The 1,085,708-nt window shown below is 33.7% G+C and overlaps 57 protein-coding genes, 6 long non-coding RNA genes, 3 other non-coding genes and 2 pseudogenes across 101 annotated transcripts; 34 read left to right on the forward strand and 34 right to left on the reverse strand.

The window, feature by feature from the left end:
- Nucleotides 1-16,996: 16,996 nt before the first annotated feature.
- Nucleotides 16,997-18,380, forward strand: LOC117241994 (flexible cuticle protein 12-like). The gene is made up of 2 exons (XM_033508318.1): nt 16,997-17,137; nt 18,028-18,380. The coding sequence occupies exons 1-2, from the start codon at nt 17,129-17,131 to the stop codon at nt 18,337-18,339; spliced, it is 321 nt and encodes a 106-aa protein (XP_033364209.1). The 5' UTR covers nt 16,997-17,128; the 3' UTR covers nt 18,340-18,380.
- A 2,478-nt stretch (nt 18,381-20,858) lies between these two features.
- LOC117241991 (flexible cuticle protein 12-like) lies at nt 20,859-22,032 on the forward strand. Of its 2 annotated transcripts, none has more exons than XR_004495157.1 (2): nt 20,859-20,953; nt 21,534-21,645. XR_004495157.1 is itself a non-coding variant. In XM_033508314.1 (2 exons), exons 1-2 carry the CDS (start codon nt 21,080-21,082, stop codon nt 21,846-21,848), a joined length of 324 nt encoding a protein of 107 aa, XP_033364205.1. In that variant the 5' UTR covers nt 20,986-21,079; the 3' UTR covers nt 21,849-22,032. The 2 variants fall into 2 exon arrangements, 1 of the variants encoding a protein (XP_033364205.1); XM_033508314.1 differs by lacking the exon at nt 20,859-20,953 and adding an exon at nt 20,986-21,088 and having other exon boundaries at nt 21,534-22,032.
- A 6,214-nt stretch (nt 22,033-28,246) lies between these two features.
- Nucleotides 28,247-30,773, forward strand: LOC117241978 (sodium-dependent phosphate transport protein 1, chloroplastic-like). Of its 2 annotated transcripts, XM_033508296.1 has the most exons (8): nt 28,250-28,717; nt 28,830-28,989; nt 29,067-29,179; nt 29,260-29,391; nt 29,467-29,674; nt 29,739-29,883; nt 29,966-30,080; nt 30,175-30,773. In XM_033508296.1, the coding sequence occupies exons 1-8, from the start codon at nt 28,526-28,528 to the stop codon at nt 30,328-30,330; spliced, it is 1,221 nt and encodes a 406-aa protein (XP_033364187.1). In that variant the 5' UTR covers nt 28,250-28,525; the 3' UTR covers nt 30,331-30,773. The 2 variants fall into 2 exon arrangements, with proteins under 2 accessions (XP_033364186.1, XP_033364187.1); XM_033508295.1 differs by having other exon boundaries at nt 28,247-28,717; nt 29,260-29,674.
- A 151-nt stretch (nt 30,774-30,924) lies between these two features.
- On the reverse strand, nt 30,925-34,248 carry LOC117241979. The gene is made up of 3 exons (XM_033508297.1): nt 33,760-34,248; nt 32,425-32,646; nt 30,925-32,155 (listed from the first exon to the last, which is right to left on the reverse strand). Exon 3 carries the CDS (start codon nt 32,013-32,015, stop codon nt 31,116-31,118), a length of 900 nt encoding a protein of 299 aa, XP_033364188.1. The 5' UTR covers nt 32,016-32,155; nt 32,425-32,646; nt 33,760-34,248; the 3' UTR covers nt 30,925-31,115.
- Nucleotides 34,249-37,389: 3,141 nt separating this feature from the next.
- Nucleotides 37,390-46,580, forward strand: LOC117241963. The gene is made up of 5 exons (XM_033508271.1): nt 37,390-40,589; nt 41,068-41,258; nt 41,624-42,073; nt 42,383-42,505; nt 43,046-46,580. Exons 1-5 carry the CDS (start codon nt 37,752-37,754, stop codon nt 45,744-45,746), a joined length of 6,303 nt encoding a protein of 2,100 aa, XP_033364162.1. The 5' UTR covers nt 37,390-37,751; the 3' UTR covers nt 45,747-46,580.
- Nucleotides 46,581-46,657: 77 nt separating this feature from the next.
- Nucleotides 46,658-56,492, reverse strand: LOC117241966 (hemocyte protein-glutamine gamma-glutamyltransferase-like). Its single transcript, XM_033508274.1, has 8 exons — nt 56,409-56,492; nt 53,119-53,631; nt 52,086-52,312; nt 50,938-51,539; nt 49,670-49,767; nt 48,677-48,967; nt 47,828-47,988; nt 46,658-47,123 (listed from the first exon to the last, which is right to left on the reverse strand). Exons 2-8 carry the CDS (start codon nt 53,591-53,593, stop codon nt 46,836-46,838), a joined length of 2,142 nt encoding a protein of 713 aa, XP_033364165.1. The 5' UTR covers nt 53,594-53,631; nt 56,409-56,492; the 3' UTR covers nt 46,658-46,835.
- A 4,641-nt stretch (nt 56,493-61,133) lies between these two features.
- On the reverse strand, nt 61,134-143,478 carry LOC117241922 (GRAM domain-containing protein 2A-like). 5 transcript variants are annotated; one of them, XM_033508197.1, is made up of 9 exons: nt 143,245-143,478; nt 136,710-136,904; nt 134,924-135,185; nt 131,819-132,031; nt 72,222-72,395; nt 64,789-64,942; nt 63,297-63,817; nt 62,337-62,607; nt 61,134-61,891 (listed from the first exon to the last, which is right to left on the reverse strand). In XM_033508197.1, exons 1-9 carry the CDS (start codon nt 143,327-143,329, stop codon nt 61,778-61,780), a joined length of 1,989 nt encoding a protein of 662 aa, XP_033364088.1. In that variant the 5' UTR covers nt 143,330-143,478; the 3' UTR covers nt 61,134-61,777. The 5 variants fall into 5 exon arrangements, with proteins under 5 accessions (XP_033364088.1, XP_033364090.1, XP_033364089.1 ...); XM_033508199.1 differs by lacking the exon at nt 136,710-136,904; XM_033508198.1 differs by lacking the exon at nt 136,710-136,904 and having other exon boundaries at nt 134,924-135,198; nt 143,245-143,422.
- LOC117241924 lies at nt 142,224-143,238 on the reverse strand. Its single transcript, XR_004495141.1, has 2 exons — nt 142,941-143,238; nt 142,224-142,852 (listed from the first exon to the last, which is right to left on the reverse strand). It is a non-coding gene; the product is annotated as an uncharacterized LOC117241924 (long non-coding RNA).
- Nucleotides 143,479-143,806: 328 nt separating the features above from the next.
- On the reverse strand, nt 143,807-147,826 carry LOC117241923 (protein prenyltransferase alpha subunit repeat-containing protein 1). The gene is made up of 2 exons (XM_033508202.1): nt 147,560-147,826; nt 143,807-146,536 (listed from the first exon to the last, which is right to left on the reverse strand). Exons 1-2 carry the CDS (start codon nt 147,634-147,636, stop codon nt 145,312-145,314), a joined length of 1,302 nt encoding a protein of 433 aa, XP_033364093.1. The 5' UTR covers nt 147,637-147,826; the 3' UTR covers nt 143,807-145,311.
- A 461-nt stretch (nt 147,827-148,287) lies between these two features.
- On the forward strand, nt 148,288-150,777 carry LOC117241950 (tubulin-specific chaperone A-like). Of its 2 annotated transcripts, XM_033508252.1 has the most exons (4): nt 148,337-148,357; nt 148,893-150,150; nt 150,224-150,428; nt 150,497-150,777. In XM_033508252.1, the coding sequence occupies exons 2-4, from the start codon at nt 149,316-149,318 to the stop codon at nt 150,618-150,620; spliced, it is 1,164 nt and encodes a 387-aa protein (XP_033364143.1). In that variant the 5' UTR covers nt 148,337-148,357; nt 148,893-149,315; the 3' UTR covers nt 150,621-150,777. The 2 variants fall into 2 exon arrangements, with proteins under 2 accessions (XP_033364144.1, XP_033364143.1); XM_033508253.1 differs by lacking the exons at nt 150,224-150,428; nt 150,497-150,777 and having other exon boundaries at nt 148,288-148,619; nt 148,893-149,470.
- Nucleotides 150,778-150,879: 102 nt separating this feature from the next.
- On the reverse strand, nt 150,880-153,090 carry LOC117241948 (U3 small nucleolar RNA-associated protein 15 homolog). Its single transcript, XM_033508250.1, has 5 exons — nt 152,911-153,090; nt 152,123-152,705; nt 151,807-152,027; nt 151,265-151,700; nt 150,880-151,173 (listed from the first exon to the last, which is right to left on the reverse strand). Exons 1-5 carry the CDS (start codon nt 152,998-153,000, stop codon nt 150,938-150,940), a joined length of 1,566 nt encoding a protein of 521 aa, XP_033364141.1. The 5' UTR covers nt 153,001-153,090; the 3' UTR covers nt 150,880-150,937.
- Nucleotides 153,091-153,092: 2 nt separating this feature from the next.
- Nucleotides 153,093-156,125, forward strand: LOC117241949 (DDB1- and CUL4-associated factor 12). The gene is made up of 7 exons (XM_033508251.1): nt 153,093-153,474; nt 153,605-153,822; nt 153,930-154,385; nt 154,487-154,717; nt 154,789-155,073; nt 155,162-155,327; nt 155,794-156,125. The coding sequence occupies exons 2-7, from the start codon at nt 153,737-153,739 to the stop codon at nt 155,947-155,949; spliced, it is 1,380 nt and encodes a 459-aa protein (XP_033364142.1). The 5' UTR covers nt 153,093-153,474; nt 153,605-153,736; the 3' UTR covers nt 155,950-156,125.
- A 3,330-nt stretch (nt 156,126-159,455) lies between these two features.
- Nucleotides 159,456-171,436, reverse strand: LOC117241936 (tumor necrosis factor alpha-induced protein 8-like protein). 2 transcript variants are annotated; one of them, XM_033508226.1, is made up of 5 exons: nt 171,309-171,436; nt 171,080-171,230; nt 162,462-162,540; nt 161,056-161,327; nt 159,456-160,961 (listed from the first exon to the last, which is right to left on the reverse strand). In XM_033508226.1, the coding sequence occupies exons 3-5, from the start codon at nt 162,517-162,519 to the stop codon at nt 160,608-160,610; spliced, it is 684 nt and encodes a 227-aa protein (XP_033364117.1). In that variant the 5' UTR covers nt 162,520-162,540; nt 171,080-171,230; nt 171,309-171,436; the 3' UTR covers nt 159,456-160,607. The 2 variants fall into 2 exon arrangements, with proteins under 2 accessions (XP_033364117.1, XP_033364118.1); XM_033508227.1 differs by adding an exon at nt 162,178-162,279 and having other exon boundaries at nt 171,080-171,409.
- A 268-nt stretch (nt 171,437-171,704) lies between these two features.
- Nucleotides 171,705-173,657, reverse strand: LOC117241933 (geranylgeranyl transferase type-1 subunit beta). Its single transcript, XM_033508222.1, has 3 exons — nt 172,717-173,657; nt 172,247-172,607; nt 171,705-172,170 (listed from the first exon to the last, which is right to left on the reverse strand). Exons 1-3 carry the CDS (start codon nt 173,251-173,253, stop codon nt 172,058-172,060), a joined length of 1,011 nt encoding a protein of 336 aa, XP_033364113.1. The 5' UTR covers nt 173,254-173,657; the 3' UTR covers nt 171,705-172,057.
- Nucleotides 173,658-173,731: 74 nt separating this feature from the next.
- Nucleotides 173,732-180,896, forward strand: LOC117241931 (zinc finger RNA-binding protein). Of its 2 annotated transcripts, none has more exons than XM_033508219.1 (11): nt 173,732-173,930; nt 174,206-174,369; nt 174,488-174,829; nt 175,230-175,796; nt 175,899-176,612; nt 176,692-177,016; nt 177,100-177,287; nt 178,265-178,413; nt 179,642-179,737; nt 180,002-180,122; nt 180,398-180,896. In XM_033508219.1, exons 1-11 carry the CDS (start codon nt 173,881-173,883, stop codon nt 180,679-180,681), a joined length of 3,000 nt encoding a protein of 999 aa, XP_033364110.1. In that variant the 5' UTR covers nt 173,732-173,880; the 3' UTR covers nt 180,682-180,896. The 2 variants fall into 2 exon arrangements, with proteins under 2 accessions (XP_033364110.1, XP_033364111.1); XM_033508220.1 differs by having other exon boundaries at nt 175,341-175,796.
- Nucleotides 180,897-184,729: 3,833 nt separating this feature from the next.
- Nucleotides 184,730-188,354, forward strand: LOC117241937 (ubiquitin). Its single transcript, XM_033508228.1, has 3 exons — nt 184,730-184,845; nt 185,920-186,141; nt 188,194-188,354. The coding sequence occupies exons 2-3, from the start codon at nt 185,926-185,928 to the stop codon at nt 188,209-188,211; spliced, it is 234 nt and encodes a 77-aa protein (XP_033364119.1). The 5' UTR covers nt 184,730-184,845; nt 185,920-185,925; the 3' UTR covers nt 188,212-188,354.
- LOC117241932 (polyubiquitin-A) lies at nt 186,148-188,354 on the forward strand. Its single transcript, XM_033508221.1, has one exon. The coding sequence runs from the start codon at nt 186,154-186,156 to the stop codon at nt 188,209-188,211; it is 2,058 nt and encodes a 685-aa protein (XP_033364112.1). The 5' UTR covers nt 186,148-186,153; the 3' UTR covers nt 188,212-188,354.
- A 4,306-nt stretch (nt 188,355-192,660) lies between these two features.
- On the forward strand, nt 192,661-427,780 carry LOC117241929 (fibrillin-1-like). The gene is made up of 23 exons (XM_033508215.1): nt 192,661-193,124; nt 286,681-286,866; nt 338,370-338,397; nt 339,154-339,484; nt 341,171-341,322; nt 342,338-342,469; nt 345,348-345,470; nt 347,824-348,081; nt 348,529-348,768; nt 348,880-353,610; nt 354,716-354,829; nt 354,901-355,014; nt 355,621-355,726; nt 356,049-356,238; nt 357,115-357,304; nt 364,337-364,451; nt 366,240-366,376; nt 387,716-387,855; nt 390,322-390,424; nt 391,639-391,664; nt 395,462-395,536; nt 396,227-396,413; nt 425,995-427,780. The coding sequence occupies exons 4-23, from the start codon at nt 339,357-339,359 to the stop codon at nt 426,147-426,149; spliced, it is 7,416 nt and encodes a 2,471-aa protein (XP_033364106.1). The 5' UTR covers nt 192,661-193,124; nt 286,681-286,866; nt 338,370-338,397; nt 339,154-339,356; the 3' UTR covers nt 426,150-427,780.
- LOC117242027 lies at nt 258,011-258,113 on the forward strand. Its single transcript, XR_004495164.1, has one exon. It is a non-coding gene; the product is annotated as a U6 spliceosomal RNA (small nuclear RNA).
- On the forward strand, nt 412,043-416,401 carry LOC117241938. The gene is made up of 3 exons (XM_033508229.1): nt 412,043-412,386; nt 413,172-413,931; nt 414,489-416,401. Exons 1-3 carry the CDS (start codon nt 412,249-412,251, stop codon nt 416,399-416,401), a joined length of 2,811 nt encoding a protein of 936 aa, XP_033364120.1. The 5' UTR covers nt 412,043-412,248.
- Nucleotides 427,781-436,175: 8,395 nt separating the features above from the next.
- On the reverse strand, nt 436,176-527,717 carry LOC117241930. Of its 3 annotated transcripts, none has more exons than XM_033508217.1 (13): nt 527,525-527,716; nt 496,922-497,033; nt 494,558-494,745; nt 490,967-492,041; nt 487,211-487,464; nt 483,848-483,970; nt 482,908-483,165; nt 481,743-481,922; nt 467,695-467,820; nt 457,052-457,279; nt 455,662-455,913; nt 442,821-442,951; nt 436,176-436,686 (listed from the first exon to the last, which is right to left on the reverse strand). In XM_033508217.1, exons 1-13 carry the CDS (start codon nt 527,601-527,603, stop codon nt 436,576-436,578), a joined length of 3,117 nt encoding a protein of 1,038 aa, XP_033364108.1. In that variant the 5' UTR covers nt 527,604-527,716; the 3' UTR covers nt 436,176-436,575. The 3 variants fall into 3 exon arrangements, with proteins under 3 accessions (XP_033364108.1, XP_033364107.1, XP_033364109.1); XM_033508216.1 differs by having other exon boundaries at nt 490,967-492,044; XM_033508218.1 differs by lacking the exon at nt 483,848-483,970 and having other exon boundaries at nt 490,967-492,044; nt 527,525-527,717.
- LOC117241939 lies at nt 517,550-532,038 on the forward strand. The gene is made up of 3 exons (XR_004495142.1): nt 517,550-517,563; nt 522,471-522,476; nt 531,799-532,038. It is a non-coding gene; the product is annotated as an uncharacterized LOC117241939 (long non-coding RNA).
- On the forward strand, nt 529,582-532,035 carry LOC117241934 (transmembrane protein 53). Its single transcript, XM_033508224.1, has 5 exons — nt 529,582-529,830; nt 530,591-530,798; nt 530,882-531,034; nt 531,254-531,379; nt 531,492-532,035. Exons 1-5 carry the CDS (start codon nt 529,616-529,618, stop codon nt 531,768-531,770), a joined length of 981 nt encoding a protein of 326 aa, XP_033364115.1. The 5' UTR covers nt 529,582-529,615; the 3' UTR covers nt 531,771-532,035.
- A 1,413-nt stretch (nt 532,039-533,451) lies between the features above and the next one.
- On the reverse strand, nt 533,452-534,654 carry LOC117241935 (structure-specific endonuclease subunit slx1). The gene is made up of 3 exons (XM_033508225.1): nt 534,316-534,654; nt 534,169-534,220; nt 533,452-534,079 (listed from the first exon to the last, which is right to left on the reverse strand). The coding sequence occupies exons 1-3, from the start codon at nt 534,492-534,494 to the stop codon at nt 533,534-533,536; spliced, it is 777 nt and encodes a 258-aa protein (XP_033364116.1). The 5' UTR covers nt 534,495-534,654; the 3' UTR covers nt 533,452-533,533.
- A 747-nt stretch (nt 534,655-535,401) lies between these two features.
- On the forward strand, nt 535,402-537,379 carry LOC117241940 (protein NipSnap). The gene is made up of 5 exons (XM_033508231.1): nt 535,402-535,777; nt 535,901-536,083; nt 536,306-536,474; nt 536,595-536,862; nt 537,020-537,379. Exons 1-5 carry the CDS (start codon nt 535,695-535,697, stop codon nt 537,166-537,168), a joined length of 852 nt encoding a protein of 283 aa, XP_033364122.1. The 5' UTR covers nt 535,402-535,694; the 3' UTR covers nt 537,169-537,379.
- Nucleotides 537,380-544,182: 6,803 nt separating this feature from the next.
- Nucleotides 544,183-550,282, reverse strand: LOC117241946 (serine/threonine-protein kinase Tao). 2 transcript variants are annotated; one of them, XM_033508247.1, is made up of 12 exons: nt 549,939-550,282; nt 548,551-548,993; nt 548,101-548,449; nt 547,781-547,956; nt 547,486-547,648; nt 547,037-547,386; nt 546,714-546,959; nt 546,420-546,647; nt 546,061-546,300; nt 545,465-545,722; nt 544,973-545,229; nt 544,183-544,746 (listed from the first exon to the last, which is right to left on the reverse strand). In XM_033508247.1, the coding sequence occupies exons 2-12, from the start codon at nt 548,854-548,856 to the stop codon at nt 544,626-544,628; spliced, it is 2,694 nt and encodes an 897-aa protein (XP_033364138.1). In that variant the 5' UTR covers nt 548,857-548,993; nt 549,939-550,282; the 3' UTR covers nt 544,183-544,625. The 2 variants fall into 2 exon arrangements, with proteins under 2 accessions (XP_033364138.1, XP_033364139.1); XM_033508248.1 differs by having other exon boundaries at nt 549,317-550,282.
- Nucleotides 550,283-551,097: 815 nt separating this feature from the next.
- Nucleotides 551,098-553,797, reverse strand: LOC117241947 (vacuolar protein sorting-associated protein 33A). The gene is made up of 8 exons (XM_033508249.1): nt 553,593-553,797; nt 553,176-553,372; nt 552,606-553,090; nt 552,364-552,484; nt 552,145-552,305; nt 551,510-552,055; nt 551,314-551,436; nt 551,098-551,217 (listed from the first exon to the last, which is right to left on the reverse strand). Exons 1-8 carry the CDS (start codon nt 553,695-553,697, stop codon nt 551,129-551,131), a joined length of 1,827 nt encoding a protein of 608 aa, XP_033364140.1. The 5' UTR covers nt 553,698-553,797; the 3' UTR covers nt 551,098-551,128.
- A 254-nt stretch (nt 553,798-554,051) lies between these two features.
- LOC117242020 (Fanconi anemia group D2 protein homolog) lies at nt 554,052-563,027 on the forward strand. 2 transcript variants are annotated; one of them, XM_033508356.1, is made up of 16 exons: nt 554,052-554,293; nt 554,354-554,707; nt 554,864-555,137; nt 555,226-555,585; nt 555,667-556,027; nt 556,103-556,536; nt 557,184-557,275; nt 557,350-557,524; nt 557,589-557,846; nt 557,929-558,262; nt 558,391-558,706; nt 558,794-559,000; nt 559,143-559,440; nt 559,515-559,732; nt 559,836-560,044; nt 562,871-563,027. In XM_033508356.1, the coding sequence occupies exons 1-16, from the start codon at nt 554,134-554,136 to the stop codon at nt 562,898-562,900; spliced, it is 4,080 nt and encodes a 1,359-aa protein (XP_033364247.1). In that variant the 5' UTR covers nt 554,052-554,133; the 3' UTR covers nt 562,901-563,027. The 2 variants fall into 2 exon arrangements, with proteins under 2 accessions (XP_033364247.1, XP_033364244.1); XM_033508353.1 differs by lacking the exon at nt 562,871-563,027 and adding an exon at nt 560,123-560,411 and having other exon boundaries at nt 554,134-554,293.
- Nucleotides 560,319-562,026, reverse strand: LOC117242023 (transport and Golgi organization 2 homolog). The gene is made up of 4 exons (XM_033508363.1): nt 561,667-562,026; nt 561,216-561,465; nt 560,783-561,001; nt 560,319-560,715 (listed from the first exon to the last, which is right to left on the reverse strand). Exons 1-4 carry the CDS (start codon nt 561,806-561,808, stop codon nt 560,502-560,504), a joined length of 825 nt encoding a protein of 274 aa, XP_033364254.1. The 5' UTR covers nt 561,809-562,026; the 3' UTR covers nt 560,319-560,501.
- Nucleotides 562,741-566,214, forward strand: LOC117242024 (spindle pole body component 110-like). The gene is made up of 11 exons (XM_033508365.1): nt 562,741-563,043; nt 563,111-563,263; nt 563,361-563,652; nt 563,724-563,776; nt 563,854-563,934; nt 564,002-564,271; nt 564,340-564,444; nt 565,019-565,087; nt 565,168-565,317; nt 565,392-565,595; nt 565,691-566,214. Exons 1-11 carry the CDS (start codon nt 562,834-562,836, stop codon nt 566,126-566,128), a joined length of 2,025 nt encoding a protein of 674 aa, XP_033364256.1. The 5' UTR covers nt 562,741-562,833; the 3' UTR covers nt 566,129-566,214.
- Nucleotides 566,215-566,291: 77 nt separating this feature from the next.
- On the forward strand, nt 566,292-570,214 carry LOC117242022 (spindle pole body component 110-like). Of its 5 annotated transcripts, XM_033508359.1 has the most exons (12): nt 566,292-566,500; nt 566,643-566,862; nt 566,939-567,205; nt 567,395-567,857; nt 567,952-568,621; nt 568,690-569,037; nt 569,152-569,319; nt 569,380-569,424; nt 569,500-569,569; nt 569,635-569,788; nt 569,856-569,934; nt 570,008-570,214. In XM_033508359.1, exons 1-12 carry the CDS (start codon nt 566,306-566,308, stop codon nt 570,098-570,100), a joined length of 2,772 nt encoding a protein of 923 aa, XP_033364250.1. In that variant the 5' UTR covers nt 566,292-566,305; the 3' UTR covers nt 570,101-570,214. The 5 variants fall into 5 exon arrangements, with proteins under 5 accessions (XP_033364250.1, XP_033364253.1, XP_033364251.1 ...); XM_033508358.1 differs by having other exon boundaries at nt 566,306-566,500; nt 569,380-569,569; XM_033508362.1 differs by lacking the exons at nt 569,635-569,788; nt 569,856-569,934.
- A 281-nt stretch (nt 570,215-570,495) lies between these two features.
- LOC117242021 lies at nt 570,496-575,914 on the reverse strand. The gene is made up of 10 exons (XM_033508357.1): nt 575,281-575,914; nt 574,999-575,218; nt 573,140-574,877; nt 572,413-572,673; nt 572,194-572,344; nt 571,961-572,134; nt 571,612-571,879; nt 571,254-571,406; nt 571,019-571,161; nt 570,496-570,930 (listed from the first exon to the last, which is right to left on the reverse strand). Exons 1-10 carry the CDS (start codon nt 575,508-575,510, stop codon nt 570,684-570,686), a joined length of 3,585 nt encoding a protein of 1,194 aa, XP_033364248.1. The 5' UTR covers nt 575,511-575,914; the 3' UTR covers nt 570,496-570,683.
- LOC117242025 lies at nt 574,889-582,548 on the forward strand. The gene is made up of 3 exons (XR_004495162.1): nt 574,889-575,081; nt 576,355-576,356; nt 582,536-582,548. It is a non-coding gene; the product is annotated as an uncharacterized LOC117242025 (long non-coding RNA).
- Nucleotides 582,549-590,751: 8,203 nt separating this feature from the next.
- LOC117242017 (dephospho-CoA kinase domain-containing protein) lies at nt 590,752-593,549 on the forward strand. Its single transcript, XM_033508350.1, is given in 4 exon segments — nt 590,752-591,126; nt 591,323-591,614; nt 591,755-591,967; nt 591,969-593,549. Coding segments are annotated over 4 exon segments (699 nt in total). The 5' UTR covers nt 590,752-591,014; the 3' UTR covers nt 592,051-593,549.
- Nucleotides 593,550-594,537: 988 nt separating this feature from the next.
- On the reverse strand, nt 594,538-597,998 carry LOC117242015 (zinc finger CCCH domain-containing protein 10-like). The gene is given in 7 exon segments (XM_033508348.1): nt 594,538-595,852; nt 595,855-595,884; nt 595,887-596,037; nt 596,159-596,444; nt 596,609-596,970; nt 596,972-597,213; nt 597,619-597,998. Coding segments are annotated over 6 exon segments (1,281 nt in total). The 5' UTR covers nt 597,140-597,213; nt 597,619-597,998; the 3' UTR covers nt 594,538-595,568.
- A 1,353-nt stretch (nt 597,999-599,351) lies between these two features.
- Nucleotides 599,352-603,534, reverse strand: LOC117242014 (sarcolemmal membrane-associated protein-like). Its single transcript, XM_033508347.1, has one exon. The coding sequence runs from the start codon at nt 602,359-602,361 to the stop codon at nt 599,971-599,973; it is 2,391 nt and encodes a 796-aa protein (XP_033364238.1). The 5' UTR covers nt 602,362-603,534; the 3' UTR covers nt 599,352-599,970.
- A 520-nt stretch (nt 603,535-604,054) lies between these two features.
- Nucleotides 604,055-605,689, forward strand: LOC117242016 (G patch domain-containing protein 11). Its single transcript, XM_033508349.1, has 3 exons — nt 604,055-604,439; nt 604,531-604,876; nt 604,976-605,689. Exons 2-3 carry the CDS (start codon nt 604,654-604,656, stop codon nt 605,494-605,496), a joined length of 744 nt encoding a protein of 247 aa, XP_033364240.1. The 5' UTR covers nt 604,055-604,439; nt 604,531-604,653; the 3' UTR covers nt 605,497-605,689.
- Nucleotides 605,690-605,826: 137 nt separating this feature from the next.
- Nucleotides 605,827-606,667, forward strand: LOC117242019 (partner of bursicon). The gene is made up of 3 exons (XM_033508352.1): nt 605,827-606,104; nt 606,185-606,309; nt 606,397-606,667. The coding sequence occupies exons 1-3, from the start codon at nt 605,984-605,986 to the stop codon at nt 606,565-606,567; spliced, it is 417 nt and encodes a 138-aa protein (XP_033364243.1). The 5' UTR covers nt 605,827-605,983; the 3' UTR covers nt 606,568-606,667.
- A 1,330-nt stretch (nt 606,668-607,997) lies between these two features.
- LOC117242018 (bursicon) lies at nt 607,998-609,749 on the forward strand. The gene is made up of 4 exons (XM_033508351.1): nt 607,998-608,060; nt 608,226-608,392; nt 609,025-609,150; nt 609,523-609,749. Exons 1-4 carry the CDS (start codon nt 608,042-608,044, stop codon nt 609,670-609,672), a joined length of 462 nt encoding a protein of 153 aa, XP_033364242.1. The 5' UTR covers nt 607,998-608,041; the 3' UTR covers nt 609,673-609,749.
- A 703-nt stretch (nt 609,750-610,452) lies between these two features.
- Nucleotides 610,453-654,320, reverse strand: LOC117241970 (eukaryotic translation initiation factor 4 gamma 3-like). Of its 4 annotated transcripts, none has more exons than XM_033508280.1 (25): nt 653,742-654,320; nt 629,369-629,727; nt 628,879-629,121; nt 628,526-628,652; nt 628,261-628,461; nt 627,234-627,430; nt 625,638-626,538; nt 618,075-618,883; nt 617,891-617,995; nt 617,399-617,710; nt 617,102-617,323; nt 616,934-617,010; nt 616,617-616,776; nt 616,271-616,535; nt 615,907-616,004; nt 615,638-615,798; nt 615,379-615,431; nt 614,932-615,161; nt 614,419-614,588; nt 614,119-614,198; nt 613,717-613,943; nt 613,504-613,641; nt 613,352-613,427; nt 613,114-613,263; nt 610,453-613,039 (listed from the first exon to the last, which is right to left on the reverse strand). In XM_033508280.1, the coding sequence occupies exons 1-25, from the start codon at nt 653,755-653,757 to the stop codon at nt 612,825-612,827; spliced, it is 5,592 nt and encodes a 1,863-aa protein (XP_033364171.1). In that variant the 5' UTR covers nt 653,758-654,320; the 3' UTR covers nt 610,453-612,824. The 4 variants fall into 4 exon arrangements, with proteins under 4 accessions (XP_033364171.1, XP_033364168.1, XP_033364167.1 ...); XM_033508277.1 differs by lacking the exon at nt 653,742-654,320 and adding an exon at nt 637,702-640,062 and having other exon boundaries at nt 628,885-629,121; XM_033508276.1 differs by lacking the exon at nt 653,742-654,320 and adding an exon at nt 637,702-640,062.
- Nucleotides 614,668-614,833, reverse strand: LOC117242028. Its single transcript, XR_004495165.1, has one exon. It is a non-coding gene; the product is annotated as a small nucleolar RNA SNORA53 (small nucleolar RNA).
- Nucleotides 654,321-658,013: 3,693 nt separating the features above from the next.
- LOC117241977 (protein LZIC-like) lies at nt 658,014-659,927 on the forward strand. Its single transcript, XM_033508294.1, has 3 exons — nt 658,014-658,509; nt 658,600-658,735; nt 658,866-659,927. Exons 1-3 carry the CDS (start codon nt 658,409-658,411, stop codon nt 659,205-659,207), a joined length of 579 nt encoding a protein of 192 aa, XP_033364185.1. The 5' UTR covers nt 658,014-658,408; the 3' UTR covers nt 659,208-659,927.
- Nucleotides 659,928-660,023: 96 nt separating this feature from the next.
- Nucleotides 660,024-666,277, reverse strand: LOC117241972 (zinc finger MYND domain-containing protein 11). Of its 2 annotated transcripts, XM_033508284.1 has the most exons (8): nt 665,866-666,277; nt 662,462-662,872; nt 662,062-662,392; nt 661,639-661,952; nt 661,404-661,436; nt 660,784-661,290; nt 660,526-660,708; nt 660,024-660,442 (listed from the first exon to the last, which is right to left on the reverse strand). In XM_033508284.1, exons 2-8 carry the CDS (start codon nt 662,855-662,857, stop codon nt 660,320-660,322), a joined length of 1,887 nt encoding a protein of 628 aa, XP_033364175.1. In that variant the 5' UTR covers nt 662,858-662,872; nt 665,866-666,277; the 3' UTR covers nt 660,024-660,319. The 2 variants fall into 2 exon arrangements, with proteins under 2 accessions (XP_033364175.1, XP_033364176.1); XM_033508285.1 differs by lacking the exon at nt 661,404-661,436 and having other exon boundaries at nt 665,866-666,272.
- Nucleotides 666,278-666,523: 246 nt separating this feature from the next.
- On the reverse strand, nt 666,524-668,283 carry LOC117241976 (pyridoxal phosphate phosphatase PHOSPHO2-like). Of its 2 annotated transcripts, none has more exons than XM_033508293.1 (2): nt 668,245-668,283; nt 666,524-667,572 (listed from the first exon to the last, which is right to left on the reverse strand). In XM_033508293.1, the coding sequence occupies exon 2, from the start codon at nt 667,570-667,572 to the stop codon at nt 666,826-666,828; it is 747 nt and encodes a 248-aa protein (XP_033364184.1). In that variant the 5' UTR covers nt 668,245-668,283; the 3' UTR covers nt 666,524-666,825. The 2 variants fall into 2 exon arrangements, with proteins under 2 accessions (XP_033364184.1, XP_033364183.1); XM_033508292.1 differs by lacking the exon at nt 668,245-668,283 and adding an exon at nt 667,874-668,176.
- Nucleotides 668,160-671,513, forward strand: LOC117241973 (ankyrin repeat, SAM and basic leucine zipper domain-containing protein 1-like). 2 transcript variants are annotated; one of them, XM_033508287.1, is made up of 9 exons: nt 668,160-668,180; nt 669,576-669,744; nt 669,832-669,954; nt 670,035-670,155; nt 670,222-670,327; nt 670,402-670,536; nt 670,593-670,939; nt 671,035-671,257; nt 671,329-671,513. In XM_033508287.1, exons 2-9 carry the CDS (start codon nt 669,654-669,656, stop codon nt 671,476-671,478), a joined length of 1,296 nt encoding a protein of 431 aa, XP_033364178.1. In that variant the 5' UTR covers nt 668,160-668,180; nt 669,576-669,653; the 3' UTR covers nt 671,479-671,513. The 2 variants fall into 2 exon arrangements, with proteins under 2 accessions (XP_033364178.1, XP_033364177.1); XM_033508286.1 differs by lacking the exon at nt 668,160-668,180 and adding an exon at nt 668,857-669,326.
- Nucleotides 671,494-675,141, reverse strand: LOC117241971 (conserved oligomeric Golgi complex subunit 5). Of its 2 annotated transcripts, XM_033508282.1 has the most exons (14): nt 674,867-675,141; nt 674,707-674,799; nt 674,510-674,634; nt 674,214-674,433; nt 673,992-674,134; nt 673,653-673,919; nt 673,445-673,565; nt 673,268-673,385; nt 673,051-673,191; nt 672,595-672,975; nt 672,389-672,514; nt 672,209-672,317; nt 671,908-672,129; nt 671,494-671,803 (listed from the first exon to the last, which is right to left on the reverse strand). In XM_033508282.1, the coding sequence occupies exons 1-14, from the start codon at nt 674,907-674,909 to the stop codon at nt 671,618-671,620; spliced, it is 2,295 nt and encodes a 764-aa protein (XP_033364173.1). In that variant the 5' UTR covers nt 674,910-675,141; the 3' UTR covers nt 671,494-671,617. The 2 variants fall into 2 exon arrangements, with proteins under 2 accessions (XP_033364173.1, XP_033364174.1); XM_033508283.1 differs by lacking the exon at nt 674,867-675,141 and having other exon boundaries at nt 674,510-674,605.
- Nucleotides 675,142-675,178: 37 nt separating this feature from the next.
- On the forward strand, nt 675,179-677,404 carry LOC117241974 (AP-3 complex subunit mu-1). The gene is made up of 9 exons (XM_033508289.1): nt 675,179-675,322; nt 675,533-675,717; nt 675,794-676,028; nt 676,109-676,268; nt 676,365-676,478; nt 676,542-676,721; nt 676,799-676,957; nt 677,048-677,098; nt 677,166-677,404. The coding sequence occupies exons 1-9, from the start codon at nt 675,288-675,290 to the stop codon at nt 677,298-677,300; spliced, it is 1,254 nt and encodes a 417-aa protein (XP_033364180.1). The 5' UTR covers nt 675,179-675,287; the 3' UTR covers nt 677,301-677,404.
- A 311-nt stretch (nt 677,405-677,715) lies between these two features.
- On the reverse strand, nt 677,716-679,384 carry LOC117241975 (transcriptional adapter 1-like). 2 transcript variants are annotated; one of them, XM_033508290.1, is made up of 5 exons: nt 679,102-679,384; nt 678,852-678,888; nt 678,555-678,764; nt 677,975-678,487; nt 677,716-677,895 (listed from the first exon to the last, which is right to left on the reverse strand). In XM_033508290.1, the coding sequence occupies exons 1-5, from the start codon at nt 679,170-679,172 to the stop codon at nt 677,761-677,763; spliced, it is 966 nt and encodes a 321-aa protein (XP_033364181.1). In that variant the 5' UTR covers nt 679,173-679,384; the 3' UTR covers nt 677,716-677,760. The 2 variants fall into 2 exon arrangements, with proteins under 2 accessions (XP_033364181.1, XP_033364182.1); XM_033508291.1 differs by lacking the exon at nt 678,852-678,888 and having other exon boundaries at nt 679,102-679,382.
- A 9,327-nt stretch (nt 679,385-688,711) lies between these two features.
- On the reverse strand, nt 688,712-691,683 carry LOC117241998 (polypeptide N-acetylgalactosaminyltransferase 35A-like). Of its 3 annotated transcripts, none has more exons than XM_033508324.1 (7): nt 691,587-691,683; nt 690,853-691,201; nt 690,046-690,727; nt 689,840-689,957; nt 689,287-689,775; nt 689,093-689,224; nt 688,712-689,016 (listed from the first exon to the last, which is right to left on the reverse strand). In XM_033508324.1, exons 2-7 carry the CDS (start codon nt 691,199-691,201, stop codon nt 688,855-688,857), a joined length of 1,932 nt encoding a protein of 643 aa, XP_033364215.1. In that variant the 5' UTR covers nt 691,587-691,683; the 3' UTR covers nt 688,712-688,854. The 3 variants fall into 3 exon arrangements, with proteins under 3 accessions (XP_033364215.1, XP_033364214.1, XP_033364216.1); XM_033508323.1 differs by lacking the exon at nt 691,587-691,683 and adding an exon at nt 691,320-691,463; XM_033508325.1 differs by lacking the exon at nt 691,587-691,683 and adding an exon at nt 691,267-691,284.
- On the forward strand, nt 691,637-691,709 carry Trnar-ccu. Its single transcript has one exon. It is a non-coding gene; the product is annotated as a tRNA-Arg (tRNA).
- Nucleotides 691,710-691,850: 141 nt separating this feature from the next.
- On the reverse strand, nt 691,851-697,448 carry LOC117241999 (asparagine synthetase [glutamine-hydrolyzing]). Of its 4 annotated transcripts, none has more exons than XM_033508329.1 (10): nt 697,332-697,448; nt 694,206-694,345; nt 693,975-694,100; nt 693,645-693,881; nt 693,403-693,577; nt 693,098-693,327; nt 692,900-693,027; nt 692,526-692,815; nt 692,224-692,458; nt 691,851-692,148 (listed from the first exon to the last, which is right to left on the reverse strand). In XM_033508329.1, the coding sequence occupies exons 2-10, from the start codon at nt 694,329-694,331 to the stop codon at nt 691,968-691,970; spliced, it is 1,728 nt and encodes a 575-aa protein (XP_033364220.1). In that variant the 5' UTR covers nt 694,332-694,345; nt 697,332-697,448; the 3' UTR covers nt 691,851-691,967. The 4 variants fall into 4 exon arrangements, with proteins under 4 accessions (XP_033364220.1, XP_033364219.1, XP_033364218.1 ...); XM_033508328.1 differs by having other exon boundaries at nt 694,206-694,350; XM_033508327.1 differs by lacking the exon at nt 697,332-697,448 and adding an exon at nt 694,462-694,628.
- On the forward strand, nt 694,791-696,675 carry LOC117242002. Its single transcript, XR_004495158.1, has 3 exons — nt 694,791-694,930; nt 695,112-695,392; nt 695,482-696,675. It is a non-coding gene; the product is annotated as an uncharacterized LOC117242002 (long non-coding RNA).
- A 157-nt stretch (nt 697,449-697,605) lies between the features above and the next one.
- Nucleotides 697,606-830,110, forward strand: LOC117241997 (serine-rich adhesin for platelets). The gene is made up of 16 exons (XM_033508322.1): nt 697,606-699,384; nt 730,344-731,063; nt 736,033-736,619; nt 751,500-751,593; nt 751,699-752,039; nt 752,677-752,892; nt 760,249-760,288; nt 790,624-790,757; nt 810,005-810,053; nt 827,166-827,303; nt 827,527-827,679; nt 827,756-827,934; nt 828,017-828,220; nt 828,303-828,449; nt 828,622-828,715; nt 828,818-830,110. The coding sequence occupies exons 2-16, from the start codon at nt 730,352-730,354 to the stop codon at nt 829,096-829,098; spliced, it is 3,369 nt and encodes a 1,122-aa protein (XP_033364213.1). The 5' UTR covers nt 697,606-699,384; nt 730,344-730,351; the 3' UTR covers nt 829,099-830,110.
- Nucleotides 830,111-831,751: 1,641 nt separating this feature from the next.
- On the reverse strand, nt 831,752-834,086 carry LOC117242001 (WD repeat-containing protein 74). The gene is made up of 8 exons (XM_033508330.1): nt 833,941-834,086; nt 833,608-833,755; nt 833,428-833,523; nt 833,056-833,359; nt 832,867-832,964; nt 832,574-832,775; nt 832,197-832,469; nt 831,752-832,101 (listed from the first exon to the last, which is right to left on the reverse strand). The coding sequence occupies exons 1-8, from the start codon at nt 833,996-833,998 to the stop codon at nt 832,015-832,017; spliced, it is 1,266 nt and encodes a 421-aa protein (XP_033364221.1). The 5' UTR covers nt 833,999-834,086; the 3' UTR covers nt 831,752-832,014.
- A 13,763-nt stretch (nt 834,087-847,849) lies between these two features.
- Nucleotides 847,850-848,305, reverse strand: LOC117241964. The gene has a single exon (XM_033508272.1). The coding sequence runs from the start codon at nt 848,303-848,305 to the stop codon at nt 847,850-847,852; it is 456 nt and encodes a 151-aa protein (XP_033364163.1).
- A 17,804-nt stretch (nt 848,306-866,109) lies between these two features.
- On the reverse strand, nt 866,110-899,085 carry LOC117241960. Its single transcript, XM_033508267.1, has 6 exons — nt 898,865-899,085; nt 893,286-893,491; nt 882,737-882,869; nt 874,587-874,720; nt 870,702-870,903; nt 866,110-867,962 (listed from the first exon to the last, which is right to left on the reverse strand). The coding sequence occupies exons 1-6, from the start codon at nt 898,929-898,931 to the stop codon at nt 867,850-867,852; spliced, it is 855 nt and encodes a 284-aa protein (XP_033364158.1). The 5' UTR covers nt 898,932-899,085; the 3' UTR covers nt 866,110-867,849.
- Nucleotides 899,086-899,668: 583 nt separating this feature from the next.
- On the forward strand, nt 899,669-903,978 carry LOC117241959 (vacuolar protein sorting-associated protein 53 homolog). The gene is made up of 13 exons (XM_033508266.1): nt 899,669-900,078; nt 900,239-900,639; nt 900,731-900,851; nt 900,929-901,065; nt 901,141-901,573; nt 901,656-902,002; nt 902,074-902,226; nt 902,305-902,430; nt 902,512-902,590; nt 903,082-903,230; nt 903,299-903,464; nt 903,574-903,720; nt 903,788-903,978. The coding sequence occupies exons 1-13, from the start codon at nt 899,992-899,994 to the stop codon at nt 903,947-903,949; spliced, it is 2,508 nt and encodes an 835-aa protein (XP_033364157.1). The 5' UTR covers nt 899,669-899,991; the 3' UTR covers nt 903,950-903,978.
- Nucleotides 903,979-904,232: 254 nt separating this feature from the next.
- LOC117242009 (60S ribosomal protein L7a) lies at nt 904,233-906,203 on the reverse strand. The gene is made up of 6 exons (XM_033508343.1): nt 906,043-906,203; nt 905,584-905,698; nt 905,323-905,472; nt 905,006-905,226; nt 904,675-904,797; nt 904,233-904,473 (listed from the first exon to the last, which is right to left on the reverse strand). Exons 1-6 carry the CDS (start codon nt 906,055-906,057, stop codon nt 904,291-904,293), a joined length of 807 nt encoding a protein of 268 aa, XP_033364234.1. The 5' UTR covers nt 906,058-906,203; the 3' UTR covers nt 904,233-904,290.
- Nucleotides 906,204-906,761: 558 nt separating this feature from the next.
- LOC117242007 (UDP-glucose 6-dehydrogenase) lies at nt 906,762-912,949 on the forward strand. Of its 3 annotated transcripts, none has more exons than XM_033508338.1 (6): nt 906,762-907,033; nt 908,293-908,775; nt 910,262-910,459; nt 910,720-911,166; nt 911,253-911,408; nt 911,478-912,949. In XM_033508338.1, the coding sequence occupies exons 2-6, from the start codon at nt 908,314-908,316 to the stop codon at nt 911,652-911,654; spliced, it is 1,440 nt and encodes a 479-aa protein (XP_033364229.1). In that variant the 5' UTR covers nt 906,762-907,033; nt 908,293-908,313; the 3' UTR covers nt 911,655-912,949. The 3 variants fall into 3 exon arrangements, with proteins under 3 accessions (XP_033364229.1, XP_033364232.1, XP_033364230.1); XM_033508341.1 differs by having other exon boundaries at nt 906,769-907,033; nt 908,477-908,775; XM_033508339.1 differs by lacking the exon at nt 906,762-907,033 and having other exon boundaries at nt 908,293-908,403; nt 908,477-908,775.
- A 1,564-nt stretch (nt 912,950-914,513) lies between these two features.
- On the forward strand, nt 914,514-992,018 carry LOC117242006 (TGF-beta receptor type-1). 4 transcript variants are annotated; one of them, XM_033508336.1, is made up of 9 exons: nt 914,514-914,698; nt 936,632-936,746; nt 943,030-943,187; nt 953,624-953,662; nt 972,402-972,629; nt 973,549-973,782; nt 977,064-977,404; nt 982,855-983,094; nt 988,786-992,018. In XM_033508336.1, exons 1-9 carry the CDS (start codon nt 914,614-914,616, stop codon nt 988,906-988,908), a joined length of 1,563 nt encoding a protein of 520 aa, XP_033364227.1. In that variant the 5' UTR covers nt 914,514-914,613; the 3' UTR covers nt 988,909-992,018. The 4 variants fall into 4 exon arrangements, with proteins under 4 accessions (XP_033364227.1, XP_033364225.1, XP_033364226.1 ...); XM_033508334.1 differs by lacking the exons at nt 943,030-943,187; nt 953,624-953,662 and adding an exon at nt 963,102-963,310; XM_033508335.1 differs by lacking the exons at nt 943,030-943,187; nt 953,624-953,662 and adding an exon at nt 963,102-963,310 and having other exon boundaries at nt 973,552-973,782.
- Nucleotides 923,858-925,754, reverse strand: LOC117242005. Its single transcript, XM_033508333.1, has 2 exons — nt 925,460-925,754; nt 923,858-925,420 (listed from the first exon to the last, which is right to left on the reverse strand). Exons 1-2 carry the CDS (start codon nt 925,724-925,726, stop codon nt 923,948-923,950), a joined length of 1,740 nt encoding a protein of 579 aa, XP_033364224.1. The 5' UTR covers nt 925,727-925,754; the 3' UTR covers nt 923,858-923,947.
- Nucleotides 964,467-982,563, reverse strand: LOC117242011. The gene is made up of 3 exons (XR_004495160.1): nt 982,552-982,563; nt 965,232-965,238; nt 964,467-964,593 (listed from the first exon to the last, which is right to left on the reverse strand). It is a non-coding gene; the product is annotated as an uncharacterized LOC117242011 (long non-coding RNA).
- LOC117242010 lies at nt 966,187-968,040 on the reverse strand. The gene has a single exon (XM_033508344.1). It carries the CDS (start codon nt 967,109-967,111, stop codon nt 966,770-966,772), a length of 342 nt encoding a protein of 113 aa, XP_033364235.1. The 5' UTR covers nt 967,112-968,040; the 3' UTR covers nt 966,187-966,769.
- Nucleotides 992,019-993,437: 1,419 nt separating the features above from the next.
- Nucleotides 993,438-1,011,433, reverse strand: LOC117242012. The gene is made up of 4 exons (XR_004495161.1): nt 1,011,422-1,011,433; nt 1,009,004-1,009,007; nt 1,000,643-1,000,646; nt 993,438-993,622 (listed from the first exon to the last, which is right to left on the reverse strand). It is a non-coding gene; the product is annotated as an uncharacterized LOC117242012 (long non-coding RNA).
- Nucleotides 1,003,855-1,005,633, reverse strand: LOC117242008. Its single transcript, XM_033508342.1, has 8 exons — nt 1,005,537-1,005,633; nt 1,005,154-1,005,271; nt 1,004,834-1,005,086; nt 1,004,604-1,004,768; nt 1,004,429-1,004,519; nt 1,004,216-1,004,352; nt 1,004,004-1,004,136; nt 1,003,855-1,003,927 (listed from the first exon to the last, which is right to left on the reverse strand). Exons 1-8 carry the CDS (start codon nt 1,005,594-1,005,596, stop codon nt 1,003,877-1,003,879), a joined length of 1,008 nt encoding a protein of 335 aa, XP_033364233.1. The 5' UTR covers nt 1,005,597-1,005,633; the 3' UTR covers nt 1,003,855-1,003,876.
- A 26,194-nt stretch (nt 1,011,434-1,037,627) lies between the features above and the next one.
- LOC117242031 lies at nt 1,037,628-1,037,745 on the forward strand (annotated as a pseudogene).
- Nucleotides 1,037,746-1,075,864: 38,119 nt separating this feature from the next.
- LOC117241995 (farnesol dehydrogenase-like) lies at nt 1,075,865-1,079,855 on the forward strand. Its single transcript, XM_033508320.1, has 5 exons — nt 1,075,865-1,076,182; nt 1,077,277-1,077,403; nt 1,078,456-1,078,588; nt 1,078,871-1,079,005; nt 1,079,546-1,079,855. The coding sequence occupies exons 1-5, from the start codon at nt 1,075,888-1,075,890 to the stop codon at nt 1,079,603-1,079,605; spliced, it is 750 nt and encodes a 249-aa protein (XP_033364211.1). The 5' UTR covers nt 1,075,865-1,075,887; the 3' UTR covers nt 1,079,606-1,079,855.
- Nucleotides 1,079,856-1,080,949: 1,094 nt separating this feature from the next.
- LOC117242030 lies at nt 1,080,950-1,081,068 on the reverse strand (annotated as a pseudogene).
- Between the last annotated feature and the right edge of the window lie 4,640 nt (nt 1,081,069-1,085,708).

A 1,085,708-nucleotide genomic window follows, 5' to 3' on the forward strand; every position in this document is an offset into this window, starting at 1 on the left:
ATGAAGCATTATTATTTTTCACTAATAAATTATATAGTAATAATACTATTACTATTAAATTTTAAAAGATATCTATATTTTTGACACACTTTAGGAGATCTGCTATTTAATAGTTTAAAAGAAATATATTGAATATCGTGATGCGTAATAAAAACAAAAAATTGGGCAATTTAATTAAGCGGAATATACTTTCGAATTAAGTTGTTCAATAATTATTTACGACAGTATCATGAATTCTTTATTTGATAAATGAGAAAATGATGCATTAAATTTTAATATTAACATTTTTAATGAATGTTTATCATTTGAGAGACGTTTACCTTTAATTAATTAATCATCGTCACTTTTTACATTAAAATTGACGAATGTTGTAATTTTCTCTATGACTGTGCATTCAAGGTCGAATAAATGTAGCCTCAGTTGAAATAGCGTAACATACGATAATTGCACTACGTCAGTAACTTATTTATTGTTAGATGCAGCTGAAAATAATAGAATTTCTTTCTACAATATTCTTATTGTCGTAATAAAACCCCTATCGAGTCCTTAATTGAAGTTATTTCTGTGCAGGATGAAAATATGAGATCCACGCTGTTGCAACTCGTTTCTATATATAATATTTAATTTGATAATTTAAGATGACGAAATACAAACATTTAGAGGAGGCACTTGACTCTTGCGTCCTTTAAAAGTTACACATTGAAAGTAGCTTCTTCGAGTAGAATGTTACTACGTTTTTATTATAATCTATCACAGCGAATACATACATTCCTTTACATCATTTCTAAGATTATATTTTCCTACTGATTAAAAATTCTGATGAAAGTCATTTTTAAGGTTTTGTAACTCTTATATCACGAGTGGCTCTCTAGCAAATAAAGTTGCATTTTTATGCAATAATAAAGGAAATAAAGACGTCAAAATAATGGAACTCGAACAATTAACGTTTCTATAAATCATTAAGATAAATAGTAACTCTTATGATTGATATCTTCGCATGCTTGGTATATTTTTGTACATTCTCCTATGACTTTTACAATAGTTTTGTTTACAACAGGAATAATTCGGGAGTAATGTAACGAAGATTTAATTTCATTTGTTTCAATAATTTCCTGCTAAATATAAATTATTTATTTGGGTCATGATAAATCTATAGAGATTAAAAATAGCATAAATTCACACGAATACTAAAGAATATTATACCACATCTATTAAGAAGCAGAAATAACAATAAACTTTAGTAAGATTAACAATACAATTAGATTTATAAAAAATACACTGTTTCCTCGTAGAATTTTTTGTATATAGTAAGCAGTACAGTATGTTATTGTTATGTTTTCAGTAACTAAAAAGTTAGTAAGCGTTTCTTCTAATCACCGATTAATTAATCATTAATTTGCACACTTTGATAAAATCGTTACCACAAACACACTATCATCACAAACCGACCAAACTATTTATATGCTCGTATGCTGGTACATTTCAGTAAAACGCGTTACGCGACTGTATTTCCTGCGCGAACCATTAGCATTCTGTCGATTTGCAAGATACATAGAAAGAGCGGAGGACTTAATTTCGCCAGCAGCATAAGAGAACGCGGCGATAATTGCACAGTTAATTTGCTTAGCCGCGAATCCTGGTAAAAAACGTGTGAAATTGCAGAAATGTCAACGAGCCTGCGTTGTTTCGTTTGTACTTCTTGCACGCGGTTTCCGACACACGATATCACTGTACGTCGACAATATGCTCGTGCCAGATGCGCAATTACATCACGATAATCTTTCTGTACCGACAACAACATAGAAAACGTGAGTAGACGTTGAGAATCACCACTTCATCTGCTTTCATCGGTCTATTCGACGAGCTTTTACCATCTTGTTGACGAATGTAGCGATGGAAAAATCAGATGGAAAGATCTTGTTTAACGAATATGACGGAACATCAGTTAACTGGACTTGAGGCCAACTTGGTTGAGTTAAAAGACGATTGATAGTAGTACTGTGTACGTATGTACATATTTGTTGATTATGTCAGTGCAACTGGGAATATTGGTTGATAGGATGTGATTTTGAAACATCTAGGTTAATCATGTATAGTTGTTAAGAATTTTTGCAAGTATAATCATACATCATCTGATCTTAAGTGATGAATTTGACTCGTCATGGCAATGCAATGTTTACTAATAACGATAGTAATCGTCATATGCGAAGTATATAATGTCGAATTAGTTTCAATTAAATCGTACGTCAAGGGGTTAATTGGTGCAAATATTTGATATCATTTTGATCACACGAATCTTAACAATTCGATTAAAATCTTCTTGTAATTATAAAGTGAATCATAAAATGGCAATAGAACGTGACTTTATTGCTGTTCGCTTAAATGGCTTAAATGGGAAAAGACGAAAAAGGATGTAAAATAAAATAAACAAAGATGATTAGTAACTTGATAAAATAAGAACCTATTCTAAGACCTGTAATAATTCTTTTATAAAGGAAAAAGTAAATGCTTTTATAAAGAAGATGCTGTCTTTTGTACATATGCATATATTTTACTTTGAAATATTATCGTATCATTTCAGGTATTACACAATTTATAGCTTTTGCGTATTTCTCTTCTGCGATAAAACATTCTCGTGGTTATTAAAAAAAAATATGGGCAAGTACAACGATTTCTCTTCTCGCATATTTTATTTTTTAAGATCTTTTTATATACATGTTTGGTCCAAGATGAAGAAATAACTCCTACAGACATTTATTAAGAATAGTAATACGTATTAAACTTTTAAACCCTGTTTATTTTTTAAGTCATTTTTAGCACTCAACAGTTGCAGCAGAAGTATCTGTTTGATCTCACACATTTTTTTAATCGATTATACAAGAATAAGTAACACATTCAAGAACGATAATAACATATTATAAAGGAATAAAAAAAGTAACGAGGAATTTTCCATAGTCGCGTAAAAGGAAATGCATTTACCGACTTGTACGTTACCATACTTAATAATGCGCGTTTATCCTTTCTCTTCAAATGATGTAATAGCTGATCTTTCTTTTTCAATGACGTAACTCTCGTAAAATTCGTTAAACGATTATACATTCTCATAGGAAGCTGTGAAAAGGCGGATGATCTTAGCGAATATGTAAATCCTATGTAAGTGCATGAGAAAACACTCGAAAAATTCTCTATATACATATTTGTACGTATAAGGTGTTTAAAACAGAAGGGCAGATTTTGTCAATTTCCAATACAAAAATAACGCAACATTACAGAGATGTTAAATAATAAAAAATGAACGAATTATTTTAATAATATAAATTAATACTAAGTTTATCAGCATCATTTGGAGCAGTAATGGTAATAAAGATATGTCGAATATGTGAAAAAATTAACTTTAAAATTTAAAATTTTAAAAATTAAAATGAAATTTATTTAACAAATCAACCGAATAAAAACCTAATTTAAGTAAAAAATCTACAGGTAAATTAATATAAATTCTGCAAGATCGAAGACTTTCCTCTATACGACAATTCCGTTTTATGTAATCATTGTTTCGTTTTTGAGCATATTTCATAAATAGATACGAATCTCACGGAACATTAAGATATTCGCTAGACAAAAAGCGAGTTCCGAATTTCGTCAGGTACTATATCCTTCTTCTATCACTGTTCTTCTTCGTCTTCTTTCAATCGCGCAACGTTACTGCAAAGGTCGTACTGCTGCATCTACATGAGAGGTAACGAGGAGTCGTTCTGTCGCAATAGCGAGACAACACGAGTCACGATCGGTCAAGAGGGGCTTCGAACCGAAATGCCGTTCTCGGGCGAAATTGCATTTCCGCAACCGTCATTTCTTCTGACCACGACGATGCACTTGCCCCCATCGACGAGGAAAGTTGGCCGTGAGATACTTGTTTCTCCAAAAATATCGAAAAAAACAGGTGAACACGGAGAACGTAAGACGAAGGCCAGCGGATGGCCTGGAAGAATATCGTGTGAAAAATAATAATTTCGTGTGATTCTTGATTATCTTGCCTTGGCCGAGATACAGCTTTCGCTATGCGTTTATTGTCCTTGTCATGATGGTAAGGTATTGCGAATTTGTACTTGAACTAGGGAAAGCGCTTTCATGTTTTCACGAGTGAATACGCACTCTTGTCCATAATGATTTGCATACTTCGAAAAATTATAAAATATAGTTCTACTATACTTTTACTACTATATAGTTGAGGCAAAGATAAGTGGACAGATAGTAGATATAAGTATAGATACAGTTTCGTTAAATAGGGATCTTTCTACAAGAAAATGTAAATATTAATTTCAATCATTTACCAAAAAGCTATAAGGATATATAATAAATAGAACTTGAATATTATGGCACTAGTACCAGTTCGATTAAATTTAATTGATACCTGCTTCCACCAGCTGTCCACTCGTTTCTTTTCTCTATTGTGTGTATGTATAGTAACGTTCCTTAGACAAGGTGTAGATAATTGCACTTAAATGAAACTATTATTCACAGGATATTGATGATATTTTCATATGACTTATCTCTCAGGTATTCACCGTTGTTGTGGAGTTAGCAATAATCAATCGAGAGGTCAGCTGTCACATCATAAAAAGGATACTTTCACAATTTTATGTAGGGACAAACTTTTGATCGCTAATTTACTATCTTAAATAATGCGACTAACTATACGTACTCACATGTCGTTACAAAACCTTCATAGAAAAAATTAATAAATTATTTGAAGTTTCGTTAAATCTAATATTTATTTCCGTATATTTAATTCCGTCGCACAAATTTTCTTCAATTAATGTCTGCAGAGACAAAAAGTTCCAAAAGAAGACAAGCATTCGTGCTTTTATCATTTTAGAAAATCGGGAATTTAAAACTTTTGATATAAACATCAATTACAAACCACTAATAGAATATCCTCACTTGTAAGGAAAATAATTTATAAATCAAACTTTTTGAGCAGAACTTTCTTCACCCGTACCTCGTTCATCCGAACTAGTTAATGCCAAGCATCTATTATCCGACCCATGATACATACAAACACTTATTGGGATAATCACGTTATGTGCGAACGTTTATTATTGGAATTACTCGGTTATCCGAACAATTTTCGGTTTAAACTATTGTATATGACATTTCACTATTTCTAGTTATTTCCAATAATTCATGTCAATTTGGTTGATTGGTTAATTATAGAGGGGACCTAGTTCGTGATGAAATAATTTGAAGGTTGTAAGCAAGAGGTGGAGAAATAGGAGGAGCGATTAACACTTGTGGTTGATCGAAACGCCTATCACGCAGTACTCGACGTTGATATTTCCACGTGAACGGGACGAACTGGTGTTTTTCTTGGCGATGTCGACGTATCGATGCTTCAGGTTTGAATATGATTTATCTAGTAGTGGCCTTTGAACAGAGCTAACTGCCATCGCGCCAGTGAAGAAAATTCACTTCAATGACGCTGACTATCGTAGAACAGGTTTATTGATGGCATTGTATAAATATTAATTGAATGAAGTAATGCAGTGATGCGGAAGATATCTTGTTCGGTTTTTATTTGAGAAAATTTGTCAGACGCGTAACCTGTTTATTTTTTGTTAAAATGTTTTATCAGCTTCCTTCTACCACTAAAAAGAGAACTTCCAAATAAAAAACGTGTCAAGTTAAACAAGTGGCAAGAAAATGATTTATGTGAGCAATTTACAAGGGATTAAACTAAGATACCGAAGCTTCCTACTTTTATTTGAATTTAATTATTGAAAAAACAAGTGCTGTGTTTCAACATAACATCTTTGATCCTAAGTAAGAACGAGATAGTAAAATATCTCTTAAAAGGGTCTTCTTCAATTGATCTAGTTACAGTTAAGCAACGGCATCTCTGTAATTGACATCTGTTACGAACAATATGTCTATTTATAATAATGCAAATATTGTACGACTACTCGATAACAGACTAGTCTAATGTATTCTAATATATAGCATTGTATAAGCCTGTGAAATGCAACTATATTATGGTAGCCGCTAATAGCACTCACAGAATACAGCTGGATACAACTTTAATTAGATAAAATGAAAGTAAAAAATGCTGTCTTTCAAGTACCTAACTACTCGAACTCGTTTAAAATCTGCGTTTAATGCTCTTCATCTTCATCTGCTTACTGAAAACTATCTTATCGCGAAGCGTCGTTCTAGCAGCACTCGGAAGATTCCTGATGATTTACGAAGATCATAATGCAGCGGTGCGTATACATTTGCAGCACACAGGTGGTTAGACCTCGTCATATAGCCGCGGTTTGCGCGACTGTTATGTCGTTGGAATCCGCGAAATAAATCAATTGTGCTCGCGTGAGTATGGCCGAAGAAGGATGCTCGAAGGATTAGGGGAGCCATGGAACGTTGGAACGGAAAGTTCACGTCGGCCTGTGAACCGCGATACTATGGCAAGATATCGTTGAAACCATCTAGGCCAACCGTATTGATGCGCCAATAATGTTGGTTCTTCTCTAACCCTTGCTAGGAGTGACTTGATCTACAGTGACTCACAAAAGTATTCGAACACCTGTGGAAATCTTTTATGAATCTATTACGTATATTGTACGAAACATTTAAAAATTTCTTCAGCACTGTAACGAGACACGAACATCATGATCGCAAGATATATAGTACAAATATACAAATTTTACGTGAGATAACTCGCAAAAAATTGCAACTTTCAAAATATCAAATTGAAAATGAAAGCTAGTCACTAGGAAGTAGGAAGTGACTTACTCATTTCTTCTTCACAGATCAATGCTCTATGTGCACATTTCATTTCTATCCAATTCACATAATTCTCAAGTTTGCGTGTTAATTTTCGAATATATTAGGTTGTCTCAAAAATTTCTTTCGTTTTGTAAGCAAATAATCGATGCATACTATTTTTTGTTTTATATTATTTTATTGAATTATGTATGGTCCATTTTGTTCCAATAGAACCTAATATTATCTCGAAACCAACTACAATCTTGCACCAAGATCATATGGTTTAAATAATCAATTAAAATAATCAAAATTCACATTGTATCATAATCAAATGTATTCACATACATTTCAGATGATTTAAACGAATTTTACTTTCATTTTTATTTCTGATCATGTACGTGCAATGATTTAGTTTATTGCTTATTGTGCACATTAAATAAATAAAACTATTAAGTATGACAAGTGTTTTTAAAAGAGTATTTATTAAAAGATAATTAAGTCAGTAACATTATCGTAAAGCAGTAATCTCTCCAACACCGTGGTGTTCGAACGTTAATAACGACTACTGTACATAAATCAGTGCTCCACTAATTGCAAGCAATCACAATAACCGAAGGAAAAGAAGGAAGAAAAAAATCGTTCAATTGGGTACTCCATTGATCCAGGTAAGGTAATGCCCGCTGGCATTTGAATTGCACGGCGAAATTACATAATACAATAACTGGAAGAAGGTCTAAAGAGAGAAAGCGTATTAAGCAGCCGGTTACAAAGATGACGCGTTTCAGTGTTAATTGAATATCGGCGAAATTTTACGGTTTTATCTTTTCCACCAGTGCAATGCTACTTATGTATCCGAAGAAAGGAGAGGAAGTTGAATTCGCGATTAGTCTCTTCTGTGGATGTTATCGATAATTTATTCAGGACACGAACGAAATAAATCGATCGATACCGGTCTTGTATACGAAGAATGATTCACGACGGCCAGGCTAGACGACACTTTCGAGGTAAAGGGGTAGATTCGTATCATCATTGACCGTGTCGTTCCTTTTTCTCTTTAATCCAAGATACCATTTGAAATCTCACGAATGCATAATGTGCTTCGCGATTGCTCATGATGATGTAAAGTATCCTCGAACTGAGTTTTTGGCAGGCGGCAAGATAAAGTTTAAGAACGATTTCAATCATTACAGAATAGTTTTATATATATTGTTATATACGCGTATCATTATACGCCTCATAGTGTTTAAATGGATCATTTCGCTAGATCATTAGGCACAAGGTATAAAAGCGTAGTCACTGAGAATATTCTTGAAATCTTAAACGTAATAAATCAAGTATAAAGTAGGTATAGCTGCGAGCAATGATTTGCATTCGAGCAATGATAGGTATTTAAATAATGATGCGTTCGATCATAGAAACTGTTAATTCATCTACTCTATATGATCTCTTTAATAATATGTTCTTTAATATATCGTGATATCATCGACGTTTACAAATGTCTATAATTGTCAATTTTACACCTAATTAGTGTACATAAAAATTCATCATATTTCAATCAAATTCTTCATATTTAAATTTAGTCACATACAAACATCGTATATAATGTTCAGTTAGCTCCAAATTCAAAATTGCAAATATTTTGTATCTTATACTGAGATATTTAGATATATCACAACAGAATATAATTACCTAATTTTAATCTGAATTAATGTCAAATATAGCATAAATTTAGATTTCCATCATACTTAATTAAAGTAATAGAATACAATTTTTAATTAAATCCAAATCAATTCATATAATGCTCAGTTAGCTGGAAATTCTAAATTTCTAATATTTAAATTTAAATCCCGCTTAATTTAATTAGTTCATCGTTAATAACTCCTCACCGCCCTGAAATCCAACGAAATTACTAAACTACAAAATTCAATGACGTCCAATCGTAAATCGAGTACTAATTTATCCAACTCTACAGAAACAAGCCAGTCTAACGTCTATCATCTACAAAGCGCCGCGGATCCCTGACATTTTTGAAACACCCTCGCAACCTCCAGCACCACTATTAACAGAGAATCGATTCACCTGTGAGTGTCTCGGATAGTTCCAACGATAAAAACGTACGATGCGAACGCAACAGAGTATAGTATCTATGTATCGGTGGTCGTCTACCGACAGAGTGGTGGCATTTAACCGATCCGTGCCATCGTGTTCGCTAGTTTCGTTACGCAACCAAGCGCCTTTAAGTCGGTGGCGACGAAGACGATGTCGTCGGCGACGACCACGACAACGTCGACCTCGTGTGGTCCAGTCTCGATTCTTACGAAATCCCTCACTCTCGTGCGCGGGTTCCTCTTTGAAAAGCAGCTTCGTATGCTCATCTAGTTTCTTACCATTTTATTCCTTTTCAATAGGATCGACACGACGAGCCTTGTTAGATATATTCGACTTGTAGGGTTAATTATTGTTCGATTAACGAGTGTATATATATATAGTGGTTTGTCATGTACAAGAGTAAGTACACTAATCGACGTCAATGGAACGGGACTACTTAGAAAACGATGAATCGTCTTGTCGTGAGATCGTGTTTTCGAGAGAGAGTGAAATTTTCTGGGAATCGAGAGAATGATTGTGAACACATGATGGATGAAATGGAATTTATAAAGTGACTGTGCGTTTGCTTTTGGTAGGAAGATTTTAAGTGAAAAGTTTGTCTTTGGTTAATTTTTCTTCGATAAAATTGTGTGGGTGGACGCTTGGACGTTGTTGCAGTAGAATATTTGAAAAGTGATTATTTAAATTATGTAACTCTATATTATCTTTAGACCGCGGGTCTCTCATGCATTTTGTAACAAATTTAAATGTACGAAAATGTACTGAATGTCTATAGCAGTGGATACTTCAACTGTTTAATTAGGATAATATTTTTGCGTTCGTAAAATTTTTTAAGAAAAAAGGCATTCTCTATATAAAATATCTTTTATGTATGTAAATTCAAGAATAGGTTAAGTTATCTATAAAATCAATTTTAGTCAATAAATTGGAAGATGAAAACTTTCTAGTATGGACTTTCTATAAGAACTTCAACTTCAACTCAGGAATTGAATTCCTGATTTCAAGGTCCTTTTACCAAGCTTCTTTCGAATTTGTTATGCCTGCTCATAGATGCTACCTAAAGATATCGATAAAATAATAATATTAATATTTTTGCTTCAATTTCCTTTGTTATAATAGTTTTAATGATATACTTTGTTTTGTTTTACTATATATGTACCAATATCTGCAATCAGAAATGAAATTATTCTAGAACATAGAAGTGTCCTTATTCAGGGATAATTTATTCATTCCATCAGACGATGACACAAACGAAAGCTTTATTCTACGGTTTCTGGTAGTTTATCCAAGGATTAAGTAAACTGAAAATAGTGAAACGGGAAGACCATATTTCGGTCATCGTCATCACAGCTCAACTCTGATATGCATCGCGACAATCAAACTCGTTAGATATATTTATATAAGCAAACGTAACGTTTGAACGCTTTACATCTGTTGCACGAACCACAAGATTGGTTGAGAAGATATCAGTGATGTATTCAAGTCAGTATCCCCGTGAGAAACATGACGAAATAATTGACATCGCTTACGGTTTCAACAAGTTCCGGTTTCTCTTCGACAAAATATATAACGTATCAATCAGGTTTAGACTGGCAAGAGTTTCAGTCAAGATTGTTATTTTAATCGTTATAACAACGGAAATTGTCGCTCGTTGTTCGTCATCGACAAAAGATTAAGAAAGAGAAGAAGTATAAAGTATTGTATAAATCCACAGATGTTTATAATTTTTTTCTGTTCGAAATAAAACGTTTGAATTCGAAGAGTTTGACTGCTCGAATCTGCTCGAATTACTTTTATCAACAAATTCTCGGAATGCAAATGGTTAATACGTATATTTAATTATAATCCTTGGAATTTTAATATAATAAAGCGATCATCTTTAAAATATTTTCACCAATATACTGTTCCATTTTGAATATAAATCTTTATTTACATTACAAGACAAAATATGTGTTATATTAATAATAACTTGTTATTTATTTTTTATGTATTATCAACTATGATGTGTCAATTCCTTGCACTTCCTTAAAGACTGTATAATTAGGATTTATAATCCTACTTGTTATCTTAATTTCAGAGGACTCAATTGCAACCTATGGGCTACAAGATTATACTTACGAGAACAATTATGGTAATATTTTATTCTACACGTTGCGATTCTATGATAGAAGACTTACTATCTTTAAACGAAGGAACAAAATTTCCATTTACATCTTGCATTTGGAAATTGAAAAGGAGACACACCGTCACAAATTTTTCAATTACAATACGCTATTATATACATCTTGATTATTTCTGTAATTTTTGCAATTTCTATTAAAAAAGTAGAAGGAATTTGATTACCTCGCCACCTCCTTCAGGGAACATTTGCTGTGTTTCTATGGGGTTGTTGGATCGAAAAGATAAAACTGACTGATGGTTAATGAAAATACGTTTAGTTTGGTCTTAACGGTGATTTATTCGAGTCTCTAAATAATATTTCTTTGTTCTTTAGAGAGGTATTGGCATCAGAATTGCAATAAATTGTATTGCCTGGCTGATCTTTGGAAACAATTTTTAGCAAAAAGGGGAAAAGACAGTACAACAAAATCATTAGAAGACAAAAGAGTCGTTTCCAATGGCTTTTATCGTATAAGATACTTCAAACAACATTTTAAAGACACTTAAAAGCTATATCAGGAATTTCAAAATCATGGGTAAGAATTTACATCACTGACTGTTTCTAAGTTGACAAGTTTACACAATCAATTACTATTTATAGAAAGCATTAGAGTCATTGATTATACATTTCATTATAAATAAAACATCGATTGTGCATTTAAAAGTAGAAATAAATCTATCTTATAAGAAGATACATCTGTATACTAAAAAATATTGCAACAGATTGTACATTAATCATTATTAAACTTGTAAGAAATTGTATATTAAAATTATTGGTACACTAAATTCTCAAAGATCTTAATATTATACAATGTAGGATAGAATACTGATACCATAATAATATAAATATAAAAAATCAAATGACTAAATAAGCTACCACATTGTCTGCGTTATTTGTCTGAAAAATGTCTTGAACGAATTATTGTTCCACATTTATAATACATTAAAATATTATTGTAAACGTAAAAACAAAATTTATATCACCAGAATTAATAATTTTTTATAAAATAAAAAATTAAACATGTAATTAAAAAACCTGAGTAGAAGAAGAGTAATCAGTAAACGTAGGCTTCGTCTTCATAACAGAGAAGACAATGAAGGGAAAGAAGAAACGAGGAAAAAAGAAACGAATCATAAATCATCAATGACGATTGCTGTTACCGCTTGTTGCTAAGTTAAATCCATTACTAATCGATTAAAATTTATGTCCCCTAATCTGAGCAAGAGGATTCTCCATCGAATCGTATACAATCGATTATACAATATCGTCGCGCTTCACGATGAGCTGCAGCAAAAAGGGGGAAAGTCACGACCCGTGCGCCGATGCACGAGCCAGCAAGAACTCAACCGATTATCTAATGTCGTGCCACCTAAGTAAGTATATTCACTGTGAGCAGAGGATCCCGTGGGTGGGGAAACATCTTAACGAAACCTGATCAACGGAAATTTCACTGAAAGTATGCACGAACGAAAGTAACAGGAATAGGAAAGAACGTGATCGATTTCGGTGCCATTTTTCTTATCTTCTACGGTTGCGATCGCGGCGCGTACATCGAGTCGTAATGATACATAAATCATGTGGTTTACGATTGTCACCTGTACACGATGAACACACGGTGTATTACATAAACAAGTTTATTACGATGCATTTTGTACAAAAAGAACAATGTAGGCTATATAAGATTAGAGATATAAAATAAAAAAGTGGCAATGTTGGTTACTAATTACCAGTAAGATCGATCAAAATTAACCATGGTCGAAAGTAGTCAAAAACCATTTTCGCTATCGATAATGGTTACAAGAAAGAAGTTTAATCATCTATGACGGTATGATAACATACTTTTAAATGTTTAAAAGCGTAAATGTTATGTAAAGAATTTTTCTAAATTTCGAAAGAAGATAGAAGTAAAATTAGTGTCCTTTTGGAGTTAGAAGTTGTACGTACTTCCTGAATATTGGAGAATGAAAAATGCCACAAAGAGGAACCTGTCTACGAATCCTTGACAAAAATCAATTATGCTATTTTGTTTAAAGATAGGCACAGTTGCTTAATCCGTTGATAAATTTCGTTTTCTCGTTTCCGCGATAGCTTAATAACTTTGAAAGCGACATTTGGTAGACGATAGCCGACCATCATTATAACCAATATTTCACTCTTCTGTATTTTAATGACATTAGGAACATTATTTATGGCGTAATGAAGTATGTCTTAAATAAGAATCTGCATTTCAGTTTTGAACAATTTAGATTGAAATTTATATCGCCTTAGTTATTATAACAATTTCTACTTCGCGACCTGATTATTTTTTTTAACAACAGAATTTTTGTATGATAAATTTATTTCATTTTGTATGATGAATTTATCGAAATAGAACATAGAAGATAATAGATAAAAAAGGAACTTGAAATTATTATTATTAAAATTCTTCTACAAAATATTTGAATCAAGAATTACAAAATTACAAATTTGAAACAAACGAATATGTTTCCCAAAAATTATAATACTTTGCTTACTATTTCTACTGAGTTGCCATTATGGGTTGATGTGATTTTAAAAAAGAATATTAATTGTAATTTAAATAAACATAGCGATTCAATTGTTATTTTTACTTTAATACTTTAACTATTATTTTAAGTAATGTCACACCTAACGTTTATTTTTTGTAAACACTCATTCAAAAATAAAGTAACAAGTTAATTCTCTCGCATCAATTCTTGTCTAAACAAATACAGAAGCGATTTTACTCTGCCACAAGAAGAATTTTGAATGTCAGGTTTTCAAATACATGACTCGACGAAATTGTACAAGTGCCATTGCCAACAAAAGAATCGATTATGTCAAATCACTCATTGTCAGAATGAAAACGGAAATATCAATCCTTTCGTATCCCTTCAAAGACTATCTTCAAAGGCTCTTGTAGAAATCCAGAGCATTAAAGTTCAATCTATACGCATCTAAAACTCTAAATCAATAGCTAACAATCTACTCAGACATGAGCTCTTATAAAATGGTTTTCATAATAAATATGTATTTTACCTACAAATTTGTAATTTTGTCAATCTAAATATTTAGAATAAATACAATAGTACCTCGTCCTTATTTTTTCCTTAACGCTATTTATAAAAGTTATTTCATATTATATATTTCTTTTTATTTACAATATATATACATATATTTAAAAAAATAGAAATACCATATATATAAATATAAATAAAACAAACATCATTCGAGCTTTAAATTAAAAGTTTCATTTAACTTTTTTTATTTTGTTTAAACCTGTAATATAGGATTTCACGGAAATCTTTTTGCAAACGTCTAGATAAGAATACTAGAAGTCTTGCAATCGATAATGAGCAAAGAACGTCGAGTACGCAAACGTAACTACATGGGAATCTCATGAAACGAGCCTGCCTTCTTTATTACACGCGTCGTTTGCCATTCTACGTAGCTTTCGATCAATTACAAGGATATAAAATCCCAAGGAAGAAAAAGAGGCCTGAAGAAAAAAGAAAAAAGAAAGAAAGAATCGTGACACAGAGAACATAGATCTTCTCGCGACCAGGACTCATCTTCTTCCCTTTCCACGTCGTCTCGTTCCTCTTCTGCAACGATGCCTTGCTCTTTTGAGCATTAGCATAAACCTTATGCCATAAACGGCCTCCGACGCTTACGTAACACCCACTGACTTTCTTTTCGAACTTCCATACGTACCTTCTTTCTTCTCTTTGATCCCTTGTTTCGTTTTTTTTTTTTAGAGAAATTAGAGAACGAAGGACGTCTTTGTTCTGCTTTTATAATGTTCCACGGGAAAGAATGAGTAACTTAGAGCAACAGCAAGGTCGATTTGACGTAATCCTATACGAGACGCCTCCCCGCGATCTTTATTTTTAATCCTTGTGGGTTTGAATATATTTGCAAGATTTATAAACGAGTATCGTCCGTGAAAACGAGATGTCATCGGTGGTTCCATCAAGCGATTTACGCCACGATTGCGAAACGCTACTGGAGGAAAGAATGAATCTGAAAAACCGCAAAAAATTCCCAACGGTAGTTATCTAATTCCGATCTGTCGTCAGAGAGCTAAAGTTTCGTAAAATATGTATTTTAATGTGGTATTGGATTTACTAGTAACGGCACTAATAACGTTACTAATAACTTTGATAAAGCGAAAATATTATATCGTTGCGTAATGTATGTCGCTTTTCGCTAAAATTTTTTTAAAATTATTTTAAAATCATAAAACGTTCGACGTTTATAATGTTTATAATTTAATAATCTGAATAATCTTTCGTTGTAATAATTGATAATTAAGCAATATTTTGAATCACGGGTTGGCGATTAATAATGAATATGTATAATATCTGATTAACCGCTAATTTTAAACGATTATGTCAATCGTGATTTCTGAAGAACAATATTAAGTAACGATGAATTATTACGTAATGATAAGAATTGTCAAGATATAACAAAATATCAACACGAGAAAATGTATGTGTATGATAAATATAATATTACTGCTTAATTTAAGCTACACCTAAAGCTAAACAGTGACTTTCCATTCTTCATTAAGAGATTGTTACGAAAAAATATCGCACGGAAGCGCTGCATAAAGTGAACGTTTTGAACGTAAGCATAATTTGTTCGCCGCAATTAACCCTACCGTGTCATGGTAACGTAAAAATTGCCGATAAAATCAGACATTATGCTTCTGATCGGTTATGTTTGTTAGAGAAGATCGAACGTGACTTTTACGGAATATCGGGATTCACCTTTCGGAGAGATGAATACTAGTTTGCGTGACCTCCGAATATTATAGCTCCGATCGACGATCAATTTGTGAAAAATGTAAACGACGGTGAATGCTGAAGATCCATGTGTTGTAACGACAGACTAAATCTAATTTGGGATGAATTATGCTGATACAACCACGCTCTTGATCGTTTTTACTAATACATGCTTTCATTAAGAAGAGGCTCGATCGATTATCTACACTAATATTATAATATTTCAATTTTGCATTTTCTGTAAATCCGTAAAAAGGAATGCGCAGTTAAATTATAAGAATAATCATATATTATTGTAACATACTAATAGTTTTGTTTTAATTTGTTTTAATTTGTTTTAATTTGTTTTAATTATTCGTTATTAAATGCAGTTTAATTGAATTTGTATGAGTGTACTGATCGAATCAGTGCATCTTTGTCAATGGATGAAGACAATGAATGAAGAATGCAGATGAAATGATACGAAAATACTTTTAACACTGAATTTGAAACACTGAGTGCATCGAAAAAGATTCCGCTTATAAAGATTAGAATAATTTACAATATTTTAATTTTCCCAGCGTGAAAAGATTTCTTTATAAATATTTCTACAGCATTGTACGTTGTTATATTAGTACCATAATCTACTATTTCACTTTTCCCTAAAAGAAACGAGAATAGTATCCTCGAAAATTGACTGCAACTAAATAAATTTCTCTGCTATAACAATTTACAGTATTTTAATTCTACCTGCATAAAAAGTTTCTCTCCCTTTGTAAACATTCTCAGAACATTGCATCTTATTGCGATAATACAGAAATGTATTTCTCAACGTTTTCTCAAAATAACCATCACTTGCATCTCCATAAATTCATATCCTCTTAAATAATCATCTTCTTTGTTCAGCTAGCCTGAAACGGTAATACCAAGCCCTATACACTTCTGGAAGGATTTTCTGACGCCGATCGCATCCATTGTTCCATCCAAGTTTGGTAAGACGAGGATCCGTACAGGATCCACGGTGAAACCACGTGCGATTTTCGCTGCTGGCTGCTCTTCCTCGAATTCTTGTCTGACATTCACCGCCTCTTCCTTTGTCGGTCATCGTTCTACCACCGCCAGTCGGCCAATGCCATTCGGTGATTTCGACATCTTCGCCGAAGAATTTTGGGAGTCGGTTACTTGGAAGGGGTAAAATTCATCTCGAAATCCGACTATATAACGGTCCTCTGGATCATGATTGAATCAGTATCGTAATCTAACTCATCTCAGGTTAACACCTGTGCATCGTCTTTGACAATCTAAAGAAGTTCAATCCAAACCAAAACAACCAATCATGAAACTGGTGCGTGTTTCCTTCGAGTATTAAGCGAAATTTCTTATCGGACGTCAAAAGTGTATCGTCGTGGTTTCATTCGTATTTCATCTTCTTTATTTCATATAAAATTACAATTTATAAAAATGAAAATAATAAAAATGGAAGCTTCGTTTGCTTCCATTAGTGGATTTTTATTCTTGAAATGGAAAATGATCATTCGTAAGAGATCGCCGATGATCTAGCGATTACGAGCGTGCAATTAACGCGCACAGGATCGTTATGTACCATTAACGATAGAGCGATACTGCATCCAGCAATTTACGTTTAGTATCGTTTTTCTCTTGCCTATTGTTAACATGCAAATATGTTTGTAGAATTATTTTAAGTAAATCACCGGTAACGGATCTCCTTGCATAACATGTGCGTTCTTGCCACCGGAAGACAGTGACGAATCACGCGGGATAATTAAACAGGCGCTTGAAATAAAACAACGAGATAACATAGTGTTTACAGACGAAAAGCCAGTAATACTTCGTTGCGATTCACGGTTTAATGATTGATTTTAAAACGATCCAAAAGACTTTTAAAATAATCCTCAGTTTTTGCCAGATCGGCTACTAAATATCTTCTTAAGTCTATTACTTCGATCCACGATTCGATAATTGACGTTAAAACAATTCAAAAGATTCTTTAGATGATTTTTACTCTACTTTTACCATGGCATATTCAATAATCAATTTCAAAACAATTCTAAAGGAATTCGAAAATAATTTGTATCATCTTTCTCTGTACTTTTATTATCGGGTTCTTCATCTACACGAATCTTTATGGATTCAACAGAACGTATTCGTTTACGTTTTAAGTGTATCGATATTCAATTTCATATCAAATGTTAGTTACTTTCTTCTTCGTTGCAGTTCGTCGCTTTCGCCCTCGTCGTTGTCGCCGTTTCCGCTGCTCCTCAAGTTCGTCAAGAAGACGTACTGGTCCTCAAGGAGACACCCTCTGACAATATTGGCCTGGGCAGTTACAACTATGGCTACGAACTTTCCAATGGACAAGCTCATCAGGAATCCGCCGAATTGGTTAACGTAGGAACCGAAAACGAATCTTTGGCTGTTCGTGGAAGCTTCAGCTGGGTAGACCCACAAACCAACGTGAAATACACCGTCAACTACGTGGCCGATGAGAATGGATTCCAACCACAGGGCGAACATATCCCTGCTTGAGCTGTACATACCCTTAGTTTTAAATAAATTTTTGATTTAAGTATTTCCTTGGTATATTTTCTTCCCTTTTTTCACAGTTTACCCTTTCTTGTTTCTTTTCTTGCTTAATTTTTAGATGACAGAATTTTGATTCACGTTTTAACATGACATATTTAACATTTATTGCCACATTGCGGATTTTCATGCATTTGTGGGAGATTTAAAATTTACAGAGTACATATAGTATGTAAAAATATAAAAAATGTCCATAGTAAAGTATTCGTTCTAATTTTTAATACGCAAAACGAATCTCTAAATTGTATTTCTTTAATTACAAATGTCCATAGAAATGCAAACTTACAAATCTACAGTCTATTAGTTTCTAGATTACACCGACGATCACAAGTATTAGAATTTCAAGTATGCGTGAACCAAATGTGACATTTAGTACATATCAAACATTTTTTACTACCTTTATCATAGATCTGTTGTTTCAGTTACTCTATATGTCTCATGATATTAGTATTTAATGGTAGAATATTAAATAAAATACACTTTGTTAGAGATTTCCAATAAATCTGTGATTAATAAGTGACTAACTTATGGCTGATATGGTTGTATTATGTATTCTAATCAAGTATTCGTCTTTTCATGCTTAAAAAAACATATTTTCTTTTATTCATTATGTACCAAAAAAGTTCCTCAAAGAGTTGTATGGCTTTGCCATTAGCTTTTCCATAGAGCCCCAATATTGTGTGTTTACTACTTCTTGAAGTATATGAGATTTGAACGCCAATTGTAGAATGTTTTAATTTGAAAATTACATCTTTTAAGAAAACTTCAAACTTTGCTTCAATATCTAGTCTAATTTGATTGATTTTGGGTTAAAAGATTAGATTTTGTTGAAATGGAAGAATTGTAGATATAAGAAGTTTTATAGGCAGAATTAGTAATTATATAATTTCTTTTTATTTCAATTATTTAACGTCGTATCAACCAATTGTATAAGTTATCAATGACTCAAGAACAATTTATTGTACAATTTGGTATGGGTTATGTATACAATTTATTCATATCAAGATTGTTGAATGTATCTTTTTAAAAGTATAATATTGTAATGATGTAACAGTAATGTAAATCATATACAGAGGTATGAGTTCTCTTTTATATAGGGTGTTTGTTTAAAAAAATTGTAATTTTTCTCTTTATTATATAATAATTTTATTGTGGGAACAATAGTATTATTAACAATAAATAGTTTCATTTTTCAATATATTCTTTTTTCATTTAATTTATACCATTATAGTATCGTGAAATACAATAAAGTTTCTCTAATAATTGTATTTAAACATATTTAAAAAGCGGAGGACATTAAATAATGTTGTAAACCAAACAATAAATTTATTGTTCCTTCGTTTTTTAAATATATTTCATCTGCTGTGTCCACACAACAAAGTAGTTCCAAATAAAAAATACAATTAAATAAGTAGAAAGCAGAGGTTCAAATAAAATATAAAATTAAACAAACTAAATCATTCGTTGGAAGAGGGAAAGGAGAATCGGCGATGGAAGGTATAGCTTTCAAAGCGATAATTTCACCTATTGACCATTACTACACGGGTTCGTAATGATGAGACACCATGAAACGATTGCGTATATTTGACAAGATGATGTCGTAACGATACGTGTTGTAAAAATAGAATAAATTATAGGATATTTAGAATCGATTTAGAAATCGATAAGCGTTGATTAGAAACCGATTATCCTGGATTGTATATGTTATCAAGGATTTTCTTAAAGTTGTGCACATAAAAAAAAGTACAAACTAAGTGAAATATAATTTTGGCACAATTAAAAACTATTTAGTATCTAAATACAAAAAATTTAATTTCGTTAAAATAGAAAGAATCAATAAATATGTAGAAACTCATATTGCCTTTCATTTTACATTTTATATCCAGAATCCTCCTATCCTTATAATTATAGCAACTTTTTGGACGTCTTCTTTATCTTTATGAATTATAGAAAATGTTATATTTTCTGATCGTACTTCCTAAATTATGTGAATTCATTAAAATACTTCAAACTTGTCTTGAAATGATATAAAATTGTTCGTTACACATTTTTTCTTATGGATAAAAAATTATTCCGTGGAATACGACAGAAAAATAAATTTTTAAATAAATAATATCTTAAAAAATATTTTCATTTTTCACATATTCATGTGACAATCTAAACTAGATATTAGGTTACCTATTTGATATAATTACATACTACGTGTTCCATTAGTTTATTGAGATTTATTACATATTACAATAAACTGAATAAATTATCGATATATTTAGATAGAATTTTACTACGTTTTCGGAAACATAAAATTATTTTGAGAACTGTCTTTTTTCTACAACTTCCTTTCATCACTTAGACTACATAGGTAATATATGTAGTTTAATTCAGTTGTAGTCATCAAGCATACAAATATATTCATTATTTCTATAATTAGCCGTAACTTATTTTAAATCAGTTTTCCAAGGGAAGGGAAGTCGCGATCTTCGATTTCGCCAAACCAACACACTTTTACAACGAAGGCCGAGCAACCATAAGGTGCCTTTAACAGGACTAGGAAAGGTGAAAGGTGAATTTATCGTGAAACCATGCAATTTTTGGCAGAAGGAGGGCCACTATAAAATTCGAGACGTTTCTCAGTATCGACATCAGTCTTTCAATCGGGACTAACCAAACATACACATCCATCTTCAAAATGAAAACCGTAGGTATCATAGTAAATGATACAGAGATCAATTACAAGTTCAAATAGATATAAATTATTGCAAAAACCTGATTATAAAATAATTAGAAGAACATAAAATACTCAATATTCTATGTATATTGATCTTTGTCTAATTTTAATTTACTATACGTATAGCTTTCTTTTTTACATATTCTAGATACAAATAAATTTGCAATTTTTATTATTTTCATTTTTTTAATCTGTCCTACTGTAATGTCGAGATAAATTTAAGGGTAAAAATATTACAAATTTCTTTTGTATAGATATATTTGATATAGTAACACGCTAACAAAAATAATTAATTATAAATGTGTACATCAAAAATAAATTGATTATAGGCAGTTTATCAATTGTAAATTTTTATTTCCTAACTTTGTTGGTGTATATGCTATTTAATTAATAAATATACTTTAATTTCTCTTAGATCATTGCTTTTGCCGCCTTTGTCGCTATTGCTGTAGCAGTTCCTCTACAAGAACATCAGGAAACAGTCGTCGTGAAAGAAACTCCTTCTGATAATATCGGTCTTGGCAGTTATAACTACGGTTACCAACTTTCCGACGGACAAGCTAAACAGGAATCTGCAGAATTAGTCAATGGTGGATCTGATGGACAATTCCTGACAATTCGCGGCAGCTACTCCTTTGTCGATCCAAATACCAATGTTGCATACACTGTGAACTACGTTGCCGACGAGGATGGTTTCCATCCACAGGGAGAACATCTTCCCCATGTTTAAATGATACAAATATTTGACATATGACATTCACCAATTGCCACACTCCAAGTACCATCTACGAATTAAGACGAAAACCACGATTACATTAGATTGATTTTGTTGTTGTTGAAATCTATATTGTACATATTTTATGTGTATCTCACCATAAAAACAATTGTACAAATGTACCATAGTACATTTCTGTTTTGTAACATACTTATGTTAATGTTTAACATATAATATAATTATTAAACAAGCTACTTGTTTTTATATACACTCTTTTATTCATAAGTATTATATTTCCATCCTGTCTTACACATGCATGTATTTCATACATAGTGCCTATACATATATATGTGTATGTACTGATGTCAGGCCACAAAAGAGATATGAAACAAACGTGACCATTTTCGATAATGTTCTCATTAGTTACTATATATTCCTCTAAATTAAATGACGAATGAATTAAATACAATATGTATATCGTTCTCTTAAGAACCATTAAGCACAGACGTGATATTTGGGGTGCATTAACTATTAACTGATGGTGATGTGAAACTCAATGCATTTTCACGCATCTCCCTCCGCTTACATTCCTTTTTACGCATCTTTTTCCATTTATGCGTGTTTTCATACGTCCCTTCCAGTTTCTGCCTGTTTCCACATCTTTTCACTAGCTTGCTCCCGTCTCCACCAACTTCCTCCTGTCATCGTACAGTGTCGCCCTCTTCGTCTAACACAAGACATACATCTTTCCTTGTCGCACACTGTCGCCCTTTTTGTGCAATACAGCATATTGTAATATCGTAAGGTAGTTCGAATTAGAAATCGGTTGAAAATAGAAAAACCGTGTACGTCGTCTTTCTGTAGTTCGTTTACATTTTTTACATTTAAGAGTGCCTATGTGACTAAAGGCACGTAGTTGATAGTTCTTACATAGGTATGAGGAAAACAATAGACAACGTTAGAAGGACGATTTCGGTATCCAAGGCGGGACGACCGAAAGATCAGAGTGTGCGAGTCGAAAAGTGTGCGTGTTGCGAGTTAGAGCTAATTGAGTTGTCGAAGAGTAGAGTCGTTAGATGTAATCGAGTCGTCGAAGAGTAGAGTCGTGTGAATTGATAGAGTTGTTAGAGAGAGAGAGTGTGTGTGTGTTAGATTCGTTGTGACGAGAGTGGTCAAATAACTGTAAAGTTATTTACACAATATTAATTTAATTTCCACGATATTACAATATGTATCCGTTTTTGTCGTACACTAATGCGTAAGGGAAATAACTACAACTTGAAGCATGATAGGTGGCAAAACATGACTTGCTCGTAGTTAAGGAATGCAATATTGTACGATAAGCACAAACATATGCTCTCGTATTAGACAGAGGAGCGACAGTGTACGATAAGGTCAGAAGTACAAGCGGTTCTAGATAGAGAGAACAATAGTATGTGACAAGGACAGAATATGAATGGTTCTAAACACAAAAAGCACAGAAATACTGTGCGACTAAAACAGATGATACGAATGGTGCTAGACAGAGAGAATGAATAAAGGTCCGCAAATTCTCCTCAATAGAGCAAAGCATTAATTGGTACAAGTAATACTTAATAAATATATTTCAGCAATTTCTACAGGAAGACCTGAAGAAGAGGAACGTTGATAGCGAGACCAAATGGATGGTTGTGAACAGGCGAAGAAGGATTAGGAGTACAATAGATAAGGCAAATGTTGAGGTGTATGACAGCAAAGGAGATAGGGAAGAGAGGAGAGAAAAACAAACTAGCAAAAGAAGTGAAGCAATCCTGGTTAAGGTTGGTCAGGATGCGAACTGGTTCGAAGCTTATAAAGAAATAGCGGGTGCCAAAGATGCCCTGAAGGAATCAACTGGTGTAAGGAAGACCAGGGCAGGGCACATTTTAATAGAAATCAATAACAAGGTGTCGGCGGATGAGATCGCGGAAAAGTTAAAGGAAGGAGTTGGAGATCCTATCTTTAGCGAATAGAGAGACGCTAGAGATAAGAAATATAGATCCCATCGTTACTAAGGAATAATTAACTGAGGACATAGCCACCGAGCTGAATATAAGAGACGTAAGGTGGATTACAATTAAAACATTGAGAATGGCACCTTGAGGAACCCAGGTGGTGGTTGTTCCAGGAAATAGCGTTTCCCGGGAGAGAACCAGCGTTAGGATTAGGACGGGATTGACGATGGCGATAAGTAGAGTCATTTCAAACATCTTAAGATGTTATAGATGCCACATGCTGGGGCATAACGCAGCGAGATGTATGGCGATAAGTCCAGGGAGGGAGCTATGTCGGAGGTGCGGGGAGAGGGATCACACCATAAATGAGTGTAAAAATGAATCAAGGTGTGTAATAAATGCGAGAGAAAATAGAGCCAACCTTAGACACATAACGGGATCATTGGCATGCCCGGCGGTGAAGGAGAGGATAAGAGGCGTAATTAGACCCACAAGACCCACAAGATAAAAATATTAATAATAAACCTTAATAGGTGCAGATTGGCGCAAGATTTGATGTATCAATATGCCTGCGAAGCTAAAGTGGATATGGCTTAAAAGCCATAAATAAATTACAGAGCCATACCAACAGCAGGCATATTGATACAATGATGACAAAGGAGATGCATCGTTGTGGGTGACATTGTTCAGAGGCAGCACCCGGACGAGAGTACCTTAATGATTAGGAACAGACTTGTTGGAATTAGAATCGATGACGTGTACTGCATTGGGGAGGGGGGGGGGGAGTTACTGTTCCCCCAATATTAGACTAGTAGTATTTATAAATACTCCAGCGATATGGAGACCATGATCCGGATAATCAAGAAGAGCCATCCCACAATGATGATCGCCAGCGATTTTAATTCTAATGTTATCGCGTGGGGGTTATAGAACTGATGGAAGGGGCACGAGCCTTATGGATATGCTAACTAAGAAGGGTATCGTACTACTCAGCATGAGAGGTGGACACAGGTTCTGTAGGAAGGGTAGGAGGAGTTTTATTGACGTAATAAGTACGGACAAAGGACTGACTAGTAAATACGCCGGGGGTAGAATTCCGAAGGTGTGGACTACTTCGGACCATAGCTATGCTCTGCACGATATTGCGATCGACATACGATTTGCCAATTCAACGTAACAAAAGAGAGCCATTTTTAAAAAAGTTAATTACTGGGGATGGAAGTTGGGTTCTCTACGACAACACTGCGCGCAAGTGATCTTGGTCGAGTTGAGATAAGTGTCCTCCAACGGTAGCAAGACCTGGACTTCATCCCAAGAAGGTGCTGCTTTCAATTTGTGAGACTGAAAGGGTATCCTCTACTATGAATTACTTCCGGAAGGGCAAACGATCAGCAGTGAAAAATATTGCACCCAACTCGAAAAACTTAAGGAAGCCATTATCACAAAACGTTTTGAAGTGGTGAACAGACGTGGCGTCGTGTTCCAGCACAATAACGCGAGGCCACATGTTTCTTTAGCGGTGCGAACGAAACTTCTAGATTTTGATTAGGATATTTTACCACATCCTGCATACTCTCCAGACCTTGCACCATCAAACTATTATTTATTCCTCTCCCTAAAGAATTTTCTTCGCTATAAAAAATTGAAATCAGTAAACGAAGTGAAAAACGGCCTCGAAGAATATTTTAAAAGTAAGCCAAGAGAATTTTGGAAACATGGCATTATGATGCTCCCGGAGAGATGGCAAAAGATGGTAGAAGAGAAAGGATCATACATTATTTAAGAAAGGTATGCAGAAGGAAATATATTTATACTTACCTCCTATTAAAAAAACGAAAAGAACTTTCCGAACAACCTAATATAAGACAAGTAAAATTAATATTATCTGTTGCAGGATTACTTTTGCTGCAACATCAGGAAATTGCAACAGGAGGCATAGTGGTTTTTCGACCATTCGCGGAGAGACGCGATCGCGAGAAAGCACGTCAGCGGGAGTCGTAAATTCCCGTTACGATTAGATAATCAACGCCACGAAATGACCGATCCCCTGATTTCTGTTATGATAATAGGGGTGGTTCAATTGAGCTTACGCTGAATTAACAGGTATAAATTAATGTTTATTCCAACAACTTTGTAAAGAAGATAATTACACTGAGACGTATGTACAAGTTAAATAAATGATTGATTTAAGGATAGAAACCCGATAATGACATGTTGTAATTAGTTCTAAATAATTGTTACTAACTTTGTCTGATTATATTCCTTGTTTTGAAATTATGTTTAAGGCTTACAAATGTATTTATGTTGTAACAAATAGCATAAATTATTAGTTCCTAAAATATTGCATGAAACGCTACTATTAATTTATATTAGTTTTAAAGAAATTCTTAAACAATAGTTATATTATAAAAATAAATTTGAATTATTCAAGTTAGAATTAAGTTTTATTTGTTACTATATCTATGTTCTGCGAAACACAGATAATTAAGTACGTTAATTACTATAAAATTAGTTTTATTTGTAAAGATTATTGTATAATTTTTTAAATTCAATTAATAATTCGAATATTTTATAATTTATCCTTAACTCTGTCTACTTCTCACCCTCCATCCTTATCATTTTCACAAGTTGAAGTGAGACTTCAAAAATTCAACATAAATTAAATAATAAAATTAAATAAATAAACAAACGAAAAATGTAAATGAACAAACCAATGTATGTAAATTTTTATGATTTCTGGAATATGATATTGAAGTGGAGGACGTGTTACGTCTGGTGACTCTACCTAGACCAAGCCACACACCGCGGGCAAGATGGCAGTCAGATGTCAACATATCCTTACTGCTGTTATTAAATAGATTTTGAGGTTCGATATTTAATTGATTCATACAGATTAGTTTTGTATACTCTGTATTTCACCAACATATACAGCCATTACAACACACCGGACACTCTCCGATAATTAACACGTGGCGGACAGGGAAACAAAAGAGCGTCGTTAGTAGTCGTACCAACTCTACATGTAGGAACTAGTGATCATACCAACCAAACATTTTTCTCAACAACTGCGTACCCTCGATATTCTTAAAGACCCTCCATAAATCTTAGGAATTTCATAGTTAAGGTTCTTCAGACCAAACAAGCATCTTTTATTTCGAATATTCCTTAAGTTTATTGTCTATTACGGGTTGACACGGAAAAGTTGGTTTTTCTCACGTATGATGCTTCCCACTAGCAACTTTTTCTTAGGGGCAGTTAGCACCCTTATTCACCCACCAATCTAGAAAATTATCCAATTAACAGCGAAGTCTATTTCCCTCATTCTCCTAACGAAAACTTGTCCTTAACAAATCAGCTCATTTCGTGTACTTAGACCCACCCATCACAAGTTTTCCTCCGCAGCATCATCTTCACAGAAAGTCAGTCGTTATACATTTTTTGACCCGTCACCATCTAAGCTTACATCGCGTACTCTACACTGTAGCTTTATCTACCAATCGAAACCTAATTATACTCTATCAATTTATATCTCTCTACTCAACTAGTTGTTTGAATAAACTGTAATTTATACTTGTTAATTCAGTATATACTCAATTGAACCACCCCTATTACCCTAACAGAAATAAAGGCATCGATCAGTTCGTGGTGTCGATTATCTAATCGTAACGGAAATTTACGACTCTCGTTGACGTGCTATCTCGCGAGCGCGTCTCTCCGCGAACGGTCGAAACAGGACGTGTAGGGTGTTATTAAAGTACTCGGTGTTTACCTTCAATAGCGTCTATTCGGTGACTAGCGCACGTCGTTTTAGATCAGGCTCTATAATTCCCAGAGGGTAGTGATCTGTAACTGCGAGTGCGTACAACTCGTAAAAAGCTTTCCGTAACTGATTTTGTTGTTATTAAAACTAACGTAACAAAAAAGGGAACTAATGGAGGCCCATCTCAATGGAGATTCATAGCTGATGAACGGATTGTCACAGCGAGCAGGTGTCCTCATTGCTGCATCATCCAAAATTGCGAGCGGTGGTTTTCTCTGCAACTCAAATTCGCACACACCAAATCTGTAATTTTGGCTTATCTCTACTTGCTCAATGCTAAAAAGAAATGAATAGAATATTTAATCATTAATAAGCACTTATATTCAAAACCTTATATTATATTAACCTATATATCATATTAACGAAGCAGCAGTAGATACAAAAGTTTTCAATAACTGTGCCGGTAAAACAGCAGGACGTCGGTGGATGGATATCACAAGTGTTATGTATATTCTATACCTCGTCGGTGATGTCACGTCTATCCTGCCCTTAATCAATGGTGTCTCGTCTATTCCGTACCTCATCGGTGGTATTAAGTTTGTTTCTATGTTATCTACAGTTACACCTTTTTCCTTTTTGCCACAGCAGATTTGAGCACCATCTGTAGATAAGATTTACAAACAATATTGCACACGTCGCATAATCGCAATATTTGACACGTCTTGTAAGTTTCGCGTGTGGCAATGTGGATACTTTTTACGTGTTGTTTTTATGAGATTTATTAACTGTAGCAAACCGTTTAACTGGGTGCAAATCAAACACGTGATGATGTTCTCTATTAACAATCACACATTATCGAATGATATTACATTATAGTAAATGTTTAAATTAATGTACCATCGAGGTTAGAAATACCGAATTAGTTATGCGATGTAACTGATTTGAAACATCGACCAAACATGCCGAAATTCCGAATGCTTCCACGTACTTCGCGAATCGTGGCATTATGCTCCGCCGCGAATTTCATAAACGCGGCAGATCGAGTTATAATGCCTATAGCAATCGTTCCCATGACCGATGAATTTAAATGGGACTTGTATTGGCAAGGCTGGGTACTTTCTGCCTTTGCCTTTGGTTATTTTACTAGTCAGGTATATTCGAATATTTAATATTATAAATCTTTTATGATTTATTCATTTTTAGTTTAAGGTACTATTCACTGTATTTATTTCATTGTATTTATTTTATTAACTTTTACATTAGATTATTGGTGCAAATACAGCAAGTCGTTTTGGATGTAAAATGGTATTAATGTTGGCTGTTTTACTGTGGTCTGTTAGCACAGTTATAACTCCACTCTTGGCTCAATCAATTCCATTGCTCATTATTTGTCGAGTTCTTTTGGGACTTGGAGAAGGCCTGGGTAAGATTTTAATAAACAGATATATAAATAGTTTCGTAAAGTATAGTGTTTTATTTATTACTGTCTATTGCTGCTAGGTCTGCCAGTTATTTTTCACCTATTTGCACACAATGTTCCTGTAGAAGAACGATCTAGAGCATTTGGATATCTTGTGGCAGCTGGCTCTGTTGGACAAGTTGTTGCATCTGTTGTAAGTTTGAATTTTATATAATGGAATTCTATTTATTTGGAAATATTTATTGACCATTGCTTTATTCAAAATACTTACAGCTGTGTCCTCATCTGTCATGGCAAACAGGATTTTATTTATTTGGAACAATTGGCATCATATGGACGCTTCTGTGGTTAATGTTATACGATGAAACTAATTCCCAGGATGAAATTCCATTATTTGTACCTAAGGTAGTCGATTCATTTAAATTGTTGTCTTGTATGAATATAATATTTAAGGATGAATTAATATTTCATAATTTGAAGGTAACACAAAATAGAAATCTGCGTTGGACTGAATTCATTTCTCATTGGCCTTTATGGGCATTGTATATAGCACATTTTGCAATGAATTGGAGTAATTACATAATAATGCAATGGTTGCCAACTTATCTGGCTAGAAATCTTTCCGCCAATAAAGAAAGTATTAGTTTCACAGCATTTCCATATATTGTGAATTCTCTTGTTGGTATTGGTATGTATTATTTAACACCTAATAAAAGAATTTGCTAAAAATTGATAATTAAATATCTTTACAGTTGCTGGACATAGTGCTGACAATCTAATACAGAAGAGATGGCCAGTCCTATCTGTAAGAAGATTAATGACAAACATAGGTTTGATTGGACCAGGTGCATTTTTATTAGCATTCTGTGCTGTAGACAATTTACTTGCTGCAGTAATGTTAGTATCAAAATTAAATTAGTACGTATACGATAATTTTTATTCTAATTATACAGTATAATTAGATTTTGTTTTATTATAGTTTCGTGTCAATATCTATGGGACTCTGTGCGTGTAATTCTGCAGGACATCTTAGTAATCACGCGGATATAGCACCAAATCACGCGGGAATCACGTTTGCGGTTTCTAACACTATAGTACGTAGCTATTTTTATTATAATGATATGATTTATTATATTAATATGATAAATATTTTGCAAATAGATTAGTAATTTAAATGAATATTTTTAGGCAACGATACCGGGTATTTTGTGTGGTCCGTTAACAGCTGAACTAGTGACCGCGTCACATGGTCGTTGGTTGCCTGTTTTCATGTTAGCAGCAGCAATTAATTTTACAGGGGCCATCATATACCAAAGTCATAGTTCAGCGCTTCCAGTATTGTGATATGTGCTGAGTAAAATGAAGTTTACAAGTATTTATTATCGGAGTCAACGAAGAAACATGATTGATAAGAACTTATACAAGCATACCTTCCTGGGTCATGATCGCTGGATACGATTTTTAATGAAAATTTTAAACATTTATATGATACCAGTATGGCATGTTTATACGTACATCGTACATTGGTTAGTTGAAGACATATCAAAATACTGGGCATGTATGCTATAAGAGAATTTCATATATTCCTTGCGTTCAGTTTGCAGTTTACGTCAACGTAATGCAGGTCATTCATTAGAACAGTGCCATAATTTTATGCACGCAATGGAATTGGTTGAATGACTCTCTTACCAATTTGTAAAATACATTAGCCTAACTAATTATTGTTTTCAATTTGTATATGTTTTAATAATAGCTAACAAAAATACCTTGTGATACGTTTTAACACATACATAAGAATTCTCATTTTTAAATATAGAAGATAAATGTATATTCTGTAAAACATAAGACTGTATATAAAAGAAAAACAAAGAAATTAATTTTCACATATTTCAATTTATACATATTTGAAGCACTTTCAACATAGAAAGATATTATAATTAAGCAATGTACTACATTTAATGAAAAAAAATATGTTTTCTATATGGTTTAAAATATCTTTCAAATATTACTTCCTACATCTTTCCTTTTATACTATTTAATTTTGTTATATAATCCTATTTAATCACAAATATGAATTCAGTTTTATGGAATGTATTCTAGTTTCACTAATATTGCTAATATCTAAAGTTCTACATAGGTTTCAATGTTCTATCCTTTTTTAGATATTCAGACTGAAGAACACGCATCAAAGCATTTTGAGGATAATTATTACTCAATGCGTGCAAACCCATTTCTATAAAAACATTGTCTCGATGTATAGCTTTAATATTCGTTTGAATGGAAGTATCATAATTTAACACGTTATTATGTTCTGTTAAATGATTATCTCGCTTTAATGACGAAATTTTTGTAGTTCCTTCTTCTTTTACTTTTTCACTTCCAATCTCTTGATCCATAATTGTTTGTACAGAACTTTGCATTTGTCTACTTCCCATTCTTTCCACACTCTGTAATGGAGAATCTTCTTCAGAGTTATTAGCAATATCAAATATATCAACAGAATTTATATCCAGCTTTTTCAGTATATCTGATACATCTTCTGGATGGATTTCTAATTCTTTAATTTTTGGTCCCTCTTTATTAACAAACATTTTTTCTGCTTCACTAATATAATTGCTCAAATATTGTTCAGTATCAGAATTAATCTTTTTTAAATTTTTCCGATTATTTGCACTTGTATTTCGTTTAATAAGATTCGATGGCAAGTTGTTACTTAATTTTGTACTGTTTTTAACATTTTGAGATTGCATATTGGAAAGAAGCGATCTCTTTTCCACTTCTTTATTGGGTATATCTTTTGATGAAACTACGCCTGATAAACTACCTTTTAACGTGTTTGATAGATCATTCAACGTTCCGTCAACTATTTTTTTATTCTCTTTAGGGAACAACATGTTTTTAACTTTCGCCGCCTTTTCTCCGAAAGATAAATCTGGAGGATCTAAGGCTTTCATTGCGCCTCGGTGCAAATATTGGTTTGATTTTGGATCCAAATAGGATTTTTGCATTTTATCTATCTCCTTTGTCATTTTTTCTAGTGTATCATACAATTTTCTCGTTCGGTCACTTGCAAAATTTTTACTTTGCGTCCATTCGCTATTCGAACGTAATGCTTGCCAATCTGATTTTACTTTTTCAACTTCTTGATCAATTTTGCTGACAAGCTTTCCTAGAAAATCAGAATTTTAACATTATTATAATTTGACAGTTTTGATTCTGGCAAAAATCAAAAACTTCATTGAAGTGTACGTATGATATAAATAAATAAAAAGAAGTTGGAAATGATCTTTTATTTCTAAATTAGAATCACTTTTTAAAATGGATCTAATTTAAAAAGATGCTAAAAGTATACAGAATCTTTAATTTTTTGAAATATTTTATATATTAATTTCAATGCAAGCGTTTGTTAATTAAAAATAATTTGCATAAAAATCTTACGTCTATCATTACGAGCTTTAGCCAATCGTAGCTCGTCGCCTATTTCCTGCTTTTTTATCCTAGGCAAATTTGCAATTTTCCCATAATTAGTTATATTTTCATGTCTTGCTGAATTTCTTCGCAGGGTATCGCTACGTGAGCGCAATTTTGGTAATTCTGCCGTGGTATGTGGCCGAACATTAGTGGAATTTTGCGTGTTATTTGTATGTCTGAAAAGCGAATCTGGAAACACAATAAGAAAATATATATACCTTTATATGAAAAGAGAGAAAGAAAGAAATTCATATCATTTGTCAGGTTTGGTCAAATTTTATTTAAAATAAAATAGCTTCCTGTTCTTTTGCAAAGTTATATACAGGGTGGTTGGTAACTGGTGGCACAAGCGGAAAGGGGATGATTCTACGCGAAAAAAGAAGTCGAAAATATGGAATAACAATTTTTCGTTTGAGGCTTTGTTTTCGAGAAAATCGACTTTGAGTTTTCGCTCGGTACGCGTGCACTTTATCACGTCTCGTTATTTTTCCATCGAGGCAACGATCTACAGTGAGATCCGTTATAACGTACCGCACGCGTACCGAACGGAAATTCAAAGTCGATTTTCTCGAAAACAAAACCTCAAACGAAAAATTTTTATTCTATATTTTCTATTCTATATATTCTATATTTTCTATTATTCTATATTTTATTATCTTATCAGCTGCAAAACACGTGTTCGTTGTAGCAACACTGAAGACCAGAGTTTTCTTATACCAGAGTATAAGGACAACTTGATGAACATAATGCGTCAACAACTAGTAAATACTCGGCGGGTTCGCTAGCTACGCTCGTAAAGGGCGTATGGGGTAGTAAGATGTCGCGAGTTCGAGACCACTCTTGGGCAAGCCAAGGTGGAAAACCAAATATCATCTTAGAAGTATATACACGGGCAAGTGAGCCCCCCCCCCTTGCCTACTATGTTGTTGTGCTTTCTTTGAGTGTTTGGGAAGTACCCCCGGAGAACGGTTTCACTTGTTGCTGAACTACACCTAGGCCCGTCCGTGGGGTTTTAGCCGATAAAAATCCGCCGGATTTCCCCACGTAAAAAAAGGGGTTCTTTTTTTTTTTAATTTTTCCATCGAGACAATGATCTACAGTGAGATCCGTTATAACGAGACGTAATAAAGTGCACGCGTACCGAGCGAAAATTCAAAGTCGATTTTCTCGAAAACAAAGCCTCAAACGAAAAATTTTTATTCTATATTTTCGACTTCTTTTTTCGCGTAGAATCACCCCCTTTCCGCTTGTACCACCACTTACCAACCACCCTGTATGTATACGTATATATGTATACTATACCTCCTTCTCCAACATTCAACAGATTTCGAATTCCTTTCGCTGTCGTTGAATTATTGGAAGTGGATGTTGGATTTCCAAATGGATTGAACTCATATATAAAATTATGCGTTGCTGTAATTCTTTTTGGAGTCCTTCTTGTCTTCTTTGACACGGTTTCTACGGACTATGAATATTTTCCGATATGTTAATGATTTTGAATAAACAATTCATATTAAAGCAATAGATGTAAATATTTATTCTATATACATAAATATGATAAAGTTAGCAAACTGAGAATTAAAAAGTAAACATTTTTTTTGAGAACAATTACGTACAGTAACAAACAAGAATATTGACACAGACTTTCTTTATATTTACACAGATTTTTTTATTAAATTCTGTGTATATCGCTGTAATTTACGTTTCTCTATGCGATGTTTTTATAAAACACGATTATCGAGATTAAAGTTCAAATAAATGTAAAGTTCAACTGTAAAATCTATGTAAGAATTAATTCTAACACTTCAAGAGAAAGTAAAATAAATACGTGATATTAGGCTTGATAATAAGATAATGATTGCAGCATCGAAACAAATTTTGCTCCCCTATATGTGTTTTCTTTCTGAAGATTTTACACAACTGTACTTCTTATATTTTACAAAATAATTTGGATAAAAAAATCCTTCTACAAGGTCACATAGAATTTTATAAAATATGCTGATGCGTGATAATACTTATATTAATATTTATTCATTATTGTATATTGGATACTAATTTCAATATAACATATCTAACTTTCTTTAACCTCCATCCAGCTATTTTTTCTTCGACCGTAGCATCGATATTCGTTCGCGTCTTTTCACACTTAGATTTGCTCTGACGAAGAATCGCTTCCGTAGAAACTTGTTTTTCACGAATGCACGACGCAGATTTCGGCGATTCTTTCTTGTTAATTTTGACTAGACGCGGCCTGTAAAATTTCAGAAATCAGTGTTTTCGAAAAACCTACCACCGTTTCATGCAACACCTCATTTTTTCAAAACTCCAATTTCCATTGTTCTCGTACTAACATCACAGACCTTTTTTTCGCTTAATGCATTCGCTTGATCGGCATTACAAAGAAAAGCTTAATTAGTCTTACCATGAAAGAATGTCTCCTCTAATCTTTATAATATTTCATTTAGAAAACTAAATATTACTTGTTGTAAATGTTCACGCGAGTGTATTCCTCGATGATTATCTCCGGTTTCACGAAGTGTTGAAAATTAAATACGACCTTTCCTCCTTTCTTGTGAAAGATCGGCCCTGTACGAACGCGTTTCCTCTTCGTCGAACTCCAAATCGATCTACACCAGCTCTTGCAGTCGCTGAAATACGTTAATTTACTTGTAACAGTTATCTTCAATTTCTTATATTTATCTGTCTAATAAAATGGCATTTTATTCAGATAAATATTCCATCATACGTTTGGCAAATTTTTTTACTAAAAACAATAATTTAAATGGTCAATATACAGGGTGGTTGGTAACTGGTGGTAGAAGCGGAAAGGGGGTGATTCTACGCGAAAAAAGAAGTCGGAAATATAGAATACAAATTTTTCGTTTGAGGCTTTGTTTTCGAGAAAATCGACTTTGAATTTCCGCTCGGTACGCGTGCACTTTATCGCATCTCGTTATAACGAATCTCACTGTAGATCGTTGTCTCGATTGACGTTAATTTTGTAATTTTTAAAATTTGTCAATTTTTCAATTTTTATTCTATATTTTCGACTTCTATTTCTTTTCCTCTAACAAAAGGTTAGATAAATTTTATGCCTTTAATACGATCTTTTTCTCAATGGAATCAAAGCGCTTTATGACAAGAAAGGAAAGCTCTTTATCTAATATTTTATACTTGTACTTTGTATACTTGGCTTTATCGGCTTTCTGCGGAATCTCTCTGTATTCTATACGTTGCTCTGTTTCTTTAACGAATACGGACAATCCATTGATCCGCTTGGTTTCACGATCATGATCCCCTTCGGCTTCAGGATACAATTGCAAAAATGTTGGGGCGCAGTGCAATCTGGAGCAACTTGGAAATCCTTCGAAAATCCTCGCCAGCTCCAGAAATAGTCCTCCTATTCCGTTTACGTTTTAAGATATAGTCGTTTATTTAATTATCGTTCCGTTCTTAACCTGGTAAAAAATATTGCATAAAAAATGACGTATACGGAAAACAAAATAAAATTCGCTTTTTATCGATATTTTTACTGCTGTGGGGTTACAATCTCAGCTAGTTTCTCGATTATTCCGATTTACGAATATCGTTGAAATATTTCCGATATTCTATAGAATTTACGCGTAAATCATTTTGAATTGCTTTTTTACAATTTTTTGATCGCTTTTTCTAAATAAAAATGGGACTAAAGGTAATAGAACTAATCAATTGACCCAGATATGACCAAGTTTTTTTACTGATATTCTCCAGAGCGATATCTATTTTAGAATGAAAAATGCATGATCTATCTAATAACTTTTATGTACTGTTACGTTTTCTCTTATATTGTACACCTACCTACGTATAATGGTAATGCGATATGTTTCCATGTGATATCGGGTATTTGCGATAATACGTACCTTACTTCCTGAGATTAACATAAAAACTACGCAGTTTTTATTTCTTTTTTTTCACTACGCCACAATTAACTATTAGAACGAATTTTATCGCATCGTTGTGTTTTATTATATTGAATAAAAGGATCTTTTCAGCAGACTCTCGATATACGTGTATAATATCAATATTTCAACATTCTCAACTAAAAGGGTCAATATGTATTGCCAATACAATACTGTTAATATTTATCGACAAACCTTATTTTCATTGAAAACCTCGAAATATTTTTTACAATATTATTGTTTGTCCGAATACTGATTATTGATTGTAAATATATTATAGCTTGTAGTATATTTTATTTTATTACACTTTATTATATTTTACTTTGCTTCATTATACTTAATCTTTATGTTGCCTTTTATCATGTCACCGTACTGTTATATCACTATATACAGCGTGATTGGTAACTGGTGGTAGAAGCGGAAAGGGGGTGATTCTACGCGAAAAAAGAAGTCGAAAATGTAGAATAACAATTTTTCGTTTGAGGCTTTGTTTTCGAGAAAATCGACTTTGAATTTCCGCTCGGTACGCGTGCACTTTATCGCATCTCGTTATAACGAATCTCACTGTAGATCGTTGTCTCGATTGACGTTAATTTTGTAATTTTTAAAATTTGTCAATTTTTCAATTTTTATTCTATATTTTCGACTTCTATTTCTTTTCCTCTAACAAAAGGTTAGATAAATTTTATGCCCTTAATACGATCTTTTTCTCAGTGGAATTAAAGCGCTTTATGACAAGAAACGAAAATTCTTTATCTAATATTTTATACTTGTACATTGTATACTTGGCTTTATCGGCTTTCTGCGGAATCTCTCTGTATTCTATACGTTGCTTTGTTTCTTTAGATCGTTGTCTCGATGGAAAAATTAAAAAAAAATTTAAAAAAAATTTTTATTCTATATTTTCGACTTCTTTTTTCGCGTAGAATCGCCCCCTTTCCGCTTGTACCGCCAGTTACCAACCACCCTGTATATTATACTTTGCTGTATTTTATTTTTCGTACATTACATAGTAGAATATATGATATACACTATTTGGTATATAACTTTTTATATAATTACAACTTTTCTAATTTATTCCATACTACTTTTTACAGTACATTCATCTAATATGGAACGAAAATGAAGCTCACATCCGCTTTGCAAATGTTACCTATTCGAAATTTAATTAACTACAAAGAACATTTGAAAGCATACATGATGTTCACATACCAAATTTCACATTAACCCTAATCCTGAAATTATGTTCGTCCCGATATAAAATATTTTATTTTTCTTCATCATATCGGTGTTTCCTTTCTGCAACGTGGTAACATTATTATTTGACTGGGTTCCGTATGAACGACATCGTCCAAGATGCCAAATGAGAACAATTCCACGCAAAACGAAGCGTTATTCTACGAAGCACACATGCTACGAGAAATTCTAAGGATAAACGAGTTGATGATGAAACAGGCTTCCTTGAACGAAGAATTCCATGGTAATACTAAAGTTTCGCCGAAGAGTTGCACCAAGAATTCCACAAACCAAAGTAATTGTTCTGTAGAAAAATTTGTCGACGAAACACACGAAATACATTTTCAAATGACATCGAGTGTCTCTTCGCTGCAAGAGGAAGATGTTTCTTCAAGTACCACTGTGTTTAAGATAGATTCAAAGACATCTTTCAAGAAAACGGTATCCGGAAGTAATCAATTTTCTGAACCCGTTAATTCTTCGAGAAAAGTCACATCTCCTAAACATTCTTTGGATAAAGGTAATCAGCTCTTCGAAACAAGCGTGGAAATTAATGTTGGATTAGGCCTTCTCGATCCAACGACGCGAGAAAACTGCGTTGGTTCTTCTTTGCAGGAAGAAGATAAAGTTTCTTCGAAAAGAATACGAAATGTAGAGGATAGAGCTATTGGAGGTACGCTTTTCAGTTATCCTTTGGAATTAGTGGAAATTTTCTCGAATAAGAAAGGAAGAAGCAGTGAGAATAATTTAGATACAGGACTCGATATAAATCAACAAACGTGTTCGATGAGAGTTCTTCCAAAGCAAGATGACGAAGAGTTTAATATCGTACCCGAGAAAAATCAGATTCCATCGAAGATAAAGTTGAATATATCGAAGAAAGAAATGCAAACGATCGATAGGAAAAATGTGGGAAGCGTCAAGCGTGGTGATAATGTTGAGCAAATTTCTCGGAAAAGATACACGCAGGAAAGTGATCAGAACAGTGATGATCCGCAGAAGAAAAGCATCAAAACAAATTGTTTGAATAATGGAAGTTCCCAGAAAGGATGTAGACAGGAAAATGTAATTAGTGGAGATTTACAGGAAAGTCATGGGCCGAAGAAAGATGAAACTAGTGAAAATTTTCAGGCAAAATATACGCATGAAAATTGTCGAATGAATGAAAATTTCGAGAAAGAATGCGCTGCACATAATGTTCTAGTTAGTGGAGATTTTCGAAAAAAAAACATACATGACAATGGTCTAATTGACGCAGATTTGCAGAAAGAATACATACAAGAAAATAATCAAACTAACGAAGGTTTTCAGAAAAGATGTAGGCAAGAAAATAGTATAGCTGGTGGAGTTTCCAAGAAAAATATGTCAGAAAATATCGCGTTTAAATCACCCGAAGACCGAGAAAATCGTATTGTTAACACAAGTGGCGCAGAAATTGGAATAATGCAAATGAATGGACAAAATTACTTAGACGAAGATTCTGCATCTACGTCGGAAAAGATTCAAATTAATCACGATGTAAATTTGATTAGAATCGTCGATGCGATTGAAAAACCGTGTATAGAGGAAAAGATTGAGAAAAGAAACGTAGAGAATGATATCGACAAATTTGAAGTGTCTAACGATACGCAAAAATATAACGCGAGACAGTCTATTCGTTCGAAATCGTTCAGTCTAAATCATCTGTCTACTTTCGAAAATGACGTCGAAGTATTAAAATTACAAAAATCGTTTGTCGAAGGTGACGATCCTAACACCATCGAAGACGTACATTCTTTGGAATGTAACAAAGATATGCGTAATATTGTTTCATCTGAAGAGGAGGATTTATCAGCAAGAAACGAAGAAAATAACGATGATAAATCAAATAATATTCATTCAATTCCTGCTCTGTCAAGAGTGACAAAAAGTCACGATCTTTTTGCTAATGAAAATTGCTGCAAATTCTTGAGTTCCAGTTTTTCAAAGAGCACTGAATTAACAAATGATGCAACAACAGAGACTGGAGAAAAAAACGTTTTAATTGAGGAAGAAACTTCCGAAGAAAAGCATCGAAACGTCGTTGATTCAATTCCTCTGTCACAGAATTTGAATAATACAGAAAAATTCTGTACGAAGAATGGCAACCTCGATGCCAGTGAAAACTCAGATTTCTCAAAACTTCATGAATCTATCGTTAACGTTGACTCTGCACATGTGGATGTTTCGTCTACATTTGAGAAGGAAGATCAAAATGTGAAAGGAAAATGTCAAAAAAATAATTTGAAGATCGATTCGCGCAAATTAGACGCATTTGGTGACAGTGCGACTAAACAGCTTTCCATGAACTCGAACGAAAGCAAAGCTTCGGAAACAACGTTGCAGCATAACGAATCTAAGGATCTCGGAGATTCAAGAAATTTATCATCCTCAGAAAGCATAAATCATTTGAAAGAAAAATCAAATCTTCAAGGAAAAGATGCGGACGTAGACTCGTCGAAAGAGAACAAACTCAAGACAATCGCTGAGAAGCAAGAAAATCAGAAAAGTAATGATACCGATAAGGATGTAACTGTCGACGATAAAAATTTGTCGTGTAGCGAAACTGTTCCATCGTCGATAATCAACGACAAAGATATAGAGGAACGAGATTCTGCAGATTTTGATAAGGAAATTACGAGAATCGCGATTAACGATAACAATGATGAAATAGCTATGCGAAAATCGAAACGAGATAGTATCAATTACGAGGATATGAACGTATGTAAAATGTTGACGAAGATTCACGAGAATTTGAAGAGCAATTGGCAACGAATGGGACGGCTTCGGATGAGATTAGAAGTCCCAATTTCGATAGAATCTGTCAATCCGACGTTGATGTTACAATTACTGGACAAAACCATCACTAGGTATCAAATAAAAATGAACGAACGTTTCTTTCGAAATATTAAAATTGTTTCCCGTCGATTAGATGATTTTTAAAGCTTTTGGTCAATTTTTATTAAACTTCGATCTTTTTGTTAAAGAACGCAAGGACATAAAAAATGTCTATTTACGTTGATTCTACTTTTGGAACAGCTTAAAAACTTATGCTAAACAGGTGCAAGATTTACATTCACGATTCGAACGATAGCCACGAAGCTGAATTGCAAATGGCTAACCTACTGGCGAAACACGTTGCCCGGATGATAAAAATTGTAAAAATTCTTACGATAACTTTAAAAAATCAAGGTTTGTTTATATGTTTCTGGAAAATCTATTTGATGTAATTTAAAAGTTAATTAGTCGTTGATTTTTAAACACGATAAAATTTGTATTACAGAACGACGCGTCGACCAAATGCAATTAGAATTACTTCAAAAGCGTTATGTTAATAAAAAAGTAGTATTTAAAATATACGAATACCATTTTGCTGCTATTCTTACTTCTAAACAATTGTTTTTTCATAAATTTATAGAGGTTTATTTTGAACGAAACGATTTTAATTTCAAGATATTGGGTGGCAGAAATATTTTGTTACATCGAATATATTTCACGTTTGGTGAAACAAGTAATGTTCGAGAATGAAGAGAAAGAAAATGTTAAAAGTTTAGAAAGACGTAAAATGCCACGTCGTATAGTAAACAGCTCTTCTATTAATGACGCCAAGTAATTTTATAACAGATTTAAATAAATAAATATAAATATACTAAATAAATACACAGAACTATTATACTCGGATATAAAATCGAACAAGTCTCGTTCTTGTTCATTTCTTCATGAGCTAATGTTTCAAAAACTCTTATATTATTATATAGATAAAATACATGTTCGATGATTATTTGTACGCGAAGATCTTTAAACATATTGTTTCTATACATTCTATAAAGGATAGTCTATACAAATATTTCAAGTTATAATCTTGTCCTCGGTATAATCAGGAAAAAATGATGGAGGAAGAAAATAGATGATAATCATTGCTAAGTAGTATTATTTATAAAATGCCACTTAACAAATGTTAACACACATTTCAGACAAACAACTGGTACTGTTCGCACAGGAAATATAAAATCAGAGCTTGTGAAAAAGGAAAGCATTGTGGAGACTCAAATGTCGGTAGTTTCGAATTCCGTGAATTCTTTGAAACAGTGCAATTTCACGAAACGCTTAAGCCCTGGAAGATGTGTGGAAAAAGAAAAGCATCTGTATGAAGCGCAGACAACTGTTACCGATAAAAAAATAGCCGACAATTATCGCCATGCAGAGAAAGGGGAACTACCAAAAAAGATAGCGTTGAGTACGAATTCAAATCAGTGCAAACAATCGATGTCTCGTCAGAAGCAACGTGCTTCTAGTAATCAACAACCAGCTTGGAGGCCAGGAGGTGCGGTCAAAATTCCTATTTTTAACAGTGCAACCACGTTGAGCCAGAAAACTCGTCCAGCGATACATGTCAGAGAAAAAACGTATCCGGAAAATGCAAAGTAAATAATATATTTTTCCCTATCTAATAGAAAATATTGAAGAATTTCATAGCGAGAAAAACACTTCTAGTGGTTTAGGAAAATTCTGAGTCTAATGTTGTAACGTGAAAGTACTCACATTTATAATTTTGTATTAATAATGATCTTTCATTTCTCCTTGATCCTTGGATCAAAAGTAGGTCAATTTTGACTTAACGATAATTCATGCTTCTTATTTTCTATGTTATATTCGATTTAGTTATTCGAATCAATGTCTTTAAAATAAGATAATTGATTCATTATTTTTAATAAATGTGTTAAACTTAATAGGACGTCTGCGCATAAACGAGGAGCTTCGATGGACCATATACTTGTAAAGACAAATCTTACGAATGTCGAGAAAACTATAGACGATAACGGGAAACGAACGACGAAGATGTCCAATCACATCCAGTAAGAATTTATTATACAGGGTGGTTGGTAACTGGTGGCACAAGCGGAAAGGGGATGATTCTACGCGAAAAAAGAAGTCGAAAATATAGAATAACAATTTTTCGTTTGAGGCTTTGTTTTCGAGAAAATCGACTTTGAGTTTTCGCTCGGTACGCGTGCACTTTATCACGTCTCGTTATTTTTCCATCGAGGCAACGATCTACAGTGAGATCCGTTATAACGTACCGCACGCGTACCGAGCGGAAATTCAAAGTCGATTTTCTCGAAAACAAAGCCTCAAACGAAAAATTTGTATTCTATATTTTCGACTTCTTTTTTCGCGTAGAATCACCCCCTTTCCGCTTGTACCACCAGTTACCACCCTGTATATATTTTTTTCTGCTTAACTAACTACATTGTTTACATGAAACTTTTTGTTTCCTTTGAAAAGAATCATAGCGTCTGCTAAAGACAATATTTCTCACTCTTCCTTATTATATCTTGTTTACACAATTTAGATTCCTAAATTTTCAATTACATTTAGTGTGTGATATAATAAAAATACTTTAACGTTAACGAAAATTACTCATCTAGAGAAGAGAAACATGGACGAGTAGGAAATGAATTTAAGAAGAAACCGTCTACCGAGGTATATCCACACAAAGATACTGTTCCTAAACTGACCATTAACATTTTAAAAACGACAGGCAAAAGAAGTAGCACAAGCTTGAAGGCTAGTCCCAGAGCGAAATCAAAACCGAAAACATTGCGACATCCATCAAAAAAATTTAGTGAATCGGAAAGGACTGCCTGGGGCATAAAAAATTACACTAACGCGTCAGTGTGTGACATTATTAATAAAAGAATCACAAGAGAATCGGAAATTCTTCGAGCACTCGAAAAAATTATTAAAGCTACGCCAGAAAAGAACAAAGGAAAATATATTGAGAAACCAACGTACTGTTATAAAAATCAAGCTCAAGGGGAAACAAACGATGTTTTCAAACAACCGAATGAACCGATCGCAGTTAAAGAAGAAATGAAGATTAACGAGGAGGAGCCTACGAGGGATATCGATTTTGAGCAATATAAAAAAAGTCAGTTAAACGAAGTACAGTTGAAGGAAAAGTTTCAAGAAGATCATCAGATAGCGAAGAACTTTTCAGAGAATCTTCCTGAAAATTTTTCGATACCAATTATGCCAAAAAATGTTATTCCTGTTCTAAATACGAGCGTTGAAGAAAATACTAAAAATGTTGCAACAAACGAACATTTCGAACATTTCCAGTCAAAAGCTCAGTCAAGCGTTGCTTTAGGAACTACTACGAGTTGTATTGTGGATATTAATTCGAGCTCAGTTGATAGTATCAAAATAGAAGCTACGAAATCTTGTCAAACTTCTTCCAACGCTATTTCTTCACCAGATATTTCAGAACTAAAACAAAAAAGTGAAAAATCCAAAGAGAACGACACTTGTCAAGAGAATAACACTTTCTTCCTCGATAATAACAGAAAGCGACAGAAATGTGATAGTGCGGGGTCGAAGATCCTGAATAATCCATCGATTATGAAAAAGGAGAAAACGAGAATAAACTCTCATGCAGTATCATTGAGCATGTTAAAGGAATTCCTTTGTGATCAGGGTATCGACGTTGATTTGGTAAATAAAGCTGAAAGATATCTAAAGGATAAACAGAAAACTTGCAAAAGTTTAAAAAAGAAATCTATCAGCTTCGCGGATGTACCTTCTTACATAGAACATAATCGACATTTTGAAAAAAAGACGATTTTGAAGGAAGAGCATTCTTGGGAGGAGAAATTGGACAAAAATATTGAAGAAGATATTGAGAAGGATTTAAGAAAAACTATCGGAAAATCTGAAACTTTTATTAACGATGAGGAGAATTTAAATGAAGTTCCTTTGCCAAAAACGAAAGATATTGCTACGTGTACAATTATAAACAATAACGACGCCTATTCTCAAACGGTTATCCATTGTAAGATATCCAAATGTTTGCAGTCTACTCCTGAGAAGGACGCTTTAACGTCGATAGAATTGCAAGCTACGGGGACGCAAACGGAAGTGGAAGGAAGAAACGCGTGTTCAATGACAGAGTCGCTTAACTGCAGTTCCCCAAAAGCGTTAGGAAAGTCGTATGTTTGCAAGTCTGTAACTATCGAACATGTAACTGAACTTAAGAAGAAAGATTTAGGATCGAAAATGCATAAAGACTCAGAAAATTCCAAATCACAAAACGATTTGCACAAAGATTCCAAAAATGTTTCTACAAAATCTATCGATATAGAGTCTACAGACATTGAAGAGACGAATAAAATTGAGAAACATTCATCGAAAGAGTGTTCTGGAGCGTTTGAAAATTTATTAAATCAGATGCGCGAGGAATATAATGAATCTTTACCGAATTATAAAAAGGATGACGCGGTGGATGAACTACGTTTCAACGAATCGAAAATATCATTAACATCCAACAGTTCGTCTATGATAATTAAGGGAGAAAGTAAAGAGGAAGGTCAGTCTCCTGTTAAAATAGTTTCCAGTGGAATAGTAGCTGCCCTTCAAGTGGCCGTCATCAGAGCTCGGAACGTGTACAAAGCCCTTGACATCTATAAACGAAGATTAAGCAACGATCTGAAGAAACGACATAAAGAATCGAGACGAAAAGAGAAGATAAGCAAAGTTTGTAAAACGTGCGAGGAGGAATCGAAAAGCGTGTCGAGAAGCAGCAGCGTGGTGAAGATCATTTTGCAAAAAAGAGACGACAGTAGAAAGGCCGTTATCGAAGTATTTAAGAATCTCAGACAAGCGGAAGTTACATCAGCGTTAAGCGAAATATGCTTGGATCGTCATAGCGATGTCAACAGCGAATCTGAAGAAGACAGTTTTGAGTCTGTTGTTAATTTATCAACGAGTACTTCCTTCAGTGAAGTCAGTTTTAAAACAGTCGACCTGGGAATTCCGAAAAGGTCGTCCAGCAGCGTTGTTTTAAGAGACGTGGGATCTTTGATGGGATTTTTGATAAGCAAGATCGATGATGTAACGTTCGGGAGAATTGAGTGTGTTACAAAAATATCGAATACATGCGAGCCAGAGTTTTGCGGAGATATGAGGATGGAAGTTGTGAAAGTGGAAAGACGAGTTTCAGTATTCTCAACAGAGAGTTTATTGATTTTAGTTTACGGCATGTTGTGCTCTGTCGTTTTCTGGTGTTTAAATTTTACCATTAGCTGCGAGGTCTTATGATTTATGGGGTCGCTTTGTGTTGTATTGTTCATTTATATCGTTCTTTTCCTGTTCGATTTTGTGAATGTTGTATCGTTAGTTCTTTTGTATACGCTTTATATACATTTAGTCTATTGTTAATTACAAAATTTAACAAAAAATAATTTTGTTAAGCAAATGATTGAATTAAAAACATTTAATTAATATTAAGTAAACTTTTCATTTAAATAAAATCGAAATAAGATAATTATACCATCATATACGTCATTCTACGGATAAAAAATGCATAAAAGATAAGACAATATCATTTATTGGTAGACATTATTAAATATACAAAACTATTTCTTGCTTGTAACAGTATATACCATACATATCAAATAACTCACGAATTAGCGATACACGCTTGGAAACACAGATACTTAAATTTATTAAAAAACAAATGTGCATCAAAATTGAAAAAAAGTAAGGACTACAAATTACGTAATGTGATATCATAATTAATGATAATTAATAATATAATATTTTTTTAAATATCACAATATATAATCACATTCTAAATATACATAATTATTAATTTTATATATAAAAATACACCTGATAATAGAGTAATGGGAGCCAAAAGGAATTCATATTACTAAATTGCGGTTGTTTATGCATTTATAAAATATACAAACTAAAGTGCACCTTATAATATTTAGTAGGTGAAATGAACCTCTAATTAGATTCTATTTCTTTAATATATTCATAAAGTAAAATATTTGTATTCTTAAAAATTATATAAAATATGAATTTCTCCAACAAACATCTACAGCCTAGATATTACTACACATAATTTTCATTCATTACGCGTTTAGAACGAAAGCATTTAGAATTTTTATATTATATTAATTTTCGTGACTGATAAAATATATCATATAGTTTTTCCAGAAACACGTATAAGCATCCAGAGTCTAGTAATGATTGGATGGAACGTGTCCACATTGATATTATACAGGTTTTTAGGTATATACATACGTTTTTTAATTAATACGTGTCGATATGTGTATATTAATATGCGTTATCTATTCGTAATGAGGATAAAAATGTAATATTGTTCGAATTCGGACAATCTTATTCCTCCTCATCAAGAACATCGATGGCAGCTGATCCTGTGACATCAACTAGCTGTTTCGAAGTAAATGTGGCAATGATCTTCTGCGCGCCAGCTTTTTGAGGAATTAATTGATGTTCCACGTAGACGTCTTCCTCAGGTTCGATGTCTCTGAACGCTAGAGTCTTGTTCCTTGTTAACCCGGGGCCAGCGTAATTGAACATACACTCCGTTAATACTCTCTTAAGGGGATTCTTGAATCTAAGACTGATAATCGATGGTTTTCCTACTACAGGTTCGCCGTCGATCTAATATTAATGATAACAAACATTAATTCTAAAATATAATTATTCCAATATTAATTGATTGATGGATTAAAAATTATAAATGCAAGTTTATGCGACGTGCATTATTAGAAGGCCTTAAATGACTTGAGGTATAAAAATAATGTAACTCTACACATTTACTTGCGTTCATAAATTTATATGTAATTGAGCAACCAAAAAGAATTGAATCTTCAATCTTCAGATATTAAGTTAGATATTTAAATATTGAAACGAACTGGCAATTTTCTAGAATGAATGAAATTTAGTATCAGGAAGGTTATATATATGTATATTATATAGTTCCTGAAACTCATACATATACTATCTTATTTTTCCTCACATTTGGCATCATGCACACGAAGTTCATAATACCAAGCCAAGATAAATAGAGACGAAAATAAGCTATTAACAATGCAATTCGGTCTTTGAAATATCGAGAATCGAACTGAGAACCTCCGCGCAGTTATGAACTCAAGTCCCAGCCGACCAAGTCAGTACGGCTCTATGTATCAGAAGGATGATTGTTGTATTATTTGGAAATTCATTGGCACATTTTTGTCCCCTTATTAATTTGAATATGAAAGTCTTTACTGTACTTTCCCTTTTTCTTTCAAATATTCAATTTCAATTGGACGAGAATTTCACGTGATTATATCTTGCAAGTACAGATCAATCGTTTACTTTACCTTGACCGTGATGCTCGGTTTCAAGACCTGAAAATCATCTTCGTCAGCCCATGTCTGTTTAGTTTCCACGACCGTAGCGATGGAATACAATTTCATATTACAATACTCCACAAGCTTGTCCAAATAATCATCCACTGTAACTCTGAGCCTTAACTGTTCGCCTGAGAATAAATTAGATCTGAGTCATCATCTGAGAAAAAATAGGACGAGGAATACATACGAATATCTTCGAAATCATATACTAACCTGATTCATAAAAAGAAATATTTTACTTTAAGAACGTTAAAGAATTACTATGATATACGCATAATCATCATAAACACTGATTGCTTTTTTTTTAATTTGTCATATGTTTGGATTACAGTAATTGAAAAACAAGTAAGCAAATAAATAAATACATAATTCTTAGTAGCAATAACAGAGAAGAGAAGGGCATTACAAGAGGGGGAAGAACGACAAGAAGAAAGCACAGCAAAAGTTGCAATAGTTGTTTTTAGTCATTAGTATTTAGTTTTTAGAGATAGAATAATTAAGGGAGTGCAATATAATAGAGTGGATAAGAGAGGAGGTAGATATATAAGAAGCGAAATAGGTATAACAGCAATAATAAATAAATAAATAATAATAACATAATTCTTAGCGATAGTAAGATTCTCAGCTGAATAAAAATCTAACATCTAATAAGAAATCAAATAAAAGTTTCCAGTTCAATGAAAGACATGACATAAAAATTAAATAAAGATTCTAACAACTTGATATAAAATAAAATTCAATAAACGACCTAACTGTCTAAAAAGGATCAATAAATTATAAAAATCTAAATAAAGGAATAAATAATAATAAACTTACTGGCATGTGGTTGCAGAATGAAGTCACCAGACGCTCTCTTTACTAGATGTGCTTTGATTCCCGTATAGTACACGCTACCAGCAGATAGAACAGCTTGAATAGTACGTATCTGGTTCGATTTATTCTTCATGTTCACTATAACTGCAAATGGTTGTCCGATGTTCACTCGTTCGATATCCACGAGATCGAACTCGACATCTTCTTTCGCCGGTGAGGGCAAAGAGTAGAATCTCTTCGCCAGTTCTGTGTTGCGTACGGCTCTGTACAGAGTCAGACGCTCAACTTCCGTTCCTGAATGTAAATAAATTACCAGAGTTGAAATAATCAATTCGTAACTTCTCATAGAAATTTTTATAAATTCGCAAAGGTGCAATTTTGCAGGATTTGTATGATTTTTTTAAATATGGATGTTCTAGAGAATCGTTAAAGAGTACAGATAAACAGAGTTTAAGAGAATCAAGTAACAGTCTTTATCGTGCTATTGTAACTATCTTTTAATTACGTGTTATGAAGAGTGAAAAATTTATTTCAAAACTGCTTGAAAGATATTGGTGGAATTAGAATGAGTTAGTCAATCTTGAAGTTCAAAGTTCCATTGCATCTAAAGTTCAACGAATTCCACCATAAAAGTTAAAGAAGTTCATTGAGTTTAAATGTTTAAATAGATGTAACAGCTTAAAAGATTGATGACAGCCACAGGGGTTTAGATCAGGTCCATTTAAAAATATACGTCTATTCCTATTACTCATTCTCATTGACTCCTATCACACTATGTATGTCCGCTCCATATTGTCTGTTTCTACTTTCAGCTCGGTGTATCATCTTTCTCTAATTGTAAGAAAAAGAATTGATAAAGGAATTGTATCGTAGAAGATGTAGATATAGAGAGAGGAAGTTTAAAACAAGTGTGGCGTTACAAATTTTTTAAACGTGTACTGTAATATACAAAATATTCAAATATCGATGAATATCGTTCAATAGATTCTTATTTACCTTCTTTTGCCTTGTAAATAGATGTTATCTCCTCTCTGTCTCTGTCGCCATTGGGATCGAAAATCCAAGGTGCTTTCGTCAAGATCATCCGACCAATGCTATCAAAAATAGAAGTAGTGATTTAAATTTTCTTTAAATAGAGGAGAAGCATATAAGATATGCTTTTCTATACAAATTGATACATAACAAGTACATTAAGTTTCTTACGTGTTCCATGTCCCCAAGGCCATGAATAACTTATGATAATTAGGCTATTTCTATTATAATTAATTCTAATAAAACTTTCATTTTGTATTTACGATATATCTTTTACTATAATGTTTTTTAATACATTATAATTTTCGCAATCACGAAATGTGTTGGAGAATGCACGATTAAGAAACGTGGAGTGTATGAATATTTTTCATGTTCCTCAAAGTTACTTAATTAAAAGATACGGTAATAATCCGATCGATAAATTTATTTTTCAAATGATTTTATCACTAACATCGTTTAACATTCCACTCTCCAAAACGCCACGGGACTTAAAGTTATGTCACCATCAGTCTATATGCTTAGAAAATGGTTTTATAATATTCATTGTTATTATATTATCTTATTTTGTAATTTCACTTTATTGCCGTGTTATCAACTGATTCATTTAATAGCAGTTATTAATTCGTAAAATTCCTCTTCTAGGATAAAACAGTCGTGAAAAAGATCTATCTATAAGGGATTTCAAACTAGATTATAAACCAAAGTATTCGAAAAATACGATTGTACAATTCTACGTATCAATTCCTTTCGATTAGCTTTTAACAGTGTGCATATAAACTAATAATATACGGCAATATGCATACTAAAGACATCAAGGTCAAAATTACCACTGCAATCACGATTTTTAACAAGCTGATGAGTCAAAAAGAAAACCGATGCTAGTAGAGTTGGATGTTTATTTTACAATTAACGATTCTGACGACAAAGACGATGACGTTATCGACTTGCTAATGTTTTCGTTGGTAATCTTCGTGTCTTATGACATCAGCATATATCAAATTTATATATGAAAAAGACTGATATGATATAAAGATTGATATAAATAAGTTGTCATAAGTAGACTAAGCATTTTTATCCAAACTCATATTTTACATTATTGTATTGTAAATCTGCTAATTTTGTATTCTCTTTTTACAAAATCAATTCTTATTTGAATTGCTTATCAATTAAATCGATTCTTAGCAAAATTGAATTGCTGCTCCGAATGGTTTTTTTAATATATATATACTCACTGATATTTATTACAGTCGATTTTCCTGAATCCCAGCTCGCTCTCAGAATCCTCCATCCATCTCATCAAATCGGCATTCACCGAAGCCAGCATAAACGTCACGTCGTAATTATAACCAACGACTCCTTGTTTGATAGCTTCGACAGAAGCTGGTCCGCATTGATATATACCTCCTGAAGGTTCTTGTGGCGTAGCATCGATCGCCTGCCAACCACCATAACCTTTAGGCAAATCTGGCCTAGCCATCCATACGTCGTTCCAAACGTGATAATTCCATATGGAATCTTCGCCTTCGAGATTGTTTGGATCGTAATCAAGTTCCTCGTTGTCTTTGGTGTAATAACGATCGACGGAAAGCGAGGCATTCGCATCGTGGGCCGATACCAAATTTGAAACCACTCTGGACGGTATACCAAGAGCACGACAGACGGTGGTCACAACACCAGCGAATACCCAACATTGTCCGTATTTGACGGAATCGCCTGTCTCTAAGAATTGTTCGAGAATCGGCACGCTACCTGTCCAAGCGGCTGGAGCTGTACCATCAGCGTAATCACCATCCCAGCGACCGGTAACCACACCTCTGTCATCGTTGGAATTTACCTGCAAGAAGAGTTGGATTTTGAATAAGCTAGTTAACGATCGATCAATTATTAGGGGATACTATATGAAAACTGTGATTCTGAAAGAAAGAATAAAATCAATTACTTGATGGCATAATGAAAAGAGAAAGAAGTTCAGGTTAAGGACTCGACGAACAATTAAGTTTCTTGTCTCAAGATCTTTTGGTATCAGATACAAAAAATATATACGTATATGTTCGATTAAAGGTAATAAGTAATATTTAGGAAATTCCTGGGATACGATTAATCGTTGCACAAATTGGGTAAAATAATAAATAGCAGAAGACGAGTACACAAATGAACTGTAATGAAAGATTGAGAAAGAATCAACATTTTTGAAAGAATTGAATTTTGTCGAAGAGAAAGTGTTTATGGTTCTTTATATTCTTTAATTACAAATCTTACAAATGGGAAATCTAATATAACCTGACATTTGGTCTAGCTAATATAACGAGATTTATGTAGAACCGATTTACATTTAGAACTTACTTCGCTCTACACGTGATTGAATAGCAATCGAACTTACGATTCTCGAAATAGCTCTACACATTTGAACTGGATCCCCTCTGGAATTAGCTTTGATGCCGGATCTTTCTAGCAGCAAGTCACAAGATTTAAGCACACAAGCATCGAATTGTCCAAACACCCATTCTCTACCACGCGCACTTCCCCATGAGCCAACCCATATTTTTCCAACATCATTTAGAACATACTCGTCCAACAGCTGCTCATCCTCCATGAATACTAAATCCTCTGAAAATAAAACAAGAATATAACATAAGTTCAGAAAATTCAGAGATTCATGGAATTCTCAAAATTCATAAGATAATATTATTTTATATATTCTACATATTTATATAAAAATTAAATTACATTAATACTTCTAAGGTAAGAGTAAGTATAATTGACATAATCAAAGTATAGTTGAAGTATATTATAGCTGTGAATTTAAAAGCACATTCATGATCGGTATATTATATAAAAACTGTGACAAAGTTTAGAAATCAGTTTGATCTATTTTTCTCGAAAATATGAAGAGTAATTTTCAAATCGAATTCTATAAATTATACGTCAATTTGGGATATTAACATCCTCTAAAATATTAACTCAAGAACACTAATATTATTCGAAAAATGCACATAGATTCTAGATGTAATGTAAACATTTATATTAGCTTGTAAATCTGTTTTACGATCTCCCGTTTTTAACGTAATATAATTACATCATTTTTATGCGAAAGATCTTTATTTCCGGAGATGAAACCTTGATCTTTAAAAGAATTTGGCTTATTACCAATTCCTTAGTTCCTTTACATCTTAGAAATATCTTTATATTCATTTTGCATTTAAAAGCAATTAAAAGGTTAAGAGAAAATAGAAATTTAATTTAATTCTATACTAAATTTCGAGTAAACTAAATAAAGTAGCAGCACCTCCATACGATTATAAAAATTTATTAAAATGAAACGTAATAAATGTTATAAAAGATATTACAAAAATGTGCCAATACTTTTTGCTCTTTGTACTCGCTATACTTAAATATCAAACACAATGTCATACCTTTCATCCACGGATTAAAAAGCAGATAAATGTCCTTGTCGTAACTATAGGTATTTGGTTGTTTTTTACTTCCTACGATGGTGGTCTCCACATTTAATTGCCATGTGCCAACAGGGCTATCGATAGGGCTTCTTACTTCCGCGGTCAGATCAACGCCATTGACGCCCACTAAACGAACACCCCATGCCTCCAAATCAGTCAAATAATTGTCTCTATTGGTGATGGTGTTTATTCCTCTGGTTCCTCTAAGAACGTTCGGATTTGGTCCGAAACTAAAGAGCAATCTAACGATATCCGTTTCAGCCACGTATTCTCGATTGAATCTTAAGGCTACATGGAAAGATTGGCCTCTTCTAAGAACAGGAGTCGCTGGTTCAAGATGTACCGATTCGTAGCTGATGGTGCGATGGGCCTTTGCGTTTTCTTTTTCGTAAAGGTACACCATATCGACGACTAATGCCTCTTCCGACGACATTTTGGCGACTTTGTTGGTTTTTCTTTGGTTTCTTCCGACTAAAAGAAATTGTTAAGAGCATCTATAAATGTCTGTACTGAAGAAAGAGAGAGATGAGATGGTAATATGAATAATAAGTTTATAGAAATTTGTGATTGGAACAAAAGATATGGTATTATATCGAGAGATGAGATACTATTGAATATTATGCGATAATTACTATAGTTTCATGTGATAATCTAGGAGAGGAAACATAAAGCAGTGTCATATACCTATGTGAATCGTACACGTATTTCAAGGTGTCGCAACTCGAAACCGCCAAAGTGGAGCAGTAAATTGTGTGCACGTGTATGTTTCGAAATATATAATCTTCTTTAAGTAGAAAAATCTTATAAATTGAAATAATCATTTGTGAGTAAATAGATAATTATCAAGTAAAATATATTTATTAATAATACATATATTTACATAAAATAATACTATAAAATAATAATAATATATTACATAAAATAATGAGTTTCCCCAATTACGTAAAATAAGGTCGATAGCAGGTTGATTAGTCAAACTGTATGCGTAATAGCTCAGAAATTTAGTAATAATTTGATAAATCAAGTGATTCATTAAATTTCTGCTATAGTACGAGCTGATAAAAACAATACTACTGAAGCTACTCATCATTGCGAAAAGCCATGTGTGGATACGTTACTACGCTCGCTAGAAATAACTATGTTCTCATTCATGCTATGTAGTGTATCGTAAATTTATGATACTACTTTCATTCATGTCAATGTTTAGGTTCAAGTGCACGCGAAAGAACAGGAAACATTCTTCACGATAAATTCTTCGAAACGTTACGCATTCGTAACTGGAATGCGAGGAAACGAGAAAAGTATGACGGCAATGAGCTTTATGCAGAAAAAGAATTGATTTCTTATTTAAAAGAAATCAAGCCGTAAATGTCGAACGATAGCTCCGTAACAATTCTCACCTTGTTTAGAAATTCACATTCGTACGATGCGTTTGCTGTTATGAAAATGTTAAGGTTTTTAATCCACTTTCTTTTGCCCATATTAACTGAAAATTTTAATTTTTTTTTTTAATTTAATATTTCACATTCACAATTTGTGCAATTTGGACATTTGGTAGAATTTTTTAGCTGTTTGGTTATCATGAGGGTGGCTACCCCCAGTCGGGTACCATCTTCGTGTTTGTTAGATTATATCCTTTATGAGAAAATTTTTTTGGAAGAGTAAAATCTGTTTAAACGTTTATCGTTTCAATTTGATGATGCAACGAATATATAGAATTAAACGTTCGATAAAACGAGAGGCGGTCCAATTTTATCGAAATGCGTAACGATTATATGTATTTATTTTAGTATCACGATATGCAAAATAAATGTGCGGCGTTATCAATATCCAAATATCTATTGAAGATACATTTTCTTAAATTTTGTCTCTTGAAGTTCGCAAGACAAGAATTAAATTTTGCATTTCTGTTCCGAATAATACAAATTGCTTCGAATTATGTATGTATTTTCTTCCTTGTTTTAATACGAATAATTATAGTTTACATTTGCACGAAAAATTTAAAATTATTACAGTCCACAATTATTACACCCATATTTTCTAGATACGTGACAATGATCACATATAGTATCCTTCTCTGTGTTTCAAAGTTATGACTAATACAAAAATTGAAATTTTCATTTCGTTTTCAAAAACAATTCTGTAAAAAATGATTATACATATTTACGAAGATAAATGCTTAATAAATTGCCAAACTCTGGTCATATTTTTAAATGTCCATCAAATTAAATCGAACTATTGTGATATTTTATATATCGATTAATAAATATATAACTAATTATATTATTGCAATATTAATTTATAAATATTAACTAAATCAAACGAAACATCCTAAAATTAAAATTATTTCTATAATGAAGTATGTCAGTAATACTGACTAACTAGTATGTCAATGAAAATTTAATTTCTTGTGATTTTAAACGTAGGCACATGTCGAAACCTAAATTGCAGTTTGCATTTCCGAGAATGAACAGGAAAGGTAATCACGAGGCCTTGAGCATGGCAAATAAGCCTTGTTCCCAAATACCAGACGCGTTTTCATTTCCAAGACAGGACGAAATTTACCTTTGATTCATCCAATTGTTGCGTAAATATCCGGGATCGAACCTCAAAACGTGATCTGCCTTATAAAACGGGCGTGTTTCACCCCTGAATGTAATCAACGACTCTCGATTTCTCAGATTTCTCATACCAAAGAGAGACAAATGAACGAATTATATCATTGGTATAAAGCTAATCTTTATATGTACTTTTTTGTCCATGGATTTAATACTGATAACATTTTAAGAGGGAGTATAATCCGCATAAACATTCTATGAGATTACGGTAATTCCCAGTTTTTTTTAAAAACTCTCCGTTTTCTGATAAATATATTTGTTTCGGCTTTTGTACAATAAAATTACGTAATAAATTACATATTTTAACATATTTTAATAATAAGTCTCAAGCTGTCATTATGAAAAGTAAGTAGAGAATTTGGTAATTTAGTAAAAAAAGTAAAAAAATGAGTAGAAAATTGTGTATAAAAAGTTAACAAATGAGCTATTTAACTAAGAATGCAAACAAAGTAATTTTCTCGTGAATAATTGTTATATCTGTCAATTTAATTTTCTCCCGATCTCGTTCTGTCAAATTAAGGTTAGCAAAGATTACAAAAATAAAAAAAAGTTATAAAAATAAATGAGATTAATTTCATAACAGTGCCGTAAAAATAAAAAGGTAGGAAAGATACAGTTTGTTAAACTTACAAATTCAGTCGAAAAATTAAAGACGTTTCTTTGATCCTGAATACAAGGAACGGGCCACCGTTAACAACCAACTTACACTCTCTAAACTGACACTCATGTTCTGTCTTTTTATACGAACAGCTTCCATCGAGCTAACTGCAGTCCCCACTACGGCAAGTACGAGCTGCACGTGTACCAGCTTCCGATTTTTCAGCCACCAATTTCACAAGATATCATCAAGTGATTCTTTTCATTTTAGTCAACAGGTATGACATTAATTTTGTTAAGTCCTTTTTTTCTGTAGAACAATCATGTACCGCAGATAAGCATCTTTATATTTTCTTGATAAAATAAGAAGACAAACATTATATAGTATAAATCTCAATAAAAAAGTAACTTATTTTCCAAATGCATCATTCGTCAAATAATATTATTTAAGATAACATAGAGAAAGTAAATAAGAACTAAAATAAAAATTTGATTTGAATAAAAATTTATACCAATGATGTCTAATCCTTTCTTATGTATAGTGGTATATACAAAATGTAATCCTATGATTATTATCATCTATAAAAAGCAAAATGATAAAATTTTTTTCTATTAGAAAAAACTTGTTATTTCATATTAATTTCTTTGTAGGTCCTTGCGTTTTCAAAATAGCTGTGCAATTTTTACTTTTTAAAATACTATGGTAGATATTAATCCAGATTATCTCCAGATGAGATAAACGTCTAACACTCACAGCTTGATTTAACCCAAGCATTATTAATAGAATTTCCAATAACAAACATTGAAAATAAAAAAAATGTATGTACTTAATTCTCGTTTTTATGAATGTCAATAGAAAGGAAATATTAAAGGAATATTATCTTATCGTCTTGACATACATCGCTAATTAGCTCATAATGTAAATGTAGAGGGATATTGCGGTTTTCCACACGATTGATATCGTTGCACGTAGATGAAAGGGTTGAAAGAAGGAAGAAAATGCATGTTTAAATTTTCCATAAATTTATTTGCGCTCCGTCTTATCGGACTACACAAATTACGTTGTAAATTATTGGTCTGTCTGTAATTTTCCAATTGTACGGTCTTTCATTTGTCTTCTTTTCTTTCGTTCCTAACACCTTTATTTTTCCTTTTTATATCGTCGCGCGCTAAATATTTTTCACTAGGAACCAGCACGCATTTTTAAATGCATTCTAAACACATCTATGTCAGGTTTGACAAATTTGCTTTTTTCTTATTTACACAGAGGATACAATTTGTTAACGAAAGCTATACATTTTCAAAATCTGATTGACAATTGAGCAGAGAAACATTGAGGTTATTTGAATTGTATATTCGATGAATATATTTGTTCCTTAGTTCTTGGAGATCTTGATCAAATGTATATTGATTTGCATATGTAGATTCCACACAGAACAAACATGATAAATCCACTTTTGACATAGTTGGAAAGAAGAAAACAATTAGATCTAAAGATACAAGTATTTTAAAAATAGGTGGCATATCTACATAAGCGTACATTTAGTCTCGAAATCAAATACAAAGAGAAATCTAAAAGCGTATTTTTTATAAGCGTAACTTTATTTATGGAAATGTAATTTATCACATTTTTTCTTTAAGATTTTTAGATATTTTGCGGGACAATCATAAAATAGTAATTAAATTAAACATAATTGAAAATAAAATTATTTTATAAAGTAGTGCTGCCCAAGCTTTATCCATATATAAGACTGATTTCCCTCGTTCTTAATTACAATAATTTAGAATTTACAAGAAAGATGCTGGTTTCTTACTGAAAATATGAATAATTACAAATGAAATAGTTAATATCACAAAAATATAAATCATGAAATTTAGAAAATATGTAAGAATAAGTGGAAAATAATATAAATTAAAAAGCCAGAAAAGCTGTTATATTATTCTAGTTAAATACTATTGGGAAACAAAGTTACTTCCCCTATTGATATTACTGTTGTAAAACATTGTGCCTTTGAATATAAAGATACAATTACTTACAGGGCGACAAAGTAAGATATTAACATGAATGTAAAATAGTACAGTATTTACAGCGCAAGTTAATAACTTAAATAATATAATAATATCATAATTATGTTAACTACGTTACAAATGCTTAACAGCAAGTTTACTAAAAATTGGAAATACACAAAATTTCACCTGGAATTTATAATGAACTATGAGATTAAATAATATTTTGTAACAATTAAACGAATCTTAGAGCTTTTTTAACCTTAATGTTATAAAAAGAAGAGACAATGATAGTACAAATATTAACTGATAAAGTTCAATAATAATTCTAATCCTTTTAAATAAAAGTATTTTGTATTCTCTTAAATAAATAATTATTGTTTTATTTCAAAAATTAAAAATATACAGAAGTACGAAACAGACAATCTTGACCTATTATGTTTGAAAGCATTCAATACTGATCAATTCTGTCCATTTGGTCAAATTTAATAGCATCAGATTCTGAAAAGTACAGCAAATTCAATTGACGTCGCCACGACAGTTCGCACATATAGAACAAGTACAAATCAAGAGCTGTTATATACGGATATATATTCTAGGAATAATGAGTCGTACGTTGAGCATTGGTCTAACAGTACATAGGATTAAGGCGAACGATATTCGTACGAGAACGGAAAGAGAGAAACCATTCGTTCCTTTACAGACCTGTTTCCGTTTAAAATTTTACGTAACGAGATCCAAAGCTAGATCAAATGGATAATTATCGTCAACTAGTCATTCTAAAAAATATTTTCTCCGTTCAATCGCTCTGTGAGTTATTCGACTACATCATTTTTAGCGAATTTACAGTAACAGATAAGTTTTTACAAAACAATTTCTTGTTCTTTATACGAGAAATACAATAGATCTGACATTTGGCATAAATTTGATTAAATAATTTTCCATTTTTCCCCTAAATTTTTTTTGCTTTCAAATGGCGAGCGTCGTCCAATTTTCATTAATTTTTTATATCATATTAACATCGTTCAATTTCAAAATGTTCAATCTATTAGAAAAAGATAAAATAAAATTCGATGTAAATCGCCTGACGAACGTATTCCAGCATTTTTTGCTTCATATACGTATGCTCCTGTGTTCCATTTTCTATTTTAGAATGCAGCCGATATTTCTCCATTACGGCACACGCCAGGCACAAGTATATCTCCTCCCCCTTGAATAAGCAATACTTTAAAAAGGCATATACAATTCGCAACTGCAAATTCCAGCGAATTTAATCAACGTAAAGGTAAAGTACACAAAAAGATTCAAACTATAAATTCGTAATTAGAAACTCATAAAGACTAAATTACAATGAATTAGATAGCCCACTAAATTGCCACCAGATAAACATAACCCCCACATTTTTATATCTTTTCATTTTCTCTTTCTCACAATTTAGAATATACGTTTCGCGAACGTAATGACAATAAAACGACGAACAATAGCAAAGGTATAATATATGTTCAAGTAATTAAAAATTAACGCCGTTTATCGGTAAATATAATCACAATGATTTAATCGTAATAAATGATAATCGTATCGAAAAACAACGGTTCAATTGAATTTCGCTTCATCGTACGTGCATTTTTTTTTAGTTTTTATAAATATCAGGTAAATAACGTAACAGCATTTCTCTTTAGATCCCACGCGATCTCGCGCAATGACGACCGCGTTTACGACATTCTTTTTTTTTTTTTTTTTTTTGGTCCGATCGCAATAACCAGTCTCTCGTTTACTTTAGTTTTACTTATTTATTTCATTTTTGTTTCGATGGGACGAACACGACGAATCTGCTAAACGCGGTCGTGTTTTAACAAAATTCGATCCTCGATCCTACTATCACAGTCAAATCTCCCGTTTCTCGTATCCCATATTTTAACCGCAATTATAACAACACTTTGTTCGAACGTTTCTTCGCATTATTTTACATACACATAGAAGAACATGTGCAACGATATTGAAATATGTTCATAAGTGAATAGAATATTTCGCGAGCACTTTCACATACCAAGAATCGTCTCGAAGGAGTCAAGTAAAAAAAAAGCAAACGGAAAAGATAAAAAAAGACAGAGAAACGAAGAAAACTACCCTTTCGTTATCATCTCGAATAAACGACCGGAAACAATTCTTTTTCTTAGGAACACCAGTGTGCGTGGGAAATGCAATATCTCATTTATTTTCTTTTTCTTTTTCTTTTTTTTCATTTTAACTGTTTTTGTCTAAAAGGCGCAGTATTCGATGTTCGATGACGAAATAGCGTGTATTCCGAACGATCAGAACACTGCAGCACAAGCTCGTCTTTTAAGAAACTTTTTCGTTCTTGGTATTTCTTGTAGCGATACAATACATTATTCTTGCTTTCGGTACGACAGAAATGCATAACCACTTTTTTAATTCTATAATGTAATTCTTTGCCAGTTGTATCGATTAAAAAGGTAGTGCCTCAACTATCTCAGATATACGATATCAACAAGTAATCGCGAAATATGCATTATTCTATGTATGTATGTGTGTGTGTGTATATATATATATATATATATATATATATATATATATATATATATATATATATATAACATATATATGTATGTATACACATCATATATACATATATATAGATATATACATGTACGTATGTGTGTATATATATATATATATATATATATATATATATAGCTTCTTTATAATATTTATATTTATATATATATTCCATTTTTTTGTTCATTATACTCTTGTTGTATGTGGGGCATATATAAATACGTGACTAGTTTTCAAAAACGAAAATCCCTTCGCTCGCGTTGCGTGTTCAAATATTTCTTTTTTTCTTCTACTCCATATTCATCAATTCATTTCGCATCATCTTGTCATACATATAATTGTCTAGTACACACTCGTACACGTATATCGTATATACGACGCTCCTTATATTTTTTCTATTTTATATTTACTTCGTTTGTTACAGCCTTTAAGCATCTTATTTAAATTCTGCAAGCGTGACTGAAAATTAAGAATCGAGTTACGCATGCTCTCCCAATCTAAGTGTAGAAGGACCGTTACTATCGTTGCGATCCCTGCGTTTGAAAAATTTTCAGTGTATAATTTACTTTCTTTTTGTCTGTTTTGTTCTTTTACTTTAAATAACCTATTATCTCCGAAACCTGTCCAAGTAAGTCTAGATAGTCTAACGATAATAATTGCCTATTAAGGACCGTCGAAGCGACACCGTTAATTAATTGATCGAATCGAGATCGTTTTCGCACGCCGATAATAAATTAATAGGAGACGCTTCATACGCTAGCGAGGCGACGGGGACTCATATTATTTGGTTGCATTAAATTATTTAGCTTCGTCGGGGGCTAACTCGGAGCGTCTTCCGGTTCCAACATGCCACCGGACACGCTCGGCTCGGTTTCTCTATTTTGGCTCATCGACACGAACTGCTGCGACAACATCTGTAGACTTTGTCGTACCTAAAATAATGAATATTTATTACAGTTCTATTTTTTCATTAGATAATTACATGAATGGGTACTACAGGGGAAGAACAAGATAAGTCAAAGTTACAGGGAAGATAGATACATAGATAAATAGCCTTAGTAAATTTAATTTTAAAGCTAAATATGTGTTCTTTCCTACAATTCAGATTTTAAAAAAAATTTCCCTTTAAAAGTATTTTCGCCCATAATATTAATATTTTATCAAAATAATAGTGACAGACATTATAAAGTTAATGAACTTTCAAGCTATTTTACATAAAAAGTATATACATGAAACAAAATTTTCCTATGGTTAGTGGTTCAAATACTTTCGAAAGCCACTGTAAATTCCAGTATTTTAGTTATATTCATAAAAATATATCAGCAATCTGCTTATGGGATTAACTTCGTCCATTTTTCTATAGTGAAGTAATCGTACCTTTACTATTTGATCAATGTTTGTATTAAGGTAATGCAAAAGTCGATCCTGAGTGAAACGTTCCGGCGAAACAAACGGATGGTTGAGATACGCCGTATGTAACCTGTCGATGCGAATCATCATCAAAGCCGCCGACATATATAGAGCTGCTAGGACTACTATCAGTATGGTGATCACTGTGCTAGTTCTCAATCTACCCGTGAACAAGGATAAAACAGCGTTGGAGTTGTTGGACGTTGCTGGAAGTATCGGCACCGATGGTGGTTCCACCCTGAACAGATACAAAAATTAATTAGCAGGTAATTATTAAAAGACTTATGAGAATAATTAAACAGTTTCTGATAGCTACATCTTGATTAATAATTGTATATAAGATAGAATATATTTAACATGATTCAGGTAGCAGTTTACTTGGAACGATTTATGAAATTTAACAATAAAAAATAAAAGATAAACGTAATAAAAACAATACGGTCATTGTTATATTGGTAAAATTTGAAACCAGGCTAAAAGTGTATATGTAAGTTCCAAGTGATTCATACAGACAATATATGTGTATTCAGTCAAAAATTAGTACGTAACTTATACATATAAATGATGCTTTTTTTCAGACATATAAATAGTTCTAAAGATGAGCCGACTAAACATTGTAGTTTATCAATGTTATGGATTGATTAATGATCGTTGAGATACTTTGTGGTTGCATTTACGTTTGCAATAAATACCTTGTGAATGCCGTATACATTTTCAGATTCGTTTCAAGCTTTACCAATATAAACATGATCGTGGTATCTTATTACGATGTTAACGCTACTTCAAAATACTTCGTATTACACACACAATATATTCATAAAAAGTTTCCACAAGGATTCGCATGCTTTCACGAGCTATTATATAAACGGCATTCTAACTGACTGCAGACAAGAAGATGACGAGAATATTTCTAGAACATTTATTTACTTTGTAGGTGGTGGCAAACTAGGCCTGACAATTTTCAATGGGACAGCATCGGTGTCGGTGCAGATGGTCGGCGGTCTGGAGTTCAGATCTGTCCCGCTTTCAGACATGCTAGAATCATCTTCCTCCGGGTTCACCTCGGAATCATCGACAACCAACGCGTTTGGGGTGAGGAGCTTCTGCTCTGTGGTCAACGGTAGAATCGTTGGCGACGGTTGTGGTTCCAGCGCAGCGTCCCAAACCTGTTTCATCAACTTGAAGGTCGAGTCTCTGGATAGAAGAGAACAGAACACGTGCCTCTCCTCTTCGGTGGCGATTGCCACAGCGTTTGGAATGATTCGTGCTGTCTTTTCTTTACTGATCTTCAACACGGAAACTGTAGGTATCAAAAGCTTCGTTACATAGCCGAACACGTTACTATAGAACGCGAAATAATTTGGTGTAATGTACAGGTGTCCTTGCAACAAGATGTCGCCTACCAGCGCGCAACTGTAGTAGTTTAATACCCGTTCGTCCGCAGCAACCTGAATCGAATAGTAGATCGAGATTAGGTTTTCCATACATACTCTACCCAACGAGAAGAGTCAGGAAAGGTAAACAAAACGCGATTATGGTGATACACGAATGTCACTAGTTGGCACCAAATAGCTGTAGTCTCGGCATTTACGTTTTGTTTTCCCTCACTGATTCGTCTTGTTGGAGTATAGTTGCTGATAGATGTAGATCGATCGATAGGCGTGGAATTTCGAAATGGATTACCGATCTGGGTCAAGTTTTATATTGAGAGTAAGGCATGAAAATGGCTAAGCGTCGTACGCTACGTCTCGTAACTACAAAACCTTCCAAGAATTTCCAGCTTTTATATCAAATAATATAATAGCATGATTTGCATATAATAAGCAACGAATATGTTACGTCCGGAATCGTATCGAGAAACAATTTATCAAGTTTTTTTAAAAGAAGATCAGAATATGTCAATTGCGAAAGAAACTAAGTAAAAATGTGATTCTCATCGCCAATTATGAGTTTTGACCCAAATAGTTAATCCCAACTTCGCGTATTTTTCTCACGAGATTATTTCATTATGATTTATATAAAATAAATCTATTATTATTCGTTATTAATATGAAGTTTATAAAACAGAAATTATTTTATAATAACAATTCAAAACATCAAACATGAAAAGCAAGTGGGATTTATCGCTGTATTTATCATTAGTTTGATAATTAACGCGAAAATTTTTATTTCCTTTATATACTTAAAGAAAATTAAAGTATAAATTTATTATCGATAAAGCGATAAGATTTTAGTTGCGATTCCGGGAGATTATCCTTGTCGATTTATAGTAAACAACAAATTAAAGTAAACATTCACGTAAGATCTATAGATAAAAAATAATATCGTAAATTTCATCGTTCAACGGTGTTCTAGTTCAAGAAAGTAGCGTCGTGTATGTGAGACATCAATGAGAATGAGCGAAACTCTTATGAATTACCTGAGAGAAATGCCTGTGGAATTTCTTCTGTCTCGCGCTGCTGGTAGTCGTTGGCGACGATGTGGACGAAGATCTACTAACCTTCCCTGGAGTCTGCACAACACCACCAGCTGCCATTGATGGTGTACTTCTACTGAGCGGTTTGGAAAGATGACTGAAAAAAAAAGAGATAGAAATTTGTTAATTACAGAATAAATTAATTAATCTAACAAATCAGTGTGAACACGATAAAGTAAATGCTCGTAAATAAGAATAAACAGATGGTAACTCTTTTCTGAAAGATACGAATAATCAGTTATCTTTGATCCTAATAAAAAACTGAACTTTCTACATCTTCTAGATCTTAAAATCTTCTATATAGCGAAAAGTACAGTTTTGATGTAGTCTGACAAACAGATCAGTGATTTATAGACGATATATTTGATTAACACGTGAAATGATAAATACACCTAAAATTTGATACCGAAACGTTAGAGTAGTATTTTATCTACTTTTTGCGTTTAAATCAGTAACTCGTAATCAAACTGAAGATTTTTATGTGCAATTTTATATTTTTACATATAGCACTAGAGGAATAATATCTAAGTGGGAACTTAATACTTGAACGTACACTCCACTTCAGCGGTGTTACCTACATAGTGTACTATACTTTAGATATTTTATATATTTTTGTATATTGTATACAGTCTGTGCATTTTTGCAGCTTTAAATATAACGTAAGAGCTTAAAGTCTACAGTCTGTTTTTATGACAGTCTGTGTAGAGTCTACATGTCTTTTTGCGTGCAACACAAAGATCAATGATGTGTAAAAACATGTGTTTAATTATTGTTAACATATTATATCGATTATTACGCATTTAAGTTCAAAACACTACCGTGGAGCACTACAACTATAATTTAGCTTTCGAGCAACAATTATCTGTGTTTCGGTAATCTTCAATTAAGTTAAGAGTCTTATAATATATAAATTCAAATTTAATATTTTTCATTGTTATCAAAAAATTAAGAGATTTAAGATTTTTCACGGAAGTTTGTAGGTAAACTCCAATGCGTTCTAATCTCTTTCTTTTACAAAGAAATGGGAACTTTCTGTTATTTTTTTGTCGATTAGTTTCTTTGTTTTTGAAATAAAGATATATTGCATCGTAGAAAATGTAAATTTTTAAATGTCACGTCATTCGATATTGATGCCATATGAAATATTAAAAAACTTATTTACGTATATAAATATATATATAAAGACTTCTGACTATGACTGAATGCGAATTCATGAATTTTAAATGTACAAATCTGACGCAATTCACAGAGAAAAACAAACTGCGGAGAATTATAAAAATTAATAAAGAATTTCCAAAGTATAAACATTTCGTTGTAATAGAATCCTATTTCTTTAATATTTAGAATATCTCTATTTTGTTCCATGAGCTTCACTTACCGCTTACATTCCCGCCTATAATTCTAGACCACCCTATTACGTATTATATACAACATGTCATAACAACATGCCAAAACTCAAATAGAATTAATGGAAATGAAAAATAAATCACGCTCGAATCCACAAACCGAAACCTCTCATCTCGAGAATTAAAGAAACAAACTTCCTCAATGACGTCGATTCCTATGCAATTCGTCATCCATAGCGTCACCGTGATCGATCGTTCTTATTTTAAATCATTGTAACAGTGCAGATGTTACGACAGATCCATATTTGTACAAGCTCGACTAGAGAAGTGGAATTCGAATAAGAGATTTGTCTTGCGCCTGACAATTTTCTGCATTTTCGACTCGTACGTGAAAAAAGAAATTTTAAACACAGACTAACATTTCTTCACACGACGCTTCATTAAGTAAACGATTAGCAAGAAATCATTCTACATAGCAGAATAAGTAAAAAAAAGCTGGATTTTAGAGAAAATAAGGTTTGAAACTGTTCTGTAAAGCGTTAGCACGCTATACATCTATTTGACGAATTTCCCAATTTTTTTACAGAATAAAACGTCATACGAACAAACTCTATTCTGCATTTTCGACTTATTGTTATTATTATGTCAATTACTCACTCCTGCCAAGTTCCGGTTAACAAATTTCTCAATTCGATTTCCTCGAATACGAGGCATCAAGCAATTTTGTTCTATTCGCACTATTACACTAATACCAATACGTTTAACACTGCTTTGTCTAACACTGTTCGAGTCTTGCAGAAAAGAGCCGTGTCCAGAGGAAAAAGAGTTCCCTTCTTTTGCTCTAAGCGTAACAGTGTGAATAAGAATAATCCAGCAGGCTGTGAAAGCCTTAAGACTCTCAAATTTTGTTCTACATTTCCGAGCTCTTTTTTCACATAGAATCGCCCCTTGTCGATTGTACTATGATTTCTCAGATACCTTGTACCTAAGTTCCCCATAGATGCGTGAACATCCACAACCGATTTGATTATTATATGTGATTATTATATAGTCGCACCTTCTTTTCCGAATCTTCGGGCTCCAAATATCATTGCTCCAGACGTCACATTCGAATATATTAGACTTGGAATTCGATCGAAAAACCATGGTGACAGATCTGACAGATAAACTGTATCTTAGAAAAAAAAAAAAAACCAAGACTCTGCAAATCTGTTAGCAACCGAAACGATCTTTCTCTTTGAAAGTGTTCCAGTTTATGCGATACACCATACGATTGACAATTCGATGAAACGAACTGTTAGCCACCTTCTACGGAACTGGCATTAATTCGTCAGCGCAACCGCTCCAAGGAATTATTTCGATCGTTAATTGCGTCCCGCTACCAGTTGGCTTAATGTAAATTAAGGTCGAGCGACGATCGAAGACGATCGGGGATGCGATACTGGTAATTGAATTCGCTAGAGAATATTTTATGTCGTTTTAGCCGTTGCTATCCAGGGACGTTCATATCCGACGATCGGTATTCCGTGTGAATAAGATTCCCTCCTTTATTCCAATACGACGACAAAGAAAAAAATATTTTTGAAAGGAGAGCACGCGAAGTAAAAGATCTTTTACAAACAGAGCTTATAACGACTCGAGGAAGGAACCGACGACACTACGACGACTGTGGATTTTTAAAATACCACTAGAACCACGTGCAAACATTTTCCAACATTCGATCACACTTCTGTTTCTTCGCCGTTTATTTTATATTTCTCTTCTACTTGTTTTCCGTATCTTGTTCAATCTTTGTTCGTTTCTTCTTCGCTTCTCGTTAGTTTCTTCTTTGCTCGCGTCATGGTGAACACAGGAAACAGCGTAAGAATTTGACCAACGATCACGGTCGCCGTGTATCGATCGTTTAGCAAACGTGTCGCGTATCGTACGGTATTAGACTTGCGAATGCAGGATATATCGTGGTGTTATCGAGCAGAAGCTTGATATTGATAATACGTGACGAAATATCTCTGGTTTTTTTCTTCGTACATGACTGTAGACTAAGAAAATTTCAGTGAGTTAAAGTTCATTTTTTAATGATAAACCACCGGATGTTTCTGAGGGATACTTCAGCGTAAATACAATTTTTTGTATCCTATCAATGACACGAAATGATACATAATAGTGGCAATAGGAATAGACAGACGTCTCTTAAAATATTTCTAGACGTGAAAATAACTCGTTGCTTATTAATAACTCGATGATCATCCGATGATATGTAACGAATACTCCTCGCTGTTCGTCTTCGTTACCAACAACATATAAGATACAGAATAATGGGATAAACAGATTGAAAATTAGATAATATGACGGCGAAGTTGTAGCTAATAAACGGTAAACTACCGATTTTTATGTAAATTCATATTTTAATGAACGTAATTAAATCTGCTACAGTACTTTAATTTTTATCTTTGAAAGACATTATTGTTTTAACGAAAAATTGCGTATGTTAATAACGATTTTTTCAATTATTTTCTTATAAAAAATACGATTGCATTGGAATTTTATTTTATACACTGCTTTAATGTTTTACTTGGAATATTTTGTTACAGGCATTTTTGTACTTTTTTGTTTTGTTTAAATTTCCCGTAACTATATCAACACTCATATCTTAATGAATATTAAAAACCTTGTGTCTTTCGTTATATAATTATTCGTATATATATTGTTCGATAACCATTGTTCAAATTCTTCGTGATTTTATTGTTATAAAATGTATGAGTAGCAAGGTATAAGATGTATGATATGAAATAGTAAAATAAATATTAATATTTAAATATTACGTACGACGATAATTAATGTTGGATTTTGACTATTTCATCGTATATATAATTATTTTTATTTATTCGCCATGCAATGAGATTTTGTAAGATCTACAAGTACGTAAACAAGTGACGAGATAGAATATCATTTCTATAACAAATTTCAATGTACAGAGAATCTAAAAACAAAGAAGTAAATAAGTTACGTATAATGTTCTCTCTTTTTTACCTTTTTTGAATATCTTACTTTGACCTTCCTTTATATCGAACAATTTTACACTTAAATGCGCAGAAATATCATTCATTTATTTTTAACAAAAGAATTTGCAAATTTAATATTGTTTGTCTTTTTACTGTATTAATTTTGTATTATTATATCCATTTAAAACCAAGGAATAAATTAAATTTAAACGAAAGATATTATATAAAGATATTATATAAAGATTTAATATAAAGATTTAAAAGAAGATTGAAAATGAAAGATAGGAAATAACACCTTTATTTCTTTTTGTAACAAGAAATATTTATACTTACAAATTTTAATACCAACTATGCGAGTCTATATATGAAATACTATAATTATTGAAGATTCTTAATAAATATTTTTAGCTGACTAACAAATACAACTAGTTGAATTCTAAGAGAATATTTAATCCATATCAGATTTTTTAATAAAAGGAATTACATATCTTAATCGTATAAGTATGTATTCCACTAACACTTACATTACGTTAAGAATTTTCAAGATAAGTAACGTAGTAAGTTGGCAGAAATATAATCTAAATATTCCCTTTTTACAAATAATGTCAGTTCTACGAAGTTTTAGGACACTTGGTGGCCTATGAAAATATTTGCTCCATTAATATTTACTATTTTAACACATCTTGTATTAATATTTATTTTAATATACTTCTTATTTCTATGTAATATCAATATTAATTTTCAATATTAATTTTGTATTGTCTTTCATCATAATCATATCTCTATAAAGCATTATTTCCTATAATATATTATTGTATATGTATACATATGTGTACATATAATTTTACATATATATTGTTCATATGCCATTTTGAATTATGGATGAAAATGAAAATTATAGACGTAGATAATTCGTAGATATTCTATGAAATCAAGATTATAGATTATGACATTTTGATTTGTGCCTATGACTTTTATAAAAGCGCAAAAAGGTACTAAAAAGTACCATAAAGAATTGCGCTTAAAGGCAAACATTATAGCAGTTCTATCAAACTAGAAACTTTTTTCTTGCGAAAACGTAGAACGATTATAGCAGCGATTTCATTCGAAATTGTTATCAAGCAGGTGTGACAGAAATAACGTATTGCTTTTCACACTTCGTTCTTATGTGAACAGGTGTCTCGATATCTCGTGATACGTTATCTAGAGGAACTAACAATTCCTGGAAATCTACGTTAAGCCTAGACGATCGCGAAAACAATTAGTTTCTCTTCATAGATAGAACTCTTTTTAGCGTTCTACTTCCGGCGTGGTACGAAATGTAGTAAAGGTTGATTGCATTCAATGCATAACAGACAGAAGAAGTATCAGAACTATCGTTGTTACTTATCTTAACGTGATTCGTTTATGTACATGATTATGTACAATTGGCAATTATTTCGAGAATTAATTGGCAAGAATTTCATTTTTTTAATTTTGACAAAATATATATATATTATTTTGTAATTTAATTATTACGTTTAATTGTTTTTGGGCAGCTAATTCACTATAAAAATAAAAGATTTTAACGCTCATAGAATAGTTTCAACTATCAAAAATTGACAGAAAATGTATGTATACCATGTATCGTTTCCAATATTTGATTTGATCGATTACGAATTAGATAATTCGGTATAAAGATTGAATGCCGTTTTTAGATTATATACCGTAAAGATTATCGCACTTTATACACGACAATAAATGTTATTCATAGCGCGATCGTATCGCATTAAATAAACATAAAGAACTAATTCATCGTCGATAAATTTTGATTTGCATTTGCGGAAGTAGGATTAACTGTGTTTGACGACTTCCAGAAACGTTTCCAATAAACTAGCTACACTTGGCCACGTTATGCAATAGCATATTACAAACCACGGTCCACAATTGGTCAGCTGGTATAATTGTCTTAACCCCATTCGTCAAGGCCAACCATTTGCCTTCGCATAAATGTGGGTTAAAAAGATTGAATGGAACACGTAGGAAGAAGAGCGTATAAACTAACTAAAAATTATAGATTCGGATTATGAATTTTTATTTTTTCTTTGTTTGATAATAACAAATCACTTGGATCGTTGGTGTATGTTTTCTGAAAATTTACAGGTGCGTGGAATATTTAAGCTTAAGATAAAGGGTTAACGAATTTTATAATTGGAAGATCGAAGGTCAAAGAAAGGAAGGAGTTTAACGGCTTTTTCGAAAAAGCATCCTACCAAGTCAAGAATTAATTGAATGGAAACACTCAATTGGCTCAATAGGTTATTCGATGAATGAAGAATCTAGGGTCGAATCCCCATCAATTTTAATCTCAATTAAAATATTCAGGTCGTTGATTTATTTCTCCTCCATTCACGCTGTCGCACAATCGAAAGAAAACCGGTAAAAGGCAAGAATGAAAAAAATAATAATTCGTAAATATCCTCACAGGTATTTAATTTAGATGCAACGTAAGTCGCGTGTGACTATCTCCGTGAGATATTTCTTTTTATCACAAATGATTAGATGAACTTTCAACATAACGAAATTGGTCTCTTTATACACCATTTTTATTATAAGCTTTCAACCGTTCGATTTTTCAAACAGCTGATTCATTTTATGTCTGATTATTCCATGCAAAAGTCAAGGACGAATCTTAACACTTTCACGGCGGGACACTGGGTTATTTGTTTCGTTATCGGCTAGTGCACGATTTTTTCCGTATAGAAGTTTCTTATCCTCCCTGCGGCATTCTGTTATGTTTCCTTTTAAATTTACATTTTTTTTTTAATTTTCGCATATCTTCCTTCTTCGCAACCTTAACAATCCGCAAACACCTGTTTCATTTTGCAATAATTTTTCTATGGTTTGGACACTGTCATGATCTCTGACAGTCCAAGTCACAGCTGTTGTGAAAGTGTTAAGATGCGAAGCTTAGCTACCTACATAACCTTGTCCTACCCTGTTATATGTGATGTGGATAGGAAAAACTGATTGGAGATCGAGGACTTACCTGTCGTTACATTTCAAGGCCGCGTGGCTCGGGCTCCTTGGTGGCTGCGAATTATTGGCAGCGGCTACTGTAAGCTGAGAACCGCTAATCGACTGCTGGCCCGCTTGTTGCGCACCAGGAGCTGCTTGAAGAGGCGTGCTGGGCGCGGATCGTGCTCCTATGGACCCCGCAGACCTGCAAAAATACAGATAAACCAATCAATGCTTCGTTCAGTCGAGAATTTTTATAAGATCCATTCAGCAACTGCGAAAAAGATCAATAGTCAATTGGCAGGGTGTTAATTATTTAATTATTTGTTAGTATTTCTTTTTTTTTTTTGTATATATCCTTCCTGGACCTGACATATTTTTCGCTAATTTCCTAAGAATGAATTTTTTAAAATTATAATAAAGATATCTTATTACATTATTTCGACGACTAAACTAATTCTTTTAAACTCAAAATATTTTCTTCCAAATAAAGAATCTAACAATATTACTATTTAATACCGTAACTACCTTTTAAGACAAATTTTATTAAAACTCACAAGCTATATTTCAGATACAACGTTTAATTGCTTTAAAAATATATACTTCAGTTTCTAAGTGTAATAATTAAAGAAGAAATTATAATAAAGATATCTTATTACATAACGATTAATTTATCAATTCGATGATTAAACTAATTCTTTTAAACTCAAAATATTTTTTTCCAAATAAAAAGTCTAACAATATTACTATTTAATACTGTAACTACCTTTTAAGACAAATTTTATTAAAACTCATAACGTTTAATTGCTTTAAAAATATATACTTAAGTTTCTAAGTGTAATAACTAAAGACGACTACAAACGATAGACTGACATTCATCGTCAATTGCATGTACTTTATTGTATTTCGCCTGCCACTGAATCTCAGAGTGCAAAGAGTTGAAAGTTCATCGATCATTGACAACCTTCTGCAGTGATTTCATAACATGTTAATCTAACGTTAACGCCAGCACAGATAACGTTTTTCCTCAATAATGTCATTTTGACCTCTAAACAATGATCGCATAGTAAGTTTAATCGATTTTATATTTACGCCAAAGGTTGAGAAGTTGAAAGCAGCATCCTGTTCTTTCAACTGTATCCGTAAAAATATGAGTTTACATAGATATTTACAATCCAATGACGATAGAAATACATTTTTTTTAATGGAAAAATTAAAAGGAAGACTTTTTCTTACATTGCAGAAATTCTCTCGACATACCTAGCTCTAGTGATCGGGCCAGAAGAGAAGCAAAGCTCGATCAATGCGCGTGTTTCGAACTCCATCGTGCAATCCTTCTTTTTCTACCGCTCAGTTACAGCGCAATTATTTCTGTAAGATGAATTCTTCAGGTTGGGGAATCCAGTATCGATATCGATTTTCAACTCTCCCAAAAATCGTAACGAACCGAAGTCCATCTGGATATATATCGAAGAGATCTTCATGAAGCAGCCAATGATAACCGGAACAGAGAGAGAGAGAGAGAGAGAGAGAGAGAAAGGAAAGATTGGAAAGCAAATTCGACGACCACGTTGTATATTTTCGACAATTGAGAGAAGACTTTATACCAGATGTATCGATAAAACGACGAATGAACAAGAACCAAGATATTTTAAAGAAAGTATCAATCGATGCACCGACCACGGTAACAAAGTGGAAGTTAAATTTAACGCAACTTTGAAGCAGCTGTTTCTACACCTGCGAATCAAAGAAACACAATAGTTTCTTATTTATTTGCTCAAAGATCCGGGATCAAAACGAGAACCGAAAGATGTTCAAAGTGTTAATATTTCCGAAAGAAACTTCTTAATTTCTAAATCCTTTTAGATTCGAAATCAGCTAATAAGGAACGTCGGATAAAATATCATCGACCAGCGACGATAACAAACTTTTACAGCTACGGAAACGTTACTTTCGATGTGTTCAATGTAATCCAATGTAATCCGATTGAAATCAGTAGAAACCACGCGGGTATCGATGTTTCTTAAAAATCACTCGAGCCGTGGATCGTAATCTTGCTCCCCAGGAGCTGAAGGCCAGTCGAGCGATGAAGAAGATACTCATATCTTCCAAGAAACGAATATTGTCCTATTTTTTAAATTCTCCACGAACTACGTCCGTGAATCGAAAATTAAGCAACGATGCGATCGCGAAGATTCGTCGACTCTTAGTTGTGGCCAATGAAGAATTTAATTTGTGGATTTTATCGTGGTAAAGCAAGGGAAGCCGAAGAGTCTGAAGAGCAACGAGTGCGCGAGTCCGCCACGGGCCAGCCGGGAAATCAGACTGACTAGAGGGTTGGGAAGACCAACGTGTAACTCCGATACGTCCTTTCGACCTTTTTAATAGTTAATAAACGCATTATAACCTAGAACTTAGTAATCCATGGTAGGAGGAATCTATACCCTTGCAATGGATGTAATACAGCAAACGTGTATCGCGTTGATTGATTCCGCGGTAGGTATGTATGGGAAAAATAACAGAGAACAATGAAACCGGAAGTAAAGGTTTAGACGGAAAGTTCTGGAACTGAACTAACAGCTGTTTAAACGCTGTGTAATTGCGGTGGAAGTTTACGAGTTAGACCGAGTTACGTGGAACATATTTTTCTTCTGGTCTACTGTATCGTACACTGTGTCTAGTAATTATAAAACTACTCGAAAACTTTCGATTTTTGTTCCGTTACATACAATATTTCCACGTACCTTTATTTCTCAATGGAAAATATTGCATATTTAACAGCAAAACATTGAGCAAATTCTCGGAATTTGTTTTTACAATCATAATAAGAATCCACTAGATTTTAATGATGTAAATTGACTAAAAAGAAATTACAAATAATACGTTATGTTAACGCAACGATGCCCCTTAATCTATCGATACAAAAATTTATATTGAACAATAGTTGCTTCAGTTACTTGTGAAATTATTTTCGTTTCATGAATAAATACTACAATTGGATGTACAAAATATTTATAATGTGCATAAATTTTAACGAGTTTCTCATAACCGAAATATAACTGAATTTAACAACTGATCTCATTTGTTTCGGAAGAAACGCTATAGTTGCTCAGCTGTCTCATCGCGGAACAGGAGAAACATTTTTCTATTAGCCACTTGACCGTTTCGCAGGAAATACATATGTACGAAATGGCTGGCACCGTCCCAAAAGGTCGGCCGTGTTACGCATCAATAAGAGGCGTAACCATGTTTTAAAAGAGAACGTGAATCGTATACCACTATCATACGTTCCTACAAACTTCACGAGACCACCTAAAAGCGCGTAATGATAAGATAATCGATTTAGAAATAATACCGCAATTGTCTTGCATTCTGAATCAGGATCAATTCACAATTGTGACATACATGTAAAATAGAAAGTTGTCAATTTTCTTTCTTTCTTTCTTTCCTTCTTTCCTTCTTTTTTTTTTTTTTTTATTAATCTCGTAAGCGAGGCGATCATATATCTGTCAAGCTAAATTGAGCAAATTTTCTGCAATGATAGGAAGCCTTCCGTCAGATCATAATTCACTATCACGAGACCGGTTGTCTTTACTTATTCTGGCTCAACTCATTGGACAGTATAGAGTAGCTCTAGTTTCTAGTAAATTATAGCTTCTATAAATATTATATACGAAACGATATCGCGATCACACGATCTCTCGACTATATGTATTCTTTTAAAAAGAATTTTCATTTGCCAGTACAGATATTAATTTGAATTTTGATGCAAAAAGTAGCCTTATATGTAAGTCATCATTAATTTACAATTCTTAATTTTTATTTTTTGGGGATACATTTAAGATACGTTTTATATTAATATTATAAATTTTTATTTATAGCGGGAAATTAGAGTGAAATAAATGCGATTACAAAGATATCTTTTTGGATATTGAAGTTTATGAAAGATTTAAATTTACGGTAAAAGATCTTCAAACCTTTCTTTTTTTATTCTTGTAGAAAATATTCATACTATATCCTGACTTGGAATTAAATCGATCGATACAATAGACATGAATATCATTGAATGAATAGATTTGTAGTATAAAGTTCACCAATAGAAATATGAACGTACGTATACAGAATTGATGATCACTCGGTCATTAATCATTATCTTATGCCACGTGGATGTCACACATACGTAAATGCTTCCTAGAACTTCTATGTTTTTATTATATCTTTGCAATGTCAATAACATAATCTTCTATTCGCCATAACGTACTTTGTGCATTATTAAAACACGACAGGTGCACATCATTGTGAATACTTCTCGAAGGACATAAACGCTAAAGTAATAGTAGAGTGACTGATAATTATATGGTAGTCGCCTGAAGTTATCAGAAGATGATGAGAAACACAGCTTATCACGAAATATAACGCGGTCATAATAAATTATAAATTCAAAAAAGTATTGCTTTCAACGATAAGATAAATGAATCAATTATTCAATTAATTCATTGCACATAAATGACTTCGTTCAAGATTGAGGAAAAATGACATTTATGCTAATATGCAAAATTCTTCCAAAAGAAACGATATTAAAAACTAGTCTTTTATACCTATGCAAATGTTTTAAATATTTTATGACGTTCCTTGCATGATCTTTCATTAACCTTCATAAAAGATTATACCTTGAATTCTATGATATTCTATCGAGCAATTTTCATTGTATTTAAAGAAAATTTAACGACGAAGTTTGTAACATAAATTTATCGTATTTACTAATTCACACGCTGAGATGTTTTATATGAGAAATATGATACTGATCTTACACCTATTTTAATTGTTTGAATGAAATAAAACAGAATTTTTTATTTAAGCCTGCTACTTTTTCGTGTTTCATAATCTGGCATGAATATTATATATACTACATATTATTAAAATGTAGCTTTTAAATGTTCAGTTTCAACATATCTTTTTAATTTTATTTTTACTTTAGACTTATATCTCCTATTGCAAGGAGAACATTGGGTTCTTATTTCTAATTTCTTACACTTTGATTTATTCCTACATTGATCTCTTAGTTACTATATAGGGTGGTTGGTAACTGGTGGTACAAGCGGAAAGGGGGTGATTCTACGCGAAAAAAGAAGTCGGAAAAATAGAATAAAAATTTTTCGTTTGAGGCTTTGTTTTCGAGAAAATCGACTTTGAATTTTCGGTCGGTACGCGTGCACTTTATCACGTCTCGTTATTTTTCCATCGAGACAACGATCTACAGTGAGATCCGTTATAACGTACCGCAGGCGTACCGAGCGAAAATTTAAAGTCGATTTTCTCGAAAACAAAGCCTCAAACGAAAAATTTTTATTCTATATTTTCTATTCTATATATTCTATATTTTCTATTGTTCTATATTTTATTATCTTATCAGCTGTAAAACACGTGTTCGTTGTAGCAACACTGAAGACCAGAGTTTTCTTATACCAGAGTATAAGGACAACTTGATGAACATAATGCGTCAACAACTAGTAAATACTCGGCGGGTTCGCTAGCTACGCTCGTAAAGGGCGTATGGGGTAGTAAGATGTCGCGAGTTCGAGACCACTCCTGGGCAAGCCAAGGTGGAAAACCAAATATCATCTTAGAAGTATATACACGGGCAAGTGCCCCCCCCCTTGCCTATAATGTTGTAGTGCTTTCTATGAGTGTCTGGGAAGTACCCCCGGAGAACGGTTTCACTCGTTGCTGAACTACACCTAGGCCCGCCCGTGGGGTTTTAGCCGATAAAAATCCGCCGGATTTCCCCACGTAAAAAAAGGGGTTTTTTTTTTTTTTTTTTTTAATTTTTTCATCGAGACAACGATCTACAGTGAGATCCGTTATAACAAGACGTGATAAAGTGCACGCGTACCGAGCGAAAATTCAAAGTCTATTTTCTCGAAAACAAAGCCTCAAACGAAAAATTGTTATTCTATATTTTCGACTTCTTTTTTCGCGTAGAATCACCCCCTTTCCGCTTGTACCACCAGTTACCAACCACCCTGTATATACATATTATATTACTATTACTTATTGCGTTATATTATAGAGTATTAATATTCAATATATTTAAATTTGACTTTCTTTTTGTATATTCGAATACAGTGTTCAAAAATTCGCGAAGAAAATATATGAAGAGAAAAGAAGCAAAGTGAACGACAGTGTTGAAAGAAAATGATATTCATTTCAAATATTTTCCCGAGAAAAACAGATTTATACAAGAAAATATCGTCGTAATGTATAAAATATTAAACCTAACACGAATAGCAAAAAGCATAAATTACATATTCTGCATGCTACTGTAAAAGGGTTACACGACTACGTGTCCGCTTGAAATAGATTCATTTAATTACAGGTGGAAAGAGAAATATAAATAGAAAAAGAGGGACATAAATGGGGATCTCGGTTTCGAAATTCAACTTTCCAAGTCAATCAGATACAAACCGGTGGCACACACGTGTAATTATGTAAATCTAATTGCATGCGTGTCCTCCAGCTTGTTCATTTTGCGTGTTTTCGCCACAGATGTACATCCGATGGCTCGATTACACGACTGTTATTCGTGTGCAACGACCGCTATGCGAGGAATATCGCGAAAAACCCAGGATACCGCGTGCTCATTAAATTTTCTTAACCGATCGCAGACAATTTACTCTAAAATTAAGCGTTTTCAATTTTCAACGATTTTCATTGTTCTACGGTAGTAAGACTATGCAAGTGATGAACAACATACGTGGTCTATCTTTAGTTAAAGTAGATAAGAACGAATAGAGTACAAATTCTTGAAAATTGTTAAATCATATTTAAACACGCCAAGTGCATACAATAGAACCACCAGAGTGCGGATATTTATACACAATCACATTTTCTAAATATTATAACGAGTATTATATTTTAGATATCTCGCATAGTTTTTAATATCTTTTGCATTTTGTTTATTGTTGTACCTACAAATTTCTTATAAATGCATACAAATCACTTAATTAATGTATGTATTTGAATTAAAGAAACTCATAAAATTTGTACAACTTTTTAATATTATAACAATGCATAATAAGAAATCTATGCTACTTGGCTTTTGTTAATCTATGTTATAAACGCTCAAAAAATGCGAAAATATCATTCAATTTAAAAATATTCATAGTTGCATCATTAACGAAACCTACGACAGATTAAATTAATTAATTTATTTGTATTGCGTGTAAAAGATTAAAAGAAAAATGTGCTTTTCTATTTTTCTCAACCTTCGAAACTTATTATTTGCGGAAAATAAAGTACCGATTGCTTGAAACACGAATGTCTAGCTTGCTATTTAAATTTCTTGCTTCTACTAAGATAAATTGTATAAAACTGCATTTCTTTCGAATATATCTACATAGGCACCTGAGTTCATCGATTACCACACGGTAACTTTCGTTCGATACTGTATGCGAATTCACTGCTGGTTTCAGTGGTAGCTTTCGTTGAATGCTATGTAGTTCATTGACCTCAAACATACTCTACAGGGCTTAGATTAGGTTAACGCAGAATGCGAATTGATAGTTTAGATTTCGTAGACCGCGCCCTAAGTACAATTTGTAGCACAAAAAATATTACTTTGTAGCTTGTGAACAAAGCATGAAATACATTTTAATTAAGGCTGTGTTTGAGAGATACAAAATTATGATTGCATTTGCAATAGTTTTAATATATTCTACAAAATATTTTTTTACTGAAATAGTGCATCATCAAACGGGTCTTGAAAGTTCAACGTACGAATATCGTGATAATAAAATATAATTATTATTTATTAACGCATAATTTTTTAACTGTAGTGTATAGTAGAACAGAAAATAGCGTATAGTGCACAGTAGAAGAATTAGTTTAAAAAATTGTTGAAAAGGATGAAAAATTGTCTAAAGTATGAAGCACGATATTTAAAAAATCGGCAAAAGTCACTAACACGAGAAATGTCTGAATTTATCCAACAATGATATATTTCTTGAAATTTTTCTTTTTCAAATTGCCTTCGGTATCTCGAATTTCCGAAGCAAACCAATGCATCAAGTTGGCTGTATGAAACACGGTCGTCTATTTCCATATGTACATACGGATTCGCATGTGCACATTTTCTCGCGACCCTCGCCAAGTAATGAACGTACCGCCCGATACAAAATGCAATTCATCGTGCCTTATTCGAATGATGTGTTGTCGTCTCGTAGCGACATCATCTGAAAACAGATCGTGCATAACGTGGCGTCGCGACGAGATGCCCGCGAATGATAGGCAGATCGATCCGGATACGATTCGACTGTCCTCTGGATTAAATAGTAAACGACACGTTGCGAAATGTTCCTCTTTATCTTTTGTTTCGCGAGCTGCCTTTGACTGATTTCGCTGTCACAGCGTTACATTGTTCCCAAAGCAGTTTTGCAATTAAGTACCGACATATTTAAAATAACTGCTTTAATTATTAAATCAAAATATTCCACTTTCATAATTTTAGGTATTGTACTGTATCGCATTGTATTCGTTTATTGTATCCAGACTTACGCCTATTACAATTTTTTTGCGTATATACGCCCTTATTACATTTAATTTATTCCTTAAACCTAAATCTTACTTATTATACAGATTACTATATATCTTTCGTGTCTTAGTCTTTGGTGTTTCGATCCTGTTCCTTCTTCTTTAATTTTTCTATTTCTTTATTTCAAGTACAGTAAAAATACTAAAATAAGCTTTTCTAATTACCAAATAATAACTAAATAAAAATTAGGAAGATTTATTTTCTTTAGTTCCAGATACCAAAGTATTACGATTATTTTTACTAAATCGTTATCTCTGCATAAATACAAAATTTCGATGGATTAATCCTTTGCTCTTAGTAAATTGGACCAATTATATTATTTACTTAATTATATAATTGGTTCAATAATCAGGTTTCAATAATAATTTTATATAAAAGCATTTACGAACGAAAATATAATTACATTCGTGTAACATATACCTGAGGAGTTCCACTTAACATCGGTTGTTAAAAACAACTGAAGGCTACAATCTTTACGAACAACTTGACATAAACGCGTCTCGAATTGATCGCGAACGATCTTATTCAGGGACACGAATCTTCTGCTAATTAATTATTCTCGGTCACGTGCGAGGAAACAGGTTCGTCTAGGTGTACATTGAAACGGTGACAGGACTGAAGAGACGTGCATCATTTGCATTCATCCCCGTTCAATGCGACGCTCACGACTGATTGTGAGCAATGATACTTCACGCTTATCTGAACGATGATTAAACGAGCGTATGTACGAAGGGTGCTGGTCTGGGATCTTCCGACGATCGTAATTTTGACTGACTTTTCAGACGCGTGCAGGATCGAGGATCTTGCATATATCATGTGTGAGAGTATTAATTAGATCAATAATGGCATTATTTACAAATGTGCACTAGCTAACTTCCTATGTGAAAGTAAATCGAAATTATGAAATACGCAAATCATTTTTCTACAAAGCTTCTTTCTCGAGACGATCTATTTTGAAACTTCGCGTAAATGTACGTTTAATTTTTAACTAGATTTTGTTTATGCAATTCTGAATATGAATATGATTCAGTGTATTACTGGATTATTAGAATCGATAATTAAATCGAAACGTTCCGATACTTTCAGAAATTAGAATTTTAAGAATCGTAATATTTTACTTTGACGTAATTTTGAGAAATTTGTACGAGACGAAGGAAGCAACAACGCGTTTGAGAAACTTCTTATTTCAGTTCTTAATGTTAAAAAATAAAATCCTTCGCACAGTTTAGTGTAAATTGACCCAGCATTTAGTATTTTACTGTTAAAGAATGTAATTTTAATTGAATAAAATCTTCGAATTAAGACATTTTCAAGAAATTATACAACTTCTACGCACCTTAACAACGAACGATTTTTAAAAATCGATTATCTCGATACAGAAGCTGCGTACAGAAAAGAAACATATTTTACAATTTCGGTTTATTCTCGGATAGGCAATTAGCGTGTTTCGTTGCGCTATTACGACGAACACGGCCGCATAATTTACACGCGGGAAGAAGAATGAAAACAACTGAATTTGGGCGATGAAACAAGGGGACGAGCTGTTATCGTGTAAACTGACTTACAGGTCGTATTTATTCGTCGGCACGTCGTTTTATACGGCTGACGTCCTCGCTGAGAGATTAAAAAGTCCCGCTGAGTTTTCAACGTAGATGTGCGACGCCTATCTCTTCTGCCTGTTTCTCATTTGCATTCCGAGGTCAGCGAATCGATCGCAAACACTGAAGAAAAAAGGAGCGAAAATGTATTCGACACCGATTCGTCGATTGTCTCGGAGAAAGCTGTCGAACGCGTCGATTATGCACGCTTTGTCTTCCCATTGGGTTCGTCTTATCTCGAGCAGCTTATCGGCGAACCCCTGGAACCGACATTTTTTTTTTCATACTCTTTAAATCGATAACGATCGAGAATTAAAGGTTTACGACCAAATCCTGTAAAATTCCATCGTTTCACGTTATTTTCGTTCGCTCTTGCGCCATTATGTTTGTGAAAATCCTAAATTTTTTCTCGTTATTCGTGAGATATTTCACGCTTTACGCTAAGAATTTTTTGTTTATCTACGGATAGATCTAAACGCATTTGCAATACTTTGTGATGTTAAATAAGTATCAGTTTTTGTTTGTTCATGACTTCGCGCATCTTTTTCTTTCTTTATTTTTGCACTATTATAACGTCAAACTTTTGAATAGAGAAATAAATTTCGAAAAAAAAAACTACTCAATATCGAAGTAAAAAAAAATTACAAACTTCACCTTTAAACTCATAAATTCATAGAAATTTGCAATCTGGCAAAGTGGTAGGTATAGTTATATTTCGCGATCTAGATTTTTATTGCAAAGTTCAATAGGAATAAAAATTCAATTATTTATTGCTTGTTTATAAATTATTTATCTACTGTTTCGTTTATTCAACGATACTCTTGAATGTGAATTATTATTTTGAAAAAATTGTGTAATTATGTAAATAACCACATGTTAAACCAGCTGTTTATCATATTTTACCATATCATTTTAGAAACAGCAATGAATTTTCACGCTGATCTTTGTTCAAACTTTATTATGTATTCTAAATGTTTTATGTATCTTTCAACATCGAATACATGTGTTCCGCCTTCTTGTTCTTACCTCGACGATCATTTCAAAGATTAAAGGTTCTAGTTATGTAGAAGAATAGGGATCAAAACCATACTTTACGAAGAAAACATAAATGGACAGACCGCAGACCCCAGATGGAGATACAACATGGCCCTCCCCCGGAAAGGCACCAAAGACAAACATAGAAAAAACACAAAAAAATACTGGTGGATTCAGAACCCATAATAAAATAAGAGAGAATATTAAACCGACAGAACTCAATTCTGACACCGCATAACACAGGTGTAAAATGTAAATACTGTAAATATTTGTAAATAATCCTATTTGACATCCCCCTCCCCCTCCCTCTCATCCCACCCCTCCCCCTCCCTCTCATCCCCCCCCCTCCCTCTCATCCCACCCCTCCCCAAAGTTACACAGCACCCAAAAAGCAAACTACCGAAGCGTCCTGTTTTGCGACCGAGTTTTCAGAACAGAAAAAAATAAAAAAAAAGCTCCGCTCCCCAGCGGCTTAAACCTAAAAATTGTATCATACAACGAAAAATGTAAAGCTCCGACACATAATACAGCATGGCAACGTCGTATCGCCGCGTATCGGTACCTTTGGCTAACATACCATTACAAAAATTCACCGTTTATTGTGAATAATGTACCTAAAACTGTATTCTTGGACTCAATAAACTTTGAATCTCAAAAAAAAGGTTTTAGTTACGCTAGGTTAAGAAATATCGCTTATTTTTTTCTATACCACCATAAAATATCTGATTGAGTAATAAAATTTACGATTATCATTCGTCGATACCGTTACATATATCTCACAATTATGCAATTCTGAGAAACTGTTCCAATATTCACAACGCTTTTATCACGCTCGTAAAATGTATTACTTGTCACGTAAGAGTTAGGTAACACCGAATGAAATCTTTAAACTAATAACATTTACTTTTAGCTAACAACGTAAGGTTTAATCTTAAATCGGTTGCTACCACTTACGAGAAGTATCAATTTTACATAATTCACTCGAAGTGCTTACCTGTATGTACGAATTCTTGACAATCAAATGCCATTTGACTTACGAAAATGAACATTCTTTTTCAATCGAGTTTTTCAATCTCTGTTAGCAAACAAAGATTTTGATAAATCATAAAATAATATTTTATAAATCATGAAATTTCACGCGTTTATTTCGATTAGAAATTAGATAAACCATGATTTCTGTTACTTTAACATTTTTATATTTATCACAAATTCAACAGTAGCGAAATTTTCTTCGCAAGCTAACGTTGGAACTACCAAATTTGTTAAAATAATAGATTTCAGCTTTCCTATTTTTACAAATGTGAATCAATTACATAGATCAATACATACACATTATGCGCATGAATATAGTTATGATACTTATTATAATATCCAGCTAACAGAACAAGCCTCCGTTTACTAGTTCTCAATTCTTTAATTGTGTTCATAAAAACGAAAATTTGCATGAACATTCGCAGAATTCTAATAATTACGTATAATCTACGTAATATATGTATCTATTTATTATCATTATATTATCATTTTAACTGTATTCGTTTATTTATGAGTATAGATATTCAGAAACACATGGCACGTAGAAAATCAAACATTAACATAGATGATTCATCGGTTAGAATTACAGAAATTATATCAGATTATTTCAACCGATGATCTATCCAAAATAAAAGCTTCCGAAAACATTGTCTGATAATCGGCACGATAAGGATTTTGATGTTCAAAGTTAAAAAGCAAAGCCTTCTTAACCGACCAGTTTAAAAGGTATTTCCCGGAATGAATCAGCGACAGCCATAGGGATTCCTGATAGATAAACGTATGATGCAAAACAAATATTTGATATCGACCTTTGGGTGGTCGTTGAATAAGCTCGAATTGATCTGCATCTTAAAGTAGGATTACTCATCTTCGATAAGTGAAAATAAAAGAAGCACTTCACAAAATAGCTGTAATTTCAATTATAGGTATTTCTGTATATACTATCGCTCATAAGTGCTATAGGTTAAATAACAGATTAACGACTAAAAACGATATTGATTACCTTTTAAAGGAAAGCTAAAAAGATTGAATTTCTTATCTGATCTAATTATTTCAATATTACCTGTAGCACTTGTGTAACGATCTTTCTACAATTTTTTAAATAATCGAGTCCTCTTATAAAGCATGTCAGGTGCGTACAGTAATTCGCAATAGGAATGAAATAATAATTGAAAAATAATTTTTAAAAAACAATTTTATCGCATTACAATATATGCAAAATAATAACAAAGACTCGAATAATTGTAATTAAGGTATATACTAAAAGAATCAAAAATATAGCATCAGAATACGTTTGAGAATAGTCTGTATGCGACAGATGCAAGATATAGTGGCGCAGTTGTTTTAATTATACTATTACGCAATAAATTGTCGGTAATATTAGTGTTAAAAGAAAAAAAGATAGATATGCATAAACACTTTTTGCACTTACTGTACGTGGATCTAGCACGTGCAGACACTCGACCTCTATACACTATACGCGGCTCGATATTTCAAGTTGAAATTCCGACGAGTGCTATTTTCCGTTCCTGTTCCCAAAAGGTTAGACCTCTTCCTAAATTCCCTTTCTCAAAACTCTGACAAACGTATTAGGTTGTCCGAAAAGTTTCTTTTGTTTCATAAGACGATAATAGATGAACAACAATTTCTCTTTTATATTATTTTATCGAATCAGGTATGATCTGTTTCGTTATGTTTCTATTATTATGTTCGTGCATAATTCAGTAAACTAATATAAAACAAAAAACATCTATTATTTCTTTATAAGACGAAAGAAACTTTTCGGACAACCTAATACATATTTCCGTCTCCTAACGCGTGGCCATACACCTAACGATTTAATTATCAACACGATTAATTTTTGATTAATTGATGATCTAACTGCTAGGTATATACCATTAGGTGGTACGTGTACTTAGGTGAAACTTGTTACGTGTAAAGTTGATGCATATTTCAAGGTGGCTATAAAAACACAATTTTCTTGATTATGTTTGCTTGAGTAGATACTTACCTAAGGTTTGATATAGGAATATTAAATTAGTAATTAAAAGCTAGCTTTTTGCTTTTATGGAAATTGGAAATTTCTTAAGTTTAGTTGGAAGGATCGCTCATATAAAATGAAATATTGCTTTTACGATTAATTATTATCTTTTATTACTACTGTGTCATGCCAATTATTAGGCTGTTACATAATAAATGCTAGCCATTAGGTTTTTGTTTCCGTTATGTTAAGATTATTAAGCGTTCTACGACGTTAACGTTAATCTCGCATATAAAATAATGAATTTTTAAGGAAGTCCCAATCATACGGAACAAACTGTCTACAATCGAAGATGGGACTCGAACTATGTTGTTGCTAAACTTTCAACTGCAATTAGAGTGGAACTAAAGTGATAATACGAACACGCCTCCTAGATAACAGTAATTTTTTATTGAATCGATATCGATATCACTAGAAAGTTTCCTGGAAGGTATTCGAGATTAGCAATATCCTGTATGAAAGTAAACAAAAGGATGATTCACATCTCGCTATGAATGAATAAATTTGAATTCTCGTTTTTAACATATTTGTACAAGTAGAATTCTGCATATAGAATTAACCAAGTTTATTTATACTAAATAAGTGTTCGAATTCCATCTTCTCGAAGATGACGTTGTATAAAAACTTTTATTCCACGTTGTCGACCTACTTTTAGAAATCATCTTTCCCTGCGTATCATTTTACGATTGCTCTATATACAGGGTGGTTGGTAACTGGTGATACAAGCGGAAAGGGGGTGATTCTACGCGAAAAAAGAAGTCGAAAATATAGAATAACAATTTTTCGTTTGAGGCTTTGTTTTCGAGAAAATCGACTTTGAATTTTCGCTCGGTACGCCTGCGGTACGTTATAACGGATCTCACTGTAGATCGTTATCTCGATGGAAAAATTAAAAAAAAAAAAGAAAAAAAACCCTTTTTTTACGTGGAGAAATCCCGCGAATTTTTATCGGCTAAAACCCCACGGGCGGGCCTAGGTGTAGTTCAGCAACGAGTGAAACCGTTCTCCGGGGGTACTTCCCAAACACTCATAGAAAGCACTACAACATTATAGGCAAGGGAGGGGCCCACTTGCCCGTTGTATATACTTCTAAGATGATATTTGGTTTTCCACCTTGGCTTGCCCAAGAGTGGTCTCGAACTCGCGACATCTTACTACCCCATACGCCCTTTACGAGCGTAGCTAGCGAACCCGCCGAGTATTTACTAGTTGTTGACGCATTATGTTCATCAAGTTGTCCTTATACTCTGGTATAAGAAAACTCTGGTCTTCAGTGTTGCTACAACGAACACGTGTTTTACAGCTGATAAGATAATAAAATATAGAATAATAGAAAATATAGAATATATAGAATAGAAAATATAGAATAAAAATTTTTCGTTTGAGGCTTTGTTTTCGAGAAAATCGACTTTGAATTTTCGCTCGGTACGCCTGTGGTACGTTATAACGGATCTCACTGTAGATAGAAAATGTACTGTAGAAAAATAACGAGACGTGATAAAGTGCACGCGTACCGAGCGAAAACTCAAAGTCGATTTTCTCGAAAACAAAGCCTCAAACGAAAAATTTTTATTCTATATTTTCGACTTCTTTTTTCGCGTAGAATTGCCCCCTTTCCGCTTGTACCACCAGTTACCAACCACCCTGTATATATATGGGTTGGCAACTAAATGATTGCGGATTTTATCAATACCACCTAATGACAAAATCCGCAATCATTTAGTTGCCAACCAAATACTACCGTTACCGTCAGCCCCAGATGTCGCGATAACAAGTTATCGATATTTGCTATATGTAACATGCAAAACGTTCTCCGGGTTGGTCAATGATCCCCGCATTCAACGTCACGAACGTGTCTGCCGGCTCTGTGCGAGACAGTTAACACGCATCCTGCCGGATTAAAAGATTTAACGCCTTGCATACGCGCTCTCGATCTCGATGATCGTCTAAACAAACCATTTTATCTCGCCTTTTATAGAGAACCATCCATCCATACACCGCTCTTATAGCTTTTAACGCTATTTAAATCTGGCTGGACCATGAGAAAAGTTTATTGACACGATCATAAGGCTCGTCAGAAAATTACTGAATCGTTGGTACGGTCAGATGATTTCTTAACAATTTCTTTCGATTCTGATTTTTGTTCTTCAGTTGCTTTTACACCATCCATTTATCATCCCTAAATGCTCCATTAATTAATGTCCAAAGCTTTTTCAATCGAGATTCTACCGTGTTTCTACGAAACACTGTTAATTTATCATTCCATACGGATAAATAGGATTCGTATGTTATTTCTCCACTTTACTTCTACATCCATCAAGTTAATCAGTGTAAATAAAGAATCGTGACGTCAATACTGCGTTAAAGAAGTCCGCTTTTTTCGCGAGGAGGAATTAAATAATACAACGGATGCTTAACACGCGTGTCGACACCGTGATCGTATAAGATTTCACGTTAATTAACGCAACAGGAAACAACGAACCGTGAAAGAGCAGTCGTTACAACATCTCTATGGAGACACAGTTTCGTACGCGGTTCATCCGCAGTGTGAAATTTCCGCGTACGCACGAGTATCAAATATCGCGAAACAGGTAATTATCGAGGATTTCCTGTTTGATGATGCGAAATTTGGAAGGAGTAAACGTAATGACAAGATAACGCAGTAGGTGTTCACTGTTCATCGATAATATCATACTATGATATCGGATGATAACGATATCTATCTTTGTGTACATACGTGTTGACACGTATATGAATAACAGTTTTCGTGACGGTAAATTGAAATGCTTAATAACTGAACAGATTAATGCAGTGATATCCATTGCATGTAGCAATGTATAATTGTTAAAACTGTTTAAATCAATAAAGAACACTGCATCTCTGATCGAGATCTTGGATTCTTTACAAGAATCAACACAAAAGAAACTCTATTGTTTGATTAAATACCATCGTGAAGTAGACTTTTAAGTTTCATCGCTTGTATAAAACTATTTTCACTTGACATTATCTTATCTTTATTATTATGTATTGTTTACTTGAAAAACAACATATTATCTCTCCTGTGGCTCTAATAAATTATGCACATTACTTTAAAATTAATAGCATAGATACCATTATTAATATCTTTTTACTTTATCAGGTTCTTTTTATGGAAGAATTTTTTGAAGTAGCAGAGTATTTATTCCAATATGATTAATACTAATACTGGCTTCTGTTCTAGCTTCTCAGCTTCTATAATACGATGTATCGATACGAAACTTCTAAGCGGTATTGTACTCGTACATGAGGTGCAGAAGAAGGTTACTCGTCGATCGATCATGTTTTCAATCTGCTGATCTGTTCTACAAGAAAAATTCAGTGGTCGTGAAATCGTTGACGTCGATCTAGTGGAACGGGAAAGAATAAACAGGACGGTCGAGAAAGAGATCTAGCGATATGCACCTATTAGCTAGGAAATCTTTGCGGCTGATTAAGTAAGTAGATCGGTAAGTTTGTCGCGAATAATCTGACACTGTCGAAATGCAAAGTAACAGACGCGTGAAAGCAACTGGAAATAATTTTAATGAACATTGTTAGGTTTTGAACTGAGAAACGCAACGGTGAACGTTTCGTTTCCGAGAGGAAAAGAGAGTTTCTCTTCCCTTGATATCTAAGCTAGTAAAGTAATTATATAACTTTCCACATCGCTTTTATTTTTACGATAAGTCTGGTTTTCCTCTATCGAGAAAGATTTGAGAATATAATACAAAATATAGAATTATTCTCCTCCTTTGTCATTTGTCATTGTCAAGCTCTTCAAATTATTACAAAAAGAAGAAAAATAAAAATAACTGAAGTTTCGTAGATCCCGGCTCGAGAATGATTTCTTTGAATTTGTGTTGGATCTATTTAATACCGATGAAAGATGATAAATATATAGACTGTAATAGTAAATAAAACGTTAAATAAGATGCTAAACGTGTAAATAGAATATTGCAATACTGTGTTGCAATACTGATTATAGAAGAAACTGCAAAATTTACTTGAAAATATCAAACAGCGTTTCACGAAGTGTACAGAGCTGAGAGTTTTATTATCGCAAACAATCAGAGTTCAAGATAAGACGAATAAATTGGAAAAATAAACTGCAGTTAGAGAGTCATTCAATTTTATGAGTTCTTAACAACCATGCGCTGGCTCAGCAGTGAAAACAGCCGAGACGAGGTAAAAAGGAGAAATTATTTCGCTCTGCGAAAAGGAACTAATAAGCAATTTTCTAGCGGTTGTGGAGGATCAGAATATGAAATTGCAGAAATATTCCCAGTTTGGTAATAATAAATGTGTTTGAGAATAATCGATTGTTAATTACAAATTTATATTCATATTTGATCAAATTTAATTGAATTGATTTTCTTTTCTTGCATTCTCCGTTACTAGGTTCTTAATACAACTTCTTGCTCACAAATTCATAACACTTTAGATTTCACAATAAAGCAAGTGACAGTCTTGATTATGTCTCGATGACAGACTTCCGATTTTCTCCGTTTTCTATGTTCCAAGGAGAATTCAGCGTCTCTTTCAGCCCTTTTAGGGCATTAACCATCGACGAGTGTGTTTATGCGTTCGTGCATTACACACGATAATGCATCGCGGATGGTGCATCGTACGCATAAAACATCCGGACAGTCTAAACAATCCAACGTGTTGTAAACCGCCCCAAATAAATCGCGCCGTGTTTTGCGTACGCATATATATTAGTAGGTTTCGTGGTAGATGGACAAAAATTTATCCGTTGATTCGAGTTCATTCCGGGAATGGAATTTTGGAATGAAATTCGAGGAATACGATTCTAGACAATTCTCAATTCTTGTATATGAATATAACTACGCAAGTGGAATTTACACGAGTATCTCATTTTCGACAGTTTACATATTTTCCCACTTTACGTGCATTTTCTACATTCTATTTCGCATCTCGTTACAACGCAAATGTGGAAATGTTTCGTACGACGCGCATAACACATTCATAGAACTTTTCTGTGATAAATGTTCGAATACTTTTGTGAATCACTGTAGGGCATAAACGAAGATATTAAGAAATATTCCTCATATTTTTTCTAACACCAGGAACTCTTGTATTCGACTAGTACAAGAAAAATATAGAAATACAAATATAAATGTACGGACGTTGATTCAATGTATTTTCATTTAATTTAGTTGATTTAAACGTTTTAATTTATTTTTCCTGTCAATCGAGAGATATCTGACAGTAAAATTGCGACAAATTTCGGTCTAAAATCGGAGTAACGGTAGCCGTGATAGCCATGACGAGAGGAAGCTCGTGAAAGTATTGTCTTTTCCTGCGTTTCATCCACATTTAGATATTCGTTATCTAGTTTATTGTATATTTCAAGAAAAGGTAGATCGATCGTTACGAATGTACCAAGGTTGGTCAGAAGATCAGGTGTTACACACCTCTTAAGACAGTCAACTATTGCGTTTCGCCAGAACCATGGAGTATCATCTTGCAACGAGAGAAAACACGTTGAAATACGCGCAATGCTCCGACGATGATTCAACCTTTGGTTCGAGTAAATGTTACCAAAACGAATGGTATGTATAAACATTCGTTGCAGTACTGTTAGAAAAATATACATATATACATAGATAATTCTCGTTGTTTCAAAATATTAAGTAAATTCGCATGAACCTCGCGCCATGTGCAAATCGCCACTATTCCGCTTATTTTATAAATTGTCGTAAAATGTGTAATTCTTTCGTTTACTTTATACTCTCGTCTATTTCAGTTATTCAAAGTTCTGATTCACTAAAAAATTCAGATTCTGCCTCTGTGCTGTAAGATAATATTTAGAGAATTCGAATTTAGTCGAGTATTTCGATTCCTACAAGTATCGTTCTTCTAATATCGTGGCTAATTAAATTAATAACTTTATTCTTTACGATCGCACGTTTTCGTGACTTGTGAAAATATAATGAATTTCGTACAGTAACAAACAGAGTGTACGACCTTGTGAAAAATAGTGGTCAATTGATTTACAGCATTCATTCTCGGTGAGTTTTTTTTGCTATTATTATTGTAATCGTTGCTATTATTATTGTGTTGGTATAATTTTGGAATGAACGAAGGTGAAGAAAAAGACACACATATTGGAAATTGGAGAAGGTCGAAGGGATTAAAAAATGATGGTGGAGGCGTTAAAGAGAATTCAAGGTCATCTTGCTTTCTGACGCTAGACGTTATATTTAATGTTAATATGTAGGGCGGCAGCCATTATTAAAATCGGATTAACGATTTATCGCGGAAGGTCATTTGTAATTTCGCTTCTTAACATGTCCATAAGACGAGACTTGAGATTACTTCGTTTTAAGATGCATACGTGATTCTACAAGGTGGTTGGTAACTGGTGGTACAAGCGGAAAGGGGGTGATTCTAGACGAAAAAAGAAGTCGAAAATATAGAATAAAAATTTTTCGTTTGAGGCTTTGTTTTCGAGAAAATCGACTTTGAATTTTCGTTCGGTACGCGTGCGGTACGTTATAACGGGTCTCACTGTAGATCGTTGTCTCGATGGAAAAATTAAAAAAAAAAAAAAAAAAAAAACCCTTTTTTTACGTGGGGAAATCCGGCGGATTTTTATCGGCTAAAACCCCACGGGCGGGCCTAGGTGTAGTTCAGCAACGAGTGAAACCGTTCTCCGGGGGTACTTCCCAAACACTCATAGAAAGCATTACAACATTATAGGCAAGGGGGGGCCCACTTGCCCGTGTATATACTTCTAAGATGATATTTGGTTTTCCACCTTGGCTTGCCCAAGAGTGGTCTCGAACTCGCGACATCTTACTACCCCATACGCCCTTTACGAGCGTAGCTAGCGAACCCGCCGAGTATTTACTAGTTGTTGACGCATTATGTTCATCAAGTTGTCCTTATACTCTGGTATAAGAAAACTCTGGTCTTCAGTGTTGCTACAACGAACACGTGTTTTACAGCTGATAAGATAATAAAATATAGAATAATAGAAAATATAGAATAATAGAAAATATAGAATAATAGAAAATATAGAATATATAGAATAGAAAATATAGAATAAAAATTTTTCGTTTGAGGCTTTGTTTTCGAGAAAATCGACTTTAAATTTTCGCTCGGTACGCGTGCGGTACGTTATAACGGATCTCACTGTAGATCGTTGCCTCGATGGAAAAATAACGAGACGTGATAAAGTGCGCGCGTACCGAGCGAAAATTCAAAGTCGATTTTCTCGAAAACAAAGCCTCAAACGGAAAATTGTTATTCTATATTTTCGGCTTCTTTTTTCGCGTAGAATCACCCCCTTCCCGCTTGTACCACCAGTTACCAACCACCCTGTATATGATTATAGGTCAGTGAAACTTGTAACCATAAAGTATGAACTTACAGATTATAATTACATACAACTTCTCCTCTAAGCCTGTTTGCCTCTTTGAATAGAATGTGTGATCAATTTTCTGACATACAATCTATTCGTCATACGAAGATATAATTATATGACAGTAAGTACTATTAAATGAGCGTTAAATATAAGTAAAGACAATGTAAGAGATGTAATCTGGAAGTCGTCCAAAGCCGAAAGGCACGGACTAAATAAATAATAATAAAAAATAATACTATTAAATGATACGAGATTTAATATAATTGAATGTAATTAATTAATATATGAATGCAAAAAATAACTGTAGTGTTGTACAAATACTTTTTGTAGCCACTGCATACGTACGTTCCTAAGTTAAGAATATTTACGAACATTTAAGTAAATCTGAAAAGTTAGCTAAAATATTTACTATATATAGCTGTAATTTTCGAAAAATTTAATCGCCCAAGCAATTCAATTATCGAAAAACATCCTAATCCAAACGCAATATTAAATACAAAACTAACTAAAAATCCAATGCTCTTGTGTCCGCGTACTTGGGGACACTTGAACAACCATTGAAATTCATTCGAAATGAAACACTTGAAAATTAGAAATTTTGAAATAGAAAAAATTGAAGAAATAGAAATAGAAGAAATAGATGAAAATTGGTAAGCGCCATGAAATAAGATAAATAGCATCTGATTGGTAGTTAAAATCCACAAAGTGCTGTTTACTTTCCTAATTAAGATGGAGAGATAGATATTCATAAACCACTAATTGAAAATGTTCCTCGAATCAGAGTTGTACGGAGGAAATTGCCTCGAGCTATTTCCTTCGAGATCGTTTCAGACTGGCTGAAGAGGTTCCGCCCGAAAGCGCCAAATTAGGACACGCAGCGTAGCCTACAGCGACATAGAAGTTACTTACGTAATCGCCTGTGAACGAAATCGATTTGTATCATCATATTTGATTCCACTTGTCGAGAGAGGTTTGGACGAAACGCAGACACTCGTGGTGCGTTACAGATATCGCATCGCGCGTGTAACCTTTCACTTTCGACGAAAACTACGCATCAAAGCGTTGCAGAACGGCTAATGGTGAAGCGCGTGCAGCTAACGGGTGCGTGTTACAATGTAACGAGCCATCGTAGGCAACTTTTAACCCTTTCACTAGGATACATCGATTTTCAATCGAAAATTTGACGATCGCGTGCTACCTTCTGCTGATTAATTGGAATATTGGCCTAATGTATGTTATTTATAGCTGGATTTAAGCTTGAACTTCTGAACGTCGAAAATCCCCAACAGCGCGACAGCGTTTGTCTTAATCGATTGCGAAGAGAAACAAGCGGCGCAATAGCGCTCGTCATATTTGGTACTTTCTGAGATACATCTATATTATTATATATACGTACTATTAGTTTATAAATGTTCCAAGTTTTGTTCAATAAAAATGATCGAGAAAATAACAATTTTTTTTTATTATTTATTAAAATTACAATCAATTCTCGTGTTGTGAATTTTCAGTAATTTTTCTGGCGTGACACAGTAACATGGCTAATCATTTATAATAAGTTAATACTTGTTATAGATGAGTATAATTTGTACGTAAGTAAAGAAAATAACAATGAAATAGAAAATACCGTCAGTCATCCGTAGCGTTCGAATCTACTGGGACTTTTCGTTACGAAATCTAAACAGCACGATCGTGTCACACGCTCAAGAAGGTCACATGCTCAGAAACAGTAATAGGATAGAGGCTAGACATCCTGCATACCACAGCCATCGAAACAATAATCGAATAGTAACGGAATAGGCGCCTCTGATATACACCAGACGACAACCCCTCCAGAGGGATTAAAACCTCGGTATAAAAACCCTCCAAAATAAGCGCTCGAATCAGTCTGTTGTAAAACTTTGAACCGTCACTCTGTTAGATTTGTATAATAAATTCTACTACCATATACAAAGTTCAATTTCTTCGCCTTATTTGTGAACCGTTCGAACTGCGACGCGAGATCACCGGCGATCTATCATTTTCGTGATTTCTTGTGTCTCTTACGTGAAAATCGCGCTGCTTGGGACTCGAACGGTTAATTAATACTTTAACGTTATTTTAATATTATTTTTTATATAAAATTTGACGTTGCATTAAGATTCTGATTTAATCCTTTCGAGGTGAATTTTTCGTTTCAGAAGTGGCAATAACAATATGTATAATAATATAAGAATATTGATTCACCAATGTTTGAGAAAAGGAATAGATTTCGTAATTTTCAAAATAGAATATTTGCTCCCATTTATCATGAGAACTACGTATTTTGGTGATGTCAGAAAAACTATAACGATCAAGCAGTCTGTCGAAAAGTTACTTTGGGATTTATCGTACCATTACCTAGTCTCGAAAAGCTTAACGAGGATTTTTTAAATTAAAAAATTTTTAATTCTTGCAGATTGGAGAACGAAATTATATTCTTTTGTAGTAGTAAACGAGATTGTTAGAATAATTTTCAATATATTTATACAAAGTAAAACAAAGGAAATATGAAAAAATAGGCAACTTTGTGTCGAAGAAGTTATACAGGGTGGTTGGTAACTGGTGGTACAAGCGGAAAGGGGGTGATTCTAGGCGAAAAAAGAAGTCAAAAATATAGAATAAAAAGTTTTCGTTCGAGGCTTTGTTTTCGAGACAATCGACTTTGAATTTCCGCTCGGTACGCGTGCGGTACGTTATAACGGATCTCACTGTAGATCGTTGTCTCGATGGAAAAATAACGAGCGTGATAAAGTGCACGCGTACCGAGCGAAAATTCAAAGGTGATTATCTCGAAAACGAAGCCTCAAACGAAAAATTTTTATTCTATATTTTCGACTTCTTTTTTCGCCTAGAACCACCCCCTTTCCGCTTGTACCGCCAGTTACCAACCACCCTGTATATCCTCGAATCACCATTATCATTTCGATCCACATCTTAGTGACTGACATACTAAACGCAGAACTTCAAAGTAACATTTAAAATCGCAACACCTAAAAGAAAGCCAACGAAATATATTCCAAAGTTAACAGTTTATTTAAATTTAATCAGACACAAGCATCGTTTACAACCTAACGGAAACACTGATATGCAAAGAAATCTATTCCTTTTCCTCGGCCACAAATTATTGCGTGGGAATCGAATATCGTTAGATGTTAACTGCTTCTACTTACAATTGCATGAGGCACGATTGTCAGATTCGTTTCCTTTGATATTTACATACATTAAGCGTGGTATTTTAGAAAAGCAGGTAATAATGCCGGCGAAACAATAGAGAGCAGTTACTGTCAGGAATTTTTGATCGATGTGAATCAGTTAACGTGATTAAGGAGACGCCAGGTCTGATGAAAAAGCATGGAAGTTGAGAGTATCGATCGTGGATGAACCTGCGAGTTATTTTATATTAATAATGCTAAGGAAAGTGTTGCAAGTCATTTGGTAATATTTTAAAACTACAACAAACTTTCGATTAACCGAACAATATTGCACTCTCTGTGTATATCAGCGTCTTATTGTTCAATCGCGTTATCGTATTCGGTTCATCGTTAGACACTGGCGTGTCAACTAAATAGCACGAATCGATTAACTGGTATTGAAAGACAAAAAGAAGGTCATGTTGTTGAATTGAAGAGTTCAACAAAATAGTTGTGTTACGCCGGGCGACCCTCTACCTGGACCAGGTCATACACCGCGGGCCAGACGGACACCAGACGTCCGCTCCTACTATCCTCAATAACCTTAAGCCCCGTCATAAATCCCATTAATTTGCTTGCTAAGGTCCTGCAAACCGAACAAATATTTTTTCTAAATCACCTTCTAAAGAATATTGTTTACTACGGCTTGACAAACGAAAGATGCTTCCTAATAACAACTTTCTATCGATGGCAGCTAAGACCCTTCCTAGCCCACCAACCTTCGTTTAACTAATTAACAACGAAGCCTATTTCCCTGGCTCTCTTAGCCAAAATCGTCCCGAACAAATCCGATGGTCCCGTCCGCTAGACACACCTATCACGAGCTTTCCTACGACCCAACATCGTCCCTGTAACTTACTGCTCCTACGACCTCAGGAGAGTCAAGTCAAACTTCTTCTACACCGTTGGAAGAGTCAACTACTTCTTCTATACCGCGAGAAAACTCACCAACCAAGTCCAAATCTAACGCCTAAGCACGAGCACTCACTTCCTCTACTAAATATCCTCTAGTGCTACGTCCACTGACATACGAAGTTCAATTAAAAAAGCCTTGCTCTATCGTGCATATCTATCGTACCTTCGGGCGACAAGTTGTCATCTAGGAATTATATCTACTCAACAGTGTAACTTAAGTGTTGAAAATAAGACCTTATAATTCTGTGAATCACAGTGTTATACTAATTCAACCACCCCTATTATCTCAACGGAAATCAGGGGATCGATCAACTCGTGGTGTCGATTGCTATAATCGTAACGGGAATTTACGATTCCCGTTGACGTCCCTCCTCGTGAGTTCGTCTCCCCGCGATTGGTCGAAAATACAAGTTGTAATTCGACAAAATAAGAAAATAAGAGAAACAGATTGAAAGACGAAAGAAGGAAATTACAGCATAAATTGGTATTTAAAAGCTTTTTATCTAAAAAAGTTAGCTTAGAATTCTACTAGGGTAGAAAATTGTTTCGTCAAAAATGTATCAAGATGAAATAAATTATCAACAGATGATAATTAGTCTACATAATTACAAAGTAATCGCAAATACGTGTTTATTTTCTAACTAATTGATTCGAATAATAATAATCAAGGTTCTACGTTCTACTATAAAGATAGAAGAAGTTACAAAGGCGTAAAATAGGATGTACTCGTAATGTTTGTGAATCAATTGAATGGACTTCCCAATGAATGAGATGATTCTATCAAAAGTGTCTATTATGTACATACCATACATTGATTTAGGCTACTGAATGAAGTTCAATTGAAATGCAATTCGATCAATCTCACTTGCTAATTTAGCTGTACTGAAAATTCAGTATAAAACAATGGATCTATTCTTCGTATAAAATAAATTTGTATTCTATTATTCAGATACAGTATATTATAAATTATACACTAACAGAGTTTGTCTCATTGTGTATAACGTTCAATGAATGTATCAATCAATTATGGTCCTATTAAAGAATTCAGTTTGACCCAGATAGATTTGCCTTTCATAGAAATTTCTATTACCTTATTCTTCGAATGTACCGATGAGTCTTACAAAATTCAATAGATGATTGAATGACATTCATTAAAATTAAATTCAATCGATTTCACTTGTAAATATAGTTGTATCGAAAATTCAATTAAAGTCAAATAAGTGCAAATCTGTTTTTCACGTTTCCTGTTATCCTATTTTTTTTAACTGAGTTACATTATACATTCTAATAAATTATACAGCAGGATTATTTACTTTATCACATAAAATTCAACAAAAGTTTTAATGTATGGTAATTATGTTAGATCGATTTACATTATGAAACGGAATTCAATTGAAATTCAATTCAATCAATTCGCAAATTACCTTGCAATTTGCTGTTTGTGTGCTTCACATACAGAAATTTCTATTACCCTACTGTTCGAATAAATTATGTTATAGATTTTGCAGTAGCAAAATATGTCCTATCGCACACAATGGCATGAATGCTTCGATAAATGACAATTCTATTAGAAGTGACTATTAAATTGACATAGATTATTGGTTAAAATTCAATCAGAATTCAAGTTCATTTTAATTTCATTAGTTTGAATTACAATAATACATGTGAATTAATAGAATGAATACTTTCATATGGAGATTTCTATCATCTTGTTATTCAGATATGTAAATTATCTTCTCAATCACTCATCAACCTACGATTTACGTTCGAGAATTTTGGGCCGAAAACGTAAACAAGCTATTATACAGAGTGGTTGGTAACTGGTGGTACAAGCGGAAAGGGGGTGATTCTACGCGAAAAAAGAAGTCGGAAATATAGAATAAAAATTTTTCGTTTGAGGCTTTGTTTTCGAGAAAATCGACTTTGAATTTTCGGTCGGTACGCGTGCACTTTATTACGTCTCGTTATTTTTCCATCGCGACAACGATCTACAGTGAGATCCGTTATAACGTACCGCACGCGTACCGAGCGAAAATTTAAAGTCGATTTTCTCGAAAACAAAGCCTCAAACGAAAAATTTTTATTCTATATTTCCGACTTCTTTTTTCGCGTAGAATCACCCCCTTTCCGCTTGTACCACCAGTTACCAACCACCCTGTATATTATATTTGGCCCGATCATCGTACTACGTTAAGGGGTTAAGAGAACCCCTTAGAAGAGTCTGTGTTATTATTTATATATATTTAATTTCATTACTAAGGAAAGAAAAGGTATTTTAGTCACAAGCTCGATGTTTTCAAATATAAAGATTTTTCCATTTTTTAAACCTAACTTCAAATTATATCGTTAAATCGGTGCAAATAATTAAACCGATATATAGAAGAATACATCTTTTAAAAGTATTTGGTATGTCAAGAGCACGTACACACACTATAATATTTCTGAAGGATACATGTAAAATTAAATCAAATTAATAAAAGGCTACACATATATGTAAACTTTCTGCGCGAAAATATTTTCTACCAATTTGTTAAAGTTATAATAAAAAGGTTATTATATAAAGTTATTATAAAGTTATATTCGTATGTAAAATACTACTGTGTTTCAGTGCGAGATACGAGGACGTGCATTTCCTAAAAATTTCAATTTCAAAATGTATTTAGCATCATCTACTTTCGCAGAGAACAAAGACAGTAAATAACAAATAAGAAATTTTCTATAATCTAATAAATGATTAAAAATTCTGTTTATATATTCTACATTTGACGAATAAACTTTTTCTATTAAAAGCATCAGAAACATGTTTATACGAAGTTATTCTAAAAGCGAAAACAATAAGATTAGAAAAAGAAAAGAAGTAATACAAATCTTTGTAGTAAACGCAACGTCAAAACTTTAACAATTACCAGTGGTACCAATATGGAGAACCTTTCGTGTTCCGCCAGTATCGTCACAACCATCATCAAAGTGCACTTTGATATTGACATCTGTTTCTTGCTTCAAGCGTATTTAACATGTTGCTTATTCGTGTAGCCAACCAGTTCTTAACTCGTCAGCTGATACATTAAAATCTGGAAACTCTCCAGATGTTCCTTATTACAGTATCAACTACAGTTTCCAAAGATGTTTATCTCTCCAATAAGACAAGAACGGAAATACCACAAGTCCATGATGATTCGATCGTAATGTAAAATGTAGACAATCATCGTGTGATATGAATCTTAAATAAAATTAAAGACAATTTTTAAAGAAATTTATTCAATCAAATCTTGTTTAATTTAGTTTAAATAGATTTTTAAAGCCTGATTCAAGTTTTACAAGCTTTCATTACTTCGCTTTACAGGCTTTGTTTACAAGTTTTGATTACTTTTGCCCAAACTGTATCGTCCACATATGATATTAAAGGAAATTTAGAAAGTTCGAATTACCATACACGCAAGATTCAAAGGTTACGGGGACTTTCAAGAGTTTTAAACTTTCAATCATGTTGTGTATGATTCGACAAATTCGAATTATACACAACATGAGTGGCTCGAAGCGTTTCCCATCCCATCGCTAGTTCTGACACTTTCGAAACGTGTATGTGATATGTAAATTAAACACTGGTAGCAGGCAGAACAAAGATATCAAAAGAGTTACGGCGAGGACAGTATACACGGTGCTCGGTAATAATCAGCATGCGTGCGAGCACGCTATGAAAGCGAACCGGCGGCAGTGGCAGCTGCTGACTGGCCACGACACAACGACTCGTTAGCGAGGTCGTCGTTCTTATATCGTCGAGAACTATACTATCCAGTTTAGCGGTACTTCTGCTCGAAACAGCGCACTCATTAGAGCACGTGTCACGGCAAGTTAATCAGCAGTTCGGATTTCCATCAGCGTGCTGACTGCCACCGAATATCGACATTCGCGAAGGTTAACACGATCGATCAAACAGCAGTATTTTGATAATATTACGTTCGTACCATCAATAGGATTTGGAATTGTTTCATTGTGAAACTCTTTGTATTTCGATGAGAAAAATGTATGAACGTGGAATACTATTTTTTTTTTTTTTTTTTATTGAAGCAATTACGTCTTTCACGTATAGAAATTATTTTGCAAGGGAGCTTATGTAGCAAGAAGTTATTTATATTTTAGAGATTGAAAATGTGAAAAGATGGCTGAAAATTGAATGACACGTGAAAGTTAAAGGCACGTGATTCATAGCAATTTATCAAATATAAGTAATCGACATAAGACAGATTTCGATGAGTAATATTGGCCTGTCAAATGCAAACTTCATATTTGAAAGAAACAACATTTCATAGGCATCAAGCTAATAACGTACATTTATGTAAAGAAGGAACTTTAACATTGATTGTCGTGGGAAGCCTTTATTGGAAAGTTGATAATTCATTCAACGCCGTATTGATATGCTAATTATCGAAAAAGTTGGAAATATCGGAGTTAGAAATCAATCTGGAAATTTCCAGTTTCTCCTGAATTATCTACGTATCAACGTCCGTAGTTACTTCTATTGTATTGGCGGAGGAAACAATTAATTGCACACTAAGTGGGAAAAAATGTCAGTGACAGTTCATTTGCTATTGAAACATACATCGAAGGAGATTCTGGTGAATAGACTGTGAATGTTCATTATTTTCCAGACATTCGTGTCAATTTTAAACATCCAAAAGATTTGGAATATGCTTTTATTCAAGATTATTTTTATTCAAGTCTCACTTTTTCTTAATAAACTACAGATCGAACAACACGAACAAAAATATCTTGTACAGGTTTGCCATTTTAATCATATTTTTATGCAGAAAGATATTAAAATAAATGCAGAAAAAGCTACAAAATATTCTTCTTTGTCAATGTACAACTTACAAACAACGCGATCAGTTTGAAATTAACAGAATATGTAGAACATGGTTTCGATGTTGTCCATGTCTGAAGAGTTAAAAACGATCCAGTTTCTCATTAATACCAAATACTTTCATTGAAATTTTGTTAATACGTATTAGTCAATATTACACTAACTAATTATTTTTCGAACCTCTAGGCTTGACAGAATGCAGCAACGAAGATTATTTGCCGGTAAAATAAATACTGAGATTCGATTTAAAGTGTGCAAGGGTGGTGGTCAATTTAACCCTTTCGTTGCTACGGGCGACTATAGTCGTTCTGCGTAAGATGCCGCGTATTGTACATACGATGAGCGACCGGAGTTATTGCACATCAAGTATCTTACTCTGGACATGTAGCGTTAGTATTTTGTTTTGCATCATGTGTTTCTCACGGACGAACACCTCAATACTACGTGTGGCGGCACTTGACGACGGAATTTTCCGACAGCTTCGCGTCACAAAGCGCTATACCATCAAAGCGTAAGGCCAACATGCCTAATGTACCATCGATATCCCTACGGTTCTTCCACCGAATATTCGGAAGAATACATACGCGGCAGTGGTCGCGGACATCTAACAAACGCGTGCTTAGTGGGGATATCGAGGGGCAACAAAGGATAAGAATTCGTTCGGTTTTAAACAAGAGATTCGTTCCGTTTCGAACAACGAAGTGCGAAGGGTTTAGCGTAATAGCAAAAGCAAACACATTCGAGAAGCGTGATTGTTGATTGTTGATTCTTGACTGTTAATTGTTGAATAAACTTTTGTTGAACATCGAGAGTATTTCTTGGGCACTTACATCCAACTGCACCTCATATGTAACAGCAAAGCAAATGCCAAATCAGTCTCGAGACACTTGTACGAATAAAGTGAGTGCTTACTGAAGCAAAATAATTAAATTTACTTTTTTCCCAACAACAGACAAAAAGGAATGCTTTGTTTATCTTTATTTAGATTAATGATTTCTGAACAATTTTCATGCCACCCCTAAAATGATGACAAATAACAGAAAAAGACGTACTATCGTAAATCGGAATTATTCGGAGCTGTTAAAAGATGACCAGATAAATTCAAATTTGGCACGAGAAAGATGTAATACAAATAATAAACTGAATGTGGAAAAGATACAAGAGAAATTACATGGACTAACGAATTATTCCGGCCAAATATTCATAAATTTCATTGCAAGCATTCGGAAATAAAAACATCAATTAGTTATTCGGCGGCGGTTTTAGAACTTTTCAATTATTCTGTTGCGAAAACTTTATAAATTTCACTGTTGGCACGACAAACGATTATCTGAGTAGAGTTGACGAGGATGATGATACGATAAATTCCCGAAACACTTCTCTCCCAGAAATTTATCGCTCTCTCGCCATCAGATTATCAATGACGCAAAATAAAAAATTGTCATATTGCGAATACTGGTCTAACGATAAACTGTTGGAGAACAAAATCTTTGGAGAAGTTATGAGTAGAGACCGATTTTTATGTTTGACGAACTTTCTTGCGCACCGTGCACAATTTTCGCACGGCGGCTCGTTCAGCCGGAGTGCCATAACGAAAAGGTTAATACGATTGGTAATTTTCCTTCTGCAAATAACTACCCCTGCGTTATCCTTATTCGAGGGTACGGTGCGACCTGTGAGGGTCTCCGTAGAAATTCAGTGGGCTTTACCTAACGACCATAGCAAGCAAAGTATCCTTATAACGAGCTCTGTCTCAACAAATATATACTAGGACAGGAAGTTCAAAATAAAGGAAATAACAAGGGAAATTTGGGCGTATAGACATAAAAACAATAAGGTAAACATAAAGACATAAATATATATGCGACGGCACTCGACGACAAAACTTTCTGACGGCTTCGCGACACAAAGCATCACCGAAGCGTAAGGCCGACAGCCTAATGAGCCATCAATATCCCTACGGTCCTTCAGTCAAATATTTGGAAGAAAGCGGCCGCCTAACGAACGCCTAGTGGGGATACCGAGGGACAACAAAAGAAATGAATCGGTAAAATGAACAGCGAAGTGAGGAGAGTCGTGTTAACAGCGAGGTGAACATAGACGAGAAGCGAGAAAAAGTAGGAATCCGAGAATTATGCGAAACGAGTCGAAGGCGAAGAGTGTTGAATAAATATATCGTTGAACACCGCCGAGTATTTCTTTGGCACCTTACGCCAAACACCACCGCATATAAAAACATTAAAGTGTAAAGACAAAAACATATAAAAACATAAATGCTTAATCTAAGACGAGCGCAGATAGAACAATATAAGAAGAAATTCCGAATTAGTTTATAAAATTTCATATACAGGGTGGTTGAGTGATACAAGCGGAGAGCGGGTGATTCTACGCGAGAAAAGAAGTGGAAAATATAGAATAAAAATTTTTCGTTTGAGGCTTTGTTTTCGAGAAAATTGACTTTAAATTTTCGCTCGATACGCGTGCACTTTATCACGTCTCGTTATAACGGATCTCACTGTAGATCGTTGTCTCGATGGAAAAATTAAAAAAAAAAAGAAAAGAAAACCCCTTTTTTTACGTGGGGAAATCCGGCGGATTTTTATCGGCTAAAACCCCACGGGCGGGCCTAGGTGTAGTTCAGCAACGAGTGAAACCGTTCTCCGGGGGTACTTCCCAAACACTCATAGAAAGCATTACAACATTATAGGCAAGGGGGGGCCCACTTGCCCGTGTATAATACTTCTAAGATGATATTTGGTTTTCCACCTTGGCTTGCCCAGGAGTGGTCTCGAACTCGCGACATCTTACTACCCCATACGCCCTTTACGAGCGTAGCTAGCGAACCCGCCGAGTATTTACTAGTTGTTGACGCATTATGTTCATCAAGTTGTCCTTATACTCTGGTATAAGAAAACTCTGGTCTTCAGTGTTGCTACAACGAACACGTGTTTTACAGCTGATAAGATAATAAAATATAGAACAATAGAAAATATAGAATATATAGAATAGAAAATATAGAATAAAAATTTTTCGTTTGAGGCTTTGTTTTCGAGAAAATCGACTTTAAATTTTCGCTCGGTACGCCTGCGGTACGTTATAACGGATCTCACTGTAGATCGTTGCCTCGATGAAAAAATAACGAGACGTGATAAAGTGCACGCGTACCGAGCGAAAATTCAAAAGTGATTTTCTCGAAAACAAAGCCTCAAACGAAAAATGTTTATTCTATATTTTCGACTTCTTTTTTCGCCTAGAATCACCCCCTTTCCGCTTGTACCACCAGTTACCAACCAGTCTGTATAATCGTTTCAGAATAATATTTATAGTAACACAAAATATTTTCAACGATATTTATTTTCTAATAACGTAAGACAGAGTGCAGAAACAAAGACAAAGAATAATATTTTATGCAGGAGGATTGAATGAATCGACCGGTCGGAAACAATGTTACGTAACCAGGCGAAAAAGAAAAACGGAAATGCTTACTATACCGCGCCAACAACCTTTCGATTACCCTTAATTGAATTGTTGAGCGAAATTCCATAGAAGTATTTACTGAATGACCAAGACGGAACGAAAAAGAATTGAATTAATGCCGTCTCCGGACGTTCCAACACTGACGACGCTGTTAATTACTCTCTGGCTCTTGGCAATAAACACAATAGACTGCAGACTCTTTATTATGCATCATTAGTTTGATTAATTCTTCTACACGCACGTACGTGTATATACACAAAAATATAATGTCATTGTGCTTACCAAGGAACAATAACAATTCTTATGTTTATTATAATTCTTATTTATTATAATGAATCCTCGTTCTTCGCTTTCTCATTCTGACTAATTAATCCAGGTTGTGCCACAATTCACATTATTTTTCAAAACATTAATAAACAATATTATTTTCCAAAATAATGTTATTTGCACCCTATATACGATTGAAATTGAATGAAAAGAATGCTGTTAAATATGATCAATCCTATCAACAATCACAGAGATATTCAATAAGATATCTTCAAACTTTTCAATAAAAATAACACTGCATCAAGCATATTCTCAATAACAATAATACTACATCGATTTTACTTTTATCCATAAATTGTGATACGATTCCCCAGTTTAATATTTTGTCACGCTTTAAATAACAAGGGAATTAACATAAAATTAAACCTATGCGAATATAGTTTCTGCAGGTAAGATCGAACAAAAATATACGGAAACTTTTTAAGAATATATACATACTGTCTCATTATTCTGTCTCCTTCATTTCATTCGCTAAAGAAGACAAAAGAAGAACCGTTGAATCGCACCAAGGAAACCGTATAAAATTTAACCCTTACGCTGCGGAGCGCTCAGACACAAATTGCTCTCTGGGCAGCCGGCGTGACAGTGGGAGATCGGTCGCGCGGATGGCACGATGCTCGGAGAAAGATACTATGGCTGAGCGCCTATAGGCGCTGTTCGCAGTGAAAGTCAATTAAGAATAATAGTTGCCACTCGTTAATGAAACACACATTATCAAATTCCAAGGAAGTTTGTATCGTTAATAAATTCTCGTTAAAATTTTATATTCCACGATCTTCTTGAGTTGATCAAGCGCGTAAATGAAAACATAAATAAAGAAACCATATACATAATTGGAAATTTATATAACAAGTAATTCTGTCTTTACTAAGTTGCTAAAAATAATTGGAAAAGCTTATTCCTAAACAATTAATTTATTAGATGTAAATGTTTATATTTAAAAAGTAGATAACAGAAAATATATATATCGCGTTCACTTATTTAATATTATTACTATTATTACTTCTTAAGTTGAAATTAATACTATATAGCAAGAAAAAAATAATTTAATGGAAGGCAATTTTTTAAATCAATTACATTAAATATAATATTTTCCCAAATAAATATTAGATGGTTGACGAATTTATCCTGGCAGTTAAAAGCTTTTAATTAACCATTTCATTTATTTTTATTTTTATTTAATATGGCTTAATACAGTTACATCCAATGAATTCACAACAAACTTACTAGCTTTATAATCATGCGATAAATTTGTTTTATTTTTTTTGCTCTGTAATTAACGAGATCGTTATTTTTCGCTGTTCTTTAATTGTTTAGCGCGATACAATACTACAACGAAAACTAAACACTACAAAGAAAACACATAAAAGTCATTTATAGATAAAAGTTCAACTAGTAATTGCGTAATTATGTATTATAAAATTGAACTATGGAGTAGAGAGAAAGAGATAGGTAGAAGTTAAATTCATTTGTAACTAACATTAATTCCATCTATTATATCACAATACAATATGTTTAGTGAAGAATTTCTACCAACCAATTCCTCAATCCAAACCAATACCAAACAATCTCTCTAAAATTACTGAATATCTCTGCAAGAAAGTAGATCATTATAAATGATTAAAAACAGGGATTTTAATTCTACATCCTTTGTGTTATTTGCGACCAAACCATATTTTTCTATCGTTAGAAAATTTCTTAAATTTGTCAAACGTATGAAAGAATCGTTATTAGTAGACTGCGAATACGCATGCAAATTTATATTTTGTCGAATATAATTAAAAAGGAAAAATCTAGATAGAAAATTGTTTAACCTATTGCATATTATAGAAGGTGTTCCTTGGTTATTTTATATATTTTTTGCACATAATGTGTAACTTGTGCATTTTTGCACCTTCAAAATTTCCATAAATACATAAAAAAGAATCTAGTTATTAACACATTCTACTAGTCGATTAGTAAATGTGATTTGTCATGTCAATTGTATGCTAAAGATTTTTTCAAAACGTTAACATTTTTTTCTACTGTCGAAACTGCAGCGAAATTGAGACAGAAAATCAAAAGACCGTAGCTGGGTTAACTAAGTAGGTCAATAAGTACTGGAAACTGATAAAAAAGTAATATTTATCACTAATTCCGGTCTATCGAAAAAGACAAGAGCGAACTCAAACAAGAAATGCTGGAAACCGATAAGATGGACAAGATGTTTGTATTGGTCAACAGTGACCTCCAGCAACCACTTGTCTCTATTCGCTTCACATATCGCGTGTGAATATGTGCCCATGTGTGTTCGTGCCCTGTATGTTAAGTATAATGTATATACATAACGATGCAACTTGGATGACCTAAATAAGAGAAACGTCGGATGCTAGATAGAATGAAGGTCCGTGAAAGAAAAAAAGACCGCTCGTCGAACTCTATTCAACCGTGTGATAAGCCGCGGTTTTCGATCTTCTCTTCTCCTCTAGCCCTTTATCGATGCGCCACATTAAACGACGAATAAGAAGATCGAAACCAGAAGAGGATAAAGCGGCAAAACTGGCCACGCTTCTGTTTACCTTTTTAGCGGTCCGGATGTCGTCCCTCGAGAACTCAATCGAACTGGATATACTGGACGTTACAAAGCACGTGGGATGAATTTCAGGGATGAATTGGTCACGTGGAAATAATAGAGGTTCACATAAATATGTAGCCCATTTGTTGACCTCATTTCTGAGCTATATTTACTTCGGTAATTCTTGTAGCATTTTCAGTTAGAATTTTATAGCTTTTAGACGAAATTATCAGAATGACAAGCATGAGAGATTTGATACATTACTAAGTACTTTTGTACAATATTACATTTTTTATCCGTTTGGAAATATTAGGTATCGTTATGATTGTTTAAATTTAATTGGCAGGTTAGTTCCATTAAGAATTAATAATAGTTACATTGTTATGTATAGAGTGTGGATTTATGTATATGCATTTATTGGAAATTTAAAAGTGCAAAAATATACAGAATATGCAAAATAAAATACTCGTAACAAATATGCCATAGGTATAATCTCAACGTATTAAATTCCATTTATTTCAAAACATGAAATTGTATAGATATATACTACCTAATTGTATAAAAATGTATTAATATAATAAATTGGACATGATATTTTTCTTAGATTCTACGAACATAATAATAATGGTATAATGTTTCAAGCATAAAATATTACAAGTACTCTGCTCTGAGTATTTTTTCATACCACCCATGTGCAATCTACACATTTAAATTCACTGTAAATAACCAAACATTCCTAGTTCAATTATTAAGGTATTCAAACGCTTATGATAACTTGAAAACAACATCAAATAAGAGAAATATGTTGATACATAAATTTATATCACCTTTATCTGTTCAACCCTGAAATTAGACCCACATGTTTGATACGCCAATTATAAATAGCGTAAAAGCGATAAAAATGTTTAATTGTGAAAGTGAACAGACACATTGAAATCTATAGACTGTAGAATCAAGGCGCGATAAATTCTTTGGTCACGTATGGCTTTAGTATATTCGGACTCAGAGTTAAGATAAGATTTGAAGCGTTTTGCATGATGAATCGGATGTGTATATGGTTTCCTGTTTTCATTATGTATCAATTTTGATTTTATACGATGATTTGCAAAATTTAAAAACTTCAATTTCTTCATACATACAAATCTTAGTGTAATTAATATTCGACAATGACACTCTAAGGTAAAAATGTTTATTGGTGCGTTAAAGATACGTTATTGCTTCTGCATAATGAATTAATTTAAAAATTAAAAAATTAATAAATTAATTTTATGAAATTATAAATTAAGCGTAATTTATGAACATTATTTCATTAAATTATAAGTTATATTATAAATTTATAAATATACGTTTTTTAATAATTTAGAATATTAACCTTTTCATCTAATTTTTCAATTCATATTTCGTTTTTATTATTTTTACTAGATCGTAAAATTCGCCTTGATAAAAGCTAAAAAAAATACGTGTCCCCGTTCGAAAGCGTAACAATAATTTTTTAATTTCGAAAACTCTAACCTTGGAAAATTTTCATCTCAATTACAAAATGCTTTCCCTACGGACAAACAACTTTTCTCCCCTCGGACTCTTTCCTATCATCCAAAACGATCGAGACGTTAAATGGGATAATCGATATACGTATAAATTTTCCTCGTAGGAATCTCAAGGATGCGATATCAGGCGTCAAAATACGTACGTTAAAGATCCATTTAAAATATGTATCATTTATGAATTTCGTATTGATCGGAAATCAAATCTCTGTACTGTTTAACGTTTGTATTTTCATTACATAAATAAATCATTGACCTTACACTGCAATAAATTTAGTGTAAGAAAAATGGATAGAATTATACAATCGAATGCAGTATTATATTTGATTTTTCAACTAATAACAAAATAATTAAATTAAGAACATTCAAAAAGAATTTCATCAACTATTATAAAAGTCGATGTTCGTTTATAAAAATTTCTTTTCGAATACTCAATCCTTAATTAGTCAAAAACATCTGGCGCAATTACATAGCTATCTTATGAGGAACGTATCTCATAAAAAAATGTCATAAAAAATCTAGTTTTTTTTTAGAAATAGACAGATATTTCATAAAACTCTTAACAAATTAATGTTGTTTAGAATTCCTAACATTTATTTGAGATATATATTATGAGTTATTGAGTATTTAATTCAATTATCGGATTATTGAATATTTCATTCTCTATTATGGAACTAAATGTACAATAGATCAAGAAAGAAAATGAAAAAATATGTATTAAAAAAAATAAAAAATAAAAAAGTTCCTTTACCTTTTGAAGCGACGCAACTTCGAATCCTCCCGCGAGTAAAATCCTTGTACGAAGCAAAGCATGATCGGTTTCTTAAGGGCAGCTACGAGTTCCCCCATGCACATTCGATATATTGAATAATATTCTTCGACAAAACTTACTTCTGTGAATTTTCGTCGGATTCACAGATAAGGTCACGAAAAAACGTATGTTCTTTTCTACGTTTATCATTTAATGTTTAGTATCCATGGCACGTCACTCAAGGCACTAATTAAGTATTCGTCGAGCGTAGGTTCGTATCATCGAGATGTCAATCCAATTTCATTTGATACATTACGCGATATATACCGTCCAATGAAAGATTTCAAGTTCACGAAACGCCTATCGTTTAATCATTATACACCGATCGAAAACCGGAAACGATCGTTCTTCACGTGTTCGAACGACTGCATGGACAGTCGCGTGAAAAACGTAGAAGTCGGCTGGCACCGTCGGTCATTGTCGTCAAGGGTCGTGATACAACCCCTTAAGGGTATCGCCCATACGGTTACCAAGCCAACAAACACGATATAAAGAGAAAACAAGAGTCTCTGTTATGTTTCCTTGCCGCTGGAAGGAGAGTACGAGACGCGAGACCAGTCGTATATCGATTTTTCAAGTTTCTTCGTTCTTTATCTATAATACCAGTTGCTCATTTGTACTTTTGAAAACACTTCACACTGCACATTTCTTCGGACCGAAACTTTGATTCGTATTAATCGATCGGGACAACACGATCACACAATAGAAAAACATTAATTCGAAATTTAAAAATTTAATTTCTCAACTCGATAGGATTTGACATCTCTCAAGTCCGATGTGAATTCATCTTAATGGAAACGTCGATGCAGTAACATTCGATGATCCATGACGAGTAACAACGGACGACTGCGGTTTTCCAGCAAAAATCGATCCTCCGCTGATGAAAAGCAATCACACGAAAGCGGCGCGATATCGCTCGACAGCGCTTCCCTCGCTTTTCACTTTATCCCACTTTGTAAACAAAAGAGAGTCGCGTAGGTTCACACGCGTTTCGCACGACCGTTCGATAGAAGTAAAGGAATGTATCACTGATCATAGATTATAGTCACATCATAGTTCACACGAATAATGGACCACGATAATAGCGATCACTTACGCGCATCTTATCGAACAACTTTCACAATACTGATTTCTCGTCTCGGAAGCTTGGCACACTGCATATAGAACACGGCATGATTATGATCCAGGGGAACATTCGAGTCAACGCGCGCCAGGAAAAACGTGGCGGGATCGTTCACCGACGAACACGATATATCGTCCCTGCGTCGATCAATCGAAAATGATCATCTGAGTACTCGAACGGTGCACTGACTCTGGCGATCAAGATGGCGCATGCGAAGTGGCCGCTGACGGCGCCGACACATACAGCGTCGCCTGGCATCGCGCGATCGCGCACGCGATTCTAACCTCTGTATCTCTTGGCAACTATCGCGTTGTCGTTTTCGAGCGACACAGGAGGAGGAGAGAACGCATACGCGCCTGACGGCGGACGAAAGTGGAGACGACTGGCACCGTCGATCCGCTGCGTTCCTCTTTCTATGCTACCAGCGCTCGTCAGCTCGTCTGCTCGATCGCTCACGTTACTCTTACTCGATACGTGTCCTACCTTCTCACCTATACTATCTTCGTCCTAACTCTCCCTTCTCCTTCTCTTAACTCTCCCCTCCCCTCCAACGTCATCGTTCTAGGGGTTGGGGCTAAATTTTACGACCGCCTTTTAATTACTCTCTTCACGAATACAACTTAACTATTGGTAAAATATTGAAAATTTCTATGCGAAGCATATTAAACGAAATATGTATTTATAAATAATGAAATATATTTTATAGTAATATCAATAAAGTGCGGATATTTATAAAAATTCATATATTTATGGATATAATTTGAAAAATGGCACCTAGACAAAAATTTGTTTTACCTATTAAATATCATGAGAAATATACTTTGGATATTTCATAAATTTTTGATATTAATGATTATTTCATAGATTTTAAAATTTTCCATAAATGCATAACAATTAGCAATCTATCAATTTTTTTATCAGATCTGTAGTAGGATAAAATAGTAATGAGTAGTATCGTCCTTTCGTTTACATATTCATATTGAATCTTCCAACTTAATGTTTATTTAATAGAATTTAAATCTTTGTCAAATGTAACAACTCAAAATAATTCAATCCTACGTTAGAAGAGTATCAAAATTGCCAAAGGATTTCAAAAGTTAAGAATGGAAGATTGCAAAAATAATTTGTAATATTTCACCATTGTTTCCTAAAATCTATTCTTTCTGTCAACATTGAGTCGTGTCATTTTTGAAATACGTTTAGGATATCTATTTTCGAATTGAACATACATGACTTTATCTGTTGGAAACAATAATTTCCTCTGAATACAGAAATTACGTTTTTGTTATACGTTTGAATACTGGTTTGAATACGAGAGACGGATGGGCGCCTAGAAACCGATGACTGCAAAGCAATGATCCCAACGACGAGAAATAGAGAGTTGGGAGTGGTGGTGGTGGTGGTGAGCCGAAGAAAGAACGGAAAGACAGATAAAACAGTGGGAAGGGAGTAGGGAGGAAGTGGCGCTAATAGAAAGAGAGGAAACGGAGATAGAAAGAGAGAAACGAGAAAAGAAGAAACAAAGCCAGTTACGAGAGTAGAGGGGGCAAGATTGGTAGGGCTATTTTAGATATCCTCATCGATCAGTGTCCGAGGAGTAAGCGCAACACTTTCACCCTTATCGTTGCGTTATCGCTATCTTTTTTTGTTCAACGATTCGTAAATGCTTATTAATTTATTGCCAATCGTTTATTCTTCGCAACTGTATAATTTACGAAATTGAATTTGTAAGAAACAATGTTAAACGATTTTGAAATGTACATATACAATTCTGGATCTGTTTTTAACTTTAGCAACATGATCACGATATATCTCATTACAATGCTCATGTAATTTCAATAAACTTTTGTACGATAAATGTTCAAATACTTTCGTCAGATATTAACATGGTTAGCTGTGAGAATCATAAATTAGTTCCATTGCTAGTTTTCATAAAATAGAGAGACGTTTTGTAGTTAATGTAAAAAGTTAATTATATTTGTTCAAATCACTTGAAAAACTGTAATGAGGATACGGTTATTACTTATAATTTAATTAGTCATACAGCAAAAGAGACGATACTTTGAAAATTTGGGATTCCTCTCTCTGACTAAATTAAAATTTCCAAAATCTTCACTTCCGCTATTATGATTTTTAGCTCATCGTGTATAATCTGTGTTACATAATTTAAAGCGTCTGCTATTTCATTTTCATCTAATCTCGAGGTTGTTGCACTTAAAAATCCTTGTATCTTTTTTTTTCCTGTTGCCTTCTTATATTCCGCGCCGGGAGAGAACAAATGTGTATTCTTGTCTTTTTTTAGCCGTATTATTATAACTTGCTGATATCGTCTTACGAGAGCGATGTATAATTCCTCGCGCAATTTTGCGTCTGTACCCGATTTCCAATAAATCATTATTACAAAGATAAGGAAGTTTTATTGGCGCGAAACGAATTTTACGGGAACGAAATGAAAACTAGGTGATAAAAGAATTCTTTGACACTTGATCTCCCTCCCTACCAATTATTAAACTGTGATAGCGTTAAACAAACATTGACATAAAGTAAATGAATTCCGTCTATTTTCGCAAGTATGCTCTCGATTCGATTTTATCTCTGAATAAATAAGAAACAACTATATTTATGTGCATTTTTACGCTGCACTATCGCTGAGAAACAAAGTAACAAATAGCGTGAAAAATGTTATGACTAATGTCGACGATACATCACTTACAATTAGTTTAATTAATGTCGTATCTCTAAATATCCAAGTAGGAAAGAACTATATTTATGCATTTTCGCATTGTGCATTATCATCGAGAAACAAAGCAACAAGTAGTGTGAAAAGTTGCACATTTTGTAAATTTAATATCGTCAGTTTATTATTCCATTATTAATATTATTCAAATGATTAATTATTAGATTTCAGATTAAAGTAAAAGATTCCTTTCCTTTCACAATTACAATCACGCTTACAGTTATATGTCTTTAGTAAGTCAAATTTGTTTAGTCTGTCGGCTGAAAGCAGGCATTTATGCTTATCGCGAGATATATACTTACATAATACGTTTCTACATAAGACAGAGAAAATCAGTAAATTCCTCGCTAGTGTTTTGTTTCTACCGTAATATCCGCTGATTCTACAATCTATTTAAATTCTATTTTATTAAATGAACAGTAAATAACGATAACCGGCTCGTTATCGTCAGTTCACGAATTTTATGCCATTTTTCACGATATCTCATTTCCGTTGATACGCTGTCAATAACTCGTTGTTGCTACGACAGTTCGATGATTGTGCAATTTATAATAAACCCGCTGTCGCGCATACTACGAAATCTAACAATTTGCACTTCATGTCATATAGTCATATATCATATACGTATTAGATTGCGTTATGCATTGTTCTTATTTACTATTGTTATTATTATCATATTTGATCTATTACGAACATACAAAATATTTGATGACGGAAGATATACACTGATCAATAAAACTGAAGTGAAATTTTAATAAGACACAGGCACCGTTAATTTATCGAAGCAAAGCAATCATTTTTAATGCACATTTATTCAGAAATCATCTTTTTTGTCGAATTTGTAAGATATTTTATTCGTTCCTTTACAGATATAAAAAAACCACTATTTATTTAAATAGATAATTAGATAATTAAATATTATTTACTTAAACACATGTTTTTATAGACTTAATTCTTGCGAATAAAATTATACTAACAATTTGATCATGGTACTTGTAAAAAAGAAAAGTTTACTTTTATACTTCAATTTATAGAATCTTTATTACTTATTATTACTTTATTACTTCTTAGAATTTAAATGAAACTATAAATGAAAATGTTCCCTATCACTAATTGCAAAATTTAAATTTGAAGAGAAGATCACTTACTTTTTGATATTTAGGATCAGTAGAAATCTTTACTATTTCTTAAAGCTTAATTTTGAATTTGTTTCATCATCTTACACATCATAAAACGTCTAACCTTTTTCAACTAATTAAAATTTCAACTAATTCAACCTATTAAAATGGTTTCATGAAACAACGAAGCACCCAATATCTCGAGAACTACGACGCAGACTTTTTACTTCTGATATTCGACTCTCGATTATCTAAAAATCATCTTTTAACACGTCCTGACAATTTAATAATATTTTAGATCTGTTGATAAATTTGACCGACGAAAAAACGTTCTTCATCTGTGATATATGTATGCTGAAAATACTATAATTGAGAAACTCTCCGAAAAACGTGTCAAAAATGCCCCTATTTTCCAACGAAACGTTCTTCTATCAGATTCTACATGTCATTTCCATAGTATCAAATTTTTGTAATCGCATAAAAGTATTACTAAATGATACCAAATTTAATATTACTTGCATTACCTAATTATATATGATACCAGTATACGTAAACGCTATACATAATAAGTAAAATAATATGGTCATACTTTTTGTACCCTCTGTATATAATTTTCTCGATGTTTCAAAACGATGGACAGGACATTCTGACTTAACGTGACAGCGTTTTACAAAGTTCTTACAACGTGAGCTGATCGAACGATTCTTCCATTCGATGCGTCTCAGACATTTTGCAAAACGAACAATGAGACGAAGAAGAAACATTTAAACGTAATTTTAAAAGAGAAAAACATCTCCATACTGTGTTGTTCGAGAAAGCGATTTCCAGCTTCATGGGATGACATTATCTACTTCAAACTGACCACCGAGAGATACGTCTTGCGCAAAAATTCTATAAACATTCACGTTATGTTCACATCGTATCTGTAAGCAGAGAGGCAACCACGCTGACGCACAAACATCACAGGTCAACCACTTCGTAAAGACAAAGATTATAATTTCCTAGGGTCGATTCTCCGAGAATTCATGTAAATAAGAAAGCAAATGTCAATAAGGTTATTAGTTTCAAGCTCGGAGTAATTTGAGCACAGTCATTGTGCATACACATTAAGAGATGAAATTCGTAAAATTTACACAGAAATTGGAAGATCGGAGAATTCTATGACTCAAAGTAATACGAAAATTAAGAATAACAAAATTGCGTTGGAAGCTTCGCCTTCGAGAAAATCTAGTTTGGAAACCTGCCAAGTATAGGGGAATTAGTTTGATCTCTTATTCGACACGAGTAGACAATCGACAGAAGGTTGTTCTATAAAGCAAAATAAGTGGAACATGTCGAATAACATTTTTTCATGGAAGACCCCGACTTGCAGAAAATATAATTTAAACTATTGTTTAGACCGGGATATACGTACTGGAAAAATTCTCAAATCCAATTAAATCTTCAAACTGCATAAAAATCCACAATTACAAATCCTATTAATACATGTTGAAGCGGTCACCACTTCTAAGAAAACTCTACATCTGGTCTTTTTAGTTTTCTCAAACACCGAAGCCATCGACAGCGCGTAGACAAAAGACTGCGACGAAGTCAAACCATAAATAGTAGACAGGCGTCGTTGGCTTCGGGGTTTTCAATTATTGTGTAACACAGCTAGCGTGCGGATGTGGACCAGCTGAAATTGTATTCTTACTTATTACACTTCTGTTTAAATATATTTTCTGCCTTACAATTTATCCACGTGTTTTCTCTGTTTACACAACGAATAACCTCAACGATACATAATACATTAATTAGGTACTACAGAAAGGTACTCAGTACTGTAACAGATAGAAGTGTGTTTCTACCTAATACTTTTCATACCCACCGTATAAAATATGACGGTACAAAGCGTCTCGTTATCCGCTTCGATATTCCACGAATAATGACGCTCTTTGAGGAAATTCCCGTGGAGTAACGTCTCAATTGAGTTTACGGCGTCGCGCGGTAAATAACGTGTCATAGCGCGCGCGGAAGCGCATGTACGGAAACACGTGTGCACCCATTAGCACCCAGTGCTCTTACACGCACGTGTTCCACACCGCACCGGTAAAGATCATCGCCGAAGTAGCGGAGGATCAGCTGTCGCGTTACGAGAATCCACCGACTAAACAAAATTAGAAAAGGCAAAGAAGTCGAGGTTAACCATCGAAGGACTTGCAATTAATCTGACAGACAACGCGTGCCTACGGTGAAGCCCCGTGTAACAACCGACATGGATTTGCGTCAGATAGAATTGGCTTCCTATCATATTCCCATCGATCGAAATCTAAGAAAAGACGTGCGTTTGATAGAGTATCGGCGGAGGGAAAAATTTTTTACGATTTTGTTCGTTTGCTACTGTTTGCTACTTGCTATATTGCTTGCTAGAAATGTTAGAGTTTTAAATTCTTTAATGAAGTATTAATTTAATGCGACTCGAAAGGATCGTGCGTTATATGAAATACTGGAAATTAGTTATTTGGATGTACTTTTTGATAAAATATTATTATTAAGATGTTCGATACTCGTCGACAGAAACTAGTAGTTTCATTGAAAAATATGTTAGACATATTTTAATTTAAAAAAGCTTATGCGAGTAAAATATCCATTTCTTCTATAAATATTACATTAAAATACATTTTATTCGTTAGACAATAAAGCCATACATACATATATATATTATGTGTTCCTGACTACATGTTCAATAAAAATAGAATCATAGTAAATATATGCTACTTGCCTAGAAATATCTATGACAAGCATATTCTTGGATACTATAATCAACTCTTTGAAGATTTCTTTATAAACCAATAGTTTACATCCTACAAACAGCATAAGAGGATATCGATTTAACGAAACCAAAAACATTAAAAAAGAAATAAAAAGATTTGCTTAGAATGTGTTAATAGAAAAAATCACATAACGAAGATATGAAAATGGTAGAAGAAAAAATGAACTGCTTGCGAATGCAACGATAAAAAATAGCCTTATTAATCTATGTGTACATGCATTCGTGAAGATAAAACTTTTCCTTGGAAATTTTGTCCATGAATAAACCCGAAATAAAATGCGTAAAAACGGTGTTTAATTTATCAAAGTTTTACATCTGCAAAATCATTTACAATAGATGAATATCTTTATCTCGATCATTTGTTTAATGTTCTGAAACATTTGTCTGTTTGTACAGGTATTACGGATATTTACTAAGCAATCAATAAGTTCCCTGGTGAATCACGAAAGGTTTGTCTTGTCACGGAAGAAGGTTCTAAAGGAACCTCCAAATAATTAAACAAATTCAAAAAAGTTGGAAAGCATGACGTCCTCCATCCGATAGAGTATTCTATGATATTTTTCTTTTTTCTTACGACAAAAGTAGAACAAAGCGATCAATTTATTAGTTAACTATGAATATACCTTTTTTCATTTTTTATCACATTTCAAATCTACGTTTAATATTACGTTAAAATTTTTCGACTTTATTTTAAATACATTTTATGATATAATAGAAAACAAACTATTTTCCAACATTTTTCACTTTTAAAATCCGTCCCCTAAAACGATCGCGGTGGAAAGAGCAACATGGCCAAATGTGATCTCAAATCGCAATGACCAACATGCTGGTTAGAACTGGATCAGGGAGATTAACCTTAATGTCAAAAGCTTACATCTTTCTCTTTCTCTCCCTCTCCCTCTTTCTCTGAAGAAACCTTAGGATATTATTCTGCACGATAAAGACAAAGGGATCACTGTCACAAGAGTTAAGACATTTGTCCAATTTCTATTTTATGAATACCTGTAACTTACGTGTTTTTCTTGGCGAAAATCAAAGAACAAATGGAATAAATAAATAAATAAATAAATCTCTAAAAGATCAAGTTACATTGTGTTAAGTTGGATAATAAGATTAACTACTGTGATATATTTATCTGCTGCAGCTAACATACATAACATTTTAATAATACTCGACAAAACGTACAAAGTAATATTACGATTTCAAATTGGTCAGCAACCCATAAAAATTGTCTTGTTCGCGTCAACAGATTCACATTGAATTTACACCTTGAAACGCACGTGTAGCAAAGTGCACGCGTGCCTCTGCTCGATGAATACGTTTAATAAAGAGCGCAATTTTAGCCAGAGAGTCGGTGCACATATACTCGACAAAGACTGAATATTGCCACGTTCAAGTACAGCCGTACGTTATCGTTCTTTCTCTCCCGAGGGGAGTATCCCGAGTGTTATACATACGTTTTAAAAAAAAAATTTCAACATGTAGAACAGCCGAAACGACGATTTCAGTGATGATATATTTTTTACAAGGATAAATGTTTAATACATTTGCTAAGGCTAATTTAGACTTATTACCATAAGCTTTGAAGTAGGTAAATATATATACCTATAACTAACATAATTGTTAAATAAAAATCAAGACAATAGACTATTGATTGAGGATCGCATGGGAAAAACGTCATAGGGCTATATTTGTAAAGAAAAGGTATTTTGTTATTTCTTAGTCGAAAGGAAAGACAATTTGAGCCCAGATACGAGTATATTCCCTCTCAAAAATAGATGGTAAATCCAAAAACTTTTATGTAAAATCAACAAAATAATTAATATTATGAAAATCGATATTTTCAAAATATTCAAGGATAGATATTTAACAAGAGCACGTATTTAATACCTATCCAAATCAAATAAAAATTCAATTTAGTTAATATTGAGCTAGGTAATAGTGTATTGTGTATTTTAAACTTTCTTATATAAGACAGCTTTATAAGTAAAAGGATAATGAGAAAAAGAGAGAGAGACATAGATAGATAGCCATATATACAGGGTGGTTGGTAACTGGTGGTACAAGCGGAAAGGCGGTGATTCTAGGCGAAAAAAGAAGTCGAAAATATAGAATAAACATTTTTTGTTTGAGGCTTTGTTTTCGAGAAAATCGACATTGAATTTTCGCTCGGTACGCCTGCGGTACGTTATAACGGATCTCGCTGTAGATCGTTGTCTCGATGGAAAAATTAAAAAAAAAAGAAAAAAAAACCCCTTTTTTTACGTGGGAAAATCCGGCGGATTTTTATCGGTTAAAACCCCACGGGCGGGCCTAGGTGTAGTTCAGCAACGAGTGAAACCGTTCTCCGGGGGTACTTCCCAAACACTCATAGAAAGCACTACAACATTATAGGCAAGGGGGGGGGGCCCACTTGCCCGTGTATATACTTCTAAGATGATATTTGGTTTTCCACCTTGGCTTGCCCAAGAGTGGTCTCGAACTCGCGACATCTTACTACCCCATACGCCCTTTACGAGCGTAGCTAGCGAACCCGCCGAGTATCTACTAGTTGTTGACGCATTATGTTCATCAAGTTGTCCTTATACTCTGGTATAAGAAAACTCTGGTCTTTAGTGTTGCTACAACGAACACGTGTTTTACAGCTGATAAGATAATAAAATATAGAATAATAGAAAATATAGAATATATAGAATAGAAAATATAGAATAAAAATTTTTCGTTTGGGGCTTTGTTTTCGAGAAAATCGACTTTGAATTTTCGCTCGGTACGCGTGCGGTACGTTATAACGGATCTCACTGTAGATCGTTGCCTCGATGGAAAAATAACGAGACGTGATAAAGTGCGCGCGTACCGAGCGAAAATTCAAAGTCGATTTTCTCGAAAACAAAGCCTCAAACGAAAAATTTTTATTCTATATTTTCGACTTCTTTTTTCGCGTAGAATCACCCCCTTTCCGTTTGTACCACCAATTACCAACCATCCTGTATATGTCGGAGATAAAAGGACATCGGGGTCTCCCTTTTGGAATATTAGGGAAAACTCCAATACTCTAATTCAGACTTTTACTATAGCTACACTTAAGTAATAAAACTAAGAAATAGTTGTGCTCAAGGTTTATGACGATGGGCTTAAGCTCGAAGTGGCATAACGGGTCACTGAACGTAGCCACGGTCACGGGAGGGACGTGTATCTAACAGAGGTATGGAATAATTATATAGCTCTCCTTAAAAACAAAGATTGACCCGAGAGATAGGCAGAGAACTATGTAAGGGCAATTCCACTTAGACATACATAAAGTCTATTCAGAGCAGTACTACTTGCACTTTGAGTGACATCGTGTCTAATCACCGCGATTACTCGGTAACGTTGTAATTCTTACGATTGTGATAATAAACATTACCGCTATTGTATAACAACCATGGCCAATCCTAATCCTAAATTCGTTAAACGCCCCTAACCATATTTTTGACATCAACCCGACATATAGATATATATGTCGGAGATGAAAGGACATCGGGGCCTTTCTTTTGCAATTGTAGGAAGATCCCCAATACTTTAACCTAGACCTTGTATTATAGCGATACTTGAATAACAAAACTGAGAAGTAGTTGTTTATGAATTATTCGATTATGTGTGCCCGAGAGATAGGACAATGGGTAGCCACGGTCACGGGATGGACATTTTTACCTAACAGAGGTATGGCTATCTCTAATGGCTAGTAATTGTATAACTCTCCTTAAAGATATAGCGATACCGAGGGGTACAGAGAGGTACGGAGAGAAGTATATAAAGGCAGTTTGACTTGGACTAAAGAAGTTTGTTAGTTAAGAGTTAGAAAGTTAGAGTCAAGGATTGGAGTTTCACTTGTGGACCAGGAAGAATGCACATTTGCTACCCTGTTGACAGTGGCTACGTTCAGCGACCCGTTATGTCACTTTGAGCCCAAGCCCATTGTCCTAACTACGAAGCGTCCTGTTTTGCGACCAAGTTTTCAGGACAGAAAAAAATAAAAAAAAATACATAAAAAAGCTCCGCTCCCCAGCGGCTTAAACCCAAAAATTGTATTATACAACGAAAAATGTAAAGCGCCGACACATAATACCTTTGTACACAAAGTATCTTTGCCTAACATACCATTACAAAAATTCACCGTTTATTGTGAATATGTACCTAAAACTGTATTCTTGGGCTCAATAAACAACTTTAAATCCTAAAAGAATCCCATTGTCCTAACTCTCGGGTACACATAATCGGGTAATTCATAAACAACTACTTCTCAGTTTTACTCCGATATATGACATATGTGTTTGTTATTTATATGTTTTATTTCTTGTACTTTTGTACGATATGTTTAACAATGCATATACTTTTATTGTAAATAGAGATTACAAGGAATGAATTATCTTTTATATAGCGAACGTTTAAGTTGAGAAAGGTAAATGCTAACGACGAATGAAAAGCTATTTCTAGAATGTAAGCGTAGAGCGACACGAATGAAACAACGTATACATCTTACTAAATGTGATAAGAATGTGTATTGTATGTATCATATCTTTAAGAATGCAGTCTAATTGAAGGACTAGAGGGTTCTGTGCGAATCTATAGTAAGTTGAAAATCGTGCAGAAATATAGAGATAGCATTTGAAAGAATCAAGTCGCGTTGAATGACCTTTTGTTATCTCATTTTATATTTAATGAGCGAAAATCTACCCGCAGTCCAATATTCTCACAATATTATTGGAATAGGAATACGCTCCTTGTACCGATTAAGGATTTATATAATTGTGGAATCTTTGCCAACTTTCTTGCTCATGAATTCGAAATATTCGATATACATATCTGAATAGTTTTATGCTTTTTGGAAATAATCACGGGCTACGACATTTGTTCGACAAATTTTGATGGGAAGTCTAATAAATTCTTTTCGTCTCTTTAAATAAAAAAAATTTCTAATGAATTTTTCTACAATGATTTCTGCTGTCAGGGAAGAAATGTTCAGAACGATAAGAAGATTGGTTGTGAAAAATTGCCTTGAATGAAGAAACTTTATGGTAAATTTTTTCACATAACGTTATTGTAGGAAAAAATTTTTATCGAAAAGGAACGTTGAAAATAATAAAAGCGTTGGTTGTGTAAAGGAAATCAATAATAAATAGTAAGAGCAGATGATAAGTGTAGATTAATGCGAAAACATACCTCAAATTATTTAAATTGTGCATTTACCCTATTATACTTATTGCACGGAATGAAATTAACTGCTAACAAATTTCGCTCGAGTCAGACAAATTTGATTTCGTCCCACACGCAATCAATTTTTCACGACATACACGTCTATCGAACAATTCTGAGAAAGAGAACGGCGGAACATATTTGATATAACAAAATTTTCCATTATATTACTTAAATACTTATTTCTTTAGAAGGTACTAAATTAGAATTATGTTCGCAAAAAAATTGCATAATAAATATTACTTCCCGACAAGATCTTGAATCAGTTATCTTAAAATTATAAAAAATTTAACAAGTGTTTTCATTTGTATATTTTCTCTATAAGGCTTCAGTCTAGTTTAATAATACGAGTATTTGCTAAGTAACTACATCCTAAATTCTTTTTAATCTAGTATGCAGAAATGTAGTTTTCGGACAATTTACTGTTTATAAATATAAATTGTTCCAAAATTACAAGGATATCAGATTTTCATAAAATTCGTATAATTACAGATGAAAATACACAACGATAAAATTCCATTTATTGGAAATATCTCCATTTATTGGAAAATAAACAGTTCAGATAATTGGAGTTCACGCACGCGTGCACACAATGGATCCCCTCAACAGTAAACCACGTGTCATAACCCTCGACACTCGACGAGAATTCGACAATAGCCTAAAGACGATGTCGCTAACTGGACGATATGCTACGCCCCCTCGAGGACGTACGAACAAGACGCATCACATGCGGAACGCCAACGACTGTTGGACAGTCACAGGATTGGACAGAAACAGATTCCTATTCCACAGGAAACTTTGACGAAAACACACCCTCTGGGTGGACAGTTATAATATAAGCAGCAGGCGCTTCAAAAGAAAAAAGACTCTCCCGCCAACGTCTAAACTCTGCTACTCACATTTCATACTTTTCCGCTTATACCAAACAGTTAAAATAAACATACTAAACCCAAGCTTACTAGAAATCTCTAACCCCTTGCCATACCATTTAACTCGGAAGAATTCGGGCCTAAACGTTGCGCCCGAATGGTAGCGAAAGAAGCCGAAGCGGCAGAGACAGACTGTCGGAACTTGAAACATAAAATCGTGCGACTGAATGAGAGATAGCCGAGGCGATCGTGCTCTTACGCAGTTCAAATGAATTTGAACCAAAAGCTTTTAAAAAATATTTTAATTAGTACATATGATTAGAGGAAATCTTGTAGCAAATAAGTATTAATGCTATAATTAATCAATAGCGGAATACAAATAATTTGAAGCATATCCAGGACAATAATATTTGAATTGAAATTAATTTTCTGACTAAAAATGCAAAACAAAATATAAATAAACAATTTAGTTATACGAAGCCATAAATAACTATTTTATTGAGAAATACTCACAAATCTAAGAATTAATAATCCTGAATGGTATGGTACTTTATAAAACATTCCGGTAAATGCAAAGCTACCTTACATTTTGCGCACTCCCAGGTCGTTTCGCTTCGCTTTTTCTGTTTGTAACAAACTTCACACATTCTAGTTGGGTGCTTCTTTTTAGGCGTTCTATTAATATGCTTCGCGAAATAACCCCAATATTGTGCTTGTAATGATGTTGTACGTTCTGCGGATTTCCCACGTTTTGTATAATCAGTTAGCTGTACATGTTTTAAAATTGCCTCAGTTACATCTATTCTATACTTCACATACGATTGTTTTCCTTGATTATTTAATTGTTTTTTCATAATATATGTATTAAATGGAGCCATGTCAGACATGTAAAAAAATAGTTTCTTTTTAGCCCTTGTGCAATTTCCTCATAATGGGGAAATACGCCAGTATTTGGTCATTGAGATTGATCGTTTTTCGGAAGTGATTCTAATAATTCAAAATGGACAGTTTGTGAAGAATCTAGCAAAACGCTACCAAGGATGAAATTCATAGTCGGCGGAAAATCTACAGGGCCGCAAGTATCCTCAAATGGTAAAAAATCGTTAGATTTTTTGAAGATATTTTTTACCGATGAGCTAATAAATCAAATAGCAACTGAAAGAAACAATTGTGCTCCAAAACTGATAGGGGCGAGGACACTGTCATCGCATTCGATTTGGCATAAACCGAGGTTGTATTTTGGTGAATGCTTCATAAATTATCATACAAAATTACAGAAATTAATACTACAAAATCATATTTTCAAAGATATAAATATAGATTAATTATTAGAATATACTAATATTTTTATACGTTAGCATTTTAACATGAAAATTGGACTACGAACCTGACTCGTGATATTCAGGTTTGGCTCAAAATTAGATCACGAGCCTGACTCGCGATATTCAGGTTTAGCTCAAAATTTTCATCACGAGTCAGACTCGTGAAAGTATGGCAAAGGGTTAATCTACCTCCACCTTGAGCGTCAATATCGTTCAAGGTTCGCCACCTAAACCGAACAGTTGCAACCAGAGTGATCGCCACCTAATTGATAGGTCGCAATACACACACACACACACGCGCGCGCGCGCACACACACACACACACACACACACACGCACAATAAGTTCATTCATATAAAATTAGAAATTAAAATTCAGATAAGCGGATTAGATCGACCGGAGTTAGTTTAATTCAGCACAAATTAAAAATTCATTTCTATAATTGGTATATCGATCCATTTGGAAATAACTTACATCCTACATATTGATTACTATTTAAGACGTTTGTTATACAGAGTGGTTGGTAACCGGTGGTACAAGCGGAAAGAAGTCGAAAATATAGAATTTTTTTTTAATTTTTTTTTTTTTATTTTTCCATCGAGACAACGATCTACGGTGAGATCCGTTATAACGAGACGTGATAAAGTGCACGCGTACCGAGCGAAAATTCAAAGTCGATTTTCTCGAAAACAAAGCCTCAAACGAAAAATTGTTATTCTATATTTTCGACTTCTTTTTTCGCGTAGAATCACCCCCTTTCCGCTTGTACCACCAGTTACCAACCACCCTGTATAACCTGTTTTTAACGTCTTTTGGTTTAATGACTTTTAACGTGTTTTCGTTCAATGGCTCTTAATGAGTCCTTATCGTATGAAAAGTATTTTTTACTTAAATGCAGGCCGATTATTTCACTATTATAACACGAAACTCGAGAAAATTTAGAAAACGCTGCCATATACACGATATATTGTATCTACTCGGTCTCTCGCTGGCTTTCTCCGTACTCTGTCGCACCATGAAAAACCCGTGCAAGAATCTCGAATAGCCTCCCGTCCCTCGTACTTTGCTCATTTTTCCCCTTCCACGAAACGCTCGTTAGAACACACGACGACAGACGATTCTATTTCTTGCACCCGTTTCACAAACATGGAGTTCGTAATTACATACAAAAAAAGACATACAAAAATTTTCGAATACTTGTCACAGACCATTTTTATAGATGTACATATTATATGGAATAGAAAACTTTTTGGAATTTGAGGTTATCGTACATAAAAAGCATTATCCCAATTTTTTTTTCAATTTCAGCGATTTTCAGTTGTTAACTTTTTTGATATTTACAAACATATTTTCGATAAATATTAAAACTAAAAATTAAAAAATAATTACCTTCTTGTGGCCTTAATAACTTCGTCCCTGAAGACGTCCAGGCTTAATATTAGTATCTTATTCATCGTTTCAAACAAAAATCAACGGAACGAAAGAATTTGGCAATGCTGAACGTAGAATATGTTGCATTTGCAAAAATATCTTTTTTATCTTTTCTTTCACCGAAACCACATCCAATTGGAAATATCGCAAAACAGACGCTCGAGATATTTCGTTTGTAGCGTAAATGGAACTGCGTCACGAGATTTCTCGTCCATGGATATGAGAGGATTAATTAGATCATAAAAGATACTAAAGACAAACGTTATATCCTTCTCGGAGCAATGTTTACCCTCCCCTTTTTATTTGTTTTACGATAAAGGGGATCGAGGGGATATTTTTGCATTGTGTAGATGACGACGAATACTTACATAAAAGAATGTGAGATTTTTAAGATTTCAACGTGAAAATATTTCACGGATTCAGAAAGCGTGGTAGAACCTCGAGCGTTCAATCAGCGTTTCATGTACATTTTCACGATTAGAAGACAAGCGACGTTAAATGATTCATAAGCAATCGTTCGAACTACCTTACGGGCAATCGATAAGTCGAATAAAAAGGAATTTCCAGAAGAGTATATTTTTAGATCGATGGATGCCACAACCTTGGTTGTATAAAAGTTGATCTAAAAATAAGTGACCAATGCTTGCGGCTTATTTACTAATGGAAAATCCGTTCATCGACGTGTAACGGTTTACGCGCAAGTACCGTTTTAAAAAAAGGCCCGCCACCGTATTATTTCTCCTTTTGGCGAGAAACCGCCGGAATAACTTTTAATAAAATTTATACATAATTTTTACAACTTTACGATTTACAAAGTAGTCTTAATAAATCTTTCCTTTTCCCATAGTACATTGAATTGCAACTTTGCGTGAGTATAAAATTCCAACTCGCTTCCTTGATACTTTAGATCCATTGTCGTACTTCGTATGAAACCAGTGTCCTAATTACTTACGAACGGAAGTGTATGTACACGTGTAATAATTGATCGCGTCTAAATCTGGCGGAGAAACGCAAAAGGAAAGTGACTTTTCTCCGATTTAAACTGGATTGGATGGAAGAAATCCCGTTTTAGACGTAGCAAGGTCATATTGATTACGAATGATTTTAATCTGTAATAGTAAACTGTGTGTTATACGAAGAATGTAGGAAACAAGTATTGCACGGTTTTAATGGTAACGTATAGGATTATTCTCGTAAAAGTTGCACAAACGCAATATCATTTGAAGATTTAAATAAAGTAACTTATTGTTTTATCAGGATAAAAAAATGTACTGGAATAGTAGACATAGGAGTTCAGAAAACTGCAATTATGGTAATAAATGCTTCAATTTCCTTAAACTTTATTAGATTGCAGGAGAAGGACGAATGAAGAAATAGTAACTGGAGAAGTACTTATTAACCCTTTGCACTTCTATGTCGAGTGTGACTCGATTTTTATCTCAGGAGCTCCTTTGTCGAGTTCCACTCGACATTCTTTCAGTCCCGCCTTTTTTTGTGAAATGTGCGAAAGAAAACCAGGATTGCATCCTGGAAATTGTTTCAAGATATATCATACACTTAAAAATTACAAAATGCAACAATAGTGTGAATAAAACTGGTATTTAAATGAATTTGTTTCTCCCTTTATTTATTTAAATTGTCTTATCTTTTAATTAAAGTAAATTTCAAATAAAACACTTAAAAGCGTTGGGAGCTGCTGGTAACGAAATTGAAATAAAATTCGTGGTGCAAAGGGCGAAGCATTTATCGTTGGCATTCTCTTTACAAGGAACCATCTCTAAGTTTTCCGATAACATCTTTCGTTCTATTAGTCCGTGTTCTGATAACCAAGAGTCTACTCTGTAATTCCCTAAAAATGCCAAAGTTAATCCCATTTCTACTATACCACGTCAAAGAACATCCGGTTCTGGAAAATTTCCATAACGCACGAGCTATCTTTCTAGAGCAGTCAAATTTTCGTGGAAGTTGATGCTATGGTTCGCCGCATGCATATTTTATCGCAATTATTTGCTCGTTTCTTAACTGCTTGGAAATAAATCATTCCACGAGAAACGCAAACACTTCGATGGAACTCGGCAAGTTACGTAACCGGACGAAGCCAGAGAGGAACTCTCGCGTTTTCCTTATCGAAAAAATTATTTATGTCGCGATATCAGGTGGGCTTGCTAAAAATATTATCGCTTTGCAATGCGGAACGAATCGATCCAACGTCAACGAACCACGTGATAGAACATACTGAAACCACGATGCACCTTTTCCTGTCTATATTGGGCGTTATCAACATCATATCGAATTATATACAGATTTAATCAAAACCTGTACAATACGTACGTAGCGACTAATTTTAACGTAGAACACATGTTTCTTTCTCTTACGTGGATTGCCAAACTGGAAGTCAAGTACAGGTATTATCGTGAAAAGCTGTTACGAGCTGGTCTTAAGAACGTTCGGAGAACAGTATTTTTAATGCATCATTGTAAGTTTAAGTTAGTGTATTTTTTATTTGAAGTGTATCAGTGACTTCGTTACTCAAAGTATCTCAAAGACGATTGACCTGAGAATATTGCGAAACATTAAATAAATATATGCGTAAAGCGAAATATTTTTGAAAATATAATATTTACAGGCAGAGTGCAAATAAATTCGCTTATAATCCACGATCAGACTTGTGGAGAAGTTTCAAGAAAACGGGTAACATCGCGGACAGACTATGTGGCTTGAAAGCAGTCAGTGTTAATTTCCAACCTGGTGTACTAAATATGATGCACTGACGATCGATATATGTATTAAGAGAATATACTAACAGTCTTATGTAAAACTATACGTGCAAATGCGAGGCCAGAATATTGGGTTCATTTGCAAGGAAAGTCAAATGAGTGATGAACTATGCAGTAGAAAGTTTGAGACAACATACTAGGTTGGCTTTGCAATGCAAATTTTGTATGTTTCTAGAGTAAGTAAACTATAGAGTTGTGTTCCTTTTTTCAACTGCAAAGGGTTATATTTATCTAGATGAATTATGCACTGCATTTTTCTCATCTTTTTTATACAATAAATAAAAATAATTTATTTTGAACGTTATTTGTAATATAGTTTCTGGATCCTCTTGCACAATAATTCATTAGGAAAGGATAATCAAATAACTTGAAATTTGTACAATTTATTTCTGACATTTCATCCGTTTTGTTACCAAACTTATATCTGTTACATAAGAAAATATGTATATTGGTACTTTCTGAGACTTGTAAAATTTCACTAATAATATTAGTTCAATTGTTTAAGAGTTCCCCGAGAGTAAATTCACTTCTAAATTTCTTCACGGATAACACAGACACAACTAAGGAAAGGAAATCTAAATAGAACTTTTTTTCTAAATATTATTCTAAATATTTGAATATTTCTCATATCTTTCCATATAATATACATTCTGGCACATTCAAATTTTTCATAAATGCATAAACATCCGCAGCCTTCTAGGAAAATTACGTTATTACAGTGTATCAGACTTCCAATATGCTGATGATCATAAACGTTAAACGATCATCGTCAGAAATAAATGAAAAAGGATAACATCAGACTTACCCATTGACGACGGAAGAGGATTCATCAATGTTCGATGGTCCCGACACCTGGACTTTGGGCAAGTTGTAGATATCCACCTGTCCTTGTCCATACCCATGCCCATGACTATGCTGCTGTTGCTGTTGTTGTTGTTGTTGTTGTTGGGTATGCGTCGTCGAATGTTCATCGCTGTCGCTACTCTGCGGAGGCTCAGATCCTACTCCTCCACGAGGTCTGAAAAAAGACGATACATTCGAAATATTAAATCGGTCTACGATCATTATCTTAAATATCGTTAATTAATACACTGTCGGTCTCCCTCCGAATTCCTCGTTAAAAATGCTCTTTTTTTATCCAACGACCACTGCATGATATCTGAAATTTATACGACACTGGTCGCAAACAACGGATTTGATTACAGAGCGACGCAAATCCAACTCATCGATAAATTAATTTAATTCGACAGTCGATAATCGTGACTTCTCGCATAGTTATTGCGATTTTTGATATTTATGAAGTTGCTCCGAAGGAATTAGTATAAGATTATTATTGGATTTAGTAAATTTTATCTTTAACGATTTTTAGAAAGTTTTTGTTTGAAATTTGTGGAAATAACGTATAACGATCTAATGTTAGAGTTGCTTCGAGATCGAAAATAGAATAAATATTGCAGTTTAAAATACACCAAAATAGACAGGAAATAGAATAATAAGAGCTTATATTAGATGCAACAACGGGAAGGAAATGATCCACATACGTCAACGATGACATGTTTAACCTTACGGAGACGACGCGCACTAAGGCTCGTTTTTTTCTATGTGACGTAAATTTCAAGATAATAGGGCACAAGGTAAAAAGAAAGAAAGTTTCTTTCTTATTTGTAACATGAAAAATCGATTCTATTTAATAGAGTCATAATCGACGAATATAAGAATGAGTCTGTGATTTAGTAACTTTCGTGACGTCTAGAAATACATAGCTGGCCAAAATACCGTTATGGGACACGGGACGTAATGGGTGACACGAGAAACGAGTTTAAAAAGTCACACCTGCGATGAGTGTTATCGTAGCTAGCAGTCCAGTAGAGGGGCGCCACTGTCCCACGTTACACGGCTACACAGTCACATACAAAAACTGACTTAAAATTAGGTCTTCTCCCACGACTCACGAATAGTCGCTTCAATTACTCCAGACTTCCTGTCCACTCCTTCCGGTCTTCATGCTACATAACAACGAAGACCTTGACAACTTTTCGTGGAGACGTTCGAACGTCAATACGGTTGCAGCATCATTTTTCTCTGAGAAGCTGCTCGGCAGATCAATGAAACTTTTATCGGATGACATATAAATACTTTTTCTCTCGCAAATCCTCTTCCTCCTGTTGTTTTCCTCTTGTATTCGGAGACTAACCACCGACAGATTCGAACCACCTTTCGAAGAATCCCTCTTCTAACACGATGCACCAACTTCCTTCATCTCGACGCAATTTGGGTATTTTGAAAATAGGCAAAACTCGTTTGGTTTGTTCTCGATCAAAGTGCGAGGGTATACAACGTGGACTACGTGATTCCAACAAAAGTTTGCGGTGAAAATACAGCAATGCGGTGTGCCGAACGTGCTGCAGTCCGCGCTCGTGCGACTCCTCGCTACTAGACGAGGCTTTCGCGGATGTACGCCAATGGTACAGCACCATTGGATGTACGTGAACGCACACTCAGCTGTTTCGGCGCGTCTGCGCCAGTCCTGCCAGCTATTGACCGAACACCACGCTGCTGGTTGTATAGCTATATAGACGAGTTGATTTGTAAACGTGTGTACACGTGGGAATGTATGCGATCTAACTGAAACGATGGGATCGCATCGCTGCACACACCGCTATCTCGGAAAAACGGCCGATAGAGGGACCGCGGTATCGGTCAGCTGATCGCGATGTTGTTTCCCGGACTAACCCAATCTATTTCCGTCTCTCTTTATTGCGTGGTGACCGCAATAGCGCGAGTGAAACAGAGCGATACACGTGCACAGTCTTAGGCTGATACGAGTTTACGGTGGACGTTTAATTGCCTCATGGATTGATGAAATAAAAATAATTTCCTCATTAAGCAACTACCGGTGTGCATCGCGATGACTGACAGGAGCGTAGCGGAAGAATCGCGGGTCCAGCGCGAATGAAAATTTTTGATTCTGTCGTAGGGTTGTCTACAAATTGGATCGAAATTTTTTTATGACTGTGATCCTGAATTTTCAATCTGTATAAAATATTTGTATCTTCGATGAGCTAGAAACTTTTCATTCAATAAAACGAAATATATTCGACGATGAAATGCAAGATACAAATTCGAGATTCTATATGAACGATTTGTAGAATACAAAGAACAAAAATGACCATATGTAGAAATAACGCGTGATAATTAAAAAGGATATGTAATTTTAAAATTAATCAGCAATTAGTTAACACGTTTTGGGTGTCAAAACAAGTAATTTGAGACATTTTGGAAAATGCAAGGACATTGAGCCTGGTTCAGGTCCGTACGACGTCAACTCAGATTCCTTGTGCAAAAAATATTTGTCCTAATCTTTAATATCTTATATTAAGTTTTATTTGCATAACGATTGTTACTGAACAAGAAGCAACGACGTTATAATATCATAATCTTAATCAAACACTGTAACCAATCCAGATTTAATGAAATACTTTGGTAGCCTAAAATTCAGAGGACCTCTACGCGATACATACAGCCCTAAATATTGACACATCGACGACTGTCACTGTTTAATGTTTTAATTTATGATCTCACTATGTTATTTCCACTTATTATACCGCTATCCTAACCATATCCGACTCTATGTTTTTAATCACAATATTCGATTCTCAAAATAATTTTATCTCCACAAAATTCACTGGACGGGAGGTCCTATATCCTCCTATATCTAAAGTAACACACCCTATGCACCACTCAATGGTCAGCCTCTCGCAACAAAATGCGCAGTATTCCTATCCCAGACAAGAGATAGAGAACGCGGAGACGATTGCGTTTGCGGAAATCGCTATCTCTGCCACGAATGTATCCGGAGGGATCCACTGAACCGTTACTAGTCCACACACGATAGATCAGAGAGACTTACGTGGGCATTGACACGGCGGGACAGCCAAGCTGCAGAAGATTTCTGGCGAGGTATTCCGGCGCAGGTGCGTCGATCGCAGGTGCGGAGTGCCTGGCGGGCCGAACTGGTATGGTATCTCCTTTATCTGGGGTCCATGTCATGGACACCGATGATTTTCCATCGTTCGACGACACGTATGATTGATTGCTATTGACGGTACTTGAGTTCGATGATTTTGCCAATCTGAGGGATGTAGTTCGCCGAAACGTTCCTAGTTCGCTGTCTGAAAAAAGTTCCTTGAGATATTTATTTAAACACTAAAAAGGAAATTGCATTCATAAAAGATTTAAATTATATCTTCTTATATTCTGAGAGTTTGTCTTAAATCAAGTATCGCGATTATGTTGATTAAGTGTGAAATAAATGTGAAAATGTAAATAAACAAATGAAAGATAAATGCAAGTGTATAAAGCAAATTAAAAATATAAAGCAAAACACAAAAATATAAATAAAATGGATATATGTACATAAATAAATTAAAAAGTAAATAAATAAAAAGCTAAAGATATGCTGTTCCATATGTTCATCGATTTAATAAGGCGAATAACAAACTGAGTAGAAGTGTTTAGGTTACTAGGTTAGTTTTATGTTAATTTCACAATTCTCGACATAACTATGGATGATATTCATTTCGATTTCTATGAAGTATGTGAAATTGAATGCACATGATGTGTATAAAGTAATTTAAAGATGGTTAATTTGAACGAGTTGTTTCATACAAAGGAATAAATACTGTGAATAACATATAATATATACTATACTATACTATACTATATATAATACTGAGAATGCTATAATAATTATATATTCTTTTATGAATTCTTATGCTCCTGTCGAATATATATTTTTACGATTAAAGATAAGACATTTTATACATACCATAACCTTATTTGAAAACAAAACATGTGTTCGATAAAAACATTAACATATAAAGGATTACTTGGGAAAGAAAATTTCTATAGTCATAATATTTTTATACTTGAAAAACAGAATTTACTTTTGAAACGCATTTTCATTTTATTAAAAGTTATTTCGTTAGTACTATCTAACCAAAATCTTATTATCGAAATTACAGTTATCGGAAACACTTGTTAAAATAACCGATATTATGCGAAAAATACACAGAAACACTCTTCAAAAATAATTATTTACTGCTCGAACAACGGAAGACTCGGAATTGCCCAACTTCAATGTTAAAAACAAATTCAACTACCGTCGAAAGTGAAAACGATAAAGATGCAAAATGTAGTCCATAGTCCAAGCTCCAAGCGACATTCAACTACATGTGATGGACATTTATAAATACAGATGACACATCACAACACTCTTACTTTCATTCCTTTCATGAACAGTAACGTTTTTCACCTGAGAATCCTCGTGTTGACATTGTTATCAGGTACATACGTTCCTTTTCATCGAAAGACCGATAGACGATAAAATCAACTGAATATATCGATGAACGACAAAGTGTAAAATCGCAATTGAGTTATGCGAAACGAAAGGTCCACCGAATGAGCTGAGAAGCAAATGATGTTTAAGAAACAGGTGTGCTGATATTAGCAAATACGCGTTTCTTGCCTATTCTTGGCGACACTGCTTTAATTCGTTTAAAACCCTATTGCATCACGTCAACCTTAGCATTAGTGTACTATATCTTCGGTTTCTCATAAGTTACGTGAGCGTATTACAGACATGCTTCTGTAATCAAATCAACGCCATCCATCCGTTCGTGCATATTCAGGCTTACCTCGTATCTGATCAATTCCCAGAGCGTTAAAAAATAACCTTGATGGTCGATGCAGTGAAACACGAAATATAATATACAAAGACGCTGCACGAATTTCGTAAAGAAATCGCCCAGAAGTCGAATACGACGAAATGAGAAGATTAACGCTCGTCTGTATTAACATCTTTCGTGGCCGAAGTATTTTGGAAGAAGCATCTAAAGGAAAAAGCTTATGTTAAAGAAACTTTGAGAAATGAAATAAAATAAAATAAAAATTTTTTTTAATAAAAATATGTATAAATAAACATATACGATTATTTTGACATTTTTTAGGATATAATTGTATATTTCTTTATAATAAATAGATTCGCCTTTTATCTTAATATTTATGTTAATATCATATATTATTTGCAAAGAAGTATTACACAAAAGTTATCAACTCTAATTTTATGAAACTTATCATATGAAAAACAAAGAAAGACCTAAAACCTATATTTATATTTTTATTGTCTTTCATACAATTAATTTTACAAAATAAAATAAGATACCTTTATATCTATAAAATCTTTATCATATAAAAAGATAAAATATCTTCAAATCTAATCGTTTCCAGATACAAGTATTTCAATATCTTCCCATAAACAATAAAAAGTGCATCGATTAGTTTATAAAAAAAATATACAGCTTTATTTAAGAGAAAATCGATGGACTTGAAGATGAAAAAAAATGACTTTGGAGGATAAAATCACGAGTCACAACGTGTGACAAAATACATTAAAAACAAAAGAAGATCATTAAAGAAATAGGATAGACATATACAAAATTTAGAAAGTACATATTATTTTTTAAGAGTTCGAAATTATTTTACGGATCTCCAGACAGATGTACATCTCCCTAAATCGAAAAAGATAAGAATCCTTTTGTTGCTAATTTTATACCGATTTTACTTATATCATAAATATAGCATGGGTCGTATTAAAAATCACCAATCTTTTGCTCATCGAAAATACTGGAATTATATAACAAAGTATGAAAAACGATTCTGTAAGCCTCTGACTAACAACTAAAAACTCGAATGCCTCACTTAGGTACAAGGACAATCACGCTTTTTGGCAATAAGCCGCGCGTCCTTCCCGGGATTGCCGCATTTCCCTGAACATATTTGCGACACGTATATGCGTTCGTGTATCTTCCTTGATTCACAATTATTTCCGGAATTGCACACATCTGAGAATTCCATAGTAATGTAATCACATTAAACTTCCACGATTTGGAATAGATTAGTAATCGTTCGAGCGGAAACTTTCTTCTCGCTTACCTGGAAGATTTTAAGAAACTACGTGATAATCATAGACAAATAGTTTTAAGGGAATTGTTCTTTTCGAAATTACAAAGATATAAATAACCTATAAAATTTTTTCTATTCGTATCTAGCACTTTAGGAAAATTTCAAGCCATTTATATATCTGATTAAAGAATTCAAATAACAAACGATGTAATCGTCAAAAAAAATAACAAATAATTTTCTTAATAGAAAATTGAATACAGTATTGGATATTGCAAATAAGAATTTATTTTTAGAACCAAGTTAGCCGATTTAGCTATTAGAGCCAACATAAAGTAATGCTAGAATATAGTGACTGTCAACTTTAAGCTAATATATTTCTTATTTATACCGAAAACCTCTTCAAGTTAGAAAATACGATTGACTGGAAAATGATCAAAAGAACGCAGCAAGGTTTAGAACACAACAGACCACGAGTTGACGTAGTCCGATAATGAAGAAGTACGTACGATAAAGAAAACAAGAGTTGACGGATCGAAGAGTACCATGATAACTACAATATAATATCGTCGGTGCTCGACCGATAGCACGTTCAAGTTCCATTTTATTCGTGTGCTCGTTAATTCGGTCTCAATTAGTATTAAGTGAGCACATATATGCACGTCCGTTCCTCACAGAGAAAGTCGCGAGTTCAGAGCTGCATATTTCACGACAAGCAGAACAGATTCTATGCGAAATTATTTTTAATCGAATCGAAACAGAGATAGACGATGCCAGCCATAAGGACTACGGCGTTTGTTCTGTTCCTTTTAATTAGAGAATTAAAATTATAATATTAATATGATATAATATAAATATAATTATAATATTTTAAATTAGAGAAAATTGAAGTTTTATTATATACGCAATTTTTGTGCCATCTTTGTTTTTCTTCATTCAATTTAAAATATTTAGTCATCGCATATTTCGTAATAGACTGTACATTTTTATACACTATATATCTTTACTTAACATGTAAAAAAACATAGAAACTTTCAAATATCTCAACATATTTTGTAAAGTGAAAAAATATTACATATATTTTAACATTAGTATATTTTGACTAAAGGAGGTAGAAATATACCGAATCGAGGAAGCTTCGGGTTCTATAAAACACGTATCGATATCTAATATACAGAGTGGTTGGTAACTGGTGGTACAAGCGGAAAGGGGGTGATTCTACGCGAAAAAAGAAGTCGAAAATATAGAATAACAATTTTTCGTTTGAGGCTTTGTTTTCGAGAAAATCGTCTTTGAATTTTCGCTCGGTACGCCTACGGTACGTTATAACGGATCTCACTGTAGATCGTTGTCTCGATGGAAAAATTAAAAAAAAAAGAAAAAAACCCCTTTTTTTACGTGGGGAAATCCGGCGGATTTTTATCGGCTAAAACCCCACGGGCGGGCCTAGGTGTAAGTTCAGCAACGAGTGAAACCGTTCTCCGGGGGTACTTCCCAAAACACTCATAGAAAGCACTACAACATTATAGGCAAGGGGGGGGGCCCACTTGCCCGTGTATATACTTCTAAGATGATATTTGGTTTTCCACCTTGGCTTGCCCAGGAGTGGTCTCGAACTCGCGACATCTTACTACCCTATACGCCCTTTACGAGCGTAGCTAGCGAACCCGCCGAGTATTTACTAGTTGTTGACGCATTATGTTCATCATGTTGTCCTTATACTCTGGTATAAGAAAACTCTGGTCTTCAGTGTTGCTACAACGAACACGTGTTTTACAGCTGATAAGATAATAAAATATAGAATAATAGAAAATATAGAATATATAGAATAGAAAATATAGAATAAAAATTTTTCGTTTGAGCCTTTGTTTTCGAGAAAATCGACTTTGAATTTTCGCTCGGTACGCCTGCGGTACGTTATAACGGATCTCACTGCAGATCGTTGTCTCGATGGAAAAAATTAAAAAAAAATTTTTATTCTATATTTTCGACTTCTTTTTTCGCGTAGAATCACCCCCTTTCAGCTTGTACCACCAGTTACCAACCACCCTGTATAACTAAAATAACAGATTTTTAATAAAACAACTAGGAAATAAAAGTAATGGCAAGCAGCAAATTTGTATCAAATAGCACAGCTCTCCTTCGAAAAAACCTATCTAGCATTTTTTTCGCTTTCTATTATAATTGTGGAAGTATTTGAGTTTCTTTATGTTCTTTAACTGTTACGTAAAGTTATTGTCGCTACAAATTAACTAAAATGTTTGGATGCTTATGAGCAATGTATGTGTATTTCAAGTGCCTAATGAATAGACATAATACAATATTCTAGTACTTATGACTGACAAGATAAATCTATATACAGACTTCATCGTGCGTTTCATAATAATTGACATAACACGCTTTTCTAAACTACGCAAATGAAGTATGTGTTTATTTAAGCGACAGAGCATAATACATACATACATATATATGTACGTCGCGACACTTGTAATGAAACGCATTGCACGAAGAAATGTGCACTCTGTTTACGGCGAGCATGCCAACGACAGATTAAACCGATCTTAAAATAGAAGGTCAGTCTGCATTGCATTGAAAATTGTCACATTTATATGGAATCAGTCGCTCTGTTGGGGAACGAAACGTTGAAATAGATTTATGCGACGACACGTGAATGCTACTACCGTCAGAGTCAAAATATAACGGGGTCTCTTATAAATATTTGGTTTTGTGAATACTACAGAGGGCAAGTGTGATAAGTCACATACAATATCATAATATTTATCTATAAATATATATATATATTTGTGGGAAAAGGATCCTCTCCAAATATAAAAAACAAACGTAATTATTATATTTCCAGCTACAAAGCTGACGTTAAATATAAATCTAGTAAATTATATTGTACACTTTCATATCTTTCTAATTTTAAATACTTGATATTTAAATTGTGTTTACTAGAAAAAATGTTTAGTATCTGAGAAAAATTTAAATACATATCGCTGTATGTTTATCGATTTCGTGTTATTATAAGTAACTATAACTTAAAAAAAAATTATATTAAACGTAATTAAAGGTATCTACATAGGTATTTTAATACGTAAGGTAAACGAATAGTTCCTGTTTGCAATGTGCTAGTTGCATGGATGGTAGTCACTGTGGAGTTAAAGTTCGTCTGACAATAATGGTAGATACTATATGTCGAACATCTATCCTCTGGTCATATTATTATATATGCATATATGCACGGTGTCAACGATATCTTCGAGACAATGTCTCTGATTGTAACATGTTTGTAAAACGATAACAAGATAATGTTACGATCGTATACAATAGTTAGGAAATTATTTTTAAACCGTTATGATTTACGGTATGTAATGTCTGTAGATAATAGAATTTTAATTTTCTAACGGGAACATTAAAAAGAAGATCGTCTTATGGGATTAATTGAGTTGCTACAAACGCAACTAGAATTTCTAATAGTATTAATACTATTAATGCAAAATATTAATAGTTTCATATAAATTCTATCATATTTTATCATATTTTTCTATTTTAATTTTACAATCTGTTTCTTCAACTCTTCCATTTCTTTCTATTTTATATTAATTATGATATTAAAAGGAAAGATGAACCAACTGAACTATGGATATTTATGCATTTATGGAATGTAGAATGAAATTAGAAAATGCAAAAATACATGAGATATTATTGGGTGTCTACAAAAGTGTAAGCATCCACACAATAATTACAATTATTTTTTTCAATAAACGAACAAATGTCTAAAACCATTGAATTTTTTATCAAGAGGAAAAATTTCTTTTAATTACCTAAGTCGTTGTCTTCGCTTAAAAGAATGTACATGAATGAAGACGTGAGACTCATCGTCTTCATTCGTGGTTCTAACTCCTAGATTAAAAATAGGGATTTATAATCCCAGAAAAAATTATAGAAATCCGTTGAAAAGCTGCTTTATTGTTTTACGTACACGTTTTAAATAGAATATTTTTTATTAGTAACACTACGCGGGTCTCTTGCCTAATAATGCATTAATTCCCTTAAAGGATTTTCGTCGGTTTATCAAAACGCGGCGAACTTCTTCCTCGCGTGAATTGCTGTTTAATAAAATTTACATCCTAACTACTATTACACGCAAAGTGGAGCCGTTCTGAACTCTCTTACATATGCCGAGTCTACGAATAAAGGATCAAGCGGGAAGGAGCGAACTTGTATGTGGTTAATTCAACAATAGGTCAAAGTTTAATAATTCTCTGTCTTTATTGCTGATTTCTACAACGAATACATCGAATTCCAATATTATTTTTGAGTGAGTTTCAGTTTTATGTGACTATGTTATTAGTCTCTATCTTCACATAATCATTTTTCGTTAAATTTTATTATTGATTTCTGGTGAATAAAGTTATGAATATATCAGATTCCAATTATGATATTATTTTATTAGCAAATTTCTATGTCGTGTAAAAAATTATTTTGTTAGTTTCAATATCATTAATTTAATCCTAGTTTTTCATACGAATGTATCAAATTCTAACTATGATAGTACTTTATTAATAAAAATTGATTTCGTGCGAATACTTCATTAAGGATGAAGTGCACTTTGTAATAATAAAAAATATAATTTAACAAAAAGCAGCTTAATATTTTAATTAATAAATATGTTATATTGCACTAAGATGTATACAACATACGTTAAACGTTGTGATAATTTAATAGCTAAAGATTGTGCGTAATCAACAGAAAGATAAGATTCGCCCACTTTTATTGTAACAAATAACACTTACTGCCTACTTTCACAGCATTGCAAACCTTTTACGTAAGAGATTTCGTATGGTGTATTGCGACAATGTCCTCGCGAATATATCTAAGATTTCAAAATGCAAAGAACAATAGTTTCAATAAAAATAATCAAACATGATATACTTAAACATCTAAAAAATAATTAAATTCACATAATTGAAAAATCGAGCTTTCCGCCAACGTTCAAATCTTCCAACTAGGTACGCTTGTAACGCAAGCTATAAATACTCGCGCGGTATAGAACATCGATATAAAATAGTAATTACTTATCCATGAATACCAACAAACCAAGAAAATACTACGACGTTTATAACCTATGACGTCTTAACAATAAAAGTATTAAAATAAATTATTTTATAAAAAAATTTCCAAAAATTAGTTATTGGCTAAACGATCGTTGATTATTATAAAGTTATCGTAGATAATGTAATAAGCAACGAAAGAAGTTCGGCTTACCTTTGTTTTGAGCGATTTCCATCTGGTTCTGTTTGGAGAAATCATTGAGGTTATTTTGAAACGTGGATCCGTCATCAGACGTCATCGATTCGCCTTCCGATATATGTATTCGATTTTGGATAAACAAGCAAAGAGAAAACAACTCGTCCGACCCGCCACTGCACACCTTGTCACGTTGCTTCCTCGAGTGGAATTTCTGAGGATACCTATCGACCGACTCGTCGTACCTCGTGGCACAATCGAACTCATCGACCAATGGACGTAATAGACAATAGTCACGTGCAAGTTTCGACAATATATTAAGGGTAATCCATTGACAATGATATGTGTGATGTAATATACGAATTTCTTTTGATTCCTTGAACGTATATCAATGTATTGCATACAACTCATCAAAACTTACCGACTAATCGTTTGAGTGACGAATGTGTCGTTGATTGCTTACTAACTAGAATCATCATATATCGGTTAATATCGTATATAAATATGTAGGATGGCATTATTGTACATTGGAAGACACGAAACTGTCTTGAAAGAACTAAAACAGCGATATTTATAGGTATTCTTACTATATCCCACAGCATTTAATAGTGATGTTCTTAATCATTAATTGTAGCATGTTTTCATAGATGCAGTACAATTACATAAAAGAATAAATGCATGGTATCTTGTTGGATCGACTTCACGTGCATCGACGAAAATAACGTTTGTAATCATACTATTGGAGACGTGCAATTTCCCGCGAATTTTGCGTTCTCTGTTCTTTCTTGCACGTGTGAACGTTAATTGCGAGAGTTGAAGGGTATTGAAAGATTAAGGTCAAGACAAATGGAACGTCGCATTAGGGCCAAGTCCGTTTTATGAGAAAACCTATACGAGATACATATGTACATGTACCAAAGGCGGAGCTGCATCGGTGGACGGTGCATGAAAAGATAAGAATTGTTGTCGACAGGGTTCACTGAACTTTATTAACATGTAACAATGAAACGGAAGTTATAGGACTTGGTGGACAAGAAATCTGGCGATCGCACGCGTTTAACGACCGTTCCCGGTAGACTGACGGAAATTCAGTCAAAAGTCGAAAGGTTTATTTTTGGTTAGGTTGTCGTGCCAAAGGAGGACAACGTGGCCAATGTCGCATATGTACTAGTGGCGTCAAAACAAATGGCCTGACGACGTAAACGGCCTGCGTTACCGGGCCTCTGTTATTCTACAAGGTGACTAAAAACACATGATTACAAAACTAACATTTTTCTTCTTTTTTCATATCATACTTCATCAACGTTCGACTATACACATTTATCCCGTGATAATACTTCCCTATAGCCTCAAAAGACACTTTTTTTCTTATTTACCACACAACCATAGGGTACATATTCTCTCAAATGTCGGACAACGTTTAGAAAATCAAACATCGCCCAACTTCTGGTTTCTTCTTTTTCTCCGTTAATTCATCACGACACGACATATCGTGCTCGGTTATTGAAAATATCCTTAAATAATACGCGGTAAATGTCTCAAAAATAAGTATCGATACTCATTCCATTTTCATCTACATTGTACATTAGATCTTGCGTTACCGTAAACGATTCTATATCATTTATTTATGTGACAGTGCTGTTCAATTTCAACTCCAGAGTGTAGAGAAGAATTCTGCCACTCTGTCGCATATGCTACGCATACACGCTACCAATATGAGTTTCTCGCCTATATCCGTTCGTTTTTAGAGAGAGTTAGAAAGAGAAAGAAATAATATTTGATCTCTTCCCCTTTTTCTTTTCCTCTTATAATATGATGACACGCAAAGGGGGACAAAGTCACATAAGGGGCCCCTCTCGTGGACAGCACTGATTTACGCGCACAGAATTCGCCGCGCAAACAGATCACACGAGAGAGCATTATTGAGATACAATTCATGAATAAAGTATACGGCTAGGAATTACGTCTGCGTGGAATACGGAATAAGAGAGTTATTGCGTTATTTTTACAATGGCATATCAATGCATACCGATTATTGCGCATATGTTATCCGCCATGCCAAAGTACAACCTCGACTCAACGAAATCACGATCTGATTTCGAACCCGATACTCTGAAGAAATTTAAAGAACCTCTCGACCAACATCTTCTCGTGTTGATCCCGTTTGGTGGCGAGATCAGCGATCTTGTTGGTGTACGCGCGGAATGCTTGCACGAGAAAATTGTGGCACAACATCACATCGTTGTCCGCTAATAATTTTTGAACATTTTTTCTTTCAACCGATCTGTCATCGGATTGACCGTCGACATTGTGTTCATCTCCGCGACAGAAACGATTCGTCGCCATAAAACGCAGGAGAAGATACGCGAGGAATCTACGATGACACCAGAGAGCCTCGTGATCGTTATACATGCAAATAGCACTGTCATTCGCGCGACATTCTTCCAGCCAATACGACAAAGAACGGAAATACGCTGTTTGATGTTGTTTCGTTCTCGACGAAGGAGTAGTCGCTCTGAATTCCGCGTTCGTTCTACCGAATAACCTCTGCAATTGATGCATGTCCTCTGTATCACTGATGTTCGATTTAACGTAAGCGAACAGTTCCTCTTTCCATTGCTCCCCGACATCCGGGCACTTTATAAACGGTTCCCTCGGCAGTTCCTTCAATTCGAACATGTACTTATTCAACAGGAACTGTCGATAGGAAAGCCCGCTATAATCCGATACGTGTCGTTGACACCATGCCAGCGAATTCTTCCATTCTGTCTCTAGAGTCGGATAAGCGAATCCACACGATTCACGAAGAGTCATCACATGACGCCTGTGACTCCAGGCATGATAGTTGCTCGCGTATCTGTCCGCGCACGTAGTCGCTATATCCAGTTCCCTACAGAAGGGCGATTCCACCGATTCCGGATCGTAATGTCCATCCTTACTGTTCAATATGTACGACAATAACCACCGCCGATAGGCAAACGCCTCGAAACATTTCGGCTTATGATATAGCACCAATCGTGAGAAAAAGAATTCCTCGGGTGCTTCCAACTTGTGGCTCCTTACTAACTCCCGACGCATATTCCAAAACGTCGTGACGTCTGGATTCAATAACAACGCGCCCAGTAACCATCTTGCTATTGTGCTTGGTTCCTCCCGTCTGTGTTTATTTTGCCGAAGTTCGAAGAGACGACGATAAGCGTAGCAGTACAGTGGTTGCACGCACCACGACGCCAACCCGAGACAGTCCTCCTGATGGAATACAGGCGATTTGTTCTCATTGTCTTCCGCGGGAATTATTTCGAAACTCTTCCTGAAATTGCAAACGAGTCAAGGCTTTACTCACGCGAATTCTCGCATTCTATCAACTGCTGCTGTAAAAAGTAACTTAAGTAATGAATAACAATTTTCAATGTACAACAAATATGTCCAATTTATATAACTGAACTGAAAAATTGTTATTAACCCTTTTATATCCTTCGGATCATTTTCGACTCAATTGCGTTTCTCTATTGTTAAAGAATTTCTTAAGTTTGAGCAAATTATACGAAGAGTAGGTTTTTTTCTAGTTTAACTTTTATGCTACAATTTTTCTTCAAGCATTATAGCACTATTGCTTATTAAAATAAAAGATATGTTAGAACATAAAAATTCACAGAGCTTATCAGGGTTAAATATTATTCAATGTAAATAAATACGGATATGGCAATACATTTAAAAAATGTTTAAATTATATCTCAGAAGGAATGTTATGAATTACATAACAACATAAAGAATATTTATAAGATAATGTAGGAATAGTACCACCTTTTAGATGTACATATGTGTACATACTGTTATAAAATTATATTTTTAACATATCTGAATTTAGTTTGATATATATTATCATTATTGGTTATTGGTATATGGTATACGTGATACATGCAGTTATAATACTTGCAATATACATACATGTTATAATATATATATAATGCACTTTTATACAGTAGAAAGAGAGAGAGAGAGAGAGAGAGAGAAAGCATGTTCAATAGTAAGTATTAAGATTTAATAATCGCGATGGCGCCAGTTTCCTATCGTAAATACCAGATACCAACATTGCTAATACTGTATTTACTATGCAAACCTTTTACAAAGCGTCGTATATGCTTATGTCCGATTAAAATGTACAACGATGATGTTACGATATAATTTTATCAAAATTAAAACACGCTATGTGAAACGTTGCACCGTCTATACGATAAACACGTTAAGAGACCAAAATCTAAGGATTTAGTGGTACATTTCATAGATATTTTTAAAGACTCCGCCCTCGTAATGTATCTAAGAAAACACTCACAGTGACGGATTCTTCTTCACCACATTTTCGATGTCGGAAAGGATTTTCTCTGCAGCTGGGAAAATATCGTCTTGCATTGTAACCTTGTCACTATTATTCGTTACATGTCTCGGGAAATCAGGTATAAACCGATACACAATTAACCCTTCTGTTTCTCTCACTGCACCTTTCAATGCAGGCACGATGTAGCGTTTTTCTGCGGAAGTGTGGGGGATATACTGCGATACTGTTTGAAGTTTACTGCAAGTCTCGAATGTTCGAAATCAAATGGCGCGAAATTATTACCTCTGAATTGTGCTAAGAAAATATTAGATCTACATATATTTCTCTTTCTAAGAAAACAAATTAAATAGATGTAATAATATAAACATGTAGCTTATTATTTTATTTTTAAAACATCAGGCTAATTAATATCTTGTTATATATATATTTATAGAACAATGACTTATACTACTATTGATATCTATAGAAATATTAACGGCAGAATGCTCTATCATGCAATATAACAATAACTGTTAAAATAATAATTTAATCGAAATAAAAACTTTCCCCTTTTAAAACAATAAGTAGATACATTAATACTCACAAAAGATATTTGTTTTAAAACATGAAGAACACACTTTTTTTCATGTAAGTTTTACGCTAATTGATTTTAACGTAATATTTTTATTTTTCAAAATTCGAAAGACATTAAACGTGAATTAGATAATCGATTGAAATAATCGACATTCTCGATAAGTTCATGTCATAAGAACATAACTTAATGGAATACGACGAGGAGTCTCCGGCTATCAATCGGTATAACCTATACGTTACAAAGTTCCTCTTCATTTCATTTATAGCTATTCATCTTACCTTATAAGGAAAAACTCGTTTAATCTGTAAACGCTTCGTTCCCTGCATCTGAGGTAAAATATTTAAATTAAAACAATGTCTGATCCTCGTATAAGAACTCTAAAAATTAAGACTGGAGTTGTGAAACGTCTCGCGAAAGAAAAAGTCACTTACGAGAAAGAAGCAGCACAGCAACGTGAAAGGATACAAAAATTAAAGGAACAGGGTGAGAACACTTGAAAAATGCAGTCGAAAGTTTGTTGTATTTTTTTGTTATTTCGATCCTTTCAATAGCTGTGTTATTTATTCAAACATTTTCATGTCCTTCTTTTTTATTTTTCATTTAATACGCTGAAATATTTACGTGATTAAACAACTGATATATTACTCATTATTATGCCTGTAAATGTATTCAGTACATGAGATGATGCAATAAAAAGTTCACTTTATTTCTATTTCTTTGGAGGGTAATAGTTATCTCGCTTTAATTTTATTACAGATAAAGATGGTTATGATATAAAAAAGCAAGAAGAAGTACTTCAAGAATCTCTCATGATGATACCAGATTGTCAACGACGTCTTGTTAAAGCTTTCGAAGAACTTAAAAAAATTTTAGACACAGAACAAGATTTAAAAGAGGTTGAAGATTATATAGAAGCAGAAAAGGTATTGCAAGGTGCAGAAGCTCAACTTCCCAAAGAAGGAGAAATTATGGAGATGTGTTAAAAAAACAAAGCCTATTGAGTTCTTTAAGATATTGTCGAAAATTGAAAGAACTATATTTTCATGTAAGATAATATAAGATTTGTAAACGAGTTAAAATAATCATTTCATACGTAAAGGAAGTGATAGTATTAAGGTATATTATATTTTTTGAAATTAAATAACTTGAAATTAAGAAATTAAGTAACTTTGAACAATTATGTTTAATAATCAAAGTCGTTTAGAGGATGCTACACAAAGTTGTAGGGATTCATGCTACAATATGTCTTATCCAATAGATCAGTCCATTTATAATGCCAATTATAATATGAATGTATATCAAAATATTGTTTATTCAGCTGCTATATCTGATAATGAGAATGCTACATCAATAATTAACTTAGGAAGACGACAAGCTGACGAAAGAGATATTGAAAATTTTCTTCTAGAAATTGATCAATCTAATAATATAAATGACCAGAGAAATACCTACAAAAAATCTAAGATTGCAATAACTAAAAATGCTATAACATCGGCATACAAATTAAATGAGAAGTTAAAAGTAATTTGTGCAGAGCTTAAAAATAGCCAGCATTTAACAGAAGAAGAATGGCAACAGAAGATAAGTATCTGTAATGCAGCAAAAGAAGAAATTGTTAAATTATTAGAGCCTATTAGGGATCAGAATTTTTGTAATCAATTAAAAAAAGATTTAGAAAGACGAAAGAAAAAGAGGTTGAGAGAAAAAATGAAAAGGGAAAAATGGAAAAATGAGAAATTAATGAGAATGGAAAGGAGAGCAAAAATGCATGCACAAATTGACTCATGGATTAGGAAGGAACAAGCTGTAATAGAGAAAGAAAAGCAAGAAGAAAATTTACGTAAAGATGCTGATATGATTTTATTTGATGTTAGGGGGAAAAGAACTGATGCTAGGAAATATCTTGGATTGTTACAAGAATTGCGAAATTTGCGAAATGTTAAGGCCAATATTGCCAGAGCTAGAGGGGAACATTTATCTTCAGCAGCAGATAAAGCATTTAATAATATTATTGGTATTTATTTGTAATAATTATTTTGATAACTGTATCTGACAATTACATCGTAAATATATATATATATTTTTAGCCAAACTAACAGAGCAATGGTCGATGCTTGATCGTGAGTATTCTATAGAGGAACAGGGTTTAAGATTAATGTTGAAAAATGATAATGAAGAAAGAATTGAAAAACAAAAAAGGAGTCTGTTTGATGAATGGGAAAAAGTATTATTTGGAAAAAAAATAGCATCTGATCAATATAATATAGATTTAACCAAACTAATTATTATAAGGTAAACGTAACTATTATCATAATTATATATTATTACTATTTTCATTACTACAACTGCTTTATTTCTAGAACTGCTTGGGATAAGTATATAAGTACAGACAGCAATGCATCAGCAATACCAATTGGGTGGGTAATGCCTGATGAGCCATCCTCTGCTGCCTGGCAAAAATGCTTAAAAAAAGAAGTTTCATGAAATAAACTCATAGTATGCAATTGTAGATTCTAGATTGTGAAAATAAGTAAAATTTGATATCGTCTAATAATTTATACTATACAAATATAAACAGTACACATTATACGCATTTAAATATGATATGATTTAAGAAAAATAAACGCTTCTCTGGTCTACTTTATTTTAAATATTTATACCCACAGTTAATTAAATATATCATGATTTGAATATTCTTTTAGAACTGAAAGCGTGTAATGTTTCAATTTTATTAAAATACGTATTAAAAGTATGTATAGACTTTTATTATGATACATAAATCATATTGTATCAAATTATATTCATGCTATACTTAAAATTAAATTTTTTTGAGCTGCACTTGAAGGTTCCAAGGCCTGGACATCTTTCGCTGGTGCAGGAAGTATATTTTCCGCAGCAGACAATATCATATGCAATTTTCCTTGTAATTCTGATAATGCTAGTATTAAATTCTCTTCTTCTTCTAACTTCGCCGCTAAAATACTAAACATTTTTCGCGGTTCTGCAGCAAGTTCGTCCAAATGATCTTCATACACATCTATTAAGAAGTCAATTTGAATAAAATATATACTTTTCGAAACAAGTGCTTTTTAAACAGTAGATATAAAAAGGAAAAATTTACAACATACCCATTAATACATTAGCTACATATAATAAAACTCTTCCAAATCGAATATTTCCTATATGTCTATTCAGAAATTTAAGAATATTTACAAGAGATTTGCCATCTCTACCGCTAAGAGCTTGTTTTAAGCCCTGCCTTCTAATAAGTTCCTGCATAAGTGCAACCGTAACATGTGGTACTTTATTTACCACATAACTGGACATGACACAATCTAAAGCTTTTGAATATTCGAACTTTCTTAAACAGGTATCATGTTTGGACATAATTTCTTTCGTTTCTTCATGCACCACAACATCTACTTGAGGTGTATGTAAATTTCTTCCAGAGCGTCTATATGAAACCTTTTTACATTGCAGTTTTTCACTTTTTACTTCTTCCTCTCTTCTTCTCACAGAAATTAAACCATCAATCATACCAGCTACTATTGTTTCATCATTTGGCTGCAATCATAAATTGCATGCAGACTTTTGATTTGTGATTAAGAATATAAAGTATAATGCTGTTTTATACTATGATTAAAAATATAAAATGTAATTTTTTTCTTACACTAATTCCTATACTAAGAACTGAATTTGGATAATCCAAGGAATGAACAGTTTTATATGTTCCAGAGTCATAAATTTTTACATGTCGATCCAATGAGCCAGACAAAATCCTGTGTCCATTTGAAGCTATTTTTAAACATGTTACAGTTTTATGATGTTGGGTAATTTTGGCAAGTAATCTGCCACCAGCAAGTGCATCCCAAACTCGAATTTCTGTCCCACCTGTTCACAATCAGAAAAATATAATTAGATCTATATGTGAAACACCTTTTTATTTTAAAGAAATATTATATTTTATCAAAATCAAAATAACATACCTGCAGATAAAAATATTCCACCAGAGGGTAAGAATAATAAACTTTCAACAGGAGCTTCATGGTTTACACTAAGAATTTGTTTGCTTGTTCTTGTATCATACATATATATATGTTTGTCATAACCACCAGACAATAATATGTCTTTAGAAATAGGACTAACGGCACCAGCTCTGATATAATCTGAATGTTCATTAAAGGATATTATTTGCTTTTCACTTGGTATATCCCAAACAGCTACAGTCTTATCATCAGAAAATGAAGCAATATGAAGATTATCTGCAGTGAAGAAAGTTCTATGTATAGCAGCTTTGTGCCCAGAAAAAAGTCGAAGAAGACTTTTTGTGTTGACATCAAAGAGCCTAATTACTGCTTCTTCACCACCAGCACAGATTAGCTTGCCATCATTACGAAAGGATCCACCATAGGCAGCTTCTTTGAATCTACTGAGATTTTTTATAACCAACTTTGTAATTGGGTTGTATACCTGCACTCTGACTGAACAAGTAACAGCAAAATAATGTGGTTCTACTGGAGAAAAATCGATATGATCGATTGGCCCAAATTCTTTAACTAAAACAGGAGCCTGTAGAACAAATGACACAATCACATTTTTATAAATTTCAATTTCACAATACCCTTAAATAGTTTACATAATATATAAATAATCATAAATACTAGTTACTTCTAGGTTAAGTTTTGTATACGTGAGAGCATCATGAATAAACAATACTATATGATTATAGAAAACTTAATTTCTTTTGTTGCCTTTGTTGTTACAATATACTTACACTATACTTTTTCCAATATATATTATCCGGAGTAAATTCGGAGTTTGGTCTTGCGAATACTTTAGTATTTATCTTCTTGAAGGACGCCATTTCTTTCAAAATGTCAGCTGTAATAAAATTCAGTAGAGGGGGTAAACTTCTCCTGTTGACAATTGATGGAAGGTGTTCCGTTCGATTTTCCTGACTGTTCAAGAATCTATTTCCCTGTTACAATCATTAAATACATAAACTTCTAATAATCATTTCAGAAATATTTCGAACGATATGTTTAGAAGATTTCAGTGTGCTTTGTTAAATTTACTATGGTTTTGCTGTTCGTTTCAATATGGCGATGGTTAGTTGCTTAGTGCTTCAACGGTCCCTTTGCTTATAATGAATTTCGTGGCTTTTCTTTCTATTCCCTTCTGTTATTTGAATACGAAACCTTGATGTTCATATTATTAACTATAAGTACGGGCAACTTATATAATTATGAATCTATGTATCTGATAAAAAGAAACGATTTCATCCGAAAAGTTTTGCTTAGACAGCACGATAGATTCGGCAATTTGCTGTCCTATTAAGGTTTGTTATATCTCATAAATAATCACAAAAGTGTAAATATTTATAAACGTATCCGACAATCCTCGGGGTCGGGAAACTTATAGTATTTTATAAAATAAGAAAAGAATTTGGAACTCTACTTCTGTTTCAGTCAAGGAAGAATTGCTGCCAAGATAATTTCTTATTATTTCACTGTATACCAGCTAAGTAAATAAATTTTGTATGCAAGAACATTTAAATATTCTAGTATACATTAATAAATAAATTATAAGATTGTGACATAATGGCTGAAACACAGCGAATGACTGTTTATGGTAGACATCCTCCTTGTGCGAGTGGAACTCGTTTAGAAGAACGTCGTACCAGAAGGTAAAAAAAGATTACAGTACAAATTAGTTATAAAATTTCTATTCTAATTTATATCGTAAATTATTATTCTGAACAATCTATAATGTAAATTAATTTTTTAAATTTAGATTAGCCTTAAGGTTGGAAAGAAATCGAAAATCAGATAAACCAGATGATTTTATATGTTATGAATCAAGTGATGACGAAGCAGAGACTGTAAGTGAAGGAAAACAGTTTTTAAGAACTTCCTTTAATTTTGTGGATTATGTACGTGCAAGAGAGACAAACACTAGAGAAGTGAGAAAAATTAATCAAGAGTATGGATTTCGACACATATTGACTCATGATTTATTTAAAGAATATTCGGTTAGCTTAAATAATATGAATAAAGTCTTTTGTTCTCAATGGTTAAGTGATAGGCAAGTAGTATTTGGTACAAAATGCAACAAATTGATGGTTTATGACGTAGCCACTCAGAAATTAGACCAAATACCATCTCTACATGGAAGGCAAATTAATTCAGGAGGTGGTGCTGTTCCCGAGCAGCAATGCGGTATACATTCTGTTCAAATCAATCCTTCTAGGTATATGAATAAAACATTTTGTATTCAAATTTAAAATTTATAGTTATGTTAGTATAACTTTTATTTATACTAACTTTGTAGTTTGTAATTGTAACTTACAGAACTCTCCTATCAACTGGGGCAAGAAATAGTAATGAAATAGCTATATATAGGCTACCAACATTAGATCCAGTTTGTGTAGGAGAAGGTGGTCATAGAGATTGGATTTTTGACATGTGTTGGCTAGATGATGAATTTTTAGTTTCTGGTTCTAGAGATACCAAAATGGCTTTATGGCGTATAGATAATGATCTTGCTGAAGCTCCTGACAAAGCGGATGTGCCAACACACAGGTTGCATTACATAAAATACAAGTAACAAGTATATGTTGTGTGAACATGTTACATTGTTTTATTGTTATTAGGTTGATTCAACCTGTATGTGTTAAAGAATGTAGATCTGCGCAAAAAGTACGTGCGCTTGTCTTTAATAGAACTTACAAAGAAATTGCTGCTATCACTCTGAATAATTTCATACACATCTGGTCTGCTGAGACTTTTAGACAAAAAATATCTAGAAAATTACCGGTTTGTCAAGAAAATGTTTGCCTTGCTGTACAAGATGATGGTGTTTATGCCGTAGGATGCCGTTCTTATACTTTACTTTTAGATGCAAGAACTGTGCAACCTATAAAAAGAATACCTTCACGGTACATGAATTAATTCTAATTTCTTCAAATTTGTTAAAATGTATATAATCTCCACAAACTATACTAAATCATAATATCTTTTCTATAGGTATAGCGGTTGTGGAATCCGATCAGTTAGTTTTCAAGGTTCCGTTTTAACAATTGGAACAGGCTTAGGAATGATGTTCTTTTATGATGTGAGAGCTCAAAAGTATCTCGAGTCTTCAATTAATTCTAACAGAATTGTTGTATTAAAAGCATCAAAGGGATATGTGGTATGTTCTGTTTAGGAATATACAGAAAACTCGAAAATATCGGGTTAGGAATTCTTTTACAGGATCAGGAATCCCGAGAGTATCTCGTGACATAAGAACATCAAGAAATTTCCCAAATTTCAAATAGCCGAAGCACGTTTTGAAATAAATATTGTTTAATATAATCGCAAACTGGAGTTTTCGAATTTTATAATGTTTTAGAATTTTACATATTATTAAATCTTAATCAAAAGTCTACAACTTTTACTTTTAGACAATAGTCTAATACAAACATTTTTGGTCTATGGTTGTATCGAGTAACATTTATCTTGAAACATATTTCGAGTATACTTATGGGTGACTATATGACTGAAACGTCGGGTATTAGAGATTTTAGATTCTCGCTAGGACATCTATTTTGTGTGTATGTATATTGAAGTTGATCATTTTTGTGTAAATATAATATTTATTTTCATGATAATTTTAGTTTCCTGATGAAGAGTACATAGATGGATTTCAAAATGTGAAATATACACCTGCTATATATACTCATTGCTATGATGGATCAGGAACTCGATTATTCACAGCTGGTGGACCTCTTCCCGTAAATCTATATGGTAACTACGCAGGATTATGGCAATAAAGTTAATTTTAATTAATTAAAGAACTGCATTGACTTTTACGTAAGTAATAAGTTGTACATTTAACTAAACATTATTAAAATTTTACCTCAGGAGGTATATACACCCAACCTAGACTTAAGAAACCTTTTCTGGTCATTATCATCTTTTATTTTTATGTTTGTATAATTTTACTCCTTTTCGATTTTATTATCTAATGAACTAAACAAAAAATTTTATTTATGTATTAAAATTTTAAGATACCAATATACACTTTTCAAAAATTTTGATACTTTATGAACAAATGAGAAAGCAGGGAAAGATAATAAGAGCATTTTATAATTAAAGGTGTATATATCTTGACTGCCTGAAGAAATAAGTGATAAAAATAAAGATATCCAATTTTTTATCATTTCAATCATATATTTAATCCTGAAAGTGAATTTGATTGAATTGTCTCTTATTAATCAACTATATCAGCATGTTTGTATGCAATGTGGAAAGAGCCAAATTCAATGTACTATGTAAAATATCATTGTTGTGTAATTTAAAATTAACACATGGTAAACAATAATCCTACGATTGATTTATTTCATAGGTGACTTATTTTACGAGTTTATTACCATCTTATTGTAAAGTTGTTAAACTAATGTCGTCTTTTAGTATGAAATTATGCTCTAGTATTTTTTACTATATATGATATTGAACAAATTATTGCATGAAAATCTTTCATAAAAAAATCATACCAGTGAATATTGAAGTACTTTAAAAATTGTGATCACTAATTTAAATCTTTATATCATCTGCATACAGTGTGATTTTTAAAAGCACTTTAATCTGTGTTGTACATTTCTACATCAGTACAATAGAAATGAAAATTTAAAAAATAATCAACGAATAACACTGCAATGAACATTAAGTTTCTCAGATGCAATCTATCAAGTTGAAATTTTAATACTGGCCTTAGTAGAACAATATACAATGAATATTTGTTATAAAAAAACTTATTTTAGAAAAACAATATCTATTAAAGCCTTTATAATGTATTTCTGTATTACATAATAGAATGTGAAACATATATAATTTTAATCAATGCATGGATTAGAAAGCAATATCTTTTAAGTGTGCATGGCAATTGTTAAATGAAAAGAATCAATCGTTTTGTTAAATAAAATTAAAAAATATATATTTAGTTTATTATCTTCCAAATATTGATTTATTTAAATATTGAAATATTGATTTCTTTATATCATTTTTTGTTAATAATATTATAAATATAAAATTTAAAATCTATTAATTATAACAATTTGTATTTTACATATGCAAAGATACAGTGGAAATATTTTAAATTGTAATTGCTCAAATTCAATCAAATTGATTATTCATATATTGTACATTTTATGATACAAAGGTATTAAAAAACATCAGCAGTGCATATTTGCAGTTACAAATAATGGTACACAACCTACGATTAATGTGTTTCTTGTATACAATTCAAAAAATGTATTTGAACAAACTACAGTCTGTTCTATAAGAGTTAACAATACCTCTGCAAAGATATTTGTCAAAAATCCATCTAAAATGTTAATACGCATTTATTTCATATATAATAGGTTCTATTCCCCTAGTGATTATTCTCTTTGACATCATCTTGGCATGTGAGACAAAAGTGTATATTTTTCAAAAGCGATGAACTAAAGCTGTGAATGTTAAAAGACAATTTCCTTGGAGTTTATACTTCATAATAGACTTTTTGTTTACATAAGAAGCTTGTCACTTATGCATTAACAGTGTTGAATTTTTAGAAAAAATTGATAAATCATTATGTCTTTCTTGTGTTTTTATAATATTGTATCCATTTCTTAACGAACTATGAAGAGTTATGCAAGTATTTAGTTGTACTTACAAAATTCATTTTCTGTTCCTTTGGATGAAAACACAGGATGATCGTATCAAATTGTTTTACATATAAAACACTTCATCTCGAAAAGCTCTGTTCTTTTCAGCAACACGAACGAATCTGAGAAACTTTAAATTAACATGTAATGGAGAAAATGATTGTATTGAGTTTATTAAAACTTATTCTTCATCAGATATTAATTTTCATAAATATCGTCTAAGTCTATATACTCTTGTAAGACAGACTGTACTTTTATTGAATGAAGTATTATTATAATGATGTTAATTGTGCATAACTACATTACACATTTGATTGTAAACAGACTTATATTTGATTTTTGGTCGAATTTTGGTGTACTTAAGTCTTAAGTGATGAAGTAAGTTCACCATTATGTTTGTCACTGTTAGATATATTTTAAATTTGTTGATGGTATAAAACGATGCAAGTGCATTTTCAATACTTAGGATAGAACTAACAGATCAAGAAATTGTTGACATGTAAACAATAAGTAATTGAATTACTAATATATCACAATGAATATATGTCACCAAACTATATTCTGTGTGTTTTTACATTAACAAATTATAAATTGCTGGCATATAGTCATTCATAAAGTCATTGCATTACATAATAAATAAAAATGTGTGTTGTATTTATACATTCATGATTAGACTGTACGACATGTATATGATTATGCATAATGAACGAATACATTGAATACATTTTAACACGATTATCAATATGTACTTTTACTACAAATACTACAAACAAAATATTATGAAACAATGCTACAAACTACTAATAATTTTGTTTCTGTAATAATTTCGTGTATTTCGGGATATACGTTTTAGCAGTGATTATTAAATGTGATTCATAAAGTTCACTGTTTTTCATATAAAATTTTTAAGTAACATTGAGCAACTATTGTCCATGTTAAAACGTCCTAATTTTCATACTAACGTCACTTAAGCGAAACAAATCTAAGTATCGTGTATTTTAACTAAAATAATGCAATAGAAACAGTATAAATAAATAATTTTTATACTTAAACTATATGTATAAGTTACAAAAAAGTTTTGTACAGGTACAATCACTGCATCACTGTATCAGAAAACATTTTTTCGTATATCATATTTATTAAATGAATATCACGAAAAAGATTTGAGAAAATATTATATATTATAGTAACCTCTACAACTGTTCTTATATTTCTTAATAATTTTTTCCGATTTTCATCGATCTTTTTTTCTGTAAAATGTATCACGTGTATAATGTATTCTTTTTTTGTATTATAAGATCATAAGTTTATCATATACTATTCTGTATGGTTGTGTTTTTGTTAGATCTGTAGCAAAACGTCCTTTCAAAAATTATTTATGACTTACGTTAAGTATATGCGGACAATATATAAATTGCTTATAAGCTCATTCAAAATTTTGTTAAAAAAAAACTTGCGTTCTTTATTGTTAAAAAAATATCCAGTGCAATTAATATATGTATAAAAATTTCTCATAAACTACAACTAGATTATCCTTGTTTTTTGTTGCTAATTAAAATATTGTAACAATTATAAGTAAATATATACATTTTCCTAGAATAAATTATATTATCAAGCTGCGTTACTTTTTCTCCGTACTTTTATTTAATATATTAAATACTAAATATTTCGTACAGGCAGTGCTACTTGATTGGTGAACAAATTGCACTAATTTTATATGTGTGCGTGCGCGTGTGTGCATTAAATAATCTATGTAAATAAATATGTCAAATCATTAATCACAATTGCGTTTATCAGTTTTTTCTTCTTTAGTCGCACTAAAGTGAATATTAAGAGAAAGAGAGAGACTTGTCTCATTACAAATAATTTATTAATGTTATATATATATATATATATATATATATATATATATATATGATATATATATATATATCAATACAAGATTTTTATTTCGCTTAGAATCATCACAAACAACGTGTAAAGAGTGTATAATGTATACAAAACACGCGACACTGCAACATACTTGTAGTACATGTAATGTAAATGTTCAATTTAATTATCGAGGCTTTGTCATGACTATATTAGATATGTTGTATTTATTTTGTGTGCCGAAAATGTATAGATGCGCATTATGTGAGTAAAAACGGAGGGCAATCCGTCTTTATAGATACACTCGTCGATATGTCAGAGTATCAGAATATAGCTCTTTGACGAGTGAAAGATTATACCTTCAAAAGGATATCTTTGGAGCACATATCTCTGTCAGTGCGTCCTTAGCGATGACAGATTGCTTCTTTTACGTGCTATTTTGTCGGGATTAACAAAGTAGTTTCTACCGTAATTACTATAAACCCATCTTGGGGCATAAATAAGCTCATTTCTTTTTTTTTTTTTTTGGTATAGATTGACAATTGATATTCTAACGCACAAGTCTCGTAAATAAATATACACTGATCGTAACAATATACATTCTGAAAATAAATAGAGTATTTCACAATTATTGCATAAATTGGTGAGCACTACTGTGTGAAATCGATCGATTCTCACGACAAACATTATATTTCAAAAGCCTTTCTCGCGTCGAAAACATATTTATCATTATCTTTTCTTACACAGGCGATCGCAAATAACTGGTATCACACGTACACTTCTTTCTTTTCCTTTGCTTTCTTCTTTCTAAAAAATAATCAGGGAGAAGAGTTATTATCCTCCCTTAATTATCTTGGTAATTTTCGTTCATGCTCCCCGTTAGTCACGAAAGCGCAGTCATGTTTAAAAAGGAATCAAAGATGCCCAGCATCTAAGGCCTTATTTATATCACTAACTAGCATTCCGAGGATAGATCTGTGTTCCGAATCCTGTCTAAAAACGGAGTCCAAGAAGTCGGAATGCGTTAAGAAATCGAACACTTGATCACACCGATCTTGAGACTTGTCTGTGAGATGTGGCTTTATGAGTGCCTGTATCGCGGTTCTGCATCGTTCTAACGATTTGATTAAGTACGCCCGATCGAAACTGAATTCCAATTCGTAAAACGAGACCACAGACATTGCTACAGCTCTAAGGGCAGTTCTTATTTCCACGAGTTTCGCGTCGTCGGTGGCGTTTAATTGTTGATTACGTTGTAGGAGACCCACCTAAAATGAAAGTATTTAACGAATATGAGAAATAAAATCGCGATTACTTTGCATATCTATGTCACAGCAATCATCGAGAGAGAGAGACAAGTACCTTAATGGATAATTTAACGATATTCTTTAAAACCTTTTCAGGCTGTTTCTTGTCTAAATTAGAATTGGTTTTCGCGGCTCTTTCCATAAGCTTATACAGATTGTCCAAAAGTGACGTAGTGGCGTCATCTATCAGCAATGATCTTCCGGCCCCTGTAGATACGACTCTGCCGAGGAGTTTTTTTTGTGCACGAAGACCTAAATCACGAGCGCGGCTTCCGGTGCCCCCGGCGGGATAAGATCCGCCGTTCAATGTAGTCGCCGACTGCATCACTGGGGAAAAAATTGCAAACGCTGTACCATCTGCTCGGGGAGATATGGGGTTGAATAATGATCCTTTTGTTGCATGAAAAGATCGACTTGTGAAAATAGTACAAAGGGTGCATTAGGAAAGTTAGTCTATAAGTTAACTGTTCTATGTATTGAAGCGGTATGAAAGTACGAATTTATATTAAATACTAAAAAAGTTTCTTACGAGATTTAATACATGTATGTACTTGTAACAGCTTATGAAACTTATCTAAGAGAATTATGAGGCACTGTTATGCACAAAATGTACACATTTTCATAACACAAAGATAAAGTATTTTGTTTACAAATTATACCCAATTATACAATAAATATTATTAATATATTATTAATTTCAGTTTGATCAGTTCAGTTCAGATTGATATGGCTTAATAAACATCATGTATATACATGTAATGTTGGGAACCATATTTTCTTAGAGTGAAATATAATAATAAGACATTCATAATAAATAATGCAATAAAAAATAATATGACAAAAAATTTACAATAATATTCAACAAATTACATCCAAATGTATATTAAAAAAGTGAAACCTATATCGTTTTCAAATCATGTCTATGCAATCTTTTTCCTTCTTTTGTCTCATAGAATTTATGTTAGAAATTTTTCAACTACTTCAATATACTCTGTACCAATGTATGTATATGTATGTATGTATGTATATATATACATTTATATACTAGTACACTACTACACTAGTATATATATATACTAGTTAAAATAACATAAAATGTGATATCTTATTGATTTATCCAGACGAAAATAGTAAAAATGATAGTTTGCATTATAATGTGTGTATGATCAGAACTTACCATCAAACATTGGTAGACCGCTGTTTCCTCTAGGCGATAACGGGATTGTGAATGAAATAAAGAAGTGTTCTGTGAGCACGGTCGAAACTCAGGCAAAAGTAACTAAAATAAGCAAGGATGTAAAATGAATCAATATTTAGCAAAACATATACATAAAACGATATTATGTCAAATAAATTAAATATGGCAACACATAATAAAATGATGTTGCGCGCGTTGTGCAAATGCGTGTGTTCTTATTCATGGGAACGAATCAGAGCATCGTACAGTTAACATTTGTATACCTTGATTGCAGTCGGTTACAGCTACAAGATGATAGAGCAGCCAGCTCTGCAATTCCATCACTGCCGTCCCCCACGCCACCTGAAAAAACACATTTTTATGTTCGTAAAGAACATGTGAGTTGGTGAGAAATAGTTTCATACTTAAAGCGAGTTATGGGTTTTTTGAAATTGTAATATATTTTTTTTATGTTTAGAATAACAATATATTTCTATTATAATATTTATATTGCATTCTATTATATATATTTATATTTGTTTGTCATTTAATCTTTATAAGCATTGCTTTCATTTGAAAATAAGAGGTGCCTAACAGACGTTAACAGATTGAGACAGATTGTTAACAGACGTTAGCAGATTGAGAAATAGGAACATTATTATTATTTATTATTCAATATACATGCTCTGTCTTTAAAGTAACATCAACACGCATTCCGTGCCACGCGTGTCATCAACCACCCACATGTATGTACATACTTGCAATAGAAGCGAAACTGTCTAGCTAAACGAAGATGTTATTTTAAATTCAGTCAGAAACTTATAACTGTTATTTGGTATTTCAAAGTTTCACAAAAATTCTTAAAACTCACGTACTTTCCAATCTATAAAAATTTTAATTGAAACTGCAATGAAATAAACATTGAATTAATTCAAGTACCTATAGTGTATTCAATATTGCAGATAAACCGATACAATTCAGTAATTATAAGGATTTCGTGAAAAAAAAAGTTACCCCTGTTTTCCAATTATCTCCATAAAATTTCACCGTTAGGCTCCAATTCTTTATTTCAGGATCAAATTATCATTATAGAATTAAATTACCATTACAAAATAGTTAAGAATGGAGCAGAAGAATAGAAAGAAAAGAAAACAAACGATCGGTGCAAGTTGGTGGAGGGCAAAGAATTAAATAGGTTGCAGCATACATGCTCCCTCATTCGTGTAATTTATGTCAATAACTGAGGTCAAACCCGATACACTGGAAATGGAACGTAATGTGCGTGTGGTTTGTCGTCGCGAGGTATAATCATATATGTATATACACACACATATAGACGTTTATATCGAAGAGGTATAGTTGTATGGAAGTTGGATCGATTTGTAAGGAGCGTCAAGGCAAGCCAGAGACTCTCATTCTCGTTTATCGACGTAATAGGGGCAAATGGATGCGCGCTACGGGATATTACCTAGTCTCGATACGGTTAGATCGATATGTATTTCGAGAACATGACAAATATCGATATCGATCGAGTATTAGAGTACCTCAAAATTCCCTATCATTTTACCCGAATGCGAATTTTCAAGATTTTCGAGCATTCGACTGATCTTAAGATATTCGAGAACGTCCGAAACGTTTTTAAACGCACTCGAGTTATCGAAACGCTGGAAATACTCACGCGCGTGATTCGATCTATGATCGTCAGGATGATCGTTCAGATTAAATGTATTGTCATCTACTAAGTTCATATATGATAAAAAAATCTAAGAAACCACATTGTGTCAACATCTTTTCACAAAATGATTTATTAATTAAAAATATTAATGAATCGTTAAATTGCAAGCTGTACGTTGTAAGTTATAAGCTTCTTTTATATAATTTTATAGTTTTATGTCAAATAGGGCAATCAAATAATTCGTAATTTATAAAATTTCTTTATTATTTTATTATGAAGATTAATAATTTAAAATTGATAATCTATTGATAACTTGTAATTTCATCGATAATATTAGTTCAATTGTGCATGAGAACCCAAGTAGATATTTTTTGTATCGATCGAAAATCGTGGATTCATAACAAATCCAACCTTTATTAAATTTTTCAATTACTTAGACGGCAGCGATAAAGCACAAACTATTAGATAAATACTGCAATTATAATTTTACAAAAGTAATGTAATATTATATAATTATATGAACAGTGTTACATAAAAATAAGCAATTAAGGCAAAAAAGAAAAAGGTCTGGATAATAGAGTGGCTCTTAAAGTGGGAACATTAATTACACGGAAGTGTAATAAATAAATTGAGGTTTCGCTTTAGGGATGGTACTCAATTACTTTAAAACGTCAAAGGTAACATATCTAAATTTATCGTGATTGATTCATCCAACTAATCCTGATTAATTCTAATAAGAATAATTCATTATCGTATGTTTAGCAGCTAGTATTGTGCGCAAATTCTATTAGAAGCATTTAACCAATGAAATTATTGAATTTCGAAATAAACCAATAAAATTTGTAACTCTTTTGGTGAATATACTTGATTTATGAGGTAGTAGATCATACTGAAACGAGAGTCCTATTCCAGTCGTATCCTAAATCGTTCGTACCGCTTAAACACTATCGAACGATATTTGCGATATGCAAGAATTAGTACACGGTAGTTTGAAGTAAAACAAAATAAAATATTTTATACAAGTAAAAGCATTACACGCAAATAACAGATTTGAAATGATATTTAATCCCTTCAAGACCGACTTCAACAATATTGTTTCTATCTAAAAGAAATAATTTAATCATAAACTAGTTTTCTTATCTAAAATACTATGTAAGTAATTTTAGATAATTTATAGATAAATTCTTATAGTTATTTTTTAAATAATTTTTAGATAACTCTTAAATGATTTTTTAGGTACATACATATATGTATAGTATAGATAAAACTACCCAACTAATGTGTATCAGACAATATGTAATCTATTCAATACAATTCTAAAGCAGGAAATTAAATTCCAGTTGAAAGGATTTAATTGATGTATTGTCCTGCTGGGAAACACCGTAAAGTCGTACGACTAAAACAAATGATCGATCGCTCGCAGAACTTTCGCTCTCTTTGCTTGGTCGTTTCCTAACTACAATAGATCGAGTTACTAGCGCGCCATTAGGCGGTTGTCGAGTATCCATATTAAGCGCATTATTCGCTATTGACATCGTCAAATTTCAAGGTGCACGGTCCACAAATTCTTTCATCGGTACAAACTAGCTACGTATTTTGTTTTGATCAGAAGATCTCTATAATTGGAATACATTTTCTAAAGTGATCCACTTTCTTTTATTGGAACAACGACCCGGAAAAAAAAGAAACTACATTTTGCTCGAAACAATTTTCAATCTTTTAAATTCGATAATTAATTACGATATAGGTTTAGAAAAACTTTTCTTATCAATGTGTAATTTAGAGACTATGTATATAATATGGGGATAAATAACTTTTCCGTAACTTGCTTCACACTTGCAGAGATCAATATCTAATTGTATGTCTAGTAGTTATCTAAAACCAATTATATCACGTCGTAATAACAAAATAATAATACAGAACGTAGTCCTTATCTATCAATACATCATTTTTATTTGTAATTCTGTAAACGCGTGATGATAACAAACTCCGGCTTTATTATTGTACTTTGGCTTCTGAAAAACAATTTAATTAAAACAACGATATTATATTATATGTAGTTACGACGATTATAAATATTAAAGTCCTTGAAATTCGATTTATCCATAATTTATCTACAAGTTAAATTAAAATACACCTTGTCAAAGGTGAGCAAGTGTCTGGGGATATTTTTTAACGGTAGCATATATTTGTACAGTGTTGTGCCATAACTCGCATAAAATGAGACAAGAGATACGATACGGAGTTTATAGTTTCCGGTAGCGCTTTAAAAACAGGTCAAAGATTCTATTCTGATCTTCATTCGTGTCAGATCGGTGGCTCCATGAAATTTTCTGTAATTTCGTTTTCTTGCTTCGCTCGAACATTAAATATCTATACAATAAATCTGGTTTCCGCGATGAATCATTGCTGACTAATGCATTTCTGAACTGTGTTATCTTACTGATACAACTAATAATCATGATTACTTGAATAATGAATAAAACTGTATATAAATACACAAAAATTATTGCTAAAATGAAATTTAACAGAAGATATTAAAATAACTATTTTATAGTATAGTCTTCTTTCGAAAAGTTATACGATTATTTAAATTATTTATTTAAAATATTTAGATGACAGAAGTGAATTCTTCGTGGTTTCATGTTTTAAGCTAATGCGAAATAGAGACAATAATTTCGTAAAGAAGTTAAAAAGTGTAGATAAACAGGTGAACTGCAGGTATATTTCCGAGTAGGCTGGAGGTTCGTCATTTCTATAATTAGTTATCTGCTTCGTTCTATCGCGATGTGTCGAAGGATAGGACCTAACAGCCCACAATTTTCTAACGTATGCACGAACATTATTTTTAACGTCAAGAACATGTACACGTCGTGTGTGCACGCGACACTCTCGTTTCTTGCCAGCTTGCAAATTGAACTTTGCAGGCAATTTTGTTCGCATTGCGTCGTATTGAATAACTGTATCTGAATCTAGAGAGGCAATTTCACACGTGATCGAATCTATAAAATTAAAGAATTATGACGGTGCGGAAAAACTCAATTGGAAACGTTTCATTATTTCTTTCAAAAGGATGGACTTTTATATTCTTGACGAATGATTATTATTTTGTTAAGCTTATCGCTGTTGTCTTTATTAAGTAATAATGATCTGCAATTTCTTCTCCATCTTCAATTTCCTTAACAATTTTCGCATGCGATTATATCGATATTTACCCTATACTTAATTATAGTAAACTTATATTTCTAAATGCTTGAAGCAACGAATCGTTGAAATTCATATATCGCATTATGTGTTTCTTAGATTTGTGAAGTTTAGAAACCTTCTAAATTAGAACAGTCCACGTGGAAATAGTTAATTCGTTTTAATTTGTTTGTTCAGCAATTCGGGTAATGGAATTGTCGGTACCCTCGTCAAACGATTTTGGAGCGCAAATGATCTGTCACTCTTTCTTCATGACAGTTTTGATAACAGCGTCACATGTAATTAAGTTTACGAAACGGAGGGATTTTCCAAATAAGAATAATAATCCAATGAGTCTCCTATGTTGACTTATATCTTCAACGATTCGAGTTATTAAACCGTCGTTATCATCATCGAACCATCATTTCCCTTACAAGTGAGACAATAACGTACTTAGTTTGATGGAATTAAAAAATGTATTCCATTATCATTAATTTGATTCCAATTTAGTTTTTTCAATAGTTGGAAGTAATGAATAGTCGCAATATAATTTCGAATGGAAAGTCAATCTTCATTTTCTTTCCACTTCGTTATTTCCTTTACGTTTATATGATATTTCCATACGTTTATATAACGTCACTTATATCAAGCCCATTTATTTGAACGTTAGTTCAATTATCCGATTATATGAATTTCTGTCGGTTAAATCCATTTATCTGAACGTGAACTGTTATATGAACGAGAATCATTCTATTACACGAACTCCAATTATATAAACTATTTGACTTCCGATAAATTTATGTAAGCGCAATTCTACTACATATACATATGTATATAACTAATTTGATGAGATTGAAAAGTGTATTTCATCACAAAACATTATGTAGAGGTATCGAATCAAGCGTTACTCCAATTTATTTATTTTTTGTTTTTGTTTTTTCATAATTGAAAGTAACGAATGGTCGAACGATTTCAAATCAAGTGGCAATTTCCTAACCCTCGATTTCTTTAACGTTACTTTTTTATATAGTACGTATACACTGCATTTATTTAAACGAAATTTTAGTCGATTGAATCCACATGTCTGAACGTGAACTATCGTATCATAGAAAATAAGCGGAATCAGCGGATTCTTATTATATAAACTTCAATTATATAAACTGTTTACGCTCCGATAAATTCATGTAAATGATATTCTAATATATGTGTATATGTAACTAATTCGATTAAACTAAAAAGTATATTTCATCAGGCAAAGCATCACATAAAGAGATCAATCAAATCAAGTAATACTGCAATTTATTTTTTTCAACAATTGAAAATAACGAATCATCAAACGATTTCAAATCGAGTGGCAACGTTCGTCTTCTTCCCAACCCTCAATTTCCTTAACGTTTTTCTTTTTATTTCGAAAGATGCAGCTGTCACACCGACAGCTGTGCAACTGGCACGAACCTCCTTGTTAAACTGAGCATCTTGTCTGAGAATATACCCACCACCTGCCCTTCGATCGATGTGTTCAGCTTCATGTGTGTGCACGAACGCACATGTCGTACACAACGCGGTGCGCACGTGCTCACATGGACAAAGTTACGAGAAGGATTATACTCTATCCACAAAGGTCACGCGTTCGTCTGTTAAATACGACTTTCGAGAGGTCCACGTTCCTGCCTGGCTAACTTGTAGCCTGTAGCGGTCGTTTTTGGATATCGATCCCGCCGATTGCACACGCAAGATTCTCTCACGGAATCGTATCCAATTTCAACTTTTTATCCTATCTGCCGAGCGAATCTCAATTGTAATCCTTCGACGATCTTAACGAGCGCGGGACTATGTCCTCGCGATATCGACTTTTCTCGATATTCAAACGTATTTGATTCGACGTGTAGGTATGTGAGAAGAGTATTTTATCTGAGCTTTAGATCATATGCGTATTTTGAAATAATTTTAAATAGAATTAAATATACGATTCATAATGTACAAATATGTGAGAAGGATATTTTTATATGTAGAATTGGTAAGTAATTTTTGTGCAGTGATTATTTTAGATATTATATTATATCTATTTTTGAAATATATAAGTTTTTTATTTTAGCTCCTTTAAACTGTGCGACTGCTTTTAAGCAATTTTAAATAGAATTAGATAATGAACTGGATTATCAAAAATCTAAAAAAATCGTTTCATTCTCAATTTCATTCATCCGTATCCGTTTATATACTTGCATATATTTGCAATCGAAAAAGATATATATTATGAAATCTATAAAAATATTCAATGTTAGAAAATATTTTATTACGTGACAAAACAAATAGGATATGAAATTTTATGATCTCTCTTGGAAGAATGTACAAGATGCATATAATGAAAAAGGAAGAACAAAATTAATGTTGTGTCCTTCAGAGCTCTAGGAGGGACATATTTTCATCGCTGCCTCTGTTTTAAGCAGATAGCTTATTCAAGGTTGAAGATACAGTTGATCCTATACGTATAGCATTGAAATTTCAAATTACAACCTGTCGCACATCGTGAATAAATCCATCATTCTTAACATAAATAGTTACCTTAATTATTCTTCAATATAAAACATAGTTCAAATTTTAACCGAATAAAAGTGTACGGAACATATAACGCATTAGAACGCATTATAAAATACGTATGGGGTACATAACGTCAACGAAATTAAAAAGTGGGATTCAATCTTAAGAAAAACTGAACAGAGGATTGCAGAATTAAAAAATTATGAGATAGTAAAAAGAGACGTCATAAAATATTAATTACCTCAATTTAATAAGTATTTCATAAATTACTTAGATTCTTGGATTCTCTAAAAAATGATAATAAAATGCAAATAACATCAAGTATTCTAGTCTGGTATTTCTACATAAAATGGTCTAAGACTTTTGCACAGTACTGTATATGCACCTAACCCATAATTCAGGCAAATTGATTGATTGATGAAACGCGAATCAGCTGGTTAAGTACCGCAAATGAAGTTGTCGCAGTCATCGAGAGCGCACATATCAGACGGATTTGCGGAGATAAAAATAACTGGCGAAAAACCATACTATTGTGCTGGTATTAATTAGAAACAGAACGGTGAACGCCCGTTGTACAACAGTCTCATTCATTGCACGGTTACTTGTTAAGGTTGCCTTTACAGGCTCACATTCCGTAGACTAGACGGTTCATTTACGTTATAGCGCGATTTACATTGAGCCGAAAAAGATGTTTACCCCATATTTCTATCCCCCTTTTCTGTTTGCCTTCGGATATGCACGATTGCGTGGATGAAAATCGTATACTGTGGAAAATTTCACGCTATACTGATAATCGATTAATTCGCGATACCTTGGACAAGCTTTGGACGTTATTTTCTAAATATACACAATGTTTTTGTATTACTCTGTTACTCCTCTTGGTACCCGTCACTTACACGGTGATAAATGCACATACGGAATTAAGTTACATGCATCTATTCAGCCACGACTAACTGACGCAATTAAACGGACTCGTCGGTTTTGCGAAATTCAGTTTCCATCGTGTTGTGTATACTTTCCTTTTCACGTGACTCAATGTCATGATAAGAGTGATGGTACGAGAACTATTCTCTTTTCCGTTTCCGCGAGTTATACGCCAACTGTGGTTTCGTAAGTTCCCAAGTTTCTATTTATCTTTAAGTACATATATGTATTATTATACTGTGAACTTTTTCCGCTCTTTTTATTTTGATGGAAGTTAACTTCCAACATGATATCATCACGAAATGACGATGTGAAATATCAAATTTTAACGACCTCACAGAATAAAAAGTAATTTAAATGTAAATAAATAACTTAAAAAGAAATACTATTAAAATTAAGTATAGAATTTAAAAATGAATTTTATATCGAACAAACTCTCTTCGATCACGCGCATTACCCGACGGTAAATACGTTTGTCCTGAATTATGTATGTTTGAACGATCGTTTAGCGATTCCATTCTTGACTGTAAAGAAGCAGTCTTGTTCATACCAAATTAATTTAAATTTTAGACGCGCACTAACCTCTGCTGATGCCTGGGCCGCGAATGCGACCCCAACACTTGACAATGAAGTTTCTCTTTTCCAACAACCGTAGAATAGATATTGTTCTATTGTTTTGTTTGCGTTCCACTTTGTTTTCGTGCGCGTTAGAGATTCCACCGGTATGATGAACCTTTAAAAATATTTTATCGAACTAGACGTAATTGAACACAATACACATGTATGCGAAAAAAAAAACGAGAAATCACACCGGCAAAGATAGAACACTCTCTTCTCAAGTCTCACAGTCTATTCGACTGAACGAACGAACGTCGTCTGTTGTGGTCTGCGAACCCACCCCGGTTACCATGGAATCATCGCTCCGCGAGGTGGGGCGCATGTGGCATCTACGCTCGGGCAACTTCGCAGTGTTAAGGAGTTTTCTCCTTTGCAGTACGCGCTCATTCATCGACGGTGTCATTGTGAATATGAAAGAACGGGATCTGACCACGAAACTTCTTCATTTAACGATACAATATAATACAATGCTTTTTTGGATGAAGCATTGTGTTAATAATTTCTCAAAAAAAGTGAAAGATACTAGTTGAATAATAATTTTATAAATTTTTATTATGATGTAGGGTATCAATTAGAAATACTTTGTACATATTTTTTTGTTGTTTTTATTAGAATTTTTAAAATTTGTATATACTTAATGACACTTTAAGATGCATTTAAATTATGCTATTGTTTTTCCTCTTATTTTCAATATGTGCTTTGGATACATGTTCAACAAATGTCTTAATTGAAACAGAATAATTGATAACATACCTCAAAATCATAATATTTTTGTTAATTGACGCTTTTGGAATAACAATTCTAGGCACAGAGGATCTGTGGAAACTGTACAAATAGGATCCATGGAAATGCAAAAATGTTACTTTTCCTTCGTACTTTAAGCTCTGTGCGTTGGATATGATATTCAGTTGTTGCAAATACTTTATACGACTGTTAACTGCATTACCATACTTCATGAATTTTTAGTAAATGTTTATACGCTCGATCAGAGATGTTAAGCGCAGCGTTCATTACGCATAAACCAGTTTCTCCTAAGAGGCTTAAACCACATAAACCTAAAAAATTAGGTATTCATATTGTATATTATCTTTATTGTACATTATTTTTATGGATATCCTATCTGCTACATACCTAGATAAGTATGAAGAGGATCTGGGAGACAGTCAGCAAATTTTCCAAATCCTCCCACGATATTATCTTGAGTTTCAAGCAGGAATGCCCTATTTTCATCAGGATCTGATAATTTGTTAATATCAAGCATTTGTAGAGTTGCTCCCACCCAAAAACTATAACAAGTATCAGAAGGTTTTCCGGGTCGCCCATGAAAGCCACTATCTTGCCTCATAAGACACCATCTTTTTAGTCTGTTTAATTGATCATTTGTCAATACATTATGAAGTTCGTTCATGAGAAATAGGCTAGCTACAGCACAAAATGTAGATCCTCCGTGTGATTCAAGACCAGGTCCTTGGCCCATTGCTCCATCATATGACTATAATCATTGTTGAGACATTGTGCTATGATAAAATTAAGTAGACAGAGCCAATTTTTGTTAATACTCTTTATAAGTGAAATAAAAAGAGGAAAGGATAAAAACTTACAATGCTCTTTAAAATGTAGTCAATTGCTTTTGTCTTGTCAATGCCTGACCAATCATTTAAAATTATAGATATACAACAAGCACAGTAAAGGAACCTCATATCACTTTCACATCCTGTTATAATAGCTGTAAATGATCCATCTGGATTTTGACATGCTCGCATTCCTTCAATAATAGATTCTCTGTCGACTCGACTTAAATCATCTCCAAGAATTAAGAGAGTAACTAATCCAATATATGTCATTGCTAAATGACCACATTGATACTTTGGAGCATCCTTTGGTATTGTTGTCGAAGGCTGAAAGCCGGAGCGTGGTCCAGCTCCGGTTACTTGAAGCCCATAGATCCAGTCTATTGCCTCTAATTTAGTTTGTTCGCTAAGATCATTCAAGCAATTCAATATGTCTAATCCTGATATAGCAAAAAACGCCACAGCAAGTCTAGAGCAGTCAAATTCTGCTGAACATGAATTGGGCATAATTTGCAATAACCTCTGGAAATATTTAGCATGCTTTTTCTTTGCTAACTGCGGTGGCATGATGTATCGCGAGTTTGTATGATTAAAAAAAAAATAATATTTAAAATATTTACGGTTACGTATCGAACGTAAGTATTACTTTCAAATTGGTTGTGCGAGTGGAAAAAGATTTCATTAGAATTATGATAAGACCTACTAGAGAGCGCTTCAATTCTAAACGATAGATGCAGTTACTAATAGGGGGCGTGAAAAATAATTCGTTGAACGCACGCGTCACCGGCAAACTAGCCCTTTCTTGCGCACGCCGGACGTTCACTGCAACACGCACCAGCCGCGAAAATTACACAAACTACATACTACCCCGGATAACGGAGATAACGAGAAAACACGCAGTAAGTTAAGTTTCAATTAACCGTATACATCTGTCCGCTTCGTGAATACTTTCTCGCGGTAGTTTCTCTGGCTAGTACGGTAGCGCGTTGATTTGCGCGGAGGTAGTTTGTCGGAGGACGACGAAGGGTTCTCGTGGAAGCGGCCACTGAGGGCGCGGCATTCTTGCAATTGTTGCGCCCGGCTCCAACAGAATAACCAATAGGAGCCGCGGCAGCGCCGCCATTCTATCGAGTTCGTGGCACGCCCTACAACTTCCTCCATTGTCCTTCTTTCCGGGATTCTCTGCGAGGAAGGATGGCTCAGAACAATTATTTTGGGTTTACTCACGGCGGAACGCAATATGGGTACGAAATCGATTGCATACCATAATTATTAAGTAGCTAGTGTTAAGTTTTTCGAAAATTCGTGACGGTAACTACGTTGGCGGGAGTAATAATTGTTCGTTAAAATCGGTGCACGCGAGAGCCCAGCCGGCTTGGCCGCCATTTCTTGCTGAGAGTAGAGCGTCCATCGAGCGTCTCTCCCGGGCACGGATCCGATAGAGGTCTTTTTCGTTTTGCGTTTCCATTTTTCATTGTATTCCTTGTCTGTAAGAAAACCTATTTTTTCTTTCGAACAGAGCGACCAGCGCAGCCGCTTATCAGACTGGTCAAGCGGGATACGCAGTAACTCCAGCGGCAACTGCCGCCACGTACACTCAACGACCCGCTGCTGCTGCGGCTACAGGTTACGAAACGTATCAAGCGGCCGCCGCTGCAGCCGCTACTGGGACCACGTACGCTGGTAAGTTCATTTTAATCAATTTCATATTTTTCATCTTTCTTTTCTTTCATAAATAGAGTCCAGTATCCAGTATTTTCGTGCTTACATTCCAGTTTCATAAGGTCCTTTTTCTTTATAGCTGCTAATCCTGGTACTGTGGCTCAGACATACGATTACGGTTACGGGCGTGCTGCACCTGCAGCTACATACGACGCTGCTAAAACTTATTATCAGCAACCTGCTGCAGCTGCAGCGACTTACACTACTACAGAAACACATTATCAAGCTGCGAAACCTGCATATAGCACCACTAGTGCTTATACAGGCACAGCCAGACAAGCTACTACTACTGGACAAGCTAAAACATACCAAGCATCAAGTACAGCTTATCAGCAATCTAATCCTACTCAAAGTGCTACCTATTCTTCAGGATATACAGCTCCTGCAACACCCGCGGCTACACCATCGACAGCTACAAATAGTAAGTTTTCATTAAATTATATATATATATATATATATATGTTAATATTTTTCGCCAAGATTAAAAATCCTATGTAAATGTCCTGCTAACCGTGATGTAGGCACTAATAACATGAAATTGATCCTCTGGGTATTGGAATTGATACATATGAATGATACAATAAAATTCTGCTAATATTTTAAACCATGACATGGCTTAAAAATTTAGCCGAATTGAATCTTTCTGAAGTTATAAAATTGACTTTATATAAAGATTTGTGATTACTATACATTATACGTGATAAATGTTTCATCAAAAGAATAAAGTATTCATTTTGATGGGTACAAGTTAGTAGAATGGTTCCATGAATATAAAGGATTGACTCCTCCAAAGTTTGAGGTTTCAATTTCATTTCCCTTAGAAACGGCGAGTACAACGTATTCCGGCTACGACGCAGCGCTATATAGCGCTGCGACTATGTATGTAGCCCAACAGAGTGCAAACAGCAATTCAACTAACCAGAAGACTGGAGGTTGGCAGGGCTACGGACGAAAGGGATTTGGCACTGGAGGGGGAGGAATGAAGGCAATGCGGCCCAAGCAGCCCCCCAAGCCACAACAACTACACTATTGCGATGTCTGTAAGATCAGCTGTGCTGGACCTCAAACGTACCGTGAGCATCTGGAGGGCCAAAAACATAAGAAGAAAGAAGCTTCTTTGAAAGTACCGCAACAACCACCGGCACGTGGCGCAGGCAACAGTCTACGTTGCGAACTTTGTGATGTAACTTGTACTGGAAATGATGCTTATGCTGCTCATATTAGGGGGGCTAAACATCAAAAAGTTGTTAAGTTACACACTAAACTTGGTAAACCGATACCAAGCGCAGATCCAACAGTTTTGAACCCAAAACCAGCAGCCGCAGCTAAAACTACAGGGGTTAAGAAGCCAACTGTAACAGCTACTCCTAAAATTAACTTTGTTGCTTGTAAGTAATCCTTTTTTTTACAGATACACATTCTATGTTAAATTGAATATACAAATTTGATAGCTATGGAATACATATTAATATCATGTATAATATTTGCAGCTGGAAATTTGGGGACTGTAAATCAAAATCAAGCCCCGGAAATTAAGACAGAAGAAACTGCAACAGAGGAAACTGTCGAAGAAGCAGCTGTTGATGAAAAAGATATTCAACCAGTTGGTCAAGAGTACATAGAAGAAAACAAATCCGAAGATGGAAAAATCATAAGTTTTAATTGTAAGCTTTGTGAATGCAGATTTAATGACCCCAATGCCAAAGATATGCATATGAAAGGAAGACGACACAGATTTGCTTATAAGAAAAAAGTTAATCCCGACTTAGTTGTTGATATGAAACCAAGTTTGAAGCAAAGAAAGATGTTAGAAGAAAAATTTCGTAGACAACAAATGCGAGACGACTATTTACGACGTAGAGAAGAAATTAATCAATTGGGACCTATGGGTCCAATGATGGATGAGGAAATGATGTATTGGGAAGAAAGACGACGCTATGAAGAAGAATGTGAGTACTATGAGTGGTATCGACGCTATGGACGTGGGCCTGGAGCTCCACCAATGCCACGTCCTTTCCCAGGACCACCACCGATGATGATGTTCCCTGGTCCTCAAAGAAGGCCAGATTCATCAGATGACAAACATGTATTAGCTCATCATACCACCATATATCCTAAAGAACAGGAACTGCTGGCAGTTCAGAAGATCGTTTCACATACTGAAAAGGCATTGAAATTTGTATCTGATACATTGGCAGAAGCAGGTAATTATTTCTTCTTTTATCTTTTTCTTATTTTATATTTTATATCTGTAGCATAGTTAAAATATTTTTATAATTGCAGGCAAGAAAACAGCTCCATCTATTACTAATGCTACTTCAACGGCTCCAACTACGACTACACCGCAGCAACCTCAACAACAGCAGTCACAACAACAGCAACAAAATGCAGATATAGTCAAAATTAAAGAAGATTCTGATAAAAAGAAAACAATAACGCCGCAGAAAGAAGATGGCAGCGACGGCAATTTGTTTTCATTCCAAAAGGAAAAAGAAGATTCCAGGATATTAAGAGGGGTAATGCGTGTTGGCAATTTAGCGAAGGGACTTCTATTATCTGGTGACAATCACGTTTGTCTTGTAGTCCTGTGTGCAGAAAAACCAACACGGTTAGTTGGAAAAATTTATGTATTTGTACATAAATATATAATTTTGTACACAAATTCATATATAAATATTTTCTTATTTACAGATCATTATTAAATAAAGTTGCTGAGATACTTCCGGCACAGTTGAAGATCGTAGCTCCCGAGGATACTTACAATGTTGGGAAACACCCAGAGTCAGCAGCATTAACTGTTTCAGGAGGCAGCGTGACTGTTAGCGTAACACTTACCAGTCCTTTAATGCGCGAAACTCCCAAACCAGCTGCTGCTGCAGGTGATTTGATCGTTTTATATTTTCATAGTGGCCAAGAAAAGGATAACTGATAATTTTAGAGATTTTACAGAAAGCATTTTTTATTTTCATGCTACTATCTTGAAAACGTGGTTTATGAATTTTGTTTGTTCTTTTCATGGCCCAAAAGCTTCTTTGTAAATTTTTCTAAGCACCAGGATGATGCAGGGGCAGCCAAGGACTTCAACGGTTGCCAGTGTATATACGCTCTAACATGAAAAATTCCTTTTTCTTTTTGATACAGCCGCATTTTAGTGTGTCCACGACTGAGTATAATTTATATTTTTGAAAGGCATTACTATTTAAAAATATGTAAGAGCGTAGATAGAAATATATTAACAGCCATTTTTTAACGGAAAAGAGAGAGCGTAAACTTGGTACGATTAGATGTCGCTTTTCTTCGTTTTAAGTTAATTTGTAGTAGTATACTTTATAAGTTATGTCGATAATAGTTAAGCTGGAGTCTCCATTAAGGAAGATAATATGTTATTATGAACGTGGACACGCTTTTGGTATGAGGAAACAACGCTGAGGCAATCTTAAAACTATGGACTTTTTGATCATGCATTAATAATTTTAATGAAAACCCTCTATTATCGAATGCTGTACGCATAATACACAATGCGCAGTTAACTCCTTATTCTTAACCGACGATTCTTTTGATAGCGTTATTTTAATATTCAATTTTAAGTAACGCTGTCAATTTTAGTAAGAAACGTCGGTCGTTCTTTTGTAACGCGAAGAAAGGACGTCCAGGAATAGGAGTAATGCATCATTGTTATGTACTACATTCGATTAGGTTTATTTTTATTTCAATGAGAATGTTTTAGACTATGCCCTCAAGTTTGATGTACTTGAGTTAAAATATAATTATACATAGAGGGAAAACCCAAGTTGGGCATGATCAAACACTCTAAGTGTTGTCTAAGCGTGTTGTGCTTTCTTTGTTGGAATCTCAGATAATGCTGGACAGCAGCAACAGGGAGCTGCTCAACCGCAAACAACGCCCGCGGCGCCTACTGTGACGAAACCGGATCCACCGGATGTACTTCCCAAGGCTAAGTGTTTGGAGGCTTTAGCTGCACTCAGGCATGCCAAGTGGTTTCAGGTTTGAATCAATCAACTCTCAGTTCAAGATCTCGAATTGTCAGTGCCATTTTGTTGGCACTAGTGACTGTTTTCTGTTATTTTTTCCTAATACGTGAAACGCGTGCAAGTTGTCCTCTCTCTCTGTCCGCCAAAAAGAGCAGTCTTAGAACTTCCAGCCTTGTGACAATTTTATTTTTATTACTATCTATCTTCTTGTTGATATGATTTTGTCTGAAATGTTTATTTGATCACGTTTGATGTTTCAGTTTTGTAGGTTTGCCAATCCACTTTATCCACTAATATTACATTTTATGGTAGTTAATCCGAAAATCTTTGTCATGTACTATTTGTAATTTATAATCAATGTGTTAGTTATTATAAGTGGATGGTAGTGGCAATATTTTATTATTGGCAGAATTTGATTAAAAAGGGAAAAAGGAAGAGAAAGAAGTGTATGTATAGCATAATTTCAGAAACAGAATACATCGAACGTGCAATCAGATAGTCTCAGGCAAGAAGTATAAGCATAATGTAAACGTGAATTGTAGCATTTAAAATATTAATGCACATCAAAAGCATTTACATTTGCTTTACTTCAAATCATCAACATCCAGAATAATAGGAAACTGTTTGCAGAAAGTCGTGTTAAAAGTACGTAATTTTTCTTCAAAAGATGTAGTTTTGTTTGTTTTGTTTATAATGCACTAAATTGCTTTACGATGCTTATGATCAAGCTTATTCATTATTCTGGATTAATCTTAATGCATTGTAGCCTAGACTGAGTCTGTTCTAGGTCTGTCTTAGAAATCCTTGAAGTTAGTGTATTTCTCTTTATACATATGTACTTTATTTCATACTTTCTACATAATGTGCATTGAAAGCACTGTTAAATATTGAAAGACAGACAAGCACAAACACACAGTGGTGTCATAAGTATATCGGGTGTTTTTCAGTTATAAGTTCAATAGTTGTATTTGGCAGTTCGACAAGTGTACAGTTTTTCTGATACGTTGCACTTTTTTTTAAATATTATGTTAGGCATTAATTGTTCAGGAAATACTTAATAAACACCCGATAATTTTGATATGGGCTAATATTTAGGAGCTATAGGCACGAGGCTGGGAGGATAGCTAAAGCCCACACAAAGCAAATTAAAAGTAGTTTAGGGTGTCGCATCTCCAGAAGACTCAGAGACTTTAAAGTGTGTATCAAATTGTATGTACTAAAATACTGATCGTATTTAACAGGCTAGAGCAACTTCACTCCAGAGCTGTGTTATGGTCATTCGCATAATGCGTGATCTTTGTAACCGTGTACCCACGTGGGGACCATTAAACCCATGGGTTAGTATGAAACGACTTTTATGATGCATATATGATATCTGATTTTATTAGAAGTAGAACAAAGTGGTTTGTAACTATTCAATGATAATTCAAAAAATTCAAAACTGAATACAGTACTGTCTTGCATAGTGGCCGAGGATTCTGTCTATTTCACGTTAATGTAGAATTTCTGATATAGACTCTTCTTTATATTTTGGCTGGATTTAGTCCTGGTCAGAATATAAGGATTAGATAGAAACAAACAGGTGTTCAATCTTCTTTCAGGCACTAGAATTGTTAACTGAGAAAGTGATTAGTACTGCTGGAGGACCTCTTAGTCCAGGTGAAGCATTAAGAAGACTTCTAGAATGCGTTGCTGGCGGAATATTGCTTCCAGGAAGCCCAGGTATATCGTAATATCTTCCCGCTAATTAATATAATCAGTACAAAAATTCAAATTTTTTAAAATCGTAAAACCAAGTGATGATTTTGATGACGAGACTGAGTGTATTGTGAAATCCATTGTAGGTTCCAAGATCGAGTATTTCGATTTTTTTATCTCAATGGAAATTTTGCAGTATTGCATAGATGATTGGCAATCTGATTTTTATATACTTATATAAAATTTTATATAGTTTTGTATTGAATTACACTGGTTATAAATAATGTATTTCTTCATAGGATTATCTGATCCGTGCGAAAAAGAGCCAGTTGATGCAATAGGCAATATGACAGCCCAACAAAGGGAAGATATAACTGCTTCAGCGCAACATGCTTTACGATTAGTTGCATTTCGTCAAATTCATAAAGTTTTGGGCATGGAACAACTTCCGCCACCTAAATATAAGGGCCGATATGCTAGAAAACGAAGACGTGACAACAGTAATGGAGAAGGAACAGATAGTGAAGCTTCAAAAAAGGATAAAAAAGCAGAGGAGATCAAAATGGAGACTGACTCCAAGTAGATCTACCAAAATATTCGCTTTATCGATTTACTCATAACTTATATAGTATAAGAAATAAAATTTTCTCGTGTCAATTGCTTGTTCAATGAGGTTGTTTCTATATTGGAAAGATATCAAAGTTTAAAACAAGACTAATGATCTATTAATACAGTATTGTAATTATTTGGAATGTATCTCCCTTTGGACAACCAATAGCGCATCGTTTTAATTCGCAATCGTGATTTTAATGGCGAAAGAAATTATTAGGTCGGATTATATCATTGCACCTTGACTTTGTTTTTGAATGTATAATAATATCATAGAGTTATCACGTTTCTATTAGTACTAAGTTTAATATTTTAATGACAAAACATTATGCATTGCTTTGTCTGTTATGAGCAACTTAATTTTTTAGCAAGTTCTAAACATCTTTAAAATAATACAATATTTCGGATTTCATTTATTAAATTTATTTTACGTAAATTCTAGTTTTTACAATTATTATAAAAATAAGCATGATGTTACTTTTAAAATAGTTACACTTTTGCAAATATTTCACTGGATACTTCTAAAAAGACTAAAGATCTTTCCCAAACAGGCAATTGGTACGATTAGTTCCAGCACTAGGATTTTGTCAAAGGAAATGATGAATGCGTTAATTAGTTTTGAATTACTTATTTAGCTATATTTCAAAGTCACAATGTATGACGAAAGTTTAATAGAAAGGGTGGTGTAAAAACTGAACATTTATAAGTTTTGAAAAGTTAAAAGTAGGTTAGTTTGTATTGAGAATTCGTGTGTATGTTGTGTGTGTAGTCGTAAAGAAGTGCAGAATGTTTCCCTGCATAAACAACTCCTAACAACGTATGTTCACACCGCGTGTACTGATTCACGCAGAAGATTCCAAGAAAGCAGAGTTGAAAAATCAATCATTAAAATAAATGCTTTGCTGTCTAATGAGGGTTAAGTGCACGTGTCAAGAATTCTTAATATTTTCCTGTAGTTTGTTTACAAATTTCACCGGAAATCGAATACTATTTCAAAATGTTCACATTTAATAAATTTTTTTGATCTAGTGTATGAATCTTCTGTTGTACACATGCAATGATTGAATAAATCGAACATGCATGAGATAAGAATAAGGTTTTCTTCACTTCCATATTCCTTTGCATATTACAATATCGTGTAAGAGCTTTTACAAATAAGATGAGTTGATAATAAGCATCCTCTTTAACAAGAAGGCCACACACACAATAGCACTTCGATTGTAAGATTATAATTAGCTAATCTTTTACAGAAAAAAAGAACACTTGAGATAAAAAGAAAGTTAATTTATTTTTGGATGGCACCGAGTAGAACTGAGACTGATATTGTATTAATTTTTTAATGAAACATGTAGAAGATAGGATATAAAAGCAAAGGAAATATAATTTACGTTTAATTTAAGAAGATAATTTATATAAATTACGAACATAATTTCATGTAACATTCATTCTGTTTGGTGCAACTAGTCCTTTCAAATAAGTGTATTAATGATATTCAAATTTCATAATTTCGATTTTTCTGCTTCTTATCTTCGTCCTTTAATTAGGTTGGGCTGATACAGGTTTTGAATCATTATAAGACAGAGTATTAAGCCATTTTCGTTTTTTCTGTTTTACAGTATTAATTAAAGTATGTTTGTATATATTTAAATATATGAGAGACATGTGTAATATCTTTAATTTATTATTATTTGTTAAACCAAATATTAATGTAATGTAATGCGCTACATATCTGCAGATATATTATGAAGGAAATTCACAAATTTTTTTCATTCAGTACCTCAAATCTACAAAAACGTGTGTGTAGAGCCTTTATAAAGTTTCAAATCTAAATAATGCATATTATCTTTTCAGTATTGAGAACTGGATGATGTACTGAAATTAAGGTGGGAATTACGTTATATTTTTTTCATATAGAAAAATCATATCAAACGTTCGCTGTGCCATTCTAATTATACTTTACTTTTAAGAACAATATGTGATTTATTTCATGTGAGAAAAGCTATTACGTGTTTTATTATAAACGTACTTCGATAGTAGAAGGTAAATATATTGTTCTTAGAGTTCAGCTATATTATCTGCGAGATTTTTCGTTTTTTTTCCTTATACTAATGATTTGTTGTAATTATTGATCAATTACATAATTGTCTAGGTACTTAAAGCTGGTTACTTCGATGTTAATGATGAAATATTAAATTAACACGTTGAATGCCACGGGGGTCACCGGTAACCGGAGCGACAAGATTAGTAGAAATACATAATTTAAACAAATGTCAATAGTTATAAATTTTTCATTATTACCATTGTTAGTACAATGGTATGACGAAATTAATGAAGCATAAAACATATAAAAATAGTTTTATTTATACATGAAATATAAACCTATATATTACGATGCGATGCATATTGCGATGTGTCGTGTTGAAATACTCTAAACAAAGTAAGGGTGAATCAGCACAGTCTTCACAATATTTTACGACTTATAAAAAATTAAATAGAATACATGAAGTGCAAAAATTTTTGTAGCATATAAAAGTATAATAAACGCTCCTACCTGATTGTTAAACGCTCTCGACAAGAATAAAGATGTGGAACAATTATTTAACAACGCGAAGAAATAATATGAGATAATTGATAATCGCAAAAAAAAGTGATTCGCGTGAAGTCGCACTTTAGTGCCATGGGGGTCGCCGGTGACCTCTGTGAGATAAATTCATTAAACATAATTATACATCATAACTTATCTCTTGTAAGTAATATTTCAAAGTAATATGTATCGCATAATACAAAATTCATCATCTTTAATTTAAGAAGATAATTTTTGTAAATTACGAACATAATTTTATATAACATTCATTCTGTTTGGTGCAACTAGGTGCCACGGGCAATCTCTGTAAAAATAGAATGGCATTCAACATGTTAAAATTGTACATAGTATCGTAAGTAAACGCCTGTTTTTTGAAATTGTCATGTATTTCATGTAAAACAATCATATAAACAGAATTTTAATCTATTTTCATAGTCATGATTTGTCTAATTGCATTTTTGTTTATTTTTGTTGAAATATACAAAAAAAAAAATGCTATTTTCATTACGCTTTGCCAAAAATATTTGGTAAATAATATCAACGAAATGTTATTTAAAAAAAACAATTACATCGCTTTAATTACATTAAAATATATGTATAACCTTGATTGCAGTGCCTAATTTGAAATATTACTTCAATATCCTAATATTTTTTTGTAAAATAAATTCTTATTATCAAATTAATAAGTTTTCATCAATTCCAAGATTATTACATCAGCCTAGTATCGTATTGCGATGTAGCATGACTTCAATATTGATGTGACACGTATGAATAGTGAATTGTTTTTGTGCGACAATTTTTATTATTTGAATTTTTAGGATAATTTAATATCAAATCGATCAAATTGCTTAGAAGATTAAAATCGACTTAAATTGATTAATGTGTTCAATTGATTGTAAAATTCATCCAAATAAAAAATATTCTAAACATAACCAACGTATGCTCTATATACAAACACGCACGTACACATACGTAACTTCTTAAATATTGAGATTTCTGGAAAATGATAAAATTAGTATATTGTGTATAAATGTTGGTTATATGTATAGCGAATTTACTAGAAAATATATTCTGAAAAACAATGAATCATTAGTTTTCTTTGTTTAACAGTTTTCCTATGCGCCCTCTAGCTGTATAATATTATCATCAACATGTGACAGCTCATAGAAACATATGTATTTACATATAAATAAAAATTTCGGTTGGTGGAGACGTATCATTTCAAAACTAATAATGTGCCATAAATGATTTTATAAACGGTATCAATTTAATAAAATTTATTTCACAAAGAATAGCCTTTGTCTCAGAAACCAACCAAACGTAGCGACGTCAGAGATTCGATGACGATAAAAATATAAACCAATAGGCATCTTTCTAGGAATCTTCTGACATGCTTGCGCATGATCAGTAAGACTTATTATTCCTGATATAAAAGGAACGTTCTCTGTGGTTTCGACTCAGTTCAGTATAGGACGTTGGGTGTTTTCAGAGGCAGAACGTGAGACTCCTTAAATTTTATTGAAATTTTTGCTGCAACGAGCTACTACAAAGAAGGTAAAACTTTCGTTTGTTTATTATATACATTATGAATTTGTTGTATTTTAATTTTCGATAATTGTAGATTTTCTTATTTTTTCCGATTTTTACTTCCTTTTTGCCCTAAATTATTTTATTCTTACTGCTGAATATATTTCCTGTAACAAGACGACCAGTGCTGAACAAATTTTGCAATCGATTGGTTATACGCTATGTGAAATCTACGAATTTAATGGGTTCAGTATGACAGACATGCATTTCAGAGAACGTATTATTACAGTTTCAGCAGTGAAAGAGTTAATTATCAGTATTTAAATTCTCCAATGCACTGTTTAGAGAAAATAATAAAATAATAATGCAACATAATTTAATGTAACAGTAGTGATCTTGAAGACGTCAACCACAAATGCAAAGTTTAAGATCTATTTTTAACAAAATTTCGAAGGATGTATTTTCTATATATTTAAAATACATATATTAATATAATCGAAGAATCTTTAATAATTAATTGTTGAGAAAACTCTAGAATTTTCCATATCATTCGTTACGTTTCTGCTGCGTAGTAACAGAAAACAAAATGGCGATTATTGATTCTCCAGTATGACGCCATTACCTCTGTGTCACTTAGCATTATTCAGATTGAAGCCTTTCATACGATTATTCTAAAAAAGTGCACAAATAAAAGCCGTTCACTTTAAGCTACAGCGAATTATACCTCGAGAATAACTATATTTGTGGAATAATATGGAAAATTTTTAATTTATATAATTCTTTTTAATATAATTGTGCACAAAATACTACCATTTTTATTCTCTTAAAATGAAAGACAAAGATTATTTTGTTTCAAAACGATACGTGAAGTGATTTATGATACTAGGAATATATCTGATGAAAGCTGTCTGAAGTATCAGATATGATAGACAGTTATGTAAAAAGTAATATAAAAATGGTACTAAATGCAGAAAACAAAAAGCTTATAATATGCTAGTAGACTACATAAATAATGTTTCAAAGAGAACATTTCTTTTCGTTAATATGAATACATGTTAGTATCCACTAATTGAGTACAAAATTTATTTTATTTTGTAACAGATAATCATGCAGATCTTCGTCAAGACACTGACAGGAAAAACTATCACCCTTGAAGTTGAAGCTTCCGATACAATTGAGAACGTGAAAGCAAAGATTCAAGATAAAGAAGGTATTCCTCCAGACCAACAGAGGTTGATCTTTGCTGGTAAACAATTGGAAGATGGGCGCACACTTTCTGATTACAATATACAAAAGGAATCAACCCTGCATCTTGTACTTCGTCTGAGAGGAGGAATGCAAATTTTCGTCAAGACTCTTACAGGAAAAACGATAACTCTAGAAGTTGAGGCTTCAGACACTATCGAAAATGTCAAGGCCAAGATTCAGGATAAAGAAGGAATTCCGCCAGATCAACAGAGATTGATTTTTGCGGGTAAACAACTGGAAGATGGACGCACACTATCAGATTACAACATTCAGAAGGAATCAACTCTCCACCTTGTTCTTCGTCTTCGTGGTGGTATGCAAATTTTCGTCAAGACCCTTACAGGAAAAACGATAACTCTAGAAGTTGAGGCTTCAGACACTATCGAAAATGTCAAGGCTAAGATTCAGGATAAAGAAGGTATTCCACCCGATCAACAGAGATTGATCTTCGCTGGTAAACAATTGGAAGACGGACGCACGCTGTCCGACTATAATATTCAAAAGGAATCGACTCTTCATCTTGTTCTTCGTCTCAGAGGAGGAATGCAAATTTTTGTAAAAACCCTTACAGGAAAAACGATAACTCTGGAAGTTGAGGCTTCAGACACTATTGAAAATGTCAAGGCCAAGATTCAGGATAAAGAAGGTATTCCGCCAGATCAACAGAGATTGATCTTCGCTGGTAAACAATTGGAAGACGGACGCACGCTATCAGACTATAATATTCAGAAAGAATCGACTCTTCACCTTGTTCTTCGCCTTCGTGGTGGTATGCAAATTTTCGTCAAGACCCTTACAGGAAAAACTATCACACTTGAAGTTGAAGCTTCCGATACAATAGAAAATGTAAAAGCAAAAATTCAAGATAAAGAAGGAATTCCTCCAGACCAACAAAGATTGATCTTTGCTGGAAAGCAACTTGAAGATGGACGCACACTCTCTGATTACAATATACAAAAGGAATCAACCCTGCATCTTGTACTTCGACTGAGAGGAGGAATGCAAATTTTTGTAAAAACCCTTACTGGGAAAACTATCACCTTAGAAGTTGAAGCTTCCGATACTATTGAGAACGTGAAAGCAAAAATTCAAGACAAGGAAGGAATTCCGCCAGATCAGCAGAGATTGATTTTTGCGGGTAAACAACTGGAAGATGGACGCACACTATCAGATTACAATATTCAGAAGGAATCAACTCTTCACCTTGTTCTTCGTCTCAGAGGAGGAATGCAAATTTTTGTAAAAACCCTTACTGGGAAAACGATAACTCTAGAAGTTGAGGCTTCAGACACTATCGAAAATGTCAAGGCCAAGATTCAGGATAAAGAAGGTATTCCACCCGATCAACAGAGATTGATCTTTGCTGGTAAACAATTGGAGGACGGACGCACACTGTCCGACTATAATATTCAGAAAGAATCGACTCTTCACCTTGTTCTTCGCCTTCGTGGTGGTATGCAAATTTTCGTCAAGACCCTTACAGGAAAAACTATCACACTTGAAGTTGAAGCTTCCGATACAATAGAAAATGTAAAAGCAAAAATTCAAGATAAAGAAGGAATTCCTCCAGACCAACAAAGATTGATCTTTGCTGGAAAGCAACTTGAAGATGGACGCACACTCTCTGATTACAATATACAAAAGGAATCAACCCTGCATCTTGTACTTCGTTTGAGAGGAGGAATGCAAATTTTTGTAAAAACCCTTACTGGGAAAACTATCACCTTAGAAGTTGAAGCTTCCGATACTATTGAGAACGTGAAAGCAAAAATTCAAGACAAGGAAGGAATTCCGCCAGATCAGCAGAGATTGATTTTTGCGGGTAAACAACTGGAAGATGGACGCACACTATCAGATTACAATATTCAGAAGGAATCAACTCTTCACCTTGTTCTTCGTCTCAGAGGAGGAATGCAAATTTTTGTAAAAACCCTTACTGGGAAAACGATAACTTTAGAAGTTGAGGCTTCAGACACTATCGAAAATGTCAAGGCCAAGATTCAGGATAAAGAAGGTATTCCACCCGATCAACAGAGATTGATCTTCGCTGGTAAACAATTGGAGGACGGACGCACGCTGTCTGACTATAATATTCAAAAGGAGTCAACTCTTCATCTTGTTCTTCGCCTTCGTGGTGGCCGATGATTTAATATATTGATCGCACCTTAATTTAAAAAATTATATTAAGTAAATAGAAACTAATTTTTTTACTTTTAGCCATCATAGCTATTGATTGAGTGATATATAATCTTATTAAGTATTTACTTGAAATAAATGGATTATAAATAGCTTTTTTCTCATTTATATTATTCCTTCCTAAGGATAATAAATTTACAGCATAGATTCATTTAATTTAAATTAAAAATTATTCATGTTATGATATTCTCGTTTAAAATTTATTGTATATAATCTGTGTTGTATATAATAATCTTGCTTAAGACTTAATTTAGTTTTATAATTGAAAATTTGATGTATTGGTGCAAGTATAAAAGTGAAATGATAAGGTATTTGGATGTCAGTGATTTCTGATCGTTTCGTTCAGATGTCGCGTCAGTAGGATTTTGAAGTGAATATTAGTTATAATGTAATTGTTATGTATTTGTATTCAAAAAGGGTAGGTACGCCCATGGACTAAAGCTTGAATAAATAAGAAAGAATAATCTTCCCTAAGGATTTATTTCCCAGTGAACTATAAGCTATTATCTACAATACGAATTAAATACATTGGAATATTACATTTTTTTTTATATAGATTTTATATTATATTCTTTAATTTGCATTACAGTATCGTACAATATAACGTATTACACTAATTTTTAAAATAAATTACGATATTGTTTATCTAACAAAGAAATCTTGTAGTAGAATACGTAATAGTAATACAAAACTAGCTCTCTACAAGAAATATTTTCTCGTTGTACTTTGACTTTAAATCGATTAGAGCCATACGAAAATTTATAATGATTATACATCATATTCGTTCTAATCTAAACAATATATATAGTTGTTCAATGTATTTGTTTTTTTCGAGCGTATTAATTTGCAACGTTAATTGTGATAATACTAATGAGAATAAGCATATTATTTGTACGTCTCTTATTTTATATAAATTGGAAGAAATTGAACGAGGCGATGCGTAATGGTCAGTGACACTGGCGACGGACGGTCAGCCTACAATTATTTATACTTCAGCTGGTCAGATGCACGTGGGCGGCAATTCGATTAAAATTTTCACGCGTTGACGAAACATGAACGAATTTTCGAGTGTTCCAGCTCCGCCCAGCAGTTTAATACCATCGTCGAAATTACGAAAATTACCGTTCATTTCTGTTGTACTTGAAATCTTCATACACAGAAATACACTATGGTACTTTAAGACTGTACGGTATATGTCTGTTATTATCATGTTGTTTCAAGAGCTTTACAGTAGCTCTGTTTCAACGAATCTTCCCTTTCAGAAAGTTGGAATATTTTCTGACGTTTAAAGCGACTTAAATTCTGTAATTTAAGTTTTACCATTTTAACTTACTGAAATGTATCTATACAATAAATAAATAAATTAATTATGATTATTAACAATAAATAAATAATGCAACTGTAATCTAAATACTGTAATAATTACATGTATTATTTATTTTTAAATTATTTTCTATACATTTTTATTTTTAATTAGGTGACACAAAATTGGAGTGGACTTTAGACACCTTTTTTTTGTATAATCATCATATTTTGAACAAAGTTTTTTAAGTATATTATTACAATGTTATTACTTATTAGTAAATTCAGAAAATTATATTTATATAGTCGTCGTTATTGTTTTTATGTAATTCAAAGATCATGTATGTTTTTCAATTAATAAAGCTATAATTCCTTTTACCTTGTATAAGTGGCATGAAAAACTTGTATCTTTTATTTTTTTTTCTGCGTTATCTATATTAAATATAATATAGTACATTTTTGTTATTCATTATATACATAAGATATATGTAATGTATAATGTGTATGTAAATAAATATGTATATATATATTTATAAACACGTATATATATATATATACATTACAGATACATATATCTTATTATTTTTATTGTCAAACTGAAACGTGAAGATGATGATTAGTATACAGTATACAGGTAACATACAGGTGCGGTACAATGTTCAATTAAAACTTAACCGTAACTCAATTTCGGATAAGCGGCAAAACGAAATGAATTTTTCGTACTCTCCTGGCACTAATTATCATTCGAAACACCGCCTTTCACCGCTTAATCGTGTTAAGTCGTTTCTCAGCTCTCCGTTCTAATTAATTTTCCTCGTTTCGAGTCCAACCACGGGAATAACGCTTTCGGTGGGTCTAAGTAACTATAATTTTCGTTACAAAAGATGCGTTTTCTCTTTCTGGCCATGACGTATATACATTGCAGGATAACCATCGAAGAAATTATAGACAAAATTTTCAAGTTTATTAACGTGTTAATTCCTTATTCTTTCTTATCCTCTTCTATCGTTTTCTTCGCTTTGTGGTTGTTTCAAAAATTTTCTGCTAATATTACTGCATTTCCTGATACGTAGCCGTAAGTGTGGAGAAAAAAATGCCTCGCGGTTTCAGCATAATTTATATCGCGATAAAACGTGCAATTAACTTTCGCGTGGTCGGATTAAAATTTTGATTAAATCGTATCGTCCGCGTAATTAACGCGAATGTAACTCGCATTTTGCTAGCAAACACGATTAGATAAGTTCATCTGTAAATACGAATCATTTTGCTTGGTAAATCAAAATGAAAATTAGTTTTAGCGAAAATGTTAATTAGCAATTTAGCTAAATATTTAATTTATGATACATTTAAATCAAATATATCTGAGAGAGAGAGAGAGAGAGAGAAATTGGAGTCTGAACTGGACTCTGGATTATTTCCAAAAATAACTCTAATCTTTCTAACTTGTAATGTAAAAACAACTTTTAATCTTTCTAATATTACTCTAATGCACATTATCTGTAATTTACTTAAATTAAACGAGCCTCTCAAAAGGCAAATTGCTCAACGCTACTTTTTATCAATTCCTTCTTCTCATTAAATGCACATTTAATGTGCAATTATAAAAGAACAAATTATCAACTTACATAATTTCATTCATCGCAAGATGATGACAATGAACAAAGTACAGTGGCTCACAAAAGTATACCAACACTCCTAGAAACTTTTCATGTATATATTATAGAAAACATTAAAAAATTTCATTAGCATTGTAAGTAGACACGATTATATTAGTCAAATTTGAAACGGAACTGAAAACATATAAGGTATTCGCTGAAAGCATACATTTCGTAAAGATCGTCAACGTGTTTCAACAGTCGATCATTCGCTATATTAATAAGCCACAATTTGCAATGGGATCACCTTCAGCACTAATGATATGTGTAAGACAACTGAATATTAATTTTTCTTATGTTTATGTTTGCAATAAACGTCTTGTAACTTCCATGTACATTCTCGAACTGATTCCAACTTTTGCTCTTACAATCACGATAGTTGTATCTCATTTTCGAAATATTAAAAAGTTTCTTTTAATGCACATAGCACCAATATATTCATAGAAATTATGTAGCAAGTGTTCGAACACTTTTTCGAGCCGCTGTAAATTCGAGAAACAGTGTCTGTAACAATAACATTTATTTGTACTTTCCTATTTATGCAGTTGTTCAATGTGGCTTCTCAAATAACATTCTTATTTATTTGAATATACTTAAAATTTATTTGAACAACTGATTTATTTCAATTTACATAGAAGCTTATCGTTTCGTTGCTAGTAGGTCTGCTGTCTCGGAAGAAAGAAAGGACAAGGAAGAGAAGGAGAGAGGGTCTTCCGAAAGATCCGTGATAATCCTGCGATGGTCCCCCCGCGTGAGGACACGGGGAGCACGGCGTGTCTCACGGCGAAGCGTGTATCGCGTGTGTTGCCTAATGGTGGAAGGAAACGTTATCCAGAGGCGGGCAATGGACGGACATTACTGTACGGCGTACCCTGGTAGGGCTGAGAGAAGTCAGCCTCCGGGATATGGACTCGTACTCAGTCTTCGAACTGGTCTCGTACCGCGCTCTATGCAGCGTGTCACACAGCCCCGCGAACAGCGGCAGCTTAGTTAACAACACCGTGTGCCGCTCCGCATCGTCGACTCCGTCGTCTCTGTCGCTTGCTAAATCTTCCTCCTCGTCTACCGGCTACCTTCACCAGTGTGTCGTGCACGACTCTCCTCCGCGACATTTATTCGCCGACCTAGCTCTAACGTATTGCTTGGAATTCGCGTGGAATTCCTATCGGATTCGCGTGGAATTCCTATCGGATTCGCGTGGAATTCCTATTGGATTCGCGTGCAATTCCTATTGGACTCGCGTAAAATTATCATTGGATAATCGTTAAACTCTTGTGCACTTTTCAATAAATTCTCATTCAATTCTCGGAGTTTTCCCTTTCGGAACTCTCGCAAATTCCTGTTGAATTCGCGTGGAACTCTGTTAAAATCCCGATTGAATTCGCGTGGAACTATCGCGAAATCCCCATTTAACTCTCGTTCAATCCTTCAAACTTTCACAACTCTTGCGAATCCATTGAATCTTCGTTGAACTCTCGTGAAATTTCTATCGAATCTTGTTTAATTCTCGAAACTCTCGAAACTCTAGTGAAATTCTTGTCAAATTCCTACAAAACTTTCGTGAAACTTTTGTCAAGTTCTCGTGAAACTTTCGTAGATCTTTCGCAAATTTCTCAGCCTTTTCATGGGACACAATCTTCCAATCCGGCCGAAAGAAATTATTATTTGAAACGAGGTCGATAGAAAGGGGGAAGTTTGGGTTTGTCTGTGATTCGGTGAAGAACAACGACTGAAGCAAAGACTGTGCGATATCGACAAGTGGATTTACCAGAAACGAGTCTATGACACGGAGGATGACACAGAAGTAGCGACGACCTAGTAGCGGATGCAGAATAGAGAAGCGAGATTTTCGCGACAGCACGATGGACCTTCTTCTGTTGATCGGATTGCTTTCCCTGATATCAGGTAAGAAATTTGTATATCTCTACCGGAAAGTTTCGTTCGCTGACTGGTTCACGTCGGATTATGAATATCGATCGAAGGCATAATACTTGGCAAAGCAACGATGCGATGTAACAGAATGGGATATCGAAATGTGTAGAAGGAAACAAATATTTAAACTTAAATTTTAAACAGTACGAAAGATAAAGCTGTTCTGGAAATATATACCGGTACACCTCGGATTTCGTAGAATATTCCTTGTCCCGTAGTGAATAATTTATTCACATGTGTGCGACCTATTCAAGACATTCTATTATAAATCTTTGAAAAAATCTGTTGATTGTACTTTTTAAATATTAGAATCACTTCCAATGTGTACTTTGAAATATATTATCGTATATGTATGAATAATTATAGTTAACAGCAGTTAAAAACATTGGATTGTTTTATTGGAACGATAACAATTCAATAAAATAATTCAATAAAATAATATAAAACGAAAAATGTTGTATATTTATTATTTCTTTATAAAACGAAAGAAACACGTTCCTCGCTGTAGAACATCCTCTTAAAATTGTTATCTCCTTAAACTTGCTTTCTATTATTTATTTAAAATATTTAAGTTATTTAAAATTCTCGACTTCCGAATTTCTTAACGAATTATTAACTTTCGTTTCACTGTGAGAAATAAAAATCGGACGCAATAGTCGCTCTTTATTTACACTAATCTGTCGATGAATTTAATTGTTTAATTGTTACCAATCCTGGCTGATTAACCTTGGAAGCATTCAAACATTTATCGCTCGTACCGTCGAGAAGCATCGATAATATCCCGATACATTATTCGGATCGGGTTTTGCTCGATCGAAACGAATGATGCGGAATTTTTCGCTTTGCAAAACTCCGGAACACGCTGTTTTCGATGAAATACCGTGGCCTGAATTATCGAGGTGCGATAATTTCATCAGTGCTAATAATCAAAACATCATTCAGTTGTATAGTATTCGTGCCAATTTGCTATTACCTTAAGAAATGATTATTTACTTAAATAAATAAAAGAAGAGAGTAATAAAGTACATATCTTTATATCATAGAAATTGCCATAGAAAATCAATCTTAAACAAACTTTCGCGAATAATAACAGAAAGACACGATATAGATGTCGTAAATACAAATAACGCAGATTATAAATCGTCGTCAAATAATAGAACGTTAATTTCGGATTGAGAAATTGTCGATAGAAAACATGTCGCCTTGCAAGAAAACGATTTTAGGCTGCAATGTGCCGAACCTTAGCTGGCACATTCTACTTCATTCGTTGCATTGCACCGTACAATGCATCGTCCTGTCATCACTTAATTCGTATGTATTACCGATACACCATATAAAATGCTGATTCGGTAATTGGACACACGTACATTTGAAATACAGTAATTGGAAATGTGACTTAACGTATTCTTTCCTTGTAAGTCTCCATCTGTAGCAACAATGTCGGTTTGCATTTCTCATCTATCGACTTTTTAGCCGCTTCCTTTCTCGTAAATCGAACGTATCCGATTACAGGGAATTTGCACCTATCCAACGAAGACACAGAGGCATCGCCGGTGAATATTTCACAAAACGGCGCAAACGCATCGGGCCTCTAGCAATTTTGGGAATTTTCGTTGTGCACGCCTGAAATATTTGCCGGCTCGTATTTTCGTGCAAACGCATAATCGGAAAAGGATACGCGATATTTCCCCCTCGGCAGACACAGCTGCCACGAGCACAGCCAGCTTTTATTTTTCTGTCAACAACGTTCGTGCGAGCTTTATTACGCGACGAGGGAGAACACGCGACTGCCTCCAACTTCTCTATCGAGGTTTCCCTGTTTCCCTCGTTCCTATTCACGCCATCTTCTCTTGGTTCGCGGAAATTTCGTCGACACGGAATTCGTTCTGGTTTCACGGTGACTGTGCTTTCTTCTAAAACTGTTATCGTCTACGCTACGGAAAACGGAAAGAGAATGGCCTGTAGCGAACGATTTTCTGCGATGAGAAACCCTCGATATGCAAATTATTATCTATCGGGGAAATTGTGGGAAATTCGGTTCGATTTCCAGCGTCGTGGAATACATCTTACGTCCGATTTACGCTGGATGAACGAACGTAAATTAACAAGATCATGAATTATGCATCTATATCATCTGGCTTATAAGTACAGTATTCGAAATATTTAAGAAAATATGAAAAAGTAAATGAAAATACGGCTCAAGTAATCTGGATTTCAAAACTACTTTAATAACACAATATTCATATTATCGATAATAATACAATAATCTCATGGTACAATGAATACTTGTAAACTCCTTCTGTGAATATGTTACGTGTGTTACGCGGTACATTATAAAGTTTCACTAGCTTCATAATGAGACGCAACTAACTTGATTATATTGGTAAAGTTTGAAACAAATCTAAGAACATGTACGTAGAAATTACAAGATATCCCGTGCAAATATATATTTCACAGAGATCGCATTATTTAGATTATTTAAATAACTAACTATCCAAGCCTAAGAATTAAGTGGAACCATATTTAATACTTATTATACGCTTAAGATGGCTATGTATACTAATACTATATATCCTATACTAATTGTTTATTAAATACATATATATGTTTGCCACGAATATCTTGTAATTTTTTTATATTAGGTCGTCCAAAAAGTTTCTTTCGTTTTTATAAGGAAATAATGGATGCACAGCATTTTCCGTTTTATATTATTTTATCGAATTACGTATGATCGATTTTGTTCTATCGAAATAAAGATCACAACGTTCGACAGATTAAGTTTCATGTTTGTATTATATAAAGATGCATCGTTGTAAAAGACGTGTCTGTAAAAGAAAGGCACTTTTCGGACAACTTAATATACAGGGTGGTACAAGCGGAAAGGGGGCGATTCTACGCGAAAAAAGAAGTCGAAAATATAGAATAACAATTTTTCGTTTGAGGCTTTGTTTTCGAGAAAATCGACTTTGAATTTTCGCTCGGTACGCGCGCACTTCATCGCGTCTCGTTATAACGGATCTCACTGTAGATTTTTAAAAAAATTAAAAAAAAAATTTTTATTCTATATTTTCGACTTCTTTTATAAAAACCACCCTGTATAAAAGTTGTCTATGGTAAGTATTCAAACAATTTCGTGAGCCATAGTAAAAGACTCGTTTCTTTTAAGTGCGGATACGGCTTGAAGCGTAGACTTAGAGTTAACGCGTCTGTAGCAAAAATTCATCGAACACTATGATCGTAGTGTCGTTCTGCGCGAAATTTCCATCGTTCCTAAAACAATTTTCCTATGCTTTTACCATCGTCGATTTAAAACGTAGAAAAGGCGGAGTTCCGCGGTATTGGAAACGTCGACTTGGTATCTCTACTTGCCAACTTCATTACCAGGTTGTGGTGGCGCGGCTTTGCGCTTTCTCATGCCAACTTCTCCGTTTGATAGCCGAATTGCGTTCAACAACGTGGCCAACTTTCTTCCTCTTTCACGCTTCTGTGCAATACCATTGCGGTGAATCACTTTGTCGAGTTTACTGATCGTCGATAACACCTGCAAGACAATCGCATAAATTTATATTATTACGTTAATGATTAAGAATTAGTAGATTAAAAAGGAAGTATCGGGCGAGGCAACAAACATAGTGTACTATAAATTTTATCATACGTAACACAACTGTCGATATTTATTTCCTATAGGAAAAATTGAAACTGCATATGTTTTATATTTAATCGTATTACTATTATAGTTATTTTCTAAATTGATCGTTATTTTCTTCTTCGTTATTTCTTTGTTATTTTGTTGCAAGACAGATATCAGGTATTCTATTTAACCCATAATCGCTTAAAAGTGTCGTGAACGTAGATATTAGATAAAATCTATTAATTTTTATCGTACAAAAGATCGTCTCAGTACGAAAGCGATAAATGAGCTGGAACATAGAAATAATATTTTTTAAAGCATTTAGGGAATTCAAATCGCCACGTATCCATTTCTCTGTCTATCATTTTTTCAATCTTTTCGAAAAGTAGATCATAGTATCGTTTCTGACTAAGCTACGATCTGTTATTGTCTCGTTTCCGGTCTCACCGATGTTACGAGCTTCGAGGCAGCACAACGAGAGACCTGTCTCTCCACACTTGCGCAAGAAGCATCCCTTCTTCTCGTCATTTCGTAAAATTCCTTCTTTTTCATTCGCGTTTCCGTGAAGTCCTAGTTTCGACGCCGACTACGAAACGTGCGGTACTTCCTCGAATCGAGTGTTATTACGTCGGAAGCGTGTTTGCTTTTTACTTTTCTTCTTCGAAGGATTAATGAGAGCGCATTTCGTTTTTCATACAGTGGCTTCATAGAAACTTTTTACTCAACATATTATGACCGATACATGAAACATTTTTCAATGTCATTAGCATTCTAACGAATACATTGCGAATATCCATGCAAATTCGTATCTCGACGAAGACGATTAAAAGAATGGAACTTAAACAGACACTTATTTCATCCATTAAATATCAGGCAATCGAGAAAGTTCTTGACGTTTTAATCAACAGAGATAAGCCTAAAAAGGGCAAGAACTTTCTCGGTTACCCGATATTATATCGAATAATATTCAAATCGATATTATTTATGGAAGAAATACCTTGTATTTACCGTAACCATGTAGGTACAGGAAAATCGTGCTCGTTAATACACATTTCTGCCATATAACGTCGCATCAGTCATCTGCTATATTATGGTAATATGTATATAGTAAGCTCCGGGGCTTGGCTTAGGCAGTTCTGCTGTAGATCGACATCAAATTGCAAGTAATACGTTGTAACATGAACGATATGAGAGCCGTTCTTGGAGCTATTTTTACGGCCTTAAAATTATTCTCGACACAATATTATTAAAACTTTACCTTCATACTTACGAAAACCTCCTCACGAGTCCTATTTAATCTGTTATACGAGATAGATTACTTTAGTTCCTCTAACAAGACATTTATCGTGTTTAGACAGGATGAATCTAATAATCGAGCCAGATTACAACTCCGTTTCTACTGCAGATAGAAAAAAAATACGGAGGGAAATTTTGCATCCTTTGTCAAGTTCTACGTATCGTGTGGTGCGATTGTTTTCAAAAGTGCATCGGCGCAGTTGCAAAGTCCACTTTATTTTTCAAACAAAACCCTACGACTTTTTTTGCATTAATCGATCCCCGTGCCATCATTTCGTTCCATTGCGTCGTTTCAGATCCGATAAACTTGTCCAAAAAATTTCCTTTCCCGTTATTCGAACAAACATTTCGTTCAACTTTTCTCCAGAACAACTACGCTACGCATTTTTGTGCGTTCATAGGAAATTTGAAAATGCCGATATTGTAAGCTTATAGTATGCGAAAATATATAAAACGTCCATAGTATAGTACCTTTTACGATATTTAGTAGATAAAACACTCTTCCACCTACGTACTGTGTTTTCTAAATTATATTCATAAAAATACGAATTTGCATAAACATCTTCGCTGTAAGGGCAAGTTGCCACGAGTGTTGGAACATTTTCGCGTGCCTGTGTACGTTGCCGAAATCACTATGTGAATTGCGTACGCGACAGGAAGAAATTCGGAGGAATTTATCCAGATCTGGTGGACATCCTCGGACTGACCGTGTCAGCAGGGCGAGGCTGCCATCCTTTCGGCTTGTCTGGCGTATCTATGTACATTGTTTTTACCGCGACATGGTAGCAGCTGCGAGCCAGAAGCCGCAGGCCGGCAGAATCTTCGCGGCGAGATATCACGATGTCCCCTTTGCACTCGTTTCGCCGGCGCTCTCCTCCGCTCGCCAGCTTTCTTTTGTGTTTTCTCGCCGTTCTCTAGTGGTTCGACCCGGGCTAAATATAGAGGCGTCGCAAGGGTCTGTCCCGCTGACGGGTCAGAAGTAACTTGTTGCTATTAGCGGACGAGGGTCGAAAGCGCAGGAGGAGCTCGCCAGAGGCAACCTTAAGTTATCCAAACGTCACGAAATAAGAGGCACCAATGGACGAAGAAAGAGGGGGTGCACACCGGTCATGCGACGCAACTGCTGTCACTTCGTTAAATCATCCTTCGAATTAATAGAGTCATTTTTAACGACGCTCGTCCAGCGAGCAACAAATAACACGGCGTGGCTACTGTTTCTTCTTTATCATCTTTCTCAGTTCTGGTTCTTCTTTTCAAGGAATCTTTCTCGGCTGACGAATTTGTAGTAAGTTGATGGTGGGAGGAAGACAACAACGTAGACCTTGATACATATAGTACATACGTTAATCATCTGTTAGAGTTTCAGGAATCTGGAATGTTCGATTTAGAAAATGATTATACATACATAAATGAAATATATATAAATTTTTCTACCAGGATTTAATTTTGCCTAAAATTTTCTCCAATTAGAGACTTTGTCATTTATACCACTTGTTCTTTGATAATTATCTAAAGACGAACGCGTATATCATGGATAAAATATACCACGTATAATTGTATTGAAAGGAATAGACACGTTAATATTAATTACAGAATAAGTAGTGAAACGTAGGGAAATTTGAAGGACATTTTATTAGCTATTATTCTATAATTCATATTAACACGTTTTCAGTATCAAGTAAGAAATGAAAACGAATTATTAATTACTTTGTCATTTAATCTTCAATACTTACGTAGCACTGCGTATCCTCGCACTCGATCATTTTCCTTATTTTCCCGAACGCTAAAGATCTCTGCTTACGATCGAAAGGAATTAAAGCGGTCCTCGATCCTGGAATTTTTTTCTTTCTCCGTCCAGAGGCCAGCGGATAAATCGTTGAATAGAAGAGAGACGCGTTATGCGGCTTCCAGCCCGTCAAGCCTCAACGATGATTCGAAATATCGTTTCTCTTTCACCGTTCCTTTCCTTCTCTTTTTACGATCAGACGTAACGTCTTCGTGGTACATTTCTCCCTCCATGGTCGCCGTCAATCGGACTCCATTTTATGGATTCCCTTTTACTATTCGATTCCGTCCCAACGTTTCGCCCGCTTCGCCGTCTGTTTTACCGTTTTCAACACGTTCAAAGATTTCCCGTCGATCGAACCTTCTTATTCCACGGTTTCTTTCCTTCTTTTACTTATCCCTTGTCACGAATCGAGGTGTGAAAAGAAAAGAAAAGGAAGAGAAAAGAAGGAAAAAAGAGGAGAATAAGGCTGAGAAACGGTTTCCTTTGAGCCGTCGCGAATCTCTCTACTTCAATTTTCTTTCTTTTTCTTCTCTCTTTTTCTTTCTGTACAGACACGCATCCGTGGGTGCGCAAGTGGTTCGCGAACCTTTGCGAGCTTCTTGAGTGGTTGACAGAGACGCGTGCTATGCCCTCGCATAAACGTTCGTTAAAGCAGAATTCACATACATTTATAACATAACGTCGCCATGTAACCTTCCTGGACGAACGAAAAGAACGAGACATGGATGAGATTCTGCAATTATATCGCGAATATGTTTTGGCACGGAGGATGTTGGTAATCATCTTTGATTAGCAGACTGTGAATCTCTGTTCATTTATGGGAAATTTGGAGATGAAAGAAGAACCTATCATCTCCGTTCAATGCTTAGCAACGACGAATTTTATTTAACTTTTCTATCGTATTCGCAAAAACCGTAATTGTACAATAATTATCATTGCCTATCTCTTTCACAAATCTAATCGCTAATTTATTCACGCGTTCTGAAAATTATACAACAAAATTAAATAAATAAAACCAGTAAAGCTCGGTAGAAGAGAGTTATATTAATTTTTATAATTATTCAAAATAATTAACGATTGCGTCATACGTATCTGGACATACTACAATAGAAAAGCTAATATGTATCAAAGTTCGATAGAGTTGAATAAAGTGATTGAGAGAGATAACAAAGGGAATGTTGCGTTAAGGCAACGTTGATTTTTAATGGGTTAAAAATCTTTTTGCTTGTTAAGACAAGAGCGAGACGGAGATATGAAAGCTCGGGAACTGTAGCAGAGACAAGTTCCTTTGTTCGACCTTTCTTTCTCACTTTTCTTGTCACCTCAGTTTGGGCGGTAGGAACCGGCCCTTTTTCTGACGAGCACCTTTATTTACGGCATCGTAGCCGCAGAGAAATGGTAACAGGGTGCACCATAGAGGGGGTACAGCCACTGCAGGGACGCGAAGCAACTTAATGACACCAATAACACGACTAATTTATGCTGCTGGTAAAAGTGTTAAGCTCGAGCCGTATCGTTAGGCGCGACGGCGATTATATTTTGATCATCGTTTCGTGGCAGTATGTTAAGCATCGGTAATATCAGACGCGTACAGCCGGTTGTAGGAACTTGCTTAATTTAATCCTTATGTCTATAATTAGAAGTTAGTCGGACACGTAGACGCTTAATGGAGCCGGGCAAAGGTAATGTGCACGCGTTATTAAACAGTTTACTATTTAAGTTTTGCTGATCTTTTTCCATAAAGTTGTTTAATGGGACAGGCGAACAGGAAACTTTTCATTTTCTTTTATTCTTTTAGATATTAATAATACGTAGTTTAGAATCGAAAAAATACAAGAAAGACGAAGGTGCAAAAATGTGATGGCATTTGAATAAAATGTGCGAATACGTACGACGGAGAGTTTAAAGAAAGTTGAGAAGAAACAACAGTTTGTAAATAAATGTCAAATTTCAGTGATCTCTCTTATTAAGGAGGGGGGGGGGAGGGTAAGGTTAATTCGTACAAAAATAAGGCATGTTTTTGTGAATTATTTGTGACGATACAGTTAAAATCTCTTTATTAAAACCAATAGTACATTAAAGTATGACATTCGAAGAATATTGTATAAAATTTTCACGGAGAAATATTAAAAAATACGGCAATGGCAGCAATTATTCGGACGTGTCTCGGAAAAAAGTAGAATTGCTCATAACTTGGTGCTGGATCATCTGAAATAAAAAAATCAAAGTTCATTCGTTAGGTAACAGTTTTCCCCAGGTAACGCTGGGAGAGTTTTTCGAAATTCCAATTTTTCACTTTTTTGGAACACTTTGAAGGGAAACTTAGCCGCAAATTTTCGCAAAATCAGCTAATTTATCTCTTCAAAGTCTGACAAAAAAGTGAAGAATTGAAATTTCGAAAAACCCTCCCAGCATTACCTGGGGAAAACTGTTACCTAACGAATGAAATTTGATTTTTTTATTTCAGATAATCCAGCACCAAGTTATCAGGGGCACCGCAATTCTACCTTTTTTCCGAGACACGTCCGAATAATTGCTGCCATTGCCGTATTTTTTAATATTTCTCCGTGAAAATTTTATACAATATTCTTCGAATGTCATACTTTAATGTAATATTGGTTTTAATAAGGAGATTTTAACTGTGTCGTCACAAATAATTCACAAAAACATGCCTTATTTTGTACGAATTAACCTTACCCCCCCCCCCCCTTAATGGCGGTTAATAGCAGTTTAGCTTTAGATTCATCCTTTAATCAAACAGTCCAATAATCACGAAATCAAAAATCGATAGAAACAAATCCATTTGAAGTGGGTCGATTTTTATTCTTCCGAACAAGAATGTAATATATCTTCAACAACAGTGAAAAGTCAAGTTAAGATATAAGGCGTCCATAAATAAGGAAGTTATGATATCATAGATATTAAAAATTCAAATGATAAATTGGCTCGTTCTTCCGAGTTAACAGATTCAAAATGTACGAAAGCTAAATATAAATAAGGGACATACGTTATTACAATACGAATTGTTCGGAAGCAATTAAGAGCCGCGCCGTTCAAATGTAAAAGTTCAAATGTAACATTTCACTCTCCTCTCCATTATCAAGCTTTTATACAAATAGTTATTACTTTCGCGATATTTCAAGAATCAATTATTTTAAATTGGATGTACGGTATATCAATTAACTTTTCTCTACAAATAACGCAGTTAGTTAGTAAACATGCATTTTCATTCGTGTATGAAATTAACAATTTTACTCCAGTCCGCAGCTTATCATTGCTGTATTAACTGTAAATTGCACGGTTCGGTAGCTCGTACAAATATAATCAATTATCATCAACGAAAGATTTCAGTATCAACGTACCAGCAACTTTATCGCTGGTTCCATGCCTGGTAGATCTCACATCTGGCAATACTTTGCACGCGCACTGTATGTGTACGATATAGATACACAATATACCATAGATCCTGCCTCTATAAAACGCTGTATTATGAGAATCCATGCGACTTTACACAATGTTCCATCGTTATTTTCTTTTTCGACAATTTACTCTCTTTCTATCTCCAGCTTCTGTTTGTTCTTTTCCATCGTTAATTGATGTTGGTACAAGATTTTAATTAATACATACAGCGGCTCGTATTGATATTTGAACATCATGGTGGTCGAGAGATTATCGCTCTTTGCATTACGCGTACAAACGAATAATCCAAATGTTTCAGTCAAATTCAAGGTTTATATAAAGAAAGATACCGCAAGTTGTTCGATCGAAGTATTTGTCGTTGCGTTCTGTAGCTTTGACGGACAAAGTAGAACTTTTTGTGAAATTGCTGCGAGCAAGCCAGCTTATTCACTAGACATTACTCCTTTGGATTACTACCAGTTCAGATCGATACGACATGGTTTATCCGATATGCGTTTCCAATTAACGAATCAGGTACGAAAATGACTTGATGACTGGTTCCTGTCCGAAGACACAGCATTTTTCCGTGGCGGAATTCATCACTCGATGGACGGTTTAAAATTATAGAAAGCAACGACGAATGTTTTGATTGAACAACTTGTTGTACCTTTTTTTAAGTAAACTTTGAATCTCACTCACAAAAAGTTTATTCTTTAAGATTATTCATTTGTACAACCAATTGGTCGTTTTTTAGTATACTATATTAAAATACTTATTCTAGTTAGTAGAAATATAAATTTTGTTTATTTAATGCACATAGTTTTTCAAGTGTCGAGCAGACAACGAACAAGTTATATTTTTATGTTAATCTTCGCCCTGATACGAGGAGCATAAAGAATGACGCCTATATCGTCAGTTTGGCGTTACTTTTGTAAAATGCAGCCACAAAATAGTTCAGGCATGAAATTTATTGTACTATAGAATTAAAAAGAAAAGGAATTGTCAAATAAAATTGACGCCCAGTAGCTATATTAGATAATTTTCAAATCTTGAGTTTTAAATCTCACATCGTCTTACGTCTTTAAAGGTAATAATTCATATTTGGAACTTCTTACATGTATTATATCCATTTTAGCTTTGACATATTACAAAATAGTATCTTCAATATACAGGGTGGTTGGTAACTGGTGGTACAAGCGGAAAGGGGGTGATTCTACGCGAAAAAAGAAGTCGAAAATATAGAATAAAAATTTTTCGTTTGAGGCTTTGTTTTCGAGAAAATCGACTTTAAATTTTCGCTCGGTACGCCTGCGGTACGTTATAACGGATCTCACTGTAGATCGTTGTCTCGATGGAAAAATTAAAAAAAAAAAATTTTTATTCTATATTTTCGACTTCTTTTTTCGCGTAGAATCACCCCCTTTCCGCTTGTACCACCAGTTACCAACCACCCTGTATTTTCCATAAAGCGTTGGATATTTATCAAACTTTCGAAATTTTCAAGACTTCTAGTACTTTTAATAGCTTTTAAGACTTCCAGTATTTATAGGAATCGAAAAAGTTCAAGATCTACTAAGACTTTCGATATTTTCAGATATCGAACCATCAGTGACTAGAATTTTTTACGCTATTGAAAATCATGGAAATTTCGATCCAAACGTCCTCCTTAATTCGTATTCCTCGTGATTTCCAATAATCACAGAAACGTACAAATGCTGAGATTTATTAAGACTTTTGATATTTTGAAATGTCGGAATTTTTCAAATTTGTCGCAATATCGAAGAACATTGAAATTCGGATTCAAACGACCCACCACTGTTCGTATCTTCGTGCAAACAACTCTCTACCGGTGGACGTCGGATGATCGCGTCGAAACAGCACAGCATCGTATTGAATTTTGCGCGAGCAATTCGTCAAAAGTAATCTCGCGGTTTTTTAGTGGTTCTTTTCCGCCGAAAAGAGTAGACGAAACTGCAGACGGAAATACCAGATGCACGTACCGATAAACCGGAGTAGTCTACGAAAGCCACGGGTCACGGCCCACGGAAACGACATTCCTGTGCGGCGTGCGACGCTTTACAACTTTATTGCCGGCTGATTATCGACTGCGTGGTCGCACGATCTGTCGGATTCACTCTGATTTCACTTTTATTCTCACGTCAAAGCACGCACGCTCGTAGTAGCTGACGAGCAGAATAAAGTGTCTCCGTGGAGATGCACGTGATCTATAAGGGGAGACGAGTATTTTAGATGGCTCCTGGTGCCTGGTGTATGTAAGTACGCGCGCCGACGAGGGAGACTCTCTGTGAAAGTTTGTTTGTATCTTGGATTGAGTTATAGAGGGGAAGATGGTTGTTTGTGTTTTGGAAGATGATGCGTATATAGAGTATGAAGGATTCTTAGCTTTTTTCTTGGCTTTGTTTTAATACAGGGTGACTTATAAATACATGCCCATATTTCAAGTCTGGCGAGTCTAATGGCATTAAAATAAGTAAACGTGTTATACGGTAATTTAACATTTTAATTTCACTAATAATATTCGTAATACTTACTCTTAACGTTTGATTTTTATTACGAAACTTGCCATTGTGACGTGCAAAGATATTTATTATCTGATATTGGTGGAGAAAGTGCTCCATGTTTGGGATACCGGAGTATCTATTTGTTAATAATTTTGTCTAATTTGTAACAAATAACAGGGTCCAGTGGTTTGTTAACTAGTGACATGGAGAGAGAGAGAGAGAGAGAGAGAGAGAAGACGTTGGTTTGTAAAAGACTTTCAGCAAGTATGCAAGTATTCATTGTAATTATGGTTAAAATATGCCAAAACTTCAGAGTAAATTATTGAATCTACTCATTTGTCTATGAATTCCATGATTTCGTGATGATCTTGCAAATATTTCGAAAATACGAAATTTGACGTGGAATTTTAAGTTTTAACGCGATGCTGCTAATTCGAAATACCAAGGGAAAATCTACTAAGAAGGATGCTGCGTACCTCTTCTGCAATGTGAATTACAGCGAAGACAAAAGAGACGAGTGGCTGCAGTGTTTCGTGCGCGAAATATGGTTATACCGTGAATGTGTTGATTATGTGTATAAAGTTTAAGACCTAGAATCGATATTTACATGAGATGATCGTTCCTATACTGTAGTATACTGTCGTTTCTTTAATTTTATAAATTTATAAAAAGGGTAATTGGAATATATCTTATTTCATTTTTCAATTAGTTCGAAGCTTCACATACTTTTCTTTTTTCACGGTTACCGATAGTTTGAGATGTAAAAGTTTATTAGTTTCCCTATGATATTATGCAGTTTTATTTGTATCCTCCGCCATAATTATTATTCGTCTTAAACAAACTGGTATTCCAAATATGCTGCACTTCCTCTAGTTTGTAAATTCTTAAAAATACTTGAACTCAATTGAAAAAATCATCAATTGTCGAAGAGCGTTTTGGATTTTTCTTTTCGTAAAAAATGAAATATTTCGAATGCATTTACCAAATTTCAAATTGTAAAATAGGTAGAAAATAAAATTCGAAAGGCGAACATTGTACTTTAGAACAAACTCTACATAGGATATAGGTATAGGAGTAGGTATCATAATTCTCTTGGAACTAATAAAATATTCCATCGTTTATCAAGTATAAGATACTAGATTTCTTCTTCATTTCGTTATCTGATTGGTTGCCAAATTTGTTTGGCTACGGTGAGAGCACTGTGATATTCTCCAGTAGCGTAAAGTTTCAATTACTGGGTCACGTATAAAATTCCATGAATATTTAATGGAAATTCCGATCCATTGGGAAGTTAGTTTAAGCGGAACGATATTTGCGTATATACCGTGCGAGTGTACATTAGGCATTTTATACATACTTGCCATGCGGGTTAATATTTCGATACAACTGACGTTCATCGTTCTCGATGGATTGGAATAATTGCTCGACAAACATCGTGAAACGCTTTGAGGTACTTTATTTTTTCAAATTTATTCAGCTTTATAACACGTCATTAGATTTTTCAAAGTTTCGCATGTTGATTTTTCATGAAATTTGTTCCCTGCAAACTTTTCGACACAATTATATTTTCTTGAGAGTCGCTATTTTTAATTCTTTTACAAACACAAATAGCTGGTCATAGTGGCTAGCAATCAGAGGGTGAAAACAAGTTCAACTAGAAATAATTTTCTGATTTATTCGACAAAAATTTAAAACAACTACAGAAACATAATTCGAAATATTATTTTTCGTTCTATTACAAGTTGTATCCGTCACTGCGCTTATAATGATATAACAGTGATAAAATATCGAGTGCAAGGGTTAAAGCAAGTTCCGCTAAAAATAATTCTCCGATTTATTCGATTTATTTGCTGATTTATTTAAAATTTGACGTCTAATCTAAAATATCATTTTTCATTTTATTACAAGCTATACATGTCACTAGCATTTATAAAAGAAAATAAAATATCACTGAAGCGATTATTATCTAATGTATTAACCACACATTCAGGTTAAAAGAGCCAAAACCAGTCATTGAATGATTAAGAAACCGATCGTAATCACGATGGAATTACATCGGTGATCGATAACAATGTCAAATGGTTAATGCGAAAATCGCCGCTCGTACGTGTCGGGATATCAATTTACGGCGCGTTCATTAATCAAACGCTAGACTATACGTTGCCATTGGTAGCCCCAGCGACTTTCACGCGATACCGCGCCGATTGCTTTGCGAAAGTACATATACAGCGAACCGGTCTATTAAATACGGAGCGAAAAGTCGCGAACAGCAAAGTGACTTCTTCCTGTCGTGACGAGGCGTCGTTTCATAGACTATCGGCGCGTCATAACTTAAACATACCGGCTAACGTGAAAGGAAAATTACCACTAGTTCTCGAACGTGTGTTCTGTCTTCGATCGCCTGTAATCAAGCGGACGATTGGTTTTCTCTATCGTTATCGTATCTAGCCGTGATACAGATGTAATTTCATTTTGAATAACGACGTTGTAATTTGTTAGCGTAGCGGCGATTTGTTGCGAAAATCGGCTAATACCCGACGACTGTACACGCGTATTGCGAAGTTTTGAAAGTCGACTGCGTTTTCTTTGACCGTTCCGGCAGTGGAAAACGAGGGGAAAGAAACGAACGTATGTGGAAGTAATTACACCTTGCAGGGTGAACGAAGGAATTGTAGAATTAAGGACGAAAGAATCGATGCTGGACCCTCCTGCATAATTGAGTTGATACTATTAGCGAAATTTCGTAAGTTACAAGTTAATAGCGGTAATAAATTTTCTTATAGTTGGTTGCCGCATAAACTCTGTCCGCCTTTATATAAGCAAGTTATCAATGTTATAATTACATTGCGATTTTTATTCGTTTATGTAAAATTCAACGGTGCAAAGATTCACGGCATGCGCGTAATATGCTAAAATATGTACAACCACCAAAGTGTAGTAGTTATAGTTAGAATATTTGGTAAGCAAAACAAGTCCCTGGTTAGATAATACTCTCTTAGTTGTGTTCATAAAAATATGAATTTGCATAAAAATCTGCGCTCTGTTTTTAATAAATGTAGCATTATATCTCTGCAGAAAAGAATGAAAAAAAAAGTTGGTATACCATATGTTTGTTTCAAGTGCCTACTATTTTTTATACGAAAGTTGTATGATATCGGGGGCAGTATATTACGATGATAATTGTTTCATCTTTAAATAACATTGGCGCCACATGCGAACATCGCTCTTGAATTTTTGAACGCGACCCTAAATTTTTTATCGTACAATCTTGCAGCTGATATCGAGATCTTTCCAAAACACACGTAATTTACATACACCGGTTTAGAGATACGACCTCTGAAAGTTGACGTGCCGCCGATATTTGCGTCACTCGATGTGCACCTTAAAAGGCTATCCGATAATCCGCGTTGCTTTTGTAGGATAAAAACAATCGAACCACGTGGATTCGATTCTGTTTATTCGTCGCCGTGTGATTGCACAACACCATTAACGCCTACGTATTGTTGCAATCTTGCAATTGGAATAAAATGAAGAAGTTCGTTCTAATACGTTGATTTCACATAAGAAATAAGGATTAGTTGAATTTGTATTACTTCGAGGCGATGGATATTTATCTTATCGCAAAGTGTGCAAACAATTTCATAAGCGTGTTCCTAATCGACTAAAACCAGATGTTACATTTTCTTCAAACGCATACACACACACATATGTAAAAAATCGGTTTTTTCTAGAGCCATCATGGTGCACAAAGTTCGACCGAGAAACATCCTCGTGGTGTACATTGGGTAACGTTAATGCCATAGGCACATCAACTTTCAGAGGTCATATTTGTAAAACGACGTATGTGAATCGCACGTATAGTTAGTGTTTTAGAAAGGTCTTAGACCTTTAGACAAGAATAGCCAATAAGAAATAGAAAGATCTATTCGATATTTCGAGTGATTTTCAAAGGCTGTTCCAATGTTCTCTGTTTTCAATCTTCTCTCAATGAAATATTTGTTCGTATCTTTGGCAGTTACAGAAATAATCGCACGTACACACATAACGGACATACTGTATATAGTTGTGTCCGTATATAGAAGTATAATAGTTGCGTCTTCCAGGATGAATGAAGGAATTATAGAATAAAGAAGACGGAATCGTTGTTAGACCCCTTTGCATAATTAAGTCGATGTCACTGGTCGAATTTTGCAAATTACGAGTTACAAGTTAATAGCGGCAATAAATTTTCTTATGCTACATAAATTCTGTCCGCCCCTTCATTTATATAATCAAACAAGTTATCGGTGTTATAGTGGATATAATGTTACATTTATAATCATCGACGTAAGCTGCGCTTGTATAACTTGGAGGAGACATAGGAATAAAATATTTTCATTAGTTCTTAACACGCCAACTGCCACGATGGTCATCGCTGATTACAACAATTTTTTACTGCCGTTAAAACGATCCAGATTTTATGGACTAACAAGTTTTCAACAATGCGTATGATTCCGATTAATTGTGAGGGGAGAAACGAGGGGTTGGGAAGCACCGGCTTGCAAATACCATGTCTTCATCGCGATTTAATAGGAAACGACAATTTTAATAGAAATCTGGAAACAACGGATTGGCTGATTAACGGGCGTAATAACGTTTAAACAAATTCCGCGCCTTGGTCAATAATCAATTTCTGAGGCGTACCAATGAATTCAGGTAATCCCGTGGCTGTCGACAAACGAACACTTTTCCTTCGCGTGTAGAGGGCTATCAGCGACCGCAAAATCGCACGCGCATCGCCTCCAATCGGATTTTGCGGTGGCCGCTCGTATTATTTGCATATCGCTGCACAGACAGCGCGAAACAACGAGGCCGCCGTATCGACAAGTTATGCGGAGGAACGGAGAAACGCAAGGAAACAAGAAATAAAATGGATATGTGGAACGAAGAAATAAAGCAGCCTCTAGTAGGTACAGCTTACCAGAGAGAGAGATTAGAAGGGTAGGTACAGTGGCTCATGAAAGTATTCGAACACTTTTAGAAATTTCCTATGTACATTTCTAATATACAAAATATTTTGAAATTTCATCAGCACTGTAACGAGACACAACTGTCATGATTATAGCGAGAAAATTTGAAACAGATTTGAAAATGTACATAGAAGATACAAGATGTTCGTTAAAAGCATACGTTTCGCGAAGATCACCAAAGTGTCTGAACAATCAATTATTCGCTGTATCAATAAGTCACGATATATGGAGGAACTATTTTTAGTTCTGTTGTACGTCTAACACCATTATTCATTGTGCATACTAATTTTTCATTAAGTGTATGTTTGCAATAAGTGCCTTGTAATCCCTATATACACTCTTCCGGATCGATTTCAAATTTTACTGCTACGATCACGATAGTCGTGTTCGCTAATGACGCTAATTAAGTTTCGAAAGTTTTGGTTAATGTGTACAATATGTATATTTGTAAAAAAATTCTCTCGTGTTCAAATACTTTCGCGAGCCACTGTATACTCGTATCTCGATGAATTTATGAAACGTTGCACGGTGACGTTTCTACGAGCTGACGTTTTGCGCGAGTATCAATTTGCATAATGCGTGCACTTCGGTCGATTAATGCGAGACGTAGCTGAAACATTTTTCACGCTAATTCACGCGAATGTTTGTCGCAAGATATTATCGGAGAGTCGCTGGTCCATCGAGTGGTAATGAATTATTTCAACTCGTTAATGACGTTATATTATAAAATTGTGTGATGTTGTTGTATATTGTAGGGGAAACGTAAAATAATATCGATACGTAGCTAATACACAGTTAAGTGTAACATGTTAGCGATTTTGGTATTCCGTGAATGATTAAGTATGTTGTTTGAATAGAATTCTAACGAATCGTTATATCGTATATGCGATATAAGATCATTTAAGAAGAAATCAGATTTAAGAAATTGGAAACGAAAGAAATGAAAAATGTTTTTCAAAAATGCAATAAACATTTTGGAATACGATTGTATTATGTTATTATATCGTCAATATTATTTTCCGAGGATATCACGTTATAATAATAGAAGCAGCGATTAAGTACAATGACGAACCTCTTACAACGTTATCTGTGCAAATTACTACCAAGCCTTAATTACGTTTCTCAAACGTCATTTCCAACGCAATTACTTTCGTCCCACAACGTAATAAATACACAATAGACTCTAATAAAATTTTTAGAAACAAAGATACATGTTAGGAGAATTAGAAGAAGATTAAAAAATATGAATCGACGAGCGATTCCGTTTAGAAGAAAATTGCAGTCGCATTGGAATCGGCCTACACGGCGCAAGGATCGCTCACCCACGCGATGGCGACTCGGCCAGTTCCCTTTTCCTGTCGAGTTACTCTTTCACAAGGTGTATCGGTAATAGGCCAAACGATCAAAGATCCTTATCGTCTCCGCGAAAACAGGCCGATCGGTGGAAACGCCTCCGTGTCCTGCGAGAAAGTCGAATCTAAATGCTCACACGTTGGTCGAGTGTCAATTTTTCTTAAGTTTCGAACCACGTGAAACAACCCGTTATCACGTTTGCAACTGGTGCAGGCATTAAACGCTGGGTAATTAACACGCTTTGGTCAGAATTTAGATTCAAACGAAGTGATTAGATCAGAATGTTTAATCTTTTCAGCGTAGATTAAAATGACTGTGTTGCAAAACTTAAAATGGCTCTTTATATGATATATAATATTTTTATAATAATCGTATAATATTTAATATTTAATAAGGAACAAACGGATCGTTTATTTTGAAAATGGTAGAACGTGGTGCCTATTGTCCTTTATTTTGACATATTGAAATGTTCGGGACTCCATCGATTGAAAAATATTGATAAAGTCTACTTTGCCTGTTCACGTCTCTGCGTATTTAAATAGATGTAAATTTATTATACAAATAGCTTTTTTGAAAATTAACTAGACTAATATCCTTTTCAAGGATCATGAACGGACCTACATCACTTTCAAAGTTAGTGAGTTGTACGATTCATTAAATTTTAATTATTTAAAATGTATATTTTTGTTTACAAATAAGAGTAGGAAAAAACAGAATACTGTGGTTTAATTTCATTATCACTTGTTTTTGATTACTGATGCTTCAACTGTTCGGACAGGCTACAAATTGCAGGAAATGGGACTTTTACCGTTTTCAAATGACTATGTAATTTCATTTACTTTACCTTTACATTACTTTCGAAATAAATGTTTTGAATATTAAAAATATTAAATATTATATACGTAAATAATTTGTGCATCTTCATTTATGTATATTAAAGCAAGTTTGTTTTGGTCATTGTGATCTTTTGCGAAAATGCTTATACCTTTTCTCTGCCAATGATGGCTGATAGGTACCGTAGATAGTTCGAAAGGCGTTAAGTAAAAATAAACGATCGATGAAAAACAGAAAACCGAGCGAAGAGCGGAATTAACGCTGGAAACAAAAGCGGTCAGCGGTCGAAGGAAGTGGAAGGAGTGGAAGGGCGGTTAAATAGAGTCGAAAAAGGAAAGCGCGAAAAAAACGGTGACGCGAACGCATTTCGCCATGAACAGGATCACAGGACGATACGTTAAAAGGTCCATACAGATTTTTGTCCCTCTTTTTCGACGTTCAAGTTGTGATTTCAAGTTTGTTCCCCCGTTTTGTCGCCACTTGGAAACCATTCGTCGTCCTGCCGTGCTCTTTTCTCCCCCGAGATATTTTCGATGTTTCGTACTCTGTTGTGTTTCGTTCGAGGACCGTCAGGGAAGCTGGTTTCTTTCGGGAGATTTCGAAGAAAAAGAAGAATAGAGAAACAGTGTGAAGGAAAAAGAAAAAAGGAGAGACTAATATTAACAGTAGAAGAGCTGGAGAAGTTGTTGTACTCGCCGAGGTAAAAACCGAAAAGTTTCCTAACGAGTATCGTCTGGTCGTTAAAAACGGAAAGAAAGAGCAACGCGACGTCCGGGCGAAATTAAATCTCACGGCGGGGCTGGAGAAAGGGGGAAGAGAATGGAAAGGACGATTGTTAGAAGGTAAAGAGGGCCAGGCTAGAAGCGGCAACTTTTCGAATCGCAGAAGCTTTCCCTCTGCTGTTGCCTCGGGTCCACGTTCGCGGACGTTGAATTATCGAATATCCGGCGATTTAACAGATTTTCTCCACCCTCTTTGATATTTCGCTCGCTAAGAAATCTCAGAGAGGACTTGTATTTTAATAATTGACTCTTGCTAAGGAATTGCAATTAGTTCAGAAATATTCTGCCCTGGTATAGTAGTGTTTATCGTATTTTGAAAGTTTTCGTTCAGAAAACAGTACAGAACCGCACACGAGGATAATACCGCGTACCTCGCTTATTTCCATAATAATTCAAAGAAACCGGCTGTCATTTGGCGATTATTTTTCATCGTACGAAAATATCGTTGAATATTAATTATCAAAGCGGTGTTTTCGTAATTAGTTGATATGCTACGCAGAGAAGTATATACCAACAGTTTCTATTTATAGAATATTTAGAAAATTGTTGACCCAGATAAAAGTGAAAAATAAACTTGGCTTCTAAACTGATTGTGTCGTTTTCTATAGTATTTCTACGAGCTTTGTATCTTCTCGAAGCATATCAAAAAATCTATGTGACTACATCATGAATTGAATAGCGTTCGTTGTAAGAGACAATTCATTGTCAATTAAAAAGTTAATAAATCTTTTACTAGGTACTTTAATAACAAGCTAAACTCGTCCAATTTCAGTACGTTCAATTTTATGATATATTAAACGGATTTATAGCATTATATCGTAAATGTAATAACCATACCGGATACATTAAATTCACCTCTCGACGCTATTAGCCCGCTACAACTTTTACAGAATACCTTTTCCATAAATTACTCGATCGCGTTTATAACCCGCTTTTGTTACCTATAGCGTGAAGATTCGTTCACCAGAATTTTCAATTTCTCAATATTTCTGGCAAACAGAGAGAAACACCGTGCGCTCGTTCGTTCGATTCATCGATAATGCAATTAATTCGCATGTGTACGAGCGTAGAAAAAAAAAAGAAGAAGAGGAGTGAAATAGAAGGGACGACGAGATGAAGGGAGGAAGCACATACACATACATACATAAAAAAAAAGGAAAACTTGGCAAGGGAATTCGTTTTAGATGTGAGCGTTACGAGGCGAACGATCACGGCCGTATAAACGTGATTACGGTTTTAGCCGGGAAAAGAGGTTGCTCGTCTGTTTGCCGAAAGGAATTTAGTCCGCGTTACGGTTTTAATGTTCACTTTGCATGGAATTAAACGGTTAATGGAATTTTCGGAAATTCCTCCTTCGCTGGAGATAAATTGCGCGAGTACGCGACCACGCTACTCGTTTTCCGGCTATTCATCTAATCAACGAGCATTATGTCGTTTAAACAATTTCCTTCCTATTTTGAATACAATTTGTTGCCGTGAATAACGTCAGAACGAGCCTATGCATTTTTAAAGGTATTTTTATTAAACGAATTTTGTTATCGGTAGCGTTATTCTCTCTTGTGGAAAGGGGAAGATAAGGTACAATACAAAAATTTGCATCCAATTCAACTTCCGATACGCAACACATACATTTGGCATCGTGAAACACGTTGTGGAACGTGTTATGGCAAAATTACGATATAAACTTTCTCTACAAAATTAATCCCTAGCTTCCATGGTTTGAAGACATAGAAGTTCAACCGTAAAAGACATATCACGATAATTAGAATAAGATCAGGACACATACGACTGGCACATACGTACATATTGGAAAATAGGTCTCCTGTTAAACGTGACATCTGCAATGTGAGATTATCAATCAGTCACATAATCATAGAGCGCCCTATGCACAACGAAGTAAGACATAATGTCAACAGTAATCTTAAATTTTAAATGATAATTAAGTTTTTAATGGTTAAAGCTTATTAACTTTTGTAAAGAAATGAAGATACTGAAAACAGAATTTAATAAATCATACAAAAATAGTCGCTAATGGTCTTGGTAGTAGATGCGATCTTCAATAAAATAAACAATAATAATACTAAGATAGCTTGGGTTGGAAATTTTATATCGATCGCTTCGAGTAATACTCCGCTATATTTTTAGTTTATTTGTGGAAATAAGGGAAGGTGAGATTTACTTCATCTGAAATGATTTATTAGTTTGTATAATATTTCTCTGTTCTATCTCATTCTGTTATAACGTAGTAATTCTACCTTATCTTTTATATATTTTCCATTAGCTCCTACAGGGATGATTTATTATTATTATTTTGTTGATTAACGAAGAATTTTATTTTTCAATCGAGGAAAGCGTTCCTTGATTTTTGTACATACTGAACTATTTTGATATTTAAAGTATTCAATTATTGGAAAATGCCACATCGAATGCCACTAACTTCGATAGAATTGTATATCGAAAGATTGTTTAGCATCTTCAAGGCAGGATTCTTCTTATCGATTACAAAATGAACTTACCACTTGAATTTGACCAAAGCATTGAAATATGTATCTACTTTCGAGGGTCACGTAACTACGACCATTACGAAGAATAAATTCAACTGCACTTCGAGTGATCGATAATTTTGTAATAAAATTACAGCATTCCAGAAGCAAGCTAGTGAGTGCCTTTGAACAATAACACACGTACAGAAGCATTGTTTCTAGGCTCCGCATTTCATTTTCATGGCATCAAATTTTTGTGGCGAATATCAAAGTACTACTAAACGACATGATAGACATACTTGTAGTATCGACGATAAATATAATTAATACGTAGATACCACAATAGACAGGGTGCTGCACAAATACTTTTTACATCCATTGTACAACTAAATTATCCAATTTTTTCACACAACTTTACCCAGCTACCCCGTTACCTTCTACTTCATTTATCTGCTAAATACTTCACAATGCACCCTCATAGTCCATAATAGCCCCTACAATCTCACACAAAGACTTAAATATTTCGCAAAGTAATCACCTCGGAGTTATTACGAATTAAAATTTACACGGCAGAGGTGAACTGTTTCATCCTGGCTGTGACATTTAGATCAAAGGAAAAATATCGCGAAATGTACGTGAAAATATTACGCCCAGTTATTACAGGGATGCATGGTAACGGCGCGAACCGTTGCAGGCCGAGGCACAAAGGTTATTCCGTTAAGTTGCACGGAATTTATTAGATAATTAGCGAGCGCGCGGACTTATTTTACTTTCCATTGCGATTTCAACGTCACTTTCGAGCGCGCTCCGCGTTATTCAGTCGCTGGTCGGTATGTGAAGCCGGGGCGGAGAGATCTGGTTTCAGGATAGCTGGTTTCGAGAAATATTTCAAGAATCGAAGAAAACTAATTCTAGAAAGAGGGGGAATGCATTGGCCCCTTGAGGGTGATTCAAAAGAAATTTAATGAAATCGGATGAGAGATGCAAGAATGGCCTTCCGGCATCTTACACCCTTCGATCCTGTAAAATCTCGTGTATAACGAGCGATTGCAAGTTCGTGGAAAATTAGGAAATATCTTATAATCTTAGGAAATCGTTGCTTACCTACAGAAATTATACAGGGTGATTCGAGTGAATGGATAATTTATGAACACGTAGTAATCGTTAAATCAACCGCTTGGTCAGACAATTTCAAGAGTAGTTTGAATATTTATTCCATTAAGAACATTTTTTTAAGAAGGACATACGATATAATACGAGTTTGAGTTGAAATGGTCGGTTCTATTTTGATTTATGATTAATAGAATACTTTTTACTTATTTTTATTCATTACTAAGGGATGCTATATATATTCAAATTTGACCCATTTTTAAATCATTTTGTATGTGTTTATTAAATTGAGATCAATATAATTTATTTCGTATTAAAATCACATAACTCTGGACATATTAACAAATGTTTTATATCTGCAAATATTTAGAATTAAGGAATTACAGATGCTATAAAATTTTAAAGATATTTGAAAGATATATATACAAAAAATAAATAAATGATTTGACGTTTTAAGAGAATCCTTTAGCTAAAAAGTCAAATAAATATAAATTATATCTAATAAATTCCCTTCAGGGCAACGTTTAAATGCATTCTGTGAATTTAATTTGTTTCCAACTATAATCTCGACCGAAGGAGATGCGGGCTTAACGAAATGTTAAACGGAACGCAAGATTCTTGATAAAGGACAGGTTGAAGCAAACGATACTCCTTTCAATTTACGACGGAAGGACACTCGTGATCGATTTAAATGCATCGGCAATTTTTATCGGCCGAGTCGATCCAACTTTTCTGGTCGTGTACGGCGAAAAAGTATTAAAACGTTAGCAATTGGACGCGGCGATAAATCGAGGTCGTTGTGGCCGCAGGAGAAAGGAAGACAGAGAGCGAAAAATGGTACAGCAGAGTGGGATAGGGAGCGAGTCATTCGATCAATTAAATTCGGCTGACTAATTCAATGCGATCGAGCTTTTAACTCGGCGATTAAACCAACCTTGCCGTTTTCCTCCCTCTACCTCGTCCCACGGTGCTTGCTCGTTGACGTGCCGGCACAATGGAATCCACTCTGGCCCGGAGATTAGATTTCTGCATCTGACAATGGCATCATTCTCGTAATTTCGGAAAAATTCGATCACCGCAGTCGTATGGAGTTGGGAAAAATGATGATGTAAATAACACGGTATAATATAGAATTTGTGTGTAGTTACATATGAAATAAATAATATATCTACAATTAACCCTTTTGCTGTGGATTAAAACGATGGTGTGTTGCCAATAACTATGTTGCAAGAGTTAAAACGAAGTTGTTTTGTTTTGGATAGAATTATTCACATACAGGTCAACGTGCACTTCTTAATACGAATGCAAGAACACAGGTGTAAACTGTAAATATTTGTAAATTTTGTAAATAAACCTATTTGACATACCCCTCCGCCGCCCCTCCCCAAAGTTACACAGCACCTAAAAAGCAGACTACCGAAGCGTCCCGTTTTGCGACCAAGTTTTCAGGACAGAAAAAATAAGAAAAAAAAACAAAATCATATAGAAGCTCCGCTCCCCAGCGGCTTAAACCCAAAAATTGTATTAAACAGAAAAACTGTAAAGCGCCGACACATAATATAGTATGGCTATATCATGGCGTACGGCTAACACATCATTGCCAAAATTCACAGTTTATTGTGAATACCGAAATGTATTTAAAATTATATATTGGGTTAAATAAACATCATTAAAAAAAAATTAAAAAAAAATACGAATGCAAGTTAATTTTGTAGATACTTAAGTTTGAATGTAAGGGATTTGAAGATCCAGAAAAATGAAGAATCATACAGTAAGTATAGATTAATAAAATTAGTTAGTAATTAAAGATAAAGAAAAATGTCATAAATAAATCGATTTGAGGTTTCGATTATTAATCAAGAATTCATAGTTATTTTTAAAATAGGAAATACACGATGATTCGTGCCTCGCTTTGATCAGATTTTGCGCAATAGATTTCCTTGGATGCCTCTGACACCGCATAACACAGGTGTAAAATGTAAATATTGTAAATATTGTAAACACTTGTAAATAATCCTATTTGTCACCCCCCCGCCCCATCCCCCCATCCCTGCCCCCCGCCCCATCCCCCCGCCCCATCCCCCCGCCCCATCCCCCAGTTCCCATCCCCCGCCCCATCCCTCTGCCCCATCCTCTCTCAGTTCCATCCCCCTGCCCCATCCCCCTGGCCTCCCATCCTGCCCCCCGCCTCTTCTATCCCCCCCAAGTTACACATGCTAACCCAAAAAGCAAGCTACCGAAGCGTCCTGTTTTGCAACCAAGTTTTCAGGACAGAAAAACAAACAAAAACAAAATCATGTAGAAGCTCCGCTCCCCCGGCGGCTTAAACCTAAAAATCATACTAAACACGAAAAATGTAAAGCACCGACACATATTATAGCATGGCTACGTCGTACCGTTGCGTATCGGTACTTTTGCCTAAAACATCACTACAAAAATTCACCGTTTATTGTGAACACCAAAAGGTATTTAAAAATTTGTATCTTGGGTTTAATAAACATCTTTAAATAAAATAAAAAAAAAAAAAGATTTCCTTGGATGAATCTTCACGTAATAGCGATTTTACCAAGTACAATAAATAGCCGGGCAAATAGGTCGTAAATTTGAAAACAATGCTTATTTTAAGATACATGACAATACTGTCCTACATAAAGCTAGTTTTTGCCCAGTATTGGCTTACCCTTATGATAAACAGTATCTATAATAATATTATGTAAATAATATAAATAAATTATCGACTGAAAGAGTTGATATACGAACAGTGAAAGCAGGATGAATAAAGATTATCAGATACATAGTTTGATTGAATAGGATGTTTCGATTTATATATTATTCAATAACCTTCGAATGGATTAATGCTCACCGGAGTTCGTGGCATAATCACGTTTCGGCGCATTCAATAACCTTTGAACACACGCTGATGATATTATAATTGAATAGCTGGCATAAATCGAGGTTAGATACGGAAACCAACGATTTCCAGAGAAAATTAATAATACAGATATCCTTTTCAATAAGATCCTGATTTAAAATTGAATTCTTCAAAGAAGATAAAACGTAACGAATATCGCTTTACTGTTAAAAAGTACTTTAAATTAAATATCATTCGATAATCCGATAATTAAATTTATTTATTTCGTCGTGCTTTGATAAAAATTTCTACGATTAATATTCTTAACATTTAATCGTTAAATACGCATGGTACATTTGATACGAAGTAACCGGTATTCGCGTTAGCCATAGCAATTTCTAGTTCGATCTAATTTCATTCACAAAACTATTCAGTTCTCTCTTGCCTATCCGAAAAACCCGTTCTTTATTTTTTACTTATAATATATAAAACATTCGTCATTTTATTACAATGTAAAACATTAACTTTAACCTTTTAATATACAGGTTATTTAAAAAAATTAATACCGTACTTTTAGCGTGAAACCAAATTGTTTATAACATGAAAAATAATCGTTAAACAACGTTTCTGTACGCGAAACTTTCTCACATTGTCTCAATGTTTATAATTACATACGTCGTATAAACATCGCTCATTTTTCTCAATGCCGCGTATTAATAACTTTTAATAAGCTCGAATTTTAATTTTTAACTCTTTCATAACAAACAGAGGAAACGAAACATCCGTAAAAGAAATACTTCTACAAAAACCGCCGATTCACCAAAAAGCTGTTGGAGACTAAGAGGAGATAACGCCGGCCAGGCAACCGTTCCGCTATTATTTCATTCCGCAGTTCCGATCGACGAAGGCAACAGATCAATCAGCCAGTTTATCTGAAGATCGATGAAGACGGGGTCAAACGGTACCGGGATAGCTCGTAATTCTTCCTCTGGCGTTTATCGAAGTGGCCAAAATTAAACGGCAGTCGATTCTGTTACAAAAACGGTCAGAATGGAAGGGAAAGAGCCGAGGGAATGATAGACGCGTAGAAGTGGTGGTCTTCGACACGGGATCGTACATTAATTGAATCGGTAATTCGTACAGCCTGCGATCCTGCTTCTTAATTATCCTCGTCTCACCGGATGATAAAGGATCCTGGACGTTACGATGGTTCGTGGACCATCGATCGGTTACCAAGCATCAGAATTTGGTAATTGCTGGCTTTGACACAGCTATCTTGCTTCTTGTTGCTCTTTCACTGTCATCAAGGATGGATATTAATTACCTTAGCCGTGATCGACGCTTGATCGACTTTACGATGCACGCGAGTAACGCTGTGACTCTGCAGTTGACTGAATCTGCAGTTTGGATTTTGGAGTTAGGTGTGCTTTTAACGCGTCCGGTGTTTGATGGAGGATATCTGTGGACAGAATTTAATTTCGCGAGCAGATTAAGTTCGATCGATATACATGTAGCGGCTACAAGAAATATCAGTACGTACACTTATCGTCCAATATAGCGTTTTTTATTATCAAGTTCTATACGTTTAATTTTCATAGTATTCATTTTTTGTAGTCTCGTAAAGAGAATATTATTAGACGATACGAAGTTTAGATGCGCGTCTTCATACTGGCTTGTGACAAGCGATTTTTTGTCGCGCGTAGCTGGGTGAAGCAGTTTACACAGCCTTTTTAACAGTTCACCGCTTAATTAGATGCCATTAAAATTACATTAACAATGATTAATGATGATTAACGCGTCACGATGATTAATACGCACTGTAATTCGCGTAAATGAACTACGCCGACACTGCAATCATCCTTTCAAGACCCTTTATTGTATCAACGCAAACATATTTGCTCGATAATGTAGGACGTCAAAACTTACATGCACCGCGGCAAGAAGGCAAGAAAATCGTTGATCCCTGAAAATATCCAGAATATCGATTAAATATTATTCATGTATTAACATGTATTCTGAATTAAAAATCTTTATTATTGTAAGTTATTATTGTAAGTTATTAATGTAAATAAATAATAATACGTTACAATATACGTTATAAATAGTTTCATCGTTAACTACAAACGTCTGAGTTTGAGCTTTTTGTTCTGTCTGTTTTTTAATCGATTATTTAGAATCGCGATCCAACTCTGAGTGTTATTAGCGACTACAGTTGTATACAACAGTATTTCGTGGACTTATACAATATCACATTAGGCAAACACGTTGTTGTTTGATCAAAAATGTGTACAATATTTACACTGATTAGGGGGCTTACCTATCCATCGATAATACACGTCAGCGTAGTTGTAACGTCAATTCACATCAGAGACCAGGCCGCTGTCACGACCGGCTCACTTTAAAATCGGAGATAAAGATGTGGCGACACTCGACGACGATGTATATCGTCGAAGTGTCTAATGAGCCATCGATATCCCAACGATCCTTCCGCCGAATATTCGAGGAGAAGGCGTGCGTGGCGGCGATCGCGGATGCCTAACAAACTCAAAAATAGCGGGGATATTGAGGGGTGACAAAAGACAAATAACCGAATCCGACCGGAAGTCGAGTCGTAAGAGTCAGTCTTAAAAAATTACGCCTAGAGCTCGGAAGTAAAAATTGTGAATTGTGTTAGAAGAAAATAAAGTTTCTTTTTTCTTTTTTTTTGTTGTTCTTTTGTGTTATTTTACGTGACATAGTAAATGTCGCGTCTTTTCTGAGGCCAGATTAGTTGGAAAAAGTTTGTGCTTTTTAGAAACTGTAAGAGCCGTTTTATTCCTTCCTTCTTATTTAGGATCATCTTGAGCTTGCTTGGAATGCTATGCGTTGCCCTACGTTTGGGAATTTTTGTCCTTTTCTACAAACAATTCTTCATGGACTTACATAATTTACAAATAAGTGGTCAATTTTTTCTAGCATTAGTTTCTTTAAACTTGTTTCTTCGTTCAAGTGACAGCGACTCGTACATATTCCAAACACGGCCGTTACGTTTGAAAAACAAGCGTGAGAAGTCTTTTCTCACAGTTCGTAAAAACACGTCGCGTAAATATACAAAGACCGTGAGTGGCGCGGCACGGTTACTAATTCGGCGAAGTTTTCTCATTTGGTGGAAATTAATGCCGGTCTATTTGTCCGGGTGGACGCACGGGACGAGTGAAAAGAGTCCGAACGATATATGTATGAACCGGCAAAAATAAAGCCGCTGCTGCCGCGTATGTACGCTTTCTTTTTTCGGGACGCCACTGTCCGACGACCTCTCGTGCTCGTTTGTTACGCCGACTCCTCGAGTACCGATGTAAAAGGCTTAAAGGTCTTTGCCGCCGGGAATAATAAACTTTGCCTGGCTTCAGGGAATTCGTGCCGGGCCACCGCACCGGGCGAAATTAAGTCGAACAGCTCCTCTGCAACTCTTTGTTCCTCGTTTTCTCTATGCTTCTGTTCGCGTTTTATGAGTTTAATGAAAGATGATCCGCGTTCGAATCGATGATTATCGGTGATCAAAATATGGCGGATTTTAGGTAAGCGCCGTGATATTCTCTTGCAGGAAGCTCTTTCAGCATAAAAATTACACGTTCATAAGTAATATTGTGATTACATATGAAATTAAAAAATATTAACGTGAAAAGCTTATTACATTTATTAATGTATATTGGATAGATTTAAAAGAAAATTCCTTTCTGATTTATTAGTATTAATTGCTTTTATATTAGGACTATTTGCAACGTTTGTAATTGTTGATTTTGGCAGCATATAGTTCGGTACTGCTTGCTTTTATCTTAGAAATTCAAAGTATAGAATGATAAACATTACTCGTATATAGAATACTCCGATTTAAATTCGGTTTTTTCCACGATGAGCTTTATTTCTCTTGTTTACTAATTCATATTTTAAATGAGATTTAATTAATAACTTTCTTTCCATAATAATTATACAGATTATATAATGACAGGTATACGTATATATGATTTCCATTAAAACGCTAAATACACGTATTAATTTACGATTATCGATATTTCTGGGAAATATCAAGGTATACATAAATCAAGTATTATACGATATTTTAATTTTATGTAATTATAAATTACAATTATTAATATCTGGTTCATATAAATGTAGAACATTTAAGATAATATGTTTAATCAACAATGCAATTATTTCTAATGTCCTGCAACAAATATGTTAAATAAACCTTATATTTCCCAATACATTCATCAACTACTTCGATAAAACTTTCAATTTACTTATTATCTTTCGCATTCTCATAGAAATTTTTTTCTTTGCAAACTGTACTTTGAACAAATAGAATTTTCTTCCTATTCAAAGACGTTTTTGAGCACGTTATCTCGTTACCAGGGATTCCTTTGCGCAACTTCCGGAATCGAATCGCCGTGAAGTCATCGGAGGAAACGGCACAAAGCACGTTGAAACTTTCATCGAACTCGAGCCTCTGTTTGCGTCGTCGAAACTCGTCAAAGATGCGTCGCAATAGCTTGATTCGTCGCCGCTAACAAGCGCGGTTATAACGAGCGAGAACATGCTTCAGTTTCACCAGAGGTTCATTTTTCATAAGTGCCGTCTGCGGTTGAAATTCCCCGATACACAAAACTTCGCAAAACTATATCACGATAACTATGACAGCAAGAAACTTTCCGCGATTCCTCCGCTTCCTGTCTATTTCGCGGCTCTTAACTTTTACTTTAAGAGGATATTCGATTATAATCGAACGTCGTTACACGCCCGCTTTCAGCAAGATTCTAGTTTACGATCTACGTTTACGTACCATTAAAATTTATTTCGCTTCACTATGAGGCTCGACTATGATGTAATGCGCTTCAATAAAAGGCATAAATAACGCGAAAATTAGTTGGAAATTTAAGAACCTGTTTCGTCTTTCAAAACTGACACTTAAAGAAATTCAATTCAGAAATAGCAAAACTGTAAGTACGTACATTTTACATACGAGAACGACGGAGTAAATATTCCTTTGTTGGGAACATTTTAGCAGAGTTTGGAATTATCCTTTTTAAACGTTGAATAATATATAAAAATAATATTTCGTTGGGGATTCCCAAGACCCGAAGATTACTATCAAAATTATACTCTTTGATTGTGAATAATTTTCTGCTTCAAACTTGTTTTCCCCTTTGTTATTCTTCTAACGAATCGTTACATACGACTTACATTATTATGCACGTTATCGATATTTATCATTAAAATTATATATCAAGTTGTTCATTGTTGCTGCGACGAAGTGGCAGTATTGTAAAAACTATGTCATACTATATGCAAAAGAAACTACGATACAACAAAACGATAGTTAATCTCACATTTTCATATTCGAAGAACGTGTCTGTTTACTCGATGAAACTTTTATCCTCGGTAGCTTCCGCTGTCCACGATAATTTCTTCGAAAATTGACCGACATTAAAAACTTTCCACCATTCGCTCCACTCTCTTTTACCTCGATCGCTATATTAACACAAAATACAAGGTAACAATGCCATAAATAAAATCTCCTCCATGCAGGAGAAACAAACACATTCCAAACTCGAAAACGAGCAATTCATCATTCTCATCCCATCGATACTGCAAAAACCATTTAATCCCAGCCTCGTGTCTCGCCTATACCAACTAACTAAAACCAAAACCCCGATCGATCTTTCATTTAACGTGTACAACCTCAATTACTCGGAGCAGTTTAATCAAACGTCAATTACTAACCTCTGCAATAACAATCGCTCTTTAATGTTCGACAATTTAACCGTGGTTTGGTTCTGACTAGGAACAATGAAAAGAAGCTGCAGCGGCTCAAAAGGGACGATAATTCGAAGCATACGTTTAGAGGAAGTCTCGTCGTAAATCGCGTTAAGGTTACGACCTCTTCTTCTTCTCTCTCTCTCTCTCTCTCTCTGGATACGATTGCAACGCTCGAATCGTCCCGTTATTGTTGAAGAAGCGTTTCGAGAGAGAAGCTCGCGTGCTGGATTACAACTTTATCTCGGTTTAGTTGCGGGTGTCAAACGGTTTTCACGTTACGTACAGTTTCAGGTTGTTGCAAAATTGTAAGGGAACCTATTTGCATGGTTTGCGACATTTGGTTGTGTATGTAGAAGAATAATTGAATGTAACGAGTAACAAGTAGTTTGGTGACTGTTAGTTCATAGTTTACGGATGTTTATGCAAATGCATATTTTTATGCAGGTAATTACATGGATGGAAACTAGGTAAAAATTTTCTTACGTATTAAATACCGTAATGGCTATTATACCTTGGATATTTGATATATGTTTGCATCGTGTTTCCTATAAACGTACACAAAAACTTACAGCATGATTATAACAATGTGAAATGGCGAATGTATCGTTGACCATTATAATAGCTCTTTTCTACTATTATGACTTGCATTATTCAAAGATAAAAAGAGAGACGTTCAAGATGTCATTGATGGAAAGACCGAAGAATTAAATAAAGTTTAATAATAGTAATGTTTAATTGAATTAACTTATACTATATTATACTATACAGTAACTTAGTACCTAATTCATGACCTAATTCATGACTTGACATGTACAGTACAGGTAAATATAAAAAGCAGTCAAAATTATATTAAATGTGTAACAGCAATTATACCAGACTTTAAGCCTCGCTATAATAAACAAATAATAATGATAAAATTAATTTAGTTTGAAAATAACAGGGTTCCAAGAGATCACATATTAGAATTTCTATTCTAAAGATGTTTTCAATTTGAGCAGTTTGACTATTTCAAATGGTTCTGTTGTTGCTGAAGCGCGAGAGGAGAAGCGTTTCGAGAGTTTCGCGGCTGGTTACAACTTTATCTCAGTTTCGTCGCGGGTGTCAAACGGTTCCACGTCACGCAGAGCTGCACCGTTTCAGGTTGCTGCAAAGTTTTATACAGCACGCCGTGCCGCGCCGCGAGGAACTTCCCCTTTGCGGCTTTGAACTCGACGACGAGCCTTTTCTGGGTCCATACGGTCGAGGAGGAGCGTACGCTCGCCACCATATAAAATTCGGAGTTAAGTATAAACGAAAATGTCGGCCGTGGTGCGCGTGGAACGAGAGGAATCGCCGACCGTAGCACACTCATGGACCAACAGATCTCTTGCCTCGTTCTTTGAAGTCGTTTTTCTTCTGCTTCTGGGCGGGACGTTTTCGTAAATGGAATTTTACGCTTGCGACTTTGCTCTACCAACGATGATTGGTTTTTGGATTATTGCATTTTATTTTTCTTCCTTTGATTGTGCAGATTTTTGCGAAAACATTCATACGCTATTTGTTTTGGAGAAATTTCTTGTAAATGTTTTTATCATGCACACTTTATCGTGGGTTTGATACTGTGTGTCACGCGAATATAAAATTATCTTTGTCGATTTCTATACAAGAACGAGCTTCAAGATACGGTATGATAAAAATTGGTTAGAAATAAATATGTAAAATAGATTAGTTATACTTATTGAAAATAGAGGAGAATCCTATGATTAGTAAGTTGTCGTTACAATTTTGTTTTATTGCATCGAGATCAATGTTTTATGGAATAAAGTATTCTTTTATTATGAACTCGTTCGTTCTAGAAATTCTAAAAATAATATTACATTTTTGATATAAAATATTTTGTACGATTTATAGAAACGGTATGCGGCAGTTGATCACAAATAAAGCACCTCTTCGTATTACTAAAATTTGTATTTATGTGATCTTCAATGTCGATCGTTAATTTGTATTAAAGTGCAACAAAGTACGGACTTTTCGAGAGCTCCAAGGAAATAATATTTCCCATTTCTCCATCGTGTTTACGGAACCATTTTTTTTAAACCTATTGATTTTTTTCATAAAGATGCCGAATGGAATCGCTATACTGCATTGTCAACAGAGTGCATTGTGCGCGTTTTGCTTTCAAATAAACGTATTTTCCTCGTCGTAGACTTAACCAACTTTCTGTTCTTTCTGCCGTTTAAAGCAACAGAATCGCTTCGTTATCAACGGTAAATGAGATTATTTTATTCATTCACGACACAGCAAAAAAGAAAAAAAAGAAAAAGAAAAAAAATCGATGCATTGCATGGTTTCGGTAACTTTGTTATTCGATCGAAACTTCTGCAGTTGGCTGTAAAAAAGAATTGCCATTACGTCATGTTGAACGTATGACGAAAGTAAAGGAAACCATAAGACCTTTAATATCAAAAACGGTTTCTTCTTTATCGTCGTGATATTCAATTTTCATTTTTCTCTAGCCCATTTCCTATTTTTCACGTCCACCAACCATTCACTTTCCAATTTTCTCCATCCTCGGACTTTCATTTCTTCCATTTCCACCTGCCATTCTACCACCCTTTCCACTTATTATTTCCCAATCTTCGCTTCTCCATTTTCTCGATAACTTCATCTCCTATTTCTTCATTCTACTTTCCTGCCCTCTGTTTTTCTCACCGCTTCATTCTTCGATCTTCAATCTAAAAAAAGAACCTTCTTCGACCATAACCGTTAGCGTTCCTCTCGAACGCAGAAAAGTACGTATACACTTAATCCTTTCTAACTTCCTGAGCTTGATTCTCGTTATGCAACGTACATATATACATAGATACCTGTGTTGCTAGTTTTATACGAAACCTAACGAATTAACTCGTATTTTAAATTGTAATTAACGATTACATAAAATCTATTAATAACCTTTTTTGTACCCTATACAAGTATTAATATCGTAAAAGAAATAATTCTACAGACTGGATATTCATTTACTCAGCGAACATCTTTATCTCTATTTATATAATTTAATTTAAAAACTCTACGTTTTTATAGTGTTAACAATGAATGTAATACAAATTTTATATAGAGAATTTAATATAAATTTTCTCAGACAACACGGACAATCTTCCTACTATCTGTATAACTTTGTAACAAACACGAAATGTTAATGATTTTTTGGATTTATCTTATTTCTCTTAAGTGTCCTAATATTTATAAACGGGAGTGTACATGGCGTAGTGTAACTCGAAAGTAACGTCCTTTGAATGTCGATAGATCTTTCGCTTTAAATACTTTAACTGCCCTTTGCCGTCGAGACCCGCGTTCTTTCATAATTCACTGTGCCGAAACGTTTAGCAAAGCTGCAGCTAACTCGTGTTATCGTCGTCGTCGTGAAGAGGAAGGTGGCGTTCGCATCGATTCGCAGGGGCAAACAAAGGACGAAGACTGAGGACACACATCATTCTTCGCCGCAGATATCCGTTATAATAAGCGGTGCAACGTAATACGTAGTCGGTTTTCTAAGCTGGTCGATCCCCGTCGCTGTTCAAACGAGCAACGCGGCCTGAGTGCTCTTTCGTGGTCGCGGTAATACGATAGAACTATGCCAATGGCTGCACTGTACGGCAAAAGTTCGTGCGGCTTGGAAAACCTTCCTTCGTCACGTCGAATACTGGAACGAGTGCCGTTGACGCTTTCAGCCGCGATCCGTGGATTCGTATTACCGATTCGAACTGGGAAAAATCGGTCGCGCAGATGTCAGCTTCGCTGCGTTCTACTATTTATCGAGATTAATTTGAATTTCCCGCGCTCTCCAAAAGTACGCGCTTCGCCTTCGTTTGTATCCTCATTAATTAAAATGTTTCGTTTAACATTTTTTAAAGATATCGCGCGTATATTTCAAAAGTGACACTCGATAATTAAAATGTTTTATTGATATATTTTATTAGTATAATATTGGTTTAGTTGTAGTTTATTAATATAGTATTTAGTGTGTACTCATCTTTTAAGATATCGGAAATGCATTTAAAAAATTATACCATTCAAACAAGTTTTTCAGGAGAAGCGAAAAACTACTTGGAATCTTACAAGAGAATTATTCATCTTGAAAACAATATGTTAATGTGAAATATCACTATTCTTTTATTATTTTCGTAATTTTCCACTCTTAGCTCTTGACAGTTTTATTCTTCTTCTAACACAGCACAGCGATATTTTGAATTGTGACACTTTTGAATTATGCATGTAGAACAACTTTCTTCTGTCAGGTTTCTGCGACTCATTCTGTCATATTCTGTATTTGTATATTACTTCCTGAACCATTTCCGCTTATCTCCATCTTTCATTATTCGCTTCTTTTTTTCATTTCAGGATTTATCTTCTTCTACTATATTGCTTGTTACCTATATTGATTATCAATAGTTCAAATGCCACGACAGATTTATACTCAATTTTTGATACATCGACGTTTTCCAAAGTATTAGGTCGAAACGATTGCAGGATAGGATCGAGCAAGGAGAACAAGCCGGACAGGAAATTCACGGGAAAAAAATTTCAACTAACCGATCAAAACCGATGCCGGATCAAAATGGTTTCTCGCGTGCATCGAACGACCAGGACAGAGAAGAGTGTATCAATCGGCTTGTCTTGTATTACGAGCCGTCCATTTCGTTCTATCATAAAAAGACAACGAGAAAGTAACAGCTCGAGTTGCTTATCCTCTTAGAGGTTCTCACCATCATTGGCCAGTATTCGCGACTCAGGAACATTTCAATTTGGCTGACGTCGAAATTGCACAAATTTCATAGAAAATACATCGAATTTTTTAAATAGAATACCTTACCCTACAATTTCAAGACATTTTTCTCCTGTTTTTGACGATACAACGGATAAAGCGGTAAAATATCATTTGAAAAAGAAAACTACTTTTGCAAATCTTTTCTTAAATGATACAATGGATCAAAAAATTTCAAGATATTTGCCTTTTTCGTTCGACGATGCAACGAAATAAAGCGTAAAATATTATAGAAAATATCTTACCTTAGAATTTCAAAGCATTCTCTTTTCCCTTTCGGAGATGCAACGAATTAGACCGTAAAATATTATCAAAAACAGAAAACTATTCTTGCTTTTCTTTTTTTAAACGATGCGATGGATCAAAGAGTAGAATTTTATTGGAAAAAAGGAAGGTGTGTATTTCTAATTTTCTTGCTGACTAGATGAATTTGAGGTTGTTGTGGCGCACGACCACTTCATTTGGAAAATTTCATCCGGGAGTTTAATTTCACTGGAAATTGGAATCCGCGGTGCCGTCTAAACAGATTTAATTCTCGGTGACAGACTTGATTCAAACATGCTTCCTAAGGATCTTTCGCTAGCAGTATACGTATTTGTATAGTACACACCGTTCTGCAAACTGGTATGAAAGAAAATTACGAACGCGTGAACACGAAGATTTCCATCTTTGCACGGTATTTTCCAAATTTTGGCCTACTTGAACGTCTATTTCTTTCCACAAATTTAATCCCCTTCTGCAGAATGTTCTATACATGGATTTAGCGACAATCTGGAATTTATCTAAAGCATAATTCGACATAGTATGGAACGGTGTATGAAATTCTACGAGATAAATTTTAATTAGTTTCTCTCCGTTAGTTCTTTTTAATTGTCTGTTTGTAGTTTCATCAGTCATTCGAATAGATTGTTGAAATTATTTAGTTTTATAATTCTGGAAAAAGATTGGTTTATTTAAAAAAATTTAGCAGCTGTCAATGTCTCATTAGAATTTTCTAAGTTATTTCGCATAAAAAAATTAGTATCAAAGTATGGTGTCATACAAATACAAGTAGTCATACAAATAATACATAAAATGATCCAACAATAATTATTACTTCCTAAACGTTAAAATGAAAAACTATTTAAGCAAATATGGGTCTAGGTATTATCGCCACTACATCATTTATGAAATTATTAACACGTTCGTTTCTATCCATCAATAGAAGCTTTGTTTTAATGTCAATAAGCTGTTCGATATATACCAGTTATCGCTCATCGTCACCATTAAAACATTCACATTCTACATATGTATATAATTCAAGCCAATTATTAGAATGCCCTCGATTAATTCACGAATAATTTATGTATTGGTCATCCCATAAGTTCGTGCCGACTTTTGTGTATACATTTCATGTGTCGATTTATAAACATACAACGATAAGGGACCAATGCACTTGAGCTTAGCTGATCGAGAACAGGCTAGAGCAGATTTTCGTGGGTATAAGATCGTAATATAGTGAACACAGTGACTTCTAACAGTAAAAAATCGTGAGTGAAATGCGTATCCATTTTCGACATCTCATGTTATATGAATTTCGGAAAGGAAGTTCTGTAACAATTGCCATGAAAAACATATGTGCTGTTTACGGAGAAAATGCGCTTTCATCTCGCACCTGTAGGAAGTGGTTCCAACGTTTTAGAGCTGGGAATTTCTGTTTAGAAGACGAGAACGCTCCGGGCGTCCTCCTCAGACAGACGAAGATAAAATTCGGGATCTTGTTGAAAAATCACGAAGTTTGACAGTTCGAGAGATATCAAATGTTCTGAAAATACCTAAGACAACGATTCATAGGTGTTTAAAAAAAATAACATATATAACCGCTCGAAAAACGGCACGAACTTATGGGATGACCTAATATTTGACTTATTTCATCGGAACTACAATGAGATTTGACTTTAATTCGTCTCATTTCTTTGTATCTAATTGTTGCTTTTAGTGTTTATTTTTTAATCGAATATTATCTTTGGGATGTCTCAAAAACTATCACACTTTTTCCAAACTATAATTTATTGAAACGCAACGAACAATGGGAATACCAACAATGACCAACGTAGAAAGAGTTTTCAAACCATATATCAGCATGTATGACGTATATAACTTACCTTCGATAGATGGTTAAAACATAACCGAAAACAATGGGAGAAGCAATACGATATATATATGCTGGCGACATGTCGTCGCGTCGATAGCGTAAGTTTGACCAATTCAGTATCATCGAAACAACCCAGATGCAAGCCATATTCAAATCTCTATGCAAACCTCCATATAATATTGTAAATCAAACGTTATTTCCAAATAATTGCACGCGCAAGCAATAAAATGCGATTTATAGGATATACAGTGCTTTTCTGACTCTCAAGACTCCATTAATACTCGTAAGATTATCGGATTCGTTCTACTATCTAAGTACTTGTAAGTAGATTTTCGAAACTTGCAAGTACTCGGTCTAGGGCTCGAAAACAGCTTGCGAAGATCGAATACTTCGCAAGTACAATGAATGAACCATTATATGTTATGAGCAGTATTCCAATCCAATCAAGCTGACTGGCTGTTGGATTTGATTCAGATTTATAAGTACACACGTTGAACTGGATCTCATCGCCAACTGTGTATGCTTATACTAAATATCTTGTAATCCCTATATACATTTTCTATTCTAATTTTGCCAACACAATCATGATAATCAACACTCGTAACATCAACGAAATGTGAAAATCTTTCGTACAACACACGCGATATATTTCTGAAAGCTGTTTACGATTGTTCGAATAACTTCGTGACCCTGTGTACGTTCGATTCTTCGCGCAAAATGCGTTCGAACAAAATTCAAGCCTTTCCTCGATCGATTTGACGAAGTCCTGACCCTTTGAACGTTAATGTGATTAAACTTTCAATTTGCTAAAAAGCGATAGGTAGGAGTACAACGGACAGCTTCTCTCGTCCCTTTTCCTTTCCTTGCTTCGCATCTTCTTTTTGCCTCGAACGTCATTATTTATTCGTCGTTCTTGCGCGAAACGCGGCGCCAACGGCGGATTTATTGGGTGAAAAATTCAGCAGGGAGAACCGGCAGCCACGCTGGATCAGTTTCACGGTGCCAAATGGGAAACCGTTGTCCGTGTAGCGGAGGATTCAGTCGGCCATCAACTACCTGCTATGGTGGAATACGTGTGCGGCCTGGCATGTGAATAAATAGCGGCAGGAAACGGACTGTACTAGTTGCACCGCACGCTCCGCCTCACAGTGACTAATCTTCCAGAGGTGTCGTTTTACGGTTTCATTAAGCCACGCGCGCTTACTCTGATGGATAATGAAACAGTTCAGGATACTTATCATCATCCTTTTGGGTCCTTTGCCAGCTAAAAGTCTCATACCGAGAGCAAAGGAAAAACGATTTCCTCCCTTCAAAGATTCTGCCGAACTTTAACGGGATGCGATTCCTTCAAGAGGAAAAGCTCTTGTCAGGATACGTTTAAAGCATATTTATGACGAACCCGTCTCAGTGGATGCAGAGGGTTATCGCGATTCTCCGAAATTTTTGCAATATTGGTAGTAATTGGGAATGTTGGATTTTTGTATAAAGTTATGTACTTTTCTTCTTTGAAGATAATGTAATTTCATCCAGAGGATATTTTAATGACAAGGGGCTTTTAGTGGGTACAAGAGATTTCCTATATGCTAAGAGTGTAGTTTCCTTGATTTTAAAGATGTAGCTTAATTCAGAAATTTGATTTAATGAAATCAAGTAAATCGTAGATTTTTAGTTGGTTATTGTTCGTAGTTTATCCGTAGAAATATGAAAAAACTGTCTATAGTTATTGTATCAATACGAGATTGATACACGAAGTACAGTTGGAAAATGGAAAAAATTGAACGTGTCAAAACAGAATTCTTTTTATAAAAAATGGATGCGCATTCGGTCTTTTTTGTTAGAACAACCAGAAAATAAAAGAAATTTTTAAATCTGTGTAAAAAATCTGGTTTTCACAGAATAGAATGTTACAAATGTCAAAGCGACTATTTTGAGGAATGAATACTGCATCGTACCTTGATAAATAAACAAAGTAACGCTGCGATCGTATGTCTGTTGCGTTGTTTTCAATAGGAAAACAAAGAAAGACATATGGTCGTAGCTGAATCGCGCGGTACAACGTCACTCGTGCGCATTTAGGATTAATCCGCTTGAAGATTACAGGAAAGAGCACGATAAGCCAAATTCCCTATTTCTTACAAGGACATTTTTTACAGTTTTAGACCTCGATACACTGTCAATCAATCCCGTATTATCGCTAATTTTTATTCATTTGTAGGCAAAGTATAAATTTGCACAGAATGTATATATCGGAGATAAAAGGACACCGGAGCCTTCCCTTTGGAACTTCGGGAAAATCCGTAAAATTGTATTTAAAGTCTATATTATTATGTATTATAGTCTATAGCCGTAATTAAACAATTGTATTTATTTGAGATTTGTGACAATCAGCTTGGGCTCAAGGCGACAATCAATCGCCGAACGTAGCCGCGGTCAACGAGACGAACCCTTTGTCTAACAAAGGTATGGAGTAATAATATAGCCCTCATTAAAAGAAATATCTGTAGAAGTACTCGACAGTAAACAATCCAACGGTTCCTTCGGGCAAAATGATTACTAGATGTCGATGCACCTACACAGCACAAGTTCAGCTAGCCTGAGGACATGCTATGAACCTTAGGATTTTGTTAATTAATGTTCTTCAAACGGACAAACAGTCGTTGTTCCAACTATGGGAAAATCAGAGAAATCTATTTTTCTCACGAACAACGCTTCCGCTAGCAACTTTCCCCCAAGGGCGGCTAGCATCCTTTTCTAGTTACCAACGTGGAAATTGACCAATTAACAGCAACGTCAATTTCCCTCACTTTCTGAACGAAGGCTATCCCCGATGAATCCGATGATCTCGTGTCCTTAGACACACCCCATCATACTTTTCCTCTGGAGCATCATCGCGACGGAAAGTCATTCTCTCTTGCAACCTCATCGACTAAAAGAGTAACGTCTTTACGATCAGTGATTATTTCACGTTTTGCTAACAAAGAGTCAGACTTAGATTTTGTGAGAACGTACATCTATCATCCTGTTGACCGCGAATTCGTTATCGAATCTGAGGCCATTGCCACTAGCGTCGCGAGTGCCAAATCGCCGTGATTAATTGTCAAGACTGTAACAACGCCATTATTGTAATAAACTACACCTGTGTTGTACCGCATCAATGGCTAATTCCCGTGAAGATTCATTTGACGCCCACAACGGTGGTGGTACAAGCGGAAAGGGGGTGATTCTATGCGAAAAAAGAAGTCGAAAATATAGAATAAAATTTTTTTTTTTAATTTTTCCATCGAGACAACGATCTACAGTGAGATCCGTTATAACGAGACGTGATAAAGTGCACGCGTACCGAGCGAAAATTCAAAGTCGGTTTTCTCGAAAACAAAGCCTCAAACGAAAAATTTTTATTCCATATTTTCGACTTCTTTTTTCGCGTAGAATCACCCCCTTTCCGCTTGTACCACCAGTTACCAACCACCCTGTATAATATGAAAAAATATATAAAATATCCGGAATATATAGTGCATTCTATTTATAATACTCGATACGTAAAATAATTTTCTATCTAAGTTCTATTTTCTTAATTATGTTCTCAAAAGTATGAATTTGAATAAAAATCGCCGGTCTAATAATTTCTCCCGAAATATAAACTGTCATTATTATCATAAAAATATTTTATTTTATTATAGAAATACGTATATCGAATTGCTCAAGTCATTGATCCATCCTAAATTTATCATCCTGTGGTTAATTAAAAATGGGCGGAGTTTATTTGTAAACCCACGACGGGGTTTATTCGTCGCGATTAATTCGAAGGATCGATCCGTGTGTTAACGAGTAGTCCCTATGGTTGTGCATGGTCAGTCTTGGCTCGCTAATTGCTATCGGTTGGAATTTGGAGAGTTTCTCGTAATTAGGACTGTTTATTTGCCCGTTGCATCACGTCTGTTTTTTTTCTGTACGAACTAATAGCTCCTCGTTGTCGACGTTTATTGGCGTCCCGTGTTGACGGGCCTGCCTCTTCGTTATCACTCGATTGACATCTTGTTTCGTTGTTACTCGCTATTCAAAATTAAGGAACGTATTAGCAGTTGGTGTATCGGTCTTTTTTTCTTTTGAAACGTTTGAAATATTTGAATCTTTAATTTGACGCGTAAAAATATAAAAGATTTGAATAATGGGCAGAAATATATAAAATGTCGATAGCAAAGTGTTTGTTATAATATTTAGGGGATGTAAGAAATTTCTATTATATTAGGGGTTGATATATTAATTTCGTTGGATCTCTTTCTTTTCTAATTTCTTGAGTGTTTTAAGAGGTGTATTGGTCTTTTCTTCTTTCGAAACATTTGAAATACTTGAAGCTTTAATTTGATGTGTAAAGATGTAAAAAATATGAATAATGCGCAGAAATATATAAAATATCGATGGCAAGGTGTTTGTTATAATATTTAGAGGCTGAAAAAGATTTCTATTAAGGGTTGGTATATTAATTTCGTTGGGTCGTCTTTTCTTTTAATTTTTGAAGTGTTTTAAGCGTTTGTGGAAAATGGAAATGCGTAAAAACATATTGGATGCACACAATAAGCAAAAATATAAAAATATTCATGGCAATGTGCTTATCATAATACTGAAGGGGCGAAATTTATACAGGGTGGTTGGTAACTGGTGGTACAAGCGGAAAGGGGGTGATTCTACGCGAAAAAAGAAGTCGAAAATATAGAATAACAATTTTTCGTTTGAGGCTTTGTTTTCGAGAAAATCGACTTTAAATTTTCGCTCGGTACGCCTGCGGTACGTAATAATGGATCTCACTGTAGATCGTTGTCTCGATGGAAAAATTAAAAAAAAAAAAAGAAAAAAACCCCTTTTTTTACGTGGGGAAATCCGGCGGATTTTTATCGGCTAAAACCCCACGGGCGGGCCTAGGTGTAGTTCAGTAACGAGTGAAACCGTTCTCCGGGGGTACTTCCCAAACACTCATAGAAAGACTACAACATTATAGGCAAGGGGGGGGCCACTTGCCCGTTGTATATATTTCTAAGATGATATTTGGTTTTCCACCTTGGCTTGCCCAGGAGTGGTCTCGAACTCGCGACATCTTACTACCGCATACGCGCTTTACGAGCGTAGCTAGCGAACCCGCCGAGTATTTACTAATTGTTGACGCATTATGTTCATCAAGTTGTCCTTATACTCTGGTATAAGAAAACTCTGGTCTTCAGTGTTGCTACAACGAACACGTGTTTTACAGCTGATGACCCAAGATGGTCACCTAAACCTCAAAATATAGAATAATAGAAAATATAGAATATATAGAATAGAAAATATAGAATAAAAATTTTTCGTTTGAGGCTTTGTTTTCGAGAAAATCGACTTTAAATTTTCGCTCGGTACGCGTGTACTTTATCACGTCTCGTTATAACGGATCTCACTGCAGATCGTTGTCTCGATGGAAAAATTAAAAAAAAAAATTTTATTCTATATTTTCGATTTCTTTTTTCGCGTAGAATCACCCCCTTTCAGCTTGTACCACCAGTTACCAACCACCCTGTTTAACATATATTACAACTATATAGGTTACACTTCCTTAAATGCGTTAATAAAAATATGAATTTATATTAACATCTAATATTCTATTTATGAAAGTATTCATTTAAGAATAAGGAAGGAAACGAAGAATAAATTAAATAAATTGAATAATTTTTCAGTAGGAAACAATATATTAATATAACGAATATTAAACACTAGGTACAGCTTCGAACGAACGAAAGTCGGTCGAGATCCTACAGGAAATACTCGTCTCACCTGACTCGTTTTTTATCTCTATCTTTTCCTATTTTTATCTTCGAATTCTTGTTTCAGAAGGTTGTTGAATATGAACTACTCGTTAGTAGAAGCTGGCTGTACTCTTATTTACTTTGTTCTCTGTTTTTTTTAATCACGTAATAAACTTCACGGTAGATATTCGTCTGGTCGTTTTGCCTTCTTACAATCATTCGATTGGCGCCTTGATTGTTCACAGTTACGAACCAATCGAGCTTGACATTCATGCGTGCAAATGATGCGTGTAGATTCTCGAGTTTCTTCATACGACGTTCAAGATGATTTCCTTATAGCAAGCCTATTACGGATGTATCGAAAAGGAATTATCCGATATAATTAACGACTCGTTAAAATCGATAAGCCGAACTGATTTGCTCTGTAATTAATTCGTCGTTTATATTTTACACATTATGCAGTTTAAATACTTACGAGGAAATTAAATTTTATTTCCTTTATGTTTATTGTATTGGAAATTTTAAACAAGGTTTTCCTATAAATTAGCATTCATTCGATGTTAGTATTAGTCCGAGAGTCGATCACCATTAATTGACGCTTTTGAGTCATTACGTTTCCAATCAGATTTCGTAATTGCGCGTAATTGGGCTGTTAACAGTTAACAAACGTATGATGAATCAGTGACATCCAAGGTTTACATTCAACTCTCTCTGACTGTCTAAGTTTATTAGATACTGTTTTATTATCTAATTTTATTAAGCGTATCTACTTTATACAAATGGTATATGTATATACCGGTTTCTTACAAAAGTATTATTTCGTTAAGTATTTCTGTAACGAGCTAGATCGATTATCACGTTCTGTACGAATTATTTGAATTTAAAGGGGAAATTAATTGTAGATGAATTATTTTCTCTTGAAGTTTAATACTTATGTTAAGTTAAGAAATATATTACGACAATAATCAGAGAGTACATAGTGTACGTTGAATTAAGTAAAATTAATGTAGTCAATGCAAATAAATAAATGTATTCTAAGATCAACAAAGGTAACTTATTTATCTACTAATATATATTATATACAGTGCATCATATATTCTATTATATTAATTTTATAAATGTTTTTTGTTTTAGACGAACTATTTTAATGAATCTAATGTATCATTCAGAATTCTTATCTGCTGCGTCACTTTACTGTTCTAATGAGGAGCAATATTTTTTTGAGCAAATTTTTCCTCGACCTATTTTACGCTATATAGCACGTATCATCACGAAATTTTAGAATCTACAAATTTTTCCACAATTTGTGTTAAAGAAGTTCGTCTTTTTTAATAATATTATGGTTTGATAATCATATCTCGTTACATAGCTTATAAAATTTCACAAAGTTTTGTACAACACACATAATGCATCGTTATGCATAAAAATACAGAGAATAACACAACGGATAATTTATATAAAATATCAAAAACGTGATTATGATATTCGGTGGGCAAAAGAAATTTCTGCGGAAATTACATTTTTTTCGTTATATTCGTGAAAATGTAAATTTGCATAAATACTCACAGTTTATTTATAAAAATCTTCCAGGGGTATTTTAACACTTTTGGACAGTATTTTGACTGAATATATATTACAAAAATTCTCGTTTAAGATTCTTTTTCTAAAATTTTATCGTTTCTCTTATACTAGCATCGTGCAATTCGATGCATTATAGGAACTCGCAATCAAATGTAAAATTATCAGATACGTAATTCCAAAGATAATGAATCACATGAGTTTAGGGTATAATCATTACATTATTATACTATGCTTGTTATAATTAAGCCGCGGATTTCTATGCATTTATGGAAAATTTGAAGGTACAAAAATTCACAGAACGAAGATAATATGTAGAAATGTATAAAACATTCGAAATACGATACCCTTTATAATATTAAATAGATAAAACATAATAACAAATATTTTTTATCCAAGTTTCAGTTTATCTCTAAGTTTTTAAATTATAAATTGTATATTTATATATAATATATTTATATATAAATATATGTCGGAGATGAAAGGAAAACCGGAGCCTTCCCTTTGCAATTTTGAGGAAGCCTTCTAATGCTTTAGCTTAGATTTTATCATAACTGTAATTAAGCAATTGTCATTTGTAATTGTTTGACATTTGTGAAAGCGAAAGTGGGTTCGAGGTGACAACTGGTCGCCGAACGTAGCCACGGTCACGGGATAAACGATTTGCCTGACGAAGGTGTGGATCGGTTGTATTGTTCTCCCTAGAAATCACATAGAATTGTACTTTAGAGATGTCGATATAATGGGACACACGTTGTATTAGGAATCAATCTCCAGACAGAAACTGCCTAGCAACGGCGTTTGGATCTTTCTCGATGTTTCCAAAGAGTATACAACAAACTTTTGACAGAAATTGCCAAGCAACAACGATTGGAACCTTCTCGATGTCTCCAGCGAGCATATAACAAACAAATGCAGTCGTATAGCGAAAAAGATTTTCATCAGATATTTATTCGTATGATCGCCTTGGAAAGTGATACATCGACCAATTTACCGAGTGTCTCAGCAATCGTATTTTTGTGTTTAAAATTATTCTACGCATAGTAAAGAGTTATCCCGTTGACCGTGGATTCGTTTGAACCCCGGAAACATTGTTAATAGTGTTAATTAAATCCATTATTCGTTAAACCTATCAATCGTTAATCTCATTATTCGTTAAATTTATTATTCGTAAGACATATTATTTGTACCTCTTATTGTTCGTTAAACTTATTATTCTTTAATCTAATTATTAGTTAAACTTATCGTCTGTTAATCTTATCATTCATTAAATTCAATATTCATAATATTTTGTAAAATCTTGTATATTCGCGTAAATATAATCTCTGTCTCGTAAAACGATGGCTAACTCAAACGAAGAATCATTACGCGCCTTAAATCTTAATGTTAACCCGACATATATATAAATATATAAATATATATTATTTATATTTATACAGAAATATGAATCTCCATAAATATTCGAGTCTAGTTATAAAATTTACACTTAATACGTACTACATTAATGTAACAAACTACCGTTATAATGTAATACGCGTAATGTAACAAACTGCTACAACCACATAATACGTACACTTATAACGCGTCTTTTAATTTACATAGCTGAGAAGAAGAAGAAGACAGTCAGCCTATTTCTTTGATGAAGAAGCGAAAATTTTCATATTTATGATTTTGGTCAAAAATTGCTTACCGCTGGAAATGGTAACGATAAATCCAAAATTCACTCTGACAACACGATCAAACCACATTTAATCCTTTGCGCTCAAGAGGCGACTTTCAATCGTCACGGCGTTGCGTGCTGCAACTCCAGTGGCGTGTGACAGGGGACAGTCTCTGTTTATACTAAATTTCGATACCTCCAATTGATGAGAGTGCAGTGGTGGTTCGTAAATAGGTTCCTTAGCGCTTTATGTCTTTGTTAGGAAATGTAAAGCGTTATACTTTAAAATGGAGATAAAATATTTAATCCCAAATGGCTCAAAACCATGGTTCTGACAACGTCTCCGACGTCAGTTTGGATTCGACGATCATGGTAAAAGTACTGTAGTGTGGAAGAAGTGAAATTAGCTCAAATAAAGATGAACTTGATTTTGAACTGTTGAGAAATGAGATCAATTATATTCTAGAATGCATCTTGGCGAATGCTTTATAAATTATCATTATCACAGAAGTTAATGTTACAAAATCACATTTTCAAAGATGTAAATATAGATAAATTATTACAATATAATATTTTTGTAAGTTAATTTGTATATAAAATCATTTTACATTACCTGTAAGACACGCGTCACATATATGCTAAAACTCTTGAGTCGCTGCTACGCCCGACCGAAAAAGTTCTCGAGCGCAGAGGGTTAACCCCGCCATCAATCGAGATCCACCATCCCAGGCTCACTTTAACGTTTCTGAAATTCCACACTCCCAATTAAGGCGCGTATTGGTGCGTTTACGTGCTTTTTTAGGGAAATGTCGGTCGATGGTACGGATGGTAGCGGCGTTTTGCTCGCTCGTTATCATTTGATTGGCGCCTTGGTTATCGATCCGTGCGTCCTCGCTGTACGGGCCACAAAGAAGGGGGCCACGTGTGTACACACGCGTGCAAATCGCCGAAAGCGAGTTGGCTGCTCGTTCCGTGAGATCGCGAGTAGAACCGGTCGACGATCACCGCCGATTGTAATGAACTCATTAGCACGGCAGGTCGCGGCGCGCGATTTCATTTTTGTGCACTTCGAATACAGTGTCTTTTTTATCACGAACTCAAACCACCCTTACTCCACTTCGTTCGACAATACGGAATAACACACGGAGAGAAACTAGGTTGCCACCATTCAAAGGGAAAGCTTCCATTTCGTCTAGCAATCGGTTCATTACGGATCACGTGCGAGGGTAGGAAAGATTTTCACCAGTTTAACCGGCGACACATATTTCACTTGGTAGACGTGTTCCGAGGATTTTGGTTCCTGTTAACACTTAGCCAACCGAATAGGGAGATCTCCCCCCTGTGAAGAACATCGCTGCGTGACCGAACGGGGAGATCTCCCTTTTTGACTTTTGCAATTTTTGCGTTTTCTTTTTTTGTTGTTATTATCAGTTGTTGTTTACCTGGAATTGTTTCCAATTATAATAAAATACGGCAATTTAGTGGTGTTAAAATTAATTAAAAAGTTGCACTATCAGTTATGACTAAATAAAATTATAATCGAACGATACCACACTGTACAAAAATGTTAAAGTGCATTATGAATTTTTAATTTCACCTTCAAGTCGTATTATTTATCTTTAGACATCTTTCATGTTTTTAATTTTATCTATATCTTTTTTATACTTTTAATATACAAGGTGGTTGGTAACTGGTGGTACAAGCGGAAAGGGGGTGATTCTACGCGAAAAAAGAAGTCGAAAATATAGAATAAAAATTTTTTTAAATTTTTTTTTTAAATTTTCCATCGAGACAACGATCTACAGTGAGATCCGTTATAACGTACCGCAGGCGTACCGAGCGAAAATTTAAAGTCGATTTTCTCGAAAACAAAGCCTCAAAAGAAAAATTTTTATTCTGTATTTTCTATTCTATATATTCCATATTTTCTATTATTCTATATTTTGAGGTTTAGGTGACCATCTTGGGTCATCAGCTGTAAAACACGTGTCCGTTGTAGCAACACTGAAGACCAGAGTTTTCTTATACCAGAGTATAAGGACAACTTGATGAACATAATGCGTCAACAACTAGTAGATACTCGGCGGGTTCGCTAGCTACGCTCGTAAAGGGCGTATGGGGTAGTAAGATGTCGCGAGTTCGAGACCACTCTTGGGCAAGCCAAGGTGGAAAACCAAATATCATCTTAGAAGTATATACAACGGGCAAGTGGGTCCCCCCCCCTTGCCTATAATGTTGTAGTGCTTTCTATGAGTGTTTGGGAAGTACCCCCGGAGAAACGGTTTCACTCGTTGCTGAACTACACCTAGGCCCGCCCATGGGGTTTTAGCCGATAAAAATCCGCCGGATTTCCCCACGTAAAAAAAGGGTTTTTTTTTCTTTTTTTTTTTTAATTTTTCCATCGAGACAACGATCTACAGTGAGATCCGTTATAACGAGACGTAATAAAGTGTACGCGTACGGAGCGAAAATTCAAAGTCGATTTTCTCGAAAACAAAGTCTCAAACGACAAATTTTTATTCTATATTTTCGACTTCTTTTTTCGCGTAGAATTACCCCCTTTCTTCTTGTACCACCAGTTACCAACCACACTGTATACTTTTAATTCGATATTTTGTATAAGCAACATGTGAAATCGTTAAATAAAATCATTACCACAAAATATAATTAACCACTTAAGTAATTTTTATACTTCTTTGTTTTTTAAGAAGTGAATATTAGTCCTCGATACTTGGAAAAATGCATGGTGGATAGCATATAGGTTGGTTAAGTGTTAATGATGCTGTAGTGTAGCTATGCATGATCCTATGTTATACTGGAGAAGTGTATACACTTATCGTAAAAGCATATGGTGGCACACGAAAGTATCGACACATTTCTAAAAACTTTTTACGTATATCATTCGTTTGTTTTTATCCCGTTAAACGATATTAGCATATTTTATGATTAAGAATAAGGCAAAAATGTTATATAGACATAAGGTCGTAAATGCTTTATTACAAAGTTATAATAAAGGTACTAAAATTATAAATGTTTGGTTTCCTGTTTGATTCTGTATGAAAACGATGTCAATTTTGTATGCGGAAGAATGATATTCTGAACAAGAACTTTGGTAAACACGATCGATCGAGCGAGAATTCAGTCATTTACAATTTTGGTATCTTCGTTATAACTTTGTAATAAAGCATTTACGACACTATGTTTATATAACATCTTTTACTTATTTTTAATCATAGTATCTTCAATACCGTCTGTACCGTTTGACGGGCTAAAAATGACACACCCTATATATATTATACAAAATACTTTAGAATTTCGTTAGCAGGATGCAATTATCACGATTATATTGCTTTTGAAATGGTTTGAAAATGAAAATGTTTAAACTGTTCACGAGAGTATTTAAGCAGACAATTATTCACTACATAGAAAGACCACCTTTAGTACTAATTGCGTATTTAAGACTTTTATTCATGCGGCAAAATATAAATTTCAAATTGCATCCACTTACATCTTCTTTACTATAAGAGTATCAAATTATACAAATGAATCATCACAACATAATTCATCCATAATCTTGACACCCATAATTTCAGAGCAAATGTAACCATCTTAAAACTTCTGAGTGGGAATGTACCTATAATAGTTTCTCATTAAATATAGCATACTGTCTTCGGTCACTGCTTATGTATTATTTCAGCCCTCTCTGTTTTTATGTTTGCCGAATAGTTGACAAAAGATGATCATGTTAATTGATGTAGGTTTAGGGTTGATAATTAATCGATTCATACAGATTCGATTTTCTCTATATATTTCTCTGCCTCGTACAACACGTCTTAACTCACAGGATACACTTGGTCAATTAACACGTGGTCGACTTCTAAGGCAAACGAGCGTCGTTAGAAGTCGTACCAACTTAGCTTGTAGTAACTAGCGATCATACCAACCTAACTTTTCTCAACAGATCAAGGATTAGTAACACGATTAAAGTAACAAAAGAGGAAATATAACAACGTGGAGGCGTAGCTCCGCAGGTAATCCATTGCGTACGTGGCAAATCCAGGTGGTTTAACCCGAAGAACCCTGGTGCGCGTTAACCGCTTTGACATCGTGCCACATTACGGAACGGTTAGTCACGCGCGTCCATTAAAGCCTGCTTCACGATCGAAATCGCAGATTTGATGTGTTGTCCCCCTTTAACAATATACACGGGGTATACGTGGATCCCACCCAGTGTCCGGCTCGTCATGCCCCTTGAACACAATCGTCGAGGATGTCGGCGCCGGGGGGAAAAATCCTTTATCGGTGTTCCGGTACGCGAAAGGGCTGATGCACGTGGCTATCGCGGCTATGTGGTATGAATAGAACGTTAACAAGATGTATCGCACGCGGATACGTGCTGGGCTCCAGCGGAGTTCGCCTGTGAATCGCTTTTTGGTATCAACATTCACGGCACGGTTCAGTTTCACGCGTCTAGCGTGTAGTTTATACGTTTTGTTCAATTTATCGATTTATGTATATTTGGAATCGTTATGAGTCTCGTTATGTGTTGTTTCGGGAATATTGCGATGAAAGGGAAATTTTAGCGATGATAAGCGGATTGCCGATGTGTTAATGGATTTATGGAATGTTTAAAGATGATAGAATGTACGGAATGTACACGTCCGTGCATAAGTGTTAGGATACTTCTGAAAAATATCGTAAATATACGTAGCATGTTCGTGTATCATCGTTGTAATTCTTAGCTGTTCTAACTCTATTTAAACAAAAATGTAATTAACCGATCTACATATGTCTTATTGGAATGTAAATGAATGACGATAGGATGAAAATTCTATTTAGAAAGCAACATATATTCAGTTCTTTATTTGTCTTATATTAATCTTCGCGAACTTTAAGCTCGGTGTTCTCAGTTTTCAAACTAGTGGAGGTAGACTAATTAAGAACTAGAGCGACGATATGTAAATATTCGTAGTTTGAAGATAAATAATATCTATGTTTGATTCGAGGAACATTTTCCAGATGTCGCTGAGAAAATGTAATTATTGATTGTGTGGTAAGTTTGACCTACCCATAATTCCAGTACATAGGATTAATGGAAGTTATCGAAAACAACCAGAATACGATAGGAACAGAAAACACCGAAACATCGAGATCCTGAGGATTATAAGCAACTCAAACATTCTAGGGATTTCGGAGCCTCCAGGATTTGCGAATGTTTGGTGTATGAGGTTTGAGAAGTCTGGAAAATGTGGTTTTTAGACTTCCAGGAACTACGACGGTCTTAAGGGTTTCGAAGATCTCTGGAGTTATGGATCTCTTAGATCCGGTAGATGCGAGGGGTTGGAGCGTTTCAAGGGTTTTGGGGATTGCTGAAAAGACCTGTGTGTATCAGAGTTATTGTACTTTATGCTTTGGCTTTTACAAATTGCAGGAAATCTGATTGATTCTGAAATCAGGCTAAAAGATCTATGTATACAGAAGATAGAGAAGATAATAATATTAGTATTTAATATTAGTATACACTTCGCAGAAAACATAGAAATATTTAAACACTGTTCATTATTGTTACCACTATTTTTACTAATCATTCATTCGCTATTTATACTGTATAAGCAATAACTTTTTATGGTACATATACTTTTGCGGTAAAAATCTTTCAACTTTTATATACACTTTCAGATTATTTTTAGATTTGACCAATATTATTATGCACCCGCATATTACACTCGTGTCTCATTACGATGCCAATTAAATCTTAATGTGTTCCACGTAGTACACAGAATAGATACACGAAAGTTTTACCTATATGATGGGGTGTTCAAATATTTTCGTGAAACAATATATATACACAAAATTTTTGCACGATTTATTTTTATGAAAATCACAAATATAATTCATTTTTACATGTACTCAGAATCTATTTTTTCCGACTATTTTTTCCAATATCAGTTTTGGCACCGATTCGTTGGTTAATGTCACAGTCTCTTAAATTTTGTCTATGCTAAAGACCCCGTTACACTTAATGATGTTACATTGACGAGACGTTATAAAAGTAGTACCTATATCTTATACATCGTGCGATTGGTATACTTTATTTTGCAGTAGGACGGAAGAAATAAATTACCTTTATTTAAGGATCACATAACATATTCCGGGAGATGTTTCACGAGTCAGAGTATACGAGCCGAAGAAAATTTTGTCTCTTGCTCGACACCGAGAGAAATGTGCCATTACGTTCTGCTTACAAATAAATGATAAAGACCGACAAAAGTGCATTCTTCTTTTCAGGTCTCTTCTCCTACTGAAAGGATGTACTGGGTTTGTAGCAAAATTATTAATGGTTTGAATTCGGCTCCTTACTGTCTCACTCAACAAAGCTATTTTTCTTAATTTAATTCTTTGAAATATTTATAAATCCCTTAGAATCATAGACGATGCACATTGTTACATTAGATCAGAGTAATTACAATATTGCAGAATAATTTGCAGTTATTCCGAACCTAATGAATTGTGAAATAATGCATCGGCGAAAAATGCTCAGCAAGTAATTAAGCTTTTAATATTACAATGTGAAATAAAACGAGAAATAGAATAGGGGAAATACTTGACATGTGAGAAATATTAATGTAAATTGTTCATTTCTTCAAAAGTGTTAAAACAAAACGAGGTGATAGCATCCGCTCTGACATACTTAGCTCACGTTCTATGCAAGGCTACAGCAGCACATAAGAGAAATTCAAACAATGGTGATTTGTCGATTTTGCAAGCTCTTTATAAAGGAACTAAAATTTCGTACTTAAGTCGATTGTTGAACGAATGGATTGATTAAACATAAATTGAATTTTATTAACCAAAACGAAAAATCATTTTTCAATATATTGAAAACCTTCCCATCGGTTTAAGAGAATTTCCTTACTTTATAATAATTTACAACTCAGCAATGAAATAGTCCGAAGATGAAAAGCTCGTCCACTAACGAAAATAGGCTGCAAGATATATCCCTTGTAAACACCGGTTTTGCTATTGATTCTTAAAAATTAATTTAATCTCATCATATTGTAATATTCTACTATAGATAGGTTTGGCGATTTATCTGTAATTTCGCAAATAAAATACATTTTTCCTATAACATACATCCCACCTTCCTATACATATAGCGTTATATCGCTTCAAATTTTATATTAAAACATAATTCATCCATAATTTTATCAAATTTTGAAACAACTGTCTTAAGACTTTTTCTTGTTAAAAATAAGCGAGTACCTATATCTAGTAGTATCTGTACACAGCAAATACATTAACAACATACCCAACCTATCTGTTCATTTTCTATATTTTTCCTATTCGATCCAAGTGGCTAATAATACCGAGACTAACAAAACCCATTTTCTTGTACCACGTCCCGACTTTATTTATTCCATACTGCCTATAGTTTATAGTTTACGCGATCTTGAACATTGTGAAGGCAAAGCGAACGGTGTACGTGAAACGAGATTTTTCGGAGATGACGATCTTCAAGTTCACGTAGACGAAGCTACGTATCCTCGAGGGAAAAAGAGGAGATGGCCAGAAGGCTGAAACTCTTTTAACGCCCATCCGAGGCGTCCGTAATTAAATCACGATCGCTCGGCTACCATGAGAATCCGGGGTCGAGATCGTAATTTCTCCTCTGCTACGAAAAGGTTATCCAGGCGAACGGGTCCGGCTAGCAGCTCTCTGTGCTTGCCGGAAGCCAGTGTACAACATTGGAAGCCTCTGATACGGTCAGCTTGCACGCCGAAAATCGAGTTATCCGGAGCTTGTTTCGACGTCTGGTATCGAGGTTCTAACCAAATGGTTCGCAGTTTAATTCGATGTTTTCAGTTTAAGACGCTTCCTGTTATTCGATTCAAGTCGTTTTTCTTCAAGACAAATTAGCGTGGCCTGTGGTTCAGCATGGCCCACAGCTTTGTTGTTTGTTATTACTAAGGGAGGAGAGATTCATTATGCTAAGTTGCCTGCGGTTGCGCTATTTATTCAAAGGTATATTTGGTTTAGACCTCACATTATTTAAGTAAAATATTTGGAGAAGTATTATTTAAATAATAATATTATTAATATAGAATTATATATAATTACATAATATTTCGTGTTTGTTATTTTTGTTGAATGTTATTTTGAAGTAATTATATACTAATTTATCTGAATAAGCAAATGATTCTTTCTCTAAATTATTTCTTCATTTTCTTTCTTATTCATTTTTATTATTATTTCTTATTCATTATTAATTAGAAAATGAAATAATTCTTTTGTTTTAGGTACTCATCAAGTACTGTCTAAATTAATCTCTGGAATAGGTTCTGATTCTACTATATCGATATTATCAATTTTTTCAAAAGTATAGATTATTTTATAATATCCGATGCGTATAAATATTTATTATTTAGGAGTAATAAAAATTAATATATTTCCAAATGCTGGTACGTTGGACAATAATTCGACTACTTTGTCTATGACTCAAATGTATGCAAAATGCAATTTTTAGAATTCCAATAAATATTAAACTCCAAACTATTTATCACGTTATTTGAAAATAAGCTAAAAGTGATTTATATGATTTCAATACAAATCTTAATACAAGTTTAAACAAAAAGATAAATCAAACTGATATCAAATTTCATAACAATATTGTTTCCTAAATTTTTTCGTCTAATTAATTGTACTCGATATCTCTTGCCAAAACTAAAGCTTTTTATAGAATATTCAAATTTATTCTATCAAATGTCCAAATCGGACAAATTGTGAATGTAAACAAATAAATAAAAAAAAATATTCAAATTTGTTATATCTCCTAATACGAATGGATGTTAAATCATGAAATCAGACACCTTAGCCGTTTTACTGATTCAGAACAACATCATAAAGTTCAAGCATCATATCAACCTGAATAATTTGGTTGATATTATGATTTATTTCCTCGCGAATAAATTGAAACTGTAAGAAAATCGAAACTTTTAATATCGTTATAATGATTACGAATAACTTGAAGCTACAATTCATCGAACGAAATTTCGCACCACGTATAATGATGTTCCATCTACCTCCCTGTTTCGTTTAATTAAAATTTCAAATACGAGCAGCAAAATATGCATAGAATAATACTTTTAACAAGATTGTTATCGGGTCTCGAGTATTCGCGGGCTTGAGTTATTATTAAAATTCATGCGGCTGAATCTACATGTTACGAACACTTTTTAGTATGTTGATCAGTATACACTGTTCTAATAGGATTTGTATAAATTTTTGATGAATGGAAGTGTTGGTCTGGGGAGACGATTGTATTTTGAGCTTTCTAAAACCTTTGTTATATTCTATTTTACAGTATTTCAGTCGTTGGTATTGATTACAACAAATAATATTTTAAGGATTATTAATGTTTGAACCATGCCGATTTTGTTTGAAATAATCACATTGCAATGTATAGATATAAGAACCAGATATCTCAAATAGTTTGTAACACAAACAATGTTAAATAATATAGGAATAATAATTAACATTTCTTTAACATATTCCAAAATTATTGTCGATATTTTTATTAGTTTTTAAAAGATACAGTTTGAACGAAATTCGTAATTATGTTGTGACAAATATATCGAGAGGATGGCAAACATGTCTGAGTCAGTAGTTCCTCAAATCTGGCATTTATTTGCTCTATATTATTAACAAAATTTCTATAAACCACGAAAATATTACCTTCACGAGTTTTTACCGCTTTCCACTAAATTTTATCTATTAAATATTAAATTTTTTTAAAACTTCTCTCTCTAAATGAGAGTCTCTAATACGACTCCAACAAAACATAATCCTACATAATTCATAGAACTACTTCCGTAATGCACAAATTGCTCCTTGAATAAATTTATTAAACCTTCTCTTTAGATAAAAATATTCAGCATCATTCTAGAATAGCATCACTGTGCATATACTGTAAACATATACACTATAGACTGTAAACATGTTTGCCTTGCAATCATGACGCAATTTTTCTCTCAATTAATCAATTAAATCTACCAAAACATCTCTTTGTATATAAAAAAAGATCCAATACCAACCCTGGAAAGCACAATTTTCTATAAACCCTACATCCAATAATCAAACTATAACAGCAATTTTTCTTCGATTATTCTGCTACATTCATTGAAATTTCTCCCTTTAGATAAAAATCTTGAATATCAGTGGGAAAAAAAGCATAACTTTCATTTTATGGCGTTTGCCAGATCAGCATGGCATCGTAATAAAGGTCCGAAAAAAATGGTCCGGCAACTGCAATCGGAAATCCGTACGTTCTTTTCCACGCCTCTCTTCAATCTACCCGAGAATTATCTGCGATTCGAGCTGAACGCCAGGTCATGGGTTAATGCAAACCATTAGTCTCGGAAACGAAAGGGTCGCCACGACGAAAATGTGCACTCACCGCGAACGGGAATACTCGAAGCTTGCAAGCAACGAGGTTGTTGCTTCTAAAAGAACATATACCTATGCTACCGCCATTTCCTCCCATCCTGATGGATGTGCATCTCGTTCGTTCTCAGTGAACCAACGAGTACTTACTGAAACGTATCGACGAGGACTGTCTTCAAATTTATGTAGTTGTTCGAGAGACAAATAAATACTGAAAACACTGTATTTATTCTTCTTCTTTAGCGCGATCAATTGCAAACATAATGTGAAACATTAATAAGTACATACAGATTTATTTCTTCAACATTGTACTAATACCTGTTATTGTAAACATGCGCAAATGCATAGAATGCACATAATACGAGCAATATTTGAAGTATAGCGATATGTAATATTTGGTGGATAAAACAATTTTCTATTCTTTCGATTATATCTCCAAACATATAAATTTGTATAAAAGTTCATAATGTACTTATAGATACACAAGCTACTATAATTTTGAAATTATGTTATGATATATTGGAATCATGAGTAACTGTATAGAATAACGGAATTGTTTGGAGTAAGTAAAGGAGCAAATAATTAAAATGTAGAAATTTTTGAGTGTCTTTAGTATTCACTTTTTTGAAGGATTTATTTGTAAGACGCTCTTCTAAATACGCAAGCTACTAAAATTTTGAAATTATGTTATGATATATTGAAATAATGAGTAACTGTATAGAATAACGGAACTGTTTGGACTAAGTAAAGGAGCAAATAATTAAAATGTAGAAATTTTTGAGTGTCTTTAGTATTCACTTTTTTGAAGGATTTATTTGTAAGACGCTCTTCTAAATACGCAAGCTACTAAAATTTTGAAATTATGTTATGATATATTGGAATCATGAGTAACTGTATAGAATAACGGAATTGTTTGGAGTAAGTAAAGGAGCAAATAATTAAAATGTAGAAATTTTTGAGTGTCTTTAGTATTCACTTTTTTGAAGGATTTATTTGTAAGACGCTCTTCTAAATACGCAAGCTACTAAAATTTTGAAATTATGTTATGATATATTGAAATAATGAGTAACTGTATAGAATAACGGAACTGTTTGGAGTAAGTAAAGGAGCAAATAATTAAAGTGTAGAAATTTTGGAGTGTCTTTAGTATTTACTTTTTTGAAGGATTTATTTTTAAGACGCTCTTCTAAATATTGTTGTTTATTATTTTTATTTATTTTTAATAATAGTTTTCAAATACTTTTGAAGAAATTTTTGATACGACGCAAGATTTAATTGGCGGACATATAAAACAATTTTTGTATATTGAAAGAGAATATGACTTATTAAATATTATGTATCTTCTGTTCTTTTATGGATCTTTAATATTGAGCTGACGTTTCGTCAAGATAAAGAAGAAGCGTGATGAAAATTTGTGGAAAACTTTGGAATCACTCAAAGAGAACTTTCCATGCTATATGCAATTTTCATCTTGCAACATACATAAAATCGATATGGTTTCAACTTTTCTCTTTGAAAGAAACATATTGAGGGCAAAAGAGTGGGTATAAAGTTCGTGACAGATTTAGATTGAAGTCAAAAGACAGAATATTTTTCCGAAGCAACATATAGACTTCCATGACAGTATTATGAATCTGACTAAAGGGTTTACTTGAATGTGAATAGAATGAAATATCTTCTTTCGTACATATTTACTCTGGTTATATCACAAAACTCAATATAAATGAAGGATTTTGAGTCAAACCTTTGTGCTTCAAACAAATACTTCTTTTATCTCTTATTCTCTTATGTTATCTCCTATTTCAATTAATTATATTTCTATCTACTTTGTTCTATCTATAAATTATATTTCTATCTCTTTATCTTATCACACGTCGAATCATAATCTTATACTCATAAATTCTATACAACCCACTTTGAACTTGCAAATTACCAAACTGTTACGCCGCAACGGAAGAAATTAAGAAACGAACCGCTGCTCGCTTCAAAATGATTCTTTTTGTTCTTTTGCTCTACTGTAGAGTTCGAGAAGCGATTACAGTACAACGTAATACGCGACACGAAACGAACGAATAAAATTGATCGGCTGACCCCCTAACAAACTGCGATCTTTCTATAGTGTTCATGAATAGCCTCGTGTACAAAGGAAAATTCAGGTCTTTTAGAAGGATCAAAGAGTGTATGGAACTGGAATTATCGTCGTTTAGCAGGAATGAGCTGTAACAAGCGGGAAGTAGCGATAATATGCGCAAATGGTAAATTAATGGTTGAGAAGTGATGTGTTTGACCTAAAAGGGCCACTATTATTGATTATACGATCAATATATAGATATTGTCAATATTTCAGCATCCTCAATATTATTATACGTTGTATGTATACAGACGATCAACTTACATATATTAATCATACAATATGTAATATTTGAGGGTTTCCTTATACGTACAATAATATTGAGAATCCTGAAATATTGACCATATGATTGAACGTCAGAGAGATCGTCGTTTAACTCGTCAACGACTCACGTGTGGATTCGCGATAGTGAATATTTCTACTACAAAGTCAGCTACTGTATCAGAAGTGGAACTAAAGGGAGGAACAAACCCTGACTCCCATCCTTGACACGGTTTGTAATTCTCCGAAGGGTCATCATGATCGGCTGTTCCCTCCTAATCAAGATCGTTGTTGATAGGAAGCAGGCCGAACGCTGGACCAAGGATGAAGAAATTCGTCGTTCTTCTTTACGGGCAATTCGTGAAACGCGATTAACTGGCAAAGTTCGGTTCGTTCGGGCTCGCTAGCGGCGGCCGGCGTAGCGTTAATGAACCATAGTTCGCTGATTCGACGATGAGCATTCGAGAGTTAATCGTCTGCGCTACGAAAGCAATTTTGCCAACTCGACTTGTTTCGCTCGATAAGGTCTCTTCAAGCGATTGTATCTTTGTACGTATACACGCGTACATCGGAGTACAGATTGTTTCACTGGCTTGTTTCGAAGACGAACTTCGCTTTGTTACGCCGGAAAGGAATTTATACGGGTACCGAGACGAAACCGTTGAGAATCGTTGATCTAGAAATTTTGTTACTAACTTCTAGACGTTCACGAGCGCGTACAATAATGTGTTTTAACGTATAAGAGTCATTTAATTCGCTTTGATCGTCTCATATTAAAAATCTTGCTAGTCATGCCATTTTTTTCTCTCAATCTCATTCATTTATTTTTGAAGTATTTATTTTTACTATCAAGAAAGTCGAAAAATCTAAACTATGTAAGCTAGATGAAACACCTTGTACGTATGTATATATGCGCTGTGTGCATACATGGCTGCTCCGTGACCCTTTTCCGGAATTCGGGCTCGCGTTCTTCTTCTTTCCCTCAACAATGCCAACTTTTACAGTCAATCTCGTTTCATTCGGATGGAGAGTTCGAGTTCCGTACCATCCACGGCCGAAATGTGTGTATGCGCGAACAGGGAGGGGGCGAGATGGATTTGCCTTTCCGTTCCTCGACTTTCGTAGGAAATCTTGTTTGCCACGTTACGACCTCCCTTTCCTACTACGGCATTTATTTAATCGAAACTAACGTAAATTGTGTAACGAAAGGATCATATTCTTAATATAGTTTCTTAGTATTTTTAGAGAAATTTTGGTATCACTCTGATCATTTTTTAATATTTTTCTATTATGTATGTGTAATATTTGGAAATTTAATATCGTTACGAATGCTGACTTTTGTAAGGAGCTTGGAACTGTTTGAAATGAAATTATCAACTTACTGTTGATCTCTTCTTTAATTTTAAAATATATTATATAGAGAATTTAAAAAATTGTAGTGTCAATTTGTGCACTTTAGATATTAATAAAAACAAATTATTTTAATTCTAGCAAATATGAATATGACATCTATTTTTAGTTTTTTCCAGATAGATTTAGTTTAGATAGATTAAAAAGGGACTTATAAAGGACTCATAAATAAAAAAATTATTATACCCAACAGAACGAGAATTCAATCGACGAATTAACTCGTCTTCTACAGTTAACAGATTAAACGACATACGGTAGAGTCCGTTAAAGGATGGTCAAAATTAAAATGTTCGAACTCATCTAAAAAAAGCGCTTTTTTTATATCATGCAAATGAGATAACATAATTTTCTGTCGTATGACGTATTTTCTTAAAAATATCTCGCATAAACGAAAGTCAAATCGGATTATCGTGTAAGAAGGTACGATAGTGCACCAGGAACACCAATTCAAGCTTAGAAATGGTCAAGGAGAAGGTATCGCCATACTTCTACAGAATGAAACATAACAGAATGGAGCACGCCCTTTTCGTCCTTTCTAAAACAACTGCCACCGTAGTTTCTATGTTGTCGTTCTGTAAATCCACAGAACGCGTCTCGAAGGATAATAAGTAACAGCCCGCAGGAGATTTATTACGTCTCGTATTTTGTCATGGGTCTCTGAAAGCCAATAAATATCGTATCGTTTTATATCCAGGCTGTACGTTTCAGCACTTGCTTCATAAAACAGATTTATCAGGTGTACTAGGAACTGTTTAGAGACAACTCCTTTAATTTCTCCACGAACAAAACAAACGTCACGTTCGGGACTTAACCTTTTAGGTACGACGCGCCACTATACTGGCTCATTCTACCGACTCACTCACTCACCGTTTGAACTAAATGATGATGTATTTCATTTGTCTTGCTTCACACTTTTCTTTGTCCTCGCAATGTTTTATAACAGTGTTACCGATACACAGGCAGAATATATAGTCTTTGTTTTTGATACGCCAGTGTCAGATATGAATTGTTGCTTAGAAATGGATATATCATTATTAGATGCTCTTTTTAACATGCCGGTTCGTATCCTTATAATTTTTTAGAATCTTCGACCTCAAAATGTCGCTACAAAATAGAAAACGAAGAGCAATTTGAAAAACACTATCGTGCTCTGAGTGTGAAATTTAATTTAAAATATATCACACTACATTGCATTATTAATTATTAAATTAGATGATTAAAGTCAAAGTATATGCGTCATATCTTTAAGAAAAATTATAATTTAATTATCAAAAACTTCGTTGCAATGTGCTTGCGTAGAGAACAGCATTATCCGCCACAAATTGCAGTTTTGTATCATTTACGCGTAATTCGCGTCAAACTCTGCCGTACAGAGAAACAGCCTCGCACAAAATTCAACCTTACCTAAGAGGTTAATGTAATAGATGTAGTATCGTGGAAAGAAGGACCTGTGGTGGCACTCGATAGCAAATACCATCACTCGACACCAACTAGTGTCAGACGACGGTAGCCCAGTGATTAGCGCCTTAAGTTGTGAACGTTCGGAACCCGGATTCTCGAATCCCGGCGACCGGAGTCCGATTTTTCTTCCGCGATACAAGAAATGAGAAGAAGAGCGGCTGTACCCAGCAGCGACATTTACAGCGCCAAGCGCAGCTCAAAGATATTACATAGGCAATAAAATAAGTACTCTTTCCTGTGTAGTACATCGGTGCGTTTGATAGGTGGCTTATAAGATATTTGCTTTCTCACTAGTTGTTGCAAAAGTAATATGTTGCTTTATATACAACAACAGGAAGGAAACAAATCGTACCTTACGTGCTTCCTTCGGTAGAACATATACTAAAAGTGGAACGATACAGAGAAGTGTTAGCGTGGCCCCTGCGCAAGGGTGACATGCTTGTGCAAACTCGTGATGTTCCATTGAAATATGTTGTTATACGCATATTACAGTGTATGAGTGTGATATGAGTTTTTGTGAGTACGTGTGTGGCAGGATCCCTCAACGAAAGAAGAGAAAATGTAACATGGCAAGAGGAGGAGAGAAGTGACACTAGAAGAGAGTAATCTTGTAAACCACGTGCCTAAATAAATAACAAATCTTTTTATTTATAATGAATTCCTACATATTTATTTCCGCAATTACGATCCATAATTCTCAACACGTAATATGCATTCAGTGTAACAAGAATCTCATATGATAAATAGTTAATGTTTTATTTGAGATAAGTTTGTGATAGAGGAAGTCATATAGGCATTCCGTCTTTTTGCAATTACGAGGTTTCTCGGAGTGAAAAGTTTATTATTATATATTATAACGATTCCCTTTTATCCGTTTTAATTTTCTTTTTATCTTGTTGGAGTTTGCTTCCATGTTGTTTTTTGTATTTATACGACGCTATAACGAAGACTCTGTATCGGTACCATTGACTCCCTGGAATGTTGTTCAACTTGCAGGTTAAGTAATTTATATGTTCACTTTTTGTTTAATTTATTTTGTTCACTTATTGCTATTGTATATTCTCCCCTTTCTCGTTATAATACTATAATAAATAGTATACAAATACTTTTTCAGAATATAAATAAATAATTATGTACATAATTATGAAATAATAATTCTTGTATGTATTTAATGATGAGGTTAATTTCACACAATATATATAGGTAATTATGTGATTAATAATTATAAAAAGGTATAGGATGAATAATCCTATGAAAAAATCATTCTAAATGTTTACAGAGTTAAATGCATATAATTATTATTTTACAATGAATATATATGTAACTTTGAAGTTATATAAACCGTCGCATTTTTTAAAATTAATTAGCTTTTTATAAATTATACAAGAGAGTATGTATCATTTTTAAGTTATACATTTGACAAAACTACCGCACCACGTCGTGCTGTAGTATATACGTATCAACTTATTCTATTCTAGGACTGCACGCCATTTTGCATTTCCCCCTTTGCATCATTTATGCGGAGCCACCTATTTTATTTTTTCTTCCCGAATTATTTCGAGATGGAAAGCAGGTCAACGGAATTTTTGAAGGAATCCGAGAAATTTACATACAAATCGTAATACATAAGCAGGGATAAGCACAATCTGACGTGTTAAGGGAATATTGCCAACTGATCTTGGAAAATATGGAAATTCGATGGGTGGGAAAGAACCGGAGGAACATCCGCCAATGCTGAACATTCTCGATGTTCTTGGGAACCGAAGAGTCGATTTTATCGGTGCTAAAGTGTTTGACTAGCACGTTTTCTGATTGGAACTTTTAAGACAAGATGTCATGAATTTGCTTTACGCCCATTTCGTTTCCGACGTTTTTCTCGATCCTGATGAACGTATTTTCAAAACTTCGAATTCACTTTGTGTCTGGATTTTCAGCCGTGAACAGCGGTCTTGTGTTTTTAATTTAAATAAATTTGAATAAAATGAAACATGGGAAAGGAGTTCAAAAGGTTTTGTTATTTGATTGTTCTTTTATATCGTCATATATGTTGTTCCGTTCTTGCATAGATATTTCTTTTTTAAAAATCTCGCGTTAATTTGTTACACGAGAAACGGTTGAAATGGGAACGAACAATACACTGCTTCAACTTTAAATGCTCCATTTGAATTTCGCGTAGAAATATTTATGTCAACAAGCCGGGTGACATTTTTCAAATATAAACTAGCACGACTGTTTCTTCGTGGAATCTTTATGACAAATATTTTTGAAACAATGTCGTTTCAGACGCTTCTTCCTTCTTCGCTATTCTAACGAATATTTTATTATTGGACAATTATAATTTCCATACATAGAGGCAAATAAAATTTGTTTCCTTAAAATTGGCTAATTAATTTTGGTAGCTGCGCATTCTGAAAATATATATGAACCAGTTTTACAAAAATTAGTTAATAAACCATAAATAATTTTCCAGTTTTATTCAAAATTTAATCGACGCACGAGTTACTGTTTCATACTGGTCTTGAATTGAAAAAGCACAAAAAAGGACATAAAAAGAAGAAAAACAAGTTGTTTCAAACCACATTCGTTTAATTTTTTAAATTTTGAATTAAATTCATTCGAGTCTCTCGCAACATTCGCGATACACGGGATACGAATTCGATCCATGTACCGCACGATATCGCGCGTCGTGTAAATTAGAGCGCTAATTAATCGGAACGACCATTGACCGTGCTCGTATATGCAATCCATAGCTGCGTACGCATGTTACAAAGGAGCATCAGGTTGGTCAGAGCAAGTGGCGTTGTATGCTGTACTTGGTGTAGGGCTTTCAAACAATTTACAGAGCCTTAATTATACAGGATACACCAGTTTTTCCCACAAAATGATGCTTCATTCACTTTCCGTGCTTTACAGAGGAAAAATTTTAAAATTCGATATATTATCAATTAATTTTATATAACCAATTTCTTTCTTTTTATTTGATGTTGCCATGTATTACATGTATCTATACCTTCTTCCCTTTTGTTGGAAATTACAAAAATATTGACGGTCATATGTAAATTTATATTTTCATGGACACGACTAAAAAAATAGAATTTCTATTTATTAAAAATTATTATCAGCAATCTACTTTGAATATTTTATATTCATTCTGTTCCTTTCTGCATATTCCTATATATTCCTGTATATTCCTAACATTATACCATTGATTTAGTATGATGTTAATTATTCGCAAAGTTATCCATTAGCATAGCGTCATATCAGAAGACAATTTGCAAATATTACAATACATAATTTCTATGTAATTATGTTCCCTCTAAAGAGAATTGAGATTGAAGTCAGAGTCCCAGCTAAACTTTGTTACGAATACGACATAGGTATTGTTATTGAATCGAAACAGTAATTTCCACTATGAGTATGAGTGGATGTTACCAGGACAAAGGGTTAATGTTAATGCCATAGTACAGGTAATGACATTTTCTCAGTGAACTCGTGATTAATCGTAATTTTGATTGCGGCAAGCTAAGTAGAATTATATCAATCAAGTAAAGTCAATAACCAAAATACTATAAATACCAAAAGTTTTGTCTTTTCAAATAAATTACTTAAATTATAGATTGCCTTAGAGATTAATTTTACGCAGATACTAGATTTACAGATGTCCTACTTCAAGTGTTAATTTTTCTTTGAGAATCGAACATTAATCGTATATTGGTGCAATGAAATTAAGAAATTCGTAAAAAGTGGAGTTGATGGATTTGACCTTCGAGAGGCTTCTTATGAGGAACGATCAGTATTTGAGATAAAGGTGCGAAAGAAGAAAGTATGGTTATCCAAGGTTTAAGTTGGACGTGACCAAAATTCTAAAAATATCTGCATGGTATTTCTGAACTGAATGAAAGAGATTGTAGGATAGGGAAAGAGAGAACGTGCAAGTGTATATGTATGTATATTGGGTGGAAGATGCGTGCACGGGGTTGGAATTGGGAGCCAAACTCATTTTACGTTGTCGAGTCATATCGTTGCATTCGGTTGCATATCTAAGGATTATTCTGATATATGTATACCAGGTTCATTATTTCATGCATATTTTATCTATAATAAAACAATTTCTACGAATCACGTATTTTTAATAAACATACAAAATGAACTTATTATAAATTTATTAACCAACTTGTATATGCATACAAATTTACAAAATAACATCAAAGCACGAATTATAAACAATAATATAATGCATACATTTTTCTTATGTTCGCCATTGAAAATAATCAATCTTTTTAAAAATGAAAAACAAATATGACAGAAGCAGAGAAATGTACATCTTCTATAAGATATTCTAATATCTTAACATCATGACTTGAATAATAAATTCAAATAGATTGATTACAAAAATCACGTATATTCGATCTATATTCGTCTACCTCACAGATACATATATCCGCTAATGGATTAACTTATTAAGCAGCAAGCAATACTTATGGTTCATCATAATATTGGAAATACTTCAATTTCTTCAAATGTTATACAATCGTAGAATCTAGTTAAAAAAACAAGAAGAATATTAAACGAATCTTTGCCATTTTCTTTTACGTTATCTATGCACCTTTAAATTTCCTATAAATACATAAAAAGCTGCAATTTACTCGTAATAGACTAGCCAATCAGTCAAACAAGAGAGTCAATGAAGAAACAGTAGCATTAAATCAGAAAGAATAAAAGGTCTGTACCTCGAAGGAGAAAAAGAAGAAAAAGACGAAGAAGAGAGAAAAAGAAAGGAAGGAAAAGGTACGAGGTAAGAGAAATAGAGCCTGGATGCTTCGTTATACAAGTTTTGCAACAATACTAAAAGACTGTACCTACATGTACAATACATAGAGTATAGTAGAGTATACAGGCTGGCGCATTGGCATCCGCGCGCAAAGAGGAAGGCTAACGAGCCATGCCAGCAGTGGCGCACGTTCTAGCCATTGTTGTCGGGTAAATCGACGTCCGAATCAATTCTAATATTTCTCGCGAATCGATTGTTATCGGCATGGGTGCAATGGTTCTGCCGGCGGCGTCGCTCCGCCGCCGCTTCATAATAATAGATCTCCATGATAATGAACCGGAAAAGCGTTTCGCGATGTAGCTGCCACGGTAATTCGTCGATCCTCCACGAACGAACGCCGCTTCTAATGTTGCATTAGTGGAGACTGGTCGAGAACGTTTCGACTTCGTCGTTTCGCGAATTAAGACTTTCGGTACGGTTCTGTTGCTACTTTTCATTCGGGATCAAAGCTGTCCAAGTTTTAAACGCGAATAGACTTCTCGGAGATTCGAGATTATGCAGCTGCGTAGTTGTGGTTCGATTTCGGAAGGTTTGAAGAAAAGGTGGCTTCGAATCCGCTGTTTTCATTAGAATAGAGCATTCGTAGTAATTCTAAGAATAATATGTTGTGATATTACGGTTTTAGGGAAAATAGAGTTGTCGAAAATTTGGCCGTTTTGAATTTTATTTCATTTTTATTTCATTCTGTTTCATAGAAAACCGCGACCTTTTTCAGAGTAGCTGAGTTAATTTTTACTCTTTCTGATCAGAATTTTTATAAAGCGCTTGGAAACCTATTCACTTCGCCGTATTGATAGTAAAAATTTCGTCGACATCGACGTATGTCATAGAAAATGGCGCACAGAGAAAAAATTAATCAGAGAAATATTTGAAAAAATGGACCGCTAGATTTTTAATAAACAGCTATTCGTACGACGGACGTGCTATTTACAGTCTCATCATGCGAGGCATGGAGAGCACAAATTCGCATGTATGCATACTATTGCACACGTACACCGGTATACCGGAGGGGTAGGTACCTAGCTATTGGAATTCGCACGGAATCTCCCGAGGAAAGTAGCAGCAAATCGAAAACGCCCGGAAGTATTTGCATACGGTGGAAAATTCGAAAGAAGCTCGAGGAATTTCAGACGTTGCCGTGGAACGGTTTAAAGTTTCGAAATTGGAAATTGGAAACGTACACTGTCGGCCCCCTCGACTATGCTGTACATGTAGGTCAGTTAAGGTGACCGCTTTCATTCGTCACTTCCTACTATTCTATTCGATACGACTCGTTGCCTTCGAGCTTACGCGGGAAACTATTTCCGCACTTCCGTGTCCTTTCGGCTCGATCGTCGAATTATTTCCAATGGACTCTGACAACGTCCGATTTTTCTTTATTTCCTCTTCGTCGTGAACTCTGTTTATTGGATTCGTTCGGAGGAGACAGATTTGCCATTATGTGCGTGTCAATGATTTCGTGAAGTTTTCTTGTTTGAGAAGATATTCTTGGGATTTTGTTGGCTGACGATAGAAACGGACTACAATGATAGCCAGAAGAAAGTTTACATTCAATACTTGTGCATTTATTGTTATATGTGCATTTGTTATATTGTTATATTATTATTTATTATACAGGGTGGAAAAAAGAAGTTGAAAGTATAGAATAAAATTTAAAAAAATTTTTTTTTTTTAATTTTTCCATCGAGACAACGATCTACAGTGAGATCCGTTATAACGAGACGTGATAAAGTGCACGCGTACCGAGCGAAAATTCAAAGTCGATTTTCGCGTAGAATCAGCCCCTTTCCTCTTGTATCACCAGTTACCAACCACCCTGTATTTGAGTATGAAGATACCTGTGTTAAACATTTTTTCTGTATTAAACACTCGTCGAAATAAATGTATAATATAATTTAACATAATAATTATGTTATACATTTATTTCTCTTGTCAATTATAATCCATTTTTTTTAATTACTGCGATTTTTTTTAGTTTACACTTTATGTTCCTTTTTGGCCATCGCTGTAAGTCTTTTGTTAAAATACATCGACCGCCACGCGAATTTTATATAGTTTGCACTGGAAGCCGTAATAGATTGAAATATAACATTCAATTTTTGCAAAGTATATTACATTGTCATTCATATTCTTGAAAATTTTTTAATTTGTCAAATTTATCTGATTTTAATTATTAAAAGAATATAGTACTGGATCTCCTGTATGATATAAGAAGAATTTGAAAATAAAAATAAAAATTGAGAAAAGTTGCTACATTTTTAATCATACGTTTTTGTTCCTGTCGAAGCCTAATTTATTGATACTAGGAAATAAATCGAATGCCATGGGCGAATGCCTAATATCAGTGTGTAATTTCGCTGTTCTGCTGGCAACTCGAGGAATCATGCAATCATGCGCTATATTGGCTTGATAAATATTCAAACATCAGGTAAACATGCAACAGAAAGAGAGAGTATACTAGAAAAGAAAGGGATGGAAGAGAAGAAAAATGAATTGAAGTTCAAAGTAATAATACAAATGGAATGCAAAGTAGTGAAAAGTGATTTGCGCGAGAGAAAGCAGCGGTCAAATTAAACGAACAATGAATGGAAACGAAGTGAACAACGAAGAAAAAAATTCTCGAAGTTATTCCAAAGAAGGGAGAACAGACATCTAAAGAGGATTGTAGAGAGGTTAAGCAAATACCGAGGAGAGTAAAGTTCTAGTATTATGGTCTTTGAAAGGAAGAGTTATAAAGAGGAGAAATGATCGAGGAATATGAAGTTCTTAAGTAAAGTTTGTCTACAATTATTTTCTATGCACTCGTAAACATACAAAATTTCGCTCGTGACTTAAAAAGAGAGTGATTCCAACTTCTCGCCTTCTACGTCTCAACATTGTTATTTCAAAAAGCGTTGAATTCACGTGGAATTTTTCATTTCTGCGATAGAACCATAGAAATAATTGACTATACTAATTACACAAGATTATAAACAGAAAGCCCCAAGACGAATTTTATTTTTTACTGAAGCTATTTTACAGATTATAGCACGATAAAATTTGTTTCCAAAGTTAACACCTAATAAAAAGGTCAGTTTCTATAAGTGTCAATCATTATAGAACAATTTTGTTAACTACCATCAACTTGCTATTTTCAATTTTGGTAGCTTCCTAATCAAACTTACAACGATATAAAATCATTGCAAAATAATTTCTCGCATAGATTATACCGTACGTAACGTAATGAGCGAAAAAAGCAATAAAACGCAAGGAGCCCTCGAAAGGCGTAGCCACAAAGAGAAAGGAAGGTCTATTAAATGTACGTAGCTGAAACAAGAAACGGCAGTGCGGGTAGAATGTAAAATGGTCGAGGTAGAAGATGCAGAATGCATGAGAGGCTATTATGACAAGGCAAGGGAGAAACAAAACTATTTAGAAGAAAGAACAGCGGGAAGAAAAAAAGGAGGCAGTGTGAAGGAGGATACAGAAGTATAAAGCGCGCTGAAGAATATAAAAGGTAATATAAATGGCTGGTGGGAGGCGGCGCGGGACCGGAAGAAGGAAAAGAAAGAGGAAGTCCTGGCGCTGGCCATTCGTATATACGCTATTCCACGTTTCCCTTCTTGTGTAAACGTATGCACAAGCACTCAAACTCGCGTATCCAACGCCAAAACTACACGCAGGTTTATCAACGACACGACAGTCCGAGAGACGAAACGAACGAAGCTTTTAAACTTCAACTACCATATCTGGCCTGATACGACAACTTGGATAAGCCGAATCAATCTACGTACAGGAATAACGAACGTTGGAGGAGCAACGTGATTGCTCATCCTGTATGTATAAGGTGTTCTGAACGCATGAAGCATTGCTTTGATTTTAGTATACACGACGCTAATTGGTGTTTTGTTTAACTATTACTCGCGAATTAAATGAGAACTTCAAGTTCAAGATCTGATCAATGATACATTAACGGTTATGTATCAATTCCACTGTATAAAATATGAATATCACCGTTTATAAGTGTCAAAGAAAAAATAAAGGAAATTCTAAGCGTTTATTATTTTTCACGATTGATGTTCGATATATTCGCGGAACCGAAATCAAACGCACAGAGATTGCATTCTGATTTGTCGCAGTTCAGAAACTACGATGTGTAGAATCTATTCTAGGAAGAGATAGAACTGATAAACGGGCTTGCTAGACCGGAATTGAAACTCGGATCTTTGAGATTGCTCTAGTAATTCAACTATTCAGGTTATCTGTATAATACTTCTTGCTAAATCTATTGTTAGAAAAACAGACTTTCTATACACACTGTAACCGATTATTATATTCCCGTCTGTAAATCTTCGAACGCTTGGAACGTTCGAATTTATTAGGATGAATCATGAATTTCTGTCCAGCCTGCATTTTACTTCATTGACAAATTATGTTATTTAAATAGCATTACGCATAAACATTGTATAGTCATGCGCATAGCACAGAAATAGATTAACGGTATAAGTCATAATGATTTTTATTTCATGGGCTATAACTCATTAAATGAAGTTTTATAGGAGAAATAAACTTTGCGTATAACGTCAGGAAAAATGTTTCAACTTATTCTTTTGCAAATTCTTTAGAGGATATGTCAATTATATTTTTATTAACGTTTCATACAAAATCCATCACAATATATACAGTGGTTCTCAAAAGTATTTGAACACTCGTTGCAACTTTGAATATACTATGTATGTGATGCAGGAGATTTTATATAATACGGGATTACGAATATTATGATAATATAGATAAAGTTTGAAACAAATATGAAAATATACATGGAAGTTACAATATACCTATTTATCGCAATTGTACATTTTAAATAGATATATATTTCGCAAACTTAATTAAATAGTCAACTATTTATTATATTAATAAGCTTCGATATTTAGTCGAATCACTTTCAATAATCTTCTATAATGATGATGATCGTGTCTTGTTACAATGTTAATGTTTCAGAAATAGTCATATAATACATATAATATATTCATAAAAATTTGTTATAATAAGTATTCAAACAATTTCGTGTGTCACTATGTGTATATCTATATTTTATTAATGTTAATAAATATTTAAAATCATGTACGGGTATTGTGTACGACTAACAACAGTTAAGTATTCTCCACTTTAAATACAGATTATACTCCACACAGTAGAGCTCCATTTCTACAAACTCTATTCATTGGAACGAAATTCTATCCAATGCTCGATTTACTGTGAATTCCTATTATTTGGGCTATTGTCGAACATCACTTCAATTGCAGCAACGCTTACACAATTTTACTCTTATTAGTAGTCGAAGGACTGCGTAAATGCATGTTTATATCTAGCTACTGGAACGTGAACTACGGTTATTTAAATAAAAAATTAGGAATAGTGGAAAAAGTCAATAAACTTCTATTACGTCGTTAATTTAACTGATCAAAATGTTACCAATTTCGATCAACCATCGACTTCCTCTTAACGTTTAAGTATCAGTAGCGTTCTCCAACAACGACACACCCTGTATACACGGTGAATATCTCTGCCGATTTTATGTCGACGAGTAATCGTGCAGTCAAGCAGTTCTATAAAAATGTGGAAGGAACGATGAAAGGGGAGATCGAGTTTCGAAATATGGCAGAGGACAAATTGCACGAGCCAATCAACTCCTGATTAGCTGGCACAGATCGTAAATAATGTATGGAAATTGTGGCTCGTTGTAGATACATCACAGGCCGAATATTATAATTTTATACCACGAAGCGGTTATGATCGTTTAAATCAGCAGTCCACCACGTGATGAATTGTGAATCATAGAAAAGGTAAAAATACTATTTCGAAAACGGATACGCAACCGTGGTAAGTCGTGAAAAGCCTGTACAGTGGTTCACAAAAGTATTCGAGCGCTTGCAGTATTCTAGTATTTTAGTGTAGTATTCGTAAACATTTTGAAACTATATTAGCACTGCGATGAAACCCGACTATTATGGCTATATTGATAAATTTTGTAACAAATATGGGAATATATATCGAGATTACAAAATACGGGTATATTTTACGCAGAGACCACAAAAGTATATGAACGATCGATCATTCGTTATGCTACTAAATCTCAATAGCCAGCGGGATGTGAAAAATTAACACTTATTTTCGTAAGATGACTACTTATGCTTTCATATACAGGGTGGTTGGTAACTGGTGGTACAAGCAGAAAGGAGGTGATTCTACGCGAAAAAAGAAGTCGAAAATATAGAATAACAATTTTTCGTTTGAGGCTTTGTTTTCGAGAAAATCGACTTTAAATTTTCGCTCGGTACGCGTGCACTTTATTACGTCTCGTTATAACGGATCTCACTGTAGATCGTTGTCTCGATGGAAAAATTAAAAAAAAAAAGAAAAAAAACCCCTTTTTTTACGTGGGGAAATCCGGCGGATTTTTATCGGCTAAAACCCCACGGGCGGGCCTAGGTGTAGTTCAGCAACGAGTGAAACCGTTCTCCGGGGGTACTTCCCAAACACTCATAGAAAGCACTACAACATTATAGGCAAGGGGGGGGGGCCCCAACTTGCCCGTTGTATATACTTCTAAGATGATATTTGGTTTTCCACCTTGGCTTGCCCAGGAGTGGTCTCGAACTCGCGACATCTTACTACCCCATACGCCCTTTACGAGCGTAGCTAGCGAACCCGCCGAGTATTTACTAGTTGTTGACTCATTATGTTCATCAAGTTGTCCTTATACTCTGGTATAAGAAAACTGGTCTTCAGTGTTGCTACAACGAACACGTGTTTTACAACTGATAAGATAATAAAATATAGAATAATAGAAAATATAGAATATATAGAATAGAAAATATAGAATAAAAATTTTTTGTTTGAGGCTTTGTTTTCGAGAAAATCGACTTTAAATTTTCGCTCGGTACGCGTGCAGTACGTTATAAGGGATCTCATTGTAGATCGTTGTCTCGATGGAAAATTTAAAAAAAAAAAATTTTTTTAAATTTTTATTCTATATTTTCGACTTCTTTTTTCGCGTAGAATCACCCCCTTTCTGCTTGTACCACCAGTTACCAACCACCCTGTGTATCTCCAGTAAACATCTTGTAACTTCTACCTATATCTTCCGATCGGCTCTAAGTACCAATATGATCATGACAGTCGTATCTCACTACAATGCCAATGAAATTTTGAAATGTTTAATTTGAATATTCAAAAAAATAGTTTAGTGAATCACTATACGTTTCGTTCAAAACCTAACATCCGTGGAAAGGTTTGAACGCGAGTCGTTTCCACGAGATGTAACAACGTGTTAGAAAATATTTTTCAATACATTCACGTTTTTCCATGGTACATCGATGTTCTTGTCAGGTAGAAGACACAGGAAATCGTGAAATTAACAGATCACCAGTGGTCTCTTCGCGTCGTAGTTCGAACGTTTCGCAAGAAAGGTGAAAAATTCGGACTTTAGATATGATAGTAAAATTTATTATATGAATTCAACAGAGTAACGGTTTAGGATGTTATAATAAAAGTGTCTTGAGTGCTGATTTGGAAATGTTTATATACTAAGGTTTGGTCCCTCAGAAAGGGTTATCGTCGGGTGCCCATCAGACGTGGTTATCCTCCTCTATCTGGTTATTGTTTCGATGGTTGTGGCATGCAGGATATTTTATCTATCCTTTTACTGTTTTCTGAGCCTGTGACATTCCCGACGCTTGTTTCGTACGAACACAAATTGTTGATTAGATCAACGAAAAACGCATTCGGGAAATATACCGATGCACAATTATAAGTATCGTATATTGGTGTACGATGTCGATTAATCGTTATATTTTGTAAGGTAGCTCGATTCGAAATTCTCTGATTAACAACTTCGGTTCGTGATGCGAAGGTTTTATTACAGGAGAAATAGTTTTATTTCATTATTTCTATGCAATGCCCTGGCGTACATTTGATATCACATTTCATTTTTCACGCTTTGATCAAAAGAGGTCAAAATGCGATTTTTAATGATAATTTCTCGTGATAAACAGGTGAACCTGTTTGTTTTGTTTTGCAAAGAACTTTTCCACATCGGTATTTATTAAAAATGAGAATTGTACGAATGGCGGATGGCTTCTGATCAGTCAGTGAGACGATTAATTTTACAGTTGAAATTTTACATTTCGTTATTGCGCGATCCGATGATACTTTGATAAATACAAAACGTTCAAATATTACTTTCGCAAATAAATTAATCGCGTTTCACTCGTTCTTTACCTGACTTTAAAAGTTCATAACATTTTATCTGTGTATGCATATTATGTAATATTAAATGAAATATGAATTTAACGATTAAATAATGCCTCAAATTATTTATTTCGAATATATTTTTAATATAAAATCTTCGTATTTTCTCCGTACCTTATATTTGTATAAATAATAAATTTCCAAATTTATCAAATGTTTTATATTCTATAGTTATACTGCATTTATATAAAATTTATAGAACTATGTTTTACTATTGATACTATTTTTAAGTTAATACATGGAATAACAAAACATCTCACTGTTCATATACCAATTTAAGGTAATAAATCATATTTTCTTCTCTCAAGAGAATAAGAAGTTTTCATACTCTATTTACTAAAGGATTATATCGTATTTAACTAAAATGAAGCAACTTCATTTAATAATGTACTTAATATTCATTAAGCGATCTCTTCATACAATATGATATTTTATAAAGTATTTTACATTAATAGAGCTTTTAGTCTCGTTACCGCCTAACGAACTAAACACAATGTTGGCCGGCTATTTTGTGCAAAGACTAATACATCCATAATTAGATATGAAGATTGAATCTATCGTAATAAATTATTTGCATATAATTTAGCAAATACTATAGAACAAACTAAACAATATTACAATGACTACTTACAAGTATACACGTTGCTCTAAATTCATAGTACAATTGGAGTCAGGGAGATTGTATGGCTCAAAATAAGGTGAAAATCAAGTATAACAAAATCATGTCGAAGACTTCATTTTCGAGAAAATCGAGTTGGAAAATTTATCGGATATATGTCAATCATTTAGACAATCGATAGGGAGTTACTCTACATTTTCGACTTATTTTCGCATGTGCAATAATCTCCTGTCGATTGTCTACTCCTATCCAGTTGGGATTATGCAAATTAACGTATACTTGACAAGTTTCAAAATTTGATTCTGTCGGAAATGAAGCCACGATTTTCGTCTTACTTTGAGCCATAGAACTTCAACTGATCGCGAATTTAGGAACTCGAATTTAAGTACACTGTCACATATAATACTTTGGTGAGTCTACAGTACATGTATCGATAATCTCCTTTGAAAATGTCTTTCTTCCCTTACGATGACATTTCAGTTTCCGATCACTGTTTCTCCCTGGAAAATTATGTCAGTCACTATTCACATTCGCGTCCAACAATGTTAATAGTATAGAAAACTTGATCGTTTATCGAGAAGACGTGTGTCGAATAGTGGTAATTCAGCTGTCCAATAACACTTACAAGGGTATTTCGCGCTCGAAAGTCTACGTGAAGGACGTTGCTTTCTTCGTGGTTTCTCGAGAGTTTGCTGATAGCTGTCGTTCCGAGCATCTGTTGTAACCAGGTTACTGGCAGACTAGTTTCACCCTGTCGTATGTTTCAGCAACCAGATTGCATGAATGTGGTCTGACGTTTTCATAGTGGCACAAAAAATAAGCGCCATTCCTGGCGTGGACATTTTCTGCAATATCGCACAATGGCAATATTTCTCATGTAACCTTGAAACGAGATGCGACACTATGCTTAATCCTGTAGTCGACTTGCATCGTAAATTTCTTTGACTCTGCCAAAGCAAGTTGGTTTATCTTGTTCCAACATATATCATTCTAACTGTTGCTTATTCCAATATATCTGTCTCGGTTAAGTAATACTTGCGCAGAAACAATTTACAATTATAATAAATTCGAACTTTCATTGCGATGATCCGTAAATTGTCAGATTGAAAGCATGAGTGGTTGTTTTCATCATTGAAGTTCATAAAAAATTTCACGCTAATCCCAGAATCTTTTAGTCCAAGATTTCATTTCAAGATCATAGTATCATTCACAGACGAATGCACATTAATGTTAGCTTAGAAATCTCCCGCGATAATTCTTAGACAATAATAATAAAAAATAAGTGTGCTTGTTACCTCTGTAGATAAATTTAATAACAATGCACTTCACAAAAGCAAGATAATTTTTTTCAGTTGTAATTATTTATTTAGATATCATTTATTAATTACTCTCTCGAATTTAAAATGATTTGTGGCTCTTTTAACTTTGGTTGATATATTATACAATTAGATTGCAGATATTCATGCACTTATGGGAAAGATGTAACAATGTATGACATAAGGATAATGTACAAAAATGTAGAAAATATCCAAAGTAAGATGTTCTTTGTAATCTATTTGTAGTCCGTAGTCTATTTATAGCTGATATTAACATTACATGGTCCTAAATCCTACGGATGATATCCTATTCTGTACAAGATGCTATGGACTATCATAGCTTGATCCTTTCGGATCCTTCGACCTAGGATGTTCTCTTGGTCGGGTTCTTTGGTCTGTGACGTGCTTTACTACAAGTTTCCCGAATTTGGAGTAGTCTATCCTTGATCCTGGTGTTACGTACAACTAATACAATAGCTGAAACCTATTTACTTTGCACTATTCCATTCCTGATGCTAAATACTATCTACCTACTATAATATTATGAAATAATCAGACTACAAATTAGTAAATAAAATATCCTTTATATATCATAATCATATATCATCCAATAGAAAATCTATATAAAACCGGAATTACTTTATACTTTATATATACATATTATAGAATTGATTGAATTATAGTTTTATAATATAATTATTGTTTTATACATATATGTCGGGTTTGTCGGGTTGGCGCTGGTTTTAGGGGCGCGTTGCGTTTCTTCATTAGGACTAGCCATTGTAGTTGCTCAAAGAGGTTTATATTTACAGTGATATGTACAAATGTTGATTTAACAGGATTTAACAACTAAACGTGATTATTAGACTCTCTTAAAGTAAAGACAATGTTCTTAGGTTCAAACGAATCCACGGTCAACGGGATAACTCTTTGTACAATTGGATATGTTTTGAAACTCAAAGTGACGTTAGCTGTGACGTACGGTATCTGTCAGACTGACTGACCAGACGTTGTGTGTAAACTCTCCAAGGTGGTCATAAGAATAAAAGACTGACACGATCACACTTGTCAATTGCGTATTGATTGGGGTTATCAACAAAATTCCAGGCGCCGTTACTAGGCAGACTCGCGTAGAGCCGTCATTACTCCTGCCCCGGGGCTTGTTTGTTAATACAGCGTGTGTTCCTCAATATTGGTACTACTACTGTCAAGTAAAACGTTCATCCCGTGACCGTGGCTACGTTCGGTGACCAGTTGTGTCACCTCGACCCCAAGCCCACTGTTATAATACTATAATGAACAGCTATAACGACAGTTTAGACCAAAGTATTGGGTATCTTCCCAAAATTCCAAACGAAAGGCCCGTTCCTATCTCTTCATCTCCGACATATAATATCGATAATAAATAATATCGAGCTTACATCTATATAAGAAACAGGTACATACCACACATACTGTGTGGTCCATTCTTCAGCGACATACAACGATTTGTTGCAACGAAATCGGAGTAGCGTTTTAGCTACCCATTTTCTCTCCCCAATTTTGTGTATCCCATTTCCTTGTGTGCGATGAAATCGTTAAATATCGTTTGAACATCTTTGAAGAAGCAACGATATAGTGTCAGGAAAACGTACTGCATGGATAGCAAAGTAGCTGAAATTGGAGCGAGGAGAATGATTTTAGCATGACGGGATGAGAAACGCGATCTTTGCCGATGTCGAGTGAGAGGATAAAATTTTAACAGGCGAAATTTCGAAGACATAAGAGTTAGTACACCTAATCTTTGACGATGCAATGAGGTATAATTATCGATCAGAGCATCGCTTTCTTTGGAGCATTGTTTTCATGAGTTTATTAAAATTTTACGTTGCACAGAATTCACATTGATGAGATAAAATATGAGACTGTCTCGTTGAATATGTGCAGCTGCTATCAGTGTCGTAATGTTAACACGTTAAGTGGATTGTTTCCTAACCAGGAATTTCCACAACCACGGAATTGAAACTTAGAATTAAGACTGTCTATGAACGAGGATTTTATTGATATTTATAAATTTATTTATAGTTCTTTTAACATTATGAATGCTGCTATAGCAACATTAGTGTATTATAAAAGGTTAATGGTAATAAATACCTCGTAATGAAAGTGCTATTGTCGCCATCAAATAGTTCTAGCTAAAGTATAATCCTATTTCAGTTTATACCCTAATAAAATATCTTTTTGCAAAAATTTTTACAATATTTGACTTTATAAGATATGTACTTACCTGTGTCGTTGTACAACACTGAGAATCACCCGCAGGATATATGTTGGGTTAGCAAATAAGTGACTGCGGATTTTGTCATTACCACCTAATGACAAAAGCTCTTTGTTGTCAATAACTTAGTTGTCAACCCAATAAATAAAGAACAATGCTAAATGAATTTACCAAATGCCTACCTGGACAGATTTTAAAGATAAATATATTTCCGAAAAAGTGTATACTCTATCGTATTTTTGTATCAGCAAATTTGAGGAAAAAATGAAGTAATTATTCTTGATATACACAATTTCTTGTTTCAATATTTTCCTATAAATGTTGCCAAAATATTAAACATTTTCTTATTCGTTAAATAAATTATATAAATACGTAAAACAAAAATTCGAGAACTGCGACATACGTGTATGAAACAGCCATCATTTTCACATATATCTATATGTAATTTAGTTTTCCAAGTTAACATGAAATCTCCGCAACACACTACAACATGTAAGTCAATAGGTCGGTCACTTCTGGGGTAAGTAATCTCGAATTATCGATCTATGTAAATTGCGGCGGTGTCAGTAAACTCGAGGGTTTCCATGTAATCTTTATGTAACACACATCCGAATGCCTTCGGGGAGATGACTCACTTTACCACCAATCGGTTTTGCATGCACACTTCTCGCTTGCATTAGTTCACGCGACCGTGTTAACGTGTTCTCGCGAATTCTAAGCTTCTACGGGGTTTATCTCAACGCTAATCTCGCGAAAAGCTGTATCGTATCATCTTCGTGGGAATCGACCGTGTCAGAAGTGGAACGTAGCAGAAGTTTCAGAGAAATGTTCGTTATCGCACAAGTTTCCTCAACATACATCTATACGATCGACCATTTTCATTCGTTCATTGAAAGCAATATGATAAATGGAGTTAACACTAGAACTATCGATTTCGAATTTGTAAATAATATCAGAAATATATCTTAAATATAAACATGTCATGAATGTTTTTAAATATATCGTACATGTCATGTTCCTAAATACGAGTATACGTATATCATATAGAAGATTATAATTAAGGAGAAGCGATAAAAATAAATAAATATATACAGCGACGAGTAAAAGTAAGGGTAAAGAGTAAAAAGGGGAAAAAGCGCAGTAATTTTGTGAAAATAAATTATAATAGCAGACAAGAAGTGTTTGACACAAATTTGATTCATATTCATATACACAGCTATCTAAGCTTCTTTTCGTCTGCCACTTAACAACGTTAATTTTGTCGAAAATTCCTACGATTTTAGGAATTGTAAAGATAAAAATGTGGAACTGGTTATTTTAACTGGTTGAATGTGATACAGAAACAGGAAGGATCAAACAGAATAAGAGCTGCGGAGTTTCTATGAAATTTATGTACCATCCTCTTAGCATGCTAATTTTTCCGCGGTAATTAATTTAAAATGACAGATTTTTCTCTTAAAAAATGGCTTGTTTATTTGCGGTGTTAATTTAATGGTTTCATTAAAATGTACGTCAGGTTTCATAGTTTTAAGGATGCTCATGTGTATTCTGAGCTTACAAGATTTGTTAACGTTGCACTTTTTTAGACGAAGATATCGTCCGTTATAATTAATTATTGGTTTATACAAATAGGTCGTCTCTTATGAATAGATTCATGTATAAAGTTTTTAAAGATTATTTAAAGATTATTTAATGACAGATGTTCTGCTAGTTGTAGTTTTGACTTTGGTCTACAGATCTACTTTGGTTAGATCTACAGTTGTGTCGTATGAACAATATATTATTATATCCACATTTGCATAAAATTAAACAAAATTACGTCATTTCATTCCATTAACGTTTACCTCCATGTTCGCCAAGAGTTTCTCATCGAGTAATAATCCAGTTAACATGTGAATAAAATACAATATTAATAAGCACGATTCGATGCATTTTACTCGTATTGTGTTTTCCATGCGAGATATTTCTGGTACAGTGAAAAAGCCGATAAAAATATACTAAGGAAAAACAATGTAAAAGGAACTAACGAAATTATATAACTCATCAGGATATTCCTGTTCGCTCAACCTTACAAAACCGGAACAATCTCCGAACGAACGAATCCTCCGTGGTTCTCTTTAGACAGTTCGTCTCTTTTAAAAATTGTTCAAAGTGGCGCTGATGGAACATAACCATCGCTTCGAATGAAAGCCACAGTGTCAGAAGTGGATTTCGTCTTTGAGGGCTATGGCAATATTAACGGAGTGCTGCATTATTTTAGAATCTGCACGAACCGCCGACGTTTATCCGATTTGCGTTAATACAAACAGCGGATTGTCTGGCTCGTTGCGTCGATTCCGCTGTGAACGCCCCCTCTCCCTCTTGAAAAAATTTGTTCTCGTAAATCGTCGGCTTTAGTTAGGTTCACTGGTTGCTGCTTTGGTACTTTCATGAAAGGGAATTTCATTAAACAAGCGGAATATTTATTGGTATGACTTTCTAGATGATTACGTCGAGGATGCCGTAGTGTAAACGTAAATTGAGTTTTTACAATTTTGTACTAGAGATGGTGAACAACCTTTTATTTGAGGCGGTTCTGCTAGATCGTGCGATTATGGAATTGGAACGGAGAATGGCGTCCAGTGAATGATGTTTGCGAAAGTAATGCAAAAAGATATTTTGTCGATGTTATTATACTGTTTCAAATAGTTAAAAGCTAGTATTTATTCTGCACAATATCACACAATATCGTACAATATCGTACCTATAGCACCAGTTACAATATAATGCATTGCATAATGAGACAATTTGAACATTAAAATATGAAATTCAAAATTGTAAACTCATAATCCTGTAGCACGTTTTTTGCCTATTTCAGAAACGATTGTGTGTTCTCATTGTTAACAACACATTATACGAAACTTTTTGAAATCTAGCACCGTAACGATTTTTTTATTTTTTTATTTAAAGATGTTCATTAAACCCAAGATACAATTAAATACATTTTGGTATTCACAATAAACGGTGAATTTTTGTAATGATGTTTTAGGCAAAAGTACCGATACGCAACGGTACGACGTAGCCATGCTATAATATGTGTCGGCGCTTTACATTTTTTGTTTAATATAAACATTTTTCGTGTTTAATATAAGTAGCACCGTAACGACACACGGCTATCATGATTATATTGGTAAGATTTTAGATCAATTCCAAAATGTACAAAACAATTAATGAAAAATTAGCATACATCATGAACAACAATGGTTCAGTGCCAAAGATAGTCTCATTACATATTCCGGCTTATTAAATATATAGTTAATAATTGATTGTTCAGTTTGACTGTATTTTGGTGATTTTTGCAAAATTATGTTTGCAATAAATATTTTGTAATTTTCATATATATTTTCAGATCGGTTTCAGAGTTTGCTAATAAATATAATGGCGACACTCGTGTCTCGTTATAATACTAATGAGATTTCAAAATGTGCTGTATAATACAAGATATCTATCAAAATATCTGTATATAAAGTTTTTACAAATATTTTAATACTTTCGTGAGCTGGCTAGGTGTATGAAAAAATCGTTATTGATCTAAACCTGAAAACGTCAGACTCTGAATTGACAAAGCAAGAATATAACAATTACTTATCACGGCGACAGTGAAATTTTATCCCCTGTATCGAAAAATAAAATTTCAAACTCACGCAATAAAATTTCGTAAAGAACACTGACTGCCAAGTTCGCCAGTTTTCGAGGATCGTTCCTGGACGAAGCTCGATGGTTTCACTGCGAGTTTTGATCCAACTTACGGATGAAACAGCACTGCGAAACTAGCTGTGTGTAACAATACGTAAATCTTGGGATTGTGACAACGCTTGGCTCGCCGGTTCCTCCCTTCGATCGTAAAATATTCCAGTGGGAGAAATATACGAGTGGAGCGGGTTAGCTGTCGTTAAAAGGGAGGTGGGTGCGACGAGGCTTAATAACGAGTACTTAGAGTGACGTGGATGCCGCATCTATCGATCGAGAGAGAACAGATGACTCGAGAAGATTAATACGATATTCAAATGAAAATGCAAAGCAAACGAGATGAAAAGTCATTGTGACAATACGTTTCGTAACGTTTCTAGTATAAATAATACTATAGCAAATCCAGCGAAACGTATAGGTTATTGAAATAAAGTTTAAGATCGTGTATTCCGTGCTCATAACTAAAGTATGTGGAGAATAAAAATGGTAAAACTTTTACTTGGGTATTAGAGAGTAAATTAGATGATACTTTTTAGTATAGATCTATAATAATTCGACTGATATATAGCTTATTATAAGGAACTTTAGCATAGCGGTTGGTCGGTGAGTTTAATGACGAGATTGCATTGTTGTTGAAACTGTCGAATATATTTCAAATGATAAATTAGTATACAGATAATGCTCGCAAAGACGCTCTTACTAACCGATTCGCTAAGACAGTGTATAAGTCGCAAAATAGGATCGTTAATGACTCGTTAATTAGATCGCTGATAATTCGTTGATAACTGGTCGAAAACTGATTGACAACTGACTGCGACTCATTTCCTTGCGATCCCGTTCGCTTATTTATACTGTCGGGGGAGAACCGGAAAATTCGAATTTGTCTACGTTTGACGGTTGTATGTAGCGGCGACATTGTTTTGCTCGGAGTTTATTTGTTTTTACATTACTTGTAACCTAACGGTCTAGATACTACGAAACAAAACAACAACAGGATTTGAATTGTGTGCCGCTACATATATACAGGGTGGTTGGTAATTAGTGGTACAAGCGGAAAGGGGGTGATTCTAGGCGAAAAAAGAAGTCGAAAATATAGAACAAAAATTTTTCGTTTGAGGCTTTGTTTTCGAGAAAATCGACTTTGAATTTTCGCTCGGTACGCGTGCACTTTATCACGTCTCGTTATAACGGATCTCACTGTAGATCGTTTTCTCGATGGATATTATCGCAGTTTAAGTTTGTTTTTGCCGTAACGGAAAATATGAAGTAATTATAAAGTTTATTATTACAAAAATTGCTGAAAATGTCGCCCATCCTGCCGAACACATACTTCTGCTCTTTTAATTAAATTTCTATGTGAACACTTTCTAACGTATTCGATTATTTTAAATATAATTAAATATATTGTGAGCTTATAAATAAAATTTAATTTGAAGAATAACAATTGCATTAAGAGAATATAAGTAGAAGAGAAAATCAAAAAGGGAACGTTGCTTCATAAACGCGATAGAGCATTCAAGCAGAAACTGTTCCGATAAGTACAATGAATTTTTTTAACAATATAATGCTTATCGGCAATATTTGCATTCCAACGGCAGAAGAAGTTGCATTCCGCGGAATCTGACTATAAAGTCGGGCAACACGCCTTTTGGAAGAGAGATCGCGGGTGACGTTAATTAGAGAGTCACTACGGGCAGGCTGCATTAAGTAAATGGGGTCCGGGTTCGCGCAGATTGCTTCCATAAAAGACTCGCGATCGTTTGTTTTCCCTGTTGGTAGCTTGTGCACGATGTTTGGCCGCGAGAATTTGCGGGGTGAACAAATTACGCTAAACGCCCAACGGGCACGAGTTTCTTTTTGTTCCTATGCAACGGCACTCTGTTAACCTTTTCTTTCGAACCATGTTGATTTTTTGAACGGGAACAAGCAATTTTTCCGCGGTCTCGTGACAAAACCGAGCTGCTATTCACGTGGAAACGATCAAAGAATCGAATCGGTTTGCCCGCGGTCGCGTTACGTTTGAGTTGCCAGCCTTTTGTAAGAGTGATTCAAAGAACGAATGAGTGATTTTGTTTTTCCGATTACGCAAGTAGTGCGGAAAACTTCGCAGTTTCTGCTACTGAATCACTGTCAACGTTTATTCTATCTTTTTTTAATCGTGTATAATGAACGACATAACTTTTCTGAAAAGCAGACTTTTTTCTACAGAATAAGCGTCATTGTGTTAGACATAAATGTAAGACAGTGGTCTTAGGAGACTATTTGATCATTTATAGAAACATTTTAAAAGTATATCCTATGTTTCATACGAAATATTTTGAAATGTCATTCGCTCTGTAATGAGATGCAATTGACTCGATTATATTAGCAGAGTTTGAAAGTAAATCAAATATACAGGGTGGTTGGTAACTGGTGGTAGAAGCGGAAAGGGGGTGATTCTACGCGAAAAAAGAAGTCGAAAATATAGAATAAAATTTTTTTTAATTCTTTTTTTTTTTTAATTTTTCCATCGAAACAACGATCTACAGTGAGATCCGTTATAACGTACAGCACGCGTACCAAGCGAAAATTCAAAGTCGATTTTCTCGAAAACAAAGCCTCAAACGAAAAATTTTTATTCTATATTTTCGACTTCTTTTTTCGCGTAGAATCATCCCCTTACCGCTTGTACCATCAGTTACCAACCACACTCTGTATAAGTCACAAAATTATCTATTTCAAATATATACCTCGCAGTGGTTGCAAACATATTTAAGCAATCAATAATCTGTCATATTAATAAGCCTCGATATTTAGTAGGATCATTTTTAGCAGTAATTATGGGTTTAAGATGACTTACTGCAAACATACACTTAATAAATATTTCATATTTTATCAATACGATTATAATCGTGATAATCGTGTCTCATAATATCGATGAAGTTACGATATTTTTCACTACTTCTTCGATATCACCATTTTATAACAATTTGGGGAATAATGGAATAACAGGGAGCGGCGAAATCCTGAACTTCTGCTATTTCTAGTTATGTGCAAATAACACAAGGAATTTTGAACTTTGTACTATTTCCGATTACATGGGAACAGTGGTGAGAGGATTAAATTTTGCAGAGTTGGTAATACGTACGATAGAATAGTTAAGTAGACAGTAACGTATATGATTGTTCGATAATTAGATAAAAGCGATTATCCTTTCGTTTCAATAAAATTTCAGGCAAAAAAGAAAAAGAAAAAGGAAATAAAATTTGAAAATCCGATTAATTATTAGAAAATTCATATTTTAAACAAAATCAAATAAGTGTAAACGTTACATATACAGAGATCAAAATTTAAAAAAAATCACGAGGACTTTTTAAACTTGTAACACAGAATGGAGAATGTCGGCGCGGTCGCGAACGAATTTATCATATTTCCATCAATCACATTCATATTTTCTGAAGAAGAATTTCGCGTGATATAATTAGACGACCGATAATCGTTACACTATTGTATTATCTTATTACGAAAAAGTCCCTCTTGCAAGAAAAAGCTCCTCGAACGCTTACAATGAACCGTAACTCCACAATTTATAAGCAGTTTACAGCATTTAACGTTCTACCGAGATACCGGACAGAGAATATCCTTCCTACGTTTTTCCTTACAATTCGCCTTAAAAACTAACGAAATTACTCCCGTTTTTTCAACGTTCGAACTATCTCGTTAGTATTTTTTGTTAATTAACATTGACGTGGCTTGTTCCTAATTTTCCTTTGTTACTCGTCGAGATGGGTAACTTTCGTTTACGGTTAGATGATACTATTTACAAGTAAAGTGCACTTGAAACATTTTCATAATATTATTAAAATCGCAGTGAAATATAAAACTACGAATCGCATAACGTTGAAATAAAACATTAATGGACATAAAATTAGAAATAATGGAAACGAGAATATTTGAAAATTTCTATAAAATAAATCATTTGATTGTGCACTGGCGAATGCTCGTTAAAAATTCAAAAGGCGCTGCAAATTTCGCTGGCGCACTGTGGTCTGGCTGAAATTCTAACCAGTCGTTATCGACAGGCATAAATTTCGCGGTTAACGCTAACGTGGCTGGCTTTTGGGCCCGCCCAACCACTCATTTGATACAATACCGCTCCGTACGATCGGTTAATTATTTCGATTCGACTATACGTGTCTGGAGGCAGCGCCTCGAAAATTGCTTGCACCCTTGCGCGTCGACGAATTAATTTATCGAGGCATTTTAGACGAGTGTTCGTGACACTAATTAAGGTGTTTCAATTAAAGTGTTACTTCCAGTGATTGAAATCTTCGTTCCTCTATTATACATGTATCATGCGTGACGAATCTATCTTGATGAAAATTCTTAATTTTTATTCCAGTCTCTACTTGAGAAATATTTATAACAATTTTGATCATATTGATATAAATTTATTGAGACAATATCTTTGATCGGCTGCTTATATTTGCGGAGTTACTGTCAAGAAGATGTTATAAAATAACATTTTCGATTACTTGATCTAATCGTTCTTCTATATTTCTGAAATTTTTACGTAATAATTTTTATTACTATGTAAACTTACGAAAGAAATAAAATTTCAATGATACAAAGAACAAATACAAAGACACGCAGAAATAAAATTTCAGCGGAAAAATAATCACGGCTATTAAAAAAGGAATTTCAACAATGAGAGCAGAGAAAAATTTCAATAATAAAGTAGATGAAAATACATGGAGAAAGGAATTTCTATGATAAGAAAAAAGAATGTACCTACATGAAATTCCAGTAATAGTGTAGATCTAGTGTTAATATACTAAAAGAAAAAAAGACGAAAAAAGAGCAAGAAAGAACAGAATGCTAATAAACAACAACAGATATCCTAAAATATGGAAATTAATTTTCTAGAATTTCAATAATGTTTGTATCTAGATTTCTCAATTCACCTGTATTCGTTTCTGCATGATATAGTACTATACAGAAAGCGATCAAAGCATTCAATGGGCTGATCAGTTCCCGTATCTTTATACATATTGTGTCGTTCTATTCGTTTAATTAACGCCCCTTCGTTTGATTACGTTTCTCTCTTTGCCCTTTGAGGAATATCGAGGCACATGAATAGAGAATTGACCGTGCGCTTACTGTTCAGACGGCGTCTTCATATTAATTAAGGAACGTAAACGTTCAGGTATTAATTAAATGACAGACCTTCTGTGGATGATGCTTTGGGCTTCAAACGGAAACTTCCTTCATCTCGCTTCGAGCCAGGAACGTTATCATTTTATATGCGAGACATCGGATTGCTCACCATGGAATTCGTCGTGTTGCCGAGTTGTAATGTTTGTAGATTATTGTTCGTTGGACGTTCATGCGAATATTGGAGCAGAGTGTTTCGAAATTGGTTACGGAATTACGGTTGTACTGTTACTGCAGAGTAAAGCGTTGTTTCTATCGTTTTCACTGCGGAACTATCGAGTAGATTTAGATTTGTTATTTTTTATAATTATTAAGAATATGTAACTACTTTTGGTAAAATTAATTTTCAATTTAAAAAAAAAAATACTACAACCACATAGTTCCCGATTTTTATTATAAAACACAAATTCTTATATTGTGTATTTCTTTTTCCATCTCGACTAATCGTTCAAAATATTTCTACATCGAAAATACTTGTCGACCATTGAAAAAATGGACGGTAGATATTACTTAGTCAACAATGCCATAAAATTTATAGCACGAACGAACAAACTTATTGATCGATCAAACAGTCAAATTTCCATGGAATTCGAATAACGTATAGCCGGAAGAGTGCGTAAACAAAAAGTTTGCACGGGAGGCGGTAGAAATCGAAGTGTCCGCTTATCACGTAGAAATCACTGTCCGCGCACACAACGAAAGTCGTTTCGCGTGGCGACTTACGACTCGGAGACTCGTTTCGTTCTGGTCATCGTTGGCGGTGGCGAACATGACCTCCGGTCTTGTGGCTCGTAACTTTTCGAGATTTTTGTGGCGAAACGATTAGGAGCTTACCCTTCTACTGCGGAAACTACTGGCGATTTTACAACCGCCGAGTTACTCGTGCTTTTCTTCTTTGTTTTCGTTTCGTGTTACTATCACTCAGGTCCAGTTCCTCTGGTATGGATATATATTACAATTTATCATAAAATAACACGTAATATTCTAAAAGTGAAACGTGCGATGTTCATTAACTTATTAAAAATCAAGCAACGAAATAATGCATGAAAGTCGAATAAACGCAATGTTATTAAGTAATTTAATGTAATTCGTAACTGCGTATTTTGTTAAGGTACAAACAATATATTAAGAAAATAAATTTAGTAATCACCGTCATTTATTTTACAGTAGATTATATTATACATTAACTTTACAAAACCCCAGTATAGAAATCAGAAACATGGGTAAGTTCTCTATTATTTAATAAAACGAATAATTTATTATATTATCGTAAATATCCCAATTTTTTCAATTTTCATGAAACCGTACGATCAAAAAAAAAAAAAAAATGACAGAAAGATATCCCGCAAATATCTTTGAAAATCGTTTTTACAACTACGATGTTAATTTTGAAGAAACTTTCATAATATACTCGATAAACGAAATTTCTTTGAAAAATATGCGCACCAATTTTCGTACCCCAATGCGTAGAAAGAGAACTTCGTAGCTACATTAAATTATAAAAGTTTTGTTACCGAGTTGAAAAAATATTGATTAACTACGTACTAGTTTTTTGCTCTTATAAGCGAAATTGGGTAGTAACCAATCGCAGAGTTAATTGTGGTGCTGGACCAATACCTCTTCGAAATTAAATTTTCAGTGTACTCTATCCTATGTTCCGAGTCCATAAAGTACCGCAAAAACTGGTTTTTGTCATTTAAATAATGATTCAGCAAGACCAATCACAATTTGGGCACACACTGGAATCACATCTTTGTATAATAAATCAAATCGAAGATAATTTTCAATTTCTAGTCCTTTAATTGTTACAGTATATATATACAGTATAATAAAATAAGAATTGTTAACGAAACAGCTTAATTATCTTATTTTGTAAATAAATTTTGTAAATTTGTAATATAAGGGCTTTCTTGTACGATAATTTATCAACTAATAACATTTGTAAATTAATATTATTTCGTTGGGTATAATAAAATTCGAATTTCTCTAGGTTTTTAATCCTTTCTAACGAAAGAAAAAATGTACAATGCATAAAAATTGAGAAAATCAATATTGTATTCGATACAACGAAGTGAAATCGTGGTGAAATTTGATGTGCAATAAATTCAATACTCTGTCGATATCAGACTTGTTCTGATAAAAGTGGATGACATTTCGAAATTCAAATATAGCTTTCATATTTTATATTTTTGTTACAACTGTTTAATACAACATTTATTGATCTTTTCTATTGATTTATTAATATTTTAGTTTTATTCGTGATTGTAAAGTACAATAGAAAAGTTTTTATATTCTGCATAGATGTATATCTTCTTTTGTCCTGAACCGTTAGGTTATAGATCGATAGCCTGCATCAAATTTGAGTTGGATTACTTAATCTGAACATATTTAATTCTAATTTATATACATATGTATACACTCTATGTTCTATATTCTATATGAATATCTCAAAATTGAAATTAAAATTAAGTCAAATGGAATTAAATTATTCGACCTTTCACCGATGCTAGTTAGAAGTTTTTAAATCAAATGAAATGAAATCATTGTTATTATTACTAAGTATATAAAACGAAGAAACAATATTTCACGTATAATTTCTCCTATATCTTTTTACTTTTCCGATAATTCATTTTCATATATTTCGATGCACTTAGGAGACCAATTCTACTAGGTTTTCTCAACAGGCATTAAATCTATTAGTTACAAAGTTTTAAAAGATTTATTCAAGCATAGAACCTTTTTATTTTCCCACGCTCCTGCACGATTAAAGCTCTGCAATTCGACTTTCAGGAGTTCTGGGAAATTGTCCCCTGGTGCAAGCACCTCAGTGGGGAAGAGTGAGAGAGCGCGTTCTTAAGGATGGCACTTTACAGACCGTGTATTCGTGTGAACCAGGCCGTAGATTGAAGGGCCATAAAATACTGACTTGCACCGCCGACGGTTGGAATCATCCTATCCCAAAATGTGTGCCTCACGGTAAGTTACTTCTACTTCGTTTTATGTCTTAGCCCTTAACAATCTTAAGTGTATTACACTTGGAGTTCTAACAAACCTAAATGTGTCACAAGAAACTCCTTTCTCAGATACCACATTCTTTTCTTCAAAGTTGGCATTTTCAAGATTTTTCTGCTATCTATTTTGGTAGTGACTAATTTTTGAGACACACTGTCACAAACCTACAAATCTATTTTTGTGTCTTTATAGAACCACACATTCTCTACGATAAAAATACCAAACAGGGTTCATTCGCTTAAATATCCCTTTTCATATTATGTTTTGGATTTTTCAAAATAATTAATTCCAATTCATTTCATTGATAAAACAGTAGAGAACAAGACGAAAAGTATAAAACTCTAAAAAACAATTTTTACCAAGTATTTGAACAATCCAAGTATGCAAGTAGATAATCTTGTATAGAGAAATTTTTGTGAAAGCATTTGCGATAGCTGGAGTGAAGAGAACGATTCTCTTTGAATACCGTGGAACGTGAAGAAGTTATCGAGTAGAAGACAAGTAATATCGAACGGAGAGTGGAATGAATCTCCGGGTGTTTGTGGACACCACGTGTTTGCGTAGGCGGAGGGTAAACATATGAAATCCGGAATAAGTGTGTTGCTCGCGATTTATCCAGATAGACGTGCCACTCAACAAGCCTATTCATCGTTTCCACGTGTATCGAGACGTTCTCATTTCGTGACAAAGAAGTTCGCGATCGATCGCTGAAATTATCGTCACATTGCTAGGGACGGAGATCTTCGTTAAACAGAAGAACGTAATCTTGCTGACAAGTGGGTTTCGAGAGATGTATTGTGTGTCGATACCTACGCTTACGTGACAAGTAGACCGTGGATATTTATACAAATTCATGTTTTCACAAATATAATTAAAAAAGTAGAATGCAGGTAGAGAATTGTTTTACCTGTTAAATATTATAACGAGTATTATACTTTGGATCTTTTAAATATTTTTGCGTGCTATATGAAAACTGTACTTGATAAATATTTTCGATATGCGATACATGAAATTGAATGGACATTCTGTCTTTCTTAACGCTCTGTCGTAAATATAATAATGTGAGTGAGCTAAGAAGGTTTCGACGTTACAACACTTGTGAAGTAACTGATATAATACCACGACATGTATCTCGATCCAAAGTATCTTGCAAGTATCTCGCCAGATGTCGACGTAATAATACGGCAAATAGCCCACTTGACTCGTGATGATCTCGTTTCAGAACAAGATAAATTTTTTAAATCCACTTTCCACGACATACTTTCGTTTAAGTGTCTCATTTTTATGTTACATTCCCCTTTTTATTTCAATTCCTTCTTCGGTACTTGTACTTTCTTTTAAATTAGCGATTTTAAATAAAATAGTTAAACGAGATGTGAAACTCTTCTTCAAAATTGGATCGAACTTTCCATTTTCTTTTAACAGATTTAGGGGCCGTTGATTTAATATTATCCAAATATGAACAAAGCTTAAATGTAGCTTATGTAAACGTTCCATACTTTTGCATATTTTGACATGTCTTTTCGTGAAATATATTTTTCCCTTGCAACTGTCTGAATTATACATTTTTATAAAGTGGAATATTTTTTTCGATCTCTATTAGTCATAGCAAATGTTTGTAATTGAAATTTCTATTTCTTAAATCGTGATTAATTTTCGTTACTGTATCAAGCAATAAGTTAAATCAACATTTACTATAATACGATACGCGCGCGTGCACACACAACAAATTAATATTCATCAAGGTAATGGATTACGCATAAATGCCAGCAGTGGCATGCAACGATGGATGCACGAAATGTGGATTTTGCTTTTTTAAATGTACAAAATGCACAAATATGTAAAGAGTCCTATCATTTCGTCCGGCACTGTGGATGGTGCTCGGAGAAAAAAGAAGAAGCAATAAAAAAGAAAAAAAGGACGGAAGCGGTGGATGGAAAGAGGTGGGTGGTTTTGAAGACGCGAAGGCGCCGGCAAAGAAAAGAAAGAAGGCGATGAGGTTGCGGGTGGGCAACGATGACGAATGGATTTTTCGCAGCGCGACACCTCCCAGGGGCTGTGGTCCTGAAAAGCACCCCTTTCCTTCGAAAGCCGGTCGGGATCGAAAGCAACGGGATTTCGCTTTGATTTATTGCCGCGGTCTCGCGCGTTATATTCGAGAGGCAACGCGACATCTTTCTTTCCGACTGGGCGGACATACCGTGTGCCCAAGACACGTGTACATTTTCTATCTCCCGAAAATATTGGATTCCTGGCTTATAGATATTTTTGTATATATGAGACATGGTCTGTTTGTCGTTTGTTATCCTTTGCATATGTTCTCTTAACTTTAGAGAACACTATTACAGGCAATTGCATGGATTAAGGTGTAGGGGGAGGAATATATTGGGGTAGATCTGATCTGATTGTTTGTAATCTTTATAGGATTTCTGAGGTGTTTTAGGTATGTAATATAGAAAATGAGGAAGCTGATATTGTTTTATGGTGTATGGTTTGAGTGACGATGATGAAGTTCTTCCTAATTTATAGTTTCGAGAGATATGAATATATGAATACAATTGTATTCATTAGTACCTATAGTGAAATAATAGTGTTGCAAATAATGACAATTAATCGCTCTTAAATCATTTTATTGTTATAAAGTGTCTACGATTTAAAAAGAGCCTATGCAATTCCATTGCTCACGAGGGACCGTTTTAATTGTTCTATAGGGATCCCTGAGGTTTGTAACGAACAAATATTTATTTTGTTCCTTTCCTCTTTCACCAACTTATATTAAAAATCACGTATTCTTTTTATCATAAACATATCTATGTTATCTTATTGTACATTGTATTACGTTCTTTATGTTACCTTATCACTTTTATTTTAATTGATTATTTACCATCATGTTAATCGCTATGATAGGTTATTAGTGATTCAGTTGAAATGAACTAATTTTTATAATATTTGAAAGAAATTGCTTTGTTTTATTAAATTACAATAGTTGTAGCGGTTGATTAAAATTTTTGTAATTATTTTTTATGGAAGAGGATTAAAACAATTTTCATTAGAATTTTCAACAGAAAGTTTGTAGTTTCCTAAATTGTTTGCTTTATAAGTGAACGATAAAAAAATCCACTTTTTTATATTAAAACAGTTCTTTCCTAATTCTTTCTAATCGTTACGCGATTCTAATCGTTGCCTTAATTAAGCATTTGATCGGCCGATTCTTTGATAAAGTAATAGGTTTACCGGGTCGTGACTTTAATTCTTGTTTGACGCCACGGCTAGAAACAGTCAACTTTTCAGAACGCAAAAATAGTGGACGGGAAATTAATTGAAACGTCGCTCATCAGTTAAACCGGGTCGTTAGCAAAACGTGTACAAGCATAGTAGCGGGTAGGAAATATTAAATCTTATTAGAAGCTGTCACAAACACGACGGCATCTTTTCAAAGGGTCGCAACGATTAAAGGAAGATCTTCTTCCGAAATTAAAAGAATTTCGTCTGGTAAATCCCCAAAAAAGGTTAATGCCAACTTAATTTCCCCATTCTTGATAAAACTTCTTTGTTATTTGTCTTAAACGAGGAAAAACCTAGATGGCAGAGCTAAATGAATCAATTAATCATTAAGATGACGTCTTTGAACGGATTCTGCGAATATTACGGTATGTCAGAATATATCGTATAGCCTTTTCATAAGACCATTAATGCTATATGGTTTGAGAAGCTTTTGGTGCACTGATTACGATTATTATTGTCTGCGCTGCCCAGAGAAAGAGTTTTACAAATGACGAAATATTAGGTTATCCGAAAAGCTTCTTTCGTTTTATGAGAAAATAATAGACGCACAACGTTTTTTGTTTTATATTATTTTGTCGAATGACGTACGATCCATTCTGTTCTGCTGAGATAAATACCGCGACATTTCACAGACTCATTCTATTGGCTCACGGGCCGACGCTCCAAACTAAACATACAGAATAAAATTACCCTCTACAAGACCGTAATAAAACCTGTCTGGACCTACGGAATCCAACTATGGGGAACAGCAAGTAACTCCAACATTGAAATACTTCAACGCTTCCAATCGAAAACGCTAAGATCCTTAATAGACGCACCTTGGTATGTTACCAACGAAACAATACATCGCGACCTCAAGATACCCACAGTCAAAGAGGAAATAGCAAAATATAGCGACAGATATAGCAAAAGAGTCAACAAACACCGAAACTCCCTAATCACTGGACTACTTGATACGACGGACCAGATTCGCAGGCTGAAGAGGCACTGCCCGCTAGACCTAAACGCTAGATTCAATTAGTTATCTAAATTAAGTAATATTCACTTATTTATAATACTTACTTATAAATTATACTTATCTATAATAAGTATTAACTTATTATAAATAATCAGCCATGTCACTGCGCCACACCAGGAAAATTACTGAAAGTTCTCAAAGCGAGAATTGATTGTTATTTTAACAAATAAATAGAAAAAAAAATTTCACAGACTTAGTTTTACGTTTGTATGAAGGTGCGCTGTTGTAAAAAACACGTTTGCAAAAGAAAGACACTTTTCGGACAGCCTAATATATCGATCTGATACGCTAAATTGAAATTATTTTACAAGGAAGCCGTTTTTTTAATCACATCCTATATTTTATTTTCATAATATGAAATTTCCAATTCTAATAATAATAATAAACACAATGTGTTATGCAAATGATTTTTGTAGCCACTCTGTACATATAATGTTATCTTCCCGTGAGCCCTGCATTTTTACTCGTTAGATTTTATGCGAAACAAGCAATATAATATAATATACATGTATAAACAAGCACATGAAATAAATACTTTTTCGTATTACATGATTTTACTGTTTCGACATATGAAACGTATTGCAGTATAAAAATAAGCTACGGTAATTTGAACGAAAAAATTAAAGGACTGTAGATAATGAATTGAATATTGACTTAAAGGGAAGAATATACAGGGTGGTTGGTAACTGGTGGTACAAGCGGAAAGGGAGTGATTCTACGCGAAAAAAGGAGTCGAAAATATAGAATAAAAATTTTTCGTTCGAGGCTTTGTTTTCGAGAAAATCAACTTTGAATTTTCGCTCGGTACGCCTGCGGTACGTTATAACGGATCTCACTGTAGATCGTTGTCTCGATGGAAAAATTAAAAAAAAAAAGAAAAAAAACCCTTTTTTTACGTGGGGAAATCCGGCGGATTTTTATCGGCTAAAACCCCACGGGCGGGCCTAGGTGTAGTTCAGCAACGAGTGAAACCGTTCTCCGGGGGTACTTCCCAAACACTCATAGAAAGCACTACAACATGATAGGCAAGGGGGGGGGTCCCACTTGCCCGTTGTATATACTTCTAAGATGATATTTGGTTTTCCACCTTGGCTTGCCCAAGAGTGGTCTCGAACTCGCGACATCTTACTACCCCATACGCCCTTTACGAGCGTAGCTAGCGAACCCGCCGAGTATCTACTAGTTGTTGACGCATTATGTTGATCAAGTTGTCCTTATACTCTGGTATAAGAAAACTCTGGTCTTCAGTGTTGCTACAACGAACACGTGTTTTACAGCTGATAAGATAATAAAATATAGAATAATAGAAAATATAGAATATATAGAATAGAAAATATAGAATAAAAATTTTTCGTTTGAGGCTTTGTTTTCGAGAAAATCGACTTTAAATTTTCGCTCGGTACGCGTGCAGTACGTTATAAGGGATCTCACTGTAGATCGTTGTCTCGATGGAAAATTTAAAAAAAAATTTAAGAAAATTTGTATTCTATATTTTCGACTTCTTTTTTCGCGTAGAATCACCCACTTTCCCCTTGTACCACTAGTTACCAACCACCCTGTATAATTCAAAGAAATTTAAAATTCTACGAATTGGTTAGGTTCTGCTTATGGACTCTGGGAAGGGGTACGGACTGTTTTAGGTCAATATCACGTTTCCACATGTGCAACACGCAGCTTGTATCTCTTCTAATGCTTTCGACAACATGTTCCGGCGTACGTGTGCCTTTTCACATCCTTTTAAGTGCTCCAGCGTGTTTCGCGCCGCATGTTACACGCGTGAGAACACGATTTTGGTTTTCAAACGATTCATCCGCCTTCATCGAATGTTTTGTGTAATACATGCATGGAAATATGACTTAATATAGGTTTATGATACGTCAATCGTTGTGAAAAACGAAGCAAGTTTGTCAGTCTAGGTTTTTAGGTCACACGTAGGATCAGCAGCTTTGTGTTCTTATATACGTTTCGTCATTTATTATGGAGCGTAGGTGTGAGACAACTTTTGGGCGGGATAAGTGGAAAAACAATGTGTGCGTTATTGTGTGCAAAGAAATACATATATTAGTAATTAAACTAAGTTATAATTGATATGATAGTAGTAGTTATTTTATCCTAATATAATATTTGACGCTTTTATCGTAATATAATTGGTAACATCTACGTAAGGAAATAAGATATTAAAATTTATACTTGAAATGGAAATATAATAAAGATAAAGTAAATTTGAGGAAAAAATATGAGTAGTAATAAGTAATAAAATATTATTATTAATATTCTGTGGAGATAGATTTAATCTATGCCATCAAAATAGTGATACGATACAAAAAGGGTTGATGTTACACAAAGAAATAAAGATTTAAATGATTTTGAATGTTCCAAATTTTCAAAAAAGAGAAGATTTCGAAATTTGAAATTTTATATATTATAAAATATATTTATACATTTCAAAACTTTGATAAATTAATTAAGGTACATGTTCCTATGTTTCAATTAATCGGATACTATTAAGCACGTCGATTCAAAGAGAAGGCGAATCAATAGAAAGCATCGAACGCGTATGATAAAGGTTCTGTTTCGGCGAGGATAATAAACCAGCCAAATTCATGAGCTGCGCATCTGCATAAAAGTCGAAGTGTCGCATTCAGTCTCGTACATTTAATGAAAGCGCGACCGCCACAGAATTGGTGTTGAAGTATCAAATATTATAAGTGAAGGAGGCCACTTGTACCTTTCCAGTCTAGTCTCGTGCTCTTTCAAACGTGTCCTGCTTCTTATGGTAATTAATTAATATGTGTACGAGCCTATGCCCATAAAATATACTAATTTAGCGTGTCTGAATCTGGAAATCCATTTGCTCGAAAACACAATAATAAAACGAGGAGAAGGCGAAAGCAAAAGCTTGATTTTGACGGAGGGTATTTGTTTTGTAATTTTTGAATTGATTGTTTCATTTAATGAAAATTAATTATCATATTCAACGCGATCAATGGTCATCACATAAATAATGAACGAAATACACATGCTATTTTGTAGCATGTTACAATATAAAATTAAGTTATATGTATATTTCATTGCTCATCTTAATTTAAAATAGTATTGTCGACGTGGATGGAAAGTCAGCTGAAGTTGGTTTCGCGATGCACGTGTTAAATTTAGTTTTATTATTATCTAAAAATACAATACGTTAAGAAATGATGTTAAAAATGCGGTCCATAAAGGATATAAACATTTCACGATTTGATTCAGTGGAAGTAATGTTGTAGAAAGACAAATGCGGACAGTGCACGTCGTGTTTACCCAAATAAAATATAAATGTTTTCCATATTTCAATATGTTACTAAATATAAAAACCTGTTACAAATTATAGAGAATCTTCCATCCATTCAAGCCACGTTCTTCGCAATGTAATTTCGACATTTCCATTCCCCCTAACTTCGTCAAAACGGCGACGATACATCTTTATCATCACACCGGTGCAATCGCGAACTCGATTTCCTCATAAAGTTGCCGCGGATACGTCGCGGAATAAGAGCTAATTAAGAGGAGGCGCGTTAAGCGAGCTTTCCGCGCGGTTAAATCGAATGAAATCGTAGATTAAATGCGGAAGATCTATTATGCCGTTATCATTGCACCTAGTGGAAGCGTTGTGTCGCAGCGGGAGTCTTCGTCGGCGTTCCGTTGAGCCGGAATTTAACATAGGAGTTCAGAGGAATGCCGCGTGTTTCCATGCACAGCACCAACAACGTAGTCATTAAGTTGTCCCTGACAGTTGCACCTTCGTGCAACTGGAGGGAATAATTCGCTGTGTTCTCGAACCAACACTCGCCATTACTAGGGAAACCCACTTCTCAACACAGTACGAACATCGAATTAATAAGAAATGATTATACACATATTTGTACATAAAAAAGTATTCGGATACTTGTAGATACCTGTTATGAACATAATATGTGTGTTATACGAAACATTTAAAAATTTTATTAATAACAACAATCTCAAATTCCATTACTTACTTCCAACTCAATCTGCTCGTATATGTACTTCTTCTCGCATATCTTGAGACACCTTTTATGAATGTATTATGTGCGTTGTACAGAACATTTTGAAATGTAATTATCGCAGTTATGATACTCGACTATCATGACAGTATTGATAAAGTTTGATACCAATCTGAATAAAAATGTAAAATGTATGGTAGACTAATGACAGAAAATATCATATAGGAATAGACAGTAATTGTGAATCAGTGCTAAAACAAACAATATATCGATATATTTATTAGGATTATCATTTCAATACACCTCCTTCAATTTTAAATACGAGTACTATCGCGAGTTATTATTAACAATCTATCACTAACCAATCGATCGCTGAAAACAATTTCTCATTCTCATCCTCGCGTATCTACATTCACGATACTTTAAAATCTTTAAAAAGACATTCTTGTCGGATGACTGGCAGAGGACTCACGACTCGATATACTTCCGGATCGACTCTTCGCTACGGAGTGGCCACTCATCGAAGCACTCCTTAAAGAAGGTCGAGAGGTCACGGCACTCCACTCGAATCGAATCGAGGAGCACAGACGTGCACACACATACTCACACGAAATCCATGGACGGCGGTTGGCCATCAAAGAAACCGAGATATCACGCATAGTGGTGTACCTCTTTCGTTTGTCAACACGACCGACGACGACGAAATCTCCACTGGGACACTGGGATAGCGAAACTCGTACGAAAACAGAATGTATCCGCCTTATCTTTGGGTTCAGCGAAGGACTCACCCTGTTCTCCCCTTTCGCTTGTAAAACTGTTACGGAGGGAAAGATTGAAGAAATTGTTTTCACGGATGGATGAAAAAGTTTGATTACTTTGGATACGTCGCGTCGCTGCAAACAGTTGTGGTTTTAGTCTTTGAGGAAGATTGAAGAAATTTTGCGAAGAAATAGCTGGTGGAGCAGCTAAAAGAATTTCTAATGGTTAAAGCTTGGATTTGGAAAAATATAGATCAAGGATCCGAATACATGTTCCTTGGTGGCTTTCAATAATTGTTAGAAGTATTGAGCTATTTCCAATTTCTATTAAAATTTCTATCAAATAATGAAATGTTCAAACAAATATTAAGAAATAAAGTTAAGGTGAAGTATCGTATTTCATCTTGCATTTGCACGATGACATGTGCAGTAATGTATACTTATATAAGAAGGTTTGAGTCAGGGCCAATTATAGGAATCTAGAATCTAGACAGATTGAAGGATAGACTTGATACTTGATACGTACGTGGTTTATGTCAGAACTTGTCATATCACACTGGCCATGCATAAAGTACCTACTGTGTACCTATACATAAGATATGTTAAGAGCTGATTTATTATCCAACGAGGGCTTTTTGATTGGCAGATAGTTAGATAGCTTAAATGAAGCTATATATGTACTAATACAAGATCATTGATGGATTTGTAGAATTTATATTTTTATCTATTATTGCTTAGTCCGTGCCTTTCGGCTTTGGACGAACTTTCGGTTTTACATCTCTTATGTCTATTTCTCTTCTTATATGTCTCTCCCCTCTTTTTCACTCTATTCTATTTCACTCCCATAATTATTCTATCTCTAAAAACTAAAACTAGAAACTACAAATTAGCAACTAATGACTAAAAACTATTGCAACTTTGGTCTTTAGCCGCCTTGCTGTGCATCCTTCCTGTCGTTTGCCCTTCTCTTCTCTACTATTACTTTCAGTTCTATTAAACCTTCTCCAGCTTCATTCAGCGTTTTTCCTATGTCCTTTGGTCCTCCCGTTATTTCACATTCTTCTATTACATGTCTCAGGTCTTCTTCTTTCTTTCTACATAGTCTGCATCTTTTCTCTCCCTCTTCTTTACGGTATTCCCTTGCTTTGGTCTCGTTTCCACATCTGAATCTTGCCAGTTTTCTTCTGTCCTTTCACTTCATTCTCCCTTCCAAGTACTTTGGTAATTTTTCTTTGGCTATATTTTTGTAGTGTATATTAAATTTGGATTCCCTTGTCCTTTTCCCCCTCTCTTCTGCTTCTCTCTTTCTTCTATAATTTGATCTTTCTTGCTCCTCTCCTGCTTCGTAGGATTTATAAATTAGAATAATAATTTAGAATTACAATCCAGAAATTAGAATAATCTTACAATTTAATTCGGATAATACTGATCATCTTTATTTAACTAGTTTTAGTACAGTAAATGCAAATATAGTATACGTGAATTTTACACTTATAATCTCAAAGTAGGATGATAAGATAAAAAAGAGAAATCCATAAAATCAACGAATGAATCTGTTCGAAGTGAATAGTCACATTTTTTGTTTTACAAATATGTTTTTATTTTTATATAACGTATTTGATCCGAATATGTGCATATATCCATTTTCATTTTATCTGCACATTATAAATTCGCTTTATATTTATAAATGAAATGTATTTTAAAACATTTTTTTGCGGAATCATAGCTGCCAAAAATATATTTGAAATTGCACAAATTAAAAACTAAGTTTATGTGGCAAAAAAGCAAACGTGCGAGAATATTTATTCAATGATATATACGGTTTAGAGTAGAGTTTAGAGTATCACGGAAAAATTGGAAATTCTTTATTTTGACATAAACGCGAACTTGTTTGAATTTAAAATTGACTGTTAAATACGAATGATTCAAGGAAATTATCTCTTGTAACTGTAAATAAGGATTTGAATAAATTTATATTAAATATGACGTGAAATCAAGATGAATTTCCAATTGAAATAGTATATTTCAAATTATTCAATTTCTATGAATCTAAATTAGGTTCGTTTTTACAGAAACGTTTTATAGAAACTACCTGAACCTTTTTTCTTCTATTTTTTCAAATTGCTTTCCGATAAATCCAACAAGATAATCTCGATTTCATTCATGTTTCACCTCAATTCGGTAAAAGCGAAATTTCCAAATCAATTCTGATGTTAACGTACCGACAACCTACTACAAATCTTGATCATTCTACTTTATTGACAAACAACGATTTTTCGTGTATGCGAGGGTTGGAAAATCTTTGTAGAACGTGGATGGAAAAACACTAATCTACATTGGAAATAAAAAGCAAAAATCGACCGAAACTGCGATAGGAAAATTTATTGCTGTGTAAGCTGTACCATTGATAACGTATCGGAATTCCAAAAAAATTTTTGTACATAGTTAATTATCTATGCTAGAAGGAATATAAACATTTTCGACAATAATTCATTCGCTCGAATAATTTACATATCTTTTTTGTTGAAATTTAGTTAATGATAATTATTGATTATAATTTAGTTAATGATAATTTTTCATATAATTCTTGTAACAGATTTCTATCTTTTAAACTTAATTTTTTAAGTGTAATAAGATTTAAATATGTTTTATAAATATGTTTTATAATAAATATGTTTTATAAATATGTTTATTCATTGAATCCACGGGGATGGTTTTCCGAAATCATTCCGAACGCTCTTCTAAAGTTGATAATTTTAAATAATGTTTCCCGAATATTATCTCACAACTTTTCGATAATATTTGATTTACAAGTAATCATTACATTGTTTGCGATAATCTTTCCTTTATTTCCCAATTTGAAATAATTTCTACAGAATTTTGACAGTAATTTTGAAGCAAGACTATGAATCTGATTAAAAACCTATATATTGTAGCTCTTGAATGTCTAAATTATTTAGCAACCACAAGTCCTTTCTGTTCATTACGTGACAAATAAGCAATTTATGAATATTTCCTTATTTAGGAACATGTATCTAAGGATTATTCTCCTAAAACGTAATAAGACTTTTATAAACACCTAAACAATTCTTTCTTCAAGAACTCAGAACTTTTTTCTGTTAAAAACAAAATAATCGAATTTTTTGAACAATTATCAACCAGAAGACATCAATATAGTATATTCCTTTTCAGAAATAGCTTGTAGATTGCAGTGAATGTAAAATGATCATGAATTAGAGCAAATGTAAACGTTATGGCGTTATCGGTATTTATGCCCGATCAGGTTGATACATTTATACTGAACTGTGACTATATTTGTAGTCATGGGATACAGTGCAACTCGTATCGCGGTTTACCAACGATTAAAACATGGAGAACCGTAGCTCGAAAGAAGCCACAGTCATTCGCGATGGTCCAGAGCTGAAAATTCTGTTTGGTCAGCGCTATCACATCTAAAAGGCCGATGATGACAGGAGAAAAGTTAGACAGCAAGATTCCGAGTGACGGAAAGATAGAGAAGAATTAGAGGGATGCGACAAGGATTTATGGTGAGACGCTTATTTGAAGCTTCCCTCTGGAACATAGAACGTTTTGTACGATAGAATTCTGAAGGACATTGATCCTCCTCTTAAATTTTACCATGTAACGATATTTAACACTCAACAAGGAGAATTGCAGGTATCAAACGGCGAATCACGCGTCAAATACCAACCATGCAAATATGAAATAACGAGATTCGTTGACTTTAATCCGATTTATTTCTTCCGCTTCTTTTCTTCTCGTTCCTTTTTTTTCTCTTTATTGTGGTGCAACGAATCCTGATAAATCAGACTACATGCCTTAATGGAATTTTATTTCCGCATCATAGAGAAGGAACGGTGTAAATATTCTTTTCTTTTTTCTTTTTTTTTTTTATATCTGTTAGCCTGTGTGACATTGATCTCTCGTGCCTCGATAAAACAACATGGAATATTGCAGGAATTCCAACGATATTTAAAAATACGATTTATAAAAGCCGGTCAAAGCATAGGGAACAGGTTTTTTCGTTCACTCTTGATGCTCGATATTGGGATTTGTACGTGAAAGAACATTGTATACACGTCGCTGATTCTCTTTTCATTTGCCTGGTTTGAATATGTGGAAATTTGGTCGCTTCCTTTTTAAATAAAAAATTTAGTAATTTAATGTGGTAGAAATATATCTTTGTCGGATTAATGGCAAGAAATATTCAATGTTTTATAATTTTGATTTTAAATCATCCTATTTTACCAAAATACTTATAATGTTTAAAGATCGAATATACATGTTCCGTTCTAGTATTTATGCTCGGATTTTACTTCTGATCATTATTTTTTTCAGCATGAAGATAAAAGCTACTATTTACGGATATTATGTATACGTCTAGTGAACAGGTTATGGTGAATTTAAAAACAAGTCATGTTCCTTTAATATGTCATGAAACAATTTGTTATGGCGTGTGTTAATTATGAGACGTCTTTCTGCTCCTTTAAAAAATACTTTTCAAGTCTCAATTATAAATTCGAATGTTACATGTACAGAGCGATTCCGAAATCCTGCTACTGGAAAGGATGTGATTCGTTCGAAAGGATAACGTTCACATAAAACAATTTTATGCTATATTTTGAACTTATTTTTATGTAAGGAATCACATGTTTTTCGGTTGCATGATTTAAGAATCACCCTGTATTTATAACTCCTCGAAATACATGAAACATTTCAACATTGATCCATTTTTCATTAGCCTTATTTCAAAATATATTTTTCAAATCTCAATCCCGAACTGAAATCCCATACACTATATCTTTTCGCGTGAAAACGTGCCAATATTCCAAACCAACCACCGCTTAACTTCCGTCTACAAGATTTATGATTCCCGTCATATCTCTTCCGCCACCAGTACCCTTATTTCATACTTCTAATCTCTTCTCTCTTAAAGACGATGACAAAATGAAAAAATAAAGAAAATAAAATTCTACACTCACCAAAGCAACCTCCTCATCTTACGAACATAACCTCCGAATCGAAATCAATTCTTTTCTCCTTTATCTTTCCACGCTATTGACGCCAGTAATGCAACGTTATTCCTTTCAAGACCTACATGTATACGCCTGAAAGGCCTAAAATCATATCTATGTTTAAGATTGTTCTTCTGTGAAAGCAAATACAGTTTAAAAAAGAACTTTATATTATTCCAGAAAGTATTTGGTCGCCCAGAAAGTTCGTTCCGATTTACATTTCGATTCGATATACGTTTATTGAATTATATATTATATAGGTGCCATTTTGTTCCACAATCTTTTTCCATCTTTCACGCAACTTGAATATTCAATCGTTCCAGAGCCTCCCAGGTTTTTCGGCGAAGAATTTTTCAATATGATCTTTCATATCGACCAAATTCTTTAAAAATCGCAACGAACTTTCCGGACGACTCAATGTATTCGAATTTAACCATTATATAAATTCTATTACAAAATATTGAATCAGTATTTTTGTATTTTTTAAGACGTAATGCGTAAAAAGATTCAATTGATTTTTGTAGTAGATAAACAAATCTAGTTTTCATCCTAGTTGATTGAAAAAATATTAATTTCTTGGCCACTCAAAGTTTTTTAAAGTGCAGAACAAATAGAAAACAGCACAAAACAGGTATAGAAGCTGTGTACAAAATTATTCTATACATGATATATAATTATATGTTACTTCAAAATCTGCATCTGATGATGATAAATGACCGATTCTTTAAGTCATTTTGAAGATCATTAAAAAATCAGAAATATGTCTGCATATTATATAAAATTCATCATTGAAACGATAATTTGACTAACATGTTACGAAACATCCTGTATTTTGATTGATAGCTTTAAAATTTTTTAAATAATTGGGAATGATGGCCAAAGCAGTGCGATATCTTTTGATACACGCATATATTACATTACATATTCAGATAACATTAACGTGATATGCCAAACGATTATCTACAGTTTTCTCTCTTAAAGACAATGATAAAACGATAAAATCGGAGAAAAAAGAATTCTGCATGAATCTTACCTTACGAACATAACATTCAAATCGACGAAATAAATTTTTTCATTCTTTATTTTCCCATGCAATTAACGCTAGCGATGTAACATTACCCCTTTCAACTTTCCGTTATTCAATTTGTTGATATTCATCTTCATTTTCAAATAGAATTCAGAATCCCGGAGGACGATTTCCTCTTTTCATGGACCGTTTTCACGGCTCCGGGGTCACATTTTTCAGCGAGCATTTAACACGAACGTTTCGGATTTTCAGCAGTCCAAATGCCGCGAACAAGGGACGACTTTAGAATGGCCGTGAAAGAATCTCGTTCGAAAGAGTGGTTTCCCCGTGGAAGCTTCTTCTTCACCGTTTCCTCCTTTTTTCTTTTCCTCACTGTCGTTTTGTTTCATTCTTTCGGGTCAGATGCGCGATGGGACATGAGATTCGCAATTTGTCCTTCGCAGGAACACGGTCAGATGCATGTGATTGGCGAATGTCTGGTTATTACTGGCCCGTGACAGTGCCGCCAGATGAAATTGCATTCATTTCACTGGACGAGATTAGGCTTTCTTTCGGCGCCCTGTTAGACACGTATCGTGATTCGTGAAATTCCACGTCAAGTTTTACTTGTATACCGTAAGATTTATTATATTATTTTTATGAGACTCGTGTTATTTATTTATCTACTAGTAGATCTATATCATTTCTGATGGGATTAATTAACCAAGCGTAAAGGTCTAAAAGAAAAAGTATAAATATATTCAGTAAATTGAAATAAGAATTGTACACGAGTCAACTTATGTACACGTTTTTAGTTTTATGTTGTTCACACACTTTCTTTGAACACACGCTCAGATCAAACTCTCTCCCTATTTCACTTCCCCCTTTTTGCTTTACACATGGCTTATATTACGTTAGGCAGTTCGGGTTCCAACACCTGGCCTCGATTTAAACTCAAATAAAAATTTACGTAGATTACGCTATTTTTTCTTCTTTTCGATCGTTTATTCTAACCCTTCTTACTTACATTAACCTTATGGATTATTAATAGTAGTACTTTTTCTCAGTTTTATGAATCTATCTTTGACTAACACTTTGGTCATTATATCCACTATATTTTCTTTGGAATCTACATATTGCATCTCTATACTTTTCTTCCTTGCAATGTTTTTTTTTTTATAAAATGTTCTTTGATTTCTATGTGTTTCCCTGTTTCGAGTTTTCATATGAGTTAATCATACTTATTACTCATTGATTGTTCATTTGTAGAATCTTCTTGTCATCTATATCGAAGTCTCGAACTATTCCTTTGAGATTTATTAAATCTTGTGCAGTCGAGGTCGCTGCCACATATTTTGCTTCGGTAGTCGATAGTGCTACACACGTTTGTTTCTTGGAATGCCAAGATACTGGGTTACCCTAAAAGAATATTGCTCAGCCACTTATGTTTTTCTACCAGTCTTATCACCAGCCCAGTCAGCATCTGAGAATCCTTCTATGATCCTGTTCTTAGATTTTTTATATTCTAATCTCATCTTTTTCGTACCATTTAAATACCTTAAGATACGCTTACCGGCTTTTCAAGTCTGTTCAATGGGTCTATCTAATACTCTACTTAAATATGAAACTGCGTACATTAAATGTGGTTTGAGGTTACTGCAGCATACATAATGCTACCTATTAGCTCTTTGAATGGTACTTGTATCTCCTCTAAATCTATATCTATCTGGAAGTTTGTTTCCATGGGAGTAATAGCTGTTTTATAATTTTCCATATTAAATTTATTTATAATTTTATCTATCACCCTCTCTTGACTTATTGAATGGTTTGTTTCCTGTTTTGTAATTTCCATTCCCAAGAAATTTCTCACTAATGCGTTTACTACCTCTGCGTAATTCCCACTTATTATTATATCGTCCATATAAATTATTAAATAGCGATCTTGTTTATAATATGTGCAAAATCATATTGTGGTCACAGAAATCCCAATTCATTCATAAACTTGTCAAATTTATTGTTCCAGCACATCGGAGATTCTTTTAACCCATACAGTTTCCCATTCAAAGTTTCGACCCCGTTATGTTGTAAATATTTTGGTATCTTAATGAAAATATCTGATTCTAATAGGTGAATTTTCCTGGACCGCCTTTCAGCATTCGTATGGTGGATAAGTTTGCGACAGGGGCATGTATTTTGATATCTATCTTTTTTCACTTGAAACTCTTTAACAACTAAGCTTGCTTTCTTATGTCTATTTTCCTTTGTCGCGAATACCCATCTTGTTTCTATTGCTGTTTTTTCTTTGAGTAACTTGGCTACTTTCCACGTCCTCTGGTTTTCAAGCGCTATCCCCTCCTCTTCTATTGCTTGTTTCCATTCTTTGGTTTGTGTCGCTTCTTGAAAGGTGGTTGGATTTTCGTTTTGGATCAAAAGACAATACGGCATATACATCTCATATTCGGACTGCCATTTAGGTTTCTTCACTATCCTTTTAGGCCTTGCTTGTTCACTTTCTAACTCTCCACTTCTCTTTTCGTTATTTTCAACTTCACTTTGTTCTCTTGTTGATTTAATTTTTCCTGTTTCTTCTGTGTCCTCTTCTTCCTTGGTTTCTCTCCGTCCAAGCGGTTCTGTATTGTTCTGTTCGAAATTTCCTAACCTCTCTTCATTGAATATTCCTCCATACTGTTATTTTCTTTTCTTCCGGATACCATATTTTATACCCACTGCCTTCATATTCATCTAATAGCATGGGTCTTGCTCTGAGATCTAGTTTACTTGATCTCGGTAGAGCAACCTTCCATATATAGCAAACCTAATATCTTTAATTTTGATAAATCATTTTCATTAAACCAAATTTTTGCTGGCGTTACATTCTCGTTGGTATTTGCTGGGCTTCTTTTTAGTTCGTAAGGTGAACATCTAATTGCTTCTCCCCATAGGGTCTTTGGTAACTTTGTCTCAATGAACTTAACTTTAGTTCTATCCATCAGAGTCCTATTCATCCTTTCGGATTTGCTATTTTGCTGGGGAGTGTATGAACACGTATACTGAATTTTTATGCCTCGTGATTTATAGTAGTTCTTGAAGGAACCTGACGTGAATTCTCTACCATTATCTAGTCTTATATTTTTTACTGCTATTCCTCGTTGTGATTTTTAAAATTTTCTTCATTCTTTTGTTTTTGTAGATATGCTAAATAAAGTGAGAATAGTCATCTATCACCACTTGAAAGTATCTATGTCCATCTAGAGTACATGGGTCTTGATAGATCGGAGCCTATTTCTTGAGATTGTTTCTTTCTCTCATAAAAAATAGGTCTTCCGGCTTTGCTTTCCACACATGCGGAGCACTTGTCATTGCTCATTGGCAGCCCTAGAATTCTTATTCCTTTTCTATTCAAATGGTCTAGATTTCTATGCCAGATCTCAGCCTTTTGGGTCCGACTTGCTTCGAAACCTACACAAACCTTATCTTTTTTAGGGCTTAATTTCAAGATATACATGTATAGGTTATTTTCCCTTTTGCAGTACAACTTATGGTTTTTGTTCACAACTTCTACGCTTTTCATATCAAACGTCACCTTGTAGTTATTTTGGGCTAGCTTTCTAACTGACAAGAGGTTATACTTTAATCATTTTACTATTAAACCATATATTTTTCCCCTTTGTACATTCCAACAAAGTCACCCTTTTTTGTAACCTTCATCTTCTCCCCATTCGCCTACGTGGATTGTTACCCCTTCCTGTAACATTTCTATATTGCTCATATATTTTTCCATACTTGCCTTCATTAAATGTACAGTCGTGCCTGAATCCAGAATAAACTTGGTAAATTTACTCTCATTGCGACAGACCGCGCTGCTTAAGACCACAAATGAGATTTCATGCTTAGTAGCTTGACCAGCTGTTTCTGGTCTCCTTGGCTCTATCTCTGAAGGAGCTTCTGCCCCTATACTTGTTAGAGTTCCTTTTTAGAAAGGATTTAAGCGTTACCTCGTCATTATTGCTTTTCTCGTTCATCGTCTTACTCATCATTTTCAACTCCTCATTAAGCAGCCTAGTTTTGACAAAGTCTAAAGTGACCTCTTTATTATTCATTGCCTCTTTGGCAGTTATTATGGCGTTATAGTCCTCAGGCATCATCAACAGTAGGTGACAAATATTATCGGATTCATCCATTTTGAATTCTGCATTTTTCATCTCCCTTATGCTCAAATTTTAACAAGAAATCTTCCAGCCTTTCATTCTGTCCACTCTTCAATGAAAGTAGCTTTCTTTTAAAGTGCAATTTTGAAAACGTGCTGTTGCTCTCAAACGTATTTTTCAAAATCTTCATCATTTCTTTTGCAGTGGATGCATCTTTCAGTAGATCTAGATGCTTGTCCGTAATGCACTGCGTAATGCACTATCGACTTGGCTTTCGTGTCTCTTAACAGAAAACTCTTTCTATCTTCATCCTTTGTGAACGACGCGATTTCGACGCTTAGCGTATCATCTATTTGCCTCTCACCCAACAGGCATTTAACTGGGAATTTCCAGTTATTGAAATTTTCCACGGACAACGGGAGAGATACTGTGCTGAATTCATGTTTGCTTTTAAAATACTCTTTTTGAAACTATTTACGTATGAAACTCTGATTTTTTATCTTTTCGCTGCATGTGGTTACCCTCTCGATTGTCTGTTACAGTTTGTCTCTTTCGTTTTCTATTTCATTTCTACCTCTTTTACACCTACTCTGAGTCCATAACCTAATGGGATTAATTAACCAAGCGTAAAGGTGTAAAAGGACAAGTATAAATGTATTTAGTAAATTGAAATAACAATTGTACACGAGCCAAGTTATCTACACGTTCCTAGTTGCACGTTGTATACACACTTCTTGAACACACTCTGAAATCACGTTCTCTCCCCTAGTTCACTCTCCCCTTTTTGGTTAACACATGGCTTATATTACGTTAGTCAGTACGGGTTCCAACAATTTCTCTTTCTGAATAAGGTGTACTTGTTGTATTTGAGTAAATATGAATGTACGAGTATGTTTACCCGACGAGAGTGAATGTGTAAATTTTGCAAAGTGTAATTAACCTGTAATTAACATGGCAGCTATTTTACCGAGGTTCGCAGTACTTCTCATAAATGTTAAGAAATTTACAGGTAATTACAGAAATAAAAACGATGATATTGTACGTTATGTTTATTATTTTAATTGGCAGTACTACACAGTGTGTATTTTCTAATATTATCACGAAAGTAGACATTCAAATGTTTAACACTAGAACTACCGATAGTTAACACGAAGCTATTTCTATCAAAACCAGCTAAAATGACTGGTCTTTAAAAAATACGTAATAATAGAATATTTTTATATTTATTGATTTATTACTTTCTTACAGAAGGAATTTCATGTTATGCAGTAGATTTTTGGTACTATCAATCCATGTGGGACTATCATCCCTAAACGAGAATTGACACATTTATAAAATTGTAGAACCAGTCATTCCGACTGGTATTGGTACAAGTAACCTGGATACAAAATTATTTTCAGTTTGAATACATAAAAAAGAAAATAAAATTCATTATATTATTCTTTTAGTTATCATTGCGAACAAAAGATATAACATGAAATAGGAATTCTAAAATAAAATTGTAAAACCAGTCAGTTTGACTGGTGTGATAGTTCTAGTGTTAATGACACCATTTTATCAGTTACAATTTGGTATTTGAAATTAGTTTAATTTAAATGGAAACAAATTTTCGATGTTTTTAATTTCTAAACTAGGATGTTTATATCTATGTTACAATGAAGTATATGAAAGAATGAAATCTAATGTAGCAATAACGCTCTTTGCACAGATGATAGTTGTTATTTTCAAAATATTCATGTCATCATATTATAAATATTTCGGATATATATTATATCAATTATTGCTCACAGCAATAATGAAACATTGCAATAAAATTGTATTGTATTTTATTCCAATAAAGATAACCTTTAAACCTATAAACCTATAACCTATAAACTGTAGGTTTTTGATAGAACAATCAGGGAGCGCTTGATTCTACGATGTTCTCATTTCGTTACAAACCTTTTGTTGTTCCTTTCGTCAGTCATAATTCGAATATTGACCGCTGGTCAATTGAATCACGGGTCAATCGATCAACTCTTTATTAGTGTGAATAAAGGGTCGTCTGGTGCAAGAAATGTTCCTAGTAAATTCTCGCAGTGCATGTGATGAATTCCTGGTATTGTTTATTCACGCGAAATATATTTTTCATTATTTCGTCGAAGCCTTTTAATTCCCAAAGTGGACAGACACAGAATATTTAAACTGCGTGTAATAATTGTTTGGTCTACACACATATGTATATTTTATCTCTGTTTTATTCTGCACCATTCATGTTGTGTAAAGATTCATAATCCACTACAAAAATGAAAAAGATTTAAAAACCTGTAAAGATTTAGACCCCTATCTTCCTATCAATCATTTTCATTATTCAAGATTAACTCGATTACCATCGCAATTTTGCCGTACGATTTCCTGGAATATTTAATCCCTTGCTGTACACAATCAAATTACAAAGTCGGAAATAAAATGTTCGATGGTATGACTTCACGTAAAATTAATGTCTAGCGAAGTGAATACATTTCGTTAAAATATAAAGCAACAAAGCGCAACAGATAATTTTTTTCAAAAAGTTACTGATTAATTTGGTCAAATCCCATTCAAAGGTTAAATACAAAAAAAGAAAATGTTAAGAAGAAGAGGGGCAAAAGAATAGTAATACAACCAGTCGTAAAGAGCAGAGTGAATGTAATATCATGGATTCTAGCATAAAATTTCTTTGATTTTAGATAAATGTGGCCGTAATTTTAGGGTCTATCTCTCTGGTTGGAATTAAGTTTTCATTGCTCGTTCATTATGCGCACAATCCATCATGATAAAAATGACTTTAATTTTTCTGTCTGTGTCTCGTGCTTATTTGACATTTTTACACAGCGGAGATTGCGATTTATTTTTATTGACATGATTCAGGGAATATTTTGTATTTGGTGCATACTAAATGTTAGTTTATTGATTCGAAGTAAACAGTCGAAATAAACATTTCAATTATTTGCATGATTTTAAAACATGCATTTGCTGCAATCATTAAAATCATTTTGAAGGTCATTCCACGATCATATATTATTACGCAACACATGTTATTATTTTACATATTAATATCTTTGACGTTACAACTCTATACCTTATAATTAATACAAATTATTCATCCTATAATTGAGCCGCTTATTTGTTAAATCAATTAATTCCACAAAATCACAGATAGAGAAGGTTTATGAAATTACATTGTAGGATTAAATATCACTTGCGAAAGTACTTTGACACTAAAATTTCAAAAAGTAGAGGTAACCATTTTGCCCTGTACACAGCACAATTCAGAATTATTACAGATCATACATATATATGAATTTCTTTGTTTATTTCTGTGTTCTTCATCCACTAATAAAATGGTAGTTAATTCGTCATGAAATATTACAAAGCACTCTATACTTTAATTTTCAATTATTAAATAATTGCAAACGCTGGTTTAGGTTTGTGGAACATTCTAATGTTATGCTACATTCAAATGATATCTACGTGACATATCGAATGAATCGAACTATTTTAAACGATTACGTATGGTTCGAAGGTTCGATGTACTACTGACACCTTATTAGAGGACAACTATATCTGAAGTTTGCTTCTTAACGGACAAAGATCTCGACGTGTCCGTAGATCTTAAATTTAACAGAGGATATAGTTTTTACGAGACTAGCTTACGCGTCGTCACGTCGTCGTAGTATAATAAACACATATAAGAGTTCAATTTCGGAGTTGACGTTGTAACACATCAAAATCGGTTGAGCAACGACCACATTCGACTCGTATCCGTAGATCGAATTGGTGGATAAGGGTTTCAAATGCTGGTACCGTGATGTAATCCAGCGTGTATGAAATTGTTCCTACGATATTATTCCTTTGCTAATGGGTAAGTCGAGATGATACGTGGTATGGTTGAAACGTTCCTGTCAAACAAGATACGAATGATCTAAAATACAAGAGAGAATATGGTTCTTGGTTTGCTTGGTAGAGGGAAAATGCAGAAAAATAGCAGAACCTATTTGATGTAGAAACTTGACCTCAATACAGCAAAATAGCAAAAACAATTTAGTAAGTGAAGTTGATAGAAACATTTATATCTTTCAATGTTTTAATCGTTTTCCATGTTCCATTTTCATTATTGTATAAAAATTGTCTCACGAATGGATCAATTAATATTCGCACTTTTTTATTGTGGATGATAGTGTGTGCATAGGAAAATTGTAAAATTGTAGAGAAACTTGGGAAATTTGGACGCAAATAGCGAATACATAAATAACGGAAGATCTCTTTTTCTAACTTTTATTTTTTCTAACGTCGACTTTAATCTTCATCCGAAAACAGCTTTTTCGTATCAATTTATGCTTATTTATATATATTAATTCTGATCATCACATGAATTATTGCAGATAGCTTATTCGTTCAATGGACATATATCTTATCGCTACTTTATCAACACGCATTAGATTTATTTCTATTCCATATATTATCCTTGTCCTATTGTTCGAATACGTAATATCTAGTTGTGCAGTGCAATATCTGGTGTACAGTCAACGTTCCCGCAACGAAAGGATTAAAGCTTTCCGCATAAGATTTATCGTAGATGTACCAAATATGCCAATATTAATTTTATCGCCACATAAATGTAATACAAAATTCCGAAGTTTAAAATGAAAAAGATTGGAAAGTTCAATATTCTCAGACTCAAAGAGACAAAACAAAAATCATAATTTACAACACAATCTATGGCAAATCCTTTTATTAAATTTATTTCTTTAATTTTACGGTGGTCCAACCTTTTTTGTTACCAGTCCAGTTTCTACTGTCTGTAAAATTTTTCTAATTTTTCCTACTGCTACTACTTATCTATCTTTCTTTTAGAAAATAAGAAAGAAAGTGTCCAAATTCAGTTTTATACGGTCAGCACACAAGCATTCGAGTTACCGCGTCATTCTTCTGGTATTTCAAAATTAAAAAACGTTTTACACCGATAAAAAAGTTCCTTTGCTCTGGAAATTTCACGGTCTGCCGTTCACTTTGAAATTATTTCACTCCCGTGGTTTTCTATCTACCTATCAAGTCGCGCTTTTATTTTGACTTTATTTCGTTTATCCGCTGCAATAAATTCTATTAACTATTCGTATCTCGACTGGTTCAGGATTCGACGATGTCCGAAATACAGTGTTACTCGTTATCTCGTAACAGTCATATATATTTTTATTGCCTTATTGATTACCAATAACTACAAAATATATATAGACATAGTTTCACGCGGTGCTTCAAAAGCACTCGTCTCTTTACTGTCAAATGTACGCAGACACGCTCGTTATTTTTCTTTCAAAACGATGTTCTCATCGTAAATATGTTCTCGTTCAACAAAATGGGACTTTTACGTATATACATCTTGTAAGGTTTCCAAGTGGTAATCGTAAACTGTGATAATTGGATACGTCTTGTAAAAAGGAAAGAGCAAGTAGCGTGGAATCGTTATACCGAAAATTGGAATGCCTTGAAAATATAAAATTTATTAAATCAATAATTTTTATTATTTTAAAATACCACTTGTAAGAATTGCATGTGTCGAACATTAATTAAATTCACTTTGGATTAATGTCATATATGTTTTCAAGAATTGCGAGAATTCGATGTTTTTAATTCGAAAAATGTTATTTAGTTGGCGTTAGGTCGTTGACAGATGTGATAATTTCAGAGTGACATGGCGCTTCGACCAAGTTTGAAATATTATTATCTTTTCTTTGTGTGGCAGATAGATTTTTTATATTTTCAAAATATGTTTCTATTGTGTTGATACATTACGATGTGACCATTTATATATATATAAATGTAAATATCTATAAACTGCAGTGAAGATCCTATAATAATATTAATAATAATATTAATAATACGGATATTAAAGAATATCAAGTATAATAAAACATAACAACAACAATGGTAGTAATAGTTGCTTCACGTTCAATGATCGGTTAAGTCTATTTTGTCCAATAACCAAGAGTTAATCTCTCTCCCAACATTGTTAGCACGCAGTTAATGTCAGCAACAGTTAGTCTCCCGCCTCAAAATCGGCTCATCCATCGATCGTTCCTACGCTTCCAACTATCCCAAGAAACTGTCACGAAAATATGTTTCACTGTTACGATATAATTTGGTGTTACAATCTTGCTTACGAAATTCCGCCAAAATGTAATAACATTATCACCGATCTCGAGTACAAACCGGAAACTTTCTCTTGTATAGAAATTTCTCATTGGCCAGCAATTTTACACGCTTCGATTGTTTCAATTTGGGATATTTGCTCTCGAATTTTGTTCTTCCAGCTGCCTTTGTACCACTTTCATCGTTTCTATCTCGGCAAGAGTAACGTTCCGACGAACTTCACTTAAAACTTGTGTTCAACTTCGCTGTATCTAGCAAGTTGCATCGCCAAGTATTTTCCATTCTTCTCTAGCCCGCGTTTCCGATGAATTACTTGTCGCATTATTTCTAGGGATAGGAGCCGAAAATTCGCAGGAAAACATCGCTCAAAAAGACCGTGCGCGTTCAGGCATAAAGAAGTTTCCTTTGTTAAAAGGACAAAGAGCATTAACCAGCGAGGAGACTTCCGGCGTTTCTTTGCTCGCCGGGGCATTTCTCATGCGCGACGATTGTTCCACGATCGCCCCGCGAAAGATGCCGGCGGGTTCGCATGCTTGCATTAAACTCGAGGATTGCGAACCGTGTCGTTAGATAAATCGATACGCGACAGGAAATGAAGTCTATGGAAATGGCAAGTCCATTGATTTAGTCGTTCGTTGCCGGGCTTTCGTTGCAACCATGAATTTCTTATGTTTGTTTAAAGGTTGTTTCAATGGAAGTTTATGCAAGTAGACTTAAGCAAGATACGAATTATAGAGAAAATTGTTGTGGCTTGAGGAAAAGTTAATGTGCTTGGGTAAAAAAGATTTTAACAAATCATTGATTAATTAAACGATAAATGTATTTGCTTTCGGTAAAAGTGTCTTCTTATGTCTTCTTTAGAAAATGACCCAAAAGATTTTTTTCTATTATTTGTAACGAATAAAAATCATTTATCTCACAGGCAAAGAGATTCGATCCTGAAAGCATTAGTTACGTTCAGATTTGCTTAACCATATTATAGTACATCTTTTTGGAACTGTTATTTATAATATATATGTAAAAAATATCATACTTTAACATACTTTAATATATTCATAAGCCAAATTGATATATTCTATTTTTAAAAATTTTCATAATTTATATTTAATATGTATTTAATCTTCAAAACTCAAATTATATTAACTACCAGTTGCTGAATCAATTTGGCTTCTGTGTAGTTCCTATCTGCCATTGGATAATTATCTCGAATAAGAACTATAAAATTTGAAATGTAAAAAATCATATTGGTTGAATCCAGTTTTTCTTACATACTTATCTAGGTAGCTACGAATATAGAAAGACATTTACGTCATATTAAATATTCGGCGTTTGACGATATTTTATCTCTTCTTTTCTCCCTTCAAGTCTGCTTTTTAATATTGCATATTCAATGTGGCCCACGATTCATCCTGAAAATCCTATTCGGGCGCATTATTATTTCAATACGCAAGTCTGCGTACGCCTCGTACGAGATTTTATAGCTCTATTCGGTAACAATGGGCAAACTGTTAGCCAAGTTTTAAGCAGAGAGCCATTAAAAGTGCGTCCCGAACGTGACTGTGCTAAAAGTTCGAATTAAAATAAAATCGTACAACTCGGCCTGAATACGTCAGTTGCGAACCTCCGCTTTAATTCTCGCCCCCTAAATCGCTTGATTTAGATTTTCCTTCTCTTTTTTCGTTGGCAGAGCTGATGATTTAACGCGAGCGCTACGTGCTTTAAATCGTTGTTAACGTGGAATCATCGGATTTGTGTAGTCTCTGAAAAGTTGGAATGAATTATACATCTTTTACTTCGTGGAGAACCAATACAAAACTAAATTTCGTTCGCAAATTTTTTTTTTGTATATTAAATTGCATGAAAGTCTTGATACAAGAGAAGCACACTCATTTTCTTTATGGATGTAAATCTGAAACATAAAATTACGCAATCACGATAGCAAGGGTATCTGAGAAATGACATTTTTCTATCGATCAAATTTCCAGATTTTCCTCTATATCTGCTGTATTTAATTTTTATCGAAAAATTATTATTTGGTTGAATCTAATTTCTTTCAATATCATTTCAGTTTCAATCTTTTTTTATCTCACCAAGTACATAAAAATATACATGTATCTTTATATATTAAAAGTGTCATAAACTTCCAAACTACCCAACGTATCTGTTCTTTGCAATAAACTCGGACAAGAGAAAATGATTTTCATCTCGAGCCTCTTCATCCTATAAATTATTAACGGATTCTGCTGTGCGGAATAAGCTACTTGCGAATTCCTCTTTCTCTAAAATCATAACGAAGAAAATGGAAGCCGGAACGTTTCGCAATTGATAGGGTACGAATAAAAATCCCTGTAATCGCGTTGCTCTTGCTCGCTTCCCACGGAAATTAATATCACCGCTCTGAATACTAATCGATTCCGTTCTTCGCCCATCGTCCATCGTCCATCGTTTACACGCCGAAGGATTTTCATTTCAGCCAAAGGATATTGCCTTTGCTTTTATTCCTCGTGTCTCGCGATGTTGCATCGCTTTGACCAAGAACTTTGCCTCGTTTAGCATAACTAGCCTCACAGGATACTAATGGAAAAGAGAACTGCTCAAGTGCTAGCGCATCAGTAACGTTGTTTGATCGTTTAAAAGCTTTGAAATAGTAAATATAGAGCTGAGAACTTGTAGAAATTTAAGCACTGGACACAGTATGATATTGAAATTATGTTTAGTGTAAATAAATCAGATTCAGTGATGGTTCGCGACCACAAAAAAATTGTACGGCTATATTATGTGTACTAAATGAAACTTTTTGAAACTTCAATGAGTACTGTAATAAAACTCGACTACCGTTATTTTGTTGGTAAAATTTGAAACCAATCCGAAAATATATATGGGAGTTACAAGACATTTATCGTAAATATACACTTGGTAAAAAATTAGCACACAGCATGTGTAATCTTAGACATACGAGATTGCTTCTAATGATGGTCGCATTAAAAATATTGTCACTTATTAATTGTTGAGGTTATTCGATGTGTAAACAGAGAAAACTCGTGGATAAATTGTAAGGCAGAAAATATATTTAAACAGAAGTGTAATTATAAGTAAGAATACAATTTCAGCTGGTCCAGATCCGCACGCTAGCTGTGTTACCCAATAACTGAAAACCCCAAGCCAATGTCGCCTGTCTACTGTTTATGGTCTGACTTCGTCGCAGTCTTTTGTCTACGCGCTGTCGATGGCTTCGGTGTTTGAGAAAACTAAAAAGACCAGATGTAGAGTTTTCTTATAAGTGGTGACCACTTCGACATTAATATAATAAATAATTGTTTGTACAGATACTTTCATGAGTAACTGTATATCACTCTAATAATTCTATAGTATTTGTAACTATTCTCTCGAGTGAATAAGCCAGATGATACGAGGTTAGATTCTTCAACCATCCGCATGGAATTGGGTGATCTCGCCTCAGATCTTGCAAGGAATGTGAAACAGCTTCACGCAAAACATTCTAATTTACACGTTCCATGTAGGATCAGTTCAACATTGACAGACTTTAAATCTCAAGACATTAAGCTCGCAATGTCAGCGATCAATAAATGAACGCTCAGAAGTTACTTGTTTGACTTCATAAAATGTAGAAATTCAACAGTTTGATTGAATTGACACAATAATTAGCGTTTCTCCTAGTTTCATTTCTACGCATGACATTTACTCTCCTAACGATAATTAGTTCAATTCTATCGTCGATCATTTCATAGATTCAGTCCTCGATCAATTCCATATGGATCAACTTCCGAAGTTTTAGGATCGTGGTACTACATTTAATTAAATTCGAGGTTTCGGAATTGGAATTGAGATTGAAACGTCGTATATTCAGTATCCGTGAGTCATAGGAATTAGTATACTACAGATCTGAGATCCAGAACGTTTAATTTCTGATATATCGGGATCGTGAATCTATTCTCAGTATGCTAAAGGTTTAGGAAGCTGTTTCTCCTTAGAGTACGAAGCTGATCCCATCATATCAGGATCCCATGAAAGATCTCAGTCTCTGAAATCACGAGTACAAGGCCTGCAGGATGTATCATAGATTACCCAGAGTTTGTAGAACCACAAACTCAGATCTCTCGAGATTGTGAGATCCATTACGATATTTGAGAATAGGGAGATCCATCCTTGACCACCCACAGTTAAGTACACCGCGCCACAGATTACCTCAAAATCGTAGGACTTCTACCTCAGGCCTCTAAAGTTCGCACGAAAGACATTAGAAAACATATTAATATTGTTTTAGTTCTTTAAATATTATTTTAATATTATTATATAAAATTATTCCAAAAGAGGGTATGCCAATATCTTTTGGCCCAAGTGTAGTACGTTGTACTGATAGGATTTAAGTAATTTTAAGATTATTTTAAAGGAATAGTGGCAAAGATATTGTTACGCAACTGGTCTACAAAAGGTTAATGGTGTTAGTGTAGAAGATAGTGGTTACAGCGATAAATCATGATGAACCGTTTCAATGAACTGTATCGAATTGACCGAGGAATGAATCTACGGAATGATTAGTTAAGGAGCTGAACTAAAGTTTATTAGGAGAATAAATGCCATGCGTAGAAATGGAACTAGGAGAAACGCTAATTATCGTGTCAAACTTTCTGCATCTTATGAAATATTTAATTCGTTGAAACACTGCTATTAACCCTTTAACCTACAACTACGGGCATAGCCCGTAGTACGATGATCGGGCCAAACGTAAATATTACGGGCATTCTCGAACGTAAATCGTAGGTTAAGGGGTTAACAAATATTAGTTCTAAATGGAATAATGTTCAGATAATACAATGGTAGAAGTAAATCGACGAAGGTATATTAATAAATAACCCTTCCTTAAAATGTCGTATATCTAATAAGAAAATTTTAGTTCGATCATTTGCATTCTAGAAAAAGGATACAAAATCATTGTTTTAACGTTATTGTTTGTAAAATATAGAATGTCTCAAATTAGATATCTCGTATGGATTATGCACGTAAACTAATCCTCTCCAACGGCAAATAAAATGTTTCCAAATTTTTCACTTATTTATAACGTTTTCACAAAAATCGATACACAATACTGGATGCAATACCTGCTGGAATAATCAAATATTTAACCAATCTGAAATCACGAACTGACCACTGGATCACTCAACCACCCGGACTAAACTAAATCACGTATCCTCCGCTACAAATCCACGAATCCTTCTCATAAAACGTGGACCTATCCACGAATGAAAACGGTGATTCGACGAGTGGCAACAAGCGTTGCGCGAAGAGTAATGCGGATCCTCACGGCTTATCGAGAGGATAAATCGCGAAGCTTTCAAAAGAAGTGTACTTCGCTCGATTCCATCGTCGTTTCAATCGTTTCGCGAAGAACTGTCATTTCTCGACTTCATGGCCATCTCGCATTTCCATAAGAGTATCGCTTATTTGATTTACGACCGCCGATACGCGATCGGCAACGAAAATGCCTGGCGAAAACGATCAGAGTGTTAGGCTCGCTGCACACGAGAGCGATTTACCGATCTTAGAAAGTAATTTTTCAATTTATTTATGTTTCTTCATAATTAGATAATTGGACGATACTATACTCGAAGCTTCTCGTAGATCGTAGACAATTTTATAATTTCATTTTATCGTATAGGTATTGTGTTATCATTCTTTTACCTAGATATCCGCTTCATATTCCATCAGTGATAAGTTTGGAAGCTGTATATTACCAACGACACTTGATGAATGGAGGAAATGATAAAATTAAATTCATTGTATCATGCTCCGAATATAAGTATCATTTACCATCAGAATTAAAGCCTACATTTTAACAATAGAAATATCAGAGTGGTCGGAACGATCGATTCGAAACTTTTCATAGGAATTTTATAGGTTTCCAGCTTTGTTAACTGATAATTTTTTTTCGGGTAACATTTTATTCTACCTCAAAAACTCAGAATGAAAAATAACAGATGATGTTATTTATGGAGCGATCTAATAGTTAAATATCATTTTGAACTTGAGTTATAGTTTTTAAAATATAACGTGATTTGACACGATTACTGTGTCCATACTACATTGGCGATAGCCATATATTGGGTAAAAAATAAGATTCTTAGTATGATATTATAACGTCAATCCATGACACTCGTGTGTACCAGACTTTACGACAATCGTTAGTCAAGCTATCTAAAGTACCGCGACACTTTTAGCTTCTCGCCCGAAGACATCGTTCTGTTGAGATATCTTTCTGAAGAAGAGTAGACAGTGAATAAGATGTTGAAATTTTTAATCGTATAACGGTGATGGAAGGATGAGACTGTGACCAAAATTCTAATTGGAACTCATAGTTAGCCGAGGAAATATTAATTAGATTTTCAGGTTAAAAATGTTTCTAGAATAGCAAACGTCAAATTATGGATTGTAATAGCGTTTGGTCTTGATTAATGGATGGGATAATTCAGGAAATTTTAAAAAGATATTCGGCGCTAGTTTTATCGGAGCTTTGCAAATTTATACTGTTTATGCAAACTACCTATCATTTATCTATATATCACTTGTTGAATTTATTAAGAAATAAATCTCTGTCGTTAATTTAATTGAATTTTCCTTTTTAGCAAAGAAAAAGCGTAAATGGATAACTAAATTTTCTTCGATGTTATCCGTGTCTAGCGTCACTTTTGTCCTACAGCGAATCTAAATCACACGGCGAATTAGAATTTTGCAAAGTTTGTTCTACCTTATCATCTCCGTCCTTACTGTGAAAATTGTTAAAAGTCTGAGGAAGTCTGGAAATGAGAACTCTGGTTCGGCGCTCTTCTTCAAGAGAAATGTCTAAAGCACAAAGTGGACCGTGTAACTCTAAAATTTTCCTATTGTGGACTGTAAGGTCTAAGTTTTATAATACCTGCATACACGTACCCTTTATGATATTGCCGATGATGATTTCATTTTTTAACTTTAATATGATTTCTACGTTTATATTGTCTTTCATTTGTTTGTTATGTTACATATTAGAATTTTCAGATTTTGTTGGATTATTTTAATATAGACAAAGGTACAATACTATTGTGTTATCTGCTTCATAAGTTCTGTGTGTGTATGTTCGCCAAACCATATCTATAAATTCGATTTACAATATCCATTTACCCCTTTTTTTTATAAAAATCTTCGGTCTTGTCATTAAAAAAAAGGACTTGCACTTTTACGATTTCAAAATTATTTAATTTTTTTATAAAAGAAAATATGACGTCAGTATTGGTACCAGCTCTATCATTATAGAAATCTTTCTGAACGTCTGATCGTTAAAACGAAATTCTATATAAGTGATAATTTAATGTACACTAAATTCCAAACTCGAAACATTATAATACTAAATCAACTCAACGTTTCAACCAGATTCATAGAGGATTTCCATCTGAATCAACCGGTTGATTACGCAAACCGAAAATAATTCAATGGAATAAGAACGCGTTAGCGGGTGTCCTTTGCTTTAAGCAACCGTTGAAAGGTCGAGGACGCGGAAATTGTTGAAGATGTTGTCGATTCACGATCGATTCGGCGGTCTGCCGTCGGAACGGAATAGCTGAGGGGCCGTAGAGAACTCTGGAACGTTTCTGCAGTGGTTGGGGAATTTGTCGAGTAGCGGTTAAGGAACGTGCCCTCGTGAACGCGTCGCCCCTTGTTCCATTCGGCGTGCTTCAGGGGCACGAAATTCACCGGCATAGCATACCTCGGATTTGCCGCGATCGAGATAAACCTCTGGCTGAATGTATCGTATAACACGTGGAGACCATGTTCCCTCCTAACGATAACGTTCGCGATGCTCATCTCGCACCGTCATCTCTGTTTTTATGTTGGCCAGCGCTCCAGATTATTCGAATATACTTTTTATTCCAGCGTAGTACTTCAATGAATTGTCCCGAGGATGTTGTTTGAACGAGTTTTTATATGAACGTGATAACTCTTGCATTTTTTAAAGATTTTTTTTTTATTCTTTCGAGGATTTAAAATTGGTGTGTAGTTGGATCTTTGAGTTTTTTAAGGTTAGAATCGTTGAACTCTGACATTTGGAATAGCTATCTGTACATTTTTGTGTCTTAAAAATTTGGGTTTTTGAAATTCGATTTTTAAATCCTAGAAACGTTGCATTGTTTAATTTTAAATGTAAAATTTCTGTGAATTTTTGTCATCTTTGAAGTTTAGGACTTTTGAATCTTTAAATTCTAGAAATGTCATTTTTACTAAAGTAAAATTGTTAAATTGTAAAAGTAATTAAATAAGGTTAAAAAATATCAGTATGATTAATTTTTATAAATATGAATGCTTTTAGTAATCATGGGTATTAACATTAGTTTGATAGTATGTATATAGGGACTTTTCGTATATAGCGAATTATGATCAGGATCCTTAGATGACGTTGATACCGAGTACAACTTGGAAATCCTCAATTCTAGAACTTGATCTATTCTCTTCGATGTTTCTTGGAGGAATTTGTGCAGCGATCCGTGCGTTTGAAATCTGACTGAAATTTCGCTTTAATCTTGTAATTTACATTGCTCGAGATTTTCTACAGGAGCTTCATTCGTATTTTACTATTTTCATCTTATCTTTAATTGTTCATTCTTCCGACTTTATCGTATCAAGATTTTAACAAGTCTCTCTGCTTTTTTCCAAGATATTTTTACCATTTTAAAACTGAGAATTTTCTTTTTCATATACGACTTAAATCTTTTAATTTTCACGCATGTAACCGCCTCTGTTTTAGGATTCAATCAGGTATAACACGCGAAAGATCTCATAAAATAATTTCGTATATTACGATATAATAGAATTTCGATGGATTGTTAAATAATTTTCGACACGTCCTTGCGTTAAAAGCTTCATTGCTTCAACGACATTTTCTGTTGACTTTCATTACAGCAAATCTTAATGGACTCTATTTGAAAAATATAAGAGCTATGACCTAATTCTTTCTCCGGTACGATCTTATACAGCGTGGTTGGTAACTGGTGGTACAAGCGGAAAGGGGATCATTCTACGCGAAAAAGAAGCCGAAAGTATAGAATAAAAATTACTTTTTTAAATTTTTTTTCTAAATTTTTCCATCGTTACCACCACCCTGTATATTACCAGTTATCAGTTACCAATCACCCTGTATATTATGATTTATAGCTTCGAAGCATCGCTAGGTAATTCAGAACGAAAATGTTGGGCTAGAATCGTGATTGTTTCAGTGATTTTTTCAGCTGATCTTTGCCACTTCATGTTCCAATCTATTTACTGGGGAAAATTGAGGAACTGTGACCTAACTCGCCCTTTTATTGCGACCTCAGTGTACTTTCTTTCGAAAACTATCTTTGCTCCTTGTATCTGTGCTCCAGAATACGATTGGTGCCAGAGTAGGACTCTATGAGGTTTTGTTTTACGAGACCCATAGCCCTGGCAAGTGTCACTTTAGCCTTTGAAACAGACTATAGGAATTTCTTATGCCTTCATCCACGTGACAAATATCAATTGTACAAAGTTGGTAATTAGGAAGTACGGATTAAAATTTTTTGCTTCTTCAGCACATGACAGTTATTTATTAGAAATAATATATGTAAGGTGGTTACTGTGTAGGCTGGTTTGATAAAGAAACGAGTGTATGAATTTGCAATAATAAGATATATTGAAACAAGTATAGAGATAATGTATGATCGATTTTGATCGTCGCTCACTCAATACTACAATACCAAAGGAATATCATAGAGAGTTCATACGTTTATATCACCGGATATTACCAGAAAAAGTTAACTTTCTTGTGTAACTCTAGCCGAAGATTACAAGAAACAGCAATAACAATCTAGACCTTGTAACCGAAAACAACGTTAGTATCCAAAGGCACAATAATATGGGTCTCTCCCAGTTTTGAATTTCCCGTTTCAACTTGAAACTTTTTCTACGGCTATGGACCGCTACATATGTAATCAGTTTATATAAAAAAAAGGAAGAGAAAATAGCAGTTCCTGAATGACTTGTTAAATTTTACGCATCGCATGAGGCGTTAATAAGATGCGAGTGTAAATATGTGGTAGACAGGCGACACTACTATGCGACTAATTCTACTGATTCGAAGTGGGTCGGGCGAAGACCGCGGAGAAACCTTCCGGGTAATCGTGTGCACGCGCGTGCCAGCGTGCAAATCAAGTGCATTGGTCACTGCAGGCCCAACCCTGGACAGGAAGCACGGTTGCATTATGTGCGTGGTTAGGATCCAGTCTCGCGAACTCTGGCTTATACAGGATGTCCCACGCAACTTGGCCAAACCACATCTTTAACCAATTTTATTTGTAATTTGCGTTCTTTCGGTCATCTTCGAAACAATTGTATTTCTCTAATGTCAAAACTGTCTGAGATTTGTGTAAAATATGAAAAGTTTCTATTGGTATATATGACTTCTTGGAATATTATATTAAACATTTGTTTGCAACGTTAAAAATGTTTTTGCTGAAAATGAAAGCAAAAGTGGAATAAATTGGCAATTGATGACAGTTAATACGTATTCGAGGAGTAGTAATTTTTACGGTAGAGATTTGATTGGTGATGTTGAAATTAATGATTTCGTTGGGAAATTGAAGCTAAAATGAGAGAGGAAAATAGCATTGCGCTTAATTCGTTGTTTATCGACGTGCAGAGTAATTATTTCGCGTTCAAAGTTAATTCATCGCGCAAAGCTGTTCTCGTGTTTGAAAACGACTCTGCAAATGGTCACTGTTTCACGATCTTGATAAACGTGTTGTGATTGTTGTCTAATAGGATTTTGACAGAAATGCCTGTTCATAAGTATGTACTAGTATTTCTCGTCTACAACGTGTTTCATCCTATCTAAGTCGAATCATTTTTTAAATTAACTTTTCAAAATGCCCCCAAAGGGATTAATTAATAGTCATAGAAAAATATGTTACTTACAAAAACCATGCATTTTTGTCTACATAGTTATATATATATATATATGTCTATTAAAATAATAAGAGTCAGAACTTCCATAGCACCTTACTTTAAGATTTAAAAAATATATCTTCGAATAAGATTAATAGATGAAGGTTTTAGACGGGTCAGTTTGAAGTTTATATGCTTTGTTTCCGATGTTTCTTACAAGTCGCTTGTCCCAATGCTCGAAACACGTGTACGTTTGACGCGTGGTCGAATTTACGGCTCGTCCCATGTCTCTTCCAAACGAGTACACGTCGTTTTATAAATCTTCGCGAGGGTGTGGTCGGTTAGATGGCAACTGTATCTGACAATGATTTAGTAATGACAGGATCCTCTTCGTGGCGAGATCCTTTGTTATGTATAATGTAACAAAGATATAAGATGTTTGAAATCATTCAGAATGTTGTTATTTCATTTTAAATACAGTAGATCATCACCCATTTCTAATATTTTTCTATAATGTAGAATTTAAGAATACATTCCTTACAGCTTGAAACACTAAAAGTGTAGAATAGCTTATAAATTTTTATTTCGAGAAACAATTACGAAAAAATTCAGTTGAACCTACATTTAATATGGGAAACTTCCCTGCTACTTTGTTATTTTTTTTTTTTTTTTTTTTTATGTTAAATAGAATCGAATAAATTTTGGAGAGATTTTGTACAATGAAATATTCCGATAATTCCGATCAGAAAAGTCAACGTCAATTTTCAATGCTTCGCTGCGAGATACTATTTTGCTACGTTTTCATTAATCGATAACGACAAAGGCTTCCCAGAACCCGAACTAGGGTAACAAGGAAGTTACGGTTGCCACGAACTTTCGAAATCATGCGGTTACGAACCGATCAACGATTTTCATCACATAAGAATGCTATCGATTACCGCGACTGAACTAAGTTGGCATAGTATGACATTGAATTGTTGATAATGATCGAGAGATTTGATGAACAGGATTTAAGAATGAGATAAACTTGGAAGTACAGAAACTATTAATAAATAGCTGTTTTTTAGCTGTTTAATTTGGGAAACATCGCATACTACACCTCGTAACTATAAAACCACTAAACCATAAAACCTCGTAACAATAAAGAATTTCAATTTTTTATGTACTTTAATATTTTAACGTGATAAAAAAAGGAGAACGAACGATAGTATCCTTCGTAATCGATTCATTTATTCTTATTGGTTGTATTATTATTTTCAGGAAGTTATAGACTTTGACAGTTTTATAAAGAGTTTGATCATTAGTAGCTAATTGTAAAGCATTTTTTACTCGTTTCCTTATTGCGTCTATCGAATCATCTTCGAGAGAATCATCAGATAGAATTTTTTCGTCGATGCTATTAATGGATGTTCCAAAGAAAGCGATTGAACTCGATCTTTCCTATTTTAGAGAAGTGCGAGGCGAAGCAGTTGATTCGTTTATTAGACCGTTAAATCGTTCCGAGAATAGAACTGTTGCTTGTTCGCTAATTAAACTGTATCTGTATGTTTGAATATGGATTCATTTATTCCATGTGATATTACTATCTTACAGTCGAGTTTAAAATCGAGCGAAAACTATGTGTTATGATAATAAATTAAATTTCAAACATGATTGATTCATCTTGATATTCATTGAGATTGAGATTTAAATGTATTTAATATTTTAAACAACTTACAATTTGTATAATATATTTAGTTAGAGTATTAAAAATGATTTATTTCATCATTTTAATTTGTAGAATTATTTCTTATTATTCCTACTTTCATATTATTAGAACTTCTAAATAATTCTACATCTTTATCGTGAACATCGTAAAAGCTCCTCTTCTCTTCTCTTCCTCTTTCCTCTAATAACTGTATGTAGTATCGGGGAGAAGGGCCCAAGAAACGTCGAGCTAACTACAGACAATGTCTGTAGAGCCGAGGCGCTGTCGGCTCCATCAATGCATTACCGGGTCCTTCAGGTAAATAGCTTTGCCGAAAAGACCTACGTGACCTTGGCTACGAGCGTCTGTAGAACACGTGTGCGGTGGGCCTAGAAAAAGACAATAGAGTGCTACAACGGCCAGAGAGAGTCAGTCGAGAAGCAGAGTGCGAGTTGAGCGGACACGGAGTGTAAGTCGGCGTGCGACGATATCGTAGTCTGTCCTTTGTTATTGAATATATTTTTTTTTTATTTATTTGTTGAAGTTACAATCAATTCTCGCGTTGAGAATTTTCAGTAATTTTTCTGGCGTGGCGCAGTGACATGGCTGTTTATTTACAATAAGTTAATACTTATTATAGATAGGTATAATTTATAAGTATTATAAGTAAGTGCATATGCTTAATTTGGATAATTAAATGAATCTAACGTTTAGGTCTAGCGGGTAGTGCCTCTTCAGCCTGCGAATCTGGTCCGTCGTATCGAGTAGTCCAGTGATTAGGGGGTTTCGGTGTTTGTTGATTCTTTTGCTATATCTGTCGCTATATTTTGCTATTTCCTCTTTGACGGTGGGTATCTTGAGGTCGCGGTGTATTGTTTCATTGGTTACATACCAAGGTGCGTCAATTAGGGATCTTAGCGTTTTCGATTGAAAGCGTTGGAGTATTTCAATGTTGGAGTTACTTGCTGTTCCCCATAGTTGGATTCCGTAGGTCCAGACAGGTTTTATTACGGTCTTGTAGAGGGTAATTTTATTCTGTATGTTTAGTTTGGAGCGTCGGCCCGTGAGCCAATAGAGTTTTTTTAGTTTGTCCTTTAGTTGCTTCCTTTTATCTGAGATGTGTGTCTTCCACGTTAGTCTCCTGTCCAGGGTCATGCCCAGGTATCGGACCGTGTCCCTGCTAGGAACTGTTGCATTGTTGATGGCGACCTGGGGGCAGGTTTGTTTTCGGAGCGTGAAGGTTACATGTGAGGATTTCTTTTCGTTGACTTTGAAACCCCATTTGTGAAACCACTTTTCCATGGAGTCGAGACTTCGCTGGAGAGTGGATGAGGCTATTACCGGGTCTGCGTGGGTAGCTAATAGCGCTGTGTCGTCTGCAAATGTCGCTATTGTTATATCGTTTGATATAGGTAGGTCGGCAGTGTAGATGGAGTACAGTAGGGGGTCCGAGGACACTACCTTGGGGTATGCCGGCTTCTATTGGGAATGTTGCGGAAGTGACGTCTAGGCATTTAACCATGAATTGTCTATTGGTTAGGTAAGATTTTAGGATGGAGTAGTAGGGGTGAGGTAGTATCTTTTTAAGCTTGTATAGTAGCCCTTCATGCCATACTTTGTCGAATGCCTGTTGGATGTCTAGGAAAACCGCTGAGCAATATTTTTTCTTTGCTCTACTGTAAAATGATTTCGGAAGCCGAATTGGTGATCTGGGAGTGTTTTCAAGTTCTCTAGGATTGGAAGGAGTCGGTTCGTGAGCATCTTCTCGAATAGTTTGGACAGGGTAGGTAAAAGACTGATTGGGCGATAGGAGCAGGTTTCGTATATCGGTTTACCGGGTTTAGGGATGAGGGTAATCAATGAGATTTTCCGGGCCTTAGGATAGTGTTCCAGGCGAAGGATAGCATTAAAAATCGATGTGATGAGTGCTATCCCTTTTGTGGGAAGTTCCTTGATTGCTTTATTGCCTATTAGGTCGTGTCCTGCTGCTTTCTTGGGGTTTAGGCGACTGATTGTTTCTATAGTCTCAGCAGAGGAGAAGGGTTCGATAGAAGGGGACATTTGGAAGGGGGTGTGCAGGTATTCAGTAACGTCCGCGGCGGCTTGGGGGGAATGGGGTTTGAATATTTTTGACAAGTGTTTTGCAAACAGGTCGGCTTTTTCTATAGGGCTTCGCGCCCATCCACCTTGCGGACGGCGGATAGGTGGGATTATTTGTGGGGGGCGTGTGAGTTTCCTGGAGGCCTTCCATAGTGAGTAGTTGGCGTCGGCTGTGGGGGATAAGCTGGCGAGGTATTTATGGAAACAGTCGTTTTTATAGTTTCTTAAGGTTCTGGATAGTTTTCTAGTTGCGTTGTTAAGTTTGCGTTTGTCCTCCGGTGTTCTATGGGTCTGCCATACTCTTCTTAGTCTTCGTTTTTCTGCTATTTTTTTTAGTATGTAATGGGGATATTCTTGTTTGCTGTTAGATGGCTTTGTCGGTGTGGAGAGGCGGATTGCGTTTATTATGCTCGTGTTTAAGTATTCCGTGGCTGCTTCGATATCTTCCTTTGTTTTTAGTGGGGTGAAGGCTGAGGTTGAGTGTGTAAAGACTTCTCTGAAGAGCTGCCAGTTGGTGTGTTGGTTGTGAATGGAGCCATTAGGTGTATTCTCGATGATTGTTGAACTGACTGTTGCTATCACGGGAGAATGATCAGAGGAGAGATCTGGCCGAGGAGTTGATCTGGACGTGTCTTGATGGGATATTTTTAGTTATGAAGAAGTCGAGAAGGTCGGGTATTTTGTTGGTGTCAGTGGGCCAGTATGTGGGTTCGTATGTGGTGAGGTAGTTGAGGTTGTTGTTTATTATGCTGTTTAAGAGGTTTTTGCCTCTTGCTGTAACCAGTCTGCTGCCCCATTGGATGTGCTTGGCGTTATAGTCTCCTCCAACTATGAATCTATTGCCCAGGGTGTCCAGGAAGTTATCAAAGTCTTCTTTGGCGATGGAGTGTCTGGGAGGGCAGTATACTGCTGAGGTGGTGATTGAGCCATGACAGTCTTCTATTGCTACGTTTGTTGCTTGGAGGTAGTCTTTCTGGAATGATGGGAGTTCGTAGTGCTTAATACTTGCTTTGATTATTATTCCGGTGCCACCGTGGGCCTTTCCGCTGGGGTGTTGGGAATGGTAGAATTTGTAACCATTTATTTTCAGGTAGCTCTTGTCGGTGAAGTGGGTTTCCGATACGAGCATTACGTCGATTTGCTGGTGTTTTAAGAAGAGTTCTAGTTCAAGTTTGTGTTGCGCTAGACCGTTGGCGTTCCAGAGTGCTATGCGCCTTGGTTTTATTTTGAGTCGGGGCGTGCTAATTTTTCCACGATGAGTGTTAGTAGCGATAGCAAGTGATTTATTTGCTCCGATTGTTTCTCTATTAGCTTTTCAAGCCTTGAGGAGTTGTCTGTGTTTGGTGGGTTGGGGTCACTGTTTTGGGGAAGGTTCCTTTGGCTGTTCGGGTTATTTTGGATGCCTTGTACTGCTTGGGCATAGGAGGTTGAGGTGGAGATGAATTTGGTAGGACTGTGTGTTTGGTTGGTTGAGGGGGTTGGGGTAGTCGTGAATTTCGGCGGGCTGGGTGTTTGGTTGGATACCTCTTTTGCTCTGAGCTTAGGGTACCTGTTCGTGTATAGTGTTTTATATGCTGGGCAGCCTTTATAGTTGGCAGGGTGGTCCCCTTGGCAGTGGATGCATTTCGCTGGGGTTTCCGATGATTTGGCGCACTGGTCAGTGGAGTGAGAGCCTGCGCATTTAACGCAGCGGAAAGTATGGTTGCAGTATTTCTGCGTATGACCGTACCTTTGGCACCTTTTGCACTGCACTATTTCTTTTTTCACGAGCGGTGGTTCGATCTTTACTATCGCGTTCATTAGGCGACTGATGTTGTATATTTCCTTATTGTTCGGTTTTTGTTTAATGTCTAGGAAGAATAAGGATAACGGGTCTTTCGAGACTCTATGCCTTATATTACTTACGTTGATGACTTCGTGGCCGAGTTTTGAGAGTTCGTATTTGAGTTCGTCTATGTCTGCTGAGTGGTGTATGTTTCGTAGGACCACCCGGAAAGGCCTTTCCTGTTTGAGTTGGTAGGTGTGGAAGTTGGCGTTCAGGGTCCTAAGTATCTTGGTGAGTTTTCTGTAAGCTTCTGGGTTCGTCGGCAGTATTTTTACTTTATTGTTGCTTATCTTAAGGTTATATTCCTCCTTGCTGATATCTCTCTCTAGGGACTTGATCATTGTCTGTATGTCGATGACGTCGTCCACAAATAGTGGTGGGGGAGGGGGGATTCTCTGTGAGTGTTGGTTTGGTGGCGGTTCTACGATTTCCATGGCGTCGTTTGAGGATTCCAATACGGCGAACCTGTTGTGTATGTTTATTTGCGTTGCTGTTTCTATTTTCCTTTTCTTTGTGGTATTAGCGTCGTTAGTGCGGAGAGTTCTGCTACACTTCTGCCACGGGGGAGGTAGCACGGGGTAGCTGCGAGTCTGCTCCGGAGAGCCTGGTCGCGATTGCTGGGCCATCATCGAGCTAGTTAATTCGGAATGAACAACTAGTCGTGAGGCTATGAGGCTAGTATTCGGGTTGGGGTTAGGTGCGTGGGATTTTCTTCTCCCTAAAGGGTAAGGGACACTTAGCTGTGTTCTCTTTCGACGGTTGGGCGACACGTGTTGTTTTCGGACTACGCTGGGCACTAGAGACACGTCTGTACGCTTCGGCACTCCACAGCGAACTGTTATTGAATATCACTTATTAAAATACCTTAAACTTTAAACTCTACCATCATCACTTGTCCTTACTCTAAGAACCATCAGTTACTACATGTATTTCTCTTTTTACACAATTGTATCTCATCTCAGTTGTAATAATTTTTACCCGAATTACCAGAAATTAAATTTCAAAAATAAAAAGAGAGCAGACCACGTAGCTTCCGGTGTAATAAAGTTACTAATATTTTATATTATTAACATATATTTCATATATTTATTTATTTATATATTAACATTATATTCACGTTATTAACAGAACAATATCGTCAATTTCAAATGAGTTAACATTGAAACATGAAGTCATTGTCCTGCCTTTGTCTTTGTTCCTGAGATAGAATGGGATATATAATTCATTATAATGAAACGTCATGGAACCTCATCCGGAGTTGACTTTGGAAATATGAGCAAAAGTTGTAAAACTATTAAGTGGATAATGCAAGCTGGAGAAGGATCAATCGACCGAAATTCCTTCGAATCAATTATCTCTTATCCTACACAACTTTAACTAATGTGCACTTATCTGATTTTAATATTTACTAAGCTACTTCAAAGTTACCAATTTATGTCAATTTTCTTCTCGGATTCTATTTTTATTTCATGCGCCGTAGAACTTCGTTTATCCGAACTCCGTTTATAGGAATCTGTTTTTGTTTATCGTTAGTTGTATAAGCACTCGTAATTAAGCCTCTATTATTCGAACTGTACTCCAGCGTATTTTCAGTTATACGAACACGTTTATTTAACACAATTTGTTTCGAAATTTTGGTTCAACTTCAGTTATTCGAATGTCAACCTCTGTTATCGAAATTCATAGCAGCAGCTGATGGGAGTAGCAAGCGAGTCTTTATTATCCAACTTCATATTATTCGAATACCCGAAATATTTTGTCTCTTGACCAGTTCGGATAAATTAAGTTCTATTGTGATAATTTTCTAATAGTCATTATTACCTAATATGTTTATTAATACAATACTGTTTCCGTTTTTCTTCATTCATTTTACAATATTAAGTTAGAATATCGCAACATGATATAACTTCGCTTAAAAGAAACGAAACGCTGGGAACTTCAAATATTGTATCATATTCTGGAAACCCTAAAATGCGAGATAAGACATTTTAATTAAAAGAGAGCAAAATAAGTTTCTTTTGAATAAAAATGATTTTCCTAGTTTTTCCAATTATCATCTTTATATGGTATTTTCGTTTCATTAAATTTTATTTACTTCGTAATTATTCATATTTGTTTCCTTTTAATTTCACAAGTAAAATAATTCAGCTACATCAGCAAACGCGTAAAATTTCCATGATAGTAAAATTCCTGTACTTCGTTATTTTCCGTATTATATGAAGTATTCTCTCCAAACTGGAAGTCTCTCTTAAACCACGTTCGTCTTCTAAAAATCAACATTTCGAAATCTTTCAAGTCGTAAGATCCTCGACATGTATCGTATATAGCCATCTAGCAAGAAGATGAATCGGACGTATCGGACTCGGTAGTCGTATCGAAACGGATTTCAGTAAACGCACGAGCAAACACGCCACTTACGAAGAAAGTTCTGGTGACGACCGGATATTCCGGGTGTCGAAGTTGAAGTTCTCCGAAAGTTTCGGATAGGAATCACGCGAGCAACGGCACATTCATCGTTCATTGACGCATTGTCGGTATTTACTGCTTGTCTCTACGCCGCGATAAACAATATTAACGCGGTAATGCGTGCACACGCGCGTCCGTTGTGTTGTTGAATTTAAGCAATGACGCTCGTTATCACATTAACGATTGTAATACCATACATGACAAACAGTACACGGTATCGCCATGCCACGATTTAATTAGCGTTCAATCTGAATTCAATTTGCACACGTTTCGTGTTCTATATATTTCTCCGCTGTGTCCTTCTTCTTTGGCTGTTGAAAGGTGAAAGATAGGATGTGATGCTACTTTTAGTCATTCTTTTCTTTATTTTGTTTTCCCAGAGAAAATTGATTACACAAGTCGTCGCAAGATCATGTTGTAAACGCTCAACTAAAGCGACAATACGTGCATAGTTCGCAGCTCGATAAACGAGCTTCATCAAATAAACTACTTTCAATTTTTTCAAGATACCATTACTAACTAGAGAAGGTTTTTGAATATTATTCTGCACCTCGTGTTAAAACTATTTGTTGGGATAAAAACTGAGTAACAAAAGAAAAAGAAAAAGCGTAAATAGATTAAAACCGAAAAAATAGATGGAAATATTTGTATAAAACCTTATATTATTAACCTAAACTGATCCATAAATACAAAGACAATACACTTCTTTAGCAAATGATCATGATTGCAGAATTTTAGTGGACATAACTAGAATATGGCATTAGTTTCACTAAGATCAGCTGACACTATCAATCCGCCAATATCTGTTAGTGTCCTGCCGATGAATATCAGTCCGATTCAGGAATTACAAACTTGCAATAATTACTATCAAGGATAGGCTTCAAACCGTACGTCAAATTTTTATCATAAACTTGTCGAAGAGTGTGATAGATTACAGGAATGTTTCGTTCGTCTTGGATTAAGCCTGGACTATCCAAATAAACAGAAGGTTCTGATGGAAAGTAACTTGATTCTGTCGCTTCAAAATAACTCGACTGTGGATAAACCATATAGAGTCATTACTAGATATATTCCAGTAATTCCTCATTAACTTAAGAGTGATTGAATCAATTCTTGGAATTTTGGCGGTATTATAGAGCACGCGCTCATTTTCATCGCAGTTTTCAACCACTGTTCGTTATACAGGGTGTGTATTCTCGACCAATCGCGGGGAGACGTAATCGAGAGGAGAGACGTCAACGGGAGTCGTAAATTCCCATTACGATTATAACAATCGACACCACGAATTGATCGATCCCCTGATTTCCGTTGAGATAATAGGGGTGATTGAGTTTGTATAACACTGTGATTCACAGAATCATAAATTATATATTTCCAACACTTAGATTACACTGTCGAGGAAAGATAAATAGATAACAACTTGTCGCACAAGGATGAGATAGATATGTGCGCTAGAGCAGGGCTCTTATAATGAAAGTTAATGTATTAGTGGACGTAGCACTATAATATATTTAGGAGAGGAGATGTATGTTTGACAACACCGAGAACCGACAAAGGTTTGCGTAAAGTATGCGACTCTTGCGCTATGTGTAGACTGCCGCGTTTTTTCTAATACGGAAGAAAATTTTGGTGTGGGTGTGCCCCTGTGCCTAAAGAACGCGGATTCGTTGTTCCCACTTTCGTTAGGAAAAGTGAGGATAACGAACCGCGGTGTCGATTGGTCATAACCTGCACTACTGTTCGAAGGGATGAGTAGGAAGTCTCCTACCATCGTGGTGGATAGATGACTGTGTGCGTGAGAAAAACCTAGCTTGTTTTATTACAGGGCTATTCGGATTTTCCTAATGGGTGCATACCCGCTTTCTCCGTGTTTTAAGTGCGACTAATAAACCCAAGGACCTCTCTAAAAACCGACTGTGTTTCGAGAATATTTTTAAGCTTTAGAAATTCTTCAAGACAAAAGGATTGAAGACACAAGGCGAAACAATACAGGGAAGTGAAAGTTATGGTGGGTCCTCAGGTTTATTGAGGGTCGAAGTGACGTTACGCAGGTCGGTTGTTGTCCGGTCGTGCGGGCTGGCGCGGGCTGGCGTGCAGATGTTTTAGGCGGCGTAACAGGGTGGTTGGTAACTGGTGGTACAAGCGGAAAGGGGGCGATTTTACGCGAAAAAAGAAGTCGAAAATATTTTTTTTTTTTTATTTATTTGTTGAAATTACAATCAATTCTCGCGTTGAGAATTTTCAGTAATTTTTCTGGCGTGGCGCAGTGACATGGCTGTTTATTTACAATAAGTCAATACTTATTATAGATAGGTATAATTTATAAGTATTATAAGTAAGTGCATATGCTTAATTTGGATAATTAAATGAATCTAACGTTTAGGTCTAGCGGGTAGTGCCTCTTCAGCCTGCGAGTCTGGTCCGTCGTATCGAGTAGTCCAGTGATTAGGGGGTTTCGGTGTTTGTTGATTCTTTTGCTGTATCTGTTGCTATATTTTGCTATTTCCTCTTTGACGGTGGGTATCTTGAGGTCGCGGTGTATTGTTTCATTGGTTACATACCATGGTGCGTCAATTAGGGATCTTAGCGTTTTCGATTGAAAGCGTTGGAGTATTTCAATGTTGGAGTTACTTGCTGTTCCCCATAGTTGGATTCCGTAGGTCCAGACAGGTTTTATTACGGTCTTGTAGAGGGTAATTTTATTCTGTATATTTAGTTTGGAGCGTCGGCCCGTGAGCCAATAGAGTTTTTTTAGTTTGTCCTTTAGTTGCTTCGTTTTATCTGAGATGTGTATCTTCCACGTTAGTCTCCTGTCCAGGGTCATGCCCAGGTATCGGACCGTGTCCCTGCTAGAAACTGTTGCATTGTTGATGGTGACCTGGGGGCAGGTTTGTTTTCGGAGCGTGAAGGTTACATGTTTTTTTTTTTTATTTATTGTTGAAATTACAATCAATTCTCGCGTTGAGAATTTTCAGTAATTTTTCTGGCGTGGCGCAGTGACATGGCTGTTTATTTACAATAAGTTAATACTTATTATAGATAGGTATAATTTATAAGTATTATAAGTAAGTGCATATGCTTAATTTGGATAATTAAATGAATCTAACGTTTAGGTCTAGCGGGTAGTGCCTCTTCAGCCTGCGAATCTGGTCCGTCGTATCGAGTAGTCCAGTGATTAGGGGATTTCGGTGTTTGTTGATTCTTTTGCTATATCTGTCGCTATATTTTGCTATTTCCTCTTTGACGGTGGGTATCTTGAGGTCGCGGTGTATTGTTTCATTGGTTACATACCAAGGTGCGTCAATTAGGGATCTTAGCGTTTTCGATTGAAAGCGTTGGAGTATTTCAATGTTGGAGTTACTTGCTGTTCCCCATAGTTGGATTCCGTAGGTCCAGACAGGTTTTATTACGGTCTTGTAGAGGGTAATTTTATTCTGTATGTTTAGTTTGGAGCGTCGGCCCGTGAGCCAATAGAGTTTTTTTAGTTTGTCCTTTAGTTGCTTCGTTTTATCTGAGATGTGTGTCTTCCACGTTAGTCTCCTGTCCAGGGTCATGCCCAGGTATCGGACTGTGTCCCTGCTAGGAACTGTTGCATTGTTGATGGTGACCTGGGGGCAGGTTTGTTTTCGGAGCGTGAAGGTTACATGTTTTTTTTTTTTATTTATTGTTGAAATTACAATCAATTCTCGCGTTGAGAATTTTCAGTAATTTTTCTGGCGTGGCGCAGTGACATGGCTGTTTATTTACAATAAGTTAATACTTATTATAGATAGGTATAATTTATAAGTATTATAAGTAAGTGCATATGCTTAATTTGGATAATTAAATGAATCTAACGTTTAGGTCAAGCGGGTAGTGCCTCTTCAGCCTGCAAATCTGGTCCGTCGTATCGAGTAGTCCAGTAATTAGGGGGTTTCGGTGTTTGTTGATTCTTTTGCTATATCTGTCGCTATATTTTGCTATTTCCTCTTTGACGGTGGGTATCTTGAGGTCGCGGTGTATTGTTTCATTGGTTACATACCAAGGTGCGTCAATTAGGGATCTTAGCGTTTTCGATTGAAAGCGTTGGAGTATTTCAATGTTGGAGTTACTTGCTGTTCCCCATAGTTGGATTCCGTAGGTCCAGACAGATTTTATTACGGTCTTGTAGAGGGTAATTTTATTCTGTATGTTTAGTTTGGAGCGTCGGCCCGTGAGCCAATAGAGTTTTTTTAGTTTGTCCTTTAGTTGCTTCGTTTTATCTGAGATGTGTGTCTTCCACGTTAGTCTCCTGTCCAGGGTCATGCCCAGGTATCGGACTGTGTCCCTGCTAGGAACTGTTGCATTGTTGATGGCGACCTGGGGGCAGGTTTGTTTTCGGAGCGTGAAGGTTACATGTGAGGATTTCTTTTCGTTGACTTTGATGCCCCATTTGTGAAACCACTTTTCCATGGAGTCGAGACTTCGCTGGAGAGTGGATGAGGCTATTACCGGGTCTGCGTGTGTAGCTAATAGCGCTGTGTTGTCTGCAAATGTCGCTATTGTTATATCGTTTGATATAGGTAGGTCGGCAGTGTAGATGGAGTCTGTATATCTAATGAAAGAGGAAAACTGACTCAAGTGCTAAGGTCTTTAATTTAAAAGAACTGTAGGTAAAATTAAAGGTTCTTTTTTAAAGGAGTATTCTACTATGAAACATTTCTTTAAAGATGTTCTGGGCATTTTTATATAAAAAAATATTTGACAAAATACCTATAAGAAATCTGTATAATGTTCTATATATTAAAATATCAAATGGCGCGACTAAATATGGAGAACATTCGTACAATTTTTCCTGTAGAATAAATACAGTTATACTGCGTTTTCACTGAGACCTTTAGTTGATAGATGTCCCGCCGTGTATTTAGATCATTTTGGCGGTGGAGATGTGATTTTGATGCATGGTTAGCTGTGTGTTACATAGTCTGTTCGTTATAACTCAAATTTGAATTTATGGAAATTTGGGGAACTCTCTTACGCGACTGCGTCAATTACTAAACTGTGTTATCCATTTTCAACTTAATGGTAGAGGATTTATGGATGACCACGGTTTGAATCAGAGTTTGTTTAATGAGGAATAAATAAACTGTTAAAACTGATCTGACAAGACCGCAGTATATATTTGCGAGTGATGTTTGATATTACATTCTTCTATCAAGAGAGATTTATTTCTATGGATTTAGGGAGAACGTGCCTTTCTTTGGAACTTTAAGATCGTTCGATCCTACTATGATGCCTCTACAGCAGCAAACACGCGTATAATATTTCCACAAAATTAGTTTTTTGACATGAAACGTAGATACTGGTAAATAATATCACTATAATAATCATAACAATAGAGCACAATGGAACATTCATTACTTAACATCTATTATTCAGATATTCCGCTATTCAAATATTCTGCTTTCTAAACATCATATCGCTCGAACGGTATATTAAAATGGAATTTGTATCGTTTTATGTTACGAGTTTAAAAAGGAAAGTATGACGCTAACTATTGAAACGAAGAGAAGCTATTTTATAGGGTAAAATGCGGTAAAAGTAGCGTAAAAGTCGCAAAAATGTACATCGTTGAAACCATTCTCACTCTGAAACATTTATACTAATATCAGATGGAAGGACATTCACATGGTTTGAGAGATGGCACTTTCGCGAAATGTAATTCAACGCAACTTAACATATTAAAAAATCTCTGCAATTTAGTAGCAGAATATGAATAGGACGTCCACGAATAATTTATAAAATATTATATTTACATTATATCTCTTTCATTATTATTATAACGGATATTATTTCATATTTCGATTATAATAAAATGCGTTACAATATTGTTACGTCGCGTAACCCTCTACCTAGCCCAGGTCACATACCGCGGGCAATATGGCAACCAGATGTCTTCGGATACTCACTGCGTACCCTCACTAGTCTCAAGTATCTTCCATAAATCTCAGGAATTTCCTAGTAGAGGTCCTTCAAACCAAATAAACGTCTGTTTCCGAAGAATTTCTAAAGACTATTGTCTACCACGGCTTGACAAGGGAAAGTTAGTTTTTCTCACGTATGCTGCAACTTTCCTCCCACTAACCACTTTCTCTCGAGGGCGGTTAAGACCCTTCGTTTAACCAATCAACAACGAAGCCTATTCCCTCACTCTCCTAACTAAAATCGTCACCAACAAATCCGATGGTCCCGTGCGCTAGACACATCCATCCTTAGCTTTCTTCCGACGCAGCATCGTCACTCAACTTCTTCTACATCGTTGGAAAAGTCAACTACTAAGTCTACCGCTAATGCCCATCGGGGCAGTCTAAGCATAACGCGAGAGTAAATATCTTATAGTGCTACGTCCACTAATACATTAAATCCAATTATAAGAGCCCTGCTCTAACGTACATATATATCTTATCTTCGTGCGATAAGTGATTATCTATTTATCTATGCTCATCAGTGTAATCTAAGTGTTGGAAATATATAATTTATAATTCTGTGAATCACAGTGTTACACAAACTCAATCACCCCTATTATTTCAACGGAAATCAGGGGATCGATCAATTCGTGGTGTCGATTGTTATAATCGTAACGGGAATTTACGACTCCCGTTGACGTCTCTCCTAGCGACTACGTCTCCCCGCGATTGGTCGAACAAACAAATATTATAATATATTTTAATATGTAGGAAACTATGCTTTTCATTATGTAATAGCCTTCTTATCCAATTAATCATGTCTCTCCATTCATTGAAATGTTGCATATTCTACAGTATCTTCATTGTCATGCAATAATTACTTATTAAAGTAATATATAAAATTAAAGTATAGATAAAATAAGGAGAGAGGAGTTAGAAAAGAAAGGAAACATGCAAAAAAAAAAAAATAGAGGAGGAACAGAAGTGAATATGCCTGTATGCTAAAGGTGAAGCACAACTGTGTTGCCATTAACTGAAAACCCATTACTTTACTAATATTTTCAAGGTTTCTGAAGAAACTAATTTTAAGCATTATATCAACAGGTAATTCTCGTTTCCTGCGCACAGTCTGGTAAGTGGTAGAAGTTTATTATATGGATGATTCTCTGTGTGGAGATAATTGGTTCTGCAATGACCGCGTAACAGTAGAATAGCTAGTGTAATGGTCAGACATTAGGTCTCAATGCTTTTTCAATGAAGTACACCTTCTCTGTTTATCTTTGCCTAAAAAGGATTATGTTTTCAAAATTCTGGTTAAACAAGGGATGAAATATATCTAAAAACATTTGATACAGTAGAATAAGTAGAGAAATGGTCAGACGTTAAAATTCAATGTTTCTTCATTGCTCGGTCTATCTCGTGCGTGAAAAAATTATAGTTTTTAAATCTTGCTTTAATAAGGAATAGAAATATAACTAGTTGACACAGTAGAATAAGTAGGATAATGGTCAGACACTGTGTTTCAATGATTCTTCAGTCAGTAAACTTTCTCTGTTTATTGTTTGCTGAGAAGAGCATTATATTTTCCAAGTTTCAGTTTACATTTTGGAAGGCTCACTAGTGACATACACATCCTGGATAACAAATCACATAAAATTTATGTCACACAGGATGTGTACTAAATTAGTTACTACATTAAAATACACAATTCCGTTTGCAATGTGTTCATCATCCTCGTTCCTTCAGTCTTTTCATTTTCTATTATATTCTTCACAAAAGTGACAGCCATTCCCTTTAACACGTATCATTATTTAAATTTCCGCGGATTATTCAAAGAATTACGATTTTCATTACCTCGATCTCTATCGCAATTTTGATCTCCGTTTAGACAACAGATTCCGACACTTTCGCAACGATCTGTATCTCGGTGACGATCCAATTTCAACGACACCGTCGGAGGAAAGGGCGGCGAGGGAGAGGCTGAGGGCGCGCAAAAGAATCGGTGAGCTGAAGAAGCGGAGGAAGGCGAAGGAGAGGAAACAGAGGTTGAAACAAACCGGCGAGAAGTCGGCGCTCGAATCGCCGCCAGCTATGGCGCGCGCTGCACTCAATGAAACAATAATGTCGAGGTTGGATCTCAGCTGCTTCATGAAAGCTCGCAGAAAAGGATTTGCTAAAGCTCCTCTGCTTGAAAACGCGAATCCTGCCAAGTACGCCAGGTTTGTATCTCATTTTCTTTCTAGCTCTATCGGGAAACAGAGGGATAAAGGAGGCGAATGTTTATTACGTTTGTACCTGTTTCTCAACTATTTTCTAACTTGATTTGCGGTTTGATGTTTCGTGGTATATCTCGCAAGTTGCACATTACTCTTTTGTATGTTCTTCTTGATTGTTTGAACGTGATCGTAGAGTTGATTTTTGAAGTAATTGAAGGAATTCTTTTCATCGTTTTGATTTATTTGGTGCGGCTGTGTTTCACATAATTGCTATTTGCGATACTACATTGTAAAAAATATGGAGATTGAATAGGATTTCGACAACTGTTTATTAGTGCGATAAAGTGACGAGGAATTCAGAACGAACACTTAAAAGATAATTATCTCTTTATTTTCAAGACGTCTTGCGTTTCTGATATCCGATGCAAAAGAATGGTAGTAGTAATTATATTATGCATAATGACATTTAACATGCGAAAATAGCATTAGATGTATTATATTTAGCGGTTTGCCTGAGTGCTGCCAGGTTTTCCCCGAAGGATCAATGTTGTCTTTATTATTTATTGTTCGACAATTAGAGGGATCGGGAATCGAAGAAAAGCTAATATCAGAGTTTAAGAAGGTTAATACTGGATGAATTTTTAATAGACAGTAAGCAAAAAATTCCATATAAATATTTCTTCAATTTGACCATGATGTATCAATCATTACGAGTTTGAAGGATCGAGATAGAGGCTGTTACCTAAATTCGAATTGATATTGGAGAATTATTGAAACTTCGGAACTTACTGTAACGTCAGGATTGGTCGAATGTGAAATTAGAGAAAAGCGATACATTTGTTAACGCGTCCCTTGCTACGCAGGTCGCCGGTGATTTATGGTATTTCTGAGAAGTAATACTTTTCAATTTTCATCAAGCAAACAAAAATATTGGTCATTATATCGATTCAGTCATTCAGGTAATAGATATAATACTGTGCGCAGATTCTAATCATTTAAGCTCTCACGATCGATGGGTTCCTTTGAACAGATCTCGCTTATCAACATCATATCCCTATGAGTTGAAATCATCTCTTGAGGATTTCTATACATCCTGCGTTTCGAATCGGCTCGATGGAGAGCTCCCGTATCTGATTAAGTGGCATACAGAGAGTTCTAATGTTACTCTCCAGTCCTACAGAATTTTGTCTCGTAGATGTAAGAGCAAATCTTGGTAATTTGATTAAATCTGTAGGGTAAATCTTTTCATTGCAAAAGATTCTTCTCTCGTGATATTCTTTGCAGAGCTTTTTGATTAATTCAACGAATTGTATTTCAATTTTCTCAATAATATAATTGAGAAATGTAAATATGATAAAATCTAGTTGTTAGTTTATTGAACTTTCAATCTCTCGGTCAACTAAATTTCGATCTTTTCGCTATATATCCATTTTTATTTCATTAATATAGACATGAAACTTAACTTTAGGCATGACATGAATTGGAACATAATATCACAATTTTTTCTATTTTCATCGTGCAAAAGATAAAATAGTTCTGAACATGCTGTGTAACGTAACGAACATTATATTGACTTATGAAGATTAACTGATATCTTATTAACGTAGCGTCTCGTTCGATAAGGATTTATCGCAATTTCGAGTGCGGGCTGCGACCACCAAACATGTTTCTCTGGGTACTTTTTTTCAGGAGGAAGAATATACTGCCACCGTACAATCGATACCTCGTAGCAGTTTACGAGTGCACCAAGGGATACGTTTTCGAGGACTCCACGGCTGATCGACTTTTCTGCAGCGATGGCACTTGGTTAGGCGTACTTCCGCGTTGCATAAAAGAGGAAGGTAAGATGCCGTGAAAACAAAATCGATACATGGAAAAATATTTGTCCGAGACATTCAAGATAATGCTACCTTTTAAAACGTTTTCGGACAGAAAAATATAGAAAAGTGAAGTTTCAAAGTAATTTCTATGTCCAAGCTTCAATTTGACTCACGATGGAACCTTCTTTTCTTTTTCCTTCGATTTTGGTGGGAATTAAAACGAAAATGAAATAACTTCCAATGAAAGCTTTCACGTAATTTTATACATTAAGAGGGTATTTTAGTTCTTAGCTAAAATAAATGTTTTAGAAAACACCAAAGCATCGCGTTGGGGTTTTCCAAAAAAAAAAAAAAAAAAATCGTGAGGCATTTTTGTTTTAGCGTTTTCTTATCTATTTTTGTTATGCTTCAACAATACTCGTGATTTTTGTTATACAGGAATAATTAAAATTAACTAAATAGAAGACATTGATAACCGGCCCTTAAAATAACGTTATCTCATCTCATTCACTGACACGATCCCGATCATTTTGCATATCTGGATCGAAAAGACCCAAAAGAATTTTAATTTTAAAAGTTCATCGCTGGTTCAATTTCTTTTTGCAGAATTTCCAAAGAAATTTTATTGTCTTGGGAAAGAGGAGAAAAAGAAAGAGGGTTTTTACAGAATAAACATGACAAAAGGGAGAAAATAATTTCTTATACGTTTTATATAAAATCAATACAAAGGTATTTTCCATATTACAAAAGTTTATCACTGGTTGATTCTCATTTTTCAGAATTTCCAAAGAAATTCTATTGTGGAAAAAGAATTTTTACAGAATTAACGCGAACATAGCGGGAGGGGGCGTGGAATATTTTCCTACACTACACGTTTTATAAATTTCAAACTTCGTCACCGTAGATAACACCATATACCAGACACAAAGAATCCATAAAAATATCTCGCTCGATCAATTTAAAGTCGCTTCTCGACGAGGGAAAGTTGGTCGGATAAGAGTCCACGTAGGGAAAAATTCATTGGCTTTTGTTCCAGAAGCGACACTGAATAACGTGAAACGTTGCAATCAGGATCGTGGTGGGTGCGAGCATGTGTGCGAAGACACTCAAACGGGCGTGAAGTGCTCGTGTTTCGACGGATTTCGTGTCAAAGGATCTTCCTGCATAGGTGATTTATGTTTCATTTTAAACGTTATAATTGCAACTATTGTTTCACGGTGATATACATGCGAATGGAAAAGTTTGGACGAAAGATATTGTTTATAGTGTTACACAGTTTGATGTATTCATTGTTGGCAACAAATACTACCATAAGATGCATTCATGAGTTAGACAATTTGTTTTAGAATTAACGAAATAGTTTCACCTTAATCGGTCAAAATAAATAAATAAGTAAATAAATATATATGTATATAAGGTGGTTTATTATACGTGTTGGTTTACTAAAGAGACGATAAAATTGTAAAATATATTGATAAAATTGTAATAGTCAGTGTACATTAAAATCACTTTAAGTACGAGCACAAGTTTAAGTACAAGTATGCCGGACGTAATTGCTGCTCGGTCAATGCTACTGTTCAATTCCACGCTCGCTATTTGACTGTATGACTCGCTATAATGATCGTCCTAGAGAGCACGTTCGTCTATTTGTATCGACCGGTGGTATTGTAAAAAGTTCAAACATAACTCCGGTTGACGATTACAAATAACGACGATAATGTTTTGTCCGGAGTTCGTTTACCAAAACAACGTTGGCATTCCAAGGCACAACAATATGAGTCTCTCTCGATTCGAATCTTTCATTGACTCATGTGCCGTTACATATATATGTAGGAATATTATATTATTAGTTTGTAGGTAAAAGTATGATTTATACAATATCGTTTGCACTCGCACGAAATCGAATATAATACCCCGTTTCACGTATTCGTTACTCACTATTTCTACGACACAACGATCTTCACACAACTACGATAAATTCAACTCTTACTCTCTCAACTCTCGTTACAATGTTTTCCATGCTCGCTTTTTTCCTAAACGGACAACGCTAATAAACAATTACTCCTCACGCCACGTCCTTCCCTGATGTCACACTATCCCACATAAACAGGGTGGTTGGTAACTGGTGGTACAAGCAGACAGGGGGCGATTCTACGTGAAAAAAGAAGTCGGAAATATAGAATAAAATTTTTTTTTAATTTCGAGACGATGATGTACAGTGAGATCCGTTATAACGAGACGTGATAAAGTGCACGCGTACCGAGCGAAAATTCAAAGTCGATTTTCTCGAAAACAAAGCCTCAAACGAAAAATTTTTATTCTATATTTTCGACTTCTTTTTTCGCCCAGAATCACCAGTTACCAACCACCCTGTATATATGATGAATAGATTAATTCGTTTCGGAAATTAATTTGATTAACTGTAAATAATTTCGACCCAATTAAGAATGCTATTTTTATGAATTATTATTATCACAATTATATCATTTCAAATCACGAATTACCATTTACTGTGAAACTTTGCTATGCACCTGGTTCAGAAATTAATTTAACTAACTGCCAGAAATTGTTATTTAACTTGTGAAATGATACAATACGGATATTCTACGCAGTATTGGTAATATCAGAAGAAATTCTTTCTTTCAATTATTCATAGCATCTAATATCTCGTACCGGCAAATCCTTGGATTTGTAAAGCCGGTAGGACCTGAGATTGAGACATAGCGCAGTTGTCACGCGGGCGCAAAAGGTAGAAACCGTGACTTGCAATTTTCTATCCCTAAAACCTACGCTCGGCGTTGCCATCCCCCATGTTTCTTCCGCGCAACTTGCTCGAAATTCGAAAGGGAGTAGAATCTAAGGTTAGAGGATCGTGTAGTTCAAGGCGTGAAAAAGGCAGATACGATATTGAATGAGAAACTCGTAAATCGTGAGATCTCGTTTTCCTTAAATAAATTCTACTAAATTCCAATAAATTCCTTAGAACATATAGGGTGGAAAGAAGGGTTGCTGTTAGAAACACGGAAGCGTCTGCAATTTTTAATGTCTTTAAAGAGATATAAAATGAAGGGTACTTTTTGATATAAATAATGCCCTGTTGAATTTTGGATATTTTCTAATAATTCCTCAGATTCTGAGTAATTTGAGATAAAAAAGAAACCAAGAAGCGAAGATTCTGAAACCGATACCTATCTCGAGAACACAAAATTTTAGGCAAACATCTGAAATTCCAAACAGACCGCAGCTACAACCAATCATCCCGATCATCATCAGAGAACAATCCGACATCCATCAATCGTTTCGTTCCGTTTGGTCAGAAGCCGATGAATAAATCACTGAGCACTTTCGCGTCGATTAGTCAACTTAACAGGCGACTGTGTGCGATTCGCAGACGACGCGTGGCCTGAACACGGCGGAGGTGCCTATATAATCCCATTGTATGCTAATCGACGTCGGTATCTCCGTGAAAACGAGCTCGCGAACACAAGCTCGAATCGAATCGTGTTTCAAGTGCAACCGCGCTCGCCTCCAGTCTCTACGTGCCGGAATTCGTGTCGTCACGATAATCTCCTGTCTATAAATTCACATTCGCGTGGTCACGCGCGATATCGTGTCGTCGAAAAATTGACGAACGATGTTATACTGATTCTTAATAAAATGACATTTATTTATAGTATTTAGGTAATTTAATACTATGAAGAAAATACAAGCTACTTTCAATATCGTTTAATTTTTATTTTTTTAGAGTTAGAATATTTAATTAATCTTTTCGTAATTTTTCTTTACGATCTAACGTAAAGCAATGTTTTATGTGATTTTTATAAACTTAGAAAAACGATAAAAATTTTGGATATGTATTTCGAAAGGTCGATAACAGGAATAAAAAAGTGGAATGATAAAAAATTTTGAAATAGTATATTTTTGCAATAAAAAGTACAAAAGTATTGAAATATGAATTCAGTCAAAGACGCGAATATACTGCTGCGATTCGATTTAACATTGTAAATAATTGTTTTGATAGCAGTTTTCTCGTTGACTCTTCACAGACATAGATGAATGTGCCGAAGGTACAGCTGGTTGCGCGCAAATTTGTCACAACAATCCTGGCTCCTTCCATTGTGAGTGCCGTTCTGGTTACCAACTGGGAATTGATGGTAAATCATGTCTGGGTGAGTTATAAGATCAATTTACTCTTTTACACTCCCTAGTCGTTTTCTTTTTATACAGCGAAACTTATAATTATATTATCTTCGTGCATTGTATATAAGATAAAACATACTATTATTGAAGTTCCATTTCTTTGTCAATAAAAATATGAATCTGTACAGACAACCGCGCTAATAATTAGAATTAATAATATCAACAATTTCATTGGACCCGCCAACCTCGAATACCGGTAAAAGGTAAAAAAAAGAGCAGGAGAGGAAACAATACAAATAAAATGAAATGAAAAATCCGCTGCATTTTATTCGTCTATTAGCTGGACGCGTCGTTTAACGAGGCAAAAACTCGCAGATTCGTGCAAAGAATTTGTATGGCGGACGTTCAACTCACATAACGAATTAATTTAACCTCACTCCACCCCCAAGATACCCAGTAAATTCAGCTTTTCCTGGGTAACTAGCTAAGGTGAAGGAAGCGAAGCTTTGGCTTTCCGCGATTCAACAGCAAACCGAAGAATTACAAACAACCCTTCCGTTTATCGAATTACGTGTTGCGGTTCGTACATTTGGACGAGTTTTACCGTCTGTCCCGCTAATTCAAACTGATTAACCCTCGAGAACGAGTGAAAAAAAACGTGAAGCAGTTGAATGTACAGGGGGAAATTTAAATTTGATACGAGCCATTTCAACGAAAGCACTTTTGAAACGAAATTTCGAGACGGGCATACTATTTCGCGTTCAACTTTGTCGACGTGGATTAAATCAACGAAATTGGATGAATTTTTAGGGAAGTTTTGACGGTTCTTGATTAAACTGGTTATCGTGTTCTTAGTTGGCGAGTAATTAGAAGTTAGGCGTAATGGAATATTTCTTTTATTTCTTTTAATACAATTCGCACAATTATATTTATCATCAACAGAATTAGATTACATTGTGGAGGAGTGTTAATGGTTCATCAGTACATTGATCATGGTACAATTTTTAATTTCCTATGGAATAATTAAAAATTAAACTCAAAGAGAGTATTCTTTTGTTTGTATTATTCCTATTGATGTCTTGTAATTGTTATAAACAAAATTGATTAAATATTTGGGAGAACTGTAACCGTCCTTCGATAAATTGATTATATATAGTGTTTTTCGTCACGCAGTAATTAAAGTAAATATAATAAGCATAATTGGATGAATTTTTGGGGCAATTTTAACAGTCTTTAACTGCAAAATTACGCTTTCGATCGTAAAGTTACCATTGAAACTGAGATGTGAAATACTTTTCATATTTTCTTCGTTGTATTAATAGGATGCTACCGAAAAATATCATGTTTTTTAAAAAGTTTACGTTGTCGAAGCATCGAATTACTGGAATGTGGCATATCCTGTAAAATCCGCTGGGCGTTTGTTGACTTTACGAGATAGTTCGATTGGAATTGAATGGAATCGATGCTCGGATAATTGAAAGCACTATTAACTGGTGCTCAAACAATCAAGAATCTATTATAGCTGTGCAAGGTTGTTGTGCCGCACGATTCCATCTTCTTTATCAGAAATTTGCTTATACTAGAAAATAATTTTAAATATAAACAGCACTAATCGATTTGATTAGTGAGATTAATAAATAAGTTCAGATGTATTTAAAAATACTGTTTATAATTTCCTTATATACGCTTTCAATTACATTTCTGCTTTTGATGCTTCTAAATTCTCTGTCTTGTTTCCCTTTCGTCACTTTTCTTATTACTCTCTTGTTAATTCTTTTGCTGTCCATTCAAGCATATAAATATTTAACTGAAAAGAATTCTCTTCATAAATTGTTATAAGCGAAACACAGAAAAATAATTCTTCCTGCTGCTACTGCTTTATAAATTATTCACAGACTCTTTCACAAATTTCCCAAATAAATTAAACTACCTTTATTAAACTAATGTTAAACTTTCGATGAAATTGTTCAATTAAATTCTATCTATTAATTTAATTTGTTAGTAAATAAATTAAATGAAACTACTTTAATTAGAGTAATGATACTACATAAGACATAAAGTAATACTTATATCAAATCAATTGAACAAATTCCATTAAACCATTGTTTGAACAAACGATATCTCTTTGCATATCTCCATCGTACTCGGTTTATCGAAACTTCAGATCCAAAACTTCTTACTTTCCTCGTTCCTAAAATGTGAAACGAACGATCATTGCTTCAAATTGAATTAGGTTTGGATTAAGTCAGTTACGATGCTTTGCGAGAATCGCTGCTCGATGCTGTCTGAAGAGCTAAATGAACAACGAAAGTAGATAGTCGCGAGCTTTGTTCGTTAAATTTCGAAAGCAATTCACAAGATTGCTTGGTTGTTCTCGTTCAGACGTTAACGAGTGCCTGGTGAATAACGGGCATGGCCCATGCCAAGGTACTTGCATCAATCTCGAAGGGAGCTACGAGTGTAGCTGCGCCGATATTCCTGGTCACAAATTGGCTCCGGATAATCACACCTGCGAGGATATCGACGAATGTTCGACGAACAACGGTGGATGTTCTCATGTTTGTTTGAACACACCCGGAAGCGCCTTTTGCCTCTGTCCAGATGGCTTTTATCTGACCAGCGATTGGAAGACTTGTCAAGGTAAACCATCTTTCCTTTAAATTTTAAGAATATCTGAAATGTTCGATAGAAAATTCTGTTAGAAGGTATTACGTTATTGAAAAATTATTTAAAAAATTATTGCGTATTAGTGGAATACACGTGCACACACAGTGGAATTTTATTTATATACTAAAAGTAATGTTGGAAGCAGCTAGATTTGTACTATACAGTAGCTATAAAAAGTATTTGTGCACCATTTATCATTGCATTGGTATACTAATTAATTGAATTCGACTATAATAAATTTTGTACCATTTAAATATGTAGAAGAGCTGATAATTTTATATCAATATATAATTTAATATAGGGCGTATGTTGAAAACGAGTAACCATAATCTTTAAAAAAGTTAATTTAACATAAATACAGTTTAAGTTTGATCTTGGTTATCTGTCATAATTACATGATACAATTTATCTTGTTACTAGATGTGAATGAATGCGAAAACGCATCCAAGGTTTGTGAGAATAATACTGATTGTGAGAACACTATCGGTTCGTTTAAATGCGTCAGCAAGCCGCAAAAGATGACAAAGATTCTTCAGGATGAGGATTACGACACGGAAGATGACGACGATGATTATGACGAGGAAGAGAGTATCACGGAAATTCCAGAATTCGGAAAATGTGAGGATGGTTTTCGAAAGAATGACAACGGCGAATGCATTGGTTCGTATATATTCTATTTTTATGTGACACGAATTAGCAATGTTTGACAATGATGTTTATATGGTAAATTAAATTTACTAAAGTGATTTTTTAAAATCAATGCTGTTTCAGACATTGACGAGTGCGTGGAGGGTGACGGAGGCGAGCCTCACGGTTGCCAAGAGGAGTGCATAAATGAGCCTGGTGGTTATTACTGTACTTGCCACTTGGGTTTCGAGCTCCATGAAGACGGTGTGTCCTGCATCGACATCAACGAGTGCGAAGGAACATCCGCTCCATGCTCCCATACTTGTAACAATACCATAGGTTCCTTTGAATGCATCTGTCCTACAGGATTCACCCTGAAAGAAGATAATCTTACCTGCGTTCGTGCGAAAACTTGTGAAAGTCTCACAACACCCTGTTCTCACGAGTGCCAGGAATCAGAAGATGGACCAATTTGCGTCTGTTCTGATGGATATCAGATTCATGAAGATGGAGTGAGCTGCACAGACATCGACGAGTGTACTCTGGACTTGTGTTCCCACTTCTGCGTGAATTTAGAGGGTAATTTCGAGTGTATCTGTCCGGAAGGCCTCGAAACACTGGAACACGATAAATTTAATTGCACCGACATAGACGAGTGCACTAGAAGCATGCATAGTTGCGAACATGAATGTATAAACATTCATGGCAGTTATACTTGCAGCTGTCAACTTGGATTCACGTTGAACGATGATAAGAAGACCTGTTCAGATGTGAATGAATGTTTAAACGATGAACACAGGTGTGACCAAGTTTGTGTAAATTCCTTTGGCAGCTACAGTTGCTCGTGTCGTAAGGGATACAAGCTTTCTGAAGATAATTTCAATTGCGAAGATATAAACGAGTGTGTTAATGAGGAACATGGATGTTCCCACGAGTGTGTCAATGAAGAAGGAGGATTTAAATGCAGTTGTCCTTTCGGTTTCCTATTGAGCAACGATACTAAAACTTGTCAAGATGTGAACGAGTGCTTAGAAGGCACTCATCAATGTTCCCATGAGTGTACCAATGTACAAGGATCATACGAATGTAGATGTCCTCTTGGAATGATGGTAGCAGATGATAAAAGATTGTGTATTGCAACTGACGTGTGTAGGTTGGCTAATTGTTCTCATATCTGTGAAAAACATCAAGATACATTCAAGTGTAGTTGCCCTGAGGGGTTCATTATGCAAGATGACGGGAAGACGTGTAATGATATCGACGAATGTCTCGAAGATGAACACGATTGTTCTCACGACTGCGTAAATGCAGTGGGAAGTTACAAATGTGTCTGCCCTGAAGGCCTGGTGCTTCTACAAGACGGTTTGACATGCGAGGATCCATCTTGTCCCCGAGGATTGCGTGAGAATGAGAAAGGACAGTGTCAGGATATCGACGAGTGTTTGGAACAGAATCACGAGTGTTCGCATATCTGTATCAACGAACATGGCTCCTATCGTTGTTCCTGTCCTCCAGAATTGATGTTATCCAATGACAGCATTACGTGTGTTTACAGCGATCCTTGTTCTCGCGTATCCTGCTCTCATCTTTGCATACCGGATGGTTCGTCCTATAGATGCGACTGTCTTTTTGGATACAGAATAAGCAAAGACAATGTAACTTGTGAAGACATCGACGAGTGTCTAACTTTACAACACAACTGCTCCCACGAATGCATAAACACCATCGGTGGATTCGACTGCGCTTGTCCACCAGGATGGAAGCTCGATCAGGATTTAAGAAGCTGCCGAACATCCACCAATCGGAATTGCTCGCACACGTACGAGGAAAACGGCGAAGAGAATCGTTGCGGTTGTCCCGAAGGATTCGAGCTGCAGGAAGACGAGAGTACTTGCGGCGATGTAGACGAGTGCGACGAGGGACTTCACTCTTGTAGTCACGGTTGCGTGAATACCAAAGGATCTTACTACTGCGAATGTCCTGCTGGTCTTCGATTACAAGCAGATAGAACAACCTGCCAAGACATCGACGAATGTCTTGAAAATAACGGAGAATGTTCTCACGATTGCGTAAACACCGAAGGCAGCTTCGACTGTACATGTCCGGAGGGGTACGAGTTAACGGATGACCGCAAGATCTGTTTGGACGTGAACGAATGCAAGGAGGATCTCCATGAATGTTCCCATCGATGCGAGAATTTGGACGGTGGCTACGTTTGCTTGTGCCCAGAGGATTTGCTCCTCGGGCAGGACAATAAGACCTGCTCGAGTGAGGGCCCGTGCGAACGTGCACACAATTGCAGCCACACATGCGTGAACGTCCACAGTGGTTACAAATGCGAGTGTCCCACCGGTTGGAAATTAAGCTCGGACGGTTGGACATGCGAGGAAATTGATTTTTGCGCCGGCCAACACGGCTGCTCCCACGAGTGTGTCACCAGCCCGGACGGTTTTCAGTGCCACTGCCCGACCGGTTATATTTTGTCCAAGGACAACAGAACCTGCCTGGACAAAAACGAGTGCGAGGAGGCGAACAACGAGGTAAACAACGGTTGCTCTCATTCCTGCGTCAACACAGCCGGCAGCTTCGAGTGTGGCTGCCCGAGCGGCTATCGACTGACCGTCGATCGAAGGACCTGCGAGGACGTGAACGAGTGCATCGAGGACAACGGCGGCTGCTCTCATCTCTGCGCAAACATCGAGGGTGGCGTCGAGTGTGCTTGTCCTGATAATTACAAGTTGCTCGAAGACGATGGGAAAACATGCGTCGAGATCGACGAATGCTTGATCGATAACGGTGGTTGCTCTCATTTGTGCCATTACGAAAATGGCACTGTGTCCTGTTTCTGTCCGCCTGGAATGCTCCTGGAGGATGATAATGCCACTTGTACGGAAGAGAACAAATGTTACGTAGATAACGGTGGATGTTCACATTTTTGCAACAACGAGAATGGACATATATTCTGCTCCTGTCCATCCGAGATGATCTTGTCAGAAAATGGAACCATTTGCGTGGAACAAAACAGATGTTTGGTGGAAAACGGTGGCTGCTCCCACGATTGCCATTACGAGGATGGAGAAACGTCTTGCCACTGTCCGGTTGACATGATCCTCTCGGACGATAAACTTCTTTGCATTTACACGAATAAATGTTTCGTCAACAACGGCGGTTGCTCCGACATCTGCGCCTATTCCAACGGATCTACCAGCTGCGAGTGTCCATCCGGATTCAAACTATCGGAAGAAGATAACGCCACTTGCATCGATATCGACGAATGTTTAGAATTATTCGACAACTGCACGCACAAGTGCTCGAATACGGACGGAGGATTCGAATGTTCCTGCAACGGAGGATTCAAAGTGAATCCTATCGAACCCGCTTTTTGCGATGACGTGGACGAATGCGAGGACTCGAATGCAGGATGCTCTCATACCTGTCTAAACTTGGTAGGATCGTTTCGTTGCACGTGTCCATCAGGATATACCCTGGAGAACGATAATAAAACATGTAGGTTAATCGATGGTTGCAAACAGAACAATGGAAACTGTTCCCATCATTGTCACCACGAAGAAGGCAACGAAAAGATTCACTGTTCCTGTCCTCTGGGCTTCAGATTGAAACAAGATCAAAGAACTTGTGAAGATATTGACGAATGTGAAGAGTTTGAGAATGACGTAGAACTAGGTTGCTCTCATATATGCGTGAACACCGAAGGAGGCTATTACTGTGAATGTCCTTCAGGATATATTTTGTTACCAGAGGACAAAAAAAATTGTATCGACGTGAACGAATGCCTGAACAGCCAGCACAATTGTAGCCACGACTGTTTGAATCTTTTAGGAAGCTACGTGTGCACCTGTTATGAAGGACACTATCTGCACTCTGATAAGTCCACTTGCCTGGATATCGATGAATGTCTCGAAAAAAATGGCGGCTGCTCCCACCAATGTACCAACACTATAGGTGGTCATTTTTGTTCCTGTCCAACAGGCTACGAACTTTCTCAAGATGAAAAGACCTGTGTAGATGTAGACGAATGTGAAACTGACGTAGCTGACTGTTTCCACGAATGCATTAACACATTAGGTTCATGGAAATGCGCTTGTCCCGATGGTCACATTCTGGCAAATGACTCCAGAAGCTGCGTAGATATCGACGAGTGCAAGCTGAACAACGGAGATTGTTCTCACGCGTGTTATAACATTATCGGGGGTGTTAGATGTAGTTGTCCCATTGGGTTGCGTTTAGACGAAACTGGAAAGAGGTGCAGAGACGTGGACGAGTGTTTGACAGAAAATGGTGGCTGCTCGGACATCTGTGTCAATTTAGAAGGAAATTTTTCCTGTCAATGTTTGAGTGGTTTCCATTTACACACGGATTCCAAGACTTGTTTGGACATTAACGAATGTGAGATGGAAAATGGAGGATGTTCTGATAATTGTATAAACGTGGAAGGCAGCTATCGTTGCGAGTGTCCAAATGGCTTTTTTTTGAAAGATGATTCAAGATCCTGTTCTGATACAAACGAGTGTGAAAATAATAATGGTGGTTGTTCTCATAAATGTATCAACGAACTTGGTTCTTATCGATGCGATTGTCCAGTTGGTCACGAGTTGAAGAATAAATCATGCCACCACATAGATCCTTGTGGCAATAACAATGGTGGCTGCGAGCAGATTTGCAACGCTAAGAATGGCACGGTTATATGCACGTGCAAGGAAGGTTTCCAGTATGACGAGACCGATCGTTCGAGGTGCAGAGACATCGATGAATGCGCTGGTCGGCATGGGTGTGATCAGTTGTGCGTGAATACCATTGGATCGTTCGAATGCACATGTAAGGATGGATTCAAGATGCAGAATTCTACGTGTGTTGGTGAGTATTGTTTCTGTTTATGAACATATCTCTTTAGTTTTGCTTGGTAACTCGAGCCCTGTTCCATTTAATTATTTAGACTCTTAGTTCATTTTAAGTATAGAAATACGTATGTACAATATTTAGGATTAGGACAGATATGTTGAACTATTTAGCTTTTCAAGATTTAAAATTTTTAATTGATGATGCTATCATTATATTCTGTATTATGCATATTTCTTAAGACCAGACCTTTCTTCTTCGATCGAATATAACCAAGCATTGCATGAGGTAGAAAATTAAAAATTCAGGTCAAGGAAAATTAAACGCGTACAATATGTATTTACAGTTGCTTTTTTTGCGCAGGTAGCATTATTGTTGAAAAACCGGAAACATAATACTTTACCTCGGCATTTCACTTTTCTTAGAATTCGGTTTCATTCGGTACCACAGTTTTCATGAAAGTTTGGTTTCTTGTTCCTCGTGGTCTCAATTTGCAGATTTATTCATAATTATAATAAATTGGACAGAATAGCAATAGCTATACATATAATATTAAAATTAAAATTTCATGTTTATAAACGGAAAGTTTGCATATGATTTTGCAAACTATGTGCGCAGTTGAAGTAAATAAAAATACTTCGTAAGTAGAATTAATTAGACTTTATTTATCCAATTGTAATTATTAATCGTAAAAGTGAACAAAAAACACGAATGTGGTTATTATCTTCCCGATTTATGTCGGTTAGTTTTCTCTCCAGTAACGAAATGGCTAATACACCGTCATTTTTATAATTCAAACTCGAGAATCGTATAAATCAATAAATGAAAAGAAATATTACAATGTTTTTAAACCTTATTTGTTAAAACGTCACAATAATCAATAATATTTAGACTATGGACTTTTGTGCATTTATAGGAAATTTGAAGATGTAAAAATGCATAGAATATACACAATATGACACAGATATGATACAAAAGTAAATAAAATATCCAAAGCGGAATACTTACAAGGTTTAGCAGATAGAACAATTTTCTACCTAGCTTCCATTTTTTAAATTATATTCGCAAAAATCTGAATCTTCACGAATAATAATAATCTTTTTCTAACACCAAACATTTTCAGACATCGACGAATGTACAACAATGCCCTGCAAAGGAAAGGAGTGTATCAACACTTATGGCAGCTATCGTTGCAACTGCGAGGCAGGCTATCGATTGGACGGCGACGATTGTGTAGGTACGTGGAAAATATTTGCTTGATCGAAATATTCGCTACATTTCTATTAAGCGCAAGATTGGCCTGTACAGATGTCGACGAGTGCGTCGAGAACGCGCCTTGCAAAGAGAACTGCATCAACACGGTTGGCTCATATCGATGCAGTTGCTCGCAGGGATTTAGGCCACGCGTAGATGATTGCATAGGCAAGTATGGTCGACTATGGCGGTGTTTCAGAAGCGAAACTGTCGTCGTCAGACGTGGTGCATGCTTCACCTATGTAATTTTGGTCAGATGGAAAGGAGTCGCGACGATTAATCGGTTGTTAACGGCCAAACAGGAATACTTTGGCTCTTGCAATAGCTAAAAGGCTGTTGCGCTCCAGAAATTCGGGGAATGTCGGAGAGAATTTCGAATGATGCTGAAGTTTGATTAGGAAGACAAAGAGTAACCCAGCGCCGATTTTCGGAATAATTGAACGCTCGTGTGTTTGGGAAACTAAGCAAATTTTCAATGAAATATTGCGGCTTGATTTAAAATATTTCTTCCTTTTTCTTTATAAAGAAAGATTCAGAGGAAAGGACCAGACAATGATAAGTCGTGGTTACTTTGCATGATTATTTGAATCGTATAAACGCCTCTTCCGTAATTGTTGTTTAAAAATTCGGAACTATTGAAAGGAAAATATTTAAATTCACTTACCTCACACTTTATAATCAAAGTTAATCAACGCATGAATACGATCGTTTGAAAACTATGAAAAATCAGAGACACGCATATGTTGACTATAATACCTTCTTGTTTCTAATTAGATATAAATGAATGTGAGTGGAACAACGGCAGATGTGAACAAGATTGCATTAATACAGTCGGCTCCTATGTATGTGCTTGTCGTCCTGGCTATATATCCAGTCAGAGGTGAGAAAATTAATTAAATTTATTCCCTTATAGCTGACTATAAAACAAAAATATTCCAAACAATTGTTACGCATAATTAACATGTCAGAAATAATTGAAATTATTCTTGTTTTTAACCACCAACATTAAATTTTATCGCAAACGAAATATATTTTACGAAATTCAGTTCTCTACCTAATTTTTCTTCTGAAAATTGCTTCTATATAAAACAGAAATTATTTAGGCTCCCATGTATATAAATTCAATGACACTTTATCGAAACGTTCGACGTAGTTCGCGTCATCGAGATTTTCGTAGACGAATTTCTGGCTTTTGTTTCCAGAAATAGAAGCCAGTGCCAAGATATAAACGAGTGCTTGAACCGTAACGGGGGCTGCAGCGGCGAATGTATTAACACAGCCGGAAGTTACTACTGTACGTGCAGCGGCGACCTGGTGTTGGCTTCCGACGAGAGAACTTGCGTTTCAGCAGAATTGAGATGTCATGCTATGGAACCGCCTTTGCACGCCGAAGTGCGTGACAATTCGTTCTCTGAAATATACGTAACTGCTTAAATATATTTGAAATATGTTAATTTCATCTGCATACATTTTCGTCAATTTTATGCACTGAAACCCGCACGAGAAAGAAAAAGACAGTACGGAATTATTTTGTAAAGATTATACACGATGCACTTTTTTCACTAAAAGAATTTTAATACATGTTTTTTTTTGGGGGAGGGGGGGGGGTTAAAGTATTGATATGCGGGTAGTGGTAAAAAACAAAAAAGAAATAAGTTACCCGAGCTATTCCGCTTTTAAAGGTTTTTTTTCAAAAAATCTACCGGAAAAATTGCAAAGTATCACTGAAATAAAGGAACATTCTGTTGTTTCGGAGAGGGTGTTTTTCTCCTAGGTAAAATACGTTCCCATATTTAAAACATTAGGATATTTACTAACAAATTCTAGTCAAAATATTTATCTAAATTTAGTCCAATTTTTAGCTTCGATCAACTTTGCTCTAAAATATTTAAAACCGAAATTATATGTACATCGCATATATAAATTTTATCTCCATTTTACTATCTAACCAAAAAATATTGTAAATATTTCTCCAAATGCGACATTGCAAAGCGAACGAATTTACTACACAACCTAGTACATTAAAGTCAATATATCGTATCGCTTTAGAATCTCTATATCTGTCATCCTACTAACCACCAAAAGGAAGCCTGAACATAATAAAAAAAGAATCAAATCTCTGATCGCCAATACCCTCATTTCAATGTCACAGCCACTTTAATACCCAATCCTCTTACGTGTACGAATTCTCTAGCCGGCTCGGAACAATATTCTTAAAATTTCTGCTCCTGCAGACATATTGTATTTTTGACTTCCCTCTTATTCTAGATCAGATGCCCAGGTCATTCTTCCGGGGCAGTGGATTATCCTGTTGGAGCCAGATGTCATATACGATGTGGAAGAGGTTTCAGGCTAGAAGGACCGCACACGAGGTACTGCATGGCCGGAGATCGATGGAACGGGAAAGAGCCGACTTGTATTCAAGAATCGATCGTGACCGATTCCCGTTATCATTCAGGTGAGCTCTTTCTTTGACCTTTCAGCCCATGGTAATCCGTTGCAACTGTAAGTCAGTCTTCAAGTTTAAATGCTTTTCCTTACATATTCCTTATTTGTATTTTAATGTTTGATTAAAACTACCGTAAGGTAGGTTTATTCGAGTCAAGCTGATTTGCTTGTAATTACGTGCTTTCAAAAGAAAGTTTGATCCACCCACGATTTCGAGTTACTTCTTCGATCCTTTCTCGCGTTCTTCCTTGATATTAATTTGTTGATGTTATTGTTATCTGTTTCCGACCAGATTTGTAACAAGACATCTTTAAATAACGTTTTGTTATTTCGTACGTTCCGTGATATATTTTCATCGAGACCATCACACGTTTGATAGAGTTTTAATCTAATGTCTAGAGCAGGCCACAGTAGTAAAACGATGTTATTTTCCTGAAAAGATTACATTCGCTTTGTAAAAAAATAATAATTCGCAGCGATTCGATTTAATAATATTTCTCTGTTACACGCGGAAGCATCAAATCCCAGTGAAACCATATTTTTTTTAAATAAACGATTTAAAAACTTCAGAAATCTATTTTGTGAAATCTTTATAAAAAGAGTAGTAAATTTTGTAAAATCAGTATGGATTATGTAAAATATATTTCGATTTTAATTATGTACAATGTTAGTTATGCGTAAGAATTCCGTTACCAATTAACAAAAATTGCATGAAGTCAATCATCCAAATTATTTTAACGAAAATGTCCACTGCAATAAACAGATTCAATAAAAGATTTGTATCTTTCCCTAATTTGTTTTCAACGATGAAATTAACGAAGAAAATGTAATTAAGAAAATTAGTATAGCAGACGATGAGACGATATCTGGTCGATGTTCTTTAAAATTCAGTGTGCTTCTTGAACGTCAAATTAAGTTACGTTAAATTTGGCGTTGCATTTGAAACTTTTATTATGACGGAGAATGTGCACTGTGCACTAGAGATATCTAGTGATTTGAGATCAAAATGATGGACGTTTTAGGTTGAAGCATAAATATTAAATTTGAAATAATGTAGATTGATGTTAGAGAGATTTTATTTGTAGACATTCTGGATGGAGAAATGTGGAACGATAAAATTGTTGATAAAGAAAGGTTCAGAAACCATACTTACATGTTGGAGTGTTGATATTATTTACTATGAATATTTACGGTGGCTACAAAAAGTGTTTGCACATTTAATTTTCATATTATCAAATTTTTATAATCATACGAAAGTATTATTAAATGGTAAAAAAGTGTAATATACCTGAACCTAATTAATTGCTATGTAAATGTTACAACAAATACAATGATCTGCAAATATTTTCTACTACTACTGTATAGTAGTAGCTATACTAATACTGAATGTGCAGTATGAAGTTTAGAATTATTAAATGTTTCGGAAAATCTACGAGTTACAATTATTTGAATTTATGACAGAGCATTTCCTTAGATTTTTTGCAACATTTTTTTCTTTTATATATCTCTTGATAGAGTATATGTATAACTTTAAACAAATGTGGTAAACACACGTTATCGATCTAACGATTGAAATTACATATTAAATATTCCAAAGAATGCACAGACTGTATTTATATGGAATATTTAAATGTGTTTACCACATTTGTTTAAAGTTATATACTCTATCAAGAGATATATAAAATTAAAAAATGTTGCAAAAAATCTAAGGAAATGCTCTGTTATAAATTCAAATAATTGAAACTCATAGATTTTCCGAAACATTTAATAATTCTAAACTTCTGATTGATAATGCGTCTCTATCGCATTTTCATAAAAAATATGTAATATAAGGAATCCTGTATGTGTTTAAAAAAATGGGTATTATGTAACAGAAAAATAGAAAATGTTGACACATTTTTTCGAAAGTTTAAGGTAACGTCACCATAAATTAAAATGATCCTTCTGAGGAACCGCGAAACGTGACGTTTCGAGTAATCTGTTAGCTCGCCTGTTGAGGGAACGAAATTACAACCGCGAGATCCGAGAGGGTCGGCTTACGTCTCATTTTCCAAAACGAATGGCAAAACGGTCGCGGAAAGTTGGGGAATCCAGTAGTCGGCTCGCAGGTGGCCCTTGCAAACGATCGGGAAGAAAGATCACCGTCAGCAGCAATTATTTACCAACGCAAATCCTGCCGGCGCATTTAATTAGTCACGCGGCCGGTCTAAACAGCTTTTAATAATAGGAAGTTCTGGCGTAAAGGCCGGTTGCTAACGACGCTATACGTTAACGCCGTAGCTTAACGAGCTTGCAGAGACGCATTTCAGTTTTTTACATTTCATTTCCTACACTCCCTTGTGTTGTTTCCATCGTTTCGCTTTCTCTTCTCCCTGTCTATTCTGAATGTCTATTCTTCTCTTCAGTGATTTCCATGCTGCTTTGTTTCGCGCGACAGCGATGAGATTTCCACGTGTTGGTTGTCGTGCTTTATTGGAGCGTGCTGATGAGAGTCTTCTTCTTTTTACCTTGTTTGATGAAGACGAATTTATTGCCTGCTATTAAAATATAGAATATCTGTCAAAAAATTACATAACAATGACAGTTGCTTTATTGATCCTGGAATGCTATATACAACCTTCTTAATCTGATTTATAATTCAGAAATCAAGCGATTTGAATATGAAATCTTGTTTAACTAACGGAATAGTTCCACAATGTTTGGTAATTATAAGTAGTTGACTTATAAATAGTTAATTTATTCGTATAGAGATTTAACAGTAAAATCACATTATCGTATTATTACTTTGAAAATACAACAGAGATCGTCCAAACATTTGTAGTATATAGCATTGTAGAATTTGTAATCTATCATTGTATAAGGGTAAAATTAAAAGTTCCACCTTGTCGATTCTAACATTGTATCTCTACAGAAAACCCATGAGACACGAGACCAATAACTTCACTACCCTAATCCATGATTCAAAATCCATAGTAAACATCTGAGATACAAGAGTCATAGAATTTCGGAATCTACGTACCCGAGGGCGTACAATTCACCAGAGATTACACAAAAGTCGCAGAACTTGCGTTAGACTAGTAGTTCAAAGTTTGGGAACTATGACAGTTCCATCTCCGAAATGATAGGATTTACCTTGATTCGGATCGGAACCCTTAGCTTTCTGACATTAGGGTTACAGAATCTTCTTCAGGCTAGTTGAAAGTCTAGAAACCATCACATTCCTCACTTGAAACAGTAGAATCACTACAAATCAGTTCAGAATTCAAAGATCTCGACATTTCGTTTATAGAATGCGTCTTGAATCTGTTCAGGAGCTAGCAATCTAAAAATTTCTATTGGAGATTGCAAAACTGATCTTGAATCAATCTACAGACTAGAAACCGTGATATTGATTTTCCAATAGTATTTGTAGTAGTGTCTATTTGTATTGAATTGGATCGAAGGCTTTTTTATTTTTGATTTCAAGGATGTAAAATTTTTTTCGGGTGAATAATTAAAAGTGTCAAGATCTCGACGTTTCTAGTTTTAAAATGGTAGAATCCGCAGAATCTGCAAGGACTGATCTCAATGATCAAAAACCTCGACCTTTCCATCACTGAAGTCACTAATTTGTCATTAATCAATTCAGAAAATCTTGAGATTTTTAATTCCATATATTCAATTAATTCTGAAATTTGAGTTTTACTGATCTTCTAATAAAATTGTACTAGAGTACTTAAAACATTTGTGTGTTTTCACGGAAGTTCTAGTAATATTCCTTTTATATATAAATATCCTGCCTTACCTTTATTCAAAATGTAAAAACTTCCTCAGTTTTTAGTGGAAAGTCTAGAAACTTTAGCGGTATTAAACAAACTGAAAATTGTAGCCGTGTTACACAGAATAATTCGAAAATTTCATTTAATTAATTATTCTTTAGATATGCATCCGTTTAAATAACAACAATTTCTGTCCAGTCTTCAAAAATTTATTCATGTAATATATCTAATAAATATACCTAATAAATTTTCAAACTCAATTTTCATATCATATGTATAAAAACTATCATCGTATAGTTTTAACTTACTTCTATGTAAGGAATCACTTTCTCTCCGGATATACAATCTTAGAATCACGTTGCATATATCACGTGGACCGGTTTCCTCTTGCAAAAACTTACGAGAAACGTTCTAGAGATACTATGATAGGATATATCCGCGTACGGCATGCAAATCATAAATTCGGCACTATTCTATTTGGCGTCTTAGCGTCGGATGGGTCGAGAGTCACTTCTAAGTTGTGATAGCCATTAGAGACACTACTTCAACTACTTGAGAGGGAAACGCCGAGAACATCCAGCGACGATAAAATTTGCGTCGTGGATGCTAATACGAAAGACTTCGGAAGTGGTAGAGATCCAACGAGGAAGATTTCTGCTCCTAGAATTTAATATCGAGGGGTTGTCAGGTCACAGACTCTGATTACGATGATCCTCCAGTGAAGTGTGTTGATAATGGTTCTCTGCAGGTCAATAGCGACAATTAATTCAGAAGTTGAGCTTTATGTGTTCATAATTGGTCTGGTCTTTCTGACAAATTTCGAGTCGTTATAAATCAGACTTATGGTCTTATGTTAATCCATATTTATCAGCTTTCTTGGTATCATTAGTACACAAGTTGTTGGTTCGATACCGAAGATACGAACTTTGAAAACAGAATTCTTAAAATTATTTAATTATTTATTTTTAATTAATTAATTAATTATTAATTGTTAAAATTTATTTAAATTAGCAGAATTAATTAAATTAGCAACTTATCGGTTAATTGAACAATGAATATATTTTTATTTTCTTTTATATAATACAAATATATCTATGGTAAAACTGACCCTAATATTAGTGCATTATGCTCTGCCTGTAGAAAAATATGTGCGTTGATAAAAAAGAAAATCAGGTAAATGTGCGAATTCATGATAAAAATATGTACTACGAATTCTCCGAACAATCCAATAATTCTTTCGATAAAAATCCGCACCCTCGTGTTAGTTGAGAAAGATATCAATTTGCAATGAATACCAAATGTCAATTTCATTATGAGAAAAGCAAACCTAGGAAATAGCTGTTAATCAATAGCAATATATATTATCGCTCAAACGAGACGTTTCAGTCGTTTGACGGGAGAGTCAGCTCGTGAAAACGTTTGCCTTCCACGCTATTTACTTCGAACCAGACATTCAACCTAGCGCGCGCATTCTGTATGCATAGAAAAGGGGCTGCCTGCAATTAGAAACGCTTTTTACGGTGGCAAATAATTACGGGATATAGGTGGAACGCCGCCAAACAATTAGACGAGTAAAGTAACTGGTCGATCTCGAAGAGGACAGTTTACCGCGTCTTCGCGATAATTGAGTTCCACGAGTAATTTGGCGAGAAACCCAATCGATAATTCGACTTCTCACGAGTCGTGAGACGATTTCGCGTGACAATTTTAAAGCAAAATATAGTCGCAACTTTGAAAAAGAGGATATAAGTCATATAGCAATGTTCTTTGTTTTCTTTCCACTGAAATTATCTAATTCATCAATCCATTGATTTAATAAAAGAATTTAGGAAAGCACAGGTTGTACCGACTGTACTGAACGCGAACACGATATATCTGGTTTAAGTAAATATTTAAACGTGTTTTCATGTATTTCGTTTTCTTAAAAAATGTAATTTCCAAATCTAAGCTTTTCAAAATTGACATTGCAGTTCCCAATTTTTATACTCTTATGGGAAGTTTTAAGATACAAAAATGCAGATAAAAATGCACAAATATATACAGGGTGGTTGGTAACTGGTGGTACAAGCGGAAAGGGGGTGATTCTACGCGAAAAAAGAAGTCGAAAATATAGAATAACAATTTTTCGTTTGAGGCTTTGTTTTCGAGAAAATCGACTTTGAATTTTCGTTCGGTACGCCCGCGGTACGTTATAACGGATCTCACTGTAGATCGTTGTCTCGATGGAAAAATTAAAAAAAAAAGAAAAAAAAACCCCTTTTTTACGTGGGGAAATCCGGCGGATTTTTATCGGCTAAAACCCCACGGGCGGGCCTAGGTGTAGTTCAGCAACGAGTGAAACCGCATCTCCGGGGGTACTTCCCAAACACTCATAGAAAGCACTACAACATTATAGGCAAGGGAGGGGCCCACTTGCCCGTTGTATATACTTCTAAGATGATATTTGGTTTTCCACCTTGGCTTGCCCAGGAGTGGTCTCGAACTCGCGACATATTACTACCGCATACGCCCTTTACGAGCGTAGCTAGCGAACCCGCCGAGTATTTACTAGTTGTTGCCGCATTATGTTCATCAAGTTGTCCTTATACTCTGGTATAAGAAAACTCTGGTCTTCAGTGTTGCTACAACGAACATGTATTTTACAGCTGATAAGATAATAAAATATAGAATAATAGAAAATATAGAATATATAGAATAGAAAATATAGAATAAAAATTTTTCATTTGAGGCTTTGTTTTCGAGAAAATCGACTTTAAATTTTCGCTCGGTACGCGTGCACTTTATCACGTCTCGTTATAACGAATCTCACTGTAGATCGATGTCTCGATGGAAAAATTAAAAAAAAAAAGAAATTTGTATTCTATATTTTCGACTTCTTTTTTCGCGTAAAATCGCCCCCTTTCCGCTTGTACCATCAGTTACCAACCACCCTGTATAAAATGCAAAACTATATAAAATATCCGAAATAGAGGACTCGTTATAATACTTAATACATAAAACTTGTTTAGATTTCAGTTTTCTAATAGTGTGCATAAGAATATCAATTTGTATAAATTGCAGTCTAATTTTAATGTAATAACTTCATGTAACAGCTAATGTGAAACCACATAGCTCTTTATGACGAGCTTTGTTGAGGCTTAATAAAAAATAATATTCGTAGGCATTTCGAAACAATGAATAGTATACGGTTGCATCACATCCTTTCCAGTTCCAATGGTTATTAACTATAATTCCAGACGTTTCATAGAACACCGCATGTTTAATAACAGGCTTTGTTGCTTCAGACATGCCACGACCGTTCGTCAGGTGTCCCCGAGACATGGACGTCGAGCTACCCGCAAGGCAGAACACGATACGCGTCTCGTTTCCTCAACCTAAGTCCAACATGAACTGGTGGAGGTATTTATCAAGACACTTTGTCCATGTTATTATATCTAACGCTATTTCCGTAGGTAACGTAAGTTGAATGTGATGGTGAATTTACAATAAGGTAAGAAATTGGCTTTAATTCTAATGTACGTCGATAGTTATGGTATTAGGCTGTGGAAAATACGATGTTTCTAGTTCTTTTTAACACAGGAACTGACAATTCCTTTTGTGTAAATCTAAAAAAAATACACTGTGCCTTATGACTATGAAATCATCATAAAATTTTCAATTTCTAATAACACCATAAAATCCATCTGGAAATATGCAATATCGAACAATTAAAACTTTTAAAAGTAATCGTTACAATCTCATTTTTCTTGTATCAATTTTTCTATAATGAAGTACTCTGTTATACTCGTTATATATACATGGTAATTCGCAATTCATGGTACAAGTGTAATCAGAGTTAAAAATAATACCAGAGTTAGGAATAACAAAATCCAGTTAGAAACTTCGTTTCTGAAAAAAAATCGAATTTGAACATTTGTAAAATATGACCAATATTTTACAAATTTTACGAATTTGACCAATTCTCAGTTGGACAGGGTTAGGCAATTGAAAGCAACTGTACATTTGACTAATCACACATAAATCAATTCCTAATCCAAACGTTTCAAAATTGACACCAACATCATTTCCATTTCATAATTCCTTTATGCCTGGACTTCTTCGGTCCAGATTAATTTTTATATTAAACATGACGGTCAAAGTATCTCCGGCATTCGTAAAGTTTCACGTGACGAGGTGAAATTAATTTCTTTTCGCGAATCTCTTCGCTGCAATATGTCACCACAATAGACTGGTTTATCTTGTGTCGCAAGCGGGTCTGCTTGCAAGCCTTCCACGGTGCACAATGGGAATTCCAAACGAGCTTAGGGGCTTCCTCCAAGGCCGTATACACGTCTTTGCCCCGGTATTTGTGCTCGCGTTTCTATTTATTCAGCCGAGCGTCGAGTCGGTCGTGCACGCTTTTACGCGGTCCGATAGAGAAATCATCCGCGACGCGGCCCCGTCAATCGCCATGGGGATCGTAAAGGCAACGCGGATTCGTATTTGTATTTTTATGTTAATGGGCTGTCGATCGATATCTGTCCCGCCTGACAGACAGATCATGATCTCTACAAATCTGCCTATGTTAATTGGATCAATGTATGACTCAGTATGATATACAAGTCGTATGTAAAAGTGCTTTGATGAGTAAAAGTAGATATCCGATCACAGAGGATTAAATCAACTGACAAAATGAATGTCTACAATTTATTAATTTTGTTCATTAGGTGCTAAATGAAGATCACACTGAGAATTTATGACAAGTGCATTTTTCCTGATTTCATGGTTTTTATAGCTATGTAATATGAAATTATTAGGAAAAAGTATAACCTGATGAATTCCAAGATATAAGTCTTCTGAAAATAGCTGATAAATCATAATAATATTATAAATAATATTAGCTTAGTTTAACTTTACTAGTATCAGTCTGCATTATGACTAATGTTATTAATGTCTGTTAAATATTCAAAAAAGTAACAGAAACATATACTTAATCCCACAACCAAATACAAAGATGCTACATGTTATACTGTTATTTAAGGTTTAGTTGTTATATATACATATATTCATTTGGTAATCGACCGTCGATTGGTCCTTGATTCGTCTGACAGACACAGAGATCATGATCTCTATAAATCTCTCGCTGCGTGCATGACGAGTCTGAATTCTATGTTAGTTGGGTCAATGGTTGACTTGGTTGTTTTGCAGATACGTGGACGCGTCGCCGTCGTGGGCAAAGCAATTGGAGGCGGATTTACCGGCAGGTACGACGATCGTCACTTTCACGGCATGGTCACCCGTATCGAATTATACCAGTACGTGCAGGATAGTGATCCGTGTTCGAGGTGAGTGTTCCTAGATAGTCGTACGATTGTTGATTGTGAATATACCGATTTATGACGAGATTTTTGCATTTGTTCATTGTATGTAGATGTAAGTTTCGCATGTATTGTCGATGGAAAACACGTAAAAGATAAATTGAAATTGCAGGGGACGTTTTCCCACAGAAAACTTTCTTTCTAAATAAATCGGTGACGAAAGATAGTCCATGACAAAAATTTATATCTAGCTAGCTAAATATATTTGTATATATTTTCGAAATTTCGTAAAAGACAAGTCTATGATGGATTATCTTATTTGTCAAAATATTTCCAAAATTGTTCCAATGTATGTTTCTAAATTATCAAAAAATGGAATCGGAAACATACAATCTTATTTATTCTCGCAGCACGAAAAAATGATATCCCGAAGAATCTCCGACTAGTAAAGTTTGAGAGTTTAATTACAAAAATTTCAAACCAAGTTTAAATTCCGTTCGGAAATTACCAACGCCGAGTCGGTGATATTTTTATCTCGTGCAAAAGGTAATTTCACCTGTAACGTTGTTTTCGCAACAAGAGGACATTCGTGAGGCAATTTCTCGATTTATCCACGATACTTGAATCACACACAAACGTACAAACTTTAACAACGTGACTATGAATATGGAAATATCGATATCGAGGAATTATAAGGCTCGATCCATCGATCCGATGGAAAATTCGAAAATTACCGTTTACAGGATAATTTAATGCGGGGATATCGCGATTTAAATCCTATTTCACGTACGAGTGGTCGGAGAATTACCATTGTCGTTTCAATTCGAATTTATGCGACTTCCGTGTCACGCGATACTCCTGTTAGGCATTGCGATCTTAATTCCATGGAATTAAGAGACACAGTTGTGGCACACGCTTGCAGTGTATGCATTCTTATATACCATTATGGTTTGCTTCTAAAACTGTTAGGCGTGGCATGTATGTGGTCTTTTTCAAAGAATTTCCACGAATTAGTAAAATTCGTTTCTACGAAATAGTTTTTAAGATTGGACTAATGTTAAGCTATCCAGATTTGAGATATTAACCGTCTGAGTAATATTTGTTACTTTATGAAATAGATCTATATAATTATATATGCGTCCTGTTAGTTTATAAATATTTCAAGTTCTGTTCAATAAAAATTATTCGGAAGATAACAATGAAATAAAAAATACGTTCAAATGTATTGGGATTTCTCAACACAAAATTTTAACTGCGCGATCGCGCTACTTGGGACTTAAATTTAAATCAAAATTTTACAACTGTCTACCAGAAAATATTTCTATTATTAACAATGGATAGAAAATATTCTTCTTATAAGTCAAAGAGAAGTTCGACCCTGAAAGAGCAAGATTAAAGTTAAATTTTAAAACGATTTCCATAATTCCATAATTTTTCACTGATATTTTAAGACACCGGCGAGGAAGGTGTATTCGTCCTTTCTGTGAACAATCGTCTACAACAATCATGCGGTTTACAGTTTCAAACCAAATTAACCTGGTAATTACACAATTTCCTATATGTATATACAGTATAACGTATGTAAGTCTTGTTACGATACAATACAAACGTTCTTAATTAAATAAATATAGCACATTCCACCTGTATAACACTTTAATCACAATTACAATTAAATTAATTACTAAATTACATTACAAAATTATACAAAACCCAATTTCAATTACAATTATTAATTTCATCTCTGAAAGTTAAAGTTAATGAAAGATCGCCGCAGCACATATCTTGAAATTAAAAGATTAATGAAATTAAACAAATGGGATTAAATGTTTTACTACTGATAAATACCGAATGAGTAGAAAAATTGCTATTTACAGTGATTACAAACAATAACATTGAGATGGTATTACAGGACGATAATATTGAATCAAAATTCGTTTTTCGAATAAAATTTCGTCCAGGATAGCTTTTGAAGATTAGAACCGTCAAAATAATTTTTCTCCGTATTTTCTTCCTTTATTACAATTTTTCCAATATTTTTATTGCTCTTTAAAAGCGTTAAGTAACTTCGTTACATTTTTCTGGTATTTTCATTACTTTTCACAGACTTTAAGTATCTAACAAATATTCGATTCACCGACAATTTTTGAGACCTAGTTGACCATTTCGTTCCATGGGATACAACAGTCACATTAAATTCATCGAAACGTCATTGTTTCATTGGTTTCCGCGAGTACGAAATAACACTCGACGGAAAGCGTTCTCCAGAGGACCGCGACGGTTTCCGGTACCGACGTCATAAATACACGGTGGTCCATGTTACCTGTAGCTGTATTTCTCCCATTGGCTTTTCCACCGAGGTCATCGAGATATCGATGGAAAAAAAATTTTTCACGCTATGGAAACATTATTTCACTGGTATCTACTGCGCTGTCTATTTTTTATCGACTGCACATGGTTTTACCCTTATTTTTTCTACCGTGTCTTTTCATCACATATGGTAACAGTATTACAAAATTATGTGTCCCGTAAGAGCTATAAATTTTATTTACAAAGGCTATAGATTTAAGTTAGTTGAAGAGATAAATATTTATAATTTATTAATTTTCTTCAACATATTTTGAAATTAAAGAATTTAAATGAGATGAAATTTAAATGATTTAAATAAGAAAATAATTTTAATGATTCTGTAAAAGAAATAGAATTTAAGAAAAACATTCAGTGATTGTTCCTTGAGATTTTCAAGAAAACCTGAAAATTTTAAAAATTATGAAACCTTATGCGTGTAGAGTGATCCGTAATAAAACACTATTTTTTGTTGATGTTAACCTTAGTTAAATAAGTTTAAAGAAAAATAAATATGTTTTTCGATGGAACGTTTCGTTTGCTGTAAAAAAATTCTATTTTTCATTTGATTCTACAGGATATTCACAAGTGCGATATCAGATACGAGATTATATGAGAAAATAAAATTTCGAATGTGATTGTTAGATGGAGTTACAACATATTTGAAAATATTAAAATTGTTTTTCTTAATGGGGTTAGGAAACAATTTTCCTTCGATCTTTCTACTTGTAATGTTGTATTATAGCGAAAGAGTCACTATATTATATTTAACATATATTATACATATATATATTAAACATATTTCTATATTCCGAATAAATATTTATATACTCTAAATTATAATTTCTATATTCGGAACTAAAATGTGTTTGTATAAAACACACACGTACATAAAAAAATATAATTAAAATTACAATTTGGAAAAATCGTAAAATTCAAAATTCCGTATTTCTTAGACAAATTCGAACGCAGCACAATGATGACTCGAAATCGTTTCTAATTTTATCATTTTCTACGATTTAAAAATGTCTTTATCACACTTTATACATATTGTATTTGATCTATAATTCCCTTAATAGCAGTGAGACTAAAGCATGATAAAAGAATAGATCGATTTTGTAAATATAATTTTTACGTTTAATATTGGAGAAGAAAATTATAATGCTTCTTAATACTGACCTGAAGATAGAATTATTATGGCTGATTGTTAATGAAATGAATGGCGTTGAGAATCCTGAAAGGAAATAATACAAGAATGAAAAGGAACGATAATAATGATGGTAATAAGAAAAGGTCGAATATGCTGAAAGTAAAGGAACAATAGTAGAAGAAAAATTAATGAAACGCAGAGCTTAAGATCCCCTTTGAGTTTAAAAGTGAAATTTAAATACCGTAGAACTGTTATGTATACTACTACGGTATTCTGCGCTGATCCTGAGAAGCATGTTTCCATTTTATGGCAAGCGTGACCAACTTTTGCGATCTATTTAATTCGCAATCTATTTAATGTATGTTAACAACGAACTCTCCACTGTTGTAAAAGGAACGAAATTGTTCACGTATTTCATATCTAATTAATATCATGAGAATGCTATTCTGGTTATTTCCAGTCGGAATTTCATGTTTATTTTGCAACCACGTATTTCATAAACTTTACACTTGTGAAAATTTATAGTCTATAAGATCGAATTCTAGGTAAAAGAGAAACGAGACTAAATACAGGATCATTTTCTTAAATTCCAAACATTAATACGTTCTTTGTTTTTGAGACGAAAAAATATGAAAAAATATATCGTGGAATCTCAATGACATTTCTAACATGTAGCAATATCTTATTATAGCTATTAGTTTAGCTAGTAAATTCTGGAAAAACTTTTAATGTGTGTAAATTTTATATACAATACGATCTATTTTCTCCCCTCTACTATCTAAAATTCCACTTACTGGATCCACCCATTACGAATAATACTCATACATACAATTGAAACACAGAATTTATTAGAAAGTATCACTTATTGAATGTCTAAAACGGTCGAATGGATTAAGATAGTCGTCGAACCAGTGAAAATCTGTGCTTCAAAAAATTGCTACACAACGAACTCGAACTTGCAAAACCGATAGTGCGAATCGTTAAGGTTTCGATGGATGTATTCGCATTCCATAGGTCGGCCACAATATCGCGTAACGCAGAAGAGAAATGAATGGCTGTGGCCGCAGACAGTTCGAATAGAAACGTTATTTTGCGGTATTATTTGATCTCGGTGATGCATGATTTACGATCGCGCTGCTTAACCAGCGGATAATGGGACCGTTGCCCAAAGCGTTCGCGTAAAGAAAGAAATCGAAACGGTCGATCACATATCATCCTAGTGAACAGGCTTTCTCACGTGGTCCCTTTGTTTCTCGAATTTTTCCTGACCGCTTGCCTCGCCTGCCAGGGTGCAACCAACGTGTCCCATAATTCTTCATCTTGATCGTTCAATATAACGTCTCTATTATTAATGTCGGGTTTCTAGCGGTGCCCGAGCTCGCGCTAGGCTTAGCTTGCGTTTCGTGCTATTTTATCGGGTTTACGTTTACATGACAGCTAGTTTTTTTCAGAGGAAATGCCTTCATCGTAAATGTGAATCCATGTACATACTTTTCTGTTGCTTTTATTTTCCGGTGAACAGAGGGAGTTTAAGTAGATACAGTTGGATTTTTGTACCTTTTATATTTTTATTTATATTAATTAATATTCTTATCCTCCGTAAATCCTACGTAAATCGTCCCCTCCGAAAACAAAAACGATATAAGAGAGGATATAAATGCCAAAAGTAAATAGAATAATTTTTCTCGCAGAGTGAAAAAGAATTCCGTTATGTAAGGATTAATTGATATAATTGCAATTTAGTGATAATTATATTCGTAAAATCAAAATAATTACAAGTACTTACGGATTTTTAAAACTTCAAGTTAAATTGATAAAATTAATAAACCAAGAAATTATAAAGAGATACAGTTCGTGTTATTATGAGATTTCGGAGCTTTCGAAATAATATTCCATAAGATATTATGAAAATAATTTCTAGTAGTTGAATTACATTTTCATAATTTTGCGTCTTACAATTTTTTCCCATAAAATTAAGGCAGCAAAGGAGGCAAAGCCAAAAGCAGTCGGTTTCGTATTTTCGCGCGCACAGCAGGACGTTTAATTCGCAGCAGAGTACCGTCCGTAAATTACGAGCGAGCTTCGTGAAACCACAAAGGCCGATATTGCCATTGTACGAGCCAGGATTTCTGCCCGCTTGCTTCATTTCTTCGCGATATTCGAATAGTCGATGACAGGCGAAATCTTTGCTCGTCCTGTCACTAGCAAACTTCCGTTTCTCCGTTCCTGATTGCTGTTCCTGAAAGGAAGTGTCTCCTACTTTGGGACAAATTACACGGAAAACAATTTAAAGAATGGCGCGTAGACGTTTGGTCGATGCGGAATAAAAAAGCGTAATTATACGGCAGCCTTGCTTCGAACGCGACACAATCAGATTTTCAAACAAATACAAAAAAATTATCTTCGAATATAGTAACACTTACTGTCTATTAGCATTTCGTTGATGTATTTATCAGAAAGATTTTTTAAATTAAATTTATAAATTAATTTAAAGTTCGCAAGAGGAAAATATGATCAATTTATTAAAAGTTAATGCCGAAATAATATTGCAGTGAGTCAGCAAGAAATTTTATAAAACATTATACATAATACGAAATATAGTCTACGTTAGAAAAAAATTCAATAAATTCTATGTTATACTGTAGAGTTGTATATAAAAGTTGTATTACATACAACTAGTTTAATAAAATTCGATATCTAAATATCTAAATACATATTCTAGTGTATTTATTATACACTAGATACAAGAACATTTTTTTTTCATTTTCAATAAATCGGTTTTAATAAATTGGTTTCAACAAATCTTACCTTTTTATTGTTAATTAGGTTTATTGTTAATTAGTTAAAATGATGTTGATGAACGTCAATTAATTTTATAAACAATATTTATAGCTTTATAGCTTTATTAGCTATTTTTTTTTATCAAAGTAACGGTCGAAAGTAAGCTTTAATTCTTCTTTATAGCTCAGAAAATACTAAAATTGAACATACAAAACAACGAGGTACCAAGTTAATTGATCGTGGGTGTAAAAAAAATTCAAACTTTGTAAAACAGGTAACTCGCACCTCTCAGTTTTCTAAACCCAAAGATCCAGAACCTTACCACCGAAAAACATCTCCTTTCCGAGCGCGAAACTTCTAAATTCGTACAATTAATTCTGCCTCCTCCATCCTCTTGCACCTACGTGTTTTCTACGTTACTGTTTCCACGTCTAAGCAAGGTGAATCGTTTCGCGTTTACTCGGAACAAGTTCGCAGACAACAAACTCTCCGGCGCAAAACTACAAGGTGCGCCCTGGTTAAGGATCGGTACGGTCGTTTCTGCTCACGGAGGAACGTTTGTTCGAAGGCAAACAAAAAACGTACGCCAATTCACCGGATAGACCAACGATCGAAGGGCATTAACGAACAAACCGGACGGGTTACAAAGCCGCGGTTCAATCTAGAGTTAGAAGAAAAACAGCAAGAACGAGAAAACCAGCGAACTCGACGCTGGACGACTAGGTAAAGGTTGGCGGAATCGGAGAAACCAAAGAGGAAGAAAAAGCGAAGGGAACGCAGGATGTGGACGAATAGACTAGCTCGATTCTCTAATAAAAGGAAACTTTTTCAAAAGCTTGGGGACATCGAACGAAATCGGCCTCGGTCCCGGTTTCGAATCGGAGCTCCGAGACTGGTAGAAGTTTAGTTTCGTTGCTAGCGAGTGCACTTAGTCCAGTCTCGCTTAATTACTCATTCCTGAAGTTCGCGAAACTCCCTTTAAGCGAGTTGCTTCCGATGGACGCCGGTGCTGGACAAACAGGAGAGAAAAAGAGAGAGAGAGAGAGCTGGCTGACACGGTCAGATGGATTCTGGCTCGATATGCAATTACGTGAAACAGAACTGCTGTTGATCCAGCAGTGCGAGCGAATCCGGCACGGTGATTCTTAATTGCTCGACCTACGATTTCATTATACCGTGAAATCTCCCGCTGGATTAATTAATGGACGATTTAAAAAGCGCCAACTTTTTCTGGCCGGTGGACATGGAAATGGTGAAAGCGCGCCGATGTATCGTTGGCCTTGGGAAGAAATGTCAGAGAACTGTCTTTCGATGGTAGACAACTTTGTATGAAATATCGTAAAAGGAATTACAAGATGTGTTAGAATTTAATCTTGGAATTAAGATTAATAATCTGTGGAAGACACAATGTTTGTGTTGAAATAATATTATGTGATATTTATTAAACAATTATTACAATGAATATAAGTGAGTGTTGTGGAATGTAGACAGTTGGCTAGTTATTTTCACACTGACTGACTTGGTGACCCATGGCCCTTGAAAAGGTTTTGAACCCCACTCTCTGCGCAGTAATGAGTGTGACCTGTGTAGATCACAAAGGATATAACCTAACAAACACGAAGATGGTACCCCGCTGGGGATAGCCACCCACATGTTATATTATTATACCACTAAGCTATAATATTTTACCAAATGTCCTACTGGACAAATTGTAAAATTTAAACAAATAAATAAATAAATTAAAAAAAAAAACCTGTGTAGATGTCTGTGTGGCGTCACATGTGCCACGGAACCTTCTAGTAGCTTCTCGATGTGCCCAATGTTCCCATCTATATCCTTACGCTCCTTCCGCCGAATTCTCGAAAGAGCATGCACGCGCTAGTGTGACATCAATCTTATCTCAACCATGAGATAGCGACCCCGAGCTTTGGACTCCTTTGGACACATCACCACCTTATCATCATAGCCTACACAGAAGCTATGACACACCTTAGTCCACATCATAGATAAAGGCTTCGACCCCCTGATCTCCGACGTATCATCGGCTACCCCTAGCCCCTCAACATCCTAAAACCAAAACGTATATAAACCGAGACTTCACCCAGGTCGGGCAGTTCTTGTTCTTCTTCTAGTTGCTATACTCATACAACCCCTTTTCTCCGGTTCGGTGTTATTTTGTAAGTGTTAACATTTATAATAAAGTTTTATAAAGGAAAATTAGTAGTTGGGTTACGACTCAGCCTTCTTACTCCAACCCAAGTACCAACTTTACGTGACACTAGCCGCCGCGGTACATCTCACGAACGCACGCTAGTGGGGATATCGCTGGGCAACGAAGGGAATCAATCACCTTATCTGTATGCGATTAATATCGTTGCATTCCAACAAGATGTAATGAAAACTATTCTTGTTCATTCATGAATCTTGTAGAGTAGTGCTTATTAATATCAATGTATTACATAATAACACAAGAGCTTACGAAATTTTAACTCAACGTGTAAATGACGAGGGTGATGCACTTATGACTTTGGAGAGGAAGGTCAGAGAAATGTGTTTTCATTGTGGAGAATTTTATGAAATAGACAAAGTGATGGGTGTTGTTCGACTGTGTTCGCGGGAAGACGCGTCTGCGATGTGACTCGTCAACGAGAGTCGTAAATTCTCGTCTCGATTAATATCGACATCACGAACCAGTCGATTCCCTACTTCGATTACGACGATAGGGAAGTTTTAATAGAATCTAACACAGTTTTACAGTTTAAATATAACTATATATTTCATAAAGAACACCTTCGAAGACTGAATGTGCGGATGAATGTCAAGTGTAAGTGGAACGGTGTCGTTTTTCTGTGTATCTTATGCGGAGAGCTGAGAACAAATGAAGTATAGATGATGCATGTAGAAAGGATGAAAACTTGAGATGGGTGTGTCTAAAACATGGGACAAATGTCAATTCGTAAATTACAATCTTCGGTGAAGAAGTAACAGCAACGATCATCGCTCCTAACTGGTTGAAAAAGCAGGTAGAAAATGAGAACTGATCGCCCCCAAACTGAAAGTCACTCGAGGGTACGCTCCATACCGACATCCCGCGTGTCCCAACGCTCAATTGTTATTGTTTCGACCACTCGCGGAGAGATCGCGAGGAAGCACGCCAACGGGAGTCGTAAATTCCCGTTACGATTAGATAATCGACGCCACGAAATGATCGATCCCCTATTTCGATTAGGATAATAGAGGTGGTTAATTGAATATTACACTGATGTAACTAGTTGTAAATGACAGTTTATTCCAACAACTTCGTGAAGATAGTTACGCTGGTGCGTATGTATAAGATAAGTGAGTGACTGATCTTCGGGTGTAAACCTGGTCGAAGGAATGTTGACTGTTTGAAGGATGGAAAATCAGTGAGGTTTGGTGATGATGCTGTGGCGGAAGAAAGCTAAGGATGGGTGTGTCTAGCGCACGGGACCATCGCATTTGTTGGTGACGATTTTGGCTAAGAGAGTGAGGGAAATAGGCTTCGTTGTTAATTGGTTATTTACTATGGTGGTGGGTGAGGAAGGATGCTAACCGCCCTTGAAGTAAAGTCGCTAGTGGGGGGCCTCATACGTAAGAAAAGGCAACTTTCCCGTGTCAACCCGTGGTGGACAATAAACTTCAGGAAACAATGCAGCGAAGGAATATCTATTCGGTCTAAAGAACTTTGACTAGGAAATTCCTGAGATTTATGGAGGTTACTTGAAACTATTGAGGGTACGCAGTAAGGATTCGAAGACATCTGGCTGCCATCTTGCCCGCGGTGTGTGGCCTGGTGTAGGTAAAGTGTTGCCCGACGCAACAGTTATCGTTAATAAAATCAAATAATATAGTAGGAATAAGAGACTCGACGTATGGTGGAAATAAGGGAAACACTAAACCTTATGGCAGGCAGATGAAATCATTGGTAATACAGACTAATTTTCAACACGGCAGTGACGGCTCCTTGGGGATTATTCCTGGTCCGAGTGAATTTGTTAAGGAAAGCGTGGGCGGAGAAATTAAACTGGAAAAAGGTATACGGCATCTTTAGAAAATTAGAAACGGCTATTCTCGAAAGGTTGTTGTGGATGAAGAAATGGACGAGTGTGTAATGACTGGGTTGCGATACGGAACAAGTTTTTTATTTATTTGTTGAAATTACAATCAATTCTCGCGTTGAGAATTTTCAGTAATTTTTCTGGCGTGGCGCAGTGACATGGCTATTTATTTACAATAAGTTAATACTATTATAGCTAGATATAATTTATAAGTATTATAAGTAAGTGCATATGCTTAATTTGGATAATTAAGTGAATCTGACGTTTAGATCTAGCGGGTAGTGCCTCTTCAGCCTGCGAGTCTGGTCCGTCGTGTGGAGTAGTCCAGTGATTAGGGGGTTTGGTGTTTGTTGATTCTTTTGCTGTATCTGTTGCTATATTTTGCTATTTCCTCTTTGACGGTGGGTATCTTGAGGTCGCGGTGTATCGTTTCATTAGTTACATACCAAGGTGCGTCAATTAGGGATCTTAGCGTTTTCGATTGAAAGCGTTGGAGTATTTCTATGTTGGAGTTGCTTGCTGTTCCCCATAGTTGGATTCCGTAGGTCCAGACAGGTTTTATTACGGTCTTGTAGAGGGTAATTTTATTCTGTATATTTAGTTTGGAGCGTCGGCCCGTGAGCCAATAGAGTTTTTTTAGTTTGTCCTTTAGTTGCTTCCTTTTATCTGAGATGTGTGTCTTCCACGTTAGTCTCCTGTCCAGGGTCATGCCCAGGTATCGGACTGTGTCCCTGCTAGGAACTGTTGCATTGTTGATGGTGACCTGGGGGCAGGTTTGTTTTCGGAGCGTGAAGGTTACATGTGTGGATTTCTTTTCGTTGACTTTGAAGCCCCATTTGTGAAACCACTTTTCCATGGAGTCGAGACTTCGCTGGAGAGTGGATGAGGCTATTACCGGGTCAGCGTGGGAAGCTAATAGCGCTGTGTCGTCTGCAAATGTCGCTATTGTTATATCATTTGATATGGGTAGGTCGGCAGTGTAGATGGAGTACAGTAGGGGTCCGAGGACACTACCTTGGGGTATGCCGGCTTCTATTGGGAATGTTGCGGAAGTGGCGTCTAGGTATTTAACCATGAATTGTCTATTGGTTAGGTAAGATTTTAGGATGGAGTAGTAGGGGTGGGGTAGGATCTTTTTAAGTTTGTATAGTAGCCCTTCATGCCATACTTTATCGAATGCCTGTTGGATGTCTAGGAAGACCGCTGAGCAATATTTTTTCTTTTCGAGTGTTTGGCTGATCGTATGCGTTAGGCGGTGGATTTGCTCTACTGTAGAATGATGTTTTCGGAAGCCGAATTGGTGATCTGGGAGTGTTTTCAAGTTCTCCAGGATTGGAAGGAGTCGGTTCGTGAGCATCTTCTCGAATAGTTTGGACAGGGTAGGTAAAAGACTGATTGGGCGATAGGAGCAGGTTTCGTATATCGGTTTACCGGGTTTGGGGATGAGGGTAATCAATGAGATTTTCCAAGCCTTAGGATAGTGTTCCAGGCGAAGGATAGCATTAAAAATCGATGTGATGAGTGCTATCCCTTTTGTGGGAAGTTCCTTGATTGCTCTATTGCCTATTAGGTCGTGTCCTGCTGCTTTCTTGGGGTTTAGGCGACTGATTGTTTCTATAGTCTCAGCAGAGGAGAAGGGTTCGATAGGAGGGGACATTTGGAAGGGGGTGTGCAGGTATTCAGTAACGTCCGCGGCGGTTTGGGGGGAATGGGGTTTGAATACTTTTGACAAGTGTTTTGCAAACAGGTCGGCTTTTTCTATGGGGCTTCGCGCCCATCCACCTTGCGGACGGCGGATAGGTGGGATTATTTGTGGGGGGCGTGTGAGTTTCCTGGAGGCCTTCCATAGTGAGTAGTTGGCGTCGGCTGTGGGGGACAAGCTGGCGAGGTATTTATGGAAACAGTCGTTTTTATAGTTTCTTAGGGTTCTGGATAGCTTTCTAGTTGCGTTGTTAAGTTTGCGTTTGTCCTCCGGTGTTCTATGGGTCTGCCATACTCTTCTTAGTCTTCGTTTTTCTGCTATTTTTTTTATTATGTAATGGGGATATTCTTGTTTGCTGTTAGATGGCTTTGTCGGTGTGGAGAGGCGGATTGCGTTTATTATGCTCGTGTTTAAGTATTCCGTGGCTGCTTCGATATCTTCCTTTGTTTTTAGTGGGGTGAAGGCTGAGGTTGAGTGTGTAAAGACTTCTCTGAAGAGCTGCCAGTTGGTGTGTTGGTTGTGAATGGTGCCATTAGGTGTATTCTCGATGATTGTTGAACTGACTGTTGCTATCACGGGAGAATGATCAGAGGAGAGATCAGCCGAGGAGTTGATCTGGACGTGTCTTGATGGGATATTTTTAGTTATGAAGAAGTCGAGAAGGTCGGGTATTTTGTTGGTGTCAGTGGGCCAGTATGTGGGTTCGTATGTGGTGAGGTAGTTGAGGTTGTTGTTTGTTATGCTGTTTAAGAGGTTTTTGCCTCTTGCTGTAACCAGTCTGCTGCCCCATTGGATGTGCTTGGCGTTATAGTCTCCTCCAACTATGAATCTGTTGCCCAGGGTGTCCAGGAAGTTATCAAAGTCTTCTTTGGCGATGGAGTGTCTGGGAGGGCAGTATACTGCTGAGGTGGTGATTGAGCCATGACAGTCTTCTATTGCCACGTTTGTTGCTTGGAGGTAGTCTTTCTGGAATGATGGGAGTTCGTAGTGCTTAATACTTGCTTTGATTATTATTCCGGTGCCACCGTGGGCCTTTCCGCTGGGGTGTTGGGTATGGTAGAATTTGTAACCATTTATTTTCAGGTAGCTCTTGTCGGTGAAGTGGGTTTCCGACACGAGCATTACGTCGATTTGCTGGTGTTTTAAGAAGAGTTCTAGTTCAAGTTTGTGTTGCGCTAGACCGTTGGCGTTCCAGAGTGCTATGCGCCTTGATTTTATTTTGAGTCGGGGCGTGCTAATTTTTCCACGATGAGTGTTAGTAGCGATAGCAAGTGATTTATTTGCTCCGATTGTTTCTCTATTAGCTTTTCAAGCCTTGAGGAGTTGTCTGTGTTTGGTGGGTTGGGGTCACTGTTTTGGGGAAGGTTCCTTTGGCTGTTCGGGTTATTTTGGATGCCTTGTACTGCTTGGGCAAAGGAGGTTGAGGTGGAGATGAATTTGGTAGGACTGTGCGTTTGGTTGGTTGAGGGGGTTGGGGTAGTCGTGAATTTCGGCGGGCTGGGTGTTTGGTTGGATACCTCTTTTGCTCTGGGCTTAGGGTACCTGTTCGTGTATAGTGTTTTATATGCTGGGCAGCCTTTGTAGTTGGCAGGGTGGTCCCCTTGGCAGTGGATGCATTTCGCTGGGGTTTCCGGTGATTTGGCGCACTGGTCAGTGGAGTGAGAGCCTGCGCATTTAACGCAGCGGAAAGTATGGTTGCAGTATTTCTGCGTATGACCGTACCTTTGGCACCTTTTGCACTGCACTATTTCTTTTTTCACGAGCGGCGGTTCGATCTTAACTATCGCGTTCATTAGGCGACTGATGTTATATATTTCCTTATTGTTCGGTTTTTGTTTAATGTCTAGGAAGAATAAGGATAACGGGTCTTTCGAGACTCTATGCCTTATATTACTTACGTTGACGACTTCGTGGCCGAGTTTTGAGAGTTCGTATTTTAGTTCGTCTATATCTGCTGAGTGGTGTATGTTTCGTAGGACCACCCGGAAAGGCCTTTCCTGTTTAAGTTGGTAGGTGTGGAAGTTGGCGTTCAGGGTCCTGAGTGTCTTGGTGAGTTTTCTGTACGCTTCTGGGTTCGTCGGTAGTATTTTCACCTTGTTGTTGCTTATCTTAAGGTTATATTCCTCCTTGCTGGTATCTCTCTCTAGGGACTTGGTCATTGTCTGTATGTCAATGACGTCGTCCACAAAAATTGGTGGGGGAGGGGGGATTCTCTGTGCGTGTTGGTTTGATGGCGGTTCTACGATTTCCATGGCGTCGTTTGAGGATTCCAATACGGCGAACCTGTTGTGTGTGTTTATTTGCGTTGCTGGTTCTATTTTCCTCTTCTTTGTAGTGTTGGCGTCGTTAGTGCGGAAAGTTCTGCTACACTTCTGCCACGGGGGGGGTAGCTCGGGGTAGCTGCGAGTCTGCTCCGGAGAGCCTGGTCGCGGTTGCTGGGCCATCATCGAGCTAGTTAATTCGGAATGAACAACTAGTCGTGAGGCTGTGAGGCTAGTATTCGTGTTGGGGTTAGGTGCGTGGGATTTTCTTCTCCCTAGGGGGTAAGGGGCACTTAGCTGTGTTCTCTTTCGACGTTTGGGCGACACGTGTTGTTTTCGAACTACGCTGGGCATTAGAGACACGTCTGCACGCTTCGGCACTCCACAGCGAACGATACGGAACAAGTGTCACAGAAATTATTCTTTTCGATCTATATATCGCATCTATTGATGTATATTAGTTTTTATATTCAGAATAGAGTTTAATAATGTTTCTATAGTACATAAATATACTACGTATTTGAATAATGCAAAGATAACTTATTAAGCTTTGGAAAGAGACGATACAATAACTTTATGTTTACTCAATGAAAGTTAATTATAATTCCACTTGAAACTCAATCAAAAGATTAATTAAGCTCTGTATGAAACAATATTCAAATATTTAAACTGTTCTTAACCGAACTCCCATCTTAACAGACTGGCACGCTAAGTTTTACCTCATTCACCACTTAGTAAAATAGTAATAAAACACCAAATTATATTAAGTACACTGTAAGATAAAGGGATTGAAGCGGTTAAAATTCTTTCCTTAGGACTTAGACAGGAGTTCAAACAAGAAATTTCAAATTAGTCAAGTGTGAAACTTTTAATCGAAAACAAAACCGTGATCAAAGAACTATTCCAGTGCAATTTATCGCGATAAATGTCCTCGTCTGAGTTACCGTTGAGATCGAGGGCATCAAGGATCTTGTCGAACTATTAAATCGGATCTGTGAAACTTTAAATTGTGTCAGACCGTCTTAGCAAAGTGTCTCCTAACACGATTCGTCGCTGCTGCTCGTCAGATCTTGTTTCTGGTTTAATTAAAGGTCATAAAATGATAAGCTGGATAATCTATTGACATGGAGAAGCAACCGATTGGTAATTGCAGTCAAATCGATCGAGCCCTCCAATGAGGATGATTTACTATGAGTGCCGTGAGAAAGAACGTGGGTAGCTTACGCTTACAATTAGTTACATTTATACGTACACTTTTTTTTTGGATCGATTTGGCTGGAGCTTAAGCATCAGTGAGTCTTATAATGAAAAATGAGAAAATAGTTTCGTTACAGCCTCATATACAATAATTCGCAAAGTGTTCTTATATTTATCGTAAAAACCGAGAATATTCGAACACAGCATACAAACATCTTCATGAATTTTTTTATGAATACACGTGTAAATTCTATAGAATTTAGAATATCAACTGATGGTTTGACTTCCCTGTGTTTACTGGGAATCGGTCGAACAATATAAATAGAGAAGGACGGCGACTTAGGATAGAGAATAAAACAGGATTTCAAGAAGCGAAGATTGAACAAAGAAAAAGAAAAGCAAGTTAAAAGAGAAAGTGAAGAGAAATTAGAAGCGAAGAGTTTTGAGGAGATACGGAAGAAGACTTAGAAAATCGATTCTTGAGTTTTCACGAATCGATCGCCTGGTTTCCAAAATATTACACCATTACATATGTATATCTACTTAAACTTTCAAACCAATCTAAAAATGTACGTGTCACATAAAAATATGATATAGATAAATACTGTAGATTTAAAACATAATGTGATTTTGTACTACATTTATCTGAGTTGTACATCACTTCTGTAACTTTTATGTAATTTTTAACGTTATTAACTCAAAAGGAAGGAATATCGCAATATCTCAAATAATAAGACAAACAAGCTAAAAACAGTCTTCTTTTATCGTATAAATGAGGAATATAGTAGGAAAGAAATATCGATTTCTCTCTTGACGTAAGAGAAAACATCTTTTAGAACTGAATGCACAGTGAGCTTTACCGAGATATTTTATTATTAGCTAAGTTTGAGCATAAGACACCACGTATCTGTTGTGGTTTAGAAAATCCCACGAGGAAGGCATATAACGTATATTTGCTGTACTTGCACTTCAGTTCAACACTAAACCTACCACTGCTGATCAAATTGACCGTTTTCAAATTTCTACACAAATTTAACCATATTTAAACGTTATCATATCGCTTCATAATTTACGACTTTTCATAAAACATGCATACAATTATTATATTTTTAATAGTTGTAATATAATATTTTTCGGTATTTATTTCTAGTTTGCTTTTTTCTTTTGTAAGAAAAAATTGTATTCTGTCCTACCTACCGCGGGCGGTCAATTTGACCGGTCGATCAAATATTTTATTTACTTTTAAAATAAATGCAATCAGTACAAAGAAAAGGCTATCTCTAGATCAGATTACAAACAAAGTCAGTAATAGCAAATAATAACAACTGTTACGCCAATAATCTAATTATAAACCATAATCCATTCCTCGATCAAAATGGCCACCAGGTGTCAAAACATATTAACTCAGGCCCATAATAATCCTAAGGAGCCGCCACAAAATTCAGCATTTTTTACGGTCAATTGTATCAAACATTTTAAAAGTCGAAAAGTTTCTTAGGGTTATTGCTCATTCCGATAAAACACGGGTCTTTCCCACGTTCAACGGTCAATTCCACCCTCGAGCAACCGTTGATGGAGAACGACCAGCACCCATAAATATTTTCGTATAAATATCGCCGTCACAAACCATATTATTACTTGCTATAGTCCTTTCGACCAGAATACATCTCAGTTTGTTAATCAATCAGTCGACATCTAAACTTGTTTTTTCTAAAACTCAGGCAGAAAGCATCGCAGAGCGTTTTATGTAAAGTTGTTGTAAAAGAAAAAATAAAGCATATATAATTTGACAATAATTTTGTATTCCGTACATGGTATTATTCTGTGATAAATATTTACCTTGGAAATGTCAAGACTTTTCAAAAAATACATTATTAAGAAGAATAACGGACATAGAAGAAGACTGTTCAGTGTGCGACGAACAAGAAACTACAGCAACAGAAAGCAGCATGGAAACACATGAAAAGCTATTTACAACCGAATCAGAGTTGAATATTATAAATAAGCGTTCACGTCCAGGGCAAAAAGGAAAGAAATTATCGTCGACAGCAGAGAGTGAGATTGATGTAGAGTACCAAAGTATCAAAACTAGATCCGATGGGGCAGTTTGGAGAGAAATAGATGCAAATCCCAAACCTGGCAGGATATCAGCCCATAATATTTTCAGGGATATGCTAAACGGCATATAATGAAAGCACAAGTAAAGACGGCATTTTATCTTATCATTGATCACCGTATAAGGAATATAATAAAATGTACGGAAGAAGAAGCATTTAGAGTATTGGAGACTAGATGGGAGCTAGATACAACAAAACTAAATGCATTTATTGATCTGCTATATGGCCGCGGTGCATATCAGGCAAAGAATTTAGATGTCTCATATTTTTGGAATAAAATTTGGGGACCTGTATTTTTTTCAAAAACAATGGCAGGAATGACTGCTGAAATTACGAGGATTATGCGATTTGATAAGAAGAGAGAAGGAAGCCAATATTTACGAACCAATAAATTTGCAATGGTATCTACAGTATGAGACTGATTTATAGAGAATTCACAAAATTGTTATGAACCTGGTACATGCATTATTGATGTATAAAGAATCGCGAGGAAAAACCATGCAATAAAACTATCAACAAGCTCAGATTCATTACTACAAAAAAACTTGTCAAGTAAAATTTTATAAAGGTTACAAAACTATGAAAATCTGTCCAAGATGCGGGAAATATGAATGCAACAAATGTACATTTGATAATAAGATAATTTGTAAAAAGTGCAGTGAAGATGAATAAGCTATATCTCTATGTAAATAAAAGTGTAATTTTATTTAAGTCTATAATTGAAGTTAAACAAAAGTAAATTTGGACGAAATTTTCTGAAAATTCATCATTTTACATACATTCAGTTATAAATTGACCATTATCTAAGTTAAATCATAAAAACTATTACTTTTCTAATCACCGATCATTTTGACTGGATATGGTAGAAATAGGTGCACACGAAATATCGGTGGGTTTAGTTTTTTTTTTAATTTATTTATTTACATTTTACAATTTATTCAGTAGGACATTTGGTAAAATATTATAGCTTAGTGATATAGTAATATAACATGTGGATGGCTACCTCCAGTGGGATACCATCTTCGAATTTGATTGATTTATTTCTTTAATCATCTCAGATAATACGTGTTTGTTAAGTTATGTCCTTTGTGAGATCTGTTGAGTGTTTCCTTTTTAATCTTCTTTTTATGGGTGGGTTTAGCGTTAGTGATGAAAAGAACTAAAGGGAATTTTGCGAAGTCTAAAGTGGACTGTGAATATTGTTGGTAATTTTTGGCTTCAAATCGCTTTCCAAACATTGCTCTGAATAACAATTTTTCCAAGGCACAATATAAGTGATAATGGCCACGGAATAGTATCGTGTAGCATATATACATAGTAGATACATAAATACAGTAGAAGTATATAGAACTATATATGTATTAGGTTGTCCGAAAAGTTTCTTTCGTTTCATAAGGTGATTTCTGCTATTATATTCGTGCATTGTATTTCTGTTATTATATTCGTGCATAATTCGATAAACTAATATAAAACAAAAAACACTGTGCGTCTATTATTATGGTAGTATCGTGGAAGGAAGGGCCTGTGGTGGCACTCGATAGTAAATACCACCACTTGACACTAACTAGTGTCGGGCGACGGCAGCTTAATCTTCAGTTGCCTATTTCTTAACAACGCATATTAAAAAAACCCTCTGACAACAGGCTACATCCCCCCAGAAGCTTTCCTATACCTAGACGAAAAAAACTACCTCCAGGACCAAAACAATATTCCAAGAATTTATCACATAAAAAGAAAAATAGGGATCAAAACCATACTCTACGAAGAAAACATAAATGGACAGACCGCAGACACCAGATGGAGATACAACATGGAAAACCATTAAACCGACAGAACTCAATTCTGACACCGCATAACACAGGTGTAAACTGTAAATATTGTAAATTTTGTAAATAAACCTATTTGACATCCCCCTCCCCCGCCCTCCCTCTCATCCCGCCCCTCCCCCGCCCCTCCCACTCATCCCGCCCCTCCCCAAAATTACACAGTGCCCAAAAAGCAGACTACCGAAGCATCCCGTTTTGCGACCAAGTTTTCAGGACAGAAAAAAATAAAAAGATTCATAAAAAAGCTCCGCTCCCCAGCGGCTCAAACCCAAAAATTGTATTATACACGAAAAATGTAAAGCGCCGACACATAATACAGCATGGCTACATCGTACCGCCGCGTATCGGTACCTTTGCCTAACATATCATTACAGAAATTCACCGTTTATTGTGAATATGTACCTCTAACTGTATCTTGGACTAAATAAACAATAAACAAAAAAAAAGTGTCGGGCGATGGCATCGCAGTGGTTAGCGCCTTAGATTGCGAACGTTTCGGGGCCCGGGTTCGAATCCCGGCAACCGGAGTCCGATTTTTCTTCCACGATACAAAAATAAAAGAGAAGCGGCCGTACCCAGCAGCGACATCTACAAGCGCTAAGCGCAGCCTAAATTTCCACTATATTACATTATTATATATATACATATATATATGTATATACTTCAATACTTAATTTATTGAATAAAAATATTTTGTATCGAGTAAAGTAGTATTGAAATCAGTGAAAGAGAATATGATTAAGTAATGGAGCTGTTTATATATAATTAGCTGTTTCGCTAAATTATGAGATAATGAAGGGATAGGTTACATAAGTGATTATGTTTAATGACCTGCTAATGATTATTTTCTTTCTTTATTCTTAAATAAGTTATATAAGCTAGCAAACTCTTTCTTTACGAATAAATTGTATGTGTACTTCATTCACAAAATACAACTTTTCTCGAAATCGCCATTTTTAGAATAAAAGTCTTGGAGAAAATTTACCGAATAACACACAAAGCCCAATTTTTAAATCGCGCAATCTCTTATAAATTAAACATTATATATTCTTGAATTTTTCTAAACTCAAATGTATTTATTATATCAAAGGCATTCAACTGTAAATGTTCTTGAAATTAATTACTACAATTCCGACAATGATACAATTTCTTTCCAAAATATAATCGCAACAGAAAAAACTAAAGTAAACAGAATTAGAACTCTAAACCGAGAAAAACGCTTACATTAACCTACATACAAACTTATCCCAAATTTCCCCACGTACTTACTAATTACCCCAACGCTTCCAAAAGCTAATCTGATTAAACAAAAAAGTAAAATAGAGTGGACAATTTTACGCAACTTATACGAAACATTCTAAATTGCAAAGATATGACCCCAAAGTCTTGAAAATCTTTCTTTCTAAAATTTAAACTTTTGTATCCTGAAAGTTTCGCTGTATACTTTAAAGCGGCAATTTCATTAGTGTAGTATCATGAATCAAGTACCTACGTAGAATGACATCAAATATTTTTAACGATATCTATAAGAAGATACTGTGTAGAGTTTCATAATGTATTAAAGTAGATAGAAATATAGTAGATATTTCCGTAGAATTTCGTATACATATGTATACATTTATGCTACGATAATAAAAACTATTTATACAGAGTGTCCCAGATATTTTCCGCAAGAAGAAAAATAAAAAAAACTGTCATATAAACATAAACTTATAAATACTTTATTATTGTAAATGCTTTATGAAAAATGTATAACTTTAGATTGCTGATTCTATAATAAAGATAATAGTAAGACATAATAATCGAGATAAATTTCTGATGTTGAAATTGACATTCGCCGTGCATTTGGAACTCCTAAAACGGCTCAATTTGTTTACCATACTGACGACTGATTATATTACCATTTACAGACACGGAGAATCCGAAAGTTTCGACGTGCCCGACGTCCTTTGAAGTGCGGCTAAGCCCCAGCGAGCGAAATCGCTTAATATTCTGGCAGGAGCCAACGTTCACCGACAACGTCGCCGTCGAGCGGGTCTACAAAACGAGGGTGAGCAAACGACGTCGAATTCGGCCGGGTAATCCGCGCTGTCTCCGTTTCCGACCGCTCCACCCGCCCCCTCTGGACAGTCGGAAATTTCTGCTCGCGTTTGATCTTGAGAAGATGACGCCTCGCGACGACCCCTTCCTTTATATCCGATTTTATTTCTTCCTTTATTTCCGCGTGGAAAACGCCCCTTTTTACCCCCTTTTCGCATTCCTCGCCGCGAGGGGATAAGGTTCCCATCCTCCTTCCTCCTTCTTTCTTTCTTCTTCTTCGTTCCTTTTCTTTCTACCAGACACTTCTTCTCCTGCGAACAGTTTATTAAAACTTCTTCCCTTAACGATCAAACTTACCAATCTCGCGGTTATCTGCGGTCTCGTCATTAATTACCTCGCTGTGTCTCGAAGACGCGGACCCGGTAAAAAGAGGAAGAATAGTGGAAATTCTTGGGTGATCAACTTTTTTCTACTCTCCTTTTCGTTCTTTTCCTTTTATTCATCTTTTTTCTTCATTTGTTTACTCGTTTATCTAATTCTTCTTTTTTATTCCATCACAAAGTGTTCCATTCTGTTTTATTTAGCTTATCATTCGAAATCGTTCGTTAGATAAAATTCTTGGTTCTTTATAAAATTTTAATTTTTACTTCTTGTCGAATCTACGCATGAAAGATAGCGTAATAATCTACTATTTTCGCTACACGTAACCACGCGCTGATACGGTGAAAGTGAAATTAATGCCAGCGCTATTTCTTATGGCAAGTTATAAGCTTCGATAATTACCATTTAATTTTACTACAAAAATTTAAAGTGCAAAATAAGAGATGACATTATTTATAGAATGACCTATAAAAAGCAATCATTAATGATATTTGTGACTTCCTGTTTCATCCTTATGTGGAAGATTTTTTTGACGCAATAAAACTTGTTTTCTCGATAGAAACAAAAGCCAGATTGAGACATAAAAGTTTCGAGGATCGAACGGCGCTTAACTTTTCCTTATTTCCTTTTCTTTTTCTTTTTCTCCCCTTTCTTTCCTTTCTCTTTCTCTTCTTTTTTAATTTCTGTTTGTCTATCTGTTTGTCTCTTCTATTTTTCTGTTGAACTTGTACTTTGGCGGGGGTTGTACACTTTACTTTGGTGAATCGAGTGGATAGTGAAGTTAGGACAGAAAGTTTGAGGTCAATGATAATTAGCTACGGTTGGATTTCGAACACTCGTCAAGCAGGCGAACGACATCGCGACCGTTGCGTTATAACGCGATAACGTGTTCGCGAATTGGCTGGACGGGCGATAATTGACCCAGCCGTAATTGGAGGGCTTCCTCCTACGCGGCTAATAAACGCGACGCGATGTTCCGGTGTGCACCGACAAATTGCTAAGTTGCGTCGATTAAAGTGGGCTTCGAGTAAAAAGAAAGGGTACTAGGATAGGGATTAAAAAAGGGAATATTGGCGAAGAGAGAAAAGTGCGTATAACAAGAGTAACGAGGAAGACACGCAAAAAGGTAGAAAATAATGGCAAATGAAGATACCTATGGGGTTTTAAAGTGTTAAATTTCAGTCGATTTTATTGATATTAGACTGAAAATGTTTACGTATTTCTGAGAAATTTGACTTTTGCTTTGCAAACGTAGACGTTTCGTCGTCGGATTAGTTGGAATATGATACTACGCCTTATGTGGTTTGTTATATACTAATTATTATATGAAGACAACATGAGAAAAACATTCATAATAAACCCATTTTTAATTCACGAACTTTCATGTAACTTGGTGACTACAAGAAAGTTTTAATCCTATCAGGAACAACTTGATAGATTTGAAGATATAATCCTTTCGAAAATAGACGATAAATCCATACGATGATAGAAAACGATAGGAAAGAAACAAATAATATTAATATAATTGTCATGTTAATTGATTAATGTTGACAATATTTTTACGTATTCAAGAGGATTACAAAGTCAAATATAAAGATAGATGGGTTAAGAAATTCTTATTTTCCAAATTCTTAAACTTTTCTAAAAATCCATTCAGCTGCCAACAAATTTTTAACATTACAATCTTCAGCATTTTCTAAAATATCAATTCACTACGCAAAGAAATGGAAATAAATAAAAATATCAGTCAAAACAAACATGAGAAACGAAAAGAACAGAAGAGAAGGATCGAATGAATGGAAGAACCGGGTGGAGGGCACGAGTTAATCGACGCAACGCGATTCAATCGTCGAAAGGGGTGGGTATCGTCTGAGAATTCATTGAGGATTCTATCGAACATTGGCCGTGGTGTCTGGGAATGCGGAGTTATCGAACGATAAACGAAACTCGTCGCACGTCTGCCGCTTTAGATAATAATTCGAAGTGCTCACGGTATCACGGCGGCCGTTCTGTATTTCAATCCCCAAAGCGGGGCGAGTTTCAACACGCGAGGGCGGTTGCTATCGAAAGTTAACTCGCGTATATTCCCACGCAGGAACCCGGACAACTGATGTACCCCGGCATTCACAACGTGCGCTACATCGCTTCCGATGCAGCCGGAAATCGAGCCGAATGCCATTTCTCGATACACGTACGAGGTAAATTTATGTAATGTGAGAGAACGACGCGCCCGGTTGAGCAATCGATGATATCGAACTACGACGACCTCCGCCGAATATTTTCGCCTGGTAAATTGGAGGGTGGACAGAGAACGTCCTGTTAGCTGGACGCGATGATTGCCTGTTATATACGATCACTGCGCTGAGCGGAGGATCCTGGTTTATGGTTTGTTAGGAGGCTGAACGAAGATTCGCTCGCATGCGCGTTTGCAGGGCAAGTTGTTCCTATTAACAGATAACATGCGGATGTTCATGCATTTAAAGGGATTTTAAAAGTGTAAAAATGTTCAAAATTTATATTTACAATGTTCATGCAAATATAAAAAATAAGAAACATATGAGAAGTGGTATATAATTATATTTGATAATAATATATAAAAAATGATCTGTATAAATTATATATAAATTATATAAATTTCTATTCAGGTTCCATTTCTTTAAATATGAATTTGTACAAATATCCGCAACCTAATTATCTCTTTAAAGCAGTGATCGTTTTAGAATTTTAGATCTGATAAATCCTTTGACAGTTTTTATGAAAAATGGAATTTCTTATTCCAAGACCAACAGAATTTAATGTAAAATAATGATAAGAGAAATTTACGTGAATGACTGGAAAAAAAATAATTGAGTTGAGATAGATTCGAACACCATTTTTAAGAAAAAGACAGTACATTTAGGATTTTTATTTCCCATGAATTATAAATCTATATCATCTTTTAAGACAATAATTACAAGTACTAATCAGGATAATCTTTCCATTGGCTTTAAAAAAACATAAAGACTGTTAGAACGTAAGTACCAAAGTGTAACTTTAGTAATAAAATAATAATTAGTAGAAACAAAAAAGTAATCACTAAGGTGTAACTTCAGACATGAAATAGTAATTGTTAGAAACGTAGAAATACCTGTAAAAGTTATACGTTTCTTGGGCGAAGCTCTCTTTCCACACAATTTATCAGATAAGATCTATCTTAATCGACTTCACCTAATTACATCGGTTTAATGGATTCAATGAAGGCGATTCTCATAAAATTTCCGTGTAGACCAATCGCCTAATCGAGGAATCGCCATGATAAGAAAAAGAATTATACTTTCGTCGGAGGCTCGGGGAAATTTCATCGTCGATAACATCGATTGCGCACGATAGAAGACGATTAATCGAACTTATCTGGTGTCCCGTACATTTTCAGAATCCGAGCATCGTCGAGATTCCGAGGTGAGCTAAAAAGGGATCGTTTGCCAAGGTTTCGTACGAGCGGAATAGTTTTCTGATACGATGAAATGGCTAGTCCCTTCTTTCATCAGAAACATAACTTTATTTTTTTCATTTCGTAGCACTTTCAGCAATCCTCATTTTCTTTAGCTTTAGTGCTCTGAAAGTTTCACTGCTGCATGTTGTCGCTCGTTATTTGGTAACATTACAATTATAATTCCTTAATTTAATTATTTAATTTTTTTATTGACAATTATAAAGAATAACTTAGAGAATCGTTTAATTTTATTCATTATTTATTTTTTGAAAATATTTTGTTTATTTTCGTTCTTTAGCGACTGTCAAAAGTGTAAAGTTACAAGCGTGTATTTATTGAAAGTTTGATACCGAAAACGTTGTATATATATACAAGTATAAACAAATTCCGTGAACATAGGTGTGAACATTAATCCCGAAAAAGAATAATTCTAAAAAAGTGTTTGTTTTACCTCATTTTGAGTAATAAAAAATACAGACCAGCAACGTGGCATAGGATGTTGTAACTTACGTACTGCCAACTCTAACAAATAAAATGGATTGTCTATATTTATTTCGGGATTAATTTACAAACCTACATTGTTTGAATTTTTCTGGTTTATTTATACAAGTACTAAACGCCTGTAAATTATTCAGCTTTTTTAAAATCCCTCTGTATATAGTACATGGATCAAGTTTGAAGTCGTTTTCATTAGAAAAATTAGTAAATTTGCAATGCTGTCTAAAATTTTCTAATTTTTAAGCTAAAATTTTTGTTTATTCTTTGTTTATTCTTTCAAACGCCAGATAAAGCATATTCTGGCCTACATTAACATTGCATGGCAATTTTATCTAACTCTCTAAAAAAAAAACAAAATTCTGCTTTAGATTTAAAATGTCCAAAAAATGCACGTAACTACGTGTTCCACTTTCGCGAAAAATCGTAAACTTATTCGCGAAAAAAAATGCTCGAGGTGGATGCACGAATGCACGAATCTTCGCGAGAGAAGACATAAATTCGTTAGCGTTGCATAATTCGACGGTGACGAATACGGGCAAGTCTCGCCGGAAATCCGGTATCCATCGCGTGATCTCGTACACTCCCTTATCTTTTCCCTTTCGTGGAAGAAAAATTCCAGAAACCGCGGGATGCTGTTGCATGTTCGAAAGTGTTCTACCCGAGAAAATTTCGAAACGCTTCCTACGTTTACTTAGTTTATCACGCGATTTACGAGAGAGGATTTTCTGGCCGAGCTGACAGACAACTTTATAGTCGTTCCACGAGTTTTTCATGCGAGAAAAAGCGATAGCTTCTTATAACGGAAATAGCTGTACGCGATTGTAAACGTAAGGGAAATTCGCTAACCGACAAATTTCGTGTCGTCTTCGTTTTCACATCAAGTTACTCACGAAAGTATTTGAACACTTACCAGAGAAAACTTATAAAATTATGAGAAAACAGATCACGTTACGTAAAACGTTTAAAATTTTCGTTTACATTATAATGAAACAACACTATCGTGATTAATATTGGTAGGATTTGAAACTAATTTGAAAATGCATATGGAAGTTACAAGCTACACATTGCAAACACATATATATTTAATCAAAATTAATATATACTATGAATAATCATCTTTTACATAATGTATAAACATATAATACGTGTTAAATATGGTCCACTAAATATGTATCGAGTGGATAATAATTTAATATTGTGCATAATTGATTACGTGCTTTTCTGATCTTTGCAACGTGTATACTTGCATAAAATATCTTGTACAATTTATGTCCATTGTAAAAAGTATATTACTAATTAACAGTGGATTGTTGATTTTTATGAATTTATAGGAAATCTGAAAGTGCAACGTTGCACAAAATACACGCAATACAAAAATATGTAAAACATCTGAAGCGTAGTGTTTTCTTGATAAATCAAACGGTTTTCCTCAGAGTTCCTAACTTTTTAATTATATTCCTAAAAATATTAATTTGTACAAAAATTGGCAGTTCATTAATTAATATACATCTTACGCGATCTGATAAAGGTATTATAAAGGTCTTGTATATTCTGGTATTATCTCAAATTTCTTCAAGTTTTTATTTTAAGTCTTTGTATATACAAATTCCTATGTATTTCGCCTATTGCAAAATGATAACTTGAAATATTTAAGTGGCTCATTTTTTGTATATACTCCTCTCCTACTTTCTACTTTGTTTTGTCTTTAAAATTCAACAAACAATTGAATATTTTTTATCTAGTATTCGATAGTACCATGCTAAAGAGAAAGCAGATAGCTGATTTGTGATTTAATGGTTCGACATCGGTGAGATGGTTTTATTAATGCAGCAGCATCCCCGTTAATTAGAAATCAATTAACTCACCTGTCGATTATTCGGATACCTATTAATTAAACTCTCGATCATCTGCATGCATAATAACCATACCGATATTGGCATAATTAGACACTCATCGAATTGGTAAATCATATTAATACGTTCGACGCTGAATAGCGTTAATTAATGTTAAGATCGATCATTGACTGAATTCTCTTTTTCTTATTTTTCTTACTTAGGTTTACGTATTTTTTCCTTCTTTTAAACTAGCTGGCTTAATCAATCTAAATACGATTAACGCATTACGATGCTTAAATTCTAAATACGTGCTTGCTCCTCAGGCTACATACATATAATTACTGTTGCACGACCACTTAAAACCAATATTAATGATCACTTGATTATTGAGATCACGTTTCAGTAACACTCGCAACTGGATATTATTCACGTGATTTAGATCGAATGCTACGTACAAGTTGGGACAAATAACCTGTATTTAATTTAATAACGCGTCTAAATTATATAATTGTTGCTGATTGTCGTAGACTTTGATTAATGTTCCAGTAATTGTTAGACATGTATGATGCAATATCGATAATAAGTAATTATTGAAATGATTATGTTTAATAGTCAAACATTTTTCATTTCTATCAAGATTTTGTAAATATATTTTAAAGTATTCAGAACCAGTTCTAACCTTTGATCCAAAAAGTGATTCAATGATCTACTATCATACGAAGAAGCTATCAAATTCTTCTAACTAAAGTGTAGGTCTATTTCAACTAAATTTGTACACAAGAATAACACTGTTGCTTCAGAGATCTTAAACCAAGTCCGAATAATAATTTTATAAATTATGTCGCATTCTTATGTGTTTTCCTTTTCGTTCATACGACGAGTTCTACAAAATCGAAATTAAAATATCTTTTAAACTAATCAGTATTCAATTATTTCACTTGGATAACATTTGCGTAGGCTGAGAAGATAATTCGATCTATGCAAAAAGGAACGTAAGTTTTCATTTTAAAAAATAATGCAACTGCAAAATGCATATGCATCATTGCACTTATAAAACAAGTATGGTCGTGGAAATGTAGTCCTGCTTCGATTATTCATCTTCTTCCTCCAACATTTCCTTTCGTCTTAAACGAAGGAAGAAATATAACTTGTCCAACTTGTATACACCTTGGCCATTAAATTTTGACAGCAATCGCAGCTATAATTCACAGCAAATCGTTATTCAACCTCGAACTCGATCATCATCATCACCACTAAACGTCGACAATTTGTTCTCGCGTGCTCTTATCTCATGTTCTCGATCTAAATCAAAGTGATGCCCAGCTCCGAGTGTTAAGATAGCGGGCGTTTAAATCAAAGCAGCGGTTGAACGCCGTGCAACCAGCAGAATCCAATCTGAAACCGGTGCTTACACTTGTTTTGCTATTTAGCCACGGTACTACAGAAGAAGGATGCTGATGTGTCCCGGAAGACCACCCCAGCCGATACCATCCACCGCTTATGGGGTGAGTGTACGCGATTTCTTCCTCTAGAATAATTTTCGTTCTAAAGACCCGTTCAGACATGGCCAGCAGTTTAGTCAAATGACAAGTAAGAAACTCAGTACTAAAATTTTAAGATAGCGGTCAGATAAATCGGTAAAAATAAATTGCTGGATATATCTAAATGGTTTTTAGGCATCTATAGCTGAGATGACCAGGTCGCTCGATCAAAACCAGAAGAATAAATTATTTCTGATTGGACGACTACGATGAAGATATGAGATGTTGGCACACTATCCACAAGCTGAAATGACACAGGGGAAAGGGAAATCGTCCGACTCAGCCAATAATAACAATGTGTCTGAATAGGGGCGTCACTGTTTTGTCCGTCGGTTAGTACGAGCGAACGATTCCTCTTTCCCCAGTGCCGTTTCAGCTTGCAGGTTACTGCCAACATCTCATCTCCCTAGAGTAAAAGTCGTTTCAGTTTGATTGACACTGTGTTTACACGAGTGAATTTGAACAATTTAAAGTCGATCGGTTAAATCGTTCAATCAAAAGTTGCCTAATGTAAACGATGTTTAAAGGCCCTAAATTCTAAACCTTTAGTAGTGAGTTACTTACTTGTCTCGCTTGACTAAGTTACTGGCCATGTCTGAACGAGCCTCAAAGGAGAAAATAGAGGGAGAAGAAAATCACGAGCCGCATTTTCAGTGGCAGATACCGAGCGGATGCTATCTGAGGTATACAAGAATCTTCTCCGGGGCGTACGCTGTTCAGAACTATCGAGGACAGAGACAGGACGCTTATCAGGAAGCGAGGGCGGCTTATCACGAAGTTCATCCCATTCACGAGAACCAAGGTCAAGCCCAACTACCTGCCTCGTATCCCCTCGGAGACTGTAAGTTTCTGCATGTTTCTGCACGTTTCTACATGCTTTTGTCCTAGTATTACTCTCCCCTTGTTGTTCTATTAGATCTTTGGGTTCCGATTGCACACAGTTTCATGCGATTTCTAAGTTTACAATATTAAAGTTCACATTATTTACGTTCAATGCGGGAGAATCTCTACAATTTTTTTCTTTCACGAAGAATATTGAAAAAAAGATTTTTTCTTGCATTTACTTAAAAAAATGTCTAGAATATGCGTTAAACTATTGAAAAATATTTAAAAAAAAGTGTATGACATCATCGACATCGAGCTTGCTCTTCCTCGATAGATGTATCGAAGCCGCATTGAGTGCGTTAATTTTACATGATTTTGATAATTACCGAAATACAGATTCAGATTTCGTACAGACTTCTCGGAGTTTTCCACCTATTTCATCTCAGACGTTTTCAATGGAATCGAACGTGATTATAAGGCCTAATTATATTATTGGTCATTGTACGATCGTTTTATGAAATAAATATTGCATATTTTTAAATACAAATGCTCTTGACGTGTTTCATTGTCTTAAGTAGAAATTAATAATCGTAAGAATCTATCATAAATTTACTATAATATATGCTGCAATACAACGATGTTACACACATAAACACAAATAATCTTATACAGACACCTACACAGGCATTTGAACAGGACGCTTACACAGGTCATACTCACTACTGTATAGAGAGTGGAGTTCAAAATCATTTAAGGGACCATGGGTCACTACGTACAGTCAGTCTCAGTCTGACTGGCTAACTGTCAACAATCCATAAATTCTTTACCTGCACACTTTGTTATTTATACCATATCACTCACTTATACAGGGTGGTTGGTAACTGGTGGTACAAGCGGAAAGGGGTGATTCTACGCGAAAAAAGAAGTCGAAAATATAGAATAAAAATTTTTCGTTTGAGGCTTTGTTTTCGAGAAAATCGACTTTGAATTTTCGCTCGGTACGCCTATGGTACGTTATAACGGATCTCATTGTAGATCGTTGTCTCGATGGAAAAATTAAAAAAAAAAAAAAGAAAAAAACCCCTTTTTTTACGTGGGGAAATCCGGCGGATTTTTATCGGCTAAAACCCCACGGGCGGGCCTAGGTGTAGTCATCAGCAACGAGTGAAACCGCATCTCCGGGGGTACTTCCCAAACACTCATAGAAAGCACTACAACATTATAGGCAAGGGGGGGGGGCCCACTTGCCCGTTGTATATACTTCTAAGATGATATTTGGTTTTCCAACCTTGGCTTGCCCAGGAGTGGTCTCGAACTCGCGACATATTACTACCCCATACGCCCTTTACGAGCGTAGCTAGCGAACCCGCCGAGTATTTACTAGTTGTTGACGCATTATGTTCATCAAGTTGTCCTTATACTCTGGTATAAGAAAACTCTGGTCTTCAGTGTTGCTACAACGAACACGTGTTTTACAGCTGATGACCCAAGATGGTCACCTAAACCTCAAAATATAGAATAATAGAAAATATAGAATATATAGAATAGAAGATATAGAATAAATATTTTTCGATTGAGGCTTTGTTTTCGAGAAAATCGACTTTAAATTTTCGCTCGGTACGCGTGCACGTTATCACATCTCGTTATAACAAATCTCACTGTAGATCGGATGTTCTACACTGATATGAAATTTTGTAATTTCGATGGAAAAATTAAAAAAAAAAAAGAAATTTTATTCTATATTTTCGACTTCTTTTTTCGCGTAAAATCACCCCTTTTCCGCTTGTACCATCAGTTACCAACCACCCTATATTTTAAATACATTTGGTCCTGTAATTCTGTTTAATAAATATCACCTAATATTATTTCAACATAAACATTGTGTCTTCCACAGATTATTTATCTTAACTTTAAGATTAAATTCTAACAATATATAAAGCAATATTGTGATTTAATTCTCAAGAAAATGATTAGAGCTTATACACCTTGTTCTATTTCTAGAAGATATTAAGTTAAATACACACCTACATTAAAACTTCCTTTTATTACTTTAGACAACTTAATGCTATGTAATGAAGCTTATTAACATGTCGGGCAAGAATAATTAACTTACAAATGTACGAAGTCACACAAAATTCCAACACCATGTAATACTTGATTCTATCATTCTACCTTTTATAACTATTCATCAACTCGTTCATAAATTTGAAATGGGACAGTATTTATAATACCTGCGAACAATCTTCGTAATCGCGGTCAGAATTTCCATTTTATTCAAGTTGCAGAGAATTCTGTTGAAACTGTATTGCAAACATTAACTTCGTTCCACGTACGAATATTTCGCGGAAAACGAACTAATCCATTGCATCCAGTTAAATGGATGGATGTGTGTAATGTTTTCTCACAAATGTCGTGCTCCACTGGGAAAATGCCAAAAAATCCACTCGATCGACTGATTTAAACTTTTTTTTTTATTACATTTTTTACGAGAATTAGACCACGAGGAAAAAACGGGAATTAACTTTTACAGGGACTTTTTCTAACTGTTGTCGCAGAAATATTTCAATGCGCTGGCTAAAACAAAGCAGGGGACGTAACGACCCCATTTGCGGTCGTCCTATGCACGATCGCGGAAAAATTAGTATCATTTGCGACTTGTGCACAACAAAGTGGTAACTGCTACTAACTGGTCCTATGAGACCAATTGTAGTTTACGTAGGAAAAATGTCACGTTTTTTACATCTATCGAAAAGAAACACAGGCTAAGACGTTAAAATAAATGTTCAGAAAATAGAATTGCACAGAGATTAATTTTATCAGAGATTAAGAACAAAATAATAAAACATATAAATAATAAAGAATTTCCAAATAATAAATAATACTATAGATAATACAAGCAAAAATCAAATGCCAAATCAAATTTGAAATGATAAATTTTATTGAAACGACAATTTATTTTAACAGCGTTCGAATTAGGAAATTCAAAAACTTATTAGGAGAATATGTAAATTAGAATTAAAATAAAGGAATATAATTTGGAACGCATTATATTATGTGAAAGTATGATATGGATTTGAACAACATAAATAATATTGGAAATTGTATATGTATATACATACTATGTTTGCCTTATTTATCACATTTGATCTTCTCATAATTATTTTAAAAATTCCAAGCTTCTACGTTTATAACATCTATCCTAGTCTGGTCTTCGAATTTTTATTTTATTCTGGTTTCAACAAACGAAAATATATTTAACATTTCCATGAAAGCTTTAGCATAAAATTCGAGACAGTTAGATGGTTTAATTCAACAAATGATCTCTTACTTTTTAATTTTTCGTTAAATAATTACCTCTTCTCCTATGATTCCACAAACTTTTGTTATATCGACTTGTTGCTATCATCAGAATTCGTTCATAGTATCGTTATAAAAACTAAACGTTCATAAAAATGTATCTGAATATAAAACAAGCTTTCACACAGTACTTATACAGACACAACGATATAACCCCTTTTTAGTTGAAAACATGTTCCCAGGGGAATACAGGACACAAAGTAATAGTCTCATTAGAATTTTAAATCCAGTATCTCTCACTGTATCCCGAGGATTCGATGCGCCAACAATTTCGACATTTTTTCAGTTCAAATATTTCGCATCCTGCGACGAATGATATCGGTTCTTCCTTCTTTTCTTGCCTTTCTCCTTTCTCTCTTTCTTCATTATCACTGCATTTAATACAGTTCCAGTTCTGATTTCGTTGAGATTAAAGCAACTTGGAAAGAAATTACTTTCCTCTGTTTTTAAAGAATTTTCAGGGAATCATCGGTTCTGTCCAGTTCGACCTTTTTCTCATTCCACTTCTTCCACTCAGCCCACCATCTTAGCCTAGTTCGAAGCTGAAAATGCAGATAGTCGCAGCGAGCTCTTGGGACTTCCTTTCGATCCACGATCTTCGAAAAATCATCCATCTCCGGCAAGTGTTTCCCCTGTTTCTATCGATTCCCCCGCTTTCTCGTGTATTCCATGTCACGATATTTCTTTCTCAGCTTCCTGGAATTATTTTTCGTAGATATTTTTGAAGCATTTTTTATCTGTTCATGGATATGTATGTCTTATTTATTGGAATGCTTTTGTTTACTTGTTTTACCTACTTTTAGTTATTTTGGTTGTTCTATTTGTCCAAGTTTGTAATTAAAGGAGTATACTTAATTGTAATTTAAAGTCTTAATTCAATTGAATTCCGTAGCTATCAAACGCAGAATAAAATTAAAGCTGTTTCGATAAATAAAGAAGCTTTTACATTGATCAGTGAAATTAAAAATTAACTAAAAATGATGGAGTATTGTATATATTATTATATACATATTTAATTATTGTATAATGTATTTCTCAGTTCAGCAAAATAATTTTACAATATTTAGGTGAAATAATATTACGAATTTGTATGATTCACAAGAACGTGGAACTGTTTCAGTAAAAATTGATTTACGACTGATTTCCATTTCCAGATTACTTTGACTTATCGCTGCGTTATTTCATGGTCTTGATTTTTACTTACGGCACAATTTCCGGGAAAATGTTTCCCGCTCGGCCGCAGACAAGCCGTTCTTTTATTTAGTATCACGATACTCTCAGGCGGAATTAAAAAATAATTCTCCCTCGCGAGATTTCTCTGTTCTAGCTAAAGCGATCTCTTTCTTCCTTTTAGCCTGTGTTTTCGACTTGTTTTCATAATTTTTCTTACCTTGCTCTGAACAATCGTTTCCAAAGGTAAATAATGAGAAGTTTAATTTTAATGGATTTCGTTTGTCGCATTGAAAGCAATATTTAATAAATATTTTATGACGGTTTATCTATTGAAGAAGATATGATTGCTGTTGAAATGATACTGTAAATAATAGTTTAATTTATTGGTATTGATAGTGTAATATTTTTATAGTATCTGTTATAATGAATACGCTTTTTATAGACAAACCAGAACTTTGTAATTTTACAACAAGTATTTTTTAATCTTCCACTCATGAACATTTTAAATAAATGCAAGATGTGTTTCCTCAAAAACAATCAAATCTCTTTTACTAATCCGTGATGAAAAGATTACAAGAAATAACGTTTCACAAGTCACACGTTTCACAAGTAAAATTTTGTTACTATCCGAATGTTTATGGGACCAACTTGCCTTTCGCTTTGATTTTCTTGGTACCTTAAACTTTAAACGTCAGTAGTTCTAACGTTAAAGCATTTGAAACTATTCAAAACGCTGTTCCTCGTTTATTATCATATCTAAAATCCACACTGGTATCACGAACATCCATGCAAATGATCTTAACTCTCGACATAAAAGCACAAGAGAACGTTTGTGTTTCTTCAGAGGCGACAGAAAAAAAGCATCGCAACGACGTCTATTTGGCAATAGAAACGGAGTGCTTTCCGCGAACGATCTACCCCTTTACGCCACATTCTATTTTTCGACGCGAAAATCTGACGGAAAACGTTGAACAACACTCACACGTATACGTGTATATGTATATATACAAAAACATGGGTAGTCGGCTGCGAAATGAAAGAGTGCGAAACCATTGTGCATCGAGTGGTTCGCTGACTGCACTTGGCTGCTACGCTACGCGCGAACCCGCGCCGATGGTTTCGCGCGTATCGTGGCCACTTTCGTGGCCCCATTTCCGCTTTGCCACCCTTTCAACGCTGATTTTTCGCCGATTCGCACGTTCCACGATCCTCGATCAAAAAACAAAGATTCCCTAAGAGCGAAGAGCCTACGTAAGAAGAACCGAGCTCTGGGTGACGCGACTTTTGGAGTTTTAGGTATTGAAGTTGGATCTTGGAATTTATTTAAAAATTCAACCTACACTTTCTCAAAGAATATTAATTAAACATTGCAACTGCTAAAATATTTCGAACAAGTCAATCTTTCCCAAACAATTAAAAATCCAACACGTCATACGTACACTTCCAACTAAATCATTTAATCACCAATTACCGTACTTGATGCGACTATAATTAATTGACTAAAAGAAGAAATAATAGTAACTCTAACGATTACAACGTTCCGTCGTAAAATTTCACTCACAATTCAAAGAAACGTATGCAAGCGTTATTAAAAATAAAAGTCCCCCTTGATATACCCGAGATTTTTCATTCACGTCAACCGAATACCCCGGCTCCCATAATTTTTCACGGCACATCGCGATGTGGTCGCGTCGACTTCGCCTCGAAGCGACAGATTACGTCGCGTTTCTCGTTACCGCTGCCCCCGAAGGCATGTTTTTCACCCAACCCTATATGAATATACAATCAGACGCGATCGACCTGGTGTCGTTGCCATCGCGGTATACAGATTAAATTTCGATAAAAAGGCATGGCCGCGAAAATCGACGTTACCTATCTCTTATCTCGCCCTCTGGTCTGCCCTCGCTTCGCAGCTTCCGTCTGGCGTCGCGATGGCGTCCCAAGTGACTGTAATTCGTACGGTAATTACGAATTAACGAGCGCACTCGGGCACACAGGGCGGTGTTAAATTGGTCCCGCGGAGGTTTCGCCGAAATTGCTAGCGGAAACACGACACATCGCAAGTAGCCCACGGGCGAGCAAATACGAAGCGAAATCGGATCGTGTAGTTTCATGGTTGACGAATTAGCAGCAAGCGTTTAGCGGATTCTTCGTTTGAAGGGATATGGGGTAGTTCGTGCCGTTTCAGATGCTTGATATGAGGTTCTCAATGGGTTTGTTAGATAATTAGCAGATACCGTTTTAGGTGAAGTAGAAGAGAATAGCTAGAGTAAAAGTTAAATGGCTTTTCGTGTTGCGATTTCGTGCTGTTATACTTCTTGTATTTTTCTGTTGTTTTGTGTTTATTGTTTCTCTTTCATGGTTTGTTATTTAATACATACATATAATTTTTACTGTTATAACATATATATACAGGTGGTTGGTAACTGTGGTACAAGCGGAAAGGGGATGATTCTAGGCGAAAAAAGAAGTCGAAAATATAGAATAACAATTTTTCGTTTGGGGCTTTGTTTTCGAGAAAATCGGCTTTGAATTTTCGCTCGGTACGCGTGCACTTTATCACGTCTCGTTATAACGGATTTCACTATAGATCGTTGTCTCAATGGAAAAATTAAAAAAAAATTTTTTATTCTATATTTTCGACTTCTTTTTTCGCCTAGAATCACCCCCTTTCCGCTTGTACCACCAGTTACCAACCACCCTGTATATATTGTATTAATATAAAAGTGAGTAATGATTGTAAATAAAAATAATAAATGTATCATTTTTAAGGAAGTGGCAAAGAATAATGAAAAATGAACCTAAGTAGGTTAAACGGTTCTTATGTTTTTGTTTTTCTCTTTTTTTTGTCCTTCGAAATTATTTAAAGAGCATGTATTGTTGAATATATCTATTATATTATACTATAGTAGGTAATTAGGAAATACCATCTTAGTTGAACTGGAAGGGAATAGATGGAAACGAAGAATAAATAGCTTCAGTGTTGCGATTTCTCATTTTATGCTTGAGGGTTATTTAAGCCTGTATTTACTTTATCGGGATATATTATATATAATATGTGCCTGAGGACGGGTAAATTGGATGATTATCGTTATAACTAAAAAATCTACATTCCATTTTATTATCGAAAGAGAACAGAGATGTATGAAATTAAGTGGCTTAAACGTTACCTATTTTATCGGTTAATATCTATTACTTCGAAATAAAAAAGACCTTCTTTCCATTGCAACTTAATAATAAGATAAAAACTAGTAAAATCGTGTGATAGAATATATTTGGATAGGAATAACGCTAAACACCAAATGGACTTCGGAAATCCGTAAGAGGACAGACTGTTGAAATAGTATTTCGTAGAAATCCAGCAGCGATACAGCACGTATGGAGAAGGATTGAGAGGACTAGTAGGATGAAATTTTGAAGGTAGCTGAAATGGAATTTCGAAGGACTGTGGAACGGAATTCTGACAGGTTGTATGTTAGAATTTTAGAGAAACGAAGAATGAAATTTTGAAAGAAAGGAAAATTTGCCAGATACACAACACGTTTTCTCCATAAACATTCCATTTTCATAAATAACGAAATAAATAAATTCCAGTAAAAATATAAAAAAGCATAATATAAAATAAATATCGGAATGTTTCTAATTTTTGTGAAATTTTGAAAGAATTTGTATTTCAAATAAGGATAAACGTTTCTTTCTTTGATTTACCTTCGTATATTAGCAATGAAAGTTGAGTTTCTTTTTCAATCCCAGTGGAAATTTTCGATCCAAAAATGACGAACTCGATGGTAGATGAGGTTCTAACGGGAGATTCTGAAAATCAGGCCGTTCGCTTAGAGCCGGGAATTTCCCTGGTGGTACGCGACAGTAAAACTTAATTCCATCCATTATTTAATTTTATTTGAATAATGCCGGCAACTTGAATTATTTAAATTGTTTAAATTGCTCGTGAATGGTAATGAGCAACGAAACGGTAGACGAATTGAAGGAATGCGATTCATTTAAAGCTTGGCTAAACGCGATTGTTCATAGTCCTTGATTCGACCCCCTTGAAAGGATTTATCGAGTTGGGGAACTTCAAGTATCAAGTGTACATTAATAGCCCGAGATATTTGTTCACCGGCGTTGCCTTTAAGTTTCCAGCCGTCAGAATAATATTTTAAATGTGATTATTAGTCTTCGAATTTTATATGTTCATGCGACGTTTAAAAATGCAAAAATGCGTATAAAAATAAATTTCAGCAGATGAAATAAATCTTTATCTAGATTCTAGTCTTTTACTTGTATTCATAAAAGTATAAATTTGCACAAAAATTGCAGTTTAGTTATTATTCTACGTATTTCTTAAATTTTTTTCAGAAATGTCAAAAGTGGTCACTTAAACTGTGGACTTTCTGCATTTATCACCTTTAAAAATTTAGAGAGAGAATGAATGATAGTTAAATTTATTTCTTTGTACATTATGCTTTCATCTTTTTTAACCATAAAACGATTAACATTTACGATCATATATTTATCTTCCAGTGCATGTAAAAGTTGAAATAAATTTTTCTAAGTCCTATAATTTTTTAACCATATTTGAATAGAATTTCATTTCTTTGTACAAAATGATTTCTATCGAACAATGTTATTGTGAAAGATAACATTGTACCATTACAAGACGGTACCTACTGATGAATTCCTGTCTTTTCTTTTCAATTACTGCTTTTGATAATGTCGTCAAATTTAGCATTTCATTATCTGCATGGCAAAAGTTGATGATTTCTGTCATTTTTAAGTAGATAAATTTATATAATACATTGACAGACTATCAAAAGGAAAAAAGTTCTATAGTGGTAGGTCGTTGTATTCATTTCAACAAATGCTAGCATATCATGAATAAAAAAAAATACAGGGATATATTTTCAAAAATAACTTAATTTTCATATTTTCCTCGTTACTACGCTTATGAAAAAATTACTTGTATTAAATAACATCCCTCTATATACCAAACAACTCCTGTATAAACGCATACTCGACAACATTAATCCCTCTTGAGATATTCCACTGTTCTCATTTAAATGTAGTATTATTTTCGGTAGTCCTCAAGCGTGTTATAATGTTTAATACTCGAGCCTCTGAATTCTATGTTTATTATTTTGTGTTTACTATGAAGACATTCGAGAAATATAATTTTACAGATTAACAAGTCACAAAAATAAAAAAGACTCACAACCTTCAACGGTTTTGTACGGATTTCCCATATTTCAACTCGTCAATTTCGTTACAAACATTGGCAAGCAGGGGGTTAAATTAGGCAAAAAACATAAAAACAAGCGAACACGATCTTGGAAGGAGACGTGGTGAGGAGTGACTGGGTCGACCGGTAATTAAAACCCCCGAAATTTTATTTCCGCTCTCGCGGAGGACGCGACCAACGTGTATTCCGCGAAATCGCCCAGGCTGGGCAAGCAAAATGAACGAAGAATAAACGAGAAACAGGCGACGTCGCTTGGATAATCCTTAACCTCGTTACGGGACTATTTCGTCCGAGTTTATGCAGAGTCGACGGTCGTTCGGATGGCACCGTCTCTTTTAATGAAACTGCTAAATTAACGTCGATCCGCGACGTCTTTACCATTTACGCGATACGCGAGAGTCGTACATGATTCGAAAGATTATACGAAGATTTTATTTTGCAGACCCAGTTCAATAAACATTTCATAGAGCTGTGTCAATCGTTTCGGCAAATCAAACGATACACGTGTCGAGTTGTGGCAACAAGATCGAAAATAAGTTGTGATAAATTGTTCTCTGTTAAGTAGATTTATATTTCATTTAACCCGAGCTATCAACCCCACTTACATTTGTTAATGTTTTGACACCCTAGTAATATGCCAGTTTGATAGATCAATCTTTTAGAATTCAGCGACGCTTGCCATGAAAATTGTGCAAACAAGATATTTCTCAATTAACACGTATTCGTTTCGTTGTATGATGTTATGATACGCATTTGTTAATAATTAAAATAGACAATTATAGTAGCTTTTAACGGGAATCAAGAAAATTATTATCAAATGTATCTTCTGAACGATTTAATTACAAAAACTAGATTATAAGTAAAGAAATAAAATTGAAATTGAATCCCTTACTTTCAATATTTTACATACCTCTGCTTATTATATGCTTTCTGTACGTTTTTACACCTTTTAATTTCTCACGAATATTTAGCTATAGTTATAATTTACGCACAATATAATCATAATTATAATTTTCGTTATTCTCTAGATAAAAATTGAGACTATATAAAAACCAATGAAATTCTAAATAAATCCTGACCAATAAATCCTAAAATATATTTACATTTCCTTCGAAAAATTAAAATTCATACCAATAAATCAAATCTATCCATTCCATTTATTGCGTAGCCAAGTCACGCGAAATCGAGTTTCATCGTTGTGCAAACATCGATCATAGCACAATCTAAACATTTTACCCGTCCCGACGCATATTACAACAACTTTTTTTCTCCTCTATCCGTTAGACAAATTCGTCACTGTAAATATATTGATTCGCCTCGTCCACAATATCATATATCGATCATAGAGATATATCGTGAGCCAGTACATATTCTCTCAAACCATCGCTAATAATGTCTAGATTGCACATATTTATGCAAATTCATGTTTTTATGAACAAAATTAACAGAATAGGATTTTGTTAGAATTTTTTACTTACCTGTTAAATATTATAACGAGTACTGTACTTTGGCTATTTTACGTATAATCGGGGACAAAGGTAAATAGACAACTAGTGGAAACAGATGACAATGAAGTTTCGTTAACAAAATATTACTTGCACAAAGATGTAAATGTCAATTTCGATTGCATATCGATAAATAAAACTTAAGTATATGAAAGTAATGCCAGTTCGATTGAACTTCATTGATATTTACTTTGCACATTGCCGGCTCCCTATACATTTTTGCATTTTGAAATTTCCCTTAAGTGCATAAATATCCGCAATCTACTAATAACTTTGTAATTGACACTGCACTCAAGACTAATTAAAATAATAATTAAAAGTGGAGCTAAGGGGAAGAAGAAAAGAAACGAAGAGAAAGGGGAAAAACGCAAATAGGGAGAAAATAGAATGAAATAAAGGACGTGTTGCGAGGGATGAAAGGCCGTATCAATCCCCGGCGAGTTTCAGCGTTATCAGGGATTTAAACTTCATTACTTCAATGGCTTGGCAACATCGGAGTAATCAGCCGTGAAAAGTTTACAGATTCTGCGCTTAACTATCCGAGCTCCGGTCGTTTCGTGAACTTCTTCAGAAAGCAATTTCACCGTAGTCCGGTGCCGTCTATCGTAACACAACTACGAACAACGCCTGTATATACATCGTTCCATGATATTTCCTTCTTTTTCATTTTTTGTCTTATTGACTGACTGCTTTATCGTATTATGCCCGAATCGTTTCACTTTTCCGAGGATTCAGAAAAACGGATTGAACTGTACGATCGATCGTGCTGACACAATGGGACCTATAATTCGACCGACTCGGCATTGCAGTTTTATAATTGAAAATATTCGTATCCTATTGGACAAGACTATTTGTATGAACGTGAAACAAATTCGAGAGAAGTTGTAAGAATTTTATATAATTAATTGAAATAATAAATTGGTGTGGTTCAAATAATTTTTTGAACAGAAGGGTTAAAATAATTCTTATACAGGGTGGTTGGTAACTGGTGGTACAAGCGGAAAGGGGGTGATTCTAGGCGAAAAAAAGAAGTCGAAAATATAGAATAATATTCTATATGAATTCTATAATATAATGTATTTTCGACATAATTAATATAATATAATTAGTAAATGATTCATGGTATACTTCTTTACTTCTTATTACTAATTCTTGAATCTTTGTTACACTTTGAATCGTTGTTATAAAATCTGTTTACTCGTCGTCAGCGTTCATTATTCTTTCGAATTGCAGCGTGAAACGTTGCATATTCCACTTGAAAAATTCGGAGTAACCCTTACATGTGCAAAGTAGTAAAAATCTAATTACCATACTTTACGCATCCCTTGATATTATACGATTTTTATTTGAAATGTTTTTTCATACAACACACAGTTTACAAGTAATTTAAAGCGGCTGAGGCAGGTAAATCACTCTATTGGGAGTCGTTGGTCACCAGTTATAGATTACGTGTTACACTTCAGTATAACAGGGTCTCGTTGAAATCGAGCAAACCTGCACATCATTTATACGAATGTTACTAACAAGAAAATGTGTGTGTTCGTTAATTCATAATGGGAATTCCTTTCATTACTTTTAATTACCTCGTAAAAGATAATTACAGGTAAAGTTGCATAGATATCCACAGTATAGTAATGACGAGAATGACTACACCAATAACCAAAACCAATAGTATTAGTCAAACATCACTTTCTTTCAATAGAAAGCATCTTATCCGAAAATCAAAAAGCGTTGAAAATTCGTGTTCATTGACTCCTTTTAAATCTCGTAAATATTTCCTATCGCTAGCTAAGTTTAGAACGTAACACGAAATCGCGCGACGTATATGACACGTTCTGCATACAAAGAGCGTATACCCACGTATAATAAGAAAATTTATGAATATTCCAAAGGAAAAAGGAATATGCGACCGTGCCACGATCACCTGTGCTTACGAAACGATCATCTATGCTTACGAAACGATCATGACGGATTAAACGGATTTTCCATGTGGCCGAGAAAATTTATGAAAGCATCGATAGTACTTCGATCACGGTTGCTGCGCCCGCGCTTGTTCAAACTTAAAACGATTACATTGTACATGGAGTAATTCAAGCTGGTTGCCATTAAATCAGTTATGGCCGGCCATTTACGCAAAATATTATACCGGTTTTGTACAAATTGCGTTTTGTTCATCGAATTTTGTCAAGCGCGAATTTCAATAATTAAACTCGGGCCGTAGTGGATGGCGGCGCATTTTCGTTTAAACACATCGCGTAATGGTAATAATTTAAATTGTTCGGCCAACGAGCGTCTATTATTTTCCATCGGAGGTTGCCTTGGTGATCCACGGAAGTGAATGGTAAATTACCAAGGAGCATTTAGGCCGCTTATCGTATCACAATTGAGCATTTAATCGTTGAACAATAACAGACAACTGGTAAAGGGAACGTGTCTCCACTACCTTGTATTGCTTCCACGGTATTCGGTTATTTTATTGTTCTTCTCTGCTCATTTTATTGCAGTTTCATTATGCCGGACGTTAATTACCATTCGATGTTTATCGAATTATTTTACACTCTAGAAAATTTGCCATTTCGTTGTTTAGACTCGATTTAAATGGGGTAATTTTTCAATTACTTTTTAGCATGGAAAAGAGCACTTTTCTATTTATTATGTGATATATCGAAATTTAATCTCTAAATGCAAATTTCTGCTAAACTGGCTGCAGTATGAAAATGATTTCAGGCAAGAATTAAATAGTTTCAAAGGGAACATAACCCAGTGTAATTTGTATAGTTTTTTGTAAATATGTAGAAATGTATTAGGTCGTCCGAAAAGTTTCTTTCGTTTATAAGGAAATAATGGATACACAACATTTTCCGTTTTATATTATCTTATCGGATTACGTATGATCCATTTTGTTCTATCAAAATAAAGATCACAACTTTCGACAGATTAGTATAAAGATGCATCGTTGTAAAAGACGGGTCTGTAAAAGAAAGACACTTTTCGGACAACCTAATAGAAGGTGATGTAGAGGGTGAAATACGTTTTCTTAAACGGAGTTATGTAATTTGTAATAGACTAAACGATCTGTCTCGATATTCTCCACAAAAAGACCTATCGACTTATGTCGAAAGACGATGGATTTAGAAAATTAATTAACTAATTTGAAATATTCACTTTTATTTTGTACGACCTATCGTATGGAAAACAAAGAAAGACGTAACACGCTATTTTAATATTTGTACAAATTGAACAAAAACGTATACTTTATACTATACTTGTCGTAGTGATATTTATATGTACCATATTTCATTATAGAAAAGAGAACATTAAAAGGCTGCAACGTATTCAGGATTTAAATTACTTAATATTAAACAAAGTATGAAATGATCTTCTCGCGACTTTAAAAAGTTCGTCTTCGAAGAGATTAAAGACGATACCACGTAAGATTATCTCAGTAGCTTGTACGACTGAAACAAAGGATCTGGAAGTATTTTCCAATCTTTCCCCGGGGTCCCGCAACATGAATATCGCCGCGACAGTAAACACGAAAGGACGTGAAACGACAAACGTGGCCAATATTAAAATCCGAAGAAAAAGAAACAGCAGTCGAGCCGGTCGATATCGAATCAAACCATCGAGACGAACAGAATCTGCTTCCACGTATCACCCTATTTTTCGAGCAACACGTTCTCAGCGATATATTCCCTCGCGGAAATAAAATTTTTACTTCCTGGAATATGTAAGGATTAAGTGATCTTACATTGAAGAATTTAGTATCTAGAAAATTGATATTATATAAATATAACTTTATAGCAGATTATATATGTTCGGATGATTTAAAACGAATCAGTGGAATATGTTACAAAATTAAGAAAATAAGAATATCTTTAAAGTTTATTTGAGAAATTTGCATCGAGTATCGTTTACACACATTGAAAATATTATTGTTCGATTATTTAAGTATACATGTTCGTCATTTCCATGAGAGAATAACATTTCCATTTGAAATATATTTCGTGGAAAAATCGCACATATTCCACAGATTATTCGTGGATTTATACGTAGAATAGAACGTTTTAATGTCCGGTTAGACCAGAAAAGAAATTCTTCCATTAAAACATCAATTTCTATTAGAAACTAGCACTTCTAATTTCCATAGGTTCCATTACCCCATACACGAACAAATTTCTTATTCAGATAAGTTCTTATTCGACTGGGTGTTTATTCACCAAATAAACTCTTATTTCTTATTTTTATCCATTATCTGTTATATGAATCGAATTGCGTCCAATTTTACTCCCCACTAAGCGACGAAAAATTACTTAAAATTTTGTCTATCGTGAAGCGCCACTCACAATCACTCGGATATTCTAGCGGTGAAAGACAAACGAAGAAAAAAAGTGACGAGCGGAATCCGGGGCATCGGCGATCGTTCAATTATGGAAAGCGTTTTCGAGGACAGTGTGCGGGCTGCGAACGACATCGATCGGTCGAGCTTCCATCTGATCGAGATTCTAACATGAGGCACGAGACTCGAGGAAGCACAGCTGCCGGAAATCGAGCAGGCACCGAAGAAAGGCACCGTTATGTTGAACGTCGTGGCGCCCGGAAAGCTTGTTCTAACCTTGCAATCGATACCACCGTTCGTTGTCGAGACTATTTTCGCTTTGACGCTGACCGTGCTCTTGGCTGTACCACTCATCCTTCGCGTTCAACATTCTCTAGTACGTGCACTTTGGTTAGGCTTGCCAGAATTCAATCCAGTACCTGCGTACGTTCGGTGTTTCCTTGGAATTTCATACTGTTTCCATTTGCCATTGAACGTACTTTGCGTGAGCGCATTTGACAAAGTAATTTAATCGCGCGGGTGATCCAATTATAAAGAAAAGTAAGAGAATAATTTCAAATGTATGATAAAAAATGGAGGTAAAAAAATGTAGAGATTGACAAAGTTAAATTATGATGTGAAAGATCGGACTTGTAGTTTTAAAATGTAATCATACATTTAAGAAATATCTCTGTATTTTTCTTTGTAAATGAAGAATTCGAGGGACATCAAAAAGATAGTACAGACGCATTTCTCCAAATTGATTCTTTTATACTCCTTTGCTATGTAACAATTAGAACATGGTGTTCAAAAAGTAAAGAATTTACGTATGAAATAGAACAAAATTAAACAAAGAAAAACGTTTTGCCAACTTTTGAAGCATAAAGCCCCTAATTACGTCAAAGACGAAAGATTTCCAAGGAACCCACCGTAGGAACGAAGGCATCTCCGAATATTTCCCAAACAGTCCCTAAACGAATTATCCCCAAACATCTTTTCCCTTAACTTTGTCTGTGAAACGATATACCATAGCAATTCCTTATACCAGTATACATCACACAATACGCGACTTAACACGTAATCCAATCAAAAATCCTCTGCTTTCGTTTCTTGCATCCCTGCTTCGTCGTACGTTCGTTTGCGCACACTGTCGGAATATCCAATGCCTACACCGCGTGGCAGCAGGATAGCTCGATGAAACTCACCACGAAGACCTGGCAGACTCGGCAATGTAACGTGCACAAAGTGGAACAAAGTCGAGATCGCGTGGTGACGACGCATTATCCAGTCTCGACGTTCGACTCAGCCTCGAGCTCGAGCGCGGATTTCCATTTGGAATCGGCTCGAAAGACGATCTCGACGCCCATTTTGCAAGCGAGTGGTGACAACGTGAGGACGGAATATTGGAACGCTAAAACTCGGGCAAATGTGCAGGAAGCACGAGGAAAAGCGGAATCAACGACGAAACAGAACGAGATGGTCTTGAAAGAATCTTCGTCGTTCGTCGCCACAAATTCTGAATTACCAATCGTCGACATATCTGCGTTTGATTACGACGCATATCGATTCCAACTGGTAGAGGCTGCTTTGAGGAAACAGTACGACGATTATCAGCCTCCCGGAGACGTTGTCTTGAATTCTATTCATTTAAATAATAATGATTCGACGGTTGCTATCAGATTGAACGATCGGTACCATCATAGTCTGTTTGACTTTATCGAGGAATATTACGATGCTACGAAGGGGATGAGCAAAAAGGAGACAGAGTACCTCCATCCGTTGGATCACTTTTTGATAAAGGGGACGCAGAAGCCGGAAACTGTTGAGAGGGAAACGGAAACGAAACAAGTGGATGTGGTTAATGCTGCTGGTCAAGGTGAAAGATCGCCCAGGATTTCGTTTTATGATGATACTGCTATGGGTTCGATGCAGAGGAGGCAAGGTATGTTGTACGAGAAACTACGTTGTGTAACGTTGTTGGGATGGTTTTCGCGAGAACATGAAAAGAGATAAATCGGATGGAAAAGAATGCTGGAGTATTTAGTGACGTTCCGTTTACACTTTTATCGAAATAAAATAGTCGGAGAACTTGTCGTTAATTACAGTTTAGTTTTTCTGCGAGATGAACCGTTTTTCGTTCCTTTTTGTTACCGTTTCTTGCTTTATATTCAGTGGAACTCGTTTAATTCTACAAATTGATTGTATCAATTTAAAAGTTTGTTAGTATCGAAGGTCTTAAATATTTTGTAACAGTAGTAAGAAAAGCTTTTTTAATAATTAAACTCTCGCAATTCGCATCATATTTCATCTAAATTCAGTGTACTATCTTCTTCAATAATGCATAACATCAATCTCTAATAACGATTCTAACAAATTCTTTAAAAACCCATAGAAAAAGGCTAAAAGTGCTAAAAAGAAAAATAATCATTCACATAAAAATGTGAATGAAAATTAAAAAAAATATTTTGAGTAACTGCCGCTTTTTCACGTAAATTATAGACTCGATAACGAAAAGAAACTTAAGACCTCTTAAACCAAGACCGTCCAGCGCGGGTGCCGATTCAACGACGTCGAGAAGATCCATGTTACAACGATCTTCAGGCAAGAAGAACGCGACGAAATTCTCAAAGAACAATTCGAGCACGGATTCGGTCAGCTCGAAACGAGACACGTTCTCAGGCTCGCAGAAATGCGAAGACAAACGACAAGCTCCGTCATCCATCGATGGAGTTGAAAGAGAATCGACGAACTGTATGACGATCAGCTCCATCGACACGGAAAGCATCCGCAGCGAATCCAGCAAAGCTCGCGATGACCATTCCGGGCAATCTCGCGACTCTTCCGTTGCCTCCAGGCGGTGTACTTCGGAGAAACCTCAAATTCTGCCTTGGTTGACAGGAAACCCGCGGATATCCTTTAACCAAAAGTACGGAAACTCTGGCAAAACGTCATCGAAGATGTTCGAAGCATCGTGGAGAAGCTCGATGATAAAGAAATCCAGCTTCCTGAGTAAACAGAAAACCAGCAAACAGCCTGATCGTCAGAGTTTAGACTACGTTGATCAAATGTCCACGGATTTACCTCCGTTGAATACGAATTTTGACAGATCTGACAAAGGCGGATTAAAGCTCGACAACGCTAAGTTGAGTAACCAACTCGGCAAGTTGGAAGTAATCAAAAGCGAAACCGAAGAGTTACCAAGAGCAGATTTTCCCACAAGTTCCGCGATTGATTTGTCTTGTAGGAAAAACGATTCTTTGGGCCACGTTTCGAATCAGAATTGTCCAGCAACGAACGCCGCTGACAAACATCGTTCACCAGCGAAGAATTTGTCCGAGCGAAACTCGTCAAGTGGTCAGGTGATCGAAACGATCGACTCCTTGGCGGAGATCACGCAGCAGCCTCCCGGAGAGCCAAGGTTAGCGCAGACTAGGTCGAAGAAGACGACGAACGACGAGAGCATTAAAGAGTGTTCGAGAAAGTCGTCGGCGAAACACGACCAGCCGGAGAAACTTGGGAAAGTTTTGAGCGACAGGAAACAAGGCTCGCATACTGTCGGCCCTGTATCGGCGAAACAACCACCGAAATTGGAACTTTCTACTGACACGTTTTTCCAGCAAGTGCTTCGTGGAAACATCGACGATTTAAGCAAGTTTAAAAATAACGAGAAACGAAAGGAAGTATCGAACAAAGAAAACGAGAATATTAGAATGTTCAAAAAGGACGTTAAAAAACATCAAGAGAATCAGCAAACGAATGTGGATTCGAGTTCGGCGAAATTGAATGCGTGCGGGAGGAAAAACACGATCGATTCGTTTCGAAGTAAGAACGAGGAGAAGACAAGAGACGTTAATAGAAGAAAAGCTTTCAGCGCGATCAGAAATTTCGGATCAACGAGCACTGCTAAAAGTAACCTTTTGAATGCCGGTAAGCTGTCCTCCATGTCGAAGAGCTCGCAACAAAGAACGACGGGCTCGAGGCTGAACACCGGTTTGCATGATAATGTGATTGGCGCTCGATCGATGCAAATCAGGTCGAGCAAGTCCCCGATGGGCGAGAGGAAGCCTTCGAGGGATGAAAAGCCGGGAAGAACCGAGGTGAATCGGCCGGAATTGAAAGAAAGTGGTCCCGATGGCTTAAAACTGCCTCGTCGTGACTCCAAGGCCGGCATAGCGATGCAGGTCGGATTGAAGAAGTATATCAAAAAATTGAAACGGGTGCTATCCGATCGCGACAACACCGATATAGGCGAATTGGCATCTTTGAGCCTTACCGACGCTATTTTGCCGGATCTAGAGTCGACTTTGTCGTCTGTCGAGGTGCAGCAAGTACAGGATCTGTTAAACATGGCAGAGAAGAAGTCTGAATTGATGCAAAACAATTTGTCTGGACTTAAAAAGAAGGTTTTATGATGGTTTCTTTCTCTGTTTCCCTCTGTGTATATTATTATATATTTTGTTAATATTATTGGAATTATTGTATATTTGGCTTGAAAACTTTTTGCGAAGAAGATGATTTTATATTTGAGAGCAGTCTGATTCTATAACCTTTGGAAATGTAATATAATTTGGTATAATATAGTTTGATATAATTTAATGCAGTTTTCATTGATTTTGGTGATTTGGGTGCTTTTATTGTCTGTGTGTTCATCCAATTCGTATTTTGACTAAAAGTAAGTCTTTAAAGACGGTTTGTTTAATTACATATTTAGATTTAATGGATTTAATATCCTTTAGCAAGCAAGTTTAATTAATTTGTCTTTTGAATATTCTTCTTTATAATATCATAAACATACAATTTAAATGTCTACTTGAGAAGATAAAGTGGAACTAAAATGTAGGAATTGGATGGAGGAAAGGTTCTTGCACCTGTTACCATTTTAATTAAGTCATTCAGATAGTTAGGCTGTTATTTATGACAATAATCTCGTCGCATGGTAAATTCGTGGTTGTTCATGAAATATTAATAAATAATATTAAGAATATATGCATATATATATATATATATATATGTCAGAGATGAAAGGACACTGAAGCCTTCCCTTTGGAATTTTTGGAAAACCCCTTAACACTTTAATCTAGATACTACCATAGCCGTAATTAAGCAATTGTCGTCATTCGATCCGATTGTATTTGTTCGAGATTTGTGATAATGAGCTTGGGCTCGAGGCGACAACCAATCGCCGAACGTAGCCGCGGTCAAGGGATGTACGTTTTGTCTAATAAAGGTATGGAGTAATAGTATAGCTCTCCTTAAAAAGAAATAGTTGTAGCGGCGCTCGACAGTAAACATTCCAACAGTTTCTGTCCCGTGGCTCGCCACACGCAGACCCTATTCTTCGGGTAAGATCATTACCAGATGACGCATCTCCACAGTACATGCTCAGCTAGCCTGAAGACCCGTTACAAATCTTAAGGTTTTGTTAACTAAAGTCCTTCAAACAGTCTTTGTCCCAACTACGGGAAGATAGGAGAAATCTATTTTTTTCATGAGCGACGCTTCCCACTAGCAACCTTCCCTCAAGGGCGGTTAGCGTCCTTCTCTAACCATCAACATGGAAATTGACCAATTAACAGCAACGTCAATTTCCTTCACTTTCTGAACGAAAGCTTTTCTCGACGAATTCGATGATCTCGTGTCTTTAGACACACCCCATCATAGTTTTCCTCTGCAGCATCATCGTGACGGAAAGTCATTGTCTCTCGTGAGGTCTCATTAGCGAGTTACATAGCGTCTTTACGCTCGGTGAATATTTTTCACGTTTGAACAAAGAGCTAGTTTAGTAATACTTGTACCGTAGACAAGTAAATCGAGTCCGACTTAGGCTTTGGAAGAAAGTACATTTATTATCCCGCTGACCGCGGATTCGTTTCCGAACCTAAGACCATTGTCATTAGTGTCTAATCACCGCGGTTACTTGTCAATTCTGCAATATCCACAGTTGTACTAATAATCATATTTGTACTAGTAAATATCTTCTCTATCGCATAACAACAATGCTTACTTGTCAATTCTGCAATATCCACACTTGTACTAATAATCATATTTGTACTAGTAAATATCTTCTCCATTGCATAACAACAATGTCTAATCCAAATGAAGATTCGTTACACGCCCCTAACCCTAACCATAATGTGAACCCGACATATATTTACATGTACTAATTGTAAGATGAAGAATTTCTATCTCTTATGTTAACAAATATATGGGTACGTGTATATTTTTGGTGAAAAAATTTGTATTTTTCAAAATGCTGTAAAATGAAGTATCTTTCATACATTGTCGTAATATATTTCAAGTTATATTTATTCTAATGTATTTACATAGTACACTATATTAATATAATTCATTAATACATAATGTTAACATAATCGTACTGAATAAAATATTGATAGAGATGATTACCTTTATAAACAAGATTAAAAAAATTAAGTTTCTAAATATATCAAGAGCAGAAACATTTTGTTCAATATTATAGTGAACAGTATAAATTAATTTTGTACATGTAATACAAAAAATGTAGCGACCCGAAAAATAGTCACCGGAGTACTTTTACAACATTGTGCTTTTTAAAAGAAAAATAGAAGAGATAAATGTATTCTATAACACATAGATACATTTAGTTTATCACAGGCAACCAATCATTTTTCAATTGCAGTACGATCTACATACATAGTACTTTATATATTCCCTCCGATATTCATGAACACCAGTTTTTTGAAAACCTGTTACGCCGGATTCGCATACTAGCATCAATGGCAGCGTTCTAAAAAACATTTAAATCCAGCTAAAAAATTTTAGAATCAAACCTATCGGATATTATACAAAAGTTATGTTACCAGCAAACGACGCTAGAAGGGTTCGACTCGATACATATTACTATCTCTAAATATAAATAAAATCGAATTTTAGTAAAATAATTCTTTTTTACCTATATTCTTCTGTAGATTTTATATCTATATACGGATATAATTCCATTCATATTCCATTCGTATTCATACAAACGAAGCTTTCTATTTCATGAGATATTAAATATCTTATCTCGATATTAAATAGATTTCGAACAATAATATTTTATTGAACTCATGTTTCTAATATCGTATCTCATTAATCTTTGTTCGTTTGCAAAAATTATTAGGTTATTCACCAGGATCTTCTCGCGCAATAATTTACTAACTAATGATATTAGTGAATTGACAAATTACACGTTGTAGGTTATAAACTTGTCTTACGCAATTTACAAGCTTACGTGAGATAGGATAATCAGATAACTTGTAATTTATAAAATTCAATTTTGCTAATAACCAAACTTGTTGGTACTAAGTAAGGGAATTTATTACTGTTGATAAGGGCTATGTTTTATATCACACTGTGAAGATTAAAGCATACCGTTAAGGTATAAAATATCATAAGTGTGCAGCTTGATAATAACTCGCATAACATACATATTTACACACATAATCAAAAATTCTTTTGGTGAGAATTTATCGGTTCGATATTCGTGTACAAATTCCATTCTTTGCGAATTAACGATACGAGTCTCGTTAAACGATTCTAACTGTTTTAGTGATTTATGTGTCGTTGACAGTCATCGTGTTAACGACGAGCCTATTAATAATGCATAGCAAAGAAAGAGAACGGTGTCGAGGGAAGATCTGGAGGTCGAGACATAAACTGCCAAGAAGATGGTCACGATTGTGTGTGCTTACGCGTGCACGTGAGCCAACTTTCCACGATGACACCCACTTGCGGAAGACGATCAGCTCACGGCTCTTCGTATCTCGATACCGTCTGCAATCTCGTTTAAGCTTTACGACACGGCACTTAACGTTCAGGCTGCCCCTGCGATTTTCTTTCCGTGGCTCCCAAGGGGTTCGTGGCCGCAAGCGAATTTCTTCTTGCCAAGCAAATATTCGATGCTCTGACGTAAACGGAGAAAGTGAAGATAATCGACGATGAGCTTTTTACTTTCAAGCGATAAAAAATGAACACTTTTAGGTTTCACAGTTGAATCCTTTATCTGTGAATGTATATCTCTCTATAGTTTTTGTAATCCTTTCTTCACCATGGTTTCGTAATTATTTTCTTGAAACTGTAAAACTTGTTCTTTGTCCTATAACATATTAACATTTGTAACATATTATATAACATATTTGTTACATATTACATATTACATCTGTAACATATTATGTAGTATGTTACGTGTACGTACGTAGCATGTGAAAATATGAATCACTATTGATATGCATAAATTTTCGTTTCAATCTTATGCTACAATATTTCTTACAATGTTGAAACCCTCTTTGTTCGTTGAGTCAAAACGAAGAATGAAACGCACGAGCTCTAGAACCGCAGCATTTTTTTTATTTAGTTGTTTACATTCACAATTTGTCCGATTTGGACATTTGGTAGAATTTTTTGGCTGAAATATATGTACATGATTTCTCCTAGAACATTAAATATATTTCGCCTAAAACGAGGACGAGAAATTTCAACGATCGTAAATTTAAAAATTAATGTACCGTTAAAAATCACGGTTGACCGGAAACATGTTCTATATAACAACGTGTAATATTCAGAGTTAAGTTCATACGAAACAATAACTCAAAAGATACGAACTGGTATAGTAACAAGGCCGATGACGATTAAGAAAGCGTGCTTTGAGAGTCGGATGATTTGATTAATATTCGCGCGCGCGAGCGCGTTTACGGAAATCGTGGAACAGCTGATTTATATCCCTGTGTCCGCTTCAGAATTTCGCTTCAGAAGAGCTTACCATCGTGCCATTAAGGATATTCGGGTCACGCGACTTCTTGCCGCCGCATCACGTCGGCATTGTCATCGCAATCGTCTCACGGCGATGATCTGGCAATATTGTAGTTTTGATTTTCAAACCGAAAATCGCACGTTTTTCATTGATTACGATAAGAACAAGAATGATAACAAACAAGGTATTTTGAACAAGTCCGTTTGAAGATCACATGAGGAAAATATAATTTTTGTGGATTAATTGGTAAAAATAATAGAATAGTAATTAAATAATAATAATTAAATATTTGATAAAAATAAATATTTCTCAAAGTCTAAAAATAGTCGATTCTGAATAGGACAAAATGAGAAAATTAGAAATATATGCCATTAGCAGGTTACAAAATAATGGAAAATCCAAAGTAATTAATTTACGAGCTAAAAGTAAAAGTAATTATATGTTCATTAAGTATATGTATTGTATTTAATTGTTGCTCGACAATTTCATTTCCGTAAGTACATATTAGGTCGAAAAATAGGTGGAACGATCGATTATTTTCATTGTACGTTGCATAATGCCGTTAATTGCAAGTGCACCCGCGAAACGAATCACTAACATGTGTTCATGAGAGAGCGTGCACCACATTTTATCGGCCATCTAAAATTCTGTGCAGTAAATAATTCTAACACCAATGAAACCGATGAAATAAAATTTGGAGCGCAATGATAATGTACAATGTACAGAACACTATTCCAGTAAATATTTTAAATTTCATAAAAAGGATTACGTTACAGCCAAAAATGACTTACTTTCGTTTGGAAAACCATTCTTTTATTTATAGCGCGAAGCTACAATTTTTTTTTTTTAATCTATATCGTGTTGATATTTGTGTAACATTTTTATATAACCGTAAAAAAATGATAGCGTATATTTTTTCAAATTTTTATTAAATTTGTATAACACTTTTATATAACCGTGAAAAAATAGATAACGTGTATTTTCCTAAATTTTTATTAAAATATCAAAATCAAGCATTTTCGTCCATTTTTCATTTTGCATTATATGATTAGACTTTTGAAACCTGTCTATAATTTTACATTCCCTTGTTCAGTTACGCTATTCTCACGGTTTTCAAGAATTCAGTCGCTACAAAGTGGGGGAATTTGAAGACCTTTGAGTTTTAACATGCACGGAAAATTTTTTCGTCCAGACGTAACAAAATTGGAGGGTGTCGAAACAGAAAAAAGATGAATTTCCAATTCTCCAAAATAGGAGAAATATTGTGCTCTTGTTATAAATGTATTTCTCATAAATCTTCAATAATTTTTGCTACTAGTAATTAATTAATTAATTAACTTTATTGTTTTTATGAATATTATATAGCGCTGTGTAAAATAGTATTTAATATAATTTATTTTGCTTTTTGCATTTTCAGACAAATGTAAAAAAATAATTAGTAACAATAAAATTAATTAATAATAATGATAATACTAAAAATAATGTATCTAAACTTGCGAGTAATATTGCACATAATTTGACATAATTTTTTATATAAAATAGCAAAGAAAAAGCTGGGAAATGAAAAGTAAAAAATTTCAAGAAATATCCTCGCATCCTTTCTTCTCTTTATTTCCCTACATATTTTACGGGACACTCTGGACAAACTAATTTACAATGGCAGTACATTCCTCTAAGTGTAACAACAGTAGCAAGAAGTTAATATCCTACGCGTTCATAAGCTGGTACTGATCTCACCTTCGATAACGGAACTGTTATCTGTTTCTAGCATCTGTAGCGAGTAGTACAGAGTTAACTAACTACATCTGGAAATCTTCTAAAGTACTAAAATACACTAAAATAACAAAATATAAACATTAAAAAGAATCCAAATTGTAACTTTTTAACAAACATTAGAATCAATTATATTACACTCCATCAGCATTCGCTCAAAAGTTTGGAGCGTCCTTTGCTTTTTGACTGGTACAAACTTTTTTGTATATTTCTTTGAGAAATGAAAATACACGATAATCACGAAAATAATCACGATTATAAAAAAATAAATAATGCAATACTATGAATAAAGTTTCTTTTTAAGGACATTGTTGAAATTATCGTTTATCTTTTAGCGAATATTTCGTTTCACTTGTTCAATTGTCAAAAGTGAAAATCTTTCTGTAACATTAAAAGCTGAAGTTTCTTTGATGTTTCACTTTGTTTTTCGAACTTCGTAAATATAAGTTGTACTCGTATTTCACGATAGAAACAACAAAAAAGAATGAAAGGTAGAGAAACAGTGGAGAAACAAAACATTGATGGCCGTATCTGGCGAGAATAAATCAGTAAAAGAAGGATTTAGGTATCTGCTTGAATTACGGACGCCAGTGGTTAATCGGATATCGATCGACGTTTAATGATTTACAATCAGAAAAAAGCAAGTCATCGAACGACGGAACGTGCTTTTTTCGTTTGTTTATATGTTCGTTTTCGACAAGTTGTTCCGATACGAAATCGATGTTTTGACAAATGACGAGGCATTTTACATTTATGATAGAAATTTTAACAAATCGCTGTTGGATTGCTGCAAAGGCAGTAATTATTTAACGACGACGATTTATAAGAACTATCGAGATTCGTATGTGTAAACCTTATTCAGGTAAAAGCGATTAAATTCTCAATAAATCTTGAGTATAATGGTAATTGGCTCCTTTTTATAAAGTTTTGCTAAGTATATTTCTATTTTTGTACTCTGGAAAATTAAACAACCGTAAGTATTAAAAAATATAGGCAATATCGTTGTATTTACGATAAAATATTTCTGTACATTTTCGCTTTATTTTATTTAGGAGTAAACGTTTTCCGTTTTCAGGTTATTGAAGGACATAACGAGTGGAATACTTAGTAAATATTTTATAGAAGCTGTTAATGTTTCGTCAATTTCTGTTAACTGTACTCTGGTAATATTAAGCAATTGCGAAGCTTGCAAGGCTTAAATATAATCACTTAAATAATAATAATAATATCGGTATACATATTGTGATATATTGAAATTTGAAATTACATTGAATCTAATTAATGAGGTTTAGATGATAAATTAGTAGTAAACACTATGATAAACTTTCGAAAAATGAACCACTTTTCGAGAAAGGAAGAAATTAGCTTTAATTTAATTCGAGATAATTAGTTGGGTAAAATACGTAAAAGTGATTATCAAACTTTGAAGTAATATTAATTTTCCTGAAACTTAAAATCTCATTTGCACTTCTCGAAGTACTTAAAATGATCTGTTGGGATAACTATTCGTCAGTAACGTGAATATCATGATCTGAATATTTCAGATGTGCAGTATCGCAGAAAGAGTAAAATATGCTACATTTTAATCCAGGATACGGCAGTCTTATGTATCATCTTCCAAATATCCAAGTAATTGTTTAAAAACTTACAAAACTAAATTTATCGTTTCATAACGATTAAATTCCTTGAAATCTGCAACGAGTTCGAAGCAGATCTTCAACATTGACACTCGTCCACGTTCCAACCCGATTACATCGCGTCTCACTGTGACATGGTAATCACCGTATGACACGCATTGGGTCATCTAAGAAAGAATTCCAGTAGCTTGATCCCGCGACGATAGACATTCCGTTCTACTTATTCGCAACCACACGATAAGCAACGCTTGCTTGTATATACACGTATACACAAGACACTTCTAGTTGAGCGAACACTAGAAACTGTCTGAAGCTTGACGAGACAATACAATATCCACTTCCTGCTGCAGCAATTGGCCGTTCAGATCGCTCCACGTTACGATGACTATCAATGAGTTAGTTTATCACGTTGCTCGTTTGTCGATCAATAGGTTTGCTAATGGTCTGTCCGTAAGTGCTCAGCTGAAAATTTGATCAGCAATTTCCAACGCGTATTTATTCTCTACCTTGTTTTTAGGTACTATTTTAATTTCGTGTGTACGATAAAATATAACAACGAAGAGATTTATTAAAATTTATTAAAAATAAAATAAAATAAAAGTCGAATAAATATAATTTAATACAATAACAAAGAAATTTCTTAACATTTCTATTCTATTTTAAAAGAAAAAACGCAAAAGATATATTGTCTTATAAAGGAAAATTACGTACAATGTGTCAGATACGCTGAAAATTCAGAAGCACCGATTTACATACGTAAATTTCGCTAGAGCCCGTAGTAGCGCCCTAAAAGCGTCGGCGGAGAAGTGTCCTTGACTGGTCAGATTTATTGTCCTGCCTTATGCTTCATTTTTTTTTTACCTCTTTCTTTTCGACAAATTTAAATACTCACCTTCCTGGTTAAGATTAAGGTTGCCCTCCCGATTCAGATCAAAGTCGAGAGTTGGGTTTAGGAAGGTCATCGGATGTTAAAATCAATTAAATTAATTGTCCGAATGGTTCAATTTGTGAATGTATTCACTGCAGCAACCTCGTTGAAATTACAGGCCCAATTTAATAAGTGAATTGGTGACATTTCATCGAAGTTCGTTGTTTCGCTATTTTTTTGTAACGATTTTTGCAATCGCAACAACTTCTTGACACAACCTCCTTTTTGTTAAAAATCTATTCTACAATTAGGCATTATGGTTAAAAAGAAATTGTTTGTATTTTCAAACTAGAATAAATGATTCATGTTTTTATAGACTAAGCAACACAATATTTTTATTATCATCTCTTATACAAAGCAACAAATACAGAAATAACAAGAAAAATAGAACTCCGTCTATACAAACCTACCAGTGGACAAGTTGGATCATATAACAAGGTCATTCGCATGATAGGAGTCCGTCTGTTTTCCCTCACCACCTATAACTTTTCTTTAAGATAATAGTTCATTTTGTGTTCATATAAGAGAATTCTACGATACATTTACATTTAAACAGATAATAAAGTTGCAAACTTGTACCGACTGCAAAGTATGTTCCACTGTTTACATCTTATTGTTGAACATTCATATAAGTAGATTGATGCTCGACGCTAGTTCCAGATGATAGCGGATCAGCTAGGATTCAATTAATCAGACACTATTAAAATTTCATTCGCATAAACGGAGTTTACATAAACGGAGTTTCATTGCGATACTGTGTTGAAATAGTTCGAATAACTGTATCTTAACGTGGAAATGGTAGTAGAGTGGGGGAAGCTCTGCGAGCCGCGACCTTGACTCGGCTAATATCGACTCAGACCATAGACCAACTGAGACTAACCCAGATAATTTTGTTCACAGATCGACACGCGAGACAATATCAGCTTCAGCAGTTGCGCGAGCAACAGCAGCGGCATTCTTCGAGGACTGACCACGTAGTATCTTCACCAACGACTCATTATGGCAGAGGCCGTGTCGAGACGAGAATATTACCGCGGCGTAAATGTTGCGTATAAGAAGATCGATTGTTTGCCAACGAAACACGCAATAACCGAAAGTAATTTAACTGTAAAAGAACGGCCGGTCTGCGGCTCGCACATAAATTATGTCAAGAGTTCCTCTCACCGAAGGAGTAAAGCAGCAAGGCAGAAAAGGTAGAGAAGGCTACTAGTTCGTTCCTCGCTTTAATTAAGTCTAATTTAAAGTCGGTTGATTTCGCGAGGCGCACGACCGGTCCGCCACTTCCATTCAGTGGATCGACAGTGTTCCGATGAGTATTTCCTTTCCTCACCAAACGAGTCTTGAGTGAACGGTGATCTTTGGTTTTTAACCCTTCGCGCTGATAGATTGCGTTGTAGCAGGAAGTTAAAAGTGAACGTTCGTGCTTGAAACGGATCAAATTTAAGGAGATTAAAGGATTGAGTGGTATTGATTAGGTAATAGTATTCTCTTCTTCTTTCTCTTTAATTTTCTTTCTTTGTATTTTCCTGAAGTAAGGTAGAATTTTATTTAACTGAATCCAGGTACTTTGTATCTTAGTATCTTAAAGATATTATTTATGTTCTATACCATGGATGTAACGTCTTCGTATCATAACATATAATATCAGTTGCCCTGATGCTTCCTTGATTTATCAATGAGATTAAAGTATTATGCTTATAATATCTATTTAATGAATTCTTACTTGTTTCTTGCAAATTTGATATTCAGTATTGTAGTTTGAACTAATTTCGTGAAAAATCATCTATTAGCTTTAATTTACAAAGTCTCTTTCAGTAGACTTTTATTCTCATTTTAAACAACTGTGTTTTTAACTGAGGATATTTAAGAAATTCTACATTTAAAAAGAGAGAAGACGAACTTACTTTAATTTCCATTATATTTTTTTAAGGAGATATTCTTCACGAGCTACTTGCAATTAGTCCTGCACCGACTTATACTGTTAACCTACTTCTCAGACAACTCCAAATTTAATTAAAATTTATAATATCTTATTTGTTGTACTGGAAAAATGTTCTAAAAGATGTTTTCGAACGACTAAAACGACTAAAAAACTAAAAAAAATTCTTTCCCAAGTATTTTCAACAAAATTCCCATTCTTCTGTTTTTTAATTACGACATGTAATATCCTGCTTATTTATTTTTAATGCCATTGTTATTTTATTCCATTTTTCTTTCTTAATCAGTTTAATCTCACGAACTGAAGGGTTAATCCAGAAAGATCACGAATCTCAAAGCATCGTACGAACAATGCATCGCTCTAGATTCTACACTGTATATTCGTAAATCTACACGCTGCACGTAGATTTATTACGACTACATAATTATTTTGAAACAATTACTGCCATCCAGCACTGCCTTTTACAAATTGTAATTAATAATAAGTTCTTAAAGCCAGGAAAAAGAAAGAGAGTGAGCTCAGTAGAGGAATTTCAGAGGTGTTTCTTTTTCACTATGTCTTTTTTTTTTAATCTTTCTTTCTTGTTCTTTGTAATATACATATATATACATACATGTATTCGATACATAAATTTTATACATTTATTTTATCGTAATGTCGTTAGGATTACGTTACTCTTTAACAATGATATGCGAGTGGCGTGGAGGGGTATCAATAAATAATAAACGAAACTTCGCATACATTAAATCGTTTCATTGTGTTCTTTCTCTTTTATCCTTTTTTTTTCTCAGTTACAATACTTAAATATAACGCAATCTAGTTTTCCCCTTAGTGTGTTAACTTCCGTTCCATCGACGTCGTCGATCACGGAGCAATCGTATCCTCGTTTGGAAAAGAGACAAAAAGTGCGCATATCGAACGCGAACCGCAGTTTCGATTGCCGCGGAGAGGAACATTTGGTGCAGTGCTACTCGATGATTTATTGATTTCGCTGCAGAGAGGTAATAGGCGTATTTTTTTCTGTTTCTCCTCGTTTTGAAGAAAAAGAAGAGAGGTATTTTTTTACGACTCTATTGACTTAGCGATCAAAAAGCGTTTTTTATTCCAATGTGTTTTACAACTTTGTTAATTTTGTAACAAAAAAGTGTTTTGTAACTTTGCAGATTTAGTAAATTTCGAGATAAATTTATAAATCAATGCTCGTAACACTGTCACTTTTCTATACTTTCCAATTTTGGAGTTGATCAATATGGCTTGAGAGTGGTTCATTTCTGGCAAATTTACCGAGATATACGTTTAATGGGCGTATAACTCGACAATAGACATGGCCTAATGCGATCAATACCCTTAATGATAGCCAATTATTCCATCAACCATACACAGCGTTGTTCGCCACCTTTTATGGACAGTATGTACTTACATTACAATTAGAAAGGGATTGCACCACAGAAGTAGCGTCATCCAGAAACACCGTGATCACGTCATTGGTGAAGTAGCGCGATATGTATGCGAGGTGTGAAATACAATTGAAATACTCGCAGCAAGAAGATAGATGAGGATATCTTTATTAATGGATGTGAAACTGGTGGTAATTGAAACGTAGGTTCTGTAGGAAGATTATTAAAGACTTCTTTATTGGTGGGCTGAAAGTTTTAACGTTTCATTTGGTATACTTAGTTATCGATTACTGACCGAAATAATTATTGTTGTTGTATATATTTCGTTACGGTAGTTGTATGGTAAATTCATATATACAAGATATTTTGTAAATGACGGTACAATCAGATATGAAATGATTTTACGTAAAAAATTATGTCGAACATGTGGAATAAAATTTATTCATATGACGTTTCGCTTTTTAGAAAAGCTTTTAAATCTTGATAATATATCTCTCCAACCAACTGTTTTTTTTAGAACTTCCTTTAATTATACCATCAGTTACAAAATATTTTGTATAATATATATGATGATGAAGAATCGAAAAAATAGGAAAGATAGACGTATAAAAACAAGAACAAACAGCGTAAAATACTGACGAACAATAAGTAGAGCCACCGATATTAACCACCTCTTGAGATATATACACTCTCGCCACTTATTATGCCGGTTTTCGTTCTTAATAGCCTATTGTCTAACAGCGCGGTTGTGAAGTATTCAGTACCTTCGCGACAATGTTATTCAGGAAAACAGGAATCTGGCGATGACAGAAGCATCGTCTGGAACTACACCGTATATACGATGGTTATACATTAATATACGTAAATCTGGTTCACGTGAACGCGAAAGCGTAGCTTGCACCAAGGGATTACCTGCTCGTGACGTAGATACATGAAAATTTCCTCGTAAAATATTTAGGATATACTGCGAAGTATTGCACGGCTATACTCACTGTTACCGATTAATTTTGGATAGTCTGTTGAAATCCAATATACAAGATACCTTATCCAAATGTCCAAAATAGAAAACATTACGGTTTGAAAATGATCTAGTTGAAGATTGGAGAAAAAATCTCGTAAGGCAGAATTAAACGACCTCGAATTGTAAGTTTTTTGGTGGATGAGTCGTTTTTATACGCAGTGCAGGCAATGTACCGCTGTAGTGAAATCCAATTATCCTAATTATATTGATAAAATTTGAAACAAATCTGAAAATATACGTATACAGAAATTATTTTAAAGAAATGAAGGACCAAAATTTTATTTCTTAGAAAATATTGTTCTAAATCCAAATATCATTTTATCGATTATCTATTCCATTTTTCCATCCTATTTGTTATTATTGAATTTATTAAAATGTCTATTATGTCTCTATATTATGAAGAAACTTATATATAAATGTATATACATCACATAAATGTACGAATAATGCACATAGGTGTAAAAAGTTTTTTTTATATAATTATATTTATATATCTAATAATATCTTATATTAATTTCCATTGTTTATTTTGTCACAATAAACAAAAATTTTGAGGCGGGCTGTTTTTCTTGGAATAAGTTAAAATATAGTAGTAATAGTATTACAGTATAATAAAATTTAGTTATGAGAAAGAAAATACATTTGGTTAGGCTCCGTGATCATCGACGATCGTTCATGATGGAAACAAAAGAAAAAAGATCTTCTAACTGTTTTCTCCTGACTCGTTTTTATTATTTCGTTCTAAAAATTACGGCTTCGAACGCAGTCAGCGCTTATCGATATAATTGAAGGTATCACAAACTTTTGATGACCTCTAATTACATTTACCATATATTGTCCCTATGCTTATTAATTAATTAAAGTGATTTAATCAATAATCTCGATTATTATACTCCTCGTTCCATGCTTTGATCGAGGTTCAACAGGGTGATTTAACCCTCAAAGTGGAACATCGCGATGGTATGTAGGTAATTGAAGCGTTTGAATATTTTATACTTTATAAAGAAAGTTAAATTCAAATTTGAAAGTTTTCATAAAGTTAATTTCGAACAGATTTCGGAGACGGTGGAATACATTTTACACTTGAAAATTTAACGTACTTTTCTTAACGCGTAATTTACATATTCTTTAATTTAAAAGATCTTAAAATATCATATGATACTTTCCAAAATGTAAATCATTTACAAATCTTGTAACAATTTCTTTGGTACCATAAACGTTATGAATTTCCATATTTTTTCGATTAACCTACTTTCATTTTAATCGAATTTGTAAAATACAATATGCATATATATTGCCTCCCCAAAACCGCAAATTGCTATAACATGAAAATTACGTTTGTACCAAATCTCCATTTACTTTATTACACGATGTAATTTTCTAGATTTATCTGTCATCAAACATATCTAACCTTTTTCAGTAAGAAAATTTTTGCAATGAGATTATAAAAAGATGAAGCTTATATAATTTTTTCCAAAAATGTCCAACATGCTTCTGTCAAAATGCCACGATATTCCAGTTGAAGAATTAATCACCTTCTTCCAAAACTTCTTCCCATTCTCACGAAATCATCATTCTTCATACTAAATTTGAAATTTCTCTACCCAGCTACCAAATAGTCCCTTTTCTCGCACGTTCTTACATCTTTAAGATCGACGTCGCCGACATTTGATCGCTTGGAATTCATTGCTCACGCGTGAACATCACATCTAACACGCTAACCTCGCTCCAATCGATGATACCGCTCGTCGAGCACAAATGACACGGTGTACACGAAAAGATCTGGCCCTTCAATTTTTCACGTTTCCAACTAATTGATAGTTTGGATGCGCCTTCCACCTGCCTCGGAAGGGTACCGAGGTACGGAGGATTAATATCTCGTCGACTTTTAATGACGATTTCATAATACGTTTCCTGGAAATCGTTTATGCACGGATCTCGAACAGTGATTACGTGGAACAGTTCGAGTTAAAGGAGCACTCTGATCTAAACGACCCTCTTTAAGTAAACTCTGACACATTTACCTCTTTTTACTAATTCCGTTAATATTTTTAATCTTGTCATGGCCGAAATCATACAGATCAAACAACTAAATTTCATAAAAAGATAGTAGCTCTTTTATTTATCATATGGATCTTAAATATAACAAAATAAAGCTATAATTCAATCAAAATCACCTATTATCGGTTTGTCTGAAAGAAAAAATGAAGTTCGAACTTGGGTGCTAGTCGCTTTAAAGAGATACGTCAAAAAGGTTTTGAAGCAACTATAGTCTTTAAATTTTCAGAAATAGTAGGAATTTCTCCTTTGTAGTTTACGCATACACTTTCATATAGTCCCAATTATGTACAAAAAATAGGAAATCGAATTTTCGGTTTTTCTATACTAAAATAGCCCTTTAAATGCAAGTACTTGCACGTAGTTTACGTGCGTACTGTTTTATCATACTCTCTACGATTACAAGCCTCGAGCGCTCCTTTTTATAAAAACCCGTTGCAAATCAAAGTCGAGGAGCTTTGAAATATATAACGAGATTGTTTCGAGAGAAACATTTCGTTATTTATAAAGTTGAATAGTAGACGCAAATTGTAATATTACAAGAAATTTTATATCTAATATAATCTTGAAGAGATATTTATAAATTAATTATTAATTAATTATATTCAGAATAAAGTATAACTACTTACATTTTATAACTTACTTTTCTTGAAGTACGATGATAAAAAAAAATATCATACATTTAATATAAATTCTTTTGATTATATACGATAAGAGCATAACATAAACATAAGGACTGTTTTTTGATAAATTTTTCGTTTAATAATCTAGGAGTATACTTTATACAATAATTATCCCCTATTATGTATCGGTAACAATTAATTAGCGAAGGAATAAATAATTCGATTAACATAATAAATAGTGGTAAATTCCAAACAAACAATACATAGTATAACATCTTTTAGCTTGGCAATGTGCTTATCGCTGATTACACGGATAACAATCGCGTTATTTATTTCGAACTCATGACTGTAAAATCAACAAAATGTAGCACTAGGTGCTTTTACTCTGATAAATTCTTACAGATATGGGAAAAAATTTATTACTATAAAATGTATCGGATGTAAATTAAAAATGGGATTTTACAACATATAAGAAAAGATTACTATCGATATATGGATTCATTTTTAATTTGTAATTTCTAATCTTTTATTTTATTTTAAATTTTCAAATTTTCCATTTTCATTGTTAATGATTTCTCATTTTAATCATACAGCACGTAGGTTTACGTATTTGTTGATCGTTATTTTATTAATTACGACGCAATACTATAGTATTAAATTATTTTGTTAACAATTAATAACTATTGAAAGTATAATATTAATTTATAAAAAAATATATAACATGTAATTTATGTAACAATTTGTGACAAAATAGTGCATACTACGTGTAGGTATTACGAACAACATATCAGAAAAAGATCGTACAAACAAATAGCGATGCAAATACGAATCCCCTCGACGTCTTTGCAATAATAAAATTAAATATCATGATATTCGAAAAAGACAACGAAAAATCACGAATATATTTGTTTTACGGTCGTTTAGCAGAAACTTTACGTACTAATGGAAAATATGGGTTTTAAAGAATTATAGAAACATATTTGTGAAATTGAATTAAACGATATTAATCCTGGAATACTGAGTGCTTTTAAAAATGAAAATATTAAAAGTCATATGCAGAGTGTAATTAATAATGACAAATATTTTAAAAATTGGAAAATTTAAATTACACGTAATCACAATCTGCACGGAACAAAAATATTTTGTAAATCAGTAAAAAGAATGAATAACTTATTGTCCGATAAAGTGCTTAAATGAAAAATGAATGTACTATAAAGTTACAAATAAAATACAAATATGCAACCCCATAGCAAAATATTATTGATCAAACGTAATAATACGAGATTGACTAAAAATATTTACCTTTTACGAATATAAAATTTTCTTAAAACAAAATCAAATCAGATACATGTTCTTAAAACAAAAGAGAAAGTAAAGATCGCTTAACAGAACAGACATTTTTATTTATGTTATTAGTATCAAGAAACGGAAGTGAACAAAACAGATATATACAATAATTTTATTTAATTTTTCACATCAAAGTCTCGATATCTTTCTCAGTTTTACAGTAAACATATAATATTATTGCGTTTGATCAAAACCATTCTGTCAGGGATCGTAGTTGATTGAAAACTAGAAACGTACGAAACAAGATGCGATCCATAACGTTCAAAAATATTCCAATCGAAACGTAAAGCGCGGCCGCGGAAACTGATTAAAAGACGTTTCGTTTTATCCGTTAATCGCGGTTCTCGGTCCAATAGAACGCATAATTCGCGCACACTCGATTCGACGGGCTTTGACGTAACCTGGGAACTTTGCAATTTCCATAAATCTGTTTCGTTTTCCGATCGGCGTGCGGGCGACCAGCCGAAGACCGCCCTTTAACACACTCTCTCCCTCTCTTTCTCTCTCTCTCTCTCTGCTGAACGGGATTAAAACTATCGTTGTTCCGGCTTGTCAGCTGCAAGCCGCGTGAAAACACACTCGACGAGGCGTCCAATTTCAAAATTAATCGCGACCGGCTTCGTTTAACCGACACGGACATTGTCCGTCCCTGGCGAAATTTTAATCGACGATCGACGATTAACACGGAAACTCCGCGTGAGGCTGAAACGGGGAGAGGTGGAGGGTCAACTGGAGTTTCGTTGTATGCGGATCGAACCTCGTTTCGTTCGACAAATTCGCGATCGTTGTACCGTGAAAAGAAACGAACGTAAAATCGCCGCGTCCGCTGCAATGCGTGTTTCGACCAGGTCCTGGTAATCGGCGAAACTCGTTCGACCAACGACAACGCACGCTCGATTCCAGATTTGCATAGAACTCCCGATAGATTTCCCTGCTCTTTGCCGTCTACGGATCTACGGATCGCGGATAAATCGCCCTTTGTTCCGCTCTTGGCTGTACTTCCGAAAGACACCGATAACAGATCGGGATGAGATTTGCTGGATAACACGGGGTAAGATATTAGATCTGAAATATAAAATCCTAGCTTTGAGAAATTAGACGTTCGGAAGATACATGTCCTTATATGTAATAGATCTTCGCTGCTATAGGCGCAATGTTGGGTAATCAGTATAACGATGTAAGCATGAATGAGGAATAAATATATCATTAAAGTAAAAATAGGTGATAGGAAAAACGGCCAGTCTCCTTTAAAGAGAGATGTCGGTATATGTTTGGCTTGAGATTGAGTGTTTTTGTGGTAAAAATGTTGTCACTAGATCAATTACAGTGGCTATGAAAACTATTAGCGTCGCACTGTATTTATTACAACATTTACGTACTAATTAGTCAGTGCAAATATATTAAATTTCGTATCATTTACTTTCACACGACCATAAAAATTTGATGTTATGAAAGTAAGATGTGGAAATTGATAAAAAACGCTTTATTGGCAAATAAGGATACGTGCTAATACTTTTTGTACATATGATTTCTCGGAGTTAGGATTTTATATTTCACATTTACTATCTCGTCCAATAATATCCGCCAAATTTCATCACGATTAACCGTCGGTGCCATTCGGAATATAATATCCCCGCTCTTTCCTGCTTCTTTTCCCTTTTGTCCTTGGTTTATCGCGTATGCTGGTCACGCAACCATCACTTGTAATTTTGTTCGAACCGACAAGTAGCAGCGAGGAGAGTGGCTTGAGTATTTCCTCGAATTTCTAGATCTCCTAGATGGTGTGTCGATCGTGATCGTAATCGTGATCGTGGTATGTAATAAGTGAATCGAGCCTCCTGGTGGAGGTCGAAGGATTGATCTAGGGCCTAGATTCTAGACGATTTGCTGCAGGGTACACCGTGTGCGGGCCACGATAGATCGGAACGTGAAAGAAACGCGAGAAAGAAAAGACGAGAGTGCAATGGCGAAACCTGTGGATCGTTCCGAACCATGAAAAGTCAATCGTGATGATCGACGAGACATCTTACTCGAATGGAATACCTCGAATACTACATGTTACGCGTGTGTATATGTGGTGATAATTACAAAAATGAGCTACACTCACTGTTGTTGTTGGGGATTCTCTTGTTTAAATGCAGATTATAGCACGTATACGTATAAGTATTTCGTACAAAATCTTGTAAAAATCTCAAAGTAAAAATCCTATTCTTTGGGAGATTAAGAAATGACCTCGAATTTATTATTATTAATATACTATAATAAAAGTAACAACGTAAATGTTATACCATTTAGAATATCAAGTAAGAAAAAGGGTAATAATCGTCAATTTTCTACGGATAAATTTGAAGCTAAATTAAACTAAATGAAGTTTAACAGATTAATTAAATACAAATTGTCATACATACGTATACATAAAGTATTTCGTACAAAAATCTCAAGGCAAATTTCCACTATTTACGTAATTAAGAAATGACTTCAATTCTAATATTAATGATATACTAGAATAAAAATAATAACGCATAAATTATACGACTTAGAATATCAAACAATGACAAGTATAATAATTATCAATTTGCCGAAAATGAATTTAAAACACCGAACTAAATAAAGTTTAAGAGAATAATACCCATTATATTGTTTTTTTAACTATCATCAGCAAATGTAAAGTAAAAGCAAGCGTAAGAGCTCTTTTCCAAGCTCAGTGAAAAAAGACAAGGGAGAAACATTTCTCGAAACATTCTCCAAAATTAAATTATCTTTGAATTCCATTCAAAAGGACGATTTCCAACAAGCCCTTTTCAGTATTCAAACCAAGAGATTTCCATCTCCGTGTACACGCACTCGCGTGTGTATCAACGAGTACCACGAGAAGATATCCGTGTCTCATCCGCGTTTAACCTTCCGGATAAAACGGAATCCATTACGCACGCGGAGGGAACGTTGCACGAGTCCAGAGCATTTCCATTTATATTACCTTATCGTTATTCTTCCGGTCCGCTACCTTTGCCCCCCTTTCATCTGGATTCCTTTTTCTCCGTCGTTCCTCCTCCTTCCTCGTTCTCGCGCTCACTTGATCGCTAAAGAATTCGCGACTCACTCCTGACGTAGGACCACGGTGAACACGCACTTGCTTGACCAACCTGCTTCATCGCTCGCCTCGTACTCTACTCTATGACCACCGACGTCGAAACGCCGGCCTGGACTCTGAAACGACAAAAATGTACGTCGAATGATGAGTATCGCATAGCAGAAAATCGTGGATAATTTATGTTACGATACAATTAATAAAATGGATAAAGAAGTACAGGGTAGTTTGTAATTTATGGTACAAATAGGGTTAGAAAGATAGAATTGAAACTAAGAGGAAAACTAAGAGTAATCAAATTGCATTGGAGATCTCGTTTTCGAGAAATTCGAATTTCAAAATTTGACTAGTACTTATACGTAAGTATATGTTAAAAATGGATTTAGCGAAACTTGTCGCCTTCAAAGTTCTGGAACAAAATTAGCCTCTACAAGACCGTAATAAAACCTGTCTGGACCTACGGAATCCAACTATGGGGAACAGCAACAACTCCAACATTGAAATACTTCAACGCTTCCAATCGAAAACGCTAAGATCCCTAATTGATGCACCTTGGTATGTTACCAACGAAACAATACACCGCGACCTCAAGATACCCACAGTCAAAGAGGAAATAGCAAAATATAGCGACAGATATAGCAAAAGAGTCAACAAACACCGAAATCCCCTAATCAATGGACTACTTGATACGACAGACCAGATTCGCAGGCTGAAGAGGCACTACCCGCTAGACCTAAACGACAGATTCAACTAGTATTATTAATTAAGCAATTAAGTAACGTCTACTTATTTACAATACTTACGTACAAATTATACTTATCTATAACAAGTATTAACTTATTATAAATAATTAGCCATGTTACTGCGCCACGCCAGAAAAACTACTGAAAATTCTCAACGCGAGAATTGATCGTAATTTTAATAAATAATAAAAAAAAAATGTTCTAGAGTAAGTGCCGTGTGGTCTCTCACAGTCCGCTTACCAAAAGGGGCCAGGTCCTTTCCACAAAGTCTCTATTCTTTGGTAATACGACGTCGGATCGCTTGCCACCTGTAAACTATCTCACGCGTCTTCTAAACAGTCACATCACTGACACTTTATAGCTCGGCGACTTGGAGTCTTGACCGACTCCTCGGCCCACACATAAATTATCGTAAGGCTAAATAGCGGCGTGCTATCCTAATCATTGCATTGACACGATGGTCCGTCGTTGCTAACATATATTAGCCCTTACTTTCCTAATCTGTGGAAGCTAGCAGAGATCATAATGTTACCTAAACCAGGAAAAAACCCACACCAAACTACATCTTACAGACCAATATCACTATTTCCTGTGTTTTCCAAAATACTAGAGAAAATAATATACGAACGCCTAAAACCAACGATAGAGAAAGAAAAATTAATACTAGATCACCAATTTGGATACAGAAACAAACACTCCGCGATAAAGCAAACGCACAGGCTTGTCAACGAAATTTTTACTAGCGATAGAAAAGAAACAATACTGTACAGCCTTCTTCATGGACATTGAGGAAGCATTTGACAAAGTGAACCATGAAAGCCTCTTGCAAACAATCAAAAATCTCCCCGGAACAAATCCACTACTTACTCAAATCATACCTAAGCAACAGAACCTTTGTAGTAAAAATAAAGGATGTAGGAGATCGGTTGAAAATAAAAAAAACCGTGTACGTCATCCTTCTGTGGTTCATTTACATTTAAGAGCGCCTATGTGACTAAAGTCACCTAGTTCTTACAGAGATATGAGAAAAACAACAAACAACGTTAGAGCAGAAGGACGGTTTCGTGTTTCAAGGAGGGATGATCGAGAGGTCAGAGTATGCGAGTCAAAAAGTGAGTGTGTTGCAAGAGTCAGAGTTGATCGAGACATCGAAGAGTAGAGTTGAGAGAGTTGATCGAGACATCGAAGAGTAGAGTTGAGAGAATTGATCGAGTTGTCAGTGTTGCAGAGTTGTTAGAGTTGCTAGCGAGAGAGTGTGTTAGATTCGTTGTAACGAGAGTTGCCAAATAACTATAAAGTTATTTGAGATAGATACAAGTATCGCATTTAGTTTCAGTTAAACAAACATCGTTTTCTGTCCAATTAATACCTGTATATTCAATTCATTATTAATAAATTGTAAGTAATCGGAAAAAATTTATATCTTATTTTCTATGACAAATCACAAGATGAACAAATAAAAGCGAACCCCAGTAAATGCAATCATATTACATTTACACTAAGGAAACAGAAACCATCAAATATCCAATTGAATGGCATGCGCATAACACAAACAAGGCAAGTTAAATACCTAGGACTCCACTTAGACACACAACTTACATGGAAACAACATACCAAATCAATTATAGTAACTAACTAGTCGAAACTCTAAACTCAGCATAGAAAATGAACTAAAAATCTACAAAACGATGATAAAACCAATTTGGACGTATGGAATACTACTATGGAAGACAGCAGCAATGAGCCACATAACTAAACTAGAGACGCTACAATCAAAGATACTAAGAACAATAGTCAACGCTTCATGGTATGTCAGATACGAGGATATACGCAAAGACTTAAAAATACCAACGATCAAAGGAGATATCGGCAGGTACGCAGAAAAATACAAGCAAAGAAGAACGACATCCAAACCAGCTGGCTGCTGAAGCGAGCAAAACTCTCATAGAAAGAAGACTAAAAAGAAAACACCCCACTGACCTCACTAAAGAAATAAAATAGTCAAACTCGAAGATGGTATCCCGCTGGGAATAGTCATCCACGTGTTATTTAGCAATTAAATTAGAAAAATTTACCAAATGTCCAGCTGGACAAATTGTAAAGTACAAATTAAATAATTAAAAAAAAAAAATATCTAAAGAAGTTTGGAAAGGAAACGTTTGGAATAAGCAACAGAGAAGATTTCTTTTAAAGAAGCTCATTGGCTTGAACATAACACATATGTAATAGTACAGTGGCATAATTACCACGCCAGTATCCTATCGTAATAGCATCCTATTAAGGTGTTTTGGAGATTCCAACTTCCTAAATTGAAAGTTTCGTAGGATCCGACGAAACTTGTTGAATGGGAATGGTATCACGCAAAAGTGGTTTGGATGTTATTGCCGAGTTTAGTGAAGTTTGTACAGCAGGAAATTGAAATGTGACGAGTATTGTTTTAAATGTACAGTAATCGCATGTGTATTTCTCCATACGAAAAGCAAATATTTTTCAATATCTCAGTATTTTGCATCGTAAAATAAAGGCAATTGTTATATACTGTACAGTAATTTATTTAGTTTGGTAGATAATTGAAAAGACTTTTCATTAAATAGATAGAAAATAATCCAAAAAGCCCCATATACAAATAATTACTAAAATAAATAAAAAATTACTAACATAAATCAATTTTGCACATCGATGCAAAGTACAGAACGTTGATAAAATATTTTCACAATAAACTCAGAATTTTTTAAAATATTTTTACCTCTTCCCCATAGAGATATGAAATTTACATTAAAATTGAAAATAGAAACGTATGTATATCATCTTTTGTAAAAAATTTGGAAAAATTTCATTTCAAATAAACTTTCAAATAAATCATTGTTTATTTGAATAAACATTGTTATTTTTTATCTATCTTCTCCAAGATTAATTCATGAAATCCTGGTCTAGGAAATATAAATAAAACATTTATAACTTACCTTCATAGGAGCAGTATGTTCCTAACAACAAATTGTTCAACATTTTTCTGCATCCCGTTGTATGTACAATGTACATACATGTATTCAAATGTTTCTTTGGCAAAGTTTAATTTCAAAACGCCTGGTAACATTTAAAATTACTAGAAATTTTAAATAATTTTAAATATAAAGACTATTAGAGAAGATGCTACATCTACGTTTTTGATTTTTAAATTTAATCCTGGAGCTAAATGTGTGTTTTTTCATCTTCTTCATAATTTTAAAAATATTGCTTCTTGCAATATTAAAATATTGTTTATCTTAACAGTTATACTGTATTGCTTTGCCATTTGTAAAACTCCATCAACCATGAGTATCTTTAGGCTTAATAGACTTTAACTGCTTTATATTAAAATATTCCTCTCTAGTCATAAGTGACATTAAAATAACAGATAAAAAACAACAGAAATATATTTATGTGCTTACATATTCAATAACATCTTTCACAGTACTTTCACAGAAAAATATTTAATTCTCTAAAAAGGATAAAGATACATTTTTTAATATTTTTGTACCACTACGTGCTGTCATTTGCTTTCACTTCAAATACGGTTTGATTCAATTGGATCTGTCTCGAAGCACGTCAAGAGGTTTAGAATGCAGGTAAAAAGATGAAGAGCAGCCAGTATTTATAAGGCAGCGTCATATTCTCCATACAATGTAGCCGTGAGACATAGCTTACCATCACGAACTAGTTTGTAAACAAAATTGTTACACGATATTTGCATGGAAACATAGGTCGTTCTCCGTGCAAACTTCGCACGGTTTAAATCCTCGACAAACTTTCTGCAGTTTGCACGAGTAATTTAAACTGATACACCGGACCGAATCGACATCGACCACAACGACCATGATTTTGTGTAACACCATAATGAAAATTGAGATTCGTTCGACGAATATCTCGTTTGCGCTATGATCTATTCATTTCCAATTTTTCTAAACTTTTTTTCGCGTTTTATTTCATACAAATTTCTGTAAATATATTTTTGCAAACTTTGCCTGCTTTCAATTCACTAATAATATCATTCAAAATCATTTGCTAAAAGTGCATTATATGCATAGTAACAAATTTCTATTTTTTACAATTTGCCGTAATATTTATTCTTCTTGCCTCGTTGAATCTCTTTTATCATTATTTAAGCGAATGAAAATGTATTTTCACGGTTAATACTCACTGTGACCTATTTTGAACAAATTAAAACACGCAGAATACTACGTATTCAAATTTCCAGTAGTAGACAGTGTATACGAATAAACAATTCGTGAAACAGTGCAACTAATTTATATGATGTAACATTAATTTACATACGAAGTTAAATAACTAAAATATCGATATGATCTATTCAAAGAGAACAATGGATAAGAAAGGACAAACGTACGTTATTCTTCTTTTAATGAAATTTCCGTAGAAATTCCTGTATGACGGCGAAAGTACAGAAACGGTGCTTTCTACAGCAAGAAACCCTTCGCCGTAATTTCGCTGGAGAAGAGTATTTCAGAACCGAGATTTCTGTTTGCACGCCCGGCTCGTTGGCCTTACTTTTTTCTAATGTTTCTTCTTTCCTCTTGAATTGTCTTTCTTATGTAAATTTTCCCTCCAAATGATATTACGAAATTAAGATAACCCGTACTTTGTAGACGGTGTGACTTAAACCTGAATTATACTAATACGATATCAACGTTGTGAAAGGAAAATGAAAATGAGCTAAAAAAAGATGAATTGCACTGAAATTTATGATAACATAAAAGAAAGAAAGATTATCAGAATCATCTACAGTAACCTTCTACGTTTAAAAAATTGTCTACTTGCCTCCTTTCTTTTTCTCTTTTCACCCTATGCAGTAGTAAATTCAAAATTACGTATAATTAACAATTATTAAACAAAAGCACTTCGAATGAGCACATTCATTCGAAATTAATGCCGATCGTCGAAAGGTTTCAAAAACTATGGAATTTTTTACAATGTATACAAAATTAATAAATGCTGCATGGATTCCTCACATAGATTGAGATTCATGCGATTGTCAAACACGAGAAACCTTTCACGCTATTACAAAGTAAATTGGGACGAAATAAATGAAATCAGAAATCGATAAATAGAACGCTATTAATATACGATCGAGTCTTGCATCGTATAAACTGCATTTCAGAACTTCAAATTATGCAAGATTTTTTACATCTTCGCATCTAGCTGCGAAAGTAAAAGAAAATAAACATCTATTTATCGCTATCAGTTATAAAACGTACAAATTAATCTTCCATTCTTCGTCGGTGATCGAGTGAAGAAACAGGAAAAGAAATAAATTACTGTACAAGTGTTACGTGTTATGGGCATTACGCTTCTCCACCAATAGACTCGCATAAGCAGTGTATAAAGTCCAAAGTCTATAGAGAACTCATAGTTTCCTCTCCAACAGGCGTTGGTCGTTAAGAACGTGACACACATTCGACAATCGCAATATAATCGAACTTCGTTAAGAAATTAAGTGCTTTATAATTAATACTGACCTCGTTGCTCCTAATCCGGGTCACCTTCACATTGTCCGTAAAAATTGGCTCGGTCCACGTGATTGCCGTCCCATTTCTTCCGGTGACCTCTATGTCGTTCGGACAGTCTTTAACTTTTGGCGCTTCACCGCCTGAAATACGATAAAATCCAATCAAAGGACCTTTTCTTCGTTCAGAGACAGAAGACTCGGTTGAAGTGAGTTATAAAACGAAAAAGAATAATGGGATACGGGCGCGGACGACGTGATTTTTCGAAATGTTAAAGTTCAAATCCTTACGCTTCCCTCTATGATTATGGAAGATATACAGTGGCTCACAAAAGTCTTAGAAATCTCCTATGCGTACAAGGTGGTCCGTAATTCATGGTACAAATAGGATCAGAGAGATTTTATGATTCAAAGTAAGACAAAAATCGAGAACAACAAAACTGCGTTGGAGACTTCGTTTTTGAGAAAGTCGAATTTGAAAATTTGCATATAAGATTACATAACATTGAGAGATTGTTCATTATTAATATAGTGGATATTACAAAAAATGTTCAATGATGGTGTTGTAGTTTGAGCAATAAATTAATTTGCATCTACTATTGGCTTAGTAGGTTTCACGACAGCTTGAATTAAGTTATTTAATTTCAAATATACTTCGTTTTCATTCGAATTTTGTATTTTACTCGTCTAGGTCGTACAAAATTCATTGAATTGAAAGTACAAAGAAATACAAACGAGTTGTTTAAAAAGTCGAAAAGGAAACAAAAGGAAAAATCGATCTTAGTTAAAGTTACGCAATTTGAAAGCAAATAATCACTTCGTTACATATCTTAAATGGCAGCACCTACAAGTAACGCAAAGTTCAATTACGAAACTTCATCTTGTTTCAATTAAGCGAGAGCATTTACCGAACGTTTAACAGAATAACAGTCTTTAACGATTATTATAGGGTACATTAGTATTACGTGAGGAGTTCTCCAATGTCGACAAGTTAATATTCTGAATACTCCTTTCGTTCTTCGCTCTATTCCTCCCTTTTCTTCCTGACACCATTTGCCAAAATTTCCGTCAAAATTGCAATTTTTCATTAGTAGACTGCGGTTCTAAACTATAGAACTATTCTCTATAGTTAGAAAAATATAGAAACACGTGCAAGTTATAAGCAAATTTCGAAAATAACTTATTCGATACAAACCAGTTTGGATGAAAAAAAGCTTAAAAATAAATTGCTCGAATCGTAAAGATAACCGTGTATAACCGTGTACCATGCAAAACACAGCTGCACTTCATTAGTGTAGCGTGCAAGCTACCCAGAACCACCATGGCGTTGTGCGAGCAACGAATTGCTCCGTGTTGGTAGCAACTTCTACAGTTTTAAAATCAATACTAGTTACAAAGACTTCATTAATAATCTCTATGGCCACCGCATAGCGATTACATTATTAAAATTTCCACCAAAGGAATTACTACAAATATCTGTTTAGAGTGAATCGCCATGCTTTAAAGTTCCATCTTTATCAACGCTTAACATGCATCCCGCTTCTGACCAATAAATCACGGGCTATGATTAAAAACTCTTTCCATGGTCGAGAGAGAAACTGACTCCTCGACGAGTGGAAACTTCATCCGGTTGCGTTTAATTAATTCTGGTAAATTAGTTTCCGTGGAGGGTGCTGCGTCGGAATCGTTGTGCGTTACTTTGTGGAAAGTTTGCGTATTTCGTTGACGAAACGATCGGTTACGAACGTCGCATATGGAAGTTCGATAGTTGTATGGAAAAGAAGCTGATAATGCATGCAAGTATTGTGCAAGGTAATAGAATTTTGTGAAGTTAATAAAAAGTGAAGAAAATTTGGAACCCGTGAAGTGAATTTGGAGGAGAACCCGAGAGAGAATATCAGACACGTAAAGTGAATTTGAAAGAGGACGATAGGTGTGTGAATGGTGAATACTTGGTGTAGAATGTTAAAAATTTGAAAGAAGAATGTTTGGGACCATATGGAGAGGATATGTTATTGTGGCTACAAAAGGTATTTGAACATACCCTTATTTACCAATAAAGCGTTTTGTTATTAGATACTATATTTTATTTTCATAGTATCATAGTTATATGAAAATACTACTAGGTAATACGAAAATGAAATTGTACCGTTGCGTTTGATGGCTATGTATAGGAGAAACAACAGTATATGAACAGGGAATACGAATCATTTGGCATATTATGTTTCACGTACAATTTGCATCAAACCGAAGCGGGTTGTTGCACGTTGAAAAGGAATAAGCACATTTGTGGAAAGATCGCTTGTAGCATTAACGCGTAAACGCGCGTTTAATTGCTTTACAAAGAGAATTGTCGATGTACGCGGGTATCTACGTTGCCATACGCCGAATTAATCTTCGGCTATACGATGGATAGTGTTGAATGAGAATTAGCTGTGCAGTTGCCGAGAGATTTCTACGGATTTTCCTAAATGAGAGCTTATTAACTCTTGATTAGTAGCCGACTACTGACTTTCCTATAGTACCTTTGTAAGGGCCTGTAAAATGGTCGCATAATATACCGATTTTTATAAGGTTTTTGTAAGGGTCGAACACTCTTTCGGTGATATCATGACGGCACAAAGGATGATTCACGCAACTCTTTTTTGCCTAAAATTAGAATAAAATGTTAGGGCAAAAAAATTCTAGAAAGACGAGAATGATTCAACGAGATCTACAATTTTACAGCCATATTTTCTCCACATATTCTCAACGCGAGAATTGATTGTAATTTTAATAAATAAATAAAAAAATATTTTCTCCACAAGTGCAATGATGTGAACTAGTGTCTTTTTCCAGTTGCACTACTTTCTTAAATGCAAACATACAAAGTAGGTAAAATGATTTCTTACCTAGACTCCATTTTTTAATTATATTCAGAAAAATATGAAGTTACGTAAATACCCGCAGCGCGTTAATAAAGCCACTGTCACGAAAACTATAAATACAACTTTAGAATAGAGTTAAGCAAATACGTTTAATGCAAATATGTGTAATATAGTATATGTACGGAATGTAACCGCGATATTATGGCAATAATTTCAATTTTACTGAACCGAATTAATTTAACTTGGATAAAAGCAACTAGTTGCAAATGGATACGAATCCAAATACTAGTTTAAATAGAGAAAATAAATTGATAACGCGCCACGTCTTGGTTACTTGGAAATGATATTAATTTCGAATTAATAAGGCCAGATCAAATTGCATTCGCTCGCGTGCACTGAATTACATTTGAAGCTTGCTAATGCGAACACAAAGAAGCAAAGGATGATCTTCCTCTTAGCGTATAGCTTTAAACATATCTTTTAGATTATCGTGAGTAATGTAGGTTACAGATTAAGCGGCAGTTAAATCCTACTTTTCTTTTAAACGCAAGCAATCTCATATTTAATTACCAACGTTGCGAGATAGATTCCTTTAACATAAAAACATTTTTATCTCAATAAAGGGAAGGAAAAAGTTTAATGAAGAGTAAAATTGTAGCCAGTTTTTCTTTGTATAATATAGATTGAACGTGGCTTTTATTTTTTCTTAATGTTTCAAAACTGTTAGCTGCGATTCAACAATTGCGTTTTATTAATTATGTACGTATCGTGAATGAAAAACACCACAATGACGAAATACGATCCTGATTTAACTTCCATTATTTCTTCAAATGGCTTCGTTCTAGATGTATTTAACAATGGTTTGAAAAAAGTTCAAAGAATTAAATAATAATCCCAGTATATTGTACTTGTACAATATTCTCTTTCCAAACCATAAACAATTTTAAAAGCATAGAGTATAAGGCATTAAGTATCAAGAGATGAAAGAAAATATGCTTATATAATATAATTTGAATGTGGCATAAAATATATTAATCATTTTTAAATATGCGAACGGGATTTCATTATAAAATTATTCAAAACTTGCATTAAATATCATGTAACTTCTGTGCACATTTTCAATTTTGTTCTAAATTTTACCAATGTAACTAATGATTTGTATTTTCAAAAAGTTTCTTTCTTGAACGAATGTATGATACAGTTAGACTCTAAAGGGTCGAACGAAACTCGACATGTAAAAACATATGTAGGACAAAAGAAACTTAGTAAGACTAAAAGATCACAAGAACACTAAAGCCAAGCCTACACATCCACCAAAATATCCACCCATTTATTCCTCCTACGCAATTCATGCAATTAGAACGTTTCACTCCCTAAACCTTAACCCATTCAAATCGCCCTCCTAATTATTTCAATCAACATAACTCGCCTGGCAACACCCCAATTTGTTGCCCCATTTCTTCGATCGTTCGCCGTGGTAGATCGTTACACCGACGAGATACTGTTCGATACTTCGTCGGATGCGTTAAATCCAAAGCTCGACATCGAATAAAAAAACAACTGGCGTAAGAGAACAGCGAGTAATTTCCTTCGTCGAGGGATTCAGCGGTTTCCAGCAAGAATCAGTCGAGCATTCACTCGGGGATTCGTCGAATAATCTAATTCGTTGGGGCAACGAGCAACGATCCGTAGATTATACAGCATTGTGGCGAACCCTATTCCGGAAACGCATTTAATTAAACCGTCGCGGAGTTTGGATTCCAGCAGACGAAGGAAGAACACTTATTTGAGTGGCAAGTGCAAAATTTCTATCTCGACCTTTGTCTCAGCGGCGTCTTGTTAACAACGCGCAGTGTCATTTTAATAATCTATCGAGTCAAAATTATAAAGTATTCTGTTAAATGTTGATAACTATAGTGACTCACAAAGCTATTTGAATACTTATAAATATTTTTTTTGTTTAATATATAATGTGCGTTACATAAAATATTTTGAAATTTTATTAACACTGTGGCCCGAGACTCGATTGTCATGATTATATTACAAAATGTAAAGAAAGGTTAAAAATGTATGTATGTATATACACATGAGCCATTTAATGTAAAAGTGGTGTAAATCAAAAAAGGTTCTTACTTATTCCGCTATCCTTCGTGAAACTAATGAAGATATACTTACACCACTTCTGCACAAAACAGAGTGAAGGTTTATTATTTAACGCTTTTTATAATTAGTTACGCTTTAGTGATGTGATGTTGAACCAAATAAGCAAAAAATTGACACACCTTTTTTACCATTTTTACATTAAATGGCTTATATATGGATGTATAGAAATTACAAGATATATACTTTTAAAATAGGCACTTATCTACATAATGTACTAATTTTTTTATTAGGTTACTTTACATACTTTTGTATATGTTCTGAAACTTAAATGTACAAACATTCGTAAATTCTTATGCAAGATGTCAAAATATTAAAAAGCAAATTTGTATAATCCAAGCATGTAAAAAATTTCTGTGTATATTTCACAAAAATACGCATTTGCATTTATAATTAAATTACCTAATTTTGCTGATTACCTAATATTTATGTTTAATTTAGTTTCATTTTATTAATAGTCTTTGTCACGATGAATATAGAATACCAAACGAAATTACATACTTTAAAATTTAATAGCCTAACATCAATCACTATAGTCATCTATAACTCAACAGATCTAGACTGTGAGTATTGTAATTTGTCTTACGGAATTACAAAAATGTCAGGATGTGGAGCGTCAGGACGCCACGCTGGAATGTCAACGACAACGTTCAGTACTTTCGAGTGTCTTTTAATGGAAGAACACAGCGTTCTCGTGCGTCTCAGACGACTGTGTTAATAGCCACTGCCATGGCAGAAGCTTTTAAAACCAGCGACACGCTCGACATGAAAACGTGTAATGACGCATTAAGTCACGAGGAAATGCGGCTGAACGGTTATTTCGCGTAATAGGTTTTTCGTCAGAAATACATTCCTTTCTTTCCTTCACTTAGAACATCATTTCTCCTTACCAAATGGATTCGAGGCAAGAGATGGAAGATTTAAAGTTTGAGGTTCACCCATATCTGAGATCGTCATTTCTGAGTTTACCTTCGTTGGGCAAGTTTCGTTTAATTTAGTTCCTTTTCCTTCAGTTTCTTCTTATTCGATACACGGTAAAAGTGAATGATGGGTTAATTAAACGGAAATGAAAAAAACAGTTATTTGGAAGTTCTGGGCAGAACTTTAAAAGTAATCGAATTTTTAAAGAAATTTAATTGCAACATGAAATCGATGATGATAATGTGAGAAGTTTTTTAAAAGTCTAGTTTCGTGTATAGAGGATTTTTAATAAATGGCATTTAAATATGGAAGCTAAAACGTATTGATATAGAATGATCCTAATGTATAATATATGTCGGAGATGAAAGGACATCGGAGCCTTCCCTTTGGAACTTCGGAAAAATCCCTTAACACCGTAATCTAAATTCTATCATAGGCGTAATTAAACAATTGTCGTCATTCGATCCGATTGTATTTATTCGAGATTTGTGATAGTGAGCTTGAGCTCGAGGCGACAACCAGTCGCCGAACGTAGCCGCGGTCACGGGATGAACGCTTTGTCTAACAAAGGTATGGAGTAATTCTATAGCTCTCCTTAAAAGAAATATTTGTATCGGCACGCGACATTCCAACGGTTTCTGTCCCGTGGCTCACCACACGCAGATCCTATTCTTCGGGTATGATGGTTACCAGATGCCGACGCGTCTCCACAGTACGTGATCAGCTAGCTCGAGGGCTATTATGAACACTAAGATCTAGTTACCTAAAGTCCTTCAAACAGACAGACAGTCTTTGTCCCAACTACGGGAAGATAGGGGAAATCTATTTTTTTCAGGAGCGACGCTTCCCACTAGCAACTTCCCCTCGAGGGCGGCTAGCATCTTTTCTAACCACCGATATGAAGATTGACCAATTAGCAGCAACGTCAATTTCCCTCACTTTCTTTTTATTTATTTGTTGAAATTACAATCAATTCTCGCGTTGAGAATTTTCAGTAATTTTTCTGGCGTGGCGCAGTGACATGGCTATTTATTTACAATAAGTTAATACTATTATAGCTAGATATAATTTATAAGTATTATAAGTAAGTGCATATGCTTAATTTGGATAATTAAGTGAATCTGACGTTTAGATCTAGCGGGTAGTGCCTCTTCAGCCTGCGAGTCTGGTCCGTCGTGTGGAGTAGTCCAGTGATTAGGGGGTTTTGGTGTTTGTTGATTCTTTTGCTGTATCTGTTGCTATATTTTGCTATTTCCTCTTTGACGGTGGGTATCTTGAGGTCGCGGTGTATTGTTTCATTGGTTACATACCAAGGTGCGTCAATTAGGGATCTTAGCGTTTTCGATTGAAAGCGTTGGAGTATTTCTATGTTGGAGTTGCTTGCTGTTCCCCATAGTTGGATTCCGTAGGTCCAGACAGGTTTTATTACGGTCTTGTAGAGGGTAATTTTATTCTGTATATTTAGTTTGGAGCGTCGGCCCGTGAGCCAATAGAGTTTTTTTAGTTTGTCCTTTAGTTGCTTCCTTTTATCTGAGATGTGTGTCTTCCACGTTAGTCTCCTGTCCAGGGTCATGCCCAGGTATCGGACTGTGTCCCTGCTAGGAACTGTTGCATTGTTGATGGTGACCTGGGGGCAGGTTTGTTTTCGGAGCGTGAAGGTTACATGTGTGGATTTCTTTTCGTTGACTTTGAAGCCCCATTTGTGAAACCACTTTTCCATGGAGTCGAGACTTCGCTGGAGAGTGGATGAGGCTATTACCGGGTCAGCGTGGGAAGCTAATAGCGCTGTGTCGTCTGCAAATGTCGCTATTGTTATATCATTTGATATGGGTAGGTCGGCAGTGTAGATGGAGTACAGTAGGGGTCCGAGGACACTACCTTGGGGTATGCCGGCTTCTATTGGGAATGTTGCGGAAGTGGCGTCTAGGTATTTAACCATGAATTGTCTATTGGTTAGGTAAGATTTTAGGATGGAGTAGTAGGGGTGGGGTAGGATCTTTTTAAGTTTGTATAGTAGCCCTTCATGCCATACTTTATCGAATGCCTGTTGGATGTCTAGGAAGACCGCTGAGCAATATTTTTTCTTTTCGAGTGTTTGGCTGATCGTATGCGTTAGGCGGTGGATTTGCTCTACTGTAGAATGATGTTTTCGGAAGCCGAATTGGTGATCTGGGAGTGTTTTCAAGTTCTCCAGGATTGGAAGGAGTCGGTTCGTGAGCATCTTCTCGAATAGTTTGGACAGGGTAGGTAAAAGACTGATTGGGCGATAGGAGCAGGTTTCGTATATCGGTTTACCGGGTTTAGGGATGAGGGTAATCAATGAGATTTTCCAAGCCTTAGGATAGTGTTCCAGGCGAAGGATAGCATTAAAAATCGATGTGATGAGTGCTATCCCTTTTGTGGGAAGTTCCTTGATTGCTCTATTGCCTATTAGGTCGTGTCCTGCTGCTTTCTTGGGGTTTAGGCGACTGATTGTTTCTATAGTCTCAGCAGAGGAGAAGGGTTCGATAGGAGGGGACATTTGGAAGGGGGTGTGCAGGTATTCAGTAACGTCCGCGGCGGTTTGGGGGGAATGGGGTTTGAATACTTTTGACAAGTGTTTTGCAAACAGGTCGGCTTTTTCTATGGGGCTTCGCGCCCATCCACCTTGCGGACGGCGGATAGGTGGGATTATTTGTGGGGGGCGTGTGAGTTTCCTGGAGGCCTTCCATAGTGAGTAGTTGGCGTCGGCTGTGGGGGACAAGCTGGCGAGGTATTTATGGAAACAGTCGTTTTTATAGTTTCTTAGGGTTCTGGATAGCTTTCTAGTTGCGTTGTTAAGTTTGCGTTTGTCCTCCGGTGTTCTATGGGTCTGCCATACTCTTCTTAGTCTTCGTTTTTCTGCTATTTTTTTTAGTATGTAATGGGGGTATTCCTGTTTGCTGTTAGATGGCTTTGTCGGTGTGGAGAGGCGGATTGCGTTTATTATGCTCGTGTTTAAGTATTCCGTGGCTGCTTCGATATCTTCCTTTGTTTTTAGTGGGGTGAAGGCTGAGGTTGAGTGTGTAAAGACTTCTCTGAAGAGCTGCCAGTTGGTGTGTTGGTTGTGAATGGTGCCATTAGGTGTATTCTCGATGATTGTTGAACTGACTGTTGCTATCACGGGAGAATGATCAGAGGAGAGATCAGCCGAGGAGTTGATCTGGACGTGTCTTGATGGGATATTTTTAGTTATGAAGAAGTCGAGAAGGTCGGGTATTTTGTTGGTGTCAGTGGGCCAGTATGTGGGTTCGTATGTGGTGAGGTAGTTGAGGTTGTTGTTTGTTATGCTGTTTAAGAGGTTTTTGCCTCTTGCTGTAACCAGTCTGCTGCCCCATTGGATGTGCTTGGCGTTATAGTCTCCTCCAACTATGAATCTGTTGCCCAGGGTGTCCAGGAAGTTATCAAAGTCTTCTTTGGCGATGGAGTGTCTGGGAGGGCAGTATACTGCTGAGGTGGTGATTGAGCCATGACAGTCTTCTATTGCTACGTTTGTTGCTTGGAGGTAGTCTTTCTGGAATGATGGGAGTTCGTAGTGCTTAATACTTGCTTTGATTATTATTCCGGTGCCACCGTGGGCCTTTCCGCTGGGGTGTTGGGTATGGTAGAATTTGTAACCATTTATTTTCAGGTAGCTCTTGTCGGTGAAGTGGGTTTCCGACACGAGCATTACGTCGATTTGCTGGTGTTTTAAGAAGAGTTCTAGTTCAAGTTTGTGTTGCGCTAGACCGTTGGCGTTCCAGAGTGCTATGCGCCTTGATTTTATTTTGAGTCGGGGCGTGCTAATTTTTCCACGATGAGTGTTAGTAGCGATAGCAAGTGATTTATTTGCTCCGATTGTTTCTCTATTAGCTTTTCAAGCCTTGAGGAGTTGTCTGTGTTTGGTGGGTTGGGGTCACTGTTTTGGGGAAGGTTCCTTTGGCTGTTCGGGTTATTTTGGATGCCTTGTACTGCTTGGGCAAAGGAGGTTGAGGTGGAGATGAATTTGGTAGGACTGTGCGTTTGGTTGGTTGAGGGGGTTGGGGTAGTCGTGAATTTCGGCGGGCTGGGTGTTTGGTTGGATACCTCTTTTGCTCTGGGCTTAGGGTACCTGTTCGTGTATAGTGTTTTATATGCTGGGCAGCCTTTGTAGTTGGCAGGGTGGTCCCCTTGGCAGTGGATGCATTTCGCTGGGGTTTCCGGTGATTTGGCGCACTGGTCAGTGGAGTGAGAGCCTGCGCATTTAACGCAGCGGAAAGTATGGTTGCAGTATTTCTGCGTATGACCGTACCTTTGGCACCTTTTGCACTGCACTATTTCTTTTTTCACGAGCGGCGGTTCGATCTTAACTATCGCGTTCATTAGGCGACTGATGTTATATATTTCCTTATTGTTCGGTTTTTGTTTAATGTCTAGGAAGAATAAGGATAACGGGTCTTTCGAGACTCTATGCCTTATATTACTTACGTTGACGACTTCGTGGCCGAGTTTTGAGAGTTCGTATTTTAGTTCGTCTATATCTGCTGAGTGGTGTATGTTTCGTAGGACCACCCGGAAAGGCCTTTCCTGTTTAAGTTGGTAGGTGTGGAAGTTGGCGTTCAGGGTCCTGAGTGTCTTGGTGAGTTTTCTGTAAGCTTCTGGGTTCGTCGGTAGTATTTTCACCTTGTTGTTGCTTATCTTAAGGTTATATTCCTCCTTGCTGGTATCTCTCTCTAGGGACTTGGTCATTGTCTGTATGTCAATGACGTCGTCCACAAAAATTGGTGGGGGAGGGGGGATTCTCTGTGCGTGTTGGTTTGATGGCGGTTCTACGATTTCCATGGCGTCGTTTGAGGATTCCAATACGGCGAACCTGTTGTGTGTGTTTATTTGCGTTGCTGGTTCTATTTTCCTCTTCTTTGTAGTGTTGGCGTCGTTAGTGCGGAAAGTTCTGCTACACTTCTGCCACGGGGGGGGTAGCTCGGGGTAGCTGCGAGTCTGCTCCGGAGAGCCTGGTCGCGGTTGCTGGGCCATCATCGAGCTAGTTAATTCGGAATGAACAACTAGTCGTGAGGCTGTGAGGCTAGTATTCGTGTTGGGGTTAGGTGCGTGGGATTTTCTTCTCCCTAGGGGGTAAGGGGCACTTAGCTGTGTTCTCTTTCGACGTTTGGGCGACACGTGTTGTTTTCGAACTACGCTGGGCACTAGAGACACGTCTGCACGCTTCGGCACTCCACAGCGAACTGCCCTCACTTTCTGAACGAAAAGATATAACCTAACAAACACGAAGATAGTACCCCGCTGGGGGTAGCCACCCACTTGTTATATTATTATACCACTAAGCTATAATATTTTACCAAATGTCCTACTGGACAAATTGTAAAATTTAAATAAATAAATAAATAAAAAAATAAAAAAGAAAACTTTCTGAACGAAGGCTATCCTCGACGAATCCGATGATCTCGTGTCCTTAGACACACCCCATCATAGTTTTCCTCTGTGGCATCATCGGGACGGAAAGTCATTCTCTCGTGAGGTCATATTGGCGAGTTACTTAGCGTCTGTACGCTCGGTGGATATTCCACGTTTTAACAAAGAGTTAATTTAGTTATACTTCCATCGTAGCCAAGCAAGCCGAGTACGATTTGAGCTTTGGAAGAAAGCGCATCCTGTTATCCCGTTGACCGCGGATTCGTTATTGAACCTAGGATCATTGTCATTAGCTTCTCGAGTATCTAATTACCATGGTGACTTGTCAAATTCTGCAATAATCGTATTTGCACTAGTCAATGTCTTCGCTATTGCATAACGACAATGTGTAATCCAAATAAAAATTCGTTTCACGCCCCTAACCCTAATTCCAATGCAAACCCGGCATATACAGGGTGGTTGGTAACTGGTGGTACAAGCGGAAGGGGGTGATTCTACGCGAAAAAAGAAGTCGAAAATGTAGAATAAAAATTTTTTTTTTAATTTTTGTTTTAATTTTTCCATCGAGACAACGATCTACAGTGAGATCCGTTATAACGAGACGTGATAAAGTGCACGCGTACCGAGCGAAAATTCAAAGTCGGTTTTCTCGAAAACAAAGCCTCAAACGAAAAATTTTTATTACCAACCACTCAGTTACCAACCACTCTATATATAAATGTACAAGAGGATTTTTACAATTCTCTGGTTCAAATAAAAAGGCTTATGTAGAGACACGTACCGTTGCTTGCGTGTAATATAAGACATCAAATCTTACGACTGATGTATTGTATGAAACAATTACTTTAGTGTGCAGAATACTCTGTAGTACCCGTTTCATTAATTAAATGCAAATATATTACACGTAAATTAATTCCGTGCCTTGAGATTTGTAATAATTATTTCAAAAATCATAATAATAAATGTTTTATCAGTACGTTTTATACTAACTAATTTTAACTTAAACATTTTCCTGCCTTTCATTGTAAAGATGGCTAAGTTAATGTAGAATAATAGAACAGTATTCAAAACGATAATGAAGATAAAAAATATATTCGTACGAATTTTCAAACGCGTATTTCGATAGGAAATATCCATCGTTTGAAATCGACTCGATTAAAAACATACGAATAATTTTGTGACTCCTTATACTCGCAATCAGTAAACATTGTATTAACACTTAAAGAAGCGGAAAGCATAATTAACGTTCCAAACATAGAACCGCTAAATAACTAGTGTTTGCAACCAGAACGGTACGTCGCCGAAGACTATCTGCATGTTGTCAGAAACAGTTCCTTAACCCCGGAAAATTAATCGTTCCTGATTCCATTCACCGATAACGCGGACTACGAGCAGATCTACCCTCGTTGATTAATAGCTCAGTTTGATAATCAATAACGATTATCATCGCGAAGTTTACATGTCACGCATTGATTTCATGCACGTGTATTAATTAATCACCTTTGACAATGATGCGTAACACGCAGCTGGCCTGTTTCTTCGATACCGGGTGTCTTGCAAAAAACGTGATCTCGTGCATGCCGGGGGTTAGATTCGCTTCTAGCCTAGTCCCCCAGGAGGGTTTCGACCTAACATACCGGAACCAATCGAGATCCGTCGATGGCTGATCGAAAGTCACAAAGGCCTCGTCTCGTCCGGGCGGTAGTTCCGCGATCACATCTTTCGGACATTCTAAACGAGGCTTGCTGTATCCTGCAACACGAAGTAGTTGCAAATTGGAGTATCAAAGAAAAGGATAATTGCAATTTCACTTATAATTAAACCGTGATACGAATATGTAATACGAATGCACGTAATATGCAAAAATATGTAAAATATCCAGAGTATACCCATTATAATATTTAGTACGTAAAATATTTGTCTACCGAGTCTACCTTATATTACTTATAATTACAGTTCAGCTTTAGTTGCCGTGATATACACAAAGGTATCTTTTAGTGTTTAGATTGGATTTATATATGCAAATATTAAGTTTTGGTTAGATAATAAATAATAAAAAAAGACAATTTGCAAGAAATGTTATAGCATTTTTTGGACATTCTGAACGAGACTTGCAGTATCCTGCAAGCAAAATTAATTGGATATCAGAGCATCAAAAAAGAAAATAATAATAAAGATAACAATAAGTAGAAAAAGAATAACAAAATAATTGCACACCTCGTCCTTTTGAGTAATTTGAGAAAACAATTGAAATTATTAAATTAAAATTTGTTATAATCTTATTATGTTGACAAGATTTACTTAAAATATATTTAAAAATGCGTTCATATATTCATATTTGGAAGGACTAATTCCATTAAAATTATTATTAAGAACATTTTCTTGTATTTGTGAGCATTAACTTGTACATTAGTACATCTTTCGCGTCTGTAGCTAATTTAATTAGAATCTGAGTTAGCACATACAATAGAAAGACTTGGACTGTGATAATCCCATGCAAACATTAAGTACGTATGAAGATCCAAATGTTTAATACTACGTTGTTGTTTAAATTGTTAATACTCATATATATTATTTATTAATTATTAATAAAGTCAGTTTCATATAGTGAAGTAAATTTAGCTAATGGAATTAGACTTCTAATTAATATTTATCATCAAAACGGTATTAATTCGAATTATAAATACTATTTAATCATTCATTAAGAAATATACATACATGTGTATTTAATCATAGTGGTGTTCAATAATATTAGTTAAAGAATACACAAAATTACGTGAAATTTAACAAATTAGTTTCTACATACTATCTTATACATGAAAAATTACATTATCTTTATGTATCTAAGAACAGAGTAAAAAGAAACAATTGGATTAATATTTTTACTCACTGACGCACTCGCCGTGTTTCGGCCCATCCCATGAACCATCCGATCGACAAGTCAATTCATATTCCCCATGAAGCTGATACCCATGGGGACACTTCAAGAAACACTTGGTACCTGGTCGATTGGCTACTCTTCGTCTACCTCTCCATGGCTTTGGCGTTGCCAAACGTGAACACATTAAATATCCTCGGCCCTCCGGATTCAATGGTGGACAGGACACGTTATTTATATCTGGAAGAGATATTAAAATAAACCGATATAAAAAATATAAATTTCTATTATTTAATTGTAAGAATTGAAATACTTTTTTCCAGTTCGTTCCAAGTTTCTATTATTTAAACATGTATATATATGTCGGAGATGAAAGAACACCGGAATTGGAATTTTGGATAATCCCGCAATATTGTAATCTAGAGTCTACCATAGCTGTAATTAAACAATTGTAGTTATTCAATTTGATTGTAATTGTTCGAGACTTGTGATAGTGAGCTTGGGCTCTAGGCGACAGCCAGTCGCCGGACGATGCCGCGGTCACGGGATGGACGCTTTGTCTGGCAGAGGTATGCAGTAATTCTATAGCTCTCCTTAAAAAGGAAATAGTTGTAACACTCGACAGTAAACATTCCAACGGTCTCTGTCCCGTAACTCGCCACACGCAGACCCTATTCTTCGAGTAAGATAATTGCCAGATGTCGATGCGTTTCCGCAGTACATGTGCAGCTTTCCCTCGAGGGTGGCTAGCATCTTTTTCTAACCACCGATATGGAGATTGACCAATTAGCAGCAACGTCAATTTCCCTCACCTTCCGAACGAAGACTTTCCTCGACGAATCCGAGGATCTCGTGTCCTTAGACACACCCTATATAGTTTTCCTCTGTGGCATCATCGGGACGGAAAGTCACTTTCTCTTGCGATCTCATCGACGAAAAGAGTAATGCCTTACGATCAGTGAATATTACTCGCTTTATTAACAAAGAGTCAGACTTAGATTTTGCGAGCACGTACATCTATCATCCCGTTGACCGCGGATTCGTTATCGAACCTAAGGCCATTGTCACTAGTGTCGCGAGCGCTTAATCGCAGTGGTTGATTGTCAAGTCTGTGGTATCCATACTTGTGTTAATAAACCGTACCTTTGTTATACCATAACGATGGCTAATTCCAATGAAGATTCATCAAACATCCACAACGCCACCCCGACATCAGAAGTGGGATCAGGTCCATATATAACCACGGAACAACTCATGAGAATCGTGGACCTGTTAACACAGCCGAGGGAGCAAAGACCGAGTACGGAACCTAAGGATGTAACGTTACCACGTTTTGACCCTGAAGGCGCGGACGCCGATCCATTCGTGTGGTGCTCATATACTGATCTGATTTTGAAGGACTACCCGATATAAGATACTGCGTTACTTTTTGCTCTAACTCGCGCCCTAAAGGGTTCTGCTGCGCATTGGCTTTCACAAATAGTGTGCGGTGGAAAGCTTACCTGGCCAAAGTTTAAGAAACGATTCCTTTCGCATTTTGGTTGCAAAGAGACAGCAGCCTCGGCGTTAATAAGGATATCCAAAGAACAACCGTTGGAGAACGAATCCCGAGGAGCTTACGGTAGTCGCGTCCGTACCATGGTGCAGATGAAGTTGCAAGATCTAACGAGGCCCGAAATAATCAATGCCATCGCCCTTTATATGTTAAGTTCACGAGACGAACGCTTTCGACGACTAATTCTCGCGAATAATATCAAGACGGAAGACCAATTTCATGATGAAATGAGAATTCTTGATTACAACGATCAGCCGATATCTTCGCCAGGAAATTCACTAGCGGAACCCGAAGCCAAACGACGCAAGCCACCGGGTGCCTTTACTGTGGTACCTAAGGACATAAAATAATGGAGTGCCGCAAGAGAATGCGTAGCGATCAGCGGAAGAATACTCGACGCCAGTGTAACGTCAATTCAAATTAGAGGCCGGATGTGTGCATGTCTTCAGCCCGTACTCGCAATTAGCCCAGGGACCCACCATAAACTTAAACTTTTAGTTTATTATTTTTGTGTTATCTATTTATGGATGGTCCTTGAAACAGCCCTTAGATTGTTATACGTCCTTACTAATTATGGGGAAAGCAGGTAGTTACCTAATACTTGACTAACAAAAAAGCTGGTTTTTCCCAAAAACAATATTACCTACTAGACACGTTGGTAGGAGGCTTTCTCCTCCTATCTTCATTTATTAATATGACCTATAACCAATTGGCATCGTGGATCGTTACCCTCACTTTTCCTAACGGAAGGTGCGAACAGCGAATCCGCGTTGTTAATTAAAAAGGGCACACTCACACCGAGCTTTCCTCCGTAATGAGATGAGAACACCTAGAGAAATAGAAAAAACCATCGAACAGTGAACATCTCTTCGATCAGTGTATACCTGTGCTGTGCTAGAAAACAAAGACAGTAATTGTGTTACGACTCAGCTATTTTATTTCATCAACCAACCCTTAAATTTACGTGACACCAGGAAAGAAGCGGACCAGCCACATCGTCCAAGGTGGTTTGCTTCAAGTGTCGTGCGGAGGGCCATATCGCACCTGATTGTCCGCTACTGCAGGACAGAAAATCTGGCCTCAAGAACGAACGTCGAATCGACTCCTGCGTGGTGGAGTCTCCAGCTGGTAGTTTGTCGAGCTAGTAGGGAGTCGTTCCCATTTTACTTCGATTCCGGAGCCGAATGCTCATTAATTAAAGAATCTACAGCCTCTACAGCCTTGTGTTAAAAGTACATGTCAGATCTTGTCCACTGTATGTATTAACAGTTTTACATTGGAGATAACTTTTCATGTCCTTGCTGATAGCTACTTAAAATACGATATCATGATTGGTCGTGAAATTTTAAGCCAAGGTTTTAACGCGAATATTACACGAAACAGCGTCGATATTTGTAAGACAAAAATAGTTAACGCCTGTAGTAAAATCGTGGAAGATGCGGTCAACATTAACGAGGTCGACACTGATGTAGTTGGTAACGACAAAGATCGATTAATTTCTGTTCTCGAAAAATTCAAAGATTCGTTCATTACGGGTTTCCCGCGTACTCGCGTAAGTACGGGCCAGTTAGAAATACGTCTAATTGGCCCTAACGTCACCGTACAAAGAAGCCCTTACAGACTTAGCGAGGAAGAACGGAAAATAGTGAGCGACAGAATAAGTGAACTAATTAGAAAAAAAATCATAAGGCCAAGTAGTTCGCCGTTCGCAAGCCCTATGTTACTCATGAAGAAAAAGGACGGCTCAGATAGATTGTGCGTAGATTTCCGAGCGTTAAATAAAAATACGGTCGCGGGTCGGTACCCTCTCCCTCTTATAGCGGATCAGGTCGCGAGGCTGCAAAAAGCGAGATACTTTATCAGCCTGGACATGGCCAGCGGATTCCACCAAATTCCCATTCATCTAAATTCGACTGAATATACAGCGTTCGTTACCCCCGACGGACAATATGAGTACATAACGATGCCGTTTGGATTGAAAAATGCACCGTCCGTTTTTCAAAGGGCCATTCTCAATGCCTTAGGCGACCTTGCGTATTCATATGTTGTTGTTTATTTGGACGACGTCCTAATTATTGCCGACGCGATAGATCAAGCTCTAGAAAGATTAAACACCGTATTAGATACCCTCGTAAAAGCCGGATTCTCTTTTAACTTTTCAAAATGTTCTTTTTTAAAGACATCGGTACTCTATTTGGGATATGTAATTCATAACCCAACCCGGGTAAAATACACGCCTTTGGGTTCTTTACCTGCGCCAACGACCGTCACACAGCTCAGGCAGTTCATAGGTTTAGCCTCTTACTTCCGAAAATTCGTCCCTAAATTCTCACAGGTAATGAAACCCTTGCATGCACTTACTTCCGGTAATAAAAATATAACTTGGACGGGTAGACACGAAAAAATAAGGCAAAATAATCTCCGTTCTGACCGATGCGCCGGAGTTAATGATATTCGACCCCAATTATCCGATAGAACTACATATCGACGATAGTTCTGAGGGATGTGGGGCTATTTTAATGCATAAGGTTGAAGGTAAAAACAGCGTAGTGGAATATTACAGCAAAAGAATTAGCCCCGCGTAATCTAGGTATCATTCCTGTGAATTACAGACGTTAACAGTTGTAAACGCCGTCAAACACGTTCGCCATTATCTGCATGGACGAGAATTTCTTGTCGTCACTGATTGTAATTCCTTAAAGGCATCTAATAATAAAGTACATTTAAATGACTGGGTTCATAGGGGTGGACTTACTTACAAACTTTTACCTTTGACATTATGTATCGGGAAGGTAAACGAATGGCCCACGTAGATTTCTTTTCGCGAAACCCCGTAGACTTGGATCATCGTACGATCAGCAAAGTTACAGAAAAAGAAATCAATCTGACCGAAATCTCCGAAGATTGGCTATTAGTGGAACAACGTCGCGATCCCCAAATTACAGAAATCGTTAACAAATTGCAAAACGACGAGCTCGCGGACGACATCGTGAATACGTACGAACTACGATCCGATACCCTTTATCGTAAAATACAGAGAAAAGGCAGAACTCTCTGTTTGCCCATTGTTCCGAAAGGCTTTAGATGGTCCGTTATCAACCATGTGCATCAGTCAATTATGCACTTAGGTTGGGATAAAACGCTTGAGAAACTGTACGAGTATTACTGGATCGAAGGAATGGCGAAGTATGTTCGTAAATTCGTTGGAACTGTCATGTCGAGTTTCGAAGGCTAGTTCAGGTAAAATACAAGCTGAACTACATCCTATACCCAAGACCAGCATACCGTGGCATACAGTGCACATGGACATAACGGGACTCGTCATCTGTTACAACATTCGTCGAAAACTCTCCGAGTGTACAATTACTCTCGGCAATCTTCGATCTTAACGTCTCTACAACGCTCCGTCTTTAACGACTGCGACGCACTGCACGCATCCGTAGGGAACTTAGTCAGATTGTTGCATTTCGATGCGATGTGTCCGTACTCCTGACATTTAAAACATCTAGCACTTTTGCTTTTCATTGGACAGTTCGCACTTAGATGAGTTTTGTCTCCGCATAAAAAACACCGTTGTACCGGCTCCTGCGCAGCTTCGCCGCGACTCGTCCTCTTGGATATTTCTTCGGCTCGCTTGCTTTTCGTCTTCGCGTTTTCCTTCGCGGCCTTGTACAGGGTGAACTTCTCTTTTAATTCTCAAATATCCTTGGCGCCATACAGTATTATTTTATTGGTCTCCTCGTCACAAATTCCGTTGATGATATATTTTATCACGGCTAAACTCTTCATACTCGCTTGCTTAGCTATATCGAACATTTTGCAGACATACTCTTATGTCTTCCTGTTTCCTTCCTAATTCGACGCGACTGCTCCTTGTGCACCTTGTACGCGTCTACTTTTTGCACAAATTCGGTACTCAACATTTCCTTTATCGTTTTCCAACTTTTAAAGCACTTTTCGTAGCCAACGAACAATTTTGCCGAACCGCGTAAAGGTCTCTTCGCGTATATTACTCGCTGCAGGCCAGTCCACCCATAAAGGTCACATATTTCCTCAAACTGTAGCAATCAGCTTTGCACATTGGCACCGTTATCACCACTATATGTGCTCATTGACTCTTCCACATCCCTGAATGTTAGGTCGTGTGCGCTCCTACTGTCGACTCTAACGCGTGTTTCGAACACATCGCGCTCTTTGTCTTCTCGTCTTTTTCTTCGTCTTCTTCGTCCTCACCGTGCTCAATTTCCAAGGCAATGAAAGCTCTTAGACAATCTTGCAGTTCTTTCTTCTTACTAATTGTTTTTAACCTTCGTTTCTTGAGTTCATCTTTCAACTTCGCAACTTTCATTGTTCCGATTCGCGTCAGCTTATCGTTAACAACGCACCTTTCTTCGACATCGACGATGGTATTATCCGCGTTTAATCCTTCGCTCATGTATAATGATTCAATATAATTTCACAATTACTACACGAATAATTCTGTTAAATAGTTCGTTTTCTGTTTTATTCGATCCTGGCCCGAGCCCCCGGAATTATAGTGACTTATTTATTTGATATATTTATTTACAATGATGAAACAGGAAACTATGATTATTTAACTAAAGAGCTATTTCTTAATGTAGTAATGCAATACAACTAAAACTAAATTGGTACAACTTCTAAGCGATACTTCACAACTCACAACTCGCAACTAATAACTCACAACAATCGATAATCAACAACTCACGACCTACTCCAACTGACTAATTTTCTCCACCAAAACATCCTTTTATACCAGTTTTAATGCTCCGACCACGTACACGCGTTGATAACCCAAAATGGTCAAGTATGCCTTTTTTCAACTACCTATTCTCCTATAGGGCCACGAGCGTATTGGGATTTCTCTCCTTTCCCTGCACTGTAGTTCATTGGGTTTCTTCTAAATGATTTTTCCACCATACAACGTATATGTCCACCACTGTAAGTTAGTATTGAGCCTGCCTTCACCACCCGAAAGTTAAGTATTAAATACGAATTCCATCAATGAACGAAACGCAGTAGACAATCTGTTAGCTGATTCACTCTCCATTCTCCGGAGAACGATTTTCAAAGCCGTGCATCGATCATCGATATGATATCGCGAATCCCTTAATCCGCTTACAATTAGCTGGATTTTCGCTGACGCGTAGTTGCCGGAAGGCAAGGGAGTTTCTGTCAGCGTTAATCGGTTGCCTTGGAGGCAAGAACGGAACCGAGGCGTCGATACGCGTCGAGCGCAATCTCAACCCTACGACAACGTCGACCAAGCATTATCGTCCACAGCAGATGTTCGCTCCTATTATTCTCCACGTCTGCATAATATATGAATGGTGGATGTTAATGACGACACATATCGATACTGCATTTGCGAGAATCAGTTCCGTGACGGTTCTGCATGGCGCCACGGCGTGTCGACGTTGTTTCAACGCTGGACGGCTTTCGATAGAATACTCCAGGATTTCGTTGTGTGTGTGTGTATATATGTGGAGGCGAACACCGTGGAAATCGGGTCACTTGACGGGGAATCTTGCAGATTTGCAATACTGCATCCTCGATCGAATAAGCGACTCGAGTATCGACTAACCCATTAATGACCAACGCTGCGTTAACGCAGCATTTCAATTGCAATCTCTTCTCAGTGAACACATTATTAACAGCGTTGTTGTTGGGAACAATAACTTCAGTCGAATCGTATCTTTTTAATTAATCTGCATGTTGGAGGATATATTGAAAAATTTATTTCAATTATAATTTTTTAAATTTAAGGATATACATTGCCCTATACATATTCAGATAATCTACTCGTTACAGTTATTACAAAACTCTAACAAGTTTTACCCTATCTAGTATTTTATATTATAAAACATGTGATACGAGTAAATTAACAGATTTATAGTAAAACATGTAAAAGATAAAATCAATAAAAGGCATTCAATTGAAGTTAACATCATGATGTGTTTAAATCGGAATGCCAAATGGAATTTACAATTCTTCCAGTTTCAATAAACATCTGATACGGTGGCACGTTTCCTTCTCGCGTCCGACAAATTCTTTTAGAATTCCTTAAGGTAGAGCGGAACAAACTCCTTGTTAAATTTTCAAGTGTCGTACATACTAGATTTCGCGACTCGAATAACCAAACACATTCTTTATCGATAATTTAATGAAATTCGGCAGTTATCGGTTCGTCGCGAAATATATACCGTCACGGCATAACTGTGCAAACAATCGCAATCTGGGTCACTTGATTTCATATTCCCCGAGAAACTTGTAAAACGTTAGCGTGCACCCAAGGCGATGCAAATTTCACGCTGAAACTTCTTGTGTCTTTCTTATTGCCCGATAAGTTTATGCAAACGAGAGAGTAAACTGGCAACAACAAAAATTTGACCAATACGCCGAACGAAATCGGAATAATACCTAGAAAGTTCTAGCCTCGATTCCGTAAAGATACAACAATACGGATCTATTTCGAAAAAGCTGTCAGTGTCTCCGTTTTACATTTTCTACATTGTACATTTTTTCACATAATATCATATAATAACATATATTCGATCATTACTTTATTCACACGTGATAGATTTATTTTATTCCATTATTATCGCAGTTCTATTATTCGAGTGCGCAATGCATAATCGTGCACGATAATGCATAATAATTGTTCGGTCCACATTACCCTAGGAAAGGGTTAACGAATGGGATCATTGTTCCTAGAGGATTTGGCCACAAAGTGGAGAACGTAAAGGAGCTTTCTGATAAGGGAACTGCGAGCAACAACACGGTACTTAGTCCGGAACCTTAGGTATTTACCCCAAAATCCCGCAATTGAATGCGAGTGATTTGGCTATTCCTTGCGACAAGAACTTTTTACGGTCTCTAATATATTGTTGTAGATGGCGATAGAAATAGATTTCACAAAGAATTTAATTACACGTGAAGAAAAATCGTAAAGATCGGTTCTTGCTGTTCTATAATATTGATTTAATTTTTTCAGTATAACGAATCCATTATATATCCACGTACAATAATTCAATGTATGCTATGAATTTATTTGTGCATCTTATATTAATTTTATTGTTGGGTTGAAAGATGAAAACGAAAAGTAGTGGTAAGAAACCGTTTTTATATTCTATAGTTAATTTTTAGTTTAACGGAGCTTTTCTCTCGCCAACTGCTATTCACCACCTGTGACTTAACATACACTTGAAAAAGTTGAAGATAATAGATATTTTAGAAGAATTCAATACAAAGGTCAAAGATATAAAAATACTTTACCTACTTTTAAGTATAATTTATGACAGTTATGAGTGTTGCAAATATTTCAATTTCCTCGAATATTATAAAATTGTAGAATTTATGTGAAAGAAGAAATATCAGACAACTTCTCAGAATTCCCTTTCATAATTGCGATATTTAAAGTACAGAATTCAATAATATAGATCGACTACAATAAAATTGCAGGTGGAATGAGTTAAATAGAAAAATAGTGCTTATTTCGTTTAAATAAAAAAAGATACTCTCTTAATGAATTCAATAAAAAACTAAAATAAAAATCAAAAAATTCTCGCGTGGACAGAGCACTCGATAAAACGCCAAAAACTAATCGCCTAAAGAATTTCCTAGAGGCACAATATTCAATATCATCTAGATAGGTTCCTGGGAAAACTACCAGTAGCAATATGCGGAAAAGTGGATCGACAAAGAGTGACAAGAAAAAAAAATAGACAAAGTTCGCCATGCATAATACGAAGCTAGAGAAATGAAGGGTTCGAGGCATGAATCCGACTGCAAGAAACGTGGACGAATTTGTCGTTGTCCCGTGAATACGTCTGTTTAGCAAAGAGAACTTATTACTCAGTCGTAAGTATTAATCGCAAAAACGTTGCTTGTCGCAGAAACGTTCGCGCGCGTGTCCACGATAGCATTATTACGACGCAGCCAAGAAATTTCCCCCGTGTCACTGGAACATATTGCGTTTCCCAGACGCGCGAATGATGTATGATCCTAGAGGATGGGACAAGGAGTCGAATGAAAAGGAGAAGATCCGAAACTTCTCTCCAAAGAAAAGGGAACGTTTCAAGGGACGAGCCGTGTACAAGCTGCTACAAAACTGTTGGTCGATGGAGCAGAACATGGTAAGCAATGATAGAAGGGACGTTTCTTGATTAATAGATGCATCATCTTTTGATAAAAGATACTTGGACATGAAAATTTTGGGCTCCGAATGTCAAAATATATATTAGCGATGTGAAAAATCTGTACATATGTTACGCGTCGTAATTATAAATAACATTTACATATGTCGGAGTCAGGTGACAACGAATTCAGGTTCGATAACTAATCCACGGTCCACGGGATGACAAGTGCCAACGTAATACACGATTCGGATAACTCTCTCCATAACTCAATCAGCAATTCGCCCAACGACTAACTAACTAACTAATTCGTAATCCAAATGAAACTGCCCTTATATATTCCTGTCCCCACTTCTCGGGTCAATCTTTGTTTTTAAGGAGAGCCATATAATCATTCCCTACCTGTGTCAGGTACACGTCCCTGACCGTGGCTACGTCCAGTGACCCGCTATGTCACTTCGAGCCCGAACCCATCGTCATAAAGCCAGATTGGAACATTAAAACTATTTCTTATTTTTATTACTTCAGCGTAGCTATAGTAAAAGTCAGGACTAGGGTATTGGAGTTTTTCCCAACATTCCAGACGGGAAATCCCGATGTTCTTTCATCTCCGACACATATATATAATTTCAATTTTAATGGTAATTGATAATACACGATAACATTTCGATTTATAATTGCAACGCTCTTCTTAATATAATAAGAGCGTTGTTCATAGTGTTTTAGAGATACGATATCCTCCATTTCATATATTATCCTTATTTTATGTATTAAAGATTAAACATCCACAGTCCATGTGTCATATTTAAAAAAATATCGTTATATTTGCTTCCTGTGCGCACGCAAAATTAATTTTTGTATACAGAGACGATTAATGATAAACGTTTTTACAAAATGCTAAATCAAGCGACAGTTATGAAACGCTCAATATAAGACAAGAAACTTACCCACGCAGGATTTGCCATCCGACGACAGAGCTTTCTCGTCCCCGTCGCAAGCGCAGAAGAAGCTTCCGTCTGTGTTCTCGCAAACTTCCATGCATCCACCATTGTCGACCGTACATTCATTGATATCTACACAAACAAATGCAGAATTATTTTACATTTTATGCATGAGAAGCAACAGAACACGAGCTACAACACAAGGGCGAAACTAAACGCTCGGAGAGTACGCGAATGGAATACCATTTCTTTTTCCATCTGCTCACGATCACGATTTAAAATTTTCAAAACCGACTGTGGCGTGCTCAGTTTACAGATGCGCTGCAATAAACGCACATAGAAGGCCTGAGTTTATACGATGGATCATATTATACACGATGACGTGTTATTGACTGGAAGCCATTTGTTTCAACTAGATAGTAATTAATCGTTAGTTTACTGATGTGTGCATTGCCTGAGAATATTTTAATCGAGGTGGTGAGATACCACTGTTTGTGATTATCGTAAGCGTTTAGTAAAATCGAAAAGTACATTTTTAAGTTACTAAAAATTATTGATTTTTTGTACTTATATGGTATTTTGAAGTTTGCATTTATTATTTAGTAAAAATACTATAGAGAAGCTTATAAGTCGATACCAACTAACTAAATCAAAATTGCAAATAGGGTAATATAAAGGATAATGGAATAATAGAAGATAGTGTACCTTGACAAGTATCGATATAACAAATGAATTTAGAAATAATCGTTGGTTATGATAGCAAATTCTATCAAAAACTTCCGACTCTTTACGACCGGTCTGATATCTTAACTTAAGAAATCTAATTCCATAAACGCGTAACGAAAGAGCAGTCACTATATCGTTTGTAAAATTGAAAGAGAAATTTCTGACGATATGGAATACCACATTGGCCTGCGTTATTCTAGCAGTAACAAGCGTTTCCTCCCTATCGTGGTACCGACTGGTATCGATCGACATTCCGCAAAGTTCAAGTTTCACCACGCGAGTGTACTCGCGCTTGATAACGTGTCTGACCTTTCATCGTCTGGGTAGTCGAGGGAAAACGACGGAAGGCCCCTTTCATTCGCATACAACCACTCCTCGTGAACGTGTCTGCATTCTTTCGCTAGTCAACCACCGACCGGCCGGTCAATTGTCCACCCGGTGGCGTTAAATTGACCGAAATAGACGTACAAGGGTCGGCCAGATTGCGATTGCCTCGAGCGCTTTCAATGACCGCCAAGAGTGCTCGACTTCCGTCCCTTTCACGACCTACGGTCGCGATATGCTATACTACAAGAACTATCCGCGTGATAATGACGCGCCGACAAAATGAACAAGCAATGAAACGTCCCTTCTCGTCCACCTTATCCGGATCCTCGGATAACTCTGTAGCGAATCGATACAATACCCCGTGATTTTGTCCCATAGGATTTCTATTGTTGGCTGTGCGCATTCTTGCTGCGAGCTGATATCTCTTGAATGTGAAAAGAATATATGAGAGAATTTAGTTTAATATTAGAAATATGAATTTGGTGCAAGAAATGAGGAGTTAGATTCGTTAGATCGGTGCATGTGAGATATTGTCTTTTGAAACTAACATATTGTTATCTCTCTCACATTATTATAATTAATAAATGACGTAGTATAAAATGAAGTACATAAATCATTTTAAAAAGTGATAATTCCGTTGCTTTTAAAAGTTGTGAGGCATATATTCACAGACAGTTTTGGTAATAACTAAACTGTAATTAAAAAATGGATACATTTGTTTTAAAAGGATGCAAGATTTATTAACTTTTCAAGATTCAAATGTTTTCAGCACCTTGTTCGGCGTATCTGTCTTCTTTGAAGCCACGTAAATTTTAACTGGCTCGTTTCTTTCACAGAGATAAGCATGTACGTGTACATATCAAGGCGCAAAAATAGCGAGCTATAATTAATCTTCGTCGTAAGAAAATTCAATGCAGTTTTCTAGTCAAGTCTGAAACAATTTGTAACGCTTCACGTTATGCGTTATTCATTGTGGAACTTGGAGGCAAATCTGAGAACTCTCGGCTGAGCTAGACAGCTTTTTATACTACTTCATGAGACCCGTGTGCGCATATGGTAGACATCGATCCAACACAGCCATATAGCAGTTGACGGAAGAAAATGTATTGGAGAACGAAAATCGCTATTACATAACTCCATTGCTCGATATTGTCTAACGATAAGAATATCTCATACAGTTTCTGCATATTTCATTTCATATTTCATTTTTGCACTTCGTCTCATAACTATAGAACTACTTTAAAACGTTCAAATTTTATATATTACATTTTTATATATTTTCGTATGTTATTTTTATATACCGATAAAACCGAAATATATCATGTTTAAAATCGTATTAAACACTTCCATCTTTTTTAATGATATTCATAAAAGTATGAATTTGCATAAATATTTACAGTCCACTCACGACTATAGAATCGGCGTAACAATATACGTTTTTATACAAAACCTAATGTCAGGGTGTAATAAAATAAAATGGTAACAGTATCTTTTGTAAGTTTAACTTACCTCATCGTCAATATCATTGAAACCTTATATACTCTGATTCAGATCTTTCGAATGCAACACCTCGAACAAAAATGAGCGAATAAATAATTTGAAATTACACACCTACATGCATTGTTCATTTATATTACAGTCACAAAAGGCACAGAAAATTATATAGTAAGTAGCATTAAGCTTGAAACTCTCTGATTTGGCACACGTGCTTTCGACATTGATGGCGAACGACCATTAGTCACTAGAGGCTATTATCCACCAACTAATTTAAAAGTCAAAATGCAGAGTGTCATGTACACAATGACACCTGTGTATATACGAAATACAAAAATTTTATACGGTTTTAAATTTCATCGGAATTATGCACAGATCATTTTCTTCCTGTAATAGTTTCTGTCTTCAAATTAAAATCTACTTTTCAACGCTTTCATCTTTTCTCTGTTAGCTTTGTTCTCAACTCATTGTTTTCATTGTTTCATTGTTGGTAGTTACTAGTATATTAATTAACAGCATGTTGTATTAGCTGTCAATAATAGGAATATGTTACGTTACCACACGATAAGTTATCGCAAGCTTATTGAAACAATTAGCAACGATATTAGTAACACACGATACATGCGTAACAAACACATTTACATATATAAATTATGTTTGAATTACTTAGTTATTCTTACGAAATTAGAGTTTAATAAAAAGAAATGTAGTTCAATAAAATCAGTATTTTGCAACTAAAGGTATGAAAATAATAATGTATAATATAATAATATATAGTATTGTTTACATAATATAATCAAATTCATTGTTTATATTTTCATATTCCATTACAATTCATAATTATAAATTACAGATATCCAAATACATTTATTTCAATTTTAACTAGAAGAACACTTTCTTTTCCAGAGAACTAGATTATTCATAGAGAAAAACACGCACCGCACTCCTGTTTGTTTTTCGTTCGCAGTAATTTTTTTACTGTGATTTATGTTTCAGTTTATCAAATATTCCGCGACATATTTGCAGGTATAATGCTTCATTTAATTGCAGAGTACTAATTACGTTATGCTGTGACTCGCTGTTTGGACAAATATAAAATTCCGTTTGTTGTTGCATGGTGAATGCACAACTCATCGTATTTATAGATGACAAATATATTCGACTAGTTACCGAATCGTGAGCATATTCTGATACGTTCAATCAATTGGACTGTACAATTCATTTACATAATTCAGCAACTGGAAAATTTAAAACATAAATTTCAACAAACCGTCCGTCACATACAATAACGGTCTTATCATAAAACAAAAAAAAAAATAAAATAAGAAAATGAAAAAAGAAACTAAGCTCGATAACTAATCAACATAATCGAATATATATAATCGTACGACTACATGTATATTTTCGAATTGATCGCAAACTTTATCAATATCATCTCGATAGTCGAATCTCGTAACAGTGTCAATGAAATTTAAAAACGTTTCCTATAACGTGTAGAATATGTTCATAAAATAATCATAAGCTACAAGTTTTCGAACACTTTTGTGAGCCTGCGTATGCTTTATATAATATTGTTTTCTTAGTTAAATTTGTAGAATACATACAGAGTGGTTGGTAACTGGTGGTACAAGCGGAAAGGGGGTGATTCTACGCGAAAAAAGAAGTCGAAGATATAGAAAAAAATTTTTTTTTTTAATTTTCTTTTTCTTTTTTAAATTTTTTTATCCAGACAACGATCTACAATGAGATCCGTTATAACGAGACGTGATAAAGTGCACGCGTACCGAGCGAATATTCAAAGTCGATTTTCTCGAAAACAAAGCCTCAAACGAAAAATATTTATTCTATATTTTCGACTTCTTTTTTCGCCTAGAATCACCCCCTTTCCGCTTGTACCACCAATTACCAACCACCCTGTATATTAAATAATATATAAACATAAAAATAAAATAACAATAAAAATATTTAACGTAACAGAATATTGAATATAAAAATTACATAATGAAAGAGGACAAGGTACATTCAAATGCTCATAATCACTCATTGCCTCTTAAAATCGTCACAATTTTTCCAATGTTGTTCCTAATACGTTTCCAAACTTTTGACCTTCCTTGTTCTTCTCATTCAACATGTGATAGAATCGAGATTTACTTGCCATTACAGTCACTTGCCTTACTTTCACGATCTTTTTATATTTTGCTTGAGTTTGAATTGAATTGACGCGGATATTGAAGGAGTATACGACATTCTTGTTTTGGTTAATTACGTTCGAGAAAATGAAAAGTGGTGTAAATACATTTTTTATTTGTGACAATTTGTATTTAGTTAATTAATTTTGAAATTTCCATCATGTAAACACCTTCGTCCAATTTTTCTTGCATATTACTTTACGTTATCTATTATAATAAATTCTATCGAACTATCAGAAAATTGTAATACAATATTCATTGAAATATTATTTACACCAGTTTTTGCGTAGTACTTTCAATTACATAAATTCTTAAAACGTAAATTTTAAGAACATAGTGACATAAAAGAACATTCGAAATGAATTATCCGATACAAAGGATACTAAAATAAAAACAAATTAAACAATTTAAATTAAGCAAAACATTAAAAAAGAAACGAATTGATAACATTTCTAAGCAAATAGGAAACACGATCGAAATTCCAGCTATAGTCATGGATGAAACAGCGTAGGCTTTTTCGCAATGTTTACACTTGTTGCTTTTTCAAAGAGAAGGGCAGAGAGAGACAGAACGATATTTTTCTTTCACGGAGGATGTATATCCAGGTGCAAATAACTCACCCTTGCATGTGAACCTGTCTTCGTCTAGTTTCATCCCTTTCGGACACTCACAACGAAAGGATCCCGGCGTGTTCACGCATTTATGTTCACAACCTCCCTTGTTATCCTTGCATTCGTTCACATCTGAATTTTAATGAGTACGTGTAATTTCTGAAATTTAGCTAACTTCCGTGATAGTCTGCGTTTCCGATCTCATTTAATAGCGCGGTTAATCCATTGTAAGTATAATAATACTTTAACACGTACATATCGTGTTTCTTAAATATTTTTTCCCAGAAAATTATACAGGGTGGTTGGTTACTGGTGGTACAAGCGGAAAGGGGGTGATTCTAGGCGAAAAAAGAAGTCGAAAATATAGAATAAATATTTTTCGTTTGAGGCTTTGTTTTCGAGAAAATCGACTTTAAATTTTCGCTCGGTACGCGTGCACTTTATCACGTTTCGTTATAACGGATCTCACTGTAGATCGTTGTCTCGATGGAAAAATTAAAAAAAAAAAGAAAAAAAAACCCCTTTTTTACGTGGGGAAATCCGGCGGATTTTTATCGGCTAAAACCCCACGGGCGGGCCTAGGTGTAGTCATCAGCAACGAGTGAAACCGCATCTCCGGGGGTACTTCCCAAACATTCCTAGAAAGCACTACAACATGATAGGCAAGGGGGGGCCCCCACTTGCCCGTTGTATATACTTCTAAGATGATATTTGGTTTTCCACCTTGGCTTGCCCCAGGAGTGGTCTCGAACTCGCGACATCTTACTACCGCATACGCCCTTTACGAGCGTAGCTAGCGAACCCGCCGAGTATTTACTAGTTGTTGATGCATTATGTTCATCAAGTTGTCCTTATACTCTGGTATAAGAAAACTCTGGTCTTCAGTGTTGCTACAACGAACACGTGTTTTACAGCTGATGACCCAAGATGGTCACCTAAACCTCAAAATATAGAATAATAGAAAATATAGAATATATAGAATAGAAAATATAGAATAAAAATTTTTCGTTTGAGGCTTTGTTTTCGAGAAAATCGACTTTAAATTTTCGCTCGGTACGCGTGCAGTACGTTATAAAGGATCTCATTGTAGATCGTTGTCTCGATGGAAAATTTAAAAAAAAAATAAAAAAAATTTTTATTCCATATTTTCGACACTTCTTTTTTCGCGTAGAATCACCCCCTTTCCGCTTGTACCACCAGTTACCAACAACCCTGTATAACAAAATTCGATTGTTAAATCATGGGACACTTTGTATATCTCATTTTCATAAATATGTACATATAAATTTTCTACTTTACTTGACACGCAATCCTGACTGAAAGCAAAGAAAATGAAATGAATTTCCAACAAAAACATTTCTCAGTGGTCGTCCTCATTAATTCCATACCAATCACTTTCTAGACAAAATTACCGTTTGAAGTGCTTCTAAACGCGAAGAGAGAAATTTAAATAACCATAAGAAGAAATGTAAATAACCATATAAATAACGATAGACACGAGCAGTCAAAATGTTTGTACGCGTCCCCTATCTGCTTTGCTACGATTCAAAATGAAGAAAAAGCGCTGCACATATACGTGCACGAAAGGGAAACAAACTCTCGTGAAAAGTGCACAAAGTTAACCGGTAATGAGACACTTATAAAAACGAACGCTGTGTTCCACAAAAGTGAAAAGGGTACTTTGGCCACGAGAGTAAATTTTTTATGGAATGTTACTCTTCTAACAATTTTCTGAACTTATAACGACGTCGGTGAAACTTGGCCAGGGAAACGTCACGTCCAGATGAACTACAACGAAAACTAGAAAAAAAAAGAGACAGAAGAATGAAAATACGATAATGATGGAAATCCTGAGAGGGTAGTTAACGAATTTTCCGATGTTCAGGCTATTTCGCTGAAGCGTAATGAAAATACCGAGACAATAAAGAGAAATTACAATTTTCCTCACATCTAGTGCAACGGGGCCATCGTAAAAACTTAGTAGAATCGCAGAGAGTTCGCGGAGGATCTTGTTAGAAGTTCGTCCGGACCGAGCAAAATATGAATAATACTCGGCTAAACTTTCACGTACGACTCAGTTTTTGTAGGACCATTACGGAAGAATTGGCACAATAACTGAAGAAACAGTGCAAGAAACTGAGTTGACCAAAGATCTGGAAAAAAATCTAGATATACTTTTTCCTGAGAAAATAGTGAATGATATAAGAATGATAATAAGAATAATGATATGCTCAACAAAATAATCAAATTCAGTTTTCTCAAAAATGAAGCGTCATATGAAAAATATTTTATTCTATATTTTCTCCATACTTTTTCGCAAGGAATCAAATCGTTTGTACGTGCAATTCGGTCGCGCCTTGTATAACTCTATTGTCAATTATAAAATAAACATAAATCGGAACAGTGCCTTAACCGGTAAGAAAATACGACGAAAAATTCCCTGATTCGCAAAATTATTAGGAGAAAAGGAGAGAGCGCACAGTGGTAGAAACGCGGTTCAAATATCGCTAGTAAAAAGCGGACGTAATGTGAAACGGATTCAGTAGCGATAGAAAAGAAAAAACGCGTGAAATCTTTGCACTGAGATGAAGGCAAGGGAATGAAAGCGTTAGCTTTCCTAAAGTACATCGCGTCCCTTTATCCTTGCCTCGTCGAAAAACGAACGGACACTCGACACAGGTACCAAAAAATGAGCTATCCCCTCGCCATAAGAAAGCTCGTGTTAAAAGACTCGAACGAAACTAATTCAGAATTTCTTGCGACCGCATTGAAAGACTTTTACGATGCCCTCCGCGTATTCCGCCAGAAACTCTACGGAACTAAAGAAAAAGAGACCTCCTTTCGCTTCTGCGCGCGCTATTGTTTTCCATTTTTATTCATTCGCGAAACAGTTTTCCAAGTTAATCTTCGTTGATGAAAGTTCCTAAATAGAGAAGTTTGCGTAAACCAAAATTGCAGTTAAAAGTCGAACGATTCCTTAGTCTTCCGTTGTTTTTAGATCTGTTCTCCGTTGCTTTTCAAAAGTCGTAACTTTGTGTGTACAAAAATTTCATATTTTTATGAAAGAAATTTACGAAACTATCTAGTTATCTTTTCATCGTACATATTGATTTCTTATCACTGTATCAATCTAATACCGAAGAAGAAATTAAATCGGGAAAATGGTAATAGCGAATGATGGTAAAAGAGTAAAAGCGTTTAATGCGATTTCTATTTACTTTTTTCTTGGGAATATACATATGTATGTACGTATAACGAGACTACGGATCTCGTATTTTCAATGGTATCAAACATGTAGGTTTTAAATTTTTCATGTATACTAGCGTCTTGTTCAGCTTTTAGTTATGAATGTAAAATTTTATAATTTATGGGAAATTTGAAGGTGCAAAAATGCACAGAATGCATGTAATATGCAAAAATATATAAGATATCCGCAATATAGTACTCGTTATAATATTTAGTACGTAAAACAATTTCCTACGTTCCATTTTTTTAATTACTTCCATAAAAATATGAATTTGCATAAATATCCGTAGTCTAGCATACTATACTTTATATTCCAATGTAGTAGTGGAATCATACAGAAAAGAAATGTAGGTCACGTTTCAGAAATTAAATCTTTTCCTCTGTGATCCTTTACTACGAAGGCTTTACTGGTCGTCAATCAGTTCAAATCCTATCTACAGATCCTTTCAGCGTGTTTTTAGCTTTGGAATCCTTCTTAGACAGAAAATAAGATTTCTGTGATCGCTTTTCACAAGATCAGTTTGGTATTAGAATGATTTATTAGTTTGGAATTGCAATATCTTTGTGCAAGGACTGTTCAAAGATGTTTGTTTAAACAATATTTTCCAAACGTTTTCTTCAATTACACATACCAAATTTTTATTTCATATTCATACGTATCACTGAAAGTTGATGTTACTGCACTCAGAGATAATAAAACGTAGAAACACGAATACGTTTAATTCGAAGATAATTAAAGGTTTATTATGAACTAATTAGTCAATTTAACAATAATGAACGTTCATTATGTTTGAAAGTATTTCAATTAAGATAATAAAAGGAATTAAATTCGTTTCATTGAAATTCATTTCGATAAAAAATTCCAAGTACTCTTTAGTAATTTGATGTTCCCAGAATGAATTATTTTTCAATAATTGAATTTATTCGTTAACAAGAAAGTCGACTTTTTCTCTTAATATCAGATATTAATAATCATTGGTACTACATTCATATTATCATAATTAATTGGTATTACGTTTGACAAATATCATTCATACTTTATACAATATTTCTTCGAAACTGATTATTTCTTGATTCTATCTTGATACAACCCAATTAACAGAAATATTTTAAATCACGAGTCTCAAAAATACCGACGAGCAACGAATTATTGTTGTAAATTGTAAAACTATTGACTGGAAAATATTGGAAATGAAAGGACATAAAAAACGTACGTAACTTAGAAATAAATCCATATGACTAGATTCCGAAAACAATTCGCATCTCGTTCGTAATAAAAAAAGGTATTCCTAAATTTAAAAAATTGTCTAAAAATTTATCGAACCCAATAAAAACGTAAATAAAATAAAATAAGAGCGGCAAATATTTAAAAAGAAGCGTATATTCTCACGTGTAAAATAATATTTTCAGTGACGACACAAATCTCGATAAATTTCCTTATTAAGAAAAGAAGAATTTCCGTTACTTATGCGATAAAAGAAGAACTCTTCCATAATTTTCCAACAATTTAAAGTAAGAAATCGCACCGTTCTCGAAGTTGTCAACAACAGCTGCGCAACGAAACACCACAATAGCATGAATGAAAACTTAATCATCGTTACATCCACGATTTACGAAACACCAGACCAAAAATTTAATTCAAAGTGCGTTGTTAAACTCGATGAAATTTCCCGATAAATTACCTCCTCGGATTTTTAATTTTTGTGAATTAACTGGGCCGGAACTAACCGCTTCGTGCATCACATAATGAGCCGGGCATAACTTCATTAATGAATTCGTCTCCATTTCCACGGTAAGTTCACATTTGTCCCTGCCATCTCAACCAACCAACCCTTTATATCCCATGGGAGAAATTCCGGCAAACTGTCACCTTGTAATCAGAATCGTGAACGTGCAGGTTCCTTTAGACGAAATCCCCTTAAATCAAACCATTTCTCTCGACTACTGTTTCCTGCAACCCCTAGCGAGTTTGTTTCGAATGGTAACCATAAAACGGTGGTGAATTAGAACAGGTGTTCAAAGCAACAGGGGTTTTTCGTGAATTTTGCGCTTTTTATTTTGGTAAACATCTCAAACATCCAAAGAATGTTCCGTTTCTAGCGAAACATAGCGACGAATTATTATAGAAGAGAAAATTAAGTTTTACCATGCTCGATGATCTGACCTTTGGAAATTCTTGCAGAATATTATAATCATTTGAATGAAAAGTGGTCGCATTTCGCAACGCTTGACTCTTTACTCTGAGAAAATCTCGTAGGACATTGAAAGAATTCGTTTCGAATGGATGATGTTAGAAAATTAGAAAAGAGATTCGAACACAGGAAACTGTATTTTGCGATGATTATCTTTTTGGCCTTCTAGAATTCTTGCGGAATATTGAAAGAAGGGGATATATGTTTTGAGAAGGGAGTACGGTACGAGTCTTGTATTGTGGTGAATGCTCTAGCACCTGTAAAGGAATGAGTGAAAACTAGAAATATGTAAGCCAAATCCTTTTTCTAAACTATGAAGCGGAAAAATAGATAGATATAAAGTTGCATTTCTCCGTTTATCATCCTTTTCTTTCTTTCTTTTGCCTTCGCTGTATATACAGGGTGATTGGTAACTGGTGGTACAAGCGGAAAGGGGGTGATTCTACACGAAAAAAGAAGTCGAAAATATAGAATAAAAATTTTTCGTTTGAGGCTTTGTTTTCGAGAAAATCGACTTTGAATTTTCGCTCGGTACGCGTGCACTTTATCACGCCTCGTTATAACGGATCTCACTGTAGATTTAAAAAAAAATTAAAAAGAAAAAGAGAATTTTTATTCTATATTTTCGACTTCTTTTTTCGCGTAGAATCACCCCCTTGAACCCCCCTTTCCGCTTGTACCACCAGTTACCAACCACTCTGTATAAAGAAAGTATATGAAGGGAAAAGTAAATTTTATCACATTTGCTACTTTATAATTCTTGTGAAATGCCGAAAGAATTTGTAATAAAAAACAATGACGAATTAGAAAAGAAGTTCGCATTTCGCAATGACTGGTTCTGGTCTTTTGTAATTCTCGTGCAATATTGGAAGAATTTCAGTGACAGAATTTCAACGGCAGCGAATTTCTGTAAAAGAGAGCTTTGAGAAGAAAACTAAATATATCCACATTTGAGTCTTTGATCTTCCGGAATTATTACGGAATATTGAAAACATTCGTTCTGAATGGAATACAACGAAGAATTAGAAAATAGGTTTGAAACAGGCAAACCTTATTAACAAGCTGTTAAGAATATTCGAGTTAAGAGATAAATCTGAAGATTTAGATATTCGTAAAATGTACTACATACAATTTTATCGTTTAAAGTATAACGATATTTTTTTTACCTTAAACATGTGAAATAGAAAGAATTTGTTTCCATGATAAAAATTTTCTATCAGCATAGAAAAGTCAAAGAAAAGTGAAATAAAAGAGATATTTCAAGTTTCAAGATTTTCAAATGATAATCAAGTGATAAAATTGAATGAAATGCTCAGATACTTTATACGAAGATATAAATTGTCGTTGTTATCTTTTATTAATAGAGTCGGCTGATCCTATCAGTTAAGCTTTTATGATGGTTTGTCAGACACTGAGCAGTCGCTGAGACAAGTTTTGCATGATAGATAGTTGCGCTTAAGATCAAAGTTTCTTGCCAACGTCTCGAGACACAAGTAGATTATACGTTTCGTCTAATAAGAAAATGATGCATGATGGCAATCTTACTGGCTAATTCCACTTAGATAGTTGCGGTGATAAGTGATTTGTAATTCGTACACGACATAAGGAAACAATAGCAACCTAGCTAAGTTCTGATAAATTCTGATCCTTAGTCGTGAGTACTAGCAAAAGTTGTTAATTTAGCCACTTCACACTTGCATTTCAGACTATTTTCAATCGCCAAGGAAGATTCTGTCACTGTAAAAAGGCATTGTAGAATGCAGAAAACAAATGAATGAAAAAGTCTCTTATAGTAAATTATATAAAAGTAAATTAATATTTGTTAGTAAAAGTTATTTGAAAATTGAAACTTATCATCTATAAATCTTTTCATCTCTATATCAATTCCCTCAAATGATTGCTCAACCAAATTGGTTTAGAAGGTGTCGTAAAGGTCAAAGTCGAAAATAAGATCTTGTTAGAAAATTGATCTTGAGAAGATTCTAACCACAAAGTAACAGTGCAAGTGTGTAACAACAAACATTTTCTCTAAATGTGCTTAGAAAAAGTGGAAAATCTTATTGAAAGTTGAATAACATAAAAAGTTGAATATCCTTTTATCCAAGTAATTATGAACTTGCGTAGTATGTGCATTTTTGCAATTTTAAATTTCCTATAAGTACATAAAAATCCGCGAACTAATCATTGGTTAAAATGAAATAAATAAAAATGAATTGATAAAAATGAATTCTATTCATAATTTATACGAAGAAATGGAAAATAATAGAAACGCTTTCTCTAAGCTAACGTGAAACATTTCGAAGCAGCCACGAGGCCATTAATTCGGACAGTTTTCCGACAGTTGATGATCCAGAATCTCGACCCAATATTGCAGCAGAGAAGCCGCTCGCCTACCGAGTGGATCCATGTGCAGGCTAATTCGATTACGTATATACTCGGATCGTCTAGAACGGTATTATGGGGCACGACTAGGGCCAGGCGGCAGAATCTCGTTAGGACGCTCATCTCCCTATAGGGAATTGTTATCGTACTACCCATCAGTTGACTATACTGGAATTTTGCGCCGCGAAATGAACGACAAACGCAATTATGCCGACCAGTGAAGAATATCATCGTTACGAATGTTAGGACGTCTCGTTGTTTTAAATACACTGCGGAAATATAATGGAAACGAATTATACTCGTTTCATAACTCGATATTTGTTAAGTATCCGTTTCATTAACGAATATACGGTAAATTGTGCTAATTACTCGTGACGACATAGTGAGAAGAAAAACCTTACTTTCGAATGATAATCTGGTTTATTCTGGATTATCTAGTGTATTCAGAGTAGCATCCAGAATACAGAAAAATTTATTAATGCAAACTATAAAAACAACAGTCAAGTATTTATTTTATATCTTTTTTAGAAATATTCAAAGTTTAGATCAAGATATAAGCAAATATTTTTATGAAATCTCGATTATTAGAATACTAAATAACGAAACGATTGATCAATTTAAATCAAATTATCGAAACGTCGAATGACAAAAGATTTAGTATCGTCATTTGATGATTTGGTGAATCGTTTTAAACTGCGTTTAAAACCAGTGGTTCGTTTCGTAAATCGTAAAGCATGGAAATCACAGAATCACAAGAATCGCAAGGCAACCGAAGTACAATGTATTACACAGCGGAGTGGATGTTCGCAGTGAAAAGTGTCTGCCGCGGGGCTTCGCTGGCAAATCCAACTTCCTGTTAAATCACCCGTACGGATTAAACCACTTACCGATACAAGTTCCATCGGGGGTGGCCTCGTAACCTGGCAGGCATGTGATCGACAAGCTGTCCAGTATCGGTTGATCCTTCAACTCCATTGGTTCGGCGCATCGATAAGATCCTGGCGTGTTGATGCAACCGTACCGGCACATTTCCGTTTGCAAATCTGGTTGGGCACACTCGTCCACGTCTAGAAAAGAAATAAAACATCCTATTATTTCTTTTTTTATTTTAAGCGCTATAATTTTTCATTTTTTCGATAAATGAATCTTCCTAGTATCGATGTTACTTCTGTTATAACTCATCGAGATAATAATGATGGGTACTTTCATGCTAAAACTTTTATTTATGTATGTATTTCAGTAAAGCTTCTCATAGATGAAGAAGAGGATATTACGTGCGATCACATTGCACTGTTTAATAGGAGGTAAGAAAGAAATCTTTTTAAACGCGATAATTCATAAATTGTTGTACTTCTTGTTTACTTTAAATATTATATTGCGTTTTAAGAGAATTGCAGTAAAAAATAATAGAACGATAACAATCTTTACCCCAAAAATTCATGGATATTCTTTTGTCACGCGACTCGATCTATGTTTAGATAAAACTAGATAAAAAATTTGATTTATTAAATAATAAATTGAAAACAGCTGGCAATGTTTTACAAGCTTTTCCGTTTAGATATATTCATTAAATATGGAATTTAAATTAAATATAAAAATTGATTGATATTGTATTCGTTCGAGTAAGTGGTCAGAAGGAAAAGAAGCACTTTGAAAACCAGCTACTAAATGGCAGGCAGCTTTTATTTGCAGCTCATACACTTCTAACAATAGCATATTCATAATAGACGGAGATCTTTATACGTTAACCAAAAAGACGATTAAAATCCCAAAGGGGAAAGAATGTCGTTTATAAACCTGTCATATATGCGTATTACACACGTTCTCGATTTCTCTGACGAGAGTAATTAAGAAGTCTCTTGACTATGTAGGATGACGTTCCCAATTGTACGAATCGCTCGTTTACTCGCTCGAAACATATAGTTATTCCATATTTTCCACAATTCTTTCTTATAGCATATTATTAAAATCTGCTTTTGTCATTCAAATGTTCCAGGGGGGAACAATGGACAGGACCAGGAAAGATGGCGAACGATCAGGAAATTCTATTACCTTGACAGGTCTTCCAATCATCCTCTAGGATGAAACCATCAGGGCAGAGACAAAATACTCGTCCCATCGTGGAGAGACAGGTGTGGGAGCATCCGGCGTTGTTGACGCTACAGGGACCTGCGTCCTGACACGTGTGGTTGTCGGCTGACAGAACAGTATCCTGTAGACCATCGCAGGAACATTCATAGCCGCCTATGGTGTTCCGACACGTATCCTGACAGGGCCCGTGTCCGTTGTTCAACAGACACTCGTTAATGTCTGCATAATGAAAGCGGCCGAGTAATTTTATTTTACATATCCCATTTCACATTTTTCTCTTATATATAGCGGATCGAGTTTGAATTGAATTGACGCGGATATTGAAGGAGTATACGACATTCTTGTTTTGGTTAATTACGTTCGAGAAAATGAAAAGTGGTGTAAATACATTTTTTATTTGTGACAATTTGTATTTAGTTAATTAATTTTGAAATTTCCATCATGTAAACACCTTCGTCCAATTTTTCTTGCATATTACTTTACGTTATCTATTATAATAAATTCTATCGAACTATCAGAAAATTGTAATACAATATTCATTGAAATATTATTTACACCAGTTTTTGCGTAGTACTTTCAATTACATAAATTCTTAAAACGTAAATTTTAAGAACATAGTGACATAAAAGAACATTCGAAATGAATTATCCGATACAAAGGATACTAAAATAAAAACAAATTAAACAATTTAAATTAAGCAAAACATTAAAAAAGAAACGAATTGATAACATTTCTAAGCAAATAGGAAACACGATCGAAATTCCAGCTATAGTCATGGATGAAACAGCGTAGGCTTTTTCGCAATGTTTACACTTGTTGCTTTTTCAAAGAGAAGGGCAGAGAGAGACAGAACGATATTTTTCTTTCACGGAGGATGTATATCCAGGTGCAAATAACTCACCCTTGCATGTGAACCTGTCTTCGTCTAGTTTCATCCCTTTCGGACACTCACAACGAAAGGATCCCGGCGTGTTCACGCATTTATGTTCACAACCTCCCTTGTTATCCTTGCATTCGTTCACATCTGAATTTTAATGAGTACGTGTAATTTCTGAAATTTAGCTAACTTCCGTGATGGTCTGCGTTTCCGATCTCATTTAATAGCGCGGTTAATCCATTGTAAGTATAATAATACTTTAACACGTACATATCGTGTTTCTTAAATATTTTTTCCCAGAAAATTATACAGGGTGGTTGGTTACTGGTGGTACAAGCGGAAAGGGGGTGATTCTAGGCGAAAAAAGAAGTCGAAAATATAGAATAAATATTTTTCGTTTGAGGCTTTGTTTTCGAGAAAATCGACTTTAAATTTTCGCTCGGTACGCGTGCACTTTATCACGTCTCGTTATAACGGATCTCACTGTAGATCGTTGTCTCGATGGAAAAATTAAAAAAAAAAAGAAAAAAAACCCCTTTTTTACGTGGGGAAATCCGGCGGATTTTTATCGGCTAAAACCCCACGGGCGGGCCTAGGTGTAGTCATCAGCAACGAGTGAAACCGCATCTCCGGGGGTACTTCCCAAACATTCCTAGAAAGCACTACAACATGATAGGCAAGGGGGGGCCCCCACTTGCCCGTTGTATATACTTCTAAGATGATATTTGGTTTTCCACCTTGGCTTGCCCCAGGAGTGGTCTCGAACTCGCGACATCTTACTACCGCATACGCCCTTTACGAGCGTAGCTAGCGAACCCGCCGAGTATTTACTAGTTGTTGATGCATTATGTTCATCAAGTTGTCCTTATACTCTGGTATAAGAAAACTCTGGTCTTCAGTGTTGCTACAACGAACACGTGTTTTACAGCTGATGACCCAAGATGGTCACCTAAACCTCAAAATATAGAATAATAGAAAATATAGAATATATAGAATAGAAAATATAGAATAAAAATTTTTCGTTTGAGGCTTTGTTTTCGAGAAAATCGACTTTAAATTTTCGCTCGGTACGCGTGCAGTACGTTATAAAGGATCTCATTGTAGATCGTTGTCTCGATGGAAAATTTAAAAAAAAAATAAAAAAAAATTTTTATTCCATATTTTCGACACTTCTTTTTTCGCGTAGAATCACCCCCTTTCCGCTTGTACCACCAGTTACCAACCACCCTGTATGCAAGCTAAATAGTTTTAATGTAATAGCCCTAGATTTAATATTATACGATATTTTAAAAAAATTACGCATATGGCATTTCTTGACTTTTTATTTGATTATTTCCAAAAATATAATCGTTTCAATAGTAAGAGAAATCTGTTTTTTAAATAAATAGCTCTTATTTCTTATTTATTATTTCGTTAAAATTTTCTCGAAAACTTGATACAATCTACATGATGTGGAATGATACGAACAAGATTCGAAAAGACAAAATAAAATCCTTGAATGGGGAAAAACATTTCCGAAGAATATGTAAATACACTGAATCTCGTTGATAGAAATTTAGTTACTTCAACGTTTCATTCTATTCGTATTCCTTGTTCCTCCAATTTATTCGAGTCAGTGATTCTTTTATTTTGTACGTATATACATGTATACCTCGTCGAATTGAGTGGAACTTTGTTTTACTAGACTCGGTTAAGCTGGACTTTTAACTAATTCGGATTATCTGTCTTTACGATTCGCCTAGATTAACGACATTTCCCCGTTCGCTACAAGCTAATTTTTCCAAGAATCCGTTAATTCGAATTTATGCTTGATTTAAACTACTTTCTCATTCAACTTAAATCAACGAACTTTCATTCAATTTGTATTTTCCTACGCTTTTAATACAATTTTCACTCGAGAATTCTATAATCCCATTTACATTTAATTATCGCGAATATATGATGATAATTTTTATTTAAAGAAATTTCCCGAGAGAAATATTTTCATTTAAAAAATTTATTCTTGATTCCTTGTTTCTTTTGACATTTTAAACTGAACCAACGTGATTAATATCGAAAAACAGCTTGTGAATCCATTTTTGAAATTAAAATCTATCTTGCAATAAACGCGAGAAACATTGAGAAAGAAATAAAAACAGTACGACATTGTCGATATCCAGCGTCCCTTTCATTTCAGGACATACAAACGAACTTTGAAATAAAAATTTATAATCGCCCTTCAGTTTTATGAGAAACGGACAGTAATACATTCCACGGGCAAACAAGGAAGGATTTCAGAAACGAAATCGTTGATGTTTTAATACAGACAGGAAGAACTTGTCTCCTACAGAATGCGGAAGCCGTCAATATTTCAACGAGTATCCTGTCGATATTTCATCTTGAGACATTTCTTTTTCACCGCTTCGACAGCTCGTCTTCCGAGGAAAAACGGTATCGTTTCTACGTTTTAGTATTCATACCGCTTAAAAAAAAAGAGAAAGAAAAAGGAGAGGGATAAAAACGTAGAAGAAATCTTCGAACCGGTGGACTATCAAAATATTATTAGATCGCAAAATGTTATGATTATTTTACAGCATGTCGACATCGAGAACGTTTTGCGCTTCTCACGAGTAATGATCTCATAAAATCTTGTTCTGGAAATATTAATCAATAAAATCACCTGATCGATAAATTAAAATTATAGTAAAATATAAAATATGTAAATTAGAATGAACGAACATAAATTTAAAAAATGAAAAGATTATTGCTTCTATTTAAAAGATTAAAGAATATTTTAACACTTAATTGTCCATTTTCGTGCATACAATATACTCCGATTTTTAGCTTTTTACATTTTAATCAGTAGCAAATAGAATAGGAGATTAACGTTTCGAAACAATTTGTTACGCAACGCTGAATACAAAGATGAACGTGATATAGTCTCTGATTTATGTGGTTAAGCGTTCCATATATGCTTGATAATGTGTAATAAACGCAATTCAAGCTATAAAAACACATAATTTCTATCAAGCATTATGATTCGATTACCTTATGCTTGAAACGTTAAATACTCCAAATATGTAATATTGAAAATTGAAAATTTTAAATATTGAATTCAAGTAGCCGTTTTTGTTCATCGACCAAATATGCTAATAACCAATACAATAAAAAAAAACATTTTGATAGAATAACAGATAAAACATATAAACATGGTCAGTTAAGTATTACGTCTAGATTGTGAATATTTATGGATCTATGACTAGTCTGCATTTGGAGAATAAAGCATTCTTTTATATTCAAGTTTCAATTTCTTATCTGTGTCTGCAAAAATATGAATTATACAATATGCATAAATATCCACAGCTTGGTTATATCCAAATAAAGCGAAGACATTCAAGCATAACTCACCGATACATTTATCATCTTCCAACCGGAAACCCTTGTAACAGGAACATACTGGCCTGCCATCGACTTCTTTGCAAACATGGTCACAAGAAGCGTCGATACACACACCTTCAAAATTCGCTTTGATCTTGCACTTTGGAAGTTGCCCTACCCATTGACGATTTCTGCAAAGTAGTCTAGTTATTGTGCTCACCATGTAGTACCCTGGAGCACACTCGTAATCTGCCTCCAAATACTCGTGGCCTGGTATCGACGATCTTGGAAAAACAGCAATCATATACTTTTAAAAATTTACAAAATAATATAATAAACTTTATGTAATATGCATAGCATAACAACTCATTATCTACATTGCACGATTAGAATTATTTATCATCATCTACTACTTCGTCTTTGATTTACCTACGTAAATTGGTTTTCCTTGATTTCTCCAAAAACTAGCGGGAAAGACACTTTGGAAGTTCGTAGCCGAGAAAGTGAAGTACAAGAGAGCTTTTGTAATAAACTTTTGTTTGCATTGGTTGCCCGTGGAAATTAATTCCCTGATTGGTTACTGCCCCGACTTCAAAAGTTTACGCTGCTGGTAGATATACAATAGCTGATCGATAGTTTCCAACATGATGATGTAGACTCTCGCGAAAGAGTTTATGATCCGTTATAAACCCGTAAGTCTATCAAATTCAGTAACATAATTGAAATACAGCTTCCTCGTATAACACATAATAGGTTTAAAAATCATTGAAAAATATTATTACAAGAACCACTTCCAGACTCGTAACTTTTTTATTACTATATTTCACCATTCAAATAATTAATTTATGATAAATGAAATAAACTAAACTGTAAAAGGAATTTCATATACGAGACAATATTTATCGCAACAATTTTTTACTAATAACTTACATAAACATAAATATAGAAATAAAATATGTAGAGTATAGAAATATGAAATACATACATTTAAATGAGATACATATATACAGGGTGGTTGGTAACTGGTGGTACAAGCGGAAAGGGGGTGATTCTACGCGAAAAAAGAAGTGTCGAAAATATAGAATAAATATTTTTTTTTATTTTTTTTTTTAAATTTTCCATCGAGACAACGATCTACAATGAGATCCCTTATAACGTACTGCACGCGTACCGAGCGAAAATTTAAAGTCGATTTTCTCGAAAACAAAGCCTCAAACGAAAAATTTTTATTCTATATTTTCTATTCTATATATTCTATATTTTCTATTATTCTATATTTTGAGGTTGACCATCTTGGTCATCAGCTGTAAAACACGTGTCCGTTGTAGCAACACTGAAGACTCTGGTATAAGGACAACTCGATGGACGTATTAATGAACGTATTAATCAATAACTAGTAAATACTCGGCGGGTTCGCTAGCTACGCTCGTAAAGGGCGTATGCGGTAGTAAGATGTCGCGAGTTCGAGACCACTCTTGGGCAAGCCAAGGTGGAAAACCAAATATCATCTTAGAAGTATATACAACGGGCAAGTGGGGCCCTATACAACGGGCAAGTGGGGCCGCCCCCCCTTGCCTATCATGTTGTAGTGCTTTCTATGAGTGTTTGGGAAGTACCCCCGGAGATACGGTTTCACTCGTTGCTGATGACTACACCTAGGCCCGCCCGTGGGGTTTTAGCCGATAAAAATCCGCCGGATTTCCCCACGTAAAAAAAGGGGTTTTTTAATTTTTCCATCGAGACAACGATCTACAGTGAGATCCGTTATAACGAGACGTGATAAAGTGCACGCGTACCGAGCGAAAATTTAAAGTCGATTTTCTCGAAAACAAAGCCTCAAACGAAAAATATTTATTCTATATTTTCGACTTCTTTTTTCGCCTAGAATCACCCCCTTTCTGCTTGTACCACCAGTAACCAACCACCCTGTATATTAAATAATATATAAACATAAAAATAAAATAACAATAAAAATATTTAACGTAACAGGATATTGAATATAAAAATTACATAATGAAAGAGGACAAGGTACATTCAAATGCTCATAATCACTCATTGCCTCTTAGAATCGTCACAATTCTTCCAATGTTGTTCCTAATACGTTTTCAAACTTTTGACCTTCCTTGTTCTTCTCATTCAACATTTGATAGAATCGAGATTTACTTGCCATTACAGTCACTTGCCTTACTTTCACGATCTTTTTATATTTTGCAGCGCTGTCAGGTAATTCCAGCACGTCGAAGCATTGAAAAGTTCGGGACCCCCGATCCGAAACTTTTCTGGTTCTACAATCCCGGCTACGAACTTGTCCCAGTAATTCAGTTTTCTGACGAAAGAGTGGAAGGGAGTGGAAATTTCAAGCAGCAATGGAGGGACGTTTCACGGCGTAGACCAGAGGCGTGTGCTCGATTAAAGAACGGATCAAAGTAAAGGGGCAAAAGAGAGAGCCTTTGAAAGGAACCTTTCGCTACCAACCGGAGAAGGTTCGTTTCAAACGGAACGAACAACAAGAACAGCAATTATAGACTTTTTCATCTGAGTCTCCCAAGGAGAAAAAATGCACACTTCCTTAAAGATTTTGTACAAAATGCTCAAAACGAAACGTTCGTTCCGTATATCTGATAGAAGCCACGCGTTTGTAAATCACCTTTTCCTTTTTATTATCGAGAAAGTTTGAAAACCTCGAAAGACTGAAAATATTTGAAAGTTCACTACGTACCTCTCAAAAGTATATTAGTTTTGATGACGTGTAGGTAACCTTTAATTACGATATTATGTGTACATCAAACTTATGATCATTGTAACTACGTATAATGACATATTATGATCAAATTGATTTTTGTGAGTCAACATGCGATAATGATGTTGGTGTTTATAATACTCAAACTTTATATTATTATTTTGTTACTTGACAAACTCTGTATCTTTCATCCATATGAAAGTGTGCAAATAATTATATGCGGCAATACGCATGGAAAATGAAACATAAGAAAAATCATTTTCTTGCCACGCCAGAGAAAAAGATTCTCTACAATCTACAATCCCAGCAAAAGTTTTAGATTTCTTAAAATTCTTAAAATTGTCAAACGTTCCCGAATAAAGTATAATAAAACTGATTTAATGTGTAATTTAAAGTGATTTTTGACTCCAGATGTTTTAATTAATATTATAATATTGTGCTTATATCAATGAAAATAATTTGAATTTCTCAAAATGGATCAACATTTCAATTTAATTACGCGATCATCGTTGTTATACTAGCGTAACAATGATCATTAATTAATCCATAACATCAGTTAACAAACAAACTATTCCAAGGAACATTTGGTCAATCAAACCACATAGAATCTTGTAAACTAATTCAAATTAGCTTTTATTTTTAAATCAATGCAATATGTTGCTAATTTTTTGTAGATAATGTAATGTATGCATTATGAATATGTTAAGCAAATAATGTTATACGTTCCTATTTAGGTTTCCACTTAAATAAAAATAAACGGAAATGAATCAACTTTACTATTCACCGGAAAAACGTTAAATCCAACTCGATTGACTGAAATATATCCAAATTATTGTTTGCCAACACATGAATAAAAACTCTAGATGTATGAAACTCGCATTAATTACTCCCGTTCTGGCTCTACTCTATCACAAGAACATAATACAGCGCTCAACTTCACAAACGCGCGCAAGATCCATCGTCATAAGAGAAATCGCATTGACTGAAACCAGGTACCTGGCCGGTGTTCGAGATGAGTTGAATTATTCATGCTAAAAGCCACTTACTTTACATATTTGATCAGTGCATGGCGGGCAAGGGGTGCCGGCACGAACGTCCCGTTTATGCATGATAAATCCCCTCTCGTATCTTCCTCGTACGCCACGGTGCTGCTCATCGTTTCCGTGCTCTTCTTTCCGCCCAACCTATCGAACTCTACTCCGTCGATTATGGGTTTCCCATGAAAATGCGATCCGCCAGTTTTCCTATGCTCGATTGCGTCCCGCCTGGGTACCATCGATAACTTCAAGCTCGACGTCATATAAGCGTTGTAATCCTTCAAGGTCCTCGCCAGCACCTCGTTCTCCAAATCCAAAATAGGTAAATCCTCTTCCGTCCGTGAATAACCTAACATTTTATCGGCGTCGTACCTCGAGTTGCCAAACTTCGACTCGTTCGTATTTGTAGAACCATCCTCTTTATGTTCTGTATTCTTGTGAGAGGATTTCGGTACGGAACTACCCAGGATACGGTTCTCCAAGCTGGCAGGGTCTTCCATCTGCGTCCGCGAGATCTCTTTTTCAAGCTGCTTCGAGAATTCCCTTTCGACGGTGTCTTCGTACATCTTGTAACGCGATGTGGTGTGCGTGGACCGTTTCGTGGCCTCGGTAGTTAATTGGTCCTGAAGATTGAACGGCGAGGTAACGTCAGAAGCATTTGAGAGATTCTGGTTACCTCTCCCGGTCACGTTCGAGGAGTCGTAGCCGGAAACATTGTCCTCCGCCACGTGACCATCGATCTTGCCAAGCAGTAGCGCGGCGGGCACATCGTTCATTCTTCTTTTGAACTTGGACGTTCTACGCGCCTCGTTTTTCTCTCCGTTCTGCTTGGACCTCTTCCTTCCACGCTTTCGTTCGCGATTTTTTCTCCTCCTCCGACGCTCGACGCGATACCTCCTCGCAGCGGTATCCTTCGATTTTTTCGTTTGACCACCTCGTTTCCCCCTGATCTCGTTCTCGTACACCTCCTGCGTGTTCTCACGCTGTCGATCCACGTCGGAGTTCTTCGAATCTTTGTTTCTACGCCTTTTCTTACGGGATCTGTCGTTGATATCCCCCTTTCGACGGGTGATAGACGTTGATGCTGCTGAAACCAGGGATTTTATGTGAAAATACGATGTAAACGCGTGAAATGGAGCTGACAACTTTGTTTTTGCTAATATCTGGTTAGTTTTCTTACATGGATATCTATGGATAGATAGCTTGGATTTAGTCGTTTCGGTTTAAAATTGTTTTAAATCTTTTGATAATTAGACTATAGATATTCATGCATTTATGGAAAATTTGAAAATATAAAGATGTATACAAAAATGTATAAAATGATATATAATATATAAAAAAATATAAAAACAGCCATTCAGAAATTTGGATGAAATAAATCACGAGTTAGAATCAGTATGTTTGTTTGTGTTCTTAAAAACATGAATTTGTATCAATGCTCACGTTTTATTGATAACAAATTTTATGACTGTTTTTATGCTATTTTTAATTCTCTTTAAAACGCAACAGTTGTGCACGTATAAGCGGATTATTTTTGCAATAGTGTAAGTTTAATCGCTTAAATATAGAAACATAAATTACGAAATAAATAGCATGCAAAGTAGACTATCTTTGGATTAAATGACAGCGCATTGAATGTCACCATAAACTGCTATACTATAAAAATTATTTTCCATGCAGGATAATTTGGAAGTCAGCCAACGATGCGTTTGTCACGCACTGATTAGTATATTTCTTCCCTGCTTAAAGTAGGCACTATCTTCCCTATGGCCACTCAGCCATCACACACTCGTCCATTTTTTCATCCACGGTACCCCACAATTTGTTCCTATTTCCATAACAACCTTTTGAGAATAGCTGTTTCTAATTTTCTAAAGATACCATACACTTCTCTCCAATTTTTATTTCTTTATCTACGCTTTCCTTAACATATTCGCTTGGACCAACAATAATCCCCAAGGAGTCGTTACTGCCGTCTCGAGATTTAGTCTTTATTAGCACTCATTCCATCTGCCCGCCATAAGGTTTAGTGTTTTCCGTCAACTTCCTTATTTTTACGATGTATTATTTAAGTCGAGGCGCTGCTTGATTTTATTAACGGTAATGATTAAATAAACATTGGGACACGCGGCATTTCCACGTGCGTCACTCGAGGATATGCTCCGTATCTGCGAGTGACCTTCAGTTTGGTGGCAGTCAATTCTCACTTTTCCTATCAATTTCCAATCAATTAGCAGCAATGACCGTTGCCCTTATTTCCTCGTCGAAAATTGCAATTGACGGATCCGCTTGACCCATGCTTTACTCACATCGTCTTTTCCACATGCGTCACCGATACTTCGATTGTCAGCTCTCCGCACAAGACACAGAAAAACGACACTGATCCGCTTACACTTAGCATTCATCCGCAACATTCAGTCTTCAGTCTTAGAAGGTGTTGTTTGCGAAATATATAGCTATGTGTAAATTGTAAAATCCTGTGTCAGATTCTATCTAAATATCCCTATCGTCGTAACCGAAGCGGGGAATCGGCTAATTCGTGGTGTCGATACTAATCAAGACGAGAATTAACGATTCTCGTTGACGAGTCGCACTGCAGACGCGCCTCCCCGCGAACATAATCGAGCACACTAATTTATGTATGCTCCGACGTAAACTCTGTCGTTTGCTATGCAGTAAATTGAAACAATTTCTGTTAGCAATCAAATAATATTTAATATCTCCGATGACATTTATTAATAGTGATCTGCCTAATCTATTTTTATCAACAATATACATATATGTAACACAATGCATATTGGTTTCTATCCGTAGCAATTATTTACTTATTTAGACGTTCTCATTAAAAGACTAATTTGATGTAATTACTCGGATGATAACAATCTATATAAGTAAACAGATAAAACAAATAGGTATATAAAATAAAATTGAAATTCTGATTTATGATATAAAATTAGTCATAAAAAAACTTTAATTAAAGAAATTTAATATTATATATATAGAAAAATGCAGAAATTTCAATTATGCAACGCTTCAATTAAAAACTAAATAATAATCATAATAAATATCTATAACCAATCTATATTGTTTGTAATACTTATTGACAAAATTTCGCTTCTATTCTATCGTTTAACTCTTCTATAAAGAATTTTAGACAAAATTGCAACTGTTAAAATTTTTAAAACAAACCAATCTCTTCTAAAAATGATAAAACTCAACTTATTATTTCAACTAAGATGCTAATAACCTATTTATTATGTAGTAATTCATGGCAACTGTAAATGATTAATTATAAAACATATTTAATTTCTCATCCTGTTTAGATACAATTTCAAGCACATAAATTATTCTAATGCATTACAATATGTCAAAACTACCAAAACAATAAATGCTTTAATTCAAATCAATACTGCGTTCATAATAAATTATCAACACAATCCTCTGTAATAATTCTTTGAAACCAATGAAAGCAGCCTTTGAGGAGTGGAAACAAATGAAGCTGTAAAGCTTTATTTCCACTTTTCATTTACAACATATAAGTTACACGATCATACCTGGGACTCTTTCGGTCCGATTTAAAAAGTAAACATTTTTACTCACTGACATTCAAACCCTGCCGAAGCGAGGAGTTGGAAGCATCTTCTGGTGGAACGAGGACCTTGTCCCTATTTCCGTCAGCCCGAGGCGCTGTTTCCGCTTCCGTCTCCGGCACCTTTGCCGCGTTTCGAGACGAGAGGGAGCTCCCGTCCTCATCGAGCGCCTTTTTACCCTCGAGAGACGCATCCCAGCTAATGGACAACATAGCCAACCGTTATTTCTCTCTTTCTTTCTCGACAAAATGAAATGAAACCATACCTGGCAATATAGGCCCCTTCTCCCTTTCGCGTGTATAATGTTCTGTATCTTTTTAAGTTTTAATCTCTTTTAATGTTCCTATTGTAAACGGATGGGATTTTGTAGAAGTTGAAAGTATCTGAATTAAAGAATTAAAGAAGTAATAGGTACACATCTGTCTTCCTGTGAAATTGTTCGAAAATTCTGAATTTCACGATTCGACACCTTTGAGAAGGTAGTGAATGTGTTAAACGAATCTGATCCTATTAAATATACAAAAATCTCCGTTTCAATAACGTTCCAACAACGAGGACCAGGCGGTCTGATTGCATGCATAATTTCATAGGAAGCCGCGAAGCGTACTCAAAGAGTCTCAGCCATCCCAACTATCGTAATAACGACAAACGAGAGAAACTGTAACCATGGTCGTTAAACATTCCAGCACTTGTAAATGAAAATACCGCGAAAAGCTGGGATTCCTTTAGAAACGAAGACGCGTGCACCGCCTCACGAGAACCTGGAGCACGATTCCATCCTCCCGGGACCCTTTAGCTTCGGTAATTATAAGTCGTGCTAGTGTGTAATTGAGACAGGCGTTAGGTGGTGTGCGCGCTTTAACCGGGTTTCCATGACTGCGGTTCGACTGTGTTACGTATCAATTAGAAAGTTCGAGTGTGTAATACCACCGTAATACGACCGCCCTTATTTCGTGCGCCACCGTAATTATCGGTTCTCCAGAGTCCAACCGTTTGATCCTCGATGCCCACTCCGTGCACCGGAACTTGCGACTCTACTCCAACGACGATTTCCGCGACCATTCCATCGACTTTATTGAATTCGCCAAGAGGACTTGTTGCCCAGAAACAAGAAACGTGAGACACGTTCTTTCACTTTTCCTGCTCCTTTATTTTTTCTCTTTTTTCCTCTCTTTCTCCTTCGTCTTACTCCTTTTTAGGTGCAGCAACTTATCAGTATCGACATTTGTAAGTTAGTTTTGCAGTTTGTGAAGAAGAGATAAGTCGATATATGAAGAGTATAGGCAGAGTACAGAATTGTTATACATATGTATTGTTATTACTGTATGTATGTACATGGTCTGTATTCATTAATATTTAATCATATGACAAACTTCTGATGATATTAATATATAATCGAAGCTTATGACTTTTATTAAACTACCAAAAATTAATTATAGCATAAAACGTATTCTACGTAGAATGTACAGAACTCTCAATGTAGATAATTAGCAATTTTACAAATAGAAAAAAGAAATGTTTGGGGAAGAGCAAGAGAATAGAAAGCGAAGAAGGAAGTTACGAGGTCGATTTTTGAAATGGTAATCGACCCATCAGAGTATTGTTAGAGATTAATTTCATTATTCCAAAGTAGAAAGGATCTGGTTACAAAGTAGAAAGGACGACAATCTACCCTTTTGACAAGAAATCCTACATTTTTAGCAAACAATCACTGAAATATTTATAAATCTGAAAATATACCTACCAACAATATACTTGACATTGAATATAAAATTTAAATTATCTTGACAAATTTTGGCTATAATAAGGTTAATAGAGCTATAAAATAAAAAGGAATATATATTCTTAAAATATGTTATTTTAAGATCAATTGGAAAGTGGGTTCACTTAAAACAATTGACACTGCTCCACAAACATAACGATCGACCTTGATAATTAACGAGCCAATTCGCTCATTAACTCTGATGTCACAGGCACGCGTTACACATTCCAGAGGGAGATGGGGCAATTGCTTTCAAACTGTAATGAATCATTTTACATAAATCACTGCAAATTCTTATGCCGAAAAAACTTTTTTAAAAAAATATTCTTGTCATTGTTCAGCGATGTACAACCTCCGTGATTTATTTACATAAATTACTGCGAACTTTTACCGAGAAAAGCTTTCCTAGAAAAATATTTTCAGTAATTTTACAGCAAAAAGTGATGCTTTAAAAAATGATAATCTTTAAAAAAACATGGTCCTAAAAGTGTTCAAACTATCGCTCGTCAATTTACAAGCCCGATTGATGTCTGTTTCTATTTCCTCGAACACAAAGCTTTCGATAACCGACAACGTTCGATCGAAGGCATCAAATATGCATAAAGTACTTACACATACGACTGATCCGCATCGTCAGCCTGCAGTTCGTCGCGCAGATCGCCTATTTTCCTCGCATCATCCGTGCTATCCGGCTGTTCCCGTGGACCTGCGTTCTGGCAGCGTCCTGAAAACACAAAAATCACATCGCATTCATTTCACGTCGAATATGAAACATTGTAATAAATCTAAAAACGACAGAAAAGCGCTACTGCAGAAAAAGAGAAACAGCAAAAAGTGTAGAGAGAAAGAGAGAGAAGCACACACGCGCGCGATACTGCTGCGTCCGTACTGAACGCGGAACGGAGGCGCGAGAGTTTCCATTTCCGGCTGGCGGGAAGTTTCACCTGGCCGAGGAGGGAAGTTTCCTCAATTCCAGACCTTAGAACCTTTCTTTGGTTCTGCTCGCACTCCGCCCGAAAGTCAATAGGACCCTCGCTACTTTGAAATGCCAGGAGGAGTACTTGCATACGCCCCTCGCCGTACAACCGTTTGGAAAGTCAGCTTTTCAGTGCGATATTGAACTTTTTATCGCATCGAAAGGTTAAAGCGAAAGCCAGGCAGGAAACAAAGCGGCGGTTTGCAATAGTTGTTCTGCGTACAGGTAGTCGTAGAAATCGTTGATCGAGATGCGCATTTCACCGACTACCGTTGGAATTTGCTTACGAACCTTCTCCTATTTCGAAGGTTACGAGCATGGTTTGCTGATACGCGATAGCTTTAAACAAAGCTGGCATGAGTAATGTGAAAATCGGAAAACAATTTTGGACATAGTGAATTCCATACAAACGACGTAGCATCATCGACGATTTTAACGGTACAGCTACTAAATCAGTCAAAATATCGGGTTTCAGTATTCTTGTTTTCGTAATTACTAAAACGTAAGTACTTTTAACAAAATTAACGTTGAATTTTATCTTTACTTGTCTTCATCATTTCACTTTAATTATAATCATCTACTGTCCCTGGTCATTGATTCAGGACCACTCAAAAATTTTTTTTCCTTTTTCACCTTTTGTAAACATAAAAAAACATAATCCAGAAAACATAATAAAAATCTTCAGTGATAGCAAGAATAACTCTCATTCGAACTAAACGTAAAGGAATAATTCAAATCTTAATGAAACATTAGAAGATGTACAGACACAACAATTAATTATTCGAAATGTCAATCAACAATTATCATAGCTACAATCACATAAACTTTACAGATAGTATTGAATTGTGTCTTAATTTTGAAACCACAAATACCCAACCTAGCAAATTCTACAAATACATAACGCGATACGGAATAATACTGTGGCGGCACGGGCCACGGAACTTTTCAACGGCTCCGGATGCAAAGCGCGACGCCGCCAAAGCGCAACACCGACGTGCCCAATGTACCATCGATATCTTCACACTCTTTCCGCCGAATTCTCGGAAGAGCATACACGTGCCGGCACTGGCGGCACATCTAATGAATGCACGCTAGTGGGGGATATCGATGGGCTACGAAGGGAAGAATCTGCGCGATCCGAAACAAAAGCAGAGTCAGTCTGTCTTGCGCCATAAATGTGTAACTCCTCGGTACTATTTGCATAGCAACGCGTCGAATGATCTCTCGGTGTCTATCGTTATTTGTTAGTTGTTACCTGTTGTCTGTTAAGTGTAATTGTTAGTTGTTAATTGTTAACTCTGATTGTTGATTAGTTCTAATTAAACTATTGTTCGTTAAAAACACCAAGAGTAGTTCCTTACGCACCTATCACCATACTACCTCAATACCAAAAATAGAAGGTCACACTCGCTAAGGACCATCAGTCGAGAGAACGCGCAAGGGAAGACTCGTGAGATCAGTTCCAACAAAATCACGGACGCATGGGACTACGCTCGACATGACCCTGGACTCATTCGACCAAGACCAACATGATCCCGAACCTCAAACCCTCGACAGGACCTTATAAAATGAGTCAAGGTGCTACTGGTCGAGAATCATGTCAAGCTTGGTCCTATGGATGCGTGGTCATGTTGAACCTAAAGTGGGGCGCCCAAAACTCATATGTAAATTTACCATCTCTATATTGGATGATGTTTAGCAGTGGAAATCGATTGATACTTTCATTAGCCATTAACCTGTTCGCAATCACAGACGAGATTAGCAATGAACATGATATACAATGTTTACAAAAATTTATATTCGCATACCACTATATTTATTATGCTATTTATTATATTTACATACGAATTAATTAGATCCAAGTATAATTTATCTTATAATTCAAAAGTTAAAAAATTGAAAAATCTGAAGATAAAGAGTTTGTCCAGTAAGAAAATAATTCTATAATGTCTGACAATTACAAATGCCAGTTTTATTGTTACATAAACATCAATTTAATCAGTTTATAATATATGTATTACTATGTATAACTATGATCATTATAAGGAAGTTTAATTTATTATTTGCAGTTTGTTTTATCAATAATTTTATAAATAAGGATATTCATTTTATTATCAAAAATAGGTAAATATGCTATTGTGCTCCTCTTCCTATCTCTTAATAACTAAGTTTGCCATTGAATTCACAACGTGGTTTCACTCAACGAAAGACATAGATGTACTTTTATCTTTTATAATGATAGCATTAACGTTGACGGTTACATAATTTGGAACCCGTTAAATTGGCACAATTCTGGTGTCCCTTTTGTTTTCCTCCCTCGGTTTTAAGACTTGCTCTGTTATGCCGTTATCTTTTTCTGCCTGGCTTTCTAAAAATTTATTGCGTTTCTGAATTGTTTTAAATTGAATGAAAAATATGAACGCTTTCGAAAGCTTTGATAAAATATTGTTGATATTATATAGTTGCGTCATACAATTGAAATAAATCGCAGAATACTAAATTTATTAGATGCAATAGAGAAAAACATTTTTTCATTTTTGTGTATGTACGAAATATATATCTATAACGCTTTCTCTTTTTTTGTTGTATTAAATTGCATGCTTTGATATTATTGTATTTTATATACTACGTGCAACTCCATCAAATTATTTAAAATATGGATATTTCACGAAATATTTTCAACTTGCTGCTAATTTTTCAAAAAATATTTATAGAATATCTACAAAATATGTGTAACAATTTATTATATTATTTAATTTTTCTGTGTCTCACATTTCTTTCTTCTTTTATTGACAACGGGAAGAGAATAATGACTTATCTCAAATGTATGTGTTGGTATTACTTGAACTTTCTTTTCATTAAATACATCGCATAAATGAGCTAACGGAACTGAGTGCATTTGGTATTTTAAATGATATTAAAATCGTAATAAAATATTGTATTAAATCGAGGAGTAAAAATTTAATTTTTTCTACTTAATCTGGCGCTTCAAAAACAAAAACCTAACGTGCCCATAGTATGATTTGATAGCACTCCTACGTCTTTGAACTAGTAAGTACGTAACGGAGAACGTCTGATAAAGTTATGAATTGTGATGCATTGGCCTTCGAAGCTCGTCGAGGTCGTTCAACATGGGATAGGTCAGTTGCTAGCTCTAACTCATTCTAACGGGGGCCGCGTACCATTCCCGTTGCCAATTCTACGTGAAGCGGAAATATAATGGCGTTGGTCTGATTCGGAACCTGAGGAGCACAGCTCTGTGCGCGGCAAACGTTACGAAACTGCTCAAAAGTAGATAAATCGAAGAAGCTGATGAGAAATTTGCTACTGATACATTATAGGGATGCTATTAGGAAAAATGAAGAGCAATGAAAGCACGAATGATACATTTAGAACGTTTTAATGGACTCCGGTTTCTCTGAACATTTTGAATACAATCATCAATGAGAATTATTTAATCCGACGTTACATTACGCTGATTTAGTTTTTAATTACATTGAATTATTGAGATTAAATAAAAAGTTTTATTGCGTAAATTAATAATTTTGTAAAATTACGGTAATTTTGATAGTCCGAATTAATAATTACATACGCTGTTCAATGAATCCCTATGCACTTATGACAAATTTTCAAGTACAAATATACATAGAATGCGCATAATATGCACAAATATATAAATATCCAAAGTGTAGTATTTATTGATTATGGGTAAAAATATAAATATCCATAAACATTCCCAATCTATTGAGGCAAATCTTCAAAAAAAGTTGAGGACACAAATGTATATATAATATATGTTAAGAAAAATTGTTTCTTCGAGTTCTTCGAAATTTTTCTGCGAAAACACACATTTACAACGTTTCTAACGAAAGGACATCAAAAGAAATTACGTATGTATGTTACCACGGCGAAGACATTGTGAAAGAAATAAAATGTGTCACGCCCCGTGGTACATCGAGAAATTCGTCTGAGATCATCGGTTTATATAAAACTCCATTGACAAAGCGGCGTTTATACACAAGTATCAGGTCAACGCGCGACGACCGCAATTTTAAGTTTCACACCCGAGCTCAGACGCTGTATTAAGCAAATCCATATTGGGGAAGTGATGAAATGCTCACTTCTTCGCATTTTGCACGTGGGAGTTAATGCCCGTATGCGGTGAAAGGAATCTCGACAAATATATGTTGTTTTACCTCGAAATAATTTTTAGCATATTTTCTTTATTTTATAACACGAAGTAAATTTAATGCAGGGATTGCTTAATAATAAATTAATAATATTACCTTACAATTTTCTTTGTGAAGAATATCGATTATGGAGGATAGTAAAATTTCATAATGAAGCATATACATGTTTTTAGATAATCTGATCGAGGTACTCATTTCTTACGTTTAATATAACAGATATAACTATATTGATATTGGAGTATATCAGTATTGTATCGATGAAGACAGAATAATTTTATTTAGCTTCTACTTATTATTAGAATATTTTCTGCTTCAAATCTTTTTCGTAAGTTACTCGTTTAAAAAGCTTCTTTAGAAAGTTTCTTCTAATGTAAACTTTTAAAAAGCTTCTAACAAATAACTTTTCTTATTGATGAACTCAAATAATTTTCTATTTTAACATATTATTTTTAAAATTGCTTTTAAACGTGTCAGTCACTACTCAATAACTAAGAAACTTTCAGACATTAATGTATAATGCATTCGAAATACATACAAATCAAACTCTAAGCCAAAACTACGAGAGTAGACGAGAAGTCAAAGGAATGTTTCACAATTTTGAGAGACAGAGTAATAGTGAAGCGAATCGTATGCGGAATGGTGAACCAAACGTTTATTTACACATAAAAAGTTACCCTATTGCGCCGAGAAAGTTTGTAATTGATTTTGCAGAGCGTCGCTGACTCCAACGCTGAAACCTTCCAATCTTGAATTATTGAGCTTGAAAGATACCTAAGCATCGTGGGTAGATTTAAGCTCTTTTCCTTACTATTTCATTTACTATATCAATATTAAAATTGAAAAATATAGGTGCAATTATTAGACGTTATAAAACTATATCAAGATACATGAACAAATATACATATGTTGTTCATTATTGAAAGCGTATTATCAAAATCCCCCGATACTTTCCTCTCAGTCCACGTTCAACTAACACTACATACATCACTCGTGAAAACATAAAGAATAACTTCCAAAAGTTCCCAATTAATTGGACGCCATTAACGAAAAACGTTCGACAATACGAAAATTCAAAATAAGCTTGAAACTTTACAGAAATGTTACTTTAAGTGATGCTAAAATATCATAATCAATTTTGTTTTATTAAAGGAACAGTCGTAAGAGTGTAATCAACCCTTCAAAAAAATCGTGACATCTCACATTGTCGTGAATGACTATGTACAAAACATTGAAAAAGACTTACACTGTTTCGTAAATATTCTCGGTAATATGGCAAGTTGCAATTTATTTAAGTGGGTAACTCCATCCCTAAGATCGTTTCTTTATTGAATCAAAAGATGGTTATTTGAATTATGTTCTTATATGAATTGTATCAGCGTTACTTAAATTATACACCGTGGCTCCAAATTCAATTGAAGATAGGCAGATCTTATATTTCAAAATAAGACGAAAATCAAGAATAACTTCCTGCAATTATCTATTTCTGTCTAATGAACTGACGTATATTAAATTTTGTAATTCGGTTATTATGAAATTGAAGCCTCTAAGATAACTTTACTACTCTCTGTTCTCGTCTTACTTTGATGCGTAGAATTTTCCTGACTTCAATAGTACGACGAATTTAACACCACGATATATTTCTAAACATTCATAATTCATCATATCTATATATCGAAAAGGACATAAATTCAAAGTTGCATATTTCTTGATATCAGTATTCTGATAATAAAATTCTTGAAAAACACTAGTTTTTACGAAATGTAGCCTCGCTAACCTTAATTTTTCGAAACTCCACCTCCACGAAAAACGAGGAAGAAAACGAAGACATTCTGTCAAATTACCTTTTTCTTTTATTCTCATTTACTCTTAAAGTTGTAGATTAGCTTCCAGGGTCGCGAATTAGTCACAGAAACGTATAGTTCCATACTTTACTTAGACGCGAGAGTTCAGAGTGCTTAAAGCTCCTGAAAATGCCGAGGTAAGTCTTTCCGGCCCGCCTTTCGCGTGCACCTTTCTGTCTCTCGTTTTTCCCTCCTTTTTTGTCAGCTTACCTGAGCGGGTAATTAAGACGTTCTTCCAGTGTGAACCCGGCAAACCCGTGAATACCGAAATTATTCTTCGCTGTAGCGTGCGCACACAAGACGAAGCTTGATGTCGCGAAATACACCGACACCTGTGCAATGAAAAACTCAAACGATCCACCGAGCCCGGTAAATGCCCTCGAAGAAGAGACTTAACTTCGTCTGGGTTCCGCTTTAACCCTTTTTTCACCTAAGAAGATGAGGAAGTTATTCCAACTTTGCGCGACAGCTTATTTCATATTGGGATTAAAGGATTGAAAGATATACTAAAATTATTTAGTATTGAAAGTTTTTTTAACGAAGAAATATTTGGTAACGTGCAAACAAAATTGAAATTACTATTTGTCTTTTTCATTTTACATTTGAAGATCACGTGATAGAAATATCATGGATCTGCTTTTGCTGATTTCTTAAGTTTTATGCTACTTGCTGGCTGAAAGGAAATACTTCAACGTGATACACTTAGAAAGTGGATCAATTTATCAGATGCAAAAATATAAGTCTTGTAAAAGTAAATAATAGATATGTACATGCATGAAATATTACGCAGAACCCACGGCATAATTGATACTGTCACTATAACTGTTTCTTAAATGTTCAAGAGGATGAGGGAATGACATATCTAATCCGAAACCCAAATAAAAATACGAATCGGTTCATATGAAATTAATTAATAGCGTAGAAAATTTTCAAAAATATAATATTATATTCTCCTTCTATGGTCATCGTTTTAAAGAATATATCAATAGTTATAAAATTTCACAAATTTCCACTGCCACTCTTCCCTCGCTCGAATCCCATTTCCCATTTCCAGCAATTTACCCTTCGAAAAGGAGCAGCAAACATTCATTCTCCTAAAACCCTTCCCAGTATTTACGCAAGAAAGGAGAAAGAGAAGAGGTGAGCCCATCAGTCTACAAAGAAACTTATCAACGTGGCCGATAATAAAAATCTCTCGGCTCGGAGGATCGGCAAGAATTCAGGTCTGATCCGTGGGTTCTCGCGCGAGAAGAGAAGCGTGCAAAAGGAAAACGTTAACGCATCTCCCGAGTTAATTTTGCGGTAGGGCGTGGATCCGGGAAAGGGTGAGCGTCTCTCGGCGAAGTTGAAAACGCTTTCCAAGTATCTGTCGGTTGAAAGTACAGACTTTCCACATTCGCAACACTTGCCACGGTTTACTTGATTTAAGAGGCCGGGTTCGTTAGCCAAACATGTAATTAAGGCCGAATCGGAGATACTTTCGCGGTGCAAGAACCGGAGAAATCGATTCTGTGGACACAATTCGTACGCAGCTGCGATCCAGTTCCAGATTTTATGGAATGTTTGCGCCACCGACGAGTTTCAGTCTATCGGAAGTGCGAACTTCGCACAGCTTTTCGCGTAGATTCGAGAACAATTATGTCACCATCGACGCTTCGTTCCGGCGATTCGGTGTTCCATCATTGTGGCCTTTCAACATTTCTGGTTTTATGATAATGAATGAGCACGGTTCAGGAGAAATGGTGAAAAGATTGGTAACTGCATGAGAGGAGAGTTCATCGACCGTATTCTCTTTACTCTCAATTTTATGAAACGAGAATGTCTTTGTACTCCTGTTAACCATGCCACGATGAGGTTTTGGAAAACGAAAGATGTTAGATTTCAACAGATGGAATAAGATTTTAAGCTTGAGTGAATACTCGAATCACATCTTAAATGTCATGTGTAACGCAATAATTAATACTTATTTGTCATAAACAATTAAAAGTATGTGTTTTTTTCATCTAATACTAGAAATACAGAGAATCTTGGGGGCAAAGAGATAATTATATTCTAAATCGTTCATTCTGAACTCACCGTTATTTTCTGATATATCGAAGCCTTAAAGATTATTAATTATTCCTTAACACATTTTATTCCTTATTATATGCTCCTTGCTACTTAACAAACTTCATTTTTTATTGATATCCCTTATCATACATTCCTTATATTCCTCAACAAACATTATCCCTTACTTAATTCTTTAATAAATAATCCTCCAAGCACCACATACGAGATACAAACATCAACTTTTCACTTTCAATATCACTTTCCTAAAAAAAAGTAAAATAACGTGCTATATATTGTGCGAACAAAAGAAGAATGAGATGAGCGAACGCATTGACCTTGTTCCAACGACGGCGACAATAAAATATCGATTTTACCGTCTACACGTCTCGCGGCCACCTCGCGAACGAAGAAGCGTCGATAATAATTTTCGCTGTTCGATTACGCCAATTATCGAAGAGAAACCCGTCGATCCGAGACGATCCATTTTCCTGATTCCATAATTCGCTTAAAAGCAGCTTCACCTCCTTTCCACGGAGCGTTTGTTGTTACGAAACGTGGCCGTGAAACGAAATAGCGAAACAGCAAAAGACGGCAAAAGAAAGAATCGTTCCAGGTGGAAACGATTAAAGCCGGCAACAAAGCCACGCCGACGGGCGATTGAGAGTAATTCGTTCGTTCCTCCATTGTAAGCGGTCACGCCACGCCGGCGAATCCATTGCAAAAGTTTAATTAAACCTCGACAAGGGGTGGCAGAGGGTGTCGTCCTTCAACAATCTTGATCCTTCGTACGTATACGCGACTTCACCAAGCTTTTTACGAGCCGAGGTGATCGACGGTTTGGATGGTTCTGAAGAACTCGATATGGAGAAACGAATCCCTTGAGTAACAACTGAAAGCTCATCTCGCCAATAAAATACAACGTGACGTCTTTTTCCCAGGGAAAGTTATCGATCTCCGCTGGATACGGGGAAGATGTTTTACGAGAGAATTTTAATCGTAACGTGACACCCATTCAACGATATTGATATTGAAATTTAAGAAACTCTGTTGAGAAATTGGAAGAAAGAATTATTGCGTTTTTTGAAAATATTTACAAGATGTATATTATTACAGTGGGCACAATTGAGATAAAAAATTAAAGTCAAAATCAACGCTTTGACAATCTGATAATATATAGATAATGTGAAGAACATTTTTCGTTTTTTATAATAGAGCAATTTTAAAATTCAACACCTTGTGAATTAATTTTAAACTATTTTTCCATTTGACTGTAGCTGACTATTAAATATATCTTTCGAATCAATTTGTTGAACATTCGAAAGATGTTAAGAAGTTACCCAGAGAACATCATGGCCATTTTGCATTTTTTAATTAATATTATGTAGACACTTTGTATAAAAGAACATTTTTAACAATATAACTTAATGATCTTAAAATAATTCTATTGATATTCAGAGATCAATCACCGACACTATCTTGAAGCCATTAATCAAACCTTTCGTGGAAAGGTAAAAAAAGATTTATTACCGAAAAACCACTTACAAAAGAAAACAAATTACAGACCAGAAGGAACTCCTTAAATAATAAACGTGACTTCCACGAGTACATTGCAATTTCTCGCATAGACTTTGAATGCTCTATCATACGAACGCAATATCAGAAATACCTTTTCGCCTAACGTAGGAATACGAGAATTCAAATTAAATACATTCAATGAAAATTGCATCACTTGTATTCTTCTATACGTTCGAACATGTGTGTTAATAATCGAACGAATTACTTTGATAGATGTAAACAGGATTAATTAATTAACATGCAAGGACGCCGATACAAGATCATCAACGTTTGTCGATAACAGGAACTTTTACCGTGAAATATTATTACTAAAGTGCGGATTTTTATGCGTTTATCTGAAACTTAAAGATGCAAAAATACGTAGAGTATGTATAATATGCAAAAAATATATAAAACGTCTGGAGTATAATATACATTATAGAAATATACATTATTAAATATACATTATTATATACATTATTAAAGATTACAATATAATATTAAAAAATAATAAAATACCTAAAGTATACTTGTTATAATATTCGAAAAATAAAATATGAATTAGTATAAAAATCCGCAGTCTAATTATAACGTATCTAATTGTACGAATGGAAAACGAGCAACGAGAAGAACCGACGATTTGTCGTGCAATTAGCAGGCCCTTTCTCCGCTCTTTTCTCAACATCGCGATTTCTCGTTTCCGGTCGTCGATCGTGATCTGCTCGAGGCTACTTTTAAGTTTAAATGTATCTGAGACACAAAGAGCGAGATCCACCGAGAAGTTTCAGTTAGCTGTGAACGAACGTGCAAAGCGACCAGGGACGTAATTAACCTTCCCTCGCGTTGGCCGGCCATCCGACCAAAGAAATTACGAAATTAGTTCAACTTCTTCCTCTCAGTGGCTATGGAGCTCGCATAATGGTCATGTGAGAAAATGTAGCGCGTTTCTTCGTATCGTTAACGGTTTTTACCGTGAATGGATATTTCCATCTTTCAAGAGACGAGGGTGGATTTCATTTCTTCGATAAAAAGTTTTTGCGATCAGAAAGTTCTCATTACTTCTATATTGCAAATGGCCCTTTCTTGATTGATGGTTTGTAGTTTTTCGGTGCATCGTAAAATCGATTATTGGATTTCGAATTAAGGTCGTTTTTGCGATTTTGAGATAACAATATTTGTCATCATATTGATCTTTTTATGCAGCTTAAAGTAAAGAGACGCTTTAAGACGAAAATTTAAATAAATGTACAAACATGTTCGAGAACGAACGAAATGTAAATCTCTATTTAGTTTACATCTCTTTATTTCTGTCCATAGAATGTATAAGCGTGTACAGCCTAATAATTATGATTAATTATACGAGAAGAAAGTATGTTTTCTTAATGACAACATTAGATTGCGAGAATTAATGTAGCTTTGAGATGGTGTTTCATTTGACATAACTTTTTATGAAGAAAACGATGGTTCTGCGAAATATTGAAAAGTGGAACTTACATTCATAAAAGTATGAATGTAACCATTCACAATCAACCGATTCTGATTAGCAGATATGCAAAAAATTGAGTTTGTTAATGTCGACATTAAATTGCAAGAATTAATTTAATTTCACAATGGTATTTCATCAGACTTTTTGTGTAAAAGACAATGTTTCCATGGAATGTCGAAGAATCCAGGGATCACGAAGAAAGAACAATAGTATTAAGCGAGAAGATTGCATTGAAATTTTCTTACGGACTTACTGATTTTAGATCGTTACCTTGGACCCTTCTGTTACCTTCATTGTTAACTTTTATTCTTTGTTCGTTGGAAGTTACTTCAATGAACCGTTCGTGAATAAAATATACCATATCTTTTCGAAGGTACTGTTACTTTCCTTTAATTAAGGGAAATTATGAAGATTTATTGCCAATCTCCATTATGAAACTTTCAATTAAAACGTTACCTGTTCGCCATTCTATATTCGATACCATAGAAAGAGAAATATTTTCTATATCATTAAATACATATATTCAAACATATGTAACCGTGTGATATTTGTCGATTAATATTTCGTTTGTACATTTATGTCTCTATAGTATTAGCAAAACAATATTATATCCCCATTCTTTTTATTCTCTTTGTTGAAGTGGTTACCACTTCTAAGAAAACTCTACATCTGGTCTTTTTTAGTTTTCTCAAGCACTGAAGCCATCGACAGCGTGTAGACAAAAGACTGCGACGAAGTCAGGCCATAAACAGTAGACAGGCGACGTTGGCTTCGGGGTTTTTTCAGTTATTAGGTAACACAGCTAGCGTGCGGATCTGGACCAGCTCAAATTGTATTTTTACTTATTACACTTCTATTTATTTATATTTTCTATATAAATATATTTAAATATATTTTCTACCTTACAATTTATCCACGTGTTTTCTCTGTTTACACACCGAATAACCTCAACAGGTTATGGGCCCAGGGCTGTAAATTGCAAGGTAGCAACGTGAAATGAATAAATTGTTAAAGTGTTGTGCTTAGTAAAATAAGGGATAGTGCTAAAATGGAATCAGCAAGTGCGAAGGTCGAGATGTTACGCGGCGAAGAAAATTGGCTCCAGTGGCGTTTTGTTATGCGTACACTTTTGGAGGAAGATGACGACCTGATCAACGTGTGTGAAGGGAATTTGTGTCATCCAGGTAACAGCGCGGAGAAAGAAATCGCTCGTGGAAGATTTTTGAAAGCAGATCGATTAGCGAGAAAATTAATCGTGACCTCAGTAGGAAAGAAACCGTTGGATCTTCTTTTATGTTGCACGACAGCACATGAAATGTGGAAAAAGCTGAATACAGTATATGACATGAAGTCGGATGAGAATTTAAATATGGTCCAGAAGCAGTTCTTCGATTTTAAATGGGAAGAATCTGAAAATGTCTCTTACAACCTATCAAAGTTGGAACTCATAGCGGCGAAGATGAAAGTCCTTGGGAGTGAAATTGGCGAGAAAATGCTGATAACACGCATTTTATCGGTGTTACCAAACAAATTCGATCATTTTCACAGTGCGTGGGATTCCGTGGAAGAAGAAAAGAAGACCTTAGACAGGCTTAGTACCAGGCTGATGACGGAAGAAATTAGATGGAAGAAAGACGACCAGGAAACATCGGTGGCACTGGTAACAAAAGGTAATAATTATAAAAGGGAACAGCAGAAGCAGTCAAGTAAACGTGAATACGAGAAACAAGGACCAAGTTGCTTTAACTGTGGAAAAGTTGGCCATCTAAAGAAGGATTGCTTTAGATGCTTTATATGCAAAAGGAAAGGCCACACCAGCAAAAACTGTTTTAAAAATAACAGAAGAAGCAACAATAGAGACAACCAGGAACCTAGAAACCAAAATCGGGATCACAGCGGAATTGGTGTATTAGGAAGTACCTCAGCGATACAAACGGCAAACGCTGATGTTTGGATAATCGACTCAGGGGCTACGGATCACATGACAGGACGACGGGAATGGTTCAGCGTTTTCGAAGAATTCGATAACACGGTGAAGATAGAGATCGGCGATGGTCCGTTCATGGATGCGTGCGGCAAAGGAAAAATCAGAGTAGAGACTTTTGTGGACGGCAAATGGGTAACATGTACAATGAACGATGTTCTATACGTACCAGGTATGAAAAGAAATCTATTTTCGATTAGATCTGTCGCAAGGAGGGGCATAGATTTTTGTATTTCAAAGGAAGGTACCAATTGCATATTTTTACAAAATCAGAAAATAATAGCAAGAGGTTCTGTTATCGGAAATTTGTATAAAGTAGATATGCGAGTTATCATACCGTCAGTTTGTAATTTTAGCAATAGAGCGGAGTCAAACGCGGACACATTGCAATTATAGCACGAACGGCTATGTCATCAGAACATCAGACATGTTAAAGAATTCTTAAAGAATTCAAATATGAAAGTTGTAGAGGATAATAACTTTTTCTGTGAAGGTTGCGCGTACGGGAAACAGCATAGATCGAGTTTTCACGAGAAAATCAATCGGGCGACTAAACCTCGCGAAATTATTTATACGGATGTATGTGGACCTATGGAAGTCGAGTCATTAGGCAAGAAACTGTATTTTCTGACATTTAAAGATGATTTTTCAAAATTCACAAAGATTTACTTCTTACGACGTAAGTCAGAAGTAATTGAAAAACTAAAAACCTTTTGCCTAGAAGTTGAAAATCAATTTAAGGATAAAATTAAAGAAATTCATAGTGATGGAGGGAAAGAATTCCAAAATAAAGAAGTCAAAGAATTTTTAAGAAGTCAGGGAATTAGGCACACGATTAACGTCCCATACTCTCCTGAACAGAATGGTGTCGCAGAAAGGGAAAATAGAACAATAGTAGAGGCAGGTCGGTCGATGCTATATTCGAAACCAAATCTACCGCTGTTCTTATGGGCCGAAGCCATGAACACAGCAGTATATGTCATAAATAAGACGGGGCCGACAAGACAAGATAAGAAAACACCATATGAACTGTGGTACGGGAAACCGCCGAATTTAGAAAAGTTTAGGGTTTTCGGTACTGAGTGCTTTGCTCACATACCTGCGGAGAAAAGGACAAAACTTGACAAAAAGGCTAACAAAGGATATTTGGTAGGCTATTTAGATGACGAACGAGGGTATCGAGTGTACGTGCCAACAGTAAAAAATGTAATATTAAGCCGTGACGTAATATTTAAGCCTGAACTAGAAAATGCGAAATTCGTAAAATTAAGTTTACCGAAAATTGTCGAGCGCGAAGATGTGAGTGCGCAGAGCGATAGAGCATGTACGTATGAAAGTGCAGAGAGTGAACATGAAAAACAACCTCATGGAACTAGCGACAATGTGAGACAATTGAGAGATAGAGATAAGATCAAACGAACCGATTTTTATGGTAACCCAGTAACGTACGTGGCGGAAAAATTACCGGTGGATTTTAATGAAGCGATGAGATCCGAAAAGAAAGAGTTATGGGAAACAGCTATGAATGATGAAATGAAATCGCACCATGAAAATAAGACGTGGATACTTGTAGAAAAACCTAAAGATCAGAAGGTACTTAGGAATAGGTGGGTTTTAACGATAAAGCTAAATCCGGACAACTCGGAACGATACAAAGCGCGACTTGTAATAAAAGGGTGTTCACAGAAAGAAGGCATAGATTATAAGGAAACATATAGTCCCGTTGCTCGGTTTGACACAATTAGATTAATGCTCAGTATTGCAGCCAAAAATAATTTACACCTCGGACAGTTCGACATTAAAACCGCATTCTTATACGGAAGTCTGAAAGAAGATATTTATATGAAACAACCAAAAGGTTATGATGATGGTACAAATCGGGTTTGTAAATTGCTAAAAAGCCTATATGGCTTAAAACAGTCTCCAAGATGTTGGACGGAACGTTTCACAAAATTTATCTCGAACTTAAAATTTTATCAGAGTAACGCAGATCCTTGTTTTTATATTTATACAAAAGACGACAAATTAATGTTGATGACCATATACGTAGACGATGGACTGGTAGCAGCTTCAGACGAATCTTTAATTGATAAATTCTTCGATGATTTAAATAAAGAATTCAAAATTACGAGTTCGAAAGAAGTAAAGAGTTTTCTTGAACTTGAAATTAATAGGTTAGAAGATGGTTCAATATTCATTCATCAGAGTAGGTATATCGAAAACATATTGGAAAAATTTAATATGAATGAGGCAAACAGTGTTTCTACACCTATCGAGACTAATTGGAACGAAAGTAACATAGGCGATAATGATTGTAACGCACCATACAGAGAAGCCGTAGGGAACTTAATGTTTTTACAAACCGTAAGTAGGCCAGATATTAGTTTTGCAATAAATATAGCGGCGAGACACTTAGAGAATCCAAACCAGTATCAATGGAAATTAGTCAAACGAATTTTGCGCTACATAAAAGGGACCGCAGACATGGGACTCTTATATACAAAAGCAGGCAGTCTCGAAACCTTTAGCGACGCTGACTATGCAGGCGACAAAGAAACAAGAAAGTCGACATCAGGCGTTGTATGTAAGTATGCGAATGCGGCCATCACATGGCAATGTAAGCGACAACAATGTATAGCTCTATCTACGACCGAAGCTGAATATGTCAGTGCAGCCTCAGGAGCGAAAGAAATTATGTGGCTAAAGAAAATATTTCTTGAATGTAAATTAGAGATCCTTAAGTATATGCTATGTGTAGACAATACTAGTGCCGTGAAATTAATTAAGAATCCAGAATTCCATCAAAGAAGTAAGCATATTGACGTAAGATATTTCTTGCAAGATTTATACAATAGAGGCGAAATTGATATAACGTATGTAACAAGCGAAGAGCAATTGGCAGATATATGTACAAAGACGTTGCCAAAACCGAGATTTGAATATTTAAGGAAAAAGTTAGGTTTGAAAAGTAAAAAAGATATTAAGAGGTAATTGTTTGTAAACATGTAGAGTTTTTAGGGAGGGTGTCGAAGTGATTATTACTTCTCAAAAAAAAGAGGAAAAACTCTACATGATCTGTTTAGTCTTCTAGTTTTTTTTTTATGTAATAAATTAATTTGTATGGAAAAGAGAAAGGCGGCTAGCAAATGTACTTGAGAAGGCATTGACAAATTAATTTTCAGATATTTACGACAAGAGTTAGAAAATATTAAGAGATAATTTGTAAATTTGAGATAATTGTTTGTAGGGATGTAGAGTTTTAGGGAGGGTGTTGAAGTTCACTTCTAAGAAAACTCTACATCTGGTCTTTTTTAGTTTTCTCAAGCACTGAAGCCATCGACAGCGTGTAGACAAAAGACTGCGACGAAGTCAGGCCATAAACAGTAGACAGGCGACGTTGGCTTCGGGGTTTTTCAGTTATTAGGTAACACAGCTAGCGTGCGGATCTGGACCAGCTCAAATTGTATTTTTACTTATTACACTTCTATTTAAATATATTTTCTACCTTACAATTTATCCACGTGTTTTCTCTGTTTACACACCGAATAACCTCAACACTCTTCATTTCTACATTTTCATCGTGCAAATATCTTTATCTCATACTGTACGCACACTTATACTTGGAATAAACCCTATGATATATAAAAGGTTGAGTAAACTAAATTCCTATCATACCTGAACACTTAGAAACACTATTAACGGAGTACCTCACGAATAGCGTGTGTTCGACTTCATCGCCTAATTCTCGGTATCGTTCTCTATATATAAGCGCTGTGTGTCACGCCAAAAATCTGCAGATCGACAAACAAGAGATTTTATATAGCACCTCTACTACACGATTTCATTGACAGAATTAAGGTTAAGGTTCTGATCCAATAATTTCTTCGTTTTTAGATCTCCCGTTTTATCGTTTGGGTACACATTCCTATGAGTCGCATTAAAGTAGTTCACATTTATGTGAAACATAATTCATGATATTGCATCATTTATTTAATTTAGAAAAGTAATATCATACTTCCATCAACTTTGATTGAGGCTAGTATCAGTTACGTCTGATCTTTTATTGATCATAGCTGTATTAATATTTCATTATATTATATCTATCGGTCGACATATATACCGAAAACATTTTCTATAAATATCTGGCATAATACCATACAATTTTTAAGTAAAAAGAACTCTTAATATTGAAAGGTCTCATAAATTTCTATTTGCTGTTTTAGACTATTCACGTTCAATCTCCGCCTTAACTTTTTCTTACAAAGTATGAAGTAATCGTAATATTGATTTACAACCTCGTTAATTCTCTCCCCTTAAACGAGCTCTTTCAAAACAAATGTATAACAGAATATCATGATACGCGATTAAACTGATTTTTAAAAGTCAATATGTAATAATAAAGGCGACATATATAATTGACGAAACCTGTAGAATTATTTTGTTACTTAATCCACATTCTATAAGTTTTGCATTGCAAGTTAGTATAATGAGTTATTACAACTTCCATATACATTTTCAGATTGATTTCAAATCTTACCAACATACATTACAATACTAACAAAATTTCGATATGTTTTGCATAACGCATATAATATGAACGTAACAGTTTCGCAAGTCACTGTATTATTGCATTGATCTACTAATATGGGCCACCCTAAACCCAACCCGTATCGGTACTCCAAGGGTTAATGTGAATACCTGTATCCGTGATACAAGTTTCAAACGAAAGGGACGGTCCCCTGTTGTTCCATAAATTGTTTTTATGGTGGCCGGCCGCATGCATCGTGGCCCAACGCAGAAATTTATCTTTTCCTTGTAACAACGCCGAGGCCAGACAACGTAATGGAATTTTTTCATCAACGGGCTTTCCCACTGACACGCTACTCCTAAAGCCCCCTTCATACCCCTTATCAGGTCTTACTCCGACGTCGTGACGGCGGAGAGCTACGATTTTCACCGGGGATTGCATCGTCGACGAGACAACCAGTGGAGGGGAGAAAGAAGAAAATTTCATTTCAAGCCATGGCCGAGAAGAAGAAGGAAAGAAAGAAAGAAAAAGGAATTCTTCATTCGCTAAGGAACCGTAGTAATCGAATAGCCGGCGGAGCTTTTGTCGATGTAACCGGAATACTCGCAAGAGCCAACGATCGATGAAAAGCAAAAATGACCAATGGTCCATTGGCCGCGGCACCGATATCGGATTGACGTCTTCGTGAGTGGCCGTCTAATGAGATGCGGAAACGATAGGACAATCAATTAATCAAGTTGCCTCTCTCGAGAAGATTAATGCGTATATACGACCCGTGGATGAGGGAAATTGATGCGCCGAATCTTTGCGGAAGAATGGAAACATGGTAAACTGTGACGCATCGATGGGAGCAATTAGATCGTCCAGTTGGATAACATTGGGAAAATAAATTGATTACCGAGCACCAGAGTTACCTGATTTTAAAGGAGAAATCGGATTTTATTGAATATACTGTTTTGTTTAAAGTAATGGGAATTTATAGAGGATTAAAAAGATTGTTAGAAAAGAGAAAATTGTTCAAAATTCATGATACATTATTTAATGATTTTTTTGAAGTAATCTTAAAAGGAGTAATAACTTTCTTTCATTGTATTATTATTTTTGACAGAGTTCACAGTGCAGCATACGTAAAATTTGAGCTTTAGAACGCCGAATGAAAAATCGAAAAAGTACGAACAAAATATCTACAACTTGAAAAATAACAGCATCAGAGGTTACGAAATTCTTAGAGTATCGAAAGTATCGCAAGTCCAAAACGTCTTATAGAGTTTCGAAAGTATATAGACTTCTAAAGTCTTTAGGGAATTTGAGGAACTCCTTCGATACCAACAATATCATACGCTTTAAGCGATATACAAACTTATAATGTTACAAATAACAGAAAATTTGTGATGTGATGTGACATTCATCTGTGATGAATATTCAACCATATTTGAACAACAGAGAACGCACAAAACATAGAAGTACATACTTTCTAGATTTACTTAAGACAATTAATAACATATAGGCGTGCGTAGTATGCTTTTCTATTTAATAATTACACACTGTATCTGTTTCAATAAAATTCAACTTTCCTTCATTTATTTGTACAGTGTGTATAAAAAAAAGTAATTTGGGCACTGTATTACAATTTGAAGTCACTGTATTGCTAAGAAATATTATTTAATAAAATTTTAGGATCAAGACTCCTGCAGGGTTAAACAATAGAATATCACTAATAATACCATATCATACTGACATTATATCCCAGATAATAAACATGCTATAATTTTATCATCCTAAAGTTTAATATGCAATCAACATACGCTACAAAACGTGGAAAACAAAGGAATAACGGGGTCGTTAGTAAAAGTGATCTGTATGCTTTAGACATAGTGTTAGATTAAAGCGTTGTAACGCTAAGTTTTGGTTAATGTTAATTTACAAGTCAACCAACACGATAATAGCAGAACTAATTACGTTTAGCATAGGAAAATGTTGAGACAAATGAGGGAGTTGGTATTTCCTTGTGGTCATTCAGTTTGCAGAGTGCCGTAAAAATTAACAGAGTTCCCGTCAAATCATTCGTAGTTTAAGGCGGCAAACCGAAGCTCGAGGACGGCTCGGATATAGAGCTAAAAGCAAGCTTTTTCATCAGATACACACGGTGAAACGTAACTTCTTCGAAGTACTTTTTCCGGTTGACAACACGAAACAAAATTAATCAAAATGTTATCATGCATTGAGTTATAGTGAATTATTATTTAATTACGAGTCTTAAGATTTGTTAATAGGTTTAGAAAATAACGTCGTGTACTTTAATATTTTTAATAATATTTTTGTCGTCTATATTTCTTCCAATCAAGATACGTTTACGTCAATTACAATATATACATACATACATATGCATACAATATGCGGATGTTTTGGTCCATTTCTGGTAACGATATATGGATTTTACCAATATGTATAAATTAATGGTGAATTGATAATAATTATTAAATAATGAGCTAGTAATTAGAAGCAGTGTTTACTACCATAACGATATATACATAGAATCACCAGACTATGAGTCTAATACAATTTAAATTTGGTTTACAAAAATTTACATTATTTTGATTTAAAATGTTGTCTTTTTATTACGATACTATAATAATTATATAACATGTAATACAATAATGGTACATTTGTATTCATCACATGTACCTATGCATGTATTTTGGAATAATATTATATGTATAAAATATAACATCATTATTCAATCATTATTTAATTTATCTCGACAAAATGCAACGGAAAACGTACCCATTGTTTAGCATCGAGCTATGGTTTGCGTTTATTGATTACATGGCTGATGCAAAAACACATCAGCACGCATCATTAACGCACAGACTGGCTGTAATACAATCGATATTCATTAACACATTAATTAAGAATAAATTAAGAGGCTTACTGAAAGTTTGTTGCATAAATCAACAAAATTAACCGATAAATTAGAGAAAATTAAATCTCTTTTTTTGAAAGAAATTTAGACTCATAATAGTATTTTATTCAGATTATGAAGCTACAGAGAAATTTAAACTTCGAATCGAACAATCGTTTCCTATTATTTTCCACTTGAAACGCAACTTTGATTTCACGTAGGACCAGGTGACCTTTAAAGAGCTGATGGAAAGAATACGTGAACAATACGTTCAAAGATGAATTCGTCCTGTAGATCAGGAATATCGAATTTACATTGCTAATTTCGCGAGATTTCGGCTGCTAGCAGCTCACTCACATTGGAAAGGCAGTGGAGAGACCACAATGAAAGATCGACCTCGTCGAGAAAAGGTACCTTCATCATCAATTCAGATCTATTCTCGTTCCGTGAAATGTTATTTACCTTGAAATACGATGTAGAGTACGTGGGTAACTTTGATTTATTAAAACTGACCGTCGACCTATTATCACTTAATCATTAAACGTACAAAAAGAATAAAACTTATCTTCCTATATTTATATTTAATTTAAAAATTACGCATCTATACATTTCTCAAGTTTTATCTCGTATTTCGAGTGATCGTCAATATCTTATTTTATCATTATATTATTACATTGCATTGATCAATTTTTTTGTAATAGGTACTCTGTTACAAATAGGTATTCTAGTTATCTATTGCAAACAGATAATAATGTTCCTTTAGAGCAAAAATAATTATTTCGGGAAAGAATAGAATATAGAATTTAAAAGAGTAATATTTCGAAATTTATTACACCTAATGATTAAAAATTTCATAATACATAATAAATTTATCAGCAGCAATTTAAAGGAATATTTCAACAACACCCCAAATCACGTTTGCTACAGGTTCAGTAAGATAAGGCGATGTACTAACTTCTCGTCGAATTACCTTCATCCTTAATTACTAGTTACACGTAAACTCCGTGCGTTTTGTCGCTCAGATGTAATACAATTAATTTGCGGCGAATACACTGTAATAATTTACACCAACTACTAATGTCTAAAGATCCATTTCATATTAAAATAAATGTTCTATGTCATCTTCTAAAGAATTGGAAGCGTTAGAATCTTAAAGAAACTTAACAAAATATTTTCACGAAAAGAAGTTCCGAAGAATAAAGGAATAGGAAAATTAAAAAAAAAAATACACGACAAGCGAAACATAACGTTAAAAACGAAGAATCTTTCTCCGAGGAAACATATTTCAAGCCCGAGTAATGCAATAACACAAGACACAAATTCATCGAAAATCTGTTTGATAAGACAATGTTGATAACATAGTAACATATACAATATGTGTATATATATTATTATGTACATACAAGGTGGTTGGTAACTGGTGGTACAAGCGGAAAGGGGGTGATTCTAGGCGAAAAAAGAAGTCAAAAATATAGAATAAAAATTTTGTTTTCTTAATTTTTCCATCGAGACAACGATCTACAATGAGATCCGTTATAACGAAACGGAATAAAGTGCACGCGTACCGAGCGAAAATTCAAAGTCGATTTTTTCGAAAACAAAGCCTCAAACGAAAAATTTTTATCCTGTATATTACATTATTAAGTATATATATATATATTGAATATTCATAATTTCTTTATTACTTAAAACTCGAATTTCGTTAATACGTTAAATATTAATTAATATACATATAATCAAACAACGATTTTTAAGGATGAACTAAATAAATTACAGGAAAAAATTTTTCAAATGAAGCAGACAAAGTGAAGGACAATTTTTCAAATCTAAGCCAGGCAAAGAAAGTAATGAGACAAATGAATGACGGAAAAAGGATTATACCAGAAGACGCAGGACAAAAATATGATTTTCCCGCACCATCGGGTCGATTTACGCTTTCCATCGAGCATTTTCATTCACGCTGTTTTCTATAGCGTATCCATATATTTCTGGCTTTAACTACGATTCGTGTGTAACAAAAATTCACGTGATCCAAGTTCCAATCTCCGATGTTTATTCCGACAAACATTGAATCAGGAAGTAAAGCTGGCGATAGGTATTGCCGTTTTCGATTGTTCAAATGACTCTCTATTCCATCCTCTTCGCTCCTCCGTCTTATTCGTTGCCACACTGGCAACGCCATTAATAAAAGGAGCGATACAGCGAAGAGGATTGATATACTCGCAAGACGGGAACGAATGGATAGTTCTTTCTTGTCATTGTCGATAGACTCAACGCGTTAAATCGACTCGAGACGTGTATAACAGGATGTTCCGTTTATCTTCACCGCTTTAACCCTTTTAGAGAGTTACAGTCAGTCACAGAAATCTACATATATTCCTTATATATAAAGCATTATAGTAAAGTACGTTAGCTCTATGAATTTTTTTAACAAATTAAAGACACATATCGTTAACAGCAAAGTCTCTCAATATTCGAATTTTTAAATAATCATAAGAATGGAGTGAATAGGTATTTAATCTTGAAATCGTATGATCTCGAGATCGTATGAACAATTTCGATAATATAGAATTACTCAATAACGTATTAAATTTTGAAAATTGCAATGGATAAGATACAAAATGAATTAAAATTGCTTTGCTATAAAAGAAAATTAGAAATACACGCTATCATCTCTTTTTCCTGTAAGAATTAAATGTTTTTGATTTTTTCTCCGTGACAACCTTTCTAACGTTCCCAAATATTTTGTTATTTTTGTATTTCTGTAACTGGTGGTAAATGAATTAATTCAGTTTTGTGCTATACAAGCTATATTTCTGTCTGAAATGTGTATTTTGTCAGGATTGGAATTGCTGAATATAATCGTCGCTTCATGAGTTCGCGAGGAAGAATTAAATACCTTTTTAATTTTGCATGTAGTATGGAATAAAATGAGAAGTTTTTAAATAGGAAGAGAATATGAATTTGTTGGAAATAATAAACGTAAAAAGCGAGAACAATTTATCATACGAGTTTCATGATAACTTAGCTGCTACATACAATGAATTAGAAAATTAGTATTTAAAATCGAATAAAGGGTTCGATATATTTTATTTTAAATACTTCATAATCCGGTAAAATATAATATAAAAAATAATAATAAAAAACATATAACAAAAAAAGGAAACATAAGTTATTTTACAGTCCTTTAAAAGAAAACTCCAATTTATTTAATTTGCTTTTATTGAAATATTCGATACACCATAAAAATTTCAATTAATATCATCGGATTAAAATATCTATAATAAAGCCGTTAGCAAATAAAAATCAGTCAAAAAATTCAATAATCTGGCCATAGTTCATCCATTACGTTCTAAATTAATCATTATAAAATTCTTCGTTCGTAGATTAAAAATAAAAGACAAGTTCCCGTGAAAAAATTTATCAGAACCCAGCTTTTTTCCAAGATATCGGAGAATTAGTCCACTTTTCATGGAACATTGGAAATATTATATAAAGTTGAAGAAGAACTTCTGACATCGATATTTTCACAGAAAAGAGGAGATGAAATATGTAACATTTCGAAATCAATTTTTCTAGACAAAAAGAAACCGCAGAATCTTTCGTTTGAATCTGAATGAAGTGGTTGAGATTTCAATTTCCATTATCGAAGAAAATATTAAGATCTGTGGCAGAGCCACTCGCTTCTCCATTCGACCCCTATTATCGTCTTATTTGCGATCAGTTATACCCACTTTGGCCCGACAATCCCAGATAGGTTGCTTAACTGTTCGATCTAATCTTGACTCCCCTGCTTCACTTAAGAATAACTTTTCTTGGGTTTCGCGAAACATTAATGAGGCGATGGATAACGAATATACAAGTTCGAAAGATGTCAAACGACAGTAATGAGACGTTCTCGTCTCTTGGAACTCGGTAACCAAGTAAATACTCGAATGCGATGTATGAGAATAAAATTATCTGCAACGTGGACTTATTTGTCTATAATGATTTCTCAAATTTCCGACATTGTATTTCCATATACATTTCTACGTACATATTTCTGTATCTGTATTTCTACGATTTCTAACATTTAAGGTAATTCTTCTATTGATAATATCCTGCAAAATTTGCATAGTTTTTACCTTTTAAAGATCGAATATTGTAAATGATATATAAATTACAAAACTGAACATTTTTATTATTAGTATTCTTAATCCTCTGTAAACATTGTTTAGAATAATTTTTACAGTTTACAAGATTTAGAATTCTTCCTTTTTGGATATCGTGTAACGTCTTAGTTGATAATGTTCTGTGAGACTTAGAATTGGCGACAATAAATTTACACATACGTATCTAGTTCCTAAGTCAGACCTGTTATGGGTGTGGATAATATTTGCAACTGACAAATTATACCGCCATAAATATACAAAAGTTTGTTCTAAATTCCAGAATTTAAATTGATTAAAGTTTCAGTTAAAGAAACTCCAAATGAAGATCTTAGTGACAGTAAAAGTTGGAAAGTTTGCTGCTTTCCGAAAGACACGATGTCCTATAACAAAATTTAACGTCTTCTCTGTCTTCATTATCGTCGCTAATGACAACATATCATATAATCGCAGTTAACACGATGTTAAAACCTAATAAAAAAAATTCTGTGAAAAATATGCAGTATTTTGTGAAGTTCGAAGACTTTTGAATTTTAAAGTTCGTATATCGACAAATTATTAGTGATGTAGCGTTTTTAGTACTAGCGTTCTTGGTTTATTTTTTATGCATCCATTGTAATGCAAAATGTATCCTCTTTTGGATGAGAAAATTCTTAAAGGATTATAAAAACAGGCAAGTAAATGCGGATAGCTTCTTGAATTTCGCATTCGTATCAGATAGGACTGGTGCAGAAGAGCGTGCAATTATGCAAAACACGCATCGTTGATTTGAAAAGCTGTCCCTCAAGCAATTCTGATTTGATATTTAGTGTTTCTGCAGCTATGCGATACATCAATCACAATTTAGATACGAGGGAGGAATCCTTTTAATTAATATTCAGTATTATCTCAGATTACATTAAAATCCACTAGAATAAAAAAAAAAGCTGAAACGTCGAAAATCATAATGTAGAAATACCTTCATAATAGTTTGTGTGATGAAAAAATGTTAAAATCAGAATTATCGAAGAAATTGGAAAATTGAAGAGCTCGTATCCGTGATAAATAATTTAATTGTCTAGTTTAGTTAGTAAAGCTAATATTAAGTTAGCTAATACTAGCTAATTTGACGTAGATTGTTTTTATTATGAGCCCATCAATTATTTATTTCACGATTTTCTTCAAAAATAATAATGAAATGGACAATATGATTAATTCTCTCGCCCAACATTTTATCTAAACTTCCAATTAACTTCTCATGATAAAAATTGTCATTCTCCAAGCACTATTCAAATTATAATCGAATAAAAGTCACAAAGACGAAGTGGAACAAAATTTAATTAAAATATAAATCAACGACTGAGGTATTTTGGGCAGGATCAATCAGACAGGGAAACATTCGTACGCGATTTGTTAAATCATTAAAATTCGTAAAAGTTATGCCCAAAAAATACGTCCTGTGTGAATTACATAAATAAACAGCCGACCGTCCTGCGACCTTTTATTCGGAGTAATCGAAATAATTAAAGGCAGTTTCCAGAAGAATGCACTGTACGTGAAACAAAATACACATACACTTGCGTAGTTGCAAGTTTCGAATATTCTCGAATGTCCATCTCTATGATTTGCTATTAACAGAAACATTTCAGATAATTCAGTAGATCAGTGACCTACTGAGAAATTTGTATTATCCTGTGCATCGATAATGATGACCGATGACGACAAACATTATGGCAAACAATGCCCTGCGAAAAATAGAAAATTAAGGGAGTTAATTATCGACAGGCTAATTACAAAGACGAAAGCGAGTCAACAATTGCCATCATTGGGTCGCGAAATGTTTGATGAACTACTGGAAATTGCGCCGATTGTCGCACATGTCCGAATAGAAAATATTTCGAAACTTTAAAAGGATATCAGCCTATAACTGTTTGTATGACAATATTCCGTGACAAAAACACACGACAAGTAAAACGTAAAAACAGATGTAATAATATAAAAGTAATAAGACATAGAAAAAGCAGCAATAGCCAGAAAAATACTACAACAGTAACAGAAAAACACATATTTTAGTAAGTAACAACCCGTCACACAAGTGCGAAACCCTTTGGACAATGAGTGAATGTCAAGTTTGAATAATAAGGATTTAATAATATGACGAACGACACAGGAACAAAGTAAACCAAATTCAACAAAACAAAGGTATTATAATATACCTTAAGCAATCAAACGTAACAGTTGAAACGAAATTATTCAACGCGAAACCTCCACCCTCGTCAAATTCACAAACACTTTTCCATCGCAGTCAACCTAATATCAGAATATAGGATAACAGGAAGCTAAGATAGTCGCGTAAAATTCATAGCTTCCGATTTTCGCGAAAAGAATTGGGCGTAACGAGTCTTAAAACACGATTATCCAATCGCGTCGTAAGCGAACGGCGGTAGTAAGGATTTTTCGTAGATGGAAGTGATATCGAGCCGGTTCAGTTAGATCCCTGGTAGAATTCTTGTTCCGATACAAGACGCCGACTATCGACGATATTTTCCAACGGGGTGTAAGAGCGGCGCGAGGCAGCGATGCATGCCGAAACTGCATAAAATAGCTGTTCTTCGTATTTCACGGCGTTCAGAGGACGATAAAATATTCTCCGGAGTACACTTTGCCTGGAATTTCATTCGTCGTTTGGAGCTGCCGCGTATTACGGCACGTAATATACCAAAGGGAGTCGTTGTTGCGTCTGACAGGCCGGTGCACGAGTTTTGAAAAGGTCATCCGAACCTCCGAGGAATTCATATTAGACAACCGCGCGTGCGAACAGCTCAACAGCTTGACAAGATGATTACCGTACAATTTGCGACATTTCGTCGGAGGATTATGCCTACGATTCCTATACGAACAGTCCCACTCAGATTCGACTATTCCGCAACGCGCACGCGATCGATGACTTTCAAAGTAGCCTTAACCAGATTCTACGAAATCTTCTCATCCGTCAGAAGGTAATTTTTGTATAATTTTTAACAATCGCTGTGTATGTGTGATAATGCCTTAATCTCTTAATAGAAGGTAACGAGTTAAACTGTCGGTCGAGTATTTTGTTTTTTTTCGAAATAGATTATACATTTCCCAAGTAGATTTAGTCATAAGTTTAAGTATATTTCCGACTGTTGATTTCATAAGTAGAGTTTGTTATACGTATATGTATATCAGAATATATGATATCAAAAGTTGCATTAAGACAGAATTGTATTTATTATTAATTATTATAATAATTAGTAAAATTATTATAATAAAAGGCACCTTACGATGCAAATGTATGTACTACATATGTTTTATAAGATATATACATATCTTAATCTATAAAGTCATAATGATCAAGGACTAAACTAAAGACGATTTATGTCTCGCTGCATTAGTTGGTCAAGTACTAATTTCAGTACATCGTGATCTTTACATCTGTAACACACATCGGAGTGTACACATCGAAAGAATGTTCTAACAATAATAAACGTCATGAACTTTCCACGTACGCCACTGAATGTCAGAATTCGTTTACTCAAATTCGATTTTTCATAGAAACGTAAACGCCTTTCACAAGCAAAGAAATGAAAAATAAATGGTTGAAGCGATATAAACACTCCGACCGTTCTTCGTCGTCGAATATTCTTTTTGAAACGCGCTCTATTTAGTCAGAATATGCCGCTTCGTCACTCGTCCAAAACCCAGTTCCTAAAGATTTATTTCTGTTGTAACAATAGTAAAGAATGAAAAGAGGAAAAACTATATTCTTTCCCATCACTGCCATGATAATGCAAAACTAAATATATCAATAGAATTATTAAAAGATAAAGAAGTTAACTTTTTCCAAGACATATTTTTATACATAAAATTATGGATGGCATACAGGTAGAGCTATACAAATTGAATATTCAGTATAACAGTTATTTATAAATGTTTAATATTTTCTACGTAAGCAACGAAATATGTATTTTATTCAATTAATTTACCTATTTGGAACACTGTGCATCTTCACAAAATTCTCATAATTAAACTGCGAATTTTTATATATATGTGAGAAATATAACGGCGCAAAGATGCCCGGGATATAAATAGTATATAAAAATGTGTAAAATATAATACTCATTATAACGATATCAAATAATTTTATCAGTAACATTCATAAAAATATGAATTTGCATCAATGTCTGCAAAATTTATTGAATCATATTTGTCAAATTTAACGCGTGGTTAAAACGTGAATATCAATGAATCAATTCTTTTATAGCCATCTGAAATAGATCGATCTTAAGTCATTAATTCCATGAGCAATAGCTCAAATGGAAAATCCGCGCGGAAATTGGTTCCCTCGAAATAGCAATCCGTTATTTGGGTTACTTTCGATGACTATTCAATGACGATTTCAAAGGCGAAATCGTGCGGCCCTCGAAAAGAGATCCTTGTTTAACATCATAAACACATTCCAACGTCGAGGAATAGATGAATGAAACACGGAACACGATACTGTTTCATAATTAAACGTCAACCTTGTTCGTTACGTTAATTGACAAACTTGCTATCATTTTGTGGTTGCTATTTTGTATGCATACGTGAATCTGGTCGTTTCCTTCGTTCGTATGATAAAACTGAAAAGTTTGTTTAAAAAAGTTACACGCAAAAATATGAAAAAATCAAATTAAAAAAAGATAATCGTGTTAAAGAAAAATTTGTTGTTTTATAATTGGTAATTTCTTGGTTATTTCGTTATTTTAGTTTATTTTAGTAAACGAAAAATATAACGTTTAGTATTAATGAAATTTGTTTGATATATATCGTTTGTCATTTCGAAATTTGAAAAATTTTGTTAGCATTTGTTTATTTTTATCGAAGCGACTCTATCGCAGAAATAGAAGAAATACGAATCAAATACAAGAATTGGTAAAGTAAATGAATATTAGTGAAAGTATTTTATATGAAGAAGACTCCTTTTATAGTCAAAAACGTCTATTTTCTATTTCTACTCAAATTTTATACTATCACATATGTAAAAACAACAGTACTACGTAGATGTTTAAAAAATAGTCCAAGTAATAAAGTATCTTGAAAGAAACCTTCCAAAGCAATAAACACAAATATCACTGTCAGTGTAATGTTTGAACAATAGCGTATTAAAGGTTTTTAAGTAACAATCAACATTAATCTAGTATTACATATTAATCAACATTAATCTAAAATCAGCCTTAACCTACTAATATCTATAATATATTAACCTGCTATTAACTTACTATTCACATAAAACGATTTTATTAAACAAATTTTTATACAGCTCCTATTTTCTTTCTATAAAAAATGTCAAACCTCATATTCATGGCTCTCCTTGTAATCAAAATGCTTTTTAATCACACAAATTTCACATTGTTGTCATAAATCGTAAATGAATATAACTAGTGGCCACCATAAGAAGGAAAAAAAACATTTGTCGCCGAACAATTACTGCTTGTATTACTAAAAGGAGGCTTAATTTTTTAATGACAACTCCTGAGGACGATAAAGTTTTATCGAATTTAATCCCTGTACTCACCGTATGGAAGAACAAATCCACAGAAAAGCGATATGGAACAAAGGAGCCACAGGAAATTCGCACTTTTCTCGGTACACATGGCGCGATGCACACTGTTATCGGCTGTTTTCAAACACCCGTGCCGTATCGCGCGGCCACTCTCGTGGCTCTGAGAGTTCCTCGTTAGATTTCGAGTTTGAATCTCGGTCCTTCTCTGTCTTACGCTCTTCATCTCGCACGCAGCCTCAGAAAGCGGTCCAGCGCCTGCTCGCTGACAATATTCCGGATAAACTAATCCGAACAGAGGGCACCACTATTCAAGCATGTTCACCTGTACCGACAAAGCAGATAAAAGGTGGTAACTGTTTCCGGAGAGAACTACAGAATAATACTGGTTTTGCTAAATGATTGTTTTACAAAATAGGATTATAAATAGTACTAACAAGCTACACCTCGCCAGCGAAAATACATAGTATGTTGTAATAAATAATCAATATACATATGTATAATAATAAACAATCTTTGAATGGATCTTCGTTGATGGGTTGGCTTCCAATATTATCAACTGAACATAGAATAAAATTAGAATTATAACACCCCTAGCGGTTAGAATTAAAATCTACTACTATCAAAGAGAATTCTGCAATTTGATAATTCTGAGACCAGGGCTCTGAATTTTGAAAATTCTAAACTCTGTTATTTGGAGATACTAAAGTTTAAATCTATGAGTGTGAAGCCTAAAAGTTAAGATCTAGAAATTCTGAGCTAGTTTTTAATTAGAACTTAAAGATCTAGGTTTTGATAGTTTTAAGATCTAGGGTCTGGATTTGGTATCTGGGGGATTGTGGTTGGTAATCTGCGATTTGGAGTCTGGGAATTTTTTAAATGATTGAGGCCTGGTGGTCTTAATATCCATGAATTCTAGAATATCTGGAAATCAGTTATTGCAATCTTGTAGTGTATATTTGAGATTTCAATTTAAGGCCTGGAGATTAAGTATATGTTATAATATTACTGTCATTAATAGAATTTTAGTTTTATTCTACATTGTATCGATAATATTGACACAAGAGTTCAAAAAATTCGCAACCCTCCAAAATAATATATGTATAGTACAAAAAATGCTAATAGAATATTAGGTTATAAATAAGACTAGTTAGGCTTACTTTATAACTCATCCGTATTTCGCCTATCATGATAATACGTCATTTTGCGCAACACTGCCATAGGAGTAAAAATAAATCAATGCCATCAATTCTGCTTTGTGTGTTTCATAGTAACTTTATTTTTTACATAATCTACATTTACAGTACACATGTAACTACAAAATTTTTCTTTGTAAAATGTATAACGTAAAAAATGTTAACACAAGAAATATTTCTCATTCTTAATCAACGATTATTTAAACATTTAATTAACATTATTACCATAATGTTGCACATCATATTATAATACATTATTGCTATCATCACCAATCAATTTACATTACCATGACGATATCTACAACTATCAGGATCCAACTTAATAATTTTATATGATACCACTATTAGCTGTGAAATTCCGCGTCAGCTAAAACGCATAAAATTTTTGCACACGTGTAACATGGCATTACATCCGCACCGCAGCATCGTGAACCTCAGCGCCAAACCCGATAGTCTATTATCAGCTATCATGTATGGTCCACATCGACCGAAATCGATATTCGCTATCGATCGGTAAAGATTCGACTAATGGAGAGTCCCGTCAACGGTGACGTCCAGGAAGAAATAAAAAACACTCTCTCTACGTAGAGAGGCCAATGTTAAACGTCGACGTCCTCATTCGTGACATCTAACTTTGGTATACAACCATACGAGCCTTTGATATCGATCCTCTGGCAGCTCGGTTCTCTCGACTACGACAGCGACGCAAGCTCAACTCGGAACGAGGATCCCTCGCGGTAGAGGGGTGATTTGTCCTCCCTTTCGTTACCGCTACTAACTCCCTCTTCCCTCCCCTCCTCCCAACCTTTTCCCTCACCCCGTTAGCTTGCAGCCCCCCTCACCTTCTGTGTTTCTTTCTCTCCTTCTTTCTCTCGCATCCTCACGAGGAGGAGAACGAGAAGCAGGAAAGATGAGCAATCAAGAGGACCTCGACTATTACATCATGTTCCCGTCGTTTCCGCCGTCCCCGAAGGATCCAACGTTAACCACCGGTAGTCAGGATCAACGTGAAGAGTTCGTATTCGTTTACAAGGAGGACAAACGACCGGTAATAGTGCTACTAGGATGGGCCGGCTGTCAAGACAAATATCTGGCCAAGTACAGCGCAATTTACGAAGAGAAGAGGTACTGATGTTTTGCAAAACTAGCCCTCCCCCCTTTTAACTGTTCCTTCTTTTCCGATTAATTTCTTTCTTCTTGCTTTTTCATTCTTTCGTATAACTGGAAGTTGAGGATGAGAATATAGATAATAGTTTTTACGCGATGGTCCGTGATGATAGATTTTGTGGAGTAACAGTTTGATGAGCAAGTGTTAAAGTAGAAGGATGGATATACGTTGTACACACATGTATTTTTTATGACAAAATATTGGAAGAAAATGTAGAATTAAGTGTCATAAAACTGTTGATAAGACATAGTAGAAAATGCCGGCAATATCATGCCGATGATACTTGTTTATTTAATCGATAACAATTTAGAATTTGACTTCCGAAATGAATTTTTTTATTTATTCGAATTCCTAGTGAATGTTGTTGTATTATTAGAATTTATCGTTAGCAATCAATAACTCAATCGTACTTTACAATCACTAAAACATATAATAATATAATATTACACAAGTCAATAATTAATTAATCATAAACATTATTTTGGATCAATAATAGAAGATATATTCTATGCATTTATGTTTATACTATTTTTCTATGAAATGCTTTTATAGTAAGTAATTTATTGTACCATCCATACATTTCAATGTTTTCGAATATAAAACGTAGTATAAGTCGAACGATACTCTAATAATCTATAAAATATATTATATACTTCTATATAGTAGAGATTTACAAATTATTTAATACATATTGATAAATAATGTTCCTTTCTCAAGCTGCATCACGCTACGATACACGGCACCAGTAGAATGTCTATTTTGGCGAAGAGACAAAATGCCTCATATTGGCAAACGGTTGATCCAGGTAATCACAGACAAGAGTTTGGATCAACACCCGATATTCTTCCATGTCTTCAGTAACGGCGGTGCGTTTCTATATCAACATGTAAGCCTTGCGATGCAACAAGCTAACTCACCGCTTAAGGTAAAAAATACTGTTACCTTTCACCTTTCCAACATTCTCTACATCATTGCTTCACATAATATACATTAACATTGAAATTCTAGGTCAAAGGAGTGATATTTGATAGCGCACCGGGAGAAAGAAGATTAACCGCTCTTTTCAAAGCAATTAGCGCAATCATCGGCGGACATCCACTTACAAACATACCAATGTCCTTCCTCATTACGATCTTCCTCTCTATACTTTGGTTTTTAGAGGTATTAATAAAGATATTACTGGACTATGGATTTTTATACATTTTGCGAAATTTAATAATTAAATATAATATTTAGTGAATAAAAGAAATCCCTGTCTAGGTTCTATTTCTTTGTTGTGTTCATAAAAATATAAATTTAATTAATAAAAATCCCTAGTCTAGACATTACATTCCTTTTGTATCGAATTTATTAGTATTGCCAATTTAAATCTTAATTTAGGTGATCGCTCACGCCCTTGGACGTGGTTATCCAGTGCAAACGAACCCGATCGGTCTTGCAGAAGAATCCTATTCTTGGCCGCAATTGTTTCTTTATTCGAACGCTGACACTTTAATTCCGGCAGCGGTATGTATATCCTTGACATAATAGTTAATTGCAAGAATCCACAGCAGATTAAATGTATTTGTATTTTATTCTTTTATATGAACTTATATATTATACTTGTTCGTATTTCAAGGACGTCGAGAAATTCGCCAGTCGACGAGCAGAACGTGGTGTACGAGTGCAGCTGGTACTTTTCACCAATTCTCCGCACGTCAAGCATTATGCTACTTATCGTGATGCCTACGTAAATACAGTTTGTAGTTTCATCCACGAATGCCTGACGTCACCAAATTTAGAATGCCTGGAATTGCCTCAGAATCATGGTATAGAAAATAATTCCCGGAATTACGTCACTATGCCAAGTCTTACCAAAAGAGTTGTGCTACCTCATGAGGCTACTAAGTTAAATTAGAAAAAAACAAATGGAATATTAATAATAGAGTAGCAATATGATCGATGGAAGAGTCGTGTTCTGTACAATTTTACATGTACGATTATACGCAAACAAAAATGGACAAACTGGAAAATTAAGAGGGTCGACGTATTGTTTGATTTTCATCGTCGAACTTCGTATATTTGAATATATGACACGCATTTTCTATACAGCGTTGAGTCTTGACATTATTATGAGAATCTTCTTATTCGTATTGATATTAATATGTAGTGAAAAGTGTCAGCTACTCAAAAAAGTGCATTTCATATAAAATAAATTTTTACTAGAATAATTTTGTTTGTAATATATTTTACTGTTGTCCTTATTTGTTGTTAAATAATCATTATGGAAAATATAAATCATTTAATTGTAGATTTACACGCAAAAATATGATATATAGATAATATTTAAACATTACAGCACAGATGCTTTCAAATTTAATTTTAAGCAATTTAATATATGTTTATGCAAAGCTCAACGTTGATTCACGTGTAAAGATGAATTAATCTTTAATTTTTCGTAGAAATTTTAAAAACTAAAGCGAGCTCGACCTCTCTTTCTTCCTTTTGTCCTCTTATACTCATTCTACTTCCGCTTGGTATTTCCTTCGTATCTTCCAGTTTCTTCCTTCGCTGTGTGTTCTTGAACGTCAATGTGCCTGAACTTCACAAATCGACACAATTGCGTTCCTTTCGAGAATGATAGAAAGAAAGTACACATTCGAGTAGTTATTCAACAGTGTACAAGAATACGCAAGTACAATTCTGAATTTCCAGAAAGTAAATGGAATAATGTTGCAATACACCCCAAATTTCCATGTTTGAAATATTTCGTAACCTCGTATAGTGAATTGAAATAGAAACTCTAGGTGCACTTGACAGCGAATTAAGGTGAAAAATTGGAAATTAGGAACCTAGACGCTTGTTGATGTGATCGAAGTGCGCACAAGAAATATACGTTATTAATTGAAATCTCGAGGGATCATAATCTCACGATGTTTTAATTTCGACGTAAAAAAGTTCTCGCACAAAAGGATCAAGCTGGTCTTGATTTAGCTTTCAATTTAATTGCGGTTGTAATTAAGTATCAATGAAACAGAGGAATTTTCTTGTATCTCTCCTTATCAAATAATGTTATGTCTCTACATAAAGTACACAGCACACACACACATCACGTGCACGCGCGCACGACACACAACAAACACATATATATACATAATATATAAATATATTTTGATCTGTCGATTAGTTAAAAATAAAGACTGATAAATATACATGATTTGTTGTTTTTTTACAGACATATAGCTGTTAAATAAATGAAATAATCAATATTTAATATACATTTATGTCTTTTTCAGCTAGAATATGAGATATGAAATTTTTGTTTCATGAAATAAAGATATATAATATCAACTAGTAATACATTTATGAAATCTTTGTATAAAATGTAAAAGCGTTATTTTTCCTAACATTTTCTTCGTTGAATTGTTGTATTACAAATTTTAAAAATCAAGTTATTAGTAGTAGCCTATAATAGTAGCTTATTAACTTAATTATTTGCACATGATACAAAATAAGAAAATGTTATAATAATAATTCATTTTATTTTCAAAATTTTCTTTTACAGATAAAACTTTAAAAATAATAAAAAGTTGGAGCAATTAGATGATCTTAAATTGTTGATATATTCTTTGTTATCATTGTTAAAACTATATACAATTGAAAAAGTTTATATAATTTACCTCAAATATAATAATCTTCATCACTAGAAACTTCTTGCAAATTTCCATAACAACCAATCTTTCTTCTAATTAAATCCCCCCATAAAACATTGGTATTACAAATAGGGCAAGTACCTTCAATTGGTAAAATCATGTTGCCTTTACGAAACAATTGTGCCAAACAAATTAAATGAGATATTAATGAACAGCTAGGTTTTATACAGCTAACTGCTTGTTTTGTTGCATCTAGAGGTACATTACAAATAGAACAGATTATAGATGATTCATCCAACGTTTCTATTGTATCATTTGTCTTCTTAATCTTTTTGGAAATTACTTTTCCATGACATATAGGCATATGCATTGGAGCTGAAACATAGCTAGAGTACTTTTCAAAGAACTCATAATCTAGCCAACGAATTGTTAAAGGTAAGCGACACCAAGGGCCAACTTTTAACATATTTGACAGAACCAGAAAGCAAAATTCAATTGCTTTCTGTTGTGATTTTTTCTTAGGCACATGTTTCAAACGGCGACTAATATGAGGGTGTTGCCAAGCCCACTCAAACTAAAAGTAAAAACAAATTAAACTTCAAATGCAAAAATTACTGATAGAGTGCTACATAATTCTTTTTTTATAAAATTAAATGAACGTACCCTAAGGGCGGATGTATTATTTGGAAAGCCATGAATAATTAATACCATATTCCTAAAAGAAAACAAAGTATCTTTTTTACAACTTACATGTAATTAACATAACAAAGAATAGCATATTTCATGGTTATTTAAAAATTATATAATTACCATGGCCCTTTATTACTCGTTTTCCATGCACCTCCATGTTCTTTTCCAGCATTATGTTTCTTAAGTCGACGACAAGGATCAACTGTATATCCTATATATGTTCTTCCCTTATATTTTGGATTCATACAATATAGCAAATATACACCATAAAAGTGCTCTATAACTTCTGCGTTTTCCATTTTCAAATTAACTAGTATAATACATTAAACTACACAAAATTTACAGTAAATTTGAATAATAAAGGAACTACATCAGAATACAATAAATGTTTAGTGTTATGTTACCAAAATAAAATCATAGAAAAAAATTAATTTTATAATTTTATTATCATTTCATTATTTACTCTCTTCCTATTATTTATTAATGCAATTACAAATTAATAATGAATTATAAAGATTAATGTATATAATTGACCGTGTTAACCTAACATCCCATGTAACAAGTTCAAACCTAGCCAAATTTAATATTATCAAAATTAGGTTACTTATAGATGTCAGATAATGCTATCGAAAGAATGTAAACACGATGATTAGCAATAAAGACTTATAACATATTATTATACATATGTATTTCATAAAATAGATATTGAATTTAAAAAAAACATATAATTCAAAAATATTTTCAATAACAAATAAAAGTGTACAAATCTTAATAATATTACAGCAAATAAATAGTACATATATATATATATATATATATATGTATGTATTCTTATATACATGTATCCTTTCTTAAAAAATAAGTAAATTTATGTACTACATAATAGATTATTATATCTTGTATATATATAAACGCGAATAAAAATTTAAAAAGTTTTTATTGTAGCACGTTTTTAAAATCAAAAATGTGTAATGTTTATTTGCATGAATATTGAACTTTTTAAAATTTGCATTTATATACTTATAAATTTTTTCATTTTTACATATACATTTATATCTTTGTTTCTGAAATTTTTCCTCATTTATAAATTTACATTATACAAGCTAAATTATATATGTACTAATTTTCTTCCCACATATGACACTATTATTGCAAGTTATTACATCCCTCTCAATCAGGAAATAAATCAGAATGGAACTAGTATTTTGACGTCATTGCCGCATCAAGAATAAAATATTTTATTGAAAGACGCAAGCGCTGTGACACTAAATTCCATAGTTTATCAGACAGGTGTATTTTTCACGGTTGTAAGCTTTATTTCGTGTTAAGAAGAAGAAATCGCGAATGGAGATAAATAAGAATAGACCAACAATAACGATCGGTTTCTCCGGGAATGTAATTGAAAGCGCCGCGTATTTAGTTGCAGCACTGTCGAAATTACGCTTTGATCTTGATTGGACACAAACCAGAAGAGATCTGTACGCGAGGATCCAGTAAGAATGGCTGCCGTTTTTAGAAGATTCAGAGCCGTGCAGATCACGGTGATCGGCAAAACTAAACTACCGTCATTTGTTACCAGCCGGTAGGCGATCACGACTGCAAAACTTTGAAGAGCCCTTTTTTCATATGTTTCGTGTATAATCTACGCGAGCTAGTATATAAACGGCGGCTTTTTAGGGCAATAGCCACATCGTGTGTGTTGTAGATCTTTTGCAAGGTCATCGATCCGACAGGATATCAGCGAAGGATGGATAAACAAGCTTTTCGTAAGAAAAATCGAGCCAACCAAAGAGTCTCATTCAAGGATGCTGTCAGATAAAGGAGTTATTTACGCCTTGCATACGCACAATATTCGACCTGATTCCATTGATAAATATTTGACCAATTAGTAAGTTAATTTTGTTTACATTCCCTTTATCTTAATGTCAAGTCGTATGTTTAAATCATAAACATGTTTAGAATACTCGCACAAAAATTCTTTCAAAATTGTTTTTCTTGAAGTTTCAAAAAAATATTAGATTTTGTTTATGTCGCAGAATTGGCATGCACAGAGAATTATTTATATTAGGAAAATTATATGGGGACATGTTTGTATTTTGGAATATTACAGTGAAGAGATTGTTAACATTATAAACTCCAAGAAATCTGAATTGAAATTGGAGCTTGTTGGTTCATGGACTGTCGTAGCTGGTGATATCGATCAAGCGTTGCATCTATGGCGATACTCTGGTGGCTATGATAGTGTTGACCGCACACAAATTGAATTGTCTAAAGAAGAGGTATGAGAATTAAATAAATTTATTTATATATAGTAATATAAAACAAACATTTCATATATTATTTTATTATTTATTGTTATATGATAATTATATGTTATATATAATATTGTTTACTCTCAGGCATATCAACAATTATTCAAAGAAAATGGCAAATATCTACGGTCGCGTTATTTACAATATTTATTGGCATTTAGCTATTGGCCTCCGCTTACAAAACGAAATGGTTCCAATATATATGAAATACGTAGTTATAGGTTACAGCCTGGTACTATGATTGAATGGGGTAATAATTGGGCAAAAGCCATCAATTATAGACGTAACAACAATGAACCTTTTGCTGGTTTCTTTTCACAAATTGGCAGATTATATAATGTTCATCACATTTGGTGTAGGTATTAATGTTAATATTATTTATGCATTCCTTACGTACCAGATTAACAATATGAACTATATATAATATTAATTCACAGAAAAGATATATATAATTTATATTAAATATATATAATCTATATGTTTTTAAGAATAAAAGACATGTTCATTTCCAGGCTACAAAAATCTCCAAGCGCGAATGGAAACTCGTGAAAGTGCATGGAGATCTCCAGGATGGGATGAATGTGTTGCATATACTGTACCATTAATTAGGGAAACACATTCCCGTATATTAAGACCAACTAACTTTTCACCAACAAAATAAGATTTTATGTCCACAAATCTAAATGCATTTGTATAATACAATTTATTTCTTATGTTTACATTATAATGTAAAAATATTTGTTATATTATACACACTACGTTTATATAACTGTATAAAGTAAGCGCTCAATATGAAATGAAATGTAGCATTTTGTTGTATTGCAATTACTAAAATGTATTTTAATAAAATTTAAACTTCTTTGTTACTATAACGCTTCACGATATATTTTTATTGTCAGTTTTTAAATACATCTATATATTGATGAGTACATTAATCGTTGTATTTCTGAATATTTATCTATCTTCCTTTACTAAAATTTGCTACTTCTAATATTTACATAATGATTGATCAATAATTCAATAATTATCTAGTTTTAGTGAAATAGTTTATAATAAAAGAGGTATGGGAAGGTTATGAAATGCGAATAATTATTAAATATCGTTTATTTTTATTATCTATTCATCAATCTAATCTGTTTAAAGTTTAAGTGATAAACATGTCCTCCTCTCCAGTCGTATAATTCAAAGGACATATTAATTTAATTAGACATGGAAATCTTGACAAACGAAGGCCAATTACAGACGTTAATTGCATTTTATATTTAATTTTACTGTATTTTTCTTATAAAGATACTAGTCTTTAAACTTTATTAATTAAGCTATATAAATATACATATATACGTATAAAATAAAATGATAATTGTCATTGTAATAAAGAATATTATTATTGATAATTAGACTATCTCTCACAATATTGCTTGTTATGTTGTATTGATTGATTGTTATGGATTAGAAAAAATGTTTTATATATAAGTATATTTAGTATTTTCTCATCACTTAACACAATTAATAGTCAAATTAATTTAAAACACTTCAGCATTGCTTAAATTTTTACTATACTATACTATACTTTTACTATATTATTTCTAAAAACAATTTTTACCTCTATTTAATGCATCAAGTGCAGGAGTTAGAGTATATTATTCTGTATGTTACCTTTTCACATACTTTTTTAAATACAAAGTTAATGAAATGAAAGATGATTATCTTATGACCTACATCATGTACTTTATTAAAATTTATTATGTTAATGTCCTTTGTATGAATTCTTATATCATACAATAAAAATTTAATTTGCTTGAATTATCCTTAAAAATTATTATGATTCATGCAGCATTATTCTTACAATGCTGATGCGTTTCAAGAATAGAAAAAGTTGAAAATGAAGTGGAATTCAAATTATAGCAAATTTTTCTTATAATAACGTAAAAGTGGCGCAACAGTGGAGGACTTATATGTTTAATAATATTGAAAATAGAAAGCATCTTCAGAACACAGAAATAAATATCGATGAAATCTTTGCGAATTACGAATATTTACAATATACAAATATATATACAAGATATATATATATATATTAACTAACATATTACTTTATAAAAGAGAATAAAATAAGTCAGAATAAAATTCTGTATTAGTACAAAGTTTTGACATTTAATTATTCTATGTCAAGTGATTCTTATATCAATATTCTACGCCAGACAATGTATTTTTTTAATTATCTTATAATTATCTTTTCAGTAACAATATTTTTCCGTAAATATTAATGTGGAATGGAAAGTTTAATATTGTTAAACAATTAATTCTGAAATAATGAAGATTCCTTATCGGAATATTTTATGTATCAATATCAGTATTTTATTTTATCTTTAATAGAAGAGTTTATTGTAATTAATAAATGAGCTTTATAGTATATATGATTCATAATAACCCAATTCTAAATATTATTTTCAATTGCGTTTTAAATTAAAAAGTGCTAAAAAGGATAAAAAGTTGAAATTTGTATTGTTACATAGTATTATATTATAAACTTATATAAACGTAATCATTTGACATAGAATAGAAATTTAATTTTTACAAAAATGCAAAAACTATTAAAATCAGTAATTAATAACTTTTGTAATTTATTAATCTTATCTTGTGACTATGCATAATGTTTTGTACCAAGTAAAGTACAAACAATATAATATCAATTTAAAACGTTTTACTACATCACTGATAATATCATATTATCGGAAATTATACTTGATAAAGTAATTTGATTGTTATGGATTGAAATTCTAATAAAAACCAGATTTATATAATATATCAAATAATATTGCAAATACATTATACACATACATACATATTCAGTAAATGTAACATAAAATAATTTCATATAATATAATACTATATATATTAGAAGTTTTGTTCATTATTTCGTGAAAGGCAAATTAATAATTTACTCCAATGATATCTGTAATTTTGTCTGATTTTGTAATTTATATTATGGACTCTTTGCATAAAATTTTATTCTTTTAATCATATAAAATATACAGATATTGCCGAAAATCTCATAAATCTCCGCCTATGTGTGCTCTGAAGTGTTTTCCTATCTTCTAAAATTTAATCAGTGTTAATTCTTGAACAATGATTATATTCATCATATTATATTATGCAGTCCTTTTCTTGTTAGAAAATAACACTACTAAAAAGGAAAATTATAATCTAGTTAAAGCCAAAAATTATATCCATGATAAATGTTAGTATATTCACCAGTACATCTGTTACTTAACGAAAGCAACATTCGTTTAGTAAATCTTTTTTCATTTTTAAATTGATTTGTAAGGATATTATACATTTTAGTTTAATATTAGTGAATATACTATAATACAAACTATTGTCAAAACTAAGAAATCACACATGGATGGAAATAAGTGAGAAAGAAACTGATTTACATTGATTACAAGTATTAATTAGTAATTGATAATTGATGTGCCATGCCTATATTGAATTGGCTAGTTTACTGTATATCACGTTTTAAATTCAAATTACCAAGTTAATAGACATAGCTGTGGAGAATTCAGTAAATTCTATTACATTAAATCCTACTCTTCATAATCAAGATTCAATTTCAAAATCTTACACAGAGTGAATAGATATTTACAAAATGCAAATAACAACAAAAATTAATATTTTAAATTAATATTTAGCATTTTTTTGTAATGATAATCACATAGTTGTGATCAAAGAATTACGTCTTTCCTCTTCTTTCTTTAATACATACATACAATCAGACTTATAGAGAATCCGTGCAACACTTAAGGAAAATAATTATAAAATAACGTTAACATTAATATAATTGACTTTAATAATAATTGAAGTATATGTATGTGATGATACTATTTATATATTTGCTTACTTCACATGAAATTTCACATAAAATAGTATGACCTATCCAAAACAAAACATTTTAATAACTCCTTATACTATATATATGTATATATATATATATATACATATTTCCCAAAATTCCATGACATTAGTTCTAAATAAAATAAGAAAAAATTATTTATCTACAATTTTGTAATATTAAGTTTCATTTTAGTCTTCTTAGAATATATATTTATAATATATATTAGTCCTCTTATGCAATCCATAATTTTTGAGGCAAATATGTTAATTTGCATTCATTACAAACTGAAAATATTAAGAAGTTTTATTGTGGATATATTAAATATTTTTCTTAGATTAAAAGTGAAATATTGTACATACACTTCCAATTTTTACAAATTATAGAATTTGGAATCATTAATGAATAAATTTTTATTTATACTTTAGTTTCTAATATATAACACAATTTTTAAATTGCTATTAGCTAAATGTAATTTTTGTTATAAAAAGTTTTGTTCTTTTATGTATATAATTACAAGTCATGGACAATCTATAATATATAAATTTTAATTTTAGGTTTAATGATGCATGAAAACATTTTCTCTTGTCCACTTCTTTAGAGTTTGATACAATTATTATAAATCTATATCTAAATATAAAATTTCCTGTAGTTAAAATTCTCTATATTTCTTATAAATTATTTTTTGTAAATTGTATTCCTATAAAGAATCAAATAACAGTACTTTACACATTGAAACAACTTTCTTATTAGTCACAATTATAATTTGATTTTTTTCTATATAAAATACAAAATACTCTAAGAACAAATATAGTAATTATCAAATTTATTAGCATGATATTAAAGTAATTTATCTTAAATAAAATGCATTTATATATACAAAACATATAATCTACAATGTCAAAATATTTCTTTATAAATCTATAATAATAATTTTATGAAAAGATATATGGATTGCCTATGGACTAGGATTGAAATATTATGACTTATTTTATTTACTCATATCACAACATAAAATGTAGCACGAACATCTCTATTAGTCTCTACTATTTATTATCAATTATAGAAGTTCATTAAAAGTCTGTATTGTATTCATGTATCCTCCTAAGAATAATTAAAGGAAGAATTTACACAAGATACATATTAATATGCAATGCTACAAAACAAATAATTCAGTTGATTGTGACCATTTTCATTTAAAGAGTTTTGAATACATAAATATATATATATATAAATGTTCCTATTTTTGCTTTACATTTTTATTATTGTAACTGAACACATTCTCAATTTTTATATTATGGAAGTTCTACTTTTTAATTAAGTCGTTATTAATAAATAATATTAGTATACAAGAAAATTGGAATGTGCACTACATTTTTAATGTAAACAGAGGTAAAACATAATAGATAAATATTGCTTGTCATTTTCATTAAATTATCAATTTTATGATGCAATGTTAGAAAAGCAAAATAATCTAAAATAATTTTACTACTTCAAAATTAAAGCCTTTTTACTGGTTTTACTATGCGTGCATAGAAGAAATATTTTATTATAAAAGATATGTAGCTTAATTTATGTAGTATACAAATTGATATATTTATGTAAGTTTCTATTGTATTGAAATATATGAGTAGATAACTATATATTATATGTTATATGACATAACATAAACATAATTATTAATGAAAAGATTTTGAATTTAATGGAAATAATTTTCCCAAATTAATATTATTTTCGTTAATTGTATTGTAGGAAAAATATAATTAACAGTATTGTAATGATTTAAATATTAACAAGTAGAACAGTCACAATCACTGAATTTAGATGCAATACTTTGTAATAAAGATGAAGATATGTATATGTGTGTATATATAATATATATATATATATACACACACATATAAAACAGAACAAATACATGGAAATGTTTTAAATGAAAAAAAGACAGAAATTAGATACTACAATATAAAAGTACAACATTGGGATGTGTACTGGATGGAAACTTTGGACAATTATAACAAAATATGATATAATACAACTGAAATGTTGATAATAAAAGCAACAATAATGCTATTCGAATAAACACTGAAAGAAGAAGTACTTTATATCTGGAAAATTAATATAGAAGATTTGTGATATACCAAAATCAATATACAGACTAGAATAATATTTGCAAATTCATTTTAGCAAGTAAAAGTACATATAATTTAATAATTTTCTGATCAAGCAAAATCAAATGAGTCGTTAGGTGTAACAATAAAGTAGAATTTTTATATCAATCTTAATGTATTATTTATAATGATAATATATTAATAATAATGATATTTGCTTCATTGGTAAGTATCATCTTGAGGAAATGCATAAGTTGAATTGAATCATATGCTAAAAATAATATTGTTTACATTACATTATATTTTATTTAATATCGCATATATGTTTCCATTTTTGCCAAATAAAATAGGAGGAATTTGTTGCTAAAAACAATATTTACTTTCAGCATATTATTTATATTAAATGCCAAAACTTCGAAAATATAGCACTATATACATGGGTACTTAAAAAACACCACTTAAGTTATTTTCTACTTCTTTGGAAATAAAAACAATTGTTGAAAACAGGAAATATTTGATATTATATTTGAACATATTAAATTACAATTAATTATTTTTAGCACTTTTTATAATTTGTTATTTCTTATTATAATAAAAAATTATAGATAAAATACTCTATTGTACATTTAAATTATTGAAGAAAAATTATAAAAATTTAGGAATTAATCTCAATACATTATAAGATACAACGCTACTTCCATGTTAATCATTAGAATTTTATAAGAAATTTGAAAATATAATACAAAATTATATAGTAATACAGTAGTATTATTATAATCTTAAAATATGTGATTAAGAATATTATAATTATAAAATATCTAAACATGACATCAAACATTTTTTATCTAAGACATTGTCTTTTATTTTTAAAATGCTAACCTTATTACTTAAGTGAATTATTTAGGTATTTCCCACTGTATAAAGTTTCTTATTTTTTATGTCAAATATAGAATAATATGGTGTTTTAAAAAATATGTATCATGTATTCAATTACAAAAATCAACGTAATTATGTAAATAATTTACAGAGACTTGCATCAAGGCTGCATATGGAATAATATCAAATTAAAATCAAAAAAATATATTTTAATGTTGAAAGGAATTTGAAGTGGACACTGTCATATTTTGGTAATTCAACAATAATTTTATTATCAATTTAATTTTTGATATTGACATTCTTTCTTAGTAATGTAAAACAAATTGTATAAAATAGTAAAAAAATGTCTTTCAATTTTAGAAATTGATTTCTCATTGAAATAACAAATATTATCTATTATGAATGCATTATTATAACTACAACATAAGATACTGTAACTAAATTTTTTCATTAGTCTGTCACTTTGTAAATATCTTAATTACATTAAGAATGCAATTAAATAAATAAATCGACTCACTCAGTTTTTGTTAAATCAGACTAAGTGTCACTGAAAGTTTGAAATAAGGTTTTCGAAAATCAACACATGCAATTGTCAGTAAGATTATTTAATACTAGACCTTCGATAAGTTAAAATCTTACCGAAAATATTATTCCTGTGTTGTGCTTATTTCAAATCTTCAATTAGTCAAAATCAAATGTATAATAATTCGAGCATTATGATTATACTGTTTTTTCTTTTTTTATTATAATTGCAAGATATTGATAAATAAATGTCTCTAAACATTTTCTGTAGTCGCATATAAAATTTTTTGTATGCTATAATAGCTGGCTTACTTCAAGCCCAAGAACATTAAGATTTACTTTTCAGTATAGTAGATGAGACTGATACTTAAAAGAGTTTTCCTTTTTAATCCTATTTAGTTCACAAGATATTTGGATATGGTTAATAAATATTACAACGTTGCAAAAAGCATCTAAGTTCTTCTTCAATATGAAGCTCTCTTTCCAGATAGATCACATTGACATATTTTGATAATTAAAAAATATGCTGTTACATTAATTTCAGTCCAATACACATTCCCAACCCTAACAAACCTTTTAGGTTTGGGTCAATGCATATAACGAGCCAACTTTTGCTATGTATGTAAATCATTGAATTAAACGTTGATAGACTCGTTATGCATTCACTACAGGCAAACGTACATACATACATATTCTATTAATTGATTATGATTAAAATTAAAGACTATTAGGGGGGAAGGATGTAGAACTATTACTGTGAGCCAGACTTAACATTGAGCCACTAAGGCTTTCATCGTCTGGGTAAGATTCTTTTGATGCCTCAGCTATCGCCAGAGCACTGCAATAATTTGAAAAAAATGTATATAGATACATCTACAATATTTCTTTCTAAAATTCTTAAATTTATCTTTCTATTTTATGAAATGGTAATGAATGATTAGCTTAGCACAAATATGAATTAAAAATAGAAGTATAGAACTATAGAACAGTTGAAACATCTTCTTCTCTCGTTAATATTTACGAAATTTGTTCGAACTAAAAACTATGAATCACAAATTACATACCTGAATCCTATTCTTGCACTTTCCTCATCAAATTGTTGTAATTCACGTTCTTGTCTTTCATGTAATAAACGTATCCGCTCACTACGTTCACGAAGGAATTCCTGAGTTTCAAGCTCCATTTTCTGTTCAAGCAAAGCTCGTCTAACTGATACTCGATCTTCTAATTCACGACGTTCTCTGTTTCTTTGAGCTTCAGCTTGCATTTTATTCTTAGATTGATATGCCATTAGAATTTCTAATTCATAATTTAACCTTTCCTATAAAACATATGAGAAATAATTATTACATTTACATTGCTGTGGTTCTAATACTTGTAGGATGTTTGTTTCAAGCACTATCAAAACCAAGTTTTAAAATTATAATATGAATTTTTTTTGTATATTTGAACAAAATCATATTTTTACAAACTCATTGAAGAATGTTAAGTTCACGAAAGAACGATTTTAAAAATCCTGTAATTTTATCAGTTTTTAAATAAATGCAACATTTTACCTTGAGGTTATGGCATTCAACTTCTTGTGATTCATCTAAACGTATACTTTGTTTCTGGAGCATTTCAGCAATACTTTGTTCATACTGATCACCCAATAAAGCTAACTTCCTTCTTTGTTCTTCTTTTAATTTTTTGATAACAGCCTTTTGCTCTTCTTTAGCTGTTGTTTGTAATATTTGAGCTTTTAATGCCTTATATTGTCGCGTTTGTATTTTACATGTTTCCCTAAATTGTTTTCGAATTTGCATTTCTTTTTGCTAAAATGATAATAAAGTATAAAAAACTTTAATTTATCTATATAAGATCTAAACTTTTATTATTTTTCCCGATATCGGATTTTATTGTTTAAATGAAGTGTTTATATGTTATGATGTTGAAATATATGTTTAATTTATAGTATTAGATATACGAGGGGATATATGTGTTTAGGATTGAAGAGTGGATGAGTGTGGGTCTTTGGATGTTGTAAGAGTTGTATGGGAGTAAATGGGAGTTAAGTATATATAAGCCAAGTCCTTTTTCTGAGCTGTGAAGTCGAAAAATAAATAAATAATAATAATACTATCGTTTTGAAAAATTAAAACATGTTACTTACTTTGAGACTCTTAGGTTGCTGTTTGAGCTCCAATGCATGCTTTTTACGCAAATCACGTTCTGCTCTTTGCATGTAATCTTGTTGATTAGAAAGTTCTGTAGCATGTTGTCGATGAACTTGATCTTCTCTAAGAGTATGAACTGCCCTTTGTTGCCTGTATTCAAGTTCTTGTGTTTTTTCATGATGTCGTAATAACATATTATGTGCTTGTTCTAATTGTTGTTGTCTCTTATTTAATTCCTGCATGATACAAATATATTTATAACATATATTTTAAAAAATGTATTCAAATATAACAAAATGTTGATAACAAAGTAAAACGAAAGAATTATCTATATAAAATAAAATACTGTACTAACTTCTCGAAGTAGCTCTTGTTCCAAACTATGAAAAACAAGTAGCTTTTTTCTACGGAATTTACGAATTTCGAGGTCAAGGTATTCTCTTTGCCCTCTTGCAAGACGTTGCTCTTCTTGCGCTTCCATTTGTCGTAAATTATCTTTGTGACTCTGAAGTGTAGCATCTCGTTGTCGCTTCGGTGTAACTTCATCCTGAGATAATTCTTTTTTCCATCTTTCTTTGTAAACCTTAAAAAAACGAAATATCATTAATTATAAAATATTATCGAAAAATATAAAGCTTTTTTGAATTACCTTATAGTCTTTCTTTTGCTGTGCTTCTAATGCTTTCCGATCTGCTTCCTGTCTACTTGTTATCTCTTTGTGCAGTTTTTTCTCAGCATTTTGGTTTTGTTTAAGCTTACGTTCTAATTCTTGCAAATGCCTTAATTGAAGTTTTTCCAATTCTTTACTAAACTGTTGTAAAAGAGTTTCATATTCTTTATCTAATAATTGTTTATGGGATTCCATTTCCATTTTACAACGTTCTTCTAATTTTACCTTTTTAAATAATTATAAATGAGATATATTGTTCAATAAAAATTACATAATGTTTAGATATTAAATTATGCACTTACCAAAGCACCTTGATGTTCCCGCCTCATTCGTTTATATCCACTCATTTGTTCATGCATTTCCTCTTGCATATGTTCTTTTTGTTGTTTAGTTACAATTGATGTCGTCCTAATTGTTGCAAAATTATTGGCACCATGTTCAAGAAGATTGGCAGTGACACCACCTGCTGATATTTTATGTCTATTTCGTACAGATCCCGTGGAATAATCGTTTGCGTCAGCATTTGGCAGTGGCAAGCTATTGGTGGAGGAACTTTGAGAACTGGCAGAAACACCCATTGAATGAATTGAATGCTCTGAGGTAATTGAATTGCTCTTGCTACTATCACCACCTGTTTGTTCATCTGGAGTATCTATAAGATACAAGTAAAAATATAAATATAAAAATCTAAAAAAGGATATAAACAAATACTATGATCTCAAATCAAATTTCAACTGAAAACTTAACATACCATCAGCATCACCAACTGTACTTTCAGTTTCACAAGCATCGATCATTAAGATCTTCTTCATTTTCCGATAATTCAAATTATCCAATTCTCTAACAGCAGCTTTCGTTCTCTGAATTAAGTCTATTAAAACTTGTGGAGAACGCGTTCTGGTGACAAATTGATGCTGTAAAATTGAAAGCCTATAAGAAAACAACTAACTAAACTATAGTATATCTGTTTATACGAAAATTGAACAGTAAAGCAGCAAAAAATCTATATACTAAAGATAAAATGAAGATTTCTGTAGAAGACTCACTGATAACAGTTTACCAGAGGCTGGCCTTTCAGTTGGACTTTTAGTTAGACACACTTCAACGAAGTGACGAAAAACATCTGACCAGTCTGGAGAATTTAAAGTTGGTGTGTCATTCTGAGCAATGTGATACAGAGCACTCATAGCATTCATATTAAAATAAGGTGGTTTTCGCTCCGCTGAAATTATAATAAATATTCACATAATCCAATAAATAAATTACTTTAGAAACATATAAAAAAACAAATCATTTAAAATATTTATTGTATTATGTGAATTTTTTAACAGAGTAAAAATATATAACTAAATAAACATTTTAATACCTAATTCAATACATGTTATCCCCAAAGACCATACATCCACTTTTCCATCATATTGTCCTTCATCCATAGCTAATATCACTTCTGGTGCCATCCAATAAGGAGTTCCTACAAAGCTATTTGCTGGACACTTTATGCTTGCCGATCCAAAATCTGCCAATTTTACTGTACCATTTTCGGTAAGTAAAATATTTCCAGCTTTGACATCTCGATGTATTCTTCCAAGAGAATGAAGATAATGCAAACCACGTAGTACACCTTCACAAATTGCAGCTATTTCATCTTCTTTTAATGGTCTCTTATGAACTTCAATAATGTCTGATGCAGAACCAAGGCAATATTCCATTACCAACTATAATTAATTTATAAAATTCATCACTGACAATTAAAAGAATGCTTATAACACAATATTATTAAGATATGACTTATTAAAATAATTTTGAAAATATATACCCAGGCAGTGTGGTCCCTGAGATAACAGCCCTTATACTCTATTGTATTAGGATGGTTAAGTTGCCTAAGAAATCGAATTTCTTTCAAGATATCCTGCCACTTCTCAACAGTTTGTTTTCCCACATATGACATTTTCTTGATGGCAACAATTTCTTTGGTAAGCAAACATCGTGCATAATAAACAGCCCCAAAACTGCCATGCCCGATTTCACGTAAGTCTTCAAATATTTTCTCCGGATCATTTTTTTCAAATAATTCAGCAATCTCTGGGTCCTTAAGGCTACCAGGCCTTGGAACAGCTGGCATAGTAAAATGTTAATAATTAAATAACCAAGGCCTATTTCAGACACCTTTAGATGTCTTCTTGTCTTTTAATCTTCTATGCTAAATTTTATAATATTACTTAATCCTCTGTCAATCCATTCCAAAATTTAACATTCTATCTGTGAAAAAGAAGCAAATTATATTATTTTTAACTTTGATAATTAATAACTAAACACTAAATATTATACTACTTCTAATTTGAATATATTAATTGAATTTACTTAGATGATTTTTCATTTTATTTAATATTAAAATATGATTCACATACAAAGTATAATGAATAAAGTAAATATGTTTTTCACTAAAAATAGACATAATTTTTAGTTAATTCTTGATATTTCTATAAACTTTATATCGTATAAATTAAGTTATTTTTAATTAAGCAAATATGTGTATAATACATAACAACTTTGTATATTATAATGCACTGTGATTTGCATACCTTCATTTCACATTTCTCCTAATTTAATTTTTTATAATACATTAATAGCAGCAAGTCTCTCAATAAGTTCAATGACAAACAATATTCAACAAACACAAATACACAAGTTTGTAGGATATACAGGGAGTACAATTAAAAATCTTTCCTCGCTATAAAACGTATTTATAATTAAGATGAGCTTGACACTTATCACGAGGTCCTCAATACGAAACACACTATTCTATATGTGGAAACTCATTTGACTTGAATAAATATCATATGTTTTTAAACGGAAAATCTGCAGAGAAGATCGAATCGAATGTTATCAATAGTAGGTGAAACTCTTAAGGAGCAAGTATTTTGACGGTGAGAATAAAAATAATAGTAAAATTGGGGTTGGTAAGCAAAGAAGGCGGTCGAGTGAAATTTGCAGGAGGTAGAAATGCGGGCGTAAGGAGGGTTGGGTCTCTGACTTGAAGCAATCGCGTCAGATTGGTCCCGCAAATACAGTAGAGGGATATCGTCGGTATAGCCAAAAAGGCTTGCCGTGTTTGGATCGGGTGTACAACATCGTGGTCAGATCCCGGTGTATCAACTGTAATTTCTCAAAAACTCCGGCAACAAGGAAAAAAGTGATATTCACCTCCAAAATGGCGAAGGAGCAGGCACAGAAGCATGCGCGCAGCTCCGAGCACTCTCTTCAGGCGGAGCACCTCTTTTTCCTGAACTTGGCCGATCCTTCGAGCATATTAAGATCTGAGGATCACGATTTTTTGTTGTGCAAACGCACCGCACCCCGGAAAAGTACACGCCTCGTACGTGTCACGCACGTACGCACACACGCGCGAGACGCGACAATCCGCGGCAACGCAACAATACGGCACCCACTATCGGCCGGACACACGAGAATTCGCTAACTTTTTGACGCCTTTTCGGCTAGCCTGGGTGTACTCTACACAGCAGGCGAATTCTCCGACGATGATCAGTGGCGCCTCTACGTCGATCAAGTACTAAACTAAAAAACATTACCGATAACTAATAGCTACTACTTTACCAATTTTACGCTTTTGACTTAATAACATAAAACAATGTTAATAAATAGAAAACGATCAAAATATACGATGATACTTGATACGTCATTTAAATTTTAGAAATTTATTGTGTGTAATAAAATATAAAATAGTGTTCGATTAAAATTAGCTTTGGTATTTGTTAATTTTAGATAAATGAGAAAATACATTTAATAAGAATTTTATAATGAATTTATTTTTATACTTTTTCTTTTATAAATTTGTTGACAAATTTTATATGATTTTGATACATATTTTAAATAACTTATACGCATATATGAATACAATTTGTTATCAAAATAATCATAACTATTGCATAAATATGTATATAATTTTATTTTATATATGTATATTTAAAATTTTAAGAATAACTTATAAAAGCTTCATTTTTTAAAATTTGGCTTTCATATGCTATCAAAATTTAACTTTGTCTAATGTGTAATACAAGGTTAGTTACTGCTATTTATATATATACATATTGATATTATATACAATTATATCAAACTTATACATATGATACAAAAGTGATTTTTTTTAATTATACATATAATTTGATACATGTGAATATTGCAAAGAAATGCTTATAAAAGACTTCTGCAGGTATAAATTAATAATTTTATCATATCTGTACATGTATTACTCTACTCTTTTAATGAATATGCTTATTAGAAAAAAAGAATTTACACATATTTTTAAAAAAATATGTATAATTATTTTGTAGTCAGCAATGTGTACGCATAAAATAACGTTCAATTTTATTAGATTATGTACTTTCTAGGTTTTCCATTAATGACATTAAAAATGTGTTTCCATTTATTAGTTTTGTAGTGCAGACAACAAATTCTACGTTTACTGAAAATAGACATTTTTCTCAAAATATATCATACATACAAACAAAAAATCAATTGTAAAGTTTCAATAATATAATAGATTTATTGTATTACTTACAATCTTCTTGCTGAGATAGAAATCTCAGCGCAGAAATTTCTGCAAATGTACATCCTCCAATAAAGAAAACCATTACTAATTTTGGTGGTTCTGAATTAAAGTCTTCGCTAGTAATAGAATTTCCTAAAAATTTAATTTATATCTATATCACCTACAATATAATTGAAATTATATTTTTTTTACATATATTCCTTACTTCTCCCAGATGACAGTATGTTATATGGTGGGCTACTAATAGTAGGGCCAGGTAATAATCCCATTACATCATTTAAACCTTGCCAACCATTTGATTGTACAAGCTGCTCTGTCAATCGAACACTTAGTGGTGCATATATAGAATGAACATAACTAATATCCTTCGGTGTAATTTCACTTTCATCTTCAACAGTAAGTCGTAGTGCTTTTCGTAAAACTGCATACTGACGCGCAGATTGTTGTTGTTTTAATAATCCGGCTTTTTCTAAGTTTAATATGGTTGGTAAATTATGATATCCGTATGTTTGTATTATTTCTCTCTTATAATAGTCTAATAACTTTGGCTTGAGTCCAGAATTTGTTAAGGATTGTATACAAAGAAGACGTAAAACTTTTAAAAGTGGTTGTTGTTGTATTATCATATCTTCTATAAAAGTATTTGGTTTATCTGTGTCAATACAATTCAACAATTCTTGCTCTACTTGCAAAGATTCTAAAAAATTACTAGAATCTGTTACTTCTTTTATCATTTCAGCTATTGTTGTATCTAACAACGAAATAAAAATAAGTATACAAAATAAATTATACTATAATTAATGACAATTAATATTATTAAATAGAATTTAAAAAACTTACGTTTTGCTAATGATTGCTTAGTAGCTAACATATGTGGTAATCGTGCTATAAATTGTTTAATTTCTTGCACACTTTTATCTCCATGTCTCTCATCAAACTGTGATGAAATAACTTTAGCTTTTTTACTAAGGATAGGTCCAACTCCATTAAAATTTTTATCCCTACAATTATAAAGGCTCTGTAAAATATAAAATCATATCAAAATATAAAAATACTCACCTGATTTCTGCAAATAATTCCTCTCCAGAATTTAGTATAATTTGTTCTTTTTCATTAAGGGTCATTGTTGTTGGAGAGTCTTGAGAATCATGAAATCTTCTTGCTGGCAACTGTACAGTATCTGAAATTATAATACTTTAATAAACTAAAAATAACAAATTATAATAAAATTACTTATAAGATATTTTGTTATAAAAGATAAACTAAACTAAAGTTTAAAAGAAAGTAAAAAAATACTCAACTATATTTTATCCCAAAAATTTCATCTATTAATCCCTCATACGTCAATTGTGTAACTAGAGGTGAAAGTAAATCTACAGAGCGATCTAATAATAATAAATGTTCTATAGTAGATGACTGAACTGATGTTGTTTTATTATCCTCTTCTTCTCTATTTAATCTTTCTAATAATTCCCATACTTTGCTAGCAGCAGGTCCTCTTCCAGTAACTTTTGGAATTTTTCCATATAATCGTTGTAAACCTTGAATAGCTTGTGCAACTTGATACAAACAAGTGGGATCATTTTCTAAATGAAACTCCTTAAATGAACCACTAAGCTCCATGGAAAGAAGATCATTATCAAAAGGAAATAAGTCACATTTAAATTCTTCTATTAATGTGAAGCTACCAAATACACCACGATTCTGAAGCTTTTTTTGACAAAGAAGACTTTTTCTTGGTACAAAGAACAAATGAAATTCTTTGCGTGGTCTTTTCCCCTCTTCTCTACAAATTTGTTATTATGTAAGCTTCATAATATTATCTTATTTAAAATTAAATTTAAAACAAATATTTCTTATTTTATACATACCCATGAACATTTTCAGCAATTAAATCCATAAGTCCTAACTGAGGTCTAGTTATAAATATTATATTAACAATATTTGGTGGTATTGTCAAACTTCCACCACATAAAGGATACATTTTAACAACATCATGTTCTTCAAGCAAATTATATTTTGCAACAAGACCAATTGGTCCTTCAAGAGATTGATCCCATATAATTGCCTATTATAAAATACAAGTCAAAATATTTCTAACACAATATGTTTACTGATAATGTAAACAAAACATATACGATAACTAATTTTACTTTAATTGTACTTTAAGGTAAACTATGAATAAAAATAAGTTAACTTTATTCATTAAACTAGTAACAACACATATTATCTAACAATAGCAATACATATTGATAAATGATGAAAGATTGAAAAGTTTATTATAATACCTTTGTGCCATCACACTTTTCAAGCAAACAGAGTAACTGTTTCCTGACTTGTACTTGAATAATTCCCACATTTAGACGCCCTGTCGATAAATGTGCCGATGACATATTTTTAATCCTACAATTTGCACACAATTGTTAAACGTACACCGCCTTCTGTCACTTTCGTATCTTAAATACTATTCTCCTCCCTTCTCTATACGTACGTATGTATATACATTCGTAAATTTGTATCTTTATCTTACTATAAATTTTGCTATCAGTGTTACCACTATTATTTTAGAATATCTCATTTTATAATATATAAAGATATTTTATATAAAAATATAATATTTTGATTTCTATATATTTTTACATTTTCACAATTTCCATTGTAATAGCGTAGTTTATTAATTATCAAATTTCTTATAAGGAAAACTCAAAGTATGTAGTTATTTTCAATTTGATAGTGTGCATATACGCATTTAATTTTCATACTACCTCTTTATAGTTAGCGCGAAAAGATATTACATATGATCGTACGCAAAAGTACAATCACTTAATCATGGATAAAAGAAAATTAAAATTTAGAGGCGGCTTACATAAAAATTTAATAGGAAGTCCAACATCTTCAAGAAGTGACATATCTCAAACTAAATCTTTAATTGAACAGTTGCCAAGAAATAATAGTACGTTATTAGCCGGAAAGGTCTTCTCAACTCAAAGTAAGCTCATTGATGAAATATTTCGAAATTAAAGAAAATTATTAAATAAAATATTTACAGGTCAAAACAAATTGTCAGATGAGGATATTTTTTCAAGTAAATCACGTAAGGTAGAAGTAGGAAATGGAGAATCATTATCACGTAAACGCAAATTGTCAAGTCTTACTTCGTCAAACTGTGACAGTGACGATGATTTAGGTTTCCCTTTGGCAGAATCTACAGTTTTAAAGAAAAAACGAGATGATTCTGACACTATATCAGATAAATGTGAAAATAGTCATCTTAGAAGTTCATCAAATTTATCAATAATTACAGAGAAAGGTGTTAATGCGATTTCTATTACAAAGTGTAAATTTCTTGAGTTTTTACATGACTCAGGCATTAAGATAAATCCAGTTGTTCCACATGTACTTTGTAAGTACATCAATTACCTAGAGCTTCAATTATATGATGGATATTAATTGTATATAAATTTTAAAGTATATTTGATAGTATAGTACATAGCATATTTAAAAGTATATTCGATTAATGTTATAATATAAATACATTGTATTCATTAAATTACTATAGGTAAAGATGTCATAATGGTGCAAAGGAAAATGAAAGAATTACTAAATTCAAAAAAATATAAAAAAGATGAGTTAATTACCCTAATGGAAAAATATTTTGAAAATGAAGAAAATTTAAAAAATGCTTTAAGCGATATGGAATTACTTATTGATGGTGAAGTGTCAAATGTGTTACATAGTTCTTCTCTTATAAGGATTCTGTTACAAGTTTCTGAACTATATCCAGAAATATATAGCAGTCTTTTGTCTAAACTCAATGAAGCTGTACTTATAGCGTATGTTTTCTATTGTTATAATAGTTTCTTATAGTTTTCCACAATTTTTGAATATATTTTTATAATTCTTTTAAACATATTTTTTTAGTGATTCCATTGAATCAGTATCTTGGGCTCTTCCATTATTGCAACAGTTTCGCTTCTTGGATGTTGTAATTAATTCTGATGCTTTGGTCAACAATTTAGAACAACTTCTAGAATCATGTCCTTTATGGTTTCAGAGTGAATTAATTATGCTTTTACCTGACATTGTATCTGACAAACAACATCAAGCTGTTGCTGAAATTTTGAATAAAATTTTAGAAGATAATTCTGAATTAATAAATTTAATATTATATTGTATGGGCAACTTAAATCTTGGAAAAGAATATTTGGATGAATACAAGGAAAAAACATTAAATTTGTTGAAAACAAATGTTAAAGTAAACGCAATATCAGCTATTACAAAGTATGTTTTATTAGTTAGAAAGTACAATATGGAAATACAATTACATGTATAATTTTTATCTATTTTCTCATTCTTCTACAGGTTTGTTTTAGAAGATTGTACAAATACAGAAATTTTTGAAAAGACATTAAAGGTATTACGCAATATTGATATACAACCTCTTGTTGGAGAAAAGATTGAAGAGTGTTATCAAAGTCAATTAAATATTGTGAATACATTAAAAATGAGTATGCTTCTTTCAAAAAATATAGTAAATGCAACTATAACAGTTATAAAAGATATTACTAAAGATCCAAAACCATTAGATATCATTCTTTTGCTTCTTATATCTTTAACAACAGAAGTGAAGAGAAAAATTATTGAAGCTATATTTAAACAACATATACGATCTGGGTTTTATAGAACGAGCTTATTAAATTTATTATATAGTGATTATAAACAAGTTTGTACAACATAATACAATGTTAAGATATTGTCTTTGTTAAAACTTTAATGTAATTGAGATATTTTTTTATAGGTTGTGCAAGAACTGCAACCTATTGCTTTACAAATATCTAGCAATTTATTAAAAACAGATGAACGTGTATTTATTGATTTTTCTATTGATTGGTTGCGTTTACAATTTAAATGTCACAAAGAGGATGCGTTCAAACAACGAGAGATTCTAGAAAGAATTATATTCCTTATGGGTGATTGCAATCAAACAGTTAAAAATAGTCTGGCGTTTCTGTGCAAAATGGTGGAAAAAGAAGAAGACAGACAATGTCTAACGCCACATTGCAATCATCTTCGTATTTTACTTGAGAAAATGGATAATTTGAATTTAAAAGAAGTTGGTACATTAAATGACTTATTGCAACATTTATGTACAAGCCCTAATGTTATAGCTGATTCTCTACGTGATGACTTATTCATACTACTGCAAAAGCAACTATCTAATTTTAAACCATTGTATGTATTAACATCACGAAAAACAACGTGAAAAAAATTACCAATTCTGAAATCTGTTGTCAAAGTACGATTCCGAAACTCGCTTTTTCGAGTTCCTTAATTTTGAAATAAATTTCGATTGATCTTATGATTTCAGAGTTTTAGAGTTTAAAGCAGATTCTTTCAATGTCTTTTGTATAACTAATCTTATGATCTTAAAAAGAAATAAAATAGGTACCATAGTCCCAGAATCATGAGTTACAAAATTTTAGTTTTGTGATTATCTGCATATAATCCTATGGCTTTGGTTGAACTATCTTATCTTAATATGTAGTCCGCATTTGTTGCTACGTTCTCCAAATGACTCATAGTGTATCCCATTTTACTTTTATAATAATTGTTTCTCCAATCTGGTGTACGTTATTATTATTACATAATGAATTTGCATTTATTTCCTTGTTTCTAATTCTTTCATCAAATATTGAATAAGGCTTCTAATATCTCTAGAATCAATGAATACATAATTTACAAAAATTTTGCTTTGACAGTAAGTTCCAAATTGGTTATTCTTTTCTTAAAATATTCTAAGTAATGTCCAGAATGCTTTTAGTGAGAAGAAAAACATTATTTTCTGATACTGATTTTATTTTTAAATGATTATATTTTAGCACAAAATGTAAAGGTGTTTTAGGAGCAGTAATGGCAATAAAACATTTAATGCAAAAGACAGAGAAGTCTGATGCAGCGTATAATTTATTTGGTAAGCACCATGAACTACCATTACTAAAGTTTACATCTAAGTCATAAAGATACTAAGACTTTTTAATTTTATAGAGACAGTATTAAATAATGTGAAGAAATGCTCACGATCACAAGCTCTGTTTTATGATCAATTAACTTGTATCATTTTACAAACTCAAAATATTAATACAAAATTTATAAAAAGACTCACAGATTATATTGAAGAAGAATTTGTTATTACAAATATGATTGATAAGTCAAGTTATAGGTATATAATATTTTATAATCTTTAATATAATATTCATTTATCTTATAATCTTGTGTATATTTAGAGGAAATTTAATTCCTAAATTTGGATTGAATAAGGCTGAAGATGAGCCAGAAAATTGCATTTTAACTTTTGAAGACAAAAAATATGGCGCAATTGTACCAATTTCTTTCAAACTTCTCAGAACTTGTTGTATTAAACTTAGTGAAAATGAAAATCTAGATGCTATAGATTCTCTTTTAGGATGTGCAATATTAATGCCAAAAGATTTTGATATAGCAGAAAATTCAGTAATCGATTTAATAATATGTTGCATTAATTGGTAAGTTAAAAATTAAATAAGTAAATAGAAATATAGTATTAATTTTAAATAAAGGTACTACAAAAGTTTTATTTTTTTGTAGGTTTCGTGAAGTGATTAGTGGTTTTATTACACAAAAAGATTCTTTGTTACAGAAACAAGTATTACAACGATTAGACAATTTGATAGATTTACAAAGTGAATTGAGCACATTGTTCTCTTTGTGTGACACAAAATATCAACCACCTCCATGTTATTTTCATCAATTTCCTCTACCACCATTTGTAAGAATAGATAAAAAAGTTGGAAGAAAAGGAAAAAAAGAGAAAAAGAAGTTCAAAGAAAAATCTGTTAGTATAAACGAAATTAAAGACTGGGAATTGGGTTCTTTAATATGTTCTAAAAATCCAACATATTTTAGAAAATTTGATGCATCGGTATATATATTTTAATATTAAATAATTAGTATTGGCAAAAAGCACTTTTTTTATTTATGTTTATATACATTAAATATTATTTACATTTGTCTTATACTTATTTTTATAATTAGCATAATATTTCGTAGATAGTACATCTATTAGATATAAAAATGGACATGGATGCAACACAATCTGTGAGATGCAGTATATCTATAAAACAAGTATGTTTTATTGTTAAAGAACTCTTAGGAATCTTTGAGCATGACAGTAATGAGAAATTTATAAAGGACTTAATTAAATTATTACCAAAAATTTGTGCAAAATTACGAGATATTGTAGACGTTTTGAGAGAAGAAAATGAAGCTCAAAGCAGAGAAGCTGTTCGATTATTGTTATGTCTTCTAACAAAAATTTTTAATTGGAAAGGATTTGAAAGTGTTACTTATAATATATTATTACGAGGTATGACATTTATATATAGTATATTTATACATAATAATCATATTGTAATTTATAACATATTTTAATAATTTGTACATACTTGTTTAGAGGGTTTACGAATTTTGGCAAGTCAAGTTGATGAAAGCAATATTACATTAAGATCGTGCAAAGAACTTGTTACAGAATGTTGTAAATATTTTGAGTCTTTATCCGATATTATTACACAAATATCATTATCAATTTCATTAATCAATATGTGTCAATCATTAATGAAACATTCTGAATCTTATACTAAGGAAAATAAAGAAAAGTATGGTGAGGAATATTATGTATAATATGTATGCATAATATATATTGCATATTATGCAATTCATAACTTATTAAATATTAATTTTATATCTAAAACATATTTAATCTTTATAGTGTTCAGAATAACCATTGATGCTATCATTTTTAGCAAAAATGGCATTTGGATTTTTATGCCTTCAGTGGCCGGAAGACAATCATTCCAGTACTCAATATAAATCAACTGTAATTGAATTGTTAAATAGTTGGATTAATAATGAATCGCTACCATTACAAACAGTAACTTCAATTTTGGATTGGCTACCAGATGAAACTTCAGAATTGGAGAAGCCACAGGATAGACTAAGTAGAATGCCTTCCATATCGAGAAGTAGCTTTCATTTTTTATTTAAAAAAATGTTCGATGGTTTAATTAATGGTATAAAAACAGCGTTGCAAATAGCTGATAGGTACGTATCATGTACTTAATAAAAATTGTTTTACATGAAATGAATATTTTATAAGTTTACATGTTTTTTATCAGAGATCCTAAAAGAATAGGTGTATGGTATGAAGTTGCGAAAAACGTGCAAAAGTTAGTTCAAATATGTAAAACATTAACAACAAAAAATAATTTATTGATATTCCTAAAATATATGCCTATATTATTGAAATCTTTTTTAAACCTTGGAATGCCAGTTCTAGAACATAATTTAAAATATCAAACAGAAGAAGTAACAAAAATATTGAAGATGATGCAAGGTATAAATTTGAAATTATCCAATAAATAGAATAAAGTAACAAATAGATAAAAAGATATTAATAGTAAAAAAGTAATACAAATTATACATAAAATTTGTTTTAGGAGGCACACGATATTTACATACAATATGTTGTGATAGTGCAGAAAAGAAAGATCTCACATTATCAAAATATATTCCTGCAGCAAAATCTATATTAGAAAGATTAATATATAGTGTAAAGGGAATGTTAGTTCTTAACAATAGCCCTACTGCTTTTTGGATGGGTAATCTTGTTAACAAAAACTTAGAAGGTCAAGAAATTTTTTCTCAGGTTTGTATTTTTTGAAATATATACTCTTTTAATATATCATATTTTAATTGTATTTTATATACTTACTGATATTTCTAGAATTTATCATCAGAAGAAAGCTCTGTACCAAATTCTAACATAGCTGATGATACAACTAACGTATCGTCAGATATATTAGAAAGCGATTCGAGTGATGACCTTGTTGATGAAAATGATGTGCCATAATATTTTTTATACAGAAGATTTAAAAAAATAACTCTACTAAACCTAAATAGCATAAAACAACATATTTTTATAATAACAAATTTATATTATAATACTTCTTTGTGTACTTTGTACATGTACTTTTATACACGTCCAAAGAATTGTGTATTTACATTTAACATTATATCAAATGTTATAAACTAATAATATAATTATTAATTAAGTAAAATATTAACTATATAAATATCGTTTACAATTATTTTTATTATTACTGTCAATTTCTACGTATTAATTTGTTACTAAATATTTGACGTTTCCATGTTAAATTTGGCATAAGTGTTTCTTCAACGAATGTTAGTTCATTGTTTCCATTAACCAACAAAATAGAATGAGTTCGTGTACAATATCCATCAGTTGATACAAAGATTGAGCTGAGTTCCTTATATCTTTTTGAACAACGTTTTTGCAATTCAGGATCTGGCAAATATCTGGAAATTAAAAGAATAATGTGTTAATAACAACATAAACTATAATTGTTTAAAAAATTATGCATACCTTTCTTTTGATTTCAAAAATTTCAGAAGTTCTTCAATCAGAGTCATTTGTCTTGACACCTTAATATCCTTAACAATATTTTTGAAAATTTCTTTTCCTGCTTCAACTTTTTTATATGGAATATCAAGACCACTATTACCAAAACCTAAGATATTGTCTTGACTTGAATTAGGTCCTGTTGAATTATGAGAACTGCTCAGATACTTAACATCTGCATTCCTAAATGAATTAAAATATATATTAAAATTTTAATTAATTTATATATTAATTAAAGAAAATGTATATTATTAAAATATATATATAAATTTATATAAATATATATATTTTTAAGTATATAATATATTTTATATATTAAGTATATATATATATATATATTATACTTTGATTATTAAGATTTTTTGATTATAAAAATATTATAAATTTATTCACATACTGTAAATCTATTAAAACCAAAATAAAAGGATTATATATTTGATTTTCATTATTCTTCTTATATAATTTGTCTAAATATGAAACTGCAGAATCATTTGATGTAACAAAATTAGGCACTAAAAATCCTCGTCCTTGTTTTGGTATATCAGTTAAACTTGCTTCATCAGATAAATTTAAAACAACACCAGCTTTTCCTGTTAATGACATAGCTAGCCAAGTCCCACCTTCTTTTCCAGGCTCCATATCAGTACCTAATAAAATATAAATTATAATGATTTCTAATTTGGAATTAATTATTCAATAATATATTAAGATAAACATTTTGTACAATATATACATATATATTACTATATATATGTATAAATTTAGCATGTAATTAATTTCAAATGTACATTGCTATATATATAAATTTAGCATGTAATTAATTTCAAATGTACATAGCTTTAACTTACCTCCTAAACATAATGGATGGTGTTCCCAATAATGAGCTGGTGATGCTGGACGTTTAAAATCTTCATCTCGGTTTGAGACCAAAATCAATCGATATGACTCAGAATCAGCATCAGGATTACGATAAATAAATAAAATGCACATAGTTGTAACAAATTACTTAAATACTACAGAGCAATATCTGCTTATATTACAGACTTTTGTTTTATACCTCTTTTATTGTATGTCATTGATAAGATTAAACACTTTTTAATCATAAATTAAGATAACGTTCTGTTCATTGATAACTGAAGATAAACTAGTAAGACATCAACATACATTTACATGAAGCATGTAAATTGAAATTACATTTTACAATCTATAAATGTAATTTTTTGAAATAAAAGGTAAAATTATGAAAAAGGTAAAATAATGCTCATAATTTTAATTATATTTATATACAGTTTTGCCTCTAAATAAACAACACACTCGGGTCCGATTAATTGCTTATTAAGAGTCAAATATGCTATTCTGCTTGATTTTGTTCTTGAATGATTTTGTTCTTGAAAACGAGCGAGAGGCTTGACATAGCGGCAAATCAGAAAGTGATTGGCCAAGTAACATATAAGACGTCAGGATCGCTAATGCTAAAGTGAGAAAGCATTATATATATTGTATTCATCTTTTACTAAACGCTGTCATTGTTCATTAGACCACAAAAATTTATGGCTCCTCGCTTTCACAAACCTATTACTCCTTCACCGATCTCTCATTCTGTCGACAAGTTCAAATAAAGAAGAGGGGATAGCGGATTACTTATTTCGAGTCAGAAACCACTTGCTTATTTCGAAGAAAAATTATACTATGTAATAATAATTTCTGCACTTCAAAAGCCTGTATGTCTATTTCATAACATCGATAAAACCGACAAATCTTTGTTATATTAATATTACCTATCAGTAACTCTAAATAAAATATTTTATTATATAACTACATGGATTTTATTGATCACCATTTATGTTACTTTGCATTTTGTTTCTTAATAGTTACTATAGTATATAAATAAAAACAATCAAATAAATAATACAATTTATTTTATATTATATTTTTAAAAAGAATTTTAGATTCAGATCCGTTAACAGTAATAATAATTAATGTTACTCATTTTTTGAGCGAAAAAAAAAGTAAATATGTCTTATGTAGAACATGGACCTCGAATTTTTTTAGCTAGTAAACATAACTCAGGAACACCTTTGATGTATGGTGACTATGTTTTACCGAAGAAACGTTTAGAAGGTCGATTAAAATTACATGATTCTTGTTCAGATATCAGAGCATGGAGTCCAAATTCTCTAGAAAATTCACGTTACTTTCGTGAACTTAATGAACATGACTCATCAGTACGTATTCAATTAAACAAAATATTCATATCAAAGAAAAACATTCTCACTATGTATCTTCTTGCAGATGGGAAAAATAATACCATTTAATGTAATTATTGATAATATTATTCAACTCAATCCGAAAGCACAAAATGAACTTCAGATAGTTAAAAAAGAACTTAAAAAATATAAAACTCTTAAACTTACCACTAAACAAGAAGAACAGTTACAAAATTTAGTGAGTTTTTAAACAATTTACTTTGTATATTAGTCTCCTATATAATAACTTAAAATTAAAGTTAAAAGTAACTTAATAATGTCATATTATTTTTTAGGATAATATTTCAAAAATAAAAGAATTACCACAGAAAAATAATTATACAACTGGAGTTCTAAAAGGTGCATTTTTCAATATCAGTAAATCAGGTCCTATAATTCAGTCAAATTTGTTATCAATCCATACACCTTGTAAAAGAAATTCACAGTCTAACACAAGAAATGTATCAGCTATAACAAACCAATATAATCAATTATATTCTTATTCTCTAACTATGTTTGATCCATCTTTGAAAAATTATAATTTAATACCATCATGTAGGTCTACTGTAAGATCACTTCCTTCTGCAGGTAAAATGATACAAAAAGGTATTTAAAAATTTTTTATATTCTAAATTCTCATTTGTATCTTAATTTTGTAGATTACAATAAAGAGACATCATCTTGGATAGAATATATTGATGTAGCTGTACAAGTAGTATCATTATATCATAATCAATCTATTAGTACTATAATTAAAATTATTTAAATAAATGTAATATTTACTTACAGGTAAACACAGAAACACATGATATAGAAATACAAATTGACGATGAAGTTGATAAATATCTAAACAAAATTATAACAATATCTGTATGAAAATAATTGTGCTTTTTGTCATTTAAACAATATATTTTTATATAAATATTATTCTATCTAGGCAATGTCACAAACATCATTCACATCAAAATTCAGTAATGAAGATAACAGTGCAGATCTAGACAAAAATAGTTCACAAACAAATAATCACAAGGAACAAAGTTTTGAATGTGATGCTTCTTGCAGTAATAGTTCACAAGATATTGAAAGTCTAACTGAGTCTGACACTGAAATGGAAACAGAATCTGATTTTGATCTACATAATAGTGTTCATAAAGGGATTATCATCCAGAAAGATTCTGAAATTATAGTTTTGAAAAATGAACTCTGTGTATGATATATTAACTTAATAATTTATATAGTTATATTATAATTTATACAATTGTATTTAATTTCTAGGTAAGAGATGCTGAGTTAGAAGAATTACATGATATGAATAAACATTTGGAAGTTTTACTAAAAGAAAAAGAAAGTTGCATATACACTCAACAAGGAAATCTCAAAGCAAGTATATAAAATACAATTTTGTAGAATAATACTAAAGTATGTCGTATGACAAAATTGAAGTCTATTAATACCTAATAATAGTAGTAGTTCATTTTCAGTCTCCTGGTCAAAAGGAATTTGGTTCAGAATTATTTTCTCTATTTCTTTGTGTTCTCACTTATTCATTTACACACACATCCACTTACTCAGGCACACAATTTTATTTTACTCTTATTTTACTATCACATATTTACTTTCTATCATCTATTTAATTATTAATTATTATTATATGTCTATTTTCTGTTATCTATTGCACAAATCTTTACCTACATATCTCTTCACTCTTTTCTTTTTTTCTTTCCCAATTTCCTCACCAAGTTGACAACCCTATCTTTTCCTCTTTTGTTGGCTATCTCTCCTATACCAAACCTGCTTTGTAATTCCACTCTTTTTTCATGTGCTCTAAATTTCCGTAATTGTCCCCACAAAGGTTACATTTCTTTCTTTCACTCTCTTACCAATAGATATTCCACCTCTCCATCAATCCGCATTTCACTAGTGCCAGTAATAATACTTGATAATAATTATGCAGATGTTACATGAAAAATTATATAAATTGGATCATGAACGTAATTGCGAAGTAGAGGATCTGAAAAAGAAGGTAATATGTTTATATATTATTTTATATATTATCTTTATATTATTCCACTTTGAAAATTCTATCTCCTTTTCTTTTTCTAGCTCTATAGTTATAAATATTTAATGGAACAACTCAAACAAGATTTAAATGAGAAATGTGAAAGTTGTTATTTATATTCTGAAGAAATTGAAAAACTTCAGTTGTATGTCAAAGAAACAACAACATTACGATTAGAAAAAGAGTTACTCTTAGTTAGTTATCACACATATCTAATATCAAGGATTAATTTTCAAATAAAAAATTATATATTCTTACTGTATTGCAGAAAAAGATACAAGAAATGGAACAACTAGTAGAAAAAGCAGAAAAATATAATATAACACTAGATCAATTAAAGAATGTCTTAGAAGAAAGAGACGAACTTAAAAAACAAAATTATGAACAGGATTGTATATTAACAAATCAAGAAGAAAAGCTAAATCAACTGTTAAAAGTGATCAAAGAACTGTCTATTCCATATAATGAACAAGTACACTATTTTTATTATATTTATTAAACGCTTTATTCACACATAATTATATACATTTACACGATTATGAATAATTATAATGTCAATTACGTTAGATGGAGACAAAGAATATGTTAGAAGTTTTAAAAACTGAAATTCAGGATAAAGATATTAAAATTGCTCAACATAAAGAGGAATTGGTTTCTATGAAACAAGAAATTAGTGATTTTTTCAATAAGTTAAAATATGTCCTAAATAATTTGGAAGAGCTTAATGGCGTTTGTGAAGAAATTTGTAATTGTTCAAAATGTAGCTTGGATATTGGTGAAGAAGCAAATAATATACTGTATAATATAAACATCATTATAGCAAGATTTCAAAGTTATAAAATAGAAAGTCAAAATCTCTTACAACAAATTGGAGATCTAAAGCATTATATAGAAAATGATAAACTAGAAACCTTCTTTGATCAAAATTTAAAATATATGATTTGTGAAAAACTCTCTTGTGATTCTGAAGTGGATTCAAAAAATACAAGTAATGCTGTTATTTAAAACATACATAATAATATATAGTGCATTATATACTTATATATATATGAGCCACACATCACACATTTTCTATATTATACGTGAAATCAATATTATATGATTTATATAATATCATAATAATATTATATATATTTATATAATATATAATATATGCAATACATATGTAATATATAATATATTATGTATAATTATACATACGTATATATATGTAAATATTTTGTATATGTAGTTGAAGACAGTGTAGTTGCATTCAATGTAAAGCAAGATATGACTAATTCAAATGAAATAGAATTTGACGATATTTCTAACACAGTTAATAATAAAAATTTATTAAGTGAAATAGCAAATAATTTAGATTCTTGTGGACTTCAAAAGGTAATACATTTCATTGGCCCAATCTTTTACTTAAAAAAAATAACAACATATTATAACATTTTAATTTTATTTTATTTAACATTATAATTTTATTTTAATGCCATATTATAATTTGTTGAAAACAAATAACAACATTTAATAGGAATATCACAATTATACCATTAAATTAAGTAGAAAAGATGTCATAGATAATATAGAAAAGGAAATCATTGAATATTTTACACATTTTTTAATTAAGTTACGTTCTCTTACACAAAAGTTACAAATATATGTAGAAATCGAACGTCCTGTCATGATTCAACAAACTTATTATTTTTATAAAATTATGAAAGATACACAATCAGCTATCAATGTTTCTCAAGGTAATTTAAACTTTTGGTTTGCGTTTTTACACCTGTATATGTATATGTATATCAGCATATTAATTTTTTTTGCTAGATATAACTTTGAAGAAACAACTAATTTCTGAATTATATAATCAGCATAAAAAAGAAAATAAGAAATATGATTCTTGTATTAAACAGCTTCCTAATGATCTATTACACATACAAAATAAGATAAATGAATTTATTGAAAACATTTTGTATCAGTTATTAAATGAAATATTACATACAGAGGAAACATATTTATATGATGAAAAAATTAATAAAGCGATCGAAATACATTTGAAATCTTGTATCAATAAAATAAATACAGCTTTACAAGGTAATTTTTAAATGTTTAAATTGCATTGTATTATAATTTCAGTTATATTTTATGTATAAAATTATATATTTGTAGTATTCTAATTATTTACTAATAGCAGTATTTCTAAATAATTAATTCCTTCCACGATTATAATAAATATTAACTATATATGTAGTATTGCTTTTTTACACGAAAAATTATGTTAAGGTGCCGGAGATCAACACATACAGATAACTGGAACAATAGAAGAACAACAGAACGAATTAAAAAGAAAAAATTTAGAAATAGCTCAATTGAAAGAAGTAGTGCAACAGCAAAGAGGAGAAGGTATTGGCTTAAATGAAGAAAATATAAAAATTAAAGAACAGTTATCAAAAATAACTACGGCACTTAATAAAAAGGACGATCATGTATTGAAGTTAGAACAACAACTTGAGATACTTAAAAGTGATTTATTTATATATGATAAAGATTGTAATGCATTAAAAAAAGAAAACAAGAATTTAGAAAATATAACAAATAGATTATCAGAAGAATGTTGTGAGAGTAAGAAACAATTAATAATAAAAACTAAACAAATTAAAAATTTATCAGAGCAAGTTCGTGAACTTCTTGAAACTAAAAACCTAAAGACTACTTTAGAAAATAAAATTAAAGAAATAGAGAAAAGGTAATGCTTCTATTTGTTTTATAAAAGAAGAAATATTTTTTATAATATTAATTATTATTTTATATTATCTTTTAATCATTAACATCTTTTGCAGATTGAGTGATTTACAATTTGAAAATTATGAATTAGAAAAGAATATTATTCAATCCAATATGATCATTTCTACAAAAGAAGAAGCTATAACTACCTTGAAAAATAAAATTGATGCAAGTAATAATATTTTGTCACAAAAAATTGGTAAATACAAAAATGCAATGGAACAAAAACATCATGAAATCATAAGATTGGAAGATGAAAATATTTTATTAAATGAAAAACTGAAAGATGTTGAACATAAACTTATAGAAATGAATTTAATAATTGTATCCCTAACTGAACAAAATGATAAAATTAATATCATATATACAATGCAAGAGGATCTTACAAAATTGGACAAATATGAAAAAAAATTAAAGGTTGAACTCAGTAATCTAAGAACACAACTTATAAATGATCAAAATAGTAACAAAAAACTTGATAATAGCTTAGACATATATCTACATGAAAATGAAATATTAGAAAAAAATGTGGAATATTGGAAAAATGAAAACTCTGAATTATTAATTAGACTACATAATGAAGTAATGGAAGAAAATCTAAAAAGCAAATTATATACTCTTTCCAATCAAATATATGAAAGACTATTAAGTCTTCAAAATCTATCTAATTTAGAAAAAGATTCATCGAATAGTAAATTTATTAAAAAATTACATGATCAGTACATAGTTAGTAGTTTTTGAGATATGTTTTATTTCTTATTAACTATGTATTAATATATCTATTTTATTTTTAGATTCATCAAGATGAAATAATAGAGTTAACTGTAAATAATAGAATAAAAAATTTCAAACTAGAATATAAAGATCAAAAACGAGAAGTAAAAGAAACTGAAATAGAAAAAATCGATGTACAATTGTCGAATAACGTAAATATAAAAGAAGTGCCTGAAAATAATTGTATAACATTTGAGCGATCCAATTCTCCAAATAATTTATTGATGAGGTATAAGATAGAACATATGAAAAGTGAACATAATGAAAACCAAAATGAAATAATGAATAGAGATGGTGAAATAAAACATCCTAAAGAAATTATTAAACATTTAGTACAAGAAAATGCTGAGCTTCGTGCTATCCTTAAAGTAGCTATTACTTAATATTATTATAGCAAGTATATTATTTCTATTACTACATTATGCTCAACTGTTTTATATTAGATGATACTTTTACTTTAATACTTTTACAATGTTACATAGTCTCAGATGGAAGAATATCAAGACAAAATAATGTTAATGAAAAGAAACTATGACAGTAGTTTAAATGCAGTTTGTGAAAGGCACAAAGCAAACGTTGAAATTTTGCAAAAACAATTTGAAGATGACATGAAGAGTGAAAAAATATTTGACTCAGAAAATTGGTTATTAGTATGTAACTGCACATTCATGTAATGAAACATTTAATTGAGGATAATTACATGCTTTTAGTCATTGAATATGAAAGAATTAATGGGACTACATGAACAGATAACTGTAATTATAAACAACAGCTCTGATGTGATTCATATGGAAAACGAAAATAAATGTTTATATGATAATGCTCAAGAGGAATTTTATGCAACACTAAATGAAGTGGAGAAAAAATTCCAAATTCTACCCACAAATGTACATGAAGAAGGTAATACAAATAATATTTAAAATAAGTAATAAATAATATAACTCCATTGATATATTCATTTAAAGAATCAATGTACAAAAGAATAATATCATCAATTTCGAAAGAAAGAAATTCACACATACAAAATCAATGGCAATTTATGCCATTTTTGGGTGATGCTCAAAAGTATCAAACTTTACAAACACAAGATTATAAATCAAATTTGGGACATAACTTTGGGTAAATTGTTAAATATATCACCCTGCATTAAATATCATTAAACTGTACCATAAAAATTATGTTATAGGTACCACAATGGTGAAGAAAAATCTCCAGAATTAGAAAACAAATCTAAGAAAGACAAACAAATTGAAAAAGATTTCACTGTATATTTATTTAAATTTGTGTTTTTCTTTTTAGTTATATTTATTTTATTCTAATACAAACTTTTATTTTCAGTTTGATCAACAAAGATGGAATTTTATTAATCAGTGTAGTGCATACCATAAATTGAGTAATATATATGAATATACTACATTTCCTACGAATTAATATTATTGAAGTCTTTCAAGATAAATTTCTTTAATTTAAAAAAAAATATTCGTTCTTTTACTTAAATAATAAATTTGTAAAGATTTTTTATAAGATGTTTATTCTGAACTTTAACATTGTAATGACTTCCTTACTGTAATTTATTATCTTATAAATTACGTAATTAATGATATACATTTAAGTTAAACACGTAACAAACATATAAACACATATAAAACTAAACGTTTAATATTCAAATGAGAAGTAATTGCAATAAATTTTTATAAAAAATATAAAATCTCATTATTTGTAATAAAAATTTGGTTTATATAGAACAAATGATTTAAAAAGTACATTGTATCTTTTTAGAAACAAATATATTTTTTAATTTGAAATTAAACTATATGTAAAGAATATTTAAATACTGCAATAAAGATTTATTCTTTGAAGGACATGTTACAAACATATAAAAACAATAAAAATATACATTTAATATAATATTATTAAACTTACATATTTTTCTAATATTTATTAACATACAGATATTAAAAAATTTATATTGCTACTCATATTTTACATTTTGCAACTTCTATATTTTTCTTTGTTATACAGAAGTTACTTCGGATTTCGAATTAATACGTAATAAATTAACGATTTTATCACAATTTGTTACAAAGTCAAAGGCACTGTTATATGTCAAAATTTCGTTTTCTAGTTCTTTAAGTTTTGTTATACCATTTTTATGAATTTTTAAGTTTTTCTTTTTATATCTAACTGCTGTGATCATTTTATCTAAAGTATAATGCAGCCATAAAATATTTGTATAGGGTTCAAATGCTTGCCAATTGTTCCTAAAATAATGCGCAAACAATAAATACGCAATTTAATAAGTGAATAATGAAAATTAATATATGGAAATTAATATACTTAAAAACTTACTTAACTTTATCCCTCATCAAACGATATATTTCAAATTGATATTCGCCCTGAGCTGTAAACAGTGTAGGATCTGATGCGAGGTCATTAAATACACTACATCCTTGATATTTGACTCTTGAAAGGGTGAAATCTATAATAGACACCTAAAGGCAGAAATTCAAATATGTTTTTCAATTTAATTTAAAAAGAGAAATCTCACACTTAGCTAGAATTGAAAATTGTCTTTTGTGTATACCTTCACACCTTTACTAACTAGTTCAATGTTTTTTTGCCCAATCTTATAATATACATAATTTTCATTTGCCGATGATATTAATATATTTCCCCAATGTAAGTCTCTGTGTTCAAATTCAATAGCCTTTTCTGCAACTGCTAATGCTAATGCAGCCTATTAAAAAACATTAAATATAACTATTCAGGTTGATGAGAAATTAAATGTAAGTTGACTTGCTGGTTTAATTATCATATGAGATTAGTTGTATGTATTTAAAAATGAAAGAAAGTCACAATAATTCGTATATGACAATGAAACTTAGAAATGAATGTTAATATACTTAAAATTCTTATAATATTAGGCACATTATAATAATAACCTGTATGAACAAAATATGAGCTTCCTCTGCAGTATTAAATACAAACGCTTCTAAATCTTGACCTCCATGTCCAAGTTCGAGAACAATGTATAATTGATCATCATTAAACATTGATGGACAATCATTATCAGAATGTTTCTCTTCATCATAAATATTCCACAATTCTATAAGTCTTTCTGGATATTTTCCTTTTATACATTTAATATCTTTTACTTCTACAAATCCATCAGTATTGTACCTGGTGTTGAATCTTAAATTGTGTAATTCCCTAAAATTATTTTTATTAAAAGATTAGTATCATAATGAATTTTAATATTCATTATAACTAACAAATTGTAATTATAATTACATTGCAATTACAATTTCTGATAATATCTCATGAAATTTCTTTTGTGGTTCTCCATTTACATAATCACTACCTTCTATAGGAATAATCTTTATAACAGATTTTTTATTTTCTTGCTCATAAAGAAAAACTTCACCATATACACCTTCTCCAATTTTTCGACAGTGTTCCAGGTATCTAAACAAATTATTATATTATTATTCTCTAACAATTTCATTATATATACATATACTTACGAATCAGAAAAGTATGTTGTAAATGGTATATAATCTTTTTGTGAACATCTTTGTAAAATAACTTCTCTAGCTGTTGAAACTACATGTTCTTCAGTAACTTGGATATCACTGTCATTATTTTGAATGTTACATATAGAAGATTTTTGAGGATCTGTATGCAGATATATGAATATAATGATAAAAACATTATTAAAAATTAAATTTAATGATATGACTTACTATTTAATAATGTAAATCTCTGACTCTTAACAGGAACAATACCATAGACTTCAAGAAATGATGCATCTTCAATAGATTTCACTGTTTTATGAATTGGAACTACACGAACTGATATCCTTTTTGAAACACGTGTGAGATTGGTGGAATCACAAGTTTTACCTTTGTTATTAATCAATTCATATTCTGATTTATTAATTACCTCATTGGTTGTTCGTAATTTTGTATTACTATCATTCTTTTTTATGCAGCTTTGTATAATTCCTACATATATGAAAAATTGAATTAATATCATTATAATATATATTTAGAAAATTGTTATTTATATTACACTTTTAAGACCTACCCATTTACAACATATTTACAAAATAATGTATATTTTGTCTATTTTTTAAATAGAAAAACATTTTTAGAATGAAAACTTATTTTAAAGTAAGGAATACTTAAAAAATAAAAAATATATAAAAAGTATAAAATATGAAATGAACCATGTATATTATATCATAAAAAACATAAAATATTAATATTTCAGGTTAATGAATTTTACAGTAATATTTTGTTTTGTCAAATAAAGACACAACATTCAAATGTTTGCATAATCATATATGTATTATATTAAATTTTCTCTGTTAACATTCCAACAAAATCAATATAATGTATAATCTATTAAATCAAAAAGTTTTAGTTAAAAAATGTATGAAAAATGTCTTTTTAATCATTGCATAATTACCTTGTGTTTGCATATTTAAAATATCCTGAACACTATATCTCCATTTTTTACCTTTGCCAACAGATAATTTATCCAGATTAAATTTAGTTTGTAAATTGTGCAAAATTGACAAAGATCTTGCCCAAGATTTGCCTGGTTTTAAATAAACAGGTTCTCCAATTACTCTATGAGCATTATTAGTACATTCCTCCGTTATATTTTCTAAAACTGATAATTCCTTTCGTGATATCATTTCTCTTTCAGTGTTTGTCTTTTCTAAATGTATCTGTTTTTTCTTCAGTTCTGTACTATTATCACAATCTTCTGCAATACTAACTAAATCAAGATCCCATTTAGTATATTTTTTTCTTTTTGTAACTCTAATGGAATCTTGCAATTGCTTCAAAACTACATGAGATTCACCACATTTTCTGCTACTGTCTACAGAAGAATGGTTTATACTTAATACACTGTCTCTGCTTGACAGAATTTTTCCATCTACATTTGCTATATCATTGTTTTTATCGTCAGATGATGAATCTGATTTCGTCAATTTAATTGGCACTGAAGTTGCAGGTAATTCTTCCTGTGACTTATTGAATGTTACTTTTTTATCAGTACTTATATTTGCAGTAGATGTTTTATTTAATTTAACAAAATCAGAGTGCCTCTTATTATTTAATACAGTACTTTTTTCATTTATCACTAAATTATTAATAGATATTTTTACTATATCATTTACTCCAATATCATTGCCTAATGGAGTTTGAATACTTCCATTGGTATCATCAAATAAAGAACGTGACATATTTGCATCGTTAGAGAATCTTAAGATATGTTTATCTATTTTAACATTTGAAGTTTTATATTCTTCTGTTAATATTGATTTATTTGGTATATTATTTTTTTCAATTCTATTTCTTGGAACATTTTGAACCGAATCTCTTTTTGTTAAAAATTCTTTCTGATCACAATTCTCGCTATAACTAAGTTTAATCAATGAATCTACATCTTTATTATCTATATTTTCAAATTGATCGAAATTATACTTACTAAAATTAAATGTGTTTGCTAAATAACTAGATGACTTATGTTCATCTTTATATTTTTTTATTATATTTGTTCCTTTACACAAATCATCACTTATTAGTTTAGATTTTAATAAAATTTCATTATTTTCATTAAATGAGATGTTGCTTGACAATATTGTGGAATCCTTCAATTTTTCAAAATATTTAAGTGGAATTGGTGATAAAGATATTAAATGAGCATTTGATCTAACAGGTCTACCATTAGGTGTACTACTGAATACATTTTCGTATTTTTTTCTAAAATCAAGTGGTGCTATGTATGCATTTGTTCCTAATCGTTCTAGTTTAATAGTACAATGTTTTATTTTTGCTTCATCATGTTTTAAATTATCAATACTGATTCCACTAATTGAATGTTGGTCTAATAATTGATCATTTTCTTTTAGTAAATTATTTTCTATTGTATCTAACTTACTATTCCATTTTGATACAGCAGATCTGTCTAAATTAATAAAACATGGTTTTATCTCCACATTGTTACAAGATTTATCACTTTGTATATTACAAGCTTTATCGCTGTTTTTTACAAAATATTTTTTATTATAATTTTTTTTAGATTGTTTGATATATGAATATTTAAATGGCATTTTACTCGTTTTTATTTTATTCGTCATTTTATTTCTCGTTTTACGTAATTTATATTTTTTATAAGATAAGTCTTCTTGTACCTATTCAATAATATATGGATATTTATTACTAATACTTTTAATATGTGTATATATTAACTTATAATGTAATTTTAATGTAAATTTAACATTATGTAGATATACTTTATAATATCAAACCTACTTTAGATTCTCCATTATTTTTAAACTCAGATACATTTTTCTTAGACATTGTTTTCTTTGTAATATGCACTTTTATCTTTCTGTGTTTTTTAGAAACTGGTTTTGTGTTAAAACTTAATGTTTTATGCAATGAAGATTGGTGATTGTTTATTTCAGATTTACTATCTGAACTAGTTAGTAGTATTGTATCATTATGTGCCTTTGGCATAGGTGGTGGAATTCTATTAAACAAACAATTCTATTAATAATTGTAATATAATAAAGCAATAATAAAATTTCGTACCTTGCATTTTTAATTAGTCTATCAAATGTTGTCTCAAAAGGATCATTATACATAGAATCATTATCAACATCTTTCTCTTTAATTATATTTGAATTATCATTTAATAAAACATGATTTCTGCTCTTCATAATATCTAAAGACGAAATAACCATTTTTGGTACTGGAACTACAGCTCCTTTACATTTTTTTCTTTCATAGGTTCGAATACATTTGTTGACTCGTTGATTCATTTTGAACACCTTTTTATAATTTATTTATTTCTACGTAAAATCAGTTTCTCTTCTTTTCGTTTAAAAAGCACAGAAATTTCACATTTCCATAATAAAAATATATCAGATGATATTACCTACTAAACAATATCATATATTCCGGAAGATTTAACATCCCAAAATCAAAGTAAATAAAATAGTAAAGTGAAATGAAAACCAAATCTTTTTACGGTTTTATTATAGTACAGAAAGCGCGTTTTTTAAAATTAAAGATGGTGTATCAATGTTATGGCACTAATAGAGAAGAAACAAGAGTGCTCACGCTTATGATTCTGCTTGTTTCCGGATTAGTGCTACACCATGCGGTCAAGTGCTGAAATTAAATAAAGCTAGCATGTGCAAGAACCTATAAAATTAGAGATCTGCCCTGTTTGGTTGCAGTTTAGCATATACAAGAACCTATGTATTTAAGCTTAAAGTTAGGGATCTGCCCTGTTTAGTTGCACACTAGCATTGACAAGAATCTATCGACAAAATCGTGCAATAGTGAAACTAATTGTATGTTGCCTAAAAAAGAGAAATTGATTGTTTATTATATCTCCTTTAGAGAAACGATAATGATTCAGTGGAATTTAGATTTAACATTAATCCTCAGTACTTGGCATGTCAATTGTACTAGCGTGAATATTTTTTCATCGTCGCATGGAACCACATATTCTTTTTTCTTAGTACATACGATGGTGTTTGTTGAGACGGCCTTGCATATGTCACGTAAACCTAAGGGTTGGTTGATGAAATAAAATAGCTGAGTCGTAACACAACTATTGTCTTTATTTCACAGCACAGGTTTACACTGATCGGAGAGATGTTCACTATTCTATAGTTTTGTCTATTTCTGTTCAGGTGTTCTCGTCTCATTACGGAGGAAAGCTCGGTATGGGTGTGCCCCCGCGCGAAAAAAGAAGTCGAAAATATAGAATAAAAAATTTTTTTTTTAATTTTTCCATCGAGACAACGATCTACAGTGAGATCCGTTATAACGAGGCGTGATAAAGTGCACGCGTACCGAGCGAAAATTCAAAGTCGATTTTCTCGAAAACAAAGCCTCAAACGAAAAAATTTTTGTTCTATATTTTCAACTTCCTTTTTCGCGTAGAATCACCCCCTTTCCTCTTGTACCACCAGTTACCAACCACCCTGTATATCACACTACATTGTATTATTAATTATTAAATTAAATTATTAAAGTTAAAGTATATGCGCCATATCTTTAAGAAAAATTAGAATTTAATTATCAAAAACTTCGTTCCAATGTGCTTGCATAGAGAACACCATTATCCGCCACAAATTGCAGTGTTGTATCGTTTACGCGTAATTCGCGTCAAACTCTGCCGTGCAGAGAAACAGCCTCGCACAAAATTCAACCTTACCTAAGAGGTTAATGTAATAGATGTAGTATCGTGGAAAGAAGAGCCTGTGCTGGCACTCGATAGCAAATGCCACCATTCGACACTAACTAGTGTCGGACGACGGTAGCCCAGTGGTTAGCGCCTTAGGTTGCGAACCTTCGGAACCCAGGTTTGAATCCCGGAGACCGATTTTTCTTCCACGATACAAGAAATGAGAAGAAGAGCGGCTGTACTCAGCAGCGACATCTACAGCGCTAAGCGCCGTAAGAACTGCCTCGCCCCCAGCGATCATATCACAAAACCGACTCAGCTTGCTAGAATCAGAACCACATCCACAGTCACAGCCGGGACCAGCAAACTACCCAACATCAAATTCAACGCTAGAGCAAATAAAACAAAAAAACCAAATACCTACGTGGCAAAATGGGAAAACACAGTCCCATTACATCGCCAAAGCAATCAACACCGCAGGGGCGACAGGCCTCATCGTACAACCCTGGAGGACCAGCACTACCAGCAACACCACGGGGGGGTGGGGGCGGTTATCCGATGGACACCCCACCAGATACACCGCGGAGGAGCGTACGAAGGCCCTTGGGGTCTTGTAACGTTATGTTGATAGGCGGTAGTTTGTTTTCCCCCCTTGTAGTGGGTGGGGGGCCTTCGTACGCTCCTCCGCGGTGTATCTGGTTGGGTATCCGTCAGGTGCCCGGCCCCTACGTGGTGATGCTGGTGGCGCTGGGCCTCCTGGGTCGTACGATGAGGCCTGTCGTCCCCTGCGGAGTTGATTGCTTTGGCGGTGTGGTGGGACTGTGTTTTCCCATTTTGCCACGTAGTATTTGGTTTTTTTGTTGTATTTGCTCTAGCGTTGAGTTTGATGTTGGGTAGTTTGCTGGTCCCGGCTGTGACTGTGGATGTGATTCTGATTCTAGCAAGCTGAATCAAGTTTTGTGTTGTGATCGCTGGGGGCCGAGGCAGTTCTTACAGCGCTTAGAGCTGTAGATGTCGCTGCTGGGTACGGCCGCTCTTCTTCTTATTACTTGTGTATCGTAGAAGAAAAATCGGTCGCCGGGATTCAAACCTGGGATCCGAAGGTTTGCAATCTGAGACGCTAACCACTGGGCTACCGTCGTCAGACACTAGTTAGTGTCGAATGGTGGTATTTGCTATCGAGTGCCACAGGCTCTTCTTTCCACGATACTACATCTATTACATTAACCTCTTAGGTAAGGTTGAATTTTGTGCGAGGCTGTTTCTCTGTACGGCAAAGTTTGACGCGAATTACGCTTAAACGATACAACACTGCAATTTGTGGCGGATAATGCTGTTCTCTACGCAAGCACATTGGAACGAAGTTCTTGATAATTAAATTATAATTCATCTTAAAGATATGACGCATATACTTTAACTTCAATAATTTAATTTAATAATTAATAATACAATGTAGTGTGATATACAGGGTGGTTGGTAACTGGTGGTACAAGAGGAAAGGGGGTGATTCTACGCGAAAAAGGAAGTTGAAAATATAGAACAAAAATTTTTTCGTTTGAGGCTTTGTTTTCGAGAAAATCGACTTTGAATTTTCGCTCGGTACGCGTGCACTTTATCACGCCTCGTTATAACGGATCTCACTGTAGATCGTTGTCTCGATGGAAAAATTAAAAAACAAGTTTTTATTCTATATTATCGACTTCCCTTTTCGCGTAGAATCGCCCCTTTTCCGCTTGTACCACCAGTTACCAACCACCCTGTATATCACACTACATTGTATTATTAATTATTAAATTAAATTATTAAAGTTAAAGTATATGCGCCATATCTTTAAGAAAAATTAGAATTTAATTATCAAAAACTTCGTTCCAATGTGCTTGCATAGAGAACACCATTATCCGCCACAAATTGCAGTGTTGTATCGTTTACGCGTAATTCGCGTCAAACTCTGCCGTGCAGAGAAACAGCCTCGCACAAAATTCAACCTTACCTAAGAGGTTAATGTAATAGATGTAGTATCGTGGAAAGAAGAGCCTGTGCTGGCACTCGATAGCAAATGCCACCATTCGACACTAACTAGTGTCGGACGACGGTAGCCCAGTGGTTAGCGCCTTAGGTTGCGAACCTTCGGAACCCAGGTTTGAATCCCGGAGACCGATTTTTCTTCCACGATACAAGAAATGAGAAGAAGAGCGGCTGTACTCAGCAGCGACATCTACAGCGCTAAGCGCCGTAAGAACTGCCTCGCCCCCAGCGATCATATCACAAAACCGACTCAGCTTGCTAGAATCAGAACCACATCCACAGTCACAGCCGGGACCAGCAAACTACCCAACATCAAATTCAACGCTAGAGCAAATAAAACAAAAAAACCAAATACCTACGTGGCAAAATGGGAAAACACAGTCCCATTACATCGCCAAAGCAATCAACACCGCAGGGGCGACAGGCCTCATCGTACAACCCTGGAGGACCAGCACTACCAGCAACACCACGGGGGGGTGGGGGCGGTTATCCGATGGACACCCCACCAGATACACCGCGGAGGAGCGTACGAAGGCCCTTGGGGTCTTGTAACGTTATGTTGATAGGCGGTAGTTTGTTTTCCCCCCTTGTAGTGGGTGGGGGGCCTTCGTACGCTCCTCCGCGGTGTATCTGGTTGGGTATCCGTCAGGTGCCCGGCCCCTACGTGGTGATGCTGGTGGCGCTGGGCCTCCTGGGTCGTACGATGAGGCCTGTCGTCCCCTGCGGAGTTGATTGCTTTGGCGGTGTGGTGGGACTGTGTTTTCCCATTTTGCCACGTAGTATTTGGTTTTTTTGTTGTATTTGCTCTAGCGTTGAGTTTGATGTTGGGTAGTTTGCTGGTCCCGGCTGTGACTGTGGATGTGATTCTGATTCTAGCAAGCTGAATCAAGTTTTGTGTTGTGATCGCTGGGGGCCGAGGCAGTTCTTACAGCGCTTAGAGCTGTAGATGTCGCTGCTGGGTACGGCCGCTCTTCTTCTTATTACTTGTGTATCGTAGAAGAAAAATCGGTCGCCGGGATTCAAACCTGGGATCCGAAGGTTTGCAATCTGAGACGCTAACCACTGGGCTACCGTCGTCAGACACTAGTTAGTGTCGAATGGTGGTATTTGCTATCGAGTGCCACAGGCTCTTCTTTCCACGATACTACATCTATTACATTAACCTCTTAGGTAAGGTTGAATTTTGTGCGAGGCTGTTTCTCTGTACGGCAAAGTTTGACGCGAATTACGCTTAAACGATACAACACTGCAATTTGTGGCGGATAATGCTGTTCTCTACGCAAGCACATTGGAACGAAGTTCTTGATAATTAAATTATAATTCATCTTAAAGATATGACGCATATACTTTAACTTCAATAATTTAATTTAATAATTAATAATACAATGTAGTGTGATATACAGGGTGGTTGGTAACTGGTGGTACAAGCGGAAAAGGGGCGATTCTACGCGAAAAGGGAAGTCGATAATATAGAATAAAAACTTGTTTTTTAATTTTTCCATCGAGACAACGATCTACAGTGAGATCCGTTATAACGAGGCGTGATAAAGTGCACGCGTACCGAGCGAAAATTCAAAGTCGATTTTCTCGAAAACAAAGCCTCAAACGAAAAAATTTTTGTTCTATATTTTCAACTTCCTTTTTCGCGTAGAATCACCCCCTTTCCTCTTGTACCACCAGTTACCAACCACCCTGTATATCACACTACATTGTATTATTAATTATTAAATTAAATTATTAAAGTTAAAGTATATGCGCCATATCTTTAAGAAAAATTAGAATTTAATTATCAAAAACTTCGTTCCAATGTGCTTGCATAGAGAACACCATTATCCGCCACAAATTGCAGTGTTGTATCGTTTACGCGTAATTCGCGTCAAACTCTGCCGTGCAGAGAAACAGCCTCGCACAAAATTCAACCTTACCTAAGAGGTTAATGTAATAGATGTAGTATCGTGGAAAGAAGAGCCTGTGCTGGCACTCGATAGCAAATGCCACCATTCGACACTAACTAGTGTCGGACGACGGTAGCCCAGTGGTTAGCGCCTTAGGTTGCGAACCTTCGGAACCCAGGTTTGAATCCCGGAGACCGATTTTTCTTCCACGATACAAGAAATGAGAAGAAGAGCGGCTGTACTCAGCAGCGACATCTACAGCGCTAAGCGCCGTAAGAACTGCCTCGCCCCCAGCGATCATATCACAAAACCGACTCAGCTTGCTAGAATCAGAACCACATCCACAGTCACAGCCGGGACCAGCAAACTACCCAACATCAAATTCAACGCTAGAGCAAATAAAACAAAAAAACCAAATACCTACGTGGCAAAATGGGAAAACACAGTCCCATTACATCGCCAAAGCAATCAACACCGCAGGGGCGACAGGCCTCATCGTACAACCCTGGAGGACCAGCACTACCAGCAACACCACGGGGGGGTGGGGGCGGTTATCCGATGGACACCCCACCAGATACACCGCGGAGGAGCGTACGAAGGCCCTTGGGTCTTGTAACGTTATGTTGATAGGCGGCAGTTTGTATTCCCCCCTTGTAGTGGGTGTAGTAACGCGTGCCTCGTTATAACGGATCTCACTGTAGATCTTTGTCTGATAGAAAAATTAAAAAAAAAAAATTTTTATTCTATATTTTCGACTTCCTTTTTCGCGTAGAATCACCCCCTTTCCGCTTGTACCACCAGTTACCAACCACCCTGTATTTTAAAGCACGGTACGACACACAGACCCACGTTACAAATTTCACACTCAGAGCGCAGTAGTGTTGTTGAGAATTGTGGATCTTTGAGGCCGAAATAATGTTATAGGAACACTAAATTTATACTGAGGATTAATATTAAAACAATGATATATTTATTTCATGGACGATTCCTTATATATTCATCGATACACATTTGCACGCGTCTCAGCACTTTCTTCTATACCCGACTGTAAACCGACTCTTCGACGACCCTTAGCTGACTGAGGAGTTTACATTCATCTGTTTTCAACACGCTTCGGACACATAACTTCCACACACTGATATTCACATACAAGTATCTCTACTACGCACTTAACCTAGTCCAGCACAGAAAATTATACATATCTCAACACACCTCCTTAATTTTTTGTGCTGCATGTTCAATTCCTTTTATAAGTCAATCAAACTATTCTTAAAAATAATCTAAAATTTTCAAATTTGTTCCTTTGGTGTAAAATATAGTTTACTATTTTCTATATTATATTGCCTTGCTAATGACTCTATATAACTATTCTGATCCAATTTCATCTCACACTTCTTATTATCGTACTCAATGTTTATTCCTAAGTAAGTCTTTACTTCACCCAAGTCCTTTATCGCAAATTGATTTGACAATTTGTTTTTAATCTCATCGATTTTTCTTTTGTTTTTTCCACATATTAATAAGTCGTCTACGAATAGAATTAAATATATAACATCATCGCTCTCATACTTCATATACAGACAATAATCACTCTTACTTCTTTGAAATCCTAATTTTTTCATATACTCGTCGAAACATTCATACCAAGCTCTTGAACTTTCACGCAATCCATATAACGCTTTTGATAATTTACATACTCTCCCGCTTTTATCGTCGTAACCTATAGGTTGTTTTACAAATACTTCCGATTTTATAGTTCTGTTTAGGAATGCTGTTTCTACACCATTTGCATAATCGTTAAACCATATTGACAACAATAAGATAGTAATAACTTCAACGTTTGCATTTTTGCCACTGGAGAGTATAAATCTTCCAGTACTTCCTTTTGTTGGAAGCCTTGAACAACTAATCGCGCTTTCTTACGATTATCAGATTTATTCGTATATATCCATTTCAAGCCTAATACCCTTTTGTCTTTTGGTTTCTCTACTAACTGCCAGGTCTTATTTTTAATTAAACTATTCATTTCTCGATCCATTGCTTCTTTCCATGAAAGGCTGTCCTCTCCACTTAAAGCTTCTTCATAGGCTTGAGGACTGTCTGCTAACTACATTCACATAAATGAAATATGAACTCGCTTGGCCATATCTTTGAGGTTTCTTTCTTTTCCGTTCTGACCTTCTCAAATTATTTTCTGTGTTCTCAAATTTACTTTCTGGTTCGTTACTTGAATTTTTCTCCTCTTTTATTGTGACCTGCTAGACCTTTTCGTTTAAATCCTTTTCTGTTTCATCGTTTGATCCATCTTCTCCTTGAAATCCTACTAAATTATCATCATCACCTCTAAATTCTACGTGTCTTGCAATTATAATTTTATTATTAACTAGGATCCTATATCCATTGTTTTCATAACCTACAAGTATCCCAGTATCTGCTTTTTTGTCCCATTTCGAATTTCTTTTAATTTCAGGTATTCTTACGAAAACTCTACTTCCGTACAATCTTAAATTATTTATATTCGGTTTCCTTTTAAAGAATATTTCAAACAGTGTTTTATTTTCATACGTGTTCGTAATGGTTCTATTTTTTAATTGCGCTGCAGCTCTAATTATTTCCGGCCAATATTTAATATTCAGCTTTGAATCATATAATAAGCATCTAGCGGAATTCATAATTATTCTATTGTAGCGCTCAGCAGTTCCATTTAATTCGTGAACATAAGGTGGGCATGGTTCTACGACAATTCCCTTTGCCCTAGTTAGATTGTACATGTTTTTGTTCATATATTCTTTTCCATTATCGCATCTTAATCTCTTTATCTTCTTACCAGTAAGATTTTCAACTTTGTTTATGTAATCAAGAAAACAATTGTAAACTTCATCTTTTGATCTCAAAGTATAAATCAATGCACACTTACTGTAGTCATCTATAAATGTTAAGAAATATTTGGATCCATCAAACCCGGTATTTTTATGAGGTCCATTTAAATCGGTATGTACTAATTCTAAAATCTCTCGTGCTCTACTACGGTTGTTTTGGAAGGGTAAATTGTGCATTTTATTTTGGATACATGTACCACATTTTAATTTTACTTGTTCAAAATTTTCTGGCATTCCCTCAACTATTTTCTTCTTACACATTGTATCTAAATAATTAAAGTTTATATGCCCTAATATCCTGTGAAATTTTTCTTTATTTGTCATTTTTCCCACAATTTTAGCGTGAGATTCCTGCCTTTCAATATAACTACTTATTTTATATAAACCATTATCTTTGAATGCGATTCCTATCAACTTTCTGTATTTGTTATATATCTTTGAAATATTTCCTGCTGAGACTATCTTATTTTCATTCGTTACTCTCGCATAGCTAATCAAGTTATTATTCATTTTTTTCACATAAAATACATTAGACATTATAGTTTTAATCCTCCTTTTGTTTACTTCAAAGTAAGTTAAAATTTTCCGACTTTTGTTCCTTTTAGAATTCTACCGTCTCCTAACTTTACATTTATCGGGTTTTCCAAATTTTTGTATTCAAAGAAATAAGAGTCATCGTTTACAATGTGATCTGAACATCCACTATCCAATATTCAATATCCAATCTATTTTTCGCGTATCGCTAGTACATACTGAGGTGATAGGTCGTGATAGGGTCGGAAGGAAAACTCAGATTTATTCAACGATAAATGTTTATTCACTGTAATGTCAATGAGTACACTTGACGCAGGACTCGCGATTATATTCGGTTCGCGAATGCGCGGTTATAAGTTAGAGCTCGGATAGCTATGATTCGAGATGCGCTACGAGCGTGGACAATGATTGCACGAGATGTCGAGAGCTTAAGTAATTATTCGACTCGAACTGTGTAAGTGTAACGATCGTTGTGTGTTGACTCGCCGTAATAGACTGACTTTTTTGTCGCGATGCTGCTGCGGAGGAAGATGTGTTAGGATGTGTCTAAGGATGCGAAGGCATCGGATTCGTTGAGAAAAGCTTTGGTTCGGAAAGTGAGGGAAATGTACGTTAATGTTTATTGGCTAATTCGTGTTGGTCGTTGGAAAAGGATGCTAGCTGCCCCTGAGAGGGTGTTGCTAGCGGGAAGCATCGTGAGAGATAGCAGATTTCTCGTGTGTCCCCGTGATAGGTGGTCGACTTCGAGACTGATAAACAAAGACTGTTTGTCTCTTTGGAGGACCTTAGCTAAAATAAATCCTAAGATTTATAGCGGTCCTTGGGCTAGCTGGAAATATTCGGTACGAATGTATCGACATCTGGCAATCATCTTGTCCGCAGGTATAGGGTCTTTGTGTCGTGCGTCACGCGACGCAAACTGTTGGGAAGTTTACTGTCAAGTGCCGCCACAATACCATAATTTCACTCTTACTATTTTCGGGCTCTACTCTCGTTAGGAAAGATTCAATTTTTTTGTCGTCGTAGTCCTCATTGTAGCGTTGTTGCTTGCCTCTGCTTCGTCCTTGTTGACCAAATCCTCGTTGGCCAAATCCTCGTCCTCTTTGGCCGAAACCTCGTCCACCGCAACCCCTATACTGTTGCGGCTGATACGCACCTCCTTGCCATTGCGCTCCTCCGTTGTTTCCGCCATTGTTTCCACCCCTGCACGTGTTTGTGCAATTTCTTGCCATGTGGCAGTACTTTCCACAGCCATAGCACTTTATGTCCTTTTTTTCAACTGTGAATGCATTTGATCTTGTCCTATCACTTTCCTTCTTGCTACGCGTTTCCCACATTGTGATTTTATTTTTTAGGAATTCACATGTTTGATCACTTTCTTTCACTGAGTCGATTAAGTCCCCAATATAGCTCAATGATTCTGGTAGTGCTTTCAGCATGTAGTCAAGTTTTTCACGTTCATTTACGTTTGCACCAGCACTCTTTAATTCATTTATTGTTTTTTCAAAATCCGTGAAAAATGAATTTGATTCTTCAAAGTCATTCAGTGTCATCATGTCTAGTCTGCTTCTTATAAAAACTTGCAATGCTGTTGATTTCCTCATATACATCTCATCAAATTTCTGCATTATTTTTAAAGCAGTGTCCTGATCACCAACAAATTCTAATTGCTCATTAGTTATACTGCTATAGATGTAGTTCATCGCCCATTGATTCTTTTCATCCCACTTATCTTGCTCTTCCTTGTCCATTTTCTCTCGTGTAGCCGGTTCATAATATTTTAAATACATTAATACATTAATACATTTAATGACGCTTTAAATACATTAATATTCTCTTCTTCCACATTTTGTAATCACGTCCATCGAATATTTGAACCTTAATTTCGTCGTCCCTTGGCATCTTGATTCGTTTTTTATTTTCACCCTCTTTTTTCTTTTTCAAAAATAATCCTCTTTATTATTCAGATTCCTTTTATTTGTTCTGGCAACAGCCCTTCTATCTCTTAGAAGTTATTTCCAATTTTTTATCTTTTCTAAATCGATTTTTATACATTCACTCCCGGTCACACGTGGTTCCTTAACATTGAATTTCAGCAACCCCGATTTTTGCTACCATGTTGAGAATTGTGGATCTTTGAGGCCGAAATAATGTTATAGAAACACTAAATTTATACTGAGGATTAATATTAAAACAATGATATATTTATTTCATGGACGATTCCTTATATATTCATCGATACACATTTGCACGCGTCTCAGCACTTTCTTCTATACCCGACTGTAAACCGACTCTTCGACGACCCTTAACCGACTGAGGAGTTTACATTCATTTGTTTTCGAGACGCTTCGGACACACATACTTCCACACACTGATATTCACATACAAGTATCTCTACTACGCACTTAACCTAGTCCAGCACAGAAAATTATACATATCTCAACAAGTGTTTTTCAAATTGCTCTTCGTTTCTGAAACTACATTTTGAGGTTGACGATCCTAAAAAAATTTAAGGGTACGGATCGGCATGTTAAGAAGAGATAAAAGATGAAGAAGATTTAACCCTTGAACTGTAGAGGTAGATATTTCATGTTCAAGTTATTTTGACCGAGTTGAGTTTCTCGCAAGGGAGCAGGTAGAAAACCTTCCCAGCCCCCTGCCTAAAAAAATTATTTGATAAAAGTTTTATGATAACCTTAATCCAAAACATTTGAAGATATCATACGAATTTTTTTGGAATCTTTGCTTATTATTATTATCGGTGGGATGTGTTGTTGCATTTTGGATTTAGTAATAATAATCTTATCAGTAGAAGACACGGGTTTTCTACCATTTGGCTATGGGCGCTGTCGTTCGTCACTTTCTTTTCTCCACTTGCCGCACTTTCTCTGAAGCACTGTTTTACACGTCCGTTTAGCTCGGCTACTTGGGCAGAACTGTTAACGATATGAGCTGGGGCCTTTTCTTTTGGATCCGTATCTATCTGTAGCGGTACTCGACAGTGAGCTTTCCAACGGTTTCTGTCCAGTGGCTCACTACACAAAGACTCTATTCTTCGAATAAGATTCTTCGGGCACTGGCGCTCAAGAGGAGATACACCCACATGAGAGTATAGGACCCGGGAGAGGACTCGAGCGAGCAGGCGGCCCTAAACGACCTAGGAACCGCCAAACTGGGAGACATGGAGAAGCCGCCGCGACCTCCCGCTCACCTACAGTATGATCCAGGTGCTCACAGGACACGGCGTATTCGGCGAGTACCTGATGAAAATCGGACGGGAGACGACGGACATCTGTCACCACTATGGAGAGGGCAGTGACACGGTGCAGCACACACTGGAGTTTTGTCCGGCGTGGGAGCTGTCCCGCTACACTCTGCGGCACGTCATAGGCGAAAGACTGGCCCCTTCGGCGATCGTAAAAGCGATGCTGAACGGGCCACAGAAATATGAGGCTGTCTGCCTCTTCTGCGAGCGAGTTATGCTCGCAAAGGAGCGAGCAGAAAGGGAGAGAAAGAGAAACTCTCACTCTTGTAGGATAACGCGATGGAAGTGGATGGCGGTCAGGCGGCCTAGAGCCGCTTCGTCGCCGTCTCAATGGACCGTGACTAGAAGGGGGGATAGCGCTAGGGGCAATCTCTAACGCCAAATTCAACAGTCAGGGAATTGTTAGGACTGGCTCGAACATGAGGTCGCGGGAAGAGGGTGCAAAGGAAGATAATTCATAAAAGGTTCCTGGAGCACTCTTGTCATACGCGCAGGATGGTCATCGTAGAGTTTTAGTCGGTAAGAGTCCGACACTACTCTGCTGTTACCGATTATTAGCAGCAACGGAGTATCCATGAGGATTTCTCCACGTGCAAAAAAAAAAAAGGTAAAATTAGGGGAAATGTGGGGTTTCCCATGTTTCTCAGGATTCATACGCAAAGACTTAAAAATACCAACGGTCAAAGAAGAAATTGTTAAAGGATATAGGTTTGGGCTTATTAATTAATCGATTCACGCAGATTCGATTTTCTCCAATATATTTTATCGCCTCGTACAACACGTCTTAACACACAGAATACACTTGGTCAATTAACACGTGGTCGACTTCTAAGAAAAAAGCGTCGTTAGAAGTCGTACCAACTTAGCTTGTAGTAACTGGCGATCATGCCAACCTAACATTTTTCAACAGAAATCGGCAGGTATGCAGAAAAATACAAGGAAAGAACGGCAACACATCCAAACCAGCTGGCTGCTGAAGCGAGCAAAAGTCTCATAGAAACAGAACTAAAAAGAAAACACCCCACTGACCTCGCTAAAGAAATAAAAAAGTTAAACTCGAAGGTAGTATCCCGCTGGGGGTAGCCATCCACATGTTATTTAGCAATTAAGCTAGAAAAATTTACCAAATGTCCAGCTGGACAAATTGTAAAATACAAATTAAATAATAACAAAAAAAAGACATTTTCTTGCAGAGCCACGAAAAGCTGAAACCATTAATTAAAAAATCAAACCTTCTTATTTTTTATTTGTGATGAATGAAATCTTTACCAATATATATGCTACATTTCTCTAATTATAATAACAACAAACACAATATAATTTGGAGCATCCTTGCTTACTTAATAAATGATAATTAAATACATATCAATAAATAAATATAATTCAAATTATACCTTGTTTGATCGGAAAGATTACAAATACGTTAGTAGAAGTTTAATTTTAAAAAAGTCAAAAATAAAATTTATTTTTTAAATTAGTACCTACATGCATTGATATGCATGTAGTGATATCTGACATTGTATCATGTTACACTATTCTACCGCGGTGGACCATCGAGTTTTCCACTGCATCAAGGGGAATCTCCCTCTCTGTGGTAGGAATGACTACTATGCAATTACCGTAAGGTTCTTTTTCTGCAATTATTGGAGGTTTCCTTTGCAAAAAACTACGGTGCAACTACAGCAAATTCTGTCATGACGTCAAGCCCTATTTGCAATTAATTCTTCTATTTTTATCGTTTTCGTAAACGAATAAACAAATGCAAAACAGGTACATCACGCCAGAAATATTATTTGTAGCCGATCAATTACTAAAATTACTATTAAAATGAAATTTAGATTTTATTATAACAAATCGCGAGGAAAGTAAGTTTAATGTCTATAGAAAACATGTTAAAATTATTACATCATTTCATTGATCTATTATCGTTTGAAAAGAAAGCTTTTCTTATCTTCACCAGAAAAAAAGGTAAACAATTAATTTCCCTTACTGAGGTAACTTATCTTAATTATTGTGCGATTGTGTTACTCTTATATTTGTCTATATCGTATAGAAAACTATGAACATTTCCATAGAACAATGAAACGATTCTTGTACCGTGGAACCATAGCGAGTATAACTCCTTTTCTGATGGAATTAAATAAATTCTTGTATCTGCTAGCGTGGAATCAAACTGGGCAGATTCTTAACTTTATATATTCTTGAATATGGAACACCTTCAGCACTTGGCCGCATGGTGCAGCATCTGCGCTGTGGAACAACTAAAGCAATGGGCGTGAGCACTGTCATTTCCTTTTCGTTCATATCTAATTGGTACCATGATGTTATAGATCTCGACACTTGCTAGGGGAAACCGTCCGAAAATTGAGTCGTTCTTAGTCATGAAAAATCAACGTGGAAGATTAACAAAGTTCGTGTTCTTGCGAGACAAACAGAGATGAATAGAGTGTTTCTGCCTCTGTTTGAAACATTTATAGTATGTCACACACGCACAGAACAAGAACTTCATGTCTACCATATAGATTTTTCACTAGTCACGACTCAATTTTCGAACGGTTTTCCCTAGACTACGGTAGCTAACGATAGAGGGAAATTTCCTCTCTAGTTACGGTATATGAATGTCGAGATCTATTTATATGATCGTGATCGGTACTTAACCAAGTTAAACTATATCTCACAAATATTCAAAGTCAATTTTCTCAGAAACAAAGCATCATATGAAAAAATTTTATTCTATATTTTCGATTTATTTTTTCACATAGAATTACCTTTTGCCCGATTATACTATGATTATCACCACAACTGTGTTTCTTATTTAAAAAATATCATATTATAGTAAGTCATAATATACACACATTTGTAGTTATAATTTGAAATAATAAAAAAATGTCGAAGGATTTCAGTAAGAAAAATATACAATTTTAAATAAATTATATGTAATTGTGACTAATATATTTTACAATATTAGTGAATAAAATATGTATTGATTTTAAATATAAAAATTACATTTATATAATCTAATATAATAATTAATAAAATAGAAATTAATGAAATTGTGGAATTAAACTGATATCAATATTAGTCCATGTTTCATGAGTTTGATGATTATTATTAAATAAATCATTATTTATCTTAAAAGATCGTAAAACATTTTACGTAAATGCGGTATATGTAAAATAAGAAATTACTGAAATATTCAAAAAATTATTTTCTTGAATTTATCAAAATTCAAATTCAAATTGGACATTTTTATCAGTCCTATTAAATCATTAATCTATAGCAAATTAGGTTATTATTCATTATGTTTGATTCATTTCATACATCGTTAATTAGATGATGTATCTAATTTCAATAATACTGTATGTCGAAATTATACAAAAGAAAAGGGTTTGACTTCAGTGAAAACCGTCGTAACATGACTAATGTCAAATAAGATCAAATTTTGCAATGCTAATAACAGTAATAATATTCGTTTAGCTGATAAGAAAGGGATCAGGGAATAGAAATAAATATATATTTAATAAGAAATGTTTTTAGTAGGTTTGACAGGAGGAATAGCTACTGGGAAAAGTAGTGTTGCTGCTATTTTTCATGAATTCGGTATACCTGTCATTGATGCTGATCAAATTGCACGAAAAGGTTAGAAACGAAACAAAACTTTTTCTCCGTGATAATTACGATGTAATTTGCTATAAGATGATTTTAATATTTTTGCTCTCATATTTCTGATATATATATATATATATATTGTTTATATTTTTATTACTTTGTATATGTAAAAAAGATATATATTTCATTCATTTGTTTAAAAATTTATATGTTTCATATTATGTAGTTGTAGAACCTGGAAAGCCAGCTTGGCAAAAAATACGAAAAGAATTTGGTTCAGAAATGTTCTTAGATACAAATGAACTCGATAGAACGAAGCTTGGAGATATAATATTTAATGATGTAGAAAAAAGAAAAAAATTAAATGCTATAACACATCCAGAAATATATAGAGAAATATATTGGCAAACATTCAAATATTTTCTACAAGGACATCAGTTTATAGTTATGGATTTGCCATTACTTTTTGAAACAAGACATATGTTGAATTATTTACATAAAATAATTGTTGTAACTTGGTAAGGATTTTCATTTACTAACAATTATAAGAATACATATACATAAACTAATCAATAACTAATCAATAAATAATCAATATTTAAACTAATCAATAGTTTAAAGTTATTAAATATAAAACAAACTGTACATTTTACCTTAGCGAAGAAGATTTGCAATTACAACGACTTATGGAAAGGTCAGGTTTCTCAGAAGCTAAAGCAAAACTAAGAATTACTGCACAAATGTCATTGGAACGGAAAGCAGAAATGGCAAATTTTGTTATTGAAAATTCTGGTAATGTACATGATACCAGAGAGCAAACTATTAGAATTATTAATGTTTTAAAGGCTTCCAAATACCATTGGAAGTTACGTTTTGGTTGGACTTTGTTGTACTGCTTTACTAGCAGGTGTATATTGGTTCGAAGTAGAAAAATATGGTCTTTACCAACTATAGTGTAATAGTCATTCACTTACAAATGCTTATAAACACAAATACCAAATTATAGTGAGATCTTAATACTGCATTTGTCAAATTTAGAAATTAACCTGTTTATATATATAAATAAGATAGTTTAAGAAAGTAAATAGCTATTACACACTTTACACACATTTGAAAATATAGGATGTAATGATATTATTTACTAAAATTTTCTTATATTATTTCTTTTTTGTAAACAAAGTAAAATATACGGGGGTCGTCTGGAAAGTAATACCCGTTTTGAAATAACAATACAAATGCATCTTAAAAAGTTTTCTTTATTTGTAATTTCAGTATATATATTAAATTTAGTATGTATACTAAGTTATTTTTGATATAACCACCAGCTTTACATTTTAACACTTATCGTAACGTTATACGAGTTTTTGTATATCTTCGTCATACACTTCCGCCGCCAGTTCACATGATCATCATCTTACGCAATCCTTTAAATCATCGTTTCTTGTGAAACATCATCGAACAAAAAACTCTTAAAATTTTGCAAAAAAAACTGCAATGAATGTCATTTTGCAATTAAATCACAGACACGATCTTGAGCTCCTCTGTAATGAGAAACGCACGACCTGAATGCTTATGATCACGTAGTTTCTTTGTCCCTATTGAATTATCGCATCCTCGATCTTACTAATAATTCATCCATAACTCTATTATCGTTACCTGCTGTAATTCGGTAAAAATAATTTTTGGAAGAATCTTTCAGCCTTCGAAAAGCGTAAAAGCGTCATCGACGAGATTTTCAATTCGCCTCGTCATTTTAAACGTGTGATACAAAGACAATATTAAATATTTAAACACAAAATTTTTCATGACTTATGTCAACACATGAATGAAGCTAGGTGACCTTCCATAAATACATTCCATCGTTTTATATAGTTGCTATATATAATAAACGGGTAGTACTTTCTGCATGATCCTCGTACATCATGCTTTACAGTTCTTCCAGTTGTAGAAATTGAGATATACATATATGTTAGTATAAGGTACAAGATTACAATTACTATTTGCTTTATACATATATTTGAATTGGTAAATGAATTATTAGTTACTATTAGTGATTCATATAATATCAGTAATTATGATAAATTTATATCTGATATATATAATTATATTCACTTTTTAGATAATTAACACGAAATGTATCCATAAAATGATGATATGTAATTTTATATATAAATAATGTACTTTAAAAAATAGCATGAGTCAAGACATATTACGTGAGAAAATGTTTTGAGATCTTAAAAGCAAATTTAACTGGTCTACATAAGTTGTTTTTAGTACATAAGTAACATTGATAATTATTAAGATAGAATAAGAAGTTGTAACAGTGATGGAAATACAAACTCGTGGGTTCAGTTGTAACTTGCGAATTTCTTAATATCTTTCGTATCACTGGTTATTACTCCTAGTATATCTTGTATAAATAAACAGCCAAATGACACATAATTGAAATTATATCAGAAGAGAAGATTGTTATAGAAAAATTTGTCCATGTGTTTCTATATGTACATACAAAAATTTATTTTTAACATTCCTATTATATTACCTTTTTTCCTTTATGTGATGGCGATCTTTACATTCATAAAATACCTACAAAGGAGGATATTACTGTAGAGACTTGGCTAACCAATCTGTGTTTGCAAAAGTAGTCTAAAGTATCCATCTGGACAAAGAGCTTTGCAAATCCCATTTATTAGAACTCATAGGAAGAAATAGAGATCTTTTTACATACATATAGCTTTGCAAATTTGAAAAAATATTAAAATACAAATTTTGTACATTATAAATACATAATTTATAACAAGATGTATTTATTCTTAGATACATAATTCATTATTATTTATTCACAAGATTTCTAAGAAGATTATTCTCCACAAGATTATTTTATCTCTATAAAAAATAATGATTAAAAAGTGGAATATGAGAATAAATAATTTGCAGATCTATACGTGAGCACATTTATTTCATTTTATGAGTTTATCAATCAGTGCAGTTATAAACATTTTGAACATCAAAGCAATACAATTGTTTGAACAATTTATATATTTACAATTTCAGAAATCAAAAATATTTCGTAATATTTCGTAAATGTCAGAACATTCGATTCTCATTAATAAGAATAACGTTTAGAATGTAATGCTAAACTAAACAAAAGTTATATGAAATACATTTTTTCATAATTTTTTTAGAATAAAATAAAATATTAAGTAACAAAATAAAATTTTAAAAAACTTCAATTATGTGAACAAAGAATGTAGTATGAGTGCTACTTCTGAAGAATTTAAAGTAAGAAGATCTATCTTTTTAATGAAGTGCTTATTAACATAAAGTTATACATAAAAGATTATACATTTGTATGCATATATAAAATATACGAGTACTTATTGCTCAATATCTTATACGCAAAATATATACACATATATCAACCCGTGACTAATAGTAATATGACTTGAAAACATACACATATTTATTTGGTTTATGGGATGCATATTACATTATCTGATTACCTGATTCTTACATTTATGGGTCAGGTTTAAATCCATAGTCTTTACTTTCCATCACCTAAACCCAAAGCCATTTACTTAAGTAAAATTGTAAAAACACAAAAGTTCACAATAAGTACTTAATTAATTAAAATATCACTATTTTATAAGAATCGTTAACTTATTTGCTAAAAAGATGGAAGTATAAAAATTTTTTCTGAGAAAATGAGGAAGCAACAGAATACTATTTACAGCAGTGCATAGAGAACAATCATAAGGTTCACCACCATTTTTGTCGTAGTGATAAACCTTAACTTTGAACTTTCAATATAATTCATTTACATGCTTCATTTTAGTTTTGTACTTATCTTAACATATTAGTCTAAACGAGTCATTTCTTATCTATATCTTTTTTAATTTACAAATTTTTTACTTGTACGAGATTATTTTTTTAATGATACAAAAAATTACCTACAAAATTATTTGTATCTTCATGATATTACATTATTAAAAAAAGAATAAGAGAATATCATTTTTGACCATCTGACATGGTTCTAGATCAATATTCTTATTAATCTAAATCTATACACACTTTGGACATTTATTGTGTTGCACATATTAACATATTAATGTAGTCGGCATTCACGTTCTGCAGAATAAATTATTGAAAGGAACGAAAATATTCAACTTAAGCAGCTGTAAGACATAATAGTACAAAACAATTATGATCATTATCTTTGCTCTGTATGATAATTTCTATGAGTTCCTATATAAATATTTAAGATGTCGCATTCTTTAATTAATATGACATTTTCATCTTTTTTTTTTATAGTCTGCAGACATTTTCTCCATTTTTTCTTTTCATTCGCATTCATTACTGGTAGTCGAAGAAATACAGTATTATTTTGAAAGACTGAATGCAGGAGACAGCACTCTTGACTTGTCTATGTGCTTGAGGTACTATTTGACGTTCCCTTCGTGCTTATAATTTATTTACTGCAACACAGGCCTAAGTTCTTGAGTCATAATGGGATACGAAACCAACGGTGCAGTAGCACCGGATATCGAAAGAGGTAAACTAGCAGGTTGCTGTGTATTAGGTGGCTGTTGATTAGTTGCCTGAGGACCTGAACCGCTCATCGTAATCGTTTGTTGAGCCATCGTAACGATAGGCGGCGGGATTGATACTGGTGCCATTGAAACTGCTGCAATAGAAACAGGCGCAACTGTAGCTATACTTACAGGAACTGTCGCAACGCTTGCAGTAACTGTGCGTAAGTTCCAGCAGCTACCGCTGCGTTAACCATTGTTGAGGTGTTGGAGCTTGCGATGGTGGAACAGTGTTTGTGATAGTAACTGCTGGAACTGTAACAGCTGTTACATTTGCAGTTCGTTTCCCTGACATTCTTAACTGAGCATTTTGATCCAAAAGAAATTCATTAGTTGCTGTTAGATCGCTAACCTAAAGAAATAAAACGTATAAATACGTCAATTATACATATACAATATAAAGAAAATAATTATAACAATGGAATTATATCGAATTGAAAATAATTATAGTAATAAAATTAAATCAAACTGACTTGCTTTTTTAATTCCTCTATTTTCTTTCTTAGTAACGCATTTTCATCTTCCAAAACAATTGCTCTAGCTTCATTACGCGGTATCACTGGATAATAATATCCTGGAGTAACCGGTTGCGCGGTATGTTGGCCTACGAGTGGTGAAGTTTCAAAATGAACAACAGTTTCACCAGAAACTATTCGTCTCTTTGGTTCAGGAGGTCCTATATAATCAGGTGGATGTGAAGATGTACTGTAACTATTATTTGTGACTAAATTGTGTTGATCTTCCATTTGCCAGTGAAAGCTATAAAGATATATAAATATATCATTAAACAAATATATTTCAAAGATATTTTGAGACATTTCAAAATATATTAAACATTTGACGAAAGTTTTGTCTTTTTTAAGATACACATCAAATAATTTAGATAGAAAGAAAATAAACAGTAAAATTTTTAAGAGACTCACTTTCTATCCTCCTCGTATCTGCGATTCTCACCATTACTCGTACCATTGAAATTGTGCTGCGGCCTGGACACATTATGATGGGATGTTGTGATCAAATTATGTTGTGGTTCTTCATTTTTCCAATGTCTAAATTTACAATTTGTCCTTTGGCAGCTACCCTTGATAAAATCCTTACACATTGGATATTCGGACTTTTCATTGTTATTTTTCAGCCTACTCAAGATATGAGCAGGTAATTCTCCTGTTGCTCGAAATCTCTTCTCCTCACTTTCTGTGCAGTGAAGGAATTTGCAGCCAGGCCAATTGCACATCCCATTTTGAAAGTCGTGACAGAACGTGTATTCTTCTACAGGATCGTCCTCCGGAACGTTCGTGCAAATACTTGCAACGTTTACCCCTATGACACACGTTTCGCAGAAAATCTCTGCATACGCGGGTAGGTGATGCATCTCCGCTTACATTCGTCGCGCCTACTGTCTTGCTCGCTTGCCCGCCTCTCGTGCTATCCGACTTTTTTTTCAGCTTCTTCATCGATGATACATTGCGATCATACCTCGTAACGAATTCTTAATCAATCGTTATTACTCACGCGTTATACGTATGTGCTGTAATTACAAAACAGTTTATTATAATACAATTGGTAACAGGTAAATCAATTTATTTTGTACAAAGATAGAATTTGTAAAATCGAACATAGGAAATAAAATACATTGTCATCGATTTTCCTATTGTCAAAAACTGGAACGTTAGAACAATATCGATATCGAGTATGTCAGTATAGAATCATAAAATAAGTTGACAAAACCAGTCAAAATAAAATGATTCTTGCAACATCGAATTGTTTTTAGAATTATTTATCAGAAAAACATTTAGGAACGCAAGATTTATTTTAACAATTGATAAATATATGATAAACATATATTTTTGAGTCATTTCAAATATTTTCTATGATACCGTTAATTTGTTACTTCATTTTAAAATGTGCTTGACTTGCATCCTTCTGCACTTACGTAACATAGTCGGCAAAAGTGTATCGTAAAGAAAAATCTTTGGGTATAACAAATAGAGAAGATAATATTTTTCTTGTTGCGTAAAATCCTGTAACATTTAATGCTTAACTTAATCAACTTACGTACATACACGCATATAAATAATGCTATTTTTATACTTTGAAAATAATTTGGCATATACGTATACAATGTTGTAAAAAAGAAGAACTACCTTGCCCAATTGTTTAATTATATATCGCCGAAAGATTAAATGATTAAAATATTTATTACGATTACGCAACTCTCTCGCGGTGGAGATTATTTTTAGTTCGCGTATATGTAGTCATGCCAAAAAACGGTATTATATCACAGAAGCATTTTCTGAACTTTACTACAATTTGGTAATTCAAGACGCTACAATCCAACACGTATACGAACTATAATTACACCTCGTACGAGTTATAATTATGCACCACAATATTAAGCCATAATGTTAATTACTGTGAGTAGGTATTAGTATAATGAATAGAATATGTGTAACATGTATATATGTGTAACATAGAACATGTATAATATGTGTTTAAAATTTCCTTGTTAATGTTTCAATATCTGATTTTTGCAGATATTATTTAATAAATTTCCATTTTCATTGTATAAATTGATCGATGATTAACATAGGTTGTTGGCGAAGAAGAGTAAAAGACTTCAGTTAAATTAATTTTTATTTTTTTCATATAATGATTATTACATGAGTGGTAAGAGGTCAACAATGTTATATACAATATTACCTTATTATTTATATAAACCTTCACGATCGTAAATATAATTTCAATCTACCAAGAAAGTAACGTCCCTATAAAGTGGTCAGGCCAATGTTCTTTTTTGGGAAACTGAACACACTTTATATCATTCGCTTTTACAATCGATCGGTATCTAGCGTTTAATAGGGCAAAAATAGATCGGGCAATGGCACTGTAACTAAACTATTAGTGAATTAAAAAAATACGATTAATTTTAGTCGCGTTCGTATAAAAAGAATAAATAGAAAAGTATAACTACAACATTGTCCGTCTTTTTTTTTGTTCTTCTTTGTTAGAAATAGACATCTAGGCCATCATATTTGGAAACCCGCTAAATACATCGATTTAATAATAAGAACCACAGTAAAAATTTCGCACTGAAGAATCACTTTCGTCTTAAAATTTATTAGGTCGTTCAAATCGATATGCTTCTATTGTCATTCTACTAGTAAAAAATAAAAAAAAGGGGAAAACAGAAAACAAAAAAAGAAAAGCACATAATATGTATAACGAAATGGGAAATGAAAAAATTATTGATCAATTCTTCAAGCTATTATATAACATATAATATAACAAATTATTTTTTATGTATGTACAGAAGATAATTACATGTTGAAAAAGAAAAAAACAGCTGCAATTTAAAATCGACTAAGACTTAACATTAAATAATTTCTTTAATTTACAATTAAAAGATTATATAATAATGTAGTTATTGATCAAAGAGCATGATAATTCGACTTATTTCAGCTTATCATTATCATAATTACTACATTTCTCATTAAAATTCTTAACATTAAAAAATGTCAAAAGAGCCGAATTAATTAATGGTTTACACTTTGAACACAAATAATTCCGAAATCGTTTAAATAAATAACGAGTATTTTTAATTAGAACGGATTTCAAACCACTAATTCTACAAGAAATATATTAAGGAAAGTTTATCAAGACGTAGGATATATCGACACAGGCATTTATAAAAATCGTTCTTTGCATATAAACGTTATTTATAATTTATGTAATGATACATTTGAGTCGTAGGGTGCAGTGCTTGAATTGATCGCAAAAAATAATGACGTAAACGTGTGTAATATCTGTAAATAGAGATTAATACCATTTTATTCAAGAAGATATGATATCGAGATTGACAGCATGTTGAACATTTTACATGGTATTGTCTATATTTTTTCTAATACATTTTCTCCTAGCCTAGAATTTTGTTCTATGTACATATTTATTGCTACAATTCTCTGCTTAATTTGATTTTGGTTCCTTGTTTTTAAATGGTAACATGGTATACGTTTGCATTATTCTTGTCATTTATCAGAGCAGGTTTTTGAGATTGGTGCTTCAACAATAATATCGGAAAAATATATACAATTCTTAATATTTTTGTTGGTATAAAAATGTTCAAGACTTTTTTGTTGAACCTACACGCTACCCAATTTGTTATATTCTGTATTCTCAAAGTATTTAGCAAACGATACAAAAAAATTACGAAAATAAAAGGGAAAAGAAAGGAAACTTTAATATTAATCAATGTTAAAGTTATATACAAAAAACAAAAAGAAAGACATTAAAATATTTTTTCAAGCAACATCCATATTAATATAATTGCAATAGGTGCCACATAATGTATCGGTATAGTGTAAGTTGTATTTAACAAATCACCGCATTGTGCTTTAACAGATGTATATTTTTTCAAGAGCTCTGCTTTTTCTTCAACAAATGCATTGTACTTTTCTTTTAAAATAACCAATTCTTCATGGAGCTCTTGAATTCTTTGAGCTTCGTTCTTGGCACGATAATACAGTTGTTTTAGCTTCTCAACAATTTCTTCGTGAGATTCACAAATTAACCATTCCTTTAGGCTTTCTAGCTCTTTCTTGATGGTTTGCTGCGATTCTAAATTGTCTTCAACTTTTAGCGAATCTAGAGATCCTATCAAAGTTTGCAGTAAATATTCTCTGATATGCACACATTGCTGTATGGTATCATTCTTAGATAATGGTTTTAGAGTTTTGACATAATCTCCTTCTAAATGTTCTTCATATTCTTCATCTAATTCACTGCTATCTTTATCTGTTTCATCTTTCTTTTCAAGTTGATTAATTTCCATAGAGACAGGCTCATTTGAAGTGATGTTAATATTGCTCATGCTGCCAACATTCATTTCTGTTTCTTCGTTTCCCTTTAATTTCTGTACAGTTTGAGGTAAATGAGAAATTTCCAGCTGTTTAACATTTTCTTCGCACATAAATCTAACTTCCATTTTATAAGGTACAAAAATTTCTTCTGCTACTTTATACACAGGTTCTTCTTTTTTAACTTCTATAACAGATTTTTCACTTGTATCATCACTGGTAATACTGCACGTATCATCTGTTGCATCTGAATTAGCATCAGATTCTGAATTCATATCTGTATTATTTATATTTACATTTCCATTAACTAAAGTTTTTCGAGATGGTGGTGGTAAAATATATTCCGTTGAATTATCATTATTAACCAATGAATCATCTAATTGTTCTTTTGAAAAAGAATCATCAGAATTTTTTAGCTGATTTGAATCAATATCTTGTGAATTAATTTGATTATCTTGTTCATCTTTCACAGAATAAAAGTCCATTTTTGTCTCTAAATCAATGTCTACATTGTCAACATGAATGGAATTTAACTTATTAAGAATAATATTGATGGCTTCTATAGGATTTTCTTCATCCTTTGCATCTACTATGCCAGTTGTTATTAATTTTGAATTCATGTCCTGCAAAATTTGCATGTAATTTCTGAGGGCTGTGATCTGCTTATAGATATTCACAGAATCTAATCGAGAATCACGTAATCTTGCCTGCAAATTTTTCTCAATTCTAGATTGATCTTCGAGTCTCTTTAAAAATTCTTGCTTTTCTTGCTCTGTGCTTTGTACTATATCCTGTATTTTTTCTTCACTTTCTTTTAGTTTATTTGTAGTTTCTTGTAATTTTTTTTGTGCTTCTGTATATTTGCTACATAACTCTTGAAACTCTGTTTGAGAATATTTTGCTACATTATGAAGGCTTTGACATTCTTCTTCTGTTTCATTTAAACGTGCTTCTAATTGGACTAATCTCTGAGTTACCTCTAATTTTTCTTGTAATACTTTCTGTAATGCCTCTTTTGCTGAATTTTGGTAATGTACTTTTTCTTCCTGAAGCAATACCAATTCATTTCTAATTTTATCTTCCGTATAATTTTTAGAATAAACAGCCAGTTGATTTTCCATACTCTCCACCCAAGATAATAACCGATCCTCTGTTATCAATGCTTTCCAAGATTGATTAGCAGCCTTTCGAGTATTTGCTACAAGTTGTTCAAGATATACTAACTTAGAATAAAGTGCTTTCTCGCGTCTTGAGGCTTCTTGCATGACTTCATTCAGCTTGTGCACATCTTCCAATGAAACATTATTGAGTGGAGATGCACTAAGACTAGCTTTAGCTTCTTTTCCATCTGGCAAATATAATTTTAATGTTGCAACTATACATCCATGTCTAACTTTTTTTGTACTTTCTATCACATCTACTCCAAATTGCACTATGTCACCAGAACATACTTCTTTAGGTGCTGATTCTAAACTAGCTGCACTGAGTCTTTGATTATTAACAAATGTACCATTACTGCTACGTGTGTCTTGTAAAAAAAACTTTCCACCTGAATACCATAGCAGTGCGTGGTTTCTAGATAATACTTTACAATCAAAAATGGCATTGTTTGGTGTAGCTCTGGCTCTTGCCACAGAGCGACCAATTTTAACAGGTTGCTCCAGTGTCAATGTACGTTCTTCAAAAGGATGAGAATTATCACGGCAAATTAAAATTCCTTTGGCTGTCATTTTGTTGTTTTGCATAGAGTTTATTTTCAAGTTGGAATTCTGACTGGCAGGAAAACTGGCATTTTGTACCCACTCACCACTGGCTACAACCATAGCCGATGTAAAATCCAAAGAATGGCAAGTTTTTCAAGAAAAGTTTAAAACTCGTATGAAAAAGGAATTATTGATACATAATGAAGAAGAGGGAAATTGTGAAATTTCAAAGTCACGCGTTTTAATATCATCGAATATTTTTACTATCGTGTTGGTTTGTCACGGAAGTTACTATTCACACTCGATCCTATAATTTGAACATGAGGATCATACATCAACTTTCCAAAACTTAAAATTTGTCATAATAATAAGTGACATACGAATTCACATGTTTTTGCAATAAAAAAATTTCCGTTACTATCTCAACAGTCTTGTGGTGTTTCTTTTTCTATTTATCATAAAATTCCTCGTACAAACGTTACAGTTACACTGTATTCGTCAATTACTCGAGTCCAGAATGTTCCTTGGTTGGTTAATTAAACAAACGAACGTTTCATCAACAATATAATGAAATCGAATATTTCGAACGCATTAAGAATAGCCAAAAGATATGTTTCTTCGAGTAAGTAGCAGTGAGCGTACGCTTTCACACTTTCGTCCTTCGTACCAGTTCCCTTGCACTTTGATGTCTTCGACGATACATTCAAGGAAGTTCATTAGAAAAGTGTGAAATACACAATGCGTATTCAACAATACTCGAACATGATAAACCGAGTGATGTTGTGATCAACTAGATTAAGATCAAATATATTATTCTCGAACTACTGCATTACTGTATTAAGATACAAGCGGTCCACATTCCTTTAACTCAGTACTTTTCAGTTCCGCGTTTCGCTGTTTATCGACCGACGGCAGTATAGTCATCTATACGACTACAACGGTGTAGCAAATTCAAAGTAGACACTTGGGCGTGCTACATCGCGACAGTCATTCACAAGAGAAAGAAACGTATTTAAAGAGAGACATTTAAAAAGGCATTTATAACCAAAGAACCAATGGCAGAATTAAAAACTATAAAATTGGTGTATATATTTCGAATCAGTGATATAAAGCACTATTCATAAATAACTAAAACCATTAAATCTTCTTTCAAATAATTATGCTAATTTTTAAAAAATGTCTATTTTATGCTATTTATTCTATGTTATTTATATTTAGCAAAACAAATTTATTAAGTCTATCGTAAAAGGTTAATACTCTATAATATAGAAGTATTAATTACTGTCACAACATAAAATAAAAGAATACAATATATAATATTCTGGTCTTGTATTTTTGTTTATCGTATTAAAGAATATATTTATATTTTTGTTTGCAAAATACAAAATGTGTAGTATAAAGGAAATATTTCCATATAAATATCGATGGACATCGCATGCATCAGTGAACTCAGATAGACTTGCACAAGAGAATAGGATAATAATATCGTTATAAAAAAATCTTTTAAAAATTAATTAAAAATACAAAATGAATATACGTATTCACGGCGTTTCTAATAATGCTAGTACTTGATAAAATACTAATATGATCAATAAAAAGGATAATTTATATTTAGAAGTATTGGTAGCTTATTTTTATAACGCAAATTTTATAATGTACATATCTAAAGTTTTATAATTTCAGAGTAATAGCTTATTAAATGTTGTACTTTCAAAACTGGAATAATTAATTCACAATGAGTTATTGGAATTCCTTTTTATGTATAAAAAATTTATTTCTGTTTATGAAATTCTAATTAGTACAAATTTTTATGATTGAATACCAGATATTAATTTACGTACGATTCACAAAAATCATGCAAATATAAAATTGTTGTTCATAAAACATTGTAAATAACTGAACAAGATAAATAAAACTATTATAGAGTTAATGAATACCTTTAAAAATATTCGATTTGAATATTCTTATATGAAAACATATGAAGATCGATGTTTGTAGAATAGCTTATTGTATCCGGATACACTGTGAATATAACCTAAATAAGGTTACGTAGTAAATTTCACGGTTTTAAATAAAGTTCATGGAATTTTTAACGTACAAATCATGTATAAATATTCTAATATTCAATATCAATTCATTTTTTGATTATATATAATTTTATATTTACTTCTTATAACTGAGATGTGAAATAAAAGAATATAAGTAACTTAATGACATATAAATATTTTACATGTATGTACATACTATACACATATATGTTCAAGTAGCTATGTATATCTTTTTTTTCAGTGATTAATAAGTATTTTGTAATTTTATAAGACTTTGTGTTTCATGTATAAATAGCCAAGAAACAATAACATAATTTATATTTATAACAATAAAACGTCACAAAAAATAAACGAATAAATAAACATGTCAGATACAGAAGATTATATGTCAGATAAATTTTTACATGGAATTGAAAAATCTACTTCATCGAGTCTCATATATCGACATGCAGATAAAAGAAAATTTGAACTTATGAAGAAGAAAACTCAGATTGAAACAAAATTGGATGAAAAAAATAGCATAAAACATATTGAGGAAGAAAAAAGAGAAGCAGGCTTATCCTCTGCAATTACAAGTTCTAATAAAGGTTTGTTTTTTTTTTTTTGTTTCTACTAACATTTGTGGTTTAATGGCATATTATATTATTGTAATGCTTGATTATACAAATTTATGAATTTATTCTTAGGTTATGAAATGATTATGAAAATGGGATATAAACCTGGTCAAGGCATAGGTAAAACAGGATCAGGAAGGATTGAGCCAATTAGCCTTAAAGTAAAATTAGACAGGCAAGGTTTAGGGGAAGGAATTGCAAAAAAAGAAAGGAAAAAGAAAGATAATTCGTATCACGATAAATTAGATAATAAGTGTATGAAGGATTTTCGAGATAGAATCGCACAAAAAAGAACAGAACAATTATTAAAGACAGACTTGTATAAAAGCCAAAAAGTTTGTCAGAAATTAGATATGCAACAAGAGATAAAAAAGCCTCGAGAAATGTGGTTTTGGTTACCTCAAGATAATGAAGATGATGATAATAGTGATACAGAGGAAGATGATGATGTTTTGCCTGTTAGTGGAAAACTTGAAATTTTAACTAAATATTTAAGAGAAAAATATTTTTATTGTATTTGGTGTGGAGTAGCACATCTAGATGAAGATGATTTAAGAGATAATTGTCCAGGAGATACAAGAAACGATCACTAATGCTATTTTAATTTGTATTACTTCAATTAAAAGTGCATATAAATAAAAAAAGGTAAAATCAAAATTTACCATGTTTTTACTTATACCTATGTTTTAATCATACAGTAAAGAAATCTTATAAAAAGCATACAAGATTCAGCATCTAAATAACATCAGTAATGCTTCTTTAGTGTGGTCACCCACAGTGTATGAAGACATAAAAGATCCATTAGAGTCATAATGCAAAATACTGAAAAAGTACAGTAGAAAAAAATCTAGCAGTGTACAATGTAAAAGCAAGGGAAACTTATCCTGATTCAGCTATGCTATTATTTCCTAGCAGGAGTTCAGCACCCCTAAGTAACAACATGTTGGAGGGAAAGTTACCTATAAAAGCATCTGTTTTATTTTCTGTTCTTTCATTTCAGTCAGAATCTTTGACCATACCTTTACTATATTCAAAACAGATTAAGTAAAACAAATATCACTTAAAGGAATTTCTATCACAATGTTTATATTTGCACTTTTCTTTGTATTAACAGCGTTTATATATATGAATGACACAGTTGCTCAAGTAACAGATGATGAAAATTGTGAAACACTACAGTCAGAAGTACATATTACAAAAGGTACTATTTTTATTTTGAATTAATTAGCTTCATATACAAGCAAGTATATGTAAAACGAAGATATTTTTTGATTATTTTAGATCAATATGATGAAATAGGTCGATTAAAACGAACATGTAGTGGAGATATAACTGTTACAAAATGTGAAGGGTTTTGCAGTTCACAGGTACAACCAAGTGTTGCAAGTACAACAGGATTCTCAAAGGTGAGGATACTGTTTAAAAAAAGAACAAAATTCGTATAAAAGTAATGAAATACACATTTTTGAAATTTATTTTTATTTCCCCAATAGGAATGTTATTGCTGTCGTGAGAGTTATTTAAAAGAAAGGCACATCACACTACACCATTGTTATGATGCAGATGGAATAAAATTAATGAATGAAGAAGATGGAGTAATGGAAATCAAGATAAGAGAACCAGCAGAATGTAAATGTATTAAATGCGGTGATATATCCCGATAAATATGAAAATATTTTATAAAAGCATTAATAAAATATAAAATAGAAATTATATGTAATACAAATAATGTGATTTAAAATAAAAACATAGAACATATTTAAGACAATTTACTTTCCCTTTCCTCTTATATTTGTAAACTGTATTAAAAAATATACAATTAAAAACTACAATGCTAGATTAACTAAATGTGTATTTTGAAATGTTATAAATTAAATACTAAAAAACAATGATAGATATTAGGATGCTCAATATAAGATTGTTGGTTTTTATATTATATATAATTTTGTTTCCATAACTAATGAGTAATAAAATTTAATTTATTTATGACTAGAAATTTTAACAAAAATAGAATTTTATTTATAAAAAAAAATTATATAAAATATTTAATATAATCATGAATGGAATTCCAGATAATTATCAATTAAATTTCACATAGATTATATTAATGCGTATTATTACAACAAATAGATTAAAACATTATTAAAATAATAGATAAAATGAACTGGTTATTAGTATAACTAACATATAACAAATAATTAATTTTCCAATTTTATCATGAATAAAATAGTTAAAAGCTAAGCTAAATAATAACATTATAAAAAATACTAATAATACTATATTTTAGAATTTTTAACAGCTAGAAATATGTATATATGCTGTAAAATATACAAAATAATTCTTTGCCATTTAATCAATGAAGCACCATAGTTTATATACAGTTTATTGTTTGAATATTATAATTTTCACTATGGTAATGTACAACAAATTATTGTCAAAGTCTATTATACTGCAATGGAAAATAATATTATGTAATATTAATTGTATAAACAATTGATTTAAAAAGGAATTGTTTAAAATTAAAAGAAATTTTGTATGTAGATAAAATTATAAATATATAAATATAAATAAAATTTAACATGTAACTAGAACTTGTATTGATTATAATATTTTAAAAATTATTCATGATTTAGAGGTTTTAATTGCTATCAAGATTATAGTATTATAGAATATAATTTTTATATACATATATGTGTAGTTGATATATCATGCATATAATTATTACCATTACAAATGTCATTATATTTGTAAATATATAGTGATAACTTATAATAAAAGTATAACAATATAAAAAAAGTTGTAACGTATAAAAAATTATAGGAAATTAAACTTTGACTTTACTTATAACAAATTGCTTTCATAAAATATTATCATTGAAGATTATAAAAAATATTATTTATAAATCTAAAGTATGAAAGTATTTGCTATATGTATGAAACAATATTTTCAAAAACATTTTTATTTCCTAATAGTACTTCTATATACCATATATTTAATCCCTTTCTTAGTGCTATTAACATACGCATGAAAAGGGAAGGGAGAAAACATGATCACCTACAGGGTATAAAAGGATAGAACGTACAATCTCTAAGCACAGTAAAGTGGTAGATCTAAGAGGAAAAATATCGTGCTAACACTATGTTACTATATCATATTGGTAAATAAAGAATTATAATACTTGTGTTGTACATTGACATTAAAATTAATATAAGCAAATAAAATAAATTAAATTTTATAACTGAAATTATAAGCAAAATAAGAAACATAAAAGTATAATGTATGTCAATGTAACATTTATATTATTCTATTACTTACTGTGTAGTAGGTGCCAGCGTTTTAATATGCCTGCTAAGCGAAACTGCAGAAGCTCTTATAGGCGTTGATGAATGTCAAGCAACTCCAGTTATTCACTTTTTGCAATATCCAGGATGTGTTCCAAAACCAATTCCTAGTTATGCTTGTAGAGGACGTTGTAGCAGTTACCTACAGGTAATATATAAAGAAACAAGTAATTTTACTTACAAATATATCAATATAAACAAATAAAAACATTTCAAATATAGGAAAATACATTGTATTTTATTTTTATACAAATAAATTTATGAATCTTCCCTACATTAAGAATAAAAACAATCAATAGACAATTCTTTAAGAAATATTTGTTTAGTTTTATATTTTTTCATTAATTACTGATTAAAAATAAATAAAAACATATTACTTATATTAATTAGTTTTAAAAATCTTTCAAATTTTATTATATATAATCAGTTTATATTATTTTATATTAATATTAACATTAAAATAATCGAAGTTTATGTAAACATTTAAACTTAAAAATATTCTTTAAAATATTCTTTTAAACATTTATAATATTCTGATTTGTATAAGCGTGCATAATAAGATGTAGGTATCACTGTTTTTCATTCATGGTTATAATGTAAGTATTTTCTGTTACTTATATTATTTATAATTCCTATAAACATACAGTTAGGCATCAGTTTTATATTCATATTTACTGAATATCATAGTATTCTGCACAATGTTATCTCAACCATTTATTTCATGGAAAATTGACAAATTAATATATATAAACATCTATTCATTCGTACCTGTTTCTACAGGTATCTGGATCAAAAATTTGGCAAATGGAGAGGAGTTGCATGTGTTGTCAAGAAAGCGGTGAACGAGAGGCCAGTGTATCCTTATTTTGTCCGAGAGCCAAACCAGGCGAAAAGAAATTCCGAAAGGTTAGGTTAATGCTTTGACTTAATCATAGATTTTTTAATATTTTGGATAAATGTAATAAATTAATGAAGTGTTGGCCGATTAGTCACTCGCACTATAAAATCAGGAGCAAATCTTTTGATACCATGAGTTCCTCACAGCCATATTGTTTTTGTCTAACTGATCAGTGGAAAGCGCATCTGAAAATGAATATCGCGCGTCATTTGAATTGGATTATCCTATAAGAACTATTCATAAATACAAAATCATGTTTGTTTATATAATTTATAACTAACATCAATATAACAAATCAAATGGAAATATTTTTATTTAATAAAATTTAAGGATGTATATATATAAATAATTCAATTTACCACCTAATTATTCGTTCATAGGTAATTACCAAGGCGCCTTTAGAATGTATGTGTAGACCATGCACTAGTGTAGAGGAATATGCAATTATCCCACAAGAGATCGCTGGATTTGCCGATGAAGGCCCGTTTACGACCTCTGCGCATTTTAGAAGATCTTCCGACTTGCAGTAATTCTTTTATCAAACTTTATGTTGTAAAATTAACAAAATAAAAGAAAATATTAAAGATAAGGACTCTTTATTGGATGTAATGTTATAAAAACGTAAATAAATTGAGAATGTAAAGTATTTGATGTAAAAAATTCATTGATATATAATATAAATGCATTATATTAAAAATATGCTTATTCTCTGCTAAATATTTTTCATACATAGAAAACCTTCGATGATATATATTATTTATATATGTTATTTTAGCATTCTTACGTTAAAGGAAATGAAAGATAGTTTTAAGAAAATATCGTGAAAGATAACTAATATTTTGATGGATGTATATCAGAAGCCTTATTATTTTGTTATAAATAATTTCAGTTATATTACATACATATAAAATAACTACATTGTAATAAATATACAATATAGGATATTACGTGTTTAGTATTTTTCTAAAAATGCGTATTTACGTGATACATTACAGTATGATTATAATTATTGCATCTTAATGTTATACTGTAAATTATTACATCCTGTTAAGTATACAATATCTACAATTTTTTAAATTTCAAGTGCATCAGATATTAACGTTGAAACTTTAATAAGATTTATTCGAAATCGTGTACATATATATAATTCGTATAGTATTACACGTATCTCGTTCAGGATTATAGAAACAATATTATTTGAACAGTGTTACAAAAAAATATACAGGTTACTAATTTAATTAATCAGTTTCTTCGGCGGTGTGATCGATGTATCTAGACAGGCATATATTCAAGAAAATAATCAACAACAGTTTGACATGGAGTTCTTTTTTATTTTTTTTTCTTTTATGTATAGATATGATTTATCATAGAAGTGTATTGTGTATTTTTGTATTGTGTTTTGGAATTTTTAGTGATATTTTATTTATATTTTGTATGTGTGTATTAATGTAAACGTAGGCACACGCAAATATATGTAAAATAGCGATATACGTGCGTGTTCATACGTGAAACATCGGCACAATGCGTCGCATGCATGTGCAACATTTCAGTCAGCATAATAACAATGCTATCTTCTTCCATTATTTTTGCAAACTGATCATACTTCACTTACAATATTTACTTATTAAATATTTACAGGGATCATTTTTTTGTTGTAATTCACTTATCGACATTACCTCAACAACGTTTTTTAATATATAAATTATTGTAATTTTATTTATTTACTGCGTCTTCTATTTGATGTTTCAACCCGTCGAATGATACATTCTACTACTGAAGTAGAATGAAATCTTTCAAGGAGACAAATGTTATAAATCATTAATACTTAGCTCATACACAAAATTTTCCATTCTTCTGTATTTCATGTATGTCTCATTTTTACAGTGTGAAAAAAGTAATAGTGATGTATGTGACCTTCCCTACAATCTCATCCTTATCTCCTTCGATTCTGTCGTGTTCAAAAAAATGCTGCGTTTTATACTTAAAAATTTTCTATTATATAATTCACAAAAAACATAAAAGTTTTTCAACATTCTGTAATTAATTTTAGATTATTAAACAGAAATAAAGAATTTGGAATACAAGTAAATTATATAGTGTAATTATAAGATGCGATGAAAGAAATAAACATATAACGAACTCACGATGGTGAAGGGTATATATCGTATGAAAATTTAAGAACACCTATAGACATTCTGTGAAGCAAGAACTAATTTTCTTATATTGAATATTTACATACACATGTACATGTATAAACATATGTTTACGCATACATATGTATTTAATGCAAGTTGGATAAAATATCTACGTGGTAACCTTTTATCCCTTCAACAACGCAGAGAAACTTTGAAAAAATGATAAATGACAAATTCTGCTAGTATCTAATAATCAAATAACAAATTTGAACATTTCGGTATTAATTAATAATTACAATTTCTTAAATAAGGAGAATACATTCAATACGAAAAACATTAGACAAAAACAATATAGTATTTCCTAAAATTAAATGAAAATTTTTCATGATTGCATTCAAATTTCCTATTTCATTTTGTGTATTATATATAAACATACACACACGCACACACTATATATATAAAGTCATATATATAATTGTGTGCGTGTGCGTGCACGTATGTGTGTAATATACTCAGAAAATGTATTTTTCACACTGTACTTTAAATTAGTGTAATAATTTTATACAATTTCCTATTACACGGTCGATCTGGATTCATGCAGACATTATATTCCACGCACTATGACCTGTTCTCTCAATGTTCATAAATAACTAGTGTTAAAAAATAGTAGCGCCTTAATATGCACACCATTTGTATCCTTTTCCTAGTTTCAGCATATTTTGCATTACGAAACATATCGCGCCGAATCACAACATGGTTCGTAATGTTATGTTTTAGCGTTCACTTTCATTCACTTTTAGTTGTGAATGTATATTTTTCTTCATATGGTTGAATACATTATAAGTTCGCAAGATATAAATTAGTAATTGTTATATTTGTTATAATCGTAGAAAGAACCATTACCCTTGCGTCAGGCTTGGTTATCAATAGTTTTCTTTTGCATATGTCTCAAATATAATTTACTTAAAATTGATCTACTTATACACATCTGATTTTTAATTTTTTATCTACTTTGCACATAGCAAGTACCGGCTGTTTTGCGAATATCGTTTGATGAAATTGAATATAGCTTTTTCGAGTTTCCAATATAAAGCGAAAAAGAAAAATTGTACGTAATATTCAATTTATTGGGCGATTGACAAGCTGCAGTGACATCGCAACACATAAGAAATACGATAATGTCCTTGAGTGTTTTTTTTTTTGCTTTATTTAAACTTTAAACCATTTCAATGAATTATATATAATAATTATCTTGTATTTACTTCTGTATCATAATTAATAATTAATCTTTATCTTCATTATGTATAGCGGTCTCAGCTATTGTGTCCGTTTTTGTGATAACCTTTATTATCTGTCACTTCTTGTTCTTTGAAGTTCTATACTATAATACATGCACACGCGCACATCACTTTTTGTATTCTTTCAATACATATGATGTTTTCCTTTAAAAAACTGCAATTTGATTTCACTTCGCGTAGTTTTTTTTAACGAGGAAACATATATTTAAGTCTTTTTAATAGACGATAATGTACTCGATCACGGTATCGTCAACAACGTTCTTGGCTGACGCTAGTTGATACGTCTTCTACACTGGAAGCATCATCAGCTTCTTGTAAACCAGTGAAAAACGAAGTCAGCGCCATCGTCGCGACTCCATGCCATTCACGCTGGGCTGGTTCAGGACTCTTTTTCCACGTTAGGAACGCGTCGCTTGAAATTATGTTATAATCCGACAAATTTGTCATAATGTTGAACAGAGTCCCTGTAGGTAAAAATTTTTTATAATTATAACTAACTTTCTATTACAGAGAACAACATTTTATTCTTGTATGTTACCGTGTGGATATTGTAGATTGTGTAAATGAAGCTGGATTGCATAAAGACACTGCAATTCTAAAGATTCATTTGCATCGACGAATCGGCGAATTAATTGTTGTAAATTAATAAAAGCCTCACTATTTAAACACCACCTGCTATTCACTGGTTCTAATAATAATAATAAAAAAAAGCACACAAACAATTATAGTCACTAAAAAATGTTAAAGAAGAAATATGATAAAATAGCAAAACGTACCCATGGACGTCTCTAAAATGGCAGTAGTTAAGATACGTATGAAGGTTGGTTCTTTGACCCGACTACCTACATGTACCTGTAATGATCAATGAATGAAGTATAACTGTTTAATATTTTGTAAAATAATATACAATTAAATTTAAAATACTTACAATTATCCACCCACAAATTTCATCGAAACTACTTTCTTTCATTAGTCTCCTAAGTTCATCATGAATTTGCTGCATTGTGGGTTGATTACTAGTTGAGCTTTTGGCACTATTATAATCACCAGTGCAGAACTCCAGGTTCTATGAACAATAACATTATTCTTAGTCCCCGTTATTTAAAAATAACATATATTAATAATTTTAGTGCCAACTTACATAATCTTTAATGATTTTGTCAACTTCTTCAAGTTCTGTATCAATTACATTACTCAACTTAAGTCCACTTTGGTCCCATTTATCTGCAATCCATTTATGTCCTTTATCTCGGGATATTTTCGATAATAATTCCCCAAGGAATTTGCCTACATATCCCCGAGTTCTTAAACTATCAAATATAGGTTTCAACTCGGTTAGGGGGACTATTTCCTCTTCTATTGGATGTGCTGTAAAAAGAAAGAAATATCATAATACTAATTTTCTTTTGGAATAAATAGTATTTTTTGTCATTGTTTTCAGTCCTGTTGAGCTAAAATTCCCGCATGGAAACTCTACGGTAAAGAATAATCATCATAAATGAGTTATCTTTAAACATAAAAAGTTTTAATGTTATTTACTTACATAATATCTCTGCTAGATATAACCAAACTTTGGGTATATCGAGTACAAGATCATCAACTAATTCCAATATTTCAATGAATCTAAAAAAGGTAATTGTGATTAGTTTTACCGAAAAAGCACATTTAGAATTTTTATACTGAAATTTTTAATCAGTATCCTTTTGGCTTTGTATTTATTATTCAACACCTTTTTCTCTGCATAAATATTTCGTCATTTATAAAAAAGATTTAATTAAAAAGCGATCTTAATTAGTGCATCAAATAACATTATAGACATACACATATGTACAAAATAACTTACCCGTTTCTTAGATGTGATATAGGTAAAATTTTTTGAGTAATTAAATGCGACAAAAGATACGATATGCATTCTCTGTCGAGAGGTGACTTCTCAAGAACAAAGTTGATCAATTCACGTACGAATTTTGTTAATGTGTTATCGAAGTTCTGTTGAATTGCCAACGAAACTTTCTATAAAATAAAAAATTCCAATTATAACAGATATTTAAATGAATTGCATTTTTTAGAATGGATTTGTTAAATAAAACAGTGTGTCCACCTACTGATCACTTAAACAATTATTTATATAAATGTAGCATTATAGCTAATTTATAACACTGTTTAAGAAGACCAGAAGGAAGGTATTACATAATTTAGCACACTAATGACTCAAGCATCTCCTAGTAAAAAGCAGAGATGGATCTAAGGAGCGTGCTAATGTTAATAATCACAATATTATCAACTAAGGAAATCAATTAATACTGTGATATAATAATTTATATACACATAGAACATGAATATAGCAAAAACTCACTTCAATGATAGGATTTTTGAGATAGTCTTTCATTATTTTGTTTAACGTTTTCATAAATTCTTCTTCTGACATCTGAGGTTTATGACTGCTAGAGGTAGATTGTGTGGACGATTTTAACGATGGCGGTGGCATAGAAACGCTTTGACTCTGTGAATTGTCTAATAACGAACTATCTCTACTCGACGACGAACTGCTTAATTGATGACTACCATTGCGTGAACTCCTACCATCTGTAATAATGAAAATATAAAATTTTCTTACATTTAAATAATATGAATAAAGTAAATGTGATATGTATTTTTTAAAATATCAGAATCCTTTTGGCTAACAACATTAAGTTCAACTTTTCAAAAATAAAAAATTTGTCATCATGCGTTTCATAATTTTTTGCTTAAAAAATCAACAAATTATTTAATTCTTTTATTATTTAACGTATCATAGACATACCATAGGAAGGTTTGTAGTCACGACCATACTCTCTTGGTCCAGTAGACCTTGATCTAAAAATAAATGAGATTATAATATTAATTATTCGGATTATTCTGTACATCCTATATGCGATTATTAAAAAAATACTCAGGATATTTTTAAAGTCATACTTCATATCAGAAACTCTAGCCTAGCAATCTATATTTCATCACACCTATTTTATTAAATATTGAGCAATAAGAAATATAATAATCATAAAAAAAAATTACTCTCTTACCCAGAGAGTTGTGGAGACGTTTTTCGTTTATCTTGATCTAAGTTCGATACATTTTCTAAGCAAGCAAATTTATTTGAATTTATTGCCTTTGAGCCACAACTCGAAGGCGTTTTCCACATATACATGTTTCTGCTTCCTAATTGTAAATCATCCATTGGAGGCTAAAATAAAAATGATGAATATTTATTTGTTATTATTCATTTTCGCTGTACCTGTGACTATAAACCTTTCGTAACTATTATTGAAGTTTTAGTAATATAAATGCTTACAGGTTTATTTTTAAGCTTAGCTGTCTCAACAGAATATGGTTGCCTCGTTCTGACAACAGGTTGACTCCAACCACCATCATCAGTGGGACCAACACCACCTACATTATAATGCATTATTGATTGAATAACATACTATGTATATTTATTTATAAGCGATACAATAATGTGAACAATGAAATAAAAGTTGTCAGAATACACAATACAATCATTCTTATCAGAAACTCTAGTCTGGCAAAAAATGTGTAATATCATCACGCTGCTGTATTATGAAAGCGAGTTCTCCACTTATAAAATATCAATTTATTTATAATTTATATTTATATCTTTGTTATTAATTCAGATATTACACTGACTAAATACTTACGATTCCTTTTTCTATCACTAGTACGTTCATCTTTTCGAGGTGTACTCAAAGGAGTATTATTCAATTGGCTATCTAATCTTTCAGAATCAGCTTCCTTTTGAATTTGATCTATTGTTTTAGGATTACTATCATCTCTCCTTGGAATCCAGCTATTTGCTCTTAAATCTATTACATCTTGCAGCATAAAACGAATTCTAGAGCTAATTTTTCCATGCCCCCGTCGTGCAACGATATCTTGCATTTTATTGAAATAATCTTGCATTTCCTAATAAAAAGGGAATAAATTATTATCTTTTCAGTATCGAACTGAATGCTTTTTATTAATTATAATAAAAAACAAAGTTACTTCTGCAGACACTTTTGACTCTAAATCTTTTCCGACTGTTGTTAACAACTTGCATAAACATTCAAGACTATCTTCATCACTCTGAATTAACAACTCCTTTGTGCAACGATGCATGATTTTAGTTGTCAACATGCCTTGTTTATACAATTCGCCAATGAATCTGCAGAACAAAAAGTAAGAAATGTAGCATAAAAAATACAAAATATGTCAACAAAAATTATAATGTACATTACATTATGTATATCTATACATTGAGAGGTAATGTAATGCTTTTACAAGATAACTACATATTTTACGTTACATTTATGTTACTTTACCGTATATTTCCTACTGATTTTATACGTGTTTTTCGTTCTTCATCTTCAAATTGCAATTGTAAATCTTTTTTCTTCTCCTAATTTTAAATATAAAACAATTTGATGATAATGAAAATATAAAAATATATAATACAATACAATACAGAAATATTTATTGATTGGACTTACAGGATCAGTACATTCTTCTATTTCTTTAAGCTTAGCAGCTCTTGCCACCTCGTTTACTGGATTTCTTTCGAATTCCTTTTGGCACCGATTAATAATGAGCTTTTTGAAGGTATACGAGCATTCTTGTTTGTCCGAATTTTTATCTGAACCTGAGACTTCCATTACAGCAAGTTCTTTGCACATTAATGCATATGCTACAGAAAAGCTTGGTTCATCCACAGCCTAAAATTTAATAAATTAAATTATACATAACTAAGAATTATATAATTATTGCAGACATACAATAAATAGATTTACCTTCTCGAAGACTAAATTGATCACGCCCTGCAGTCGTTCCGGAGTGTCGATGGTTAATGTACGAACCTGATCGACTAAGGTATTGAATTTCTGTGGTGTGAGTTTATTTAGTACACTTCTAACTCTCTTGTAAAGAGCTTCCGATTTAGCTTCTTCTTCACTAAGATTCAAACTTTTCAATCTTGTTGGCCTCCATGCATTTTCAGTTTCCCTTAATTTTACGTCTTCCCTCAAGGATAAAGATACATGAATTACATTTGGCTTTGTTGGTTTAGATGATTTCCCTGGATTGCTCTTCCGATTCGGTGGTAGCTAAATAGAGATAAATACATTATATCAACATGTTAACATTCATGATGATCTAATGTACAATAAAATGCAAATATCAGAAAAAATATTCTCTATCAAGGAATTTCAGTCCACTACTTTTCATTTATAATACATCACTTACTAATCATTCCAACTCCACCTATTTCAACTTTACCAACTTACCGCTCGGTTATTTGCGTTTAACGGTTTTATGAATCCAGGGAATAAAACATCATGTCTATTGATATTTGTATCTTTAAATAACCTAAGTTCAACATTATTCCTTGCCTATAAGAATTATTGTTTTATATATCATATGTATTTATGATAATAATAGGAAATAGGAATAATCATTTTTATACAATACCTTTGAACTATCTTTCAAAACAACGTCTAAATCTGGTAAATTAGACGGTTTGATTTTGCTATTGGGATCATCCTGTAGTTTTATTAAAAACTCACGATCATAAATCTTTTTACCGCTTTTATTTATAGGGCTCCACTGGTCCTCCTTATATTTATATTTCAATTGTATTTGATTTGTAACCGATGTGATTTCAGTTTGAACCGGAGCTTCGCTTTCGGTTGTTTTTTCAATAACCGGAGATGTTTGCGGCTTATCTTCGTTAACCGTTCGAATAAATGACACCTTCGAATTTTCTTCATTCTTTTGTGCTACTATTGCTTGTACATCGGACTCTTCTTTCACTTTCACATGATCAACAACATCATTAGGAACTGATTTTGATTGCATATTACATGCGTTTGATGTTTTATTATCCTCGATCTTAGGGGAAGATTCCTTTATAGTTTCTTTGTTGCTTGGCAGTTTTTCTATAGCAGGTGTTTCTATGAGAAAACTTTGTTTTAGGCTATCTGGTGACACGGGTGTTTGTTTCTCCGCCCTTTCCTTTATATGATCGGAACTAGTTTCCTTCTCTTTTTTTGGTTCGTAATTATCTTTATCCTTATTATCTTTTATAATTTCACGATTTCCTTCCTTATTACTGTCCTTCGGTGTTAAAGGATCTTTGTTGTCTTGTTTTATTTCAGGTTTTGCCGGAGGTACCGTGTTTACGAAAGCATCCATATCTGTACCTTCTTTCTCCGCTCCTTTCCGATTAAGTTCACGGGGTTTGAGCCTGTTTTTACTCTTCTGCTTCTGCATAGCTTTACCTGACAAACAGAAAAACCATATTACATATAATAATTAGATTACTAAAACTTATCTAAAACTTTTATATAATACTAGATTTTAACGAAAGTTATTCGCACAATGCGTGAATCGTAAATAGTCATCAAAAGTATTATTACATTGATATCACTACCGAGAGATGCAGCTGTAAAGAAAAGTGAGTATTTCGGCTACAAGCCAAGGATAATTATAGTCTCGGATCACAGTACATTTCGTAGTGTGACATTTCACTTTTTTATTAATGTATACAGAAATTTATGAATGTTAGAGGAGAAAAAATTAATGATTTGCATTAGCACATCATCTTATCATACCTTCACAAAGAAGTAAGAAAGAGAAAGATGGTTCGTTATTCTCGAAATAATATTGTTAAAAATAAGTGTATTTACTCGTACAAGAACTAAATATATTCGATGATACTACATCCTTTAAGTAAATAATTTAAAAGCAAAGATTTTAATGCAATAAAATCAGTAAATTGCATTATACATGTAATATATTGGAACTTTTCTAAAATCTACCAATTCTAAAATCAACCAAAATTTGTAAGTTTTTGAGTGATTACAGAAATAAAAAAAATAAAAACTGATTCACCCAATTTTTTGAAAATTTCTTAATTTCGAGACTAAAATACACGATTAGTGTTTAATGTTTCGAGAAATTGATCGGTTTGACTTCTATATGGCTCATATATGGAGCATTTCTGTAACATTCGAAATAGAAGTACGAAAATGAGGGTGAAAGTAGCGAACTAGTCTCTTTTAACATGTGTTATCACACACTCACTTCACGTTTTATATTAATATATAATTAAATATGTACCATGGTCTCTGGAGCCCCGACGATTACTTCTTGATCGGGAGCTGGTGCTGACACGAGCGTTACCATTAACTTTGCGGTCACTCATTTTCACGATTATCAATAATCAAAGATATACTGTTATTTACGCATGTTTAAGCCATAATGTGTGCCTGTCCATGCCATATTACAAGCATATTACATATTATTGCAAATCACATTCTTGCAACATAAAACTCTTTGTGCGGCTCGAGTTTCAACAGCTTGTATGCTACTGCTGCACTGAATCAGTATTTATTTATAAATCTGCCAAAAGCTTGCCAAAACTGGGGTAGATGGATCCATGATCACACGCGTAACAACGAGCAACCGTGCACAACGCATTTTAAATTCCTTTTTTACTCTTTTCACAGCGGGAGATAGAGCACAGAAGAAAGTCAAGATTACAGTACAATAGTAACGGAATTCTCTGAATAACAGCAAATAAAAAATACAGGTACAATTGAATTCTCAATGAAAAGATCGACGTATACAGATTTTTCGGTCCGATTTATTCAAAAAACTGTAGTAACACTTCGAAAATTCCCTTGGAAGCTCTTCTTACACGACTTTCACGCATCTATTTTAACCTGAGAACTGGTGCAAACCGACAGGCACGACATAGGATTTCTTAAATTAGTTCTGTTCGCCGGTTGCGCGCCGGAGCAAGCGCATTAGTGACTTTCCTAATACCTAACCTGACATACGAACTGCTTTAGCCGAAATGTATCGAAAGTAGAATTTCTATATCTTTCATTGGAAGATGCGTCTCAACGGTAAAACTTATATTATGATCAATTTCATATTTGCTATTATCCATAATTTTTCATTTCTTTGACTAACCGTAAATACAAAAACTCTAATGGAGCTGAATGATTGTTGGAGTGAGTGTTATATTATAAAAAGTTACACGTTGATCATCGCAAACGAATAAATATAAATTTAGGCAGAAAACTATGCACGAATTATGTTATTAATATTCCGATAAAGCTTTTAAAATAACTGTTTGACAGAAGAAATTAAATTAGTTAACTATGCAGTAAAATGATAATCTTTCGATAGAAATTGTAATGAATAATTCTTAATACAGGAATAGTTCGTAACTTGACAAACTTATTCAGTACAACTCAACACCTTTCTATTTTCCAGCTTTATAATACTAAATAGACAATTCCGTTTAGAAATAAAATTTTTCTATGCGTGTATACATAGAGAATTGTGTGCATATGCACAACAAAGAAAAACAAAATCAAATAAGATACCTGAGTAATAAAAGAAAGCAAAATAAAGACAATATTTTATTATTTTGGAATAATCATTTAAAATTATTCCTATGTACAATTCTTTAGCAACAACTTTTTAAAAAAGTATTTTACTATAAGATAGCAGTTAATTTGATGCATGAAAGTAGCTTGAGTAAGATTTTATAAAAGCAGGTCGAGGTAACAATATCTAAAAAGAACGCTGAATGATCATTAAAGGTATACACGAAATTTGTTTCATTTTATTATTCATCAAATTTACCGAATCGGATATTTGAACAATGTACATACCTTATATTAGTTCAGAAACATAACAAAATTATAAGTAATACCGAATATGAAATTGACCATAACATATGCATCTGGGCAGAAATTGGAAATGTTAATTGGAATTAAAAATTCGAGACGATACTTCAAAGACGACACTTTCACGATTTCATTTGTATAATTTTTAAGAATCAGAATTATAATAAAAAATTATGCAATTTATATTTAACATTGAAAATATGCAATTTATTGCTACTATAGCAGGTAAATAGTAACTTTTATATTGATGGAATTAAGAAAATTTTCCAATTTATTGTATATCGTCATTCAATTTGTTCACAAAATTAGCATAGCATCATGTATTAATTTATTGAATTTTATCGTATGGGAAATATATACAATTCATACGACCATTTTTTCTAACCAGTGGGAACCTTTCACCGGATTGGTGAACGCTCAAGGTTGCCACTGACGCCGAAAGTCTTAAGATATTTTTTGCACACGCACGACGCGTGCTCTTGTGAAACGGCATTAAGAGACCTTCAAACCATGCATGTAGCTCGCCATACATGCGTGGCCGTGACCTCATGCGACTTAATGACCGAACAGTAATACAATTTTCACTATCACATATCCAAAAATGGTGCTACTTCACTTCGACACATGAAACAAACAATTTTTATGAAGTGAAATGAGTAATACAAGTATCAATGAAAGAGAAATAATCTTGTATTGAGTTAGTATTTTATGTTTAATTCCACGCTATAATATTAATCTAGATATCTAGTAAAAAATAGTCATCCATAAATAAAGTAGTGGTGACACACCCAATAATTTCCCCGTAGTTATGTCTATTTCTAAATGACCAAATGTGTATTTTTCTTCCTCTGCTACTGTCTCTAACCAATACTAGACATTTTTCAATTTTTCTTACGAAATAGTATCAATGAACAAATATATTTAAAAATTAATCAAAATTTTTCTGCTCATGCGGTATGAGAAATGCTTAAGAGGTTACTTTAGAATGATTTACTTTACGTTATTCTTATTAAACATAATGAAATTATTCACGTGCGGTAAAAAAAATATCTGAATAACAGAAAGAAAATGAACAAATTCAAAAATTCAATGATTTCAGTTATCATACATAGAAACTGATGATCAAATATGGAGTAGTTCTCTTTTGTAACGGCTCACAAAATGGCTACGCAAGCAGTTACGTAGAAACATAAAACTACTGTTAATAATACTGTGTAGAAAATACTTGTATTCTGTAAAATAAGCATTATATATTAACCAATTTTTAATATATGCAAGCCTATAAATTTAAGTAACGGATAAAAAGCAAAATGCTTGAATATTAAATCATTTCAGAAACACGTGTTTAAAGCGTAATGGACGAAATTTAACTATAGATTCCAAATTACAGGGATTTTCATAAACTAAATACTTCAATTCCCTCTTGTAATAAATGTCCTTTTTAACTTTTAACCTTACTAAATAATAATGATTTTAAACCTCTTAAAATATGATATTCACTATGTGTCTCGTCAGGTCAAAAGCAGCCATATTTGAACACAACTGATGCTTCGAAATATATTTTCCACGATTTAAGATTTACTTTCTTTTTAAAGAATAAATATATAACTTGGGAGAAAACTACGAAAAACGTTAAACCAATTACAAATATGTAAGTATAAAAAAGTATTAGATGTTATAATGGAGCTCACATTTGAGAAAGTTTGTGAATACAAGATGTCGGAACCACGTTGCGAAAAGCAGGTATTATATTGCAACTATATCTATTAACTTGATAAATTGTTCTAAGGCCAAACCAAAATAATTTATACATACATTTTGTATCAAGATATTCCTCTGCCGTGGTCGTTGCATCCGCTTGATCACTTTGTCACAGTAACAATAATATAAAATAAAAAAGTAAAAAAAGAATGCAATAAGACCTGTATCCTTTAAAGCCAGTACACATAAGGACTTTCAGATAGAAACGCGTAAATTTTTATAAGGAAAAGAAAAACGATGCGTGTAAAGGGCGCTCGTTACAATTAAATAAAGGATTACGTGTATAAATTCTACAGAATATCGCAAGATAAAAAGAAACCTTATATAGGAACGGAATATAGTAAAGACGCAAATACATTAAGCGTATTCGTTACGTTATGAAGTATGCAAGCTCAAAGATGAGTAACCTTTTAAGTAGTATGAATGTAAATATAGAATTATGTATAACTACGAATATACAATTGTTGATTAAAAAATAATAATTATAAAAGGAAAAGGGAAATGGGAAAAACGGAGTAAAAAATACAGCTGGCTAGCACAGCACGTGCTGGCTACTGGAGGAACCTCCGTTGTTCGACGAGGAAACAAGTCGGGAACCTCCCTCCAGCAACACAATCGCCGATGTTCGTGTACCTTCGGTACATTTCGCGCCTTTTCGTCGTATGATGTCACAGTTTGGTTCGAAGCTCCCTTGGGAGTGTTATATATACCTTGCATTTCAATCATTGAAAAAAGATCCGTTCACATTAGAAACACGCATTCCAATAAATTACATGATGTATGCTACACTTTGTTCATAATATTCTCAAATTTTTAAAAATTACTAGAAATAATCAAATTTGTAACTTGTATAATGCAATTTTGTTGAAATGATTGAATTTAATTTAATGTCATTAAGAATAAAAATTTTAATCTCATGGACAATGTATTTGTCGTCACTATAGTCCTTTCATTCCATGTATTTAAAACGTATTTTTCCCCAAGAAATAAGAATTCACGTAATAAAATTATGGTTTGACAAATACACGAAAAACTATTTCGCTCGATTTTCCTCCGTACAAGTAATGAAAATTTAACCTTCTTTTCGTCCCCATTTTTAAAAAATATCTATAATGGAACTAATTTGACATCTCTGTACTTTTATTCCACTTTGCAATATAAATTAATGTTTTATAATAGACCTACTTTAAGAAATAATAGTGTCCATTTAGATCATTATTACGAACTAAATATTTTTGTTTTAAGAAATTTTTGTCTTACAGTATTATTCGATCGTTTCAATTATAAATTTGAGATGTATGCTTCACTTGCTTGAATGTTCGAATATCTTTCAACTTCAATAATGTTATTACTTAAATGTGCCATATTAAATTTCATGAAAAAGTATCACCTTGCATAATCTATTTTGAGAAACATTTAGTGTATCGTTTAATGCAAACTTCTTTGTATACGTGCAAAAATAATCTATGTATATTGAATGTATATTGAATGCTTTAATGTACATTGAAATGAATACGAAATTAATGTATTATTTAAAATAAAATTTGCGTCACAATTGCGAAGTTTAAGTTGAATGCAAGCAGAAGCAATTATAAAACTTTTAGGTTAGAATCAAAGTAAATCGTATTGTAACATCACAGTAATATCCAACAACCCTTCTCTTTAACAATATTTTTAAATAACATAACCACACGACATTTCATTCATAGGTGCTTTACATTTTGTAAAAAAGAATGAAAAGTTTCAAAATATTTAAACCTATTTCCACGTATGTAACTGAAGAGATACGTTTCCTTTACACATGAGATACATACGTTTTAAGTATGCCTATTTAACATTACCGAATTACTAGTTCATAACAATTAACATGTAAACTTATGGACAATGATGATTATCGAAGCTATCACAGAAGCAAAGTTCAAATTATAGTGATACGAGAAAAACGGAGGGAAACTATGTAGATATATCAGAAATCTTAATCTATAACTCTAATTTGTATATGTATATGAAAATATTGTATTTTCTCGAAAAATCATTATTGCAATATATGAGTGTAGGATACATATAGAAAATGATTAACGATCATGAGTATAACTATCAATAATATTGTAAATCAAATAAGAAATGTCTATACAAAAACATAAATCAATTATTTGTAAGAAAAATGTAAACTAAGCAATAATGTATATGTTCATATACTAAGAATATTTTGAATAAAAAAGAAAAAAATAAAGAAATATTTTCCATAAAATGTTAGATAACATACCTCACATAAATTAAAAAATAGCAATATAAAATCATAAAAAATTTACATTTTTTAAACTTTTTCTCTTACATAGATAAAACATGTTATCTGCATTTTAAATGCCTTTTTTATATAATATTGCTCAAATATCAACCAAAAAATTTAAATATAATAATAAATGCAATATAATATCCCTTACTTGATCATTATTATTGCAATATCATATATTACTCTAACTACATTATCATGAATTATGTATTACGATAGCAAACAGAAAAATAACTGATAAAACAAATGAAAACTTAGAAGTTTGCAAAAACTTACCATCAGATGACTTTTGTTGTTGAATTTCAGTTCGAACAGGATCGGATTCCGGTTTATCACCAGACGCATCTCCATTGCTTTTCAAATGATGATCTGTTTGATTATGAGCAGGTGTAGGAGTAGTACCTCTAGAACTAAGACTCTTTTCCCTTGTCTTTTTATCTTTTTGTTCTTTGGCACTCGAAGGCAACTCAGTTGCAGCAGCAGAAATAGTAGCAGTAGCAGTAGATTGATTGTGGGTGTGAGTCTGAGATTTTCTTCTAGGCGGTGAACTCGATGAATTTTTATTGGATAAATTTGGGAACGGTTCTCTGGCAGGAACAGGGTTAGCATTTGGGGCAGTGGTGGACGGTTTAGGGGCCTCCGGAACGTTCGTACTTGGTATAGTCACAATGGGAACCGATGTCTGTGTTATAATAGATGTCGCACTCGTACTCTTCACTTCAACTTCAGTTACAATCATTGCGGGTAACTGCGCAGAAATATCATCCTTGTTTACGTTACGCGGTATAGCTAATGGTAGTTCCTCGATGACTCCACTTTTCGAATCGCTTCGAGGTTGAAATTCCTTCACAGGAATTTGTAATGGTTTCGACTCTGTTTTCATTGCACAAGAGTCTATTTGAGACACGTTACTAGTGGTACCTAACGATTGACTACATAACGCGGTTACGTTAGGTACATTTTGTGTTGTAGGTGAACTGGTACTACACTGATTATTCACATCATTAGTAGAATTTGTTTGAGAATTAGATAAACTTTGTGTTACATTTTGAGATGTAGATGTGTTTGGTACACAAGTCGGTACCGTTGAGTCGGAATTGGACTCTTCGGTCGCGACTTTCACAAGTGTTTTTGCAACCCGGGCTGCAAAGTCGGCTTGCACTTCGACGTCATTATTCTGTAACAATCACCAATTCTGCGTGATAGACAATGATACATAGCAATCGGATAAAGATTATGTTTGACAACTAAAAACTGGCTCCAAACTTAAATCATAGGACGAGAAATAAAACCAAATGTACTAAACGAAATAAAAGAAACATTCAATATATTTTATACCTCTGTAACCCCTCAGCCATGGTTTGCAAACTATAAGCAGAATTACAAAAAACTGTATGTAAATAACGTATCTACATAATAATATACCTAATCCAGATAAAAATTAATTCTATTCTTATAAGAGTTAACTGCAATTGAGCTAAGTGGCTTAATCAATTCATTCAAATTTTGTATATCGACGTAAATTTAGTACTACTAAAATTCTATCATAAATGCAAAATCTAGTAGTAGGAGTAACATAGAAAGAGTAATAAAAATTTGCATACAATATTCTAATCGTCCGAAATAAAAATATCTTAAAAATACTTCAATGATCATGGCTTTTGGGTACAGATATTAATAATGTAAGCAACTGACTATAAGAGTATAATAAAACATCACATTCATTCTAAAAGTTATTATAATATTGGTGTAAATATAAAAATTAGAATACCAGAATTTGCGTTTTATTTATATTTAATTTGATTTTTCTTCTTTTAAATACAAAGCTCTTATAGTCAATTGTTAGTGTATTAATATAATAATATTACTCACTTGTGGCTGAGGTGTATCACGATTGCTGGATTCACCACTTTGAATAGTTTCATTATCTTTGTAAATCTCATGACTTATATTTTTACCAGTCGTCGGATCTACGATATCAGTAATAGCATTTTGTCCTCTTGGTTTCCGAGATTTTGTCGTACTATTTGACGCACTTGTTGCACCACCATTATGACCTGAGTACATATCTTTAAATAACAAAATACATGATTCACAATATATACAAAGACCTAATTGATTAATCAATTAATGTTGAATTATTCAAATAGTAATATTTGTTATTAGCATCTTCAGGTTTGTATATACTACAAGCTCGTGTGAGCTTGTGAAATCTACCTAAATCTCTACCTGAATTTCTACCTGAATCTCTACCTGAATCTCTACCTGAATCTCTACCTGAATCTCTACCTGAATCTCTACCTGAATCTCTACCTGAATTTATCAGAAAATCTCTAAACTTAACAGGTTTTAAAAGTTTGAAGTTGCGATTTGAATCCCTGAGTCATAAATAAAATTCCCTGCACTTTTTCCCTTTCTTTCATGTATTTTTCGTTGAATTATGAGGCATTTACCCTTCATAGAGATCACCCTTCATAAATATTCTATATAATAGCGGTAAGTGTTCGGAGAAGTTTAGTTCTTAAGTAAAATAAAATAAAATAGTGATTATTGTTGGAATTGGGGTTTCCCAAATTTGAGATACAATACTTCTTTGCAAATGTTGAACTATCATAATTTTTATAACAGTTTCAATGTTTTAAATGAAATTGAATATTATGTATATATAGACAAATACATATATATGTGTAAGGATTTTGAAATGTAAGGAATTTATGTATGATTGTTCTTAATTTATATAATTTTGATTCTATACATTTTACCAAATACTATTTATTTTATTACATTATATCGTTTTCTCTCCAAAAAATCTACTTCTTGGAAATTACCATTAACACAACCTAACAATCTAGATAATGCAGTTTATATTGAAATATGTTATGTTCATTTTGCAACTCACCAGTCTGAGAAAGAGATATACCCATGGGGGGTAAAGGCTGAGCTTGTTGCGTAGGTTGCTGCAGTGTACCTTGTGGTACTACTGGGGCTCCTTGGGCACCGGCCAGCGGGCCTGCAACATGTTGAGCCCCACCAGTGACAGCGCTTGCACCTGCTCTACTTAAACTTAGTGGTGTATTTGGTTGGCCTGTAGGCCAGTAATCTATAAAGGAACATATAATACTGATTAAATTTATTTTCGATCTTTACAGTTTTGTGTTACTTACAAGGTTGAGGAGTTGGTGCAGGTGCACCATATCCAAACATGCTTTGTGTTAAAATTGCATTATGTTGAAATGGTTGGAAATAAGATTGATTTTGATGCGTTGGATGTCTTTGGGGTGGAGCGCCAAACTAAAATTATAAAATATTTATTACATTTATAGTCATTATCAATAAAAATGATGAATATGATAGCATTTTACAAGCAAGTAATGATATGTTTGGAAGAAAAGAGAATAATGTTTAATTGCAAAATAACACTTAAATACAATAACTTTTGTCAGAAACTATTCTTTTGATGACACAAATGAAATGAATGATGCATGACGATAAATATATAAAATCAACAGTACTTAACTACTACCTGAAGGGGCATTTGATTGTTCATTGTGTATAAGGATTGCTGATGGGGGATCTGATGTGGTACTTGGTATATTGCTCCAGTTTGAACTGGCAAACCACTTGTATGATAAATTGCAGTTGGTTGACCTCCACTTCCACCAACTCCAGACATTCCAACTACTTGTGCACTAGTACCCCCTTGACCCCCTCTATGATTGATGCCTCTTGGCTGTTGTGGCCTAGGACCCTGGTAATAACCCTGAAATTGATAATGCAATTAATAAGTAAAATTTATAAATTGATGTGCATTTATGTATAGAATTAATATCAAATTGATCGCTTACAATATATTATACTACAAATACATAAATAAAATTTACAATATATTTTAAATATTTTTAATACTTTTTATAAACATTAATATGAAATATATAAATTCATATAGTTAATACACGATAATGAAAGTTCTTATAAACAACCGTTTTTTCTTAACAATTTCCTCTTACTTGGGATGATGGCCTTGTTTGCGTTGGCCCATATACTTGAGATAGAGGCTGTGGTTGTGGTTGCATATGGGCCTGTTTTCCCATTTCCTGCGGTGATGGAGTATGTACAGGAGGTGTCGTAGTTGGAGCCGGACCTTGCGGCGGTTGTGATTGTACCCCCGGTGCAGGGGTTTGTGGTGGTGCTTGCCCTCCAGCAGGACCTCCTGGTGGAATACCTGCTGCTGATTGTCCAATGGACTGTAAGCCACCGAGTGGTGGAGGTCCTCTGCCCCCAGGTACTCCTACACTACCCCCTCCCCCACCCACCTGGCCCCCTGGTTGGGTGCCGTAATTTTGACCAGACACATGAAAATCTGATCCTGAAATTCAAAACAAAAAAGATATTAGACATTAGGCTTGAAATATCTGAAAAATTTAAATGTAAATAATTGAATTTTATAGATAAATAATATAAATAGACATTAAAATTATCTCTAACAATGTTATCGCTATATTATAGCTTGTATTTTCATATATACATCTAGAAATGTTTAAATGCTTCATGCATTTTCATATTTATGTTGTTATACTAATTGTTTTAAGGGAAAACAAAATTTAACTGTTACCATATGTGTAAAAAACAAACTTAATTTCCTTCAAATAAAAATCAAGATTTATGTTTGCGACTCTTTTATGACGATCACAAATACATGATTTAACACATATCTGTCAAATACTTTATATTGTACTGTAAAATCAAAGCATTTATTTATACAATGTGAAACATATTTCTGAAAAACTATCTAGGTATATAAAGCAGACATTAATTTCCTGTTAATGAGAATCTATTGTTTCGACAATCTTACCGACTTTACGAAAACTTTCATATATGAAATGCAATGGGTTCCTTACATGCATTATTATTATACGGGATTATTATGCATAATTAATATACGGGAACAAAAAATAAACAATGTAATTGTTTAAACAAACAATGTAAATGTACAATAAAAAATGTAACAAGAACTTCATTTTATCATTTAGCTATTAAATATATATATCTGGTTTCGTAATATAAACAAGAAAAAAGAAAAGAAAAGAGATAATTATACACTCAAGTTTGCATATGCGCGATATTATCCTACCATAATATGTTCGCCATTCTGTCGTTAAATGAATTACTCGTGAAAGCGATTATGCGTGGAATTGCATGACATCGCTTGACATGTCGTCGTTGTCGTCATCGTCTAAGAGATACAGTATGATTGATTATGCATATGTATTATCAAAACATCGAATGGATTACATTTATTATCCCTAAACGACTCTATATACTTACAATAAGTATTACGCATAAGGTACATGCATTTTCACAAAAACATGGAAAAACTTTATCACCACATGCTACGACTTTATGACGAGAAAATACGTTAAGGACATAGAGAGATAAATGAAGGAAAAATATGGATATTTGAGCGCTCACCGTTGAAAATCGAAACAAAGCTGGTTATCGTGTTTTGTCACGGAAATACTATGTTTATTCGTACAAGCGAATTTTTTATAATGAAAGAACAATGAAGTGACAACAAGGCTGAAACGTGAGCAAAGAAACCGAGAAGACGGCCTCGCGAACGGCCATCTTTGCACATGTGGACAGGGCTCGAAGCAGTGCTGCTATCTGTAGTCCCGTGAGTACATTGATTGCTACGAAAGGGGGGCGAGGCCGAACTCCATCACCAGGATCGTATTAACTACCGCACCGTGAAAACACACAAATTAAATGTATCCATAATATAATAGCAAAGAAATTCAGAACTTTATGTCGTACATATTGGACTCACTTGTAGCGAAAAAGTTGTAGTGAGTAATGTATCGACCATATTTTAATAAAGTAAGTTCATTAATTTATCGTCCTCTAATAGAATGAAAAGAGAGTTGTATCTTTCTTTTTTATATCACTTACTGCAAATTACTTTTTTAAAAGATTAGAAGGCGTTTCACATTGAACTGTAATACGGTTGTTTTATTTTCGGTAGTAGTTTATGTATATTCGAGTAAGCTCTATCATATATTATTTTATACATAAAATGTTTATTTATGTAACATGCGAGTTAAAAATAATTTTTGTCATATTCTCTAACATCATACACTCATATTGGAAAAATTGTAGAGTTGATAATCTTATTTATTCATAAAAATATTGATAAATAGATATGTACGTATTCCCGCAAGGTTAATATTATATATATATATATATATATATATTAACAGAGTGAAAGAACATGGCCTGAAAAATAATCCAGAATGCAATACGTCATTTCCGGTGCCGATTCCTTCTCTCTCTCTCCTCTCATTCGCGCGCGCACGCACACGTACCGACGCTTTCTTCTCCCCCTCACTCTACATACATACACACACACATACACGCGCGCGCGCGCGCACTAAATTTGATTTTCCCTATTCAGCCAAACGAGATGAATTGAACAAAATTCGGAAAATTTAAATACAAGGAGAAATCAACATTACACATAATATGATGTATATGACAAGAAAAGTGAGGTTAGAACGACCACACTTTAGCCACGTGGCTGGCCAATATAAGAATAGTAATACACTTAAACGATAATCATAAAAACGAGATCTTTTAATGTTGGAAGAATATTATCAAAAGGTAAAACATACTATCGCAATGAGTCCTCTGACTTTCGAATTTTGAGAAAACTGCTTTCAGTTCGCACTTCATCCTTTAAATATTGAACTTTATAAGTAAAATGCTGTTATTAACCTAAATAATAGATTAAGCGCAATAAGAAAAATAACTACAGTTCGTACAAAATATCTGAAGTAATATTATATAATTCATTTTTGAAACAGCTGCTCATTCATAGTCATTATTGATATTAATACTAATATTATTGCTCAGTATTAGTTGCTATCGTATATTAGGAAATAAACTTTCTGTATCTATGGATTCAAATGTAATCTTTGAAGAGTCAGTACTGACTAAAGTAATATGATAAAAATTATAGAAATAAATATAATAGACAAATTTTTTAACTATTATAAGTATCTATAAAATATTATGCTGTAACTTTCAGCAATTAATCACGGTTCAAAAAACATTTTTCAGATTCATGAAAATAAAATATAACAATTGTAGTACAAAAATTTTCATTGATATATCATTGTACATATAAATGCATGTTATTTTATTAATTTACTAGAAGCTATTAATAACAGTATATGTATATTTATTCAATAACATATATTTAACTTAAAGAAAAAATAATATGATAAGTAAAATAATTAATTGTACTTGAAATGAACAAAATATTGAAAATGTATAAAGTTCAAAATTCTTAGAATGGCAAGAATTTCTTGATATCGTAGTACGTTGGCGTCATCACGGCGAGACATGTCATACAAGAGTGCAAGAGGAAAGAATCGAACGTACCTTCGCGACTGTATAAGGTAGAAAGCATTTTATCGATTGACCTATATCGTGAATTGTCTACAATGCCGCCCAGGGGCGCTAAGGACTAACCTAAATACTAACTACTCGATATGTATATCGATACAGTAGTCAATTGTAAATGACGAGTGATTTATTAATCAAGTCTTCTTAAATACCTGTCTTGACGGGAAGATTTTAACTATTTAAAATTTTGAAACAAAATTTATTTCACGTTAAAGAAATTTATACTGGAGTTACTAGGAATTCGATTTGATGGAATTGGATTAGTTTCACAAAACAAAACTCACATAAGAAGATATTAGCGTACACTAAATCAAAAACATGGTTTTCGTTACTATAAGTGAAAGTATCGTAAATTAATTTTTGTAATCACTATGTGGTATAAATCGAGCTTAGCCGCGTATCTACAAATAGATGCAAACGATTCGACTTCTGACAGATAGGGCACCAGGTCAAATTAACTACCTCCAGTGTGCTCGAAAATAACGGGCTTCATGTATGTACATCTCTTTCTATATATATAGATGCGCGGTGTTATACACAGAACATATATTTGTCGAGTTCTCCTTAGGGTTGGGGGCGTGTAACGAATTTTCATTTGGATTAACCATTGTTGTTATACAATATGGATGATACTTACTGGTATAAATATGATTAGTGGTGATTAGATACTCGAGATGCTAATGACAATGATCTTAGGTTCAATAACAATTTCACGGTCAAAGGGATAGCAAATGCGTTTTCTTCCAAAGTCTAAGTCGAACTCAACTTACTTGTCCACAGTACAAGTAGAACTCAACTTACTCGTCCACAGTACAAGTAGAACTCAACTTACTTGTCCACAGTACAAGTAGAACTCAACTTACTCGTCCACAGTACAAGTAGAACTCAACTTACTTGTCCACAGTACACGTAGAATTCAACTAACTCGTCTACAGTACAACTAGAACTCAACTAACTCTCTCAGTCCAAGTGGAACTGCACTTATATACTCTTCTCCGTACCTTTCTGTACCCCTCGGGTCAACTATATTTTTAAGGAGACCTATACAATTACTCCATACCTCTGTTAGGTGAAAACGTCCATCCCGTGACCGTGGCTACGTTTAGCGACCCGTTGTGTCACTTCGAACCCAAGCCTATTGTCATAAGTCTCGGGCACACATAATCGGATTAAATCCTAAACAACTATTTCTAAGTTTTATTATTTAAGTACCGCTATAATGAAAGGCCTAGAGTATTGGGGGTCTTCCCAAAAATTCCAAAAGAAAGGCCCCGACATGTCCTTTCATCTCCGACATAGTTATACGTATGCACTGACATACGAAATAAATAATTTAACCATTCAGATAAAAATGGAGAATCATGAAAGATTGCAAACCAATGAAAACTGTATTGAATATGTGGTTGAATGGATTTTAAAAATATTAAGGCTTAACTGGAGTAAATAATAAAAGTTGTTTGAGTAAATAAGTAAGTAAATAAATATAGTAAGTAAATAAGTAATAAAAATAAGGATAAATAAACAAATGAGGTCAGGATGCTTCCATTGGTCACGAAAATGTATGTCCATGATGGAGCAAATGAAAAAGAAATAAATGAGATTTTGCTTGGGCGAAATATGTACATGCAAATAAATGTCTAACGCGACTATAGTAAGAACATAGTACCTATTTCTAACTTGTTTACTAAGAGAAGTTCTAAGAAGATGATAAACGAACAATAAATAGACGACTATAAGACAGAAGCTAAGTACATATTTATGTCCTTATATTTTTATAGTATTATGTGAAAGAATTTTAGACCTTTCCAGCATGAAGCTTTTTTATTTAATATTTTTCAAATAGTAAAATTTGTATATTACTTGCTATCCATGATTATTAATACTTTGAATGCCATGGGGGTCACCGGTGACCGGCGCACCAAGATTAGTAGAAATGCATAATTTGAACAAATGTCAATAGTTATAAAAATTTGTTATTATTACCATTGTTACTACAATGGTGTGATTAATGTAATGACGAAATTAATGCAGTATAAAACATATAAAAATAGTTCTATTTATACATGAAATATAGATCTATCTTATGTACGCCCCGGTCCTGCACCAGTGGCTGTCGAACATGGGAAAACCCGCTTTTACCTTAGTGAATAATAAATAGCCCTAAGGAACATTTCAACTTGAAAGATGTTTGATGACAATTAAGAGCTTTGAAAGTAAAGTAACAAATGCTAAATCTTGCTACGGTCCTTTAGGATTATTGCGAATCCGAATAAGTATGACCGAGGGATGGATTATAGTTTATGGTAGGTCCCGGAACGGACCAATAGAACAATTATTTGGCAACGCGAAGAAACAATATGAGATAATTGATAATGGAAAAAAATAAGCGAATCGAGCGTAATTGCATTACAGCGCTATGGGGGTCACCGGTGATCTCAGTGAGATAAATTCATTAATGATTATACACCGTAACATACCTTTTGTAAGTACTATTTCAACGTTATATGTATCGCATAATAAAAAATCGTGACGCCACGGCCAAACCTTGTAGAACTGCCGTGGCATTCAACGTGTTAAATTTTAAAGTTAAAGACTTGTCTTGTCAAAAAGTGATTAAGAATGTTGAATAATAAATCGTTCACTAAATATCAAGAAAATTTTAAATAATTTAAAATCTTACGCTGTTATCTAAATCTTCTTTGATATATTCCGAGAATTTATTGTACGACGATACTCGAGTCACGAATTTGGTTAAAATTTACTGCTTAATCAGTAAATGAAAGTGTGCTAAATGTACAATTGAGCAGTAATCGACAAATAAAGGAGAGAAGGAAAATACATTTGCATTATATTTTTGCAGGTATTATAAATTAGAAGTATAACGTCGTATACCAATTTCCAGTTTTCTACTTCGACTGGAAGGATAGTTACTGGGTGAATTCGGATTATCTGTTTTTACGCTATTTTCCTTGTTTAATGTAATGCAAAATGTTGGCCTGTTAGAGAATTCTTTTAGATTTTTTCGTTGCAAATCTTAAATGCAAAAAATGAAAAACGTAAAAAAAATGCTGAGAAATATAGATTTTATATAGAATTTTCAGAGTGACCACTATTTTATTTCTATGGCAAGGTGCACCGTAGTTAAAAAAATCAGAAGCCCTTTTTCCGACCTATATGTCCCTTATTTTCTGGGGTACTAATCATCATTTCAACCGCGGTTATGGTTAAAATATTCGACTGTGAAATGTTTCTGTATGAACTTTTTTTTGTCATAATTTCGTCCCTCACGGAAATTCAGTTTTTTATGCTAATTTTTTTCAATTGTTAGTTACCTGATGATAAACGATATTCACTTGCAAATGTTCTAAAAATACTTTAAAAGTATTTTATCATAAAATGTACATAAAAATTAGAACTTAGGACATTACATATTGTCTTCATCATAAGTCATCAATATGGCATGGAATTAATGATACAAAACAAACTTAAATTTGTATGCGAACCAACTACCAAAAAATTTCATAGAGGTTTCCTTGTCGAATACCTTAACCACTTGTTTCATTACATCGTTGAATGGACAAATGATATTTCAAAACCTAAAAGATAAAAACATTTTTTTTTTCAATTAATTGAAGTAGTTAATTCTTTTCACTTATAAAATGTTGAACGCCGCATAATATATTCACTGTATTTAAAAAATGCAAAAATGAATGGTATTGATCACGTTTCTACTCAAAATTCCTGGACAAAATCGGTGTTTGATTTTTTAAACTGTAGTATACATTGTTAAAAAATATTTGAAAAAATTTGAGGATAATAGGCATGCTAATATGTTGTTACTGTCAAAATAGAAAAGTGGTCGCTCTAAAAACTATATAGGAAATCTATATTTTTAAGAACGCTTTTGCATTTCTTCTTTTTTAAGTTTCTAAAATACATGACCGTGTCTGCAATAACCCAGAATTTCTGAGAATTGTTGCATACAATTAAATAGAGAAAATAGGATAAAGGCGAATATTCCAAATTCAATCTAACTACTCTTTCGGCCGTGATAGAAGGCCGGAAATTGGTTTATGTTTTCTTTTGATAAGCTATAGAATGGTGCATCACCAGATGAAATCGGTTCAAGGACACTTTTGACCTCCTTATCCTGTTATATGCTCTTCCTCTTACACATATGTATATAAGTTATTCTAATTATTTTAATCTTTTATTTTTTAATTTCAACAGTTTGTATAAATTAGTGAAAAACAATTTTTAGTAAATATTAATACCAAGTAATCTATTATTAAATATGAGTAATTTGTTTTTTTAATGACGTCAATAGAAGAACTTTTGTTAGATGTTTTAAGACTGAAAATGGCATATTTTTGAATGAAGTATCCTTGTACTAAGAGAACATACATACGCTCAGGAAAAGTATAACAGTTAAACTTATAACAATTAAATAAAATTATAACAATTCAATTATCTTAATGGTTATTTGTAAAATTCAAATCAGATACTTTGAATGTTGGACAGTTACCTTATTATAAATTAAATAATTTACAAAACAATACTGCTCAATCGATACATGTAGCTAATCATTAAATTTTTAATAGACTGTTCAGTCAGATAGTTTATTACATGTGAATATTGTACAACGATCGAAATGCATATAAATATATATGTACATTGTACATATCTAAAGGTAGGATATGTATTTCGTTCGAATATTTTTTCAACCAGTTTTGTAATTTCATAAAAAAGGAAGATAATATATTCGTAATTTTGATATATTACTGCTATCAAGGAAGATATTATATGTAAAACGTCCGATATAATCTTCGTTCTCTTTATTTCGCCCTCGCTCTTCATTGATTGTTCTTGTACTTACTAGCATTTGCAGTAACGACGCGATATTGTGGCGGTGCTTGTTGATGCTGGGTTTGTTGCTGCTGTTGCTGCTGATGACTCAGATGGTTAATGTTAACTGTCAACTGATGATGGCTCAGCTGATGATTCAAGTGGGGACTCGGCGAGGGTGGTGGCTGATGGGCCGGATGCACGTGGTGATTATGACCTGGCTGTGGATTTTGTGGGTGGGGGGCCGAAAGATGATGATGGTGATGGGGCCCTCCACAATGTGGCAAGAGACAGTGCATAGGTCCTACACCTACGGCTACACCCACTGCGCCCTCCTTAGAGACGCCATATCTCGAAACCATTCTTCCTGATGTACCTTTTTCTTCTTATCCAGCGTCAAAATTATACACCGCCTTTGCCGATAAGATTGATCAAAAAAAGATTGATCAGAACAAACCGTTTCCGTCGATCCTTTTAAAAATCTTTTCAAATGACGAATTCATTAGGATTCGAACGATCGATGCTTTTACAAAAATATAATAATTAAAACTAATTCCAATCAACCAACTTTTTTACCGTTGGAGCAGTGCTATCATACGTGTTCATTCGTTTATATTCTTAAATAATATACGCGAGATCGTATAAAAACACGTTTCTCAGTTAGCTGTGTCGTAAAAATAAGTAATGTTTTTTTTGTCTCTTTCTTTGTTCTTTTTCTTTTTTTGTTATTGTGTAGACGAGCACAAAACTACTGATAGGTTCAATACATTGAACAAACAGACAATGGTGTCAAGTGCAAAGAGCTCATCGATATTTAACCGACACTACTTTCGTTGTCCACGAATCTCTCAATCGGCAATGCTGCACCATGATGTCATCATCTACTTGATCGACAATGTAACACAAGGCTTTACGAATGGAGTTCATCTATCGTGATAGTTGAATACGCCCTGCGGTGGAAGTCACGAGAGGTTTTCTTTGAAGATACTGGCAGTATTGTTGATTCTCCTTTTTTCTTTAAATATTCATAAGGTTTCCTTTATTCATACATGTATAGTCATTTCTGACTTTCTTCTCTAATACGATATTATACTTTTTCTTTTTCTCAAGTGGAATATATCTTCAATTTCACTTATTAAGGTATTTAACGCGAACCGCGCCATAAATCATGCTTGAAAATGGAAATTCTTCAAGGCTAGGGGGAACGTAGATCAAATTCTTGAAAATTGTAAAAATTTGAAGAACGACGTAATTTCCATTGGTACGGTAATAAAAGGAATAAGATATTTCTTGACCAACATTTAATGGTATGATCGATCGATAGTCACCGAATATTCCTGCCTGAGACGTGTTTTATAGACAAAATGTCTGTACACGTGATGATCGGAAAACAACATTTTTCATTCGACACTTTTCAAAAATAGTATGACAAAAATAAATTCACTCGTGTGATTCCATTATTCAAGTAACAATTGCCCACAAATGAAATTTAATTTTCTGCCAGAAAATATCGCACTACCATATTGTTTTTGTTTCGTATCGATGCATGCGATGCCACTTGATGTAATAGACCCGCACTCAACTGTCAAAACTTGTCAACGTGGAGATGCACAAAGGTAAGAGACACGCTGAAACGGACGGACTATCGCACCTCTTCCATGCCAAAATCGATATTTAAGGCTCGACCGGCGTCTCCCTCTTCGCACCGCCCACTCCTGCCAGAGAAAACTTCCTGTTCTCAGGGCACATATAGGTTATGTCCACCGTAGATTTACCACTAAAACGGAATCAAGCGTCACCAGGAGTCCATTTCACAGGCCAGAAACGTTTGAAATCTTTTCGCACGTTTTCCTTCTTCGCTATTGTATTACTAAGGGAAGTCTCGAGACTTGATGATCGGACGTATTCGGCCGCGTGCCGAAAAGTACCGAGTCGCGCGTTCTCTGTAGTTCCCCGTATCGAGATTTATGAACGCGATAAAAAGCGCCGTAGGTAAAGAAGCGAATTGCTCGCAACACAATGCACACACGGAGACTTTAGTAACACTAAGAATATTCAATATCACGCACGTTATATAGTCGAGAAGGAAAATGTATACGGGATGTAAAAGTTAAAACTGAGCAGAGGAAAATCGAAAAGGCGTCAAATCCGTTCCTAGGTTCCGTGAGATTCTTTATACGGACACCATAAGGTTGTCCGAAAATGTCGTCCTTCTTCAAGGACTTCCTTGTTCCTTGTTCGATATTACAATCGAAATATGGTATATATTTAACGATGCGTTTATAGCTGTGTAACGTGTGCACTCGGAGAGGGGAGAGATAAATCAACGAAGACGTGAAGACGAGCGTACCCTTTTGCAAGGGACGCGACGTAGACTGATGCAGGCTAGTCCTTCTCGCACGACCTACGAATCGCGACCCGTGGCTCCCTACTTGTTTCGTTCTGCAACTAAGGAGTGACAGGATCGTGCATCGATTCTAAAAGTACCCTTTGCTACATGACAATTTCAGGCATCTGATTTCCTTTCAATTCTTATAAATACAGTATCTCAATTATTCTCAATACAGAATTAACGATAAACTATTATTTATTAAAAAATGCTATACAATATCAAATATTTAAAAAAAATCATTAAAAGAGCGAAATATTTATTATTAAGCACTATCTTTCTACTTTTCACTCATGAAAATAAAATCCTTATTTTATTATATTTAAATTGTTATCGAAATAAATAAATGTCTATGTACAATCTCTTCAAATAAGTTTTTACTTTCAAATATACAAAAGTATATAAATATATCAGATTTTGATCACGTTGGAAAGATATTTTTTAAATAACATTACTTAGTATAGTTAGGTCTGTCATTTTATATGAGTAGCGAAGTGAAGAATTCAAATTTCATAACTGTTAAATACACGTGTTGTAATACGGCCCTGAAAAGTAGTCAAACGCCAAACCCACACCGAGTCGAAGGTACAGCCGCGTGCGCAGACCAGTGGACAGAGTGCAAAGCCCTGCGCATGCGTAATGGACGTCGACACGGCAGACCCTTCAACTCGCATGAATGCAGTAGGCGCAGCCCCACGACACTTGAGGGTAAGATGACGTGCAGCCTTGTGCATGCGCGCATATAGTCAATTCACCTTAACTTCGCCACGATGTCACACCCGTCTGTTTATACTTTGTATTACTGTGAGAATCAAATGTGCTTGTACATAGAATAAATATTCTTCAAATGTTAATAACAATATTTCAGAATTTCCAAAAATTTTATCTTTTCAGCAGTAAAATTTCTTTAAAATCTTTAAAATAATAAAAATTCACATAAATACAATAGAAATTACTTTCTCGTAAATTCTGAATGATTAATTTCTTTCATTAATAATATTGGCGAATTTATATTTCTCAAATAAAATTATTTATTTATAATGTAATAAAAACGATCTATGATTTATATAAACGATATAAGCTTGGCAATCATTTTTATAGTGGAAATATTCAGATTTCTACAATTATGTTAAAGGACTTAGTTATTAAATTCTTAATTTAATGCCAATATATTTTGTATGAATGAAAGTTCAATGGCGTAATATCGACATTTTTACAAATAATACAATTAATCATAAGATTTCTTACAAAAATCTCACAAAACATTTCTACGGGAGATAATAAGTAATATATTTATTAATTGTAAGTCTATCCAGTTATACTACGGAAAAAATAGAACATATTTGAAACAAGAGCTGCAAACGTGGATTGACATCCTTTATCTTTCTGCACCGCACGTTCCAAACAAATATGTATTATGACTCTGTATTATGCATCCCAGAATCTACGTCAAAGTCATACGTACAAACATACTTAAAAGTGCGATAAATGTTTCAATATCGCATATACTTCTTTCCATCCTACTATATCGTTTGGGTCATTTTCGATTCAATCATGCTCTTCTACCATTAAATAACTTTTCATGTTTGAGGAAAATATGTACCGTTATCCATACACATAATTTCTCATATTAGTTTCATACAAATCTTTCTTAAATCAAAAATCTTTTCATTTGTTAAAGCGAAAGTGAAATTTCAATATAAAAAGACGAAAGCCATAAGCCAGTTAAACCAATGTGTTGATTATTTAGTATCCTCTGTGTCATAATTAATCGTTATCTAAATATGCTTTTAAGAAATAATTTTTAATAGTCATATGAATTAGTTTTCACTGTTTAATCGATAAATACGACAAAGCAGCTGAAATGCTCAATCATTTGCAATTCAAACTTCTCCCTACGCGACAGTAAACAATGATTTCATGAATCAAAACATGTATGTAATCATAGGATATATGCATACACTGCTACCAACAGTGAACGTTCCTCTATTATTGTCGCAAGAAAAGGGATGGAAGGAGTGTAGTATATTTCTTAATGACAATCAAGATGATGCGATGGAGCAAACAGAGGAAGTAAGAGAAGTACGAGCAGTCACGAAGATGCACGAGTGTATCCCATGTGTGGGCGAAAATGCACGAACGTGTGAATACAGAGAAAAGAGGAAACACAAGAGGCGTGCTCGGCTTCGTTCAAACAAGGAACAAGATCCGCGAATGATGTGTATAGGTTAGGTAGGTAACCCAGTTTCGCCGGTGCACCAGGCCAGGCTGCAGCAACGCCGTTCAACGATCGATACGTATATGCACCCCGGTACTGCCCACAACCTAGATTCTCTTGTCTAGGATAGGTGCAAGAAGGGGATTGCGTGACCTACATCTTATGAACAAATGTTACGAAAAAATGATTTAGAGATATAACGTCAAAGTTCATTTATTAACAATGACATCATAGAATGGAGAGAATGATTCTCTTGTACTGGTATATTAAATTCAAATTTGATTTACGATTCTTATCCTTAGATTACCTAGGTCTTGATAAATATCTTTGAAATATTTTAATCTTGATACTGAGTTGACGTACTTGGCAAGTGAAGTTTAAGGTTCTGAGCAAAGCTTTCAGTGCCATTTGCGCATATACGTAAATGGTGTAATTTAAAAAATCTCATATATGTGGAATCAGGAATCATTTTTGCGATTAACAGGAAACATTTTCCATTGTAAAATGTCTTATTAACGGCAGTAAAAGATATAAATTATTGATTATTATTATCAAGAATATAATTACATTAATAATTTTGCAAAATCCTATTTTTGCAACTTTACTTAAAAAATTAAATCTATTATTCAGAACTATAACCTAATTTTCAATACGACAAAAAACAAAAAATATTGATTTTTCAGTTGAATGCATATATGTACATTTAAGGGATAATTTCAAAAATATATTTCCATAACGGCAGAAGATCTTTGTGTACAAAACGTCGCAATAGTGATAAGAAACAATCATTCAGCTTTTAACCTTGAAATCGTAAAAATGCAGAGATCTATGTCCCTTGAATATAAAGCATCGAGCGAAAGAATTAATACCTCTGCACACATACATCTCGTCTTTGTTTTGTGATGTACATGTGTATATACATAATGTACAAGACACATATTGCGTATATAATAGCGAATGGAGTCCAAACAGACAAGAAGAAAACCGTCTGGTCGCTTAAACAAAAAAAGAGCGAAGGATTTCGGGGGATGAAAGGTAAACTGTGCGTCGAAGACGTACAAAATGTTTTATGGGGAGGGCAAGGAAAGGGGGAGAAAAAAGGAGTTAGGTCGTAACCTCCAGCAACCTTTGGTTGACTCGGTTCAAACATTTCACCCAGACGAGACGTAGTAGTTCAAAATCCTCTGGTGAAAACATAGCCACTGACTCATGTTTGCCAAAAGATTTCAAGGAAACCAGGCACGATCACAAACTTTTCCTAAGTACACAATGATTCAGTGATAATTACGCCTCTTAAGCGAAAACTAAATTTTCGTGATTCATTCGATATACAAGATTAAGTAATCTTAAAACTATTTATATGAAAGATATTACTGAAAAGGAAAACATAACAATTCAGATACTGTTAGCTTGTAATATTTTCAAGAACGCATTTACTCGAACGTATTTCAGAGAAATATAAAACCTTTGGTGTAGGATGTTGACCAAAAATGTGCGTGCATTATAGAGATTCCATAGAAAAGACGAGGACCAAGATACAGGAGAAAAGTAGCTACTAAAGATTCTCGCGGGCCATAGAAGTCAGTTTCCAGGGGTCTTTGAGCCCTCAAGCCGTTGACCTTGGAAGGGTAGCATGGAAATCTTGTGGTGTGAGAGCAGTAGTACTCTGCCTCTCTACGTAGGCGTTCGGTAGGAGGTTACAAGCCTGCAAGAGGAAAAAGGCTAGTCGCAAATGTAGAGGAAAGGAATAATGCCAGTAAACGTATGTCTGGATAAAGACAGAGAGTCTCTATGAAGGGAGGGTCGATATTTACCGGCTTTCCCCCTTCTCTCAGCCGGGCAACGACCTACCGCCCCTTGCGTATCCGTTAAATCCACTCTTTTACCCTTCGTATCGCTTTCTGTCTTACATTCAATTTCTCTCTTCTCTCAGCCCCTTCGCCGTTTCTGTCCCGAGGCACGTTCAACCGCCCATAAGCATTCTCCTTCTCCCTTACTACCCTGAGTGTCACTACGTTACACGTTATTGTGTCCTAACCCTGAAACGACCCAGCTTGTGTCCCTTGAGATGTCCAACTACCAAGAAAGACACCGTGGTCAAGAGCGGGGACTCGACCGTGGCTCATCCAATATACGTGGTGAGCACAAAACAGGAAACCCCCATCAACCTACCATAAATCATCTGCCTTAAAAATATCCAAATGTTGAATACAGTACAATAGTATACAAAAATACCAATTTTTACGAGTTCAGTTTAATTATTCATAGTATATTTATGTAATTGTAAATATGCATACTTTAAAACCAGTTTCAGTTATCGTTTGATCTAGTATTGTTTAGCTCTGATGGGAACGTAAGGCTACTTTTATAGTTGATTTTTTTTGCATAAAACCATCTTGTGACAAGAGCGGTATGAAACAAACATGTTTAACACGTTTATAAATGTATTTTAAAGTTCAATGTTAAGTATGTCTAGCGTAGTAAATGGATATATTAAATAGTACAAGCAATACATGTAAAAATAGTAAGAGAAAATGATAATGCTAACAAATTTTAATGTGTAATACGTATGTACATCGATATTACTTAAAATTTTAGTATGAATTACAGGACGATGCTGTACTGCCATCTGTACGTATCAACGAACAGATCAAGGAATTCCGCCAACTCGGTCGGTAAAGGAATGTGCAATTCAAAATGATTTTTTCTAACAGTTTGGTGTAAGTTCAATTAAAAATGTAACAATAATGTATGCTTACGTAAAAAGATCCGAAAATATTGATTTTATTTATGTTAAATTTATGAGCTATACTGCGTGTATATAAATAATGGATCTAATATTCTACATTCTACATTTACTCTTTCGTACGTTTATAGTTTTCAAAACCGATAATTTTTTTAAATCAGAAACCTGATTACTTTCTTATTATCAATATCGAAAGTAAAATACAAATGGATACATTATATGATAATAAGACGACAAAAATCGTTATGATGAATACTTTAAACGATCGTGCATGTATTCTGACAGCTCAACTTCTCTAATCAGGATCACGCAGTAGAAGTGTGCCCTGGTATACATAATTGTGCCGAATGAAACTCAAGCGGAAGTAACAATTTTACTAACTGATCTAAAAACATCTCCCCTTTGTTCGTATTTTTGTTCCTACTTAATCGTTTTATAATAAAAATCGCCAAAACATTAAAGAACAAAAATAACAAACGCTATTATTTTGTCAAACGATTGTATTTCTTATTATTTAATTATTATATCATGTACGTATGTAAACATATATGTATATATGTAAACATATTATTATACAATAAGAAACACAATAAATATGATAATGAGTTCAAAAGAAAAGTATTATGATTCAAGGTTCGTGTGTGTGCGTTTGTGTGTGACGTAATTACAATTTCTAATCTATCGCTGAAGTATCTTATATACTGTGAAACTGCCTTGCTGCATTTCTAGCAAGATGCAGTCTCTGATACAAATTATCGTGTGTATTTAGGAATGAATCAGGTTGCATAAATCATGATGCATCGATCAAGCGGACGTAGAGAGACTGAAGCTACTTCGATCCCAGACTTAACTAGACGTTTACATAGTACATATCAAGTAGCAAGGACATTTATTAAAATTTAAAATTTCTAGTAGAAACTTCAAAAGTAAAATATAAGTACAGAAGAAAATTACGTATTTCTCAAAAAAATTAATTATTTTGTATACAAATTTTCTATGTTTTCGAGATATATGGTCAAAATTATATGTGAATAGAAGAAATGATAAAATCCTTGATTGAAAAATGTAGAGAAATAAATTACATAATAATCAAATAATATATAAGAGTTAAAAAAAACTTCTTTCACCTCAGTACATAGAGCAATAAATGCTCCAAATGTAAATTTTTATTGCATAGTAAAAATATCAGTCAGTAGTATTACTGTATCTGCCAGCTGAGGCAGTATCAAATGTAAGTAAATACAGTTGAGCGCATTGTTCAGAATTTTGGGTCGTCCGTTTATGGCAGGGACAGGCCCATTCCTTTCTTTAGGAAATTCCGAATTGCATGTCCTCCCCGAGCTGTAAACCTAATGACTTCGAGGTCAGGTAAAACTCCCGGGAAAGGACCAGCCGGAAGGGTACGATGGACAAACGAAACCCAACGGTCGGTAAGGAGACCGCAATACGCATCTCGCATGAACTATACAGGGTGGTTGGTAACTGGTGGTACAAGCGGGAAAGAGGTGATTCTACGCGAAAAAAGAAGTCGAAAATATAGAATGAAAATTTTTCGTTTGAGGCTTTGTTTTCCAGAAAATCGACTTTGAATTTTCGCTCGGTACGCGTGCACTTTATCGCGTCTCGTTATAACGGATCTCACTGTAGATCGTTGTCTCGATGGAAAAATTAAAAAAAAAATTTTTTTTAATTTTTTATTCTATATTTTCGACTTCTTTTTTCGCGTAGAATCACCCCCTTTCCGCTTGTACCACCAGTTACCAACCAACCCGTATAAAATATCATTAGTAAGTAAAATTTCACAAGTCACAAGTTTGGTAACAAAATAAATAAAATTTTACAAATTACATATTATCTGATCGAGACCTCATCTCGAGTTATACAGCGAGGTTTAGCATTATCGTACATAAGATACTTAAAGGATTAGTTCATTCTATAAACACTCATTTTTTGCGTTTAAATGTTTGCGCGCATATCGCAAAGTGGATAACGCCTACCATTGTCAATGGGTATACTTTTCATATGCTTCATTCGTCTTGGATATTTCCAAGGAACACGTAATTTCATCGCGGAAAAATATCTCCGAACACTGTAAAGACTTCTCTGGAAAAAAATAGGTTGCCTCTTGCACCCAAACTTGAAAGTAACTACCTTATCCTGCATGCAATCATAAAGTACTGACATCGGCATTAAGTGAAACTGCTTAATGCATATAGTATCATCATCATGAAGGCATCAGCATTCTTTATTCGTACTATATTACGTAACGAAATGTAATGTGTTTTAAAAATCTGAAACCCGAAATTGAAACAAAATCCATTATTGAAAATTAGATCAAATAACAGTATGAACTTCTACCTTCAAAAATTTAATACAAGTATAGTTGCAAATTATTACAGAAAACTAAATCTATATCTAATAGTTCCAGAATTTAATTTATTTTTTCCTGGCGAAGTAAACTGTATTTTTATAAATTAAAGAATAAAAAATTATTACATGTATTCGCACGCATATACATATACATATATGTCGGAGATGAAAGAACATCGGAATTTCCCGTCCGGAATGTTGGGAAAAACCCAATACCCTGGTCCAGACTTTTACTATAGCTGCACTTAAGTAATAAAAATAAGAAATAGTTCTAATGTTCCAACCTGGCTTTATGACGATGGGTTCGGGCTCGAAGTGACATAGCGGGTCACTAGACGTAGCCACGGTCACGGGAGGGACGTGTACCTGACACAGGTATGAAATGATTATATGGTTCTCCTTAAAAACAAAGATTGACCCGAGAAGTGGGGACAGGAGTATATAAGGGCAGTTTCTTTTGGATTAGGGGTTGGTTAGTTAGTTAGTCGTTGGACGAATTGCTGATTGAGTTATCGAGAAAGTTACCCGAATCGTGTATTACGTTTGTACTCGTCATCCCGTGGACGGTGGATTCGTTATCGAACCTGAATTCGTTGTCACCATCATCTCGACCATCATATCGCCTATGACCTATTACTCATAGCCTCTTGTAGTGTCCACATTTGCGCCGATAAACATTAGCTACTTCCGCAACGGTAAAGTAAGTAAAGGTTCATCGAACGCCCCAAAATGCCAATCTGCCTCCGACATATATGGCATTTTGGGGCGTTCGATGAACCTTTACTTACTTTACCGTCGCGAATGTAGCCAATATTTATCAGTATGAATGTGGACACTACAAGAGGCTGTGAGTAATGGTAATGGGATGGTCGAGATGATGGTGACAACGAATTCAGGTTCGATAACGAATCCACGATCCACGGGAGGACAAGTATCAACGTACTGCTCGATTCGGATCACTCAATCGGCAATTCGTCCAACGACTCTAACACTCTAACTCTAACTCTCTTAATCCAAAAGAGGCTGCCCTTATATACTCCTGTCCCCGCTTCACGGGTTAATCTTTGTTTTTAAGGAGAGTCATATAATCTTTTCATACCTCTGTCAGGTACATGTCCCTCCCGTGACCGTGGCTACGTCCGGTGACCTGCCATGTCACTTCGAGCCCAAACCCATCGTCATAAAGCCAGGTTAAGTGCAGCTATAGTAAAAGTCTGGACCAGGGTATTGGGTTTTTCCCAACATTCCGGACGGGAAATCCCGCTGTCTTTCCATCTCCGACATGTATATATAAGTTATATTAATTACAGTACCAATAGAGCAATAAAATGTTGTCGGTTGTCATAAATTATAACGATACATTTATAGAATGATACCTTGGAAACAATACAACCTATAATCTTCTTCTGGATTAAAAATATAAAAGTAACCAAGATAAACCTTGCGTCATTTAATCAAATGAATAAGAGAATAGATAATTTTTTAAAAAGTTTCTAATCTATTGTAGAAAATACTTAGGAAATCGACAATACTCATTAAAAAATAAAAATTAATAATTTTTCTCACTCCGCGTGGATTCATGTTTTCCATATTTATATTTACTATAAAAATACTACGACAAATACTTTTTTGTTCTGTATGTATGTAGAGGTACTTGGGAAATCGATGATAATCTTTAGAAAATTTAAGATCTTTTTGCTCGTTGCGTATAAAGTCATATTCTTAATATTTACATTTATTATAAAAATATTGTGACAAATGATTTTTTTAATAGATAGTCTGCATTAAAATGAATAAAATAATTCATAATAAGCTATGAAGAATACAAAATATGTAATGGTTAACACATAAGCGTACGCATGCATCAACACAAAAAGTACTTAGTGATATATAAAAGTGCACTTTCTACCAGGAACTATACAGAACCTGGTTTACCAACCAATATGACATGAATGTGTTAAATGTCACAACGCTTAGTCGCTATAAATTTACTATGAATAAATTATATAACATGTAATAAGTTCTCGGTATCAAGAATACTATTTTAATGGATTTTCGAATGATCTAATCAACTATACACAAAAATAAATAAAAAAAAGGTGTAAATGATATAAATGAAAGAAATTGGTACTATAGATACACATATGCATTTTTTGAAAGTAGAATTTTTCTTTTGTAACGGAAAATATATAATGTATCTATATATATAAATATATTGAAAGTAAAAATGCTACAAATTTGAGTGTAATGCTGTTGAAATATGAAATCATAAGAGCCGATGTTCGCATTTTGGTTCATGTGACTTTTACCGCATTGCTGAAGAGACCGTGCGATCAGAATTGGGTCTTACAATAAACTCCGTCAACGTAAATTTTGAGATTCTTTATGCTAAAATGCATTCTCCTTTCCTACGCAACTATCTATAATTATATTTTTTAAATTGTCCGCTTTCTAATTTTTTATTTAACTAATTATATTCATATAAAAAATGTATTAACAAACAAAAGTTTCAACGAAAATACATTTATAATTATTCATTCTTCATTATTTTCTAATGATATTTTATGCAAGTGAGGTACCATTCTATACATATGCATATAATAGAAACAAAAGTAAATACTAAATACTAGTTTTTTTTATTAATTCAAACAATGGAATTATAGCAGACTTATTAACAAATATCAAAACTTAGACTGCTTGTTTCAACACGAATTCATATTCAAATTAAAAAAAAGTGCAGAAAGCGTATGTATACTTAAATAATTTCAGTAACAAAAGTATTTTAAGCTTCTATCATGTCTATATGTTTACAAGCATTTTCAAAACATCAATAACAGAATTGTGACAATTTTTTCTTTCTATTCATCATTTAGAAAAAATTCTAAGCTTCAATAATAATAAACAATTTTAGTAGTAATAAATTTTCCAAAAATGATACTAGAAAAATATTATTTTTCTATAGTAAAGCTACCAATGCCATTCAATTGATCCATCTACAGAGAACGTACTAATAGTGAATAGTGAAGATTTCTTAGAATATTCGGATTTAACAAATTCAAAAAGGAAACGGCAATTGAGCGCAACGGGACCGTAAAAACATGGTTGTTGAAGAGGCGAAGAGATCAGTAAGAAGCAGGCAAAGTACGGTTAGTTTCTCTCCGGATGTCTCATGGCCTCTTTCTCGTACAAGCGGCCTTGCCAGGAATGCACATTTTCTGCCTGTTCGCCGTTTGACGTTTACTTTGGCTTCGATTCGAATCGATGCACAGACGTCTGCCACCTTTCACCCATCGTCTTCTAATCACGTGATTGTACTTGTTATCGTTCAATTTCGTCATTATGCTTATTATCACACAGACTATCCTAGGAACTTTCGGTAGCGATTTCCAACTTTCTGTCGAATATCTCCTTCTTTCTCAATTAACCTTCTTACAGTCCAAAAGAATAACATGTTACTTGGAAAATACCTAACAATGAGGAACTTCTACACATACATACAGTGGGTAACGAAAATATATGAACGACGTAGTGCGAAATAATTCGTTATGTAAAAATTGGACAATGGATTGCGACTTATTGAAACAAATTGCATACTACATATATACTAGCGTATATACATTCACCAAGTATACGTAAAGTTATAGAAAACATTTATTACATTTAATCGATTATTTATTTAATAATGTAATAAATATTTTTGTTTGTAATTTATTCGTTACAGTACAAACATAATTCTATTTTTAATGAATTATTTTTTCTGTTGCCATACTATCTTTTTGGTAATGAAAAGAGCATTTACAATCATATCCGGACTGTAAAATTCTTGGTCTGAATGTTTCTTTCTAGGAGTATTTTAGTTCGCCAAAGTTGAAAATGAGGCTCATTTTTCACGAAAATGAACGGTTTAAAACTTCGTCGTAAATTCATTTATAAACATCTGAGCGATAAAGATCTTAACATTAGAAATCCGCATCACAGTGGCCGAAAAATATAAAGTAACCCAAATCTAACTTAATAAATTTAAAACTTATGGTTTACATCTATACAAGGTGTACCATACAGTAAATAAAGACATTAAGAGTACTAAACTTTTACAAAGTCTCGTTAAAATCCATAAGAACGTCACGCATCAACAGATTGACTGAAATTTGTTATGCCTTATTTCCGTAAAAAGCGACGTTCGTTTTCGACTTCAGCGACCTTAAAAATCTCTAAGTGTCACTTTAACCGAATACTTTGCAGTTCGGATACAATAGAAGAGATTAAAAAATTTATTCACAGAAATAATTCTATTTTTACTCAACCATTTTTTTCTATTGCTGTATTATTGTGCAATAGTAGGAAAACTGCTATTTCATACAGAAATAATTGAATGTATACATATATACATTTTCAGAATATCATCGAATGGCTAACAAATAATAAGATACTGATCAAGTACATCTACAAAATGTCTAAATATAAAATTATTTGGGAATCAATAAAATTGATATTTATAATCTATTGTGCTGTTATTTAATTACCTATCCAAACTATTATTAGTAATATAGAAAGAGAAAGGATTTCCGCAATGATATTTCAACACAAGCAAATAACTGGTTCTTAATGAACGCGAAAATTAGTGACTGCTTCTGACGGTACATGTGTGTGTATTATTACACTCTCTGCATATATAGAGCAAAAGCATAATATTATTAAAACAACGAACAGGTAACTATCGCAGAATGCAAAATTGTACAAAGTACAAAGAAATATTTGACAGTATGTAAATGAAAGCATAGTTACATTTTATTATTTAATATTCCTAATGATGGAATTAAAATTTTATTTGAAGACAGATTTACGTTGCATTCATACAGAAGTTGAATTATACGTATACGAAATCCACAAGATGAACTAGTGACCTGAAATTTACATAAAATCCAATCCAAAGCTAGGTTTCCAGGTTGGATTGCGGAATCAGCGGGATTACGTTGCAAAATTCATATCCTGATGTAGGAAGTTTCAAATATTTCATAAGTATTGAAGTTACAACTTCCATGTACACAACATTTCAAGTATAATAGAAAAACAATAAAAAACTTTATTTTTTCTTTTTTTTTTATAATAAAATCATAATTTAAAAGATTAGAGGAATGTATTAAATCTTAAGCAGATGCTTAAAAATAGAACTGTTCTTCAATTATTAGAAGAATATTGCAATTAGATATTGAAATTATTAAGAAACGTATCTAATTAAAACAATAAGAATAACAAAATTGTTATGTCTTCGAAATCATGGTTCAGAATCACGAACGTCTATTTTATGCATGTACTATTCAATGGAACTGAATAGCTGACAAAATAAATATTAGAATACAATTTTAAACAATAATACGCGCGAATTAATTAGAAGCGCATCCATATGGCAAGTTTGATTTTATTGAGACTTGAGTATTATGCAATTTCGTCCATGATGGCCTTTATAATAAATAGATATTACCTAACAAGACGAGACAGAAGACCTTGACAATATCAGTAGAAGCTTAACCTAACAGTGAACAATAATTCTTTTATTGCATGTTGTATTGTAATAAAGCGCTATTAGAAACCCATATTCGTGATAACTGCGATTTCCAGAAACTATAATTGGAAATATGAAAAATTGCTCATCGCAAAAATTAAAAAATATTATAAAGAAAAATCAGATGCAGCTTTTAACATAGACGTCTGTAAGCATGTAAATAAGTAATAAAAAAAATAAATTTTATCTATGAACAGATTGACTACATAAGCATAATATAAACATAAATAAATTGTTACATATATACATAATAGTTGGATCACTTTAAAGTAAAGTTTTAATGTTATATATCGTACATTTTTGTAGTTTGATGTCGACAATTTAAAAAATATTGGACGATCTTTCAAATCGTACTCTCTTATACACGTGACACATCCAACTGGTAGGCAGTTAGCTACGTCGTCACTTAGCAAATGATTACTGACTCACGCGACATCTTCCGAAATCTATTGTAAGTATGTATCATTTCATCTGATACCAGAATTAAAACTTTCAAAGAATTTTAATTCACTTATCGGAAAAATAATAAATTGTTTTAACGTACAACAAATACAAAAGAGTACAAATGAAAACATTACTTAAAATTTCCATACGAATCAGAGTTAATTGAAAATTGAATGATACAGTACGAGAAGTCTGTTGCTAATGCTAGTAACGAAGCACATTACTATCTATGAGATGAGCATCAGTTCGTACATGAATTATATGAGCGATGTGAAAACATTCGATCATTCGAATAGAGGCAACTGTCCCTACACCGCAACATAGCGTGACATTCAACTTACCTATCACCGTGGACATTTTTCGCCTTATGTGCTGTTGTACGTCTTGTCCAAGTTTTCTTACGACCGTTATTGCTAGTGATGGTAAGAAACAGTGACGATTGAGAACATCTTTAGTGGCGTGACTGCCTATTGGTGATCCTATCCACTTTCGTTCTCAAACATATGAAGGTAACACACGAGATCTCTCTTCGTGGAGAATATACGCCCTGTATGGCGCAAATACTTGAAAGAACAATGAACTATCTAAATGAATGGACACTCCTCATGCTTCGCAAACGAAAAAACCGCTCGTCGAAATTATATAACCTCCGCGGCAGCAAAGACGATATGATACTGGCAAGACAATGTTTTTGTGCGAGTTAGTAACCACGAGACCCGGCAATACCACTGCTGCTACTGTTACTACTATCGTAAAACTCACTCTCGGTACGGTAAATCACCAAGTTTTAAAAAGACTGTTTCGCTTGTCAAGTATCAACCAATATTTTCTCGCACTCTTCCTTACACGTGATATTCACATTATGTGATAATTACAACAAACATGTTCTGTTACTTAAATTCACGCACTTTTAACACGCGTTTTTAACGACCATATGTTGTTTGTAATTCCATACGTAATGCACAGATGACACAATTTGTTTATTGACAAATGTTACCATACACAAAATACAAATCGCAAAATTTTTACGTACAAGAAAACTATCTTGATAAAACGTTCTAGAAAAAAATGTACTTCTGACTGTGATATTTCAAATCATAAGATTATAGAGACAGCCTTGAAAATACAACTCCTTAAAAAGAAAATTATGACGTTTCTTTTATGGTATTACGCACAATTTCTTGTTGTATATCGTGAACTTTTGTATACTTGTGGTGAAATTATACTCGATTATTTTCACTATAAGCTAAATAAGAAAAAAAAAAGAGAGCGAGAAACGTGTGTACCGTGTGGCTTGATTGCCACATGTACACAGACTATGCACAATATATAGATAAACTCAATGTTCGGGTGTTTCCGTACGCCTTCGCCAAGTCAGCTATGTTGCCTCGCTTCATCCTACTCTCCTTCTCTCTTCCTTTTGTGGGTTTTTCACTATTTTCTCTTAGGATACTTCTTCCTTCATCCTTTCACATAACCCATATATCTACTATTTTTACTGTTTTAATTCACCCATTAAATAATCCCTAATTTACTGGAAGAAAACTGTTTCGTAAGATTCAACAGATTGTTCCCCCACTCTCTCACTTACGTTTGTTTTTATTTATATCCGCATTCAGTATATTATTATTTTCCTTGTTACTTCTCATTTTCTTATTACATTTTTCTTAAGAAAGAAAGAATCCGTATCAAAATTAAAAACTAAAATGAGAAATAAAATACATCAAGAAGCCATGGATTTAAGAGAACTAATTAATAAGTATAAAAACAGATTATCGTATTGATGTAATTTAATAATAACGTCAAGTGTTTTGAATAAGGTCATTTCAAGATCGATTAATATTTGTATTTACAACATCTAAATCAATATATCAAAAAGAAAATAAGAATTTCCTCTTAATATAATTATAATTCTAATCGCTATTTTAATTATCTCTTATTTATGATCCATAAAATATAATATCAATACAAATATCTCTGACACAAGCTAATAATTGCAGACAAAATTCGTTTTCCAAATATTGGTAATTTATTACGTAAATCGTCTAGTTTCAAACGAATATCTCAAAAAATACTTTTAAAATGTATTATTATGTAATTTATCTCACGAAAAAATGTAACTTGTAAAATTTTTAACTATATTAGAAAAATTGGAACCTAAATAAATCCGACACATCGAAAAGTAGTACAACTCGCATAATTACGATGTTTCTTCTATGGCTTCCATAATTTCATTAAGTTAATTTTCTTGTATGTTTGGTCGTTAAGTATATATTGGCAAAATGAAATAATTTGCCATCTACAGAACATGTTTGTCTATAACACATGGACAAATCATTAAGTATTAAAAAATATAAAGTTATAGAAAAAAATAAATATTAAGCAGATGCAACATATTTAAGAATGAAATCAAAAATTATAAATTGTATTATATCAGTACAACAAATCTGGCGACAAAATAAATAAATTGTTAAAAATTATTTAAAAATATATTGTTTAAATTAAAATTTTGAATGGATATATCAATATATTACTTTTAGAACAAAAGTACATTTTTACAAATCGTAGAAAATTTATCAATCAACTTGCATATATGTATGTAAGTAATGCTTCCTTTGTTCAGAGTTCTACTATTCTTTAAGTAATATTTTAATAAAATAAATATTAAAACCAAAGAAAATAAAAATTAATAGATATAAAATATTGTTAAATGGAAAATAAATGTGTCCTTGTAGACATTTTTACGAAATGTTTCTAATGTATAGCCACATGGACCGCATGGCTATTCTAACCTCAAAACTTAACCTCCTTCCAGTATTTAACCAATATATTAAATTCTAATCGTGTAGAAAAGCACATACACATACAAATAACAAATAAATATCTGGCAGCATGTATAAAAATTAAGTGAAATTAAAAATAAAGTTGACACTATTGTAATTTGGTACTCACCAGCATTCGGTACAAAACGCGGTGTATTCGTTGTAACCACGGTGTTATAATTTTGAGGAGAATGAACACTTGGTTGATTCACGTTCACTATGAGTTGAGGTTGATGCTGTGGTGGATTGTGATGCGGCTGTGAATGATGCTGGTGATGTTGGGGCAGGTGGTGATGTTTCCCCTTCGTTGGCATGCTCATCGCAGGCGTAGGCCTCCTTTCTTTAAACTCTCCACTACCTTCAAAGTTTGTTGCCTTATGTGGCTCGCTGAGGTCCTCATAGGTACGTTATTTTCGCACGTGCGTAGTTAAGTGTAATGTTTGTCGAAAGACTTCTTATCCAAAGCAAACTTTGCTGAAAAATTGGTGGTACGAAAAATGACGGTTAACGTTCGGTCAGCCGTACAGAACTGATGGCACGGTTACACGCGCGCGCGCTTCAATCACGGTCAATTCATACGCAAAATTATTTCTTCACTTTTTCCATATTTTGTGTTTTTGATCAAAATAACTAGATTCGTTCGTATTCGCCGACAAATTATACACTTTTTCCGCAGACTGTCTTCCTCCGTTGACTCATTCGACCAAAAAGTGTTTACGTTATTATCACTTTCTTTTTCCAAGATCGCGCGCGGTTACAATATTCAACTACGCACAATCATTTAGTTCTTCTTGTAATACTAACAAACTATTGTCATCAATAATCGTACCTAGGCCGTTCTACCTGCCTAAAATGTCGCGTAAATTGTCTAACAAACGGTAAATGACTTGTTTCCTTCTAAGAAAAAAGAAGCGACGCGCACCATAAATTGAGCACAACCACAGCACGCCTTTCTTTCCATTTCCTCCTACCCAACGTTCCTTAATGGTAATACAAAGATCTTAAATCTCGTTGTACATTCGACGCGATAACGATTTAAAATGGATGTAATAAATTGTTAATAAGTGATGTTTATCAAATTATTTAATTATAAATTGCAATTATATGCGTATTAATTAATTTGTCCAAAAGATACTATTTTTTCGAAACGACACAAACGGATTTGTCGTAACGTAACGAAACAAAATTATCTACCAACCAATCAGATATTTGGCATAAACTGTACAAGGAACATAGAATCAGTCAGATAACTATTTGATTGGTTGTTATGTTGTTATCCACGCCTGTTTATGCTGATTATGTAGATAATAATATATTTAGATAGCATTTTTTGTTGTAAAAACTGCTTTCAATAATGAATTTCAAACTATTTCTACATATTGCAACATTTTGCTGTTGTGCCTATATATGTATATATATATTCTCATATGTCCTCTAAATATGTTATAAATAAAACTAATATCAAAAACGTATATGAATTTGCTACTGAATAAATCTTATATTTTTAAATAAGAGATGAATATTGATGATAGTAATGAATGATAATGAATATTATTATGACTTTGATATGATTATGATTGATATTGACATAAATATATCAATATAAAATATGTAATAAACATTTCTCCATAATTATATACTTACAAATAACAGAACAAATACATATTATATATATTAAATGCATAAACATATATATTATACTAAAGTCATATTTTCCATTTCATGTGCACACAGATATATACGTACATACATACATCCATACATGACTGCTTTTATACTTGATAGTTATGTATGTATCTACTATTGATAAATTTGGTTCAATTGTTATATTTGTTTACCTATTATTGATTTAGTGTAATGTTGTTGCACATGTTTATAGAAATATCATAACTACAGTTACATTTTTAAAATTAAGAAAGAACTAAAAACTTCTATAACAATAATACATATGAAAATCGATGTAGTTACATATGTGATATAAATACGTAGCATAAAACGATTTGAAAGGTTTTCAGACAAGTACATACCTGTCAAGATAATTTACTACAATGATAAAGAATTGATTTTTTAACCTTAATTTTTTAACTGACTTCACTTTGTAAAATTCAGGCAACCATATAAATTTAAACGTTTGTTTTACTTTTTGCTATCAATTTATCTAATTATTATCGTTTTAATATTAAAAAATGAGTTCTCATGGTAAATTACAAACTGAGAAACTAAGAAAAAATTTAGAAGCACAATTGGATAGACTGGTGCAACAATTAGAGGATATAGAAGAAAACCGGTATTATTGATAAATTACATTTCTTAAAATTGTTCATTTAATAATTTTAAAATTAATATTTTTCTTCTATAAAATTAATATATTTTATAGAAATTCACTAGATGCTGCTGCTTATGAAGAAGCTATGCAACTTACAAAAGAAGATTTACAGGAATTCAATGAAAGTTTACAAAGAATAATATCTGGCGACACAACATTAGTTGATCAATTGGGTGCAATACAACTAGTATGTACTAATACTATTTTATACATTATAAAGCATCGATATCATTTGAATTTTAAACAATTTTAATATAAGGATATCAATTATAATATTTTCAAAGATACTGTAAATATATTCTTACAATTCTAAATAGGCAATTCAAGCAGCAATTAGCGAAGCATTCAAAACTCCTGCTGTTATCAGGATGTTTGGAAAACGAGAGACATCACAACTTAGAGAACGATTAGCTCAAATTGATCGCGGTGTAAAACTTGGAAAATTAAGTAAGAAGGTCAGTGATCATCAACGTGCAGAGGTCTTAAATGCATTAAGGCAGCTTGGAGAGAAATTGGAACCTCAAGAATTACAGCTATTGGAAAAATTGATGCTTAGTAACATTGACACAACAAGTTATGTGCAAGTAACTGATAATGTAGAGAAAGGTCGAATGGCTATGGCAGTGGTAGGTGATGAAGTCAGAACTCAAAATACTTGAACTGGAATATTTTTTCATATAAATTTATAATTTTTTACCAAGTTTATAACAATTTACATAAATAAGGGAACCAAGTATGTAAAAAGATTGATAAATTAATAATATATATTTCAATAATATTGCTAAATCAATATGTGCGTATAAATATGTGTATAAATATGGAAATATGTATTTTCAATTTTAAATATAACTTAGGTTTATTGTAAGTAGATTGGTTGTAATGTGAAAAATTTGCATTTTTTATTATCTAATTTTTGTAGCTGTTCACTCCATTTTCTTGTTAATTTCAATCAAATTTCCAAAATGGTTACTTTCATAAAAATGTGATTGATGACTTAAGACTGAAAATAATGTTAACAATTTTCACCATAAATTTAATTCTATAAGTAGAATATAAATTATATAATAAGCAAATATACATAGTTTTATTTTTAATGTATCTTGTGCACTATAAATCATAATTGTGTTTATTTCTAGCTGCATTATAGTACTGCAGTATAATGTAATAAAATATGTTTGTTTTATTTCAATGTCATATTTCACATAAATGATTTGGGAAAATAAGGAAACATATATTTATTACGCATGTGGTATTTTGGATTATATCACTATTGTTAATATGTATACATACACATGTTATACAAAAATATAGCGAAGAATATTGCGATCAGTCACATATTTTATCAATGTAAAATTTTAATAAATGTGCTTTTAAATGTATAAATTTACTATTCACATTAACACCTAAAGGTTTTACATTAAGAATATGACACTTCAACAAATACTTAAAATAATGTAATTCATTATTCAAAAACGTAAAATTTCCAAATAAATGTATATATAATAATCAGTTATTATTTCTTTACATTTTTACTTATAAATAGGACTAATAATTACAAATCAAAGCACTCACATTTGTCTGCATACATATTACAAATGCTTCCGTGTAAGTAGGAAGCTCACAACAAGGTATGTCAAATTAGTGTCAAGAATATATTAATATGCTTCTACAAAGCATCCTCTTTTTTACAAATACAGCAATTTCAATCTCTTTCTCATTTCAATTTTATAATCTTTTTAATTTTACTGCACTTATTACACTCATCACTAATTTAACGTTTACGTCGGCAGACTCTTTTATGCTCACGCTGCCAGTGGATTTGTTGACAATCAGTACTGCAATATGCAGTATTCCAACAGCAGTGATATATGGCTTCAGCTTCACAATTATAACACTAAAATTAAGATAACTATTATAATATATGTAAAACAAATATTAGAATACGTGTACATAAGAAAAATATTAAAAGATTATTACCCATTGTTTCTTCTTTATTTCTGATATAATTTGTTGGTGTCTGTCTGTTAATTGCCGTAATTCTTTAGCGTGTTCGGCTTGTAATTTTTCCAATTCTTTACATTTTTCCAATTCTAATTCCCGACGTAGCTTCTCTAAAGCAGTTGTAGTAGGTTGTTCCGATGTTCTGCGTTCCCTCTTTATCTGTAAAACATAACATTATGAAATTATACAGATATGTAATAAATACATTTAATCAATAATTTTTAAATATTATACCTTCGCAGGCAATGTTTCCGTTTGTATTTGTTCCGTCTGTACGAAAACACATTTGGTTCTTGGTTCTTGAGAACTAGATGTGACCATATCTTCTTGAGAACCTTCTTTCTTCAAGCCTTGAGGACACGTACTGGATATTTCTCTTGCAGGTTCATCTTCTGCCACTGGCAAGCAGGGTACTTGCCTCTCTTCACTTTTAGCTTTAGTTTTTGAAGAACGTTCATTATGTAGGGTTCCCTCTTGATTTGGTGGCATATCATTGTGACCGTCTGAACTGAGACGTTCTACTTTAACTCTTAAATCCTTAAAAAGTTGTTTCGCTGGATTAGGATTTCCCGCCGTATTTTTTGAACCTGATGACTCTATATTTCGGATTTTAGTTGGTTTTGGACCCTCGCTATCGTCGTCGATGTCCAAATCCCCGATGCTCTTGTCCAACTTTAGCAGCAAATTCTGATGATGCTTCAGTTCATCAAATGCTCTGTTCCAAGCAGTGGATCTTTTTATCTATGGAAGGTAAATTGTGCACGTTTTAAGAAAGGATGATTTTCTTCTGACTGCACAATGAAACAGAGTGGTGAGAAATTAGTTGTACACTTTAGGCCACAGTATGTGCATACCTCCATTTCTTTCCACTTTCCTTTTTCCGAAGGCTATGCAAGAATTTGTTGTTAAGATAATAATATACCTAAGTGCAACAACAATTTCTAAATTGCTTTTTCTCTCGACAGTTCTCTTCTATTGTGTCAGTGATACGATACATTGTAAATGGCGTGTAACCTAAACCGAGAATTTCACAGTGTTCGCGTGACAATTTCGCGTTGAACGCCGGATAATTTTGTGACTTATCTTTACCTGTAAACTCTGTAGACTGGCGGTAATCGGACGAATGAACATTTTTTCGATGTTGGCACGCATATGATGACCTCCAAAAAATCGGACGTCATAAACGTTGCCATTAACTTGCATCACTTTAGCTGGCCAGTAGGGGTATCCTTTTTGTTTTGCATAAACTAGCTGATGTGGTGGATTACAGGGTATACAAAACCATAGCTTCTCTGATTTTTCATTTGATATCCTATAGCAATCGGCACAGCGGCGGATTTCTTGAAGATCGTAGCAGCAATCTTGATACATTGTATTACCCATTTCTCCTATTATGCTATGAGCTAAATAAATATCCAAATTAAAATTTGTCATTAGTATATTTTTAAATAATTACTAATTTAATACATTTTTTGAAGATAATAATTCATAAATTAGTTTCCAGTTATATACCTCCATGATATACAATGATATTGTGTAGCATGTTATGTGCATCAGCTTGAAACTCAGCAAGATTATTATATTCATTTTTCTTAATTTTTGAATCCATGATTGCTAAGTCCATATGGTGTTTTATAAGAACACCTGGTCGCCATGCATCTTCTCCATCACTAATGTAAGTTGTGCCTGAATATCTATTAGTTGGTGTAACAATAGGATCATTGTTAAAAACGATAGTACGATTTGTAATTTCTGGTGGTAATTTTGCTTTCAAATGTCCACAAGTAAAATTCAGAATGTGATTGAGATCAATTTTATCTGGATATGTGTCATTATTTATATTCTGTAACAATTATTTTTACTTTATTGGTATATAAAGTTTTAAATTTTATATCTAATGTAATGTACTTACTTCACAAAAATTACATATTTTCACTTTAACGTTACTAGGCATATGACATTCAGGGTGATAAACCCTATGACATTGTTGACAGCATTCCACAGTTCCTGCTTTGTGACATTTGCAGCAATACCAGTCATGACCATCATTAGGTATAATATCTGATGGTAATCTGTAACTTTCTTGCTCTATACCATTTTTTGTTGGTACTTTCTTTAAATAAACAAGTCCATCATCAACTGCTTTATTTAATTCTTCCTGGGCCTCTTGTTCTGTAATTCCATAAACTCGAGCTAGATGTCGTACCATACGATCATTGCTTGGTAAACTTCTTTGATGTATAGTTATTTTGATAGCATCCCATATTCGTTGTGTCATGAAAGGATCTGTCCTACGACGAATGGACATGATGATAGATATGCACTGAAACAAATATTGAAAGAACATTGGACTTTTATAAGCTATATAAAAGTAATAAAATTACTTTGAGTTAGAGGCATTTTGTGAAAATATATTGTTTTACATAATTTTACGGATATTAAAATTTATTACACAAATGTAGCCTATATACATGAAAATTTTGCATTAGAAATATGATATCAATACCAGCATTTGTTGATATATAGATAATCAGCATACCCCCATGTTACAATACTTGTCATATCTAAAATGTAATAGTTAAGATACCCCTATAGCTTAACATAACATATTAAAATAAGATACTTGTATATATTTGTATCCAAGAGCATTTCTAAATATATAGTAGCTTCCAGAACTGTGCAAGGTATATATATAAGAAAATTATAATCATTACAGTAAATTTAGTAATAATTAGTATTACATATAATGCAACACAAGTGAAACTATAATATATAAATCTTTATATATATATAATATGTATTTTATAATGCTAAATGTATGTGCATGCATATTATTGTTATCCAGTGTTCTTACAATTGCAATTTTGTTAAAAAAGCAATTTAAACAATGGAAGGGTACACCATTATATATTTTGTCAATATCTGATGTATTGTTTTCTATGTTTACATCAAGTATATTATTCACAAATTGTATCATACACTTTACTTATATCAACCATAATAAAGTGAACAGTGTCTTCCCTGTAAGTGACAGTATATGGAATATAGAAAGAGGTAATGAAAATCAACAAATAAAGCTTAAAAGCTTTGCAGAAAAATTGAACATTGTCATAAATCCAGACTATTTTAATGCAATTCCAAAGTGTAATATCATAAGTATCATAATGAAATATGGAATGCTATTCTTCCCATTTGTAAATTCATTTGTATCTTTGTTAATATTCTCTGTGGAATGCAATTTAAATGTATTTTATCTTAAGAAGCAGTGCTTTAAATTTCTACATTCAGAAGAAGCAATATGCGAAGATGATACTAGTATAAATAAATTTAACAGTGAAATAAAATTTGATTCTGTAATAAAGTCCAAAAATATTTCAGTAATCAAACAGTATATGAAGAATATCTTATATGTGTTTAATTATAATGAAACAAAGAAAGATAAAACAATTACAACTATATTTGTACTAAGTCAATGGATTATACCTGTTATTATCACAGGATTGTTATACTTGTCTGAATATAATACAAATCTTACAAGGGACATGGAAAATAAAAAATGTTTTATTGAAAGTATACTTTTTCTTGACGATTGTCACAATAATATTAAATCTATAAATATGTTTCAAAATCCTGAATTTGAGACAGATACAGCTATAGTATACGATAATTTTACCAATAATGAGGACTATATAAAATTACAAACTTCCAACATTACTCAAGTGAATGAGATAATATCCAAAGTACAAAATCTTATTTTTTCTACAATGAATGACATATCCACTATGTCATTTAATACAACTTCTTATAACATTTCTGAAGTTATAGATAAAACAAAGTATTTGGATACTTATGTAAAAGATATAGAGCAAAATAAGAATGCTGGAAATGTATTTAATCCAGTCAGTGTTAAGAATAATACAAATTTACGAAGTGATATACAATTAAGCAATTATACTAATAGAGTCAATGGAGAATCATTATTATTTGATTACTTAATGAAAAATTCTTCAAGGGACACATTAAGAGTAAAAATTTACAATAATGAAATTAATACAAATACCACAGAAAAATTAAATGTTAGAAAATTACAAACAGATGTTACTGAAAATAAAGGCACTATAAACAATTTTATGAATACAACTGAAAAATATAACATACTAATTATGTCAAACGATTCAAAATACCATAATAATAAAGAAGTAAAAGAGTTGAAAGAGTTAAAACCAACAGAAATTTTTCTACATACCAAAATCAATATTTATCAAAATGATAATACATCAAAGACAATGCAAGTGTATATAATAGATAAATGTTTTGTATCAATTGAATTCTTAAAGGTACATTTGCTTATTCTGGTATTTATAATATATTTTCTGCCAATTTTGTTCTCCTCAATTCTACAGCAATATGGCAAACTAAACTGTAAAATTGTTTTAGAAAAGTTGAAAGCAAAAAATAAAATTCTGTTAAACAACTTTAAATCTGAGTACACAAATGAAATTAATAATATGTATTTTGATGTTCCTATGAATTCCAAAGGATTTACTTTAAAACAAAAATTTACATATTTGGATGAAAACCCTCATACACAAGAATTAGTTGATTTTAATAAATTACAACTAATGAGAATTCATCACGAAGACTTTAACAAAAAATGGAACAAGCACTGCAAAGATAATAAACATAATATCTCATTTGATGAGATAAAAATACAATTGAATATAATAAGTCAACGTGCTACAAACATGCTGCAGCTTTTTGACAGTATTAAAATGTCTTTACTAAGTGGGGTATTATTATGGACACCTTTATTTTTTGAATGCTTAATCAAAGTGTTTACAGTTTTATATATACCAGAATGGTTACTGAATATAACTTATCTGACTGGTATAGCATTTAGCACATTACGGAATATTTTCAATCTTAAAATGATAAAGCTTCAAGAGAAGGACATAAATACCGCAAAAATAAATAGTATTCATCCTATTACATGAATTTCAATTTCATATTTCTTTAAATATTCCAAGGAAATAACATACACATTTAGTTGTAGTAGCTTCATATTCAAAGTTTTATATAAAGTATATTTTTAGTTTTGCATATAAATGGCGTTATGATAATAATGCATTATCAGCTCTTTAGTTCTTTAACTAAAAGTATCTAAATTTAATTAAAAAATGATTTTATGAAATTTTTCCATTATAACGTTTAACGTTATGGAAATATAAATAAATTTACTTTTGTGATACTTTAATTGATTATTATTTCGTAATTATAATTGAGTAAAATTTTATAGGAGTCTCTAAATTTTCTTACCGAAGCTGATACACTAACTTGCTGTTCGTATACTGTTACTTTCTGATCGCAAAGAAAAATGTTAACTTTTAAATCACAATTAATGATCAATTCATGTTTTTCTGTCTTATCATAAAATACATTAAAGGCAAAAGTAAAACTTTTGCCGACGCCTGCAACCAATAATAAGACAATAATTAACGTTAGAGACGCGCAACTATATTGCACATAACGCGCACGTCATAAGTTCAACCTAACCCTAATAATGCGTGCGCATGTTAGTTCATGATTCATAATTCACAATTCAGTATTATTCAAATTTGTATAATATAAAGTTGAAACAGTGGCACAAATACTATAATTTTATATAAAATGTAAAATTTTGATGTTTCAGAACTTAAGAATTATCTCTTGTATAACTAAGAGTAATTAATTTCTTTATTTTCATATTTTATACATATGTAATGTATTTTTTTACGCTATATATATATTAAAGGTAATTTTTTTTAAATATATCTTTCACATAGTTTAATGGTGTTAAAATTTGAAAATATACTATTGTGCATGAAAGTAAATTTTGAACTATACAAATTTATAAACTGTAATTATAAAATTTCACATATATACTCCTTTTTACTAAAAAATTGTTTAATGTTATTTCATCATATAGAATATGCAATTACATAAAATAATATATTATATCAAATTGTGTATACAAATATTTTGCTAAATACAATTCAATTTCTAAATACATTGTTCCAATTATCATTTTATCTTATGCATGAATGCGCCTGAAATTTGTTTTAGAGTAAACGGTATACTTAGAAGGGAAAATTTTATATATGTATTTTTATAAGGGACTTGGAAATATCACTATTATATCACACAATAATTATTGATAATAGTATAAGTATTTTTACCTATTAGTTATAATTAAAGTTAGATAAGAATAAATAAATGTTTTGTTCATTTTCATTATAATTATAAAGAAATTTGAGAAAATCCAATTTCTTTTTCTAGTATTTTTAAAATTTGTACACCGTCGCTCCATGGAAATACACGTGCATTTATTTTTGGAATCTGGTTATTTTCAGCATGGTTCAACATCTTCATAAGTGTATAATCTTTTCGCGGAAACGCAACATCACGTTCGGAAAGTCGTAAGATCGGGCACAAATCATTTTTGCCATCTCCAACGTATGCTATTCGATCAAAATGTACTCCTTCATCGTTTCTTTTTTTAATGTAATCTTCTAAAATTTGCCCCTTGCATAGATTGACAGTACTCAATTTACAAGAATTTTGGACGTGATACATGTCTAGTTTTATGACCCCATCGTTATCGATTTTCGCAGGATTTGTAAATGTTTCAGTAATAACATAATTTAAATTTTTACTTTTTAACCATTCGCTAATAAACAACATATTTGAATCGCTAATAATAATAATTTCACAACCTCGAGAATGTAATTCTTTTAGAAGATTATCAATGCCCGGTACAGGAGGTATGTTATTAATAGCAGTTTTGATTTGTTTTATGTCGATGGAATTATTGTGAAGCAATTCAAATATCTTCCCCATGTATGTAGTCCAACCGTTAGAACGATATAGATCCTTTACACTGTCTGGCAATTTTTCGTTGGGTAATAGTTTTCGAGCCACGATATCAGTATTATCATTGACAATCGTATGATCAAAGTCAAATGCGATGAGTACCGATCGATGCATCTATTAAAATACAAATACATTACAAAGACAACCGGCATAAATTTATAAGGTTACTCATTTTGAATTTTGATTTTAATATTTCAACACAGTATATTCTCTCGGGATAATTCGCGACTGGGACATTTCTTAGTATATATTTAATCGTTTAATTCTTAATATTTGTAAAAGATGAAATATATTACTAATGTACATTGTTTTTATTATTAGCAATAATTAAATAATTATATACATGTTGCTTTAATTATAAAAATTATATTAAAATGTTATCCAAGTTATTTCGAAATATTATACTGTTACTTACTGTTAGTCAAATTTTCAACCATGCATAAAACTGCGATTTTGATAATATTGTAATTTTTAAATGGAGAACTTGTAACCAAACCTCGCGGCAGGTGTCCAATAACAGATCTTTGTAGAGTTAATAATTTTAACAATATAAATTAGGAGCAAAGAAAAATTTGCAACTGAAATAACTGGCAGATATCCAAATACTGACGTTTGTATAGGTTAAGCAATCTGGATAATATGATTCGTAAACGGATAAAAATTTGCAACTGATCCCTCAGACAGGTGTCTGAAGACTAAAGATTGAAGACTGACGCTTGCAGGTTAGTATTGTGCACATGAAAATAAATAGTATTGCTATTATAGCAGATACAACCAGATGCATACAAACCCATTACTTCCCCCACACACAGATTTTATATAATAATAGATTATATATATATATAATGTATATTAAATATATATATTATAATTTTTAAGTATTTTTCAATATTATACCTATTACTTTGTTAGTTTTTTATGTTTCATTAAGTTTATTGTATACTTATTTATATATTTTTGAACAATTCATCGTTTTCATAGTTTTACACAGTTCATCATTTTGAAAATGTAAATAAGTAAATATTACTATAAATCTCTCTTTTATAAACAAATGTTTAATATTTATAAAATAGTCAATGTGTATTTAATTACAGTGTACTATTTATACAAGTATGATACAAACGTTAATTATAATACACATTAATAGTCATTTGTATAGAATAATAAGTCATTGTATATACAGCATAATTATAAAATTCATTATTGGAACAATATGCTTTCGTTTTCATGTAATATAACAGAGGTAATATTTTTACATACTGAAAGAATTATATTTAAAAATAATATTTCATGGAAAATTTTGAATCTTTGTTGTGTATATTCTATGTTTTGATATCATTTTTTATTGTTAAATTTTATAAAATATGCTACATAAAAAAGATGTACAATCTGTCCCACGATCATACAGACAGGTTCGATACTCATATATCGAAGTCTAGGGAGAACAATCCGAAAATTGAGTCGTGACTAGATGTGAAAAATCAATATGATAGGTAAAAAGGTTCTCTTTCTTCTCATGCGTGATATGCTATGAATATTTGAGACAGAAACAAAGACATTCTACTCACCTTTGTCTGTCTCGCAAAAATGCAATTTTATTGACTGTCCATGTTGATTTTTCATGGTTAGACACGACTCAATTTTTGGACGGTTTTCCCTAGTGAATGTCGGTCGAGATCTGTTATATGTATGATCGTGGTACAGCGCATGCGCTGAATGGAAAACATTTTCAAATTTTACAAGGCTAAAAAGAAAACTATTGTAATTTTATATTTTATATATTTTAATGAAATAATGTGCTTCCAAGAAATATTAAAATATCAAGTAGCGAAGTGAAAAGTGACGAAAATTTTTCTCTTTCGGAAAAGGTGTGAAAATACATACATACATACGTATACATATGAATATATATATAACCTATAATTTTGTAAATAATGTATAATAAAAACTAATCTGTAAATAATGTATAATAAAAACTAAATATAATGTAATAGTAAAAACTAATCTTTTTAAAAATATTAAAGAGATTGAAAAAGGAATTATTTAATTCTATCAGTATAAAATAAAATTTTTTTTATTTTATTAATGAAAAATTAAAAGTTCTATATTTTGTACAGCAAACGAGAACAACTAGGTATTGTTTCCAAAACAGTTTAGTATTAAAAAATATAAATACATTTAATCAAGATAGAAATATGGATAATAATAAAGAACAAAGTATTGAACGTGAGATGATAAATGCATGTACAGTGGGCAAGTTCGAAATTGTAAACAAATATATTGAATGTAATTATTTTATATTAATAAATTATATTTTATATTGTAAAATAATAATATTTTTAATATAAAAGTATATTTCACTATAATATATAGCATATGATATAAACAAATTTTTATGTGATGGATGGACTCCACTTCTGTATGCTGCTTTTAATGCACAAATAAAAGTCATTGAGTATCTCATAAACAATGGAGCTGATGTTAATAAGCATAAGGGTATTTCCTTTGTACTTTGTGTTATGTATTAAATGTTTGAGAAAAATTTGAAATCTAATATGGATGGTGTAATATTGTAGATGGCTATACACCATTAATGGCATTATGCAATTCTATTAAAGAAACAACAGAACAACGTATAAAATGCTTAACAGCATTAATTGAAGCAGGTGCTAATCCAAATGCAAACAATAAACAAAGGTATTTACAACATATATATTTTAATATATTAATTATTTTAATAACTATTAAGTAATATTTTTGCAGACAAACACTTCTCATGTACGCTTGTACGTCACAAGAACCCGAATTTATAACAGAACTAGTGAAATATACAAAAAATATTAATGCATATGACAATAGGAAACAAACTGTAAGCTCTTTTAGTAGTACTAATAGTTATTTCCAATAATAACAATAAAACTACGAATTATTTATTATTTGTAGGCATTGATGTATGCAACAATAGCTAATAAACCAGAAGTAGTCAAAATATTAATAGAAAATGCAGCAGATGTTACATTAACTGACTTAAATGGTCTAACTGTATATGATGTAGCTTCTATGAAAGGATATGATAAAGTAAGTTAAACTATAACATCCTGTTATAAAATACAATATAATGTTAACTATTACAGATTTCGTCGCTATTAAATCTCGATGAAGAAGTAGCAATAAATACTTATAAAATATTTAAAGTGTATGAGTGGAGACATATGTTTCCATCACTACTTAATATAGACAATGAAACTGTAGATCCTGATGTGTATACAATTTTATATGGGATGAATTTAGAAAAATATACTCATATTTTCCAAGGGATAAGTCTCAAAACATTTTTAACATTAACTGAAAATGACTTAATCCACTTAGGATTGGATATTAATGCACATAGAATACAATTTATGGAATGTCTTCATAAATTTCATAGGAAAAAATGGAGTATACAAAGCATTGGTGCTATCAATAAATCGTTACCTTATACGTATGTTTACTTCATAATACAATTATGTATTAATTAATTAACTGCAATTATTGTAGCATTGGATTATGAAAATGTAATTTTATATTCGTTTTCAGATTATATAATGGTATAGTCTCATTAGGTATATTATCTAAACAAATTGCTGTTATTGGTTCTAGTTTTCGATATATTAAAAATAGCTTATTAAAGGTAAATAGTAGAGATATATATTTAACTACTGAACGAATATCTAATTATGAGCAAGAGCTTAAAAAAGTACAAGAGACACTTAGTATTCTAAAAAACGAGCTTATGCAAATAAAAGCACTTTCTAAAAGGGTAAATATATAAATATCTGGCAATGCACATACATTAAAGAGGAAACATTAAAATATATTTTATTAACATAGGTTGAAAAAGAAAACGATATTGGTATACCCGCAACATATATCAGACCAAAAAAACGTAACATAAATTGGCCTTTGTGTTTAAGCATTACATTAATTGCAGGAATCTATATATCGAAAACAATATACATTCAGAAATTAATATGTTATTGAAAATATGATTGTATCTATTAAGAACTTTTGTATATTTATTTGTTCTAAACTTGATTAATAAATTATTCATGTAGAATGAAATATTATCTTCTATAAATATGGAAACATACATCTTGTGTAATACAAAATTTTACAAATTTTAATGTTCATTTAAATTAGCTAATTTTTTCATTAATGGAAATAGTGGATGGAATGTTGGAAGATTTTGTTGTCTGACTGTTAACTGATAACGTTCCAGTGGTCCACTACAGAAAGCTAATCTATCTCTTTCATTTGGATGTTTATCCATCCACTGAGATAGTCGACCCACAGACCAACTTGTACTCTATATTAATAGTAATTAACAAATTAGTACCAATCTAAAATTTTTTAAATTTAGGATAATTCAGTTTCATTACAAAATAATAATATAAACATATATTCTCATACCTGATGTGGAGATACTAATTCAGGTGGTGCAGTAGAAAATAAATGTAAAAGAACAAGAGAGGAAGGTATGCCACATTCCCCTTCCCCTCCTAAAACTTTCTGGACGATATCATCCGGGCTAAGTGGAAGCAGTGCTTTTAATGCTCGTAATGTTCTATATTGTTGTTGTTCTGATGATCCCAACTGCCCTCCTCTACATAATGGAGCAACAGCTATTTCTATCTAAATGAAAATAAAAAGATAAAAGATTGAAACTTAAATATAAAATTTTAGCATGATACTACCATATATTACAACATACCTGACTAAAATCAACAATGAGTTTGGCTCTTCCAAAATCGGTTAATGGTCTTAATATGCAAGCATGTCTTACAAAAAGTTCAATGCACCGTGAAGCAACAGATTTACAACTAAAAATATGATTAATTTCAGCATTATGTCGCAAATACATTATAAAAGTTGCAATTATATTTTTAATTACCATTCAGCAACTACTGCCTGATTTTTATATGGCATAAGAAATGTATTTACAGAACGTAAAATAAATCCTTGCAATTCGCGCATGTAGAGTGAGCAGTTAATTTCTTTTCCTATAGGGCTACTCAGACTGTAGAGGAAGAATACGCATACATATATAGTACGTATATTTTAAGATATATTTAATTTCAGAACATTGTATTTACTTACTCTCGAAATTCTGCATCATCATGCATGGTTAAAATAATACTTTCAATTGCGTCACTAATAGATGCTAACAACGGCGATAGTATGTTTTTTGTTAATACGTCTACTTCTTTAAGAGCTACAGAAATTACTGAATTTCCTTCACATGGGAGACCAGATAAATTTGCTATTACACGAGTTACTTGACTAGAAAGATAATAAAGTAGGTTTGCAAGAGACACATTTGTTTGCTGAACAGTGGTTGGAGAATCAATTACTTGACTAGCTTCTCCACCCACAAGTAATCCTTGTTCACACTTTAAGCAAAAGAGTCTTATAGCTTTTCCTACATTACGAGCAACTACTGTTGAAAGGCCATCATCAACCAATGACACACTTAATTCACTACAAAGAACATAAGGATTGATATTTATTAGACAGCATTAAAAATGAAGATATATATCTATTATCTTGATTTACTTTGTTACTGTGCGTATAAGACTATCAATTTCATCCTGTGTAGGTAATCCTTCACCAGAAAACATAGTATGTACTTGATCTAATAGACGTGATACTGAGCGAGATAAGTATGCGTTTTCAAATGGTAATAATACATTATGACTGAAAGAATATAAATATTATTTGTATTATATAAGATAAATTATTTGACGTCTTTTTTATATATCTTTCTATTTACTTGATTTTGTAAATACTAATGCTCTGTAATCGTTCCTTCAGACGTTTTCTCAAGTCTAGAAATATTCTCAAAAATTTTGGGTATTCACCTTCTAATGCTTGTTTTACAAATGATGAGCCTGAAAACATAAATGCGGTGTTCTTATCAGAACGAAGATTTCAATATTATAATTTTTACCTTGTGCACGTTCAATTAATACTTTAGAAAGCAGAGTGTTTACTCTGTCCCAAAATTTCTGTGATAGTTCATCCAATTCCTTTACATGATGTTCTAATAGTATTCTTTGCAATAGTTCAATCTAAGATAATAATATAGTATATAGTTTGAAAATATGAGTAAATAGATTTAAGAGAGATACAGAACAAATATTCTTCAGTTACATTACTTGTAAACAGTGTGTATAAAGAGTATCTTGAAAAAGTCTTTCAAGATTTTCCCAAATTCGTGTGCGTAAATTTCCAGAAGATCCTGGAGAAGGAATAGCAGCTCGTCCAGGTGCTGCTCTTTTTCCAAGGTCTTGATTTGTTGTTAAAGTTACATCTAATGATTCTGAAGCAATTTTTTCAATCTCTGATAAGGCAGAATCTATGACATTATCTATAGCTCCATTTACAACTCTCAAATTTTGAAATACCTGTACAGCTGTACTAACCTATTTGTTATAAATTATAATTAACAGTTATAAAGATAATAGTATCTAAAAGAATAATATGTACTTATATACTTTAGCTCTATCCATTGTTTGTAAACCTTGAGATAAAGTATGAGTTGCTATTCTCTGTACTGTTGTTCTATGAGATTTTACAACTTGTTGATCATCAGCAATAACATCTAATCCATTTAAATCTGTATCCATCATCAACTGTTCTATAAACAACAATTATCATATTTCTTTTATATATATATTTTTTTTATGAAATGTAAAATTAAAAATAAATTAATATACCAAGTTCATGAAGGCTATTCGCAGCTTTTATGATATCTGGACCTTGCATATTATTTGTCATTTGAGAACATAAACGTTTTGATAAATGTTGCATTCTAGCTACTCTCCGTAGCAAATCAGAAGTTTCATGAAGCCTTGCTAGAACAATTGTCTGAGTCTCAATTCTATTAAAAGGATCAATAATTTTTCCACGTAAACGTTCTACAGCTGATAAAAGGCTCTAAAACACAAAAATTTATATTTTATTCAAAGTAATATTTATTTCCCTCAATATTTATAAATGTATTTATATGTACCTGAACATGTAACTGCATTATTGAAAGCACACCTTCCAATTTTTCTACCCATGATGCTTGTGACAATAAATCTTCATGATTAGCTAATACTTGCTTCTGTAATTCGGCATTCAATATTTCAATGGCTATATCAAAAATATTATATATTATAATATATCATGACATTATGTTGGAGATATAATAATTTTTTTATTCACCTTGTCCTAATTTATTTATCTGTTGTGCCACTGATAACATTTGATTGATATCACCTTTTTTGGATTCACCATCAGAAAATTGTTTAAAAAATTCTGAAAGGCATATGCTTAAAAAGAAAGCTTTAATACATATTTTGACGCACAATGTTGAATAAATTACCATCATTTTCTATATCTTCCCAATTTTTAATTTCATCCATCATCAAGTTAAGAGTGTTGAAAATACAGATTGAAAATGAAAGATAATTAATGACACGTATGTAGCAAAATGTTATAGGTTGTAATTACTTCATATATTTTAAATGTTACATTTACTTGTTACTATAATTATGATATTTTTTATCATTTACATTATATTATTTACGTTAAAATTTTACTAATAAAAATATCTGCATCTGTAGGTATATCTTCGTTATATTTTCCTCTCTGGTGCAAATGCAGGATAATAAATGTAGGTTCCTGCATCAGTGTTAGTACAATTTATAAATACAGAACCATATGTCAAGTGTATGTAACATACCAAAATAAAATTGATAAACAACTCGAACAGTGGACTGTTCAGAACAATTTCTTTAAAAAAAATGATACATAGTCTTTTTATTATCAACTCGTCAGGGTAAGTATTAAATTGTGGGTAAACATATATATTTAGTATCTGACAAGTATTTGGTTAGAAACTTGCATATGATCATATATATATATATATATATATTATCAAATCTGTATATATATATATCGTATTTTATACATATTTCAAAAGATTTTATGTATGATTAAAAAATTTCAATTCTGGATTTCATAAACTTAAAATATTGTTTACCCTTAGAGATGTTTTCATGGAAAAGCATTGGAAAAGTGCAGTGGCACGGTCACTATGTGACTACTTCTTTGATCAACAGCGAAGAGTTTTATCTCCTGAAGACACACCACCTGTAATAGCTACACCTCATCATTATCTCATTAGTATATATCGTTGTAATATGTTTTTTGTTGCGGTATGCATGACAGAAGGTATTTATTCATAATATGAGATTAATAAATTGTTTTGATTGTAAAATATATTTTAAATATTATTTTTATTTTATAGTTCCGCCATTATTTGTGATAGAATTTTTGCACAGAGTAGTGGATACTTTTGAAGACTATTTTAGTGAATGTACAGAAACTATCATAAAAGAAAACTATGTGGTTGTCTATGAATTATTAGATGAAATGTTGGACAATGGTTTTCCATTAGCTACAGAATCTAATATTTTGAAGGAACTTATTAAACCACCAAATATATTAAGAACTATCGCAAATACTGTAACAGGAAAATCTAAGTAAGTATATTAACTATATATTTGAGGTAAAATATAAAAATTGATATATATATATATTTAACTGTATATATAAATTATAGTGTTAGTGCAACATTACCAAGTGGACAATTATCTAATGTTCCTTGGAGGCGTACTGGTGTTAAATATACAAATAATGAAGCATATTTTGATGTTGTAGAAGAAGTTGATGCTATTATAGATAGAACTGGTGCAACTGTGTTTGCAGAAATTCAAGGCTATGTATGCGTTTTGTCTAATATTATCAGTACTGATTTATTTATGGATAGAAATATTTATACAATAAATATATTGTATAATTATATGTTTAAATTGTAGATTGACTGTTGTATAAAATTAAGTGGTATGCCAGATTTAACACTTTCTTTCATGAATCCCAGATTATTTGATGATGTCAGTTTTCATCCTTGTGTTAGATTTAAAAGATGGGAGGTAAGAACAAGTAAAAGCTTAAACTTATTAATCACATCATTAATAGAATACTTTTTTTCCCAGTCAGAACGAATACTTTCCTTTATTCCACCAGATGGTAATTTTCGTCTTCTTTCTTATCACATAGGATCACAAAGTATTGTGGCAATTCCAATATATGTAAGACATAATATTAGTCTCAAGGAATTAGGAGGTGGGAGATTAGACATAACTGTTGGGCCAAAGCAAACCATTGGCAGAACCGTGTGCATTATATTTTTCTTATATTTTTATGTGGAAATATAAAAAACTGATATAATTTTACTACATATATATTTTAGGTAGAAAATGTTACATTAGAAATTCCTATGCCAAAAATAGTTTTAAATTGTACATTAACTCCAAATCAAGGAAAATACTCATTTGATCCTGTGAGCAAAATACTCTTATGGGATATTGGAAGGATAGATGTTTCCAAATTACCGAACTTAAGAGGCTCTGTAAAATAATTATACGATTATAAAATAATTTTTTAGGGTGTAAGTAAACATGCATAAATTAAAAACTAATTTAAAAAATTAATTTTTTAGATTACTATTCAAAATTCTGCCAGTATAATGGAATCTAATCCTGCAATTAATGTATGTATATATTATATATATGTATTACTATTGTATGTAATATAGTTTAACAATTATTTTACTTTAGGTTCACTTTACAATCAATCAGTTGGCAGTTTCTGGCTTAAAAGTTAATCGATTGGATATGTATGGAGAAAAATATAAACCATTCAAAGGTGTGAAATATATTACCAAAGCCGGAAAATTTCAAATTAGAATGTAAATAAGAATAATGTGAAACGTTTCTCATATCAATCATAAGACTAAATATGTGTGTTAAATTTCATGGGAATATATATAATTAAAAATAAAGAATAATAAAATCTTGTAAAACAAATTAATTTGATTTTTATTCACATTATATGTTAAACTTTCATTATGAATGTACTTACAGTCAAGCATTTCATCATGCTTTTTAATATAAATGATTTCAAGTATACTATATTGTTAATGACACAATAAAAAATTGTGTTCATTGGTAATGGAATAAACACCAAAGAAAAAATTTATGAAGAGGGAAAGAAAATATTGAAAGAATATAATTATAAACTTGAAATTAATTTGCAATTTATTTTATTAGCAAAGTGTATCTTATAAAAGAATGTCATAAATAATATAAGTAACTTATTTCGATTTTGTTTTAAAACACTTGTTTTAAAAAATAATCTAGGCTATTAAATAAATTAATCTATAATAGGTTGATGACATGATAATCTCTTAACTTCAAGGTCTTCCCATGTTAGATGTGTTGCATATGTAAATAATCGTTCCATATTAGTTGCATAAATTGTATGGTTGCTAACAAGATTTTTATACATCTGTTTGAAATAAAACAGTTATTAAGCCATAAAATATTAAGCGTTATTTAAATAGTTTCAATGAATTATCTTCCCTAACCTTTAGTGTATGTTGTAAATCAGCTGTATTAACAGGTTTTAACGAAGGTGGAATAGTTTGTGGAGAACATGCGTAAGCAAAAGCTGTAGCTTGCTCTGCTTCTTCAATATTTGGTTTTATCATAGGCACTTGACCATAAGGATCTATTATTTCTGTTGCAGTGTAGTCCGATGATCTTAATATGTGAGTAGAATTTCTTTTCCATGAACTAGGTACTGGTTCTCCAATATTATAAATAAATGAACCATCTCTAACAGCATACCCTTTTCTTCTTGTAAATATTGCTGTAAGTATATTTTTTAAAAAAATCTGTGTAGCTGCTATAACTATATGTGCAGTACTTTCTTCTGCTCCATCCATATTATTTTCCCATGCTGCAAGCATTAATCTTGCTAAAACAAAAGTTCTATCTGGCAGTACAAGTTCTTGAGCACTAGAACGATTTGCTCCAATAGGCTCATCTCCAACAGGTGATGAAGTTTGACTTAATACTTCAACATACATATCTGCGGGCTAAATATAAAATATAAAAGAGATTATAGTTTATGTCTAAACAAATAAATTGACTATAATTCCATACCTCAAAATTTGATTTATCAGTTTTATATTTGCGTTTTAATCTTAGCCTTTTTTCTTTTATAGCTTTATCTCGATCTAATTTCCGTGTAGGTGTAGCAGCAGCTAAACCTCTAACTTTATTAAATAAACAAAGAAGAAATTCATTATGAAGATGAACTTGATCTTCTGTCATGATATTTCTTGCTTCACAATCAAATTCTTCTTTCGTTGTCTAAAATAATAACATTTTATGAATGACATTATTAATAATATTATAAACTATTTTTAAATATTAAAATGTCACAATAATATTAAATACCTTCATTTGAAACCACAGTTTCATCTTTTCAAAGTACCTATCAACAATATAAGATTTTTAAGAATTATACTTCAATATTTATAAATATTTTATATAAAAAACAAAAAAAAAGAAGATTGTAATCATTTAAAATAATAAAAAATTCTAAAATATAATATTCTATTTATAATGAAAATTATGTAAAATATTTTTTTCCAAATGCGTTGGGTATATAATAACCTTTTTCTTAAACTAATAAAATATATCTTACACTTTTGCATTTTCACCAAGCGAGGCTACAAGACTTTTTCTGGCTAAATTTAATTCTTTTGATGTTGTCATTTTTGAGAGAGAAATAAGCTTTACAGAGAATAACCTATAAGTACGGTCAATTTCAACGTAATCCTTAAATATTGCTTTCAATTTGTATTTATATGTAGTGCAATATTTTTGATTTAATTATACTGTTACTCATATATTTCGATAAAGTTTTATACTGATTGTTTATAATTTTGTGATATTTTTCTAAGCAATGAAACCTCTTAAAAATTTGTATACTGACTTCCATATTATAATGTAATGTGGTATATACATATGTATATATATATGTACTTATGTATGTATATTGTTTAATATTATACATTTTTGAATGTTTTATATGGAATACTTGAAAATGAAGAATAAATATTATTCAATTATAAATTATAGTTATACAGATATCTCCCATATAACATAATATTTCTATAACACGATTTCGCTTATCGGTTCGATAATTGGGGAAATCGCCGTAGAAAAAGGTGCATAATGAAACTTTTTAAATATAAACATTCGATATTTTTCATTCGAGCAAGCGTACATATTATCCTAAATTAGCGTACCGGATTTCGGAATATTGAAATTTTTTATTCATTTTTAGTTTGTGCAATATCAAGCTTTTGAAAAAGTCACTCAAAAATTTATTCGCAATAAGCAAGTCGCAACTTGAATTTTTTCTGATAAAAAATTGATGACATTTTTTATAGATAATTTTGAACATTTAATTATGCCAGATAGTAAATTTTCTCTGTGTGAAAATGAAAAAATATTAAGTTGTTCAGAAAGTTCGTGCCGATTTTCGGTAGGTGACATTAGGACAGGTCTGAATATATCAGAATGACTGAAAACAAATGATATGTGTATATATTCTAAAAGGTGATGTCTCAGGCATCTTTAGAAAAAAGTTTGGTTGGGATACGTTAATCTTTGTTAATTTTATACATATTTATCTTAAATATGGGAGGGAACAAAGCTCGTTATAAGCATTTGATGCTTTTCTTCTACCGAAAAGGCAAAAATGCAACACAAGCAGCAAATAAGATACGCGCTGTTTATGCTGACGGCGCTATAGTTGAAAGAATTGTGCGGAAATGGTTTGCTAGGTTTAAAGCTGATGATTCCAACCTTGAAGATAAAGAACCCTCGGGTATGCCCTCTACACTGAAGATTAGTTTAATGACTGATCGAGAATAATTCATGCTATACGACACGTGAATTAACAAAAATATTAAAAATATCAAAATCCACCATCCACGAGCATTTTGCGAAGCTTGACTATATAAATCGTTTTAATGTACGAGTTCTCCTCGATTTAACGGAAAAAGATCCGAAGGATCGTATTTCCATTTGCTGCTCGCTCTATAAACGCAACGGGGAAACACCATTTTCAAAGCAAGTAGTGACGGGGAATGAAAAATGGATTATTTATAATAACGTTGGGCGGAAAAGATCTTGGGGAAAGCGGAATGAATCACCTTTAGCCACCCAAAAGCCGGTCTTCATCCGAAGAAAGTCATGCTTTATGTCTGATGGAACTAGAAAGGAATCTTGTATTATGAGCTTCTACCAAACAACCAGACGATAAATTCGTATTGCTTGCAATTTGACGAATTAAAGACAGTAATTGAACAAAAACGTCCAGGCAACCAGCGAATCGGAAGAGTGTTGTGTTTCATCCAAACAATGCGCAGTCTCGTGTGTCATTGACTACTTGACAAAAGCTGTTGGAACTTGTTTGGGATGTGCTACTCCACTCGCCATATTTACTAGACATTGCCCCCTCAGATTTTCACCTTTTAGGTCATTACAAAATTTCCTTAATGATAAAAGCTTTAACTCTTTGGTCAACATAAAAAATTATATTGAGAACTTTTTAGCCGAAATACTTGAGAAGTTCTGGAAGGACGGAATGTTCAAATTGTGTGAGAAATGGAGAAAGGTTGTGGAACAAAATGGCACCTATATAATTCAATCGTATATCGAAATTTAAATGTGCTGCATTTGAAATTTCCTTAAAAATCGGAATGAACTTTCCAGACAGCCCAATATTTATATGTCGGAGTCAGGTTGGCATTTTGGGGCGTTCGATGAACCTTTACTTACTTTACCATCGGTACAATGTTTATCTGTACAAAGGTGGACACTACAAGAGGCTATGAGTAATAGGTCATAGGCGATATGATGGTCGAGATGATGGTGACAACGAATTCAGGTTCGATAACGAATCCACCGTCCACGGGATGACGAGTACAAACGTAATACACGATTCGAGTAACTTTCTCGATAACTCAATTAGCAATTCGTCCAACTAACTAACTAACCCCTAATCCAAATGAAACTGCCCTTATATATTCCTGTCCCCACTTCTTGGGTCAATCTTTGTTTTTTTAGCGAGAGCCATATAATCATTCCATATCTCTGTCAGATAAATACTAGAATAACAAAACCGCGCAATTAGTAAACTCAGCTGCCTCAGGAAGAGAAATTAATTGTTTATTATATTTTTTTTAGTGGAGAAAAGAAAATCTTTGCTTTCTGATGATAATAAATCAGTGAAATGATGCAGTAATTTTAATATATTCTCTATACACAATAATTTTTTAGATTTAACATTAAATTTATTTTCCTCGCGAGAATGTTTTTGCTATACTAAAGCCTACGTTACTTCTATAGGACGTATTGTAAATATGATTGCCTTGAATTCGCCTTTAGTATTTTCATTATAAGTTTTAAACTTCTGCATTTTTTATTTTCTGTTAATAAAAATTTTATTGACATATTAGTGAAACGCTCCCGATTAAAATGGAACCAAATACGATATTGTTATAAAATTCGGTTATGTTGACTGAGCTTATGAAACTTCTTTCATCATACTTGTCGCTGTGCAATATCTAGCAACCTCCTAGCTGCTAAGACTCGTTTTACGTTTAACCCTTTACACTCGAGAGGCGACAGTCCCTGTTTATGCTAGATTTCGACATCTTCAATTGATGAGAGTGCAATATTGATTTGTAAATTGGTTCGTTAGCTTTTTGTGTTCTTTGTTAGGAAGTGTAAAATGTTAGACTTTAAAACGGAGATGAAATATTTAATCCCATATCCCTCCGAAACTATGGTTCTGACAACGTCTTCAACGTTAGTTCGGATTTGACGATCATAGCAAAAGTATTACAGTTTAGAAACCCTAAAAAAATGATTTTCGGAAGTGAAATTAGCTCAAATGAAGATGAACTTGATTTTGAGCTGTTGAAGAATGAGATCAATTATATTCAAGAATGCATCTTAGTTAATGCTTTATAAATTATCATACAAAAAAATATAGAAGTTAGTATCACAAAATCATATTTTAAAAAATGTAAATATAGATAAATTATTAGAATATAATGTTTTGTAAGTTAACTTGGATATAAAATCATTTTACGCTAGCTGTAAGACACGCGTCACATATGCGTTAAATCATCCGGAGTAGTTGCTACGCCCGACCGAAAAAATCCTCGAGTGCAAAGGTTTAACCCCTTGTCCTACAACAACGAGTGAAACTCGTGGTAAGAAATTTGGGTGCAATGTAAAAGTTGCCAAAGGTACGGTTACACGCAGAAATACTGCAACCATACCTTCCGCTGCGTTAAATGTGCAGGTACACACCCCACTGACCAGTGCACTAAATCACCGGAAACTCCAGCGAAGTGCATATACTGTCAAGGTGACCATCCTGCTAACTACAAAGGCTGTTCAGCCTACAAAACTCTGTACACAAATAAGTACCCTAAACTCAGAGCAAAAGAGATAACCAATCAAACCCAGTCCTCTTAAATTCACTACTATCTCAATCCCCTTAGCCAATCCAATATCCAGTCCTCCTAAATTCACCACTACTTCAACCTCCTATGCCCAAGCAGTACAAGGAATCCAAAATAATCCGAATAGCCACAGGAACTACTCTCAAAATAGTGTCCCCAATTCACCAAACACAAACAACGTCTTTAGACTTGGAAAGCTAATAGAAAAACAATCAGAGCAAATAAATAATTTGCTATCACTACTAACACTCATCATGGATAAATTAACACGCCCCGACGCAAAATAAAACCAAAACGCATAGCTCTTTGGAATGCCAACGGTCTAGCTCAACACAAATTTGAACTAGAACTCTTCCTAAAACAGCAGCAAATCGACGTAATGCTCGTATCGGAAACCCACTTCACCGACAAAAGCTATCTGAAAATAAACGGTTATAAATTCTACCATACCTAATATCCCAGCGGAAAGGCCCACGGCAGCACCGGAATCATAATCAAATCAAGCATTAAGCACTACGAACTTCCATCGTTCCAGAAAGACTACCTCCAAGCAACAAACGTAGCAATAGAGGACTGTCATGGTACAATCACCACTTCAGCAGTATACTGCCCTCCCAGACACTCCATCGCCAAAGAAGACTTTGATAACTTCCTGGACACCCTGGGCAGTAGATTCATAGCTGGAGGAGACTATAACGCCAAACATACCCAATAGGGCAGCAGACTGGGGGTTACAGTAAGAGGCAAAAATCTCTTAAACAGCTTTGGTTGGTTATCTCATAACCAACAATGTCAACTACCTCACCACATACGAACCCACATACTGGCTCACTGACACTAACAAAATACCTGACCTTCTTGACTTCTTCATAACCAAAAATATCTCGTCAAGATACGTCTAAATCAATTCCTCGGCTGATCTCTTTTCTGATCCTTCCCCCGTGATAGCAACAGTCAGTTCAACAATTATCGAGAATACACCTAATGGCTTTATTCATAACCAACTCACCAACTGGCAGCTCTTTAGAGAAGTTTTTAATCACTCAACTTCAGCCTTAACTTCACTAAAAACTAATGAAGATATCGAAGCAGCCACGGAATACTTAAACATGAGCATAATAAACGCTATCCGCTCCTCCACACCTACTAAGATTTCTATCAGCAAACGTGAATATCCCCATTACATATTAAAAAAAATAGCAGAAAAATGTAGACTAAGAAGAGTATGGCAGACCCATAGAACACCGGATGACAAACGCAAACTGAACTTGTCGCTGACAATGAAAAATCTCGGATAGAACATGGAGCATCTGAGATCGGAAGTACGTCAAAGAACTCACCTTATTCTCGCAAATGGTGTCAGATAAGGTACTATAACAATAATAAGACCACCACCATTTGCAATCTTTGTAAAAAATATGTTTGCGAAAAATGCACACAGAAGAAAGTTTACGTTTGTATTGAAGAAAGTTTGTTTGTAAGAATAATAAATTTTGTACCTAATAATTTAAATTATATTTGTGCTTTATTTATTTTATTACGCTTATTACGTTTATTATTATATTATATTATATTTCTTATATTTACCAATGGAAATTTATTTTAACATTCTTGTTACCAAGGGTTTTAGTACTGAATATTCTTCATTATTGTACTTATTGTTAAAGATGTTATTATATAGTTTTTATGATCTCAGAACATGGAGTTCCTTTTGTAAGATAATAATAGATCAATAAATATAAAAATATTCTACTATTACGTATTGTTTAAAGACCAGTCATTTCGACTGGCTTTAGTAGAGATAGCTACGTCTCAAATGTCGGTAGTTCTAGTGTTAAAATCCTTCGGCGACTACCAAACCGCTCTCTGTTCTCGCCTAATTATACTTCTAACAACAACTCATGGCGAGCGACATTTGACTGTGATAATAAGCGTACATGTTACAATGTTGCCACTCTCATATGTTCTCGCGAACGCGTGTTCCGAGTTAAGTGGATAACCCTGTATATTGGTTACCGGTCGCTGATCGCTTAGCTTCTGTTTATAAACAAAGGTCGACCGAGCTTAAAGGTGAGACTATAAGAAACATATATGTCTGTTACAACTTATAATTCAATTAAAAGTGAATATCATCAATGTATTAAGTTTGGATTTGGGTTAGGCTTCTCAATCCGATCATCGTAAAGTGTAGACAACTAATAAATTATGTAATTATAAAGATAGTAGATGAATATTATTATTACTGATGAATACTGATATTATTTTATGAAAAGTACAATTGTTCTTATTTTGCGGAGGCGTTTCCAGTCGCTTCTTGGTGGCTTAGATTGAAAAAATTAACCCAAATCCAATACATCGATTATATTTATTCACTTTTAATTAGGTTACAATAGATATTTCTTATAGTCTCATAAATACACATTGTGCACAGAACTTCCAAACTCCTCGACTCTCGTTTATAAATAGAAGATAAACAGTCAGCGGCCAATAACCAAACAGACGCATACGCTGTTGTCACGTCGGAGACACGGGAAATCACGAAATTGACAGATCACCTGTGATCTTGTAACGTCAATTCACATCAGAGACCAGGCCACACACCGCGGGCAGGATGGCGCCCAGATGTCTGCACATCCTTGGCGCGTATCTTCAATAGTCTTAAGTACCCACCAGGGGTCTTGGAATTTTCATAGTTAAGGTCCTTCGAATCAAGCGAGTATCTCTTGTCTTAGATTTCCTTTCACGTTTATTGTTTACTACGGGTTAACACGAAAAGTTGGTTTTCCTCATGTCTGGTATGTTCCGTTAGCAACTTTCTCACGAGGGCGGCTAAAATCTTTCCTGGTCCACCAACCGTCTTATTATCCAATCGGAGACGGTGTCTACTTTTCTCACCTCCTTAACCAAAATCGTAATCAACAAATCCGATAGTCCCGTGTCCTTAGACACACCCACCCATAGCTTTCCTCAGACACAGTATCGTCAGTAAAATTTCACTTATTCTGTATCCTTAGAATAGTCAACATATCTTTCCCGGTCTCTACCCTTATAACAGTCGCGTATCAGTGTAACTAAGTTTTACATAACGTGGTTGGAGTGAATTGTGATTTATGTTAATTCAGTGTGTATTCCATTGTGATTGCTGAATTCATAATAAAGTTTAATTAAAACAAAATTAATAGTTGTGTTACGACTCAGCTATTTTATTTTATCTTCCAACTCTCAAGTTTACGTGACAATCTCCTCGCGTCGCAGTTCGAACGTTTCACAAATAAGGTAAAGAATTGAACTTTAGATATAGTAGTAAAATTTATTGTATAAATCCAACAGAGTGACGGTTCAGAGTTATAACAGAGAATGTGGAGAGCTGATTTTAGGAAGGTTTATATACTATGGGTTTGGCTCTTATGGAAGGGGTGTCGCCGGGGCCCAGGTCTGAGTTTGCCATGCTGTTACTGTTTTCTGACACTGGAACACTCTCTACATTGTTGTTTCGATGGCCTGCAGGATGTTCGTTAAACTCCCTTGGTTTTTCTATCGCTAATTCATGGCTTTGTGACACAATCAGGGACACACAATTATAGACAGAATGTAGTGTAGTGATACCGACAATTTCTTGCAAATATCTCGTAAATTAAAGCCAAGCAGCAGTTGTATATATCGCAAAAAGTTGTTCAAAATACTGATTTCTACAACATATCTAAAAATTATTGAAATCAATGAAATGGGTGCGATATCGATAATTACCATGGTTTTTAACCTTGTTCAGCCATTTAAGTCCCAGGAGTCATTGAAAACACCGGGTCGAAAAATCCCGAACAGCGCGATAACGCTTGTCTTAATCATTTGCGAAGAGAACCAAGCGGCGCAATAGTGCTCGTTATATTTGTTACTTTATGAAATATATCTATATTATTATATATGCGTACTATTAGTTTATAAATATTTCAAGTTTTGTTCAATAAAAATTATTGAGAAGATAACAATGAAATAGAAAATACCGTTAGTCATCCTTTCCGACACAAAATCTAAACAGCGTGATCGTGCTGCTTGAGATACAAACAGTTAGGGAGCAATGGACATAATATTTGCAATTAAGGCGAGTAAAAGTGAAAATAGAAAATTTGAAAATACATGTTGTATGTCGAAATCACTGTAAAGCTATATGCCATTTCTTCATGGCTGTATCATAAAAATTGTCCGGGAACCGAAGGAGATCAACTTCACTTTTTTAAATGAAACGTTTTACATTTTTTAATACATTAATCGATTCATCATAGAATTTCTTATAAAAAATTATTAACCTATTTATGTTGAAAATTTATTAGTAGTGCACAAAAAACTTGTTGCAAGGGTTTAAAAATATAAATAAAATTAATAAATTTTGGGTTTTTGTTAATTAGCAGCCAAGTGTATATACCGTATTTTATGACAAAAAATCTCTTCGTCATTATGATATTCATTATTTATGTCAATATTATACTTTCGAGAGAATCTAATCTGATCTATCTATTTGCTTGAATCGAATCACGTTAATTTTTCAGTTTCCCAGCTACATACCATAGAAATAATGTTATTGGTTAATAGCTATTTCGAATGATCGATGTACAAATTTTTTGATTAGATGTCATTTTTGTAGGTGGTTTGTAAGGCTGCCTGATGCGAGTATAAAGGAGTGAAGGTGTGTGAGTCATCAGAAAATTTGTATATTGTTTTGTTATGCACGATGTATGCACCACATACATTTTGTCCTAAAGATAACGGATTTCGGTACGTGACTTTTCCGAAATTTCATCGGAACAATAGATTAAACTCTTTAAAATCATCACATAAAATGATTGAGGAGAAGGCCCCTTGATAAGCTTTTGTAAGGTCACGAGACAATCTCATGCTAGCCCAAGTTAAATGGGCCTTCAAGGCACTTGAACTTAGCTTAAGTAGAAATGGTTCCATATACGTGTACAGAATCGATTTTTCAAGTGGCTGGGCCAGTTTAGTTTACTAATGGAAACGGCTTCATATAAATAGACTGAAGCAAATGTTCTTTGATTAGCGTACTTGCCAGTAGATCTTCAGCTTAAACCTTGATGAAACATTATTTATGGTTCCGATACCGCATAACACACGACGCGTTGAGCTTGACATCTGCATTTAACTGCATTGACTTACATTGACTTGAATGTTACAATGTATGTACAAATATACAGGGTAGTTGGTAACTGGTGGTACAAGCGGAAAGAGGGTGATTCTACGCGAAAAAAGAAGTCGAAAATATAGAATAAAAATTTTTCGTTTGAGGTTTTGTTTTCGAGAAAATCGACTTTGAATTTTCGCTCGGTACGTGTGCACTTTATCACGTCTCGTTAAAACGGATCTCACTGTAGATCGTTGTCTCGATGGAAAAATTAAAAAAAAAAAATTTTTATTCTATATTTTCGACTTCTTTTTTCGCGTAGAATCACCCCCTTTCCGCTTGTACCACCAGTTACCAACCATCCTATATATATATGTACATATCTACACATATGATTAAATATGTATATGTTTTATATGTTTCTACTTTCAGAGAAATTCATTTCTATTAATAAAATATCAGCTATTGTAACCGTTCCATAATATTAAAAATTGGTTAAAATTGTATTTAAAATTCTTTAAAAAATTCAGTTTTTACTTTTATACATTTTTAATAATAATAATTATTATTTCATCTTCATAATGTAAAATAACATTATAGAATGCAACGTATAAAACAATATAAAAATCCTAAAACTTTCATAATAATCTATTCCATATCACAAACGCTTGTTAAAATTTATGATAATTATGATAATTTTCCTCTTATTACCTTTTTTCTCTAAAAATCTATTTTTTATCTTTTATTTCTGTAACTACCATTACTCCATTTGATGTCACCTAACTTCTTTTAAAAGAATTTTAGAGTGTACCAAATCCCATGATATAGAGCTTGTATCTTTTTTAGTGCACAAATCCATTACTATTTGTGTACTTTTTACTCCACGCATTATTCCCAAGCATGTGCCAGCTGCCATGTTATATATAGGTGTATTATTCTAAGCAAAATATATTTACTCAGTAAATATAATATAATTTAAAATTGTAAATATTAGAGAACTAATAAATACTTACAGTATTTTTATGATGCCATTCTTGATTACCACCCATCTCATGACATTTTCCAAGCTTTGGAACTTTCTCAGCTCCTTCCATGCAAAGCATCTGGCCAAGTACTAATTCGTTTTTACTAGTCTCATACCACATCTATGAAAATTGAAATAAATTTAAAGAAACTTAATTTGAAGAGATATAATGTATTTAGTTACCTGTGATTTAATTCTTAAACATGGTGCTAATATAAGCTTAGAACCTTTTGTTTTAATATCTTTCTCACTTTGAATGCATAATGCTGAATTAGAAAGTCTAATTTGATATTGATCAGTGTAATTTCTTTTTCTAGAATGCCAGGGTTGTATCGGTTTCTGTTCGATTTTTGCCCATTTATCTTTTAATCTATTTTTATTATCATCTGGTAATGCTAGTTCAGGGTATACTACATTTAAATACCATGCAAAATTTTTACATTTTAATCTCTTCCTTAAATTTAATCTTTCCGAAATATCACCGTAATCGACTTTTTGAACATTTTTTAAAAAGTAATCTTTATATTCATCTAACCAAACATGTGCGACGCGTAATGAATTTTTCAACATAGTATCATGTTGATCAAATGTACCATATGGTCTCCTTCTCCTAAATACATGTCCAACTCTTGAGCATGGTATTAATTCAATACTTCCACCACACATCCAAACCTAAAAGACATTACAAATTATTATTGGAATAAAAAATATATGGTTAAAAAAATTATTATCTTACTCTAAATGATATTTCAAGATTTTCACCGCCCCAGATATCCATACCAGCATCATATTCTCCCAATTTTGTAAAGTATTTTCTGTCCATTGCAAATAAACCTCCAGCCATTGTTGGAGACCTATTGAATAATAATTGCTAACATATATATTACAGGAAACTGTTATATTAGTACACATGTAGCTAAATAAGTACACATATATTCTCACTTTATAGGTTTTATAAAATCTTCATCATGAGCAAATGTACCAACTGGCACATTATCCCATTTAAAATGCAAACCCCAATTAAAACCTCCTCTTACCAGAGGACTACCAGTATATTGAAATGTGTCTGGATTAATTATATCAATAACTGGCATGGCAATGATAGTTTTTGAATGAGCAATTTGTGAGAGGAGGGGTTCTATCCATCTTTTGTTTACTTCTATATGACTGTCTAAGAAAATTAAAATTTCTCCAGTTGCTTTTCTTGCACCAAACATTCTTGCTCTGATCAATCCTTCTCGTTTCTCTGTTTTAAAAAATTTCACTTTACCATTAAAATTGTTGGCAATGTATGTCTCAATCTTTTCATGTAACGCTTTGCTATCACTCCAATCATTTACTAAGATAATTTCATGTAGAAGACTTGCAGGAGTTCTATCAATAATGGAATGCAAGGATCTTAAAAGTGTCATATAATGTTCATTATAAAAACATATAACAATACTAGCATTTGGTAACTTAGAAGAATACTTTTGTATTTCACATAATTTATGCCTCGTATCTGGTAATTCTCTATGCAACCCAATGTTATCTGATACTAATATATTAAAGGAATAATTTTTATATCCTTCATCTCGTTTTCGTTGATCTTCAAAATTTTTTACCATTCCTAGTTCATCTAAACCTATAAATAAATGCTATATCAATATGGAATCAAATTAAAAAACAATTATACATGATATAATGATATATAATATTAAAAAATGTTATATCAAGAATTTAAAATAAATATTAGTTTTCTGAATATACCTTGTCCTAATGTAACAGCAGGTTTTACTGGTACAGGTTGTAATTGTTGTAATAGTTTGTCACTATTTTTAAAGGCATTTCTCCTTAAATTATAAGTACCTTTATCTATCATACTTTGTTTGTCATGATGCGCAATTAAATTATTGTGGAATTTAAGATGTTGATTACTATAAGTTTTATGATAAAATTGGGAGTCTTTTCCTAACTTTGAATTCTCTAATACTAACATTGTTGGATTTGCAGTATTAGTATTTTGAGATAATCTTGAATAAAGATATAAACTAGAGGCCCATGTTAATGAAGCTATTATTATTCCAGATATAAAAGAAATATATCTTGTTGACATCATCTGTAAAGAATAAAAAATTACATAGCTTGTATTATATACAACGGTATATTTACTACTAACATTACTTTTATTAAAAGCAATTTACGGCAAGCAAAAGATTACATATGCTCCAACTTACGTTGGAACACTTTTTTCTAGCCTTATTCAAATTCTGACTATCTGATGAAAGTGCATTCTAAAGATAAAAAAAGCACACAACGATGTTACTACAAGATACTATGTGTCACCATTTTGTAATTTACCAGTATAACGTATAACAGCTGCATTATTGATTTCTAATTATTTTATGATATATGTGTATATATAGATATATGTGTGCAATAGAAAAACGCAAATATTTTAGGGATAGTATTTATATCTATATTAATTTATTAATAATATTTATCTTTTTATATTTTTAAAGGAATTTAAAGATGTAAGAATCCTTTCGTACCAGCCCCTGTGGCCTAATGGATAAGGCATCGGTCTCCTAAACCGGGGATTGTGGGTTCGAGTCCCACCAGGGGTAATTTCAATCCAATAAATTTTTTATCCTTATAATAAAAAATTATTTCCTATCTTTACGTTTCTCGCTATTAGTATTTATTATTACTGCCTTTAGAAATGACAGAGAAATTAATAAAGACAAGGTAATTTATTTACACAAATATTTTAGTATTCAAATGTTTACATTATCGTAACGGAAAATATTCTTTTACAGACATTCTTTACACAGTTTTTTTAACTAATTTATATAATAATTAATTATTTGTGCATATTCAGGATATTAATTGATTCTTGCATTTTTAATCTCTGCTTTATTTTTTTTATGATTATTTTCTACATCTGCTTTATAATGTGCAATAAATCTTGCAGATGGATCACAAACTCCCTTTGTCCACCGTGGCATCCAAAAGTATGGCATAAAATTTTTAGCTTGTTCGGCATAATGTTTCTCAAAAACTTTTCTGAAGTGTAAAAATTAATATTTATTTTTGGAGTACTAGTAAAGCATAAAGTAAGTACAAAGATAAATATTAGACCTGTAGTAAAGAGCTTCTTTAGTTTTTGGAGGACAATGAGGGAAGTTTAAATAAGCTTTTTCTAATTCTTCCTGTGAAATATGGGCATCTACTATGTCATCTATAATATGGAAAAGCGATTTCTTGAACGATGTTACACCATCGCTGAAAGCTTCTTTATGTCTCCATAATATATTTGAGGGCAACAGATTCGTATCATCAAATGCAGATCTTAATAAATATTTTTCAATTCCTCCTGTAGTGAATAATATATGTAAATTTTAATTTAATTCGTCAATTTTTTTTATTTTATTAGACCATACCTTGAGGCTGTCTTGAAGCAGCATCTAATGATAGATAATAATTTGTGAATTGGATATCTAAGAATGGAACTCGTAATTCTAAACTAAATGCACTAGTTGTTCTGTCTGCTCTCAGGCTATCATATAAATATATATCTTTCAATAATCGAACAGACTCATTGTGAGCTTCTGTTGCATTTGGTGCATCTCTGAAATAAATGTATCCTTGTGCCAATTCGTCTGCACCTTCTCCACTAAATATTACAGTTGCTTTTGTGTTATATTTTATGTATCTTGAGATAAGATACATACTGAAAATAAAATTAATATCTCTGAACATATACAAATTATTGATTCATAAAATTAAGATACTTTGTTTGTACAGTGTAGTTTACCCAATAGATGCTCGAATTGTAGTAATATCACAGGTCTCTAATTGATAAATGAGTTTGTCCAAAATATCAACTACATCATCTTTGGAAAATATTACTTCATGATGTTCTGTTCCTATATGTTCTGCAACCTAATAAATATTATTATATTTAATTATGAACCTGAGGAACATATCATTACATAAAAACGTAACTTTCAACCTGTCTGGCTGCAATAATATCTGGACTGTTTCCCATACCAATTGCGAAACTTTTTATTTTATATGGAAATTTCATCTCTTTTGCATGTCTTACAAGTAAAGCTGCAATTAAACTGGAATCTAGACCACCTGATAGTAAACAACCAATTTCTCTGTCAGACATGAATCTTTTTTTCACAGCAACCGAAAGTAGCTTTCTTATATTTCCATATACATCTGTACTACTCAAACCTGAAATATAATTTATTAGATTATTTTGTTTGTTTAAGGTTTATAAATACTACAATATTACATGTTTCAACAAACTATTATAAGGAACAAAAGCTGCAAAATGAGGCTCGTCTCCAGGTTGATAATAGTTTACTTTTGTTAATAATTTCGTTCTACCATTGTTTAAAATTTCATACTCTTCATAACTTCCTGGTTTAAATGGCTCCAATGTCCATTTCGATGTTATTTGTTTAGTTATTTCCATAAGCCCCTAAACAAACATTTTAATGGCAGAAATGTTTATTTTATACTAAAAGAATGTACATTTAATTTATTACTTTGCTCTCTGAACAAATCCCAAGTTGTCCATCATCAGAGCTTAATCGGAAAAGAGGTCTAACACCATAGGGATCTCTACCAATAAGAATCCTTCTACTTTCAATATCCATTAAACAGAATGCAAAAACTCCATCAAGCATTTTTGTCACGTTTTCAATACCAAGATGTACATATAAATGTATTATCACTTCAACATCACATCTGGTTGTATATGTAAATCCATGTTCCATACCAAGCTATAAAATTACATTTATTATGTAATAAGTGAAACAGTTATCTGAAAATAAAATAATATTTAAATAAACAATAACGAAAAATGACAGTGTTACCTTTTGATAATTATAAATTTCACCATTGCATAGTAAAAGTAAATGTGGATATTGATAAAGTCTCATTGGTTGCATTCCATGAAGATTGTCCACAATTGCTAATCTATGAAACCCAAGATAACCATTCTGCAAGAAAAGATTACAAAAATTTGTTTATATTATATAATTACGTTAATAAATGTATATATAATTGTTTGAAAAGTACTTTAAAAATTTTTAAGGAAATTATACCTTAACTGCATGATCAAATTCAAGTTTAAATGCTTCTGGACCACGATGTGCTATCCTCTCAAAGTTTTCAGAAATATTGGTTAAACATGGTACATCTAATCCAAAGAGAGCCCAAATTCCGCACATCTTATATTTTTTAACTGTACTAGTTCATAACAAATTATTATCAATTTATAATGTAAACATCTTGCATGGAAAAATTAAAGCATGTACTAAATAAACACTGAATTAAAATATTAAAAACAATAAAAAGTACCTTACGAGAAATTACTAAGAGTATCTTGCGAAAAATCGAATTTCTCTTTCGTTTTAATTGTTATTATATGTACATACATATGTACAACACATATAGTAATTGAAGCGACAGATGTTAAGAGTGAATGACCACGTGTCCATTACGAATACGCTATTCCACGTATGTATGTAAGAATTTACAGTTTTCTGACGTAATGTTGATAACATTTAACAAATAATATGATAATAAAATAAAAAGTATATTAATTTAATTCAGTGGCTGAGTTCGTTCGAATTAGTTGGCAAACGACGGAAGTTGTTTATGATAGGATGATAAGAAGCCCAACGTATCTTTAAATGACAGATTTAATCAGTATTCGATAGCTCATAGATGACTCGCAATATTTGATTGGAATAGTATGTACACATGTACAATGTTGTCATTTTCAATGTTCTCGCGAGCGTGGGTTCTGAATTAAGTGGATAACCCTGTATGTATAATAATTGCTAACTTCTAAATTCATCTCAGCTTTAAGCCACGACTGTCATTCTATTTTCATCTTTTGTACCCTTCTTACTCTTTTTATCTATATTACTTCCTATTACTATCTATATGTACTACTTTTTTAACAGGCAATCCCATTTTAAAATATTATGTCGCTTCACTTTAAGGAATATGGGTGCTGTGCGGATCATTTTTTATCCGAAATGTTCAAAGTAAATCCTACAAAAAATACGAATAGAAGGAAAAGGTTGAAGAAGAATGCCGTGCCCGAACCATCAAAATATTTCTTTAAAAAATAAAGAAGAAACAGAAGATGTACAAGAAAGACAGCTTGTAATCGAAAAACAGCTGATGAAAAAAGAAGGGCAAGACGAAGAAGGGCATCAACATCACCATCACCACTACCACTACCAACAACAGCAAGTGGACGTGGTTTATTAGTGTAGAGGTAACAAATTTTTTTGGTGTTAAAAATAACATTTTGTAAAACGTAAATTTTTATGATTTCACACCAGCTTCATTGCTCTATTATTCTAGAGGTAAATATTAGTGAATGCTTTTGGAAAAAATACAATGTTCCACTTTTATTTCTATTAAATGCAAAATGGTATATATTCGTACGAAAAGAAGAGGACGAATCAAGAAGAAGAGGATGAATCCCGACATCTTCGCCTGAGAAGAGGACGCTTCGTTGCAGAAGGCGAGAATGTTGTTTCCCATTGACTCTTTTATTCATAAGATAAGGCAATCAATCACTGTGAAGTCAGCCTACAAAACAATCGTGTTCCGAATTCTACAGTTTCTGAAGAATCAATTCCCCTTCAACTATTCTGAAGGAAAACTTTCCGTTAAAGCTAAAGAAGATCCGCGCTCGAGAAGACATAAAAAAAAAAGACGGCATGCATGTATCAAAAGTCAAAAGGAAGGGCGAAGATCAGTTTAGATTTTTTCAACGACAGAAATTTATTTATTTCTTTTATTTTTTTGTTAGTAAATTATTATATTCTAACAGTTTGTACTATTTCTAACTCGGCTGTATGTGTGTCATCGTTCAAAAATATAGTAAACAATTAATTTCTCTTTCTCAATTTACAATTAGTTTCATTATTGCACGATTTTATCATTCTTATACTTGTCTATCTCGGATAGGATAGTAGATATGAACTTTTCCGTAGAACCATACAATTAAATGTTTCTTGTATAACTCAATGGAATTTGGAATGGAACTCAATACGTTCTTGTCTATGCTAGTATGCAACCAAACAAGGCAGATCTCTAATTTTCTAGGTTCTTGTACATGTTAATGTCAATTAAACCCAGCACTTAGCCGCATGGTGCACAACTAGGTCCAAAATATAAGAAATGTTATATTTTATTTAAATAAAAAATAATATTTTTATAATAAATTTAAACGTTCTCTACTCATTATTTATGACAGGCGTGGATTGATATGTCCGAAAATTATTCTAGTAAAGATGATCCCATAAAGCATATTTATTATGTAAAAATTATATATATATATAACTTAGCATATATATATTATGTTAAATTCCTTTGACATTACACACAATTAATCAATTAAAGAGTATATTACTTATGAATAAAATATAACCTACAAAGATACGTTAATGACGATTAAACATTTTTCAATCACAAATTAAAAAATTGTTTTCTATTCCCTTGAATTGGTTGAACTTTATTTTAAGGTACCAAAAATTATATGTTTTATTTGCAGTCTTGTAGTTCTCGACCTATAGAATTTCAAAATATAAATTTTAAGTTACGGAATTCGCTGGTTCAAAAGTTCTGACTGTTATGGACATGGGAATATAGGAACTGTAGAGACTATAGATGTGGCCGTTTCCAGGGAGGAGGGGACATAGTATTTAGGGCCGCATTGGTGATTGGATGTGATTGCGGAAGCGCAATTTTATTTTCATCAAGTAAGACTGGACCATTGTAAATGGTTAACTGGTTTATTTTCTTCTCGCAATACAAGTCATTGAGTCAGTGATCAATGATCAATGCGTCCCTAAAGTACTACATGATTATGTTTTCCTTGGGAGTGGCTCATACAAATAGATCTCGACACTCGTACACCGAAGTCCAAGGAAAACCGTCCGAAAATTGAGTCGTGACTAGCTGTGAAAAATCAACATGATAAGCAAGAAGGTTCTCGTTCTGCGCATGCGTGACATAGTATGAATGTCTCAGTCAGAGACAGAGACACTATGTTCATCTCTGTCTGTCTCTCAGGAACGCGATCTTTGCCTACTGTCCATGTTGATTTGTCACAACTTGATACGACTCAATTTTCGGTCGATTTTCTCTAACTAGTGTCCAGACCTGTTTATATGATCATTAGTAAACTTGTTAATAAAATTTACCTTGCAGGGTCGTAACTTAAACTGTCACCATGATGGAAAAACTGATAAGTTATATTCGTAAGAACATAATAGGAGCTGATAGGAATGAAAGTACTAGCGAGAAAGTATCATGTCAAGCAGCATGTCGGTGTGCCGGTAGCCATCTGATGGCAGAGTTTGGAGTGTGCCTACACGATTGCAGTCAGTGGTGCCCTCTTTCAACTCCATTGAAAATTTGGTAACTCATGTGAAGTAGTGATTATATTAAAGACAGGAGGGGGACATACGATCGCTGTTCCTCTTCTCTGGTTTGCTCTTTTTCCGTTTAATTTCTTTGATCGCATAGATCGTTTTTTTGGTAGTATATGCATTTAAAATTCAAGACAAGTTACGTTTAATTTAAATAAGTATGTTTATACAGAGTAGGAGGTAATCAAACTGGTGTACGTAATAAACGTCCAGGTAGTTTGTTCGATCAGCTGGTCACTTGTGAGTTGTGTGAGACCGCCTTGAATGTTGGCATACAAGTGCGCCGAGCAGTTGGCTCTTGCCAGGGCTCCAGGAAGGATGTGTAATCGGGGGTGTACGGTTCTTGAGACTGCCACCGGTTTTTTGCGTGCCGGCCGCTTTATGGCCTACAACGCGGCACCATAGCCTCGGCTATCCGATTAAAATATCTTTATTTCGTGGTTTATTCATCCGTCCGGTGTAAAGAGTATGATCGACAACTTGTATTCACAAAAATGGAGTAGTTGTTGGCGAAAAGTTTTTGGTGACGAGATATTTTCTACGGTGAAAACAATATCGAGAATTGACGACGTTCGTTAGTTACCGCGTACTTATCGTTAAAGTTTTAGTTCGACAAGTTGAAACCTGTATTTTCAAGGTTAGAACTGACGAATATCGTGCACACAACACGACACGACACGACTTGGCGGTGGTGCGCTTCGCATTTTTATGACGCGCTTAGGTTAAGTGTCATTCGATGTACCATCGAATTGTTGAATGACAAGTTGAAAAAGAAGCAGATACTTATTGCATCAATTACATCAAAATTTTCTTTACGGATACTACACGAGTGTACACATTCTGTTTGAGAGAAAGGGTAGTAAACGTGATTCACTGTGGCGAAGAAACAACGAGACGGAACCTCGCCATTGCAACTGATCAAATTCAACATATGTATTTGTGTGCCCTTCTTGGTGCAACGAAAATTCCCGCAAAATAAGCCGGTCGATACGATCCAAGTGTCTCAGAGAAAGAAGTTTGTGGATTTCTTTGGTAAGACAGCGTGGTGACCATCGTTCTGCGTTAGTCGTATTGATAGATGATGGGAATGATCCAAAATGTTTTTCTGCAAACGTCACATAACTTCTCTGATCAATTAAACAAAATTTAAGAAAAAGGAATAAAATAGTCTGACTCTAAGCTGCTGTAATATCATTCAAGTCATTAAATTTTCGGATCGTATTAATTGCTGAACATATTAATTGTTCATATCGATACGTGTTCCAAATTGCAAGAAACCGGAAGGAAGTGTGTGCAATTAAACGATAAAAAAGTACGGCTGACGTGGGTTAGCAAATTATAGGGTTTGTTATCGACGTCATTTAATGGCTCACATGATTCTTGTACTTAATGCAAAACCTAACCTCAATGCAAGCAGTACAAAGTACTTATCGTAAATCGAAATCTGCAGTACTTTCGTTTCTAATCGATGAGACAAGCAAGAGAATACGTCAAGTTTGATTTTACAATCGGTTTTTGAAAACGGCTTGACGACTCGATTCCAGTACTTAACAGTTTCGATCTTGGGAGAAAAAGAGAACACACTGTGCCGGCATTATCTATTTATCGACAGTTTATACTAATGTATAGAGTTCAGTGGTGAAAAATTTATTCAGTGTGTGCATAAATAATTAGTGAAACGCTTTTCTATATTAGCAATTTTGTAGCTACTGGCTAACCAACTTTATCGGAGGACGATTTTCTAGCGATAACGAAAACGATTATTACGCAAATAAACGACATCGCTGCCGAAAAATTTTTAGACAGTGCAACGCATCGTATCAAGGTAAATGCATATATGCATAGTGGCATGAAAATAAAACAACTATTTAAGACAAATTATCTTGTATGAAATCTTATTTCATTTCTTAATTTTAACATTTTCTCTGAAAATTTTTAAATTTGTTTTTTGTTTTACACATTATCATATTTTAAATATCATAATACTAACGAAACGTGTATTTTTAACAACTTGTATTTTCTGTGTAACACTAGTTTTTTTATCGTTTATATATATTGATTAATTCTTCAATTTAATTCTTAGTAAATCGATTATTAAGCATATTCTTTAATGTGAAAAATAAGCTTTTCTGGAATAAAGTAAGGTAGTATTTATTTATTAATGTAAAGATAGAATGCAATGTAGACACAGAAACGAAATTAAGATGATTTTTATAGAATGTCAGAATGTATGATAAAATTTCATTTTGGCCAAGCCAAAGACAATCCCAAATAATCAAGACACCTTATGTAAGATATACCGTGTATTCTTTGGGTTTGGCTAATCAGGAAGTAATAATAGCTGAGGTATATACACATACCTATGTATATATATCTACATATACATATGCACCTGTTATGATATCGAACTGCTGTTTATATTTCAATATTTTTTATATAATTTCGATATAATTATCGATTGTTGCGATATATTTGTTTAATAATATGAATTTTTGGAAATTTTGAGTTATTTAAGGGAACTCAATTCGAATAAAATTTCTTTTATTTTTGCTGACAGGAATAAAAACATGCTTAATCGATGTAGAATTTGTAATCAATTTTTTGGGAGTATAATATTTTTTGGAAGTACATACATATATATATATATATATATACATTTTTTGGTAATTTCGCGCGCGTGTGTGTGTGTGAGTAACGTTCGTTATTCGCTATTTTAATATCGGCATCACACTGTTCATTTAAAACGCAATAAAACGGCAACATGAAATCGTATATAAACTTTTAAGGAGTCGTTGTAAAAGAGAGGTTTCAATCTTCATTCTTCATGGTGATGTAAGTCGTGAAGAAATTTTTTAAATTTTGTAGAGGCGTTTAGTTCTATAAAATCTTCGGGGAAGGAAACCATCTTTACATTTTCATACTGCTTGTTAGCGTAAAAACATCTTCGAGATGATTCATCTTATCGAGTGAAAATATCGAGTAAAATCATGTCAAATGAATTGCTATATGATTTTTTCTCACCAAGTTATAACAGTTCGAATATCAACAATTTTTCGGTAAAAATTCTGTAATTTAATTTCTTAATTTCTTTACTGTGATTTCCTTATTATAAAAAAGACTATGACAAATTGAAAAAATTTAGTTAGGTCATCCATGATTTTTTTATTATGAGAAACTCAACATAAATGAAAAGTTACCGTAACGTATTATACAATATAAACAGTAGTAACCTTCTGTCCCTTTATATTTTTCTCACAAATCTATCATTTATATCATTTATGCAAAATCTCTGATAGTCATTAGTATTGTACATGCTATACTATACGTATGTATATATATTTGTAAAGAATCTATTCATTTTATCTTTCGTTCTGTTATGTATTACGCATAATTTCTGTTCATTGCTGTAATTCAATTGGATTGTTATGTATGAACAAATCAGTCTCATTAAATTTTCTTAGAAGAAAATGGAAAGCATTAAGCTTCCATTTTAGATTGAAATTATCATATCGATTAATTAGTTTTTGTTCTTTCTAATGAATATTATGAGTTTTTGAAGTATTAAACAGGATCCTTTTTTTTTCTTAATGTACTACGTATATACAAAATTTAACGTCGAACTTTTAATGAAACATTTACTATATTATACAGAGTGTTCTGTGCAATTTGGCAAAACTACATACATATATGTAGCTCTAAAACGATAGAAAATAAAAGATATGTCATTAGGCAAAATGAAATGGTTCTGATTGAGTTTCGAAGATTTTACGTTTACCTGTATTTTTTTAAAGTGAATTATAAATGTTTCTATATAGCAATCGATACCAAACGATCTTTTTATTTTCTACATATAAAAAATGAATATCTTTTACTTAATAATCACATCGATCGAAATTGATTAGTTTACAAGATATTTGAACTTTTATTTCGTAAAACTTCTCGTAAGAAAAACAAAGAAAGATATATCACAGTAGCAGTACACTTGTGTTTATATCTATATGTATCTGTTTGTTTTTCATACAGTTATTTTTACAAGATCAAAGTTAAAATATATCTTCAACTAATCAATTTAACGTCATTTGCGTGGATCACTCTGTATACATATGTATGTACATATATACTTGTCCACGTTAATCGTGTGATACATATCTTTTCGATTCTTATGGTTTCAACGATGTATTAAAATCACATATGTATAGTGGCTCGCGAAAGTATTCGGACACCCTATGGAAACATTTTATAAATATATACATAGGTATATTACAAGTGTTACACGAAACTTTATGATGTTTTATTAGCGCTGTAATGAGATATGACTATCATGATTATATTAGTAACGTTTGAAATAAATCTGATAATGTGTATAGAAGGTATAAGATATTTGTTAATTTATTGCAAACATACAAGTACACTTCGTAAAGATTATTATTTAAATAGTCAGTTATTCACTAGAGTATTTATTGTAGTAAGTCATGATATTTAGAGAGACCATTTTTACTATTAATTATGTGTTTAAGACTCATGTAGTATATTAATTTTTTTATTAAATGTATGTTTGCAATGAACGTTTTGTCACTTCTACGTATACATTATTGGATTGCTTTCAAATTTTACCAATATAATCACAATAATCGTGTCTCATTCCAGTTCCATCCAGATTTTATTCCATTAATGAAACATTAAAAAGTTTCGTATAATGCACATAATATGATACATTCATAAAAGTTTTCTATGGAAAGTAAGTTAATATTTTCGCGAGTAACTATATTTCAAATATTCAAATTAGATGCAATAGCAAGTAACAGCCAAAAATGATAAGAGAAGTTGTTATCTATATAACTATTATTTCCCAAAATAAAATCGATTGTAACTTTCTTTTTACGAGCTATTACATGCTCGATCGTGTGTAAATATTTTCATAAACATTTACAATTAACTGTTCGCATAAATATGATAATGTCGAACATTGCCGTTTATCTGTCCGTCTATTAATTATCCGCGCTAATTACCGTTAATATATTCATATAAATAACATATATGGATAACGCTTCTTCTTATTCTTGGGTGGGAACATAAAATATAAGAAAATTAAATTATATATAATTTAATTGCTACCTTTTTCGGTTATTTTCGGCCCAATTGTATTTCTTTAACGTTTTTCTTAAAATATTACAAATCTTTTTTGTTTGTTACTATAATGAGAGCAGCATATCAATATAAAAATCTCGTTAGAACATATGCATTGTTTAAAGTAATATTTTAAAGGAATATTATGCGGCGAACATGAATTTATAATATTTGGTATAGGTATTTCTAGCATTTTCAATCAATTTATATATTTAAATTTAATTTTGAACATTGTTTCTATAAGAGGGAATTCGTAGGATGTACTTTATATTTTTTCCGCTAATCTATTCCGCTAATCTATTTCCTCTTCAATTCACATATATTTTATTTGACGAAGTAAATTTTATAAAATTTCGAGAAAGGTTGAAATACTTGTAACAGTATGATTAAGTACCTTGTTTTTAGTTATGGAAATTATTTTATGTTGTTGAATTATGCAAATGATTGTACAGATCATTTATTTAGGTACTTTGTAGATGTGCGTTTATCCGGATAGATCGGATTTGTCCCAACTCCCAATGTAAACACTTCAATTTAGGTTAGCAACGATCACCTACACGTTATCGTGCTATTTTTTAAATATTTGTGATATCGTTGGTAGTTGCTTGTATATCCATTTTTGCTTCTATAAAAGGCTTCATTTACATCTGTGAAAAATCTGATGCTGCTGAAAAGAAGTGTACAATTCGATATTTGTTTCTTACAGCAAAGATAATCATTTGTATTTATTGTTAGAGATACTTTACGTACAGAGGTAATTATTTTCTAGATTACTCATACTAAATGTTTCATCATTTTATTACAGTAGCAGAAGGTTACATTAATCATACTTGACATAAATATTAAATCCATTCAACGCGTTATGGTCGCTATGGATACCATCGGGCCCGTCAAATTCCAGACAGATACAATTCGATTCAACAGACATAACAAAAAACACTAGATCCATCAGGTACGATAAAGTTAAAGTGGAAAATTACCACTTTACTAGGTATCATGCAGGCATTTCTAAACTTATCAAGTTTAACAGAGCTATATTAGGATTTGGAGAACACGTCCCATATTCCGAGACATTTATACCCTTCATACATCATAGTTTCACTGACGCCGTGCTCTATGGTATTCCTGGTCAGTTAGCATTCGAGATCCCAGGTTGCTGATGTAAGAAATATACTTTGAAAAAGGTAGTCTGTATTTCGTATTTACTGCCGCTATTTTAAAACGTTCGGTTAATCTCCGACTACAACTCAATACAGCATTCGCCGTGTCGAAAAGGCCACTGCCACAAAAAGCAATGGGAATGTGACCCTGCTACAAAATGCAACCGTATACAAAATGCACATAAAATAAATTCGATGAGTTGGATCGCGTGCGTATCATATCTGTGGGAGTTGCTCGTGTCTGTATCCTGTATCGGATACGATAGGTCGAATGGTGTCTGTATCGAGACTGGTGAATTTGGTAGAGTATCTATCGGGTGATCGATGTGGTGTCTCTATTGGGATTAGCGCTTTTCGCAATGCGTATATTGAGACTGATTGTTCGATGGTGTTTGTATTGGATTTGAGAAAGCCGGTAGTTCTTGTATCCGGTATGACGAAACGAATGTTCCTATCTATGTACGTACATCGATGTTTCTATTCAATTTTGTATGTTTCTTATTGCCTATTCATATATGGCAAATCCAAATTCATTTGTGTTGGATCTGATAGGACAAATTGAACACAGGTCGGTGTCTTCTCTACGGATTCTCATGATTCTCAAGTTATGCATTTAATCCGATGATTGCGTCTCGTTTTAATTGGATTGGGTGAGGTATATTTTGTAACTTTCTATATCCTATTGCAGAAAGTTAGAATCCTAATCTTGTATATATAATTCATTTGTCGGTATTACTAATTTGTATATTTTATATTTGTGTTATATAATTTGTCATACTACTCTTTTACTTCCCTCGAGACAATTTTATTCATAAGAACATTCGGTAAAACAAAAATAGTAGGCTCATATGTTATTTCTTTGTCTTTCTTCGGAGAATATTGTCAGTGATAGGTATGCCATTACTAATTTCATGCATTCTTTTTTCAAATTATAGCGATACTTTGTTTTGATATCTGTGTGTCTCCTTCTTTCATTATTTTGAAGAAATGTGCAGCAATATGAAACAATGTCTTTATTACACCCCTTTAATATTCGATTTACCAGAAACTAACGCTTCTTCCAAATTTTGCAATGTCCAGTGCTTGTGTGCTTCAATGAAAGCAATTCCTAGTTTTCGATTTTTGTAACTGAGTGCTCTTCTGAAATATGCGTCCTTTGTGGCTAATATTATGAAGATATCTTGGAACGGCTTTTAGACAAATGTTCAGATTATTTTTAGCACAAATTTCATTTTAGAAATCAGTGGCAGTTCGAAAATGATCCTTTTTGGAGGTGGATGCAGCAGTCTTTTAATTGATCCCAATAGCAAGCATATTTTTCTACATTTATAGATACCATACTTGCTTATAAACTGTCTCAGATCTTCCAACAATATTTGCTATATTTCAGCAAATGTCTTTCTCTTCTTGCGTAGTGATGTTACAATTTATACATCCTTTGGGCGTAGATTGCTGGCTGTATCCACGATTTTCATTTAAATTTGGTAATTATTATTATAAATTTAATATATCATGTTAAATAGACTTATTGTTGTTCGATTAATTTGAAGCACTACTGTGTTTGAATGTTCACCTTAAATTAATGTCAGCTATCGAATCGTTTCATACTCATCTTGTCAAGTAATAAAAAAAAGTAATGGTTCTCTTGATGAAGATTGTGTTAATTCTCATAATAGTTATTTGGAGAGACAACCTTTCTTCATCTTTCACGCAACTTAAATATTCCATCTGTCCAGAACTTCTAGGATTTCCGGCGAAAAACTTTTCGATATGAAATAAAAAAGAAAAAAAAAGTCTTGTCAAGTATTGTTCGCGTTTTGTAAGTCTCATGATCGTTCGTACATAGAGTGTGAGTGTACATGTAATCGTAAGGACAACTTCGAACTGTTGGTTATTTAGTATTTATAATATGGTGTGATAATCTATCAGGAAGGTAGTTGTCTTAAACTTTTTTTCACTGCTATATATATGTATATTGCACAGCAAATTCTGGTTTGTTACATATTTAAGTTATGTAAATATATAATATAGCAGTTGTTTACTGTAAACATATTTGTTGATAGATATAACCAAGTTTATATATGAACGAAAAATCTGAAATTTAAACTCGTTTATTTTTGAAACGTCAAAACTTTTATACCTTATACTATACTACAACCTTTTCCCTTAAAATTGTATATATAATATGGTATATATGTGAATCAAATGGAGAAAAAGAAAATAGTCGTTAACTACTTTCAACTATAGTGTATTCTAGCTCGTATTTATCTACTCAAATGTCTTCAACAATTTGATCAATCCGAAAACTGAAATTATGAAATAATAAGGGGGTGTTCTCATTCAACAACTAATTTACTTAGCTTATTGCAACTTTCCCGACTGTATAAACTGTAAAGTGTACAAAGTATCGGGAAAGTTATTCGAGTTAGTCGATTTCCTAATTACATTTCAAACAATTACTCGGCATATTACTGGGCAAGGTGCATTGGAACATAATTTGACGGCACACTTACTCTACATTTCTCGTAGAAATCGTAATTTGGTATGGTTGTGTGTAATTAAGAACTCTATTGGCAATATATCAAGGATTACGCCGGAAGCGAATACGTAGCCATGCGCAACAGTACGATTAATTGCAAGGTCGAGCAGACACGATGGTTAATTAGGTTGGTATTTTTGCAGAAGAAAGATGAACGTCAGTTATATTATATTGGGTGATGATGATGCACGTGACACTGTCTGCTCTGCCATGTATAGACAGAAACGCGTTCGTCACATTCGTGTCGCTTTTAACTTAAATTAAATTGGATTCGTTTTCATCTCACTATCGTATATCGCTCGTCATCCGATCTTTTCCTCTCTTTCATTATTAGCATTATTCATTAAACAGCATTTACCTATATATAGCAGAGTTGTTTGATTAACGTTACGCTAAATTGGAAATAGAGTATTGCAGAGTGACTTACAAATTGCTGGAGACAATCGAGGCATTTTCTATGCTATACAAAATCTAGATTTTAGATTCTAGATCATGTAACGGTGGGAATGAATCAAATTAAGTTATGCAGGTGAAAAGAATATTTTGACTTTGTTTAACACAGCGATGCTTCTTATGGATGTTTTTCAATTCAATCTGCTAACTCGTAACTTGGATTATCAATTTCTTAGACATAATAATTTCTTTATTTAGAGATCCCGCATTTTCTCTATTTCTGCCGTAAATAAATTATATCATAGCTATATTTAGAAGAATTTTAAATCGACCTATTTCAAATTGATTCATCTTTATTACTTTCAATTTCATGATTGTGCTGTAGATATTTATGCAAATTAATTTAATTTTTAGGAATAGCAGAAATGCATCCTATGTTCCATGCACTCTATGTTGTAGGCAAAAATTTGTTTCATTCATTAATGAGTATATTTTATATATTTTTGAGTATTATGTGCATTTCGTGCGTTCTGCAGCTTTCAGTTTCTCATAAATGCATATAAATCTGCAGTCTATTTATGATTATAGAAATTTCGAGTTAAAGGATCCTCTGATTAGAGGATTGAATAGGGGGTTTAAGGCTGAATATATACAAAGAAGTTTTAGTGTTTAATGCTGTGGAATATTTCATACTGTAGTACTTATAATTAATGTAGCTACTATATTAGTATTCATTCATATATACGAAGTCAGTATATACGAAGATGGTTGACAAATTTTATATAATGCAATATTTCGATTAGTTTTATCTGTCAGAAAATAAATATAAGAAAAGATGTATCGTTAAAAAAATATTCAGATAACTTGTGTTATTTCGAACTAAAATTTATTTCACTTGCAGTGTTTTATTAATTGTTACGTGATATTATTTTGATTATTTCCGTGTATCCCTATCTCTTTTTCATATTATATAAAATGTTATAACACGAAGCGATCAAAAGCGATGAAATATTATAATTATAATGATGAAGTTTTAAAAGATGTCAAAATTTGACTCACAATGAAAAGAAAATTCTGACATTTCATATATATGGTAGTACAGATTGATGCCTCTCTATGTATGAAATTGTTTGAAACATATGTATGTGTAGTGTATCTACACACATTTACGGGTAACACATGTATGTATGTCTCTACTATTAGAGACGTTTAATGATGAAATACTTAGATAGAATAGACATTACAAATGACATAAGAAATAATATATGTATATACATATTTGCAAAAACTATTTCTGCATTAAGACCGGATAGATTGTGCAGTTTTTCTTCCGTTAGTTAAACGAAGCTAGAGAGATCTCTGATAATAAGTAATTTTTATATCTTAATTGTGAAACATTACATTTTTCATATCTTTAATATATAATTCAATATTTAACATATAATATATATATGTATAACAATATAAAATAGTATATAATTATCTAGACTTGTTTAATAACTCGTAACCTCGTATAGTTTATTTTTACGAATATATTTTTTCTTTTTAGTAGATTAAAATATGGGATATTGTATTTAATTTTATTAACCGAAATATCATTTTTTGTATGTTTCTATTTATATATATTAATATTGTTACTTAGCAACATATTATACACATACAACTTGTCAATATATTTATTATCAACTAACTCCATTACATAAAAAGTTGGATGAGTTCTATTTCTTTTTTACGATATTATATAAAATGAAACAAATTTCATCATAGTGATGAATGTTATATTTAAAAACAGTTACATCATCGTCAGAAGTAAAACTATAAAATTTTCGTAGAACAGGTTTCGTAGAACAAAAAATTGAAGATATGAAAAATACATATTTAAATAAACTAACGTAAGAAGTTCCATATTTTATAGAGATTTTTGCTTCATTTCCGAAGAAAATCATATCTATCAAATAATTCCTTTGTCACGCATAAAGTAACAAAAACACGTATTTTGTAATCATAGAAGTGTGTCATTCTAAATGTTATATGCGATACGACAATACGTCATCGCTTGACTTACATTAGGAATGTATTCAACAGTGTATTTCTTATCGAACAGTACGTGCCGTATGACGTACCTAGCTTCACTGATCTATAAGTTTAACTGAGCAAATGTGAAGTCCCTAGTTTCTGGTCCCTAGATTTTAGGCTCTAGGACGAAAAAGTGGCAGTAGAAGAGAAATTAGGCGTAGTGCCCTTTCAGGAACAATGTTGCATGATCTTCTTACAATTAGAAGATGGCATGATCAACGATACATGATTACGATGACATGCGTAAGCAATAAGCAGTTGGCACCAGATCAAAGGGATAATGTCAGGCGTTCAAGTAATAATTACAATATTTTTATTAGATGTTAATAAAAATACTGGATTTCCTAGATTATACTAATAAAAATAAGCCCAAACACGATATATTTGTAATTAAACAATTATTGAATTACGTAAACGATAGGACACGAAATTTTTAAGGCGGTAAAGATTACAATGACTTTTCAAACATTATTTTCCTTAGCAAAATTGGAAACAAATGAAAAGAAATCTCATGATATGAGACGAATTCGGACCCAGGTCGTTCTAGATCCTAGACTCTACATTGTAGATTGCAGGCTGAGGCTGGATTACCCGAAAGCCATAATTCGAAATAAGTTTTCCGTCAAGAAACAGCATACTAGGGTAAAATGGTGGAGATTTGAGCCTCGTGTCCCGCCGAGGTCTAAACCGTGTCTGTCTGCTCGGTCTGTGACGTCAGAGACTTCACTTTTTCTCGTTCGATTAATGAAAAAAAAAAAAAAGATTATACAATTAGTAAATATTTCAACTGTTGTTATGTACATAATATATTCTAACAATTTCCGTTATTCAGTAGACGCGAATAGTCAAATCCAACACGTGTAATCATTTTAAAATGTCTCTAATCGTACAGTTGCAAATTGCGAGTTGTAATACAGAATTTTATAAATACGCTTCTTTTGAACAATATATATATATATTGTATATGTCAGTACATTTAACTACTTTTTGCAGGTTGCATTTCCACTCTTATCATGTTTTGCGTCCTTATCATTTCTGAATGATATATATTATCGTTACTGCATTTTTAAAATCAAATCTCGCATTCTTTGTAATTGAATGGAAAAGTTGATACTAGAAAATTGTTCGATGATTATGCTTTTAACTTTTACCACTCAAAAGTATTCGAGTTTTTGCTTTTCTTCGACAGGATAATATTTAAAAAGCAATATTTTTCCTTTTGATCATTACAACTATGCATTGTAATATATTATGATGCGATAAAATAGATTTTTAAAATATAATATCCAATAAATAATTTGTCATTGTCGAATTCGTATCGATCAAAGCTTGCGAAAATTTTGTTTGGAAAATTGCTTATTGTCGGCATGTGTAATTTTTCAACTGTGAGTTAGACGGAAACTGTTCTTTTAAATCGATACGAATATTATCCAAATCATTTTAAGTACATGGTGATATCTAAAATCGACGGGTACTGAGTGCTAAATCAGGGATTTAATCCTTTTACAATGTTATATATACTTATGCAGGATATTTCAACAGGTTATTAAACAATAAGTATATTTCTTTCTTTTTGTATATCACATTAGAGCACTAATTTTAAGATACGCTAAAATTTAGTGTATTTTACTAAGATAAAAACAGTATTTTCTTCTCACGATCCAGAAATATTCGGTTCTATACGAATTACTGCAGACCTAATTTAAGACAATTAACTACTTTCCTATTCGCTATTATTATTACCAAGATGCTGTGATTGATAACTATCGAACAAGTAATGCTAAACAATTTAAATTTGAAATGTACAAAAGGTACATACAAAAGTTTAAATTTAAAGAATGCGCAGAGTGTATAAGTACATTCGAAGCTTTAATATTAAAAATTTCTGCATAAATTTCGAATAAGATTTAATAATATCCAGTCTGGATATCTAGAGCAGTTTTGTGATATTTTTACGAAAAAATGAAAAATAAAAAAAGTTGTTAAAAAAGATTATGCAAATAAGTATCCGCCTTTCCATGCCAACAATAACGTTAAAGAAAGAAAGAAGAAAAGAGGAAAGAAGAATGATAGAGTTTGCCGATCAATCTAATACATACATTTATTGTTACCATTAATTCGTTAGTGTTCTAGTATTTACGTCTATGACTTTTATGATTATTTTATATTATACTATATATACATACATCTGTCTCTGTTGAATACGTTAGTGCCGGCCGAAGTAAATCGTCTTGTTCTAAATTCTAAGTTCTAACGATGAGTAACAAAATGGTAGAAGAGGTGGCGTATAGTGTGTGGCAACTACTTTCCGCTGCTGCAGACATCGCGGCGACGCGACACGAAGGGGATATACCGTCTTTACCGACCGACTTGCCAAGGTGGCTTGCCACTTGCCATTGCCATCATCGTCATCCACGTCTTCGCAATATGTACTTTTCTTTGTTGTAGCAATTCATAATCGTTGGCGATGCATTATTTGCAAAAGCCCTTGGCAACGATTCTTCTCAGGAAATATAGCGTGATCGAGGGCAGTTGTGGAAGATTGCTCGAGTTGACAGTAAATTCTTCGTTTGTTCTTCTTTTCCCTCCACGAGGATGAAAAAGTGTCTGGCGTTTTTCATTTGTAATGCTGTACAATGTCATATTATTGTCTAACGTGTGACCCGAAGGTTACATGCTTGTTATTCATACCTTTTTGAGTCTTATTTTATACGATCGTTACTACATATCTATATATATGCATACATTATTGGAATTGCATTATATTACATAATTTATTTATAAATAGACTGCATATTTTTATATAAATTCATGCCTTTTTAAGGATGCGATTAAAGAAATAGAACCCAAGTAGAAATTTGTTTCTCCCTCTCTAAATATTATAACTTTACTTTGTAAATTTTGTACATTTATTTAACTACTTAACTGAATGCACATGATATTTTTAATGTGGCTGATTATTTTGTTGTAGTTATCTGTTTCTATTTTATTGATTCAAGAGTTCTGGATCTCTGATATACTAAAGTATTTATATATTTTACAAACTTCCTTTATTTGTTTCTTTATTATAAAAAAAATTGAACTATCTTCACCGATAAATTGGAAAAAAAATTTATAAGTTTTCTGAAGGATTGGATCTCCCATAAATGCATAACAAAATCAGTCTATTTACAATTATTATCAGCTTGTGTTCTTAATAAACAAAAAACTGTAATTAATTATAATTTTCTTTTTTGCGTGGAAGCAAAGACCGAAGTATAAAAAATTAATAATATATATTTTTCAGTAGACAGAGGTTAGAATTTCGTAATTAATCTGCGTAGGAACTTATTTGTGTAATTTTCCTTAAATAGTGTAAATATACAATATTTTCAAAAGTTTTCTATTCTATCCTAGAAAAATTCTATGGTAATAAAATAAAATAAAGTGATTGAATTTGTATATTGCAATTTCTTAATTTTATTAATGCTAATCGTTACGGGAGAACGATTACGAAATCTCATGAGTAATCTCTGTCCTTACTCCGATTTTGTAATGTACCTCTTTCTCTCTTCATCTTTTTCGGTTTTTGTCTTGTACAACATATATATTTTCCAGGATTCTTGTCGCGAAGGTGCCAAAGATGAGGTCAGATGCACATATAAGAAAAGGTTCTAAGTAAACCTGTTGTAATCCTCGGCTCTCTTACATTTCGTATACTTCGCTGGTCTAAAAGTTGTTCAAGGTGTTTATTGTTGCTGTGAGTTATTCTAACTCACCCGAGATCTCATCGTAAACCAACCAATTTAGTTACCTACGAAACGCTCCTATCAATTATCGTTCGTTTTATTTTTGTATTCAATACTCTTTATTATTCATTGATGTAATCTGTCACTGTATCTTGAATAACTATATGTATATGAATAGTTGATTTATTGTGAAACATGAATTTTATTTAAAAATATTTGCCATGACTATTCGTTTATTGAAAGTGGTAATTCATATTCCTATGTTTATACATGTGTACATGTACACTCTCGATAAGCGGTTCCTACTTTATTACATTAAATAACACTTTTATTCAATAGAATAAACACAAATTATATTTCTATTTTCATATTTTACTCAATTCAAACTTGTGATAGTTATAAATGAATACAGAAGAAGAACATAATATATATTTATATAATTGTTAATATATATATGTTACATGTATATTGCATGTTGATATATATGTATAAATGTCATATTTTGCTCAATTCAAACTTGTGATAGTTATAAATGAATACAGAAGAAGAACATAATATATATATATTATATATATATGTTACGTGTATGTTACATGTCGATATATATGTATAAATTTATTTTAAGTCGCATCAACTGTCAGTGTTATTAGCGACTGGTTTTGGTACAATGGGTTTTTGTGACTGTGACTGTAAACGTGATCTATGGTTTTAGATGGATTCCGAACCAATAGATTCAAATTTATGTACCGCGTTGAAATAAGCACTGTACGTGCATAGTGCTGTAATACATACAGTGTACAACACGAATAAATCGAGCTGCAGAGGCTCGAACTCGCGAATCTTTGGTCACGAATCCGAGATCTAGCCAATCGAAACAGCGCTCTTTAGACAATTTTATTATTTGCACGTTTAAAATGATACAATAGTTTTTAAATAAACAAAAAGATCTATTTGGTTTTTACATTAAGTTTGTATTTTTTCTATTCTCCTGTACATTTAAAAAATATGAATTCTAATGTTTGCAATGTTTTTGATTCTTTACAAAGTCTTATGAACTTATCAACCATTTTTTAATTTTTTGAATTCCATAAATTATTTACCTTTTCAACTACATATGTTATACCTATTAAGTACATATTTCTTTCTAGATATTGGATAGCATTAAAATAAAAAAATGATCTTATCGCGTTTAAGTAATATATTTCCTGTGATTTTCAGATGGAAAATCTGTAATGCCTTTTAATTAATTTATTCTGCTTCGAATAGAGAACGGAAATATCGTATCACTGAATCAAAGGTTTGAAAATAAAGCCCAAATGTGATAAAACTTAAATTAAATTAATTTAGATTAAATTAAATTAAGTATATACATTCTATTTATTCCTTAGATCGGTGTCAACCATATTGTCTTCGCAATATCAATTACGTTACACGTATTACACCGTGACAATTGAGTTTCAGTATCGTTCTAGGTCTTCTTTTCCTCTGCTATACTGTACATCTGAACCGATTAACTCGATGGCGCGTTTCATTTTTCTTACTTCGTTCCCAGTTAAATGCAACACGTTTATTATCTTTTTTTCTGTATCTCTCTCTTCACAATTGCGAAACCGAGCCGCAATGCGATCGCTCTTGTATTTTTATTCGAAAAGAAGCGAGTCACTTTCCGTGGAATTCCTTCTCGGGATGGGACTGTTCACTGGTTTCGACTTCGACTTCGAGCATAATTGATGCGGGGCACGTGCTTTCAGCGTTTGTCACGTGGTTGATGGCGGATCTCCAGTCGTAATTTTCCCGCGATTCGTGCAAGAATCGCATGATTTACCAACGTGGATTTATCATCCAGCGCTGACCGCATGATTAGATATTTCTCGGACGCGCGTTTCTTCATTAATTGGTTTATTGTTCTATCGATGTTTTGAAACAATAAAGCACAATGGATTTCATATTTTTTATCGTCTTTCTATCTTTGATGCGTGTGTTCTTTCGATAGGAATGTTAAGCTAGATTGAAATGAACACAGAAGATATTTCTGTAATGTGTGGAAAGTGGATATTAAGGTAAATTTAGTTTCATAGAAATATAAAACAAAATTAAATAGGTGAGAATATTTAATCAATAACTGATCGTGGGCCATCCAGAGGCTATAACAAACAACTCTATGAATTTAAAAGTAGAAAAAACTAATAAAACTTTTATAGACACTATTAGAAAATTTTCCTTATAGAATTTACTACTTAGAAATATATATATATTCTATATTTACTACTATATTTACTACTATATATATATATATATAGTAGTAAATTCTATATATATATATATATATATATATATATATATAGAATTTACTACTAGAATTCATAACATTTTCTTATGATGTACGTATGAACTGATGAAACAAAACCATTCGTTTTTTGGGAGCTGGTCATTAATCCATTAATGCTTGTATGTATAATGGAATTAAAAAATATTAAAAGAGAGCTTGTTACGTAGGATTATAGACAATATGTTGAGAAATTTATAGATTAAATTAAAAAAAAAGAAAAAATAAAGAAGGTAATATCGTGCGTTACCTTATTTAAAGACTAGTTAAGTAATGCATATTTGTATATAGGTTATCGTTATCAGATACTAATACATACTTATTTCATGATGAATATTTAACAAATTACCAAAGTAAAAATTGTTGCTATCTGATACATAGACCATAGAGCCCGCTTTATCAGTTACAGAACGGAATTATTGGCAGTTTAAGTTCTTTTGTAGGTATTTGGCTCGTACACTCAGTTGAAGATTATTATTGTTCTATTGAAAGTTTTTCACTTCTGGAAATTATCTTTTTTGGTATTATCGTTTATTAGACTTCCATTAAAAGTTACAATACTGTTCGTACATTCGCACTGTCAAACTATACCAATTATCTATATTAGGTTATTATTGATTGATTTATTGAATAGAATATTCTTTACAATATTTAGATTGATATTGTTTGAAAAATTATCACGTTATTTGAAAGTTCTATAAAAGTGTTAGTATTCTTGTAAAAATATAAATTTTATATTGGAAAATGCAATGTTTATTCCGCGAATATTTTTCTGTAATTAGCAATCGAAGTAAGCAAAACTGTATAGGCTGTATAAAGACCAATGTAAGTGTGAAAATCAAGAATAATCCTCAGTGGCTTCAATGCTACCTTCAATGACTGAGAAATGTATATATGTTATAAGCAAAATCAATTTTATATACAATATATATGCAATATACGTACAATGATACATATATTATATATATACATGTGCGTAGAATTAATGAAATTTCAACATCGTTTCCCAAGCGAATGGTTGAGTTGCGAACCACGGTTTCTTTGTGACTTTTTATGTGACTCATAATGAGTGGAATACGATGCAGTAAAAAAAGTCCTTGAAAAAGGATCTTGAATTTCAAGGTCAATGTCAAGGTCAAGGTCAATTTTGTTTTACAAATGTCCATAGATTCGGAGGTGTAGACCCCCGCTATGGTAGCTTTTATATTTACCTTTTGCACATAGATCCTGTACAAATGAATTTTCCGGTAAAAACATATCAAGATATTTTTATGTCACTTTGCTACGGATCGTAGCACCCTTTGCGTTTACTGAGAGTAATATTGGCACAAACACCTCGCGTCCTCTGTTAAATTTACATCATATTTCGGTACTTTTCCAGACTCTAGAGAATGGAAAGTTTCCTTCCTTCATTGCTTGTAGTATTCATCGAAACGAAAGAGCGATCCCATCCCATGCATACACATTGAAATCGATACGTATTGTACAACCTTTTGGGATATTGTACCGAATATAAAATGTCACATTAAAAATTATAATTCCATTTGTTTATACCGATGAAAGATACCTTACTGACGTAATAGGATGTAATATGTTTTTTTCATAAGCATTCATAACATACCATTTGCGATATTGTGACACATTTGCTCTACTATACACATACATAATAGTAATATAACGTACACTGTAGATATTTTCTTTTATTTTCCATGTGTCTACAAATTGTCCATTTAATTTTATAATTTTTCTTCATATATGTATTTCTCAATATGTGCTTCTCAAGTAATTAAACTTTTGCACGAAGTCGTTGATCCTTGATCCTAATTTAGCATTTAATCCGTTTTATTTATTTCTCGCTTGTAAACATTTAGCTATTTAATTGTGGCTTTTTAAAAAGGATATCTCCAGAACCATAATTGATTAATGCCTTTTGTAAAGAACTATTTATCTTTAGACTTAATTTAATCCATTTAACTCGTTTCTCATTTGTAAGTATTCGGCTATTGTTCGATTTTCAAATAAAATATTTCCAGAACGAAAAGAAATAAATCATTGTCAGCATATTCTTTCATTTTTAACTTCATTACTGTACACTTAACAAATATTTTTGCGTTATTTTTACATTATTTTTACATTGTAGTGTTACGTTTCTTAAATATATATCACGTATTAATTCCAAAAAGTAGTACCGGGTTATGTTTGTTCCCTTCAAACATTTTCTGATATTTTTTACGAATATAGACCGATAGCCGATAACAATCAATCAAAACGGTTAGCTTTATACTATCGAATATGATATAATTTTTAGAAGGCATATTTGATATCTCGAAAAATCATGACTGACAATGAAATGAAATGAGCATCTATTTTTGATACCTTACGCTGTATAAGTTTCAAAACGGGCACACGACAATAGCTGTTAGTTATAAACAATATCTTTTCCGTTTACGGAGTAGGTATTTTATCGTTCTCATAAAGAAACTTTTAGTTATATCCTGAACATCCTTCTCAGTTAGATAAAAGGGGACTATTTAGAATTAAAGAACTATTTAAACTAAGAATTGTACAAGAACTATTTAAAATTTCAAATCTTTAATGTTTCAGAATCAATTGTCCTTATTTAAAGAAAATGGTAATGATACTAGATGAATACCGTAGACGATTAATAACGGATTAATACAATGATGTATTATAAACTTTGATTATAAAAATAAAAGGAATAAAAAGTCACCATTTTTTACGCATTACTAAAGCAAACGAATTTATATAAAAAAAGAACCTACTATTTATAGATAATACAGAACACGATAGAGCTTTCGCATCTACTTAATATTATCCTTCATTTCCTTAATATCGAAGCAAAGAACGACAAGAGAGGATAATAAATGTAGAATATGATATTCCTCGATACCTGATATTAGATTATTAGATTATCTATATACGCTTGCCAACTAACCAATTAACGACACTCACTTGACGACTGATGACGGACAGTAATAGTAATACAGTTCATTTAACATAAATACTCGGCTCGAGGTTTATTGATGGAACACTTTAATTGCTGACAAATTGCTTTCGTATCATGCCAAAAAATTCCGTCCAAAATAACTTCTAGTATGCCCATTATAATCCATATACCGGTTGCCAATCGATCGAAACATCTCTTTCGCGGCATGTGATATTATATGCATAAAGAACAAAGTTATGTGTAATCATCTATGATGATGTGTAAATTGCAGGAAGAACAATTATCATACCGCTTAGTTGCAACTATAAACAAAACATTTTAGTGTTTTTGTTAACGATATAATATTTACGCTTTAAATGAATACAATAAATTATAAATTATTTTAAACTCCCTGCGAGAGTAGGTATTACAGAAGTCGTGTGTGCTATTTTTAGGAAAATACTTAAATATCTGCGAAAAGTAAAGAATATAAAATATATGTAAGTATATGAAAACGGAAATATTTATTCGAAGAATATTTTCGTAAAAAGTAAACGAGTACATTATAATTAAGTATACACGTAATGTTTTTGATTAAGAGATATATTTCAAAAGAATCTGTGGAGTGAAATGAGTCAAAATTGATTCACATTAACACAATTTTCATTTAATTACTTCCAATGTCAATCCCATCAACCATATCAGACTGTTTCATTCTTAAAATTAAATTTGCGCTTATTAGCAAGCAAAGCACGATCTAATCCACTAACGATTTCAAACAGAACTCATAAATCTTGGATAGATCCTTAGCAGAAAATCGTTACGCCAGGATAACGAAAGATCGAACTATCATATCAGTCAGTTTTCATGGAAAGTTTGGCCTTTTTCGTGAAGGAGGGCTCGTGCATAAGTATAAAGATAGGTTCATAACGTGAAATAATAAAGCGTATCATTCTCGTTGCTTAAGACTTAAGGTAGGTCGGAGGTTACCTCAAACGTGAGTTTATTACTATCAAAGAAACGCGCGACGTCAGTAGGCGTCAGCCTTGAATCAGCTGTTTGCTTTCAATGTTGACCAGTATTACTGCAACGCGTGTTCTACATATAAAACTTGTGTATTCAGTTGTTCAATCGTTTCTCCGGTATACATTATACATACACTATACATTAGTTGTTCGTATCTGCCTTGGATATTTCACACAACGATGTATAATACATGTACAATACATGATACTTACACCTCTCGAGGAGAAATTCTTGGACAGAAAGGACGATGATTATAACGAAGAGTGTGTAATAAAATTATTTATAGTGAAATAATGTATTTTATTTCTTATTTCAATCGGTTACAATTTTTAAATGTTTGCATACTGTGTACAATAAGCAAAAACTTATGAAATTTTCTCCATATATTTTCTATTTTTAGGTTCTTGCAAGATGATAATAAAATTATATATATCAGTTTTTACAAATGCAAGACTGAAGATTCAAGCAAATTTAAAATAAGTCAGTTTCCACTTTTTACGAGACAAAATTTAAAATTTGATCAAACTTATGTCACTAAAATTGTACTTTTATTGTACGGGTGTAGTATGTAAATATTGAAAGACATTCAAATATTGTTCGTTTTAACAATTATATTGTTGATTAGATCTAATAGGGGTTTTTTTTTAAATTAACAAAGATATACAATATACACACTCAATGTCTTTTCTATGATCTTTATATATATTTAGTAAGCATTTTACATCGTTTAATGTACTGTAGTAACAGCATTTGTTTTCTCTCTCGACAATTACCTTATTCTCTGAGTAAACGAGATTTTCCAATTATTCGTACTCGTTGACTTGGTGCACTAACCTTTATCGATTTCTCTTTCAGAAATATTTCCGCATTGGAGGACGATAATATTATGTTGTAAATAGAAAGTTAAGTTAAGGGTCACCGGTGTTTCCTATCTGCTCGTCGATGATAATCTATCCGCAGGACTCAGGATTGCCTCTTATTATATGTCACCTTGTATAATACCAAGCCGTTGTGTTGGTTCGAATTATTTTTCTCGACGAATGTACATTCGTGTGTTTGCCATCTGATCAAAAAGATTGGATTGGTAACAGTTAACAGGTTTTAGTGGAAAAGAATATCGATTACGTCATACGTAAAACGGTGTAAGCTCATAAAATCAGTCAGAATGATAAATTTTTCTGTAACGACATCGATTCACTAATACTTTGCGTGTGTTAAAACCATTAAGCCTTGTTACGCATGAAAGAAAATAGGTAATAATTTATATTTATTCACATTCGTTTATATGACTCGAACAAATACATTTCTTTTAGCATTATTTTTTTATGTTTTTATACTAATTTTTTGACTCGAAGATTTCACTTTGAGTTTGCACGTTAGATTGAAATGCGCGCAACTCGTCGGATATTCTCGGAAAACACTCTGACATGAAACATACGGCATACTTTGAGTCATAGCTTATTGTGATCATCTCCATTTTTATTCCCTTTCCCACATCTTTTTTCGTCATCGTACGGTTAAGTGATCGATACAGAACTATGACAGCAACAGTACGATAATGGAAGACTCGGTCGATATTTTGCACAGATAGACTTTTTTCTCCTGCTCTACTTTCTGCAAATGTTTCATGCAATTTTCTCTCTGACTGTACCACTCTCATTGAATATCATCTTTAGTCGTTTCTTTAATAACATACATGTTTCTTATGATTCATTGTAACATTTATTTTGTCGTTGTTTCGATATTAGGAAACAAATGTAATCAGTATTGTATGACTTAGCATCTAACATATCTAAATACAAACAATAGGTATATTCGTTTTATATTATAACTCTATAGATATGTTCTATACTGTATTTTACATTACAAGTCTATGTTAATTCCACATATTAACCTTCCCGTGATTTTTTAGATAGCTGTATAAATTTAAAATATAAGAAATGTACATTTTTTTCTATTTTTGTTCGTTACATGAAATTAAAAGATAATAATCTTTAAAAATCCTGTTCTTATGGAAACTTTTACGAAGGATTGTACGTAATTACGAGTATGACAAATCCAAGATTTTGCTTCATTTTCTGTAATTAAAAAAGTAAGTTTTTCTAAGTTTTTCTGTTGTATCTTAGGCTAAAGTCTGTAAAATCAACATTTTAAAAATGAGTTTTTAGTACAAATGGAACTTAATAAAAGAAGAAAAATTAATTTTGCGAAATTTAATAATAAAAACTAATAATTTTCAAGAGCAAAAATGTCATAATTCGTAAAAAACGAAAGATTATAGTCCGGTATTGACTATTTATGTAACTAATAGATTTATTGGTTTGAATGATTAATAGTGTTAAAACAAAACACGTTTTACTCCAAATCTTATTTTTACATATATCGTAAGTGACATAATTAATATTTTCGTGGTCTGTGCATTCGACGTGTGCCTAGCCTTCACATTTGTTGTTGTAACATTGAGAACCTCAGCGGCTTGTCTCTGGGTCATTTTATTTTCAAGGAGTAGCTTCAAAATCATATTTAGTATGTTCTCCTCTAATCATTTTTCTTTATCTGCTTTGGAATTGAAGACATTTTTCTGCGGGAGAGGTACAAGAAAGATTAAATGAACTGATTAAATGAATTTAATTTCACTTGCCAATAGATTGCACTTACAGATAAAAAAATGTAGTCTGTATTAGTTGACGGTAGTTGGTACTGGGCGGCAGTTGAATAGTCGGTAATAGACGACAAACATGTGGAAACGTTTTAGTTTATAATGTATATAATATAATACACAGAGAAATATATATATAATACACAAAGAAAATTGCAAAACTAGGGCTGGTAATTACTCTCAATAGACTAGATATGGTGTACGTAATAAAAAAGAACTATTTATTATCTGAAGAAATGTAAGTTCTAGAAAACAACTTTTATTCGGAATATCAACGTATACATTTAACGTGCCTGAATAGCGAAAACAATGGAATAAGCAATACAGTCGCGAAATATTTGTCCATGAATTTTTTTGTTCAAATAAAAGTGCTGATATCTAGTGAAAAAATCCAGAACTGATTTTGGTCGGTACTGCACGATTCTCCTCTATGCATATGCGTGTCTTGTAACTAAAATTCTGTATTGTATTATATTCTATGTTATAGTCTACGTATACTTATGCGTATATCATAATTATTTATTAATTCTATGCCAGTTCTCCTGAATTAAGATAACCTATTTGGCATTTTTTATTTTTCAAATTTTTCCGTATTTCTTTATCTTTTAAGTAAGGATAAATAATGACTAAACGTTTAGAACCGAACGAAGAAGAACAAATATGACACACACACAAAAAAGAATAATAAAATTTCAATTCTCTTCAATTTCAAAATATAAATATTTCAACTAAGGACTAAGGAAGACAGATACATATTATATACATATATTTATTTCTTTTGATTATCTCTACAAATGGCAACACAGATTTAAAATCTAACTGTCGTAGATTTTTTCTATTTTTAATCATCATATATTATCTTTAATCAGTATTTTTTTTTTTTTAAACTTTTACGAATGATCATAGGAGTATGATTGGTTTTTCCTTATTTTTTCTAACTAGAGAACACAACTACGTTGTCAATAATGACAAGAGAACGGTAGCGTTCCTTGAACGCTTTCAAGAGATAGGAACCTTTCACTTGTTTCGTGCGTTCATTGCTGTTACATGACTACTAACGCTTTCAGCGTTACTGTTATTGTTCTTGGCCGCTTGCACGCAACGCGAATGAACGTATCTGCAATAGCCAATATTTTTCTTTGACTACCGATAAAATTACATAATGTATTTTCTCGCAAAGCTTCCGTGATAACGAGGTAACATAGATGTGCGATGTACGATGACTGTAACATGCTAAATGTTACATTGAAAATTTGCTACAGATTTGGCACTTTTTCCTAAAAAATATTCCAAACCACGTAAATCGTGCGATAATGTGATTGAAATCAACAGGCATCACAACTTGAAAATTCGACAACTATTTATCGATAATATTGTGTGCCTTTTTAAATTTGTATAATTTATATATACATATTTACACATACATACTTACGTACACTTTAATTGCAATGTACCTATATATGTGAACATACATTAGAATTTACATACTTTTGCTGGCAGAATGTGGTTACATGTTCCCTTTTTACAAATTTCAACATTGAAAAAGTTTGAAAATGAAAAAAATCCATCGAGTGATCCAAGTTAAAGAAAATAGTGTTTTTACAAATAATTTACTTATTTCGTTCAAATCAAAAATAAATCTTATAAAAATGATATTTATATATTATTATTATAAGTAGACGGGAGAAAACTTAGCAAAAATTGCAATTTATATTATTAACCGGAAAAAATTGTAGTCAAAAATATTTTATATTGAATTTTGTTCTTGAAAAAAGTCTGTAATGTAAAAAACAAAATATATAGATTTGTATAAAAAGTAGGATTACTACGGATGTAAGTAAGATCAGTAGATAATTTTTAAAAGATTCCGATTTTTAATTTGCAAGAGGACTCAATCTAAATTAGAAATTAACTATTTCCCAGGTGCAACTTACAATAATATTATAAACATCTGAACTGAAGAATATTATAAATATCGCATATCATTTTATGAAGACTTGTACATAATGTTAATTAAAAATTTAGAGCCTCTATATTGCAGAAATTCGTGGACAAAAAGTTAATTCCAAAATCTTTTCATTGCTAAAGTTTGTCAAAACAAAGAAAGTGACAGCAAGGTAAGCTTCACTAAAATTTATATCTTCTCTAGTGATTCAGACAAAATATAAAAATAACACGTTTAATAATTCGAAAATACTTAAATACTTAAAGAACGAATAATTTTCAGAAATAGCTGTAAAAATATCGAATTGTACGTCAATTTAATTCTACAAAATTCATTTTTTGATTTAATTTACCGCTTTTCAATTATAGAAAAGGAATACTCGAATAATAGTTTTAAGAACGATTTTAAGAGGCATTCAACCTGTTAATGCATTCAAGAAATCGAAAAGTCCCTATATTCCTGATTCCTGATTCAATGTTTTCATTCGATTGCACAAAAGTCGTGTTTCGCATTTGTCTTCCACACTATACATGTAGCGTGTAGGTGTTCGTCATACGTGCTACGATTGCAAACACTCGTGACAAGGTGCACTCTTTCGATGTCTCATCCAACAATTCAACGTTAAAGCGGCGATGCTCTAATCTGTACGTTCCACTGTTTATTCTACGAATGTTTGCGCGAAAGAATAATACAATTGCATTTCGTGGATAGATCGAACTACAAAAAAAAAAAAGAAAAAGAAAAAAAAAAAGAAAAACGCGTCAAATCAATTATTAGATGTGAGAACGTGTAGTATATGCATACTCGATGGTTTGAATTGGAGAAGGTTCTAACATAATTATAGATAGGAAACTAATTTTTAATTGTATTTAAATTAATGAAACATAAATATTTCCATTATATAATAAGAAAGGAAATAGAAAAAGGGAAATTAAGATGGAGAACATAGAATTTTGAGATGATGTTTAGAGAGAGAGAGAGGGGGGGGGGGGGGAATCGGCGTGGAGCGCCCTAGCCCTGAAGGTGATAGAGTTTTACGTCACACTCTCATACGTGGGAAACAAGTACATATTCGCAAAACGAGTCTGGCGTGCTGCCAAACATCCGCGTATGTTTCCGCGATATTTGTCTATCTATATCGCCGAGACTACTTTATTCTTGTCAAGATTATGTTAAACGGCTATGTATAACTCTATTCGTATTTTTGGTAAATTTCATCCCCGAACTCTTTCGTCGTAGAAAAACCAATTGAAACTCGTGATTATTTGCGTTAATAGTTGAATAGTTCAACTTGAATCAATAGAAATCAATACGTATCAATACGCTAACCAATAGTGTTTTATTCTTGTACTTTTATTTTGTTTCTGCTTGATCGAACTGATGTAGATTATTTTTGATTTCAAGTATTTATGGACACTCCCGATGAGTTATGATTTTGTTGTATTTATATTAATATACATACCAAGGAGGAAAGTTATTTATCTTATCCGTGTCATGTTTGCTTCACCGATATTATCTATTACTCTGCATATTAAATTCGGATGATAAAGTTATTCCAGCGTTAACCTGATTCGAGGGGATTAGAGAACTGTCTATTTAAATTACTTTCTTTTTATTAATAGGACTAGCTATCCGCCCGCGATTTCGCTCGCACGCTATTTGAATTTATGTTTATTATCCTCTGTTTGAACATTCTTAAATTTAATTTTAATTTTAGTGGACATAGAGACATGTGTATCCTGTAAAAAAAATTTTCTCCACTTTTTATCTTTTCAAAATTTTCAAAAATTCTTGCTTATTCCATACCTATGTCACAAAAGAAGTACACTGTCCAATGTCCAAACACGTTTCTAGATACAACGACTTAAGCTGCGCGCTGATGAATAGGTCAGTTACCTTTGCATTATATATATACAGATAATAGGTGGTTTGAAGGTTTCGTAGTGATTTGTCGATTAAAAATAATGTTGTGAAACGTTTTTACTAATTATCGATATATCTCATCCATCTCACCGACTTCGATGATTTTTTGATAAGTTGTAGATGTCAACATTTTGGACAACATTTTCCTGTATACATATAAGTAACTTTTCGTTATGTCAAACGACCTTAGTTTCCAAGATATATGCAAAAAGTGTCGGTATCGGTATAATGAATTCTGCCTATAATTGTACCAGATACAATGACCTAATCTAAACAAAACCTAACTCTTACCTTTTGTTTATAGTTTATAGTATATATAAACGAGGACTAGTTTATAGTATATGTAAACACTTGGATAGGCACGGGACGATTTTATTTCACATTTCACTAATTCCATCGATCTCTCGGGTGAAAGTCTCGTGCACAACTCCATATGCGGGGCTGTAAGAAATGTCTATTAGTTGTAACTTAATTAAAAATGTATATCATTAATGTATTAGTAATGTATTATTGGTTTGGATTAGCTTTTGTAATTCAGTCGGTAACGTTTGTGTAAAATAATAACAAATTAATTAATAACGAACGTCGCAAACAAACCGATCTTTTGATAGTTACGATACAAAGATAAAGAGATCGATAGCTGATGGATGTAAACAGATCATCAAGCGGCGAACGAAGTGAACGTGTCGGCTATGCTTGTGACTGTGTTAGAGATATATGGGCAGGATTCAATGTGTAGTTGCAGTGTATAGTACCAGTGTATCAATGTGTAGTATTCTGCGAATATCTCGGAAACTAGGACTGACTGACACGACGGCTACATGTATAAGAAAAAGTTGTTCAGAATCATGCTGCCGACACATATTAAAAAATTATCGAAATCAGTGAAGGACAGGGAGTAGCCTTGCAACATTCCAACCATTGTACATCGAGCGCTGTTTATCTATGATAAAATATTCTGTTACATAGGACAGGAATAAATTAGAACAGTTTTCTGCTGCTTTCCTTTCTTTTTGGGGAAAGAAAAGGATAAACTATTTCTCAATATCCTTTATCACGTTAACATGTAAACGTAAAAATATCTAACACAACCCACGAAATGTCCAGCTAGACATTCGGTACATTGCCCATAAAAATTGAAAGTTTTTGTGTGATTTTATAGTTGTGAGACACACTCGAGTGTATATTTACTATTTTACGTACACTTACGTACATAATACGTAAAGATTTAAAACAAAAACGTTCACGTAATTATATATTATCAAATATATGTTACTGTATAAAAGATTACTATATATAAGTTCTAAATTGTTTAAAACTGAAATTTGTAGAATTATTACAAATACTATAGTGCCATGATATTTATAAATTATAATATACATTAATAATAATTAAAAAGGGTAATTAATTATTACCAGCTCTAATTTATCGATGAATAAATTTCAATCTGAATTTTCCAAAAATTAGAAACGCTTTTATGTTATCGTAGGCTTATGTAATATAAAAGATGCGATACATTCAATACTTTTAAATTGTATTTTTGATTGTTCCTATAATCACTGTGATAGATGCAAGTATTTCACGTAATACTTTTCACTTTAAAAATCATTATGTCTTATTAATCATACGATTCATTACAGTTTAAGATTACTTCGTCGCAAGTTATGTATTTAAGATCGAATGCGACTGTTATCAAAGTTTGTTAATTTAACCTTATGTGCGATATATTCGATTTCGTCGAATGAGTTATCAGTTTATTGACGTTTGTTTGTGCGTAATAATTTTCTGAAAATTATATCAAACATTACTTTCAAACTGATTTTGCTTCGTATTCGACCGCATTTCTTTCTTTATTTTGAATTTTCGGTTGATACGTGGGAGTACGGGAAAAGTTCATTGATAAAAATAATTGGTGGTGTAGCTATACGTTAGTCTTGTTGCTTGTTACGCCACGCCGTGTCGCGTCGTGTCATATAGGTACATTACATACATACTGTGATTTACTTGCTTTTCCTAGCGGGTATGGTGAAGAACCAGGTTGCTGTACAATGTACAATATGTATCTATAGTAAAACTTAGTATACAGACAAACGTTACCACGGTTACGAAATAGAGGGCGTACTTACCGCAATGCGCCAGTGACGTGTTCACAGATGCAATAAAGCGTCTTTTACTTTTTAAAAAAGAAAAAAAAAAGGTAAAGAAAAAGGAAAATAATATTCGAAAAAGAATTTTCCTAATTTGCACTTTGTTGGTAATTTCGACGTTAATCATTCTAATGTACGAATTTAAATAGATATATGTTAGGTTTATTCCGGTTCGGTAGACTGTTCGGAATTTTTCACGAAGAAAACCAAACATGAAAAAATTGATCGAAAGAGAGGAAAAGAAACGATCGAATTGTTGAACCAAGGATTCGAAAACAGAGCTTACCAGTTTATTGCATTTAATCAATCAAGTTATTTGGGTCAACGGCCATTTTTGTTTCTTCCTCTAAGACTCTAGGCCTAAGGTTTCAAGTGGCAAACGTAGTTCTCGTTCAACGCGCATAACGAATAAAAATTATGACATAGTAAAAAAAGCAAAGCTGAATGATTTTTGAAAATCGCAGAGGTAAACGGGATTCGTTCCATCGAATCGCTGAATTAATGCTTTTTCGTTAATTTTTTTTATTTGAACAAGTCAAAATTCGTTCAAAATATTGGTATATTCTTAAAACGAATTTTTATATAATTGTAATGTTCACTTGACTAACATAAAATGTATTAAAATGTACATAAATATACATAGGTATATAATATGTGTCAAACTTTAGAAAATTAATAATTAATAATAATATTATTGTTAGCTTACGGCTGTATATTTGATATACAACCTATTTTCAATTAAAATTCTGTAATATTTTTTTGTATGACTGTACAAGAAACAGATGCAAGTCTCTTAAGGAATCTTTCAGGATAGAGTATCTATAAAACATCGTTGCTGCTGCTGTTGCTGTTACTGTTGACCAATAAGAGCAAGCGCATGTATCTTATAAATTGTAAATGGTGGTTAAGATTTTATTCAGACGTTATCGCGATATTTCTGTTTTCTGTTTCTTGTTAAAACTTACATAAAAGCACGATTCAAAAGACATGGTCGATCAATTACAAAATTTGTATATCCTTTCGTATATTCCATTACGTTGCATTATGAACTCTAGTTCTTTTATTATTTGGGAACATTCGTCTGTTCTATTATTTTCGATTCTGACGTGATTATTTGCTACGTTACCTTGTATTGCGAATGTGAATGTTACGTTGTGAAAGGAAAAAAAATGGAAAGGAATATATTTCGTACACCATTCTGTATTTCGTACTTCTTGGAAGGAAAAAGATGAGAAGAAGAAAGAAAATATTCGTAGGTTTTACGAATATTAATAAAAGGAATAATTATATTTACGTTATACGAGGAGAGAATAAGTATAGATTAACACATCGACTTGCGAGCATATTATTACACGATTAATCGATTGATAAGTTATTTTTAATTTTTTTCGGTGTCTTAGTAATTATCGCTTTGATTATAAATCGCATCGCGTTGAAAATCTGTTCCCCTGCCATTCTGGAAAATTACAAAAATGTCGTGAATGATTTTTGTACGTTAGGAGAGTATTTAAGGAACGACGAAATAATCGCGCAATGAATAGCGAAGTAAATATATACCACATACAGTATACATCATCATTAACTGCTTGCAGCAATGTCTTTCATGTACCATAATGGCAACTTCTTTGGGGTCTACAGTCTTGAATTTTTAAGATAATTTTTCTTTATAATTTCTCGTTATTTTCATACTTCATACTCGTTTATTTCTCTCTTAAAATAACTCTAAAACATGTATAGGTGCGCTTCGCGAAACTTTTTCCTGTTAAAATAATTCAACATTAGATAATAGACTAATAGACTAATTTTTGAAAAAAAATGGATATTTCTGGTATATAATAACTAAAAATTGTTTGTTTGATTGGCAGTTGTATTAAAGAAAACGGAATATACATGCAAATATAAATGCAAACACAAATGTATTTTATTTCTTTGGTTAAAACATATGTATTATGGGATACTTAAATAATATTCTCTGCTGCAGAAGTCGAAATAAAAATTTGATATCACTAGACTACAGAGTTTTATGTATTTATAAGAAAGTTAAAAGTGTAAAAAGCATAAAATGCATACAATATGTGAAAATATATGTAGATAGATATGCATAAAATATCCAAAGAATAGCAGCTGTTATTTGGTGGATGAAACTGTCTCTAGCCCAAATTTAAAATTCTTTTAATGAATTTGCATAAATATCTGCAGCCTAGAAATCATCATTCCATTTATGCGAGTATAGGGATTAGACGTAACGCTCATTTTGTCTTCAGTTGCTCTTACCAAATATTACTATATACATACGCGCATGTTTAATTATCGTTTAATTCAATTATAATTTCAAAAAATTCAGAGATATAACAGCCAAGTGTGTGTGTGTGTGTGTATATATATGTATTATTTTTCTTAGACATTTCAAGACATGATATCTACAAATCATATTTTGATCCTTTTTAGAATTTCCTAATCGTTTTTGAACCGTAAAAAGAATTTTTATCTATCAGTCATTGATAACAGAAACGGCATTTTTCTTATATAAAGAAAACATAATGCACGTAAAAGACAATCTATATAGATAATAAGACAATAATTTTCAGAAAGATGCATAACGATTTTATTGAAATATAATGTATAGTAGTAATGTAGTTTTAATAGTATACTATGGTGTATTTGTGGAACGACAATGTTAAAACGAAACCACGTGGAATTTTATGAAATGAAATTACACGTCTGACAATAATTATTTAAGAATTATAGTTGGGTACAGTGAATATTAAAGAAAAATTATACCTTTCAGATTTCTCAATGGAGAGTTCCGGTGGAGACAAGCAAAACGAGTCGGACGAATGTGATGTGACTGCCAATAATCAGCGTCAGAACAAAATGACGGGTCAAGAAGACATTAACGTGAAGATAAGTAAGGATTTAGAGGAGCAAGAGGCGTTGAAGAATTTAAAGAATTTAGAGAATATCAGTCAAAATGACGAGGCTTCGAATAAATTATCAAAGGCTGTGTCTCAAGATTCTCAAGACGAAGATGACGACGTGGACGAATGTAAAGGCTCCGACGAAGACGAACTCAAAGAGGAAAAAACTGATGGGAAGAAAGACGAGAAATCATCGAGTAGTACAACGTCTACCAGCACTTCTGATGACGAGTCTGAAACCAGTTCAGACGATAAGACGGAGGCTTCGAAAACCGAGCAAACTAAGACGGTTACTTCAGAAGTCAAGAAAACGGATCAAACGACGAAAAACGACGACACGACGGATGACAGTGATATCGAGGATGACTTGATTTCAGCTATCAATTATAATACTATCACCTCTTTAGCTGCTCTTAAGGATATGCTGCAATCTTCTGGAGAGGAGTCAGATGGTGTGGATAGTTTCTTTCATCATTACTTCCTCTCTCACGTGAACAGATTACCATCAAGAAATCAAACGCATAGTCCTTATCCGTGGGGTAGACGATTGTCTGAGTGCAGGGAAGAGGATGAATACGAAAATGAAGACGGTAAGAAAGATAATATACATACATAATATTAGTATTTATTGTATATTACAATATACAATATCGCAAGTTAGGTGTATACTTATTATTGCTGAATCTTGTCCTTTACGTTGTATATATATGTCTTTATTTCGGCATGTTGCCAAGAAATGGTCTCAGTTTTACAATACTAGCTTATTTAAAATATCCTCCCTCTCATACTTCACCCACTTGCGCCTCTCTCGCTTCTCTTTGGCCTTGTTACTATCCACTTCAACTTGCTATAGCAAATTATATTCTATTAATATAACCTGTAAATATACCGTACTATTTTTGTTTCTCTAACTCTATATTTATACCCCCTCCCATCCCTTTGTACTTTTACTTTCGTCTTTTTATTGCACTATCCTCCTTTAGTATTGTTCCTTATATTCTATTTCTTAAACGTTGCATCTCCTTTCTTTTTCTTTCCAGCTGCCTGTACCATTCCATCGTTTTCTCTTTAATCTCCTCCGTAACTATTTTCCTTTCTTTAAGTCGTCCTTTGCACTGTCTGATTTGTTTAACATTACAGTTCTTTGTCAATGACTATTTGGTATGTTCAATTTGCGTGTAAAAAGATTTTATTATCATTATTATTCTAATATTTAGTTAATATGCTAAGTTTTATTTATACAAATAATTGAACAAATAAATTCTTATTTATTTTAAAGTTCTACCATTTTTAACTCTTAACCGCTTCCCAACCATGGACGAGATATGTCGTGACGCAATATGGATCGTACGGATCCATATTGATGTATACAAATCGTATGGATGTCACGGATGTATTGTCCCGCTACACTGTATCGTTTATACGGTGGGCTACTATGAACGAGATATCTCGTATATTTATTTATCAGAACGAGAGATCTAATTCGAAAAAATATTAATTCACAAAACCTCATAGCGGATGAAAAGCATATTGTTTTAGGAACACATATTGTTTTTAAATATCTCGTCTATGGTTGAGAAGCGGTTAATTGCTACTGTGGGATCTAGTTGTGGAGTACTCAACTCAGGTAATATAAACACTGTCGTTATTTCGTTCCAAAGTAACACACGATGCAAAGCTTCCGTAATGTTCAGTTAAATTGAACTTTATAATCATAAGCTATAAATTACGATTCAAATTTTCATTGAGATATTTCAAGATCTTATAAAAAATTAATATATCCTGCTCTCACCGTTGAAAATGTAAAAGATAAGAGAAGAGAAAAAGAGTTAATTATTTATTTACTAATCTTTTACATAAAGAGAAATGAAGTCAAATTTTGGAAGGAAAACAAATATTAAGTTAGTTGATAATAGCATTACTTAAACGGGTTTTATTCAAATAAAATGTAGTTACTATTGGCAGTTAAAATTGTTATTTAATCTATTATCTGTTTAAATATATTTAGATGGATAGATTATTACTATAGATAGATTTCATGGTTCATGAAAGTCAGCGAAAATTTTCATCGCGTAAATGAAAATATTATTTAATTCACAATATTCAAGTGCCTTGTTTCATAGAGAACAAAAAGATCGAAATATCAAAGAAATGCAGCGTATTTTTTATTTTTCTCGAATAAGTATCTTTAATATTTCAATGCAGATTTTCCACACGCATTGACATGTTTCCAGAACGTTTATTTTTCTTGTTTACATAGAATCTGCTGAATCGTGTTATCTTGCCAGGAACATTTTTCATATCATTTGGCATTAATGTTGTTAAAACTTGTTCTTTTAAATTTCATTACTTCATCGGTTATCTCATATCTATCTTAATGTATCATAATGTATCGATGATACTGAACTCGTTGCCTTTTAATTCGCAGGAAAAAAATGATCGATAGAAAATTGTATTGTATGCATAAGTTATGGTATATCTGATTTTATGGCTATCTGCTGCCTCATTAGTTGTTTAAAGAATATGCAAACTCGTTTGTTATATTAGAATATCAAACGTTATGTAAAAACGTTATGTAATTACGGAAAGAGCTAAAATCTGGTTAAGTAACATATTAATGTTAAAATTACATTATGATGTATTTGTTATTTAATAAATTACATTTTTGCATACAATTTGAAAAGAAAGATCTTAATAAGGCATAAATTTCGATAAGATGGTAATCATATAGCGGTAAACAATTAATGTATCAATATAATTAGATATTTTTTTCTTCTGAGACATATATACATACCTACATAAGTTGATAACATATCGGTATTATTAGGTTGTAAGTAAGCCTTCCATACACCTTCTTTCATTTATTATTTTTATCGAAGTACTATTATATTTTTACACAAATAAAATATGTTATTTCATGTAAGAAATTACATTTTGTTAAAAATTTTTACAATCTTAATGTTAACTTTACTCGTGATATACAAAGCAGTTTGGCTTTATTTGCGCACAGCTACTTTACTCTACTATACCTAACTAAGGAAGAAAAGTAAATAAATTAAAGGAAGAATTTGTCATAAATCTACACAAACTTCTGCTGTTTAAATAAATATATATTATATATATAATAAATATATTGGTTTTTGCATTAAATCACGACACAAAATATGTATTCCCGTGCGTTTAAAGTACCTTGAAGTGGGATAGAAAGAAATTTATTTATACACCATATATGCCCAATATTGTACAACTGCTGTTTAGTTTAGATCGTTAGATATTCAGCGAATATCTATTATTTTATCTTATTCCTATATTTAGTTATCTTTTTATAGAAATTTTTGTACAAATTAGGTACATAAGCTAAAAAAAGACCTTAACAAATTAATCTTATTATCGAATCTTTATGTCTCAATTTTTCTTTCGTTCCAGCAAATAAAAAGATTTGTAATGTTTGAAGAAAAAAATTTCAGTGTAAAATTGTGTGTGTGTGTATATATATAAGAACGATTATTTCATATTTTCTTCAAATCTGAAAATCTGTTTGAATCGAATATTATTTTAAAGACATAACAAAGTCAATTAGGTATATGTGAATAAAATGAAAAATTAATTTTTCGATATAATTACTTTTCAGCAGTTAATCTCCTCCAGCAATTTTCCTCATTTCTTTCGCTACGATTTAAAATGTTACATGTTTCATTATAAGAACCTGATTGATTCTCTCCGATCGTTTGCAGCCATTGCCAGCGTCTATGGAAGATTGCGAGGAAAGCAGCATGTTACGAAACATGATTCGAGCATTAAAACGCGCTAAGAGCTATTAACAGGGGCTCGTACTCGTTCAATGAGAACTAAGATTAGCGTGCGACTAGAGGTTTAACTGTGTTTAGTTTCGTTTTGCAACGTTTTTACTATCACTGCAAGAAGACACTTTATTTTTCGATAACGATATGTTATATTTATTATTATCAAAAAGGGAAACGTTATACATACATACCTTTACTTTTCTTTTAATCGCTATCATTACCATTAAAAATCAGTTAATATCATTGATGCTTTATATTTCAGAATAATTTTTACCAATCAAATATACCATGTCGATAAGTTTAATGACAACGCGTTACATTTTCCATTCATTTAATTTATTTTTCTCGTGACTACCAATCGAAACGACTTTTTATTTGCGATATACGAGAGCAACGCGTTTACTGTTTGCGAATTACCCACTTCATGGAACACAGCTAGAGATGCGAACAGTTACTTCATTTAGCTGATGTTTATTTATAGAGTGCCCCCGGAAGCATAATATTCCACGTTTCCAACGATGTAATAGTTCCAAGTGCTTGCGAATCTTCCACGTTCTCTTTCCTTATTCAAATCGGCAGCCCGAACAAGTTTAATAGTTGTTTTTCTTGAATTATATCGCTGCCCGTTAATATTATGCATGTTTTGTCAGCCACGGGAATAGATATTCGTGCGAAGAAAAATATAATAACAGACGACGTACAACGCGACATGTTACGATGCTGCATGATAGAGTCTGGCAAATTGTGCAAACGAACGTGTGTCGACTCGATTCACGCAGCTCAATGCTCGGTATCAGACTTTATAACAGTGAAAGGAGCGGGTGTTACAAGTGCGACCGACTCAAATAATAGCAACTTTGTCGATAATTAAAATTGGACAACGAGATCGCCACCAGGAATGTTCACCGTTAATTCGTACTTATTAGAAAATTTTATGTCATTTTCATATGCATAAATTATTACCTAGTTTAGTCAAATCAGTCTGGCATGCATTAATTTTGGAAGTAGCGAGGTAAGTTTCGTGCTATTCCTCATACTCCTCTTCTACGAACAGTATTCCTATTCTTGATAGGACAGTCGTGATAGGACAGAACGTGACAGTCGAAATACACTCGCAGCAGAAATTGATTATACACCAGAAAACAATAAAAAGGGATATAAACATGTGTCCTATTTGTTTTTGTTTATAAGATTTAATGAGTTTTGTGCCGCATTATTTGTTTTACAGAAGATGCTCAAAGAGACCATCATGCATTCCAAGGCAAACCTGCGAACATCGTATCGTTAGATGTTAGGTTTATCCTTAGATTTCAGTGATCGCTGTTGCCTCCTATCGCATTTTAGCGAATAGCTAACAAATTTTTATATGAAAATTTTCTAAATATATAAATGGATTGAAGCTTCGGTTTTTTTTAAATTTTTATTTGAAGAAAAATAAACAAAAATTCGTTAAAAATTGAAGATTGCCGAAGACTTAGCTGTCATACTAACATATGTATCACAATAGAATGTCTTACTGGCATTTTAACTTCAACCTGTCTTAATAAATGACGCATGTTTCTAGACTGTTTCTAGATTTCTACGAAACACGTAGGATTTTCCAGTTTTTCTTAAAATGAAAAAATACTAAATAGGGCACATTCGTACTAACAAGAAGGAGGGCAAAATTGTCGTAAAGTTGAACAACGTCAGGCCAAGTGGCACCGATAATCCTTCATAGTATGTGGTTGCTAACATACGTTTTTTTGTGTTTCAGTGAAAAACTTGGAAGCATCGACCGCGGAAAATGCTAGTGAAAGTAAGAAGGATGTTGCGAAGACGGAAGAGTTGGACGAAAAGAACGATAGTGACTCTTCGAAAGCTTCTAGTCCGTCTACTTCAGAGAAATCCAGCTCTGAGAAAATCGATCAAAAGTCGAATCCTACCCCCAGTATATCCGAACCGAATACCCAAACTACCATCCCTTCGGTGACAACGACGACAACTTTGACAACTACCTCGACGATCACATCGACGACGACTGCTACGACAACTACCTCGTCATCTAGGTTTACGACCTCGACGGTTACTTCACCGACGTCCACCACGAAGCCTCCTCTAAGAAGAAGGCATACCACTGGCCCTGGGATGACCTTCCCAGCCACGGACCCGCCGACCTATTCGACCAGTATGACTTTCTCGAGGACCAGTCCTCTGCCTAGTCCTCATCTCGATAAAAGGTTCTTCGACAGCAGTTTGATAGAAATGAAGAGTCAAGCGAGTAGTTCTAGCACTCTTGATTATGATTCGACGGAGGAAGTCTGGGTTCGCAGGGTAGATTTCGTTCAGGAGAGAAAGAGAAAGGTAAGTGAAATTGTTTCTGCCAAGTTATATATTTAATTTTTTGTGGAAATTCAATCACATCTTTTCAAGAAATGAGGCTTTGTCTGATCATGTGGGTTGTTAATGATGGTATTAGTATCACGGTAGGAAATATTAGGGGAGTAAAGGAAAGCTATGCTAAGACTTATTGTTAGATGTTCTAGGTATCTACATATTACATACATTGGTTATGAGAGGTTTTATCTATGAGGAAAGTCGTCTTAGGGATAGCTGGATTAGATAGATGATTGAACAAGAGAAACGATATGCTGATGCTAGTGACAGTGACACCGTAACTTACTCACTTTATTAATGGATAATAGAAATGTAGTTGAGAAAATATTATTATAAAAAATAATCTTTTGGTTTATTCGTAATCATTGTTCCTTTTGTTTTTAGTGCTAATTAGTAAACTAGGTATAGGTAATTGTGAGCCAATTTTGAATTATCTGAACTGTTTATTCATATAGTTTGATAAAATTTGATAGTCATTAGATAAAATCGATAAATTTCTATTTCCTATGCAATTTTTTTCTATACTGTTACAAATATCTAAATATATTCTAAAAAGTTTCTACGAAGACATCAGTTTGAAAAAGTCAATTCTTAGTTTTAAGGCAATTTTAAGACAATGGTTATTAAATTTCTAAGAGATTTCTGGAGATTTCTGGCGATTTCTGGTATTCTGGTAACTCATTACTAACCAAAAAATATTCTCATCGCCAAAAATGATGATCTGTAACTAAAAACAATTTCCGTCATGAATGATGGTTATTTATAAACAAAATGATTTCGATCATTTATAATTGTTATTCTTAAGCAAAATCGTTTAAATTCTGATTTTCATACAATAACTTTACATACATATGTAAGTTAATTAGGTTGTATTTTATATTAATATAGATTTTATTTTTTTACAAACATTCATATTAATATATATATTTATATATATGCGAAAATGGACGGTGACTGAAGAATCGCGGAAATTGAAGATACAGTTTCAAATTACGACATGATTGTTCGTTTATTTTCTTAAATAATGAGTATGAAATATCTTTTTATACATAAAAATAGTTGGTCACAAGGTTGTTTACGAGTCGATGATACTTTTCATCTAAATTCCTTGCGTTTAGGCAGGAAATTATCAGCAGCGATAATAATGTTCGTTTCCGGTTAGAACGGAGAAAGAACGTTGCTTATTTTGTGAAGGTCTGCTGTTTTGTTGCTTCTTATATCTTTTAAAAGAAATAAATTGCATGAAGATAAAGTAAATGTGATGGAAATAGTTCGTTGTTAACTATTTAAATTGTCGTTCACGATTATACATATTCGCGTAGTTGTACATCATAGTAAGGTGTGGTGGATTGATTCCTTACTTCACGCGTGATTTCACAAAATGACTTGCATTTTAATTTATTTCTTTATTTTCCATAGTCCTTCCCTCTGGGTTAGAACTGTCTTTCAGTTACATTTCCCTTTGATCAAACGATTTGTATTTATATAGTAATTCTTTTCTCCTTTTCAAGTATTGGAAATAATCTTTAAGTAACTATTAATTGTTAATTATTACTTCGTTAGATGCTTAGTATAAAAAGAACTTGAAAAGAATATTGTTTAAGACAAAATTTTATTTTATTTTAATATTATTACATATAATCGTATTTATTGATGTCGATATATGATATAATGAAATTTATTAGTAACTGTGCTTTATAAATCAATTTTATGTATGTTACGTATGTTTTTACCAATATTATTATGTTTTAAAGCAGTTTTATAGTATGTTCTGCAGTGAAATACTGCAGATTTTTATTTATTTATGGGAAATTTAAAAGTGTAAGTGTGCAAAGAATGCACATAATATACAATAATATGCAATGGGGAACTTGTAATGGTATCTAATAGTGAAAATAAATTTCTACTCAGATTTGATTTCTTTCGTTCTGGTAGTAATACATATTGAGTAATATTGGCAGAAACTGTCTTTAAGGAAGTGATATGTATAGTCGCACGAATTTACTTCAATATCGAAATCCTAAGGATTCAAATTCTCGGTAGCAGGTCTTTTTTGAGATACAATTCATTACCAGTAAGAGGTCTATAGATATGACAGAATTAGTTTTCTAACTTTGTCAATTTTTCAATATTTATTTTTTTTAAGAATTTTTTTTAAGAAGAGTAAAACATGCGAATCATGTAAAACAGTTTTCGTAAATAACAAGTGTAACGAACGATCCTGAACATAAACAGTTATTGCGTAGTTGTGTGACGAAAGGTGTGATACATTGGCCTCAAGAAACTTGGAGGGCCTTACCTTCTTCTTCTTTAAAGTGTAGATTACCTTACTATCACTAAGTGTCAGGGCAACGAACAGAGATCTTCGTAACAAAGTCTTTTCTTATTTTTAAAACAACAAAGGATATCCATAGAACGTGAAATAATTGCACAAAATTTTTGTTTTAATTAACAAATCTTAAGGTTCAATAAATGAAATTATCTCAATTTTTATGTTGATTACAGATATTTTTTTGATTAATATTTCGCCTTAACAGAATGTGTATGTTTTAGTTATTAGTTTTTGATGTGAATTTATTTTTTATTTAATATTATAATATAAAATTAGAAAAATGTATTAGTTTAAATCACAAAATATAAAAAAAACATTTGATGTCAAGAGTAAAGATCGACATATGTGTATACATATATACGTAAGTATGTACTTATACTACTGATCAAAAGTATACACATATTTACAATTAGTTATTTTTGATAAGATATAATTTAATTACAGAATCATAAGTAATGAACTGTGTGTTGATAAACAGTCAGTATATTCTGTATTATAAGAATATTTCCTTATTAAAACACGGTAAAATTAATTTTAAAGAACTAATAAATATGAAAATTTGTAAGAAAGCATTCTGAGGAAAATGTCTATCCCCAGAGACTATCTAGTTTTTAAGATCTAAATTGTATAAAAAGATTTGTCTAAAGTCACGAAAAGACTGTTGTTATCATCTACTTGAACACTAAAAAAATTAAGAATTTAAACATTTTAAATGAATTTCAAGTAGGAATTAGATATATCGATGAATCGTATGTATGTAATATATGTATGTAATATTTAATCTTAGTATACTGCCGGAAAATTTCTAAACAGATAATTAAGGTCTATTATTTGAAAATTCTATAAGAATACGATAAATATTACTTTATATATTTACTGACTTATATATTTTACTAACATTCATGCATCGTATGTGGAAATTTGACTAAAGACTAAACAAAGTATTTAGCATATTTAAAATATTTAAAAACATATTTAAAATACTAGCATATTTAATTTAAAAACACTGATTATAGTAGATAAGTTCAAAAAAGAAATATCTTACTTTCGATGATACGATAATGCTAATGGTAATAATAATCATTAATCTCCGCATGAGATTAGAGATCAATTTACAACATTTATCTACATACTATTAAGAATTGCATAAAATCTTAGGTGGAAATGTGTGTAAAGGTGTTCGAAGTTTGTATTTCTAAATTTTCGATATCGTTCGATCCAGATCTCGATATGTGACTTTAATGTTTCAATTCAATGTTTCGTGGGTGAGGTTAGGAGACAGGGGAACGTAGGTACAAGGCTTCCTTTAAGCTTTATCGATTCGGTTGAAAGACGAATTACAATGCGTTGAGGGCTATTATGACTATGACGGATACGTCGACACGTAAGGTCTCCTTTGCGAATGCTTCCCGTACGTGGATTGTTGGCTCAATTAGTAACGCATAGAGATTAGGTTAGTAAATAAATCGTACGAAAGACGATTTGTAATGAAGATAAGACAATACATGCGATAGTATCGATCAGTAATGCTAATTAGATAATGCTCGAAAGGAAGTTCAATCTAGAATGTTCACAATCTTAAACATGTTCTTAAGCTTCGCATCGTCCGATTTGCTAAAAACGACCAACGAAATCAAGCGAAGTAAACGTGCTTTATTTGTTTGCGATATTTTACTCTTTGTTGCGTAACATGGCCGTCTGACGACTCATAAGCCCGTTTTAGAATACAAAGAATTTTACACGTGCTTCGTGTTCGCTATAGGCATCCGAACTGAGTAATTGCATACTCTGTGCGGTTAATCTATTTTAGTCGTGACATTTTCATGTTGCATTCTTTCATAGAATTGTTTCGTTGTTATTTCCAACAATGATGAGAGTTATTTAACGTGTCTTATATTTTTCCTTGAATTAGAGAAAAGCTTGATGCATGTATGTACATCTTTATCGTCGAACGCGCTTCTCGACGCATTGCAGATCTTAATGTTATTTGCATTAGTTGATAGATGGCGACGCAATACGTCGAAGCTCAACTGCCATCTTTATGAAATTATGTACCTATATACATACCTACATATTCGGAATGAAAACCGTAAACATACACTATATTATATTATATTATATTATATTATATTATATTATATTATATTATATTATATTATATTATATTATATCATATTATGCACGATGACAACTAATTGAGATTTCGCAACGCGTGTCGTCGCGCTTAAATGGTTATATGTTACAAATAGTTTCTACTTTTATTCTATATATACGTTTAAATAAGGAATATATATAAATATATATAATACAATAAGAAATATGTTACAGTACGAACATAAGTATACAAACAAGAATTATAAGTATGGAAACGACGACTGGAATATTTACAATAATCTCTTACTTACGATGTTTTACACGTTTAGTCTGTTTATCCTTACGAAGGAACTGAAGGAACACGAAGGGGGCAATACAGATAAAATGATAACATTAAATTTAGCTTTTAATAAAATGAGTCATATTATAAATTGAAGCATGTGAATCACGAAAGTATTAACAATAACGTGTAAAGTCTAGCACATACAAATTGTCCCGCTTAAAAATTGTCAGTGACCTTGAAAAATAGAAAAAGAAAAATAGAAAAAGAAAAATGATGAGCGGAAAAGCGCAAGTCATCATATTTGTTGTTCTACATCAATCAACTTGGTTTTGACACAATATTTTTGTATACATAGAAGCAATTATTAATATATTAAGCAATCCGAAGTAAACGAAACTTTTTGTATTATACCATTAGTATTGTAAGTATTGCATTAGTGTTGTATCTGCAGTGTGCAAATTGTAACACTTTATTATATTTTTTATATTATTAGTGCTAAATCGAGCAATCTTAAGAGAATCATATAAGTTCGAAGCATTAAATCGTGCAATACGGTTATCTTCTAAAACGTAAAGGTAGTAAAGGTAAAGGCGAGAATATAATCAGCAAACATAATTCGTTGATTATCGCGTAGGTCAAGAAATTTTGCCTGATATTTTTTCCGGTGGCAATGAACTAGTATTTTCTTATTCAGCACTACACAAGAAGCCGTATTCAATGTAGAGGACATTAGAAACTTTGGGAATGGCTGTCAATAGCGGCGTAATTCAGTAAGATTACACGAAATAGGTATAAATTAGTAATATTACATCTGTAGCCGAGTTATATGGCTTTAAATTTCGGTTAAACGTTTTTCAAGCTTTGGAATGACTGGCCTGGATGGGTATATACGAGGTATTATCTTATTAATCACAATTCATTCGCGATAAGAGAACATTACCACAATTCTCCAGGGAAAATTATTATCGATACGATTTCTTGACGAAACGAAAAGATATCAGATAGGTGATAGTGAATCCCTGTGGCTTGTGCCACCCACGAGTGCTGGTACTGTCAGTCAGTGGCGAAATCTCAATAGATACACGACCCCCGCGTCATGAATATTTGAAAACTTTGGTGGTGCGCTGTTTTTTTCGTCGTTTGTGAAAATATGTCGGCTGTGTCGTTGAGTGTCGGAAGAATTCGGAAATATTCTTTAGTGCCATATTTAGATCGATGTCCAGAATTTCATGGAACTTATAAGGTAATCGAAATATATCGAAATAATCGACATATCCTCAATTTCGAAATTATTAATACATTATACGTGCATTTGAATTATCAGTCTGTCGGGCATTGTACTAATTTCTTTATTTAGGTACCCAGTATCTTCCTATGTGTAGTTTCAGTTCTGTGTTAAAAAATAAGTTATATCGTATTTATACTTAAGATCTAACTAAGATTGATCTGCCTTTGTAAACTTTTAATTTTCCAATTATGGATGTTTCTGATCAAGAGACGAACCGGTTAACAAATTAAAAAATACAATTTTAATTTTACTGCGGACTTCAAATTGTTGTTGACTCATTTCTACGAGTAAAAAATTTACTATGTTTTAAGAGAATCTGATTAAATTTTATTCTGAACTAAACTAAAACGAGAAATCACGCATATTGCTTAAATAACTATTCTTCCATGCCTTCTACGAATCTAAGAAATTTTTCATATTTTTTTTACAAAAAGCACGGTTGCTTTGTAAATTGCTAGAGGATGTAGCAGGGATAATTTGAGGATAGTTACGAGATGTACCGATCGTTAAAAGGAATATTCTTAATTTTTTATGTACTGACTATGTGAATTATAGAAAAATACCATTCGTAATTGAAATATAAATTGTAGTAGCAAATGTATTTCTATTTGAATAACTTGTTGCCGTACTTTTAGTTTAATCTGATATCGATAGAAAGCAATTCTATACTAATTGAAAATGTTAACACTGTTTAACACTGTTCAATTACCAAATTGTCGATTGATTCTTGCGTTAATGTTTGTAGTTCGCCACACGTTATGAATTCAACATATCCTAAATTTATATATTTTCAATTTAATTTATGCAATCATTTCAATGAATAGTATTATACATGGATATGCACAGTATTTATTAGCATTATCATTTCATCCCAAGTAAAGTATTATTCTCCACTGTTTCAATTTTTATCCGTTACTATACGTTGCAAATATACACGTATGTATGTATATAACACAGAATTTCATTTCTAAAGTACAATACTCTAAAATAATTAGATCAATGGCAAACAGAGTAAGTTCTATACTAAGAAGTACGTTAGATAATTTACTGTTATATAAATAACAAATTTGTCATTAAAAAATAAATCGATCTATTTTTCAAGGAATATTTTATATACAGGGTGGTTGGTAACTGGTGGTACAGAAATTTTTTTTAGTTTTTTTTTTAATTTTTCCATCGAGACAACGATCTACAGTGAGATCCGTTATAACGTATCGCACGCGTACCGAGCGAAAATTCAAAGTCGATTTTCTCGAAAACAAAGCCTCAAACGAAAAATTTTTATTCTATATTTTCTATTCTATATATTCTATATTTTCTATTATTCTATATTTTATTATCTTATCAGCTGTAAAACACGTGTTCGTTGTAGCAACACTGAAGACCAGAGTTTTCTTATACCAGAGTATAAGGACAACTTGATGAACATAATGCGTCAACAACTAGTAAATACTCGGCGGGTTCGCTAGCTACGCTCGTAAAGGGCGTATGCGGTAGTAAGATGTCGCGAGTTCGAGACCACTCCTGGGCAAGCCAAGGTGGAAAACCAAATATCATCTTAGAAAGTATATACAACGGGCAAGCGGGGCCCCCCCTCCTTGTTGCCTATCATGTTGTAGTGCTTTCTATGAGTGTTTGGGAAGTACCCCCGGAGATACGGTTTCACTCGTTGCTGACCGCACCTAGGCCCGCCCGTGGGGTTTTAGCCGATAAAAATCCGCCGGATTTCCCCACGTAAAAAAAGGGGTTTTTTTCTTTTTTTTTTTAATTTTTCCATCGAGACAACGGTCTACAGTGAGATCCGTTATAACGTACCGCAGGCGTACCGAGCGAAAATTCAAAGTCGATTTTTTCGAAAACAAAGCCTCAAACGAAAAATTTTTATTCTATATTTTCGACTTCTTTTTTCGCGTAGAATTACCCTCTTTCCGCTTGTACCACCAGTTACCAACCACCCTGTATAAGTTTCAAATATTTTTAATATGTACAATATCTATATATTTTCAAATATACTGTGTATACATATGTATATATATTCATACATAGGTATATTCAAATATATATTCATGTTCTTTTAATTTATACAGAATGTGGTTTATGCACTTTGCTCAATATTATTTTTGGATCTTATTTTCCTTTGGCTGTCTTTATGATGTTTATAAGTATTATATTTCTTAATGTACACAAAGTTTGAGTAGGTCTGAAACAATCTTAAAATTAAAAAAGTGACAATTTTAGCGGGATATTCACTTATTAATTTATCTACAAATTATATCAATATGAATACATGTATGTCTTCTGTCGAGTAAGATATTTTGTAATCTTATCGATTTAAGCTTTAATGATTAGCTATTGACAATTTGTATTTGACTTAACAGAATTACGATAGAATTTTTTCATCGCATAAATAATATACTTTTTCGAAATACAACAAAATTCAAACGAATCCGTCAATATACTTTTAAATATATTTTAATATCTAAAATATAGATACTACAAATATTTTATTATCTGAAATATTGTATTATTAGTATTGTAGTGTTTAGAAATATATTCAGTGTGAAAATTAAATACTCCAAGAAAGAAGTAAAAGTAGAAATAGAAGTGCAAGTAGAAGATATTTTAAAGAATTCATTACTAATAAACACCATAAAAAGAATGGACAATATTTTTGAGAAAGGGCTCTTAAAGTTAGGGTTAGTAGTAAGAGATGAAAAAATCATCGAATTTACAAAGAAAATACTTTAATTTAAACTGCTAATGTTTTTAATTAGCTACAGCTTTTTTGGATTTCGCTATGATTTTTCCAAATTCAATATGTACAAATATATTTTATATTTACGAAATGTGTTTTACGATCCAATCTACGTATTTAATCGCTATCTGATACATTTCTGGAAAATTTTTAAACTGACCAAGAGATTCTTTGTTTTTCCAAAGAGTAACTGACATGGTTGTTGTTTATTGTCGCTGGCACTCATTTTTGTTTTCCATAGAAGCTGCGTCTCTCTCCTCCAGATATCGAACGATCTGTTTACAAGCGTCCAGTCCTCGACTGGTTATTTATTTTCTCGTAAATATTTTAGTTTATCATAAAATCAAGCTTGATTTTTGCGTTTTTCAATAAAAACCAGATTGCCAGATTTATCTCATTGTTCCTGTATTTCTGTGAATGTACGACAAAGTTGGGAGTAATGTTAAGAAAGGTCAATGTTCCTGAAAACTGTAAAAGAAATACTCGAACAATATGTTAGGAATGAATCAATGAGAAAGATAATTGGGGAAGAGTGAAAGAACTAGTCCTATCTACTGTGGTTAAATTTTTGTCTTAATCTTAACCCCTTAACCTACGACTACGGTCATAGCCCGTACTACGATGATCGGGCCAAACGTAAATATTACGGGCATAGCCCGTAGTAGATGATTGGACCAAACGTAAATATTACGGGCATTCTCGAACGTAAATCGAAGGTTAAGGGGTTAATACCATTCTTATTTTGATGTACATATAAAAATGCTTTTAACGTATAAAATAATATTTGTGCTAAAAATCCTTTTACATCTTTCTTGAAATTTAAGATATTAGTAACGATAAATAAACTCTAAAACGGCTGAAAGGATGCAGCTGGGTTAACAATTTTTCTTTGAAAATTTAGATCGAAATATTTTGCTACATAATATAAAGAATATGATATTCACGTGGCATTGAGATGTTCAATTTTCCTTACTGTTTTCTGCCCTCTGCCAATTTTAAACTAGATTTATTTCTGGTTTCATAACATTCGTTACGCACTGTATTATGTACATATATAGTTCAGTGGTATTGTATCAGACGTCAGGCCAGTGTAACGTTAATTCAAAAAGCCAGTCAAGCTCGGAACATTGAACGAAACGATTCGCGATTTTAGGGATATATAATATTTTTGTTCGGTCAACGAAACTAGTGAAATGCGAATGAATATACATACAAACTGCACGAGAAACTACGTGATATTTCATACGCGAAATATGTTTTATTCTTATTGTTTTCACATCTTTTAAGTTTCTTTTGTTTCGTTCCAATAGAATTCTGCATTTAGATCGATTTTATTTCTAAACTGTTTTGTACGTCATTTTGGTGGTACTTTTGCTAAATGTTCTATCATCATTTTTTTATCTGGTCTAAATGTTTTCTACGATCATTAGATTTTCGTAATTATGACTTATTTATCGAGATTGTTACACTAGATTTCTTGTCTATCATCACGAGATAATAGTCACGTGAATTGTTTGTCAAACAGTGGAAAATGTGATTACATGTAGTAGAGTTTCCTGTTATCAGTTCTCACAGGCAATCTTACGCTATCCAGATAGAATTTTTACTTTTTTTTTTCAAAAGCAAGTGCTATTAAATAGCATTCCACGTATCCATAGATACGTACTTTTGTTAAGGACATATAATATTACAACTATTTATATACTTTTCCTTTTTTAAAGTAAAATTTAATAATACTTTTTACATAGTCCTGAGAAATTAGAGTACCAAGATTCGTATCAACGTTATATTGTCATCTTTCTTGATCAATTCCACATTCCATCCTAGATTCATATAGTGGTGGATCGATATTATAGATACTTATTATTATTTTAAATATATAGAAAACAATATTTAATAAGACATTTGATTATATAATATACATAATTAATATGAAATTATAGTTTGCACGCTTATATTTATACGAAGAAACGAAAATTACTTAAATGCTATGTGATACAAAAATGAAAGAATTGAAACAGAAATAAAATCCTTTAACGCGGATCGTACGAAGATAGGATTAAAATTTATGTCCACGAGCATGAATACAATCGGCCGATGACAACGATCGATTGAATTTCTATGGTTTCTTTATGTCTGTGCTTCACTACGAATCATTACAGTATCATTCCATTCACTGTGAATCGTTAGAAAGAACAGATATATTATATATGCATATGTATATAAAAATTCTGTTCACTGTAATAGATGTCATGATTCGATGAAAAATGTGCGAGAAACGTATCGATGGTGCAGGAAAATAATATATTTGATTAAACTCGTATTATATTATATAAGTTTATATTTCACACACATGCATACACATACGCGCGCGCCCGCGCATCATAATATGTATGATCCCCAAAATTTTTGTTTTACGAACACTTCAAGAAGCTACTGAGAGCTTGCTTAGTGATCTGGTGCCAGATTGTGCGAAAAGGGTACGAAACAGAATTAATTTGAATAATAATGATATAGAATGAATCCTTGAAGACCATCATGAATGAAATTGTACAAATTGTGAATTTTGTTTTAACATTACTATTTTTATAACGTTATTTGCATAATACTTAAACATTAAGTTGTAAAGTATGTTCTCCACTTTTCACTTCATATTGAATAACGTATGAGGCATTTAAGTGCGTTTATTGGAGTTTATTGATACTAAAAATATATCGCCGTGAAAATTCACTCATGACAGAATAATAGCTAGAAAAATTTATCGAATGTCCAGCTGGACAAATTGTGAAGTACAAATTATATAATAAGAAAAAAAAGAAGACGGAATAAATATGATTTCCTTTGATGATAGTTTTTGAGGGTTAATTATACATGTGTCCTTTTTTAAAAAATCAATAAATGTACAATATAAAAGTATGAAACTGCAGATTTTCTTTTGATTAATTTTTGCAATAAACAGTAAATGAATGTTATCTGTTCGAACGATACATGTATATCGATATGTTAATAAATAAAAATATAAGATACATGTACATGTGATTAAGATTAAAGAATATAATGTATTTCTTATGTTATTGCCAATCGATAATTGATAACATACTGTGTAATGTATCTTACAGAAGAATAATAATTTCTAATAAATGAAAATAATTATTAAAGTTAATATATATAAATATTTTGAATTATGGTCTAAAGCAATTTTTAACAAGATGCAAATAGGAAATTAAATCGAAATTAGTCCAAGTATAAATTTAATATTTAATACTAATTTCTTAATAATCTTAATGTATTATAAAAAATTGTTGAATTCCAATTTTTACTAATAAATAGATTATATAAGACATTTTTATAATATATAGAACCGGCAAAGATAAAGAAGTTACTTTTTGTCACAAATGTTTCCACGAACAGGTGTAAGACGTAAGACGAGTAGCAGATCATTTACAATAGACCTTGATTACCACTCAGTGAAAGTACTTTAACTGATCCGTCGATATAATTGGATATATTCCAGGAATTCGTAATACACTGTACGAATTACGAAACACAATGTGTTATCTCGATGATCCATCTCACTGTCTAACATGCAGAAATGTTACATTTACTTTGAAAAGGTTATTTGCATAAAGGATAATAAATTGTCAATAATACATTTTCAATTTTACCAATAAAGATCGTCGTCTTCGATTTTTGTTACTTTAAACGAAACGTGAATACTTCTTTCCACATTGAAATTGATAAAAACCCGTTTTTTAACAATTAAATTATAAAAAAATACATATACCTCATGGGATTAAACAAATCTTCTGTTGCTTTGCTGTTATTATTTAAATTATTCAAATTTGATTGTAACGTTAAAATCTCAGAGTTCACTTTTTGATTTGAATATACATACTGGCAGATATGTACATTTGGCAATGTATTATTCGATAAAAGAAAGTGAAGAAATATATACAAATCGAGTCTTTGAATTGAAAGCAATCTATGATTTTCAGTTTATTGCGATATTAAACCTTGAGATTGTTTCCATGTACTTACCTTTTCCATCTTAGTAAAACAGTCGGAAAATTAGAGGAACGGCTGGCTATCCTAGATTTGGATACAACTTAGATTTTGTTTTTCTCTTTTAATAGATTCACAACTGTGCTGTTCTTTCGGCACATGTTCAATACTGTTGTATAGTTCTTTATAATTTGCTAATACACGCACACACACACACACATACACACACAGAGTTCTGGTAGTACAATTACCAAGAGGATAATTATACATGAAAAAATAAATCCCAATAGAACACAAATTATTTAATACTCGAAAACATTTGACTTTTTATGGTACCTACATGTAGATTATAGATATTTTCTGATTAATTTGGTTGAAACAAAATGTGTATGTGTTAGCAATAGTCATTGACATGAATTTGTCTTTTATCTAATGAAAAAGATCAAAAGAAATGTAACCAGAACATTCGACGACGGAGGCCTAGAAAACATTTCTTTCATATAAAGCTTTATTTCTGTCAAAATTTATCTAGTAAGTACCAAGTAATACGCTTAACTGTGTTTCGAATTGTCGAATTACGTTGTAAGTACATAAATACTTTTACTTACATATATTTATACTTATTGCATTGGTAATAAAGACAAGTAATATACGAGATATTCATTAAGAATAAATTTTATTACTTCAAAAAAATCTTGAAAATATTCTGTCTTTATCATATTAAATTTCTATGAAAGTAATTAATTAACCGGTTAATTGTTGCAACCTCTTTGAAAAGTTTGTGCCTAAAATGTGTCGCAAAAAAAAAAAAGCGATAACGAGTATACTCGTCAAACACAGAGTGTTTGTAACTGTTATAATATAGAACTAAGTTGTAATTAAGTGACTCTTTTATTTTGTAATTTTATCACTGACAGAGCTCGTCATAACACAAAATATCGTCATTTCTTCATGTCGAATTACTCGTCAAAAATACCTAACTGATTAATAATGACACCTATTCGTTCTGTTTCATTTATGTGCGTTTTTCATTATTCAACACGATAAACATAAACGTAAATAGAAATAGTAAGATTAGTCAAATTGAGGCAGAGTTTAGTGTAAACATCCCAATGTATTAAATAAATATTTCACCATGTATTCATTGTTAAATATAACTTGAAAACGACAAAAAATTAGCAACGATTAAAGAAGATTAACAACATGGATGAAAAATCGAACGTGTTCACTGTTGTTTATGATAAGGCAATTTACGCTCACATTTTCAAAGATATCACGAAACATATCTATTCCGAGAAAGACATGCGAGCGTGTCAAAATTTCCTCTTGCAAGATACTTTGCAAGAAAGTCATCAGAGATAATCTAGCTAAATATAAAACATTATATCAACTAGTTCTTGATTATACAACAGTATCTAATCGTCTTATTGTGTCGTTTTATATCTGTGGATAATAAAACTTCATTGCAACTTTATTTCCATTCATCTTTCAACCAATTAGTCTTTCTATTAACCGATAAATTCTCCCCTGTGAAGTGCAACGGCGTGTATTTGCTCTCTGCAACCTAAAATAATAAAGTACAACAACAGTCGAAATCGAAATAAAAGTCAAATCCAGAAACTGGAATGAAAATAGTAAAACATTTTAATAAAAGTATGTGATTGAAATTCCAACATATTAAACATTCTCTCAAAGAATTAAAATTAACAATATCGGTTTTCTGAAGCTTAAAAATAACCCACATTAAAATAGCAATGAATTTTAATCATTGAAATTAAAATGACTATATTTTATTTCAACAAAATCATTATATTTCAATAATCGAGATGGTAATGTATAAAATGATTGAAATTGTATGTCGAACACTTTAAAGTAGTCAAAATTGATAGTATTTATTCTCTGAACTTTAAGGTAGTAAAGTACGATTATCGAAACTAAAATAGTAGCGAATTTTAATAATCGAGAATTTAATAAAAACATAAAAGTAATTGAAATTACAATTTTAGTTCTCGATATCGCAATATTGAACATTGTTTATAATATATCTATGTACGTGTGTACATATATAATGACTGTTATACTGATTTTTACAGGAACTTGGATCGCAGCCATTGCCAACAATCGTAACAGAAGATGCAGACACGGCGGGTCATGCCTCTCACGATCAAGGTCATAGACCACGCGCAGGTGAGATTGTATTTTATCGTGTAATTATATATGTTGGTTAAGTTACTTAACTGGTTTGTCTCTGATGTTATTTACATGTCAAATATGTTTTTTCAATCATGATAGGAACGTGGGGCTCACATTCGAGAACAATCAGGAAGCCGACCTCGGGAAGCGCTCCTGGTTCTGGAAAGTCGACTCCTCTTCCGCAACAGGCGGAACCTTCGAGTTCGTCGAGTTCAAGCAAAGGTGGCAGAAAAGCTTCTGGCACGCGATCTGGCTCCACCAGCCGCAGTAATAGCCGTAGTAATAGCGCGGAACGCAGAAGAAGCGGTGGTGGCACTGTCGATGACACGGCTAGCCCTACTAAAAAACCAGCGCTATTCGATGCGTTTAGACCGAGAAGTAAATCTGATGCTAGCAAAAGAAAGCCCAGTATTATAGCGAATATGAAGAGTGCCGTGCAGGTACAATGATAGTTCTAATATCCCTTGACCAACATCAATTAGCTGTTTGGTATCACCTTTGGAATTGGGAAATGCACATGATTTTCATTGATCAACCATGCACATGGTTTTGTTATTGATTAGATGTATAATACTTATTATTAGAGGATGTATTTAAAGTGCTATGCGAAAGTTTTTACATGAGATACGTTTTTTATAATTACAATATTATATATTTCTATGACACTGTTCATGTATGATACTGTGTGATGTTTTCTTCTGTTCAATATTAGTTGAACTTCTTCTAGATATCTTTTTTGAAAAATAAAGTGAAAAATCTATCTGGTTAGAAACTTTTGCACACCACTATATGTTTATTACAGATTATTTTATTCTGTAATTTACATGTAGATTATACGGTTAGAAAGTACTGCAGCTTTCATCATTCAAGTGTATTATAATGAAAGCTTTTCACAAGAAAGAAGGGGAAATGATTAAAGAAAATAACAAATTCATATAGAAAATATAAAGAGTACATAGTTAATTAGAACAGCCAATTGATTTTAAGTAAATAATGAATTTACATATATTTATATTGAAAAAATCAAGAAGAAGGTGACAGTATTACATTAATTGAATACTATTGGATATTTTGCAGCATTCATTGCATAGAGGCTCACATGGGAGTTCGTCAACAGACGTACGTACGGATAAGGATCATCACAAAGACAGTAAGGATCATAAGGAAGGTAAAGAACCTATGGGACGTCCTCGAGCAGGTTCAGAAAGTAGCAGAAATCCTGTTAGCAAAGTTATGGATCTCATTAGGCATAGGAGTCACAGTGCTCTTAGTGCTGAAGATAAACGAAAAGCGGTGAGCAATTCAATTTTATGCTACATTTTGTATCTTTTGCAAAGTTAAAACGTTATAAGAATATATGTATATTGGCTTCAGCTTGCAATGATGATTACTATGCGTCTATAGTTACCGATCTAGAATTTAAAATAGATGTCTACTTCAGCATTATGATATTAACGATTAGTAATTATTAAATGCTCGAGCCGATTCGTTTGTGGATGAAATTCTTTATGATACCTGCATATGTATATGTATATATGTATACACACGTAAATATGATTACATAATCAATGCGAACAAATTAATATATAACGTTCGAGTCAACAAATAGAGTCATCATATATTTTACATTCTTTTAATAAGGAATATTAAATACAATTTGCATACATCTAGTATTTCAATTGGTAGACAAAATGATTGTTTAACTTTCATACAGTATTTTTGTTTTACTATGCAATCTTATTTGTTTTAAACTTCCCTCAGGTTATGAATTTTAAATTATTAATTAAATACACCATTATGAAAAGCTTCTCGAACTTTGAATAAGAGAAGTAAAAAGTTTGGATAATCTTTGGTTATATTCGGGTCATTCTTTGAGTTCTACACTGTATAAGTAAAGAACACAAAATTGTATCATGCATCTTATTTCAGTGTTTCTGCTCTCGACAGAGCATGACTTTTTGCAACAAATAACCACTGCTGGTTCGTTCTAACACAATAGTATCTTAGGGAACAAAAGGATGATCTTTGAAAGCAGAGAACACATGTGTTGACGTCGACGATTCATCTTTTCTTTGCACAATTCACCTTACTATAATGCTAAAAAATGGTATTTTTTTTACTATTATGCTAATCTTAATCATGTTGTTTTATTACTTACTTTATGTAATTCTTCCTTATTATATGAAAAATGTTATTTAGGAGAATTTGGATTTAAATATTAAAGCTAAATATTTATTATTTATTTTTATGTTCCAATGAGAATGTAAAAGTTTTGTATCTATAAAACAAAAGGAACTATCGGTTGGGCAACGGTCGTTCTTGTAATGAAGTCGTAAACAGCATCTGTTCAAACATTGAAGTCACTAACTCGTGCTTCGTCACTGATTATTTTAGTGAGCTTCACTGTGAGGATTTTTGTGTTTTTGTTTCAGTTTTAGATCCTGTAGATTTCTAAAAATTCTATATGCATCCCTAAAATTAACGTTAATCTTTGAATCGGAACTAAGAAACTTATTTATTTTCTTGGAATACACCTGCTAATACGTTTTGCGTATTAAATTAAACAAATAGTTGTATGTTCACTGATTACGTTTGCCAATTACATACATTAATTTAAATGAATATTCTCTCTATACACAGTATGACCCTGAAATAAATTATCTTTTTTAGATAATTTTCAATGAAATTCTCTTTCGCGTTTCAACGTTCTTGGTCGTATGTTGTATCATCGCATGTCACATGACTCGTTAGCGCTGAAACCAGTTTCGTTTCTCTTACCGATCACAATATCGTAGCAAATTTCTTCACTTTGCTGAGAAATTTATTTCTGATTCTTACGGTTTGTTATTTTACGCAAAGAGGTAAACTTTGAAGTAAGTGCGAGAGTTTAATTAATATATTTCACTTCAAGTTTGATTGAATAGAAAGACATATTCTTTTCCGAACTTTACAACAAATAAAATTATTACCATTAATTTATTTTATGTTGAATTTAATTTATTAAAAATTGGTTTGCCGTGAATTTTGCAGTAAACGATTAATATGCTTTATATTACATTTCATTTACTGGAATTTTATATTTATCGAATTTACGATATCACTGATTTCCAGTAAAAACTAAACTTAATTTGTTTCGATCAAAATTATTACCGCGAATTTATTTCACTTGAAAACCGTATTAGTTAAAAAAAAAAGAAGAAAAGTAGACGAAATAATTTTTAATTAAAATGAAAATAGTTTTATTCAATTTATTTGAATGGAGATCATTACCGCTAGCTCATTATCTTTCATTAAAAGAGCTACGTTATCTCAATAAATAGAAGAAGGAAAATGTAGATCACATAATTTTCTGATATCTGATTTCGTACTGCAACTATTCAAAAAAAACTATTTTACTCGCGGATTATTTATTTAAACAATTTACATATAAAATATCCATCGTATATCTAATATCAATTCGTAATGTACTGTCCAAAATAAAAGTTCCTTATTTACGACATACTATCTCTGACATCGAAGTTGATATTTGTGTTAATTGTAATTTCTCATTAGCTACGATTCAGTTCAAAATGCAGTGTTTAAGTCGTTGGGCAGGTGGTTTAAATACATACATGTACATGTGTATAGACAGAAGAGTCTATGACGTGGAGATTTCGGTGGGAGTTATGCGTATATACATCTATATACGTTTGTGCATATGTAAGCAACTTAAGCGTGTGGATGTGTGTGTATGAGCACAGAGAGCGGGGAAAAAGACGGATTCAAAGGCGCTGTTTTTCACTCAGTGAGCTACGGAACTTGCAACGTTGACGGTGCTAGGAAAACGTGCACATATTTTCGATTTGAATCGCGCGTGTCTATTTCTGACCGATCCATTTCCAATCTTATGGAAGATTTACGGTGTGTTGTTCTGGTGAAATTTCAATCGTGATCGAACTTTTTTAACCGTGATCACATCCGTTTTCACGTGTCACACAGCCACAGTTTGTTATTCCAATTAGAGATTTATCTTGTGCCAGTTTTTCTTTTAAGTTGATTCATTAGGAGGAAACCCCTCTAGTGGTGAAAATTATTCTTAATTTTAGATTTGTGATTGTAAAGTAACAGAAAATTGAAAATTTGTCTTGAGTAACGTGATTCTCGATTATTTATATTTGCTGTCTGGCTTATTTTGTAAGTGATATCTTATCTCATAGTAATCAGTATTTTCATACATATGTACATTGTAATACTATTATAGTGTGCATATGTGTGTGTGCGCGCAGAACTTACTTTTTTTATGGATTAACGAACTATTAAATAAAATAAGAAAATTGCGATTACTAATAAAATTACGAAAGCAGGTTGGAGTCATGTCCCAATATTCAGTTATAAAAAATTAGTCTCTTCTTCTAAACAGCGATTCCTCGCCACAGTTCTTTTCCTAAGATCGAAGAATATTTTCAGATCTACAGTGACTTTTGATATTCTAAACCTTAAACATTCTGGAATATTCTTTTAAGGAAAAGTGTAGTTTGACCGTATTTATAATTGTATCTTTATGTTTATTATTGCAAAATTACAATTCTATGTTATCATTAAAATATTCAAGTCTTTCTAGTAGTAACGTATATAGGTATATATATTCGTTCAACTTATAGAACAAAAAATATCGTATAGTCACAGTCTTCTTAACTGCGACATAAAAGACGCTGAATGGTAACTTACGGTCGTGAAGGATGTCTCGAGTTCATTGACAAAGCTTCTCGCCATTGCATTGTTTAGTTCTTCTAAATCGACAGCTAGCAGTTTTATGCTACTCTTCTTCATCCTCTCTTCCTTCACTTTTTCGCCAATCTCCGCTTCAAATATAATGCTCCAACAACTTATGAAAATAATTTTTGTTTTGCTATCTTCAACCATCAAGTTACACAGTACAGAGTATTACATCTTACCATTATCACAGTATCATGTAATTTTACAAACATTACGTTTAGTCATTTTATTTCATAAATCGCCGAGTCATTAACATTGGTTTAATGTAATCGTAAATTGCTTTACTGTTTTATTATTAATTTTTTTGTTAAGGTTAATTCAATGGTAAGCGCGAATTATTTAAACGTTGAATTTTTTAACCTGTCGAGTGAATCATCCTATTAACCAAAACCTTTTACATACAATTATGAAATTAAAAATGAATAAAAATACATTAATTACAATTAGGATAGTTCTAATTTTTAATCCTTCCAAAGGATATTATTATTTCATTGATTTGTAATAGAAGTGGAACGCCACGTAAAAAGTGACCTCTAAATAAAGAAGAGAGAGATTTCGAATAACTAATTAACTTATCTTTTCCGATTAACAAATTAAAACCCCTCATTAAATTATAGCGATAAAACAGAAGTTCAAATTTATTTCAGAAGCAAGTGGTCTATAATTAAGGATTGTTAGCGATTTTAGAATTTTTGCGAATCGTTTATGTCCAGACAATAGACATATGTAGTACATTGTGAAATATGTACACTGCATTGACATATGGAGTATATAGTACGATAGGTCACATCTGTCACGTCTAAATTGGATATTTTTGGCCAATTTCTGGAAATATTTGGAGCTCCTTTGCTCGATAACCTAGATCGATAGTCTTCAAATTTAAAGTGAACTATTGTACTGTGCGTATCTTCTTTTTTTTTCTCCTCAGATGTCCTATAAAGGCGATAACCTGTGTAAATGATGGCGATTCTTCCGTTAAAACGAGACGGCGCGATCATTTGCATAACGTTAAAATATTCGATCGGGTGATCGTCGATGTTTTTATGATTTTCTTACTTTATTATGTTTCTTACATTGGTAATTTGTGGTCGGAACGTTATTTACTTGTTAAAAGAAATAGTTAATTACAGGCTATTTTGCTATCAAGTATGGAAACTTATAATTGTTACGAATAGAGAACTTATCGTTAGCCAGATTGAAGTATGTAGATACAAAAAATATCGATAATTGCGAAACTTGTGGAAATAATTGATTAGATATAAGAAAGAGTTTCATATGAAAAATACTGAGATTTGTTTTACTCGATAACTTGCTTGGCTATTTCTTCTAATTTTAGAAGATTAATAGATGCTACAGCAATAATACGGACACATACGAAAAGATGGAATATACTCTGCATATTTGATACTCGCTTTGTTACTATATAGTATCTGCATTAGATATTTATTGGTTCTCATATTATCAGTTTTCTGTTTACGATATTAAATGAGTTAAAATAGGTATTATATCTTTATGGCGGCATTGTGTCGTTAATAAAGTAAAAAAATAATGCGGGTTATTTTGTTCATAAAGTATTAAAAACAACAACAAGTAATTCTTACAATTGTTAAAGAATTAATATTGGTTTTGCATATATGTATATGCATAGAATAAAAGATCGGAGTCAGGTTCACGTATAAATTATCAATAATTTGATTTCAGAAAATGTAAATTTGCCCAGCAGAATAAATTATTTATGATCAGTAAGACCGAGTTGTCACGTATCATAAACGATCGACTTTGTACGTATAAATTAAAAATAATTATAGAAACTGTTATTTAAAACAGAAAAATACCATAGTCGTTAATGTACGACTTCAAAAATTGATCAGCCTTAGATGTATTCGAATAAATTCAACTATGATAATAGTAGAGTGAGAAATTCACGTATCGTAATGACAGTTGTGTTTTAATCCTATTGCGCATGTTGTAACGTTTGATTATCTATTTTCTAAAAAGTAAGTTCAAAAGTTCAGAGCAGAATTTTTAAACGATCTTACGAACTACAGTTTTGTAGTATTATAACAATTAAGTGATATCAAGACTTATAACAATAATATTTAAAAACAGCAAATTCACAATGTTAATGGTAGCTGCATATATATTTTGATCATGATGTAATAATATATCTATAATAGCTTCAATTTTCGGTAATTTCTATTATAAAATACTTACTATATCTGTTTACTATAAAATATTATATATGATTTTACGATGATATATATGTATATACATTGAATTTAGTTTAATCTAATTTGGATAAATATAATACTACGTTATAGTTAATTCTCATCCACAGCATGGAACGTTTTGAACGTGTAAATATTTTCATAAAACGTGTTTTGATAAAAACGTGTCACCTGAGAATTTACGATGCAAATGTAAAGCTATTGCATTTTAACGTTTAGTTGTTATCATATTCAGTATACGGCATTCTTTGTGATATCGTAAAGAACAAGCCTTTTCGTAACTTCGTTATCTATAATGAACTGATTTTATTAACGAGAAGATTTAAATAAGATTTGAAAAATACGTAGTCATTTTTATCACATTTAATTATTCATAGATGGAATGTTCTTCTATTTCCGGTTGACAGAAAGCATTACTAGTACAATTTTACCATAAACAATGCCGTTCAGGCGACCAGTTATCATTGTTCACCGTTGAATTATCAATTCATCAAACTTGACAGTTAGATATCAGTATTTTCTACATCCTTTTTGTGTTCTTTGGTAAATCACTTGTATGCCTTATTATTACGCCTTCTATACCTTATTTTCTCTTTTTTATATTTTAACTTTGTTTCTTTATAATGCAGGTTTGAAATAACAATTTTAATTCAGAAATTAATTGACAAAATTAATCTATCTGATTTCTTTTACATCTATAAGAATACAGTGAACAAACTTCATATTGTCAGATTTGAAATTATGTGATTATATATGTGATACTGTGTTAGTGCGTAATAAGTTGAAAGTGCAATATGTCGTCATATTTTCGATGGATAAAAGGTGGAAAAAAGGATGATTACTTAGAAGGGAAACCAAGAAGTCGTTCCTTAGATTCGAAGAGTCTCGAAGCATCAGGGATACGGCTGATCCTCCAAAATGTACTTAAAATTTATTATTTTATTATATAATGTATTTTTTAAGATATAAAATGTCAATGATTTTAATGGTTTGTAATAATCATCATTGCAATGAATATTCAATATATCTCTTAAAGGTAATTTACACTATACGGCGCGGAGCGTCACGTAACGATAATGTAACGTAACGATTGGGGATGGATAGTGTGAACGGTCTTATTTAAAATGTATGTTTCAATGTTCTCATGCTGGTGTCGCCCCGGTAGCGGTACGTGACAGTCCGTGCTGTATAATGTTAAAATTGATCTTTGTACAAACGAACAGTACGGGAACAATTCATTTAAATCACATTTTCTATTTTGTACCGAGGAGCAATTTCAAAATTTAGCACGTTGTCAATTTATCAAGTTCTTTTGTTTTGTAAAATTTTATCAAAATTTGTTCAGTTTTTCTAAAATTAAAAATATAAATTAACACGCTATAATGTTTCAGTACAGAAATATATTAATATATTAGCTATATGTTTATATATGTTTGCTTTACAAATTATATCTTCAACTTCTAGAAAATTAACATGCTTTTCCTATTTTTATCGATGTATTCTATATTAAAACATTTCTTTGTAGTCATAATGTTATTAAAATCAAGAATCATCGGGAATTCATCGAGTATTTATGTAACTTTTCTGTGATCTTCAAACATATTAGTTACTTCTATTGTATTTCAATAATCAATCCGTTTAAAACAAATGTTTGTTGCTGTTACAGAGAACTGCAGCTCAACATCAGTCTCAATCAGCCTCACAAAGTAAGTATAAATATATTTTATATTTAATTAGATTTGGAATCGTGTGTCTGATTATTAGTTCCAACAACATAAACATTTAAGTAATAACGACCATACATACATGTCGAAATAACTGAGATATGTATACGATGATGTCCGACTAATGATGTCTGACTGATAGTGTCTGAAAAACAAAATTACATGTTTTTTAATTACTTTTTATACCGTCACGACATGTTGTGACATATTATATGTAATCAATTAAATAAAAATCAGTACGTCTATTAAAAATAAATACATATATACGTATAGATATCTATATTTATATACGTATATAACGTTCCTAATTAAAAAGATGAGAGTTCTAAAAAATAGAAAATATTTTTAAGGAATATTTAGACTACATTAAGAACATATTATATACCTCTTCTACAATAATCACATCACAACTATGAGATAATGCTACGTAAATGTATATTACAATTTCTCAATATTTAGATACTGTACACGTACATACGCTATTGCTCAGAAATATTTGGGTACGTGATTATTTAGAGAATATAATTCAACCGCAAAGTCAGAAATGAAAAGAAGTCAACGATAATTCTATTATTTGTTGTTATTACAGATTTTTTGCTATATCGTAAGGCATTATGACATAATAACATTGCTTTTCAAAACCTAATATGCAATAATGAAATTTCCTTTTATAAGGTCCGGAATAGTTTCATTATTTAAAAAGTTCTGAATCTTCAGATTGTTTAGTTTTCAAATTATCAAGGTGGAAATGGTTCTTCTAAATGATTGAATATCGTGATTAAATCATGATTAATAAATTACAAAATTTATTAATTATTTATTTATTATTAATTATTTATTATTTATTATTATTAGTAATACATGTATGTTACTAATTTTCTTATTTAATTATGAATAATATATATTATATTAATATATATATATATTATATATAATAAATATTAATTATTAGTAATATATATTATTAATAATAGTATACCAAAATATAATTAAATAATATATAATACAATCGTGTTAATTTTCTATATGAAGTATTATTATTAATACTGTCCATTTTGATTGTCCCAACGCAAGTATTGTGCTTCGATCATTGGGAATTATAATATTAGTTCATATGTATTAATAATAATATATTACTAATATGCGTCAATACAAACCGATCAAAGTATCCGGATGATTATGAGCAGTATTGTATCTTGTTTACAGTGGCTTACGTCACGAAAGTGTTTGAACATTTGTAGAAACAAAAGCTTTTTATCGATATATGTACATATTATGTTATGCGAAGTTTGGAAACATTTTGAAATTTCACTAGCATTATGATGAGACCCGACTATCGTAATTATATTGATAAAGTTTGAAACACATTTGGATATATTCATATAGGGATCTATAGGGAAGTTAGGGATCAGGAAAGTATGTAGGCAATCGATTATCCATTATATTAATAAGCCTTAATATTCAGTGTAACCATTTTGAACACCTGTAATATGTTTATAACGGTTATTCATGCAATAAATATCCTATAAATTTTATGTGTTATACTATTATGTATATATACATCTTCAGATAGGTTTCAAAACCAATATACTCGCGACAGCTGTACAGCTCGTTACAACATTAATGAAATTTCAAAGCATTTTATGTGATATATATCTAATGTACATGTATACATGAAAGTACTCTAAGATAGATGTTCAAATGCTTTCGTGAGCCATGATAAGTACTGTGACAGATACCTCGCTTATCAAGAGACGAAATATGTATTTCATAATAACTCTCAACACCGCCGCTAGATGTCGACTTTTACATTGCATTTAATATGGCGCGTATATTGCGAAGCATGTATGTAGGACGACTGATGCTGACGGGACTTGCGCTTCAGATGGTTTTTGTACCGCAACGCGTACGGTGGCACGTGCTTGAAGTTGCCTGCTTCGTGTTCTCTGTTCACCAGCTTAACGATTAATGCCCGCGATTCTTTAAAACCGCGCATCATCATCGAAATAACCAATCGTGTAAAAGTTACGGACTGTTCTTAACCTACAATTGTGCTCAATTAATACGCCGTGCCGAGACGTTGCGCGCGTGAATCGTCGCAGGAAACTCGTACGTGCGAAATGTAACGTAGTATCGTTGAAGATTTTGCACGAGACTGGTGTTGGAAACTTATTGGTTGTAACGTGAAACGTTCGATGTCTTTTCTTTTTTACTTTAATGCGCAGTCTTCTCGATAATACTAAGAAGCGAATTGCTATTCGAACGGACTATGATTAGAACTTGTCAATAACGACGCGACCTGTGATCGTAAAGGTAAACACGATTCCGCGTTACGTGCTTTTCTGCGGCGAACTTGCTGAGTGTGTTAGAACCGGTGCTTTTGTTGCTTGACGATCGAACGTCGCGTCGGTAGTTTTTATTTGTCGAATCTTTCATCGTTAAGATTACTTTATTTGCTGCGCAAAACTACCCAATGGTGGTTGTAATTAATGCTAAGAATTTTCGCGTATGTGTCTCAAGAAAAGCTTCAAATCGTCGATTTTCCGTATAGTGACAGCCGATAAATTTCACCAGATAGATATTGCTTTTTCGTAAAAGTAAACAGTGTGGACGTTTTACAAGTGTTAAAGGATATTAAATTACAAATGGAGTTAATTGTGTAGTGTACTGTGAAATTTACAAGTATGTAGGAGAATCGAAGAATCGGTGAATCGGTTGCTGCGTAAACGGTCTACTCTGCAACAGTTGGTATGTATTTATTACGTTTTTCCAACTTATCGTTTTATTTTCGTAATGATTGGGAGACGTGGACGTTTATTCGATGAAATAAGCATTGGTGCACTACCTTTGAAATTTTCTTACTTTTGTACCATGTTGTACTTATCTTCTACGTATTGTCATTCTCATACGAAGTTTAAAACAGTTTCATATAAAAATATAGTTCAGTAGGACATAATATAATATCACGCCTTTGAATGCAAATGTATGTCTGTATCTTACCATTCAGTATTTTTCCTCTAGTATTAACACTCGCATGACTATTGATGAGACTTTTTGGATCCAATTTTTTTTTAAACAAAAACATGATTTTATGAATATTTTATGATTATTTCGCATGATTTTTTGCTCAAATCACATGTATAATCGGCTATACATACTGTCACTTGTTTATCCCTGCTGCAATCACCGAATTTTCACATATATAATGTTTTAGAAAGATATTTAATACATAATTGAAATATAAAATCGCGCATACCGATAATAATTTGTTCATGTTTTGCTGAAACTTAAGATATATGTATGTATGTATCTTGACGTTAGGAAAATACTATCGAAAATGACGGAAAGAATACAGTAGGGTTAACTCTTTCATAATGTTTCATGAGAAAGGTTCGGGCAAGTTGTTAAATATGTAATAATATGTATGTATCTATCTATCTACTATAAATTTTATATCTTAAATATTATTATACATGCGATAATTATTAAAATTGATTGCCATTAATTTACCGTTAATTCAAAGATTCGGTAACCTTCGTGTACACATGTATACGTTTATTAGATATACCAGACTGTTCAGATATATATAAACAACAATGTACGATATATTTCAGATACTTCATTTTCTTTTTTCGTGTTCTCCTTCAGTCATTCTGTCACGTGTGTGGTCATACCAGAATAAATGAACGACGAAAAAGGAACAGATCTAGAGAATTTATCTTCTTTTTCGAGTCACGATTTTAACGGATTTAACTCGAATGTGCAATAAAATATTCTCTTGCACATTACATATTTACTTTATCCAGAGTTATTATTGTTCACGTAATTTACATTTGTCGTCCGTTGTAGTTTTATAATGAAAGCCTTTTATTAGAACTTGTCTTGTATGTGAACATTTCATGGTCACACATAACATGTCCGATTAAAAACACGCCTCGAAATTCCATGCAGCCTGCAAGGCACAAAATATATATATATAGTTCCGTTGAAATCACATTAATGAGCTGAGACAGCAAACATTGTTCTCAAGCAGAACCTCCTCACCCTTCGAGAACTTCTAAGCTTTTTGTTCGTTTTCTTGCGTTTGAAGATTTATGGAAGATATTTAAACTTAAATATTTCCCTTGTACTCTATGCTTTATACATTTTCTACAGTTTTTTTAATCTTTCGAACAAATTAAATATTACAGCGGGAAATAATATATATTTTGTACAAAATTTCGTATATTATATTTTTTATAGCGTTAGATAATAAAATTAATCAATAATATAATTGTATTCTAGTAATGAAATTACAATAACGATCCCAAAAATAACAATTCTGATCATTTTTCGATAAGCTAAGTTTAAGTATGTAAGTAAGTAAGATTTTCTCGAAAAGGAAACGTCATATGAACAAATCGTATTCTAATTTTCGTTGTTTTTTTTTACGTAGAATTACCCTCTTACCAATTGTATCACGATTGCTGAGACAGCTATATATGTATATATTGTTAATCAGAATGTTTTTATTATATGATCAATAACTTACCAGATTTGGATCATAAACTCACAATCTGTTGTTAATGACGTTGAAAAGTTATGGAAACTTTGGAATTGATATAGCATTGGAGCTCAGGTAATTAGTCCCATAATTTAAAGAAAATCTTGTTTAACGTAGAAAATACATATCATTGGTAATTAGATTGTATGGAACATTTTCTGTATATTTAATATTAGTTAAGTAATTTTATTAATTATTATAATGAATAAAAATGTTCTTAAAATCTTTCAGTTTAATACGTTACAAGTCTTAACTTTTGACCAAAAGATATTCTATCTTCATTCATATTTATTCATTCATTATTCAACTAAACGTTTACCTAAACGTACCCACCGAAGTTTTAAATATAACTCTGTTTGCAAGTATTACGGTATTTTTGTCGGCAGAGAAAAAGTGGGTGAGAAAATTTAGTTGAGAACTGACATTAACGAGAAAATATTTTTGAAAATATACAAACGTATATTACTGATGAAGTATGTTCAATAGTTTCGTATAAAACTAAATTTTGTACAGTAATTTAGAGAAATTTAGATTGAAAATGTAGGAAACGTAAATGTAAAATTGTAATATATACGTAATTTTATTAATATTATTTTATAATATTGTTATATATTAATAATATAATTATGTTATTTTATTAATATATATGTAATTATATTAATTTCTTTTCTTGAAAGATGGTTATGGTCATTTTAAACCTGAAAGTATCGAACTTGCATGTAAAATTTCTGGAAAGTAAAAAATTCGGATATGAAAATTTGGGAATTTATTAATTTAGGTGATATGAAATATCATAAATTAAAAAGGATAGAATATGGATAGAATATTTTAATTCAGAAATGAACAAATTAGGATGTAGAAACTTGGGGAATAATAAATTTGCGTAGGAAAATTTAGAAATTTAGAGATTTATATATGAAAATTTCAAAATGATGAAAGTTAGGAAATTCGCAATAAATATGTCGTCTAGAAGTTGCATGACGAATTTTTACGTTTTAATTAGCAAGCTTATAAAAGAAGTGCTGTTGTATTAGGCTAAAAGAAATTCTACTTATATGTATACGTACATATGTATGTAGATCGTACAAGCAAAATGCTCCTGCTGAGAGGTGATTCTCACGAACTGAACGTACTAGTTCTGGCAACTTTGCATGTATTCCAAGGAACAATCATCTTAAACTACAGCTGCGAACCTACGGCTGGGAAACGGCTTGTATTATACAGGCTGGTTGGTAACTGGTGGTAGAAGCGGAAAGGGGGTGATTCTACGCGAAAAAAGAAGTCGAAAATATAGAATAAAAATTTTTCGTACCACCAGTTACCAACCACCCTGTATATTTACGTTGCCACACGTTGATAACACTTGCAATAAGATTAGATGACGAGTGGTGCACCAATTCGCTGGTGAGCAATGTAAAGATGTAAATGTGGTGTATAGGCAGAAGGTAATAGAAGACGTGTTCCTTTACTTTGCCAACTCAGAATTTCCATGTGGATAGAATGTCCTAAGAATAGGGATAAGGTCACACGGTACAAGATCCCTTCTAACCAGGATCCTTTTCGTACGGATTATTTCCTTTACTTTCTTTGTGCTTTTGCCTTCATTGTAATTGTTGTTATGACGGTAGTTGACAGTTAACAATGAAGGGATCTATTTGTAATCAAATTGCACAGTAAATTGGGTATTACTAGGCAAGAATAGTAAAATTAATGTTTATATGTCAAATTACTTTATAATTAATCATTTCATTTGATCGCTGTTATTTATGAATTCAACTCCTTTGTATTTTTTGGGTTATCTTTCGACCGAGTCGTAGCTCTTTATCGTTAGAAAAAAAGTTGAGAAAATAAAAGGATCGTTATTACAGTATCTACTCACCAATTCTCATTTCACTTTATGCTGAAGATCTCCTTAGAACATTAAATTTTCCTTTCTCTTAAAACGAAAGCGTGATTGCAACGTAAAATTCAAGGATCGCAGCAGGATTAATGGAATTACGGGATAATTGAATATTACATAAAATAAACTCAGAAATAATTATATTGTAATTATATGCGTAATAATTTTTAAGCCATACATATTTATTTATTTATGTATTTTATTTAATATATCGTTTTAGAATTTTCGTAGAAATTATTCCATTGCGTAATCACTGAGAAATATTGACGTATTCTATATGGCTTTTATTTCTAAAAATTAATACTTTTATGAGTATCATTCAACTGAACTTTTATTCCTGTTGCTATTATAATATTATAGTAGCGAACGATAAAGAGATTCATTTCTAATTAAGTTATGTAAGTAGTTGCTGAATATTAAATGGAAGAAGCAAAATCAAGATTTTTATGTGTAAAGCTATTTTCTTAAATAGTAGTGGTTTTATGTGGTTGGTGTTTACGATTTTAGTTGAATTATGAAATGCTTGCGTGGGAGATGGAATAGATTGAGAAATATTTAAACATAGATTTAGTTTCTTGATAGTTTTATTTATTTATTTTACTGGCTTTATTGATTTACTTTATTTGATGCATTGTTTAAAATTTGAAAAGCATCGAAATTGTAAATTCAACGTATGTAACTAAGTATACAATTTAATTGTTTGGCTACTATTGTTGTCGACAATCATTAAAGTTTGATATATGATATAAATGGAGATAGAAATACGATAATAGTTACCGACGATGACAGATAAATTGGTTGGCAGTTATTAATGGCCGTGGGTCAGCAATTAATGTTGCTGATGATTAGTATTTATTAACAACATAAAAAAACGTAATTGTAAAATTTATACATATATTCTATTAAACAAAGAAACGGTATGAAAATATATGAAACAGGAAATAGGATAAAGGGTATTGTAGTATAATATTTGCATTATTATAGTAGTGCAATATCTTTTATCCTGTTCTTTGTATCATATATTTTCATTCCGTTTTTTCGCTTAAAAGCAATACATGTTTTATAATTAATATTTTTATGTTGTTAATAAATATATACCAGTTATCAGTAACATTAATAACAATCGTTAGCAGTCGAATGTAATTAAAAAAATTTGTTGGCGTCGATAATGGCGTCGATAATGGGTAACCAAAATAAAATTTGTGTCATTGATAATGATTATTGGTAACCATAATTAAATTTCCGTCATCGACGATGTTCATGCGTAACCAAAATTTTCTAATTAAGGGTATTAACTCTTATACCATAACGTAACAGTTACGATGTCTGGTATCGCAGCGCGAATAAACAGACGTACGTCAGCTATCTATTCTTGGTATAACAAACGCACAGAAAATAAATTTCCATTGATTAATACCGTCAGTAATTCGTTCAATATGCATTACAGTGACATTTCATCCAGATGTTTACTAAAAAATTATAATAACGTATGAAAGTAACAACTAAACTCTGATAAAATGACCAGCTTCGAATTTATTTAAGCATACTAATTTTAAACATTGCCAAAAGTCACTAATCACCTGTCATTAGATTCGTACTCATTCGTAATACAAATTTTCTATTGAAAAAACGAAACGAAGAAAGAAAATAAAAGAATGCACGATATAGCGATGAATTTTAGATAATACTCTCGATCATTCGTGAAACACGATTTACAGGCCTTTAGGTATATAGGTCGGTCACCGAAGAACTTGTTAAGTGTTATAGTAAACATGTTGCCATAGCTGGTTCTGAAAGTGCAGTCTGGTGCTGACGGGTCTTCATCGACCTTGAAGAACCGGTTTCGAGATTCACACGTCGATCGTATCGATGTTCGAAACCGGAAACGTGTTTAAGGAGAAGGTGAAACGCTAAAAAGCTTGTTTATAGTTTTATAGGCCTTTCATCATATAGTAAGATCGTATACTATGTTTACGCTTCACTCATTTCCCATTGTTTTACTTATCTCTGTTATAATATGCTACTTGTTACAGCGTATATGTATGTACTTACTTTTTCTTTCTCTTTTTATTCTTTCAATCTTTTTAAGGGAAATATGAATTGTAGGTAATTACTTCTCCATAAAAGAAACGTTTACAATATATACTATAAAGCAAACGTTTTAACGGAAAGCGTTAGTAGTGGAAGCTCTGAAAATCTTATTAACGTTCTATCTCATTAGCTAGATCTGGTATCTTGTACGAACTACGAAGTAAGCAGTGGTCTCTGTATAGTACTCGGCTGCCTTTATCTTCCTAAATTAAATTATTATACGTAGATACAATTCGTTGCGAGGAATTTTACATGTCTTCTGTAATCCACGTTTAGTGATTTTCACGACGTAATATCATTGGTGCTGCGAAATCGGGTTTTCAAACGTGATCGAAGTAAAATTGACATCGACAACTTCAAGTAATCATTATATGTACTGCATCGTGCCACTGCAGTTTGCGCTATATGTAACGCGTCATGAAATGTGCATATGTATGTGAGTCTCCGGATTCTAGATTTCAGATACCACACCACTATTTGTGCGCGTCATTAATACAAGAAATATTCAACTTGATGGAAACTGGAAAATAAGTTTAATTTCAGTAAATCAATAAACAGTTCTTGTAACTTCCGGAAAATATGTAGTTGTCTATGATTATTTAATAAACAGTTTTCTACAGTTCCTTTTAACTTGAAAATTTATTGATATTTCTTACGTTCTGGACTAAATTAAAAAGAATTATAGGTAATCCATCGTGTTTGTTTCCTCTCACAAGTAAAATAGAGTTCTCTAATTATAAAGGGATGATATAGAAAGAGTGCGAATATATATGTACTTAGAACAGATGGTGTAACTAGTCGTATTTGTGGCGTTTTGTATTTCGGCATCTTTTTTCCATTTTTTCAAATCGTATCGTCGATATATTGCGCTTTCTTCCGATATCTTGTGAATATTCCGGGTTACTTCAGAGCAGATCTGAAAATTCGTTGAACGTTGGAATGATAAAAACGTAACGTACCAATAACACGATTCAAATACGAAGAATCGCAACTACGTCATCTAATTGTTGTAAAAATTTAAAATTTGAGATATCTAAATTAATTAGGCGAATCGAATAATAGATGAGATTTTTTTATTACTTTTAGCCTTAAGGCTAAATATAAATAGGCTTGTTTTACAGTTTCTATAAATGCTTAACCACTTATGCATTTACCTTTTTTTATCTATCATTTTTGCGATCAACTACTTAGCTATCTCAGGTCGTAGCTTTTTCTTAAATGCTTTATGCATTTATGTTTGTTATGTTCTATGAGAAAAGGACTAGTAAAAAGACAGTTCATACTGTTTAAAAAGAACTGAAAAAAGTAAACTGTCGCTATGTACCTATGATAACTTACGAGAAACCAGTTTATAACGTTAGTATACAGGACGCTCTGCATATCGATTTAAATTTAAATCAGGAATATGCGAAGTGCACGTATCGCGGACATGATCACTGTCATTGAGTTGTAATTTAATTTCGATTGGCTTATGGTGAAATACTGACACTTTTGGTGTGTAGACAGTAGCAGAACGGATTCAACGTATCATCTACTTTCGATCATGGTATACATAAACGTAATTGGTATGTATTGTATGTACATAAACATATGTATGCATACGTATTATAATAGAGGTATATTTACTCTGACCGGTTTCGCAACGTAATTACATATGTACATACATACATATATGTATCATGTGCGACATTTTAAAGATCGATTCGGTGAACCATCTCAACCGAAGTAATCACTACTTCAACCTCAAACCGACTATTCTAACGGTATGTAAATTGAAAATCCAATGTATTTATAAATCCTTTGATGTAATTTTTCATGTTGATGTTGCTCCGAGCCTGACCTTTACGCAGATACTTCATGGTTTAACGTATCATGTATAAATTGTTTTTCGACTTACGCGTGTTTCCTTATGGATGATAATGTACAAAGTTATTAGGTGATTATTGTCAACTCTTCTCTTTGCTCGTTAAGATAGGAACTGTTGCAAGAAATTTGTTCTGCTTGATTTCTTATATATGTGATATTACTGGAACGATAGAAATGAAAAAGTAACGAAACACGCACTTCCCTAATTGCGTTTGATAAACAAAAACTAACTAAATAAATGATAATAAGTTGATATTAAACTTAATAGTTTAGTTTGTTACGATTACGATTATGTTCGTCATCGCTATCAATTTTTTGAATATTTAAATTCCTTAAGTCTCTCGTTTCGATCACGTATGAAGATGATAGAGATGAATATGATAAGTCAGTTTCTGGTTTTTAAAGGGTAGTAAATCTTTAAATTCGATATTGTGAACCAAACATATGTTACCAAATCAATTACTTGATTTTAGAATTATATATATGTACATATTATTATATTCTCGTCATTTTTTTAAACATTTTAGAAATGTTAAGCGTTATAACATTAATTACATCATTACTTTTATAAATTTCCACCGATTATGTATTTATTTTTAAAAGATTTATCTGTGTGTATTTATGCTTTATATCTGTGAATCTAATCAAAACTTCTTTCTTCTTCTAAATATAAAATTATGCATATTATGTATAACATACTCTTCCTTTGTCATCTTTATTTATCGATATGACAAACAGTTAGAAGGTTATATAAAATACACTGTATTGTGTGAGTGAGTGTGAGTGTGAGTGAAATACATATCTTCATTAAATACCTATACTTAGCATATGTTTGATAAAAGAATGACAAATAAAAACGTAAAGAATATGTACCTATATAGGGTTAGAAAATATTAGGGTTATTTAGGTTTAGAGAGAATGTAGAAAAAAAAGAGGAAAACTGTTTTTCAGCAAGAAACTTACACCTAATTATAAATGCAAAACTTACGCAATAAGCGAACACATGATATCATCATAATTCTATTTTTAGGTCAAATTGTCTAAAATCTAGACCCTTAATATCTAATATTTTAAGTAATAAGAAGTTAGTGTAGTAAATAGTTTCTACAAATTTTCAACAGAAATGGAAATAAATTTTTCTCTTTTGAAACATCAATTTACTATTATTATTAATAAAGTGATATATAAATTTGATTGAATTATGATACTACTTTATTAGGATATTTGAAATACAATATTAATAATTAATATGATTAAAAATTAGTTAGTTTCTTAACTAGTATTTATCCTATCGCTTGACTTTAACTAAATATGTATTATTCTTCCAATGCATGTTTGTACGAACGATATGCTGGAAATGATTTCCGTTATGCTAAAATGTGCGTGATTGGAAAAACAATAATTCTGCTGATGTCATCGCCACTTATTATTCCGGTATAAATTCTGTATGATACTGCGTCTATCAAAATTTTTTTCAATACTATGAACGTAAATTTCATCTTGCCTCTATAAAAAATCAAATAAATTTCCGGATATCTTACTCATTTACACATATATATTATATCTAGTTTATTTTATTGGTTGAAATTGCGTAGAGCTTCTAATTGTTAAATATCTTAATTATTACCTGATTTTTAGAAAAATAATGTTATTAAAAATTACATTCATGTATTAGATATTAAATATTGAAAGAAATGAAGCTAAGTGAAATATTTATTAAAATCATCGAACATTTGAACTTAAATATTATATATATATTTTATTATGTGTATATTATAGTTACATAGTTTAATGTAATTATATATTTTTAAATGCTTGAATTCAATTATCAAATGAATCAAAACGAAGCGAAGTTATCAAGAAATTACATTACTTTATTGGATACTAAATATCGGAAAGAACAAAATCAAATAAGATATATATTTGTAAGATGATAAGATTAAATAGAATGATACTTCGCAATATCAGAATTTAGACTCAGTTATATATTTTAGTACAGCTATGTAATCTATATCTTAAAATGAATTCAATTATCAAATGCTCGGAAATAAAGCAAAGTTACTAAAAATTGCATCAAAGCATCAAGTATTAAACAACGACAATAATGGAATGAAGTTAAATACACATTAGTGAAGTAATAAGATTAAATATATTTTTTGTATTAATGTATTGTAATTGCAATGTAAAATTAAATGTATTTAACAATACATAATTGGTTATTTTAATATAACCATATAAGATATTAAAATAGACAGTACCCATACAAAATAATGTAAGATATCATAAATAAAAATAATTTTCAAATGAACAAATTTAGAATTATATAATATAGAATATAGGATATATTATGGAATATATCATTTTCCAATTTTTTTGGACATAAAAGTTTGTAATGCAATAAGATGAACGAAAGAATGAATCTTACCAGGCAGTAAAATCGCGATTTGAACTTGATTCTTATTTTTAATATCGTTGCCGAGTTTCTGTCCTTAGTTCTAGCTACCAATTTCACTGCTCATCTCGTTGTACGAAAGACGAAAAAAAGGGAGAACTATAATAATTCTTTTAAGCGCGCACTCCTGCAGAATGGGGAGACGGTCAATCGATATGACCTAGTTTCCTTGCCACGACCCCGAAATTTGCCACATCGACGACCCCGTTGTCAAAATTGGGACATTTCCAAGCATATAGCCGGAAGGTTGGTGCCATGATTTTAAGTTCGTGATAGCACAGGGACTTAATTAAAATCAGGGATGCGTAAACGATCGAACGATACGAAATTAAATCGATTTTGCCCCTTAACCGTATCTTAAGCGAAATTTTAAGCCCTTATTCTTGTAGCATATTTTAAAGGAATACTTGAAAGTTTTTGTAAGATATTACCTATAATTTAAGACAAGGTCTTGTATTATATAATTATATTCAAGATATTTAAGACATATGTAAATACATAAAATACATATAAAAGTAAAAATAAAATGTTTTGTTAATTATGTTTTGTTAAGTTTATAGAGATTAATTATTGATTATAGTATTTACATCGTGTATATATATTTCATTTTCATAAATTTTATATATGCTTAATAATACTCTGCGGTATTGTTAGAAGTTTCATTTGCATTTTTAAAATATTATTTTATTTAGTTAACAGTGTCTAATATCTTACTTTGTCTCAATATTTTATACTTTAGGAATTATCAGTGTGCCACTATACTTTATCATTATATTATTGTAGCGATACCAAATTTTTACCGAAGATTAGCTGATTATCGATAGAAAATTAAGAAATTTGTAGTACGATCGAATGTTAAAATAAACCATCCTATACATTTCTATGAATTGCTTGTTTTAACTTGCCGAGATGTTTTACTGTTACAACCGATAATTAATTTTTGTCTATCCTGAAAGCGCTATAAACTTCCAAAAGAAATTCAGAAACTTAAATTGCAATTTTGCGTTCTTATACTCAAATGAAAAATTACTATTATATTTTATTCATCATATTTAAAATAATTTTGATATTCTAATAACACAATCAAATAATTATAAAAATTATTTATATATATTAATAAAAATTATTGGTCATTACCACCTATTGACAAAATCCGCAATCACATACTTGCCAACTTAATAGAAGCAGAATTTAATTCCATCGTTTCGTGTAAATTAAAGTTTTCATCTCAACATCGCCAAAAATTAATTTCAGCGTGACTTTAGCAATTGGCCAAGATGAGATTCCATTATTTTCAATAATAGGAAAATAAGATCATTCTCGTAGAAGCAACATAATAATCGGCTGGATCTGAATACTTCCTCTAATCTCGCAACCAGTCGAGTGTGCTAATAAATACTTCTTCCTGAAGTCTAATTTAACTATCGCTCAAAGATGTGCCCGTTCTTCACTTCCACTATTATCTTTGTGCATTTGATTCTGTATCCAATTATTCTATATATCGATAAATATGTGCATATAATTCGTTATTGTGCTGTTTTAGTTTACACTTGTTTGAACTGGGTTTGTTTCCATCTTGTGCAGTCGACGATAAAGTTTATTTGGTAACAAGATTCAACGAGTTCGTCGTTAGATACTTAACGATCGATTTTAATTGAAGTAAATAGTCTTGCTTCTAGGACGGAGGAGTTAGATCGAAGATCCATCGGCTCAGCTAAACTATGAATGATAAGCGGAGTATTGTGTTTTCCACTAGAGACGGTTCCATATTTCGTATAGATTATAGATGCATCGATGCAAATGCTTTCACATTTCGCTATGCTTAACATAGATTAGCTTGGCTTATCGCTGGATATGCGGCTTTAATTTGGATAATGTCTAATGTTATATCGGTTGTTTACCTGTTTTGATTTAAAGGAAACAAATATATACTTTATATTCGTTTTGTTTACGAATGTATGTAACATATTTGGAAAATTAAAACAATCGTAAAATTTATTTATTCTGGTATTAGACTGGTTTGAAAATTTATACGCATTGTAGGGAATATGAAAATTTTTATAAAAAGAAGGCAAGTTCGAGTCACCGTGAAAAATGTTCTGCTATTAAAATAAAATCTTGAAATAAAATGGATTACCATTTGTTAGATAATACCTATATTGTTCTTAGTCGGTCTGGATCTCGCGTAAGTGTTAAGCTTTCTTGACTCAGTTCGCAGTTCTTTTGCTAGAGGATTCATCACTCCGTTACCAGATCCTTTTAGAAAATCCTTATCGCTTTTCGTGTTACGGGGCAACGTGACCTCGCTTCATTGGCTCCGTGCCCGCGGTCCTCTGCGACGAACAACAGAGCGTCGTCGGACCTCCGAAACTATACATCCGCGACGCACGATCATATAAACAGGTCTGTGGACACTCATATACCGAAAGCGAGTCCGCCGATTTAAGTCAATTCAAAAGATGAACGATTTCCCCTGGCAAGTCTCCAGACCTGTTTATACATATGTATGATTATGCTTGAGAGTATCGTCAGTCGTTATTCAAAACCGTTACCGAGTATCGAGCCTAAACACTGTTGACACATGTATAATGCTCAATTATAATATATAATTGTGTTTATATATGTTCAGTTATAATGTTCAGTATTCTTCGAAACGAATCGCGTGATTGTGAATCGAATTGAGTGAATTGACACTAATATATTCTTATTATTATATATATTATATATATATATTACATATATTATATTATTATTTACAAAAAAATAAGGCAATATAAGTTACCTTGACACTAGGTTTACGGGACCCGTTAATTCGACGGATTTCAAACTTCAAAATGAAATATCCCTAAAACCATAGTATTAATTCTAACCATTTTGCATCGCAAATTAATCATTTCATCTAAAGAATTTATACACACAATTATTTTTTCCTAGGCTTTCTAATTTTTGAAATCTGTATGTAGTATACCTATCTCTACGAAACTCGTCAAATTGATGGACTAGCTGATTTCATAAACAAACCGTTTTTCAAAGACAGTGTGCAAAAGTTTCAGTTATTGTAAACATTTCCCATTGTTGTCTCCGCTTATTGTAAGTATTTGCAATAGGATAATTGAATTTGGGCACAGTATTTTCTTTTTTTGACCAATTCCCCTTTTCTAGCAATCACGAGTAAGTCTGAGAGATATAATAAGATATTGAACAAAATTGTCAACATCAATGAAGATAGTTCTGAGGATACCTCCGAAGTAGATCAATATGAATTAGGCCAAAGCGAAGCTGACAGTGAAAGTTCTGAATATACTAAAAGCGGAGAGATAGAAGGACCTTCGGATAGTGAAGAGGAAAACTTTCTGAAAGTGTGTCGTAACAAGAAAAGGATGCGTATTTTTTCTAGTTCTGACTCCGAGGATGACAGGACGAGCGTTCCAAGCACATCCCAAAATGTAATGGGTGAAACTGAAATTGCAATTGACGGGACGCAGTGGATAAAACTGAAAGCAGCCGGATCTAGGGGTAGGACGCCCGTTCGTATGATATTCAAGGATATCGCAGGGCTTACTGGCTATGCTAAGAGGAATATTATGTCGGGTTGTGTAACTAGTGCTTTTGAATTGGTAATTGATAGACACATAATGGAACACATAAAAGATTGCACTGAAGCCGAGGCGCATTGAGTTTTGAGAAAAGACGGACAATCGCAGTTGCTGAGTCACGTAGTTTTCTAGGAGTTCTACATGCCCGGGCCGCATATGAAGCGAGATCATTGAAAGCCTCCGAAAGATTACAAACAGATAAATTTGCGCTGATATCCGAAATATGGAACAGATTTATAAGTAATAGCCGGGCTTGTTACAAGCCATATGAAAATATCTCAATAGATGAACAATTATTTCCAACGAAAGCCCGATGCAAGTTTACGCAATATATGCCGAATAAGCCGCATAAATTTGGCATTAAGTTTTGGTTTGTAAGTGAGTTGACGTCCAAACAAAATATATTTCGAATGGTTTCCCTTATATGGGGAAAGATGAAACTCGATGCTCAAGGGAAAAAAGGACAAGGTGACTTTGTTTTCCTCAAATTTATATAAATCAGAAAACTGCACGCTTACTGTGTATAAAAGTAAACCTAACGTAAAAATCTTCCTTCTAAGCACCAAACATACAGGTATACAAGTAGAAGACAATTATAAACGTGTTATAAACGTTATAAATTATAATAAAACAAAGTTTGGTGTGGACGTCGTTGACCAGATGGCACGCAAATAATAGTGGGAAAGCAGGGAGTTTCCGATGGCCCCTCCAAGTTCTTTTTCAATATTTTAGATTTGGCAGCGATAAACGCGTGGATATTGTGTAAAGAGTGCACCGGATCGAAAATATCCAGGAAGGAGTTCATATTTTGCCAAAGATCAGATGCTTCATTTCCGTCACTTTCAACGTCAGAAGTGCGAAAAAGTTGCCAAGTGGGCTAGTGCAAAAAAAAAATAGTATATATTCCAAAAAGATCGTATGCTGAAAATGCACAAACAAAATTCAGTATATTTGTAAAAAATGTGCTCAATAAATATGATTACCCTATAGCGTTAATATTATTGTTATCATTTCCGTGATAATTTAAAAAAAAGACTTTTTAGTTATTAATAATTTATTTAAACGTGAAGCCTAATATTGTTCAATTCAGATTTAATTTGAATAAATCGATTTTTTAAAGAAAATGCGTATTTTCGTTTACCCGTCAGATTGACGGGTCCTCGTAGAGATAGGTATCTAAGAAACGCCCGTAAACCTAGTGTTAAGGAATAACATGATACTAAAATTCGATGAAATAAAATGAATTGTTACTAGTAACGTTATTTTTGGTCAATAAGAAATTGAAAATTTTCAGAGACTATTGACATATTCGGAAAAAAATATAAAGGACTTCAAATTAAATTGTGAAAATTTATAATACTAATATTTACCAAAAAGAAATAAACTGTCACTATTAGTTACATTAATAATAATAATAATAATAATAATAATAATAATAATAATAATGCACACTTAATACCTATCAGTTTCAATAGTTTTAAGATAAATAGCTTAGTAAATCAGAAGTTATAATATTTATGAGAACTTTCAGGAGAAAATCAACATATTTAAATTTATTTAACTCTGCTGTAGTCCTTGATTCAACTGCACATTTAAGATCTCCGAGACAAAAGCGACCCTTATATGTAAAATTCGTTTTCTTAGTTTCATTTTCTAACTACAGGATCAAGGAAATGCTATATGTTATTATGTTTTTTTTAATAATGCCTTATAATATAAAGCTGGTACAGTCTACTAAAGTTATTTATTTATAACAAGTTGTAAATATACGATAATAGTAGCTTTTGACGTTCGTAACATTTTTGCGACTTTTTCTTTTGTCTTTTAGTACATATGTGGTATCTGTCTTTTTTTCTGTGAACTGTAACTTTTTCAGCCGAAGATTCCGACGTATTTATAACACTCCACCATATCTCTTTTGCAGCTTTCGTACGCGACTAATATTTTCATCGTATAATATAATTTTGTATCAATCCGTTCTCTAAATTTTCTACGAATGCTCTTTTTCTCAAAGATGTCGGTTTTCACGAGGAATTTACTTTAGAATATAAAACATAAGCATTCAATGCTGATATGTCTAGCACAGTTGAAAAGACTGTTATTGGCCAATTATTATAATTTTGAATAGGAACAGAACTATTATAATGTTAATTTATATTATTTTTCTTTTCATTCGACTTTAATGTCAGCCAATACTTCAAAATATTTCATTTTAACGATTGATTTCCATCCTTACCTCGTGTCTTAATATTTATAGACAAAAACGAGCCGAAGACGTTATATGTAACTATTTTTATTTGTAACATACCATTTGAAAAGGGACAATGAGATTTTAATATAATGTCACGAGGATACAAACAAGCATATTTATAATAATTTTACTGAAACCACAGTAGGGTTAAAACATTTTTCAGTACTAAAATCTATCAAAATAATATGAACAATATTCATAATAATAATAATCATCAAATATTATATTATTAATACTGACGCAATTAACCAAATATAATAATTTCAAATAAAATGCTATCAATCTTTTATATAAAAAATTTATTCAGCAGTATGAAATTTCCTCGATTTAATCTGACGGAAGGAGAAATGTAAATATGTAAGTTGTACGTACTTATTAATCGGATGCATTCATAATTCGGCGTCATGCCAGATGCGCATCCAATGTCGCGTATCACGCGGAGAATCGTGGCTATTTCACGAAAAGTTAGTTGTTTATAGAAATGGAGATGGTTCGTGGTGCCAAAAATTGATCCGTCTTTTTACACCAATCTAAATATCGAACTATCTCTGCATGAGAGAAATTTGTCAATTTGTAAATACACACAAAAGACAATTTATTCATCGATTATTGCACGTACATTCGTAACACGAGCGATCTTACCTCACAGAAGCTGTAAATACAGCATGTATTCCATATATTTGCATGCGATTTAGACTCGAATACGAGTTACTCTAGAATTGGTTTGCGTAAGCAGAAACCAGCATTAAGAGTTCGAAGCTCCGCTAAATTTAGATATTTCGAGACGAGTTTAATTTTCAAAGAGCATCGTATTTGTCCGACTACATTAATCTCCGCCTATTCACGCTATTTCCTTGAATCGAACAGCAGTTCTTTGAAAGCAACGAAAATCTACATTATTCCGCCGCTATTGAAATATTTCGCAAATCCTGTAGTACCTCAGTTCTTGTATATTGAGATACATAATACACATAATGCTATGTATATTTGTTCTATGAAGCAATTAGCCAGTGAAACTGTAATAAGTAATAACCGAGTTTCTTCAATCGATACGTCCACGTGTCTCCGAGTCATTTGGTTTCATTTATTCCATATAAATAGCACATGTGTGTGTGTGTGTAATTGTTTGTCACAGCTTCACCGGAACAGCGTCTTCCCTATTGCATTAACGAACAACGATCTCGAGGATCATCGAGCGACATCGAAAATCGAGAAGAAAAGACTGCTCGGATACATTCTGCCCGATTTACAATTTTCATTAAATGAAAAAGAAGTAAGAGAAGAAGAAGAAGAAGAAATATTCTTCAAAGATCAACGATATCTTCTTAAAAATACAAAATAAAAGGGAAAAGTTTTTTAGTAAGATGCACGGAATAAGTCATCTACTGTCCCACCATAATTCCCACAATGGCGACACAAGGACTGTCAATCATCATCAAGACAGGAGTTCCTCCGTGTCTGACACTAGAACACACGACACAAAGATCCTGCAGGAGTTATTAAATCACAAACATATCCAAAGACGAATATCTCGAGGTTCAGTGAGCTCGACGTATTCTTATGGTTCTTCAACATCCTATGGCTCGTCTCAAGGCTCGTCTCGCGGCTCGTCTCACGACTCGTCTCACGGCTCGTCTCGCGGCTCGTCTCACGACTCGTCTCATGGTTTAAACTCTTCCAATCACAACTCATCCCTCCATCACAGTGTGCACAATCACTCGGTATATCATACGATTCATGGGAGCAGCCACCACCATCAGTCGATTCACCATCATCATCCCCTTCATCATGTTCATCAGCTACAGTCACAATATGCACAGAATCATCAGACGAGCAGCGGAAGAGCTTCACCCACGTCGCTCAATATGACCAGCGATCACGAGAAGCATCATCATCATTACAGCATTCAGGAGATGATACGACACTTTGGGAGAAGATTAGGCCATATGAGGCGACAGAGCGAATGTCAGGACCCGCCTAAGAAGAAAGAGGAGGATTTCCGGAATAGAAGCCAGAGTCTGGATGGCGGCGCGAAGCATCCTAGTCTGAGGGATGCTGATTGTGAGACCACTTACAGAATCTACGAAAGCATTCTTAGGCAAGGTAACGGAAAAAACGTATCGAAATGTGGGCTGCGAAAATTTATTAGAATTCTGTAGATTTGGTCAGTTATTCTAGGGTGAGAACGAATATTTTTATTGGCACGACTGAAAAATTTTATTATTAGATACTAATTTCTTTTATTTTTAATAGTGATCAGTTGCATATATGTATATAGCTAAAACTTTTCATTTGTCTGTTTGCAAGATAGACATTAGAATGGTGCTTAACTCGATGGTTGAACAATTTTTTTTATCCTATATTTATCTATGAAATAAAAGTATTACATAATTGAAGCTTCGGGACTCGAGGCACGATTGAATTAATATTATTAGTGAAATTTTACAAGAATGATAAGTTTATAGGTTTGTTTGCTTAATAAAAGAAATGAAATTTTACGAGTAAATTGTACAAATTGCCGCAATTATTTGACGAAAACTTATAAAATTATAAAAGAAAAGTCGATAACGTATAACCTGTTAATTCACTAATATTATCATTTAAACCCTTTCAGAGATTTTGCTATTCTGTTTTCTAATACTTCAAATTAATATCTCTATTCTAAATTAAAGTCAATTTCATATCGAAGATCTAACGCTTTATTAATTCGAATGAAAAATATTGTACGTATAGATTATAGATCGTTTCTCTTCTTGTTTAATTTGGCAACTTAAGTAACTTCAGACTTTTATATTTGTTTGCGTCATAAAATTGCAAGTGTAAGACGTGTTTATTTACGAGAATATTTGAAATTGTTGTTGTGGTTTACGCTAATTTTCCTATTACGTATCATTACGCAAGTTGTTTTCAAGATGGTCGAAAGTGGGTATTTCCTCTATTTCGATGTGCCAAATTGAATTAGACTATTCGCGTTCGAATTTCTGAAGTATATAAAGATATGTATATGTATGTAGAATGTATATGTCATTGGAAGTCTACATGGTTCAACATGTAAATGTCAATTATTATTATTATGATAATCAAGTTTTAGCCGAATAATATAAATATAGAACGATAATTCTAATTTCTAAATTAAATATTTAATATATTTAATGGATTAATTATATAAAAATATCATCGTTATTAAAGTTACTATAAATTATCACTATAAAATTTATTATCAAAATGTCATAAGAAGAATATAAAATGCAAAGGAGTAATGAATTTACGGTTACCTACAGGCACTGATACGAGACACGAAGAATTATTTCTCTATTTCAAAATGTTCGTCGTTTCTGTCGATACAAGATTGACGGTAGTAAAAATTGCATTTAGTCCTCTGCATAGTTCATTTTGATTTTTTTCTTCTCATTGAATGAAACTTTAATTCCGCGTATCACTTCATCACGTATTGATTCTGATTTTATAGGAACTCTTCCTTTTTTTTCTTCGCGTTATCAATGAATAAAATTCTAATGGATATGATTGATGTAATTGATGGAAAATTCAATTTATTCATTCTATTGGATAACACATACATCGTTTCCCTAATTTTTTCTTAATCTTTAATGTTGTTTGTCAGAAAATGGTTCTAAGCATTTTTTGCAAGGATTCAATATCTATGAACATGATCGATGAAATTCAAGGAAAACTATATAAAACTTTATATAAAGTTATTATTCTATTGGTTAACACTACATCGTTTGTTTCAGAGATTCATAAGTTTTGTACAATTTTTCATATTGTTCATGAATAAATGTTCTCAATTTTAAGTATCATTTTGAAGGGGTTCAATGTAGTTCAAGAAATTAAATCGCCATCATAATTGTGTTTAAAATCAATGTTTTTGTTACTTGCGAATCTCGGGCGTTCCTATATAATTACTGCATTTAATTCTTGCTCCAAATGAGACAATATTTATTTGATTCAAAATATCTCTCACTATTCGACACTCTATAAGCAATAACTTCTTCCACTCTCACTAAATGCATCACAAAGTTTAATATCGATATTTGCTAATAAGGCTACAACTTTTTCCTTTTTTGAATTGTACTTAATAACCACGATCTCGTTTCTTTCATATTTCGTATTTATATTGAAATCCTTTAATAAGACCTCAGACAATTTATATTTATATAATATTCCTTCTTATTTTCACTCGTAGAACGCATTGATAAAGGTATAAATATTTATACTGTCATTTGCATTTAATAATATAAGTATTAATAATAGTAGAAATAAAAGATATTTCGTGTAAATATCGCAAGGTTTATTTTTTAAACGATTAGAAATGGGCAAAAATGTTATAAAAAGAGGGTGAAATAGTATATAGAATGAGGTAACTTTATGCCGTTGATGCATTATGTATGAGCTCTTTTCAACTGCATGTAATTTTCGTCTGCCTATAAAAAAATATTATTATAAAATACTGATACTTAAAAATGATAAAAATTTGAAATTTCATATATTATTTCTTTCTCTTTATTGCGTAATGAATGTGCAATATAATATGCGTGAAACGATTAATTTCTATTGAAATATAGGCCTGTAGTTCCTCTTCGTTTGAACGATGAAATTATTCTATTAAATTATTACGAATTATTTCTACTAGTGTGCTAGACTTACAATTATTGTAGTTGCACTATACTTGTGGGTTTCTACTATATTTTTGGCTCCCAAATAAATGACGTTACGCTATATTTTGTTCTGCAAGCTCAGCTCCGTAGAGTTCAGTTACCATTGAAAGATCAAGAATCACCTTGACCCGATCGCGTAACTATTCCGCTGTCTAACAATAAGTGGTTTACATATTCAATACCTCATTGCAGAGTTTACCAGCTTCATCAGCTATTCACGTATACATATATTTTTAGATCCTCCCACCGCCTACCTCCTACGACCTTATTGTTAGTTTAAAATCTTGCACGTAATATTCGAGCAAGCAAGGCAACTTTTGTCTAATAATCTAATTCACAACATAAGCTGATTTTTACTTATTATATTATATTAACTTACTATTAAACTGTGAATGACAAAATAATGTACTTGTATGTATAATATATACTATTACTTTTTTTCTCCGAATCCTCCATATTCTGTAGATATTTTGTTTTCATTTTGTTCGTATTATTCTATGATTACTATAGAAAGCTTTTATTACATAGAAGTAACTATTGTTTTTTCCATATTTTCATTTCCCTAATTTGCATTATTATTTATATCGGTAAAATCCTGGAAATGCAGGAAAGAAGGTTAAATTTCTTCAAGGTAAAATTGATCGAGTATGTCAATTAACTGACCGTGAGATGAAATATCATCCGAGCGATGCGAATGTGGAATGTAACGAGGAAACCGAAGCCGAACGTTCCTTCTCCATTCTACTTATTCCAAAGGTCACTTCCACCGTTGTGCATCATAGTTAGACCTCAAATATATTTAAGAATTTACGAGAAGTTTGGTTACAGTATTTCGTGAGCGAACGAAATTTCTGCGTAGGTTTCATTTCTTTATTTATATTCATAGAAACGTGAAGTTATTCATTAAATACGTCAATCTGTATAGGGAATAAAATAACCATCCGAAACTAACGATTGAAACGAATTCCGATTTCCTGTATCGTACGCAATAGGAAATTTTAACGAGAAAAAGTTTATTTTACGCAATACACGACCGGAAATCTTGATGCTTTTGGCGCCGCGCTGCGCCACGCCATCCAAATCGTGAGAATCTGCAGAATTCAAATCTTTCGTTTCTCACGTTTCGAAGAATGCAAACGAGGTAATATCACGCAACAGAAATGAGACATTCTGTTTTATGCGGGCTATGCGATAGCTTATTTTTTCTTACGAAGCATGTGCGGTAAAACTTTGCTTTAAAAAATCACATATCTATGTGTTAATATCATAGTTTTAAATTTCTATTTTATCTGCTTATCATTACACTACTATACACAGCTATTTTGTCTGCTTATGATTATCTACATACGCTATTATCTACATATCGTTGTTAATTATCGTCGTCAGTTACTATTTGCTGCAAATAGCACTATATTTGCAGCAAAGTGATCTATAACGGTCACGAAAAATTTGCACACCTTATCTGTAGATACACTTATTTTCCAAAGAAAATTTTTTTATCAGGTTCTACATTTCATTTTGGTAGTACGAAATTGTTGCAGTCATATGACAGTACATACTACCAAATGATAATATATTTTAATATATATTTAATTTATTGCTATGTAAATGTTATAATAAATACAGTGATGTGCAAATATTTGTTGCAGCCACTATACATATTTGTAATAATTAACGGGTTGAAAATCGTAATGGCGTATGTCAAGATTTTGACAATTTGGATTTAGTCGCGTGTCTCAGCTCTTAAAAACATCATCCTACTAAATGTCATAAGAGGCTTATAATCGAGTAAATTTATAAGAAAATATAGTCATAGTCATAGTATAAGTCAATACTTTTTGGTAACCATGGATGAATGCATTTTTTATAAAGCTTAATGAACTAAATTGGCTAAACTAAAGTAAACTAAACTAGGCTAAAAGCTTTACTTCTAGGTATGTAATAGTTATAATTTTGTTTCACACTTGTCAAAATATGATAATTCATAATTAGACGAACTTTTAAAGACTATCATGGATGAAATGTCACGTCATGCGAATTTTATTCTAACGTTGACCTGTAATAATACTGATATTTATTTGTCCTTTAATGTTGAATATAATGATAAGAAAAATTGCATTTGTGTTTGACCTTATTGATTTTTAAAATAAATATTTCACCCATGATAATTAACGTGATTTCCTTTAATGATAGCTTCCAAGTTAATATCATTTTTAAGAAAAATATAAACCTATTAACAATTAAGCGACGAAACCAAACAACTCGAATTTCCACAATCATTCGAATTTTTAATCATCTTTGTATACAACGGTCTCTTATCTTCTATCTCGATACAATAATAGATCTCTTATTATTTTAATACAATGAATCTCTCCGGTTGCAAGCAAATCACATCTTTATCGTTGTATTATAACGTACATATAAATTACATCTTCATATTTGAAATTATACACACGTACGTATGTACTTATGTAAATTACACGATACTTATATTTTTAATTTGTAAGACTACGATCCACCTTTCTGAAATTGATTTATCTTTATTACAGTTGAATCTGGATAACTCGAACCTCTATAAGACTACAATCTTGATCCCCTTTCGCTCCGCTGCGAGAACTTCTAGACGTCGAAATAAAATCGCAGATGCATTATTTTATCTCGGTAACTCGAACTTAGAACAGTCAGGCCTCTACTAGTCGAAGTGTTTATCTTTAAAAGTTGAATTTCTATTGCAACTCGAAGTGTAACCATAGTTATGCTATGTGTTGTAAGATGTAAGAAGCCAGTTATTTCTATATTGTCTCCTTTCCTCCTATTTTTAGGATTGTCTGAAATAATGTAGAACGGATAACATAAGACGTACCCCTACTTCGTCGCTCTCCAACTACGTGTAAATCCGTGAAACTAATCTTTTCTTCGTCAGTCGTACACTTGCTATCATCTCCCGCGTCTTTAACTTTTTATTTATGTACGTTGAATACGACGAATTCCAAACGGAAGTGCGAACTCTAAAATACTAACACTTTCTGAAAAGATGAATGTAATTGTGCGTTCGTAAAAAAATTTCAGTATGTCGAATCTTTGTTTGTTAGATCTCTTTTACTTGGAAACTTTCGATAAGTCTATAATTCAAGGACTCCAGCTCTTCCTTTGAGGTTCGAATTACCGAGATTCGACTGTAACATGTAATTCTATAATCATAGAAATTTCTAAAAAAATGATAGAAAAATGTAGAATGAGTCACAGAGATGAACTTCATGAGCGAGTTCAATGCGAACACAATTAAAATGTAAATAAAGAGTGGCATGGGATTTTATGTATTCCCATAGAATATAGCAGATGTACATTGTACACGTCTGCTCATAAATCGTGTTAAATTATAATTCGTTAAGGCCAACCAGTGTTGGTCAACCAGTATGGCCAATCCGTGAGCATAAAATTTATCAGAAAGAAGAAATTTAACAAGTTTTATTTTCGGTGATTCACGTATGGGTCATGATGGGCCGAATTTACATATCCAATGACGCACCACTGTAATGGCGCGTAAAAGGAACGATGAGTATCTTATTGCAAGTATCGCAACATAATTCAAATATAAAGTCTTCCAAGAAGTTTTTTATCCACAAAATTTCATAATTTAAACCTGAAGTTTTACAGGAAACTTGTTGACGCGCTACGCACAGAATCTGCTTAATGTCTATGTATTACTGTATACGATGAGCAAATATTTCCTAATAATAAAATAGATGTCTGTTAATGTGTATCGTGTTCGCATATACATATTTGTATATCAGTTTGTTAGCTGGGAAAGACGAGTAAACTCGTTGTTACATAAAGTTCTCAATTTCTTGGACATAATAATTTTGTTATTTATGCATCTACAATTTTCTAATCGGCCATATTAAAAGTATTTCACTTTGTATGTTTTATATAATTTTTTTAAATAAAAGTAAGTTGTGTTTATTGACTTTCAATTCGATAATTATAAAAATTTCTGATTAAGAAATGGTTAGGTTAACAGGTTATAATGGTTGGTAACTGGTGGTAAAAGCGGAAAGGGGGTGATTCTACGCGAAAAAAGAAGTCGAAAATATAGAATAAAAATTTTTCGTTTGAGGCTTTGTTTTCAAGAAAATCGACTTTGAATTTTCGCTCGGTACGCGTGCGGTACGTTATGACGAATCTCACTGTAGATCGTTGTCTCGGTGGAAAAATTAAAACAAAAAGAATTAAAAAAAAGATTTTTATTCTATATTTTCGACTTCCTTTTTCACGTAGAATCACCCCCTTGCCGCTTGTACCACCAATTACCAACCACCCTGTATATTAAAAGTGTTTTGGTACAATTTAAACAATATTGTAATGTGTGGTATATTTTTTAATTTTGTTGATTAAATAGAATATGATTTATTAGATGGAATATGATATTCTTGTTACCGACTTGGGTTCATTAGAGTAGTTTTATATTTCACTGGTAAATAGGAAAGAAATATTTACCGACTATGGCGCTTACATATACAATACGATGGAAAATGCATAAGGTAGAAATATAAATGATAACTCTCAACATGCAAGGCATCAACTTTCATCGAATGACAAATTATTCTTTGATTCTGACACATCTTGCGAAACTACCGAGCGACCTTCGTTTCTGGATACATTAACATACGTTCAAGATGTTTCATTTGTCTTTTCTGCCTCCGTATCTTTGTTATTTGCAGCAGTATAAAATAAGTATTATGTAAAGAGCGTTGTAAAAAGACAATTTTAGTATTCGAGTTTGTACTTTTTAAATTTCTGATCTCGTCGATATGAGGTGATAATATATGTATTTGAGAATAATATTCGTGCCTATCTTTGTTATCATGTTCTTATATCTTTACAACTAATCTATTAAAAAGCAGCATAACAAAATTATCAGTGATCTTGGAAACTAAAAAATAATTTTGTGATTCGAAATTTATAATTACAGTATCTTTTATGTAGAAATAAACAATTTTGCTGTTAGTATTTTTCTTGTTCCTTTTTGTGCTGTAAAAAATATCGAAGATATAAACTGATGAAATGCAAAGATTAACAATGTAAATGTAATGGAGAAAGAACCGTATGAGATGTTGCCCGGAAAATTCGTGCCGATTTTCGGTAGGTGACATTAGAACAGGTTTGAATATATCAGAATGATCGAAAACAAATGACATGTGTACATATTCTAAAAGGTGATCTTTCAAACATCTTTAGAAAGAAATTTGGCTAGCAGACATTAATTTTTGTTACTTTCATACGCTCTTAAATATGGAAGGAAACAAAGTGCATTATAGGCATTTGATGCCTTTCTTCCACCGGAAGGGCAAAAATGCCGCACAAGCAACAAATAAGATACGCGCTGTTTATGCCGAAGGCGTTATAGCTGAAAGAATTGTGCAGAGGTGATTTGCTAGGTTTAAAGCTGATGATTCTTGAAGATAAAGAACTCCCGGGTAGGCCCCCCATACTGATGAAGATTAGATCAAAACTCTGATCGAGAATAACTCACGCTATACGACACGTGAATTAACAGAAATATTAAAAATATCAAAATCCGCCATCCACGAGAATTTTGCAAAGCTTGACTATATAAACCGTTTTAATGTATGAGTTCCCCACGATTTGACGGAAAAAAATCTGAATGATCGTATTTCCATTTGCAACTCGCTCTATAAACGCAGCGAAGGGACACCATTTTCGAAGTAAGTAGTGATGGGCGATGAAAAATGGATTATTTATAATAATGTTGAGTGGAGAAAATCTTGAGGAAAGCGGAACGAATCACCTTTAGCCACCCCAAAAGGCGGTCTTCGTCCAAAAAAAGCTATACCCTGTGTCTGGTGTTTCTACTAAACAACCAGACGATAAATTCGCAAAAGTATTGCTCGCAATTAGGCGAATTAAAAATAGCAGTTGAACAAAAACGTCCAGGCAACTAGCGAATCGGAAGAGCGTCGTGTTCCATCAGGACAATACACGGCCTCATGTGCCATTGTCTACTCGACAAAAGCCGTTGGAACTTGTTTGGGATGTGCTACCCCACTCACCGTATTCACCAGACATTGCGCCCTCAGATGTTCACCTTTCAGATCATTACAAAATTCCTTTAATGGTAAAAGCTTGAACTCTTTTGTCGATATAAAAAATCATATTGAAAATTTTTTCGTCGAAAAACCTGAGAAGTTCTGAAAGGATGAAATATTCAATTTGCGTGAAAGATAGAGAAAGGTTGTGGAACAAAATGGCACCTATGTAGTTCAATCGTATACCGAAATTTAAATGTGCTGCATTTGAATTTTCCTTGAAAATCGGAACGAACTTTCCGGAAAACCTAATACATACATGCCCCCCCGTTATTTCTAACGGCTCGAGGTAAACCACGATTTTGCCTTTTTTTAATGAACCATGTGACGTAAAACGCAGAAGAAGAAGAAGAAGAGAAGAATATTAATGTTATAAAACCAGTTAGCTCGTCACTCGAAATAATAATATCGTGATCTTTTAACCTCCTATTTTTAAGCATGTCGGTTCATTTTTGTTATAAATAAATTATATCATATCTACATTTACATGGACCAATATTCTCTTAATTTAAATTGGTTCTTCTTCGTTAATATTTTATTCTATAATGCTTCAATTAATAGATTGATATACATATATTAATTATTACATATAACGTTAATACGTAACATTCACTTTAATTTAAAATTTAATTTAATAGAAAAATTATTACAATTAAATTAACTAAAATTAAGAAATAGAAATAGAAATTATAATCCAATAACGTCTTTTCTTCTTTTTTTTCATGCAGTTTAAATTTCTATTATCATTTATAATTTTATATCAGACACTCGGTTTTTTAATTATAATTTTCGCATTATATTAAACCAACGATAAAATATGAATTGAAAATTTCAGGCGCACTTAGACGGAGCTCTTTGGATCCTGGTGCCAGACGATTCTCTTTGGGTACACCCGCGATTCCTCATAGAGCTTCCGATGCTTGTCTAGATCCTGTGCACGCCGCCATTCTCTTCCGAGACGCGAGAGGGGTGAGTGTTAACTCTAATCTAAGTTTTTATAACTCGACTAACTGGTTCATCAATGTTGATTTTCGTAATCTATTTCTATCTGCCAAGATCTTTATTGGGGATAAGTAACATATAGGGTGTTCCACATAAACTTGCAATATGTTTCATTCACATAGACTTGTGGATGTAAGAATGTAGAGCATCCATACAATATGCAGAGATATAGAAAATTTAAAAAAATATCCAAAATATTCACTGTAATACCTAGACTGCGGATGTTTATGGATTGACGAGATATTTAAAAGTGTAAAAATGTATAAAATGTAATGTGAATGTAAATATCCAAAGCATGGTATATTATGTTTATTAGTAGATGAAAGACACAGCTCTGTTTAAGTTCCATTCTTTTGATTAGCCTTCAGTTAATAACAATTTGAATTTATATGAACATCCATAACTCTAAATTCTAATAATTATAATAAATACGTATTTATTGGATAAAACAAATTCCTGTGTGGCTCCTATTTCTTTAATTATGGCCACAAAAATATGAAACTGAATAAACAATATTTTATATATTTGGTAGAAAAGACCACGATCGAAAATTTTCACTTTAGATTGTTTTTTTTTATATTTCGAGATCATTTTTTTATTACTTTTTAAATATTTTTATAGTATATAAGATAGTAAATAAATAATATAAATAGGTAAATAAATAGATAATGGTGAACAAGACGACTATTATTATACAATATTTGTAATTTATGATGGCTTTAAAGAAGAATGTCAGATAATATTTTCTCGGAAGGTGAAAGCGGATGAAGCCTTAGCGCATGAATTAATATTACGTACATAGATAACACCCATAAAATTATTCTTATTTTGGCGATTGAAGGCCGAGAAGTTCATGTATTTATCACATTAAGAAAATGTGTTAAATTAAATTGCCAACATTCATAGTGTTTTCTAATAAACTGAAAGCGAATAGAAATTTCGATATAAAGATTTTGTACGCTTTTGCTTTTCTATAGATTATAGTCTATTGATACAAAGATAAAAGAAACGTTTCTCAGTAGATATTAATATCTTTCCATTATTTAGAGAATCAAATGTACGAGCATATTGAGGGCATATTAAAATATATAAAGTTTCATTAAAAAATATTAGTGAGCTCGAAACTCAATTAATTTGAATCAATTAATTATTATTAAATATAATAATGAAAATAATAGTAATAATTATCTATCCTATTCAATCGCATTAATAGAAATGTTTTAACTATGCTGATGCTTTCCAAGATCAACTTCTCTTATATCTTTTCTTTTTATATTCAACTATGTTAATAGGCTCTATGCCTTTGTTAGAAATTAGTATTAGAAATTTATACGCGAATAACATGATAATTGTCTGAAAAACGACACCTCAGAGTCATAAAATAAACATGACATGTGCATTATCTTAATAAAAAAAAAAAAAAAAGTAGTCGCTGATAATAATCCTAGAAAGTTGATGTGATTTTAGATAATAAAACAATATTCAACCGTGCAAGTTAAATGGAACATCTCATATATCTAAAGACTGAGTTCAAAGCGTATTGACTTCTTAGCTCTCGTATGCTTTAATTATTAATTTAAGTTGTATTTAGTTGAAGACGATTAGTGTAAAACAACGATACACAAATATTTTTTTCACTTCTTTCTCGTTCTCCCTGATACAAGCTTCTCGCAGCGGTATATTTTCATTATCACGCATTCCATGCGAGATAAGAACGATATCCAATATCTGCATCGCGTTACGCATCTACGGTGTCCTTAGGCTATGGTTTTCGCACAAGGTTGCTGGATAACTAACGGAACATAAACAAAACGTTCGCAAGTCGTTTATTTTTTTTGTCTTTCCCTCTACTCTAACTCATTATACATATGTAAAGCATTTGTATATATCGTCCGACGAAACGCGAGAAGAATCTAGGTCACAATGAAAGCTGGGAACATAAGAGAGAGGGAAATTCAATAGAATCGTATAGAAAAGAAGTAACGTTCTTCTCATAGGTGCTTTATCATATTGGAGAAATGGGACAAGGTTATCATTTCTGTTTATGTATCTAGTCAAATGAATGAGATACGCGACAAATTCATAAATGAAAAGTTACCAATTTGATATATAAATTGTTCGTTAATGATTTTGCTTTTTCTCTTACCAATTAAACACATACATAAAGTTGTAATGGTCGGTAAGTAGTATCTGGCAGTTGGTAAAGATGATACCTACGACATTTTGATAATGTTTCTTAAGTGATGGAACCACTATTCTTTCTACGTTATCGACGCTAGTTTAAGTTCATTTTTATCGATATTTGTTAACATGCAGTTGATTTTCTTCTCTGCATTTTTTATTTCATGTTCAATTTTAATATCATTTTTAATATTATCGATTTACCATAGAATAGTACATACTACAAGCACATACAGTACTACAACATTAATAGTGCAAGAAATTTGAACTATATATAATTATGAAATAATGAATGAGATATGGGATACTATACGGTTGTATAAACAGGTGTGGAAACTCCGGTGGAGGGAGCTCTTAATGTCGGGAATTGTGTTTTACAGATCGGCCGTCATAGAGTGCTACAGTCGAGAAGTTAGCATTTTGTATTTAGCGCCATCCTTTGGTGAAAGCATCGAAGGTAAAAAATATAAATTAAACCACTAAGCTTACTCAATGACTGAACTAAATTACTTTTCACAATTCTTTACCATTAATTTAAGGTAAATATATATATACAGAAAACTGTACTTTAAATGAATTAATTACGAACTATTATTAAATATGTATTATTTTCAACGAAAAATTTAACAAAATCACAACTTCCAAATCAAATATGCATACATATATTTAATATGTTTAAATTTGACGTGTATATTGGAAAGTAAATTTGTTTTTAATTTTCTTAAATTCGTTAGAAAATTGTGTAACTATTAGCTCTATCTGTAATACATGTAAATGTCACTTCCAAAGTATACATGATTGAAACATTTCAATATTATTAACTTCAATATTATTTTTATTATAAAAGCATAATTATAGTGTAATTTTAGACTTTACAAAGGTTTTTAATAATAAAAAAAATATTTATATTATATAACATTTATCAAACATAAGTTAGATATAAAATAATAAAAGTATAATTACAATAATCGTATATGTAAGACAGAAATTGGTATCTATTATCATTATCGCTTTTTCTTTCCACGCCAAAGACAGAGAAGAAAGGTTCTGACTACTTTTACACGATGGCGTTACGCAACGAATCCTAACTTGTCAATTGAAGCGCCGTATTGCGGACAAATTAAGAAACATTTTCCGATCTGTATATATGGCCGTGGCTGAGGTTAAGTCTTATAGGCATAAGACAGATCAGGGAATGTTTCTCAATTTGTTCGCAGTAAAATGCTTCAATCGATTTGTGAAGCTTTGTCGTACAGCGCGACCTCGTGTCTTCAATCTGTAGCACGACCGTACACAACATTTTCTGTGTCATACGAAATATTCTATAGTTACTTTAAATATATCCTGAAAAATTATGAAAAGTACTTTACTTCAGTTTCATTTATATTCTTTACTGCTTTATTGCTTTCACCGAAGAATGGCGTTAAATGTAAAAGTTTAAACGCTATGGCTAGTTGCCGATTTGCAAAGCGCATCTTACGATCGTGATCACGACATTAAGGCTGAATGCACATGAGCGATATTTTACCGCGGGATCTCGCTATGGCCATATAGCTGTCTTTATTGTTCTTAATAAGAAAACAAAGAAAGAAATATGGTCACAGCGAGATCATATAGTAAAATGTCGCATGTGCATGTAAGAGTCTCCGTTACCCCCACTACGGAAGTTGTCAGACTTATATGTCGTGTGTACATATACGATCGTGGGACAGGGTATGTATTGTATATATATGAAAAATGTTACAGTTATATATCGTCTATGCTTATATTTAGGAAACATATGTAAAGAATGTGTTTTTATCGAAACTCTATCATGACTTTAAATATAGAATCGAAGATTGTACGATTTGTTAAGGTGTATTCTTGGAGCTTCGTCAAATATGCGTCGTGGAAAGGGTGCAAAAATTTGCTACCAGTAATATATAAGTTTACGAATAGTCTTGAAAAACATTGCCGGATAATGTAAGACACATGTTCTTCACTCTCCATTCTTATTCCCGCAACTTTTTATTCCTCTCATTTTCATTCTTCTCGTTACTTTTCTTCTTCGTGTTCTTATTTTTATTTACAAAAATTGAATGCCCAGAGCTCTTCGAAAATCCCTTTTATTTACTCGAATTGTTTTTTATTTCTAACCACGAAATACATACCTAAAATTTATTTATTTTCATTTACTTGCTTACTTTAACTCCCTATAACATGACATAACTTGAAAATTACATTATTTAGTACATTCGTTACAATAGTTTATAATAGTAATAATAGTACAATAGTATTTGTATATATAAATCTGTCCTTTTAAATATTATTTCTATTATTAATATTATTATATTAAATATTTATTATTGTCATATTTTCTTCTATTATTACTATATTATCACGTCAGTAACAATTATTAAAACCTATCACTCATACTAGAATCAGAAACATTTTGTTGCAGCATAAATTCTGTCCGCCTCTTTATTTATATGTATAAGTAGGTTATCAAAGTTATAATTAAGCTGCAGGTTTTTATGCAAATTTAGAATTTTATAAACACAACTGAAGAAACAAAATTTAGATAGAAATTTGCTTTAACTATTAAAAATTATATCGAATACTTTACTTTGTATATTTTATATATTATAGATATGTAATTCGCACACCTTTAAATTTTATACAAATGAATAAAAATCCGCAAACTAGTTATAATAAATGTAACATTGCTACCTAAGTCGATATAAACCGTGTTCCTAGAGGTTATACAAGATACATTATTCCCACTATTTCCATTGGTCTCTTAATAGCGGGGCATTCAGAAAGGTTTTATACTGACAAATATCGCTTAGAATAGATCGAATAGATCTTCATTCTTTACATGCAAAACGATTTGGCTAGAAGAAATTAAATAATTTTAAGATCGTAAAAATGCAGTAAATATAAATAAATTCCAAGATGTTCGTAACAAAATAACATAACGTGTAAATACGAATGTTAATTGAATTTATAGAAGATTTACTCTAGCAGATAGAACATATACAGCGATTTAATAGTAATCAACCGCATTTTTTATAAGCAAAGAAAAATCTGCTTATATAGAAGATCTAATTACAGCTCTGAAAAGAAAGTGAAATATTTAGGGAAATTATATATGTATCTCCGCACATACATACACACACATACGTGTTGAAATTCGAATAAGTTCTTTGTTTTGTATCACTTTCTCTTATTCACGTTGCATTTATGGCACATGCCCCTACGCTTATCTGAAACCTTATCGCTCGTGTATCCATAGTTGAACGACAACTACACACGATAAAGAGTGTTTACAGTCTGCGCTATGAACGTAGTTAAATACATACCATACATATGTATGTCATAATCTCAATATGAATAGACTTTCGGGTACAGTTACTCATAAATTCTTACAAATCATGCGAACCACCAAAGGTATTATAAAATTATGAAAGGGATTAAAAATCTAAATAAAATTTATGATATCTACGTACAATGTACTTAAATACTTCGAAAGATACGCTCTATCGATAGCGTGTTATAGGAAAAAATATACAGAAAAATCTATTTACTATAGACTTCCAACGGAGATAATTTCGCAGGTCATATCTTAAATCGATTTGACTATCAAGCGATTCAAAAAAAAAAAATTTGTTTGCCGCAAGCGTTATCTATTACTCATCGTGTACCAAAGCTGTATAATTTGCATGATAAGGTCCGTTTTTACCGCGTCCTTTTTAGATGTACCGATGTTCGTGAAGTATAAAGTATAAACGAATAGAAACGGTTCGTAATCTGCCTGCTGAAGTTTAAGCAGACATCAATTTCACTTGTTCACATTCAATCACACTTGTGAAACAGCCTTTGCGCGAGCTACTATAATCGTTGTTTTGCCGCGAAATTTTAGTATTCGTTATGTAACTCACGAATTCTAGGAAATTTTGATTTGTCAAATATTTATTGCTATATATTTTCAGAAAATTGTTGCCCTCTCAGTTTTTCATTTTTATTGCGTTTTTTTAACCGATACTCTGATATTTTGATACTTGTATAATTTTTATAATATTTACAAGTTTTGATCAAGTTTTTCGCAGAAAATGACGAGCTTGTTTTTATTATTTTACTTAAGAATATGAGTAGGATGTTTTATGGTTTTAGAATGCATGTATCTATGTTTCGTAGGAACATTTTGGTTCTTGGTTTCGGAATCATTTTGGTAGAGTACGGTAATGGTTGTTATAGATATCGAAACTGTATTTAATTTTATATTATTGTATATTCTATTCTTTTTTTATATAAATTATCAATAACCACATAAGGGAGATTCATAATATGTAAATACATTTCTTTTTTTCCCCCAAAAAGATATCCATCTTACAGTTTCAAAAACATGATGTATTTAACGAGATCGAAATTTTCAGAAATGTGATATATTCTTGCGTTCCGTATAACATATAATGAAAAACGATTTCCATAGTAAAAAGAAATAACTCTCCTGCAAAGATTTACTATTTATCACGATTAATCATACTTAGAATTTATTACCTTTTAACGATGAAGATATTTTTAACTTTCCAATTAAATTCGATACTCGATTATATTATTTATTGCTTCACATATTGATTTTGTCAGTCCTAACTGACCAACCTTGCTATACTCTTAAAATTTGGGTCATCAATCAACCATATACATTATACATATATTATACATATCTATTATATATATTATATACATCAAATTAGTCTCATAAGTCTTACCGTATTAGCCATAATCCATATACGTAAATATTATTGCAAGTTCTTTAGAGCGACAAAAGACGCACACGGATCAGTGACAGAATAATCAACGTAAATGAAGATTCACGCGGCGCACGTGACTTTCCCAGGGAAAGAAACAGAAAGTCCGTGAAATTGCATCGGTTGAGTGTCGCGCGCGCATACGAGCCGATGCGCCGTAAATTTCCGACACAACGTGTCGCGGACTCCGCCGCGCCGGCTTGAAAGCCGATCCAGTTTGCAACGAGCGACCGCGCTGGTGTTGTCCGCGACACTAAAATCCTCGCCCCCCCTCCGACTTTGTACAATCTCATCACAAGTCGATTTAAATCAGCCTAAATTGTCCACGAGGAACATTTTCGTGTTACTTTCGAGTAACGATATTTTACATATATTGTATTACTTTCGTTATATGTACAATGTACGTCCTGAAATGTTCAACCGATTAAGTTCAGTTCTCGATGAGACAACGAAGAAACTAAATACTCGTTTTGTTAATCAATGAACAAAAGACAATTCTTGTATTCGACGATGTGACGATGAACAGTAACAGTGATTTAGGTCAGTGTAGTTCAAGGTGAATTTGATCGTGAGTCTAGTCAAGTGTGAGAACCAGTTTTCCCGAGTTTCCTCTCATACGTTACGTTGAAACTTGGTAGATAGGTCGATAGTTGGTAGCCTGTAATTCGACACGTAACATCCGCTACCACCACCGGAAACTTGACAAAACATAAATGACTTTGAACTTTGAGGTTGGATCTTCGTCAAACACTTCGCCTCGTAATTCTAACCTTACTATGATCTTCAAATCTTTTCGTATATCAATTTTCGATGTTTCAACGAGTAAAACGGTTTCTACGCTTTCTAACGAAGAGTAATTTCAGCATAATATTGAAACGATAAATCATGTGTATATATCAATAGTTTAACTTTCATATAGCTTTTGAAATTTTCTTCAAATTTGAAGAATTTTTGGTTGAGTTTGATATGAATCCAATAGGCAGGGTTAAAATTATTTGGAACAGTCTGTTTCGTATCGTTGAATAGAGTGCAGAGGAAAGTTTCCGATTTGCGAAAGAAGGAGCGAATAAATTGCCCCTTCGAGCTGATAAGAGCCAGAGCGTCGTCAGAGTGACAGCATGCGACGATGCGCTAGGTCAGTGTTGGTATTGAATTCGTGCAGGATCAAAGACCGTTGCGAATGTTTCCTTCTAGATAGAAACATTACCGCGAACGCTGTTGCGGGCCTCGTTACCGATGGACAGCCACGCCACGACAATGACGAACACTTGTTGCTAAAGGCTAGAGACGTGTGTCGAACGAATACCTGCTCCCGTTCTTCTCTGACATTGTTTCCTATTGGAATTATTGCACTCGTGGGGATAACACACAGTCTGCTATTTCACACGTGAAGTAATGAAACTTTCCTCGGATATTGTCAGTCCCGGATGAATAGAGTGAATCAAGGTTTTCTTATTGATAGGGAATTTCGCTCGATATATTGTTGGTACGTTCGATTATGTATGTAGATTTGACTAAATTCAAATTTTCTGGTTACTCTTGTAGGTATTGGATAATCATTAGTCACATACATACGTACATCCAAATTTTTTTAATGAAAAATATTCCTAATCGAGAACTTCTGAATGAAGTTTTAAAATTCTGAATGAATTTAGATTTTTTATTCTGAACATGAAATCGTGTTATAATTCAAAATTTTGTTGATGATCCTATAAATTCCTGATAAGGTTGGTGATTTATAGTTAGATAACTTAATTTTCTTTCGTATGTTTTTTGAAAATTATACATGTCAAAAATTTCCTTAATATTGTAGAAGTTTGGCATTTTATAAATTTGTTTCTTGGAGAAGTTTAATATATTTAGAAGAACTTTAATATCTATGATACTGATGTAAATTTTGAGTGACGCTCTCTATACGTTTTATATTCACTTAACACGATGACGTACATAATGGTTCTCTCTAGTCCTGATAATTAATTACCGTACATTTATCTTTATGTGACTGACCATGTTTACTGTGATCGGTTTTGTAAATATTTTCATCAGGCAAATATGTTTAGATTATTGTTTGACGATGCTCGCATCTTCAAACAATATTCACATCTCTCTGGCAGATGGCTCACGATTCTCGCAATAAATTCCGCTATTATAAGAATATCGGTCATCATCCAAAACGCTCGTTAGGATAATATACTGATGCTGGGAAAATTCACGTGACCAATGTTTACCACACAAACTATATTTTCATTTTCGTACAATTCTGTACGTTTATTTTCAAATTTAATCATCTTTCCGTGTTTGGATCTTTATGATAATACGTAATAACTTTTCATGTTCATGTGTGCAAAGACCACATTTCTTAGCTTTTTAACTTTGCCAATTTATCTGTGAAATCATCATTTTTTTTTTTTTTAAACGAACATAATTCTTCGTATCGTTTATCCAAAACTAAATAATTTTCGTTATAGGCTGTGTTAATATTTTTAGTGGCGAATTCACTAAGGTTAGAAAATAATCATTTCCTTTTCCTAAACACAGAATCAAGGGACTAAAAATCAAATAATTATTTGGTAAACCAAAAAAATAGGTCAATAGCTTCAAATAAATAAAGTAAAGGTACTAACAAAGGGAATAGTGAATTATGTATCGTAGAATCAGAATGATGTGTGCTTGATCTAAAATGTCACGATCATAGACAATGATTCTCGTGTCATTTACACTATTTTACACGGCTTTAAGTATTACTTACATTAACGGAATTTTTGCGTAGCTGTCCCATTTAAATCCAGTCTTTTCACAAATTGTATGTCCGTGCAACTATATTTGTCAACGAAAGAAAACTAAACTACAACAATGTACGAACAAGCTTAACGATGGTTAACATCGATAGTCTTTATTTGTTAATTGCTCGAATTTGTTTAATTTTCTCGTAGCAAAATAAATTTATTTAAAATGTATTATATACATACGTATATATGTATGTATATCGTGGAAATAATTTATAATACATTTATTTACTTATTTAATTTTAGAAATTTAAAAAAATAAAAATAAATTTTAGAAATAGAAATTTAGATATTTAAATGAATTCAATTATTACTAAAAAATGAATATTCGTAGCAAATAGAGTTTGTTTTAATGGATAAGTATAGCGATATTTATATTTAGAAATAAATGCTTCGTAGTAAATTTAAAACCGTGTGAATAGACGGTCCACGCTATTTCTAATAATTTATAGCTATTTGATCGATTGGTGGTTAGTATGTTTCATGATCGATCGTGGTTGAATACACGCCAAAAACAAGAGCTACCTTGTATTTTTAGAATCATTTCATTTGCGCCTTTTTAAGCTCGAAGTCAACGAAAATTTATCGTGATACAATAGTGTCAAATCAACAGTTGTGTGGAACACAAATTCCTACTAATAAATAAAATTCAATATTCCTCCTCTTCTTCAGAATTTAGAATATTTCGTTTTTTTTCTTTGAGAGGTGTAATCATAAGTATGTTAATTATGAAATTAACTTGGAATTATTTTTACCTTTCACCGCAAAAAATTTTATTTCGAAATTTTAGATTATTAATAAGATTTTCTTAGAATTTATTAAATTACTTCATTCGAGAAAAATTATAAGATTTTGAAAAGTTCTGACATTTTGCTTTTTTCCGATATTTACTTTGCTTAAACATTCTTAATAAAGAGTTAAAAATTGAAGAGTTGAAAGAAACTTTTAACAAGTATTATAGTTCACCGATGATCAAGTGTTAATTCCGATAACGTCGAACTTTTTAAGCAAGTTTCATAAAAATCCCAATGTAAATAAAATTCACAATGAATTTTAATACATTAACGAAGCGGAAAAATTGATTATTTCCGCTAATAATAACAAATTTACCATTAAATATTAATTTTAAAAAGAATAAAGAAGATACACTAAACTCCTGTGTTATATTTTGATATACTTTTTGATATATTTGGTAGACAATTCACTCGCATATTTCTAAGTATATATAAATGTAAACAAAATCAAATCTGGTTCTAGTAAAATTCAACATAAAAAAAGCTACACCGATCTAACGTAACCATTGGATCCTAGGAAATCGAACACAATCGAGAAGTTTGGTACTTATACTATCATAACATTACAGTACTCTTGATATTACAACATGGTTCGAACTGTTCTACAAAGCCTTGGCATGTCTTCAGGAACTCTCTTTGTGGCGCTAATGGCACAGAAAAAATAGACAGTATTTATATCGATCGATCTCCGAGCTGTTTCGTAGTACATACATATTTGCGAATTATCCGATAGAAACGCAATAACCATAAGAAGAATTTAATTAAAAACAAAGAATTTATTTAAAAACGATCACTCATTTTATTCATTTTATTCATTTTATTGCGTATTTCTAAAGAGATACTGGAAGTTACGCATATTATCATATCCTGCAATTTCAAATTTTATTAACTTATCGTAACAAACGATTCGTTTACCATAATTACTAGTTCTTAGATCGCAGGTAGAAATAAAAAAGTTTTAATCAATCGGGCAGTTAAGGTGGAGAAATGGCACAAGTGACAAAATATTTAATTTAAGAAACCTGCATAGGTATAATTCGTGAATAAAGTTAATTTTCAATAAAAGTACGATAGAAAAATCTGTGTGCTTCGAAATATTAAATTATACATTAACAATATATTGTTCAATTGTGGAAAAAAACAATAACCGAAAGAAAATTAAAACGAGATTTCTTTGTATACTTCACGTTTGAATAACTCTGAATATTTTTCTCAAATTTGATTAAATGTGAAGTGTCAGAATATAAATCTCTCTCTTAATTAAATTAAATTCGTATAAATTTGGTTGTTTACAAATAATACATACTGCTTTTCTTTTTTACGTAATTAGACCGCACACATGCATACTTATAAAAAGACTGTGTACGTTTATATACTTGTAAAATATTTAGAGATTGAAAACTGCAGGAAACGTATAATATATTCGGAGATACATGTATAAAATATTCAAGTATAGCACCCATTTATAATATTTAATTTAATATGTTTGATTCCGTTTTATAATTATGCTAATAAAAATATGAATTTCTATAAACATCTACGATCCAGTTATAACAAATTTTTGTATTCGTAATGAAACCTTCTAGATAAATATAAATTTCAGATATTTATGTTTATATCTATGTCGTATCATATTGAGGAAAGAATGTACTTCATTTATATCGTACAAAACCCTTGAATTATATGTATTTATTTCCTCTTCTAAGAAAAGAAAATCCAGACTTTTCTTAATTTTCTTAATCATACATTAGTCTGAATTTTGAATTCTCCCTCAAAGCGGAAGAACTGTTATATTCGTCGATATTTTGAAAACTCACCGCGTTTCGCAGCAGAAATTCCATTGGTGAAATAAGCACGTTGATCGTGATCGTTGGCGCCTACCTCGTCCTATCTTGCGTTCGTTTATTGTGCTTGTTATATACGTGTATTTTGTTCGGCAATCTACTCTACGGTATCACTATTCTTGGCACGGATCGAATGAGTCTGTCTCGTTTGTCTCGTCTGTATATGTATGTTGGTTAAAAAGAAGAAAAAAAGAAAGAGTTACGCCCATGGAAAGAAAAGAAGGCACCCAGTGATTGGTGATTCACGGAAAACACCGGTTTCTCTCATGATTATCGCTTGTCGGTAGTTGTCGGTATTTTTGTATGAATTCTTTTGAGTTTTTCTGCAGCGGTGTACACAAGTTTCCAGCTGGATATTATATATTTTTTACTTTATATTTCAATATTATATTTCAATATTATATTATATTTCAAATATAATCGCGATATTTGGAAGAATATTAACTAATATTGCGTATAAGGGCATGGCAACGAAAAGAAAACGTTAAAAGAAATATGCAAGCGCTTTTGTAATATAGTTATATAACACTAGTTGAAATTCTTTAAAATATGGCTTTTAACGTATAAAGTGAAAAATCTGTTTGATCACAAACTTTTGTCTGCTATTAGATGCTGGCTTGTACTCATCTGCGTGTTAACTATCTCATTCCTTGTTTTTAGCTTAAGCTTTTTACATTTTTTATGTTTTCTTGGATTTTATTTATGATGTATAGCATATTGGAAAACACGTTATTGCGTGTTTGGAATATGTCTCTGCGTGTCGATAAATATTGGCATTGGTATTGCGTAGAGTAGCGTTGCGTGGGTATTCATAATGGAAGACATAGACCAGATTCTACCTTTCCTCGACAGAAATAGGGATATTGTTAAAAACTTGGAATTAACTTAGGTGCTGGGAATTATTTTTAGACATATTTTGCGTATATTATAAGTACAGTATATATTATGTTTCTTAAAGGTTTTATAAGAAAATTTATTTAAGATTCTACCTAAGTACTACTTTTATGTTTACAATAAGTGTATATAGAATTTAAATTATAAATATCGTACGTGCTTCTATGCAAACATTATGGTGTTATAGTCGTTTTTTTCCATTTTCTTTTCATAAATAAGAGACATATGTGTATTAGAACAACCAATAATTAATGAAAAGTATAACATATTAATATTACATAATGTTTTCTTCTTCGTCACTGCTAAACACCACTAAGCGGAGGCGTTTCTTTTCTGGTTTCATCTAAACATCCTCATCTTTCGAGCTTTGTTAATTCAAGTATGATTTCATCACGATGATCTGTTAGCCGTAAAAATATCATCGACTTTTTGTCAGGAAATTTTCGAGTTGCTGTTTCCCTTTAGCGAAAAAGCTTTTGAGAGCGAAGGATTGATATTCTATGAATTAATAATAAATCGAAAATTTCAGTATTTCAAACTTTCGTAAGCAAATCGCAGACAACGCACACGCTTCCTCGAGTGAAAAGCATCGAATGCACTTAAAAATTCTCATTACGTGCTGTTTTGTATTGGGATTTCCCCTGTTCTCTACCCATGTTACAGCAAAACTGTGTTGTAGGAATTCTCAAACTGTGTTACAGCGAACTGTGTTACTCCGACAACATATTAAAGAATTATTGATATCACACTCGTATACCAGAAAGTAGCCTGTTGTTCAAATAACATTTTTATTATTACTCATTAGAAGCTGTTATAAATGAGAAAAATATACATGTATTATTCACGGGTAAGGAATTGAGCAAATATGGTCATTTTAATAAATAATTCTAAATAGCCTTTTAAGTAATATTTACTTCTAATATCATTTAACTGAAATTGAAAGAAAATGACTCTAAGAAATAACGTATTGAAATAAAATATGCTTACCGTTATTTCTCTTCAAACAATTAGATAAAAAAAATAATATGCTTAAAAAAATGTAATGAAATCTTATTTATTTATTGTTAAGATTTAAAAGTTGCTTAATATTTCACCGAATACAATATTGTGGGACAAGTCAATAATTGCATTATTTAGTTGCTCATTTTTTAAATTTTCCTTATATTTCTTACTTTTATGCGTCTACAATTTTGCATATCTAATGTATCGTTACAGAACTTTGCCAAGAAACTTGTACTTATTTGTTACTCGCAATGTTATACATATACGCGCAACGATAACGTGGCGTAAAACCTGAAGAATCAACGAGAAAATTAGAAAGTCTTCACCGGTTTTCACGAACTCTCGACAGTGATACCGGCAGACGCTTGACAAACTAATCTCTGTAAACTTGCTACAATTTACTAGAACTGTGGAAGAAACGTGGTCGTCTAGAATCTAGAATCTAAAATCTAGAAGAATGTCTCGTACGATTCCGTGAACGTTTTATTTTGCTCGTAGGAAAGGTATTACGCGATCTTCTAATACATTTCTATCGCAATGAATTCTCTCGAAGAGAAGTAAATGTGAACGACTGATTGTGAGAATTTTTGGTTGAAAAATGAATTTCTATGTATGCCTATCTATGTAAACAATATATTTCAGCTAAATTAATAACAAATACACAATCTAAAAAAAATGTTATATCTATTTAAGCTATTTGACGTTTTTATACTTTTAATTATGAAAGCTAGCAAGGTAGTTAGATCGGTACGTATGTAGTTACCTTTTTTTAATTTTCTTTGAAATGTGAATGAAAAATAATCTATATTCTTTGGACTTTTTGTAGGGATCATTAACTTGGATTTGATTAATTATCAGTTATTCCGAAGTTAATATATTCTAGAGTTGATAAATCATAGCATGATTCACTATAATCTATTTAGATTCAAAAATGAAACTTATTAGAGAAGTTTATTATACAGAAGCTAATAAAGATATTATTTAAATCCAACTTGCTATAATCCAATTAATATTATTTATATCTAAGTTATTAGAAAAAAGTGGCTATATTTATTTCTTTTAATAAAATATCGCTTGAAGCCATAAGAAAACATCTTCATTTTTATCGAAGTTTCTCATAAAAGGAGATTTTCCTGCTTCTTTCTCCTTTACCTTTTTGTAAGTTATAAATTCTTCAATCAGCGAGCAAAAATATACATATTCCAGTCGGAAGTCCATAAATAGAAGGCTTGACAACGATACAACATGCATTCGAATACACCACATACATAGTATCCCATCAACGATATGACGAGTGACAATCTTTAATTAAACAAGATTAGCAATATGTAAATTATTGATCTTGCAGGACTAAATACGCAAATTTTATGAATCATGCTAATTTCTACGATGCTTCACGATATCTCTTATGTGTGTGCAATATGTATATCATACACAGTATATATAACATGTAGTATCTATAAGATATAACATTCTACGAAAACAAAAAAGAAAAGATGGAAAAGTTCTATATTAATAATTATATTAATAATTATAATAATGCACTAATCGATGCAGCTATTTACTTTTAATAAAACAGTATCAAAGCATATTTGTACCAAAAACTGAATAGTTTAGAGGATATTCTGATTTCAATATTAATTCAACATTTACTTTCTCAAAGTTAGTGTTCAAAAATAGCATCGTTTAACCGAAAAAATTTAGTTGAAAGTAATTAATAGTATGCTTTTCTTAAATTTTGAAGCCTTACTTATTTACTTGTAATCGAATTTTTTATCACATTAAAATTTTTGTGAAGTTAAGAGAAGCATGTACAATTCAAAATGTTTTAATTAAACCTCCTCCTGTGAGCTAGAATTTCAAAGAGGATACGCTTTTTCGATTCACTTGGTATCGGGCACAGATCATGTCATAGAAGGAATCATTTTTCTGAGTGTATTGTTGTGTTTAACTCATTCGTATTCAATGCTAGTAGACATGGGCGTTCAATGCCAATGTGGCATTAGTAATCTGTGATACTCTGATACTCGAATCAGTCGTCCATTCCTCGGAAGACATATTCGTACAGTGTACCGAAGAAAGCTGTGTCATCGAAATCTTCTTACGATATTTCCAATCGTTATCCGTGTTGATATTTCGACGATCCATGGCGGATTGTAGAGTTATTTTTCTAAATTTGTCAATAATTGTGAGATAACCGATTAAAAATACAGCAAAGAAACTTTTCTGCTTAATATATCGTTGAATAATTGGGAGATATCACACAAAACGCAACAGGGAAACAAAACAGGGAAAAAAGATGTTTCAACGATATAATTTTTATCTCGTATAAACGAGACACTTCAGTGTTTGATGAAATTCTTATAATATTTCTATAACTTTGTTCACAGAGTATCGAGTTCCCAATACTCTCATGTAGTACTTTATCGATCAAAAATTTTAAGCTACGTGCCAAACGAGAATGTTTTGTTTTTATGAATGAATATAAAATTTGTTATCATTTTAAGTTATAATTCATTTAAATAATTCATTTAGGAAGCTGTTACTTCTTAAAACGTGTTTACTATAATTTCAGAATTATTGGTGATTTGTAGTACAAAAAAAAATATCGATATAATTTTTTTTTTTGTTCTTTTGACAGCGAAAGAATATTTTTGTTTATTTAAGGGAAACTTTATTTCTGTTGGTCATTGTAGGATATTTTGAATAGGGTATTTTTTCACGACAAGATTTCTCAATTTAATACCGATTCTCATATAAAAGTTTAAAAAATAATCGTTCGCACGAAGATTTGTTGAAGATTCGTGTCTTCCTATATTTCCAAAGAATCAAATAACATTTGGTAAAGTGTATGAATGTCTCTTTTTCTCCCAAATAAAGCCGAAAAATTGATTTGATTTTCCGAAAAAGTGAAGGATGTATAATCAGCAGTTCCTGTGAGGAAGAAATTGATAAAATGTGTTTTATATGTTGTCTCTTGATCTCGATGTTCAATTATTTTCCGGTAAGACAGATCATAATGCGCTAGCATACATACGTATACATATCTATGTACAAGGTATTGTAGACGATCTGTTCGAAAACCGACCTCGAGGATTCTCGAGGATTCTTGAAAATATACATGTTCGAATGATCATGAAAATTAATAGGAAAAGTTTGTAAATGTTTTCGTGAAATAAAATCTTTTCATAGAAGAAAATAATAAATATATATATCAAGAACTAAAGTATCTATATCTATCGAATACATTGAAAAACATACATTGAAGGTATTGGTAGTTTATGATGTCATGAAATCATCTCTTAAAAAACAATAAATGTCGAAAGTAAAAAGAAATAGAATAATATAAGTTTACTTTTTAAATGGAATAATCCGAATATAATCGTGCATGGATTGTGATCCTGTGAGAGTGAGAGTCGAGTAAAATCTTTGTGTAAAAATGGTGTTTCGTCGGCAAACCAGCGAACCGACCGGAACTGTCACCAAGAGTCCCAGCATAGCTCATAGTACCAGCTCGTCTGGCATTTTATCGAATTGGTACACGAAAATCACGACAAACGTAAAGAAGAGGCAACCGTTCAGTCCAAAATCTTTGTTGAAGAAGGCGTTGGTACTTATTGTTTCATTTTTTTAACTATATATCTTCCTATATATCTGAGGACATATCTTGCAAACAATTTTCCTTCAAATAAAAGTGAAACAGATATTTGTAATAAATAGACTGCGGATTTTTATGGAAATTTGTAGCTTTATTTTAACTGAGGCAGTTCTAATCGAGAAATCAATATACTTTTTATTATTTTACTAAGAAAGAATCAAATTTAGAAATTTTTCTTTACTACGTAAAAAGAAATAAAAATATATTTTTTCAATGTAATTCACTTAACGTTTAAAATTTACTAAAATGGTTAGTTAAGTTTGTCTTGTATTTTAGGATTCAGTTAGCTTTCAATAAAGCTATTTATATATATACGAAAAAATGGAAATACATATTTCGATTGTTTAAAAAATTGTTGACTCTGAAAAGACCCAAGGTCCACTCTAACCTGTTTGATAAATTTTGAACATTAAATGTCAAAAACATTATATTTTAAAAATTTTTCATTGTTTAATAAAACAAAGCCGAAGTAAAATAGTGAAAATTGGGAAAAAGTCACTTAACTGCATTATTGCACATTTTACACTTTTTACACTTTTAAATTTCCCGTAAGTGCACAGAGATTCGCAGTCTATTAGTAAAACTGTAAAACGTAGTTGGGATTTATTCCTTACGATTTTATATAAATTTATTATATAGGGCACATTATAGAGTGTGGGTGTACTATTATAAAATGAAAGTATGGGTGTTCTATTTCAATATGAAATAGGTACTTAAATGAAGTTAATCTCTGGAAATTTTCAATGGAATAATATTTCTACTGAAAAGCGAGATAATATTAATTTCTATCTCTTGAAAAGTGGTCGCTACAAAAAGCAAAAGCAGCTCTGTATGCATACACTTAATGCAGTCGTATATGTATTATATATAGATCTAATTTAGTCGCAGTATACGTATGTTGATGGAAGGAATTTCGATTCTAAAGTTACACCTACGTTTTGTGGCACGTGTAGTTTGTTCTGTTCAAAATGACTAGAATTATTCATGTAGATTATAAATGATTTATTAAAACATAAAGTATAAAAAAATGCCGTCAGAGCACCTCTTTTTATTTATTTCATAATTATCCATGTTGGTAATGTTTTAATAAAATCATTCTGACTGCTGTATAGAAAGAAAAGAAACAGAAAAATATCCGATGAAAAATATTCTACTGTAATATTCTAAGATGAAATGAAAAATACAGTTGACGATAAAAACGATAGATATTATGATATAACATTTATGACGAACCAATAATATTCATTTGTATTCTCTATTTTCAGCTGCCCGTTGTAGATCCTTTTCTGGAGAAAGTTTCGCTCTCTGATCTCGGTGAGTACTGTTCTATTAATTATTTACTTGTACATTTATATATTTTGCATTGCGCTTCGATTGGTCTGCTGGGAGTCGGGATTCAAGGTTCTACTGATTATTGATATTTTATATAAATAATGTAGTATATGGATTTTAAACGAATAAAATATTCTAAAGGCATTAAAATTAAAAATAATAAAATAATGTGTGAGAATGATAGAAAAATATTCCGATAAGTTGTTCAAAAAATGATGAAAAGATTCCATTTTACTTATAGTTTATTAATAGACTAGAGATTTTCATACATTTATACCAAGTGCAAATATACACAAAAATGAATAAGGGTGAGCATACATAAACGTGGAAATATATATGCGTATAAAGCATTAAAAGTGAAATATATCTCATATTTATAACAGTTTCAATTCTTTATCACTGCCTGTAATTTGCATAAATATCCATAGTCTACTTAGTAATAAATCGCTCCGACTTGTTAGAAATACTATAGCATAATTTCTACATATGTGTTATAATATTTATATATCTATATATATATATATATATATATATATATATATATATATATAGAATTGAAAATATTTTATTAATTAAAACATGAAATTGTATTATTTTTTTCTGTTGTTTAAGCATCAAAAACCCCAGGAGACTTATTATAAGTAATTAGTAGTTATTCGTATAGACTATGCAGATGATTAAACAATTTATATATATACATTTTTACATAAAACGATGTCACAATGTTTAAAATTTACAGTGAAACTATTATAATCATATATAATTTGAAATTAATAACAATGAATAATATATATGTATATACACACGAAAATTAATGGATAGTTTTTATTAAATGAAGTGTATAATACATACACTGATTATATATACTCGAATGTAGGTATGTTATACCATACATTGATTTAGCTTTTCTTGTAACTTCTTGTTTAACTGTTTGCTAACACGAACTCCTTGTGATGATATCCTAATGCTAATAAATTAAAAGTATTTTTGCCCTTTTTTCGAATCTTCTTTTCTCTGTACACATTAGTATTATTACAATCCATCTCATTTTACTGGTCCCACAACCGAGTACGGTCAGGTGATACAATACTTTCGTGAAAGCTTTCGAAGGAAAAGAGGGGAAAGCTGGTAAATCGATGGAGCAGGTAACATATTTATAAATAAGCGGTAGTTCGTAAATAAGATGCGCAGGATGGATTTGAATGAATTATTAAATCTCGTAGAATTCTAATGAAATTTTTTTATTATCCGTACATTGAATAATAAATAAAATACGATATTTTTATATTATCTTTATTTTTTAGTAATTTTAACAAGATATTGACGATGTTTTTAACTTTTAGTAATATAAGATATATAAATAATATTTTTAATAGCACGATTTGTAATTTATTACGTTTCTAAACATGCTTCGGTTTGGGTCATAGTATTTGCATGAGGTAAATTTTGCTACATTTAATATTTCACAATAAAATAAAATACAATTATTGCAATTGTAAGTGTTTATAGATATAGGACTTTATAACTAGATTTTTACGTGCAAGGATACATAAAATATCTAAAGTATTATAGAACACTTTTTATAATATTTGATAAGTAAGACAATTTTCTAACTTCCATCTTTCAAATTATATTTCGAGAAACACGAATGCCTAAAAATTAAGAAGGAACTTATTAGACGCAAAATGGGTAAAATAGCAATTCTACTGGTACTAAACAAAGAAAAGGTGTAAAAAGATTTGGTAGTATCCTGATAAACGTGGATACTGTCACATTGATATTGATTCGCAGAAGTAGAATTTAGACTTGCAGACAGAATTAGAATTCATGGATTGGATAAAACTGGATTGAACGTATTAGCAAGGATGTTCTATATGAGATAATTTATTCGAATTCATTTCTTTAATATGTTTAGTGTTGAATTAAATTACATTACGTTAAATTAAATTAAATCAAATCAAACTGAGAATAAAGTACAAAATTATTAAAATAAAGGAAATGACACTTATTTAAAGAAATATACGTAGTAATCAATGTGACGTTGATTAAATGCATAAAACTTGTCAATTTTCATTTGCATTCACATCCAAAGTACCTGCTTCGAATTACTGTTCATGCTTGCTTACTTTTCGTCCCATCTCGTGTTTGATTCTACGAAAAAGAAACATTCGTCGCAATTACCTTTTTTTCTTAAAAGAAAATTCAAAGTACACAATATCGCAAAGAGAAAGAAACGAGAACCGAGTTAAAAACTCACTAACTTGACAAAAATAAAAATTGTCCGACTAGGAACGAGTAAACATAGCGAACGAAATTCAACAGGAAACTGTAAACATATACCTATACCTGTATGTACAATTTTACATAGTTATGTACTGGCTGTTTCATGCCGTGCAGTGCACAGAAATTTAGTTTGTTCAGGCTGGGTTTCCGAGTAGAAAATATAATATATCCTATAAACTCACGAAAGCTCTAGAATGCTCCAAAAATTGTCCATACATTTTTTTATTTACATACCTACCTCCTATTTTTTAATAAGTCGTACCATTTTTGTTAGAAATAAATTATACCAAATTCATATTTGCAAGGATTGAGGTTGACTTACCTTTAATTCGTTTATACGTTTAATACGTTAATTCGTTTTATTTTTTTTTAATTGGAATTTGATGTTAGTATTATACTAATTTTTTTTATCAAATTAATTTGGTTTCCTTGATAAAGAATGATAAATCGTGGATTTTGTTGTCTTTTTTAATTTTTAATTGTATAATTATACAAGTTTTTAATTAACAAGTAATTCGGTTAACCGGTTAATGCGACTGACATGATAACGCAATGAATGTTACACAACTCGAAAAAACGCGATTTTCGAGTTATCACTATGAAAATGTTGCAGACACGCTGCTCAACCCATTATGAAAATCTTGTTCATTTATCTTCATAATTTGGTCGATAAAGAGCAGTTACCTCGCTTTTTCTGATTCAGATGACGTTGTGCTGTTTTCTATAAATGCGTCTTATTGTGAATTGCGTCCTAACTAGAAAGAGGGATCTCCAAAGCTAGAAACTAAAAATGAAGAAAAAATACACGTAAACCTGTTTCATAAACATTATTTTCCTTCTTCGTAAATTTGATTTAATCGTGTACAGAAATAGTGTTTCGCTTCTTCTGGAATATCTAGTTCTTCGAGTTGAATCGAAAGAAAGAAATATCATCGATATCGATCGAATATCATTCGATTATGTACAAAAATTACAAATACAGTCCTCAATTTCTTATTCCTTTTTGAAGTATTCCATTCAATTTTGTTAGATGTTTCCGGAATTTTTATTATCTTCTTCCCTTTCTAATCAGAACTGTTATTTCATTCATTATCTAATAAAATCGTAACCTTAAATATGTTAACCTATTAACCGGATCATTTTGCTAATTAACATTCAAGGAGAAGAAAGACTAGTTAATTTTGGTTAGAACAATTTTAGTCCTTGCAAATATAAGCTATGTAACTGGTTTTTAAGGCCTATAAAGAAATTATATAGGAAAATTCGATTAATTAAATAGTTAACTCATCTTCTCCGGTCTTCTTCTTAAGAAGTTAATTATTATGCTTGAAAAATATTTCTATATACGTATGCATTACAACACTTTCTACTCAAGAAATTCGATATTACTCCAAACAACGAAAATTTTTTGTTCATCATGTTGAAACACCGTATGAGTACTTACAACCATCGTGTACGTGCGAGTGTAATCGATAAATTACTCAGTAACGTACGGATTTAGGGGGTGATATTTGCGATACGAATATCCCAGGTCGAATCGATCAAAAACAACTTTAAATTAAACCAGGAAGCTTATCCTGTGTACTCGACGATCTATATTGGTTGCTCCTTGAAATTGTGATACTGAGTCCTTCGGTATTCCTCTTCTCCCCTCCATTTCACTGTCTGTCGTGGATGGATGGAGCCGATCGATGAATTCCCGGGAGTCCAGCTCGCTCGCGTGTACGTTAAACAAAGACAGAAGATACGGAAATTCCAAGAGATGTGACGGATAGAAAGGGTTGATTCTTGAATACGCGAAACTGATAGTAGCATAGACAAGTGAGAGAAAAGGGAACATAGACACACGAATTTTCGAAGGAAAAAAGAAAATGAAAGAAAGAAGGTAAATAGCAGAGAGGAAAACAGGGACAGGGAAAGAATGCATCTATAGATGGATGCGATAAACGGAGTGTGATTTTCGAATGTGAAGTTTAGCAAATTTTGTATGGTGTAAAAATGAAGAAGTACGTGGTATACTTTCATAAAAAAAAAGTAGACATTAGGTTTTCATTGTTTACCGAGATTTGTAGGTGGCGATAGTCTTATATTTCACGTATAGATGAGGGAAATGGAAAACATATACATATACATATACAAGGATAGATAGAGGTTGTGGTTTTGGGGAGTTTAACGTATTAAAAAATGATAAAAGTGCACGCTACTCACGTTATCGCGTCTCTTGTGATTGTTGAAAATACTAGATATTTATAGCTTGGTACTACAAGTTTCGTGTTTCACGTATGGTTCATTTATAGCAAGTTCAGATTTCATGATACATCTCGTAGAATGGTAGACGAAGTGGCGAGTAAAACAAGGGGTTAGAAAGAAAATAGTAGAGATAGTACTTTATCGAACTATAAAATGGGAGTAGAAAAATCCTCGGCTAACAATAAGGGGGATGAATGAAAGCAGGGCAGAACCGACCAAGGGAGAAGATAAGCTCTGACCGGTGCAAGGTCGGCGAGATTGCATTCTATGACGCATTCGCACATTTGTATTTGGGTCTAGGTCATGGGGTGGTATACGTTCGATAATACGGAAACTCGACAAGGCGAGTTAATAGAATTTTTGTACTACTTCGTTGCTGTGTTTTCGATACGTTGTTTCTGCTTCTATAGGTACACATTGTTGCATAACATTTAGAGAAACAGGGTTTCATTGTTTTGATCGATTACAGTCGATGAAAGCTTACGATGGTTTGTGTATTGTACAAGGTATTTCGATTATGATGAATGTCTAAATGAAGTGAATTTCATATTGAAAATAAGAAAATTACTAAAAAGAATTTACATGCATTAATAATTGCAAGCAGCACTTACTATCTTTTATAGAATCATTTAATTATTTGAAATTATCTATTAAATCACATAGCAATAATAAATTTGAGTATCTTTAATACCAAAGGTATACACCTACATACATATACAATATACGGGTATACATATATAGGGTGGTTGGTAACTGGTGGTATAAGCGGAAAGGGAGTGATTCTACGCGAAAAAAGAAATCGAAAATATAGAATAAAAATATTTTTAATTTTTTTTTCTTCTCTTTAATTTTTCCATTGAGACAACGATCTACAGTGAGATCCGTTATAACGAGACGTGATAAAGTGCACGCGTACCGAGCGTAAATTCAAAGTCGATTTTCTCGAAAACAAAGCCTCAAACGAAAAATTGTTGATTAAACAATGTACCATATTTCTTTTACCATCTTCTACCAGTTCATGTTTAATGGTATTGTACTTTTGAAACACCCTGTAAATCGCTTTCCTGCTACAAGCGATTAAAGTTTCTGAACAATAATGCACATGTACTCGATCGGCAAGCCTCGTATGAAATATGAAAAGAACGGAAATACATATATAGCCTGGAATAAAAAGTTAGACGAAGACGAAGCTTCGTTGCAAAACAAAGGATCGTTTGTTTGTTAGGAAGCTGTATGAAGAAATGTTGTATTACTTGGCGGTATATATACGTGCAGTTCCTTCAAACAGGTTTAATGCTCAAACGCGATTTTCTACAACGGTGGTCTCTAAGAGAATGTTTATTTATAATTCAACGATATATGTATGTATACATAAATACATAGGTGGATATTTGGGTTGAAGTCATTGGAAAATCTACTACTGCTGTTCAAATTTGACTATGTCTATAACCACTTTCGTTATGTTCGGATGGGGCTGAATGATAATTCATGCTATTACGATTTTATACCACCGATGAAATCCAACTTTTCGTGATGTAAAATACAATGCTACCTTTAATCTTTTGTCTTTTAATATTTATCAGCATTTTAATCTAATTTCAACTCAAATGTCAGTTTTTAAATTTACATATAGGTACTAACAATAAGTATGTATATAGGATGTCTAGGTTAATGCAATATACGTATCAGCATCTTTAATTTGATAGAATATTTAATACTACAACTACCAACTTGACTACTACAATAAATATTCTGCGTATAAATAATTATAAATAAAGTGATACAATGGAAAAAAATATATACCATATATATATATATATATATATATTATAATGATTTGAATCATGATTTTAAATAAAATGTAGAGATACTTTATTTTGTACGTCGAAGACAAGGCAATAATATGCTTTTGCTCCTTTCAAATATACTATCATAATATACATACATATAATGTATGAATGTTTTCAAGCAATTTTGCAATTGGGCTATATGAGAGTACGGTGGCTATTTTCTGATCGCGTTATATATGAGGTCCTATTGTATTGTGCCAAAATCACATATTGTGTATAGTTTTTGATAATTGCAAAAGCAAAAGTACTAAAATCTATCGTTTTGGCAAATTGATAGTTGTATTGTTCAGTTGCAAAGAAAAATATGGAAGACTCTAAAACATTTTATTATTAAGTGTTAGAAAATTCTGTTAAAAAATATGACAGTTGATTAATAAACATTAATAAAAATTATAAACGTCAGAAATACCGAAAACTCTTGGAAACAAGCTATAAGGATCTTCTTATTCGCGAAAATTGATTGGTATTTACTTACTCAGCTGAAAATAAAATGCAAATACAGGATACGTATCTTTTAAACGAAAATAACCTCTTATTAACGAAAATTCCTTTCAGAAACTTGAAAAATATTTTTGACAGTTCAAGTCTCTAAAACTCATTGACCTGTACTTACACGGCTTATCCGCCTAAAAAGAATGTCTTTTTATTGCGTGTACAGATTCATTTGCTATTTCTACATTTAATCAACGATAACCCTGTTCTAGATGAAAAATTTTTTCCGCAGTTGTGTATCTTTTATTTTATTCTATAAAAGGTGCACCATATAATTGTCGAGTCGTATTTTGTCTATTTTTTTTGCAAATAAACTTTTGTTACGTAAAACAGGCACGTAAAACAAAGGCGTAAGAAGAAAGGAGTTTTACCTGTTACAATTCTCAAAAGCAGGCGCAATATTAAATGCTTATTTTGAATAAATACTACTCGTTTTAATCATTATTGCAACATGTTCCTCAAGGGGCAATTATCTGTAGAGTACAAATGACTGCATTAAATCATTCCCTTCGAGCATTTCATTGAAGCCGGATCTCGTATAGTACTGTGTAATAATAATCATGATAATGGTTATTATCGATTAACCGTCACTATGCACGTGACTGTATTTGTTGCTAAACCGAGGCAATCGATAATTCTAGCAGCATATGATGTTCCGATTAAAGTATGTTCGATTAGCGTTTCATTATTTTTGGAACGTTCTAATTTATAGTAAAAAAATTTATTCGAGTCAAATTTTAGGTCATGAAGTAATCAGTAATCCTTCCTCTTATTTTATTTTAAACTCACTTTTGGCTAGTTATCTATTTTTTACATAGCTTCTTCAGAGCTTCTGTATTTTATATGATTCAAGGAGATAACTTCCCTCTTACATTATTTAAACTTAAACCAAGCTCAACAGTAATAATCAACAAACACGTGAATATGCAAGTTAACTTATAATTTACATCCCTCACTAAGGAAGAAAATTCTTATTTAGATAGGCTAACTATTCGAGAAAATGAAAATAAACATTTTCTCTGTCAATAAATCCACATAGGAATAATGAAACTTACTGTCAGCGAAACACCTCGGTCTTTAATACAACTCCATGCCTGAACAAGATAAAAATACGAAAAATAGAAAGGAAAACAGCCATGGAATTAAAATATCTTGAAATAAACCAACAGGGAGAAAGCGAATATATCGTAATATAGTAAACAAGCAGTTTTTACCTTGAAAGCGATCGTCATATGCGAGTAACATCGTAAGAAGAGGAATTTACAAGCCGAGCCCCTTGCTGGTAGATCGCCAGATTTACTCGAGCATCTCGAGTATTGCTATCGATCAGGTAGCTAGCCTATCTACTACTCTCTAACTCAACTATTGCTTCGATCCAATTTCATCCAATGATCCAATCTAAACAATACTATTTTACTTTGACGACAAAGAAAAGCAACAGATCGCAAAGCTATCGACCTATCTATCTATCTAACACATCATTTATTATACGTGTTTTATAATTAAAGATACAGGAATGAAGCCGAGTAGGAAAATAGGAAATAGGAAAATAGGGAAATAGGGAAATTCAAAATGTGAGATAGAGGAATCTCGACTGAATTTTTTCTTGGCATGAACATCAGCTTTCGTGTGGAGTTATTCTTGGCACGATCGTCCATGACGATGACGAGCATCGTCGATGAGGTGGTGGTCGGCAATAGAAGGAAGACACGAAGTAGTCGGAGACGGTTATTCGGTTCGCCAGCGACGGAATCGAGGAACTTTGCGACGCGTCGTCGGTCAAAGAGTGATGATTATTGGTATCGAGAGTAACCCTATTGCGGATATAGAGTTGTCAGGTGAAACTTTGGTTCATTAAGACGATCCTCGAGAGCCTAGAAAACTAGAAACTCTTCCAACTGCGAATAGTCTCTTGCACTTATTCCTTTTCATAATCGTTATACTTACGATTTAATCTCAGATTATCGTTTCATTTTGGAAAAATAAGAGGAAATCATTTGATATGTTATTTTCTACATTTATATCTAAATATGATGTTTTCTAAATTTGGTCATAATATGGATAACATTATTTACTGTGACACTCCTTTGTGGAAAGATAAAAGATAAAATTTCTTGGGGGGGGGGGGATATAATTTTTATATTTTCTAAATTTAAATATAAACATAATACTTTCTAAATGTTATAATAACATGGGATTATTATGGATAATTTTCTTTTTGAAAAAGTAGGAGGAAGCTGTCTGGTGGTGTAATATTTTAGTATTTTCTAAATTGTAATATAAATATAATCTTTTTAAGATTTTATTACAACATGGAATTGTTTCGGACAACTTTATTTGTGAAAAATTGCAATCGTTGTATGATTATCAAGACTCTTTTAGCAAGATATTTAAGTTGGTTAGGTACATGTTAAATGTTTATATGTATATGAGAAACACGAGTGATAATAATTGCCGTGAGAGGTATTGAGATAGATCTATTGGTGAGATATTGTGATTAGAATGACCACCTTACATTTGACTGAGATCCAACTGTCAATTATCCGTCACATATCCGACCGATTGGCAATGAAAATGTTCCTATTTATAAGTTATGCATTTGCAACATTTCGATATTATATTCGTGTGTTTTTGTCAAGGGCTCCTACTGGAATTTTTGGAAAATTTCTTCTCGTTAAACTCAGTATTTTCGGCGAATTTTTACGTTAAGGGTAATGATCCATAGATCATAGATCCTCCATACACAATAATATTTTGATCTTATTTTAGCAACTTATCGTAAATAAGAAATTCGCTTCGCTGGATTGTATTCACTTTCTTCAAATACCGTTTACTCTACGCATAGATATATCGATCGCGGAGGTATACAGTTGATCCTAGACTATAAATAATCGTCCTTCTTAAATGAACGCATCCTCGAAAATTTGCAGACAAATTGCTTCGCCTCCCAAACTATTCCAACATATTAAATATTTCTATTATTTTCAACTACAAATGAAATATATCTTCTATTTTTTTATTTTTTATTATTAAATATAGCTTAAATTATCCCTCAAAACTTTTATTTTTCCAATTAATAATATCGCAATAAGATATTAGAATATTATAGTAAAAATGTAGTACTTCTTGGGTACCAGTAAAAATTCACATGTTTCAGTAGACTGGTAGACTCGAGGAGGAAGTTATCATTTATAAAAAAAGTATTTGTTATCCTAACAATAAAGTTGGATACTTACAGAAATATCTATAAATCTTCGAAACATTATTCAACCAAATAATTGGATCATAAATTACAATGTAAAAGGTCTGCGCATCAAATTCGAAGTTCGCCAAGTTACTTTTTGCCATGATTCGTCCAACAGCTCAAGTGTCATGGACCAAGTAAACTCTATTTCGATCCTCGGTTTTATCAGAACTCAGATCAATTTATTTGCATCCTCGATGAATTTTTCGCCACCAGCAAAAACATCCTAAATTTTAACGAACAGAATTGAAATTTCATCTCGCGATTAACATTTAGTAGTTTTTAATTTCACTTTAATTTCAATTCGGTATCGAAGATTCATTTGAAAAATTGCTGTAATTCTTTCAGCCGAAATATCGATTTCTTTATAACGTTTTTTTTTTTTTTAAATAACTTTGCCTCTTTGCCTAAACTTTAAATCAAGTAAATGTTTTTCTGTTATTTAATCAATTGAATTTTTTGCATTATTCTTTATCATAGATTCAATATTTCAGCTTTCCAAGCAAAGGATAACATATTATGTAGTGCTAAAAATCGCAGTATAAGTAAAAAAACAAGGCTATCTTGTAGCCTTTTGGAAAAATACTAAACATGCTTCAATCCAGGAAATTTTATTTTATCTAATTTTAAAACTTGGAGATAATTATAGGAATTATTATTATAGATTAATATCTATAATTCTCGTTAATTTTCATTAATATCTAAATTATAATGCCTACATACTTTTATGTTATCGATAGATAACTACTGATTTATTTTTGCATCATTGCCAATTGTTATTTGATCTTTTTTATTATTCTACAACTGTCGATATTCGAATTTTATTACATTTGTTTCCCTCCTTATAATTTTTAAAATTACAAATCTTAGTAAATGTATAGTTCACATTTCATTTTTTAGATATAATTGTAGACTGAAAAAGCTGTAAAAAAGCTTTTATGAAAATATAGTATGATATTATCTCTCTTCTGCAATAATCCCCGAGCAAAATTGGGGAAAGGTCTATTGTGTAAAGCAAATCCGTATAATTAATCATAATCGAAAAACTCGGTGGAATTCAATTTGAGCCTCGTAAAACATTCTCTCTTTTGTGTATGTGTGTGTGTATCGCCACTTCCTTCTTGTTACGACATTATAGATTACCGAAAATAATATTTTCCTTTTATCCTCATTAGCATCGTGGATATTATAATCAGACGAAGAATTCATCTGACAACTCAAAAGTCGGTCTAACTTCCTAGTCAATGTACATGGAGAAACCAAATACAAATACAATACATAGAGAACTTGAGTTCTGTGTTTAGTTGGTTTCGTAGAATGAATTTACTGATTAAATATCGAACATTTTGAACCAGTTTCGTTCAAATTTAGCAACTATTGACAGAATGATTTGGAATTATGAAATCCCGTTTCAATAATATACAGATACATATACATCATACAATGATTAATTTAATTCTCGCACTTTTTACTAGTCATAGTAACGTCGCAATCAAACGTCTAAACATGGAATAAAATTTCCCGAAAAGGAAAGAGGAAAGAAAAACTAAATGTATGCATTAGAACAAATATAGATATAATTAATGAAAATTATTTCAATAAGAAAAAGGGCTTGGTCATTGATTTAAATCGCCAAGATAGGCGTTTCGATGATGAAATCTCGAACAAGTTGTGGTTCGAGTAGATAGTGAATCGGTAGTACGATAGAAATTTTCGAGGCGATGTCACCGCGGACAGAATCAATATCAGGGGCAAAAGTCCGGTCACGGAAAGTGACGATGGAAAATAATGCTGGCCCTGCATTATTACTCGAATGCTAAGGGAGTCGGTGCCACGTTGAGGAAGGTCACGGGTGCCTGGTGGAGTGAAGACGGTGATCCTGTTTACTCGAAAGATCTCATCAAGGAGTTTGAAGTGGAGAATCCACCGCTCGAGGATGAGCTCGCTTGGATTCTCAAAAAAGGTATTTCGCTATCCGACGCTTGATATTTCGAGTTCCGAGTGTCGTTTCCAATAGGAGTTTATATCGTTATGAGTGAACGTTATCGTTGATAGAATTGTTACTGACGTTTGTCGTAATTTGAAACCGTACAATACCCGATGGATGAGACCATTTTATGTGAATTTTTCGTTTAATCTGTTATCCGGGTCAACTGTTAATTAGAAACTCGTATGAACATGAAATTGGAAATTAATCAAGACAAATCAATTTTAGTGCCTCCAAATTTAATAATTGGGAAGTTTTTTTCACCACGCTGTTAAAACATCACGCTTTGATAAACTATACATTAGAGAAATCAAATTTTCAATAATTGTATCTAGAAAGAGAGATAGGCACCGCTAACGAGAAAATATTGAAGTACAGAATGCAGAATTCAATAGTATAAGATTCAACTCTGCAACTGGAATTGTCGACAGACTGTAACTTGTAGCGACTACTGGAGGGTAAAATGTCATTCTAATTCACAGATTTCATACAAATCATTTTAACGTCAAGAGTATTTTCAAATTACGGCAATTTCCTGACTGGAGAATTGGCGTAATAACCACGACGTAGTTATCATTCTGACTTTTATTCCTTGTATTTGACCGTGCAAAACGAAAAACAGGAAAATCGATGTAACGCATGTGACGCATGTGATGCGTTCAGACCGTTGCACGTCGCGTCGCGTTGCAAAGCGTGAACAGGTACCTACCTATTCCGAGCATTAAACATGTTAAGGACATTGTAGTTATTAGCGTTTCTAAATTGGTATATAGTGAAAATATGTACATAGTTACACATGTATATTTACAGTTTCGGATAATATTTAAAATTTCTTTTAAGTTTAATCTATTTAAATTTTAAAAATTTGTTTGACAATGTGAACAATTTTTAATGCAAATACATTTTGCATATTTTGTTCGTGATTATTAGGGAAATCTGCAAATTGTTAAACACAAAACAATTTTCGTATATCTTTATGATTTTTTGCAGAAGTAGAAATATTGGGTTGGCAACTAAGTGATTGCGGATTTTGTCATTAAGTGGTATTGATAAAATCCGCAATCACTTAGTTGCCAACCCAATATCAGATCAAAAGATGATTTAACGATGGCTTTGAGAGTTTCGTGACGTCATAATTGAATACTCATTTTGAGAAACTGTTTTTTGTTAACTATACTGACGCGTTTCCCAGCCGATTCACCATCACTCTCTTCATCAGTATATTTAAAACACGATGACGACGAACGACAGGTTAACTGTACTGCACAGTCTGCACCAGTCAGTAGCTTCATGATCTTTGTACAGAAAGCCCGTGTAGTGAACGTTTCTCTAACCAGCACGCGTACAATTTATTCCAGCATAGTAAGCGAGCCTTCGTCAGTATATTTATAATTCACATTTAATCAAAATCTAAATTCTTAAATCTACTATACAATCACCTTATCAAAAGATAGTTTCACCTATTGTTATCCAAGCAGAGAAACATCCGTTTGGCCAAGGTTTCGTCAATTTTTACGCGTTCAGTTCATTCAGTTCATCACACAGTTCCTCGCACTTATCATTGTTTTCGTTAGTGTATTTGTACTTTAGTCTCTGGTACAAAATAACGATTTGAATTTACAACGCGATCTTTTTAACGATAGATAGATGCATGTTCCCTTTACAGAGAATTCGTTTAACGAAGAATTTATTTTTATGTATGATGATTTTTACTCGATATTCCATATTCAATTTATTACACGTTTTACGAGTCGTTGGTATACTTACAGTTGACCTCACAATCAGCAAATAGAATCTTTATTTTCCCATGCAATTCTATTATCAACCAATCGATTCGTAATCGTTTATCCGTTTTATACGCGTAGTAAAATTGAACGAAAACGGAAGGACAAACAAATAATATGAAATGTAATGGAATAGCTTAAAAAAAATGATCTCTGCTATAGTGATGTAGAAAATATATTTTAATGAATGTTTTGTATGTTTTGTATAATACGTATGTTTATAAATACTTGGAAAGTCTATGTTACTTGTGAAAGAATCTCTCGTGTGATTCAAAGTTAGTGTTAATATCAGTGAATTAAAAGTGTTAATTCTCAAAATTAGTATTACATATTTATCATATATACATGTATATGGTTTATATGTGTACGGTGAATGTCGGTGCTACGGCCTTGATTTTTCTGTAATTTACAATTAATCGAGGAAACGAGTTTTTTATTCAACCATATATGTCACGTAACATACAGTGACTCACGAAATATGTACATGAATACATATAAGAATTTTTTACGAATATATTGTATGTAGGTATATAGAAGTCAGAAGATATGTATTTAGCAAATGTATTTAGTAAAAAATTAGTATACAACATGAATAGTCATTCTAAACCTGTAATATACAGTGTCAATCAAAGATTTCAATAAGTATCTGAATACTTTTGATTAAAGAGAATTAGTTGAATTTCATTTAACTTGTAGCAAAATAATTATTATAACGTATTAGTGAACAGTGTACAGGAAGACGACTTTAATTTATTATTCATTTATGCACTTCTAATTACCTTTAAGGTGGAAGAAAGTTATCGTGTTAAGGAAAAAAGGTGATCAGATTCATGAAGGATACATATAATCTGAATGGCGGGAATTTAACTGGAATTTTGTTCACTTCATATGACACCCACAGATCCATTTTATTCTATCACAAGCTGTTATTCAACGGCACTTCATCCTATTGACACTGTTGTTACAGTTCTCCCAGTTTCGTGATTGTTTTTTTCCCCGTCTCATAGTATTTTTACTCTTTTTCTCTTCCATGCTGCTGCTATGTTCTCTTAGATCTTGTATATTTGCGTCCTCGAGAACTTTCCTCGCTTTTCGCCCCTTTTTCTCTTTTCCTTCTTTTCTGTTTCTCTCTCTCTCTCTCTCTCTCTCTCTCCCTCCCTCCCTCCCTCCCTCCCTCCCTCCCTCCTGTTATTCATTGTGATTTTGCACGTCCTCGAAAAAGCTGTTGCTTGCTTTTCAAGGGTGAACAAAATGGTAAAAATGGTAAGTGTTTCGTTTCATATTCTGTTCCCGATATTAAAACATGTTGTTCAATCTGTACTTCATTGATTCGTACTTATTACGTTTAAGACGTTACGTTTATTTTTATCTTTAGTTTTCAAATTTTCATTTGAATTTCAATACATTTTATTTTCAAATCTCACGTCAACTCATATCGCGTTTGTTGGAAAAATTTCATAGACTTTCTATTGGTATGTCTATTATTTCTTATAATCTTGATAATTGTTATCTGATATATCTATGTACTGTTCTTTTCAACGGTTTAATAGCAAAGTGTCTTTCTTTTTCAAAAGTTAGTTAACATAGCAATATCTCGAGTGTGTTATTATCTTAAAGTTAAAGTAAAGTTCTTAGTACATTACTACTTCTTATTTCACTACTATTAATACTTTAATAATGGGATTGTTCGAGAAAACATTATTAACACATTTAGGCTATGTAAAAGTACACATGTACGTCTTTTGTATATTATCATTTAAACACTGGTTACATAAAAGTATCTCTTTTTATATAAAATTGTTGTATTTTGATTAGAAATTGAATACTTCAGAAAAACTTGTTATAATATTAATATATCAATATAAAAAATGATAACGACGAGAGTATGTTCATATATTTTTTCAATATTATTATGAAAATATTGTTTTACTACATTAATAGTGATATTATTCAAAGAGAGATAAGAGAAATTATCTTAAAATACAATATAATATTGCATAAAATGAAAAAAGAAATTAATTTATATTTTATATTTCATACTTTTTTATGAAACCATAATTAGATACATGTAACGTCTGAATTGATATGACATACATTCATTTATTCGCGTCATAAAATTTTTAATATCTGAAGCAAAATTATTTCTATTATTTCCCTCATTCATTACCCTCTCTTTTCTCATTTCGTTTATTACGAAATAAATATCATACATATGAAAACAGTTAATAATCGTCATAATGCATGGAAACTTTACAGCGAAACAGCATACATATGTATATACTCTAGCTCTGAGTAATGGAATTCTAGGCTACGTGTTGCTAACGTTATACCTTACTTCCTTGTTATTAGAAGTAACTGCGTATATTACGTGATGTAACAACAAATAAGTAGTACACTGATATACAGAATGTTTCATTTATTTCGAATTCTTAAATATCATGTTATATACTTCTATCAATGAAAAAATTGTATCAGAACAAAATTAGTTGATTCAAAATATTATGATATTTTGATTTATATATGCAAAACAATATTCTTGTATTTACATTCTGTTTGTTTTTTATATGATAAGCTCTACAAAATTAAGGTTAATATCATTTAAACTTAAACTAATTTTTATGCATTGTGAAGTAACTAACAAGCAACACTGTTTAACTGATAATGGCATCACGCAGATTTTGTCATATTAATTAAAAGTATACTACTTATAAAAACTTGGAAAAATTTAAACAAAAAATTTTCATGATACTCAGTACACATTTCTAATAAGCGATTCTCTCGTATGTTTGTTATTTTGACATAACTGTATTTCATATTTGTTATATATATTCAAAGGTAGCGCCAAGACTTTTGATTCGGCGCCGAATTGTGTTACCATAACCTATCATAATATAGTCACAACCACGGAATCACGGTCGTGGTCATAGCCATAACAGTTATATCTATAATATAGGTCGTACTCGCAAGTATGAAAAGTATCATTTTATCAAGATTAAACTATTTGAGTATGTAAAAGTGTCAAGTGTCAACTTTTTTGTTATGTAGATTAAATGTTATAATAATTCGTTCCGGCTGATAAGGCTTGAAAGTAATTCGAAAAATATTGTGTAAATTGTAAGAACATTGTGACATCGCATGAAAAAATAAAGATGCTACGTCGTAACCAAAAAGCGTTACTCTACTGTGAACTATTTGGACTTTCAGAGGAGGACGAATCACAGATTTTCGTAAAGTTCTTCAAATTTCACAAGTGTTATGATCTAATACCAACCAGCGCTAAATTAGTTGTTTTTGATACGCACCTCCTCGTCAAGAAGGCCTTCTTTGCTCTCGTCTACAATGGTAAGTTGCAAAATTATATATATTTGTATAGCATTTTAATGATCATTATTTCATTTCATTGCACAAAATCAATTTTTTGTTATGGGAAACATTTACATTTACTGCATGCAGTATGATTTAATACATTTGTAAATATTTAACAAATTATTTTTGATATTTTTGTATTTATTACTGATAAAATTATTTATTTTATCGTATATTACATAAATAACTTTATATACAGGTGTGAGAGCTGCACCACTATGGGACAGTTCAAGACAAGAATTTGTTGGAATGCTAACTATAACAGACTTTATAAAAATCTTACAGATGTACTATACCAGCCCATCTGTAACAATGGATGAATTAGAAGAACATGAATTAGATACATGGAGAAGTAAATATTTTTTATCGATAGATGTATAGATTATATATGTTCAAAGATATAAATATTTGAAATTTTATCATTTTAGAAGTCTTGAAAGATCAAGTGCATCCATTAGTGAGTATTGGCCCAGATGCATCTTTATACGAGGCCATTAAAACTCTAATTCAAAATAGAATTCATCGTTTGCCTGTGATAGATCCAGATACTGGAAATGTTCTCTATATTTTGACACACAAACGAATCCTTAGGTTCCTGTTTCTTTATGTAAGTATGAAACAAAAAGAATTATAAAATCAGAGGAACTACTTATCGGCATATATATCTTATTTGAATAATTCATTAACAGATACACGAGCTACCAAAACCATCTTTCACCAGTAAAACATTGAGGGATCTAAGGATAGGTACCTTTGAGAACATAGAAACAGCAACAGAAGAAACTAGCATAATTTTAGCTTTAAAGAAATTTGTTGAAAGGAGAGTTTCTGCATTACCAATTATTGACACTGAAGGAAAGTTGGTTAATATTTATTCAAAGTTTGATGTTATTGTAAGTGAATTTTATAAGTCTCAAATACTATACTTTTATTTTTAATAATATTACCTAATACGTTATTTTTGTATTTTCACAGAACTTAGCTGCAGAAAAAACGTATAATAATTTAGATATTTCATTAAGAGAAGCAAATGAGCATCGTAATGAATGGTTTGAAGGAGTTCAAAGTTGTAAATTAGATGAAACCCTATTTACTATTATGGAGAGAATTGTTAGAGCAGAGGTATAATCTTCATATTTTTCATATTAAAAGAATATGTTAGAAATGATTATTGATTGTTCATTGCAGTACATTTTAAATAGAACAGAGCTTATAATTATTTAATTTTGTAGTATAATGTACTATTTTATATAACTGTGAATATATATAAATAAGTCATGTAAAACTTTTTTAGGTTCATAGGTTAGTAGTGGTTGATGATGATGATAAAGTGATCGGTATAATTTCTCTATCCGACTTACTCTTCTACCTCGTTCTTAGGCCTTGTGGTAAGAATATATCTTAATTTACATTTTTTCGAGACAAAAATACACAGCAGTAATATTATTAAGATTAAAAGGTATTAATAACAAACAAATATCAATGCTTAGGTGAAGATGGCAGTAGCAACAAAGATAGTTCTGTATCGTTAAGAGCACAGGATTCTATGTCAAAGGCTCCGAGTTCTGTGCAATCGGAGGCTTCCATTCCTGATGGTGAAGTAGAAGCTGAACAAGATACAGCTGAAGTAAACCAATCCGAAGAAGCACCCGCAACACCTAGTCCACCGCTGAGTCCTGCAGCATCAGATATTTCTGAACCTCAGTCAACTTTAGTAAATCAGTCTCAAGAATCTGCATGGCGAGAAGTAGCCGTATCAGGAGGAGATTGAGCCAATATTATCTTAACATGCCATTAAGCATGAAATTGTGAATCAATTGTTTGACTATAACGTCAAACCGTTATAAGATAACGACATTAAGCAGTGTACGACTGAGCTTGTTTTTCGTTTGTTCTTAATGCTTGCGTGTACAATGCTTAAGAACTTAGGAAAAATATGCGAAAAATTGTTCTTCGCTCGTTCAATCAATTTACGTCACAAAACTAACTGTTATCTAAAATAATGTAATCGTGTTGAAATATAATCGCGTGAAAATGATGAAATGAATTTCACTGGACGCGACAAAACGATAATGCAATGCTCTATACTGTATAAAATAATTAAACTTAATTTTTTATGGTACAAATGCTACTCAGCGTAAACGTTCGAGCTTCTTGCCAGGAACGATTGCTACGCCATTATCTACTCAGGGTATTATATTCTGTACACCCTTTCTTCAATCGTACACTGGGAATGTTTCAGTAGAATTTTCGAGGAAACAAATAGTAGTTTCTTGCATCCTTTAGATTTATGATGTTACTACGCTCCTAATACTGGTATCCTTGTATTTTATTTCAAATCAAAGATTATGAAGTAATTTACTTTACTCATATAGTATAGAAAAATGTGCAGAAGACATAAAACAGAATAGTCGTATGTCAAAGAGTGCTCCATAATTAATAAATATGGACCTCGTTTTTACAGAGGCCTTCCATGCTTTCTCCTGACAGGAACGAAATACAGTGTTAAGCAAACGTCTAAACATGTACATATATCCTGTATGTTTATCTATAAAAAAGCTTCTTATCCATGAACTGTCACGTTGGATGTCTGAATATTAGAAACTGATATGCATAATAAACGATTTTCTTTTAAACGATTGCACAGCATGTGATATTTTTAAAAAACGAAAAAAAAAAGAGAAAAACATGGTGCTTTTGATCTTGCGTTAACTCTGATATAACGATAAAATGGAAGTAGTGTGCAGATAATGAATAACAAACAATAAAATACATAGGTAGTAGATAAAATGTTCGAAATTAATTGTATTATCTAACTTCTACATAAGCTTCACGAAATGTTTCACAACAGGAAAGCAATACTTGTTAAATTTATATGTTATTATTTCATGTACGTTTTTTAAGAAATAACATTTATGAGATGAATATACATTATTAAGTACTGAAAGGCCTACAAAATGTGAAAAATAACAATTCCACAACTAATGTGCGTTGTCACGGGTATTTTAATTAATGTATAAAAATACTTGCAACACTTCGTTCAAGTTATTTATGAAACTATTTAATTACGAACATATTAAGTCTTTTTAGACTTGTGTGTATATACATACATGTAATTTTACTTTGTAGCGCTTCTTTTAAATATTTCTATGTTTGTGTTTGCTTTATATGCAAGAGATTTTTATAAATTAACTAATATGTTCACAAATTTTCCTTTTGAAAAGAGAACATGTTAAAATTTTTACGATTTCTCACTAAATTCAATACGTTATTAATCACTGACAAAGAAACAAGTGGCATTCGAAAAGAAATACAGTAAATGAAACATTTTATAATTGTATTTTATGTTGTTATTTTTTACATGTAAGTGATGATTAGTTAAAAGAAATTATTTCGAAAACTGCGAAAATTGGTTCTCGTAAATATTTATAAAATTAATAGTATCATACAAAGATTAAACAAGCACCGATATTGAACTGTATTTGAGAGTTATATAAAATAGAAGCTCTACTCAATATTGTATATTGTTTAAATAACAAATTATAAAATGAGTGGCAGAAAGCATTCCTGTAAAAATGTTTTATTAAAAAAACACTGTTTCAGCCTGAAACAGACTTCATTCTACGCTTACTGCATGTAAGAAGAGGTGGAATTATAAATTATGCAGGATATCTGCATGTGTTACATTTATGTGGAAATCTGTATATAAGTGGCCTCTGTGCCGGGGAATATATTTTCCTTTTTGGCACAAAGCTCCATTTCGTCTACAGAAATATAGATGAAAACTACCTATTTGAATCTTGAAGGGGACAGTGCCTGTAATTTAGTGAGTTTATTCCTAGGTACATTTACAAGGATAAGAATAAATATTCCATTTCAAATGAGAGCACAGTCAGGATAAAGCAAATTTACGTTAGTATTAATTATCAAGAGGCGTAGCGAGGGGACAATGATTTTTGTACAGCTGAAATGATTGTAGCCGAATAAGATTTAGTGTGCTATAGCTGCGAATATTATTTCCTTTTAGTACAAAATACGTTTCAACTTTACAAGTTGTCACGTTCACTGTTTTTCTAGTTTTTAGACGTAAAGAAATCTACAGTAGCCTACATTCTGCAGCGCATCCGATTTCAATATTATTACATGTTGTAGCTGAAAGCACAAGTTAATGTAACATTAACAGAAAACATTGTTACTGTTGTGTGAGAAACCATTGAAGTCGGTATATGCTGCATTCATGAACCAAAACACTATAAACAAGGTATTAAGAATAAATTGTACAATAAAAAGAATTAATCGAATAATTAGACAGTACACTTAGTCGCGTCGCAGTACTGTATATCCAGGGCAAAAGCTATTAGCGTATTATTCATGTCCCTTGTACATGTAAGGTACAAATGAAAAAAAAAAAAAAAACGAATTGCTGAGTGACAAAATACATCGTAACTGAGACATTTTATTTCATTGTTTGTAATGATTTCTGTGTGCCTTTACCCTATCTTTATATTATACTATACATATGTATTAACATCTTTAATATTCTCTATCTAATACAAATTTTTAAAAATTTTATAAGATATGACATATATCAAACATATGAAAATATAAAAAGATTTTCATTATTACTTGTGAACAATACTAATAATTAATATTAGATGCTGATAATTCGTGATTACTATTATCTTACTTATTTTATTAACGAATTTGACTTCTTTATCTTCTTATGCTGTCTTTTTGACAGTTCATCTTTCCTTAGTTCATGTTTACGGGAAATCTGCATATTAAAAAATAAAAAGAATATCATTTATCTTCATTAATTGAAGTTTGTAAATCAATTAGAAAAGAAAAGAAATATAACAAATCACTTACAATTTCATTATTTAATCTTGAAGGATTTGTTTTCCTTTGCTTTCTTTCCATTGATCTATCTACTTTGTTACTAATTACTGGCATTTTCTCAAATAACATATCATATTCTGAATCAGAATCTGAATTGCTTTGCATAGTTTGCTGTTTTCCTTGAAAATTCTTAGTGGTTTTATTCTTACACTGTTGTGTATTTTCTTCGTTAACTTCTTTATTCATAGCAAATGAAAACTCTGAACGTAACAACATACATGATATTTTTGATGTTAAATATACCTGCAATATAGGACAATATATAATAAATAGCAACTTGATTAAATTAAATACTTGATAAATACCATTCTTTAATATAAAATTTCCCAATACTAAATTATTTTTACCTTTCTTAATAATTCTTTTGTATTCATATGATGTATTTGCAAAAATCTATCTAAACCAACACTAATAATGTAAGGTTCAATTTTACTACAAGCTATTCCTGTTACAGCTCCAACTGATCCTTTATATGTATTTAATACTTTAGCTGGTTTTCTTAAGTCTATGAGATTCATTATACCTTTGCCAGAACCAACTATAATCTGCCTACAATTAGATAATCAATTTTTCATATTTATGTATGATATCCGTTAAAAAATATACATTACATTTTGTTATGTATGTTATATACACATACCTTTTTTGTGGCACCACAGTTAAAGTTGTTAATGCTTCATTTTTTACTTCAACATTTATAACAGGTCTTCTTTGTGATTTTGGATCATATAAACGCACCTTAAAAGTTTCATTTTTGTACAATGAAAAAATGTTTACATAATGTAACAACTACATATTAGAATCATACATATATCAATTAAGATCTTACATATCCATATTTACTAGTTGTAACAATTTCTTCTGTACCAGGAAGAAAATCTATATCAGAAATCCAGATAGGAACCCTTAACTGTAACCAATCAGGAGGTACATTTTTCTCTATAAATATTTGTGTTTGTTTTTCTATATCAAATAATTTTAATGCATGTTCTTGACCTCCAGTAGCTATTATTTGTTTATTTATTCTCGAATGACGCATTTTATCTAAATTTTTACCAGCATTCATCAAAAATCCATCTTCTTGAAATCGCCAGAGTTTTATTTCTCCTGATTGTACAGCAGACAAAATTGCTCTGTAAATAAAATCTCATATTAAAATTATACACCGCAATACTATTTGATATTTCTAAAAGTTACTTACTCATTATATCGAGATATGCCAGTAATTTTTCCTGCTCCAATATTGCAAAAGAAGGAACATGTAAATGTTGAACAATCGGTATCATAAACTTTTATACTGTAAAATAAAAGAAGTTATGATATTTGTATAAATAATAAATGAAATTTCAGTATAATCGATAAATGACTTATTATACATGACCTCCTAATGTCTTTTACACCACACGCAATTAGAATTTCTCTTTCCTCATCATCACCCCAAGACATTGTCGTAACCTCATCGTTATTAGTTATGGAAGCCAAATTCTGTATATTTTGTGATGTACATTGTTTTTTATCTACTCTTACACCTGTCGATAAAATGCACAATTGAATTTTATATATTTCGTTTAGCTGCCATTATTATTAACACAATATTTCGTACATAAAATAAAAACGATCTTTTTAGGTTAATGTATTCTCCTAACCTATTGTAAAACATCCGATTTTTCAGATTAAAGTAGACATAATGTTAGAATTAAGTATTTACAATTACCTTTGAAAATTCCAGATTTACCACCAACATAAATATCATAATTATCTTTTCTACTCATTTTGATTAAAAGTAATTTTATAAATAATAAAATTCGATAGCAAGAACGAACAGACGAATATGTATAAACTTCGAATAATAACTACAAAGAGCCGTTTCCTGGGAGCGGGCTCCGTGGTATATGGATACGCATTGGTGATTGGTCGTGAATGCGAAAGCGCAAGTCTTATTTTTATACTTTTTTTTTTATTTATTTATTAAAATTACAATCAATTCTCGCGTTGAGAATTTATTTTTATACTGACTTCAAAAAAGAGCGAAAGTATCTCAACTCGATGAAAATATTGTTTTTCTTTCTTTTTATGTACGTTCCCCGATTTCTTCGAAACAATTTGATCAAGCGGGATGATTCTGAACGCATCGTATACTTCACGTTCTTCCGTTGATTCCGTTAAAGAATTTTTTACATTTGTTTATTGTCAACTACTGTCTACTGCAAAGACCTAATTTTTATGCATGTTTTTCGAATGCTCCTTACTGGATTAACCTATTAGAATGAAACTTTTACATCTTGTAGGGCTAATTCACCGATTGGTCCCGTTTACAAATCTTTTTATATTTCTCCATTTTTAACTATTGTTATCGCAAATGACCTATTATCATTCACTGATTTCATTTCATTATGTCTGATCGTTTCTCCACAAACTGGAGACATTACTAGAAGCGATAAAATTGCGGCGGTTCTTTTACAAAATTATTTCTGAAAGCGTACTTTGTCCGTTTTTGCATATAGGCTTGTCGCTTAAAGCTGATTTGACTCGTTCGTTTTTATTATTAATTTCTCTTTTCAAGCATATTTCGGTCGCTTCTCTATACATTGGTCGTAGGAAATATACCTCAACTGTTTCTTTACGACAGAAGTCCTCGTAAGTTTTGTATTTCTGCAAGAGCTTTTATACGGTTTATTAAAAATTATGCTTGATGCTAAACCAAGTATGCTTAAGCAGTTCAAACTTTTTACAGGACTGAGAATGATGTAAATTTGGCCTGTTGCAAAATTCTTTTTTCCAAGTTTAATTACAATCGTATTTGAAGTATATATACTAATTATCCTTCTCTATCACTGTTCAAAATATAATATCGGTAGCGGAGTACAGTTGATTTATTCTTTATTTATTGTTTAGTAAGTAAATGAAAAATATTAATCGTTATTGCATATGTGTTTAAATACAATATAAATAAAATAGAAATTATTTCATATTTTTAACGCATTTTCAAATCAGTAATGCTTCTTTTTGCAAAAATGTTGTATCATCTAGTAGGAGTGAATTGGTGTAGCTGGTTAACTGTTTTTTTTAATACTTTAATAAAGTACTTTACAAGTACTTTACAATCAATTCTCGCATTGAGAATTTTGAGTAAGTTTCTCTGGCGTGGCTCAGTGACATGCCTAATTATTTATAATAAGTTAATAGACTTATTAACTCATTATAAGTAAGTATAATTTATAAATAAGTATAATTTATAAATAAGTATAATTTATAAATAATAGTATAACAAATACGTAAATATTACTTATTAGAAATATCTAGCTGAATCTAGTGCTTAGGTCTAACGGATAGTGTTTTTTTAGTCTGCGGATCTGGTCCGACGTATTAGGTAATTTAGTAATTAGAGGGTTTCGATGTTTGTTAACTCTTTTGATATATCTATTACTACATTTTATTATTTCTTCTTTGACTGTGGGTATCTTGAGGTCGCGATGTATTGCTTCCTTGGTAACATCTATTAGGTTGCATCTATTAGGGATCTTAGTGTTTTCGATTGGAAGCGTTGAACTATTTCAATGTTGGAATTACTTGCTGTGTACTCCATAGTTCGATTCCGTAGGTCCAGACAGGTTTTCTTATGGTTTTGTAGAGTGAAATTTTGTTCTGTGTGTTTAGGTTGGAACGTCGGTAAATGAGCCAGTAGAATTTTTTAAGTTTAGCCTTGAGTTGCTTCGATTTGTCTGTGATGTGTTGTTTCCATGTTAATCTCCTGTCCAGAGTCATGCCCGGGTATCTGACTGAATCCTTGTTAGGAATTTTTATATTGTTAATGGTCACCTGTGGGCAGGTTTGTTTCCTCAGCGTGAAGGTTACTTGTGTGAATTTGTTTTCGTTAATTTTGAAGCCCCATTTATGAAACCACTTTTCCATAGAGTCGAGACATCGCTGGAGAGTGGATGATGCGATTATCGGGTCTACGTGGGATGCTAATAGCGCTGTGTCGTTAGCAAATGTCGCTATAGTTATTTCTGTTAATATTGGTAAATCGGCAGTGTAGATGGAGAACAGCAGGGATCCAAGGACACTACCTTGGGATATGCCAGCTTCTATTGGAAATGTTGCGGTTGTGGCGTCTAAGTATTTAACCATGAATTGTCTATTGGTTAGGTAGGACTTTAGGATGGAGTAGTAGGTGTGTGGTAGGATTTTCTTTAGTTTGTATAGAAGCCCTTCATGCCATACTTTGTCGAATGGCTGTTGAATGTCCAGGAATACCGCTGAGCAATATTTTTTCTTTTCTAAGTTTTGGCTGATATCATGTGTTATGCGATGGATTTGCTTATTGTCGAATGTTACTACCAGATCATCAATTCGGTTTCCGGAAGCGTTTTCAAGTCCTCTAAGAGTGGAAGGATTCGGTTCGTTAGCATCTTCTCGAATAGTTTTGACAAAGTAGGTAAAAGACTGATTGGGCGATAGGAGCTAGTTTCATATATCGGTTTTCTGGGTTTAGGGATGAGAGTAATCAGTGATATTTTCCAGGACATAGGATAGTATTCAAGGCGAAGAATTGCGTTAAAAATTGATGTAATGAGTGCAATCCCTTTTGTGGGGAGTTCCTTGATTGCTTTATTACATATTTGGTCATGCCCCGATGCTTTCCTGGGATTTAGGCGACGGATTAATTCTGTAACTTCTACAGAAGTGAAGGGTTCAATAGGAGGAGACATTTGGAAGGGAGAGTGCAGGTATTCGGTTATTTCCGCGGCAGTTTTGGAGGAGTGAGGTTTAAATACGTTAGATAGGTGATCAGCAAACGGGTTGGCTTCTTCTATAGGGCTACGCGCCCAGCCACCTTGCGGACTGCGGATAGGAGGGATTATTTGCGGGGGACGCGTGAGTTTCCTGGAAGCCTTACATAGTGAGTAGTTGGAGTCAGCTGTGGGAGACAAATTGGCGAGATATTTTTGGAAACAGTCGTTTTTATAATTTTTAATGATTTTGGTTAGATTCCTAGTCGCGTTATTTAGTTTGCGTTTGTCCTCAGGTGTTCTATGGATCTGCCATATTCTTCTAAGCCTACGTTTTTCTGCGATTTTTGTTAAATATGTAATGGGGGTATTCATGTTTGTTGATAGAAGTCTTAGTAGGTGTGGAGGAGCGGAGAGCGTTTATCATGCTGTTGTTTAAGTATTCCGTGGCTGTTTCGATATCTTCATTTGTTTTTAGGGAAATTAAGGCTGATGTTGAATGATTAAAGACTTCTCTAAAGAGCTGCCAGTTGGTGAGTTGGCTATGAATAAAGCCATTAGGTGAATTTTCGATAATTGTTGAGATAATTGTTGCTATAACGGGGGAATGGTCTGAAGAGAGTTCTGCCGAGGAGTTGATTTGGACATATCTTGGCGAGATATTTTTAGTTATAAAAAAGTCAAGTAAATCAGGTATTTTGTTAGTGTCAGTGGGCCAATAAGTGGGTTCATATGTGGTGCGGTAGTTGAGATTGTTGGTGTTTATGCTATTCAAGAGATTTTTGCCTCTTACTGTGATAAGTCTGCTGCCCATTGGATATGTTTGGCGTTATAGTCTCCTTCAGCTATGAATTGATTGCCCAGAGCATCAAGGAAGTTATCAAAGTCTTCTTTAGAAATGGAGTGTCTAGGAGGACAATACACTGCTGAAGTGGTGATTGTACCATGGCAATCTTCTACCGCTACGTTTGTAGCTTGGAGGTAGTCCTTCTGGAACGATGGAAGCTCGTAATGCTTAATGCTGGCTTTGATAATAATTCCGGTGCCGCCGTGGGCTTTTCTACTGGGATGTTGGGTATGGTAGAAGTTATAACCGTTTATTTTTAGGTAATTTTTGTCGGTGAAGTGAGTTTCAGATATGAGCATTACGTCGATTTGTTGTTGTTTTAAGAAGAGTTCTAGTTTGTATTTGTGTTGAGCTAGACCGTTGGCATTCCAAAGAGCTATGCGTCTTGGTTTTATTTTGTGTCGGGGTGTATTAATTTATCCATGAGGAGTGTTAATAGCGATAGTAAGTTATTAATTTGTTCTGATTGTTTTTCGATTAATTTTTCGAGTCTAGAGAAGTTATCTATGTTTTGTGAACTGGAAATACTATTTTGAGAATGGTCCCTATGGGTTTTCGGATTGTTTTGATGTCCTTGTACTGCTTGGGCATAGAACATTGAAGTAGTAGAGAATTTTTTAGGATTGAGTACTTGGTTGGTTATCTCTTTGGCTCTGGGTTTAGGGTACTTATTTGTGTACAAGGTTTTGTAGGCTGAGCAACCTTTATAGTTCACAGGGTGGTCTCCTTGACAGAGGATGCACTTCGCAGGGGTTTATGGAGATTTAGTGTACTGCTCAGTAGGGTGTATACCTGCACATTTAACGCAGCGGCTATTATGGTTGCAGTATTTCTATGTGTGACCGTGCCTTTGGCATCTTTTACATTGCACTATCTCTTTTTTTATAAAAGGAGGTTCGAATTTGACTACCGAGTTCATTAATCGATTGATGTTATAAATTTGTTTATTGTTTGGCTTTTGTTGTAAGTCTATGAAAAATAAGGATAGCGGGTTTTTCGAGATTCTATGTCTTATGTTGCTGATGTTTGTTACTTCGTGGCCATGATTTAGGAGTTCGGACTTCAGTTCGTCCAAGTTAGCTGAGTGGTGGATGTTGCGTAGTACCACTCGAAAAGGTCTTTCTTGTTTAAGTTGATACGTGTGGTAGTTTGCGTTTAAGGTTTTTAGTAGCTTTGTTAGTTTTCTATAGGAGTCTGGGTTAGTCGGCAGAATTTTGACTTGGTTATTGTTTATTTTAAGTTTGTCAATGAAGATGAGCGAGGGAGGGGGATTTTTACGCATATTTTGGTTAGTTGGTGTTTCAGCTATGTCCATGGAGTCGTTTGTGGACTCTCGTATTGCGTATCTATTATAGGTACTGTTGTTGACTGTTCATTTTGGCTAATGTTTGCGTTTGTTTTAACTATTTCTAGCTTACGCTTTTTAATGCTTTTAGTGTCGAATGTTAGGAGGGATATATTGTCCTTTTGCCACAGAGGAGGTAGAGCAGTTATGGCTCAAGAGAGCCGGTCGATATATTTGGGCCATCATCGATCTAGTTAATTCAATTTGAAATAACTAGTCGAGAGGCTATGATTCGCATCAGAGATTAGGAGCGTTGGATTTTCCATTAGTTAAGAAAGACTTGGATTAAGTCTGATTCGAATCACTTTCGACGGATGGGCATCACGTGTTTTTTGTGAACTTCACAGGGCACTAGACACACGTCTGCACGCTTCGGCACTCAACAGGAAACTGAACTGGTTTATTTCCTCTTTTTGGTATACCTCATTGAGATGGTGAGGAATGCGCTGCAAACATCACGTGACCCTATTCCTGGTCCTCTGGAAGCGGTTCCACACCTCGCTGCAGGCAATGAAATTTATGCTTGGTCCCTATTACGGTCGTATTCACAGGTCTAAAAACTCCAGTGGAAGGAGTAAGACTGTTAATATCGGGAGTTGTGTTTTACAAATCGATCACTGTAGAACGCTGCGGTCGAGAAGTTAGGATTTTGTAAATACAAAATTAAATAATGCAATCTTTTGATGAAAGCATCTAAGGTAAAATATATGAAGTAAATCACTAAGCTTGCTCAATGACTGAACTAAACTACTTTTCATCATTTTTCACCATTTATATAAAGCAAATTATCACGTTCCCAGTTCGTACCGGCGCAAAATTATCTCTAATTATATACGACAATGGTCATAGCTGGCTCTATTACTAGCTGTGTCGAACAACGTGATAACACCGCATCAGGAATCCTAGTTTCAGTTCGAGAGACAAAATTATATATAAAGGTCTGGGAACTCCCGTGGTGAGGGTAAGGCTCTTAGTGATCTGACAATGTTGATTAATTTGTCCGCAGCAGACGCTTGAATCGAGAAGTTAGAATTCATTGTGTGACGCCATCATGTAAAAATACTGTCTCTTTTCTCTCCTTAATGTAATCGTGTACTTGACTCACAATGGATAGAGTAGCAGAAGGCGTGAAAGGAAAAAGTGGCACCATGATAATGATAATACAGACCAACTTCCATCTCAAATATATGATTGTTATGATTATATTATCATTATTTTTTTGTATCTAACTAATGTGTACCAAATGTTATATAATATAAGTATTTTTCATTATTAAAAACCTTTGTAAGCTCTAAAATTACACTATCATTTTACCTTTACAATAAAAAGTTTAATAACATTGAAGTGTTTCAATCGTGTGTGATATTTTGGACATAATATTATTTACATATATTATAGCTAGAGCTAATAGTTACGCCATTTTTTAACGAATTAAACAAAATTAAAGACAAGTTTACTTTTCAATATACGAGTCAAATATAAAGGTATTAAATATAACGTGTACATGTTTGTTTTGAAAGTTGTAATTTTGTTAAATTTTTTTGTTGGAAATAATGATTCATAATCAATATTCATTTAAACAGTTTTCTGTGACAAATGAATAAATGAATGAATGAATGAATGAAATGAAATATCGTATTTGTACTTTGTGATGTCGAATGCCAAAGTTACAGTTGCAGAAACTTTTTCGCGAGCTGTATGAACCCGCTGTCGCAGAAATCGTCCTCTCTTATCACGTGGAAACTATAGCCGATCGTCATATGCCCCGTCCTCGAGGATTTCTGCATAGACGATTCGGTATACGATATAAACCTTACTGACGCTTACTAGCTTACTAGCCATACTTCGCGCCTATTACTAGGCACACCGTCGTGCCTGCACTGTAAGTTCGGCGTAAAAGCGTCTTATCGCGGGTCAGGTTAAATGTACGATGAAAGCACCTCATAGTTAAAAGATTGCAAATCCGTAACGTCCGTGAGAAAATCGCCGCGAAATAATTCTGCGCCGCTACGAACCCGGAACATGACAACTTACTCTAAATAAATGATGAAAAATTATGAAAAGTAGTTTAACTCAGTCGTTGAGTATCGATATTGATAATATCGATATTTTATTCCCGATATTATATCGATACTCTGAGTATCTATCAATACATATCGATAAAATTCAAATGTATCGGCATCACTAATACATAGGTCTGAAAACTCCTACGCTGGGATTAGTTCTAGATTTGAGGACAGAAAGTTTCTTGTATTGTCCATCGCACACAAGGCGCTAATGTTGAGTAGTTAAAACAATTTCAATAAAGTACCTTGTGGTAGAAGTAACCAAGTAAATTTTTTACAATTTTTATAATATTTTATGAGTAAGTATACATTATTTATTCATAAACAATTCTATGTGTGGTTAAATTTCATTTTAGGGAAAACAAAATTATGGCCTTGTACACTCTATTGTTTCGACTACTCTGCAGTAACGTCGTTAGTGGCGGATTGGAGAAACAGAAGTCACCGCATAATCGCATCTTCCACCGCGGGAGTTTCAAGACCAATCGTCCAATATGGTTCGATCGTGGGCACGATCATACAAACAGGTATCCATACATGCTAGGAAAACCATACAAAAATTGACTCGTGTTCAGTCGTGAAAAATCAACATGAAAAGTCGACAAATGTCGCGTTCTTGCGAGACAGACAGAGACGGATAAAGTACCCTAGTCTGAAATATTCATAGCATGTCACGCATACGCAAAACAAGAACTTTCTTGTCTTCCATGCTGATTTTCCATAACTAGTCAAGACTCAATGTTCGAACAGTTTCCCTAGGCATTGGTATACGAGTGTCGAGACCTGTTTAGATCGTTGGATCGTGAGCAGTATGTATAGATTTCCTTCAAACCTTTATGAAAAATGTTATTTGACAAATCGATTCATATAATAATAATAAGGGCATATTTTGATACTTTACGATGTTGCAATAAACAACAAAATTCACCGTCTAGGTGGTTGTCACGTTAATGAAAGCTATACAATACGCTATACAATACTTTTGAATTAGTGCGAATGGATTCTCAAACTTGAAACCGCTATATTTTCTCTGTATTCATCGAGTACTATGTATCAAAAAAGTACAGAATAAATTAAAAAAGGAATGATTCTCAAAGGAAAAGTTTATTCAATTATAAAATTCTATTAATTAACAATGTTATATAAATTAGAACCTCGATTTATTTAATGCTGATGTAGCGATGGCAGGATGCATAAAACTTGCGCCAAGTTTAAAAACTATTTAATATTTATTTACCACATTTGTATAGTACATATAAATGTTATTGCTACAATAAAATATTTTTCTGTTGACCTATAATCTTTCACTTGATTTATAAATTATTCGCACATACATATATAATTTATTTTAAATACCTTTTATTTTACAAAACAAAGAATATTATCAGTTTTATAATGAGAACGTTTGTAATATCAGGAACGCATATTTGAAACGCAGTGTTGTTCTGTACAGTTTCGTTTAGCCAGTTTAAATATAAGTCTACTCGGCAATATACGCCTGGCCAATTAGGACGAGCACAACCTTTTCCCCATGAAATTATTCCAACTTGCGTACCATTGCATAAAAGTGGGCCACCACTATCACCCTGAAATTTATTTCTTTTACGAAAAGGATACCTAGGTATAAAATAAATTTGAATTTAAATTGTTACAAACTTGACAAGCATCTCGTCCACCTTGTAATACGCCTGCGCATAAATGCAACTTACTATCTACTCCTGAAACTGGACATTTTTCCGGTGGAATCAAAGGTAATTGGACACTACGAAGGTAAGTACCAGACCCTCTCTAAATAAAATTATTTGGCTGTACTAGAATATTTATTATTCCTTATTAATTTAATGAAATCTCTTATTAACCCGTTCCCTGTAAACATTCAAGTTCAGATTTAAAATCACGTTTTTAAATTCAAATTCAAAATCAAAATCATCTTTCTAAATTGAAATGCGTTACCACAAGCAAGTTAAAAGTTCTTCTATTCTAATCGATTTATTACTCACTGTCAAAGTTAGAATTATACCGTAGAGTCTATAGTCAGAAACGAAATTCGGAATATGAACAACAGGAAAAAGTCATAGGAAGAAAGAAAGAACTATAAAATACAATACAATAAACAAAGTAAGTAGAAAACACAAAATAGGATGAGAGCATATCTAGAGAAGAAAATAAAATTGGAAGTAAACTTCATTTTTTTCTGTTCAAAGAATTAATGAAATTCAACTTTAGATTTCCACTATACGATCTATATTTACTCTGTATTCTTTCATGTACTCTATTCCATATTAATGCTTCAAGCACTTGTGGATTTTCTACGCTTCGTACAATACAAGTTTAAACAGAATGTTTCTACGCTTGTCAATCAATAAAACAATTTTTGTAGATGACAGTAAATAATTAGATGCGATTAACTACGTACATTGGATCCAGGAATGTGTCGTCCCCAGCCAGCCACAGTGCAGGGGTCGGTATACCTTTGGAAAATGTCTGCGTCATAAGCAAGAGGAAGGGTGATGTATTTCACGTACGAGTTAATATGAAAGGGGTTCCGAAGCTAGATATAAAAATAAACACAACAATAGAATGAAAATGATATTTCTCATGAATTTCATGTCTTTGTATCTTGTTTCATTTTTCCTTTTTCGTGTTGTTTTATTTCATTCTTTATTCTCTATTTTTTATATATTTTATGAACAGAGAGCTTACTGAAGTTAGATATAAAAGAGAATTTTGAAAACAGAATAACAAACTATTGATCTAATTTGGCTGATTTTCCTTTCATTCATTCCTTTTTCTCTTCTTTTCTCTTAAATTTGTTTTATTTATCTTATATGTAATTATTATTGCATATAATTTACATACGTATATATACACTAGTTTATATAAAAGGATTTCATTATTGAAGATATATATATATGTCGGAGATGAAAGGACACCGAAGCCTTTCCTTTGGAATTTTGGGAAAACCCCTTAACACTTTAATCTGAATTCTACCACAGCCGTAATTAAGCAATTGTTGTCATTCAATCCGATTGTATTTGTTCGAGATTTGTGATAATGAGCTTTTGGGCACGAGGCGACAAACAGTCGCCGAACGTAGCCGCGGTTAAGGGATGAACGTTTTGCCTGACAAAGGTATAGGGTAACGGTATAGCTCTCCTTAAAAAGAAATAGTTGTAGCGGCACTCGACAGTAAACATTCCAACGGTTTCTGTCCCGTGTCTCGCCACACGCAGACCCTATTCTTCGGGTAAGATGATTACCAGATGTCGACGATCCTTAGACACGAATCCGATGATCTCGTGTCCTTAGACACACCCCATCATAGTTTTCCTCTGCAGCATCATCGTGACGGAAAGTCATTCTCTCTCGTGAGTTCTCATTAACGAGTTACATAACGTCTTTACGCTCGGTGAATATTTTTTACGTTTTAACAAAGAGCTAGTTTAGTAATACTTGTACCATAGACAAGTAAATCGAGTCCGACTTAAACTTTGAAAGAAAGTACATTTGTTATCCCGTTGACCGCGGATTCGTTATCGAACCTAAGACCATTGTCATTAGTGTCTAATCATCACCGTTACTTGTCAATTCTGCAATATCCAGACTTGTACTAATAATCATATTTGTACTAGTAAATATCTTCTCTATTGCATAACAACAATGTTTAATCCAAATGAAGATTCATTACACGCCTCTAACCCTAATCATAATGCGAACCCGACATATATATGTCGAAGATGAAAGAACATCGGGACTTCTCTTTTGGAATGTTGGGAAAACCCCCAATACCCTATAGCTACACTTAAGTAATAAAAATAAGAAGTAGTTTTAATGCTCTAATCCGATTTTATGACGATGGGCTTGGGCTCGAAATGACATAGCGGGTCACTGAACGTATCCACAATCACGGGAGGGACGTTTACCTGACAGAGGGATGGAATGATTATATGGCTTTTCTTAAAAACAAAGATTGACCCGAGAGGTGGGGAGAGGAATATATAACTTCCACTTGGATTTTGGTAGAGTTCATGCAGATAACTTTTACTTGTACGTGGAGTTATACGTGTATCGCATTCGTCATCCCGTGGACCGTGGATTCGTTGTCGAACCTGAATTCGTTGTCATCAACATCTTGACCATCCGATCGCCGCTATTACTTATAGCCTCTTGTAGTGCTCACATTTGTACCAATAAATATCAGCTATATCTGCGATGGTAAATTTGAGCGAAGGTTCATCGAATGACCTAAGGTTCATCGAATGGGGACCTAACCCCAAAATTCCAACCCTAATCCGACATATATATATGAAAATGAAACAGTCATCGATCGAACAATCTACAATTAGTCGAAGATCTCGACTTGGATTCTTTTTCCTTTCTTATTCTTTTCATAGAATTTACAGCCGCGTGTAAAATATATACATATAAGTACATATATATTTCTGCAGCTAAAAGCCGGAAAAAAAAAAACACAAAACAAAATAAAACACAAATCATCTGTAATAGCTCAAATTGGTTCCAAATTTTAACTTTATAACTTATTTTTTCTTTTCCTTCTAATTTTTTGCAATTTTTGTATACATATATGTATGTACAACATTCTACACCTTTGAATCGGTGGAATTCTGTCGAAAAAGTTGATTGCAAAATTGATCTTGAGCACCATCTTCAAGATTAAGTTTTTTTATTGCGTTGTATAATATCCATCCCGAGGAACAAAAGTCTGAAAAGAACCATTGGTTGTAGATGGACTTCATGGAAAATGATAAAAAAATGTTATTATTGCTGAAACCGATCTTAATTATGTAAGTTTTACATATTTAGTAAAGCATGTAATCGATATTATCATTTGTTTGTTTGCTGATGCATATTGATATTACAATTATGAGAAAATCAAATGTTTCGATGCGTTTCGTACTTCTGAGGAGTAAAATATAATATGAGAATGTAGAAAAGTCCAATTCTGATGTAATTCCCGGAGTATCCAGCGACAATAATTTCTTCCACTAGCGTGGGCGTTATTCCGGAATATCTGTAGTCATTTTTCTTATTTATTTTCTTAAAATTAATTATAAATTAATGTGAATTATACAACACACTATATGTGGCATACCGACGCGATGAGCAGTGCAACGTAAACCTATTACTGAGTATAAACGTGCAAGTGCAATGTCTTGTTCTTCCGTAAGCCAATGCACACTTATTTTTTTATTAACGTGGAAGAAATCCGCTCTGACACCAGGCCGCTTCTGGGGAAAAGCGGCGTGGTAGTGCCGGACTCCAACCGACTAAAACTTCCACGATAATCGTCACGGCTGCGATCGAGAGAGGTCTGGAAAGCGGTGTGAACGACACACCGGGCCGCCCCCGCCCGACAAACCCCGAGGGTGGAGATAAATCTCGCGACACCTCAGGACCTGCAATTCGAACGGGGGAAACCCGGCGAGCACCGCCGCTGCTGCCGCCGAAATGGTGCGGAAGCCCCTCACTACCCTGATGGCCGGTGAGCCGATGGGCCCGCGCGCACCCAACGAACGGTCGCCCATCGCGCCGCCAACCGCCACCTTCAACAAGATGTAGAGATGGTCCGAGAGGGTCTCCTCCGGGAACACCTCCTAACCGGAACCACGGGGGGGGGGAGCGGCAGGGTTTGTCCATGTGAGGTCCACTATGGTGTCGTCCCGCCACGCCACGCACGTGATGGACGACACCCGGTTCATAAGCCGGAGGTCGAGTGCGGCCGCCCAGTTCAGTACGTCGCGCCCCCTTCCGTTGGTCCTGCGGGAGCCCCATGCCGTGGGGTGGGCGTTGAAGTCCCCGAGGACCAGTGACGGGCAGGCGCCCAAACGCCTCGCGCAAGCCGCGTGACCGTCCAGGAAGCAGGCGTATTCTGTCCGGCTGATGTTGGGCGACACGTAGACGGCCACCACAGCCAGGTTGCCCCATTTCACGGCCACGAAGCCCCGTCCCTGCTCGATCACCGAGCAAGAGGGGCTTCTCGCGATTCCGGTCCAGAATATGGCGACCGGGCCGATCAGATCCTCAGCGCCCCGTGACGCGTCGGGAATGCTGTACGGCTCGGCCACCGCTGCCAGACCGATCCGCCGCTCCGTCAGGCTCTGGAACATTAAGTCCTGAGCCCGGTGGGAGCAGTTAAGATTGCACTGAAGGAGCAGTTCCTTCTCCTCTTCTTCCGCTCACGTCGGGGAAGGCTCCGTCTCCATAGCCTCCTCCGGGCCGTTCCCCTCGCAGTCGGTGTGTCCGACTTCTCCGTCCTTTCTTCTGGCCTTCGTGGGGCCAGTTGACGGCGGCATCGTTTCCTTTCTCGTCGCCGCGTTCCCGCTGTCGCCTGGAACGGTCCTTGCTTCCTGTGCGGCCCTCTTTTTACGGGCAGGCGGTTTGCATGCCGGTGACCCCAAACGGTGCGACGCGGGCAGTCCCAGGTCCGCGCACAACGGACACTTAGGTACTCGCGCCGAGCAGTCCCTGGAACGATGTCCTTCCGCCCCGCACCGGTAGCAGCGCTCCGACCGGTCGGCCGTCGATGTGCAGTCCCGGAGCACGTGACCCGACTCCATGCACCTGAAGCATTGGAGTCGGCGCGCCGGGAGAGGGGAAACCCTTGCCGCTGACTAACTTATGTTAATCCTACTTCCTGGACGGGAGTCTCCTCCTCTGCTGATTTTTCTGGCCGCTGTCAGCGGGCAGCGTAGCCACACCAACCCGATGCCCCGAGAAGCGGAGCGTATAACTCCCACGTTGATCTCGTCGACGTGGCAGCCCCCAGCCTCAGCAACGGCGGTTGCCACCTCCTCCGGGGTGACCGAGTCCTCCAGTCCGATCACTTTTAGCTCGGCCGTCCTTCGCGGCACGGTTACCTTTGCGGGCAAGTCCTTCAGCGTGGCCGCCAGTCGCTCGGCCAGTCGCGATGCTTTGGTCCCAGCGTCCTGGCCTGAGATTTCGAACAGCAGCGCCCCCGTGATCGCCCTCCTCGGTCTTAACTCCATGATGTCGAGTTCGGAAACCTTGACTTCCCTCTTCATCACCGACATCGCATCCCTGTACGTGAAGCCCGAGCCGCCCCTCATGGTGAGCGATACCGCGGCACACCGTGGGGGTCGGGGAAGGCCCAGCGCTTTCTCGCCGCGCAGGTCTCGCCCACTAGCGTTACGTCTCTTTCCTGTCCCGATAGCTCCGGATCCATCGCCGCTGCTCGCTCCTCGCATGGATTCCCTTCCCGTGCGAGGGCGCACCGGCGGCCGAGCGGCTACCTTGCCCTTGTTCCGCCACTACCGGTCGCCGTCCCGGGGGTCAAGGCCCCTGTTTGTAACGTCGATGACTGAAAAGACGACGATACCCGTCCCTTGGTTCTTGCGTCCTCGGTCGGCGCATGGACCGTTGGAAGAGGTTGCGTCGTTGTCTTCCTGTTCTTCCGCCTCGCTCTCCCTCTTCCTCCTCCTATGATGGTAGTGAATCCTGTTTCGTCGGCCGACGACTCCACGGTCGACAATCGTGCTTGTACGGTTCTTGTGGCGACGCCAGCATCCGTAGCCGGGGGGATCGCTCCCCTGGCATTATTTCTCGCCAACACTCCTCCAACTTACGGATGACAGATTCTTGAGATCCTCTAGTGGATCTCGAGGTCCTAGACCACCGAATCTATCCGTTTTCTTAGTTTTTGTATTACTCCCCGACCTGTCGTGACAGCGGAAACGGCGCGACGTTGATCAGGGGTGTGGGGGAGGTGGGGGAACCCATAATCGTTCCCATTGGGACCCCGGGAGCATTTTCTTTCGTCCCCCTCGTAGATGTGATCCCCACCTCTTGTCCTTCACCGTCGTTGTTATCATCTTTAGCTGCCCTCTCCGTGCATTCCTTGGTCAGCCGTTCCACCGTCACTCGGAGACGACTGACCTCTCTCTCCAGAAAGCACACCCTTCTTCGCAGTTATGCGACGTCCTCCTCTTCCTGATCGTGGGTCGGTTCCGCGTCCTTCACGGTCACTTGCTTGTCGATCGGTCCGATCCTTATTTCGTCACTCCTCGTGTCGTCGCCACCGTCGGCACCGCCGCGGATGGTAGAGGCGGCGGCGGCCACGGTGGCAGCCTCAGCATCGGTGTCGGTGTACGCCAATGCACAAGCGGTCGACTAACTTTCCTATAATTATTAATGAAGTTCAATATTGATACTCTATCTCCAAAACGTTGGTCTAATTATTGCAATTCCCGCCAATCAGGAACTTCTACCGGCTTTTAAAGCGTGTAACCCCTACTTTATACACGTATACACACAATATAGTATATCGGGTTTACATTGGAATTAGGGTTAGGGGCGTGAAACGAATCATTTGGGTTACACGTTGTCGTTATGCAATAGAGAAGACATTGACTAGTGCAAATACGATTATTATAGAATTGGACAAGTAACCGTGGTAATTAGATATTCGAGAAACTAATGACAATGATCCTAGGTTCAATAACGAATCCGCAGTCAACGGGATGATAGATGAACGTGCTCACAAAATCTAAGTCGGTCGCGTAATATTCACTGGTCGTAAGGTGTTACTCTTTTTGTCGATGATGCCACAGAGGAAAACTATAATGGGGTGTGTCTAAGAACATGAGATCATCGGATTCGTCGAGGATAGCCTTCGTTCCGAAAGTAAGGGAAATTGGCGTTGCTGCTAAATGGCCAATCTCCATATCGGTGGTTAGAAAAAGATGCTAGCCGTCCTTGAGGGAAAGTTGCTAGTGGGAGACGTCGTTCGTTGAAAAATGGGTCTCCTCTATTTTCTCGTAGTTGATCGAACCGCTATTGCGGTTAGGATAATAGAATTGGTTGAATTGAGTATACACTGAGTTAAAAATTTACTGTTTATTCCAACAACTTGTAGACAAGATAGTTATAAATTAATAGAAAATAATTATTTTCTCGATTAATACACAATAAGTTACTGAGCAAAGTAAGTGTAGACCGTGAGGGATCAAAACATATAGAACAACTGAACTTTCAGTGACGATGATGCTGCGGAGGAAAACTTGTGATCGGTGGGTCTAAGGACACGAGATAAGCTGATTCGTTAAAGGCAAGTTTTCGTTAGAAAAGTGAGGGAAATAAACGTCGCTGTTAATTGGTTAATCTACCAGGTTGGTGGGTGAGAAAGGGTGCTAACGCTCCCCGAGAGAAAGTTGCTAGCGGGAAGCATCATACGTGAGAAAACCCAGATTTCCTGTATCTTCCTGGAATGGACAATAAATTTAAGAAACAATTGAAGTAAAAAGATATTTGTTCGGTCTGAAGGATCTTAACTAGAAAAATCCTAAGATTTATGGTGGGTTCTTAAGACTATTGAGGATACGCAATAAGAGAGCGTAGACATTTGACTGCCATCTTGTCCGCAGTTCTGTCCGAGCAGCCGAACTAAACGGACGTGTAAAACAGTGCTGCTAATACAGGCAAGTGGGGAAAAGAAAGTTACGAACGACAACTCCCATAGCCAAATGGTGGAAATCCGTGTCTTCTACTAAGAAGACTATTATTAAATCTAAAATGCAATAACACATCCCACCGATAAAAATAATTAGCAAAGATGGAACATACTACATAAACAAAGCAACAAACATATCAAACCCAAGCCAATCACTAAACGAAGAACAGGAGTGCTCAGTTACAAACGAAATTGAAATGGAACCAATACAAAACAATGAAGAGAATAAAACCAATAACGAACTAACCCACCAGAATGAAAGCTGGAAGGTGGCAAGTTATAACAAAAAACAAAAAAAATCACCAAACACAAACGTTAGGAAAGCTAAACGTTAGGAAAAACAACAATGGCTGCAAGAAATTACACTCCGAAATTCCTTCAGTGCACTGCCAGAAGAGAAAGAAACAGACCCAACTGGAAAACCAATAACCCACATCGCCAAACCACCACCAATTTACATTGAAGCCCAAATAATAGACCCCCTCATTGAACTACTTAACAACACGGCAGGAAAAGAAAATTACAGTATAAAACAATTAAAACAAGACCAGGTAAAAATACAAACGAACACCCTAGAAATTTGAGAAAAGTGACAAAAACACCAAAAGAAAAAAACGCCGGGTATCATACTTACCAGCTTAAAACTGATAAAAGTTACATAGCAGTAATCAGAGGATTACACCCAAAGACAAATACAAGTAACATATGCGAAGAACTAGCCAAAATCGGACACCAGGTAAGGGCAATAAATAACATAACCAGATATGATACTAAACAACCATTACCGCTATTCCTAATAGAACTCGAACCTAAAAATAATAACAAAGAAATTTTTGAAATTAAGAAGGTTCTAAACACAATAGTAACAGTGGAGCCACCTAGACATAAAAAAGACATACCGCAATGCACACGATGTCAGCAATATGGACACACAAAAAATTACTCCAACAGAATCCCGGTATGTGTCAAATGCGCAGAAAAGCACCTAACAATAAACTGTTCATACATAGGAAAAATAAATGAAGTAAAATGATACAACTGCAATGGAAACCACCCAGCTAGCTACAAAGGCTGTGTAGTCAGAAAACAACTGCAACGTAAACTGTTTCCGCCGCTTCGAAACAGGGCACACAATAACTTAACACAATAACACAATAACAGGATAGCACAAAAACTGAGACAACACCAAATCTACAACACGTAATGAACAATAACCACAGTAACACTAACACCGTTGGTAGCCGAAGCTACGCGCAAGTAGTCAACCAATCGCCACGCTTAGACAACCAAAATCAGAACAATAACAGCAACGACACTACAGAAATCAAGGAACTGCTCAAACAATCCATCAAAAACACCGAAATGCTAACAAAAATTATAAGCGAACAAAACGCAGTTCTCAGAGAGCAAACGCAACAAATCACAGCCATGTTGCAACTTCTTACAAACATGCTAAGCAAAAAATAAAAACGGACACGCTGAAAATAGCAGCCTGAAACTTAAACGGCCAACAACAACGGGCCCTAGAAACTAAAACATTCCTGTATAACAACAATATAGACATATCGACAATATAGACATATTACTTGTTTCAGAAACACACTTCACTCCAAAAAGCTACATGAAAATACCATACTACACCATATATGATACCAAACACCACTCAGGAAAAGCACACGGAGGGGTCGCAGTGATAATAAGAAATGATATCAAACATCACTTACACAGCCAAGTAAGAAAGGAATATACCCAAGCAACCACCGTTACAGTACAAAGTAGTAGCAACCACTTCCAGTTTTTCAGCAGTATATGTACTACCGCGACACAAAATGACAACACAAATGTGGGAAGAGTACTTTCAACACTTAGGTGACAAGTATATCGCAGCGGGAGACTACAATGTAAAGCACACGCTGTGGGGATCAAGAATTACTACACCTCGAGGTAGAACCCTGGAAAAATACACTAGCAACAACAACCTCAATATATTATCCACAGGAAGACCGACATACTGGCCGACAGACCTGAGCAAAATACCTGACCTACTTGATTTTGCAGTTACAAAGGGACTAAACGCAAATAAACTAAACAGCGCCCAACCTCGAAATTACCTCCGACCATACACCCATAATTACATACAGAAACAAACCAATACTTTACAGCAATTCAGTGACACTATGCAATAAAACCACCAAATGGCAAACATTTAAAGAAATAATTGAGAGCAAATTCAACTGCAACATCCCATTGGAAACACCTGAACACATCGATCAAGCAGTAACAACATTTACAGAAACTATTCAAGAAGCAGCATGGGCAACCACTATATCTGAATCAACCAATAGACAAACGAAAATAATTCCGCCAGACATCCTCGAAAGAATTAGAGAAAAAAGAAAAGCGAAAGCAAATTGGCAAAAACATCTAAACAAACTTGCAAAGGAAATAAAAAAGAAAATAAAAGAGCACAACAATAACGAATACACAAAATTCATAGAGTCACCCTCTGCACACGAGAACTCCAACTACTCCCTATAGAAAGTCACAAAAAAAAAAATAAAGAAGCCAATAAAACTAGTCCCAGCAATCAGAAAAGCAGGCAACACATGGGCAAGAAGCAACGAAGAGCAAGCTGAAGAATTTTCCAACCACCTAAGCAACACATTTACACTACATAGTATCAACAATAGCAACCACAATAGTATACGGACGAGGATGCGCTAATCACTAGTACAACAACTGACCGACGCTACACCATACCTAAAAGAACAGCACAAGAAATTAGAAACATAATCGAGAAAACAGAAAATAATAAAGCACCAGGAATCGACCTAATCAATGGTAAAATCTTGAAAAACCTTCCGCCAAAAGCGATAAGACAAAATCACAATAATATTCAATGCAACACTAAGAATTCAATACTTTCCTAAACTATGGAAACCGGCACGGATCATAATGTTACCTAAATCAGGCAAAGACCCACATCAAACTACATCTTACAGACCAATATCACTACTTCATGTGTCTTCTAAAATACTAGAGAAAATAATATACGACCGCATAAAACCAATAATACAGAAGGAAAAATTAATACCAGATCACCAATTTGGATTCAGAAACAAACACTCCACGATAGAGCAAATGCACAGACTCACTAATGAAATAATACTAGCATTAGAAAACAGACAATACTGCACAGCCCTCTTTATGGACATCGAGAAAGTATTTGACAAAATAAACCACGAAAGCCTACTTCAATCAATCAGAAAACAATTCCCGGAGCAGATGTACCATTTAATAAAATCTTACTTAAGCAGCAGACTAACCTTCGTAGTAAAAATTAAAGACACATACTCTGAAGTCAAAGACATCAAGGTAGGGGTTCCGCAAGAAAGCGTCTTAGGACCAATACTATATGATACACACTACACACTACACACTATACACGGCCAACATACCAACAACTACCAATAGCAAAATACTGACATTCGCGGACGACACAACCGTACTAGTCAGGCACACTAACCCAGAAACAGCAGTCAAATTACTACAAGAACATATCACAAAAATAGAAAAGTGGCTGCAAGATAAACAAATAAAAGCAAACCGCGATAAATGCAGCCATATTACATTCACACTGCGAAAACAGAGACCACCAAAATATCCTACTGAACAGCACGCACATACCGCAAACAAGGAAAGTCAAATACCTAGGACTCCACCTAGAAACACAATTCACATGGAAACAGCATACTAAATCAATAATAGACAAAATACAGACAACAAGGAGACAAATGCTAACAAGTTGGCTAACAAGTTGAAAATCCAAGTTAAGCATAGAAAATAAATTAGAAATATACAAAACGATCATGAAACCAATCTGAACGTACGGAATACCACTATGAGGGACAGCAGCAACGAGCCATATAAACAAAATAGAGACAATACAAGCTAAAATTCTTAGAACAATAAACAGTAACGTAACAGTAACAGTAACGGAACAGTAAACGTCCCATGGTTAGAAATGAGGACATACGGAAGGACCTGGGAATACCAACGGTCAAAGAGGAAATTAGCAGATACGCAGGAAAATACAAAAAAAGAATAGGAACACACCCAAACCGGCTAGCTGCGGAAACGATCAACGCCTCAAACATGGATAGAAAACTGAAAAGGAAATACCCAGCAGACCTCACAAAGGACACAACCTAACAAACACGAAGATGGTATCCCGCTGCGGGTAGCCGCTCACATGATAATCAAACAGCTAAAAAATTCTACCAAATGTCCAAACTGGACAAATTATAAAAGTAAGGATTAAATAAAAAAAAAAAAAAGAAAAAAATCTTGTCCGCGGCGTGGGGCCTGGTTTGTGTAGAGAGTCACCGGACGTAACAAAGCGTATGAAACGCTTTGAAACATTTTGGTTATCTCGTGGTTGCAATATTAATGTGCGTTAGCAAACAGATAAAGGATAACATACTTTACTCAAAATATAAAACTTACGTAATTAAAATCGGTTTTGGTAATAATAACGCCCTCTTACCACTTTACATGAGAACTTTACATTTGCAATTCATGATTTTTTTTAGACTTTTGTTCCTCACAATGAGTACTATATGGAGCGATAAAAAAAATTTAGAAACCATGCTCGAGGTCAATCTTGCAGTCAACTTTTTTAACAATCTTCCTCTTGGATCTGCATCGATCCAAAAGTGCAGAATCCGTTTACGGTAACCAAGACCAAACATTTCTTTACACTATAAATATATATTCTTATATATATATTCTTTATTCAATTTCAATCAAAATATTCTCCGATTTGAACATGAGAGGAAACGAAAAATAGTCATTGGTTAGATCTACATATATTTAGAATGTAAATACACATGTAAGTACATAGATATATACATATATACGAATGTACGTATATATATACATATAGTTGGTTCAGGATATTTCATATTAACTTCCACCTCTCTTCTTTTTCTCTCTTTTTTTTCATTTCTTTCATTTATTTTATTTTTTTCACACAGAGTTTATATATACACATAATAATCACCCTGAACAATCCAATATCGTGATGCATGTTCGAGAATCTAAAGTTCGTGTGCGGTAATATTCTGTCTATCAATTCCATCTGTATGGAACTCCAGCTTGGAAAGTACACATAAGTGGCTCCGGCGATCGCGTAGAATCGACGTGGACTTTCAGCTATCCAATTGCCGTCGAACGTCGGTCTATACGAATGATTTAATCGAATCAGTTCTAAGTTGCACATCATATTCTTACATGGTTCGCTCTTTTCATTGCATTACATCTTTTCTTTTCTTTTCTTCCTAACGCACACATAAGAACTTTCGCGTAGAACAATAACAATAGATCAAGTAATTTTGTAAGATCATCACGGGCGGCCACTGATTCCTTGTTTCCAAAGTGGAGAGAAAGCTGACTTCACACGGAAAGATAATAAACACTTTTCGAAATTTGATGGAAAATTGATGTGTCGATTACAAAGATAGTGACGAATGATTAGTGCACTTACATTGTCAGTTTCCGTCTCTTTTCTTTCTTGTTTTTGCGATTTTTGTCTTTTTTTTGTTCTAAATTTGGGTTGTTAAACGTTAATAAGATCTATATAACGCCGCTAACCCTTTCACTGCTATGGTCGCTACTGTCGTTGGTATACACTACTACGTATGCTGATCGGTGTAAAATAGTACCATGAAAAAGTAAATTTTGTGTGGAACTTGAGATTTTTGGTTATTAATTATCAATTCGTTAGTTGAATTATTTGCAATTTAACCCTTAAAAGCTGTCATCGAATATACTATATATATGTATGTATGTACATACTTTTCATTTTACAAATCAATAAAGTCAAACGAATGCAATTAAATATTTCATTATTATTTGATATTAGACGAAAAGTAGAAAAGTCGTTTACAGTGTGGAAGTGAACAATTATTACAGGACAATAATATTAAGTGATATTCACATGATAGCCTTTAAGTGTTAATATTAATTCATAACTTACGAATTTTTTATTTCACTGCTGAATCGATAAGTATTTTAAAGTGCTCCTGTTTCTTATTAGCTACAATACATACGTGTATTTTCATCAGGAACTGATTGTATTGAATTTTTGTACAAGTACTTATTAAATTGTAAATTGGCTTTTCAATGAAAAAGAAATATTTCTTAATCGAAGGTAACCTAACTCAGTTAACAGTTTGATGGTCGAATAATTAATTACCTGATTCGTATGTGCAATTTTATCGATTTTCTGTTCAAATTGGATTTTCAGCAATGCTTCTACTATAGACTCATTCAAAACATAGACATTCTACCTAGATTAGATTGTACATTTAGCGATCTAAAGGTTAACAATCGCAGCGGTTCGCAACGCAGTCGCAAAGGTTAACAAAACAGCGATCTAATGGTAAAATTGACTTTGCTACAGCTAGTTCAATTGGCTGATCAATGCTATTTGTCCCGTCATAGACGTTATCATTTATATACTATGATTCGTCTTTTGATTTAATTATGTATTCCATTTCTTTCCAAACATATCTATAATACGAATATATGTATATTGTATATATATGCAACGTTAGACTTCAACGGATTAACTTTAACGGGATTGCTGACTTATATGCAGTAAAACAAAGAACGTTGGTGGTCTTCAAAAATTAGTAAATAATGATTAATACTAATAAGCAGAAACTGCATTAAATTGCAAAAGTAAAAAAGTAAACGAAAGACCACAAAGTAATAATCGAAATTCATAATTAAACAGCCTAAAATTAAGTAACGTAACTGAAATCTACCTTCAACTACTCTGGTCGTCTATAGCTAGATACTACAACCGATACTAGGAAGGGAACAAGCTCTCAAGCTATCGAGAAATAAACCGTAAATTATGAAATTTTGTAAAGAACCAAATATGTACCTAATATTATATTGCATATAACAATCAATAATTTTGAAATAATTATAAGAATGAAAAAAGTACATGCTTAATTCTAAAATCGAACAAAAGAATATTGATAATGCGATATAAAAGCGTTAAAAATTCATATTCAATTATTCCCGATAATGAACTTCTTAATTTTTCAGTACCAAACCTACAGAATAGGTAGAATAGGCCTTTCTCTTCCACTAAGTATTTCAATATTGAAGCTGTCCCCTTATTGCTTCAAATCCTTCAATTATCCATAATAATCCATCCAAACTATATATAATGATAAAAATAAAACGATAAAATCTTTCGTTCATTGATTTTCCATAGATTTTCTATAGATTTTTAACTCGTTCTCTTCATCTGATACTTGATTAGATATAAAAGACACGGACAAGTTATAAATAGCCTTGAATCAGTTAATTTTAAACGAGCTATAGAGGATCTCTGATATCCTTAAAATTAACGTATCGTATCTGTTACATTTGGAGATCTTAAAAGCAGCATACGTATCTATGATAGCAATGAAAGCGCTACGAGCGAAGAATGCTCTATTACCGTAAAATGGTAGCATAAAGATACGCGTGAGATATTATAATAAATCCTTTTCTTCCACCAATGTCTCATCTATCTACGCTTTTAATAAAAAAATAACTATTGACAGCATTTATCATGCCTTTGGTTTCGATAAACTGTTATAACTAATCTTTACAAAATCGTCGGTACGTCGAGCTCTGAAAGGAAATCGATTCCACGTTCTCGTTTCTATGGCTTTCAGCAGGCCAACTTTACCTTTACGTATCTATACAAGTACATTGTACATATACAAGATGCACAATTTATACGCATTGCGTGATCAAAGAATATGAAAAAAACTAGGTGTTTTATAATCGAGCGTATTTTCATAAACGGAATTTCATTAATACGAAGATCATAATACGTAGAAGTCGATTTTATATGTTAAAAAGCAAGATAGCGTTACTTAAATTAATTACTGGATATATAAGGTTGGAAATACTGCTTACATTGGTTTGAGTATATTGGATTGTAATATACGCATGCCGTAGATGTATAATTTATATTTTGCGAATAAAGTCTATTTTTTATAGTGTTTCTCGATATAAAGAGTAATTTATAGATTTAAAGGCGATTATCATTAATTACTGTCCTTGCCATTTATTACAATGGTAGAACATATATTTTATAGTATCCCTTGTTAAAATGATTTTGAAGATAAAGTTTTCTGTAGTAATTTTTTTCGTCATATAAATAATAACAATATATATATATATATATATATATAATATAGGATATATAATAACAATATAATAACATATTAATGTTATTTAAAATATAAATGTATATATCGTAACAATATAAATAATAACAAATAATCTATTTCCATTAGTTAAAATCTATTACTACGAAACATCCGGCAAAACGGAAGTTTTATCATTTTCTTTGCTTTCTTCATTCAGTTCCAAATATTTAAATAATTATTTCACACCAGCTTGTGGATACACCTAAATAGTATAACTATACACCAGAAAAATATAAATATATCAGATTTTTTATTTTTTACAATTATGTACATATATATTTACACTTAAAAATATACAAGCGTTTTTGATAATGTTATTGATATTGTTATTGATATGTTATTTGATAATGTTAAAAGGAAGAAACATAGAGGCTTGAATTATTTAAATATACTTGAAAGCTGAAGAACATTCTAGATAGAATATTTTAATTAAAGAGAGCACTAATAGCGTACAAGTTATTATGGATGCTCACTAATAAATTGTAAAGAAATACAAAATAAATCTAAACTCTTTAAATAATATAATATTATAGATATGTATATAATTGTAATTCGTTAACGAGAAATTCTTTTGGTTTCATTAATGAAATACTTTTAAATATCTTAGCGTAGGGTAAAGTTAGACAAAAAGACATTTCGTATGTTACAATTCAATATACAAACTTCCCAATTCATTTCTTTTTCATTATTAGCTCAAGAAGTACAATTAAAAAAAGTCCTTAGCTTTGACTATCAGCAATTTTCCCGGTATTCTTTCTACGATCGATTAAATGACTGAAAATTAGTTTCTAATTATCCTCAGAAACTTATAAATATTCTCGGTGTATGAGCGGTATATGTATAGCGCGTATTCATTTATCATGTACTCACTTTTCAAAGCACCAATGAGAATTCGTTGAATCGGTAAAAACATTGCAACATTTCACTAATAGAATATTTTTATTAATCTGTCGGTTAAGATATCCAGTACTGGCGATACTTTGCTACCATTTTACGGATAAGAGTCATAGACTGTATACATACCTACATATGTACGTGTCGCAGTCTTACAATTAGAACGCACCTGACCATGCAATGCGCGGCGGACAAAACGAATCTCGGTGCTATGTAAGTACCTCCGCAGACATGACTAAAGTGTCGCCGTTGGACCGAGACCTATGAGAAATTGACATTGAAAATTCGGTTTCGTCATCAGCGAACCTTTACTTCTTACCGATAGAACCCGGATACTTACAACGTACGCTCTAATCGTCTCCGAAGAAATTTCTTATCCTAACGTACATTTATGCATTTATAAGAAATTTGAAGATGCAAAATGCACTAAATGCACATAATATGCAAAAATATATAAAATATCCAAAGCATAAAATATTTTCTACAATATTTAACAGGTAAAACAATTTCTTAATCATGTCCCACTTTTTTAATTATATTCGTAAAAATATGAACTTGCATAAATATTAAACATCCACAATTCTTTTATTAGGTTGTTCGAAATGTTCGCAATATCATAACACGATGTAAGTCAAGATTTTAGGAAATTCGATTTAATCACGCATTTCAGCTCTTACAAATATTGTCCCGTTAGTTCCGCAGTTAACGAAGCTATGTCTTTATTCTTTGCCTGAATACACTTTTATCATTTAAAAAATGAAATAAATATTAGAACAATAAATGTAGAACACTATGTTGTGGAACATGATAATGGATTGACTTACACCAATATAATTCTCAGCCTTCCAATAAATAGAGTATTAGTATACTCTGTTATATAGCATGTATATATTCGATAAAATTCTTTATCGAAGAGAAAAATCCTGCATTCATCGATATATCGATCAAGAAGAAGCAAAATATATTAGACATTAGTTGAAAACATATATTCACCAAGTATAGCACCATTCGCTTATCGTATATTCTAGGCTTTAGAAAATTGCTTGATTTCCAAGAAATTGAATTCTTTATAAACCTAAAAATATTACCTGGAGCAACTAAATTTAGCACAAACGGAAAATAAAACGATGGATATACATGCAACCTAATAAAATAACTTTCCATAATAATCCTATAAGAACAGATTGTTATGAAACTTTTTTGAAATTTTGCTGTCAACTTCACGAACAATTTATATAATATAATAGAAAATTCAAAGAAATACTGCTCCTAACCGAACATTAAATGTAGTAAAGAGAAACATTTAGAAAATATAATCAATTAGAAACCGTTTTTTAACAAGAACAGGTTATAGTAAACAGGTATAGTAGTATATCGAACCTCAGTTAGAAAATAAGCTAATTCGGAGGAATTAAGGACTCCTGAACGTCATTTATTTTAGCTTCCACAAACATTTTTAATACGTCGTAACTTGAAAGAATTCATTATCAAAAAGAGACGAAAAGCCTTCTTGAAAAATAATCGAGGCCACTCGGTAGATAGTAAAATGTCATGTAAAAAAGAATAGTAAATAAACATTCGACAAAATGCTAATTACTTTTTTTGATTACTTTTTTTATGCATCTCGCTATCAACTTTCGAACAACCTAAGACTTTCAGAACTAATCGAAGAACTGTTTGCTACAGAGACGAATGAAAATTTAGGTGCGTATACTATCTATTAAAGTGAGAACACTATTATTAATAAATTGCAAACTTTTATGCATTCATAGGAAATGTGAAGATACAAAAATACGTAGAATGCACATGACGCGTAAATATATATAAAATTATAATATTTAGTAAATAAAACAACTCTGCACATAGATTCTACCTCTTTAATTATATTCATAAAAATATGCATTTGCATAAGTATCTATGGTCTAATTATATTATCAATATAATTGCACATAGGTTTGTAAATTAATCTTGAAAGAGATATTAGATCCGGTTATAGATGAAGATTGTTTCGACGAGAATTGGTACATTTAATTCGTAGGAAGAAACTTTAAACTCTGAACATTTTGAAATATTCTTTATCGACTTGTCTCATCAGTGTTTGTTTCAAGGCAGATCTTATCCTAGTTTTCTATTTAATATAAGAAGTATTCCTCTACAAGTATATCTTCAACTTGGACGAAGATTATGTATATTTTAGAATAGAATTGTGACCGTTCTGGAAATTATGAATTTATATCGAATTTTGTCCTCGTTTCCAGGGTGAATTTGGTTAGGGGCACCTATTTATGCACATATGTAAGTCAATAAAACACTTTCTTCTTATTTATACGAATTGTAACTCTGATTAAGTATTCTTCTTGTCAATTTTCACGGATGAGATTGTTCCAAGATTAATTTGTACCTATATCGGTAAATTACTTCTTACTTTCATACTGACTTTCTTACTTTTATATAGACACTATACGCTCCTAAATTATTATTTAACCCCCTTTTTCAAATTCTTCCCTCCTACTTTTACCTTGATCAATTCCGTTAATAGGAAACAGTTTAAATACGTACATATTTTCTACTATTCTCTACGAATTTTAGTAAAATCGCGAGGAATAATAATTCTTACCATGTCATCGAGACATGAAAAGATTTCGTAAATAGATATTTTGTTGGCGCCATTTTCTACCTGTATCTTTCCTATTTTTGTATTTTGGAGACGATTAGAGCATGACTCGCGTATCCGCAGTTTTAAATAATATTTAGGAATCTTCACGGGCGCATTTCACCTACGAGAAACGGGTAATTTCTTATGTTCGTGATTTCTCCGCCGACTATCCTCACGGCTACTTTTCTCGCCGGACTGATCAACGCTTTATCATCGCTCGATGGAATCTCGTTCATGATTACAATCAGCGCTTGGAAAGAAGACATCAATGTGAATAGCAACAACATTTTCATCGTTTGTCAACGATATTCTATCGGCCTGAATTTGCCGGTTTCTTCGTTTTTTTTCGCTACCCATCGTCAATCGCCTTTTGTCTTCCATTTTGCGGCTTTCAGAGTGATAAATTGAGAAGTTAATAAAAAGTATGATTAATTTAGTTTCTGAAAGGCTGAAGTGCACAATACAAAATCTTTAGTTACACATCCACGGGCGCGTTCTATTCTATCGGGTTGTTCGGAAAATTCATGACAAAATCGAAGAATTTCGGGGTACTACTTACATATGCCTATATATACCCTGGGAAAATGTTTCTTTTTTTTTAAATGACACGTTTTATTGACCAATGCCAGATTTTTCCCTTAATCGTTAACCTTATTTAATGTCCAATTTGTAAATAATCTCTATTAAGTAGCTTTTTATAAAAGTGCACAATAAACGATTGTTACCAAATATATAAAATATATAATAGAATAAATTTACTGACAAAAAAAGTTACGAATTTTCAAAACAATCGTTTAGGGACTAATATAATATCGTAATATCGATAGAAATCTTCTTTGACAGATGATCAAACCTGATGTTATAACTATATCCAGATTAAAAGCAAAGTTTTGTTTTAACATATAATGCTATATATTTTGACTATAGAACACTCGAAGAAATACGATTCGTGTGAATTGTTTGTTATGAATATTAACTCGTTCACGTTCCTAAGTAATATAAAAACGAATAATAAGCACTTACGTCTATACAAGTACGAAGTAAATAATTAATATCTTGAGTTTAATCAATTTTGTACAAAATGTAACTAATAAGTTAATGACATAAAAGCATCATTTGAATTATACTACTGAATCATTCTAAAAATATGTACCATTATTATTTTCAATACACACTATGGCTTAAAAATATGTAGACACTTGTTAGGTTTAACAAAACATATTTTCATTACGAAATTACGCATAAATTGTACTACAATTTTACACGTTCTCCGTAATCATCATATTTACGTATAATAAAATTGTGACGTGTGATTAAATTAATTTTTAACGTATAGCGCGTAATGATAAAATTAACTTGCGTAGTTGTAAAATTACTCGTTACTTGGCAAGCTTTTTATCTTTAGATTCTTGGATTTCTGTGAATTATAAGTTAGATCAAGAAAGTTCTTCCAGATTTTTCGAATAGAAAAATTTTCGAGATTAATCCAAATAATGATATTTAAATAATAAATATTGTGTATATATATATATATACACATATTATATTATTGCTATATCTGTTATTTATTGAAATTATTTACTGATTTATCGTCAATTTGTATATTTTGGTCAAATTCAAAAAGTTTTACTATAAATTAACCAGAGTTTCCGAATACTTACAATCAATATTTACATAGTGTATATTATGTGTTGTTTTACACATATTCGTTCGTACAAATCGTAACTAACTAATCTTGATCTGTTTCGAATCTTTCGTGTTACTTTTTTAATAGGTGAGGCATTTTATATTGCAAGTAATATTTAAGCCTCTTTAATTCGATATAACATTTTAAATGCCCTGCAAATAGACGCATAATTTTATAAATTATTAATATAAATTTAGATCTCATTATCATAGATGTAAACGTTTTACTCTGCTAAAAATCTATAAATTTAAAGCAGGGACTATTCAAATCTTTACATATATATATTTTACGTTTAAATCATGTCGTAAGCATTGTCCAACCAACTCTGAAAATAGTCGTCATTATTCATGTTAAATTCTTTTTCGGTTGACTCACAATCAGTCTGTATAATGGGCAGAGCTGTTTTCGCGTTCGTCAGCGTCTCCATTACATTGTATCGGCAGGGTGCCGTAGCTAGCAGCTATTCGCGCGCCTCTTGAGATCAGGGACAATCAAGTAGCCGTGAGGCTCGAAAAGATTAACTCTTTATGTATAATTATAACGCTACGATATGTTGCCCGATACGTGGAAAGTATCTATCACTTGCTAAAGAACTCTTACCATTATGAATATAACAGTCCCCCCCCCCCCTCCCACTCACAGCACTTGATCGCTCTTTCTTTTTTTTCTCTCGCTTTATCTGTATCTATCATCTGTCACTTTCACCTCTCTCGTTCTTCTTTTCCACAGAACGCGTTAAACTGAAAAAAAGAAGAGAAGAAAAAGGGGAACAGAAGCGTTTTAGAATCGTGCACACGTGGCATGTCCCGGAAAGCCGTCGTATACACAACTTTATTGATCGACACGATGTGCAGAACACGGTGCGTAGGCAAGGAAATTCTATAATTACACATGTTGTTTTTCTGTTCTTGTTCAGGATGGCCATTTATAGACTATTTGTCGTGCTGACAAAATAGCTAAACCTTCCCCTGTGATAAAATAAAACGTTTCCTTTCTTTCTTTCGTGCTTTCCCCTCTTTCGTTAAAAATAGGACCTGCTATGGGATTAGCGCAATGGGACGCGTCGCGCAACGAACAAGTTTTGTTCTTAAGGGACCATCCTACGTGTGCACGTATTTTATCAAGTTATCTATACACGGTTAATTATAACGTGCAATATAACTATGCGGGAAGTCCGACAAAGTGAGATTAAAATAAGTATCAGAAATTCGCATTCTTTTGCTTCGACATGATTAGGCAACTATGATGATATAATTAATTTAGTTCGTTTGCATTTAGCCGTTTTAATAAAATAAATAATTTACTAATTATTACTATTATTTATTTATTCTATATAAAAGATTGTCTAAGATTTTAGTTATTTTAAATAACAAATAAAAAGTTTCAATAATAACGGATCATGATCTCGTATATCTAACGATACGTCTCTATTTAAAATAAAAAAAGAAAGAAAAAAGGGAGAAAATACCAATTTGATTAAATATTCATAATATTCATCTTTTATAGAAGTTGTATTAAAATTGAAAATATAATTGTACTCTATGTACATATGTATCTATACATTATATGTAGATCGACAAAGTGTACGACTTTGGCCTGTACTAAACTTTTTCAGTAAAACAAATGTATGTAAAATTTATACTAATAATATTACATAGTAATAGAATGTATGTCATACACATATAATGGTTCTTACAATGTATATTATTACTGTATAATGTACTATACATAGAGGTACAATGTATATTGTAGTTTTATTGCACGGTATAACTAAACGTATGTAACTAGCTTTACATTAATGATTTTTATTCGTGAGTTTCATCAAAAAGAGCGAGGAACAAGCGATTAAATGAAGAAAACGTTAATAGCGGAATTAACGAATATCATAGTCAAATACGACCAATTATATCATTATACTGATAACAAGGTACAACAGTCTTAATTTCTGATTTGTAAATAGGATGCCAGTTTTCATACCGGTATACATACTTAGCGTCTGTTAGCAAACATACGTAAGTACATACGTATATAATTTTTGTTTTATATATAAATATGTAAGATATTTAAAAACAAAATATTCACATGCACACATACAAAGCTCGTATGTACCATACCTATTTAACTTATAATATTTTTTTATACATACATATATACGATATGTATATGAAATATATAGGTAATTCTGCCTTCTTACTTATTATTAGTACATAAATTAGCTTTATGACGAGTACATACATAATACTATAACTAGGAATGTAGAAACGTTAAATAATCGATCACAATGTTCATCTTTGGTTATGCATGTCGACAAAAAAGCAATGACAAGAAAATAATGTGTTTAATGGTAATAATAGTGACACACTAAAGATATTCAATTCTTTTGTTTGTCGTATTAAATCGTTTTCAGTATTTCGGAAATCGAAACATCAATTTAATAAAAGAAAAATTCATATATTTAAATAACAGATGTTAAAATTAGAAGTATTAAACTATATACGATAAATGCTTCAACATTTGTTTGAAACGATAACTATACGATTACATTCCTTAATTTCGAACAAGAAATTCGATTTACGAATTGACATTCATTACACCGTGTTCGATCGTTATAATAGACCAATCGAATGAACGGATTTGTCCATCGCGTCCCGTCGCAATAATCACCGAATAGCGATGGATAACTCTCTTTAAGTTATCGATAAAACAATAAGTACATCCGTATATACCTATTTTCTCGCGGATCTGATAAATTCTTCTCGATGGTTCAGTACGAAATTGATTTAATTCGATATCGTATCAACGTAGTTAAAAAATCTGAAATCGAGGACACTGATACGCGCAGAGAGATTTCGAACGATGGTAAACGGATCGATGTTGCGTGGTCGACGTTACGAGAAGAAGAAAAAAAGAAAAACAAAACAAAGAAGAAAAAGAGAAGGAGGGAAGAAGAGGAGGAGAAGAAGAAGAAGAAGAATAAGAAGGAAAAGAAGGACGAGGAGGAGAAAAAGAAGAAGAAAAAGGACGAAAAAGCAGAAAGAGAAGAAGGAAAATGCGCCCGTGCGTATATACCTATCTCTTTTTTTTCATCTTTTTCTTTTTAGAAAAAATCACTGTTAACCGGCGAATTGCTATTCACTAAGTGTTATCTCGTTTTCTTTCCCCCTATTGCCGTTTCAATGGTCTCATTTCTAACTCTTGCGAGTCGAAACAGACCAGAAAAACGAGCGGAATTCTTTCTTGAAATTCGACAATATTTTCGCGAAATAGATAACGATTGATACAAGCGACAATCGAAAATAGTTGCACGAAGAAGCCGCGTCTATATGAGTTTATAAAATTTCTGCAAGACAATAAAATCGCTGCCCCCGTGTATTTCGGTATAATCAAGGAAGACATTGTGATTGTTCGTTCTTTAATATATATATATATATATTATATGTATATGTATATAATATATATTCCCCCCTCCCTCCCACAAATTCTCCCTTTTTTCTCCACTTGTGTTTACTCTCCGTTTACGTATATTACACATCTTTTTTTTACTTTTTCCTGTGTTTTTTTCTTCTTCTTTGTTTAATTTCTTTCTTTTTCTCTTGTTTTAATTATCCTATAGCAATTGACTTTTATTAAGGAATGATCTTGTGCATCGCGCAGAGTATGCACAGTAATGTAGCTAGAGGCCACCCCCGCGCGACATTTGGTGCTGAGGACTCGGCGATCGGCGCGGGTATAATTTGCACTGGAACAACGAATTAAAAAAACAAATATCACGTTAGAAACACAGAATGTGCGAACTTGGACAATAGTAAAACTGCCCAAGTTGTCAAAAAAACTAACTCGTGGTTTTCTATAGAAATTTTATACATTTACGTTTTTAATAAATAAAATGATTATTTCATAAAGTATATGGATTTTTTGCACTGTTTCCTTTATGTAGCCTTCCTAATTTTGATTTCGAATACTTTGATCAAATGCCACTCCGTAATTCAAGTAATATAGTTCGTGTTAAAATTTAATAAACGACGAATTTATTGCTGTGAAATATTTGACGACTAGTGGTAATTATATACCTCACTTCAAAAGTCTTATAATATATTTTATCTATCGTAAAGTTTCAATATTTAATATAAATAATGAACTTTAAATTATATCCCGTTCATAGTATGTATTTTAATACACTAACAACTTTTATATATATCAAATTCTTTTTTGTCATATAAAATATAAAATTAAATGACATTCTTCGATATCTTTAAACAATTATAAAACTTTTTCGTTTCAAAGCAAACATAATAACTGTAAATAAAATATAATGTTGCGAAAGAAGTGATCTAAAAACGTGAAAGAATAGTCCACAGGACCGGATAATATAAAAACGAAAAGTTTTTATACGAAAAATACATGTTGCATATTTGCAATTATTTTTTTACAAGAAATTATAGGATGCAAGATATTCGAAAAATATGAGAAATTGTAAATAGGAATTTCGCCTTTTAATATAACATGGTGTACGACTGTTGACGTAACTGGAATAAATTTTAGCGTCAAATGTATTTCTAATGAGAAATGGAAGAACATGTTACGAGAGGTATGAAGATAAAAGCACATGGAAAAGATGTGATAAATCTGTTTCTTTTAATTCTCTGACTTCCATGTCACTAGCTAAAAACACGTATTTTAATATAAAACAGCCAAAAAGCGGAGTAACCAGATAGATTGAGGGTATAAGTCTTTTGAAAGTAGAAGATAAATATACAATGTTTCGTAAGAAATGAATAATATGAATTTTGTTATTACGATGGTTTAAAAAAATTTAAGTTAATGTACATAACTAACGTTGCAATGATTGATCACATTACGTTGTTCATTTGGCATTGCCATTTGTTTGGAATTTAAGCACGAATCTATTGAAAAGTACATGTTTTCAAAATGAAAACCTGTTTTATCAAAAATAAAATATTCCTACGTGTTTAATAATACGTTAGAACAACGATTTTAAGATTGAAAGTAAACAATTTTTCATTCACGATTTTCTGCATTGTATCGTCACAAATTATTGACAGATCATATAAATTACTGAAAAGAAAATATAGTTCCTTCTTCACAAGAGAACATTAAATATATAATACAGGAATTACAATATATATAGGAAATCTATTTTTATTATACCATAATAACCTATATTACTCTATATCTAAACTATTTTCGATAGCACAGTTTAATAATGTTCGCTCTAATATATCACATACAGTTTATTGAAAGCTATATTTCACTTTCAGCATAGTAAATTGACTTAATTATAGCAATGACAAAAAAAAAAAAAAAATAGAAAAGTTAACAAGAACACGCTTAAGCACACTGCTCATATCTTTACTTTTACTTGATTACTTGATTACTTTTCTTTGATTACATTTAATAATTAATATACTTGATATACATATAACACTATATATAGTACAAAAGATATTATATTATTTAGCATGATTGTGCATGAAAACCAAGTCAAATATGGAACAGTTGCTACGAGTATGAGATTAGATGTACATGGAACTGAAGAAAGTACGAATTTCGCGATTGCTATTTCTAATTGGATGTTTCCTCTCGCGATGCAATAGCACTTCAAACGGGTTAATTAGAACTACTTTTTAGGGTAACTACGCATCTCATTCATTAGTTCACCTTATCTGAAGCATGGAAAAGGAATTTGAGATGAAAACCTCGTGACTACTAGATTAGAGTAAAAGAATGTTTTTTAGCAGAAAAAAAGAACGAAGAAATGACATCATGTACGTGATTCTTTTTTCTCTTTGTGAAACCAAATCTGCTAATACGTACTTGCGTATCGATGTCTATCTGAAATAACGAATTTCCATTTGAAAAGCAAATTTCTATTTAAACCAGGCAAGTTCCATAAAATACGGGACGTTCATATATGATTTCCGGATTAAAAAAAAAAAAAAAAGAAAAAAGATAGCAAAAATAAATAGGTCACGTGCGCACTCTGCACGCGATGAATAGCATTCGAAAATCCGATTGAGGACCTCTCTAAAAGTGAGTGCTCGATAACTGATACATAAAAAGGATATGACCTATGAGAAGATTGTAAAAACATAATCCTCAATAATCGTTGAATGAAAGTTTAGAAAATCTGTATAGAAACATTGAATAAAGGCAGTGTTTAGAAATTATACATTGGTAATTAATCTGCCTCTTTTATGCACCTGGGGAAAATGTTCTAAAGTTACTTTCCTAAAATTGGATCAACGAGCAGTGTTAAAAAATTCTGTGAGAAATAAATTTCTGGAAGTAAATATCTGCAAACTGGATTTATACTACCTAAACTGGATTTCCAATTATATGCACCACTCCATATTCGTGATTTTAACAAAATAATAAAATAAATACGTTAATAAATTCTAAAATGAAAGATTGGAACGAAAATATAATTGTTAAAAATTATATTAAGTGGAATAATTACCTGAAACCGATTCCATCCTAACATCAGCGTACTGCACGTGGCGTAATGGGTAATCAGGAATAGTTGAATAGCAACTGATTTCCAAATATCCATTTTCCCCTGTATGCAACGCGGATACTTCTATCGTTAGTTTTGCAGTAGCTGACATTAGTTGGTGTTCGTGATACGTGTGAGGATAGTGGTTTACCAGACTAATATCCACCTACATAGTATAACACACAAAAAGCTCATGACATTTGGTCAGAATAAATTTTGGCAAAAATATTATTATTCGATGACGTATTTATGGCTTGTCGGGTTTCGATCGTGTTCTAACGATGCGTTGGAGTTATGCAAATGTTTCGAATATATTGTTACAGTCTACTCGTTCATGGCAGACCTGAAATTAACGTAACGACTTCGGGTCGTGTTGTCACTATTTAAACTCCTCGTCAAAGAGATAGCCCATGTGATCTTTAATTTCTCAATTAATTTCTTATAACAAGAAAATAATAATCAACATAAATAGTAACTAACGATAATTACTTATCACACTTATATACTTATTTAATAATGGATACATCCCCCTTTATTTTCTATTACTTCTATTGTACGATTTGGTATCGACTTATATAGTTTCTAGATGTAATTTTGACTTAACGTATTCCATTCGCGTACAATTGCATTTTTTAATTGTTGTGCGTGTTGATATTGCTTTCCATTCGCGTATACGCCGTGAACAAGTTCTGCCCAGAAATTTTCAATAATATTAAGGTCCGGAGAGCGTACAGGCCGGGGCAAAATAGATATATTTTTTTCATTAAAATATGATTGGACCAATCTTTATGTGTGTACAGGTGCGTTATCTTGTTGAAAGATGTAATCAGGCCCAGAAATGCGTTCTGCGTGATTATTTATTTGTTTTTTGATTAAATTTATGTATTTATGCATTCTCCCAACGACGAACTTGATACTTGTGTTGTCGAAATAACCGATGCCGGCCATCACGCTGCCTCCCCCATTTGTCATCGAATTGCTGACATTGTCTCCTTTCTTATGTCATGAAAATAATATTGGAACCCATCAGGACCATTCAAGTTGAATATTTTTCGTCTGCCTTCTCCATTTCTTTTTCCAATGCACTCTTTCTTTTGCAAAGCGTAAACGTCCTACTTTGTGCTTCGTTGTTAACGAAGGTTTCTTTTTCAATTTTAGCCTCTTGATATTTTTGCAGGATAGTAGAACTCGACAAACACTTGAAACACTGACACTAACACTAGATTTTTCCATTATTTGCCTCGTTAATTGTTTGCATTAACTGCGAGTTGGAAGCTACACGCAAAATCGCTCGCTTATCACGATTGGATAACGATGACGGCCAACCGGTACTTTTCTTTTTGCCATAATCTTCAACATTTTTTAAGAAATTGTGTATTACTTTACGACTTCTTATTATTACTTTCGATATTTTTGCTACTGATAACTGTTGCTGGTTTAGTTCTAGAATTTGCTTTTTTTCACAGTCGTTTAATATTTTTCCGCGTCCCATACTTACACATTTATATAATATATATACTGCAATCTTTTCTCGTCGATAGGTCACGAACTACTGAGCAGTTTCCAAACATATTGACAGAGTGTGCTATCATTTCGACCTCAATTTGGAATAGTTTTTCTTAGTTGGTAAAAACATCTACGACATTGTCACTTATTTCCAGTAAGCCGCATATCCTCAGCTCATAATGTTTTGATATTATACATTACAGACGAAAAACTTTACACGCGTCATTAAGAAATTGAAGACAGTTCACATGGGCTATCTCTTTGACGAGGAGCGTATTTGTATGCTAGCGATGATTGGGAGGCTTCCCAATTTCAACTCTGTTCTGAACAAGTAAACTGCAATGTTCACAAGACGTCGACGCGTCGCGTCGATACAAACATTAACGCAAACGCACGATTAAAAACTTGAAAAACCATAAATATATCATCCAATAATCATCGTGCAAACTTAAAATCTAAAATATTATTATTATTAATAAAAGATGCATAATCATCTTTGTAGACAAATATGAAGGTCTGAGAATCATAGTGGTGTAAGTCAGACCATCGCTAGTTTTCGTAATATACTTTTCTGCTTCTATTAGGTGTTATAAAGAGTTCAATATATTTTTTCAAGTCATAAAAACATATCGTGCCAATGAATAAAATTGTAACTCGATCAATTTGAAACTACAGGGATAATAGTTGAAAACTAAAAGTTAAAATATCCAGATTCTCAGAATCATGACTTATATCACTATAATTTTTAGTCCATCGTACAATGCATATAAAGAAAAATAAAAATATCATTCACTGATCAGTTAAAAGAATCATCGTTATATTTTTATGTACAATCTTTTGTGTTTAGTATTGGTTTCAACGAAATAAAATTGAATACAAATTTTAATATCGTGGAAACATGATTACAATCCTTCAAAAGTATGGTAAGTGTAGAATGAACGATTTAAAAAATAATTATTTCTTTATGATATATTATTTTATATTATTATCTGCATAGAAAATAAATATTACATAACAATTGCGTCACTTATTATGACGTTTATATGTAGTTACTACTATATATTATGTATATTTGATGGCTTAGTCGGACCAGACTGTAAAATTTCCATTACATTTAAGACGCAAAATTTTTCAAAACAAAAAAAGGACAAAAATAGCTGAATGACATTGATCGAACGTTGAATTATTACAGGATGACTCGGAGAGTTTCTCGTACGCTTTTATAAAAAAAAAGTTATAGCAGTATTACACATGGATACGAGAAGATAATATGAAAGTTTAACTCTCAATTTAACTCACACAACTTATCGTACCGTAATTCGATGATTATTCTAAACTAAACTAAACATCAACTTAACTTGCCGCTTATCGAAAACTTCAACCTTTGAGTACACATTTTCTTCAAATATACCTAATAAAACGCATTAAAATTGCTAATTGATAGAAAAATAATAAAAAAAATCTATTTCATTTGTTTGTATTTTCTTGTTTAGGAAAGAAATTATAAAATATTAATTTAAATATTGTGCAAATATAATTACTCATTTACATTTATAGCTCAATTTCTAAGATACTTTACTTACGATACTTTTTACTTAATACCAAAATTAATTGGTTTATTAAATTGGTTCGGTCTAAAATGTATATACATATATATTTTGTACTTTACTGAACACTTTAAATATTTTGATTATTATAATATTAAATGTATTTTTAATTGTTTATAAAATTTCATAGATATAGGTCTAAAGCCTAGTATAATTTGTTCACAAATGTATATGCTTAATATAATGTTGATTGCACTTTAGCTTTACATATCTTCATATGTAGATATATGCATCTAGGTATATGCTAATAATATTGAAATTATAATAATATTGAATATTACAGTATTATTGAAATTTGACTCATCGCCTTCTTGAAATAATTCCCTTGTAGTCCTCAAATATTATATATTTATCGTATTAGGAAATATAACTATGTTGGAAATTAAAATTGAAATTTGAGATTAACGAGCAATATGAAAATAAATAAAATTTTAAAGACATACACGACAGCGCTACTAATTAAATTAATCCGTTGAATAAAGTTGACGTTAATAGACGAAGAAAGGAAAATTTCGTGAAACACGACTGCTGTCAGTGAGTGATAACACGTGAAGAAAAAGAAACATTGTGAAGATGTAGCTTTACTTATACTTATACTTAATACTTTTACTTATACTTATACGTATACTTTTACTTATACTTATACGTATACTTTAAATGATTAAAGCTAAGGACATTACCGAGTAAAAATTAATTCGTTTTGAATTGTTGGCTGTTATCTTTGATATTTACTCACCTCCTTGCCGTTTATGTACCAAGTCAAGTGAGGAACTGGATGCGCAGCCGAGGAGGTGCAGTTTGCCTCTAAACTTTCACCGACCACGTACATGCTTTTCTTGAACGTGATTTTTGGGTTTTCAGTCTGTGGGACTGTACAATTTCATAACATTAATTAGAATAGAATTACTCTGGAGAAGACCAGTGCAAGAACAATTCAGTGCTACAGAAAACTTCGCTAGATGTTTACTTTCGCTTCATTTTTATTAGGTCACGCAGAAAATTCTTTCATTTTTTAATAAGCTATAACTAAGCTGTATGTAATGCGCCTTTATATATGTATGTAGTACTAACAAAATTTATTACATTCAAACAAACATCTTCTCTTAACCAATATATACATATACTCAATAATATATATATATATTCTTTTTCGAAAATTCAATCGCATTATTTATTAAATAATTAATGAAGTGGTTTTGTATGTTTGATAGATTGACCCTTTGAGTGTTTAAATATTTCGGAAGGAATATATTCTTAGTTTGCTGTATTCGACGTTTAATAGAAAAAAATATATTATAGATCTGTTGTTCGCTGAACAAAGATAAATATACACGTCTACCTACAAAGACAATGTTTCGTTCGTTATACCAAATGTGTAACTGGAAGCCAAGTTGCACTAGAAACATAATATAATTATTCAAACTATGACAACTATGACAACTATGACAACTATGACAACCTAATCCCAACCTAATCCCAATGAATATATTATTCTATATATATGTATATGTATATACTATATGTATAGCATGATACGTTTAATAAACGTAGTATGTATTAGAAAAAAAGTGACCTAAAGGGCGACAGGACTTTCCACGGCACATGGGCCTTCTACCACAATAATCGAATAATTATGTAGTAATATTATCAAATTGAAAAATGACAAGTACCGGTTATAGACTACTGTTGCACGAACATTATCATCTTTTTCTAAATCCTACAAGTTTATGTTAAACATGACAATCAGCTGATTTGTATAATTTTTTAAAATTATTTTATAAATCTTTATTTACATAGTTACCAAACGTATTACTGTTATAATAGAATATTTATTAACATTAATAATTTGTAAAATTTCAATAATTATATTAATTCAATTTAAAAAGACATAAATTACGAATTATTAGTATTAATAAATACGCCTAAAGATCATTAACGAGTTTAGTAATGGAATGAATGAAATTTTACAAGTGAATTTTATAGATTATAGATTATTCAAGTAGATATTCTTAAGAAAATAATTACAAGTAAGAAGAATAGATACGAAAAATTACTAAGTCACAAAAGAAAAGTTCATAATTTATGCTTATAACTTGACAATTTGCAATTATATACATTATTATTTGGTTAAATACCGTTAATTATTATTCAGCAGAACTCCCACAATAAAAACATTTTAGATTAAAAAGAATAAATTCCGTATTTGCAATTATACATTATTCCTTCTATGAATTTCACCTGCAAATACATTATATTATATAAAATATATGATAATATATGTTATATTTGTTTTCAATCGAATAATTTCTTCTAACCTGTATGGATCTGTTATGACTTATGCCGATAAAAGTCACATAATTTTACTGCAAGGATGTTGTGTTTTATCACGATTTTATTTTACCATATAAACGAAAACATTGCTTAATTAACCAGTCGATCAATGAAGAATAAAGTGAAGTGTTAGTACCAGATTAACGTTCGATGAAAGTTTAGAATCTTACGAAGACAAATTTTAATATAAATTGCAATCGCGTAGTTGTAAAAGGCATGAGCCAACTTAGGCTACGTTTATACTGGATGCATATTCGGATACGTCCGTGTACATACACGAATAAACGCATTAAACGCCTTGAAATATAATAAATGCAAGTGGTTTTGTTATGTTATACATACTACACGTATATTGATCGTTCGATGTCGTCTATACTTGTCGATATACGTAATTTTTTCATCAGATTCGTTGAGAATTCGTGAGAATTCATCTTTCAAACGAATGATGATTGTTTATCAAGTGTTTCTTTCGTTTCATCTATGCAGAATATAAAAATGTGTTTCAGAATTTATTCTAAAATAATCGCACTCTCGAATTTATCTAATTAATTTAAAATCTCGAACCGAAATACGATATTTTTCATTTTCCTCTCTTAAAGAAAACATCTTATTTCCTCGTTTTAATTTACCATTTATTAGTAAGACCTTGAATAAAAGATTATCAAAACAACATATAATAAAAATTTGCTAAATTCATGTCCATTTCGTATAACATGTAACGCAATACTGATCATCCAATACTGAATACTGAATGACGTATCCAGTATGTATAACCAACACACCATTTTATTCGTCCATATACATGTATACATACATGTATATAAATCCGAATACGCATTTATGTGTTGATATAAAATTGGGTGTAATTGAATTTAATGGTACTCGGCTCCATCTCTACTTATATATCATATATCAATATCGTTTTATGATGCATGTAACAAACGTGTATTATACATACTTGCACATAATTACTCTATTATTCATTTCCTTCGTTTCAGAAACATAAATGCAAATATTATTGTTCCATAAATGTCGTGCAACAGGGAACCCCTTCACAATGTATGATAATTGGTACCCTGATGAAGCATGGCGAGAACATGAGTTCTAAGGAATGAATGAAAAACGAGAATGAGGCAGCTATGACAAAATTTCAGATGGTACGAGCTATCAATCCGACCTTTTATCCGCGAAGAACGTTTAACCAGAAACGCAAGAAGGTGACAACATACAAGACGGGGGATCTGGTGGCGATCAAGAACTCGCAGGCCGGTCCTGGACTAAAGTTCCACTCGAAGCTCCCTGGGCCGTATCGAATGGTAAAAGTTTTACGGAATGACCGTTACATGGACCAGCGAAAAGGTGAGCACAAAGGGCCGCAAACGGCCTCTACGCTGACTGATCATATGAAGTTGGAGTTAGTAGTGCGAGTGACGATAAGCACATCTGAGGTCAGATGTATTTGTTAGAATGGCCGAGTATAGTATCATGAACAGATCGTCAAAGGGTCTGGGAACTTCAATGGGCCAAGCGATGTGTCGTCGGCCCTTCAGTCGAATAGTTACGCAGAAAAGAGACCTACGTGACATGGCCGTGGACGGTTGCGAAACACGTACGTGGTGGGGCTATGAGAAAAGACAAAGGGATGCTTAAGGAAGAAAGACGAATCAACAGACAGTCGTTAGTTGAGAATCGAGTTGTGAGCAGTCGTTAACTAAGAGGGGAGCACGAGACGGGTATGGGTTCTCGCGGCGTAGTACCACGCCGTGAGAAACCCTGATGAATCTGATATTGTCCTATAGCCGGGTGGCGGCTGGTCGGTGCCCTTACGCATCCGCCGTTTTGCCGATCCGGTGTGGAGAATTTCGGAGAAGTTGGTAGTCCTTCTCGTTGGGGCTCCCCGTCACTTTATACCGGCTTTAACCGGGGTAGGGTGCGGAAGAGTGAGTGGCACTAGGACTGGAACTAATGGTGACGACCTCGGCGAAATTTAAATAAACAATCACAGAAACGATATCAGACGTAAAAATATACAGTTTACGGTGCAGAGGAGGGAGATTCCAGTAAGGGAGACTCGCGTAGTTGTGGGTAGTCAAGTGGGCTCCGCTGCGTTGTCATCTTACGACCACGGCCATTCGGAGATGGATCGTCAGGCCCCCGGATCGGCTTCTGCGTCTGGTGAGGGGGTTATTGAGATCGGCTGACGGGCCGGAGGGCCCGTTTGTGGCTCCCTCCATGGTCTCAGACGCCGGAGCATCTTCCCTAGAAGGCTATTAGAGAGCCTACACGAGGTCCGACGACGAGGAATCGTTAATCTCGAAGTCGAACCTCTCTGTAGTATCTGGGTGGTCCAGGGGCAAGAAACGGTAGGTAACTTGCACTATAAGGACTGTTACGGCTGCTAATATCGGTGTTGAGATGATCAGGAGGTTCGAGGAGATAATTAGAGTGGCGATTATATCGTCCAACCTTAAAAGAACCTACATCAGGATCCTTAAGGAGGCGGTAGGAAGCGAGGCCGTCGGTGCTCGATGAGGAAAATGAGACCCTGTAGAAAGTTCACGCGAGAATGGCGGTGAGCGCGTCCCAGGGGTGATCTTCTCCATCTGGACGGTGGATGTCGCCGACGACGAGCTGCTGGAAGCGAAGAAGAGGATGGCCTCTCGTGACGTGGCACCAGGTCGGTCGACGACTCGGTCCTTCGCTGCCTCCTGCCTCCGGGCACGGGCATCGTATGCTACGTCGATGACACTCTGGTCCTGGCCGGGGGACGATGGTTTAACGAGACCCTGCAACTCGGCGAGGTCGTCGTGGCGTGCGCGGTTCACGCCATCCAGGAGCTGGGCTTGAGCGTGTCACCTGCCAAGTCTGAGGCCATGTAGTTCTTCGACCAACACCGTACAGGAATCCCTCCTTCTGGCCTCTGTGTGAACATCTGCGGAAAGGCAGTACAGGGAGGGCTCCGGATAAAATACCTGGGCCTCGCGATCGACAGCCAATGAACGTTCGGGCCGCACTTCGAGTTCCTGGTTCCTAAAGTGACGGCCGCAGCCAACGCCTTATGCGGCCTATTACCAAACATCGGCGGGGCCGGAGTCGGAGTTCGTCGACTGTATGGGGCCCCAGTGTGGGCGGAAGATCTGCCGAGGAGTCGTCGCAGCTTACTGCTGCTGAGGAGGTTACAGAGGACTACCACCATCCGAATAGTCAGGGGATATCGGACCATATTCTACACATCGGCGTCTGTGCTGGCGACGTCTCCTCCGTTCGAGCTACAGGCCCTAGTCCTCCGACGGGTGTACATCATCTGCAGGGCCTGTGCTCGGGCGGGGATACGCCCTCCGCCAGCCAGTCGGTCCACGACGTCCGGAAGGAGGCAAGGCTCGAGACCTGGGAACGATGGCTCATTCAGCTCGCTGCCGAGGATACGGTACGGCCTCATCGAGCCGTTGGAGCGGTCCTACCGAACTGGGAGACCTGGAGAGATCGCGGCGGGCTCCCGCTGACGTACAAGATGACGCAGATGCTCACCGGGCACGGGGTGTTCGGGGAGTACCTGCTAAGGATTCGGCGGGAGGTGACTAGCACGTGCCACCTATGCGAGGAAGAAGAAGACGCAGCACAGCACACGCTGGAGTTCTGTCCTGCGTGGGAGGAACCGCGTCGTGTCCTACGACTCGCCATCGGCGAGAGTTTGGCCCCGGAGGCGATCGTAAAAGCCATGCTGAGGGGGCAACAGGAGTACATCGTCGTCCGCTCCTACTGCGAGCAGGTCATGCTCGCAAAGAAGCGTGCCGAGAGAGAAAGGGAGAGAGGACAACATCCATCGAAAGTGCTGTCAAGCCGAGGAGGGTCTGCCCCCCCCCCCCCTTCGGATTTGCACGACGGCCCAGGCAGCGTGGCGTTAGGAGGAGTGGTCCCTAACGGTCAATCAACGGAGGATGACTTCCGATAACACCATCAGGGAGAAGGTGTGCCCCGGCAATAATTCGCAAGGGATCCCGGGGCACTCCTACCAATCGTTAGGGCGTCCACCGTGGGTTTTTAGTCGATTTGAGTCCGACAGTACCCCGTCCATGAGGATTTGCCCACGTTAAAAGAAAAAAATCGTTAACTAAAAGTCCAGTTATAAGGAGTTGAGAGTTGAATTGCCAAGTTGTTATCAGTTGTAAATTATTAGTTGTGAGTTGTGAATTATCTATAAAGTTGTCTTAGTTATAGCACATTACTGTATTTAGTTCATGTTAAATGACCATCGTTTCCTGTCTAATCCATTGTAAATGGATCCATCTATCAATAAACTTATCATTTAGGATAGAAATCATTGAAAACCCTTATTTCTAATATTTCTGAATAAATAAATCCTATATTATGAATTTACATATAGGTTATATAGATTATATGAGTACTTTTTGCAAATACTTAAAAATGACATTAATAGTTAGGGTATAAAATATAAAAGTCAATGTTTTCATTTCTCAGTGTCTTCACAGCAATGTTACATCAAAGAATTCTTGTAATTGATTTACAAGTACTTTTTCACATTTTATAACATTTCCCATTTTTTCAAACTTTGGTTTTCGCTTATTAATAGATAATTGTATTGCAAAGGAACTTTTTTAATATGTTATACACTTTTCAAAGTCCAACCTCCACATTTTACTATAGTTCCTAAGTTTCTACAGTAATTTAGCGCTATTAATCTTTGCGTGACTAATCTATTTGGAATAGAAGACATTTTGTCTCGTTTGTTGTTGTCCGTCAAAGGACATATTTCTTATTATAATTTTACGTTTCATACGAAAGTAGAATAAGATAGATATACTTTACAGGTGAAATATTATGATGCCCCCTGAAATATTTGTAATATGAGTGAAATTTAAACACTAACTTTTTAAAAGCTATAGATATAATCTAATTGCAAATTATTAATATTATAGATATGAGATTCAATCTTTTATAACGATGTTTCTTATATTTAAAATTGGAGATGAAAGAATTTTAGTCAGGATCAGATGTGATAGTTTGAAAGAGGCAAATAAGTCCTGGTCGAAACAGGAGAAAAAGACACGTACGTTGTATGAGAAATAGGAGGACTGGTTGGAGCACTGGAAGGAGGAATGTGAAACGATAGATAGAATGAATTTGTATGTCAAGGAAATTCTGGATAGAAATAAAAACATGAAAAAGGTGGTGGCGGAGAATAGAAAGGAAGAAGGAAAAGAATAGAAGAAAAATGTAATTATTGAGAAATAAGGTACAAATACAAGTGTTATAAAAAATAGATGAAATGGATGGCGGAATGAACGAATAGATGAATGAAACGTAATGGGGAGAATGATTATATAAAGATAAAGTATTTAAAGATAAAAAAAGAAGGATTATCAAAGAACTGACATATTTTTATGCTATCGTAGTTATCTGTAAGTTTAGTTTTAGTTTTTTTTATGTTTATGAACTATGTAAAGCCAATTTTAGGCCATCAAACTGAAATAAATGTAGATATAAGTACATAAGGTAATTAGGGGAAAGATGGCAAATAGAAGATGCTAAGTAATTAGAATTCTGAAGTCTATTCAGTCTATGTTATCTATTATGTGTACTTACGAATTCTTCCGTTACGTCAATTGATAAAGAAAATCACTTAGCATTTGTTGTAATATACAACATGAGTATGTCGAAGAAATTTATGCTACGACGTCCGCAAAAATTTTTGCTGCAGCTTAGTATAATATTTCGTATTGTAATAAAAGAAAGGAGTGTTATTAATAGTAGCAGGTTGCAAACCGGAAAAGACGAATTTTTCGAAATTTCTTTTACTTTTGCACAAACGATAAGCATAAAATTTTACCTATTTAACGAGTTTAGCATCTTTCTCAACATGTTGGAGTAAAATGCCGCGTCAGTATAGTGGTTGCAACTTACTTATTTCAGTAAACAATGTGTATTTATAGCAAACAATGCGAACCTACGTGAAAAGATCGAACAGAAGACAATGGGCAGAGAATGAGCTTCGATCTGTTGCACTAGCGTTGGAGGATGAGACGAATAGAAATGCGAATAAAGAGTACCATATAATTTTTTGTTTCGTTTGCATCTTTTCCAACGTTTGATTCGGCTTGAAATAGTATCATAATGAGATTAATATGGTATGATAAATAATGGTATCTAACGAATAAGTTTCTTTATATTGCAAATTATATGTATAGGAAAAAGTGGTTCAAAACGGTGATTTCTACACATACTCAGAAATCATCGAGATGGGTGAGATGGATATTGTAAATAACTATACAACATTCTCTAGAAATTACTATTTAGTAATTGGTGTTTACCAAGATTATACATTGTTCCTTGGATTTATCTCATTTTTTTTTTTTTAAGACACAGTTATATCGCTCTTTGGCTGAATCCTTCATTTATAAAAAATTATACTGTATCATCATAGTCGTAACATAAATTGTAGATTATAACTGATAACGCTACAGCAGCGTCATGGCGAGTTTCAAATATTATGATATATATAAAGATATATAAATGTAGATATTTATCTTCTCTTACCTATAACTTCCATTGGAACGCTTTCCGAAATCTGGCTATAAATAGGAATCGACATCGAAACTTCACAGCTATACGAGCCGGATGCCTCGTAACGGACATTCTCTAATTTGATTGTCGTGCCATTTTCAAAGCGCTGTAAACAAACGGTGTTTTAGTGCTAGTAGGTGATAAAAAATTTCTATTAAATAAAATAAATAAAACGCGACCACTGTTTCCGTGTACTCGTTCAAACTCAAATCCTTCGCCATTATACCACTGCCTTTATCAGTGCCTCTTGCGTGCGAAAGCATGGTTGAAAATGAAAGGAACGTTTGTGTATCGATTCCTCAGAAATTGATCAAACGTCTGTTCTTTGATCGTGTAGGCGTTGAAAGAAAAGGAATGAAATGTAGAAAAGAGAAAAATTGTTATCTATATGGTGTTGTAAAATTACAGATGAATCAAGTAGAAAGCTAAAAGGACTGCACTGCATTTCATATAGATCTTACCCATATGAAAAAATTACAAGTGTCATATAAATATCTAAATTTATAAGAGGTTCAGATACTTATAAATATTTATAAATGTTCAAATATTATATTCTCGTGAGCGCCTGCACTCGTATATACTCGTATCAAGCCATTTTATAAGTAGTATCTTTCTCTATTTTGCATTTTGCATTTTGCATTTGGAATCGCTAAAGTAGGATCGAATAGTAACTGCCGCAACTCGTATACATAATCACTAATTAAGAGAATTACAAATAACATCAATAGAGAAATGTTCAATATTAATGAACCGGAAAGTCTGTTCCATCGTGTCAGTGGTCAGTCACACAGAGTAGAAACGACATTACATATGTAGAATAAAATACAGTTGGAATTTGTTCCGTCATCCACTTTATTTTCTATACCTAACATGAATAAACTTTTATTTATTTGACGACAAAATATGTAATTTGATAAGGACAAAATGTTATAAAGAATAAAAAAGTGTTTAATTTTCACAAGCTTTCAAGAGAAGAGTTAAAAAATGATTAAAAAGGAGGAATGTCGTGTGAAAAAGCAATAAATAATACACCGTTCATCAACAAATACGATAACATTGATATTTTTACATGCCACGTTATATACTATGACTCACGAAAGTATACGTGTGTACACATATAATAAATTTAAATAATTTTGAAATTTTATTAATCCTGTAACACGATACGACTATCGTAATTATATTGATCTTTGAAACACATTTAGAAATGTACGTATATAGAAGCTACAGACTATTTACTGGAAACATACACTTCACAAAATTTACCAACGTATTTGAATAGTTAATTATGCACTATATTAACAAACCACAATATTTAGTGAGGCTACAATTCATGCTGTATACTAATTTTTCACTAAGTGTATATTTGCAATAAATGTCTTATAAACTTTCATATACATTTTCGAATTGTTTTGCAACTTCCCTATTACAATCATGATAGTTGTATCATATTACAGTGCTACAGAAATTGCCACAAATTTCGTATAATGTACATAATATATTCATATAAATTTCCTGTGTTTAATATTGGAACATGTTCGTGAGCCATTATATGTATACACAATTTATAATATATATAAGTATGGCATCGTTTAAGTATGGAATGATCAGATATCTAAAAAGAATGTATTTTCATTATACCCTATTATTTTTTACTTCATGTTCTTTAATCTGACAACGCTTGGATATACTCTGACGGGATATGTCACGAATCGAGGGTATCGTGTTATATTTTTATTAACGTCGCATGTTGCGATGCAGGTTGTTTCACGTGGTATCGGCCACTGGTTAAGAAAGTCCATCTCGATATTGTCTCTCGACATAATACAGACTATCGTTAATACCGTGTTTCAATTTCCTCTGGCGACGCCTTCGTGGTTTCGTCCCAATAAAAAGCGATGTTTTATTTAATTCCAGGTCACGAGGACGCTTACACGTAGATTCGCGCATAGAAAAATTTTTGTTTTACAACGTTCTCGTCGTGTAAGCGTATGTCGAAACGAGTTTGGTTTCCGTAGATTGTAGACTGTAAACTATAGAATAACGGTCACGAAAAATGAAGTAATATAAGAGAGCGTAAAACAAGATTGGATAACGGGCTGGAAGTGTATACTGTATATTCTTTAACGACGAAACACAACGAACGCGTTGCAGTTGAGCTATAACTAAACAATATTTTGCACAATTTTTCATTCGCTATCTTTTTACGGATTATTATAACTAACGGAGTGTTTTTAAGTACGAAATTCGTAACAACAGCCTTTATTAAAAAATATAATGGATGCGCTCTTAGAACACCTGTTAATAAATAATATTTCACGTGTTTTCGTTGAACGATCTTTTGCGAATTATTATAAGTCAGGAATATAGGTAAAAATATTGTCAGTATATTTTTCTTAATTTTCAGATTTTTATATCACTTGCAAGAGAAATTCGGTAACTCAAAACTCTAGGAAAGTTTGAAACTTTGTAGCAATGTAATTCCAACGTGACAGTAATAGCGAAATCATTTCCTGTTCCAGCGAATAAACCGTATCACTCATTACAGTACGCTTTCTTAAACGAAAGATTGATTTTGGCTATTCTAAAAATTTTGTAATATCCATATGTGTATGTATTATATGTATGTATCTACGTATTATACATACCGACATCTATGTATATGGTTTTAAAAATTTCTTATAAAATATTAAAGACGATATGAGTAAATTTTGAAAAAGAAGGGTCTTTTAAAAATTCTTTACCACCATAATATAGAGCATGAAACAATTGTGATTACAATTTCTTTTTTATATCTTACGTGGTTTCGTAAATATTTACTACATATTAAGAATTTGCAATTGTTTCGAGGAATGGTTTTGTCTCCATAAATCCTCTGTTTATAACAACAAAAAGTGATTAAATCGTTGACGCCATTTAAACTACATTTTTGCAAAGTCCCCAACTTTTTCGAAATTTTCAAGTTCCCTTATTTGTGGCTAGATATATACATACTTAATAAATAAATTGTTGAGGTTATTAGATGTATGAACAGAGGAACGCGTGGATAAATTGTAAAGTAGAAAATATATTTTAATACAGAAGTGTAAGTACAAGTAGAAATATAATTTGTGCTGGTCCCGATCCGCACACTACCAGTGTTACCCTATAACTGAAAACCCTGAAGCCATCGTCGCCTGTCTACTATCTATGGTCTGCCTTCGTCCCAGTCTATTCACTATACGCTGTCGATGACTTCAGTGCTTCAGAAAACTAAAAAGACCAGATATAGAGTTTTCTTAGAAGTGGTGACCACTTCAACATAAATATTTGAAAAAGACAATAGCCCGATATATTCGAAGATATAAGCCTTTCAAAAATTAATGACAAACGACTGTGTATAATAAGAAACAAATACTAGATTATGTAATTATAGTAGTTTAGATTCATTGATATTATTCTACCTAAATCTAATGTTATTTACATTTTTTAAATATTCAAGTAGGTGACAAAGCACATACTTAATTTCAAATTTAAATGAAAAAATATTTTTCACATAAAACTAAATGTATAGAATTCTAAAGGTATCTATATATGTATATACAGGATGATTGGTACAAGCGAAAAGGGGGTGATTCTACGCGAAAAAAGAAGTCGAAAATATAGAATAACAATTTTTCGTTTGAGGCTTTGTTTTCGAGAAAATCGACTTTGAATTTTCGCTCGGTACGCGTGCACTTTATCACGTCTCGTTATAACGGATCTCACTGTAGATCGTTGTCTCGATTAACGTTATGTTGATAAACACTTCCAATGTGACTGAAGTGTTTTCCTACCTATTAACTTACTATCCGACTTTTATCGCTATCCACTGTCAGTACCTATTAGTCTACCATCATGTCTACATACAGCAATCGGGAATACCATGTACGGACATGATAATTCGTTAGTTGCGTGTGGTGGTAACGCATCAGCCGCAGCTGATCATTACAGACACCGGTATCCCAATCGTCGACATCCTGACAGACGTGTTATTCAAAGAGCAGAAGCCTTCGGCGAATATGGCTCTTTTGAAAAACTTAGACGACATGGTGGTCGTCGACGACGCGTTAGTGTAAATGTTGAAGAGCAAATACTAAAGGACGTTTTGGAACATCCTGGCATAAGTGCAAAAAACCTTTCTTTGCGGTATAATTTTAGGTGCTTCACGATTCTTCGAATTCTACACGAAAACAACTTACATGCTTATCATATCACCAGAGTACAAGGACTCATGCCTCGTGATAAGATTTCGCGAAAGGCATTTTGTCATTGGTTGCTTCAACAGCATGCCAACGATGCAGAATTTCTGTTAAAAATTGTATGGACCGATGAAGCGAAATTTACAAGGGACGGCATGTTCAATGTCCATAACATGCATAATTGGCAAAATGAGAACCCTCACTCTATTCTTGAAACACATTTTCAAGCAAGATGGAACGTAAATGTCTGGGCTGGCATAATCGGACATCTAATTATTAGGCCATATTTTTTCGAGGGAAATGTAACGTCAGCAGCATATTTCGATTTCTTATAAAACAAACTACCGGAATTATTAGAAGATGTACCGCTGAGAACTAGAGGAAGTTTAATTTTTCAACAAGACGATGCACCGCCACATTTTAGTCTTCATGTGAGAAATTTTTTAAACCAACATTACCAAGGCTGGATTGGTCGTGCTGGAACAATAGCTTGGCCACCACGCTCTCCTGACTTAACTCCGCTTGACTTTTATTTATGGAGCCACATTAAATCAATTGTCTATTCTGAAGAAATCGCAAATTGCGAGCAATTGAAAGAAAAGATTATTGTAGCCTGTCATACTTTAAAACAATCGAATACGTTAGAAAGTGTTCATAGAAATTTAATTAGAAGAGCAGAAGTATGTGTTCGGAAGAATGGGCAATATTTTCAGCAATTTTTGTAATAATAAACTGTATGATTACTTCATATTATTTCATTATGTATTCCTAATTTTCCGTTACGGCAAAAACAAACTTAAACTGCGATAATATCCATCGAGACAACGATCTACAGTGAGATCGGTTATAACGAGACGTGATAAAGTGCACGCGTACCGAGCGAAAATTCAAAGTCGATTTTCTCGAAAACAAAGCCTCAAACGAAAAATTGTTATTCTATATTTTCGACTTCTTTTTTCGCGTAGAATCACCCCCTTTCCGCTTGTACCACCAGTTACCAACCACCCTGTATTCGAAAGAATCGTATCTTACAATTAGAATTTTATAATTGCAATCATCTTGTTTGAAGAATGTTGTTGAAAAACGTGTTCCTAAATAATATTCTATTTATTTTCTTGTAAACGCCTTTTTATAAATTATCCCAATTAAAGTAAAATAGTTTTATCAAAGAATGTAACAAACCTTCGTTTCGCATTCTTTTTACAATGTGTTACAGTTAAAGAAGGGATTAAATGTACGTTTTTTCTAATTGCAGCCCTGTTATGCTATAGAAACATGAGCATTTACCTCATAGCTCTGATTTTATTTTACCCTCACTTCTTGTTATATCCTGAAAATGCATGAACGTGTGTTGTATTAAAGAAGAGAAAGGAAGAGAATGGTAATTAACGTTTGTAAAAGGCTGTTTTAGAAGCATAAAAATCAATCAGGTATTAAATAACGTTTTCGAATATTAAATAATCGTAACAACCATTAAACTCCTAGTTCCTCTTTTCATGGCTAAAAGAGGATAATTCTGTTTGATCCTTACGGGCATTCAAGTTACCAGGTTCATGAGTCCTGAAGTGCAAAGTTCAGCAACGTTCACGGGGTATACTATGTAGACGTAAAGTGTAGAGTGTAGAAGGCTATGCATATATGTCAGAGACAGAGGGAGCAGAGTAAAGAGTAAACAGAACACTGAGAAGATACGCGTTTAATGACCACTTTTTCTATGTTACTCTTGATGTTTCAAACACGACGCGGTTCGTAACGCAAAGTAAATCGTTTTCACGAAGCATGAGTTAAACATTGAACATTGAACATTGAACACTGAACATGCAGTGAACTTGAAACACCGATGTGAACCGTCGTTCTACGTATAATTATAGCCATGCCGTTTCTTTTATACTTATTATAGGAATCTCGTGTCTCTTATAAAATAATTTACAAGTTAGTCCATTGTTAGTCTCAATGAAATTGTGCTCAAATTAATCTTTGATATTTGGTATAGAATATTCTTAAAATTCATTAAAAGAATATTGCATTAACAAAGACTATAAATTTTTGTCGATATGTTTATAATTACGATATGTTTTAATTGGAGTAAATTAATCTAACATTATCGATTGCGTTTCTTTTGTTCTGACAAAAAATAATGCTTGCTTTTGTGACAAAAGTAATTTATTATAATTAAGAGAAATAGAAAATAAAACTCTTCAAATAGTTATTTCTTTTTTATAGTTTGAACTTTTAAAGAATAGGATGAAGAATAGAAATTATAGATTCTGTTTGTCAAAGTTGTCTTCATAAAATATCGCTTAGTAATACCAGAAAGTTCCGAAATTCTACCTACAGCTTCTGCAAATAAAGTCGATAACTGACACACATAAGAGAATATCTATTTATTCAAATTCTCTTCAGGTAATTAGAAAAAATTATTTATATTTTATACAACTATGTACAACTTCAGACACTAATTTTTATTTAGTTATGTAAAAATGGGTCAAAATAAACAAGTTTTATCGATATCTCTTCAACTATCACATTTTTTAAATATATGTATTTATGTAGGTATACAATACTTTTTAAAAGATAGTTATATGATATTTAGTTTATCAACAATTTTTCATATGATACTTATTTTAATACGACATTTTGTTTATCATCTGAATCAGCACGAAAAGTAACATCAAACGTATCCCAGTTTTATTTAACGCTTACAATTCACAAATTATAAGACACAATAAAATACATATGACTGTATTTTTGTGTCTATTATAATTCATTAATATATCTAATATAATAAATGTGTGAGTAATCACGTTGATAATATAACATATAAACCAGTCTCGCATAATTTTGACAATACACGACTCTGACATTTCATGTTGATTTTATCGGATAAAAGTTTTGCATTTGTGGATATAGGGGAAAGAGTCAGAAAGTTAGTATATCAAGTAGCTCATTCATCGTCCTTTCGACAAATATAGTTTATATGTACTTGTACATACATATGTATATCGTCAAGCATTAATTTTGTTACGTTGCTCGTAATAGATGAAAAACATGAATATTCGATACAACAATTCGGTTAAGTGGATCTTGATATATTTGTCTTATTTCTTTATTTATTCATTTGTCCGTCGAAATCGATATGATCGATGAAATCAATTACTTTCTGATTATTTTAAACGATGGCCTTTTTCTCGTTTCAGTCGTTTCAATCATATCCTCCTGCCTTGTTCTCTTTCTTTTGAATTAACCCATGAAAAAACGATACGACATCTTTAAAAAGTAATATATCAAGAGAGAAATCGAATGAAAACAGTACTAAATAGGTCTTTTCACGCAAGAATAAACGAACGAGCCTGAATTAATTACACATTTATATTGTACATATATATATGCTGACCGTAGAACGTATAAGTGGAATAACGCTATATCTGATCAGACACATATTGTACAATAATCTAACCGTGCAAGTAGAGTAAGACGATATGTAGTGGAACATGGGAGTGAAACGGAAAGCGACATGCAAGTTACAAGAAAGACAACGACGATATTCATATAAAAATAGCTATATAATTAACTATAATTTACCTATCAACTACTAACGAAAGCCTGTTACAAACACTGCTTATATGTAATTGTAGGTTAAAAGAAACGAAATTATCTATTAACCACATCGAGGTATCTGCTACAAATGGATACTTGAAAAAACTTTTCGTTTCTATATAATTATGGAGCAAACGGCTTAAGAGTCATCTTATTACATTTAAACTTAGAAAGGCGAAATGACGCGATTATTATCATACTTATAATAAGAAAAAAATAGTCCTTTTTATATATTGCAAACAGTTTTCTCATAGGTACCCATAAAAATCTGATAAATGATAAAGATTTTTTAACGTCAAAATATTATATACATTCAATTTTTTAAATAAAAAAAGTTCTTTACATTAATTATTTTCTCCGCAAAAATATTACAATAATCATTAATCGTAATTAATGCCTTTAAACAAACACAAATACTTTAAACAATAATCTTTAAATAAAAAATTGAATTCTTGCCCTTTTCCAAGAAAAGGTTTTTAAGTCTAGGTGCAACTCATTGTAACTGAAATCTATTACGCGTCTTTGTCCATGTGATTGCACATTAAACTAGTGTTACTCAAACAGATTAAATCGAACATTCAAATAGAGTAAATCAACAATTTTCTCAAAACCGTTCGATTCGATTGCAGCGAAATGCGTTTTCGAGCGTGATACGGTTGTTAATCTAGACTCAAGTTCAGACCTATATGGATTAAAGTATTAAAAAAGAAGCCAGACGGGTTCGTTGAATGATTTATTTTTAGATCAGACGAGGTATGTACTATAGAACCCCAATGCATCGACACATTAACGATATATGCATGTTCGTTGAACTTTACTGACCATGACGGCCATTGTAATTTTGATCCATTAAATGGTGCAGAAGATAGTCTACTTTCATCAATGAGAATGTTCGTGTATTTCTGTATTAACAGCAGTAATAATAATAATAATAATAATGATAATGATAACATGCTTTTAGTACTCTATGTATACTTATACATTGATATAAAAGAAAATAAAAAAACTTTTAATGTTTTAGATACTAAAAAATAACAGTAACGATATGACCTCGTTACTCGTTACTTATTACTTATCACGCATTACAAGACTACGCACAAAAGACTAGATAAGCTAAAATAATTATATGACCTTATTCAATAAAAAGACCTACAGGATGTTTTATCCAGAAATAGCTACTTAAACATATATCCTACATGTATTGTATGTACCTCTTTCAATTGTGACGATACACAAAAATTATTTATTATCCAGTCAAATATATAGGTCTCCAAAAACGAATACCTAAATACATTGAACGGAATATTTTTATTTTGATTTATTTCATAAGATAAATTTTAAAATTCTAAATATTTTTTACGCATAATTTTCTTTTAAGCTTTTTGCATACTCTTTCTTTTCGCTTTCATATTGGCACTGACACGACGATGGATGTAACGATATAACCTCGTTACGAGTTACGAGCACGAGCTTCGAATAGCGCAAAAGACGATTGCAATGTGTTAGCAAATACGTGAACGAATTTTTGTTCGCGAGAATGAACCTGGCGCGAAATCAATCAGGAAACCTCTAGAATGGAATCAGTTACGGACGAACCTGGGGTGAACCGTAGTCGCGAGCTGCGAGCCGCGAGTCGCGAGTCGCGACCACGAGGTCAGGCTGCAAACTGCAGGAGATTGAAATTTGGTGAACGGACCTGATGCGATATCGGTGAATCGCTGGGAAAGGCGGCATAGATAAACTCGATCGATAAGGCAGGTATTAAAAGTATCAAATCAGTATTATAATCGTTGACAAGATTGATTTTAATTTTGATACTGACACTTCATTTTCATCCGAACAAAATAAAAATATTAATTCCAGACAATTACATTAATGGAGACTCGAAAAGTTCCAGCATCACACGTTCCGATAGAAGGCAAAAAATTTCTAAACAATACTAGACACGAATACACAGGAAGCCGGTATGTAACTCGAACACGTACTCATCTATCAAAGTATCACGGAATCGTTAAATGCATTAGATTAATGAATTACTTTTTCATGTATAATATTCGTAAGCGGATATCATCAATGACCGTTTCTCCATATTTTCTGCTTATTTGAAGGAAACTAATTAACTAAAGACAATTATTTAATACAAAACGATAATATGAAGCGGAAGATCAATATGACATAAAATATGATATAAAGTGTAGTGATATAAAGTCTATTATTTTCGCCAAAACTTTAAATAACCTTAAATAAATTAATGCAGACCCGAAATTGATAAACGAGGAAACTTAAAACCGTAAATTTCAAGAGATTTTAAAATTCATTTAACACGAACGAAATAAAAAAGTTGTATCGTAAAATATTTAAACGCCTCGTATAAGATAAATGTCATAATAAATTATAAAATTTTATCCATTTAAGAGAAATAAAATTTAAAGTTATATCTACCAGAAAATACTAAAACACAACATAAAACACGGATGCGATAGTAAATTATAAATAACAATACATTTATCAACGTTTAAAATATGATAAAATAAAAAGTTGAGCCGATACGCACATAAAACGTCAAGAATTCAAGGTTACAGGTAATATCATATCATATCATACAGGTAGTAGCATATGCAATGAGTATGACTACGCAATTGCTCAAAGACTGCATAATTGGAAGACAGCCAGGACCAGTCGTATGTTGATTGTATAAAACTCACCTTCATGCTTGCGCCCTCTACTTCCCAGTCCTTGAACGGCGGTTCCCTATCCTTTATGTATTGTAATATCTTCTTGTCACCCTTCATGAACTCGACTTTATGCAAGTCAGCATCTGGGACATTATGATCGCAATGCAGAGTAGCTGTGCTGTTGTATGTTACGTAGTTGGGTGCAATCAGTCGTACATGCACCTTGCAAGTTGCATCTGAAAGTCACCGATGACGTTTTACTTTTTGAATAACAATTTCTCGCTAGGGAAGTAGCTTTTATGATTATTTGACTTTCCAATCTTTTTCATTAAAGTATAAAATTTATCAAATATTTTGACAACTACATATCTCTATGCTTCTTTTTCCTTTGATCGCATAATTATAATCCCATTTCCCGAGCTTTTCCGTTAAAGTATCCAATACCGCTGAATAACGAATATATATGAAATATATGAAATATTCAAACAAATATGAAGTATTCCAACAAATAAATATCATTCTCTCCCCCTTTACAAGATAATTATAATTTCACATCATCCCACATGGTTACAGATCTGCTGTCTCATAAAAACATCCCGTTTGTCATTTCTACCACTTAGTAATATTGAGCATACATCATTTGATTCATCGAACATTTCAAAGTTTTTCATTTTATATTACGAATTCCTTAACGTACTTTTATTTCATTTATGTACTTTTCATTATGAAAATATTATATTTTATCATTGCGAAATATCTATATCGTTAGAGGTACATTTAGTATATATTGGGTTGGCAACTAAGTGATTGCAGATTTTGTCAATAGGTGGTTTTAGCACATTCTTTTGTTTCGTCAACGTGTTCAAAGCATCTAACCTATATTGTTTCCTTGTTGTTTGGACTTCCACCTTTAATTTAGTAAAAAATGGCATTGGTTAGTTATTTAGTTTCGTTTTTATCCCAACTTAAAAATGGAAAAACAAGACGCGCATTTCAGACATATTTTATTGTATTATTACCGAAAAGGCAAGAACGCATCGCAAGCACACAAGAAGTTGTGTGCCGTATATGGGAATGAAGCCTTGAAAGAAAGGCAGTGTTAAAATGGGTTTGCCAAATTTCGTTCTGGTGATTTTTCACTGAAAAATGCTCAACGATCTGGCCGTCCAGTTCAAGTTGATGAGATTCATATCAAGGCCATTATCGATTCAGATCGTCATAGCACAACGCGCGAGATTGCAGACAACCTCAATGTATCGCATACATGCATTAAAAAAAAAATTAAAACAGCTTGGCTATGTCAAGAAACTCGACTTATGGGTCTCTCATCGGATTAAGGAAATTCATTTGACGCAACGCATTAGCAATTGATCCATTTCTGAAACGACTGATTACTAGCGACGAAAAGTGGATAGTTTATAACAATGTTAATTGAAAAGATCGTGGGTGATGCAAGATGAACCAGCCCAAACGACACCAAAAGCTGAGATTATGCTGTTGGTTTGGTGGGATTATAAAGGAATTCTGTACTTTGAACTTTTACCAAGAAACCAAACGATTAATTCAAACGTGTACGTTCAATGACTCGCAAAACTGAGCGATGCAGTTGAAGAAAAGCGGCCAGAATTGGCAAATCGTAAGGATGTTGTTTTCCAGCATGATAATGCAAGGCGCCGCACATCTTTGGTCACTCGCCAAAAATTATTGGAACTAGGTTGGGATGTGTTGTCACATCCACCATATAGCTTTGACCTTGCGCCTCCAGATTACCATTTATTTCGTTCCATGCAGAACTCCTTAAATGGTAAAATTTTTAATGATGCTGATGTTGTAAAATCACATTTAATTCAGTTTTTTATTGGCAAAAATCAGAAGTTATGACACTGTTTGAAAGATGGCAAAAGGTCATCGACAAAAACGGACAATACCTAAAGTTATATTTTTAAGCAAAAATTTTGAATTTTCCTTCTTATTTAAAATACGCGATCATTTAGTTGCTAACCCTATATATATATATATATATATATAATACATATATATATAATATAATCAAAATATAAAATATGATCATATTCAAACAGTTTTCAGAAAAAAAGAAGATTATTGTAGAGTATTTTAAAGCGAAATATGGCTGAAATGCAGATAAAAACACGATACAGAGCACATGCAGGATAAAAGAACATTTCACATGATAATAGCGGTGGGCTTGAATGGATAATAATTCGTTTAACGAATCTCAAATGTCTCGTTATTATACGTAGTGAAAAGTACATGTAGCAACAGATATAACGGGAAACTTGCCTCGTTACGATTCAACAACAAAATGTTTTGCCCTTCTTGTCCCTCGCCCCTAATTACATCGTTGACAATAACAAAATCGTTAATTTATTTTCGGGACAACAAACCGGGAAACTCTACTCGTTCAATAACATGACATAAAACTTTAAACATTGTGCTCGGCTGCGTCCGCTAAAACGAATCTTGTGTTCCTCGTTTTATACGTTTATTAAAATCATAATTAATGGCTGCGTTTCATGAAAGCTGGTCACAATTATAATGACGGTTAAAAAATATTTCGATAGTACAAAATCTATAATAGATATATACAAAAAATAAGGCAAAGTAAAACGAATAATCCTCTTGTTTCATTTTTAGTTGTTTCAGATAATTTTTCTATTATATTAGTAGAAATAAACTCGACGATACGACATTTTTTCGGAGAGTTTAAAATAATTTGATAGAACGAACTGATCAGGTCCGCCATCATTATCGTCGAGTTTATTACGATCATGATTGAAGATCGATTTTTGATAAACTGATAACGTTCTGATGCATCGACTGTCACCGCATTGTGATCCATAGGAAATTTAGATCTAAAATTATTCGAATGTCCTCCATAGTAGTCTAAATCTTTATCACGTTTTAAAAACACATTAAATAACTAGAACATAGATAAGAGAAAACAATTTGACATATCTTAAAAAGCATAATTATTGTAAAAACTTTGTAACGATTCTCAAACTATGATGCATTTAAAAATGTTATTATTGGTTGAAATTAACAATTCTTATTAATCCCTTGCTTTATAATATCGAGTTACACTCGCAGCGTGAATTAAGGAGCAAACGTAACAAGATTTCTATTCGTCTGAAAATTCAATTTCAACTCGTTGTCGGCATTTAATCCTTTGTATTCCATTGGCGTCTTTACGGCAATATTGATAATATGATTACTTTTCTTATTATTTTCACCAATAAAAGGTGAGAAAGCAGAGACAGCTCTCCAGTATAAACATTTATAACATTGATCATGCTGATGTTTAATACAAATTAAATGCTTTTCATTTCTTCTACCTTTTTAGTTATTTTAATATAGGTAAATCTGTAATTCCATTCACATTACTTAAATATTACAGAATAAATACATTTTTTTTTTTATTCTTTTATTTTAACGTTTCTATATTTTAATACAAGGCGTGCAATATTTTTAAATTATGGAGAAAGTGGAAACATACGTGTTTACCCCAGCATCAAATAATTTACTGAATTTTGAAACTGCTTCTCTGTAGAAAATGGAAAATATGATTTATTGTGTTCTTCTCCTAATTTTCACACGCGCCATACAATGTAAAGTACTAAATGAAGTAAAATTTATTAGCTTCCCAATAGATGTAGAGACTAGGAATCCTAATACATACGATCGACAATATGTATATAGATAGATATACAGAAAAAATGATAAAGCAAGGGATTAGCAATATCTATCTCTTCAATTATAAAATTTCAACTGTAGATTGAACAAAAATTTCGGATCCCGGGTCATATCTTTCAAAGTAACCAATAAACTTTCACCTATAATTAATGAAACAGCTGTTACGATCAAATTTATATGTTATCGCGTTAACGTTCGGACCGTGTGCCGTGTAACGTTGCGACGATTCGCTATTAATGTGTCGAGTAACAATTACCCCGAACTACATCATCGGGCAACAATTAATAACTGGATAATCGATACAATTTAGCGTGCCGGAAGGCAAGTGTCTGTTAATGCGAGCGAGTTCCTTCGTGAAATCTAGGTCGTTGTAGAAGTAGATCCAACGTATTCGTGTCAATTTTTCGTTCCGTTCATCCAATTGTCGCTTGTCTAGAACTTCATATAAATGATCGAGATTATGCTAATGGGTTAGCCAAGGAGAAATTTTTAAAGAATAGATAAGTGAAAAGGGAGACATCGCGGAAAATATGCAAGGTTTAATGTAACCGTAAGGAAGGATGGAGAGGTTTCGGTCGACTATAACTACTTGTGGCAGTACCCTGTTGCTGGGAGGTGTTACTGTATCGATCACTGAAAGCGCGTGTTACTAACACGCGCGCAGGCTATTCCGGATATTTTTAAGACATTTCGAAATCAGCATATAACAATGAATAATCGTCGAAAATGTAATTGTTTTATGGTATATACGAATCGCCTAGATCGCGCACGTTTCAGATTTAAATCAATTTTTCCGAACAACGTTCGCAGTTCGCAGCTCGAGAGTCCTTCCGGAACGCCTCTGTGTGTACCGTGAAACGAAAGGGAAGAAAAAGCGAGCAAATGGCAGAAACGAGAATCCGTTCAATGGTTCGTCACGTATTTTAATTTTAATTCTAGTTTTCAGTGATAATTTACGAGAATTATCATAAATCTGCAAAAAGCAATACGATAGATTTGAACAATATTTCCTGATAATAATATAAGATCATAATTATTTTACTTCTGTAATTATTATTTTTGAGGCGAAAAAGTGGTAAATATATCTATAATATATTAAGGTAAATAAAAAATTTGATATAAGTATAGCCATTTTGTTATTGGTTGAAATGATTGAATGAGATTGAACATATGCTGAGCCATTTTTGATTCCTTGTTGTATCCTGCTTCTGTCTTCCCATAATTGGAAAAGTAGACAAATGTCAAGCAAATTCCATTTGTAAACTGCCGTAATGAATTTTAGGAAATGTTATAATAATTTAAATAATTGAAGAAAAATATTTAATACGTGTGACACGTTACATATATGACGAAAAGTTTAAAAAAAAACCGCGAAGAATGTAAACACATCTATACACTTCGTAATTCGGTAGAATCTCTAACTAATAATATTTCTCATTAATTAACAATAAGTTCTTTTTAGCCAAATTTATTAGACGTATAAGTAGTTAAACTTGCTCCTGGTTATCTTTTCACTCATAATCACTGATAATACATTCGTATTGTCTAGACTAAATTCGAAATATATAATATTTTACATAAATGAAGTCACGTATATCGATGTACATTTATTTCACTAGATTATTTGTTTTTCTTATACTGTCAATGAAACACTAGTACAGATGACTTTCTCATTCAAATTCTGAAAAGACTTAGAATGTTTCGTATAAGACGTTTTAGAACGAAAACGATCGGGCAAATTTCTCAGAATAGGAAACTTGATTTCGATGATTGAGTTCCTTTTCAGTTTGAAACATTGTATAACACTGAAAATTTCGATAGAAAAACAATCGGTAATTTTCACTATCAAGAACAGAATGAACTGGCCGGGTGGGTGTTCACGATTGCGTACAACTTACATGAAAATAATTGTAAAATATATACGAATACGAATTTCCCCCGGTATGCTGACTGAATGCGTGGCATCCTCGTATGAATTTTCTCGCGTTGTCTCTACGCAAAATCTTACTGCTCTCTACGTTACTTAATACGGAAAAAACGTGCGTCTATTTTGTACAGTGATGTGCCTTTAAACTACACAACTTCGAGCTGAGTCGGCGCTACAACTGACCAAGCTTTTCGATCGTTTCACCAACTCCCATAGAATATAAAACATAGAGCGGAGACTCGCTGCCTTTTCGCTTATCGAGCGATCTTCGGCGTTGGATTTGCTAATGGGTCAGCCATGAAATAAACGATGCAAAGTGTAAACCGAAATGAATAACGCTTTGGTACCTTCATGATAAGGTGGAGCCGTCAATTTTAATTAACACAGTTGCTACGACAAAGAGATAAATTAATATCGCGAAAAGAATATTATTACTTACAGTAATATGCTACATAACTTGTATATATTTCCTAATAATTTTTTATAGTATATTTATAATTGAAAGATTCGATTAAAAGAAACAGAAAAAGATAAATTTGTATATACATATATGTATGAATATAATATTCATAATATCAATATTTTATTATTCTGTACAAATTTTTAAATGTTAGGAATCAAATAAGTGTTAACAGATAAATAAAAATATTGTGAAAACCACCTAAATAGTGCCATTTTTTTATTTCAATGTGTTCTTTTATTGAATATTTACTTTTATAGCGATAAAAATATTAATTATTTCTAACTTTTTTAGATACTAAGCTATTACAACAAGTTATAATACATTAAATATAAATGATAAATGTCATAAAATAATCTGTTAATGTTAATTTATACATATATGCAAAATTCATTAGATGGCTCCTTACTGTTTGAACTTATGACAAAAATAATTAACTGTTGTATTGCGAGGCGTAAAAATAATATTCAAATGAGCGACATTTATAGTATAAAATTCATTCCTTTCTACTCTTGTATATTGTGGGTTTGAAGTATTCGTATAAACATTTTATATATCTTCTTGTCATATGCTCATACAAATACGTTTAAAATGAAATACGTATGAGTTGTATAGTTGAGATTGAAGCATAAACAGAAATGGAAGGACATGAGGAAGATGAATTAGAAGATTTACATTCAACTATTTACACCTTTCCACCTAATGTACAGAATGTGATCGAACAGGTTAGATTGACCATATAACTGTCAAAATATACACTGACTCCTATCCTAAGTGAGCAGTTAACGTTTTCTTATCTTGTTAAGTATTACGATTTATTTTTTCTTTTTTTGTTTTAGTGATCTATATGAATTTATATTAAGTAAGTTATTTTTTAATTTTTAGGTTTTACCTAGTACAGATCCGTTGGATCAACCAAACTTTAATGTAGTAGATTATATAAATTCATTATTCCCAACCGAACAATCTCTATCGAATATAGACGATGTAGTAAATAACATGGAATTAAAAATATGTAACATAGACAAGGAAATTCGTTCGGTAGTACGTGGACAAACAAATGTAGGTCAAGATGGAAAAGCAGCATTAGAAGATGCGCAGAAAGTAATAAAAAAATTATTTGTGCATATCAAAGATATCAAAGATAAAGCAGAACAATCTGAAGAAGTTGTTAAGGAAATAACAAGAGATATTAAACAACTGGACTTTGCTAAAAGAAATCTCACTGCCTCGATAACAGCTTTAAATCATTTACATATGCTCGTAGAGGGTGTAGATACTTTAAAGTAATGTACAATAATTTCTTAAAAAAAAGTATAGTTAACACATGTAATTTAGTGATTATTACTTTATAATGTTATTTACTTGTTGCTTTAGAGTATTAACGCAAAAGAAACAATATGGTGAAATTGTTTTACCATTACAAGCAGTGATGGAGGTGATGCAACATTTTAGTAGTTATATGGATATACCTCAAGTGAAACAATTGTCTGATGAAGTATGTAATATATGAATTTTTATAGCAGTAATAGTAAAATATATATATATAATGTTTATTAACATTTTGAAATAAAGGTACGTCAAATACATATTGAACTGGCTCAACAAATTACAGCAGATTTTAAACAAGCATTTTCTGGTCAAAATCCAAAATATTTTAGTCAGTTAACAGAAGGTTGTTTAGTGTTATCCGTATTGGACCCTAAAGTTAAGTAAGTATGTTTATTAGAAGATTAGTTACTCAAATAGTTTTAACACAAATGTAATGACTAATTCTTTTTTACAAGGAAAGATCTACTTACTTGGTTTGTGGGTATTCAATTACAAGAATATGCACATCTCTTTGATGAAAATCAAGATTTTGCATGGTTAGATAAAATAGATCGGCGCTATGCATGGATAAAAAAGCATTTACTTGATTTTGAGTCAAAATTTGGTACAATCTTCCCGCAAGATTGGGAGATCTCTGAACGAATTGCTGTGCAATTTTGTCATGTTACAAGAGAAGATCTTACAAAGTTAATGCATAAAAGACGTTCTGAAATAGATGTAAAACTATTACTTTATGCAATTCAAAGAACAAGTAATTTTGAATCATTATTAACAAAAAGATTTAGTGGTATTACTTTGGAAAATGTGGATATAACAAATAAAAGGATTACTACTGCAGACACGACTGATAATAAAGTTCCAGGAAATCCGTTTGAACAAAATGACCAGGTTTTTAAGAATTTTGTATAAAATTGTCTTCTACTTAAGATTTATACTAAACATTTATACTAACGACTGTATTATATAACAGGTACAAAACGAAAAGCCAAAACCATCACCATTTTCAAATCTTATAGGAAAATGTTTTGAACCATACTTAAACATCTATATAGAAAGTCTGGATCGTAATCTGGCAGATCTAATGGATAAATTTATATCAGATTCTAAAACACAACCACCTGGTGCAAAAGATTTTGATGGTATTGAAGGTCCTAGTAGCGTGTTATCCTCTTGCGCAGATCTGTTTGTATTTTATAAAAAGTGCATGTTGCAATGTACACAACTTAGTACTGGCTCGATTATGTTGAGTTTAGCTGAAACTTTTCAAAAATATTTGCGAGAATATGCTCTTAAAATATTACAAAATAATTTACCTAAGTAAGTAGAGTACACGCTTTTTATTTGAATTAATTAAATTTATGACCTTTTATAATTAAAATTTATTTCAGAATCGGAGGTGGTACAGGAATTGGTACCAGTATGAGTAGTATACGTGATTTTCGAGACCTATCAACATCGGGTTTTATACAAAATTTTCAAAGTTTTCTAAAGGAAGGTGAAAGCACAAGATTTAGTAAAGAAGAGCAATCGCGTATATGCTGGTAACAATTTGCTAATTGGTGGCATTTTAATTAACATAATATTTATAAAAAAGTTAATTGCACAAAGTTATTTTTCAGTATACTAACAACGGCCGAATATTGCTTAGAAACAACACAACAATTGGAAGAAAAATTAAGAGAAAAAACAGATAGATGTTATTCAGAAAAGATTAATCTATCTCAGGAGCAAGATATTTTTCATAAGTATATACTTATTTACATATCTTTTTCGGGTTATCGATATTTAGTTAATTTTTTTAATATTATTCATAACAACTTTTCCAGTGTTATATCGAATTGTATACAACTACTTGTTCAAGATTTAGAGTCTGCATGTGAATCTGCATTAACTGCAATGACGAAGGTACTTATTCAGTTTCATATTTGTTATATGTGTAGTATCGTGGACGAAAAGCCTAAGAGATATCGGGCGAACTATAAACAATGTCGCGAGAAAGTCGAAGTACCGACAGGCCCAACGATGTATCGTCGGTCCTTCGATCGAATAGTTACGCCGAAAAGGCCTACGTGACTCTGGCCACGAGCGGTTACGGAGCACGTGCGTGGTGGGGCTAAGAAAATAGACAAAGGGACGCTAAAGGAAAAAGACGAATGCAGAGTTTGCGAGTGGCGTTGCCGAGAGAGTGTTGATGGCATTTTGTGAAAGTCGAGTCGTTATCTAATTATTTAGTTGTGCTGTTTTCTGTACGTTTGGTGTGAATAGTTCAGGTTGAACAACAATCGTCTTTTTCTGTCCGATTAACATCTGTATCATCCATTCCTTGTAAATATATTATATCACGATATTACATGTTTGATTTTGTTCACTGTTATTGATATGCAAATATTTTTTAGGTTCAATGGAGTGCCATAGAGGTTGTTGGTGACCAAAGTAATTATGTTAATACTATTGTGGCACACCTTCGACAAACAATACCTACTATCAGAGATAAGTTATCTTCGTGCAGAAAGTATTTTACTCAACTCTGTGTCAAGTTTGCCAGGTAAAAACTGAAACAAAAAGTGAATTTGTTTTACTAAGGAAGTTAATGAAAAATGTATTTCTTTGCAGTTCTTTTATAGTAAAATTAGTACAGCAATTGTATAAGTGCAAACCTTTAAATACTGTGGGCGCTGAACAATTACTATTAGATGTACATATGTTGAAAACTGCTCTTTTGGACCTCCCATCAACAGGATATCAAGTTCAAAGGAAAGCACCAGCGACATATACTAAAGTAATTTCGTCTGATATATATTAACTTTTTATAAATTAGTCAGCACATTAATTTGTATATTAATTTGATATATTGATTTGTATCAAAACATATATTTCACTATAAACAGGTAGTAGTAAAAGGCATGGCAAGTGCGGAAATGATACTCAAAATTGTGATGTCACCAATAGAATCTCCAAAAGAGTTTGTAAAACAATGCAGAATACGTCTACCAGATTTGCAAGCGCCAGAATTTCAAAAAATTTTGGATATGAAGGTAAACTAATCTTTTTATAAACATTTAGAATACTTAACAGTCATATTAAAATCTCAATAATTCGTAGGGCTTGAAAAAGACAGAACAAGTTCTATTACTAGAACAGTTCAAGCAACCTGAGAATACAGATATTTCACATGACACTAGGAGTCACATCATTCAAGATAGCCCAGAACATGAAGCTGGGCGAATAAAAAGATTGGAAAAATTAATCAAAAAAAGAATATGAATGTTTCATAGTAAAACTTATATATATATAATTATAATATATATAATATATATATATATTATATATAAAATATAATATATATAATTATATTTTAATGTACATATATAAATTAAATATGATTGTAACTATATAATTACTAAATTTGCATAATTCTTTCACTTTGTTTCAATAAAGTAAAAATTGTTTTTATATAATGAAATTTGATTTTCCTAAATTAATAATTTTGATTCTAAATTTTTCGTCTTAATCAAAGGACTTGTGTGTTATATAGAACAACAGAAGCTTTGGTTTTGTATTTTATTGTTGTACTTAATAAACAACATTTAGTAAGCAGGTAGGTGTTAACCCTGCTTTTGTGCAAGTTCCTTCGCTTTAGCTTTCTCTAACTTAGCTATTCTAGCGGCAGATTTACTGCCTAGGAGACCACCACCCCAGTGACGTCGGATTTCATCATATCTATCATTGAAGTTTGTCTTAATAGCTTCAACCAATTTCGAGAAGTTGGCTCTATCGCCGGAATCAACCTGAAATAAAAATAATGTGTTACCGAAAATAAAGTACATTAAAATTATAATATTTAGTACTAATACAATTATATCAGTATAACATATTGTTTAGTTATATCATTAACATTATCATTGGATTGGCTCTATTTAAATTCATCATACTATAAATTATTAATTATATGTTATGTAAGAATAGTTGGCTTTGATGAAAACCCTTACCTGGACCAAAGCTAGTGCAGTACAGGTTTTACGCCTAACAAGGAGTCCCAATCGCGATTTACCTTTCACAATACAATAAGGTACACCCATTTTACGACAGAGGGCTGGTAAAAATAGAACAACCTGTGATAAAAAATAATATATCTATAAAAGAGAATAATATTGTAATCAATAGTTTATGACTACAACTATATATTACTCAGAGTCACATTTCATCCTTTGAAAAAGATTGATTATATGAATTTATTCTCAGGTGAAGAAATTCTAACATCATTGTGATAGAACTATTAAATATACTTTGCATAGTATTTTAAGAGACAAGGAAGTATACCTCAATTGGATCCACATCATGGGCAATTACCACAAGCTGAGCTTTCTTCTGTTCTACGAGTGTAGTGACTGTATTTGTTCCACTGCGTAACACATTAGGTTTCTTTACTGATGGATCTTCTTTCTTTAGAACTTTTTGTTCAGCTTTCTCTTTCAGCTTCAATTTTTTCATAAGAGCTGAATCAGGTCTATATTTTTCCAACATTTTGAATAATTGTGTTGCTGTAACATGAAAGGTTAATGATAGATCTCTATGAATTGTTAAATTTTCCTAACTGTTTTATTTTTTAGCATGTAACAAATATAAAATAAATATACCTGTTTGTTTATCCAATGTCTGTGTAAATTGATTAATTGGTGGTGGTACTTTTAATCTTTTTTGCAATACAGCTCTCTGTCGCTGAATACGAATATATTTGGGCCATTTCACAAAGCGACTAAGATCACGAGCAGGTTGAATATCCTGTCCTAAATAATAGATTGTTTATTATTTTGTTGTCATGTATGTTATATTCTATGTTATTTAATGATAATATATTATAATTAATTTGTGTATCTAAAGTTATGTGTCCAACTTACCAATACCAAAGTTACGTGTACGTTTTTCAAACAGAGGATTGGTTTGTTTTTTGGGTTCAACCTTCTTGACTGCCAAAGGTGCAGCAGCCACCTTCTTTCCTACTTTCTTCTTGGGCTAAATTTTTGTAAATGCATATAATAATATCATTTATATCATAAATATTATTATGCATTTATTATCACTGTTCAAAATCATGCGTACATGCAAAATGTTGCAGTTAATCTTATAAAAACTAAAACATTATAACTTTTGCAAATGCCAAAAATTTATATTCTCCTACAATAATAAATAATATCATTTCCAATAGCTTATAAAATATGATAAACAAATCTATATAAAAGAAATATATTTATAATATCATATGTCCAAAACATGCTGAGACCGAACCACTATAATTCATAACAGTAACTAATTATTGTTAGAAATATTAATCTTATTTAGCAATTTAGTAAATTTACCTTCTTCTGAACCATCGTTTTAACACAAAACCTAACGGATCTTTTATATTACAATGGATATAAAAGTTTGTACTTTGCTTAGAACAACGCGAAGTATGACTGCCAAGAACGTAAAGAAAGGTTCATGGAGCAGCGCCACCACAAGCATACAACAGCGCCACTTGACAATTAAAATTTTAATGTAATTACTTGCTTCTAGAAAAGAAACACAATGATTGTTTCTATTTCTTCAAACCACTTATTGCAATATATTTTTAACAATAATCTTAATTATCTTTCTAAATTTGAAAAAAGAAAAAGATGAAATAAATTCGTAATTCTACCGTTTAAAGTAATTATTATTTCTTTTGTGAAAATATACGTATAAATAGAAAATTTATAAATTTACAAACAGAAAAGATACAAATAGAAAAATAGAAAATGTGAGATGAATAATTGTAAGATTTATGGATATGAATACATCAAGATTCTATGTATATAAAGCACGGAAATTATACGTATATTGATTTAGAACGTATTATATCAACGAAACATAATCGTAACAATTAACGTTACGCCTAAGATATAGTTTGAGAACAAGCTTTCTTTCCAAAATATGTTTATATATCTGAAAGATGCGGTAACAAATTAAAACTGTTCAAAGAACACATGCGCGATGTCACTAGGGACGAAAATGTGGCAACGACGGCGACGACGGTTCGCGCGTGCGATCTTGGCGCCTCCACTCTGGACTATTTTCTGAAGGAGGACGCGTAGCGGCTATGATGTGTTAAGTTCATAATGTCCCGACAATCCGTCTAAGAAACTCACCTGTCATGAAAGCTGATACTTGGTATTCGAAAAACTTTCGTTTATTAGTGTGTTCGTGACAGTACGTAACCTGGATGATTAGTGTTAGTTTCCGACTTATCGTGACATTTCCTTCCCTCCCACTGTCGATTCTGAGAAATTTCACATTTTCTATTTGGGTGTACTTTTTGGACCATTACAGGTAATGTTAGTATATACATTAAGTATAACTGTTTTATATTATCTTAAACGTTATTACTGGAGATTTCTATTCTATCTGTTTAAAGCTAGCAATAGATTTTATGGTCACTACTTGCATCGCATGCTGAAGTTGTCATGCAGAATTCCGCTCGCGATTACTGACAAAAACATGTTAAATACATCTTTAATGTTAATTCTATCAAATCCAAATTAAATTATAGCAGTACGTAACATTTTTCATTGAAAAGCATACTTTACTTGAATCGGTGAAAATATGAATATGTGTACCTAAATTACCGTTGAGGATAGTCTGTGAAAAAAGTAAATGTTAAAATTAATTTTTTTTGTTATATTATGATACAAATTTTGTAACTCGTACAACAATCAAATTTACGTTTCAGTAAATATCAACGGAACATATATATATATATATTATATATATATATTATATATTATATATATATTATTATATATTTTATATATATTTTATATATATATATATATATATATATATATATAATATAATATAACATTTTATATATATATATATATTCCGACAGAATCTTTCAATTTTCAGTTTAATAAGAGAAGAATGTCGCGGAAAAAACATCTCGGTTGATTTCGATTTATTTAACTATAGATTAATATTATCAACATACTTCTCAATTTAGAAGATCTCGGTGTCTGCAAATGTCGGTGCAAAAATGTTTGCTGATAATAAATTACTGTTGTAATTGTAAATATAGTATATTGCAGCTATAATTCTTAGTGTCAGTTAGCACTAAATAACTATAATTTTTCCAGTAAATATACATGTGAAATAAACATTACGAAATAAAAATTTGATATCATTCCCTAAAAACTTTATGAATCTATGAAACGTAAATACACTTAAGTGATCACAAAAAGTATTTGCATATCATTGTTTTTATTATAGCATATACTTATTACATAATTGATTAGTATTAAATTTCGTATCAGTTAGTATATACTACTCTCATATGACTTTCAAAATTTGGTACTGTAAAAGTAAAATGCAGAATCTGATAGAAAATTGCTTCATTAGAAATAAAGATATGTGCAATGTTGCCATAGTTAATGATCATTGCAATATATATATATATATATTAATCCATATTATTATTATATATATATATATATATATATATATATATTATTTTATATATATATACAAATTTTATACTATACAAATTATTTTTCTTGGAAGAAGATAACTAGTAATAGTTAAATGATTGATAGGTACGATATAAATCGATCGATATGACTATCAGAAAGATTTGCGGTATCGGTGCCGGATATGTAGGTGGACCGACGTGTAGCGTGATAGCCTTGAAGTGCCCAGAGATTCAGGTGACTGTAGTGGACAAGAGTAAAGAAAGAATTGCACAATGGAACTCAGAAAAGCTTCCGATCTATGAACCAGGTCTCGATGAGGTTGTGCGTAAATGTCGCGGCAAAAATTTATTCTTTTCTACGGATATCGAGACCGCGATCCAGGAGGCTGATTTAATTTTTATCTCGGTCAACACGCCGACAAAAACATTTGGCAATGGGAAAGGAAGGGCAGCCGATTTGAAGTACGTCGAGAACGCAGCCAGAATGATCGCGGAAATTGCGACCGGGGACAAAATCGTTGTGGAGAAGAGCACAGTCCCAGTCAGAGCAGCGGAGAGTATCATGAATATTTTGCGTGCCAACCATAAACCAGGAGTATCGTATCAGGTAACATTTCTGTTACGAAAATTTACGACTGCATCAACCATGTCGGCGAAATCTTGATCGAATGTTTTTACTGCGTAATAGATAATTTTATGTAAGAAAAGCTGAGGTGAAGTAAAAAATGGTTTAATTTCGCGTTCTAGACTCTTTTACTTAATGAGACTAATATTAATGAAATTTTACAAGTCCTAAGTAAATTGGGGATCTTGATGCAAATTTATATCTTTAAGCATTTAAAAAGGTGGAATCTAAATAGAGATTTCCTTCGTCCTTCAAATATTATAATGAATACTTTATTTCAAATATTTTATATATTTTCTTATATAAACATCTGCATGAGTTGCAAATTATTAATACATTCCCTTGTATAACCCTAACAATTTCGGTGATAAATCAAACGAGATTTTATCAATTCCATAAATTACAAATAGTCTTATTGTCCTATATCTTAAGACCGTGAAATTATAAAAGAAAAATTTATAACCTACGACTTGCAAATTCAGCAGAATATTGTTAGTTGGTTAATTATCGTGCAAGGCAGTTGTAAAATGCTAATTACTTTGATCGAAGTATAAATCCTTTTTTTGGAACTTCTGTTTCCCTTTCGTTGCTCTCTCTCTAGATTTTAAAGTCGTGTAGAATCTAGAGAGTAATGGGTCGAATGCCACGTGGCTGGCTTCCTGTACTCCTTTGTGTAAAAGTACTCAGAAGCCAAGATTGAACAGATAGATATGTAGTTTATTGGATTGAGAATTGAAGTAAAACAAGGGCAAAGGAAGTTTAGAACAGCCGCTTGTTGCCTGTAATAGAGTATTTTACTGTATCCTTTGAAGCTATTTTTAGGCTCGCCGCTCGCCAGATACAACTTTTAGTGCATGTGGATTAATCTCTTTTCCTTTCTGTTTATGGGCTATGCTAATGCAATTTAAATATCTTTTAAAATACTTAAAATATACTTGCTAGTTTAAAATTTCAGAAACATAATAAGAGATAAATTTCGAAATTGAGTCACGATTAAAAGCAAATATTATTGCAAACGAGAAAGTCAAATAACTGATTCTTTAATTATTCCGAATAATGTATCTTCCAAATGTAGAACCTCGATATGTCTCTATCGATAATTATCAGCTGTGTACGACCTTATATAAATATTTAATTCCACAGCTGTTCAATCTATCATTTCAACAATATTTTGAAATAATCGTTCGATGATATGCAACGAATAATATTCCTGATTCTTGCTTACGTCTATGATCAATATACATATTAACTGCCGGGCTTTGGAATTACCTGATTTAATACTTGATGAGTTCGAATCTGCTCAAGTGTGCAAGAATTTCTATTCGAACTGCTTTTCATTCGCCACGTATCGTTCATGACCTTTTTTCTTTCTCAGCTAACCAGCCTTTCTATTATTTGTCACGTGTTCTTAGTTTCATCGCAATCGTGCAAGACGAGAGTAATAGGAAAGACGTAATCTCTTCTTCAGATCTTATCAAACCCGGAGTTCTTGGCGGAGGGTACCGCAATTGAGGATTTAGTGAATGCAGATCGCGTTTTGATCGGAGGTGAGGACTCACCGGAAGGGCAGGCGGCCATCGAGGAATTATGCAAAGTTTACGAGCATTGGATTCCAAGGAAGAATATTTTAACTACGAACACTTGGAGTTCGGAGTTATCTAAGCTGGTAAAAGCAGGAAATAAAACATTGGTTTATTGGCGAAACGATATCGTTGCTGTTTGCGAAATGCTAATTAACGAAATTAACTAATTTCAACGCAATGTATACATTGATAATATTAAAGACGGAAAAGCAATATTATTTATCAAATAAATGACAACGCTGCGTCGTCATGTTTTACATTTGAAATATCATGTTGCTACGGCACGTAGTCGAGCTTATACGTAAAATCATTATGTAATTATTTGAATTAATTGTGATTTTAGGCCGCCAATGCCTTTTTGGCGCAACGCATATCAAGCATAAATTCCTTATCGGCGGTATGTGAAGCGACTGGCGCGGACGTGTCTGAGGTGGCACGGGCTGTTGGCCTTGACTCTCGAATAGGATCGAAGTTCCTTCACGCATCGGTCGGATTTGGTGGTTCGTGCTTTCAAAAGGATATTCTTAATTTGGTGTATATCTGCGAATGTCTAAACTTACCGGAGGTAGCGGCCTATTGGCAACAAGTCATAGACATGAATGAATACCAGAAATCTAGGTTCTCCGCGAAAGTAATCGAGTCTCTATTCAATACCGTCACGGACAAAAGTATTTCTATGCTAGGCTTTGCCTTCAAGAAAAATACTGGTGACACGCGTGAGTCACCGGCCATTCACGTTGCTAAGACCCTACTCGATGAGGGTGCTATGCTTCATATATATGATCCCAAGGTAATTCTCATCGATGAGAATGTAATCTGTAATATGTACATTTGATTAATGTTAATGTAGTTTTGTATCTTTTTTCTCTTATAAAGGTCGAGGAGAGTCAAATTATCGAGGATTTGACACATCCGAGTGTAACTAATGATCCAGAATACGTAAAAAGCAGGATCAGTATTTACAAAGACGCTTATAGTGTTACGAAAGATACACACGCTATAGTACTTTGTACCGAATGGGATGAGTTTGTAGTAAGTAACAATTGTAATTATTTTAAAAAATAGTTTTACGATTATCTTATGATTTATTATTTGTTTTAGGAACTGGATTACAAACGAATTTATATTAACATGATGAAACCTGCATATATTTTCGATGGAAGAAAAATTTTGGATCACGATAGGTTACAAAAGATAGGTTTTATCGTACAGACTATTGGCAAAAGGATTACGAGGACCGTACTTTCAAGGGCATGGGGAAGTCAACCTCAAATATAAATAAATATACGCAGGTTGTCATATGAGACCGAATTTATTTGATTTCATAAATATTTTAATTATCACGCGAATGGGTTTAGAATCTTGTAAATTCCGAAATGTGCTAGATTTTATACCCTCTACGGAATAATCTTGACATAGAAAGTAGTATTTGCTTTCACTTAAAGTATTTTCCTTTTTTACAGATTCTGTGAAATAGTAAATTAGCTTATAATTTTTTCAAATTTACAAAAAATGTAGATTCACAAAATTTTGAAAGATCGAGCATTTTTGATGGAGCTTAGATTTAAGATTATAAATGTTGGAAGCAAATGCGCCTTTTTGAGAACAAGTATATATCACTTATTGTAACTGTTTGTAGTAGTGAACAACGTCAGTTGTATCAAACATTTATATATACTTTTTACATAATTTGATATGTAGATATCTGCAATTATTATAATTATGATGGTAAATATTGTAGCTTTATTCTTTTTACAAGTGGGCATTTACACGATCTATAGCGAAAGATCCTATTTTAAAAGAAACAAACAAAGAATATTCCTTTACTTTTTGTGCAATATATGTTACGCATATAAAACAAATACTGCGCGAGCGAGCACGGATGTATGAAGTTTTTGATACTAATTACATTACTTATTGCGATACACTATGACATTATAGGATACAGTACAATACTTACTAATATTTTAACTTAAAAAGATGTATTAGTATTTTCCATTATGTGGAGAATTATTGTAATTCTATTTTTTCATACTTCCATATTCATTTATTGCATTTTTGGAAAACTTTTCCTATAGTTTTCCATTTAATTTTAAATATTACGCTCTTATTAGATATTTCTACAAGTGTAAATAATTCGTTCTTAATGGTACTACTACTTTTAATGTTGTAATGAAATTGTTATGAAAGTTGTTTTCTGCTTTATTGTAGAGAAAATATTAGTTTCAAAATATTACATTCTTTTGTGGTAGTAACATTAGGAAGGAATGAAAAAAGTAAGCAATAATATCAATGTTATATTTGGTATATTATATTATATGTCAAATATATTTGATATATGTTTGATATCAAAATGTTTTGTATAATGTATAATATGTAATACCATTTATAAAAAACAGTCTTAGAAGATTAGCAAATTAAAATATTCATGATAATTTTACAAGAACTATTTCCATTGTATGTAATTACAGGAAAGTGGTATAAACAAATAATTTAATATTGATTTATTCCAAGCAACATAATTTACTTTTGTGGTTATATACACGAGATTTATAAATAAATGTTAACAGAAAGTTTTCTAATTCAGTGTCCTTATTGATTGTTTACGTTAATACATTAATACACTTAGTATATACATACATATATATTCCATTAACATTCCTTAAGCGAAATAGTGTATACTATTTTCAAACAAATATTTCAGCATTCTGCTCCCTGAAACGAAGGACAATTAAAAGAAAACTTTAATTTGCAAAAAATAAGAAAAAATTTTTCTTTAATGCAAAAATTATTACTAGTATCATCATTATATATATACACATATTCAATTTTTATGTAAGAAATATATAGGTTTCAAAGTGTTATTGCTACATAAAATTATTGAGTATAAATATAATAACTTGAATATCGTTGAAGGAATTATATCATTAAACTTGTCAATTTTTTGCAAATTGATAATTTATCATGAAATTAATTCCGTAATCGATATACGAAATTCCGAATGAAGTGATATGAGTAATTAACAAAAATCCTTGAAATTCGCGGTGATGTCGATGTTGATATTTACGGCCCTGATTTGGAAGAGCGATGGCGCCGCTGAACGAACTACTGGTTGCAGAAGCAGAGGCAGCAGCAGTAGCGGCAGCAGTAAGCAGTAGCAACAGCACGAGTCGTTGTGTGTCTCAGTCTCGCCGTGAAAATTCGTAAGTGGTCCGCGTGACAGTTGTCTGGAGGTTACGTTTACAAGCCGGACGATGATGTCAAAGAGTTGGTGTCGCGTGATTCGCGCGAGATCGAACCATTCATCGAATTGTCAGTGAATCATTACGTTCGTTGTTGGTTTTTTCTTTGTCGGTGCAAGCTTCTCTCTCTCTGTTGGCCAACAGGGATAATAGGCCGGGCCTATCAGTACAGTAGGAAAATGGCGGCTTGCCTTGCGCGATGTAGACGATGAGAGGCAACGAGGTTCTTGGCGTGAAGCGCTTGAACACATTACGAAAAAAAAGTAACCTTTCGTTTTATTGTCAATTGTTCGCAGTGTAAAGTGTGTGGAGTTGGTGTTCGATCATCGGCGCGGTGAACGAAAAACACAAGAGAGAGAGAGAGTGGGAGAGGTTAAGAAAAAAAAAGGAGGGACCTTGTTAGCGCGAACACCACGAGTTACGAGATGAGAGTGAGACGTGAGGAAGAACGAAGGAAAAATAACACGAGAGCCGAGTAACGAAGAACCACTGTGCATTCAGTTTGTGTACGCGTGTGTGTTCGTATGAGAGCGAGAGGCGATCAACGGTGACAAGTGTTCCGTCGACGGGGAACTTGGCCTTAGCCCCACGTCGACAAGAAGATGATATTCTGGGTATCAAGATACCGCCGTGGCTACGTCGACCGCGATCCTCGTGTCGCCGTTTGCTGTCGTCGCCATTGAGCTGCGGCTGCTTTCGCGAAAATTTGTTTTTTCGCGAGAGGATAGCGAGGCCGTGGACGACGAGAACAACGACGAGGACAACAACGACGACGACGACGACGAGGACGACAACGACGACGAGGACGACAACGACGACGACGACGACGACGACGACGACGACGACGACGACGACGACCGCCACCATCACTATCACTATCACTATCACTGTCACTATCACTATCGCTATCGCTATCACTATCACCATCACCATCATCACCACCGCAACCACCACCACCTCCACTACCAACGATCACAAGGAAAACTCGAGGGAAGATGAGAGGCGCGTGCGACGGCGGCATAGCGAGCTTTCTCGCTCTGGCGCTCCTCTATTTATTCCACACGTCATGCATTGTGGACGGTATGTAATGCTTCCATTGCCCGTCAGTTTAGTTTCTCTCTCATTCGTTCTGTCTTTCTATTTCTCGTTGCTTCTTTCTTTTACGGTGGTTACAAAAACTACTACAGCATATACATACTAATTACTTAGGTCCAGATATATTAGTTTTCGTATCATATAAACATTCCGCAAATTTAAATATACAGAAAAATGGTGATGATGTTACAGATAGTATTTTTAAAATTTGCTACTGTTTATAGCTTATACCATACTCGATAAATAAATTTGTTGAAATAAGATATTTGTTTCTCGAGAATTGAAAGTTAATCATGAAATTAGATAATGAGATGGTGAAGCTGGCAAAAAGTGGAGTAAAATCAGTTTGTCATTTGACAACTTTTTGATGAACAAACATTTAACGAAAAACTGTAGAACTAAAAAAAGGCTTCGCTTGAATATAAAGGCATGTTCCGATACTTTTTCTAGTCATTGTACATACGTAGTATATGTATTGTATGATCCTTTCTCGAGTCGATCTTTTCCTCCCTAATTTCATTCGTGCATCCGTTTCTACCTGTTTCTCATTCTTCTCTTCTTTCCGACTTCTGCCCGACCGTTCTTCCTGCTCTTCCCCTCTTTTCTTCTTTTTTTTTTACTTTCCGGACTACGTAACGTTGCGTAAGCCGTAAGCAACGCGGCATCATGCGCGAATACAGAAGGGCCGAATTAATCTTGTTGTACCGAGGCTTGTCGAGTATGCGGAAGGGTATATGTTTCATCGGCACAAACTGTATGAATATAAACTCCCTGTTTCACGCACAATTTATGTGGTAACTCCTTTTTTGCCACTATAAAGTAGTGTTCTGTTATAAAATTATTACTAACCTATTTCATTCAGGCCTCAGGTATAATATATTCTATATATGTTTACGTAAAAGCACAAAGAAAATCTGAATAATATTCACAGTCATTCTATAAATAATATTGCTTGTTATGTTAGATACACACTGTACCTTGATTTTTACATTCATTATTTGTAATTGTTAGATCATTTTTATGTCTTTGAAAAAATATTTTTTTCAATCTGAATCAGATAGTCGAACCGATAAATTAGTTACTTAAATGACAAATTAGAATATAAACAGAAATAATACTATGTCATGTGTAGTACGATATAATTTAACTAAAGATCTGTATAGTTGAAAATATTGACAAAATGCAATGTAGACGTATTGAAACTGAAGAAATTGTAACAATGTTTCTCGAAATGTTAAAATAATAATTTTATAAACATTTCTTATTGTTATAACTTAAACAATGTAAACTATCGAATTGTAACATTCAATTTTGTGATGTAATGTATTAGAGGTTGTAAAAGTGAATTAGAATGAAATTTAAGTACAAAAGAATTATTATGTTATAATGTTAGCAATGATATGTAAATACTATTTCATCGTGGAAGATATAAAACACAATTGACAATGCAATACACTAAAAATATGATAGTGTATTATTTGATAGTACAAAGTTAAAGAATGCTTGGTTTTCACCAAATTTGTGTAAATATAATACATATATCATATGTAATCGTACTTTTTATGTAGATAATTCTTTAGAAGGGCAGTAAAAAAGATCTAAATTATTATATGCCTACATATGTATAAGTTCTCACATATTCTCAGTAACATATTTCATCTTAAAGTCCAATATAAATAACGGCAGCTGAAACTAAACTTAATTCAAACTAAAAAATTAAGGAATCCACTGATAAATATACATGTATTAACTAAATGAAAAATTTATTGAAAAGACTAAAAGCCTTTACAAATTAATAAATTAATTCACCTCTCATAATTAAATCGTTAAATATTTGAATTACACGTAGAAGAAAAAATACTCGCTATTTTTGTTATGTAGAAACTTTCCCAAGATGGAAACTTGGTTTTAAAATCGCGGTACAGTAATTACTTACATGGTAGTTATTTTCATAACGAAGACGTCGATAAGCGGTATCTCGTGATTTTGAAATCCAATCGTCTTCGCGAGATACGTAATCATTCGGGTAAATTGTGCGTGCAATGTGTATGCAAATGATTGATTTTCCAATGTTGCTTGCTTCGTCGTGTTACCTCGACTTACCAGTCTACGTATGCTATGAATTTATTATTATTATAAACACATCCTTATAGTCAGAGCACGGCCTTTTAGCGCCACGTTTCGTTGATAGTTAATTAAGATACTTTACGATCAATCTCATTTTGTTTTTGCCTCTTTCGGTGTCTTGTTGACCTTCCTTCGATACCATTCACACTCGTCTCGAAGAAATTGCTGCCTCTTGCAACAGAAGAATATATATTTCAGGATACTTTGTTCCGATATTTTCATCGGTAACTTTGCAAATAATTTGAATCGCATCGGCGTAATATTTGAAGTTAAGAGACCCTGCAATTTTTATTTGATAATTTTCACTGTATATAATTGTATCAATTCGCCGTGTCAATTTGATAAATAGTAATTTTTATTTTGCAATGTGACACTTTAAAATTGTGACATTTGAACTTTGAAATTGGGAGGTTTTGCAAGCTGATATGTTTTCCGACTTTTTCAGATAAAACTAATGCATGTATTTGTTAAATTCAGAACTTTTATTTACGTACACTGACGGTGAAATATCTAGCATCTATGCGAATACATGTCTATGTGTAGTTCTGTTGTGTCTCTGTATTTTTGATACAATCTATGTGTATTGAATATGTATGCTAAAATTTTATGTAGATACTCAACTTTACTTATTTTACTATATGTACATAGTATAATTATACATGTATGTTTTTTTGTTTTTTTGTGGTTTTCATTACGTTTTTATGGAATAGAACAAGATTGTATTATAAAGTGTTATAAAATCTATATTTAACATAACAGAATTATATATTGATATTGTATTTTACTGAATTTACTGCATATAATAGAATATTACAGAATATTACAGCATAACGTGTTTTATTTTTGTTTTATTTTTGTTTGAAATTAAAGCGTTGTACAATTTTTGATAGAATCTACAGGTTGTACCATGTAACGTCATATGTTTCGAATAAAAGTTAATCAGCTTTCAATCGGCTAGAAATTTTGGATAAAATCGGCTAAGAAATTTCAAAAAAAATTGTTTTTTTTAGAAGAAGTTAAGGTCATCTTGACATTGATACTACATATAAAATGACACTGTGTATTTTTTACTTTGTACCGTTGTAGCCGATGTTAAGACGAGTTCAACGACCTACTTTACTATGACTGTGAAATGATCCTGAATCTTGAAATGACGATTTAATTATGGGAAATATTATCGTTAAAAATTGTCTTATTTCGATTAAATAGCACATTTCGAAATGGCGAGCCTCAATAGGATAAATATTATTAATATCAATAATATTGAATTAATAATATTAATCATACGCACATTACAAAAGCAACATAAACAGCGCGTAAACATATATACCTTGTGTAGTACTGCAGTATCTTTGTAAAAAAAGGTTTGTTAGCCTTCGAAAGATGGCGTGATGTTGATTTTTATGTCACTCCATTGGTTGTAATTTGTAATATTGTAACATTGTGTAATATTGAAAATTTTATAAATTGTGTTTAGTTTCTCTCATCATTGTATATGTTACTAACGTTTCCTTTATCTTTGTTATATGTCTTATGTTTTATACAGACATTTGTATGTAGAAATTAGTAACCGCGATGAGACAAAGTATCTTTGAAGTGCGAGTTGACGCGACGGTCAAATCGTGGCTAGATGCTGCGCGATCATACAGTCAACGTAACGGAAAAAAGTGGCAGTCTTCGATTGGCACGCGATAGAAACAGTCCTATTGTATATTTGATTATGTATACTTTAGGATATCGTGATTAGATTATTTTCAAAGTCTTTTTTGTTTATTTTCTTTTTCTTGCGGTATCCCGATCCTTACTGTATGTGTACATACATACATATATAATTTTTTATTATTCTTTTAGTCATAGTCGTGTTTCCTATCTTTTTATAAATTATCAGCAATGCTTTTAATTATATATATATATATATATATATATATATATATATATAATCTATATAATAGAAATAATATTAAGTCTTTGATATCTCATAAATAGTGAATTTGTAATACTAATTTTTATAATAATTACTATATATATATAGTTCACTATTTATGAGATATCAGACTTAATATCATTTCTAACTAAACTACATTCTGGAATTCGAGGATAAATTGCATACTAATTGATCCTACAAAGTGGAAATTTTTTTGTATGTCAGTTTTTAACACTCTTGAAAACGTTAGATAGTATATTTACAGTATATTTACAGTAGTATATTTACATGACAGAGAAAAATAATAACTGTAATTTCATAAGGGAAATTCTGAAAAATTTAATTTATTTATATCCAAAAATGACCTCTTATACGTGAAATTCTCAGTTCCCTGCCATGTCACAACTACAAAATTTACTCTATAACCCATGCTCAGTGAATGAATTTGAAGTTATTTACTAATTTTTACTTTTTATACATATTTTACAATAGTCATATTTATCATTTATATCTATTTTACTTCAATCGACTTCATTCTATTGAGAAAGAAGCATTTAGCACAAGTCTCACTTGCTCATCTTAGTTCCTGGTCCACCAAATTATTTCTAAAATAGAAAACGATATCTAAGGTATTAACAAAGAAATCACATGAAGTAAATTGAAATTAATAAAATGAGGTATTGTGCACCTCTTACGTTTTGTAGCAAGTGTCCATTCTTGAGTAGCTAAAATTGCAAACTCGTTAACAATCATTTGTTAGAAATTCAAAATTTATTATTTTTACAAAGTTTTATTTCACGTAACGTAAATGTAACATAGGCATTCAACTTTTTTTTTAATATCAGAAGTGAATAATATCCAGGAGCTTGATAAAAGTGTTTGTCTATTGTATTTATGTTACATCGATGCAGATGTTGGCAACTAAGTGATTACCATCTAATGACAAAATCCGCAATCATTTAGTTGCCAACCCAATATTACAATTTAGCCTTGGGTATTATAAAGTAAAGCGTGCAATTTAATTATTTCAATTTACAATAAAGAACGCAAGATCGAGCACTAGTTTGTTTATGTAAGGAGTTTAGTTATTGAGCAGTTTTAAAAATTCAGTGATTATTGTTTTTAAGTTTAACTGACAATGATTAAGATTAATAGCTAGTTTGTTTACGATTAATACGTATTAATTGTTTTTAAATTTGATTATTATTGTTTTCACTCTTAAATTTAAATGACAATTATAAAAATCGATAGTTCGTTTATAATCTGATATAATCTAGTATAATCTTGATTACAAATTACTATTGATGTATGAGTATGGGTGATCAAATTCTATAAATAATCCTTGAGAAAACTAATTATTCTTTAACTAATTTGTGATGAAAAGCGTGAGAAAATATTTGTTCTTTCAAATAGAAAATTTTATATACAGTTGATTACATAATGCTTTTATTGAAATCTCAATCTTTTGTAGATAGCTTTTAAAAAAATACCGATAAAATTACATATAGTTATTCATTTGCCTCGCCGCTTTTATAGCAATACCAGCATGTCCTCCGCTATATCTGACAATATACAATATACAATATAAATTAAATGGAAAAATTTGTGGACAAGATCACTGCCAAAAGATTCTCACGTTTGTAGAATAGAACTCTATTTCAAAATGGATTGAATTATGACAAATATTTTATATCGCCCTTTTTACATGTTTCGATTCTTCACTGTGTTTTACATTAAATTTTCTCATTTATTTCTTTTCTTAGAATACTCTCTTTTATTAAAAGTATACTAATACGATAAGAATATGATGAATAAAGATTTATTTTACTCTATGATATAGTTTTATAAGCATATAATTTACTGCAATGCCTTTTTAATCATCCTTTAAAACCAAATTATTGTAAAATGTTCTTCTTCTTATTATCGTCTATTTCATTTTGTATAGGTTGCATTAATATTATATTTCTAATCTCTATTTACATTAGTTACGTTCTTTTAAGGTTTTCTTGTTTTTATGTTAAATTATAAAGTGTTTTTACTATTACTTTATGTTGCATTACGTGATATAATGAAATTTCATTTACGAATAAAGTGTATTAAAAGTATATTAAATATATTCATTCGAAAAATAATATAACGCTCTAAATATCTCTAACGTTATGCAGTTCAAAGTAATTAAAAAATTTTCCTGATCAAACATCTGGAACGTGAAGCTATTGTATATTCAGTGGTACTGGTACACAACTTTCACCAAAGATGCATCCGTTGTGAATAACTTTCATTCACTCGATTATCGACTTTCGTTCGTGCTAAACAAGTTCAAAAAACCATTCTATTGTATACTAGGAAAAATTGAGATTTTATATAAACTTTCTTCGTGTAAAAATTAGCTTGTTTAGAATCATAAAACACAAAAGATTTTATATGGAACTCCTTATGCCAATACATGATCGATAGCATGAATGTGCGAATTTCTACTATTTCAGTAAAAAAGGAAAGCAGAGCTAAATGTCCTCTTCCTTTGTTTTTAGATTATGGTTATACTTTAAACTCGACTCATGATTTCCAGAATTATTTGATTATTTTACGTTCGCTTATGAATTTTTAGAATCCATCGAATCGCATATTTATGGTTTTGATATAAGAGGAACGGATATATATTGCTCATGAGTATTATATGTGGATACTTTGGTCGATTTGTATTAACAATACATGTATATGAATGTTGCTAAATATATGAATTAATGGGAAACTAATGATTAAGAGATCTTAAGATACTTATTATTAGTAAATGCTGAAAAGAAAACAAGATTTTTATGGAATCAACAAATTACGTTATATCATACTAAATTGAAATTTTCCACTTAAATCATTACTAATGCTATATTAAAATTAAATACACGATTTCTCAAAGTATTAAGTGGTTAATGCTAGAATTAATCATAACAGTCTCGCTACGGATTTGGAAGACTCTTCTCTTATCTTATGTACTAAGTATTAAACAAAGTGAGAATCATGAAAGCTCTTTCTAAACAACGAAACTATTCAGAAATTTTTGATATTTACAGTTGATAATTCGAATACGAGATAAAATTGTTCTGGGACTTTCTATTCTTAATTTTGTAAATTATATCCTACCAAAAGTAAACAAGTGCCTACATATATTTGAGCAGTAGTGTACAATGGCATATATGTACATACATAAATAGGAAAAGTTCTTATATCAAATTTAATTTATTTTATAACTATTACTTATAATAAGAATTTGAAAGACGATTACATTTATAATACCTCAAAATATAAGAAATGCATTCTCGAATCCTATATTATAAAACTAAAACTTTTCATAACACGGTCAGAGACGAATTACAATACAGTAACCATTCCCCGATTTATATTAAAACATATTTCATATTTGTAGCTTTATTTGCAAGCCTCTTTGTATTTATAATACTTCGAAGTATAAGATGTATATTTTCAAATTCTATATTATAGAAATAAAACGTTTCACAATAGAAAATCTGTTGAATTTACGATCATTTTCTTCTTTACGTACATATACAATACTCGTCACTATATTCTTTCATCGATCAACAGAAAACGCCATGATTTATCTTTATCACTGTCTACTTATAATGTACACGTGGAATAAGTTTCAATGTATAAACATTCTTCATTATTTCCCACGACAATTGCGTAATCGTATAAAGATAGATGAAGAAATATGTATGTATAAAAAGAAGGATGTACGAAAAGAGAAAAAAGATGATGAAAGACGTGAATCAGCTGATTGGTTATTATACGAACATCATTCCAATCAAGTAACACATTACTATGTAAAAAAGAGTCGTTTGTTTTGCATATATATATTATTATTATTACACACACACACGCGTGCACACACATACACACACACATTCACGCGTGAATCCGGCCTATAGAATGCAAAATTCTCTCGAGAATACATTCTACGCAACCGTATTGTTGAATAGTAAATTAGGTCTAAATACAAATCGCGCGATCGCTACGCGACCAATCACGAATCTGCGTTATCGGATAAATTACATAGTGAACGGTCACGTTACAGGGTTATTGGTCATTTGACAATTCCTTTAGAGATGATTTCCGGGAAGTATTTAATTGATAGAGAATATCGTGAAGAAATTGCTCGATGTCTTAGCTAGCTACCTGCCTTGTATTCGATGTTAATGTTAACTTATGGCGAGATTACGACATATTCCTTTTCTCTGTTCTCTCTCAGTGTTTCCCTGTTCGCCTATTTTCCTTTGGTCTACTGTCGGCTTCCTACATAATAAATGTCGCTTTCAGTCATATTTAGACGTTTCGTTTTAGTTATTTTAAGTTCAAAGAAATATTTGATCGATTGATTGATTTAATGATTTGTTTGCGTAGTATCAGATATGGTATAGTACTACAAGTTTTCAACCAAAGTGCAATTTTACTGCATCGCATCGTTATGATAAAAAAATTTTGATGGAAATAAATATAAAGAATTTCGAGAAATAGAAATTTATCGCGATGTAACGTGTATAGTGTAAAACATTTTATAAAATACAATACAATACGTATTGCGAATAGAAGAAGAATTTTATTAATGTATAAGTTAGATATATACACTGAAATAAATCTATATTTGGTCAGAGAGATCTTTGGCAGTTACTATATATATGTAGTATCGTGAAATAATGTGTTTACAAAGAGTGGACAATAGAGATGTTAATCAGACAGAAAAAGACGATTGTTGTTCAACCTGAACTATTCACGCCAAACGCACAGAAAACAGCGCAAACCACACTCTCTCGGCAACGCCACTCGCAACCTCTGTCTCCGCTCAACTCGCACACGGCTCCTCGGCTCGCACTCTCTGCTTTTCGACTGCCTCTCGGGCCGTTGTAGCGCTCTATTGTCTATTGCTGGGCCCATCGCACACGTGTTTTACAGACGCTCGTAGCCAGGGTCACGAAGGTCTTTTCGGCTATTTACCTATTTACCTGAAGGACCCGGTAATGCATTGATGGAGCCGACAGCGCCTCGGCTTTCGCGACATTGTTCATAGTTCGCCAGGTATTTCTTAGGCCTTTCGTCCACGATACTACACTCGGCCATCCTGCAATAACATCTGCCCTCAGATGTTGCCTTCTATCTCGCTGTCATCAGATGCGTCACTTTCGGCGTTTAGGACCCAAGGTTTCATAAAATCGAGGTGTGTGCGGGTCCTTCCTTCGGTACTGCTTCGCACGCTTTCTTCTTTTCTTGTAACTTCGACGATTCTCTTCTTGAGTTGCGGCGATCTTCTTCTTCGCGTCCTCACGTAGCTCGCGACGTTGTTCTTCAAACCTCGCGGCCCACTCTTCGTCGATCAGCTTTCTAATCTTCGCCTCTTCCCTGACTTGCATTTCGACTCCGACCAGTAGCTGGAAAGGAGTCTTCCCTGTGCTTCTGTTTACGGTGGAATTCAGGTATTTCTGAACCTGGTCGACATGCTGCCCGTTCCCCCTCGGCGCCAGTCTTCGCGGTCTTCGCGCTACCGGTTTGTCGCTTTTCAGAACTATTTTCGCGGTTATCCCGACGTCTCTCTTCTTCTCCGGCCTATACCCTTTAATAATATCCCGAATCGCTTCACGATAATGCAGTTCCTGTACGTGTGTTAGGTCTGTTTCGTCAGTCTGTTCTACTACGTTAATTCTAAACACATCCGACACGTCTTTGTTAGTCTGTTCGTCAAGCCGCAAGAAAGTCACTTCGCCCCGTTTAACCCGTAACTCTACCTGGTCTAAAAAATCGGTACCTAAGAGTAGACTGTGTCTTGTCATTACCTTATTCGAGACAACATGCAGGGTGACAGTAAAGTCGTACCCGTCGACCGTCATTACCCTTGTAAACTCGCCCCAGGTACTATTGCCAGCGGAACCAAAACCATCAAACCTAAGTTTGCAGTTTCCCAGAGGTGGTGATCCTAACCTCGCATACTCATCCGCTCGTATGAACGTAAAGTCACTACCTGTATCCACTAACGAGACAAACCTGCAGCCATCTATCGACACGTCCTTCACATACTTCCCTTTTTCGGATCTTGACACTACGCAAGTCTCTTTCGGTCGTGCCGTACACCTCGCTGCAATATGTCCAAATCCGCTGCACTTGAAACACTTAACACCTTCTCCCCTCTCCGGACACTTAACCCTTAGATGATCCTCACTACCGCAAATGAAGCATCTTCTTTTCTTCATTGCGTCTACAGATTGACTGGGCTTCCCGTTCTTCTGGGTTTTAGCCGGCTTCACAATCGACTTTGCTCTGCGACTCTTCTGCTCTTCGTACATCACTAACCTCTTCCTCAACTCTTTGATTGACGTCGCGCCGTATAATATAGCCTTATTGTTCTCGTCGTCTATTATTCCATCCACTATGTATTCCACCTTTGTTTCCTCCTCCATGTCCACATGGCTGGCTATTTCGAGCATACGGTACATGTAAGCCAAACATGCTTCATCACTCTCCTTTTTCGTTTCTTCAAGTTTCTGATGAACTTGCCTACTGTTGACTTTCCTCGAAAATTCTTTCACTAGCCCCCTCTTCAACTCATGCCAAGTTCTGGCATGACACTCGAAGCTCGCGAATATTTTCGCTGATCCCTTCAGCAGCTTCCTGGCGTAGACTGCCTTCTGCCCATCCGACCACATGCACGTATCAGCGACTTCCTCGAACGACTCGAACCATCGTTCGACATTTTCACCTTTGTCGCCACTAAACGACTCTAATGCATCTTCGACGTCTCTAAAACTCAGTGTCGAACCAACGCATGCCCTTCGACAATATTCATCACGGTCCTGATACACCCTTCGCGTATCTCTTTTGTATCCTCTTGCGTTTTTCTTGTCATCTTCATCCTCACTTTCGTCGTCGCTTTCTTCTTCCGACGATATGTCGTTACCATCCATGGCCGCTTGTAGCCGTGCGCGTAATTCTACTTTTCTTCCCGTCGTTTTTAAACCCAAACTAGCGAGGCGCTCCTTCAACTCCTTCGTATTCATTTTCTCAACATCTTCATCTTCGTTACAATCACGCTCAGCTCTCTGTACATTTTCTAAATCTCGTTGACCGGTTAGCTCTTCACCGCCCGTCGATCCCTTAGGACACGATTGTCCAGCCCTACACGCCCGATTCAGCCTTGCAATCAGCACTGACCTCGCACCCGATATAGGGAGGTTCATTCGCGCGAGTTTACTCCTCAGCTCCTCCAGCGTCGAACCCTCTTCACCCGACAATCGTTCGTCCCCGACGTTTGCCATTTTTCACACTACACGAACTTAAACAGTCAACGATATCGTCTTTTACCGCACCGCGTACAGGTAAATTCACAACTAGCTCGAATAGCTCTGTTAAACCGTTTCGTTTTCTGTCTTGTCCAATCCCGGCTGAGCCCCCAAAAATATGTAATATCGTGATATAATGTGTTTACAAAGAGTGGACAATAGAGATGTTAATCAGACAGAAAAAGACGATTGTTGTTCAACCTGAACTATTCACGCCAAACGCACAGAAAACAGCGCAAACCACACTCTCTCGGCAACGCCACTCGCAACCTCTGTCTCCGCTCAACTCGCACACGGCTCCTCGACTCGCACTCTGCTTTTCGACTCGCACTCTGCTTTTCGACTGCCTCTCGGGCCGTTGTAGCGCTCTATTGTCTATTGCTGGGCCCACCGCACACGTGTTTTACAGACGCTCGTAGCCAGGGTCACGAAGGTCTTTTCGGCTATTTACCTATTTACCTGAAGGACCCGGTAATGCATTGATGGAGCCGACAGCGCCTCGGCTCTCGCGACATTGTTCATAGTTCGCCAGGTATTTCTTAGGCCTTTCGTCCACGATACTACATATATATATATATATATATATATATAGAAGTCTCGATTCAATTCAAATTTCAAATCTCGTAAAATGATATTTCAAATAGTACAGTCCTTCGAAAATTAGTAGACACATCGCCTTTTGCCGTAAATTTCGACAATTTTTCAATTTTATGTGTTACCTGAATCCTTTTTACAATATTAAAGTATATTAAAGTAATATTAAATTAATTAATTAATTAAATTAAAATTAATATTAAAGTGATATTATTAGTGAAATTTAGAAACTGACACTAATAAATTTTCCTGTTTAATAGTAAAAAGAATGATAATGAGCAAAATTAAATTTTGCAAACTATCTGATGCTTCTATTCGACGTAAAATTCTACAATCTACAATCTATAACTTATTAATTTACTAATGTTATTAGTAAATTACTAATTATTACTTACTTACTTAATTATTTGCTTAACATAAGCAAACGTAGATTCCAAGTAAATGTAAAAAAATATTTGCGATGTTGTTAAAGTTTTCAGTTTATGGAATTGATCAGTATGGTCTCTAAATATCTCAATTATCAACCAAGTAAAAGAAAAGAAATTTTTTATAAATCACGTACATTCAATGTTAAGATTTATAATAAATTTGGCATTGGTCATGAATAATCAGAATACCTGTTCGTGTGATTTCCTTATACGAGTTGAAATTTGAAGAAAATATTGCAAAAATTATTGAAAATTATATTTGAAGAAATTCGTAACGTTGGTACGTGAGATTCAAAACAGAATTTTTTGGATAGAAAATGAATCAGGAGAAAGAAAGGTCATTGACATCTATTCACAATAGATAATATTTTAAAAGATTGTTAATGACATGAGAAATGGAGAAACAACAGGAGAAATAGCGTTCGAAATGAATGTAAGTGATTCTACTATTATTCGTCATTTGACTTAAATTGGAAAAGTAAGGGAAATGGACAAATGGGTTTTGTATGAGTTAATTATGCGAGGCACAGACGCAGAAGCTTCGACTTTAGAGTTTAGACAAGTGTCAGAACTCGTCTTGTTACTTGAAACAAATAATCAGAATTTGTTTATAATTTATTTGTTTTATCACTAGCAAGAAAAATTGTTGTTATTTATTAAAATATGCACATTTGTTACACTCTTCCTATTCTGTCGATCTCTCATCTACGAGTTGTTTACTTTTCCAATCAATTTTTGAACAATTTTTTAACGAAAACATTGTCTCGGATAATTTTTCTAAATAATTTTTAAACTCCAGAGGGAAGAATAAAGAAAAATTTTAAATATACATAGTATTTATTCATCCAAGACTTATATATTATGATCATTTCTTTCCATCTGGTCTTAATATATACGTATGTACTATAAGTACATAGTTGAATTTATTGGGCTATATGTATAAATATGTACACTATACACTGGCTGTTTAAGGTATGTTTTCACGTGACAGTAAATCGTGACTTTTACGGTCATGATACTAAATGTTACGACTTTTGTCGTCATGAAAACTACATGTCGCATTGTCGTGACATTGGACTCGCTGTCGCAACGTTACTCTTACGAAATCAAAGTAGGCTTTATTTTCTAATGACATTTTACGTTAATGTTACGTATGAAACTTGGTGAAAACCAGAGTTTTGTATTATCGCGACAATGCTCGTTCTTGTGCAATAAAGCGAACGAAGAACTACGAAGCGAACGGAGAAGTAGTTAGATAGAGGTTAAGGAAACACGGGGGAAGAAAGACGTTTCGACGTTGTATCGTTCTTATCCGAATACGAAAAACGTCTATGTCCATGTCTATGAAATAAAATATGTAGATACACATTTTAAAAGTAGATTAACGAAAAGTGAAGAATGATGAAAACGCTACGAAAAAAGTTTAGGAGCATACGAGCAACTTATAACACAGAGGTAGAATTAAAATTTCAATTAAAAGTTCTAAGAAAAGTGATAGAAAAGTGGTAGAAAAGAATAGCCGCAAAGAAATATTACGCTGTACTAGACCTGTGTTGTCCTACAGTGCTACGGTCTGTACCAGTACGGTCTGTACTGTACGGTTTGTACCAGAGGCAGTCTTTCGTTTTAATAATTTTAAGCATGAAAATAATAAAAAAATTAATAAACCAAGCTTACTGAAATCAAATGATAAAATGTTCACTATCTTTTATCTTACATGATTATCAAGATGGAATACAGAAATTTCGTTATCGTACGGAAATGATTGATACTAAGTTCTCACAAGATGCACCTTCATATTACGGTCGATGCCAGACAAGTGACGCGACATCGCAGTTGCGACTGTTGTGCAATTGTGCGATTGTCGCAGATGGGCGATGCGATGCCACCGCGATTTTGCACCAAGCACAATACGTTATGAACGTAGCTACTTATTTAGGAATGTGCGGTAGTGGCGTACCCGATGATTGTTGATGTACTGGTGATTCTTGACGCCGAAGTAAAACGAAGATTAAGAATAAAAAAAATTGTGTTTTCGGCTTTATTTTTTAATTATTGACAATTAAAAATATCCCTGCACGCGAGCAATACTCCTTACACGAACGAAAGGAGGTCGGTCTAAGTGAGGAGCGATCCTCACTTCGAGCGGTATATGAGCGGCAGCTCGCACAAATTGTACAGAAGAAGATCATGGTATTCAGAGACGTAAACAACCTGTGCTTTAGCCTGTTCAGTCCCCAGATTTAAATCCCCTCGATTTTTACTACTGGGGACACATAAAGATGCAATACGGCAAAATTTTAAGCGAAGAAGGCTTTGTGTTTGCAAAAGAACGGAGGACATATCGAACGACTATTGTAATTTGTTGTATTTTTTGTGGACATGCACGGCCGGAGCTATCGCGGTGCGTGTGTGATTTCGCTGTAGACACTCGCGGAAGCAAGGGATTAGAGGAAACATTAATTCTCTCTACTTGGGCAGTTTTCGATATGCTCTTATCGATTTCCACGAGTAAGCAGGTTTAATGTTCAATCTACCATTTCTTCCGCAAAACGTCGCGCGGAGTTGTTTATGAATACCATGATTTTTTTTTCTACAACTTGTACGAGGTAAGCTGTCGCTCATGTGTCGTTCGGAGGATCGCTCCTCGCTTAGGCTGATCTTTCGTTCGTGTAAGGACGTTTGCTCGTGTGTAGGGATATTCTTAATTGTCAATAACTGAAAAACAAAATCGAAACGCAATTTTTTTATTCTTGATTGTCGTTTCATTTCGGTGTTAATCAATTGCGTAAAATCAGTAGCCGAACATCCTTACGTAATCGTACACCTCACGAAACGCGTAGCGGTATTCTTATGTTTACGTTGTCTTTGTCTTTTATACATTAAATTTGACAAATTAATGGTATAATATCTACTAAAGTAATAGTCTGTCGTTAAATGCGTCCGTACCTTTTTGTAGAGAATTTCCAGCTGGGTCGATCAATGTTATAAAAAATATACAGTGCCATTTAAAAAACAGTCTCCTTGATATTTCAGAAAATATAATTATATAAAAAAATAAAATTGCATTCCTCCCTTGATGAGTCCCGTGAAATGCAATACAATTTATTTAAGACGTTTTTCGATAAAACAAACCAACCAATAGGTAACAAGTTATTTTAGTTTTTTTGATAGTACTACATACTATGACAGTAGTACATACTATATACATACTTCTTATTTTGTCATTGATTCACCCTATATTTAATAAGTTCAAAAGGGATTCTTATAGTTAATGATTGCAGTAGAAAGACATAATAAGTTCATTATTATCGATCTTTTGATTTTAACGGAATCGAGAACAAATATTTTTTTAAATGTAAAATTGCTAAAAATAAAAAGAATCTTAACTCCAGTCAAAGGTATGATTATTACTATCGTATTTTCCTGTTAAACACTGAATTATTTTCTATAACTAATAAGAATTGCCACTGTATTTTGTACATTAATTTTAATGATATACTTGCAAGAAATTCCTCAGAAAATAAGCTTAGGTATAACACCCTAAAGTGGAATACATACATGCTCTATTTTGATAGCGTCTCATATGCACGAAGAGTTGGTGTTGGATGCTACGCAAAATTATGCAGAACGGCGTTAAACGTTCGTGTTTAATATCGCCATGTACAGACGGAACTCTCGTTTCGTTGGTGGTTTGTTACCAGTTTGCCGTTCAACTCGATTATATGTAGTTGCTCTTGTTGTGGCGAGTTTGCGTAGTATAATCGGTCTTCCTCTTCACGAAAGCCCGTTCGTGAGGAAAGTTCACCGTAACGTTTGTCTTAGTTTGATCTGTACTCTACTCAAGTCTGCTCTACGTAGTACGTTGAACAATGTCGCGTGTGTAAAACAATGTCATCTTAATCTTCGAATCGATATTGTTCGTTTGGCTGATAATCTAACTCTGGAAACAATTGAAACCTACAGAAGATCACGATAAGGCATATTATTTTTACATTTTTTTCAAAAGAGTAATTGTACAATTTATTTTACACGAAGATTATGGAAGAAAAACACGATAATTACATTTTTGCTGATTTTTTGACTCCAATGTCATTTTAGGATTAAACAGAAGGATTTTAATACGACAATTGGAAACGGAAACATTCTGTTAAGTCTAAAGAGGAAGTCTAGAGTAAATCTTTCAAAAATAGTTGATTAGTTGATGAAATTTTGTGGAAACCAAATATATGTACATTTAGTATAATTATTAAGACAGGCAATATTTTAATATACTCGGTATTTTAATAGTACGAGTATGAAAACATGTTTATAATTTTGAAAAGTACGAAGGAACATATACTTGCAACGAAAACCAAATATATAAAAATACAACTTTGGTAACGCGAGATTGTTCGACAACGTATTGAATTTTAATACTGCTTCCGTATAAAAAAATAGGAAATGTCATTTATTATATGCTTTCATGTAAACTCCATATATCATTCTTACAGCTTTCAAAACTCGATATATGTACTAGATTAATTTCTTTTTGATTTCACGGTTAAATATGTATTTTTCCATTTTTATGATTATTTAAATTGATTGTTATAATTTATAATATTAGGTATACATTTGATTGTTTACAACACTTAATAAATCTGTGATTTATTTTTCGAAAGCTAAAATATCGATAAATTTCGTTCTAAAATAAATTACCCTATGAATTTCTTATTGAAAAAATTTACATAGTCGCCGATTGTTGGAGTCTTTGTCATCGTATCATTTTCATATACACGCATACGACATATTTTTAATGTCTTATTTATTCCTAAATTTAATACTTATAATATTCCTATGAATCGATTACGTAAGGATTTGAGAAGAATACAAATATTTTTGAATCAAAACTCGTGCATAATAATTTTGCAAATTCGATATATTTAAAAGGTTCATATAAAAGGAAAAGAGATTGGTAGCAGCGTAATTGGCACTCCGAGTGCAACGGATCGTTAATTATAAGCTAATTCGGGCATCCTTGCAGAATCAATGTTCATTTTAATGTGTATTATCGCTCCGTTACGAGTTACGAGCCGGGGCTTCGGCAGCGCGAGAGGCCGGCGAGAGTATTTTGGGGCTTTAGGGAATACGGTTGCGGTGTGTTAGCATTAACACTAGCAGATATGTATATAGACGAACCTGGCGCGAGGTCAGCGAGTCAGCCGCAAGAGGTTGTAAGTTGGAATTGCGTGAACGAACGCGATGCGAAATTGGCGAATCATCGAGACAGGCGGCGTAAGCAAACTATTTAACTCGACGCGGAATCGGGGAGCCACTCGATTAGAAAGATTCTCTTTTGGATCGAGACGCGCGAATGAATCTGATGCGAAATCAGAGGATCGCAGGGAATGTTAGTAAAAGCTTCCTAACTAGATTAATAAGAATTGACTCGAGCAGTAATGTCGTATCCTGTAGATAAGTTCAATTATGTTATAGTTGTAGAAAACTGTAGAGAACACAACTGTATTTATTGCAAATAAAACATTGTTATAAGTATGTATGTGTCGCGGATAAACAAGCATAATGTGTATTACCTTAAAGTTTAGTCGCACGGTTTTGACGCATTGGCAATGTCTTAAGATTTAAAATTAAGAGCAGTTTCAAAGCGATATCAAACTCAATTTAAACTGATTCGTAAATTCTGACGAGGAAACCCGACGATTGACTGGAAGGGAATTTTAGCCCGATCTCACTATACGACTATATTGACTGTTAAAAACGTGACGCGAAGTAGCACGACGATACTTTTCATGACGTCCTCTCTGTTCTGTCCGAGGAGCGTGATTTATTCAGCTCCTTATATACCATGAAAAATCTCCAAATTTTCGTGACAGGGGTTGGAGGATTTATCGTATACATATGGAAACCACAACGCCTCAAGAGTTCTGGGAACGACACCCCCGCATGTATCGTACACGCTTTGCGTTTTATCTATAAAGTACAACCGCTGCCGTTGTTCCTTCATTGTTTAGATTTAGATAAATGTTTAAGAGAAAGGCGTTTCTGTTTCCTGAGTGCGCTTCAAGGAATTTGAAAAGTGCAGCAGGAGACAAGATATTCTCCATCTATAACAGCTGGTTTATCAATATCCATCAACTCTATATAGTTGCCTGATAATATCAGAGGATAAGAGTAGATCAAAGATGTTCATTACAAATATATCTTATACATCCTACAATAATTTAAAAGTACATTTATTATTTTGTTCCAAATAAATAATGATTTATCTCGAAAAGTTTCAGAAATCATCCCGAAAGAGTGAATTTTTGATCTGGCCCACTTTTTGGAATTTTTTGAACATGTAAATTGAAAGTTGTCCTGGATTGTTCAACTTGCTCTAAACATTGTTCCAAAGTATTATTTCGCTATTATATCTAATTTAAGAAATAATATGAAAAGCTGTATTTATAATAGAATGGATATTTCTCTACATTGTAACAAAAATAATACAACAAAGGGAACACGTAGACCTGACAACAACCCAGAACAAAAGTTTGAGCTAGCATAAGTACAAGGCTGACTGCTTTACTCTTGCATCGACGCTGCCTCCAGACGACATATTATCAATTTTCTCGAAAATGAAAGTAGTCGAATCGAGAATAAAGTATCGTATTCTTGTCCTTTCGGACGGTACACGCGTTTGCTAGTGAGATTAATTTGTAAAAGAAACTGCGAAAAAAGCTTCCGATTTTTCTAACACTTTGATCTACGGTAACTAGTGAAGATGAAACTTGGATCGGAGAAACAAAGATATTTTTCAGATTAGTTACTATGCAAATCATGTATAAAAGAAGATTAACATTTTGAGCAACGTCTTCCTATACATATAACTGCTGTGACGTCCTCTTTAGTTTTCGAGGTATCAATAAAAATATTTGTGATACTTTTACCTTGGCGCTAGGTTCATGTGTGGATATGATTATATTATACATGTGCTTGTGACGTGATGTGTTTATACGTCTCTCGTTTCAATTTGTAAAGACAGGGAGAGAGGAAAAAAATACAATTTATTTTTGTAGTAGCTCATCTATTCGGGAGTATATATATTGTACAACTATATATACCAGTAAATGACAAATTTTCTTTCTTTGATATTTGGGTTAGATAATTGAGTTTCTTCGTAAAAGAAACTCTGACAACTGTGGTCTTTTTCGAATAAATATTCGTTTATATTCATAATTCTGGATAACAAGATATCTATAATAAAATACTCCATAGCGCTTACCGTTTAATCAGATTAATGTAATGAAGCCAAACCTCATTTTTAATTGTAATGTATGTCAGGCATATATAAGATAAATGCAATTACTGCCGTAAATAGGTGCAAACAATAAAGAGCAGTGAAATAAAATTTTGAACCCCAGTATCTGCCTGACTTCACCCGCACCACGTATATTACCACATTTTTCCCACATCTTCAAAGAAACGAGTTGGGACTCTCTTTTCTCTCTCTCTCTCTCTCGCTCTTTCTAAAATACCTTTCGTGGTCCTTCGATGAGAGGATTAAAAATTCTTCGCTAGACCATACTATACTAAAACAGATCCGCACGAGGTTTGAATTTACAGAGGTGGTTCCATACGAAACGCTCTGGCCATAGGAAGGGTCCATAGTCCATAACGGATCTCGTGGGCGCGCAAAAAACGCTGTATGGGGCTCGGCATGTTGTGAATCTCATACAGGTGGTATATATTTCCTCGAGTTTCGTGGGACTCTACGATCTGTGTCCGCTGCGGCCAAAGAGGTGGTCTCGGTTCGCGAGACCATTCGCTGTGGGCGTGCACTAATGACTTGAATTAAACTTGTTTCGTCAGGTCGTACCACCTCTCCGAAATCATGTGTTCTGTTGATCCACGGAAAGATATTGTACACGTGATTATATATTTCCGCGAATCGACTAAATTTCTCGATTGCCTCGTTTTGACTCCTCTTTTTATTCTCGTAGCTTAGATTAGGGTATGACGGATATGATACGAAATGGGGAATTTCGTTCATTTTTATCTCTGTTAATGTATTAGAAATTATTATATGATTCAGTTGATAAAAATTGAAATTCTTCATAAACGAATACTAAATTATATAATAAAAATTTTAAATTAAAGAACGAATATTACTATAATGTTAATATTTGTTTGCCACATAATATATTCTGCTATAATATCGCTAGTAACCTTATAGTTAATACAACATTAAATTCCAATTAAAAAATTCCAATCAATTACGATTTTTAATCGTAAAACCTTTTTTTCATTTTGTGCGATTTATAGAAAAAGTAATTCTTTGGCATAGTAAAAGCTTTGAATAATTAATTACAATTGCATATTTACTTACTTATTAAGTAAAGTAAATAATTACTTATTAAGTAAAGTTTTTCCAAATTTCTTGAATTTGTTTGAATTCTATTAAGATCATACACATTGTATTAACATTCATACTCGCGTGTACATATTACATACCCTGTGTTTCATGCTCCATGCTGCGTGTACGCAATTGTATTTACTCTGATAATTAATCTTAAATTTTAGTATATTGTATCTTATATAGAAAAATATCAGAAAAAGTTTCAAATATCGAAAAAATAACGTACTATCAACTGCCATTTTGATAGTATCTAATCAAAGAGAAATCAAATATTTTGCGATTGGACTATCGTATGTCATGTATTAAATGCTAATCATAAAGTATACATAAAATTTTGGGAAAGGAAACCTTGAAATCCCAGTGATGGTGAACTTGTCTTGATATTTGTTACTACAATATGTATGTACATATTTCGACATACAGCTAGACAGGTTCGAGTGAAAAAAGAAGGTACATGGTACGATCGAAATGACGTGCGTCATCAGTCATCAAGCACGTGATAAATTACCGAGGAGATAATGCTTCCATCGTTTTTCTTAGTAAATCGAGTTGCACTCGAAGCGACGTTTTTTTTAGCTTGCCCAACTTATTACGAGGAATTTAAATTCGAATTCATTTAAATTTAAATAGTTGCGTAAATATCTTTGAATCTTATATTTTCTGCCAGAGAATATTGTAAAATATATTTGAATATATTTGAGTATCACACATGCAAAAAAAAATTGTTACGCTTTTAATATCTATTTAAAAAATTGCAAGCATTGAAATATGTCGCGATATGCGTGAGATTTAAAAGAATAAATTTGTGTAACGCGTTAATGTCAGAATAACAAAGTTTGATATCTTTGTTATAAATTTTCTTGACATTGAATATGTATGATTCATAGTAGAAGGAAGAGTATGAATCATACCTATGTGTGATTCTTCTCATTTAATATAGTGGATGATAATCCACCATCACGATAAAACAAAATTTAAAGGGTGGTAATAGCGCACCAAATTCAAACTTCAAACAAATGACATTTCATATGCATCGAATGCGTGATATTCGGTGGCATTCAACTGGTTTACCATTGTCAATAAAATTTCTTTCTTTTTTTCGTTTTTCAGGACTGTTGAAGTGTTATTGCGATATTTGTACGGACACCAATCACACGTGCGAAACCGATGGTTATTGTTTCGCTAGCACCAGCTTAGAGAATGATATGACCACATATGCCCGGAGGTAACGTATTTGCATGTGTATTTAGCCACGACAGTAATTTCTCACTGACCAAAAAAATCAAATTCTCTTTAATCGCCGATATGTCGTTTTCAGTCGACAAAGGTTAATCTTTCGAACGATCCATTTGTTTCTATTGGGTTTACGAAAACGATGATTTCGTTCGAAAATCGTTTTGATTTTTTAATTCTTCGATATTTTGACAATCATGAATAAATTATTTATATGTTTCTATTAAAATTGAATATATGTTACATTTATATTGAATTGGAACATGTAAATGACAATTCAAACGACTTACGTACGTATAGATATTTGTTGTAATATACATATATAAAAGTTATCTACTATACACAACGATACAAGTTACAAATTACATTACGATCCAACATTTGTAAGGAATATTTAAGATAATTTTTCTGAATATGTATATTATGTGTTATACAAAATATTATTTTATAACATACGACATAATACGACTATCATGATTATACAATTGGTAAAATTTTAAACAAATCCAAAAATGTACGTACAAGTCACGAAAGATCTACTTATTGTATGTTTGCAATAAATGTCTTATAACCTTTATATACAGAGTGGTTCACATATTGGTTACCAAGATGTTTGAGCTCATAGTTTGACAAATAAAATGTTTCGAGTAAAAGTTGTGTCTTTTTGTATCTTGTTTTTCTATGTTTATTTCGTATCTTTTCAGTAGTACCATATATTCTTTTTGTCATAGTCTTCTATCTATAGTTTTCATTAGTTTTGGAATATCAATGTTACTTATGTATCTACGATGAAGTAGTAAGTGGCAAGTCAAAAACGAATCAAATTAGTTAACATTAACGAATGAAATGAATTCGTTTTCTAAGGTAGTATAAAGATATGACGAGAGAAATATATGGTCCTATTCAGAAAAAAGTACTAAGTACAGAATGATTTTTGTTTTTTATGAAGAAAATGATATTTTTGAAATTTCTTTTACATTAGTAAGTTCCTCATTTGACGCCAATGAACATTTACTCGAAACACTATGTTATTTAATTTACTAAGTTCATTAAGTTCAAATATTCTAGATTACGGGGAGTATCTCGTGTAATATCGCAATATTACATGAACTGTTTTGAATTGTCATTTATATGTTTAATAATTGAACGTAGTACCACTACCGTTAAATTTCTACATTGAAACAGACTGTGCGATAAATTTCGTAACAATGGCGAATCATGACATTAGGGGATGAACGATATCGATGTTCATATCAGGGACCAGTAATTAATTTTACTACATCTATGGACGTAAAACAACATTTGCTTCGCGTAATCGCGTTATCTGAAATAAATAGAAGCAATATCTGTCCGCGATAATCGCGGCAAACAATGTGCTTTCCCAACTCGAGTATCCGGCAAAAGTGATTTTTTAACTTAATTCCAGCGTTAATTGGACGTTATTGAGGAATAAATTATGGACAGAGCAATAAAACGAGCGATCAACCAGCGCGGTGTACCGGTGAAGCTCGTCGGTAATGCCTTCCTTTCGTGAAACGCACCGCGTAAAATAAAACAAATTAAATATATAAATACGTCGGATAAAGATTACCATTATCCTTCTTACATATGTAGATGTTTCATTGCAGGTTTAAATCACGCCCGTTTTATCGAATTCGACATAATGAATTCGCCGTGAAACGTTTCCGGATTTGCTATCAGAGCTAATAATTGTTTGATTTTTAAAGTAGCTTAAAAAGTTTCAGTTTTATGGTAATAGAGTAATAATTTACAAAATGGAATCTTTTAAAATTATATTTGAGTATATTTTGGCGTAGACTAAATTTTTTTTTAATACAATATTGTTTTTAAGTAAAGTTACTTCATTTACGATATTTTTGATATTTCTACTTATGGTCGTTAATCCTTTTAATTTCTGACTATATACGTGAAACATAAATCAAACGACTTTATGGTGTATGACTAACTTAAACGATTGACAAATTGAAATTAATGTAACGAGCTTGATTTTTTCTTTGAATTTGAAATATCTAATCGTAGGTAGGTACAATAAATACTAGATTAATTAACGAAAAATTCGAGTATTGAAAGTGATTCGAGCAGATACGAGAAAGTAAAAATTTCGATGTTAAAAAATCCCAATATACAAACTTGAAATCTTCGATGCTAAAAGAATTCCATTGAAAAAACCAAATACTCAAAAGCATGCAATATTCGATCGAAAATTTTAATATTAAAAAACATTATTACTCGAAACATTAAATATTCAAGAATTCGAAGAGTCAAACTCCAACTCGTTTCTTCCGACGTATTAAGTCAAAAGTAGTCGAATCCAGAATATTTTTTTAAGCGCGTCCAAATATGTAATAAGTCAACAATTATTCGAATAACAAACTATTAGAGCGTATTTGAAAAAAAAAACAGATTCCATTGATTATAATTAATTGCCCGTTTCAATACTTTCGATTCAATGATTTTTCAAAACAGCTGAAAGTTCCATTATAAAGACTCGATTCCTCAGCACACGAAGCTACGGGGTCGAAATAATACGGGGTCCGACCGAATAACACGTAAAAGCGGGCACGACGTGATTTCTTACGTAAAAATAAGAAAACAATATAGAATACAATTTTTTCACCTTCGACTTAGTTTTCGAGAAAGTCGAGTTTGAAAATTTATCGAGTATATTTGAACATGACTAATTTCGCAATGGACAGGACTAAATAATCGTCAGGAGATCATTCTATGTGTGAAAATAAGTCGAAAATGTAGAATAAGATTTTTTCACAAGACACTGTGTTTCCGAAAAAAAAAAAGAATTTGAAAATTTATCATACGCGTGTAGTAGGCTGATTCTTAACTAGACACGTCCAAATTCTACTTTCTTGAAAATGAAGTCTTAAAAGAAACAATTTTATTCTACATTTTTGACTTATTTACACAGAACGGCCTCCTGTCGATTATGTATCTAGCCCCGTTCATTTCGAAATTAACCATGTTCAAGTATACTTAATAAATTTTCAAATTCGACTTTGTCAAAAACTAAGCCGAGAATGAAAGAATGTTGTTCTATATTTTGCTTTATTTTTACACAAGGAATTACACGTCTGCTTTTACATGTTATTCGGTCGAATCCTGTATATATTGTGGCTCATTCTGAGTACTCGGACAGCTCTGATTTCCCAAGTTAGTTCGATCATGTTCATCGGGAAAGCAAATTCAACGATCCCGTTCTCTTACGTCACGATTACGATCGATTCCCTCGTTGTAGTTTCCAGGAACGTTTAACCGCTTTTTTCAATTAGCCCTGCCAAGGCATGATTAGCGTCTATTTTAGCAGTTTCAACGCGACGGAAACGAATTATTGTTGTCGGCCGGTGGTCGCGTTGGTAACGCTTCAACGTAGCCGTTCTCGCGATTTTTGATTCACGTCGCTATGAAAATACGAATCAAACGGAAGTGGAAAGGTCTCATGAAAACACCCAATAGTACCTATCATCTGCAATCTATGTTCTACACCTCACTTTTTTTCAGTTAATTTTTTTGTTCTCGATTAACGCGTGGGGGTAGCCATGAATTTAGCCTTAGGGAAATTCTAGCAGACTGAACAATAGGTATTTATTATTTATAATTTATATTATGTAATCCTCTATAACCGGATAAAATTATGGTTAACTATTATTTCTAACTCTTTTGACAAGAATAGCAATAATATAATATGTATGTACTATTGTTAAAGATATCTGTACTGATATCTTTAAGAATAATTCGAAATTACGCATTTTGAAGATTATAACGCGCTCCCACTATAGCTGTGTCGTTTTTTATTCAAGTTATTTTTCTGACTTTCTACTTTCACAGTAGAATTGTTCTGAGAATTGTTAGATCAGAAAGTATCACGTATATTTCTATCTTCTTCCTTAATATAGTATATCGTAATATGTAATAAGAATATGAAATAATTAGACCGTGGATGTTTATGTAAATCTCACACTCTTACCAAACAAAGAAGAATAATAACAAAAAACTGCAAGTTAAAAATTATAACCAGTAAGTGTTTTGCTTTGCACATTTTCTATTATATTTATATCTTATTTTGTATCTTATACACTTTTGTCATTTTTCAATATTTGATAAATGCATTAACTCCAGCCATACTCGTAGTTGGGAATTTCGGATATTTTATAAAAAGCAAAGATGGTTGTTGCTGTTTCTGAAACGTTATATTTCTTCATTGGTAAGAGATCGTTAATCGATTCCATTTTTATCTTTGTTACAAAAAGGTAGATTCCAATGGTTCTCGGAGCAAATAGTACAAACTTTATTAACCAACTCACAAAATCACTGACTCTGTAAATTGTAAACGGCGAAACATTGTTTATTATCGATGAAGATAACCACCTGATAACGGCGTAAGGCGTAAATTGCTTATTATGTATTAGATAATATAAAGAATGAAATATGTAATATATATTCGGTCAAGTAGTCGCAGTTATTTTTATTTATTGCATCTATTCTCGTATCTAAATCGAATAAAGTAGGCTGGACCGATATTGATCAGATTTCTCTTACTCTTTATTATTTATTGATCAGATTACTCTTTTTCTGCGTTTTAATGAAAGGAGACGTCGATTTAAAATCGTATCTCTACATAAAATTTCCATCTCGAAATTAACATCTCGTGTTAGCACTAAAGAGCCATCGTATATAATATGCTTGCTTTATGTTGATAATAATAAACTTGGTAAAGAGAATTTACATCGATTTGATATACATTACAGCTCGTATGATCGTTTAACAACATGACGTGGATAGCGTAGCAAAGAGTATAATATATACGATACTATACTATACTATACGATACGATACGATACGATACGATACGATACGATACGATACGATACGATACGATACGATACGATACGATACGATACGATACGATACGATACGATACGATACGATACGATACGATACGATACGATACGATACGATACGATACGATACGATACGATGCGATACGATACGATACGATACAGTATGATGCGCAATTTTGAAATCGGATGAAATCGTGCGAGACGATCTGTGACGGCTTGATGCCTGAGGTCACAGACATACGGACGGGACCTCAATGTTTAATGCGCTAGACGGGTAATTCGGATAATTCAGCCGGAGATCGTATTGAAAATAGCACGACCGAGATTATTTGATTGGTCGAAACGAGAAAGCAGCACGAGACAATTTCCTGCTATCGACCGATTACAGAATGAAGTGGTTGATACGCGAATCGTATTAAATATTAAATTTTCGTTTCATACTTGGTTTCTCTTTTTCAAGCATGTTCATTGTCTTTTTTTCACATTTCTTGATTGTAGTATATATATACGTACAGTGACTTTCTATGAATGCATATATAATACTGTGTGATAATGTATACTTTATAAATTATTTTGAAATTTAATTAGCCCTGCAACGAGACTCGACTATTAAGAGTGTATTGGTAAAGTTTGGAACGAATTTGAAAATTTATATAAAAGTTACAAGATATTAGTGCAAGCATATGTTTTTTAAACATCACTAAAGTATCAGGGACAATTATTTATTATATTAGTATCTAAGCTACAATATATGCTAAGATACAATATCACCTGATATTGATATCTTGCTTTACGGCACTGTTACTATTCATAGCGAAAAATGCCTCAGGTAAAAATGAAATGGCTTGAAAGGAAACACATACAAAAATAGTGCCTTACATCTTTCCTTGTCTTTCATACTACAGTTTTTACAAAATAAAAATTTATCTACCGAATTAATAGCTTCACTAATCTCAAATTTTTATTTTCAATAATCTATTCTTTAACTCCTATTTACTTTTAAATTTTAATTTATAAAAACAAAAAGCAATATATCTACGAAAATCTTCTATATGTATATGGATATACTTATCACACAATACTTTGCACTTATACTTTCAATGCTAATCTAGCTACTGAAATCCACTATTTTCTTTTGACAGTCTACCGAATTCTTTGAAATAAGTTATTTCAAGTAACAGTTGAATTTTATTACGCGCGAAAAAAGAAAGAAAGAAAGTAAATAAGAAAGGGAGGAGGAAAGGAAGAAAGAAAAGAAGAAAGAAAGAAAGAAAAAAAGGCGGGCATATCGCGCGCTCATGGGTATACGTATGGCATATGTATGTATAGCACATACATACATACGTAGGCGATGGAGAACGAACTGTTGAAAGTAAAGGTGGTATTGTGATGTTGTGAAAGGTGCCTCGATCGAAAGCAATGGTTCCCACCGGAAGAACCGCAGTCCTGCAACAGAAAGCCGGGTATCTATCGGTCCAGAATCTGCTGTGGTAAAGAGTACTGCAACAAGGATTTATATCCGGTGTTGCTATCTCCCGACTCGCCTGAATTATCCTCAGGTATTCTTTTCGCTGTTCTCGACCAGCGTAGACAACGTTCCACCTACGTGTTTTCTATTTTTTCCCCATTCTAATCTTTTGTTTCTTTTTTGTTCCATGCCTTGTTTTATTATTATTAGGTTAACAGAAAATAAATAGCCAATGAAATGATTATTTAGGTTTTCAAAAATCAATTGTTCTGTATAAAAAGTTTTCATAGAAATTTTATATTACGAGAAAGATTGGACTTTCGTAAAATTTTGCATTTAAATAAATTCACGAGTCAAAGTTTTCCCGATGTGAATAATAATTTATACCAGCAGTTATCTTATAAAAACTAATAATTGAATTAAAATACGTACGAAACTATGATACACCTATTCTTACCTATTCTCTTATTCTCTATGCTTTGTGTACGCTATATATGTATACAATAATCCGCTTTTCACGGATTACCACATTTTGAAACAATGAATTCTGTCAATATACATATTCGTTCATTTGAGAACATCTGAATTTTACAAGATATGAATTTGTATTTTATTAAACAAATAGTGAATCGTATACAATTGATGCTTTCTGTTCAAAGAGAAGAAGACCATCGTAATTAATTAAACATCTGGCATAGCGTAATCACATAAAGTACAATACTTTTTATGATCTGTCGCTAGTACCTAATCTTCTAGTCGACGTGATTTATGAAATTAATCGTTAATTCTACAACATAAACGTTTTCAAACAAAAAATGTTTGCGACTGATAAAGCTTTCACCTGTCGCGAATAATACTTCCGATTATCGATTATTAATTAAATAACGTGTTATACTATTATACCATCCAATGTTAAAGTTTACAATTATTTCTGAATAAACTATGATAATCGATAGATCAATAAGCTATATAATTTATTTGGATAAATTATTATCTAATGATAATGGTCGTAATTTTTTTTTGTTAAATTCTTATTCATTGATGAAGTATACAATTTTTTTTTTTTGGATCAATTAATATGTAATAATAAAGTTGGAAGTCTTTTTAGATAAACTATTGCTCGATGATAATGTTTGAAATTTTCTTTAGATAAACTACTATATATATTGTCGAATAACATAGAATCTGTAATTCTTTTTGGATAAACTACGTATTATCCAATTTCTTTGATGCACTAATGTTATTTACTTGTATCAAGTACTAGTAATATTTTGGATCATTTATGATTGTTTGCGCATTTCGCATTTCTGCCGAAGAAAACTCACATTAACAAGATTCGTAAATATTTTCCGCGGCCACTGGATACGCTGTTAGTTACCATTTTCCGAATATATTCCTGCTCACAAACGTTTCAATGCAAATTTTTGTAAACGCATGTTAGAAATGCGCCATTAGTAGATATATGAGAATATTGAATAAAATTTGTGTCTGAGAATTGAATTACAAAATAATAGAAAAAAAATTACTGAAAGATAAATAAAAAAAGATTACTTGAATTACAAAAATATCGATTGGCTATTTATTTTCTATTAATGTGATATTTTTTTTCATTTGTTTTATTCTTCATCTTTTTTATTAACATATTTGTGCGACGATTTGCGAGGCGCATAACAATAATATTATGTGCATTTAGACGTGCGAAAAAGCCGTGTTCTGCTGCAAACGCAAGCAACACACTAATCCATCGGTGTATTCATCATCGTGTTGATTAGGATTAGAACTTAGGAGACACGCGTAACTGTTATGTCCGGAGTTTTATAAATCGATTCTGGGACGAAATTGAAATGTTTACCCATAGGGTTTGTCACACTTTGCGACCGATGCGATTGATTCCGGAAAGAAAAAGAAATTGTGATTGCGATTGAAAACTGTGTCGATCTTTGCGCCACTTTTTCAATACGATCCCAAGCAAAAGAAAACAAAGTTCTTCCAAGCAGTTCACTGTCACTATCGTACTGTTGTTTGGTTAGATCGGAATGGAAGTTGTGCTCGTTAGAACAGATAGGAGGGAGAGTAACGATGATGGAACTTTATTGTTACGATTATATAACTGTTGTCGTGCAATCCCTGCTTTGAATAAAATTGGCTACTTGAGTTATGTGTATGGATATATGTATACTTTATTACAATTTCATTGTATTTGTATAGTAAGTCAGAAAAATATTCACATATTGATATAGATTTGTCTTTTATGCTCTATATTTTATGTTGTTATGTTACAGCATAGTACAAAAATTAATGATAATTAAATATTTCTATATACTAAAAATACGAAATTTTTTATGTATTGCATACGCTTAATCGAATACTACCTACTACTCGCGCGAAATAATAACAAATCAATTATAAAAAAAAGTAGATGAATGAAGAGTTGATATTATTTTACGATAAGCATTGCACTGGTATTAAGAGTTTCGTGGCAGCCGTATTGAAAAGACACAATAAATACATTTATGATATTCATTTTTGAACTATAGTAGGCGTTTAAAATTCTTGTAGCTTCGCATATGTACGTTGTGCATAGGGCCTTTAAGGTCGCTCCCTTATAAACAGAAGATAAGCGGTCGGCAACCAACACTAACACATCCGCTGCCACAAACGTACAACTATAGGCAGAAATACGCTGTGTACCAGCAGTTCTTCGCGAATATCTCGGAAATTAAACGAGTTCAGCCCTTATATGGGTAGGAAAAAGTTATTCAAAATATCAATTACAATTACTACAATATCTTAAAAAATCATCGAAATCGGAGTCCAGTTAGTCTTTCTACAGCTTTACTTTAAAACTTTCTAACGATCCAATTCAGAATTATTCGAAGCAAGTTTGCTCTAAGCAGAGCTTTCTGCTATTATTACATTTGCTCTTTGATAATTAGAGAAAAAAGAAAAGCGAAAGCAAAATGGCAAAAACATAGATCAAAAGAAAACAGAAAAACACCTAAATAACAAACAAAATAAAAGAATGGAAAATAAAACAAAGGAAATAACAAACAAAATAAAAGAACACAACAACAACGAGTTCACAAAATTCATAGAGTCACTATCTGCATACGAGAACAACAACTACTCCCTATGGAAAGCCATAAAAAAAATTAAGAAGCCAATAAAACTAGTCCCAGCAATCAGAAAAGCAGATAACACATGGGCAAGAAGCAACGAAGAACAAGCTGAAGAATTTTCCAGCCACCTAACTAACATATTTACACTACATAATATCAATAACAGCAACCACAATTGTCATACTAACAGGATGCGTTAACCACTAGTACCTCAACCGACAAACACTACATCATACCTAAAACAACAGCGCAAAAAGTTAGAAACATAATCGAGAAAACAAAAAAACAATAAAGCACCAGGGATCGACCTAATCAATGGTAAAATCTTGAAAAACCTTCCTCCAAAGGCGATACGACTAATGACGATAATATTCAATGCAATACTAAGAATCCAATACTTTCCTAAACTATGGAAACTAGCCACAGATCATAATGTTACTTAAACCAGGCAAAGACCCACACCAAACAGCATCTTATAGACCAATATCACTACTTCCCGTGTTTTCCAAAATACTAGAAAAAATACTTTACGCCCGCTTAAAACCAATAATAGAGAAGGAAAAATTAATACCAGATCACCAATTTGGATTCAGAAACAAACACTCCACGACAGAGCAAATGCACAGACTCACTAATGAAATAATACTAGCATTAGAAAACAAACAATACTGCACAGCCCTCTTTATGGACATCGAGAAAACATTTGACAAAATAAACCACGAAAGCCTACTTCAATCAATCAGAAAACAATTCCCGGAGCAGATGTACCATTTAATAAAATCTTACTTAAGCAGCAGAACCTTCGTAGTAAAAATTAAAGACACATACTCTGAAGTTAAAGACATCAAGGCAGGGGTATCGCAAGGAAGCGTCTTAGGACCAATACTATACGCACTATACACGTTCAACATACCAACAACTACCAATAACAAAATACTAACATTTGCGGATGACACAGCTGTACTAGTCAGGCACACTGACCCTGCAACAGCAGTCACATTACTACAAGAACATATCACAAAAATAGAAAAGTGGCTTCAAGTTAAACAAATTAAAGCAACCCCCGATAAATGAAACCACATTACATTCACACTGCGAAAACAGATACCACCAAACATTATATTGAATGGCACGGATATAATACAAACAAGGCAAGTCAAATACCTAGGACCCCACTTAGATACACGATTCACATGAAAACAGCATATTAAATCAATAATAGACAAAATACAGATAGCAAGGAGACAAATGCATTGGTTAACAAGTCGAAAATTCAAACTAAGCATAGAAAACAAATTAAAAATATACAAAACCATCATAAAATCAATCTGGACGTACGGAGTACCACTATTGGGAACAGCAGCAATGAGCCATATAAGCACAATAGGGACAATCCAAGCTAAAGCTTAGAAGAATAGTAGACGCCCCATGGTGCGTTAGAAACGAGGACATTCGGAAAGACCTGGGAATACCAACGGTCAAAGAAGAAATTAGCAGATACGCAGGAAAATACAAAGAAAGAATAGGAACATACCCAAACCGGCTAGCTGCGGAAACGATCAGCACATCAAATATGGAAAGAAGACTAAAAAGGAAGCACCCAGCAGATCTCATAAAGAGTATGACCTAACAAACACGAAGATGGTACCCCACTGGGGGTAACCACCCACATGATAATCAAACAGCTAAAAAATTCTACCATGTCCAAATTGAACAAGTTGTGAATGTGAAATATTAAATGAAAAAAAAAAATTTGCTCTTTGATATGTACTCCAATCTAACGTTTATCAGTAGCTGTTTAATATTATATTATGAATATTGTTTTCGATTATCATCATGTTATATAGAAAATAGCAAACGTTCTGACAATGAGAGGGCGTATGAGAAAAAAGCATATTCCTTGCATTATACTAAATAATTTCAAGAAAAACTTGTAAAAAGAATCGAAATATCAACGAATCTGTAAAATGATGTTTCGACGCCTGCTACCACTGCAATGTCGTGATACCACCAGAGCGGAAGCGAAGGAAGCGTATTCGCGAGATTTAAAAATAGAGATTTCGGAATCGAGAAGAAACGAGCAGAACTTTTCAAACCAGCTAATACAGTTTTCGATTTTATTTCGTGACTAGATTATTTCCTTATAACATTCATTATAATTTCCATCTTTAATCGATTCAATTTTTAATCGCAAATGCGCACGAAACTGTCCCATTAAAAAATTCTATGGACCTTTTATTATTTCTTATTCTTTCGTTATTTTTCTCTTCTCGTTTTTATTACAGTACTCCACTTTAATCGGATCTTTAACCAGATAAATGAATGACCGGTTAAACCGGAAACATACAGTAATTATTATTTATCTGCTCTTAAATGAAAAGAATGAAAATAGTATGCATGTATATACAATGTTGTTTACCTGAACAAAAATGCGACTAGTTGAAGGTGCATATCCATTAAATCACCATCTAACCGGACATTTACTGTATTATGTTATATGCGTGAAAACCGTTTTTCACGGAAATATTTTTCCATTCGACCTCGATTCAACTCTACATAATACATATGAATATGACCATCTAAGCCCTATCTACTACCAATATGACGCTCGTCCACATCTTCTTCTTCTTATATTATAGTTAACCGCGGAAACAAGCTCAATAGCGAATTTCCTAACGAAATCATTAACTGCAATTCTTGCAGTCGTATGTATATACATAGCAAGTATCGTAATCATAAACGTAGTGCCCGTGTTTCTTTTCTCCTATTCTCTCACTTTCTCATTATTTCTTTCCCTATTTTTTTCTTTTTCCTCTTCATCTATCCCGTATTTTGCGTCCGCTTTTTGCCCCTTTCCAATTCACCAACATACTTTCCTCTGCGAACACACATGTTTGGGATGTGCATCCGATTAAAATTTCGCCGCTCATAAATACCACTCTTCCTCTCTGGAACCACTCAAATCTCCCTTTTCTCGACTCTCGTGTTTCATACTTTACATTTGTTAACGCACCACTATTTAAGTTCAAATAGCGTGAGGCGTCCTCGTTATGTACTCATAGCTTAACATGAACATATTCCCCCTATCGCGGATCGAACTTTATACAGCTGGAGATCTGATATATCTTTCTTAACGTGATTCGTGTTACGTGAGCCATCGTACTTTATTTTAAAATCTTAGAAATGTTTGAAAGACTGTAAAGTTAAATCTTAAACAACTAAGATGGATGCAAGGATTGAATAAGATTGGCTATAATTAGTAAAACAAATACAGTATTACGAACAATGTTACAGAATAACCTAAACCAAATCTAATTAAAGCTATTTTAATCATCTATGACTCGACGATACCAATTAATAATTAAAATAATTAAAAATTTCCAATCTTCCTCCGTTTTATAATAGTTTCTTAGAAAGCCCAGAACTTAACGACTAACGACTAACGATGTATCATCTTCGACATTTTTTCTGTCAACTGTGTATATTTGTAGTTATATATCGAATCCAAGCCACCTTGTACATTATATATTCTTAGCCTTCGAATGGGATCGGCTGGGAATCAAACTTTTTACCTGGGTTAATTTCAGGGTCTCGAAAATAACAGCGAGACCGTTTCTGAAAGAAACTGTTCGAAGGGCAAAAGAACAGAGAGGAGCTCGATGTTTGGACAGTGACGTAAAATCTTCTCGGGTTTACGATTCCGTTCGTGTTACGCTTTCGCGTACATACACTCACAGTTTGTCTATTAAAACTAAAACAGGTGAGAGCTCGCAAAGCTATAGGAACGACGTGTTACACGCATCTAAATAGAGTATAGAATATGGAGCATAGAACAGATAACGTTGTTCTATGATGAGTTTGTTTCTTTCATGACCTTGGATGCTTCTCCACTGAGTATCTGTTACTTGTTCAGTTCGTTACTTGGTTTCTTTTTCGCCGGTATGGATATCCATTGGATTGGACATTGGAGAGATCGTTAACGGTCTTCAAATAAAAACAGATTATCCAAGTTAAGAGGCTTTTGTTAATACCTCGTAAAACGATTGATTAACGTAGGCTGTAGTAGTACTCCTATATCTGCTATATTTTATGATAATCCTCTAATCCTCGACAATGTTTAAATTTCGCAACGTTTAAGATACCCAGATAATACCGTTATAATATGCAAATTCTTAAAGAGAAAGTTCTTCTTCGCTGCGTACATACATATATACAGTAGGTACGTATCTACTGCCGTTCAAAAGTATTTGGGCACTTGCTTATTTTTGGCAGAATGTATTTCAGAATCATAAGAAAACGTACCTTGTGCATTGATAAATTGATAAAGAACTGCATTCTGTATCATTGTCATGATATGATAAAATTAATTTTGTTATAATATGAACAAGTTGTGGCACAATTTTTCAATAAAATTGATAATAAAACATTCTGGGGAAGTTATTTATCCTCGACAAATAGATTTTCTAAATCTATATTGTGATTAATTCAAACAATAACGTTTCAAATTTCAATATACTGTTGATCAATTTTTAAACAAATAATTAGAATGTATTGTTTGTTGATCCTAAAAAAAGATTATGAATATTCCTGTTAACTATTAGCTTCTGATTAAATTGTACATTTTCTAATATTCATGTACTGTTGTTAGAAATTAGCTAATGTGTCAGAATACTCAATGAACGTTAGTATGTAGTGATATGTATTGTATATATGTACATGTACAGTTAATTAATTTCTGTGAATTATCATCCATTATAATTCATTCAGAGTAATTTGAATTTTCTGTTCTAAAAAATACAACTAATCATCGGAAATTGTTTCCTTCCATTTTTTTCACCCTCTTTTCCCGCTTTTATCTAACTTTCACTTTTCTAGTTTTTCCAATTTTTGCATGACGTATTCTCATACAGCTCGACTACCATTGTGACACGTTTCGCGCGTAATCGATTATCGATCGGGCACAAATCCTTTGGCGCTCGATTCAGGAAAATAAATTCAATCCCATTTCAAGAATGGATTCAGCATAAAAAAACCATACAGATATGTGTCATATTTCACATACGGGGTCGAATGGAAGAAATATTTTATATGCTTGGATTGATCTTCTTACTCAAGCTATATTGTTTGTTTGAATAAATGGAATCAATTTCGTTGAATTTTGCGTAAATGATGCTTAATATTGCTTGAGAATATCAACATCGGTGACAGTGATTAGCGATTAGCGATGTATATATATTCCTATATTTTGCCTTGGGAAATTTGGTAAATAAAGCATATATAACAAACTTTTTCGTCCCAGATTCACATCGAAACACGAATAAATCAATAATAAATAAAGAAGAAGAACGTTAAGAAATGCAATAATTTGGAAAATGTTAAAAATTCGACATTTCTTTTTGTTATTACATAATAATTTAATAATATAATATAATATAACATAGTATAATACAATACTTATTACGATACTAGCAATTTCTGATATATCACAAAATAATTAAAAAATAAATAATTCACATTCTTGTAGATCAGGATTTTAAGAATTTCAATTTAGTCACGTACTGCAACTTTTAGAGTTATCATCCCTTTAGTTTCATAGTTAATCAAGTTATAATTTCATTCAATGCAGCGATACATTTTCATAACTTAAAAAAATATAATCAGTCTTTGTCATAATAAATGTAGCACAGTTTTATGAAAACCGGCAGTGGTGAGTGGACTGATACCGCTTTAATTCACAGTCCATCGTATTTAGAAGAATTTAATGCTAATATTTGTTTAGGAAAGGAGGAGATATAATCACGCCCTAAATTTGCTAATTGTAAATCGTACTAAACTGTTCAAAATTGTTAAGAATAAGAGGAAAAAGTAAAGCATAAACAAGCATAGAAAAAGATATCGTATGTAGCATGAAGGAACATTCGAGATTTCATACATGGTTTGGCTTGTAGAAATACCTACGTGCTCGCAAACGCGCGCGTTCGAATTACAGCTCGTTGTGGATCATCTTGGGGCTTGTTTCGTAACGAGTAACGAGTTGCGATCTTCGTATGTACAATGTACACTCGCATATTTCGTTTGGATCTTTTGCCCCTTCTATATTTCGTGTTTTGCCTTTTTTTTGTGAAAATTTCAATTGATTTCGTTGAACTTCAGGTATGGACGACCTTGACTAACAACATATCACTGCATCTCTGATAGTGATGATGATGATAACGATCGTTTGCCTTCTAACTACCGCCGTTTTCTTTTTCTTTCTGGTTTCCTATTCTGTATACGTCTCTTTTTCTTTTGTTTTATTATTTTTTATCCTCATTTTGGTGTGTTGGAGAGTTTCGTTTTAATACATTGTGCCTGCTTTAATCCAGCTAGACTTTAACTTTGGCTCAACGACCGAAGAATTCTCTTCTCGATGAGATCTCGTCATTCTTCTGATTGTCAGATCAATTAACGTTATTAACGAACGAATAAATTCGAAACTCGCACAGACTAGACGCAGTTAAAAGAACAGCTAAAGCTAACAGCCAAATCGTACACAGAATTTTGAATCTTCGAAAGGTAAAATGGATGGTTATAGCTTTATGTTTTATCCACGTGCGAGGCGGGTACTGGGACCAAGCGGACTTCCAGCGAAACATTCTTTAATCATCTAATTTAACCCACATGACATATGGCATATGTTCGTGAAATACTATATATTACGTAGGTGTAAATTGTTTTTAGTTTTAGTCGATTACTTTCAAATCAGTCATTGATTTTTATGGATTTAAGTATTTGCGATATTCTACATATTAGGAACCAAAAATAACAGTTTTTACAATTTTACAAGGAAAGTCATTGAGAAAAAGTTAAACAAATTTTTTCTTCAACGGAAGACAGTGATCATGAAATTTTAAAGAAGCCTTTTTAAAAGATGAGAAAATATCGGTATTTAAATGTTATTGTATAAGTACGAATACTGATTAGAATTTGTTTGGTTACCGGTAATCATTATACATACATATGTATATAGATGATGGAAATTTTGTTTAGTTACTTTCAATCATCTATTAGTGTCTAATATTAATACGAGTATGTGGTAGAATCGATGATGGTAGATGATAGAAACTAGTTGAACAAAAAAATGTTTCGTCTTCTATAATGTCGATAATGCTTACTGGTAACAAAAAAAAATAGTATTATCGTCATTATAGAAATTTACATTAAATCTTCGTTTCTCAATCGAGATAAGGTGTTTGATTTCAGGCGAACATTTGCGACTTTAAAATAAGCGGTACGCGGCTGGGTCCGTATGAACCCTATATCCGCCGTGCGAGGGTTAACTACTTTTATTCTATTCTTTACTTTTCTTTTTTCTTTTTTACTGTTTGCTCTGTGTACACCGGCCGGGAGAGAAATAACGGGATTTCAGGAACGACGATCTGCTACGACTGGCTACCCCCACTGTCAGGTATCACAAACGAGTGTTGAATTGCACGGTGTTGAACAGTTTGTTTCTTCTTCCCTTTTTCGATTTTTAACAACTCTACCGTTTACACTGTTACCTTCTTTCCGTTTTGAATTTTTGTTTTTTTCTTCCGCTAGTTTTTTCCCCCTGTTCCTTTTTCAGCGTTTGCTGAAGTTTGTTTAGCGAGCCCATTCGCGCCAGCATCCGCCTGTTTTAACAGTGGTGCGAAGTAATCAGCGACCGTACACCTCGAACGTGTCTTTTTCGCGAGACGGCGATCCCGTGGTATGCTGTACGCCGTACGCCGTACGTCGTACGCAATATATTATACGCTATAGTACATTGTACAGATGCATATTTGTGACTCAAAGCCGGCTACGAATTTTATTCCGCTGTACGCTCGCTTTGCTCGTTTCGAAAAGATTCGCGCGTATATGAGACAATCACGTTATCACGGAATGATGGAGTCTCGATCAAATATAAAAGGATACGAGCATAATTGCGGTAGAACGATGAAGCTTATGATACAGTTGTACGGCCTTTTACTCTTTTTATGTTCCCCTATTTCGATTATACAAGTAACAAAATATGTAATTCTATAAATAAGATATGACAGATACGTCAGCTTTATAATTGCGTATTGTCTTTTAAAAGTTAACTCAGTCAATAATATTCTATCATACATAGCTACGATGATCAGAAAGAATAAGATCATTACAGATATCCATATCCTTGTAATTATGGTACATTTTGTCAAAAGTAAGCAAATGTGTGGATACTTTTGAATTTTTGAAGGTAGTGTATGCGAAATGTGAAATGTGAAGAGTTTATGGGTTATGGGGAACAAGGAATATCGTACCTGTCGTAATTAAAATAATTGATTTATCCTCATAGGTTATTATGAGTAAAACTCCATTTCATAAGAATTTTCTTTCAATATTATTTTTAATTATTTTTTCGATATTTTAACGATCCTATTGTAATGTTATTTCTAACCATTAGATACAAACAATAATTTTTCTTCTTTTCATCTGGTATTGGATGATAAAATATTTAGTTGCGTCTGTTTGACTTTTAAAATATATCGAATTTTCAAATAAAAATTTATCCATAATAGCATTAAGATGATTTCCATTAGTGATAGCTTTCAAGAGTTAAACTAATAAATTTTAAAATTATTAAAACCTGCTCTTATATCTAAAATAATCCACAGTTATCTCTGGTTATTTAATTTGATGAGTCTAAGATATCATTGTTAACTTCTGCAACTAGTATTTCGACGTGTTTTTATAAAACACGTTTCTCGAGTAACACGTTCGTTGCTTCGTTACGTCGCGTCGTTACGTTTCCAAACGCGAATTGATATTTTTAGATAATGATCTCATGGTTGTTGAAGGTTTCATGACTTCTTTGTTATGCAATCTTAAATTTTGGCTTATCAAATTGAATGAAATTATTATTATTAATTGCAAGAAATTCCTTCGTTTTTCCGTCGCTCATCTTTAATTTCTCAACTCACGATTTAATTTAATCTATTAACTGACATGTCTCTGAAATAGCAGCTTCTGTAATTGTGAAAATAAGGCTTAATAGACGTAATAACAATTTTAGTTCCATTTATTTTAGCACTTTTGAATCAAATAAAATATAGTGGTTCATATACGAAAGTATTTTAACACTTGTAGAAACTTTTTATGGATATTGATACACATTTATAGTGAGTGTATTAAAAAATATTTTGAAATTTCATGAACATGATACTGATACATGACTAGCATAATTATGTTGGTTCAATTTGAAATGGATTTAAAAATATAAATATATATGGAAGTTAAAAGTTTATTGCAATTTATTGCAACACTTCGCACGGATCGTCAAAGTATTTAAGCATTAAATTATTCATTACACGAATAAACCACGATACATATTTGGTGGAGCCGCGTTAAAGCACTAATTATATCTATATTTAAGACCATTATTTATGTTGTATTAGCTTTTCGTTAACAGAAAGTTTTGGAATACTTTCGTGAGCTATTCGTGGATGAACAATTCGAATGACGAATCAGCTCTACTTTTTCAGTTAATAGGTTAAAAATAAAGAAGGGAATGGGAATTAAAATAAAATGAAAATGATAAAAAGAGAAAACGTATCTTATGTTATTTTATCGTTCTACCATCGCGTCGCGTCGCACCGCGGTAAATACTACTCGCGAGAGTCGCGTTCTCCCTTGAGAGTAACGTACATATACATATACATATACACATACATATGTGTGTATCCTCCTTAACATTGCCCTTGATATTTCTCACGGAGTAACGTCAAGTGTCCCAAGCCGTGATCCAAAAGCACGATTACCCGATGACATTACACGTTGTGGTTTGCCTCTTTCTTGGTTTTTTTAATTCTGAAACTGGTGCAAACTCGGCTTGAAGGTGCGTGCATAAACAGCTGTCGTCGTCGCAGCCCGAGCCGCTCATCTTCTGCATGACGAGCGACTCGCGAAACACGACCTTTGTCATCGAGTGCTGCAAAGAGGATTTTTGCAATCGGGATCTGAAACCTCAGCTACACCCTCGCAACAAAGGTACAGTCAAACGACCTGGAAGTAGCGATGACTCTGCAGGTGGCTCAGGCTTTTGCTGCAGTTCACTTTGTTTCTTTCTCTCACTCTTTACTCACTTTCTTTTCTATCACTGTCTTCTCTATCTCCTTCATTGTAGCTACGATTCCCCACACCATTTTTCACAATTTTCACATTTTTCTATCTGCTAATCTTTTTCCTGCTACTGCAGACGTTGATTTTCGTTGGAACCAAAAATATTGTGTAGGTATATATTTAGTACATATAAATGTACTAGGGGTGGGTATGTTTGTGTGTGCGTGCGTGTACGTGTGCGTGTGCGTGTGTGTGCGCGCGCGCTTGTGTGTACATGTTATAAGAAATATATGTACATATATCTATATGTATATCTATGTATACTGTACTGTATACAAATCTTAAGCCACCTACTAAATGAATATTTTGTTTTTACAAATGAGTAGATATTTAATGTTATTTTAAGTCTGGTATTACATAGATATTGACGTTTTAAGATATGCTTAATTCGAGAATTGTCGATTATGAATAATTTGTGAAACAGGAATATCTACAAGTATTCGCATAAAGGAAATATTAAGAGATCCAATTTTTTCTAAAACAATGTGAAAATACTCTCCACGTCATTTTGATAAGTAAATACATTCTAAGAAACATCTCTAAGAAGATTGTCAACTAGAAAGAAGTACAAATACATAAGTAACGCCATAAAATACTATCAAAGGATTTGAAAAGATTTTATGTAAGATCATGTGAAAATATTCTCTATAAAATATAATTGTTGTTGTCACTATCACTGCTACTACTCAGATTACTATTGTAAATGACCGAGACTTTCTATACAGTACTAAGTATAGATATATATGTATATGATAATATGTAATAATGCCGGAGAGCATCTTGTTAATTTAAAGTATCAATTACATTTTCATGCTGTTGACTCGCCCGCGTGTTTCCACCGATGCTTTAATATAATTATTTTATTATTTCCGATTCAATTCGAACGATAATTATTCGTCGCTCAGCAAACGCTCAGTGCCCATCATTGTATCGCATCATAGCTCATGCCTAGTCAACCTCTTTCACTTTCTCCATCGCTATGGGTATTACGTACATTATTATTATCATAGTATGTGCGCAGCATTAGCAGCAACAGTAAATATTAACGATGTAAAAGATTGTACGAGTATGTACCTATAGTGGTACACGAAAATATTGCAACGCTTATCATAAAAAGCTTTCTTGTATACCCACATATATTCTGTATGTTATATAAAACATTTAGAGAAATTTCATTAATTCAAAACATTTCGAGCCACTTGATCTATATTTCTCCAACAGAATATTGTAAAAGGTCTTTGGCAAAATAAGCAATGCCAAGATGAGTAACTGAGATGGCTTATAGTAAGTTGACAGATATTTGACAATCTGTCATATTTCTAAAAATACTATTCCAGGTACTATTCCATATTTGGATATCGTCCTTTATTGCATTAATATGTTAATCTCGTCTCTGCATTCCGTATATAAAGTTATTAATCTACTTATGTCCAAAGACAATTAGTTCAACAGCTATTTTAATTTGTATAAAATGTTATAAACTATGTCGCAAAATATATCGTATGAGAGACAAGCAGAACAAATATAAGCGTAATGCTTTACATTTATTTCATCCGGTAGATTTCCCAAATTAAAAGACAAAATATCTGCTAAACTAATTGCTTCTCCATATAAATAGGTTAACAACTTTTTATGCAGAATGTCAAGAAGGCTTTTTCGAAAATTTTTAATATCCAAATTACATTGTTCTGTTCAAATTAACAGATTTGTACTTTTGTTTAAAACATTTTACTGGCAGATTATTGGAATTGTCTGAAAAATGGTGGTTAATCATAGACGGTCTTAGAGGATACATCCTGTATACACGCAACATAATATTTATATTAAACATATACATATATAATACATATATTTAACTTAATTATATATATTTAATATATTAATATAATAAAAGAAATTAAGATAATATATATATGTATATTAATTTAATTATAATATAATCATGATAATACATTCCAGAAATAGATAATATCTATTATTTTTATTCATTTATTTATCATTAACTTCTACATTTTACTAACATTCACATATTGTTAACACAAACCGATCAAAGTGTTCACATACTTTTCGATGACAGTGTATCTTTATAGCTTTAGATTGAACTTTCTCAAATATCCAGGATTTTTTTATTCAAATACGTTACCGCCTGTCTCCTCTCTTGTTTTTTTACTGTTCAACATTTTTTTATTGCAGCACAGCCGATTGAAGAAATATAACAATAGCCTTTCCTTTTTTTGATTTCCCTTAATATTTTTTAATGTATTTATATTAATAAAATTTTAATACACGAATCGCAAAAGTTTATAATTGAACAACATGGAGATAAAAATAAATTATACTACCACTATAGTAGTGTACTTTTAATTTAATGAAAAATTTCGTTTTTGATATTTATAGATATAAAAAGTTATATAACGATGATGAATGGTTTTAAAAAGAAACAGTGTGAAAATGTTTGCCACCTATAGAGGTTCTAGTTACTTCAAGGTACTCTCCTCCTGCATATTTTCACTTACAATTGCACGAGGAGACCGCAAGTCTTCCCGAGTGAACTTAGAAAGCACCGGTAGCATGTTGCCATATACGTACCTCCCTGCACTCTCTAACGAAGATAAATATTGTAATGATATTGATAAACAGATTCTTTCAAAAGGTATATCTTTTGTAAATACATATTTCTTCTCAGTTTCTGTTAGAAAAAGGAGATACAGACTTGCTCTGCTAGCCTTTCTTAATCTTCCTTCAATTTCATCCTTGTATATGTATATAATATCACACCAGTTCTAAGAGATTATGCAATATACGCGTTAATTTATCTTTCAGAGTCGTAGATAGATAATAACTTTAGAGCTCGAAGGGTCGGTGTGAGATACAATAATATTACATGAAAGCATTATCATTAAGAACATTTAAAAGTCAGTTGCTTGCAAAGAAGTATTATTCAATTGACGATACGATCGCGTAGATCTGTAATAATAATAATTTTTAATATTAATCGAAAGATTATACTATAAAGCTGTCAAAAATATTTAAAAAGATGCAGTAGGTAATTAGTTTAAGAATTAACTCTGTCTTTATTTATTTACTGTAGTTTTCTTTGTAGCGAATCAAGAAAAAATCATATAGACGAGCGCTTATCTTCTTGTGTTATCTTGTTTGGCGTATGCTGACTATATATCTCCACATCGTAATCAAACATATTTTTTGAGGAAGAGAACCTCTGTACATTTATTTAAAAATATCGTAATAGATAAAGTCTCGAAAATACGCATGTGCAGCTTGATGACCATTTTTCACAAAAATAGGCCTAGCTCGTAAACTAATTATCAATAACATATTTTTAAATACTTTTGAAAGTTCACGTAAAAAAATTTACGCGATTCCATCGTCAATCGAATAATATTGGTTATTAGTCGGTAAATTTATTCGTCATGTTATAGTATGGTATTACCGGTAACAATAATTACGCATATTTTGTGTCGATTTGTTTTACTCGTGGCGTACTTAAATTTTTAACGTCGTTTAATCCCGTGAAAACGCGATCGAGGCTTCGATGTTGTGTTAGTGTTAACTCATTTAACGAGTGATTATCATCGAATGATGCTTACTTGCATTGTAATTTGGTTAGTTTGTTATTCGCACTAAGTGTAAGTGGTCTTTAAGCTATCCGTGTTCTCAAGTGCTTTTTTTAAAGCGCAAAATGTTTATTGTAATCATTCGTACGATTCTCATACGTAAAATAAAATCTTGCACCCACGCTTCGTTTCTTTTTTTTTTTTTCTTTACCTTTAGCTATTATTATTTACATCTCTGCACGCCCTTTCAATTTAATCTCTCCAATTATTTTGTTCTTGTGAATTGTCTGAAGATGATGACGTAAAAGCATCCGAAAGGTAATCAACTTCAGTAGAACGAATTAAATTCCGTTTTTCTCCGATTTTAACAGAGAATCGATCTTAACTACCTATCCTCCGCGGCTTTTAAAACTCTATATACTGTATATATGTATATTTGTACTTGTATAATGTAGGTACATGTACTACTTCTCAGAGATTAAAAATGTTTACTTTATACTGGTTTAATGGGAATATTCGCTGTAATTGAATATTGGCAAATGTTTCGTATGCTTTCTTTCTTCAAGAATATATCTAGATAATGTGCATTAAAAAGTACCTTGTTGCACAAGTGCTTGTTAAACTATGATTGTATTAAAAAATTTCACGAGTCAACATTAAACATTGCGATAATTTCGTATCATGCCAAGTTCAAAACGACAAAAGTAGATTTAGAATAATAGAATTGACGCCGTCAATATCCATTTATGCGTTCGAGCAATGAAAAAAAATTATAAACTAATCATGTGAGTATCTTTCGACTTACATATCTTTCGTATAACGGTAGGTATAGCGGCTCACGAAAATGTCTTTATACATATCTATATTATTATATTACATAACATATTTTGACGTTTCATCAGATCAGCATTATAATAAGACTATGTTGTAAATCTTATGATTACATATATTGGTAAAGTTTGGAACAAATCTAGAAATATTTGGAAATATATGTATAGGATATAGAAATTAAAAGATATTTAGTAAAAAAAAAGGTATGAATTTGTAGAGGTCACAAAAATATTTAAGCGGTGAATTTACATTGTATTAACATGCCTGAATATCAGTGGGAGCATCTTCAACAGGTACTTATTATTTATAACAATGTGTTGAAGATAAAATGTTTCGAATTATACTATATACACTAACTTTTTTTTACTAAATATATGTTGCAATTTTAATACCTACGTACCTACACTTCGAGATCGGTTTTAAATTTTACCAATATAATTATGATAATCGCGTTGTATTATAATGTTAATGAAATTTTAAAAATTTTATATGTATAATATGCACAATATACTCACACATAATTATTTTCTATGATACGCGCCCAAATATTTTCGTGAATCGCCATACGTGTATAATAAACTAATTTTATTGAATCTCCCCTTTGAGAACCACGTCTTTCGTGGGGTGCAGTGGTTCTTTTTCCTTTGTTGGAGAATTTACTGAAAGAGTGCGAAAAAAGAAATTACCGACGCAACGACGCGTCCGCAAAGAGCCTGAAGATAACGACGTTATGTTATAATATGGCCTCTTAACGGCCAAATTACCAAGCAAAAAAAAAAAAAACAGAAATGAAGAACCATGTGAATTAATGGTCGCGATCGCGAGTTATTAATGATTAATTCCCGAATTTATCTCGGCTGCCTGTTATTCGTTGGTGTGCTCTTCCGAATTTATAACTCTTGTAATAAGAGTAATTTATCACTTGGCCAACGAAGGCCATGAGAAAGAGTAGCAAAAGCGAAGAAAGAACAGGGAAAGAGCATCGACCAGCTGCGGCTCTCGTCTGTAATTTATTTACAATATCTTTACGCGCAGAATGACGCTGATACTTGATTTAAACGTAATTGATCTTGCTTGGAAATAAACAAAGAAAAATGAGCAAGTGGCCGTTCAATGAGGTACCGTTACAAAAATTCTCCAAAAATATAATACATCTTTCTGTCTTGAATTACAATTACAATACGTCTCATAAATATAAAACTGCCGTAAAATCTTCAATATGAGAAAATTTGATTAGAATCATCTATGTGAAATCAAACATTTCAATTTATAAAAATTATTGTTATAATTTCATTTCATTGCGCTCTAAGCTCAATCTTTGTTTACATATATTTGTATAAAAAAGGTGTAACACATTGCAAGAATTCATGTTCGATATTTTCAATAGCTTTTGTATTAGTAAGACTTATTTTTACAAGTAGCAGTTTCACCTCATCTCATATGCAAAAACTTCATTCCACATTTTCGACTTATTTTTTCGCGAGGAATCACCTCTTCTCTGACTGTACCTCGATTGTACAGACATCCTGCATACGTATAACGAAATACATAATATGAATACGTATTTTATACAATAATAGACGCACAATACTGTTCTATGAAAATTAGCAATGGATTAACTTACACACCACCACGGTATAATCGGAGGTAAAAAGTTAGTTATTTATGACACTTTTACGGAGGTAGTCATTGAGTAAAAGTTAATTTTTGTTTAAGTAGACAACATCGATCGCTGAATTTTAAAGAAATTCTCTAAAAAATGAAATTATTAAAAAATAATAATATTTAAATGTTCTGGTTACGACTTAGGTATATCGATTATGTTATAAATAATTACAACCTTTTTCATGATTGCTGATTAGTAGTAATCATTATCGACGACGGAAGTTGTTTTTAGCCAGCATCAACCAACGAATGCTTTCATTGCCGATAATAACGATTAATCGTTGCCAGTAACCAAAAAATATTAATCACTTATAATGATTATTCGTACACTTTTCAATTTGAGTTATAGCAGTTATGATACCGCAGATTGTATATACATACCTACATATACATATGTATTAGATAAACAACACACAAAAATCGAAAGCTTTTCAGTGATTTTATACTTATGAGACGCAATGCATTATCTCTGAAATAATTGAACATAAAAATATCAGAAAATCACGACACGCTTGAAAATAAAAGCGAGTATACGTAACACCTAATAAAGGAATGAAAAGAGATCGAATTTGTGTAACAAAAAAACACTTTTCTTCCCTTTGATCGGAGATACGGTAAATATTCTGGTTCGGAAGTGATGTAAATTGTTCTCAGGTGTTATGATAAGGTGCGCTTCTTCCCGGCGCCCGAATACTCAGTCTGGTGCAAAGCGAATAACACGCTACACGGTCCAGGTGACGTGGAATACGCGGTCGCCTGCTGCGACCACTCCGACTTCTGCAATCGCGACCTAAGGCCCTCTTTTACTCCTCGCGAGTCCAGAGGTGGGCCATACTTCCGACTCGTCGATTACCTCGAACGAGGTACAGCTTCCGCAACCTCTGTTTTCTTCCAAGGTCGATCGACTATAGGCGAAAGCGAATGCACAATTCCTATGAAATTTGAAATTGTTAATCTGTTTGTTGTCCGGAGAAATTAATTTATTCGTTGTTTCGGTTTCGCGGCAAAATTCTCTCGACTTCACTCTTTCAAGTTGATCAAGTCGATAAATACAATATGAGTACGAATTAACTGTACTTACACATGACACTACTTCGCTAACTATTAAAGAACAATTACGATCACATTTCTTTAGGTAGAATCTTAGCAAATAGCTAAGAAACAAGCGTAATTTTTTAACTTGATAATATATAAAAATAAAATGAAGAGAATAAAGGTATTAAAATTGATCGATGAACGAAAAAAAAAAAAAAAGAAAAATCGAAGTAAGTAAATATAACTTTTGATGTATTTGCGAGACGCGAATAATGAATTCTATCTTTGTCTTACATATTGTGGAAATATCTGTTTTCTTGCTGCTTAAATATAGATATCTATCTATGTATATTATATATTGGTATTATGATTAAACATGATGGTGATGTCGCGTCATGTGTCTAATTGTTGAATCAATAAAATCGGGGACAGAAACCAGAAATTTCGGCATAGTAAAAGAAGAACTGAACTAGTGCATATTGATCGATTTACATTTTCAAGGCGATAGTGACATGCGATATTCAATATCTAACGCTGAAAGTTAAAAGTAATCAATATTATATATTCTTATCTTCATCAATAGATACTTTTGCGTAGAAATCGGCAAAAAAAAATTATTTTAAATTGTAATAGTATATTCTTTTACTTATTGTAATCCTACCTAAATAAAGAGAATCTTCGCAACGACGACCTTGGAAAAACATGTGCGATAAAAACAGAATAAATATAAAAATGAAGTAAACAAAAAGGAAAAGAAAAAAAGAATTTTGGGCTTTTAATCATCGATTTTTGATGCTTTTTGTGAATTGTCTGGGTTCGGGTGATCATCTTTGTCACATACACATTACATGTCTATACATGTCCTTTGTAAGTATATACACGTTATCTTTGTTCATGCGTCCCGTTTCACTATATCGAGCTGACATAATGCAGCGACCGCGAAACGAAACACCGTGATTCGTTTACAGCCCGCGTTTCCCTTGTCAGAGAACTGTTTGCGAAGCTTGAAATTCAATATTTTGCACCGCTATTGTAAGGCCGCTGTTTCATTGCATAACCCGATGATACATTCTATTTACATTATGATAACTTACGTCCGTCTTTTGCAAATCTACGGTGAGTACCGAAAATATTAGAACGACGTATTAGGAAATAATTTACTATGGAAAATATTTAAAATAAATTTATGTTAGTACCTATATATTATATAGGTACATTCGCAAATATCTGCGAAATGTTCATAAAGTTAAAGCAGAATTCAATAACGTGCGAGCAAATTGCACATTTATTACGATCACATTTATTTCACATTTTGTAGAAATAATATCTAATAACAGTATTCGAACATTATGTTGTAGAGTCCATAATATATGAATAGATATATGTATTTAGCCAATGGCCTAAGATAAAAAAGTTTGTTCAGTATGCCACTAATAGTACTTGAGAGTAAATGGAAACGAAAATTTAAGTGTCCAAATATTTTGCACAGTAGTCCAAGTAAATACTTGTAAATTATCGCAAGCATATTGAGCAACGATATAATGAAATTAATCGAACAGCATTTCGTTATTATCGGGATTTTTCACTATCTGCATAAGAAATTGTTATTGTTATCGTTCTGTGTCTTATTATTTCTACTATCTTGCTGCATATTCTTTCCGAGATTTTTGTTGAGATCAAATATTTGCAATATTTCTTCGCTGTTATACTTTTCTATTATGTTGTATAGCGAATCGTTAGTATCGCAACGAATTTACTTTTGTTGACATTTTAGTTAAAATTTTCCCTTGAAATTGTTTTGCTACATAAAATTAAACGATAGTAATTAAATATTCGATTTTTTACTTTTTATCGTAAATTTCCCAGTTTTAATTTTTTTCTAACACAATTGTTAAAAAATAATAATTAAATATTCGATTGGCCTTTCGACCTTTCATTTGAAATCCTCTCGTTCTGCTCTTCTTGCGACATAGAAATATTAAAAAACTTAAAAATTACGTGTTTAATTAATCATTTAACTTTTTATTTTCTGTTTCCATTTTCTTGTAACATAAAACGTATTAAAAAATGAATTTATTGTCGCGTTAGGTTTGAAATCTGCAAAACCATACTTGTGTGAAATTTCAAATAGTAGATTGTTCAAATAGCGATGTCGAACGGGGACATTGAAACGTCATTTAGAGAGAAATTGGAAAAATGAAGCTAGTACAACTGAAGGTAAAAGCCAAACATCTTCTCGTTTCATCGCCACGATTCGCCATTCTTTGTCACGAATGTCACGAATGTCACGATGCAACGACGATGACGATACGTTGCGTCATCAGATATGTAAGTACATAGATATGTATATGTCTATTGTCCACTGCCGGAGACAAGTCCCGCGAAAGGAATGCGGACCCAATTGGTTATTTCTGACAGACTCGACACAATCGTAAAGATAAGCACGCGGAATGGCCGACAGTGTCACATATACTAATATTACAATATCCATATGTGAGCAATAGAGAGCAGTGCTCTCCTTACCCCTGTGCCACGCCATCCAGCGGGACTTGTTTCCAGCAGCCCAGTATACGTGATAGTAATGTGCGTGTAATAGTAGTGTACGGCGCTTATGGTCGCTATGCTATTGACTCTTATTACAAAAACGATGTTGTAAAAACGCGCTGTCAATGGAATAAAAGGAGAACCGCCTCACGCTTATCTCCGCCGAGCTGTTTCAAATACAGACTAGCTAAAAATATTTTGATTTGAAATGCAGTTTTTATTTTACATATATCTCGATCGTACGTTCGTCTCGAGTTTAGTTATCACAAATTCTCCATGTCGAGTGTCTTGGAGCAAGTGTCAGAAGGATATTTTATATAATGAGAATATTAACCTAGCTCAAAAATAAGTAATCTGTACAATTCACAAATAATTTTGCAATAATATAAAGTCGCAGTAAAGAGTAGAACTAGGTTAAATACATAGATAATAACTTATAAGAGGTTATAAAAAGATTCTGAAATAAAATTCAGATGATTCTCTTTTCAAAACTTCCTTTTAGGTTTGGAATAATTCTTAATTCTTTGCCATATATTTTATGCCGAACAGACTCGGATAAACTTAATGTTTCGTCTTGTTTGAATCATTTTAGTTCTAATATATCCACTTATATTAACACTAGATTTACGGGCATTTTGTATATACCTATCTCTACGAGCACCCATCAAATTGACGGATAAACGAAAATACGCATTTTTCTTTAAAAAATCGATTTATTCAAATTAAGTATGAAAGGAACGATATTAGGCTTCACGTTTAAATAAATTATTAATAAATAAAAAGTCTTTTTTTTTAATTATCACTAAAAAAATAACAATAACATTAACACTAGGTTTACGGGACCCGCCAATTTGACGGATTTCGAACTTCGAAATGAAATATCTCAAAAAATCTTTCAAGAAGTTTTCCTCTTCACTATCCGAAGATCCTTCTGTCTCTCCACTTTCAGTGTATTCAGAACTTTCACTGTCAGCTTCGCTTTGGCCTAATTCATATTGATCTTCTGCGGAGGTATCCTCAGAATAATCTTCATTGATGTTGATAATTTTATTCAATATCTTATTATATCTCCTGGACTTACTCATGATTGCTAGAAAAGGGGGATTGGTCAAAAAAAGAAAATACTGTGCCCAAATTCAATTATCCTATTGCAAATACTTACAATAAGCGGAGACAATAATGGGAAATGTCTACAATAACTGAAACTTTTGCACACTGTCTTTGAAAAACGGTTTGTTTCTGAAATCAGTTAGCCCGTCAATTCGACGTGTCCCGTAAAGATAGGTATACTACATACAGATTTCAAAAATTAGGAAGTCTAGGAAAAAACAATTTTGTGTATAAATTCTTTAGATGAAATGATTAATTTACGGTGCAAAATGGTTAAAATTGGTGTTATGGTTTTTGAGATATTTCATTTCGAAGTTCGAAATCCGTCAAATTGACGGGTCCAGTAAATCTGGTGTTAAAAGTGCATCTCCTATCTGTAGTAAAATCGTCACATTGCCAGAATATAAAATATCAAAATAATTAACGAAAATATGAAAAGACTATATTTTTAGAAATAATTGAGTAAATACCTAACATATATTGTATATTAAGCATAAAGTCTGATCTATTTGTAGAAGTTTGAATCAGCCTAGTCTTTAGGGTGAGTAGGATGAAACAAGTTTCCATCTTTTTACAGCCTCTTATTTATTCAAAATACAACTACACACATACGTTACACACAAGCGTTAATTCTATGTAAATTGTATTCCACCTAGATATAAATGATAAACAAAGTTTTCTCGATATACATACATATGTATATATAAGTATAGTTTATACAGCTTTTTAATGTATACGAAGTAATACAGGCTGCAGTTTCTATCCATAACTATACGTATATCATTTACCAGAAATATTACTCTATCAAATATATAGATATATACATATCAATTTAACGCTCACCCCTTTAAAATACTTCAAATTCAAAAGTCATTCATTTAAACTTGCGAGGTCGAAATTTTGTTTTTCGCGAGAAAAATTATTTGTTATTAGTTATTAGTAATAAAAATAGAATTTTTTCTTGCTTTCATAAAGAAAATATAATGTACGAAAATTTGAAGTCGATTTTACCGAGAACAAATTTATAGTTTATTTACCGTTTAGTCGATTAATAACTTATACAAGTATGGAAGGATTAACCATATCGTTTAAAAATATATACGTACTACTTTTTAGTTGTCTTTGGTCAATTATTTGAGTCGACATATCTGGGTAAATAAAAATGAGGATACAACCCTCATAACTATCTTATTCATTTACGATTTGGGAAGAGTATGCTACTGACGTAACTGTCACGAATCGGACAAACAACCTCTCTATATACAATATATGTATGTATGTATGTATGTATATATATAATATTATTGTCATTGGCAAGTGACCGATACATAAGCTTAATAATCGTATGAAAAGTAGATAGAAAGGAATGTAATGGAGAACAGGACGGCATGGCAAGGTTGAATAAAATGGACGACAACACGACACGCTGTAGATAGAATAACAAGGCGTATTCGTGCGATATTGACGGAGGGTTGATAGAACGTATCGAAAGCGGTGTTCATCGATTATACGGGTTCCACTAAATCCGAGGGAGAGTAAGCTAGTTATTCGAGTGAGCTTTCACTGCAACGATTTGTTTCGGTTCGGATATACGCCTGTAAATAGCGTTGCTCAGCAGGTATTTTTCTTTTTCATCTTCTCTTTTTTCTGTTTTTTTTTTTTCAATATCATCGCTCGATCGTTAGAATATAACGATTATTATTAAGTTATGTTATAGCTACCAATCGATTGGAAAACTTGGCACATAAACATAGAATTATAGAAAAATTGGTTTACGTTCAGATAAAAATTTAATTTAGATTTAAATGTAAGATAGAATACGAGAACAGCGGCCTAATATCCATTAATTATTCACAGTGCGCTATATTTTCGAATTATTTTATGCTACAGTAATGATCTGTGAATTGTTACATTAATGCTATTATATTGGCTATGGCTATTATAGTTGAGATTGTGATTTTAACGATGCGAATTACAGAAAATGTGGTTTTGAGAAATGCTTATATTTGTAGGAAAGTAACTCAATGACTTGGAATACTTAATTGAAAAATATAAAGATAGAAATGTATAAATAGACGAATAAATATATATATTGAAGAAGAATGAGAATAGTATTTAATTGTTGCATGGCACTAATGTCGCATCAACGTCGACGGTCGCTATTGCCATAGCCATAGGCACTAATGTGGCAAATGATGACATTAAATCACTTTGCTATTGTAAATGCAAGTTTTTGGATTTTCGGTATTTAGGTAAACTTGTTTTATAATATTAAGCAGAAAATATTATTTAGTAAAAGTAAAAGTAACATGTAGTAGAATCAACTCGTTACATTGAAAGTGATCTAAATGATCATTAATAAACCAAATATGTTTTATTGTTTATATGCTGCTACATACTTCTACATTCTATGCACAGAATTTCTTATTGTTATAAATGTAGATATATCTACTTTATTCTATGGTATTCTTTGCTTTTAATAAATTTTCTTAATAACAGGAATTTGCTTCTGCATCTTATAAACATAGATTTAATAATGCTTGTATTTTTTTAATAAAAAATGTATATATTTAATAATATTCAATAATACATTATTCGAAACAAGTGTGCCATTAAAAACTAGCAGTAACGAATAACAAAAACTTGTATTAGTATACAAAGAGATCCATTGCTAACCTAATAATTCACAGAAATTGTTTCCTCTGCAGAAAAGCACTCGTTGATCGATGAATTTCGACGATAAAGCAATATTACAACATTTTCTAAAATTTTCTAAACAATCACGGAGTTGTTTGCTATATTTATGTACATAAACGGTTATGCAATAAAAAGAAAGTTCGATATTCGCGGAACATTTGACGCGTGAGATTGTATGCTTGGTTCAAAATGACATATATCGTGTATTACGGTCGATTTAAGGATGGGGGCACGAGTTCATGCACTAACATTACGCGTTAGCAAGATACTGGTTTTTGCCAATCTTCATCGGACATCCCCTGGACGTGCAATCATTCATCTGTGACTCGTCTGTCTCATCGTTATTCGTCATCTCATCGAATATCTCGTGGGAATCAATTTGATGCCTTATCGTGAAATTGCTAGATGGATGCTTCTTGCGCGGACGCCAATTCTGTGATCGATCCGATTTCACGAATATTTGTTCCCTGTGGCGAAGCACAGCCGTTCGTTCCCATCATCTTTCCACTTCCCCTGCAGTATGCCTCGAAAAAATTGAAAATTACGGTAATAGTAAGGTGTGTAGGTATCTATAACATAATACAATAGATTCCTATATAGTTCCATTTGTTTTTAATATCAATATTCAACTTAATATCGATTATTTAATTTGGCTCAGAGTTTGATCCGAAAGCGCTTGTATCGAAATTTAAACGGAAAGTAACTTTTTGTTTTAAACTTCGATTCAAAGAAATTGTCCATTTTTAAATTTCCTACATAAATGATTTTTCCTTTCGTAATTTGGTTCTAAAATGATTATTCATTATTCATCTTTTAAGTCGACTCGAAAGCTAAAGCGATTATTCGCTTTGAAATTCGATCTATACTGTTTCAAATCTAATTCGAAGGTAATTCTCGATTTTTTCAAAAATATCAAACACTCCTAATAGGAATATTCCAAATTTAACCTCGTGTTCTTCCTAATGTGATCCGTGTGGTTTTTCGAAGAATAACCGATTAACAGCATCCGTATGAAGGAAATCATATTCTTTATGTAGCAGAATCAATCATCAGGTAAGTGAAGCTGGGAACAGTACGATACGATGATCCAGACATCGTGAAAGGAGCGTTGCATCTACATGATGACACGATGACTCATGCGCGGTTTCCGTCATCGTTGTACGAGTAGGTATATGCACTAACCGGACAGGTAATGCAAAGAATCGCTCGTTTTGACGTGATGGAAAGAGGCAGAATCATCGAGAGGATGTTATTTCATTATAGTATGTTGATACTTTCGATGCTTTATTCTCGATCGAATTCGTTATTTTTCTTTTCTTTTTTTTCTTTCTCTATACTTGTATCTATATAATACAGACTGATATGAAAAGAATAAGGTACGATACGAATCGTGTATCGATCGTTGAAGTATTTATAAAGAATTGGAAAAGAGTTTGTCCCTAGTCCTGACCTACTGACCTTCTGACATCTAATTGTAAACTACATGCTTCTGTTGATTTAAAGTTTAAACTAAGCTGTTGCGACTCATTGCTGTATACTTCTGGGTGTGCTCATCATTTAGCCTTAGCATGTTTCACGAAGATGTTTCTGCATCTCTGTTGTTTCCCAAGCTTAACACATGTACCTCTTGATTTTTATTCCGAAAATGGCTTCGCTGGCTTTTCAAATCATTCCAAGAAACTTGTTACGTTCAATCTATTGGATTCGTTTAACTTTGTTAGCTTGATCATACTTAGAGCTCGAGTTTGTTTTTTTTGTACAGTTGAATAGTTCAGTTTACAAACTATAACGTTTCACAACATTTTTCAACTTATCTTTAAATTGTCTCTAACTGATTAATATAAATTGATTCACGGGATATTTAGCTACGATAACAAATGTTAAATTTTTTTTTCATCGAGTTAAGAAGTCTTATCTACACATAATTGTCTGTAGATACGTGTATACTAATTCAAATATTATAATAAATCTCCGTGTCTTTAGCTTTGTTAGATATCGAATTGTTATTAGAAAAAACTTTTTAACAGTTAACTTAAAAATATGTTGGATAATAGAATAGAATAGAAAGATCAACACATCCACTACGGATCCAATATTCATTACCTATCTACGATACTGTAGACTGTAAGCTAATAGTTAATTTTCATGTAATACTTGTCTGCAAATCTTTTCTATAATTTCATGATTTTCAATTTCACACTGAACGCGTTATTATCTAAGTAATCCTGAATTTTGTTAAATTCTTTGAAACCTGACAGATTACAAAACCTTGACGCGGAACAAATAGTTTCAAAGGTACTAAATGAGAAATGAAAACATTTATAAAAACAGACAGTGACAAAACAGTAGAAGATTAAAAATGAATTTAAAACTTAGCAACATTTTATTTACTTTCGTTAAAAAAGATGTGTATTGTTATTTTATATTAGATAAGTATAATAATAGTAAAAAATTAGAAGGTCGAAAGTTAGCGATAAAACTATGGTTTGAACGTTTTATGTTTCTTGGAGTGATCTGTCGCGTAAATGATTCACTATAAAATGATAATGAAGTATTTGTTGGGGAAAGTGCGGTCGGGTGGCGATGACACGGCGTGGGTTACTTGGAAAATGGCCTTGATGATAGCAATGCCAATATGCGTGATCTGCGTGGTGGTTATGGTCATTTATCACGTGCGTAAGACTCCAGAAAGGCCAGGAAATAGCGATGATTCGCAGGAGGCACCAGATCGACCCATCCTGGGTGGTGTTACCATCAGGGATATGCTGGAAATGACTACCAGTGGTAGTGGCTCAGGTAGGTCAAATTAAAGTTCTATGTATATTAATCAAACTTGTTTAACTTTCGCTATGCACTAAATTCTATATTAATCAAGTTTCATTTTTCATGTTCACTATGTACCTAGCAATGGATATTTTATAACTAAATCAGATTTGTCTGCGAAAATAGATGTCACATTTAAATTTGTTTGCGTTGCTGAAAAGATGACTAGCGTAAGGAATACGAGCTTGATTGGCTGTTTCGTATAAATTCTACACAATCAGAAAGATAGCATGCGTATTGGCCGAAAGTGTCACATATATAAATAAAATAATACAGAGGAATACCATCGCCTTGTCCCCATCGCGCTAGTCTTCTTTTCAACAGTGCACAGTACATATATGTATATCGAATATAATTGTAAATTTAACAATAATTCAAACAGTGGATTGCTACCAGTTAGTCTGTTACTTCTTCTTATTTTACACGACACTCCATCTGGACTATAGTTGTATTGATATTAATTTCAAATACGTACATTAAAGTCCAGATCGAAGTTCCGACATTTATTTATATTATACTTTCCAAAAGTATATTTATTTCTTAAAAGTGTATTTCTTTCACAAAATTTCTTTGTATTGTAAACTGTAAACGGCTTTCAAGTGTACCAGGCGTGATGGCTATTCAATATAATCCAGTTACGATAAAATGCTGCGTGTGGTGTGGGCCACGAAGAGATTAAACTGTCCTATTATTGTATCGTATTCTGTTTGAAACTCATACATTTTTACATAGAGAGTTTAACTACGAAAGGGTTTAATTATGTTGTTACTGTATCATATTCTGTTTAGAATTCGTAAATTTTCATACAAAGCACATTATTAATGTCGTGCACACGAGAGTCATTTTCAACTATACTGAAATTCGTGTTCTTCAATGCCCATCCTCTCCCAAGTAGGCCTGCCGCTTCTGGTACAGCGAAGCATAGCCCGCCAGATTCAGCTGGTGGAGACGATTGGAAAAGGTCGCTTCGGCGAGGTCTGGCGTGGTCGTTGGAGAGGTGAGAACGTTGCCGTGAAGATCTTCAGCTCGCGTGAAGAAAGGTCTTGGTTCAGGGAGGCCGAAATTTATCAGACGGTTATGCTCAGACACGATAATATCCTCGGCTTCATCGCAGCTGATAACAAAGGTGGGTACAAATTTGCATACAAGTGCATAAATATCGCGTCGAATTGGAATTCGAACAGTTTTAACTGTCGGTTACTTCACGACTCAACGACTAATTTAGCGACTTGAACCTTTTCGAGACTAACGGATAATAATTACTCGTTAATATCGGATAGCAACGAATAAGAATTGGTTGCTAGATTATAATGAACATATTCCTTAGTGTTAAGTATACATACTATGTATACTACATAGTAGAATTAAGTTATTATACAGTCAAGCTTTTTTCAATAAATTTTCCCTTGTAGACAGGGAAAGGAATGTATTGGATCTTCATATGGGATTATGATTATAGATATTATGGTTACTAAAATTTCCACATATCATGTACGGTGTAGGTATCTGATTTAGTAAGTGTAGCAATTTATTACTAGTATTATACTATACGTATTATTACTATATTATTAGTATACTACTATTCACTATACTTGTAAATTTTTCGCCCGATATAAGCTTCCACTACTACGATCTCAAAGATAGCGTGGCTTTTTTCGCTAAGAAATTTGTTATTAACATAAGTGGCTAGATCTCCAGTAGCGCTGAATGATTCTATTTATCTTAAGTCTTCGACCGTTTTTAATGCCGTATCGGATTCAGTTCTCTGTTTTAATATATTTTAATATTAGTATCTATTACTTGCTTATTGGAGCTTTTTAATGGTTCTAGTTATTCCATATTTAATGGAACTCTGTCTCAGGTTTGGGCAGGAGATCAGAACTCTCATCAGGTTTGGGTATGGTGTAAACGGTTAATGAGATTGTTCCCATTGTCTGTATATTCTTTGCCTATTTCCGATAAATTTTCTAAAAAGACTGCATAGCTGCAAAGAGTTCAGTGAAAATTATTTTGGATTACATTGCTTTATTGTCTTAATTGAATTCATAATAAATTGATCAATGTTTGGTACCGGGCATAAAATTCGAAACTTGCTCCTGAGTTTCTTTTTGGTAGGTTTCGCCTATACGTGACAAGTGATATGATACTTGCGAGGTTCTCCTCATTGCCCATAGCATGAATTATCAGATTGAACTTGGATTCGATCGATCAGGAGTATCTGATAAGATAGAATTAAAGGGTAATGCTCGTCTAGTTTTTGCTTTGGCCGATAGGAATGTGATTGTAGGTATAAGGGATGAGGCATTGTTCATTAGATTTTTATCTGTTCCGCTCGATTTATTATTTATTTTATTGCTAGTTTGACTTGTGTCAACAGTTGCTGGAAATGTAGTATTTGATTCTGAACTTCTTAAAGCATCTGTTTAGCCTTATGTACATATATTATGTATATATATCCTCTTGTATAGGAAGGAAGTATGTAAGATTCCCAGAGGATATGAAAGTCCAGTAGTTCGTATTATCAAATTGAATTTAGAGGACCTCAGGGAACTTATCAGTATCATCATTTATCAGTATAAAAACCTGTCATCGGGAACTCATGATATGTGACAGTCGTTGTTCGCTTAAACGAGCTCTCAGGAATGATATGGCAGAGTATGGTTTCAACCCTAATTTGTGTAGAATGTCAACTATTAAAACGTAAGGAATAATCTGAGGGACATTCGATAAAATGATCCTTTCTATTCTGTTAATTAGTAGTCTAATTTCCAACTCGTTGTTATTGATTTTGATCATAGGGCGCTTTTTATGACGTTAATAACTATAAGTTGAACAGAAAATACAGATTTGATTTTTATTTTTTTGTCTTTAAATAACATTAAACAAGGAAATAGATATCACCGATGGTTTCCTTTACTCGAGTAACACCAAATTAAAGAAAGACTGTCTTTCTAAACTATAGCTGCCGAGATAATGCGATTTTTTCCATGAGTTACAGTTTTCGCGCGATCGCGGTTCCGGTCGAGTCAACAACGACGCGTTGAGCTCTCATTGTCAACAGCCTCGTTCGCTACATTGAAGGCTTCTAATCGCCTGCTGTGTAAATGTGTTGTAAATGTTCATTAATTAATTAATCTTTTATAGTCATCCAATCAATACGAAAGGATCCACATATAATACAAGTAATAAACTGTAAAGCGACGCCTGTTTCATTTCCTAATGTTTCGCATTGACGATTTTTTGAACGAAGAAAAATAGATCTCTGTCAGTACCTAGTCAATAGTCTAAATCCTAGAGAAATCCTTTTTTTTTAAATTACATGAAATGATTTTCAGAAATTGATAGAAACAAATTCTACTATGGTAGGATAAAAAATGTAAAAGTTATTGCATTTTACAACTAATAAAAAATGATCGTAGCTGTATTTTAGCCAAGAGTTTGAATGAAAACATCTTGCTCGGTTAAATATCAAAATATTTCCCGTTTCGTAAGTTGAAAAATTGATTGTGCGAAAATTAAGAAACGGATCGATTCGAAATTTGGTTCACTACACGTAGTTTGATACGACTAATACTAACTTACCACAGATCCTCGATATTTTAAGACGATTTCACCTAAAATTATAAAGGATTTAAGAAAAACGGATTTCTTCGCATCTTTTACTAATTTGTCATCTAACAATTGGATTTATCGTAACGTAACAGTTAAAATTTTACATATATTTATAATAATTTTATTAGCTACAACTTTTTATTGAAACTTCTCACGCACGACAAATTGTTTCCAAGGTACAAAGTCAAGTGTAAAAAAAAGTCTTTTTTCCGTTTAATTGATATTTTTTTTGTGAAACAACGGAGGTAAAAATTGTATGAAAACCGCTTATTTTGTGCAAAGTATCGTTCCGAATCATATTATGCAAAAACATTTTTATTATTAATTTATTCCTAAAGAAATATTGAGTAGGCTGGACTAATTGTAATTACACATATGCATATACATGTACAAAGCAACCTGCACGCGTGTACGCGCTGTGAACAACCAGATTTTAGGCTGTATGTAAACTTCGCGTCATTCGCGCAATACGTTCACCAAGCACGACTGAGATGCGTCGAAACCATCCTGAGTAAAGAGAGAACTTTCAATTTAAATTCAAATGACCTAGATCCGTTACTCTTCACTAGACATTGTAAGCTAAACTTAATAATAAAACCAGTGAATAAATATAGTCAGAGAAAGCAAAGAATATGTTTCTTGCTTGTTTTCACTATATCCTTTCTATTGTTCTTTGTAAAGGTGCCTACAATACGAATCCCTCGATTTATTGGAATTTAAGCAAACACTAATGTATGCGACATACTATTTAGATTAAGAATAATCCGAAATACAAGTTATGTCTTTGTTCCTCAGATAATGGTACGTGGACCCAGCTGTGGTTGATCACAGATTATCACGAGAAGGGTTCGCTGTTCGATTATTTGAACAGATCGACCGTTGATACGAACGGTATGATCAGGATGGCTCTGTCGATTGCCACCGGGTTAGCGCATCTTCACATGGAGATCGTCGGCACGCAAGGGAAACCAGCCATCGCTCACAGGGATCTCAAGTCGAAAAATATCCTCGTGAAGACGAATGGCACATGCGCGATCGGCGATCTTGGATTGGCCGTCAGACATGATGTAATAACAGACACCGTCGATATCCAGCTAAATAATCGGGTGGGCACTAAGCGGTACATGGCACCTGAGGTAAATTATAAATTTAAAAAATTCACATTTTACCCATTCGCTTTGTTTATCGAAATAGCCAAATGTGAGATATATTGAAAATATATTTTTTTTTTTATTTATTTGTTGAAATTACAATCAATTCTCGCGTTGAGAATTTTCAGTAATTTTTCTGGCGTGGCGCAGTGACATGGCTGTTTATTTACAATAAGTTAATACTTATTATAGATAGGTATAATTTATAAGTATTATAAGTAAGTGCATATGCTTAATTTAGATAATTAAATGAATCTAACGTTTAGGTCTAGCGGGTAGTGCCTCTTCAGCCTGCGAATCTGGTCCGTCGTATCGAGCAGTCCAGTGATTAGGGGGTTTCGGTGTTTGTTGATTCTTTTGCTGTATCTGTCGCTATATTTTGCTATTTCCTCTTTGACGGTGGGTATCTTGAGGTCGCGGTGTATTGTTTCATTGGTTACATACCAAGGTGCGTCAATTAGGGATCTTAGCGTTTTCGATTGAAAGCGTTGGAGTATTTCAATGTTGGAGTTATTTGCTGTTCCCCATAGTTGGATTCCGTAGGTCCAGATAGGTTTTATTACGGTCTTGTAGAGGGTAATTTTATTCTGTATATTTAGTTTGGAGCGTCGGCCCGTGAGCCAATAGAGTTTTTTTAGTTTGTCCTTTAGTTGCTTCCTTTTATCTGAGATGTGTGTCTTCCACGTCAGTCTCCTGTCCAGGGTCATGCCCAGGTATCGGACTGTGTCCCTGCTAGGAACTGTTGCATTGTTGATGGTGACCTGGGGGCAGGTTTGTTTTCGGAGCGTGAAGGTTACATGTGAGGATTTCTTTTCGTTGACTTTGAAGCCCCATTTGTGAAACCACTTTTCCATGGAGTCGAGACTTCGCTGGAGAGTGGATGAGGCTGAGGATGAGTGTAGCTAATAGCGCTGTGTCGTCTGCAAATGTCGCTATTGTTATATCGTTTGATATAGGTAGGTCGGCAGTGTAGATGGAGAGCAACAGGGGTCCGAGGACACTACCTTGGGGTATGCCGGATTCTATTGGGAATGTTGCGGAAGTGGCGTCTAGGCATTTAACCATGAATTGTCTATTGGTTAGATAAGATTTTAGGATGGAATAGTAGGGGTGAGGTAGGATCTTTTTAAGCTTGTATAGTAGCCCTTCATGCCATACTTTGTGGAATGCCTGTTGGATGTCTAGGAAAACCGCTGAGCAATATTTTTTCTTTTCGAGTGTTTGGCTGATCGTATGAGTTAAGCGGTGGATTTGCTCTACTGTAGAATGATGTTTTCGGAAGCCGAATTGGTGATCTGGGAGTGTTTTCAAGTTCTCTAGGATTGGAAGGAGTCGGTTCGTGAGCATCTTCTCGAATAGTTTGGACAGGGTAGGTAAAAGACTGATTGGGCGATAAGAGCTGGTTTCGTATATCGGTTTACCGGGTTTAGGGATGAGGGTAATCAATGAGATTTTCCAGGCCTTAGTATAGTGTTCCAGACGAAGGATAGCATTAAAAATCGATGTGATGAGTGCTATCCCCTTTGTGGGAAGTTCCTTGATTGCTTTATTGCCTATTAGGTCGTGTCCTGCTGCTTTCTTGGGGTTTATGCGACTGATTGTTTCTATAGTCTCTGCAGAGGAGAAGGGTTCGATAGGAGGGGACATTTGGAAGGGGGTGTGCAGGTATTCAGTAACGTCCGCGGCGGCTTTGGGGGAATGGGGTTTGAATACTTTTGACAAGTGTTTAGCAAACAGGTCGGCTTTTTCTATAGGGCTTCGCGCCCATCCACCTTGCGGGCGGCGGATAGGTGGGATTATTTGTGGGGGGCGTGTGAGTTTCCTGGAGGCCTTCCATAGTGAGTAGTTGGCGTCGGCTGTGGGGGATAAGCTGGCGAGGTATTTATGGAAACAGTCGTTTTTATAGTTTCTTAAGGTTCTGGATAGCTTTTTAGTTGCGTTGTTAAGTTTGCGTTTGTCCTCCAGTGTTCTATGGGTCTGCCATACTCTTCTTAGTCTTCGTTTTTCTGCTATTTTTTTTAGTATGTAATGGGGATATTCTTGTTTGCTGTTAGATGGCTTTGTCGGTGTGGAGAGGCGGATTGCGTTTATTATGCTCGTGTTTAAGTATTCCGTGGCTGCTTCGATATCTTCCTTTGTTTTTAGTGGGGTGAAGGCTGAGGTTGAGTGTGTAAAGACTTCTCTGAAGAGCTGCCAGTTGGTGTGTTGGTTGTGAATGGAGCCATTAGGTGTATTCTCGATGATTGTTGAACTGACTGTTGCTATCACGGGAGAATGATCAGAGGAGAGATCAGCCGAGGAGTTGATCTGGACGTGTCTTGACGGGATATTTTTAGTTATGAAGAAGTCGAGAAGATCGGGTATTTTGTTGGTGTCAGTGGGCCAGTATGTGGGTTCGTATGTGGTGAGGTAGTTGAGGTTGTTGTTTGTTATGCTGTTTAAGAGGTTTTTGCCTCTTGCTGTAACCAGTCTGCTGCCCCATTGGATGTGCTTGGCGTTATAGTCTCCTCCAACTATGAATCTGTTGCCCAGGGTATCCAGGAAGTTATCAAAGTCTTCTTTGGCGATGGAGTGTCTGGGAGGGCAGTATACTGCTGAGGTGGTGATTGAGCCATGACAGTCTTCTATTGCTACGTTTGTTGCTTGGAGGTAGTCTTTCTGGAATGATGGGAGTTCGTAGCGCTTAATACTTGCTTTGATTATTATTCCGGTGCCACCGTGGGCCTTTCCGCTGGGGTGTTGGGTATGGTAGAATTTGTAACCATTTATTTTCAGGTAGCTCTTGTCGGTGAAGTGGGTTTCCGATACGAGCATTACGTCGATTTGCTGGTGTTTTAAGAAGAGTTCTAGTTCAAGTTTGTGTTGCGCTAGACCGTTGGCGTTCCAGAGCGCCTTGGTTTTATTTTGAGTCGGGGCGTGCTAATTTTTCCACGATGAGTGTTAGTAGCGATAGCAAGTGATTTATTTGCTCCGATTGTTTCTCTATTAGCTTTTCAAGCCTTGAGGAGTTGTCTGTGTTTGGTGGGTTGGGGTCACTGTTTTGGGGAAGGTTCCTTTGGCTGTTCGGGTTATTTTGGATGCCTTGTACTGCTTGGGCATAGGAGGTTGAGGTGGAGATGAATTTGGTAGGACTGTGTGTTTGGTTGGTTGAGGGGGTTGGGGTAGTCGTGAATTTCGGCGGGCTGGGTGTTTGGTTGGATACCTCTTTTGCTCTGAGCTTAGGGTACCTGTTCGTGTATAGTGTTTTATATGCTGGGCAGCCTTTATAGTTGGCAGGGTGGTCCCCTTGGCAGTGGATGCATTTCGCTGGGGTTTCCGATGATTTGGCGCACTGGTCAGTGGAGTGAGAGCCTGCGCATTTAACGCAGCGGAAAGTATGGTTGCAGTATTTCTGCGTATGACCGTACCTTTGGCACCTTTTGCACTGCACTATTTCTTTTTTCACGAGCGGTGGTTCGATCTTTACTATCGCGTTCATTAGGCGACTGATGTTGTATATTTCCTTATTGTTCGGTTTTTGTTTAATGTCTAGGAAGAATAAGGATAACGGGTCTTTCGAGACTCTATGCCTTATATTACTTACGTTGATGACTTCGTGGCCGAGTTTGGAGAGTTCGTATTTTAGTTCGTCTATGTCTGCTGAGTGGTGTATGTTTCGTAGGACCACCCGGAAAGGCCTTTCCTGTTTGAGTTGGTAGGTGTGGAAATTGGCGTTCAGGGTCCTGAGTGTCTTGGTGAGTTTTCTGTAAGCTTCTGGGTTCGTCGGTAGTATTTTAACTTTATTGTTGCTTATCTTCAGGTTATATTCCTCCTTGCTGATATCTCTCTCTAGGGACTTGGTCATTGTCTGTATGTCAATGACGTCGTCCACAAATATTGGTGGGGGAGGGGGGATTCTCTGTGAGTGTTGGTTTGGTGGCGGTTCTACGATTTCCATGGCGTCGTTTGAGGATTCCAGTACGGCGAACCTGTTGTGTGTGTTTATTTGCGTTGCTGTTTCTATTTTCCTTTTCTTTGTAGTGTTGGCGTCGTTAGTGCGGAGAGTTCTGCTACACTTCTGCCACGGGGGGGGGGGGTAGCACGGGGTAGCTGCGAGTCTGCTCCGGAGAGCCTGGTCGCGGTTGCTGGGCCATCATCGAGCTAGTTAATTCGGAATGAACAACTAGTCGTGAGGCTGTGAGGCTAGTATTCGGGTTGGGGTTAGGTGCGTGGGATTTTCTTCTCCCTAGAGGGTAAGGGACACTTAGCTGTGTTCTCTTTCGACGATTGGGCGACACGTGTTGTTTTCGAACTACGCTGGGCACTAGAGACACGTCTGCACGCTTCGGCACTCCACAGCGAACTGATATTGAAAATATTGAATTCTAATATATTAGGTTGTCCCAAAAGTTTCTTTCGTTTTATAAGGAAATAATAGATGCGCAACATTTTTCGTTTTATTCATTTTGTAGTAATACAACAAAATGGATCATACATAGTTCAATAAAATAATATAAAACAAAAGATGCTGTATTTATTATTGCCTTATAAAACGAAAGAAACTTTTAGGACAACCTGATATATATATATATATATATATATATATATATATGCGTATATATTATTATGTACATATACGTATACATGTGTATATAAAAATACGACAAATTTATATTATATAACTTATAAGTTATATTATATAACTATATTATAATACTATAAGTTATATTATATAACTCAACACATGTTCAAGTATTATAAGCATATAAATAGAGGAATCCTTATTCGTAAATTGAAAAGTAATTATGTTATGGAAATTTCTATTTCCATTTTTATTTCTGTAATACATATCAGATTTGAAAATATATTTTTCGTACCCTTGGTTCTGTTTTTATACAAATCTTTCTTACACCATTTTCATTTAATATAATTCAGATAAGAAATTCAATTTCTTTTCCCATACAATTTAATTTAGATTTAATGCGATTCAAATGGAGTCTTTTTCCTAAAAATATCAGTACGTAACCCAATCAAAGATTTGTTTCATCTACTGAATATATATTATAATAAGCAATTTGCTTTGGACATTTCATAGATTTTTGAATATCATATGCATTTTGATGTTTGGAAACATCTCATAAAGGCATAAATACTCGCGATTTATCGATTGTTATTGATTCAAATAAATACGACAAATTTTTCCTCCCTTAGAATTAACGATGACCGACCTACCTCGCAATATTTCAAACTTAAAAAAATTTTGGAGAAGTCGATATTTTCTTACATATGCTATAAAACACATTTAATCGCTACTTTTGAGATTGGTGTTTGGCACGGAAGCGGGAAAGGCAGCAAAGTTAACTCGCTGGTTCTCAAACTTTTCGCTACGGAGAAAGCCCATTTTCATTCTCCTCTTGAAGAGTGCGGTTGCTGAGAATTGTTACTTCTGCTTTTAGGTTCTCGAAGAGACGATAAACATGAACCACTTTGATTCCTTCAAGAGGGCTGACGTGTACGCTCTCGGGCTGATCCTCTGGGAGATCGCAAGGCGATGCAACGTCGGCGGAATTCACGACGAATATCAGCTGCCGTTTTACGACTTGGTGCCTTCTGATCCGACGATCGAAGAGATGCGTAAGGTTGTGTGTACCGACAGACAGAGGCCATCGATACCGAATCGGTGGCAGTCGATCGAGGTACGTGCCACGTGCTGCTTCTCAAAGCTTCTCAAAACTTCTACAAAGCTCTGATCCTTGCGTTCTTAAGAAAAGGGTTGAGATTATGCCATAAACCTCACTTCGCGTTGTGAATTTGCTACTGTTTATGTTCGGGCTGTTCTACGTAAGACGTAAATAAGTCAAATCGTAGGTTTAAAATAATAGACAGCAGAGTAGAACTATTTTATTACATATAATTAGCTATCAGATACATAAAAGGAGTTTTCTGATTCTCTTTACTACTTACGATTTTTCATTTACATAATACAAGTTTACGTTCATTTAATCCGTAATCAAGCAGTCTGTTAGGTAATCAGTCAGTGGCATAAATTATTCTAATAATGAGTCTTATTTACCCGCAGCGCTGAAAACATTTTAACTGTTATTCCACTGATCACTCCTAATAATTTTAAAACAGAGGTTGGTTATTATAAGTGTTATTATAGTGTTATGAGTCGGAGCTGCGAGTAGTGCGAGAACCCGGCAATTGTATTTTATAGAATACGGATTTTATATATATATATATGTCGGAGATGAAAGAACACCGGAGTCTGTAATTGAACAATTGTAGTTATTCAATCCGATTGTAATTGTTCGAGAGTTGTGATAATGAGCTTGGGCTCGAGTCGACAGTCAGTCGCCGAACGTAGCCGCGGTCACGGGATGAACGCTTTGTCTAACAAAGGTATGGAGTAATTCTATAGCTCTCCTTAAAAGAAATATTTGTGGCGACACGCGACAGTAAACATTCCAGCGGTTTCTGTCCCGTGGCTCGCCATACGCAGACCCTATTCTTCGAGCAAGATGATTGCCAAATGTCGATGCGTCTCCGGAGTACATGTTCAGCTAGCCTGAGGGCCCGTCATAAATCTTAGGATTTAGTTGACTAAAGTCTTTCAAACAAACAGTCTTTGTCCCAACTACGGGAAGATAGGAGAAACCTATTTTTCAACGAACGGCGTCTCCCACTAGCAACTTTCCCTCGAGGGCGGCTAGTATCCTTTTCTAATCACCGATATGGAGATTGACCAATTAGCAGCAACGCCAAATTCCGTCACCTTCTGAACGAAGGCTATCCTCAACGAATCCGATGATCTCGTGTCCTCAGACACACACTATCATAGCTTTCCTCTGCAGCATCATCGCGACGGAGAGTCATTCTCTCGTGAGGTCGTATTAGTAAATTAGTTAGTGTCTGTACGCTCGGTGGATATTCCAAGTTTTCGCAAAGAGTCCGACTTAGATTTTTGTGAGCACGTACATCTATCATCCCGTTGACCGCGGATTTGTTATTGAACCTAAGACCAACATCACTAGTATCGCGAGTGTCCAACCGCCGCGGTTGTTTGTCGAGTCGGTAGTATCCATACTCGTATTAACAGACCGTACCTTCGTTATAACCCAACGATGGCCGATTCCAATGACGATTTATCAAACGCCCACAACCCTATTCCTGACGCTTCTCCGACATATATATAATCCGTATACATATATACATCCGTATTCTATAAATACCATAAAATAAATGTAAATTGGTTAGTAGGTAAATACGCGGTCAAACGTGATACGAAATCAGGACGCTAGGACTGTTGTTTGCGAGGACGAACCTGACGTGAAGGAACCTGTAAGATGCGGACATAGGGAGTCATGAGAAATATTAGTATTGATTCTGTGTTTTGTTTAAGAAAAGTCAACACAATTTGAGTAGTAAAATCGTATCATGTGGGTAATATTCAACTATCTTTGTGAAGGATTGCAAAACGTGGGTATTAGATCTAAAACAATTAGATTCGAATTTCGAACCCAGATATGGATATTATAATTATAATCAGAAAGATTATTATATGTGTGATTATGAGCGTGGATGCTCGATTTTGACACACTGGCAGTACGGTAACTAGCGATGCCAAATAGAATCAAATGATCAAATGAATTTACCTGAGGTGAGGTTCGCTCGTAATTATATGAAGAGCTCCGTCCGAAGATATTACAAATGCAGTCTCCTTCTTACTCTTTAGTCGTTATAACTTTCGGAGCGAAAAAGTCGCTATCCTGCCCGCCACTCCCGTTTACGCTCGTCGCTCTTTTGGATTTTAGATAGATCTAAAATTGTAATTTTAATCTATCGAACACGGAGAAAGACATTCTTCTTATTACAGAATTTTTTGGTGGAGATCTGATTATCGATGCAGTTTTGTAGTCTTAAGGATTTTAGGAGGCAGCATTTTCTGAAACTAAGGGAATTTTGTGACTGGAGTCGGTTGGAATAGGAGAATCTACCTGCAAGGCGATTGGCGCGAAAAAATATAACCCTTCTGAGTTTGCAAAGAATGGTACTTGGATTCTTCTCACGTGGCGACGCGATGTGACGGTCTATTAGGTATCCAGCTCAATCGCAGCTGTGTTACTTACATTGCTTAGATAAAGGATATTTAAAACTAGAGAAATTTAAAATAAAAGGTGTTTCTGTTTTTTGAGTGCTCTTGAATGTATCTCAAGAGTGTGGCGGAGACAGGATATTTTCCATGCGTAATAATAGTAAGATAATTAAATGCATTATTTAGTGTAAGGACATGTAAGAAATACATGTTTCACAGTAGTTTATATTTCGTAATTATGCAATGTGAACTACATGTCACTGCCGCTATTTCTAAGATGCTTAGCTAATCTCCGAGTCGATACGATACTGTACGTTCGTCATCACGGAAAAGGATGGGCCTTTTACACTCCTACGAAGGCAAGGAGCTTGTTGCCATTCAATTAGACAAATTCTACGTCGTTCCTCGTCCACTATTTTATGCTTTTATATTCTACGTGGATGCTTCCAATGCAATAACGCATACGCTGCTACGGACGCAGAATTCACTGTAGTGTCACCGACAGTTTCTTTCGAAGATCTCGGAAACTAAGCCCTTACCGAAGATCGATGGTTATATGTACAGGAAAAAATTGTGTAAAGCGTTCTCAACATACATATTTCAAAATCATTGTAATTGGGGAGGCGGTAACTTTTTGTATAGTTTCACTTGATTGACCAAATGAAAATTAGAATAAAGCGCAATATTCCATATATCAATCGATTCGTCAAAGATTATTTCACGTTAATGGAGAATCGTTCGCTATAACTGCGAGTGCCTATTCCAGAATGAAGTGTACCTAATCGGAATGACAATTTAATCGAAGTTTTTTTCGCTAACTGAACGTTTTGGAAACTGAGGCCGAACGGGGATCATATGTACAGGAATAACTGGTTCAAAATATTGATTTTAATGGTAAAATCTTGAAAAACCTTTCCCCAAAAGCAATACGATTAATCACAATAATATTCAATGCAATTTTAAGAATCGATAATGTTACCTAAGCCAGGCAAAGAATCACACCAAACTGCATCTTACAGACCAATATCACTACTTCCTGTGTTTTCCCAAATACTAGAGAAAATAATATACGATCGCCTAAAATCAACAATAGAGAAAGAAAAATTAATACCAGATCACCAATTTGGATTCAGAAACAAACGCTCCACGACAGAGCAAATGCACAGACTCACTAATGAAACAATACTAGCATTAGAAAACAAACAATACTGCACAGCCCTCTTTATGGACATCGAGAAAACATTTGACAAAATAAACCACGAAAGTCTACTACAAACAATCAGGAAACAATTCCCGGAGCAAATATACCAATTAATAAAATCTTACTTGAGCAGCAGAACCTTCGTAATAAAAATTAAGGACACATACTCTGAAGTCAAAGACATCAAGGCAGGGGTATCGCAAGGAAGCGTCTTAGGCCCGATATTATACACATTATAAATGACCGACATATCAACATCTACCAAAAGCAAAATACTGACATTCGCGGACGACACAACGGTACTAGTCAGGCACACTAACCCTGTGACAGCAGTTGCATTAATACAAGAACATATCACAAAAATAGAAAAGTGGCTACAACATAAACGAATAAAAGAAAACTTCAGTAAATGCAACCATATTACATTTACACCAAGGAAACGGAAATCATCAAGTATCCAATTGAATGGGACGTGCATAACACAATGAAAGCAAGTTAAATACTTAGGAACACTTAGACTCACAACTGACATGGAAGCAACATACTAAATCAATTATAGACTGAATACGGATAAAAAGAAGACAAATTTACTGGTTAACTGGTCGAAATTCTAAACTCAGCATAGAAAATAAATGAAAAATATACAAAACTATAATAAAACCAATTTGGGCGTATGGAATACTACTATGGAGCACTGCAGCAATGAGTCACATAAATAAACTAGAGTTGTTACAATCGATAATATTCAGAACAATAGTCCTAATCCAGAAAGACCTAAAAATACCACTGGTCGAAGAAGAAATCGGCAGATACGCAAAAAATACAAGGAAAGAATGACAACACATCCAAACCAGCTGGCTGCTGAAGCGAGAAAACCCACATAAAAAGAAGACCAAAAAGAAAACATCCCATTGACCGCACTAAAGAAATAAAATAGACAAACTCCAAGATGGTATCCCGTTGGGGGTAAACATCCACGTGTTATTCAACAATAAAGTTAGAAAAATTTATCAAACGTCCAAGTGAACAAAGTATGAAGTACGATTAAATGAGAGAAAAAAGAGTATTGATTTTGACAACATATTTCAAGGTCATTGAAATTAATAAGGTGTGCCCTAATTGTTACATATAACTACTAACTTTGTTACAGTTATACTTATAAAAAACAAAACTTACATGAATATCCACAGTCCACTTATATTCGAATATATTTTATTACACATAGAAGATTCTTTATCATTCTCCCTTCGGGTTTACAGAGTTCTACTTCTTACATAATAGTCCTTATTCTGCATCTCGTTATCTATACTTAAGCTAGCTTATCTTATCTTATATTTCGTAACAGATTCTTTAACCAATTAACTGCCTTTGATGTGTATACATGTCAATCTAAAACTTTATTTCGGTGCGGTTGATGTGTATGCTCGTCGTGCAAATTAAAAAATTACCATTTACTATAAAAACCCAAAATTTTAATAAAAATTTAAAAAAAAATTTTAATAAATGACATTTAGTGGTATGTTCCCTTTATACTTCCACTAAAACTTACGTATTCCGTTTTATACATATACATATTTTTATTTTATGCATATTTTATACACACATATATAAAAAAAAGAGTTTGATTATTTGATTATTTTTTTTGTCATATCGGTTACGCTTCGTATAATGTATTGCTTTTTATAAATTGAGTTGATTATTTTCCCTAATGCATCGGCTATTCCTCGAATTGTTTTGTGTACTTTACTTTATTATTTTTTTGCAATTTTTACATTTTTAATAGTAATACCTTTTTTTCAACAATAAATTATTAATTTTTTATCGAATAGAAATGTAATCCTTCCTCTCATAAAATTTATAATGGGAGCATTTACCTTGCGGTCGACGTGTATACTCGTCATTGCTTGATTTTACCTGCGCACTTTATAAGGAACTTTTAAAACTAAATTCCGCAGTTAATAGGTTAAAAGAAATTGTGAATTAAATTCCCTATATTTTGCTTGATCATTAATTATATGCAAAGGTGTGTATGATAATTGTAGAAAGTTTTATATAATCTATGATACACGTGTCGTTTGGTTTCTTTTCCAGGCGTTACAAGTGATGTCGAAGGTGATGAAGGAGTGTTGGTATCACAACGCGGCAGCTAGGCTAACCGCGCTTAGGATTAAAAAATCCCTCGCAAACTACGGTGCGATGGAGGACTTGAAGTGAAACGAGGAGAATCAGCAGGTCGTCGAAATGACCGGAATACTAGAAGTGCTCGAAACATACTTGGACATTTACTTTAATTGTAATACTTTTATCGCAATAACACTTTTAAGTGCCGTGTTACTCCGCGAGTGAGCGAGAGAAAGAGAAGGGAGAGAGAGAGGAGAGAGAGAGAGAGAGAGAGAGAGAGCATGGGAAAAAGAGCGAAAAAGAAAGAGATAAGACATTTGGTCGAAAGTGAGAAATTCTAATAGTTGGATCAAAGAGCCTAACGAAAGACTGGTTAAAAAGATATTAAAAAAAGCGAAAAAATCGGACAAAAAAAAAAAAGAAATAAATGAAATGGAGGTGACGTTCCTTTGATCGCGTTGACTTGGTCGAGTTGTAACCCTAATTTCAAGTTTCAGATTGTACGTATAAGGTAGCGGAATAATTCTATGTAAAGAAGTCGTAGTCGGGCAACTGAAAGGACGTCTTGTTTTAAAAGATAAAGGAAAGAAAAAGTAATAAAGCACGTTAGGGAGCAATGGCTAACAGAAACATGGACAGGGTTGGTGATGAATGTCCAAAATGAGAGAATATCAGGGCGTTCAGTTCCTGACGATCGATCGATCGATTGATTGAAACGGAATAAATAAACATGCGTAAAGTGTTCGGTTAATCGAATATGATATCGTGCCTGATCACATGTCACACACTTCTGCTGTATATTTATTAATAGTAATGATAAGATAATGACGTATATAAATTATTGAGTAATATTAATGAATATTATTGAGTAATATTAATAAATATTAATAAATTTGTATATTAATATATACACATATATGTAATTACGTATATTCGTTGTTGGGCGATCCGATTCGATTAACCGAAGTAATTTGTTCGTCGACTAGTTTGTAATGGCAATCATTTCAGCAAGATGATTAAAAAATTAACTATCGAATTCGATTGACCGATCGACAATGATTATTCCTGACAGGTGGACTTTCCTCGTCCAGCGTATGGGTTGAGACGACTTCACGAGAAAATAATGGCCTCCGCGTCACAATTTCATATGTTTTCGCTCTTTTCCTTATACATTTTATACATATATAGTTTTCTTACTTTATTCAAAATTTACACATAGTGTCATATGGATTTATTCGCCTATTTTACCGGTGCGTGCAGAGACTAAGTTTCTTTTTCCTTCTTTTATGGAAGCGTATCCATACACATCATGTTAGAAAAGAAATGCATATCCTTATTTCTCGTTCTTGCGATTAGACAGAGTCGAATATTTGCATCGATTCTGTACATATATACAGGGTAGTTAGCAAGAGCCGAACAATTTATGGTTGTCGAATAGACACGTCACACAGAAGTATACGTGATTTTGTTTTTGTTTGTAAGAGAAGCTATAATCGAGATGAATGCTTAAACAAAAGAAACAAAACTAATAGTATTCTTCATTTAGCATTTTTTACGTGATCTTTTATTCAACAGAAACAAACAATACCTTTTACATATAGGTATCCTTTTCGCAGCGGTAAATTTCCAATTGTTCTCAAAGTTTTTACAACGAATGACATTTTCTACTATTTGGTTTGGTTCGTTAACCGGATATTACACACACACGTACACATATACACACATCTGATACGACTACACGTATTCTTAGCGTTAGACATACCCAGATGTTTTGCTCAAGACGAAATATTTTTGCGTATTAATCGTGATACGCGAGCTGAAGGCGGTGCGTCATGATACGCGGGACTTTCGAAGCGTGTTTCCTTTGTAACACAGGAAGGCTGAAATTAAAGGGTGCTAAGCTCAAGAATGAATGTTCGTTTACGTATGAAAGGTACAGACTGAGCAACTGCGGAATAGAAGATAGAAAATGGAAGAAGAGACAGACTGCGAACCTACGACTGAAAGGTAGCGAAAAAGAGAGTTTTAAAAGAGAACAAAGAGGATAAATGAAAGCAAATTGATACAGAAAAAAAGAAAACAAAGAAAAACATTGGAGAAACTATATTTTCGTGAATTTTTTCATGGATCGATGAGAAAGGGAAGCATAGAGAAAGAGAGAGAGAGAGAGTGAGAGAGAGAGAGAGAAAGAGAGAGAGAGAGAGAGAGAGAACGATGCTGATGCTTCAATTGCGAACGCGTGTTCTCCTTGAATATTGTTAATTATCGCTCCGACTTTTTCATGAGTGATATTTTATACGTTTCCTTTAGATTCGCATTTTGAGGAGCAAGGTAAAAATATTCATAATTGTAACACGCGTTCCTATGTGCCGCGGTTCCCGAAAAGCAATCATGAGAGACAGAGTTGTGCACGTATTTGTTACATAGTGAAAACGAGCGAGTAATATGGAAATATGCGTATGGTATGTCTCTACGAAGCTAAATTGTGTTTAACGACCACTCGTCGCGGCTCCAAAGAAGGCTGATTGAATTGGTAATGTTAAATAAGAAGAAAAAGGGAAAAGATAATTAAGGACGTCAAACTTCCTTCGACGGAGGTACATGGTTATGTTATCGTATATTATCGTGAAACAGAGCCGACACATTCGGAAAATGGAAAATGGACACAAGAAAGCATAATTGGAACCGGACAGGAAAGAACATGAAGTAACAAGAACGATAGTAAATAGTGTGTAAGAGAACATCGAGAAAAAAGGGAAAAGGTAAATCGAGTCATTGTCATCCAATAACCAGCGTAAAAGTCTACAAACTTGCGATTAATTATGGTATAATTAATGGAGGGTCCTTCGATATAAACATAATTGTATTTTTATATTGTTTTTTTTATTAACTGCGTTCCTGAAAGGGAAAGTTCAACGGATTTTTCTCTTTTGTTTTTTTAAAAGGAACTTTATAAACCATTCGAAACCCAGCTGCTACGACCCTTTTATTACGAAAAAACAAAGGAAAAAGAAACAATCACAACGTCGATGACTCTTTTTTTTTTCTTTGGAAGAAAAGCGACATCGACAGTAAGAATACTGATGTACGATCCAATTAAAATTTGTGTATAAACGATACAAATCTCTTATAAAGGTGGGAACAAGACGTATCTCTAGAATATTTTGTCAATAAACAAATTAATAAAATTCGTTTCTCTTCGACGACCGACGATGAGATTCTTCTCGTAATTCATCGATCGAGCGTTACCGACCGGAGATGCGTTTATTCGTAGCGACATCGTGAACGCTGCAATTCACCAAAAGACTGAACGATTTAATATTGTTCGATTATAGTAAGTAAACTATTTTACATAATCCACGAAAGAGAAGGAAAAGGAGATGATACAATAGCTGTTAACCTCGTGACGTGTTCCGCGCGTGCATCCGGCTCCTGGCTCGCTGTCCGTTTTTTCTTTTTAAATGAACGAATGCTTCTTCGGTGTGGGACCGCATTATTTCCATCGACGTTCTTCTCGTACACATTCCTATTACGACGTAGGTTAATTTATGATATTATAAATAATAACAATACATACATAGAATTACTGTGGGTCAATGTAATTCCACCAACAAATTCACTCAGAACTTATTTGTTAAAACGCGTTTGAAAGAATCACCTTGTCGTGGAACTTTATCGACGGTAACGTGTTTTCACAGATGTTCCCATATTACTAGTACAATTTTGTGCCAATAAGAGATATCGAGTTTTAATTAAAGTGAGTGAGTGAGTGTGTGAGTGAGTGAGTGTGTGAGTGAGTGAGTGTGTGAATGAGTGAGGGAATGAGAAGTGAGTGAGTGAGTAAGTAAGTGAGTGAGTGAATGAGTGAGTGAGTGAGTGAGTGAGTGAGTGAGTGAGTGAGTGAGTGAGTGAGTGAAAGTGAGAGTGAATGAGTGAGTGAGTGAGAATAAGTGAGTGAGTGAGTGAGACCAATAATGATATAATGTGTACAGAATATTCTCGTACGCGTCTATAACTACGTGTTTGCGCACTCTTACATACGTAGAGACGTTCGTTGAAGGAAAAATATCTTTGATTTAACTTGTTAAAGCCTCACGTGTTACCAGTGCTTTTTCTTACTGCCCCATTTTATAAACACGTTTTATAAAAAGTGTTACTCTAGACTTTAGACTGAAAAGATTTTATCAAGAATAGAAGATGAATTATAGGGGGTCCGAAAAAACGTTGTGTTAAATTTCGTAGGGGTATATGATATGTATCGTACTTATCGTAGTAAACGTTTAATACCATAGATAAATTAATTATACATGATATATTCTTTTAATTTTAAATAATATTACATATAAATAGTCTAAACTAAAATGCTTTATAACTCTAAACAAAATAATTTTTAAACTCCTTTTTTTTTCGAAGTATCTACACAATGTTATCAAGTCACTATAACGACCACTACATATTTTTATTTATAACAGGAAACAAAATCACTTTTAACATTTTGACTGCCACGCCAAAATCACATGTTTCGCTCAGGACGCCACCGGAGTATTTTTATTGTTCAAAGCATATAATGGCAAAATAATAATAAATTGATGATGTAAGACAACATTCTTCCCCAATGGACCGTTTATCTTATTGGTGGTCACGGGTGACCACCGTGGCGCCTTGGTAACAGTTGATAGCGACATATTATAACAAGGCTTCGTTTATTTCAACAAATCATTCGCATTCGTTATTTCGTCGTAAGCAAATCGTCCAGAATATATTGCTGAAACGTGTAGAAGTTATTAGTAAACAGTATTTGCTCATTCTATATACAGGGTGGTTGGTAACTGGTGGTACAAGCGGAAAGGGGGTGATTCTGCGCGAAAAAAGAAGTCGAAAATATAGAATAAAAATTTTTCGTTTGAGGCGTTGTTTTCGACAAAATCGACTTTGAATTTTCGCTCGGTACGCGCGCATTTTATCACGTCTCGTTATAACGGATCTCACTGCAGATCGTTGTCTCGATGGAAAAATTAAAAAAAAAAATTTTTATTCTATGTTTTCGACTTCTTTCTTCGCGTAGAATCACCCTCTTTCCGCTTGTACCAACGGTTACCAACCACCTTGTATAAGAGTAAAGTATGTTCACACTTCACTAACTTTAATTATATGATTATAAAGCAGAATTTACGATTATTTTCTAAGGTGTGTTTATAATAATATTCGTAGATTTCCCCTCAAAGATATGGACGCAAACAGTGCACCGTTAGATACAAGATTTGTTCTCATTTTTCTTTTATTGATGTTCTAATAAGAATGTTTAATTGTTCAATGTGGCACTTTTTATTTCAAAGCATCTTCTATTTATCGGTTACATTCAGAATGCCCTAACTGTCAATTTTCATTCAATTTTTACAAGTGTAAGAAGTTCAAGCGCTCCGGTCACCAATGACCACCGTGGCGTCACAGGAGAAACCGTGGCCATATGTGACCAACGTGGCAGTCAAAATGTTAAGCACGTTTTTATTCGAAGAATTTTTTAAAAGTTACCTGCCACTATATAAGCGTCGTTGATCTTTGTTGTTTATAGCAAGCTGTTTCAAAAATCCCATATATTTGTGCGATTATTATCGAGTCGAATCTCCAATTTAGATTCTAATTAAAGAGTAAGAATAATAGTATCGATCCTGTGTCCATTCCGTCGTGTTCAGACTCGATCAGGAACTTTTGTCGAACACTCCTGTTATAGATATGATCTCCATATCTCCCGCCGTTACATTTTCTAAGCAATTTTCGTGGTCGATGACGTTTCAAGAGTCGAGGATAAAAGGACATCGTCGCCTGGGTCTCGAAATAGCGAACAGTCTGATTCATATCCGACGAAATGCCAAACTGCCAAATAGTATATTTTACACCCTAACTCTCCCAACCCTCCCCCTGTAACGCTCTTCTTTGCTCCCTTACCGCTTAATAAGCGCTCCCCAACTCCCTACTCCTCGATTTGTACAAAACAAGAAGGTGAAAGAGAGAGAGAGAGAGAGAGAGAGAGAGAGTGAGAGAGAGAGGAAGGAAAGTGTAATAAATAGTAAAAGATAAAAAAAAGAAGAAAGCGCAAAGTGTGCAAAACGTAGAGTGTAAACCTGTATCGTGTTAGAATGTGAGAAACCTGTACCTTCGAGGCGATGCTAGAGATGTCTAGCACCGTCCGCTTTTAGTTTAAAGCCGTGTTCCATCTTTTTCAGTTCGTCAGTTGCGTGCAGTTTAGCAACGATGCATATACATCGGCGATTACTATCGGAAAGATTTTTAAGGAAAAAGAAAACAATTTTTTAATTTTTCGTTGCGTCGCGTCGTTTCAATTGAACGTTGGATGTTGACGTGTTGATCGAAATATTAATTCCTTGAAATTGTTGTAAAATTGCCTTGGGAGTGTTTTAAAAATAATCTTTGTAATTTTTATAAAATGATTGTTGGATTTTTTTGACGATAACGTTTGTCTACGTTGACTACAGATATTTTTATTATTTAACGATTTTAATAATGATAAATTTATTGCTTTGGAATTGAGGAGGTCCTTTACTCTTTTATTTTAATATTCCTAATAATTAGTAGATATACTGCTTTCAAGTTTATTTTTATTACCTTGAAACTTGTTTTTTATCGCCTAGAGTTATATGAATATCCTATTATAATATACAATTATATACAGTAATATACAATTCTATACATTAGTCAACACGTCAACGCGTATTTTATAGTGTTATTGTAATTTTTAAGTGTTAATCAACGTGGATGTTGGAACGTCGCTGTGATTCTACTCAGCTTTTATAATTGCGTTGTGTTATCACATTTTGCGTCAATCAACTACATACCAAATTAACGTCGATTAACGTTCGCATTATATTTGCAATTCAATCTTTTCGTGAGAAAGAAAGAGAGAGGGAGGAGTTGGCATATGTTGGCGTGTGTTGAAAATACACGTGTGTAGATTTATTCCTGCGTCCTTTGCTTTACGTTACCACTCATTTGTTTTTTTATTAACGATACGACCTTTTGTTTTCTTAGTGGTAGTAAATTCGTTCCACCCCATACTTTTTATTTCTATTTTCATACGAGTTTTAACACGAGTTTTAACTCCGCGAAACAAATCGTTTTTTTTTTTTTTGAGATTTTTTTATTATTTTCTATGAGGGTACAACTTTTCTTAACGCTAAACCTACCGACATTTTGTGTATATCTATTCCTATCGTGTGTGGTCAAAATGACCGGTGATTAAAGAAGTAATAGTTTTTATGATTTAACTTAGATAATGGTTAATTTATAACTAAATGTATATAAAATGTTGAACTTTCACAAAATTTCGTCCAAATTTACTTTTGTTTAATTCAATCATAGACTTAAATAGAATTACACTTTTATTTATATAGAGATATATCTTATTCAACTTTGCTGCATTTTTTACAAATTATCTTATTATCAAATGTACATTTGCCGCATAAATGTCTCCCGCATCTTAAACAAATTTTCGTAATTTTGTAACCTTTACAATCTTCTACGTGACAAGTTTTTTGTAGTAATGAATCTGAACTTGTTGATAGTTTCATTGCATGATTTTTTCCCCACGATTTCTTATGTAAAAGTAATGTATGCACTAGGTTTATAACAATTTTGTGAATTTTCTGTAAATTGGCCCCATACTGTAGATACCATTGCAAATTTATTGGTTCATAAACGCTAGCTTTTTTCGTTCTTATCAAATCGTATAAACCTCATAAAGTCAGCAAAGTCATTCCTGCTCATTGTTTTTAAAAAAAATGCAGGCCTCCAAATTTTATTCCACAAATATGAGACATCTAAATTTTTTGCCTGATATGCACCGCGGGCATATAGCGGAGCAATAAATGCATCTAGTTTTGTTGCATCTAGCTCCCTCTTAGTCCCCAATACTCTAAATGCTTCTGTACATTTTATTATATGATCCCTTATACGGTGATCAATAATAAGATAAAATGCCGTTTTTACTTGTCCTTTCATTATATGTCGTTTAGCATATTCCTAAAAATATTATGCCAGGTTTGGGACTTGCATCTATTTCTTTCCAAACTGTTCCATCGGACCCAGTTTCACTCTCTGCTGTCAACGATAATTTCTTTCCTTTTTGCCCTTTTCTAGGGTAAATATTTATCACAGAATAATACTATGTGCGGAATACAAAATTATTGTCAAATTTGATATGCTTTACTTTTATAACAACTTTACACAAAACGCTCTGAGATGCTTCCTGTCTGAGTTTTAGAGATAACAAGTTTAGATGTCGACTAATTGACTAACAAACCGAGATGTATTCTAGTCGAAAAGACGATAGCAAGTAAAAATATGATCTGTGACGGCGATATTTATACGAAAATATTGATGAGTATTGACCGTTCTCCACCAACGGTTACTCGAAGGTGGAGTTGGGAAAGCTTTCCCCGTTTTTTATAGCAATGAGCAGTAACCCTAAGAAACTTCTCCACTTTTAAAATGTTTGTAACAATGGACTGTAAAAAATGCTAAATTTTGTGGCGGTTCCTTAGAATTATTATGGGCCTGAGTTGATATGTTTGACAGCTGGTGTCTATCTTGATCGAGGGATAGATTGTTTTATGACAAGATTGCGGGTGCAACAGCTGTTATTATTTGTTATTTCTGATTTTGTTTGTCATCTGACCTTGAGATAGGCTTTTATTTGTACTGATTGCATTTATTTTAAGAATAACTAACATATTTTGTCGGGCGGTCGAAATGACCGCTTACGGTAGGCAAGGCAGAGTACAAATTTTTCTCATCAAATAAAAGAGCAAACTAAAATTAAATACCGAAAAATATATTGTATGCATGTTTTAGGAAAAGTCAGAAATTATGAAGCGATATGATAAAGCTTAAATATGGTTAAATTTGTGCAGAAGTCGCATAGCGGTCAATTTGACTGCGCCGGTAGATTTAGTGTTAATCACGCGAAAATTCGATGTTGTATTTCGAGATTCGTATTATACGCTTGTATCCTCGCTTCATAGATTATATTTCCCTTTCTGTTGTTTCATGTGTGTGCGTGAAAATTTGTCTTTCTTTATTTTAGCAGATAGTCAAATTTCTTTTTTTGCTTGTTGCGAAAGAACGGAAATGCGTAAGACACGTAACTATAATCTTGTTTTCTTGGTTTAATCTTGTTGTTTTATTGAAAAGAAGAAGAAATTAAAAAAATATCTGTACCTACCATTATTAGGATTAATTGTAATAATTATTATTTTATTATAACTTCATTATTACCGTAGCGGCGATCTTTCTGTTTACCGTCATTCTTTTCCCAATGTATTATATCCTGTACATAACGGTGTAAATGTTAATCAACGACTTACATACGATAGGGTGAACACTTGTAACTTTCATAATGACGAAAGGGTGGATTGGTGGATGGTGTACTTTCTTTTGTTTTTCTAGTTTCACGTAACGTATGTTTGTAACAGACATGTTTTATTCCAATCTGATTCGTACGATTGCGATTAGAAAACATAAACGTGTCGCTAAATTACAAAGTAACTTGATTATATCGACTGGACAATTGAGTTCTTTTTTCTAGAGTGTAACAAAATCATCGATCGTATAAGTTGGATAAGAACGACTAGGTTGAAATAGATATACGACTAGATAAAAAAGATTGTATATAAAAGATTATTTATTATTTTACGATGCTTATATTTATTCTAATTCTGTTAATCGACTTATTCGAATTTCTTTTATAGCTGATATCCTTAATTTTTGAGATAATTTAATGTTTCAAAATATTATTGACAAAATCTGTTTTTATTCTAGGTGATGAAGTATATATTTTATGTATAATAGTGCTCCCTTAAATTTTTCAATGAATTTAGGATCGATTTTAATATCAATAATAAAAAGCATTTTCCTAAACTATGGTTTGAAAGTAATATTATAGCTTAAACTTCTCTATATTCTTGGTTTTTAAGTCCTTTAAATTTCCTGTTCCAAAAATTAAAAATTTTAACATTTATGATAAAAAATCTACTACAGCAAAATTTTAATTCTATCGATTTAATAATTCATATATTTATGTCATTTTGTTGAGTATAACACATTAATCAGATAATTTATAATTACACTTTTATAGTTATAGTACTATTATCAAACTTATAAAAAGTACAGAATTAGTGGAATTAAAGGTACTAGGTTATTTCTTCCTTACTTCAACCAAAAGGTGATCTTCGATCAGCGACACGTTTATCCTATATCCTGTAAGTAAATCATATCTATGAGCAAAATTTTGTTCCTTAACAACAAAAAATGAATAAAGAAATACGTAAAAAAGCATTGTATAAAATGGATGAAACAAACACATTCGTTCAATGATTGATCACCTACTGTTACTGTATGATGCGTGTCGAACGATGTGGGTGAATCTTAATAGTGCTAATAGATATATGTACCTAATGTTATTAATTATTAATTAACGATTGATTTGTAATTATAACGGGGCCACGGAATTCTTGAGGCTCGTCGAGCGCGAGTCCGTTTGACAGTCTTTTCACGCGATTGTCTTTTTTTTACGATCTCGCGAATCAACATAACATTTTTTAACGAAAAGGAAAGAAGGAGAAGATAATTGAAATGAATTAATCATCGAAACATAGTTTGATACGTGATATATCTATTCGAAGCCGTGGTCGCGACTCTCGCGAAATACTCGAAGCCTCTTGCGTTGCGTGTCCACGCAGACCCTACTAATAAACGCCATAGTGATCTGACAATGAAAAATAATTGGTTGGAATAAATTACATTTACATTGATAATCATCTTAAAATCAGTCATTGTCAGGCGTTTCCGATTTCTTTCATGAGTCAACGACCCTTCCACTGTATTTCTTACTAGATTCCACTTCCTGTCTTAATTTTTATTCCATTTTATTTCATTTTTTATTCTTATTATACGGTGAATTATTTTTCAAATTGGATTTAGAATAAACCCGATATTTTTCTATAGAAACAGCAATATGAAGGACGTAAAGTATATGTATAGTATATGTCGGAGATGAAAGAACACCGGGACATCATCGGGACGGGAAAGTCATTCTCTCTCGCGATCTCATCGATGAAAAGAGTAACCCCTTACGACCAGTGAATATTACGCGTTCGACTTAGATTTTGTGAGCACGTTCATCAATCATCCCGTCGACCGAGGATTCGTTATCGAACCTAGGATCATTGTCACTAGTTTCTCGACCGGTTCTATGATAATCGTATTTGCACTAGTCAATGTCTTCTCTATTGCATAACGACAACGTTTAATCCAAACGACGATTCGTTTCACGTCTAATGTAAACCCGACATATATATATATATATATATATATATGTCGGAGATGGAAGGACATTGGGACCTTTCTTTAGAATGTTCGGAAAAACCCAATACCCCAATCCAAATATTTACGACATTGACATTTAAGCAATAAACGAAGAAATAGTTATGCGGGCACTTAAGGTGTATGACGATGGGTTTGGGCTCGAGGTGACATAATGAGTCACCGAACGTACCCACGGTCACGGGAGGGACGTGTAATAACGGAAGTAGAAAATAGTTGTGCAGCTCTCCTTAAAAACAGAGATTGGCCCTAGGAGTGGGAAAAGGACTATATAAGGGCAGTTTCATTTGGATTACGAGTGAGTTAGTTAGTTAGTCGTTGGGCGAATTGCTGATTGAGTTATCCGAATCGTGTATGGCGTTAACGCTCGTCATCCCGTGGACCGTAGATTCGTTGTCGAACCTGAATTCGTTGTCATCGGCATCGCGACCATCCTATCGCCGCTATTACTTGTAGCCTCTTGTAGTACCCACATTTGCACCGGTAAACATCGGCTATATCCGCGATGGTAAACTTGATGGTAAACCGACATATATATGTCGGGTTTACATTGGAATTATTGGTAGTTGTTGGTATGTTGGCCGTGTAGAGTGTGAATAGTATTGGTCCTAAGACGCTTTCTTGCGGAATCCCTGCCTTGATGTCTCTGACTTCAGAGTATCTGTCCTTGATTTTTATTACGAAGGTTCTGCTGCTTAAGTAAGATTTTATTAATTGGTATATTTGCTCCGGGAATTGTTTCCTGATTGTTTGTAGTAGACTTTCGTGGTTTATTTTGTCGAATGTTTTCTCTATGTCCATAAAGAGGGCTGTGCAGTATTGTTTGCTTTCTAATGCTAGTATTATTTCGTTAATGAGCCTGTGCATTTGCTCTATCGTGGAGTGTTTGTTTCTCAATCCAAATTGGTGATCTGGTATTAATTTTTTCTTCTCTATTATTGATTTTATGCGGTCGTATATTATTTTCTCTAGTATTTTAGAAAACACATGAAGTAGTGATATTGGTCTGTAAGATGTAGTTTGGTGTGGGTCTTTGCCTGGTTTAGGTAACATTATGATCTGTGCCAGTTTCCATAGCTTAGGAAAGTATTGAATTCTTATTATTGCATTGAATATTATTCTAGTTAGTCTTATCGCTTTTGGCGGAAGGTTTTTCAAGATTTTACCATTGGTTAGGTCGATTCCTGGTGCTTTCCCGATTATAATTATAATTTCTTAATATTATTAGGTATTATTAGGTATGGTGTAGTGCTTGTTAGTTGGGTTCTAGCGTTTTGCGCATCTTCGTCAATATTATATGGAGTGAATGTGTTACAAAGGTGGTTGGGGAATTCTGCAGCTTGCTCTTCGTTGCTTTTAGACCATCTATTGTCTGCTTTTCTGATTGCTGCAATGAGTTTTATTGGCTTCTTTATTTTATTTGTGGCTTTTCATAGAGAGTAGTACAGTGCATATGTGTGATGTGTAAACGTTGTCCGTGATGACTGTAGATGCTGCCTGTAGATATCGCTGATGGGGTACTGCTATTTTTCTTCTAATTTAGATGAGCGGAAAAAAGATCGGATTCCGGTCGCCGGGATTCGAACCCGGGTTCCTAACGTTCGTAACCTAAGGCGCTAACCACTGCGCTGCTGTCACGTAAACTTAAGGGTAGGTTGATGAAATAAAGTAGCTGAATCATAACACAACTACTGTCTTTATTTTCTAGCACAGGTTTACACTGATCGGAGAGATGTTTCTGTAGCTTTCCTCCGACACAGCATCGTCACTGTACTTCGCTTCTTCTACATCGCTAGAAAAGTCAACAACTAAGTACAAAAATCTAACGCCTAACGTCTAAGTCTAAGCACAACGCTAGAGGAGTATAACTCACATCAACTATCTAAGTCGGTTCTCGGTATTGTCGAACATTCACCTCCTCTATTAAGTATCCTCGAGTGCTACGTTCACTAACATACTAAATTTAACTATAAGAGCCTTGCTCTGTTGTGCATATCTATGTTATCTTCGTGCGACAAAGTGTCATCTACGATTTATATCTACTCAACAGTATAACTTAAGTGTTGGAAATGTATATGTCGGAGGCAGGTTGCCAGTTTGGGGCGTTCGATGAACCTTTACCGTCTTACTTTACCGTCGCGAATGTAGCCAATATTTATCAGCACGAATGTGGACGCTACAAGAGGCTATGAGGAATGGTAATAGGAATGGTAATGGTCGAGATGATGGTGACAACGAATTCAGGTTCGGTAACGAATCCACGGTCCACGGGAGGACTCGTATCAACGTGCTACTCGATTCGGGTAACTTCTCGATAACTCAATCGGCAATTCGTCCAACGACTCACTAACTAACTGACTAGCTTTAACTCTCACTCTAACTCCGTCAATCCAAAAGAGGCTGCCCTTATATACTCCTGGCCCCGCTTCTCGGGTAAATCTTTGTTTTAAGGAGAGCCATATAATCATTTCATACCTCTGTCAGGTACATGTCCCTCCCGTGACCGTGGCTACGTCCGGTGACCTGCCATGTCACTTCGAACGCAAACCCATCGTCATAAAGTCAGACATTAAGACTATTTTTTATTTTTATTACTTAAGGGCGGCTATAGCAAAAGTCTGGGCTAGTGTATTGGGGTTTGTCCCAACATTCCGGACGGGAAATCCCGCTGTCTTTCCTTCTCCGACATATAATTTATAATTCTGTGAATCACAGTGTTATACTAACTGAATCACCCCTATTATCTTAACCGAAATCAGGGGATCGATCAACTAGTAGTGTCGATTACTATAATCGTAACGGGAATTTACGACTCCCGCTGACGTCTCTCCTCGTGATTGCGTCTCCCCGCGATTGGTCGAAAATACAACTTCCGTTATTATTGGAAAAGACATTGCCAAGCCATAAATCGCTCACCTTTTAATACCATAAACTGCAATTAAATTAAAGTGTATTAGCATTAGTTAATAACAATTTGTGTTATTGGATCATAAATAGATCGTAGATTATCATGTAAAATCTGAGCAGATAAATAGACTATACTACGACTCAGAAAGTAGAATTGTTGAATCGTTAGAACCGTCACACTGAGCTTAGAATCTGAATAAATTTCATACAAGTGCAAATATTTGTTAAAGCATGAAATCTATTATAATTCAGTTCTAAATATAAATTATTGTTCAAGTTAATTTTTCTTGTAATTCATTTCTTTATTTTAACATTGAGTTAGTTTTTCGAATTGTTTGAAATTAAAACGCGAACAAAGTGCTTCAGCACTTCACTGGCTGCAACCTCGCTAAATTCCCCAAAATCTTGGAAAGGCCACGCAACACTATATTAATGGAAAACTCGAAATCTAGTACCTTCTTATTTGTTTTCTAAACAATCCTATTATATGCATTAATTCTTTTTCTATTTATTCAAACTATATTATATATTACTTTAAAATAGAACATTGGCATAATCTTTCTCTAAACTATCAAAATATTCAAATATTTCTTATATATCTCTGCATATTTGTAGTACAGAACGTTAAAAGGCATTATCTCCTTATATGTGACAGTATGTGCCGTAAATAAAAATGTAATGTACAAAGAACGAAATACACTATACTGATAATTTTTATTACATATGTAACTGGGATACATCCAATTTTCATTTAAGTTCATGTAGTTGACAATAGCACAGTGAAATAACTCATTGCGGTTTGAATAATCTGAAAGTATAAACAGTAATCCAATTACGAATAATTTTGCGATTATTTAAAATGTGCCGTAGTAAGAAGATTTTACCGAGAGAAATGTTTCCATTGACATGACCGAAAGTTTGAAAGCTGTTATTTTGTTAAATATCATAGTCCTTGTGAGTAAAAACATATATAAATTATGACACCTTTTAGGAAATATATACCACACTACCTCGCATCTAAATGAATCAGTCTTGAATTAACCCTTTGGAATATGAATGGTGAAAAAAATATCAAAGAAATATGAAATATTCTTACGCCGCGGTGTACACTTCTTCACTGTGATTTAATAGCGTTTGCCCTGGGAAGCAAAGGATGAATATGTGTATAGCTTGTGCCAATGCAAGTGCTCCAAATCGCATCGCGTTCCTTGTATTGCCTAAATTCAAGATTGTCTAGAAATAGTGAAGTATTTATGTATTCGAATTGAGAAAGGATCTTCTAGTTTAGTTTGTATATCCAAATACCTACTTCAACTCCACCAATACTAAGACTGATGACGTTGCAAAACATCTGAGCTAATATGGATTTAGTGAAAAATGATTCAACGAGGTTTGAGTATCTACGAAAAATATAATATTCAATAGTCTATTACTCGAAAGAAATGAACACTGTGACCATATATTAACACAACATGATTACCAACCTTATTGCATTTTGATGTCTTCTTATGCAAAGCAATAATTTTTTAAAAATTTTCTTCTGTTCGTCTGGTGATAATTCGACATCTTTATACTTTTCGAGTAAGTCATAATCCTTTAAGTTTATTAAGCTACTTGTATCGAAAATGTGAATAGTTTTCAATTCATAACTGGAAAATATTGTTTTCGGAATCAAATTTTGCGAAATTATTAAATTAACGAAGACGAACTTTACCTGACTATTGCAAACAAAGCATTGGCATGGTGGACGTATAGCAAGTACGTGGTATCGCAAGATGCGATTACATGAGGAACTATAAACATTGATATGTACAAAGGTATAAATAGGTAATAGAAATATTCTTGTATGTCTATGCCATAATCGATTTCGATTGGTAAGCTTCTCTCTTCAGAATGATTGATGAGTTCATTTATCAATGATACTGTTGGTATCAGTACAAAAGCTGTGATTGTTATATAAATGTACGCTAGAATGGAAATGCTCTTAAAGAACGATGAAAGAATTTCTCTCATTTTGAAATCTAATGCACTTACAGACATAATAAAATATAATTTTGCTTCCTTGTCTGGCATAATATTGAAGAATCATATTTTCTGGACGATTCATGTAGTAGTTGTGATCATTTTTAATAAATAAGAGTATATCTTTGAACTGTAATAAGAAAAAGAAGAAAGATTGTTCGATAAAAATAAGAAGAGGGGAGTTTGTTCTAAATTACAAGAATTTTGCAGAAATATCTTTGAAAGTTCCTTCGTGCTTTCATCATTACGTGTAAATGTTAATGGCAGCGTGGAGCAAGTTCTTCTTTAGCTTGAGAAAATTATTCTTTATTATGCAATAAAATCTCAACTAAATTAATTAATCGTATTCAACTTTGAATATTTGTAGACTAAACGAGATAAAGAACCGTCCGTACCTTTCCCATATTAAAAATCAGGTTAAAATAAGATGCCACTTGAAGAAGGATCGTTACCATCGGTGGTATGCATTCGATGATGGAATCCACACTGATACTCCACACATTAACTAATCCTCTAACCTGGAAAAGATATATAAAATATAAGATTACAAAAATAATTAAATGAAGTCATGTTTAAGACATTGAGGCTTGAAAAAACTAAGAAATTCTATTCCATGCCAAATTGTCACATTTTCTATAAAAGCTTAAACTATTTATTGATATATAAATAATTCATTAAACGCATGAAACTATCCTCTTGATCTGTTATTAATCAATCATATAAGATTCAGACATTGATCATTTTAACTGGTTAAGCAATCACAAGCAGATTCGGGAGTTCTGCCTGACCAGCCGAACTCGACAGACTTGAGAAACTGTGCTTCAGTGAAAGTGCGACAGGCAGTAAATTTAGTTGAACGAAAAGACAACAAACACTGGCAAATGTTAAAGCTACAAAATGCAACAGCAAATACCACCACTCAAAATAACGAACAAAGGTGAAATATATTATATAAATAAAGCTACAAAAGAAATGGAAACGATTTAAAATCAAGAAGAAAACAGCTACGATGACGAATTACCATATTAAGATGAACACTAGAATACAGCAACAGCGCACAAAAAGCGTAAAATAATATCAGGCCCAAGCGCCATGAAAACTTTACATACAGAAAAGCAACAATGGCTCCCACTTCAAAATTCATTCCGTTCACTAATAGAAAAAATAGATACGGACTCAAAAGAACCAATCTACATAGATGCCCAAATAATAGATTCACTAATCGAATTATTGAACAACACTGCTGGAAAAGAAAACTACAGTATGAAGCAATTAAAACTAGAACAAGTAAAAGTACAAACAAATCTCCAGAAATCTTCAGAAAAATGACGCAAGTGTTAAAGAAGAAAAACGTTGGGTATCGTACATACCAGCTTAAAACTGAAAAAAACTACAAAATAATGATTAGAGGACTACATCCAAGGACAAACACAAAAAATATGTGCGAAAAATTAGCAAAAATGGGACACCAAGCAAGAACAATAAATAGTATAACCAGATATGATACGAAACAGCCATTGCTACTGTTTCTAATAGAACTTGAACCCAAAGCTAACAACAAAGAAATCTTTGACATCAAAAAAATCCTAAACACAATAATAACAATTGAGCTACCTCGTTATAAGGACATATGCATACGGTGCCAATGATACGGACACACAAAAAATTACTGCAACAGAAACCCGGCGTGTGTCAAATGTAGAAAACCACCTAACAGAAAACTGCCCACACACAGGAAAGATAGACGAAGTAAAATGCTATAACTGTAATGGAAACCACCCAGCAAGCTATAAAGGCTGCGAAGCCAGAAAACAACTACAGCGAAACCCGTTTCCATCGCTTCAAAGCAGAACATACGATAAATATCTCTCGCAACAAGGAATTGCATAATCAGAGCCAACACCAAATGTACCAAACGTACCGAACACTAACAATAGAAACATCAACACCTTTGGTAGCCGAAATCATGCACAAGTAACTAACCAAACACCAATCTTAAACAACCAAAACCAAAACAACAACAATAACGACGCTACAGAAATCAAGGAACTGCTCAAGCAGTCCATCAAAAACATTGAAATGCTAACAAAAATGATAAATGGGCAAAATGCAATACTCAGACAACAAACACAACAAATTACAGTCTACATGCTACAACTACTTACAAATATGTTAAGTAAAAAATAGGAATGGACATGCTGAAAGTAGAAGCTTGAAACTCCAATGGCCTACAACAAAGGGTCCTTGAAACTAAAACATTTCTGTATAACAATAATATTGACATATTACTTGTTTCAGAAACGCATTTCACACCAAAAAGATACATGAAAATACCATATAACACCATCCATAATACCAAACACTCCTCAGGAAAAGCACACAGAGGGGCCGCAGTGATAATAAGAAAGGATATCAAACACCACTTACATAGTCAAATTAGTCAGGAACACGTTCCAGCAACCACCGTTATAATACAAAGTAACCGCAACTACCTCCAGATGTCAGCAGTATATGCACTATGGGAACAGTATTTTCAATCCTTAGGTGACAAATACATCGCAGTGGCAGACTTCAATGCAAAGCACGCGCTATGGGGCTCAAGGATGAACACACCTCGTGGTAGGTAACACTAGAAAAATATATTACAACTAGTAACCTCAACATATTACTACAGGAGGACCAACATACTGGCCGGCAGATCTAAACAAAATTCCTGACTTGCTTGATTTTGCAGTTATAAAAGGACTAAACGCAAACAAATTAAAAATAACACTCAGTTTTGAGCTTAGCTCCCATCATACACCGATAATTATAGAATACACAAACAAACCAATATAATTATAGCAAATGAGAGTCGCTTTACAATAAAGGCACCAAATGGTAAATATTTAAAAAACTAATCGAGAGAAAAATCAAATGCAACATCCCATTAAAAACACCCGAACACATCGAACTGGCAGTAACAACATTTACAGGAATTATACAAGAAGCAGTATGGGCAACTACTACTTATGAACCAAACGACAGGCAAATAAAAATAATTCCAACAGACATCCTTGACAAAATCAGAGAAAAAAGGAAAGCGAAAGCAAAATGGCAACAACATAGAACACGTGAAAACAAAAAACATATAAATAAATTCGCAAAGGAAATAAAAATTAAAATAAAAGAAATTATTATAACGAATTCCCAAAATTCATAGAGACACTCTCTGCGCACGAGAATGCCAACTGCTCTCTATGGCAAACTACGTACAAAATAAAGAAGCCAATAAAACTAAGCCTAACAATCAGAAAAGCAGACAACACATGGTCCAAAAGCAACGAAGAGCAAGCTGCAGAATTCCCCAACCACCTTTGTAACACATTCATTCCATATAATATTGACAAAAATGCGCAAAATGCTAGTACCCCAACTAACAACCACTACACCATACCTAATAAAACAGCACAAGAAATTATAATCATAATCGGGAAAACAAAAAACAATAAAGCACCAGGAATCGACCTAATCAATGGTAAAATCTTGAAAAACCTTCCGCCAAAAGCGATAAGACTAATGACGATAATATTCAATGCAATACTAAGAATCCAATACTTTCCTAAACTATGGAAGCTAGCACAGAACATTATGTTACCTAAACCAGGCAAAGACCCTCACCAACCTGCATCTTACAGATCAATATCACTACTTCCTGTGTTTTCCAAAATACTAGAGAAAATAATATACGATCGCCTAAAACCAACAATAGAGAAAGAAAAATTAATACCAGATTACCAATTTGGATTGAGAAACAAACACTCCACGATAGAGCAAATGCACAGATTCGTCAACGAAATTTTACTAGCAATAGAAAAGAAACAGTACTGTACATCCGTCTTCATGAACATTAAGAAAGCATTTGATAAGGTGAATCATGAAAGTCTCTTACAAATAATCAAAAAACACTTCCCGGAACAAATCCACCACTCAAATCGTATCTAAGCAACAGAACCTTCGTAGTAAAAATAAAGGATGTATATTCTCAAGTAAAAGACATCAAGGCAGGGGTTCCGTAAGGAACCGTCTTAGGACCAATACTATACACATTATACACGGTCAACATACCAACAACTACCAATAGCAAAATACTGACATTCGCGAACGACACAACTGTACTAGTCAGGCACACTAATACAGAAACAGCAGTCACATTACTATAAGAGCACATCACAAAAATAGAAAAATGGCCATAAGATGAACAAATAAAAGCAAACCTCAGTAAATGCAACCATATTACATGTACACTAAGGAAACGGATACCACCAATTATCCAACTGAATGGCACGCACATAGCACAAACAAGGTAAGTTAAATACCTAGTTTTCTGCTTAGGAACACAACTTACATGGAAGCAACATACTAAATCAATTGTAGACAAAACACGGATAAAAAGAAGACAAATGTACTGATTAACTAATCGAAATTTTAAACTCAGCATAGAAAATAAATTAAAAAAATACAAAACGATAATAAAACCAATTTGTACGTATGTAATACCACTGTGGTTAACAGCAGCAATGAACTACATAAATAAACTAGAGTCGCTACAGTCGAAGATACTGAGAACAATAGTCAACGCCCCATGGTATGTCAGAAACGAGGATATACGCAAAGACTTAAAGATACAAACGGTCAAAGAAGAAATCGGCACGTACGCAGAAAAATGTAAGGAAAGAACGTCAACACATCCAAATCAGTTGGCTGCTGAAGCGAGCAAAACTCTCATAGAAAAAAGACTAAAAAGTAAACACCCCACTGACCTCACTAAAGAAATAAAATAGTCAAATTCGAAGATAGTATCCCGCTGGAGGTAGCCATCCACATGTTATTTAGCAATTAAGCTAGACAAATTTACCGAATGTCCAGTTGGACAAATTGTAAAGTATAAATTAAACAATAAAAAAAAAACAAGCAGATTCGTTTTGTGACCACTCATTCAGACACTACTATATTTCAAGAAAAGTATTTGCCTTTATATATATTCTTGCAATTTTTATGGTTTATCAGTTCGTTGAACTCAAACAACTCAGAAATCATCTGTAGATTGAAACAATATTTCATTCCCTTTACCTCGTAATTTCTAGTATTAGCTGGATTTCATCTTTTAACAGAGTACCTTATATTAGTAAAACACTTAAAATTTATCAAAATTGTAAAGAAAGATATGTTGACCTTTTATCTGATGTAGACAATGATATCGATAATAATAGTACAGTGGCAATGATATCGTACAGTGAGGCAATTTATAAATGTACTGAAAAGATCGATAGTTAATGACTTTGATAATGATAAACTTTCTTCCAATGAAAGTGAATAGTCAGAAAATAATTGTAATTTTTATGTATATGAAATAAATTAAGATTATATAATAAAGTTTCGATAGTGATGACGGATTTAATGCATTTTGTTCAAAAAGTATATCGGAATTGTACTGAGATATAGACTATTGTACTACAATAGACTGAATCAAAAGTACAGGCAACAAGTAGAAATCAATAGAAAAAATACGGTCGTCAAAGTGTTCACATTGCGTGCTGCACACCAAAGAAATGCATCACTCGAAGGCTAGAGGTAGAGACTAAGACTCTAACAAAAACAGACCTTACTTTAAAATGAAAATCCTCCTAATGCGGGGAATCATTTTCTTATAGCCGGCACGTTTGATGACAATCGATTCCATACAAATTAAATAAAACGGTCTCTGTAATATGACACACCGACAATTGCACAAGAAATGAAGACGAGGAAAGAATAAGTAAGCGATAGATGTCTAATTAGCTATCATTTCACAGATGAATTTATCATTAAAGGAATAGAACCTTGACGAGTACATTTTAAAGAACGTAAAAATCTCGTCTCTTGGATATAATGAATGTGGAAAGACGGATTGTTGAAATAGTTCGAATTATTAACTAACTCGGTAATGATTTAATAAGCCAATCTTCAATCGATTTCCTTTTTGAGTTTTTATTAACTCATGTTCGTCTTTTTCCTGCGATTATGAGTCGAAATAGTGAAAGAAACGCGATAACCGACATGGATTTCTTTGAGCAACCTGCCTTCCGATTGAACAAACGTCTTTTGTCCACCATAGGGGTGTGGCCATTTCAGAGGACTCTAGCGAAATTGACGAGGCAAGGCTTCGTTTTGTTTTTGAATATTACTCTCTTCATAGCTGAGGTAATTCTATAAAAAACGAATTATTTTTTACGACTATATATAAATAGATTGATACTACTATAATAAAGGTCTGTAATGACACTACATTCGAATAAACAGGATGAAATCGTAAAAAGGGCAGTAGCATGAAATTTATATTTAATCAGATATTTAGTGATAATAATACGGAATAGGATATTATGGTCGATTTTATTGCAGTTTTGTCGACTATTCAAAAAATTCTATATAATATGTTCCATGCCAAATTATCATAAATCGTAACTATCTAATTATGAATTTGTATTGTATGCTACTGATAGTAGACATTCATTGTTTATGCAACATAATATTTAGTGTTAAATTGACCAAGTGTATACAAATTCTTAGTATTTTGTAACAGAATTTATTCCTTTACTTTGTGGTTGCAAAAAACGCAGTCTGTTACGGCAACTCGAAGATGGTATCCCACTGAAGGTAGCCATCCACATGTTATTTAGCAATTAAGCTAGAAAAATTTACCGAATGTCCCGCTGGACAAATTGTAAAGTACAAATTAAATAATTAAAAAGAAAAATGTTACGGCAAGAATACAATATTTTTTTTTATTTAGTTGTTTACATTCACAATTTGTTCAGTTTGGACATTTGGTAGAATTTTTTAGCTGTTTGATTATCATGTGGGTGGCTATCCCCAGTGGGGTATCATCTTCATGTTTGTTAGGTTGTGTCCTTTGTGAGGTCTGCTGGGTGTTTCCTTTTCAGTCTTCTATCCGTGTTTAAGGCGTTGATCGTTTCCGCAGCTAGCCGGTTTGGGTGTGTTTCTATTCTTTCTTTGTATTTTCCTGCGTATCTGCTAATTTCCTCTTTGACCGTTGGTATTCCCAGGTCCTTCCGTATGTCCTCGTTTCTAACGTACCATGGGGCGTTTACTATTGTTCTAAGAATTCTAGCTTCTATTGTCTCTATTTTGTTTACATGGACCATTGCTGCTGTCCCACATAGTGGTATTCCGACCAGATTGGTTTCATGATTGTTTTGTATATTTTTAATTTATTTTCTATGCTTAATTTGGATTTTCGACTTGTTAGCCAATGCACTTGTCTCTCTGTTGTCTGTACTTTGTCTATTATTGATTTAGTATGCTGTTTCCATGTGAATTGTGTTTCTAGGTGGAGTCCTAGGTATTTCACTTTCCTTGTTTGCGGTATGTGCGTGCTGTTCAGTAGGATATTTTGGTGGTGTCTGTTTTCGCAGTGTGAATGTAATACGGTTGCATTTATCGGGGTTTGCTTTAATTTGTTTATCTTGCAGCCACTTTTCTATTTTTGTGATATGTTCTGTATGTCAGTATTTTGCTATTGGTAGTTGTTGGTATGTCGGCCGTGTATAGCGTGATTAGTATTGTTCCTAAGAAGCTTTCTTGCGGAACCCCTGCCCTGATGTCTTTGACTTCAGAGTATGTGTCCTTGATTTTTATTACGAGGGTTCTGCTGCTTAAGTAGAATTTTATTAACTGGTATATTTGCTCCGGGAATTGTTTCCTGATTGTTTGTAGTAGGCTTTCGTGGTTTATTTTGTCAAATGTTTTCTCGATGTCCATAAAGAGGGCTGTGCAGTATTGTTTGTTTTCTAATGCTAGTATTATTTCATTAGTGAGTCTGTGCATTTGGTCTATCGTGGAGTGTTTGTTTCTCAATCCAAATTGGTGATCTGGTATTAATTTTTTCTTCTCTAGTATTGGTTTTATGCGGTCATATATTATTTTCTCTAGTATTTTAGAAAACGCATGAAGTAGTGACATTGGTCTGTAAGATGTAGTTTGGTGTGGGTCTTTGCCTGGTTTAGGTAACATTATGATCTGTGCCAGTTTCCATAGCTTAGGAAAGTATTGAATTCTTAGTATTGCATTGAATATTATTGTAGTTAGTCTTATCGCATTTGGCGGAAGGTTTTTCAAGATTTTACCATTGATTAGGTCGATTCCTGGTGCTTTGTTATTTTCTGTTTTCTCGATTATGTTTCTAATTTCTTGTGCTGTTCTTTTAGGTATGGTGTAGCGTCGGTCAGTTGTTGTACTAGTGATTAGCGCATCCTCGTCCGTATGACTATTGTGGTTACTGTTATTGATATTGTGTGGTGTAAATGTGTTGCATAGGTGGTTGGAAAATTCTTCAGCTTGCTCTTCGTTGCTTCTTGCCCATGTGTTGTCTGTTTTTCTGTTTGCTGGGAGCAGTTTTATTGTCTTCTTTATTTTTTTGTGGCCTACCATAGGGAGTAGTTGTAGTTCTCGTGTGCAGAGAGTGACTCTATGAATATTGTGAATTCGTTATTGTTGTGCTCTTTTATTTTGTTTCTTATTTCCTTTGCAAGTTTAAGTGTTTTTTGTTTTCTCGTGTTCTATGTTTTTGCCATTTTGCATTCGCTTTCCTTTTTTCTCTGATTTTGTCAAGGATGTCTGTTGGAATTATTTTTATTTGCCTGTCGTTTGGTTCATAAGTAGTAGTTGCCCATACTGCTTCTTGTATAATTCCTGTAAATGTTGTTACTGCTTGTTCGATGTGTTCGAGTGTTTTTAATGGGATGTTGCAGTTGATTTTTCTCTCGATTATTTCCTTCAATGTTTGCCATTTGGTGGTTTTATTGCATAGTGTCTCTGAATTGTTATAAAGTATTGGTTTGTTTCTGTATGTAATTATTATGGGTGTATGATCGGAGCTAAGCTCGATGCTGGGTGCTATGTTTAGTTTATTTGCGTTTAGTCCCTTTGTAACTGCAAAATCAAGTAGATCAGGTATTTTGCTCAGATCTGTCGGCCAGTATGTCGATCTTCCTGTGGATAATATATTGAGGTTATTGTTTCTAATGTAGTTTTTCAAGGTTCTATCTCGAGGTGTAGTGATTCTTGATCCCCGTAGTGTGTGCTTTGAATTGTAGTCTCCAGCTGCGATATACTTGTCACCCAATTGTTGAAAGTACTCTTCCCACATTTGCGATGTAATTTTGTGTCGCGGTGGTACATATACTGCTGACAGCTGTAAATAGTTGCTGCTAGTTTGTACTGTAACGGTGGTTGCTTGGATATATTCGTTACAAACTTGGCTGTGTAAATGGTGTTTAATGTCGTTTCTTATTATTACTGCGGTCCCTCCGTGTGCTTTTCCCGAGGGATGCTTGGTATCATATATGGTGTAGTACGGTATTTTTAAATAGTGTTTTATAGTGAAGTGTGTTTCTGAAACAAGTAGTATATCGATATTATTGTTCTACAGGAATGTTTTAGTTTCTAGAGCTCTTTATTGTAGGCCGTTGGAGTTCCAGGCTGCTATTTTAAGCATGTCCATTTTTATTTTTTGCTTAGCATGTTCGTAAGTAGTTGTAGCATGACTGCGATTTATTGTGTTTGCTGTCTGAGGATTGCGTTTTGTTCGCTTATCATTTTTGTTAGCATTTCGGTGTTTTTGATGGATTGCTTTAGTAGTTCTTTGATTTCTGTAGCGTCATTGATGTTATTGTTCTGGTTTTGGTTGTCCTTGGGTGTTGATTGTTTGGTTACTTGCGCGTAGCTTCGGCTACCAATGGTGTTGGTATTATTGTGGTTGATATTCACTACGTGCTGTACATTTGTTGATGTCTCAATTTCTGCGCTGTCTTGTTATGTGTGATAGTTATTGTATGTCCTGTTTCGAAGTGGCGGGGCAGTTTACGTTGAAGTTGTTTCCTCACTGTACAGCCTTTGTAGCTAGCTGGGTGGTTTGCACTGCAATTGTAGCATTTTACATCCTTTGTTTTTCCCGTGTATGGGCAGTTTATTGTTAGATGCTTTTCTGTGCATTTGACACACGCCGAGTTTCTGTTGCAGTAATTTTTTGTATGTCCATATTGTTGACACCGCATACATTGCGTATGTCTTTTTTGTGTCTGGGTGGCTCGACTGTAATTATTGTGTTTAGAACTTTTTTAATTTCGAAAATTTCCTTGTTATTGTTTTTAGGTTCGAGCTCTATTAGAAATAGAGGTAATGGTTGTTTAGTATTATATCTGGTTATGTTATTTATTTCCCTTGTCTGGTGTCCGATTTTGGCTAGTTCTTCGCATATGTTACTTGTATTTATCTTTGGGTGTAATCCTCTGATTACTGCTTTGTAACTTTCATCAGTTTTAAGCTGGTAAGTATGATACCCAGCGTTTTTCTCTTTTAGCACTTTTACCACTTTTCTATAAGTTTCCGGGGTGTTAGTTTGCACTTTTACCTGGTCCAGTTTTAGTTGCTTAGTGCTGTAATTTTCTTTACCCGCCGTGATGTTTAGCAGTTCAATGAGGGGGTCTATTATTTGGGTATCTATGTGGATTGGTGGTGGTTTAGCGATGTGTGTTTTTGGTTTTTCAGCTGGGTCTGATTCCATCTCTTGTGGCAGTGCGCTGAAGGAGTTTTGGAGAGGAATTTCTTGAAGCCATTGTTGCCTTTCTGTTTCTACAGCCCTCCTAGCATTTGTATTTGATGTTATTTTTCGTTTTTTGCTGGGAGTTATAACCTTTCAGCTTTCATTTTGGTATGATAGATCGTTGTTGATGTTATTCTTCTCGTCATTCTTTTGTGTAGTTTCCATTTCTGTTTCCTTTATAACTGAGCAATCATGATCTTCGTTTGTTGATTGATTTGGGTTTGTTATATCTACAGGTCTGTTTATAAAATATGTTTCTCCTTTGTTTAATATTTTTATTAGTGGTTCTTGTTGCATATTTTTCATTATTTAGCGATTGGCTTTGTTTTGAGTCACTTTGCTTTCCCCACTTGTCGCACTTACGGAGGCACTGATTCACACGTCCGCATAGCTCGACTGCTCGGGCAGAACTCAGGGTAAAGGTGACTAATTTTTAAGGCACAAAATGAAAGGTTATCCACTTAACCTGGAATTCGTGCTATTGAGAATGGCATCAGTGTAACGTATACGCTTATTACTAGAGTCAAATGTCTCTCGGCATCTACGAGTTGTTGTTAGGAGTATAATTGTGTGAGAACATAGAGCGGTTTGGTTATCATGAAAGGACTTCGAATTCGCCGTCATAATAAGGAGAAGACGATCGCTGAGAAAGCAAGTCTCGCATTTTTGCTAGACGATTTCATGTCCCTGCTCATTTCCAGAACTTCGAAGTGAGCAAGCACACCAGATTGCTGTTCTCATACGTAACTCAATTTTGTTTTTAATAACTAATATCTTGGATTATGTTTATCTAAAATGTAATTACAATGTAATTTTTTTTAAATGGCATTTTACTGCCAAAGTTAATAGCAAATTACAATGGAATTATTCACATTCTTACAAACATCGAGGTGCCTCTTTTATTTTATTCGGTAATTTTTATTTTTAACGCATCAAACATTTTTTTTTTACTTATTCACGTACGTATTTAAAAATTTATTAACGATCACTTTTTACATATTGACCGCTATTACCTGATTTTTGGGTCGCTCCCCTGTGAATACGTCGAATATGAGAATGAGGAAGAAGTAAAGCAATTGAGATATAATAAGAGACCTCATAGCATCTATATTTAGACAGACCAGCTTAAGAAAATAGAAATTAATTTATCCGTTGTACTGCAGTGGTTGGATCCGTTTTGACTAGTCGGCCATATTTTCCGGAAGTTGTCATTACATTTCATGGCCCTGCTTTTTTAGCAAACAACGGTACTATAATGTAGTTTTAATTGCGTCCTTTGTTACCTATCATAGGACTGGCCTAGGAATAACCGCGTCTATGCGTTGTTGAGGCAAATAGAATACTCTTGTACGCGTGTTGATCGGCTTCTACGTATAGAGTATCGTTGAGTATTCTTTAAAATATTAATTCGTACATATTTTGAGTACCCTTGTACCTCTCACTGTGTACAATGATATTGTCTATCATGAGATTACCGTTTACGAAGTGTATTATGTGTACACCTTGTCGATCTATTTCGTACTATTAGTAAAGAAATTCTGTAAATAATTCCACGCTAGTGAATCAAGATTCCCCCGTAAACACTCGTATAAGACCTCTAACGTACCAGGATTATTATTGGACATCAATGTTTCGAAGGAAATCGGTTCCACATCCTTGTATATCGATGACATGGTTGCTTGATTGCAACGTTCCTGTCGAGTACTCGTAGACGTTGCACCATTGTCGTTGTTAGCAGCGTTGTCAACGTAGCTTATACGAGGTCGTTTTTTCGGTGTTAATCTTTTGATATCTTTGTTCTTTCCTTTAATGGTTTCTGATTGGCGATGTCGCAATCAGTAACAGTTACGTGGGGGGTAACGATGTCCCGGATGTATTCTCAACCAAGCGCTTGAAAAGTCGCATTTTAACGCTATGCCGTATCCATCTTTTCAACTTCCGACGCCAAATATTTGTTTACGTATGGTATCGTTATCCTTGGCTATTTTTTATATAAGAACTTTTCGTTTTTTCCTTGTTTCTCATCATCGCCGTCGCCAACGTCGGCAACAATATGCTTCGTCGGGTGTTGCTGCATGGAGATGTTAGCTCGAGAGAATACTTTGAACGAATGACGTTGTTACGACGCATTTATTAAATTCTCGTTGATATTGATCACAACATATTTAGTTGTCCGTATCTATTATGAGAAAGTTGTATTTTTGTCACCAACATTAAAAGCGAAGATTAGAAAAATTTTCGAACGTCATGTTCGTGTCCACACAATTATAATATATGTGCCATAGATTCACGTGGTTTTATTTCAAAATCAAAAGGTTGGATTTGAATTGGGCAGGCATGGTGAGGTACTCTCGTGATTGAGACACGTAAAAACAATCCTATCTTCCAGTGTCTACCCATTGTAAAGTATTCTCTCATAACGTTTTATTCATTACAAACAAGGCCATCGAAGATAATGACCGGATTAGGGTTAGCTTTGACAGGTAGTATCATCTTTGCATTATCCGAAAAGGGGAAGTAACCCATATTCTTTCTGAATGACAACAAGTTCACCAAATATTGATACTTTGGCTGTTATTATGATTCTGAGTTCGAATTGTAGACTGCTCGAGCTGTATATGAATAAACTGATCATGACATTCGTTTCCCCACAATTACATGGATCAAATATTATGTAACGTATGCTGTTTGACATCAACGGACAATGCCTTCGGAACTGTCTATAGTTATCGGTGGCCTTGTCAAACATGCAATTTGGGGTAACATGAATATCTACAGGTTGTTTTACGGATTGCATGATCGATCATATTGTGTACAGTTCTAGCGTATAAAACTATTTATGCGGTGGGTGAGTTTAATTTCAATGTAATTTTTATACCCAATGATTGTTGGAGTCTACACTGACTTCTAAAGAGTTGAAGTATTTTATACTGAAGCAACCGTTATTCGATTATTTCCATCGCGATGTACGTACCGCGTGAGAGAAGTTGCCCCATCATAAAAGCCGGCCAAAAAGTGCAAAATTACCACAGATACGCCATATACTACAATCTGCAAGCAAATCAACAACTAAAGAACGCATGAAGGCGGACCCTCGCCCATGTTATTTATGCTGTTATTTATGCGCACAAGAAAAGAAACAGATCTTCTGAACTGGACGATAGATGTCTTACCCCTAGAGTTACATATATTTGTACGCCGCTGGAGGCGTCTCGTGATCAGCCCTGTGGCAAAACCACATTGCCACGGACTTCTCAGGGGACACCTTCAGTCCCAATCCCTTAATCTCGGCGACCACGCAGGCCATCGACAGCTCCATCAGGTGGGCGGTTCTACCCCATGCCGTGCCCCAGACCAGCACCAACGTGTCGTCCCCAGCAACGGACCCAATACCGAACCCTACGTGACCCCGCGGTGAACAGCCCTCCCGGTTACCCCTCCCCCCCGGACGGTGTAGACGATACTCCGGTCCCGGAGGAACGCCCGGACCACACCCGCAGGTACGCAGGTACCCGATGAAATTCGAGGGCCCGGCATATCCTGTCCCAGGGGATGTTGTTGAAGGCGTTGATCACGTCCAGCGACATGGCCAACGCCGCGTAACCACGCCGCTCGGCCACAGCTCACTCAACGAACGGTCGCTCATCGCGCCGCCAACCGCCACCTCCATCCAAGTGTAGAGATTTCCGAGAGGGTCTCCTCCGGGGAGACCTCCTAACCGGAAACACGGCGGGATGCGGCAGGGTTTGCCCATGTGAGGACTCGCCCCGCCACGCCACGCACGTGCTGGACGACCCCCGGTTCATAAGCCGGAGGTCGAGTGCGGTCGCCCAGTCCTGCACGTCGCGCCCCCTTCCGTTGGTCCTGCGGGAGCCCCACGCCGTTGAGTGGGCGTTGAAGCCCCCAAGGACCAGCGACGGGCAGGCGCCCAAACGCCTCGCGCAAGCCTCGAGTCCGTCCAGGAAGGAGGCGTATTCTGCCCGGCTAATGTTAGGCGACACATAGACGGCCACCATGGCCAGGTCGCCCCATTTCACGGCCACGAAGCCCTGTCCCCGCTCGATCACCGAGCAGGAGGGGCTTCCCGCGATCCTGGTCCGGAATATGGCGACCGAGCCTTTCAGATCCCCAGTGCTTCGTGACCCGTCGGGAATGCTGTACAGCTCGACCACCGCTGCCAGACCGATCCTCCGCTCCGTCAGGCTCTGGAACATTAAGTCCTGAACCCGGCGGGAGCAGTTAAGATTGCACTGAAGGAGCAGTTGTCTTTCTCCTCTTCTTCCGCTTACGTCGGAGAAGGCTCCGTCTCCATAGCCTCCTCCGGGCCGTTCCCCTCGCAGTCGTTGTGTCCGACTACTCTGTCCTCTCTTCTGGCCTTCGTGGGGTCAGTTGACGGCGGTATCGTTTCCTTCCTCGTCGCCGCGTCCCCACCGTCGCCTGAAACGGTCCTTGTTTCCTGTGCGGCCCTCTTCTTACGGGCAGGCGGTTTTGTTAGGTAGATGATACATTTACACTGTACATGGGAGTGTGTGTGTAAGCGCCAGAGGACATCCAGGTCTTGGTTGAGACAAAAGACTGTTGTTAGATGTTAGAAGATTCTCGAATAGTCTGTTTGACAACAAGCGTGCATGTAAGAAGGTTAGCGAGGTCTTCAGAGTGTAATATATATGTATCGATGTTGTGTGCTAATAAAGTTATTAATTTATTATACCTTAACAGGTTTGCATGTCGGTGACCCCATACGGTGCGACGCGGACAGTCCCAGGTCGGCGCACACCGGACACATGGGTACTCGCGCCAAGCAGTTCCTGACGCGATGTTCTTCCGCCCCGCACCGGTAACAGCGCTCCGACCGGTCGGCCGTCGATGCACGTGACCTGACTCCATGCACTTGAAGCATTGGAGTCGGCGCGCAGGGAGACGGGAAACCCTCGCCGCTGACCAACCTATGTTAATCCTACCTCTTGATCGGGCGTCTCCTCCTCTGCCGATTTTCTTGGCCGCTGTCAGCGAGCAGCGTAGCCATACCGACCCGAGGCCCCGAGGAGCGGAGCGTATGACTCCCACGTTGACCTCGTCGGCGTGGCTGCCCCCGGCTACAGCTACGGCTGTCACCTCCTCCGGGGTGACCGAGTCCTCCAGTCCAGTCACTCTTAGCTCGGTCGTCCTTCATGGCACGGTTATCTTGGCGAGCAAATCCTTCAGCGTGACCGCCATCCGCTCGGCCAGTCGCGATGCTTTGCTCCCAGCGACCTGGCCTGAGATTTCGAACAGCAGCGCCCCCGTGATCGCCCTCCTCGGTTTTAACTCCGTGATGTCGACTTCGGAGAACTTGATTTCCCTCTTCATCACGGACATCGCATCCCTGTACGTGAAGCCCGAGCCGTCCCTCACAGTGAGCGATACCGTGGCACACCGTGGGGGTCGGGGAACGCCCGGGACTTTCTCGCCGCTCAGGTCTCGCCCACTAGCGTTACGTCTCTTTCCTGCCCCGATAGCTCCGGATCCATCGCCGCTGCCCGCTCCTCCCGTGGATTCCCTTCCCGTGCGGGGGCGCATCGGAGGCCGAGCGACCACCTACGCGAAAGTCCCTGCCCTTGTTCCGCCACTGTCGGTCGCCGTCCTGGGCGCTAAGGCCCCTGTTCGCAACACCCGGAATAACGGTTCCGATCTAATATAGGTTCTGAACTAATAGTTCTATATCGATTCTATATCGGTTCTATATCTATTACGCTTATATTTCAATTCTATATCAGTTCTATTTCAGTGTACCGGTCACAGTTATAACTTATAATTATGTTCATTCCAATATCGGGTTTATTCTGATTCTGCCTATAATAATTAGATGAGGAATTAAGGTTAATATTGTAATAATGTCAATTTTCAATAAGTTGAAAATTTTCTACACTAATTATATTCTGGTCTTATATTCATGAATATTATATAAGTTTAAAAATTAATATATGTGTAACAGAAATTATAAGAGATAAGAGTTCGTAAGAAAAGGAAGGAAGGAAAATTAATATTACTGTAGTATCGTGGACAAAAAGGTCTAAGAGATATCGGGTATTGTTCTATGTTTTTGCCATTTTGCTTTCGCTTTTCTTTTTTCTCTAATTTTCTCGAGGATGTCTGGCGGAATTATTCTTGTTTGTCTATTAGTTGATTCAGGTATGGTGGTTGCCCATGATGCTTCCTGAATAGTTTCTGTAAATGTTGTTACTGCTTGTTCAATGTGTTCAGGTGTTTTCAATGGGATGTTGCAGCTGATTTTGCTCTCAATTATTTCCTTCAATGTTTGCCATTTGGTGGTTTTATTGCATAGTGTCTCTGAATTGTTATAAAGTATTGGTTTGTTTCTGTATGTAATTATTATGGGTGTATGATCGGAGCTAAGCTCGATGCTGGGTGCTATGTTTAGTTTATTTGCGTTTAGTCCCTTTGTAACTGCAAAATCAAGTAGATCAGGTATTTTGCTCAGGTCTGTCGGCCAGTATGTCGGTCTTCCCGTGGATAATATATTGAGGTTATTGTTTCTAATGTAGTTTTCCAAAGTTCTACCTCGTGGTGTAGTGATTCTTGATCCCCGTAGTGTGTGCTTTGAGTTGTAGTCTCCAGCTGCGATATACTTGTCACCTAATTGTTGAAAGTACTATTCCCTCATTTGCGATGTAATTTTATGTCGCGGTGGTACATATACTGCTGACAGCTGTAAATAGTTGCTACTAGTTTGTACTGTAACGGTGGTTGCTTGGATATATTCCGTACTAACTTGGCTGTGTAAATTTTTTTAATGTCGTTTTCTATTACTACTGCGGTCCCTCCGTGTGCTTTTCGTGAGGGATGCTTGGTATCATATATGATGTAGTACGGTATTTTTATATAACTTTTTGTAGTGAAGTGTGTTTCTGATACGAGTAGTATGTCGATATTATTGTTGTACAGGAATGTTTTTGTGTCTAGGGCACTTTGTTGTAGGCCGTTAGAATTCTAGGCTGCTATTTTAAGCATGTCCATTTTTATTTTTTATTTTTTGCTCAGCATGTTTGTAAGTAGTTGTAGCATGACTGTGATTTGTTCCGTTTGCTGTCTGAGGACTGCGTTTGTTCGCTTATCATTTTTGTTAGCATTTCGGTGTTTTTGATGGATTGTTTTAGTGGTCCTTTGATTTCTGTAACGTCCTCGGTGTTGTTGCTTTGATTCTGATTGTTTGTGGGCGTTGCTTGTCTAATGTTTTGGGTTACTTGCGCGTAGCTTCGGTTTTCTTGGGGATCTCTGTTTCTGTTTATAGCTTTTGGTTCATTTTGGTTATAGCTGGTTGGGTGGTTTCCGTTAGAATTATAACATCTAACTTCTTCTATTTTTCCTGTGTATGGGCAGTGTATTGTTAAGTGATCTTTTGCACATTTAACACATGCCGGGCTTCTGTTACAATAATATTTAGTGTGTTCGTATTGTTGACGCCGCGTGCATTGTGGTATATCTTTTTTGTGGCGTGGTGGTTTCACTGTTACTATCGTATTTAGAATTCTTTTGATTTCATAAATTTCCTTGTTATTGGTTCTGGGTCCATGTTCTATTAAGAATAGTGGTAATAGTTGCTTCGTATCGTACCTTGTCATATTGTTTATTGTTCTTGTTTGATGGTCAATTTTTGCTAGTTCGTCACTTAATTTTTCTGTGTTAATTTTGGATGTAATCCTCTTATTACTATTTTGTAGCTCCTTTCCCTTTTGGGCTTGTACGTGTGGTATATAGCATTTTTTCCCTTAATTATTTTATCACAGAAAGTAAAGAATGTCTGGAAAATAAAAAATAACACTATTCTTATCTAATAGTAATCATAAATCAAATTATACGCGCGCATGAACATGCAACAAATGCAATGTATAATTTGGCTGACGCACTACTAATAGCAGTAGCATTTTACAATCAACGACAAGAGCGTTTTATTTTTTTCAAGGTTATTGGTATCCGATCGCTCTTTTTAATTATTTTTCTTGCTACATTTACGCCGGAATAAAATAATTAAAGAAACGTCGCATTAAAATTCATAAAGAAGTAGCTTTTGAAGAAATTCACCTAGCTTTTTCTGAAACCAATTATAATTATTGGGTCACTAGTAGGGACAGAAAAAATCGATCTTGTTGTCGGGACAACAATAATTCATGCACACTAACTACGTATACGTGAAGCAGGAAATGCGCATGCGAACGCGGCCGTGGTTGCAGTGCACGGCGGTGGATTACAAATGGAGCGGTCTAGATCTCTCATTCAGTTTAATCGTTTCCTATGCATTCCGTTGTTACTTGCTGTCTAGCCGGCTGCCAGGCTTACCCTACTCGTTCCTCTATGAAAGCTGAAAAGCGGCTGTTGCTCCCGCCGAACAGGTGGAGCGTTAACTTATTGACCGGTGCATCCAGTGTTGTTCGATGTCGCGCTGCTCTCCGTTTAATCGACTGCCCCCCTCCCCCAATCTTCAGCGTCGTCAGCGTCGCTAATCAAGAGAGCCATTATAGGTCATTAACACGCGATCAAGTGACATTAGTATTTTATTGGCCGACAGGGAAATAATAATGCCAATTACCGCTGGAATCCGAATAGTTTACGGTTCGTAGGTTGATAATCGAGAAAAAGAGGTTTTTAAAGGTGTTTCAGTATTTCACTGCCTATGCCGGAGCGTAAAATATCTTGGGTTCGATGCAAGTTCGTGAGTAGAATAAGGGTTTAGATGAGATTGCTGGTTTGAATCAGTAGAATTACTGTATCAGTAGGTACGCGGGAATTAACTTGTGTTTTGTTAGAAATCAACAAATGAGGTATCGAGGCGGTAGATTAGACTACTGAAAATGGATATTTCATGTACTTATGGAACGAGTATCAATGTATGATTGTCCGGATGACAAGCTTTAGATCTATTACTTCCTTTTTTTTGTTTCACAACAACTCATGGTAATGAATGAATGATAATTGATAACTAAGAAAAAGAATAAAAAAACAAATGAAATCAAGTGCTTTCTCTTTTCAGCTATGTATGCTAAGCAATGTTGTTAAATGTGATTATTAAGGAATCTATGATATCAATTAAGTTTTCAACCAGTGATGCAAGCAGCGTACGGAGCTGCTAATAATAAGTACTTCATTAATACTTTAAATACTGCTTGTGCTTAGTTCAGCCTACGTTCATTTATAAAATTTCTTAATAAATTCCAGTTAGAAAACTGCTTAATTTTTCGAAACGTATATTATTTTGACAACGGTCGAAGAACATTATGTTCAAAGATGGAACAACTTTAATACTTTTTAATATATGACAATATCCAGAATGCATCTTCACGTTAGACGGCAAACAGTCTGGATTAATATCAAGAAGTTGGAAAGTCGGCAAAAGCGTAAGACATTTTAATTACAGCAATTTAAATTCAATAATTTTGGTATTTTGCTCAGGCTGGCGGAGCTGCGCAGCTGTTCCATAAATTAGCATACTAAACTTTATCACCAACAGCTCGACAAAGACGTGCCAAGACGGCTCAACTAATTTCAAAGATAGAATAAAGTTAGAAGCGTGCGTGCTCGTCTTTAGCTGCTTTCAGAAATTATAACTTAAGACAAACTATTCTCCTTATTACTATTTATTTTTGCTTGGATTTCACGTTCTAATAAAAATATTGCATTACGTAACTGATATAATAAATTAAAAGCTACAATAATAACGTTTTGTAATAGTGTCTGAACGATTTGAAATTATTATAAAGTATTATGACACGGCCGAATATTCCTCGCATCGAGATACGTCCGTTCGCGAAATGATTTCTATCGGATATATTTAAAAAGTTTACAATTGCACATAACATGAAACAAGTTCCAAAGTTTGAGAAATATAATTCTACGAATTTTGCATAGACAAGCCTTGATGTAATCACTCATGAACATGAAAATGTTTCGCACGCGTCAGAATATAATCCACACATAAAAGTATGCCCTCCAATAAATTATGCCGAGGAATCACAATTCTCGATATTTTGTTTCAATCTCAGGGATTGATCGCAAGTTTCGTTTCAATCAATAATGGTTTATCATGAAAGATGATTTTGCAGAGTGATGGAAATGCAAGGAAAAAGGATCCGTATGGCTTTAGATATTATCGGAGTTTCAATTTTTACTACTCTAGAAGATACTTCAAAATATGATTTCGACTATTTTTCTAATCTAATTCTCACTGACATAATTTTCCTTATATTCAAAGGGAGGAAGCGAGTAGTAAGTAACTCGTACTTCTTATGTAGCTAACTGCCCGCTTCAGGAGAGAAGGAAAGAAAGAGAGGAGAGAGAGAGAGAGAAAGAGAGAGAGGAATTGCGTGGATGAATGTATAATAGAAAATATATTTAAAGAAGTTTAAGTATAAGTATGTGTATGATCCAGCGAATGTGTGCGAATCCAGATCCGCACGCTGGCAGCGTTAGTTTACGAAAGAGTTTTGAAGCCATAGGCCTATCATCTGTACAAAGTATGTTCCTAGAAAAAGGCTATGAGGCTGAGAGGCCCTTCAAATTGATTTAGTGTTAAACAATACTCAATGGCTTCGAGGATTAAGGAAACTAAACACAACACAACTGAATTAAACAATCTTTATGTTCATTTCAATAAATTATAGTAATTACATATCATGAGTCGCTTGACCGATAAACACAATACTCTACAAGATATGAGAAATTAAGAATAAAATCTTGCAACCTATGGCAAAGAGAAATATTTGCAAGGATATAGCGCATATCATTTATGCTTCGACAAATACAACTAGAACTACTTTAATATTGTACTTCGAGGAAATAAAACTTATAAGATTCATTGATCGATAAAAAGGGCTTTCCGTTAAAAAGCGGAACAAATTAGAGTAAGAGGTGTATAGGCGAGAATGTTATTGCATTCAGTAAGAAAAATAATACGAAAGCAAATCAACGAATAAAGAGAAGAAAGAGAAAAGAGAAAATTTGAAAATAACAATCTCCAGCTATGCAGACTATCTTTCGATGCCACGCACAGGACAAAGCTTCATTCTGATTTAATGTGATTATCGGTATAATTTTACCTGTACTCCGATTCGTATATCCGCCAATTATTTAATCTATGGCAATTACTGTGACCTTAATGTATACTATCTGAAATCAGTTGATTCGTTCGGAATTGTAGAAATTATTGCCTGATAGTTTAACATCTAATGTGTGACATTTTTTATTTTTTGAAAGAAACTCATGTGACCAAAGTATCTGCGATTGGCATAATGTCTGTAATTCCCGTAAGAGTAGCAGCCAATCATTTTTCTCCCATTTTTCTGTTCGATCTAATACAGGAAATTTCTAGAATGTTTTATTTCATAGAATATTTCGTTTGCATTTGAAAATAAGCGAAATACTGTGGTTTCAAGAATCCTACCGGAATAAATTGTGTATACAGAAGGATATAATACAAATTATAAAATGAAATAAATTATCGACAAGTTTATTTACACTACCCTGCCTAAAGAAAAATGTAACAAAAGAACACAGCATAAATTTTATTTATTAAACTGCGTGAAACGTGGAATATCTAATATCTGTAAACCAACGTGCTCCTCCACTAATTATAATTTATGAATTAATCACTGCAAAATCGTGTTTGTCACGATATACTGTAAACACGAAAATAATAAGTCTATATTACTACGACCAATATCTAAATTACCAATGTTGAATAATATAATACACAATAAATTACTCGGTAGGATAGTGTAAATACCTCACAATGTCTTTATAGAACATCGTTATTTGATGGACGGGGATAATAATCTCATGTCGTTACGAATACAAAGGCAAGTACAGAATAAATTATTTATTATTTAAAAGTCAGTTGAATATAAAGTAGCATACATACTACACTATCTCTTTCGAACATCGTTATCTAATATATGCCGGAGTGAAAGTCGGAAGAGCGTTGAAGAAGGAATAAAAGTGAATAAAGGGTAAATCGTATTATCCGATATTCATATATTTATCCGACCGGTGGAGAATCTCTAGAGGTTATCGCGACGTTGTGCGTGTCAATAACAGGTAACGATTTCATGAACAACTTTATCCTCCATGTACGGTTTTATCGGGAATGTAATTAATCTGGTTAATGTGCAACAGCAGGCTCTTATCACTCGTAATATTACCGGCGTCTATCCTTTGTCGTTAGCATCCTTTGTTTTTAAAAGCTTATCAAATTTTCGCGAGGTTTATGCGCATTTCAAATCCTTGTGCTGAATTCTTGATTCAAGCGTTTTTTACAAAATTTACAGCGTCAAAAGAAATATTTAAACATGATTTTAATACGATATTTAAACAATACTATTCTAAAATTTTGAAGCAAATTAGTTCGAAATGTAAGATACTTCTAAATCTAAGATATTTAAATAAATTTAATTTTTGCACGTAGGATTCACATAATATAACTTTTTTTTTATTTGGTAGACTATTTATAATCAATTCTCCTTGAGAATTATAAGTAAATTCTTCTGGCGTGGTACTGTAACTTGGATTATAAGAGTTTATAGTATGTTTGATTCTAGTTGATGCTAATGCTTCAATCTAAAGGGTATTGTCTTTTTAATCTGCGGATCTGATCCGTCGTGTCAAGTAATTGGGTAACTAGTGGGTTTTGGTGGTTGTTAACTCTTATTTTATATCTGTTTCTGAACTTGGATATTTCCTCTTTAACTGTGGGTATCATCTTAACGTCGCGATGTATTGTTTCGTTGGTAACATACCAAGGTGCATCTTATTAAGGGGTTTTTGATTGGAATCTCTGGAGAATTTCTATGTTGGAATTACTCGCTGTTCCCCATAGTTGGATCCCATAGGTCCAAACAGGTTTTAATATGGCTTTATATAGCATTACTCTGCAAGTTTAAGTTGGAGCGTCTGCCAATGAGCTAGTAGAATTTTTTTAGTTTTGTTTTCAGTTCTTTAGATTTATCTACGATGTGCCGTTTCCATGTCATTTTTCTGTCTAGAATCATGCCCAGATATCTGACTGTATCTTTGTTTGGAATTGGAATATTATTTATGGTCACCTGTGGGCAGGATCGTTTTCTCAGCGTGAAAGTTATATATTTATTTTCATTTATTTTGAAGCGCCATTTGTGGGACCACTTTTCCATAGAGTCGAGATCTCACTGGAGAGTTGAGGAGGCAATTATCGGATCTGAGTAGGATGCTAATAAAGCTGTGTCGTCAGCAAATGCCGCTGTCGTCATCTCTGTTAAGGTTGGTAAATCGGCAATGTAGATGGTGAACAGCAGAGGTCTGAGAACACTGATATGGGCTATGCCAGCTTCTATTGGGAATGTTGCGGTTACAGCGTCTAAGTATTTAATCATGAACAGCCTATTGGTTAGATATGATTTTAAGATGGAGTAGTAGGTGTGTGGTAGGATTTTCTTTAGTTTGAACAGAAGTTCTTCATGCCACACTTTGTCGAACGCCTGCTGAATGTCCAGGAATACCGCAGAGCAATATTTTTTCTTTTCTAAATCTTGACTGATTTTGTGATTTAGACGATGAATTTGGTCTATCGTAGAATGTTGCTTCCGAATGTTGCTTTCCACTGGGACGTTGGGTATTTTAAAAGTTATATTTATTTTCAGGTAATTTTTTATCGGCGAAGTGAGTTTCAGATATAAGCATTATGTCAATTTTTTGTTGTTTTAGGAAGAGTTCTAGTTTGTATTTATACTGGGCTAGACCGTTAGTATTCCAAAGAGCTATGCGTATTGGTTTTATTTTACGTCGGAACGTGTTAGTTTGTCCACGATGATTGTAAGTAATAATAGCAAGTTATTAATTTGCTCTGTTTCTTTCGCGATTAATTTTTTAAGCCTATTGAAGTTATCCGTGTTTTGTGAACTGGGACCGCTAATTTGTGATTGATCATTATAGATTTACGGTCTGCTTTGATTTCCTTGAACCACCCGTGCATAAGAGATTGAAGAAGTAGTGAATTTTTGTGGATTAAGTGCTTGGTTGGTTAGGTCCTTAACTCTGGGTTTGGGTACTTATTTTTATCCAAGGTCTTGTAGGCTGTGCAACATTTATAGTTCGCAGGATGCTCTCTTTGACAGAGGATGCATTTCGCAGGAGTTTCTGAAGATTTAGTGCACTGATCTGTAGGGTTACCTGCACATTTAACGCAGCGGTGATTGTGGTTGCAATATTTCTGCGCGTGACCGCACCTTTGGCACCTTTTACATTGAACTATCTCTTTTTTTATAAAAGGTGGTTCAATTTTTACTACCGAATTCATTAAACGATTGATATTATAAGCTTCTTTGTTATTTGGTATTGATATTTTGGTTTTTTTAAGTCAATAAAGAATAAGGATAGCGGTTTTTTTGTGATTCTACGCCTTATATTGCTAATGTTGGTTACTTCATGGCCATGATTTAAGAGTTCAAGTTTCAGTTCATCTAAGTTAGCTGAGTGGTGGATGTTGCGCATTACCACACGAAAAGGTCTTTCTTGTTTCAGTTGATGTGTGTGGAAGTTTGCGTTCAGGGCTTTTAGTAACTTTGTTAGTTTTCTATAGGAATCTGGATTAGCCGATAGAACTTTAACTTGATTATTTTTAATTTTTAGTTTGTAATCCTCTTTGTTAATAGACTTTATCTTTCTTGATAGACTTTATCATTGCTTGAATATCGATGACATCATCAATGAAGATCGGTGGGGGAGGTGGATCTTTCTGCGTATGTTGGTTTGTTAATGTTTAAACTACATCCATAGAATCGTCTGTAGATTCTAATATTGCGAATCTGTTATAAGTGGTAACATGGCTTGTTGGTGGTTCGTTCTGACTAGTGTTTACATTTTTTTTTAACTGTATCGAGCTTACGTTTTTTGCTGTTGTTTATGTGGTTTGAAAGATGGGACAGATCCCACCCCTTTGCCACGGAGGAGGTAGAACAGTGCGGTTATACTTTTGTTCATGAGATCCTGATCGAATTACTAGGGCCATCTTCGAGTTAATTAATTCAAATTGAAGTAACTAGTCGAGAGGCTATGATTTGGATTAGAGATTAGAAGTGTTGGATTTTCCACGAGTCAGTTTAGAAAACACTTGGTTTATTTCTGTTCCAACTCACTTTCAACGGAGGGTCGTCACTTATTGTATTGTGAACTTCACTGAGCACTAGACACACGTCTACATGCTTCGGCAATCGAAAGGAAACTGATGACATAATATAACTGGCAACTACTAGTATCGAAAGATGTATCAGGAGACTAACGTCTCTTACATTAGTCTGAAAGGCTCATCTGAGATTTCTCGAGTTTGTTTTATGTCTCGACGAAAGCAATGAATCCATTATATATTTATGTAGTATCGTGGACGAAAGGTCTAAGAAATATCGGGCGAACTATGAACAATGTCGCGAGAGCCGAGGCGCCGTCGGGCCCATCAATGTGTCATCGGTCTTTTCAAGTGCATAGTTTCGTGGAAAAGACCTACGTGACCCTGGCCACGAGCGTCTGCAGAACACGTGTGCGGTGGGCCTAGGAAAAAGACAACAGAATGCGGCAACGACCAGAGCGTTAGTCGAAAAGCAGAGTGCGAGTCGAGGAACCGAGTGCGAGCTGAGCGGAGACAGAGGTTGCGAGTGGCGTTGCCGAGAGAGTGTGGATTGCGCTGTTTTCTGTGCGTTTGGCGTGAATAGTTCAGGTTGAACAACAATCGTCTTTTTCTGTCTGATTAACATCTCTATTGTCCACTCTTTGTAAACACATTATATCACGATATTACATTTATTTGGGATTCGAATAAGCCAACACTTTATATAGGTTAGTTTTGCGTCAAATACAGTCTACACTTCAAACAATATACTTTCCATAAAAAGTTTAATCGGTGAAATCTCGAGTGGTGAAGGCTCTAACGAGACAACGGCATTGTGCTGCGTCACGCATGAATCATCGGGAACTATTTATACGTGTACTATTAAACGTAAAAGTACAGAAATCTAGGCAAGTAGGATAAATTTTGTTAAAGTATTAATCAAATATCTTGAAAATTATACAAATATTTACCATGTTAGGTTATTTCTCGACAATGATCACAATGTAAAGTTTTGTATAGATTTCCGTATAAATTTCATTAAAATACCATTCGCATTCATGTTTTCTTCAAAGACTAATTACTATCCTTCAAACAGAAAAGATAAATTAAAAATCTTTGTAAATAGAAAACATCGCCTTCTTGCGCACTTATTTAATTTTCAAACGATTATCTGTAATCAAGATTATCTGTCACTCAATAGCTATCACTAAAAGACTGTTACATTCCGCATAAAACATGCATCCTTGACAATTAAATTTATGTGATATCTCATATATATCATTATTTATATTATAGATAAATTGCTATCTCAATTTGATCTTAAGGTGCAGAAACCTAAAGTAATGTAACAAGGAATATGAATGAGGGCTAATAATGAGGAATTGTGATCTTTTTTTCCCCTGGAGATGCATACGCGCACTAGTAATATATGTGTCGGAGATGAAAGAACATCGGGATTTCCCGTCTGGAATGTTGGGACAAACCCCAATACCCTAGTCCAGACTTTTACTATAGCTACACTCAAGTAATAAAAATAAGAAATAGTTTTAATGTTCCAATCTGGCTTTACGACGATGGGTTCAGGCTCGAAGTGACATAGCGGGTCACTGGACGTAACCACGGTCACGGGAGGGATGTGTACCTGACAGAGGTATGGAATGATTATATGGCTCTCCTTAAATACAGAGATTGACCCAAGGAGTGCGAAAAGGACTATATAAGGGCAGTTTCATTTAGATTATGAGTTAGTTAGTTAGTTAGTTAGTCGTTGGGCGAATTGCTGATTGAGTTATCCGAATCGTGTATGGCGTTAGCGCTCGTCATCCCGTGGACCGTGGATTCGTTATCGAACCTGAATTCGTTGTCATCAACATCTCGCCCATCCTATCGCCGCTAGTACTTATAGCCTCTTGTAGTACTCACATTTGTACCAATACACATCAGCTATATCAGCGATGGTAAATTTGAGTGAAGGTTTATCGAACGCCCAAAATTCCAACCTTAATGCGACATATGTATAGTAAACAAATACTGGCGCTACGTCTGTGACTGACTGTTAAAATTATCCTCCCCTTTAAGTCGCATTGCTTATCTCGTCAGTGAAAGATCATATCAACGTGAAACAATAATTATTTTAAAGGGATAGGTTTCCTGCGCTTGGTATTGGCTTTGTGAAAATATCAAGTGGATGATTTGGGGATAATAGTAACATAAACATTTGAAAATTTTAATAGACGTTATTGATATGTTTGCTGGTGTAAGTTATATCGTTCGAAATATATGCTTCATTTAAGGTAATATGATATAAATACGAATAAAAGAACAGTATATGGAAATCATTTACTTCTTGAGTTATTTTTTTCTTATTATTTAATTTGTACTTTACAATTTGTCCAGCTGGACATTCGGTAAATTATTATGAATTGTGAACGAATTTTTCAAAATACAACGCAAAATATAAATGTGAAAAACTTGTTTGCTAGAATATCAATATTATGAAATGTATTTATTTCATAAGTTATTACACAGTTAGATTTCCTTTCAATTGGAAGCATCATTCATAAGAAAGAGAAAATTCTGAATTTAATTAGATACATACATATTATACCTACATACATGGCATTGTTTTACAGCGGGAGAAAACAAATAAATAAGTCTTTCCGACAAATGATTTCGCTATCTCCGAAAGACGAAAAGCTGGTTAAAAGACCTGTTGAGGATCTATAAGTTCCAATGCAAAAGAACGCAACACACATTCTATCTTCTATCATTATACTTAACTATGAAATGACTGTGAACAAACGATGAAAAATTAGTATAATCCGTTTATTACTAAGAGGTGAGATAATTTCTTGGAACATGAACCGAGTGAATACTTAGACACATGCATGTATCCTCTAGGTGTCATCGTATCGGCGTTGCGACGCATTATGTATTGTCGCAATTGGGTACAAGCTTCGGTATATAATTGGGATGAATATTGAGAAGTTGGTAGTGAAGTTGTAAGTAAACTTGAATATCTCAGGGCGAGCCCGCTCTGTCTAAGAGCAGAGACGTGTTGCGGACAAACCTCCTCTCATCTCCTCTCTTGATCCACTTTTCATTGGTCTATTGCCTACTTTTTTTTGCAAAACTATACAAATATTCCGGATTATCTAGTCCAGATATGAAATAGTATTCACAGACGCTATGCTTTTCCCTCCACTGTCTTCGTTGGGATTACGACGAAATAATACAAAATGGAGATCAAGTCTGCTTTATCTGATAGTTTGTCCTTATTCGTAAATTCTCCTCAAATATTGTGAGATTTTTGGCATTTGAGCTAAAATGGACGAAATCGTTGCAGAATTTGAGGAAAACTGGTGATTGAGATGTTTGATGCTATTGGTGTTTTTAACGAGCCTATTATGAACTAATTGCTGCCGATATAATTTCGTTTTACGAATATAAGTTGTTCTATGTAAAAAGAAATTAGAAAATTTTCTGATAAAATATAATGATATAAAATATGAAAAATTCTTCTTGAAAATTGAGAAACAGTATACCGGCTTGGATTGAAACAGAAATTGAAGTACTCGTGTACTCTCTGAAAAGATAATGTTTCAATCCTCTTGTTTCATTTAACATAAATAAAACTAGTCGAATGTGATTCTCTACATTTCTTGTTTTTTAATTGCATCTTCCTTCTTCTCTATTTTCCGCTAAGGTAAATATACAAAACAAATATTTATACAAATATTTATACTTAACAAATTGAATCTAAATTGTTCATTAAAACAAAAAATTTGACAAAATTTATGCAATATTTAACGGCTGTTTTCTACAAAACAATACATGTTGTCGTTTATTCTATTATTAGTTTCTTTTCCTAATTAATCTGTTTATCTATTTACTTATTCTTATTTTATTTTATTTTACTTTATTTTTAATTTTTTCTAATTAAGCCGATTATTCTAATATTTTAAATTTCCCAATTCTTTAAGATTAAAGTAAATAAATTTATCCTCTATACGTATTCATTCGCAGTACGTTGTCAAATCTTAGAGTGAAATTACAATGATATTGATATATACAATCCTGTATGATTTATAAGCAAATTCCACCATTATGGTAATTTACGATACTTCGGTAGAACTTATTTGAAATGACACACCGCCCCTACAAAAAGTTTTCGACTACAGCATAATTTTATTATACTTTTATATTGAGATATATATTGTATCTTTAATGTTGTACTTATATCGTGCAGGTATAATATTTAATGCTACGAATATATAGCTGAAATTGCAAGTAGAATATAAGTTGCACACAAAAGTTAGGAATGAAGTATAAAATGCAAATAGAAATAAAATGTATAATTGGAATAGAAAATACATATATAATTATAAGAAAAAATTACAATTTGATGAAATTCTATTGATAAACACAGTGTATAAAGACATCGTTGAAATAAATTTTTAAATTGGATACACAGAAATAATACATGAGAAATTATTGTAAAAGAATTCTTATTTTCAATAAATGATTCATTTAAATGATACAAATTAAGCATATTTCTAGCGATGGATAATTTAGAGATTCCCTTGAAAGTATTAAGAAAGTATTAATCATGTTCTACATTGATTACAATTTTTGTTTAGTGATAATAATATTAGGACAGAAATGTGAGAAAAATAAACACAGAAGGAAAGGAAGACTAGAATTGATATATGCCATATGCGAAAGAAAATTAAGTAGAGATGGAAGAATATATAATAAATTGGAATAACATTATCAGGAAAAGTTAATAGATATACCATTGAATCACAGTATTAAATTCTATAATCATTGCTTTAGAATATTACATCAAACACATGCATCATTTGAATTAAATTTGTCGACTACCGACCACTACGTATGTTCGTTTTTTTACAATAACGAATATATTTGGTATGCAGCGAATAATCTTTCTCCATCTAAACATATTAAAACAATCATATTCAAATAATTTATAAGCACTTAGAGTTTATAGGAAAAGCGAAGTCGACTTAAGTCAAATGATGCACTCTGTATTGAGAAAGTAGGTCATTCAAGTAAGCGAACCAGCAATACAAATTCAACTCGAGCACATTGTTGGTCTTATTTTTCTCAATCCGTATTCCAAATCAAAGCGTTTGAGGTAAGTGTATCTAACTATATGTGTCCGGTTAAGTTTATACATACAGGATAATTCGTAACTAGTGGTCTAGGTCGAGAAATAAGTCGAATATATGGAATAAAATTTTTTCATGTGATGCTTTGTTTCTGAGAAAATAGAGTTCGAAAACTTATGAAGTATACACACACTTGATTAACTATTGACTAAGTATAAGTAAAAGGAGAAAGTCCCGCTAGCCGAATTCGATATTGATCGAGTCAAAATCAAGAAGGCGATGACTGGGAGTATCATTCTAGAAGTTTCCGGGGACCAAGAGAGGGAGAAGGCACCCGCGCTTGGAGCGCGGTTGACACAAGCCCTGCACCCGATCACGGTGAAAGTTGCGGCCCCAACAAGAACGGCGGAGCTGAAGGTAATTAGGATCGACATCACGGTCGGCAAGGAGGAACTTTGGGACACCCTCTCTCTGGGCGAGGGCCAGAGGATGCAAGGCACTGGAAGTTCGAGTAGGAGACATCAGGACCTCCAGAGGTGGCCTTGGGTCAACCTGGATAAGGTGTCCGATAGCAACAGCGCGGAAACTATGTCAAGCGGGAAGAGTTCTTGTGGGCTGGTCAATGGAGAGGCTCGAAGCCATCCCGAAGAGGCCCTCAAGATGTTAGATGCTTAGAGCTGGGACACATGTGAGTAACCTGCGGATCTACAGTAGAATGGGAGCATCAGGTCAAGAGTTGTCCTGCCTCCGTGGCCAGGTGCCCGCTCTGTGTGCTTCTTGGTGCGTCCGCCACCCACAGAATGGGAGGGGCGGCATGCGTTCCGCCCAAACTAACTAAAACTAAAGAGAGGAGTCGGATTCGGCAGCCTGCTACGGACAGGAGGGAGAGTGACAACGCGAGAGATTTACCGCAAGAAGAGGAAAAGATCACGAGTGTGGCAGATGGCTGGGGGGGGGGGGGGGGGCCATGGATATGGACTTAGTAAAGTAGATTCATGCGGCTCCTCCAGACCAAACTGAGGCGATCGAAACGGGCACAAGGCCTGCTTTTCCAGACGATAAGGGAAAGCAGTATTGCCCTGCTCTGGTGGTAGCCGAGCTCTATCGTATACTAGACATCCCTAACTGAGTCGGAGACCTGGACGGCTTAATCGCTATGACGTGGACGTCAGCAACGGGCACACCCGCCGGAGAGATCCTACCCCAGCAGGACAACGGGTATGCCGCGATCGAGTAGGCTGGGATGGTGGTGGTGGGCGTATATGTGGCCGAACAGTGGCCTGGTCGCGTTGGCGGAGTTCCTGAACGGGGTTGGCGATTGCGTAAGACGACGATACCTTTCACATCAGGTGTTCGTCCTGGGAGACTTTAATGCTCACTCCTAGCAATGGGGGAACACAAGGACAGATACTCGTGACTGGGTGCTGTCAGACTGGGCTGCAGGCCCAGAAGCTCGCCCAGTACATGCGTAGCATGGAGAGGGTGTTTCGCCGTCGATATTACATGGGGTACCCCCAATGCCTTCCGACGCGTCTCAGGATGGAGAGTAACTGAAGGGGTTGAGACTCTCTCAGACCACCTGTATATAGCCAACGCCCTGGCCGCGCTGAGTGCACTCGTTCCCGTCAGATCACGAAAGTTAAGCAGCGCCGGGCACAGATAGTACTTGGATGGGTGATCGCCTGGGTCTCCGTCTGGCGTTGCCCCGTGGGGTTCGGGCTTCGGCGCTTGGCGGCTCAGCGCCTCGTCAGACAATGGTCACACACCGCTCCATCAGCGATGGTATTAGGCGCGCGGAGATTAGGCCCCGTTGCGACGCTCACAGCGGTTCCCGGGCCTCTCTCGATCGCAGCCGGGACGGTTATCGTGGAGGTTTTAGTCGGTCGGAGTCCGACATTACCACGCCGCTTTCCCCAGAAGCGATCTGACGTCCGTGCGGATTTCCTCCACGTAAAATATAAAAAAAAGACCACCTGTATATATTCATGGAGGTCGGGCCGGAGACAATGCCTGCGAGAGGGTTAGGTTGGGGTTAGGTTGGGGTTAGGTTGGGGTTAGGGGTTGTCAGCGCCCGCTTAGCCGCGGTGGAAACGTTAGTTTCCCACCGATCACATGGGTTAAGCAACGGTCGCCGCGGCACGGACAAGGATGGGTGAACGTTCGGCGGGCGCTGACGAAGAGGAAGGAGGCGCACCGAAGCCATTTTTCTGGGGACTCTCCAAGGAGCACGAGGCAGGCAGAAGCCCCCGGGACACAGGACTACCCTGGGGAAAACAGGCGGCGCCGTCGCGGCCGCCGTAGGAGCACGTGGAAACCAGGAAGAGGCGTCAGGGGACGGGGTCCCCAGGAGGACGCGGTAGGAGCGAGGCGCTAGGGGGTGTGGTCCCCCCTAGCGGTCCAAGAAGAGCAGGATGCCTCCCTTCGATGAGAAGGAGAGATAGACGCCCGGGGGTGACCGGTAGTAATTCGGAAGAGATCCCGGGTGCATCTCGACTCAGGCGTCAGGATAGGCCACCGTGGAGTTTTAGTCGGTAAGAGTCCGACACTACCCGCTAGCGGGTGTCCATGAGGATTTTCCACGTTAAAAAAAAAAAGAAAAAAAAAAGGTTGGGGTTAGGGGAACGGAACGCTCCCGCCCGCCACCAAGATGGCGCCTCAAGGATAGAGACAGCGAGATGCTCCAGACAATAGCCATTGTCGCGGCCTAGAACTTGGACGCCCGTACAGAGGAGACAAGCGTGGACGAGGAGGCGGAGAACCTTCGCCGAGACAAGAAAGCGGCATGTGATGCGTCAATGGCGCGTTCCGTGCCTGGGGCTAGACAGAGCGGGAATGTGTACTGGTGGACCCCGGAGATCGCAGAGCTACGGGCGAAGTGCATTCGGGCCCGCGGACGGTTCCAGACAGCCTGCCGTCGGCGGCTACGAGACATATAGAGAGACGCGACGCATCTTACAGCGGAGGATGAGAAACACTAAAGCTCGATCTTGAATAGGCTTCATCCAGTCAGTCTAATCCGACCCGTGGGGACATTGCCCCAGGATGGTGATGAAGAAAGTGCGTCCAAGGGCTCCACCACTGACGGCAGACATGGACCCGGAATTGCTGGAGGAGTCCACACTGATCGCACACTGATCCCGGTACAGGAGGAAAGCCCGGAGCAGCCGCGCACTACCTCGACTTGGACAGTGGAGTGGAGGGAGGAACTAGGGACTGCGGAGGAGGAGATGCTGGATGCGGCGAAGAAGATGGTCGAAAGTACTCTTTCCACATTTGCGATGCAAATGGTTTCTGTTGCAGTAGTTTTTTGTGTGTCCATATTGTTGACACCGCATGCATTGTGGTATGTCTTTTTATGTCTGGGTGGCTCGACTGTGATTATTGTGTTTGATTTTTTTAGTTTCAAATATTTCTTTGTTGTTACTTTTAGGTTCAAGTTCTATTAAAAATAGCGGTAATGGTTGTTTAGTATCAAATCTGATTATATTGTAGATCGTTCTTACCTGGTGTCCAATCGTGGCCAATTCCTCGCATATTTTGTTTGTATCTGTTTTAGGGTTTATTTATTTAGGTTTGTATTTGTTTTAAACCTCTGATTACTGCTTTGTAGCTTTTGTCAGATTTAGGTTGGTAAATATGATACCCAGCGTTATTTTCCTTTAGCGCTTTTGTCACTTTTCCTATAGGTTTCTGGGGTATTAGTTTGTACTTTTACTTGATCCAGTTTGAGCTGTTTAATGGTGTAGTTTTCTTTTCCTGCCGTTCTGTTTGGCAGATCAATGAGGGGGTCTATTATTTTAGCGTCTATGTAGATTGGTGGTGGCTTGGGGGTGTGTGTTCTTGGTTTTTCTGTAGGGTCTGTGTCCATCTCTTCTGTGAGTGAGCTGAAGGAGTTTTGTGTGGGAATTTCTTGTAGCCATTGTTGTCTTTCTGTTTCTGTAGTCCTCCTAACATTTGTGTTTGTATTTATTTTTCTTTTTTTGCTGGGAGTTATAGTCTTCCAGCTTTCGTTATGTTGTGGTAGATCCTTGTTGATGTTCTTTTCGTCGTCTTTTTGTATGATTTCCATCTCTATTTCGTTTGTATTTGAGCAGTCCTGTATTTCACTTGTTGGTTTATTTGGGCTCTGTTGGTCTACTGTCCTCTTTATAGCGTATGTCTCTCCTTTGTTTAGTATTCATATTGTTGGTATCTTTTGGATGTTTTCCATCATCGATTGGTTCGGTCCCTTCTCTTTCACTCTTGTCGCGTTTACGGAGGTACTAGTTTTCACGTCCGCATAGCTCGACTGCTCGGGCAGAACTGTGTAAGAAGGTATAGAGAAAGAATAACAACGCACCCGAGTCGACTGGCAGCGGAAACGGCCTACACATCAAGCATAGAAAGAAGACCAAAGAGGAAACACCCAACAGATCTCACAAAGGACATAACCTAACAAACACGATGATGGTACCCCGCTGGGGGTAGCCACCCACATGTTCTATTATTATACCACTAATCTATAATATTTTACCAAATGTCTTACTGGACAAATTGTAAAATTTAAATAAATAAATTAAAAAAAACTTATTTTTACAAATCTCCGTTGATTCGAAATTGTAAAATCACGTTACAGTCCTCTTTATACTTATTTTCTTTGCACCTGTACGAGGAAGATTTCGCATTTAGTGAGCAAATTATAAAATGTATAATACAAAATATTTGTATTAAAAATTAATTTAATACAGCTTATCAACTACAACTACGAGGCTGAGTTCTGAATATTTCTAATTTTTGTTCATTTTACCTGAGGGGTTGCAGTTTCTACATTGTAGTTATCACACAATACACTTGGCACTGAATAAAGACTAACGCGTCCTTTACTTTGCTTATTTTGCAAACTTAAATTACCATTACACTTCAAATTCTCTCAGTTCAACAATCCGTCTTTATTCGCAAACTGTATCTTTTGCTCTATATTTTCCTTCAAAACTGACACAATATACCGTTTTTTGGCTGTCGTCATTCTTGCCAAATTTTTTATCTTATTTTCCTGCCTTTTTTCTGCAAATCTGCTATTTGCAATGCGAATTCTCTCAGACATTGTGTTAAGTTGAAATTTTGTCATTTATACCGAATGCTATCCGTAAACTATGAAGCTCGATACTAACAAGCGACTTTCGTCCGCGCAATACCGTTGCAATATGTCTGTCTTAATAAATCACTTGCTATCGCTACTAACACTCATCGTGGAAAAATTAGCACGCCCCGACTCAAAATAAAACCAAGGCGCATAGCACTCTGGAACGCCAACGGTCTAGCGCAACACAAACTTGAACTAGAACTCTTCTTAAAACACCAGCAAATCGACGTAATGTTCGTATCGGAAACCCACTTCACCGACAAGAGCTACCTGAAAATAAATGGTTACAAATTCTACCATACCCAACACCCCAGCGGAAAGGCCCACGGTGGCACCGGAATAATAACCAAAGCAAGTATTAAGCGCTACGAACTTCCATCATTCCAGAAAGACTACCTCCAAGCAACAAATGTAGCAATAGAAGACTGTCATGGCTTAATCACCACCTCAGCAGTATACTGCCCTCCCAGACACGCCATCGCCAAAGAAGACTTTGATAACTTCCTGGACACCCTGGGCAATAGATTCATAGTTGGAGGAGACTATAACGCCAAGCACATCCAATGGGGCAGCAAACTGGTTACAGCAAGAGGCAAAAACCTCTTAAACAGCATAATAAACAACAACCTCAACTACCTCACCACATACGAACCCACATACTGGCCCACTGACACCAACAAAATACCCGACCTTCTCGACTTCTTCATAACTAAAAATATCCCATCAAGACACGTCCAGACCAACTCCTCGGCTGATCTCTCCTCTGATCATTCTCCCGTGATAGCAACAGTCAGTTCAACAATCATCGAGAATACACCTAATGGCTCCATTCACAACCAACACACCAACTGGCAGCTCTTCAGAGAAGTCTTTACACACTCAACCTCAGCCTTCACCCCACTAAAAACAAAGGAAGAAATCGAAGCAGCCACGGAATACTTAAACACGAGCATAATAAACGCAATCCGCCTCTCCACACCGACAAAGCCATCTAACAGCAAACAAGAATATCCCCAATACATACTAAAAAAAAATAGCAGAAAGTCGTAGACTAAGAAGAGTATGGCAGACCTATAGAACACCGGATGACAAACGCAAACTAAACAACGCAACTAGAAAGCTATCCGCCGCCCGCAAGGTGGATGGGCGCGAAGCCCTATAGAAAAAGCCGACCTGTTTGCAAAACACTTGTCAAAAGTATTCAAACCCCATTCCCCCCAAGCCGCCGCGGACGTTACTGAATACCTGCACACCCCCTTCCAAATGTCCCCTCCTGTCGAACCCTTCTCCTCTGCAGAGACTATAGAAACAATCAGTCGCCTAAACCCCAAGAAAGCAGCAGGACACGACCTTATAGGCAATAGAGTAATCAAGGAACTTCCCACAAAAGGGATAGCATTCATCACATCGATTTTTAATGCTATCCTTCGCCTGGAACACTATCCTAAGGCTTGGAAAATCTCATTGATTACCCTCATCCCTAAACCCGGTAAATCGATATACGAAACCTGCTCCTATCGCCCAATCAGTCCTTTACCTACCCTGTCCAAACTATTCGAGAAGATGCTCACGAACCGACTCCTTCCAATCCTAGAGAACTTGAAAACACTCCCAGATCACCAATTCGGCTTCCGAAAACATCATTCTACAGTAGAGCAAATCCACCGCTTAACTCATACGATCAGCCAAACACTCGAAAAGAAAAAATATTGCTCAGCGGTTTTCCTAGACATCCAACAGGCATTCCACAAAGTATGGCATGAAGGGCTACTATACAAGCTTAAAAAGATCCTACCTCACCCCTACTATTCCATCCTAAAATCTTATCTAACCAATAGACAATTCATGGTTAAATGCCTAGACGCCACTTCCGCAACATTCCCAATAGAATCCGGCATACCCCAAGGTAGTGTCCTCGGACCCCTGTTGCTCTCCATCTACACTGCCGACCTACCTATATCAAACGATATAACAATAGCGACATTTGCAGACGACACAGCGCTATTAGCTACACTCATCCTCAGCCTCATCCACTCTCCAGCGAAGTCTCGACTCCATGGAAAAGTGGTTTCACAAATGGGGCTTCAAAGTCAACGAAAAGAAATCCTCACATGTAACCTTCACGCTCCGAAAACAAACCTGCCCCCAGGTCACCATCAACAATGCAACAGTTCCTAGCAGGGACACAGTCCGATACCTGGGCATGACCCTGGACAGGAGACTAACGTGGAAGACACACATCTCAGATAAAACGAAGCAAACTAAACAAACTAAAAAAACTCTATTGGCTCACGGGCCGACGCTCCAAACTAAACATACAGAATAAAATTACCCTCTACAAGACCGTAATAAAACCTGTCCTGACCTACGGAATCCAACTATGGGGAACAGCAAGTAACTCCAACATCGAAATACTACAACGATTCCAATCGAAAACGCTAAGAGCCTTAATAGACGCACCTTGGTATGTTACCAACGAAACCATCCATCGCGACCTCAAGATACCTACAGTCAAAGAGGAAATAGCAAAATATAGCGACAGATACAGCAAAAGAATTAACAAACACCGAAACCCCCTAATCACTGGACTGCTCGATACGACGGACCAGATTCGCAGGCTGAAGAGGCACTACCCGCTAGACCTAAACGTTAGATTCATTTAATTATCCAAATTAAGCATATGCACTTACTTATAATACTTATAAATTATACCTATCTATAATAAGTATTAACTTATTGTAAATAAACAGCCATGTCACTGCGCCACGCCAGAAAAATTACTGAAAATTCTCAACGCGAGAATTGATTGTAATTTCAACAAATAAATAAAAAAAAATATGTCTGTCTTAACTTAGAGGTTAACCTTGCTTTTAACTGGGAAAATAAAGGATGTATAGTCGCAAAGATTTCGTGTGGACAGTATTGAGCGTAATTTAGTAAACACGATATTGCCGATTTGTTTCTTTCTCAGTTATCTGTTAGTGTACGCACGTATACACACAAAACGAGCATTGGTGAGGATAAGAAAATTGAAAAGTACAGACGGCCAGAAAGTTTTTTTTTATCGGGAGAATCTTAGCATATGTGGAGAGTATGGATTCCGAGTTATAACGTGCATTACTTTTGTTTGACATTGCCGTGCTATAAATACTTTGATACATCGATAAGGATTGCCGAGAAGAAAAGATCACCGAAGATAGGTTCGATACGACAGAAGATTACGTGAGATTTCGTCTGTTAGAGCTAATGTTTCCTGGAATCATTTCCTAGATTTAATTAAGATTACATTCAAAGGCGCTCATCAACGAGTATTGTATTTTTGAAGTGACTGATAACTGTGACTTTATGAGTTTATCACTTTTGGTGCTATCAATATCATTTTCTGTTCTCAGGAGCAATAATAATATTTTATTAGAAACATCTTTGCCGTTAATAATTATTTGGGTAAACTTATAAAAAATCAATTACATCATGTGTACCTATTATTACGATACGATATCTTCCCTTTAAGTGTGAAGATACGGCAGTAACGAATATTTGAATAGAACAATAACGCAATAATCGTGTTAGCATTATGATAGCGAAATGTTAAGAATAGACATCTTCACAACACCTGCAAAACATTTTTTCAACGTCGCGTCAGTTGAAGGAAAAAGACATAAAATGTCTTTAAGAGAATTAATTTCGAGGAAACCACAGAGCATTTTATTTGTCGAGTTTCGGAAATAGTTACGAATCGAATATTTTTTTTCATTGATTAGATATTTACATATATGCGGAACCACCTTGTCCCCCTTATCGTTGCCTGTCGTTGCCTATAAAAACTCAACGTAACCTCAGGTAACGTTGCCTTAATAACGCCACGTTTATTATTCCGAGAAAAGCGCGATAATATTACGCGTAAAATTCCAGCATGGCATTGCTAGAAAGTGGAATCGGTTGCTTGGCAGCGCAAAGCGTAAACAAGTCCCTATTTCCTACCATACGCAGCTTCCAGCTAGTACGATTGTAAAATGTGCATATCCGTTGCAAAACGCTGGAGGCCATATCTTCCTCGGTGCGTATATTGCAGGTAATGTCGCATAAACGCAGGACAATATTAAAACTAGTGCGAATTCCCGTGGAAAAAGATGCGTATATCCTTTAGGTCAGGATCTTTCAGCTTGTCTCCAATGCCGATAACAAGTCAAAACAAATATTTGCCATGTATTGACCAATCTTTGCTATTTGCAGACGTCTTGACTTGTGCATAGTAAGGAGGATATATTGGTTTGCTTAATAAAATATTCAATCGTCTATCAAATGTGCGAAATATCAAATGTCTATCGTCTGTGCAAATCTCATTCATAGTAATGACGGCATTTATTGTGATAATATGTAATTCTTCCTTATTTTTCTTCATTAATGTCCGTCTTTCGTTTCGTAGCATTTCTTTCGAAATTATTTTATGATTCTTTAATCGTCATGAGAAATGTTACGATATTTTATAATAATTTATGTATGAATTGTACAGAATGGTTGAAAAAATAAATTAGTGTAAATGTCATCGAAACACTTCGTGTTTCAAGCAAATAAAATTAATGTCAGGCAAGTAAGAACCTCTTATTCGATTTAATCACTTGCCAATTATAATCCCATATACTATGTAACAGATGATAACAAATAACCATTTCACTGGAAGTCGTGAATAGTAGAGAGAAGAAAGCGATCTCATCTTTATTTATGTTTTATGAAACGAAACGAAAAAATGCGAAAATTTCATTCGTCTCAAAAATAAAATCCCCAGGGGAATAAGATAGCTAAATGATTAGATTCGAGTATCTTTGTTACATTCGAAAACATAAGTATCATTCTAGCAATATTTATATGGCGACTAGAAATATATAATTATAGTGACAACTGAATATACGAATGTGATTGTCGTTAACAGAACATATCGCAGTAGTTTCCATATCATTTTGAATGTATTTGTATGTCGGAGATGAAAGAACACCGGAGCCTTTGGAATTTTGGATAATCCCGCAACATTGTAACCTAGAGTCTACTATAGCTGTAATTGAACAATTGTAGTTATTCAATCCGATTGTAATTGTTCGAGAGTTGTGATAATGAGCTTGGGCTCGAGGCGACAGTCAGTCGCCGAACGTAGCCGCGGTCACGGGATGAACACTTTGTCTAACAAAGGTATGGAGTAATTCTATAGCTCTTCTTAAAAGAAATATTCGTGGCGATACGCGACAGTAAACATTCCAACGGTTTCTGTCCCGTGGCTCGCCACAGGCAGACCCTATTCTTCGAGTAAGATGATTGCGTGATGTCGATGCGTCTCCGCAGTACATGTTCAGCTAGCTCGGGGCCCGTTATAAATCTTAAGATTTAGTCAACTAAAGTCCTTCAAACAGACAAACAGTCTTTGTCCCAACTACGGGAAAATAGGGGAGACCTATTTTTCAACGAGCGGCGTCTCCCACTAGCAACTTTCCCTCGAGGGCAGCTAACATCTTTTTCCAACCACCGATATGGAGATTGAGCAATTAGCAGCAACGCCAATTTCCCTTATTTTCTGAACGAAGGCTTTTCTCGACGAATCCGATGATCTCGTGTCCTTAGACACACTCCAATATAGTTTTCCTCTGTGGCATCATCAGGACGGGAAAGGCATTCTCGCTCGCGATCTCATTGATGAAAGGAGTAACCCTTTACGACCAATGAATATTACGCATCCGACTTAGATTTTGTAAGTACGTTCATCTATCATCCCGTCGACCGCGGATTCGTTATTGAACCTAGGATCATTGTCATTAGTTTCTCGAGTACCTAACTACCACGGTTACTTGTCCGGTTCTATAATAATCGTATTTGCTCTAGTCAATGTCTTCTCTATTGCATAACGACAACGTGTAACCCAAACGAAGATTCGTTTTACGCCCCTAACCCTAATTCTAATGTAAACCCGACATGTATATATGGTGGAAGGCAAAATGTCATCTCCTGGCGTTAAAAGGATTTTTATATGTAAATATTATTTCATTTTGGTTGAATTATTAAAGAGGAAGCAATTTATGTTATCTTAAAATTAAAATATTTTTCACTGTATAATAGGAAATATTTCTTAGTCCCTTCCCCTGATGTCAAATCAGGATTTACAACCTCACATACACATTTCATTGCATTCACGCATATGGATCAATTCGCTCGCGCTTGTTAATCTTTTACACCCACCGACGCACACATGCACATATATATGTCGAATCATGACCGTAACACGGGTCCGGGTCGCTCTCATAGTAAGGGCTTGGGGTATGTAATGATTCTTCACTGGAGCTATCCATCTTCTTACACCACTGAAGTGACGTTTATTGATACAAATAAAGGTGTTACAATGTTGGCGCAGACTCACGATGGTTAGGCACTTGTGACTATGATCTAAGACTCGATAACGAATCCGCAATCAACGGGTTAGTAGGTTTATTTCTTCGTCAAAGTCTATGTTGGAATTGATACCAAGCGCGGAGATAGCAAGACATTAGTTAACTCGTACAAGAGCTCATACACCAACGAGAGTGACTTTCCGTCACGTTGACGCTGTCGAGGAAAACTATGATGGGGTGTGTCTAAGAACACGAAATCCTCGGATTCGTGGAGAGATGTCTTCATTCGGGAAGTGAGGGAAATTGACGCTGCTGTTAATTGGTCAATTTGGGACAAAGACTGCTTGTCCGTTTGAAAAACCTTAATTGACAAAATCCTAAGATTTATAGCGGGTCCTCAGGCTAGCTGAACTTGTGCTGTGTAGGTGCATCTTGATAAGATTGGTATGCTAAAACCATCGTGTCGAAGAATATGTACAATAATGTACATATATACTTCAACTATAATTTCAAGTGTTGTTCATTATAATATCTTACAATCTGTCTTACAACTTCTTACAAATACACACTTTGAAAAAAATCAATGAAATACAATATATGTAGAATTAATAAAGAAACGACTTACGTTAATGAACAAATGAAGATCAATATCGTTGTTTCTATAGAATAATAAAAATATACATAATAAGAATAATACACGATAATGCATAGTACCCAATAATTTTTACGAATTTGGAATGATATTTGAAATTAGTTAATCATTGAAAAGGGTTTAGAACAACTTCATTGACTAGCATTGTTTAAAACAAATTAATTCGTGAAAAATTTTTAATAAAAAAACTTTTAACTCTCTGCTAGAGAAGATTTCTAACTAAACGGCGATCCCATTAACGATACCATAATTTTGATGATGCCAAAAGTCATAGCATGTTCTATGGCAATCTTTTGTAATACTTATCATATCTTCTTCAACTTCATTGTCATATCGCGTAAACGTAACGATTTACTATTTTGATTCATCAACGTTCGCATGTTCACGATATTCTCCAATGCAGATATCTCCATTCAGATAGGAACTTTGCGAGTGCCCCTTAAACCATAGAATAGGTCTACTTTGTCCATAATTTAATTAAGAGCGTCATGCGTGTGACGTGCACGCTATAGAATAGATCGAAACAACCAAAGCGCGAATAAAATTGGCATGCAGCCAAGCCCCTGTTCCAGGGTCCGTGTAAGTGACTTATTATCCGTCGTTTATACGCGTTCCCTCTACTAACATACGCTATACAACTTGGTCCTGTAGAGGCACATGCCTAATTCTTCTTTGTAATAGCGCCAATCATTAAAGGTTGCATGTAATTCCGCTCATTCGTGTTTGTATACATACTCGAGGCACGTACCGTACACATACTGAACCAGACATGAGTACCGTATCCTGTGTCTCCAATGGATTCTATTTGCTTCTTTGATCGGGATTAGATCCGAACTGATCAATTCCATTATAATTTTTTATCAAGTTACCAATGTCACTATCTATCTAATCAACAAAACAAATTACTCTTACAATAACGCACTTCTTACTTAAAAACGTCCATTTCTTCCTAATAATAAAGTTTCAATGAAAGGATGTATGATATTTGCTAAACAATAATAGTTACCTTCCTACTAAATCTACATTCGTAAGAGCGCTAAAAATTACTTTGTTAACCCTAATACACAATACGCTGTCAGGAATTCTATCTTTACCCGCTAACCCAGTAATGAGCTGATGCAATCGCAAATTTGATTAAATTTTTCATATTTTCGCTCTTTATTTGTTTCCCGTATCCCACTTCGTAGATACCGTTCTATAATCTCTTTGCTTTTAGTATATTCGCGAAACGCGGATCAATTCGATGTAATTACGATGCTGGACCATGATTTTTATTATTTTATTTTTTTTTTAATATTTTATTTTTAATATTTATTCGCACGGATGATAAAAGCAACGCGGAAATATATAACCCAAAATTTGTTATGAGCAGAGCCTATGATGCTTGTTTATAATGATCCGTTGTATTGGTTAAGGGGGGTTCGGCTGGCAAGGAATGGCAAAGATTCGTTTCTCGGATGAATGGGGAGTAGTCATTAGTCATGTAGAAGCCAACCACTATGCAAAGACAGCTTTGTTAGCTGCAATATCTTTTCGCTTATGGAGTGATATAAATACAACTAAAGATAAAGATAGTATAAAAAAATGATAAGACACAAAATATAATTGAGACGTAAATATAAACGGTAGCGATAAGGAATTGATGTTTGCTGATCAATGATAAATAGAGAAATTGAAACGATAGATCCAAATGCTAGAACGGAAGTTTTCAATATCAGTTAATTTTGCTGTTCGCGTCATTTATTATTTAAATACTACAAATTTTTAATGTTTATCACGATTAAATATAAATGGGAGTACAAATGGTAATTTTATCGATTATAAAATCATATATATCTAAAAGAATAAAAATACATATACGTAAAATATGTTAAAATTTTACGCATGCTATACATATAATATAATAACTGTTAATTAGTCGAAGAGGTAGAAACTGAAATTTCATAGAATTAGCAATCTACCAAGAATAGGAAACGCCTCACTGTCCGTCCATTTGTTCTCTGAATACTCGTCCACGATCTTCGTCGACATTTATCTCGCCGGAATATCGCAGAGGAAGTAAAGTATCGGCTGTCACATTTACCGTATTGAACATCAATCGAACAAAGGAACCGCACAAGTTCCGTAACGTTCTTCGAAAGTGGAATTGAACATTCGTACCTTGAGCCCTCCTTTATCCCTTTACCTTCGATATATTGAATCTCCGAGATGATATTTAATAAAAAATTCATTTGATCCTTACTTTATCGAACATTTGTCGGATTTTACCTCATCAGTGTGACGAACCTTTGACGAATCTTTACTCATATATGCATGCGCCGAAAGAAGAAATTCACTTCTCTTTTGTAAATGATTTCGATCATAGAGTGAGTTAGTGTTATTTTTTATTTCGATTGTCAACTGTATATGATTTGTCGGAATAGAGAGATTGAAATATATTTCGGAAGAATTGTTGAAATTTTGTTGGAAACAGGATCAAATGCGAGATCACTCAACTTAGATAATTTTTCATCGATCCGTCAATGCACGTTAACACTTCACCGACCGATAGTCTATTAATCGGCTTTTTGTCGCCGACAATCTTTCTCATTATTTGAGCAGTAATTTATTATTTAGTACTAAGGTACCTTGCTCAGTTGTGTCTGTTGCGTTGCTTTGAAAGCTCCCACAGTTTTATACTAATTTGAAAAACTTACCTTTTGCGATGAATGAAAAGAATGGTATTGGAGAGTCTAAACCGAAACAGGGCTGGCGCCAGGGATAATCTGTGCCTGAGCTGCCGTTCGGATGTGCGTATGCTGTTGAACCGCTAGCGGTCAGTAAAGTGTTAAATCTTAGAGCAAGCTAACTAGAATATGTTGGAAGCACACAGTCGTTGAACTATAACGATGTTTCATCGATCAATGATAAAGTAGATAAACATGTATCACTTCTTGAAACAAAACTTTCGACCATTTGAAAATAGATCATTTTTTCCCATACTCTGTCAAGATAAAAATTCATGACTGAATGTAATTATTATTTACATACGTATGCTTTTCTATCGTATCTGATTTATCCTTACAACCACATAATTTTCTTTGATTAATTTTAATTATTAAACAGTTATCAAATGCATTATGTCACGTCTCGCGCCCCGCACGATCCGTAGCGCGAAAGTAAAATTGGTAATTTCTTTCAAATCAAGATAATTTGAAACGTTTATTTGAAACCGTGTTTGCAGTATTTGAAGTGAAAGGCAGTTAAAGCCGCTAAAAGCTATATCTTGCGATAAATTTATCTAACTACGTTTTTATAACGATATTCAGAGTTTAAAATTGTAAACAAAGTCAGCAGTTTGAACAAACATTGGGGATCTTCCCAAACATTTTCAAAAGAAAGACCCCGATGTCTTTTCATCTCCGACAGATATAAATAAATGTAGCGACTCAGAGCAGTCAGTAATAATTACCGTTCGTCCACTGAAGAGTTAATTACCATTGATCTACCCAAGAGTTAGTTATTATTTTGTTAACCAAAGAGTTATTATTTTGTCAACCGAAGAGTTATCCTTTTGCCAACCGAAGAGTTTTACATTCGTTAGTCAGTCAGTCAATTGTCAATATCGAAATCGAGTATGATTTGAATAAATCGTTACATATCGTTAATTTATTTTCAAATAACTTTAATTCTCTCTCGTGCCAGTATTCCCTCATATAGCAGGTTAGCCGAAAGTGGAACTTATTGCCAGTTGCTTTAAACGCCAGTTAACGCTACCCGTTTCGTATCATCACGTTCAAGCAAACGTGACAATTAAATAAAACGTAACACATATTGCAGTCGAACAAAATATAATTAGGGATTTATGGACAAATTATTATCTTTCTCTAACACAATCTGAACGCGATAGTTGTTGCGACGCACAACTTACTAACAACCAGTCGGATGGTAACTGATCGGTTGTTTATCGCAAGCCTTGAACGTTCTCCAAGGTGGAGAAGTACAATAAAGGTAAAGAGCGAGGTTTAGTTCACCTTATTTATTACACTCAATACTCTGATTACACTGTGTATTTTCGACCAATCGCGGGGAGACGTAATCGCGAGGAAAGACGTCAACGGGGGTCGTAAATCCCCGTTACGATTCTAACAATCGACACCACGAATTGATCGATCCTCTGATTTCCGTTGAGATAATAAGGGGTGATTGAGTTTGTATAACACTGGGATTCACAGTATTATAAAGTATATATTTACACCACTTAGATTACACTGACGTAGAGAAATAAATAGTTAAAAACTTGTCGCACGAAGAGGCGATAGACATGTACGCTAGAGCAGGGCTCTTATAATGGAAATTAATGTGTCAGTGGACTTAGCACTGTGATGTGTTTAGGAGAGAAGATGTATGTTCGACACCGCCGAGAACCGATAAAAGATGTGCGTGAAGTATGCAACTCTCGCGCTATGTGTAGACTGCCGAGTTAGGCGTTAGTTGGTAGACTGTCTGTCGCTCTTGTTTTAATACGGAAGAAAGGTTCGGTGTGGGTGTGCCCCTGTGCCTAAAGAACGCGGATTCGTTGATCCCACTTTCGTTAGGAAAAGTGAGGGTAACGAACCGCGGTGTCGATTGGTCATGACCTGCACTACTGCTCGAAGGGATGAGTAGGGAGTCTCCTACCATCGTGGTGCGTAAATGACTGTGTGCGTGAGAAAACCCTAGCTTGTTTTATTACAGGGCTATTCGGATTTTCCTAATGGGTGCATACCCGCTTTCTCCGTGTTTTTAAATGCGACTAATAAACCCAAGGACACCTATAAAACCGACTGTGTTTCGAGTATATTTTTAAGCTTTAGCCATTCTTCAAGGCAATCGGATTGAAGACATATGGCGAAACAATACAGGGAAGTGAAAGTTATGGTGGGTCCTTAGGTTTATTGAGGGTCGAAGTGACGTTACGCAGGTCGGTTGTTGTCCGGTCGCGCGGGCTGGCGTGCAGATGTTTTAGGCGGCGTAACACACTGATTTAAGTTACTATATTCCACGTTCGACTCTGAATACACTGTCCGTAAGTGTACTGATTATCCTGTTAAATATACTGTTCACTGAGTGAGTACTGGTAAATGTTGACTCCTAGAATACTGATGCAAGAGTCTGTCCTGTCCATAGGTTACGGAATATACTGTTGAATATACTGTTCACTGGTACGTGTTGACTCTTCGAATACTGCTGCAAGAGTGAGTCTTGGGGCTGTTGCTGTTGTAGCGGAAGGTTCGTCGTAGGGGTGTCCCAGGTCTGTTCCTACCTGGTCCTTGGGTAAAGTCGTATGTTTCTGAATGGACTGGCTGCCTTAGTGACGGTTCGAGCGGGTGACCTTACTCTTGGGGAAACCCCCGTGTCCCGTCTTCCTGAGATGTCGCATAAAAATATAGGTATTTTATGGTAGGTCCTAAAGTACCTGGACTGTACAATAGGCCCATTGTTTATGATGGGTCCGCATTACGGTACCCTTGACGGTCGTCCTGCCCGAGGCTCGCGTCTGGTGGTCATACCGTAGCGGTAATTACCAGGCGACCCCTCCAAATCTCGAACAATAGTGTTTATTAGTGAATGAGACTGGATTGGAACTTTAAACTTCGGCGTTTGATATTGAATCTTTTACTCTACGATTTATATGACAATACGTGTCAACACTTCGATAAATGTTAAGTGTCTCTTTACAAAATAGACAAGCTTTAACGATCATTCAAAGTTTCTTCTACATATGTACATACAATGATGAACAGACGAAAATCTATAAAATAACGAGTATGAAAAGATACCATACTTTTTTAAAATGGATTTACGTCTAATAAGAGTAATGAGTAAATGTATTAGGTTGTCCAAGAAGTGTCTTTCTTTTACAGACACGTCTTTTACAACGACGCATCTTTATACAAACATGAAATCTAATCTGTCGAACGTTGGAATTTTTATCTTGATAGAACAAAATGAATCATACGTAATTCGATAAAATAATATAAAACGGAAAATGTTATGCATCCATTATTTCCTTATAAAACGAAAGGAACATCTCAGACAACCTAATAGTATATACTAATGAATAGATATTGTTGTTAATATGGTAAAACATTTTTAGTACAAAAGTTACTAAAATTCATAGATTATCAATTTTAAACTTTCTTTTATCCGTCTTTGCATATATTAGTTATTGGTATTCGATTTCTCCCGGGTGTATTTCTTTCTGAATTTATTTCGGAGCCTCTTTATATACGTTAATAGCATTGTCGTTAGAAGCAAACAAGTAGAGTTTGCTGCCAGTGATCAACATTTTAAATATAAGATCTAAAAGAAGTAAGTTATATGTATTTATATATATTATACTATGTAATCGCTTATTCATGGCCGTGATTGATCTTGTGTGTTGTGTAGGTCTTCGTATTCGCTAGTGCTTTTGTGCTAAATAACTTTTATTCGAAAAAATTGTTCTCTTATTCTCATAGTTCCAACGATATTCGATATTCAATATTCAAAATGGTAATTCTTATTGGATCGTCTGTATATAGAGATCCTGTACATAGAAATGGAGAAAGAGATAGAGATTTCTGAAAATAAATGTTGATTATTTCTTGGAAAAAAGATCTTGAAAAATGTTAATTCTACCCCATAAAGGTGAAAGTTTTCTCCATTTCGAAAGTATATTTCCAAAATTCTAAACACTTGAAAAATGTAGAAATATTCAAATACAAATCTCTTAACTTTTTAAATTAGAATACTGTTAAATGAAGCTGAAATAATTCCTGGCACGTATCCGATACTGTAGTGCAAATAAATATGAATTAAAAAAGAATTATGTTCCCCAACATAACAAGGTCAATAGAGGAAGACGGTAAGTTCTGTCGTAAAAACCGGCGAGTACGTATCTTCCTTGAAATTTTCACAAATTTTCACCAACCGCAAAATTACGTAAAATTCTTCACTCTAATTAGTAATTACTCACTCGCGAGTTAAGTCTCTTTAATCATAAGTACTTGGTACTCTAACTGGTATCAGGATCAGATGTCGCAAACAATCGAACCATAAAATTAACGTTATCCGCCGAAAGGAACAAATTCACGCTAAACAACGTTCTTTCGGCTCATGGAACCGTGTGCATTTTCCATGAAATTTATTATATATTTATATATTATGCAAGAAACTTAACAGTACATTTGTTCATTTTTCTGATGTGTTATAATTTTAGTTTAATCTTAAAAGGGATATTAACATAATCGCCTAGAATACTGATCAAATTTATAAATTCAGAATAAAAAAAATACAATTTTTACTATAAACAATCAGAATCAAAGCAACAACACCGAGGACGTTACAGAAATCAAAGGACTACTAAAAAAATCCATCAAAAACACCGAAATGCTAACAAAAATGATAAGCGAACAAACGCAGTCCTCAGACAGCAAACGGAACAAATCACAGTCATGCTACAACTACTTACAAACATGCTGAGCAAAAAATAAAAAATAAAAATGGACATGCTTAAAATAGCAGCCTAGAACTCTAACGGCCTACAACAAAGTGCCCTAGAAACAAAAACATTCCTGTACAACAATAATATTGACATACTACTCGTATCAGAAACACACTTCACTACAAAAAATTACATAAAAATGCCGTATTACACCATATATGATACCAAGCATCCCTCAGGAAAAGCACACGGCGGGACCGCAGTGATAATAAAAAACGACATTAAACATCACTTACACAGCCAAGTTAGTAAGGAACAGATACAAGCAATCACCGTTACTGTACAAACTAGCAGCAACCATTTACAGTTGTCAGCAGTATATGTACCGCCGCTACACAAAATTACATCACAAATGTGGGAAGGGTACTATCAACACTTAGGTGACAAGTATATCGCAGATGGAGACTACAACTCGAAGCACACATTATGGGGATCAAGAATCACTACACCTCGAGGTAGAACCATGGAAAACTACATTATAAACAATAACCTCAATATATTATCCACGGGAAGATCGACATACTGGCCGACAGACCTGAGCAAAATACCTGATCTACTTGATTTTGCAGTTACTAAACGCAAATAAACTAAACATAGCACCCAGCCTTGAGCTTACCTCTGATCATACACCCATAATAATTACATACAGAAACAAACCAATACTTTACAGCAAGTCAGAGACACTATGCAATAAAACCACCAAATGGCAAACATTTAAAAAAATAATTGAGAGCAAAATCAACTGCAACATCCCATTGAAAACACCTGAACACATTGAACAAGCAGTAACAACATTTGCAGAAACTATTCAGGAAGCAGCATGGGCAACCACCATACCTGAATCAACTAATAGACAAACAAAAATAACTCCGCCAGACATCCTCGAGAAAATTAGAGAAAAAAGAAAAGAGGAAGCAAAATGGCAAAAACATAGAACAAAAGAAAACAAAAAGCAGCTAAACAAACTTGCAAGGGAAATAAAAAACAAAATAAAAGAACACAACAACAACGAGTTCACAAAGTTCATTGAGTCACTATCTGCGCACGAGAACTACAACTACTCCCTATGGAAAGCCACAAAAAAAAAAAAAATAAAGAAGACAATAAAACTGGTCCCAGCAATCAAAACAGCAGATAACACATGGGCAAGAAGCAACGAACAGCAAGCTGAAGAATTTTCCAACCATCTATGCAATACATTTACACCACATAATATCAACAACAGCAACCACAATAGTCATACGGACGAGGATGCGCTGACCACTAGTACATCAACTGACAAATCAATATCATTACTTCCTGTGTTTTCTAAAATACTAGAGAAAGCAATTTACGACCGCATGAAACCAATAATAGAGAAGGAAAAATTAATACCGGATCACCAATTCGGATTCAGAAACGAACACTCCACTATAGAGCAAATGCACAGACTGGTCAACGAAATAATACTAGCACTAGAAAACAAGCAATACTGTACAGCCTTCTTTATGGACATAGAGAAAGCATTCGACAAAATAAACTACGAAAGCCTTCTACGAACAATCAGGAAACAATTCCCGGAGCAAATATACCAATTAGTAAAATCCTACTTAAGCAACAGAACCTTCGTAATAAAAATCAAGTTCTTGATTTTAAAGAATAACGTTTCTAGCAGCTGTTGTACCATTAAGCAGAGACGAGGTATACAATAGACGTGGCACGCGATACTCTTTCGTAGGGGTAGGTTCTGGTACGAATTTTAATCCGTGAACATCGAAGATGTTTAAATAAAGAAACTTTCTTCAGCTTTATGCAAAATTCGTGTCTAGACTGCAGCAAGTTTCGGTACATAAAGAAGTATACAAAGCCAGGTGGCGAAGAGTATGCTTCTTCAATATTTATATACCGAAAGTTTTTATTTAGTTATCTGAGCGTTCCTTTTTTGCGATACACGACTGAACTTGTTTCTGAATTTCAAACTCGCTATATGACATCACCGGTCTCTGATTTGGTTTATGCACTATCAGTGCAACGTGCTCACGATACGACCGCAATCAATATTAGCTACAGGAATTGGACACCGCAATTAACGGAAACAGTTGAAAGCTACAGATACATAGTACTCGTAAAAATGAAGAAAAATTGTAATTATTTAGAAAGCTATTGGCATCTTTGTTTCGATAATTTTGTAATATGTTGTAGAACATTTTGAACAACTTCTTCCTTTGCATGTTACCGCTGCTCGATGAGTCAGTTTGCGAGACATTCGAAAAAGCTGCCAGTACTACTAAAATGAATTCTGCCTATAATTGTGCGTCCGTAACACCATATGATTAAAAACTTAAATCTTATCTTCTCTTTACATGTAATACTGTGCACAACCGCGTATTAAAAATTATTATCATTAATGATATGGATTAGATTTTTTTATGTACTTGTTTACATTCACAATTCGTCTGATTTGGACATTTGAATTTTAGAATTTTTTAGCTGTTTGATTATCATGTGGGTGGCTACCCCCAGCGGGGTACCATTATCGTGTTTGTTAGGTTATGTCCTTTGTGAGATCTGTTGGGTGTTTCCTTTTTAGTCTTCTTTCTATGCTTGATGTGTTGATCGTTTCCGCTGCCAGCCGGTTCGGGTGCGTTGCTATTCTTTCTCTGTACCTTCTTGCGCATCTGCTAATCTCCTCCTTGACCGTTGGTATTCCAAGGTCTTCCCGTATGTCCTCGTTTCTAACGTACCATGGCGCGTTTACTATTGTTCTATGAATTTCAGCTTGGATTGTCTCTATTCTGCTTATATGGCTCATTGCTGCTGTTCCCCATAGTGGTATTCCGTACGTCCAGGTTGTTTTTATGATCGTTTTGTATATTTTTAATTTGTTTTCTATGCTTAGTTTGGATTTTCGACTTGTTAACCAATGCATTTGTCTCCTTGCTACCTGTATTTTGTCTATTATTGATTTAATATGCTGTTTCCATGTGAATCGTGTATCTAAGTGGAGTCCTAGGTATTTGACTTTCCTTGTTTGTATTATGTACCTGCCGTTCAGTATAATGTTTGGTAGTATCTGTTTTCGCAGTGTGAATGTAATGTGGTTGCATTTATCGGAGTTTGCTTTAATTTGTTTAACTTGAAGCCACTTTTCTATTTTTGTGATATGTTCTTGTAGTAATGTGACTGCTGCTGCAGGATCAGTGTGCCTGACTAGTACAGCTGTGTCGTCCGCGAATTCAGTATCTTGCTATTGGCAGTTGTTGGCAGTGCATAGTGTGTATAGTATTGGTCCTAAGACGCTTCCTTGCGGAACGCCTGCCTTGATGTCTTTAATTTCAGAGTATGTGTCTTTAATTTTTACTACGAAGGTTCTGCTGCTTAAGTAAGATTTTATTAAATGGTACATCTGCCCGGGAATTGTTTTCTGATTGATTGAAGTAGGCTTTCGTGGTTTATTTTGTCAAATGTTTTCTCGATGTCCATAAAGAGGGCTGTGCAGTATTGTTTGTTTTCTAATGCTAGTATTATTTCATTAGTGAGTCTGTGCATTTGCTCTGTCGTGGAGTGTTTGTTTCTGAATCCAAATTGGTGATCTGGTATTAATTTTGCCTTCTCTAGTATTGGTTTTATGCGGTCGTAAATTACCTTCTCTAGTATTTTAGAGAACACAGGAAGTAATGATATTGGTCTGTATGATGTAGTTTGGTGTGGATCTTTGCCTTGTTTAGGTAACATTATGATCTGTGCCAGTTTCCATAGCGTAGGAAAGTATTGAATTCTTGTTAGGGAAGTGATACATTTACACTGTATATGAGAGTGTGTGTGTAAGGGCCAGAGGGCGTCAAGGCTTAGTGGAGACAAAAGACTGTTGCCAGATGTTAGCAGAATCTAGGATAGTCGGTTGGCGACCAGTGTGCGTGCAAGACGTTCTTCAGAGTGGAATATAGATGTATAACTGTTGTGTGGGAAATATAGTCAATTATTTGTATTCCCAAATCCTCGAATTTCCTTAACATGGTAGCAGAGCGTGGTTACTAGTTTTGCAAGATATTTAGTGCGTGGTTACGATCTTGCGAGTGAGTTTTCAGTAAAGAAAAAAAAACTTTCAGAGAAAAAAAAAGAAATATACTTCGAGCACGTAGGAACGCTTGAGTAAGAAAAGAAAAAAAGGAAGAATCAATTAAAATGGAGAGATCGGAAATCATGATACCTATATTCGATGGTGAGGATTATGGAATGTGGAAGCAAAGAATCACGATGTTTCTCAAATATAAGGAATGCGAGGTTGTTACAACTAGAATGAAGAACGAAAGAGACGATGAAGACTGGGACAAGAAGGACTTGAAGGCAATCAATATAATTTATAGTGCAATATCGAACAGACAATTGGAGTATGTTAGGGAAGGAAAAACGGCGTATGATATAATAAAAAGGTTCGATGAAATGTACTTGAAAGAGTCGACGGCACTGCAGATCGTATGCAGAAGGAGATTGGAAAACATAAGACTGGAGAACTACAGTGATTCAGCATCATTCTTTAACGACTTTGAAAAATTAATCAATGAATTAAAAAGTGCGGGCGCACAAGTAAGTGAGAGGGAAAAGCTGAATTACATGCTGAATACGTTACCCGAAGAATACAGCTACATAGCGGACATAATAGACGCATTGAAAGAAGAGGATCAAACGGTAGCGTATGTAAAAAATAAAATAGAGATAGCAGAGAAGAAAAATAAATCCAATCGAGGAGAAAGGCAAACCAACGCCTTTTCTGCAAAAAAGGAAGGATGCTTCAGATGTGGAAGATTAGGACACTTTGCGAGAGAGTGTCAAAATGGCGTCCAAGCGGGAAGCAGTAACGGCTATTGGCATGGGCCAACACGTGGTCGAAACAGAGGAAGAGGGAACAAAGGCAATACGAGCAGAGGACGTGGAAACTTTCATCGTCAATCAACAACCGGCACGGGCGAGCATGGAAACTCAAGAGCAGGCATATGGACAGCAACGGCGCACGCAGCAAACAGCAGTGAGACGAATGAAATAAGTAAGAACGAAATAGTGTGGTTATTAGATAGCGGTTGTACCGATCACATAATTAATAATATAAATTATTTCGATAAATCTATCGACCTAAAAGAACCGGTAAATATATATTTAGGCGATAATAGACCGATAAAAGCGACAAAAGTTGGGAATGTTATAAGTTATTTTGAAGCATTCGGAAAACAAAATGAAATAAATATGAGGAAAGTATTTTACGCGAAAGAAATGTCCGCAAATTTGATTAGTTTAGGTAAACTAACAGACAATAAGAATACGGTTATTTCCAAAGGAAATATTGCGAAAGTAATAGATGAGGATAATAAACTTACAGCTGTAGCGTTCAAAGAGAATGGGACATATAGAATAAAAAGTATATTGAAAGGGAAGAAGCACTTAGTAAACAGCGCCGAACGTAGTGGTATGAGTAAAAAGGAAAGATGGCATAGGATGCTAGGACACGTAAATTTTAAATATTTAGAGATTTTGGGTAAAGAGCAGCTAGTGACTGGCATACCGAATGAATTTGAAAAGGAACTTTTGAAATGTAGGGTGTGTATAGAAAGCAAAATGCATAACTTACCTTTCAAAAATAATCGAACTAAGGCTAGGGAAATAATGGAAATTATTCATACGGACGTATGTGGTCCCTTTAAGACCACCGGATTCAATGGAGAAAAATATTTCATTTCATTTATCGATGATTATAGTAAAATAGCTAGGATCTATTGTATAAAATCAAAAGATGAGGTCTTTGATTCTTTCGTACAGTTCGTAAATGAAGCCGAAAATTTAACGGGCAAGAGGTTAAAAATATTAAGATGCGATAATGGTAAAGAATATTTAAATAATCGAATTTATAAATTTGCTAGGGATAAAGGTATAAGAATAAATAATTGCCCAACATACGTACATGAATTAAACGGGACAGCGGAAAGGTATAATAGAACAGTGATGGACATGGCGCGTTGCTTGTTAGCGGAAGCGAAAGTACATAAAAGGTACTGGCCGGAAATAGTTTGTACAGCGGCATACTTGAAAAATCGAATATTAGCGAATACTATAGAAAGAAAGACACCTTTTGAAATATTCTTCGGGAAAAAACCAAGTGTTAAAAATCTACATCTATATGGAAGTAAAGTTTTTGTAAGAAGGCCAGAACAAAAAAGAGTTTCCAAATGGGACAAGAAGGCAGATATGGGAATTCTATTAGGATATAGTGAAGTAGGATACAGAGTCTTATTAGGTGGGAAAATAACAATAGCTAGACATGTAGAGGTCATAGAGACAGACACTAAATGTATCGGTTTTGAGGAAAATTCATCAGAGGCAGATAGAAATGATAGCGAAGATAACTATTCATTGGTCGGTATGGATAAGGAAGAGTTAGAAGGTAGGAAAGATGAAAATAATAGTAGTATTGAAAGCTCAAACACTCCTAGGAGATCTACACGTATTAAGAAAACTCCAGCAAGGTATCCAGAAAAGGAAAATATTTGCGAGATGCATGCAAATTATTGTAAAGTAGATATCCCTCGTACATTTGAGGAGGCGATTTGTTGCGAAAATAATGAAGTTTGGAAACAGGCTATGGATAAGGAAATAGAATGTCTCTATAAGAATAAAACTTGGAAATTGGTAGAAAGGGTAAAAGGCAAAGAAGTATTAGATGTAAAATGGGTTTACACGAAAAAATCAGAGGACAGGTATAAGGCTAGATTAGTGGTAAGGGGATTTCAACAAAGAAACGTAGCCGATGACATATATTCTCCAGTGGCGAGTAATCAGACCTTTAAGATATTGCTATCATATTGTTGTCAAAATGGATTAATAATTGAGCAAATGGATGTAGAAACTGCCTTTTTAAATGGTGAAGTAAGCTCGGAGGTATATGTAAATCAACCAAAGGGATATGCGGACGGAACGAATAGAGTTTGTAAATTATCGAAAGCGCTTTATGGGTTAAAAGAAAGTCCGAGGGACTGGTATGAGTGTTTTGATAAGTATGTGACGAGATTAGGTTTTAAGAAGAACAATATAGAGCTGTGCCTATATACTTATGGAGAGGGAGAAAATGTTGTTTATTTGTTAATATACGTAGACGATTTGTTGATTTGTAGTAAAAACAAAGGGAAGATACAAAGTGTAAAAAAATTATTAACTGATAAATTTGAAATGAAAGATTTAGGTGAAGTAAAAGAATATCTTGGAATAAATATAGAGTATGATTATTTAAAAAATGAAATGAGATTAAGCCAAAAGAAATACATAGAATCATTAGCAAACAAATATAAATTACATAACAGCAAATTGTACTGTACACCTATGGAGACCAACTTAAAAATTGAAAAAGCTGAGATAAATAGAGAGGACATTGGATACAAGAATTTAATTGGCGCATTGCTGTATATTAGTGTAAATACCAGACCCGATATAAGTTATAGCGTGAATTATCTGAGTAGATTTCAAGATTGTTGTAACGAGACACATTTTAAATATGCCTTGCGAATATTGAAATATTTGTACCGGACTAGAGATTTAGGGCTACATTATAAAAGAAATGAAAAGTGCGAAACGATAGATTGTTATGTGGACGCTGATTGGGCAGGAGATCATATAGATAGGAAATCGACTTCTGCGTATGTAATTAGATTGTATGGAAATGTAGTTGGATGGAAGTCTAAAAAACAAAGGTGCGTGACAAAAGCCTCGACGTATGCAGAGTATGTTGCTCTATCGGAAGCGGTGAACGAAGTAATGACTATCAGAGAACTAATGAAAATCTTCGATGTAAATGTAGACGATAACCCTGTAAAAATCTATGAGGATAACTCTGGAGTAATGAGTATAGCAAAATACGGAACTTTTACAAAAAATTCTAAACACATCGAAGTTCATTACCACTACATTCACGAGTACGTAAAGGAAAATAAGATAAACATAATAAAAGTACAGAAGAAAACACTGCGGATATTTTTACGAAGGCACTGTGTAGAGAGAAATTTGAAAGGTTTAGATCATGGATGAATGTAAAATAAGAGAAATGTAAATAAAGCGATAAATGTTAAATATTTTGTTAATTCGACAAGTATGTAAATAAAATTAAGTGTACAGTATAAATGTAAGGAGGCGTGTTAGGGAAGTGATACATTTACACTGTACATGAGAGTGTGTGTGTAAGGGCCAGAGGGCGTCAAGGCTTAGTGGAGACAAAAGACTGTTGCCAGATGTTAGCAGAATCTAGGATAGTCGGTTGGCGACCAGCGTGCGTGCAAGACGTTCTTCAGAGAGCAATATAGATGTATAACTGTTGTGTGGGAAATATAGTCAATTATTTGTATTCCCAAATCCTCGAATTTCCTTAACAATTCTTAATAATGCATTGAATATTATTGTAGTTAGTCTTATCGCTTTTGGCGGAAGGTTTTTTAAGATTTTACCATTGATTAGGTCGATTCCTGGTGCTTTATTATTTTTTGATTATGTTTCTAATTTCTTGTGATGTTGTTTTAGGTATGGTGTAGTGTTTGTCAATTGAGGTACTAGTGGTTTGCGCATCCTCGTCCGTATGTCATTTGGGGTTGCTGTTGTTGATATTATGTGGTATAAATGTGTTGTAAAGGTGGTTGGGAAATTCTTCAGCTTGCTCTTCGTTGCTTCTTGCCCATGTGTTGTCTGCTTTTCTGATTGCTGGGACTACTTTTATTGGTTTCTTTATTCTTTTCGTGGCTTTCCATAGGGAGTAGTCGGAGTTCTCGTGTGCAGAGAGTGACTCTATGAATATTGTGAATTCGTTATTGTTGTGCTCTTTTATTTTGTTTTTTATTTCCTTTGCAAGTTTGTTTGTGTTTTTTGTTTTCTTGTGTTCTATATTTTTGCCATTTTGCTTTCACTTTCCTTTTTTCGCTGATTTTGTCAAGTATTTCTTGTGGAATTATTTTTGTTTTTCTGTTGGTTGGTTCAGGTATAGTGGTTGTCCATGCTGCTTCTTGGATCGTTTCTGTCAATGCTGTTGCTGCATGTTCGATGTGTTCGGGTGTTTTCAATGGGATGTTGCAGTTGGTTTTGCTCTCGATTATTTCTTTAAAAGTTTGTCATTTGGTAGTTTTGTTGCATAGTGTTTCTGGATTGCTATAAAGAATTGGTTTGTTTCTATATGTAATTATTATTGTTGTTGACGCACGAATGGCACAATGCGTGATTTTTGGCAGCTAGGTCAGTTTATATTCCTCTACCTTGTACGTGTCATTAGAAAAAGGAAAAGGATGAAAATTTTCCACCATTGAACAAGCTATATCATATTGTTGGTGAATCGTAGTAGTATTTTTACATATATCGATTCATTATTATCGGGCATCTGCTAGAAGAAAATTACATAGCCTTGATCGTGAAGGGATTCGGAAACTACCAATATCTATCCATTAAATTTAATCATCGTACAATACAATCATAGAATAGTCAAATATTTGCTGTATCGCAAACGGTTCGCTTCTCATTCACGTAATTGATTTCATCACAAATTTTGTGATCAGTCCTCTGTAGTATGTAATATACGTACAGGTAGGCGAAATGTGTCACGTAAAATAACAAAATAAAAAAAGAAATTTGAAGTGAAAAATAAAAAAAGAAAACTTTATTTTTTTCTAACATCAATACACTTTACAATCTACTTCCGAACTCTAGGCGTGACTTTCTAGGACTGACTCTTATGATTTTACTTTCGATCGGATCCGATTACTTTCTTTTGTCATCCCTCAACATCCCCACCGTCCATGCATTTGCTAGGCGTCCGCGATCGTTGCCACGTGCTCTTTCTTCTAGAACCTTCGGTGGAAGGACCGTTGGGATATTGATGATTCATTAGGCACTTCAGCGATATACATTATCGCCGAGTGCCGCCACATCTTTATCTCTATCGTCAGTCCATCGGATTTGAAGTATGCCGGTCGTGACAAATGCATGATCGATAACCTGACGCACCACAAAATTGTTATTCGGTGAAGTATTTAACATTACATTCCGTTAGACTGGGTTTATACGATACTATACGCGTAAATGTACAGTGGCTCACAAAAGTATTAGAACGTTTACATATGCAAACTTCAATGATCAAAATAATGTATTATACATTAAAGTAATTTGCTTAGACAAGTAGATGTCAATATTAAGATGGAAGTTTTAAGATTATGTTAGTAAAATTTGGAAAGGATTCAACAATGTAGGTGGGAGTTATGATACATTTGTTAGAAACAAGCATTGTATGTGACACACAAAAGTATTTGAGCGTCACATGTATTATTAAATTATTTAATATTAATATTTTGTTGGACCACCTTTAGCAGTAATAATGTGTCTCAATCGACGTTCCATACTGTAAACCAATGGTTTTGTAAAACTACACCCAACGGGGTTTCATATTTCTGTAATTTTATCTTTCAATACATGATGTGTTATATACGATCCATACTTTGACAATTCTAGCAGTATGCTTAGGATTATTATCTTGTTGGAAGTGGAAATCTTCCAATAATCCTAATTTACGGGCATGTTCTTTCAGGTTATTTTTTAAAATATTTAAATACTTATATTTATCAAGTATTCCATCAATAAATACCAAATTTCCGGTGCCACTGACAGCCATGCACCCCCACACCATGATCGATCCATCTCCGTGTTTCACTGTCTGATGTAAATGTCGAATTTTCAATTTCGTATTTGATTTTCTCCACACATAATTTTGACTATCCGAACCAAAAACGTTAAACTTTAACTCGTCCGAAAAGATGACTTTATCTCAAAGAGAATTATCTTTATTAATGTTGGTTTTTGTAAAAGTCAATCCTTTTTTATGATTTACTGCATTAATATATCGCTTCTTTCGCGGTACTCTGCCATGAAAATCATTGTTTCGTAATATTCGTCGACATAATTCCTGGTGAACTTCTTTATGAAACATATCAATTACTATACTTGCGAGTTTAGGAGTGGATGTAGTAGGATTTTTTTTAATTCGCGAATGATAACTTTCTCCTCTCGTCCAGTCTATTTCTTTGGTCGACCTGATCGAGCTTTGTTTACAAGTGTTTCCCCATTCTTTGACTTTTTTATGATATAATATATTGTGAACTTACTTCTGTTCGCAATTCCGGCAATCTCGTTATATGATTTGCCGTCCTCATGTAATCGGAATATTATTTCTCTTTCATACTTCTTGTTACGCATTATCGACTAAAGAGCAACCGGTCAGGTCAAACCGATCGGTCGATATCGCGTACTGCGAATGACTTAACGTTCAAGGTGGAGGAGATGAAATAACTCGAGTGTTAGATTCAGATGGCACTTTATTTGTACTAGTTGTAGCACTTAACCGAACTAAGTAAGGACTACTGTCATCCTAAGTCTGTACTGTCCGATGGTTGGAAATGAACTCAACTCCCCCGTTCCTGATTCTCTCATCCCGCCGCTGGGTTTCTTCTCTCCACCGTGCCCTTCCGGCTGGTCCTTTCCTGGGTTTTTTCCTGGCCTTGAGTCATTACGTTTACCGCCCTGGGAGGACATATAATTCGGAATTTCCTAACGAGGGAAATGGGCCTGCCCGTCCAACGGACGGCCAACTAAAATTCCGAACACTTCTTTGTTTCAGACTTTTTGGTATTCATTTTAAATACTATTGTGGACACTTTTACGTTACTGTTACTGAAACGATATACTAACATCAAGTGAACGTACCAATATTTTCATTTAGCAATAATGTTTATATTCGATGCAAAGGAAGAAGTTGAAAACGTAGTTATCAACAGTGTTACAGCATTCGAATACCTTTGTAAGACATTTATCACGAATGTTTCTAATCAATGTATCATAACTCCTGTCTATATTATTTGTCGGAGTCAGGTTGGCACTTTGGGGCGTTCTATGAACCTTCACTTACTTTACCGTCGCGGATGTGGCTAGTATTTATCAGTGCGAATATGCGCGCTACAAGAGGCTATGAGTAACGGCAATAGGATGTTCGAGATGATGGTGACAACGAATCCAGGTTCCATAACGAATCCACGGTCCACGGGATGACCAGTATCAGCGTGACTTACTCGGCAATTCGCCCAACGACTAACTAACTGAAAACTCTCCCAATCCAGATGAACCTGCCCTTATATACTCCTGTCCCCGCTTCTCGGGTCAATCCTTGTTTTTAAGGAGAGTCATAAAATCATTCCGTACCTCTGTCAGGTACGCGGCCCTCCCGTGACCGTGGCTACGTCTGGTGACCCGTTATGTCACCTTAAACCTGAATCTATCGTCGTAAAGCCAGGTTGGAACATTAAAAATTATTTTCCTTATTTTTATTGCTTAGACATTAAAATCTTGACTATGGTGATGGGGGGTTTTTCCCAGCATTCCCGAAAATCCCGCTGTTCTTCCATCTCCGACATATTGAATCGTTTTCAAATTTTACTGATGTAATCTTGAGATTTTCCCGTCACTATGGATATTAAATTGTTTTAACAAATTAGTTTAGTACATCTTATTTCATTAATTGAAATTTGTAAATGTAAGCGTTCGAATACTTTTGTGAGCCACTGTATATCTTGTATTTCTACAAAGTGTAGAGAAAGCAAGTTTAAAGAAAGGTCATAGCGTAATTCTGTACCATCGAATCGATGGAAATTTTGGAAAAAAAATTGATGCAAAAACGACCTTGATCTTGAGGGTCTTGGTCAAATATTTTTATTGCAATATATCCTACTGATCACGAGGAACAAAAGCTTCACAGGAACTGTGGATCGCAAAAAGCGACCCGTATAAGATGTTAAAATTTTTGTTACGTGGGGCGACACTCTAGACCAGGCCACACACAGCGGGCCAGACGGGAACCAGATGTTCGCTCATCCTTACTGCGTACCCTCAATAGTCTTAAGGAACCATCATAAATCTCAGTAATTTGCTAGCTAAGGTCCTTCAGATCGAACAAATATCTTTTTTTCTAAATCATTTTCTAAAGATTATTGTCTATTACGGCTTGATACGGGAAAGTTAGTTTTTATCACGTACAATACTTCCCACTAGCAACTTTTTATCGAGGGTGGCTAAGGCCCTTCCTAGTCCACCAACCTTCGTTTATCCAATCAGAAGCAATGTATACTGCCCTCACTTTCCTAACTAAAAATGTCATGAACAAATCCGATGGTCCCGTGTGCTAGACGCACCCATGACTAGCTTTCCTCCGACACAGCATCGGCACTGTAACTTACTTATTCTTCAACGTTAGAGTAGTCAACATATCTTTACCGGGTTACTATCCTTAAATCAATCACTTATACATGCTCAACAGTGTACCTCATAAGTGTTGGAAATATAAAGTTTATAACCCTGTTAATCGCAGTGTTGTACTACCTTAACCACCCCTACTATCTCAACGGAAATCAGGGGATCGATATATTCGGGGCGTCGATTATTATAATCGTAACGGGAATTTACGACTCCCGTTGACGTGTTTCCTCGCGATTGCGTCTCCCCGCGATTGGTCGAAAACACAATTTTAATAATTCTTAAAGTGGTTCTATTCACAATGTGTTCACATTCTGGAGTCAGATGCAAAAGAAGTAGTATCTATTGATACAAGTTAATACTCCAAATCTATCATTATATATTGCATATCTTTCTTTTTTCTTTTCTTTTTCTTGCTATATTTTATCTCAAAAATTAGAATTCTTCATTTCAGAAAATAAACCACGCTCAATTAAATGTATTTCACCCCGGCTTCTTTTTCACTAATGATTATTTTGGCAGGTATCCGCATTGTAAGCAATAAAATAGTAAAATTTTTTCTCTTTGCATATATCTATTTTTGCTCTTGGCTGACGGAAAGTATACTTAATTTCAGACTGCTGCTCTATGGGTGTCAATTGAAAGAAAGAAGTTTGATCAGTGATATCAAATCTGGAGAACAAAGTGGCCCGTGAGGAGCAGCTTCGCATTCTCTCCACGATAATACAAACGTTTCATTCAAAAATTGATGGATGGGCCAACTATGAGGTGGAGCGTGAGCAATCGTACACAATTGTTGATGCCTGTGCTGTAATCTTGCGTATTTTACTACAGCGTCGTCAATGTAAACATCGCAAATAGAATGCACTTGTTACCGATGTAGGTACATAATTTCTACCCAGTTCGCTGTGGAGTGCCGAAGCGTGCAGACGTGTCTCTAGTGTCCAGTGTAGTCCGAAAACAACACGTGTCGCCCAACCGTCGAAAGTGAACACAGCCAAGTGTTTCCTACCCTTTAGGGAGAAGAAAATCCCACGCATCTAACCCCAACCCGAATACTAGCCTCATAGCCTCACGACTAGTTATTCATTTTGAATTAACTAGCTCGATGATGGCCCAGCAATCGCGACCAGGCACTCCGGAGCAGACTTGCAACTACCTCGCGTTACCTCCCCCGTGGCAGAAGTGTAGCAGAACTCTCCGTACCAACGACGCTAATATTACAAAGAAACGGAAAATAGAAACATCAAAACCATACACGATCGACACCCGGAACGAACAATCAACGATACAAATAAACACCTACAACAGGTTCGCCGTACTGCAATCCACTAACGACGCCATGGAAATTGCAGACCCGCCGCCAAACCAACAATTACAGAGAATCCCCCCTCCCCCACCAATATTTGTGGATGACGTCATCGACATACAAACAATAATCAAGTCCTTAGAGAGAGATATCTGCAAGGAGGAATATAACCTTAAGATAAGTAACAATAAAGTAAAAATACTGCCGACGAACCCAGAAGCTTACAGAAAACTCACCAAGACACTCAGGACCCTGAACGCCAACTTCCACACCTACCAACTCAAACAGGAAAGGCCTTTCCGGGTGGTCCTACGAAACATACACCACTCAGCAGACATAGACGAACTCAAATACGAACTCTCAAAACTCGGCCACGAAGTCATCAACGTAAGTAATATAAGGCATATAGTCTCGAAAGACCCGTTATCCTTATTCTTCCTAGACATTAAACAAAAGCCGAACAATAAGGAAATCTACAACATCAGTCGCCTAATGAACGCGATAGTAAAATTCGAACCACCGCTTGTGAAAAAAGAAATAGTGCAATGCAAAAGGTGCCAAAGGTACGGTCATACGCAGAAATACTGCAACCATACTTTCCGCTGCGTTAAATGTGCAGGCACTCATTCCACTGACCAGTGCGCTAAATCACCGGAAACCCCAGCGAAATGCATCCACTGTCAAGGTGACCATCCTGCCAACTACAAAGGCTGCTCAGCCTATACAACTCTATACACAAACAGGTACCCTAAACTCAGAGCAAAAGAGGTAACCAACCAAACACCCAGCCCGCCGAAATTCACGACGACCCCAATCCCCCCAATCAACCAAACACCCAGTCCTACCAAATTCATCATCACCTCAACCTCCTATGCCCAAGCAGTACAAGGCATCCAAAATAATCCGAATAGCCAAAGGGATCTTTACCAAAATAGTGTCCCCAAGCCACCTAACACAGACAACTTCTTTAGGTTTGAAAAGCTAATAGAGAAACAATCGGAGCAAATAAATAATTTGCTATCGCTACTAGCACTCATCATGGATAAATTAGTACGCGCCGACGCAAAATAAAACTAAGACGCATAGCTCTTTGGAACGCCAACGGTCTAGTGCAACACAGTCCAGTGATTAGGGGATTTCGGTGTTTGTTGACTCTTTTGCTATATCTGTCGCTATATTTTGCTATTTGTTGATGCTAAGACTGTTGCTATCACGGGGGAAGGATCAGAAGAGAGATCAGCCGAGGAGTTGATTTGGACATGTCTTGGCGAAATATTTTTAGTTGTGAAGAAGTCAAGGAGGTCAGGTATTTTGTTAGTGTTAGTGGGCCAGTGTGCGGGTTCGTATGTGGTGAGGTAGTTGCGATTGTTAGTTATTATGCTGTTTAGGAGAATTTTGCCTCTTGCTGTGACCAGTCAGCTTCCCCATTGGGTATGTTTGGCGTTATAGTCTCCTCCAGCTATGAATCTATTGCGCAGGGTGTCAAGGGAGTTATCAAAGTCTTCTTTGGCGATGGAGCAGTACCATGGCAGTCTTCTATTGCTACGTTTGTTGCTTGGAGGTAGCCTTTCTGGAATGATGGAAGTTCGTAGTGCTGAATGCTGGATTCGATTATGATTCCGATGCCGCCGTGGGCCTTTCCACTGGGATGTTGGGTATGGTAGAAGTTATAACCATTTATTTTCAGATAGTTTTTGTCGGTGAAGCGGGTTTCAGATACGAGCATTACGTCGATTTGCTGCTGTTTTAGGAAGAGTTCTAGTTCAAATTTGTGTTGAGCTAGACCGTTGGCGTTCCAAAGAGCTATGCGTCTTGGTTTTATTTTGTTTCGCGGCGTATTAATTTATCCATGATAAGTCTTAATACTGATAGCAAATTATTTGTTCAGAGTGTTTTTCTATTAGCTTTTCTAGTCTAGAGACGTTGTCTGTGTTTTGTGAATTGGGGACACTATTTTGAGAATGGTCCCTGTGGCTATTCGGATTATTTTGGTTTCCTTGTACTGCTTGGGCATAGGAGTTTGAAGTAGTAGTGAATTTAGGAGGACTGGGTATTTGATTAGTTGTCTCTTTAGCTCTGAGTGTAGGATACTTTTTTATATGTCGCATTTACATTAGAATTAGGGTTAGGGGCGTGAAATGAATCTTCGTTTGGATAACACGTCGTCGTTGTGTAATTGAGAAAACATTGGCTAGTGCAAATACGATTATCATAGAACCGGACAAGTAACCGTGGTAGTTAGGTACTCGAGAAACTAATGGCAATGATCCTAGGTTCAATAACGAATCCGCGGTCGACGGGATGATAGATGAACGTACTCACAAAATCTAAGTCGGACGCGTAATATTCACTGGTCGTAAAGGGTTACTCTTTTCATCGATGAGATCGCGAGCGAGAATGACTTCCCGCCCCGATGATGCCACAGAAGAAAACTATATTGGGGTGTGTCTAAGGACACGAGATCATCGGATTCGTCGAGAAAAGCCTTCGTTCAGAAAGTAAGGGAAATTGGCGTTGCTGCTAATTGCTCAATCTCCATATCGGTGGTTAGAAAAAGATGTTAGCCGCCCTCGAGGGAAAGTGGGAGACGCCGCTCGTTGAAAAATAGGTCTCCCCTATGTTCCCGTAGTTGGGACAAAGACTGTTTGTCTGTTTGAAGGACTTTAGTTGACTAAATCTTAAGATTTATAACGGGCCCCGAGCTAGCTGAACATGTACTGCGGAGACGCATCGACATCTGGCAATCATCTTACTCGAAGAATAGGGTCTGCGTGTGGCGAGCTACGGGACAGAGACCGTTGGAATATTTACTGTCGAGTGTTACAACTATTTCCTTTTTAAGGGGAGCTATAGAATTATTCCATGCCTTTGTTAGACAAGGCGTTCATCCCGTGACCGCGGCTACGTTCGGTGACTGGCTGTCGCCTCGAGCCCAAGCTCATTATCACAACTCTCGAACAATTACAATCGGATTGAATAACTACAATTGTTTCATTACACCTATAGTAGACTATAGATTACAATGTTGCTGGATTATCCAAAATTCCAAAGGCTCCGGTGTTCTTTCATCTCCGACATATATATAGATAAAAATCGCCATCAGAATAGAGCACCACAAGTACATATTAATCGTATATGTATCACATTTTATATAATGTCCAAAACGAATAATATCTAACAGCTTACATAGGCATAATTATTATCTACGTCAAGCTAAATGTCGCTATAAAGTTAATGTGAGAAATATATAAAACATAATTTCCAATCGTAACGCATGTAGTGAACATGCATGGCAACGCGTTTAATATATGTATATTTTTTATACTGATAATTATTTTCTGGTCCTTGTTATGTTTTCTATTTGTAGTAAGTGCATAGATCAATGAAATAAATTAATGAAGAGTAGCCATTCAGCATGACTTGAAGTTTCATGAAATTTCAGATCAATCCAACTTTGCAGTGTAATTGTCGTAACTAGTTGAAATATAAGTCTGTTCCAAATGAAACTGGGATAAATCGTAGAAGAAAAATAAGATTTAATTAATCATTCTTGTCGGGTGTGATGTACCATCTACAATATATGTAGATATCTTCGTTCCAAGGCAATACCGACCTAACTGCAAATTTGCAAATTCTGAGATAAACAAGTTTTCTGTCTCAGACATATCTCATATTTTCAGTATAACAGTTTCATAATTTTAATTATGTTTTTATGGAAATATTCGTTGTTGGGCACTTAAAACTGAATAGCGTTTTATGACCGTGATGAGTAAAAAGCGACAAGCAGCAAAGGTGTTTGTGTGTCATGAAATAAATTAAAGTTATAGATCGTGGAATCGCTAAGCGAATAGACACTCGTCGCTTAACTGCTGTATGACTTATTCCTTACATACAATAAATCCACAGACGTGGCTTAGTCAATGATATAGGTTTGAATTATTTTCTGCTGCTCAGCCGTGCTCGATTTGCCTCTTTACCGCTTATTGCCTATCGAACGACTTATCGCTTATCGGTCTTATGTATACTCACGGCCTTAAGCTAGAATTATAAGGTCGAATTATGTATGAAACATACAGTATGGCTAAGTACAAAGTATAAGGTATAAAGTAGTGTATAATAACACTAGTGCAAGGTAAAAGCATCGTAACATAGACTTAAGAAAACTGTGTGACAAGCAACACGATCTCATGTTTAAAATAATGCCCAGTGAGTTCTGTGTACCTTTCGTATCACAGCTTATGGATCAATCCCGTTCAGTTTTTAAATAAAAAAAAATTTCGTTGTTGGCTATCGTACTTCGTAAGAATAACGATAAGAATGTTAATTACACAGACATATTTAAGAGTAACTAGAGAAGGCAAAAAATATTGTTTATCTTAATATTATATAACATATGCATTGTTACCTAATTACAAGCTTTACTAAATGAAATTGTTTTCTTTCGGATCCTGAAATAGTGCTTCGTATTTGCGTTATTGTGGTGCTGCAACGGTGATATGTCTATCAGCAAAATTGATAAAGCTAATCAAGTAGTATTGCTGAAATTGCGTGTATCTAAGTAATCGGCAGAATTTGTATGTAACAAGATAAGCGGTTTGTAATATTAGATAAAGTGTGTTTTTACATCTTGAAAATTTTCATAAATACATACAAATCTGCGATCATCATTAACAAAATAACAAAGTGATAATTCTACAATATTTAATCTGCTTATCTTACCTACCCTTCGCTGGTAGTTATGAATGTTATGTCATTAATTGAAGAATTGCCACATTGGAAAATATTGCGATCTTAATTGAATACTATGATGGAGTTATACGTTCGATCCATTATCCAAGATTTCAAGTAAATCTTTTATTATAAAGTAACAACAACATGTACTCGTCATTCTCCTCGGTTAAAACATATAAGAAACGCGCTCACAGCAGAAAAATTTTTAGAAGAAATCGTAACGGCCAACTCATCATGAGTGGGTCATCACTATTTTATGGGTATAGTACATGTAATAGCTACGTTAAACATGAGTCAGCTATTTAAAGCAAATACATGTAACGATCACTTGACTAGAATAGCTTTTCGAGATGGTATAGAATAGAGAACTATTTTTTATATTGTTACTTTTTTGCGACGATGTTTGTTTTTAAACATTAGTAACTGACTAGAAATTACACTCGTTAACTCTAGTCGCTATAGGTATTTATTACGTATCTTTACGTAATGTAATTCGAGTGTTTGCACTGACTAATTCAACTCTGGAGGAGGGGCGAGGGGAGCAGCTATAGTTATAACTATAATTCCTATATCAATATACTTCATAAAAAAAAATATAATCGCGATCATTAACAGAATCGCAACATCGGCTGCTCTATAACTTTCCGTATTTTTCGTATTACACCTTTATGTATTTTTTACTTTATGTTTTGAGATATTTAACTCGTTGCGTTGAAACTGAGCACTCTGTAGATTGCATGTTAGGTAGTTAGTTGCTATGAGACGCCACAAGTGGCCGCGATTGGTAGGGGCAAGAGCCCGAAATCTCTCTTTAAACTACAACGGAATACTTCCACGCGTAGTGACTTTGTAGCACGGCAATACGAACGATGAATCGCTGGATTGGAAAAGTAGCACTTGTGAGCGGTTCGAGCGGAGGAATCGGTCTCGCGATATCGAAAGCTCTGGCTACCCATGGCATTAAAATAGTTGGTTTGGGAAGAAGAATAGACAAACTTCAGGATGCTACAGTAGAAATTGGGAAGGATAAATTTTTTCCGATCGAGTGCGATGTAACGAACGAAGAAGATATTCTTAAGGTTTTCAAATGGATCGACGAAAAGTTTGGTCGCCTTGATATTCTAGTGAATAATGCTGGAGTTCTTAGTTCCACACCTATCCTCGGTAAAAATATCTATTCATATCGATATATGGTATTTTACGAATATGCTTCGATTTGAATTTTCCTTTTTTCTGTAATCTTCTTTTTTTTAAGTATTGTCAGTAATCATAGGTTATATTATTATGCTACAGATGTAAAATGGTTAGAATAATTTAGATTCGTTTATCTACTATCTGTAGTAGGAAAGCTTTCGTTGGACGAGTAGTGTTGATTTGGAGTTAATGTCCCAGGTTTCTTCAGTATTAGCGGAGAAGTCAGTTGTATGGAAAATTTCAATAAAATTTCAATTTCGTTATCAGTATAACCGCTCGAGTGATTACAATCATTCCTTTAAATTATCGAGCTTGATTAAATTAATCTTCATGTCATCGGAAAGCGTACCATAGTACGCGGAAGAAGTATTTATATACATTTGCATTAAAACATAAGTATTACAACTTTTGTTTTGTTAGACCAGAAATTCAACCATACGAACAAAACAAATAGGATCCTTTTATTTTGCAAGCTATGTGATTTTCATTTGTTGCAATCTCTGAGTGGTATTTATTCTGAAAAATCGCTATCTATTAATTATCACTGATATATTACTGACGATTAGCACTTATGCTGTGTTAAAAATGCTTTGCAATATCAAAACTTCGCTGTGCATTAGTTATGTTCTGATCGAGATTTTCTTGCTCCAAATTTTCTAAATTCATCAGATAAAAAGGTTGTTACACGTGTTTAAGGAATATTCGAAGAATTTTTGGGAAAATCAAATCTGATACAAAAAAGTTGTGTTCGCTATTTTCGACTGATCTTTACAAGTAAAATTCAAATTTTGTTTCCAGATGTTTCCTTCCCTACAATATCTACTATTTCAAAATAATAATGCTTTTCTAGTCATTATTTTTAAATGTGAATGTTACAAATGTCAAATATTACATAAATAATACAGTTTTACTCGCGAAATTGAAGTTTTTTTTATCTAAACGTTGATTCTTACATGCCCCAACTGTTATATTTAATTACTCTTACTAATAATAGCTTGGCTATATAATAATACTCATAGATACATTTTTGTTTGTAATAACTAATCGTAAATATTCTGTTACAGACTCAAAAACCGAAGAATACCGTAGAGTCATTGATACCAACTTGATAGCACCAGCAATTTTTGCACGAGAAGCAGTAAAATCTATGAAAAAATGCAACGCTTGCGGCCATATAATTAATATCTCCAGGTAACTTCATGTATTACATAAGAATATATTTCCACCATAATTTACTGATGGCAGCGTCGGATAAATATATCTGTGGAAAATGCCAAAGAATCTATCGTTCCATTTGTCCTCTCAAATCTTAATTGTTTTTTGTTAATCTAAGCAATCCTCTTCTATTTACAAACGGAGAAAACAAAAATGAAACTTTTATATTGAACACTACCAAATAAACTCAATTCGTTTGAATTTAATTTTTTGCCCAATATATATATATATATATATTTATATGCACATTTTACGTATTTATTGAATTATATGTTATTTCTGAAATAATTAAATAATATAAAGACTATCGTTTTTCAAATGATATTTATTTCATTCTAGAGCAAACTTGAATTGAATTCATGAAACACTTCCCCTAGCATATTATTAGAATTATTAAAAAAGTTATAATAGACATATCAGCTACGAAGTGAACGGAAACAAGTTTGTCTTCAATACAATATAAGGCCAAGAAAAATAAAGAATATTTGCATTTCATCCAGATATATTAGGTTGTACCAAAAGTTTCTTTCGTTTTATAAGGAATTAATATTATTTTCATGTGTTGTTCATATGTTCCAATGGAACAGAATGATACATAATTCGATAAAATAATATAAAACAAGAAATGTTTTACATTTATTACTACTTTATAAAACGAAACAAACTTTTGGGACAGCCTAGTAGATTGATTTACCAAACTAAGATTTTATATATAGAATAAATTCAGCAATATGTCAATGTCACTGTGTATCTCTAGATTTTTATATTCCACAATCTCCCCAATCGATCGAATTTCTACCGATATATGCAAGACATCCGAAAGAGATAAAAAAAAAAAAAATATGAAAATAAGCAAAATGTCTATGCTTATCTTTTCGTAGTTTGTACTTTATTACGAAAAACTTCAGAAAGGTTCATTAAATTCCGTGATTTCGTAGAAATTAAACTATACTGTCTTCCATTATACTAATTTTTCACAGACAGCTTGATTAAATTATTACATTTTTTAATATGAAGCATATTTATAGCATTGCCGGATTACATCTTGAAGGTATAGCCGTACCGATCGGCATGTACGGTCCTAGTAAATACGGTCTAAGAGCTCTAGGGATAGAACTTCGTCACGAAATAATCGCGGCCAAGCTGAACGTCAAAATCACGGTAACAGCTCGTTATTTACATATGTATAGTATATTATTTAATGCCATCGTTAGTCCATACGTACAGACAAGAAAATGAAAATTTTCGAAGGTGTGGGAACATTTAAAACCTAAATCTAACAGATGGCGTTGATAGATATCGTTGCCATTTCTATAATTAAAATTGGCTCAACAAAATTGTCTATGATTTTTTGTTAATGTAATTCTGAATAATCAGATATACGCATGCACATACTATAAGAATAAATAATACTCACAGGGTTTTATCTGTATATTTTAATAGAACATCAGCCCCGGAGCTGTGATGACAGATATGATAAAAGGTGTCCAAGATGTCGTGAGCAATAATTTTATATTAAAAGTTGGAGACATTGCCGAAGCAGTGATCTACGCGTTAGGAACACCGGAAACGGTCGAGGTATGTATACATAAAATACCTGTCCACAAGAACATACACACTGTAACGTCTCTTAGTAAGATTATCGACACACATTTTAACCCACATCTTTAGTTTCCTTTATGCCAATTTCGTTCCGACGTTCCCGCATTTGCACTCATTTTATTTCTTTCCTAATATAAGATCTGTATAAAAAAATATTATTTACTCCGTCGTTATATTAATTCATATAATTTGTATAACAACTATAGAACTAGATAACTCTTTTTATACAGTTGATTATTGAATTACCTTCTTTCCTATTTTATTGTTTCTCTATTTACTTATGTTCCTTTATTTTACCTATTTGATATTTTCTTTTATTTCTTTCTATGCATACAATTTTTATATTTCTTTCTATAATATGTGGAAGTAACCATTTTGTTATTATAGGATGATAGATGATTATAGGATGATAGAATTTCTCCTTTCTCAATTAAGAACATATGTCAATATTATGTGAACGTTATTATTTTTACTGGTAATGATTAACTTCAATAGTCATAGAAATACTGTTTGCAGATTCCGGAAATCACTGTAATACCACACGGCACGGGATTTATTTTCCCACAGCGGGATTGACTCACTGTTAGTCATTACTTAAATCCGGTTCCCGGGCCCCTCTCAATCGCAGTCGGGACTGCCATTGTGGAGGTTTTAGTTGGTTGGAGTCCGGCACTACCACGCCGCTTTTTCCCAGAAGCGACCTAGTGTCTGTGCGGATTTCCTCAACGTTAATAAAAAAACAGTCATTACTTAGATGCTGTAATATACCGATTTTAATGAACTTCACGCCCGATCACATCATTATATCAATGTACAATGGCGAAAAAATCAGTGTGTTACTCCTATCTTGCAAGTATCAGAGTAGTTGAAGACATATGTTGTTAGATATGCGATTAACGTTTTGTATTTACATTATTACTACTATTAGGTTATTACCATTTATACAAAGGAATGTAAGAACCGATGACTTCATCAGGACGATTGTGAATCTTAATGCAATATGGTAAAATCAAGATGTATGTAGGAATGTTTTATGGAGTAGAACTTTAGACCCTCTGTTCAATGGATTATCCTATTTAATAAAGAAATGGATTAGAAAACGGAGCTTTATATTTTTCCCCTTAAATATAAAAAAGTACGTCTTTGTGCGTAAAGTGCATACAATAGACTTAGCCTAGATATGTTTATCACATAATTAAAACTGATACATATACATTTTACGACGTTCGCTGTTTTTATCTTGGCATGGTTTTCTACAGATTAATTTCTGAAAACAAATATCAGCTGGCAGTTCTTACCGCGTGAAGTGGCTACATACGCGACCTTCCCAGAGCCCTAATCCAATCCACTTCCACTATATTTTTATCTGTCATTTGAATCGTACATAAATGCTGTTACTATTCACAATGCGCGTCTGTTGAACTTTTTGTTCTCCTCCCCTTTTTTCATGTATCTGTTGAACGTTAACTGTACACAGTAGTCTTATGTACTTATGAAATAACTAATGGCTATTTATGAAATTCGCGACATTCTTATATAGACTTTTTCGTACTTTTCTTCTTTTTTTTTATATATATATTTACGTGGAGGAAATCCGCACGGAAGCCAGGCCGCTTCTGGGGAAAGCGGCGTGGTAGTGTCGGACTCCAACCGACTAAAACCTCCACGATGACCGTCCCGGCTGCGATCGAGGGAGGCCTGGGAATCGGTGTGAGCGTCGCAACGCCCCCCCCTTCCCCCGCTCCTAATACCACCGCTGATGGAGCGGTGTGTGGCCATTGTCACACCACGCCTCGTCGCCGGAGCCGCCGTGCCAGGCAGCCCGGTTCCCCTACCGGACTGCTTGGCGACCCCGAGGCGCTGAGCCGCCAGCGCCCAAGCCCGAACCCCACCGGGGGGCGCGGCGGGCCCAGCGCGCTTCGCCAACGCCACACGGAGTTCCCAGGCGATCACCCATTCAAGTACTATGCGTGCCCGGCGCTGCTTAACTTTCGTGATCTGACGCGAACGAGTGCACTCAGCGCGACCAGGGCGTTGGCGGCCGGACTTTTTCGTACTGGGATGCAGCTTTTCGCGAGATCGTCCGAAGATCGCCGATCTGCGACGACCTTGACTCTTGAAACTGTTCGCGAACGACGCTCCGCAGGGAGGACTTGCTTATGTAAGTCTATGGGAGCTGGCAAACCCACGTTCCCGCAGCCAGGGCAGACTGTCGGGACAAGTGTCCCGCTTAGGTGAGTCTTCTATGTACACCGCAGGGAAGGTCGCCGGGAGTGTAAGCGAGAGGCTCGGTTACACTCTCTCTACGTGGCCTTGGGTAGTAACGCACCCACGATCCTGATGCCAAGGATGGGACCGTCGGGATAAGTTCCCGGGTACTTTGTACCTTGAGGCCCCCGCTTACGTGAGTACGGTTAGCAGGTCGCCGGCCGGCAGTGACGTGGCAGTACATCCACGCGATAGTCCCACCAATGACTTAGGATGGTACCACGGGCGGTCGAGTGTAAACCCGGAGGGAGTAGCGACCCCTCTGCTCGGCCAATTATAGGTTTGAACTCGTGGTGGCAGTGGTTGATGGCCACGATGCTGGCAAGAAGGCCGATTTAAGGGGTAATGGCTCGCCCCAAATGGCCTTCGGCGGGTGAGCAGCGTCCCACCTGCTCCGGAGCCGTCCTGGTGGCTAGGGCTTAGAATCGCCCCGTTCCGACAGCCCCTGCAGGCTTAACTAATCCAGGCAGCAAGGTACTGAGTGCCTTGTGCGCTGGTTGGGCGTAACCCCATCCCTATGGCCCTAGGAGTGCCCGGGTACTGTATGGCGATAAATTTGTGCTAAGGAAAGAACCCGTTACCAAAGGCAACAACACTTGTGAGCAGGTGATCCTCTAGTAGGAGGCTGCGGAGTGGAAAAGAGAGCGAGGTTCCCATTCAGAGAGGATCGGTAGGCGAAAACGGGGCAGAGGCCATTGACGCGCCTTGACAAGGCAAGTTTGGTTCACCTCGTCCTCCGGCAGGTAAAAACATTAGGCGCTGGCCGATACCAGCACCGCGGCGTTACTAAACTGTCTGGTTGGGGAGTCAGGCAGTTTTGCACGGCGACACCGAGGTTGGGAACCAATGTGTCATGACCACACATCGCGCCATCGGAAAGAAAGGATTGTTATCAGTAAGAGGGGGCTCGTGATTCGCGATTGGCGGGGTGATGATACACTTCAGAAGGTCATCGTGGAGGTTTTAGTCGGTATGAATCCGCGCCCCCTCCCCGCAGGACGGGGGTGCCTATGAAGGTTTCTTCCACACAAGAAAAAAAGGAATTGGTGTTGAGAATTGGAATTGAGGGTTATAGTAGCGAGGGAGTTGCAAGTAAGTAGCAAGGTAGCTTCGAATAGTTGTGGATAAATCGTTACTCGTGAGTTGTCAAGTCGTTATAAGTTGTAAGTTATAAGTTGCCGAGTTGTTATGAGTTGTTAATCATCAATTTAAGTTGTCTTAGTTATATCGCATTACTGCATTAAGTTCACGTTAAATATCCATTGTTTCCCGTTTAAATTATGATAAATAACATTGTAGAGATCACTAACCAATGAGTTTCTACAATATTTATGTAAAAAAATTAAGAAAATTTTTTTTCCAAATAAATCGCGGAAACGCAAATGAAAATTTTCATTTTAACCTGTACATGCATACCTTATCATTCATTTTTTCGATATGAAAGTTTGCAGAAAAATTGAACAGTGAAGCGGTTCTACTGATTCGCAGTTAATAAGTACGTATAAATATATGTTTAAATAAAGACTTTGCTACCGACAAAACAGCTCGACTTTAATTCGAAAAATTATGACAAGAAAAAGAGATTGTTGTATGAAATGATGGAAAAATCAATTAGTTACGCAGAAGTTTTATCAGAGGCGAGGACAAATGTACAAGATGCAAAAAATCTCTAAAAATCAATTTTTCCAAATTTTATTTGCACCACCTTAAACTACATAAAAAAGCTTTAAAGAAAAGTAAGTATGAGAATGGGAAAGAAACTAATTTTTAAAAATAACTGCAGTAAGCTAACGTCCTTTCAGGCGTACATACTTCTTTCAGCCGGGCCTTAAAGTTACTCACTACATTCCGCAGCATTGTCAGTGGGATTTGAACCACTTCTTGTCGTGGACGAAGTCTCTTCAAAGTTCTTAATCCACTTCTTAATCGCACAGGCAGACAGCAGCGGTTAATTCCGATCAATGTTAAAACAGTTCCGCAAAGCACGGTACGCCTGCTTGTAAGAACTACCGTTTAGATAAAACACTTTTACCATACAGCGTAGGCGGTACTAAAGAGTCGACCGCGCTATTACTATTAAACGCTAATGGGCATGAAACATGGCCCATCCCCACTTCCTCCCATCTGAACCTCACGATTCCCGCGCTTTTCAAAATCGCTCTTTGTTTTGCCCTACCCAATATAACATTTATCTACACAAAACCATTTACCTAAATGCCATGCTACCTAAATTAATATCATTATCGAATGTGCATATTCTAAAGAAATATATGTATATATTTCGAAGCAAAGATATAACAACCTTAAATTAACGTAGGTAAACGAAAAGATCGCACGTATCTAATCAAGGTTCGATCTGATTGTCTGAAAGCGAGTGTGTATAGAGCGTATATGCGCTGCTTAAAATCTTGGGCCGATCGGAGGAATCCGTTTGTTAAAGATAAAATACTCCACTTGGCCAAGATCGTTGCTCGACACATAAAAAGGTCTATTGCAAGGTCTATTTACATACAGTTGCTCTTATTAATATTTGGACACTCTTTAACACAGAATAACTTTTGATGAAACTGTAGAAAAACTAGGTCATAATTCTGACTTCGATGATTTTTGGATATATTGTAGAAGTCAACATTTTGAGCAACTTGTGGTCGGCAACTAATTGTCGATTGGCCATCGTTCCCGAAATATTTGCAAAAGATTATCGATATGACTACGGTGAACTCTACCTACAGTTGCGTGTCCGTAACAGCGTACATGTTAGCATTGCTTGTCGACTGCCTATATTCTGTTCATAGTACATAGTGAACGAGGATTCGGCATAGTTAAAGCTTCGTGCAGCTACATATGCCAGGCTGCGAGAACTGTCTGTTGTAATTTAATTAAAAATGAATATTATTAATATATTGGTTTTGCGTCTTGGATGGTTCTCCCTTTTGTAGCCGCGAGGGTATCAGGGATATTTATATAAAATAATAAAAAATTAATTAATTATAGAAATAATAGATGAATAAATAACTGATGTCATTTCACAAAATAGAAGAATCGTTCTTGTTTACCACAAGCAATTTTATTCATTTTTAGTTGAATTATAAAAGACAATTCTTACAGTCCCGCATATGCTATTGTGCACGAATCTTTATACAAAATCGCTCCGCCCTCACTTATCTAGATAAACAAAAAGTTAGTGTTAAGTTTCGATCAGGTTATCTATCCGATCGCTGATAATGAATACAAACGCATACGAACGATTATATATATGTCGGGTTTAGATTAGAATTAGGGTTAGGGGCGTGAAACGAATCTTCATTTGGATTACACATTGTCGTTATGCAATAGAGAAGACATTGACTAGTGCAAATACGATTATTACAGAATTTGACAAATAACCGTGGTAATTAAATACTCGAGAAGCTAATGACAATGATCCTAGGTTCAATAACGAATCCGCGGTCAACGGGATAACAGATTCGCTTTCTTCCAAAGTCCAAATCGTACTCGACTTGCTTGGCTATGGTAGAAGTATAACTAAACTAACTCTTTGTTAAAATGTGGAATATCCACCGAGCGTAAAGACGCTAAGTAACTCGCCAATACGACCTCACGAGAGAATGATTTTTCGTCGCGATGATGCTGCAGAGGAAAACTATGATGGAGTGTGTCTAAGAATAGTAATGGGTAACTGTATAGAGATATCTCAGTTACCCTGATATGTCAGTATGCACACGCATGTACATGTGCAAGTATATACTTAGTAATACTTAATAAATAGTACTTATGCAAGTGTATATGGTACATAGATACGTGTACAAAAATATGTACATGTACGTCACGCAAATTTATTGCCGTTAAAACTGAAAAGTAAATACACACGTGGCTGTATGATTCGCGAATATAACGTATATGTCTCATATGCGTATGGCCATGTTTATATGTTGCCAGGATTGTATTTTTTACCTTTTTCTGCTCTTCTTGGTATTGTTCCTCCTTGAGTTTCTTATTCTCGCATCGTCGTTTCATATTTTTTCAATCATCTTTCAAAGTTAACGTATAGGATCGGATTACTGAAAATTTTCCCATTAGCCATTTATATTTGATATTGACTTTAATCAGAGCGTAGAATAACAAGGATTGATAACGGAGAGCGTTATGACGCGATCAAAATGAATCTTTCAATTAGTTATAACTAAATTTGTTAAAAGTGCAAAATTTTCATTAGATGTATCGAATTTAAGTTGGATCAGTTTCAACAACTCTAAAAAGTCTTTTACGACTTTCGTGTATTAATTTGTCAAAAGAACAGGAATTTCTAGGAAAGAAATTTTCGTCTATTAAATCGTATCGAAGTCTATAAAAATGTTCTAGATATTCTTTTGTGAAATCGTGCGTCTAGGTAGGAAACGAGGTTGCAACT

The sequence above is a fragment of the Bombus vosnesenskii genome, unplaced genomic scaffold (assembly GCF_011952255.1).
Source record: "Bombus vosnesenskii isolate JDL3184/JDL3185 unplaced genomic scaffold, Bvos_JDL3184-5_v1.1 scf7180000016262, whole genome shotgun sequence".
NCBI classification, from domain to species: domain Eukaryota; kingdom Metazoa; phylum Arthropoda; class Insecta; order Hymenoptera; family Apidae; genus Bombus; species Bombus vosnesenskii.

Coding starts and splice junctions, on each gene's coding strand:
- LOC117241978 (XM_033508295.1), top strand. CDS start 28,526: ATGCCGAAATTCCGAATGCTTCCACGTACTTCGCGAATCGTGGCATTA. Junction 28,990..29,066: donor GGGACTTGGAGAAGGCCTGG/GTAAGATTTTAA, acceptor TATTGCTGCTAG/GTCTGCCAGTTATTTTTCAC. Junction 29,180..29,259: donor GACAAGTTGTTGCATCTGTT/GTAAGTTTGAAT, acceptor AAATACTTACAG/CTGTGTCCTCATCTGTCATG.
- LOC117241979 (XM_033508297.1), bottom strand. CDS start 32,015: ATGACAAAGGAGATAGATAAAATGCAAAAATCCTATTTGGATCCAAAA.
- LOC117241963 (XM_033508271.1), top strand. CDS start 37,752: ATGCCAAATGAGAACAATTCCACGCAAAACGAAGCGTTATTCTACGAA. Junction 40,590..41,067: donor CCCGTCGATTAGATGATTTT/TAAAGCTTTTGG, acceptor ATAAATTTATAG/AGGTTTATTTTGAACGAAAC. Junction 42,074..42,382: donor ACGTATCCGGAAAATGCAAA/GTAAATAATATA, acceptor TAAACTTAATAG/GACGTCTGCGCATAAACGAG.
- LOC117241966 (XM_033508274.1), bottom strand. CDS start 53,593: ATGTCGTCGGAAGAGGCATTAGTCGTCGATATGGTGTACCTTTACGAA. Junction 48,968..49,669: donor TATTTACAAGGCAAAAGAAG/GTAAATAAGAAT, acceptor ATTTACATTCAG/GAACGGAAGTTGAGCGTCTG. Junction 47,989..48,676: donor CATTCTGCAACCACATGCCA/GTAAGTTTATTA, acceptor ATTTATTCTCAG/GCGAACAGTTAAGGCTCAGA.
- LOC117241922 (XM_033508197.1), bottom strand. CDS start 143,329: ATGACGTCTGATGACGGATCCACGTTTCAAAATAACCTCAATGATTTC. Junction 63,818..64,788: donor TCCACAGGCATTTCTCTCAG/GTAATTCATAAG, acceptor TATTCGATTCAG/GTTGCTGCGGACGAACGGGT. Junction 61,892..62,336: donor ACATTGATCAAATAGTAAAG/GTACGATTACTT, acceptor TCATTATTTTAG/GTACGACAAAGTCTACAGAT.
- LOC117241923 (XM_033508202.1), bottom strand. CDS start 147,636: ATGCAAGACGATATTTTCCCAGCTGCAGAGAAAATCCTTTCCGACATC. Junction 146,537..147,559: donor GTGAAGAAGAATCCGTCACT/GTGAGTGTTTTC, acceptor TTGCAATTTCAG/GAAGAGTTTCGAAATAATTC.
- LOC117241950 (XM_033508252.1), top strand. CDS start 149,316: ATGTTTAATAATCAAAGTCGTTTAGAGGATGCTACACAAAGTTGTAGG. Junction 150,151..150,223: donor AGCATTTAATAATATTATTG/GTATTTATTTGT, acceptor ATATATTTTTAG/CCAAACTAACAGAGCAATGG. Junction 150,429..150,496: donor ACCAAACTAATTATTATAAG/GTAAACGTAACT, acceptor CTTTATTTCTAG/AACTGCTTGGGATAAGTATA.
- LOC117241948 (XM_033508250.1), bottom strand. CDS start 153,000: ATGGCGTCCTTCAAGAAGATAAATACTAAAGTATTCGCAAGACCAAAC. Junction 152,706..152,910: donor TATATTGGAAAAAGTATAGT/GTAAGTATATTG, acceptor TTTGTTCTACAG/GCTCCTGTTTTAGTTAAAGA. Junction 151,174..151,264: donor TGTAGCTAATGTATTAATGG/GTATGTTGTAAA, acceptor ACTTCTTAATAG/ATGTGTATGAAGATCATTTG.
- LOC117241949 (XM_033508251.1), top strand. CDS start 153,737: ATGGCTGAAACACAGCGAATGACTGTTTATGGTAGACATCCTCCTTGT. Junction 153,823..153,929: donor GAAGAACGTCGTACCAGAAG/GTAAAAAAAGAT, acceptor TTTTAAATTTAG/ATTAGCCTTAAGGTTGGAAA. Junction 155,074..155,161: donor ATAAAAAGAATACCTTCACG/GTACATGAATTA, acceptor TCTTTTCTATAG/GTATAGCGGTTGTGGAATCC.
- LOC117241936 (XM_033508226.1), bottom strand. CDS start 162,519: ATGGAATTGCAGAGCTGGCTGCTCTATCATCTTGTAGCTGTAACCGAC. Junction 161,328..162,461: donor TGTAACCGACTGCAATCAAG/GTATACAAATGT, acceptor TTTTTTCCCCAG/TGATGCAGTCGGCGACTACA. Junction 160,962..161,055: donor TCGTTAAATTATCCATTAAG/GTACTTGTCTCT, acceptor CTTTCATTTTAG/GTGGGTCTCCTACAACGTAA.
- LOC117241933 (XM_033508222.1), bottom strand. CDS start 173,253: ATGCCACCGCAGTTAGCAAAGAAAAAGCATGCTAAATATTTCCAGAGG. Junction 172,608..172,716: donor ACTACATTTTAAAGAGCATT/GTAAGTTTTTAT, acceptor CAATGATTATAG/TCATATGATGGAGCAATGGG. Junction 172,171..172,246: donor TCCTCTTCATACTTATCTAG/GTATGTAGCAGA, acceptor CTAATTTTTTAG/GTTTATGTGGTTTAAGCCTC.
- LOC117241931 (XM_033508219.1), top strand. CDS start 173,881: ATGGCTCAGAACAATTATTTTGGGTTTACTCACGGCGGAACGCAATAT. Junction 175,797..175,898: donor TAAAATTAACTTTGTTGCTT/GTAAGTAATCCT, acceptor TAATATTTGCAG/CTGGAAATTTGGGGACTGTA. Junction 176,613..176,691: donor TGATACATTGGCAGAAGCAG/GTAATTATTTCT, acceptor TTATAATTGCAG/GCAAGAAAACAGCTCCATCT.
- LOC117241937 (XM_033508228.1), top strand. CDS start 185,926: ATGCAGATCTTCGTCAAGACACTGACAGGAAAAACTATCACCCTTGAA.
- LOC117241932 (XM_033508221.1), top strand. CDS start 186,154: ATGCAAATTTTCGTCAAGACTCTTACAGGAAAAACGATAACTCTAGAA.
- LOC117241929 (XM_033508215.1), top strand. CDS start 339,357: ATGGCGCGCGCTGCACTCAATGAAACAATAATGTCGAGGTTGGATCTC. Junction 348,082..348,528: donor CGATTGGAAGACTTGTCAAG/GTAAACCATCTT, acceptor TCTTGTTACTAG/ATGTGAATGAATGCGAAAAC. Junction 353,611..354,715: donor GCAGAATTCTACGTGTGTTG/GTGAGTATTGTT, acceptor AAACATTTTCAG/ACATCGACGAATGTACAACA.
- LOC117241938 (XM_033508229.1), top strand. CDS start 412,249: ATGTTGAACGTCGTGGCGCCCGGAAAGCTTGTTCTAACCTTGCAATCG. Junction 412,387..413,171: donor TTCGCGTTCAACATTCTCTA/GTACGTGCACTT, acceptor ACCGCGTGGCAG/CAGGATAGCTCGATGAAACT. Junction 413,932..414,488: donor TTCGATGCAGAGGAGGCAAG/GTATGTTGTACG, acceptor CGTAAATTATAG/ACTCGATAACGAAAAGAAAC.
- LOC117241930 (XM_033508216.1), bottom strand. CDS start 527,603: ATGTGTACCGAGAAAAGTGCGAATTTCCTGTGGCTCCTTTGTTCCATA. Junction 487,465..490,966: donor GCACTGATCAAATATGTAAA/GTAAGTGGCTTT, acceptor TGTTTTTCCAAG/ATCGTCGATACCAGGCCACG. Junction 483,166..483,847: donor AGACAGGTTCACATGCAAGG/GTGAGTTATTTG, acceptor TTCATTATGCAG/ACATTAACGAGTGTCTGTTG.
- LOC117241934 (XM_033508224.1), top strand. CDS start 529,616: ATGAGCAATCAAGAGGACCTCGACTATTACATCATGTTCCCGTCGTTT. Junction 530,799..530,881: donor AAGCTAACTCACCGCTTAAG/GTAAAAAATACT, acceptor TTGAAATTCTAG/GTCAAAGGAGTGATATTTGA. Junction 531,380..531,491: donor ACACTTTAATTCCGGCAGCG/GTATGTATATCC, acceptor TCGTATTTCAAG/GACGTCGAGAAATTCGCCAG.
- LOC117241935 (XM_033508225.1), bottom strand. CDS start 534,494: ATGGAAAACGCAGAAGTTATAGAGCACTTTTATGGTGTATATTTGCTA. Junction 534,221..534,315: donor ACGAGTAATAAAGGGCCATG/GTAATTATATAA, acceptor GTTTTCTTTTAG/GAATATGGTATTAATTATTC. Junction 534,080..534,168: donor ATAATACATCCGCCCTTAGG/GTACGTTCATTT, acceptor TTTTACTTTTAG/TTTGAGTGGGCTTGGCAACA.
- LOC117241940 (XM_033508231.1), top strand. CDS start 535,695: ATGGCTGCCGTTTTTAGAAGATTCAGAGCCGTGCAGATCACGGTGATC. Junction 535,778..535,900: donor CCGTCATTTGTTACCAGCCG/GTAGGCGATCAC, acceptor TGTGTGTTGTAG/ATCTTTTGCAAGGTCATCGA. Junction 536,084..536,305: donor GATAAATATTTGACCAATTA/GTAAGTTAATTT, acceptor GGAATATTACAG/TGAAGAGATTGTTAACATTA.
- LOC117241946 (XM_033508247.1), bottom strand. CDS start 548,856: ATGCCAGCTGTTCCAAGGCCTGGTAGCCTTAAGGACCCAGAGATTGCT. Junction 547,387..547,485: donor TACAGTTGGTGATGCTGATG/GTATGTTAAGTT, acceptor TGTATCTTATAG/ATACTCCAGATGAACAAACA. Junction 545,230..545,464: donor TTGAATGCCATAACCTCAAG/GTAAAATGTTGC, acceptor TATGTTTTATAG/GAAAGGTTAAATTATGAATT.
- LOC117241947 (XM_033508249.1), bottom strand. CDS start 553,697: ATGTCATCGGCACATTTATCGACAGGGCGTCTAAATGTGGGAATTATT. Junction 552,056..552,144: donor TAAGCAATCATTAGCAAAAC/GTAAGTTTTTTA, acceptor TTTCGTTGTTAG/ATACAACAATAGCTGAAATG. Junction 551,437..551,509: donor CATACTGTCATCTGGGAGAA/GTAAGGAATATA, acceptor TTAAATTTTTAG/GAAATTCTATTACTAGCGAA.
- LOC117242020 (XM_033508353.1), top strand. CDS start 554,134: ATGGATAAAAGAAAATTAAAATTTAGAGGCGGCTTACATAAAAATTTA. Junction 557,276..557,349: donor TGCAGCGTATAATTTATTTG/GTAAGCACCATG, acceptor TTAATTTTATAG/AGACAGTATTAAATAATGTG. Junction 559,001..559,142: donor GGAAAATAAAGAAAAGTATG/GTGAGGAATATT, acceptor TATCATTTTTAG/CAAAAATGGCATTTGGATTT.
- LOC117242023 (XM_033508363.1), bottom strand. CDS start 561,808: ATGTGCATTTTATTTATTTATCGTAATCCTGATGCTGATTCTGAGTCA. Junction 561,466..561,666: donor CCATCCATTATGTTTAGGAG/GTAAGTTAAAGC, acceptor ATATTTTATTAG/GTACTGATATGGAGCCTGGA. Junction 560,716..560,782: donor TTTTTGAAATCAAAAGAAAG/GTATGCATAATT, acceptor TTTAATTTCCAG/ATATTTGCCAGATCCTGAAT.
- LOC117242024 (XM_033508365.1), top strand. CDS start 562,834: ATGTCTTATGTAGAACATGGACCTCGAATTTTTTTAGCTAGTAAACAT. Junction 565,318..565,391: donor TAGAAAAAGAGTTACTCTTA/GTTAGTTATCAC, acceptor ACTGTATTGCAG/AAAAAGATACAAGAAATGGA. Junction 565,596..565,690: donor CTATTCCATATAATGAACAA/GTACACTATTTT, acceptor CAATTACGTTAG/ATGGAGACAAAGAATATGTT.
- LOC117242022 (XM_033508358.1), top strand. CDS start 566,306: ATGTATAATTATACATACGTATATATATGTAAATATTTTGTATATGTA. Junction 566,501..566,642: donor ATTCTTGTGGACTTCAAAAG/GTAATACATTTC, acceptor AACATTTAATAG/GAATATCACAATTATACCAT. Junction 567,858..567,951: donor ATTAAAGAAATAGAGAAAAG/GTAATGCTTCTA, acceptor CATCTTTTGCAG/ATTGAGTGATTTACAATTTG.
- LOC117242021 (XM_033508357.1), bottom strand. CDS start 575,510: ATGAATCAACGAGTCAACAAATGTATTCGAACCTATGAAAGAAAAAAA. Junction 575,219..575,280: donor AGACTAATTAAAAATGCAAG/GTACGAAATTTT, acceptor TTTGTTTAATAG/AATTCCACCACCTATGCCAA. Junction 572,345..572,412: donor GAGATTTACATTATTAAATA/GTAAGTCATATC, acceptor ATCTGCATACAG/ATCCTCAAAAATCTTCTATA.
- LOC117242014 (XM_033508347.1), bottom strand. CDS start 602,361: ATGGTTGTAGCCAGTGGTGAGTGGGTACAAAATGCCAGTTTTCCTGCC.
- LOC117242016 (XM_033508349.1), top strand. CDS start 604,654: ATGTCAGATACAGAAGATTATATGTCAGATAAATTTTTACATGGAATT. Junction 604,877..604,975: donor AATTACAAGTTCTAATAAAG/GTTTGTTTTTTT, acceptor ATTTATTCTTAG/GTTATGAAATGATTATGAAA.
- LOC117242019 (XM_033508352.1), top strand. CDS start 605,984: ATGTTTATATTTGCACTTTTCTTTGTATTAACAGCGTTTATATATATG. Junction 606,105..606,184: donor AGAAGTACATATTACAAAAG/GTACTATTTTTA, acceptor TGATTATTTTAG/ATCAATATGATGAAATAGGT. Junction 606,310..606,396: donor GTACAACAGGATTCTCAAAG/GTGAGGATACTG, acceptor TTTCCCCAATAG/GAATGTTATTGCTGTCGTGA.
- LOC117242018 (XM_033508351.1), top strand. Junction 608,393..609,024: donor GTTGTAGCAGTTACCTACAG/GTAATATATAAA, acceptor CTGTTTCTACAG/GTATCTGGATCAAAAATTTG. Junction 609,151..609,522: donor GCGAAAAGAAATTCCGAAAG/GTTAGGTTAATG, acceptor ATTCGTTCATAG/GTAATTACCAAGGCGCCTTT.
- LOC117241970 (XM_033508276.1), bottom strand. CDS start 638,032: ATGGTTTCGAGATATGGCGTCTCTAAGGAGGGCGCAGTGGGTGTAGCC. Junction 629,122..629,368: donor AAACAAGGCCATCATCCCAA/GTAAGAGGAAAT, acceptor TATCAATTTCAG/GGTTATTACCAGGGTCCTAG. Junction 613,264..613,351: donor CATTTTAGAGACGTCCATGG/GTACGTTTTGCT, acceptor TATTATTATTAG/AACCAGTGAATAGCAGGTGG.
- LOC117241977 (XM_033508294.1), top strand. CDS start 658,409: ATGAGTTCTCATGGTAAATTACAAACTGAGAAACTAAGAAAAAATTTA. Junction 658,510..658,599: donor GAGGATATAGAAGAAAACCG/GTATTATTGATA, acceptor TATATTTTATAG/AAATTCACTAGATGCTGCTG. Junction 658,736..658,865: donor AATTGGGTGCAATACAACTA/GTATGTACTAAT, acceptor AATTCTAAATAG/GCAATTCAAGCAGCAATTAG.
- LOC117241972 (XM_033508284.1), bottom strand. CDS start 662,857: ATGTCCATTCGTCGTAGGACAGATCCTTTCATGACACAACGAATATGG. Junction 662,393..662,461: donor AAATATGTAATTTTTGTGAA/GTAAGTACATTA, acceptor TAATTGTTACAG/AATATAAATAATGACACATA. Junction 660,443..660,525: donor AAATAAAGAAGAAACAATGG/GTAATAATCTTT, acceptor TCTTAATTTTAG/TGTTATAATTGTGAAGCTGA.
- LOC117241976 (XM_033508293.1), bottom strand. CDS start 667,572: ATGCATCGATCGGTACTCATCGCATTTGACTTTGATCATACGATTGTC.
- LOC117241973 (XM_033508287.1), top strand. CDS start 669,654: ATGGATAATAATAAAGAACAAAGTATTGAACGTGAGATGATAAATGCA. Junction 669,745..669,831: donor TGTAAACAAATATATTGAAT/GTAATTATTTTA, acceptor TATAATATATAG/CATATGATATAAACAAATTT. Junction 670,537..670,592: donor CTATGAAAGGATATGATAAA/GTAAGTTAAACT, acceptor TAACTATTACAG/ATTTCGTCGCTATTAAATCT.
- LOC117241971 (XM_033508282.1), bottom strand. CDS start 674,909: ATGATGGATGAAATTAAAAATTGGGAAGATATAGAAAATGATG. Junction 672,318..672,388: donor CAGGCAGTAGTTGCTGAATG/GTAATTAAAAAT, acceptor TCATATTTTTAG/TTGTAAATCTGTTGCTTCAC. Junction 671,804..671,907: donor AATTAGTATCTCCACATCAG/GTATGAGAATAT, acceptor CTATTAATATAG/AGTACAAGTTGGTCTGTGGG.
- LOC117241974 (XM_033508289.1), top strand. CDS start 675,288: ATGATACATAGTCTTTTTATTATCAACTCGTCAGG. Junction 675,718..675,793: donor TGCGGTATGCATGACAGAAG/GTATTTATTCAT, acceptor TTTATTTTATAG/TTCCGCCATTATTTGTGATA. Junction 676,722..676,798: donor AGCAAACCATTGGCAGAACC/GTGTGCATTATA, acceptor TATATATTTTAG/GTAGAAAATGTTACATTAGA.
- LOC117241975 (XM_033508290.1), bottom strand. CDS start 679,172: ATGACAACATCAAAAGAATTAAATTTAGCCAGAAAAAGTCTTGTAGCC. Junction 678,765..678,851: donor AACTGTGGTTTCAAATGAAG/GTATTTAATATT, acceptor TTATTATTTTAG/ACAACGAAAGAAGAATTTGA. Junction 678,488..678,554: donor CTGATAAATCAAATTTTGAG/GTATGGAATTAT, acceptor TTTTATATTTAG/CCCGCAGATATGTATGTTGA.
- LOC117241998 (XM_033508324.1), bottom strand. CDS start 691,201: ATGATGTCAACAAGATATATTTCTTTTATATCTGGAATAATAATAGCT. Junction 689,776..689,839: donor ATCTTGAAATATCATTTAGA/GTAAGATAATAA, acceptor AATGTCTTTTAG/GTTTGGATGTGTGGTGGAAG. Junction 689,225..689,286: donor GTTTAAGAATTAAATCACAG/GTAACTAAATAC, acceptor CAATTTTCATAG/ATGTGGTATGAGACTAGTAA.
- LOC117241999 (XM_033508329.1), bottom strand. CDS start 694,331: ATGTGCGGAATTTGGGCTCTCTTTGGATTAGATGTACCATGTTTAACC. Junction 692,459..692,525: donor TGCTTCAAGACAGCCTCAAG/GTATGGTCTAAT, acceptor TATTCACTACAG/GAGGAATTGAAAAATATTTA. Junction 692,149..692,223: donor AAAGAAGCTCTTTACTACAG/GTCTAATATTTA, acceptor TTTACACTTCAG/AAAAGTTTTTGAGAAACATT.
- LOC117241997 (XM_033508322.1), top strand. CDS start 730,352: ATGGAGAGTTCCGGTGGAGACAAGCAAAACGAGTCGGACGAATGTGAT. Junction 752,040..752,676: donor ATATGAAGAGTGCCGTGCAG/GTACAATGATAG, acceptor GATATTTTGCAG/CATTCATTGCATAGAGGCTC. Junction 790,758..810,004: donor TCTTCCGAGACGCGAGAGGG/GTGAGTGTTAAC, acceptor CTCTATTTTCAG/CTGCCCGTTGTAGATCCTTT.
- LOC117242001 (XM_033508330.1), bottom strand. CDS start 833,998: ATGAGTAGAAAAGATAATTATGATATTTATGTTGGTGGTAAATCTGGA. Junction 833,524..833,607: donor GGTGTAAAAGACATTAGGAG/GTCATGTATAAT, acceptor TTTATTTTACAG/TATAAAAGTTTATGATACCG. Junction 832,470..832,573: donor CAAAAGAATTATTAAGAAAG/GTAAAAATAATT, acceptor CCTATATTGCAG/GTATATTTAACATCAAAAAT.
- LOC117241964 (XM_033508272.1), bottom strand. CDS start 848,305: ATGAGGGGCGGCTCGGGCTTCACGTACAGGGATGCGATGTCGGTGATG.
- LOC117241960 (XM_033508267.1), bottom strand. CDS start 898,931: ATGCCACGCATTCAGTCAGCATACCGGGGGAAATTCGTATTCGTATAT. Junction 893,492..898,864: donor TATTTTACAATTATTTTCAT/GTAAGTTGTACG, acceptor GGTGACTTTCAG/ATGCAACTTGCAAGGTGCAT. Junction 870,904..874,586: donor GGTACATAAACGGCAAGGAG/GTGAGTAAATAT, acceptor TATACTATGTAG/GTGGATATTAGTCTGGTAAA.
- LOC117241959 (XM_033508266.1), top strand. CDS start 899,992: ATGGAAGGACATGAGGAAGATGAATTAGAAGATTTACATTCAACTATT. Junction 900,640..900,730: donor GAGGGTGTAGATACTTTAAA/GTAATGTACAAT, acceptor TTGTTGCTTTAG/AGTATTAACGCAAAAGAAAC. Junction 902,431..902,511: donor GAGCAAGATATTTTTCATAA/GTATATACTTAT, acceptor CAACTTTTCCAG/TGTTATATCGAATTGTATAC.
- LOC117242009 (XM_033508343.1), bottom strand. Junction 905,227..905,322: donor GACATTGGATAAACAAACAG/GTATATTTATTT, acceptor TTCATGTTACAG/CAACACAATTATTCAAAATG. Junction 904,798..905,005: donor ATGATGTGGATCCAATTGAG/GTATACTTCCTT, acceptor TTTTTATCACAG/GTTGTTCTATTTTTACCAGC.
- LOC117242007 (XM_033508338.1), top strand. CDS start 908,314: ATGACTATCAGAAAGATTTGCGGTATCGGTGCCGGATATGTAGGTGGA. Junction 908,776..910,261: donor AACCAGGAGTATCGTATCAG/GTAACATTTCTG, acceptor TCTCTTCTTCAG/ATCTTATCAAACCCGGAGTT. Junction 911,167..911,252: donor TTCATATATATGATCCCAAG/GTAATTCTCATC, acceptor TCTCTTATAAAG/GTCGAGGAGAGTCAAATTAT.
- LOC117242006 (XM_033508334.1), top strand. CDS start 914,614: ATGAGAGGCGCGTGCGACGGCGGCATAGCGAGCTTTCTCGCTCTGGCG. Junction 914,699..936,631: donor CACGTCATGCATTGTGGACG/GTATGTAATGCT, acceptor TTCGTTTTTCAG/GACTGTTGAAGTGTTATTGC. Junction 983,095..988,785: donor ATCGGTGGCAGTCGATCGAG/GTACGTGCCACG, acceptor TTTCTTTTCCAG/GCGTTACAAGTGATGTCGAA.
- LOC117242005 (XM_033508333.1), bottom strand. CDS start 925,726: ATGGATGGTAACGACATATCGTCGGAAGAAGAAAGCGACGACGAAAGT. Junction 925,421..925,459: donor CTGATACGTGCATGTGGTCG/GATGGGCAGAAG, acceptor AAGCTGCTGAAG/GGATCAGCGAAAATATTCGC.
- LOC117242010 (XM_033508344.1), bottom strand. CDS start 967,111: ATGAGTAAGTCCAGGAGATATAATAAGATATTGAATAAAATTATCAAC.
- LOC117242008 (XM_033508342.1), bottom strand. CDS start 1,005,596: ATGGTAACGATCCTTCTTCAAGTGGCATCTTATTTTAACCTGATTTTT. Junction 1,004,769..1,004,833: donor GCTTTGTTTGCAATAGTCAG/GTAAAGTTCGTC, acceptor AATATTTTCCAG/TTATGAATTGAAAACTATTC. Junction 1,004,353..1,004,428: donor TTAGTATTGGTGGAGTTGAA/GTAGGTATTTGG, acceptor CACTATTTCTAG/ACAATCTTGAATTTAGGCAA.
- LOC117241995 (XM_033508320.1), top strand. CDS start 1,075,888: ATGAATCGCTGGATTGGAAAAGTAGCACTTGTGAGCGGTTCGAGCGGA. Junction 1,076,183..1,077,276: donor TAGTTCCACACCTATCCTCG/GTAAAAATATCT, acceptor ATTCTGTTACAG/ACTCAAAAACCGAAGAATAC. Junction 1,078,589..1,078,870: donor AGCTGAACGTCAAAATCACG/GTAACAGCTCGT, acceptor ATATTTTAATAG/AACATCAGCCCCGGAGCTGT.